Raw genomic sequence first — 1,043,550 nt, forward strand, 5'->3', positions numbered from 1 at the left:
CAACAGCGTGATTTATTTTTAGTTAGGTAATGAAAAAAATACTTGGGTGTAGATTTTTTTAAACTGATAAAACTTGAAATTAATGAAATGGTCATTAAAAGATTTTTAAGTTTTGCTTTTTTTTATAAAAATCAATATTTAGAATTTCACAGTGAAGAGGTCCTAAATTTCTCATACAACATGAAATTATATAAAAATAGAAGACATAGACATCTTTAACTCTTTAATCCTTTGATTAAGCAGCAAGCATATCACTCTTCCAGGCCAAACACTGCTTAAACAAAAAAGAAAAATAATGACGTGCAAAATATTTACAAAATATGCAAAGCACACAATAAAGACATCTCACTATATACATGTGTCATATTACTAATGAAGCTAAGAATTTTCTACTGTGTGCTCTAGTGTACGGAAATAAAATCACAGCACAGCCCTCAGATACAGCACCTTTGCTCATGGTTGGGAGAGAACGGATTTTAAATGAACCACAACATACTCAACAGCTGGACAGATGCTGGTGCTGACCAACTCGACTCACATATCCCACACACCGTATACTGAAGGTCTACTGACAAGAGACAAGACAATAGAAGCTGTATAGTATGCACATATGCAAGACAATCTAAATACTTTCAAAAATGCTTTAGATATTTTCCTTTAAGATATATAACTGTCCCCATGGCTATTAAAGTAAAAATAAGTATAAATTCTTGAATATTAAGAATTTTAAATCAGGATGATCCAGTGAGAAAGAACACATTCTGAAAAAAGTTTTTAGATTATGCTAGAACTTAAGGTCCTTATGGAAATAAATGGTCTGAACTTCAATAGCTCTTTAACGCTTTACAGCCAAAGGTAGGGACTATTTTTCTAATATCTGGAGACTATATGACATCTCAAAATATAAACTAGGGCCTCTGATGTTGACCATTTTGTGAAATAGCTCTAAATGCGAGAATGTGAATGTGCAAACATTTATCTTTAGTTCCACTAGTACAGCAATCTAAGCAATCTGTCCCTTTGCACGGGCAGGTCATGATTCCAATATGAAATCACTGTATCAAAAATATTAGTAACACACTGCTGAAATAAGATCACTTGTAAAATATTCTTTGTAGGTGCTTAATGATTATGTGTTGAATTCATTAGACTTGAGATTTTTTTGTTTCTTTATAAAAAGGGTCTCAGCATTTTAACAGCACAGTTGTGACAATATACTGATATATCTTTGGATAACACAGAACAAATTCTTAAATTTATTTTATGAAATAATGATGATTTAACCCTAAACCAAACCCATGAGTACAGGTCGGCTGCAAGGAATACACAAATGTATCCAAATAGTACAATAGAGACTGATCAAGAAAACATCTTTTATATTAAATGCAGACCATATTAATAAGTATGAGGGCAATTTAAAGTTCAGAACCTAAACACAAAAAGGGTATTGTAAATAAATGCTTCCATAACCACTATTTCCACATAACTGACAAAATATAATTCTCTTCTAAAGTCCCCAAATGGAGGCAACTACTAGTTAAAAGCAGATAGCATTTAGAAAATTAAAAAAAAAAAAAAAAAAATTAACATTAACTCCATTTTCAAGGAACTTAAAGACTCTGTACTTTAACAAATGAAGTCCTCATTGTATGTAAAATAATTATTCCCATCCTCTTACTACTGAAAGATGGCAAGTCAATGACCTTTAAGCAAGGACTTTGCACTAGGACCCTAAACTGTGTGTTAAAGGGTTAGTAGGTTCAGTACATTCTTTGTGATTTCATATAATTGCTTTGCAATTGATAAAATTGCTTTCTTTTAAAGGAATATATTTAAATTCCTTTAGAAAAAAAAGCAAGTCTTTGAAAAAAGGGATATGCAGCTATAATTTCTTAAATATGCATTAAAGGAACATACGTCAAAATCTGAAATGCAGGTTATCTATTCTTGCACTCCTAACATAGGAAAATGTTGTTAAAAATTAAATTAAAGAAAAAAGAGAAATAGTCGAACATCCTTAACTTATGAAACTTAAGGAGTTTTCACAATTCCTAAGTCAATATTACTGTACTAAGAGCCTTGACTATGAAGAGGCAGGAATATAAAGATTCTCAATAAAATAAATACAGTAAAAACAAAACAAAAAATTTCGGCATATAGAATACTTAATCTCTTTTCCTTTAACGAGATCATGTCGCTGAATGTATACTCTAGAAAGGAGGCTAACTGTAGGCCTTCTGTTGTATAACATTTTAGTTGCATGAACTAAAAAATTCCTTAGACATCCACTTATGAGAGCCCACTGGCCACAGAACTAGTCTGCAGCCTCAGTATCTAGAAGGATTACTCTTCCCGCTTTTGCATCAACAGTCAGAGGAGCACTGGTGTAATGACGGGGTGAACAGTTACTGCAGCTCTGTCCAATTTAACTTTAGTGCAGTGAGGACTGTGAATCTGTCTGAATTCCGATAAGTGATGGTGGCTGTTGGCCACCAACCGCGGACAACACTGGTCTTGGATTTAGACGGGGTGGCATGGAATTAGCAGGGCGAATGAGAGGTGGCGGGGGCTGGTTTAAAGTTGGCCGGGGCTGGATGAACCGAGCCTGCTGCTGGAGTGGAGGAGGCTGCCGGTGAAGAGCCGGGGCAGCAGGCAGTGTTGGACGAAGAAGTGGGGGCGGCTGGTTCAGAGCGGCCACGGGGGCTGTTGGTGTTGGAGTGGATGACGGGGCAGGAGGTGATGGACCCAGAGTCCGAGGAGCCTGTGGGGTCTGTGCCTAGAGGTGAGGAAACAAAAATACACGTATGAGATGACAGTTCCTAATGGACGTAGTACAATATAGTTTGGGCTGTCACAGGAAAAACAAATCAAATCAAAACAAAAACATAACACCAGTGTTTTTTGGAAGCACAAGCTTCATTTATTTTAAACAAAACAAACCAAAAAAAGCAACGAAGCTACCAAACAGGCATCTTTATTAGTAAACAGCTTAACACTGGAAATAAAAATAAATGTATGAAAGAACAATACACTCTCCACTCTTCTAGGGTCAGCACTTGGCGTGTCTTTATGACTTAAGTCACAGAGAGGCACCACTGAGGAAGTGTATTGTCAACCTTTCATGCTCGTTGAGCTAGTCCTCTGACAAATTAACCTTACAGAACACCACACGAAATGGTGGTTCCTCAGCTCATATTAGCTCAAATTCCATACACAAACACACCTCCTCTTCTTCATCAGTGCTCTTCCCTGATGGCACATTAGAAGCACTTTTTGTCTCCTCCCCTAAAGTAGAAGCATCACCATTAGAAGCCTGGGTTCCTTGTTCTGCTTCCCACTCCTGCAATACCTCCTCTAAGTTAAACCGACGCCTGTAGTTTACAAAGAAGTTCTTCACTTGGCCAACAGTCTTGTTGCCAATTACATCTGCAATAGCTTGAAAATCTTTACCATATTTGCGGACACCTGGAAGGCAAAGTAAATAATACACCTGTGAAGGATCAGTAAGGAGAGCTGTGTGTACTATACATCACGCACACACACAACATACCAGCAATGAAAATCCTTTCTGATAAACTGCTCACGTCTCAGTTCTGAGATAGAGACTAAGATATCAGGGTCACAGATGGAAACTATCAATTATGTCATTTCATCGAGCCAGCCACTTGCCTTCAACTGAACAATCAGAAACTTACCATTTTTTACATACTCAGTTATTTTCTCCAATCCTCTCTTGAACTCTCAAATACAGTCCATTTATTGTAAAGCATTGAATTCTTTGTTCCATCCTCAATTCCACATTCATTTATTTCCCTAGTAGCCAGTCACCTAAATTTGAGCAACATCGTTTGTAAACAAAACTGGATGGGAATGAGCCATCTCTTTTATCCCCTCAATGGACTGAGTGAGTAGTCTTAGGGTTCCCCCGTTAAGAAAAGCATTGTCATTTTGATCTTAACACCAACTTCTATACAGTTACTTGCCTATCTGTACCAGGTACCGACAAAAAAAAACCGAGATAAGAAATTTAACATAAAAAACAGGAGAATCATCACAATCTGATGGACGAAAAAAAGAAAGCTATTTTTCAGTTTGTTGGATTTTAACTCATCTAATAGTTCTAAGGACTGTATATATGACAGATTCCTAGCTATGCTCTGTAGCCTAAAGAATTATAGTGGTGACTACTTGTAGATACTGTGCTTATCATTGCTACCTTAAATTTAAGAAGGACTGTACATTCTGTTGTATAAAAAGACCTAACATATAAAATTATGGAAGTTTCTTTAAATGTAGGATAACATTTGATTTATGAACTTGAGACAGTCAATTATGCTACAGAATTTAAAGTGACTTTACATAATCAAATGGATAATAATTTGCTCTTAGGGAGCTCTAAAAGAAATCCACCCTACTCATTCTAGAAAGAGATATACCTAGCTTAAAATATAAAAGCTGTCAAAATTTTTATTTTGTAATTTGATAACTGCTTTTTAAAATACCAGATAACAGTAACTCATTAATTAGAGATGAGAAAGGAGAAAAAAAAATACTGATGTCTATGATAATCTAAGCAGCCAGAAACAGAGGGATTTAGATAAACTTAATATGTTACAATCACACATAAGAGCATAACCTAAGGACACATTAATACCCCAGCAGAAATGTAAGACATATTCTTACTGATACCTATTTGGATGATATATACCTATTATCTTAAAGAACCAGCATGAATATAATTCATGTTTTTAAATTCTGCACTTATTTTATGTTGAAAACTTGGGAATAGGTGTCTCTTGCTGCATTCAATTTGCTAGACTTGACTCTACGGGGAGTTTCTTCCTCTTAGAACATTCTGGGTAGGAGGCCTGACATATTAAACTATAACCCCATTGTTAATACACAGTCTGGGATTTGTAAACTATGCTCATTCGCTCCGTTCTCAAAGAGAAAGACACGTGCGTGACAACAGAGTAATAATGATACTTAAAACTTTGTTTACAATATTTTATATTCATTTAAAACATAAATGAATTTATATTCTCTTAAATCCATGAGCTGATTTCCAGTTTGAACTTCATAACTGAGTATAAATTCTAATGGTGACTAGGCTCCAGTGAGGGCTTATCTGACAATAAGAACCCAAGGTCACTTCATATTAAAAATTACTGCTACATATTCAAGTACTTCTCTACTATTTGTACTTTACAAAACAGCAACTCAACTTGAGACAGTTGCACTGAGAAGCAAATACTAACTGGAAATCACACACAGTGTTCTAACAGTGTACTAATTTTCATAACATTTAATTTACATTCTAGAAATGACCAAAGATACCAAACACATGAATTTAGAAATGAAAACTTAAATAAACCTAGGATTAGATCTTCTATATTCTTAACAAGAAGTCACATTAAGAGTAACTCTGACTCTAAGTCTGACAAAATTAAAACTCTCCAAACACTCATTTGTTCAGCAAAATAACACTCCAAAACACACCACTAAGTTGCCCCCATGTCTAGATCCATTATCTAACTGTCCCCTCTTCTGACCCTACTTTTTTTTTTTTTTTTGGTCTTCCACTTTATTTTCCCTTGCTCAAAGGACTTCACCTTGTCACTAATATTGTTGCATTTCCAGAATTACATGCCCCAAACCAAAACTACTTCCTACAGGAACTTTAGTTTACTCAGACACTTTGGATTTTCCTCAGCTCACCTAGGTTCTGAGTCACCTAGGTAAGTTTATTATTAACTCATGTATGCTTGTCTCATATCAACTACTTTGCAAAGTGTTAAGGTTCAGACTATACTGCAGACTTCTGCAGTCTGGCTAAGGATCTCAATCACGTCCTGAGAATAAATGGGCCCGGATATTAGTGCCCTTAATCTGCAGGATGCCTGGGCCGTATGTGGAAGAGCTAGAGCTCCTTGGCAGACTCCTCTGGACAGACAGCAGCCTCATCTGCCTGTCTCAGTGGGTCATGAAAAATTTCATCATTTTTTCCATATGCCATGACGTGAACAAGGTTGGAATACAAATTACCACCAGCATACTATAATGCTGAGTACAGAGGAAGTACTTAGGAAATACGATTGATTTTTTCTTTCTCCATGGAGCTTCATTCTATTATTCTTCCCCAAGCTACAAGAGTCACACCTGGCTGACATCTCTATCATTTTTACATTCCCAGTGACGTCACTCAACAGCATATTTTGGTGAGAAGGTGGAATTCTTAAGCTCTGTACTATGGCTGATTAACTAGTCAAACTCTAGTGAAACACCAACTGAAGACTTAATGGACTGACTCCACCTTCAGATGAACCCCCATCTAGGCTTCCGGAAGTCAACCTAGCAAGGTAGCAGTGCTGAGCAACTACTTAACAATCTATGATCTCAGAGCTGCTTTAGTTACAGCTTGCACCTGGGAGGAGGGTGGTCCATTCTCTTTTTTCAATTTACTAAAAACAAGGTCCCTCATATATATATATATGAATTAGTGCTGAAACAACTTGGGAAGTTCTTACCACAAAACTTTAAATTTCTCCTTCATTTTCATCATTAAATATTACAGGTATGAAAATTTTGCTATGCTTTAAAAAATGTTCAACTTGATAAAAATTCTAGGCAAAACAAACACACAACATGTGAACGCTAATATTAATGACCTGAAAACCCTAATTTGTATGCTAACGATGGATCAACTTGTAGATTTCTGTTAAGTGACACTTAAAGTGATCACTTTTAAGTGACAATTCACTAAAGGTATCAAAAGCAAATAAGTCAAAATCATCTAAGCAGTCATTATGAATTAACAAATAAATATAGAATACTTTTCAAATGTCTAAAAAAAAAAAAGGAAAAAAAGATTAAATCTCTCTCTCCTCCTTAAGATGTAAAAGGCTTAGGTCTATCTGAACCATTTTTTAAACTAAACTTGTGACCTTTGGGCTTCCCAGGTAGCTCAGCTGGTAAAGAATCTGCCTGCAGTGTGGGAGATCTGGGTTTGATCCCTGGGTTGGGAATATCCCCTGGAGAAGGAAACGGCGACTCACTCCAGTATTCTAGCCTGGAGAATGGACTGTGTAATCCATGGGGTGGCAAAGACTCAGACACGACTGAGCGACTTTCACTTTCACTTTTTAGGGCAAGAGGTCAGTTTTCAAAATTTAGTAGGGAAAAAAAACTTGAGAGAACCCTGGAAGAGGGAAAGTAAGTATTTCCCAAGGAGAGGAGAAAATTGTTTTCAGTCAAATTTCTAAATTTCAGTTGAAAGTTACAATGAAACAACATGGCTTCTACACTGCCAGATGATACTGTATAATCTTTATAATATAAACTTTAAAAGTTTTGTTTGGGAATTAACATATAAATATAACTCATTGGGATACTGTGTTATCATGACATTTCATTTTCCAACCAATGTTCTTCTATATTATCCGACCAAGAAAAAAAAAATGTATGTATTTAGAGTTTTGACTAGCAAGACAGTAACTTTAGGAGCATTTGAAATATGCTGTTTCCCAAGTCTGGACGTGGTATTTAGGCTTTTTTTCCTTAGATAGAAAGGATATCATAAATCTGCTTTCAGTGTGTTTAAAAGTTATTTTTAAAATCTTTAGGACTACAAAAAAAAAAGCACCAACATTACAGTGACAAGCTATTTTTAGGTAATGAAAATTTGGGGGATATTTTTCCCTGCTTCTTACAGTAAAATGTCTTAAAGTGAGCATGTACTTAGTATAATTAGGAAGTATTAATTTTTCAAAAATCTATTTTTTGAAATAACAGTTACATTTAGAAACTCCAGGGATGTGAGGTCTTTCTTATCAATAAGAGATTAATTTTAAACTCAAACCATTCAACAACATGCATTTCTTTTCACCTCCTGTAAATCTCATCAAGAATTCCTATTAAAAAAGGTAAAAAATATATCAACAGCAGTGGGACAGTGACTGGTGAATCTGGGCAACAGCTAAAAGTCAAAATCATACATTACTTTTTGAATCTTCCCACCTCCCTTGCTCCAAGTTTAAACTCCATCACAAAATGCTGGGAATTGGGAATCATTAACTATCTGAAGCAAGTGCATCAGAGGGCTGACAATTACACATCTGGGCCTCCACTCTTGTGATATCATCTATAACAGAAGAAACTCTAGTACAAACAGGTACCTTTTAGAGGAAAAATACAAATCTATCTCCACCTCCTTTTGATCATTCAAGTGCTAAGCATCATGTAAGGATCATTACAACCCTTACGTCTTAATCAAAGGCTGAATCTCCCCTACCCCCTTAGCACTTTAGGGACCATTCTAGCTTTTTTTTTTTTTAAAGTAGGAGACAAAATTAGAATGAAGACAATTTCTAAACTTGCAACTTCATTTCTCCTAAAAAGGGATGAATATATAAAATATAGGGAGAGAAGGTAACATTTAACCGTAGGCATAACTCATTTGAACATAGTTCTGTCATTCCTGTTTCATATGAGAAAGCAGGAAATACGAGAAAAAAAAAAAAAACACTAAAAATTAAATTTGACTTCTTGATAAAATTAGAGAAAAAAAATGTTATGCTGTTTATCCTAATATAGCACAATATTTTAGTTTGGCAACATTTTTTTTAAACCACTAATGACTATGAAATGAATATATTTAAAAGGAGACCTAAAATAAACATGTCAAATATTGTATACTATGCTTCTGCTTCTATATACTTTAAAGAGTAGATGTTTTGCGCTATCATTGCTATTTTTTGAAAACAGTTAATAAATGTTTTATTTTACATAAAAAAAATACAACCATAATCAAATTCCTTTCTTAATTCTTGCTTAATAAGGAAGGTTTATGGGGTCGCAAAGAGTCGGACACGACTGAGCGACTGAACTGAACTGATTGTATGAATATCAAGATTCATCTTAGGATAATTTCTAAAAGTACCACAGATTAGGAAAAATATGGCACAAGCTACAAACAGGGATATTTCCCTATTAAAACAAATATGTGAAGACTGTAATTGGTCTTTCTGTTAACTAATTTGTTGTAATAGAAAATTTAGATACTCAAAGCTGGAACAGATTACATAAAAACTGTAGAAATACCATTCTTGGTAAGTATTTTAAGAGGATTAAATTAAAGCAGCATTTATAATATCCCATTTGGGGATTCCTGAAGAATGTTACTGAAGTCATAACATAGCTAGGACTAAAATTAACATAATAAAGTGACAAATTACACAAGTAAAGGCAGACATTCCTATTTGGTCTAAGCGTGATTTTTCCCCTTCCAAATAAGGGAGAAAGAAGGGAAAACAGCTTATTTATTTATTTAAATATTTACTGTTAAAATAACATTTATTTAAATATTTATTTACTATTTAAATGATTGGTACTTAGTTAACAACAACATGAGCAGATGGGAAGTAAAATGGAAAATATGTATTTAATCTATAGGAAATGAACTTAATATACTTCTTTGATTTTAAGAATTACAACACAAAAGTTTATTTAATAGTGGAGCTCACTAGTGACACAAGAGTCAACATTTCTCTCTCCAGGTCACTGTAATAGTCAACTATGAGCAAGATAAAATAAAGGATTTAACAAATCGAAGTTAAATCAGAATCTGTATGTAAAATGTCTTGAATAAAAAGTTACATATAAATTAAAACATGTTAATATCAAAACACTGAAGTGGCCATAGGAATAATATCATATAAAGGTTTATCATAAATAAAGATTAAAAAGAAGAAGAAAAAACTAAAAACATTTGCCTGCTAAGGCAAGTACTTCTTGATTACAGATGTTAAAATAAGAACTGCAGTTATGTACCTTACCCACACCAAGACTCGGGTACAGGGGACATTACTACACGATGATAAGACACACTTTTGAACATTATATAAACACATGGGCACATGAGGCAAAAATGGCACTTGTTAACTCTCCCTAAAGTAACTATGTCGGACATAAATACCTTTAAGTTGCTTTAGTTTACGTAACAAAAACAAAACCAAACAAAAATCACAAGACAAAACCAAAAACCCTAAACTCAAAGTAAAAATTTTACAGTCAAAATAAAGAAATAAAAAACAGACATAAATATACTGAGAGTGCTTTCAAAATCTTAAGAACATGAATCTTTCCATACAAACTGCTGCATTAGTGTAATTTATTTAAAGACTACTTTTTAAATGAACATAACAATATAATAACACTGAATATCCTCAGCAGAGAGGATATGTTTGATTATTTCTAGAAATACTCCATTCTTTTAATATTTGTAAGTTGAAATAATGTCTGCATATGTAGCTCAACTCTCCAGGTAAATCCTGCTACTGTCTTTCTCTCGAATGCAGCTTTCCATAATACCCAGTATCCAACCCAGTCAGAAGATCTGATGGATCCTACCACTTAAAGTAGTGCTGTGGAACAGCATCAAACCTTTTCTCTGTACCTACACAGAAAGATTAATCCAGACTTCCTAGGTGATTCTCTTCAGAAAAGGCTTTCACTGTGACCAATTCTCATATCAGAGTATAGGATTAGTATACTAACCTGTAAGAAAACAAATACTGGGAAATGGGGCTCAATTCTGTAGGCCAGCACCATGAAGGAAGACAGGCTTTAACATCAGTCAAAGGAATGCCTACTCAGAAACTATGTTAGAACTATAGGTCATAATTCTAAATAAATATGAGACAGCTGTATAAAATACTTTTTAATAAAAACTTTAAATTGTCTGTTGCAAAGAGCTATTATTGAACATTGTAAGTTTTTGTTCTGACTCATTCAGAAACTTAGTTCTACCATTACAGATGTGCTCCATGCATGTCCAGCACTGCCTGTATGGAACCCAGTACTTGTTTATGAAACGGCTGTGCTGTGCTGGGCAGGCTGAAGGGAAGGCGGACACTATCCTACCAGGCACCCTACTGTACATTTTCAAATCACACTGGGTACGTAATCCTTACTTTAATTCAAACTGCAAAGTCTTAATCAATCTTTAACTATATTATTCTCATATCTGAATGATACTTGCACATTTTTCAAGTTAAATATGTTCTCTATGTTTGAATACTCGGAACTGTTTTTAAAGATGTATGTTTCACTGGGGCCCAACTCTCTTATAGCAGTTAACTTAGATAAAATAGCTATGGATACTCAACACAGAGGGCTCAGCCAAGAAGAAACAAATTGTAGACCAAACTTAAACCACACTATCAGTCCTGTAGACAGTTCATCTTAAAAGGAAAACAAATCTACAACACTGAATTGCAACATACAATTTGCCCTTAAGTAATTCAAACACAAGAAAATCCAAGTTTATAGTGCTTCCAATTTGCCCATGGATATTCATAGTACAAAAAGTTTTCTGCCATACAATTCAACCAAGCATTCTTACAAATAATTGCATTTAAAACCACACACGTATATATATCTATATATTAAGTCTTTCTTTTGTATAAATAGATATATTTAAAGTCAGGTTTTATAGCATTCAGTGGCACATCTCTTAAGTAAGTTACGGTACACTGAAAGTTAATAAGCATATCATGAATATTTTCAGTACCTGACAATTATCAACTACAGAGTAATCAGGGAAACCAGGAACACAGTAGTTTATGTTTGTGATAAAGAGTTATTGACTGATACAGTAAGAATGAACCCAGCTGCAGGAATACTAAAGCAGAGGCACCCAGAGACCAGCTGACTCGTTCAAGCCTGTCATCACCATCATTCATTTAGTGCTGGGGAGGCATCACATGATGCTCAGGACCCAAAATGCACACAGACTCAGTGTACCACATCCACAAGTACAAGTCAGAGTTCACGGTCACCAACACTGTACGGTAAACACGAGACCCCTTTCTTGATCCACTTCTAAAGGAAGGGGAGAACTATGGTAGTCATCTTTCATGACAAATTAAATAATTATTAACAACAATAACTGCTTATCTTTAATATACCTTGCACTGCTAGAAGCTGCTCCTCTGTGGTCCAACGGGCATTAATTTTCTGATTTGACTACAAAATTAAAGAGAAGTTTCCTAATGAGGATATGAAGACAGACATTTTTCCAAAGTGCTTATTTTTTAAAAACTTTTCACCAAATCATAGATAAGAGATTACTAAAACTCTGATTTATGAGGATTTCATTTTTATAAGACTTTAAAAATGTATTTTAAATTACCTTTTACCAACACAAAAAAATAATGAAAGGGAAATGTACCAATTTGGGAGAAAGAAAAACATTCGCACTTATACCCTAGTCAGAGATATCAAAACTGAGAAAATCTATTAATCACTCATTTTCCAACTACAATGTTCCTATCATACACTGCACATGTTAATTTTAGCCTAGTTTTAACATTTAAGAGATTTTGTTTTCTTTATAGAAGAATCTGTGACTCTCAAGTTTCTTTTCTTCATATGTAAACTAAACCTATTCTTACTCCATCAAAAATAGTGTTGTATAAATTAATGTAAAACTGTAGATAAGGCCTGTGCCCTAAATTAATATTTCTTTAAATTTCTAAAGCAGAGAGTGACTGAGTATAAGAATAGATTTTCCAACACTTCCTACATTCATCCCAGTATTTTTGTTTAAAAAATTTCTCAGTTTAAGATTTTGACCATGGCAGTATTACAGTATTAAACATCTAGCCAAATTTCACTAGTGTACACCCACTTCTTAGTAATCAAGAACCTTCGGCAGTAGATGGAGGGACAGAAATAAGCATTCCAGCCTACAAAGGTTTACAGTAGAAGCTGCCCGGATAAAATGGCCAATGTAATACACACACATGCTGGGCAAAATAGAAAGTAGGGTTTCCTCTAAGAAGGGGTGTTGAGGTCTTATCTCAGCTGCAGTCTTAGCAATAAGAATCTCCAAAGTACACAGAGGTTCTGGGTAATATCAACTTTTTCACCACGAGTGAAGACATATAAGCAAGCATTTAGAAGAAAGAATGAAACATAAATTCCAAAAAAGTTATGAAAGAAGAAAAAAAAAACCTTGAGGAAAGGAGGGAAAAATCAAAAATACAAATCACTGAGTTCCAAATGATAAGATTTAAAAAGGACAGCAAGGGAGGCCAGCCAACATGGACAAGCCTCCAGGTTAGGATACTTGTGAGGAGGCAAAGGAATAACAAGAAACAGGCAGAGAGAAAGAGGGGAAACAGGACATACAGGAGTAGTAAGGGTGAACCAAGACTAAAAGAGTGCAAAGAAAAAAGTTCAGAAGACAGGGAAAACCAGCAATTTTAAACATATGGTCTCCCAAGAGGAATAATAAGAATGGAGTAGGAGGTAATATCTGAGTTAATACCTAGGCAATGTGATGCTACCTTGGCCGTGAAAGGTAGACAGAATACGTCCTCAGTACCTAACGATAACTGGTATTGGAACCTATTTAAAACAGGTCCAAATATCTCAGGATAAATGGTTAAAAAAATAAAAGGCTGAATGTAACTTAATCTGAAATATGAAACTAAAACTTAGGAAAATTAGTTCATTAAAAGATAGTTACTGATTCCGCTTATAAGCTTTAATTTTATTTCTTGGCATACCTTTTCTGATTATACAGTGGTATAACACTCTCTAGCTTTGAAATTTACAGCATGACTGCAGAATATAGCTCATTTTTGTTCTGAAGATGTCAATGATTTTCTCAAATTTCTCTTCTCTTTACTGCTACTCAAATTATTCTTCTTTTAAATGCCTGAATCAACTATCCTTTTTTTCCCCATCATTAATTCTGTTACATACCCATCTGTCAACAATTTTGCAAGTGACTAAAGCCATTCTGTACCTTCAGAGACTTCAGGAAGTTTCACATCTCTTGCAAGGCTTACAATTTCATTTTGTATTTGCACTGTATTAGTAAGAGAATAACAGAGGAAGACGTTGCTGTCTTGGATGGAAAGGATAACAGCTAGAGTTAATTAGGAGGAATTAGTGAGGAGAGCCTAACTTTATAAGTGCTCAATTCACTAGTGAATACTTTCTTGTTTGGCAACCTTTGCTTCTCCATCTATCCCTTAGATTAATGAGCATTTGGATACTGAACATCTCTTGTGAGACTATTGCAAGTGGTTCTTAGGATTAAAGTTAGTATATCTGTGGAGTATATATAAGGACATATGTAACCTGGTGGCTCTAGTAAGGAATCCACATGCCAATGCAGGAGATGGGGGTTCGATTCCTGGGTCAAGAAGAGCCTCTGAAGAAGGAAATGGCAACCTGTCCAATATTCTTGCCTAGGAAATCCCATGGACAGAGGAGACTGGCAGGCTACAGTCTATTGGTCGCAAAGACTTGGACATGACTTAGTGACTAAACGACAACAACAAACAATAACAAAAACATCAAACACAGTGCCTGAGCAAACATAAATTAAAGTTGATCAATCAATGTTTGTTAAACCTGAAAGGCAGAAAATGGAGGAAAAGGTATCATTAATGAAAAGGGAACAAAAAGTAAAAAAGAAATAACAAGCCCTATGATGACTTATTTTTGGCTTATAAGCAAATCAGGAGATGGGATAAACACAAGTAACTATTATTGCAAACAGTATACTGGGGATTCAAAGATGAGAGGGAAAAGTCAAAATGATTACAGTGGGGAAAAAGGAAAGTTGAAGGGACGGGAGTCAGAGATGGATTTAAGAACATAAGTTCCTAAAAGGCAAAAATGAGGAGAAGGCATACCAAGTTCAGGGAACAAGAGGATTTTTGTTAGGAAGCAGTGACAAATAAGTCTGGAAGGTTGGTGGTACTTAACTAAACCAAACTATGGTGAGGTCCAGTTCTGCAAGGGCTGAAAACACCAAGGCTGATGAGTTCATACTAGATTTAATAAGCAATCTGGGGGAAGTAGGGAGCAAAGAGAGAAGGGTAGGATTATGAGCAAAATAAGACTTTTAAGTCTAGAAAGCTGGGAGAAGGGTGATACTTTAAAGGACTTAGGATTTGGGAGGTGTGGGAAGGCAACGCTAAGAGGAGGAATTTAACTTGGAATACACTCAAAATAAGGTATTAGGCAGGAGGCTAAAAGATTCATCTATTCAAATAGATGAATTTTTAAGGTGTTTGGAAAATGCTTATGAGGGAAAACAATGGAATCAGCTTACTCAGATGAGAGGTTCTAAAATCAGACTCTAAATTTTTTAAAGTTTTGTTTCTTCCAAAATTACTCTTGAAATGTTCCTACAAAGGCAGCCGTGGAGATAGGCAGTCTCGCAGAAAATCCACGCTGGCAGTTACTCCTCCAGTACTGGAAAGGGCCCCTAGTTTCTCAGTTATACCCCAGATGAAGCCTTTGGCTCGAATTTAGCACAGTAGTAAATGAAAAATATAAATACTCAGGTAAATACTAGAACATCGTTCAGTTCAAGGAAATGCTCAGGAGGCATGTGAAAGCTAAAACTGACTAAAGGAATGCTGGATTCACAGTTCCCAGCTTGTAACTACTCACTCTGGGTCATACACTCAATAAATGGAGTTCAGGCAGAATTGCCAGCACTGCTGCACTTGCTGTTACTAAACATACTCTCTCTTTTTTATTTGGTTGAATTTATGTCATCTAAATGTATATATGATATGACTTTAATACAGCAAAGTGATGAGGTTGTATCAGATTTCCAAAACAGAAGAGAAATGCATCCTGAGGATAAAAACTTGGAGAATGTCTTTATTTACATAGAGTAAGAAAAATTATAGCTGAGAAGGGAAAATAATAGTTATAAACATGAAAGTTAAAATAAGAAGGAGGTCATCATTATGTGAAAGGCTCAGAAATAGGCAAGGGAAATGAGTTAGAGCTGTGGAATTTGGTCATTAAGACCAATGTTAACGTTTAAGAAGATGCTTCAGTGGAAAAATGCAGAGGAGGACTTGAAACTGTATGGAATTAAACAGTCTATGTGCTACAAAATGGAAACAGTGGAAGAGAGGGAAGGCTGTAGGAGTGAGAGGGTCAACATTTTAAAAACATACAGGATTCCTTTAAGTTACTGATTTTTATATTTTAGAGCCAAGAAAGTTTGGTAGAGATGTGCTTAACTTAAGGAAAGGAAAACAAGACTATATCCAAGAATCTAAAATTCTATGGTAGTTATAGCTAGCTACAAGGTACCTGAAACTGAAAACATTCTTTTTCTTAAAAACAATACAACAGCAATGTAAAACAATCCAGTATATAATATCAACAATAATCTAAAAGACCCCAAAGAGCCGTCTAGAACAATCTACAGCATCCTTGGCGAGTTCAGCATCTTTACTGCATCCTTCCCCTGGCTAAATTTCTTCACATCTTTCCCATTTCTGTCAGTAGTAGTTTCATACTACCTCTGACTTGGAAGAGTTAAAAAAGGTTACCAGGCTACCCAACATTGACAATTCAACCCAACGTCCATACAGAAAGGATCTCACATACCTATGCAAGAAAATATCCATAGATTTGGAAACTTCTAGTTTCAAAAAGCACCCCTTTCTCAGATTCTTCCTTCTGGGTTCACAGATCTCCTTGCCCCTTACCTAAGCTTCACCCAAAACAAATCAAAGCATAATCAAACATACCACCACTCCTTGCAACACCCTCATATACTTTCAAGGAGATACATAAACATCTACTTTGCAAATGTTCTCTAGGTTTATCACTTGCTCTCCATTCCTACAACTAATACCTGATACTACCCAATACCTCTTTACCACTTATTTTATCTCTCACATACCTGGTATTTCAGCAGCTCTAAAGTTGCTAATTTATCTTATGTAACATGGCCAGGATAACTTTCCTAAAACACAAATTTCTCATTACATCCTTCCTAAATTGAAAAAACTGTATGATCTCTTCATTTGCCTTAATTTAAAAGGCAAACTTCTCTTCTTAGCTTTCACAAAAGCTTTTCCTAGCTCTCACAGTGGTCTTGCCCACTGGTTTATAAAACAAAGACATCCCTGTTAAACTCCACCTTCTTAACACCTCTCATACACCATGTGCGTTCATCCTCGGCAGCCAAGTATGCCTTCCGAAGTAGACAACACGCTTCCTCAGAAAGCAGTTTTTATACTTCCACTGAACTCTCAGTCGTGATCAGCACAATAATGAGCACATAATACATGCTCAGGGAATATCCAGTGTTTTTAATTTTCCCCTCTGGATTTATATTTGAATGCATTGCTCAACATCAAACCACTGTTCACATTATTCCTTCCATCTGCCCTTTTAGTGTATGCAAAAATCCTACTCACCCTTCAGCTGAAACGTCCCCCTTTAGGAAACTTCAGCTGAAAGTTCCTCCTTTAGAAGTGTTCTCTGATTACCCTACTTGAACAACAGCCACTTGTTTTATTAATATCTTCACTTATAAATCTATAAATTTAATCAGTTTGTCTTCTAACATCTAGACTATAAATTCTTTTTTAAAAAGTAAATGGAAAAATCTATCCTTCCTCTTTTTAAGGTGCTGCCTCTGTCCCCCCTCACACAGTGCCTAATGCAGTGCCTTATAAAAAACAAGAGATCGACAAATACTTAGGTAAGTGAATTAACTTTCTTCACCATTTTTTCCCTAAATGAAAATAACAAATACAACCAAATGAATAAGTAAAGCATCTTAGTAACTGTTTAGTTCCAGTTGAGTTACATCATTTAGTAGCTTGTTTTTTAAAAAGTTAATAAAATTCTTTTATTAGGTATTAGGGAGAACTTTTTTAGGATAGGTATCAGCTAACCTAAAGGTAAGAGGATAGGGTACATGATTTTTCAAGGTTTTTACTATAACTGTTAATCTAGTGTTTTGAAATACATCTATTCAGGTTGTTCTCCCCTATAAAGCAACAGGAACAATATGATACACACAAATATATCCTGGGCATTTTGTAGATGATAAAACATATATACATTTTTCAAGTGCATGTGAGTTCAAAATCAACCTCAAAGTAATATACAAACTTCAAAGTATGAACTGCAGTGCATTAAGGTTTTGGTCATTTTGATCATTATTTTTACAACAAACCAAGAGATGTAATAAATGGTAACTTCTAACCAATAACTACATTTATATGTGGGAATCTAACATACACTTTTACTATTATATGAAAACTTCCAAAAGAGGCAGCATCGCATTAATCTAGGACTCCAACTGGACTCTAAGAATCTAAAACACAGCCAGAGGATCCCTATTTACTATGATGTGTGATCTTGATCAAGTCAGTTATTCTCTCTGAGGCCCAGCTCCCTCATGCAAAATAATAGCATTTACTTCATCTACTTCTTGGACTTAAGTGAGCATCAAGAGGCAGCATACAGGAAAGTTATAAATGCTATTATACCTTCACATCTTACTTTATATAATGTTAATGAATGAGACTATTCTGCAATTTTCTGAAAAATTTGAGATTATAATTTTATTTCCTTGAAAATCTGGTAGACTTTTTCTATAAAGTTGTCTTGGCCTGCTGTTTTCTTATGAGAAAAATGTTCACTGTTTCTTCAACTATTTAATGGTTATACATTATTCAGTTTTCGTTCTTTTTAAGACAATTTTGGTAAACCATATATTCCTAGGAATTTCTAAGTTTTGTGTAAATTTTCAAACTTATTGGCATAAAGTTCTTCAAGCTATTCCAATAAGGTTTTCAATATCTGCTATATTCTTTAATTTTTAAGTTATAAACTTATAGTAATATACAAACATTTTAAGTTTTTTGTTTTTATGCATTTTATAATGGTTGGATGCCATCACTGACTCAATGGCCATGATATTGAGCAAACTCAGGGAGATAGTGAAGGACAGGGAAGCCTGGCATGCTGCAGTTCATGGGGTCGAAAAGAGCTGGACACAACTTAATGACTGAACAACAACAATGTGTAATTAATTAAATATTAAATTAATTTCAATACAAAATTTAAAATAAATTTTTTGATGTAATAATTTAACATAAAATAAAGCAGTACTCTTTGTATTACACTATCTTTATTTAAATATCACTAGACTGTCAGTTTACCTTTGGGTTTGCAATGAGATATTAGTCTACATATATTTCATTTTTTCCCATTGCCTAACCTTCTTGAAAGAGACTATTCAAAACAAACAAAAACAACTTCCTTCATAATGATTCTTCCTTCCTAGAAGATTCTACAGAGTAAGATGGCATATGAAATACTACTTTTCTGCCCGCCACCCCCTGCCACCCCGCCTATACATAATTCATTTGTAGATATTTCAGTCAATCTGCTATCTGGAGGGAAAAAAAATCCCATTAGGACCAAATAGGATTATTTGATTATTACATACAAAGAAAAGTAAGGCCAGGATAATAAGCATAACATAGGAATCTTAAAAAAAAGAGAAAGAGAAAAGATTTTATAATAGAAGCTTCCACAAAAAGCTATGATTGGACAAAAAGCATTTAAGTACACCCTTAGACATCACCAATATAAAAAAACATATTAAGTTTTAGCAGAAGTACAAGTAAGACTTGAGAAAATGGCCAATCTATATCTCATATTTGGATTTCACATTTTCCAGGATATAAGTCCCACACTAAAATCCTAACTGGAAACCTGAGCCAATAAACAAATATCCAAAACTAAAGTAAAATTTTGTTAAAACTGTTAAAATGAGCTCCTTGTGATCTTTTTCTTCCTGTTACCAATTTACACAGATAGGAAACAGCTTTGAACAAACATTGCTATAGACCCCAAAATGCACTTCTTCATCAATGACCTTCCAGTTTCACATGCACTGGGCCTTAGACTACTATAGCTATTTTCTTTGCTTGATAGCAAGTGCTAAAGACAGCAATGGAATGATTTAACTTAAATCATTAGCCAAGTCTCAAGAAACTACCTATCTAAATAATAAAAGAGACATAATAAATTATCTATATAATAAAACCTTCGAAGTGCACATGTAACCAAAATATAGTAGTTGAATACTGAATAACTCAAAGAACAAGGTTTCACCATACTTAGTCACATATACTCTTCAATAACATACCTCAGGAGGTTTGAATTCTTCAATTCCACCTTCCATTTTCTGTTTAAGTGCACTATTTACTTGCTTAGCATTCTGAACCTTCAACAAAAGAACCAAAATTATGAATCAGATCATGTACTTAGGTGAATTTTTGAGTATTAATAAGTGAAAAGGATATATATTAAAAACCCTGTTACCCCAGGGGATAGAACACTTATGGCACTTAGGGTGGAATACACCACTCATTCAAGTAGCATACACATCAACTATATACATACCTAACAGACTAACTGGCACAGTTCTTAAGAAATCATTTAATTCTCACAACTACTCTGTGAAGTAAGTACCATCAGTTCTGTTATAACCTGACATATGCATTCTCAAAAGCCACAGTACTATGCAAACTGCACAGTAAAACCACAGGGCATATGGGGAAACGAACTTGAGACACAGCACTAAAAAACTTCATCAATGACACATAGCACAGTTCTAAACAGGAAAGAAATTCACAAGTGATACAATAAAGACAATGCTTTACCTTAAAAGGCTGCTTACATAAGTGGGTGTCAAAATAAATACAACTTGTAAATTGTTGGGAAGTGGTAGAATGGTTATCTGAAATCAGATGAAAAGTTTTAACACCAGATGTGGGTGTTTATGGCAAATAACATAATATATGCCCACACAGTTCAAATGTGAACTGTGTGGGCATATACTCAGCTAGGTATAGTTAGTTTTTCACTAACAAAAATCACAGGTAAGCAAATGCAAAAGTCACATTATGTTCAAATTGTCCCCATGTATATCAATGATGTTGGAACAGATTCATGCTTTCAAAACAAGCACTAGAGCAAAATTGGACTTTGATTTAACAGCAGAAATGAAGGAGTGGTGGTGGTACACAAGACGGGTCAAAGGAGTAACTTGGGAACAAAATTAAGACATCTTTGTAAACAACTGATTGTGGAGAATTAGGGAGAAGGAGGATCAAGGATAACTCTTTCGTCACTGGCTTGAGTAACTGAATACACACAGTGTTCTTCAACCAGACAGGGAGTGCAGAAAGGGGACCAGATCACTCGTGGACATGGAAGAAATCAGTCTGGACACTGCTTATGAGATGTCTGGGATAATAAATGGTAGAATTTGTAAATCTAAGAATGCAAATCTTCACTATGTTACACATCAAATGAATATCCAAGAAAGGAACTTAAAAGTTTTTAAAAAGTTCTTTCACAACAATCAACAAAGGACTTTCCTGGTGGTCCAGTGGCTAAGAATCCAGAGGACACAGGTTCAATTCCTGGTCCAGGAAGATTCCATGTGCCATAGAGCAACTAAGCCTGTGAGTCACAACTACTGAAGCCTGTGCTCGGCAAAGAGAGAGACCACTACAGTAAGAAGTCTGCGCACCAGAACGAAGAGTAACCCCTGCTCACAGCAACCAGAGAAAGCCTTCATGCAGCCCAGAGACTCAGCACAGACAAAAATAAATAAACAAACAATTTTTAAAAAAATCAATAAAAATAGCTTATAAGTGAAGTAATAGTGGAGTAGTAATACTGATAACTAACTATGATTACAGGTGGCTAAGAACATTTTATTCATTATTTTAAAAAATTCTGAGCACTTTAAAAGTATCACAGGCAAAGTGTTTTAGAAGTTCTCTAAAGAGAAGGGGTGCTGTGGGTTGAAAGATGGGAGTCTTACACACATTTATGGTTTGACTAAAGGCAAAGCATTCAATCAAATACATACTATATATACTTGAGAATCCAGCATCATAAGTCAAAAGAAAGGAATTCTAAGGAGGAGGAGGTGGCTTTCAAAAGAGATAAGACCCAAGAAGAGGGCACTCGACTGGGCAGCTTGTTCACAAACAATCTTAAGACAGCTTATTCAATGGGATGGGATGTGGGACAGAAACTAGATTGGGAAGCCTCTGAAAATAAGTGGTAAGAAAGCAGAGGAAGCCAATGTGGTAGATTTTGATATTTATTCTGGAAGTTTGCTGGAGAAGAAAACAGAAATATAAAAGCAGTTCGGGTAAGTAACCAGGGTCAAGGGGTAGAGAAATCTGAATGTTTAGGATACAGAAAAACCATCCCAGTCCCATACTACCCTGTTGCAAAGTTCTTAGATTATATGGAAGTGGTATAATATTAACTCTTAACGGTGCATACTGTGGTATCTAAACAAGGATGACACTGTAAGCTAAGGATGCATGGTATAATCCCTAAAGCAACTACAAAAAAAAAAAAAAAGAAGAAGAGATATAGCTGAAAAATATAAATATGACCATGTTACACTTCTTTTAAACCCTTCAATGGTTTCCTCACTCATGATGAATTTTAAATTTAACATGCCCTTCCTATAAATTTCTGTCTAGCTCTGCAAATAACCTGCTAAAGGCAAGTAGGAATTCATGAAGCATTTTAAAATGAATGATCTTGATAACACTAGTATTTTAAAAGAATAACATTGATAAAATGTGTAACAAGGGACTGAGAAGAGGTAGATAGCAAGGAGAATGAACATGATAGTTACAGTCAGAAAAGAGGTGATAAGTGCCGTAACAAGGGTAGTAGGGATGAGATTAAAAAGCTGGGGATTGATTTAAAGGAAATTTCAGAGATAAAATAATCTACCGCTTGAGTTTGTGTGTGCTGAGAGAGTAATATAGGCAAGGGATGAGTTAAAGATAAATTTCAGATGTTTCAACAAACAAGGAACAGAAAAAAAAGTCTTTTGGGGGTTACATGAGATGTCTACCAGGTAGTTAGAAATATAGAGCTTTGGAGAAAAGCCACAGTTTAGGAAGTAAACTCAGAAGTCACTGGCAAGGTTGGTTAATTTATACCAAGAAAGCCCAGACTTAAAACAACAAAAGAAATAAATAAATAAAGGAAAAGCCAGAGAAAGACTGAAGACCTAATAACAACCATTAATGAGTACGTACTATGCAAAGCACTAATGTTTTAAGCATTTACCCTATATTACCTTGTTTAATTCCTCTCAACCAAAATACCATTATCCTTATTTTAAGACAGAGAAATTGAAGTTGAGAGAAGTTAAACAGCTCCCCTAGGGTTGTGCAGGAAGTAGACAGTGTAGCTAGGTTCGGAACTTAGGATCACTGACTCTAAAACCTTATCCACGACCTGATTATGCTAATGAAACTTTTAAATAATACTGCTGTTAATGACGACAATCCATATGTATTATTTCAAATAATTCTCAACAATCTGCAAGAGAAGTAAGATTATTATCTCCAATTTTATAAATAAAAAATGGAAGCTTCAGTTCAGTTCAGTTGCTCGGTCGTGTCCAACTCTTTGCGACCCCAAGAACCACAGCACGCAGGCCTCCCTGTCCATCTCCAACTCCCGGAGTCCATCCAAACCCATGTCATCGAGTCGGTGATGCCATCCAGCCATCTCATACTGTCATCCCATTCTCCTCCTGCCCTCAATCTTTCCCAGCATCAGGGTCTTTTCCAATGAGTCAGCTCTTGGCATCAGGTGGCCAAAGTATTGGAGTTTCAGCTTCAGCATCAGTCCTTCCAGTGAACACCCAGAACTGATCTCCTTTAGGATGGACTGGGTGGATCTCCTTGAAGTCCAAGGGACCCTCAAGAGTCTTCTCCAACACCACAGTTCAAAAGCATCAATTCTTCAGCGCTCAGCTTTCTTCACAGTCCAACTCTCACATCCATACATGACCACTGGAAAAATCATAGCCTTGACTAGACGGACCTTTGTTGGCAAAGTAATGTCTCTGCTTTTTAATATGCTGTCTAGGTTGGTCATAAATTTCCTTCCAAGGAGTAAGCGTCTTTTAATTTCATGGCTGCAGTCACCATCTGCAGTGATTTTGGAGCCCAAAAAAATAGTCAGCCACTGTTTCCACTGTTTCCCCATCTATTTGCCAGGAAGTGATGGGACCAGATGCCATGATCTTAGTTTTCTGAATGTTGAGCTTTAAGCCAGCTTTTTCACTTTCCTCTTTCACTTTCATCAAGAGGGTCTTTAGTTCTTCTTCACTTTCTGCCATAAGGGTGGTGTCATCTGCATATCCTATTATTTCCCAACATCACAGAGCTAACAGGTAGCAATGCTGGGATTCAAATCTAAAATACTCAGTGGCACCTTATAATTTGAAAACAAGGTAAATAAGAAAGATAAAGCTTATGTAACTGAGTGGTTGAGATAATCTGTAAAAGAATTGAGTTTACAGGGATAAAGTAAATAAGCAAAATGGACAGAATCATCAAAAATAATGATTTTTATAAAATACCTGACGTTTTAAAGAGATCAACTCCATGTCCAGTTGCCTCAGGATGGTGTTGGCTGCATTGGGGCTACAGGAAACAGCTACCACATCTTCTTGGGTTAAATACATGCCCTTAGGTGGACGGCACTTAGAACGCTGAGAATGATGGCGGTGTTGTAAACTCTGATATTCTCTCCTCCCAAGTCCAATCTTGCTAGTTTGGACAGGCTGGTCAGTATTACCCTGGAAGAAAAAAGAGTAATAGGTCATCTGGGTTTGCATACAGGTATAAGTTGGAAACAGTCTATTACTAATAGAAGTATCTGTTACATTAAGTGCACCTATTAAATACTTCTAACCAATTGTATTATGTGAGTCCAAACACACACACACATATAACAACTATCAATTAGGGGGAAATGAGCATACAACATAACGTATGTTTCATTAATCCACTCAATAAAATGTTAGGTTTCTATGCCCAGAAGACTATGAACAAATGAAAAAATAAGGTGGATTTTACATTATTTTAGTTTGCTTCACGATTTCAAGATGGGATATATTTTCTCTCAGCAATAAAGGGGTGGGATATATTTTCTCTCAGCAATAAAGGGGGAGCGGGGGTAAGCTACAACTTACTAAGTGCGAAGTTTTAAAGAAAGTAAAAAAGGGCAAATTAGGAATCATGACAATTGGTAGATCAGACAACTGGTAAAAAAGAGATAACATTTTATTCTCATTTCAGAGTTGTTGAAAGAGAACTATGCCTCTAAAACTTAAAAAGAGCACAAGATTATTTTAATACTAACAACATTTCTAAACTCCAAGTCTATTTACCTGTGAATAAAATAACATTGAAATTTTCACTTGGAAGAGGTTTAAAAAGCTCTAATAATGATCACCATGAACTCTTAAGTAGGATTTCATTATTATATCTGCAATATTCTTAAAAAGTGTGATGTAAAAATACAATGTTATTCTGTGCTTCTAAGATAGGAATCCATTAGAAACTGTGTCCCATTAGGCTGAAGACAATATACTGAATAGATTTAATAATTCAATTCATTAGAAAAGGAACTCTGAGTAAAAGTCATACTATAATTATATAGTACCCAGTACTGTAATTCACTCTGTTCCTTAAAACTCAATTCAAAGCAACACATGACAGATTTGATGTTTAGGGAAAATCCTCCCAGTATAGCACTCCTAAAATTGCTAGATCAAGTATTTTTTAAAAATCTTTTAAAATTCATTTCTAAGCTGGCAGAGAAGTGAAGACCAGAAATGATGAGAAAGCAAGAATCTAGAGAGATAAGCAAGGATACAGGAGCTGACACTTGCCTAAAGGACAATGGACAACAGGTGAAGAGCACAAGAATGAAAGCCAGAACTCTGGAAGGGGAGGGGCCTCCAACATCGCGCAAAGTAGGAAAACTGACCCTGCCCTGCAAAGGGAGGATGATTTAAAGAAAGACAAGACCACTTCAACCTTGGCTGAAAGGAAAGCAAAGAAACTTTCAAAAAGAGTCTTTCCTGAGAATCCCTAGCCACAGGTTTGGAGACTAAATTTATATTAACTGTCTGGCCTGAAAAACCCCAAATCAAAAATTTACTTTAGAGTATCTCAGGTTGGTAGGGCTTTCAGTTAGCAGAAGTAAATGCAAGCTGTCTTTAGAAGAATGCACTGTAAATGCAGGTCTTGAAAATTTTCAACAAACATGTTCCAAGGAAAATAAGCTCACAACTACAAACTGCCAAACAAGTCTCCCGAGGAAAACACTGCAGAAGGCAAAACAACAGAATTGTATCTGCAAAGATCACAAATGTTACAATTACTGGATAAAGAGAATACAATAAAGATGTTATACATGTACAAAGAAAAAAAGAATTGAAAATATGGAATATTCTTATAAGAAATAAGTCCATCAAAACTGACCAGACAGGCAAAAAAAAACAAATAGAACATCTGGAAATAAAAAATATTATAAATCAGATTAGAAATTCAATGGATGGGTTACTGAGCAGACTAGATAGAGCTCAAAAGAAAATTAGTGACTCTGAATGCACCTATGAGAAAAATGCCCAAAATGTAGCATGGAAGTATGGAAAGACATGGAATACATGAGTGGTTAAGAGACATGTGAAACATCCATTACATGTCTAAAAGAATTCTCAAAACAAAGAATAGAGAGAATGAAGGAGACTTTAGATTCAAAGACTCAACAAATGAGCATTTTACAGAACTTAAGATAGGATTCAGAAAGTACAAGGAAATCCAAAGTTTCAAAAAAACGAAATCCAAAGCCATATACTTCAAAATGAAACTATGGAACACTAAAGACAAAGAAGAGATCATAAAAGAAGACAAAGAAAAAAAGTTAAATTACCTCCAAAGAAGGATGTGGAGAAGAAAACCCTCTTGCACTGTTGGTAGGAATGTAAAATGACATTATATTATGGAGATTCCTTAAAAAACTAGGAACAAAAAAAAAAAAAAAAACTAGGAACAGAACTACCATATGACCCAACAATCCCACTAACTGGCATATAACCTAAGAAAACCATAACTGAAAAGAGATGTTGCAGCACCATTGAAATTAGCTAGGAAGCAATCCAGATGTCCATTGACAGAAGCTGTGGTACATACATACATACAATGGAATATTACTCGGCCATAAAAAAGAAAACATTTGAGTCAGCCCTAATGAGGTAGATGAACCTAAAGCCTGTTTTAGAGTGAAGTAAGTCAGAAAGAGAAAAACAAATATCGTACATTAACATATATATAGAATCTAGAAAGATGGTACTGATAAGCCTATTTGCAGAGCAGCAATGGAGATACAGACAAACAGAACAGACTTGTGGACACAGTGGGGAAAAGAGAGTGAGATGAATTGACAGTAGCATGGAAACATATAAATTACCATGTGTAAAACAGCCAGCCAGAAGAAATTCGCTGTATGATGCAAGAAACTCAAATCAGGTGCTCTGTGACAACGTAGAGAGGTGGGATGGGGTAGGAGATGGGACGGAGGTTCAAGGGGGAGGAGACATACGTATACCTATGGCTGATTCATGTTGATGTATGGCAGAAACCAACAAAATATTGTAAATCAATAAAAAAATTTTTAAAAATTACCTCCAAAGGAATGATAATTAGCCTGACAGCAGACTTCTCTAAAGCAATGATAGAAATCAGAAAGCTGCAGAATAATATCTTCAAATAATATCGGTCAACCTAAGAGTCTAACCCCAGCAAAACTAAGGGTTTAAGAAATAGGCATTTTGGACATTCCAAAACTGACTGTGTTCATAATAAGACTGTCATTAAATTAATCTGTAAAAGATACAGTTAGGAAAAAAGAAAAATTATTTTCAAAGAAAGTTCTAAGATTCAAGAATGAAAGGTAAGCAAAATTAATTTTAAGTATTAAAAATTGGGTAAATTTCTTGTTAGCTTAGTAAATATAACATTGACTATATGTCTAATGTGATATATTAAAAAAATAAGGTGTAACTAAAAATGGAAAAAAAATAGCACATAAGACAAGAAGGTAGTGGCTAAAGTCAAAGCATCTTAAAGGTCTTAAATTAACCAGAAACTCATTGAGAGCACCAAAATTAGATTTTAAAAGTTAAATATGCAGTATAAAATTTCCAGAGTACACAGTAAGAATAGAAATATAGAAACATTCCAAATTAGTAGAGAGTAAAATAAGAAAAAAATCAAACAAGAGATGAATTCTTGATCCAAAAAGAAAGTAAGTCAAATAGAAGATAAAAATAAGAAATAACAAAAACACAAATATCAATCATGACCAGTATAAAGGGGCTAAACTCTCTAGATAAAAAAATACCACATATCTGTTCCTGTAAGACTGGTACTTAAAATATGAGGACACAGAAATGTTGAAAGTAAGGAATAATGATACACCGGTCAAACGCAACAAGAGATAGATGACAGAGCTATCAGTTCAGCTCAGTCACGCCCAGCTCTTTGTGACCCCATGGACCGCAGTAGGCCAGGCTTCCCAGTCCATCACCAACTACTCCTGGAGCTTGCTCAAACTCATGTCCATCGAGTTGGTGATGTCATCCAACCATCTCATCCTCTGTCATCCCCTTCTCCTCCTGCCCCCAATCTTTCCCAGCATCAGGGTCTTTCTAATGAGTCAGTTCTTCGCATCAGGTGGCCAAAGTATTGGAGCTTTAGCTTCAGCATCTGTCCTTCCAATGGATATTCAAGGACTGATTTCCTTTAGGATTGACTAGTTTGATCTTGCAGTCCAAGGGACTCTCAGGAGTCTTCTCCAACACCACAGTTCAAAAGCATCAATTCTTTGGTGCTCAGTTTTCTTTATGGTCCAACTCTCACTTTCATACATGACTACTGGAAAAACCATAGCTTTGACTAAACAGACCTTTGTTGGCAAAGTGATGTCTCTGCTTTTTAATATGCTGTCCAGGTTGGTCACAACTAGTGACTAAACCACCACCTAGGTTGGTCATAGTTTTTCTTCCAAGGAGCAAGTGTCTTTTAATTTCACGGCTGCAGTCACTATCACCAATGAGTCTGGAACCCAAGAAAATAAAGTCTGCACTGTTTCCACTGTTTTCTCATCTATTTGCCATTAAGTGATGGGACTGGATGCCAAGATCTTCATTTTTCGAATGTTGAGTTTTAAGCCAGCTTTTCGCTCTCTTTCACTTTCATCAAGAGGCTCTTTAGTTCTTTGTCGCCTTCTGCCATAAGGGTGGTGTCATCTGCATATCTGAGGTTATTGATATTTCTCCCGCCAATTTTGATTCCAGCTTGTGCTTCATCCAGCCCAGCATTTCACATGATGTACTCTGCATATAAGTTAAATAAGCAGGGTGACAATATACAGCCGTGACATACTCCTTTACCAATTTGGAACCAGTCTATTGTTCCATGTCCGATTCTAACTGTTTCTTCTTGATCTGCATACAGATTTCTCAGGAGGCAGATAGAGCTATACCAGACAAATAATCTTCAAAAGCAGAAGACATCAAAAGAGGTGAAAGGATCATTATATATAGATAAGTTTCAAATTCAACAAAACAGTTTCTACACATCTAATAAATAATAGCTTCAAAATATAGTTATTTTTCAACAATCCATCAGATAAGCACATAAACACCAACAAAACCAATACTAGCAAGCAGGCAAGCAGTAACAGAATATTGATTTGAATCATACTAACTGACAAGTTTAAATTAAGACACATTAAAAAAAAACTATAATCAACAATTAAAGTATATATTATTCTCAAGCACACATCCAACATTCATGAAAATTCAACATTCTACATTTGGAGGTTTTTAAAACATATCCTCAAATGCCTCAACATTCCAACCACTGAGAAGAGAGACTCTCTATCCTATTCTCCTTAATTCTGGACCAAGTTCAGTAGCTCACTTATAACCAACAGAATGCAGCACGTGTGACACTAAGTAACTTGCAAGGCTAGGCCAGAAATTGCTAGGTACCTCTTTCTGTGCTTTGGGGATGGTTACTTTGGAGGAAACCAGCCATGGTAAGAAGCCGGATTACTAGGGGACCACCAGGCTAGACAGGAATGCTAGCTGACAGTCAGGTGAGCAAGTCCGAAACCTTCAATAACATCCTACTTGATGCTGAAACCTATTCTCTCTAAAGTCAGGAATAAGACAAAAATATTTGCTATTATTAACTTCTCTTCAACATTACACTGGTGACTCTAGCCGGTTCAGTAAGGGCAGAAATAAAAAGTATTACAAGGATTGAAAAGAAATAAAAATGCTATTATTTTCAGATAATATAAACCTCTATATAGGAAATGCAAACTAATCTACAAACAGGTAAAAAGATTTCATTTCTCTCAAGTTTATATATAGATTCAATGGAATATCAAGTAGGGCTTTCCTACTTTGAAGTTTGAGATAAAGGTCCAAAAATAGCCAAGGAAGCCTTAAGAAGCACTACTAAGTAAGGGGAATTCTCCCAGCAGCTATCAAGGTTTATTATAAAGTTATACTAACTATTGTGCAACTGACAGGAGAAGCAGACTAAAAAGCCAGTGATAGTGCATGTTAGTCACTCAGTCATGTTTGAGTCTCTGCAACCCCACAGACTGCCTGCCAGGCTCCTCTGTCCATGGGATTTTCCAGGCAAGAATACTGGAATGGGTTCCCGTTCCCTTCTCCAGGGGATCTTCCCCACCCAGGGATTGAACTCGGGTCTCCTGCACTGCAGGTGAATTCTTTACCGTCTAAGCCACCATGGAAGCCCCTAGAGAGCCATACTTATATGGAAACCTCATCCATGATAAAGCTGATATGGCAGACGAGTTGAAAGAGATGAACTCATTTTCATTTTTTACATTAAAAAAAAAAATGGGTCTCTATCTGACAATGTAAACCAAACCTAATTACTGACAGATAAAGGACATAAGTGTAAAAAGCAAAATTTTAAAATTTACAGGAAAAAAGATAGAATATTGAAATTTGAGTATTTATGTACTTTTGATGAAATAGCTGTTCATCAAAGCATGTAGAGTAAAAAAAGATAAACCAAGAACTGCTAAAAGATCTCTGCAACACACTTACCCAAAAAATTAGTATCTAGAATATATAAGAAATTCAGTAAGAAAAAAATTCATACATTCTCTTTAAGAAAAGGACAAAACCAAACCAACAGATAAAAAACAAACACAAATAAGCACTTTAAAAAAAGACACAATAATATATAATAAACAGATGGAAAAATAATCAGCCTCATTAGTAATCTGATGAATGAACTGAGAACACAGAGAGATACCATTTCAGATGATCAGATTTCTAACATCTTCTAAGTCTTATCATATAATGTATTTGCAGTGAATGTTGTGTGCTCAGTAGTGTCTGACTCTTTTGTGACCCCGTGGAGTGTAGCCCGCCAGGTTCCTTTGTCCTTGAAATTCTCCAGCAAAGAATACTGGAATGGGTTGCCATTTCCTTCTCCAGGGAATCTTCTTGGTCCAGGGACTGAACCTATGTCTCCTGCATTGGCACATGGATTCTTTACCTCTGAGCCACCTGGGAAGTCCTGAAGTATTGGCAAGGAAGTTGAGTAATGAGTACTCTCATAGCCAATAGAAGAAGTAAATCCAATGTAGAAAATGATTTGCCATTATCTAGGAAAGTTAAACACAGTTATAGTCTAAAATAGAGTGGTGCTAGTGCTAAAGAACCTGCCTGCCAATGTAGGAGACATAAGAGACGTGGGTTTGATCCCAGGCTCAGGAAGATCCCCTGAAGAAGGGGATGGAACCACTCCAGTATTCTTGCCTGGAGAATCCCATGAACAGAGGAGTCTAGTGGGCTACAGCCCACAGGCTCACAAAGAGTTGGACACGACAGAAGCGATTTAGCTCGCATACACCCAGGAAAAGTTAAACATGGTTACAGTCTAAATAGAGTAATGCCACTCCAAACAATTGTTGGGTATTACTACTCACTAAGTCATGGTTGGTATTTCGGTGGAACAATCTGCCCCATGCACTTCAGGAGAGCTGGCATCCCTTTCCCACTGTATGCTAAGGGTGTCCGTCAACCAGAAACACCTCCATAATTTTTACATGTCCCTTATGCAGGTAATACTAAACCTTGTTGAGAACTGCTATTGCAGAGCTGCCCTTCTATATGTGTGTATCCAGGATATGCTCTTATCAGTAGTGTTCATAATAATAAGAAGCTAGAAACAATGTCCATTAATTAGAGTAGGTAAGCGGTGGCACATGCATACAATGGATGCATACGATTTCCTTCCAGGTTCCCACTGGAAAGAAAGCAGTGGGGTGCAATAAAGAAACCAAAGGACTTCTGTTTCTTCTTAAGCTCAGTGATGGACAGACTGGTGTTTACTACTAGTCTTCAAATTGTACACAGTCTATGGTATATATGGTTTCATAATTTTTAAAAGTTAAAAATAAAAACCTTTCCATATAACGCGTCATTAACTTGCAGAAGCAGCTCTGTGTTAAAGGCAATGTTAAAGCATCATTCCCTGTCTGGTGCCCCTATCATCTGGGAAAGAGCAGAGGACTGAGAAAACCTGCTGACACACAGTGCCAGCCCTGGACCACAACCCTGTAGCATGTTTCTAACACTTTTTTTCTCTTTTTTTCATTAGTTGGAGGCTAATTACTTTACAATATTGTAGTGGTTCTTGCCATACGTTGACGTGAATCAGCCATGGATTTACACGTGTTCCCCATCCTGAACCCCCATCCCATCCCTCTGGGTCATCCCAGCGCACCAGCCCCGAGCACTTGTCTCATGCATCCAACCTGGACTGGCAATCTGTTTCACACTTGATAATATTTCGATGTTTCGATGCTGTTCTCTCAGATCATCCTACCCTCACCTTCTCCCACAGAGTCCAAAAGTCTGTTCTGTACATCTGTGCCTCTTTTTCTGTCTTGCATATAGGGTTATCATTACCATCTTTCTAAATTCCATATATATGTGTTAGTATACTGTATTGGTCTTTATCTTTCTGGCTTACTTCACTCTGTATGATGGGCTTCAGTTTCATCCATCTCATTAGAACTGATTCACATGTATTCTTTTTAATGGCTGAGTAACATTCCATTGTGTATTTTTAACACTTTTTAAATTTTACTCCCCTCACTGTCTTTTGCTAACGGGAGGAGATCACCCACAAACAAAAGACCAAATGTGTAAGTATCATCTCGCACGGTTGAACAGAACAGTGTTCCACATACACACGTTTCCTAGGTAACTAAACGCAAATCCCCAATTTCTCATATTTGTACAGCAATTAAGAGTTTATAGTGTATATTCTTATCTGTTAAAATATATTTGATTGAATGCCTACTATGCACCGGGCCCTGCAGTGAAGACTCACTTCTTGCTCCTTAAGAGCTTACAACTCAGGGACAGGCAGGCAGGTGAGGGGAGATCAGATGTACACAAGTACCACTCAGCTCAATGAGGACTGCAATGGATTTAAAGAAAAACAAGGAAGCAATCAAATCAACATAAGGCAAGGGGAGTTCATAGACAAGCTACATATTGCAGAGTTACCAGGAATTTGCCAGGCATATTCAGGAAGAAAGGGAATGCTAGAAAAAACAGACCAACAAAGAGCAAAAGCCAGGGCGCTAAAACGCTTACCTGAAGCTCTCTTAGTAATGTGAAACGACAGAGTAGGGTGGAGAATGTCTAACTGGAAAGACTGTGTTTTATCCTATGGACAAAGCCAGAGGAACTGCACGCAGTAAATCTGGTTTTAAAAGGCTGTCTTGACAGCAGTGTAGACAATGGACTTGGAAGGTGTGGTGCAAAGTCTGGAGATAAGGTAAATTAAGATAAGACAGAAAATGTCAGTAATTCAAAGAGATGAGAACCTAAAAATAAGGCAGTCACCTAGAAGACCAAAGAGAAAAGAATAAAATTTACAGTTATTTGAGAGAGAGAATTAGAAACAGTAATCACACAATGAACAGAGTAATTGAGAAAGAGAAAAAGAAGTCACTAAAACTGAGATACAATGGTTAAAAGTGGCTTCCACGCCGGCTCGGCGGCAAAGAATCCGCCTGCCAGTGCAAAAGACACAGGTTTGATCTCTAGGTCGAGAAGATCCCCCAGAGAAGGATACTCTCCAGTATTCTTGCCTAGAAAAGTCCATGAACAGAGGAGCCTGGCAGGCTATAGTCCTTGAGGCCGCAAAGAGTTGGGCACAACTGAGCAACTAACGAACACTAGTTAAAAAGATTGATGGGAATCAGAGAACGGTGTTGTAAAAGTCAAACCCAGATTTTCAGAACAGGGGAGGGATCAGTAACTTGAACTAATACAGGAAGCACAAGGAGAATGCAAAGTAACCTGTCGCTGGATGTGGCAGTTAGGAAGGAGGTCACTGCTGACCTGTCAGCAGTCTGAGAGAAGTAAGGGGCAGCAAGCGGAATGAAGCGAACTCAAAGAGTGAAGGAATGCTAAGGTAGATAGTGACGCTTGTAAATGAAAGACTGGAGCATACTTCTGGGCTGCAATGAAAAGGCTGAAAGTATGACAGAGAAACTGATGGAAAAGGTCCTAGAGGCATTATACAGGGACAGGTAGGATCAAACTAGCAATGAAATTATACAGAACAAGGGGAGGGACCATTCTTCCTGTGAAAGAGAGGCATGCAGCACAGACTGTTCATTCTGTAATTTCATATTACTGCATTTGTGACATTTTAAAAGTCTGATCCTACCAAGCACCAGCAAGGAAGTGGGAAATGAGTACTGTGTAAAGTGCTAGGGGGTATCAGATGTTCCAGGGTTACAGAAGCCCTGACCTGAAAGAGTTCACAGCTTAATGGGCAAAAAACAATAATTTTTTTTTAAACAATAATTTTAATATAATGTCCTAAGTGTAAACATACTCAGATAAAAAGGGTAGTGTGGTAGCACAGAAGTCAGGGGAGGGGCTGGAATTTAAGGGCATTCCTGCTTGATATTTTCTCCTTGAAGTAGAAAGTGAAGTTATCTGCTGAGTTTTTCAGAGAGGAGAGGAGAGGCAATAGGTGATAAGTAGAAAAGGATGAATGCTCAAATACTTGCTTACACAATAAATTTTATTCAAGATTTATTATGTACTGGGTACTATAATAAATGCTTTTATATATATTACCTAGTTGATTGTCAGAACAAACCTATTATTTTAATTTTACCAATGGAAAAAACAGAAAATTACAGGTTAAAAATTGAGAGATGCTAAGGGTTACACTGAGATTGAAAACTATTTTTCGCAAGTAGCAACAATGTACATGATTGTGTAATCTTCTCTTGTAACCCCAGACCAAGAATAGCAATTTATCCAGCACTGTGGGTTTACAGGGTTAGAGAAGGAGTAGCAGAAGAGTGAGAGAAATAGGGAGTTACAGACACTAAGAAGAGAGCAACTTAAGGAAACGGCCATTGGTCTAAGGTTCAGGGAGACAAAGAGGCTTGGGAAAAAACAAAGCAATCAGGGAATCTGAGAACATTTAGCAGTAGTAAGAAAATCAGTAAAGTATCAAGCCGAGTAGAATTTTTCAAATTTCACTGACGAAAGACAAGTGCCAGAGCGGGCCATGGCAGTGAGTTCCTTAAGAGGAGGAATGTGAGTCATTAAGTTGGATGAAGTCACGTTTCTGTCTCCAGTTTTCAATGTTATTTTCACAAGTTGCCTATACATCACAAGCCTTTACCCACTGACATGTGGTCTATATATTTTTTACAATTATGTAATTCCTTGCCTTAATAAATGAGCATGTATATAAGATTTTCAGCCATCACCACTACCACTAAACTGCGGAGTGTGACTGCACTTCTAGCTGGGAACTCTTCCATCTCTTCCTCTGAGGCAGCTCTCGATTCTCACTGCTGTCAGTGTACCTGGCACTAATTTCTAATTTGTTATAAGATGGAATAAAATAAATATTCTCCAAAAAAATATTCTACACTTAATACTGTCTGAGAGTGATTTTACTTCTCTTCTATGGATTAAAGAACAGGTGTTGTGGGTCGTTTCCTGGGGGCTCAGTGGTTAGGGTTCCCAGTTCTCACCGCTGTGGCCCAGGTCCAATCCCCGATCAGGGAACTGAGATCCTACAAGTCAGGCAGAGTGGCCAAAAAAAAAAAAAGAACAGGCATCATAGGAGGGCTTTTATACCTCTGAATGGATGAGATAATCCCCAAATTACTTAAACTACTGGCTAATTGGAGTTCTTGATGTTTTTGCTTTTCCAAAAAACTTCAATTAACATTGAAATTTACTACCTTCTAATCCATTATATAAAAATGCTTTTCTTAATATGAAGTACTGCTCATTTTTTTCGAGTGAATTTGTACAACAATTACAAGCACTCTAATGATCATCATTACCTCTTTCTTGGCTTCTTTTTTGGGATCATAATCACTATCGTTTCCATCCACTGGGTGTGTTTCTTCCACGTCATCATCACTGAAAAGAAACAAAGATTAATACATTTAACTCACTTCTTTTTATTCTATTCCAGTGTTCTTATCAAACTGCAATATACCTACCTAGTAATTTTACTAAATATTCCCCAGGAGTTATCCTTAGGAAAACAAGCTTTCATAATTTAGATTCCTCTAGTGTTTAGAAACATTTATACTTTTAGCTAACATTAATCATTAATTAATCATTTAAGCTAACATTTCCAGCTAAAAAACAGAGACTTAATAGGAAAGATATTTAGAAAGAAATATCATTTGAGAGAAAGAACATACATATTAATTTGATCTAATATTTATTATTTCAGTTCTCCAATTGGAGGATAAAGACAGACAAAAATCAGAAAGCAAACTATCTTTTATACTATCACAAAGACACAGCTACAATAATGTGGACTTCAGTTATTCAGATAACTGTGGAAAGACCATCTTCCAGAGAATATATTTCTTTTTTTTCCCCCCTTACTTTTTTACTGCACAGCTTGGCATATGGGATCTTAGTTCCCCAACCATGGATCAAATCATGCTCCCTGCAGTGGAAGCACGGAGACTTAACCACTGGACCACCAGGGAAGTCCTGAATATATTTTTCAAATATAGTCTAAATATATGTACTGAATTCATCAATACTAAAGGGAAACATTTGTGATTAGTTAAAAACAATTCAAATATAACTCAGTAGAAAGGTTTGCTGACTATGATTAACAGTTAAAGAGTTGAAGAAAGTTCTTACTATGAAAATTTCTGATCACTCAGTTCTTCCTGTCAGAGCAGAAACAGGAATATAAGGATAAGAAGCATTTACAATTGTGATCACTATTCTACCTTAGGAAATATAAGCAATACCTGTAACTATATAAAGGCATCCAACCTACCTGTCACCCTGATTATGTCTATTGGCTAGTTTACGAGCCTGGCGATCCATTAAGCTTGTCCTAGATCGAGTTTTTTTCCAGGAATAGTAATATTTCACAAGGCTAGCAATTGTCTTATCTGGAAGCTTTAAAAAAAAAAAATCATGTTAATATCAGCAAGTTTTTTCAAAAACTCTGATTAACAGAATAATATTTCTGATATTATTCTTTGATACTTAGCAAACAAAAGCATAGACCAACAAAATTTTCCCAGGTACCTTTATGAATTATAGAGTTAAAAAGTGCAGCAACAGTCATAGAATCCCACCATACCTATGTCACTGATATTTGTAAATAAATATTCCTGTTTATTCTGAGCAGAGAAAGGAAGAGAAGGATGTCGCAAACTAATATGATGAGCACGGCCCCAGAAGTCCACAGCAAAATGGTTAATAGTCCACATGTGTTTTCTTAGAGCGTTACTCTGTTCTTTCCACCCGCTCTGTAAACTGGATTTTTATAAACTGATTTATAATTCATATATCATAAAGTTCACCAATTTAAAGTGTACAATTCAGAGGTTTTTAGCTTACCCACTAAGTTGTGCAACTATCACTATTTAATTTCAGACATTTTTGTAACCTCAAAAAGAAACCTTAAACTTTTTTTTTTTTTCAGAAACCTTAAACTTATTAACAGTCACTCCCTACTCTCCCTTTAACCCAGACCCTGGCAATGACTAATCTACTTTCTGTCTCTACAGATTTGCCTATTCTGGATATCTCATATAAGTGGAAACATACAATATGTGGCCTTTTATGTTTGGCTTCTGTTGCTTAGCATAATGTTTTAAAGAAAAGTGATTCAATATCATTTTGTTTTAAATCCAGGCTTTAAGATGATAAATAATACAAACAGACTTGGATATTAGAAGGACTAATGATCATGCACTACTTTGTCATATTGACAAACTTGGACATACTCTTCCAATTAAAAATGTTCTTTTTGATTATGGAAGACACTTAGATATATCTGCAAACATTTCTAATTTCCAAAATTCAAATTAAAAGAGTTTAATGCAGCAACTTCTCAGAGTTATACAATTTTGACTAGAAACACAAAAAATTTAAGAGCTAGAAATAAAGAGCAGTTTTTCTTTCAAAAAAAAAAGGAACAGTCCCTGAACAACATTGAATGATACAGAATTTCTAACTATCAACAGTTTTCATATCCAAAGGAATATAAATTTGAAAATAAAATCCTGTTAAAAATGAAACATTTAATAAAACTGAAATTATATGACTTTTCCTGAAATGATAAACTTATTTAGTAAGTCTATTAAATATATACTTACCATAATTGTAATTTATTACAATGAAATGGAACATAATGATCACGTATTAAGAGTAGTTGTAGAAATAAGACTATAAGCAAATATTTCTATTTCAAAATATTTTTAACAATTAGATTGGAAAACTTTTTTGTATTTAATAATTAGGAAGTGTTTAACAACAGAATTAGGTATCACTCAGGTATGAACCACAGTAAAAGCAAAATTACCATACCATTTGCTGAATCCTGTGAAAGCTCTTCCCATGAAAACTAAAGGCTTGTTCAAATAGGACTTTATCTTCCACTGTCCACTCATCCGGAAAGGGAGTGAAATTAGGGAGATCAGCAAGGGACTTCTCAATGTTATGTTTATGCCAGAACAACATGCCAAGTGCCTTTGAAGAGAAATCATTCCCCTTTGGTTTTAATGGACTTATGTTCCATCACACTTGAGAGAGTTCAACACAAATCAGGTTAAAGTCTTAAGCCTATGACTTCAACTGAAGATACATTCAGTTTGGGGCTTTTAATCAGGGTACCCAGGTAACAGAGTTCATTTCTTGCTTTCAAATCAGGGCCTCAGAATAGTAAATGTTCTTACATATCACATCTGCTGTAGAATCTAGGAAAAAGTGAGCTGAGGAGAGTAGCTATAATTACTAAAGCAGGTCTGTAGGCTCATATCAAGACTTTCACTCACATTTATTCATTTTTCAAGTGTAGGGAAAAATATGCTAAAAGGAAAAATAACCTGTAAGTCAATACTTGAATGAAACTATCAATTATAACATAAAACTAGAAGTGCTCAGACAAGACTCAGTAGAGAAATATTTATGTTTTAGCCTGTTAGAAGTATTCTGGGCTAAACACTTCTAAGAAGTAAGCAACTTTAACACTATTTTACCACGTATATTTCTAAAGTTCTTTATTATCATAATGGACACAAAGAATTACTTTAAGGCATATTAATAATTTCAACGACTTTATTACCAAATCATAGGAAAACCTGAAATGGATAATTTCTGACAATTCAACAACTTTCTCTTCTATTTTAAGAGGTACACCTTTATCTTTACTGTAAGGTACTGATACTTTGGCCAGCTGACTCACTGGAAAAGACCCTGATGCTGGAAAACATTGAGGGCAGGAGGAGAAGGGGACGACAGAGGATGAGTTAGTTGGACGGCATCACCAACTCGATGGACATGGGTTTGGGTGGACTCTGGGAGCTGGTAATGGACAGGGAGGCCTGTTGTGCTGCGGTTCATGGGGTTGCAAAGAGTCGGACACGACTGAGCAACTGAACTGACTGACTGACTGCCTGAGTATCATTTAGGGGATAAAGATTTATTTTTTAAGAGGAGAGATAGCAACTTTTTAAACAGCATTAATTTCTCACTTTGGTAATACTCTGGTAATACTTCTTGAAAATGAACATGAAAATGAACATATATAGAGTCACATTTCAAAGAATTAACCTTATCATATAGTAAAAAGTCAAGGCTTAAAAACAAAATACATAATCAAAGTTTTCAAAACTCACAGAAAAGTTAACTATAAAGATTAACATCTCAATCTCACCAAAATGATTTTCTATAATTTAACCATGTTACTAACTATAAAATTAGCTCTTAATAATCCAGGTAACAGAAAGTTCACTTATTTTACTATTAATTCTGACAGAGGTTGATTTTTATACTTAGTTGAAATGAAATTTAAGAATGTCTATTTTACTTTCACTTTCCATGTTCTACATTCCCATTTTACTAGGGATAATGGACCATATGTCATACATGTGTGTGTGTATGCTTAGTTGCTCAGTCCTGTTTGTGACGCCTCAGACTATAGCCTGTCAGGCTCCTCTGTCCGTGGAATTCTCCAGGCAGGAATACTGGAGTGGGTTGCCATTTCCTCCTCGAGGGGATCTTCCTGAATACTGGAGTGGGTTGCCATTTCCTCCTCGAGGGGATCTTCCTGACCCAGGGATCGAACCTTTGTCTCTTGCACTGGCAGGCGCCCTGCACCACCTGGGGAAGTCTCATACCACATATACCTCCTTTTAAAGTTATCTAATTTTTTTTTTAAGTCCTTTGTCAATTATTTCCTTCAAAATTTAAAAATCTTGAATATTTCTTTAAATAAAAAGTTTAGTTTCTAGGTCTTTTAGGTTAAAAAGTCAGAGAATTACCTCTACTTAAAAAAATTTTCCCTTTTGGTAAGTATTTGCTAGAGTAATCCTTAAGGCTTTCAATTCTTTAAGAACTCAAAAAAAACCCCCCAAAAAACCCACAGAAGTATTGAGAGACAAATGTTCAGGCCCTTGAGATAAACAATGTTTATAAAAGCAAAATCTTTAACAATGAAAGGTCAGACTTTGCTACAACCTCCCAGGTAGCTCAAAGAGTAAAGAAACTGCCCGCAATTTGGAAGACATGCATTCGATCCCTGGGTTGGGAAGATCCCCGACAGAAGGAAATAGCAACCCACTCCTGCCTGGAGAATCCCACAGATAGAGAAGCCTGATGGGCTACAGTCCATGGGGTCGCAAAAAGTCTGACACGACTGAGCAACTAACACTTTCACTTTCATAAAGTTGGTCAAACTTAAGCACTTTCTTAAGACAGAAAGTATCATGAGATGTTCTTTGGATTTGATAATTACTGAGGCAAACCTTAATATTAAAATGTTTCTCTACATACCTGTTCCACATTGTAGCCATGTTTCTCCTTTGCAATTGCAATATATTCATCCACTGTAACAAAACAGTGTTATATAATTAATTATTCTCATTTACTTCATCAGGTTGACTTTGCTTTTTTTTTTTTTTCAAGTGATCAACTTGCTTTTTTTTTTTTTTTGACTTTGCTTTTTAACAAAGCGAAATTTAAAAATAATTATACTCTAGGGATAAAAAAAAGCCAAAGTCATTTTCCATAAGACATTATAAAAAAGACTTTCACTTCTACGTACAGATCAGAAGCTCACTTGGTTTAAAATTTTACTTAGTATGCCTTATCTCCACGACCATACAGCATATACTTATTAAATTCACTGACATGACTAATTATTTTTGTATTATAAAAAGACCAATCTGTGGTCAGCCAACAGAGCCTAATTATAGTGTAAAATATTAGGTAGGTAGCTTCTATTGCAATATTTATTTAACGAGACTTAGCTATTTAAGACCTCATCTCATGTTTAGAGTTTTCCCAAAGCTTTTACCTTCCCATATTTGATTACTGTATAAAGGATGGTTTATCTATAGTTTTGCCAGTATAGTAACAATTTAAACATGCTTCAGTATGCCTAAAATTTTCTTCAGCTCCTCCTGCTAGCTATACAAAAGGTACCTATATATTCCATTTTCTTTCATTCTTAATTATTATAATCAAGCAAATAGTTGTTTAAATAAGCACACTTCTATGATGACATATATATACAATATAAATAAATAAATTCTTTAAGCACATTTTTGAGAAGCAGCGGTTAAGAATTCTGATCCGAGAACAGCTAGCTAGTCTACCAAGACTTGACTCCCAGCCCTATCACTTGTTTTTGGACTTTAAGCAATTAACTTGACGTTTTTGTACCTTAGTTTCTTCACTATAAATAGTGATAAAAAGTACTGTTTTCAGTACTATTCCTCCTAGGATTAAATGAACTAATATATGTTAAGTGCTTGAAGCAGCATCTGGCCCATTTTAAGTACTTTCTAAGAGTTTGCTGATGTTAATAGTACAGTACAGTTTAATATATAAATATGCTATTGTAACAATAATGCTGTTAGATTAACAACTGATTTGTATGGGTGTTACTGTATCTCCCTAAGATTGCAAGCTTTGCAGAAAATCCAAATACTATCTTCTATTTAGAACTCATAGTATTTAAACATATGACAGGTCTACATGCATGCTGATTCACAAAAATGTCCTATAAACAGGAGGTTAAATAAAACCAATCAACCTGTGGTTCTCAACCTTGGCTATGCATTTAGGATCAGCAGAGGAGCTCTAAAATAGCAAGTCCTGGCTCCACCCTCTAAACTTTCTGATTTAATTAGTTTGAGGTGGAGGCCAGACATCAATAGAAATTTTTTTTAAAGTTCCCCTAAGCAAGTCCAAAGCACAGCCAGGGATGAAAATCACTGCCTTAGATCTTCACTGGGATATTCCAGGTGGACGCACCACTGCCAGGACATGTTGGCTGTCTGAATTTTGTTTTCCACTTTGCTAAGAAATACACCATTATATAAAATAGTGCTAAAAAGGCAAAAGCCAATGACACTCTGATGCTCAGTTTATGAATGAAAGCATCTGCCTATAAGAAAGACTAAAATGAAAAAATCTGACAATCTCTTTCAGGTTCCTCAGTACACAAAATATACAATTTAGTGTTTTCAGTTAAAAATACCTCAAGGGCATTAATTCCTAGATTACCAGCTAGACTTCTTGCTGGTATTCTGAAGCTTGTAAACAGGAAGAATTATCAGGTATACAAGATAAGTTTTCAATTTTTAGTTCTCTTACTGCATTAATAAGTATGACATACTGTGCACATGATTTATAGGACACTGCTAATTTTCATGGGACTAAATAAACCAGCATGGGACATCTTTTGAGATTTGGTAAATATTTTAAAAAGACAAACTTATTTTACAGCTGCTAAAATAGCTGTTCAGTGGTTTTTGTTTTAATAAATCAAATGATAACTGAGTGGAGGGGTGGGGATCTTAGTTTTGTTACCTGCACGTTTCCTATATCTGATGTGCCGCAAAGGATCAGGTCCGCTACATCACACTGAAGTCTAAAGCCACACCATGATTCAAGAAGTGCATGGTCAGTGATCCAGAAGGTCTCCGTCCAGAAATGGAGAGCACAAAGATGACCTGATTGATGGCTGCTGAAGTCAGTTCTTTCCCCTTTCCTCTTTAAAATGGTAATGATAGTGGGCTCTTGGAAGTTTGAAGGCATTTCTTTACAGCTTCATATACTGAGGAATAGCCTGTGCAGATGTCTACATTGTAACTCCCTCCCCTGCTTCAGGATTTAAGCAGCAATGCCATCAGATCCTAGGTTTTTTCAGTCTTCCTGGGCCTGACACAAATTGGAATGATCAACCCACTATCTTTCAAAAGCAAAAACATTCTAACATAGCAAGCTCCATCAAAAAAACAAAATAAAACAAAGACAAACTATTTCTTATGAGATCTAAGAGAGCCAAAAACAAATATAAGTTGCATTCTGAATTGGTTGATTGATTCCCTACTTACATAGACATTCAGTTTCAAAAAACTTACATTTGGCATCTGGGATACTATGATATGGAGACCACACAAGCATTCCTCCATTGTCTTTATCTGTGTACTTTGTAGCACCTGGGGGAAAAATTATTTTGAATATGATGAACTTTATTCACATTCAAAATAAGTATAAGCAAAATAAGCTTTATTTCTATTTTAGTACAGTACCTGCAAAAGACGACAAAGAAACAAAGTACAGAAAAACAAAAAATAAAAACAGATTTACACTAAGTATAGTAAATATATCATTTGTGGATATGAACAAAATTTTGGAAACACTGAAGCTTACCCTCTTTAAATTAAAAAAAAAAAGACTTTATTATAACATATATTTTATAGCCCTATTTCTCGACAGGTAATAAATCTGATTTAATCTTCTATATGTTACTTGTTGTTTAGTTGTTACGTCAAGTCCAACTCTTTCGTGACCCCATGGACTGTAGCCCACCAGGCTCCTCTGTCCATGGGATTCTCCAGGCAAGAATACCGGAGTGGGTTGCCATTTCCTTCTTCAGGAGATCTTCCCAACCCAGGGATCAAATCCACATCTCCTACATTTGCAGGATTCTTTACCACTGAGCCACCAGAGAAGCCTAAATAATAATTCCTACTTAGGAATTATTAAAAATTCCAGAGAAGCCCGCATCTTACTTAGGAGTTATTAAAAACTCTTGACTTAAAAGCACATACCTCAGGTGATAATTGTTTTGCCCCATATCCAAACAGACCGAGATCATTATAATTTCTAAACACTTGTATCTGCTTTTTATTTAATCTTACTCCCTTGCTAGGAGTCTGCCAGTTACTCCTTTTTAGAGTTAATTTAATTACTTCTTATATCTACAAACATTTGTACTCTGTGTAAGGGAAAAACAAAGTCAAACATGTAAAGTTTGCTATTTCTTCTTAATGTAATCTGAGAGACTACCTCTACCTAACCCAGAAGCACACTACTGCTGTTTATAATTTATTTGTTATAATCTAAAGAGTCAGGAAAATCAAACACTATTGAATGCACATAAATTAAGATGAGACAGAATGAACAAAAGGCCTGACAGAGTTATCCCCGAGCCAAGTCCATGCCAGCAGGTTCTGTCTTTAAATACTTGGTGGTCTTTTTCTGGCTTCTTCCTAATTCTTTGGTGCATTCAAGTTAATTAAAGAATATGAGCTGTTGATAGCCACCAGTAATTAATGACTAGAATTTCAAAATTACTCACAGAAAACATTAATAGAAATCTGAAGTTAAACTGTAATCATTTATGAAGTTATAAATAATAAATTCAGAATAAAAACCATTCATTTCCAAGGGTAAATATAACTATTACTATACTCCCAACTAGAGACTTCACCTATCAAGCAATAATTTAGTATCATTCAATATTTCTTTACTGAAGCTAAAAATTGTTATGTATGTTTACTATAAAGAAAAATTAGGGATGGAGAAAAAAGAATACTGTAAAAGTATTAAAAAATCATAATTAAAATATAAACCTAAAAGAAAACCTACTGCATTTTGTCCTAAGTATCTTTAATGAAAGGATGAAAACAGGAATTGAGAATTTAAGAAAATCAAGTTTGAAGGATATTATCTAAAATTTATATACAATGAAAATAAATTTTAAGCTATCTTTTAAAAACTCCAATATTAAGATATATATTTAATTTTAACCACATAAAACAAAAACACAAAAGCAGAATAGTTAAACCACTCAGAAATAGACAACTTTATCTAAGTTGGTCAGAAGTCTTTATTTAATAAAATCTTATTGCTATTTCTCGGTGAAGGCAATGGCAACCCACTCCAGTAGTCTGGAAAATACCATGGACGGAGGAGCCTGGTAGGCTGCAGTCTCTGGGGTCACGAAGAGTCGGACACGACTGAGTGACTTCACTTTCACTTTTCACTTTCATGCATTGGAGAAGGAAATGGCAACCCACTCCAGTGTTCTTGCCTGGAGAATCCCAGGGACAGCGGAGCCTGGTGGGCTGCTGTCTATGGGGTCACACAGAGTCGAACACGACTGAAGCGACTTAGCAGCAGCAGCATTGCTATTTCTGGGATTCCCTGGTGGCTCCGTGGGTAAAGAATCTGCCTGCAATGCAGGAGACCTGGGTTGGGAAGATCCCCTGGAGAAGGGAATGACAACCCATTTCAGTATTCTTGCCTAGAGAATCCCATGGACAGAGGAGCCTGGCAGACTACAGTCCGTGGGGTTGCAAAGAGTTGGACACAAATGAGCAACTAATGCTTACTGCTATTTCTAGTGAGTATCCGAAACTTCAATCCTTTAATATGAGACTGATTCTTTTTCACAATAGATTGTGATGCTAATTTAAATACCACTTAATAGAATATAGAATGCAACAAAGGTTTCCATTAAGTCTTGAGTCTAACCAGCATACATGCTTAGTATTTAGACATATTTCCTTGCATCTGATCCTTTTATTACAAAAAGCTTGAATTAAAATATTTTCATTAAATGTCTCTTCTTAAACTGATATAAACTATTTTTTGTACTCTTGCTCATGAAGAACAGTTAAGTTTCCTCATAAATTCTTATCACTGTAATTAAGAGCCAGATCCTTTTTAAAAGAAACTGGCATCCAAACTGTGGGGACTAATATCTCTTCTAATGTGGGTGTATGGTGTGTGCGTGCGTGTGTAGCAATCACATCTGGTGGTAGAGTGTGTGTGCGTGTGTGTAGCAATCGCGTCTCGTGGCAGAGAACGGTTACTTAGGTATTTCATAATGTTTTTGCCCTAGCTCTTGAACTGGACGCCACCATTTGCAATCATATATGTGTCCAGGTAGGACCAAAAGATGACTGACGTCTATAGGAAACCAGAGATATTTTAGCACAATGGTTAACAGAGTAATCACTATAGAGACAAACTCCAGGTGTGAATCTCAGCTCTGCCACTTCCTAGCTTTGACACCTTGAACAAATTTATTTAACTGTCTGTGCCTCAGTTTAACCTATCTTTAAAAATAGGGATAATAAGAGCACCTTCTTCACAAAGTAGTTAAAAAATGAAGTGAATTCATATGTGTAAAGGACTTGGCATATGATAAGCACTACCTAAGACTTACTGTCATTACTACTATATACTTACTGAAGACAGTTCTTTAAGTTCCATTCTTAGTCTACACTGGAAAGGCTTCTTCTTATCAATCAAAAATATACATGAATAAATCTCATGGGGCTCTAACTCAAACAGATGATGACCTCGCTTACCAACCCTATGAACATGAGACTAAATAGCTAAAATGACTTATTTTGTTTTACTGACAACTCAGCCTGATTCCTCTCCTATAAAGAGTAACAGAAAGTAACTTGCATGATTAAAAACAATTTACCTCTCAGGATGACTTGCATTCAGTAAAGCTTTACCCTTTCCATCATAAAAGTTGAAGTAAACCAAAATACTTAAAAGGACATAAACCAAACGCTTACTTTGCTTTTACCTGTAAAAATGTTTATGATTATACCTCAAGGGCCAACAAAGGTCCACCTAGTCAAAGTTATAGTTTTTCCAGTAGTCATGGGTGGATGTGAGAGTTGGATTATAAAGAAAGCTGAACACAGAAGAATTGATGTTTTTGAACTGTGGTGTTGGGATAAGACTCTTGAGAGTTCCTTGGACGCCAAGGAGATCCAACCAGTCCATCCTAAAGGAAATCAGTCCTGAATATTCATTGTAAGGACTAATGCTGAAGCTGAAAGTCCAATACTCTGGCCACCTGATTCGAATAACTGACTCACTGGAAAAGACCCTGAGGCTGGGAAAGACTGAAGGCAGGAAGAGAAGGGGACGACAGAGGATGAGATGGTTGGATGGCATCACCGACTCTATGGACATGAGTCTGAGTAAGCTCCAGGAGTTGGTGTTGGACAGGGAAGTATGGAGTGCTGCAGTCCATGGGGTTGCCACGACTGAGTGACTGAATAACCAAAGAAGTTCAATCCTCCTGAAGTCTTTCAGAGCCGCTAACTACAGTAGTTAAAGTACATGTATGAGACCAATTTGGGGAAAACCAACAACAAAAGACATTTTGATTAGGATTTCTATACCAATAGCAAGTTTCAAAGAAAGTACAAAAATATAAATCTATTTCTTTTCAGATTTCCTTTAAGACAGTCAAACTAAGGATTTTGATGGAAATCATGGAACAAATATTCCATATAAAGAACTTAAATACTGAGATCAATAAGACACTCCAAATAAAAAAACTCTGTTTATAAACTAGGCTCTGAACTATATATACTTAATTCATAAATTTCAAACTGAGGTAAACAACAACTTTCCAAGGGGTACACAATCAAGAATGTTTTCTGAGAACTAATTTTCAGAACATCAACTTCCCTGTTTTCTTTTCCAAGACAACCTGCCTGAGAAGTCACCTTCAGTCTAAGTTATACACTTAAGCTACTTCTGACCTTCTTCTTCACAAATGTCCTTCCCTCACTCAAAAGAGAAAAAGAAGAAAAAAGGCAGGTCTCTCACACAATCCAAATCTTACAAGAGTACATTGCCTAAAATTTAAAAACCACCATGATGCCCAACAAAATATCAGTAAAACTCTCCTTTACTCAAGGTACCATGACTATTACAATCTTACTTAATTATGCATGATTGTAATAACTCCAGACAGAAGAATTAAACATTTAGAACCTTATGTTTACAAGAGTACATGATGGTACAGAAACTGGACAGGTGATCAATAAAACACTTTTAAGAACAAAAATGTTTTATAAAATTCTGTGAGGAAAACGCATGGAAATTACAAAAATTTATACATTTTATAAAATAGATCCTACCACATTACTATAGTATTTACATTTAATTGGATGTGTTTAAAATAAGTTTATAACAACTCTATTTCAAAGTGTTAACATTTTCAATACACTGGAAATTCTATCTTTCAACTGATAAACTCAATGACAAATAACAGATGTCAACTTAAAAATATGTGAATCTGTTTTTCAAATTTCCTTTGAGTATGCAACAAAGTATTTTGAAGGCCACTGCCTTATATACACTCAGTTCAGCTCAGTTGGGTCCGGCTCTTTGTGACCCCATGGACTGCAGCACGCCAGGCTTACCTGTCCATCACCAAATCCCACTCAAATCCATGTCCATCAACTTGGTGATACACACTAATTTTTACTTAACCTTATCATATAGTTATTATTATCTTCCTTTCACAAATAAGAAAGCTAAGGCCTGGACACATTCAGTTCATCCAAGGTCACAATGCCATAGTGGCTAAAAGGCATATGATACGAGGTAAGACTATTAATCACCACACAAAACTGCTCCTCATGACGTAAATATAGTCAGAAGGCACTAAGAAAAGTTGGGACGGCCTAGCAAATAATCAAAAGGAAAAGAGTCACAAAGAAAAAAAAAAGAATAAAAAGTCTGCTTAGTAAATTTTTATAAAGGCAGTTAGCAATGGTCTGTTAGCTAACATAAACTATTTCTAACCTCTAACACCAGGAATTCCAATTTAAGTCTCAGTTCACTCATGTTTTCTAAAACACTCATTTTAGTAATTCTTTCTGTGCTTAATTTCTATCATCACCACTATCATCTCCTCCAGTAAAAATATCCTCCATGAAAAAAGTCCTCTTTTAATTTTCCTATATTCTGATCATACTAATCTTGGTATCTAAGAAATTTTTCTTCCAAATGACTTGGATGGCTATGGGTGAACAATCATGAAGACAGATTGAGTGGTTTATAAGACTAAAGACAACAGTATGTAAAAGAGAAAAGGAGAGGAGCTGACCATTTCTCAACTTCTACCACTAATTAATAAATACCTTTTCTTTTTTCTTCTTTTCCAAAGAAATATGTGACATTATGACCCAATGGTATTGAATTGATATGGAGTAAAAACTTCACACAACAGCACAAACACTTAGAATAAGGTAGAGCAGTGTACTATGTTGAACAGCACAGAGACTCAAAATTGCCTTGTAAAAAGTGTCTAATAATGATAGTCTATATTTGCTTGACAAAATTTGCCTATAACTACAGAAAAGCCCACCTAAGTTTAGATAACTGGTTTTAGTTGTGCCCTTGGGTTCAATATTCTGCAGACTATTGAGGATAAAATGAATAAAAACATACGTCATTTTATTGTGCTCCAGAGCTATTGTGAATTTTTTTTAACAAATTGAAGGTTTACAGCAAGCCTGTGTCAATCAAGTTTATCAGCACTATTTTCCAATAGCATTTGCTCATTTCTTGTCTGTGTCACATTTTGGGAATTCTTGCAATATTTCAAACTTTTTCATTATTATTATAGTGTTATGATGATCTGTGATCCTGGATGCTACTACTGCAAAAAAACTACAACTCCCTGGAAGCTCAGGTGATGGCTAGCATATTTTAGCAATAATGCATTTCTTAATTAAGGTATGTACATTGCATTTCTGGACCTATTGCCATTGTACACTTCTATACGCACTGGGAAAACAAAAAATTCATGTAACTTGCTTTATTGTGACATTTGCTTTATTGCAGTAGTCTAGAATCAAACTCACACCTCTGAGGCATGTCTGCAGATGAATTTGAAGAATATGACATCTGTCCTTATTCTAATAAAAAAGATCAGTGAGTCTGAGTAAACTTAGTGAAAATGTAACTTTAAAAATTGCAATATTTGTGATTTTCCCCTCAAATATTCTACTTAGGCAAAATATGCAAAAATATGATGATCAAGGAAATTGGGTAATAGAAATAGTGGCCATGTGAAACCACATAAAAAGTACTCTGCACTTTAAATGAGCTATTTTTCTAACTTTAAAATTGGCTCTAGTATTCCTTTGCTTGAAATCTGTTCCCAAAATTGCTACAGGGAACAGGTTATGGCATGCACACATCTGTTTCAGCATGAAGTCCAGCTCTTTAACACAAGACCCCTCATCAACTTGTGTCTATTTGTTGTTTATGAAATACAAACCTACCTAATGGGACAATGAGCCATGTTTATTATGCTGCTGAGTTCTAACTGGGAAATAAGTTTATCAATTCCTAAAAAAGCGGTAAGCCAAGGAAAGCCCCAAATCAGAAAGATATAAAGATATGCAGAATCATTCCTCACCATTACCAGGAATGATAATTTAATAATGGTAATTTAAATTTAACCTCCAAAGAGTACTGCCATTTGCCCATTCATATAACCTTAGCAAGAATTCCCTATTTTTATTTCCATTTTACAGCTAGGGAAACTGAGGCTTATGGAGGGTCAAGACCTGAGTGATTAATTCAGTCTGTCTTAAGCCAGAGTAAGCTTCCAAATGTTAAGCTGAAATCCGAGGCAGCACAGTCATGTGGAAGCGCTATTCACCTACTAGCTACATTAATAAAATTTGTTTCACAACATTTAAAATTATTTGAAGCCCTCCAGCACACACACTGATAGCTTTTGAATAAAATTTATTAAGAGTCATGTCATTTAGAAGGCAACTCTGACCTAGTAAGCACTCCTGTATCATTGTTTTTACCTACTGAAAAATAGCCTGCACTGACAATCCTATTTTACCCTCTCATTATTTTACCTTTTCCTTTAGGACTAGAAGAGCTGCCTAAACCCTAAACATCTTTAAGCGGTTGGTAAATATCACTTTGCATCGCAGCAATGGGCAGAAGAATGAAAATACCCATGGATAAACCACAAGCAAAGTAACATGCTGTCTTCCCTAAGAAAGTACAAGTAAAGCCCCATTAATATCTAATACAGAATTCAAGAGTTCGACACAGACACGACACTACTATAACTGGGCAATGGGCAAGGAACTGACCAAGTGCAAGGGGTGGGGGGTTGGGGGGGGTGGGGGACAAAACCCTTCCAAGTCTGCCCAAAGCCTGAACTGAAGAGGGTCTGGGATGGGGTGGGGAGGAGGAGACACACTCCACTCCGAGAGGCTCCAACAAGGGCGCCTCCATATGCGGAACTCTCGCCCAATCCCCGTCCAGGCTGAGATCCCGTGACCGCCAGGGAGCCTGTTTGGAGAAAAGTAGACAGGGAGCCCGCAAGCCGGGCTGGCAGAGGACGCTGGAACCTGGCTGCTTGGGGAGAAAATGTCTCCTTGGCAGCTGCGGTCACTTGTCCTGTGGTCTCACTTCCCCGGGGCTGGCTCTGGAGCGAGGTGTACCTCTGGCTTCTCCCCACCCCCTTCCCCCAATCCCTTTCGCTCCGCGGCTTCTACTCCGCAAAGCGGTCGCCACCAAAGCTACACCACCTAGCCAAAAGAGAGAGAGAAAAAAAGAAAAGAAAGAAAATCCCGTGTGTGTGAGCGCGGGTCAGGCAGGGCTCGCCCTCGGCTTCGGCCGGTGACAGCCGCCGGGGATCGCCGCCAGGGCGGAGCGCGGCCCTGGGCTCCCGGGGGCTGGGTCGGGTAGCCACTGACATCTGCACGGTTCTACCACGCACAGCCCGCACACCCTCTCCTCCAGCTCTGGGGCCCGCAGCCGCTCCACCCCCGGCCTCCGACCCCTCAATTCCGCCGAGGGCCGTCTCCCTCCGCTCACTCCGGGATCAAGGCGGGTGGAAAGGTGAATGCCACCAGCGGGCAAGTGGCCTCCAGGGGAACCATGTTAACCTTGCAATGCACGCATCTGCCCACACGCCCTGTGTCACAGCCCTGCCAAGCGTGACATGACAGCCTCCCGCCAGAGATGCCTGCCTATCCCAGCCCCGCGTCTCCTCCCAACCGCACACCCGGACCCCAACCCCGCCCGTCCGCCCTCTACCCCTTTCCACCCTAAACCAGTCCCAGAAAAGGAGATTGGGGAGGGGGGGGGGGCGGGAGGAAGAAGACAGGATTTTGCTTAAGCAAACAGATTTACCTGGATCAAATTCGGGGATCCGAGCTTGATATTCAGCTCCGACTCTCATCCCAACATCTGCAAAGCAATGTCAAGAAGGGGGGGGGGGGGGGGGGGAGAAAGAAAAAGAGAGAAAGACGGGGAGGGGAAAAAAAGAGAAAGAAAGAGATACTTAATAAAATAGGAAAATTGCAGAAGGGGAGGAAAAGAAGCGGCGGGTGGATGGGAAGATATTAACTCCGGGCACTCCGGGAGATGGCAGCGGATGGGGGCGGGGAGCTGGAGGTGCGGTGGGGCGGGGGGGTGCGGGCGAGGGCGGAGGATTGGTGGAGGGCGGAGGGACGGGGGTCGCGGGGGTGCTGCTGCACTGCACCGGGAGTTCGAGGCTACCGCAGCGCCCGGGCTCCGAGGGGGAGGGCGGGCGGGAGCGCGGCGAGGGGAGGGGGCTGGGGGAGGGGAGCAGAGAGGGACGGGGCGGGGGGGCAGGCGGGCCGGCGGGGAGGAGTTCGAGGCTACCACCGTGCTCGTCGTCGCTGCTGCAGCCGCTCTCGGGCTCCGAGAAGTGCAGCCCGCCGTTCGTGGACGAGGCGCCGCCGCCGCCGCCGCCCGCCGGGCTCTTGGCGCTGCCGTTGGCCGATCGGTTCTTCCCCAGTAACTCGGGCCCTTTCTCCATCATGCCGGGCATGGTAGAAGAGGGGAGGGGGAAAGGTGAGGGGGGAAGAGGTAGGCGTCAGGGAGAAGGGGGAGAAGGGGGAGATGGCTTCCGAGCGCGGGCGGGAGAGGAGAGGAGGAGGAGGAGGAGACGGCGGCGCCGGCGGAGGAGGAGGAGGAGGAGGAGGGTGTTAATATGGAGCCGCCATAACCGCCCCGGTCCGGCAGTAGCGCAGTCGCCTCACAACAACCCGCCCCGGCCCCGCCTCTCTCCCCTCCTCCTCCGCCCGCCGCCCCTCTCGGCCGCGCCGCGCTTTACGCCGCCGCCGGTATCACTCCGCCCCGCAGGGAGGTTCCGGCCGCCGGGCGGGGGAGGGCGGAGGGGGGGATGCGCCGGAGAGGAGGGGGAGGGGCGGGGAAGCCCCGCTCGCCGACGGGCCGGGCAACCCCAACCGAGCTCTAATAAAATCGCCGCAGAGGCGCGGCCGCCTCGCGGGCTTCCTTCCTAGGGGGCGCTGTGGAGCGCGGGCGGAGGCGCGCGCGCGAGGGCTCGGGACTCTTTTGCCCTCTCAGGGCGGAAGGAACGCGGTGGGCCTGAGGAATGGGCCGTCGCTGACCCGAGGCCTCAGAGTCCCGGGAGCGGCCCCCGCCCCTTTAATCTTTTTTTGAGGCGGGGAGTCGCGGTAGCGCGGCTCTCTTGAGATGCCGCGGAGGGTCGGCCGCCGGGTTTCAGGGCTTCACCGCCTGCTTGGAGGTGGAGAAGCGCGCTTGCTCGCGGTGGAGTCGGGAGGCGGAGCGGGGCGGCCTTGTGGATCCGAGGCCCGGGCGGCTGAAGGATTGGGCCCGGTCCTAACCCTCTGGTGTCGGCAGTTTTTGTGGTCTGCACCTCAGAACTGGGGCCTGATTTCCTGGAGAGGCTGAGGCTGCCGAAATGAGTTTCCAGTACCGAACAATGCAACTGTATATCACCAAACAGTGTTTTGTTTGTTTTTAAAAAGTGTTTTCCTCAGTCGGCCTTGTCTCACCTTTTCCTTTCTTTTGTTCGTCTTTTCTGTTTCATTACTTAGGGGAGTGGGCGTTGTCCGTGTTGAAATAAAAACTGGGACGGGATCTTCGCCCAGTTGGCGCTTTCTCAGCGCGCTGACCTGCGGTCGAGGCTTGGAGCCGAGCTCTGGAGAGGGCGGAGGCCCCGAGCGGAGGTGAGCCCAGAGCTGCAGTCTAGCGGGGTTCCCAGCCTGGCAGGCGATTTGCTCTGTAATGCTTTCCTGAATTGCGTTAGGCACGACGAATAGAAACTGCATTTTTCGTTCACCAGATTTGAGGACTTCTGCTGTGTGCCAGGCTGCCTGGCCTTGGGGGGCTACTTAGGATTTTCTTCGTTTAAAAAAATGTTGGTTTTTTTTTTTTTTTTTTTGACTCACCAGTAAGTAGAAATGAGGATTTCTTGTGAACATTTAGTACGCAGATGTATGCAGATCGGTGTTTGGGGTCCACAGTAAGGTACTTGTCAAACACTTAAAATTGTCCTGGAAGATTTCTATTATAGATCAATGCCGAATGGATCAAACCGGAAAGAAGCCTCTCTGGCCAGAAACAGTCTTCATTGAAAGAAATAACATCCCTAAAGGAGGAACGTGTAAATCAGGAATTGAGCCAAGAAAAGCCTGGGAGGTAAATATTTGTCAGGGTCCCCAGTCTAAAGGGGAAAGTCTCCTGAGCAGGTACAAAAACCTGTCTGGTTCTGGTAGTAGAGGTAGTTTCATCTCTCTTATCAAAACCTGATATTCCATTAAATATTTGAAGCTTACAACTAAACCTTTTATTCTATTTCCTTTCTTAACAAATACAGTTGTAAATGTTATTTTAATTCCCATATAGTTTTTTCTTCAGGGAGAGAACATTTTGGCCAAATAAAATGAATAGCCGTTCATTTACCTTGACAGTTATATTTTTCATTGTGAATTAGCACATTGGTGTTTTGGTTTTCATACACAAGTTCTAATGATCATCATTCAGCATCTCTGGTCCTGTAACACAAAGGCCAGACCCTAAACTGAGTGAATTCACAAAGATAAATATCACTCTGAAGCTGCTTGGCCACCCCAGCATTCCAACACCTTTCAGCCACTTTTTTTCAGAAAGGAGTTTCTGTTTGTAGATCAAGGAGGAAAATATTGTGAAGGTTTGGGAACTTCGCTAACTCACTTCTGTTTATTAAAACCCTTAAAGTGGGACGAATTCACAATTTCCTTGAGTGCAGCAGGGAATACTGCATTTCTCTGGGGAGAAGAATGGGTGTTTGAGTATGGCATTTAAAAGAAGGGAAAACAAGTTTCTGTTTTGCCCCTGAAGAGAAGAGTTGTGAAGAATAATCATAGGCCTTAAAATGATATCCCAACAGTTAACAAAGACAGTATAGACAGAGAAAAGCCCTAAGAAAATTTGAGGAATGTCTATAAAAGGGGTTAGAGGCAGAAAAAAAGAATCTGAGCAAGGAAGAAACAAGCATTAAGAAGGGATCATAAACAATGTCAAAGGATGCAGAGTCACTAGAGGGGTTTAAGATTTGTTAACTAGAAGGCTGTTGATTATTTTGTTTGACTGCTTTTTTTTACTATATTAAAATTTTTAAATATTATTTACATTATATTTTAACCTTGGAATGGACATTACATTTTCTTAGTTACAAATTCGAAACGTCTAAAGAGATATAATTCACTGTTGTACTGGCATCCCAGTGACTGTAAAAACGCAAGGTAATATAAGGATTAGAAAGAAACACATCAACCTGTTGTTTGGAAAAAAGCACAATAGCCTATATAAAATTTATAAAGTGTTAGTATTAATGAATTTAGCAAGTTTATACAGTCAGTATATAAAGGTTAATTTTATATACCACTGCTAAACAATTAAGAAATTAAATTTTTTAAGTTTTACCATATATGAATGCACGAAAAATATTGAATAACTAGTATGTTAGTTTCCAGTGGCAGCTGTGACAAATTACAACAAGCATGATAGCTTAAAATGAATTCATCCTCTCACAGTTCTAGAAATGAAAAGTCTGAGATTGAGTGTCAGCTGAGCTCCCTCAAGGGGCTTGAGGGGAGAATTTGTTCCTTGCCTTTTCCAGTTTCTGTTGTCTCTTGGCATTCCTTGGCTTGAAACCACAGTCACTGTAACCTCTGTGTCCATCTTCACGTTGCCTTCTCTCTGTGTGTCTAGAATTTTCCTCTTGTCTGTTATATAGGGGGCTTCCTAGGTGGTGCTAGTGGGAAAGAGCCCACCTGCAAGTGAAGAGACAAAAAGAGATGCAGGTTAGATCACTGGGTTGGGAAGATCCCCTGGAGAAGGGAATGACAACCGACTTCAATAATCTTACCTGGAGAGTTGCATGGACAGAGGACCCTGGCGGGCTACAGTCTATAGGGCCACAAAGAGTCAGACGTGACTGAAGTGATTTAGCATGCAGGCACGCTGTTACATAGAGACTGCTGGCATGTATGGCCCACCTGGATAATCCAGAATTATCTCCTTGTCTCAAGATCCTTAATCATGTCTGCAAAGATGCTTTTTCCAAATAAACATTTTAGTTTCCAAGGATTAGGCCCTACTGTCTTTGGTGTACCATCCAGCCCACTGCACCTAGGAATAAATTTTAATGAAAGAGGTATAAGACGTCTGTACTGGAAATTGTGTTTTGATAGAAATTAGAGAAGACCCAAGTGTTAGTAGCTGGATAGATAAGAGTTAGTAGCACGGATACCTGTGCTCATGGTTCAGAAGACTTAATATTGTAAAGGTGTCAGTTCTCCCCAAATGATCTGTATAGATTTAGTCTGATCTCTACTAGAATCCCAGCAGATTGTGTGTGTGAGTGAATTGACAAGCTGAGCCTTAAATGTATATGGAAATTCTAAAGATCAAAAACAGCCAAGACAATCTGGAACAAGAACAAAGTTGGGGGATTTATACTATCAGATGTTAGAAAGTAGACCAATGGAACTGAATAGGGTTCCCAGACAGATGCTTATGTGAACATTTTAATTTTGCAAAGGTGATGCTGTAGTGATAAGGAAAAAATAATTGGATGTTTGAATAAATGATGCTGGGCTATTTGAATATACTTGGTGCCTACTCAACTCTGAATATTCATTGGAAGGACTGATACTGAAGCTCCAATACTTTGGCCACCTGATGCAAAGAGCCAACTCATTGGAAAAGACCCTGATGCTGGGAAAGGTTGAGGGCAGGAGAAGGGGTAACAGGACAAGATGGTTGGATGGCAGCACCGACTCAATGAACATGGGTTTGAGCATACTCTGGGAAATGGAGAAACACAGGGAAGCCTGGCATGCTGCAGTCCATGGGGTTGCAAAGAGTCAGACACAACTTAGCAACTGAACAACAAACAAAATAGCTTGTGGACCTAAATGTAAAAGAAAATAGTGTGTCTAGAAAATACTTAACAAGTACATATATAGCTGCCTTTACATGTTCGCTTTCCTAGGGCCCAGCGGTAAAGAATCCACCTGCAATGAGTAACACAGGAGATGTGGGTTCAATCCCTGGGTCAGGAAGATCCCCTGGAGAAGGAAATGGCAACACACTCTGGTGTTCTTGCCTGGGAAATCCCATGGACAGAGGAGCCTGGCGGGCTACAGTCCACAGCATCACAAGAGAGTTGGACTCAACTTAAGCCAACTTAACAATAACAGGCATCTTCAGCTTCTTTCTCAAGAGTGCATGAAAACTGTTTATCTCAAGAGATGGGGATGTCGGACTCTGAGATGAAAGGGAGACTTTATCTCTTGTGTGTTCTGTTCAAAATTGGACTCCTGCCATGTGTGTATTACTGTTTCAAGGAAATAAATGTTTAAAGACTCACTTAATAGACAAAGCACAGGTAATGATAATTACAGAACAGTAATATGAGGACAATGTAACAAGGGAAATGAAGTAAAGTTACAGCTGTTAGAAATTGGAGAACAGAATGGAAGAGGAAAGATGGAAAGGGGATGAGGGTGTTACCCTCATTTCATAAAAGGAAAAAACACTAATCGGGGTGGTGATTGTGGGCTACATCTTGATTAACCGACTACACTAGGCACACAGGAAAGATCTCCACAGAGATCCTGATTTATTGTTTCCAGGCTCATGATTGTCTTTATGACAACAATTTTGCTGAAGAGTTTATTGATTTGCTCTTTGGTTCTCCTTTGGAATAAATTTAACTGCAAGATAGAGTCAGGCAGCATGGCCAGAAGACTGCCTACCACTGTGCTGCTCAGTGTAGGGCTGAGTCTAGTGGGCATAGTCCAAACATGTTTTCAAGGGGAGAAAGGAGCTGTGGTTTTTTTGTTTGTTTTTTAGAGCCACTGATCATCCCCAAGTGAGAAGTTGGGAGGAAATCATATAATCTTAAGAACTGACAGGAATTTTAGAGGTCTGGTAACCCACTTTTTCTTCACCCCCTGGAATGTTTACCACTTCTGATGCTTGTCTTACAGCCTCCATTTAAACAGGTACGGAGATAGGTAACTGCATCACAAAGCGGATCATTTCATTTTTTAAAGATGTCTGAGTCTTAGAAAATATCCTTTTTTTGGTACCCAAGGTTCAGCTACATGTAAGAGAAACCCCAAATAAGAGTGTCTTAGACAAAATGAAAATTTATTTCTTTTCACGTAAAAATATCCAGAAGTAGAAAGTCCTGGGCTGAAATGACAACTGCCATGAAGTTGTCAGGCACCCAGGCTCCTTTCCCACAGCTTCACTGTTCCTAGTTTGTCAATTTCGCCCTTGTGATCCAAAGTAGCTGCTGGATGGCAAGTAATCAGGATGACACTCCTCACAGCAGGACAGGAAGAAAGGCAGAAGGGCACACCCCTTCTCTTGAAGGAGATTTTCTGAAAGTACCACACCACTTTTGTTGATTTATCAATAGAATATAGTTACATGGCCCACTAACCTCAAGGGAGGCTGGGGACCATCAAAGTGCTCTGCTAAAAACCAGGGCTCTGTAGATAAGGATGAAGGAAAAAATGAGTGTTGAAAGGGTAGCTAGCAAGCTCTGTCACACAAATCCTTTAAATATTTGTAAACAATCATGTCCTGCTTTGGCTTTTCTTTCAGGGTAAACATCATTCTCTGACAAGTCTTCAGTGATAGGTTTTCAGGTCCTTCACCTTTCCCGTTGTCCTGTTAACATGCTCTAGTTTGTACTAAGACACCTGCGATATGGAGAGGTACTTGCTGCAAAGTCAATTGGAAATACTTGGACCCCTTTTCTTTGCACCTTATTTTTATGAATCCATCCTAAAATTAGCTTTCTTGGGAACATGGTTACTAAATCTGGAATCAACTGCATTCTCCTGGCTTTTACACTTGCTATTGTTTACCCTGGTCTCTCCCTACTTAGACTCATGTAGATTTTTTAATTTCCTTTTTTCCCTTCTCCTCAGCACCGCGCCTCCCCCCCCCCCCCCCCCAATCAGTAAATGAATTTGACTCTACTGCCATTTAATTTTACCTGACTTGTTTTAGTTTACCTGAACCTTTTGAGAGCTTTTTGAGTTCTCACTTTCTTACCTAGCACATTATATGACTTGACTGGACATTTGTACCTTTGTTAAGTGGAATTTCTCTTTAAGGGCAGTAACAGTGTCTTAATTTATATTCTCAGCATTGGGTACAATACCTGTGCACAATGCATGTTTGTTTAATGAATGAATTTTGCCGTTAGCTGTAACGAGCATTTTCTAGAAGAATATTTTAGTTCTGGAATTGTTCTTGGAAGACTGAAATTTCCATGTCTTTAACAATTGATTGTTATCTGTCTAGGACAATTACGTTTAAATGTGTATACAGTCTTTAAAAGTAGGTGATTTAAACAGTTTAGCCAAATGTCTAAATCATACAAACATGATTTTTTAATGATTTGTTTGGCTAAATTTAAATAAGAAAGAAAAACACTATAGACAATTTAAAGTTTACATTTTAACTCTGTCCCCTGTAACTCACTCAAAAAAGAATCTGCCTGCAGTGCAGGAGACCCAGGTTTGATCCCTGGGTCAGGAAGATTCCCTGGAGAAGGAAATGGCAACCCACTCCAGTATCCTTGCCTGGAAAATCCCATGGACAGAGGAGCCTGGTGGGCTGCAGTCCAAGGAATCACAAAGAGTAGTGCCAACTGAGCAAGTAACACACTTCCCTGATACAGAGTATCCTTTACTAAGTCATTCACTTTCTCTTGGTTTCACAAATTATAAAAGAGAATTCACAAATCAATTTTTCTTATTTAAAAAAGGTGTTTGAAAGAACACTCCTTAAAATCAGTCTATAGGGAACATTAGGATCCAAGTTGTGAGGTAATCTGTAGATCCGGGGTAAGATTAGAAGTGTCAACCTCTGAAATGGATACAAACTAACACCAGACTGATTTGTGGAAATAATTTTAGAAAGTAACTTGAAAATGTTTCAAAAACGCTGCTCACGAGATTCAGTTCAGTTCAGTTCAGTCACTCAGTCGGATGAGAATAGGGGCTCCTAAAATAAATTTTTGGAGATTGGAGATAGTAATCTAAATATAATGTATAGAATAATATGTAAACTTGGCATTTAGACATTGATAAAAACACAGTCGTTGGCACATAGTAAATATTCAGATGTTAATTATTATTATTAAATATAGAGATTAGAAATAAAGAGCTTCTCCAGAACTGACCAAGGAGATGGCAATGGGAATCTATACAATAGTCCCTTATTTGGATAGAAATATTCCCAGAGATAACAGTTTAAAGAAACCGCTTCCCCAAAGAATTTCAATTTATTAGGATGTAAACAGAATTTTTAAAGGGTACCTGTCGGCCTCCCGATGCTTACCACAGGCTGTGTTCTTACACTGACTATATAGAAAGAGGAGGCAGAGTAAATCCACCCCATATACACCTCAGCCCAGGCAGGCCCTTTACCTGGTCTGTATTGTGAATGGGGAGACATGGAGGTTTTTGGATCTGATTTGTTCCCATTTCCTCCAGGCATAAAATAGATGTGGAGAGGGCCAAGTGTAGCTTTGAGGCATGACAGCTGGGCCAGGGAGTGATTGTGGTTCTTTGCAGGGAGTGGTGTGGGTATCACTTTCCTGAGCTGGTAAAGATCATCAATGACAATGCTACGTACTGCCGCCTTGCTCAGAAAAAAAAAATAAATAAAGGGTACCTGTCAAAAAGTCTCCCTTTTCGTACATGTTTTTTTTCCCTATTGATACATCTTGATCTAACTCCATTACTTTCTGTTGTAGAGTAATTTGATTCTATTTAGTGTAGGCCAAATTTGTGGGATTTGCAGTAGGTATGGGACTCTCCACTCCTCCTTCCCCAGACCTTTGAAGTGAGTCCAGGGAGAAAGAAGAAGAAGGAAGGCAGATTGTCTTCTTACTTCACTATTCTTAGAGTGATAACCTTCACTGTTTTGTTACTGTAGCTTCTATAACACTTGCTAGTTATACCAGCTCCAAACACTGGGGATGTTTTTGTTGGTCTTCAAGAGGCCTTTCTTTACCTCCTCTACTGTCCCTGACTGTGGGTGACTCACCCCACAGTTCTTACTCGTGTAACCCTCATCTGGTAAGTAGCCACCTTAACGTGGAGTACTGAAAACATGTTAAGTATAAAATTTATAATAATGGGAGTTGAGACAATTATTAGAAATTATTCTCATTACTTCCGGGCCATGAATTGCATTTTGAAACTAAAGTGTTCTAATTATATTTGAAGCCTCTGTGAAGCCTTTACCATTTTATAGATAGAGATGTAATGATAATGGGTAGGATAGGAAGGTACTCTGCTGCTGCTGCTGCTAAGTCACTCCAGTCGTGTCTGACTGTGCAACCCCATAGACAACAACCGACCAGGCTCCCCCGTCCCTGGGATTCTCCAGGCAAGAATACTGGAGTGGGTTGTCATTTCCTTCTCCAATGCATGAAAGTGAAAAATGAAAGTGAAGTCGCTCAGTCGTGTCCAACTCTTAGCGACCCCATGGACTGCAGCCTACCAGGCTCCTCTGTTCATGGGAGTTTCCAGGCAGGAGTACTGGAGTGGGGTGCCATTGCCTTCTCCAGGAAGGTACTCTAGGTTGAATTAAATTGTGAAGAAAAATCTTTGTTTCCAGTATTTAATTTTATATGTGATTTAAACTAAGAATACTACAAGGAGGTGGATTGTAAACAATGGATATATGCCGGTGTGAAAACCAGGGCTTCATAGTATTAATAAATGGTTCAGACAGTAAAGAATACACCTGCAATACAGGAGGTCTGGTTTCGATCCTTGGGTTGGGAAGATCCCCTGGGGAAGGGAATGGCAACCCATTCCAGTATCCTTGCCTGGAGAATTCCATTAACAGAGGAGCCTGGTGGGCTACAGTCCATGGGGTCACAAAGAGACACAACTGAGCAAGTAACACACACATTGTGTTGATTAGAATTTGAGAAAAGTTGCTCAAAAGAAAAAGCACCAGGAAATAGTCAATTTTAGGGACCTCAATATAAAATAAAGGCTTGTTGCCGTTAAGTCTCTGTCTCTTCCCAAACCCACCACACACACTTCATTTCTCGTCTCTCAGCTCTATTTTCTGTTTACCTTCATTCTTTATTACTGCAAGCAGCCACTCCCAAACAGGAACTTCCTTTAAGTTCATTAAATAGCAAGGAATACAAGAGAAACATGGTGCTCTTCTAGACTAGTGGCTTTCACACCTCTTGTTACCCACTGCAATATACATTATATTGGTAACCCAATACCGATATATAAATGTGTATCAGTCAGCTGTTTCTTTATAAATAAACAGAACATCTTAGGGACATATAAAGGCAAGCATTTCTTTCACTCGATTTTTGTGTGTTGGTTAGGGTCAGCTGATCTATGCTGGACTCAGCTGGGTGTGATGGCTGGTCTTGGCAGGGCTTGCCCATGGATCTGTGAGTTGGTTGGTGGTTAGCTGATACAGACTGATCCTGGCTGGGGGGATCTAGCTTGGGTGACTCTGCCCCATGTATCTCTCGTATTATTGATACTTGTGGACCTGCCTGAGCATATTTTTCTTAGGAAAATGGCAGAGGTACAAAATAGTAAGCCCAGTTGCACAAAAATTCTTCAAACCTTTGGTCATGTCATGTAACATTCCATTGGCTAGAGCAAGTCCATTCCATTGGCAAGTCCCAAGTCAAAGAGAAGTATACTCACAGAGATAAGGAGAATAAATTTTTTTTAATAATTATCAGAAATATGTAAATATAACAATCAAATGCACATGTGTAATCTAGAAGAATAACATAGATGAAGCTATTTGCATGATAAGAATAGAAACTGAGATTGGATGTGGACATGGGTGGTAGGGGGAAAAGAAGGGGTTGAATGAACTGGGAGATTCAGTTCAGTTGCTCAGTTGTGTCTGCCACCCCATGGACTGCAACACTCCAGGCTTCCCTGTCCATCACCAACTCCCGGAGCTTGCTCAAACTCATGTCCATCAAGTCAGTGATGCCATCCAACCATCTCATCCTCTGTCATCCCCTTTACCTCCTGCCTTCAGTCTTTCCCACAGGGTCTTTTCCAGTGAGTCAGTTCTTTGCATCAGGTGGCCAAAGTAGTGAATATTTAGGACTGATTTTCTTTAGGATGGACTGGTTTGATCTCCTTGGAGTCCAAGGAACTCTCAAGAGGCTTCTCCAACCCCACAATTCAAAAGCATCTGTTTTTCAGCACTTAGCTTTCTTGATGGTCCAACACTCAACATCCATGCATGACTACTGGAAGTACCAGGACTTTGACTAGGCGGACCCTTGTCGGCAAAGTAATGTCTCTGCTTTTTAATGTGCTGTCTAGATTGGCCATAGCTTTTCTTCCAAGGAGCAAGCGGCTTTTGATTTCATGGCTGCAGTCACCATCTGCAGTGATTTTGGAGCACAAGAAAATAAAGTCTCTCACTGTTTCCGTTGTTTCCCCGTCTATTTGTCATGAAGTGATAGGACCAGATGCCATGATCTTAGTTTTTTGAATGTTGAGTTTTAAGCCAGATTTTTCACTCTCTTTCACTTTCATCAAGAGGCTCTTTAGTTCTTCTTTGCTTTCTGCCATAAGGTGGTATCATCTACATATCTGAGGTTATTGATATTTCTCCCAGCAATCTTGATTCCAGCTTGTGCTTTGTCCAGCCCGGCATTTTGCATGATGTACTCTGCATATAAGTTAGATGAGCAAGGTGACAATATACCACTTTGACATACTCCTTTCCCAATTTGGAACCAGTCTGTTGTTTCATGTCCAGTTCTGTTGCTTCTTGACCTGCATATAGATTTCTTAAGAGGTAGGTCAGGTGGTCTGGTATTCCCATCTCTTTAAGAATTTTCCAGAGTTTGTTGTGATCTATACAGTCAAAGGCTGTGATCAATAAGTAGATGTTTTTCTGGAATTCTTTTGTTTTTTCAATGGTCCAACAGATGTTGGCAATTTGATCTCTGATTCCTTTGCCTTTTCTAAATCCAGCTTGAACATCAGGAAGTTCACGGTTCACCTACTGTGAAAGCCTTGCTAGAAAAATTTTGAGCATTACTTTGCTGCCGTGTGAGATGAATGTAATAGTGCGATAGTTTGAACAGTCTTTGAGGCATTGCCTTTCTTTGGGATTGGAATGAAAACCGACCTTTTCCAGTCCTGTGGCCACTGCCGAGTTTTCCAAATTTGCTGGCATACTGAATGCAGCACTTTAACAGCATCATCTTTTAGGATTTTAAATAGCTCAGCTGGAATTCCATCGCCTCCACTAGCTTTGTAGTGATGCTTCCTAAGGTCCACTTGATTTCACATTCCAGGATATCTGGCTCTAGGTGAGTGATCACACCATCATGGTTATCTGGATCATGAAGATCTTTTTTGTACAGTTCTTCTGTGTATTCTTGCCACCTCTTCTTAATATCTTCTGCTTCTGTTAGGTCTGTACCATTTCTGTCCTTTATTGTGCCCATCTTTGCATGAAATGTTCCCTTGGTATCTCTGATTTTCTTGAAGAGATCGCTAGCTTTCCCATTCTGTTGTTTTTCTCTATTTCTTTGCATTGATCACTGAGGAAGGCTTTTTTATCTCTCCTTGCTCTTCTTTGGAACTCTGCATTCAAATGGGTATATCTTTCCTTTTATTCTTTGCCTTTAGCCTCTCTTCTTTTCACAGCTATTTGTAAGGCCTCCTCAACCATTTTGCCTTTTTGCATTTCTTTTTCTTAGGGATAGTCTTGATCACTGCCTCCTGTACAATGTCACAAACCTCCATCCGTAGTTCTTCAGGCACTCTGTCTATCAGATCTAATACTTTGAATCTATTTGTCACTTCCACTGTATAATCATAAGGGATTTGATTAGATCATACCTGAATGGTCTAGTGGTTTTCCCTACTTCCTTTAATTTAAGTCTGAATTTTGCAACAAGGAGTTCATGATCTGAGCCACAGTCAGCTCCTGGGCCTGTTTTTGCTAACTGTAGAGGGTTTCTCCATCTTTGGCTGCAAAGAATATAATCAGTCTGATTTCAGTATTGACCATGGGTGTTTGCTATGACCAGTGCGTTCTCTTGGCAAAAATCTGTTAGCCTTCGTCTTGCTTCATTTTGTGTTCCAAGGGCAAATTTGCCTGATACTCCATGTATCTCTTGACCTCCTACTTTTCACTTCTTGGCCTTTTGGCTAAGATCAAGTGTACTGGGAGATTAGGTTTTACATATATATGATACCATGTGTGAAACAGCTAGTGGGAAGCTACTGTATAGAGCAGGGAGCTGAGCTTGGTGCTCTGTGATGACCCAGACAGGTGGGGTGGGATGGGGCAGTGAGGGGAGATGCAAGAGGGAGGGGATGTATGTATACATAAAGCTGATTCACTTCAGTGTACAGCAGAAATGAACACAACTTTGTAAGAAACTATGCCTCAATTTATAAAAAAGTTCCACAAAACAATTCTTACCAAGAAGTTTCAGTCAAGATCTGTAGTTTGATAAACATTGTTCTGGACCAGACCAAGGATCCTCAACCTCCAGGATCTAATGCCTGATGATCTGAGGTGGAGCTGATTTAATAAAAGAAGTATAGTGCACAATAAATGTAATGCAATTGAATCATCCCCAAACCATCCCTGCCTTTTCCCCCCAAGGTCCATGGAGAAACTGTCTTCCACAAAGTTGGTCACTGGTGCCAAAAAGGTTGGGGCCACTGCTCTAGACAGATATTCATTCAAACATACATGATCTATGTCTTAGAAGCATAATCTGAACACCAAACTGAGCTAATTCTGACGGCTCTCTCTCCAGCCTCACTTGACTGGGGTAGTATATTTGCATGGATGTGTGGAGAGAATTGCATTATTGTCACTCCAATCCATGTTACTTGTTGTGTAGTCCGCAAACAAACTAGTCTCCTGACTGGTGCCAGTCCACACGCTGTTCATTACCAACCAGATCATAACCATAGTGAGGTAAGGTGCTAGAATATAAATGAGCACACTGTTTCTTTCATTGAGAAAGTCTTACTTAAAAAATAAAAGAAGTCAGCTGAATGAAACTGCATGCTTATTAAGGTATTGGGTTGGCCAAAAAGTTCGTTCAGGTTTTTCTGCAAGTTCTTGTGGAAGAACCAGAACATTTGGCCAACCCAACAGTTGCTTTACATTTTGATGAAAGTTCCTTATCTCAATCTCTGATCAGTAACAAGCATTTCACAGACCAGTATTACCCAAGGAAGACCTAGCATCTTCTAAACAGAAGTGAAGTGATAGTCACTTAGTCGTGTCTGACTCTGACCCCATGGACTATATAGTCCATGGAATTCTCCAGGCCAGAATACTGGAGTGGGTAGCCTTTCCCTTCTCCACAGGATCTTCCCAACCTAGGAATCGAACCCAGGTCTCCCACATTGCAGGCGGATTCTTTACCAGCTGAGCCCCAAGGGAAGTCCAATATTCTTCTAAACAGGAATCTCTGTAAAATATTAATAGTAATCTTCTGTATCTGAGACAAAGGGGATGTTTTGGAGAAGTAGATTTCTTAAGCATTTCAAACATATTGTAGGGGAAGAAACCATTAATGAGAAAGGAAAAGAAGAAACAAAAGCAGAGAGGGATTAACTGATGGAGCAAGACTTTGGAGATGAAGCAAGAAGGACAAGGTGGCCGGATTGGTCTTAACCAAGAGGTAGTACTCCTTATGCTCTGAGACTAGAGAAAGCTAAAACAGAGATACTTGTATAGTAAGTTTACAGGAGTGGTTGTTGGACGTTTGGGGTATTCCATGAAGGTATCATTCTTACCTGTGAAGTAAGGGTCAAGGTCATCTGCTGAGATGGCATCTTGTTACTGCCATTTTGGAATTGGGGTATTTGAATTAAACTCAGTTTATTTAAAATCTTATTAAGACTTTTGTTCTACTTTATTCTATTTACTTTATGAACATTTTACTTTCCACAACCTATGCCTTTTAAATTAAGTTCCTTAATGTTTTGTTATGAAAATTATCAAACGTACATAAAAGTGGAAAGAATTACACAGGGAGAATTAATTTACCTACCTTTTGGATTCTACAATTTATTTTTATGTCATGTCAATTTCAGTTTGAGACCAGTCTGAAAATGGTATGATTATTATTATTATTATTTTTTGAAATGGTATAGTTATTATTTTGATTACTGAAGTTAGTATTAATAAATACTCGTGAAGACTTACAGAGAGAATCATTTCAAATTCAACAGGTCAGGTATGTATGTTCTTGGCTTCTGTTTTAATTAGGATTCTTCCAAGAAGAAACAGATGGATCAATCTATCTATCTAGGCTTCCCTGGTGGCTCAGTTATTAAAGAATCTGCCTGCAGTGCAGGATTCCGCCTGCAATGGAGGAGACCCAGGTTCGATCCTGGGTCAGGAAGATCCCCTGGGTAAGGAAATGGCAACCCACTCCAGTATTCTTTCCTGGGAAATCCCATGGACAGAGGAGCCTAGTGCACTACAGTCCATGGCATCACAAGAGTTGGACACAACTTAGCGACTATACCACCATCTATCTATTTACATAGGCTCCTGTGATAATAGAAGCTGAAAAGTCCCAAGATCTGGAGGGTGAGTTGGCAAGCTGGAGACCCAGGAGGGTAAGTGGTATAGTTCTAGTCCAAAGAGCCAATGATTCAGCTCAAGTCTGAAGGCGGGGAAAAGGCTCATGTCCCATTTCAAAGGCATCATGCAGGAGGAATTCTCTCACTTGGGAGAGGTTCAACATTTTTGTTGTATTCAGGTCTTCAGCAGGTTGGGTGAGACCCCCTCACATTAGGGAGAACAACCTACTCAGGCTAAGGCTTTAAATGTTAATCTCATCCAAAAATACTTTCACAGTAATACCCAAATAATGATTGACCAAGTATCTGGGTACTGTCTGGACCAGTTGACACATGAAAAATCATCACAGTCTATGCTATGTATTCCTAAGAGAACCATAATCAACCCCAACTTACCTCTCAGGCTGCTTCTTTCCCACACTCCCTGAAGAAAAATTATTGTAGCACTCTTGTTTCTGGAAGATATGGCATATTTGCTTTGTAAGTTTTGTGAACCCACCACTGAATAGCCTTAGGAGTTTAACACCTCACTGTGAATAATACTATTTTAAACAAGAGTCTTATGTAAACATATATATTTTTTTCTACATACACACATAAAACTATTTCTAATTTCTGTGGAAGAGAATAAACTAAATATACATACAATTATTTTAACCAGCTAAATGTTTTAAATTTTTAACTTTCTTATAAGTCAAAAGTTGTGTTTTAAGGTCTTAAGTTGTTTTCAGACTAACTCAGTCTTCATATTTTTCTTCCTATTTATTAATAAAGCAGAAATGGCTTTTCTCATTCTTAGATTTTTTTTTTTCTACTTTTTCAGTTTCTTAGTTTGAAGTAGCAAGTCACAAAGTATGTTCAATAAATTTGGAGGCTTTAAAATGTGTTCCGTCATAATTCCACAAACATTTATGCATCATAATTATGAGCTGTTTGGAACACAAAGATGAATAATGCATAGTCTATGGCCTTAAGAGGTTCATGATATTGTAAGAGAAAGAGACTGACCAAAAACATAATTCCAGAATGTCAGGGGTTAGAAGGCCTCTGTCTAGTCTCACACCCCTTTGCCTCTCTACTGGAGGAGTAGACACAAAAATCTGTAACCAGTTGGACAAATGATAATGAATGGTGTAACCAGTAAGAAAACACCCACAAAGGTGACACTCACCGTTTTGAATCTATCTGGGTCTGAGCCCAGTTCCAGATAATTATGCCACTGGGCAAACTGCTGCCCTAGTGATTGACTGGCACCAGCCTCAGTATGACCCTCTACACCTCCTAACAACCCCGTTTTTTAAAGTCAGGTCATTTTCTCATTTTCAACAAGAACTATTTCAAGTTTTCTCCATCATTTTCACTTCTCCATTACTAGGCTCTCTTTATTCTTCATAGATGACCTTTCTCTTAACCTCAACCCCATCCTTAGCCACAAGCCATCAAACACACTGCCACCAGTTGTAACCCAAGCCTCCATCACCCCTTCTTTGGCAGAGGTCAGTGTAGGGATCGTGGGGAAGATCCAGTTGCATACTTCCCCTAAGCTTCCCACTCAGTATCTCCTAGGCTCCCATCCTTTCCTCTGATCAGCTGTGTGTAACTGCTGTTTGCACTGCTGGTCACTGGGAGAGTATCCAGGACACTGTGTCCTTCAGAGAAGAGGGATTGAAGTAGACTACCACTTCAGTTTGCCCAAGATCACAGACTGAAGATATGTGAATCTCTTTACTGATGGGTTGGGCTGATTTTAAAAGTGGAGTTAACAACTTTGGAGTGTGCAAGTCACTCAGTTGTATCTGCCCCTTTGTGACTCCAAGGACTATATAGTCTGTGGAATTCTCCAGGCTAGACTACTGGAGTCGCTGGCCTTTCCCTTCTCCAGGGGATCTTCTCAACCCAGGGATCGAACCCAGGTCTCCCGCATTGCAGGCAGATTCTTCACCAGCTGAGCCACAAGACAACATTGGAGAGTAAAGACCAAAAGCCCTGAACTGTATAAGCCTCTCCCTGAATCCAAAGGAAAACTACTTGTAGCAAACACTGTTAGTATCCTGCCTCACAACCCCTTAGCTCTCCTCAGTTCAGCACAAATACAGTTTCCACACAGAGAGTTTCTTACTTCCAGCTCCATGTCTCTCTTCTTTGCCTGAAGTCTCTCTTTGGCCCCAGGGGAGCTTGTTTTCTTATAGGCAGGTGCAGCACACATGTGTGGAGGGGGAATTACCGCTGGTCACGATCTTTAACCAGTTGTGGATAGAGTGGGTGAATTAATGCCCCAGCCTCCTCACCACCAGTGGGACAATATTTAGGTGTGTTCTGCATGGTTTCTCAGAGGATTCTCAGTGGGTGGAACCCTCAGTGGAACCCGCTCATTACTCACCTACTTGTTAACCCTGCTCGGTAAAGCACACTTCCTGACTTTTCTCCTCCCCCTGTCTCACCTTTCACATTTCCTCATCTGTGCTTCTTAGGGTCACTGCTGTACCCACATCCTCAGCTCATCTTTGCAATTACTACAGCCTCAACCAGTACTGTGACAGCAACCTTATGAGAGACCCTGACCCAGAGGACCCAGCTAAGCCACGCTCTGACTCCTGACCCATGTGAACTGTGAGATGATACATGTTATATGAAATAATCTATTGTCGAACAACAGTAACTCTCTGGGACAGTAAATCTTAAAGCCTTAAAGAATAAGGGCATACTTTAGGATTTGAGGTAGGCTACCTAGGATTTGAAGTGGGCTACCTTCCATAACCCACCCTTCTAGGAATCAGTCATTTTAAATTGTAGAATATTTAGTTTCTTTTATACTTTCTCTTTGGGAGCATGCAGAGTTCCTGTCTTAGTTAAACAGAGACCATGAAAATTATGGTTTTAAGTAGTTTCTTTCAAAAAGAAGACTTATCCTATTTTTATGGTTGTGTGATCACCTCTTCCTGTCTTTAAAATATTCATTCATTTATTTAACAATTGTTAAATGAGAACCTGCTACTGTGTGCACTATATCTTCTGCCTGAGATTGAGGTTACAAGGATCAACTAGACCTGGTATTTAGTGATAGTCTCTGTAAGTGCCCAAGGCTATTATATACAGGCCAGGATGTGTCTCAGTAGCTACGGAAACATGGAGGTGGATCCTGTAAAACTTTCTGAAGGACCTGGTTTCTGAATTGAGTCCTAAAGAACAAGCAGTACACACCCAGATGGCATAAATAGGGAGTCCTGGGCAAGAGAGGAACAGCGTGTGCCAAGGCCCAGGACCTCTGTGGGTTATTCTAGTTCATCTTTTCTGTGTTTTTAATGTCTGTTTTTCCATTTGGCCCCTTCTACAAATACCTTAATGTTTCTGATATTCAAGAACAATGCAAAAAATAATCCCTCCCTCAGCATTGTGGCCTCAGGCTGCTTCTCTGTCTTCCTCCTTCTCAATGTAGTTACGCTCCTTGAGAGAATATAGGACCTACATCAAGTCCTGAAATGCCAGGCTAGATGAATCACAAGCTGGAATCAAGATTTCTGGGAGAAATGCCAACAACCTCAGATACGCAAACACTCTAATATCAGAAAGTGAAGAGGAACTAAAGAACCGCTTGATGAGGGTAAAAAAGGAGAGTGAAAAAGCTGGCTTAAAACTCAACATTCAAAAAACCAAGACCATGGCATCCAGTCCCATCACCATGGCAAATAAAAGCAGTGACAGATTTTATTTTCTTGGGCTCTAAAACCACTGTGGATGGTGACTGCAGGCATGAAATTAAAAGCCACTTGCTCCTTGAAAGGAAAGGTATGATAAACTTAGCATATTAAAAAGCAGAGGCATCACTTTGCCAACAAAGGTCTATGTAGTCAAAGCCATGATTTTTTCAGTAGTCATGTACAGATGTGAGAGTTGGACCATACGGAAGGCTGAGTGCCAAAGAATTGATTCTTTTGAATTGTGGTGCTGAAGAAGATGCTTGAGAGACCTTTGGACAGCAAGGAGATCAAACCAGTCAATCCTAGAGGAAATTGCACTGAATATTTGTTGGAAGGACTGATGCTGAAGCTGAAGCTCCATTACTTTGGCCACCAGATGTGAAGACCTGATTTATTGGAAAAGACTCTGATGCTGGGAAAGATTGAAAGCAAAAAGAAGAAGGAGGCAGAGGATGAGATGGTTAGATAACATCACCAACTCAATAGACATGAATTTGAGCAAGCTCTGGGAGTTAGTGGAGGACAGAGGAGCTTGGCATGCTGCAGTCCATGGGGTCACAAAGAGTTGGACTTGACTTAGCAACTGAACAAGTCCCTTGACCTCCCATTCCATCCTTAAGCTGAGGACCCAGGGGACCTTCATGGGACAGGGGTTACAAGTGAAAAAATAACAAATGGTAATTCTGGAAGGTAAAGGATAATGGGAACACAAAAATTCATCCTATATGGGTTCAAATGAAAGTCCTGAGAGCTTTGGTAATAAACAAAGAAGACTTTTGATGTGTTCCAGGCATTTGGGGTAAAGAAAGTGGATTTTGATGAAGTTTTAAGTAAGTATTTCTCCTTGGGGATTTTCTTCAGAGGGTATAGTAAAGATCTGAATCTCTATTTGAACTACTTCAGGTTACTAGATTTGTGGTTCTTTTAATGCCAGGACTGAACTGCATGTCTGCCTTGGATTCTGTGGATTACATTTCACTTTTAAGCTAGTAAATGGAATATCTTTTTCTTTTTTTTTTTAATTTTAGTGTTTCATATACTGTGATATTTTTTGTTGGAATAAAACCATTGTTCTAAAAATTTCTACGATTTGAGTTATTTACATATTATATTGCATTACAGTTTCTAATCAAACTGTTTTACTTGCTTAGATGAACTTCTTCTCTGTCTCCAGATTTCTTAAGAGGAAGAATTAATGAGAATTGAAAGGAGAAGCTTCTCCTGGAAGAATAATATTTGAGTTTCAGGCACTTCTGAACAAATAGAATATGAAAATGCCGGTGCTGAAACTAATGCAAGAAACTCTGCATGGAAGCTCCCCATGAAGCTAAAGAAGCCAAAAGAGACGTGTGACATCTCTCCTGAAAGAATTAGAACACAGCTTGGTGTCAATAAAAAGATTTCAACCCATGGAGAAAATAGTTATTAAAAATATGTCCTCAAAGTCAGCAAGAGACAGAGAGACAGAGACAGAGATCGTTTGAAGATGGAGTAAAAAGGAAATGCTTGAAGTTAGCTAATAACAATGATATCATCTTCCAACTAGTTTAGAATCAGAGCTTTTCCAGCAACTGAAAAAATGTACACAAAAGTAAGTTCACTATCTAATAAAGACCAATTGACACACTTAAAGAGAATCTTTCTTTTAAATTACATGTCGACTTCTATTTATCATCATTAGTTACATTTTCTTTATTTCATATAGTGTTTAGGTTAGTTTGTTTGTAACACTTTATTTTACCTGCCAGCAACTGATATTAGTAATGATTTATTTTTTAAATTTTGTAATTTTTCATTTTCCTTAATGTATGATTTTAAAATTTAAAATGCATCAAATACCTAGTCTTACATTTTAATTTTATGGATTAAAAAGTTTCAAAATAGAAAATACTAGTACTTTAGTTACTATTTGAATCAAATATTCCAATTCTGCTGTTATTCCTGTCCTCTGGTGTTATAATGATTTTTTCTTTAAGATGCAGTTCTCTCATAAGATCATCTCTGATTCCATCCCAGGGAAATTGAGTTTATTCCCCAGAGTAGGTTGTGCAGACTTGGTGATAATAATCAGAACATTTTACTGTAATGATGTATTTGTCTGTCTCCTTTTATTGTGTCACAAAATCCTTGAATATTTATAAAACAGGAAGCAATTTTATTAATTATAATGAAGGAATACTCCTTTCAGGCTTGCCGAGGGGTTTGTTTAGTGTGGGGAAGAACTTGAAAGCTGCACCAGCTCTGGATATTACAATGAAATTGAGTTGTGGGCACTTCCAGGGACAGATTGTGCTTCCTGAAGATACAGCCAGTCAGCTAGCTCAGCCATATTTCCCCTTAACTGCACCCATGTCTAAAACTGAGGACCATCTGTGCTTTGTAATAAAAAACCATTGTCTTTATGCCTTGATAATAATTTTGAAATTTAATATATCTGAAGTCTGTACTTATAAAAATTATTTAAAATTATATTTAAAACTTATTTAAAATGGAAAAACTCATTTTGATTATTTTCTTATTATCTAACTTGTTAAGCAGCTTAGTCACAAACAAAATAAGATGATGTATATGAAAACAAAATGTAAATTGTAGGATGTTGCACAAAATAATCTTAAAAGCTAACAGTTAAAGACAGGAAATGTCCTCTTCTCTCCCCCAGAGGGAATCATCCTAAATCTGTGAACCTTTCTTGATAGGTTTTTGTTTCCAACCACATAAATTCTTGATACTGTTTTTTGAAACCCCATTAAACTGCAGGCGGAAATATAGGCCTACACTGACCCTTTAGATCACACTTGTCCTCATACCAGACAGGACACACTGCCAAGGCCTGCTTCAGGCTGCCCTGTGCCTGACTTAGAAGTCTAGTCTTTAGAGAGGTGGACCATTCTTTTGCTTATTTACATTTTCCACATTGTAGCCTTAGGCTCAAGCTTGCAACTTTTCTCTGAAATCACCAAAAAAGTTAGCTTCAAAATTATTTAAATAATAGTGGCTTATTTGGCCCTTTCCTCTCACCAAAAGAAACTTGGAAAGTTTTAATGTTGGGAAAAGCTACATTTCCTTCATGTGAATGATTGCCTTACTACTCAGCAGGCAAAATTAGTTCTCAGAGAAGTCCACTATCTACAGACTTCTAAGTAGCTTATTTGTATTAGGATCTTAAAGAGGTTGTTATACTTAGTTACTTCAAAATTCCTTTCCTATAGCAGATGCTACTAAATTGGCACCATTATTGCATCCAATCTTGGAGCATCCCACTTAATAGTGATTTACTGTATTCTTGTTCCACTCACACTCTCTACACAATCTTGGAGAATAATAGCATTTATCTGAATAATGAACAGTTGAGGGGAATAGCATTTGTGTGAATAATAACTGAATAAAGAACTGAATAAAGAAGGAGAGTTTTTATTTTTGCATCATGCTAAATATTGGGGAGGGAGTTTACGCTGATTACTTGAGCTCCGTAAGAATGAATAATTCAAATTCATATTGATGAAATCCCTTGCTTAAAGTTTTTCCATGATAAATATGGATTGTATTATAGGTTGTTTATTTAATAGCAAATATTGAATGCTTACTATGTGCAAGATACTGTTCTTAGTATATATCCCTGTTCTTGTGGAGCTTACATTTTAGAAAGGAGATACAATGAACAATAAGCAAATTAAAAAATATTTGCAAAATACTACATATGGTATATACATATACATATTATATGTATATGTATACACATTATAGTGTATTATACTGCAAAACATAGTGTTGTTTTATATTGCATTAGAAGGTGATACATGCTGTAGAAGAAATTTTTAAAATATGGCCATGATAAGGGGCGTTGAGAGTTCTAGAAGTGAGTGGTTTGCAATTTTAAGTAGGATATTCACAGTGGGTCTAGAGAATTCATTGAATTTTAGAAGATCTAAAGGAGTGAGCCAAGAAAGAACATTTCTAGCAGAGGAAACAAACAGCTTTTAGAAAGGCCTTAAGATGATTCCATTTTCAAGGGAGAGCAAGGGATTCAGGATGGCTTGAATGGAGAGTGAGAGGCAGATAATAAGAGAGGAGGTCAAAGAATAGGGTAAGGAGTAGTTCTGGCAGTGGAACAAGATCCTGGAGAAATGTGTGTGTGTGGGGTGTGTGTGTGGGAGGGCGGTGGTTGATAAAGACTTTGTCCTGTTTACTCTGATTGACATAGGGGAGCACTGGAGGATTTTGATTGAAGGAGTGATGTGAGCAGGCCTCTGTTTAAAAAGGCCATACTGGTTTCTGTGTTGAGCATAGACCATAGGCCTATAGGAAGCTCCTGCAGTGATCCAAGGAAAAGCTGGTGGTGGCTCAGATCAGGATGGCAGCAGTGGAGGTGGTGAACAATGGTTAGATGCTGAAAATGTCTTGAAGACAGAGACAATGTGATTGGCTGATGAACTGGTTGTGGAACATGACAGAGGCAGCAGAATCAAAAATAATTCCAAAGTGTTTATCTGAGCATAGAAAACATGAAGGTGTTACTGAGTTTGGAGAGGCTAGAGGTGATGCAGGTCTGGGGAAGAAAATTCAAGTGTTCAGTTTTGTTCTTACTAAACGTAACTATCTATTAGATACTCAGGTTGAGATGTTAGGTGTACAAATCTGGAGAGATGGCTAGTCTGGATATATAAGTTTGATAGGTGGACATAGGTTTAATTTGCAGGGCTCAATGCAAAATGAAAGAGAGAGTCTTTTGTTAAATAATTACTAAGAATTTTCAAGATTGTGACAACAGAGCATTAGCCAAGTGTAGGGTCCTCCTGAGGCGGGCACAGGCTGCAAGCCCATAGAACTGGCCTTGTTTGGGCATTATGGGCATATATACAGGATAATTAAAGCCATGAGGTTGGATGAGATCATCAAAGGAAAGAACATGATGGAGAAGAGGACCAGACACTGACTCCTGGGGCATCCTGGAATGAAGAGATTCAAGAGGAGCCAACCAAGGAAACTGAGACGTGGGAGGAGAGCCTGGATGTGTCTTGTCCTAGAAGCCAAGAGAGCAGATGAGAAGGGGGTGACCAGCTGCATTAAATGCTGCTGGACAGTTGAATGACATGAGGACAGGGAACTGATCACTGGATTTAGCAACTTAAAAACTTTCAGCAACAATACATAATAATTTTTAAATTAAGCTAGGCTTCTCAGGTGGCTCAGTGGTAAAGAATCCTCCTGCCAAAGCAGGAGATTCAGGAGAGGTGGGTTCAATCTGGAAGATCCTCTGGAGGAGGAAATGGTAACCCAATCCAGTATTCTTGCCTGGAAAATTCCATGGACAGAGGAGCCTGGCAGGCTACAGTCCATGGGCTCGCAAAGAGTTGGACGTGACTGAGTGAGCACACACAGAGGCAAAACCATTGAGGCAGTATTACGAATCACAAAATTGTAATTATTGAAAACAATTTCTTTATGTTACATGGCAACAGACATTGGGCATATTCCACATTTGTAAAAACTCCTTCAAAGTAGAGCACATTCCTATATTCACTGTTGTATAAGCAAATTCATTTGGTAGGTTTGGGGCGTATAAAATAATAATACATTTTAAATGAGGTCAGAAAAGGATTTTCTGAAGTTTTCTCGGTTTGGTGTTGGGGGAGGGGGCAAGTAACTATTTTGAACAAGAATCAAGTGCTGATAAGACCCTGATAATTTGTCTTAAAATAATTTTATTAAAAATGTTAGATTCCTTAAAAAGAGTAATTGCTTTTGAAATACTGATTACACCCCCTTAGTTTCTGTTGCATGTGTCGTATTAATTATCTCAAGAAGTGTTGATAAGAGGCTGATATGGAAAAACTTTGAAATAAGAAAATTCTTTCCAGCCTTGAACTTAATATAATTTTAAGTATTAGATCTGCAGGCATACAGTTCTTAGTTCAAGAACTAAGCTTCACCTGTTGCCTGTTCTTACGCATTTTAATGTACTGTGTGCGAAGACTAAGGAGAAAAAGATTTACCAAGTTTCTTTTGATTAAAAGTCTTTTGCAGAGTTTTTCATAAAAACAATTTATAATCCAGGGAGTTAGGTAAGGCTTTTGTTTTATTTTGTTTTAAATAATGACCCAGTCTTTGAAAAAGTACTCTTCCAGAAATCATAAGCTTTGCTTACTTCTTTCAGGTTTTGATATATTTCTGTGGTTAACAGGAAACCACGGTAGGGGGCATCAAAGAGATAAGTTTGTGCATAGAAAAGAATTCTATTTTTGCATTGAAAATAGAATTTGCCTTTATAGATAGAATAAATTTACACTTCAAAAAGCAAAGGAAATTCTGCAAAGGACCTCTACAACATCCAGACCCAAGTTATCCCTAGTCTGTCACCTTCAGTGACTTCTTTGCTAATTATGATGAATTCGTAGAGAAATTCTTCTATATGGATGTTTTAAGCACCATGAGGAATGCATGATTAATTTTTAGAGATAATCAGTCGAGAATGTAAGAACCACAAGCTATACATCCAGTTGACTTTTTCTGAAGGGCTGAGACTGACCATTATGATGAAAAAATCTGAGTAAACAGATATGAGAACTGCTCGTGGGAGTGATAGGAGCTCCTGCTGCATGAGGGTTGCCTAAAGCCTAGGGTGCTAGAGGGTGGCCTGGAAATGCCACCCTCAAGCCAAGTAAACCAGGTGCCTGTCATCCTAAAATAAACTCAGAATTAAATTCACCTTGCCGCTTATACCTGTTCTCATTAATCAATGCCTAACTTGTCCTCGACACAGTCTTAAACGTTACTTCCTTCTCCCCAAGTCATTTTATTGCATCTTTAGGAACTCCTAGTCCACCAATTAAACAAACCACTATTACCTTACACTACAACTGGGATCTTATCTCTAAGTCTTGCCTTAACTAAAATCTGGCTGTCCCCTGGAAATATGTATTCTCCTCTATATATGTAGTGGACATTTCAGTAGTGGCTCTTCTTACACCCAGCTGTAGAGGAAAACATTTTATCAGCCCATCCATGGTACCTCCACCTTCTTGTAGGTACTTGCAGGTCTCCTCTTCCTGTTGTGCTTCTCTTAGCATGCATAACCTGACCCTGCTCAGCACCATCTTTGAGGCTCTGCCAGTCCACCAGAGGGCATGTTTTCTTCTTTGTCTCTTGACTACCAGGATCACAGACAAAGCAAGGGAATTTCAGAAAAAACATCTGCTTCATTGACCACGCTAAAGCCTTTGGCTGTGTGGATCACAACAAATTGGAAAAATTCTTAAAGAGATGGGAATACCAGACTACTTTACCTGTCTCTTGAAAAGTCTGTTAGGCAGGTCAAGAAGCAACAGTTAGAACCTTACGTGGAATGACTGGTTCAAAATTGGGGAAAGTGTATGACAAGGTTGTATATTGTCACCTTGTTTATTTAACTTATATGCAGAGTACATTATGTGAAATGCCAGGCTGCATGAATCACAAGGTGGAATCAAGATTGCTGGGAGAAATATCAACAACCTCAGATAAGCAGATGATACCAATCTAATGGCAGAAAGTGAAGAGCCTCTTGGTGAGGGTAAAAGAAGAGAGTGAAAAAGCTGGCTTAAAACTCAACGTTCAAAAAACAGATCATGGCATCTGGTCCCATCACCTCACAGCAAATGGGTGGGGAAAAGGTGGAAACAGTGGAAGATATTGTTTTCCTGGGCTCCAAAATCACTGGGGATGGTGACTGCAGCCATGAAATTAAAAGACGCTTGCTCCTTGGAAGGAAAGCTATGACAAACCTAGACAGAGTATTAAAAAGCAAAGATATCACTTTGCTGACAAAGATCCATATAATTCAAGCTATGGTTTTTCCAGGGATCATTTACGATTGTGAGAGTTGGTCCATAACGAAGGCTGAGCACTTTTAAATTGATACTTTTAAATTGTGGTGCTGAAGAAGATTCTTCAGAGTTCCTTGGACTGCGAGGAGGTCAAACTAGTCAATCCTAAAGGAAATCAGTCCTGATGACTCATTGGAAGGACTGATGCTGAAGCTGAAGCTCCAGTATTTTGGCCACCTGATATGAAGAGCCAAATCATTGGAAAAACCCCTGATGCTGGGAAAGATTGAAGGCAAATGAGAAAGAGGGAGGCAGAGGATGAGATGGTTAGACGGCATCACGGACTCCATGTACGTAAATTTGTGCAAACTCCAGGGAATAGTGAAGGACAGGGAAGCCTGGTGTGCTGCAGTCCATGGAGTCGCAAAGAGTCGGACATGACTTAGCGACTGACACAACAAGAGCCACACACAGTCCTTGGTGGATACATTTAATAGGTAAAGTTTACAGTGAGTTTAATAGTAAAAGTTCATATTTTGATCTCCACACCACATTTCATTTTTGAAAATAAAAATTTCTTCTTTATATTAAACTTTTTGAGTATATAGAAGAAAGCAACCAATTACAAATTTTGCCTTTTTGTATGCTAATCAACTACCTTAAGGATTTGTGGGGAGTCCGGGAGGTCTATATTTTTCACCTGGAGTTAATTTAACTATTTTCTCAAGTACTATTCAGTGAAGCCAAATACATTTATTGGGTCAATTTAGACTATCTTTTCTAAGTTTTGCTCCCTAAATCAATCTTGACCCCCTTGAGTTGTCACACTGCCATGCTGATGTGACAGTTACTTAGAAAATCATTCTCAAGTGCTTGGAGGGATTCTGATCAATGGCTTTTTCTGAAACCTGGTAAAAGCATTCTATTTCCTTAGGCAGCCAAGGCATGTATTATTGTTTCTAATAGTTTTGGAAGATTACTTGATTGAAAACTATCTTCAACATTTCCATAGGGAAGGGTCTTGGGGCAGTCAACGTTCTGCTACTGTCATGTTGCAGACCATTACTTTTCTTATCGTTATGTGATAATATTTCTTTCTGTGGAATTCTTACTGTCTGACTTCCTTTATCACTGACCCTTTTATGAGGTTACTCTCTTCTTTCAGGAGAAGGCAATGGCAATCCACTCCAGTGCTCTTGCCTGGAAAATCCCATGGACAGAGGAGCCTGGTAGGCTGCAGTCCATGGGGTCTCGAAGAGTTGGACAGGACTGAGCGACTTCACTTTCACTTTTCACTTTCATGCATTGGAGGAGGAAATGGCAACCCACTCCAGTGTTCTTTCCTGGAGAATCCCAGGGATGGCGGAGCCTGGTGGGCTGCCGTCTATGGGGTCACGCAGAGTCGGACACGACTGAAGTGACTTAGCAGCAGCAGCAGCAGCTCCTCTTTCAATGAAGAATTTGACTTCTGCCTCATATCCTTCTCACTCCAAAGTCTGCCAACATCCCAGGTACTCAATCCAACATCAAAGCCTAAAGTTCTTTGGCCCCATTAACCCACCCCTACATTTGATTTTTGCAAATTCCTTGCCACTTGAAATGGTCCACATTAATCACAGTTCTAGGGGAGAAGGAAAGTTAGTAGACTGGAACTTTGGTGGGCCTCTGTGAACCGTGCTGGTGTTCACACCCTTGTGTATCTCCTTGCCTTGAATCTGAACTGACCAGGTGATCTGCATGGAACAGATGCTCTCAGTTCCAGTCCTGAAGCTTACGAAGTACTGAAAGATTCTACTTTTGTACTCCTGGAGTAGTTCACATGCCTCCTGTAAGTAGCCCAAGATACCCTCTTGGTCAGGCCATATGGAGGAGAATCAACGCCCTGGGAAAGAGCCCCAGCTGAGCTAACAAGCAACACCAACTTGCCAGTCATGTGATCTATTTGGACCTTTCAGCAGCCAGCACTACAGGAGACACAAATTAAGTGGAACAACCATCTAGGCAACCCACAGATTGTGAGAAATAATCATTTGTTCCTGTTTTAAGTCTCCAGTTTGGAGAAGTATCTTGTTACGTAGCACTAGGTAATGGAAACACGAAGCATCTTCTCTCCCCACATTCTCATTTTGGGTCAGAGAGGACAAACATATATCACCTTTCTACTCCTCCCTCAGGGGAAACTCCCTCAGAGTAGCTCATACAATTGAGAAGAATTTTACTGCTGTGGGTTGATTAGCATCCCTCCCCTAGATTCGTGTCCACCTGGAACCTCAGAATGTGACTTTGTTTGAACGTTGGGTTATTAGTTAGAGAGCTTGAAATGAAATCTTCCTGAATATAGAGTGGATTCTAAATCCAATGACTAGTGTTTTTATAAAAGAGAGGGAAGGGAGATTTGGACACACAGGGACACAGTAGAGAAGATAATGTAAAAATGGAGACAGTTGAGAATGATGGGTCTACAGCCAATGACACCTAGGAGCCTCCAGAAGCTGGAAGCCATGAAGAAGAATTGTCCTCTAGAGATCCTGGCACATTGACTTCAGATTTCTGGCCTCCAGATCTATGAGAGAATAGATTTATGTTATTGTTGTTGTTTGTTCTAATTTAAAAGGGATTTTTCCAGTTTTTTTTAAAGATATAATTGATATACAGCGTTGTAAGTTTGAAGTGAAAGTAGTGAAAGTGTTAGTTGCTCAGTCATGTCTGACTCTTTGCAACCCCATGGACTGTAGCCCGCCAGGCATCTCTGTCCATGGGATTCTCCAGGCAAGAATACTGGAGTGGGTGGCCGTTCTCTTCTCCAGGGGATATTCCCAACTCAGGGATCAAACCCAGGTCTCCTGTATTGCAGGCAGATTCTTTACCATCTGAACCACCAAGGAAGTAACCCCAAATCTAATCTCTTTTCCTATGAGTCTGACTTTTCTTTCTTTTTTCGATTCCGTATACAAGTGAGATCATGTAGTGTTTGTCTTTGTCTGACTTACTTCTCTTACCATATTGCCTTCTGGGTTCATCAATGTTGTCAAAAATGGCAGGGTTTTGTCCTTTTTTTGGCTGAATAATAGATATCTGTTGTTAAAGCCACCAAGTTTGTGATAGCTTATTTTTGGCAACTCTAGGAAGTCGCACCCGGAGAAGGCAATGGCAACCCACTCCAGTGCTCTTGCCTGGAAAATCCCATGGACGGAGGAGCCTGGTAGGCTGCAGTCCATGGGGTCGCTAAGAGTTGGACATGACTGAGCAACTTCACTTTCACTTTTCACTTTCATGCATTGGAGAAGGAAATGGCAACCCACTCCAGTGTTCTTGCCTGGAGAATCCCAGGGATGGTGGAGCCTGGTGGGCTGCCGTCTATGGGGTTGCACAGAGTCGGACAAAACTGAAGCAACTTAGCAGCAGCAGGAAGCAGCACACTGACATTTACTTTTGGATGAAGTCAGTGCCTCAAGAGAGTGGATGCCCACAATTCTTGGATCCACCTATACCTGGATGGGTCGGGTAGGACTGAAGTCCTAATCCATGGGGCTGATTAGAAAGTGGATTGAGAGTCTGCAAACCCATGACTCTTTGGAACTTCCTCCCATAGACTGACTTCTCCTTCAGGTGGTTAAGTGTATCTACCTGGCCTCTCTCAATCCAGGATCCTCCTATCTTTCCATGTGTAGGGTAGTTCAGTCCAACTGTAGTGTCTCCAATCAGCATCACAAACTTAAAGAAAACGTGCTTTTAAGAAATGTTTGTGCTGCTCTTATCAGTTAGGTCAAGGAGCGTAATTGAGGAGTTTGGAGAGCACACTGAGAAGGACAAACCCAGCACAATACCTGCGTTTGCCTCCGCGCCGGATGACTTGCTTTGCCAAGGCACTGTGAGTTAAAGGGGCGTGTGCCCCTCAGCAGAAGTTCTGAAAGCTGAATGTGACTCACCACGTTATCTTTTCCTCACTTCCCCTTTCGCAGAATCGTGTATAAAGATGACCTGCATCAATCTGAGTCCTTGAGTGTCTACAATGAGAAAGTTTTTCTTGGTGATCTACAGTGGATATGTATTGTGAATGCAAAGTAACCAATCAAGATTGTCAGTTGTTTGTTGCCTCAGCATAAACCAGCCTGCCTATTTTTTAAAAATTTATATTATTCAAGTATAGTTGACTTACAATGTTGTGTTAATTTCTACTGTATGCCAAAGCAATTAGGTATACATGTATATACATTCTTTTTTATATTCTTTTCCATTATGGTGTATCACAGGATATTGACTATAGTTTCCTGTACTATACAGTAGGACCTTGTTGTTTATCCATTATGTATATAATAGTTTGTGTCTGCTAACCCGAAATTCCCAATACATCCTTCCCCTGCCTCCTTACCCCTTGGCAACCACAAGTCTATTCTCTATGTTTTGTAGGTAAGTTGGAAGAGCTCCCTTTTCTCCACAGCCACTCCAGCATGTATTTGTATCCTGTGTATTTTGCTATCAATATATGCAAGAATATCAATCTAAAAATGGAACCAGTGGATATAAAATGCAAAGTCTCATTCATGTGACCTCAGAAAAACAAAACTTAAGGAATGAAAAACTGATTTCCTAATTTATAGAAAACTGATTTATAGGGTTTGCCTCATATCAACTTTGGAAAGTTTTTGCTTATGATTTCCAGAGGCATGAATGGGAAGTGACTCAGGTTGAGTTGGTCTTGCCAAGTGAGTTGAATTGAGCTTTGTTTGTATGACTGAACTGGTTTTGTCTGCTCGAGGAATTTGCAAAGCTGGTCTCTGTCTGTTTTGATTTTAACAAACTCCAACAGAACTCTCCTCTCTTTACATTCCCTTTCTATAAATACAGCCTATCCCAAGCCCTCAGCAGACTCATCATCTGTAGCTTGCTATAGTTTGTGTGTCCTGAATTGCAACTCCTCTGCTATTCCCAAATAAACTCATTTCTTTGAACTTATCTCAGTTTACTTCTTTATTTAGGTTGACTAGTAAATTCGTTGAGGATCTAAGATTATGCCCTTCCTGTCTTGTTCTAATATTTTCAGAATTCATTTTCACACTTACTCTCCAACTTTTTGCTAGCATAAATTAGCAAAATACTGAAATTGTTAAGAATAGTTATCCTTCTCTTCTTGTTTTAAATTTGTGATTATCAAACAACAAGTTCCAAACATATAGCATAAAGAACTATATTCAATATCCTGAGATAAACCATAAAGAAAAGAATATTTTAAATATATAATGCCACATGGTAAATTAAGTATATTTCAGTTAAAAAATTGTAATTATCTCTTGGGATTTCTGGCAGCTATTGTCTGATGCTAACTCAGTATCATCCCTGTCCTTCTAAGAGCTCCCTTACAATAGTGGCCAGAATCTGGAAACTGTATTACCCAGAATCTCTTACCAGTAGGGTTGTGGTTTTGATTCTTCCAATAAGAGTTATTCATGTTAGCTTTTGTAGGGTGGAAGACAACAAAAATCATTATTGTTCAACCTCAGCAAGCAGGCATGTGGTCTTCAATAGACATCAGATGTGAGATTTTGCAGTGACTTCTAGGCTTTCTGCTGAGTACCATCTGCTTTGGTGCAATAGGCTATTGAGATCATTAGCAGCTGTTTCCTGTGATTCCTGCAGTTTTCTGATTTCTGAAGATAACTGATGATTTTCACTGTTTGTTGCCCTCCTTGGTGCTTTCAAAAGTTTTGTAAACATCTAATTTCTTTTACTAAATGCTCTCCTGCCTGAAATGCCTAGAGAGGTTTCTTTTTCCTGACTATAAACTGGAAGATAGACTATGGTCTAACTCTATGGTTACTGATGACTATTTAGGTATGGTCACCATTCAATCAGAGGAAATGCTAAGCTAATCAAAATAGATTCCAGTGTGAGCAACCAGTATAACTTCTCTGAAGGTATTAGCTGGGGTTCAGCTCTGGTTATGAAACTGAAGCATTGAAATATATATACATAAGAAAGGCATGAAGGACATTGTTTTTCCTTTGGGCAAGGTCTTCACAGTTAAAGTAACAGCCTCATCTGATAAATAAGAGGTAGCTTATACTAGAGTGTATAAGAAATATATGTGATTTTTGTCCCCAGCAAAAACATTTGGAATTTTCTGACTGATAGAAGTGTCTTTTGTAATTTATTAACTATCTCTTTTGAGTGTGCCTGAGTTTATGCTAATGAGATGACTTAGGGGGAGGGTCCCCAGAGAGGTTTGAGATAGGACTGGTCACCAGAAAGACAAGTGACTAGATGGTTGAAGTTTTTAGAGCCAGCTGTTAACCTCTGGGAAGAGGAAGAGAAGGGCAGCTCTAGATTAAACTCTATCAAAACTCTTCAACAAAAAGAGTTGAGGTTTTGGGCTGGTAAACACTTGGCAATGGGAGCAGAGTGGTGTGTCGAGAGAGCATGGAAGCTCTGTCCCCCTTTCCATAAACCTTGCCTTATGTATCTCTTTCATCTGGCTGGTTCTGAACTATGTCCTTTTATAATAAACTGATAATCTAGTAAGAGAAATGCTGGGCTTCCCAGGTGGCTCAGTGGTAAAGAATCCACCTGCCAAGCAGGAGATGTGGGTTTGATCCCTGAGTCAGGAAGATCTCCTGGAGAAGGAAATGGCAACCCATTCCAGTATTCTTACCTAGGAAATCCCATGGACAGAGGAGCCTGGTGGGTTACATATAGTCCATAGGGTCACAAAGAGCCAGACACAACTTAGCAACTACACAGCAACAACAAAAATTATGTTTCTCTCTCTCTTCCTGTGCTGCTTTTATGACTTCTTTCCTTTTTGCTTTGACTTTTAACAGTTTTACTATGATATGTCTGGTTATAGTTTTCTTTGTAGTTGTTTCGCTGGAAGTTTTTAGAGTTCTTCAAATCTGTGACTTACTGTCTTTCACCAATTTTGGAAAATTCTCAGACAGCATCTCTTCAAACTGAATTTTTGCCCATTTTCTTTCTCCTCTCCCTTTGGGACTACATATGTTGATATTTTTATGATGTCTTACAAGTCTTATAATTTTCTATTTTGTTTTCCAATCTTTTTATCTCTGTTATAATCTGTATAATTTCTTATGTCATATTATCCAGCTCACTAATAATCTCTACCGTTTTTTTCTAATTTGTTGTTAATTTTTTACATTGAGTATTTATTTCTGAATTTTATTCTTAATTTCTAAGATTGCTATTTGATTTACTTTTATATATCTCAGATCTTGAATAAAATTCTCCATATTTCCATCTGTTTTCTGTATTACTCCCTTTATATTATTGAGCATATTAATCAAGTTATTTTAAATTATATTTCTAATAACTGTGAAATTTGGGTGTTCTGAGTATCTGGTTCTACTGTCTGTTTTTATTTTGTTTTTCATTCATTCAGCCCACTACCCTTTTGGTTGAATGTAGGACGTTGTGTATGAAATTTTTTAGAGACACTGGATGATGTTATCTTCCTCCAAAGAAGACTAGACACGGTTTATGTTAATTCCTGTTAGGCTTTGAGATGATTAGAGACTGTGTTTAAAACTTTGTGTGGGATTACATATTACTGTTATAGCCTTTAACCTAGGGAATAGTTATTCAAAGGCCTCGGCTTGAAAACAGGCATATTGTCTAGGATTCCTACTCCACTTCAGGCTCTGAACTCCTGCTTTTGTCTGTTGAGCTCCAAGAGACTGCCCAAACCTCTACTGATCTTTTAAACATCTTAATAACTATGAGTTGTTTTTTTTTTAAGGTTTTACTTTGTATTGGGGTATAACCAATTACCAATGTTGTGATAGTTTCAGATGAACAGCAAAGGGCCTCAGCCATACGTATACACGTGCCCATTCTTCCATAAGCTCCCCTCCCGTCCAGGCTGCCAGGCAACACTGAGCAGAGCTCCGTGTGCTTGTTTTTGTTTTTACTGCAACTGTTCCTCTTTCTTCGCTCCTTCTCAGAGACTTAGGATCCAGAACATTCCTGAGGCCAAATCCTTGCAGAATGTCATACCCATTTCTCAGTGATCATCTTCTCCCTGGGATCCTGGCTGTTCAAGTCTTGGCGGCTCCACTTGTCCAAATTCCAACTTTGGTCTTTCCATCCCCATGAGATTGCTGAAAGCGCTTGGCCACTGCCATTTGCTGTACCTCCATCTCCTAGCTATAAAATGGAAAATGCCCTCAGAAGAGAAGTTAGTGGAGAACATCTTATTTATTCCATTTTGTTTCCCTTTCCTCATATTTCGTCTTAGTATATATCTATCTCTTCTATTGCATCTATCCCAGTAGAAGAGTCTGTGAATAGCAATAAAGCGAAAGCTACCAAATTAGTAAGAGAGAGAGAAATACAGTGCTTTCTTAAATAAATTGTGCTGGATCAAAGTCTTGCTTTTTCCCATTTAGAATCAGGGCAGTGGCCTATAGTAGTGCATTTTCATTCTTAAAGTAAATAACTTTCTCTGGTCCTACTTTCTATAGCCCTCAGATAGTGGCTTACCATAATAGTGACTTTTCAAAAATGCAGCTGATACATCTTTTTATTTGCCACTGGAATATATTCACCATAATTTAAAAATCTTTTTGTGATTTGGCATCCATATGGTTATCGATGATTCCTTGATTGAGTGCCTATCTTGTTTCAGGCATTGGGCATACAATGATAAACAGACACGTGGCTGTTCTAGTTTGTGATAAAGCCTGTGCCCCTAGGTGAGGACAGGCCTCATGGGGTGAGGCAGGTAGAACCGAACCATTCTTTTCCCTGAATACTGCCAGACTGCTGCACTGTCTTGAGTTATAGTTGGCCTGTCTTCTCGCTCACTGATGTTTTTGAAATCGTGTGGTTTGTAGGGTTTTTTCCACATTGCATGCTGTTTTTCTCTTTTTGGTGGTGATAATGTTTTTTTCCTTTCTTATTGCATCTGTCTTCTCCATGGTAACTTTTTGAAGTTGCCAGAACTATGTAACTTTTTTTCTCTTCTTTTTTGTTCAGACACTTCTTCACAGTTGCTAATGGAAACCAGATAAGTAAGTATTAAGTGTAATATTAATTTAAATATCTAGCTAGAGATAAAGTATATGGTGCATGACTTTTATGACATCTATTTCAAACTAGCTTCAGGCACTTTTTGCATTTACTTTAAGCCTTTTATCAGGCTCACAGGTGTTCCAGAGTGGGGGTTTCTAGTAGTCTAAGTATTGGATAAACAGGGTGATATCTATGTAGAGAAAGTCCAGACAATGTTGTTGGAGAAACTAGGGGGAGGATAAGCACTTTGGCATATTTTAGATGGCCTTAACTAAAAAAATACTGTAATACGAATGAATAAGGACAAACCTGAGAGTATTTTTCAACTCATTCTTGGCAGTTTCTGCTTTTAGTTCCCAAATAGTAAAGAACAGCTGGGAAAGGAATACCAATCACTGGATAAATTCAGCAGACTTCATGCTGTTCAACTTTTCAGTGAGCTGATCAGTCCACCTTTAGCTTCCTAAACTCCCACTGACCTTAGTTCTGTAGTTTTGATCGACTGTCTTACCTTGTGACAGTTATTAACTAATTGGTTCTCCAGACCCACCATTCTATTCTCTGCTTTGTTTTCCTGCAGTTTTTGCTTTACCAGCTGACTCAGTCCACCCTAGGCTTTGATAATAATAGGGGATGCTAGAGGGATGCTAGAAGTCTGGAGGAAAAAGAAACTTGCCCCTTCTTGTTAACTATCATTGTCTCCAAGCAGTGATTCTTCACCTTAAAAGTGACAGTTGATTTGCTGTAGTACTATTTGGTTTCCATTTGCAGTTTTTCCATAATACCAGTACCAGCCTTACTGCAAACTCAGAGATACAGCTGACAGTGTCCTTCCTCAAAGGACTAAGTCCCAGCTCTGTAGAGCTCTTCGTCTAAACCTCTGTATTCCAGTGTCTTCTTTTTGTTTCCTCATCCCCAAGAGTAGTACTTGCTTCCCTTAACTATTATCTTTGTAAAACCGTAGCTTCCATATTTGCCTTTTCAGTTTCCTACAAATGGCTAACAACTATTTAAGTTAAATCCTCTCCATTGAATAATTTGTGTAGTTTCTCTCTTTGAATTGGGCCCTCATTGATGCATTATGTGCCATCTTATTTCTTCCATAAGAAATACCATAGGTTTACCTCACACTGAAAGTATAAAGAGGATGGCTGTTAGTGATATCAATGGGGCTCCAAACCTCCTGGATCCCAGGTGAGGAGCATGTGCTGCAACATAAGGCTTCCCTGTTCAAACATGAACAAGGTAGTATATAATTACTGATTTCTTTTTTTTTAAGTTATTTTTATTTATTTATGTATTTGGCTCTGCTGGACCTTTGTCACTGTTCGTGGGCTTCCTCGAGTTGCAGAGAGCTGGGGCTACTCTCTAGTTGTGGTTGCACGGTCTTCTCATTGTGGTTGTGTCTCTTGTTGCAGAGCACAGGCTCTGGGGGCACAGGCTTCAGCAGTTGTGGTGCATGGGCTTAGTTGCCCCACAGCATGAGGGATCTTCCTGCACCAGGGATCAAACCCTCATGTCCCCATCTACACTGGCAGGCAGATTCTTAACCACTGGAACACTAGGGAAGTTCTCCCTGAATTCTAAAGGATGGAAATTTCTCATAATAAATTCAGCCCAATGCCAAAAACTGATGCTAGCATGGGGAATGAGGTTTGTTACAACTCCTTGAGCTTTCATTTTTGGTACTTGAAGATAAGGGAACACTCCAAATGGATGAAGCTTGGGAACTCATTTGAAGTTCCCTGCAGCTCTGGCTTTCACGGTAACTCATGCTTAATGCTTGTCATAATGTGTTATTACACAATTATCTCAGAAATTTTAAAATGTTTACTTATCCCACTGGACTGCTTCTTAAGGGCAAGAACTACGAATGTTTTGTTCCTTTTCATATTTCAAATTCACTTCCTTTGAAGTGCTCTCTGTCTGGAAATTCTTTTCCAACCCATGATCAACTGCCTCAACACTGGTTATTATATGTATTACATCTATATACAATGGAAGTGAAAGTGAAGTCCCTCAGTCGTGTCCGACTCTTGGCGACCCCACAGACTGTAACCTACCAGACTCCTCCATCTATGGGGTTTTCCAGGCAAGAATACTGGAGTGGGTTGCCATTTCCTTCTCCTCTATATACATTACAACCCCCCAAAGATAATGCTATAGTTTTTTATAGATAATGCTATAGCTTTAAACAATCATATTTATTTTTAATAAAATATAAGAAAAATAGTCATATAAATTTATCAGGTATTTACCATTCCTGCTGGTGCTAATTCATTCCTGAAGATCTAAGCTTTACTTTGGTGTCATTTCTGTTTAATCTGATGATCTCCCTTTAGCATTTCTTCTAGTGTACCTCCAGTGTAGTGAAATTTCCTGGTTTTTTTATTTGAATTTTTTTGTTTTTGTTTTTAGTTTTCTTTAATTTTCATATGGGCTTCCCTGGTGGCTCAGATGGTAAAGAATCCACCTGCAATGCAGGGGACCTTTGCAGGTTCAGTCCCTGGGTTGGGAAGATCCCCTGGAGGAGGGCATGGCATCCCACTCCAGTGTTCTTGCCTGGAGAATCTTCATGGACAGAAGAGCTGGCGGTCTACAGTCCATGGGGTCTCAAAGAGTCAGACATGACTGAGTGACTAAGAATGGCACAGTTCTCATATGAGATTTTTGCTAGATGCAGCATGATACATTGATAATTTCATTCTTTAAGTACTTGAAAAATACTGCTCACTGTTTTCTGATCCCCATACTTTCTGAAAAAGTCCAGAGTTATTGAATACTTTTCTTCCTGTGTGTAATGTATTTGTCTTTTGTTCATTTGTTTGTTTTCTGGTTGCTTCTACAATTGCCTCTCTACCTTTGATTTCAGCAGCATATTGGTTATCTATGATTTGCCCTGCAACAAATCATTTCAAAACTTACCCGTTAAAATGATACAGATTTATTATCACACAGTTTCTATGGATCAGGAACCCAGAATTTGGGCACAGCTTTCTAAGTCTCTCAGTCTTAGAAGACACACTTCAGTCTTCTCAGGTTTGACTGTGAGGAACCTGAACATACTTCACTCATGTGATAGTTGCCACCATTCTGTTCCCTATGAGCTGTTAGCCTGATGTCTTGGTTTCTCATAAACTATTGACCACAGGCTTCCCTCAGTTCTTTGCCATGTGGTCCTCTCACGTGTCACATGATCCTCTCATAGAGCATCTCACAACATGTCAGCTTGTCTCATGAAAGCAAACACGTGGTTGGTGGGGGTACAGAGAGAGACAGAGAGAGTGCTGCCAAGGGCCCCAGGTTTTGTTGCCTCATTACAGAAGTGACATCCCATAGCTTTTTTGTTTTCTGTCCATCAAAAGCAAGTCCTAAAATTCAGCTCACATTCAAGGGGAGGGATTACACGGAAGAATAAATACTAGGAGGTTTTGGTCATTGGGAACCTTGAGGGAAACTGTGTATCATTATCTTGACTGGGTTTGCCAGCTTCTAGAATCTGTAAAAGTATGTTTTCACCAAGTTTGGAAAGTTTGTTGTCATTATTTTTTCACGTCTTTTTCCCACCCAAATCTATCTCTCTTTTTGAAATTCCAATTGCCTATGTGTTAGATCTTTTGGTTTTGTCCCTCAGGTTCCTAAGGCTCTGCTAATTTTTTTTTTTTTTTTTTGATAATTTTTTCTTCCATTTTCAGATTGGATATTTTCTATTGATCTAATTTGAAATTAGCCAACTCTTTCTCTTCTCATGTTTATTCTACTCTTAAGCTCACCCAGTGAATTTTTAAATTTCAGATATTATACTTTTCAGTTCTAAAATTTCCCCCAAAATGTGCAACAGTGCTATAACCCTTATTAGACTTTCCTTCATTTAATAGTAGCCTCAAAAGATGGAAGTTGTCAGACCTTCCACTACCTCCAGAAAGACTGCCATTTAGAAGATACTCAACAAATGTTTGCTGATTTGAATTTAATTATAACAAAGCAAGTGAAAGCAACATCAAGCCATAGAAAGTTCAGGAAGAAAGCAAGAAACACAAGGTAACATTATTGACTTGTTTTGGTAAGTCAGGTACACTGATAAGTGTTATTAGTAGAGTATGAAAAAAGAGTGTACATCTTAACTCATAGACAAAGAAGGCTTTAAATCTGTGTGGTGGACAGACTGTAAGGTCACTCGACGACTTCTGTCTCCATTCACAGCTTTGTGTCATCCCTTCCCCTTGAGTGTAGACAGTACTTATGACTTGCTTCTAACAAATAAAATATGACAGTGGTCACGGGATGCTACACCTGTGACTACTCCTATAACCATGCTAGCAGACTCACTTTACAGGCTCTTTTTGCTGGCTTGATGAAGTAAATGGCAATGTTGGGGAAACCTACTTTCCCCAACCAGCTGGTACTAGCCTCCAGCTAGTAAGAATCTGAGCTTTTAGTCTTAGAGCCACAACACACTGCATTCTTTTTTTTAAGGTTTACTTTCATTTATTTGGCTGCACTGGATCTTAGTTGCAGCATGTAACTTTAGTTGCAGCATGCAAAGTCTTAGTCACAGCATGTGGGATCTCAGTTCCCAGACCAGGGATTGAACCCACAACCTCTGCCTTGGGAGTGAGAAGTGTTAGCCACTGGACACCAGGAAAGTCCTCACAATACCCTGAATTCTGCCAGCAGTTCCAATGAGCTGTAAAGCAGATTTTCCCTGAATCGAGCTTCCCGTTGAGAACACAGCCCAGCTAATACCTTGATTGCTGCCTTGCAAAGGACCCAGCTAAGTCATTTATAAACTCCTATAAGCTGCTCAATTTGTGGTAATCTATTAGGTAGCAATAGAAAATGAACACTGCATTGTTACAGACTTTTGCTACTTTTTATTTTGTTGATGTTGAGTTTCCTAAGGAATTTTCATACTTAATATGCTGCTTGAGTCTTCAAAAATGAAATATTTTGAAAGCAGAAATTTTATAGTGTAATTGCAGCAATGATAGAACTCTGGGGAACCCACAAGAAAAGCTTTTTTTTTTTTTTTTTTAAAGATCTGGTGCCAGAAATTCCACTCTTGGGAATTTGTCCATAGAAACAAATGTTTAATAGCTATTGGTAAGTTACTCTCCAAAAAGACTACTATATTTCACATTTCCACACCAGTGTGTAAGTATTCTTTTTCCTATGTCCCTGTAATGAATTATTCCTATAAATCTCTTTTAGTTTGCTAGGGCTGTCATAACAAAGTACCAGAGAATGGAGGGCTCACCAACTATTGTTTATTTTCTTACATTTCTGGAGATTAGAAGTCTGAGATCAAGTTCTCGACAGGACTGCCCTCTTCTGAGGTCTCTCCACTTGGTGGGTGGAGGACTGTCTTCCTCCTGTGTCTTCACATGGTCTTTACTCTGTGTGTTTATATCCAAGTTTCCCCTTCGTATAAGGATACCAGTTACACTGGATTAGGGCCACTCCAGTGACCTCATTTTAACCAAATTATCCTTTTAATAATGACCCTATCTCCAAATGTAGGCGCATTCTGAAATATTGAAGGTTGGGACTTCCACACATAAATTTTGGGGAGGCGACACAGTTTAGTCCACTCAGCTTAAATAGCACTTCTTCAGGGAAGCATTTCCTGATTCTGAGAGAGGTTTGCATCTATTTATCTTCAAGCTGGTTTTAGAAAAGGCAGAGGAACCAGAGATCAAATTGCCAACATCCGTTGTATCATTGAACAAGCAAGAGAGTTCCAGAAAAACATCTATTTCTGTTTTATTGACTGCGTCAAAGCCTTCGACTGTGTGGATCACAATAAACTGTGGAAAATTTTGAAACAGATGGGAATACCAGACCACCTGACCTGCCTCTTGAGAAACCTGTATGCAGGTCAGGAAGCAACAGTTAGAACTGGACATGGAACAACAGACTGGTTCCCAATAGGAAAGGGAGTATGTTAAAACTATATATTGTCACCCTTCTTGTTTAACTTATATGCAGAGTACATCATGAGAAACGCTGGGCTGGAAGAAGCACAAGCTGGAATCAAGATTGCCGGGAGAAATGTCAATAACCTCAGATATGCAGATGACACCACCCTTATGGCAGAAAGTGAAGATGAACTAAAAAGCCTCTTGATGAAAGTGAAAGAGGAGAGTGAAAAAGTTGGCTTAAAGCTTAACATTCAGAAAACTAAGATCATGGCATCTGGTCCCATCAGTTCATGGGAAATAGATGGGGAGACAGTGGCAACAGTGTCAAACTTTAATTTTGGGGGCTCCAAAATCACTGCAAATGGTGATTGCAGCCATGAAACTAAAAGACGTTTACTCCTTGAAAGGAAAGTTATGACCAACTTAGCATATTAAAAAGCAGAGACATTACTTTGCCAACAAAGGTCCATCTGGTCAAGGCTATGGTTTTTCCAGTGGTCATGTATGGATGTGAGAGTTAGACTGTGAAGAAAGCTGAGTGCCAAAAAATTGATGCTTTTGAACTATGGTGCTGAAGAAGACTCTTGAGGGTCCCTTGGACTGCAAGGAGATCCAACCAGTCCATCCTAAAGGAGATCAGTCCTGGGTGTTCATTGGGAGGACTGATGCTGAAGCTGAAACTCCCAATACTTTGGCCACCTCATGCGAAGAGTTGACTCACTGGAAAAGACCCTGATGCTGGGAGGGATTGGGGGCAGTAGGAGAAGGGGCCGACAGAGGATGAGATGGTTGGATGGCATCACTGACTCGATGGACATGGGTTTGAGTAAACTCTGGGAATTGGTGATGGACAGGGAGGCCTGGCGTGCTGTGATTCATGGGGTCGCAAAGAGTTGGACATGACTGAGCGACTGAACTGAACTGAACTGATCTAGCTATGTATATGGCTTCCTAGATGGCGCTAGTGGTCAAGAACCTACCTGCTAGGGGCAGGCAACATAAGAGATGTGGTTTTGATCCTGGGTTGGGAAGATCCCCTGGAGGAGGGCATGGCAACTCACTTTAGTATTTTTGCCTGGAGAATCCCATGGACAGAGGAGCCTGGTGGTCTACAGTTCATGGGATCACAAAGAGTGGACGTGACAGAAGTGACTTAGCATGCATGTATGTGTGTGTGTGTGTGTATATTCCTATACTTCCTCATTCTTCCCGGGGTCGGGAAGATCTCCTGGAGAAGGAAATGGCAACCCACTCCAGTATTCTTGCCTGGAAAATCCCATGGATGGAGAAGCCTGGTAGGCCACAGTTCATGGGGTCACAAAGAGTCGAACACGACTGAGCAACTTCACTTCACTTCACTTCATACTTTCTCATGACATATCACACTTGTAATATTATCCTATTTTTGTAAAACAAACCATTATATCCTCCCTTATATAAATGCTTGTATACTTGTGTGTAACAGTATGAAAATGAAGAAAGGTATAGAAAGATACAATTTAGACTGGTAACATTGGTTACATGGGAACTGAGAGGGATGATCCAGTAAGAAGAGTGGGAGAGATATAGTAAGTAAGCAAGCAAACAAACAAAACCCCAAATCAACAACAAGAACCTGAAAAAATATGATGTCCATGTATGCATGGATAATATTATACAATTTATTATTAAAATTGTTTTCATTGCCTATCCCCTGTTGTATGAACAAAGAATTGCAAACTCTTATTGACACTGGACAATAGTCATTCATTTACCTTTCTTATCTGTGACTTGACTGGGCTGGCAGGAAAAGGCAGTACTCGGTGTGGCTCTCTCTGAGTTAATCATTCTGATCTAATCTACAAGTGTAAATATACACTTAGAGTTACACATTTTTTTATGTGTACATAAAGGGTTTTATGAAAGGATAGACCCCAAATTAATAGGATTTTTGTGAACAGGGTAGATTTTGAAATTGTTTTTACTTTTTGTCCTTTTTACTTACATGTTGTTTAAATTTTTGCCCCATATACTGTTGCTTTGTATAACCTTACAATAACAACAAGATTATTGAGAGTGTAGCATTGAAACATACACATTACTATATGTAAACTTAGACAGTCAGTGGAAATTTGCTGTATGATGCAGGGAGCTAAAATCAGGTGCTCTGTGACAACCTAGAGGGGTGGGAAGGGTTGGGAGGTGGGAGGGAGGCTCTGGAGGGAGGGGACATGCCTGTGCCTATGGCTGATGCATGTTGATGTAGGGCAGAAACCAATACGATATTTTAAAGCAATTATCCTCCAATTGAAAATAAACTCTAAAAAAGAAGATATTTTATTGAAGAGTAAAACTAATTTTTTTTTTTCAGTTGAGGGGCTGGTGAGGAGACAGAAGAACAGTGTAAGCAGAGAAGGCCCTCCGAAGTCAGGCCAGCTTGACACACAGCCTTGAATTATAAATAACTTAAGCAAAATATTTTCTGTCATCATGCAAAACCACTGAGTTGAGTCATGTGGATACTCAGCTATAACTTGATATATTACCATTCTAACTTAATTTAATGATTATTTTATTCCCTCGTAGCTCAGTCGGTAAATAATCTGCTGACAATGCAGGAGACCCAGGTTCGTTTCTGGGTAGGAATGATCCACTGGAGAAGGAAATGGCAACCCACTCCAGTATTTTTGCCTGGAGAATCCCATGGACAGAGGAGCCTAGCAGACTACAGTCCATGAGCTCACAAAAGTTGAACTTATTGAGTGGTTTAGTTTAGTGACTAAACCACCACCACCGTTAAGGAAATACACTCAAGCAGTGGATCCCCAGAATCTAACAGATCTCTAATCCCTCAGAAAGTTTTTCAAATTATATAAATTTCAAAGCCTTCTTGCTAACTCAAGTTCATGACATGGAGCTTGGAAATCAGCACTCTCACCAAGCTCCCAACTAATTCTATGGTTACCACATTTGGAAACCCTTGGATAAAGCTAGTTTTATAGAGGTTTTCCTGCATGCCCTCTTTCACACAGATGGAAAAATCAAGGAAGAAACTAATGTCCAGAATTTGGGGGGATAGGGAAGATGGAAAAGGTTGAGAATGCTTGGATATGCAAGAAGGGAACTCCATGAAAGAGAAAGGGAGAGGAAAACCAAGGAAGACACAGCCGCTCTAACAAGATTGTCAAATTTGTCTCAATGTGGGGGAGCAAAACCAAACTGATGGACATTTAACAATCTGGACCAGTTTTCAAAATTTCTCTGTTTTACAGACAAAAGAATTTGAAATTTGCAGCCATAAAGTAATTTTCTTCTCATATTTCACATGGGTAAAATGTGCTGAGAAAAGTAAACTTAAAGTACCGAAATATGTGTCTCTTGTCCTCGTGTGCTTCTTAAGGGCTGGAAAATTCCATTTCTACCCATTTCATCTTAAACATCTCACTTGCTCCATTTTGGATGGAGTCTTAAACTCCAGGCTATAAAAGATAAACGCAAAGTCCTGTCAGGTACAAGGCATCCCAATTTTTAGCCACAAATTTGACCAATTTGTCTCTAGTGTCAATAATTGAGTGCCAAGAAGAAAGTGCAGAGCAAATAAAAAATGTGATTAGAATTACAACTGAAAACACAAGTTACCAAACTCAGACTAGAGTGTGGTTCTATTGAAATGTGCTGACTCTGGTCTGGGGGAATGCCACTGTGTTGCAGCTAGACCCAGGGAGTTCCAACACTGCTCCGTCTCTCCATCAACTTTTCCATCCATTATTCTTCCCTAACAGCATGACATTCAGCATTCTAGTAAAGATGGTAATGTCTTTAAAAGGAAACAAAAGTGAAACAAAACTTCCAGTTCTGCTGGAGACACTCTGTAAAATACTCAAAGTAAAAGTGCTACCTTCCCTTATCAAGGGGCAGAAACAACCACATGAATATCACTTGTCTTTAGGTTGTATTGGGGCTTCCCTTGTGGCTCAGCTAGCTGGTAAAGAATCCACCTGCAAAGCGGGAGACCTCGGTTTGATCCCTGGGTTGGGAAGATCCCCTGGAGAAGGGAAAGGCTACCCACTCCAGTATTCTGGCCTAGAGAATTCCATGGACTATAGAGTCGGACATGACTGAGTGACTTTCACTCAGGTTGTATTGAGTGTATTTTTGTAGACCAAATTGACTCAGTTTTGTAAAAAACAGCTATAGACTTCCAATTTGAACTAGTGAAGTACTTTTAAAATCCTTTAAATTTATTTGAAGTGAAATTAAACACGGGACTCAAATTCAGTAAATGTGTGCAATTTGTTTTCAGATTTCAATTGTTTCTGTTTTGTTTCAGTGTCAGGCCAGGCTGCCACAATTAAAACAGTCTTAGAAATAAAAGGATGAAGCCAGTTAAATAAATATTTTTGTGTTATATTTGGTCTCACTGAGAAAAGAAGTTTTTTCTTCTGATAAAGTAAGAGCAGGTTGTAAAGTACAATATCGATGATGCTTAAGAAGATGTTACTTATGAACATGCTTGAAAAGATGTTACCACAGTCTATTATCTGAGGCTTTGAAATGGGGGTGGGAAAAGGAAGCAGAATGCTTTGGGTGATTATCTTAACAATATGTTAAACCATATTCTTATTCATGCTTCCAAGATAGTGACCCAGAAAGAGAAAAGAAGGAAAGGAAAAATTCAGCCAAATAACTATTTGGGAATGTTTGACAACTGAGTTAGATGACAACATCCCTCCCATTGCTCTTCCTAAATTCAAGTCCTCAATGCATCTTGTTTCTCAAAAAAAACACAAAGTTTATTTTGCCTTAAGGGAATTCCAAGTTTATTTTTTAAACGTTGAGAACTTAACCAAAACTCTGACCAAAGTAGCAGAACAATTCAGATAGTTTTCATTATTTTAAGGAGACCAGTGACAGTATTAGAACGTGAATGCCTATCCCTCCAAAATACCTAATGTGATGGTATTTGGAGGTGGGGTCTTTGAGAGGTAATTGGTTTTAGATGGTGCGTGTTCAGTCACTTCAGTCGTGTTCAACTCTTTGCGACCCTGTGGACTGTAGCCCGCCAAGCTCCTCTGTCCATGGGATTCTCCCAGCAAGAATACTAGAGTGGGTTGCTATGCCCTTCTCCAGGGGATCTTCCCGACACAGGGATGGAACCTGCGTCTCCTACGTCTCCTGCATTGGCAGGCGGGTTCTTTACCATTAGAGCCACGTCATTTTAGATTAGATCATGCAAAATCTAGTGTGGTGGGATTAGTGTCTTTATAAGAAGACGGAAAGACACTAGAGTTCTTTTTCTCTCCACCATCAGAGCAAGAAGATAGCCATCTACAAGCAGGAAGAGGGTCCTCACCAGTAATTGAATCTGCCAGCACCTTGATCTTGGACTTCCCAGCCTCTGGAACTCTGATAAAAAAAAAATGTCTGTTGTTTAAGCCACCAAGTAAGTCCATGGTATTTGGTTATAACAGCCTGAGCTGATTAATACAGATAGGTTCAAGAGAGTAGTAGTCATGGGATGTACAAGACAATCTTAAAAGTACACGATGGGACAGGTAGCCAGAGCATAAGAGAAATAAAGGTAGAAATGGCACAAGTTGATCAGCTGGTCTTGTGAAAACCAGACTTAAAAGGAATGTATAAAACTTTTACTTCCAATCATCACTACAATAATTGTTTTTGAATTTCCACCTACAATAAGAAAACCAGACAAAACACACGTTTTTAAGATATTTCCTTATTTTTGGTTTTCAGTAGTTTGACCCTGATCTTCTAACTAGCTGTGGTTTTCACTGTATTTATCCTGATGAGGTGTGCTGAGTTTACTGGATCTGCAAGTTAATATTTTCCACCAAATTTGGGAAATTTTCAGCTATTATTCATCAAATATTTTTCCTATCCCATCCTCTCTCTTCTCTTATTCTGGGATGCCAAGTATATTGTCCCATAGGTTTTTGAAATGGTTCAATCTTTTTTACTATTTGTTTTTCATATTGGATAATTTCTTTTAATCTTTTTAGAGTTTACTGATTTTTTCTTCTGCCATCTCAGATGTGATGTTGAATCCATCTAGTAAACTTTCCATTTCTATCATTCTATTCTTTATTTGTTCTTTAAAAAAAATAATTCCACATGTCTATTGAGGTTCTCTATCTGTTCACACATCAAGACCACATTTTCCTTTAACTATTTGAACACATATGATTTTAATTCTTTACAGTATTTGCTTTGATATCTTTGATTTTTATATATAACATTCAGGCCCACTTGGGATCATTAACTTAATGACTTCTCCTGAGTGGGTCCTGCTTCCCTGTTTCTTTGTACAGCTAGTAATTTTTGGCTGAAAACTGAATATTATAGATAATACGTAGTAGCAACACTACTCTTTTTGTTTATTTTAGGTTTTGTTTTTATTTATTTATTAATTTTTTGTTTTGTTTTTAAAACTGGATACTCTTATAGTTTTCTAAGGATTGTTAGGGTTTTACTTTAATAGGCAGTTAACTTGACTGGGCTGAAACAGCTATCGCCCTGTTGGTATCTTCCGTGCACTCCTACGTTAGTGGGTGGCCAGGAATATGGGCAGATTTACATTCCTATTCTGACACTTTTGCACTTCTAGGATTGTGTTCCTAAACTTCTAGCTGTTCTTTCATCCTTGAACTCTATCCTCTATCACACTGAATAAGTAATGCTTCAGTTTTCTGCTTCTGGAACTATAGAGTTTAGAGGAATATTTTAAGACAAAAACACCAGAAACTCATTTTATTACTCAATTCACTTGTGGATTTTCAAGCATAAATTCTCAACTGGTTTCTTTTGAATGTCTTTAAATAATGGCTTTTAAAAAACATTTCATCCAGACTTCATAATTATTATATGTGGAAGAATTTGCTTGAACACGTTATCCCAGAAATACAGGAAACCAGAGTTTCACTCTTATTTTTTAAAAATATTCTTGCTGCACTTAGAATTCTTTGCTAACAGATTTTCTTGTTTCTTTTCAGCACTTTAAGATGTGTTAACTGTCTCCTGGCCTTCATATTTTCTAATAAGAATTTAGGTGATTTGATGGTTCTTCTTATTGTTCCCCTTTATGAAATATATCTCTTTTTCTCCAACTAGGTGTGTGTTGAGTTTGTCTAACTTGGGGTCACTAAGCTTCTTAGGTAAATGAAAGTGAACGTGAAAGTCGCTCAGTTGTGTCCGACTCTTTGCGACCCCGTGGACTATACAGTCCATGTAATTCTCCAGGCTAGAATAGTGGAGTGGGTAGCCTTTCCCTTCTCCAGGGGATCTTCCCAACCCAGGGATCAAACCCAGGTCTCCGCCTTGCAAGTTGATTCTTTACCAGCTGAGCCACAAGGGAAACCCGCTTAGATAAATATGTGTCTCAAAACATGTTTTTTTCACAGAATTTGTGGACTTTGTAGCCATTATTTCTTCAAATGTGTTCTCTGCCTCATTCATTGTCTTCTTCTGGAATTCCAATTACACACATTAGGCTGCTTACTTTATTTTAAAAAGCATATTATTTAAAGCAAAAATAGTAACATTGCATACTGGAATTTATAACATATAGCAATAAGATACATCACAAAATAGCACAAAGTATGGAGGGATAAGAAAGAAATCACACTGTATACTCTTCTTATATTGTATAGTGTTAACCTTAATGAGGCTGTAGTAAGTTAAAGTTATACAGTGTAATTCCTGTATGAATAATGACTGAAAATAATTCAAAGGTATGTACCTAAAATCAAAGAAACAAAAAAAAATGGAAGAATTGAAATATAATATTAAAAATATTTGAGTGTTGTTAATGTTGTTCAGTTGCTCAGTCGTGTCTGACTCTTTGCGACCCCATGGGACTGCAGCATGCCAGGCTTCCTTGTCCTTCACTATCTCCTGGAGTTTGCTCAAACCCATGTCCATTGAGTTGATGATGCCATCTAACAATCTCATCCTCTGTCACCTCCTCCATCTCCTGACCTCAATCTTTCCCAGCATCAGGGTCTTTTCCAGTGAATCAGCTCTTCACATCAAGTAGCCTGAGTAAGATGAAAAAAAAAGGATAAAGACATGAAATAATAGAAGGGCCATATAGAAAACTAAAAGCAAGATGTTTAACTCAATCCCAACTGTCATATCAATAATTATATTCATTATAAGTGGAATAAGCACTTCAATTAAACAGAAAAGATTGTCACAATGGATTAAAAAAAGACCCAACTGTCTACAAAGGAATTCACTGTAAATATAAACACACCCAACTCTTTGCAACTCCATGGACTGCAGCCTGCCAGGATCCTCTGTCCATGGGATTCTCCAGGCAAGAATACTGGAATGAGTTGCCATTTCCTTCTTTAGGGGATCTTCCTGACCAGGGATCAAACCTATGTCTCCTTCAAGTCTCCTACTTTGCAGGCAGATTCTTTACTACTGAGCCACCAGGGAAGCCCAAATACAAACACACAGATAAGCTCAAAGTAAAAGAATGAGAAAAGTTACACTATGCAAATAATAAGTATAATACAACAGTTGTGTTTATGTTGCTATCAAAGTAGACTTAAAGATAAGGAATAACACCGTAGATAAACAGAAACATTTTTTAAATTGTAGTTGATTTCCAATGTTGTATTAGTTTCTGATGTACAACAAAGTGATTCAGTTTTATATACATATATATAAAACTTTTTCAGATTCTTTTGTTATAGGTTATTACAAGATATTGAATATATAATATTCCCTGTGCTATAATCTAAATGCTTGTCATTTATCTATTTTTATATGTAGACATGTGTATCTATTAACTGCAAGCTTCTAATTTGTCTCCCCACCCTTTTCCCCTTTATTAACCATAAGTTTGTTTTCTATGTCTGTGAGTATGTTTCTGTTTTATAAGCATAAATTTCATTTGTATCAATTTTTTAGGTCCCATATATAAGTGATATCATATGACATGTGTCTTTCTTTGACACTTCATTTATATTATATGCTCTAGGTCCATCCAAGTTGCTGCAAATGGCATTATTTTATTTTTTAATGGCTGAATAATACTCCATTACATTATCCATATCTGTTGATGGGCACATAGGTTTCTTCTGTGTCTTGGCTATTGTAAACAGTGCTGCTGTGAACACTGGGGTACACATATCTTTTCAAATTAGAGTTTTCTTCTTTTCTGGATATATGCCCAAGAGTGGGATTTCTGGGTCATATGGTAAAGAAGAAACATTTTAGAATGATAAAAGGATCAGTTCATTAGTATGACATATCTATTTTAAGTATCTATCAACCTAGTAACAGAACTTCCAAATATGAGAAGCAAAACTGGCAGAAGACAAGGGAGAAATATATGAATCCACAATTTTTAACACCCCTCTCTCTGTAAGTAAGTGGATAAAGCAAGCTGACAAAAGTCTATAAGGACATAGAAGACAAGTGAATCAACTTGATTGAAATTTTTTATAGATTGTTTCACCCAATGACTGCAGAATATGAATTTCTTCTAAGGGAATATGGAATGGTTGCCATGTTGAACTATATGTTGGATCATAAAAGAATTCTCAGCATATTCAAAAGGTTGAAATATTACAGAGTATATTCTCAGAACATGATGGAATTAAATTAAAAATTAATTACAAATAAAATGTCTAAAGAAACTCCAGATATTTAGAAATTAGCACACTTTTCTCTAACCCTTGTTTCAAAGAAAATAATCAAGAGGGAGCTAAAAAACATTTCAAAATTTACAAAAGTTACATTTCAAAAGTTACAAAAAATATTTAAAAGGTGGCTTATTTTTTTAATGCTTTTGCTAGAAAATGGCAAAGTTCTCAAGTCAATAGACCTTCCCTGGTGGCTCAGACGGTAAAGGAACTGCCTGCAATACAGGATACCGGGGTTCAGTCCCTGGGTTGGGAAGATCCTCTGGAGAAGGGAATGGCTACCCACTCCAGTATTCTTGCCTGGAGAATTCCAAGAACAGAGGAGCCTGGTGGACTAAAGTCCATGGGGTCGAAAAGACTCTTTCTCAAGTCAATGATCTCATTTTCTACCTTAGGAAGCTAAAACATCAAGAGCAAATTAAAGCCAAAAAAAGTACAAGAGAAAAATGCAGTAAAGAGTAGAAATCAATAAAATATAAAAAGTGCAAGCAATAGAGAATAATTAATAGTTGAAAGTTGGTTTTTGGAAAGAAGTAACAAAATTGACTGACAAAAAGAAAGAAACCAAACTTCTAAAATCAGTAATGGAAGAGGGACTATCGCTATGTAGATTCTACAGATGTTCATGAACTATCTGGGATATAATTATTGTTATTTTTGTTACATAGTGTGTACATTTCACTGTAAGTTTTACCTTACGTTAAAAAAACTGAATTTAATGTATCATGCTTTTAACTGCCTTCTTCCTTTCCTTCTGTGTGTGTGTGAGTGTGCTTAGTCGTCAGTTTGTTTCTGAGTCTTTGTGACTCCATGGGCTGTAGCCAGCCAGGCTTCTCTGTTCATGGGATTCTCCAGGCAAGAAAACTGGAGTGGGGTGCCATTTTCTTCTCCACGGGATCTTCTCTGACCCAGCGATTGAACCCAGGTCTCTCACATTGCAGGCAGATTCTTTACCAACTGAGCCACCAGTCTGGGAAGAACTCCTTTTGTGTATACTTCTGTGCAAACCTGGGTTTAGGTAACACTTGAATTTGTCCAACCAACTCTTTAACTTGAAGATGCAGTCTTTGACCTATTTATTTTGTAGTTACTATAATTGTATGTTCTTATTTCCTTTCTTCCTAGATTATAAGGTTTTTTAAGGACTGCGTTCTCTGTACACCATGTTCCAAGGACCTCATATGGTACCATGAACTTTGTGGGTGCTTGGCAAATATCTGAATTATTTCTTGACTCTCAGCTTTTGATCATAATTAAAGCAAGCAGAGCTAAACCAAGATAGGGTCAAATACCAGGCATTTAAAAGGCTGAATTAGAGCATGGCTGCAAGTGTTTACATGAGTGTTTGTACGTATACAGTTCTCTGTTCCAAAACAGATGAACAACAATTTGGTTTCATTTCACATTAGCTATTTCTTTTCTCTTCCTTACTAGGTGTGATTAACACTTCCCTTTTTCAATGGGTTTACAAAGTCACCTCAAGAGTGTTCATTGTCCTTGTTGTTGTTGTTTAGTCGCTAAGTCATGCCCAACTCTTTTGCGACCCCATGGACTGTAGCCCACCAGGCTCATCTGTCCATGAGATTTCCCAGGCAATGCTGGAGTGGGTTGCCATTCCCTTCTCAAGGGGATCTTCCCCACCCAGGGAATGAACCTGGGTGTCCTGCATTAGCAGGTGGATTCTTAACCACTGAGTCACCAGAGAAGAATGTTACTTTGTTGTAAAAGCATCTTAACAAAGTTAAGGATTATTATGACTCACTTCTTTGTCAGAAACTTCATGAACAGAAATGAAATCAGGAAAAGAAATCACATAAGATGCAGAGGAAAAATTACCTGTCAGTTAAATAGTTAAATATGTATATAAGTATATACAATACTCTCAAAGTAAATATTAATTAAAAGAACATCAAATGGGAGAAAAAATACCAAGTGTGCATTGGAATCAAACCTAAGGGAATGGATAGGATTAACTTCTAAGGATATGCCTTTATGGGGACAAGATGAATTAAGAGGGCAGATAGAAAGAGAAAGAAGTGGAGGGAAAAATCAGGGTGAGAAGGATTTATTTTTAAGGTGTCAGAAGCTTGAGCTCATTATTTCAGGGGCTGTATGCTCCTTTCTTTCATCTTCAATAGTTTTTTTTGTTTTTGTTTTTGGCCACATCATGTGACTTGTGGAATCTTAGTTCTGCAATCTGTGATTGAACCCAGTCCCTAGGCAGTGAAAGTGCTGAGTCCTAACCACTGGACTGCCAGGGAATTCCCAGTGTTTTTTTGGGTATTGATTTTGTACCAGGTGCTCTGCAAGACTCCAGGACTAATTAGACAGCCTCTGCCCTTGTGAGTAGCCTTGGGCTCATGGGGATACTGCAGGTGTGTAGGTACGAAGTACTTCATCTTTCTGGACATTGGGTCAACTTCTGTCTTACTGTTTGTTTACTTATGAATCCTAGTACTCTCCCCCTGCATAGTTAGATTTCAGACTCTTATGAAGAAATATGTCATGTCTTATAATTTCATTTTTTATTTTACACAGCACTTAATGCACTGTAGGCAGTACAGCATCACTGTCCTTAGGCTCCCGCAAAGGAGACTCTGCCATGGACCCTCTGCCTCAAAGGGTTCCAGTTATCACACACACACAAATATACATGCGTTAAATAACCCATGGGAAGTATGTATTGTGATTTGTTCTGAGCTGCTGCAGAGCATGGCCTGTAACCCAAACTGCACCCGCCCGCCCACCCCCCTCCACAAGACTGACTAACTTGCTTAACGTCCTCAAAATAAAAGGTGACCAGATCTGAGCGCGGTGAAGGTGACAGGTGGTGCTACTGCCAATATCAGCATCAAACATTATTTCTGAGGGAAGAATTTGAACAGTAAAAGTAGGAGCTAAGAGGAAAAAAAACACAAATCAACTCTCAGATCATAGGAATACAATACACTTTTGTATGATAAATTGTCATATCCCAATACTGCCTATCATCCACTTTCTTGCTCACAACAATTGAACATGGCATCTGAGAAACATTTTGTAATATTAATGATTCACATGATGGGACTTCCCTGGTGGCCCAGGGGCTGACTCCATGCTCCTAACACAGGGAGCCTGGTTTGATGCCTGATCAGGGAACTAGCTCTCACAGGCGACAATGAAGAATGAAGATCCTGTGCACCACAAGTAAGACCTGGCACAGCCAGATAAATAATAAATATTTAAAAATGATCCATATTATTCTTAAACTGATATATATGTAAGTCTAGATATAACTTATCTTTGCATAAAGACTTGGATATAGATATTGATTTTTAAGAGATGGTAAAGTATGATAATTTATATGATGAAATTAAATTACCTTATAATATTTAGAATTATAATAACTTGTCACTATAAATTTATAATACATTTATTTATATCTATATTAAATGTTTATCATGTTTGAACCTGATATATAAAGTTCCTGATTTGTTTCTGAATCTAAATAATGTTTTAGAGATTTTACTTCAGGTGCTGTTACCTCAGCAAAGTTTCTCCAAATTGGAATTAGTAAAGAAGAAGCAAAACCAAAAACTTATCTAAGAATTTCTGTTGTTCAAGAAAGATCATCTAATTTGGGATAATGTAGGATAGAAACAAATTATGTGAAAATCTTGGTCATAGCCACATAATTAGTGATTTTGCTAAAATAAAAACTAGAAAAGTAAATTTCATGCAACAATGTAATGAATGAATTGTGTATGCCTTTGCTTTGTTTCATTGGTAATCACTGGCTCATCAACAACATCCAGACATGTCCAGCAGTAATTAAATTCAGTTGCTTTAGATATTTAGCTGACTTTTGATCATATGAAAACAGTTTTAGACATTAAACATTTTTTTTTTGTTGTTATTATGAAAGGTAATTTGTCCAGATGAGAGGATAGAACATATTTTAGCCAAAAGTTTGTTAATGTGATTTATAACTTTCAAATATTTTCTCTATTGGTATATGAGTCTCCATTTGTACTCTTCCCATTGTTCTATTGTGCTAAGTCACTTCAGTCCGGTCTGGCTCTTTGTGACCCCATGGACTGTAGCCTGCCAGGCTCTTCTGTCCTTGGGATTCTCCAGACAAGAATACCGGAGTAGGTTGCCGTCTCTTCCTCCAGGTGATTTTCTGGACCCAGGGATCAAACGCATGTCTCCTACGTCTCCTGCATTTGCAGGAGGGCTTCCCTGGTGGCTCAGACGGTAAAGCGTCTATCTGCAATGCAGGAGACCGGGGTTCGATCCCTGGGTTGGGAAGATCCCCTGGAGAAGGAAATGGCATCCCACTCTAGTATTCTTGCCTGGAAAATCCCTTGGACGGCGGAGCCTGGCAGGCTACCTTCCACGGGGTCGCAAAGTTTCGGACACGCCTGAGCGAGATCGCCTCCTCCCTCCTCTTTACCACTAGCGCCACCTGGGAAGCCCCTGCGCACTTGCAGGGACTCCTCTTAAACTGCTGGAAAGATACTCCGCAATTCAAAGCAATGTTTGTTGTTTGTTTGTTTGTTTAATGAAAACAGTTATAACCATGAAAAAACTATTTCCCATGAAGATTTTATGTCGACCAATGTTTTAAAAATGTGTCAATCATACATGATTTTGTGGAACTCTCCCTAATACTTGTGAGTACTCTTGCCAGGGATCATGCAAATATCAATCATATGTGATTGGAGCATTTTTTAAAAATTGGTTGACGTAAAATTTTCACAGGAAGTAAACGTTTTCTTTATGGTTATAACTGTTTTCATTAAAAAAAAACATTGCTTTGAATTGCTTAATATCTTTTCGTACCAGTTTTAAACGAACGTTTCTAGTGATTTCCTTTTCTTCTGAACAATTTCCATGTATTTAAATAGCATTTGTAAACGTATCAGTTGGTTTCCCTTCTGCTCCCTGAAGAGATCGGATGTAAAACCGTGAGGCACTGCAGAAAGAAGGGGCGTGGGTGGGAGGGTGGAACCAGAGCCGGTTTAGCCGTTCTGGACTGGATCCCATTCACATCCCGTGCGGGGTTTGGGGATCGAGAGCCCCAGCGGGAGGAAGAGGCTCTTTATGTTTGAGAGCAGCGCTGTGTGTTACAGCTGGTCTGGGTGAGGGGGGCATTCACGTGCTGGGCGTCCCAGAGGGGCGTGTGGGAGCCGGGCAGGGTGAGATGGGCCCGGTGTAGCGCAGCCCGGCAAGACGTTCCAGAGCCTGAGCAGAATAAAGAGGGCGTTAGGCAGGGAGACGGGGCCACAGAAACGGGAGCCGTATTAGGAGCAGGTGCTGTGTGCTGTGCTTAGTCGCTCGGTCGCCGCCGATTCTTTGCGACCATATGGACTGTAGCCGGCCAGACAACCTCCATGGGGATTGCCCGGGCAAGAATACTTAAATGGGTTACCTTGCCTTCCTCCAGGTGATCTTCCCAACCCAGGGATCGAACCCAGGTCTCCCGCATTGCACTCGAATTCTTTACCATCTGAGACACCAGGGAAACCCTAGAATACAGGAGTGGGCATCCCTTCTCCAGGGGAACTTCCAACCCAGGAATGGGACCGAACCAGGGTCTCCTGCATTGCAGGTGGGTTCTTTATGTGCTGAGCTACCAGGGAAGCCCATTAAAACAGGGGGACTGATCAAAAAAGTAAAGATACCTGGAAAACACAGGAGTCAGGATTTTCATTGTTTAATGGGAAGGGAGGAAACTAGATTGAATGGCTATGGTTGTATATGTGTGAACTCATGGATTTCAACAGATACAGTAAATTTATTAAATATAGAATTAAACATAGGTGTAAGTATTGTGTGTTCACCTTGCAGTTGTACCTGCTTCCTTTCCTCCCCAGTGGCAATGAACACCCTTTTCACCCAGGTTTCTAAATACCCTTTTCTACTAAAAAAATTCAGGACTTCTTGGAGGTGACTGATTTCAGGGCCCTGTCAAAAATTATGGGACACCCTATTAAGCCAGAGAGTAAGAGGTCCTGGAACGATGGGACCATGTCAAAAGAACACAGAAGCCAGCTTAAAGGAGATCCACTGATTAATTTGACCATCAAAAAGATAATGACATCTGTTATCTAAGTACCCACTGAATATAATAGGTAGTCATGAACCCCTGCTAATGTAAATTTATAAATGGAAAGTCTGATGAAGAATGGGATATATGCAAATGTCCATTGACAGATGAATGGGTAAAGAAGAAGTGGTACATATATACAGTGAAATATTCCTCAGCCTTTAAAAAGAATGAAATAATGCCACTTGCAGCAACATGGATAGACTTGAAGATTATCATATTAAGTGAAGAAAGTCAGAGAGAGAAAGACAAATATATCACTTATATGTGAAATCAAAAGATGATATAAGCAAACTTATTTACAAAACAGAAACAGACTCACAGGCTTAAAGAATGAATTTATGGTTACTGGGGGGATAGATTGGGAGTTTGGAATTGACTTGTACACACTTCTATATTTAAAATAGATAACTAACAAGGGCCTACTGTATGGGACATGGGGCTCTTCTCAATACTCTGTAATAACCTAAATGGGAAAACAATTTGAAGAAGAATAAAAGGTATATATATAACTGAATCACTCTGCTGCACACCTGAAACTAATATAACGCTGTTAATCAACTATAACATAAAATAAATATCAAAAAATACTACATTATTTCATGTCTTTAAAACAATGTGATCTATAGAACATTGCAAATGATTTTTAAAAAGTAATGTGAAACTATTACAGCCTAAATGAATTCTTAATGTCACAGGTGTTTTACTTTGATGATGCAACTTTGATTCAATTTGGGGCACTTTTTAAAGGGTACTTTATTTGTGTTATAATCTTTGAAGAGCTTAGAAATAAAAGTTCAGCTTAATTTTGAAAAGCAGATTTAATAAAATAAAAACTTTCGATAAAATTTGAAAAAAAAAAAAAGAGTGCCTCTACGGGAACTGTTCATTGATTAGAAAGAGAAGAGTAAGTTTACAGCAGCGAAGTCTGGCAGACATCACAATCAACTGGTTAAGACTGACTTTCTCAGTAAAGGTAAAGATTGTACCCCCTGATAGAATGCAGTCAGAAGACCACAGCATTGTTTCATGATATTGCTGCCACAGAGGCATTACCAGAGTTTAATCATGAGCAAACATGAGATAACTGTACTTGGGAGACATTCTGTAAAATAACTGGCGTGTAACCTTCATGTGTGTCAAGGCTGTGAAAGGAAAGGCTGAAGCACTGTTCTAGGCCGAAGGAGATTAGAGAAGAGACAACCAAATGCAGTACATAACTCAACTACACCTATGAAGGACATAAATTGGACAGTTGGGGTCTGGAGATTAAATGGGAGTGTAATGTCTGTGAACTTTCTGAGGTAGATATATTGTGGGTCTGTAGGAGGTTGTTCTTGTTTGTAGGAAATAAACACTGAAGTATTGAGTGGGAGGTGATGTGGCATCAGATTGGCAACTTATTCTCAAATGGTTCAGGGAGAAAAGGCCTTTGAATTCTACTTAGAACTTTTCTCTAGGTTTGAGATTGTTCCAAGACAGAAAATTTGTATTCAAAAATAAAAATAATCCTTCAAATTTGCTAATATTATTCAGAAGATGAATGGAATAAAACAAATCAGTTTTAGCCAACTAACCTAAAGACATTTTAAGAGCCTAGAGTAGGACAGCTCAGGTTGTTCTAATGAAATGGGAGATAAAATGCTAGAAATTTGTGTGCCTCCCAAGTGATAACTGGGGCTTCCCTGGTGGCTCAGAGGTTAAAGCGTCTGCCTGCAATGCGGGAGACCTGGGTTTGATCCCTGGGTTGGGAAGATCCCCTGGAGAAGCAAATGGCAACCCACTCCAGTATTCGTGCCTGGAGAATCCCATGGACAGAGGAGCCTGGTGGGCTACAGTCCACGGGGTCGCAAAGAGTCGGACACGACTGAGCGATTTAACTTTCACTTTCACTTTAAGTGATAAATAATCACAAAATGCTCCATAGCAAGAGGAGATGCATAGGAGAACTGAGTACTCAGCACCAGGGTCTGAAGTAGACAGCTGGGTGTAGAGCACACTTCTACACTGTTAGAATAGAAAACAGCATGTGTTCCTGTCTGCTAAGATGTGCTAAGTCACTTCAGTTGTGTCTGACTCTTTGCAACCCTATGGACTGCAGCCTGCCAGGGCAATCAATCCTCTAGCCGGGGATTCTCCTGGGAAGAACACTGGAGTGGGCTGAAGTGAAGTGAAAGTCGCTCAGTCGTGTCCGACTCTTTGCGACGCCATGGACTACACAGTCCACTGGATCTTCCTGACATAGGGTTCAAACTGGTGTCTCTTATGTCTCCTGCATTGGCAGACAGATTCTTTACCACTGGTGCCGCCTGGGAGCATCACAAGTGGCTTCATTGTTAATTAACTGATTCATCCTGGCACTGCCATTTACTAGCTGTAAGCCCTCAGTGAGTCACTTAACTCTCTCTGCACCTCGGAGTCCTCCTATGTAAAATAAGGATAATAACAGTGCCTACCTTATAGGTACTCACAGAATGAACCTTATATGAGTTAGTGTGTGTACAATGCTTAGAACAGTGCCTGGTACAAAACAAGTGTGACATTCAAGTATTAACTATTGTTGTTACTGTTATTAACTCATTCACCAACAGTACAGTGTGCATCCTTCCATATTAATGACAAGGACTCCATGGTGCATCTACCTCCCAGGAGCTGAGAGACACTTTCCCCACCCTGGAAATTGCTTATCCCATCCCCTAGCCTGTGTCCACTCCAGTATTCTGGCCTGGAGAAGTCCATGGACTGTGTAGTCCATGGACTGTGTATTCCATGGGGTCACAAAGAGACAGACACTACTGAGCGACTTTCACTTTCACTTAACCTGTGTCCCTCGGGTCCCTCCTTAATGGCAGAGCATCAGTACCCAACATGGCCTGACCCCAGCTTTTAGTTCTGGTCCTAAGACCCCACTAGTTGAGCTGGGAGACCTTGGCCAGCATAATGAGGATGTATCTGATATTTTCTGGCAAATGGCTCGTTGTTTTTTCTTCATCTGACTCTGCCTTTAGGATGTTGGCCTCTTCTTTACCTCTTTTTATTTTTTAAAAAGTTAAAATTGTTTTTAACATTTATTGATTTACTTGACTGCACCAGGTCTTAGCTGCGGCGCTCGGGCCCTTCGATCTTCACTGTGGTGTGTGGGGTCTTGAGTTGCAGCAAGGGAACTTTTAGTTGCATCATGTGGGATCTAGTTTCCTGACCAGGATCAAACCTGGGTCTCCTGCTTTAGGAGTGCAGTCTTTGTCACTGGACTACCACGAAGTCCCTTTAGCTCCTTTTAGAGCTAATCAAGCTGTTTGGGACTACTGCCCAAACTCCACCTCCTGTGTCCCAGAAAACTTGTTAGCTTACCTTACTCCATTTTGTCTTCAATACATTTGAAATTTAAATTTGTTGTTGTTTAGTCACTAAGTGGGGTCTGATTTTTTTTTTTTTTTTTTTGCAACCCTATGGACTGTAACCCACCAGGTTCCCCTGTCCATGGAATTTTTTCAGGCAAGAATACTGGAGTGGTTTGCCATTTCCTTCTCCAGGGGATCTTCCCAACTCAGGGATAGAACCCATGTCTCCTGCATTGACAGGCGGGTTCTTTACCACTGAGCTACCTGGGAAGCCTGAAACTTAAATACTTTTGCATTTTTCTTTGACGTTTTATATTTTCCAATACCCATTCAAAGACTTATGCCTCAAAAGTCTAGGATTATGAGCACATGGAACACTGACAGAGGAGGACTTATGTCATTTTCTTAGGATCCTATGCAAAATTCTGGGCTTTAATTACTGTTATCAATCAGTAGCTAGATTTCCATTCTTGTTTGTTTGCATCTGTTTATGGGACTTGTTTAGGCAATTCTTTTATGGTCACTTATTTATGCATTTAATGCTGTGTCACTGTGAAGAGCAGATGGCAGAAAATACATTTTGACTTGATTTAAGGACTTGAATTTCCCTTGCATTTATGGATTGCCATTTTTAATGCTGCCTTCTCTTTGAAAGTTGCTTGCTTATAAACATCTGAGACTGTACAGTAAAAGTCTGTGTCCCTTATCTCATCTAAGCACTTATGCCTAAACATATACACCCGTGGATAGAATATGAACTTCAGTGGCAGTCACAGCTGTGTTTACCACCTGGCTCTTGAAGAAAGTAGTTCATAATAGCTGCTCGAGTTTGAGCAAATGTCTTCATCAAAGAACAGTGATATTGACTGTTGACTCTCCGGAAGTCCACCAGGAAAAACAAACAACTGTGGATCAAAACAAATCTATGCATATTGGATTTACTGTGGTAAGGGTGAACATCACCTTGACAGAGACAGGAATATCTCAGAGGGGAGAGGTCCAGGAAGGGTATTTAAAGGATTTAGAGTTAGGCTGGATGATTTTTAAGGTGGAGAATTGGTTGAGGATGGGCAGAAATTATGACATGATGGCTTTGAATTGTGGCCCCAGTGGGGTAGGCATTTTTCATCTTGGAATTAACCTATTTTAGTTAGTTCATAGTCTTATTTTCCTGAAGCAAGTAGTTAGGTTGTTTTGCCTCTTTTTTATACTGGCTATCGCAGGAACTGGAAGATGTCTAGTTTCAGGGCTGTTTAATATAGGTTTAGGAAATGTTCTCAGTGATCAAATTATGTCATTGGATTGTTGTATTAAATAGAATAATGTATTTAAATGAAGCTGGCACTAAGTGCTCATTAAAATGTTAGTTTTTCTCTCTCCAACCCCAGCTGCTCCTCTCTGCTTACATAAGGGTCTCATCTTCATATTCAGTTCAGTTCAGTTCAGTCACTCAGTCATGTCTGACTCTTTGCGACCCCATGAATTGCAGCACGCCAGGCCTCCCTGTCCGTCACCAACTCCCGGAGTTTACTCAAACTCATGCCCATCGAGTCGGTGATGCCATTCAGCCATCTCATCCTCTGTCATCCCCTCCTCCTCCTGCCCCCAATCCCTCCAAGCATCAGGGTCTTTTCCAATGAGTCAACTCTTTGCATGAGGTGGCCAAAGTACTGGAGTTTCAGCTTCAGCATCAGTCCTTCCAGTGAACACCCACGACTGATCTCCTTTAGGATGGACTGGTTGGATCTCCTTGCAGTCCAAGGGACTCTCAAGAGTCTTCTCCAACACCATAGTTCAAAAGCATCAATTTTTTGGCGCTCAGCTTTCTTCACAGTCCAACTCTCACATCCATACACGACCACTGGAAAAACCATAGCCTTGACCAGACGGACCTTTGTTGGCAAAGTAATGTCTCTGCTTTTTAATATGCTGTCTAGGTTGGTCATAACTTTCCTTCCAAGGAGTAAGCGTCTTTTAATTTCATGACTGCAGTCACCATCTGCAGTGATTTTGGATCCCAAAAAAATAAAGTCTGACACTGTTTCCACTGTCTCCCCATCTATTTCCCATGAACTGATGGGACCAGATGCCATGATCTTAGTTTTCTGAATGTTAAGCTTTAAGCCAACTTCTTCTGTCTCCTCTTTCACTTTCATCAAGAGGCTTTTTAGTTCCTCTTCACTTTCTGCCATAAGGGTGGTGTCATCTGCATATCTGAGGTTATTGATATTTCTCCCGGCAATCTTGATTCCAGCTTGTGCTTCTTCCAGCCCAGCATTTCTCATGATGTACTCTGCATATAAGTTAAATAAGCAGAGTGACAATATATAGCCTTGACGTACTCCTTTTCCTATTTGGAACCAGTCTGTTGTTCCATGTCCAGTTCTAACTGTTGCTTCTTGACCTGCATACAGGTTTCTCAAGAGGCAGGTCAGATGGTCTGGTATTCCCATCTCTTTCAAAATTTTCCACAGTTTATTGTGATCCACACAGTCGAAGGCTTTGGCATAGTCAATAAAGCAGAAATAGATGTTTTTCTGGAACTCTCTTGCTTTTTCGATGATCTAGTGGATATTGGCAATTTGATCTCTGGTTCCTCTGCCTTTTCTAAAACCAGCTTGAACATCTGGAAGTTCTCAGTTCACGTATTGCTGAAGCCTGGCTTGGAGAATTTTGAGCATTACTTTACTAGCGTGTGAGATGAGTGCAATTGTGCGGTACTTTGAGCATTCTTTGGCATTGCCTTTCTTTGGGACTAGAATGAAAACTGCCCTTTTCCAGTCCTGTGGCCACTGCTGAGTTTTCCAAATTTGCTGGCACATTGAGTGCAGCACTTTCACAGCATCATCGTTCAGGATTTAAAATAGCTCAAGTGGAATTCCATCGCATCCACTAGCTTTGTTTGTAGTGATACTTTCTAAGGCCCACTTGACTTCACATTCCAGGATGTCTGGCTCTAGGTCAGTGATCACACCATTGTGATTATCTGGTTCGTGAAGATCTTTTTTGTACAGTTCTTCTGTGTATTCTTGCCTGTGTATTCTCTTCTTAATATCTTCTGCTTCTGTTAGGTCCATACCATTTCTGTCCTTTATTGAACCCATCTTTGCCTGAAATATTCCCTTGATATCTCTAATTTTCTTGAAGAGATCTCTAGTCTTTCCTATTCTGTTGTTTTCCTCTATTTCTTTGCATTGATCACTGAGGAAGTCTTTCTTATCTCTCCTGGCTATTCTTTGGAACTCTGCATTCAAATGGGAATATCTTTCCTTTTCTCCTTTGGTTTTCGCTTCTCTTCTTTTCACAGCTATTTGTAAGGCTTCCTCAGATAACCATTTTGCCTTTTTGCATTTCTTTTCCATGGGGATGGTCTTGATCCCTGTCTCCTGTACAATGTCATGAACCTCCATCCATAGTTCATCAGGCTCTCTGTCTGTCAGATCTAGTCCCTTAAATCTATTTCTCACTTCCACTGTATAGTCATAAGGGATTTGATTTAGGTCATAACTGAATGGTCTAGTGGTTGTCCCTACTCTCTTCAGTTTAAGTCTGAATTTGGCAATAAGGAGTTCATGATCTAAGCCACAGTCAGCTCCTGGTCTTGTTTTTGCTGTCTGTGTAGAGCTTCTCCATCTTTGGCTGCAAAGAATATAATCAATCTGATTTTGCTGTTGACCATCTGGTGATGTCCTTGTGTAGAGTCTTCTCTTGTGTTGTTGGAAGAGGGTGTTTGCTATGACCAGTGCGTTCTCTTGGCAAAACTCTATTAGCCTTTGCCCTGCTTCATTCCGTACTCCAAGACCAAATTTGCCTGTTTCTCCAGGTGTTTCTTGACTTCCTACTTTTGCATTCCAGCCCCCTATAATGAAAAGTACATCTTTTTTGGGTGTTAGTTCTAAAAGGTCTTGTAGGTCTTCATAGAACCGTTCAACTTCAGCTTCTTCAGCATTACTGGTTGGGGCATTGGATTACTGTGATATTAAGTAGTTTGCCTTGGAAATGAACAGAGATCATTCTGTCATTTTTGAGATTGCATCCAAGCACTGCATTTCGAACTCTTCTGTTGACCATGATGGCTACTCCATTTCTTCTAAGGGATTCCTGCCCACAGTAGTAAATATAATGGTCATCTGAGTTAAATTCACCCATTCCAGCCCATTTTAGTTCGCTGATTCCTAGAATGTTGACATTCACTCTTGCCATCTCCTATTTGACCACTTCCAATTTGCCTTGATTCATGGACCTAACATTCCAGGTTCATATGCAATATTGCTTCATCTTCATATTAATAACATCTAAATCAGTGGTATCCCAAGTATTGATACTCAAAAAGTATGCTGAATGAGTAAATGAAAATCCAAAGGTAAAATTAAGAAAGTAAAATGCAAAGTACTTTGTAGCATTTTAATACTAATTTAAGCCCATAAGACTTGTTTTTTTCAAACATAATTAATTTATTATCTTACCAAATGTAATTTTCTCATTAATGTATCAAAGTTCTGAAAACTTGAAAACCTAAGGGAAAGAGCTTAAACTTCGATCCCAAATATTTAGGTAAATTATTTCAACTTTGTTAACTCTTCTGGGAAAAAAAATTATCCAAATTAGTTGGGTCATCGTTTCCCTGATGGCTCAGTCAGTAAAGAGTCTGCCTGCAATGCAGGAGACCTGAATTGGATCTCTGGGTTGGGAAGATACCCTGGAGAAGGAAATGGCAACCCACTCCAGCATTCTTGCCTGGGAAATCCCATGGACAGAGGAGCCTGGAAGGCTACAGTCCGTAGGGTCACAAAGAGTTGGACACGACTTAGCGACTAAACTAAACCAAAACCAGACGCTACAGCATGAGCATAAAGTGGGAGGTCTAATGATCAGGTTCTTTCTTAAGCAGTTTCTTCTCTCTGTGAATGTAGTCTTTGTTTTTGATCCCTCTCATTAGAAAACCATTTCGGTAACTGCTCATTCACTTTACATCTACTTTCATTGATCAAGGCTCTCACATCCCAACAGATTCTACTTTCCCACAGCACTCACCTGCTTTCTCCTCCATCCCACCCCCACACAAAAGGAGGATCCAGCCATTGGATGGGAATGACATTAGATCTGCAGTTCCCTGATCATTAGAGCCTCTCAGAAATTTAAAGGTACACATATCAGAATCCCATTCTCTCCTCACCAACCCCTAGATTGTGATTCAGTTAAGTCTAAACCAAGCATTTAGGAACCTGTTCTTCTAAGAAGCTCCTCAGGAAATACTGAGGCTATCAACCAGGTTTGGGAATCACCCTCTGAAGTTAAAGGTCTTAAGTGTATGTACACCCAGGACTCCTACGGTTTCAGAAGAGCCTGGTGTCCTCTGAGAATCATTCCCACACATCAGGTGCAATTGCTGGGATGTTTTTCTTTTCTACCAGCATCCCAGTTTCAGTGGAGGCAAGCAGGACACGTCTGGTTACAGGCATGCTTCATTAGCTATGAGGATAATACAACTGCGGCTTTTTCTTTTTTCAGGGACAGCAGGAGGGTGACATGAACAGGAAAAGGAAATTGAATACAGTACAATGCTGTTCTTTTAAGAATTGTAACCACCTTTATTCATTCATGGGCACTAGATATGAGTGGAGGTGTCAGCTGACAACAGATTATGAAAACCTCACCAAAAAATGTCTGGGTTTCTGTAGAATGTAAAGCCCCAGACTAATCTATTTTAGTTTCAAAGCAGGTGCTCATTTTTGGGGCTACTGCAGGCCTCTTTCCCTCTCTCCTGTGACATTGGACTAATAATAGTTACCATTTATTCGCAGCTGCTATGTTCTGACAAGTTAAGCACTTTCTCTACCTTGTCTCTCATCCTCGTGGAAACAATGAGACCCGTTATTCTTATATTACATAAGAAGAAACTGAGGCTTGGAGAGATTAAATAACATCCCAGGTTAGACAACATGTAAACTGCGTAACCAGCATTGAGACCCAGGTTTTTTTTTTTTTAACCTCTAAGACCTGAATCCTGAAGGAGTCACAGATTAGAGGTTAGGACTATGGGCTTTGAGTCCACCTGCCTGGTTCAGCCCAGGATGTGTTATTGTTATTGTTTAGTTACTAAGCCTTATTCCTCTGCCTCTTCATAACCCAGCTTGTACATCTGAAAGTTCTTAGTTAAGGTACTGCAGAAGCCTAGCTTGAAGGATTTTGAGCATACCTTGCTAGCATGTGAAATGAGTGCAATTGTACAGTAGTTTGAACATTCTTTGGCATTATCCTTCTTGGAGACTGGAATGAAAACTGACCTTTTCTAGTCCTGTGGCCACTGCCGAGTTCTCCAAGTTTGTTGGCATATTGAGTGCGGCACTTTTACAGCATCATCTTCTAGGATTTGAAATAGCTCAGCTGGAATTCTGTCACCTCCAGTAGCTTTGTTTGTGGTAATGTTTCCTAAGGTCCACTTGACTTCACACTCCAGGATGTCTAGCTCTAGGTGAGTGACCACACCATCATGGTTGTTTGGGTCATTATATAGTTCTGTGCATTCTTGCCACCTCTTCTTAATCTCTTTTGCTTCTATTAGGTCCTTATCATTTTTGTGCTTTGTCGTACCCATCCCTGCATGGCATGTTCCCTTGATACCACCAGTTTTCTTAAAGAGAGCTCTAGTCTTTCCCATTCTGTTGTTTTCCTCTATTTCTTTGCATTGTTCTTTTCAGGACTTCTTATCTCTCCTTGCTGTTCTCTGAAACTCTGCATTCAGTTGGGTATATTTTTCACTTTGCTGGCTGTGTAACCTTGGGCAATTTGTTGAATCCCTCTGTGCCTCAACTTCCTATCTGAAAATGGGAGTCTTAACCCAGCTAATACATGGGCAAAATATCTGGAGAAATGGCAAGTAAGTATATAAAAAGATGCTCAAAATCAAATGTTATTAGGGAATTTCAAATAAAAACAACAATGAGCTATACCACCAAACACCTATTAGAACGACCAAAATCTAGAACACTCACCACACCAAATGCTGGGGAGGGTCAGGAGCTCTCACTGTTGCTAGGGATATGCAAACTGGTACAGCCACTTTGGAAGATAGGTCAAAGCTACAAATACTCTTACACTCTGATCTAGCAATCATCCTTTTTTGACATTTACTCAAAGGAGTTGAAAACTTATACCTATACAAGAACTTACACATGAATGTTTATAGCAGCTTTATTCATAATTGAAAAAACTTGGAAGAGACCAAGATGCCCTTCAATGGGTAGATGGACAGAAAATTTGGGACATCCATATGATGGAATATTATTCAGCATCAAACCATGAAAGACATGAAAGAAAAAACCCACTATGAAAAGGTTACACATTGTAGGATTTTGACCATAGGACATTTCTGAAAAAGGCAAACTATGAAGAAAGGGGCATAGTGGTGACTCCAAGGGGGTCAGAGTTAGGAGAGGGATGAATAGGGGGAGCACAAGGCAATTTTAGGGCAGTGAAAGTTTTCTGTATGATACTGAAATGACAGATACATGTCATTAGACATTTGTTAAAACCCACAGAATGTACAGAAGAATCAACCCTAATGTAAACTAGGGACTGTAGCTAATAACAATATATCAATATTATCAACTGTAACAAAAGTACTATGCTAATGCAAAACATTAATAATAAACAAAACTGTGTGCATGGTGGGGTGAATGTGGAAGAGGGAAAGGGCATATAAGGGGATGCTGCACTTTTCACACAATTTCCTGTGAACCTAAAACTGCTCTAAAAAAGAAAATCTACTTGTTAAAAAGGAAAGTCAACATCAAAAAAAAAAAAAAAAAAGAAAGAGAGCAAGTTATTGGGAGGATTTGATAAGTTATTATAAATAAAACAGAACAAGTGCCTACCACATTGTGAGTACAGCATAAATGTTTATTGTTATTATCATTACAATCATTATCTGTATTGCTTTCTTGGAAGTGATCCAAACATTTTTCTGGAAGCAGCCTGAACTTTTGGCAGGAAATTGAGTGTGACCTTGGGCAGATCACGTAAATTCTGTGAAATTATGCTTCCTTCTCTATAAAATGGGGATGATAATTGTACCTGCTTCTTAGGTTGTTGTGAAGATATCACAAATTGATGCACAGAAAAGGTTTAGGACAGTGCCTGGCATGTAAGTGTAAACACAGCTGCTTTTACTGCTCTTTCTATACTGTCTTCTAACCCTGAGTACTCTGTGAAATTTTGCTCAAGCATACTCCCTGTTTCTTTTTCCTTGGCTTGCTCCCATTTTAGCCCAAGCATCTTTTAACTCATTATCTCTGGTCTTAGTACAGAGAATAGAGTGCTAAGATGCTCAGCATCTGCTGAAAAAACAAATGGACAGAGCTACAGAACTGAAACCTGGACAGCTCAATTGCAAGGAGCCATTTAATATTCAGTGGTGTGAGAGCATTTAAATTATAGGTCTTATTTGGTATGATAGGCAAATAGTACATTTGCTTTTCTAGAGGTCCCCCTCCTTTACTATCTACTGTGTTTTGGGCTCCTCTTGGCTGATTCTAACATTTGGGCACATTTCCTATAATACCTACCTCCTAACCCTCTATAGTTAGGTTTGCTGCTTGGACTATACTGCAATGAATTTCAGCTGTTTGATCATCACAGTGATCATAAGTTCATGACCCTAGGGCTGACATTGAATCTCAAAGCTATCCTTTCTGGCATATTAACCCGCTTTCACATCAGAGAGTTTATCAATAGCTTAACTTCACAATCTGATACAGTTTCTAGATTTCAAATAACCTTTTAATGTTTTAGGGGCTGAGTTACAAATATTCCACCAAAGTTAATTTCTTTTCCTAGAATAGTGTTTGCATATAATATACATGTGCATATGAAAGAGTTAGGGTGCATATGAAAGAGTTAGGGGCTTTCCTGCTGGCTTAGATAGTAAAGGATCTACCTGCAATGCAGGAGACCTGGGTTCGATTTCTGGATTGGGAAGATCCCCTGAAGAAGGGAATGGCAACCCACTCCAGTATTCTTGCCTGGAGAATCCCCATGGACAGAGGAGCCTGGTGGGCTACAGTCCATGGGTTACAAAAAGTCAGACATGACTGAATGACTAACACTTTCACTTTTCACTATGAGAAAGCTGTATTGTTTTTTGTTTTCTTATGAATTCTGTAGATATTTAATTAAAATATATAGACACTATACATTCTCAAAACAGAACCACTTTTTTATGAGTGCATAAAAGATTCAAGAGTCTAGGTATAGCTCTTCTAGGAAAAGGTAGAACTAACAAAGACATAGTTTTAACAACAAACCAATCTATTTCCTTGTACTTTTGGTGTGATAATTATGATTCATTCAGTTCAGATGCTCAGTCGTGTCCAACTCTTTGAGATCCCATGGCCTGCCGCACACCAGGCTTTCCTGTCCATCACTAACTCCCAGAGCTTGCTCAAACTCATGTACATCGAGTCAGTAATGCCATCCAACCATCTCATCCTCTGTCATCTCCTTCTCCTCCTGCCTTCAATCTTTCCCAGCATCAGGGTCTTTTCTAATGAGTCAGTTCTTTGCAGCAGGTGGCCAAAGTATTGGAGCTTCAGTGTCAGTCCTTGCAATGAATATTCAGGACTGATCTCCTTAGAATTGACTGGTTGGATCTCCTTGCAGGTCAAAGGACTTTTAAGTGTCTTCTCCAGCGCCATAGTTCAAAAGCATCAATTCTTCGGTGCTCAGCTTTCTTTATGGTCAAACTCTCACTTTCATACAAGACTACTTGAAAAACCAGAGCTTTGACTGGTTTCTGACAGACCTTTGACAGACTTTGACAGACCTTTGTTGGCAAAGTAATCTTTCTACTTTTTAATATGCTGTCTAGGTTTATCATAGCTTTTCTTCCAAGGAGCAAGTGTCTTTTGATTTCATGGCTGCAATGACCATCTGCAGTGATTTTGGAGCCCAGGAAAATAAAGTCTGTGACAGTTTCCACTGTTTCCCCATCAATTTGCCATGAAGTGATGGGACTGGATGCCATGATTTTAGTTTTGTGAATGTTGAGTTTTAAGCCAACTTTTTCACTCTCCTCTTTCACTTTCATCAAGAGGCTCTTTAGTTCTTCTTCACTTTCTGCCATAAGGGTGGTGTCATCTGCATATCTGAGGTTATTGATATTTCTCCCGGCAATCTCAATTCCAGCTTGTGCTTCATCCAGCCCGGCATTTCTCATGATGTACTCTGCATAGAAGTTAAATAAGCGGGGTAACAATATACAGCCTTGACGTACTCCTTTTCCTATTTGGAACCAGTCTGTTGTTCCATGTCCAGTTCTAACTGTTGCTTCTTGACCTGCATACAGGTTTCTCAGGAGGCAGATAAGATGTTCTGGTATTCCCATCTCGTTCAGAATTTTCCACAGTTTATTGTGATCCACACAGTCAAAGGCTCTGGCGTTGTCAATAAAGCAGAAATAGATGTTTTTCTGGAACTCTCTTGCTTTTTCTATGATCGAATGGATGTTGGCAATTTGATCTCTGGTTCCTCTGCCTTTTTAAAATCCAGCTTGAACATCTGGAAGTTCTTGATTCATGTACTGTCAAAGGCTGGCTTGGAGAATTTTGAGCATTACTTTGCTAGTGTGTGAGATGAGTGCAATTGTGAGATAAGAGCAATGAGTGCACTCAATGCAATTGAGTGCATCGCCTTTCTTTGGGACTAGAATGAAAACGGACCTTTTCCAGTCCTGTGGCTACTGGTCAGTTTTCCTTTCCCAATTATGATTAAACTATGCTTATGAATTGTCATCAAGTTATTCTCAAACTAAAAACATTTAGGGAATGTATATATGACATGATACTAATATTGATTATTCTAATAATAAGCTGAAAAACATATATATCTTTTATAAATAAAATCTAAATCATAGTTATTCACTATCCTCTTGATTTATAAATCCTTGGAGCTCCCAAACATGTATCCTAATTTTTTGAGGTGGCCTGGAGAGTGCATTTGGTTTAACAGTGTTGATGGTGTGGAAAATCCTCAAAGGAGAGAACCACCTCCCCCTCTGAAAGTTTACCAATAAATCAGAGACTGCTCAACCCTGTTATTGAGCCAGTTGACTGTGCTTATTGATTATTCCAGCTTCACAGGGAATTTTAGGCTTAGAAGACAATGTTAATAAAGTCTGTTTGGTTCCTTAGAAAAGAGGCATTTCACAAAAATGAAAGGAGTATACCTTTAACTATTTAAATTTTGGAGGGAATGTTAAAAGTCTACTCTACCCTGAGTACCTTTCACATAATAAGCTTGGTATCATTATGATAAGAGAGGGGGACTCTGCAGGGCCAGGTATGATGCTGTTTTCTAAGGTGAGAAAATTAAGCTCCCAGGTAGTCCAGTGACTTTTCAATGCCTACATGAAATTTGCCTCTGCCTGATTCAGCTGCTGTCACACCCCTTCCTGCAAAGTGGTAAACTTTTCCCATAACTTCCTTAATTTTTCATTACTGCCAAATTACTGCCAACTAGGGTCACTGTCTCCAGGCTTAGCCCATGTTGGCAATGTATTTTCTACATTGAAGCTGAAATGATCTTTTGAAAATGCAGATCGAATCCTATGACTCCTCTCTTTAAAATCCTTCACTGGTTTTCTGTTGTTCTTTGAGAGAGTAAATCTTTAACAGGGCTGAAAAAGGACCGAGAGGATCACCCCCTCAACCTCTCCAAACACGTCTCTACCCACATCCCCTCTCACACCATCTCCTGACCTTCTGTTTGCTCAGTCTGTAATGCTCTCCCTAATTCCTTCAGGTTTCAGCTTATTCTCTTATTTTTACTTGTAAAATATTTTAATGCCTTTTCATTTTCCACATACTAACATCATTATTACTCACCTCACATTTATGAAGAATTCATAGTACTGGTTAATGTTCTCATCTGAAATGTTAAGTGACTTACACTCTGGCATACTGTAAATCTATCATTTCCTGGTAAAGAGCACTTTATTTGAATGTTCAAGTTACTATCAACAAGACTATCTTAATCTACAATATTTGACCTGTGCCATAAAATATTTGTTGTTAATACTATTGATTTTAAATTTCAGTATAATTGGTTGTATGTCAATGTACATTTCTATTGTTACAGAATTTTTCAGTTTCCATTCTTTTGGAAAAGTTTCCTCTGAATGTCCATAGTTCTGTAGTGTGTGAATGAATCCAGCATGGCATGTGGCTGGATAAGAGACTGTAAGATAGAGTTTGAAACAGACATTATTTCACTCTCTATATACCGGGAACATAAGAATCCACATATTATCATATTAATCAGCAATGTACGTCATGCATAAATTAAAACACATTTATTTTTCCATCATACTGGTCCTCTAAAAAAGCAAGCTATAATAATAGATTTCTAAACTCAAGTTTTAATATAAGTTATAGACATGATCATTCAGATTTAGCAGTGACAGTAACATGATAGCCTCATGTTCCTGTACCATGCTGGAAGGCTCATTCCAACTGCATTTAGTAATTACTCTTATCTTTTCTTGCTACTTTTGTCCTTAACATATTAAAAAAACTAGGGATCTTATTGGAAATGAAGAAACTTAGGTACTATTCAGAATCTGCATTTTGACAAAATCCCCAGCGAATCTAATATTAATTAATTTATTTTTGGGTAAATATGTGAGATTTAAAATTACCCTTAAATTGGTTCTGCTTGACTCTAAAGCTTCTGTTTTCAACCACAAGGCTGACGTGACTCCAGTCAGAGGTTATGTTTACTTCTTTGCTCTTCAGTACTGTGCTCAGTCGCGTGTGACTCTGCGACCACACGGACTGTAGCCCGCTAGGCTCCTCTGTCCATGGGATTTTCCAGGCAAGAATAATGGAGTGGATTGCTATTTCCTAATCCAGGGGATCTTCCTGACCCAGGGACTGAACCACTGTGCTACCTGGGAAACCTCTTCAGTGCTGAGTTAGCTCTAAATTAACTGTATCTGTCAGAGTGTTACTGAAAGAGTGTGTAGTGGGGTCTGGCTGCTCACTTCTCAAAAGCTAATAAACAGCCCAGGTTGGCGATAAGGAAAGTTTGCTCCATTTCAGATGCTGGCAATCGCAGAGGGGGAGGGTGGTGGACACCTGTCCAAAGGCCCACTACCACCCCCTCCCCACAAGCAGGAGGTGACAGTTTTTATCGAGAGTTGGTGGGGGGGGCTACATGCCAAAACAGTACAACCATCTCTAACAGTCACCTTCAAATTGATCATCAGTGGTCTGACCAGCATCCTCTTGGTTGTTTTGGGTATAGTTCATCTTCAGTTCCAGAATCCATTTGCTCCCATTTCGTAGCATCCAGGTCTCGGAATTGCGGCAGCTCATGTCCTGGCTACAGTCTGGTCATCATGTAGTTAACTTCTCCCACTTGGGGTTTCAGCATCTGTAAGACAGATCACAGGATATGGCTAAGAATATTATTCATAGTCCTTGAGAAGGAACTAAAGGTCCTTGACTGTGCTTAATGACTACATTACTATTAGTTGGTCTCCTTTGATTGTGTTCTTTGTTTTTGTATTTCTCTCTTCTCTAATTAAACTTATTCTTTGACTGAAGCTTTCCACAAATGAAAGGCAGGCAGAAGACATGATTGGTGGTGGGGGCTGGGGGCAAGGACCACAGGGTTCTGCTCTGTTTCAAGAGTGTCTTAGTATAAGTTGATCCTCAAAAAATGTGCTTAATAAGAAAGATGGTCCTTCCATGAATCATAGGTGAAAAATGCTGATGCTCCTCAGGAAACAATTCACACATCATTTCCCACTTCCCCCTGCACTAATGCTAAAATGATTGCTTAAATGCTGACAATATGTGAGAAGCTAATTTTAGCCTTTCCCTCTCTATTAGGAACTAGAAGTATGAAACCAGGAATTGGTGATTTGAACAGCTGTCTTACCTTCTCTGCATCACTTTATCAATCACAGCATTGCTCTCTGTCCTGGGTTTTATGAGTTTATTTCTAATGGCCACATGTAAAGCCATTTTCCCCATTCACAAACTAAGATGCCTGTAATCTGCAATTCTTCCTGTTTTGCCTTCCCAACCCCAACTGAGCACTTGATCACCTATTTTCACGTCATTTCCTGCTCCAGGCATGGCTGTCTTGCCTGCCAGCAACCTGAGTGGTTCCCTATCATCTCCAAGATCAAGTAGCAACTTTATTCTTGGTTTATGTATGTAACCCACATGTCAGTTGTAGATCTATTATCCATCGACACCTAAAAAGTTCACCCCAAACCCCAGGAAGCCAAGTTCCTCTTCAAGATTTCCGTGTCTCTGAATCTTTCACATGAACACTCTTACTTCTCAGCTTGGGTTTTAGTGGATAGTCCTTCTGTAGCAACTCAGATATGTAATTCTGCTTGCTAAGTTCTACAAACACGTAAGGAAGCCCATAGAATTTGGCCTTAAAATTAGCTGACTCAAAGAGGACTTTTCAATTCTATTATATCACAAAGCCCTTTTGACCTGATTTTGCCTGTCTGCCCAGTCTCATCTCACCACCACTCCACGTGCTGTTGCCCGTATCAACACACCACGTCCTTCCTCATTCCCCTCTTTTAAAAACGTGTCACTACTTCTTCTGAAAGCCCCTTTCCAGTCGCCCATAAAAAGATATATACATACATATATATATATATATATATGTACACACACAAATTTATGCTTCTTACAAATATAAAATAAAAGCAAATCAAAGATTTTATTTAGCTCAGTTAATGAAGGAGCTAGTAAGATGCTACAACTAGTTCAAAGGAGAATCTAAAGAGTAGAAACATACCTAGATCATTAGGAATAGTTAACTAAATTTCCTTCAAAAATGTTAAACTGGCTTATTCCACATTGGAGGAAGAGAATCAATTGAATTTCCATCAGAAAAGAATCCACTGGTACATCTCTGGACAAGAATCATTTGCATCGCTATAGTTGTCTACAAATCACAGAGTTGTAAATAGCTCAAAGATCACGAAAGACACAAAGAGCACCCAAACCAGATACCTTGGATGGGTGTGCTAGACACCACCTGGTTTTCACTGAAGACATCCTGCAGTCTTTTGGGTTCATTTCTAAGGCTTTCATAATTTTTCTTTATATTGTCTTTCTTTCTACCATCTTCTGCTCCTCTTTTTCCCCGTTTGGTTGATCCATGTTGCCTCCCAGTGGTTAATTCGTTTCTTTCTAGACACTCCCCACCCATGTTTAATAGCCTATCAACAATTTTTTCAGAATCACTATAAGCTAAGCAGTGGTTTGCAAAATGATTCATTTCTTTCTCCTTTTGAACAAAATCAGGAAAATATTTTCCTGTGCTTAGGCTTCTGGTGCCTGTAATGTTTCATGCAGCTGGGCATGGAGACTTGAACTAACTTTAACTTGTTGTTCAGTCACTTAGTTGTGTCCAACTGTTTGTGACCCCATGGACTGCAACACTGCAGGCAACACTCTCCATCACCATCTCCTGGAGCTTGCTCAAACTCATGTCCATTGAGTCAGTGATGTCATCCAAACATCTCGTCCTCTGTCATCCCCTTCTCCTTCTTTAACTACTTGTACAGTTTCTTAATATATATTCCCAGGTCTTAGACTTCAATTTTTCTTTGTGACTTTGGAACGTTGAGTACAGTTTAAATAGTATTCTCTTTAACAAAGAAGGTAACAGCAAAAGAAACCTTGAGAAGTCCCATTTTATCTGTCATGTTACATTTATATGGATGCATATTCTCCAAATGGTTCTCCTCTGCCTTATATATTCATTTAATTGCTCTAAGAATAAGATTTTGGTTGAATTTTCCATAATTCTCAGAGTACTAAAGAAGTCATTCTCTGACATTTTGTTCACAGGTTGAAACAACTCTCTGGCATTTAACTTTTGTCATTTCTGTGTTTATGTCCTTCTAAATGTGAAATACTTGGAGAACCTTAGATGGTTTAGTTTATGTTCCCCTTCACTTTCTTCCTTATTGGGGTGCTGCAGCCCATGAGGTCACAAAGAGTTGGACACGACTGAGCGACTAAACTGACTGACTGAGTCCAAAGCATCCATCCCCACCCCATTTCCTTTTTTAATCCTGAGGGAATAAATTCCATGTGTGAAGACTAGCCATGTTTTTCTGCAAGTGGTCATACCTAGAAATACAGATTTAGCATTTGATACTAAACTGAATTTCAATACTATTGAAATCACACTGAATCTTCGAGCCCCCTATAGGTCATGTCACACATCTTGGTCTGTTTCATATTTGTTGATCTATTCATGATCTTTACCAGCAATATAACCACATAGCAGATCACCTGATGGCTTTGTGTGTCATATTTGATGAAGATATTTGGTTGATCAAAGTTGATATTAGACTTCATTTTTTTAAGGATTCTTTCAAACAATTTTTTTGGGGGGGAGAAAGAAATGGCAATCCACTCCAGTGTTTACTAGCAACCCACTCCAGTAAATCCCATGGACAGAGGAGCCTGGTAGGCTAAGGTCCATGAGGTTGCAAAAGGGTCTGACACAACTTAGCGACTTAGTGACTAAACAACAACTTTTTTTTTTTTTTTTTTAGGCTGCAGTTCTACCAATGAACTGAGGAAGTCCAACTGGAAGAGGAAATATCAAAGGATCTTTTGAGAAGGCAATGAAGACAGCCCCTCAACTTAGCATAAAGCACCCATCTCCAAGGTCCCATGGTGGAAAGTAGTATTGACAGTTCATGTTTCCTGTAATATGAATCTACTCTAAATCATTCCCTTATAGCACCAAGTAAAGTAAATAAAGGCAAGTGAAAATTATCTATGTTTTAAGACACAAAATAATGTATTTATTATTTTTGCCAGTCTCACCCAACTAGATTTAGCTCCTTGATAGCAGAATAGTTCTGTTCTTCACTGTTGTATCTCCAGAACTTAGAGTTATTCATGCACCTGCTTGAACTTTGATTTCTGCAGACTGGTCGCATGATAAAGTGAACTTTGAAGTTCTAAATGCTAGACTCAGCATGACAACAAAGCTTTTCCTGACCTGGCCTTGATCTGTGGTTTTCTACCCTTTCCTCCCGACCTTGCTTGGGCAGCAACACTTTCACATCTTTGTGCTCATTGCTTTGGTTTTAGTTCTGGTTTTGTTTTTTGGTCCTCAGGTAATTCTTTTCATTTCATGTTATTCAATTAAAAGCATATATACACATGTATACGTATAACTGAATTACTTTGCTATATACGTGAAATTAATACAATGTTGTTAATCAACTATGCTCCAATATAAACTAAAAATTAAGAAAATATAAATATATAATTATACACAGTATGTTGTGCACATATATAATATATATAAAACTTTATCATTTATTAATTTTATTCAGATTTTTAAAATATTTGTGATAGGATGGTTTTGCAGTATTCTCCAAATCCAAAGTCCTATGTCCTTTTCCATCTCTCTCTATTTTAAACATTTCTGTGTAATTATGTTCCAAGTGAGATTTTTTTTAAACCATCACAAGATTGATTCTGTTTTATTTTTATCTGATGTGAGTGTTTATTTTAATAAGAAAATTTAGGTGGTGCTAATGGTAAAGAACCCACCTGCCAAAGCAGGAGACTTAAGAGATGCAGGTTTGATCCCTGAGTTGGGAAGATTCCCTGAAGGAGGGCATGGTAACCCTCTCCAGTACTCTTGCCTGGAAAATTCCATGGATAGAGGAGCCTGGTGGTCTACATACAGCCCATGGGGTTGCAAAGAGTTGGACACAACTGAAGCGATTATGCGTGTGCGCACGTGCACACACACACAAACACATGCATTGTGATTACTGACATATTTTGGTGTATTTCTGCCACTTTTAATGTATATTTTAATCTACCATATCAATTCTTTACATCTTTTCTCTCTTTACATGGCATATTTTGATTTGATTATATTTTCTTTATGCCCATTCTTATTTCCCATCACTGGTCTGAAAGTTATAAATTTTCTAACAGAGTCTAAAATTTAGCAGTCTTGCTGTTATAAGACAAAGATTTTGAAACATTTAAGTTTCCATTATTCATTCTGCTGTTATCAAGTATTTTACTGTCACCGTATTTTTAACACTCCTCTAATTAATCTGTTATTGTCCTCACTATCTAGAAGTCAATATTTATTTGTGTCTACTACCATGATTTTACCAGTTTCTCTTTCATTATTGCATCATGTAATCCACTTTTTTTTCTTCTAGTTCTTTTTTTCTGATTTCTTTTTCACCTTAACTTGTGTGCTTGTTCTAGAACTCTGTATGAATGAAATAACATACTGTATACTCTTTAGTCTAAGGCTTTTTCACTCAGTGTAATGTGTTGAGATTCATCTGTTTGCCTTTCTTTGTTTCATTTTGTTACTTTGCAGTATTCAGTCTTATTGGTACACCATGGTTTGTTTATTTATTCTGCTGGTGATGGACACATGCTGCTTTTAGTCTTTGACAGTTATGAATGAAGCCGATACAAACAAATCTTTTTTGAATGTATGTGGAATTTCTGGGGTATGGGATGGGTAATAGTTTTTTAAGAAACTGCCAGGCTATTTCCAAAGTGTTTTTTTTTTTTTTTTTTTTTATCATTTCAGACTCTCACAGCAATGTTTGAGAGTTCTGTTGGTCCCACATTTTCATCAGTATTTTGTCCTGTCAGTCTTTTGAAGTTTAGCCATTGTGTTGGAAACCACTGGTGTATTGCATCGTTTTTAACTCTCTTGTTAGATTGAGATCTCTCATGTCAATATCATCTTCACATTGTTGTAGCTGATCTATTTTTTTCTATGATAATTTTTCTCCTTTAATAATTTAATTAAATCTTGTAACGGTATAACATAACAGCAAGGAATTATTGAGAACTGAGTCTTACTAACATAGACTTTAATTAATAAAACTAGAATTTAATATTCAGTGAAACACATTTTCTTTCCTAAAATTATCCCACTTTTTTTTTTAACCAAACACAGCCCAGGCTAATTTGTTTTCAAAATCAGTTCAGTTCAGTTCGGTCGCTCAGTCATGTCCGACTCCTTGCACACCATGAATTGCAGCACGCCAGGCCTCCCTGTTCATCACCAACTCCTGGAGTTTACTCAGACTCATGTCTAGTCAAGGCTATGGTTTTTCTAGTGGTCATGTATGGATGTGAGAGTTGGACTACAAAGAAAGCTGAGCGCCGAAGAATTGATGCTTTTGAACTGTGGTGTTAGAGAAGACCTCTTGAGAGTCCCTTGGACTGCAGTCCATCCTAAACGAGATCGGTCCTGGGTGTTCATTGGAAGGACTGATAAAGGAAACTGAAGTCGCTCAGTCATGTCCGACTCTATGCGAACCCATGAACTGCAGCCTCCCAGGCTCCTCTGTCCATGGGATTTTCCAGGCAACAGTAGTGGAGTGGGTTGCCATTTCTTTCTCCAGGGGATCTTCCCGACTCAGGGATTGAACCCAGGTCTCCTGCATTGCAGGCGGACGCTTTACCCTCTAAGCCACCAGGGAAGCCCTGAAGGACTGATACTGAAGCTGAAACTCCAATACTTTGGCCACCTCATGCAAAGAGTTGACTCATTGGAAAAGACCCTGATGCTGGGAGGGGTTGGGGACAGGAGGAGGAGGGGACGACAGAGGATGAGATGGCTGGATGGCATCACCGACTCGATGGACATGAGCCTATGATAATTTTTAAGATTTCCTCTTTTCCTTTTCCGCTCTGGAGTTTCACTTCTATATGTCTAGGTTTAGATTTGTTTTCATTTATCCTGCCTTTTCAATCTGAGAATTTAATTGTGAGATATTTGATTTCTTTAATTCTGAAAAATTTTATTCTCATTGTCCCTTTGAATATTGCTTCTTCTCCAAGTATGTTTTTATTCCTTAGAGGATTCTTTTTAGACATATGTTTGAGCCTTTCACTCCATCCACTTATCATTTACATTCCCCATCTGTTTATTTCTCTAGGCTATGTTCTGTGTAATTTCCTTTCCAGCTAATTGGGTCTAGACCACTGAATAATACACTGAGGGGATTTTTTGTTTCCATGAATATTTTAAATTTTGTTTAATTTTGATCAAAATCTGCCTGTTTTTTGTCATAGTGTCTTATTTTCACCCTAAGGTTTACATTTCTTCCTTATTCTTTGAATATATAAAATACACATTTTAAAGTCTCAACTTGCTGCAACCTGCATTGTTTCTCAGTTGCTGTTTTCTCCAGTTTTTTATTTGATTTCATTTATGGTGTAGAATTATTTTTGGTATGATTTGTAATTATGTCTGTATGCTTTCTATTGGGGGTAATTTTTATCAGTTGGACCTTAAGGTATATTGGTTGGTATATGTTTTTCCTGCAGCAGCAGTTTCTTACTGGTTTCTGATGGGGCTATGTGACATTTCTGTATAAACTTCTTAGCACAAGATTCCACACTTTGAGGATAGCTGGGAGAATCCTGTCCCATTAATGTGGAAGACTGGGTGATCTGGGAGTTCTGATTTGTGAAGGTTTACTGTTTCCACCCATGTTCTGGACCAGCTGAGAGCTCAGGCTTGTAGGTTCTATTTTTCCAGGTTCCTGGGTCCAGCAGAGACTCAGCTCCAGTTTCCCCACCATGAATGCAGCCTCTGTCCTCAGACTGGTCACACAAATACCAAAACTGCACACCCTAAGGAGCATTTCTTTGGGGGTTACACTCCCTGCTGCTCCCCCATGTAGTTCCACAACTGCAATGGATTCCTGCCTATTTTTGACCTCTTTTGATCTTGGCAGTATATTGAAGATAAGCTTAGAGACAATTTATTTGGCATTTCTGTATGTTTGGGTTAGAAGGGCAATTCTTACTAGCTCAGTCTGCTATCTGGATTGTAACTTTCTAATTATTCTTTAAAGCTATTGTAATGTGGCTTTGTCCCCACTAGTCCATTGAAAATATTTCCACTAAGGTCTCAAAAGACCAACTGATCATTCTGTCCCAGGGACATTCTCCTGTTTTTACAGCACACAGAGTTCAATCCCTGGCTGGGGAAATAAGATCCCACACGTCACATGACACGGCCAAGAATAAATAAATAAATTTGGGCTTCCCTGGTGGCTTAGCGGTAAAGAATCTGCCTGCAACGCAGGAACCTCAGGAGATGCAGGTTCGATCCCTGGGTCAGGAAGATCCCCTGGAGAAGGCAATGGCAACCCAATATTCTTGCCTGGAGAATTCCACAGACGGAAGAGCCTGGCAGGCTATAGTCCACAGGGTTGCAAAGAGTCAGACACGACTGAAGTGACTTAGTACACACGTACATATGCAAATGATGGTGTTCATAACTCTTCCCATTTAAAGACTTCTCTCAAATGGCTTCTCCCAGTTCCCCCTGCTTTCTAGGTTGCTCCTACTTACTCTCTTTTGAAGGCTACAAGTGAGTGATTTTTCAATCTCTGGCTCTGCCCAGATGTTTCTCTTGGGCTCTGCGCTTGTGCATCCAACTTCCTACTCTTGATGAATTCCCACTTCACTTCTGGCTTCTAGATGCAGGGGCCATGGCAGATGAATATCTTCCAAAGGACTGTGATCTGTGGGACTCCAAGACCTTAGGGAAGAGACAAGTCTCAGTGAAGAGAAAGCAGGAAAGTCTTCAGTGAGGAGATCAAGCTGAAATGTAGTTTGTGGACTAAGACAGCAGGGTTTGGAGGACACAACTGAGAGAGGAAAGTAGCTGAAAGGAGAGAAATCATAAAGAAGCTAAGTACTCACTGATTCCTGAGCTTCACGGGGGCAGGTGTCAATCACAACCCTCTTTTCATCCTTAGAACCTATTCCAGCATCTGGTGTATGCTAGACTCTGAGCGAATGTTTACATAATAAAATGAGACGGTTGTAAATGCTTTGCATTATTTTCCATGAGAGGGATGTGATAAAAGATCTTGTTCTCTTTTGATAGGAGGAAATGAGAAAGAAGGATAATAGCTTTGGGCATTTAGAAGGATATAACCCAGTGCTGCAAATGTTTAAAAATGCCTATTGGGTTAGCCACAGTTGAGCATAGCCCCTACATCAGTGTGACACCCTCCAGTCCATTAGATTTATAGGCTGCGATTCTTACGGAGGCAGATTTTCTTCTTTTTCCCAGCACTTGGTGGAGGTAGGTGTCCATAATACGGAATATGCCTGTGTATGTACTCAGTTGTGACCAACTCTTTGTGACCCATGGACTGTAGCCCACCAAGCTCCTCTGTCCATGGAATTTTCCAGGCAAGAATACTGGAGTGGGTTTACTCCTCCATTTACTCCTCCAGGGGATTTTCCTGACCCAGGGGTCAAATCCTCATCTCCTGTGTCTCCTGCATGGGCAGGAGGATTCTTTACCACTGAGCCACCTGGGAAGCCCCATAATACAGAACAGATCTTTCCAATGGATATGGCCTCCTCAACACATTTCCTGTACATCTATTAGAAAATATGTTTTGTGAACAGAGATTACATAAAATAAATCAGTCACTGGGTCATAGAAGCTGAAATTTCCCATGCATGCTGCATATCCCCCCTCTTTTAGATACTTCACTCAAGGTGGCCAGGGAGGTGCAGTCCCTTCTGGGTTCAGTTTCTCCTATTGATGCTTACTCTTTTCTGCAGAAGAAACACCCTTGTTTTCCCATTCTTCCTCTGAGAACTTCCAGGGCTCATGGGCAACTCTCCTATGTTTGAGAGGTTCTTGGCTTTTGAAATCTGTTTCCTATACTTCATGATCTTATTGAAAGGAAAAAATGTAATTCTTGTCTGTGCATGATGCCATCTTCCCCCCCCACCCCACCCCCAGTGTGTGGTACTGTCTTCCTCTTCATTTGCTAGATATTTTTTGTTGGGCTTTGAGATTTTTCTGTCCTCTCCCGAACTCTTTTCCCAGCCATTCTGTAGAGCTCTATCTCCATGCTCTCTCTGAAGTGTCTCCATCGCTGTGAACTACTTTTGTGAACTCACCAATTATACCATGGCTTAATTGTATATATGAAAACAAAGATTGGTGAAGTTCATCTGTGTTTCAGCTCGCCATCTATTGTATGATACAGACAAACCACATGTTATAATCCAGGGGTAACCACAATACTGAGGGCATAGGAAAAGAAGACCACTGAGACACTGGTTAGAGACAGCGGTGTAAAATTTTAAAAGTTTTCATTTTGGACTCTGTATTGTTCTTGGTAGACGTTCTAGACAGAGGTAGCCCACTTCCTGCAGAGAGGGACAGAGGCAGTCTAATTGGAACTCTAGTCCCAGTTATTTAAAGTTATTCCTTAGAATAAAAAGTGGCTTTGCCTGTTATATAAAAATACAGAGGCACATTGCTGTACTGTGACTCTCTTACAAAAGTGTTAGCAATTTTGACAAATTTGTAAGATTAAAGTTTGTTCTAGCTGACTTTCCTATATTATAGTGCTAGATCTCAGACAGAACTTTAAGCTGAGAAGCTCCTGGAAGTTAATACAGAGTAGGAAACAAAAGGTGGGAAGTAAGAGGTAAGGAGCATAATATACTGTACTGTCTAGCCAGTCCAGACAAAGACGGTGTGTTTACTGAACACACACAACCTAGGCCTGCGAGTAGCAAAGAGAACCTGGACAAGGCAGAAAACAGCTTCGCTCCTCCAGTCAGACAGTGCTGAGGGTCGGCCAAGGGGGTGGGGCGGGACAGAGGATGTGTTTTTTGCAGATGCCATTGAGATACTCTCACACTGAGTAGATATAGTGGTTAAAGATTTCTGACTGTTTAAGTGATGTTTGGGGTCTTTTAATCTCTTCAAGGGTGCCACTAAAAATAACAGTATTCAAATTGGTGCCAACACACATACACACAGTGTGTGCCGAGAACCACAGTAGTAGCACATTTGAAATTAAAAATGGAAGGTATCTCTTTGCCCCCTTTTCTTATCAGGTAGCCTGCCACGGCTTTAACATCTCTCACCTCAAATGAATATCATCTGTTTCCTTTATACCCGAGCCCTGGAACATGAGAGCTCATTAAAATCCGAGAAATTTTATTAACTCTCTCTGATAGCTCCCCCGTCCCACCCATTCTTTTCTTTATCTTCCTTTCACAAGCAGGATTATGAGGTTGCTTGACAGATTTAATATCATCATGAAAAATCTCCCCTTGGGCCTGCAGTAGATCACATAACCTTAAGAGCCTTATTCAAATGAATTGATTCAAATGAAGTAGGCAGACACCTCCGAACCAGCTCAGCATCAATACATCTCCAAGTTCTCATCCACACTGCTTGTTATCTCATTTGTAATAGAGCAAAGAACCACTAGACGGAGCTAGGGTTTAAGAAATCACTGCTCTGAGCTGGGTGACGGATGTGCCTGGTAGAATATTACCTTGTGGAAGAAGTATATACCATTACTGGTTTCAAAAGCCCGCGCAAGCCTTCCCTAACTCTGCAAACAGCTACCATCCGTTCACTTTGTGTCTCCACAAGGCGAGACAGGGTGATGTCTGTAATGGCCCGATTTATCTGGTCTCTCTAATGCTGACGTCTGACCGTGGTATAGTACTCTGCAATTGAGGGGGCTCTCCCCTAATCAATTACGTTTGCTCTTCAAGGCATCTCTGAGAACTTGCTGGGCAATCTCTGTATTTGAGAGATGAATAAACTGAGAAGGTATCTACACAACATTAGGATGCGTCAGGATGGTTAACCAGGACAGCTGAGGTTGCACAGTCAGTATCTTGCCTCTTACATTCTTGTGTCAACTGTTGCTTGTCCCAGCATGGAACTGACTAGGAAATGATCAACTCATTCTTTTTGTGGGGCAGTTCCTTAGTCTCTAGTCATACACCCTCTGGGGACATACAGTGAAAAAACAGATAAAGCCCATGTGCAGGTAAAAATCTCCCCAAACAGTCTGAGCTTCTGCCGAGAAATCTTGAGTTGATGTAATTCTTCTTATACCAGGAGGCAGGTGTGAGGACCAACACAGCATCCTGAACAGGGTGGCCCGTCCATCAACTTAAGGCTGCACTTTAAAAAATTAATTTATTTTTTATTGAGCTTTTAATTTTGTATTGGAGTGTGCCTAATTAACAATGTTGTGATGGTTCCAGGTGGACAGCTGAGGGCCTCAGCCATACATAGACATGTATCCATTCTCCCCCAAATTCCCCTCCCATTTGGTATGCCACGTAACACCCATCAGATTTCCCTGTGCTGTACAGTAGGTCCTTGTGGGCTATCCATTTTTTTTTTCATTCATTTTTATTAGTTGGAGGCTAATCATTTTACAATACTGCAGTGGGTCTTGTCATACATTGACATGAATCAGCCATGGATTTAAATATACCAGTGTGTGCCTGTCAAGGCTGTGGTTTTTGCGTTTTTGTGTGCTAAGTCACTTAATAGTGTTCGACTCTTTGCGACCCCATGGACTGTAGCCCACCAGGCTCCTCTGTCCATAGGATTCTCCAGGCAAGAATACTGGAGTGGGTTGCCATGCCCTCCTCCAGGGGATCTTCCCTGCCGGGGGATCAAACCCATGTCTCCTGCACTGGCAGGCGGGTTCTTTAGGGCTAGCACCACCTGGGAAGTCCTCCGTGGTTTTTAGTTGATGTCAAATGTCTGGGGAAGCTGCCCACCCCAAACCCCAACCTCCAAGCATTTGCCCTCAGGGACAAGCCCCATCCCACCTGTTTAGATGTTTGTCAGACAGCTTGTTTGTTTCCTAATCTTACACACTGATCATAACAGGCTGTGATTCTGCTAACAAACAAACAGAAAACCTTTCTGTATATACACATGTATTTTCTTGGTCTTTGCTAAAATATTCACTGGATAAGAGTGGAAATCGAGACAGCCGGCAAACTTGTTAAATGTCTGGAGCGTGCGTTTTTGACTCTGGGTTATCTTTAAAAACAACCCAAGACAGCTCTTCTGGAGTCCAACCAGTTAGTCACTCTGCAAGCCTGAGCCCTTAGGTACTTCATTAATTAATGGTCAAACACTGGCTTCAGAATGCAGGGGGGGCAACTTTCACAATGAGGCTAAGAGACCCTAGAGGGCCAGCAGGAAGGGGTTTCAAGAGCTTTAGAGGTCCCAAGGGTTCCGGCCTGGAACGGAGCACGGGAGGAGAGGTACAGTGTCACGTTCCTCCAAGACTCCCTGCGACCTCGTTGGGAGTGAACCCCCCAGAGACAGCAGCTCCAACACCCTCCTCGCCACCCAACCCAAGGCGCGCACTGTGCACGTTTCCCGGCTGTGCCCAGAGCGCGGCGCTGCCGGTCCAGCCTTGGCCCTCCGCGGCGCTCGGCTTCCCGGCAGCTGCGGGAGCGCCCCGCTCGGCCTCCCGCAGGCCGGCGGGGGACACGCGCCCGGTAGGGGGCGCCGCGGGCCTGGTTGCGGCGGCTCCCCCCTCCGCCCACCCGGAGGCGGCTGCGGCGCGGCGAGCCCCGCGCGAGTACACTGCGAGGCGGGCCGCGGGGAGGGAGGCGCGAAGAGGGCGCGAGGGTGGCAGCCGGAGGAAGCCGCCGCCGCCCCTGCCCGCCCGGGTCCCCGTGGGGCGCATGGGGCGCTTCCAGCCGGGATCGCTCGCGGGCCCCGCGCCCAGCTTGCTGCTGCCGTGAGTCGCCGCGCCGGGACGCCCCCCCAGACCCCGAGCTGCCGGGAGGATGACCATGGCTGGGGGCAGGAAGGGACTGGTGGCCCCGCAAAACACATTTCTGGAGAACATTGTCCGGCGGTCCAATGGTAAGAGGTGCATTCGGATTTGACACCCCGGCTTTTTACCCGTGCCTTTATTGCAGACGCCTCCCGCCGCTCGGCGCCAGCAGATGCAGCAGAACCCCGGGGCTCTGCTGGGAGCCGCGGCGCGGGGCTGACTCCCGGGGGCTGGGAAGGGTGGGTAGAGCGGGGCGGGGTCTAACGGGTCCCCAACCCAAGAGGAGCGCTCTCCTGGGGTCGCTTTTGGGGACCTTTCGCGCACCTTCTCGGTCTCCTCTCCAGGGAGTGTACCAGCTGATGAGCAAAGTCCCGGGAAAAGTGATGGGAAGCTGGTCGCGGCAGGAATGGCAGCGCCTTCCCCTTCGGTACTGCTCGCCCCTCCGTTAGGGCTCTCCGGGTTCTCTGGCCGCTGTCCACGGCGCCGCCTCCCCCAGGAGAGAGCGCCCCAGGAGAGACCGGCACCTCCGAGTCCCGGCCCCGAGGGATGGGAGGATGCGGCTGCTTCCACCTCCCACCCAGGCACCTGAAAAGTCCGAGGGGTAGGGACGTGGGAACCTAGGGACGTGCTGCAGGCTGCCGGATTCCACCTCCTCACCCACCCACACCCTTCGAAGTTAAGGCTCACGAAGGGCAGAGTTTCCTGAACTCGAGTGCAAAGTGGAGGGGCGCAGGTACAGACCTGTCATCGTTCCTCTCTTCCAAACCACAGCAGTGTTTTATAACTCTTGCTCCCCTGTACATTCTCAAACTCACCCAAACTGTAAATGTTTCCATTGCCCGATAAACCAGAGCTCCAGCCCCTCTCTTTCCCAGTGGCATTAAGATGGCATGAGGTGTTGGGAAGTCCTAGGAGCAGGGATAGAATGCAATCGTTTCAAACGCCTTTAGTACTCACAGCAGAGCTTCCAGGGTAAAGCGCTTACAGAGCAGTTGGAAGATGCAGTGCAAGCCGTTCATCAAACAGGCTGAAATGACAGAGGACAAGCCTAGAGACGTTCTCTACAGGCTCCTGGTCCCCATCTCCTTCCAGAGTAAGATGCCATTCTGTTGGGAGGACGTGAAGAGCCAACTCAGGAAATGGGTTTTTAACATGTATAAATATCACTGTTGCCGTGCCTGAAGGAGATTGTGTTAAAACTCTGCACTTCTATTAGGATTTAGTTTGGGATTCAGGGGAAGGGCATGGAAGTGACTTATGCTACTAGAAAATACTCTTTATAATTAAAAACAGATTTAAATTTATCTTCTAGTAAATAACTTATCAACTAGGATAGCAAATCATCATGTATTATTCAGGCACTTTGTAGAAATGTGCCTCTTGAAGAATTTCTGGTCAATCACCTTTCCTTTCAAAGTGAAAGTGAAAGTCACTCAGTCCTGTCTGACTCTTTGCTACCCGGTGATCTATACAGTCCATGCGATTCTCCAGGCCAGAATACTGGAGTGGGTAGCCTTTCCCGTCTCCAGGGGATCTTCCCAACCCAGGGATCGAACCCAGGTCTCCCACATTGCAAGCGGATTCTTCACCAGCTGAGCAACAAGGGAAGCCCTTTTCCTTTCAAGGGCTTCCTCAAACTCAGGTGGCTTTCGAACAGTCCCAGCCATTACCTGAGGAGAGAAGAGAATGTTAATTACTACGTGAACAGCCACAATAAACTCTTTTGCCGTGAAAGAGCTGCAGGTGATCATGGCTTTTTAAGTAAAATCGCTATTTAAGAGTTAATTTTCTGTGATTGCTGTTGTTATTGGCCTGTTGTGGGTTATCGAGGGATTCTTGCTATTTGAGGATCCCATTGACAGTGACATCAACTTTCTCATAAGTATCAATGACAACTGCATTTTTTTGGTGAAGAGGTAGTGTCCTTTAAATATGAGGGAAGACTGTATCTAATGTATACCTTATCATGTTTTTGAGTAGTAAGAGAGAGTAGTGGAGAGAGTAGTAAGAGAATCTTAAATGTGACAATCACAAAGTTCCTTAGGCTTGTAGCAGGAAATGAAGAATCATGGAGCTAATAACCACAGTAAAATGATAAAAAAAAAAAAAAGATACGAATTCTGGAGCTGACACAATTACAAAAACTCCTGGAACTGAGAAGGCAGAATACCTTCTGATTTGGTTGGTCTTCTTGGAGCTTCCTCCCCTCTGTAAGCAGACATGGAATGTTAAAAGAATAAGTAGCAGGCAACATTGTTAGCACTGGTGCTTTAATTTCAGCTCCAATTTCATCAACTTGACTTCAATTAACTAACCAACCAAAACAACATCAACAACAAAACCAAACATCTTGGGAGGAGAGACAGATGAACATTTAAAATGATCTACTGTTTCAAGGTTGTGAGATTTCAGTTTTTAGTGACCCCTGTCTTCGTATTTCCTGAGCCCAAATAGGAAAAACAATCTGTACTCTTGGAAATATCACAATATCTACAAGCATCATGTTATTTTACTGTGATGGAAAAAATCTATTTAAAAATATTGATTGTCTCCTTCTAGAATCCACCAGCCCTTTTTTTGAGGGAGGGGGCATGAAAGTGTTTAAATAGCGTTTACCTTAAAATAGCAATACTTTTTGATCATTTTCTTAAGTATTTTCTCCCAGTGGTCCTATGCAGTATTATTGTTCCTCTTTTACAGATCAAAACACTGAGTCCCAGGAATGTTAAGTGACTTATTGGAAGTGGCAGGCAGACAGTGCCTGAGGCAGCTCTTCAGAAGGAATCATTCATCTTTCTTATAGCATCATTGTTTCTCCAGCCGTTGTGACTTAGCTTGTAGAACTGTTTTCATCATCCTTTAAAAAATCTCTCATTATGTGCTAATGGATAATAGAACTGGCTTTGTTCTGGGGTATTTGAATATCTGGTATCTGGAAAATCATAGAACTGAGACAGGCCTTAGATGCTTTGTCGTCTACCTCTCCTTCCCTAACACAGTATAAATGAAGAAATGAAAGCAAGTGAATTTTCTCAAAGATTTAAGGGCAGAACTGATGAACCCCTAAGCCCTTTGACCCCAGTGTCATGCTTCTTATAGTATACCTTGAAGTGACCTTCCTTGTATTACCATTATTTTCTCTAGAGAAGCACAATTTCCCAGTGGAGATTAAATAAAATGTTACAACAACAAGAACAGCATCCATTTTGGCTAACAGCCTTGCTGCCACATCCAAGCAGAATCATAGGGCAAGGGACAAGCTAATTCTGTTTCAAGGAAGGGCAGTATTTTCACGTTTGTCAGCGGTTTAGTTGGGGTAACAGCACTTGTCTGTCTGCCTTTTGTAGAGTATTAAGTCACTTACCATGGAATATCACCTTTGATCCTCATAAGCCAGCAAAGGAGGTGCAGTGTCTCCATTTTAGAATTTCAGGGATTACGAATCTTCAGGTTAAGTCATTTACTTACTAGTAAGAGGCAGCTCAGGGACTAGACAACAGTTGTTGTTACTGGTTTTTTCATTCAACAAAGATTTATTGAGCATATTTATTGAACGCTGGGGATATAGCAGAAAGCAGGAGATCCTCTTTACCTTTAGTAAGTTACATTCTAGTGAGTCTGGGTCCAAGGACCCCACTCCAATTCCACAGTGTTTCCTGGCTGCAACTCTTATTTAGATCTGACATTTTATTTCTAAAAAAGTTTAAAAGATTCCTGGTCTTGGTGGGACTTAAATCTAGTTTAATTTTCTTTTATATATCCTGAGGCTATTTGAAAGAAATTACCTGTTTTTTTTTTTTTTTTTGCTTAGCTGTAAGTAGTCAGAGGGCATAATTAGCACCCCGGATTGGATTTGATTTTGATTATCATCATTTCAGATTCTTATACTGACTTCATGGCCACATAGGCAAAGCCAGCCTGTTTCTCTTGATATTCATGCTTGAAAAGTGTTGTTCCAGAATATTTTTTGATGGTTGCTTAAATCTGTAGTGCTTACTGTCAGAATGCTCGCTGAAGCAAATAGATCTGTCTTAGGAAGGCTGTCAGACCTCAGTGCCAGGAAACTACAAAAATATTACCCTAAATGGTCCCATTCTAGGCAGAACATATGTTTTAGTGTTCGTAAACCTCTATCAAACAATTGTAGGTGCCAGTTAAGAACCCATGCATGTTAGCAGGAGTGAAACGCGACACATTTGGGTACAGATTTACATACATGTATAATTTACAGATTGCTGCATCAGCTGTGTTTTTGTTCAGCGTTAAGTTGGTTCAGGTTGTTGTAAGTACTTAGCAAACAGGATGAGCGCCGTGGGGAATGCTGTGTCTCCTCAGAAAGTGTTGAGCCCTGGGAATATTTATGAAACAGAAAACTGGTTAAAGTCCATTATTGCTCTGAACGTGGAGTAGGTGGTAATCTGAATTATTACCAGTTCAACAGAATTGTTGTTGTTTTTTTTTCCCTTGTAATATGTTCGAAGATAATCCTCAACCTCGGCTCAGTTCGCTTTCTCTGAAAGACTCACAGGTTTAATCTATCGGCTGACAGTAGCTGGGGGATTGAGAGGACGGAGCATCTGATTTAATGTGAGGCAACAAGTTTTCCAAACTCCCTGACTTTTATGAAATCCATATATTTTAATAATCTATCATAAAAGAGTAGATGCCTTTGAGGAACATTGTGATAAATGGACTCTTTGGCTTCGTTCTTTCCAACAGTAACTCTTCACTGATGACTGAACTCCATTTGGCAGTGGTTTCTTCAGCGTTGCCTCGAAGCTCCCTGTGTCTTCCCTGCCTCTTTATTTTTGGTTAGATAGTTAATGGCTTGTAAACAAACATTTAAAATATACTTTAGTTATTTATTCAAAGAAGCCCTTTCATAAAGTGAGTGTCTGTGTTGTACACTCAGGATCTCTGGTGATGTTTTTCCTCTAAGTGGCCACACCTATAACTGGTGAGAATTTGAAGTCTGAAGGGACACATGTTGCTATTCCTTTTCCAGTGTTTGAATCTTCTCCAGAGCAGTCCTTCCAGTGGTTCTGCAACCTATGCTTGGAGAGCTTCAAGATGGGACATTTACTTTCTTACTAGAATGTTCTGTCGTAAGCAACTGTAACTGTGAACTGTTTTGTTCTCCTCCCTTCCCTCCTTCCTCTCCTCCTCCTTTCTTGTTGTTGTCATTGTCCGGTCTCACCAAAATCTGCCCTCTTATAGATACCATTCATTCCAAGACTGCCCTGCAGAACTAAACAGACCTATCCCACTCCTTTTTCCACCTGAAAACTGTTTTGGGAGTAGTTTACTAACAGTTTTCTTGTCTTAATTCCTCTCCCTTAAAAAAAATTATTTATTTACTTTTGGTTGCACCAGGTCTTTGGTGTTGCACGTGGGCTTTTTCTGGTTGCAGCGGGTGGGGGTTGCTCTCTAGCTGCAGTGTGTGGGCTTCTCATTACAGCAGCTTCTCTTGCTGTGGAGCGCGGGCTCTAGGCACGCAGGCTCAGTAGTTGTGGCTCACGGGCTTTAGTTGCTCTGTGGCATGTGGAATCTTCCTGGGCAAGGGACCGAACCTGTGTCCCCTGCACTGGCAGGCAAATTCTCATTCACTGTACCACCAGGGAAGTTCCCTTCTTCCTTGTTTTTTTAAAACCTTTTTTTTTTTTTGGCTTTAAAATAATAAAAATGCACATGAAATCACTTTGTGTAGATTAATACATTTGTATAATGTTCTGTCACCACCTCAGTGAGATCTTGCCAGCACTCCAGGACTCCTGGGGCCTTCCTGTTCCATCTTCATTACTTCCCAAAGGGAAATATCTCCTGAGTTCATGGTGACCATAATTTCTTCATATTCTGCCCCATAATTTCACTTGTTTTGTATTCCTGAACACTGCAGTTCACTTTGTCTGTTTTTGAGCTTTATATGCATGGGACATACAGCATGGATCTTCATCAGCTGATGATTCCTCCATGCTGTTGTTGCATGTGTTTTCATCGCTCATTTTTCACTGCTGTATAGTACTTTGTGGAATGACCACACCATGCATTGTATTTATCCACTCTACTGTTGATGGATACGTGTTGTTCTGCAAACTGGCCCCCTTATAGGGAGGGCAAGGAGAGATGGAAGAAAGAGGCAGCCCACTCTAGACTGGTAGGCGGCAGGTTTAATAAGTGAGGGAACTTACTGGATTTGTCTTGGGCACTGCAATATGAGTAGATCTCCACACCCACTTGCCAAAACTTAAAGGTTAAAAAGAGGCCTTTACTGGATTCAGTCACATATTCACTCTAGATCAGGGGTCCTGAACCTCTGGGATCTAATGCCTGATGATCTGAGGTGGAGCTGATGTAATAATAATTGAAATAAAGTGCACAATAAATATAATATGCTTAAGTCATCCTGAAACCATCCCCCTCCATTTGTAGAAAAATTGTCTTCTATGAAATTCGTCCCTGGTGCTGAAAAGGTTGGGGACCGCTGGTCTAGATGGTCTCAACACCCTCCTCTCTCCTTGGGACAGCTCCTTCTGTGGAAGCGGTGGGCAGAGTGTACATCCCAAGGACAGGGGAGGGGTGAGGAGCCTCTGATTGTTTGGGTCCAGCTCAATGGTCAGCTAGTGGTCACGTCCTCTCACTGACCTCCTCTAACCACGTGTGAGTTGTTTGCAGATTTTTGCTGTCAATGCTGCTACAAATGTTCTTCATGTCTTTTGGGCGTATATTGAGTGTGTACATAGGATGCCTGTGTTTAAGTGTGGCAGATGCTGCCAGTTTTCCAAAGGGCTTATATCATTTTTCACTCCCTCCAGCAGCGTATGAAAGTTATCAGCACTCCACAGCACACCCTTGTCGACACATGCTATTTTCTCCTTTAATAATGGCACTGCCCAAACAATCTAGTATCCAATAAAGCAGGGTCACTCAGGGTCATATTAATAGTGAGCACGTGATCAAAATGAAATGAAAACAAAACTTGCCCTTGTCCTTTGGGAGGTTTCACTATCTTCTTCTTGTTCAGTCGTTCAGTCGTGTCTGACTCTTTGTGACCCCGTGGACTGCAGCACACCAGGCCTCCCTGTCCCTCACCATCTCCCGAAGCTTGCTTAAACTCATGTCCATCGAGTCAGTGATGCCATCCAACCATCTCATCCTCTGTCGTCCCCTTCACCTCCTGCCTTCAATCTTTCCCAGCATCAGGGTCTTTTCCAATGAGTTAGTTCTTTGCATCGGGTGGCCAAAGTATTGGAGTTTCAGCTTCAGCATCAGTCCTTCCAATGAATATTCAGTGTTGATTTCCTTACTGTCCAAGGGACTCTCAAGAGTCTTCTCTAACACCACAGTTCAAAAGCATCAATTCTTCAGCACTCAGCCTTCTTTTTATTGTCCAGCTCTCAATATCTACTCTGTGTTAAAACGTTCCTATAGCGTGAACTCCTGCACCATGATGGTAAATGATGTGAAAGACTCACACAGTTAGTATTGTGTGCAAAGGACACAGGCAAGTGTGTGTGAGAGACTCATTTTCTTAAATGGAAAAACTCTGGGGACATATGTAAGAATTCAGGCTGGAAGTGAGACGGGACTAGGAGGTGAATGACATGTTTATTTTAGTGAAAGAAATAAAGTGACTGAAGTGGGGGCAGTGATACCATGGAGGAATCAAAACTCAAAGACAAACTGCAAAGCCAAGACTCGCCTCCAGCCCCGTTTCACAGGCCTGGTGGACCTCCTTTGTGCGTGATGCAGTGCTCGAGGCCGGGACTCCCAAAATGAGTGTGATGTGTGTGACGCTGGGGCTCATTGCAGAGGGGTGAAGACCAACATGCGTTGCAAACCTCAGCAAAGATTTAAGAGATGCTATGTCAACTCAGTACTTACCACACATTTTTTCCGTTATAAACATCTCACCCAAACTTATTCTTAGATTTTATAGCTCTTTCTTTTTTGGTGAGATTGGATATGGGATGACCAGGTCCCTTACGTCAATTTAAAGGGGACGATTGCAGCATGTATGAAGCTTTGTTTTGATGTGGCGGAAGTTTTCTTAGCAAGCTCTCCGTCCTCTGGAATGTCCCATTGCCCTGTCTTCTTTGGCACCTGGTCTCGGGTTCTCCCCCATTGCTGTGCGATTCCAGCCCATCTTAGATCTTGGGATCTGTCTGATGCCCTGGCTGCTCTCTGTGCAAGGACAGTCTTGCTGAACAGATTGCCATCTGGCCAACTTTGGCGTCTCCCTCAGTTCTCATGGTCTCTATTCTAACAGTCATGTGTGGCTACTGAGGAGAAAAACTACTTACAGCTCTTCTGATTGGGTATTAAAGAATTATGCCACTAGTCTGAATCTGTTTGCTTACTCATCCTAAGATTGTTCATTCTATCAATTAAAATGGCAGCTCTTTCTATTAATTTTAAGTTGCATAAAACTGATGTTCTGAAATTGAGTCAATCTTGTAATTATTAATGTTAATTATTAAATGAGAGTGCCTCAAGGCTGCCATTTCTCATAGCTTTTCAAAGGGTCTTTAGTGACATCAGTTCAGTTTGGTTCCTCAGTCGTGTCTGACTCTTTGCGACCCCATGGACTGCAGCATGCTAGGCTTCCCTGTCCACCACCCACTCCCAGAGTTTACTCAGACTCATGCCCATTGAGTCGGTGATGCCATCCAACCATCTCATCCTCTGTTGTCCCCTTCTCCTCCTGCCTTTAATCTTTCCCAGCATCAGGATCTTTTCCAATGAGTCAGTTCACATCAGGTGGCCAAAGTATTGGAGCTTCAGTTTCAGCATCAGTTCTACTAATGAATATTCAGGATTGATTTCCTTTAGGATTGACTGGTTTGATCTCCTTGCAGTCCAAGGCACTCTCAAGAGTCTTCTCCAATACCACAGTTCAGGCATCTTTATAAAGAAGAGGAATGGCCTCTAGTTACTTCCTTCTTTCCTTACAGCAGTGATGTAGGCGCCCGCCACTAGCATTCTCAGAGTGCTGGAGTCAGCATCTGAAAGATGATACTATTTGGGCAAATTGTACCAATATTTATCTACTGCTTAACTTCAGTTTCTATTAAGAGTGAATTTGGAAAGCCTGTTTTAGACTAGAGCTTTATAACTGGCGAAGAAAATATATTTACTTCATCTACATGGATTTTTAAGTTTTGATTTTCTTTACTTTTGTTTCCTGTCAGCATTATTGGGACTGAATTGATTAGCATTCTAGGCTGCGATCTTTAAGGCTGTGCTTTGAGTGCCTACAAGGGCCAGTGTACTGCTTTATCTTCTGTTGTGCTCAGTCGTGTTTGACTCTTTGCGACCCCAAGGACTGTAACCACCAGGCTCCTCTGTCCATGGGATTTTCCAGGCAAGAATACTGGAGAAGGTTGCCATTTCCTACTCCGGGGGATCTTCCCAACCCAGGGATCACACTTGCATCTGTCACATCTCGTGCATTGGCAAGTGGATTCTTTATCACTGGGCCAGTCTTTTTTCTTCTATAACCTGCTCTGCATCCTGGGATGGTGACCTACATAGATTATGTCTGTAGGCTCCCTTGCTTCCTGACTCCTGGCTGGCTTCTTACCACCGTGAGGTGGGGAAGGAGCTAGGGGAGATTGTAATATTTATTCCCCTAATTTCCTCCCTGCAAGGTCATCATCGTAGCCTATCTGTTTTACTTTGATTAAAGTTTACATCTGCAGCTCACTCTCTTTGGGTTTGGGTAAACCTTGCAATTTGCAAAGGTTACTAACCCCGGGGGTCCTGCACTGTCCCTGAATTTTTCCCCCATTGTGTGCTGGGGCAGGTGCAGCTGGATGGTATCAGTACTCTCTCTCAAGACGTGGTTATGCTCACCTTTTCCCTATTCCTGGTTCAGGGAACTTGGTAGCTTAAACTCTGCCATGTGGGAATATTTACCCCTCAGAAATTGTCAAATGATATAAATCAGAGCTTTTTCTCCTCAAGAGAGTTGGTTTACCACCTGACCCATGCTTTTCTAAATAGTTCCTTGATTAAACCCTCGTCTAATAACCTGCTCAAATGTGTCATTATTTACCTGCCAGGATTCTGACCATAGAACCTGTTGCTCTTTCCCTGGACAAGTACCTTCTCAGTAGCCTGTTGTCCAGACCAGTATCAGTCATGGGCATGAACTTGGTGAGAAGGTATGATATTCAGGTTCTCCTATTCAACAGAACGAAAAATACCTGTATTCTGCCTGGTGAAAGTAGCACGCACCTGTCCTTGCTTTTCAGCTCAACAAGTTGGTCACCTACAGGCTTGATGAGATGTTTTCATGTTCTTTTTCCATCTTTTTTCACTTTTCAAATTCTCAGAATTCAAAAAACATTAGAAGCCAACAAATACTTGTTATAAGCATCAATTATAATCACTGGTTATAACCATGACTTGGGCGAATTAAAAAACCTGTCTCATAGGTGTGCCTGGCAGTGTGCCAAAGGGTTCACATGTATCTTCTCCTCTGATCTCACTAAGACTTTTCTGTAAGCACTCTCACTATTCCATTTTATTACTGCAGAAACTGAGGTTTAAAAAAGAGATTAAGTAAAATTGCCTTCATTAATTTCTAGTGGTAGAACCTCTAGGAACTTGATAGGAATGCAAATTCTTGGGGCAAAACTTACTTCTGATGGCTCAGTGGTGAAGAATCTGCCTGTCAATGTAAGACACGTGGGTTTGATTCCTGGGTTGGGAAGATCCCCTGGAGAAGGAAATGTCAACCCACTCTGGTGTTCTTGTCTGGAGAATCCCATGGACAGAGGAACCTAGTGGGCTACAGTCCATGCAGTCACAAAGGAGTTGGACACCACTTAGTGATTAAACAACAACCTTATATCTAGTGAATCAAAGACTCAGGGGATGGGGCCTGTTATCCGTGTTTTACTGAGTTATCCGGGCACTTCCGATGGATGTTGCAGTTGGCAGACTACTGCCTCTGAGCCATATGTGTCTTTACTTGAGAGGTAGAGGCGTGGCTGCCAGGGTGTATGGATGGAGGGAATATGTCGGAGGGTGAGTGGACTTTTTCTCTATTGACTTTCTCTATTGGTTTCCCAGTTTTTGCTCAAATCCCATTCCTGCCTTAGACAGTAGCTAACAGTTCAGTGTCCTGCGTCTCATTAGCCCCTTCCTTGTCCAAATCCCTTTGGAATTTTAAAATCATGACTTCCTCTGCTGCATTTCATCCTCCACTTATCCTTCATCTTCCAGAAACTTAGCTCTTGCCTACTGGTGACCCTTCCCTTTGATGCTGTGGGAATATCCCTTTGAATTTTCCAGCCATCATTCAAGGATGAGGAAGTAAATACATGTTTTTGATCTGCCACTTTGAAATGATAGCTGATGGTTTTTAAAGATGGAGGAGGTTCTAAATTCTAGTCGTTCCTCTGTCAGCTGAGATTCCCCTTGATACTTTTCCCACCTGGCTAGGTCATCCAGGGGTTGTGCTCCTGCCTGACTTCATTCACTGTGTCGCTTTTCTCTGTTACTCTTGTCAAATGATGAAACTAAAGCAAGTTAGTAATGACTTTGATGTCCTTTATCTAAGGGAAAACAATCCATGGACTGTGGGAGTGCAGGGCTCACCAGTCAATGGTGGAAGAATATTTTTTCCAAGGGATTTGGGGCAGGAGCAAGTTCTTTTTTTTTTTTTTTTTTTTTTTAAATAATTTTATTTATTGGCTGTACTGGGTCTTCACCTAGAGAATGGAATGGCAACCCACTCCGGTCTTCTTGCCTGAAAAATCCCATGGATAGAGGAGGCTGGTGGGCTACAGTCCATGGAATCGCAGTCAGTCAGACATGGCTGAGCGACTAACACACTGGGTCTTCATGGCTGTGCAGGCTTTAGCTGCGGTGAGCGGGGCTGCTCTCGGCTTGTGGCGTGCAGGCTGCTCATTGTGGTGGCTTCTCTCGTTGCTGAGCCCTCCGGGGCACACGTGGGCTCAGCAGTTGCGATTCTTGTGCTCTAGAGCAGAGGCTCAATAGTTGTGGCAAACGGGTTTAGCTGCTTTGCATGTGGGATCTTCCCAGACCAGGGCTGGAGCCCGTGTCTCCTGCACTGGCAGCTGGATTCTTTACCACTGGGCTACCAGGCAAGCCCAGGAGTGAATTCTATAGTGCGTTAGGAGAGGCATCTCAGACCCGGAGCGCGTTTGGCTGGCAGGTTGGAGATTTCCTTTTAAGGCTGGCTGGTCCTATTTTCTAGGGTCAGGTGAGCCAGCTCTAGCTGAAATGGAGAACTGTGACCGGTGTCACAGTGAGCTGTTTCCATCGCTGCAGGCTGAGTTAGGTTGAGATCTGCGACGTGGGCCTCTGGGGTGGCCCCTGTTCCCTGGGTCCTGATACAGGAAATAGCCGTCATTCTCTCTCCCAGCTTCTCAATGCCTGCCTCTCACTTGTCTCCAGCAGTGCCTGCTCTTGGAATGTTCTGGTTTTCATCTCTGTATCTCCCTCTGGCCCTTGGTCTGTCTCTCTTGTACCATCTCCGGGGGTCTTGAGTTCTCTCCTCACTCTGTCTCTAGATGTGGCTGTGGGTCTCTTGCTCGGGGCTGCCTGCTCTTCAGCTCCGGCTCCTTATGTGTTGGCTCCCCTTGCCGCCCCCCACCATGCTCCATGCCCGTCCGTTCCCACCCTCTCTTCTCTTCTTTCCCCATCTCTCTCTCTTCCTGCCCGTCTCTCTGAATTGCTGCCTGCCACTGATCGTCTCTGTTGCCCAGCTCTGCTGCTGCCACCTGTCTGGATCAGCCTCTGTCCTCTCTCTCCATCTCTCCTGGTGCTGTCCGTCTTTGTCTGTAGTCTCTGCTTCAGTTTATCCATCTCTACCTGGTCTGTCTGTGTGTGCAGTTCTCCCTCGCGTTGCCTCAGTCACTACCTTCCATGTACCTGTCCGAGCTTCCCATTTTCTCCCAGGTCATCGGCCTTCCTCCGCCTACTCACCAGCATGCATGTGGTCAGCTCTGCCGACCCCTCAGCTTCAGTGTCTTGGTTTTTGCTCTGGAGGGAGAATCTCTTGGTCCAGCCCTGCCTGTGGGTTGGTCAGCCGGTGGTTCTCTGCGCGTCTAGTCTGCTGTGTCTGCGTCTTGGATGGGGGAGCAGGATGGAGAGTTATGTGATACACAGATAAAGTTAAGCAGGGAAGTTGAGCAGAGCTTGCCAGTGAACAGAATGTCCCCTGCACTCCCATTATGCCTGGGACAAAGTGGATACTCAGATATTTGTTGTATTAAAGTAAGCGGCTCTGAGATTTCTTCCATCCACTCTGAGGCTGTACTATGTCCACACTGAGCCATTTGCCATGAAAGTAGTAAAATAACACATGAGACAAATGTAAAACTAACTAAAAAAGTCTTTTTCTAAATTAAAAAAAAAAATCTTTTTCTAGTGCTATTCAATATTTTTATATTGCTTACTTTGAGCCACTTTTTATTTTTTTTAGTTCTGGAAATAAAATTTTTGTGTTACTCAATGATGGTCTAGTTGTTTTGTTTAAAGTGCATATGTTATGTTCAGATGTGCATTAAGAAATTATTATGACTATAAAAATGAGACTAAAGCACCTGACTGATTAATTTATTGCACCACTTTTTACACAGTTGATCACACAGATAAATATTTCTTAGCAGTAATTCAATGTATCATTGAGTATGATAAAAAATATGATAAAAAATATCATTGAGTAATGAAAAAGTCTGTGTTTCTGAAACTATTTCATGTATATCCTCATTCACTTCCATCCTGCTTGTGAAAGGGATTCATATATTTTTGTTGTTTTAAAACCCTTTAATTTGATGCTGAGTGAAGATGGAGGTCAGGCTTTGGAAACCATGTGCTTAGGGGTAATCATCCAGTCAACGAAGTGTCTGAGTTTGCTTTTGAAATTGATATCTCTTTCCCCATTGTAATTTACTGACTTAATCAAAATGTATTACTGTAGGATATTAAAACCAGAGACAAACAACTATTGAATCTCTTAGGAGTTCGGTCTGTATAGTGCAAAGATTGGGCCCTTGACAATTTAGAAGAGTCATTTTCATGGAATTTTATTGCTGAGAAACTGCAATACAGCCACAAAATGACTTTTGCTGATATTAAGACTTTAGATGTATCGTACTGACTTTCTTCTTCTCATCCCTTCCTCTCCTTTCTCCTAAATATTACCTAATCTTTTGATCTTTTTTGTTTTAAAATTTTATCAATTTATTTAGCAATCATATCCCATGCGTGTGTGACTCAGGCCCTTTGCACTGAAATATTAGTGTTTCTTAATGGGAGGCAGGGTCTTTCTAACTCACAATCCCATGCTGTTTTCACTGGATGAGTTTTATATGAAAGGGTGAAAGCATTCAGTAGAAAGTCCTTTGGTATTATTGGGGTCCATCATCGTCCTCTGCCTCTCATACTTTGTTTAGAAGGAGTGAGACTTTAAATGAAAGATGAGGTGATCTAAGCCATTAACTTGTTGTTGTTCAGTTGCTAAATTGTGTCCAACTCCTTGTAGCTAACTATCGTGGGTCAAAGTCCCCCCAGTAATGTCACTTCAGGTGCGATGGAAAGACCCATCCCTGTCTGCCTCCCCTACCCACCACAGGGTAACAGTTTCCAAAAGTTAGGGATTCTGAGCATCAGGTTAAGAATTACTCTATCTCTAGTGTCCTGTCTTAAATTCAAACATACTGAGATAGACAATGCTTTAAATAATTAACAGGGAGCTCTGAATTTGTTTATAAGACAACTGTTTTCCACAATAGGAGAAATAAATTGATTTAAGTAAGAGAAAGCTCAGAAAAGAGAGGAAAGTACAGAAAGAGGGGATGAAGTATCCCGAACTTAATCTGCTTCACAATGTTGCTTAAGCCAGGCCTTAACTATATTATAAACGTTGTTGACATATCATAATATACAAGCAGCAAAATCCTCTACTAGCTGTAGGTAAAAGATGACTAGTGCCCAAAGAGAGTATAAAGATCAGTTGTCATTTCTAATTGAGTCCAGAACTTTTTTAGGCTGCTGATATTTCAGAGACAATCTAGGGGAAATTGAAATTCATGTGAGTTAATAATAAAGGTGGTGAAGACAATGAAATGGGCAACATCAGGTTAAGTGCATTCATTCATTCATCAAACACTCATTCCGTACTACCTCCTATGTGTTAAGGAACTGTCCTAGATGTTGGGGATTCAGTGGTGAAAGGAAAAATAGGCCCTTGCCCTCATGAAGCTTGCATTCTACTGGGGAGGCAGATAATGAGCAAACATCTAGGTGCATAACATGTCAATGGTGTCAAGTGCTTGGAGAAAAGGAAACAGGTGTTGTCAGGTGAAGTTGGTTTTTTTTTTTAATTGATTGATTGGATATCTGTAGGAAAGGAACTATAATTGGCAAATATCCTGCATGCATGCTCAGTTGTGTCCAACTCTTTGTAGCCCCATGGACTGTAGCCCACCAGTCTCCGCTGTCCATGGGATTCTCCAGGCAAGTATATTACAAGTGGGTTGCCATTTCCTACTCCAGGAGATCTTCCCGACCCAGGGATCCAACTTATGTGTCCTGTGCATTGGCAAGCAGATTCTTTATCACTGAGGCACTTGGGAAGCTCCCAGATAGCCCGAGTCCTACGTTTGATTAGGTATTTTTTGTTTTTATAAAAATTAATTTCTGGTATAGATTTTATTTAGATTCAGGCAAATAAAATCTTTGTTTCCCAGTCCTTGTCTAGTGCTTCATGCCTCTTGTCCTCATCATGTATCTCAATCAGTCTTCTATTGTTCTAAAAGGAAGAAAAACGTATTAATATTTTTACTCAAACCTGCTTTCTCTAAGAGTGCTGATGCCTTTAGTAAATCTACAATGTTGAGAGTATCCTGAAGATGTGCTCTCTTCTAAGAAAAATATTCTGAGTTATTAGAAGCATATGGTGAAATATTTACTGTAGCTCTCTAAATAATCAGCGTTGGCAGGGAACAATAAATTTGTGTGAGCGGCTCGCTGAATGCAGCTTTTATCTGTGTAATTGCCCAAACTGAGTCACTTTTCTAAGTCATTGCTTTAGTTGGTTTCTCCTTTGTTATTTGTGGTAATTATGATGAAAAGCAATTTTCTAATAATTTCCTTTTTGAGTGTCTCTGTGTTATGCTTTATGGGCAAATGGTAGGTTTGGGAGGATTCTGCCACACCTGACGTCTGCAGTGTGTCTTGGCTCATCCCCCATCCGCCAAAGGAGCCTCACATGCTTGGGGGAGGAGAGCTTTCCAATGTTGAGAGAATGTTTAATTCCACCAAGTGGAGGAAAACTGTGTGTGGGCTGAGAAAGGTTGAATTTAGGAAGCCTTACATTTAATTGCATGCAGTCTTCCAGCTAAAGACCCTCAGGGAGTAAAAAGGCATCTGAGGGAGGCTGTAGAATCGGGTTGATTTGCATCAAAGACCTGGAGACACTGGGAAATTTCAGATGAGAGTCAATGAATAAATCATGGCAAGGGCAGCCGGGCTGAACCTCCACGTTTTACTGATTAATGTGGGAGGGACTCAGTTCAGAAAATAGGAATTTGGAGGCAGGCTTAGGGTTTCAGATGGGCCACTGGCTGATGGGGAATTACACTTTCTACCTGAAAAATCTATGTGTGTGTGTGTACACACACACACACACACGATATATATGTATATGTCAAAAGCATATGTCTTATCTGGATTTTATTGATTTCAAAGGTACATTTAGGCATTTTCTGTATATATAAATGGATACACTAATATGTGATTTGTTGCTACTGTAAAATCCCCTGACAGGATGTTTTTACATTAATACTTCACATCATGCGTGCGTGCTAAATCGCTCAGTCATGTCCAACTCTTTGTGACCCCCTGCACTATAGCCCACCAGGCTCCTCTGTCCATGGGATTCCTCAGGCAAGAATGCTGGAGTGGGTTGCCATGCCCTCCTCCAGGGCATCTTCCTGACCTAGAGATCAAACTGACACACAGGTTCTTTACCACTAGCCCCACCTAGGAAGCCCACTGCACATCATATCCTGTCCTCACATACAGACAATTCCACTGACAAAAGCTGGTGCTACACAGCTCACCTAAAATGTGAGTGTCACATCCCACTGAGTCAAATTTAGAAGGGGGTGCTACTATTTTTAAAGTGACCCAGGCTCTACAGAATCCATCATTTGGAGAAGTGATATTTCAAGGTGATGGCTGGTTGATTACTCCACGTGGGTGTGAGGCCTGCAGGTGGCCGAGGTGTCACCTGACTCGTTCTTTGTTATGAATCCAGTTACTTAGAGCAGCGGTCCCTCACCTTTTAGGCACCAGGGACTGGTTTCATAGAAGACAGTTTTTCATGGACCAGGGAGAGGGGAGATGGTTTCCGAATGATTCAAGCACATTACATTTATTGGTGCACTTTATTTCTATTATTACATCGTCTGTACCCCAGATCATCAGCTATTAGATCCCAGAAGTTGGGGACCCCTGACTTAAGAGTAGCAGATTTGAATGCTGCCAGAATCATGGAGACTCACAGAGCTGAAGTGACTGACCCACACAGCTCATCAGGGGCAACGCTTCCACTTGAACCCAACTTGTTATTGTCTCCAGTGTTAGTCTTTCACATGGTGCTCTGGGCACCTAGGGATTGCTGGGGAAGGGTGAATTAGTAAGGTGGTGCTTACCCCTCATTTTTCCACTGGCTTTCTTTGTTGATTGGGTTCCTTGGTGCTTCTATATGTCATTTCAGGGCTTCTTTCTCACTAGGGGACCTCTGCTTGTAGGCTGTCCATGTGACCTCTCCACGAGTGTAGCTGGACTTCTCCCATGGCAGCTCAGGGCTCACAAGAGCATGGAAGCAGACCTTAGTGCTTATGGAAGTGGAGTGACATCTATTCTATTTCATTGTATTGGTTAGAACATGTCGCAGACTCAACCTAGATTCAAGGGGACAAAACAAAAGCATGAACTCAAGGGCTATGATAACTATGAATCTGATTTTGGTGCCTGTCCTCTTGTTACTCTCCCTTGCCCTCACCCCTCATGTCATATAAATGGAATCACACAGAATGTACCTTTAAAGGCTGGATTCTTTCCTTTAGCATGCTTTTGAGATTCATTCATGTTGTTGCATTCAGTGGTAGACCACACACACACAAGAAAAGCATGAGTGCGAGGAGCCGTGGTTTATCAGGGGCTACCAGTAGAGTCTCAGCTGTTTATAGTGATGCTTTGACTGTACCAGCTGCCATAGAGTTGAGAGTCTGACACAGGTAAAGGGCTGGTCTTTCTGAGAATCATTTCTTCTTTTTTTTTTTTAAGAAGAGAGAAAGTGAAAAGGTCTGGCAAGGCACTGTTGGTATTCTGGAAGGGACTGTGTTGTCTCTTGCTTTGTAGGGAATTTATAAAGACTCTTACCAGTGTGATTCAGTAGTGCCAGGAGGCAGGAAAGCAGATGATCTCTCAGTGCCCTTTGGGATATTAGAGGTTTGATCCCTTTCATATGTTGTGTGTGGCTGAGTCACTCAGTCGTGTCCGACTCTTTGTGACCCCATGGACTGTAGCCCGTCAGGCTTCTCTGCCCACGGGGATACTCCAGGCAAGAATACTGGAGTGGGTTGCCATGCCCTCCTCCAGGGGATCTTCCTGACCCAGGGATTGAACCCAGGTCTCCTGCATTGCAGGCAGATTCTTTACTGTCTGAGCCACCAGAGACCATTGTATCCTCATTGGAGACTGGCTGAAGGAGCCAGATGAAGGTCAAAATATAATATCAGCTTTTTTATTGTTAAACTAGATTGGAGAACATGGCCATGCCATCTGTCTCCCTCCTCAAGCCTAGGCTTTGGCTTCTAGGCTGTGAGTTACTGACCTTCTCCTAGGTCAGGAACCTGGAGCTGATAGAACAGGGGGCTGGAAGGACCCATCACAGGTGGGATGTGAGTCTTACAAGGAGACAAGTAGCTCTAAATCAAGCTCTGTCTTCTCCCAACATACTGGGCTCAGGCTAGTTTGAGAGGCCAAGACACATGCTCTTGAGATGCCTACTGGTAGCTTGGTGAATCTACTCAGGGAGATATAAGTGAGGGCGATGGAGAAAGGAGGCAAAAGTATTCATTCCAACATTTCTTTCTGGGGGTGAGTGGACACCTCAGTGGAAGCCTAGGTGTAAAAGGAGAAGTATTGCCTTTATAAAAGCCTTTTATTAAAATAGAGCTTTATAGAGTCACTGTATTCTGCCAAACCTAGAGTCCCAGAGTACCTCCAAGCACTTTGAGGGAGGTCTCAGAATTTGTATGCTGATTCTGTTGAAGATTATTGCAGAATGTTATACAGTGAAGAACATTGGCTTTGGTGTTTGTGATGGTTAATTTTGTGTGTCAGCTGGGCCATGGGATGCCCAAATATTTGGTTAAGCATTATTGTGGATGTTTCTTTGAGGGTGTTCTTAGGTGAATTTAGCATACAAGTCAGTAGACTGAGTAAAGCAGATTGTCCTCCCTAATGTGGGAGGGCCTTATCCAATCAGTTGAAGGTTTGAATAGAGCAAAAGGCTGACCCACCCTGAGTAAGAGGGAATGCCTTACTGATTTTGAGCTGGGAGATTGTTTTTTTTTCCTTGCCTTTGGGTTTGAACAGAAACATTGGGTCTTCTGTGGTCTTGCACCTGGCAGCCTTCAGATTGGAACTTACACCACCAAGTCTCGTGGTTCTCAGGCCTTTAGACTCGAACTGGAACTGTACCATTGGCTCTCGTGGGTCTCCAGCTTGCCAGCTATAGACCTTGGAACTTGTCAGCCTCCATAATCACATGGGCCAATTCCTTATAATAAATCTCTTTTCTTTCTGTCTCTCTCTCTCTCTATGTGTGTGTGTGTGTGTGTACACACATATATATCTCCTATTGCTCCTGTTTCTCTGGGGAGCCTTGACTAATAGAGTGTTAAATATGAGATAGTACACACTCTATTAGATGTACGACATAGAAAGAGTTCCTTTGATTTGCTAATAAGTTCTCTTTGTTGTTGTTATTATTTAGTCTCTAAGTTGTGTCTGACTCTTTCACAACCCCAAGGGCTGTAGCCTGCCAGGCTTCTCTGTCCATGGGATTTCCCAGGCACAAATACTGGAGTGGGTTGCCATGTCCTTCTCCACGGGATCTTCCTGACCCAGGGATCAAACCTGCATATCCTGCATTTGCAGGCAAACTTTTTTTTCTACTGAGCCACCAGGGAAGCCCCTAAGCTCTCTCACAAGATCTATAAAAATGGGTTAATACTTGTGCCTGCCCATCTTATGGGTAAGTATTAATACATGTGGTCTTGATGGTGATGACCTTTATTCATAGATAAAGAATGTAAGATATCCTAACATTTCCCCGTTTAAAATCTCCAAACCTCTTAGATCCAGATCTGTTAGTTCTGTGTATGTGTGTGAGTGTGTGTTTGTCCATGCCATGTGGCTTGTGGGATCTTAGTTTTCCCACCAGAGATTGAACCTGGGCCCTCAACAGTGAGAGCCTAGAGTCCTAACCAGTGGACCGCCAAGGGAATTTCCCAGATCTGGTCAATTCTGATGCAGTCTCAGGAGATTATATATTTTTAATATTTTCTCCACACAGTGGGTTACTTTCCCAATTAAGTTTTGCTTGGCTTCAAAGTAAGTTTTCATTTGTTGAGTTTGGAAAATGGTAAGTAATCCCAGAGTCGTTTATGGTTGGATGTAGAATGTACATCTCTGCATTTGGCTAGAAGACCTGTGTCACTTCATTAGAGCCCACTTATTTGGCATTCTTAACCAGTGGGAATATGGCCAGCCACCTAGAGGAATTAAGGAGCCTTGGCTTAGCAAAGTTGCTATCATGGAGTCCTTGCACCAGAATTTATGCACTTTTCTTTTTTCCTCCAGGAGAGTCTAAGTTTCTGAGCCTGTCTATTCTTATGACAGACATACTTTTAGAGGCATGATGGCAAATTAACTCAGACACGCCTAGGTTCACTTCTGTATTTTAACAGATCCTAGTTCCCTCACAGGCTCCCACCACACTGACTGGCAAGGGGAAATCAGTTCCGGGAGGACTCTGAAGTTTCCAGTTAGCATCTCAAACCCTTCCAGTTTAGGTGGTCTTTTGGGGCAAATCTGGCTTACCTGGTGGCTCAGATGGTAAAGAGTCTGCCTGCAATGTGGGAGACCCGGGTTCTATCCCTGGGTTGGGAGGATCCCCTGGAGAAGGAAATGGCAACCCACTCCAGTATTCTTGCCTGGAAAACCCCAAGGACAGAGGAGCCTGGCAGGCTACAGTCCATGGGGTCACAAAGAATCAGACATGACTGAGCGACTTCACTTTTTGGGGTAACTCAGTTGATTTGTGTTTAGACGCTCGTTCTACCCATAGGACTCATGTCTGTCTTTGATAGACGAGAACTTGGTGCTCTGCCCCAACCCAGCATACTCTGTGTGTGTGTGTGTGTGTATAAAACGTGATCTAATCGAGGCTCTCACTGGCTCTGTAGCTCACCCCTGATAGTTTGCTGAGCCCTCGAGTTGATCTTAGGCTTGGACAGTATGAGGTGCAGTCTTTGTCTACATGGTCATCACTGCACTGTGACAACCATCTGCTTAGGCAACTACAGCAGACGTGGAGCAGTTGGAACCTTCTAGGTCTTCTCCAGACCCCATGGGGACTCTGGAAGGCTGAGGGGTGCTGGCAGGACCAGCACCTCTGAGTCACCAGTGTGGTGTTCTTTCCCATCACTGAGTCTCAAATGGGGATCCGGGCACAACATCTCCCCTCTTCTATCATGGTGTGGAAAGAAGACTGTTCTAGAAATAGGTTGGTGCACTAAGTATTAAAAAGTAAGAAATGATAGTTTGCAAGTGAGGAAAGAGAAAAAACATTGAATTGATAAACAAGAGAACTGAAGCATTTAGAAGAAAAGCAATTAGTTCTACCCACGTCAATATTTCCTGTGGGCATCATCGTGTATCACAAGGAAGAATCATAATATATGACAGCAATAATGGTAGTTAACTCATCAATTAAATGTCTCATTATATTTAGTATTTTAGTAGGAAGTTACATAAATCTAATGTGTTACAAAGATTTTCATAGAAATGGTCTGATCTACCAGCCCAGGTTGGATGCATGAGACAAGTGCTCGGGCCTGGTGCACCGGGAAGACCCAGAGGGATCGGGTAGAGAGGGAGGTAGGAGGGGGGATCGGGATGGGGAATACATGTAAATCCATGGCTGATTCATGTCAATGTATGACAAGACCCACTGCAGTATTGTAAAGTGATTAGCCTCCAACTAATAAAAATAAATGGAAAAAAAAAAAAAAGAAATGGTCTGATCTTAGTAGTTAGTGGAATAAGGAGGAGACTATGTAATATAATGATTAAAAACATGGATTTTGAAGTCAGATAAGAGCAGGTTCAAACCCCAACTCTACCCTGCTATAACTGAATGGGTCTTTAGAGACTTAGTTTTTTCTCGAGTAAAATGATAAAGTCCATGACACTTCATTCAATAAGGTAATGTTGTTGTTGTTAGGTTCTAAGTCATGTCTGACACTTTGCGACCCCATGAACTGTAGCCCGCCAGACTCCTCTCTGTCTATGGGATTTCCCAGGCAAGAGTACTGGAGTGGGTTGCCATTTCCTCCTCCCGGCCCAGGGATCTTCCCGGCCCAGTGATCACACCCGTGTCTGTTACATCTCCTGCAATGGCAGGAAGGTTCTTTACCACTGGCGCCACCAAGGAAGCTGTTATTTGTATGGGTAACCCCCCAATTCACAAATTCAGAGCTTGTACTCTGGAAGGTAATTTAGGGGTTATTTATTTTTATCTTATGGGCTTCCTAGGTGGCACTAGTGGTAAAGAACCCGCCTGCCAATGCAGGAGATGTAAGAGAGGCAGGTTCGATCCCTGGCCTGGGAAGATCCCCTGGAGGAGGAAATGGCAACCCACTCCAGTATTCTTGCCTGGGAAATCCCATGGACAGAGGAGCCTGGTGGGCTACAGTCCACGGGGTCGCAAAGAGTCAGACACGACTGAAGTGACTTAGCATGCACGCACACATTTGTATCTTATAAATTGAAGAGAACCCAGAATATGCTCTTTTTTAGCCAACCACAGCAGGGTACACATGTGTGTGCTATGGATGCGGTGGGAAAGGGGAAAGAATTTCTAAATGCTTGGTTTCTCTGGTATTAGAAACAAATGGCTTTGTGACTGGAACTAAAATTCTTTCATTCATTCCAAGTCCTTGGATAAAGAGGGAGTTCTCTTTCTCCCAAGGCATATTGTTTTATTTATTTATTTGCTTGTTTATTTAATTGAATAGTTAATTTACAGTATTGTGTTAGTTTCTGGTGTACACCAAAGATATTCAGTTATACATATATTTATAATTTTTCATGTTCTTTTCCATTATCGTTTATTGCAAGATATTGAATATAGTTCCTTATGCTATACAGTAGGACCTTGTTGTTTATCTGTTTTATACATAGTAGTTTATATGTGCTAATGTCAACCTCCTAATTTATCCCTTCCTCCTACGTTTTCCCTTTGGTTCCTGTAAGTTTGTTTTCTATGTCTATGAGTCTGTTTCATAAATAAGTTCATTTGTATCATATTTGAGATTCTACATAAAAGTAATATCATTTGATATTTGTCTTTCTCTGAGTTACTTCACTTGGTGTGATAATCTGTAGATACATCCATGTTGCTGTAAATGGCCTTATTCCATCCCTTTTTATGGCTAATATTCCACTGTGTGCATGTGTGTATGTATGTGCATACCACATCTTCTTTATCCATTCGTCTGTCAATGGACAGATGTTTCCTTTCTAAAGTCAAAGAAAATGCTAGTGTACATGATTTTTCCCGGATAAGGCTGTAATATGCACCCCAGGAACCCTTGGAGTGCTTGAGAATAGTGAATACCTTTAAAAGATGACCAGACTACTTTCATGAGAAATTACAGTGATATCTGGAGCTTGAAATATATTCCATTCTCATTTTTTTAGTAATTGAAAAATTTAATCAATAAATTAACCTCTTCAGGTTAAATTCATTAAAAATTAAGAATATACTTGTTTTTATCAAAGTAGGATACGTTCATGAATAAAAATACCAAGCTGAAGAGCTTATAAAGAAAACAGTTGTCCTATTCCTTGTCTTTTCACCCATCCTGCTCACTGGAGGCCACATTTTCTAATTACAGCTGTTCCTTCTTGTAGTTTCTGCCATGTCTCTAAAATAACATGCATTGTAGCTATTTTCAGGTTTATCAATTTTAGATATTATCTGTTGAGTTCTGTTAATTTATTTGAGCTTTTAGCTCACGTTATCTACTTCCTATCCCTCCTCCTAATATAATTATATTACTCCCTTATTGGTTATCTTTGCAGCTTTCAGTGAAATATTTATACCTTTTTAAAAATTAAATCAGCTCTGGACACCATCTGATAAAATTGTTCTCCACTTTCTCAGCTTATCGTTTGTATTTTTACAGAACTGAAGAGGTTAGAATTGATGAGGTTATTTGATGAGATACTTAGAGTCAAATATTCCATGTACACTTTGACTATGTTGGTTTTAAAAATTGGAATTTAATAAGATGTTTGCATGATGACAGTGATGTGATACAGTATGATTTGGCTTCCCTTCTTGCACAGCTTTTGTTTTCTTTGTTTCTAATTTCCTTTCCTGTCCCCCAAATTATATACCTTTACTAAACTTTTTATGTTATTCCAGATTATCAAGAATATCATAGATCCTGGCTCCCTTTATCTCTAGATAAGTTTCTTCTGGAACTTCTGTTCTCAGAACCATTCTGTGTTGAATACTTCATAGTAGCTTCCTTCCCTGCTTTCTATATTTGGAGCCACTTTTCCCCTAGTTCCCATATTGTCTTCTTTCTTGCTTTATACCCTCTTTTTTGCTGATACACATCAAGTTAACTTCCTGAGAAAAAATATATGAGACATAAATTTCTCAGCTCTTATCTGAAGATCACATCTGGAAATATTGTTATTCTCCCCTCACATTTGAGTTTAATTTTTAAAAAATGTTTTCTATCTTATTCTTGTGCTGTTCTTTCTGCTGTTCTTATTAGGATGCATGCTGTTCTTCTTGACTGATCTTTTTGTCTTATTTTTTTCTTACGTTTCCTATGTCTGTCTCTGTCGAATTTTAAATTATTACTCAGTTTTAATTTACAGGAGCTCTTATTTACTTGTTCATTTGTTCTAAGTCTTCTTCACCTACCCCCCCATATCTTATTTTTGTTTTATGGATATATTATCTCTTGAATCTTTCTGAGTCTACTAATTATGTGTGTTTTTTTTTTTTAATTCTTCTCTGTTTCCTAGTCATTTTCCCTTTCCTTTTCACTTTATTGTTTTGGTATGTGTGTTTACCTTTTAATTAATTTGCTTTTAGGGTGGCCTAAGATAGGAGTTCTAATGAGATGGATGAAACTGGAGCCCATTATACAGAGTGAAGTAAGCCAGAAAGATAAACACCAATACAGTATACTAACGCATATATATGGAATTTAGAAAGATGGTAACGATAACCCTATATGCAAGACAGAAAAAGAGACACAGATGTACAGAACAGACTTTTGGACTCTATGGGAGAAGGCAAGGGTGGGATGATGTGAGAGAACAGCATCGAAACATGTATATTATCAAGTGTGAAACAGATCGCCAGTCCAGGCTGGATGCATGAGACAAGTGCTGGGGGCTGGTGCCCTGGGATGACCCAGAGGGATGGGATGGGGAGGGAGGTGGGACGGGGGATCAGGATGGGGGACACGTGTAAATCCATGGCTGATTCATGTCAATGTATGGCAAAAACCACTACAATATTGTAAAGTAATTAGCCTCCAACTAATAAAAATAAATGAAAAATTAAAAAAAAAAAAAAAAAGAAAAAAAAAAAGCAACTCTTACCAAAGGAGATATAGAGAGAACATATCTCAACATAAAAAAAAAAAAGAAGAAATGTAAACATATGTAGTTAAACTATTATTTATTCTTCCCTCTCTTCCCTCTCAGCACATAGTCTTACTGGGACTTTACCCGTGAAAAGTTCACTCAGTTTTACCCTCCTGCCTAGGTCTTCTGAGATTATTACAGTTTTAGGCATCAACAAGAGAGAGAGTTAAACCCGCTCGACTTCACAAACACTCAGGCGTAATTCAGTGAATTTTGTACTTATTTTAAGTCTTAGTTGTTCAGTTCAAGAAATGTGAGGGTTTTTTTCAGGGAGAGAAGACCAACAAGGGTTTACCCATCTCCAGAATAAAGTCAGAAGTCCCTGACACTCAAGACCATTCCCAGCCTGGTTTACAGGCTCATCTCCTGGTCGTCTTCCTGGCTGCCCTGTCTGTCTACATTAGTCTGCTTTCTGTACCATGCTGGGTCCTCTGCCTGGAATGTTCCCTTCCTCCCACAACTTCTTGAGTTCACCAAAGGCAGGCATCATATTTGTATTTCTGTATCTATTGTTTTTTTTTTTTTTATCATCTGTGGTAGTTATATCTTAGGCATTGACAATGTTTAACCAAATTTTACACATCCTTCCAGACTAGAGCAAGTTCATTCATAACCACCCTGAGACACCATCCTTCACCTCCCTTGAGTAGATTAATCATTGTATTCCCTGTTTCTTTAGTTAGTTGTATGCATGCCTATTCATCTGGGAAGTTCCTGGAGGACATGTACCATGTCTTATCAAGCTGGGTATCCCAGGGTTTAACATCGTGTGTTGTACCTAATGGGAATCTGAAGTATTTATGTATGTCTGGGAGGGATAGAAGGAAAGACCAGCTATAGATTTTTATTAAAGGTGTATTTATAAGGCTAGCGGGTTTGTAGATACACTTCATGACATGAAGGTGCCATTTTCTGTTCATTTTCAATATATCAAAGCATTCTCAAGAATAGATTAAGAGTAGATTACTGTGTACCTCATAAGAATGTGTATATCACACACACACACAAAAAAAAGAATGTGTATATCACAACAGATATGTACACAGACATGTATCTTCAGCAGAGAGAAAGAAACTGAACAAATAAGAAGTAATAGACACTCTCTAAATTCAATCAGGGGTTAGATCTTTGAAGCTTTGAATGTTCATAAAATGAATCCCTCCCTGAGTTGAAATGCTCACTCAGGCTGACAGTAAGCATCGCTCTCATTGCTAATAACTAAGTAAATAAGCTCTTCTTTCATTTTAATTCTGCTACTTCTGACCATCGGACCAATATTGTTTTATCTGATGCTGAATCTCAGGCCCTCTGAGGCTCACATTGGCTGCAAGTGCCATAGCCCATGGGGTCAGCAGTGTGCCCACATCGCCACACCCAGGGGTTCTCAGTAAGAAGTCTTACTTCCAATACAGAGGTGATCTCTGATTACTTGGAGCATATGGAAATTTCGAGTAAGAAATGAAGGAGCCCTGGCACCTGCCCTAGACTGAGGAGCCAGGCTTAGGACCCCAGGTGGCCCTTGAAGGCATCTGCAGGTAGGGTAAGGGATGCAGCCCTGCTCTCACAGTGGGAAGGGATGGATGAGCATTCACCAGGTGACCATCTGCCATTCCCGCTTGTGTCCACTGGCAGAGGCTCAGGTGTGTGGGGCCCATCTGGCTGAGGTGAGGTCCCTCTTAGGGAAGGAAGCCATGCTACAGGTCCTGTAGCTTTCAGCTGTCCTGGTGGTGGAGACCACCCAGCAGAGACATCACCTCTCACCAGGAGGGGCTGCAGCCGATGGTGAGGGCATAGTGGACCACCACCACCTTCTGGGCCACCAGAAAGAAGCAGTGTCCAGGTGCACTGTCTGTGTGGCTGGAGCGCTGCAGAGAGGCTTCTCAGAGCTGGTGGCAGCTAAGCTGCCCACTTGAACCTAAAAGCTCTCAAATATTTGCGAGTGTTAATAAACAAACCAAATGTCACAAAGAACACGAGTAGCTTACTGTATTTAGCTCTTCCTCCTGTGTCTCCTTCCTCTGCTCCTTCTCACATGAATAGGAAAGGATGATTGTCCATACTGTGAATAATCTGTAAGTGATGTGCTAGAGCACAAATTAACCTCCCAATTAAATGAAGACATTATATGTCACCATTATTCCACTCCACATAGAGTACATGTATAAAACCCCCCTCTGGTTTACAACAAAGCAAGGGTCTGTATGGGTGTTCTTTGCTTCCTTTTGGGTAGGGGGAGGTGGGGAAGGGGTGATTATTCTGTGGAAAGGAAAGTATCAAGCCAAAATAATGATTATATTTAAGTTCTGGATGTTATTTGCTTAAGGTCTTGAAAAAAGGGATACTTGATTTCCTGAGCACAAAAGGTATTGAAGACTTTTGATCTTTAAAAAATGTAGAAAATGGTGAGAACGTGCCTGACAACCAAACATATCTGGCTTACTTAATCCCTGGATCTGGAGTGAATGGTGGTCTAGTGCTCCATGAAAGAGGCCTGAACTGTGTCTTCTGTGGCTCCCAGATTTCAATCAGTAAGAAGGTTTGTCATTGCCCAGCATCTCGATCAGGTTCCACAGAGCCCTGGTATTAGGGATCTAGTCACTTCCTCACCAAGAAGAAGGGTCTCTGATATGTGTGTTCCAGGAGGCATTCTGCTGTTACCCCTTTGCCTCTCTAAGGAGGCCTTCTCCTCCATGGACTAGCAATCGCTAATCAGGGTGAGAAAGGCCAGTTTGTCACTTCTGCCCAGAAGACTGACAAGCTAAGATGCTGGGTGGAGCTCAGAAGAAATTACTTTCAGTTTCTCGCTAGCTCCAAGTTAGCATCCTTTCCCTGAGATGAAAGATTAGGACTTGAATATGTCTTACGGAAATCAGTGGATTTCTGCAGGAAACGTTGTTTGATTGGTTAAGCATGCTTCCTTTGGAGTACATTAATTTGCCGACCAGGGTCTGTCTAGTCAAAGCTATGGTTTTTCCAGTAGTCGTGTATGGATGTGAGTGTTGGACTGGAAAGAAAGCTGAGCGCCAAGGAATTGATGCTTTTGAACTGTGGTGTTGGAGAAGACTCCTGAGAGTCACTTGGACTGCAAGGAGATCAAACCAGTCCATCCTAAAAGAAATCAGTCCTGAATAGTCATTGGAAGGGCTGATGCTGAAGCTGAAACTCCAATCCTTTGGCCACCTGATGCAAAGAAGTGACTTGTTGGAAAAGCCTGTGATGCTGGGAAAGATTGAAGGTGGGAGGAGAAGGGGACGACAGAGAATGAGATGGTTGGACGGCATCACTGACTCAATGGACATGAGTTTGAGCAAGCTCTGGGAGTTGGTGATGGATGGGGAAGCCTGACATGCTGCAGTCCATGGGATCACAAAGAGTCGGACACGACTGAGCAACTGAACTGAACTAAACTGAACCTCAGCATTTGCTTTCCAAATATTCAGTCTTAGAGCTCTGTTCTTCTGTGTTCCTCAGAGGGCCAGTTTCCTATTCAAGAGTCTATTTTGGGGGGAAACAAAAAATACCTGGATTGGTTATTATTTATGTCCTCACTGAATCTCAATAATGTCTTGCCTCATGTGCCCTCTTCTCCTTCTCCTTCGTTTTTTCTTTCCAACAGATACTAACTTTGTGTTGGGGAATGCCCAGATAGTGGACTGGCCTATCGTGTACAGCAATGATGGATTTTGCAAGCTGTCTGGCTATCACAGGGCGGAAGTGATGCAAAAAAGCAGTACCTGCAGGTATTTATGTTTGGGCTTCTTCTGTTGAACACTCTTTTGTGGTATCTTTTTGGTAAAAGAAAATGGCTTACTCAACTTGGGAATTTCCTTTCAAGCAGTTTCATTCAGGAATGGACTTCCCAGGTGGCACAAGTGTTAAAGAATCTGCCTGCCAGTGCAGGAGACACAGGAGATGGAGGTTTGATCCCCGGGTCAGGAAGATCCTCTGGAGGAGGAAATGGCAACCCACTCCAGTATTCTTCCCTAAAAAACCCAATGGACAGAGGAACCTGGAGGGCTACAATCCAAAGGGTTACAAAGAGTCAAACATGACTGAGCAACTAAGCACATTCAGGAATACTTGTCACACTATCATCTCTAGTTCACACACTGTACTGGGAAAATGAAAGAAGGCCTATAACATGGTTCCTACAACTAATGAATTTACAGTCAGTGAGATGACGGAAAACCTAGAAAAACTCAGGAAAATCATTTTATCGGTAAAATGTAAACTCAAAAGTTTGAGGTTTTAGGTGGTAATTATGTGAAAATTATAAGATTAAACAAAGTTAAATGAAGATGAAATAAAAATTTAGGGCATGAGATTAATTTTAAAAATATATGGTCATTAAAAAAATTTTTTTTTATTCTTTGGCCACATCGAGTGGCGTATGGGATCCTAGTTCCCTGATCAAGGATTGACCCTGTACCCACTCCATTGCAAATGTGGAGCTTTAACCACTGGACTGCCAGAGAAGTCCCCGTCTAGCCATTTCTGAAGAATTAATACCATTTTGGGGACACGGGCCTTGCTCATAGGGCTTTTCATCAGAAAAAGTGAAGAGACCATGTTTTGCTGCCTTGGTGTTGTCACATCTGTCTTTGATCACTGACTCAAAGACACAGGTGAAGGGTACTATGCAGCTTGGGTATTTGACAGAGTTACTAGCCAAGTGGTGCCCTCGGGCAGTGTCACTGGAAAAGCTCTTTCAGAGCGTCTCCGAGGTGCCGAGTGCGGCCTGCGGCCCAGACCCCGTGCTGTCTCAGCAGGGTCTCGGCCCCGCAGCCTTCTGCTCTTCTCGCTCTTTGCCTTCCTCAGGTCATCTGGCTTCAGAGGTGTTTGCATGCAGCGGGCTCGTTTTCCTAAACCTGTGTGCTGTGCTTAGTCGCTTCAGCCATGGCTGACTCTTTGCCACCCCATGGACCATAGCCCACTAGGCTCCTCTGTCCATGGGCTTCTCCAGACAAGAATACTAGAGTGGGTTGCCATGCCCTCCTTCAGGGGATCTTCCCGACCCAGGGATCGAACCCACATCTCCTGCATTGGCAGGTGGATTCTTTAATGCTGAGCCACCCAGGAAGCTCTTCCTAAACCTGCTAGATCCAAAAATGAACTCATCTCCAAAGGGTGGAAAAACCCGTTCAACCCAGGCATAGTCTTTGGTTCTCAGAAGTTGCATATTCTTGGTATTAAATCAGCCAAGTAACTCATTTGGTGAAAAGTATTAAATGTTTTGAAAATATTATCATTTTCTTACATCTTAGGTTTTGGGGACTGGGAAATGGAAAGTTTAAGCTTCCCTCAAAGTTTTAGAAATTATGACTCAAATATTACAGTAGAATTCTCTTATATTCTTGATGTGCTCTTATCCTCTGAGGTATCTGTGTTTCTACATCTCTGTGTTCATCTGTATGTGTACAACCATAATCCGAACACATTGGGAGAGTGAGCTTCGCTTTCTAGTGTGGCTTGAGCAGTCTTTCCTTACCTCTCTTGCTTCTTATTGACTATCATCAAACACTTTAAGAAAATCAGATAACAGTACTGGATAATTTTTATGCAGATAAGAGAATTATGCAGAATAAGAGATAAGAAATAAGATATTTCTCTGATGGTGTCCCTTCTCTAGCAGGAAAGGTAGCATGCCCTGTGTTAGCCACATCCCTAATAGCTCAGGGACCGTTGGCTTATTTCCTGCATTGCAGGCATCTGAAATCTAATGTCCAGACAAAGGAAACCTGTATCTACCACTGAACTTCAGCTTGAAAAAGCACATAGAATAGGGAAAGCTGGATGTAATGATGGCACTTCATTTGTTTGACGACTCCATTTAGCAGGGGTTGATTTTACCTTGTGAAGGAAATTGCCAGCCTGTATACCATCACATCACTTAAATGGAGGTCACTTATCTAGCAAATCCATTCAGAAAGGGAAAGTGGGAGGAAGCTAAAAAGGCCTTTGAGCAACTGGCTAAGTGAAATGGTAATAGAGCATAAGTTTTTACCTCTGAAGAGAAAGAAATCCTCTTGTTCTCAGGCGTGGCTGATTTAGTTTTGATCTATCCTTCTTTTTAAAGGTAATTCACCAAGAATGGTTGTCTCTTTTCCTGATTTATAGTTGGAGAACACAGCCCCAGAGCAGCGCATTACATGAGATGGGCACACGGGGAGCTACAGATGATTGACTTAGTGGTTTAGGAATTGCGCTTCCTAACTCCTGAGGTTCTTGTTAGCTCTGAAATTCTTTGATTCTGTGATTCAAGTCATCAAGAAAAAGCTAGGTTGCACAGCTAGGTATGCACAATTTTAGAAGCTGGGTTGTGTACTATTGGGGAACCCATGCTGCTGCTTCTATATCACCTAAGCCTTGCGGGCTGAGGGTGGCCACTCTTCCTTGTTGGTGTCACCTGAAGGCCTGGAGGGGGACCTGCTTCCAGGGTCCACTGGCAGCCTTGTTGGAGGACTGGCCTTTGCAGCCCCATCGAGGGATGGCTTTTCTGCTCTTGCATTCTGTTAGTGTCCTGTGCCGTGGTTCACTCTACCAAGTTGGTGGGGGGCATAACCCATTCCTAGAGGGATAAACCTTGGTCTTCAGACCATATTCTGTGTGAGGTCCAAGAAAGTGGATGGTCCTGGCAGTTACTGCCTCGCTGAGGGTCAGTATTACTAGACAGGAGCTTCTCCTACCCAGTTTTTTCCTAATTTTTTTTTTTTCATGCTGCTTATTAACTCTGTTAGTTTACTTTTCTCTAAATGTGAAGAATGAAAAGTGAAAGTCTTAGTTGCTCAGTCATGTCCAACTCTTTGTGACCCCATGGACTGTAGCCTGCAGACTCCTCTGTCCATGGAATTCTCCAGGGAAGAATACTGGAGTGGGTGGTCGTTCCCTTTTCCAGGGGATTTTCCTGACCCAGGGATCGAAACTGGGTCTCCTGCATTGCAGGGAGATTCTTTACCATCTGAGCCACCAGGGTAACCCTTACTAACCTTTTTTAAACTTATTAACCCTTTTGGTTTATTTTTCTCCAAATGCGAGGCGTATGGAAATTAGAAAGAATTTGCAGAGTTTTATCATGATTTTTTTCAACCCAGTTCTCTGTTTTCTTTTTTAGTGGGGGTGGGCAGGAAAAGGAGCTGCAAAGACAGTGGCTGACTTGCTGAATCTTTTCTTTCCTTAGCTATATCTTGGTTAGAGCATCAAATTGCACCCTTTTTTCTTGTTCAATTGGTGACTTTTTGTGATTTTTTTTTTCCTATTCACTTGTTTATTTTGTTGGGAATTAGGAGAGGAAACAGAATCTGTAGTCCAAATTTATTCTCCTGTCCTTCTCAGGAAGTCTCCCACAGTTGTATTTCTAAAATGCAGATTTGATTATGCAACTCCTTTGCTTGAAACCCTCCAGTGGCTCTCTTCGCCTTGTTTTTGGGATGAAGTTTAAATTACTTCACCTGGTCTGTAATGCCATGGTCTCTTCCATGGTCTGACTCCTGCTTACTTCTGTATATTATCAGTTGCAAATTTTCCCTTCAGCATCTACATTCCAGGCATACTGACCTGAACCGTATTCAGGTTCCAGAATTAACCTTCATCTCACCCCTGTGCCTTTGCAATGCTCCTTTTTTGCCTAGAACGTTCTTTTCACTCCTTTTCTCAGCTAATTTCCACCTGCTCTTTAGATCTCATTTCTCCTTGCCTGTGGGAAGCCTGTCTGACCACTCAGCCCTCTGTGTCTACTGTTTGTATTGTAATTCCTGTGTAGGGTCATACTGTTTAGTAAATCTTTTCTGATGGCACACGTGTTTTCAGTGCGTGTGTATGTGTGTTTCACAGTGCATAGCACGGGGCTGGGTATAGAGCAGGTATTCAACAGATGCCTGCAGAATAACAAATACTTGCTCATCTAACTCGAGCTCTTTGGTTGCTTTGCAGTTTTATGTACGGGGAGCTGACCGATAAAGATACCATTGAAAAAGTGCGGCAAACCTTTGAGAACTATGAGATGAATTCCTTTGAAATTCTGATGTACAAGAAGAACAGTGAGTATTCAGAACATTCTGAATCATACCTTGATGTGCGTGGAAGAGCATATCTACTTTTTCTCTGTTGCTGTCCTGGGTTTTCTTTTCTCTCATCAGCTAAATGTTGTGGCTTGAAGCCATTGTGTACGTTGGACTAAATGGTTTGGATTGATGAGTTCCAGTTCTGCACAGGAGCATTTGTACTTCTCGCTAACCAGTTAAGACTTCTTGATATCTTTTCTGCCAAGAGTTAGTGTTTTTCCTATTGATTTTCTTATGATGAGTTGCTGCTTAAGGTGCTTGTAGACTGTAAGACTGTTTTGCTGGGAGAGAGGAGGTGGGTCGGATTCTCTGTCCAGTTCACCTTCACATCTATCTCCCTCTAGCACTTAGCACAGTGGGTATTATCAGTTGATTTTGCCCAGTTAAGAATTTCTGAATAAAATTTTGTTTCCCTGGTGACCCCAGTTTTTTGTAAAAGACAGTATTAGTAGTCATATTGTTTGTATTGTTAATTTATATTTGTTTTCTCTATAATCACTTCTAAAAGTATGGTAATGAAGAATCTAGGCCAATAGCCATACACAAGTATAAAACTTACTTTTCTCTTAGAGGTTTCCTGTTGAGTTAGGGAGATGAATTACATTAGAAGTATGAACAGTGGGCCATATGGAAGCATGGCAGTAACGGTGCAGGCGTGTTGAAGGGTGCTTTCTGTTTTAAAAACACTATTTGCTTTGTAAAGAATCCTGTTCTTTATATATAGGATTGAACTAGGTAGGTCGTTGGTTCACTAGAAGATGTCCGGAGTGGCCCAGGTGGCGCAGGAGGAAACGTGTTTATTTTGGTGGCATTCAGGATGATGTGTTTCACTCTGGAAAGCAAAGGGCACATGTGACTTTTATCCGGAAGGACCTGGGGCTTTTTTTTTCAGCCTGGAGCGCTGGAGCAGACAACTGAGAGGGCTTTTTCCTGGGTGGCCGCTGCAGATGCTGAGCCGAGAGATTATCTTTGAGCATCAGCGACTCTGCAAGGGCTGGTCCCGGGCTTTCTGTCTAGAGCTGCTACCTTGCTTATTTCACCCCCTCAGCCAGGAGATCTAGTTCCTACCCTGCTACCTCCCCTAGTTCCTATCTTGAGACATTTTGCCAAATAGGGCTGAGAGGAATGAAGTGAAACACGGTGACCGGCTCTATGCCAGCCCTTCCTCTGTGGGAACACAACTCAAAGCCACAGCTCTTCCCAGGAGCACGCCAGCAGTGCCTTCTCACAGGAGAGGGGACTCTGCCTGTGTGCCCCGAAATAAGGGAGTGACTTAAAGGTTTCCCACACTGGCAGCTTTGTGTTCTGAACAGCGTGGATTTCCTCACATCCTAATTGGGATCCCATGAGGCGCTAGTGGTAAAAAACCCACCTGCCAGTGCAGGAGATACAAGAGACGTAGGTTCAATCTCTAGGTTGGGAAGATCCCCTGGAGTAGGAAATGGCAACCCATTCCAGTATTCTTGCCTGGAGAATCCCACGGACAGAGAAGCCTGGTGGGCTACTATCCATGGGGTCACAAAGAGTTGGACATGAGTGAACGACCAAGTGTATATATACATAGCATAGATCATAAAGACAATGCCCTGCATTTATATTTTGCTTCAGAGTTTTCACGCTTTATTAGACTATGCATTTAACTTGCTCACAGTCCACTATACATGTTGGGCACTAAAGAGAAAGAGAGGGATACAAAATTAAAACCAAGGTAGTGATTCCATTTGCTGTTGTCTTCAGTGGACATTTACCCCAATCCTATTGCACTAAAGTATCTCATTGCACTAAAGATGACTCTGGTATTTCCACTTCTGTCCCTTAGGTAGACAAGGCCTATGCATGGAAGCAGGTCAATGCAACTCATGTTTTTACCAAATTATCAGCATCTCTCCCCTCCCTGGAGGTTGTGCTGGCCTTACTGAGAAAGACATGCCAGTCCCCGGAGTGGCATGTCAGCCTGGGCACGGACTCTACATCATGGGTGATATGGAGGCATTCTCAAGGATAATTGAGGTCCTATGAAGCTTTTACCTTAGCTTTGATTTTAGAAAATACACTCAGTGGAAGGTATGACTCCACTTTATTTAAAAATGTTGATTCTCTAAGCCCAGTGAGGTAGGCGTGGTGGATGTCATCTCCATTGTATAAGAAGGTAAATTCCTCACTCAAGGTCATGCACAGCCAGGACCTGGTTTCCAGTGCTTCCTTATGGCTATTCTCTCCAGAATGGGTTAGATTTAGTGGGGGCACAGGGCAGGACCTCCACATATGATGATGCAACCCTGCATAGGGGACAACTGGAAACCAGTTTGCTTGCTGAGTCCTCAGCGTATCCTGACCTAAAACTGCACCTGTGCTGAGGGGTGAACTTCTCTTTTGGATTTACACAAGGATGTCCGGTGCGTGTGCAGGGGTTCCGTTCAAGGTTCAGTTTAGTTCAGTCGCTCAGTCGTGCCTGACTCTTCGCGACTCTTTGGACTGCGGCACACCAGGCTTCCCTGTCCATCACCAACTCCCGGAGCCTACTCCAACTCATGTCCATGTCAGTGATGCCATCCAACCATCTCATCCTCTGTCTTCCCCTTCTCGTCCCACCTTCAATCTTTCCTAGAATCAGGGTCTTTTCAAATGAGTCAGTTCTTTGCATCAGGTGGCTTAGGTATTGGAGTTTTAGCTTTAGCATCAGTCCATCCAATGAATATTCAGGAGTGATTTCCTTTAGGATTGACTGGTTGGATCTCCTTGCTATCCATGGGACTCTCAAGAGTCTTCTCCAACATCACAGTTCAAAAGCATCAGTTCTTCAGCACTCAGCTTTCTTTATAGTCCAACTCTCACATCCGTACATGACTACTGAAAAAACCATAGCTTGGACTAGACAGACCTTTGTTGGTAAAGTAATGTCTCTGCTTTTAAATATGCTGTTGGTCATAGCTTTTTTTCCAAGGAGAAAGTGTCTTTTAATTTCATGGCTGCAATCACCATCTGCAATGATTTTGGAGCCCCCCCAAAATAACGTCTGTCACTGTTTCCACTGTTTCCCCATCTATTTGCCATGAAGTGATGGGACCAGATGCCATGATCTTAGTTTTCTGAATGTTGAGTTTCAAGCCAACCTTTTCTCTCTCTTCTTTCACTTTCATCAAGGGGCTCTTTAGTTCTTCGCTTTCTGCCATAAGGGTGGTGCCATCTGCCTACCTGAGGTTATTGGTATTTCTCCTGGCAATCTTGATTCCAGCTTGTGCTTCATCCAGCCTGGCATTCTGCATAATGTATTCTATATATAAGTTAAATAAGCAGGGTGACAATATACAGCCTCGAGGTACTCCTTTCCCAATTTGGAACCAGTCTGTTGTTCCATGTCCAGTTCTAACTGTTGCTTCCTGACCTGCATACAGATTTCCCAGGAGGCAGGTCAGATGGTCTGGTATTCCCATCTCTTTCAGAATTTTCCACAGTTGTGATCCACACAGTCAAAGGCTTTGGCATAGTTAGTAAAGCAAAAGTAGATGTTTTTTCTGGAACTCTCTTGATTTTTCTATGATCCAGCAGATGTTGGCAATTTGATCTCTGGTTCCTCTGCCTTTTCTAAATCCAGCTTGAACATCTGGAAGTTCAGGTTCATGTACTGTTGAAGCCTGGCTTGGAGAGTTTTGAGTATCACTTTGCTAGCGTGTGAGATGAGTGCAATTATGTGGTAGTTTGAACATTCTTTGGTATTGCTTTTCTTTGGGATTGGAATGAAAACCGACCTTTTCCAGTTCTGTGGCCACTGCTGAGTTTTCCAGATTTGCTGGCATATTGAGTGCAGCACTTTCACAGCATCATCTTTCAGGATTTGAGATAGGTCAACTGGAATTCCATCACCTCCACTAGCTTTGTTCCTAGTGATGCTTCCTAAGGTCCACTTGATTTCACATTCCAGGATGTCTGGCTCTAGGTGAGTGATCACATCATCATGGTTATCTGGGTCATGAAGATCTTTTTGTATAGCTCTTCTGTGTTTTATTTCCACCTCTTGTAATATTTTCTGCTTCTCTTAGGTCCATACCATTTCTGTCCTTTATTGTGCCCATCTTTGCATGACATGTTCCCTTGGTATCTCTAATTTTCTTGAAGAGATCTCTAGTCTTTCCCATTCTATTGTTTTTCTCTATTTCTTTGCATTGATCACTGAGGAAGGCTTTCTTATCTCTGTTTGCTATTCTTTGGAACTCTGCATTCAACATGGGGCAGAAATGGACGTAGATAGTGTTGGCTTCTTCCTAGGATTCTGTTCTTTGCTGCAACTCCTCCAAATCCTACCCTCTCTTGAGGAATTTAGAAACTGTAAATTATTTTTTAAGTATAGGAATTTTACAGTTGCACCAAATTCTGTGCCTTTTTTCCAACAGCTTCTTATTGACCAACTAAAATATACCTGAGAGATATTGTAGGTTCCATTCCACACATTTTTTATTTCCCAGTTCATGTAAAAGTTGTTTACACTATAACTGTAAACATAACCGTTTATTAAGTGTGCAGTAGCATTATGTCTAAAAAAGTTCATATGCCTTCATTAAAATTAACTAATTAATTTATTGCTAAAAATTGCTAACCATCATCTGAGCCTTCAGTGAGTTGTAATCTTTTCGCTGGTAGAGGGTTTGAAATACTGCAAAAAAATTACCAAAATATGACACAGAGACAGAAGTGAGCAAATGCTGGTGAAAAAATGGCACCAATAGACTTGCTCAGTGTAGGTTGTCACAAACCTTCAACTTGTTTAAAAAACTGCAGTGTCTGTGAAGCGCAATAAAGTGAGGTCTGCCTGAACTCTGTTAGACCCTGGGCTTGTTCCTAGGAATACGGTTATGAAAAGACAGACCCAGCCTTGGCTCTTCCAGTGTTTGCAGCAGTCAGGGGTGACATCCGTAGGATAGAGCTGTAAGTGTTTTGATAGCAGCACACCTGGGGATTGTCCCTTCACTCCCAACGTAGGAGGTCAGGGAGGGAAGTCTTCCTAACAAGCAGGAAATCCATGCAGAACCCAAAGGGTAGTGCTGAGTTAGGCAGAGAGAAGGGCAGGGAATATCCCAGGCTGATGAAAGGAATGTGTAGATAACAACAGCAGTGAGGGAGCACTGAAGTTTGAAGAGACATTCAGAACAGTGATCCTCAGACTTTGATGTGTATATGAAATCACCTGCAAATCAAAATTTGTATATTTCTATTCAGACAGGTCTACCAAAGGGCCTGAGATTCTGCTCCAGGTGTTCCCAGTGCCGCTGGCCCAAGTATCACATTTTGAGTAGCAAGGACAGAAAACAGCCACAGTGAAAGCTGACTTCCATGCCTTTCTCTTTTATGGCACCCAATGGAGTGCCTGACACAGAAGGTGCTCCACCTGGATTGATGGAGCAATATCTCTTGAATAAATGAGGAGTCACCAGTGAAGCTGAAGAGGTTGGGAAGGGCCAATGCAGCCACATTTAAGACTTTAGAATTTATCTTAAGGGTAGAGGTGGTGGGACCAGAGAGTGGGGTGAGGGGCATTGAGGGGTTTTAAGCAGGGTTTATTTTTTGTTCGGTCACTAAATTGTGTCCAACTCTTTGCAACCCCATGGACTGCAGCATGCCAGGCTTTCCTGTCCTTCTCCCAGAGTTGGCTCAAACTCATGTCCATTGAGTTGGTGATGCCATCCAGCCATCTCATCCTCTGTCATCCCCTTCTCCTCCTGCCTTCAATCTTTCCCAGCATCAGGGTCTTTTCCACTGAGTCAGTTCTTCACATCAGGTGGTCCAAGTATTGGAGCTTCAGATTCAGCATCAGTTCTTCCAATGAATATTCAAGGTTGATTTCCTTTAGGGTTGACTGGTTTGATCTCCTTGTGGTCCAAGGGACTCTCAAGAGTCACCTCTAGCACCATAGTTTGAAAGCATCAACCCTTTGGTGCTCAGCCTTCTTTATGGTCCAACTCTCACATCCATACATGACTACTGGAAAAACCATAGCTTTGACTATACAGACCTTTGTCAACAAAGTGATGTCTCTGCAGGGTTAATTGTGTATTAATCAGATTTTCATTTCAGAAAGACAACTCCATCAGAGAGTGGAAATGGAATACAACATAGGAGACAGGAGGTGGGGGACTTGTTAGGAATCACCCCAGTGACAAGATGGTTGTGGGCTGCTGGGGGAGGGATGGGGAAGAGGCAGTTGAGATAGAGAGGTATCTAGGGAAATGGGAGGAGGCTGAGTGTAGGGACCTTGCTGGTGTTGCTTTCTGATGGGCAAGTATCTAGCACACAGTCCTCCTGGAGGAGGCGCTTGGCACGTGTTTACTGAGTCACTTTAAAGCAACCTGATATTTACCAAGAAACAAATGGCTGACCAACGAGTGACTCAGAGCAAGCACTTCAGAGCCAAGGAGCAAGCTGTGTGAGGCTGAACTGACCAGCAGTGGCCTTGGAGGAACAGATTGAACAGAAATGGATGGGAGGAGGGGAAGGAGGAGGCCGAGTTTGCAGCTCCTTTCACAATTTGTAGTTCAGAAACCCTCAGCATTTTAAAGCTGTTCAAAGTCCCCTGAAGAAAAAGTCATTCCTTTGAGATTTTAAAATGTGAAATGTCATTATTCAAAGGAATTTTTTTTCTCTGATATTTAAATTGGTGATGGGTTAGTCTCTAAGTCATGTCTGACTCTTTGAAACCCTATGGACTGCAGCCCACCAGGCTCTTCTGTCTGTGGAGTTTCCCAGGCAAGAATACTGGAGTGGTTGCCATTTCCTTCTCCAGGGGATCTTCTTGACCTAGGGATCAAACTCGGGTTTCCTGCATTGGAGGCAGATTCTTTATGGACACCAGGGAAGTTGGAGAACACATATGAAGGCTTAAAGAAGAAAATCAATCACATCAAAGACTCCAAGAAATACTACTATACCTTACACTTTTTGGTGTTTCGTCTTGCAGATGTTACATAATTAAAACTTTTCACATGTATGCAATGTGAAATCATACCTTTAATCTTTTATCATGAAAACGTCATAAAAATATCCTTAAAAAATTCCCCCTAAGTATAATTTAGAAGGAATTTTATTAATACTTCCTTTATTGTTGGATATTTATGAACTGTAAATTTTCTTGATTAAACACAATGCTGGCATGAAAATCTTTGTGCAAAGCTATTAGTTGACATTCTGAAATATTTCCTAGAAGTTGAAAATTACTGTGTCAAAGAATGTGAACTGAGACATTTTGCCAAATAGTGTTCCAGAATTGAACCCATTTCCAAGTTCACTTGCAGACTGTGAGTGTCTGACTCATTGAACTGCTCCAGCATTGAATATTGAATCATTTTAAAAGATCAAATTGCCTACAATTACAGTTCTTTTTTTGTTTAACAAGTATTTTTAATGCAAGTGCGACTGAAGTTTTTTTTCTTATTTCATATCCATTTAAAATTACTTTTTATATTAATTGTTCAGATTCTTTGCCATATGTTCCATTTAACTTGCGATTTTTCTCATTGATTTTCCTCATAAACTTTTAATAAATTGGTTTGTGCCCCCCTCCCCTCACCCCCCATTAGTATTTGCAAGGACAACTTTGTAGAAAAGATCTACTATTGACAGGCATTCATGTTCTTGTTACCTTTGGGGGAGTTGGGAATAATTATCAGAAGGCTTCATGGTGTGTTTTGGAATGAGTGTGTGGAATACTATTATGTACCTTGGAGACTGGCTTATTTGAAAGGTTTCTATCTATTGGGCAGTCTAATCAGTAAACCTGGGCTTTTTGGTATTGCTATATATTTTGTATCATTCCTTAATTCATTCTCAGTATGCGGGATAAGTTTCTTACATTCGTGACAGTCATCATTCATGAACTCATTTAGCAAATATTTAGGTGGTCATTTTTGTGCTGGTCAATTAGTTTCTCCATTTTTCAAGGAAGAACGTTAAGAAGTATTAGCCATGAGTGAAAGTACTCCACCGTCAGGCCAATACTCCCCAGCAAGTGATTTACTCTGCAACTCATGGTGTGACTGGAAGCCCGGGTTTGGAAACCGTGGATCAGCTTCTCCAGCAGAGAAGCGTGGGAAAAGGCAGCTTAGAGCCAGGAGAAGCTGCCTGCCAGTCCTTACTGTTACCTACTGCAGGCCTGTAGGTTTGAACCAAAGAGATCCACATGTGAGAAGCCGACTCTGCCTTGAGGGGGTGGCGATCTAGTTGTCAAGACAAATCGTCTCTTGCCCAGTTTGCCAACAGATTGTCTGGTTTTTTTTTCAATTCATTTTTGACTGCTCTGGGTCTTCATTGCTGCTCTCGGGCTGCCCTCTAGTCACGGAGCGCAGGCTTCTCATTGTGGTGGCTTCTCTTGTTGCTGAGCACTCAAGGGCATGCACGCGTTTCAGTAGCTGGGGCTCCTGGGCTCATGGGCTCAGTAGTTGTAGCGCACAGGCTTAGCTGCCCTGAGGCATGTAGAATCTTCCTGGAGCAGGAATCGAACCTGTGTCCCCTGCATTGGTAGGCAGATTCTTTACCACTGGACCGCCAGGGTGGTTACCACTGTGACCACCACCAACAGATTGGTTCATTTATTTATTCAGTACTGGAAGCTGTTTATATATAAGGGATATTGATCCTAAATCACACACATATTGAAAGCCAGTTTGCCTATTAAATTTTTTCTCTTTAATTAAAGACTTTTAGAATACCATATCTGTTGTTCAGTTGCTCAGTCATGTCCGACTCTTTGCAACCCTACGGACTGCAGCATGCCAGGCTTCCCTGTCCTTCACCATCTCCCATCTCAAACTCATGTCCATTGAGTTAGTGATGCCATCCAACCATCTCATCCTCTGTCATCCCCTTCTCCTCCTGCCTTCAATATTTCCCAGCATCAGGGTCTTTTCCAATGAGTCAGTTCTTCCCATCAGGTGGCCAACGTACTGGAGTTTCAGCTTCAGCATCAGTCCTTCCAATGAGTTATCAGGACTGATTTTCTTAAGGATGGACTGGTTGGATCTCCTTGCTGTCCAAGGGACTCTCAAGAGTCTTCTCTGACACCATCTTTACATTTTTTTCTCTTTGATTAAAGATTTTTTAAATACCATATGTAAATTTAAAAATGTTTGTCAGTCTTTTTCTTTATGGTTCTAACCTTTATATAATACTTAGGAAGCTCTTCTCCTTGCCTAAATAATAAAAATATTCTTCCATTTTCCCTTCTGGTACTTTTATAGCACTATTTGTTATCATCAACCTCTTTCTTTCCAATTTGAAATGCTCTTTTTAAAAATGCTAAAAGCTCACATTCATGTATTTGTGTCTCTCCTCTTTTTTTTTCAGGAATCTTTTTGTAACTTATTAGCTCTGTGAGTTTGGTTAAAGTGCCTTCCCACTTGGGTTCTCCATATTTAAATTAAAGATAATATCACAGTAGCAGTGCCACCTCACAGAGTTGTGAAAAGTAAACCATGATGTGTCAGGGTTTGGCCCCATTGTAAGCACTCAGTAAATGACATTATTGTTTTCATTTTTGCTTGTTTTAGGGTCACTGCCATTGGCTCCTAATTACTATAGTAAGTAATCCCTGTCATTAGTTTTCTTTTCAAAAATTTCTTGGCTGTTCTTCCACCTTTATTTTTCTACTTGAATTGAATGTCAATTCATCAAGCTCTGAGAAAAACAAATGAAAAAAGAAACAATTGAGATTCTGATTGAAATTGCATTAAATTTATATATTAAAAGAAGAGGTTTGACATCTTACAGAATTGAATCTTCTCACCTATAAACAGTGTAACTCTCTCCTTTATTGAGGTTCTGTTTTTTGCTCTTCAATCAAATTTAAATTACATCAAGGCTTAAGCATTGCATTTTCTAGCTTTTCCCTTGTTATGGTTGAGACTGGCCCTTTTCCTTATGAACAGCTTTGGATTTTCATTAAACTCCTTAAGATACATTCTCTTTTACAGTCATATAAACACCCCTGTGAGGTGAGATCGAACATTTCAACCTTATAGATGAGGGAAGAAGGGAGGGAAGTAATAGTTTTATATATCCATGTATCAGGCATTTCCACGTAATCCAAAGTCGATCTTATGGCTCAGTGGGTAAAGAATCCAACTGCAATGCGGGAGACCCGGGTTCGATCCCTGGGTTAGGAAGGTCCCCTGGAGAAGGAAATGGCAACTCACTCCAGTATTTCTGTCTGGAGAATCCCATGGACAGAGGAGCCTGGTGGACTATAGTCCATAGGGTCGCAAAGAGTCGGACAGGACTCTGACACACTAAAGTAGATCTAACGTAGATCTACTCCGTTACACCAAAGTAGTAAATCTACTACACTAAGGTAGATCTAACACACTAAAGTAGATCTATTTTCCCCGTCTTACAAATAAGGAAACTGATTCTGAGGGAAGTTCAAGTGACATGGCCAAAGTATACAATAAGTGAAGACGGGGCTGAGACAGAGAGCTTGGGATTCTGAATGAGATGTCCTGAAGACTAGTGGTCACTACTTCCCCTATCCTCTCTCACCTTCTCACGCTTGTCATTTGTCTCAGTAAAGTTGACCAGTACCCTGTTGGTCTGTTCCCCGGCACAGACTGCCATTCTCTAGTTTCTGGACTCATCCCAATGGCTCAGCATGGGCAGCCCTTCCCAAGAGCCATTCACAGTGGCTTGGTGGATTCTGTTGCGTTTGAATGTGACCTGGGGCTTCCCAGGTGGCGCTAGTGGTAAAGAACCCGCCTGCTAGTACAGGAAACATAAGAGACGTGAATTTGATCCGTGAATTTGGTCAGGAAGATTTCCTGGAGAAGCGAATGGCTCCCCACTCCAGTATTCTTGCCCGGAGAATCCCATGGACAGAGGAGCCTGGCAGGCTACAGACCATAGGGTCTCAAAGAGTCAGATATGACTGAAGTGACTTAGCACGCACACATGTCATCTAAATTTGAATGTGGCCTGGATACCCGGCTATGGAAAGTACCTGAAAGGATGTCCAGGGTCGGAGGGAGACTGATGGAGGCCAAAAATCCTGTCATACACCTGCACCTTGCTGTTTTGTTATCTGACTGTTGCGGTTGAGGAGCTCTATAGTGAGATTAGGTTGTCAGGTTCATTAGTGCGCAATGCAAGGGAGCAACATAAGGGATGACCATCCCAGAGTGGCCAGAGGAGGAGCCTGACCTGGAACTGCCCTTCCACTGCGCATCCTCAGCCAGAAAGGAGCTGCAGCCTTTGCCATCAGTGGCATCTGTTTCTCCTGGATTTGTGTATTGATCTTCCTTTAATAGAAAGTTTATTATTGACCCTTGGTTCTTTTCGCAGAAAAAAGACATTAAGTACTTGCTTTTTTTGGTTTTCCCATGGTAGCCACTTGGGTGAGGAGGCAGAATTTTAACCTCTTGATGATTTTGTGTGTGGGTGTGTGTTATTTGTGCATTCATTGTCTCTCTTGTATCTTGAGGGGATAAATCCTGCTCTAGAATCTGGGCTCTAGAAGAGATTCCCAGAGGCCAACTGCTCAGGCCTCTGCCCCCAGACAGGTCTTCATCTGAATGGAGACAAACATTTCTGAATATACCCTGGGTGCATCTGGAGGGTGTAAGGGAACCTGAGTGGGTGGGGCTCCAGGCTCTGGATATTTCATGTTTGCTTGGAAGAACTGTTTCCCATATTGAGACTTTGAGTAATGTTTCATTAGCTAAAAATGCTTTCCTCTTATGAAGCGAAAGGTTAAAATGACTGGTCTGTGCTACCTAGGAGGGACTCATATTCTCTTTTGGAAAAACTTCAGAAATGACAAATTTGAACCCATTCTTTTTGCTTTCATAGATTTTTTGACTAGTGATAATCTGGGGGAGAGAGAGAGGCAGGTCTGAGTAACTGTGAAGACAATGGAAGTAGGATTTCTTTCTTTGAAATTCAGCAGGCATTTCTAGAGCTTGTTGCATTTTCACAGCTCCAGGCTGGCACCTCCTGGAGCTGAGCAGCATGGTTGCCTCATGTGACCCCATGGGTAACACTGCTCTGGATGGTACTGGACTAGGGATGCAGGCCCACGAGACAGGAAGAGATCAGGTCTCCTGCCCTTGGAGTTCGTTGTCATTGTTCATTGCTAAGTCGTGTCCCACTGTTTTGCAACTCCATGGACTGTAGCCCACCAGGCTCCTCTGTCCATGGGGTTTCCCAGGCAAGAATTCTGGAGCGGGTTGCCATTTCCTTCTCCAGGGGATCTTCCCGACCCAGGAATTGAACCCATGTCTTCTGCATTGGCAGGCAGATTCTTTACCACGAGCCATCAAGGAGCCCTAAAGAAATAGTCCTTAACTGTTAAGGTTTGACGGGGGTCAGTACACAACATTTTCTTTCCATGTCCATGATCAGAAGCAATTGAGAGAAATTCAGGCATTAGGAAGGTTCAAATATCACCTTGATGACTGGTAAATCTGATCCTAGAGGATGTATTTTATATCTGTGGGAAGGTGAGTTTTTAAAAGTGAATACTAGAATCAAACAGACTTATCCACCCAACACAGCTGTCTACTAAAAAAACTTAGTCACAGTCTGAAAATTGAGAGTTATTTTATTTGGTGGGAATGTTAAGGGCTCCAAATCCAGGGGGCAGAATCTCAGTAGCCCTGAGAAAACTGCTCTGAGGAGGTGGGAGTGGGAGTCAGGTTATATACAAGTTCACAACAAAGTGGGCAGGGAGTCTGACCATCAAAGATTACTGCTACATTGTAAGGAAAACCAAATATCAAGCTAAGCGATTTAGCTTTCTCTGTAAGAGAAGATGCAAGCCTCTGAGCTCACTGAATTCATTCCGTTCACATGTACCTAAGCTATCTAGGGCCAAACCCTGGCTTAAAAAAACTTTTTTTTTTTTTAACTTCTAATATCCTGTCCCCCACTTAGCCCCCCAGCTCTTCAGCAATCACTGTTAGGGGTGACAGCATTTGCTGGATTGCAGGCCCTTTGGGGAGCCTTGATTCACTCAGATGGTAAAGAATTCGCCTGCCAATGCAGGAGACCTGGGTTCAGTCCTGGGTCGGGAAGATTCCCTGGGAAAGGGAATGGCTACCCACTCCAGTATTCTTGCCTGAGAAATCCCATGGACAGAGGAGACCGGCAGACTACAGTCCATGGGGTCGCAAAGATTCAGACACGACTGAGTGACTAACACTTTCATTCACTTATGGTGGCTTGGAACTGCTGATGGCTGTAACATTTCTTGCCCACCGATATGGCAGGACATACTTCATTTCACACAGGTAACATGAGGGAAGCACAATCTTCTCCTGCCAGCTATTTTCCTGCCCTCTGACCTCTCCCCTAACATTTATAGAATGGGGAAGTAGAGTAGAATGCTCCCTATTCTCTAAGACAGCAGAGGAGAAAAAGTGGCCAGGCTACACACGTCCAGTTCTTACCACCATATTGCCAACTCAGGGGAAAGGTCTGGAGTGTTACACTGAAAGACGTCCCTTCACAAAAAACACCAGGAATGGGAAAAGGAGGGCTTCCCTGCTGGCTCAGATGGTAAAGGATCTGCCTGCAATGCAGGAGACCTGGGTTTGATCCCTGGGTCAGGAAGATCCCCTGGAGTAGGGAATAGCAACCCACTCCAGTATTCTTGCCTGGGGAATCCCGTGGACCAGGTTCCCACCCTCAACAAGCCCAAGTGATCAGCTGGAGAGGAACTCTTAAAGTAATAGATACTGACTATATGAATTTTTGGCACAAGAAACAGATTTGGATATTGAAAAGGAATGATCAGAATAGTGCGTGTTAGTCGGGGAACATTTCTGGAAGGAAGCAACGGACCGCTTGGTAGAGAGACGGGCACAAAGCTTTAAATGTATAGAAATGGGGGAAAGTTCTCGAGGAGCTTGAACTATGGTAAATGAAAAAGGCCTCCCAACGTGACAGATACAGTGGCTCTTGTGACCTGGGAGATGTGGATTAGTGTCAGCAGTCTAAGAGGTCATAAAGATTAGATGGCACAGACCCAACTGGAACAAGTTTGCAGACACCAGGCCAGCTGGTGCAGCGCCGTGGAAGGCCCACAGGCGGCAGTTACGACAGGGCTGGTTCTGGGGATTCCAGCGAGACCAGGCTCCTGGCATGAGACAGCGTGAGTGGGGGGGCCTGTCTTCTGACTTATTACTAGTTTGATAAATCGGGTGTGCTTTCTCATTTACCCAGCTGAAAGAATATAGCTTTTAGCTTAGTTTTCTTTAGAGCAAAAAGTAAAGTGTTTTTTTTTTTTTCTCTTTGTTATATCAGCTAGGATACAACTGAGAGCTGTGTGTGTGTAGGCTCAACTGGTATGATGATTTTTCTTGAGTTTCTTGTTGCTTAATTGAAAGTGGGTTAAAATCCACTTCAGGTTCTAAGGAGGATCCTGGGAGGAATAGTAACACAGACCTTCCAAAAACAGTGGACAATTCAGAGACCATATATTTCTTGATTTTGGAATTACTATGATTTATTTTTTTCTGGTTGTGCCATGCATCTTGTAGGATCTTCGTTCCCCAACCAGAGATCCAACCCTGGCCCTTGGCAGTGAAAGCATAGAGTCCTAACCACTGAACTGCCCAAAACTGATTTTCAAAACACATTTTTCTTAGGGTGACATTATGGTATATTCTAAGAGTACCCAGAAACTGGTAGGTAAAAAGGGAAGGGACAATAGAGGTTTAAAATTAACTGTGGATGAATATATAGACAATCAAAATTTAAGGAGAACTTAGTCCTGTCTGATCCATTTGCTGCCTGTTTGACCATACATGGTGGGGTTATTCATGGTGGGGTTATTAACTTAACTGTTAAGTTAAATTGATTAATCCTAGTGTTAATCAGAGATATCTGTCTGTGTCATATAGTAGAGAGTTTGTTGTGACTGTAGGCAGAGACCTAGGTGACCAGTTGAGAATGTATTTCCATCTGCTTGCTGTCTCCTAAAATAAAATAATAAAGGTAAAATGCTGAGCCCAGTGCCTTGTGCAAAGGAAGCTTCTCTAAGACTTAACAACATGGAGAGATAGCTACTGTATTTTAATTTGAAAATGGTTATAGAATGGTATGTAAAGTAGTATACCAGCCGAATAGCTGTTTAGTTCTTTTTTTTTTTTTCCATTTTTTTTTATTAGTTGGAAGCTAATTACTTCACAACATTGCAGTGGTTTTTGTCATACATTGACATGAATCAGCCATGGAGTTACATGTATTCCCCATCCCGATCCCCCCTCCCACCTCCCTCTCCACCCGATTCCTCTGGGTCTTCCCAGTGCACCAGGTCCGAGCACTTGTCTCATGCATCCCACCTGGGCTGGTGATCTGTTTCACCCTAGATAGTATACATGCTGTTCTCTCGAAACATCCCGCCCTCGCCTTCTCCCACAGAGTCCAAGAGTCTGTTCTGTACTTCAGTGTCTCTTTTTCTGTTTTGTATATAGGGTTATCATTACCATCTTTCTAAATTCCATATATATGTGTTAGTATGCTGTAATGTTCTTTATCTTTCTGGCTTACTTCACTCTGTATAATGGGCTCCAGTTTCATCCATCTTATTAGAACTGATTCAAATGAATTCTTTTTAATGGCTGAGTAATATTCCATGGTGTATATGTACCACAGCTTCCTTAGCTGTTTAGTTCTTATAAGCCAGATGGTGTTTTAGGAATTAGGTGCAAGAACTGGAGGAAGTGAATCTACCATTGCTTTGTTGGCCTGTTTAGTTTTGTTACACAGGAGAGGTTGGTGCATCTTGCTATGATGTCCTCAGTAGATAGAAAACATCTATTTCTTTTCCTTCTTTATTTTTTTGGGGAGCCAGAGACTAATTTTGTGCAGATATTTGTCCAGAGATACAAGAGTAGGTGACCTCTCTGAGAGGTCAGTCACATGAGCCCAGCCCATCTTTTCCTCCTGGGGTTTAGGACAGTGCTTTGGGAGAGCCCATTTATCCCTCACTTTAGCCCAGGAGCAAGGTTTGGAAGTTGAAACACATTCACCAAACCTTCTAAAGCACTAAGTAATCGCAGCCCAAACCCCTCCGGAGACCTCCCTTTCTGGGGAAGCCTTGGCTGGGAGAATCGTGGTGATTTTCCTCCTTTCTTAGCGTGTCCTCGTTTTGCATCGTGTTGGACCTTTGAGATTTTTATTCTGGGGAGAAAGACTTAGAAACGTAGTTTCTAGCCCATGGTCAATTAAGCATTTGAGTCACAGTGATGGGTTTCCCAAACCAAATTTTGGCACCGGAGCCTTCAGTAATGGAAATTTGAGTTCTGTGGTCTGCTGACCATGGATGTCGCCACCCAGCTGGCCTGCACTCCTTGCTTGGTCTCTATATGCCCTAAGGTAAGTCTTTAAGTCTCTGTACCTCAGTTACTTCCGTAAGATCAGGAGGCATTTCCAACCCATTTTCTAACCATTTGACAAGGGTTACGAAATCTGTACTTACAGAATTATTTGAACAGGAGAACCTCCCCCACTGAGTAGTTACTATGAAACTTTTATTCCAGCAAGAAGAAAAATTAGTGGTGTAAAACCCCAGAACCTGAAGGAATTAAGCCATTCTAAAAGTGAATTGATGTTTGTGCCAATTCGTTCCCAAGGCCTTATGTAAGTCCCTCTAATGAGAGTGCAAATTACTGACCAACCTTTTGGTATTTCTTTCAGGGACACCTGTGTGGTTCTTTGTGAAAATTGCTCCAATTCGAAATGAACAGGATAAAGTGGTCTTATTTCTTTGCACTTTCAGTGACATAACTGCTTTCAAACAGCCGATTGAAGATGATTCATGTAAAGGTTTGTAATTCTGATTTGTACAAATACTTTTAAACCTTTTCTATTTTTTTGCCTATTTTTAATTTATTTTTAGTGTGACTCTTTGTTACAGAGAATTTGAGGTTGCCACAGCAATCTCTGCACAAGGACCAAGATTTAAACTTTAATTTGTGTTGGGTAAAGCATTGTATCATTCTGGAATGCATTGAGGGAAAAGAAAGTGAAGAAGAAAGCTTTGGTTAGGAAGGCATTTTAATCCGTTTCATACCCCTGGAGATTAACCCTTTCCAAGTAGACAGAAGAAGGTAATTGGGCACCTCTGGTATCATTGGAACCTTTGCAGGTTTTCACATGACAGATGTCAGTTAACCAAATGAGTGGCTCATGACCACATTCATCTTACTTCTATATACACTTCTTTAAATTTGACTGAGTTCTAGCATTTTCAGAGTGTTAAAGCAGATTTTAGCACATTGCTACCTCTGTGGTTGATTAAGTCCGTGGCTGGTTAATTCATTGGAAACGTGGCATTAATGAGGCCAGAGTCTTCAGTAACATTCCCATATGGGTCATTTAATCAGCTCCGGAACCACAGATTTTAGCACTCACCTCAGCCGTATCACATACACGTATTGTTTGAATAACACTGGGGACCTAGGAGAGGAGACGGCTCAGGATTTCTAGAACATCGATACTCCTGACGTGGTCCAGCCCATTAGGCTGTCAAACCCAGAAGTCTGGAATTAGGACGTGTCAGAGCACTCTTTCCCAAGACAGCCAAGAGGCCAGGAGCTCTTTCTCATGGCAGTATTTCCTGGCTGGGCGGCTGATTTTCCAGTTCTACCTGAGACCCTGCTCCTTGCATTTTTCTGAGATGCAGCAGAGAGATAGGGGTGAAGTTCAGGGAGAGTAAAACTGGGGCATATTATCCTTGATGTGACAAAACTGTGATTGTTAAATGGCAAGAAAGGAAGAAATAAAAAGCTTTCCCTGGCTGCTCCCTCTGGGGCTGTGTCCTCTGAGGGTGTATAAAGTCCCACCACGTTTGGATGCGCATTTTTATAGAGTTCAGAGCACAATGCTATGCAAACCAGTGCATCCTTTTTTTTTTTTTTTTTTTTTTTTACTATCTATAGCTCAGCAAATCAACGACAGCCTGCCTTTGGGTTTCAAGACCAGAGCAGATGTAAATAAAGTCTCTCCACTTCTCTCAGCCTCCTGCAGTCTCCTTTTCTCCTGCAAATTTGTGATTCCCTGATTTCTGGTTTCTGACTCGAAGATTTCTCAGGGCAGTGGCTATCACAGGGCGATAGACTCACTCATGATGCATGTCATCCTGTTACCATCTAGAAAGGGCATTCACTTTTTTAACCGGGTAAACACATAAACAGCATTTTAAAGATAATCTGATATTTTGACACTTATTTTTGCAAGTTTTCTCTGAAAAATGTGAACTAGGGGATGTAGTTGAGTCAGAACATTTTCTTATCACCACCACTGGAACATTTTCAGGTGACGAGAAGGGATTGTTTAGCAGGAGAGGCTGAGTCAACCTAGAGCACCCGCCACATGTGCCTAGGGGTCCGCATGGCATTCTTGGGGAACCTGAAAGAAGAGACAAATCAGACTGATGCAGGGAGACTCACTGAGGTTTATTTTTCAGGCATAAAAATGCTCCACTTCATTTGTCCTGCCTCACTCATGTCTTTCCCTTGTGGATAAAAGTTTTTGCGCACACACACACACACACACCCTATTCCCTGTTAGCCAAGGGAACCAGATATAAATTCTCTTTGTCTGTGAAGTACACAGGAGTAATACATGGCTTGCTTCCTAAAAATTTAAAATATACATGTGTGTGCACGCACACACAAGTACACACTCTTTGGCCGTCAATATAGGAATGCAGATGGTGGATCATGTTTAATGTTTTCTCCAAGACAGTACTTTATAAACCTGTCCACTTCAAATGCTATGGCAGATATGTTTAGACCTTCCCACTCATCATGTCACCGTGCCTCTGACCCAAGTGGATATGGTGGTCTGTTTAGGACGAGGTCAGATTTTATATTAGTCTGTTGATGATGGAAAAGCATGATAATTCTCCAGACCTTATTCGTTATAAGTCTATAAACTGCAGTTCTGGCTGCAAGGGTCCAATATAATGGTGGAAAGATGTCTCGTGGATGGAAAATGCACTGCTCTGTGACTGGGTGATTCTCCTGACTTGACATTTCTCCTTGCAAGTGTTCTCATATTGCGAGATGCCAGCCAGTCCAGCTGGGCTTTCAGTGCAGCACCTCAGTTAGCATAAAAAGTCCGAGTGTTGGTGACCCAGGCTTGCACAGAATTCATCTTTTTTAAAAGATTTATTTACTTTTGGCTGTGCTGGATCTTTGTTCCTGCACGGGTGTTCCTCTAATTGTGGTGAGCGGGAACTACTCTCGTTGTGGCGTGTGAGCTTCTCATTGTGGGGGCTTCTCTTGTTGTGGAGCATGGGCTCTACTGCGTGCGGGCTTCAGCAGCTGTAGCAGGCAGGCTCCATAGCTGCGGTTTTCCAGGCTCTACGTCAGAGGCTCAGTAGTTGAGGTACATGGTCTTAGTTGCTCCATGGCATGTTGGGACCTTCCCGGACCAGGGATCAAACCCATGTACCCTGCATTGGCAGGCTGAGCCACCATGGAAGCCCGTAGAATTCACGTTTGAGGTGGAATGGAAGGATGGATAATTGAAAAGCCCAGAAAATCCCTAGGTATTTGCTCTTTGGCATAGCAATACGAGATGTTTTCCCATTAAAGCCAGCTATGCTCAGATTGTCTTTATTTTATTTTTTTTTTTTATTATTATTTTTTTTTCCCAGTGGGTTTTGTCATACATTGATATGAATCAGCCATGGATTTACATGTATTCCCAATCCCGATCCCCCCTCCCACCTCCCTCTCCACCCGATTCCTCTGGGTCTTCCCAGTGCACCAGGCCCGAGCACTTGTCTCGTGCATCCCACCTGGGCTGGTGATCTGTTTCACCATAGATAGTATACATGCTGTTCTTTTCAAATATCCCACCCTCACATTCTCCCTCAAAGTTCAAAAGTCTGTTCTGTGTTTCTGTGTCTCTTTTTCTGTTCTGCATATAGGGTTATCGTTATCACCTTTCTAAATTCCATATACATGTGTCAGTATGCTGTAATGTTCTTTATCTTTCTGGCTTACTTCACTCTGTATAATGGGCTCCAGCTTCATCCATCTCATTAGGACTGGTTCAAATGAATTCTTTTTAATGGCTGAGTAATATTCCATGGTGTATATGTACCACAGCTTCCTTATCCATTCATCTGCTGATGGGCATCTAGGTTGCTTCCATGTCCTGGCTATTATAAACAGTGCTGCGATGAACATTGGGGTGCATGTGTCTCTTTCAGATCTGGTTTCCTCAGTGTGTATGCCCAGAAGTGGGATTGCTGGGTCATATTAAAATGACTTTGTTTTCTCTGATCGCTTTGTGCCTAACTTCAGGGCTTGGGAGTGGGATGCGTGCATCCTAACAGTAATTTGAGAAGCCAGTTGGTGCCTCACATTTTCTCATAAACAACCCACAAAGGGGAGAACACACAGGATCATTGGTGATAGACTATTTTAGCATCTGACACAAAGTAACTCCCCTTTGGCCCCAAGCTCCAATCACATGTGATGGGCCCTGGGTATGCTCTCTAAGCCCGCTCTTTTATTTAGTGTATCAGTTCTCATGACCCTTTTCATGAATTATCTAGACCTCTGATTGCCTCATCTCCTCCTTCCTGTTCATCTTTTGGCTGTTTCCCTTGTTCTCTGAAAAAAAAAGTGCCCACAAATGGCATGGAGCAAGGGGGTGAAAGTCAAGCTAGCTTTGCTGTTTGGTAACAGCTCTGGTGTATGTTTATGCGTGTGTGTGTGTGTGTGTGTGTGTGTGTGTGTGTGTGTGTGTGTGTGCGCGCGCATGTGTGTGTGTTTGAAGGCTGAAGGAGAGAGTAGGTGGGAATTCTTGGTTGAAATGAGACTCAGGGATGCTCCAGGGTTTCATTTGTTCCCCATCTCTTGCTCTTCTGTTACTGTGGATCACTGGGAGCGGGCTACAGGGTGTTCGTCTCTGTTGAATCTGCCCTTGTAAACCAGGCAAGTGGGTAGAGAAGAATTAGAGTGTAGGGCTCAGAGTTTTTTTTCCACATTGTTCACCCCATGATGAGTCACCCCTCTTGTTTGCTCTCTTACCTCCCTGAATAATCTCACATTAAAGGAGCAAATTCATTTTCAAAGATCCACACATTTACTTCTAAATTCAGGGTTAAAAATGAGCCAAGAGTGGACAACAAAATGAATGTAAAACTCTGAAGGAGATTTTTAAAGGCCAAAGATGTAGAGGATTCCGGGCTGAAGGCTCTGGCAAGCTGCCCTAACTGCTGACCCTTCTCCACGAGGCTTCACGTGGGGGTACATATGCCGTGCCCTCAGGGAAGAAAGAGGGTAATAGATACATAGTTACAGGCCCCCTCCTTCCCAGTAGTCACATTTTCTCTCTCTGTCCTTAGGATGGCTGGAAGGTGATGATGTAGTGACTTCTGCTTGAAGAAGCCACCCTAGAGTTTTGGTTGTTGGTACATCGATAGGAGAAAGGTCTGGGGGCAGGAAGGCTTGAGGACACCGCGGCAGTGTCCACACTGCCTGTGGTTCCCTGTGTCCTTTGTTCTCTGCTGGGTGTTGGGTTATGGCTCCAACTCCTCTAAGGGACCCCGTGACTTGTCAGATTAGGATGAGCCTGGCCTCCTAGCCTCCACCCTCCCAGGGCAAGGGTAAATACTTTAAGGAGTCCTCTGCAACTTCTCTTCCAAGTGCCTCCACATGGTTTCCCAGGGAGGGGCCTCTAGGTCCGCATTTCTAGTATCTCTGGACTTGCCCTGGGAGGAGCTGGAATTTCAGCTCATCTTAGAACCATCTCTCCTGGCCTAGGGAGGATACAGGGATATATGGGCTAAAGCAGCCTAGTGGGGGACCTGTCCCAGTTGAAGCCAGTAGCCAGTGTGGGCTCAAGTAAGGGAGAGAGGGTTGTCCTTACTGAGAATGGAGAAAGGACTCGGTGAATACTTTCTAGCTGCTTGTTAGATTGCAAACTGCGTTCCCCTCCTCCTGTCCTCCGTTCATGCTTTTTTTCCCCCTCCTCACCCCTCTCATTTTGCCTGATCATGTGATGCTTTGATCTTCTCATGACACCCCCAGCCCTACCTGACATGTGGTGACCTTTAAGACAGAGCTAGAAGAACCCTGAGCTGGGGATTTCTTCATCTGAGCTCAGTTCCCTATTGAACTCCCAAATGGGATATAATTGGAAGGGTGGGTGCAGAAATACCTCCTAAAACTGAACAGAGTTTGTAAAACGGGCTACTTTTCCTTTGGGACTTTATGTCTACTGGAAACCCAGATAGAAGTAGGACAATGGGAGAAAACAATTTGTTCTTCATCCACGTTTATTCAGCATATACACTTACTGGGTGTCTTTGGGGATGTTTAGCTTTATGATCGATGCTGACCCTCAGGAAATGTAAGACAGAGACCCTGCTCCTTATAGTCTATTTGGGAGATGGGCAGACAGGTAAGCAAATAAGAACAATAAAGCCTAACCAATAATCTAATGGGAGCCTGCCTAAGGCAAATAGGGGTACATAGGTGGGAGCCGGCTATTCGGCTGGGGGTAGGTGGTATCAAGGAAAGGCTTCCTTGAAGGCAGAGGGGTCTCCCAGCTGCCTTATTTTCCTTGTGGAAGTGACCATGTGGCTTCCCTTAACAAGATCACCTTAAGCTTGATTCTCATTGAGTTATTCTCTCCCAGTTGGCCCCTCGGACAATAGGAAATTGAGTTTTTCCAGCAGTGTTTTTCCTGATGCTCTGCTGTAAGGGACATTGTTGGTCCAAATGGTACATTTATCTTCTACCAAACCCATTTGCTTCTCTTCTGTGTTTTCTTAAAATTTTTATTGGTGTATAGTTAATTATAGTAGTATGTAAGTTTCAGGTGTAGAGCAAAGTGATTCAGATATATTAATACATGCATGTATATACATATAAACTCTTTTTCAGACACTTTTCCATTATAGGTTATTACAAGTGAATGTATTTCCCTGTGCTGTACAGTAAATCCTTGTTGTTTATCTGCTTTGTGTATAGCGATGTGTGTCTGTTGATCCCACACTCCTAGCTCCTCCCTGCCGTCCCCTTTGGCAACCATAAATTTGTTTTCTATGTCTGTGAGTCTGTTTCTGTTTTGTAAATAAGTTCATTTGTATCATTTTTTTTTTTTTTTTTTTAGATTCCACACATGAGTGATGTCATATACTTGTCTGTCTCAGTCTGACTGACTTTCTCCCATGTTTGCAATCTTATTGCATGGCCATCACCCATTATGGCTATCACCCAATATGGCTATCAGCCATATTGCATGGCTAACCGGGGACCCAAAGGCCACTTGGATCGCCTCCTCTCTCCTTCTGCAGTCATTGATTCTACCTCTGCAGCTGTTTTCAAATCTCCCCTTGTCTCCTGGCTCAGGCCACAGCACTGGTCCAGGCCCTCATGGTGTCTTGCCTGGGATTCTGACTGCTCTTCTATCTGTTAACCACTTCTACACTGCCATTCTCTCCTAAAATGCCTGCACCATATTTGAACTCCTTTACTGGATTCCCTTTGGATTTCAGGTTGACGTTCAAATTTGTTAACTTGCCGTCTAGGTTCTCGCAGCTAAGTTCTTCTCGGTCTGACCCTTGATGACCTCTTTAGCATCACTTCAGGCCACTGCCTGCATTCTCTTCCCCTCTGCATGCCATGCACCATTCATTTAGCTGTTTAGAAGGTCTTCCTTGTCACTGACATGTTACCCTGCTTTATGATTTTTCTGCCTTCGTGGGTGCTGTTCCTTCTGTGTTGGATTGTCTGTATTTTCCTTCCTGAGTTCAACTGGCTCCTACTCATCTTTGCAAAGTTTGCTCTAGTATCACTTCCTGTGGGAAGCCCTCCGTGATAGCCCAGCCTGGATTTGTTATGCCTTCTCTGGACAGTTTTGGCCATAGCATCCTGTACTCATGTGTTATAGAATTTAGCTTACTATATCATGGTTTTTAATTTACTTATCAGTCTTTTCTACTAGAATACAAGCCCTTTGAGGCCAGAATCTGTACCTTACTCATCTTAGCAACCCTGGTACTTGGCACTTTGATGGTACATAGTAGTTATGTTTGGAATTAATATGTGAATGAATGATGTTCTTCCATCTGGCTCAGCATGATTCTTAATATAAAGTGTTTAGAGCCCAGAAAGAACGACATGGGGTGGCACTTGGAAAGGACTTACTGCCTCCCTTCAGAGGGAGGCAGTCTGCTGTCTTGGTAGAGGTGTGATGGAGGGTTTCCTGCTGCCTGTCTGTTTCCCCATCCAACACCCACTCACCTTCCTGTGCCCTTCACAGTCAGCTGAGAGCGGAGAATCAGGGCTAGAGTGAGGGACTAGCCTGCGCCTGGGGAAATGCCCCAAAGCCCAGGAATCTTTCTTTTGATGTTTCTGCCATGCCATTGGATGGACCAGGACCCCAAGCCCTGCCAGGCGGGGTCTGGGATATCTGCCCTGCCAAGTCCCTCTTACCGTTGGTCCCAGAGTGTAGGTGGCGGTGGAGGTGGTGGTGGTGATGAGTAGGCCTGAATGGGGAGGGGGCGGTGAGGAGCCCTTGCTGAAGTTTCTGTGCACAACTGTTTTCTCCCCACCTGAAAAATAGACTTCCTTCTCCTCTTGGAGAGCTTTGCAGAATTCATTTCCAGCTTTGTTTTGAGCTGAAGGGTAGCCTGACTCCGAAAGAAACTTTAAAAACTTCTAGCCCACGGTTCACACAAGCGAATTCCAATGAGCACTTTCATAAATGGCCGATTTGGGGGAAGATGTCAAAGGCCCCTGGAGAGTCTGGGCTGTCCCCTTCTGTCAACACCAGCAGGACTCCCTGCAGCCCGACCACCGTGGGCCTCTTTTCACACTGACCCCAGAAAGTCCCATTTCTCTGCTTACTGGTGTTGGGATGGATGAAAATGCCACTACCTTTTATTATAGTCCAGAACTTCTGGAAGAGATAAAAAGACCTGATTTGCTATTCTTGCTATGTTGACAAAAATGTGTACAGATTATGATCCTTAAAGGTTGTGCAGAAAAAAAAGAGCCATCATTCTGCTTGACTCCATTGTCCTCTGGATTCTCAGTCTGTCTTGGAAAGGTGCTCCAGGGTAAAGTTTGATAAACGAGATTTCTGCTGCTAGGCACTGACTACTTCTAAACCCTGAAGGATAAAATATAATATTGCCCAGTCTTGCTTTTAGCTGTCAATAGAAATAGTTGCCTGCTCTGTTTATTTAATATACACCTCTATCCAGGTCTTTGGAGCTTCCTAGCCCTAAACTTGGTTTGGAGAGCCCCTACAGACTTTCAGGGGTCTCATGAGATGATTGCCATGGTCATAAGCTTGATGCAGATGGCTTGTTGGATGTTGGAATGGACATTTAAAACATCCTGGGGGCCTTTAAAACATCCCTCATACATCTTAAATTCCTAGTAAAGATCACTTGTTCATTTTAGATTTTGGCTTGTTGGATGTTGGAATGGACATTTAAAACATCCTGGGGGCCTTTAAAACATCCCTCATGCATCTTAAATTCCTAGTAAAGATCACGTGTTCATTTTAGATTTTGGAGTATGGAGTGGGAGGATTAGAAAAAGCCCAATGTTTTACTTTCCCTGGAGGAACTAGTCCAAAGGGCCAAGAAGGCCTCAAGACAGTGTTTGTTTTAGCCCACTACTACTTGGAGCCTGCTAAACTTAGTCAGTTTGCTTTCCCAGGAAAGTGCATCCTGCGCTTAAAGCATGTAGGCAGAGTATTTTAAGTTCCACTTTACAGATGAGATAACTGAGGCCCAGGTAACTTAAGCAATTTGTTGGTGGTCACAAGCAAGCTAGAGGCAGAGATGGGACTTATATCCATATTTCTTTACTCCAAGTTCAGTGCTAGGCTCATTGTTTTAATGAGTTTTAAGGGGACCTACATGCCATCAACTATCCTTCCCTCATCCCAGAGCAGACTAAAATCAACCAGTATTATTTCCCCACCTCTCCAGGGGTTAAATTCATTTCTTATTCCTCTGGCTTTGGAGAATGTAGTATATGGAATGACCATGTGACTAGCTTCTCTAGTTATTTAAAACCTAGAACCAGCTTGGTCTCTGCTAGGATCAGACGACATGGGGCTTACAAACAGCCTGAGCCATGCATTCAGAGAATCATCTCGATTGCCTGGTATTATCTGGCAGAAAAGCCTTGGGCCAGAGTGGAGCGATCTGAGTTCTAGACTCTTTAACTGCCTAGACACTCTGCCCTCGGTTTCCCTATTTGTAAAACAATGCTGCCATCAGGACCTGACTTCCCTACACCGCAGAGCTGTGACTAGGATCAAGTGAAAGTCCATCGCTGCCCAGATTTCAGCGCGTCCCGGGCTTCTCTGAGCAGCGAGCTTTGACGCCGAGGATGGCTGAGTGACTCACGGGTGCGCAGGAGGGAGGGGTGGGGTGGGGTGACCGGAACTCGTGGTGTGAATGTCCGCGTGCCTTCAGGACCCGGGTGAACCTGTCTCTCCTGTCTCCCGCATGCTCCAGGCTGGGGGAAGTTTGCTCGGCTGACCAGAGCACTGACTAGCAGCAGGGGTGTCCTGCAGCAGCTGGCTCCCAGCGTGCAGAAAGGCGAGAACGTCCACAAGCACTCCCGGCTGGCCGAGGTAAGGGCAAGGGCTCGTTCAACTTAACCCTCCCCTCACTTCAGGGGGTCCCTGGGCTGGAAAATGGTCCACAGGGAGGGTGCTGGCTTGGAAGGAACCTTCCGGACTCCGGACTCTTGTCTTGGCTGAGCTGCACTCCACCATGTGTGACTCTGGGTAAGTGAGCTAACCCTTGGCAGCTTTGTACTTTCCCATATGTAACGGGGAACTGCAAACTCCATTTGAAGCTGCTTGAGATAAAAGGTGTTGGTTGACTCTTGGAAGGAGATAGTAGTGCCATGTATATGAAGGGGGCTTTACTTATAAACCTTTGGTATATGGTATTTTGGCAATGCATACTATTATAGGAAAAGAAAATACAGGAAACAAAAAGGAAGAAAATAAAAATCACTTAGAATCCCACTAACCAGGTAACATTGTTATAATTTTTATGGGCTTGCCTTAACTCTTCTTTGTATTTAAGAAATATTCTATTTCCTCAAGCCTAAGCAGTGTATTTTTTCACTCTAATGGAGTTGAGATGTATCTAAGAATCAATATGTACGTTTAAAGTGGATTATATTGCCTTTTCTTCATTTTATAAAATTATCAACATGTGGAAAAAAAAAAGTGAAAGTGTTAGTTGCTCAGTCATGTCCGATTCTTTGTGACCCCATGGACTGTAGCCCACCAGGCTCCTCTGTCCATGGAATTCTCCAGGCAAGGATACTGGAGTGGGTAACCATTTACTTCTCAAGGGAATCTTCCTGATCCAGGGATCAAACCTGAGTCTCCTGCATTGCAGGCAGATTCTTTTACCATCAGAGCCACCAGGGAAGCCTGATTACGAAAGTTTTCCTGGATAATCAATATACTTAATATTATTGTTGTTTCCATAGCCTTTGTAGCAAAGTAAACTCATGGTGGTGATGTTCCTCCTTTTGCTGGGACAAGTGAAAGTCTGGGAAGCTGGGACAAGATGTTTGATCAGGCTTAATGCACCCCCATGATTACTGTCTGTCTTTGGTGGTTTTGCATGCAAACCACTCTCATCTCCCTCCTTTTGTTGGTGCCTGGTATTTTTCCCAACTAGACCAAGTAAGGTCTAGTTAATTAGTAAGGCCAGTTAAGAGCATTGCACCTTCCAGACAGCAAATTTCCATCATACCCAAAGATGCCAGACTTAGCTGTCTCTCTGCCTGGTGGTGGCCCATCAGTTCTTCATCTGTGAGCAGAAGGCAGGGTGCTTCCTGACCTGCCTCTTGGCTCCCATAGCCCGAAGGGAGATGCTCCCAGCATGGTGCAGCTGACAGTGGGTGCTCTGCATGTGTGCACCGAGTGTCTAATGGGTTGACTACAGAAGATGTCCCTATATGTATAGCAGCCAAAACCTTCTGCCCGTAGTGGGACTTTCATTTGTGTCATGTTAGAGCAGGTGAGACCCTTGGATGACGGTCGCGTCATTTTTATCATGACGTGGGCTCATCTTATGATAAAAAAAGGAGACCTTTCAGCTCACAGCCTGTACTCTGTCCCTGATGCTGCTTGTGGTTAATAAAGCACGCCGCTCTCCACCTGGCTTGCTCCCATCCAGCCCCGTTCCTGCTGTTCCTCTCACAGCACAGGCTTGCTTGGCCTGTAGATATCTGTGTGCAGCTCCTCCACTGATGGCAAGTTTTTGCTCAAATGTCATTTTCTTTTTGTGGCTACTTGTGTCAGTAAGAGACACAATAACTAGTAGGAATATTTACATCTGCAGATATTGATTGCAAGGAGTTGGTTTATGTGGTGGTCAGGGCTGGCTGGCCACATACAGAATTCACAGGGCAGGTTGGCCAGTTGAAAACTCTTGTGAGGAGCTGATGCTGAGGTCCATGGATGGAATTTCTTCTTTCTCAGGGAAACCTCAGTTCTGCTCTCAAGGCCTTTCAACTGATTAGATAAGGACCATCTAGATTATAGAGTGTAATCTCCTTTCCTAAAAGTCAGCTGATTGTAGGTGTCAATCACATCTACAAAATATCTTCACAGAAGCACTTAGTGTTTAACTGAACAGCTGGGGATCATGGCCTAGCCACGCTGACACATGAAACTAACCATTGTGGTTTATTCCTTGTCAATTTGTCACCTGTGTACATTTCCTTAAACCATGTTTAACCTCCAAATAAAGACAATAGCTGAGCGCCGAATAATTGATGCTTTTGAACTGTGGTGTTGGAGAAGACTCTTGAGAGTCCCTTGGACTGCAAGGGGATCAAACCAGTCCATCCTAAAGGAAATCAGTCCTCAATATTCATTGGAAGGACTGATGCTGAAGCTGAAACTCCAATACTTTGGCCACCTGATGTGAAGAACTGACTCATTGGAAAAGACCCTGATGCTGGGAAAGATTGAAGGCAGGAGGAGAAGAGGATGACAGAGGATGAGATGGCTGGGTGGCATCACTGACTCGATGGACATGAGTTTGAGTAAACTCTGGGAGTTGGTGATGGACAGGGAAGCCTAGCGTGCTGCAGTCCATGGGGTCGCAAAGAGTCAGACACGACTGAGTGACTGAACTGACTGAAAGACAATAACAAAGTCATACTTCCACCTAACATGATCCTCTTATCTTTTTTAATTAAACTTTTAATTTTGTTTTGGAATATAGCTGATTCACAATGTTGTGATATTAATAGTTTTAGGTGGACATCAAAGGGACTCAGCCATACATACACCTGTATCCATTCTCTTGCATGTAATCAAAACATACCAACCCTCCCCCAGAGGGGGAGGCAAAGTCCTTGGGTGAGATCCACGCGTTTCCTTGACATTGTGTAACTTAAACAGTGTGATATAAACTTAACTCCTATCAGTACATCTTGTGTTAGATGATAAAGGAATAAGAGGGAAGAAAATAAAAGTAATAAATAAAATAAAATGCCTATACACACACACACACACACACACACACACATGCAAACATTCATAGCAAAATAAGAAATACTCATAACTCTTAATCCTCTCCTTAACCTGCTCTGTTATTCTCCACTTAACATCTCCCAATATACTCTGAAATTGAAATTGTTAGTCACTTATTTGTGTCCAACTCTTTGCGAAACCATGGACTATAACCTACCAGACTCCTCTGTCCATGGGATTTCCCAGGCAAGAGTACTGGAATGCGTTGCCATTCCCTTCTCCAGGGGATCTTCCAAACCCAGGGATCGAACTCAGGTCTCCTGCATTGCAGGCAGATTCTTTACCCTCTGAGCTACTAGGGAAGCTATACAGTTTACGTATTTATTATATTTACTGTTCACTGATATATCCCAAGCGTTTAAAACAGCGTTTGGCACATAGTAGATGCTCATAAGTGTTTTTTTTTCCTTAATTGATCAAATGGATAAAAGAAAGGAAGTGATGTTGGTGTTTTTGTCTACCTGTCTGACATGAGTAAGTGCTGACTGACTGTCAGTATGAGGCAAACATCTAGGTCCTCTCCCAGGGGCTAGTAAATTTTAATTAGCCTGGCTAGAGGCTTATGGATTTTATTGATCTTTTCAAAGAACCAACTTTTGGTTTTGTGGATTTTCTCTAATGGTTTCCTGTTTTAAATTTCACTGATTTCTGCTCTAATTTTTTTTTCCTTCTGTTTAGTTTGGATTGAATTTACTCTTCTTTTTCTAGCTTCCTAAGATGGAAGCTCAGTTTATTGATTTTTGATCTTTCTTCTTTACTAATATATGCTTTCAACCCTATAAATTTCTTTTTAAACACTGCTTTCACTGCATCCCACAAATTTTGATAGGTTGTGTTTTCATTTTCAGTTTGTTCAAAATATTTAAAACTTTCTATTGAGGTTTGTTTCTTTGATCCCACGTGTTATTTAGAAATGTTGTTTAATCTCCAAGTATTTGGTGATTTTACAACTGTCTTTCTGTTACTGATTCCTGGCTTAATTCCACTGTGATCTGAGGACAGGCATTGTTTGATTTCTACTCTTTTAAATTTGTTGTGTTTTATGGCCCAGTGTGTGGTCTGTCTTGGCAAATGTTGCATTTGGGCTTGAGAAGAATGTATATTCAGCTACTATTAGAGGAAGTAGTCTATAGATGTCCTTTATATCCACTTGATTGATGGTGGTGTTGAGTTCAACAATGTCCTTACTGATTTTTGCCTGCTGGATCTGCACGTTTCCGTTAGGGGGCTGTTTAAGTCTCTAACTATCATAGCGGAGTCATCTATTTCTCGTTACAATTCTATCAGTTTCTGCCTCAGGTATTCAGTTCTTTCAGTTTCTGCCTCTGGTATTTAATACTTGCTCTGTTGCTTGGTGCCTACGTATTAAGGATTGTTAATATCTTCTTGAAAAATCCAACTCCTTTATCATTATGTAATGCCATTCTTTTTAAATTTATTTTTTAATTGGAGGATAATTGCTTTACAATGTTGTGTTGGTTTCTGCCATACAACAGCACGAATCAGCCATAATGATATATCTCCCCTCCCTGTTGAGCCTTCCTCCCCTCCCCCATCCCACTCCTCTAGGTCATCACAGAGCATCAGGCTGGGCTCCCGTGTTAGACAGCAGCTTCCCAATAGCTATCTCTTTCACATGTGATAGCCCAAGCAAAAAGTGGGTAGAGGACCTAAATAGATATTTCTCCAAAGAAGACATACAGATGGCCAATAAATACATGAAAAGATGTTCAGCATCACTCATTATTAGAGAAATGCAAATCAAAATTATAATGAGGTATTACCTCACACCAATGAGAACGGCCAACATCAAAAAATCTACAAATGATAAATGCTGGAAGAGAGAATGCTCTGCACTGTTGGTGGGAATGTAAGTTGATACAGCCACTATGGAGAACCGTGTGGAGATTCCTTAAAAAACTGGGAATAATACTAACATATGACCCAGCAATCCCACTGCTGCATACATACCCTGAGAAAATCATAACTGAAAAAGACACATGTGTTGTAATGCCATTCTTTATCCCTGATAACTTTTCTTGCTGTGAAGTTTCTGGTCTGTCAGGAATGAATATTGCAACTCCCACTTTCTTTTGCTTAGCATTAGTATAGTAAATCTTTCTTTATTATTTTATTTTAATCTACTTGTGTCTTTATATTTAAAGTGGGTTTCTTATTGACAGCATATAATTGGGTCTTATTTCTTGATCCACTTTGATAATCCCTGTATTAATTGGCCTATTTAAACCATTGACATTTAAAGTGATTATTGATATAGTTGGATTAATATCTACAAAATTTGTTGCTGTTTTTTGTTTGTTGTCCTTGGTCTGTGTTCCTATTTTGTCTTCCACTTTTTTTGCCTTTTATGGTTTTAACTGAGCATTTTATATGATTCTATTTTTTTCTCTTTCCTTAGGATATCAATTATACTTCCTTTTTTACTTTTTTTTTTAGTGGTTGCCCTAGAGTTTGTAGTATACATTTACAAGTAATACAAGTCCACTTTTTTTTTTTTCCAAGTCCACTTTCAAATACAGTCAACCCTAGGTATCCACAAGGGATTTTTTTCCAGGACCCCTCACAAGTACCAAAATCCAAGGGTGTGCAAGTCTTTTATATAAAATGGCATGTGTTTGTATATAACCTAAGCATATCCTCTTATATAGTTTAAATCATCTCTAGATTAGTTATAATACCTAATACAATGTAAATGCTCTGTAAATAGTTGTAAATATAATGTAACTGCTGTGAAGATAGTTGCTGGTAGAGCGACAAATTCAAGTTTTGCTTTTTGGCACTTTTTGAAATTCTTTTTCTGAATATTTTGATCTGCACTTGGTTGAGTCCACAGGTGAGGGACCACTGTAAACTGTGGGTTGGGAAAATCTCTTGGAGGAAGAAATGGCAACCCACTCCAATATTCTTGCCTGCGAAATCCCTTGGACAGAGGAGTCTGGGAGGCTACAGTGCGTGGGGTCGCAAAGAGTTGGACATGACTGAAGCAATTGAGAATTCATACCCTGTAATACGCTGCTTCATGAGCAGTGCAAGTACTTTGTAATTAAATACTCCTCTAATTGTTCTGTCGTGTCCCTTGTATTATTCTTGTGATTCACTTATTCCTAGGTGTACATAAGCATTTATATACATACACACACACACACTATCATACATTGCTGCTGTTACTTTGAACAAGCTATTACCTGTCAGATCAATTAAGAATAAGAAGAGTTTTCTTTTACCTTCTCTTATTCCTTCTGCAGTATGCAGTATTCTTAAATTAAGTAGATCCAACTTTATGACTGATATTATTTTATTTCTCCCTGAAGATCTTTATACAGTTCTTGCAAAGCATTTCTGCTGGCAACAAATTCCCTCAAATTTTATCTGAGGAAATCTATTTATCCTTTCACTTTTGAAAGATAATCTTCCAAGGTATAGAGTTCTAGTTTGGTGTTTGTTTTCTCAACACTTTAAATATTTCACTCTACTCTCTTCTTGCTTGTGTGGTCTCTGAGTGGAGTTATGGTGTAATTTTTATCTTTCCTCCTAATAGGTTAGGATTTCCCCTCACCCCCACTCCTTATTCCCACTCCCCCCAACCCTGGATTCTTTCAGGAATTTTTGTTTGATTTTCTGCAGTTTGAATATGCTATGCCTAAGTGCGGGTTTTTTTGTTGTTGTTGTTTGTTTGTTTCTTTTCATTATCTTGCTTTGTGTTTACTGAGCCTCCACTCTCTGTGGTTTGGTGTCTGACATGCATTTGGGGGAAATTGTCAGTCATTATTACTTCATTATTTCTTCCATTTTCCCCCTTCTTTTCCTTCTGGTATTCCCATTTCACATATGTTAGACCTTTTGTAGTTGTTGCACAGTCCTTGGACATCCTGTTTTGCTTTAATTTTTTGTCTTTTTCTCTTTGCTTTCCAGTTTTGAAGCTATCTATTGACATGTTCCCAAGCTCAGAAATGCTTTCCTCTGCTGTGTCCTCTCCACTCCGGAGCACATCAAAGGCATTCTTTATTTCAGTTACAGTATTTTTTATCTCTAGCATTTCTTTTTGGTTCTTTCTAAGAATTTCCATCTCTGCTTATATTTCCTATCTGTTCTTGCATGCTGTCTATTTTATCCATTAGAACCCTTAACATATGAATCATATTTTTAAAAATTTATGGTTTGATAATTCCAGCATCCCTGCCATATCTAGGTCTGTCTCTGTCTCTTTAGACTGTGTTTTTGGCTTTTAGTATGTCTTGCTACTTTTTGTTAAAATCCAGACATAATGTTCTGGATGAAAGGAACTCAGTAAGTAGGCCTTTAGCGTGGTGTAAGATATTGGGGTGGGGGGCAGGTGTTTCCTAGGGGCACTAGTGGTAAAGACCCTGCCTGCCAATGCAGGAGATATAAAGAGAGGTGGATTTGTTCCCTGATTCAGGAAGATCCCCTGGAGGAGGGCATGGCAACCCACTCCAGTATTCTTGCCTGGAGAAGTTCCCGGTGGGCTACAGTCCATAAGGTCACAGAAAGTCGGACACAACTTCCTCTCCTCCTCAGGGGAGAGGAATCATTCATAATCACATGATTTGTTGTCGTTCCGTCGCTAGGTCATGTCCGACTCTTTGCGACCTCATGAACTGCGGCACACCAGGCTTCCCTGTCCTTCACTCTCTCCCAGTTTGCTCGAACTCATGTCTGTTGAGTTGGTGTATTTAAAAATGGTTACTTATATCCTCCTCCTTCTAGAAGCAGGAGTTACAATTCCCAAAGGGGAAGGAGGGGGAAGGATAAAGCGGGAGTTTGGGATTAGCAGATATAATGTACGTAGATCAGGCTGGAGGACCCTTTTCACAGGTTGAGTTCTCTGGGATGCAGATGCTGAGTAACATCTGTAAAAGAAAGGGAGAAGGAAGCAGCATTGGGCAGGGCCGGCAGCAGACACAGTGCAGATCTGCGAGAGGCCCTGCCAGCCCAACAGGGAGCGCTGCAGCAGAGACAGCAGCTGGGGGAGCCCCACACAGATCAGGAAGGGCCAGGCCCCTCCACCCCCTTCCTGCTCAGTTATTGGTGGGCGGCTCCTTGGGAAGCTCAAGTTTCTGCCCCTGTGAAGGCACACTCCACAGCCAGGCAGAGAACCCTTCCTTGGAGCAGGATCCGAGGCCACTACCACCGTGCTGCTCTAACTCTCTGCCTGTATAGGAAGGGAAGTCATGGTCAGTGTATGAGCATCCGTCCCGCTCAGCAGGATTCACCCTATGGTGTTCATGCAGGAGTCACCCTGCTGGACCACTCTGGCTGGGACCACTCCTTGCTGCCAGCTCCTCTCTTCATGAGATGGTTCAGGGGAATATATGGAGGGGAACCATCTCTTCCTGTCACATCTTCTCACTCTTCCCTATGAGGGACCCAGGTCAGGATAAAATCTGGGCTATTCAATCGTGATGGCTAGAGCGCCGGCACAGCCCTTGAGTCACATCATAGCCCACAGCTCGTGGCACCGTCTCACTGTAAGGAGATCAGGTCAATGCCGAATGTGCTGCTGGTTTTCCTGTAGGTGACAGGCATCATGGGCTGAAACAGCATTAAACATTACAGCCCACTTGACCACCTCCTGTGTGATCTGGGGCCAGTCATTTCACCTCTAAGAATTCCTATTTCTTCCTCTTTCTTCTCTTCAAATTTAGGGAATGAGTTCAACTGAAAAGAATGTGTACTCACAGATTTGTGAAGAGTAAGGCAGATTCTGAATATACAATAAATGTTCATAATGTTAGTTTAATATTGTTTTAATTTTTCGTTCTTTATCTTGCTTTTAAACATTTTCTGAAGAGAAGGAAATCTTGCCATTTGCAATGGCATGGATGGACCTTGAGGGCATTGTGCTGAATGAAATATGTCAGACAGAGAAAGACAAATACTGTGTGATCTTATTTTTATGTGGAACTAAAACAAAGCAAAACAAAAAACTCCTGATCTCCATAGATAACAGACAACAGGTTGGTGGTTGCCAGACACAGGGGGTGAGGGCAAATGAAATTGATGAAGTAGGTCAAAAGGTACAAACTACCAGTTATAAAGTAAATAAGTTCTGGTGATGTGATGAAGCACGGTGCCTATTGTTTGTAATACTGTATTGTACATTCAAAAGAGTAGTTAAACATTTTTACTACAAGAAAAAGATTTGTAGCTACACGTGGCAATGTATGTTAATTAGACATTGTGGACATCATTTTGCAATGTATATAAATAAAGAATCATTATGCTATACACCTGAAACTAATAGGATGTTTCCCTGGTGACAAAGATGGTAAAGAATCTGCCTGCAATGCAGGAGACCTGGGTTCAATCCATGGGCTGGGAAGATCCCCTGGAGGAGGGCATGGTTACCCACTCCAGTATTCTTGCCTGGGTATCTAATAAATAGGAAATAGGATGTTACATGTCATCCTACATTTCTCAGTAAGAAAAAAATTGCAATTTTCAGAAGGAAAACAGGTTTTTTGTTGGATTCATATATACATATATATTTCATATATATAGTGTTTATATATATTTATATTGATTTTTTAAAACCAAATGTTGTCATAATACTGTATGTGTTATTTTCCAGTTTGCTCTTTCCCCCACTTCCTAGTGTATTTGGGATATTTCCCTAAAAGCACATATCCCTTTCATTCTTTTTAATGGTTGCTTTGTATTCATTGCACAACTATATCTAAAGCTATTTAGTTAGCTGTCCCCTTGTTGATACATAATTAGATTGTTACCAGTCTTTGGTTATTACAGATCATAATGCTTCAATGAACCTCTTTGTATGTGTATTTTTGTTTTAATTTAGAAAACCTTAAGACATTCAGAGTAGTAAAGAGTAATTTAACAAGTTTTCATTTACCTATACTGTTTATATAGTACATGCTGACAATTTCTCACTCCAAATTCTTTTTTAAGAATTAAAATATTACATGGAAATCCCCTGGTGGTCTAGTGGTTAAGACTCGGCAATTTCACTGCTGTGAGCTTGGGTTTGACCCCTGGTCAGGGAACTAAGATCCTGTAAGCTGCATGGTGCAGCCAAAAAAAAAAAATTAAAATACTACAGGTAAAGTTGAGGTCCTCTTAGAATCTATTCCCAGAGGTAACATTACCCTAAAGCTGTATGTCTCCTTGCTATTGGTGTTTTGATATTTTTATTACTTATATTTTTATTCATAAACATATATACTCTGATTTGTGGTTTTAAAAATGTGTTTTCATAAATGATATCATATTTTATGATTTGTATTTTATACTCAACATTAATTTTTGAAAGCTTGTTATTTTAAAATTATTATAGACTCACAGTAAGTTCAGGGCTTCCCTGGAGGCTCAGAGGTAAAGAATCCACCTGTCAATGTAGGAGATGCGGGTTCAATCCCTCGGTGAGGAAGGTCTCCTGGAAAAGGAAGTGGCAACCTATTCCAGTATTCTTGCCTGGGAAATCCCATGGACAGAGGAGCCTGGCGGGCTGCAGTCTATGGAGTCGCAAAGGGTCAGACACAATTGAGCAACTAAGTAACAATAAAAAGTTACAAAACTGGTACACAGGGTGCTGTGTACCCTCTGCTCAGCTTCCCTCAGGAGTAGCATCTTATATAACTACAGTCTAATAGTATACAGAGTAACCTATAACTATAGGAGATCAACATGTGTTCAGTTCAGTTCAGTCACTCAGTCCTGTCCAACTCTTTGTGACCCCGTGGTCTGCAGCATGCCAGGCCTCCCTGTCCATCACCAACTCCCGGAGTTTACCCAAACCCATGTCCATTGAGTCAGTGATGCCATCCAACCATCTCATCCTCTGTTGTCCCCTTCTCCTCCCATCTTCCATCTTTCCCAGCATCAGGGTCTTTTCAAATGGGTCAGCTCTTCACATCAGGTGGCCACAGTATTGGAGTTTCAGCTTCAACATCAGTCCTTCCAATGAATATTCAGGGCTGATTTCCTTTAGGATGGACTGGTTGGATCTCCTTGCAGTCCAAGGGACTCTCAAGAGTCCTCTCTAACACCACAGTTCAAAAGCATCAATTCTTTGGCACTCAGCTTTCTTTATAGTCCAACTCTCACATCCATACATAACTAGTGGAAAAACCATAGCCTTGACTAGATGGACCTTTGTTGGCAAAGTAATGTCTCTGCTTTTTAATATGCTATCTAGGTTGGTCATAACTTTGCTTCCAAGGAGTAAGCATCTTAATTTCATGGCTGCAGTCACCATCTGCAGTGATTTTGGAGCCCAAGAAAATAAAGTCAGTCACTGTTTCCACTGCTTCCCCATCTATTTGCCATGAGGTGATGGGACCAGATGCCATGATCTTAGTTTTCTGAATGTTGATCTTTAAGCCAACTTTTTCACTCTCCTCTTTCACTTTCATCAAGAGGCTCTTTGTGAAGTTCTTCTTCACTTTCTGCCATAAGGGTGGTGTCATCTGCATATCTGAGGTTATTGATATTTCTCCTGGCAATCTTGATTGCAGCTTGTGCTTCTTCCAGCCCAGCATCTCTCATGATGTAGTCTGCATATAAGTTAAATAAGCAGGGTGACAATATACAGCCTTGACGTACTCCTTTTCCTATTTGGAACCAGTCTGTTGTTCCATGTCCAGTTCTAACTGTTGCTTCCTGACCTGCATACAGATTTCTCAAGAGGCAGGTCAGGTGGTCTGGTATTTCCATCTCTTTCAGAATTTTCCACAGTTTATTGTGATCCACATAGTCAAGGGGTTCGGCATAGTCAATAAGCAGAAATAGATGTTTTTTCTGGAACTCTCTTGCTTTTTCGATGATCCAGAGGATGTTGGTAATTTGATCTCTGGTTCCTCTGCCTTTTCTAAAACCAGCTTGAACATCTGAAAGTTCACAGTTCATGTATTGTTGAAGCCTGGCTTGGAGAATTTTGAGCATGCTCAAAATCAACATGTTTAGAATATTGTTAATTAAAGATCATATTCAGATTTCATGTACTTTACATTTCAGTCTTTATATGTACTCATTTGTGTGTGTGTGTGTGTGTGTGCCTTTGTACAATATATACATGTGAGTATGTATTTAGTTTCGTAAGACACTTCCAAACTATTTGCCAGTTGCAGTTGGTTGTACCATTTTACATATGAAACATCCAGTTTCTGTCCTTGCCAGCATGACATTGCCACTATTTTTTTTTAAACATGTTAGTAAGTAAGTAGTGATAGCTCAATGTGGTCGTAATTTGCATTTTAAATGGCTAAAGATATTGACTGTCTTTTCATGAGCTTGTTTTCCAACCATATTTCCATCCTAGTGAAATGTCAGTTCATGTCTCTTGCTCATTTTCTGAGTTCTGTTAATATTTCTTCCTTTTTTATTGCTTTAGAAATGTCAGCTTAATTTTTTTTATTATTGGAGTATAATTGCTTTATAGTGTTAGTTTTTTCTGTACAACAAAGTGAACCAGCTGTATGTAGAGATGTCAGCTTACTTTATCTTTTTAAAAAAACTCTTTTTTTTTCTCATTTATTTTTATTAGTTGGAGGCTAATTATTTTACAATATTGTAGTGGTTTTTGCCATACATTGACATGAATCAGCCATGGATTTACATGTGTTCCCCATCCCGATCCCCCCTCCCACCTCCCTCCCCATCCCATCCCTCTGGGTCATCCCAGTGCACCAGCCCCGAGCACTTGTCTCATACATCCAACCTTAAAATTTATTTCATTTTATGTTATACAGGGAAATAGAATTAGGAAGAGTAATTTATGCTACTTCATATTTTTACATTACTTATAAATTTTAGCTGATCACCTGTTAAATATACCTTTGATAGTATTAGATCTAAGTCAGTTAATCTGAAACCATTTGAAATACTGGTTAGGTAGTTTATAGTATTTGGTTGCAAGGAAATCTATGAAGCAAACCATGATAGATAGCAAATAACAACAAATTATGCATACTGTGTCTGGTTATCTTCATACAACTTTGATTATGGTAAAGAATCATAGTTATTGAATTTTTAAACAATGGTATTTCAAATCACTCTATGATTAAAGCTCACTAAAGTAAATATTAAAGATACAACAATTATAATTCACATCTTCAGAATAATGGAAATATTTTATGATTGATTTCAAATCTTCTAACCTCTGAATTTGTGATATTTGGTAAATGAGGAATCCTAAGAGTCTTAGAGTTTTCATGCATTTTAAATAGGTTTCTTCAAAGCCTCAAGGAATATGTTAATACTCAAATATCAGAATAGATTTGAACCAAAAGTGTGGTTCATAATTCTTAATCAGTGAGTTATTACTCAGAGACGTAGATGCTGTTTTCTTGGTCAGCTTACTTTAAATCCTCTGGTTTGGTGTTTACTTTCCTCTTAGAGTGAGCTTATGCACAACCTGAGATTGCTGGTGGGAGTCCATTGGGTCCCCAGTTGATGAGGCATCTAGACGTGGTGGTTGAGTTTGCCCACCAGATTCATAAATTTTCACCTGGTTCAGACCAACTTTCCTGTACATGTTTTTAGCCCTGGGGCTCCCAACCATGTGACCAGCAGGAGTTTGGCCCCACACTCGTATAGGGCATGTACTTGGGGTTCTGCTCTCTTACATATAATCCTTTTCTATCCCAAAGGCCAGACAGATGACCAGTTTCTTTTTTATGTCTCTGAGACATGGTTAATGGTTTTCTGTTCCATGCGTCTTTGTCAGGGCAGCCCTTGGCCACCCCAGCAAGAGCACGTGGTTTCCCTTTGGTTCCCTCCAGCGCATACCCAGCCCTGATAAGCCCTGTTTCTGAAAAACTCCTGGGCTGTTTCGTTTTAGCTCCCACTGGCAGCTTTGGGTTTGCATTCCTCTTACTGTTCTGGCGCCTAAGATGTTGACCTTTATTATTTCTTCTGAAACGTTTGTTTGAGTTTTTGAAACAGTGTCTCAGTGTGTTGGGTATAGATGGACGGCTTGCCATTCTTACTTAGTCCCTTCCACTGATGGTTAGCTCTCTGAATACTCGTGCTAGTATAAAAATGATGGACTACCGGGAGTGGAATTAAGGAGACAGAGGGTAGAAACATTTTAAACCGGGATAGAAACTGCCAAGTTCACACAGGGTTATGCCAGTTTGCCAATGTCTTTCTTCTCTCACCGTTACCAGTATTAATTGCTGTCAGTTTTTACTCAGTCTTAAGTTTTAGCATTTCCGTTAATTTTTAAAGGAATAACACCTACTTTTCAATGACTGTGCAAGGATTTGGTCTGATAAATATAGAAGCTGCCTTCCTTATGTGCACGAAAGTGGCGTCATGGCCGCGCGTCAGTAGGACAGGCGTGAGGGGCAGAGGCGGCCCGGCGCCGACCACGTCGCAGGCAGCTGGTCAGAGCCGCAGAGACCAGAACTTTGCTTATTGGACCCGCACAGCGGGGCTGACTCCCCACACTCCCCGCTGACGAGCAGGTGAGCTGTCCTCGGCTGAGGGAGAGTCTGTGGAGGCCAAGCGAGCAGTGTGTGTGCGTCCTCAGTCATGCCCCACGCTTTAGGGCTCCATGGACTATGTAGCCCGCCAGACTCCTCTGTCCATGGGGTTTCCCAGGCAAGAATACTGGGCCGGGTTGCTGTTTCCTTCTCCCGGGAATCTTTCTGACCCAGGGATCGAACCTAGGTCTCCTGCACTGCAGGTGGTCTCCTGCATTGTAGGTGAATTCTTTACCGACTGAGCCACCAGGAAGCCAGTATGAGGGTCCCTAGTTTTGGGGTCCCTCAAGCCAGAATCACTGGTAGAGGCTGCCAGGTTGTATGTGAACAAAGGTTTTTTTTTTTTCTGAGAAATAGGCTGTATGTGCCTTGAACTTGACATTTCCCACTCCACTATTTTTTGGTGGGGCGGAGCGGGGGAGTGTTGACTTCATTTGACTCTTCAGACTCAGGGGAAAGTGACAACACTCAGCAGCGTCTCACCATGCAACATCGTATTCTGTTGTTTTGTACATGAAAATGTTAGTAACTTTGGCAACAGGAACTTCTGCCACAGTTACCTGGGTTTGGGGCTCATTTTGTCTCTCATAGAGAGTCTTTTTTGAATACTCACACTATCTCAGTATGCCACAAGCTGTGCCTGGGTATGAGTTTGTCTTTTCTGGAGGTGTGTTGGGTGATGGTTTGATGGCACATGGACGGTGAGTTTTCAAGTGTGGCTGGACTAATGGGTGGCTCCACCAGCCCTCAGGGCCACAGGGTTCCTTCCAGTCAGTGCTCTGGACTCAGGGCTGAGGTCTTATGGGGGAACTGTTTGCATTTTTCCTAGGAGGGCCATATCATTTATTCAAGCAGGTAGGGAAAAACTCACATGTTCAGTGATACCAGGGATCAACTCTACACTTAATTTTGATTAAAAAAACTTGTCAATGAACAGCTTAATTGAGGTTTAAGGATTTTTTGCAGGTTTTTTCCCCTTAGAGACGGGATGATGTAGTGGAAAGAGGAAGGAATTCAGAGTCAGACTGACCTGAGTTCTGTCCAAAACTCCACTGCATTCCAGCTGTGTGATTTTATAAAAGTTGCTTAACCTCACTCATCTTTCCTCATCCTCATGAAATTAAAGATGCTGCCTACCTACCCTGAAAGACCATCATGAGGATTTGTGACGCTTGGAAAGACACGTCCAATCTTATTGCTCCCTGTTTAAAACTCCTTTAACATCGTGTTGTTATTTCTTTGGATAATTTTAAAATTTACATTGTGACTTACAAGACCTAACTGCCCCTCTGTAGCCTGCCCCAGCTCTGCGCTCACACCGTGTCAGCCAGTGGCATGCACACTTGTCAGACTGTCCCTGGGGCCTTGGAAGTGCCCTTCCTCTGCCTGCAACTCTTGCTGTGTCTCTCTGCTGGCCTAGCTCCTGCCCATCCTTCTAGCCCCAAGGCAGACATCAGACCTCCCTGTGAGGCCTTCCCACCTGCCCTGTCCCACCTCAGGCAGATGAACCTCACTTTCAGAGGCTCTCCTTGCCGTGGGCAGTTTCCTCTTTGAGCTCACACGCCCTGGGAATGATGCTGTTTAATATTTGCCTCCTCCAATAGATGAAAGGTCCGTGAAGACAGTCTGTCTCTTATTTATTCTACATCTCTACCATTGAATATGGTACCAACACCTAGTAAGTGCTTGGTAAGTGTTCATTAAAGGAATGAATGAATGAAGAAGGATGCGAACACTTAATTCAGTGCCTGACACTTGGTAGGCCCTTTCACTTTTAACCTCTTCCTCCCCACCTGAAAGTTGTCTGCCTCGATCATGGATAATGGACAACTATTTGTAGCTGATTTTGATAACGATGGCAGTGTTTCCATGACTCCACCTCATCACTAATTCTCAAAAACTTGAGTTTTAAAAATGTAGCTGAAAAATTCAAAATACAAAGTTAAAAGAATACCACTGAAGTACTCCTCAGCTAAATAGAGAAAAAAATGTTGCCCAGTTGCATTTCACTATGGGCTTATATTTGTGGAGTGTCATGGGCTGGTGCTCTATTGTGACATAAAGTATATTGGTTAATACTTTTAATTGCTTCCCACTGCCTTTATCTCTCCCATTAAAGACCAAGTGCATCATGGAAAAGGTTCTAAAAATAGAGCCTGCCTGGTTTATGGAGAAGGGTGTTTATGATGGGAATTAAGCACGTGTTTAGCTCAGATGTCTTAAGCCCCAAATGAGGCTTTATTCTGTGGCTAGGGTCTCGTTAACATCCAGCTCTCCCTTTTTATTTGAATATGCTTTTTCTGGTGGGAACAGACTCTGTCTCACTCTGTGGCCATAAAAAACCCATGTTGTTTCTAAACGGGAGGTTTTTGGAGTTAAACTTGGGGAAAGGGAAAGAGATGCAGGTATAGGTGCTGAGGGAGAGGTCATGCCTGGAATAAGGGGTTTAGGGAAAGCAGGATTTCACTTCACTCACAGTGGGAGGATGTCTGAGGCAGCTGTGAGGGATGAGGGTGACGGTGGAGTTCGTGGAGCGGGCTCTGTCTGTGGCCTTGATCAATAAACGAAGCCAGTGTGGAAGGTAAAGTGGTGAGTCCCCCAGGGCTGCCCTGAAAGAGGAACTTCCCATTCTCTGTGCTTGGTTTCTTCTGCCGTCATCCAGGGAGATGACGCTGACGTCCCCCGTGAGATGGTGGTCCTGAGGTGGCTGGCCCCTCTGACTCTTGTTGGGGTTCCTCCCGGCTGTGTGGGACTGGCCCGGTTGTCAGGCTCCCAGGGAGACTTTGCAAGCTTCTCTGCCCTGCGCTGCTCCCTGGTTCAAACCCACATCCTGTCTTTCCTGGGGTTCTTCAGCGTCACGTAGCAGGTCTCCCTGTGCTTCTAGACTTGCCTCTTCTGATCCTTCTTCCATGCTGATGCCCGATTATCCTCACAGAGAGCGATTTGATTATGCACCTCCCTTACTTAAAAGTTATTACCTTTGCATAAACAGCACATCAAGGCTTGACCTCCTCCCTTATATTTAGCTTCATTTCTCAATATTACCCTCTCTGTATTCCCTCTCCTCCCCACCCCCTGCCACCACCACATGAGAAGAGTCACAAGAGAAAGCAAAGACTTACTCTGCCTCAGCACAGCAGGCTTCTCCCACACTGAGCCCTTACACCACCTCCGTTTCCTGTCCCAGCTTGTACACACGGCCTGCTGGAAATGTCGAGAGTTTTGTCTGTCTGGAGATAGGGACAGTCACCTCACCTCCAAGCTTTTCTGATGACTGAAATCAATTTGCTGTCTCTTTTCCTCTTAAAGTACTTCTATCCATTGAGTATCTTTCTACATTAAGTGTTATATTTTCACAGTTTGTTTGCACATCTCTTTTCTGCTCTAAACTATGGGACCTTTGGATCCTTGTGGGTAACTTCTGATGTCCAAGGGTCCATGGGTCTTTTTATTAGGATAGGTCCATAGCATTGATGGGGTCTCTGAAGCTATTTTGTCCTTTTTTACCCCCAAATAAATGAATTTTATCAGTCTATTTTTCTTCTCAGGCCATGTTAGTTTTGTCATTCTTGGTCCCCAATCTTTGAGGAAGCCCAAGCCTTTAGGTAAAAAAGATGTACTATAGGAGCTGGAGCCTTCCTGATTCTCACTGAGAATCTCCTGAACCAATCTTTTATTTGTACAAAAATACTAGTGTTTGAATACTACTTAACTGTTTGCAAGAATAATTTACATATGCACACACACATTTATATCTATAGTCATATCTGCCCTTCACAATATCTGCCTGGTATTGGGCTTCCCTGGTGGCACTAGTGGAAAAGAACCTGCCTGCCAGTGCATGAGATGTCAGAGACATGGGTTCAATCCCTGCGTCAGGAAGATCTGGAGGAGGGCATGGCTACCCACTCTAGCATTCTTGCCCAGAGAATCCAGTGGACAGAAGGCCATGGTCCATAGGGTCACAAAGAGTCAGACATGACTGAAGCAACTTAGCACACACGCACACACATAACTTCATTTTTCAGGTGGGGAAACTGAGGCATATTGGAGACTTTGCCTTGCTTAAGGTTGATCAGCTGTACCACTTATATGTGCAATCTAAAATAGAACACAAAGGAACTTATCTACAAAACAGAAACAGACTCACAGACACAGAGAATAGACTTGTGATTGCCAAGGAGGAGGCGGGGTGAGGGAGGGGTGCATTAGGAGTTTGGGGTTAGCAAACTCTTATATATAGAATGGATACTCAGCAAGGTCCTACCATATAGATAGCATAGGGAACTATATTCAATATCCTATGATACACTGTAATGGAGAATAATATGAAAAATAATATATATATATGTATAATAGAGTCACTTTGCTATACAGCAGAAATTAACACAACATTGTAAATCAACTACACATCAATAAAATAGATTTTTTTAAACTGATCAACTGTGAAATCAAGACTGGGAATCTGCCGAGTTCAGCCTGCTAGAACTGTATCTTGATTGACTTACTGATTGCCACCCGGTCCCTAACAGTTTCCCCAGCCCTGTCTTTGTTATCTAATGTCCTCCCTGCTCACCACCCCCAGCTTCACAGTTCCATGTATACATGTTTGTGATTCATGTTTTTTAATCAGTATTTTGGTTGTGTGGTTATCCATTCCAGATCTGCTTTTGAGATCCGTGCCTACATCTCTTGAAGCTGGTCTGGGACATTCCTAGAGTTCAATGTCATGGTGTGGTTTATACTTGTTCTGTCCAGTGCTGTGACTGCGTGTGACTGTGGAGCAGCTGGGATGTGGTTCATCTGAACCTAGAGGTGTAGTAATACTTACTGCATATAAATCACTATGAGAAAAGGAATGTAAAATATCTCACTGATAATCTCCTATATGGGTAGTGGTAGAAGTGAGTTGGAAAATGGTGAATGGATCCCGAGTCATAAGTGTTTGGTGGTAGAAGCAGCAGAACTCCCTGGTGGTTTAGTTCTGGAGTTTTCTTGAAGGCATATGTCAGCTGCCTACCTTGAGGTACCACAGCAGGAGAGAGTGGCATTAAGAAAGCCCAGCAAGGAGAGTGTTTCCAGAAGGAAGAGGTGTGAACATCTGTAAACAGTTCCTGAGGGCATGAGTTAGATCAGGATGGAAGCATCCATGGGCTTTAGCACCACTGAGATTGTTGGTGACCTTGACAATACCTATTTGATTGGAGAGTGGAGGCAGTGGTCAGATTGGGGTGTGTTGAAGGTGATTGGAGGGGAGAATGTAGAGACATTGTGTCTGGATTATTCTTTCAAAAAGTCTGACTATAAAGGGGAGCAGCAAAAGGAACTGAGCAAGAAAAGGGAGTTGATTGATGTTTAAAGATGCTGATGGAATGATCCGGTGTCCAAGGAGAGGTTTATGGGAACAAAAGAGGGGGAATCATAGGGGTGTAAAGAACTTGAGGAAGGGGAGCAGGATGAAATTCAAAACACATGAGAGAAATAGGCCTTTGATAGAAAGAGGGCACTTCCTCTGCTGAAACAGGAAGGAGGCAGGTGGGTGAGGATAGAGACTGATTTATAGATACATGACCATTGGAAGACTGGTTTTATTTTATTTTTTTCAGTGATTCATTAGGTAAAAAACATGAGTTAAGAGTGAGTTGAAGCAGAGAAGCACTTAAGAGCTTTTAGTGAGATGTTGCAATCTCTCATCCACATCAGCAAAAATCAGTTTGCATGGTAACATTCATTTGACACTGAAGGGTTTCAGGGTAAGTGTAAACTAAGATCATGGCATCCAGCAAATAGTTGGGGAAACAATGGAAACAGTGGCTGACTTTATTTTTTTGGGTTCCAAAATCACTGCAGATGATGACTGCAGCCATGAAATTGAAAGACACTTACTCCTTGGAAGGAAAGCTATGACCAACCTAGACAGTATATTAAAAAGCAGAGTCATTACTTTGCCAACAAAGGTCCATCTTGTCAAAGCTATGGTTTTTCCAGTAGTCATGTATGGATATGAGAGTTGAACTATAAAGAAAGCTGAATGCTGAAGAATTGATGCTTTTGAACTATAGTGTTGGAGAAGACTCTTGAGAGTCCCTTGGACTGCAGGGAGATCCAACCAGTCCATCCTAAAGGAAATCAGCCCTGAATATTCATTGAAAGAACTGATGCTGAAGCTGAAACTCCAATACTGTGGCCACCTGATGTGAAGAATTGACTCATTTGAAAAGACCCTGATGCTGGAAAAGATTGAAGGCGGGAGGAGAAGGGGATGACAGATGTTGGATGGCATCACAACTCTATGGACATGAATTTGAGTAAGCTCCGGGAGTTGGTGATGGACAGGGAGGCCCGGTGTGCTGCAGGCTATGGGGTTTTGAAGAGTCAGACACAACTGAGTGACTGAACTGATGGTGATGTGGTCCTGCTTCTTTCTTAATCTAGCTAGCTGTGGCCCGAGGATTAGTGGTTACTCTTCAGGTAGATAGACTCTGGCCAATGTGGCTGGTTTAGGACTTTAATTAGAAAGTCCTGGGGAAGGTCCATCATGGGAGGTGGTGACTTTGATGACAGATGGCTTGTTGCTATCATTCATAAGTCCTATGGAGAAACAGTAGTTCATGAAGAGTCAGTATACAACAGAAGAAAAGCATCGAATTAGGAAACTGGACATGAGTTTGGGTAAACTCCGGGAGTTGGTGATGGACAGGGAGGCCTGGCATGCTGCAGTCCATGGGATCACATGGACTGGACATGACTGAGCGACTGGACTGAACTGAACTGAGGAAACTGGGCCTGAGCTTGTGATCGTGTTTTGTCATCCACTGTGTGATTCTGAGCAAATCATTTACTCTGGGTTTATTTTCCCAGTCTGTACAAGACAAAAAATACCAGCCTTCCCATTTCATGGGGTGGCATGGGATGTGATGGCATATGTCAGTGTTCTGTGAAAGGCATTTCAGGCTGTACAAATAGATTCATGAAAAGACTTGGAGGCTTGGAGCTGATGACCTGGCTTGCACTCCCAGCTCCCTGCTTGCTCAGCCCTGTTGTGGCTCAGTGTGAGTCACCTCGTGGCTCTGAACCTACATTTTCCCATTTGCAGAACACCCTCACAGGGTGAATGTAAGGATTCAGAAGCACAGGAGAGGCCTTTGGAAGTGAAAGTGCTGGAGAAATGTGATAATCAGTCTTAATTCCTCATTCTTCATTTAGGGGAAAGACCTCACTTATTTTCCTTCAGAATCCGTCTGTGTTCATGAACATTCTCTGACTCCATCAATAATGGCTTACAATGAACTTTTGTGTGGGCAGAGCTTCAGTGTTGTAGGGAGAAGGCAGGGAAAGTGTGAACAAACAACATCACACTTGGAAGAGTGTGTCTGCATTTGGGGGGACTCCTGTCTGATTGGGCATGTGGGACAGGTGTTTTCGCACTCTTAGGAAGGACATTCTAGAAGGGCTGTGAGCTCTCTGCCTTTGGAGGCTTCCATGGTATAAAACTTATCAAATGGGAGAAACTAGAAGCATATGCTCATGCTGATAATCGTAGAAAAGAGGCAGGGGAGAGGACTAACCAAGGGGTGGTCACTGAGACCTCCAGACCAGGTCATTCTTCTGTCTCCACGTCTGCTGAAGCTGTTTCTCTGCAAGGTTTTGAAGCATCACTGAGCATCTAACATTGGGCCCAATTGTTATAACTGGACACAAGGTTGGTGTCCCATCTCTTTTGATTCGGCACCCAGAGACTTCTCTGTTTGGTGGACACTAACCACTTTCCCAGAGGAGAAATATTCTGCACGATCCCTGGAATACTTTTTCTTCTGAGAATGGCAGCCGTGGAGCTCATCAGAGCCATGCTGTTACCACTTGTTCTGGTCTGAATCAATTCCCAGAACCCTTCTGAGGGGGACGGTGGGTCAGTCTTCTGGGAATCTTTCTGATAAACACGAATCATTAGTCATTAGTCATTGCGCTCTGAAAAGACTGTCAGTTTACTGGATGCAAAGTACTCTTTTGGTCTGGGAAGTTTTCTTAAGAATCTTGATTTTTCTGTAATGAAGAACTCATTCCTTGGAATTTCCATCTTTTGTTTTCCATGTAATTGCTAAAGAGTTCATATTAGATTGAAACGCAGAGGATCTCAAGTCAGACGCTAAAAACTTGGCCTGAGGGGAACAATTCGCAGCCTTTAACTTAAAGATTTGCAAAGAGAATGTGTCACATTTAACCTGATCAAATGTCCTGACTTCCAGGCTTCTTGTAGAATGCAGATATCGTGTGATTTCAGTGTGGAAGGCTGCATCCCAGAGATGGGAAGAAGAAACTGAATACAAGGCCTAACATCCCTGCCTGACATCTGGCCTAGCATCTCTGTCTATGACCTTTGAACACATGTTGTTGGAGTAGCCTCAGAAGGCGAGTCTGCAGTCAGCAGCACTGTTGGGAGGTGTGAAGGCACTATTGACTCGGGCCTCACTCAAGCAAGGCCTAATAGTGTCCTGAAAGCTTCAGAATGGGAAATCTTATTTGGCAGTAATTATGGATTTTATCAGACTGTCACAGGAACAGCCATTTTTCTGTAAGAGGACATTTCCTCCATCGAACTCCAGGCAACTCTGGTGTGCGGTCAGCAGGTGGCTGCGTACTTGTGGTTTCTTTTGAGTTCTTGTTGAATGGTCTTTTTGCCCAGATTGTATTTTGCAAACATACAATAAACTCCTAACTAACTCATCTACCTTTCCCCTGCTTTTCACTTAGATCCATGCCCAGGACTCCTTCCTTACAATGCTTGTGATTCATCTCTAGTCAGTTAATTATTTAAAAAATTAAACTTAATTTGAGATGATTGTAGATTGATGTGCTGTTTTAAGAAATCATACAGAGATCCCATGTGCTCTTTACTCAGTTTCCCTGATGGTAACTTCCTGCAAAACTGTAGCTCAGTATCATGGCCAGGATATTGACATTGGTGCAGTCAAGATATAGAATGCTTTCATCACCATAATAACTCACGTTGCCTTTTTATGGCCACACTCTTCCTGCCCTCACCCCCTCCGTAAACCCTTGGGAAACACTGATTTATTCAATATTTCTATGATTTTGTCATTTCAAGGATGTTATATGAATGGAATCATGTAGTGTATTGTCTGAGACTGGCTTTGTAAATCTCTGGGTTTACATGCAGCTTGCTGTATCAGGGTGCATCAGTAGTGGCAGCTCTTTATTACTGAGTCTGTCGTTTGGATGTGCCACAGTTTAACTATTCATCTCTTGAAGGACATCTGAGCCGATTCTGTTTTTTGGTATGACAAATAAACTTGCCGTGAGCATTCATGTACAGGTTTTTGTTTGAATCTAAATTTTGGTTTTTCTGGGATAAATGCCCAGGAGTGTAATTACTGTTGCATATTTTGTTGTTTAATAAACTGCCAAGCTCTTTTCTGGACTGGCTGTGTCATTTTACATTTCCATTAGTGATATATGAGCAACCCAGCTTCTCTGCAGTCTCACCAGCATTTGATGTTGTCAAATGCTATTTTTTATTTTAGCTGTTGTGATATGTACATAGTGATATCTCATTGCATTTCCCTGATGGCTAATGATCATCTTTTCATGTATTTGCCATCTGTGTATCCTCTTGGGGAACATGTCCTTTCATAATTTTCTCATTTTTTTTTTCAAAGTTGTAATTTTTACTTTATTTTTTTTAATGTAAATGCTATTTTTTCTTTTTTTTCCAATCTCATTTTTTTTTTTAAAAATTCATTGGAGCAAAATTGCTTTACAATATTATGTTGGTTTCTGCCATACATCAACATGAATCAGCCATAGGTACGCATATATCCCCTTCCTCCTGAACCTCACTCCCACCTCCCACCCCATCCCACCCCTTTAGGTTGTTACAGAGCACCAGGTTTGAGCTCCCTGCATCATATAGCAAATTCCCACTGGTTATCTATTTTACGTATGGTAGTGTCACACACACACACACACAATGCACACGTTTCAATGTTACTCTTTCAATGCGTCCCTTCCTCTCCTTCCCCTGTTGTGTCCACAAGTCTGTTCTCTATGTCTGTGTCTCCATTGCTGCTCTGAGATTAGGTTCATCAGTACCATCCTTCTAGATTCCATATACGTGCGTTAATATATGATATTTGTTTTTCTCTTTCTGACTTTGTATAATAGGCTCTATGTTTATCCTCATTAGAATTGACTCAAATGCATTCCTTTTTGTGGCTGAGTAATATTCCATTGTACATGTGTACCACAGTTTCTTTATCCATTCATCTGTTGATGGACATCTAAATTGATTCTGTGTCCTAGCTATTGTAAATAATGCTGCAGTGAACATTGGGCTACCTGTGTCTTTTTCAATTATGGTTTCTTCAGAGTGTATCCCCAGTAATGGGATTTTTGGGTCATCTGGTAGTTTTATTCCTAGTTTTTTAAGGAATCTCCATACTGTTCTCCATAGTGCCATCAATTTACATTCCCACCAAGAGTGCAAGAGGGTTCCTTTTTCTCCACACCCTCTCCAGCATTTATTATTTGTAGATTTCTTGCTGATGGCCATTTTGACTGGTGTGAGGTGATAGATACCTCATGTGGTTTTCATTCACATATCCCTAATAATGAGCGATGTTGAATATCTTTTCATGTGTTTATCAGCCAGGTGCATGTCTTCTTTGGAGAAATGCCTAGTTTCTTCCCACTTTTTGATTGGGTTGTTTGCTTTTCTGGTATTTAGCTGTATGAGCTGCTTGTATATTTTTGAGATTGATCCTTTGTCAGCTGGTTCATTTGCTATTATTTTCTCCCTTTCTGAGTGTTGTCTTTTCACCTTATTTGTATTTCCTTTGCTGTGCAAAGGCTTTTAAGTTTAATTAGGTCCCATTTGTTTATTTTTATTTTTATTTCCATTATTCTAGGAGGTGAGTCACAGAGAATCTTGCTGTGATTTATGTTAGGGAGCGCACTGCCTATGTTAGCCTCTAGGAGCTTTATGTTTCTGACTGGTCTATGTCCCAACCAGTAATGCTGAAGAAGCTGAAGTTGAATGGTTCTATGAGAACCTACAAGACCTTCTAGAAAAAAACACCCAAAAAAGATGTCCTTTTCATTATAGGATAGGAAAAGTAGGAAGTCAAGAAACACCTGGAGTAACAGGCAAATTTGGCCTTGGACTACAGAATGAAGCAGGGCAAAGTCTAATAGAGTTTTGCCAAGAGAATACACTGGTCATAGCAAATACCCTCTTCCAACAACACAAGAGAAGACTCTACACATGGATGTCACCAGATGGTCAACACCAAAATCAGATTGATTGTATTCTTTGCAGCCAAAGATGGAGAAGCTCTATATAGTCAGCAAAAACAAGACCAGGAGCTGACTGTGGCTCAGATCATGAACTCCTTTATTGCCAAATTCAGACTGAAATTGAAGAAAGTGGAGAAAACCACTAGACCATTCAAGTATGACCTAAATCAAATCCCTATGACTATACAGTGGAAGTGATAAATAGATTTAAGGGACTAGATCTGATAGAGTGCCTGATGAACTATGGACAGAGAGGTACATGGCATTGTACAGGAGGCAAGGATCAAGACCATCCCCAAGAAAAAGAAATGCAAAAAAGCGAAATGGCTGTCTGAGGAGGCCTTACAAATAGCTGTGAAAAGAAGAGAGGTGAAAATCAAAGGAGAAAAGGAAAGATATACCCATTTGAATGCAGAGTTTCAAAGAATAGCAAGGAGCGATAAGAAGAAAGTCTTCCTCAGTGATCAGTGCAAAGAAATAGAGAAAAACAATAGAATGGGAAAGACTAGAGATCTCTTCAAGAAAGTTAGAGATACCAAGGGAACATTTCATGCAAAGATGAGCTCAATAAAGAACAGAAATGGTATGGACCAAACAGAAGCAGAAGATATTAAGAAGAGGTGGCAAGGATACACAGAAGAACTATACCAAAAAGATCTTCACGAACCAGATAATCACAATGGTGTGATCACTCACCTAGAGCCAGACATCCTGGAATGTGAAGTCAAGTGGGCCTTAGGAAGCATCACTATGAACAAAGCTAGTGGAGGTGATGGAATTCCAGTTGAGCTATTTCAAATCCTGAAAGATGATGCTGTGAAAGTGCTGCACTCAACATGCCAGCAAATTTGGAAAACTCAGCAGTGGACACGGGACTGGGAAAGGTCAGTTTTCATTCCAATCCCAAAGAAAGGCAATGCCAAAGAATGCTCAAAGTACCACACAGTTGCACTCATCTCACACGCTAGTAAAGTGATGCTCAAAATTCTCCAAGCCAGGCTTCAACACTATGTAAACCGTGAACTTCCAGATGTTCAAGCTGGTTTTAGAAAAGGCAGAGGAACCAGAGATCAAATTGCCAACATCTGTTGGATCATCAAAAAAACAAGAGATTTCCAGAAAAACATCTATTTCTGCTTTATTGACTATGCCAATGCCTTTGACTGTGTTCAGTTCAGTTCAGTTGCTCAGTCATGTCCTACTCTTTGCGACCCTGTGAACCGCAGCACGCCAAGGCCTCCCTGTCCATCACCAACTCCCGGAGTTTTTCCTGCATTGTGCTATGCGTTCAAGTCTAAAAACACTTTACCTACCCTGGGTCCTAAAGGTTTTCTTAAATGTTTTTCTCTGAAAGTTTTATAATACTTTGTTTTACATTGAATCATGCAGTCTGTTTTGAGATAATTTTTATGTAAGTGTTGGTCACTCATTTGTGTCTGACTCTTTGTGACACCAGGGACTATAACCCACCGGCCTCCTCTGTCCGTGGCCTTCTCCAGGCAAGAATACTGGAGTGGGTTGCCATTTCCTTATCCAGGGTTTCTTGCCAACCCAGAGGTTAAACCTGGGTGTCCTGTGTTGCCCGCGATTCTTCACCATCTGAGCCACAAAGGAAGCCCACTTTTATGTAAGGTGTAAGACATACTGAGTCTCATTGTTTTTTCTGCCTGTGAATGTCCTTTGCTCCAGCATCATTTGTGGAAAAGGCTGTCTTTCCTCCCCTGAATTGCTTTCTGCACCACTGTCAAAAATCAGCTGGGTATTTGTGTGGGTCTATTTCTGGGTTCTCTATCTGTTCCATTAATCTGTGAGTCTGTTTTTCTATCAGTGTCACACTGTCTTAATTACTTTGCTGTATACTAACTCCTGAAATTGACTAGGCTGATTCCTCACACTTTATTCTTCTTATTTAAAATTGTTCTATTCCCATTCCTTTGCCTTTCAATATAAATTTTAGAATAGTCTTATGGATATTTACAACAACTCTTGCTGGCATTTAGATATGTTAAACCGATATCCATTTGGAGAGAATGGAAATCTTTAGTATGTTGAAGTCTTCTGATTTACATGTGTCTCCATTTATTTATATCTTCTCTAAGCTCTTTAGTCAGCCTTTTTGCTTTTGTTTTGGCATACAAGTTCTGTATGTTTTATTATACCTGTGTGCTCAGTTACTCAATCATGTCTGACTCTTTGTGACCCCATGGACTGCAGCCTGCCAGGCTCCTCTGTCCATGGAATTTTCCAGGCAAGAACACTGGAGCAGGTTACCATTTCCTACTCCAGGGGATCTTCCCAACTCAGGGATCCAACCTGAGTCTCCTACATCTCCTGCATTGGCAGATGGATTCTTTACCACTGAGCCACCTGGGAAGCTTATTATACCTGTACTTAAGTATTGTTTTGAGTGATTATAAATGGTATTGTATAGCATTGGTCTTCATTTCTAGTGTAAGAAATACGATGAGTTTTGTATGTTTATCTTTTGTGACCTTGCTGAACTCACTAACTCTAGAAGTTTGAATGTAGATTCCTTGGGATATTCTATGTATCCCATTATGTCATTTGTAGATAGGGATATTTTTATTTTCTTCTACCAAATCTGCATGACTTTTATTCCTTTTCTTTTTCTTTTTGCTCTCCTTCTCTCTCCATTTTTTGCCTATTGCAGAGGCAGCATATTGAGTAAGAGTAGTGAAAGCTGATATTTTCCCCTGTTCTTGGTGTTAGGGGGAAAGCTTTCAGTCTTTGACCATTAAGTATGATGTTAGCTCTAGGTTTTTTATAGAGGCTATTTATCAAGTTGAAGAAAATTTCCTCTATTCCTATTTCTTTCTGAGTTTTTATCATGAATAAATGTTGAATATTGTCAAATTTTGTTTTTATTACATTGATTCATTTTTCAATATTGAATTTGCTTTCCAGCCTTGGAATTTACCCACTTGGTCATTCTTTTTATATATTGCTGAGTTCTATTTATTACTGTTTGTTAAGGATTTTTCAGCTATATCTATGAGTGATATTAGTCTCTAGTTGTCTTTTTTGGTATTGTCTTTGTCTGGGTTTAGAATCAGGATAATACTAGCTTCACAGAATGAATTGAGAAGTATTCCCTTTACTTTTGCTTTCTGGAAGAATTGTTATTAATTCTTGGTTAAATTTTGATATCATTAAAACCATCTGGGCCTAGAGATTTCTTTTAGAAGTTTTAAAATTATGAATTCAATTTTCTCATAGTTTATAGGGATATGAATTGTGGTAGTTTGTGTTTTTCAAGGACCATTTCATCTAAGTAGTAAAATTTTTATTGGAGAGTTGTTTGTGGCATTCCCTATTATATTTTGGGTGTCTACAGTTTATACTTGTGTTTCTTGCTTCATTTCTGATATTGGTAATTTGTGGCTTTTCTATGTTTTTTTTTTTAAGTCTTGAAAAATCACTCATTTTTATTTATTTTTAAATCACTGATTTTCTCTATTGTTTTCCTATTGTCAGTTAATTTTTTAAAATCACCAATTTTCTCTGCTGCTGCTGCTACTGCTGCTAAGTCGCTTCAGTCATGTCCGACTCTGTGCAACCCCATCGTCGGCAGCCCACCAGGCTCCCCCGTCCCTGGGATTCTCCAGGCAAGAACACTGGAGTGGGTTGCCATTTCCTTCTCCAATGCATGAAAGTGAAAAGTGAAAGTGAAGTCACTCAGTCGTGTCTGACTCTTAGCGACCCCATGGACTGCAGCCTACCAGGTTCCTCCATCCATGGGATTTTCCAGGCAGGGGTACTGGAGTGGCGTGCCATTGCCTTCTCCAACTGTTTTCCTATTGTCAGTTTCATTGATTTCTACTAGTTTATTTATTTTAAAAAATCATTGGTTTTCTCTCTTGTTTTCCTATTGTCAATTTCATTGATATCTACTCGCTATTTCCTTCCTTGCTGATTTAGTTTTATTTTGCTCTTTTATAAGTTCTTGAGGTGAGAATGGACATTATTGATCTGAGACTTTTTGTTTTTTCTTATCCATATATTTAAGTGCTATAAATTTCCCTTTCAGTACTGCTTTAGCAGCATCATATGAATTGTTGTATGTTATGTTCTCATTTTCACTGAGTTCAAAATATTTTAAAATTTCCCTTGAGACTTCTTCTCCTTTAGATCATAGATTATTTAGAATTGTATTGTTTCCAAGTGTTGAATATTTAGTTTCCAAGTATTTGGATATTTTCCTTTTATCTTTCTGTTATTGATTTCTAGTTTGATTCCATTATAATCAGAGAATATATATACCTTGTGTGATTTAAATTCTGTTAAATTTGTCAAGGTCTGTTTTATGGACTAGTATATAGTCTATCTTGGATAATGTTCCACGTGCACTTGAAAAGAATGTGTGTTCTGCAAATTCTTGTTGGGTGGAGCATTGTATAAATGTTAAGTTCTGTTGGCTGCTGTTGTCATTGAGTTTTTCTGTATCCTTGCTTACTTTCTGTCTAGTTGTTCTATGAGAGGTTGAGAAAGAAGTGTGTAGGTTTGTCTGTTTCATCTTCAGTCAGTTTTTGCTTCACATGTGCTTGGAAATTTTTTGTTTGCTGCGTATGTGTTAGGATTTCTATATCTTCTTGGAGAATTTACCTTTTTACCATTATGTGGTGTGCCTTTCTGTGTCTGTTGTTTAGATTGGGTAATTTCTATTGTTTTGTCTTTAAATTCACTGATTCTTTCCTCTGTCCCCTCCATTCTGCTGTTGATGCCATCCATTGAATTTTAAAAATTAGTTGTCATAGTTTTTGGTGTTAAAATTTCTATTTGGTGTATGTATTCTCTTTTTGGTTGAGACTTTCTGTTTCTTTGCTATTTCTTTTCTATTTATTTGCTCTTTCTGAGACTTTCTGTTTTTTCATTTGTTTCAAGTGTGTCTGTAGTTGCCCATTCAAGCATTTTTTATGATGGATGTTTGAAAATCCTTCTCAGATATTTCTGACATCTTTGTCATCTTGATTCTTGGCATCAATTGATTTTCTGTTTTTCGGTCAGTTTGGTATTTTCTTGATTCTTGGTATAGTGACTGACTTTTTGTTGAAATGGCCATTTTGAATATTATATTGTGAGACTCTGGATCTTATTTAAGCCTTTGGTTTTAGGTGGCTACTTTTGACACAGATACAGCAGAGGAAGGAGGAGGCATCCCTTCATTTCTACCAGGTTGGGGTAGAAGACCGAGTTTCCAACTCAGCCTCCACTGACCCTTGATAGGGCTCCTTGTTAGTGATGGGTGAGCATAAGAGTAAGAGCTCCCTGCTAAGCTCACATTGATCCCTCTCTGCATTGTAGTGGTGGTGGGCCTCATTGCTGCTAGGGGAAGGTGAAAGGAAGTCTGTGCTCCCTGCTGGGCCGTCTTTGGTAACACTCAAGTAGGAACGAAGTGGAGGCTGAATGCTTCATTACAGCTTCAAGAAGGGGGAAATCTAGGCTTCCTAGTAGCCTTTGCTGGCCTAGATGGGAGTGGGGCCACAGCTTTTCTATTGTGTTTTGACAGGGAGAGTGATTATTATCTAAAGTTTTCTTCTTTTGAGGCCCCCTTCCCAGTTTTTCTGCTAGAGAGACTGGGCTTTTGTTGGGACTCTTTTTTGTCTACACCCACTGATATTTCCATGTTGCTGCCTTCTTTAGCTCCAAGTCTAGGAATATATGAGGCAGAAAATAAAGCCAGAGAATTCACCACTGTGTTATTCCTAGCCAGTTTGCTTTCCTTTCTCCACCATTCAGAATAGCTTAATGTTTGTTTAATGTAATGTTTTTTGTTTTTTTAATGTCTAGAACTTTTCGAGGTACTTAGAGCAAGGAATCAGGCTTTCCAGGTGGCTCAGTGGTAAAGAATCCACCTCCCAATTCAGGAGACGCAGGGAACGCAGGTTGGGTCCCTGGGTCAGGATGATCCTCTGGAGCAGGAAATGGCAACCTGCTCCAGTATTCTTGCCTGGAGAATTCCATGGACAGAGGAACCTGGTGGGCTACAGTCGATAGGGTTGCAAAGAGTTGGACACGACTGAGTGACTGACTGTGCTGAGCAGAGTGAGGAATAGGGAAAAGTATGTCTACTCCATATTTCTGAAAGCAGAAGTCTCATTCAGTTTGCCTTTACTTGTTTTATTTTAACAGGCCAATCTCTTTTCCTACCCGAGGTCTTGGGTCCAAGTATCCCTAATCAAACTTGTGTAAATTGCCTTCCTTGGGGAAAGAAAGTTAAAATCCCAATCTTGAAAGAGCTCTGTGCATTGGTGGGATGGGTAGAAACAGTTTTCATACCCAAACTACACACTGGGCCCTCTGTGAATTTATAGCTTTCTTTTACTCATCTTTAAGGCTTGGGGCCAACCAGAGGGGGGCCAGAGTTGTTCAGATTACTTCACATTCATTAAGGGATTTTTTTGAGCTTCCCTGGTAGCTCAGCTGGTAAAGAGTCCACCTGCAATGGGTCAGGATTCCTGGGTCAGGAAGATTCCCCTGGAGAAGGGATAGGCTATGCGCTCCAGTATTCCTGGGCTTCCCTAGTGGCTCAGATGGTGAAGAATCTGCCTACAATGTGGAAGACCTGGGTTTGATCTCTGGGTTGAGAAGATCACCTGGAGGAGGACACGGCAATCCACTCTAGTCTTCTTGCCTGGAGAATCCCCATTGACAGAGGAGCCTGCCGGGTTCCTTGGGGTCGCAAAGAGTCAGACATGACTGAGTGATTAAGCGCGGCACAGCATGAGGGATCTTTAAACTCTAGAGGCACAGAGAAGTTCCCATGACACAAGAGGAAGTTTCACCTAGAGGCTTCTAGGAACTTGCAAGTGCCACAGAGGAGCAGCTGGGGCACGGGTATGGCGGTCCCTTCCAACTTGGCCTGGCTTCTAAAACCAGAGCTTCTTGCCTTTGATTACTGAAGGTGAGAACCATGCTCAATACTTTCTGGGAGCCAGGCTTCTCTATACTTCATCGTTTACTAAGTCTGCTTCCTTAAAAGCCTGTTATTTAGGGAAATATGATCTTGCTGTGGAGCAGCATGTGTTTTTAATCCAGCTAGATCTCATTTGGGATCCTGGTCTCCTCTTTTGCTAGCTGTATGACCTTGAAGCTCAATCATTCACTTAAAAATCATCCTGTACTGCCTACTGTGGACCAGTCACTGTGCTGTTTTGGGAATAAAGTAATGAGTACCCCCTTCTCCCTTTTCTTTACTTTCCAGCCAATAGCAAGTCCAGTTGGTTTTACTTCAGAAATATATCCAAAATTGAACTACTTTTCTCCATCATCCCATCTTTTCCCCAGCCTATAATAGTAAGTTCTCTGATTCTGTTCTTCCCTCTAATACTCTGCCTCAATTCATTCTTTCAGAAACATGCATCGGATTATTATTCTCTTACTCAGAACCCTCCAGTTACACTGAGACATACTGAGAATAAAACCCAACACCCCCTCCCCCCGCCCGCCCCCCCCCCCCCCCCCCCCCCCCCCCCGCCATGGCCCACTAGGGCCTGCATGGTCTGGTTTCTGCTTCCCCGTCGAGTTGTCTAGTATCTCTTACCCTCTCATTTAGTATGCGTTAGTCATACCAGACTTTCTTCCTTTCCTTAAAATATCTCACTTGTCCTACCCTGAGGCCATTACATCAGTTATCTTCTCTATCTTGGATACTTTTTCATCCAAAGTTTGAATGACTTGTTGTCCTGCTTTCATTCAGGTTTTAGTCCAAACACTCTCTTTCCCCTACTCCTCAAGTCAAATTCTATCAAAACACTGTGTCCCCCAGCCTCTTATTTTTTGAAATTAAAATTTCATTGTACATAGTTTTATTAGAATACGGTCACAATCATTTGATTAAATTTTGTCAATGGCGAAATTTAATGATACTTTAAATTTATTTATTTTTTAAGAGTACTCAGATTTATTTTCTAGGTACTTTTATGTATGTTGTCTTAATTTATACCTGACAGCAACCCATAATGAAGTTATTGTTGTTATCATCATTGTTATAAAACACTTATTCTTTATTAGACACTATTTTCAGCTCTGTGGGTGTTCCTCTTGGCTCAGTGGTAAAGAATCTGCCTGCGATGCAGGAGATGAGCATTCGATCTCTGGGTCAGGAATATCTCCTGGAGAAGGAAATGGCAACCCACTCCAGTGTTCTTGCCTGGAGAATCCAATGGACAGAGGAGCCTGGTGGGCTACAGACCATGGGGTTGCAAAAGAGTCAGACACAACTTAGCAATTAAACAAAAATAACGACAGCAATTTTAAGCTCTATGCATATATTAACATATTTAATCATGACAACAGCCCTATGAGGTAGGTACTATTGTTTGCATTTTCTTTTTTTTAAATAAATTTTTACTGGTGTATAGTTGATTTACAATGTTGTGTTAATTTCTTCTGTACAGCTAAGTGATTCAGTTATATGTAAACATAATATCCGCTCTTCTTACAATTTGATATTATCTTAATTTGTCTACTAGACTAACCTCTCCAAGAACAAGAATCATGCTGTTTCCTTCATTGCTATTTGCTCAGTGTCTAGAACAATTCTGGGCACAGAGTAATCAATATTTGTTGAGTAAAGTTGCTTAATTCTCTTGTGCCCCAGGCTCTCTCTTGTGACATGGAATAATAACTAGCTAATCAAACAAGGTTGTATTTAGAATTGTGAGGTGATCAATGTATGTGAAGTACTTAGTATATTTATTGTTTCATTATGATCATTTGTATTACAGTGTCATTCTATTCTCCCATAGTCCTCCAGTTCCTGTTTTTGTACCTCCTGATCCATCTGGAATGTCATGACTGTTTGTCCATGACAGAGGCTGACTGGTTTGATGCTTGCAATGAAATCCTCACTTAGTTCTCTCTTGGCTGTGTTTTTCCTCACAGGTTCTGCAGCTGGGCTCAGACATCCTTCCCCAGTACAAGCAAGAGGCACCAAAGACCCCCCCGCACATCATCTTACATTACTGTGTTTTTAAGACCACGTGGGATTGGATCATCTTGATCTTAACCTTCTACACAGCCATCCTGGTTCCTTACAATGTCTCCTTTAAAACCAGACAGAACAACGTGGCCTGGCTGGTTGTGGATAGCATCGTGGATGTCATTTTTCTGGTGGACATTGTGCTGAATTTTCACACCACTTTTGTCGGACCCGCTGGGGAGGTGATTTCCGACCCCAAGCTCATTCGCATGAACTACCTGAAGACGTGGTTTGTGATTGACCTTCTCTCCTGCTTGCCCTATGACGTCATCAACGCTTTTGAGAACGTGGATGAGGTTAGTGCCTTTATGGGTGATCCAGGGAAGATTGGTTTTGCTGATCAGATTCCACCACCCCTGGAGGGGAGAGAGAGTCAGGTACATCCCTCAAATCTCAGACCTTGTTGTCATGTCTTTAAGTTAATTGTGGATGCTCAAAAGAGGAGAACTTGAATGGGTGGGAACTGGTACGACTGGTGTCTGAAACAGAGGGAGCATGATGCTTGGTCAGTATCCTTGCCTGCTGCTCTTGTCCTTTGGAGGTGTGGAGACCCTGCATGTCAGTGGATGGATGTGGAGGAGACCAGAGGCTTCTTACTCCCTGTGGAGTGCAAGCTGCTGGCTTGGGAGGTGGGGCTGCAGAAGCAGGCATGCATTGCCACTGCATTGGTGAAATCTTACACTTGGTATGCATTTGCTGAATGCCTGTCTACTGATTATTCTCATTATGGGGACTTTTCTGTTTCCTGCTGATGACCTTTGGCTGTTTCAAAACTAATTAACTCTTGAAAACAGAGATGCTACTCTCCCCTAAGATTGCTTGCCTGTATTTTTCCTTTTTCTCTGGTAAATGTTGGGAAACAATGAGTTGTTTCTTTGCTAAAATGAATTTTGCAGGTGACCAGTGGCATTTAATTGTCCATGCTGTCCCTTGCCTAAATTTGCTGAGGTAGTCAGGCTGTGGTTAAGTCTGACTCTTGTGGTTAAGTCAGGCAAGAGGGGAGTGTTACTGGACTACACTGCTTTGGGTTGTTATGGGAGAAATTAAAAGAAGATAAATGCTCTGAAACGGGCTAAAATCAGGACATGCTTAAAGAGTCAGTGAATGTGTGCTGGGACATGTTGCAGCAGGAAGGGGCCACTCGGCTGGTTAAAGTGATTTTCTCCTTTGAAAAAGCAAGGGTGTCATATCACGGCAAAGGAAAATGTCAGATTCTTATCTAGTTTGAGTGTTCTGTGAGAATTGATATTTTTTTTCCCTACCCTTCAGTTGACACTTTAGGTGGCAGTACTCCTGGTAAGTCTTCAGCTTCAGATAGCAGTGGCCCTCACTGCCTCAGACTGTGGAGGGTCCCAGAGGTCTCAGGATGGCTGTGCTGCTGTCTGGATGGGTCATCCGGAAGTCATCAGGAGGCTGAATTGAGGCAAGATACGCTCTCAGGGCTAACGGGCTAGTAGGACTGGAGATAGTGGGAAGGGACAGCCAGCTCCCTGCCAGGATAACAGGGCCTGCCAGTGACTCCACGTCTTGCTGGTGGCATAATGATGCCTCTCACTTTCACATCAGTACCAGCAGTGGGCGAGGATTCCAGCCCCTTCCTCCCTGAGAATCCAGCTTCCTACTGTTTGCTCTCCAGTGAAGGGGAGCTAGTGTTCAGATGCTCCAGACTCAGAGCAGTCCCTGTTTTCATCTGGGTGGTGTTTTAATAGACTGTAAAATCCTGAGAAATAGTGCTCCAAGTGGCTTGTGTGGATTTTGTAGGGGGATTAAATGAGCTGAGACTGATCATTTAGAAGAGTAAAATCATCCCTAACGTGAATGTTGGGATTCTTAAATGTGAATTTTAGTACATGTTGGGAGTGCTATTTTTCTCTGTGAGCACATCTCTAGCAAATTTTATGTTAGTGAGCGAGGAAAATATGATCATTTTGGCTTAGGTAATTTAACTGATTATTTCAACCTAAAAGAGCTTCTTATGCACATATGGGAAATGAGTTTTAACTTTAAAAATACTGGTTGAGTTTTAAAAATAAACCATTTGCTATTTACAGCAATGGCTTTGAAATTTTGCAGATAAATAGAACAGTTCTTTGGCTTCTATAGTTTCTTACTAAACATTGGCAGAGCTTTAAACACATATGTAAATGTGTCAAGATTACCTTGTAGGTTAGCAGAGCATAACTGTGCTCCCATGCACTGTGTATGTTGGGTTAGAATTCCTTTGCCATTAATCGTGAGTACCCTTGACATGGTTTCTGGTGTCCAGATTCATGAAGTCGATTGTAGATAGGGAAATTATAATTTCTCTGTGATGAGTCCCTCAGTCATGTCCAACTCTTTGCAGCCGCATGGACTGTAGCCCTCCAGGCTTCTCTGTTCATGGGATCTTTCAGGCAAGAATACTGGAGTTGGTTGCCATTTCCTACTCCAGGGGATCTTCCTGACCCAGGGATCCAAGCCACATCTCTTGGGGCTCCTGCATTGGCAGGTGAATTCTTTACCACTGAGCCACCTGGGAAACCATAATTTCTCTATAGCTTTCTATTAATAGTTGGCAAAGGGTTTAGCATGAAAGCTCTTACAACTGTTTCTTGATCATCAATGATAATATGAACATTAAGAGGTTATAGTTATGATTTGCTTCTGTAAAGACTTGACTTTATATTTGATAACTCCTTTCAGAGCTTTGGCTCGAACCTGAAATAAAGCCTTTCCATAATAGTCGTGGTAGAGTTGGGGAAACACTGAAGATTCATATACTGAAGATTTGGCTGCTGTTCCTCTTAGTCTCACCTGTAAGGACACCTGGGAACCTTGTGCATGTCATTTAGCTTTTCTGGATCCCAGTTTTCCTAACTGCAGCTAGGGGATGATACCACCTCACCTGCCTGAAGGCATGGCATTTGGGCTGTGGATTTGAGTTCCCTGTCAGCTGCAAAATCTGGTGAGTTCAGAATCCCTGGTGTTAGTCTCACCTCCAGACTGACTATAAAAATGAGAGACTCAGCATCCTGACTTCCTATCTTTGGTGGAAGTTGGAGGAAGGTGGGGTGGGAGGGGGATATTTAGCAGGTTATGATAAGTAGACCTACTGGAGGTCAGAGCCCAGTAGAACTGTCATCTGGTTTAACCCTCTTAACTCACAAACAGAACAAAGAAGAATCAAAGGGGACTCATTATTACTGTGACCATATGATGTGCTGCACCATCTTGAATGAGTCATGTTCCCTGGGTCTGTTCCATGACAGTTTTGGTAAAATAGGGAGGAAACACAGAAGGATACTGTTGAGTCAGAACTGACCGAGAAGTTCCGGATGTGTGTGGTTCACCCTTGGCTTGGTTGTTGTGATGGGGAGGCTGGGTATTGGGTACCAAGGATGGGAAGCTGCAGTTTCCCTGAGGCAGGAGGGCTGGTGATGCGTTGGGCAGTTTAAGATGCTCACCAAGGGACAGCACTGTTTTCCAGGCACCAGGCCTTTGTGTCAAAAAGCACCATTAAATCAGTGGGCACGGAGGGCCACTGGTGCTTACAGCGGATTGGAGAGGCCATGAAGGGCACCCCGCCTGTTGAACCTGGGTTAGGTGGGGGAAATCCCTTCACTAGAAGAGTTCTGGCTAATTCACCATAGTGTTGTCTTCTTCCCCAGGCTCTGCTGTGGGGTTGCTCATCTAAGACTAGAGAGTGGGGAGAAATAGGGAATTATGGACTAATTTCTCATAAACAGTAACAGAGCAGACCTCTCTCTGGTGTCCTCCTGGTTATGCCAGCAGAACTGTGCTGCATGGAGACTACCAGGGAGGCGGCAGATGGACAGGGGGGCTTTCCACCTGTGTGTGTCGGGGTTAGGGCGTAGGCGTGGGGACTGGGGTGAGGGCGCTTAAAGCGAAAGGATTGGGCCTTCCCAAGCCTTGGGTCAAGAAATCAGGTTAAAAAGCCAATTGTGAATTCAGCCCTGTGGATGGAGCCCACCTCATGATTTAAGCCACACTGGCAATCCATTTTGCCCCAGCTTGGTTCACTTATGTAGATGGCCTGTGTTTGCGTCATTCTCCAGTCTGTTGGTAATCATCCGTTTTGGAGGCCGTTTGGGAATATGTTTGCACATTAGTTAAACTGGTGAGAGGACAGAAGGCCTGGAAACAGAGTAAGTGGAAGCTTGGAATGGGTGTGCTGGAGCAAAAGCCCAGTGGCTCTCTTTCAAGCACTTCGTGCAGTGGACCCCAACCTTTTTGGCACCAGGGACTGGTTTCCTGGAAGACACTTTTTCCGTGGACCAGCATTGGGGTGGGGGGCTGCTGGTTTGGGGATGATTCTCATAAGGAGTGAGCAACCTAGGTCCCTCTCATGCCCAGTTCACAGGAGGGTTCACGCTTCTATGAGCATCTGACGCCACTGCTGATCTGACAGGAGCTGGGGCTCAGCGGGTCATGTGAGTGATGGGGAGCGGTTGTAAACACAGGAGAAGCTTCACTGGCTAGCCCGCCGCTGTTCACCTCCTGCTATGTGGCCAGGTTCCTCACTGGCCCCTGACTGCTACCTGGTCCGTGGCCTGGGGGTTGGGGACCCTTGACTTAGTGGACTATGGCCCTGGTGTGTGTCATGGATTAAAGAGAGAATTATTATTCACAAAACATAAGGAATCCTAATTTTATTGCCAGTGGAGTGTGGAAGTGCAAACAGGGGACAGAGCCAATTGTGCCCCAACCCGGGTCACAATTCTGGTGCCCTGGGGCCAAGAGCTTCCTTCTGTCCCCGGCTCTGCAGCCTCAGACTGCAGCACCACCAGCTAGGGCCGGCCACAGCTGACACTTGCCGAGAGCACATGAGAGACGTTCACCCAGAGCAGAGGAGGACCGAGGCATGCTGATGGAGAGATAACAGCGCTGATAGCAACTTCCCTTCATCTAGAGCATCTACCTTTCCAAAACACTTTCCAATAGATTGCCTTTTTTAATTATTGAAATATGGTTGACCTGCCATATTATGTTAGTTTCAGGTGTAGTCCATAGTAGTTTGATATTTGCAAACATTATAAAATGTTCACCACGCTAAATCTAGTAACCATCTGTCCTCATACAAAGTTTTTATAATATTATTGACCGTATTCTTTGTTGTGCAGAGGGCCTTTGTTTCAGCTCTGTGGTGGTAAAGAAACTGCACTTAACTGAGGGGAAGATGACTTGTCAGCTTCCAGCCGTGCAAACTTATAGAAGTCACTTCACCTCCTTGGACTTTGCTTACCTCACCTGTAAGATGGGTCCATTTCAGCTTGACCCTTCTGTGGCTCTAGGGCAGGTATTATCCCTGCTTTGCAGATGAGGGGAAAGGGCCGTGTTGTCCAGAGAGTAAAATTGGACTCTGGTCTCTTAACTCCTAGGTCAGTGCTTTTCCCTATAAGTCATGCTGCCTCTTCAGAGATCTGGGGGCAGAATGAGCCAAGCAGTGTGGGCTGTTCCTCAAGTCCTTCTGTGAATCATTCCCAACTTGGCCCCTTCTGCCTGCCTCCCACCCCACCTCCGAGGGGAGAGAGGTTCGAGTGGTCAGCCTGGGTGACCCTAAACTGAGATCCCTAGTGCATATGCGTAGGGCTGGACAGTGAGCATGGGGTCAGAAGTAACTCCAAAGGGCTGGTTGCCTGTCCTCCTCTCTCCTTGGTGGATGGGGCCAAGGTTCTTCCAGGTTCACTGTTCCTAGCTTTTCTATGATTTCCTTATCACTGAAGCTGAAATCAAATTGGATCTATGTACGCTGATCATCCTGTTGATTTGTAGTTTTCAGGCCTTACGTGTGGTTTCTATTTAGGTGGATGGACACTGGTTTAATTCCCACATAGGTGACTCCTCTCTTTTCCAGCTGAAATCTCAGAGGAAGCTGTTCATGACTGTTCTCAGTCATGAAATGACTGAGAGTTTTCTATCCCACACTTCCAGCAATACATGATATGAATGTACTATATAATTTGTTTATGTATTTCCCTGTGGTTTATCATAGCAGTTATTTTTTGTTAATAGACTATTTTTCAGAGCAGTTTTAGGTTTATAGAAATAGACTACCTTCACCACCTGCAGATTCCCTGTTATTAACACCTTGCATGAGGGTAGTAGACTTGCTACGGCCAATGTTCTCAGTCACTCAGTCGTGTCTGACTCTTTTCGACCCTATGGATTGCAACCCACCAGGCTCCTCTTTCCATGGGATTCACCAGGCAAGAATACTGGAATAGTTGACACTTCTTACTCCAGGGGATCTTCCCGACTCAGGGATCAAATCTGCATTTCCTGTGTCTCCTGCATTGCAGGCAGATTCTTTACCTGCCATCTGGGAAGCCCCATTATGGCCAATATGATGCATTATTATCAGCTGAAGTCCATAGTTTCCATTAGGGGTCACTCTTTGCAGTATACTTTTTCTGGGTTTTGACAAATGGATAATGACATGCGTCCACCATTGTGTATCATACAGAACAGTTTCACTGCCTTAAACATCCTCTGTGCTCCACCTATTCATCCCATCCACCCCTCTAACTCTTGGCAACTGCTTTTTACTGTCTCTATCATTTTATCTTTTCCAGAATGTCATAATGTTGGGATCATAAAATATGTAGCCTTTTCAGATGGGCTTCTTTCACTTAGAAATAAGCCCTTAAGTTTCCTCCATGTATTTTGGGGACTACCAGATAGTTTATTTCTTTTTATTTCTGAATAATATTCCATTGTATGGATGTACTATATTTATTTCACAACAACAACAAAATAGCAATTAAAAAACCCCATGATTGATAGCATTGGTTATTTAGGCCTGATCAGCACAGGCCTGGTCCTGGCCCTTCCTCCTCCTCTGGATCCCTGGAACATGGAGAGTGTGGAAGAGCTGAAACACTGACATGCAGACCAGCCCATCTCAGCAGCCTATGGTGTCTCCTGGATAAAAACCGAAAATGTTTAACTCACGCTGTTATGTCTAACGGGCTTCTCAGGTGGCTTAAGTGGTAAAGAATTTGCCTTCTCAAAGCAGGAGACACAGGAAATGTGGTTTTGCTGCCCGGGTCAGGTAGATCCCTGGAGGAGGAAATGGCAACTCCAGTATTCTTGCCTGAAAAATCCCACGGACAGAGGAGCCTGGCGGGCCGCAATCCGTGGGATTGCAAGAGAATCAGACACAACTTAGTGACTAAACAGTAGCAACAACAAAATTGTGTCTATTGACACAAAACCAAAATTGTATGATAGTACCCTCATATTTCATAAACTTTTCCTTGGCATTTCTGTCTTTTGTGTTTGTGCTGAGTACCCTTCACTTCTACCATCCATTTATTTTGACAAAACCAGACACCTTCTAGTTTCATCTGAGTGTTTTGTTGGTGGCAGGAAGTGCTATTGTGGGGCATGTTTCTCTTCTGATGATGGGGACTTGCCAGCAGTGGCCGGTGGCTGGGGTCTGACTTCAGTGACGATGTCAATTACTACTGTTGTCATGCTGGAGTTGTCATTTCTCCCCTCTCACCTGTGAGGGCAAGTCAGCATAGAACGTTTCCTCTTTTTTTTGTTGTTATTTATTTATTCAGCTTTACAATATTGTATTGGTTTTGCCATACATTGACATGAATTCACCATGGGTGTACATGTGTTCCCCACCCTACCCCCTCGCCCCACCTCCCTCCCCATCCCATCCCTCTGGGTCATCCCGGTGCACCAGCCCCGAGCACCCTGTATCATGCATTGAACCTGGACTGGTCATTCGTTTCACATGTGATAATTTACATGTTTCAGTGCCATTCTCCCGTATCATCCCACCCTCGCCCTCTCCCACAGAGTCCACAACATCTGTGTCTCCTTTGCTGCCTCACATACAGGGTTATCATTACCATCTTTCGAAATGCCATATATATGCATTGGTATACTGTATTGGTGTTTTTCTTTCTGGCTTACTTTACTCTGTATAATAGGCTCCAGTTTCATCCACCTCATTAGAACTGATTCAAATGTATTCTTTTTAATGGCTGAGTAATTTTCCATTGTGCATATGTACCACAGCTTCCTTATCCATTTGTCTGCTGATGGACATCTAGGTTGCTTCCATGTCCTGGCTATTGTAAACAGTGCCGCGATGAACATTGGGGTGCACGTGTCTCTTTCAGATCTGGTTTCCTTGGTGTGTATGCCCAGGAGTGGGATTGCTGGGTCATATGGCAGTTCTATTTACAGTTTTTTAAGGAATCTCCACACTGTTCTCCATAGTGGCTGTACTAGTTTGCATTCCCACCAACAGTGTAAGAGGGTTCCCTTTTCTCCACACCCTCTCCAGCATTTATTGCTTGTAGACTTTTGGATAGCAGCCATCAGTCTTCTTCCTGACTTGCACTCACAGTATGTCAAGGATTGTGGAGGTTCCGTGGCTGTTGATCAAGCAGAGGCTTTAAACAGAAGAGCAGGCTATAGGTGTTGTATCCCACACAGACAACTGAATCATCCTCACCCCTTGGACATGCATGGGGGACCAGGGCAGTGGCTAGGGGGAGCATTTTAAAGGGAACAAGTTAATCCTGCTAACCCTACGAAACTGTGATTGCAGAGCTTTAAAAAGCATAAAAACTTAGTGATGCTCTGAGAGCTTTGCACATTGGAGCAAAACAGACTCAATAGATGTGCCTGACTCAGTCTCTGCTCTCACACTGTCCTTTCTGCGCCCCCGCCCCCAGTCTCTCTTTTGGCCAACCCCAGTTCTACTTTTAATTCTCTGCCAACATTTCTTCGAATCTTGTTCAGGGTCCTGTCCTGTGCTTAGTCACTCAGTCGTGTCTGACTCTTCGTGACCCCATGGACTGTACCCCATGAGTCCGCCAGGCTCTTCCATCCGTGGAGATTTTCCAGGCAAGAATATGGGAGTGGGTTGCCATGCCCTCCTCTAGGAGATCTTCCCAACCCAGGGATCGAACCTGGGTCTGCTGCACTACAGGCGGATTCTCTACTGTCTGAGCTGCCAGGGAAGCCCAGTAAAGCTTGTTTGAACACAAGCACTGTGATACCACAGCCGTAGATCTGATAACCCAGGAATACTGAGTGGGTAGCCTATCCCTTCTCCAGGGGATCTTCCCAACCCCGGAATTGAACCAGGGTCTCCTTCATTGCAGGCAGATTCTTTACCAACTGAGCTCAGGGAAGCCCCTGTTTAGGGTGATCTTTCTTTAAAGAAAACTTACTGACTGAGGTGGTAGGGGATAGGGATACAACTCTTCCATTTGCCCCCAGTCTAGTGGGACGATGGATGATAAACACCAGCAGAGGATGTGAGTGCGGTCAGCTCAGGGTGTTATTTCTTGCTGTTGAGGAGCATGTAGCCTGTTGAGAGAAGCTGGAAGGCTTCCTGGAGGAGATGACCGGGGTTAGTCTGGTGAGGAGTAAGGAGGAGGGTCTTGTAAGAGGAGCAATCAGGAGCAGAGGGGTGAGCTGTCAGGGACTAGCAAGGCATTTATTATGTCCAAAGCAGAGAGTCAGCCCTGGGGGAGGGAGGAAGGTTGAGAGCAGGAGCAAGATAGTGATACAGGGTCTTGCCAAGGAGTTTCCATGTTGTCACACAGACAAAAAGAAACCACCCTGGTTTTCATTAGGTGTGTGACACGATCTGATTTTGACTTTTGAAAGTGTTCTCAGACAGCAGTGGTGAGAACGAGGGAAAGGGTCTCCACTCCCACTCCTCCTGTTCTAATGAACCGGCTGCCGTCAAGCTGTTACCTCCACCATGGCACTGAGCTGTGGTCATAAATCAAGTAACTGTCCATGTTTGAGTTTATTTTTAGACTCTGTGATGTTCCACTGGCTTATTTGTCTATTCTTACAGCAATACTACACTGTGTTGTCATAGCATAATAGTAATTATTAATCTGTTACTGTCTTTGTTCTTTTTCTTCAACACTGCCCTGTCGATTCTAGTTTCTTTGTACATGCACTAAAATTTGAGAGTTAACTTGTTAATTTCCAGCCCCCTCCCCCCGCCACCAAAAAACACCCAAAACCAAAATCTTGTAGGGATTTTGAATGGGATTGTACTGAATCCAAAAACCAATTTGGAGAAAGTGGAAATCTTAATATTGTGTTTTCTAATTTATGACCATCAACCAACCATATCTTTGGGTCTTCTTTAAATTTCTTTTAGCAATATCTAGTGGTTTTCAGCATCAACGTCTTACACATTTCTTAAATTGCTATTATTAAACTTATTCCTACATATCTGATGTTTTTGGTTTATGTGTTGTCAGTGGGATTTAAATTTTTTGTTTTTAATTGTTTATTGCTGGTATAAACTATTTTATTCACTGACTTTGATGCTTGCCCTGGTAACACATATACTAAAATTGTTTACTAATTTTGAAGCAAAGTTGCCAAATTTGCTTATTAATTAGAATATTTTGTAGGTTCTTCTGTATTTTTACATACACAGTGATGTCTTTGTGAATTTGTTTTATTTCCAAAATCTATGCCTTTTATTTCTTTTTCTTGAATTATACTGGATAGGATCTCTAATGAAATGAGTGGAAATGGAGATAATAGACAGTTTTGTCTTATTGTTTGTTATCCATAGGGGGATATGTTCACTATTTCACCTTCAGTATTTTGTTGACTTTAATTGATTTTAGTTTGCAAATACATACTCCTTTTTTGGTTAAGAAGGGTCTCTCATAATCTTGGTTTTACGTGAATTTTCCTTGTTAAGAAGTTTTTGACTTTACCAGATTGCTTTAATATTTTTTTCCCCTTACTTTTGTTAATATGATAAGTTATGTTGATTGACCTTTGAATGTTAATTGACCCTGCATCCCTGGAGTAACTCCTACTTGGTCATGATATATTGTACTCTTTTATATAATTGTACGTGATTTTCTAATATAAATACTTAGGCATTTTGCATCTCTGTTCATGAGAGATATTGGCCTTTCATTTTTTTCCTGTGATGTCTTTGTTAAGGATACACAGGGAAGTGCACACTTTGAAAGAATTTATGTAACATTGGTATTATTTATTACTTAAATAATTCATTAATGAAGTTACCTGGCTCTGAAATTTCTTTGTGGGAAGATTTAAAATTATGATTTCAATTCCTTTAGGAAGTATAGAACTATACAGATTTTTTTTTCATTTGTGTCAGTTTTACATTGTTGAAGATTTAGCCTTTTCATCTAGTGTGCCAAATGTATTGGCAAGAAGTTACATATAATATACAATTATTACTTTTAAATGTTAAAGTGATTTTCTCCATTTATTCTTTTTTAATTTTGTTTTTTTCATTGAAGGATAATTGCTTAACAGAGTCTTGTTTTCTGTCAAACCTCAGCATGAATTAAGTTTATTTTTTCACTGATGTTTAGTTGATTTTAGAGTGCTGTGCCAGTTTCTGCTCTATAGAAAAGTGACTCAATCATGAACATCCAGACATTCTTTTATTTCTATTTTCCGTGATGGTTTATCACAGGATTCTGAGTATAGTTGCTATACTGTAGTAGGTCCTTGTTTATCTGTCCTATATATAATCATTTACATCTGCTAATCCCATACTCCCAGTCTTTCCCTCTCCCACTCCCCTCTCCGTCGGCAACCCAAGTCTGTTCACTCTGTGTATGAGCTTGTTTCTGTCTCATAAATAGACTCCTTTGTGCCATATTTTAGGTTCCACATATAAGTGATATCATGTGGTATTTGTCTTTCTCTTTCTGATTTACTTCATTTAGCGTAATAATCTATAGTTGCATCAGTGTTGCTGCAGATGGCATGCTTTCTTTCTTTTTCATGGTCAAGTAGTATTCCATCACATATATGTACCACATCACATTATCCATTCCTCTGTCAACAGACATTTTGGTTGTTTCCATGTTTTGGCTATTGTGTATAATGCTGTTGTGAACATAGGGATGCATGTGTCTTTTTGAATTATATCCACTTATGCTTCATTGGTCATTTGAATCTTTTCTCTGTTCATTTTGGTCAGTTGTGGTATGGTTTTGTCAATTTTATTAATCTTTTAAAGGAACCAATTTTGACTTAGCTAATTGTCTGTTTTCTATTTCATTGATTTTTGTTCTTATTTGTATTTTCTTTTCTTGCACTTTAAAAAAAAATTAGTCTGTTTTACACCCAGCTTAATGGGATGGAATCTTTGATCATTTAGGCAAATATTTAATATATGAATTTAAAGCTATTTTATCCTCTAAAGACATTTTAAAAACATCCCAGAGATTTTAATGTTATATTCCTATTATTATAGTTCAGTATACTGGACTTCCCTTGTGGCTCAGCTGGTAAAGAATCCGTCCGCAATATGGGAAACCCTGGTTCAATCCCTGGGTTGGGAAGATCTCTTGGAGAAGGGAAAGGCTCCCCACTCCAGTTTTCTGGACTAGAGAATTCCAAGGACTGTGTATTCCATTGGGACGCGAAGAGTAGGAGACGACTGAGCAACTTTCACTTACTTACTAGGGCTTCCCTGATAGCTCAGTTGGTAAAGAATCTGCCTGCAATGCAGGAGACCCCGGTTCGATTCCTGCGTCAGGAAGATCCCCTGGAGAATAGGATAGGCTTCCCACTCCAGTAATCTTGGTCTTTCTCTTGTGACTCAGCTGGTAAAGAATCCACCTACAATGCAGGAGACATGGGTTCAATCCCTGGGTTGGGAAACCCCCCGGAGAAGGGAAAGGCTACCCACTCCAGTATTGTGGCCTGGAGAATTCCATGGACTGTAATAATCCATGGGGTTGCAGACAGTCGGACACGACTGAATGATTTTCACTTTCTTATACTTTATTTCTATTGTGATTTCTTTTATTTGAAAGTGTTGCCTAATTTCTAAACATTTGATAATTTTCTAATCATTTTATTATTGATTTCTAGATTATTTCTTTAGTGGTAAGAAAATATACTATATGATTTTAATTCTTTGAGTTTTATTGAGACTTGCTTTATGGCTAAATATCTAGTCTATTTTGGTAAATCTTTTTTATGAATTTACAAAAAATGTGTATTTTGCAGTTGAGTGTTATATTCTCTATATGATAAATAGGCCAAGTAGATTAATGGTTTTAAAAATTTAAAAATAATTATATTATTATTGATTTTTATCTGTTTGTTCCATTACATACTGAGTGAGGTTTGTAAAATCTTCAGCTGAGGTTGTGGAATTGTTTATTTCTCCTCTTAGTTCAGTTAATTTTTGCTTTGTGTATTTTTAGAGCTATGTTGTTAGATTAATACACGTGTAGGATTGTTGTGTCTTCCTGTGAGTGAGTCTTTTTGTTATGAAATATTCCCATTTTACTTAATAATATTTATTACATTTATGGAAGTACCAGACCATGTTACCTGCCTTCTGCAAAACCAGTATGCAGGTCAAGAACCAACAGTTAGAACCGGACATGGAACAACAGACTGGTTCAAAATTGGGAAAGGACTATGTCAAGGCTGTGTATTGTCACCCTGCTTATTTAACTTATATGCAGAGTACATCATGTGAAATGCTGGGCTGGATAAAACACAAGCTGGAATTAAGATTGCTGGGAGAAATATCAATAACCTCAGATATGCAGGTGACACCACCCTTATGGCAGAAAGTGAAGAAGAACTAAAGAGCCTCTTGATGAAAATGAAAGAGGACAGTAAAAAAGTTGACTTAAAGCTCAACACTCAGAAAACTGAGATCATGGCATCCGGTCCCATCACTTCATGGCAAATAGATGGGGAAGCAATGGAAACAGTGAGAGACTTTATTTTTATGGGCTCCAAAATCACTACAGATTGTGACTGCAGCCATGAAATTTAAAGACAGTTGCTCCTTGGAAGAAAAGCATGACCAACCTAGACAGCATATTAAAAAGCAGAGACATGACTTTACCAACAAAGGTCCGTCTCGTCAAAGCTATGGTTTTTCCAGTAGTCATGTATGGATGTGAGAGTTGGACTATAAAGAAAGCTGAGCACTGAAGAAGTGATGCTTTTGAACTGTGGTGTTGGAGAAGACTCTTGAGATTCCCTTGGACTGCAAGGAGATCAAACCAGTCAATCCTAAAGGAAATCAGTCCTAAATATTCATTGGAAGGACTGATGCTGAGGCTGAAGCTCTAATACTTTGGCCACCTGATGCGAAGAACTGACTCACTGGAAAAGACCCTGATGCTGGGAAAGATTGAAGGAAGGAGGAGAAGGGGATGACAGAGGACCAGATGATTAGATGGCATCAACAACTCAATGGACATGAGTTTGAACAAGCTCCGGGAGGTGGTGATGGACAGGGAAGCTTGGAGTTCTGTAGTCCATGGGGTTGCAAAGAGCCAGACACGATTGAGTGACTGAACAACAGTTACATTTATTTTAACTTGTCTAATATTCATATAGACATCAGCTTTCTTTTAGATAGTGTTTGTACAACATGCCTTTTTCTATCTGTTTCCTTTAAATTTCTTGTGTCCTTGTTTTTAAAGGATATTTTTTGTAACTAAATAATGAAGAATTGGGTCTTTTGTTTTTTTGAAAATCTAGTTCATCAGTATTTGCCAAATAATTGGAATATTTAGTCCACTTTAGTCCCATTGTTATCATTGGTCTTATTTTACCATCTTGCTATTTGCTTTCTATTTCCATACCTGTTTTTAGGTTTCTTTATTCCTCTATTAATATTAATAGCTCTATTAATATTGCACAAAAAGAACTTCAAAGGAAAATTATTACAAGACATACAGATTTCATAATTTTAAAAGGTTCAATCACCAGAAATATATAAATTTTTCAAAATTCTAAAACAGAGTTGTTTCTTTGAAAACACTTAGTAATAAAGTTAACAACCCCTGGCAATACTAATTAGGAGGAAAGAGAGAAAGCAAAGAAATGAAAATGAGAGGATATAACCAATATCAGGAATCAAAAATGAAAAAAGAGACACAACTATAGTGTCCTACAAGCCTTAAAAGATAAAAGGATATTATTTATCAACTGTATGCTAATAACTTTTGGAAATGGAAACTTACTAGAAAATTTATAATAAACATGGTTTACAAAATTGACTCTAAAAGGCTTCCCAGGTGGCACTAGTGGTAAAGAATCTGCCTGCCAATGCAGGAGACATAAGAGATGTGAGTTTGATCCCTGGGTCGGGAAGATCCCCTGGAGGAGAGGATGGCAACCCATGTATTCTTGCCTGGAGAATCCCATGGACAGAGGAGCCTGGCGGTTTACAGTCTGTAGGGTCGCACTGAGTCGGACATGACTGAAGTGACTTAAGACACAATAGACCTATACCAACTTTTTCAGTTGTTTTTAGTATTTACATGGTGTATTTTTCCATTGATTAATAGAAACCCTGCTATATTGTATTTTTAGACATGCGTCTTCTAAGCGGCTTATTTTTGATAGAGTCTGGCACATTTGCCTTTAATTTGAAGTATTTAATTCATGTGATATTTTGGTCTATATATTCTATCTTATTTTGCTCTTTTTTGTCCCATCTGTTCTTTGTTTCTTTCTTTTTTCATCTCATTTATTGCCTTCTTTTGGTGTTGATAATTTTGTGTTATTCCAGCCCTCTATTAACCTTTTATTTTCTCTTACCATTCTTTTAATATGTACTCTGAAAAATACAGTATGATTTTTCCAGTTATTATAAATTAATGCTTAATGCCTCTTCACAGATGTTGCAAGGATTTTAAAAGATTTTAAATTCTTTTACTCTCTTCTTCACTTATAAACTTTTATCATCAAGTGTATATAAGTTCTACATGTATTTTGATTGTTATTTTATGCTGCCAATACTCATTTGTATCTATATTATCTTTCATTGTTCCTTATCCCTTCTACCATCTCCTAGTTTACATCTGATAAATTTTTCCTTCTATCCAGAGAATACCCTTTAATATTTAATTTAGTCTGCTGGTGATGAATTCTCTTGAGTTTTGTTTGTCTGAAAATATCTTTATGTTGCTTTAATTCTTGAAAGATGTTTGCACTGGATATTAAATTCAAGGTTGGAAATTACTTTCTTTTGGTTATTTGGATGTACTTTCTTAATCAGCTGACTTCTATTATTTTTTGAGAATTCAGCTCTTGGATTAATTGTTTCATTGTAGGAATTCGGTCTTTTTTCATGTGGTTGCTTTTAAGATACTTTGTTTTCTTTTTTTTTCTTCTTCTCCCACTCCTCTCCCCTTTCCTTCTTCCTACCCCCTTCTCCTCTTTCTTCTAGTACTTTTACAATGGTATACCTGAGGATGACCAGCATCTGTCAAGGGCCTTGTGGATGAGAGATAATTAATGAAGAGATGATTGACAAAGGCATTGGACAATATACTACAAAACAGTGGGAGATAGTGTAGATTTGGGTCTAGTAATAGAATGAGGCTGGATTAAAATTAAAATTAGGAGTCTTCCTAGCATGAAGGAGCAAGATGAGCTTTTACTAAAAGCTGGAAGCTGAGAGACAATGTGGAGAAAACCACTTTATAGGAACTGTCACTTTTGGTCAAGGGATGCAAGCAACCTATGGTGACCTAGGAGTCAGCTGGGGAAATAAATGCCCTGACCTCCCTTTTCCTTTCTTCACCCTCCAATCTCCTTATGACAACCTGGGCTACTGAGCATGAGAATAGATTTATAGGTGCATTTGGGGCTCCCCTTGTAACTCAGTCAGTAAAAAATCTGCCCACAATGCAGGAGACCCAGGTTCAGTTCCTGGGTCAGGAAGATCCCCTGGAGAAGGAAATGGCAACCCACTCCAGTATTCTTGCCTGGACAATCCCATGGACAGGGGAGCCTGGCGGGCCACAGTCCATGGGGTTGCAAGAGTTGGACATGGCTTAGTGACTAGCTGACAGCAACGATGCAGTTCATAGGGATTCTTGAATCTGTGGCTCAGATGTCACAACATTTTACGTAGAGGAGCAAAAACAACTTTTAGGCTGTGTGGGCCACAGATGGTCTCTGCTCCTCCTTTTCTTCTTCCATGACTCTTTAAAAATAAAAAAAAACTATTCTTAAGTCATAAGCCATATAGAAATAGGTGACTCACCAAATTTGGCTGACCCTTGTTACAGGTTGAGAGGATTTTTTTTTTTGGGGGGTGGTCAATATTGAGGAGTTCTCAGCTGCTACCTCTTTCTAACTTTATTTATTTATTTTTTCTAACTTTATTTTTTAAGTTAATGTTTAATGGAGTATAGTTGCTTTACAATGTTGTGTTAGTTTCTAGGTACCGCAAAATGAATCAGCCATATATAGACACATGCGTGCTGGGTCATGTCTGACTCTGCGACCCCATGGGCTGTGTATCCCCTCTCCTTTGGACTTCTTCGCATTCAGGTCAGCACAGTGCATGAAGCAGAGCTCCCTGTATGATGCACAGGTTCTCATTAGTTATCTATTTTATATGTAGTATCAATAGTGTCTATATGTAAATCCCAGTCTCCCAATTCCTCCCACCCACCGTTCTGGTCTCTATATATTTGACCTCTACGTCTGTGTCTATTTCTGCTTCACACATAAGATCATCTGTACCATTTTCCCCAGATTCCACATATATGCATTAACATACAGTATTTGTTTTTCTCTTTCTGACTTGCTTCACCCTGTATGCCAGTCTCTGGGTCCATCCACATCTCTACAAGTGACCCAGTTGCCTTTTTATGCTGAGTCCTAGTCCACTGTATGTATGTACCACATCTGCTTTATTCATTCCTCTCTTGATGGACATTTAGGTTATTTCCATATCCTGGCTGTTGTAAATAGTGCTCTGTAACTTTATTTCTATTTTCTCTTTCCTCTCTTCTGGAATTCCCAGGGCACATGTTAACTCTTCTCACTGAATCTCCATGTTTCCTACTTGGCTCTTATATTTTTTTGACCTTTGGTCTTTCCATGTTGTATTGGCATGTTTTTTCTGATTACTCTCCCAGTTTCCTAATTCACTCTCTAGTTACGCCTAATTACTTTTAAAACATTCTATTGCATTCATTATTTTGGTTAATTTTTGTTTAACATGTATGTATTTTTTAGTGTTAGAATTGTCATTACCTTATTTTATACTTCCTGGTTCTCTGCTGAAATTCTTGATCCTGCCTTTTATTCTGTCAAATAACTATTTTAATGTCTGTATTCAGTGGCTATATAATCTGGAGCCTCTGTAAGTCCTCTCCTCTTGTAGTCTATTGTTTCTCTTAACTTGTTTAGATCCTGTTCCAACTCTTCAACATGCCTCTTTATTTTTGATTGTGTAGTGGACATTATATGTCAATAACTATAAAATAGTGTGGATCCCAAGATGGCATTCTTTTCCTCTGGAGGATATTAACATTGCTTCTTTATTGTTGTCCAGTCACCCAGTCATGCTTCTTACAGGTAACTTATCAGAGCACCAGCAGCCAGACTTACCTGAATACAAATTTAAGGATTGAAGTGATTCAAAGCTGTGCTTCAATACATTTCCTACTTTACTTTACTCTTAAGAATTGCCACTGTGACTTCAACCAAAAGCAGGATTACCAGGACTCTTTTCTTTGGTAGACTCCAGATTTTATTTTTGTTCTCTTAAATCTGAGAGGCTGTCAAAACCAATGCTCAGATATTTAGCCTTTTGGGGCTTCCCTGGTGGCCCAGATGGTAAAGAATCAGCCTGCAATGCAGGAGCCGCAGGTTCAGTCCCTGGGTCAGGAAGATCCTCTGGAGAAGAGAATGGCAACCCGCTCTAGTATTCTTGGCTCGAGAATTCCATGGACAGAGGAGCTGGCAAGGACTATGACACAACTGAGTGACTAACACTTTCACTTTTTCACTTTTAGCCTCTTAGCTGCCTCTACAGATTTGGCAAATACTCTGGCAGGAATCCCCAACCTCCCGTGTCTAATGCCTGATTATCTGAGGTGGAGATGATGTAATAGTAGTAGAAATAAAGTGCACAGTAAAAGTAATGTGCTTGATTTGTCCCGAAACAATCCCCCCGACTTCAGTCCATGCAAAAATTGTTCTCCATGAAACTGGTCTCTGGTACGAAAAAGGTTGGGGATTGCTGCTCTAGAGGAAAGTTGTTTCAAATACTGGACTCATTGTTTGGGTTTCTATCACCTTCTAAATTTACGTCCGTAATTTACTGCCTTGCTAGCTTACTGACATATACAAGCTAATTTTTAAAAAAAAGTTTGTCTAGGATTTATAGTTGTTTTCAATGGAAGAATTTGTCTGAATTTCTTATTCCACTGTTACCAGAGCCCCTGATTATTTGTTTGGGAAAATTATTAAAAATGGAATTATTAGGATAGTGGGAATGCACATTTTAAAAGTTGTTGATAAACACCACCAGCTTGTCAATTAATAAGATTGTACAAGTTGACAAAAATTTGCACTAGTTTTCTTGTATCTCACCAACATCAGGTATTATTTAAATTGCTAATTAGATAGGTCTAAATAAGAATCCCATTGAGATTTTATTAGGAATGTCATTTGTGCTGTTTAGGTTTGAATCCAACTTTTGCCTTTCAGTAGACATGTGACCTGTAGCAGTTACATTTAACTTCTATGTGCTCAGTTCCTCATCTGAAATATTGGAATAAAGATTGTACCCCCTCATGGGATAGAAGTGAGGATTAAATGTGTTAATCCAGGTAGAGTGAGTAGAGTAGTGCCTGGGATAAGAAAATCTCTGAGTGAATGTTAGTTTTATAGCTCTTTTAGTTATACTTTATAGTTCTTTAGTTATACTTTCCTGGTGGTTCAGATGGTAAAGAATCTGCCTGCAATGCAGGAGACCTGGGTTCGATCCCTGGATCAGGAAGATCCCCTGCAAAAGGAAATGGAACCCACCATTTTTTACCATTAAAAGTTCTTTATTACCCAGTATTCTTGCCTGAGAAATCCCATGGACAGAGGAGCCTGGTGGGCTACAGGACACCAGTTGTGTCCGACTCTTTGCAACCCCATGGACTGTAGCCCACCAGGCTCCTCTGTCCGTGGAATTCTCCGACCAAGAGAATTTTCTTCTTATATATGAGGAAAGTGAGATGTGAAGAGGTTGATCATTTACCCTTAAGCAGAACCCTAATGAGAAGAGGCTCCAGAGACCTAGGTAGTTCTCTTTCTGCCATGCAAAGATTCAAATGAGAAGTCAGTACCAGAAGTCCACTGTGCTGGCAACTTGAACTTGGACTTCCAGCCTCTAGAACTATGAGAAATAAATTTCTGTTGTTGATAAGCCACCCAGTCTATGGTACTTTGTTAAAGCAGCCCAAACTGATACTATGCAACCCTCATAGAATATTATTCAGACTTAGATTATAGCTAAATTTTGTCTCGTACTACAGAGCCATTGTGCATTATCCACAATTCCAAAATCCATAAAGCTGTGAAAATTGAGTTTTCATAAGCCATTTCATTGCAAAACCACCACTGACCTGAATGTACTTGGAGAAACCTGACCTGAACTGATGTGGACTATATACTTCTAGTTTTCGTGTATCTTACTTAGTATAAATGCTCAGATGTCTTTCTGCAGAAATGTTTATGTGCATGAAAATAGGGTGCTGCCCAACTCTGCTCAGGGGTGTATTTGGTCATATATAGTATATGGACTCTATTACTTACCTGAATTCCGAAGCCCATCTGAGTGTTTGGGTAAGGCATTTTGGACCTGTTTAGGTAGTTGTATGTATTTTAAGTGCAGGAAGCATGTCTATAGTACTAAGTTCAGTTTCTTTTTCTTAGAAGGTGTTTTAAATTAATATATATACACATAAATTTAATTTGGCTAACAGTGATAGAAAACTCAAACAACAGGCCTGGAAATGGGGCTTTATTTTTTCTCTCACCATTACAAATATATTGGTAGACAATTGCTAATATTGATTTAGTGACATAACTTTGTCTGGGTTGATACTTCTGTGATTCTCTTGCTCTTCCTGCATGATCACAAGATGGCTGCTATAGCTCTAGCCATCATGGACAGTCATGTTCCAAGCAGGAAAAAGGAACCTGTTCCCCTTTAAGAAGATTTTTGGAAGTCTATTCAATGACTTCTGCTTATATCTCATTGGTCAGTATTGTGTTATATTTTTACCCCTCCCTATAAAGGAATGAAAGAAGTGTAGTTTTTAGCTTGGTACATTGTGCCCCAATAAAATAGAGAGTCCCTAGTGGTAGAAAGGGGAAATACGTCCTGAATAGACAATTAGCAGTCCTGACTATAGTACAAAATATCTTTTGAGAATTTAACAAAGGTTTAGTAAGTGAGACACCTTATCATAAGAATTGTATGAACTTGGCACACCAGCATCCCATCTTATATATGAGGAAAGTGAGGCATGGAGAGTTTGGTCATTTGTCCAAAGCAGTGCTAATACTTAGAGTGCAATTTGAATACTGGCTTGTATGAGTCTAGAATACACTTTCAACCAGTCTGCTATGCATCTGCTAGGGTATAACATTGAAACATTAGATAGAAGCCAGATTGTGAACCTTTTTGCTTGTGAAAAATAAGAGTTTAGACTTTCCTGGGCCTGCCACATTATTTCTAAGTGGTTTAGTTGATGTGTCTGGCTAGACAGACCCACTGACTTCATGCTATGGGTTTCTTCTCCCTTTGTTGATCCTTGGGCTTTTCCTTAGCAAGACCTTGGAAAGGAGCCCATTCCTTTATAAAATTTATTTTAATTGGAGGATAATTATTTTACAATATTGTGTTGGTTTCTGCTGTACAGCAACATGAATCAGCTGTTCAGTTCATTCAGTCGCTCAGTCGTGTCTGACCCTTTGCGACCCCATGGACTGTAGCACGCCAGGCCTCCCTGTCCATCACCAACTCCCAGAGTTTACTCAAACTCATGTTCATTGAGTCGGTGTTGCCCTCCAACCATCTCATCCTCTGTCATCCCCTTCTTTTCCCACCTTCAATCTTTCCCAGCACCAGGGTCTTTTCCAGTGAGTCAGTTCTTCACATCAGGTGGCCAAAGTTTTGGAATTTCAGCCTCAACATCAGTCCTTCCAATGAATATTCAGGACTAATTTTCTTTAGGATGGACTGGTTGGATCTCCTTGCAGTCCAAGCGACTCTCAAAAGTCTTCTCCAAACACCACAGTTCAAAAGCATCAGTTCTTCAGCACTCAGCTTTCTTCATAGTCCAACTCTCACATCCATACATGACTACTGGAAAAACCAAATCCTTGACTAGATGGACCTTTGTTGGCAAAGTAATGTCTCTGCTTTTTAATATGCTGCCTAGGTTGGTCATAACTTTTCTTCCAAGGATCAGGCATCTTTTCATTTCATGGCTGCAGTCACCATCTGTGGTGATTTTGGAACCCAAAAAAGATAAGTCTCTCACTGTTTCCATTGTTTCCCCATCTATTTGCCATGAGGTGATGGGACCAGATGCCATGATCTTAGTTTTCTGAGATCTTAGAGATCTTAGTTGAGTTGATCTTAGTTGAGTTTTAAACCAGCTTTTTCACTTTCCTCTTTCACGTTCATCAAAAGGCTTTTTAGTTCCCGTTTGCTGTCTGCCATAAGGATGGTGTCATCTGCATATCTGAGGTTATTGATATTTCTCCCGGCAATTTTGATTCCAGCTTGTGCTTCTTCCAGTCCAGCATTTCTCATGATGTAGTCTGCATATAAGTTAAATAAGCAGGGTGACAATATACAGCCTTGACATACTCCTTTTCCTATTTGGAACCAGTCTGTTGTTCCATGTCCAGTTCTAACTGTTGAGTCAGCTGTAAGTATACATATTTCCCCTTCAGCTGGGGCCTCTCCCCTACCCCATTCCACCCACATAGGTCGTCACAGAGCACTGAGCTGAGCTCCCCGTGTTTTATAGCAGGTTCTCACTAGTTATCTATTTTACACATGAGGCCCATTCTTTAAGACCCTGCAGAGCTATCACCTTCTCCCCGGAGAGCCTTCCTGTGCTGATACAGTCTCTTCCTTGTTTACATTTCTACTATTCTATGCCCATACAAAAGATAGAAAATATGCCCATGCAAAAGATACAAAGTACCTTTGTGATATAGTCGTATCATTTTCTTACATGATTAATTATGGTCAAACCCAGTTAACTTAAAATGTTGCATGAATTTGCAGTCATTATAATTGTGAGGGTAGTGGTGGGGGCCTTGTCTCTCATAAACTTTGGGGAGCAGGGGAGAAGAATGTGTGCTCCAAGGTCAGACCCCAGCCATGAGGGGGGAGGGTCCAGCCTGGAGCTTTTGAAAGGATGACCTACCTCAGAGACATGGATGGTTCCAGTGGTCCAAAGATGGCCCCAGGAGAGCAGTGCAAATAGTGAGTGTAGATCTGGGTGTGCTGTAAACAGACTGACAGGTCCCTTGGGGCTGTTTAGGAAAGAGGGCTGAAACCACATTAAAGGGAAGCATAATGGGAAAATAGAAGATAACGAATGCTAAACAATAGAGGAGAATTCCTTTTTTAGTTACATTTTTATATAACCAGACTTCTTTGAAATGGATTTGTAAAAATGAAAAGATTTTATTTGAATAGAGAAAGCAAGTAACAGTATGGTAACACTTAGAGGAAAGAATGGGACCTTGTAAAAGATGTCATTTTAAATGTTTTACAGAACCCCTTATTTATGTCTCAATCCAATAAAAGTGGTTTGTTTGTTTTTTTAAAGCAACTACTAGAACAGATGAGATAGTAAATATAAATGTGTTTTGTGCTATTTGGGAAAAGGTATGACAGAAATGTATTACCTCACTTCTATTTATTTGCTGGTTATCGATTGAATAGCACCAGAAATAGAGCTCTGTGTTTAGTGCTTTGGGGATTTTAGAAAAAATATAATTTCTTCAGGTGGACAGTTTAGAGCCAGGTCTGCAAAAAAGGGATAGCCTGAGATTGGCAGGGATCCCAGGTGGCTCAGTGGTAAAGAATCCACCTGCCAATGCAGAAGATGTGGGAGATGCGGGTTCAGACCCTGGGTGGGAAAGATCTCCTGGAATAGCAGGCAACCTACACCAGTGTTCTTGCCTGGAGAATGCCAAGGACAAAGGAGCCTGGCAGCCTACAGTCCATGGGTTACAGAGAGTTAGACATGACTGAGTGAGCATGTGCACGTGAGATGTCAGAGAGAACTGTTGTTCAGACAAACAGCAGCACCTTTCATCACAAACTAACCAACTGCCTGCTTGATTCTGTCTTTTCCTATCTGTCTGACGTTGGGCACATTAAGTATCCTCTCAGAACCTTGATTTCTTCCCTTTAATGAAGGCAGTGTGTATCTTGCAGGATGTTGAGGAGATTAAATTAGATAACCTGTGTAGACTAGTGCAATGCCTGGCACATTGTGGGCACTTGGCAACTAGTATTGCTACTATTATTTCTGTCATTGTTGTTGGCCTTGGGAATGATGTAAAACAGCATTTCTCAACCTTTTTGGCACCAGTTTCATGGAAGACAATTTTTTCCAATTTTTCTACAGACTGGGGTTGGGGGGATGGTTTCAGGGTGATTCAAGCACATTACATTTATTGTGCACTTTATTTCTGTTATTGCTACATCAGCTCCACCTTCAGATCATCAGGCATTAGATTCCAGAGGTTGCGGACCCCTGATCTACAACCAGATCTAACCCCACAAAGATGCTTAGCTTTGGGAAATATTGCTATTGGGAAGCTCATCTTTATTCTTGTGGTTATAGACTTGAATCTCCTGATGCTCATTCACACTCAGTCCCTTACGGAACCTTGGCTAAAGTGAGAGGCCCCAGCTGCAGGAGAGATCCTACCCAGAGCCAGTTCTAAAGGCCAGAATGGCTGTGCTGAGGGCTCAGTCTGCTTCCTGGTTCAGGGTATCACCTGACTGCACATGAAAATCACCTAGGCTGCTTGTTCTAAATGTCACTGACAGATGAATGGAAAAAGAAGATGTGGTATATATGTACAATGGAATATTGTGTTGTTGTTTTTTAGTTGCTAAATTGCGTCAGACTCTCTGGGACTCTGTGGATTGTAGCCCATCAGGCTCCTCTGGCCAGGGAACTTCCCAGGCAAGAACCCAGTATTCTTGGGTCGCTATTTCCTTCTCCAGGGGATCTTCCCAACCCACAGATTGAACCCCCATCTCCTGCAGAACCCCCATCCTCAGGTGGATTCTTTCCCACTGAGCCACCAGGGAAGCCCCACAACAGAATGTTACTCAGACATAAAAAAGAATGAAGTAATGAAATATTGCCATTTGCAGCAACGTGGATGGGCCTAGAGATTATCATATCAAGTGAAGAAAGCCAGAAAGAGAAAGACAAATATCATAGGATATTGCTTATATGTGGAATTTGAAAAAAATGATACAAGTGAACTTATTTCCAAAACAGAAGGTGACTCACAGACATAGAAAACAAATTTATGGTTATCAAAGGGAAAAGGGGGAGGGAGGAATAAATTAGGAGTTTGGGATTAACATATACACATTCCTACATATAAAATAGATAACCCATAGGACCTACTGTATAGCACAGGGAACTATATACTCAATATCTTGTAATGACCTCTAATGGAAAAGAATCTGAAAGAGAATAGTTACATATAGCTGAATCACTTTGCTGTATACTTGAAATTAACACAATGCAACATTGTAAATCAACTATAATAAAATTAAAAAAAATCCCCTAGATTGCTTGTTGAAAATATATATTCTCAGGTTTTATCCCAGTCTATCTGAATCTGGGTTTTGAAAGTCAGTTTTAACACTCTTCTCAGTTTGCCTGTAGCCAGCCTGGCTCCTGACTGGCATTTGGAGTCACCTCAGACCATTTGGAAATTTTCCTTAAGGGCGGGAAAGTTTCCTCACTTATCTTCCAGGCTTTATCTGCTCCTCCCCTGTTTTCCGCAATCTTGGAATGTCTTTGAACATTGATCTTCCAGCTCCCTTGGCTCCCCTTCTCTCTCACAGCCTGGCCTTCTCTAAGTCCTTCCCCACCCCTCCGAACTTGAATCAGCACTTGCTGAACTTTAGAGAGGCAAGGTAAGCAAACAAAGGAGAATGAGTTCTTGCTGCCTTTGCCCTGTTGCAGACACCTCTTTGTCTTGTGGTGATGATAATAACCACTATGAAATAGCTGCTGTTTCTTGGGCACTTACCATGTGCCAAGGGTGTACTGGTCTAACTGATTTATGCTCATCATCTAATTTTATTTTACCCTCACAACTTAATGAAGGAGTCTTCAGTTCAGTTCAGTTGCTCAGTCGTGTCTGACTCTTTGCGACCCCATGGACTGCAGCACACCAAGCTTCCCTGTCCATCACCAACTCCCGGAGTTTACTCAAACTCATGTCCATTGAGTCGGTGATGCCATCCAACTATCTAATCCTCTGTCATCCCCTTCTCCTCTGGCCCTCAATCTTTCCCAGCATCAGGGTCTTTCCCAACATGTCAGTTCTTCGCATCAGGTGGCCAAAGCATTGGAATTTCAGCTTCAGCATCAGTCCTTCCAGTGAATATTCAGGACTGATTTCCTTTAGGATGGACTGGTTGGATCTTCTTGCAGTCCAAGGGACTCTCAAGAGTCTTCTCCAACACCACCGTTCAAAAGCATCAATTCTTCGGCGCTCAACCTTCCTTATAGTCCAGCTTTCACATTCATACATGACTACTGGAAAAACTATAGCTTTGACTAGGTGTACCTTTGTTGGCAAAGTAATGTCTCTGCTTTTTAATATGCTGTTTAGGTTGGTCATAATTTTTCTTCCAAGGAGCAAGCGTCTTTTAATTTCATGGCTGCAGTCACCATCTACAGTGATTTTGGAGCCCCCCAAAAATAAAGTCTCTCACTGTTCCCATTGTTTCCCCATCTATTTGCCATGAAGTGATGCCGGATGCCATGATCTTAGTTTTCTGAATAAGGAGTCTTACTTCTTATTTAATTAATTTATTTAGGGCATTCCATATGACATGTGGGATCCTAGTTCCCTGACCAGGGATCAAACCCAAGACCCACACCATGGAAGCACAGAGTCCCAACCACTGGACCACTGGTGAAGTCCTCTTCCATTTTAGCGGAGAGGAGATGGAGGCTTAGAGTGTCAGTTGCCTAAGGAGTGAAGCTGACATTCTTACTGTTGGACTTCAATTTCCTGCTCTTCACCAGTTTGTTGATCTAGTGGTTGACATTTGTATCAACCTCTGCTGATAGATCAGAGGGACTTGAACATATAGCTGCCCTAGAATCTCTTGCATGAGCTAAATGCACCCTTCAGTGTAGGGAAAGTGAACAAATGGATGCCGAGGTCGTTGCAAAGTGCTCTGAGAGCGCGGAGCAGGTGTCGTTAGATGGACACTCTGGGGATTTCATACTGGAGGTGACAAATGGTCAATGCCTGGAGGGAGAAGTCTTGTTCTGACAGATGACACTGGAGCTAGGCAGATTTTCTTTCCTACCCTGCTGCAGCGAGGATGATTCTGAATTATGATGCCAACAATCCACTAACGACTTTAATGTCATAACATATCAGGGTGGGGCTTAGCCTACCTTTGGTATCTATTGATATGATTTAGCTCATATTGATGGAAGACTTCCTTGAGCCATGCTTTATTAAATGAAGCTTCACATGTGAAAATCGTACAGAAACATTTAGTTTTTAAAACATTTCAGAGGAAACAGAGGTGTCCTAGCGCCAAAGACAGCCTGTGTTTGTTAAGGACCATTTGGGGAAGCGTGTCTTGAGGCTGGTCCCTCTCAGAGAGGGGTCAGGAATGCCGGAGATGCAGTTTAACCAGGGGAGAAGTAGCTGTGGGAGGCAGGAGTGAAGAGGGCCCTCCTGGGCTGAGCAGAGTTCAGCCACAGCCTGGGGAGTAAATAGTGCGGTGTGTTCAGTGCACAAGGACCTGCCTCGTTGAGGACGAGAGCACAGTGTGTGAGAAGAAAGTGGGAGACAAGGCTTCAGCGGTGGTGTTGTGCTGGATCCAAGAGGGCTCTGAATTCAGGGTACCCCTTTGAAAGCAGTACACACAGTGTTTGTCCTAGACTTTAACGCTAGCGACAGACATTGATTTTATATCATCTTGTCCAGCGGTGTTACAGAATCAGATCTGGCTGCTTGCCACTCAAAAATCAATACTCAAGAGAGGCAGATGTTAGTAGAAGGCAAAGCTGGTTTTAATCAGAATGCTGGTAGTCTGGGGAGATGGTGGACTCAGTGTCCCCCAAAACCACCTCCCAAGATTCTGCTTGGCCATGAAAGTTTTTGAAAAGGAAAGGGGGCGTAATCTCAGTTAACCATTGAGATGGGGGTCAGAGTTGTTGCTATCCCCCTGTGTGCAGGCTTGTCATGCAGACTTGTAACTGCTGTCTTGTTCTCACAGTTTATTTGGGAGATTACTGGAGGGGAAGCTGGGGAAGACATCTGGTCATCTGTTACTTATTCTTCACTTCTACTACGTTGACCTGTGGAAAGAACCAACAGGTTAGGCAAGGTATTGTGTGATCGAAGGATTTGAAAGGTGTGCTAAGGCTGGAGATGAGTAGAATATGGGGGTGCCTGATTTAGGGTTAGTCACAAGACAGAGGTGTGTCTTGTGCAGAGGGCCCTCTCCTGCCCAATAGTAGGGGCCAGAAAGAAGTGAAAGTGAAGTCGCTCAGTCGTGTCTGACTCTTTGCGACCCCGTGGACTGGAGCCCACCACGCTTGTCCATCCTTGGGATTTTCCAGGCAAGAGTACTGGAGTGGATTGCCATTTCCTCCTCCAGAGGATCTTCCCCACTCAGGGATCAAACCTGGGTCTCCCGCATTGTAGGCAGATGATTTACCATCTGAGCTACCAGGGAAGTCCTAGTAGGGGCCAGAGTAGTTGCTTATAGTAGGGGCCCGATTAAAAGCCTTGGGGGGGGGGGCATCTCACATAGTTGTCTTGCCTGTTTTCCCATAATCCATGCTGATATAACAAAATGTAGGTTGTCCAGGTTACTGTGGAGTTCTAACCACTTTAGGACTTTTACCATACTGTAACATAGCTTTTTTCCATATGAAATCTCAGTTTTGATTCTTTTTATTGAAATGGATGGAATATTGATCTTGGAACCATTAACAGTTATCAATTACTGAGTTCCTAGTATGTGTTGGGTGCTGTGCCAGGGATGCTTAAACTTTATCACTCTGAATCCAGTTGTACAGGGTGGTTGTGATTATTTCTGTTTTGCTATGAAGAAACCACGGCTTATAAAGGCTAAGTAACTTACTCTCTCACAGAGCCCCCAGGAGTGGAACCGGGTTTGGAAACCACATTTGTCTTGACTCCCGAGTCAGTGTTCTTCCCACCAAACTCTGTGACTGCCGCATCTTCCTAATGGGGTACCTAATGTCCAGGGAGGGAACCTTGCCCAGGGCCACGCTTGAAATGGCGAAATGGCAGCTTGTCGATGTTCTTGTGAGTGTTTTTTTTCCACCTGTGAGCAGCCTTCTGGCTTCTAGATTTCCCTGGCATAACACTTAGCATGACAGGAGTAAATGGCCAGCTGATCCCTCTGGAATGTTGCAATATTCATTCTTCTTCATTTACTCCAAGGATCCACGGTCCTCCCTCCCTTACTAGTTAGAACTCAAGCTCCTGGTGTTGGCAGTGTAGTCACTATACTCTCTTTTCATATTTACGATTGAATTCACCCATACTTGCTGTGTAAATCCCCAGAAACAGGCTGTTTATAAAGGGCACTTTGACAAGGCTCTAACTCCAGCCTGCTTTGAGGATGCTGCTGTAATTAGTTATAGGCTGGCATTAGCTAAATTGAATATAATGCATCATGCTTATTAGATGTGGTGGGGGAGATTTGCACCCTGAAGGATCAGCAGGAAAGACACATTAAATATAGATGAGCTGAGTATTTTCCCAGGCAGCTGGATAGACAGAGCAGGGCCATGTGTTTATAACACAACAGCTTTCCACAGCGCACAGAAGAAATAGCAGGGACCTGCAAGAGAAAGCCCTTAGAAACTTTAAACATAAATTTAGTTAGTTACGAAGGGTCCCTTATAAAAGCCAAGCAGCTGAAACCTGAGAGTGGGAAACAATGTAAGTGACTCTTCAGGTAATTACCAAAGATTTTTCAGGAAGGGTGGAGTTTGGTCCAGGCATAGGCATCTGACATCTGTAGATTATTCTAGTAACCCGATGGTTTTCATAGCATTTGATAAGTTTTACTGTTTCCAATTTCTGGAAGTGCTACATGTAAGATGCTCTAGATCTCAATTGCCTTGCTTTTTTTTTTTTTTTTTTCATTTTTGTTCCTCACTATCAAAGTGGATGTTTATTAATAGCCTGATTTCAGTAGGCACCAGGGCACATGAGGTATGTGGCTCTGTTTACTCAGTATTTTGGAGGACATGCCCTTGTGGTGGATGGCTACATAGATGTCAGAGTCAACCCAATATTTAAGTATCTAAATGGATAGACTCTAATATTGGGTTTGTTTGTATATATGCAGCTGGGGAGCAAATCTCAGCTCATGGCTATAATAAAGTTCACAAATTCGTTTTGATGTCTGTTACGGTTATAAAATTAGTGTTTGCTGTCTTTTACTTTGTTTTTTGCTTCATAAATACATTGGAAGTCCGTCATAGATTTCAGTCACAGCACAAGTTCACAGCACTAAAAATCCTGAACATAGCAACAGAGTGTGACCCTCATTTGGGGAGGATACATTGAAAAAACTCAAAGCTTTTCCCCTCTGTGCTTTCTTTTACCATTGGTGGGCTGGTCCAGGATCCCAGGAACATATAAAGAGGATGTGAAAATGCCGCTGTTTGGCCAACTCCTTTCCTGGGAAAGCAATCTAAAATGCATGACAGTAGCACTCTTTTTGTCAAAAAGAGAAAAGAAAACAAAACAGAGTTCTCTAGTTCTATTTTCTGTCGGACACCTTGCTACATTTATTCTGCATTTTCCCTGGTTGTTGCTAAAACCTAAGGAGATACATTGGCCACATTTTATGTTCATCCTACTAGGCACGTCCCTCTCCAAGGCAGGATAGAGACACACGCAGCAGGGAGCACTGCTATTCCAGGGATGAAATCTGTTTGCTTTATTGAATGTTGTCAAGTCTAATCTCAAGCAGGCAGCACAATATAAAGCATAGCTCCTATTTTACTTTGTTTTTATCCTAGAGTAAGATTTTGGTTTTTCACTGTGCTAGAACATGGGCATCACTTCCTTGCTGAGCCTCATCTATTTAACAGAAATATTTGTATCAAGTGCTTATAAGTCTCTGTTCTCACAGAATCCAATTCACAGTTCTCATTCCCCAAATTAATCATCATGACCATTTATTATGTCTTGGGGCAACACTTTCAAATGTGTTATTTCCAAATATTTATCCCACTATCTGGAGATGAATTTCCCAGGTGATGGCTTATTGCAATGGCAATGGCTTGTGTTACTGTGCTTAGTTTATTTTAGGTTCATCTGAATTTTCAAACAATTCTCAGCCTCTCTTGCAATAATAAAGCTTTTATTACTTTTTACATCCTTTTCCTATCTGGTATTTAATTTTATTTTTAACATCCTTTTGTGGATGTTGAAAATTTTATGAAAAAGGAAGGCAGGGGTCAGGAGTGATTGACTTGTTCAAAAGCCTTGTTGCTGGTGGGACTAAGGATCAGATTTCTTTGCTTCTAGACCAGTTTTCTGATTCTTGCCTGACTGGTTCCTGAGCTTCTTCTTGTGATTGATATGGTCTGTAGTTTTTGACATCTTCTTTCAGACTACAATTTCTCCCCAAACTACATACTATGTTCACACAAGTATGTGTTCACTTGTATGGATTTACCTTTGCCCTCGCTCCTCATCAAACCTTGAAAATTTTAGCTTCTTGCTCTGTCCCCAGTCTTCCCATCTAGAACAAAGTAGGAAATGAAGGCAGTTGGAATAAAGAAAATGATTCTGATTTGGCCAAAAAAAAAAAATTCTTAGGACATTTCTCAGGAAGTTGTGCCTGAGTCACTGAGATTCTGGCCCCATTTCTGCTTCACTTTGACAGTGTTGATGGATTTTGAGCAATTTGAACATATTTACAGAGAAGGAGAACCTGATTTCAAATTAAGCCACTCCTCGTTGAGATAGAATTTATAGCAAGCCAAGCAAGAGATTTTTATATTGAAAAATTTCCCCTATGTTAATAACCTAAATCACTTGAAACAGCCACAGTTCAGTTCAGTTCAGTTGCTCAGTCGTGTCTAACTCTTTGCAACCCCATGGACTGCAGCACGCCAGGCTTCCCTGTCCATCACCAACTTCCAGAGCTTGCTCAAACTCGTGTCCATAGAGTTGGTGATGCCATCCAACCATCTCATCCTCTGTCATCCCCTTCTCCTGAAACAGCCACAGATTCACTCGAATCATTAAGAAAGCCAAACAAACACTGGCTCTTCTTTTTTCAGGGTGGTGATTTTCTTTATGTAGCCATGGCGTGATAACGGATGATTCATTTTATCGGTTTCTTTTATGACTCATTCATGGGCTGAGGAATCCCTTGGACTAGATGTAGTTCCTGTAGCATTCATACCTCATGCTCAGCTTTCTTTTCAGTAATCAGTTCCCCACGTATCAGTCCAGCATGGTCGATGTGTAGATTAAGACCTGGGTTAGATTCTCTGCCTGTTCCCATCTGGCCTAACTATGCTATAAGCACTGTCTGCCTGGACTGGGAAAGATCTTGAATGGCCTTATCTGAATGACTTTAGGCATGTTACCCCATTAATGAAAAATTTGTTCCTGAGTGCCAAAGGATTAGAGAGAGATATATAAAAGTTACAACAATGGGACATTAATGAAACCCTTTTTGCAGTTTAAAAATACCTAATAAAGATTTACAAAAATTGTCATAGTGGAAATACATAGGCCTTGGAGATAGATGACCAGAATAACAGTTTATAACTAAGCCTCCTTGTCTTTATATGTAAAATTCAGTTGGCAATATATGCCTTGTCATCTATATATACATGTGTGTGTGTGTATATATATATATATATACATATATATATGTACATATATATACATACATACATACATACATATATATATATAAAAGTAAGCATAGTTGCTCAGTCATGTCCAACTCTTTGCAACCCCATGGACTGTAGCTAACCAGACTCCTCTGTCCATGGAATTCTCCAGGCAAGAATACTGGAGTGGATTGCCATTCCTTTCTCCAGGGGATCTTCCCATACCAGGGATCAAACATGGGTCTCCTGCATTGCAGGCAGATTCTTTACTGTCTGAGCCACAAGGGAAGCCTATATATGTATACACACACACATGTATATACAGATGACAAGATGTGTGTTTGTGTGTGTATATATATACACACACATGCCTATACACATGCACACCTGTTGCCTAATACATCGTGATGCCTGTTCTTGTAGTTTCTGACACTGTTGCTTCTCAATGAATATCGGGTGCAGAGTCTCCCAGTGGAGAGCCTAGGATCAGAGTAGAGAAGTGGATGGACTCTTTCTGCCTATTGTTGCTTATACTTTTTTCATGACCAGTTAATTCAGCTGAAACAGAATCTCTTTTAGCCAAGATCATATCATAAAACTGTACATTTTCCTTTTCTTTTCTATGGGCTTTCTGCTGGCCCACCTGTTTGATAGCATATGCCATGTCTATGTCATCTTTCATCAGTATGCATTTGTAATGTTATAGTTTCTTAGTGTATGAGACATTTACCCCAACAGCCTCCTGGGTGGATAGCTTCCTGATATAGCATTAGAGGGTAGGGATATCGGGCTGTCAGCGGCATGCTGTCTGGAAATCCAGTGATAGGGTAAGTTAATTATGGGATGATTACTTCAGGCAGCAAGCCCTGTTATCAGCATGAAGACCCCTTTCAGCACCCATCATCGAAGGTGGTCTCCCCTGGCCAACAGGCCCCACTAGTCCTCTCTACTCTGGCTGCCTTGACCTGCATCCGGCAATCATGTTTCCATTTCAGCCCATATTCCTTGTCCAGTTACCAGTTTCAGGTTGTATTCTCAGCAACTGTTTAAGATGAAGCTTGGACTAAAGCTTGCCAACCGTGAAGGAAGCCATTTCAAGGGAAACTGAGATGGAAGAGGTGGACAGAGCATATTTGGTCCCAAATTCCTGAAATAATTTAACATTTTGGGATATGTTAATGATGTTGCCAAATTACTGATGTCTTCATTTATTATTCTGCCAGAATCTCTTGGTATTATTTTTGAGATGCTAAGGATAGTGCAATAAGCATAATAAATATAACAAAACTGAATTATATGCTTTAATTTGGATTTCACTAATTAATTTTCCCCCATTAGTTTTAATTTCCTGTTGCAAAAAATTTAATTCATTAAACACTTAATGAATGTCTTGTTTGTATAATAAAAGTACTGTATAGACTTGTGACTGGAGGTGAGAGATTAAAGGATTAATTGAGAAGCCGCTAAAACTGGTTTCAGTAGAGTGTAACTGGGGAACATCCTCAGGTTTAAAGCACCAGAAAACACTCTGAAGTTTGAAATAAAAAACTCCTGAGGAAAAATTATAAAGATAATATGAGAAAAATAATTGAGGTTAATGCATCAAATATGTAAGCAAAGATTTAAGAGCTGTAATAATAGTTTACAGAGATGAGAAAGATGAGTAGGAGCAAAATAGGAGAGTGGAAAATTCACTCAATGGGAAGTGCAAATAAATAAAAAAGTTCAACCTTTATAATAATTAAAAATGCTAAATGAAACAATAATGAGAAATTAAAAATATGAGCTACATAAGGCTGAATGGGACTTTTCTGGTGGCTCAGACGGTAAAGAATCTGCCTGCAATGCAGGAGACCTGGGTTTGATCCCTGGGTTGGGAAGATTCCCTGGAGGAGAGCATGGCAACCCACTCTGGTATTCTTGCCTGGAGAATCCCAGGGACAGAGGAGCCTGGCAGACTGCAGTCTATGGGGTCTCCAAGAGTTGGACATGACAGAGTACAACAGCAAGGCTGAATGAAGAGGTTGGCAAATCCTCTTCCTAAAAAGTAACTCTAAAATTGACAAAATTGGAAAAAATAACAATTTCAGTGCTCTAGAAATTGGGCTAAGTTATACAATAATCTGAGAAACATTTATCATTAAAATCCCACAGAACTTGGGGTAAAAGCAGTAGCAGTTTATGGCCTTCTTGCCTGGGGCTCCTCTAATGTCCTGTCCCCTTACAAATCTGCTGGTGTCGTGCTTCTGTCAGGGCAAGGCAGGGTTTTGAGGACCCACAACTGTGCGGCCGCCGTCAAAGTGGATTCCCTTGATTTGGATTAACTGTTGATGCCCACACCTTCCAGGATTTTCATGGAAGTGACAATCTCAGAGTAGGGTGAATGGGAAAGGCCACCATCTCTGGTAGTTTGAGGTTGCACTTGTGATAAGCATGCAAGAAAGACCAGTTCAGTTTGGTTCAGTCGCTCAGTCATGTCCGACTCTTTGCAACCCCATGAATCGAGGCACTCCAGGCCTCCCTGTCTATCACAAACTCCAGGAGTTTACCCAAACCCATGTCCATTGAGTCGGTGATGCCATCCAGCCATCTCATCCTCTGTTGTCCCCTTCTCCTCCTGCCCACAATCCCTCCCAGCATTAGGGTCTTTTCCAATGAGTCAGCTCTTTGCTTGAGGTGACCAAAGTGTTGAAGTTTCAGCTTCAGCATCAGTCCTTCCAATGAACACCCAGGACTGATCTCTTTTAGGATGAACTGGTTGGATCTCCTTGCAGTCCAAGTGACTCTCAAGAGTCTTCTCCAACACCACAGTTCAAATGCATCAATTTTTCGGTGCTCAGCTTTTTTCACAGAGAGTGCCCAAACTATCCACATACTCCTGGATTATCTTGAGGTTGTCTGAGCATGCAGAGGAGACAATAAAGGTCTAACAGCAAGCAAAATACTAGGCAGATTTGCAATAGCTTGAACTTCGAACGAACTTCCCTCCTAGATGTATATTCATTGGCAGAGGATGGAAACCGTATGGGCTTCAGGTGCTTGCTTGATCACATCCTCTATCCGATCACTGACTGACTGCCAAGCTATGTAGATGCAGGAGTGATTCCTAAGAATGCAGTCTTAAAAATAAAAATGATAATAATAAAAGTTAAAAAAATACAGCTCAGCAGAGGCAACATGACCACACAGCATGAGGGAGACAGAATTCGCAGATTTCCCTAAGGCAAGGTACAAGCAAGCAGCAGTAACCTTCAAGGGAGGAAAATCAGCATCCAGAGTTGCTATGATTTTATGGTTTTATTTTCTATAATGTGCAGTTTTCAACAAAGTATGATGAAGCACGCAAAGAAACAGTAAAATGTGACCCATACTCAGGAAATAAAAGTAGTCAGTAGAAACTGCCTCTCAGTGTCCTTAGATATGGGTTTAGCAAACCAAGATGTCAAAGAAGTTATATGCAAATTCAAAAAGCTAAATGAAACTATTTAAAGAATTCAAGGAGAATATGAAAGAAATAATTCAACAAAATAGGAGCCAGAAACTATAAAACAGAATTAAATTAGAATTCTGGAGTTAAAATATATAGTAATTGAAATAGAAAATTCACTACAAGGAATAAACAACAGATTTAAGAAGAAACAATAAGTGAATTTGAAGATAGGTTGATAGAAATGATTTAATCTGAACAGAGAAAAAAGAATGAAGAAAAATTTGTGTAGTAGAAGACAAATGAAAATCATGAAGACTGCAAGAAAAAGTTGCTAAGGAGCTTATTGATACAATTAAAGGCCTACTTCTCATCTGAAACAGTGGAGGCCAGAAAACAATGAAATGACGTATTCAAAGTGATAAAAACAAAAGCAAAATTCTGTTGAACCAAATTCAACCAAGAATCCAATATACATTGAGACTATCCTTTACAAATGAAAGTGAAATGAAAACATTTTCAGTAAACAAAGAATGGAAGAATTGGTTGCTAGGAGACCTGTTTTATAAGATGTATTCAATGAAATCCTTTGGAATGAAAGGAAATGGCATTAGATTTAACTTGAACTACTAGGAAGAAAAGAAGGATGTCAGAATGGTAATTATATGTATTCAAAAGACTATTAAAGGCATTTATTTATTATTTCTTCTAACTTCTTTAAAAGACATAATATTGAATAATTATAATCATGTGTATGTGAGTGTGTTAGTCGCTCAGTCGTGTCTGACTCTTTGCAACCTCATAGACTGTAGCCCACCAGGCTCCTCTGTCCATGGGATTCCCCAGGCAAGAATGCTGGAATGGGTTGCCATTCCCTTCTCCAGGGGATCCTTCCAATCTAGGGATCGAACTCAGGTCTCCTGCATTGCAGGCAGATTCTTTACCATCTGAGCCACCAGGGAAGCCCTTATAATTATGTATTGTTGACTATATGTATAACATATATAGATGTGATATGTATGACAATAGCCCTTAAAAATGGAAAAGGGAAACACTCCAAATGGAATAGAGAACATTTTATCTATGAATCTAGTAATGCTTTAATAACAAAGACAATGGAAGATATAAGAAAACAACAGACCAATATCTCTTATGAACATAAATAAAAGTTCCTCAATAAAATACTAGCACACCAAATCTGGCCACATGTAAAAATAGTTATTCACCATGACCAAAAGGAACTTATCCCAGGAATGTTTTAACATGGCTGTTTTAACATCTAAGCATTAATGTAATTATTGTAATATACTATATTAATAGAATAATGTACAAAGGCAACACAATCATCTTAATAGATGTAAAGAAAGCATTAAAGAAATCCAACACCCATTCATGATAAAACTCTCAACACACCAGCTGTAGAAAGGTACTCCCTCAACATGATAAAGAGCATCTCTGTGAAATACCCACACCATATGGTGAAAAACTCGATGCTTTATCCCTAAGATGTGGAAGAAACAAACGAAGGAAGGAAGGCGGATAGGAAGGAATGAAGAAAGGAAGGCAGAAAGGAGGAGAAGAAAGGAAGGAAGGAGAGATAGGGTGAAGAAAGTAAGTCACAGGCATTCAGATTGGAGATAAAGAAGTAGTTATCTTTATCTGTAGATGAAACAATTCATTTTGTAGAACAGCAAAGAATCAAGAAATTACCAAAATGAATAAACAGGTTTAACAAGATAACAGGATGTGATACAAAATGAATATATAAAAATCAATTCCATTCTTATATATTAGCAACAAAAAATCCAAAAAATGAAATTAGGAAAACAACTTTATTTATAATAATATAAAAAAATAAAAGTTTGATGACTTACACTAATATATTTAAGAATTTACTATAATGCCATGGTCATCAACAAAGCATGGAATTAGCACAAGGATAGAAATATAGGCTTCCCTCATAGCTCAGTTGGTAAAGAATCCACCTGCAATGCAGGAGACCCCGATTCGATTCCTGGGTTGGGAAGATCCACTGGAGGTATTCTTGGGCTTCCCTTGTGGGTCAGCTGGTAAAGAATCTGCCTGAAATGAGGCAGACATAACTTCGATCCCTGGGTTGGGAAGATCCCCTGGAGAAGGGAAAGGGTACCCACTCCAGTATTCTGGCCTGGAGCATTCCTTGGACTGTACAGTCCATGGGGTCACAAAGAGTCGGACATGCTGAGCAACTTTCACTTTCACTTCACTTAGACATATGGATTAATGGAATAGAATTGGGAATCTAGAAATAAACCTTTACATTTATGTTTACTTGTTTTTCAACAAAGATGCTAAAACAATTCACTGGGGAAAAGGGTAATCTTTCCCCCAGATGTTGCTGAAGCAATCAGGTATCCTTATCCTTTCCTCACACCGTGCATCAAAATTAACTCAAAATAAATCATAGCTCTAAATGTGAGATCTAAAGGTATACAAGTTCTAGAAGAAAGCATAGGATAAAAACTTTGCCACCTTGAGTTAGGCAAAGAATTCTTAGATACAATATCAAAAATACAATACATTGGAAAAAACAGATAAATTTCTCAAACTTAAAAATATTTGTGTTTCAAAAGACACCATTAAGAAAGTGAAACTACAAGTCGTATACTTAAAGAAACATTTGAAGATCATATAACCAAAAAAGTACTTAGGATATATAAAGAACTCTTACAATTCAGTTGAACAGTCAATTAAACAATCTGGTTAAAAACTGGCAAAAGATTTTTTAAAACTTTGTTTTTAATCAGAGGATAATTGCTTTACAATACTGTGTGGGTTTCTGCCATACATCCGCATGAATCAGTCATAGGTGTATATATGCCCCCTCCCGCCTAAACCTCCCTCCCACCTCCCACCCCATCCCATCCCTCGAGGTTGTCACATAACACTGGTTTGAGCTCCCTGCATCACACAACAATTTCCCACTGGCTGTCTATTTTACATATGGTAAGACCCTGATGATGGGAATGATTGACGGCTGTAGGAAAAGGGGGCGACAGAGGATGAGATGGTTGGATGGCATCACTGACTCAATAGACGGGAGTTTGAGCAAACTTTGTGAAACAGTGGAAGACAGGGAAGCCTGGCGTGCTGCAGTCCATGGGGTTGCAGAGTCGGACACGACTGAGCGACCCGACAGTGTATAATGTTTCCAGGCTACTCTCTCAACTCGTCCCACCTTCTCCTTCCCCAGCTGTGTCACCAAGTCTGTTCTCTGTGTCTGCATCTCCACTGCTGGCCTGCAAATAGGTTCATCAGTACCATCTTTTTAGGTTCCATATATATGCATTAAAATGTTATTTGTTTTCTCTTTCTTAGTTCACTCTGTATAACAGGCTCTAGGTTCCTCCACCTCATTAGCACTGACTCAAAATTGAGTCTCCTGTTGTTTCCAGTGTTACATGTTAGAGATGATGCTGCAAAGAATATTCCCCACACATAGTGTTTTTTCCCTTCCTTTGAATTATTTCCAGTGAATATTTTTTAAGACTGAGTTAAGTATTTCAGCAATTTCTAAAAAAAATTAAATATAAATTTGCCACACACTGAGAAATTTCTAGTCCTAGATATCTACCTATGGTATGTGAAAGCTTATGTTCACACACAGACATATTTGCAAGTGTTCCTAACAGCATTTTTAATAATGGCTGAAAACCTGGAAACAACCCAAATGTTCAGCTGATGAATTAACAAGAATTTAGAGGCTACCAGAAATGTACTAGTAAAGTATAGATGGTAAAGAATCTGCCTACAATGTGGGAGGCTTGGGTTCGATCCCTGGGTTGGGAAGATCCCCTGGAGAAGGGAATGCTACCCACTCCAGTATCATGGCCTCGGGAGTTCTATGGACAGAGGAGCCTGCTGGGCCACAGTCCATGGGGTTGCAAAGAGTTGGACACAACAGAGTGACTTTCACTTTCACTTTTCAGAAATGTACAACCTTATACATTTACTAGTCATCAGTTGACTGCACACTTAACCCAAAATAGTGCTCCTTCCTGAGATGTTGTGGTTTAACTGACAAACTCATGCTTTGAAAATGCTTATGTACCTTTGAGAAAATAAGGTAGTAATAGATGGCTAGGAAAAATAATACTAATGTCAACTTTGGGACTTAACTCGGCCTTAAAAATGTTCACTGAAAATAATTCAAAGGAAGGAAAAATACGCCATGTGTGGGGAACATTCTTTGCAGCATTATCTATGACATGTAACACTGGAAACAACAGAAGAGTCTCATAATAGTGAAATGTTAACATGTCATTTGGATGAATATTTTCATTTAAAGATAGCTACAAAGACTGACATGGATAATATGAATGGTATTCTTATAATCAAAACAGACTTTAAATTTTAAATTTTGGCTATAGTTAAAATTGTATAGAATTATGTATTCTGGTCCTATGTAGAAGGGAAGTTAACTTTGTTTTACCTTAAAAAATTTCATTACTCTTGCTATTGAATTGTCAAAATAAAATTGTCAAACAAATATGGCACTGTGAGGAAAGGTAATGACCTAACAGTATTGGAGATATTTAAATTTGAATAGAAAAGGGATAAATGAATGGATAGATGGATTGATAGGAGTTTTGTTTTATAGGTTCAGTGGAGATGGTTTGGTGGTTGACTAGGGTATGGGGTTGAGAGAGAGAAGAGAATCTCTGTTGACAATGAATCTCTGTCTCAAGATATAGTGATTAATAGAAAAGGAGTATAGATACTAGGTTCAGGAGCCACAGGTAAAGAAAATAATTCCATTTTTTGTTATGTTATTGAGCATACACATGAAATAAATATATTCAGTTAATGTTATTTCTCTTCTGTATATTATTGAGTTTGAAGTGCCACCTGAAATCAATTCCAGGTGGAGCTGTCCAAAGGTCAGGATGAAATGAATGCATGTAAGTTTGGGAAGAAGTTGGACTAAAAGGACAGATATGGGAACCATATGCATGTGGGTGCTAGAACATGAGGAAAAGTCACTAAAGTTGAAGATTAGGCATCACTGTGACATGTAAGAAGGAAGATCAAGTCGATGATGGAAGCCAGAGGTCAAAGGGTGGAGGACTAAGTAGAAGGGAGGCAGGCAGCCTGTTTATTTTGAGATATTTAGCAGTGAATAGATGGAGAGAGGCAACCCACCCCAGTATTCTTGCTGGAGAATCCCATGAATTTAAGAACCCGGCGGACTGCAGTCCATGGGGTCACACAGAGTCAGACACAACGGAAGTGACTTAGCACACACACATGCACAGAAGGAGAAAGATGAGACAAAACTCCAGTCAGTAGCAAGACTGTAGGAGGGGTTTGCCATAGGGATTTTCTTTAAGATTTTAGGCTGAAATTTATTGTTGCTCGAAGAACCACCTGGCTTCATTACTGCTGTGAATGCACTTGCACTTGGCCCTCTGACTTTAATGCACATTTGCCCGGCAGATGTAGACCTCTCCTGATGAACCAAACTCAATTTCATTGTGTTCTGTAACTGAAATGATTGTTACCCTAATAATAATTTTCTACTGCAGCGAGAAAAGAATTTTAAAAATCAATTTCTCATTTTACTGCCTCTTACAATGAGTCTTCATCACAAAACAAACTAGCATGCCAATTTTGACAGCTTCTTCGTTAAAAGCAGGGTTTTATCTTTTCTTTTCTCCCAGTGTATAAATAAGCCTTAAAAAATATAACTTTAGGGCAACTGAAAATCATTAAAGAGATGGAGAGGCTTCCAGGCGAGGACCAACAAAAAGATTAAAACTCCTTAGTCCGAAATTACAGTGGTAGAGCGAGTTAGAATTGGAGTCTAAATTGACAGAAGCTACAAGGAAACAATCTGGTCTGCACATCTTAGACACAGTATGACAGGCAGTCTTCTAGCTAATAATACCTACCTCATAGGGTCTTTGCTAGTGTTAAGAGATACTGTATATAAAAATACTTGGTTATCAATCAAGCACTATTCAAATGTATGATATTATTAGAATTTGGTAGGTGGTGTTTTAGGAAAAATAGCATGAAAAAAAATGCTTTATGATTGGGTAGGGAGCATGAACCCATAGTGCATACATAGAACTTAGAGAGCCTGTATAAGGTTATTTGACTTTGCACCTGGGTTGATTTTTAGGAACCAGTAGGTTTTATCTGTGCCTTCCCTTGACCCTGAATGTGAACTACTTCATGCTTCTCATCACATCTATTTGTTAAACCCAGTAATAGATTGGATGGACACTAACCCCATGTTTTCTCTCAGTATATAGCATTTTTTAAAAGTTTGTTTTCTTTAAATGTACACCCAGGAGTGGAGTTGCTGCATTATATGGTAGTTCTATTTTTAGTTTTTCTGAGGACGCTCTTTACTGTTTTCCACAGAGGCTGCACCAATGTACATTCCCACCAGTAGTGTATGAGAGTTTCCTTTTCTTCACATCCTTGCCACTTTAAATATATCAAGCCACTCCCTTCTGACTGGCAGAATTTTTACTAAGTCAGCCTGTAGCCTTATGGAAGTCCTCTTGTACAACATTGGTTGCTTTCCCCTTGCTCCTTCTTATTTTCTCTTTAATTTTCCCCATTTTAATCACAGCATGTCTTGATGAGGTCATTTTTTGGTTGGTCCTGTTTGGGACTTTCTATGCTTCCTGGTCCTGAATGTTTCCTTTCTTAGATTTGTAAAGTTTTTAGCTATTATGTCTTCAAAAATGCTCTTTGCCCCTGTCTCTCTCTCTTGTCCTACTGGGACCCCTATAATGGGAATGCTAGTATGCCTGATGTTGTCCCAGAGGTCCCTTAAACTGTCCCCACTTTTAAAAACCATTTTTGTCTGTCCAGCTTGGTGATTTCTAGTACTCCGTCTTCCAACTCACTGATAATTCCTCTGTATCATTTGATTTCTTGTTGGTTCCTTCTTGTGTACTTTTCATTTCAGTTATCGTATTCCTCACCTCTCTTTGGTTTTTCCTTATCTTTTATAACTCTTTGTTAAACTTCTGTTTTCATCCATCCTTCTCCCCATTTCTTTGATCATTTTTATAATCAGTACCTTGAACATTTTCTAAGATAGATTGCCCATTCCCACTCCACTTAGTTCTCCTTCTGGGGCTTTATGTTGTTCCTTCTTTTGGAACATGCTTTGTGTTTGGAGGTTGGAGGTTCTTGGAGGTTCTTCCGTCACCTCATTTTGTCTAACTTGCTGTTTTTATTTCTATGTACCTAACAGTTTTGTTACATTTCCCCACTTTGGAGGGGGGGCGCTTTAGTAGGAGAGTATATAGCATATTTAAAATTTCCTTAGGCTATAAAATAATATATTTGAAAATAAATATAAAAATGTTTAATTTATTAACATTTCACTATCTAAAAGAAAAATATCCTAATTTGTTTACTAATATCCATGTATAAATATTTCCTCCATGGCCAATTTGCAGGCATGAACACAAGAGCACTGAGTGTCATCTGGGAAGAAATGCAGAGTAGTACATCATTACGTAATATTTTCATGATCTTGACAGAGTAAAAGGAAAGAACCTTGAGAGCATGGACAGTAGTAAAGTGGAATAACATCAAAAGTAATAACTTTTGAATATTTATGACATGCATATTATTTCATAAAATTTTATTTTTCATAGTGGCCATATTTTAACCACTAGCTCTCAGACTTCCTGAAAGTCAAACAGTTGCTCAGTTGAGCCCGTGTGAGCTGGTTCAAATACACAGTGCTCTGAATAACTTACTGGTTACAGATGAACCAATATGGAGATCAGAAAATATTTAGGCCTATAAAATTATAAACCTACTATGTATCCAAACTTTTGAGACAAAGCTCTTACTTATATGGTAATTTGAAATGTAAAATGCTTCTTTTAGTAAAGAAGAAAGACTAAAAAATAATGAAAGAAGCACTTAAGATAGTGAAAAACAAGTGAATAAGCCTTTAAAAAGTAGAAGAAAGATGATATCGATGAAAGCAGAAATACAAAGGTAAGATCATCAACGTCAAAAGTTGGTTCTTTGAGGAGACCCACAAAATTAACAAAACTTTGCTGAGATTAATCCAGAAAATAAGAGAAGACTCAAACAAAAAAGTAAAAAATAAGGCATGTATATAGATGTACTAGAGATGTGGAGAAGAGTAGAGGGAAATTGAGGACTTAACAACACTATGTTTGAAAATTTGGGAAAGAATAATAAAATTCTTGGGGAGGGGGATTTAAAATTGATTCAATAAAAAATATAGACAAGCTCAATTGTTTTATAAACTTTAATAACTTGAGTGTTGTTTAATAAACTTATCATAGAGCAAAAAACCCATTATAAATTTTTTAGATATTAAATTTTTAAGATATATATCATGATAGTCTTATTATAAAGTTTTTCAGAGAATAGAGAAAGGAGAATCCTCCTAATTTATTCTGTAAGGCCAGTTAAATCAATACCAAAACACACAAGGGTGGTGTGGGAAATCACAGGCCAAACTCATTCATGAATGTGAATGTAAAATTTGTGACCTAAAAAGAGTAAATATAATATTGTACTATACAGAAAGGTTATTATTTCATAACTCAGTTTTGTTCCTAGAATGCATCAGCAGATTGATATTAGAAAATTTATGTCTAATTCATTACATTAATAGATAAATGGAGATAAGCAGTACAATTATCTGAAAGATGCAGAAAAGGCAATTTATTAAAAGCCAACACCCATTAATGATCAAAACTCTTAGCATATTAGAAATAGAAGAGAACATTCTTAATCTGGTAGAGAATATGTACTGAAAACCTCTGAAAACCTCATTCTAATGGGGACATTTACAAAGCATTCTTTCTAAAATCAGAACAATGATTCTCACCATCACAGCTTCAAGTCAACACTGTAGTGGAAATCCTTGCCAGTACAGTAAGAGAAAGAGGAGAAATGGTACAAGAATTGGGAAGAAACAAAAGAAGGAAAATTAAATGGGAGGATAGTCTCTAACAGATACTCAGATTTATAACAATATAGTAATTGGGACAGTGTAGTATTGATGCAAGATTGACACCTTGGCTGATGGAACTTAGGCCCACACAAGCAGAAATCTGATAATGAACAGGGGTGACAGTACAAGTCACTGCGGAAATAAGTAGTTCTTGGGCATTAGATTACTTGTGTGTGCAAAATGATACTGGTTCTTTTTTTTCATCCCACACATAAAAATAAATGCCAGATAAATGGTGGAATTAAATGTAAAAGGCAAAACTTAAAAGTTTTTACAACAAAGTATAGAAAGCCCCTGTGTACTTTGGATAGCAAGGAGTTTCTTTTTAAAAAGTATGAGTCTCTCAGTCATGTCAGACCCTTTGGGACCCCATGCACTGTGGCCCCCCAGGCCTCTCTGTCCATGGGATTCTCCAGGCAAGAATACTGGAGTGGGTGGCCGTTTCCTTCTCCAGGGGATCTTCCTGACTCAGGGATCAAACCTGGTTCTCCTGATTGCAGGCAGATTCTTTTCCGTCTGAGCCCCCAGGGAAGCCAAGTTAACCATAAAAGTTTTACATATATTAAAAAAAAATGGTAACCATAAAAATTTTATGTGTTGACCACATTAAAATTGAGAATTTCTGGTCAGCAAAGACAGCATGAGGAAAATGAAAAGATAAGTTACCAGTTGAGAGATCTATGTAAAACTTGTAATTGTGGAAATAAGTACTCAGAATATCTATGTTTAAAAGTTCAACAAACAATAAGAGAAAGACAAAACACATAAATAGATGTTGGAAGAGGAAACATGAATGGTCAACAGTATAGAAAATGATGTTTTACCTCATAGGTAACTAGAGAAATAGATAAGTCTGTAGGGAAATACTCTTATATACTCGATGGCTCACAGAATTTAAAAAATTTTACGTCAAGTGGCATGAATGTGATGGGTGAGTTGGGTGAGTATAAAATTCAGCAGCCCCACTACTAGAATCCTAGAATCCCTGGAATCTTATGCACCAAGGGACATGTTCAAGGATGTTCTTAGCAGCATTGTTTCTAAGAGTAAAAACCTGAAAACAACCCAAATCCCCATCAGTGGGAAAGCAGAAAATACACTGTGGTATATTCACCCAAAAGAATGTTATTCACTGGTAAAAGTGAATAAATTTCAGTTATTTGCAGTAACATGACTGTATGTTAAAAATATAATGTTAACTAAAATCAAATCAAAACTCAGGAAAATGTAAAAGTTCCACTTATTATATTTATCAACCTCAAGAACGAGCAAAGCTAAATAACTTATTACTTGGGGAAGGAAGGAGGGAGGGAGAAAGGAAGGAAAGAAGGAAGGAAGGATAATAGAAAGAGGGAAAATAGTAGCCCTAGCATAAACAGTGCTCTGGCCATTCTTAACAAATCTTAAAAGCAGGACCTGAAGAGTCCAAAGTATATCCAGGTAACTTAATGGTGTCCCAGGACAAAGCTCAATAATGTTTATAGGAATACAAAAATATCCAGCATCAAATGAGGTAAATTCACGTCTGGCATCAAATAAAAAAATTAACAGTCATGCAAAGAAATAGTAAAATATGAAGCACAATGAAGAGAAAATTCAGTTAATCAATACTGACCCAGAAATTATATAGATGGTAAAATTAGCAGATAAAGTGTTTAATTATTATAGTTATGTTCCATGTTTAAGAAATGAGAAAAGACTGCAGTTAAGTGGAGTCCTGAAAAATATAAAAAGACCCACATTGAATTTCTAGAGATGAAAACTACTTTATCTGAAGTAAAAAAATATATCATTACACACCTATTAAGACTGATCACACCAAGTGTTGATGAGGGTGTGGAGGACTTGGAACTCTCGAAGACTACTGTTGCTCCCCAGTGGTGTCCAACTCTTTGTGACCCCATGGACTGTAGCCCACCAGGCTCCTCTCTCCGTGGGATTCTGCAGGCAAGAATACTGGAGTGGGTTGCCTTGTCCTCCTCCAGGGGATCTTCTCAACCTAGGGATTGAACCCAGATCTCCTACATGGCAGGTGGATTCCTTACCATCTGAGCCACGAAGGAAGCCATTTAGACTATTGAGAGGAATGTAAAATAAACAGTCATTTTGGAAGTTTCTTAAAAAGTTAAATAATACACCAATTATATGACCCAGCTATTCACCTGTCATCTGCCAAGGAGTAAAGACAGCATATGACCACATAAAGGTTTGTACACAAATCTTTTTGGTAGCCTTATTTGTATTTAATTGGACAGTCCACAAGTTCATCAATAGGTCATGCATAAAAAAATTGTGGCATATTCATGTAATAGAATACTACTTACCAACATAAAGGAGTGAACTATGGATATACACAGCAACATAGATGAATTTCAGAATATTTTTGCTGAGTGAAAGAAGCCAGGGTATATACTGTGTGAGTCCATTCGTATAAAAATTCTAGAAAATGTGAACTAAGTTATACAGGGAGAAAGCACATTAGTCAAGAATTCAGGCTGTGGGATGGGAGATTGCGAAAGGAAACTTTTGGGGTGATGAATGTGTTTATTATCTTGATTGTGGTGATGGTTTGATGACCATGCAAGAATTAATTTTGCCTCAGTAATTTATGTGTAAAGGAAGAGAATAAATAATCTAAAATTTATGATAGTGGTTACTTCTGAAAAAGGTTGGGAGGAACCATATAGGTAGATGTGATGTAATTGGTCATGTTCTAGTTCTTAGAATAGGTAGTGGTTTGTTGTTCTTATGTAACATGTATATTTATAAACTTCTTTTATGTATGTGAAAATTAAATAATAAATTTAACACAGTGTTGCTGTGAAGAACATTTTTGGTAGAGAAAGCATTTTATGTTGTTATGAAGGCAAGGGAAAGCATGGGCTATAAAGATAACTTCAAGTAGTTCAATATATCTGGAGATGAGGGCAGAAGAGGTCAACTAAGAAGAGAGAAGATGTAGGTGGTTGATAGGTACCAGGTTACAGAAGGCCTTGAATCCAATAGTGAGGGACTTGAGCTTTACTTGTAGATACTGGAAAGCCACTGAAGGGTTTCATGCATGGAGGAGATAGGATTAGGTTAGAGTTAGAAAGGATGTAAAATTTCACCTTATGGAGGCCAGATTGAAGGGGAAGCAGGGGCCCAGATGAGATGCTGTTGGAATAACCCATGCAAGAGAAGATGAGGGCTGTGGGAATGGAGAGAAAGGGATGAATACATACAAGATGTTTCCAGAAAAGTACAAGAAAAACTTAAAAGAGAATTGTCATAGAAGCCAGCAAGGAGAGAATTTTAAGAAAATACTTGATTGTCAACAATGATGCATGCTTCAGGGAGATCAGACATACAGGACTGAAAAAGCTCTCAGTAGATCTGATAGAAGTCATATGGTGAGTCCAAATGGGGTCGTAAAGGTGGGTGCCAGCTTGCTTGGATTCAGCTTAAGTGGTGAGAAAGTAGAGGCCTGGGGGAGAACTTCTGTTTCTAAAAACTGTCTGTGCCTGGATGGAAGGAAAGACTTTCTCTAAGCCTCTAATAAAGAGGCAAATGTGGCTTCAGGTATAGATATAATTGAGGTGTAGTAGATGAAATTTGAACCCACTCCTGTGTTCTTGCCTGGAGAATCCCAGGGACGGGGGAGCCTGGTGGGCTGCCGTCTATGGGATCGCACAGAGTCGGACACGGCTGAAGTGATTTAGCAGCAGTAGCAGCAGCAGCAGATGAAATTTGAGGGAGTTGGTATTGGATAATTTTGATTTTCTGGGTCAGGTAAGAGTTGAGTTAGATTTTGAAATTAAGTTTGGAAGTTGAGAATACCTGTAATAATATATTAGAGAAGAATATGGGCAATGAAAATACAAATGACCAAGCCTGACTGCTGTGATTAGGGCTATTGCATATAGTTGGTACATAGAGTACAAGATTAGAAGCATCGGTATTCTCATAGTTGTCTGTGTGAATGGTACCCTAGAGGGTTGTAAAGTATGTACCCTGAACAAATATACCTGGCAGTCTTAGCTTCAGGCTAGATGGAGATTAGAAACTGTAAGTTTATAGTAAGAACCATCAGCATGTTTGTGTGATTTTTCTCCTAAGCGTGAATTTTTGGATTGATCCCAAATATCCAAGGTTAGTGGACTTTTGGGAGCACGGAGTAGAAGGGCAAAGGACTGGATATTAAAGATGACTGAGGGCAATGAGGATGCTGAACTTTCATTTCTGTTCTAGCTCAGATATCTGGTCTCATCTCCTCCCGGTGCCTTATTAGATTCTCTCTCTCTCCTTCGCTGGTGACTCAGATGGTAGAGTCTGTCTGCAATGCAGGAGACCTGGGTTCGTTCCCTGGGTCAGGAAGATCCCCTGGAGAAGGAAATGGCAACCCGCTCCAGTATTCTTGCCTGGAAAATTCATGGACAGAGGAGCCTGGTGGGCTACATCCCATGGGGTCGCGAAGAGTCAGACATGACTGAGCGACTCACACACACACTCCTCCCCAATTGTGAGCTCCAGAAGGAAATGGCCGGTTTTAATGTCCCTCATAGTGCCATATGCAGGTCACACATACACATAGTAAGCACTCCGAAGATACCTGCTGGATGGACTGATGGATAAATGAGGTCAGGGCTACGTAGGGAAGGAAGTTACATCATCAGAGAGTTATGGACCACAGTGAAAAGAAAGATGCAGAGTGCATTTGATGTTTCAAGGACTGGTGAACTAGGAATAAAGGTCTGAAGGAGCTGGAAAGGGTTTGTGGCCAGAGGTGAGCATGGCATTGTTTGAGGTCTTAGAAATGAGTGTAGGAGGAAGACCAAGGCATACAGTGTGTGTGTGTGTGTGTGTGTGGACAGTAAGTGTGTGTATATACAGCAAGTCCCCTACATACTAACAAGTTGTGTTCCGAGAGCACATTCGTTAAGTCCAATTTGTTTGTAAACAAAGTCCAACAAAGTTAGCCTATGTACCCAACTAATACAATTGGCTGTAGAGTACTGTACTGTAATAGTCTTATAATACTCTTTACGTGAAAAATATATAAAAAACAAAAACCACATTGTAAGTCTTACAGTATAGTACCTTGGAAAGTATCGTAGGACAGTGCAGCAGCTGGCCTCCAGGGGCCGGCCCTGGGGAAGGACAGTTCCTGACCGGAGAAGGGAGGGGAGGCGGGAGATGGCAGGGCTGAAGGGGCGTCAGCAGCGGGGACGGAGGGCAGGCTGCAGTTTCACAGCGCCTGAGGCTGATGGCACGCACGTGCCTGTCTTTGAAAGTTCGCAACTGGAAGTTTTATATATAGGGGACTTTCTGTATATAGTGCGTGTGTGTGTGTGTACACATGCACATATGGTGTACCTACAGCATATACAGTGTATGACATATAGCTGATTTCATTCTAAGAGAGTGCGGGGGAGGGAGCCTGAGTCCGTTGGGGAGCTCTTCTGCTTGTATCAAGGTGGCTCTGTTGCCTTTGCCCTTACCCTGAACGGCCTATACAATAACTAGTCAAAAATTATAATACTGCTTTGATATTTTAATAAAATTACACCATTATAGAAAAAGCATAATCTGCTGGTCTTTATCCCATTACCGACATCCCATTTTATCCCATTTCCATGTCTGAGGAAAGCTTATCCCATTAACCCTAGAACTGTGACCAGCAGAATGTCTGGAAAGAAACTGCTTCTGCCAGACAGCTTAATCCCACAAGTTACGAGCAGATGTCATAGCATCTGGTAGCATCATCACAGCAGTCCTGCCCTGGTACATAAATTACATGTACCAGGTTCAAATGGTAGGTGAAATCATCAAGAATGTTCTCTTTGATATAGGTGAACCTAAGGGTCTCTGTTTCACTTTTTCCAACGGATCCTGTGCCTTCCTGTATTTTCCTTTGTGTGTTCCCGCAGTTTTTCTGGATTTACACAGGCATAGGCATCTCTCTTTTGTCCATTGCACACCTGTACAGGGGCTCTTCCCGTGGGGTTTCTGTAACAGTCCTGATAACAGAGAGGCCTCGGTCTTGTTCCCAGCCCTTCTGAGTGTCCTGATGGAGTCTACAGAGATTCTCGCTTTGCGTGTGAGGGTATCTGGGGAAACCCCTCTTCCCTTTAGTTGAAAAGGATCCTTTCCCCATGTAACCAGTTTATGTCCTTTATAGAACTTTACACATTTAGCTATTACCTTGTTAAACCTTTTTTCCATCCCTCATTTTTTGCCTCTCCCACTAGAAGTTAAGCTCCATGAAGGGAGAGCTGGTTTTATTTGCTTAACATTGGGTCCCCAGGGCCTTGCACAGTTCCTGGCAAATTGGACCACTGAGTAAGTAGATGTTTCAAACCAGTTGTTTCTGCATCTTTATTGAAATAAGGATAAAGAACCAACTTCATGGAATTCCTGTGAAGATAAAATGAGATGATGCATGTAAAGCACTTACCACAGTATTTAGCAAATTAGTTATTAGCCTCAGTATGTAGTATCAGCTAGTACAAGGAACTGGACACATTCTGGTACTTGTTTAGGGCCTGCCCCGACATCCAACTCATTGGAAAAGACCTTGTTGCTAGGAAAGGTTGAGGGCAGGAGGAGAACGGGGCTACAGGATGAGATGGTTGGATGGCTTCACTGACTCAATACACGTGAATTTGAGCAAACTCTGGGAGACAGTGGACAGGGAAGCCTGGCATGCAGCAGCTCACAGGGTCGCAGAGGTCGGAAATGACTTAGCGACCGAACAACTTGAGACATCTCAACTCCTGAGAAGTGAGAAATAGCAGCTGTCAGCTTCCTGCTCGCACTCCCCATGCTGAGCAGTAGGTGGCGCTCTGTAGGAGTTCTATTACCTGGAGCTAGGGGTACACACGGGGCTTCCCAGGTGGCTCAGCTGGTAAAGAATCCACCTGCAATGCAGGAGACCCTGGTTCAGTTCCTGGGTCGGGAAGATCCCCTAAGGAACAGACTGCCTACTCCAGTATTCTTGGGCTTCCCTGGCCGCTCAGATGGTAGAGAATCCACCTGCAATGAGGGAGACCCAGGTTCGATCCTTGGATGGGGAAGACCCCCTGGAGGAGGGTGTAACAACCCATCCAGCATTCTTGCCTGGAGAATCCCCATGGACAGAGGAGCCTGGCGGGCTACAGTCCATGGGGTCGCAGAGTCAGATGCGATTGAGCGACTAAGCACAAAAGTCACAGGGGTACACACGGGAGAAGAAACTCCCCTACTTATACATCTGTTGACAAAAAAGTTCAGCAGTGGTCAATCTGAGAAAGGAATGGCAAATTTTATTCAAGCCAACTGGAGCATTTTAACTTGGAAGACAGTCTCTCAGCGAGCTCTGAGAACTGTTCCAAAGAGATAGTAGGGGAGGCCATTATCTGTGAGTTTGATGAGGGGGGTGCATACAGTCAAGCAGACATCTTAGTAGAAAGTTCCCACTGTTTGTGAGGAACAGACATTTTGGTTAATGGTTTTAGTGCTTTTCTGAGTGTGGCAGGACTTTCCTGGTGGCTCAGATGATAAAGCATCCTCCTGCAATGCAGGAGACCTGGGTTCAATTTCTGGGTCGGGAAGATCCCCTGGAGAAGGGAAAGGCTGCCCACTCTAGTATTCTTGCCTGGAGAACCCCATGGACAGAGGAGCCAGGCACGCTATCATCCATGGGGTTGCAAAGAGTCAGACACAAGTGAGCGATGAACACTTCCACTTTAAGTATGGGAAGATGCAAGAAACTGGATTCATAAAATTTTCTTCTGAAAATATCTAACTCTCTGAGGACTAGTTCTGCCAGTTTTCCCATGTCTTATTCTGATCTTCACCCTTAATTCCCTTCGGGGTGTGTTATAGGTCAGTGACTGCAGTGGTCAGCGACTTGATTCTTATAGAACTGGCTGAGGGCCAACATTCATTCTTTTTACAATCCTTTCCTTTTTGGCCATAATTTGACCAGGGAGGCATTTCATGACCTGTTTGCCCCTCAGCGCTAGGAATGCTCATTCCTAGATCAGGCGAGGATTGTGTTGATAGGTCCCTCAATGTGCTGTTACTGGACGAGGCCCTGTTAGCAGCAGCCAGCAGCTTCTGTACTGCTGGTTTTACGGGTCTTCATAGGCCAGGAAGTGGCTCCCTCCTGCTGCTTCTTCCCTTATCCAGGGTCACGTTATTAAAGTCATTGAACTTACAGAACTATATATTTGGTTGATCATTTCAAGTTGCTTAGTCATCCTTATTTTTATCGGAGGCTCAGTCACACATTTGGCAATGCAAGAACTGATAATCTTGTAAAAGAGGCAGAGTAGAAGAAATATAGCTAGTAACAGTGATGAAGCTGTAAGCATTTAAGCTAAGAACGTCCATTAGATACAGTGCTGCCCTTCCCGCAAGTCATCTGACCCCATTGCTCTGCTCTGCACCCATTGCTATCTTTAAGGGAAATGATATATTGGCATTATGTATAAAGCTAACCAAAGGTGTCTACACATACAAGGTGAGTGGTGGGTCATCATGACCCCTTACAGGATTAAGACAGGAATGTTATCTTCTAAGGGGTTACGTGGTTGGCACCAGAACAAGAGTTGATCTTTATGGTTGAGCAGGTATTTCTGTGGTCAGGAAGGTCTGGTTGATACATAATGCAAATGCTAATTAATGCACACTGGGAGGGGAGGTAGGGGCCCAAGGGGGCAGAGAAAAATTTTACGTTTAAATTTTTTCTCATCTTGCCTTAAAATATAAGCTTTATTTCATCACATCTGTTTTCATTCTTGTTCTGTGTCTGTGTAGCTTGATAATCTTTTCCTCGCTGACTTCTGATTTCAGAAGAATACTGTATTTGATTAAAGCAGGCTTTACATGGTTGGCTCACCGTTCTTTCTTTTAAAAATCCTCCCCGTACCCAGCCGACTGATTCATAGCCTCTTTGTATAATGTTATCTCATAATGTAGTTGCCAGGGCCTGTAATTGAGGTGAGTGGCTCTGTGCACAGAATGTAATTACTAATACTGCAGCTTGGAATGTGCCAAAATAATGACCAGATGAACAATTACAATGGATGATACGGCTCATTGTGGCAGATCTTCAGACAGTGCTAATCGTATCGTTACTGAAATCAGCAGCATAAACCTGGAGCACCCCATTCATTGGTCGGATACTCTTCTCACCGCTTATTCAACTAGCATTTGTGAAGTCCTCTAGGAGGCACTGTGGGAGGTAGAAAAGTAGCAGAAAGCATAGGTCCTGCCCTTGAGCTTGCTATCTTCTTGGGAGACAGAACACACTGGGATGTAACAATTGGGAACAGCCTTTGTTTGTTTTTTAAACTATAGTCAAACTGCATAACAAAGCAAAAGAGTGATCTATTTGGTTTGTGGCCACACAGGGAAGACTCCTAGGAGAAGGTGAGCCTGGAGCTTGGTCTTGAAGAAACTGGTCATGATGCTGACAATAGCCTTTGTGCACCAGTACTGAATCGAATCTTGGAGACTGAGTTTTGGGTGAAGTAGAAAAGAATAGTTTTATTGCTTTGCCAGGCAAAGGGTAACACAGTGGGCTCGTGCCCTCAAAAACTATGTGTCCCGACCCCAGGGTATTTGATGAGGAATTTTATAGCAATGGTTCAAGGGCAGGGCTGCTGTAAGGATCAGGGTATGTGTAGGGCCTGCATTATTTTAATTTGTCCTCAGGTGGTCTAATGAGCCTCTCTGGTTCCTTTAACCCCATCCCGGGTGGTTGAAGAATGCTAACATCCTCCATTTGTTGGGGGCTCAGGTGGTAAAGAGTCTGCCTGTAATGCAGGAGACCCGGGTTCGATCCCTGGGTCAGGAAGATCCCCTGGAGAAGGGAATGGCAACACACTCCAGTATGCTTGCCTGGACAATTCCATGGACAGAGGAGCCTGGCAGACCATAGTCCATGGGACCGCAGAGTCAGACACAACTGAGCAACTAACACTCTCACACATAATTTACATGATTGTACACATATTTGTATACAGCTTTTCTCACTGTGTCATAAATGTTTTTCTGCAATAGTCATCATAATCATAATTTGAATGAGCTTATAATTGTATAGTGCTTTAAAAATGTAGAAATGCCTTATATCCATTGTTTTATCACAACAACTCATGTGATAAGAGGGAGACTTGGTGATTGAGTGACAAGTTCAAGGTCATACAGATATCAAGCAAGTCAGGATTTCTGATCCCAAATCCCTTATTCATTTTATTTTACAGTTGTTCTACTGATAATTGTATAATTTTCCAAAGTTAATATAAATCATTTTTATTCTTTTACTTATTCCATTGTTGCATATATCGGTTGCCCCATTTCTTCCCTTTGACCAGCAGTGTCAATTATATGACTTATTTTGTCTTTTATTTATTTTAAGGGGGAGAATTTAGATTTGTTTTAAATTTGATTTTCAGAATTCCAGTGATATAAATGGGGTAGGGATTGAACTTTAGGTATGGAGCATAGTAGGTGGTGCAGTGGTAAAAAAATCTGCTTGCCAATACAGGAGACACAGGTTTGATCCCTGGGTTGGGAAGATCCCCTGGAGAAGGGAATGGCAACCGACTCCAATATTCTTGCCTGGAAAATTCCATGGACAGAGGAACCTGGTGGGCTACAGTCCATGGGGTCGCAACGAGTTGGACACGACTGAGCGACTGCGGACTCACGCACACACACATGCTGGAGGTCTCACCCTTGTTCAGCAGCTGCCTCCTCAGAGGCTGATCTAATTTCCGAAGTCCTTTCATGGTTATTTGTGGGGTTCCTGTTAGCACCAGGCCCAGGGCCAGGTGGATTCTGGGGACTTAATGCTGAAACTGACAGGGCACTTGCCATCAGGAAGCTAAGTCACGCATGGGAGGCAAGGGACAGGTAAGCTGGCTGTGATAGTGCCCATGATGAGTCAGTGGGGATGCCATCTGGATGCTTGGCAGCAGGCCACCCTGGCTGGGAGCTCGGGGAGAGTCTTAAGATGAAGGATGAGTTGGGAGTTGACCAGGTGAAGAGGTATAAGAAGAGGACAGTGGGAGGACACATCATTTCAGGCAAGGGGACTGGTCTATGTGACAGGTAGATGATAAGACAGACCTGGCACATCTGACGAATTCAAGCTGTTCAGGGTAGCTGGACTAGTGGTAAATAACCCACCTGCCAATGAGGAGACAATAGAGACATGGGCTCGACTTCTGGGTCAGGAAGATCCCCTGGAGGAGGTCATGGCAACCCACTCCAGTATTCTTGCCTGGAGACCCCATGGACAGAAGAGCCTGGTGGGCTACCATCCATGGGGTCGCAAAGAATTGGACATGACTGAAGCGACTTAGCAGGCATGCCCAGGGCGTGGCTGGAGTGTAGGCGTGTGAGAACGTGGGGAGAGAGAAGGCAGGCGGGGCAGGTAGGGGACAAGGCCCTGTGAGCCCCAGTGGGGAGCACGGACTATATATCATGAGGGTGTTAAAAAGCCTGAGCTGGAGAGATGTGTGACCAGAACTGCCTTTCAGAGAGAACAGGGGAGTTGCAGCGTGGAGGAGGAATTACATCGGGGTGAGCTTGGAGGCATGGGACCAGTTAGGGCAGCTGGGGCAGCGATCCAGGTGACAGATGCCATGTCGGTGAGGTTGGAGGAAGTTGGACTGGTTCCACAAACAGGTAGAGGCACAGTTAATAGAACTGTACAATTGCTAGTTTGTGGGGAATGAGAGACAAGGAGGATCCAAACAAAGGTGACATCCAGCATTCTAAAATGAGTGATTTTTGTATTTTAGATTTTTTTTCCATCTATTAATGTCCAGTTGATGGATTATTGGTAAGTAATCTTTGAAGAGTCTTGATATATTTTGAAGGTAGTACATTCTCAGAGAAGCAATCAGTTTAGAATGCCAATACATGGATATTTGTGCAGCAGAATGGTTTGATAAAAACAGTGGAAATGGTAGAAATGGGTAGGTCAGATTCAGTCAGAGATCCAAGCTGATCTGGATCCAAGCTGAGGATGTGGTAGGGTTTTAGCCATAACTTGTCATGTGCGTGCGTGCTTGCCGAGTCACTCAGTTGTGTCTGATCCTTTGCAACTGTAGCCCACCAGGCTCTTCTGCCTATGGAATTTTCCAGGCAAGAATACTGGATTGAGTTGCTATTTCTCTGGGGGGTCTTCCCCACCCAGGAATCAAACCCACGTCTCCTGCATCGGCAGGTGGATTCTTCGCCACTCTGCCACCTGGGAAGCACAACTTCTCATGCTCCTCAATAGCTGATTGTGTGCTTATTCATTCAGGAATCAGTTACTGTGTGTCTGCCGTGTTCTGGGACTGTGCTGGATGCCTCAGAGACACATCTAGGTGATATGTTCTGTAGCTAAGAAAGGGTTATATATATAATAGGAGGTCAAGATAGATGGCAAAACATTAGGGCGTGATGAATGTAGTAATAACAGTACCAAATACTGTGGGAGTTCAATGAGAAGAGATTGATTATAGAGAGTGGGTGGTGATGGGGTGGGGAAAGGGGTAGATTCAGACCAGGCTTCCTTAAAGAGGTGCTGTTTGAGCTGGTTTTTATTGGAAAAGGGTGGAAATTTTAGCCACGTGGCTGAGAATAGTCCAGGTGGGGAATAAAACACAAATCTGGGGACCTGATACTCCTTTGTTTTTCTGAGATCTGTCTGTTGGGTTGAGGTGGATGCCCCAGAGAAGGCAGTGCTCTGTACCCTGCAGCTCAAGCTGGCTGAGTAATCAGGAGTCATTAAAGCCAGGAGTGCCCCAGTGGCTGTCTGCTTCACAAACTACTGTCCTATTTTGCTCCTGAGTGAAGCAAATGGAAAAGGATTTACGATTCTGAAACAGTTTTGCCGCCAGGCTTTCACCAGGGAGGGGCAGGGCATCTTGCCTCCCTCGGGCAGACTGGTCTGCACCCAGGCCTCTAGGATCGGCAGGTATCCTGGGCTACTTTCTGGCCCAGGGCTCCCTAGTTCCTCCAGGAACGTACAAGCCCTGCCTCAAGCCACCAGGACCTGCTCCTACACCATGGGGAGATATAAAGTCTGACCTTCATGGTGTGATTCTTCTAAGACATTTCCAGTGATTAAATGAAAACCACAAAGGATAATATTTGTGGAAGTACTTTATAAATTCTTAAATGCTCGGTGGATGCAATGTATTCATCCATTCAACCCATCATTGCTGAGAGCCTGCTGCTGGGTTCCACGTGCTAATGATATAGCAGAGCCCCTTAGCGTTGCGTTTACCTTCTAGTGCAGGGGGCGGAGAAGGAGGCAGCCAATAAATAAACGTAAAGCCTAGAGTATGTTAAGTGCAAAGCCTATGAAGTACCACCCTACTCCTCCTCCTTATCTGTGCTTTTGTTTTCCATGTTTTCAGATGCCCTTTGTCAACTGTGGTCCAAAAATGTTAAATGGAAAATTCCAGTGACAGTGCTTTTTAAGTTCTGAGTTGTGCACTGTTCTGAGGAGTGTGATAGCAGCCATCCTGCTATGTCTCACTCAGAACATGAATCATCCCTTGGTCCAGAATGTCCCACCTGCTACTCACTTAGTAGCCGTCTCAGTCAGGAGACAGACTGTCATAGCATCATGGTACCCTAGTGCTTGTGTTCACATAACCCGTATTTTACTTAATATTGGCCCAAAGCACAAGAACAGTGATGCTGGCAGTTTTGTTAATTTCTAAACTGCCTGATGTATAAAATAAACTTTATCATAGGCATGTGTGTATAGGAAACAATGTAGTATATATACAGTTGACCCTTGGTCAACACAGATTTGAACTGTGTCTTGCTGTGTCATCCTGCCAACTACACCAGTTGTCTTGCTGCGTCTCACTGTTTGCTGAACCCAGGGTAGACAAGGAGTGAGTGGGAAGCTGGAAGAAAAGTCAAGGGGCTGCGGGAGCTGCAGACGTGTTTATTCTCTCCTGACCAGCCCAGAAGCCACAGCAGCCACAGACACACAGGATTCTCTTGTGGCTGACCCAGCGGACACAGCCGTCACGCAGCCGCAAGGGCTTGACAGGTGGAGCTTATGTATGTTTTCAGACCCAAAGTGGCCCGTGGCCAAACGAGCACATCGTGACTTGCATGTGCAGCGCTCCAAGTGCTCTCAGCTGTTACATAACTGTATTTACAAAACGTGGGGTGAGAGTGAGAGGCCGTGGTTGAGTGAGCCCGACCAGTGCCATCTTGACTCATCTGCTCCTCCCCTACAGACTCCATAGGTCTACTTACATGCAGATTTTGAAAAATAAGTACTACAGTACTACACAATCTGCGGGCTTCCCTGGTGGTTCAGATGGTAAAGAATCTACCTTCATTGTGGGAGACCCTGGTTCGATCCCTGGGTCAGGAAGAGCCCCTGAAGAAGGGAATAGCAACCCACTCCACTATTCTTGCCTGGAGAATTTCATGGACTAGAGGAGCCTGGTGGGCTACAGTCCATGGGGTCACAAAGAGACAGACATGATAGAGCGAATAATATAACACCTAATCTGCAGTTGGTTGGACCCACCAATGTGGAACTGTGGGTATGGAAGGCCAACCATGAAGATATACACAGATTTCCGACTGTTCGGGGGATTAGCACCCCCAACCCCTGTGTTGTTTAAGGGTGAACTGAATAGGGTTTGGTACTATCTGCAGTTTCAGGCATTCACCAGGAGTCTTGGAATGTATCCTCACAGATAAGGAGGAACTGCTACAAATGATCTGGAGAAAAATGAAACAGGGAAGGGGATAGGATATGTTAGAGACAGAAGTAGATCTGGGGTTTCTGGGGTCTAGAGAGGGGAGAATGGGGAATCCTTGCTTCACAGATACTGACTGTGCAGTGAGTGCTCCTTGCACCTTTGTTTTCTTACCTGTAAGATGATGGGTGTGGGCTCTGTGATCCTTGGGATCCCCTCCTGATCCAAAGATCTGTTTTCCCAGGACTCTGGAGCGAGGCTTATGTCCCGCATTAGATATGGGCCATTTAGCGGTCCCACCCTCTGGCAGCTTCCTTTGGCCATCTGCTTTCTGGGCTGGAGAGCCGTGGCTCTGTTCGCTTGCCTGGAGGCTTTTGCAGCTGAAACTCTGGTCTGTATAAATATGGCACTGTGTCCTACTACCACCAGGGAGGGATTTAAATTATTGTCTATAAATGCATCATGACTTTAAAAATCATTTCTAAATAACATCACCAGCACTCACTTGGAGAGCTTTTGATTTTAACTTTCCAAAAGATGTCCCTGTGAATTGTTTCGCTGTAGCCTCAGTATAGCTCTGTGAACCAGCTGAGCTGTGTGCATACATATGTTGTGTCCAACTCTTTGAGACCCTATGGACTATAGCCCACCAGGCTCCTCTCTCCGTGACATTTTGCAGGCAGGAATGCTGGAGTGGGTTGCTGGGTTGCCATGCCCTCCTCTAGGGGATCTTCCTGACCCAGGGGTTGAACCCGCGTCTCTTATGTCTTCTGTATTGGCAGGTGGGTTCTTTACCACTAGTGCCATCTGGAAACCCTAGGATTCCTGCAAAGTGGCCCCAGCTTGTCCCCTGGCCTTTGGGTAAGTCTTTTCCCCTCTCTGGGAATCAGTGGCCTCGGTGAAGTGATTTGAATAGTAAACTTCATCTAATGAACTGAAGCCAGCTTCCCATCCCTGGGCCTGTGATGTGTGGGGAGTCCATATTTAAGGAGTCTCCAGGGGTCGTGGGCTTCTCGGTGGCTCAGCTGGTAAAGACTCCACCTGCAGTGTGGGAGACCTGGGTTCTATCCCTGGGTTGGGAAGATCCCCTGGAGAAGGGAACAGCTACCCACTCCAATATTCTGGTTTTGGAGAATTCCATGGACAGAGGAGCCTGGCAGGCTGTAGTTTGTGGGATCGCAGAGTCAGACAGGACTGAGCGACTTTCACTTAAGGATCGTGCATGAGGTACTACCCTGGGTAGTCCTGGGATGCCATCCTGTCTGTCTGCAGGTCATCTTTTATGAACCCAGAGTCCTCAGTCTGTACAAATACAGCCCATTTTAATTCTAAGCTTTTTCATGTCATTAGTCTTGAGGAAGGAACATCATGTTTTTATTCTACCACTGCTTTTGTTTTTTATTTCTTCATTCTGCTACTTGCTGTGTGTACTCACAGTCTGCTCGCTGCTAGTAGAGAAGATGACAGTCATCACTCCTATTGTAGCCAGGTTGGCTTTGGGGGAGGACTTCCTGAGTAAAAAGAGGAAAGGAGTATGCTGGTTGTGTCTTTGGAACAGCCACAGAAGAGGTTAATTTTATTGCTTGTTTTTGAAATCTGATTGTAACTCATCACCCTCCTGGCTGCTTGCCCATCAGTTAATTCATTTAAAAAAATCCATACCTTTATATATAACAGGGAAAATTATACTGTTTATCCTATAGGATCGTTACAAGAGTCAAGTGAGTTAATACATGTAAGACTAAGAATTAGAACGGCTTGGCATACTGCAAATGCTTCATAAATTATTGTGGTTATTATTTGCTATGACTTAGCAGGATGGGGTTGACAGGTTGGGGTCTATACACTATTTTTTCATTAAAATAAACTTCTAAGTGGCATATTTGTTATTTTAATGATTTCTAATTATTGTAGTCAAAGTACCAGATCTTGTAAAGAGCATTTAGAATACAAATACCTAGGTGTAAATGGCAACTCTATTAGTTTTCCAGACATCCTTGGGCTTTCATATTCTTATCAGGTGTGTGGCCAGGCACCTCCACGTGGCTATTCCCTTGCTGTTTTTGCACCCCCTGCCTGACCAGTCCCGGCTTCACCTGTACCCTACTCACACAAACGTGCTTGCCCCTGGCCCAGCTAGTGATTGTTCTAATCCTTAGGCCAGAACGGCTCCACCTGCTGGTTTATTAAAGGGAAACGTTTGCGCTTGTGATGGTTATTAGCTTGAGGGGCTGTGAGGGATGTGCCCCTGACGGTTCCCCTGGTAACTGATGAGCCACGCTGACGTCACTTCCGCCTGTAAATGGTAGCCTGAGGTCCGGACTGCCCGCTGGGTGTGGTGGGGTGTCGCTCCAGGGCCTTTTGCTTCAGCTGTGAAAGAGCCCCTTGTCCAATAATCCACTGATGTCCCTGTCGCGGTCTCTGGGCTCCTCCTTTGGTTTTGAGGCTGCGTCGTTACAAGGCTTGCCGGCCTGTGGTTTGCAGCCCAATATCAGGTGAGGCTGACTTCCATTTATTCCTGGAGCTCTGCGAGTCCAGAAGCACAAGGCCGGACCCCGTACCTCTTTCCTTAATCTTACACCCTCGACTGTTGAACATACTTCTTGTTTGCAACTTTTCAGAGAGGGAGTATTGCTTTCCCGCTTTATTAATTCCCACCTAGAGGTGACTTCTTTCTGACATTTCCAGATCCTTTCTCTCCTTCTCACCGAGGGCAAATAGTTTCTCCCCTTTGTGACTCTCTTATTTTTTGGCTGAATTTTTACAGCTGAAGGAAAGCAAGATGAACATTTCTTGAGTCACAGCAGCTAGTACTTTTTTGGGCTGCTTTGGGTGTTCATTGCTGTGCGTGGGCCTTCTCTGGTTTGGTGAGCAGGGGCTGCCCTTAGGTGCGTGTGGGCCTCACTGCAGTGGCGTCTCGCTGTGGACACGGGCTCTGTAGTTGTGGCACACGGGGTTAGCTGCCCTGCAACAGGTGAAATCTCACTTCTGGGGCCAGGGATCAAACTCTGGGTCCCCCTACATTAGCAGGTGGATTTTTAACCCCTGAACCACCAGGGAAGTCCCAACAGCTAAAACTTTCTGTGAGCATTAATCCTGTGAAAATGCATTTCCTATGCTTCACAGATGAATAAATGAAGCTCAGAGGGGTTTGGTAACCTACCAGGGTCATATTTAGTGAGAGTGTGCCGGAGGCAGGGCGAGGGTCCAAGCCCGAGTCCTCCGTGGGGCTGTGGGTGTGCATGGGACTCCTCTAGGTAGTCTTTTCTTTCTCTAATGAGAAGGCAATTTCTTTTCTCTATGGCTTCTGTTATTCCCCAAAGTTGCAGTTACTGATTAATGTAACCACACAGAATGGTGATTACTTACCTCCACCTGCTTCCAGAAAGCTTGGAACTCTGAATTTACCAGAAGCCTCTTAAAGGAGCCATAACTTTTCCTTACATTATTCCTACAGAGACTTCCCCTCAGAGGGCCAGAAGGTAGTCGAGGGGCGCTCTGTGTATGGCAGTCGCTTCCCAGGATGGAAGAGTCTAGAATGATGCCATCACCACTCACTGCTGAGGCTGCAAGGAGGAGCAGCCCATGAGGGTTTTCCATCTATTTGTGACAGAGTTAAAACCATGAACAATATTGAAGGGGAAACACGGACCCTCCTTCTAGCCAAAAGGGAATTCTTATTGCCTTCAACCTAGGGATCCCCGAAGTTAGGGCCACACTGTCTTCCCTAGAGTCTGTTTCCCCCGTCCCTTTCTCCGTGCCCTGTGTGTTGGTCACACTGAGAAGTGTCCTGAGGCTAAGCCCACCTCGTAGCCTGCTCCAGGGACCCCGCTCTGAGTTCCCCTTGTGGTCCTTGAGAGGTGCGCCCCGCAGCTTAGGTAGCTCCTCAGAAGATGCTCTGATCCCTGGGGCTTTTGCTGCAGGTGAGCTAGGTCCTGAGTGCCGCAAATACTTCACACCTGCCTCGGTTGTCACAGATTCAGCCCGGGTGTGTGGGAGCTCTGCCAGCTCCCCAAACTGGGGGAACCTTTCCCACCTCCAGACCAGCCACATGAGTCTTCTGTCCTCACCACCCTGGTGGAGGTCTCCGGGCTGTACCCCACATTCCTAGTGCTTGACATGAGGCTACACAGTTGGGGGCTACTTTATAGCTTCTGGGGGCTTCCACCTTCTCACCTTACCTTGGTTTGGAGTGAGGATGAAAATGACGTGGGTCATGTTTGGGGAGGGAGGGTGTCTTTTAAGCCAAATTAGACTCCTCAGGAAATTATCTGCACCTCTCCTCTGCGTGAATTAGAGTGTTGTTACCCGTGGTCAGGAGGCCCATGTGTTACCAAGCCCTCACGTGTTACTAGCTGAGGTGATACTTTCATAGTATCAGCCCTGTTTCACGTTAAGAGCTCTGGCCAGGCAGTGATAAGTGGGCTGGTGACCTACTCAGGCCCCAGTGCTGAAAACTCCTACAGACTTGACCCTTCTGGAAATCACTGGGAGTTTCACCTGCACCATTGATTTGACTTAAACTCTCTGATAATTTAAATCAGCCTAAAGCAGACTGAAGGCTTGGCTAGTTCTGCATCAGTGTCAGAGTTGCAGACACATGATTTTTTTACCTGCTTCATAGGAGAGAAAGTACAGTCTAGGCTACTTGGGTTCTTTTCACTTTCCTGGTAGAGGAAAACTTGAGATTATTATTCTGAGAAAGAGACATAGCTTGGTAAAACCAGATTCTGTACAACTATATCCTTTGGATTTTATGTGGCCAGTGATAGAGTTCCATTTTCAAAGCTTCTATGGAGGAAAAGAGCCTGATGGTATGATATCACAATTGAATACACAGTTTATTTTATAGTTTGAATTGTAAACAAAAGGAAAGTGAATAGTTTTAAGTGAAATTTTTAAACTTCCTTTGATTGTTTTCTAAGGAGACTGCAGCTGTGTCTTTTGGGTGCATTCTTGGATTAAACCAATGAAAGGTTTCAAGCTCTCCATTTCTGGCTAAAAGCTCCCCTACACTTGGTAACCACATCCTTCCCCTGAGTATGGTCAACACAACTGTTAAGTGAGCTAGGAAAAGAGTCCCTTTATGCACGGCCACCAGACTTGTGCTTATTCAGTCTTCTTAGTGGCAGCTGGCTTGTGTCTGCTGCTGCATTGCAGTCCTGCAGGCTGTTTTCCTCTGTGGTCTGACTGTGGACAATGTGAGGGCAGGCAGCAGCGTCTTCTCTGGTTTGGTATCACTGGTCGTTCTGGACTGCGTCTTCCTGTGCTAGGTCTACAGGAAGGGCCTGCTGAGTCAACTGAGGTGAAAGTAAAATGTTGAAGCAATGAAAGGGAAGCAAATTACATTTAGGCTTCAGGGAGTAACTTCCGATGAGATCTGGGAAGCCAGTTTATTCCATTATGCAGTTGAGATGAATCTGCAAAGTGGTGGGACTATCTTGAAACATTTATTCTTGAATTTATCTCTCTTTTAAAGACAACAGGCAAACCAAGCTCTGTTAATAAAGTATTAAATCCTTAAAACACTGCTAGGCCTACTGCTTCAAGTAAGTCTCATTGTGACTTTCCATTTGATAAACGTTTATCGGCCATCTGTGAGGAACTAGAACTCTAAAAATGGGAAACTAAAGGTGGAGTCTGTAAAGCAGAGGGATAAAAGCTTAATCTTGGGAGTTGGTTGATCAGGGTTCAGATTCTAGCTCTGCTAGTTTGTGTCTTTCTAGACAAATGATTCTGTCAGTTTCTTCATCTGTAAATTGGGTGTATAATATACCTACCTCTCAAAATGATGGGGATTAGTGAGATAATGCTTGTAAAGTCCTTATTGTGTCTGGCACTTAGTACTCAATAAAACTGCTATTTTTATTGAAATAATTAACTATTACTCTCATGGAAGGTGTGCTGCTTGATCCCAAGGGCCTGACAGCCTGATATAAAGACCATGTGACATTCATACCTGGGGTACTTGGTGCTTGCTGACCCCTGTCTGGAGCTTGCTTCTCTGAGATGCTCTGGTGGCTCTCAGATTATCATCTCCACTGGTCGTTACTTAAATGCCAAGATTTCAGTGAAGTTTTCCTTCACAATCATATTTAACACTGCCGCCCCCACTTCCTTGCACTCCTTATTTATTTCCTGCTTAATTTTTCATCTTACTGTCATATAGCATACCATTTCTTTTTGCTTATTATCTGTCTCAGTTTTCCACAAGGGTAAGGATGTTGGTCTAGTCCCTCTGTGATCTGTTATCAGTGTTTGAAACCATGTTTGCTTTATAGTGTATGCTCAGTAAGTATTTATTGGAAGAGTGAGTCAAGGAACAGTCATGGGAGTCTAGTACAGGCTGTGTTGAACTCTGACTACGGGTATTAGGAAAGGTATCAGGGGAGAGATGACTTTGTGTTATGTCTTAGACTGGCAGTTCTCAACCTTTCTCCTGTTAAGACCCTGTATGGGTCAGGGTCCTACAGAGAAACACAATCAGTAGGGTTTATATATGTTATATACTATCTATATAATTAGGATTATGGTAATTATGGAGGCTGAGAAGCCCCATGTCCACCCTTGGCAAGATGCAGACCTGGGAGAGGCAGTGGTTACGTTCTAGTCTGAGTGCAGAAGACTAGTGTCCCAGCTTGAAAGCAGTCAGCACGAATTCGCCCTTATCCAACTTTCTGTTCACTTCAGGCCTTCAGTGGGTTGGATGAGGTCTTCCCACACTAGGGAGGGTGATCTGCTCTGCTCAGTCTATTGATTCAAATGTTACTCTCACTTTAGAAACACCCTCACAGATGCACCCAAGATAATGTTTAACCAAATATCTGGGCACCCTGTGTCCCAGTGAAGTGGACACAGAAAATTCACCAGTAGACACAGAAAATGAACATAATCCATGGATTAGGTTCCTGTGTATGACCTCAGATCTATAGTTTCTAGGTTGTTGCCACGTCTATATTCGTTTTCCAACAGGTCAAGAAAGAAAATTGGAATTCAGATAAGAGTGATGTTATTGGGATAAATTTTAACTCTAATTAAAAGCTAAACTACTTTTACACTTCATAAGTCAGAATTTTAGTAATATGTGACTCATCCTGCCACATGGGTGTTGAGAAATGTCCTTAAGGACAGGTAGGGATCTGCCAGGCAGACAACCAGGAGAATAGTGCTTGAGGCAGAAGGAATGGCGTGTGTGAAGATGTGAGGGCATAGAGTAATTGTGGAACCACAAATAATCTGATATGATGAACACAGAGGATGCCTGAGAGGGAAGCAGTGAGTGCCGAAGCTGTCCAAGACGACATTACAAAGGCCATTGTTTGCTAAACTAATGCAAGAATGCAGTGAAAGCCATTGAATGGTTCTAAGCAGGGTTGGGTCATATTTTAAAATTTACTTTTAATTTTTATAATTTAATCTTTAAAAATTTAGGGTAAACAAGAATTCATATGGAATAGCATTCAAAAGGATATTACAATGAAGAATCTCCCTTCCTGGGATCATCCATGTTTCTAGTATCTTATGTATATTCTAGTACCTATGTTCATTCCAGTATCTTATTTATATTATATGAATAGACAAAAAAGTATTTTTCTATTCTTTTCCCAGTGGCAATAAATTATGCATTGGAATACTGATAAACCTTAACATCACCCTTCTAAAAAGAACGTTCCAGTTAAGAAAAGTTTGCATGGCCAGCTAAGATGATGACGTTTAGTTTTTCACTTGGGAGACTGTGTAACTTAGGCACATTTTCCAAGTTGGGAAATAGGATCTGGGCTGAGGGTTAGACGTGGCAGACTGAGGAAGCCGTGGGCTATCCCAGTGACATGCCCATAGAGGGTCTTAGGGTCAGGAGAAATGTCTGGTTTGGAAAGATGGATTTACAGCTTGTTAGTATATAGATGGTGGTTAAAGCTACATTAATGGAGGCAGCTTCCCAGAGAAAAGAGTATATTGAGAAGAGAAGACCAAGAACAGTGCCTTGGTTAATCATTAGAAAGAGAGGTATTGGGAGAACCAAGAGAGGAGAGTCCATCTCATATTGTGTAAGAGTATGTAGGAGTATTGTGTAATATTGTGTGTAGGAGTGAGGGTTCAAGGATGTTGGATACTCACAGAATTTTGGGGACAACTAGGAAAACACTTGGCGGCTATGCTGCTAGGAGCAATGCCTCAAGTCATATGGCAGAGCTGGTCCTGTGAATATATCGCTGCTGTTGCTATTGGATATGGCTTCAAAACATGCAGTGTTGACCTGACCATCAGTGGACCATGGGTATCATTTCCAGAACTGCTTCTGCTGCCTCTGGGACCTGGGTGATGCTGCCATGCGCTTGCAAAAGGGGTCCTGCACAGTTCCTCCATGGGATACCATCCAGTACTGGGATGGGTGTCTCTGATGGGCAGGTTCTAGGTCGTGTGCTCACACATTAGCTGCAGAGGAAGCTACAGAAGGAAGGTTTATGGTGTTTTCAGCTTCTAGGTGGGAAAGGAGGTCTACTTTGTAAGGTGGTGATTCCCTAAATATAGGAAGACAGTGTGGACCCTGTGTGGCCATGAAGAATGTCACAGCCCATTACAGGTGTCAAACGCTGAAGGTATGACAGTCAGAAGGTGATTGGTGACCTTTGAGACAGTAGTTTCTGGGAAATAGTGCGAGTGGACATTTGAGTACAGTGGGTTGAGAAATGACTAGGAGATGAGGAATCTGAGCCATTGTGTGTTGATTATGGTTTTAGGAGAGAAAGAGTGGAGAGGTATACAGAACTTGAAACAGTAGTATGATTATTGTTTAACAGAAATGAGTCTATGAAAGGGAGATTTGAAGATGAAGGGAGTAGAGAGAAGGGTAAGTAGTTGATGTGGTAAGGCTCCTGAGTAGGTGAGGAGCGAGTTTTGATTCAGTGTGGAAGGATGGTGCTAATGCATATGCTCATGTTTGGGAAGGTGGAATCTGGATGAGAATTGATACTAACGACCTCTGCTGTGTCTGTAAATGGGGAGGTGATGCTGGCTGAGAATAAGAAGGCAGGGTCAGGTGGGATCTTGAGAAGAGTAGTGAAGCTTTGGAATAGCTGTTGATGGGAAGGAGAGTGTCGTTAGAGAAAGAGGAAAAGGACAGGTCCCAGCTGAGAATGGAGATGTAGCCCAGTGTCTGTTGTTGAATCTACATGGTGCTGCATTTCACAGGGCACGTGTGACAGGAAGGCAAGGAGAGAGAGATGGTGAGGGCCGTGGGAGGGGGCACTTGAAATGATGTCACAGGGTCTAGTGAAAGGGGAAAGGAAGTAAAATCTGGAGAGTTGATGGTTGGGGGAAAAAAAGATGGAGCTAGAAATATCAAAGAGAGGCCCAAGAGCAGGCCGGATGGGAGGAATGGAAATACATGTAGTCATTGTGTCCAATGCTGGTGGGTAAGCTTTCAGAGATGAAGCAGTTCCTTGGGATAACCAAGTGCAGGATATGGAGAAAGGATGAAAGTCACTGGAATAGAGAGGCTGGAGTGTTGAATGATTTTTTTTCCCCTTGAACATTAAGATTCCCTTGCTGATAGCAGGAGATGGGCTGCAGCCAGGTAATGAAAAGGAAGAACTGAGAATTTGATAAATGGGATAGTAAATGAAAGACTAAGCCCAAGTTCTGGCATATTTGTAAGCATTCAATAGATGTTAACTATCAATAATCAGATAACAGTAATGGTATTACTGAATGGCATGAATCTTTTTTTTTTTTTTTTAATGGATGTGTGGTAGTTTCAGGGGATCTTTATTAAGTGTTTTTTTGTTTGTTTGTTTGTTTGTTCTCTGGTACATGAATCTTAAGGGGAGCTTTTTTTCTTTTTCTTTTTTTGAGTGTCAAACAACTCTTATTTGGAAGATGCAGTGTGGAGTTTGAAACTCCCTACTCCTAACTCCACGATGGGAAAAAGCAAGGTGCTTGTGAGAGCCAGTTTCAACTAAAGCAGGAAGGTGGTGGGAACAATCCATGAAGATGCGGAGGCTGGGAATTTTCTATACATGATGACAGGTTCTGGAGGACTCAGAGGAAGCATGTGAATGAGACCTTTAGCTGGAGGGAGGTGTGGGAGAAGAGTAATGATGGGTTATGTGGGGTTGAAAGCAATAAAAAATAAACAAAAGTGTAACTGCAGAATTTGCTCTGGATGTTATGTGTCACCACATAGACTTGGAAGCCTGGGGAAACTTTTCAAGAATGTGAAAGACAGAGTTGTTCTTTTCAGTAACACAATGTCATCAGTCTGTGAGGGTGTTATTTTTTGTGTGTATGACAGAAAAAAAGATCAAAGAACGGGAAACTGGTGAATTTGGCTAGTTGAGGAGGCAAGGTGGAGCTGGAATTAGCAGAATGGTTTATTTAGCCCTGGTGAATAGGCAAAGCTTGCCTGTGCACAAGTGAATCTGGTGATTGCCAAATGTCTACTTCAGCCTGAGTTGCATCAAAATCACTACAGCTGAGGTTACTGAGATTTCAGAATACTTCCTTCTGATCATACGTGTTGGCCTTCAGCGATGAGGCTCACCAGCCTAGGTTCTTTCTCAGTGTCCTCCAGCCATGTGGATTCAACCCGAAATTCTCGGATGTTCATAACCTTCAGATTCTTGATAAAGAGCTCTCTGGGGCTATTTGGAGGGTAAGGTAGGATTTCTGATGTAGGAAGCCCCTGGGGAGATGTGATTCGCTCCCAAATGGTGCTGCCGTGTTTTTAGCATACTAACTTTTTTTTTTAAGTTTGGAATATTCTCTCTAGCTAATCCACTGAGCTTCAGGCAAATAAGAAAAAAAGAACAAATTAGTAGCTTGAAATGCTTTTGAACAGCTAAAATCCCAGCTGTTAGAGCAATGGGGAACAAATGCAAAACTGTGTAACAGAGGATCCGTGTGCACACAGACAACGCAATGAGGAAAGGCTTATTTTAGTTCCAGAGGCTCCTGAAAATAAATTCTCTCACAGGCCAAACTCTTCAATTCAGTTTAGAAAATGTTTGAGATGCTCTCTGAGAAGGTTCTGGCTTTAAACCTTGTATAGGTATATTAGTTTTCTGGGGCTTCTGTGACAAATTACCAAGAACTGGGCGGCTCAATATAGCAGAAATTTATTTTCTCCCAGTTCTGAAGGCTAGAAATCTAGAATCAAGGTGTCAGCAGGGCCATGTTCTCTTTGAAGCCTCTAGAAGAGATTCTGTTCCATGCCTTTCTCTTCATTTCTGGTGTTGCCAGCAGTCATCCTTGACATTCCTTGGCTTGAAGACCTATCACTCCAGCCTCTGCATTCATGGTCACGTGTGTCTTTCTGTGTCTGTCTGATGAGGATACCAGTCACACTGGATTCAGGGTCCACTATTTTCCAATATGACCTCATCTTAGCTAACTGTACCTGCAACGGTAGCCCTATTTCCACATAAGGTTACATTCTGGGAAAGACTTGAATTTAGGGAGGGACGTTGTTGAACCCACTGTAAGAAGCTTCGAAAATGAGTAACAAGTGGCTTCTATCTTCAGGAAGATGTAGTTCCTGATGAGGCTGGGAGACTGGCTATAGGAAACTTTAATGCAAAGTGATGGATACAGAATACTGTGAACACATGGAAGGGTGAGTGGTTGGTTGTGACTTCTGGGGGGCCTGGGAACACTGTAGGGTGGGGGTAGTGGCAGACCTGAAGGATAACTAGTGTACCAGCTGGCAGAAATTGGGAAACTGGGCGTTCCGGGCTGAGGGACCTGTCTGAGCAGAAACAGAGATGCAAGCGTGTGTCCAGTGTGTGGGATGCCCGTGCTGCCTGGAGTGTGTGGCCAGAGGATAGCATGGCCTGTGGGTAGGGGTTCATATGATGCGGTGGCCCCTGAGGAGGGATGGAGAGGAGAGGAAGGAGGAAGTGCAGGTGGAGCACACAGAAAGTATGAAAAGTGGTGGGAGCCTGGTGGTTCGTCTTTGTGAATGCCTGCCACAGAATTAGATCTTCAAGAGGTAGTGGTTCAGAGGAGGGTTCAAGGAGAGGCTGAAGGACCGTTCCTAAGGGAACTCTAGAGGACACTGCTGGACTCAGAGGTGCTGGATGAGACGACTTCTGTGCTTCTTCTCAGCTCCACGTTCTGTGACTACTGTGTAGAAATCTCTCTTCACTGACCGTATTTCGCCGCTCATTAGTGATCAGGTTTTTGCTTCCTCTTTCCTTTCTTTCTCTCAAGCATCCTCCACCTGCCAGCCACTGAAGACCCAATAGTGAGCAAGAAGACAAAGCACCATTTTCGTCTCTTCCCTGTAGCATTAGCACAAGGAGTACAGAGTTGGTTCCCCATAAATGTTGCTTTGGGTTGAATGTGAGAAAAAATTACAAGGCAATTTTGCCCAGGGTAATGAGTTCTGCTTCAGAGTAGAGCTGCTTTGAAAGATGATTTCAGGAACCTCCTTAGGAGGAGGTGGTGAGTAGGTGGCTGCTTACTTGTGTTTGATTTCTGAGTCATCAAAAAGACTTCTTTGCCTCCTAAAATATCTCCTTCATCCAGGCTGTGGGTACTTTTAATTCCATGATTGGAGGCTGGTTTCCCTCTGTTAAAATGCAAATACCCTATGGGGAGAGGACATCCATTTACTTTCATCGGTCTACTGCACCTTAATATGAGGACTTTCTCAGCCCTTTCTCATGGCAGATCTTTGAGAAAAGCACGTGGAGGGAAAGGGGACCCAGGAGATGAATACTGGACATGGCAAAGGTAAACTTTGTCAAAGTTAGCAGTTTGGATGAACCGCCTGGCTCTGTAGCCCCTTTTGCCTGGTCAGATCCTTTATTATGTATTGGCAGGTGTATGTTGGACCAGAAATGATTATTTCTGTTGGGAGTTTTATGGTTACAAAACTTTTTTTTTTTTTTTTAAGGGCTTCCCAGGTGGTGCTAGTGGTAAAGAATAATCCCTAGGTCGGGAAGATTCCCTGGATAAGGGAATGGCTACCCACTCCTCCTCTCCCATGGACAGAGGAGCCTAGCCAGGCTACAGTCCACGGGGTTGCAAAGAGTTGGACATGACCGAGCAACTAAAACTTTCAGTTTCACTTTTTTTTTCACCGAAACCTCAATGAAATAATTTGTGTGGTAACCTGTTTGGTTTTTATCGCCAAGGCTATGCTCCATATGGTTTGTGTGTTCATTTGCCAGAGAAGGCTAATGATAGCTGCTGTCGCAAATACCCCCAGAGTTTCAGTGGCTTATATAAGAGGTTGCTTTTTTCACTGACATCACGATAGGATTCAAGCTGATTTGGGGGATGCCATATTCCACATAAGCTCCAAGGGACTCAGTCCCTTTCCATGCTATATGTCTACCATCTTCAGTTATTGTTCAGTTGCCAAGTTGTGTTCAACTCTTTGCGGTCCCATAAAATGCAGCAGGCTTCCCTTTCCTTCACTATCTCCTGGAGTTTGCTCAAACTCATGTCCACTGTGTCTGTGATGCCATCCAGCCATCTCATCCTCTATTACCCCCTTCTCCAGCCCTCAGTCTTTTCCAGCATTAGGGTCTTTTCCAATGAATCGACTCCTTGCATCAGGTAACTAAAGTATTGGAGCTTCAGCATCAGTCCTTCCAAAGAATATTCAGGACTGATTTCCTTTAGGATTGACTTCTTTGGTCTCTTTGCAGTCCAGGGGACTCTCAAGAGTCTTCTCCAGCACCACAATTTGAAAGCATCAAGTCTCTGGCATTCAGTCTACTTAATGGTCCAACTCTCACGTTCATACATGACCACTGGAAAAAACCATAGCTTTGACTAGATGGACATTTGTCAGCAAAGTGATGTCTCTGCTTTTTAATACGCTGTCTAGGTTGATCATAACTTTTCTTCCAAGGAGCAAGCGTCTTTTAATTTCATAGCTGTAGTCACCTTCCACGGTGATTTTAGAGCCCAAGAACATAAAATCTGTCACTGTTGCCACTTTTTACCTATCTGTTTATCATGAAGTGATAGGACCAGATACCAGATATCTTAGGTTTCTCAATGTTGAGTACCTGACCTCAAAGAAGGCATGCCCTGGGGAAGAGAGAACTTGTAGAGGAATTATTCTTAGATTTAGCTCCTTGGCTTGGAAGTGACACTTCTTATACCTCGAATTCCATTGGCTAGACCTGGTTCCAGAGACCTACCCAGATGGAAAGAGGCTGGGAAATGTGGTTAGCTGTGTGTCCAGGTTTTTTATGTGTTTTCCTTCTGTCTGTGACATAACCTGATCCTCGAGTGTTGTCAGTAAGGGTATGGAGGACCAAAGAGGAAACAGTGACCTGGAAACTGTCCAGTGCTTAGAGTAGTGACAAGTCATTCACTCTGTTTGGCGAAGGGCATCATTCTGCTGTTAGATTTTTGCTGTGTAAGGGAGACCGAAGTCTTCATTCAAAGAAATGTCTTTATGCTGTTTGTTTATTGGCTTTTTAATAGAATTTGGGAAATTTTAATGGAAATCTCCTTTCCCTGCACCTTGGAATCATTTTGGAAAGGGAGTTTTGAGCTTTGAATGGTATAGCTTCTGTAATGTATTTCAACTCCCTTGTGAGATACGAAAGAGTATGTTAGCCTGTGCAGATGGTGTAGAGCTCCTCCTGTCCACCTCCTGCATTGTCTAGACAGGGGAACTGAGAGGTAACTGCATGGTCCAAATTTACGCAGCAAGTTAGTGACCTACCTGGGTGGTAGACCCCATTTTAAAGATTTCTACACTGGTGTTCCTGCCCTACCACAGTGCTGTTCCCTAGAGAACTGCTTGGAGAATAGCCCTGTCCCGGTGGGATTTGAAGGAGGAGGCTTTAAGCAGGTGAAATCAGAAGGCTTCTTCTGGTTTTGACATTCCTTGATTGATTGAGGTTAAGTACATTTTGTCTGGCCATATCCTTGACCTGACTAAAGTGTTGTAACCTTGCAAGACTTTATAACTTTCCTGGGAAAACAGAATCTCAGTTCTTTATTCTTTTCAGTTGTTCCTTTATTTTTATCTTAAAAAATTATATGTTCTTTATATATTTTTATAATTGTAAAGGTAACAATTTTTAATTATAGAAGTAAATATATGCAAGTGTAACAAAAATATATACAAAATGTAATAAAAATTGCCTGTAATTCTATAACTTGACAGTGTAGCAATTATCCCTATTAATGTTTTCTATGTCTTTCCATGTGTGTTTCCTGACCATTTTTCAATATGAAATAAATATGCAACTCTAAAAATATTTCATATTACTTAATATGAAATATTACACAACCCTTAATATTGCTTTAAAATGAATAGTATGGAAAAATGCTCATATTTGTATTTGTATACATACATACAATATAATTAGAATGAAATTCAAATTTTATTTTATTTACTTTATTTTATTTTATATTCTTACTTTTTATTTTAGCTTTTTAAAGGATGTAGGAAAAAGCTAATGGAAATCTCCCTTCCGTATATGTTGGAATAAAATTCTTATTATATTGTATCTAAGCATACAAGTATATATGGGCATTTCTCTATATCATGACTTATTTTGAAGCAGTGTTTTAAGGGTTGCATACTACTGCATTCCATGGGGTACATGTGCTGAAGGAAGCCTCTTGGGAGATGGCGGGACGGAGTTGGTGCTCTCTCTATTCTCGGCCCTGACCCTGTGCCCCTCTTCCCCCAGGGCATCAGCAGCCTGTTCAGCTCTCTGAAAGTTGTCAGGCTGCTCCGTCTGGGACGAGTGGCCCGGAAGCTGGACCACTACATTGAGTATGGAGCCGCCGTGCTGGTCCTGCTGGTGTGTGTGTTCGGGCTGGCTGCCCACTGGATGGCCTGCATTTGGTACAGCATCGGGGACTATGAGATCTTCGACGAGGACACCAAGACCATCCGCAACAACAGCTGGCTCTACCAGCTGGCCATGGACATTGGCACCCCTTACCAGTTTAACGGGTCCGGCTCAGGGAAGTGGGAAGGGGGTCCCAGCAAGAATTCCGTCTACATCTCCTCGTTGTATTTCACCATGACCAGCCTCACCAGTGTGGGCTTTGGGAACATCGCCCCGTCCACAGACATTGAGAAGATCTTTGCCGTGGCCATCATGATGATTGGCTGTAAGTATCACAGTGACTGGGCAAGGGGTGGGGACATTAAGTTTGTCCATCCTTTCAGTTAGCCGGAAATAGGGCAGTGGATACAGCGCCAGTAGGATCGGGGTGTTACGGCTTAAAATAAGGGAGGGTTTTTGTTGTTGTTGTTTTTTTTTTTTTAAAGACTAGCTTTATAGCTTTCCTATTAATTTAAACAGTATATATTTACTGCACAGAAATTCAGAAAATAACAAAAGAGCACAAAGTAGAAACTAATGACTAACCATACATAATTCTATTTCTTAAAATTGCTGTTAACTTTTGGTATTTCCCTTAGAGATTTTTGTTTATCCATATCTGAACACATGGATGACACATTTTAATAGTTAAAATGAGATCATACTATACATTTTGGTATACTTCTTGTTCACAGAACAGTGAATTGTGGAAGTTTTTCCATGGCAATTTAAAAATAGCTCTAGATTGCACAGTTCAGTGTGGTACTAGAAAAAGAATGCATGAAAACAAAATCTGAGTATCTCATTAATAACCTCTGGTATTGATTATATCTAGAAATAGTAATAGTTTTGCTAGAGTGGATTAAGTAAAATATTCTAGTACAATAGTTTCATATATATTTTCACTTTTTAATGCGAATCCTAGGAAAATTTTAAATCTTATTTATACAGAATAGTGCTGATCTAGATCAACATTTTTGATGTCTGCTTGGTGATTGAGAGATTTTTCTAAATCCAAAAGAAAAAAACCTACAGGAAGAAAACAGCTCTTGTTCAGTTGAGAAGTAATGGGGTTTTGGATTAACTTCACTGGACTGAAAAACAGAAACAGTCCTGTTTCTTGTGGAAAGTACACTCGGCCCTCTGTATCCATGGATTTTGCATCCTTGCCTTCAACCAACCATGGATTGAAAATATTAAAAAGAGAAAATTCCAGAAAATTCATGAACCTTAAATTTGCCACATGCAGGCAATTATTTACATAGCATTTACATTGCACTTGGTACTGTAAGTATCTAGGGATCACTTAAAGTATATGGGAGGTTGGGTGTAGGTTATATGCAAATACTATGCCATTTTATATAAGGGACTTAAAAATCTGTTGGTTTTCGTGTCTTCTAATGAATTGGTCCTGGAACCAATTCCCTTTGGACAGAGGGGTAAAAATGAAAGTCACTCAGTTGTGTCCAGCTCTTCGTGACTCCATGGACTACATAGTCTATGGAATTCTCCAGGCCCAAATACTGGAGTGGGTAGCCATTCCCTTCTCCAGGGGATCTTCCCCACCCAGGAATTGAACCAGGGTCTCCTGCTTTGCAGGCGGATTCTTTACCAGCTGAGCTACTAGGGAAGCTCTTAATTTTTAAACACTTAACCATTGACCATTTTGTAGTTGTTGCCACTATTACCAAGTCTGGAAATGGCCTTGGGTTGTAAACAACAATGAACTCCCCTCACTAAAAGGGAGTCTTAGGGAAGATTAGGCCTAACTGGGCTGGGGAAAGCACATGAACTTGAGTGGATCAGACTCGTTGTGAACCTGCCAAATGCACCCTGTTGGTGCTTCCATGACATATTTGTGGTGTGAGAGAGGACAGACCTCCTGTGGAGCATGGGTTTGGGCGGTAGTCTGGTCACAGGTGATGAAGCTGGGCCCTAGTTCCAGCTGGCAGAAACCCTTCTGCTTGATGTGCTTCTTCAGGGTGGAGTTGACATCTTGTTACACCAACCAGGGGATTCTAAGACCAGGGAAACTGAGGCTTCAGTTTGTCTGGCTTTGTCCAGCCCATCCGTGATCCAGGGACCCCTTGGCAAGTGGATTTTGTTACCCCTCTTGTCCCATTTGCAGCTTGCCTCCTTTTTATTTGCCATCACCGCATCATGTCTGATGTACTCCTTTCCTAAAAGCCCCTCTGCCATACCCAGAGCCCGGCTCTGTGTGCTTGTTGAATGCGTCTAAGGCTTAACTGGTTTGTGGGAAGTGTGTGCTGGGGAATTTTTGGGTCCGCTCTTTTTTTTAAAATGGGTTTTAATAGAGATGATTGCCTGACCATGGGGAGCAACATTAAGTATCTGTGGGTGGCTAATTGCTTTAGCTTGATTAGAACTTGAGGTGCTTTCTCATGTCTTGTAGAAGGATTTAAGATCTTTGCTCTTCTAGAACTATTTCAGCCTTAACATCTCTTAGTTTTCTAGGCAGTGCTTGCAGCATTTTGTGAACCTTGGGGCACCAGTAAACAACAGATGCACCGTGCTCCGGGCACAATTTCTGTCTCTTAAAGGGAAGATGAGATGCTCTGTCAATCGAAATACTTCATTATATGCATTACAGAAAATTTGCTGAGAGTGGTCAGTTAGAAAATAGGCTCCATTTCATGAGCTCCCTGAAGGCTTTCCAATATGAGGAGACTTCCTTGCAACTTTTTACCTGGAAGAAAAGGTAAGAAAACAGCTCTGGTGGCATATAAGGATAAACTGTTTTTCCAAAGCCATTCTTCTCCAGAGACAATAATTTCCTGGGTATAGTCTCTAAGGAAAACCCAAACAATTATCATCACCTCTTTTCTCTCCCCACCTTTTCAAAGCTTGGTGGTGTTTCCATCTCTTTTTTTTAAGTGTAATACACAGGCAGTCACCTCTGCAGTGTGCCCCAAGTATGATATTTAGGTAGGCAGGTCTGCTTAATTGTTACTTTGTTTCCCAGTCACTTCCTGTTTGCCAGGTGCTGTGCTAAATATTCTATACTGCAAATCTCCTGTTTGCAACAACTCTATGCCTTAGTGATTAAGTACATCTTACAAGGAAATGGAAGCTTGGAGAAGTTAACTTCTTTGCCAAGAATGCATGGCTAGTACCTAGGAAAGACAGGATTTGTGTCTGGGACTCTGAATTAAAAGCCCAGCTCTTCCCACTGTGCCCGCCCGCGATGGCGTGGACTGAGAACACAGACCTCATCAGCCTGTCCTCTCTGGCACGCCACTCACACTTTGAAAATTCTCTCCATAAACTTGAACAAGCCAGCGGTTTCTACAGTAGGAAGCTTTTGTGCACTTGCCTGTTGTTTTAATTTAAGAACAAGTTTACGGTAGAAACTCGGGGGACCAGGTGCTTCAGACACCAACCGTTTTTTCAGCAACCTGTCACTTACAGTTACAGCTGTTCCCCTTTCCGTGTGACATGTCTGACAAATTCTTGTGCTAACAACAAAGTTATTGCCCTCTGTGTAATGTGCTGGTAATTATCCTTGTAAACTCACATTCCAGACAACCTTTGTTCAGGACAGCTGCCGAGGTCTTAGTCGATTTACGGGGCTCTCTTTTATCTTGCTTTGCCTGTGTGCACGTGTCTGCGCTTGCGTCCTTACTGCACTTACTGCATGGCTCACGGATTTGGATGATCCCAGAATTGGGATCGTGGGTAACAAGGAGCACTCACCACACCCTGCATTTATGCTCCAGGGTGAGCGCCTCTCCCTCCCCAGTCCCCCTCAGGTCAGACTAGCATTCTTCAGGGGGAGTGGAGGGAAATAAAGCCAATGAGCTTTGAAGTACTAGTAACATTGTGATTTTCTCCTTTTTGCTTTGAGTTTTATATGCACCGGTAATAGTATTTCTTGGTTATTCTGTTGCCATGTATTAACCATAATATAGATTATCCAGAAGCCTTCCGTTGCTTCTCCTCTTTGTTCTCTGTCACTGAATATCTTATTGTAACTTAGCTAATTCCCCAGAGGCTGCCAGGAAGCAGGAAAACTAAGTATTTTCAAGTTTGCTCACGTTTCTCAATTCTGATTTTAAAAAATTGCAATAGGAAAGAAGAAGATTTGGCTAAAGTGAACACTTGTGATCATCTCTGGATGTCGGTGAAGTAGTGTGTCCACCTTCCTGGTTTTATGTCTAACTTGCAGATCTTGACCTGGGGTGGGGGCAAGCCAGCCCTGCCCTGATCCCCTTGCCTTCCTGAATAGGTCTTCAGTGGTCTCCTGAAAGGCTCACCCTGCGGGGTGATGGGTGGACCCCCTCTTTTGCATGTGTGGTTCACCTGTGTGCTGATGCTGAGAGAAACACAAGGCCCCTCTGGCCCTCGGGGCGACATCTGGGAGAGGTGACCTCATTTAGCAGCCATGTACTGAGTGCTTCCCTCGATAGAGCTCCGAGGATGGGGAGGGTCTCTGCAAGTGGTGCTCCTGGGGTCTGAGGTCTGAGGGGGTGGGTGCTGGGGGTTGTGGCCCTGTAGCCCACCACCCAGTGAGTAGGGCCTGGAGACAGAGGCTTCACTGTGGGCTGAGTCCTCCTGGGGCTTCTGAGAGACCCCTCAAAGGTAGGGGGATTGTCAGGGATGAGGGGAGAGTCCCTCTGTCTTGGGGTCTCAGTCTCAGTTAGGGGCATGACTGTGTCTGGGCAAAACTCTTCCAGGGAGAATTTGACGGTGAAGCGACAGTTCTCATTTTCTGAACAGGGGCTTTGCACTTTTCTGATTCTCTCATAATGCCATTGCTGTCATCCTGTCATTGTAATTAAGCCACATTCATTTCCTTTCTCTCTGATAATGGCAGGGGGTCTAGACATCATGCTCCTACTCCCTACGGTCTCCACCCCTCCCAAGCCCAACCCTGGTGTTCTGTCTCTGCATATTTCCGCCCCCACCCCCGTCCTCCTCCACCTCAGTTCCTTAGATCCAGAGCAGAATCTGAGTGCTGACGGGACCCTCGAGAGCATCTGTTGAGTGCACAGCAGCGCTTCCTAGTTCTGCTGGGCCGGATCTCATCCTGTTCAGGGCTTTAGTCAACCTCTGCCCACTCCCTCCCCTGGGTGGGGGCTGAGAACTCCAAGAGAGTTATTGGACTCAACCATAGCCTTTCCGTACATCGCCTTCTTTCTTGGCAGGAAGGGACACCAGCAACCTGCACCCTTCACAGTTTGACCCGACTACCACCACCCAGGCCGTATGCTTTATGGCCCCTTTTCAGCTTAGATTGTTATTTGCAAGCAAATAGGGACTTTACCCTGGCTCCTTCAGGATTTTATTTAAGCATTCTTATTTCTTTTCATTCACCTTTGTGGAATATGCCTTTTTGCACTCTATACCCTTATACTGGTTTTTCAAAAAAGATTGGGCACATCTCCCTGGAGGCTGTAAGATGCTCTTAAGAGACTTCAAACACATACCAGACTCTTAATAAAATATTTATGGTCTTGTTGAATCTGAACCCTTGAGAAAGTTCTGGAGTTCTAGAAGTGTTCAGTGCTACTGGCAAAACTTCTTTATTAGTTAGGATATAGGTTTAGTTGCTGGACAGAGATGGGGCATATGTTCCCTAAATGTGTAGGGCTGGACTGACTGCTCTGCAGTCATCAAAGCCCAGGTTTCTCTGCTGTCTTAAATACATGACTTCCATACTTGGATCCCATATGGCCATTCTAGCTTTGGCCGTATGTTCTTTCTCCAGAAAATAGGAGGGTGGGGTGGGACGGGGGTGGACCTGAACTCTCTTCCTGAGCTCCCTGAACTGTTTTTCTTTTCAGGACAAGACTAGGAAGTTGTGCATGTTATCTTTGTTCATATCACTTGGTAACCTGGCCACATGCCTAGCTGCAAAGGAGGCTGGGAAATGTAGTCTTCTTCCGGGTGGTCATGCATCCAGATAGGAATGCAGTGATATAGATCAGGAACACAGTTAGTGAGGGATGGCCAGCGCTGTGTGTCTACCTCAGCCTTTCTCCTTCTCCTCTCCTCCCCTCAACTGATACCAGCAAACATTAGCCCTCTGTGACAGGTAGGTCTCGTTGGAACTTCATCCCTGAATTGCTAATTGAGAGGTTTGGGTTCAAGTCCTCAATAGTTTGTACCTCTCTGCTTTAGTCTGTACCTTTCATTTCCTGTGGATTAGAGGTAAGAAGCTCTCCTGACCATCACTTAGTTCTCACTTCAACTAAATGAGATAATGACATTGGGTAGCTCTTTGAAAAGTTGAAATCTACATTCAGACCTCCTGGTTTTCTTGTTAATAACAGCAATCCTTTCTTGCTCATTCCAGTTATTTTTCCTTTCTATTCTTGAAAGAAAATAATTCCTCCCTTCTCAGGAACATGGGACTGCTGTTTAATTTCATTTTAGGTTTATGCTCATTTTGGGAAATGGGGCAGTGGCCAGAGTGCTATGGCAGAAATAGCTGTTCATTTCACATTTATTCTTAGAGATTTTTTTTTTCTTAGCTAGCAAATCAGTTTTTTTTTTTTTCCCTCTAGACCCTGATTATTTAAAAAGCTCCATCTACCATTCTGCATTTCAGGTGGACATCTCTGTCTCTAACAGAACCTAGAGCTTTCTGTCCTCTGTATCCCTGCCTGCTCTTCTCCAGGAGACCATCCTGCTTATTACCTCCCAGTTCTCAGCTCTTCATTGTCATCATACTTTTAAAGCTGATGGACCCTGCTTTGGGTTTACTTACCTGCACTTAGAATCACACTGCTCTGTAACATTCTTATGACTTCAGAGTTATCTTTGTTGTCTTGAGTATATTTTTGTCTCTAGGCTCCCAGAGTGCGGGGCCTTTGGGTCTCTCTGCCCTTTCACCTCTCCTCTGTGTCTGGGCACATGCTGTTGGAATGTGAGAAAAAGCAGAAGCTTTGGAACCAACCAGTTCTTTAGACCTATGCTATTTAAAAATTTTTTTAAAATTTAAGTATAGTTGATTTACAATGTGCCAATCTCTGCCATATAGCAAAGCGACACAGTTATACACATATACACATGAGCGTCCTAAGTCACTTCAGTTGTGTTTGACTCTGCGACCCTACAGATTATAGCCCGCCAGGCTCCTCTGTCCATGGGATTCTCCAGGCAAGAATACAGAGTGGGTTGCCATCCTCTCCTCCAGGGGATTTTCCCGACTGAGGGACTGAACCTGCATCTCTTTCATCTCCTGCATTGGCAAGTGAGTTTTTTTTACCATTAGCGCCACCTGGAAAGCCTAATCTCTACTGTACGGCAAAGTGATTCAGATAAACACATACTTTAAAAAAATTATTTTCCATTATGGTTTATCACAGGATATTTACTATGGTTCCCATTAGTTCTTGTTTATCCATCCTGCGTTATACTAGTTTGCATCCATCCCTCTCCCCCGCTGCCTGCCCCTTGGCAACCACAGGCCTATTCTCTTTGTGAGTCTGTTTCTGTTTCCTAGGTAGGTTCATTTGTGCTGTATTTTAAATTCCACATATAAGTGATATCATATGATACTTCTCTTTTTGACTTACTTCACTTAGTATGATAATATCTAGTTGCATAGAACTCTACTCTTGATTAATGCTTTGACCATAGCCGTTTCCTCCATTGAAAATGGACATACCACCCTCTCCTTGATCATATTTTCAGGATGAAAAAACATAAAATGATGCCATGTCCCTAGCACGCTGCATCACACCTGGGTGTTCTCACAATGGCAGTTTCTCCCTGGCCCTCTTTTCCCTCTCTTGCAGCACATTTCTAGCACTCATCCAACATGACTCTTCTCCATCCTTTGTTAGCTCTTTGGGTGTGCTCTGCTTTATACAAATTTGAGCTTGCATAAAATATCAGGTGCATTGCTGTATTTAAAGTACAGGCCATTAAAATATGTGTATCTGGATGTGAGTTTCCTAGATATAAAGCTTCTCTTAAAAAAAAAAAAAATGGCCTGACTGCAGAGCAAGTTAGGGGAAGCTCTTAAAGCAGGAGAGAGTCATTTGCGTGATCAGGAAGCATCACCTTCCAGAGCTGACGGGCAGGATTTTCGCTGGGCAGGAGGTGGTACCACATGGAGTGTTAGTGCTCTCCCCGGAGGAGAGAAGGGACTGGAAACTCTCATGCACGGAACACCAAGACCTGCCAGTGTCATGCCGGGAACTTCACTCAACAGCCTCATACGTCGGCTCTCTCATTCCTGTTTCGTAGATAAGAAAACCAAGGTTCAGAAACACAAAGTGTTAAGTTATCTGAGGTTGCAGTTTAAGAGGTCGCTTAACTGGGCTTTGAACCGAGTTTTATCCAACATCAAAGTTTCATTTTGTTGCTTCTGTTGCTGATTTATTTTGGGATGTCAGTGGGGGAAAATGTTCTCTTCAGGGTGTGTGTTATTGAGGGCAGGGAAAAAAGTTGTCAAGAGAAAGGGGCTGTGGAAGAATTGCAGAAAGGGGTGCTTTTTCTGGTGCCTGCATGCTAAGTCACTTCAGCCATGTCTGACTCTCTGTGACCCCATGGACTGTGGCCCGCCAGGCTTCTCTGTCCATGGGATTCTCCAGGCAAGAATACTGGAGGGGGTTGCCATGCTCTCCTCCAGGGCTTCTTCCTGACTCAGGGATTGAACCCACATCTCTTATATCTCCTGCATTGGCAGGTGGGTTCTTTACCCCTAGCTCCACCTGGGAAGCCCGCTTTTCTGGAAGCCTTGTCTGTAATTTCGAGTGATAATTATGGTGACAAAATATCTGATGTGTGTTGTGGGAAGACATGACCCGTGTTCATCACTGGGTCACTGCACTGGGAGAAGCATTTACAACAGAGGTCTTAGATCTTAGGAAACTCTGCCAGTGGGAAACCAACTGGATGAGGGGTATTGTCTCTGACCTTGTGGCTGCCCATAGCATTTGCAAAATCCTTTTCTTTCTCTTTTCAAATATTTCCATCCAAGTGGGAGCTATCCTGTGGAGATGTTGCTGTAGTCAAGGCTTTTGTTTCTATTTTGTTTCTGTGACTATTGTCTTCTTTGAGATTCTCAGTACCCCATGGGACAGGTAGTATTCTTTTCATGGTTTGTGGTTTTTTTTTTTTTGGATAAGGAAATTGTGGAGTAACCTGTTGAAGGTCACGCAGCTGATTAGAAGCAAGGTTGGGCTCAGGCCTGCATCATCACCCCCAGCTCAGTGCTTTCCCACACTTCTAGATCACCATGGTAGCGGCTAGTGCTGGTAGCCCCGGATCACAGGTTATGCCAGTAGACTGTGGCAGCTGGTTCCTTCGTGGGATGTCCTCAGAGTCTGATGCGAAGAGGTGAGGGTGGGTGAAGGGTGCTTTACCTCTATTCTATTTTCAGCCGAGGAACCCGACTAATCAAGTCTCACACCTCTTCAGCTGCTTTTTATCCAGCCTTTGTTGTGGCTCTCAAATGCGAGGCTGACAACTACAGACAGCTCCAGTGAAATCACGCAGAGGAGGAGACATGTTCCTTCTTTAAAATTAGTCAGGAGGAAAGCTCACCAGGGAGATGTTTTCTAAAAAATACATGAGCAAGTATGGTCCCTGAGAAGACAAACATTAGATTTCCCTGCCAATTCCCCAGAACCTCGGTCAGTCAAGTCTGAGTACCTTTGTTTAAGAGACGTTTTTGGGTGTCTGCTGTGGACGGTGTTGGGCTTCCCTGATAGCTCGGTTGGTAAAGAATCCTCCTGCAATGCAGGAGACCCCAGTTCAATTCCTGGGTCAGGAAGATCCCCTGGAGAAGGGAGAGGCTACCCACTCCAGTATTCTTGGGTTTCTCTTGTGGCTTAGCTGGTAGAGAATCCGCCTGCAATGCAGGAGACCTGGGTTCAGTCCCTGGATGGGGAAGATCCCCTGGAAAGGGGAAAGGGTGCCCACTCCAATATTCTGGCCTGGAGAATTCCATGGACTGTATATAGTCTATGGGGTTACAAAGAGTTGGACATGACTGAGCAACTTTCACTTTCACTGTATACCAGATATCATCGGTGCTGAGGATGGAGCATTGGATGAGAGATGTAGCTCTGCCCTCTCATGGCTGATGGTCTGCTGGGGGGACCAGATCAGTAAATAAGAAATGGCTGTGAAGTGAGATGAGTCTGTACTAAGGTTGTTATGTTCAGCCAGTCAGGGATCAAGTCGGGGGTCAGGGGGTACATATTCCATTTATTTGGGAAGAGCTCTGGGTCGGGCTCCTCCCCAGATTTTCTCATTGCATCTTTTCTGCAGATGTCTCCCCAGTCAGACATCCAGTTGCCTTAGGCTCAGGGCTGTGTGAACCATTATCTGGAGGGCTCAGTCAATAGCGAATGAATGCAGGAAGGGAGTTAAAATAAGGCATCGTCCCTTCCTCAGTCTGCTTATAATCTAGCTTGGGAAGCATTAATGTGAACAGGAGAAGCCACGTGAAGCTGGAAAGCCGTGAATGTTCATGGAATAAGTAGTAGAGCCCATCTGCGCTTTCAGACTCCCAGGAGACGGTGATCATTTCTGTAAAGTGGAGGTAAGAGTGGCATTAAGGAGATTTTGCTTGGCCAGTGGATGGTAGAATCTGTGTGGCATTCAGATGGAGAGGTAGGAATTGTACTAATAATGATGTTAGCATACACTGTGTAGGGCACTTTATACAGATCCTTCCTTAAGTCTCCTGACAATGCTATGTCACGGGTATTATTACCTAGTCTTCCAGGTGAGGAAACTGAGGCGTGGAGAGTTCAATTAGATTTCCCTGGGTCAACCTTAATATGACAGGTAGAGCCAGAATTGAAAGCTAGATCTCTGACTCCAGGTTCATTGTCTGTTCGCCAGTTTGCACTGCCACCCCAGGATCCTGGCCGTGGAGCAGAAGGCTGCAGGGAAAACAGCACCGTCCCTTCCTGCCAAGTAGGAGAGTGAAAAGAGAGGAAGAAAGGCAGGAAGGAAAGGTGTGCTGGTCTGAGAGGGGCTGAGTGGCCACACTGAGCCTCCTGTCTTGTCAGCATCTTAGGTTCCTTCCTGCAAGAGGCTAGTGACTGCTTAGTGAGCACCTCTAACAACCCATCGCATGCCAAGAGATAGAGATTGCAGCAAGCAGCTGTCCAGCTGAGCTGCTGAGTTGTTGGAACATCCAGATCTGTCTTTTAGTATGTCATTTAGAAAGAGGCCACCTGCGTGCAGATTTTCTTTTTTACTTGGAGGATACCACCACTGAGTTCTGGATTCTGTCGCTCAGTTTGTTAGACTAAAGGTGCTGCAGCCACAGTATTAATCAGCTTGTCTCCATCAAAGACTGTCCCCTAGTCCTGGATAGCCTGCTTCTGAAATGATGCTGCCAGGGAGGAGACTAGATAAGGAGGATGGCTTCTGAAAGCTAATCTTCACTGCCGTCAGAATCTGGCAAGCTGCACATGCAAATGACATTAGGTCAAGAACGTAATTTTAATTTCTAAAATCGTAAGAGAGGCCATCCACTGGACCAAAAGAGATAAGCATGGGTACGAATCCTGATTCTGTGAACCTCCAGTGAACAGGTTACTTGATTGCTGAGCCTGTTTTCTCATTTGCAAAATAGAGATGATGCACCTTCAGTGGTACAAGTGAAAGTAAAGGGTCTTCGCTGTCAGCATGTTTCTGCCTGGGGCCCAGTCTGGAGCCCCAGATGGTGAGTTGGTTGATGGTGATGCCATTCTCCCAGCACCCTTGGTCTGCATGTTTTGCTTAGCTGTTGAGTCAGAGATGTTGGTGGGTGTTGGGGGAGGGGGGGGGCGGTTAGAGGAGGAGGGGGAAGTTTTGTGTTCAAAGGTGGTCTTGGAATAGGGTAGCACAATGCTTTGTACATGGAAGAGCTTGACAGGGGTTTGTTGGTGGAACTAGACATCAAGACAAAAATCTTCTGGTGAAGATGCTGCAAAACAAGGAGCTGTCAGGGCTGACTCCATAAATCCTCACCTGACAGTGACTTTGCAAACTTAAAAAACATTTCCATTTTCACTTTTCCCCATTGTGGTCCTCTGCGTGTGTGAGAGAGAATAATTTTAGTTCTTGTCAGCTAGAGGTCTGGCTCTGAATCATAGCTACGTGGTGATAAAAACCCACTGTCGCCTCAAGAAGGGTTGGCAAGGAGAGAGGTCTTGGTAGGAACAGCAAAATGAAAGAGCAGGAGACTGAGAAAAATCAAATCTGTGAAAAGCTGCTGGTGAGTTCTGCAGAAGCACTGTGCCCTCCTTGTAGCACCAACCCTCCGCAGCAGGGGACTCCCAAGGAGATGGGAGGAGGGGCTGGGCTGAGCTGAGCTGGAATGGGGTTGGTAAGCTAGAGCAGGGGAGGGGACCCGCTTCCTGATCATAACTGCAGAGCTGAGGACCAGGCCTTCTTCTCAGAGCTCCTAGGGTTGGGGATGAGGGAAGCAGAGTGCACATGCTGGAGAAAGGAACAACAGAAACTTTAAAGGGTTGCCTGCAAAGCGAGGCACAAACTCACAGCTTAACAGAGAACAGCGGGCTGACCACAGCTCTGCAGAGACAGCGGGAAGCGAGAGGGGCTCCCAGGCTGCCGGACTACATGTCAGGTCCAGCCTCCCCATGAAGCAAGCAGGAAGGCAAAGAAGAGGCACAAGCCGCAGGTTGTCCTCTGCTTGTCTTTTTTCTTTTTGATTCCATCCCTTCTGGGAGACTCAGGTGTTTAATTACACTGAGCAGCGCTCACAGGCAGACACTGGAGACCTTGGTTGGAATCCAGTGCCTTCACAGAGTTCTGAGCAAAGGCCTTTCTGAGCACATAGTGGAATGTGTGATCCGGGCCTTCGATCTTTGCTTCCCTCCCTCCCTGCCACAAATAGTCATGAACCCCCTATTGCATGCCAAGCCTTTAGAAATGGTGAGGACACATGGATAACCAGTCATCCTTTTCCTGTGATGATTAACCAGATCTCCAGTTCTCTTGTGGGTACTTACAGAATTCTGGAATTGATCAGGACTCAGATGTCATCAAGGTCACCTGCAAGGTAGATCAGTGAATCTCTTGCCTAAATTTTCAATGTTCCCAGGATGGGGCCATTCCGCTTCCAAATAAGCTCAAGGGTGAGAATTTCCTTCCACGTAAAGCTAAAATTCCCTCCCTGTGGATTTCACCCTCTTGTTCTCAACTGGACTCCTGGGACTTTGCCAGAGAAATGTAACTTTTCTTTTATATAACAGTGCTTCACATATTTGAGAAATACTAAGTCTGCCTTGAGGTGTCACCTCTTTTAGGTGGATAAAACCAACTTCTTGTATATAGTTCTGAGAACTTTCTCTATATGGATAATAATGATTTTGTGTGTGTGTCTCTCTTATGAGGGGCCCAGGACTAAACTCAGTTGTCTGCCTGTAGTTTAACTAGAACAGAACTGACTGGGACCATTGCTTTCCTGGTGTGAAACTACATTTATAGATTGAAAGAGCATCAGAACTAGAAGGGATCTTAGAGACTGTCCTCCTACAACATCATTGAGCAGCTTAAAAGGCACAGAGGAGGGGTGCTCAACTAATTAGTGGCAATGCAAGAAAAAGACTGACAGCTCCCCAACCCCCAATTCTCCAAGGCCTGAGCACTTTCCATCGCTCCCCACCACATCTATACATCTGTTTAGCCTGCTCTTAGTTCAAGTTTGTGTTAACTTGATGACTGCTTGTGTCAACTTGTTAACGATGACTGCCACGTCGTGCTGTTAATTAAGGTTCACTGGCACCAGCCAGAAGTCCTCAGTTATTCAGAGGTCCTCCTGCGAACAATGTTCCTATCATCTTTTACTCTTCCAGTTGGCTCTTTGGATCCAGATCCATGATCTGACACATATCCAGATGTGTCTCCCCGTTTTCCTCGGCTGTACCCATCTGGGGATATAGTCACGGGACAAAGTCATAGCAGTAGGAACAAAACAACGGGTCCTTTTTCTCTCACTTTTCAGCAGATCATTAGAACCTAGCTTGTGGTGTAAGAGGTGAATGATGTCGCGTGATCACTCAGCAGTGACTGCAGATGCCCTCTGCTTCCACCTGGTAGGCAGTATCCATCTCCCTTCCTTGGTGCCTGCTGTCACTGACCATGCGGCTTCCCGGTTGGGACCCCACCCTGCTGAGCTGTGGATCATCTTCTCTGCCGAAGTGCCGATGCTACTCCTTCCATGACACCAACGGTGACAGGCTGGAGCTCTGGACTTTGCTCCAGTGTGAGCAAAATGCCCTCCTCCCCCCGGGCTACTCCCTGGCACCAGGGCAGGACAGGATCATGTCATGTTGCCAGTAACAGAGCATTTTTATTTGGCTTACTTTTTAAATTCTTTTTTTTTTAATTCCAGTTTCTTTTCTTAAACCTTGGTGCTCTTAGTTTGGGCTAGAAATTACCCCGTACGCTGTACTGTTCTCTCCTGCTTTCTCTCAGAATCTCACCCTATCCTAAAGTTCCTAGACAAAGCTTGTGCTTGGCAAGCATCTGTATATGGAGAAACTATATTTCTACCATTCTTTGCTTTTACAATTGGCTTTTGGGACCCTACTCCATGACGAGCAGTAGGGCAAACCCTTCGACACTGGGGTGCAGCTTCTTGATACTTAAGGAGGGCCGTTGTTCCCTGACTGCTTGGAGACCGTGGCCCTGGAAAGCTCTGTGCATCCCTGCCCCACTCTCCCCTGGGCAGTCCCCATGGCCTTTCACATAAATGTCCACGTTTAGGCTTTCATCTGCATGGATACAGTTTTGACCAAATTACACTCTTAGATTTATTTTTGGTCATTTGATTGTCAGATATGTGATTTGCAAATATTTCCTTCTGCTCTGTGGATTGCCTTTGTGCTTTCTTGATGGTGTCCTTTGCACAAAGTTTTTCATTTTGATGAAATCCAGTGTTTCTGATTATTTTTTTCTTTTACTGCTTGCACTTTTGCCATATTCAAGGATGGTGATCTTTAATCTACCCATTGGTCGGTTATGGTTATTACAGTTATTACCTCCTTTGCCTCAAGTCATGCATGCATTTGATCAACATGTCACCAATTTGAGGGTGTTCTGATACATTGAATCATTCCTTCATGTTCTATCATGTAATAGCAGTACACACTCTGGAAATAACTCCCTCCTTCCACCACTTCAGAAACTTACAGGGAAGCTTCCTGAATCTGCTGGAATCAGAGCGAATGTGCCAAAAGTGCTGAGTTAATAGCAAGACATATAGCTCATAAAATCGCAACTTTATTATGGATAGGGTACTTGGAAACACTGTTGTGTGAATTTCACCCACTGAATGTCTCTTGTTCCCATGAGCAGAAGGAGTCGTGGGAAATGGTTATGAAAACCTCTCAGCTTTTCTAGGGTACTGCTGTGAGCTGGAGCCGAGATGGTCCCTGGGTGGAGTGATGGTCAGCACTGCTCTCCAGGGGAGGCTCCCGAGTGTTACCCGAGCCTGGGATGGGCGGCACGTGGTGTTGAGCAGGCCTGATCTGGCAGCGTCTTGTCATCCGCTCCCCTGACACCACATCTACGACAATGCTCTGGCAGCCTAGAGCTGCTGCTCATCCCGTGTTCAGTCACAGACATGATGCTCATAGTCAGCTCAGCCCTGGAGACTTGGCTGTTTCTAATCTCCAGGCTTAGAAGCTGAGCATGAAGCTTGGGGCAGGGAAGAGACTCCCATGAGGTCACAGGCTGACCTTTCCACAGCTGGCCTGGCTGAGAATAGCACCCAAGAGGGACTTCAGTCTCCGGGAGATCAGACCTGACTGTGTGTCTCTCACCCACATCGCCCCTTCGGCTGGCTGCTTCCTCAAGACCCTGAAACCAGCTGAGACAGAGAAACAGAGGAGTGTGCAGGTCAGGCCTGATTGGAGGGAAGTACATACTTACTCTGGATTTAATGGGTTAGATTCAGGGAGAATGAAAACGAATTCTAGTTCCCCACACGTTTTTTTTCCTACTTTTTTATTGGAATATAATTGCCTTACAATGCTAGTTTCTGTACAAGGACGTGAATCAGCTATATGCGTACATATGTCCCCTCCGTTTGGGGCCCCTTCCCCACCCCCACCCTGCTCCTCAGGTCATCACAGGGCCCCGAGCTGGGCTCCCTGTGTTATAGAGCAGTTTCCCCCGGCGATCTGTGCTCCCCACGGCAGCACACACACGTCAGGCCCGCTCTCCCACCCTGTATGCTGCTTCGTGGCTAACCATGTGTTGTACGCATTATGCCACTAATGCTTGTGGTAACGGAGCTTCAGTGAGGCTCAGAACGGCTGACTGACTTCTCACATGACATAGCTACTGAGCTTACATCCGAGTCTTACGAGGTGCCCCCTCAGCACCCCCACAGCTGCCCCTGTGGGAACCCCTCTGAGAACAAGGAGCAGCAGGCCAGTTCCACCTTTTTCATCTCAGCTCTTTCTTCACGGAGATGAAAGACGTGAGTCTCACAAAGAACTCTCTTGCTCAAAACTCTTATTGTTAGCAGTTGTCTGAGTTCACTGACCTGAGAGATTCATGTCAGGAACTGAAGGCCGATTAACCCTAGAGGAGGACCAGGTCTCTGCTTTGGGGCGATGTCTACATTGGCCATTTGCACCGTGGCCAACCTAAGGGAGGCCACTTGACCGTAGTGCCCTGGTGCTCTGTGTCTGGAAGCTCAGCAGTACCAGTATGTCTTGTTTTTCTATGTTTGGATCAGTCAGAATAATGACATCTTTGACGATGCTATTAAGAGCTAAGCTTTGTTGAACACTTACTAAACACCAGGGACTCCTAATGGCTCATTTAAACCTTTCAACACTCTGAGATGGGACTATAATCATCATTCCCATTTTACAGAAATGAAGATGGAGACATAAAAAAGTGGTAAGTTGTTTCCTTCAAATCAACTAGCAGGTGACGGAGCTCGAATTCATAGACTCCAACTGCGGGTACACAGACCTACCCTATGCCAGAACCTGGGGTATAGGCAGCTTTCAGGGTTTGGCTCTTTCTTCCCTATGAACTGACTCTGTGCTCCTGTTTCTGCCTCCTCAAAGGGCTGAAGATGTGGGGAGTTTTGAGGGAACACAGAGTGATGGAGACCCTCTGGTGAAAACAGGCAAGAGAGATGTGCTTTTCACATTCCCTTAGCTGTTCACTCTCCCTGTGACTTTGGGAACTTCCAAGCACCCATTAACTTCTGAGTTTCAGTTTCCTCTTCTGCAAAATGGAGATGATGCTGTCTCCTTGGCAGGGTGGTTGTAAGACTTAGACGTTATGTCTGTGAAATCCTGAGAGGGGGCCAGAGACAGAGTAATGAACGAAATAAATAGGGCTGGAGTTACTGATCGCTGAGCAAAAAGTTGTCTGTCCTCACGCTCTCTTTCAAAAAGAAATACAGCACCCATGAAGTATGAGCGGGTGGCCTGGCCCCAGGCAGCCCGACTCCACAGCCTTCTCCTCTTGGCATGAAATGGCAGGCATCATTCACTTATTCATACCACTGGCCTTTGAGATATATAACAGTGTCCCGAAAGAGAGTTTCTCCATACCTTCCTCTGAGTCTATCATCCCTCCCTCCCTGGCTACACGTCCAGTAGAGATGGAGGCCGTGAATGGTGGGGATGGAGAGACAGGAGGCCCGGGGAGAGGGTCGTGGGGCCAGCAGGGTCAGAGCCTGAGAAAGATGCTCTCCTCCTGCCCCGCCTGGAGGCTTCTGTGAGGTCACCACCTTGCAGGGCTTACTCAGCTGCACCTCTCCCCTTCTAACTCAGGCTTCTTGCAGAGCAGTTATCTCATTATTTAAATAACCTCCAGTCGAATGTTCTCACATTCATAACTTAATGACCTTAATTATGCATATTAGTGAGAAAAGTACTTGGCATTTCTTTGCCGTTGCCTGCTAACATTCCCAGGTTCCTTAGAGGCTGTGAGTTGGGTTTATGGGTGCGTGTTTCCAGGTATGGAAAGAGATCAGAGAACAGGAGATGTGCTGGGGTGCTACAGGCTTCTCTAAGCTGACCGCAACTCGCTGTCCTCAGGCTGGGCGTCTTGGCTCAGCTGTCTCCCTCTTAGGGGTGGAGATAAGGAGACAGCAGTGTTTGTGGTGGGGCCACTTCTCTGTCTGCCCCCAAGGAATTCTGCTTGTCTATGCCTCTCTGATTCATTCACCACCTGGAGACAGGAAAAATCACCCCATCTCTCCTTTCCTGAGAGAGGCAAATGCTTGGGGGTGAATTTGAGATCTGCTCTGTCACTTTGATCCACAACTTCCCAGCAAGGTCTTCAGTGGGAAAAACCTCAAGGGTTGACTTGTGTATGTTCCTCTAAACAGGAGGTGAACAGGGGCTTAATCTCTTGGTTATGGCATTACGTTGTTTCTAAACTTGTGTTGAAAGCCTACTGTATGCAAAGACACATCATAGGTATTTCCAGGTACCAAACAGACCTTTTTTCACTCTCAGCCTGCATATCAATGACAGTTTGTTTTGCTATTTGCTGATGTAATGAAATACTTAGTGCATCCACCGTCTGTGCTTAGGGTGGACAGTGGGAATATTGCTGAGCTATTCGAGTAAAGACAAATCCTTTTGCCTAAGTTGTGCTTCTGGAGGTTTTGACGTGGTCCTGTGGTGCCATCAGCCCTTGCTACATCCTTCCAGGGAGACTGCCCATTTACTGCCTGTGACTGATGAGAATGTTTCATTCATTTGATGGCTTAATCAAAAGATAGCTAGAAGTTAAGAATAAATAAATAAAATTGCAAAGCGGTGACAGTAGACAATTTGAATGCAGGTGAGAAGTCCTATGATTGGCATTTTAAGGGAAGGTATGGGTAGAGATTACCTAAGCCAGTCTTAGGGCTCAAGGGGCAATGGATTTACTGTCACCTACAGGCCAACTTGACTTAACTAGGTGAAAGAAAAAAAGCGATGGGAGGCGATGGAGGCAGTCCAAAGAGGAGAGAGCATTTGCAGAGAATGAAGTGAGCTCACATAGCTGAAATGTGGTGGGAAGGAACTCAACTAGCAAAGCCCAAGGCTCCAGCAGAAAGTGTAGGGGTCAATAGAAAGGGCTTTAAGTGCTAAAGAGTTTGCCCTTTGGGCTGAGGGCAGGAGGGACTCTCCAAAGATACTCAGCCGGGAATCTTGCCATCAGAGAATCGAATGGAGGGCAACAGTACTAGAGACAGGAGCAACAGGCTGTTTTTGTACTATTTCAGTGGAGAAATGTGGATGGTCTGAGCTAAGGCAGCTGTAGTGAGGATGAGGGGAGGCAGAGAGTTTCCAAAAGTATTAAGGAAGTATCTGGACATTTCTCGGCCGTGTCCCTGTCTGGGGCTGAGGACAGAGTGTGCTGCTGCCCTGCTCCTTTCCGCGGGCTTCCTTCCCAGCCAGGCAGGTAGAAGCACGTTTTCACAGTGCCCGGAAGTCTCTTCCTGGTGGCTCAGCTAGTAAAGAATCTGCCTGCAATGCGGGAGACCTCGGTTCGATCCCTGGGTTGGGAAGATCCCCTGGAGAAAGGAACAGCTACCCACTCTAGTATTCTGGCCTGGAGAATTCCAAGGATTGTAAGGTCCAAAGGGTTGCAAAGAGTTGGACGCTACTGAGTGACTTTCACTTCGCTTCACTGGAAGTCTCTTCCAGCCATACGGAGGGGCTGTGGGTGGCCGGGCAGTGACAGTGGGGAACAGCCGGCGGCTGGCCGGCAGCAAGGGTGGATGAGCGCACTCCTGAAGCCAAGACTTCCCTCTCAGCCGCCCCGCCACGGCCACCATGTGCGAGGGCCCAGGGGGTCACCCGGGGGTGGAGAGACACCGCTGTCAACCGCATATTTATTTGTTCTTTCTCCAGCAGCGCCCTTTGTTTGAGCTTCTCTGGGCAAAACGGAAGAAATGCTCTGACTTTATGGGATTATTTGACTAAAGGAGCGGTTGGTCAGATCCTAAGACTCGCTCCCCAGCGGAGCAGCACGTGTGGATCTTTGTTCCTGGGGAGGGGCCCCTGGGTGGGGAGGGCACCCTCTCCCCCCACGCCCTCCCCTGGCCAGCTCCTGGGCTCCCAGTTGATGTTTCCTCAGGTTCCGTCCGTCACGGTCTCCCCCGGGACCCCACACACCTCCGGGCCACTCACTTGTGCACCTTGGAAGGTGCCCAGCCCCCGTGCCCTCAGCTCCAGCTAAGAGGCACTAGCTGGGAAGGTCTGTCCTCCGGATGCTGGAGGCTGGGAGGTCTGAGATGTTTGTTGTTCTTTTTTAAATTGGAGTATAGTTGCTTTACAATGTTGTGTTAGTTTCTGTCGTACAACATGGTGAATCAGACACACGTATACATGCATCTACCCTGTTTTGGATTTCCTTCCCATCTAGGTGGCCAGAGAGCACTGAGGAGAGTCCCGTGTGCTATACGGCGGGTTCTCATCAGTTACCTGTCTTATACATAAGATAGACATGTACAAGCAGAAGGAGAGATACATAGAGAACACACGAATGAAAGCCAAGGGGAGAAGGAGGTGGGTGTGATGGGGCGGGAGGTGTTTGTTCTTCTGACTTTCTCATTTGGGGCCCTAGGACTTTGTTGCAAGGCCGCAGACCCTGGGATCCAGGCTCACCCACACTTGTGTTTCTCATCCACCACAGGCCCCTCCTGGGGAGTGACCAGACTCAGAACCTGCCCGTCTCCAAGCGCTGCATTCCTTCCTGCTGGCTCTCTGCCTTTCTTTCCCACTGCTCTCTGGGCCTTTAGTTTTGAGCTGCAGTAGTGTTTAGAGCGGCTTTGCTGTGTTGTGAAGGAAGGATTCTTGCTCCCGTCAGCCAGACTTTGGGCCCGTGCTTTGCTATGAGCTGAAGGTGGCACTGGGGTACTTGCCTCTGAAGTCAGAGACCCTGCCAGGCTCTCAGCCTCTCATCTGGGACCCTATCCCAGCAGCGTCCAGATCCCGGCCTCTGAAACCAGCCAGGGCCCTTGACCCTCCGTTAGTTGTGAAATAAGACTCCTGCTTCCTGATCTCCTTTATCCAATGCAGGGCTGACTGCTGCTGATGTGGAGAGGAGCACCATGGACACAGTCTTCCTAAAACTCACGTGCCCTCCACCCTCCCCCACCTCAGCCGTGATGCCCCAAGCTGGCTTCCTTGAAGCCCCTAGGAACAGAGAGGTTGGATCTGATTCAGGATTGTCTCTTCTAGCGTCAGGAGAAGCGACTGGCGCATCACTGCTGCTCCTGTTCAGCTTGGCTGCCTTTGCAGCACTTCAAGACCTGGGAACTTGCAGCGGGTAGGAAGGACCACTTAGGTCTGTCCCTATGGCGTCCATGCTGCTGAGACTCCGTTGCAGCAGCCAGGCAGGAGCGGAGGTGCCCTCTGGCCTGATCGTGTGCTCCTAGAGGTGGGAACAGCAGCCCCAGAAGACCCGGTGTGGCCCCCTGGCCTCAGGCTGCAGACATTCTGCTCTCTGCCTTTCTTGGTGTTTCTTCTTTCCACGTTCGTTGATGTTTGCCTTGGAGTTGGTTCCACCCCCATGCATAGGAAGTCAGATGAATGCCTTTCTCTCTGAGGATTGGGATGGGATGGGGTGGGGGGAGAGGACCCTGGCTCTGAGCACTTCGCTCCTGCTCCGTGCATCCACCCAGCTGCCGGTGTCGTCACCAGGGGCGACACGAACATGACTCATCGCCCTGTGATGTGCTCCTTCTAACTGTCTGTATTTGCATAATACTATCATTTGTCTTTTTTTGGTGGCATTGTCTCCACACTGCCATTACTCAGGTTTTATTTTATTATTTTTTTTTAAAATACTTATTTTTGGCTGGGTCAAGTCTTAGTTGCAGCACGCAGGATCTTTGTCGCAGCGCTCGAGTTCAGTTGCCCAGCAGCGTGTGGGATCTTAGTTGCCTCTGCGTGTGCATGCTAAGTTGCTTCTGTCCTGTCCAACTCTTTGCGACACTGTGGACTGTAGCCCACCAGGCTCCTCTGTCCATGGGATTCTCCAGGCAAGAATACTGGAGTGGGTTGCCATGTCCTTCAGAGGATCTTCTCTGACTCATTGATAGAACCCACATCTCTTAGGTCTCCTGAATTGGCAGGCAGGTTCTTTACCACTAGTGCCACCTGGGAAGCCCACGTCTAGGGATCAACCCACGTCCCCTCATTGGAAGGCAGATTCTTAACCACTGGACCAGCAGGGGAGTCCCTCACTCAGGTTTTAAAATCCACACAGAGGGGTCGTGTGGATGATGTTTTCCTCATTTCTTCATTGATCACATGTGTGTGGAGTCCTACATTCCAGGGCTGGGTCGGGCTGTAGGGATCCTGGTGATGAATTGCTCTTAGAGGCGGCCCTCAAGGAACCCATCATCCAGTGGTCAGCAAATCATTCTCAAAGTGGGTGCAATAAATGCCGTGAAAATGTCTCTGGAGAAAGGGCTGCAGGAGCTTAGAAACTGAGAAATGACTTTGAGGAAGAAATGCCTGCTGCAGCTACGAGAGCAGGCCCGGTAGAGCGCTGTGTTAATGGAAAGGAACTTCTCAGAGGTTTGGTATTGTCGTTACTGGAGAAGCAGGGTTGGTTGAGTTGTGCACGTGTAGTGTTAACGTGGGTGTTGAAGGTTCCATATAATTTGGATGGGGGATGGGCACTTGTCTATCCATCTGGATGAACTCTCACCTTTAAGCAGCCAGAAGGGGCATAGTCAGGGGTCCCGCCTGCTTGGGGAAGCCCAGTTAGTGGGCTTAGAAGACTTCTAAGCAGAACAACCAGCATATACGGGTCACTCGCAGCCAAGGAATGTCAGTGTGACACGTGGGCCCAGCCTGGGCCGCAGTGATGTCGTGTATGAAGCTGCAGAACCAGCAGAGAGAGGCCTCTTAGTTTCTTATTGGGTTGGCCAAGAAGTTCGTTCTGGTTTTTGGTGCTCTCCTACAGAAAAACCGAGACTAACTTTTTGGCCAACTCAACATTTTGGAAAGAAGGGGCGTGCAGGGGTTAGGGATGCCAAGTCTTAGGAGATGGGGTCCTGGCCCCAAGTGGCTCATCATCCAAGTGACTGTTAGCCCCTGACATAAAACGCATGCGCAGGGCAACGGGCACTATGTGAAGCTGTTCTGCACCTTCTCAGGGTCCACAGGGTTGACCCGAATCTGCAACCTGAAAGCCACCCTTCCTTCTGACTTTTTCAACTCTCTAATAGCAGCAGTATCCCCCAGCTTCCAAGCCCCCACCTCCGCCCCTGGCCTTTCCCCTCCCTTCCTGTCATCTCCTCCCTGGGAAGCCTATCGAGTCACCTCTGTAAGAACTTGGGTCCACCCACTCTGCACCCTCATCCTGGTCCCATCATGGGAGTACCTCAAGAGCCTCCTGATTTGACCCCTGCTTCTTGATTTTTTCCTCTTCCAACCATCCCAAACATACTCGACCTGACTCCCCTCTGCCAACTGGAGGCTGAGCTAGAGACTGGGGCTAGAGTAGGCAGAGTCCTGGAAGGTGGGGAGTGCCGTTCCGGGTGAGAGGTTGGTGGGCTCTGCTGGTGGCGATGGACCTGGGGGGAGTGGGAGGAGCCTGGATAGGTGTTCATGGCGGAGCCAGCAGGGCCAGGTAACGGACTGTCTGGGCTTCCCTGATAGCCCAGTTGGGAAAGAATCCGCCTGCAATTCAGGAGACCCTGGTTGAATTCCTGGATCAGAAAATGGATTGCCCTCTGTGAAAGGGTTGGGGGATCCGGTTGTGAGACTGGTGGTTGACTGGGTCCATGGAGGTGGTCCGGGTGTGGACGTGGGAGTGGGAGCCCTTTTCAGGGGTGGATTGTGAGCTTGGGTCCGGATACGTGGAGTTTGAGTTATCCAAGAGATGTAAGTAGAACACGGACTTGTGGGACTAGAGCTATGGAGAGAGGTTTGGCCCAGGGATGGAGATCTGGGAGTCGCTGGCACATGGCTACCTGGTTAGATCAGGATGTTAACAGAGAATGTGCTGTTAAATGCAGCTTCCCTCCTGAAGGCCTTGGAGGCGGTGTGCAGGCTTTATTTTTACTCAGGTAGTGTGAGCGGTGCGTGACTGTAACTGGGTGTGAAGCTGGCCTCTTTCTGTCTGGCTAGGTTGAGGAGGAGAGTGGGAATAATGGAGAACAAAGAACCATCTGTGGTTTAAAAAGAAAAAGCCCATCAGTGAGGGAACTCTGTTGCTCCTTTAATCAATGTCTGTGACAGTGACCTTGGCCCTCCTGTCAGCCCCGCGGAGAGGCCGTTTCTGTGAGCCGTTCACACCCTCTCCTCACCCCGTCATGACCTCGGCCCAGTGTTTGCACACCGTGGCGAGGAGTGCGGCTAATTGCAGCAACCCACCTCGGTGCCTCCCACTGGCCTGGGGATTATTCCTGCTTCTGCCTGGAGCCTTGTTCCAGAAATTCTCTCTTCAGAGCAAACATGCCCACGTGCTTCACACCTCCCCCAGCCTTTCCAAGCCCACCAGGCTTCACAAAACATATTTGTCCTTTCAGAGCAAACAGGAAGCTTGGCTGATCTGGAGGCAGTAGTCCAGGGGTGGCTGTGGCTGAAAAATCAGCAAGATAGCTTTGCAATGCGTTTCTGCTCAGGCCCCCCGTGCGATCAGCCCCAGCTCGGGTCTGACCGGAGCTCGGGGATGGTCTGTGCCAGGTGAGCTGTGTCCCTCCCAGCTCTCCCAGGACTGGCGGGCACTGCGCTGAGCACACTGCAGGCCCGTCCAGATGAACTGCTTTATGTTTGTGTGATTATCTGTTTGGGCATCCCTAGTGGCTCAGATGGTAACGAATCTGCCTGCCAATGCAGGAGACCTGGGTTCGATCCCCGGGTCAGGAAGATCCTCTGGAGAAGGAAATGGCAACCCACTCCAGTATTCTTGCCTGGAGAATCCCACAGACAGAGGAGCCTGGTGGGCTACAGTCCATGGGGCCGCAAAGAGTGGGACATGACTGAGCGACTAACCAACCAACTAATTATCTGTTTAAGGCCTGTCCTCCCCTCTGTAAGCTCCTTCAAAGGAAGGAAAAAAGTCTTGTCTTGTTTACTGATGAATTTAGGGAGCTTTCCTCGTGGCTCAGATGGTAAAGAAAAGGCCTCCCAATGCAGAAGACGCAGGTTCGATCCCTGGGTCAGGAAGATCCCCTGGAGAAGGGAATGGCAACCCACTCCAGTATTCTTGGAAATCCCATGGACGGAGGAGCCTGGGGTGCTTCAGTCCTTGGGGTGGTAAAGAGTCAGACAGGACTGAGCGACTGATGCGACTGACACCAACACTCTGGACATAAGACAGTGCTTGGCAGGCAGTAGGACTTAAGGGTTAAAGAACTACACTAATTTACTACCACGTTATGCTAAGCGCCTTCCTTCACAGTGAATCCTCTCTACTTCCACTGTAATGGGTTTGGCTTTTGAAAAATCTGACTTTAGTATGGATGCCACTGCAGGATTTTAAAAAATCAATCCTACCCATTCCAGTATTCTGACCTGCAGAATTCCGTGGACTGTGTAGTCCATGGGGTCACAAAGAGTCGGACACAACTGAGCACCTCTCACTTCATGCAGGATTGCTTTTTTTATTAGGAAGATAGTGGTTAACAGCCTGGGCCTTAGTGTTTGATAGGCATGAGCTTGAATCCTATTCTGCTCACCTAAGAGCTGTATGACCTCTGGCAAGCTGCTCAACCTCTCTGTGTTTCCTTTCCTCATCTGCACAATGGGGACGGGTTCTTACATGAAAGTGTTATTGCAATGATCAAATGAGATTTCAAGTATACAATGCCTAGTACAGTGCCTGGCCCACCAATTAGTGGTAGTTAAAGCAGCCATGAAATTAAAAGACGCTTACTCCTTGGAAGGAAAGTTATGACCAACCTAGATATATTGAAAGCAGAGACATTACTTTGCCAACAAAGGTCCGTCTAGTCAAGGCTATGGTTTTTCCAGTGGTCACGTATGGATGTGAGAGTTGGACTATGAAGAAAGCTGAGCACCGAAGAAATTGATACTTTTGAACTGTGGTGTTGGAGAAGACTCTTGAGAGTCGCTTGGACTGCAAGGAGATCCAACCAGTCCATCCTAAAGGAGATCAGTCCTGGGTGCTCATTGGAAGGATTGATGCTGAAGCTGAAACTCCAATACTTTGGCCACCTCATGCAAAGAGTTGACTCATTGGAAAAGACCCTGATGCTGGGAGGGATTGGGGGCAGGAGGAGAAGGGGCCGACAGAGGATGAGATGGTTGGATGGCATCACTGACTCAATGGACATGAGTTTGGGTAGACTCCGGGAGTTGGTGATGGACAGGGAGGCCTGGCGTGCTGCGATTCATGGGGTCGCAAAGGGTCAGACATGACTGAGTGACTGAACTGAACTGAAACACAAGTACATCTTGAGTGTGTCTTTACCATTTTTTTTTTTTTAAGATTAGTGGTTCTCCAACATTTTGGTCTCAAGATCCATTTATAATCTTAATAACCCCAGAATCTCAAGGAGCTTTTGTTTTATGAATAAGTTATATCTATGAATACTTACTGTTTTAGAAGTTAAGAATAATAGAGCCATTGCACTTTACCATAGCTATATTTCCCAAAGCAAAAAGATACAGTATCAAGAGTGGTGGTGTTTTGATCCTGTGTTAATGATGACAGCTGAAGTCTCAGCTCTGCCTCTGTGTTTAGTCCATATTTCTGTCACATACCATGCAGCCTCCGGAAACTCCACTCACTGTATGCTTGAGAGAGAATGAGGGTGGAAAAGGAAAGTCATGTCTTAGTATTACTCTGAAAATAATTTTGATCTTAAGGACTGTCTGAAAGGGTCTTGGAGACTCTCAGGGATCCCTGGTCACATTTTTTTAAAAAATTCATATTACTAAAGTATAGCTGATTTACAATATTGGGTTAATTTCTGCTCTACAACCAAGTGGCTCAGTTATACATACATAGACATTCCTTTTCATACTCTTTTCCATTATGACTTATCACAGGATATTGATCATAGTTCCCTGTGCTATACAGTAAGATTTTGTCGTTCATCATTCTGTGTTTAACAGTTTGCATCTGCTCATCCCAAATTCCCAATCCCTCCCTTCCCCTTGGCAAGCACAAGTCTGTTCTCTGTGAGTCTGATTCTGTTCCATAGATAAGTTCATTTGTTCATGTTTTAGTTTCCATGTGTAAGTGATATATCATATGATGTTATCTTTCTCTGTCTGACTTAACTTCACTTAGTATGATAATCTCTAGGTCCATCCATGTTTCTGCAAATGGCATTATTCCAGTCTTCTTCAAGGCTGAGTAACAATCCATTGTGTGTGTGTAACACATCTTTGTCCATTCATCTGTCGATGGACATATAGGTTGTTTCCATGTCTTGGCTATGGTGAATAGTGCTGAAATGAACATAGGCATGCATGTATCTTTCTGAATGATAGTTTTGTCCAAATATATGCCCAAGAGGGATTGCTGGATCATATAACTTTATTTTTAGATCTTTGAGTAATGACCATACTGTTTTCTATAGCTGTTCAGTCCCTCGGTCGTGTCTGATTCTTTGTGACCCCATTGACTGCAGCATGCCTGCCTTCCCTGTCCTTAACCATCTCCCGGAGATTTCTCAAACTCATGTCCGTTGGGTCAGTGATGCCATCCAGCCATCTCATCTTCTGTTGCCACTTTCTCCTCCCGCCTTCAATCTTTTCCAGCATCAAGGTCTTTTCCAACGAGTTGGCTGTTCACATCAGGTGGCCAAAGTATTGGAACTTCAGCATCAGTCCTCCTAATAAACAATCAGGCTGGATTTCTTTTAGGATTGGCTGGTTTGATCTCCTTTCAGCCCAAGGGACTTTCAAGAATCTTCCCCAACACCACAGTTCAAAAGCATCAGTTCTTTGGTGCTCAACCTTCTTTATGGTCCAGCTTACCCATCCATACATGACTACTGGGAAGACCATAGCTTTGACTGTATGGACCTTTGTCAGCAAAGTAATGTCTCTGCTTTTTAATACACTATCTAGGTTTGTCATATCTTTTCTTCCAAGGAGCAAGCATCTTTTAATTTCATGGCTGCAGTCACCATCTGCAGTGATGTTTTTTTCCCATGGTGGCTGCACCAATTTACATTTCTACCAACAGTGAAAGAGTGTTTGCTTTTCTCCACATCCTCTCCAGTATTTGTTATTTGTAGTTTTTTAATGATAGCCATCCTGCCTGGTCACATTTTTGAGAATGGCTATTCTAGGTATTGGGTGTCCAAAACTAGAATCATAGTTGGATATTTGGGGCTAATCTGAGTGAGGAAATCAATGAGACTGATAGAAATCCCTTGTGTGCTGAGCCCTGTAAGGCGCTGCATGAATCTCAAAGTCTAAGCATCTTCAAGTCAATCTTTCCTCCTCCTCTGGGCATCTGGTCATGTTGGTAGCCCTCTAGAGAGTCTTCTGTCACCTTTATCTTCATTCTTTCAGTCTCTACCCGAGTCCAGGCTCTAATTACCCACCTCCTGACTATCCTTTCCAAGAGTCTCTCTGGAATATGACACTGTGACGTAGGAGAACAAGTATGAACTCTGGAGTCATCCAGACCTGGCTACAGAGTCTAGGTTCATTTTCCATGAGGCGTTGGCTGCCCACCTGTAAAAGGGGGTAGCTGGGACTCTCCTCAGGGGTCTTGTAGTTCTAATGAGATCAAAGCCACACACCTGGCACATGGCCTGGTGCACAGTGGTTACCGTACCCACTGAATTCTACCAGCTCACTCCTGGGCATCACCGAATGCCCCTCCTCTGAACCCCTATGGTACCTAAAGTCAATAGCATTTGTATCTACTGCTTTCCTGCAGGCTGTGTTATTTCTTCCTCTTCTGGTTTAAATATTTATTTATTTATTTGGCTGTGCCAGATCTTAGTTGCGGCATGTGGGATCTAGTTCTTTGGCTGGCGATCAAATGCAGGCCCTCTGCGTTGGGAGCATGGAGTCTTAGCCACTGGACCAGCAGGGAAGTCCCTGTGTTGTTTCTTAATAAGTTTCTCAAGATGGTAAGACACAGGAGGCAAAACCATGCCTCATAATGTTTCTGTACCTTCCATGGGGCTGAAGCTTATAAATATGTGTTGTTTTGTGCATCTTCTGTCCTTGCCGGATGAACAGTTCAGCAGATGACATATTCCATTTGCATAAGGAAATATTATTGTCGTTAGAAAGTGGTATTATCAACAAGTGACAATCAGCAGGCAGGTCAGATCCATGGACAAAAGATGGCTTGTGCAAACACATCTGTTTAACAAAGGAAATTTCTAAACCTTTGCCAATGGTGGACATAGTTTGAGTATTTTTAAAAATAGCACAATTCACAGAGAGGAAGAAAAGGATGCAGTGGCTTAGTTATTTAGAAAGGTGTTAGACTAAGCCAGGTATTACTGGATGAGGCATCTGGAAGGTGGGCCTGGCCACTCACTAAGCAGCCACTCCCACCAGGGGCATCCTCATCACCCCAGGTCTTTAAGGAAACCCTCTCTTCTTTGAGCCTGCAGTCTGGTGTCCCCTTCCAGTCTTGGAGCAGGGGATTTCTGCTTCTGCCTCTTCCTCACTGTGTGACTTGATCCCCTGAAAGTCCTCAGAATGGCAGGAAACAAAAGCCCAGGAAAGGCATTGGGAGGTAGGATTTGCTTCTTGCTCATCTAAATGCACCATCCTTCCTGCCACATGTCTGCGAAGGCAGGTGTGCATGCAAAGCCTGTACTTGCTTGGAGCAAGGAAGAGAAAACCAGAGCAATGCAATATCCAAATTAATAGCTCAGTAAATGACCCTATCTCATTAGAGGATCATAGACATGTTCTTCTCTGATTTCCTATTCCATGGGAGTCTGCAGGAGTCCTGGATGGAGACCATCATCACTTGTCTGGGAGAGAACAGTTGATCTCCTTGGCTCCCCGTGCAGGGTGCCAGAGAGTGTTTAAGATGGAGGCAGTTCCTAAAATGGATCCCCCTAATCTCCTGTGTCCTGATGAGATTAAAACCAACCCAGACAGAATGCGTAATTATATGTCTTGGGTTTAAAGATTCTTAGGCTTCCCTGGTGGCTCAGATGGTAAAGAATCCGCCTGCAATGTGGGAGACCCGGTTTCAATCCCTAGTTGGGGAAGATCCTCTGGAAAAGGAAATGGCTACCCATTCCAGTATTCTTGCCTGGAGAATTCCATGGTCAGAGGAGCCTGGTGGGCTACAGTCCATAGGGGGTCGCAAAGAGTCAGACGTGACTGAGCCACTTTCACTAAAGATTTTTAAGCCAGACACTGTACCATCTTCTCGCCTGCCCAATTTTGTGTTCAGTTCACCTAGCTTCCTCTGCTGCCAAATAAGAGGACTCCGCTTCTCTTTCCTGCTGAAGGAAGCACAACTTGCTGACCTCTTTCTCTTAGTGGACCTTCACTGGTTTGAAGACCAACCCCTGTCTGTCCTCTTGATCTCTGTGGTCAGGTTGCCTTTGAATCATCTAGGTGTTAGTCATCATGGTACTGGCTAGGCCAGAGCTCATTTCTGATTTGATTGTGATGGTACAAACCCTGAGGCCATGGAATGCTTCTTCCTGAAGATCATTGCATTGAAAGGTGTGGACTAGTTATGAGCATGGCTGTGTTTGCCAAAACCAAATACGCTTATTTAAAAATACTGCAGAAACATGCACTCAGGGGAATACTATTCTACTACTTGTTTGTTAGAAGAACCCAGAAAAAGATGTGATTTTACTGTTGTGCTGTTTATCCACAACCCCCTCCATGGAGTAATAGGAATAGGAAAGAAAAATCTGTCTTCTTCATTTTTCTTTCTCTTCCCTCTTTTGTTCACATTGTTTCCTCCTCCCTGCTTCCCTGATTTGTCATCCCATTCCATTCTTCCTTCTTACCTTCTTTCTTTATGTATCAGATTAGCATGAATTCTCCTAGAGAAAGCTGAACTTGAGTCTGAGATACTGGAAGCAGGAACCTGAAATGTCTTCATATCAGGTTGCTAGCCAGGTTCAGCTGAGCTTTCTGGAAGAGGCATCCATTTTTATCCATAGATCTTTGGTTCATATATAAAATAAACTCTGTTCTTCAGAGATTTAGCTGAGGTTCTAGGACCCAGGACTCTATTCTTCCCTTATTCTATCTTGCTGACCAAATTCTGCTCCTCAGCCAGTCCATCCAAGGTGGAGACAGGGAAACTGAAAGAAGAAAAATCTTGTCTTTTAGGGGGAAATCTGTGAGCTTATGTCTATCACAACTTTACCCTTGAACTGCTTAAGGATTTGAAGGCAACTGCCAACAGCCTGGCTACTGGTTAGGTTTTCTCTGTGGCCTCTGATTTTGATGGCAGGAGTTTGTCAAGTAACATTTTTAAAAGATCCCATCCATTAATGACACCAATTTCATCAGTTACCTATGACAGGGGGTGCATGCTCTTTCACCTCAGCTGTTCCTCTTTGCGACCCTACGGACTGTACCCCACTAGGTTCCTCTGTCCATGGGATTCTCCAGGCAAGTATACTGGAGTGGGTTGCCGTGCCCCTCCTCTAAGGAATCTTCTCAACCTAGGGATCAAATCTGAGTCTCCTGTGTCTCCTGCATTGCAGGTGGGTTCTTTTACTGCTAAGCCACTGGTGAAGTCCCATGATAGGGGGTAATTGAGACTTAGATCTTAGAATTAAGGACTGGGGAAACTACTTGTAGACTGTGTCATTTAATCATTTTGGATTGTTTTTCCTGTATGTAAAATGAGGGAGCATGGTCTTGTCTTAACTAAGGTCCGGGAATGGGGCGGACTCACGGAGACCATTAGTATAAAAGCTCCTTGCGTAGCTCACATTGAGTTTCTTCTCACACACCCTACTCATGATAAGCAGAACCAGTAACAGTTGTTGACATGCTATATTACCTGGATATCTGGTGGCTGTCTGCAGTAATACCACAGGATTTCTTGTCTGGTGATCTGTCTATATTAATCTCAGTTGTACAATGAGGTTTAGGAAGGGTGTGTGCATGCATGCATGAGCCTGAGTGTGATTTGGCTCTCTTGGAAAAATAAAACACAGAGATAGTCCTGCTAAGTTAGAGCAGTGTGAGAACCAGGGAGGAATATAAAGCCAAGCAACGAGGAACCCCTACCCTCTTCCTTTTTAGCAACCTCCTCCAAAGAGCCTATTTCTTTGGTTTGGACCATAACTCTTCTCTGACACCATCAATACCCTGTCTTCTGCTCTCAACTTTTATCCCTTCCCTATGTTTGGGGGTCCTGGTGTCTTTGACGCCAGATCTCTTTTGGTAATGAGTGTGTGCGGAGATGATTGTAAGCCAGAGAGGCCTTCTGTTACATCCTGCATGCAGATGAGATGAACCTTATCTCTCATCTTCCTTCCCTACCTGAATACCGTATCAGTTTCCGATGCCTTGTTAGGGATGTATTAGAAGACTCCATGTCATAGAGGGATAAAACAGGGCCTGTAATTTCTTTCAATCCTGAGATGCTGTAAGTGTCCTATGCATCACCCTTGCCACCCTGCATTGTGGTCAAAGCAATGGTAAAGGCAGTCTACATCTATGACACTGCATGAACCTTGGCAAATTATTGTGCCAAATATGTGTGAAGGTATGAAGATGACTAAAGCACAGGCCCTATCTTTAAGGAGCTCAGAGTCCAGTGGGATGATGGACATATAAATCGAGTGTTACTATACAGTGTGATTAATTGGGCCAAGATTGAGTAACAGGCTGGAATGACCTTCCTTCCTGAAAACAAAAGCAAAATCCAGGCAAAACATATAAAACAATACTTTTCAAGACACTGGGCATCAAGCAATGGAGGACAGTGATCCCTGAGACCCAAAAATGAATGGGGTTAACTCTGTGATTCTCCCAGCTTACAGCCTTGGGGGAAATTTCCGGGCTGTGGGTACAGGCAGAGGAAACCCAGGTAGAGGCAGACACTGAGAGTTGGAGCTGAGGGTCTGGGGCAAACCAAGGCAGAGAGATCTCACAGAATAGATACCAAACAGAAGAGGACTGCACAGAGGAGAACTCTGGAGATATGCACTGTCTCTCTCGAATCTTCAGTAGACCAGTAATTAGTGCATGTCAATGTAGTAACAACTCAAGACTAGGGAAATGACTACCCAAAAACATAAAGCAAATAGTGCTTGGTGCTCACACAGGGCTGAGAGTAGTGAGTATTCCCATCAGGCAGACTGAATTCATAGGCATTGAGTTGAGTTCTCAGGAGGGTTCTCCACAGTGATAAGGAATAATTAGCTTTAGACTAAATACTGCTTTGATCCAATCTAGCAAATCTCAAAAGCAAGACCTGTAAGAATCAAACTGTCTCCTGGTAACTAAGTCCCAGAAAAAGTCTCGAGTATTTTCTAGGAATACAAAAATGTCCTGCATCCAAATAGCACAAATTCATAAAGTTTTGTTATTCAGTTGCTCAGTCATGTCCAACTCTTTGCGACCCCATAGACTGCAGCACACCAGTCTTCAAGGATAGGCTTGAAAGGATAGGCTTCCCTGTCCTTGGCCACCTCCCAGATCTTGCTGAAACTCATGTCCATTGAGTCAGTGATGCCGTCAAACATTCTCATCCTCCTCTTCTCCTCCTGGCTTCAGTCTTTCCCAGCATCAGTGTCTTTTCCAATGAGTCAGTTCTTTGCATCAGGTAGCCAAAATATTGGAGTTTTGACTTCAGCATCAATCCTTCCAATGAACGTTTAGGCTTGATTTCTTTTAGGATTGACTGGCTGGATCTCCTTGTAGTCCATGGGACTCTCAAGAGTCTACTCCAACACCACAGTTCAAAGGCATCAATTCTTTGGCGCTCAGCTTTCTTTATGGTTCAGCTCTCACATCCGTACATGACTACTGGAAAAACCATAACTTTGACTATATGAACCTTTGTCAGCAAAGTAATGTCTCTGCTTCTTAATACGCTCTCTAGGTTTGTCATAGCTCTTTTTCCAAGGGGCAAGTGTCTTAATTTTGTGGCTGCAATAACCATCTGCAGTGATTTTGGAGCCCAAGAAAAGAAAGTTTGTCACTGTTTCCATTGTTTCCCCATCTGAAGTGATGGGACTGGATGCCATAACCTTTGTTTTTTGAATGTTGAGTTTTAAGTCAGCTTTTTCACTCTCTTCTTTCACCTTTCTCAAGAGGCTCTTTAGTTCCTCTTCACTTTCTCCCATAAGGGTGGTATCAAAATATCTACTTCTGCTTTATTGACTATGCCAAAGCCTTTGACTGTGTGGATCACAACAAACTGTGGAAAATTCTTAAAGTGATGGGAATACCAGACCACCTGACTTGCCTCCTGAGAAATCTGTTTGCAGGTCAGGAAGCAACAGTTAGAACTGGACATGGAACAACAGACTGGTTCCAAATTGGGAAAGGAGTATGTCAAGGCTGTATATTGTCACCCTGCTTATTTAACTTATATGCAGAGTATATAATGAGAAATACTGAACTGGATGAAGCACAAGCTGGAATCAAGATTGCTGGGAGAAATATTAATAACCTCACATATGCAGATGACACCACCCTTGTGGCAGAAAGTAAAGAAGAACTAAAGAGCCTCTTGATGAAAGTGAAAGAGGAGAGTGAAAAAATTGGCTTAAAACTCAACATTCAGTAAACTAAGATCATGGCATCTGGTCCCATCACTTCATGGCAAATAGATGGGGAGACAGTGGAAACAGTGACAGACTTTATTTTCTTGGGCTCCAAAATCACTGCAGATGGTGACTGCAGCCATGAAATTAAAAGATGCTTGCTCCTTAGAAAGAAAGTTATGACCAATCTAGACAGCATTTTAAAAAGCAGAGACATTACTTTGCCAACAAAGGTCCACCTAGTCAAAGCTATGGTTTTTACAGTAGTCATGTATGGATGTGAGAATTGGACTATAAAGAAAGCTGAGCACCGAAGAATTGATGCTTTTGAACTGTGGTGTTGGAGAAGACTCTTGAGAGTCCCTTGGCTGGCAAGGAGATCCAACCAGCCAATCCTAAAGGAAATCAGTCCTGAATATTCATTGGAAGGACTGATGCCGAAGCTGAAACTCAAATACTTTGGCCACCTGATGCAAAGAACTGACTCATTGGAAAAGACCCTGATGCTGGGAAAGATTGAAGGTGGGAGGAGAAGGGACGACAGAGGATGAGATGGTTGGATAGCCTCATTGACTGAATGGACATGAGTTTGAGTAAACTCCGGGAGTTGGTGATGAACAGGGAGGCCTGGCATGCTGCAGTCCATGGGGTTGCAAAGAGTTGGACACAACTGAGGGACTGAACCGAACTGAACTCTGTATGTAAGTTAAATAAGCAGGGTGACAGTATGTAGTCTTGATATGCTCCTTTCCCAATCTTGTACCAGTCCATTGTTCCATGCCTGGTTCTAACTGTTGCCTCTTGGCCTGCATACAGGTTTCTCAGGAGGTGTAGGTAAGGTGGTCTGGTGTTCCCACCTCTTGAAGAATTCTCCACAGTTTGTTGTGATCTACACAGTGAAAGGCTTTAGCATAGTCAGTGAAGCAGAAGTAATGTTTTTCTGAAATTCTCCTCCTTTTTCATAAAGCCTGATATTCAATAAAAAAAAATTGGGCAAAGAAGGAAGAAAATAGAACTCATGATGAGGAGAAAAATCAATTAATCAAACCTGACCCAGAACTAATACAGATGTTAGAATTGGTAGACAAAGACACTAAATTAGCTATTCTAATTATATTACATAAGTTATAAAAGTTGAGACATGGAAGATTTTCTTTTTTTGATCTGACATCAACCTTCTAGAATTGAAAAGTACAATGTCTGAGGTTTAAAAATGCAGTGGATCAGATTAACGGCATAAGTAGACCCTAGAAGCTATGGAAGAAAAGATTAATGAACTTTAAGACATGGCAACAAAAGCTATCCAATTCAGAGCTTAAAAAATGAGCAAAACAGCAGTGAGCTATGGCACAACTTCAAGGGGCTAATATGCACATAATTGGAGTCCTTGAAAGGAAGGGACAGAGGCAATATTTGAAGAAATAATGGCTTAAAAATTTCCAAACTTGATGGAAACTGAATTCACAGATCCAAGAGCCCAGGAAGTCCCAAGTACCAGAAATATGAGGGGGAATGACCTATACCAAGGCATAAATTGCTCAGAATCAGTTATAAAGGAAACTCAAATTCAACCATAGAGCAAAACACATGGCATATCAAGGAATGAAGATCAGATTTCTCACTGGAAACAATACAAGTAGAAGCCAATAGAGAGGCATATAGCCAAAACTACTATAAAGTAGTAAAAAGGAGGTTCGGGAAGGAGAAAGGAAGGAATCAAGTCCTGCCAGCCTAGAATTCTGTATCCAGCAAAAGTGGCTTTCAAAAATAAAGGTGCAATGAAGACATTTAAGATATATAAAATCTGAAAGAAAATCATTACCTATAGACCAGCACTATAAAAAGTGTAAACAGAAGCCCTTCAGACCAAAAAAAAAAAAGGAAAATGCTACTGGGTGGAAATATGGGTCTACATAAAGGAATGAAGAGCACTGGAAATGATTGCCACTGGGCCTGAATAGGCAGAAAGTGGAGAAAGTCTGTACCTGGCAGGTGGGTGGTGATTTAGTCCCTCAGTCATGTCCGACTCTTATGTCTAGTCTTGTGACTGTAGCCTGCTAGACTCCTGTGTCTGTGGGATTTTCCAGGCAAGAATACTAGAGTAGGTTGCCATTTCCTTCTCCGGGGGATCTTCCTGACCCAGGGATCTAACTCAGGTCTCCTGCACTGCAGGCAGATTTGCTTACTGACTGAGCCAGCAGGGAAGCCCGTACCTGGCAGAGGGAGCTGCATTTGCAGAAGCAGTGAGTCTGGTTTGCCGATGAGTCCCAGGCATCAGGGAATGATCACATGTGAGAAGGGGACAGGGGCCAATGATGAGCATTTATCCTTGATTTCAGTCTTGGTCTGTGTTCAGTCATGCCTCCTGAAGGCAAAAAGGAAATAAGGTTGGCTTCGGATACTTAATTAAACTGAGAAATTGCCCTTTAGAGATTTGAGTAACAGTCTGGGGCCAAGTAAGAGAAGTTTTGCCTTTGCTGTAGGTACCATATTGTTGGGCCTGATGCTGTCAAAGCTGAAGATGGCCAGGTATGGTCCTTACCTGGCATTAGAGCAAGGTGTCTTTCTTTGCAAAGGGTAATGGCCCTGGCTCAGTGTGTGCATGTGCTTGTGGGGCAGCAGTTTCTCTGTCCTCTCTTTGTCGCTGCCCCGTTGTTGTTTTTTCCTGTCCATAACCCTCCCTAGATGTGACGTAGGCATCCAAGGGCCCAGCTGTTAGTGGCTGCAGAACTGAAGAGGCTGATGGATCATTGTCCAGAGCCTGGGCTGGGATGAAAATGTTTAAGCCTTTGAACCTTGTCCAGTGATCATTCATCAGTGCCATAAAGGTCTCTTGCATTTCTTTATTTTAGATACTGTATTAGATCCTGTTTCCTTTTTCTGAATTTGTCCAAATTCTACCAGATTTGCTTGGAATTGATGAAACTTGGATGGCCAAGACAGAATTATCATAAGCCTATGAATTTTTACAGCTCTTTCTTTATACACTATAATGCTTTCTCATGGCTGCCTTTAATACTCTCAATGACACCATAAAGTATGCAATGTAATTTATGTGCACTTTGAAGACAGGCTGGCTGGAATGAAAAGAGATTAAGCAGCTTGCTCAAGGTTGCGCAGCTAGTAAGGGATAGGCTCTGGATTCAATCCTGCCTTCTGATTCTAGAATCCTAGTGCCATTCATCACAGGATTCATTGTACCTCATCCATTAGTTTGTTGGTCGCTCAGTCAGTATCTCAGTTTTATCCGATTCTTTGTGACCCCACAGACTGTAGCCTACCAGGCCCCTCTGTTCATGGAATTCTCCAGGCAAGAATCCTGGTGAAAGTGAAAGTCACTAAGTCATGTCCAGCTCTTTGTGATCCCACGGATTATACAGTCCATGGAATTCTCCAGGCCAGAATACTGGAGTGGGATCTTATTCAGGGGATCTTCCCAACCCAGGGATCGAACCTAGGTCTCCCGCATTCCAGGTGGATTCTTTACCAGCTGAGCCACAAGGGAAGCCCATGAATACTTGAAGTAGGTGACCATTCCCTTCTACAGGGAATCTTCCTGACCCAGGGATTGAACCTGGGTCTCCTGCATTGCAGGCAGATCTTGACCATCTGAGCCACCGAGGAGCTCCACCATATCCACGAGGAAAGCCAAAGACTGGTAGGAACACTTAGAACACTGTGGTGTTCTAAGGTCACAAGTGGGTTTGTAGAGAAACTCCTTCATTCTTAGATCTGGTCTGGTCTCTCTGGTGGTCAAGTGCCAACATACAGGAGACAGGCTGACTTGGTTAGCCTCCCACAATATCAGCCAGGAAAGCAGAGCTTTTCTCTATACAAAGCAAAGAAGCAAATCCCTGATGGCATCTTTTTTCTTCATTAGCACACATTCACTGCTCTGAAGTGCTGAACTTACCACCTATGACTGAATTAATTTACATTCATTTCTCTGTAAAGGCCTAGACTCTGATTCAAAGTTTTTCTAAATGTTCCCTCCCCCTCTACTTCGTACCTAGCACTTGTTTCTGGTCTATTGGATTTGTAATTTAGGGAGAAAATTAGGTGACTGTGTTTGTTAAGGGCAGAATTTATTCATTTTAACCCTCCACCACTGCTACCTGGGTTTATTACTCATTCCTGCTAAATGTTGGTGGCTGCGTGCCTCACAGTCTTTTTCACAATTTCTGTGTTTTACTGGGTATTAATGACTCCATTTTGCAGAGTGATAATGTGGTGATGGTTTTTCTTTGCAGGGCTGAAAAGCTTTAGAGATTCTGCCCGTTGTGGCTTCTAATTAGGCTCGAGTTTAGATACAAGCATCGATTTCTTCCTTCCAAACAAAGAGAAACACCTCAGCATTTCTCCAGCAAGTACATGCAGCCTGAAATGGGACTGATTTCCCGTCCTCCTCCTCCTCCTCCTCATGTTTGTGTTTTCTTCCCCATCTTCCCTGCTCACGAGTACACCGAAAGTGTCTCTGGCATAGCAAAGGAGACGACAGGTTCCCCTGCTAACCTTGCTTCATACTTTGGAGGAATGGAGAGGCCACTGGGTTTACCATGTGAGCCTGTTCAGGCTCTGCAAGCCCAGGTCTCATCACTCAGGATTTTTGAGGATGAGTTTGATCTTGCAGTCTGAGGAATTTAGGTCAGGTGTGTTCTTGGGTGGTGGCATCAGATGATTCCTTCCAGAACTAACTCTCTGAATCTATCCTGACGTCTTCCTCACTAGAATTTGACTTCTTTCTTTCATATTCACATAAGGATGGGCTTTGCCCCATTACTGTTTTGTTAGAAGATCGCTTACTTGCTTGATAATGTGCATCCATGATTACACATGGCAAGGAAAACCACCCTTTGGGGCACTGCTTTTTTATTTTATTTTTTTAAATAAAATCATCTAAAGGAGTTCTTTTATCTAGAGATTTTTTTCCATTTATTTTTATTAGTTGGAGGCTAATTACTTTACAATATTGTAGTGGGTTTTGTCATACATTGACATGAATCAGCCATGGAGTTACATGTGTTCCCCTTCCTGAACCCCCATCCCATCCCTCTGGGTCATCCCAGGGCGCCAGCCCTGAGCACTTGTCTCATGCATCCAACCTGGACTGGCGATCTGTTTCACACTTGATAATATACATGTTTCGATGCTGTTCTCTCAGATCATCCCACCCTCGCCTTCTCCCATAGAGTCCAAAAGTCTATTCTGTACATCTGTGTCTCTTTTTCTATCTTGCATATAGGGTTATTGTTACCATCTTTCTAAATTCCATATATATGCATTAGTATACTGTATTGGTGTTTATCTTTCTGGCTTACTTCACTCTGTATAATGGGCTCCAGTTTTATCCATCTCATTAGAACTGATTCAAATGTATTCTTTTTAATGGCTGAGTAAGATTCCATTGTGTATATGTACCACAGCTTTCTTATCCATTCGTCTGCTGATGGGCATCTAGGTTGCTTCCATGTCCTGGCTATTATAAACACTGCTGCAATGAACATTAGGGTACACGTGTCTCTTTCAGATCTGGTTTCCTTGGTGTGTATGCCCAGGAGTGGGATTGCTGGTCATATGGCAGTTCTATTTCCAGTTTTTTAAGAAATCTCCACACTGTTCTCCATAGTGGCTATACTAGTTTGCATTTCCACCAACAGTGTATATCTAGAGATTCTATAATGTCCAAAGATGCTAACATACAGAAATAACTGAGTACAATATTGAATTCATGTACCAAATTTATAATTCAGAATCAGAACTAAGTGACTTCAATATTTATGCACTTAAGTAATTTTCGGTTACATTGTATGTTTGACTTATATTGTCAATGACAGGAGGAAACGGACTATGCATTCACTTATTCATTTGGTACCACCTGTCTTCCAGGCAGTCTCTTACCAGGAATACAGTGATGAGCAAGGTAGACGAGGTCCCTGCCATCCTGCTGGAGAAACAGAATGAGGTAGTAACTGGAGGGAGGAGGTCAGGATGGCAGAGTAGGAGAATGTGGGTCTCACCTTCCCCCGTGAACACATCGGAAACACATCTATATGTGGAAAAATTCTCCCTGGAAATTAACTGGAAGCTGACAGAGGCATTCCTGTACAGCCAAGACTATAGAAAAGACTCACAGACTCAGATAGGAAGGGAAGAGATGGGATTATGTTGGGACTGCTGCCCCTGGGAGGGGACTCAGAGAAAAGGTTACATGGAGTCAGTGGTTCTAGCCACATAGTGGGCACCCAGCCTGCTCTGCACACAGCTCCAAACCAGGGCAGGGGTGGCTGTGGCCAAGGAGAGAGCTCAGCCAATACTTTGAATGTCAGTGGACTAAACGCTCCAATCAAAAGTTTCAAGAGAACAGCATCGAAACATGTATATTATCTAGGGTGAAACAGATCACCAGCCCAGGTTGGATGCATGAGACAAGTGCTCGGGCCTGGTGCACTGGGAAGACCCAGAGGGATCGGGTGGAGAGGGAGGTGGGAGGGGGGATCGGGATGGGGAATATATGTAAATCCATGGCTGATTCATGTCAATGTATGACAAAAACCACTACAATATGTAAAGTAATTAGCCTCCAACTAATAAAAATAAATGAAAAAAAAGAAAAAAAAGATGCAAGGTGACTGATTGGATAAAAAAATGGGACTCATCTATTTACTGCTTGTGAGAGACTTATTTTGGAGCTAGAGACACACAGACTAAAAGTGAAGGGATGGAAAAAGATGTTTCATGCAAACAGAAATGTAAGTAATTGCGGTAGTAATACTCATATAGAACAAAATTAACTTTTAAAAAAAACCTATAACAAAACAAAAAGAGAAGAGCAATATATTATGATAAAGGGATCAATACAAGAAGAAAATAAAAGACCTAAGTATAAGATCAGAAATCATGAACTTCCCAGAACAGAGCATAGGCACACTGCTCTTTAATGTAAATTGTAACAGTTTTTTTTTTTTTTTTAAATCTGTCTCCTAAGGAAAATAAAAGCAAAAAACAAAGAGAAACAATAAAAAACCCAAATAAGACCTAATTAAACTTAAAAGCTTTTGTGCAGCCAAGGAAACCATCAACAAAGTGAAAGACAATATACAAATTGAGAGAAAATATTCACAAATGATATGATCAATAAGAGGTTAATATCCAGAGTACATAAATGGCTCATAAAATTCAATACCAAATAAAAAACTTGATTAAAAATGTTCAGAAGACCCAAACAGACATTTTTCTAAAGAAGACACATGGATGGCCCACAGGCACCTGAAAAGATAGTCAGAATGGCTATCATCAAAAGACCACAAATAACAATGTTGGCAAGGATGTGGAGAAGGGGAATCCTTTTATATTGTTGGTTGGATTGGAAATTGGTATAGTCACTATGGAAAAATGTATGGAAGTTCCTAAAAAAACTAGTGATAGAAGTACTATATGATCCAGCAGTTCTACTCTTAAATATTTATCTGAAGAAAATGAAAACATTATTGTTATTTTAAAATGATACATGCATTCCAGTGTTAATAGCAACATTATTTACAATTGCCAACATCTGTCAACAGATGGATGGATAAAGAAGTTGTGGTGTATGCAGTGGAATATTATTTAGCCCTAAAAAATGAAATGTTGTATTTGCAACATTAGGTTCCTATGGGTGAACCTATAGAATATTATGCTAAGTGAAATAAGTCAGAGAAAGATGAATACTGTAGGTTATCCCTCATATGTGGAGTCTGAAAAATAAATGAATGTATTTAAAATAAAATAGAAACAGATTCACAGATATGCATAGCAAACTACTGGTTACCAGCGGGGAGAAGAAAGCGGGGAGAGGCAAGATAGGGGTATTAGATTAAGAGGTACAAACTACTGTGAATAAAATAGATAAGCAACAGGAGTATTTTGTATAGTGTATACACTGTTTGTAATAACTTTATGTGGATAATCTATAAAAATATTGAAGAATCACTGTTGTATGTGTGCTGCGCTTAGTCGCTCAGTCATGTCCGACCCTTTGTGACCCCATGGACTAGAGCCCACCAGGTTCCTCTGTCCGTGGGGATCCTCCAGGCAAGAATACTGGAGTGGGTTGCCATGCCCTCCTCCAGGGGATCTTCCCAACCCAGGGAGCGAACCCAGGTCTCTCGCATTACAGGCAGATTCTTTACCATCTGAGCCACCAGGGAAACCCAAGAATACTGAAATGGGTAGCTTTTTCCTTCTTTAGGGGATCTTCCCAACCCAGGAATCGAACCCCATGGGGTCCTCTGCATTGCAGGCAGATTCTTTACCAGCTGAGCTACCAGGAAAGCCCACTCTGTTATATACCTGGAACTAAATAATACTTAAATCAGCTAGAATATGCTTGCATGCTCAGTCATGTCCAACTCATTGGGACACCATGGACTGTAGCTCCCCAGGCTCCTCTGTCCTTGGAATTTCCTAGGTAAGAATACTGGAATGGGTTGCCATTTCCTCCTCCAGGGGAGCTTCCCTACCCAGGGATTGAATCCACATCTCCTACATTGGTAGGCAGATTCTTTATCACTTGAGCTATTGGGGAAGTCTGATATTTTGTCTATGTTTCTCAGAAGGCAGTATAGCAATAGGTACGTAGAAGTTGTTTGTTTATTTGCAGAAGAAATAACTAACTTGTATGCAGTAGTGCGGTGGGAAAATGGGCACAGATTGGGGAGAAACTTCTTTTGGGTGTTGATGGGGTGCTGTCACTGTCAGTTAACTGTCGCCAGTGAAGCTGGTGATGCTGATGCAGGTGTGGAAAATCGGACATCTTGCATCCTGCTGGCTAAAGATTTTGACAGCCTGTTCACTTCCTGAGGTTGCAGTTTCATCCACAGCCCCAAGGGAGCTGGGCTTCAGAACCACTTTTTACCTTTGATTTAGGAACAGATGAGACGTTCTGTGTCTCTACACACAGTGCCCGGCTTCAGATTCTGCAGCCCCGGCTTTTTCCTCCTTCTATGCACCTGTGCTCGCTCCCTTCTCCTTTTTTCACACAAATGAGCAGATCACTTACACCTTTAATTAGGAATGGCACAGCTGAAATTCTAGAAAGCATCTTTCTGCCTCTAGGAGCAAATAGCAAATCCTGCGGGCAAGTCATTTATTCTGACTGGTGAGCTGTGGGAGTCAGGCTTGGTGGTATTAGCCACTTTATTTATTTACTTTTTTCAGTCTGGGGGAAAGCTGCACCCTAAATTGACTTATAATTTCCCTGGAGAAAGACGAATCACCAACTTATTTGAGAACTGGTTAACTCTAGCTGAGAGCTAAGGTTAAGTGCTGGGGAAGGCGGGGTGGAGAGGACAAGCCTGTGCCCTTAACGCACTTTGAGTTGGTGTTTACTGGGATCTGCTGGAGGCAGAGCCTGTGTTTGACCAGCACTTAGAGGAGCATAGTGGTGCTAAGTTACACGAAGGGCTCTAAGGGATTCCATGAGGAAACTGGATGTCCTTCGCTGCCCCACAGAGCCCAGTGGTGTGTGTTCCTTGATGCCTTAGTGCTCCTTGAAAAAACAGGGATGGCACTGATTTCTTCTGTTTGTGGATGTTAAATGCTGCTGCATTTTCTTGCCTCTCAAGAGAAGCCCATAAAATCAAAGGCCCCATAGAGATGGGGACTCAAGGGACCTCTGTCATGGTAGGGAGAAGGGCAAGGAAGAGATTTTAGTTTTTCCCATAGGCCTATTTACTCCAGGATATTTTAGTACGATTTCAGGGAATAAGTCTTGGTGCATCCCTGTCTATGGAGGAGCGAAGAATTGAATCTTAGGGAAATGGGTGAAACCGCTTTTCCTCCTCTCAAAGAGTGTTTGTCAGTGGAAAAGGGGGAGATGGGGGAAGAATAGGTTTAGGATTAGGGGCAGGGAGGGATAGATGAGGGGTTCAGTTTTGTATTTGTTAAATTTGAGATGTCAAAGAGAATTGTGCCCAGGGTTGTTTAATCTGATCTACCAATTTATTTGTGTATCATGGCATAAGCATCTACTTTAATGCAGATGTTCAATGTATTTTGACTAGTTTTCTTCTTTGCCATTCTTTAAAAAATTATCTTAATTATTCATGTACTGTAATTCTTGTATTGAAATTTTAAAATTAGTTACAGTGCCCTAAAAACTCTTAGGAGTTTGCTTAATTTTTTAATAACGTTGAGTCTTACCAGAATGTCTCCTTTCTCCATTTGTTCAAGAATTTAGACATAAATTCTTATATTAAATATATTAATACATTATACATTAATTTATTAATATGTATTGATAAACATATTAAAAATCATATATTAAATATAAAATTTCTTATATAGATGTTATCATTTTCTCCATAAATATTCTACACATTCTCATTAGGTTTATTCCTAGATGTTTTACACTGTTCATTTCTATCATGAATGTTCTCTTTTTTACTTATTAAAATTTCTAATTGATATTGTTTCTCAAAATAATGCTATTTATTTTTGCATGTAGATTTTATATCTAGCACCCTTCTATTATTTCTAGTGTTTTCTGGTGATTTTCTTGTGTTTTCTATGTAGATAAATATATACATATCTTAATTCATGCTGTAATCATCATCACTCTTTGTTCTTATTAAATTTGGGGGCACCTTCCATATAATAGTCAACAGTAGTAGTCATTTTAGCCTTTCTTCTTTTGTTGACTTTAAAAGCAAAGCTTTTAAGGTTCTACTGTTAAGAATAATGTTGACTCTAGGTTTTGGATAGATGCCCTTTTCAGGTTAAAGCAGTGCTTTTCTAATCTTGTCTTCTTAAGAATAATTCATGGTAAGTTTTATTGAAAGCTGCTTCTGTATCTCTTGGGAAGCACCTGTGTTTTATTTCAGTCTGTTAATGTGAATTACATTTACAGGTATTTATTCCCCTTCTTTCTTTCATTCCCTTCTTCCCCCTCTTCCCTCTCCTCCTCTCTTCTTCCCTTTATCTCAGGTAGAGAAAACTAAGTTACTTATACTCCCCAAAGTATGGGATGCTCCCAACCTTGATCTGTCAAGGTCCTTTTTTTTTTTTTTTTTTTTTACTATTATTATTCTTTTCACTGTAACTCCCATTTTACCTTCTATTTGTATATCTAGAGTTATGCCTATCCTTGAGAAACAGCAGGTATCATATGTTGGGTGTTCGTGTTTAATTCACATGAAAGTTATTGTGCTATCATCATGGTTTTTTTGTTTCATTCAATGCTGTAGTCTTTAGCATTATTATATCTATACTACTACATATCGGTTCAGCTCAGTTCAGTCGCTCAGTCGTGTCCGACTCTTTGAGACCCCATGAACCGCAGCACCCCAGGCCTCCCTGTCCGTCACCAACTCCCAGAGTCCACCCAAACCCATGTCCACTGAGTAGGTGATGCCATCCAACATCTCATCCTCTGTCGTCCCCTTCCCCTCCTGCCTTCAATCTTTCCCAGCATCAGGGTCTTTTCCAATGAGTCAGCTCTTCGCATCAGGTGGCCAAAGTATTGGAGTTTCAGCTTCAACATCAGTCCTGCCAATGAACACCCAGGACTGATCTACATATGCATAGACATAATTTTAAAATTAATTGCCTTTAGTAATATGATAGAAATCTATTATATTACTTCTGGTGTGGCTATGCAGAGAATTCAGTGTTAAAAAAAACTACATTTTACTTATCCATTCCCCTAATGATGGACTTAGGTTACTTCCCATGGTTTGGCACGACAAGCAGTGCTGTGATGAATATCCTTGTTCATGTTTCCATCGGACCTTTGGAATATATAATACATAGAGATGAAAGCGTGGCATGTTTGTTAGGTTTTCTAATATTAGCCAATTCTTACATTTCTATGAACAGTCCTACCTGGTCATCAGTTAGAATGTTTTCCGCTATAGACAGAAATGTCTGACTCCTATTGGCTTAAACATTGGGAAAATTTATTCTCTCACACTATAAGATGCTGTAGCCTAGAGCTTCTGCACACTGTTTAATCCAGTGGCTCAGCAGCAGTATCAGGTTCCTTCCATCTTCTCTGGCGTCTTCCACGTTGGCGTTACCCTTGGCCAGAGTTCCAAGGTTCACATGCACCTACTGCAGTGCCTTGCAGAAGTAGAAAACAACTTTCTCCCTTTGACTTTTAAAAGTAAGGAAACATTCCCCAAAACTGGCACCTCCACCCTCAGCAGACTCTTCTGTGCCTCGTTGGGCATAATTATGTTACATGCTGAGGGAAACAAAGCCATCCCAAGTGGGTTAGATGAGTAACTCTTAAACCTGGTTGTGTATTAGAATCACTTGGAAGCTTTAAAAAATAAATTGGAGGCTATCAATTCTGCTTATCTGAACTGTATTTACTAGTATTTTATCTAAATTTCTTACTACCTTCTCAGTGTCATTTGGGGTTGTTGGTCTGTCTGAATTTTTAAATTCTTTGGTTTATATCTTTTATGATCACTAGTCTCTGTGATTATTTACTGTCAGCTGTATCAGGAGTAATTTCTCCTTAACCACTTCCCGTGTTACCTTTGTCTTCTCTTTTCTTTTTATGCCTTTGAATCAGTGGCATGTTCCTCTCATGGCGCAAGGCAGGCGTGCAAGAGGGAAATCCCAGCTATGCAAGCACATTTCAAGCCCGAGTTCGTGGTAAACTTTCTCATATCTCATTTTTCAGATAAAGTCACATAGTTAAGTCCAAACTCAAGGAGTATACACGTTTATTACACCTACCATAAGACCATTGTTGGGGTGAGGGTAATAGTATTGCACAGGAGAAGGAAGGAGTAAGACCAGTGATTCAGTCTACCTCAGGCAGGAAGTGAAAAGGACAATTTAGTGGTTCTTATAGCGAAAGAAGAAGAGAATGGGCAATTCTGTCAAAAGCTGTAGAAAGGCCATGGACTAGTAGGCATTTTTAAAGGCTACTTAATATGACCTAGAGGCCACTGGTGATTTTTAGAAGCGATAAAAAGTGTTGGCGGATAAAAGCTGGATTAGAGGGAGTTAAGAATGAGATGGTAGAAAACTCAGAGTTGATAAGCCATGTTTATGAAGAGCTAGAAAAGGGAAGAAAAGAATATACTCCTTTTTTTTAAATAAAATGGAAAATCTGAGTATACGTGAAATGATTCTGAACATGTGTAACCAGTAGTTAAGGAGTAATTGTAATAGGTTGGGCAGAGGGATGGTATGTAGACCAGATGAAAAGCTACCTTTAATCATCACCACCACATCTGGCATTATTAAGCATTTGCTGTGGTCCAGGTATGGTACTTTACTATGGATTATCTTGCTTAAGCCTTAAAATAACTGTAAAAGTATACAGAATGTATGATCTGTATACCAAAGTATGAACACAAGTTCAAAGGGAGTAGGTAAATAGCCTAGGGCTACCCAGCTAATAAGTGGCAGAGCTGGTACCAGCATGCAAAGGCAGTTTTAGTCATCCGAAGGAAGGATGGTGTGGAGGAGTAAGGAGTGGAAGTGATGATGATTTATATACCCTCAAGCCTAAGGATCTCACAACTGAAGCTTGTTGGTGCTGAGAAGGGAGAGAAATAGGCAACTGGTGTAGGAAGAATGTATAAATATCACCGGTATTTTAAATGTATCTGATATCGCAGTGATATCAGAAAGGTTCACTCTGTAGTGGGCCGGTTCTCATCCCCTCTGTCAGAGATCTTCACCTTGACAATGGATATTAAGAAAGAAAGGGCCTAAGATGGGAGACCTGACATGCCACTAATGAGGTATGATAATGCTGGGACCAGGATAAGAACACTGAGGGAAAAGCTAGCTGACTAATAGAGGCTGCAGCGGTTAGCAGAGATGTAAGTACATTTAAAATAGGGGTTTGGGGAGGGCATTCGGATGACATTGCTCACAGTGGGGAAAGGGAGCTGAAAATCTTTGCTGGGAGAGTACCCTATGCTTTTTCAACCCAACTCTTGTGCTGGGGAAGCCCACAATGTTCTGGGTTCAGAGGAAACCATCAAACCCAATCACGTCTTGGGTGTTGAATACCACCAGAAATGGTTTGGGGGTGGGGTGGGAGGGAGGGACCGCACTAGGTCATTTCATGGCATCAATTGCTTCTACTTCCATACGTGAGGGAATAACTGGACTGGACTTGTTCTCCTACTGGAAAAGCCAGAACAACCAAGCAGAGTCTGTATAACAACTCTTTTCAGATACCAGACAACAGGCAGTGCAGTTTTCTGACCCTTCTGAGAAGGGAAACAAGTGAGGTGAGCCCTATGGGAATGCTTAACTTTCTGTCTGGAGGCACTTTCTGGACCACAGTACAGACTCAAGCTTAGCATGGTGGTATCACTGAATTTAGAAGATAGAAATGAGAATTTGGAGAGGCTGAGGTGGCTGGAATGTGCTATGTAGAAAATTCTCAGGATTTGCATAGAGGTCCTCTTGCGTCTACTTCTGAGTACTAACTGTAGGGTGAAACCACATGAAGCAGGCAAAGAATGACTGAGTACCTATAAGTTGAATAATTCCTAGAGGTAATAAAGGGTTAGTAGAAGTGTGAGTTCTAATCAGCCAGAGTGGAGGCTTCTTGATGAAGATTGAGGGCAATCCAAAACCCCAAAGAGTCAAGGCTTAGTAATAGAATTAAATGAGTCCTAGAGTAAACTCTGCTGTGTGCTAGTCACTGTCGTGTCTGACTCTGTGACCCATGGACTGTAGCCCGCCAGGCTCCTCTGTCCATGGAATTCTCCAGGCAAGAATACTGGAGTGGGTTGCCATTCACTTCTCCAGGGGATTTTCGCAACTCAGGGATCAAATCCATGTCTCCTGCTTTGCAGGCAGATTCTTTTACCATCTGAGCCATCAGGGAAGCCCAAACTCTGCTTATTAAGGTTCTAATAAAACTTGAAAGATCAAGCTTATGTGCAAGTAAATTAATTGCCTTAGAGAACATAGCCCAGCACTTGTTAAAGACAATAAAATCCAATGTTCAATAGCATAAAAGACACAATTTCCAGTAGCCAGTCCAAAATTATTAGACATGCATTGGAGGTAAAAAAAGTCCATAATTAAGAGAAAGATCAGTTAATAGAAAGAGGCTCAAAATGGCAGTTAAGATATAATGAGCAGATAAGCCCATTAAAAAAGCTATTATAAATATGCATGTAATTGTAGTCTCTGAAAGGGAGGAGAGTAAAAAAAAAAATAGGAATAATGGCTAAAATCTTTCTAAGTTTTATGAAAATTGTAAGTTAACACATCCAAGCAGTTCAGCAAACCACAATCAGGATAAACACAAAAGAAAATTACATCAAAAGAATTACTGGTCAAATTACTGAAAGCAGTTTATAAATAGAAAATTTTAAGAACAGATAAAAAAACACTATATACAGACATGAAGCATTACTTACAGGGGAATAAAGATAACAATGTCCAGATACTTCTTGTTAGAAACTTTTTTAGATGGAAGAAAATGAAATGTTATCTTTAAAATGCTGAAACAAAAACAGCCACCATATAAGTGAAAGTCACTCAGTTGTGTCCGATTCTTTGCAACCCCTTGGACTATACAGTCCATGGAATTCTCCAGGCCAGAATACTACAGTGGGTAGCCTTTCCCTTCTCCAGGGGATCTTCTCATCCCAGCGATCAAACCCAGGTCTCCCGCATTGCAGGTGGATTCTTTACCAGCTGAGCCACAAGGGAAGCCCAGATAAGTTGCTAACCTAAACCACAAATAAACTGTTAACCTAGACCTCTGTATACAGTAAAAATAGCCTTCAGGGACAAATATGAAATGAAAACTTTTTCAGAGAAACAAAGCTGGCAGAATCCTTCACCAGTAGACCTGAAATGCAAATTCTTAAGATGCAAGGTGACTAATATCAATGAAACTTAGATCCTCACAGGTGAGGGAAGAGCATTATGTGTGGGTAAATACAGACCAGCAGAGTCAAAAGCAACCTCAGAAGGTGATATACTTTATAATTTCATTCATATAACGTTCTTGAAACAATGAAATGGTCAAAATGGAGAACAGATTGGTGGTTGCTATGGTTAAGTCAGAGGGCAAGGGAGGAAAGTGGGAGGGAAGTGTGTGTGTGTGGCTGTGCGAGGGAAACTTGAGGAATCCTTGTAGTTTTGGAGAAGGTGCTAAGACAGTACTTCAATGGAGAAATAATCTTTTCTACACATGGTGCTAGAAATTTGTTATTCATACTCAAAAATGAACCTCAACCTTTGATTCACACTAGACACAAAAATTAACTTGAAGTATATAAAAATTACAAAACTGTAAAACTTACAGAAATCATAGGAAATCTTTGCAGCCATGAGGTAGGCAAAGATTTCTTAGGGCACATAAAATTTGAAACATGAAAGAAAAATGGATGCATTGGACTTCATCAAAAACATTATTTAAAAAGACACAGTTAAGAAATGAAATTTCTAGCCATAGATGGAAATAACCTAGCTGGTAAAAGATTTGAATCCAGAATATATGAAGAGCTCATACAACTCAGTAATAAAAAGTCAATTCAATTTTTTAAATAGGTAGAAGACTTGGACAGCCACTTTACAAAAGAAGATACATGAATGGCCAAAAATCACATGAAAAGATGCTCCATTTACTTTAGTCATCAAGGAAGTGCAACTTAAAATCATTAAGATACCCACTTTAGGATGACTAAAATTAAAAAGACTTCAACCCTCATTTATTGCTGGTGATTGTGCAAAATGATATTGAATATTTTGGGAATCAGGGCTTCCCTTGTGGCTCAGTTGGTAAAGAATCCGCCTGTAATGCAGGAGACCTGGATTCGATCCCTGGGTTGGGAAGATCCCCTGGAGGAGGGAAAGGCTACCCACTCCAGTATTCTGGCCTGGAAAATTCCATGGACTTGTATAGCCCATGGGGTCGCAAGGAGTCGGACACGACTGAGTGACTTTCACTTCACTTAATGGTTTCCTATGAAGTTAAGCGTATACTTACCATAAAATCCTATGTATCCCACTTCTTTGTAGTTGCCAGACAGCACTGAGAACTTACATCCACACTAAAACTTGTACCTTAATGATCATAAAAACCCAAATCAGAAAAATCCCAAATGTTCACAAGCAGATGAATGGATAAACAAATCTTAATATATTCATATGGGGTAATACTATCAAACAATTTTTTAAAAAAAGCAATGAACCAGAGATACCCATGGCAACACAGTTGAATATCACATATCTTAGACTGAGTTTGTTTAAAACCCAGATCCAAAGTAGTACACACTGTATGGTTTAATTTATATGAAATTATGGAAAAGGCAAAACTGTCCTATAAGGACCTAAAGCAGATCAATAGTTGCCTGAAGCTAGCCTTCGGGCATAAAGATGCACAAGGGAACTTTTGGGGGTAATAAAAACATTCTCTATCTTGATGATGTTGGTGGTTACATTTGTCAAAATTTATCAAACTGTAAGCTTCAAATGGGGACATTTTGTATCATATAAATTACTCCTCAATAGAGTTGTTTTTTAGAAAGCAACATTATCTAGTTGCTTTTCATTCTACCTCTGGCACACAGCCCCATTCACCAGGTTGAAACAGAGTGCCTAGAGGTGCTTCATTCCATTCTTAATGTTGCCTAGGTTTTATACGGCATTTTAATACATATATTTGTATGTATGTGTATTATATATGCACATATGTTCATATGCTTTATTGAAATAAAGCTCACATACCATATAATTCACACATTTAAAGTGTACAATTCAACAGTTTGTACAAAGTTCACTGAGTGGTGAAAGCATCTCTGCTGATGATTTTAAAATATTTTCATAACCCTCAAAAGAAACCCCATGCCCATTTGCAGTCATGTCCTATGAATTACACCATTACAACATGTGGCTTTTCTGACTAGGTTATTTCGCTTAGAATATTTTCAAAGTTCATCTATGTTGTAGCATGTATCAGGACTTCATTTCTTTTTATTGCTGAATAACATTACATTGTGTGGATGTGTTCCACAGCTTATTCACCCTTTCATCAGCTGATGGACATACAAGCTGTTTACACTTTACTTGGCTACTATGAATAATGCTGCTATGCACATTCATGTACAAGCTTTGGAGTAGATGTACGTTTCCATTTCTTTGGGGTGTATACCTAGGAGTAGAACTGATGGGTGAGGACTGCCGCACTGTTTCCCAAAGCACTTGCAGCTTTTTACATTCCTGCCAGCAGTTTATTAGGGCCCACTATTCTCTGCATCATCACCAGCACTGGCCTTTTTGTTTTTGTTTTTGTTTTTTTAATTTTGATTTTTTTTCTTTTTTTTTAATTTTAATTTTGATTTTATTTTATTTTTTTTTAGGTTCTTTTTTTTCATTTATTTTTATTTATTGGAGGCTAATTACTTTACAATATTGTAGTGGTTTTTGCCATACATTGACATGAATCAGCCATGGAATTTTTTTAACATCAAAAGCATTTTGTATTGGGGTTTATCCAATTAACAATGTGGTAGTTTCAGGTAAACAGTGAAGGGACTCAGCCGTACATATACATGTTTCCATTCTCCCCCAAACCCCACTCCCATTCAGGCTGGCACATAACGCTAAGCAAGGTTGCTGGGGGGAAGGGATAGTTGAGGACTTTGGGAAGGTCGTGTACACACTGCTGTTTTTAAAATGGATAACCAACAAAAACCTATTGTATAGCACTTGGAACTCTGCTCAGCACTTGCCTTTTTGAGTATCACCCTTCCAGTGGTGTGACGTGGTATCTCATTGTGGTTTTGATTTCCATTTCCTTGATGATTAATGACGTTGAGCAACTTTTCATGTGTCTATTGACCATTTGAATATCTTTCTCAGGAGGAATATCTACTCAGTTCATTTGCCTATTTTGTAATTATCTTTAAAATTGTTGAGTTGTAACAGTTCTTTATATATTCTGGATACAAATCTCTTATCAGATATACTGTTCATAGATATTTTCTTCTATTCTGTGGGTTGCGTTTTCACTTGTTTGATGGTATTTTTTTCAACACAAAGATTTATTTTTTCTTGTGCATTAGGTGTCATAATTAAGAAGGGTTTGCCTAACTTACGGTCATAAACATATACACTTATTTTTTTTTCTAAGAGTTTAATAGTTTTAGCTCTTATTTTTTGGTCTGTGGTTCATTTTGGTTAATTTTTCTGTATGGTATGAGAAAGGGATCCAACTTCATTCTTTTATATGTTATAATCCAATGGACCCAGCACCATTTGTTAAGAAACTATTCTTTCCCCATTGAATTTTATTGGTATACTATGTGCATTAAAAAAAAAAAAAATGAACAACCTAAATCTGGTCTTTTAACATACTTTTTGGATTCATATTTAGCTTATGCATCCATCGGCTGCCTGCAAAGGAGAATAACAAGGATCAAAATGAGAACTTCCTCATCTTATTTGATTTCGGTTTTTCCCACAGGCTAAATTTCTAAATAAAAGCATCTATCTAAAGGGGCTGGGGAAACGGAAGAGACGGTCTTTGTTCTGCTTTAAAGAACAGAAATTCTGAGCTGTGCCCTTCTCCTCACTCTGGGAAATGCGACAGGAATGGAGGAAGCTGGGAAGGGACCGGCAGGGCAGCCCACACACCTAGCTTCCATCCCATCTGGAAGGGATGGGACTGCTTTCCAAAGTCCCTATTTATTATACAAAATGCATTTATTAGCAAGAAAAATAGCATTTATGAGTTGCAAGGCTTAACTGTGGCCTTGTGTGTACCCTGTGAACATTTAGGCATCAAATGGACAATTTCTAATGAATAAGAGGCTGTCTTTTTAAAAAAAAAAAAAAAAAACCTTGTTCCCACTACCCTAGAACCTGATCATTTTGTTTGCAGCATAATGGTCTGGAAAGATTACAAGCTTTGAGCTTGAGCAAGTTGTTAACAGATTTAGATCTGGATTTGATACTGTTTCTGTGCTTAAAAACTGCATGACTTGAGCAAGTTATCAAGGTTTACCCTTTGAGTTCCATTTCAATGATAAAATGGGATAATGATAAACTGCCTTGCAGTATTATTGTGAGGACTGAATTAATGAGCTGCCATATGAAAGTACTTGGTCCAGACCTGACACTCTGCACTGGGAGAAATATGTGCCCAGGACTCTGCTAGGTAAAGAGCATGAGCTTGGTGGGTGCATTGATAGGCTCACCAGGTAAATCAGATCAGGTCTCTCTGTCCCTTGGCAGATCTGAACTTAGAATTTCCATTTTGGGAAGCTCTCCATGGATTCAAGGAAGGCTATTCTTTACTCTCTTGGGAAATTACTTGACTGCTCCCTTTTAACCTTCCAGTAGAAGTCATCACAGCCCAACTCAGCACACGTGCCCTGAAAGTCCCTCCTCTTACCTTCTAGGACAGGACAGGTTCCATCAGCATTTGGTTTTCTTGCCAGACAGCCCATTGGCTCCAGGGCATCTGAGTGGAGGAAGGGGACAGTCCTATCAGGCTATACGTTTAGAGGTTCCCAATAAGTGGGGAGCTGAGGTGTCCCCAGATTGGGATAAGAGCCTCTCCTCAATGTTCCCTAAGTGTTTCTTTAATGTTGCCCTTCATACAAGGTCAGGGATTGGGTCTTATTTCTGTTTGTATGCCCAGTGCCTAGCACAGTATACCCATCACGTACGTGGATGCTCGAGGATGTTTTAGGTAAAGTGTGAAGGAATACTTACCAGTCCTATCTCTAACTATTGAAAATATCCAGGTAAACCTTCTTGCTCTTAGACTCAGATCCCTGGGTGGTACGACTTGGTTTCATCCAAGGGTCTGGCCTCATGCATAAACAAAATAGGCATCCATTCTCATGGTGTGATTTCTGGAGTGATTTGGGACCCTTATTTATTCCTTTTTAAAAAAATGAAGTATCGTTGATTAACACTGTTATGTTAGTTTTAGATGCACAATATAGTGAGCCAGTATTTTTATAGATTATACTTCATTTAAAGTTATTTAAAAATATAGTTTGTATTCCCTGTGCTGTACATTACAACCTTATATCTTATTTTATAGCTAGTCAACTGTGCCTCTTAACTCCCTTCCCCAACATACTCCTCCCTCTCCTATCCCCACAGGTAACCTTTAGTTTGTTCTCTTTATCTATGAGTCTATATCTCTTTTGTTATATTTGTTTGTTTTATTTTTTTAGATTCCACATAGAAGTGAAAACATACTGTATTTGTCTTTCGCTGACTTTACAGAGCATAATACTCTCTAGGTCCATCTCTGTTGTTGCAAATGGTGAAATTTCATTCTTTTATTATGACTAAGTGACTCATTTGAAAAGACTCTGATGCTGGGAAAGATTGAAGGCAGGAGGAGAAGGGGATGGCAGAGGATGAGATGGTTGGATGGCATCACCGACTCAATGGACATGAGTTTGGGTAAACTCTGGGAGTTGGTGATGGACAGGGAGGCCTGGCGTGCTGTGGTCCATGGGGTCACAAAGAGTCGGACACGGCTGAGCAACTGAACTGATACTCCATTATGTGTGTATTTGTGTATGTACCCCACATCTTCTTTATCCATTCCTCTGTTGATGAGCACTTAGGTTGCTTCTATATTTTGGTCATTGTAACTAAATCTGCTGTGGACATTGGGGTGCATGTATCCTTTCAAATTTGTGTTTTCATTTTCTTCAGATGTATTTCTTCTCTCTGGTTCTACATGCTAGATATTTTTTAACAGGGGTGTAAAGCCTTTCATTAAAAAATATTAAATGAAGTTATTGGTGTGCACAACAATCTGTTGACCCAAATGTGCTCTAAGTCAGTGCTTCTCACATGTTAATATAGATACAGATCACCTGGGGATCTTGTTACTATGCAGATTCTAACAAGGGAGGTCTGGCATGAAGTTCATGGCTCTGTCATTCTACAGTGCTCCCAAGTGATGCTGCTGCTCCTGGCCTGTGGACCATACTTCGATTGAAAGATTTTGTTATGGGCTGACTTGTGTCCCCTCAAAGTTCGTATGTTGAGTCCCAACCTCCAGTATCTCAGAGTGTGACTCTATTTGGAGATAGGGTCTTTAGAGAGGTAATTAAATTAAAGTGAGATCATTATTATTGTTGTTGTTCAGTCATTAGGTTGTGTCCAACTCTTTGTGACCCCATGGACTGCAGCACGCCAGGCTTGCCTGTCCTTCAGTATCACCTGGAGTTTGCTCAGATTCATGTCTATTGAGTTGATGATGTTATCTAACTACCTCATCCTCTGCTGCCCCCTACTCCTTTTGCCTTCGATCTTTCCCAGCATCAGGGTCTTTTCCAGTGAGTCAGCTCTTTGCATCAGGTGGCCAAAGTATTGGAGCTTCAACATCAGTCCTTTCAATGAATATTCAGGGTTGATTTCCTTCAGGATTGACAGGTTTGTTCTCTATTAGGATGGATCATAATCTAGTATGACAGGTTTCCTTTTAAGAAGAGGAAATTACGACACAGGCTCACACACAGGGATAACAATAAAGGTTGATCCATCTATAAATCAAGGAAAAGAGCCTCAGAAGAAACCAACTCTTCCAACACCTTGATCTCAGACTTCCATCCTCGAGAACTGTGAAGAAATAAATATTTGTGTTTAAGCCACTCAGCCTGTGGTACTTTGTTATGGCTGCCTTAGTAAACTAGTATAGGCTCTAAGCTGGGGCTTCTCAACTGAGATTGTATCCAGATTTTCTACGACGCCACACAAAGTTTAAATTTAAGACTTTCATTATTAGAGCTACTGGGTGAGCCTCTCTAGAGTGCACACCAGGCCTGAGTATAAACCATCCCCCAAAACACTTTCTGTTACTGGAAGTTCTAGCAGGGGATGGGATGAGGGGCGACTATATGGTGATCACTGCAAAAACTTTAACAAAGAGAAATTAGAATTCTACAGCAAGAATGTGCCCAAATGGGTGATTTGTCCACATGACTGACAGAGTCAAGAAGGAAAAGGGAGAAGCCAGGCAAACATCCTTGCCTCCATCTATATTCAGGGGCTTTAGTGTTTCATCCTACTCAACTTTTCACCGCCCTGCCCCCCAGCCCCAAGTAGTCTGCCAGGTAGGCTGCCTCAGAGGTCAGTGGGGAAAATAGATGTGGGTTGAAGACTGGGTGGAAGACGCGTCTCTGAACATCCCCAGAGAGCAAAGAAGCAGAAGATATTCAGTTCCTTTGAAGGGGTCTTTCTGGCACTCCTGGGGGGAATAACGGGGATTATTCCAGCTCGGCTCTGGTTTATGAAAGCTGCATGAAACACCCCTCACAGGTGTCTCTAAGGAGTGGTTGATACTCATGCTAAGCATGAGTTTAACGAAAAATTTTGCCTCTAGCTAAATATGGAAACTAGGGGTTTTAGATGGCAGCTGCCCACTGAGTTTCCATAGGAAACTGAGCTGAGCGCTCAGGACTCAGGAGGAACTTTGGAAAGTGTCCTAATGTTGAAGGTAAAGTGACATATAGCGGAAGAGGCAAGGGTGACCCCAGGATATCGGCACCACTGCCTGGGCCTCAGGGTCACCTGCCAGCCAAGAGGCTTATAGGTTAAGGGTAAGGTAATTTCTTGACTTTTTTTTTTTTAAAAAGAAAAAAGCTTGTGAAATCTTTCTTTGAAATAGAGCTATCCCACTACAGTTCAAGTACTGGCAGGTGAAATGAGTCACCGAGGGAGAAAGTGCTAAGAGAAAAAGTAAATTACAGCAGAACTCAGCCACCTATACTGCGTGTGGAAACCGTGCCAGCATTTCCAGCTGAGCCATGAGGCTCTGCCCTAGAAAATCAGCAGGTGGGTGAGGCAGGCAGGGGACCCTGAACATTCTGTGAGACTAGCTGAGGCTGGGCCTGCTCTCCACGATGCTCATGGGGCAGCTCCCGCCTCTCGCTGAGCAGTATTGTTGATCAGCTCGTCTGCTGTGTGTCTCATGTTTAGTTCCCAGCCTGAAAACAGAGAATATGGTCAACCTCCCATCCTTAAAAATCAACAGATGTCTAGGGCCTGGGTTGCCCTCTTCTCCCCAGGTGCTGCCTCCAGCCACAGCCACTGTGCTCACACCCGTGGTGGAGCCGTTGGCCGACACAGGGGAAGAGTTTAGAGGGAGGAAGCTCACATAGATAATGAAAGGTTTGAGAAAGTGTGACCTCACATCTCTTTTCTTTTAAAATCTTTGGATAGAACATTGACTGAGAGACTCAGTCTTGGTCACCTTGCTGCAGTTTCTACCCTTCCTTGCTGTGGTTCCTTCCCCGGGTCTCAGTGGGTATCTTTGCCCAGGGCTGAGCTGTGGACCAGTTTGGAGGTGGATAATTCTTTGGGTGATGCTTTTGAGAGTCAGCTTTCTGAATTTCCCCACACTTGGCACCTTTGCCCCCTTTCTCCTTCATCACTAAGCATTTGTATCCAAGTGTAATAAGGTTAAAATAAATAAGGAGGGCAATCTTTTCAAAAGAAAATTGCAATGGGTAGGCTGGGGGTGATCATCAGGCATTTCTAGCATTGGCTAAATATTTGTTGAGTTAGGCTTCCTCTCCCTGGGGTTGTCATAATACTAAAGCCAGGGCCAAGGATAAGTGCTCGGTTCCCTGTATTCATACAGGCTGATACGAGGTCCAACTTGGTGCCCGATGGACTGGCATCAGGTTGGTGATATACTCTGTTGTCACTGATGGTGACTGGTGGATACCCAGCAGCTGCCAGCCTGGTCTCCAGGCCTTACGGACAAGCTCCACTCATCCTGCCGTGGTTGTGGATTTTCCCGGTCTCTCTCCTTTTTGTTGTTGTTGGCCATCCTGGAGTCCAGCCCTGCTTTTCTCCCCTCCTCCTGCACTAGATGAATTAGCTGAGCCTCGATATCCTTGTTTGTAAACTGAAGGGCTCTTCCTTCTATTTGTGTTATTCTGTGAAATGAAGTAAAAGCTTTCTCATTATGACTTGGTAATGAATGGAGATTGGGAGGAGACTCCATTATTGTGTTATGTAACACTCGGCTTTGTGGATTTCAAGTTAATGTGTGAATGCCAAATATAAAGGCTCCCTTCTTCTTTTGCTGATGTTTTCCTACTTAACATGGTCATATAAATGAGAGTGGCACATTGCTGGAATAATGTGATTTTTGATCCTTGGTTATTTTATCAAGATCAAGCACATTACACCCCTTCATAAGACTTAAGTCTCATTTTTAACTAAATAAACCTCTTTCTTAGGAAATTAAAATGTTTCAGATTGAGACTCATCAATCTCCTAGAGGAAGAAATGAAATGCTAAACCAAGAATTCACAAGAGGCAAAGGAGAACTGTGCTGATTTTAACCAGGTTTGAGTCTATAGGCAGAATTTAACAAGGGTATTTATCAGAAAGACAGGAATAACACACAAGGATCCATCTGGCAAAAAAGATGTGAGCCAGGGTGGTGGCAAAACCTGAGAAATCTCCCTGAAATTGTGTTTCTTTGGCATAGAACTAGGGACAGTTGTAGTTTTGTCTGTCTTTAACGGTGGATACTTGTCTGGTTGGCTCTACCCAGTGAGGCTGAGTTTGGGCTCTGTGGGTGTCCCTGGTACCCTTGCCCACCCAGGAGCCCTTGGTTGTCTTGTTTTCCTGTAGGACAGAGTCCCTGGGGGTTTGAGGTCCATTGGGAAACTTCAGACACGGTGAGCTCAATGGCACATTGGTCTCTCTTGGCGAGCCCTAGCTCTCTCTGTTCATCATGTGTGCTGGTGGCCAGGCCTCTGGGGAGCAACCCCGCCAGGAAGGGCTTTGCTCCGTCCCCAGCATGGGCCACCTTCCCACACTGGTCTTTTGTTGCTCTGTGCCTGTTGTGTATCATGCACAGGGCTAGGGCATTTTAGATGTGATCTTTTTTTAAAGCCAGAAAGGTTCTGCCAGTTAGGTGTTATCTCTGTTTGCCAGAAAAGGAAATTGAGATTCAGAAAAGAACAGAAGTTTGTATGGCCAGTCGCATGGCAAAGCTGCGGGTTGGATCCAACTCCGTCTCACTGCAAATCCCTTGCTCTTTCTATCACAAGTAACAGATGCTACCCTAGAAAAATGAACTTTTTTGTGTGGTTTTAATCCTGCCTTTTCAGTGGCCCTGTATTCATGCTTGATTGCCACTGAATGATAGAAATGTTGGGACTAGAGAAAGAAGACATGGATCATCAGAAGAGGACATCGCACTCAGATAAGATGTGGTTGTGAAAGCTAATGCTTTTGAGCATAAGCAAATGCTATAGCTGTGCCTGGAATCTTCTAAATTGCTTTTGACTGTCTGAGTCTTTTTAATGGGATACCTAAGCAATTCCAGACTGTAAAGAAAGCTGAGCACTGAAGAATTGATGCTTTTGAACTGTGGTGTTGGAGAAGACTCTTGAGAGTCTCTTGGACAGCAAGGAGATCCAACCAGTCCATCCTGAAGGAAATCAGTCCTGAATATTCATTGGAAGGACTGATGCTGAAGCTGAAACTCCAATACTTTGGCCACCTGATTCAAAGAACTGACTCGTTGGAAAAGACCCTGATGCTGGGAAAGATTGAAGGCAGGAGGAGAAGGGGACGACAGAGGATGAGATGGCTGGATGGCATCACCGATGTGAGTTTGAGTAAACTCCGGGAGTTGGTGATGGACAGGGAGGCCTGGCTTGCTGCAGTCCATGGGGTCTCAAAGAGTGGGACACAACTGAGCAATTGAACTGAGCTGAACTGAAGCAATTCCAACCTTTTTTCTTGGTGTGTGAGGCAACTAAATCTTCATGAAAGAATGGGAACTATGAAATGATGTTAACCTTGCAGAATGTCTGTAGATACAGAAGCATTTCTTGCTTCCCTTGGACCAAGCATGTTGGCCTAAACAGCATTTATATAATGCATCGTTCCTTTGGGTGGATGGGAGAATGGCTCTAAGGGTGGAATTCCCTTTCCGCCATTGTTCTGCTGGTTTTGTGGTTTACAAAGGTCAAGGGACTCTTTTAAATATTTTCATCAGCAAATTGTGGACTAGAATCATTGAAATAGAAGGATTCTTAGAAATCACTTGGATTATAAATTAAAATGTCCTCTAGCAGCCAAGCAAAGCCTTTATATGGAGCCCATGTTAATTGAGGGCCTTCTCTGTGCTTGGCACAGTGCTAAATCTCTCAGAAGTACCCTCGCTCGGCCAGCCACATCCCCAGCCTTCCGTCTCACAGCCTTTCCTTGTTCCCAAGCTCCCTGCTCCAAACACCTGAGCTTTTTCAGGTTCTGAGCATACCAAGCTCTTTCTTCCCTCTGAACCTTTGCCAGTGATGTACCTTTGACCTGGAATCCTCCTTCTCCGCTTTTTTCCTTAGCTGACTTTTCTCATCTCTCCCCTCAGATGCTATTTTTCATTCTCCAGCAGGAAGAAAGTCCATTCCCAACCCCATCTTTCTTTCTTTCTAAACACTTTTCTATCCTCTGAACACATCACATTGGCGATTAATGTATTTTTTGCTGATTTGGTTTCTTTCTCCCCACTAGACTTTAAGCTATGTTGAGGGCAAAGGCCAGGTCTGGTTGGTTCACCAGAACATCCTTAGCAATTAGCATGACTCCTGACACACAGGAGGCAGGCACTTGAGAAATATTTATTGATTTGGGAGTGTGTATTGTAATCCCAGGTTGATGCCCTTGAAGGTCAGAGAGGTAATGTGTCTTCTCAAAGTCATGCACCCGGCAGATGACAGAGTTAATCCAGCGCTCACTTTGCTTTCCAGTGCTGATGACTTTTATTTAGAGAATGTAGTTTTTTTGCCTCATTGATGGGCTAATGGAAGCAGATTCTGTTAACTGTTATAGTGACAACTTCCCTGGTGGCTCAGAGGTTAAAAGCTTCTGCTTCCAATGAGGGAGACCTGGGTTCAATCCCTGGGTCGGGAAGATCCCCTGGAGAAGGAAATGGCAACCCACTCCAGTATTCTTGCCTGGAGAATCCCATGGACGGAGGAGCCTGGTAGACCCCAGTCCATGGGGTTGCAAAGAGTCGGACACAACTGAGCGACTTCACTATCTATCACTATCACTAGAGAGAGTACCAAATGAGGCACCTGGGTACCTCGGACTGAGAACACTTAGCAGGAGGAGAGAGCATGTCCTCTCTGATGGGAGCTCCATGGGCTCAAGAGGCAGAGCTGTCCAAAGGCTGGCAGCGCCATGACCAGAGAGAGGCCAGGGTTGACTTCCTTCTCTGTCCCAGAGCAGACAGCACATGGCTTTGTCTTCTGAGAGTCCGTGTGCTGGGAAGACCGATTTTGAACAGCCCTGTAGGTGAGCAAGAAGGCAGTTTGGTAGGCAAAGAACTGCATCTCATTTCCAGGATCTGAAATGACTTCTTTATGCGTGCATGAAAGGCAGCACTGAACATGGGCTATTGGAGGCCAGTGGGCTCTAAAGAGATGGAAGGGACATCTGGAACAAGCTCTAGAAAGTGGGCTTTTGCTCTGCTCCCGGATGCCGACAGAAGAGCCCATGTTCCCTTAATCTCCCACGAAAGGCTATTACTGTGGTTTTGACTCAGTGCAAATCACTGATACTAGAGTGGCATTGTTCTGCCTCTTGGCTTGCTACGTCAGACCTGAGCTGGTGCCCCGAAGCCCCTCAGGAGTCCCTGTTTCGCCCAGGCCAAGCCAGCAGAGCTTCAGGAGGGGTGATATGCCTGCTATCTTGGGTGCCCACTTTCAGTTCAGCAGTTGGTCTCTGGATTCTGCATTCAATCGTATTCAGAATGCTTTTGGATAAAAACACATGGCTTGTTTTACCCTCTTGCTGCTGACATCTTCCCTGACTTCTTATTGACTTCCTTTTCTGAAAGTCTTTCTTCCTGGGAGGGTCCTTGCATGAATACTTTGCTTTCCTCCTGCTCACATGTCTGGCTTCCTTCTCCAATACAGGGGAGGCTCCCAGGGAGGATTCCAAGCATCACATGACATGCCATTCCTTCTAGAACAGGCTTCTAGACCTCTAGTGTCTCTCCATAGAGAGACTCGAATCACAGACAGTGACATCAGGAAAGGATTCAATGATCATCGCAAGGGCCTCCACCCTGGAGTCTGTGGCGCCCAAGGGGCTCTGACCAGTGGGAGGAAGGCTGAGGGAAGATGGAACTCCTTTCCCTTCCTATCTACATTGCCATTCTTTACTTGCTTACATATTGAACTTCCATCTAAGATACTGCTTGATTAAAGGGCTCCGGGCTTGAAACGATGACCTGATGATCTCTGGTCTAGTTCAAATCCTCCACGAAGGCAATAATGATCAGAAAGAGAAAGAAGTGGGAAAGGGAAAGAGGTGGGATTGTCCTGCAGAACTATGGGGACAGGGCCTCCCAGAAACTTGGGGACAGGACCTGGCTTAACAGAGAATCAAAAGTAGGACACCTATCTAGAGCTGAGGGGCTGCCACCCCAGTGGGCCTGAAGGGCAGAGTACCAAACCAAAGAGGATTCTTCTTGGGCCTTAAGAGCTGGTGAAGTTTGATTACTAGGTTTTGGACTTGCTTGCGACCTTCACCTCCTTTCTTTTTTCTGATTTCTCCCTTTTGGAGTGGGAATGCCTGTCCTATGCCCATCCCACCATTGTGTTTGGGAAGCACATGACTTGCCTGGTTGCACAGGTTCAGAGCTGGAGAGGAGTTGTTTCTCAGGACGAATTGTGTCTCAATCCCCACTCATACCTGCTTTAGATGATATTTTGATGAGATTTTTTACTTTAAACCTTAGAATTGATATTGGAATGAGCTAAGACTTTTAGGGGATGTTGGAATGGAATTAATATATTTTCCTTGGAAGAAGGACATGAATTTCGTAGGACCAAAGGTAGAATGATTGTGATTGAATGTACCCCTTTATGTACCCCTAAAATTCATATGCTGAAACCTTATCCCCCAATGTGACTATTTGTAGATATACCTCTTTGGAGGTAATTAGAGTTATATGAAATCATAAGGGTGGGATTCTAATCTAATAGAATTGGTGGTTTTATAAAAAGAGGACAAGAGGTCATTTTCTTTCTCCACATGATTGCACTGAAGAAAGGCCATGTGACAACATAGCAAGAAGATGGCCATTTGCAAGCTATGAAGAGAGTCCTCACCAGAAACTGAACTTGGCTGGACCTTGATCTTGAACTTTCCAACTTCCAGAACTATGAGAAAATAAAATTTTGTTCTTTAAGCCACCCAGTCTTTGATATTTGTTTTGGCAGCCCAAGCTGACCAATACATTGGGTTGCTGGAGATCACTCTTGGCACTAAAGATCATTTACTTTTGTACTAATAGGTGGTTAATAAGAACTGTTGAATCTTGACAGAACTCAACTCAAATGCTTATTGCATTAAATTGAATTTAAAAGACAGCCCTCAGAATGGGAGAAAATAATAGCAAATGAAGAAACAGACAAAGGATTAATCTCAAAAATATACAAGCAACTCCTGCAGCTCAATTCCAGAAAAATAAATGACCCAATCAAAAAATGGGCCAAAGAACTAAACAGACATTTCTCCAAAGAAGACATACAGATGGCTAACAAACACATGAAAAGATGCTCAACATCACTCATTATTAGAGAAATGCAAATCAAAACCACAATGAGGTACCATTACACGCCAGTCAGGATGGCTGCTATCCAAAAGTCTACAAGCAATAAATGCTGGAGAGGGTGTGGAGAAAAGGGAACCCTCTTACACTGTTGGTGGGAATGCAAACTAGTACAGCCGCTATGGAAAACAGTGTGGAGATTTCTTAAAAAACTGGACATAGAACTGCCATATGACCCAGCAATCCCACTTCTGGGCATACACACTGAGGAAACCAGATCTGAAAGAGACACGTGCACCCCAATGTTCATCGCAGCACTGTTTATAATAGCCAGGACATGGAAGCAACCTAGATGCCCATCAGCAGATGAATGGATAAGGAAGCTGTGGTACATATACACCATGGAATATTACTCAGCCATTAAAAAGAATTCATTTGAACCAGTCCTAATGAGATGGATGAAGCTGGAGCCCATTATACAGAGTGAAGTAAGCCAGAAAGATAAAGAACATTACAGCATACTGACACATGTATATGGAATTTAGAAAGGTGATAACGATAACTTATATGCAGAACAGAAAAAGAGACACAGAAATACAGAACAGACTTTTGAACTTTGTGGGAGAATGTGAGGGTGGGATATTTCAAAAGAACAGCATGTATACTATCTATGGTGAAACAGATCACCAGCCCAGGTGGGATGCACGAGACAAGTGCTCCGGCCTGGTGCACTGGGAAGACCCAGAGGAATCGGGTGGAGAGGGAGGTGGGAGGGGGGATCGGGATTGGGAATACATGTAAATCCATGGCTGATTCATTTATTTATTTATTTATTTTTTCTTATTTTAAAAAATTTAAAAAAAATTAAAATTATTAAAAAAAAAAAAAAAGAGTGAAAAGATGCTAAATCTAAGAAAATATACTCTGATAAGACAAGGTTTAGTAGAAAGCAGACTATGACCAGTGAGAGAGACAGGAGCTCTGGAAGCTTTCTATTGTTCATGCCCTAAATTCTTTACATCTTCTGGGTATAAAATGATAGGAGAAATCATATATTGAGTAATGTAATTCAATAAACCGTTATTGAATGTCTACTATTTATGGGCTTCCCTGGTGGCTTATGGGTAAAGAACCCACCTGCCCATGCAGGATATGTGAGTTCTATCCCTGGGTTGGGAACATCCCCTGAAGTAGGAAATGGTAACCCACTCCAGTATGCTTGCCTGGGAAATCTCAAGGACAGAGAAGCCTGATGGACTACAGTCCATGGGGTTGCAAAAGGGTCATGACAACACCAACTACTGTTTATGAGATACCTTTCTAAGCCTGGTTAGAATGTATTAAGATTCATAAGATGTGGCCTCTACCTTCCCAGAACCTATAACTTTGTGGCCTTCCTGACTCAGCAATTCTTAACCACGTAGGTGGACCATTTCAACTTCTAATGTCCTCCAGGCTGAGATTGCCCAGTGATTATAACTCATATTCATCTTCAAGGACAGTTGCTTTCCAGTACCTGGCCCAATCTGGCATTCTTTTATTTTTAATTAATGTATTCATTTTTGGCTGAGCTGGATCTTCATTGCTGTTCGTAGGCTTTCTCTGGTTGCAATGAGCGTGGGCACAGATGTCTCACTGCGGTGACTTCTCTTGTTGCGGAGCACAGGCTGTAGGGCTTGCGGGCTTCAGAAGCTGTGGCGCCTGGGCTCAGTAGTTGTCTCTTGCAGGCTCAATAGTTGTGGCACACAGCTTAGTTGCCCTGCAGCATGTGGAATTTTCCTGCACCAAGGATTGAACCCAGATCCCCTGCATTGGCGGGTGATTTCTTAGCCATTGGACCACTGGGGAAGTCTTGTCATTCAGTTTTCTACTCTTCGTCCCTGACCTGTACTCTTAGAGTTTTGGGACTGGCTATATTCTACCTGACTTTGTTCCTGCTCGTCTTTGTCACAGAAATATGGCAGAAATTTTCTAAACACTGGGGGAAAAGTGCTAGGTTCATGTGTTACAAGAATTACTGCATGAGAACTTGACTTAATTTAGGTCCCTGTGGGAGATGTTAGAAGATGAAATTTTTTTAAAAATTCATAATTTTTTCATAGGCACTAATGATCATAATGAAATTAACCGGTGATTAGGATTTGTAGTGGGAGTAACTTGACCCTAATGACTGGAGGCAATCATTGGTGCCCACATTTTGCTCTTTAGCCACAACATTGAACAAGGGGCTGTTTTAACTTTGGAACTAGGTGTTGCTCTGCACATGATGATGAGATTTTGTCACTTTTTTTTTTTTTTGAAATGTTTACCTGCCTTGCAGGCACATTTTGAGAGGCAGGGTTGCCTTTGACTTCCCCACAAAAAATATGGAAAGAACTTGTCTGTCTTGTTGACACTCCCTTTGCCTTCTTGGAAAGGCTATAATTTTTAAATTTGTGAGAAAGTTGGAGATTTAGGGTTAATTGACATTGTTTGCAAGCTACAATTAGTCTCATTATGCTTTGATTATCTTAATTAAACTCTTGCCCTGGAGAGTAGTCACTCATCTTTTTTTCTTCCCTGCATCTCTGCACGTGTGCATCTTGAAGCTGCCTGCCTGTGGTTCTCAGAGCGCATGGAGCAGGGGCCATGCTTGCTCATCCTCTCGCCCACAGCATAGGTGTGATGCATCCTAAGTGCTTGTTAATGTTTCTTCAATTGAGTCAAATAGGTAGGGACATAGCTTGGAAAAGCCATGGTGGTTAACTCCAGTGGCTTCTAAACTTATTCTCCTTGTAAAACAAATACCTACAATTACTAGCCCATACAAATGCTTTGGAAGTCTTCTCATTAGCCGCATTAGCAAATACATAAAACAGTAATCTACCTGCAAGGTGCGAGGTGGGAAAAGGGAGGAAATTATTTCAATGCCAGTTTCGCACCAGACACAATATTAGGAACTTTCACATGCATCATCTTACATTATTACCAAAGTGCTTTTTCCCTGGCCCCAGCAGGTTGTTTTCAACCAAAGCCAGCTGAAGCCAAAAGGAAATTGCAACTTGGCTTGCTGGATATCCCTAAAGGGATCCGATACTTCTGGGGGATTGATAAAAACAAGTTTAGCATAAGCCCTTCTTTGTGGGCTCATCATGAAAATTATTACCTCTTGGGAAAACAGTTATCTAGATCAGGGGTCCCCAACCTCTGGGGTCTAATGCCTAATGATCTGAGGTGGAGCTGATGTAATTATAATAGAAATAAAGTGCACAATAAATGCAGTGTACTTGAATCTTGAAACCATTCCCTCCACCCCTGGCCTGTGGAAAAATTGTCTTCCACAAGATCAGTCCCTGGTGCCAAAAGGATTGGGGACTACTGAATGATGAACTGACCGTAAGCCCTACTGATCTACCAAATCCATATTATTTCTTATTTACTCAAGAGTCAATTGCTATTCACCTAGACAAGGCAGCTGACTGTTTCTAAAACAGGATTATCTGTGAGGTAGAGACAGGAGGCAGGTTGCCTCCTTGGTATGTCTGTGCTTTAAAGAAGATGAAATCGGTGACACCATAGCAAACATGCTTCAAGAACAAAATGTGATTACAAATAGCAAACAGCCACATTTCATTCCTGACAGTAAATGTGAATATTAATGGGTGATATTTAATATGATTTGTAATAATATATTTATAGTATATTGACTCAAAATGATTATATATTGATTACTATACTAATATATTATTAGATATCAATATATTAATATATTGTTATATATTATATTAGTGTTAGCAATTATGTTAATAGATATAGTAATATATATTGATGGAATATTAATATTTCATACACAGACATGCATTAAATGAACATGATCCTGTGACTCTCTGGTAAATACTATCAGTCGTTTGGTTGTTTTTAATCTGCCTTGGCCTCCCCAGGCCTACATTGGTTCAGGCAAAGATATAAGAACATGTAGGAGCCAAACAGCGTCCACTTAAGGGCAATTCATCTCTAGTATGTTGGGTGCTGGAAGGTTTTATTGTAGAGACAAAAGAATTCCAACCCAAAGACCTGCTGAGAAAAGATACCAGAGTTGAGTTACAAGAGGAAAGATCAGTGTTCAGCCAGACTCGGGGGAGTATAAACATTTGTCACACAGTCCTCTGGGTCCTTCCGCCTTCTAAAAAGAGGTGAGCATATTAGTGGTTGGTTTCCTAATAAATTATACAACAGGATGTTCCAGGGGGTCCATTTCCTGAAGGCGGTTTCTCGTCCTCATGGAGCACAGAGCACAGTTAGCAGCATTAATGGTCCATCAGAATTGTCCAGTGGTCTAGAAATGCCACTTCTGTATTTCTTGACAGCACATTAATTCAACCAGAGAAGGAACAGAGCTATGCACCACTCAGTTGATGCACTGTAATATCTCTCTCCACCACCACTTCTTCTAAGAGAGCTCTCCTTACCTTCTGCAGATCTGGTGATGGGTCCATCTTGGATGATTTTGAATATTTTGTGGGCACATTCCTTATTTGTTTCACTTAAGGTGTTTTAGAGGAAAAACTACTTTTCCTTAACTCCAGCTTATTGGCTTATTACCAGACGTAGTGAATGAAGGGATGTGGGCAGTGGGGCACCCATCCCCTGCTGGGAAACAACTCCTTAGAGTTCTTGCAGTCTATCAGGGTTGTCAACTCCACCATCATGAGGGATTTTTTTCAGCCTGCCATACTTAACTCCAGCTATTTTGTCACCTGAATCTGAAAATAGTGACATCACACAGGGATGATCATGACAAATAAATGTCATGATTAAAGGAACTAGCCCTGTACCTGACACCTAGTAGCCACTCAGTAAATACAGTTGAATTTCCCCACCATCCCTGGAGCATCACCTCATTAAAGGCATTGTACCTTTGACTGGTATATAATAGATATTTTCATCATGTTCATTTGTTAGCTCAGTCCTCACCATCTGTGTTCCTTGTCCATCTACCAACCTAGGAAAACCTTCTTCATGTTTCTAAATGATGAGTTCAGTTTTTTAGACAACACGTTTTATATGTGAGATTTTAGTAAGATGGAGTGCTGTAGAGTATTATTGTTTAGTGTCTTATCAAGATAATTAGGACACTGTGTGTTCTATAAATGAGCTTGGTCATAGTAGGGGAGAAAACAATGTACCCATTTTATTTTTGTACTATGGATCAAATGGAAACCCAAACCTGGTGAATACAAAACCAGATTTGCGCACATGTTAGATTTACTAGGTAAGGGCATGTTGGGTCAGTCAGTGGAATTAGGTCACTCAATAGGGTATTTCTTTGCAAGAGTTTGTTAAAGAAAGAGCTCATGTTGTATCCAATTTAAAACCTATTTTTCAGAAGTTTCCAGGATTCTCTCACACTGTTTTCCACATATATTTCTTAATCCCCACCAGAGTATAAATGGGTTTTGAAGACATCCTGCACTCCTGGCCCTCACCACTTGTGCTTGTAATAGTGCCAGTAGTAGTTACAGTCCACGAGGGTCACACGCTCCTGCAGATTCACGGGCTCTTAGGGGGGAAAAAACCACATCAGCCTCTTGATATACAAAGGGGGAAACGTCTATTAGTGGACAGTTTTCCTGTATTAAAATAAGAGATTGCAGAAGCCTTGAGGGTATACTATGTTAGCCTCTGTTATTTCAACAAAGCTTTAAAAATCTGGACCTTCCTGGCCTAGTTACCTTTTCCTTCTATCCCAGAAGGTTGGGTAAGTTGTCACAGTGGGTAGTGGAGAGAAACATATAAATTTCTTAAGGTCTTAAGAACACCTACATTTAATCCAGCTTTATAGGGATGTAAAAGTCACCATCTCACAATTAATTATGATTTTTCCCAGCCTGACTTATATTGTAAAGTTCAGCCTTTACTGTGAGGGGAGTAAATTTCCCATTCCCTGATGGCTCTCTTTATTTTATTTTATTTTCATTTATTTTTATTAGTTGGAGGCTAATTACTTTACAATATTGTAGTGGTTTTTGCCATACATTGACATGAATCAGCCATGGATTTACATGTGTTCCCCATCCCAATCCCCCCTCCCACCTCTCTCCCCACCCCGTCCCTCTGGGTCTTCCCAGTGCACCAGCCCGAGCACTTGTCTCATGATGGCTCTCTTTACGTTACAGAGGATCCCGGAGGCTTAGGGCTGGAAGGCACTAGGTACCAGCTTACAGTGTCTGGGTCTTAGAGTAGACCTTGGAGGCTGGTCTGTTACAGTATTAATGGTATGAACCACCCCCCTCCCCCAACTTGGCTTCCTTTTAGAAGAAGACCAGTATAAATACATTTAACTAAAACGAGAGTTAGCTGGGAGGCGGGTGAGGCCTAAGCTAATGAGTCTCTCAAATTCTTGAATGATATTAGATAGGAAGCAGCCCCATCTGTGATGACTGACCATTTGGGACCTATGGCTTTGAATCATTTTTTTAAAAAAGTTTGTTTGTTTGTCTGCATCCAGTCTTAGCTGCGGCACATGGGATTTCTGTCGTATCATGTGAGTCTTTAACTGGAACGCATGGACTCTGCACACAGCATACATGGACTCTCTAGTTGGGGCACACAGGCTCAGTAGTTGTAGCATGTAGGCTTAGTTCCTCTGAGACCTGTGGGATCCTGGTCCCCCAACCAGGGATTGAACCCATGTCCCCTGCATTGCAAGGCGGATTCTTAATGACCAGACTGTCAGGGAAGTCCCTTTAATCATTTTTTAAGTGGCAGGGACAGATTTTTGCAGATGCTGAGGCTCTGTGTTGCTTGATCATCTTTCTGTTTACTGACCCACATTGCAGGACAGCTGGCCTGGTGTCCATTTATGGGGAGAAAGGTAATAGGCCAACATAAGATTGCAAACCTCAAGTCTGACTTCATTAGAAGTGTGCTTACTAGTGGTGTAAACCATGGCATCATTCTTCCTGCTGGTTTGGGTAATTTTGGAACTTGTTTGAGTTTTGCTGTTTCAACAGTAGCAGGCAGGCAGCTGCAGGGGAGATAACTCCTTTGTGTCTGTAATGACACCCCCACAGAACACATTGAATGCTGATTCAGACCATCCACTTGCCTTTAGACCATCCTTTGAAAACAGACTATAACTTTCTTCAGTGTCTCTAGAGAAGACTTCAGACTTGCTTTTGCAACTCCAGTTTGCAAACAGCTAGAAGCAAGTGCTTCCAAGACTCTCATCCCAGACCCACCTGGTGTGATGGTATCATCTCCATCCTGGCTGATAGGGTGCGGAGGAGAGCTTTAGCACAGCTAAGTGCATCTTTGGCCTTGCCCTGGGCATATGTGCTGGAACCATGAGGGCTTGCTCCAGCCAGTTCTGCTTTTCATGTTTTCTCCCCTTGTATTATATTTTCTTTTCCTGGTCTTGCATTTAACCCTCTCAAAGCCTGGAAACACTCAAGAGAGCAGCAGCTATGTATTGTTTTTTCCTGATCTAGGCTGCTTTTTTTGAAAGAAAAACAAGCCCACAGCCATTATCTGTGTACTTTGCCTTTATTGGAAGCTTCCCTGGTGGTGAAGCTTCTTCAGAAGGTGCAGAATCTGCCTGCTATGCAGGAAACCTGGGTTCGGTCTCTGGGTAGGGAAGATCCCTTAGAGTGGGGCATGGCAACCCACTCTGATATTCTTGCCTGGAAGATCCCATGCACAGATGAGTCTGGCAGAATACAGTCCATGGGGTTGCAAGGAGTCAGACACGATTTTGCCATTAAACAACAACAAACATTCTTGAGGTGACTTTGTATACCCATTAAAAAAGGGAAGTGTTAATTATTCCTGGTAAGGAAGAGAAAAGATATAGCTAATGTGAAATGAATGGGCTTCCCAGGTAGCACATTGGTAAAGAGTCTGCCTACAAGGGCAAGAGACGTGGGTTCGATTCCCTGGAGGAGGAAATGACAACCCACTCCAGTATTTTGGCCTGGAGAATTCCATGGACAGAGGAGCCTGGTGGGCTACAGTTCATGGGGTCGCAAAGAGTCAACAGGACTGAATAACACTATCACTTTTCACTTGCCCTTATTGAAAGAAAAGTGCCCTAATTCAGTCAATGCTATGAGAGGCATTTATTCCAGGGTCCATGTTGTCATAGACTGATAATAATTAGTATGTGATCTGATATTTCTTGGAGAAACCTTTTAAAAACAGTGGGTGTGTGTGCGCACACATACACACTCACACTTCTTACTCTACCAACCTTGGTTAGCTTGCTCGTGAGTCCCAAAACCACTCCCTTATTCCAGCCAGATCCCTTTTTAGATGGATAGTCAAGAGATCTTTCATTTGTTTCAGAGAAGACAGAATCCAGCCTGAGTGCTAAATCAACTCCTTCTGCTATAAATACAGATTTTTACTCAGTCTTCTTCTTTTAAAAGATACACAGAATATTTCCAATAAAACTGAGGACTTTCTTTACTGTAAACTTGGAAAGACTTCATGAAAATTTTATTTTTAAAATGATAGGCATTTGTTTAGCTCTTTACAAAATATTCTCACGAAGTAATAACAATGACAATAACAATATCTGGTGTTTATCCATTGTTGACTCTGTGACAGTTTGTAGTGCTTTCCAGGCTCATTTAATGCTCTCAATAACCTTATGCATATAGACTGTTATTATCACCATTTCCAGATGTGTAAACTGAGGCATCAGAGGACTACATGACTTTCCTAAGTCACACAGCCAGTAAGTGCTAACGTAAAAGATTCAGCTCAAGTTATGGTTGACGTCCAGGTGTTTGCCCTTCCCTCTGTCCCGTGTTCTCTCTTAATCATCAGCGTCAAGCAAGAATGCCGTTTCAGAGCAATTAACTGACTTAATTCTGGTGTCTCAACCAGAAGTGACAGAGAAAGATTTGACATTTTTCCTTTTCTTTTTACTGATTTCCCCCCCTCTATGTCATGAGCGTCTAGGTCAATATTTTATTGAGTTCAAACCATCTATCGAGTCCCCATTATGTACCGGGTGCTGTATGACATTTCGTGGTACAAAGATAATGAACATCCCGCCCTTAAAAATTTTACAACCTGAGTCTGGGGAATTAGGTAAAATACAGTGACAGATGCAATCAGTATGAATAACGTTCTACTAGGGCTAAGTACGTGTTTTCTGGGGACACTGGGAATGGAGCGCTACCCCAGTCTTTTGATCATGAAGAACACTGTAAGTCATTGTGAGCAGTATCGGCTCTGTGATTGGCTGTGTCATTGAAGAATTTTAAGCAGGTGGTGTAGAGAATGGTATAGGATAGACAGAGAGGTTTAGAGGCAAGGAGACCCATTTAGGAGGCTATTAGGATAGTCTAGATAAGAAACGATGGGGTCCTGACCTAAGGCAGAGACAGTGAGTCAAACCTTTTCTATCTCTCCAGGATACACTTAATTGATTGTTCTGTTGCCTTTAGCAGCCAGCACATCTGCCTGGCTGTCCATTCAGCCACTGGACCTTCATCCCTTTCTTTGTCTTCCTGAACTGCAGTTTGTGTACCTGTCTCTCCTTTTAGCTCCTCAGAGGCAGCCAGTGTATCTTTTTAATCTTTATTTTCACCGTACAAGTACTGTGTCTGGTACGTGTTTTTCAAGTTCATGATGGAGATCAGTTTAGTATGGCCATAGTCTAGGGTGTTTTTTTGGCCAAGGATTAAAAGGGCTGTTGGAAAGGAAGGATGAGGGAGGAGATCTCTTTTGCTCTACAGAAAAATTGAATGATGTTGACAGATGAGAATTGCCTATGACTTTACTTGGACTCTGCCAGAATGCATCAGCATTCTTCTGGGATTTAAGGTTAATTTCCTGGCAGGTCTAATGTTTATTCTTAATGTTTACACAACTTCTGTGCCATCTCTTAAAAACAAATTAGGCTTCAACACAAATAATTAAAGATGGGAATAGCAAAAAAAAAAAAAAAAAAAAAAAGAAGAAGCAGAAAGATGGTTCTAGCTCCTGTATCCCTGAGTATGAACTCACCCTCCACCCTGTAAGTGAAACTCTGCTCTTCTCCCTATAACTTGCGTGAGGGATGTCCATTTAGCTAAAGAGCTTGCAGAATTTCTTTATCTTTTTAAATGTGAAAGCCTCCATGGGAGCCAAATAGGGAAATCAGATTCTTATAAGGAGCTGTTCTTGCTGAAGCCAGAGCCAGTTTGGGGGGACTAGAAGCCTTGTCCAGCTGTCTTCTTCTTCACCTCCTCCTCACCCCTAAGTAAAGGGATTGTCGAAAGCACTAATTAAGACCATCCACATTTCCCTCTTAACTGTTCATTTTGATCCAATTTCTCCTAAATTTCACACTATTATTACATGGAGCTTTTCACAGCCACTTAGTGGTTTTGTTTTCATGTTCCAGCACTTTTGGACCCTGGTGTCTTCCAACCAGTCAGAGGGGGATTTGGCTTCTCCTCTGCCTTCCTCCCAGGTTCTCATCTGCCCTTCTCCAGCAATGACTGGAAGACAAGCTTACACCTTGCAGTAGATGCCTACCAAGACCTTAACGCAGAGATAATCATTGTTTAGATAAAAGACTTCCTTGAAAAGATAAATGTTAAGAAGGTAACATTTCCTTTGAATTCACAAAGTTTATTCTTGTTAAAATTTAATTATACCCCATGGAGCTCTGGCACATGTGGGTACATTTAATGGCCATTGTGCTTCTATCAAATGTGTTAAAATTAATACTTGGCCTTACAGAAAAAGAGGCTGAACTCTGGGCCTAAAGATTTTTCAGGATTACCAAGAGGCTTAAAGAGATTAAAGAGACCTCAGCTTATTTTTGTGCCATGGTATGAAAATGTAGTCATTTATTATTCTTGAGCACAGAGAAAAGATTTGTGTACATAAAATTTGGTAAAGGATTACTTTTTAGAAGAAACGGAAAGGCATTCTATGGGTGTGAGTTTTTAGGCACTTTGTTAAAGGTGATCTGGCCAATTCTGTCTTCCGTCTCATTCCAGTTCTCCCCATCTGTTTTTAGTCATGAAAATAGCTTTGCCAGTCATGTTCAGAAGCCCAGCAGGGGTTGGGGTGGGGGCTCTCTGTCAGCCCTGTTTAGTGGCTATGTGATGAATTCCTACTGTCCAGTAATGCTGAGGTTGTGCCCCACTTTAGAAACCTGATTCATAAACACTTTATATTCTATAATTCTCAGCTCTATTAAGGGTGATTATTTACTTTGAAAGAGTGTTTTGCAAGTAAGTGTATTTATCCTAATTCCTGAGAATAGCCCTCTCTGAATGCTTCCTGGGGACTGTTTACACATCATGTACAATCTAGACGGAGGAGAAGAGAAACACAGAGAGCTAAGATGTTTAGGGATCTGCTGACTCTTTGCAGAACAATCCACAAAGGTGGTAAAGAGTGGTAAATGATTTCTCAGATTCAATTTATACATATCTTTTTTTTTTTTTTTAGGAATGCAACACTCATTTAATGATTTGTCTAAATAATATAGCAATTGTAATATGCTGACGTTAGATTTGCTGTGTAATGTATAAGACAATTCAGTGATCAGGACAGAAGGGGACATCTGCCTCCCTGTCTCAGTGGCTTCCAGGGCTCAGTGAGAAACCAGGGATAGGGAATTTAACTTGCTCTCACTTCGCTGAGTATTGCTTGTGATCTCTGAAGGGAGGTGCTTATCTCAAAGTTTCATTCACCCCCAGTAACAATTACTTTCTTTCAAGAAGGTTGCTTTTTGCTATTGACTCCTAGAGGGAAAGAAACCAAATAACCCTGGGTATCCTTGAACAAATTTATATTCCTTTTTCATGTTTCTACACAATTTAAATATAAGAATATCTGATGTTCTTAAGAGTTACAAATCCTCAAAGCCAACAGAAGAAATCATAGTGGAGAAACAAACACAAAAGGTAGATGATCTGATAAGACTCTGAAGAACTGTGAAAATGGGCTTATCAGGTTACACCAAGATACCTGGAATGTTCATTTCAGCTTCAGATGTTTACTGAGTGCTCAGTATATGCCAAAAATGTGCTGACTAGTTAAGGTTCATGGAGAAGATTATCAAACATCTTAGCAGAATCAAATAAGATGTCAAGCTCTTTTTGAGCAGACCTCACCAAGAGGTCTCTGTGTTAGGACTTTGTAGGAATTTGGCAAGTCAGGACATACCCAGAGAGGGCGGACTACAGGGAGAAGGCTCTGGAAGCCATTTTGTTTGAGGAACTGTTGAAGAAACAAGGACTGCTTACCTGGAAAGAGGAAGATTTTTGGTAAAGAGGTCATGAAAAATGTCTCAGTCTTCACTGTTTATAAGATAGCTGCTGACCATACGTGACTAGAGTAATTAAGATTCAATAAAAGTTTAAAAATTAGTTCTTCAGTTACACTTACACATTTCAGGGGCTCAGTGGCCATATGAACAAGCAGCTACCATTTTGGGCAACACACAGATTTCCATCGCTGCAAAAAGTTCTGTTAGACATAACTACAGTGAATACTTAAGGGATTTCATGTTTATTAAAAGAAGAAACTCGAATTGTGTATCTCCAGAAGGTACAGTTTTGCCCAATGGAGAAGAACTAGAGGGGAAATTTTCCGACACTAGAGGTAGTCCAGTAACAGAAGAAGCAGAGTCGGAAGTTCTCTAAGAGGGGGAATATCCCCTCTTGGTGACCCTTGTCAAGGATGCTGTAGAGGAAGCGTGTGTAGATGGCTCCTGCAGCATCCTGCTGTCAGACTTTGCTCGTCCACATCAGGCCCCCCCAGCCACTGCCCAGCCAGCCCACGTGGCCATCCGTTCATGTGGATGGCCTCTCTGCAGCCCCACCATCGTGTGTGATGGGAAGTACCCCAGACTCACCTCCCTCTCTTCATTCTGTTCTAATCCGATTTAAACCCTCCTTGGGAGGCTGCTAATTTATAAAGCGCATGAAAACCTTTCAGTGGAGTTATGCCTAGAAAGAAATTATTTCTGGAAATCCCAAAATGGGGATGTATTTTCTGAATTTAGATTCAGGTGAATGAGGAATGAGGATAATGCAAAGACCTTGTTTTCTAACCTTGTGTAGGCTTGAGTTATCCAAGACCCTATATATTAAAACACTTGAACTTAATCAGAATAAAATATCATTAGCAGTTGGCAACAGTTTTTCCTTGGATATGACACAAAGTAAATAGTTGGCCTGTGTCTGGAGAGATCTGTGTTAGCAGGGTATCTTAATGGTAAAGCCATGATTTCTCAAATACTTCGTCAAATTCATATAGAATCAAGGGACCATAATGAGTAGGTATTTTATATATATATATATATATATATATATATATACATATATATATATATATATATATATAAAGCTCTTTAGTAGCTTTTGAAGAGACTGCCTGAGAACTCAGATAATTATTTTTGGAAATCTGAAACCAGGATGAGTTACATGAGGACATTCCTTGATTAAGCTTGATGTATTTGCCTTGCTTAAGAATCTCAATTCTGGTCAAGCCTGGGCAGTTTGATTGGTCTTTTGGAGTTCTGAAACGACATTCTCAAACTGCCCAAGAGTTCCAGAGAAGAAAAATGGCACTCATTAAATGCATTAGGATTGTCTGTAAGAGGTGAAGAGAGAAAATGAATCTCAGTTCTGTAGAGTCACTGGAGACAGCTTGTGGTCCAGACTGACAGCTGTCTGGGACTGACCTTGCCATTTTCCAGACTCTCCATGGAAAGTCATTGTCTTTTTTTTTTTTTTTAACCTTAATTGTTTATTTTTACTGTCTTTTAGTTTGCTTTTTTCATGGTGGATGGTATAAGCAGCTGTTTTCTCTCTCCTCTCCTATCCAATATACAGACTCTGGTTTACTCCTATCTGGTTGGTGGAGGTCAAACATACTTTAGGCAAGTGTTTTATCATTGATGTTCTCCAACCCACCCTGTGCTTGAAACTCAGGTAACACTTCTGTGCCCTGACCCTCTGAGAAAATGCCTCCTTCAGGCAAACACAGATGACTTGCTAGAACTATGTTTCTTCAGGAGAGCATCTTTGGTTTGAGGTGGGTACACTGAGGAAGGAGCTCTTTTCTATGTCTGTATACAGTCAAGAGAAAGTTCTTATGAGCAGTGATGCTTAAAGGAAGTTAAAGGATGAGTAGGAGTTTGTGGCATGGATGAGGGTGGAAAACAATCCAGGGAGTAGGAATGGCATGTGCATAGGGAACCTCCAGACGTGAGATGTCTGAAGGAAACTCAAGGATAATTCTGTGAAAAGAACTAGTGGGAGAGTCATTTATTTATAAACAAATATTTATTAAGTACCCATGATTTGCTGAGCACTGTTCTAAGCACCAGAAATACTAGTAAAATAAAGTAAAATAAGAAAAAATTCCTGCCCTTATGGAACTGATATGCTGGAAGGAAGATTCAGAAAATATTTGAGGATTCAGAAAATATATAATTCAAGTATTAAGTTAGTCCTTTCTAGATTGCTTGGAACAATGCTTGGAATATAATAAAGGCTACACAGTGAGAGATGTTTTTTGGGGGGGCTCCAGAATCACTGCAGATGGTGACTGCAGCCATGAAATTAAAAGACACTTGTTCCTTGATAGAAAAGCTATGATCAACCTAGACAGCATATTAAAAAGCAGAGACATTACTTTGCCAGCAAAGGTATGTCTTGTCAAAACTATGGTTTTTCCAGTAGTCATGTATGGATGTGAGAGTTGGATTATAAAGAAAGCTGAGTGCTGAAGAATTGATGCTTTTGAACTGTGGTGTTGGAGAAGACTCTTGAGAGTCCCTTTGACTGCAAGGATATTCAACCAGTCCTGAATATTCCTTGGAAGGACTGATGCTAAAGCTGAAACTCCAATACTTTGGCCACCTGATGTGAAGAAGTGATTCATTGGAAAAGACCCTGATGCTGGGAAAGATTGAAGGCAGGAGGAGAAGGGGACGACAGAGATGGTTTTATGGCATCACTGACTCAATGGACATGAGTTTGAGTAAGCTCCGGAAGTTGGTGATGGACAGGGAAGCCTGGCATGCTGCAGTTCATGGGGTCGCAAAGAGTCGGACATGACTGAGCAACTGAACTAAGTGTTTGATATCCTGAATAATTTCATGTGTTTGTTAGAAGGCAATAAGTGTTGTTTAGGGTGGAGGTGGGGATTATAGAGTTTGGTAAAGAAAATTGAAAGTGCCAAAGGGAATAGGTAGTAATGTCACAATGCCTTTGAGAAGCCTTTGTGCAAAAGCACCATGGAGCAAAGATTTGCAAGGGATATGGGGTTAACAGGACAGTTATTTTGATAAAACACCTTTCTGTGCAGCTAACAACCAGTACAAAGACCATGAGACTGGAGATTGTCTTCAGCAAGGGTGGGAGAATGAGGTTGGGGACACGGAGGGGGGCAGAGGGAAGGTCATCAGAAGAACTTCAGCTTTCATTCTGAGAAAATTGAAGGGCTGTGAAGTCTGACTTAGATTTGAAGAGGTCAGTGTGGTTGCTCTACTGGGAATAGACTTTAGGGGGTAGCACTAATAGCCCCATGAAAAGGCGGCAGGCTGAACAGTTACACAGGATACTGACCTGTAAAGGGCGCTGAAATAGCGCTTTGTGAAGAAGAGATTGTTCCTACTAGAACTCACCGCGGGGGAAGTGCAGTTCATATCAGTGAGATTTAATCAAGAACTTACATTTCTTTTTTTTTTTTCTTTTTTCCATTTATTTTTATTAGTTGGAGGCTAATTACTATATTGTAGTGGTTTTTGCCATACATTGACATGAATCAGCCACGGATTTACGTATGTTCCCCATCCCAATCCCCCCTCCCGTCTAAATTTTTTTTTAAAGAAAAATTAAATCTAAGAACTCGCCCTCCTTAATCAAGAACATGATTGGCTGGATAACAGCGATAGCCACCGAGTGCCTTCTGAGGACCATGGGGCTAGTGAACTGTGGACTGTTTGTTTTGATGAGTAGGAACTACAGTGTGAGGCCAGAGCTGAATTGTCAGAACTATGAAAGAGAGGATTCCCTCCACTTGGAGTTCAGCCCCTCCATAGACTAGAGTTCTTATTGAATCAGACTATCCAGAGAGCTGAGCTTCAGTCCCACTGCTCTAAGAGAAAATACAGGACCAGATCCTGAATGACCTTGAATGCCCTTCACAAAATACCTGGTTACGTAAGCCACACATTTCCATGATGGCCTTCTTTTCCCATCTTCAGACCCTAGAGGAGGAGAATGTTCTATTCCTTCATCCCAGGAGCAGTTTTATTCCACTCTTCAGTAATAATGATTCACTGTTACTCAGAAAGACATTGCAAATCATTTCTGAAAGTGTCTACCCTTGAACAGTGGGGTTTAGCTGAGGATGGCTCAGAGGGTTAGCTGTTGCTGCCCTAAAGATTTGATCCCTTGGAGAGAAGCCCTAGGGATCGTTGACGTGGGTAAGCAGTTCCCAGAACTACAGTTCAGAAAGGACTATCTGGTCACCAACAACCTGCTTTAATACAGCACACTTTTGTCAAGTGCCTCAATCATGACTTGTGTCCTTGATGGACTCACTTCCAGCTCTATCATCTGTCTCCTGAGAACTTGTCAGTCCTTCCTAGATTAGACCAGTTAGCAAACAAGAAGCAAGCTCATATATGCATGCTGTTCATTCAAAGTGTGCATATAGTTGTTTAGTATGAAGAAATGTTATTTTGCTTGTAATTGTGTTTAGTTATTCTGGAATGATGAAAGTATAGGTGTAATTTGAGTTTTCTGTATTAATCACCTGTGTATACATGTCAAAAAATGTGCACAGTGTCTGTAATTCTTTCCTTTTTCTTGGTGTCTATTCTGAATACCTTTACTGAAATATACATTTTTGTCTACTGAATCTAATTTAAAAATTGAGGCTTGCATTTTATCCACCTTTTTGAAATGTAACTTTTCTAAATTTAACTTATTTCAACCCAAGTATTAATCTGAGATAGGTTGGATATTTTAAAAAAATGAATACTAGAAGTAGCTTGAAAAGCACTGAACTAGAAAACTAAGAAGAGGGCGTATGCTACTCTTTTTATTTCTTATTTGTGGAGACTATCCAGACCCATCACCAGTAGGCGTGCTCCGAGTGGTTTTCTACTTGCAACAATGGGTTCATGGGGCGCCGTCTGCACCCATTCTCCTGTCCTCTTCTGTCCCTATACCCATGACTACACGGGGCGGTTCCCTGTGGAGTCAGTAATGCTGCCCACAAAGAATACAGTGAAAATAACAAAGATAGAACCTCCCATCACCCAACTCATTTTAGACAATAAAACCAACTATAAAAGAGTCAATCCCAAAGGTCAAGCAATGTGGGAGGCAGAGCATCTTACCCTTCATGGGAAGGTGAACTTGAAGGTTATTTTTCCTTTACCTTCTTTCTAAAGGGAGCACAGCCATCAAAAACCAAAGCTGACAATCTCCAGTTCAGCTTTCAGGATTTCAGTTGAGAATATCTAAGATGTATTTTTCTTCTCACCATAAAATTATCTGCTAAAGCAATTCGGCAGTCACTCACAATTCGGCAGGCACGCACAAGCTAAAATGACTTACACTCTGAGAGTTAACATTTCCAACTGACAACGTGCAAAAAGCAGCTTTGCAATATGTGCTTTTGTGTACAGAGCCCAGTGAGCAGTTAACTGGTCCTCCTGACCCAGCCGTGTAGGCACGGGACCTGGGTGGTGTCTTTGCCAGGTCTGTCCTGGGCCTGCCAAGTTGGCATCTGGCTACTCAAAGTCTGCTGGGAAACACATTCACCATCAAAAAGCTAAGTTCTTAAACCAGGATGGATTATACATGCACTTTTTCAATTTCATAAATACAGTTCTAATCTTTTAAAAATATCAGCTGGCAAAATCCTTCATGAAGATGTATTCTTTCCTTAACTCCATATTTATCATACAGTAAACATTAACAAATACCTCTGTGTTTAAAGGATCTAGGTGGAGAACTGGAAAGACTAAAGATGAAGGTGTCTAACCTAAAGGAGCATTTGTTATATGGCAAATAAGTAACTCTTATTTGTACATTACAGTTTACATTTGAACATCACAGCTGCCTCATCCCAGTGAACTAGGCAAGGATGAGTTATTGCCATTTTTCCAAAGAGGAACTGGAGAATAGGATGTATTAAATCATCTTCTTACATTCACACCACAAATGGCAGATCCGGAACACAGTGCTGGCTAAAAGCATAACTTCGGTGTCAGCTGAATCTGGGTTCACAACCAGCTCCAGTAGTCATCACTTTGTCTGGTTATTTTGGACATATCAGCCTATTTGTGCTTCTGCCTTCTTTATCTATATCTATAAAATGGAGACAACATCTGCCTCATAGGCTATTGCAAGATTAATTGAGAAAATGTGGAGGTGGCAGGAGCTCAATAAGTGATGGTAGGTATCACTACTTTATCACGAATACTTTATTAGGCTCCCACTTACACTGCACTCTGTGGAAGATAATAATGTAAACACAGGAACACTCAATATAGTACAGGGAGAAGTAGACAAAGGGTGTAACACAATAAAATGAAAGTGACAAATCAGGCACTGATGAGGACTACCGCCTCACTGTTCCCATGGTAACGTCTAGATCTCAGAGCATGTGTGGAATATGCCATCATTACTAGGGTCTGTGGCCACCCTATGCTCACCTCTCACCAGTAGCTTATGAACTCCAGGTAAGTTTTAGTGTTTTTCCTGAAACTTATTTACCATAGAAATACTGATGGAGATCACAGAGTCAGAGAGTGAGTGTACCCAGGACCCAGCCCCAGTGTTTGCCCTTGGAACATGCCGTGTAGCTGACACTCGGCAAAAGCGTGCTGTATTAGGTAGATTGTTGATGATTAGATTGGTCTTTCTGGGATTTTCAGTTGTCTTTTATTGATTTCTACTGTAATTCCATTGTTGAATGATAGCAGAAATTATGATTTCTGTTCTTTTCAATTTGTGAAAGTGTGTTTTCTGGCCCAGAATGTGATCTCTCTTGGCAAATATTCCATGTGAGCTTGAGAAGAGTATGTATTGTGCTGGTGAGTGTAGTCTGTAGATGTCCATTGTATCCAGTTGATTGATGGTGTTGGGTTCAACCAGGTCCTTACTGATTTCCTCCCTGCTGGATCTGTCCATTTCTGATAAAGGGATATTAACACTGCCAATTATGATCATAGATTCATGTGTTTCTCTTTGCAGCTCTGTGTTTTTGCCTTATGTAGTTTGATGCTCTATTATTAGGTGCATACACATTGAGAACTGTTATGACTTCTTGGAGAATTGACTCCTTTATTTTACTGTTGTTTTATATTATTCATTTTCAATGTTTTTTTTCTAAAATGACGTGGGTAATGCTGTGGTTTCAAAATTCACTTTCAGGTCTTTATCACTAGCCAGTTCCAGCTATATTAGTTAACTTTAAATTATTTTTTGATGAAAAATGAATCTGTAGAATTTTTATGCATAAACATAGGCAAAAAGATTCAAAACGTTCTATCAAATTCAGGAAATACTTGGCAATAATTTTTGGCAGATGTGCTGTATCAATAACATCACCTCTTTCACTGATTAATTGTTAAAGTCTAGAACGTGGTATGAACATGGAAACTGTTCTTTTAAGCATCTAGCTTTCATTTTTGGTCTTCAATCTTATCTGCCATTGAAAAAATGTTTCTCCTTAGCATGACAGTATTAAGATCATTAAAATAGCAAGGCCAAAAAAAAAAAACAGCTAGTGGGAACTGAGCGCAGGAATCTTGGCTGGATGTGTCGTGGTGACCTAGATGGGTAGGATAGAGGTCCAGGAGAAAGGGGGTATATGTGTGTATAGAGTTGATTCCCTTCGTTATATAGCAGAAACCAAGAGAACATTGTAAAGCAATTATACAACAACAACAACAAAAAAGTGGGGAGCAGGCAAATAAACAAGCCTAGTTCTAACTCGTACCTTTATCAAGTTGGGAACAAGCTGGTTTCTCACCTTGTGAAACACAGTTGATTCTGTACTGCAGACATTCTTGAGAGAGCTTTTCCTCTGGATAACCATCAACATTACAATATTGTTGTTTGTGATTAGCTGCCTTCTCAGTTGTTCATTCAGGGTCACCATGAATTTAACTCATTTACCTTTATGTATTTCACTGTTTTTTCTATGTCACTAAATACAATGTTTAGTTTAGCTGACTTGTTTTTGAAGCCAGCCATTCTCAACAAAGGCAGCAGTGCATTCCTTTACCTTCTGGTATAAATTTATTAATCTGGGCAGTCACTCCAGAATGTTTTCCTATCATTGCAGCTGTGCCATCAGAACATACTTGTACACAGAACTTAAACTCCAAACCACATCTGTTGACAGTGGTAATTCTTTTTAGCTTAATACATTTGAAAGCTAGTGGTATCTTTTGGCAGTGAGCATGAAAAAAAAATTTCCTTCCTTCATATCACCACCATGCCCAAATCACATCCATACTGCAAGATTGACGAATTAGCAGTGCACATATTAATGTGCAATGAAAAACACTTCTCTTGCTTCATTTGGTCAGTGAGTTGATCTTATTTCTCTGATGTGTTAATCTGTGATGTCATTTGAAAGTGGTAGTGGACCTCCCTTCTTGCCACAGATTCATGTTTCCAAATAAACACCTCTGTTGCAGTTTCATTAATGCTTCATCGATTGCACAGGTTTTTTTTTCCTTAGCAACCCAAAGTGCTATTTTAGTAGAAGTGCATAAACATTAGCATGTAAAATATTGAACATTTGCTTCTGTGGCTTTCTAATGCAATACTTTTTTACTTCAAAGAATTATTTTACTTTTGAGTTTTTTTTTTCCAGCCTTTTATAAGTAAATTGTTACCCAAGAAATTTTGAAGGAATCATTAGTTGGAACATCTCTTCCAATAGCACACTTTTGGGTTTAGCATGCCACCCTCAAGCACGGCTGCAAACTCGACTGAAACTTAGTATGTGAGGAGTGATCCCTCCTGAATAAAACTAGCACGAAGTCTTTAGTGTCTATTTCTTTGGAATCACTTCCTTTGCTATTGTTTGGTTTCCTTTGCTATTATATGGTTCCCTTCTACTGATGCATTCAGATAAAGAATATCTTTTCCTGAAACAAAAGAGTAAAGTGGAATTTCTTCTACTGTTTGAAATTAGAAATAAAAAGATGTAATACAATTTTTTCCTTTTTTAATTAAGCTAATGTTAAGCTACAAATTAAGCAAGTTTGATTAAAATTTGAAATGATCATGAAAGTAACAAGTTAGAAAAGTAAATCGACACCAACATTTTTTGTATCTTCCTTGTCTTCTGTGGCTTCTCTCATCTGACTTCCTAATCAACACTTCTCATCTCAGCTGTCAAGGAGTTGGGTAGAAAGATGTTTCTCTAGTAATTGTTTAAAAACCCTCCATAGCCTGATTGATGGAAAAAGTAAGGAAACCAGGATTTCATGTCTTTTGTTCTATGTTACTTCCTAAGGAGTATGATAGTATCTAATCGTGTCCTGGAGAAATGAGACATTTTCACCACCCCAGGTGTAAGATCCATGATTATATTGATTATGTTTAACTGGATATATGGTATCAAAAAATGTGATGGCTTCAGATCAATACATATATTTTGAGCATCTACAATATTCCAGGCCCTGTGATAGATGTAGTAGAGAATACTAGAGTAAGTCAATCATAGCACCTGTCATCTATGACCTAACAAATATAATGTGTATTGATTATCTGTTGCTGCATAACAATTTACTCAAAGCTTTAAAGTGAAAGCATTAGTTGCTCAGTCATGTCCGACTCTTTGCAACCCCATGGACTATAGCCCACCAGGCTCCTCTGTCCATGGGATTCTCCAGGCAAGAGTACTGGAGTGAGTTGCCATTTCCTTCTTCAGGGGATCTTCCCAACCCAGATTAAACCTGGATCTTCTGCATTACAGGCAGATTCTTTACCATCTGAGCCACCAGGGAAGCCCATTCAAAGCTTAGTGATTTCAAACTGTAAATATTTTTTTATTTAGCTCATACATCTGCATCTGGACAGTGGTTCCTCAGGTCGTCTCACTTCTGTTTCATAGGTTGTCAGTAGGCTCAGCTTAAATGGGGACCGGATGCTCCTCTTTCAAGGTGGCTCACTCACATGGACAGCAAATTGGTCCTTGGGTGTAGCCTGAGAACTTCGCTGGGGCTTTGAGCCAGGAGCTCAGATTCCTTTTCTTGCAGGCTTCTGCATAGGATGCTTGGACTTCCTCACAGTGTGATGGCTGGGTTCCAAGGGTGAGTGTTTCAAGAGGTCAAGGCAGAAATGCATGGCACTTTTAAGACCCGACCTCAGAAGTCACTAACATGTCTTCTGTCAGCTTTACAAGTTGTATGAAGACCTGCCTTTAAAGGCAGTCACAAAAACCTGCCAAGTTAAAAGAGAAGGGAACAAACCTATTGATGGGTATATGGCAAGATTATAGAAGAGTGATGGGACATGTTGTAACCATCTTTAGAAAATACAATCTGCCATACAAGTTATTTGTTTATTCATTCAACAGATATTCACCAGGCACTTACTATGTGCCTGGTCTGTTAAGGACTGAGCATTCAAAGATACATCAGAGATGGTTTCTGCCCTAAAGGAGCTATCAGTTTTAGGAGAGAAAGATGACATAATGAACTATATATAATAAAATGTCAGTACTATGCCAGAAGTTTATACAGATTAAGTGGTAGCACAGAGGAGAAGGGGTAGAATTTCTCGGGAAACTTACATGTGTGATGACTCTCAGAGGGTGTGTAGGGCAATAGTTCTCAAAGCATGACCTGTGTGTCCATGGGGGTCCCCTGGACTTTTTCAGGAGTTTGTGAGGTCAAAACTATTGATGTAATAATACTCAGACGTGGTCTGTTTGACTGTAGGTATGTCCACTGATGATATTTACAAAAGCAGTGGTGTGTGAAAGAGTTAGCCCCATGGCACCAATGAGGCAGTGTTGAACTGCATTTGTAGTCTTCGTTTTCTTCACTCATCAACAAAAAACTTAGTTTCACTCAAGAATGCCCATGATGAAGCCAGAATAATTAAATTTATTAAACTTCAATTCCTGAGTACATATTTTAATATCTCATGTACAAAATGAGAATTATGCATAAAGCACTTTGCATACTGAAATATTATGACTGTTTCAAGGCAGAGATTTTGTGCAGTTGAATTCCTAGCTTAAGTAGCTGCTGCTTTCAGTACCATTTTTTACTTGAGAGAACAACTGACAGACAAATTAGGGTTATTCAAGCTTGGGTATTTGGCAGACATTTTCTTGAAAATCAATGAGGTGAGCCTGTCACTTCAAGGAAAACAACTGACAATATTTGTTGCCAATTATGAAATTAAAGCTTTCAAGCAAACATTAGAATTGTGAAAAACTGATATCTGCCACCATGAATTTGATGGTTTCCAAAGAAGGATTTGATACAATTGATGCAATTAGCAAATTGATTTTTTGATCTTTTTTAATGAAATGTGTTGGTTTGGCAAAAAGAAATGCAGTTTTTCGTAGAGCTTTATAACTCAGTGAATCCATATTTTCCAAATGACCAATTCAGAATGTTCAAAATCACGCATAAGTAAAAAGATCCATTCAAAGAGTTGAGAAAGACCAATGGGTTAATGTAACAGAGTATGAAAATTTTACTGATCTTTCAGACTCCACATTAAATTGTAAGAAACTACCACTTGTTGAATTTTAGGATAGTATCAAAAACAATGTTCTCAGTTATCCAAAAAGTAGTCCTTTCTTTTCTATCTACATATCTGTGTGAAACTGAATTTTCCTTATATACTTCAACTAAAACAATGTATTGCTTCAGATTGAGTGCAAAAGCAGGTATGAAAGTCTGTCATCTCTGAAATCAGACCTTAAAAAGATTTAGAAAAATATGAAGCAGTAACATTCTTACTAATTTTTTAATGTTTTGGACAATATTGCTATTTTCATAAAATGTTTTATCTATGTTAATATATAATGTTTATTATTTTTTTAAAGTTGGTAGGCAAATATTTTTAATTTCCTCAGATTTCATTTCTAATGTGGTAAATAGTGATAAACATAGCACACATAAACAAAAGCTGTCTGTGTGGTGCACAATCTTTTGAGGGTAGAAAGGAGACCTGAGACCCAAATTTGAAGCCCAGATTTCAAGCAATCACATTCACCAGGATAATGAACATGCTGGGAACAAAGTCTTAGCAGTCCCAGTGAGAACGCTGGGCAGTTTGGAAGATGTGCACGTTCAGATGGGAACCAGAGCGGGGGAGAAGCAGGAGCAGAGAGAGGAGGCTGGTTGGTGGGCAGGGGGCAGCTGTGATAAAGTGCCTGCTTCGAATCGTGTTCTACCACTTGGCTCCTGTGTGATGTGGGGCAAATTGCTTAACCTCTCTGTATCTTAGTTTTCAAATAGGGATAATCATAGCCTTGTTACCAACCAGGGTTCTTGACCCCCTTAACCAAAAGAAATTGATAAGGGGCCAGACAAGAAATTTAGGCAAGGCTTTACTGAGGCTCCAGCTGCGGCAGAGGGGAGCAAGAACAAGCCACAGTTTCCTTTGCTTGCTCACTCGCTCCCGGAGAGGGGCGACCAGCTGGTTCCTTCCATGAGGGTAGGGGTGGGTACCGGAGTTAGGCCAGAGGGGCGGCTTAGGTGGTTTTCCCACCCCTTTGGTACTGAGTGCAGGGGGTATGCATAGTGACCTGCTTTTTGCTCCCAGCTCCTCAGAAGTGGCAGCTGGGTTTTTGGTCTTTTTGTACCCTGTTAGTCTACTATGCCCTAACTGCATATGTGTGCAGTTATTTTTAGTTCCTCATAGTTTCTTTGTGCTTTGTTGCTGAAGGAGACGTTTGTCCAGGTGCAAGCACTGGACGGCAAAGGGTCCCAGGTCCCAGCCTGTCTCAGCACCTAGTATCCAAGTCTACGAGGATTTAATGACGCAAATCTCTGTCAAATACTCCATGTGGTATTTGGCACAAAGAAAGAGCTCCATAAATGTTGGCTATACCATGGTGTTTGGACTCTATTCTCTAGAAAGGGGAGTACTGAGAGGGTTTTTAGAGAGAAAAAGACATGACTGGATTAAGATGTTCTGTAAATAAAATATATGGAGGGCACGTGTTGTCGTTTTGACTTTTTTTTAACGCAATATGGTCCTCAGAGAAAAACACATCTGAGTTTCACAGGGTATATTTGGGATGGAAGTCCTCAACCTCACAAAACCTCCTGGGCATCCCAGCGCATCACATACTCTAGGAGTGATTTTATATACACCCGGGAATGAGTTCTCTTCTGTGGAAAATTTTGCTGGCCTATTAACTTTCAAATATGGGTTGATTTTTTTTTTTTCCTCCTTTTCACTCAAAAAGCTCTTCATGTGCTTTACTAGTTACAAAATCATTTCACTCTCCTCAAGTAATTGGCCGCCTGGGGCCTGTTTTTACATTACCATAGTTTCTGAGATGGCCAAACGTTACCATGGGCACAGTCTGCAGAACTGGGCTGGGCTGGGAGTAGCCATGGGGCAAAGAGCATTGGGGGCCTGGGAATCACTGAGTTATTACAGAGAGTGAAGTTCGGTTCATCAATAACGTGCTGAGGGCTTACTCTGTGCCAGGTCCCGAGAAAACAGCACAGGTTAAAGACTGAACTTCTCACCCCCGTTGTAGAGAACTTTGCCTGTCCTTTTGGTAAGGAGGCTGAGGTTTGTTGGCAAATAACTATATTGTGAGCTGTATGTGACAAGTGCTAAAACCGAAGTAAAAGCAAAGTGATTTTGCTTTTACTCTCCACTCGGGGAGCCGAGTGGAGAGCCTGCTTCAGGCTTGAGGAGTCTGGCAAAGACCTGATGGCATTTGAGCTGAGCCTTGAAAGTGGGGTCAGCTTCTAGGAAAGGACACATAGAGGTCTTTCTATGGAGAGAATAACATGGGGTTAAAGGCAGGGATAAAACACCTGCAGCAGTGGACTTCCCTGGCGGTCTGTGGTTAAGACTCTGTACTTCCAATGCAGAGGGTGCAGGTTCAGTCCTTAGTTGGGGAAGTAAAAGTGTTCACATTTGGCATTGGACAAAATATATTTAAAGCAGGCAGCATCAGCAGCATGATTTGTGGGACTCAGTGTGAAATGTTCTTGTTCAGTAATCATTAAGAATTTCAAGTCAATGACAGCACAGCCTTTAACCAGTTGTGGGACCTCCTAAGGGCAGAGGCCACATGACTGCACAAGTTGTATGTCCACAGGGCTAGTCCTCAATGCAGGGTATGCGCACGGAAGGGAAGGACCTAGGGTCGTCTGAGGTATGGCTGTGTGAGTGGTGGAAGGCAAGTGTGCAAAGGCAAGTGTGCAAAGGCAGACTGTGTTACCAGATGCAAGTTCATGTGAGGCCAAACGAACTGAAAGGTCAGAGTTTGGAGCAGAGAAATGTAGAGATGGGTGGCTTATGCCCCCCAAAACCTGGAACTCACCAAAGGATTTCATCAAAGTATTTTTAAAGGTAATGGAGGGAGGGGCATGGTTAGTGGTTGTAAACTTCTTGGTGCAGGTAGGAATCCTTGGTTCTTGCAGCTGCCTGCATACGTCAGGACCCAGTGTTCCTGTAAACTTCCAATAGGACAAATATTAATCTCATTTCTGCAACTTTATAGGAAAGGACTCTTAAAGATCAGAGCCCTGAGAATAGGCTATCCTGTATATTTTAGGCTAGGGGCAACATTCTTAACTTAAAGCAAAAGCATTAGAATGCAAAGGCTAAAGTAAAAGGAACAGATCTCATATAGAGGTGGATTGGTTCTTCCCTGTTACAATTGGACCACATGCTTGGGCATCCTGCTTAGGAGGATGGACTGGATGGGGAATCCCTGCATTCAGAGCCAGGATCAATATGAGCAAAAGAATGCCTTGGAAAGATGGCCACTGCAGTGTAGAGGCAGGATTTGGGGTGGTTTGGGAGGAACTGCTTGGGAAGCAATAGAAATGTGGACCTTTGAGAAGGAGTGGTTCTGAACGCTAAAAGCAGCAGCGGGAATGGAATGGAGAAAGTGGAGAGCAGAGACAAAGCAGAAGTAAAGACATCAGGTAACAGAATTGAGAAGAGTGAGGAAAGGAATATGCAGAAATGATACCAAAATGTTTCACCTGCATGATGGGACTGATAAGAAGAGCTGAAGGAAAGTTGGCGGGTGAGTAATTCAGGCATTTAATCCATGTTCTTTAACCAATTGGCTGATTACCTGCAGTGATTTCATTGCTGTCCTAGGATTTAACCAAAGCAATGAAATGGTGGAAATAACTGAGTGTGTGTACATTCTTATGCCCTCATTATATTTAATGAAGCTCAGAAAATGTCCATGGCTTCAGAGCACACACTCGTGTTTGGTGAGCAAGCTTGATTAAGTGAACACCCACGTGTCTTGGCTGGGCCCTGACACCCAGGGCCACCATCCTCTGTCACCATCTGCCATCCACACCTGGTGCTCCAGGGCTGAGCCGGTTGCCTTTGCTCGCAAGTCTTCCTTCTCCACTCCACTGCCATACCCCTAGCTCCCGTTTATCTTTCAAAACTCTTCTCTGGGCATGCTGCATGCCCTTCCTGCCTCTGCCACCCTCAGTCTAGACTGCACCCTGACCACACCACCGCTCATTTGCTCCTTCTTATGGGACCAGGTCTTATCAGGCGTTGCATCTGAGCCCTGTCCTAAGAGAGACGCCTGGCAAATGTTTGTGGCATAAATAAATGGAGAGACCCAGTTTTTCCACTGGATTGAAGTGATTGCCTGAAAACTCATTCAATTTCAGTTAAGTAGTTGTACTGTTTTTAGTTCCAGAACGGGCAGGAGATCTGAAATTTCTATGCAACAGAGCATGCCAAATGGGGTTCAGTTTATTCATTTTGACAGCCAGACCCACCTGTTGTAACCAGAGATCAGAAAGGAGCACGGCTGCCCCAAATGAGAGACGGGCCAGGAGTGTCCACCCTAGTGCTTTGTCCACAAGCAGAGCAGCATCCACGTCCTGGGATTTTAATATTTTAAAATATTAATATATTGACTGAAAGTTGAAATGTTTCTATGCTCACCCTGAGCAGGCAGGTCTAAATGTGTCAGTGATAGAAGACTTCCCCCACCCTCTTCAGACTGTTGCCACTGGTCCCCCAGAGTGAGCCCGTGAGCCCCTCTGGGGTACAGCACAGGTTTTGATCATGCCTCTCGGGGAAGAATACAGACTGTCTGCTTTTTCTAAACCCTGGGCCCCTTTGCACTTCCTTTGACCTCCTTATATCGATGGCAGTGTCATAGCCCTGCTCCCAGGGCCAACCCTGTCATTTCTTGGGTTCTTTGCATACATCCTTTTCAGATTCAGGGGGACATCCAGAGAATTGATTGGCTCAGAAGAGCCTCTCTGAGTAGAACTGGATTCTCAATTTTAGAAGAGAGGTGGAGGGCTGGCATGGAGCCAGGAGCTCTGCCCTGTGTGTATGCCAAGGCAGTGGTGGGCGAGTGATATCTAAAGGAGGAGAGGAGGGCCTGTTGCTTGTCTTCTAATTAACCGGCACATGTAGACCTCAATCAATAAAAATAACTTCCTGAAACTCCTTCCCTTGTGCTGAATAAAGTTGGAAAATATTTGAAGTTACAGAAGTGATGGCAATTGGAAAACTTTTACTAGTGAACATTTTGTATCCAGATTGGCAAGTTAATTCTATAATGTGTATTGATACCTTGTCTGGGCAAACCAAATGATGAGTCTGAAAGATGTGGGGATGCTAAGTGGATCGATCACTCATAAACAAACACGGAGGTGGTCATTGTCTTCCTTGGCCTTATGCCAACCATTAGGATACGCGACTAGTGGGTGGCTGCTCTGAATCCTCTCTTGAAACTCATGAGCAGAACAACAGCGTCCACATCCTGGGATGCAGGTTGAGTTGGTCACAGCTGTGCTGAGCCCAAGGAGGGAGAGAACAAGTATAGAAAAGGAGCTCCACTGCATTCTGGATAAAACCCGAGGACACCCTTCATGAGGTGGGTCTTGTCACACGCCAAGCTCCCCCCTTAGGATCACCCCACCACCATCCTTGAATTCTAGGCATCAGCCATGCTGAGAGATGTGCAGTTCGTCAGACAAAATTTGTTCTCGAACTTCCCGTCTTAGCCATCCTATTCCCTTTGCCTGGAATTTCCCATGTATCCCCACTCCCTCATTTACCAGAATAATTAAAGATGGAGTTCTGACATCTCCTCATGCAGGAGGTCTTTCTTGGCTCAGACTAGTTAGATGCAGTCTCTGTTTTCATGTATTAATGTTGCAGCTGAATAGCCTGTCTTCTAGTCACGTTGCCCTATCCCTGCCTTCAGCTCCTTTGCAGACATCATTTCTGTTGTCTGGAAAACCTTCCCACCTGCTTCCTTCTCACCTCGGCCTTGCCCCTCCTGCAGAATTCTCTTGGGGTTGTTTCTTCTACTCATCTCAAGGCTGATTGTGTTTTTCTAAGCACTATTCTCTCAGTCTCTGATAACTACTGCCAAGTCAACTGCTCAGTGGTGAGGCTGTGGTGAAACTAAGAAATCTAGAGGAACTCACACCTTTTCCTTTAACAACAGCACTATTCACAGAACAGTGGAACCCAGTAAGGGCTTCCCAGGTGGTGCTAGTGGTAAAGAACCCACCTGCCAGTGCAGGAGACATAGGAGATGATGCCTGGGTCAGGAAGATCCCCTGGAGGAGGGCGTGGCAACCCACTCCCGTGTTCTTGCCTGGAGAGTCCCATGAACAGAGGAGCCTGGCGGGCTACAGTCCATGGGGTCACACAGAATTAGAGGTGACTGAAGCGACTTAGCACAAACGAATGGAACCCAGTCATCTCTGATTGCTATTCTGGGGACAGATTTATCAAAGTATGTAAATACATAAGTAAATAAGCTAAGTGCAAGTTGAATGTTGATATTTTCTCTCCTTGAGCTCAATATATTCACCACTGCTAAACTTACTTTTTATCTTTCTCCCTACCCTCAGGATAACTTTGACTGTCTTGAAGCCCCAGTGATTCAGGGCAGGGAGCCCAGGGCCCTTGGCCTGTCCTAAATGTCACAGCAGACATGCAAAGCTTGGCCGTTCCAAGCCCTGGTGAAGGTTCTGGTTCCTCCCCCAACACTTGCTGAATCTCCTTAGCGTCTCTCTTCATGAGACGTAATAACCTTGCTAATTTCAAGGACTAAAAGTTCCTTAAGTTAGTGTTAGTCATTCAGTCATGTCCAACTCTTTGTGACCCCATGGACTGTAGCCTCTAGGCTCCTCTGTCCATGGAATTCTGCAGGCAAGAATACTGGAGAAGAGGATACGCATTCTTTTCTCCAGAGGATCTTCCCAACCCAGAGATCAAACCCAAGTTTCTGTAAAATCTGAATCTAGCCTAAGGTTATTTCTTCTGAACTAGGAAAAATTCATTTTTCAACTTAGTTCTAATTTCTTCAGTTAACTATTTCCCTCTTTTATTTTTTAATCATCAGTACCCAAGTAGTACTAAGTACTTCTTGGCTAAGGATATTGTTTTACAATCTGTTTCATAAAGACATCACACACTTTTCCTGGAACATTTTAAAAAATAGTCAGACATAACCAGACTTTCTGAAAACAATGCATCAAGTGGTTGCTCACAGATGATTTCAGAGGTTCACAGATGGGGATGAGATAATGATGTCTGTAAGAATCAGGGTAAGTTTTAAAACATCTACTTGTTCACCCTCTTTGTACCCCACTTCACCCCTGAGTATAACTAAACCTAGGAAACTGTAAATCTTAAAGAGCTCTTTTGGTGATTCTAATATGTCTCTGGTTGAGAATTATGGTCATGGAGGTTCTGGGTGAGAAGGGCCCATCTGAGTTATTGTTGATTTCACATATGAATTATACTGGAGAGCAAGCACAGTGGGGAAGTTAGATGTGGCGGATCTGGGAGGCTTCTGGAAGAATTACGTTTTGAGTTGGATCTTGAATGATAACAACATAACAATAACTGACTTGTAGTGGGCATCTGCTACATGGAGCACTTCATGTACAACATCACATTTCAGTTCAGTTCAGTCGCTCAGTCGTGTCCGACTCTTTGCGACCCAATGAATCGCAGCACACCAGGCCTCCCTGTCCATCACCAACTCCCGGAGCCCACCCAAACTCATGTCCATTGAGTCGGTGATGCCATCCAGCCATCTCATCCTCTGTGGTCCCCTTCTCCTCCTGCCCTCAATCTTTCCCAGCATCAGGGTCTTTTCCAATGAATCAGCTCTTCTCATCAGGTGGCCAAAGTATTGGAGTTTTAGCTTCAACATCAGTCCTTCCAATGAACACCCAGGACTGATCTCCTTTAGGATGGACTGGTTGGATCTCCTTGCAGTCCAAGGGACTCTCAAAAGTCTTCTCCAACAGTACACTTCCAAAGGATCAATTCTTTGGTGCTCAGCTTTCTTCACAGTCCAACTCTCACATCCATACATGACTATTGGAAAAACCATAGCCTTGACTAGATGGACCTTTAATCCTCACCAAAACCCACTGTAAGGCAGAGAGTATCATCCCCTTTTGATGCCTGAGGAAAACAGAGGTCAGAGAGGTTAAGTGCTTTGCCCAAAGTTGCACAGCAAGTGAGTAGCAGATAATTGGTATTTAACCCTTGAGTCATGTGACTCCAAGCCTCTACTGCGAGATGTGTCAGACCTAGTGGGAAGGAAGCCGCAGAGATTCAAGGTGAACCTATCGGTAAGAGAATTATTTCCTACCTGATCAAAATCTTTGTGGAAGACAAATATCTAGACTTATAAGAAGTCCTCAGAGTCAATTACGGACATCATCATTAGTATGTAAATTATGTGTCTTTATAGACAATTGTCTTTAAGAAGATGAGAAAGACCAAGTTTTTGTCATTAGGAATAAGACTAGTGTCCACTTCAATTTTTCCTTTTAATCCCATAACCCACAATTCATAATCAGCCATTTTTGGGGAGATTACAGGGACTTCAGATCCCTTGCAGTCCTGTTTCTTGTCTGACTCCATCATTCGGCAGGTTTATTGATTGAAGGGAAAGAAGTAGAGTGTAGAGCAGTGGTCCTCAGCTGGCTGTCAATTTGCCTGCCAAAGGTCATGGCAATGGCTGGAGACATTCTTTATGACCACATCAGGGGTGGTTCTGGCATCAGAGGGTAGAGGCTAGAGCTTCTGCTACATATCTATGACACACATGACCACTTGCCACAGCAAAGAATTCTCTGGACCAGCATAGATGTGCAGAGGCTGAAAGACTCTGGTGTAAAGTTTGGGGGCATGGACTTAGTATCTTAGTATCTGCCTTGGTTTGAATCCAGCTCTGTACTAGCTAGCTGTGTGATCTTGGCCAGTCTGTAATTAAGGCTAATGATAGACCCTACCTTACAGGGCTGTTGAGAGACTGAAATATTCAATGTATATGAAACATTGGAATAGTATCTGGCAGACCTGTAATTAGAGAGGCATCTGGTACCGTGGTGGAGGCATTTCCCGAGCCAGCCTGCCAGGGCGTGAATCTTCCATCTGCCTCTTACCAGCTGTGCAAACTTGTGCCAGTCACTTAAACATTCTTGACTCAGATTCTTTATCAGTCAAATGAAGATAATAGTAGTAGCTACCCTTAAGATAAATCATGTATGCAAAATGGTTAGAACAATAACTCTTACATAATAAAAACATGTAAGTGCTAGGTGTCATTTTTACTGTCATCATTCCTTATTTATTCATTCATTAAACAAATGTTGGCCCCCAGTGCCCAAATGGGTGGGGTCACTTGCCTTGCCTCTATGAGACAGTAGATTTGGAATTAACACCACTGAGTCAGGAAAGAAGGACAATTCTGTCCGGTGGGATAGTTTATAGCTCTCGACTTCTTGGCATCCTGGGTAGTGGGAAACTGGGGGATCTGTCATTCTGGAGGGAAGGTGGAGAGAGACACCGTGACCCACAGTGTCACCGGGCAACTAAATACCTCCAATTCTGCTTTTGAAAAGCTAAGAGGCTGATGGTGGTTCGGTGAGGAAAATGAGCAGATGCTAGAGCTGCTGAGATCAGAGTTGTCAACAATGAGAAAGTGATTTCAATTTCTATTATTATTATTGGAGGAGGTATAAGAGGCCCTGTCTGTGGTCATTGTACTGGTCGAATTTAGTTCACCATGGTGATAGTAGTACCTTCTGAATAGTTTCTTTTTTCCATTTTGAGACGGTTAAAAAAAAAAAAAATTAGTTTGAGCTTTGTGTGAGCTTATAACTTTTGGAGTAGACATAACTACCATTGGAAAATGACCCCAGTTAAGGTTAACGTGCTTGTTTAAATGACTTCAAAAAGTATGTGTCATTTTTAGATGGCTTTGCTAATTAGATTCTTTTTGATGACTCATATTGGAGAAATAGGGCTCCCATTGTGAAGTAAAGCAAGGCCTGGGTTTGCAAACCTGCAAGGCAGCCTACTGTTAGCCAGAGAAGACTGTACTTAATGGTCATCTCTTTGCAATCAAAAACTCAGCAAGCGCAAAATAAGTGAAAGTAGAAAATTATTTGGAGACCTTTTCAACCTGCATCTGACCTTCTTGATTCATTTGCAGAAGTAATTGCCTGTGGAAATTGCTGGGCCTTTATCTGTGGTGCTATTAAAACACTGGTTGAAATGAGGTGGCCCAGGCTGCATTGTTAATGGGTTACCATGGGGTAGGAGCTGTTGTTTTCTTCGACAGATGAGAAATAGCTGAAAATAACCTTCTGTCTCCCGGTAAGAATTCTGCTTGTTAAGTGACAGTCACCACCACAGCAGAGGTTTAACGTGGTATAGGAATTTGTACTATTCTTAGCAAGATATTAAATGAGAGTTCGCAGGCTTTTCTTGTTATAAAATAGGGAATGTTAGGAGGGTTTTATATTCTCTGCTTTAGGAGGAATAGCTGTCCAACTTGAGGAATGAGGGCATAGTTCAGTTCAGTTGCTCAGTCGTGTCCGACTCTTTGCAATCCCAAGGACTGCAGCACTCCAGGCTTCCCTGTCCATCACCACATCCTGGAGCTTGCTCAAGCTCATGTCCATTGAGTTGGTGATGCCATCCAACCATCTCATCCTCTGTGGTCCCCTTCTCCTCCCGCCTTCAGCCTTTCCCAGCCTCAGGGTCTTTTCCAAGGAGTCAGTTCTTCAGAGCAGGTGGCCCAAAGAGGGCATAGTGCTGGCAGGAAATTCAGAGCTGAGTGTAGTCTTTCCGTTGGTGTCCCAGGCATCAAGGTATCCCTGACCAGTGGGGTCACTCTGTCATTCCCTCCTGGCTTTATTGCCGTTGTTCTGTCCAATGGAATAAGGTCAGCTGCCTTCATAGCCTCTAGTGCTGCCTCAATATGGCCTACTATTTTTTTTCCCCCTCTGACCATTCTCCTCCCCTGGGGTAAGGCCTTATGCTTAAAACTTATTAGGGAAATACTGAGGATGAGTATGGGGTAAAGCAGAGCTTCTCAAACTTCAGAGGGCATCAACATCACCTGAAGAGTTTGAAAAAATACAAATTTCTGGGCCTCACCCCAGAGATTCTGATTGAGTAGGTCTGGGGTGGGCCTGAGAACTTGCATTTCTACCAAATGCCTGTGCCCAAGACCAAACTTTGAGAAGCTCTTATGCGATCTTATGATTCATGATAAGAAACACACGTTTAGTCTTTGTCCCTATCTTTGGCACAGAGCTGCTAAAACCCTTGACATTTCCTGTGATGAAAGCAATAAAGGTATCTCTTGACATGTTAATGAGGTGACTGGTGGACCCCACCAAAGGATGGAGGCTGGCTGCCAATGGAGCCAACCATGAGACAGAGACTTGGAACTTTCAATCGCACCCTGGCCTGGGAAAGGAGAAACTGGAGATTGAGTTCAGTGACCAGTGATGTAATCAAGCATACCTATGTAATGAAGCTGCCATCAAAACTCAGAAGGATGGATCTGGAGAGCTTTCAGGTTCATGAACCCGAATGCTTCCATGTACCAACGTGCTAGACCCCAAACTCCACAGGGGCAGAAGTCTCTTTGTTTGGAGCCTCACCCTATATGTGTCTCCATCTGGCTGTTGATTCGTATCCCTTGATGTCCTTTGTGATAAACCAGTGATCTAGAGAGTAAACAGATTTCCTGAGTTCTCTGAGCCCCTCTAGCAGATGAATCTAATACAAAGAGGGTGTTGTGGGACCCTCTGTTGTACAGCCAGACAATCAGAAGCACGGGTGACAACCTAGACTTGCATTGGCAACTGAAGTAGAAGGCTGTCTTGGGATTGAGCCCTCGGCTTATTGGAATCGGATGGTCTCAGGAATGAGCTGAATTGTGAGACATCCAGCTGGTGTCAGAGAATTGGTGATGGCATGTGGGAAAAGCAAACCCACTTTGTGTTTGGGTCTAGCTCTCTTTGTGCATGCTAAAGTCAATTGTGTCCTATTCTTTGTGATCCTATGGACTCTAGCCTGCCAGGCTCCTCTGTCCATGGGATTCTCCAGGCAAGAATACTGGAGTGGGTTGCCATTTCTTCCTCTGGGGGATCTTCTCAACCCAGGGATTGAATCCATGTCTCTTATGTCTCCTGCACTGGCAGGCGGATTCTTTACCACCAGCACCACCTGGGAAGCCCAGGTTCTAGTTCTCTTCGTACCTTGTGTAATTGAACCTAGGCAAACTCACCTTTTTGGAATAGTGTCTTCAAGTGTTAGTCAACTGTGTTTACTGAGCACCTACTGAATGCAAAGAAATATGCCCCTGGAATGACCCCACCACTTCCTGCAGTCTGGAAAGTCACTATTTAAGGACAAGCACAAGCCTATATACTGCAGGAGGAGGTACCTACCCAAAGCTGAGGACTGAGAAGACTGGAGTCAGGGGCGATTGATGGAGGGATGTTCACAGTGGGTGGTTCAGAAGAGCAAACTAAGATTTATTTCCAATCTACCCCATGCCAGCGTTGTGGTTGGCATTTGTCATTGTTGGCATTTATCACGTTAACTCATTGAATCTTCACTGAGACTCTGAGAGGTGGAAATTACCCTCTCCCTTTCATAAGTGAGGAAACTGAGGTTCTTATGACTTGAGTTAGTGACAGGACCAATAACTCAAACCCTTGGTTCCTTCTCGTCAGAGCCTGAGCTGTGTTCACTGAACCATGTTGCTTCCGAGCACATGACTCATCTGAGTATTGAGTTAATGTTTGTTGAATTAAAACATCTGATGATTAACTTAGTGAAGGAACATTTCCAGGAAATAACCTGGAAATGGTCCTCAACCATCCTGCAATTAATTCTTTTTATTTTATATTGAGCATTTATTTTGTACCAGGTACTGTGATAAGCAATTTATATACATTATACCACTTATTTAAAAATAAACCAAAAAGTAATTATTAAAGTCTAATATATATGACGAAATTTAGAGAGGGTGAACCCATCATCCCAAGGTTGGGGGTGGAACCAGGATTCCAAATTACACCTTTTTGTCTAAAGCGCAAACAGTGTTCTCCTAGACTGGCTTGATCTGCTGGCATGGCAAGGAGCTATTACTTCTTTTCTTTCTCTTTGTTGCTACTCATTTCTTCCCAGACAATGCGATTCATAGCTATGGGCTTCAAGTCACAGGAAATAAGGTTTTGAAAGTTAGTTGCCAGTCACCATGCCAATATAAACATCCTCATGCCCACTCTGTCATTATCCCATTAGAATAAGCAAAAGCAATAACAGCAGCAAAGACCAAAAATACATTAACAAAATTAGATGTGTTGCTGTCATGTGGGCCAGATGACATGCAATAAGAACTAGATCTAGTTTCCAGGCCTTATTCCCTACCCCCTCTTCCTGTCTCCACTGCCCACCACTTACACTTATCCTTCAGTTCTTCCTAATCCACATGTGGCTTCATTCAAAACCACTAAGTAGTCATTCTGTCAACTGGTATGTCAAAGTTCTTCAACATTTATGAATTTTAGAGATTCCTTTGAAAGCATCTGTTTGTACATGATGTGGTGGTTTCAGACATGTCTCTTCTGGACTGCCGTATTTTCCTATAATGTTACATTTTGAGTCCACCTGTGGCTCAGATGGTCAAGAATCTGCCTGCAATGCGGGAGACCTGGGTTCAATCCTTGGGTTGGGAAGATCCCCTGGAGGAGGGCATGGCAACCCACTCCAGTATTCTTGCCTGGAGAATACCCATGGACAGAGGAGCCTGGCGGGCTGCAGCCATGGGATCGCAGAGTCGGACACGACTGAGCGACGAAGCACGGCGCAGCGTGCAATTAAAAGACAGTAAGGACAGATACACTGAGGGTCTGTATATTCCTGCTCCCTACCCCAGACACTTTAACACAGTGTCCCGTTTCCCTAACAATCAGGGAGGTGAGCAGGTATTTTTTCTGCTGTCAGATGAACAGAAATGGAGGGGGAAAGAAGTAATTTGCCTCTGGCCACACAGCTCTTAAGTGGCTGAGCTGACCTTTCAACCCAGGAGGGTGTAACTCTGAGGATAGCATCTTTCCTGCAGATAACATTATGGGTGCACAGGTTTCTGCATTCACTGATCAGGATTTGCTGGGCTACACCTAACATAGGAAGCAGAAGATTCAACTTCTGAGCTCCTTCTCTGCCTTCTTAGACTCTACTTTCTGTGTCTCATTCATGTTGTGGAAGTGGGAGAATGTCTCTGAACTGCTTGGAGATCTCGGTGCCTATGTTAGGTGTGTTAATAACCTTCCCTCCAAACCCACCAGCATAGCTACCTGACTTAATGAGCATTTCATCCTCATCAGATGGTTGGCTAATGGGGAATTAAGGATCATTAGACTGGTGATTTTGTTTTAAGGGAAATTCATATAATAAGCCTTTTTCCTTTTTATTAAAAAAAAATGAAATTAAACCTCATTTAAAAAAACAGCTGTAGTGAGGCATGATCTTAATGGATATTGAATTTCAGGCACTATCTACTTTAAAGCAAGGATTAGAAAGAGCTTCTATTTCCTCAATTTTTCTTGTTGGTACCTATGAAACCTGGGGGTGCTGCGTAGCCAGAGAGGAAGAAGCATTAAAGAAGAAAGGAGGGGAGAGAGGGAGAGAGAATGTTACAGTCTATATTCAGAAATTGGGCTTTTATAGATAAAAAACTCTTTCCGTCTACCTTTGTGCTTAGGAAAAGAAAAAGAAAAATCAGTGAATACCCAACCTGCTTATTTGAAGAGGAAATCAGAACTAATGTTTATGTCCATAGCGTTTGACAACATATTGTAAATTAAAACTTGGATTGCAATAGAAGATAGACTTAGTAGCATGCTTCCCAAAGTTCCCAGGAGTAGCAGCATCACCTGGGAACTTGTTAGAAATAAAAACTCCCTAGGGCCCACCTTGGTGGCTCAAATGGTAAAGAATCTGCCTGCAGTGCAGGAAACCCGGGTTTGATTTCTGGGTTGGGAAGATCCCTTGGAGAAGGGAATGGCAACCCGCTCCAGTATTCTTGCCTGGAAAATCCCATGGACAGAGGAGCGTGGTGGGCTACAGTCCATGGGGTCTGAAAGAGTCAGACACGACTGAGCAACTTTCTTTTTTTTAGGGCCCGCCGAACACCTACTCAATCAGAAATTAGGGTTAAGCCCCCCCAAACTGTTAAAAACCCTGCTGAACTTTTGCTGGGTATTAAGAGTACAGAAACAAACATAGGTTTGAGGGTAAAGTCTTCTTTACATTCTAGCTTATTATGTGGAATTCCACATTGAACCAAGTCAGTGTGAATAGACCCATAAACTACCAATAGAGAGCAATGATTTTTAAATGATTACAAAAAAGAAGATTCATATTCTTTATCTCTAAGTTTTGATAGAGATAAGCTTTGCCAGCTGAAGTGGCACCGTATTATTTACAGTTATTTTTCTTCTTGAATTTTGAAGTCCATTATGCTGTACAAGTTTCTTTATTAAAAGTTGGAGTGCATTTTCCAACAGAAATAGTTTTATGAATAATGACCAGCTTCCTAGAGAAGCCTACAAGTCTGTTTAACCCACTGATTATTAGAAGCATGCTAGGGATGTCCTAGGCAGTACAGTGGTTAAGACTCCACACTTCCAATGCAGGGAGTGCAGGTTCAGCCCCTGATTGGGGAACTAAGATCCCACATGCTTCGTGGCACTGCCAAAAAAATAAGAAACAAAGCAAGCAAAATAAAGAATTCGATTGTTGTATGAAAAGTATGCTAGTGAGAGTTGACAGCTCTGCAGAAGCTGGTCACCCGGCATTCCAGAGATGGCCTTCTACCAAAAGGACAACTTCTTGCCTTCTTGGCTTCGCCTTGGAAGCAGGTGGCTGATGTGAACCTGGAGTAGGTGTACCAAAGGGACGAGACGGGAGAGGGGAAGGAGTGGGGCTGATCAGGGTCTGTGATATGTTGCAGAGAACAGTCAGCAGCTCAGGCGCCGTGGCCTGTTCCACATTCTCCTTAGTACACACGCCCTCCCCGAGCGTCTTTCTCTGCCGCCAAAGATCCTGGGGGTTGTGCTTCCTGTTTCCTTTTCCAGTGCCTTTAATGTATTGTGTCCAACTCGGGCTTCCTAATATTTTGGGCTCATAGAACAGACTCTCAGTTTCCCTTCTCCCTTGCCTTTTGAGGAACTGTGAAGAATTCTATCCAGGTGCGAAAAGAAAGCCAATGAGAAGTTTCAGAAGTGTCCTTGTTAATGCTGATCACTCCGTCAGCCCGTCCGTGACTCCTGTCTCCACCCTGCTCAGCTGCTTTTCTCACCACCTCTCTGCTCTCTCCTCTTTCCCTTTTCTTGTCACTTTGATCTGCTGGAGGAAAGTTAACAAAAGAAGAAAGAGAGAAAAGTGTAAGAAGTAACCCAAGAAAAATGTCTTAAAATGAAGGGCATAAATTCTTGGGTTGAAAGGGCTTATTGAAAGCCTAGCACAATGGATGGAAACTGAACCACAGCAAATGGTATATCTTTATGCATATTTAGAACACTGTAAAAAATGAATTTCTAGAGAGGAGAAAGAAAACAGGTTCAATATGAAAGACTAAGGGTCTGAATACTTTTGACCTCTCAACAGCAAGACAATGGGGAAATGTTCCCCAAATTCTGGGAGAAATTATTTCTAATCTAGAATTCTACACCCAGACAAGCTATTAACTGAGGATAAGTCAACATATTAGGTCTCGAAGGTTTTGCTCCCTTATAGCCCTTCTCAGAAAGCGATTAGAGGATGTCAACAAAAAGGAGTAAGCCAAAACAGCAGCAGACATGAGATGCAGAAATCAAAGGCTCAGACTCGAATAGGTGGAGTGACTTCCTGGGTGGACACATCCACACAGCAGGCAGTGGAACAGTTCAGAAGCTCCAGGAGGACTTCCTTGAGGAAATGAAGTGGACAGAGGAACTAATGTGTTTTAATATATTAAGAAGAGACTTATTTAGCTGTGGGAGAGTTTGGAGTCAAATTAGTGACAAGTAAGCTAAGCAAATGAAAAGACGAAGTCTATTATTGGCAAACATTGCAGGAAAGGAAAAGTAAACACTGTCGTCACATGAAATGTAACCACAAGACTTAATCTGTGACTAGCATTCATCTCATTATAAACAGCTAATTGTCTAACCAAAATGATGGTATAATATTTTGGGAGGGTGGGACAATGGGAAAATGTACTGGGTTTGAGTACGAGATTGGAAGTAAGGGAAGGGGAAATGAGTGGAAGCTAAATTCTCTGAGGTCCGTGGATAACACCTGAATCTGAAGTATCTGGACATAGAGACCTGAGTATGATATTCAAATGCAGAGATCAGTAGCGAAGCAATCAGCTACTTGAAAGTGGGTGCTTCTGCAGAAGAGGAGATAGGGTGAAAAGGAAGAAGGCCAAGCAGATTAAAGATTTTATGAAATCTTAGCCACTTAACTCTTTAAACAGTGTGTACGTATAATATATACAAAAAGAATTACTAAACTTTCTAAAGAGAAATGAAAACTTTTAATGCCCTTCCTCCCAAATTCCATGCAGAGATTTCTAATTAAGGGTCAGAGAATACTGTCTTATTTTTCTCTGGGTGGGACACAGAGCTTTGGTGTGATAGAATGTTAACTCTTTTTTTTTTTTTTTAACCTGCTCTTATCCAAATCTACATTTTGGGTTGGGGTTGGGAAAGGCCCTCTTCCTTCTTTCCCATCTTGGGAGGACACAACTGATCCACTCGGAGAGTCACCCAGGGTGCTCTCCACACTGTGGAGTTCAGCCACGACAGTGACGTCACAGTCTCCCTCTTGTCCTCCCCACATCTCATTCAAACATATGTTCAAGTCATAGCTCGATTCAAGTCTTCCCTTCCAGTTGGATTTTGAGTATTTAAGGGCATAATGCCTCATATATAGACATCAGTAAATAAAATACACACATTCAAACCATATAACTGTTGAACCATAAAGAAGGCTGAGCACCGAAGAATTGATGCTTTTGAATTGTGGTGCTGGAGAAGACTCTTGAGAGTCCCTTGGACTGCAAGGAGATCCAACCAGTCAGTTCTAAAGGAAATCAGTCCTTATTCATTGGAAGGATTGATGCTGAAGCTCTCATACTTTGGCCACTCCTGATGTGAAGAGCCAACTCATTGGAAAAGACCCTGATACTGGGAAAGATTGAGGGCAAGAGGAAACAGGGGCAACAGAGGGTGAGACGGTTGGTTGGCATCGACTTAATGGATATGAGTTTGTGCAAACTCCAGGAGACAGTGAAGGACAAGGAAGCCTGGCATGCTTCAGTCCAGGGGGTTGCAAAGAGTCAGACACAACTGAACAACAACAAACCCCACTTCACATAAAATTAGAGAAGGGACATTGAGAGAAGTATCCATTTTTAATAATAATGATAATTCATAATAGGAATAATAATTGAATAAGGTCCTCCTGCAGAGCCTTAATCTTCCATAATGCCTCAGAAGCAGGTAGTGGGCATCACTGCCTTAACTGACCAGCACATCAGTTTCTCAGACCTGCGCCTGGTTCTCAGATCATGGGCAAGAGAGCTATTCTGATTGTATTAATTTGTTGTAACTCTGTTTTTAAGCTCCAAGATTCAATTGACTTTTGGCAGCCATTCTGAGAAAGGCACCTGTACTCGGCATGAATGACCTCTGGTTCACGGTGGACCATGAACCGAGCTGAGGCAGGACTGCCCTGCAGGCTCGTTGAGTGAGAGTCAGACTCCCTGGGAACAAGACTGTCCTTGATCACACCCGGTGGCATTACTGGATAGGAAGAGCTGTGACCCCTCTTGTGTTTGAGGTTATTTATGAGCTTAGAAGAGCCGGCATCCGCATTCTTCAGGTTGGACGACTTCTGCTTTTCATCTGGCTCCTTTTGTTCAGATGGGCACCACTCCTGGCACCTGTCCAGAGCTGGCAGCATGCTTTCCCATCCTCATTTACAATTCTTGTTGGATAGATTTATGTCTTCAGTTTTCTGGGCAGCTGTGTCCAATGCTGCCAGACAGATTTAACTGAATATTTCCTTCCCTTCCCTCTACATCTCTGCCTTTCTTTTATTTTCCCTCCCTTAGTCTGTCAACCCGAGTAAGATTATTCAAAAGAAACAATTGGGGTGTGTCTGTACAACGTGTTATATTCATCAGCAGAGAGGAATGAACTGTTGATACACGCAACAGTGTGGATGGACCTGAGGGGCATTTTACTCAGTGAAAAAAGCCAGTCTCAAAAGCTCACATACTGTCTGATCCTATTTCTATGATGTTCTTGAAATGATGTAATTATCAAAAGGGAGAAGAGATTAGTGGTTGCTGGGGGAGTGAGTATAAAGGGGTAGCAAAAGGGAGATGGCTGTGGTGATAGAAGAGTTCTGTATTTTGAACGTGGAACTCAGTACACAGGAATGTACACATATGATAAAATGATGCAGAACTATAGCTATACTTTATAACAATGTAAATCATTCAGTTTTTCTATTACCCTCCAGTTGTATAAGCTGTAACCAGCGAGGAAATTAGGTGAAGGGTACACACAGATCTCTCTATACTGTCTTTACAGCTTTCTGTGAATTTATATTTATTTTTAAGGTAACACTTCTTTTCTTAATAAAACAAATTATTGATACATGCAACAACATGGATCAATCTCAGACTAATTATGCTGAATGAAATAAGCCAGGCAAAAAAGGAGACAAAAGAAAATACAGACATCAAAACTAAATTAAAAATTAGACAACATCAAAACTAAAACCTTTAATGCTGCAAACCATACCATCAAGAAAGTGAAAAGACAACCCATGTGATATAAGAAAGTATTTGCAAATCATATCTGATAAAGGATTTATATCTAGAATAGATTAATAACTTATACTCAGTAATAATAAGACAAGTCCAGTTGAAAAATGGGCACAGGATTTGAGTGGACATTCTCTGAAGAAGACATGCCAATGGTCATTAAGCACATGAAAAGACGTTTAACATCATCAGTCATGTGAGAAATGCAAACCAAAGCTTCAGAGAGATAGCAGTTTAGGCTCACTAGGATGGCAATAATCAAAAAGACAGGTGATAACAAGTGTTGATAAGGATATGGAGATATGTGGAACCCACAAACACCACTAGTGGAAATGTAAAATGGTGCAGCTATTTTGGGAAATAGTTTGGCAGTGGTTCAAACTGTTCAACATAATTACCATATGACACAGTAATTTTACTCCAAAATAATTGAGAACATGTTTATACAAAAGCTTACACACAAGTGTTCATAGCAGCATTATTTATCAGTAGAAAGGCCCCAATGCCTATGAACTGATGAATGGATAAATGAAATGTGGAATATCCATCCCATAGAACATTAGTCAACAATAAAAAGAAATGAAGGACTGATATGTGCTGCAACGTGGATGAACCTTGAAGACATTTTTCTAAAAGAAGATAGTTACAGGAGGCCACATATATTATTTAATTTGTATGAGATGTCCAGAATAGGCAAATCTGTAGGGACAGAAAGTAGATTTTCAGTTGCCTAGGGCTAGGGGATTAGGGAGGAAATGAGGAATGACTAATAATGGGAACAGTTTTTCCTTTGGCGAAGCATGAAAATATTCTAAACTAAACTTAGATGGTGATAATAATTGCACAGCTCTAGCGATGTACTAAAAGCTGTTGAGCTGTACACTTTAAGTGGAGGTGTTGTATGGTGTTTAAAGAGAGTATATATAATGCAATTCCATTTATATAAAATATTTGAAAATGCAAGCTAGTCTACAGAAAGTGTCAGCAGTTTCTTGGGGATAGAAGGATTGGCGGATTATAAGTGGACATGACCAAATTTTTAGGAGTGATGGATATGTTACTGTCTTGATTGTGCTAATTGTTTCATGGGTGTATATGTGTCAGAACTCACCAAGTTGTATACTTCAACATGTACAGTTTATTGTATTTCAGTCACTCCTTTTTTTAAATAAGCCATAGCAAAAACATATGTAATTCACTAAGGGGACAAACACATTTGTTGGGCACTAGTGTAGCACTAGCTCCCAGGGTTTAATGGCAAGGAAAAGCTGAGTCCAGCCTGCAGGACTGCCCTATAAAGGCACAGGCAAGCAAGAATACGATTGCAAAATGGTATGTACAACACGAGCTCTACAGAAATACAGAATCTCTGACTTGGGATTTTTCAGCTTTACAATGGTGCAAAATCAATATGCCTTCAGAAACTGTACTTCCAACTTTGAATTTTGATCTTTTCCTGAGCTAGTGATGTACAGAGTGATTCTCTCGTGATGCTAGGCAAGTGGCAGGGAGCTGCAGCTCCTAGTCGACCATGCAATCATAAAGGGAAACAACCATCTTGTTTTTCACTTTCAGTACAATATTTAATAAGCTACATAGGATATTTCACACTTTATTATAAAATAGACTTTGTGTTACATTGCCCAACTGTAAGCTAATGTGTGTGTTCTGAGCATGTCTAAGGTAATTAGGCTGAGCTATGATGGTCGGTAGGTTACATGTATAAGTGCGTTTTTAACTTAAGATATTTCCAACTTATGATGGATTTATCTGGATGTAATTGTATGATAAGTTGAGTTTGATTTGTATGCTTGGAGAGTCTCGTAGTCACCCTCATGGGGACAGACGGAGAGGAGTGTTGGGGAGGCTTCCTGGAAGAGGTAGCACTTGAGCTTAGCATCCAAAGGCAGATACAGGTTACACGTAGAATGTGGGGTTTTCTGATGACATAATGGTCCTCCTCCATGACACTTAGGTAGGGGGAACAGCAGTAGCACGTAGAATGTGCTTGTTACATCTCAGCGGGGACCTGACTTTATTCTGTTCATATCAAAGCCATGCTTTTCCCCCAGGAGCCCCATCACAGTGCAGTGGAGTATTGGGTTAACACGCACCTCAGCAATAAAACAAAGATCTAACATCCTTCAGTGCTCTCAGCAGGCTTCCTATTATCTAACTGTTTGTGATTCCGTTTTTAAAGTCTGTCTTTTTGCTGTGTTGTTTGCTGTGTGAGAGCCAGGACTGAGTGACGCCATTTCCCCATCTTGTCTCCAGCAGGTAGTGTAGTTGACAGACAGCACAGTTTTTAAAAAGATGATTTACTGATAGGTTTGGATTTGGGTTACCCTGGAGAAGGAAATGGCAACCCACTCCAGTATTCTTGCCTGGAAAATCCCATGGATGGAGGAGTCTGGTAGGCTATAGTCCCTGGAGTCACAAAGAGTCAGACACTACTGAGCAACTTCAATCCTTGGATTTGGGCAGATACAGAGCATATAAGAACACATTCAACTGGTGGCTTCAGGCATGGCTCAAGCTTCTTGTGATAAGAAGCAGTTCAACTGTCCTGTTACCCGCCCACACTGCTCTCTGTATCCTGGTTCTGGCCCCAGTCATGCCAACTCCCTTCACCCTCTCTCTGCCTCCCACAGGTCTCTCCTAGTGGCCTGATATTTGGAGATGCTTTCTCTGGGTCCAACCCCAGAGTCTCCTGGGCTGAGCTTCTCCTGAGAAGGTCAGGACCGTCTGCTCTGGAGCAGGCCACTCTGGCCACTGGCCCGCTTTGGGCAAGTTTGGCTTTCTTGGGTCCTATTCAGGGACCACTCATGTGTGTTTTTTTTTCTCTTCCCCTTGCCGCTAGCCCTCCTCTATGCCACCATCTTTGGGAACGTGACGACCATTTTCCAACAGATGTACGCCAACACCAACAGGTACCATGAGATGCTCAACAGTGTCCGGGACTTCCTGAAGCTCTACCAGGTCCCCAAGGGGCTGAGTGAGCGGGTCATGGATTACATCGTGTCCACCTGGTCCATGTCCAGAGGCATCGACACGGAGAAGGTAAGGAGGCGATGGGCTCAGGTAAACCACTCATCCCTCAGCTTTCCCAGGGATACCTGAGCCTCACCTCGGACGGATGCTTCTCATAGCTGGCTGTGCATCTGAACTCACCTGGGTGTAGTTTCAGAATCCCAGGTCCCACCTCCAGAAACTTTGATTGCTTGCCCATCAACCTTTCTGAAGGACCAGCAATTAAGAGAGATCACAAACTGGTGAGGCAGATTATATCAGTATCTCCTGAAGAGGAAATGGACTAGCAGTCTGTCTAGGGCAGGACTTCCTTTATCAGCTGATAATACTGGTAGGAATCGGGGGCCCCCCAGGCTGAGATGACCAGTATTACTGATTTTCCTTTCACCTCAGGCCCCAAGATGACATATCTCTGCTGCTAGTCCACTGTCTATTCAAAGTTTCTGACTCAGATTTTTGATACGTTGTTCATTGCATGAATTTTGATTTTCAGACTATTGCACTACACTGTGGTTTGTTTTGGGGCTTCCCTGGTGGCCCAGACGGTTAAGAATCTGCCTGTAATGGAGATGACCCAGGTTTGATCCCTGGGTTGGGAAGATTCCCTAGAGAAGGTCACGGCAACCCACTCCAGTATTCTTTTCTCAGAAATCCCATGGACAGAGGAGCCTGGCAGACTACAGTCCGTGGGGTGGCAGAGCTGAACATGCCTGAGAGACTCACCCATGATTTGTCGTGATGACTGAGTGTTTAACATCTCATTGAATTTTTTGTCCAAGGCTATTGCTTTACTCTCGTCTTGGCCCTGATGGGACTCCCAGGATGTGGCCATTAAAAACGGGTTTCCAGTCATCATCCTAGACCTTTGGAATCAAAATTTTGTGAGGAGGAATGAGGTGGGATGGAGACTGAAAATCTGCATTTTGAACAAGGGTCCTGTTCATTAGACAAGTTCATTAGACAAGCCCAACCAAGGGCTTTTACTTAATAAGCAGTTGATTTGACCAGAGCATCCCTTAGGCTCTTTTCTGATATTCCTGTGAAATGGCAATAGATCCCTACCGTTCTCCAAAAGTTGCATTATTCTAGATGCATTCCAGTAAACTGAAAAAAAATTGATGCTACTGGAAAGAACAAAGATATTTGAGAATGATCATTTGTGAATGATCTCCTTTGTAATATTTTCTTTGAGCAAAGCTGTAATCCTAGGTTAGTTTTTCTCTGCTGCTTAAGTCTTTGGAATGGCTTTTCGCTCTTTAATCACCATTTCCTAAGTACTCAGGGAATTCTGATTCCTTCCTTTGTTAGAGTGAGGCAAACAGAATGATATTATTGTTGAAAAATACCTTATGACACCTTCAAAGCCAAATTCAGTGTCTTGGGAGTCTGCTGTTCACACTCCTGGTCTTTCTCCATTAGAAGGGTCCCTTGAGAGTTGAGTTTAAATGGAAGAGAGTTTAAATGGAAAAATTTAACTAAATTTAACTGATCCCAACCTCAAAGGGAGGATACTTTGATTTTGTTGAATATCTGCTGTAATAATGGTAATAACCATACCATATACCAGCTACCACTCCTTAAAGTTGTATTAAGAGCAGATACTTAACTGCACTTCTGGCCCTGCATTCCTGTTTCACAGCTACCCTGGAGAGGGAACTATTCTTAGGTATCAGGACCCAGCAGCCCAGTTAACTTTGTTAATTGCCCCCAGTCACAGAGTTGTGAATGGCAAAGTCTGGATTTGAACCCAGTTTTGTCTGACTTCAAAGCTTGTGCTTTTTCCTGCTACTGCTTTTAAAAAAACAACAACTGTAAAACAGACTGGAGGGAAGGATGAGTCCAGATAGAGGTGCCCTCCTCTCTCAGATGGGCAGGCATTGGTTGGGAGGGACTTCCTCTCTGGCTTTGCTCACCACTGGTCCCACTGCTCCTGTTTTTCTATTCTGCTGTCTCAACCCAGCCCCTAGAGGTTCTGTGGGTGCCTGGCAGCTGATGGAGCAGAAAGGAACTTGGATCGCTCACCCCTGGGCCTCCTTTTCCCAGGGGCCAGGATGCCTTTGTAAATCTGGTTGTCTGGAAAGAAGCCCTCTCCTGCCCTCACTGCAAGGCTGGGCTGGGCTGCTGCCCCTGGGAGACAACACTCATCATCTCTGCTCCTCCCTTCCCCTGCCTGCTGTCTCCCTGGAGGGCCCTGGGATTTTCCCTAGGCCCTGATCCAAATGGAAGAGGAAGTATTGTGGCAGCTGAGGGCAGAGCCCAGCCCCACCCGGGGTGGCTGCTCTTCCTTGGCAGGCAACTGCTGGGGGGAGAGCCAGTCCCAAGGCCCTGTCTCCCCGCCGACGCCTCCATTCCAGACTGGGATGGTCAGTGATGACCGGGGCGTCTAGGGGGTGTGTGTGCAGTGGAAGGGTGGGAATGCTGGGCAAGTCTGACGTTAACAGTAATTAGCTGACGACCTTGAATCTTAGACCATCGTGGGTCCCTCTGAGTTTCAGTTTCCTTGTCTGTGACGCATGGAAACTAGATGACTTTTAAGGCTAAGGCCAACTTCTAAGACCCTTTGGACTCTGACGTCCAGAACTTCAAAAGCCTCCCTCAGGCTGACCTGCTGTGATGCTGTGATGGTACCATCAGAAATGAGAGCCCTTGTGCATTGAGGCCAGTCACATTCGGGCATCAAACCAGGTCTTTGAACCGCAGCACATGGAATCTTCCAAAGAATTCTAGACACAAGTTAGAACAAGAAGACTTGGGGAAAGTAGAGCTTTAGGTTCACATGACTCCAACAAGTGGAAGCCAGGAGTCCAGATCTGCTTCATCCTAAAGCCTGTTCCCGCATCCATGCTTTATCCATCCTGCCCCCACCACCCCTTTTCCCCCAGGGAGGAGGCTCCATGAACCTCCATGATGGCATCACCTCGGGGCTTCTGAGGCCTCAGAGACCAGCAAGAATTTTCTCTGCTCAAACCAAGCAGAAGGGCAGGTAACCCAGGAAGACGGCAGGGTCTCAAGCTGACACCCTCCCTCAGAGAGGCGTTCAGGAGCCCCTGCCGGTGTAGACCCAGCGCAAGGACGATGGGGGTGCTGGTGGCTGCGAGGGTCCGCCGTTTCTCCGCTCCAGTCCCCCTCCTCCTCACACGTGCTTTCCCATGGTTCTGGGAACACTGTCTCCATGCCTCTGCCGGCAAAGCTCAGCCTGAGGGAAGGGAAGTGATTTAAAGGTGAACTCACCTGGAGATCGAATCTTAGTTTCAGACCAGTGGACACAGCTTTGACACGACAAGCAAGTGTTCCCACTCCCTGGTGTTCTGCTTGGAGAGAGAGGATCCAAATTAAGTCTGCCTTTTCCCGGGAGTCTTGCTTTAATGAGTCTGAAAGAGGGGAATTACTTAACGAGCACTCTGCCTAAGCACTAGCCATCTGATTTTCCCCTGCCTGGGTCAGTCCTCCAGTCCCGCTCCCAGAGAGCATGCTCACTTCTTGGCATCCTGCCGCCGCAAAGTGACACAGAGGGCACCTGTGTTTATGGAGTGGCCTGCTGGGGCCACGAGGTGTCTCAAGGTGTGGATATCAGATGCACTGGTAGATACAAGTTCATTTAATTCTCATAGTGAAAGTGAAAGTTGCTCAGTCGTGTCCGATTCTTTGCAACCCCATGGACTATACAGTCCATGGAATTCTCCAGGCCAGCATACTGGAGTGGGTAGCCTTTCCCTTCTTCAGGGAGTCTTCCCAACCCAGGGATCGAACCCAGGTCTACTGCATTGCAGGTGGATTCTTTGCCAACCAACTGAGCTATGAAGGAAGCCCTTAATCCTCATAAGGCAATGTTGAAAGTGAAAGTGTTAGTCATTCAGTCGTATCCGACTCTTTGAGACCCCGTGGACTATAGCCCACCAGACTCCTCTGTCCATGGAATTCTCCAGGCATGAATACTGGAATGGGTTGCCATTCTGTTTTCCAGGGGATCCTCCTGACCCAGGGATCAAACCCAGGTCTCCTGCATTGCAGACAGATTCTTACTAACTGAGCCACCAGGGAAGCCCAATGTTAGCTGTGTGTGTGTGTGTGTGGTTGTTTTTGTTTTTTTTCTTGTTTTTTAACAGCAGGAACAACACAGGGAGCCCAGCCGAGCTCCTCTGTGATGATCTAGAGGTGTGGGATCGGGGGAGGGGAGGGAGACTCAGTAGGGAGGGGAATGTACGTGCAATCAGGCTGATTTGCATTGTTGAACAGCAGAAACTGGCTTCCCAGGGGGCGCTGGTGGTAAAGAACTGGCCTGCCCATGCAGGAGAAGACATAAGAGATATGGGTTCGATCCCTGGGTGGGGAAAATCCCCTGGAGGAGGGTATGGCAACCCACTCCAGTATTCTGGCCTGGAGAATCCCATGGACAGAGGAGCCTGGCGGGCTACAGTCCATGAGGTCACAAGGAGTCAGACACGACTGAAGAGCCTTAACACACACACATGCAGCAGAAACTAACTCAACATTGTAAAGCAATCTTCCCCCAGTTAAAAAATAAAAAAGAGGGATAAAAATAAACTGAAGCCTAGAGCAGTGAAGGTGCTTGGAGAGGAAGGAACTGAGATTCCACCTGGTGGACCCCCCCTTTCCAGTGCAGAGCTCAGGGCCATGCAGAGCGGGTGGGTGCAGCAGAGCTGTCCCAGACGAGGTGAGATTTAAGTTAGGTTTGAAAGAGGCTGAGGAACTTCCAGATACGGAGGTGAGCTCCTGGAGCACAGGCAGATGGTTTGTGCTGAGGTGGAGAAGCAAGGGTGGGGAGGCAACCAGCTCTGCCAGGAAATGTCTTCACTGAGCACATTTGATTTTATGCCCCAAGTTTTGTTCACAGGGAGAAAGGGTTATTTTAGGAACACTCCTGCTCTCTCTAGAAAAGTCCACTTGGAGGTGTCCTCTTGTGTTACTTCATGCTTGCTACGTAAGGGGGCCATGAATGGTTTCTTGCAAAAATTTAGTCCAGAGAAATATTTCTCCCCATACGAAAGACTGAGAAATTTTTATTTCTTTGGGAGGTCAGACCCACATGGCCTCTTAGAGTTCCCAGTTTGCCTTGAGTTCCTTGAGAGCCAAAGTGCAAGCCCGTTTGTTTTGGGCAGGTGTATCATATAGGAAGTGCTTTGTATCTAAACTGGGCTCTGGAGTGAGACTGCCTAGTCAGAGTCCAGCTCTGCCATTTCCCGGTTGTGCAACTTCGGGCGAGTTATTGATCGTCCCTGTGCCTCGGTTTCCTCATCTGTAAAATGGTACCATAATAGCACTTACACCAGAGAGTTTATGTGAGCATTCAATTAGCTGGTGCACATAAGACTTGAAAACGTAAAATCGCACCTCTCCTGACTTTCCCTCTGCTTTCCTTCTGCATCGTTCTCCTCAGCACTTACTGCTGAATTCTACTCATTTTGCTTTTTATTTGTCCCCTCCCACTAGTAAGTCACACAAAGGCAGGGCATTCTCAGAGCCTGGAATGATCCCTGGCATACTCTAAGGTGTTCAGTAGCCAAGTATGAAATGAATGAATGACTCCAAAGTGCTTAGCAATGTCTGGCACGTAGGAAGTGCTCAGTAAATAGTGCTCACTTCATATCTCTCTTCAAATCAATCCACCTTCAGTCCATCAGCAGACCATGTCAGCTGTATCTTCAAAATATGTTCAGGATTTGATACTTCTCCCTGGCTCCCCTGGAAACATCCCAGTCCCCCCCCGCCCCCCGCCCCGCTCGCGGAGGCCTGCAGGAGTGGGCTAACCCAACTCCTGGGCTCCACTCCTGCCATCCGACAGTCAGGGCCCGCTAACCCCACTCTGGAGCTGCAATGACCCTCTTAAAACATAGAGGATCCCTGTCCCTCCTCTGCTCAGAGTCTCCCAATGTTTCCCCATCCCACTCAGAATCAAAATCAAGGTCTTTTCATAAATGTAAGTCTCCACATCCTCTCAAGCTTGTCATCCTCCTGAACCCCCCCACCCCCAACTTTCCCCTCGTCCACATGGGCTGTTGCTCAGGTCCTCTCACAGCCTTTGTGACTGCCGGAACGTTCTTTCATAGGGCTCCCTCTGACACATCATGCAGATGTCACCGGATCTGTCACCTCCTCAGGGAGGCCTTCTTGGATTTTCTTGTCGAAAGGGTCTCACATACTCCCAGCCCCTTGACTCTCGAGTCCCTGACCTGGGCATTTAGCACAGATTTGGGGGCCGCTGTCTCTCTCCCACAGGGACTGCGGCTGTCTTGTCCACTGGTGCCTTGAAGTGTGTGGTCTAGTCCAGTGGGTGTCGCTTCGGCCCCTGGGGAGCTGAGAGGGCAGCGAGCTGGAGGCCGCAGCAAGGATCCTGACGCCTTTCCTCCCTGTGCCCGGCCAGGTCCTGCAGATCTGCCCCAAGGACATGAGAGCGGACATCTGCGTGCACCTGAACCGCAAGGTGTTCAAGGAGCACCCGGCCTTCCGGCTGGCCAGTGACGGCTGCCTGCGGGCGCTGGCCATGGAGTTCCAGACGGTGCACTGCGCCCCCGGGGACCTCATCTACCACGCGGGGGAGAGCGTCGACAGCCTGTGCTTCGTGGTCTCGGGCTCCCTGGAGGTGATCCAGGATGACGAGGTGGTGGCCATTCTAGGTAGGTACCGCCTTTGCTGGGTGGAGGCCTCCTGGTGGTGCCTGGCTTGACTTTGCTGCCACCTTCAACCAGAGATGGCTTCACAGGGCTGGCCCAGTGGTCAGCATCCAGGCATCTATCCAACAAACACATGTCTGAATGCCTGTCTTGTGTCAGGCAATGTTTGAAGCACTCGAGATCCTTCAGTGACAAAAAGGGATTTTTTTGTCCTCTAGGAGCTCTGCTGGGGGAGGTGAACAATAAGCAGACATTTGAATATAGTGGCAGGGACACCTGCCCAGGATTCAGGTATTGGGGGGTGGCTTCCTGGAAGAAATGACACCTAAGTTGAAACCTAAAAATTGAGCATGAGTTAGCACAGAAAAGAGAAGGGACACAGGAGTATTCTAAGCAGAGGGGAAGGCATGTGTGAAATCACTGCAGAGAGAGAGAGCAAGCACAATTCATTTGTACAACTGTCAGCACTCAGGATGGCTTGGAACACACACAGCAAGGAGGGGCATGGTGAGAGGTGAGGTCAGGAAGGGAGCTGAGCTCTAGGCAGACTGTGTCAGGCTCTGGAAGCCAGATTAAGGACTGGGATGTTATACTGAGGAGCTGTGAAGGGCTTCAAGCGAGGAAGAGGCATGATCAGATCTGCACTTTAGAAAGATGACTGTAGTTGCTGAGTTAATTGAAGAGGGAAGGCGGGGGTAGAGAGATGAGACTGGAGACTTGTTATCTAGGGGCAAACTGGTGGTGTTCTGGACTGTTTCTTGTGCTGGGTAGCTGCAGAGGAGCAAATGGGGCTGACATGTTTAAGACATAGAATCAACAGCACCTGATGATGGATTGGCTGTGGGCAGAAGGAAGTCAATGAATGAGGACTGCAGGATCTGTTGGGGAGCTGGTGTGCCATGCACTGTGATAGGGAGTGGGGGGTGGGTGGAGCAGGAACATGGGGGAACGTGTGGGTATTTGGTACTTGAGCATCCATGGCCTTGGAAAGACTCATCCAGTTGCCAGTGGCAGCTGCAGAACACCTCTTTAGTGGGGGCATGTTTACCTCACCGAGGGGGCAAGCCATCATAATAATACCCATCATTTATGGTCATCTCTTCTGCACCAGGCATCTCACATACATATTCTCAGTTCATCCCTACAGTAACCCTATAAAGTGATTTTATTATCACCATTGTGTAGGTGAGACAGTGAAAGCTCAGAGAGGTTAGGGAATTTCCTAGGACCTCAGGGTTGATGAGGTCCATGGAGTCAGCATCTTGGAGTGCCTCAGACTCCAGAACCTCGGCTCTGATCCATTGAGCAATACTGCAGTCCTAATGATAACATGTGTAGTTTGCTGGCTCATTCAGTTTGCCAGACACTGCTACACGTTGTGGACTTCTTCTTCTTCTTCTTTTTTTTTTTTTTTTTAATCTTTGGAGGTACTTTCTTAGGAAACTGAGACAGGGAGAGATTGTTACACTGAATTAGAATTAAGATTCAAACTAAGTATCCAGACATAGATAGTACTTTTTTCAAAGCCTGAACTTTGTTTCTGCTTGGTTTGGGAGTATGTGATATGCAGCCTCTTTTCTCCCCTGGCTCTGAGCCAACTTGCCCTGAAAGTGATACATTCCACTCAGGGAGAATCCCAGGGTCGGGGGAGCCTGGTGGGCTGCCGTCTATGGGGTCGCACAGAGTCAGACACCACTGAAGCGACACAGCAGCAGCAGCAGCAGGGTAACCCAAAGATGCTCAGTATTCCTTCAGCACACGCTGGCAGATGGTGGGAGGGAGACTGAGACAGAGATTCAGCAGGGGATGGAGGCTGAAACTTCGTTCAAGTAAGTTTTGGATTGCTAACACCCACTGAACTCCACAGAGTTGCTCTGTCCCTTACCTTCCTCATCCACAGAGATGTCAGATTTGATTGTGCATAACGGACAGCACACACAAAGGGTTAAACCATTGCTTTAGTATCGCTGCAGGGAAGACATTTATCTCTACCTGTAATACTAATCAGTGTCCCCAGTAAAGAGGACTTTCCTTCGGTGAAAAATCTGTGGATGTTTGACTGGCTAAGAAGGGTAACTAGTCACTAGTGGGCTCTCTCTTGAATTTGAATTTGAGTTGATCATTTGCTGTAGGGTGTCTTTCATCCATTTCCCTCCCTGGTAACTTCCCATATGCCTTTCCAAGGAGTGTAGCCTCAGACCAGTACACTCTCCTTATATACTCATACTCAGGGCTTCCTTATCAACCCCCACCTGCACCCAGAGCTAAACCGCTGCACTACTAGGGGTTGGATTTGGCCACCTAGGCATGGAGGTAGGAAGAGCTGCAAAAGGTGAGGAAGGCAAATGATTACTTCCCACCTCCGTCTCATTTCCCCTCAGCCTGGGCCTCTTGTGGGGAAGCAACCAGAGCTTGGTCTTCCCAGATGGCACAGGGGTAAAGAATCTACCTGCCAATGTAGGAGACATGAGAGACATGGATTCAGTCCCCGGGTTGGGAAGATCCCCTGGAGTGGGAAATGGCAACCTGCCCCAGTATTCTTGCCAGAAGAATCCCATGGACAGAGGAGCCCCGTGGGCTACAGTCCATGAGGCTGCAAAAAGTCGGACACAGCTGAGCATACACACACAACCAGATCTTGGTTCATTGTGGACTTCCTTGGTCAACCGACTGCTTCTCCAAGGCCAGCCCTCTGCCTTGGGCCCTCCTGGGCATCCTGCCAGCTCCAGCTAGCAATGTGGATAGGACCTCTGAAATGGCTCAGCAGCTTCAGATTCAACATGGTTGTTGCCCTCAGGCTATCCAGATTGGAAAAAGCAGGTATCTTCAGGAGCTAGACTGAGTCCAAAGAGTAGGTCCTAGTTTGACCTCCTAAAGAATCGTGGACATTTGAAGAAGCTCTTATTCTATAAAAGGATGGCACAAGTCCTTTGGATGAACTCAACCTCTGGGCCGAGAGATACGAGAGCCCAAGCAGTTTTCTCCTTGGAAACTTCAGAGTTTTGTTGTTGTTGTTGTTTTTCTCAAATTAGAATATCTTATGCTCTATGGACAGAAATCAGTTTATTCTTGTGAAGAGGATTCGGCATCCAGTAGGTATTAGAACTAGAGCTTTATGGTCCTTTGATGCCTTTCACTTCAGTCCACCTGAAATTTACTGAGTCAGCTGTCACAGAGGTGGGGATGAAGCAGTGGAACAGATGTGAGTCCAGCCTTCAAGGAGCTGCTGCATGTTGTGGAGATGGATATTATTAAAAAGACACCAGTCATACGGCTTGATAACAGTTACCATAGAGAGAATACAGGTGCTTCTTGGAGGTTATGGGACATGTGACTATTGAGAAAGTACTGTGTAACCAGTGCGCCAATGAGAATAGCCAAGGAATCCTTAGTTATCATAAAGCAGGAGGCTTTCAGAAAAAACCCAGAACTCATCCATCTCATTCCTTTGGTCTCTGGCCTCTTGTTATCAGTTCTTTCATTTACACTCTGCTAATTTGCTTCCTCCTTCCAGTTCTGATATTCCACCCCCATTCTCTGTTTAATTTTAGCACAGACTCCAAGAACAAGGAAAAGGGTCAGGATTCAACTGAATGTGTTTAGTATGTGTTAAAAATAAAACCCTCTCTAATAGAAGTTTTCTAGAAGAGTATTTTTCAAGCTTTCTTGATTGCAACTCAATGTATATTGTATTGTGAACTGATATACCCATGTGCACATACACAATTATACATAAACCCAGTACTTAATCCTGCTATGTGAAATGCAACCTCATATTTTCTACTAGATTCTATTCTCTTTCTTTTAGGAAGAAATTGACGGTCATGACCCACTCAATTGCTGTCTTGACCTGCTCTCAGCCTGCAGTTTAAAAACATGGTCCTACGGGCATAGACCGCATCTCTCTCAGATTGAAAACCATGCTATTCCCCAAGGACAGAGAATATACTAGATGATCTCTTGTGTTCTCCTTTCCCTGTGAGGTTCTCTGCCTGATTTTCGAGATGATATCCTCCTAATCTCCTTTTGGAATTCTCTTAGAAATCACTTCATGGCTTCTCCAAATTTAGTTTCTTGGCTCTTTGAAATAAATTCAAGTCTTTAGCCTGTGTGTTTTATTCATTAGATTTTTAAAGTAATCTTCTTTTAAGTTTTTCTTAGATCCCAGAGTAAAAAGTACTCATGTCGTCCCTGCCCAAGTGGCACTCTTAGCATCTGCAAGTAAGTTGTCATCTCAGTTCTGTGTTACTTGACCAGCATAAGGGAGTGATGTGCTTTCATCAAGGGCTAAGCTTGAGTGTGATCCATCTCTGTTTCCATCTTATATGTGAAATATTTAAATGTTTCTGTTTCACTGTGATTTAGCATCTCTGTAGTAACTTTTATGGGGTTTGCATTTTAGTACTTAATTTATATTTTAGTCATGGATCATCTCACGTCTTCCCTTTTTGTTGTGTTTTGGTTCCTCGTATTGGGCAAGACACACATCTAGGTTGCCAGGCTACACTGAGTAGTGGAAAGAGCCCTGGACGTGGAACTGGAGATTTCCCTGTAGCCCTAGTCCTTCACCAACTCCCTGCAGGAGCTGCCACCAAGTGGCTGAGTCTCCAGGCCTCCTGTGGTCTGCTGAGTCCATCACTTTGCATCAACTGCATGTTTACCCCTGTGTCACCTGTGAGCTGAGTCCTTTGGTTTTAGATGTCTGGCGTGGCCCGGCACATGGAAGGCACTGGGGGGCCGTTTGCTGAACTGAGCTGAGCTGAATTGACAGGCAGGACTATGAAGGGCCCTATGGTTCAGCATAAGGATCTGGACTTCATCTTGGAGGGATAAGGGGCCCATAGAGTGTTTTAAACATGGGAGAGATGTGAAGATTTGGTTTCCACAAGTACAGAGACATGGAGGCCAGTCAGGAGGCTCAGGTGAGAAATCATGAGGACCTGAGTAAGGTGATGGAAAGGAGATGGGGAAGAAGTGCCAGAAAGAACAGGATGGGGAGGACCTCCAGGAGGTGGGAGGTGAGGAGAGAGAATAGTTTCCAGCAGCAACTGGACAAGCAATAGAGTTAGAGGGGCCGAGGGAGGAAAGATGATGCGCTCATTCTGTTGCGTCCAACGTCTTTTTGGAATGGATCTAGATGTGGCTCTCAACTAGAGCAGGCACTTCTGACTTGTGGACGGGCCAGAGTCTGCCTAAGGAAGGGAGCAGCCAGGGGGAGGTTGATGGGCAGGCCCTGGCACAAGTAGTCTGGGTAAACCTTCTCCTTGCAGTTCTGTCATTATTGAACTAGGATTGACATGGAGATTCTCCTTAAATGTATGCATAAAGTTGTAATTGCTTGTTCACAGGTGAAATCTTTTTTTTTTTTTTTTCCTTTTTCTTAATAAAATACTCCCTTCTCACAGTTCCCAATTTGGAAAGTACTTTCATCTTTGCTTAGAGGGTTAGTTTCTTTGGGTCCGTTAACCTGGATGGACATTAATGTAATATGTATTTATTTAGCAGCTATCACAGCCTAACTTGGTGTTCGTCTCTTTGGGATGGGTGGGGGGGTGGGTAGAGAAAAGTCCTTATCATGGATGAATGTTCTATCCCCTTTGGGAAGAAAAACGCATGATTAGTGACAAGTGACACAGTACTTCTTTTTCTAGATGTCCTCGTGTGAACAGGCAAATGTTTGTGGAAGAGATAGAAACTGACCTGAGCTTAGAAGGATCCTCAAGAGTCTCTAGGGTCATTAGAGGTAGGAACCCTGTGGGATATTCAGGGACCAGCGTGAGTAGATAGAGAAGACATCCCGTGCAGGGCAGTGGTTCTCTGCTTTAGTGAGCGAACGTCTCAGTTGGAAAGCTTGATCATAATGCAGATCCCCGGGCCCTCCCTGCAGATTCTGATGCTGTAGCTCCAGGGTGGAGCCTTGGCATCTGTATTGTTAACAAGCACCCCCTCCCCGCCCCACTTCCATGGAGTGGTGGACAGAGGACTGTACTTGAGAAACTGCTGTAGGCAGTCACTACTTGATATTCTTTCTTTGTGGAATGGGCTGAAGAAATGAACATGGGGAAGATGGTAAGGCAGAGAAGCACCAGAGAGGGGATCTTACATTGCAGTAGCTGAAACCACCTGAAATTGCTGATTTTCAACTGTTTCTGACCTGCCAAAATGATGGTGTAAGCTTACTCATGATCTGTGTACAAGGAGGTGAAGGCTGAGCCTAGGGTGGTGGCTTTGTGAAGGTGGAGCCGGGATTTGGACTTGTGAGGTAGGGTATCACAGATGGAGAGAACCGTGTGAGAGGCCGGGGAATGGAAAGTGTAGGGTGATCTGTAGCCAGGAGACCAGCACTTGCCCTGGTCCTGAAAGGCAGCAGAGGAATGTGGGCTGGAGAGGCGGGTGTGGGCTAGCCTGCTGGTGGTTCTCAATGTGAGTCTGAGGGACTAGGCAGTGGGAAACCGCCAAGGGATGGGTAGAGTGCAATACCATTAAAGCTGTGATTTGCAAAAATTAATGAATTTGACATAGAGACAAGGAGGTTATTCAGTGACTTACGTACAGCTTATAGTATGGATGAAAGGTGTTAAGGTGTGGGCAGGAGAAACTGAGACAGGATTTGGGCTGCCGAATAAAACATGGACATCCAGTTAAATTTGAATTTCATGTAAACAAAGAATAGTTTTTAGCTTAAATATTTCCTAAATATTGAGTGGGCCATATATATATATATATGTGTGTGTGTGTGTGTGTGTGTATATATATATATATATATATATATATTTGCTAAAAATGTATCCATTTATCTGAAATTCAGATTTAACTGGGTATCCTGTATTTGCTGAATTTGGCATGCAAGGGGCAGGTGGCTGAGACCTTCTGGGAGGAGAGTCTGAAGGACTGTAAATGAGAGGATGTGGGGAGGTGAGAGAGGTGACTGATGTCCAGGTGGGTGGGGAGATGCAGGCACCAGCAACAGACGTAGGCAATCAGGAGGAAGTGGTGGTGAGAGGGAAAGTGATGAGCTTGGTTTTGACTTGTTGCATTTAAAGGGCAGTTGGGTATCCAAGTGGAGTGTTGCCCAGCTATTCAGAAAGGCATGTCTGGAACTGGGAAAAGAATCCTGGGCTCAAGACAGATTTAGGATTCAGAGGAAGGAATAGGAAGTCAAGGGGGAAATAGGTGAAGAGGGAATATATGGATGCTTATCTGAATGACCAAGTATTTCAAAGCATTTTAAAAGAAATGAGACTGTAGTCATTCAAAATGCTCACAGGGAATTTTAAATGATATTAGAAGCTCCTATGATAAGTAAAGTAATAAAATACACTTTTTAAATGTAATGTGACCTCAGCTATGTGGGAAGAAACATTCATAGATAAAAGTCCACCAACAGCTTCATCAGCATGTTATAGTTGATGACTTTGGTTTTGAGGTGCCAGGGGATTTCATTTTCTTTTTTATATTTGTCTTTCAAGCCTTCTTTAAAAGAATGTATGCTACTTTCAAAATCAGGAAAATTTTTTAAAAAATTTTTAAGTAGATCTTGAGAAAGCATAGCTCCAAGTTTCACATATCCTTTTGGTTATTAGGATGCAATCTGAAAAAACATTTTATTTTTCAAAAGAAATCTTGACAGCATTTCTTTTGTTATCTCCTGATCCAATCAGAAAAAAATAGCATTAATCTTAGTAGGTCCTCCCAACCCCTCCTTCAAACAGTTCTTGGAAAAGAGAATGACTAGACAATGAAGGTAGACAGGCTTATCTAACAAAAGTTGAAAAAGCAGCAATAACTTTGTGTAAATCCTAGTTATGTTAGAGAAGCTAAATCCTTTAGAGACATTTCCCAAGGTCCTTCTGAGGGGTTGAGGGGAGACCCCCCCCCCACTTCCTGCACCATCGTCTCTGTAATGGTCCTCCACGTCCCCCCGGGAACTTGCTGAGTGGCTGCGTGACCGCTGCTGCTGTGAACCGTATAATAACACCTCGTACTCCTGCTCAGCACAGAGGGAGGAAGCTTTGTTTAAGTGTCTCTCTAAACACTTCAACCAACATTAATATGCATATAGCTGTTCCATCAGCCGAATCAATTATATTAAATCCGCACTCCTAGCCAGGAGCCGTAGCGTGAACAGAACTTCAGAAATGCAGAACCATTTGTATCTGGTAATGCATGCATTGAGTGAGGATGGGGAGGACGACCAGGTTCTTGCTCCTAATGCTGTTTTTGCTTAAGCAGTTTAGAAGATTGGTTTGTAGTCCCTGTAGTCCCAGTGAAGACACTGATAGTCAGGAGAGTTAATAGAGCTTTCTAAAGGAAATTCTCGTAACTGCAGAGCCCAGACAGAGAGGACTGCTTAAAAAAAATTATGGTAAATCAAGGGCAGTTATTATGATGATGATATAAGAAGTTTATTGGAATGCAAAATGTTTCAAATATAATGTTAACTGGGTGGGGGAGGGGCAGAAAAACAGAATATATACGTATATATGCACTAACCTTAACTTACATAAAAATGCATATGAGTGGAAGAAAGATGGAACATGTACCAAAATGTCTACTGAAGCTTTCTGCATGCTTGTCTGTTGGCCAGAAGCATAGTGAAAGTGAAGTTGCTCAGTCGTGTCTGACTCTTTGCAACCCCATGGACTGGCCAAAAGCACAGAGCCCATATTTTCTATTTTTCAATATATTTCAGTTATTTTCTACAATACATACATATTGTATAAACAAAAGGAGGAAAATCAAGTCAATTTTGAATTGTTATCTATAGCAATCTTAGAAAATCATCACCTGTTTTCAGTGGAAGATTTGTGATCTGTTGACTTAGTGGAGAGACATTCGGCTAATTTAATTTTATCTAATTGCAGTTGTGAAGAGCAGAAGGAGAAGAGTCGTGATGTTTCCCAGCCATTGGTTTAATGTGACCGTTTATGTGTGGTGCCCCCTTCAGAGAGCGATGCCAATGTTGTTTGCGAGAACTAAGTAGAGTCTCCACCAGGAAGGCTGGTGACCCATATTTGGATGAGATTTTAATTCCTTTAAGGAGAGCAGTTGTATCATAGGGTAATTTCTAACATCCATCATTTTTAGTTCTTCTTTTTAGATCTGTCCATAAATTTTCAGCTCAGCATTAAGCTGGATCAGAGTGAATTATGGGTGTGTTTCTGAGCAGGTCAGCAAATTCCTTCTAGAGTCAGGCTGACAATGTAGCCACCTGAGGACGCTTGGACCAGGGACCAGTCCTGTCCTCAAAGTCATCCATCCCAGGGCATTTCAGATCAGTCTTTCAGATCCTGGCCCACTGTATATCATTCCACTCAGACCCGTTTTTTCATATATTGATTTGTTCATTCCATAAACAGGCCAGCTTTAGTGCTTAAGTCTCACCAGGAAAACAGACAAGTGAATATGCAGTTTCACTTCTGTTATTTAGTAGAATGCCAAGAGTTATAATAGGACAGAGAACAGGATGCTGTGGGAGCTTATAAGACAGGCATCTAGTTCAGCCCAGGCAGGAGAAATCAAGGAAGGCTTCCTGATAGAGGTGGCATCTGAACTGAGACTTCCATGATAAACTGAATTCCACTAGGTGCAGCGGAGAAGTGGGTAGGGGACTAGGAGAGGAGATTTAAAAGAGAGTATTCCCTGGCAGAAGGGCAGCATCCACAGAAGGGCAACAGAATCACATCTGTGTTTAGAAAGATCATCCTGACTGCTATGAAAAGAAAGGAAAGCAGGCAAGGAGACTGCTGAGGAGGATGCTGAGAGATAAGAGAGGCCTGAACTGACTTCACAGGATGGAGAAAAGTAAACAGATCCAAGAGATACATGATAGATTAAAATGATCAGAGCTTGGTCATTTATTAAATATGGAGACAAGCAAGAGGGTGGAGTCTGGAATGACTTGGACTACTTTCACAGGGAGGGGGACACTGGAGGATGCGCAGGTTTTTCTGGGGGCAGGACCGGTTCCAGTTTTGAGTCTGTGGGTTTGAGCTAATTTCAAGTGTCCGACGGGAGATGCTGGACTCAGAAGAGACATCAAAACTTGAGGTATAAACTTGGGGATCATTGTGATCCTGATGGCAACTGAAGCCAGAGGAGAGGCTGAGAAAACTTGGAGAGAGAGAGGAAGATAAGAAGCAACAAGGTCTCAAGCAGAGCCCCAAAGGACACCATTTAATGTGGGTCACAGGTAGGAGTCTGAAATGGACCACCTGCAGAGGGTGAGCGACCAGGGGAGTGGGATGTCGCCGAAGCCAAGGAGGGGCAGAAAAGGGCATCTTCAAGTGCTTCAGAACCACATTTCCGTTGTCTAGCAGATGCCGTGGATGATAAAGACGCACCAATATTCTATGGCCCACTGAGGAACAAGGCTGCCAGTTAAACCGTAACAGATCATTGATTGTGAAATGTGTTCTGATTTCAGAGATAAAGCATGCCAAACAACTTAAATATATCTTAGAATCAAAGAGCTTTAACATGTTGAGGACTGAAAAATATCTTTTAGGCTGTTATCAGGAGAAGTTATTGACTACTGTGAGTAGTGTTGAGTGTAAGGTCAGAAGCAAGATTAGAGGAGCTTGAGAAATGAAGAGAGGTGGGTGTTTGTTCAGGGGTGGTTCATAATTTGTATCCATCTCTCCTGGAGTTCTGAACCAAGAGAGAGACAATAAGTAAGATGGGTACCAGCCAAAATATCACCTTTCACTTTTGTAATAAAGCTGGTGTTGGAGAATATGCATTATATTTGCATCCAAGAAGGTTTCCCAATATGAAGCCCAGGATTAGACCCACCCTTGTGTTGCTGACCAGCACAAGCCTACACTTGTGAGGCTCTGTCCTGTAGCTCTGTTCTGGTGGTGGAAGGGACCACCAGAGACGAGAGAGAATAAGCTTCCAGCAGGCAGATCCTGAGGACAGAGAAGGGGCTGGCCGGCACACGTGCAGGGTTTCCTCCCAAACTCATCAATCAGATGAGGGCACGACAGAGGCCAGGAGTGTGGTGCCCCTGGAGCTGCCTTCCAGGCTGAAACCATCAGGAATAGGGACAAATCATTCCCCTTCAACAGTGAGAACCTGGAGACAGTGTAGATAACACCACCAAGAAACTGAGTCATTACAGAAAGCAGAGCAGAGCCCAAACCAACTCTCTTCATTCCCAACCATCCAGTTTCTCCCCCTGCTGTTTGAGGGGATTACCCATCTCTTTCATGTGTCTAAATTCTCTCGCCTCTCTGTCGAAAGCTGGCTCCTTTCTCTTCTTCTCCGTGAAATCTCAGCAGTTCTGCCTGGATGTGTTGTTGTTCCGTCACTCATTCATGTCCAGCTCTTTGTGACCCCATGAACTGCAGCATGCCAGGCTTCCCTGTCCTTCACTGTCTCCTGGAGTTTGCTCAAATTCATGTCTGTTGAGTTGGTGATGCCATCCAACCATCTCGTCCTCTGTCACCCCCTTCTCCTCCTGTCCTCAATCTTTCCCAGCATCAGGGTATTTTCCAATGAGTTGGCTCTTCCCAAAGTATTGAAGTTTCAGCTTCAGCATCAGTCCTTCCAGTGAATATCTGGGTTGATTTCCTAGAGCAGCCTCTCACATATCTTGGTTTTACATTTTTGTTTGTTTCAACTTCATCATTTCACACATGTAAGTTTTGTCTCCTTACATTGTAAGCCCCTTGAACGTAGAGATAATGTCCTGTCATTTTGTTTTATCTCCCTTAATTCCTGGAACACTGTCTGATCCATAATAGGTTGGGCCAAATTGTTGAACTGGATTGAACTGTGTGCAAAAGGGTAGTGAGACGTAACCCCACATTTGGGAACTCCCAATCTAGTAACTGCCTGGGAGGGTCAGAGACAGTTCACACTGCACCTGGTATATGATGTTACGGATTCTCACGTGGTTTTCATTAACCAAATATATGGCTGAACTATACCAGTGTCCCATCTCTAGTAGGGAGATGGTTTGCAGAGAACAGTTGTTCTCCTTTGTACCAAGCTCCAAAGAAAACAAGTATTTCTTGAACATCTCTCAGCTCTCCTACAAAATCTAACACGAGACCAACCTTTCTAGAAGGAGACATCCCTGTGAGAATTGGGATGAACCGCATGCCTGTCCCTGGAGCCTTGACCTACTGAGCCTTTCCATTCCCTGATTTATTTTCTGGCAAGAGAAATCCAATAAAACATACAGGCTAAGCACCCAACACCACAGCACAATCTGATAGAATCCGATGCTTAAAGCTAAGGCTTTATTCCTAGCAACAGATCTTCATGGCCTGGACGGGAAGGCAAAAGGATGAGCTTTCCACCATGTCTGTCTGTCTTGGATGTACATTCTTATGTCTCTAAACTGCAGGAGATAAAGCAGAGATCACAGACTGCCAGCAGCTTTTTTTTTTTTTTTTTTTCCCAGTGAGAACAAGGGCTTTGTGGTTTCACTACAGATAGGAGGCAAGGTTTACAAGGTGGCAGAACCCTGCTTACCTTCATTCCTCCATGGTCTCAGACAATGCAAGGGAAATGGCCATAAATGCATGAGGGAGAGTTCAGTATTCCAAAATTAGCTTGGAAGCCTGGATCTTAGTAGCTCTGGGGTGAAGTACATAGTGGATGCCTGAAGCAGGGTCCCTGGCTGGCCGCTGGCCTGATGCACTGGGACTCCTCAGCAGATCCTGTCCCCACGTCCACAGTCAGGGCTGGTGGGAGGTCAGTAGGTACCACCAAGGTGTTGAGCTCAAGTCGCTGGGGCTTTTGCTCCAAACATGCTGTCAGAGCCTCCACCATTGTGTTACTGTCCGATCCTTCAGACATAAGGAAGTCCATGCTTTTTCCTGGAACAGGTGAAGGAAACAGGCGTGTATATACCTACTACCATAGAGTCAAACATATTCCAGCCCCACTGGATAGTAGACTCCTGAATTGGCTAGGAGGTAGGTTCGGTTGATCCAGCAAAAACCCTGAAATAGAAGATTAGATAAGACAGAAGCTTGTTTTTGACTCGCGTAGCCAGCAGTCCAGGTATAGGGGCCTGAAATGGCAACTTCATGGTGTCAGGCAGCCAGCCTCCTTCTAGCCTGTTGCTTCATCCTAACTAGGTTGGCTCCTGGGCTCCCTGGTCCAAGAGAGCTCCCATCCTGTTCTGGTCAGGAGGAGGCGGGGAGAGAGGAGGGCAGGGCAGGACCCACGGGGGCACGCATCCCTCCGCACCCCTCCCCTTAACCAGAGCGCGGACAGAGGGCCACACTAGTGCGGTGCAGCCTCGGTTCTGCTCATCTTTGTGCCCGGCTGAGGGTCGTGGATTCCATTTCTGTAACAGAGAAGTGGTTCTGGGGTACATGTGATTCCTTGGCCATGGCTCCTTAAGATCAAAGCAGTCCCTGATTTGTCCCATCACCCAGCTTGGCGCCTGCCCGAGGTAGAGCTCTTTGTGTTGGCTGAAGAGGAAGCTGCTTGGGGCAGGGGGTGGGGTTGCAGGGGGTGACTGCTGGGAGCACTGGGGCGCCTCTCCGTGTGGAGGCTGCAGTGTGGGGAAAGTCTGTGGGTCACGGGCCATCGTTTAAACCTCTCTGGGGCTGCTCCTCTCTTCAAAATGGGGCTGACGGTCCCTGTGGAATTTGCATCACAGGGCTGTTACAGAGGACTCTTCTTTTTTTTTTTTTTTTTAAATATTGAACAGGGAAATTTATTATGCAAGCTTTAAATTTTTCTTCCTTATCCCCGGCACTCTTTCTGAGAATGGTTCCCACCAGCATCTCCTCTCCCCCATAACACTCTGCTTCCTATTATCTTTCCTCTTACCGTAACTCTTCAATATACTTTGGTGGGTGGGGATAAGAACTAATTGATTCTTGATACCATATCCCTCAGCACTTAGCACAATGCCATGATAGGCGTGCAATACATATTTATTGAATAGAAATAAATCCGAGAACAACAAATAGCACAGGCCTGGACAGGTAGCCAGTGTTCAAAATGAATAGTTTGTAGATTGCTATTGCTTGAAACTATGGGCCATTTTGCAGTGAAATTAATTGTCACGTGGTTGACTAGCTTCAGTTGTTTTTCTTTAATTTTTATTGGAGTATAGTTGATTTATACTGTTGAGGACTCTTACTTATTGTGGTTACTCTTTATTGAGCACCTACTGTGCTCCAAGCTCAGTGCTAAGGGCATTGTTCATATTATTTCATGTGAGTCTTACGACATTCCTGAGAGGTGGGGTTTATTACCCACATTTTCTAGCTGAGTGAGTTGAGAGTGGGGAGGTTTAGTAAGATGCCTGGTGCCCTTGGCTTATGCATTCAACAACTGTTGAGCTCCTGCTGTGTGCCAGACACACGGCTTGGGATGCGGTGATGCAGAGGTGAGGCGTGTTTGCAGAGTGCCGAGGGCACAAATATGATCAAGGGGTCGGGGAGGTGTATTTGAAGGCATGAGGAGTTATCCAGACCAGGGAGCAGGGCGGAGTGTCCAAGGCTGTGCTGGGAAGGCCCAGAGGGAAGCGGGGAACCGGACTGGAGGAAGTCTAAGAACCTGTGTGACTGGAAGTGGGGAGTCAGGAGGAGGGGCTGGCAGGGTCCACCTGAGCTCAAAGTGAGCTGGTCTGGCCTGAAGCCTCTGTTGAGGGAGTGGATGAAAAAGTAGTTGGAAAACATCCCAGGGGAAGTACCAGGGAGGAGGAGATTTTGGCCAGTTCTCTTCGTGTCTTAGATAGTCTGAGGACCATGGCAAGGACGTGGATTGCACGTCCTGGATGCCTGGTGTGTATCCTGAGTCCAGGGGGTCTGAGAACTATCCGTGTCCTCATTCTAATCCTCCTGAGCCAGCCGATTCAGTGGGTGTGCACAGTCTGCTCAGGGCTTGCCTGGAAGGATTGTTCCAGCTTCTGTGTTATGTCCCCTAAGCAGAATTACCCCAAGGGCCAGGAGAGAGAACGGTTCTCCCTCAGAGCCTCTCTGCTCATGCCAGGATCTCTGCTGCCACATTTCACCCTCCTGATGCAGTGAGTGGCAAGGTCCCTCTAGTCTTTGAATGGCTTGAGGGCGAAAGACTTCCCGATGCCCCAGAGAAGAGGAATAAAGGCACTCGGGCTGGCCCTCACCTCACTCTGTATTCCTGGCGTCTCTCCCAGCCTCCTGGGGAGGGGCGGGCAGCAGTGTTGGTGCACATGCTCCCTGTAGAGTCTGGAAGGTGCTTAGATGAGTTTGCAGCTGAATGACGAGACCAGGCACTTTCCTCAGAGGGTCCACGCTCATCCCTACAGGCCAGTGAGGGAGCAGATGATCCAAAACACGGGGCAACACGAGAGCGTTCAGTCCTGCTGAAGAGCCGCGCCCTGTGCCTCAGGGCCTTTGCACGTGCCGCTGCTCCCACTCCCTGGAATCGTCTCTGTGCTGTGTCTCTTTTTATTCCTGTTTGCACAGCACTTTAATACTTTAATATATCATTTCGTTTGATCCTCTCCACAAACCTTGGCAGTAGGTACTTTCTACTTCAAGCATCAATCCCCAATTTCCATTTTATAGATGAGATCACTGGAGTTCATAGATGGTCAAATACAAATGTAGATTTGATATTTTAAAAGAATAGTAACAACACTAACCTAACTTGACTGGGTGTGACTCAGGACCTAAGCAGTGAAGAGAATTACCAAAAACATTTTAAAAAAATCAAAGTATTAGCTTTCAGGGCTCCAACAAGGTGTAGATAATTATAACCTTTTCAACAGAGGCCAAAGCTAACAGTTGTGCTTAATTTTTTCCACCTAAGGCTTAGGCTGTGAAGATAGAATATGTATTAAGTTGATAAGCCTAAGATAGTTCCTTTAGAGAGCTGAAATTACTAGGGGAAAACTGAAAATTCAAAATTGCAGAAAGTGAAAAGAATGTCAGAGGAAAGAGTAACCCAACTGGGGAAACTACTCTGATGCTTTAGGTATAGATTCATTCTGGGCCTAAGAAAGATGTTGATCAGGATATTTGCTGCTGTCATTCAATCACCTAGTCGTGTCCGACTCTTTGCAACCCCATGGACTGCAGCACGCCAGGGCTCCCTGTCTGTCAGCATCTTCCAAAGTTTGCCCAAGTCACATTCATTGCATCGGTAATGCCGTCCAGCCATCTCATCCTCTGATGCCCTCTTCTCCTGCCCTCAACCTTTCCCAGCGTCAGGGACTTTTCCAGTGAGTCGACTGTTCTCATCAGATGACCAAAATACTACAGCTTCAACATCAGTCTTTCCAACAAATATTCAGGGTTGATCTCCCTTAAGATTGACTGGTTTGATATCCTTACTGTCCAAGGGACTTGCAGGAGTCTTTTCCAGCACCACAGTTTGAAGGCATCAAGGTCCAAAGCACAAGACAAACATTTCAGCGAGGAACAGTGGAAGGCTGACTCCTTCGCTCTGAGAGCAGTGTGTGCGTTGTCTTCATGCTGGCTCGCCGGAGCCCTTGCTTTAGGTCTCAACTCAGATGCCACATCTCCCCGGAAGCCTTCCCTTGACCTTTGAGCTTGAGCTGAGCACCCCTCTCTGTCTCCCACCGTAGCCCCTGGTGTGTTAGCATAGCCTGCCCTTTTCCTCTCTCTCCACCACCTCTGCCATCCCACTGCTGGACCTCAGCACCCGGAAGAGCGCCCGCCGGGAGCTGCGTGAGGAACTGAATCAGTTCTTTCCAATCGGGCTGGGCCTAGAAGTGGCTGCTGATTTTAGCAGCATGTGATGACTTTAACTGCAGAAGTACGTTTTGCTTAGTACAGGATACCAGTCTGAGTGGTCGTTACGAGAGGACATAATAAGGAATAGTGATGAGAAGCAGCTGGAATTTTTTATTTTTGCTCTGACCCCTCCAAGCTCAGTCACAGCCAGTCTGAGAAACAGGGCTTTTTCTGGAGTGTTATAAACTCAGCCATCCATTTCTGCAGCTCTTTAACATCCGGACATCAGGCTGTCGGATCTTCTCAGATCCCTGAGTCCCAGCACCTCTTGAATTTTCCCCAGTCACTCCTCTTAACCCTCCCAACCTCCCCTGCTCCCACTGTCCTCCCTGCTTTGGCCTCTGAAAGAGGGTGTTTCAATCTCTGCCTTCATGACATCAAATTGTCTATAGCAGTGTTCCCAACCTTTTTGACATCAGGGGCCAGTTTCATGGAAAACAGGTTTTCCATGGATGGTGGCAGGGGGATAAGGAGCTCACAGCCTGGATCCTCACATGCACAGTGCACGGTAGGGTTTGCACTCCTATGAGGATCTGTTTTTAAAATTAACTTATTTATCTTAATTGGAGGATAATTCTGTTACAGTTGTGATGGGTTTTGCCATACATCAACATGAATTTCAAGCTGCTCTGATAGGAGGTGGAGCTCAGGCGGTAATGCCAGCGATGGGGAGTGGCTATAAATACCGATGGAGCTTCACTCACTAGTCTGCCGCTCATCTCTGCTCTGCGGGTGGGGTTGGGGACCCCTGTGCTGTGGGATGTTGGTCTCCTTCTCTACTGGGCTCCTTGCAGAGAGCTCCCCTCCCTCTCCCACCGCCACCTGAGCCCTGGGTCCAACTCCCACCTCTGCTTTGTGACTGGTGCTCAGCCCCACGTTTGTACCCCGGAGGGCTTTTTATGTTTACAGCAAAAGAGGAGGTGCAGTCAAGAAAGCTGCGTCTAACTGGGGGTGGGAGGGGAGGAGGATTAATTACCACAGGGATGTTTGCTTGGAGTTTTAATGAGACTACCTTTCCCTTACTCCCCCCTCCCTTTTGTTTTCCTTTTTCCTTTTCTCCCAGCTGAGAACATCCACTTAGTATGTCTTTTCGAATCCTGGAACATTAGGTTTTAACATGCTGCACCCAGCATCTCGGTGTAATAAATAAATCAATAAGCTGATTGCCTGCAGAAGTTTGATTGCCGAGTGCACGGGGGTACCTTTTGTTCTTCAGCAAACAATCATTTCACACTAGGGAACAGAGATGAATGTGGGCATAGAGCTTGTCCTGGCCTCTGATGCGTAAGCCTGACCCAGGAAGTCATGATGCCAGCAATGTGTGTAGTTTACAGGCAGCTGCCAAATGCTGTGCGTCCTTCCCTTTGACAGTTTTCCCAAGTTATGTGTATCATAAATACGTTTCTCATTTGCCAGAATAGTCCTGGGTTTGTTTTGAATCTGACAGGTCCTCCGACACCTCTTTCTTAAATCTCACTAACAGATCATTTATACCAAAAAAGGCTGCCTTGACAGGAAGAAAGATAGTATGATTTTCAGTTGGGGCTGAAAATCAGATGCAAGTTATGACAACACTGAGACTTCTAGACCCTACAGATTAATCATGACTATCTCACCGTGAAATACTTGGTGTAGCAGGAACTAGTCTCCATTTATTGTTGCTGTCAAAACCTTTGATTGGAAAACTCTTCACAATGGGAATATTGTCATTTCTAAATATGTGTGATTTATTTCCTGGTATGTTTAAAACACAACATGGTTGCTCTTTGTGGTAACAATAGATATGCCCCTGAAGAGTTGTTTATAAACTGAATTTTTACAAATAAACTCATATGTTAAATATACATGGGGGCTATTATTTTACATTATGGGTTCTTTTATAGTTAGAAAGGCTACTCCTAATTCATTTGAGATATATAATGTTCACATATTGGGTTTTTGCTTAAATGAAGTAATATTTTTTCTGATTAGAAAATATTATACTTTGAGTAGAAGCATAAACAAGGAAAATCATGATTTGTGAATCCACTTCCCCATCCCCAGATAACAGTTAATATTTTGATATATTTCCCTTGATTATTTTTATGTCTATTTTTATTACATGGGAATATAATGACTATATTGCTAAATAACCCACATTTCTCCAGTTTGTTTCTTCAACAATTTCCCCTCATATTTTTTCCATAGCTTTTTTTTCCCCATGGCTTTTTAAATGGAAGTATAGTTGATATGCAGTATTATAATATTACAGGTATACAGTATAGTAACTCACAGTTTTTAACACAATTTATGTCCCATTCATAGTTATTACAAAGTATTGGATATTTAATAATAGCCACTTTGTACAGTATATCCTTGTAGCCTATCTTATACTTAATAGTTTGTATCTTTTACTCGTCCACTTCTGCATTGCCCCTCTCCCTTCCCTCTGCTCACACTGGTACTTACTGTTTTGCTCTCTGTATATATGAGTCAGCTTCTTTTTTGTTTCGTTCACTAATTTGTTGTGTTTTTTTAAGTTTCCATGTAAATAATATCCAGTATTCATTTTTCCTCTGATTTATTTCACCTAGCATAATACCCTCAAAGTCCATCCATATTGCTACAGATGGCAACATTTCATTCTTTTTTATGGCTGAGTAGTAGTCCGTGTTGTGTGTGTGTGTGTGTGTGTGTGTACGTATATGTATACGTACACCACATCTTCTTTATCCATTCATCTGTTGATGGAAGCTTAAGTTGCTTAGATGAAGTAATCTTAATAAGAATCAGGCAGGGTTACCAATGATCTATTCTCAATAGTTCTGACTTAAACCACTAAGTAATTTCTCATGGGCCTAGAGCTCCATGATTCTCTGTGTTCTGGTTATCCATTTCTGCTGACCAAACCACTCCCAAATTTAGTGGCTTAAAAGATGAATTGTTTCTCAGGATGCTGTGGTTCTCCCTTGAACTTCCCACACGTGGTTACAGTCCAGTGCTGGCTGGGGCTGGAGGGCCAGGACGGCTTGCTTATGAGAGTGGCGGAGCCTGGCTGTCAGCTGGACTGGTAGAGCACTTCTATATGACCTCCTATTTGGTTTTCTCTCCTCAAAACATGGTGGTTGGGTCCAACAGGGAGGATCCTGAGAAGTCAGTGTTCCAAGAAACCCAGGCAGAAGCTACAAGACTTCTTCTGACCCTGCCTGAAAATCCCAGAACATCGCTTCTGCCACATTCTGTTGGTGAAGGCAAGGGATTAAAGTGAGTTCAGATTTAAGGAAAGGGAATTAGACTTCACCTCTTGACATGGAATGAGACCTCCACTGGCTCAGGTGGTAAAGAATCTGCCCACAGTGTGGGAGACCTGGGTTTGATCCCTGGGTTGGGAAGATCCCCTGGAGAAGGGAATGGCAAACCACTCCACTATTCTTGCCTAGAGAATCCCCAAGGACAGAGGAGCCTGGTGCGCTGCAGTCCATGGGGTCTCAAAAGTGTTGGTCATGACTGAGTGACTAACACTTTCACTTTCTTGACATAAGTTACACTATGAGAGTCAGGTCTATGTTTTGACTATCTGCCATACTGCGTGTCAGAAAAAGAGCATTGTCTAGGCGAACAGGAATACATAATTACAAAAGGCATGAGAGGCATTGCAGAGCAGTAGAGAGGAACTCTAGAATGCTCCATATGTATGAATGAATTGTCCAGCCCTGTTGATGAGGACTCCATGCATGCCAGGGAGCACACACTGAATGAACCCCTCCTCGTGGAAGCCAGGTGGTATCCCACAGAGAGAGACATTCCCATCGGCCGGCTTCCGCTTTGCATCATTACCTCACTCCTATTACAGATGGCTGAAAAAACAGCTGGTAAGGGATTGAAATAGCACAGGCACATGTTTGCCTAAAAGCTACCCCAAGCTTGTATCCTGCTCATATTGAGTCGATGAAACTATGTTCATAAATTACAGCTGCACTTTATTTCACAAACACATAATATGTGAAGTAACATGTCCAGTAACTTTGCTTCTCCGCTCACGCCGTGGAGGTGCTTGGAGAGGCCTATACCCATGGAGTACCTTACGTGCTTAGAGTGGACACAACACTTTCTGGTGTTTGAGAAAAGGTCAAGTTCTGTCCAGATGCTTAAAACCCTAATTGCCTCCTTTCACCTGAATTAGGAAAACAGCAGCCCTGTAAATCACACGGAGTCGCAGGTACCTGGGTTCTCTCTGTAGAGTGTGGCTGATCTGAATGCATGGGCTGACAACTCCCTCGAGGGTTGTTAGATTGGTTTTCACCCTGGTTGCATTGTTTTCTTCCTTCCCAAACACCCCTCTCTCTGGCTCCCTAGAGATTCAGATTTGTATGTATCTGTGGTGAAAATTTAAAGGCAAGAGAAACAATGTTTCAAGCTATTTGTTATATAACCAGAGGCTGTGCCAGGAATGAATTAAGCTTTGCATTAGACATATGTTAAAACCTCAGTCTTTGGGAAAGGTTGGAAGAATATCACTAGGTAAGAAAAACAAATATTTAGAGGAGATTGATAGAAGTTTGACCCAGAATACCACTACGTGGGATGAGTACTCTATTGACTTATTAAATATATTGTTAAATATAGTCTTGGGGAATGCTAGGCATAAGAGGATCCTCAAGATGCCACTTATATAGGGCCCGTATTTTTATACCACCAGGAGGGCATCTGGCAAGGTGAGGAACATGGAAGGAGGGATAGGAGAGAGAGAGTGAGGGATGAGACACTGCACATACAAACCTCAGGGCGGTGGACAGAGTTTGGAGGAAGAGGAGCTCCGCTCTTGCCTGATTTTGTCCACATAGGTCATGCTAAACAGGGGAGACACCTCCTGTTTTTCAGCTCCCAGTGAAGAGTCCACAACCTCCCCATTGCTGCCTAGGGTGTGGCTCTCAGTCACACTAATGTAGACCTACAGTTTACCTTCCTTCTCTTTTGCCAGCAGATACTGTGAGAACTCCTACTGTGTTGCCAGATACTGTGTTAGTGGAAGGATGGGACACAGGAGAGCTCGTGCTGGGAGATAGACAACAAGTAACATCGTTATAGATTATGATCAGTGTTTTGGAAAACCAGGGGTGACAAAGAATAACTTGGGGTTCCCTCTTTATGTAGGATGTTCGGGAGGTCACAGGTGATCCCGAAGTTATTGGTTGAACATTAACCTGTATCCTATGGTATTTTTAGTTTTCTGAAGTTGCGTGTTGTTAAGGTCCAAATTAAAACCATTCTGGCATTTCCTGAGCCCAAGCCGTGGAATGCCGAATGGACAGCAGTCCTGGGAGACGGTGGAAAGCCAGCGCCGATGGCCAGACTCCTCTAGCAGGCACGTTGCTCATCGCCGCGTTCTCTCTTCAGGGAAAGGAGATGTCTTTGGAGACGTGTTCTGGAAGGAAGCCACCCTGGCCCAGTCCTGTGCTAATGTGAGGGCCTTGACCTACTGTGACCTGCATGTGATCAAGCGGGACGCCCTGCAGAAAGTGCTGGAATTCTACACGGCCTTCTCCCACTCCTTCTCCCGGAACCTCATTCTCACCTACAACTTGAGGAAGCGGGTGAGTGTGCTGTTTCCGTCTCTTTTCTACCAAGAGCATTCTCTGTACTCTTAGGATAACCATGTGGGCTGAGGAAGTCCTTTCGCTGTTTATTTAAGTGGAGTAGTTGATTCTGTAGAGGTTCTGCTTGTTGCTTGCTCTTCGGAGCTTTTGCTATAAAATGAGAGAGAAAAGGACATTGCTAGATTAAAAGATGGATTGATTTTGGTGCAGAAGGGTTTGCTCCTGAGTGTGTCTCTGGGCTTTTCCTTAGTAAAATCCTCACCTTCTAGCATTTTGAAAAGATGAGTTACAAAAAAAAAAAAAAAAATGAGGTTGTTAGTCAATAAAATGGTTGAGTGGGATCACTTAATTAATGTAAACTGAATTCTCCCTGCTGATTAGAACGCACTAAATGGTGTGAGGCTGTTAGCCAGCTGGTAATAATATTTTTTTTAAAAAAAAGATAGGAAAGTGAGTCAATTGTGTCCAGAAAATAAGAGATGGGATTTTATTTCCTGGAGATTATTTTATATACAAATATCAGTTTAACTGACTGAGAAATGATTCGTGGTTTTAAGAACCAGAAGATTTCTCATCTGAACTTGTTACTTTCACCCTCAAATCATCAGAATTGCTCCGTCTGCGAGGATTAGACGATGTTGTCTTGTACTCGGGGTTTTCATGATTGATGTTCTTGCATTTCATTTATCTCCTTTGGTCAAGAAGGTAGCTCTCCACCTATAGAATTCATCCCGGAATTCTATAGGAACCTTTCCAGAAATGACCTCGTGAGCCCCCACCCCCCACACTGCTCCTCTCCTTGTGGTCCCTGTCTATTAACATTGTCCCTGTCACCCTGGGGCTCCAGGTTGGAAAACCCTGCCATCATCCTCGACGCTTCTTCCCTGTCTCCCATGCCTCCATTTGCTCATCACATCCCATCGCTTCTACCTGTACCTTCAAACCTCAGTCCACACTGCTCTCCTCCCCAGAAATTTCCCTGAGCTCTCGGACCACAGCACTGATTTCCTTTAGGATGGACTAATTTGATCTTGCAGTCCAAGGGACTCTCGAGAGTCTTCTCCAACACCACAGTTCAAAAGCATCAATTCTTCAGCACTCAGCTTTCTTTATAGTCCAGCTCTCTCACATCCATACATGACCACTGGAAAAACCATAGCTTTGACTAAATGGACCTTTGTCAGCAAAGTAATGTCTCTGCTTTTTAATGCTCAAACCCTTATGGGTCTGCTGAAATGTTTATTTGTTCATAAATCCCATATATGCCAACTGAACTAGACTAGATGTATAAAACTGAATTAACACTCAGCTCCCTAGCTTCAGGAAAAGAAAAGAAAGAAAGTGAAGTCGCTCAGTTGTACTCAGCTCTTTGCGACCCCCATGGACTGTAGCCTGCCAGGCTCCTCCACCCATGGGATTTTCCAGGCAAGAATACTGGGGTGGGTTGCCATTAGCTTCAAGAACCTCAAGTCTAATAGAGAAGATACACACAGGAGGGATAAGTGCGGTACATGATGCTAAGTACACCGAGTGTGATTTGTACAAGGTGTTCCGAGATCATAAAGGAGGAGGGCAGCTAAAGGAGTCAGAGAGGAAGTATTGGGGGTGGGTGGTGAGACCTGTGCTGGGTCTTAGAGGATCAGTTTGCCAAACAAAAGGAAGTTGGAGGGGAGTTTGAGTCAAGGCACAAGAAAGGAAACAGTCTTTTGCCTTTCAGGTTTTTTGTACAAAGTTCCAAACACTTGTCATTGGGCTAGCGCAACAGTGTGCTTCCACCTGTTTTAAATTCCTTGAACTGCATTGCCCTGTGAGTCTCTGCTCAGAGATCTGGGAGGGCAAGGGCTTGGTATCCCCAGTGCCTAAACCAGAACAGGGAATTTAAAAAACATTGGGGGATGGCATGGAGAAAGAGATGGGAGCTCTGGGTCTCAGCACCTACATCATAAAATGTGAGGTTGTGGCCAAGATGATTGATGATTTTTATGGCTCTGTGATTGGAAAACTAGTCATTTAAATTCCAACGGGGAATGGGCAGTGGGGTAGAAATGTGCATTCACAGTTCCTCCTTGTTTATCTGCGAACATGGAATGCCTGCTGCTGGTATTTTTAGCTAAGTGGATTCTCTTAAAGTCTGTTATTTGATTGATACCTTCTTTTTATGAAAGCAAGTTGATTATAATCAGCTTTCAGTGTTGCTGATAATATAGGATGGAAAAAATGTACAGTTTGGATTATTTGGAGGACTAATCATTTTGGAATAATTGTGGATCAAGTAAATCTGTCTTAGAAACACAAGGACGACAGCCAAAACAACAGCATGTCAGTGGTCAGATTGTTTTTGTAAGTGCAGAATGATTGGCAGCTCTGCAGAAGAGAAGGCTCAAGGGGCCGTGTTTCTGAAAGGCTGTTTGGAGGAGCAGTTGGCATGGTCTATATGGCCACGGGGCACAGAGGAAGAAGCAAAGCTGTAGACAGTATGAGCGAGACCTTGGAGAAGATCAGAGCTGCTCAATGAAAGCAGTAGGTATCTGGTTTCTTGTCCTGAAGGTGTTTAGGCATCCTCTGGAGACCCCCTCAGAAATACTGTGGAAAGGACTTAGTCACCCAATGGAGAGTCAGATCAGTTGACCTTCAAATGTCCTTCTAATCTCAAATGCCTATAAATCTGGTATGGATCTGAGAGAATTTTAGTGAGTTCTTTTATATAAAGAGATAGCCATTCTTTTTCTTGGGGAAAAAAAAATAAAAGAGGCTTGTCATTTTGGTATATCCATTGTAGTCTCTCATTGTGTCCTTCTGAGAATTAATTCCTAGTTACATAGGGCATAGAAGATGAGAACATTACATGCATGAATCATTCTTGTAGCTATTTTTTTCTGGCCAAGTGAAGTGTATGCTTGTGGCTGTTTCTATCTTGGCAAGATCGAGTGTTTTATTCTGCAAAGAGGCCTGAGAACACGGTGCCTTTGACATCAGTTTGGGGAGTTGTTTGGTCTTGTGGACGCCCTCCAATGCACAGCAAGAACTCTGTCCAGTCTCTCCATTTCCCACCACCCTCATTTCACAAACGAGACATTGTATAGAAAGTTCACAGAGCTGGGTGAGTAAGGGCAGAATGAGCCAGAAATGACTCGCTGGCCAGGTTTCTCTCTGCCTCTCACAGCTTCATGGCTGACCCTGGCCTCTGTATTCCAAGCCTCACCCTCTTACCCCTAAGTCCATGCGTGTGACCACCCCAGCCTCAGCAGTGCTCTTGGGATCCAACACAGGGAGGACCTGTTACCTTTTCCTCCAAGACACTGGGGTCATAGGCAGTGATGAAGGAGGTAGAACCTGAAGGACATTCCAGCATTTTGTTGACCTTAGGTTTTTCTTGTCTGTGGGCTCTGAGCCAGATGAGACCTCAGTATGCTTCTTGCTCTGCCACTTCGTGCTTCTGCAAGCCCTAAATGCTGCCTTCCCCATCTGTAACATGGGGCTGATGGAAAGGTCTCCTTGTAGGATTATTGTGAGGATTAAATAAGATAATATTGCAAAGCTCCCACACACAGGGTCTGGAACATAGTACATGCTCAATTAAGTTGTGAGTTATTATTATTTTGTTGTGTCCACTTGACACTCTCTTCTCTCTTGTTTTATGCTTCTACCTTTGCGTGCACAGGGTACTCATTCTTCAGAACATCAGGGTACTCGCTCTGCAGCATGTTCTGTGGGGTGGATGTTGCCCCCCGGGATCTCTGCACCTCTTACAGCAGAGGGGCCAGCTGCTCTGGCCTCCTTGTCGCTTTGCTTGGTCAGTGGTGGGGTCAGCCCTCACCCAGTCTTTTGGCCAGTTCCATTCATGGAGGGAAAACTGAGGTTGTTCTGACCTGTTGAGTCAGTCACCAGGGCATCTGTATCTTGTCGAGGACAACACAGCTTCCTCCTTTCTTCTGAAGGAGGTGGCATATTGTCGTTCATGATAAAAAGGGGATAAAAGGTCCCCATCCCAGACCCTTGGCTTTCTTGGGTGTCAGGCTCTCCGGACGTTTTCCTACAGGCAGCTGGAGCTTTGCACACTATTCATAGTAGCATTGTTACCAGTTCCAGTTAGTCACAGTGTCAGTATATGTTTTATGTCAGCTTATTAAATCTTCAGAACAGCCTTCTGATATCCCAATACCAACCCCCCTTCTCAAGGGAATGAACTAGGACCCCATGGAGAAGAGAATCACGTTTCCAAGGTCACCCGCTTGTAAGCGGTAGATTGCAAACCACGCACGTGCCCCCTCCCTGGTAGGCAGCGTCGCATCCTGGGTGCGGGGGTGGGGGGCCTGGTTACGTGTGGCGCTCAGCTTTTCCGTGTGAGTGTTCTCCTTTGGCCTCTGCTTTCTCTCAGTCTGGTGACTTGGCAGAGGTGGCGCAGTTTGTCTCTAAAATACCTCTAGTGGCCTTTGTTGTTCTCCAGCACACCTGAAAATTGCACAGTAAATTGCAGTCATGTCCCGGCTTGTGAGACTGGAGAAGGCTTCCCCTCAGAGTGACAGCCACACCGTTGCTGGGGGTGCCGGGGAGGCATGGACCGGCAGGTCAGCCTGGCCAGTGTTAGTAACGAAGAAGAGTTAAGGACCTGGATTGGAACCCTGGTGTGTCTCCTGACTAGCTGTGTGCCCTTGTGCAAGTTACTAAAGTATCCTAGGCCTCAGTTTTCTCATCTGTCAAAAGGGTCTAATAGAATTCCCTCATAACTAGGTTTAATGGGAAGATCACATACATTAACACAAAACAAAGTTGACATGGTTCCTGTAGGAACCACTTATGGATTAGTTCCCTCCTCTTGCCCACCGCCCATTCTCTCCCTCCACCTTCAGTCCAGGAAGTTCTGGGTTCACCCTTTGCCCTCCTCATTTATAACCAGCCCCCTTCTTGAGGCAGTGTTTCGTCTGGGCTCTGCTCTCCTTACGACCTGAGGGGCGGCCTCACCTCCCAGGTGCTAGGAGACCGGCCCTCCTGCCCATTGTTAGGACATGAGAGGAGGCGCACCGAGAGTAACTGACGCACCGCAGACACGCATTTGGGTGATCGACAGCAGTCAGCGCGTGGGGTAATTGGCATGTAGGTTATTAATAGGGTGGTGCTCATTTTCTGTGTGGGGGGCTTTATTTTTAAAGCCAAGATTGTTGTGCTTTTGAGTATGTTTTGCATCATGTTTGCATATAGTTATTTGTTTCAGGATAGATTCTTTTTTCCCTTGGCTTGATAAGGTCTCAACCTACTGAGTTTGGGAGGGACCTGGGACAATAGTTACTGGTGGTTTCAAAGCAGAAGCCTCCTAATGCCTGTTTTCTAAAACGGAGGTTGCCATAGTGAATTGTGCTGAATACTATAAGTACATTTCTAGCCCACTTTAACCAAAGGGCATTTTATTAATATTCTGGAGAAAAAGAGATCAAAGCTTGGAGGCTTGAAGAGAGCTTTGGCTGTAGCTGGCATTGGAAAACCTGCAGTTTCCTCCCCAAACAATTTCTCATGGAAGGTTGGTAAGAGGCAAAGACAGACGTAAAGCCAGGTGCTTGGAAATACGTCCCCTTCCTCACTGCATCGCTAAGTTTTTAAAATGATCTCTACACAGCCCATATTTTCCTTGTCATTCTTCCACAGTGAGGGCTCCTGTGGAATGAAAATCATCTATTAAACTGTCAAGCTATAAAGATCATTTTAAAATCAGGGTGTTGAAATTAAGGGTGGGGAAGGAAAGAGATGGGTGTGAGTGATAAGACCATAATTCTTTCGGGACAACAAAATATAAATCAAAGCCAAGTCCCTTTTTTCCTCAGGAGGCTCAGGAGTGATGTTGAGGGACCTGTGAGGGCTTCCGTGGATTTTCAGGGATCCTCCCTAGTGCCCCCCCCCAACAAAGCACATGATCACAGAGATGAAAGATAATGAAAGGACCGCTTGCTTCATCATGTACTTCATCATGTATAAATCTGCAGCCATTTCCAAGGAAGCAATAAAGTTCTGGAAGAAGTTTGAGTTTTAAAGCTAGAGCCTCATACCTGGACTCAGCCACTTGTTAGCGGGGGAGGTGGGAGCATTGAGGGAGGAATTTGAGTAAGCACAGCTATTCTGTGGGCTCATCCTGTCCACCCCACGGGGTGGCTCTGGAAGGCTGATCGGGTGGAAGGCACCGGGCCTTACAGGTACACAATCAGGTGAATTCCCTCCCATTATCTGCAGGCGTGGGGCTGCAGCGCAAAGGAGAGCAGGGGCTGTAATGATTTGGCTCACAGAACAGTCAGATGGAGGCAGTAGGCAGTGGTGGCTAAACATATACACTCTAGAGTGAAAAGCACTTTTCAAATCCTGACTCTCCTTCGGGACCCTGGACCAGTTCCCTAACCTCTCTGGGTCCCAGTTCATTCACTGTTAACATAGAAGCAGTAATCGTACCTTAGCAGGGTGCTTTGACGAAGCATGTTCTCAATGCTATGAGTTGCTATCATTATTGTTATTGAGGAGCTTAGCTTTTCTGTAAATGCAGAGATCCTATCAGGTGCTGAAAGTTTTTAAAGGGGAATAGGGGATAAATTTGAACACGTAGAAATCTCCCAGACAGAGGATTCCAAGGTCTGTGCCTGGGCCCCTCAAGTTGTACCAGAGGACCAGGTGATTCGTCAGGGAAGTTTGGGAAAGAATGGTGCTGCTGGACTCATCACAGATGCAATTTCCTCCCAGGACAGAATTGATGGAGGGACTGGAAGAGCTCAGTGTGGGGTGGGGTGGGAGGGATGTTGTAATTTATCTTAACCCTTACCAACATCATGTCAGTGACACAGTGTGTTTACTAGGAGTTAGAAAGGGTCTGGCCTACTATAGAGGACTGCCATGACAATACAGTCCTTTGGAGATTAATGTGCCTTCCTAATATTTTGTTAGAAGTGTGTGGTAATAAATGATAATAAATAGGGTGGTGCTAATGAGTCCCAGACTAGGGGCTCATCCCCAGGTGAGCAGGTTGGCATCCTGAAGTCTCAGATGTTTAGCCCAATATTTCTCACGTTTATTTGGCCCCTGAACACTTTTTGAATTGTACCAATTAGTATCTGTTATCTATTTTAATACACCTACTAACATCTCTCAGAGTGAGCGTTTTGCAGAGCATCTTCGGGAAACAGGAACTAGAGGAGCTTTAATCCCTCTTGCGGCTCCAGTGGTCAGTGACCTGCAGAATGGACAAGGCTTGTCTGTGAAACATCAAGAAGCCAAAGACACTCATCAGTGGGGGGTGTGCTCGCTGGGTCCTCAGTAAATCCTGAGCAGAGGTTGCTGGCAGAGTCTCCCTGCTTTCTGAACATCCTCCTAAACTCCGCTTTCCCTCACTCCCTACAAGTGCTCTGTAGCCCATTTGATTTCTAAAGGGCAGCCAGCCTTACATTGTCAAAGAGCGTTTGACAGCACATTCTTGCCGGCATAATCCCATGGACAAAGGAGCCTAGCGGGCTATATCCGGTGGGATCACAAAGAGTAGACCCGACTGAGCACACACACGTGCTAGTAGGAGGCTGCTGAGACATGTTGCCTCCTTGGCTTCCGATGCCTTCCTTGCAAGTGACGTTCTGGTTATTTTATTGGCTCAGTCAAGTTTCATGTTCCTACCTCATCTGCCATGTCTCTGTGCATCCTAGTTCCCATTTAAATGCTCCTCCTACTCTTTAAAACTGTCTCTTTGGCTATGAGCTCATCCTTATAAAATTTGCCAGTGAGTCATGGAAGTCTTTATTCTAGCCCCTGCTCCCCTATAACTGGAGAGTCAGAATTTCAAACTAGGCTGCCTGTCATAATGATAACTACCTTCTAAGATGTTAGATCAGTGGAAACAAATGTTGGTTCAACCCCTTGGGACGCCTGCATCAGGAACTCACACACAAATCTACCCCAGCCCAGATGTCCATGCAGATGGTTTCTAGTGTGATGTGCGTCGCGGACTATCCAGCTTTGATGCTTCTCAGGGCAACCTTTGTTGGTTGTAATTTACTTGTTACCAGTGTCACTTAATGGTCTCGTCCTGCCCTTACTTAACTTAAACTTCTAAAGTGAATCCACTGGTGGGCTTGGACTCCATATGTCTTCTCTTCGGTCTCTCTGGTATTAGTGAGGCCCCCTGTCCTTTTGATCCAATAATCACTGGTCACCTCACTGATAGCTCTCATTATACTTCCAAGTAACTCTAAGCTGTGGGCCTTTCTAGAAGCTCCTTAAGGCTGAGCCTTGTCTGACTAACTCACCTCTGTCCTGATCAGTTCTCTTAGAGCTTGATACAAGTGAAGAAGTGAAGTCACTCAGTTGTAGGCCTACCAGGCTCCTCCATCCATGGGATTTTCCAGGCAAGAATACTGGAGTGGGTTGCCATTTCCTTCTCCAGAGGATCTTCCTGACTCAGGGACTGAACCCCGGTCTCCCGCATTGTAGGCAGACGCTTTACCATCTGAGCCACCAAGGAAATGGTAAACATTTAAAACTACGTTAGTGAGTGAGTGAATGAACAGACTAGCTAACCAACCAGGCAACCAACAAATTAACCTACAAATTCATCAACTTATTGGGCACATGCCTTTCTCTTGTTATTGTTATAGATTTTTGAAACCTTAACTGTAAGATGGCGTCCATAGAGACACCTCCCTTTTTTTCTTCCTCAGAAGCTTTGCCCATAAATCCCACACCATAGCCTAAGGGATGGTCATCTGACACTATCTCTTTCCCCTATGCCTGATGCCGAAATCTTGACCTCTGTGCACCAATGCTGAATCAAATCTCAGTTCAGTTCAGTCACTCTGTCATGTCCACTCTTTGTGACCAAATGGACTGTGGCATGCCAGGCTTCCTTGTCCATCACCAACTCCCGGAGCTTGCTGAAACTCATGTCCATCAAGTCAGTGATGCCACCCAACCATCTCATCCTCTGTCCTCCCCTTCTCCTCCAGCCTTAAATCTTTCCCACCATCAGGGTCTTTCCCAAGGAGTCAGTTCTTTGCATCAGGTGGCCAAAGTATTGGAGTTTCAACCTCAGCATCAGTCCTCCCAATGAATATTCAAGACTAATTTCCTTTAGGATGGACTGGTTGGATCTCCTTGCAGTCCAAGGGACTCTCAAGAGTCTTCTCCAACACCACAGTTCAAAAGCATCAATTCTTCGGTGCTCAGCTTTCTTTGTGGTCCACGTCTCACATCCATACATGACTACTGGAAAAACCATAGCTGTGACTAAACAGACCTCTGTTGCAAAGTAATGTCTCTGCTTTTTAATATGCTGTCTAGGTTGATCATAGCTTTTCTTCCAAAGAGCAAGTGACTTTTAATTTCATGGCTGCAGTCACTGTCTGCAGTGATTCTGGAGCCCAAGAAAATAAAGTCTGTCACTGTTTGCATTGTTTCACTAACTATTTGTGTCATGAAGTGATGGGACCAGATGCCATGATCTTAGTTTTCTGAATGTTGAGTTTTAAGCCAGCTTTTTCACTCTCCTCTTTCACTTTCATCAAGAGGCTCTTTAGTTCCTCTTCACTTTCTGCCATAAGGGTGGTGTCATCTGCATATCTGAGGTTATTGATATTTCTCCCGGCAACCTTGATTCCAGCTTGTGCTTCATCCAGCCCAGCGTGTCTCATGATGTACTCTGCATATAAGTTAAATAAGCTGGGTGACAATATACAGCCTTGATGTACTCCTTTCCCAATTTGGAACCAGTCTGTTGTTCCGTGTCCAACTCTAACTGTTGCTTCCTGACCTGCATACAGATTTCTCAGGAGGCAAGTCAGGTGGTCCAGTATTCCCATCTCCTGAAGAATTTTCCACAGTTTGTTGAGTCAAATCTCAGGGACAGAGTTTTGGGTGAAATAGGAAAGAACAGTTTTATTTCTTTCTGGGCAAAGTGGGACACAGTGGGCTTGTGCCCCCAAAACTATGTGTTGCAACCCAAGAGGGTTTGGTGAGGAGTTATATAGCAATGGTTCAAGGATGGGATTGCTGATAAGATCATGGTGTGTGTAGGCCTTCATGCCTTTAATCAGGCCTCAGGTAATCTCTTGATGAGCTTCTCCAGTTCCTTTTAATCTGGTGTCAGTTGGTTTTCTCTGGAATGAAGAACGCTACATCTTCCATTTGGGGTTTTACTTCTGTAAAGAGGTCAAAAATACTGTTCTGTGTATCCCTTGAGTTGGAATCACAACCCTGCCTCAAGGCTGCGCTATTGTTTCTTGACTTTTCCTCCCTTGTCTCTGTATCCTGTCTCTTCCCTGACTGGCAACTGTTCAAATCTGCCCTTCGGGACTCAGGGAAGGTCATGGAGGTAGGAGTCTATTCCTTACAAATAAGAAATGGGGGACACAGAAAGGCTTCTGGGCTCTGGAGTCCCACAGGGTCCTGGTCGGTTTTACCTCTCGGCAGACAGGGCACAGAGATGACTGGTTCGATGGCTGACACTTAATCAGGAAGGCGTTCTTGCACGGATGACAGGAAAACAGTGACTCTAGTCAGTAAGACTCGGGAACAGAGGGCCTACTGAGGGAAGCACTAGCCAGTCTCCTGACTCCACAGTTTTGTTTTTTTTTCTTGCCCTGTCCCCACCTGGTTTTACCTATGAGGAGGCTGCTTGAAGACGTCAAAAGGGAGTTTGTCCCAGACTTACAGGCTACTCCACCTTTCTGGAGGTATCTAGAGACCCCAGGGAGAATTGGATCAACATGGACTAGGACAGGCTTCCTTGGTGGCTCAGACAGTAAAGAATCTGCCTGCAGTGCAGAAGACCAAGGTTTGATCCCTGGGTCACGAAGAGCCCCCAGAGAAGGAAATGGTTACCCACTCCGGTATTCTTGCCTGGAGAATTCCATGGACAAAGAGCCTGGCGGGCTACGGACCCCATGGTGTCGCAAAGAGTTGGACACAACTGAGCAACTAACATTCCCTTTCACACACTTCATGGACTAGGAAAATGATGCACTCTCTGGGCCAGACTGAGCTTGCTATCTCTTCTGTACCCAGCAGTGTTGCAGGGACCCAGCAATTCTTCAAACCTTTTACTTTCCAGGCTTTTACATCCACTTGACTGTCCCTGAGCTGCCTATAGTAGCAGGAGCCTGCATATTTTCTGCAGTAGATTTAATTTTTAAAAACTCTCTTGCCACCAGCAGCATGCCAAGGATGGTGCCTTTTTCCTCAGAGATCTATTTGCAGACAGCTCCTGCATTTTGCTGCATTTCCCAGCACGCTCCTCGCAAATACTTAAGCCAGACATGAAAATAGCTTCTGGTTCACAGGGTATGAATTTTTAAAAGAGGACACTTGGTTGTGTTGTCTCAGGGAAAAGCCTGCACTCCTTCCCCTGGAGCACATCATATATTTGGCGCCTCCTGTTGGTGAGGTGTAATAGTGCATCTAACCTTGCACTCTAACCAACTGGTCGCTCAGAGAAGTGAAGCTGGTCCCAGAGACTCAAACAGGCAGAGGGCTTTCCCAGACCCAAGTCAAATTCTAAGGTAGATGACAGAGGGTGGGGAAAGGACACAGAAAAAGAGGAAAAGGCATGCAGAGTTAGGAAATGGCATAAAATAACTAAAATCCTTGGTGACTGATGTTAATTGGACTTACGTGGTGACCGTTTTGCAGTGTATACAAATATTGAATCATCATACTATACACCTGAAGCTAATAGAATGGCAAGTGTCAATTATATCTCAATTAAAACAATAATGAGAATCCTGACAAAGTACACCACTCAGAGCTCTAGGTAGCAGCAGGCCATGCAGTAAATCGCCGACCTTTCCTTCCCTAAAGTCCCGTTCTCAAGCACTTGGAGGAATTTAGCCACAGGAATTTGATTTATCTTGATTTCATAAGTGAGATGATGAAATGATTATATAAGGGTGGGGGTGGGGTCTGAGGCATGCCGCTTTCTCTGACATCCTGTTTGATTTTTCACTTGACTTGGGAAGACTCCAGAAAATTTGCTCCGAGTGGAAGCTGCTTTCTTCTGCCCCAGGACAGCAAGGGTGTGGGGCAAGGATTGAAGTGAGGGAAAATAATGGGGAGTGAGAAATAAAGGCGAGGCATACCCAGGACTGGGGAATTTCAGGAGCGGATTTGTCAAGTATGATTTATTGACAAGAGGAACCTGGTCCTCGTGCTGCTGAACTCTCGCGCAGGGAGGCAAATGCCTTTGCTAACCCCAAACTGTGAGCTGGGCTTGAAGGAAAAACGAGGGCAGAGCGGGCATGCCAAATTCAGTTTTCCTATCCTTCCGCCTCAAGGCCAGATGAATCCAGCGGCAGAGCGGCGTTGTTTCGCTGTTGTGTCTTGCTGCGTGTCGGGGCAGCTGGGAAGCCGCCAGGGTTTTCATCATGGGCTTTCTGTTTGAGCATCTCCTAATTCCTCCCTGATGTTCCTCTCAGGTTAGAACCTGAAAGGGCTGCTTTCGGCTCAAGGCTTGTTGGCTGGTGCTGGCAGCAGCTTCTCATGATCTGTGGTCACAGAGACAAAACGCCTCGGAGTCTGTGATCAGCCCCTTCAGTCACTCCACGTCCCCTAGCCCCAACTCACCTGCCGGCACAGCGGCCTCCCCTGCAGGGGTGACGCCCCTGTGCTCTGCGCTCCCTCCTCCCCCCTCTGCCACCGCTGGTGACCGCTGGTCTGCACAGGGCCCACGGAGGGGCCGGAGCGCGAGCCGCTGACCCTTGTCACCGCGTGGGCTTGGGCTACCACGCCCGTCTGCAGAGCCAGGCTCTGTCTGCACGTGGGCACGCACACCCTTCTCACATCCTCGGCTGGAAGCCTGTAGGCTTCCCCGTGGACCAGGCTGTCTGCCAGAAGTGTTGCTGTTGCCGGAGGGTGGTGGGGTGTGTGTCTGTGTGTGTGTGGATCTCATGCACACATGCATCCTATCAATGACTAGTCCTAATGGAGACAGCCAGGGAGAGGAGAGCTGGGTAATCCAGCACCCATTTCTGGCATCCAGTCACCTCTGCACCAGCTGGGTCTGCTTTGCTTGGCTAGGGAAGTGTTTTTGTTTTTCCTTCCTTTGCATTAAAGTCTAACCTGACATCTATAAGCTCAGAAACCCTGTCACATGCCATGTGTTGGTCAGCTGTGATTCATCTACGTGTGTCCTTTGTGGAGGGTAAATGTCCTCATTTAGGGCCATTTGCTTGAGCCCCAGATCCCTCGTAGGCTATGAACAGGTGAGGATAGGAAACACCGTGCATGTGATGCACCCTGGGTGCAGGGCCTTCTAGGCAGGGCCTTTCATGATGGTTACAAATAATTCATGCCTACAGTGCTCCCCCACCACTGGGTTTCTGTGGGTTATTTATGATCCTGAGGCTTCAGGAAACAAAAGATGCTCCTCCATTAAGACAGAGGGAAGCGTGTGTCCAGGTCCTGACTGAGCCCACCATTGAGTGTCCAGGGCACATACTGGACCGTGAGGCTAAGGCCTGCCCCATGGAAAAGCCTGGCCTCCGCTTCCTTAGGCTCTCAGAGGCATTCAGACTCCAAGTTCCAGTTGTTGTTCACTCGATTCCACTTTGAGTGTCTTTTTTCTTATTCGCACACGTCCTGCATGGCAGACTCAGATTTCCCTCGTTGACTGGCGCTTCCCAGAGCAAAGCACGCCATCAGACCAGAAGCACCTTGCGGGTGGTACAGTGTGGGTCCCCCATCTCCCCACGCACACCCACACGGGGGGTCTCCAAGGGTGTTAGTTTCCTGCCGCGGCTCTTGCACAGATGACCACACACTGGGTGGCTTAAAACAACAGGAATTTATTCTCTCACAACTTGTAGAGACCCAAGGTCTGAAAGGATGTCAGCAGGGCCCTGTGTCCTCTGATGGCTCTGGGGGACAATCTTTCCTTCCAGCTTCGGATGGCTCCTGGCGTTCTTGGCTGGTGGAGGCCCAACGTCCATCTGTGCCTCTGTGTGGCCTTCGTTCTCTGCCTCTGTGCCTCGAACCTCCCTCTCATTTCACTTGTAAAGATATCAGTCATTGAATTGGGGGCCTTAAATTCAGGATGGTCACATCTCAAGGTCTTTAAGTTAATTACATACACCAAGACCCGATTTCCAAATAAGGTCACGTTCACAAGTATTAGGACTTAGGACTTGGATAAGTTGGCGGGAGGGTGGGTGCAGCTTCACTCACACGCCTCCCCTTCCTCTTCCTCATCTGCCTTCTCTTCTTCCTCTTTCTCCTCTTCATCCTTCTTCATCTTCCTCTCTGCTCCCCTTTCCTCCTCTTCCTTCTTCTCTCCCTTGAGTACCTTTCCAATGTAGGATTTTTTTTCCCCCATAAGGAATAGTCTCGTGTGAGTTATGTTTCTTCTCCTGGATGGTTCTTGGGATAAAGTCCAAGTTCTTTGGTTAATCCTTTGAGTCTCCGGGTAGAATATCATTTTCCTTTGCTTTCTCTTGAGTGATGTCTCCTTTGAATCCTGTGAAATTCTCTGACATAGAGATTCACAAGGCACAGGAAGCATCAAGATCACAGGGAAGAGCTTTGTGTCAGACATTAGAGAGAGCTTCCTGCTGGGAGAGGTGAGGAGAGGCGGGAAGTAAGACCTAAGTGGGTAATGAACTGCTCTTCCCTGCAGATGGTTAAGAACAACCCTTTGTTGATCATCTAGCTCTGATCTCTGTCACTTTCTTGTTCTAAACCTTTGATGGGTCCTTGCAGTCTCAGAATAAAGTCCAGACCCAGGGGGTCTCCTCTAAGCCCATATTCCAGCTGCAGTACCAACTGTATCTTCTTGCTGTTGTCCTCCGCCCACCCCACCAGTTACACATCCTGCTGTGTGGTTACTTTGTCCGTGTCCTCTCTCTCGGGATGTCCTTCACCCTAACTCACCACCTCCCTTCAAACCCAATCCAGCCTCAAGCCCAGCTCAGACTCTCCTACCCACTTCTCAGTCTACTTCCAGCTAGAATCTCTCTCTCCTCTAATTTGTCTTTCTCTGCTATTCTGTTTGTCCTTTAAAGAAGCTATCGCTCATAGTTTCGTGTAGAATAATGGAACATATTTGTAATTTCTCCTGTGAATGTGGGGGTCCTGTATTTTCATTCCTTGCATTTCTTCACCTAGTGCCTGGCACTCCGTGCCTGCTGATTTTTGAACCCGTGTCTCCTGCGTTAGCAGACGGGTTCTTTACCAGCTGAGCCATAGTGGTTCCTTCATTGGTTATATAGCCACTAAAACTGCTTTCCTCACATGCAGGTGGGTGTCTTTCTGGCCATGCACAGCCTTCCCAAGGCTTCCCCCAAATGCAGTCTCCTAAATGCAACTGTGGACTTTCCACCAGCTCAGCAGCCTCCTCGTCGGCCTGCTGTCTCTTCTGCTCCACCGAAGTCCAAATCCTAACCTAATCCAAGTAGCTGTCCCTCCCAAACAACCTTTCCCTTCTCCCAGCTCCCGATTTCCTGCCTTTATCACATCAAAGAGGGCCTGGGAGGGTTGGATCGCACACGGAACCCTCCCCTCTCTGGAGCCACAATTCAGAGATGCCTCCTCCATAAAGCTCTCCCCAGGAAACTCCTCCCTGCCAGCTTATTACTACCACCCCCCATCATCGCTCTGGGGGCCCCCTGAGTGACTCAGTGGAGCAGGACATCTTGAGGAAAGTCCCTTGTGCCCTGGACTATTGTTGGGACCTGGGTTCTACCCCATGTATTTCCACTAGGACAAGTTGTTAACCTTGATGTTGTTCATTGTAAAATGAGAAAGTTAGGTGAACGCTAATACTTTTATCAGCCTTACCGAATTTGGGTTCTAAGGGTATCTGCCTACCCTATCTGCTCTGGAGAGCATGGAGACGAGGTCCTGGGCCAGGCTCCGTTGGCGGGAGGCCTCTACCATCTTGGCACATCCCCCTCACCTGTCCCTGCTTGACTTGTAATTCTCATCTGTATCCTTTGATTCACGGTAATCCCATCCTGGCCTGGCTGTGAATGGGACAAAAAGGCCGCCCCCTACAGCGTAAGTCCAATTAGAAGGCCAGGATTCCTTTCCCGTGACTTGGCTTACGAGACTGGAGATTTAGGAGGAGAGGTTCAAACTCTTGAGCCTTGTCCCTGGCTCAGTTTCCACCAGACCCAAAGCTGCGTCTGGTTTTCCCCTCTGTGGCCCAGATGAGCTCGTCAGGACCTGCGTGTTGCTGCCCCAGTATGCAGCGGAGTCTCCTGAAGCAATGGACAGGGTTACCTTCTGCTCCAAGCTCTATCACGTGTGGGGGGTGGGCGGTGCACACGCCCTTTGAATGTCTACGCCCACTTTACTTTCATATATTTTATCTCATCTGATCCTTGCAATAACTTTGTGAGGTTGATGCTATTATTTTTCCTATTTTTCCATATGCAAAACCTGAGGCTCAGAGGAGTGAAATGTGTTCAGTTCAGTTCAGTCACTCGGTTGTGTCTAACTCTTTGCGACCCCATGCAGTGCAGCACACCAGGCTTCCCTGTCCATCACCAACTGCCGGAACTTACTCAAACTCATGTCCATCAAGTTGGTGATGCCTATGTGGCAAAACTAGAACTTGAAACTCAGATCTTCCAACTCCAAATCCCATGTCCTTTCCACTAGCCCACCCAACCACGTGGGTCTGCAGAGGGGGACTGAGCAGCCTTGCTTCTCCCTCGTACAAGGGCCCTTGAGAACGTTGCGCAGACAGGCGGCTGAGTAGAGCTATTTCTTCCCCAGCCTATTCTCTCAGTCTCCAGTGTGCCCACAAGTCAGCTTTGATCTCGTTAAGATGCAGATTCTGATTCCGCAGGTCAGATTCAGGGAGGGGTCAGAATTATGTTTCTAACAAGTGTCCCAGTGGTGATGCCAGCGTAGCTGGTTGTTGACACTTTGAGGATCACGCTGAAATGGCAGGACTGTAGGCAGCCCTGATTGACACATGCAGAGGCAGAAGGACAGGAAATCTCTGTCTTCCCAGGCCTGTACCCAGGAGTCCACTGTTCTTCCCCCAAGTGGCCGAGGCTGTTGAGGGGCCCAAGGATGCTGATCCCTGGGGTGCAGAGGGAGCATTCTTGTATAGAAACACACTCATGGTTGTCACCCAGGGCTCAGATGGTGAAGACAGGCAGTCCCGCAGGGGCCAGAGTCAGGTAGGTGTAACAGACATGGGTTCAATCCCTAGGTGGAGAATATCCCCTGAAAGAAGGTACAGCCACCCACTCCAGTATTCTTGCCTGGAGAATTGCACGGACAGAGGAACCCAGCAGGCTATGGTCCATGGGGTTGCAAAGAGCCAGACCTGACTCAGTGGCTTAGCATGCATGGGATGAGCCGGGAGGGTCTCCGGTACAAGGGCTCAAGTCTCCACCGGAGGGCCCTGTGCTTGCTGATCTTGGCCTGGGGAGCTCCCCTCCCAGGGGAGCAATGTATTTTGGTACAGTGACGATTGTGGTTATGTAACTTATATAATACCATAACATTTTATTATTGTTGGTCCTTTTTATTACCATTTCCCAGCACTGAGTTTCTTCCTAGCATGCAGCCCTGTGCTAGGCACTGTTTCTAAAACAAAGCTAAGGATTTCAAGGGTGAAGATTATGTTTTGGGGGTTATATGTACCTCTGTATGTAACAGTCACTCAATAACTCCTCCATTAACCGAGGATTTCTTTCTCCTGATCTTTTAAAAGTGGTTGTCAGTGAGGTACATTGAGTGTGGTGCTTTTGTTTTGTTTTTTGGGCATGATGTAGTGGAGATCATGGAATAAAAAAACCCAAATACCCACCTTCCCACTCCATCCCCAGAGTCCGGCTGGACTCGGGAGCCTGGTGTGGTGGGTCCTGCTGGCCTCCTGTACCTTACATACAATACATCACCCCAGGGCCTGGCCTCCTTGCAGCTGTGGCCCCTTGGCAGAGTGAAATCAGCTCTGCCCTGTAGCAGAGCCAAGGCATGCTCTGGCGTGAATTCTGCTTTGCATCTCATTATTCTGGGTAGATGATGTTTAAGTCTGGTGACCATAGTTTCTCAACCAGCCTACATAGCAAAGGTCTTTTCAGCTACTTTCAGTAACAAATGGATATCTGAAAATAGAGCTTGAATATACCAAATACCAGAATTTCCATATTTTAAAAAATGGGGACTATTTATAACAGGCTTCCCCAGGAAACTGAGGGGATGCAGTGCACACACTGGGCTTTGCCCCGATGGCTCAGTGGTAAAGAACCGCCTGCAGTGCAGGAGACATAAGAGACATATGTTCGATCCCTGGGTCAGGAAGATTCCCTGGAGAAGGGAATGGCAACACACTCCAGTATTCTTGCCTAGAAAATCCCATGGACAGAGGAGCCTGGCGGGCTACAGTCCATGGGGTATCAAAGAGTCGGACATGACTGAGCACACGCACAGTGCAGGCCTAAAGCATTTCTTCCCGGAGATGTTCCCTGACCCTTGTGCTCCCAATCCAAGTTAGTTTTCCCATCAGCTTTTACTCAGAGCACTCTTTTTTCCCTTCTTAGCCATAAGCAATGTATAACTTTAAATGTACAATCTTTGTCTGAGACTTGCTTCTCAGAGATGTTTTGTCCCCTGCTGTATCCCCAGTAATTAATGGTACCTCTGTGTTGCAGGCTGGGTTCCTCAGGCACTAGGTAGTGGCTCCCAAGGTATGGTCCCCGGTTGGAAAGGCAAGTTCTTGGCCCCACACTTGATCTGTTGACATAGAATCTCCAGAACTGGACCCAGAAACCCATATATTGTAAATTCCTGTAGCAATCCTAATGCCCCTAAATCTGGATAACCATTGTCTTGGGGTCTGGGGCCAGTTCTTCATGTCACACAGCATGGGTTAAGGAACAGCCTTACAAGGGCTGAAGGTCAGTGAGAGAAGTGAGACATCTCAGGGAGAGGTGAGGGGGCATTCTGGGTGCTCATTCCAGTGGAAGGACCCCATTCCCTTGAGCATCTTTCCTCTTATACAGCAAGGGAGAGAGCAAGCTGGTAATGAAGGGCCCTAGAAGGGTCTTGGCACAGGCAGGCCAGGGAGCTAACGGATTACAGGAGTAGCCTGGGAAAGCTAGCTGCCATGCACCTGGAGAGCCCTAGGGCCCAGGAGAAGCTGTAGACCCTGCTACTCCAGCCGTGCGGAAGCCCCAGCCCCTGGGAAGCTGAGCTTGGGTGCAGCCCTGCCCGCAGGGAGAAGGGGAAGCTCCCGGTCACAGTTGGTTCACTGCCCAGACTGTACGGAGTGAGATCCTTGGGGCAGCTCTGCTCACAGCCCCAGCACATAGCAGGCATGAAGTAGGGTTTCTTCCAACTCTGAAGCTGATCCTGCTTTTCTGAGGTTTGGGCTGCTCACCAGCAGACTCGTGGCTACTCAATTACCTAGGTGTAATAATCTCTCCTGATGGGCAGGCCGGAGGCTCCATCAGCCCCCGTCCTCGCACCGGAAAGCAGGTGCTTATGTTGGACTTCCCACTTCCCGACTCCTCACTCCCGCACTGTCAGCCTGGCTTCCTGGGAGACTTTGAGGGTTCTCAGTCCCACTGCTCTGGTTGTAACCGGCACCCCCAGGCTGCCCAGCCTGCTCAGGCCAGCAGACAGTCTCAGTCCCTTTGCCCCAGGACTGCCCAGATAGAGACGGTGACTGGGAGTGTTTCTTTGTACCCCAGTGGGAGAGCTATCTAAAGACCTGAGCCCTGAAGGCTTTCCACAAGGTAGGCTGGCCCTCTTGGGAGGGCTGCTGTTGCCTGGATCCCGCCATCTCTCCCAAGAGCCTCTCCCAGGGCACTTCCTGGGGCACTCTGACTTTTATTGCTTGATTAGAAGTCTCTGAACAACTGGAGGGAAACTGACTACACAGCGCCTTCCCTGCACCTACCGGAAACAGCAAGGGCTATCTCAAGCCCCCAGCCCTGGGCTCTCATCTCTTTATTCCCCACGCCCGTTGCTTGGCCGGAAGTCCACATTTCTCCTTCATCTTTTGTGAAGTCATCTCTTTATCACATGAAACATATACCAATGGCTCCCTTCCTTGACTCTTAATTTCTTCTCAGTGCTTTTTAATCTCTGTCGTCTTTATTTCCTTCCTGCTGCAGTATGTTTTCAGGACCTATAAATAGGTGCCATTGACAATGCTTTTGAAGTATTTCTGTATACCCTCCACCCCTAAAGACACAGACAATCAGACAGACAGATACACACACACACACACACACACACACACACACTGTGAACTGAACCTCATTGATCTGTTTCCATAACCGAATCCCTCAGGCACATCCTTCTTCCTCTCACTGTGTATCAGGCTCCCACATGTCATTAAATCTGCTCTGGGAGTGATCAGCCTCCAGACAGCGTGGCATGACCACGTCCACAGGTGGGAGTTGGGAGGATGGGGCACGAGGGACCTGGTGAGGATCTTTATTTACTGTCCTTTCCTGGGAAAGTGCCTGAGGCAGCAGAAACAAACTAAGACCTGAAACCCAATGCCCTCCCTCAAATTCAGCCCCATCCCACAGGCACTGCTGTGTGCTAGGAAAGGAAAAATATGAGTGAGACGGGAGTTGGGTGTTGCCTCCTCAAGCCCTTAGGAAGTGGAGGGTTTGGGACTCTTGGATCAGAAATCTCACTTCACATCTGCTGGAATACAACTCGCTAGCCTGGGAACGTGGGGACTAGAGTGTTAGGACTTCTGGCCGAATGAAGGGCATCCTTTTGTGACAACTCCCTTCGACCAAAGGTCACCTTGAATCAGTGGTCCCCTTTTGCTAAGATTTACTCCAGCCGAATTCTCAGAAATAAAATAATATTTGTTCCAGCTAAATTCCCAGAAGTAGACTACTTCCTTCAGAATCCACGGTGACCTAGGTCAGCTCCCTTGTCATTTTTGCCATTGTTTTGTTCTCTCCGTCTTCCTAGGCTCTGACTCGGTGCTTCTGAGGAGGCTTGTGTCCACGCATTGCCATTCCTTCTGGCTCCCGTCTCTGGCAAGTGACTTCCTGACTCAGTCTCTGGCAGCTCACCCAGTTGTCTTCCTTCCAGGAGTTATGGGAGTACCATCAGTAATCAATTTACTTCAGGCAAATTGAGTAAAATCTTGCCTGCCAGGAATCCTTTTAATCCTAGCTGTGCTTTTTTGCCCACCCCCAACAGTTTTTTTTTTTTTTAATGTAGTTCTTTAGAACACTTCCACATTGATTTCCAGTTACATAGTGCAGACCCTCACTGCAGAGGTTCCCCAAGTGCTTGGGCCGTCCTTTGAGCTTGGCGGGATGTTGACTCTTGCCACTCGGTACCTAAGGCTAGACTCTGGCACACAGAACATTGGCTGTACCCTCAGTTTGTTGCCTGAAAATTGGATTAGAAGCCACACACCTCAGATTGGGACTTAAAACCATGGGCTGGGACTTGAACCCCGCCAAAACCCAGACTGGGACTTGAACCAATGGTCTTAGAATCGTTCACCCAGTGTCAAGGCTTAGTGAGGCTCAGGTTCTTTATATCTCAGCTCAGAAGGAATTCAATGCGAGCAAAGTGGTAGGCAAGAAGTGGATTTATTTAGAGAGATACACATTCCATAGAAAGAATGCAGTCTGTCTCAAAAGGCAAGAGCAGTCTCAGGGTGTGGGGTGATCTTGGAAAGTGAGATCAGACTAGAAAAACGGTTACTTTTTATGGGCTCAGTAATTCCATGGGCTAATGAGTGGGAGGATTAGTCCAACTATTTTGAATAAGGGGCCGGGATTTTTGGGAACTGGGCCACCATGACATTTTGGCTTCTTAGATTTGACCTTGAAGCTGTCATGGTGCCAATGAGTGTGCCGCTTAGTAGCCTCATGTGTTACAATGAGTGTATAATGAGGCTCATGGTTTACTGGAAGTCAAATCTTGGACCTTGTTTGTTCTAACCAGTTTATGTTATACTATCCCCAATGGCTGTCATTCTTTTAAAGGTTGTGCCCTGCCCCCTTCCCTCCTGTTTCATGTTTGTCTCTTTATGGGTGTCAGGCCAAAAGACACAGTCAAGCCCAAGGTTGGGAGAAGGGTTTATTACTTACAGAAAGTAACAAGAACACCAAGGATTGTTCCCAAAGCAGTGTCTCCCCAGACAGCAAAATTGGGGAAGTTTTAAGCTGTAGTATGTGATGCAAAGAACTGACTCATTGGAAAAGACCCTGATGCTGGGAAAGATTGAAGGCAGGAGGAGAAGGGGATGACAGAGGATGAGATGGTTGGATGGCATCACTGAAGCAATGGACATGAATTTGAGTAGGGTCCAGGAGTTGGTGATGGACAGGGAAGCCTGGCGTGCTGCAGTCCATGGGGTCACAAAGAGTCAGACACGACTGAGTGACTGAACTGAACATGCATAATCATGAAGGGGCTTGAGCAGAGGAGAACTCAACCTAGGATTGGGGCAAAGGTCCACAGAATCCAAGTCTTAGTTGATTGAAGTCAGTTGGGTCAGCAGCATCATTCCACCCTCCACTTGGGTGGGGGCCTTAGTTCCTGCAGAACTCAAAGGTATATTTTTATGTATGTCCCTTGAGGATGGACTAGGACTCTGCTTTAGCTGCCCTGTTTGACTGCTCATCCTCTTTCCTGCATTCCTTTGTTCTTTTAAGGTCAAACAGGCTGAGACCTGTTCAAGGGCAGGTATTGTGGCCAGGCTCAGATCACAAAATGGCTTGGGCCAAAATGGGTTCTCTTATGTCAAGAAAGCCATTCCTAGTTCTCTTTCTCTAGGGACCACCCCCTAGAGAAAGTCTGGGGTAGGGCTGTCTCTGAGGGCCTTCCATTCAGCATTTGAACCTTCAACTTCCTCATGCCTGCTTCTCAGCAGTAAGGCTTGGGTAGAACAATTGCTTAGGTGCAGCTTAGTGTCAAGAACCAGGGTTTGAAGCCCCAGGAAGGAAGATGGCCTGAGTCTTCCCTTCTGCCTGGCCCCATCTTTTAAAGCTGCCGTGTCTTCCCTGTCCTTCCTTCTCCCTCCTTTGACCTCCCCAACCTGTATAAGCAGAAGGCCTGAGGAACAAGACCACTAAGAAGGAATCTAGCCTGGTCCCTTCTTGGCTTTGGGATTTTCTTGCACCATTTATATGGAACATGTATGTACCAACATGTTTTGACTTAGTAATATGAATTCATTCGTTGGTAGGCTCTATGTTTACAGAAGCCAAAACGAAGAGGAAATGTGGCAAGATTCTATTACTTTTTCTGTATTCATGATCATGAGTCATTGATGAGAAGATTCAGAAAGCTCTCCTGTTCCCATCCCAACCATTTGAAGGGCCCTAGTGACATGTGTTCTTGAGAAGGCAATGGCACCGCACTCCAGTTCTCTTGCCTGGAGAATCCCATGGATGGAGGAGCCCTGTAGGCTGCAGTCCATGGGGTCAGACACGACTGAGCGACTTCACTTTCACCTTTCACTTTCACGCACTGGAGAAGGAAATGGCAACCCACTCCAGTGTTCTTGCCTGGAGAATCCCAGGGACGGGGGAGCCTGGTGGGCTGCCGTCTATGGGGTCGCACAGAGTCGGACACGACTGAAGTGACTTAGCAGTAGCAGCAGTGACATGTGGTCAAAGCCCCAAATGGACCAATTTAAATGAGCATATGTCCCCTCAGGTGGAAATTATTTAGTCTCTTTAGAGACTTGATTTTTATGGGGAGAAAGCAGATACCTTGATCACTCTGATTCGGAGTGATTGAAGGTAGTGCTTCAGTTTTGGTTTTGGGATAGCTTACCTTTCCCATGTCTTAGCTTCTGGAAACTGGCTTTGCCTGATGATACTTTTATTCTTCTGTCTTGTCCATTGTTGCCGAAATGTTCTTCATACCTCTCTCCCTTCTGCTCACTCCCTGTCATTACTATATGAAAGAGAAGTGCTGAGTGTGTTTTGGCTCTAACTAGTCTGAGTTTAGTTCCTCAAAAGGCTTTTGAATAAAGAAAAATTCTTTCTAATCATAAAATTTAATCAGAGACTTTTTCTCAAAGGAGGGAGAAAGGGAGATGACTATTTCTATTTCGCCTAATTAAATCCTAACAGGTAAATAACAGAGGGCAAAGAAATAAGACGTTGGCAGCCTGTAAGTAACGTTCTAAAAGCTTTCCAGAAGAGAACAGTTCTGGCAGAGTGTAGGACTGAGGATCTAGGAATAAAGGAAGGAAACACGCACCCAGTAGCAATAGAGTCGGGTAATCAGGAAAGGAACCGCAGGTCTCCTAGCCGTGTCTAACATTTCATCAGGTCTAAATATAGTCATCATTGTTAGAAGGTAAAAGTCCATTTTTAGAAAAAGATAGGAGGGAATGAAAAGGGCTTTATCAGAGAGTCGATTTTGAGACTATTTGAAGAATATATTTGAATATAATTTGAAGAAGACAGGGTGGGGCATTTTTTTCAGACATGGTATTTCCTGGTGTGCTGGGGAACACTTTAGATGTATTGATGGAAATCAATGTGTCAGACTCTTGTGTCTTTATCTATCCACGCCCTCCTGCCTTGTATCTTTTTCTCTCTATCACATCAAGTCCCTCCCTTCCTTCAAAATCCTGATGATGTCTCTTTTTCCAGAAAGCTCTACTATCTTTATTTAGCTCTTATCCCTCTAGGCAGCCCGGCATTTACTCTGCAGAGCTGCTACAGATTCTCGTTGTTTGTGCTCATGTGTTTGTTTTCCTCCTGGTATGCTGAGGAGATCTTGGGGACAGGCACTAAGACGGAACCGCTGGGCTCTTCACTGTAGCTCCTAGGGCCCCATGTCCTGGAGTTGGTTTCAGGTTGCAGTCAGGGGTCTGCCCTCCTTGGGCGCATGGAGATCACTGTCCAGGGTGCTGATCAATTGTTTGTCGTTCAGTTAAGATAACTTCTGAACTTCTGGGTTTCCCTGGTAGCTCAGCTGGTGAAGAATCTGCCTGCAATGCGAGAGACCCCAGTTCGATTCCTGGGTTGGGAAGATAACCTGACAAAGGGATAGGCTACCCACCCCAGTATTCATGGGCTTCCCTGGTGGCTCGATGGTAAAGAATCCACCTGAAATGCAGGAAACCTGGGTTCGATCCCTGGGTTGGGAAGATGCCCTGGAGGAGGGCGTGGCAACCCACTCCAGTATTCTTGCCTGGAGAATTCCCATGGACAGAGGAGCCTGGTGGGCTACAGTCCCTGGGGTCACAAAGAGTCGGACACGACTGAGCGACTAAGCACACACACACTGAACTTCCAGTTATCATAGACTGAAAATTCATAAGGCTAAGGCCAATGTCCAAACAAAACTACAAGCATTTTTAGTTAGAGCTGAGAAACTCTATCCATGGGCACTCATGCCAGAATGTTAAAGAGCTTTTATCAGCATTTCTTTCTTCCTGACCCCTACTGCTCTCCTTCCAATGAAAACAAGCCTGGTGATGTCAGAGAAATTGTACAGGATCAGCTGAACAGACCTGGCTCATGGTGGCCTAGGTTCTGCCAGGTGAGCCTCATCTTTGAGGATTTTCCACAGCCAGACCTGGCCTTACAAAGGGCAGAAAGCAAACCATGCAGTCTAATAGGGGCCTCCAGCTATTGCTGAGGGGGGTGGTGCATGATAGTCCAGCAACTATGATTTAGGAGGAATGGACACTGTGCAGGATGATAACTGACTGCACTGTTCTAGCATTTTCCATGACTGAGAATGAGCATTTTTGAACACAGAGTTGGCCACTCTCCCTCTGAATTTTGTATTCTTTCTTTAGCAACCAAACATTAGACTCTTTTTTCACACAATCTGCCACTTCATTTCTTGGGCTTCCATTTTCTTTTAAGTAAAATGAGAAGAAGTTAACCTATATTTTTGAGGGAAAATATAAAGGAATATGGGAACCTGTCAGTATTATTTTTAGTACAATAGTGGCATTTTAGGGGAGTCATTAAATGTCAATAACAAGACAACTAGTCTGACTGGAACTCTCATGGAACACGTTATCACTTTTATTGAGTGGCTGGAGAACCCAGAACAGGAGAAAACAAGAATTGGGAAATGAGATGGCCCATCAGTTAGAGTTGTTAAGTTTTGTGCAATGGAAAATGACACTGGCTAATTTTAAAAAGAGAGAGAATTTATTGGAAGGAGATAGAGTAACTCACAGAATTGAAGGTATTGATGCAGAATCAGGCTGAGAAAAAGGTGGACTCAGGACAGGTCAGGTATCAGGCCAAGACTGTCAGGGCACCACTGCTGGGATCGATACACTCCAGGACATGTTTCCCGCCCCCACCCCCCAATCCCTCAGGATTCACAGACCCAGGAGAGAGAGGCCAGTTATCCAAGCTTGGATCGTATGACCAACTTTAGCTCCATTTCCTCATTGTTCAGAAGCTTGTAATGAGTGTCTTTGATATGTCAGGGATATATCAGTGAACAAAATTGGTGCCTTCATGGATCACTTGATACAGAGTGATCAGAGACACCTTCACACAGATTAGGAAACATTTGAGGAAAGACTCAGATACTGTGAGACAGTAGACTGTGTAGATATCTGGGGAAGAGGATCCACACAGAAGAAATAGCAAGTGCAGAGGCCCTGGGGTGTCCAACAGGAAGCAGAGGGCCAGTACTGTTGGGGTGCGATGAGCGAGAGGAGAGTTTGCAGATGAAGTCAGAGAGGTGGAGGTGGCAGACCCACCCCTGTAGGACAGGACGTGGACAGAGACCCTGACTCTAGGGCAGGTGGAACTGTTGGAGGATTCTGAGCAGGAGAGTCATGTGCTCTGACTCAGATCATGAGAACCTCAATCTGATAACTATTTTGAGAGCAAAGTAGGGCTAGAGTGGAAGCAGGGAGATCAGTGAGCAGAACACTGTAATCGTTCAGGTAAGAAATAATGGTGACTTAATGTGGGATGGGAGTGGTGAGATGTGAGGAGTGGTTGGATGCTCTAACTGATGTCCTGTGGGGGATGAGACAGAGTGGTGGACAACTGCAAGGCCTTTGGCCTGATTAAATGGAAGGAAGGAGTCGTTACTAAGCTGACAAAGACTTTTAGAGGATCAAGTATGAGGGATGTGTCAGGGCAGGTGGAGTTGAGAATTCAGAATCCGAGATCAAAAGGAAATTTTGGACTGGCTATATAAATTTGAGAGCTGTCTATCTACTCAAAGCCACCAGATTAGATGACATATGAGTATGAGATGACCTGGGGAGTAAGTACCTATAGAAAAGAGGTCTCCACCCTGAGCACGTGCTGAATCATTGCAGTCATGTCAGACTCTGCCACCCCATGGACTGTAGCCTGCCAGGCTCTTCTGTCCATGGGGTTCTCCAGGCAAGAATACTGGAGTGGATTGCCATGACCTCCTCAGGGGATCTTCTCAACCCAGAAACGGAAGCCCTGTCTCTTACATCCCCTGCATTGGCAGGTGGGTTCTTTACCACTAGCCCCACCCTGAGTAGATGAGTATAAATGTTAACTGACCTAATACTACTTGAACGAAGGATTAATGTCCATAATTCTACATGCCAAGAGGTAAGATAGCAGACAATTATGGAGTCTTTTGTTCCTGAAGAAAAAGAATTAAAAACATTCACCAAGCCTAGAAGAGCCCCCCTTCTCATTATGCACCGATGACTTTCTTTCCTTCAGTCTCTTCCCTTTGGTTGTTTCCCATCATCATTGCTGTCTCTCTGACTGAACCACTTAACAGAGACCACTTCCCATCGGCATCGAGAACAGCTGCTTGTGGCTGGGGCTGCTGGCTGCCCAGTGAGCACCCTTCCCCTCTCCCTCCCTCCCACCAAAAATCCTTTGGTAGGAATCCGGGTGTCAGGGCCTGGAAAGGCTGGAAAGAAAAGGTCTGACCCCACTCTTTGCTCTGCCAGGATGCCTTTCTTTCCTCGCTTTGGTCCTATATCAGAAAATGACTGCCATCTCCTTTAGGAAGTGCTGAATCATGTAATTCAGTGTAAATGATGATATTTCTGGGGGAGGCTGGGGGGGTGATAAATACTCTTGGGTGATCCCCACCTCTTGTAATCTTGCCTAGTGATTGCCTGTGCTGTGTGAAAACACCAGGAAGAGGGTGCATGTATTTTGAGAATTACAGCCTAGACAATCTGGGAGGTAGTCATGCCCATCTGAGAAATTACTACCCTGACCACCCCTGCCTGTCCAGCCTCCTCCTTCACTCATCTCCATTCAGCCCGGGGGGTTGAGGTCCTGGAGACTATTTGGGGCCCATTTTTGTGTGCCTTTTGAGAGTTGATATATAATCTTTTTTAGGGTTTTTTTTTTTTTTTTCTTTCCTATGAATCTGGGAATTCCCAAAGGCACGGACTGCATGGAACCTCTGTGTCCTGGTCCTCAGTAACCTTGGAGTTGCTCCCTTCCCCAGAAGAACCCCATTTTTTAAAAATCTAAAGTTAAAAAATAGATAAAATAACACAAAGACTGTAAGATAAAACTCAGCTTTCAGGAAGCAAAATGGATAAGATAATGAAAATGACTAAAATGAAAAAAAAAAACAAAACTTTTGAACAAAATGCCCACGCAGGAGTACGGAAAGCATTTTGGCAGAATTGAAGTGGCAGGAAATAGCCTGCAGTAGTAACTGTGCCTGTGTGCGCACGTGTGTGTCTCCAGGATCTTGGTATTCAGCTGGTGGGGAGAAGAAGGTATACTTAGACTTAGGCAGATAAAACCCTGTGTCCACTGCAGTCAAGATATAGAAAACCTTTTTGGTGGCCCTCTTACCCACAGCGCTGGGCTGAGGGGTCATGACAGTCCATGAAAAGGCTCCAGTGCTGGGCAAGTATATCCCCCCATCTTCTGTGGCACCTGCCACCCCATCCCCAGCATTATTCATGCTCCCACCCACATGCCCAGGTACACGCATTTATTCCTCAAATGTTTGTTGAGTGTCTTCTGTGTGTAGACAAGGCATGGAGTGATGAAGTCTTACTCCCCCATGAGCAGGACACTTGAAAGATGAGACGGACAAATATCAATAGGAACCGAGCATGATGCCTGCTGCCTCGGAGGCAGACACTAGGTCCGTGGAGGCACGAGGGGCTGAGAAGTCTCACAGACGGGGTGCTGCCTCCTCTGGGTCTGATCAGGTGAGGGGAGTCACAGGTAGAATGGGGGGCGGTATGGAGGCCTTCCAGGGAGAGCACTCAGAACACACCGGACCCCTGGGGTGTGAAAGAACACAGAAGTACGGGGACTGTAAATCTTCCCAGACTGAATGGTGGCATCCAAGCATGAGTAACTGGGGGAAAGGAGCAGAAGATGAGACCAGAGGGTTTGGTGTGGCCCATCGTGAAGAGCCTTGTAGCCTGAGGGGCCTCTAAAGGGCTGTAAAGAGGGGAAGGATGTGGTCTTTTCTAACCAGATAGGAGGAAGAGAAATATTAATAGTTAACATTTCTTGAGTGCCTAGCATGGAGCATGTCACAGGTACACTTCCTTTCATCCTTCAATCAGCTTTGTGGGCTTGATGTTTGAGTGGGCACCCTCTCCAGGTCCTCAGAGGCCTCGTGAGCTGGTGGGTCACTGCAGAGCCAAGGCCTGCAGTTCTCACTGGTGTCCTGCTGTCACGGGGCTTAGCTTCTGCCCACACGTGGCTCAGATGGCGAAAAAGGAGGTTGAGCCACCCAGAGAGGTCCCTGCCTCTGCTCCAAACAGCTGCTTCCTGGAGCATCCATTGTACCCAGAAATTTCAGCGTGCAGGGAGAATTATGTAAGAATAAAAGCAGATGCTTTTTAGAGTGGATGCAAACTTTGTCTAATTATAAGATAAACGTAAGATTAAAGAAATGTTGCTTTGTTTTCATGGGCCTTGAGCTGGACCTCTCTTTTCCCTGTCACCTCCTGCCCTTTCTAGAACATTTTGGTAGGAAGGTTTAAGAAGCTCAGGAAACCATTGTTCTGATCCCCCTAAAAGAAACAACATCTAGTGAGGTCTCTGCAGGTGGGGACCGCCTCAGAGTAGTTGGGATCAGCTGAGGAGTGGGACAGTTACCATGATTCCTCCAGTCCATCAGCTTTGTAAGTTCATCATCCTTCGGCATTGAATTCAGCATAAATAATGACAGAAACGCAAATTTGAAGGTTTTTTTTTTTTAAGGCTATGATTCCTTTTTTCCCCATGTTATTTATTTTAAAAATGTTTATTGGAGTATAGCTGATTTACAGTGTTGTTAGTTTCAAATGTACAGCAAAGTGAATCATTTACACACACACACATACATATGTGTGTGTGTGTGTGTATATCTCCACTCTTTTTTTTTATTCTTTTCCCATCTAGGCCATTAAGGAGTATTGAGTAGAGTTCCCTGTGCTAAATACGCTATGTTCTTCTTATTAATCTATGTTAGATACAGTAGTGTGTATACATCGATCCCAGTCTCCCAATTTACCCCTACCCCCACAACCCTCTGGTTTGTTTTCTACATCTGTAACTCTATATCTGTTTTGCAGATAAGTTCATTTGTACCATTTTTTAAATTCCACATATAAGTGAGATCATATGATATTTGTCTTTCTCTGACTTACTTCACTCAGTATGAGACTCTCTAGGTCCATCCATATTGAACCTGGTCTGGGGGCACCACGGACAGAGCTGGCTGAGCCAGGACTGGTTTGTTATTGACTCTAGGGGAGCTGAGTGTGAATTCTGAAATATGAGAAATAGATTCGTTGAAGGTACTCCAGGCAGACATTGTGGGGATAAAAGGTAAAAGAGTGTTTATGACCAGAGCCTGCACAGGGCAGAACAATGAAGTAGCTAAGACTTGTCCTTCTGCATTCTCCTCTCATGATCTTCCCCTCTTTGCTATGTACCTCAAATCGATTTGGATCCCCCGCTCCTGTCTCTCTCTTCACAGCCCTGCCCAAATCTGCTGTCTTCAGAAGCATCTGTGTCCTTTTCCCTGGCTGTGAGCCATGTGAGTTCTTCCTCTTAGGCAGCAAAGTTCATCAACAGAGCCCTGGCACATGCCCACATCTGGTGTGACTTACCCATCTCAGGAGACAATGCCATTTTACTAACTATAGTGATATCTTGAATTTGCTCAAATTAAAACATAAATGTTAAATGCAGAACGTTATCAATTGGTTCTAAGTAGTGTGATATTTTGAAGAAGGAAATGGCAACCCGCTCCAGTATTCTTGCCTGGAGAATCCCCGGGACGGGGGAGCCTGGTGGGCTGCCGTCTATGGGGTCACACAGAGTCGGACACGACTGAAGTGAGTTAGCAGCAGCAGCAGTGTGATATTTTAGACTTTGTGACAGGTTGGTATGGAAAGTAATTGAGGGTGACGGGAACCTTGTGGGGCCTCCCAGATCTCCTGCTTCATCTGCATGGAACTGACAAGCATTGGGCTGCCTTGTAGCCACCCCCATACTCCGGATTAACCTTCAGGTAAATTCCAACCCTTAGCCAAGTTCCCATGGGCTTTGCTTCTTCTTTCCCAAGTCAGAACGTTTTCCAAACATAAGCTCACTTGACTCCAGTCCTACTCAGAAAGTCTTTACACAATTTGCACAGCTTTCTTGGAAGGGAAAGAGGTACATTCTCTCAAAAACTTGAGGCAAGAAAGAAAGGAAAAATTAGACCCTGTCAAACGATACTTTGTTTTCCATTTAGCTGGCTTCATTTAATTGATAGTTTGATCTCCTGGTTCTTCTGTCATCAAAAGCGAAGTAGAAAGGAGTTTGTCTCTTCAGCTCTGACAGGTTGAAGGGCCCTGAGCATCTGAAGGATTCGACTCAGAGAGCTGCTGCACTCTGGGCTCTGAATGACTCACCACTAATCCAGAAAGTGCTGGGGCCTCCTGTGTGCTGAAGGCTGGAGGGAGTTCTGTCCTAGAAGGCAGTTAGAAGAGCTCTGCCCTTGAGCCTTGAACACATAATGGGTAAGATGGCCAGGCTTGTGGCCGAGTATAAGATAAGGATGCTCGGCTGTAGGAGTTCTGCAAGGGCAGAGGTCAAGGTAGACTCCAGTGGTTGGAAAGAACTCAGGCGCTTGTGCACAAAATGTGCCCCGTTTTGTCTGACCCACAGCTCCCCAGGTACCTCTCCTGCCATGCTCATGGTCTCTCCGTGGGCCGCTTGGTTTCTGAATGTGAGGCTGCTGGGTTGATAGTGGTGCATCAGCTAGGAGGAGCCCACACAGGGTTACCCGCTCACCTGTTGAGAGTGGAGGGGAATTTATCCTCAGCAGCTGGCCCCCTCAGTTCTGTGGCCTGACGGTGGAAGGAGCATCTGACACTATTTTCAACCTTCTTATGGCCACAGCTGGCCTGAGCTCCCTCTGATGAGCTCCTAAATGATTCTGAGATGCCAAGGCAGTGCCTGCCTCTCTGGCACCCCAGGCCTTGGGCTCCAGGAGAGCATTCATTTGCTTCATCTGCTACAACCTGACACAAGTCAGCTCTGCAGAGGAAATTAGAAGTAGCTGAGATAAAAGGTATGATCTCTCTCCTCCCTGGCGTGGGTGGTGAGGCGCCTGCTGACCCAGGAGCAGGAATCAGGCAGGACTGACTTTTCCTATATTAGTTCTCTCACTTGCCCAGTGTTTGCTCAGGTGATGATTTGTGGGTTTAATACCTGTACCCGGAGCTCTGTTACTTTACCTGAGAACTCCATCCAAGCCTCCCTAGGACAGCTGTGTATTTGAACAGCAATGTATATGTTTTGAAAGGGGTAATTTTAAAGTGAATTTGCACCATCCATTGTTTTTCAAAGGGCTTATGGCATTTTTTAAACAAGCCCACCTCTTTCACAAAATTTCCCCTGGTAACTGGAAATAAGACCTTGAGCTCCTCTCCTTACCATAACGTGCTCCTTCGTTGAGCTCCCTCTTTTAAGCCTCTGTAAATAACTTGTGCACGGAGAAAGAAGGTCTTGAGACAGAGTAAAACGAGGAGTGGGCCACATTGTGAGGGGCTGCATAGTGACGGTTCAGTATGCAGGCTCTGAGGCCACACCACCGAGGTCCAGATGCTGACTCTGCCCCTCCTATCTGGTGACGTGATAATGTGGTCCTGTGCAGATTGCTTTGGGTAGTACTAACATGGGAAGGTCTCTTAATGTCTCTGGGGTAAGTGGCAGAGAAGAGTTTTATCCCAAGAGTTAGAGCATTTTATAAAATGCAGAGAGCCATGTACACATTATTACTGTAACTACAAATATTTCATAGGAAGTTAGGGAAAGTGATGGAAGAGCTAGAAATACTTCAGTATCATTTCTGCTCTTAAAAAATGTGCAATGTAGTTGGAAAGATAAATGCAAGAATATAATAGGGCAGAGACAACTGTCAAATCTCTCTCTATTCTATAATCAGTTCACCCCTTCTCTGTCATAGATGCAACTGTCTTATAAACAACAAAACCCATATATATATTATATATATATAATATATATATATTTCTCCTTGTTTTTAATCCTCCTTTATTAAAGATGAGGATTCTGTTGTTTATAACACAGTTGACTCTGTGACAGAGAAGTTAACACATTAAAGATGAAAAAAAGACAGGACAAGTAAGATAAATGTCCAGGTGCCTGCATGGATAGTGTCCAGGGGAGAGGATTAGAATGGTCACTGAGTATATTGCAGATCACAGTTGAAAATGGAAAAGCCACTTGGTTTGATTACGAGTATTCCAAATTGTTTTAAGCATCATTAGAAAAGGATTAAACACAAGAGTTTGCTGGGCTCATGCCTGGATAAGAGGCTTTCTGCAGGTCCAGGCAGCTCTTGAGGCCAGGCCAGGAATCTAGACTGTTTGAATTCATTTTTATTTCCTGCCACATCATACTTCCTGCCTTCTCAGAAAGCCATCCTGCCCCTACTCACTCCCTGACTCTCCTTCAAAGTCATAAGACACCAAAAGAATTACAGTGGGACAAGTTAGAGAAGCACAGGAAATATTGGCATGTTTCATCACTGATTACTAGATACACTCAAAATTGGAGGCTGTCAGAGGTAGGGAATGAGATAATGTTATTACTCAACTGCTTCTCATCTCAAAGCCATTTACTGTCCTTAAAAAGATGACTTGCAAAGAAGCCGCCATGGTACCCAAGGTCACCTGGTCAATGACTTAGGCCATTTCACTCCTTTTTTTTGCACTTTCCAATCAAGAGCTCTTTCTGAGTTAGATGAGCTATGCTTTGATAACCAGGAGTTTAGCTCTGACGATGTCCCTTTGAGAACTGGTACCACCTGCCTTTTGGAAAGAAAAGAATTTGGATTATTTTCCTGCCTAATGTTAGGCAGTGATGTTTCTCAGCTGTAACTTTGAGATGTTGTCATCACCATAATAGCAAACACTTACACAGCACTTACTGTGGGCTAGAGACTATCCTTAGCACTTCGCAGATATAACTATTTTAATCTATCTTACCCTTGTGTCACAATTGTTCTGGAAAATAAGATGACTGACCTTTATTTTAGAGGAAGACTTTTGGCTTTAGTGAGAAATGCCTATAGGAATAAATAGGGAGGGCCCAACCGGAAGCTGGGGGACTCTCCAATTTCCATTCCTCTCGAATCTCTATTTCTTTACTGGCCTCACCAGGCCCAGGTCAGTTGTCTGTATCCAGAAAACAGGGTGGGGTGGGCAAAAAGACAATGGATATTCTTTAGCTATTCTTTAGCTAATGGGTAAGTCTCAAGAAAGGTGATATGGCCAAGCTACATTACAATGCTCTGATGTTGACTTAACTCTGCATTTGCAAACTTTGAAAGCTATTTGTAGAGCACTGATAACATGTGTTTGAAGGAAGCCCCATCTTTATCCAGGGGGGAGGGTCTTATCAGTTCACGGAGGAATTTTCATTTTTTCCACACCCTGGGAAACAAGTATTCCATCTATTACTGAGTAAGACAGATTGATTTATTTTTCCCAATAAGTTATGAGCTGTTTTGCAAGCAACTTATCATTAATGATAGTTAACAATTATTTTCAGATGATTTCCTTTAAAAAATTATACTGCATTCAGGACTATGCCTATAGTCACGCCATTTCACCCATTCATGTTTCAGCTTTCCTTCTTGAGTGGAGAGAAATGGGGAATTACAGCTTGCAAGCAGAGGGGGTGGGGTTGGGCACGTGCAATGTGCAGTGTGTTAGAACAGCCCTTGCTGCCTAGGGTGACACTATTGCTTGAAGTATTTAATGTTAGATTTGAGGTATTTCCACCTGAAGTTTCCCTTTGAATCTGAAGTATGTGGGAAACACAGGTGAATTTTTTCTTGAGACTCTCTTAACCGAAGTTCAGGCCACCAGCAGGATGAATAAGGAAATACAAAATGAAAGGAAACCTAAAGAAGAAACCACTTATTATGATTGATTTGATTTTTTCTTAAATGTATTTTTAATTGGAGGATAATTACTTTACAATATTGTGTTGGCTTATGCCATACATGGTTTGATCTCTTGATTTATAAATGTACCTTGTGTTCTAAATTCCAGTCCCCTCTGGGAATGCTGGGGAATTTTAAAATACAGAGTGAATTGAAGGGAAGTGAATGTTTCTCGTAACCCTTTTTTGCCCAAATCAAAGCCTAGCTTCTAAGTCTCTCTATAATCCAACCTCAGCCACATTATTGTCTACTTTGAGCTCTCCTTTCAATTTGGTAGCCTTTTGTTCTTACCTGGCAGTGCTTGTTTTGGCTTGTGAGTCTCTGGGGGGCCAGGACCACATCTGAATTGCTCTAGATGATGCCTTGAACAGGAAAACTCCCAATGAAGGCCCTTTGGCAGATTGGGATACAGATGGCTAGGGACCAGAGACGAGCCAAAGCCCAGTCCAGCAGATTACCTGCAAACTCTGTTTATGCCCCTAGGTTAAGTGCAAAGCCATCAAGATGCAGGGCTGCACTTCCTACCTAAAGGGCTGTCTATCCAAGGCTGAATTGTTCTTTTCTTAATATTTATTTATTGGGTTGTGTGGGGTCTTAATTGCGGCTCTCAGGATCTTTCACTGTGGTGCAGTTGTAGCACATGGGCTTGTTGCTTCATGACACATGGGGATCTTAGTTCACCGACCAGGGATCAAACCTGTGTCTCCTGCATTACAAGGCAGGTTCTTATCCACTAGGCTACTAGGGAAGTCCCCCTTAGGCTGAGTTTTTCCATCATAAATACATTTGAAGCTGGCTGTTCCTACTGAACTGATCAATATTGAATGTGGCAGCTAGATCTGTGTATGTGTGTGTGTGTGCATTCACATGGCGCATGCCTGAACACATACTTCAAACCAGTGGTCTGCACTATTTCCTTTCCTGTTTCAACTGCATGACATGGAATAAACAGAAATTTATCTATGATTTCCATGTCATCAAGGCAAAAAATTCACTCCAGGTTCATGTTTGGTAATTACTATATTGAAATCTATTATTTCCCTAGTGGCCTCCATTGTTCATTATTTCATTCATCCAATAACCTGTTCTATATGTGACCTATTCATATAATCTATTCACCTATTACACCACCATTCACTGATAATTCTTAATGTGCCAAACACTGGGAAGAGCAGACACAATCTCTTTAAAATGGGCTCAGGCTATGAAATTATCAATAAAAATGGCACAAACTCAGTCTTGGAACACACAGCTTATCAGAACTAGGACAAAGGTACCAACATCTTCAGATCCTTAGACCTCGGTTCCTTGCGGTTTGGAGAAGTTGTCTGCCAACTTTAGTTCCTGAAGAGCTTATTTTAAAATGTAGACTCTTGTGCCAGCCCCTAGAGATTAAGATCCAGTAGATAATGGGTGTTCTCCAAGAGTGTGCATTTTTAACACGTACCAGGTGATTGTGATACAATGGTCTCTGACCACAGAGAATATAAGTTTAGAACCTCCAAGCCTCCTTTGTTATCCTTTAGAGTAGTCTATCCTCAGTTGCTTCACTTTGCTTTGCAGTTCAAATCAATCCCTTGTTTGGAGGATCATCAGATCCCTAGAGACAGGAGATGGGCTTCCGAAGGGCTTTGTTTTTAAGTGTTTTGCCGCTTCCTGTCCCATAACCATCTTCTGGACTATTTTGAATACTGGAGGGAGGATGAAAATGCACCTGGCCCTTGCAGGCCAGCAGAAGCTAGACTCCAGAGAAGGCTTCTCAAGTCATTTTCAAAGTATAGGACTCTCTTATGCTTTAATTGAAATGAATTTGTTTTGTTTGAAGTCAGGATAATTTCTGATATCTGGTGGCAGAACATCTAGATTTTTTTTTTAGATTATCGATATCTCATCTTGTTCTCACACCTATAGTTGCACACACCCCTTGCACCATTTCATCCTCGACAATGAAAAGTTAACTAGAGGCTTTGTTTTTGTGCCCTATGGGCTTCTTGAGTAAGGGAAGCCTCTGGGTGCACGTTGGAACTGTCACAAACTTACCATGTGGAAGACTCTTTGGGAACCTGCCTTGATTTTGCCAATCAAAACTAGGGCTTCTGTATTGAAATACACACTTCTTTTCCTATTTGAAATACCCATCTCTCTCTGTTCTGGGGGCCAGAATAGCTTCTTCTGCAGTACAGGGATCTCACAGTAGAGCATAAAAAGACTTCATGCCCTTCCTAACCCCACACAGCATCAAGACATAAATTATCATTCATCATCATTAACCATGGTTGACCCTGTAACATGCTGACTAGTGGCTGGACCAGACTGATGACAAAGTCATGGCCTCAGCCTCCCTGAGTTCATTCTGGTTTCTCACTGTGTTTATGGTGAAAAGTATGGGGAAGAATCAAGGCAGGTTCCCATAGAGTCTTCTACATGGTAAGTTTGTGACAGTTCCAACGTGCACACAGAGGCTTCCCTTACTCAAGAAGCCCATAGGGCACAGAAGCAAAGCCTCTAGTTAACTTCTCGTTATCCAGGATGAAATGGTGCAAGGGTGTGTGCAACTATAGTTACGAGAACAAGCTCAACTCTATTGAGAGTTGGGTAAGGCTGTCTGTGTTGGAACCTGCACATTTGAATGAATAGAGGAGAGTAGCCTGACTCTCCACGCCTCCCGGGCGCTGTGCGGGGTCCCTAAACCTTGGGCATTTGTATCACTTGACTCAGCTTGTTTGAAGGCTCAGTGCAGTGTATGAGTAGGAACACGTTTTGTTAAATCCATCTCCTTAATCTGCATCATCCTGCATCTGAAGATGCTGTCCTTCAAATGAGAGAAATGCTGGAGTGCTTGGCTTGTATAAAGGGATGCAGGCTCTGGCCACAGAAAAGTATGTCTCGCTGTTGCCTGAGAAGACCTGACCCCGACCTTGGTCTTGTCAGCGTTGGGTCTGAGGAGTTGAGCTGGCCCGCCTGTGATGATTCACCACGCGCTAGCCTGAGCCCCGTGATACTTCAAGGTACAGATGCCAACTTGGCAGGGTTCCCTCTGTCCTCGGCATGAATTATTACAGGCATCTCAGAAGGGCCTTTCTTGAGCTGTTACTTGTGATTAGATTCATGAATAATCAGTTTGCTTCCAAGTCTCCCCATTCTTTGTCTGCTTATAGCGCAATTGCACGTGTGCCTGTCGCCAAATGAGCCTTCCTTTCAGAAGTTAGTGCTTCTGCCTGTCTTGCCAGGAGCTGATACCGGCGTCCTCCTGTTAAGTCACCCCTATATTAGCCTGTACTAGGGAGACTGTGCTTGTGCCTTTGAATTATCTTAGTTCCTGTGAGTTTTTGGTTTGTTTATTTATCTTATTTAAAGCTTTTTTTTTTTTTTTTTTGATGCGGGCTGTTTTTAAAGTCTTTATTGAATTTGTTAGAATATTGTTTCTGTTTTGTTTGATATATATATCTTTTTTTCTGCCCCACTGCGTGTGGGATCTTAGCTTCCCAACAAGGGATCGAACTCATACCCCCTGCATTGGAAGGCCAAGTCCTAACCACTGGACCACCACTGGTTGACCCTATCACACATGCTGACTAGTGGCTGGACCAGACTGAGTGTGATGACAAAGTCATGGCCTCAGCCTCCCTGAGCTCATTCTGGTTTCTCACTGCGTTTATGGTGAAAAGCGTGGGAGGGTTTCCACATCTGCCTCTCTCTACTGAGGGTTGGGTAGGGCTGTCTATGTTGGAACCTGCACATTTGAATGAATAGAGGAGAGTAAACAGAGGACAGGAAAGTCCCTCCTGTGAATTTTTAATGTTTTGCGCTGTTCCTTCATTCCTTTGTCAAAAAGAAGGCACATGATATGTCTCCTGTCTGCCAAACACTTGGCATGTGAGAATGATTAAGATGCAGTTCCTCTGCTCTAGGGACTTCCCAGGTGGTGCCAGTGAACCCTCCTGCCAAGGTAGGAGACAGACGAAAGAAATGCAGATTTGATCCCTGGGTCAGGAAGATCCCCTGGAGGAGGGCATGGCAACTCACTCCAGTATTCTGGCCTGGAGAATCCCATGGACAGAAGAGCCTGGCGGGCTTCAGTCCACAGGGTCTCAGAGAGTCGGACACGACTGAAGCGGCTTAGCATGCATGCACACACCCCTGTCCTCTAGAAGCATACAGCCTAGAGAGGCAATCAGATAACTGTAATATAATGTCACATGTACTATGATTGCCCAGAGGTGAAGACATCTTCACAGAGGAGGTGACATTTGTACTGGACCTTGTAGGGTTCATAGGCACTCACTGGACCGAGAGGAGTAATGAGCATTCCTAACAAAGGACACAGGCTCAGCAAGAACAGAAACATATGAATGAATGTACGTGGTCTGGTTGGGGAACAGTGAGTAGTGGTGTGGGATTCGGCCCAGGGGACTGGGAGGGAGAAGAGGCTGAAAGACATTTTGTGACGGGCCTTTAGGATGACTTAAAACATTTGAATGAGGCAAATGCTGTCCTGGCTGCCCTGCAAAAGTGAGCTGCTTCAGTTGGTCATTCAGCTCCTGATCATATTTAATATCTCTTTGCAGATTTCCTTCATTTAGATTTCGTTTTGTTCAGGGGCCCTTCTCTGATCACCCTTCACCCCTTCTTCCCCAGCTGAGTTAAGTGATCTACTAGTAGATCCACCGTGTAGCCACCACATTGGGTTTTACTTGCCTTTTATGTAGCAAGCTTCCCCACTGGACTGCAAGCTTGCTCATGTTAGGGGCTGGACCTTACTGGTGTTTTTCACCCAGTATCTTGGGTCATATCTGGCATAGGAAGGCTACTCAGTAAGCATATCTTGGATAAATGTATGGAAACTGAATGAGTGCCTTACACTCCAAATGAGGAGTATAAGATGGAGCCTAGCATGTTACACTGAGGGGTTTAAAAATTCTCAGGCAGCAAAATATATCTGTGTTGTACAGCTATGCGCTATGGCTAGTGAGAACAGCAGTTGCATGAGATGAGCTGTTAGGGAGGCTTTAGGCAGTTAAAAGCTATAATCTTATAGGGTAAAGAGGAAAGGGTTAATTGGATGGCAGTGACAGGCTGAAGGCACTGATTAATACAAGTCTTTATTATACAACCCAAACTAGCTGTCTCAGCTAAAGGGGCCATGGTGGCTGTCGTCCTCAGAAAAGCAGACGTTTTAATATGAAAAAGTATTTTCCATCATTTCCTTATGACAGGGAAAGTCAGGGAGATGAGATGTCCTGTTTCACATGGAATTTGGAAGAGGATGTTTAAATCCTGATGATTTTGTCCTAGAAAATGAGCGCTGTTAACTGAGGCATTCATTGGAATTGGCAGACAGGACCCATCTGTCTGAGCAGATGAGGTATGAGCGTGACGTTGGCCGTGGGTACCTTCGTGAGGCAACGTGCTCACTGTGAGCCCCAGAAGGTAGCCTGAGACCCTAAAGTCAAACTTCAGCTCATCCTTCCAGAAGGACATGGCTGGAACTGGACAGTAAAATAAAAACATTCTGAATGTCTGAAAGTCCTGTTCACAAAGCACATGCACTCTGCCGTGTAGGAAAGACTCTTAGCCCTCAACCTGTTTTGTTTTTTTTTAATCCTATTTATAAGGAAAGTAAACATGATGTCAAATGAGATTTCCTTTTTCTGAATCCCAGGTCTCCCAACATGTCCAGTATGAAAGCCATTTGATGACTTAAAAAAAAAAAATTCTGGATTGTTACTTCACGATTGGCAGTATTGCAGAGAAAAGTAAGCAAAGGCCTGGAATCAGATTCACATCCTAATCCTACTATTTGTGGAGTTGACCAAAAAGTTCATTTGGGTTTTTCTGTAAGAGTGGGTGGAAAACCTGAACAAACTTTTTGGCCAATCCAACACTAGACCCGTGGCTGCTCATTGTAGTCATCTGGGGGAGATCCAGGAGGGCGGAGGAGTAGGTGGACTTGGCGTCCATCTCTCTCCATGGATACATTGGGAATACACCTCCAGACACAGAAGATCTTGCAGAACACAGCTGAGAGCGGGCAGGAGTTCCTGACCACCAGAAAAGTATATATAGAACCACGCAAAACTTGGTAGGACAAAGGGAGGATGGCAAAAAAGTGGAGAGTGAGTGGGACTGGAATCATCTGGGGAGCTTTAAATATACTCTGTCCTAGAGGTTCTAATTTAATTGGCTGACCATGCAGCCTGGGCACTGGGATTTGGGATTTTAAGGGTCAGACATGGTTGAGAACTACCATATTCAAAGAATCACCTTGGAAAAGTTACCAAGCCTCTCTTGGTCTTATTTTTTCTTGCCTGTACACGGGGCTTCCCTGGTGGCTCAGATGGGAAAGAATCAGCCTGCAATGCAAGAAACCTGGGTTCGATCCCTGGGTTGGGAAGATCCCCTGGAGGAGAGCATAGCAACCCACTCCAGTATTCTTGCCTGGAGAATCCCCAGGGACAGAGGAGCCTGGCAGGCTACAGACCATGGGGTCGCAAAGAGTTGGACACGACTGAGTGACTAAACACAGCACAAACTGGAGACTATAGTATGAAACTCATAGAATCGTGAGGATGAAATCAGATAAGGTCTGTTCAGTGAGTGATGACTACTGGCAGCTCTTACCACATTGCTAAAGACAGGATCATGGATAGCCCATGGAGGCTGGTGACCTTGCGTCTCTCTTGTGAATGACCCAGGCCACACTCTTTCCCAGCCGTGGCGGGGACCGCATGAGCAGCTATGGATGGCTTGGTGAAGCCCATGTCTGCTGTACCACTAGGAGGGCTCAGCTCACTGCAAGGACAAATCACAGGCCTTCCTGCCACATGAGGATGTCCGATGATGCCCAACCAAATGTCCTTTGACTCACAGGTGTCCCTCGGCTAACCTTACGAGGGCTGGATCTTTCCACTGAGATAGTTAACTTTTTTTTTGTTCTGGAATTATTGATTTCTTGTTTGTCTTCTCTTTTTAATCTTCGAGAAATCAGGACCTGAAGCCAAAAGAGCTAGGGGAGCCAGAACACCTTGCTGTTATTTTTCTCTTTGTTGCTCAGCCTACTGGCTGACAGTCTCCAGACTGTCGTTAAAAGGCCTGTCTTTGTTTTTGTGAGGTCATCAAGTTAGCAATTAGCTTTGCTTTAAAGGAGAGGTGTGTTAAGAAGAGTGTTTTCTGTGTTTCCCTGTAGAGAGCTTCCTGGGGGGACAGGATGGACCCTTCCCTCCTTCCTCTTCTCCACTTTAGAGGAGTAGCTGGACCTATGAAGAAGAACTTCTCTCCCCAGGGGCCACAGTCACTCCTAGGGCAGAGATGTTAGCACTGAGCGCCATGATTGACCGTGTCTGCCGTGACCCTCCTAACAAAAGAACATTTTCCTGGTGACTAATAGATGTGATATTTTTTACTCTATGTAACATAGTTTTTTTAATGTTGGTGGTGATGGTGGTATTTTTTTTTTTTTTTTTACAGAGAAGTGCAAGGTTTTACATTTATTTTTAAAATTGTATTGGTGTATAGTTGATTTACAATGTTGTATTAGTTTCAGGTATACCAAGTAAATCAGTTATACATGTATTGAGCTAGCCAACCCAATACATATATCTACTCTTTTTTAGATTCTTTTCTCATATAGGTCATTACAGAGTATTGAATAGAGTTCTCTGCTCTATAGTAGATATTTATTATATGTAACATAGTTTTTAGATTTTAAGTTTAAAAATGAAAGGTTATTTTTTTTTTTCCTTCTAGGAAAGAAAGGGATTAGAGAATTTTCAGAGAACATCCGATGTGGGTGGGTCCAGATGGATTTCCTGTCTGAGTTTTCTATCTGATCTGACTGGCTTACTTAAGTACTTTGGTTAAATGTCTTTACTGATTAATTTTACCCTTACAGTTGAGTGCCCTTCAGAAGTCTGTTTACATTTTCATAAATTGGTGTTGATTCTATCAGGATAAGTTGTCTCCTTGGAAGCCTGTCAGGAACAGGAAACACATTAACCCCAGTAAGGCTAGTTTGGGATTTTTCCAGGAATGACTTGGTTCCCCTACACATATGGGGTTAAAACAAGTGATCCAGTTTCTGGGAAACTGTCCTCCATTCATCATGTAAACTGAATCTCTCTTCTACCATCCCTCAGGCTTCAGATTCCTATATTTTACTAGACCCAGTTCTGGGGTGTTTCAGATAATCATAAAAAGATGGCCATACATTCCACCAACATTTATTGAGTTCATGCATGGTGTCAAGCCAAGGGATGGAAGATGAATCAGACCCCAAGGAACTCAGGTAGCTAAGAGGAGTATTACCCATCCCTTATAATTCTGAAGAATAAAGGCGATGAACATGGGGCAGGGGTGAGGAACACAGATGCACGTGATGACATAGCGGCAGAGGCGTTGGGGTACAGGATTCACCCGTGCTATCAGCATCACCTCCATGGGGTCACAGAGTCGGACGTGACTGAGCGACTGAACGACAGTCAGCATCACCAGGCACTGCTTTGCCACTCACTCCCCTGGGGCACAGGAAGCCCGGTCCCTTCTCAAGGAACTCTGGCTTTCTTCATTCCCTAGCTATTCAGTGGGTCCCTGCTGTGTGCCAGGCATTGCTCTCAGCCCCAAGGATGCAGCAGTTAACAAGACAGCTGCAGTCTGTCTGCGATGGCCAGAATAACGGGGGAGGGGGAGTACTCCTGCATTTACTCCTGCAAAAGGCGAGAGTAAAACATGAATGTGGTGATTATGTGCAAGCACACATAACAACAAACGCTAAAGCCGAAACAGCCCTTGGAGCCTCAGGAACCCTTCTGGGGATGAACCATTAGTCCTTTCTCTCTGTGCAGCTTCATCTTTTCCAAGTGTCTTTCCATCTTCACGTTTGAGCTTCACTCCAGCCTAGGAAACAGCACAGCCTAGATCGTTCTCCCTATTCACACAGGAAGCAGGGGCTTCAGGGACTGCCTGGGTCTAATATCTGATAAAGTTTTCATGAGTAGTCTTAAAAAAAAGTCCAATCTCTTGGCCTTGGAGCAGATTTTCTATTTTCTGTCTTTGTAAAGTTTGTGGTCTCCTGTGAGGCTACAGCTCAGGGGCATTGGTTTCCTTACAGAGTCTGGGGCTGGAATCCACTGGAACTTGCCCAGTGCCTGGTTATGGGTGGATGGGCCTGGAGGGAAGGGCGAGGGCGAATGGGGGTCAGCAATCTTCAGCAGACCATGAGTCAGCTCAGAAACCTAAGGACAAAAAGCTGGGCCAGATTTGTGGTCTCTCCTTGAGCCACAGGGAATTGGCTTCTGACAGCTTCTATCTGCAGCCTCTGACATGTCTCAGAAAGCAATCAGTTTGCTGAGACAGAGTCTACTCTGTGCCTCGTTGCCCAGGGGCAATTGTGTTCATCCATGGAGGGAGTCTAAATTGTATTCCAGCCATCCATTTCTACGGGCATAAGTCTCAGAGTCGTATCAGGGATCTCACTATTCTAAAAACAAACAAAAAATACCTCAAGAGAAAAGGCATTTTATAAGAGCTAAACATTTTATTAACCCGAACCACCAAGTGCTTATAAAGCTGTGGCAGCCTTTGTGAGCCTGGGCTCTTGTATTGAAGAATTTTCATTAGAATTAAAAACCACTCTGATAATCAGGCCAGTGGTGGCTAAGAGCCAAAGCAGCAGGACCTGGGTCATGCTGGTTAAATTTAGGTACTTTTAGTCACCAGAGCATCAAGCATGTATTGTGTGTGCAAATCCAGTACCAGGCGGAAAAGCCACAAGAATCAGCGGAGAGAGCTATGAGCTGAGCCAGGAGGCATGGCCTGGGTTCCCCACTGAGGTCAAGGCTCCGGTGCAGGGCTGGTGCTTGCCTCCTACTCTCTGGGTCACTGAGTCCTAGCTATAAAAAGGAGGTTGAACTCGGGTCCCTTCGCATCCTCCTAGTTCTAAAGCATCAGGGGCAGTAGTATGGCTTGCAGGAATGATAAGGGAAGGAGCTGCAAAAGAGCAGTGACCCCAGTGTCAGGGCTCATCCTTGTTTGATGACACCCAGTTTATGTTGACTCAATGCTTCTCCCCCTGTCGCCGAGGAGGCCCAATTTCTGAACAGTGAGTAGCAGAGAGAACATCTCAGCTGCTATAATTGCTCCTCTCCTTGGGCAGGCCACCTTTTCCCAGCCAGGGTCCTCCAGGCAGGGACTCAGCCCAGGAGAACAGGTGAGACAGTGTGACGATGCCACTGTGTGATTTATTACACATGCCATTTTTGGCCAGAGTTGGTGAGAAAAACAATAGATCTGTATTGTTCCCAGCTCTTTTGAGCAAGCAGGTTCACGTTAACCCATTTAGATATAATTAAAATTCTATCCTTTCTGACTTTTCCCTTTATCTTTGGCAAGGATTGTTCCGTGCTCTTCCCCCGACTTGTCCCCCAGCTGACCTGACCTTGAGTGGCTCCAGCTTCTTCACTGTTTAACTGCAGCTGCTTATTCTCACTTTGATATGATTGCCCATAGGATGGGGGTTTCATGGCCCAGATAAGCCAGTGCAGTGGCAGCCTTTGCGAAATTCTGTTTGGTTAAACCCGGCTGTCCTCTTGGTTCACCGCATATTTTGGCTAAAAGAATGTAAAGAATTACTTAATTCTCTCCTCACCTCCCATTCCTTCCCACACATCTTTATTTTCCTATTTTCTCTCCGGTAGCTCTAGCTCACTGTACTAATTTCACTGCTTCTACAAATTCTGATGCTCTTTCTACCCTTGGTAAAGCAATTTTCTCCTGTTAATTCTATCCACTTGTTGGCTGGAAAATTTCCTTCTCATGAGTCCTGTTTGACCATAGAGTGGGCCTGTTGCTATGAGGATTTCAGGGTAGGGCAGTGATGTGGCCCTTGCTTTCAGAGAGTTGAAAATCTGCTCATTGTTTCTCCATTCAAGAGGAGTGGAGGAGCGACTTCCCTGGTGGTCCAGTGGGTAAAAATCCAGGCTTCCACTGCAGGGTGTGAGGGCTCGATCCCTGGTTGGGGAAATAAGATGCTGCAGGGTTCAGGACACAGCCCCCAAAAAGTCAATGGAAGAAAGAGAGGACATGGAGGCACACACACACACACATATACACAGAGAATCCTAGGAGAGGGAGGGAGGGATGGGGGCCCAGTGTGCCAGGACTGGGCATTTAAACTTCTTTGTCTCGTTTGATCCTGTGTATCATCTTGTGGGGTAGTATGGATTGCCTTCCAAATTTATAAATGAAGCAACATGCTCCAAGAGTTAAAAAGAGTGTCAGTTAAAAGAATTAAGCATTTCATTCCACAGATTCAATTATGCAAGAAAAATGACCTTATTTTCTTATAAATCAATTTAGGTTTTATTTCAAGTCCCCATAACTATAAGTGGCAGAACTTTCATCTCAGGAAATTTGGGGCCACTCCCCACATTTTTCAGGGATTCATCCAAATTTAGGCCAGTGCTGTGCAGTAGAACTTTCTCTGATGGTAGAAGCATATTTATACTGCTCATGCACCAGCTCCTAGCCATAGGTGGCTAATGGGCATTTGAAAAGTGGCTAATGTAACTGAGTTAATGACTTTTTAGTATTATTTAAATTAATTCGAAGAGCCATGCATGGCTGCTGCTGCTGTTTCTTTTTCAGTCACTAAGTTGTGTCCGACTCTGTGTCTCCATGGACTGCAGCACGCCAAGCTGTCCTGTCCTTCACTATCTCCTGGAGTTTTCTCAAATTCATGTCCATTGAGTCAGTGATGCTATCTAACCATCAATGGCAAATGGCTGTCATATTGGACAATGCAGTTGTGGGCAAAATCATATGGCACAAAGGCTTTTGTTTGGTGGGTCTTGACTGAGGGCTCATCCTGGGAACTACCATTTACCACATTGGGAACTTGATAATGATCCTGTTTCCATTGAAATGGCCAAGGCATTGGTCCCTGTAGGTTCCTGGGCTCCTTCTATTCCCAACCCTGGGCCACTTTGGACTGGCTCCCTCTTCACCACCTCTTCACACCTCATTGGCTCAAGGATAACACTGTCTAACATGGGGTCCCTAGACATATGCACCAACTGAGCACTTGAAATGAAGATGGTGAGCACTGAGATCTCTTGTAAATATTAAAAACACAATAGATTTTGTCAAAAGGGAAATCATAAAATTTCTAGAAACAAATGACAATGAAAACACAACTCAAAACCTATGGGATGCAGCATAAACAGTTCTAAGAGGGAAGTTTATAGCAATACAATCCTACCTCAAGAAACAAGAAAAACATTGACTAGACAACCTAACTTTACACCTAAAACAACTGGAAAAAGAAGAAAAAAAAAAAAAAAACCCAAAATTAGTAGAAGGAAAGAAATCATAAAAATTAGAGCAGAAAGAAATGAAAAAGAAATGAAAGAAACAATAGTAAAGATGAATAAAACTAAAAGCTGGTACTTTGAGAAGATAAAGTTGACAAACCTTTTAGACAGACTCATCAAGAAAGAAAAAGAATCAAATCAACAAAATTAGAAATGAAAAAGGAGAGGTTACTACAATGCAGAAATGCAAAGGAAGGGTTATAAGAGACTATTATGAACAAATACATGTCAAAAAAATGTATAACCTGGAAGAACTGGACAGATTCTTAGAAAAGTTCAGTCATCCAAGACTGAACCAGGAAGAAATAGAAATTATGAACAACTCAGTTACAGGCACTGAATTGAAGTGATAAAAAAAAATTCTCCCCAAAAACAAAAGCCCAGGCAGATGGCTTCACAGGAGAATTCTATCAAGCATTTAGAGGAGAGCTAATGCCTATCCTTCTAAAACTCTTTCAAAATATTGCAGAGGAAGGAACACTTCCAAACTTATTCTATGAGGCCACCATCACCCTGATACCAAAACCAGACAAAGACAACACAAAAAAGGAAAACTACAGGCCAATATCACTGATGAACATAGATGCAGAAATCATCAACAAAATTTTGGCAAACAGAATTCAGCAACACATCTAAAAGCTCATACACCATTATCAAGTTGGGTTTATTCTGGGGATGCAAGAATTCTTCAATATAGGTAAATCAATCAATGTGATATACCATATTAACAAATTGAAAGATAAAAACCATATGATATTCTCAGTAGATGTAGAAAAAGGCCTTTGACAAAATTCAGCAACCATTTATGATTAAAACTCTTCAAAAAATTGGCATAGAAGGAACCTACCTCAACATAGTAAAGGTCATAGATGATAAGCCTACAGCAAACATTATTCTCAATGGTGAAAAACTGAAAGCATTCCCCCTAAGATCAGATACAAGACAAGAGTGTCCACTTTCACCAATATTATTCAATATAATTTTGGAAGTCCCAGGTACAGCAATCAGAGAAGAAAAAGAAATAAAAGGAATCCAGATCAGAAAGAAAGAAGTAAAGCTCTCACTCTTTGCAGATGACATGATCCTGTACATAGAAAACCCTAAAGATAGTATCAGAAAATTACTAGAACTAATCAGTGAATTTAGCAAAGTTGCAGGATACAAAATCAATACACAGAAATCACTTGCATTTCTATATACTAACAGTGAAAAATCAGAAAGAGAAATTAAGGAATCAATCCCATTCACCATTGCAACAAAAAGTATAAAATATCTAGGAATAAACTTACCTGAGGAGACAAAAGAACTGTACACAGAAAATTATAAGACACTGATGAAAGAAATCAAAGATGACATAAACAGATGGAGAGATATTCCATGTTCCTGGATAGGAAGAATCAATACTGTGAAAATGACTATACTACCAAATGCAGTCTACAGATTCAATGTGATCCCTATCATATTACCAATGGCATCTTTCACAGAACTAGAACAAAAAACTTTCACAATTCATATGGAAACACAAAAGACCCCGATAACCAAAGCAGTCTTGAGAAAGAAGAATGGAGCTGGAGGAATCAACCTTCCTGACTTCAGATTATACTGCAAAGCTACAGTCATCAAGACAGTATGGTACTGGCACAGAAAACATAAATATAGACCAATGGAACAAGACAGAAAGCCCAGAAATAAATCCATATACCCACGGGTACCTTATTTTTGACAAAGGAGGCAAAAATATGCAATGGGGCAAAGACAGCCTCTTCAATAAATGGTGCTGGGAAAACTGGACAGCTACATGTAAAAGAATGAAATTAGAACACTTCTTAACACCAAACACAAAGATAAACTCAAAATGGATTAAAGACCTAAATGTAAGACCAAAAACTATAAAACTCTTAGAGGAAAACATAGGCAGAACACTTGATGACATAAATCAAAATGAGATCCTCTATGACCCACCTCCTAGAGTAATGGAAATAAAAACAGAAGTAAACAAGTGGGACCTGATTAAACCTAAAAGCTTTTGCACAGCAAAGGAACCTCTAAGCAAGGTGAAAAGACAACCCTCAGAATGGGAGAAAATAATAGCAAATGAGACAACTGACAATGGATTAATTTCCAAAACTTAGCTCATACAACTCCAAACAGCTCATACAACTCAGTACCAGAAAAACAAGCAACCTAATCAAAAAATGGGAAAAAGACCTAAACAGACATCTCTCCAAAGAAGACACAGACAGCTAACAAACACATGAAAAGGTGCTCAACATCGCTCATTACTAGAGAAATGCAAATCAAAACTACAATGAGATATCACCTCACACCAGTCAGAATGGCCCTCATCAAAAAGTATACAAACAAAAAATGATGGAGAGGGTGTGGAGAAAAGGGAATGCTCTTGCCCTGTTGGTGGGAATGTAAATTGATACAGCCATTATGGAAGACGGTATGGAGATTCTTTAAAAAACTAGGAATAAAACCACCATATGACCCAGCAATCCCACTCCTAGGCATATACCCAGAGAAAACCAAAACTGAAAAAGACACATGTATCCCATTGTTCATTGCAGCGCTATTTACAATAGCTAGAACATGCAAGCAACCTAGATGTCCATCAACAGATGAATGGATAAAGAAGTCATGTTACATACACACAATGGAATATTACTCAGCCGTAAAAAAGGAATGCATTTGAGTCGGTTCTAATGAGCTAGATGAACCTAGAGCCTATTATACAGAGCGAAGTAAGTCAGAAAGGGAAAGATAAATATCATATTCTAACACATATAAACAGAATCTAGAAAAATGGGTACTGATAAATTTATTTACAGGGCAGCAATGTTGAAACAGGCATAGAGAATAGACTTATGGACGTGGGGAGAGAGGGGGAGAGGGTGAGATGTATGGAAAAAGTAACATGGAAACTTACATTACTGTATGTAAAATAAATAGCCAACGGGGATTTGCTGTGTGGCTTAGGAAACTCAAACAGGCCTCTGTATCCATCTAGGGGGTGGGATGGGGAGGGAGATGGGAGGGAGGTTCAAAAGGGAGGGGATGTATGTATGCCTATGGCTGATTCATGTGGAGGTTTGAGAGGAAACAACAAAATTCTATAAAGCAATTATCCTTTAATTAAAAAATAAATAGCTTAAAAAAATACAATAGATTTTGAAGACTTAGTGTGAAAAAGAATAGCACATGTCTCAATAGCTTGTTTTATGTCAACTGCGTGTCGAAATGATCATGTTTTGGACATACAAAGTTAAATACCATATAACTAAAACTGCTATTTTTTGTTTAGTTTCAATTGTTTTTATTCTCCCTTATTCATTGTATTAAATTTAATTGGAGTATACATTGCTTTACAATGTCATGTTAGTTTCGGTGGCTGTATAGCAAAGTGAATCAGTTATGTATATACATATATCCACTCTTTTTTAGATTTCTCCCTTATTCTTTTTAAAATTTGTTTTTAATTTTTTTCATTCTTATACAATTTCTGAAGATTACTTTCCATTTAGAGTTATTACAGAAGTATTGGCTACATTCCCCACGTTGTGTAATGCATCCTGAGCCTATCTTATGCCTGATAGTTTGTACCTCCCCACTCTCCCACCGTATATATTTTATACATACAACATATAAAGTTACTTTTTTAATGTAGTTCTAGAGAACTCACACGTGTGACTCTCCTCTGTGGCTCATGTCTATTGGGGAGCACAGCTCAAGGAGCCCATGTGCTGTTCTGAGCCTCCTGAGGGAGATGTAAATCCATTCCCTGAGAGTCTGGCCTTCCGGATGGGAGACGGGCAATGGAACTGGAAATACATATTTCACAGTGTTACTTCCCCACCCAGCAACTGGATTCTCCAGTGAACTCTGAAGGAGAAGGGGGCTCCCAGTGGGGACCGGGGCCTCCCTGCAGGCGGAGGACCGCCCAGGAGTGAAGTGAGGTCCCTGAGGGAGGGAGAGGCACAGCCAGCCTCAGCCTCAGCTGGGCCCTGTCTCACTCACTCACTCCTGGAAAGCTGAGTCCCGCAGGGCAGGGAGCAGGGGCCTGCTGAGCGCAGTCTGGAGGCTGAAGCGCATTCCTCTCCTGACCCACGAGAGTCTCGCTGATGAATCCCATCACACCCCGCCATGGCCCAGCTCTAGTTGTGGCCCCCAGTCAAAGCGTTCAGTCCCCAGGTCTGCAATGAATCCTTCCCTCTCTCATCTCAGACCTAGCTGAGGGCCTGGCCCTTCAAAATCTTCTGGCGACTGCCTGTTGAATTAAAGCTGGGCCTATGAGAACGGTGTCTCTCACCTAATCCCAGAGGCTCTCTGGGAAGCAAAGAGGAGCCACTTGTAAAGCAATTTATAAATGAATCAGTGTGTGGTCAAATAGAAGAGAAAACACAAACCAAAGATGTTAACTCACCCTTTTCATTGTTCTAAGTTGGTCAGTCAACTGTGTGCTGGCACCTACTCTTAGAGCCTCTAATGATCTCCGTGGCTTCCCAGGTGGCACAGTGGTAAAGAATCCACCTGCCAGTGCAGGAGATAGGGGTTCGATCCCAGGCAGGAAGATCTGGAGGAGGAAATGACAATCCACTCCAGCATTGTTGCCTGGAAAATTCCAAGGACAGAGGAGCCTGGCAGGCTATCGTCCACGGGGTCGCAAAGAATGAGACATGTCTGAGATGCATGCACAGTGGTCTCCATAGCCGGAATGGGGAGAACAGGCGTCCTCAGGGAGTCTGGTTGGATGGCAGGACTTGGAGCACATAAATGCCCAGAGATAAGGAATGGAGACCTCGGTGAATGTAGTAGACATGTTGGGGAAGATAGGGTTCTGTACACGTTGAAGTTCAGAAGTCAAATTCCATCTTAAATGCCTGTAAGGGAGACCTCACTTTTAGAGGAACCCTGTAGTAAATCATTCTGCAAGGTCCATCCTTCAATAATAGCACACAGTTGTTGGGGGTTTCCAGAAAAAAATCTGATTTTTTTTTTGTCTGTGTCACACACTTTTTTAAAGCAAGACCCATCCGAGCGATGCAAATGGAATGTCTTTGAGCAGGGATGGGAGCGCTTAGAAAACAGATGTCAGGAAATGCGGTACGTCACCTTGCTGGTGGCCTTCTCTGAAGGATACTCCCATTGTCCCAAGACCTGCTTCCCTTTGGAGCCCCTAAGAACAGGACAGCAGGCCCCTTGGAGCATCTCCTGAATTTCTGTCTGAAGATCTATTCTGCTGCCCAGCTCTTGGAGTCTGTGCTGATGATAGGAAGACCCCGATCCCAGCACCACCCTCCTCCAAAAAAACAGCTGTGTTGTTTGACTGCCTTTCTCCTCCAGGCCCCACATGGGCTGGTTTTATGATTGTTGTTGCCAATGTTGGATTAGAACTTTGAGCCCTTTTTTTTCCTTCTCAGCCCTGAAAAATTACAGTGACTTGTGACTGTCTGTAACAATTAGCTCTTTATAGGAAGATTATGCCCTAGTGATTATGATGCAAAATGCTGGGGAGGTTGCTATGAGAGATTACTGATGCAAAGTTGAAACAAGCCCAACTAACACTATTAAGATTTATGTCGTGAGTTGTGTAAATCTGGCTGTTGGCAGTCGTGGCTCAGCAAAAGAAAACTGGGCCCTGCATCCCTCATGGTCCACAGGCAGGGAGTGGCCAGAGGCGTGCTCAGTGCCTGGGCCTGAGTCAGCAGGTGCAGGCAGTCTATCTGTTCTTCCAGAAATGGTCCTGAGCCTGTCAGAGTGGGTGGAGGCCTGTCTTGGCCCCTAAGGGAGGGGAGCTGGGGGGTTCTATTCTAGAACCTTCCCCGAGTCATTACCAGTCGTTGCTGCTGTCCAGCCTCCCCATGAAGGCGGATCTTCCCCACGGACTTGATCCCAAACCTTCCTTCTCTGAGGTCTGGCTGCTCCATGCCCTCCCTCCAGGACCAATGCAAGCCTCCAGTGAGAAGTCTGTGCTTGTCAGACATCACCATGGATCATGCATGTCTTGGGGAACCAGTCCTCTGAGGAGACAGCATGTCCCCCAGAACATTCCAAGGGTCTCCTCTTAGAGCAGTGCCAGGGCAAGTGGGAACATGCATCAGCCATACACAGGCACTGGCTGAATCAAGTACTTGCATTCGTTTTCTACCTTCTGGGTTGTTTGCTCCAGAGCAGGGACCCTAGAGAGGCAAATGGCAGAGAGAGGAGCTGGAATGCACAAAAGATGAAGGCAGAAAGGATAGAGGCCACATCTTCTTTGAGTACAGGGATGGTGCGGTGATCCTCATTGTGTCTCCAGAATAGAGCCCAGCACCCTAGAGCCAGGGGGCTACAGATTTGGGTGAATGGATGAATTAGGATCATAATTCATGAATTAGGGCATGCATGTATATTGACCCCTATAGTAAACATGTGATTTTGACCTCTTGTGCAATGCAACGAACTCATTGCATGTATCATCACGTTTAGTCCTCAGTAGCCCATTCTGCTGATGAGTTTGCTGAGTTTGGGGTTGAACAATTTGCCTAAAGTCATGTGGTACATAAGTAGCAAAGGCCCCAGACCCTAAGTAAAGGCAAAAAAAAGGGGGGGGAGGGGCAGAGGAAAATGTTTAAAAAGCACCTATCCCAAACCAGGTTTCATTTAAACCCCTTCCATCTACCTTATAATGTTTGTCTTAATGTTCCATGAGGTAGATTTTACTCTTCTTGTTGACAGATGAGAAGGTGAGGTCCAGAGAGGTTTAGTGATGGGCCCTAGGCACACACAGCCATCGCTCATTGCACAGAGCCGCTGCGTCACAGTTCACGTGCAATTCCACAGCCCAGAGCTCCTTCTGTGGCCTCCGTGCCTCCCCATCACACCCCACACAAGATAGCCTCTTCCCTTCTCACAGTGGGATCACTGCAGGCAGCTTATTGGTCTGTAGCTTGGAGAAAGTTATCAGTATTCACACCCTTTAGTTTAGAACAATCATGGAAAGCCGCCCCCCTGAGTGGTGGGAGAATTGTCACTGAGGCTCCCAGCACACAGGTCTGCTTTATTCCTGCTGAATTCCTGCTAGCACCAGGCAGAGCCACCTTGGTCCTGAATGAAGTTAATTTCTGTGTGTTTGACCTCCGAACTTTCCAGTTCATGAAAATAGATTATCTTTAAGGCAACACAAGTAGGTGTATATTGATTATTGCTTATGGGTCTGGCCCTGGGTTGTGTCCTCAAAATAGAGACAAGGATAAGACAGGCCAGAGGGAAGAACTGAAAAGTCAGTGCAAAAGGAAAAATGAATAAGTGCTAATATGTTGAAGCAATTGTCGTGAGATGTGGAAACAATTAATTTAGCTTGGCAATACATAGGAAGGATTCTTGGAGGAGGTGGCATTTGAGTTGGGCCGTGAAGGAATTCTCTGGACAGAGGATGAAGGACCAGACATTGCAGTCTGAGAAAAGCTAAGACAGAAAGTCTGTTCTTTCCCCCAAACCACTTCCCCTAACCCCCACACCTCTGGGGAAAAACCCCAAAGCCAAGGATAATTGGGCAGGCAAATCCATTTCTTTAAGGAGATCGGGGAAGGGAACACATCTTGATATGTATTTTTACCCCCAGAGTCTACAGACTTGGCAGTTAGAAGATGTTCATTTAATGTTTATGGACGAAAGAGAGAATGGACTGCCTTCCCCAAGGTCAGATCACAACTGCATCTTTAGTTCTGGAAGTATGATCTGGGACCTTGCTGACTTCTTTGTGATAAAGGCTGGGAACTTCCAAACTTGTGCCTGGTCCTATTGCCATCTTTGCTTTGGCCTCTAGGAGACTCAGAACTAGACCAATGTCATCTTAGAACCTTGTGGTCAGCTTTTCGCTGTATCTCATTTGCTACCGTTGTTTCCCTTCTATCCTCATTTTCTTACTAACGTTATCATTTATCATGTGTTTTACACATCTAAAAATGCACCTAGGAATCTGTTGGTTTTGAACTGAGTTGGGGAGAGAGTTTTTCAAGGTGAATGAAATAAATTGGCTAACATGGGAGCAAATCTAAGTAAAAGATTACTGCCTACATAGGAGCACTCCTCCTGAGGGAGAAGGTGGGGGGAGAAGGATGCAGTGAACTCTCTGAACAGGTGTCGGGGTAGCCGGGCAGAAGGGAGGCCACCTGTTCTGTGGTTGGCATTCACAGTTGGAACGTTTCAACGTTCACACTGTTCACCGTTTCTCCAAGGCCTTGGCACTGAGGTACAGGGCTCACAGGCTAGAAGGACTTGCAGATTCCTGTTCATGTGCATACGCAGCTCTCAGAACCTTTAGTGAACTTAAGACAGAAGCACGAGGGCCCCAGGCATTAGGAGCAAATGCTTCAGGAAAGCAAAGATGAGTCTTCTGGAAAAAGAAAAGGAAGCTGGATTATTTATGGCAGCAGCAGCTAGTTTGGGCATCACCTCTTGCTTCCTTCAGTACTGTTTTTGGGAGAATGGACAGCCAAGGCAGCTGAGAAAGATGGCAAGTCAAAGTAGGTCTTGCAGCGAAGATTCCATCACCATAGGGCAAAGGACAGATTCCAGGTCAAACAGATATAGAAAGAGCAGGAAGACTCTCTCTCTCTCCCCACCCCCAACCTTTCCTTCCCATTTCTGCTGTGAGAGGTTTGGGCCCTCTCTTTCCATTCTCTCTCTAAGCCCTGAGCCTATCAGACTTCTGCTTTCAAGTATCAGGAGGTGTCAGGAAGCAGCCCCTGAGAAGGTGTTGATTTGATGTGGAAAACCCATCAAAGTTTTCACTGAGGACCACCCTGGCCTTGGTTCTACATTTAGCTCACAGAAGTTCTGTTTGTATCGTGAGTTGTAGTTTGGATCAACCTCGCTCGCGGTTGCAGTAGCATAGCGGTGCTCCTTTCTTGGATCCTAGAGACAGAAGCTGAATGATGTGAATGGTAGAGCTTTTTTTGGGTGGCCACTTTGTGCTTGTCCGTGCTCTCTGTGGGCTGAGGGGACACGGTGTCCCCTCAGGGGACAAGGGACAGGGGCAAGGGCCCAGCCTGTCCCGGTCACAAGCTTCAGACCAGTAAGTGACCTCAGAGCTTCAGGAGTGCTCCGACGAGTACTGGTGGATGATAACGAGGCATAAGAGAGAGACACCCAGCCCAGCTCTGAGTCCAGAGGCAATGATATCTGAACTAGGACCTAAAGGTAGGGGCTGGGAAATTTAAGAGGGGGAAGAAAAGCAACTCAGGCCAAAGGAATAGCATGTTAGGCATCTTACAGGCTACTGGAAGCCTGGCATGATTGTTGGGAAAAGCAGCATAAAAAGGGCCAGATGAGATATGAGCCAGGGCTAGGACTAAAGCAAATACACCTCACAGGCTGAGGCCTGGAAATGGGAGTGCAGTCTGGGGAGACGATAGGGAGCCAGGCTGGGGCCCTGAAGAGGCCCCCTCCAACTCACCAAGGTTTTAAGATTTATACACATCTTAGCAGACGCCCAGACAGCGACTCCAGTGTGATGGCCCAGCAAGATTTCTGACTTGCAAGTTTGATGGCATTTGCTTCAACCATAGTGTCTGACCTCCTCACCCTCCCACTTGGAGGGGTCAGGGCTAGCTGGCTTGGCTAGGAGTGGACCAGGGGTGACCTCCATGGGCCAGGAACTGGAGCTGCCAAAATAAAGGGAGGCTCTGGGCCCAGAGAGGAGACAGAGATAGCACCTCTTTGGAAGAGCAGAATCCAGGAGGGGCCAGATGGGCTGGCACTTTGAAGGGAAGGAGGTTGGTTGGACTCCTGGAGCAGAGGGCAGGGGCCTCGTGATGACCGTGCTCATCCTCAGTTGCTGCAGGAGTGAGCGTGGGCTGGCCTGGATTACAGGGAGTGAAGATACAGCTTTCCCTTTTCTGATCACTCTGGATCCCTGGCCGACTCTGTTGAGCTCCCTTGTCTTAACGTGGGAATCCATGAGGGCAGGGTTTGTGCAAAGCAGCAGGTGTGGCAAACGAGCCTGTGTCGGAGGCCAGGCAGACCTGAGCATGAATCCCAGCCTTGCCACTTACTAACCTGACTTTGTTAGGCAGAAGCCGTAACCGATCTGAGCTTCCTCTTCTGTAAAATGAGGATAAGCATATTCATGCCACAGGGTGTTCAGGAGGACTAACCGACACAGTGACTGCGCAGCATAGAGCCCACTTTCTCCCGGTGGGACGCTTCCCCAGCAGTTGTGCAGTCTCTCTCCAGCCCCATGTGGGAGAGCTGCTAGGCTGGGGAGGGCCTGTGTAGCTGTTGGATCGATTGATCCATCCACCCATCCATCCACCCATCCACCCATCCATCCACCCATCCACCCATCCATCCATCCATCCATCCATCCATCCACCCACCCATCCATCCATCCATCCAACCATCCATCTATCTCTAGCTTCCTTAATGTATGTGTGTGCATTTCCATCTCTATGTCTATATTTTAAACTAATAGAATCATGGCTCTGATCCTTAGTTACCTTAGCTTCATGATGTCACCGTCATCACCAGTGGTCTGTCTTAAAACTCTGTTAATTTGCTAAAGCTGCCATAACAAAGTACCGCAGACAGGGTGGCCTAAAGAGCAGGCATTTATTGGGGACTTCCCTGGTGGTCCAGTGGTTAAGACTCCAGGCTTCCATTTCAGGTAGTGTGGGTTCGATCCCTGGTTGGGTAACTGAGATCTCACATGCTGCATGGCATGGTCAAAAAAAATAAAAATTAAGCAAGCATTTATTGTTGCACAGTCTCAGGGATTTGAAGTCCGAGATTGAGGTATCATCAGGATTGGTTCCTTTTGAGCGCTGAGAGGGAGTGTCTGCTCCAGCTTCCCTGGTGGCTCAGAGGGTAAAGAATCCGCCCACCAAAGCAAGAGTTCGATCCCTGGGTCAGGACGGTGCCCTGGAGAAGGAAATGGCAACCCACTGCAGTATTCTTGCCTGGAGAATCCCATGGACAGAGGAGCCTGGCGGGCTGCAGTCCGTGGGGTCGCAAAGGGTCGGACACGGAGACCAAGCCTGCACAGGGAGCGTCCGCTTCAGGCCTGTCCCCCGCTTCCGGCGGCTTGTGGGATTCTTTGGCATTCCCTGGCTTCTGCTGTGTCCCTGTGATATTCATGGGGCGTCCTCCCTGTGTGTGTGTCTGTCTCTGTGTCCAAGTTTCCCCTTTATGTCTGGACAGCTGTCATACTGGATTACAGGCTCAGCCTCCTCCAGGACGACCTCATCTTAACTGATCACATCTGCAATGACACTAATTCCACTTCCATTCTGAGTGCCGGGCCTTAGGACTTGAACAGATGCATTTTGGAGGACAGAATTCAACCCATGACGGTCTCCCACTCTCTCATCCAGCTGCCTGTGCACTTGTGACCTAGCTGTGTGTGGTCATGGCCACATAGTGAGGTGGGGCTTGGGGATTTGAGTCAAATGAGAACCTAGAACTTGAATCCACAACCTTGACTTGCTAGGACTTAAAATGTGGGTGGTTAATGCTATCTCTTGGAATGCATCATCTTGAGTTATTTATAGCTGTCTCCCCATTTGTAAAAGAAATAGAAGAACTAGGGTACCCTTAGTCCACAGACCCCTCCCAGGTACTATAACCTCTGACCTAGGGTCTCAAACACAGATCCCACCCTCCACCCTGCCCGGGCCTTGTCCTTCCTTCCAAGGAAATGAGACTTGTGCTGGTGGGAGGAGTTTGGAGACTGGCAAAGTAACCAAGCCGAGACTTTTCATTTTGGAATTGGGAATCTGAATGTTGCAACAAGGCCAAATGTTCTGGCTTTGCAGGAAATCTTCACACAAAGCAGCCTGATCCCATTCAAATCCCTGCTTGTTTCAGCCTGCAGCCTCAGTGCTGCGCCCGAATGGGTGAGTGCAGGCGGGAATGAGTGAGAGGCCCCTTCCCCTCGGTGACGTCCAGTAAGCCTTCAGGAGTAAAGGAACTCCATCTAATCGGAGTGGCCAGCAAGTTTAAAGGGTTAATTTGTGACACGTGTAAATATGAAAGCTGTCTATCAACTGTAACTATGTTAATGGAAGATCTAGCGATGATTATTCTTTCATTAAACATCCAGGCACAGTAAAACTCAACATTCAGAACTAAGATCATGGCATCCCATCCCTTCACTTCATGGCAAATAGATGGGGAAACAATGGAAACAGTGGCTAACTTTATTTTTCTGGGCTCCAAAATCACTGCAGATGGTGACTGCAACCATGAAATTAAAAGACATTTGCTCCCTGGAAGAAAAGCTATGACCAACCTAGACAGCATATTAAAAAGCAGAGAAATTACTTTGCCAACAAAGGTCCATCTAGTCAAAGCTATGGTTTTTCCAAGAGTCATGTATGGATGTGAGAGTTGGACCATAAAGAAAGCTGAGTGCCAAAGAACTGATGCTTTTGAACTGTGGTGTTGGAGAAGACTCTTGAGAGTCCCTTGGCCAGCAAGGAGATCCAACCAGTCCATCCTAAAGGAGATCAGTCCTGAATATTCACTGGAAGGACTGATGCTGAAGCTGAAACTCCAATTTTTTTATTTTACTTTACAACATTGTAGTGGTTTTGCCGTACATTGACTTGAATCCGCCATGGGTGTCCATGTGTTCCCCATCCTGAACCCCCCTCCCAACTCCCTTCCCATCCCATCCCTCTGGGTCATCCCAGTGCACCAGCCCCCAGCATCCTGTATCATGCATCAAACCTGGACTGGCGATTCGTGAAACTCCAATATTTTGGCCACCTGATGTGAAGAACTGACTCATTGGAAAAGACCCTGATGCTGGGAAAGATCGAATGCAGGAGGAGAAGGGGATGGCAGAGGATGAGATGGCTGGATGGCATCACTGACTCAATGGACATGAGTTTGAGCAAGCTCCGGGAGTTGGTGATGGACAGGGAGGCCTGGCGTGCTGCAGTCCATGGGGTCACAGAGTCAGACATGACTGAGCAACTGAACTGAACAGAAAGGATATATCTTACTTTAGAGGCTCAGGACTCCTAGACAGTGACAGTTTCTGTAGGTGGAGGAAACTCTGTGGGTCCTCACATGTGATGTGTGCTCTGGGTGCTGAGGAATGTGCAGGCCTCTGCACTGTGCCTCACTGCAGGCAAGGGCACAGCTCTGCAGCCTCCACTGGCTTCAGGCTAATGTGGTCTCAATGTCAGACTCTTGGGAGCTCACAGGAGGTCCAGTGCCTTCCTACCTATCTCCCCATCATTGTGCGTGCGGAGCTCGCCTCTGTAGAACTCTACTTGTTGGGAAATCCCTTCTCTTGGCTGTCAATACCCCCTGATCTTTTCCAAAGACACTTGCTCCTTGGAAGGAAAGCTATGACAAATCTAGACCACATATTAAAAAGCAGAGACATCACTTTGCCAGCAAAGGTCTATATAGTCAAAGCTGTGGTTTTTCCAGTAGTCATATGTGAGTGTGAGAGTTGGACCATAAAGAAGGTTGAGTGATTAAGAATTGATGCTTTCTAATTGTGGTGCTGGAGAAGACACTGGAGAGTCCCTTGCACTGCAAGGAAATAAAACCAGTCAATCCTAAAGGAAATCAGTCTTGAACCATCATTGGAAGCACTGATGCTGAAGCTCCAATACTTTGTCCATATGGTGAGAAGAGCCGATTCATTGGACAAGACCCTGAGGCTGGGAAGGACTGAGGCAAGAGGAGCAGGGGACGACAGAGGATGAGAGGATTGCATGACATCAATGGATGTAAGTTTGCGCAATCTCTGAGAGATGGTGAAGGACAGGGAAGCCTGGTGTGCTGCAGTATGGGGTTGCAAAGAGTCGCACACGAGTGAGCTACTGAACAACAACTACAGCATCCTCTCAAGAGTCCTGGCTCTTTCCTCAGAGAGCCACAGTGGACCTTTTAGTCCTTCCGAGGGAGCAGATGCTGACTTTTCAAGACCTGAGAGGCAGAGTCTACTTGACTCCCAGACAACAACTTTTTTTTTTTTTTTTTTTTTTTTGCTAATGCCAGCTACTATTCTCTGCAAAAGTTTGAAATGAAATTCAATGCTTCGTTGGGGAAAAAACAGCATTTTTAAACAAGGGTGAACAGGAAAAGGAGTGAAATAGGGGAGGGTAACTGGAAAAACTTCCTGCTACCCTCATGCACTCTTGTGTGCATCCGTGTAAGAATGTTGTGTTCATTCATTCAAGAGACAGTTGCTGAGCTCCTGCCAGGGGCCCGGGACTCTGCTCAGCCCTGTGGCGGATGCTGAGATGAATCAGCCATGAACTCTGCTCCGAGGGACTGATGAATTAGTGGAGGAACATGGATATTTACACAGAAGGCTATTTCAGGGTGGAAAGTGTTGTTTACAATTAGAGCAGAGTGGAGATGGGGCTGTGTTCAGAGAAGACTTGAGTACTTCCTGGAGGCAGTGGCATTTTCCTCAGGCCTTTGCTGCAGGGGTTAGGTCTGAACCAGTGGAAACGGGCTTGAGGGAGGGAGAGAACAGTCCGGTCTGGAGGCAGCATGACCTGGAGCGGGGTGGATGGTGGGCTCTTGGCATGGGAGTCCTTCTCTGCCTAGACAGTAAGGGCTGTAGGGACACACGTGATGCTGCCCCAGGCGTTGTGCTGCGCCCGCGTGTCTGCACTGCGTGCGTTGTGCCCGTTCTCACCGTGAGCCCCAGTCACATACGTACCACAGCCCGGCCGCACTTCAGAATGGGCACAAGGCCAAAAGGAAGGCCTGGGCGGCCACTCTGTGAAAACTGTGTCTGCTTGAACCGATTCATCTGACATTTGCAGGGACCACAGGGAAGGTCCCTTTTATTTCTTCTGTCTCCAGGACCAGATGCATTGATTGCCCTTTAATAGGTTCCAAAGGGGAAAGAATGGCCAGGCTGTAGGAGTTTTCACCTTTGTTAGCATGGAAGGGTTCATTAGAAGATGCTCATGTGGACAGCCCACATCTAGATTGCACAGCCCACCCCCGGGTCCAGGTGTGAACCCAGCTGACTAGAGAGGATGGTCAGTTTTCCCCTGCATGGCTGGTGGCTTCCTGGCTGATCACTCATACCTGAGATCTCCGCCAAGAACTCCAATCGGGTGGCCACTTCACTGACCATTTAAAACACAGCCAGCAGGAATGGAACAGAGCTGGGCTTGGGTTTTACTGCCAGTAATTGCTTGTGCTGTCTCTCTCCTTGAACAGTTCTTGATGTAAGTGCTCTCTTTGGGAGCAGAACCTGGGACAAGCCAGGGTGATCCCACCACCTCATTATGAGCTGACCCTCTGCCTGCCTGGTGGAGGTCAAGGTCTTATGCTTCTGAGTCCGGGGAGCACAGGGATGGACGCCTTACTTCGGAGCTGGGGTGGGGGCCCTGCTTGGCCACTGATTGCCTGGCATCCCCTCTGCCCTTGCCCATACCTCCCAGACTCCTCTGGGATGTTGGTCCACCAGCATTGTATAATGCTTGGTGTCTTCTGGTACCCATCCCTACATGTATTTCCTTCCCCCTCCCCCGACATCTGCTGTTCTTCATGACCTTGAGTTCCCAGAGAGCAGAGACTATCCCATCTGCCTCACACCCAACCTTCCCTGTGGTTCTGACATCACTTGGGTTTAGTCGTGTCCAGCTCTTTGTGACCCCGTGAACAGCAGCACTCCAGGCTCCTGTCCTCCACTACCTCCTGGAGTATTCTCAAACCCATGTCCATTGAGTCAGTGATGCTATCTAACCATTGGATCCTCCGCTGCCCCCGTCTCCTTTTGCCTTTAATCTTTCCCAGCATCAGGGTCTTTTCCAATGAGTCAACTCTTCACATGAGGTGGCCAAAGTATTGGAGCTTCATCATCAGTCCTTACAATGAATATTCAGGGTTGATTTCCTTTAGGATTGACAAGTTTGATCTTTCTGTCCAAGGAACTCTCAAGAGTCTTCTCCAACACCACAGTTCGAAAGCATCGATTCTTTGGTGCTCAGCCTTCTTTATGATCCAACTCTCACATCTGTACACGACTACTGGAAAAACCACAGTTTTGACTATATGGATTTTTGATGGCAAAGTGATGTCTGTGCTTTGTAATATGTTGTCTAGGTTTGTCATAGGTTTCCGTCCAAGGACTACTCACCAAATGGGAGGTAATAGAAAGCAGGAAGCACCCATCAGGGAACCCCCCCCCAACAACCCATGCTCACACTCTTCTAGTAGTGCTAATACGTCCTTGAGCCTCAGTCTTCTCATCTGTGAAACAGAAACAATAGCACCACCTGAGTAACGTGGTGAGAATTAGCCACTAGGCTTAGCATGTGTCATTAGTAAGCACTCTTGTTGCCTTCTGCCTTCATGATAACAGGGATGGTCTGAGACTTGGGAGAGCTGACTGGTCCCCAGTTCAGGCTGCTATTTCCTGGCTACAGGACCCAGAGGAAACCACTCCGCCTCACCTGGGGTCCAGGTCTCTGAATTTGAGACTCAGTTTCCTCATCTATGACACAGAGAAGTTGAACAAAGTGATATGTGAGGTTCTTTCCAGGCCTGACAGTTTGTGGTTCTAATTAGATCATTAGGCACCAACCACCCACATTCTGAGTCACCAGCCATGGCTCACAAATCCCAAGTAGAAGCTAAAGCAAAGGTCATTTTTATTTGACTTTCAGACATTTTGCTTATCTTATGATAGATTTTACTTTGTCTACATGGCACTTTGCTCAGGCAAATACTAAAGGCTGTTTGCTTTGTTTATATCCCCTCAATACATCCGTGACTTCGAGTAAGGACAGGTGACATCTTGCCCTCTGGGGAATGTTCTCCACCTGACACTGTCCTGGCTTTGAGCACTGGTGTCTGAATTCCATGAAGCTGATAGCAGCAAAGGCTGAGTGAGTCTGGAAGAGGCATCCCCTCTTCCTTTCCTACAGAAGGCTTCCTGGAACAGAGCAGATTTCAGGATGAATGAAAATAGTGACAATGACGAATAGAATTAATTGACAAAAAGACAGGAACTGGGCCCAGTTCTCTGGGTTTGAATCTCTGTTACACTTAACCTCCTCAAGTCTCAGTTACTTCATCTGTAAAATGGGGCTAGTGACAGAACCTTCCTTGGTGTTATTGAAAAGATTAAATAAAATACAATATGCAAAGAGTAAATAGCACATCACCTGTTTCTCAGTAAGCCTTCTATAATGCTGCTGCTGATTATGAATATTGTGGGAGGAGCATTGTTTAGGGATTGGCATAGCATAAGGACAGACTGGAATTGGGATTAGGAGGCTCCGACGTAGAGGAGAGATGCAGTGTAGCCTGGGAGGAAGGATGTCAGGAGGGGTAATCCTAAGAGTGTGAGGGTGGGCTGGCAAGAGGGTCCTGACTCAGAACTACAGGGCCAGGGGGTCCCCAGAGAAGGACGACCAGGGCGGGGAGAGACGACGAGGCCTTGGAGTTGAGAGTCCTGAGCTCTGTCCTCTGATCCCTCTCCTTCTCTTAAACCTTCAGAGCCATCAGATCAGAGGATTTTAGCCTTGTTGTTGTTGTTATGGAAATTGCAGCCAAATGGACTCTGTGTCTGGGCCAGGGTCCCCAGGAGCCCCTATGACTTAAGTGGGACTAGAGCTCGGCCTTCCAGCTCCCATATGCCAGCCCCTAGACTGTCCCTGTCCTTCTGATGGTTGCTGCTTGGTGAACCAAAACCCACACGGCCCAAGAAGTTCATTTTCTCTGTCTGCCCAGCGACCTCCATGCATTCCTCAGGATGAAGGTTAAACCCCCGGGGAAGAGAGACTTGAGAAGCCTGTAATTCTCTGCCAGCTCTGCCAGCTCCTCAGCTGGGCACGAGTGTGCCAGCCGCAGGAGAGTTCAGATCAGAAGACTTTGAAGGAAGGGTATTTTCACCAAGGGCTTGAGCTGTCGGCTTCCTTCCATGGAGAGGCTGGCAGGCCTCTCTTATTCCAGGCCCCTCCACCTGGCAGGGAGCCAGAAGGGAGGGAAGGTGAGGTCTGTGGCTCTCTCCAAAACTCTCAACACGGATGAGGTAAATTCCCATCTCCAGACCAGGCACTGCCCCACCTCCCCGTTCATCCTCCCCTGCTCCCCTCACTCCCGCCTGGGAGAACCCAGATGAAGCCCCTCCCAACCTACTTCCAGCCCCCACAGATCTCTGCTCACTGGGGAGGGAAGGAGAGCCTGAGTTTGCAGCCTGGCAAGGAGGAGGCTTCTGACTGAATCATTTACTGTCCTCAGCTTTGCAACATGTGCATAGGGAGAAAGGGCCGTGACCAGTTGCTGTCCAGGTCTGAGAAGGAATGAGCAAGTGGAACTGGATATAAATAAAAGCAGACAAAACTGTGTGTGTGTATATATATATATAATTGGTCATTGGATGATTAAATACAGACTTGACTCTTTGGCCCTTCAAGAACAAAAGTCATGTTTAGGACTGGAAGAGGCAGTGCCCTTGCGTCTCCCAGCCTGTGTCCTCATCTATACAAAGTCAGAACACATGCCCCACATACCCTGCAGGGCCCCTGTGATCCCCAAGGAGACGTTGTGTGTGCCAGCTTTCTGTCGCCCATAAACAGGGAACAAATGTCAGTCGTCCTGTTGTTAATGATGCCGGACACGGTGGCCGCTTGCCCTGAATGCTTTGGTTTAGAAGGTCCCAGGCCTGAAGCCGAAGGGCAGGGCCAGGTGACCTCCGGCGGCCCCCTGACTCCAGTATCGCTCTCCCGGCTCCTCTGCCTTTCTTATCAGAGGAGCCCCGGCCACTGCAAAACAAAAGAGGAGGGATGGGAGTGGGTCTGGCGGAAAGGCTGTGTCGGGGTCTGAAGACTGTAATCTTGGAGGTTTAGCGGTTGTTATTAGAAAAGAGGATGATAATCTAAACATCGAAATGGCCAGGAAGTCAAGACTTCTCCTATCGTTCTGCTCCTCACCCCTCCCTTCCCTAGGACTTCCCAGCAGCGGGCAGGAAGGGCCCCTGTTGTTGAGACGTGTTCTCAGGTGGCACCAGAAACTTCCCTGACCCTTGACCTAGGGAGATTGCCTTGTGGCATCTGCCCTGGTCCAGGGTACCTCTCCCTGTCCAGGTGTTGCCTCCTTGAGCCGACAGTAGGGTGTCGGTCATAGGCAGTCTTGGCAATGGCGGAGTAGTGGGCCCCATCTCTCAGAGGGCTGTCTGCTGATGGGGGTACCCTCTGCACGGCAGCCCTGGAGCTCCGTCTCTGAACATGAACCCCCTGTCTGACTCCCGGATTCCTGTGGCTCGTCTTAGCTGCTGACCTGCACCCTTCTGCTTTGGTGGGGGTGGGACCGTTTTATAGCAAAATGAGAAACCAGGAGCACAAGCCCAAGATGACAGGTTTAGCCTAAGAATGGACTATTACACGTCCAAATCCAGGGCATCCTGGGGTGGGAGCTGCACTTACTGGGCACGGGAGCGCTGTGTATACCTTGCGTGTGTGCTAAGTCGCTTCAGTCATGTCTGACTCTTTGCAACCCCACGGACTGTAGCCTGCCAGGCTCTTCTGTCCATGGGATTCTCCAGGCCAGAACACTGGAATGGGTTGCCATGCCCTTCTGCAGGGGATCTTCCCAACCCAGGGATCGAACCTGTGTCTCCCGCAACTCCTGCCTTGCAGGTGAGTTCTTCACCGCTGAGCCGCTGGGGAAGCCCCATTAGGTCTCCTTTAATACACATGCCCGCCCCATGGAGCATGTTGTTCTCTTTATACTGAGTATAAAAACGGCAGAAAGACCTGCTTTGGGGAGAAGAGGGTCCAGAGAGCACAGGTAGAGCTCTGGCCTGGGACTCTTGATTGGAAAAAAAAAAAATGCACAACCAAAAAGTTGAGAGTAGTGTTTTATTCTGCAGACAAAACTGAGGACTTAAACGTGGAATGCAGCTCAGATAGCTCTAAGGGACTGCTCCAAAGAGGCGAAGGAAGAGTCAGGATAATAGAGGAGTTTTTGCAACAAAGACGTGGTATCAAAAGATTACTGTTAATTAAAGAATATCAGACATCTTAAATGAATGAATTTAGCTCTTTTCTATGTACATGTATGGGAAGATGCAAGAGTCTAGGCTTGTTGAAATCATCCCTTTGATCTGCGCCTCAGCTGTCTGGGCCAGCGTCCTGTGCTTCCTTATCCTGAATTCTGGTTGACGACCGCTCCATCCTTTGTTGGCTGATATGGCAATCAGTACTTTTTGTTGACAAGACTTAAGCTTACCTACATTGATTTGTTACAGAGCAGGCAAGGGGTAAGACTGATAAGAAGGAAAGTGAGTCGCGTTTTCAAATAAAGGTGTTTTCTACTCCCAGTGAGAACCAAGGAGGACAGAGCAAGCTGACCGTGCCTCGTGGAGGGGGCTCAAGCTGGAAGATGGGCAGATGCTACAGCCCACAGCCTCAGGGGTCAGACAAGCCTGAGCTTGCCCCTCACTCACTGTGTACCCTCTCTCAGCCTCCGCCTCAGCCTCCTCATCTGTGTAATGGGATGATAATAGAAGCTACCTCAATCTGTTGTAGGAAGAGAGACCCATCCAGGGCCCGAGAATGGACTCTCGTCTAACACTCAGAAATGAGTTGTCTGAGGAGACACATGGGTGGACAAAGCAAGAGCCTTTATTGGGAAGGGGTGTCAAAGTGGAGAGCAGGGGGCTGAGGGAGCCCAGGAGAACTGCTCTGACACGTGGCTTGCAGTCCCGGGCATTATGGTGACGGGGTTAGTTTCTGGGTTGTCTCTGGCCAATCCTTCTGACTCAGGGCGCTTCCTGGCGGTGCATGCAATGCTCAGCCAAGATGGACGCCAGCGCAGAGGATTCTGGGAGGTGGAGGGACACATGGAGTCTCCTTTTGACCTTTCCCGAACTCTTCCGGTTGGTGGTGGCTTATTCCGTCTTCCCTGCCAGGACCTCCTGTCCTAAAATAACTCACACAAATGGTTACTGGGGTGCCTGGCCAGAGGGGCAGGTTTAGGTCAGTGTGCTTTCCCTGACAGTAGCGTTACTTGGATTCATTGAAATCGTGTGTGCGAAGTGTTAGACCCACAGCTGGTACACAGGGAGGGAACAGTGGCTGGTGGCCGCTGTCATTATCAAATGATTCTGGGTCCCCTCTGGGGCTGCAGCTCCTGCCTCTCCCCTTCCGTGGTTTGGCTACCTGAAGGCTGGTTTCTCTGCCCTCTTGATGTCTTGGTGCCTCCTTATCTCTGCCTTTTCTCCAGCTGTTTCTTCTTTGGTCTTCTCTGCGAGGTTCTTCTGCAAAGGCTTCTCTTCTTTCTCCTCTTCTCTCCCTCTCTTGCTCTGTTCTGTTCCGTCTGTCCGTCTCTTTGGGCCTCTATCCATCTCGGGTGCCCAGTTCCTCCTAAGAGGGAGCAGGCATCCTCCAGGCTCACTTCCCCTGCTTCCTCCGGACCCCGTGGCCCTTTTCTTGCTCACAGGAGATTTCCCACAGGCTAAGCTGTGGGAGGCACCAGCCCTGGGTGGTCACAGCAAAGTGGGGCCAGTTTGCAGCATTACACTCCACCCCCAACTACCCTCCCCGAGGAAAGCCAAGAATACCGCAGGCATCCTTGCTTCAAGGCTGTGGGCTGACACAGACATGAGATGGGAATGACAAATTGTCCAGACAGTCAGCTTCTGGGTCGGCTCAAACGCCGAAAGTTGTCCCTACAGTGAAAGTTTCATCAGAGAAATGTTGAGAAACTGAAGGCTGGATTCGGCAGCCCAACAAACCAGCCTTCCTACCCTGCGTGGGATTCAGGACCAGCTTCTGCCATCTGGATATCAAAAGGAGGAGAGAAATACAGTCTGCAAACTATCCGTGCACCATGGGCTTGTAATGATATCGTGTGAAAGAAAATGCAGAGGAAAGGATATGGAAATGATGTCACCACTTGACATGCCCCGCAAGCCCCCTAATTAACTGCTTCCTGAAAATTAAAACATCACTTTCCCAGATGCCTTGATGGGCATTACTCTACCGGGCACAGCCTTGCCTGGTGTGGTGGTGTGGTGGATGGGAGCAAGATGAAGGTCCTTGGAAAAGATGGCATTTAGCAGATTGTGTGGCCAGGCCTCTTCAGCGAGAAGCCAGTCCCTGAGCTCAGCACAGATCTGTGGGCCAGAAGGAGGGCACCCCCCGCCCTATGGCAGTGAGTGACTGCAGCACCAGCGTGCATTCTGTAATTTTGTGCGAACGTGCCGTTTAGGAGACAAATGACTGCATTTGCTCCCTAGGAATGAGGAGTCCTGTGGGATTGAAATAAACACACGCTGTGTCTGCACTAGGCTAAATGGCCTTATGGAGAGGCAGAGGGACGCTCCCGAGAGCTGAACCGACTTCTCAGCCCCCAGGGCTGGAGCCGGGCCCCACTGCAGCAGGCAGTACTGGGTCTGGGTAATTGACATTGGTCCTCCTTTATTATGACCTTATTAATCCTCAGGGGTTAGGGTTAGGTGCTTAGCCCAGAACATGCTCAAAGCCTGGTGCAAGTAGGTATCCTGCCATGTTTCTTGTGTCCAGTCTACCAGCAAAGTCCTGCTAGCCCCTCACGTGCTCAACTCTCCGGAGACCGTCCCCGCCTATGTTACAGAGCAGAGGGGCATGAACCTCTGCCCTCCCCAAGGCGCCTTCACTCTGGAATCTGCAGGGATCCCAGCTCCGGTGACCGAGTTTGGGCTCTGGTCCTGGGTTTGCAGACTAACGGAGTAAAGTGTCAGCAGAGGACTTACCCTCTCTGAGCTGGAGCCCCTCACCTTTGAAAGAGGGCTGATAATAGTTCCAGCTTCATGGCTTGTGGGTGAAAGTTAAGACAAGGCATGTAAAGGCTTAGCATTGGGCTTGGCTCAGTAGAAGGCTGTGAATCACACATCTTCACCCAGGGGACACAGCTGGCCAAGGGATGGTTCCTCCAAAGACAGACTTGGGTAAAAATCTGCCTCTGCCTTCCCCACACAGGCCTCACTGCACACTGTTCCCCGGGAACTTTAGAAAGAGCAGATCCTCTCAATGATGAGGACAGACTGAGCGCCGAGGGATGGAGGGAGGGGACCCTCAGTCTTGTAGCCAAGAGAACCAGGAAAGTCAAGGCCTTGAGTGTTGCCCTCACAGGCTCCAGAGAAAGAAACAAAAGTGCCAAGGATGCCAACAAATGTGACATTACCCAGGGTCCCTGCCCCAGCCCCCACTGGCAGCCTGGAGTGAATAAAACAGAGGCTGTGGGTCACCAGGTAAGGGTTCAAGTTCCTCTGTCTCATATGTGGTAAGGTTTCAACTTGAACTTTCTCCCTTCAGGGCTCCCCCGACACCGCCCCCCATCAATGATGGTTCAATCAGGAAAACGGAAATTAAAATGACACTGAGATTTTTTCTTTTCTTTTTCACTAAGGATATAATATTTATCTTTGATAATGATGGTGGTTTAGTCGCTAAGTCTTATGACCGCATGGACTGTAGCCTGCCAGGCTCCTCTGTCCATGGATGCAATACTGCTTGCTTTAACATCTTTTCATCCTATGTTAGTATTTTTTCTTTTCTTTCTCACTAAAGATATAATATTTATCTTTGATAATGGTGGTGGTTTAGTTGCTAAGTCATGAGACCCCATGGACTATAACCTGCCAGGCTCCTCTGTCCACGGATTCAATACCGCTTGCTTGAAGATCTTTTTGTTCAATATTAGTATTACCACATCAACTTTCTTTATTGTTTACACAGTATATCTCTTTCCATCCTTTTCATCTTTATGTAACATCATTATAGTCAAAATACATCTCTTGAAAGCAGCATATAGTTAGGTATTTTGTTTTTGAAACTACACTCATTTTTTTTGAGAGGATTTAAATGAGGAAATTGGCAAAAGAGCAAAAAGGAAATGTCAAAGATGCACAAAGATTAACATCTAGAAGCAGCAGCTCCCCTACCCAGAGATGGGGGCAGGAAAATGTGGCACTGTCAAATCCTGGGAGGCCAGGGGGGCCCAGTTTCTGGAGGGGGTGCTTCATGCAGCTGGTGCCAGACCTCCAAGGGAGGATGCTGCAGGCCTGGTGCTGGGACGTCTGAGGGGGAGACACCGCAGGGCTTGTCTCCAGAACTCTGGGGCAGAGCGTGTCTTGGGGATGCTCAACTGGGGAGGAGAGTCAGGTGGGCTGCTCTGGATCATGGGGGTAGGGTAGACACACAGGGTCTCATCTGTCTCCAGGACCATGGGGCGAAGCCCCCAGCTCCCCTCCCACCCTTTCTCATTCTCTCTGTAAAATGCAGCTGCCTCAGATTTGCTCAGGCCAGGAAAGCCCCTGGACCATCAGCTCCCAAGGAGAAGGCTCTCTCTGCTTTCTTTAAAGGTGGGTCCGACCATCTCACATACTCAGCGAAGGCTTTTTGGATGGCTGCTCAGAGCTATTTCCTTGTGGAATGAGGTTTGGGGGCGGGGGGTGTCCTCTCTCTGTAAGACAAAACATGAGGTTTTAAAAGCAGCATAAGGAATTCAGAAGGAAAGAAGTCTTCCTTCCTAAGAAAGGAAGTCCTGAGCATGGAAGGCCCCGGGCTGCTCTTCTGCCAGGGTCTGGGGTCGAGGTTGGGGTGGCTCAGTTCTAGGGGTGATTCACTGGGGCCTAACATCAGAAGAAGGGGCTAGATGACCCAGGACCCGTTCCATCCATAGGATGGAATGCATGCGAGGGTACCTACAGCCGCAGACCCCCAGCTGAGATTTCCTCCCTACCTGGGGGATGCGTGTGGCTCTTTTCCCCCACTGCACATGCCCTGCAGGCCAAGGGCTCAGGCAGTACAGATGGAAATCACCAGCAGAGCTAGTTTTGTCTTCAGATCCAGCTCCCCAGGCCTCTGCCCAGGATGGAACTCGGGCCTGGGCAGTGGGGATAGTGATGCCTGGTGCCCAGGTGGGAAGCTCAGAGGGTCAGAGGACTGGCGTAGTCAGGGGGGGCGAGGGGCTCTGTGTGTGCAGCTGGTATACAGGCGCTGAGCAGGGGTATCCTGTCTCCTGGGGGGATGTGTGTAAGTATGTACACATGCATGACCTCTCAACATGGACGTAAAGCATGTGCCTAGAGCAGTCCTATTGGAGAAGGAAATGGCAGCCCACTCCAGTGTTCTTGCCTGGAGAATCCCAGGGACGGCGGAGCCTGGTGGGCTGCTGTCTATGGGGTCGCACAGAGTCAGACACGACTGAAGTGACTTAGCAGCAGCAGCAGAACAATCTTCCTCTATTTCCCAGCATATGTCTTTATTTCTAGGCTAGGGCACTGGTTCTCAAAGAGAGGTGGAATTCAAGGTGGGGGTGGGATGCCTAGACATTTTTTCTTTCATTTTTTAAAACACTTTTTATTTTGGAGTACAGCCGATTAACAATGTTGTGATAAGTTCAGGTAGACAGCAAAGGGACTCAGTCATAAATATGCATGTATCCATCCTCCCCCAAACTCCCCTCCCATCCAGACTAGCACATCACATTGAGCAGATTTCCCTGTGCCGTACGGTAGGTCCTTGTTGGTTATCCATTTTAAGTAGAGCAGAGTGTACCTGTCTGTCTCAAACTCCCTATCTATCCCTCACCCCATCGCTGGCTCCAATAACCATGAGTTCCTTCTAAGTCTGTGAGGCTGTTTCTGTTTTGTGAAACAAGTTTATTTGTATCATGTCTTTTTAGATTTTGCACATAAGGGATGTCATAAGATGTTTCTGCCTTTCTGTCTGACTTACTTCACTCAGTGTGACAGTCTCTAGGCCCATCCATGTTGCTGCAGGTGGCATGATTTCATCCTTTTTGATGACTGAGTGACATCCCATTGTGTGTATGCACCACATCTGTATCCAGTCCTCTGTGGATGGACATTGATGTTGCTTCCACGTCTTGGCGATTGTAAACAGTGTTGCGGTGAATGCCGGGGTGTCTGTATCCTTTCAGACCATGTTTTTCTGCAGACCTTGCTCAGGAGTGGGACTGCAGGGTCATATGGTAGCTCTATTTTGAGATTTTTAAGGCACTTCCATACTGTTCTCTATAGTGGGTGTACCAATGTACATTCCCACCAACAGTGTAAAAGGGTTCCCTTCTCTCCACCCCTTCTCCAGCATTTATTGTTTGTGGATTTTTTTTTTTTTTTTTACAATAGCCCTTTTGACTAGAGTGAGGTGACATCTCAGTGTAATTTTGATTTGTGTTTCTCTGATAATTAGCAATATTAAACATCTTTTCACGTGCTTCTTGGCCAACTGTATGTCTTCCTGTGGAGAAATGTCTTCTGCCCATCTTTTGATTGGGTTGTTTGTTTTGATGATGTTATGCATTGTGAGCTGTTTGTAGATTTTGGAGACTAATCCCTTGTTGGTCACATCATTTGCAAATATTTTCTCCCCATCTGTGGGCTGTCCGTTTATTTTGTTTATTGTTTCTTTTGCTGGGCATCTTTCATTTTTTTAAGTGCATAATTCAGTGCCATTAATTACATGTACATGCAGCAGTTACTATTATCTATTTCCATTATTTTTCGTTATTCCAAATAGAAACTCAGTGACCATTAAGCAATGACTCCCATTCCCCACAGCCCTGGTAGCCTCTAATCTACTTTTTGTCTCTATAAATTTATTTATGATAGGTACTTCTTATAAAGTGGAATTATATGATGTCTGTCTTTTTGTGTCCCACTAATCTCACTTAGCATAGTGTCTTCATGGTTCAGCCATGTTTTAGAAAGATCAGAACTGCATTCTTTTTAATGATCGAGTAGCATTGCATTTTACGCCTCTATCGCATTTCGTTTGCCCATTAATTTGCTGATTGACATTTGGGTCGTTCCCACCTTTTGGCTGCAGTGAGTGATACTGCATTTGAGCACTGGTGTACCTGCCCAAGTGCTTGCTTTCAGTCCCTCTTGGTTTATATGAACATCTGGGAGTGGAACTGCTGGACTACATAGTAATTCTGTGTTAGTTTTTTGAGGAACTGATGAATGGTTTTCCATAGAGGATGCAGCAATGTATGAGAGTTTGAGTCTCTCCACATCCTTGTCAAAATGAATTATTTTCTGTTTTTTAAGTTAATAATGATCCTAAAGGAAGGGGCTTCCCTCATGGCTCAGCTGGTAAAGAATCCACCTGCAATGCAGGAGACCCTGGTTCAATTCCTATGTCGCGAAGATTCCCTGGAGAAGGGATGGCAACCCACTCCAGTATTCTTGCCTGGAGAATTCCCATGAACAGAGGAGCCTGGTGGGTTATAGTTCTTGGGGTCGCAAAGAGTCAGACACAACCGAGCAACTAAGTACCACACAACACATCCTAAAGGATATGAGGTGATAGCTCATGATCGTCATTTGCTTCGCCCATGACATATGTTGTTAAATACCTTCTCATATGCTCATGGACATTTGTATGTTTTGAGAAATATCTAAGTCATTTGCTTCTTTTTTAATTGGATGGCTTGCATTTTCTTGTTGAGTGACAGGAATTCTTTATATATTCTAGATATTAAATCCTTATCAGATATGTGACTTAGAAGTATTTTCTCCCATTCTGTGAATTCTCTTTTCATTCTCTCAACTGTATCCTTTGAGGCACAAACATATTTAATTTTGATGAGGTCTAATTTACCTATTTTTTTCTTCTATTCCATATGCTTTCAGTTTCATGACTAAGAAATCACTGACAAATCAATATTGTGAACATTTTTCCATGTGTTTTCTCCTAACATAAAATTCAAACAATTTTATGGCTTTACCTCTTACATTTAGACCTGTGATCCTCTATGAGTTAATTTTTGTATGCAGTATAAGGAAGGGGTTCAACTTCATTGTTTTGCATATGGATATCCACTTCTCTCAGCATCATTTGATGAAGACAGTCCTTCCTAGGAACCTTTGTCAAAAATAATTAACTATTCAATTAATTTAGTCGTGTTCAATTCTTTGCAACTCTATGGACCATACCTCTGTCCATGGTATTCTCCAGGCAAGGACACTGGAGTGGGTTGCCATGCCCTCCTCCAGGGGATCTTCCTGACCCAGGGATCAAACCTGTGTCTCTTACATCTCCTGTATTGGCAGGCATGTCAAAAATAATTAACTCTGTAGATGAGGGTTTATTTCTGGATTCTCTATGCTATTTGTAGTCCTATAAATCTGACCTTCTGCCAGTGCCACACTATTCTGATTACTGTAGCACTGTAGTAAGACTTTATATTAGAAGTGTGAGACCTCCAGGTCTACCCAGGTGATGTTAGTGCTAAAGAACTTGCCTACCAATGCAGGAGACATAAGAGACACGGGTTCCATCCCTGGGTTGGGAGGATCCCCTGCAGGAGGGCATGGCAGCCCACTCCAGTATTCTTGCCTGGAGAATCCCATTGGACAGAAGAGCCTGGTGGACTATAGTCCATGGGGTCACACAGTGTCAGATATGACTAAAGAGACTTAGCATGCACGCATCCATGAGACCTCCAACTTTGTTTTCCCTTTTCAAAATAGTTTTGGCTATTCAGAATGCCTTGAGAATACATAAGAATTTTAGGATACATTACTTTGTCTAAAAGCACCATTGGGATTTATATAGGGATGGTACTAAATAAAACCCATAGGTTACTGAGTGGAATTATCTTTCTTAAATTGAAGTATAATTGACATACAATATCCCATTAGTTTCAGCTATATAACATAATGAGCTGACATTTGTATACATTGTGAAATTATCACCACAATAAGTCTAGCTACCATCTGTCACCATACAAAGTTACAGACTTTTTTGGTGTGTGTGATGAGAGCAACTTTCAAATTTGCAGTATAATATTATTGACTATAGTCACCATGCTGTACATTATATCCCCATGACTAATTTATTTTGTAACTTAGCATCTGTATCCCCTTAACCTATTTCACCCACTCGCCAATATTGTTCCCTTGGAAATCAGAAATCTGTTCTCTTTTCTGTGAGTTTTATCTTGATTGTTCATTTGTCTTGTTTTTCAAATTCCACATTTAAGTAAAATCACACAGTATTTGTTTTCCTCTGTCTGACTTGTTTCATTTAGCATAATACCCTCAAGGTCCATCCGTGTTGTTGAAAAATGTCAAGATTTCATTATATTTTTAATGACTGAGTAGTATTCTATTTTGTGTGTGTGTCCCACATCTTATTTATGCATTCATCCATCAATAGATACTTAGGCTGCTTCCATATCTTGGCTATTGTAAGTAATGCTTCTATGAACTATGAACACTAGTGTGCATATATCTTTTCAAATTAGCGTCTTCATTTTCTTTGGGTAAATACCCAGAAATGGAATTGCTAGGTCATATGGTAGCTCTGCTTTAATTCTCCGAGGAGTCTCCGTATTGTTTTCCATCGTGGCTGCAGCAATTTACACTCCTGCCAGTGGAGCACAAGGGTTCTGTCTTCTCCACATCCTGCCCAACACTTGTTACTTCTTGTCTTTTTGATAATAGCCATTCTGATAGGTGTGAGGCGGTATCTGTGATATGCAGCTCTCTGATGATTAGCAGTGTTAAGCATCTTTCCATATGCATCTTGGCCATCTGTATGTCTTCTTAGAGAAAAATGTCTATTTAAGTCCTCTGCCTGTTTTTTAATTGGGTTGTTTTGTTGTTATCAAGTTAAATGAGCTCTTTACATGTCCTGGATATTAACCCCTTATTGGATATATAATTTGCAAATATCTTCTCCCATTCAGTAGGTTGTTTCTTATTTTGTTGATTGTTTCTTTTGTTGTGTAGAAGCTTTTTAGTTTGATGTAGTCCCACTATTTTTGCTTTTGTGGCCATTGCCTTTGGAGTCAGATCCAAAAAATATTACTGAGTGTGATGTCAAGGAGCTTACCACCTGTGTTTTCTAGGAGTTTCATGATTTATGGTCTTACATTCAAGTCTTTAATTCATTTTCAATTAATTTTTGTGTATGGTGTAACAGTGATCCACTTTCATTCTTTCACATGTGGCTGTTCAGTTGTCCTAACACCATTTATTTATTTTTAACTGGAGAATAATTACCTTACAATGCTGTGTTGGTTTTTGCTGTAGAACAGTGTGAATCAGTCTCATGTATATGTGTGTATATATATATGCACATCCCCCCTCCCTCTTGAACCTCTCTCTCACTCCCTATCTCACCCCTCTGGGTCATTACAGCGTGTCAGTCTGGGCTCCCTGTGTTATATAGCAGTTCCCCACTAGCTATCGATTTTACACAGAGTAGTGTATATATGTCAATGTTACTTTCTCAATTTGTCCTACCCTGTCCTTCCCCCACTGTGTCCACAAATTCTCTACATCTGCATCTTCATTCCTCCACTGCAAATAAATTCATCAGTACCATTTTTCTAGATTCCATATATAGCATTACTATATGATATTTTTCTCTTTCTGACTTACCTTATAGGTAAGAGTAACAGGCTCTAAGTTCATCCACCTCACTACAATTGACTCAAATGTGTTCCTTTTTATGGCTGAGCAATATTCCATTGTATATATGTACTGCAACTTCTTTATTCATTCATCTCTTGATGGGCATCTAGGTTGCTTCCATGTAAATGGTGCTGCAGAGAACACTGGAGCACCTGTGTCTTTTTGAATTGTGGTTTTTCTCAGGGCATGCCCAGTACTGGGATTGCTGGGTCATACAGTAGTTTTATTCTTAGTTTTTTAAGGAATCTAAATACTGTTCTCCATAGTGGCTGTATTAATTTACATTCCCACCAACAGTGCAAGAGTGTTCCCTTTCCTCTACATCCTCTCCAGCATTTATCATCTGTTGATTTTTTGCTGATGGCCATTCTGACTGGTGTGAGGTGATACTAACACCATTGATTGGTGAAGTTCTCCGTTCCCCGCTGTGTGTTCTTCCCTCCTTTGTCATGTATCGGTCAGTCACATGTGTGTTTATTTCTGGGCTCTATATTGTGTTCCATTGATCTATGTGCCTCTTTTTATGCTAATACTATGTATTTTTTTAACCATAGCTTTGTAATATAGTTTGAAATCAGGAAGCATGATGCTTCCATATTGATCTTTCTCAAGATTGCTTTGGTTATTTGAGATCTTCTGTGGTTTCATATAAATTTTAGGATTGTTTGTTCTACTTCTGTGAAAAATGTCACCCGAATTTTTGGGTAGATGGCTTTGGGTAATGTGGACATTTTTACAATTCTTCCTAACCCATGATGATTGTCTATCTTTCCATTTCTTTCTGTCTTCTTCAATTTCTTTCATTAATGTCTTACAGTTTTCAGTGTAAGGTCTTTCTGGTTAAATTTATTCCTAGGCATTTTATTCTTTTTGATATAATTGTAAAGGAGATTATTTCCTTAATATCTCTCTATGGCAGTTCATTTTTAGTGTATTAAAGCACAATTGATTTGGGGGGGGGGCACACCATGCAGTATGTGAGAATCTTAGTTCCCTGAGCAGCTAGGGATCAAACCCGTGTCCCCTGTATTAGAAGCATGAAGTCTTAACCACCAGATCACCAGGGGAGTCCCAAAAACACAACGGATTTTTATATATTGACTTTGTACCCTGCAGCTTTACTGAATTTATTATTTCAGACAGTTTTTTATGAAGTACTTAGGGTTTTTCCAGTAATCATGTATGAATGTGAGAGTTGGACTATAAAGAAAGCTGAGTGCCAAAGAATTGATGCTTTTGAACTGTGGTGTTGGAGAAGACTCCTGAGAGTCCCTTGGACTGCAAGGAGATCCAACCAGTCCATCCTAAAGGAGATCAGTCCTGGGTGTTCATTGGAAGGACTGATGCTGAAGCTGAAACTCCAATACTTTGGCCACCTGATGTGAAGAACTGGCTCACTGGAAAAGACGCTGATGCTGGGAAAGATTGAGGGTGGGAGGAGAAGGGGACAGTAGAGGATGAAATGGTTGGACGGCATCACTGACTGGATGGACATGAGTTTGAGTAAACTCCAGGAGTTGGTGATGGACAGGGAGGCCTGGTGTGCTGCAGTCCATAGGGTCGCAGAGTCGGACACAACTGAGCGACTGAACTGAACTAGGGTTTTTTAGATATAAAACCATGTTGTCCACAAATAGTGACAGTTTTACCTTTTCTAATGTGGATGCCTTTTTAAATCCTCCCTAACTGCTCTGGCTATGACTTCCAATGCTATGTTGAATAGAGATGGCAAAATTGGGCGTCCTTGTCTTCTTTCTCACGTTAAGGGAAAAGCTTCCAGCTTTTCACTTTTAAGTACAGTGTTAGCTGTGGGCTTGTCATATATGGCCTTTATTATGTGGTAGTATGTTCCATGTGTATAGAACTTTGCTGAGAATTTTAATCATAAATGGACATTGAATTTTTCAAAATGCTTTTTCTGCATCTGTTGAGATAATCATCTGAGTTTTACTTTTCATTTTAATGTTGTATATCACACAGATTCATTTGTGGATGTTTAACTATCCTCGCATCTTTGGAATAAATCCCACTTGATCGTGGTGTATGATCCTTTTAATGTACTGTTGAATTCAGTGTGCTAATATTTTGTTGAGGCTTTTTGCACGTATGTTCATTAGGGATGTTGGCCTGTAATTTTCCTGTTGTGTGGTAGCCTTCTCTGATTTTTGGTTATCAGTGTACTGATGACCTAGTAAAACTTTCTGGAGAAGTTTGAGAAGGACAGATACTTAATCTTTGAACATTTGTAGAATTTATCTGCAAAGTCCTCTGGTTCTGGACTTTTGTCTGTTGTGAATTTGTTGATCACTGATTCAGTCTCCTTACTAATAATCTATTCAGATTATATTTCTTCATGAGCCAGTCTTAGAAGATTGTATGTGTCTAAGAATTTATCCATCTCTCGTAGACAGGTATTTTTTAAAAGATGACAGGTGATTCCATCCCTCTCCTGGCCAGTCACGACTGCTGGAGAGGGGCAGTGACTCCAGGCTTCCTCCCACAATGTACTGTCAAAGCGAAGGAGCTCCGAGTCTCACAGTTGGGATATTAGCTTCAGGATGGAGCTTTTATGAAAAGAGAGACAAGGTTAAAGACTGAGCTCCCCAAGATTTCTTCTAATGATTTTTTTCTAAGAATGGGGCTACTGTGTCCCTCCCCCTGGAAGGCCAGGGGGCCAGAGTGGGGGCCCTCGGGAATGGACGCATAGACAGGCTACCAGAACTGCCTGTGGAAGGGCTAAGGGTAGCCTCCTGGCATTCAGATGGTTTCATACAGCTTCCGAGGGTGGGAGACAGCAGAAAAGTTGGTATGTGTGTTTCTAAGGGATGCCCACAATGCTGCAAATGCTCCTTGGGAACCTGGCACAGGTGAGGTTCCAGGTTGAAGCTCAGTTTTCAGATCATGTCCATTTCTCTTACATCATGACCTGGCGTGTGTGTTGGGAAGCAGGCCATGTTGTATTTTACCTATCTCCTCTGCCTCCATACCAAAGCTAGAATCACAGTTTTCTCCCAGGCCTCCCTTCCTTCAGTTGCCCAACCCTGTCCCCCAGACACTCCTCAAACCATGCTGTCCTTTATGCAAAAAGCACAAATAGCAAGGTTCTTCTGACCCCTGGGGGAAAGTTCAGAGATGCTTAAGGAGTGACCTTAAGAAGTGGGAGGTTTTTTGTTGTTTGGTTGCTAAGTTGACTCTTGTGATTCCATGAACTGTAGCCCACCAGGTGCCTCTGTCCATGGGATTTCCCAGGCAAGAATACTGGAGCGAGTTACCATTTCTTTCTCCAGGGCATCTTCCCGACCCAGGGATTGAACCTGCGTCTCCTGCACCGCAGGCGGATTCTTTACCACTGAGGCACTGGGGAGGCCTGCCGGGAGGTTACACAAGAGTGATTGTGATGCAGGTCATGTATACATACAGTAGTCTACCTGGTACCTATGCTGCCTGAGGGCCAAAGCAAGCATTGGCATTCTCAGCTTCCAAGCAAGGAAACCCAGGCTCAGAGAGGAAAGGTGATCGGCTCGTCTCGCAGCTAGCTGTGGCTAGGGCAGGACTCGTAACACGGTTAGCTGGCTGTGTGTACAGTGCTGGATGAGAATTCTGTGAGAAAGCGAGGGGTCCCTGTCCTACTTCTGACGGTGTTGCAGAGAAGGCTGCTTGAGCCGGCAGGTGGGCTCACCTTGCTACACAGCCCAGATTGCTCCCTCCTGGGTGCGGCTGACGTTCAGGGGCCAGCGCGGGGCCGGGTGTGACTGGAGCTGGGGTACAGCGCCCACACTTTTAGGAGGGAGAGCTCTGCCCTGGCTGGGGAAGGCAGTGGGGCTCCGGGGCCGAGACCCCCCAGTCACCCCTCTCACACTCGTACCCCATATGCCACAGGCGAGGGGGCTTGGGCCTCAAAGGGAAAGCTCAGTAACCCTCTCGCTTATCTTCCCCTCCGAGGAGCCCATCTCCAGCGCAGTCCGCCTTCTCCCCACACCCACCCAGGCACTCTTGCTTCTGCAGGGTCCTCTGGGGAATATAGGATTGCTCTCAACTGGCTCCCAGTTCCTCCCCATCCTGACCCATCATGGAGACGCCCCTGCAGGGACAGGGGCAAGCGGAACTAGCTCTCCAGGTGGGGCCCATCGCTTGGCTCGGGGCTGCCCTGCTGAGAGCTCTTGAGAAGGCACAGGTGCCCGAGTGCAACATCACGAGAAACGGGGCCTCATTTTGAGGGTCTCTGAGATCACCTCTCACCTGACCCCTCTCCAGGGCGTGAGAGACTTTGCTCTATAGACCAGGTCTGATGAATGTCTGGAGTTCAGAGGTGAGTGGGACGATCGTGGATATTTTCTCAAGGAGTGTAGACCGGCGAGTTTCCTTGGCAGCTGAGTGGCTGCTCCCTGCTGAAGCAGTGGGAGGCACCCCTTGGGCTCATGCATTTGATCGCTCTAGAGTCAGCGTCCTACTATGGGAAACGGGGATTTTTACAGTGCAACAGAAAATTATTGATTGGGGGAGTCAAACCCTAGAATAAACCAGTGACACTGTTAGAACTGCCACGTTTCAAAACTAGACAACTGCTTGAATCAAATTATTTGCTCCAGTGCTTTGTGTGTGGAATGGTGTGATCTGGCTCAAGTGATGAGTGTCACAGATCACAAAGGACAATGACACTCACATCAGAGCCAACTCTTCAGTAACATGCAAGTTGTCAGAATTCTCAATTGCTTGTCCATTGTGGTGGAAAGCAACTATTTTTTTAAGAGTAGAATTACAGCTATACAAACATGTGTTTTGTATCAGATTCTTTAATACAGAAAAAACTGAGAGAATGCAACCAACCAGAAGACGGGTGGCTCTTTTCTTAGCTATTGTCCTCTTTTGATGGTAAGAAGCACAAACTACAGAGAATACCCAGTGTACATCGGGTGCAGACTTGCCTGGGTGAATGACTTCCGTGCCCACGTCACTGGGTGGCTGTGAGGAGTGGGTTACTGATGCTGACAAGGTGCTTAGCCTGATATCTGGTCCTTCGTTGAGCACCTGGTTGGTACTGGCCGCTATTTGTGTTGAAGGTTCAGCTGAGGAAAGGAGCAGAAACACGGTCGAGTGATCAGATGTAAAGTGGTGGTAGTGAAATGTCAACCTGCGTAAGTCAGACAGAGAAAGACAAACAGCATGTGATATCAGGGCTTCCCTGGGGGCTCAGACGGTAAAGAATCCACCTGGGATGCGGGAGAACTGGGTTTGATCCCTGGGTTGGGAAGATCCCCTGGAGGAGGACATGGCAACCCACTCCAGTATTCTTGCCTGGAGGATCCCCATGGACAGAGGAGCCTGGCGGGTTACAGTCCATGGGGTCACAGAGTCAGACAAAACTGGGTGACTAAGCACATATGTTATCAGTTATTTGTAAAAAATGATACAAATGAACTGACTTAGAAAACAAACTTACCAAAGGGGAAAGGTGGGAGGGAGGGATAAATTAGGAGGATGGGATTAACATGTACACACTACTATATATAAAATAACCAACAAAGACCTACTGTATGTCACGGGGAACTCAATGCTCTGTAATAACCTACATGGGGAAAGAATCTGAAAAAGTATATATATACACACACACACATAATTGAGTCACTGTGGTGTACACTTGAAACTAACACAACATAAGAAATCAACTATCCTCCAATATAAAATAAAAATTTTTAAGGTAGATAAAGACCAATACAGTATACTAACGCATATATATGGAATTTAGAAAGATGGTAACGATAACCCTATATGCAAAACAGAAAAAGAGACACAGATGTACAGAACAGACTTTTGGACTCTGTGGGAGAAGGCGAGGGTGGGATGTTTCGAGAGAACCCCATCGAAACATGTATACTATCTAGGGTGAAACAGATCACCAGCCCAGGCTGGATGCATGAGACAAGTGCTCGGGCCTGGTGCACTGGGAAGACCCAGAGGAATCGGGTGGAGGGGCGGGGGGGATCAGGATGGGGAACACATGTAACTCCATGGCTGATTCATGTCAATGTGTGACAAAACCCACTACAATACTGTAAAGTAATTAGCCTCCAACTAATAAAAATAAATGGAAAAAAGATAAAAGAAAAATGTCCACCTTCAGTGCCCACCCTGGCTCCCCCAACCCTCTGTTCCCTTTGCTGCTGTTTCCAGGACAGATGCCCCTATTTCCCTCTGTCTGAGGTCAGGGGCAAAAACAATGTTCAGACCATGCTTAGGGTAGAGATACACGTGGTCCCAACTTTCCAGAGTCATAGTGAGCAGGTTTGTGCAGGAGCATAGGTTGAAGGAAGTGGTGGGGAGTGAGCTAAATGTTTAGGCAGAGAGTATATGGTGGGTTTAATTTTTGTAAGTCACAAGTCATCTTCTGCCTTCTTTTTTAAAAAATAGTTGATTTACAAGATTGTGTTAGCTTCAGATGTACAGCAAAGGGACTCGGTTATGTTTTTTCAGATTATTTTCCATTATTGCTTATTATAGGATATTGAATACAGCCCCTTGTGATATATACAGCAAATTTATACACAGTAAATCCTGTTGCTTATCTATTTTATATGTAATAGTTTGTGTCTGTTAACCCCAAACTCCTAACTTAATCCCTCACCCATCTCCCTTTCCCCTCTGGGAACCATAAGTTTCTTTCCTGTGTTGCTTTGTATGTAGTCCTTATTGCTTTGTATGTAGATTCATTTCAATTTTTAGATTCCACGTATAAATGATATATTTGTTTTTTTATGACCGACTTAACTGAACATGATATTCTCTAGGCCCATCTATGTTTCTGAAAATAGCCCTATTTCATTCTTTTTATGGCTGGATAATATTCCAGTGTATATAGTATATGCCACATTTTTAACCAGTCATCTGACGGGCTCCTGGGTTGTTTCCAGGTATTGGCTGCAGTAAAGAGTGCTGCTGTGAATATGGGGGTGCATGTATTTTTTCATTATTATGGTCATTTTCATTATTATGGTCTTCTCTGGATATATGTTCAGGAGTTGGATTGTTAGATCATGTAGTGGTTCTACTTTTAGATTTTTAAAGGAACCTCCATACTGTTCCAATTTACATTCCCACTAACAGTGTAGGATGGCTCCCTTTTTCCCACACCCTCTCCAGCATTTATTACTTGTAGCCTTTTTGATGAAGTCATTTTGACAGGTGTGAGATGATGCCCTCGCCAGCTGCCTCATTTGCAAATATTTTCACCCGTTATGTAAGTTGTCCTTTCGTTTTGTTGATAGTTTCCTTTAATCTGCAAAAGGTTTTAAGTTTCATTAGGTCCCATTTGTTTATTTTTGCTTTTATTTCTTTTGCCTTGGGAGACTTATCTAAGAATATATTGCTAAAATTTATATCCTGAGAATGTTTTGCCTATGTTCTCTTCTAGGAATTTTATGACGTCATGTCTATTTAGGTCTTTAAACCTTTTTGAGTTTATTTTTGTATATGATATGAGGAAGTGGTCTAATTTCATTGATTCAGAGATGGCTGTCCAGCTTTCCCAACACTACTTGCTGAAGAGTCTGTCTTTTCTCTGTTGTATATTCTTGCCGCCTTTTTGTAGATTAATTGACTGTAGGTGTGTGGGTTTGTTTCTGTGCTGTTACGTTCTATTGATCTATATATCGGTTTTCATGCCAATACTATATTACTATGACTCTGTAGCATTGTGTGAATGAAGGCTGGAAGAGGTATGCCTTCAGCTTTGTTCTTTTTCCTCAAGATTGTTTTGACAATTTGGGGTCTTTTGTGGTTCCATATAAATTTTAGGATTATTTGTCCTAGTTCTGTGCATCTTCCACGTTTAAGTTTTCCTGTGGAATCATGAAACCTTAGTGTTAACTTCATTTCACAGGTCACGATTAGTGCTTCCCTAGGCAGGAGGGAGGCATTGTTGAGGGAGTGCTAGAGGCTGAACGCTGGTCCACTTGTTTTAATCCTGGAGCATCTCTGATGGGGGAGGCATGTGACCAGCTCCCCGTTTCCTCCTGCCTGACTGGTGTCTTGGCTCACACGGAGGACAGATAGAGGAGAGGAGAGCTCTGGCTGGGAGGGTGAAGGCTGAGGGCTCAACGAGGCAATGATACAGCCCTGCTCTGCGTGGGAAGATTCAGGTTTAGAGCTGGGGCTGCAGCGAAAAACAGCACTGCTTGTGAGTGTGGAGGGAGGGAGAGGTTTCTCACAAATGTCATTTCATCACATCACTGCAGCGAGGCTAAAAGTAAGAAGTTGTGTCAATAAGACAACTGAAGCCTAGAGAGAAGAAGAAATGTCCTCAGGGCCCCAGCAGGGAGGGCGTTTGTACCAGTCTTGTCAGCACCTCTGCTGGCTCTTCGCTGCACGAAGGTGAGGTGGGCACTGAAGCAGAAAGACCTCACAGGGCAGAGAGAACAGGGCAGGGCTTTGGGGGAGGACCACACTCAGGGGATGCTAAGCAGCAGCAGCTGTATACGAACCAAGTCTTACGGCTGTAATTACAAATTATCTCAACCTGGGTGGCTTAAAACAACTGAAATGTATTCTCTCACTGTGTGGAGGACGGAAGCCTGAAACCAAGGTGTCTGAAGGGTTGTTCCTGGAGGCTGTGAGAATCATTCCATGCCTCTCTTAGCTGCTAGGGCTGTCAGCAGTCCTTGGCACTTCTTGGCTTGTAGCTAAATTGTTGTTACTCAGTGGTGTCCAACTCTTTGCAACCTCATGAACTGTAACACGCCAGGCTTCCCTGTCCTACGGTATTTCCTAGAGCTTGCTCGAATGCATGTCCATCAAGTCGATAATGCCATCCAACCATCTCATCTTCTGTTGCCTCTTCTCCTCCTGCCCTCAATCTTTCCCAGCATCGGGGTCTTTTCCAATGAATCAGCTCTTCACATCGGGTGGCCAAAGTATTGGAGCTTCATCTGTCCTTCCAATGAATATTCAGTGTTGATTTCCTTTAGGATTGACTGGCTTGATCTCCTTGCAGTCCAAGGGACTTTCAAGAGTCTTCTCCAGCACCGCAGTTCAAAAGCATCACTTCTTCGGCACTTAGCCTTCTTTATGGTCCAACTCTCACATCCATACATGACTACTGGAAAAACCATAGGTTTGACTAGATGGACCTTTGTCGGCAAAGTGATGTAGCTAAAAACAAAACTCCAAAGTCTACCTTCATCTTCACGTGGCCGTTTGCTCTGTTTCATGTCTTCTCTTTTCTGTCTCTTGGAAGGATGCTCATGCTTGGATTCAGGGCCCACCCTGATGCAGAGTGATCTCCCCTCAACATCCTTACCTTATTACATCGGCAAAGACCCTAAGCCCAAACACCATCACATCGTGAGGTTCGGGTGGACATACCTTCTGATGCCTGTAATTCACAAAGTGAGAAAGAGAGTGAGAAATACAGCCTCAGTGAAACACCTGAGGCCAGTGACACCCCCACAACAGTGCCATCTCTTCTCTGAGCAGCAAGCAAGGGGTGCGTCTCCTTCACTTGGTGGCGTTGAGGAGGAGGGATCCTCACTCCTCTTGGGTCTGAGATGAGCAGACCCAGGCTAGTCTGTCCACAGAAGACTTGGCTGACCCTCTCGCTGTCAGAGGGGGCCCGTGAAAGAGATGATGCCAGTCCTCACGGGATGTCACTAAGGGGTCTGACAAGGTCATTCTTGATTGATGCCAGAGGAAGCTGCAGATGGTGCATGGGAGGGACTGGCCTGTGAGCTACACTCTGAGTGCCGCAGAACCAGAGACTCTCCCTGGATAAAATCCACTGAGACTTCTGCACTCCTGCTCCTCCTACCTGGTGCCACGCCCTGAGGGTAACTGGTGGCCTCACCACTCTCCAAGGAGGCAAGATTTTGCCAGTAACCAAAATACTCAGCTCCTGGGTCCTCACAGGTATTCTTTCTCACCTTCAGTTCAGTTCAGTTGCTCAATCACGTCCAACTCTTTGCGACCCCATGAACCACAGCACGCCAGGCCTCCCTGTCCATCACCAACTCCTGGAGTCCACCCAAACCCATGTCCATCAAGTCCGTGATGCCGTCCAACCATCTCATCCTCTGTTGTCCCCTTCCCCTCCTGCCCTCAATCTTTCCCAGCATCAGGGTCTTTTTTCACCTAACCCACTCCAAACCTGGCTCTCACAGTCAAGGCCCACACTAATAGGTTCTAATTTACCTAGTGAGTCCTCCTCTTAGATGCTTTGAGATCCTCAGCTTCATGGTCTCTCCCTGCCTCTTGGCCAGACCCCTCTGCTTTGCAGTGCTGTCCCTGAATTCTTTAGAGAACTTGCTGATGGACAGAGAGTAAGAGATACTAGGAGAGAGGTGGTGGGGCAGGGACAGGGTTAATCAACACATACGAGAGAAAATCATCCTTTCCCCTAAAACCAAGGCACGTCCCTAGCGAAGGACTCAGAACACGGGTACGGATGGGGGCTCAGATGGCCAGGGTTTGTGTCTTAGCTCCTTCTCTGAGGCCCGTAGGTGCTCAGCTACGCTTTCTAAGCTTGGTTTTTTCATTCAAATAATGAGGATGACTGTTCCCCACCTGCTGGAGCTGCTGTGAGGATGGTGAGAGAGCGCACATCACCACACACTGAACAAAGCCGTCTCCTCCCACCGGGACGGCTGCCACAAAGCCGTCTCTCTCTGTTGGGTGGCCTTCCTACCTTTGTGTCAGTACATGCGCCGTTTCCCGTGCGAACACCTCTGCCCAAGTCTTTCACCTTTTATTCCTAATTCCAACTCATCCTTCTAGAATCATCTCGAGGGTTGCCCCCACAAAGAATGATACATAATACATTTACTCAGTGACTACTGAATGTCAAGAACTCTTTTTAAGACTCGTCTATTATCCAACTGTATCCTTGTGATTCTAAGTGTACTGTAAGTCGCTCAGTCACGTTGGATTCTGTGCAACCCCATGGACTGTAGTCCGCCCGGCTCCTCTGTCCACGGGGTTTCCCAGGCAAGAATACTGGAGTGGGTTGCCAGTTCCTTCTCTGGGGGATCTTACCAACCCGAGTCTCCTGCACTGCAGGCAGACTCTCTACATCTGAGCCACCAGGGAACCAGGAGTGAAAGTCTGCTTTCACAGATGAAGAAACTGAAGCTTGAGGACCGTGGTCCTAGGCCTGTCTGGAGTCCCAAACTTGTGCTCTTGCTGCCTGTGACTCCACGTGACTCCACCCGCCCCGCAGCCCCCGACCCTCCTCGGGGAAGCTCAGCACCTCCTACTTCAGCCGTGAGTCTGCCTCCAGGGCAGCGCTGTGCTTTCCTCCTTTCTAGCTCCAGGCGCCGGCGGCACACAGGCTTAGCTCAGGGAGTGATCACTGACCTGGACTGGCCTCGGTCTCTCTGGGAGCCCCGCACCCGCTGAGACTCTGAGTCTGCATGGACCATATGTTCCTGATGCTGTTGAGAGAAAAATGTAGCATTTGATTCCACAGGAAACAGAAATGGCCATCCTGAGGGGGGTTAAGAAGCAGCGTTTTCAAAAAGCCTTGCCATATCTCTTCATCTCCAGCTTGTTTTCCTGTGTTTTCAGTTTCTTAAATGGTCAAGTTCATTAATCTTCATGCTTTATGCTCTGTCATAAAACCAGGCAGGGCTAGTGGCGGAGGGGGCTGGTGGCTGAGGAAACTATGAGGAAAACAGCGTCACCAGGGCCTTTAGGGACATTCGGGTGGGCCTTCCTCCTGACCCCACGCTGCTCTGTCCCTCTAAGTGGCTTGAGTCACTGCCAGCATAGACTCCAGCTCTGGGCAAAAAGGCCTGGCCTCCCTCTGCCATGGAGTGGTTATGGGTATGTGCCTTGCATACAGTAGGTTCTCAGCACGTTGGCTTGGCTTGGTGTCCTCCACCCCAGACAGCAAACCAGCCTTTTGTCCAGTCAGAGGAAAAAGGTGGCAGAAGTGATTGCAAAGCCTGCCAGTCAGCCACTTCTGTATCCTTCAGGGACCAGGGGCACACTGGTCTCACTGGTCTCACTGTGCCTCCTCTCCCACGGCCCAACTCTGCGCCTAGCTCAGTCTCAGCATCACGCAGGAGGGGAGGAGGGCGTGGAGGTGGTGTGTGGCCACACTCACGCATAAGCAGGTGCGCACATGCAGGACAGCAGAGTGATCTCACCAGTCGTCAGCCCTGGGGTTCTGAGAGCCTGGTCAGCAGAGCTGGCCTCAGCTCCCGGGGTCAGAATCACCTGGGAGCTTGCTGCAAATGCCGGTTTCTGACCCTGCCATGGGGAATCCTCCCTCAGTAGGGACCACCTCCTCCTTCAGGTGGTTCTGAATCATGCAGCTAGATTTGAGAACTGTTGATCTGGTCCAGCCAAGGAAGGACATGACTTGCCCAAGGTCACACAGCCAGTCAGGGGCAGAGTTTTCTTTTTACTGTTCTCTGCGTGTTTCAGATTTGGGACGTATGTCTAAATTCATTTAAAACCAAAATCTCTTTGGGTTTATCCATAGTTTGCTATGATTCATACCTCAGTGTCTATATTTACTCAAACCACTGAGAATTGACATTTTACAAATCTTTTTGCTCCCCAATCTAAGCTCTTCTAAGCCACTGGACTCCCATCCTCTGTGCTGTCAGGACTCCAGGCCTGTCCTTCCCCCCTCCCTGTGTCATGGGGACCCTGAGGGGCTCCTGCTCCCCTGGGTCTGGTTGGGGCTGGAGAGGGGCTAGGCTCTCCTGAAATGCAACCCAGAAGAGGCAGTTGAGGGTGCTGACTCACCTCAGCTCCCAGCAGGATTACTTTTTCAAACAAACTTGAAAACAACTGCTCAGGAAGTCCTGCACTCTGAAGAGCGGGGTGTCAGTTTGGTTCAGCTCCCTGACTGTCTATTAAAGGCCTCTCCCCACTGCTCGGTGAGCCTTCAGAGGGGTCTCCGGAGAGCTGGGTGAGGCGCAGCAGCCACCCCTGCCCTGGGGCATCCTGTCTCCCCATCTACACAGTTCAGGATTCAGCATGGGCCTCCCATGCCCAACACGTCAGGCATCCCTGTGGGCTGGCAGGACTGTCTGGCTAGGGAGGATCCAGACTTACCCCATCACTGGTGCCTGGACCAGTGCTGTTGTTCACTCGCCCATTCCTGTCTGACTCTTTGCGACGCCATGGACTGCAGCACGCCAGGCTTCCCTGTCCATCACTGTCTCCTGGAGCTTGCTCATGCTCATGCCCGTTGAGTCGGTGATGCCATCCAACCATCTCATCCTCTGTCGTCCCCTTCTCCTCCTGCCTTCAATCTTTCCCAGCATCAGGGTCTTTTCCAATGAGTCAGTGCTTCACATCAGGTGGTCAGAGCATTGGAGCTTCAGCATCAGTCCTTCCAATGAATATTCAGGACTGATCTCCTTTAGGATTGACTGGTTTGATCTCCTTGCTGTCCAAGGGACTCTTGAGAGTCTTCTCCAGCACCACAGTTTAAAAGGATCACTTCTTCAGCACTCAGCTTTCTTTATGGTCCAAGTCTCATATCTGTACATGATTGCTAGAAAAACCACAGCTTTGACCAGACAGACCTTTGTCAGCAGTGATGTCTCTGCTTTTTAGTATGCTGTTTAGGTTATAGCTTTTCTTCCAAGGAGCAAGCATCTTTTAACTTCATGGCTGCAGTCACCATCTGCAGTGATTTTGGAGCCCAAGAAAATAAAGTCTCTCATTGTTTCCCCATCTATTTGCCATGAAGTGATGAGACCGGATGCCATGATCTTAGTTTTCTGAATGCTGAGCTTTAAGCCAACTTTTCCACTCTCCCCTTTCACTTTCATCAAGAGGCTCTTTAGTTCCTCTTCTTTCTGCCATAAGGCTGGTGTCATCTGCATATCTGAGGTTATTGATATTTCTCCCTGCAATCTTGATTCCAGCTTGTGCTTCATCCAGACCGGCATTTCACATGATGTACTCGGCATAGAAGTTAAATAAGCAGGGTGACAGAATACAGCCTTGATGTACTCCTTTCCCAACTGGGGACCAGCTCGTTGTTCCATGTCCAGTTCTAACTGTTGCTTCTTGACCTGCGCACAGGTTTCTCAGGAGGCGGGTCAGGTGGTCTGGCGCCACAGCTGGCTTAACAGGGCTTGTTGCTGTGTCTCCCTGCAGATCGTGTTCCGGAAGATCAGTGACGTGAAACGGGAGGAGGAGGAGCGCATGAAGCGGAAGAATGAGGCCCCCCTGATCTTGCCGCCCGACCACCCCGTCCGCCGGCTCTTCCAGAGGTTCCGCCAGCAGAAGGAGGCCAGGCTGGCCGCGGAGAGGGGCGGCCGGGACTTGGACGACCTGGACGTGGAGAAGGGCAGCGTCCTTACCGAGCACAGCCACCACGGCCTGGTGAAGGCCAGCGTCGTCACCGTCCGAGAGAGCCCCGCCACGCCCGTGGCCTTCCCGGCGGCCGCCGCCCCCGCGGGGCTGGACCACGCCCGGCTGCAGGCGCCCGGGGCCGAGAGTCTGGGCCCCAAGGCCGGCGGGGCCGACTGCGCCAAGCGCAAGGGCTGGGCCCGCTTCAAGGATGCCTGTGGGAAGGCCGAGGACTGGAGCAAGGTGTCCAAGGCGGAGTCCATGGAGACGCTCCCCGAGAGGACGAAGGCCGCCGGCGAGGCCACGCTCAAGAAGACGGACTCGTGCGACAGTGGCATCACCAAGAGCGACCTGCGTCTGGACAACGCGGGTGAGGCCAGAAGCCCCCAGGACCGGAGCCCCATCTTGGCGGAGGTCAAGCACTCCTTCTACCCCATCCCCGAGCAGACGCTGCAGGCCACCGTCCTGGAGGTGAAGCATGAACTCAAGGAGGACATCAAGGCCTTGAACACCAAGATGACGAACATTGAGAAACAGCTCGCTGAGATACTCAGGATATTAACTTCCAGAAGATCCTCTCAGTCGCCTCAGGAGCTGTTTGAAATATCAAGGCCCCAGTCCCCAGAGTCAGAGAGAGACATTTTTGGCGCGAGCTGAGAGATCTGTTGAAAAAAAGAAAAAGAAGTCCAAGATGACAAAAACCTACCGTCCTGCCCTAGACACCGCCCCCCCACCACACACCCACATGACCAACAACTTTGAAAGTAGGCTTTTTCCCAACAGAAAACGCAAGTGGGACCAGTCGCTTCAGCAGGCTCTCTCCAGGGAAAGATCTGGGGAGAGGCGTGCGCCCCCACCCTGCAAGATGGGAGCTGCATCTGAACTCTTTCTGCACAATTTGGGAAGAGTGGGGCATGCTGTGTAAAGGGTATTTTCCTTCATTTTTAATTTTTTCTTACTGCCATGATATTTGTAACAACATTAAAAACTACCAGGAAGGAGACAGCAGCCACTGGGGATGGGTGGGACATCAGCAAGGACCCCTCGTGTGTATTAGCACGCTGGGCTTCTCTGCCAAGACCCCTCAGAGACTGCAGTGGGCACAGGGAGCTCCCAGCATTCCCTGTCCTTGGACAGCCTGTGTCTGATGTCACCGTCTATTTTTGTACCGTCGTCATTTGTAACAAGCTTGGGACAAGAGGAGCTTGAGGGACAGGGAGGGCAGAGCCTCTTGACTTCCTGTCTCGGAACAGTTAAGGCTGAAAAGCAACTGAGATGGCTTTGGGTGCCTCCGCTAGACACTTAGAGCCAGGAATCTTCAGGTCTGTTTTCCCCAAAGAGATGAGCCAAGAACTGGAGACTGGCGGTGGGGAGCCAGAGACTCTCTGGGCTGTGATCTGCAGCCCTTAGCTGCTAAGGGAGCGCAGAAGGGGAGGGCCCTATGGGCTCCAGATGAATCTCTGTCCCAGCTCCATGCCATTGGCTACATCACACAGGCCCTTTGCTTCTTTTCTTTCTTGACCTCTTCCCAAGTGTTCCTGTGGCATTCCTCAGGGTATGGGGCATCGGCAGGAAGGGTGATGAGCCCGGATTTGCTTTATTAGCAAAACAGATACATAGACACTCACACACAAAACCTCAGTAAAATGATTGTAACGAGCAATGTTTATATGATGATTCTCACTGGGACTGCCCCTAGAGAAGTTTGTATTTTGTCCACTGCATGGGTTCATTTATAGGACACTCGGGAGCCGTGCTTGGCCTTATTTTAAAGCTAACCTTCTTATCTCATACGAAAGTCAGTAGGACTTGGAGAGAAACCAAGAGACTGCAGGTCTATGATTGTACTTGCTTCAGGAGAGAAGAGAGAAAGAGGCAGGTGTTTCCAGATTGTCTCTCTCATGTGACTGTGGAGCCGTGGTCTACGTGGAAAGTCCGAGCTTAGAACGATGGTCATGGAGCCAGCTATGGGCTGTCCACGTGCCTAAACTATGATGCTCAGAGGACACTGCACCTGGGGTCATGTTTTTTCCCTAAGTCTGGACTCCTTTCAGGGGCATCTGAGGAAGGAAAGAGGGATCATCAGGACCCTAAAAATTGATAAGCAAGTTTGGAAATTCAGAAAACTCAGCTTGGAGAGAGCGGAATTAGGAGGGCAGGTGATCTGGACTGTGAGTGAGCATGGGATCGTCCAGGGCACTCACCTTTTGCACGCCTCGCACTGTGGCAGTCCTGTGCATTGATGGCGTTGCTTTGCAGCACAGATAGAGGCTGGATCCCAATGGTAGGGGGACCTGCCTAACCAAAGGTGTCTAGTGTTTCTGAAAGCCACCCGTCTGGGCCTACCTCCCCCTTCAGTCCCGCCCAGTGGCCACGGCCTGACCCAGGACTTGGACCTTAGCTGTCCCTGTGGAATGGGGCTGTCCTCTCCAGGCTGCTGGCTTGGCACAGACTGCCCTGGGGAGCAGAGACTGAGGTCCAGGTGAGGGTCCTTCCTCAGGGGCCATGCACACTTGTTCAGCTTCTCCCGGGAGGTTTACATGGGTGCCCCCAGGCTTCCTGAGGCTGAGATACTACTGGATTCAGCCTCAGATGGCAGCAAACAGGGGGAAGTGAAATTCCCCAGGGCCAAGAGTCATGACTGTTAATGATTCCGAGTAAGCCATGGGGCTTTCAGCCTCTTTGAGAAGCTGCCAGCTAGTCCTTGGGGCCAAGCCTGGAATCACATCTGCCAGCTGTCCCTGAAATGTTCCAGTTTGCCATTCCTTAAACATGCCTCCCAACCTGCTCCCCAAGTTTAGGACTTACCACTTGTAAGGCAGGGGAAAAGTGAAAGTGTTCGTCGCTCAGTCGTGCCCGACTTTGTGACCCCATGGACTGTAGCCTGCCAGGCTCCTCTGTCCATGGGATTCTCCAGGTAAGAATACTGGAGTATTTCCTTCTCCCAGGGATCAAACCCGGGTCTCCTGCATTGGCAGGCAGATTCTTTACCGTCTGAGCCAGCAAGGATGGCAGACTGAGGGCCCTGAGAACACCCACACCCAGCTTCAGAAGCCCCTGCCCAGGACCCTGTGGGCCCTTCCCTCCAGCTCTGCCTGAGGGGCAAGGATGCTCGTGTGTGAGGCTTTGAAGTCCAGACCTGATTGGAGAGAAAAATAAAGCTTCATGAATGCATTGCTTGATCAACTCCTAGGATTCAAACCGAACTCATGGCGAGAAGCCTGGATCCACTCATCTCGGGGTCACAGGGCCCACAACCCATGCTCCTGGGGGTGCAGAGCAACACAGGTAGGGCTACATAGGCTTTTACGCTTCTCCATTTAAGGATTTGTGGGATTTTTGCTATAATGATTCTCTGGGTAAAAAAACAAAAACAAAAACATTTCTTAAATGGGCCAAACCTCCTTTCCCTGTATTTTTATACCGTGCACTTGGCCACAGGCTGCTTTGTGCGGACTACCTACCTTTGCCCAGATGCTGCTCTGGCTTCCCAAGCAAGGCCCATGAGCTTCAGATACCACCGACTCAACCTTCCACTGTAAACCATTATCTGGTGGCTGAAGAGAGATTAGGGAAAACAAACACTGTTTGGGTATTGGGCTCAACCTTTAGAGTGTAGAGAAGTTATGCTGAGGGATGTAGACTTACCCGAGCTGTTTTTCTCCTTTTTGAGGGAAGGGGACATGGTGTCTTTATACCATTGCCCAGGAATTGCTGGTTACTTGATCTCTTACATCATCAATTCCTTACTTTGGATGTCATTCATAGGGAGGCTCTGTTTCCCAGAGAGTATCCTTGACACATGTTGGAGAAGGAGGTCCTGCTGGTACCCCTCCCTCCCTGCTGACGGAGGTTGGGGGGCTGAGGGTTGAGTCTGTGAATTAAGATGGCCAACAAGATGGAATGCGCATTCTTGGTGGAGGGCAGTCTCTCCAGCAATGAGTGTTGCTGTTCCATATACCCGCAGAGGCTCCTCCTCTGGGTAGGACGAGATTCCTGTGGGAGGCAGCGGGGCGCAGCCATCTGGTTGAGAAACCCTGGTCTGGTGCACAATCATTGTAGCTCCACCGTCACCCATCCCCCTCCCTCACCTTCACATCCTCTGGCTTGATTACTTCTAAGACCTTTCTTTATATTCCGGACCTCAGATTAAATCTGTGTGCAGTTTGTAGCCAGTAGTCAGGAACCAATGGTTTCCAAAAATGCCACAGCCACATGGGCCCACATGTTTCAAAGCTGTTTCCAATTCTTGTTATTCAATCCCTGGGCTTGTTTTACCCTCAGCCTTCTAGATCATCCTAAGTGCTATGACACAGAGTGCGTCCTGTGGCCAAATAGCAGGGCCCTTTCCCGGAATCCTTTTTCAGAAGTGGCATTAGCCCAGCTCAGAGTAAAAACACACTCCATCACACCACTCCATCCAGCCACCTGCCTCTCCTGGATTGGTAAGTGGAAGGTGAAAGTGTTAAGCCAGCTGTTAAGCTTTGCACCCAAGCCTGGGTGGGGAGGAAATGAATGCCTTAGAAGCCCCAGGCAGGTGTAGGAAGGAGCCTCAGAAACCCTTGCTGCATTCACCACCAGATGGCACAGGCGCCTTCTGGGAAATTTCAGGAGCCCTGGCGGCCATACGAGTTGGTGTGTGTGTGATGAACAGACTGTACAGTGTTTTGCTCTAAAGATGTTTAGCCTTAAGACCCTTGAATGGAACTCCAACCGTGATGGCGCTGCCAACACTCTTTTCCCTCTTCCCGCTCCTCACGTAGTGTTGCTTAAAGAGGAGACCCCCGAGGGCCCGCTCAGGCCCCCAGACGGCCTCTCCTCTGTCACTCCGTCATTGCACTGCCTTCTCGCTTGCATCAATAAAGATGACCTTCACCAGCTCTCGTGCCCTCTAACTGGATGAGATTTCCGCGTCCTCCCAGCACGAACCGCAGCCATCAGAGACAGCACCCAGGGTGTTCATGTTGAGATGTTTTAACTGACTGACTGTGCCTCCAGCTTAACTTAGTTTCAAATGAAACTTCATTCTCACATGAGCCTATCGGACTTATTCTGGAACCTCTAGAACTGGACTTGACTACCCCGCAGGTGCCAGATCGGTGGGTGGCTGCCCCCCCCCCCCACCTGCCAGGAAACTTTTCTTGGAGCCACTGTCTTTTTATCTGTGACTTCAGAGTCAGCCAACAGATCCACTAGTCGTTCAAGGAGACGTTCACGGATCTTGTATCAGGATATGAACTGCTTTTATATGAAGAAAGATGCAACCCCCCTGCCCCTCCCCCATGAATGTATTCTCACTGTTCAGACACTGTGTGTGCGCATCCGTCGGAGACTGTCCCACATTTCGCCAGTCTTTTGAGGACACTCCTGCTCACGAGCAGTTCGTCATTTTGGGACTCCTCCTTGTATTAACACTCTTGCCATCGAGTCCTGCCAAATCCTCCATTGGGTTTCTCTTCTTCCTCTGCATCTGTCATTTAGTCCAAAGGAGCGTGAGTCAACAGAAGTGCAAATGAGCTGATACTATTTTTGTGGTCAGCTGAGGACGCTGCCAGAACTTTGCTGTGTGACTGCAACCCGGGGATGTGGAGAGGAACGGGTGGCCCCACCACTGATAATCCCTTCTCAGCATTTTTAAATAAGCACAAGTGGTATTTGTAAAAAGAAAAAAAAAAGTTTAATTTTATTTATTATGGTAAATAAACTATTTTATAATGATCATACATGATTGTTTTTGCCTTTCCTTCTATAAATTTCCAGGCACTGAATTAGGTGTTCAGACGTAAGATGACAGAACAAGGTGGTACTTTCATAGACCTTTTCAAGAGCCTGGGGACCTCTAATGTGGACAGCACCTACGACTGTGGTTTTTGGAGAACTTTAAAATTTTAGAGACACCTAGATTGTGTGCCAGAGTTCTGCACAGTGAGAGAATGGCTGGGAAGGTGCTTTGCCATATGATCTTGAGACAGAGCTATCAGTGCTATGAGACATACAGAGATGCCTTCCAAACCTGGCATCGCTGGGAAATTGTGGTAGAGCACATTGACTGAACACAGAGCTGAAGCTGACCTTCCGCCTAGATCTGAACACTTTTCATCCTGAACAATTTGGATTGCAACCTGTATATTCATGCTTTGCTGCCTTTTAAGACATACGGTCAAAAAACTGAGTCTGTCTGGGAAGACTCAGTGCCAACAATGTGAGTTCTGACCTGTGCTTTATTCCCTGATCGTCTCAGAGCCTATGACGGTAGAGAACTGCTTGTCCCTACAGCAGTGCTGTACGTCAGCACCGATTCGGCTCTGCTGTGGTTTTAACAGATACTGCCTCCTGCTCACAGCACGGTCCGCCACCACACTGCCAACAGGAGCCCTTATTTCATGCCAATGGCTCACACTTCACAAATGGCGCTTTTCTATTGATACACGGTAGAACTTACCTCAGGGATGAGGAATTTGTGATCCACAAGCCACATTCAGGCCTCTGCTTGATTTCATTGGGCTGCAGTATAAATCCAGTATTTTTAGTGACTTTCTCTACACACCCTGGTTTTTTAACACTGCAGGAAAGCATAATAAAACTAAGGGTGATGGCTTTTTTAAAGTTCCAAATGACTGATGTTCATTTCAAAAGTCTCACCTAATAAAGCACTAAATATTGTACTCTTTAGAGTGCCTCAGTGGTGAAAAACATCTTTCTCTGTAAATATGGGTTTTATAATTAGTCACAAGGATTAAGTAACACAGAGCCAAGTAATAGATGTTACATTTTGGATGCCAAATGGGTTTCAATGATAAAAAAAAAAAGGAATTTTGCTGGCTTGTTCCAAAATAGAACAATTTCAATGAAGAAAGGCTTCAGAGAGGCATCTCAACATGCACTGAGAAAGGCCAGCACCATCGAGATAATCTGGCTTCTCAGTAGTTGGCCTTTCTGTATGGATATGTTCTGGGACATTTGCTAGAAAAGAAATTCATCATATTAATTTCTTATACTACTTAGTCAATCATTATATTAGTTTAAACAAAGAAGCAATGAGTAGGCTCTTTCTCTAAGGGGAAACTCCCTCCCACTAAATTACCATTCTCCAATATACAGATTATACCATATTATATGATTAATTTATTTTCTAAGTCTACAGTCTTTACTATTAAGAACAAAGGGCTTCTGCTGTCACTTTTCAAATAAATTAATCTGAGGAAACAATGAAATACTTTTCCATCTTCATGCATGGTCCCAGGAATTAGTCAAGACGACCAATATTTGGCTGTCCTTCAGATGTTTTCCTTGCCTCCTTGGAAATCATCATGGCAATCGTGCCTGGAACGCTCCGGTGTGCCCACAGAACTAGGCTGGAGTCAGAGGATCCTGGGGCTAGAAGTGACCTTGGGACCTGTCGCTGTCCTGTGCTTGAAGTTGCCCAGGGCTGATAAGTATGGAAAGTGACACGTCAGATGTCCTTCAGCTGGAGCTGCTGTGTCTGCTCAGACACCTCAGGAGTCCTTCATTTAAAGCAACTCCAAGAATTTGAGTTCATATGCATGAAAACAGACATTATCATTTTCATATTACAGTGGGAGAAAAGCAAGAGGTTAAGATAACAGTGGTCCTGGATGGTTATTCACACATTGGTTAATTAGGCCTCAAACACATAGCTAAACACAGCAATCATGGGCTCATTCCTGAGAACCACTCAGTCGTATAATAGCTTAAAAGAAATTCAGGATTATTACTTTCAAATTCATTAACTTATTCTTCCAGTATAGTTTAAATGAGTAAATAAGCCTATTTGTTTTTATAAAAATGGCATCTCCAAAGAGTTGAAAATACTTTGCATTATTTATGTTTATAAGGACTTCCCTGTAGCTCAAATGGCAAAGAATCTGCCTGCAATGCAGGAGACCCGGGTTCGATCCCTGCGTCAGGAAGATCCCCTGGAGAAGAGAATGGCAATCCACTCCAGTATTCTTGCCTGGAGAATCCCATGAACAGAGGAGCCTGACGGGCTACAGTTCATGGGGTGACAAAAAAATCAGACACAACTGAGCAACTAAACACATATATATACTATTTATATATACACATATATTAAACGTGTGTGTGCATGCTCAATTATGTCTGACTCTTTGCGACCCCAGGCTTTTAACTGAAGTTTATAGAGGAACAAAATCGTGTGAAGATAATTGCAGGGAAATGTCTAATGTATGGGGTTCCCAGGTGGTGAAGTGGTAAAGGGTCCTTCCGCCAGTACAGGAGATGCTAAGAGACCTGTGTTCGACCCCTGAGTCAGGAAGGTCCTCTGCAGGAGGAGATGGCAGATTACAAATCTTGAGTTAGTGTTAAGAGTCCCTGAAGTTTTACTGTATTTATCTGACTGCTCACCCTTTCTCAACCTCATCTCCTGAAAACTTCCCAGCACCTGGACTTGCCAGCCTGTCTCCTCCTCCTTCATCAGGCCAGCTGCCAAGGCCGCTGTTGCCCTGGTCTGCCCGCCCCCCTCCAGCCTCTGTCCTTTGCCGCAGCTAACACGGCGTGTGCCTACCCCCTGCCATCCACATCTGGTCCCTCCCCACTCGCCTTCAAGGAGAGAGGCCGGGAAGAAAGGACGCCAGCAAAATGATGGGTCCTGCACTCCGGGAGTTTAAATCTCATTGAGCTAATAACCGCAGCCAGGACACAAGGACAATACCAAATGACTAACAGGAGACGGTGGGGACAGACCAGGTCCGCGTGCACCTTTTACTCAATGACAATTAATTCCTGTGCTTGAGATGTTGTTCTATTCTCCCATAATTGGGTACACTATGGATTCAAATTTTAGAGCTGCTTCACTTACCCTCTACCCCTCAGGAAAAAAAAAAAAAAAAGCAAAGCCAAATGAAAGTATTCTGAATTATCTACCACTTGAGGCCATTAGTGGCCTGTTAGCATCCTTCCAGAAGAGTGAATAATTCAGAATTAAGTGTGTTTTGACTTTAAACATTTTCTTCAAAAAATATTCAAGACAATTTTACAAAAATATGAAGTATCGGTATGACAGGAAGGGCTCCATTTTATTGGAAACAAACAACATAAACCACTGAGGATGAACCACTCAGGGGAAGAGGATGTTGGGACCCACATGGAGAGAGGAGAGACCACAGGAAGTCCTCTTTACCCTCTTTGACTTGCCCTGTAGCACCTGTCTGTCATACACTATTCCCTGTGGGTTTTTTTTTTTAATTATACTTCTTTACTAGGAAATAATTAACTGTCAGGTAGAGGAACTGCTCTGTTTATACTTCCCTACAGATCTAGGGAACAAGCAACCAAATGGAGATCACCCTAATGAATGATGAACTCAAGTAACAGCCCTCCTTAGGTACTGACATCTATATTCTATCTCCCTTGACCCAGTGTTAGCAACACAGCTGTGGCTTTGTCACGCCCCTGCCAAGGAGCTAAAATGTGATGCTACCCTCAGTGCTGGTTCTACAAACTGCACTACAGGAAGCAGGGAAGGGGCCACTTAAAGGCCACTGACCCAACATGTTTCAGAAACACTGCCCAGTGGAAGACAGGCCTATCACTAATCAGAATTTATATGCCTCAATCAAGAAACGTCTGTTGCATTTAATTCTCGGTAAAGGACAAAGAACCTGGGGTCTGGACCACAACATCACCATCTATGGCTAGGCAAGACATTTTACTGCTTGGGGTCCAGCTTACTCTATAGGCAAAGGAGGAGGATGGGAAGAGGATCTCTAAGTTCCCAAAGTTACGAGAGCTCAAGTTTCCAGTCTTGGAGTGAGGTAACTTCAACAAAAGATGAGCAGGTCCCCTGGAGGTTACCTTGAGGTTCGAGGTGACGGTGGAGCACCGTGTGCCCTGGAAACCAATGACAAGGGCGGACCTAGGCCCAGCGCAGTTAGTTGCCAGAGTACATGTGGGCCCAGGCGATGCCCACGTGGGAGTAGCAGTACAGGAATCCCAGCACAGACAGGGTCACACACGGCCAGCCTGCAGGAGGACGACAGAGACGGGAGAGGGTGAGACGTGGCCGGGGCAGGACCTCCCACTGGTGCAAACCGTCCCCTTCGGAGAAGGCAACCTAGGAAACAGCATGGGCCTCAGTTTAGGCATTGAGACACATGTCTCCTAGGTCACCTCATGGTGTTCAAACCAGAACACCAGCAGGCTGACCCCTACTTCCCCACTGGGGTCATCCTCCAGCAAGTGGACCCCTGCATGCCCACTGGGGTCATCATAAAATGAGGGGAGCCCTATCACACACACAAATTATGTTTAGAAACAGGACAAGCTTTTGAAGAATACATATTTAGAAGACGAAAGTACTTAATAACAAAAAAAAGATGCAAAGTCCACGAGACCCATAATAGATCTCAAAACACATGTTGACCATTGAATTGCACACCATCCAGAAGCACACATAAGCCCAGGATAACCAGGTACTTTTTTCAGCTTCAAGATGGACCCATCCTGCTTGGAGGCCCTCAGATCTGTCACCTCCATGGCTCAGACCCAGATGCCAGGGGACCTGTTACACCTGTTACAGGGGTCCTCAGTAACCTCAGGGAGCAGGAAGAGGGGAGGGGGCTTCGGGAACAGAAGGCAGACCCGGACTTCAGCTGTGTGTAGGGCGAGGCATCAGCAGGTGTTTGGTAAACACGGGAACCAGAGACTGGCTGCGGAGGTGGGAGAACAAAGAGGTTTCATTTACACAAAGCTGGGCTGTGGTGATGGATGCGCAGCTGTGCTTGGCCCTCTGGCTGTCAAGGGTCATCCCCGGGGAAGATTCTGCCCCACACACACAAGTGTAGGGAGCCCTGACCAGAGGTGAATTCAGTCTGGACCACCGCTGGGCCCTGAAAATTCCCCCTCGTGTCACTGCGTGCCATGCAGAGAGGCAGCAAGACAGCAGCAGTCCTGACTCCGCTTGGAGACCCCAGCACCATCTCAGCTTCTCATCCACACAGTGGGAGGCCCAACATACAGGAAAGCATGTGGAATCAAAGAAGATCACAGATTTGGTTAAAAAAGTGTTTCAGAAAGGCAAAGGATTTTCTGAGAACTCTCTTATGTCCACACAGCTCATTAGTCATTTTATCACACGCGTGTGCCTACAGACAGTAACCCCAGCGTGTGCTAGATGGCTGCCAAGAACCCATTCTCCTTTCCTGACCTCAGGAGTTAAGATCCGTGATGACAAGGCAAAGACAGATTCCACGAGTCACCCTGCCACCGTGTTCAACCAACACTTGACGGGCCTCTGCTGTGGGCCTGGCCCTGCTCTGGACTGCACGTCTTCCTCTGTGGTCACCTAAGGAACGAGGTCTTCACCTGCAGCAGCTGCTAACTAAACAGGTCTGACCCAAGTGTCGGGGGGTGTGCTGGCGGCAGAGCCCCCCTTCCTCAGAGCTCAGATAAGCACGGGGTCATAAAACTGAAAAGAACCAAGGGTGGGCGGGCATTCTGGCAACATGCTAAGGTTGCTATGCTGCACAGTCGCCCAGACTTGTCAACCATTAACAAAAAAACATGGCATCCAAAAGGGTTCTGTCCCACCAAGGGAACACTGACGCCATCCTGCCATCCTCTTTCCCCAGTAAGTCGTCTTCTTCCATGTTGTCCCTTCTTACCAGGCTTTCCAATCCTATGTGCCTGGAAAACTCCCTTATCCCCACATCCTCAAACACATGCACGCATGCATGCATGCATGCACGCGCGCACACACACACACTCTTTCTCTCTCGCTCCATTAAGATGACTTACAAAGACCGGTGGGCTGTACCATATTGCTCAAAGGAAAAGATCCTACACTGAGGCCCCCTGCACACACTGTACATTCACAAGAGCTAGCCCCCCCCCCCCCAGAATTAATGATGTATGCCGTTTCCTGGTGGGCTTTTGATACCTGGATTTAACAACAAGTGAACAGTGAGTCAGCACTGAAGATGTTATGAATAGGATGTCAGATGATGTTTGCAAAAGATTAGGGGATAGTGAATAGGCCAGATTATTTAACAGTTACAGCTACCTGCACGCAAGTAGGATGTATAGCACAACAGATTCAATGACGCGCACCAAGGTAGGTGTATAACAGGAGTTAACAGGATGTGGGTGGTTTTATCCTGATACTGTTACAGGATACTGGCGGGTTGTATAATAACTACAGCTAATGAGAGACAGGTAGGACACAGAGGGGAATGGCTGTAGCTAGTAGAAAGTGAGCCATGCAATTTACTTGAGGTTATTAAAGCTGAGCCATTCTCTGAGCAATTATATCAGTATGAAAGGACTGGAAAGGCAGAGGCTTGGGATACTGAAGGAAAAGAGCATTATCATGCAGGGCTATGGGAAGTCAAAGGATATGTCTAATTGGTTCTCTGGAACATAGAGTGATCATCCGGAGAAGGCAATGGCACCCCACTCCACTGTTCTTGCTTGGAGAATCCCAGGGACGGGGGAGCCTGGTGGGCTGCCGTCTATGGGGTCGCACAGACGCGGCCACAACTGACGCGACTTAGCAGCAGCAGCAAAGGGATCATCAGAACAAGACGCAGGTCTAAGGCAAAACTCTGTTTAAAAAGTAACATTGTAGAATGGTGCAGCCACTATGGAAAAGAGTATGGAGGTTCCCCAAAAAGTCAAACATAGAATTACCACATACATACCCCAAAAGAATTCAAAGCAAGAACTAGAAGAGATATTCCTACACCCAAGTTCACAGCAGCACTGCTCACGACAGCACGAAGGTAGAAGCAGCCCCAGCATCTACTGCGAGACGAGTGGAGATACAAACTGTGGTCTCTGTATATAATGGAATGTTAATCAGCTTTAAAAAGGGAATTCTGACACGGGCTATGACATGGATGAACTTTGAAGATATGCTAAATAAACAAGCCAGGCACAAAGGGACAAATACTGCAAGGTTTCCACTTATCTGGGGCACCTCACTTCAGTGCAGTCGCTCAGTCTTGTCCAACTCTTTGTGACCCCATGAATCACAGCACACCAGGCCTCGCTGTCCATCACAAACTCCCGGAGTTTACTCAAAACTCATGTCCATCGAGTCAGTGATGCCATCCAGCCATCTCATCCTCTGTCAACCCCTTCTCCTCCTGCTCCCAATCCCTCCCAGCATCAGGGTCTTTTCCAATGAGTCAACTCTTCGCATGAGGTGGCCAAAGTATTGGAGTTTCAGCTTCAGCATCAGTCCTTCCAATGAACACCCAGGACTGATCTTTAGGATGGACTGGTTGGATCTCCTTGCAGCCCAAGGGACTCTCAAGAGTCTCCTCCAACACCATAGAGTAGTCAAATTGACAAAGACAAATAATACAATGGTGGTTGCCAGGGGTTGAGAGGAGGGGGGAGTTAGTGTTAAATGGTTACAGAGTTTTAGCTTTGCAAGGGGAAAACTGTTCTGAATAAGGTTGGTGGCTGCATAACAATGTGGGTGGACCACTGTAGACTAAAAATGATTAAAATGGTACCTTTTATGTTATATATTATTTACCACAATAAAAAATGTATCCTGAGTGAAACAAGACATCAACAAAATAATACACGTGGTATTACTCTATTTGTATGAAATGAAAACTTATTTATAGTAACAAAAAGAATGTCAGTGGTCACCTGGGGCTGGAGCAGAGGGAGAAACAGACTACAACGGGGCTCTAGGAATCTTTGGGGATAAAGATGCTGTGCATCCTGATTATGGGACTGCTTTTCAGTATATATACAACTGGAAAATACATCAAATGGATATATATTATTGTGCACAAATTATTTCTCAGTAAAGTTTTGCCGTTCTAAAGGTGTTTTCGGAACATCAGCAAATCACAGACTTGCAGTGCTATGCTGCAATGTCCTAGGCTATCTACGCCCCAAGGCATTCAAATTCAAATAGCAGGAAGATGCAGTTCATCTTCACACGATGCTGAGTCTTCAGTCCCTCGCCTCCCCGGGGCGAGCACAGAACAGAAGAACTTGCCGCGTGTGGGACTGAACGCTGGGCTGCCCTCATCGTTCGTTCTTCTACTGGAGCCTCTGAGAAAGATGACCAGAGAAACTTAGCCACACAGAGTCATTCAGCTGCTGAGTCAGCACAAATCCCTATCCCTAAACTGGGGACTAAATCAGTCCTTCCTAAGGGGAGAGGAGTGAGCTGAGCTGCTGAACTGTGGATGAGCTGTCCCTTTACCCCACCAAAGGCTCGCTCTGCTGTCAAGTCGGGCAACACTGCGGAGCCTGTGGCTGCCATCTTGGCTCTTACAAGGTCTTTTCAAAGCCCACACCCCATTGTTGACCATTTTCAGAAGAAGATGGCTGGTGAGCAGAAGATGAACAAACTGCATAATGCCTTCTTCTCAGTCAGCCAGAACCCTAGTCTCTGTCCACACGTGAGTCGTTACAAAGAACATGCAATCTGCTATGCAGTTTACAAAGAATACACAGTCTTAGTGAATTCGCACAACAGTATGAGATAGAAATTACTAACCTATACTAATATTCTTGCTTGAAGCTCTACTGCCTCAAAAGGGTCCAGAGACCACAACCCAAGCACAGGTGGTCCAGTTGAATCCTGCTTGGAGAACAGTTTGAAGGACCTGTATCTGTCCTTTAGCTTTACCTACAATTATCTATCATTTCAGTTCAGTTCAGTCAGCCATGAAATTAAAAGATGCTTGCTCCTTGGAAGAAAAGCTATGACCAACCTAGACAGCATTATTAAAAAGCAGAGACATTATTCCGCCAACAAAGGTCTGTCTAGTGAAAGCTATGGTTTTTCCAGTAGTCATGTATGGATGTGAGAGTTGGACCATAAAGAAAGCTGAGTGCAGAAGAATTGATGCTTTTCAATTGTGCTGTTGGAGAAGACTCCTGAGAGTCCCTTGGACTGCAAGGAGATCCAACCAGTCCATCCTAAAGGAAATCAGTCCTGAATATTTATTGGAAGGACTGATACTGAAGCTGAAATTCCAATACTTTGGCCACCTGATGCAAAGAACTGACTCATTGGAAAAGACCCTGATGCTGGGAAAGATTGAAGGCAGGAGAAGGGGATGACAGAGGATAAGATGGTTGGAGCATTACTGATTCAATGGACATGAGTTTGAGCAAGCTCCGGGAGTTGGTGATGGACAGGGAAGCCTGGCGTGCTGCGGTCCATGGGGTTGCAAAGAGTCGGACATGACTGAGCAACTGGACTGAACTGAACAGAGCTTCCTCCCTCCATCTACTCAGGCAAGTTCTCTAGCCAGAGGCTCTGACACCCTGTTGCCTGGTGCCCCTCCTGCTCATCCAGTGCTCAGTCATTACCTTGCTGGTTCTCTTGAGGGGAGTGAGGAACATCGTGCCCCTCTCTGCTTGGCTCTTGGGTCCCTGGACAGATAGACTCTCACTTTCACTTTCCATGAAGCAGCAATGTCACCAACTGACTCTCAGTCATTCTAAGACAGGGAAAAGAGGAGTTTCCCAGATTGAGCACCACTGTGCTACAAAGGAAGACGGCTCTCACCTCCCAGACAAGCTTGCCTTGGCCGGAGCCCAGAACACAAATGTGGTGGCCCTGATCAGCATCGACCACCAACATATCCATCTGTATCCCTGGGATGCAGGTGCATGTACAACATCCCACATCATCATCCCAGTGAAGACGGATGTGAGATTGAGGGTTTTCAGCCTCCACAGAGGGCCTTGGTGAGTGGGCAGGCTTGGAGGATGCCCAACAGAGGAATGCGATGCAGAGGTGACTCTCAGAGATGCTGCAGAAGACAGAGGCACAGGATGTGGTGACTGATGGCTTTTGAGGCCAAAGAATATATTCCCTCTCACTGCGCCTGCCCACTGCCTCAGACAGCGCCCTCGGGACTGACACCAGCTGGTGTGTATCACAGACACTGTGTACCTTACGCTAACAGACAGAAGGGCTACTCTACTAGATCGTAAAGGCCACGGTCCCAGGGTCCCCTCAGGACCTGTTCTCTGATATAACATTGAAAGGGGTAAAAAGATGGCTCTGTAGGGGACAACAGGACCTGCTCTAGCACTTGGCCATCATCTCTCTTTTTTTTTAATTGGAGGATAATTTCTTTGTAATGTATTAGTTTCCGCCGTACAACAATGTGAAATCAGCTCTAAGTATACATACGTCCCCTGCCTCTTGAGCCTTCCCCCCACCTCCCCCATCCCACCTCCCCATCCACCCCTCTGGGTCATCACAGAGCACCAGGCTGAGCTCCCTATGTTATAAAGCAGCTTCCCACTGGCTATCTACTTTTCGCATGGTATGTATATATTTCAACGCGACTCTCAATTCATCACGCCCTCTCCTTCCGTGTCCACAAGCCTGTTCTCTATGTCTGTGTCTCTGTTCCTGCCCTGCAAATAGGTTCATCCGTACCATTTTCCTAGATTCCATATATTTGTGTTAATAAATGATACTTGTTTTTCTCTGACTTACTTCGCTCTGTATAACAGTCTCTAGGCTGGTCCACCTCAGTTCAACTGACTCAAATTTGGTCACCATCTCTTTGAACTGACTGGTTTGTACCTATGCCTTTCCATCTATTAGATATTTTGAATCCCAGCCCCACACCCTATGTGTATGTGTGTGTATACATATATATAGATAGGTAGATAGATAGATAGATGGATAGATAGATAGATATTGGTCTGCCTTGGTGCCATTTTCTACTCTGAGAACAGTGGAGGCTGAGTGCTTTTTTTCCTTTGAGAACGAGCTCGTACATCAGACTGGTTCCAGGGGGCTGGCTCAGGATCTGAGAAACAGCAGGGCCCTCTCTGCACCACTGTACTGGCTTCAACCACCATCATTTCATTAATTATTCAGAAGGACTTGATGTGCTGTCTTCATTAAAACAGCCTGCTTCTGACAGCACTTGATGTTTAACAATACTCAGATCTGATGGGGAGAAATAATAAGGGGCTTTGGTAGCTTTGTTTCGGTGGCCCAGCCTAGAGAGATTGTGGAGCAGTTCATCAAATGGTCCTGCAATTTCAGACCTTCCTTCACAGCTCAATTTAGAGCTTTCATCTGATAAATCTACAGGGCAGGAGCCTATCCCTGTCCACGGGCTACCTCACTGAAAAACACACGGCAGGACCACAGCTGCCCAGGCTTCCACGCCTGTAAACTGCCAGGTCTGTTTTCAAACCCATGGGGATATGGACAGGCAGCCTGAAGAACAGGCTCTTGCTACTCTAGGGCCAGAGGAACCACCATTTCTTACCTTCGTGTAATGTACAAACCTGGGCCTCAAATCCAGCTTTTCTCCCAGGATCCCTGCTGACGTGGACGCTGCCGGTCCAAGAGCCAGCCTCCAGGCCCCCTGTTCCGGGGGACCCTGCAGAGGGCCCACCAGTGGTTCACAGGCTGAGCAAGGGGACAGACGAGCACTGAGCGTTTACAGGTCACCCGGGCCTTTGCAGGAGGCAAGCCACATCCTCACAATCGCCTTCTTAAGGAGGTATTTTTAGCCCCACTTCATGGAAAGGGAAACCAAGGCTCAGAGAGGAGAGCAACTTTCTCAAGCTCTCAAAGTTAAGTGGTCACCAAGTCGCACTTGGAGCCCGGGGCTGTGTGGCTCCGGGCGTGCTCAGCAGCCTGCGCTCCAAAGTGGTGATGGGCCTCGGACCACGTTGGCGGGAGGCTCACACGGAGCCCCGCTTCCTGGCCTGGTGCCTTTAACTCTTCTGCCTCCAAATCTCATTTCATCCCTCTACTCATGGTGCTAAGGAAACAGGAAGCGGGAAGCAGCAGGCTCGTATTTTCAGGCATCACTGTCACTAACTCGCTTGGTCACCCCCTCTCCCGGGGTTCCTCAGTTTCTCCATCTTTGTAATGGGGGAACAAGCCTGGAGGAACACGTTTGCATCCTCTGTCATGGCAACTGCTACTTCAGACCGGGGTCACTGAGGCGCGTGCTCCCAGTGCCTGGATGGTCTTTTGTTAACACAGTCAGAGTCACGGTTATTTGATCCTGGTCACGGGCTGAGCCTCCACAGGGCATCCAGCAGGGGGACAGAGAGGAAGGAAGGGGTGACTCTGACCGCCCCTGGGGGCCTTCCTGCCATCCCGAGCAAGAGTCGTTTGCTGGGTGCGCTGTGTGCACACTTTAACTGGCACGGACAGCGGTCTTTAATAAATCACGCTGCTCACACTCAATTTCACATCCTGATGAAGCCAGCCTGCGCTGCATTTTTCATCTTGCCCACCTCCCACCCCAGGCCCCACGGGCAGGCACTTACTAAAGCGCTCGCTGCCATAAAGCAGAGTCATTTCATGTGAAATTGAGGAATTGGAGAGAACAAACCGGAGCCGCTTCTTCTTATCCTGACAGTGCAGGTGGAAAGAGGTGCCAAGAAAACACACATTCTCTCTCTCCAGAACCAGATGGGTGGGGGCCCACCCGCCAGAAGCCCGTCCCTGCCACCACGGCCAGGATCTCCACTCCGACCACCAGGACCAGAGGCTGCCCAGTCGGACCACACTCCTCAACCGCTTCTCTTCCTTCAGTGTTCCTTTCCTTGTTTTGGTTTTTAAACAGCCTATTTTGGGCTATTGTTCATCCTTGATTCATAATCACGCTATGTAACATAGTAGAGACAGCTCAGCAAACGAGCTCCTGGAAGCTGCCTTCCGAAAAGAAAGGGATGGAGGCAGTGTGGGGCAGGCTGCCCCCCCCCCCCCCCGCCCCCGCCACCTGGCCAGGACAACCACTCACCCACGCGGGCAATTTTTAAGATGGTTTGACAGTCTTTTTTTGACCATACTGGCATGGCATGTGGCATCTTAGCTCCACAACCAGGGGCCGAACCTGTGCTCCCTACAGCAGAAGTGCAGAGTCGTAGCCACTGGACTGCCAGGGAAGCCCCCAGACCGCCCCCCACCGCCCCAGGCATTTATGAAGCGCTAACCATGTGCTCAGCATTTAGACAGGCAGCCTGGACATGCGTCACACTGAGCTTCTTCTGAGGCCTGTGAGACTATGCGCCCCGAGGCTTAAAGCATACTCAGGGCCCCCAGCTCCCCACCTACCCTCGAGATGTGGCACTCCAGCTCCGGCTCTAGGAAACCCAGAGGACAGAGACAAGAGTCTCCAACACCTGGGTCGCCAGGATGATGGGCTGATGCTAGTAAGTTGACTTGGCCCTAGGATGAAAACAGTGGAGCTTCAAGGGTTTTGTTTTGCCTCCTAATCCAAGTATGCACACACAGGACAGTGGCGGTCTGGGGATGTCACAGGGGCACAGGGTGGCGGCCCCGGCACTGTTTCTCTGGAATCACAGAGACTCTGGAGAAGAGAAGAGAAGAGAAGAGAAGCACCTGCAAATATAGAACGGTCGAGCTTTGGAAGCAGGATGGGAGGTGGGGGTGCGCAGGGGAGGGCCACTCTGCAGGCAAAGAAACTCACCAGCAGCTGAAGCCCTTCATCCCTGGGACAGGCTCAGGACACTCTGAGCATCCCCGTCCTGGGGACAGAAGCAGGACAGGCTGCGAGGAGACGCCCCTTCTGGACCAGAGGTGGAGCAAGTCTGAGGGTCTGTGAACCGGCTCCTCTCCTCCCAGGTCCCTGGGATCAGGGCGTCCATGGTTCAAACGGTCACTGAATAAACACATGGGTGACTGAGTCCTTCTGAGTACTCAGTCACAAGACTCTCAGATCCCTAATCATTTCTGATTGCTGCAAAATCCCCAATCAAGAAACCCTAGGCATGCACATTTGGCCTCTCTTTCCCCAGCTGTGGGCCACACAGCCAATGGACAGAAGTGCCCACAGTTGAAGCATCATCTGTACTTATGTGTGTGTGCCCAGGAGAAGAGGCACCTGGCAGGGGCTGACTGAGAACACCTAGACGTTAACAAAAGACAGCGGGTCAGGAAGGCCACCCCAGTCATCCCGCTTCCTGTCACCACGAAAGGCACGTACCGGGGGTGCTGGAAAGGGAGAGAAGACACGGCACCTACACCACACGGACCTCTGAAAGGGTGATGTCAGCAGATCTCTCTGACATGTTCTTTTCCAAAAGCCGTTGTTAGGTAAATGACTCCAAATTACTTCAATTTCTCAGCAAAGAACGCAATGATACAACCAAGCTCCCGGCGGAGACAGCAGCATCTCTCCCGGAGTTCTCGGACACCACTGCGGGTTAGACATGCCAGCCACCCCCAGGGAAGGGAAGGAACAGTTCCTGCCTGGCAGAGCCCGCTTTGTTCTCACCTCACTGCTCCCACTTACTGTGGGCTGTGCTCATCTCCACGCCGAGGAAGGGATCGACTGAGCGCAGGAGGCACGCTGGAGCAAAGAGCCTGCGCGCCGTCCTGACTGGCTGCTGCTTCTCATCCAGGGGCCGTGCCTGCTCGCCCCCCGCCCCTGCCAGGGGTGCTGGCGGTGGCCGGGATGCAGTTTCTCTCTATGGGTGCTGAGCCCACGGGTCTGGTCTCACTGTGTGTGCATGCTCGGTTGTGGCCAACTCTCTGCGGCCCTATGAACTGTAGCCCACAGCAGGCTCTTCTGTCTATGGAACGTTCCATACAGGAATACCGGACTGGCTTGCCATTTCCTTCTCCAGGGGAATCTTCGCCAACCCAGGGGTCGAACCTTGCATCTCCTGCATTGCAGGCGGATTCTTTACCACTTAAGCCATCGTCTCTTTAAGTGCTGACTTTAACCACTGGAACTGCCTCTTGCCTTCTTTAAAAGGGACTGACATATGCACTACTACGGATGAAGCAGATAGATGGCGGGAATCTACTGTAAGGCCTAGGGGCTCAGTTAGTGCTCTGTGATGACCTAAAGACGGGAGGATGGAGGAGGTGGGAGGGAGGCCCGAGAGACAGAGGATATATGCATATATGTAAGTGATTCACGAGGCTGTACAACAGAAACTAACATAACATTGTAAAGCACCTATATTCCAATTTTTTTCCCCTAAAAGAAGGAACTTGACAGAAGACCGAAGCACAAAACAGCACCAAAATCAGATTGATTATATTCTTTGCAGCCAAAGATGGAGAAGCTCTATACAGTCAGCAAAAACAAGACTGGAAACAGACTGTGGCTCATATCATGAACTCCTAATTGCCAAATTCAGACTTAAACTGAAGAAAGTAGAGGAAACCACTACACCATTCAGGTATGACCTAAATCAAATCCCTTATGACTATACAGTAGAAGTGAGAAAGAGATTTAAGGGACTAGATCTGATAGACAGATGAACTATGGACAGAGGTTCGTGACATTGTACAGGAGACAGGGATCAAGACCATCCCCATGGAAAAGAAATGCAAAAAGGCAAAATGGTTGTCTGAGGAGGTCTTACAAATAGCTGTGAAAAGAAGAGAAGCGAAAAGCAAAAGAGAAAAGGAAAGATATTCCCATCTGAATGCAGAGTTCCAAACAATAGCCAGGAGAGATAAGAAAGCCTTCCTCAGTGATCAATGCAAAGAAATAGAGGAAAACAACAGAATGGGAAAGACTAGAGATCTCTTCAAGAAAATTAGAGATATCAAGGGAACATTTCACATAAAGATGCGTTCGATAAAGGACAGAAATGGTATGGACCTAACAGAAGGAGAAGATATTAAGAAGAGGTGGCAACAATACACAGAAGAACTGTACAAAAAAGATCTTCACGAACCAGATAATCATGATGGTGTGATCACTCACCTAGAGCCAGACATCCTGGAATGTGAAGTCAAGTGGGCCTTAGAAAGCATCACTATGAACAAAGCTAGTGGATGTGATGGAATTCCAGTTGAGCTGTTTCAAATCCTGAAAGATGATGCTGTGAAAGTGCTGCACTCAATATGCCAGCAAATTTGGAAAACTCAGCAGTGGCCACAGGACTGGGAAAGGTCAGCTTTCATTCCAATCCCCAAGAAAGGCAATGCCACAGAATGCTCAAACTACTGCACAATTGCACTCATCTCACATGCTAGTAAGGTAATGCTCCAAATTCTCCAAGCCAGGCTTTAGCAATATGTGAACTGTGAACTTCCAGATGTTGAAGCTGGTTTTAGAAAAGGCAGAGGAACCAGAGATCAAATTGCCAACAGCCGCTGCATCATTGAAAAAGCAAGAGAGTTCCAGAAAAAACATCTATTTCTGCTTTATTGACTACACCAAAGCCTTTAACTGTGTGGATCACAATAAACTGTGGAAAATTCTGAAATAGATGGGAATACCAGACCACCTGACCTGCCTCTTGAGAAACCTGTATGCAGGTCAGGAAGCAACAGTTAGAACTGGACATGGAACAACAGACTGGTTCCAAATAGGAAAAGGAGTACATCAAGGCTGTATATTGTCACCCTGCTTATTTAACTTATATGCAGAGTACATCATGAGAAATGCTGGGCTGGAAGAAGCACAAGCTGGAATCAAGATTGCCGGGAGAAATATCAATAACCTCAGATATGCAGATGACACCACCCTTATGGCAGAAAGTGAAGAGGAACTAAAAAGCCTCTTGATGAAAGTGAAAGAGGAGGGAATCCCCTGGTGGTCCAGTGGTTAAGACTGTGCTTCCACTGCAGGGGGTGTGAGTTTGATCCCTGGTCAGGGAACTAAGATCCCACATGCTGTGTAGTGCAGCCGAAAATAAACAAACAAATAAATAAATAAATAAAATCAGGTTCATGTAAAAAAAGTAAAAAAAAGTGAAAGAGGAGAGTGAAAAAGTTGGCTTAAAGATTAACATTCAGAAAACAAAGATCATGGCATCTGGTCCCATCACTTCATGGGAAATAGATGGGGAGACAGTGGAAACAATGTCAGACTTTATTTTTGGGGGCTCCAAAATCACTGTAGATGGTGACTGCAGCCATGAAATTAAAAGACGCTTACTCCTTGGAAGGAAAGTTATGACCAACCTAGATAGCACATTAAAAAGCAGAGACATTACTTTGCCAACAAAGGTCCATCTATTCAAGGCTATGGTTTTTCCAGTGGTCATGTATGGATGTGAAAGTTGGACTGTGAAGAAAGCGGAGTGCTGAAGAATTGATGCTTTTGAACTGTGGTGTTAGAGAAGACTCTTGAGAGTCCCTTGAACTACAAGGAGATCCAACCAGTCCATCCTAAAGGAGATCAGTCCTGGGTGTTCACTGGAAGGACTGATGCTGAAGCTGAAACTCCCGTACTTTGGCCACCTCATGCAAAGAGTTGACTCATTGGAGAAGACCCTGATGCTGGGAGGGATTGGGGGCAGGAGGAGAAGGGGACGACAGAGGATGAGATCGTTGGATGGCATCACCGACTCGATGGACATGGGTTTGAGTAAACCCCGGGAGTTGGTGATGGACAGGGAGGCCTGCGATTCATGGGGTCGCAAAGAGTCGGACACAACTGAGAGACTGAACTGAACTGATGACCCTTAAGATTGACTGGTTTGATCTCCCGGAAAGTCCAAGGGACTTTCAGGAGTCTTCTCCAGCACCTCAGTTCAAAGGCATTAATTCTTTGGAGTTTTACCTTCTTTACGGTCCGGCTCTCACAACCATTCATGACCACTGGGAAGACCATAGCCTTTACTGTGCGGACCTTTGTCAGCAGAGTAATGTCTCTGCTTTTCAACACACTGTCTAGGTTTGTCATTTTTCTCCTGCCAAATGGTCCATACCGAAATCAAACTGATTACACTCTTTGTAGGTGAAGATCGAGAAGCTGTATACAGTCAGCAAAAACAAGACCTGGAGCTGACTGTGGCTCAGATCATCAGCTTCTCCTAGTAAAACTCAGGCTTAACTTAAAGAAAACCAGGAAAAACAATAGGCCAGCCAGGTATGACTTAAATCAATTCTCGTATGAATTTGCAGTAGAGGTAACGAATAGATTGATGGGACTAGATCTAGTTAACAGCGTGCCTGAAGAACGATGGACAGAGGTCCATATCGTATAGAAGGTGGCGAACAAAACCATCCCAAAGAAAAAGAAAAGCAAGAAGGCAGTGTGCTTGTCTGAGGCGGCTTTACAAAGAGTGGAAGAACGAAGAGAAGTGAGAAGCAAGAGAGAGAGGGAGAAGTACATCCAATTAAATGCAGAGTTCCAAAAAACAGCTGGGAGAGACAAGAAGGCCTTCTTCAATGAGCAATGCTTAATAACAGAAGAAAACAACAAACGGGGAAAGACTAGAGATCTCTTCAGGAACACTGGAAACATCAAGGGAGCATTCCACACAAAGATGGGCACAATAAGGGGTAAAAATGGTAGAGACCTGGTAGACCTGAGGAGATCAAGAAGAGATGAAAAGAATACATGGAAGAACTGTATGAAAAAGGTCTTAATGAACCAGATTACTACAATGGTGTGGTTAGTCACCCAGAGCCAGACGTTCTGGAGTGCGAAATCAAGTGGGCCTTAAGAAAGCTAGTGAATGAGATGAAATTCCAGCAGAACTATTCAAATCCATACAGGATGATGCCATCAAGATTTTGCATTCACTATGTCAGCAAATCTGGAAGACCCAGCAGCGGCCACTGGACTGGAAAAGGTCAGTCCTCATCCCAATCCCCAAGAAGGGTAGTATCAAAGAATGTGCTAAACCATGGGACAACTGCAGTCATCTCCTATGCTAGTAAGGTCACGCTTAAAATCTTAAACGCTAGGCTTCAGCATTATGCGAACCAAGAACTTGCAGATGCCCAAGCAGGGTTTAAAAGAGGAAGAGGAACTAGAGAGCAAATTGCCAACTTTCACTGGATTACAGAGAAAGCAAGGAAATTTCAGAAAAACCTCTATCTCTGTTTCATCGACTACGCTAAAGCCTTTGACTGTGTGGATCATGACAAACTCTGGAAAGCTCTTAAGAGAGACGGGAATGCCAGACCATCTTACCTGTCTCCTAAGAAACCTGTATGCAGGTCAAGAAGCAACAGAACGACCCCTGTATGGAACAACTGATTGGTTCAAGACAGAGGAAGGAGTACGCCAGGGCTGTCTGCTGTCACCCTGCTCCTTTAACCTACACGCTGAGCACATCACGAGCAATGCCGGGCTGGATGAGTTATAAGCTGGAATCAAGATAGGTGGGAGAAACATCAACAACCTCAGATATGCAGATGAAACCTCTCTAATGGCAGAAAGTGAAGAGGAACTAAAGAGCCTCTTGATGACGGTGAAGGAGGAGAGTGAAAGAGCCAGCTTAAGACTAAATATTAAAAAAAAACAAAAAACCCACTAAGATCATGGCATCCAGTCCCATTACTGCATGGCAAATAGAAGTGGAAAAGGTGGAAACAGTGATAGATATCCTCTTCTTGGGCTCCAAAGTCACTGCAGACAGTGACTGCAGCCATGAAATCAGAAGACAATTGCTTTTTGGCAGGAATCGTAGAGATTACAGCCCTGTAAAATTCAAGTCTTCAAATCCTCTTCCCCTCCCCCTGCCCCAGGAAAAGTACAAAGACTGAGGTTACACTGAAAGAGCCCTGCAGGCAGGAGTGGGGAGGGAAGGGTACCCTGTCTGGGCTGGGATCAGAAGGCAGTGTTCTAGAAATATCACCAGATGCAGCAGATTCTTAGTGTGAGGGGCTTACAAAGGTATTTATTTACCTGACATGTAAAGTGACTCACACATATCCGCTGTCCTTGTTTTAGGAGTAGCAGGGGAAAATAGTCTGAGAAAGCTCCACTCGAAACTTTTTAATGAATGGCAAAGGTTAAACCCTACTATCAGAACTTTATAAAAGAGAGATAATTGATATAAATAAATAAAAATAAAGTGACTCAGACACTCTTTTCATTACAGAGAACAACATTTTGTGCCTTGAAGATGCCATTCCGGAAGAACACTGTGTTCCTACTGACTCTGGCCAATGGCCCTGAGGGGGTCTGCCTGGAACCACAGGCCAGCACTGCCCCTGCTCCGAGCCCAGGCTGGGATGTGCCCCTCGCGGCCAAGGGTCCCTTCTGGCACCCCATTCACCTGGGCAGCCCGGATGTTCCTGAGCCCATGCAAGCCTTGACAGGGAGCAAAGCTTCAGCAGTCTCACGGGGGATGCTCACAGGTTAAGTTCTCTTCCTCCCCTGCCTAGCCGCTCAGAATGACACAGCTGAAACCAGTGTTTTAGGGGCAGAGAAGACAGGACAGGGCTCTGCTGACATGGAGACGAGGAGGAACAAGGCAAGGGCAGCCTGGATCTCTCGGGGATGTTAGAATTAACAAATAGTTAGCTGGAGTCCCTGATAGCTCAGTTGGTAAAGAACCAGCCTGCAATGCGGGAGACCCCAGGTCCATTCCTGGGTTGGGAGGATCCGCTGGAGAAGGGATAGGCTACCCACTCCAGCTTTCCTGTGCTTCCCTGGTGGCTCAGCTGGTAAAGAATCCACCTGCAGTTCGGGAGACCTGGGTTCGATCCCTGGGTTGGGAAGATCCCTGGAGAAGGGAACAGCTACCCACTCCAGTATTTTGGCTTGAAGAATTCCACAGACTGTATAGTCCACGGGGTCACAGAGAGTTGGACACGACTGAGCGGCTTTCACTCAGCAGCAGTCACTAATTAGATTTGTGCACCCTTCCCCGCCGAGTCCTCCGGGCTTCCTGCTTAGCCAGCAGGAGGGGTGGGAGGCCGGGCTCCTTCGGGGAAACTCGCCCCACTGTTTACTCTCTTCCCGGTAGTCTTTCCACGGGATTAGTCGTCGGCCTCCAGGGAAGGGATCTCAGCTGCCGTGCTTTCTGACGCGGTTCTGTTTGTGACCTCGGAGCACACTATTAGACTCCGGACTCCTTGCCGAGTTCCCAGCTGCTCCCGCGGTGTGGGTCAGCTCAGGGCGTGGAACCAGCCCGCCAGGCCCTTTCTCGGATTCCTCTACAAGGGACAAGGCGGCGTCTGTGAAGGTCAGCTCTACCGCGTGGATCTGGACTTCCCTCCATCTGACCCATCACATCCATCCAGTCCTTCCAATCTTGTGTCCCAGCTACGTAGCTGCTGATGCAAGAGGGGACTGTGATGGTCCCCTCTCAGGGTCTCCCATGATACCCCTGGGTGGAGGTTTGAGCTATAATGTTGGCATCTTTCACTGCTTCTCCTTCCCCTAGGGGGCTGCCCTGGGTCTCATTTGGGAAGATTTGGCTCCATCCTTACTGTAATGGCTGGGAAGGATCCCATCATAAACTACTCATCCTTGAGACTCATCCTTCGATACTTATGGAGCTCTTACTACATACACACTGGGTGAGGCCAGAGATGCTGCAGACATTAAAAGGCTGACTTACGGTTACAGACACAGGAATTCCGTGTAAAAAGGTGTCAGGACCACAGGGTATTTCCCAATGCGGAAGATGTTTCTGTGAGCTGGACGTCATGTCGAGGGCTGGGTAAAATGGTAGGGGAACTGGCATCTGTGCTCAGAGCTCCATTCTGAGCTCCAGAGCTCCAGAGCACTGAGAGCCTGGCTGTGAAGGGTGCAGGAGCAGACAGGGCGGAGGAAATGTGGACTGCCTGGATTCCGACCATCACCCGTGTCTGCGCCGGAAGGGCAGCCATGGCGAGCTATTCCTGAGCACATGCCTTCCAGTAATTTCCAGCCTCTGGATAAACCCCCCCTCAATGGAAGAAGGCCTGCCCTCCAGAAAGACCATCTACCCAGCAAGACTTAGAATGGATTTTTCACCCCAGATTTTAATCTGTTCATTTTCTGACCAGGTAACACACAATTATAAAATTCAAATGTTCCAAAGAGTAAGCAGGGAAAAGTAAATCTCCATCTTCCAACCTCCATGTCCAGTCCACCTAACCCCTTTCCCTAGAAGATCTGTTTTCAGTTCCGTGTTTCTACTCCCAGGGATATTCTATGCACACATAAGTATAACATACATATCCATATATACACATGCACACAAATGCATACATATACACACAAATAATTTAAATGGTTTTTAACTTTTCATTCTGAAATATATATTATCTTGAACACAAATACTACATGCACTGTTCATTTCCTTATTTTTTAAGGTTTTATATACTGTGGATTGTTCCATGTAGATACATGTAACATCTCTTCATCCTTTTTAATGGCTATGGAAATTTCTGAATTTATGTACCATAATTTAACTGACTCCCTCTTATGGGCATTAGGTCCATTCTAATTTTTGCTGTTACAAAAAATGCTGCAATGAATGTCTTTGTATAATATTTCATTTCACATGTATAAAAGTATATCTGAATGGCAAATCCCTACAAGTAGAATGGCTGGCTCAGTTTTGGTAGATACTTCCAAACCATTCCCTACAGAGGAGTCACCATGAGCTAAATATATGAGGTTAAATTTTTTGATCTTTGCAATCTAGAGCTTGTAATTTGCATTTCCCAGGTTGAGGTTGATATACAAATACTGACTCCTTATATACCTGAAATTAATATAATTTTATATGTCAATGACACTTCAATTTAAAAAAAAGTGAGGTTGAGCATCTTTTCATTCGTTTCAGAGCCATCTGTGTTTCCTCTTTCTGAGAACTGTCCGTCCAAGTCCTTTTGCTACTTTCCTACTAAGTGGGGGCCTTTTTCTCCCAGATTTTAAGGGTGAGAGTGGTTATTACTATTGCCCAGCCTGACAGGTGTCCTGCAACCATCAGCAAGTCTGAGGTCAAGGGCACTGAGTCGGTGGGAAGCTGGCCACAGGCAGGGACAGGCCAGGGGACAAGCTGCCAAGATGGGAGCAGCCACCCTGAGCACCCCAGGGGCCCCCGTGCTGGGACGAGGGCCAGAAGAACACGGCCGGCACAGCTTCTGTCTTCTAGAGCAGCTCGGTGTCCCCCGTTTCCGAATATTTATTAAGTGAAGAAATCAAGACAAACTTCGTTACTATTAGCATCGGCATCTCTGCAGAGAGTGCTCAGTGAGCCAGGCCAGAAAGACTGTACACTTATATTCTCACTCCACTCGGCCCTTCAGCTGGGAACTGGAGCAAGGCTTTATTAGCCTGCCTGCTACTCCCTTTTCCCCCTCCCTCCATCCTTTTCTTCCTTCCATGCTCTCTCCCTTTGCCTCCCTCCCCTCCCCCCTCTTTTTCCTTCTATCCATCCCATCCACTGCCTACTTTAATATTGAATTAGGGGGCAGGCAAGGCTTAGCTCTGAAGCCTTTCTCTCATGCAAATTTCCCAGTGGAGGTGGGCAACTCATGTGTGTGTGCTAAGTTGCTTTGGTCATGTCCAACTCTTTGCAACCCTATAGACTGTAGCCCGTCAGGCTCCTCTGTCCATGGGATTCTCCAGGCCAGAACAATAAAGTGGGTGCTCACTTTGGCAGCACATATACTAAAATTGGAATGATACAGAGAAGATTAGCATGGTCCCTGCACAAGGATGACATGCAAATTCGTGAAGTGTTCCACATTTCTCTCAAAATGGATTAAAGACCTAACTGTAAGACCAGAAACTATAAAACTCTTAAAGGAAAACATAGGCAGAACACTTGATGATATAAATCAAAGCAAGATCTCTATGACCCACCTCCTAGAGTAGTGGAAATAAAAACAAAAGTAAACAAGTGGGACCTGATTAAACTTAAAAGCTTTTGCACAGCAAAGGAAATTATAAGCAAGGTGAAAAGACAACCCTCAGAACGGGAGAAAATAATAGCAAATGAAACAATGGACAAAGGATTAATTTCCAAAATATACAAGCAGCTCATATAGCTCAATACCAGAAAAACAAACAACCCAATCAAACAGTGGGAAAGAGACCTAAACAGACATTTCTCCAAAGAAGACATACCGATGGCTAACAAACACATGAAAAGCTGCTCAACATCGCTCATTATTAGAGAGATGCAGATGAAAACTACAAAGAGATATCACCGCACATCAGTCAAAATGGCCATCATCACAAAGTCTACAAACAGTAAATGCTGGAGAGGGTGTGGAGAAAAGGGAATGCTCTTGCACTGTCGGTGGGAATGTAAATTGATACAGTCATTATGGAAGACGGTACGGAGATTCCTTAAAAAACTAGGAATAAAACCACCATATGACCCAGCAATCCCACTCCTAGGCATATACCCCAAGGAAACCAAAATTGAAAAAGACACATGTATCCCATTGTTCACTGCAGCACCATTTACAATAGCCAGAACATGGAAGCAACCTAGATGCCCATCAACAGATGAATGGATAAAGAAGTTGTGGTACATACACACAATGGAATATTACTCAGCCATAAAAAGGAATGCATTTGAGTCAGTTCTAATGAGGCGGATGAACCTAGAACCTATTATACAGAGTGAAGTAAGTCAGAAAGAGAAAGATAAATATCGTATTCTAATGCACATATACAGAATCTAGAAAAATAGTACTGAAGAATTTATTTACAGGGCAACAATGGAGAAACAGACCTAGAGAATAGACTTACGGACATGGGGAGAGGGGAGGAGAGGGTGAGATGTATGGAAAGAGTAATGTGGAGACTTACATTACTGTCTGTAAAACAGACAGCCAACTGGAATTTGCCGTATGACTCAGGAAACTCAAACAGGCCTCTGTATCAACCTAGAGGGGTGGGGTGGGGAGGGAGACGGGAGGGAGGTTCAAAAGGGAGGGGATACATGTATACCCATGGCTGTGGATTCCTAGTCTGAGCCCAATAAAACTGACTATTTATTCTTCAAAACACACACACACACAACATTTGAAAAAAAAAAGAATAGTGGAGTGGGTTGCCTTGCCCTCCTCCAGGGGATCTTCCTGACCCAGGGATTGAACCTGTGTCTCTTAAGTCTCCTGCATTGGCAGGCAGCTTCTTTACCACGAGCACCACCTGGGAAGCTATATCTAGCTTCAGTTCCAATTACTTAAACCCTCCTCACCCCTTGACAGTTAGGTCTTCCTTCAGTTCTGAGCCAGTCCCAATGGATGGGAGCCAGGATTACGTAAATTAGCCGCACGCACACTATGCAATGGGTCCTAGTGCGAGAACTCGGGGCTGTTGTAAGACTTCCATCTCCTGCTCACGCCACCAGCCCCTTCTCTGGGTTTCCTTTACTGCCAACCAAGCTCTGGCCCAGAGGTTACCAAGTGGCCAAGTCCAGGTGCTTGCTTTATTACTGTGAAAGCGGGGTTTTCTATGTTCTTCTCTAGGTTGGTCCAGGACGGATCATTAAGCTTGTTTTATTCCTCAATTCTGAGCAATTTCTCCTGGCATGGAGGAGGAAGAGGGGAGGAAAAATGGACTCCTTTCTCTTCCCCGTTCTTGTGTCTCTCCAGCACCAGAAGGCATCAGCGGCTTCCAACTCCAGCTCCCACTGACTCTCTCAACCTCAGCAGCATCTGCCTCCCTGGAGGTCCAAGGACCAGCCCCAGCATCACCTGGTCTGAGGTTCAAGTATGAGCCAGAGGGCAACCCTCCGAGATCTGAACACCGGCCTCCAGGAGCCTCTTCTCTGAGCTCCCACGGGCCAGGGGTCCCACCCCTTCCTTTTGGAATTCCCCAGCCCGAGGCTTAGTCGCCACTTTCTATAGTGGCTCATATCTGGGTTATTCCAGGGTCCCTTTTGGCTCTTTTAGTCTTCTGATAGGTGTGTAACTCTCTGTATTAAATCCCTCTGTTTGAAATATCAGGCATGATCTCTAATTTCCTGACTAGCCCTTATGCTGTGCCTCACTTAACTCCCAATTTTAGTCCCAAGCCTGATGAGCGCTCCCTGGGTAGCAGGAAGACTAGGGAAGGAGAAAGAATAATAGTGTGAGCCTGGAGAGGGGAATGGGGGAGAATGCCATGCACAGAGGAGGGACCCAGGACCTGGGGGGCTCGCCCTTTAAAGAGAATCAGCTGTAGAGTTCTCACCCAAGTGCTATTTCTCCCATAGTCAGAGTCTTGATCTGTTTTTGTTTTTTTTTCTGACAGCTCCAGGCTCCCTTCTGAGCTGGGTCTTCTCTTCCCCCAGAGATGAGACTGTATAGCTCTCAACAGACAATTAAATAGGGCTTCTCAACACAACATTTATTTATTTTTTTGGCTTCAGATACCATTTATTCCAAAGTGTAGATCTTAACTATTATGCTATATTGCCACTTCTGTTGCCTTCATTCCTTATAGTACCATTGGGAGAGTCACATAAAAGGGATTTTGTTTTTGTTTTTCCATTTATATTAGTTGGAGGCTAATTACTTTACAATATTGTAGTGGTTTTTGCCATACATTGACATGAATCAGCCATGGACTTACATGTGTTCCCCATCCCGATCCCCCCCTCCCGCCTCCCTCCCCATCCCATCCCTCTGGGTCTTCCCAGTGCACCAGCCCTGAGCACTTGTCTCATGCATCCAACCTGGGCTGGTGGTCTGTTTCACCCTTGATAGTATACTTGTTTCAATGCTGTTCTCTCAGAACATCCCACCGTCTCCTTCTCCCACAGAGTCCAAAAGTCTGTTCTGTACATCTGTGTCTCTTTTTCTGTTTTGCATGTAGGGTTATCATTACCATCTTTCTAAATTCCATATATATGTGTTAGTATGCTGTAATGGTCTTTATCTTTCTGGCTTACTTCACTCTGTATAGTGGGCTCCAGTTTCATCCATCTCATTAGAACTGATTCAAATGAATTCTTTTAAATGGCTGAGTAATATTCCATGGTGTACATGTACCACAGCTTCCTTATCCATTCATCTGCTGATGGGCATCTAGGTTGCTTCCATGTCCTGGCTACAATAAACAGAGCTGCGATGAACACTGGGGTGCACGTGTCTCTTTCAGATCTGGTTTCCTCGGTGTGTATGCCCAGAAGTGGGATTGCTGGGTCATATGGCAGTTCTATTTCCAGTTTTTTAAGGAATCTCCACACTGTTCTCCATAGTGGCTGTACTAATTTGCATTCCCACCAACAGTGTAAGAGGGTTCCCTTTTCTCCACACCCTCTCCAGCATTTATTGCTTGTAGACTTTTGGATAGCAGCCATCCTGAGTGGCGTGTAATGGTACCTTGTTATGGTTTTGATTTGCATTTCTCTGATAATGAGTGATGTTGAGCATCTTTTCATGTGTTTGTTAGCCATCTGTATGTCTTCTTTGGAGAAATGTCTGTTTAGTTCTTTGGCCCATTTTTTTGATTGGGTCATTTATTTTTCTGGAATTGAGCTGCAGGAGTTGCTTGTATATTTTTGAGATTAACCCTTTGTCTGTTGCTTCGTTTGCTATTATTTTCTCCCATTCTGAGGGCTGTGTTTTCACCTTGCTTATAGTTTCCTTTGTTATCAACACAACATTTAATCAGTAATGTTTCTTATAGTGAATTATCTTCTTTTTCTCCTTCTACATGTATAATATGAGAATATGTTGTTGTTGTTTAAAAAAAATAATTTTGGCCTACCTGGACCAACTAGAGGAGGAGTGTGCTATGAAGCAAATAAGTTAATAAAGCACAGGCCTGCCTAGTGACCACATATCTCCAGTTCACTCCCTATCTTCTTCATCACCTTACTAAAGAGGGAAGGGTTTGACAGCTTATCTTGTCTAAATTAGTAGCTATACAGGGATATCCAGTTGATCTAGAAAGAGATCAAAATGCCTTTTGTCCAGAAATAAAAGCAAAAATAAACAAATGGGAACTAATCAAACTTAAAAGTTTTTCACAGCAAAGGAAACCATCAACAAAACAAAAAGACAACCTTTGGAATGGGAGGAAATATTTGAAAATGATACAATGGACAAGGGTTTAATAACATCCAAGATATACATACAGTTCAAATATCAAAAACTAAGCAACCCAATCTAAAAATGGACAGAAGACCTAAACTGACATTTCTTCAAAGAAGGCATACAGATGGTCAATAGATACATAAAAAGATGTTCAACATCAAGAATATCAACACAGAGCAATGCAAATCAAAACTACAATGAGCTATCCCCTCACACCCATCAGAGGGGCCATCATTAAAAAGTCCACACATACTAAACGCTGGAGAGAGTATGGAGAAAAGAGAACTCTTCTACACTGTTAGTGAAAATGTTAATGCAACCACTGTGGAGAGCAATGGCCCAGACGGTAAAGACTCTGCCTGCAGTGCAGGAGACCCAGGTTTGATCTCTGGGTTGGGAGGATCCCCTGGAGAAGAAGACTGGCAGACTACAGTCCATGGGGTCACAGAGAATCAGACGTGACTGAGCGTGCACGCATGTTCACTGCAGCACTACTCACAATAGCCGGCACATGGAAGCAACCTGCATGTCCATCTACAGATGAATGGATAAAAAAGATGTGACATACTCACACACACACAGTGGAATACCACTCAACCACACAAAACAATGAAATAATACCACTGACAGCAACATGGACGGACCTGGAGATTATCACTCTAAGTGAAATTTAAGTCAGAGGAAGGTAATTATCATATGATATCACTTATATGTGGAACCTAAAATATGAAACAAATGAACTTCTTTACCAAACAGAAACAGACTCACAGGCAGAGAGAACAAACCTATGATTACCAAAGGGGAAAGCAGATGGGTGAGGGGTAAATTAGGAGTTTGGGATTAGCAGATACAAACTACTATATATAAAATAGATAAACAAGGTTCTACCGTAGAGCACAAGGAACTATATTCATTATCCTGTAATAAACCATAATGGAAAAGAATATGAAAAAGAATAACTGAATCAGTTTGCTATTTACCAGAAACTAACAACAACACTGTAAATCAACTATACTTAAAAAGTTTTATAAAAACCACATCAAAGTATCACCTCACACTTGTCAGAATGGCTATCATCAAAATTCCTACAAATAATAAATGCTGGAGAGGGTATAGAGAAAAGGGAACCCTCCCCTACACTGTTGGTGGGAATGTAAACTGGTACAGCCACTATGGAAAATAGCAGGGAGGTTCCTTAAAAAACTAAAATTAGAGCTACCATGTAACCAGGAATCCCACTGCTGGGCATATGTGTGAAAAAGACAAAAACTCTAATTTGAAAAGATATGTGCACCCCAATGTTCATAGCAGCACTATTTACAATAGCTGGCACATGTAAACAACCCAAGTGCCCAACAACAGTTTAAGGATATGTGACATATAAAATCACATCTCACATATATACATACATATATCACATATATATGTGCCACATTTTATACATATATATATGTGTGTGTGTGTATATATATATCTTTATAATGTGATATATATAATGGAATATTCAGTTCAGTTCAGTCGCTCAATCATGTCCGACTCTTTGCAACCCCATGAATTGCAGCACGCCAGGCCTCCCTGTCCATCACCAACTCCCGGAGTTTACTCAAACCCACGTCCATCGAGTCAGTGATACCATCCAGCCATCTCATCCTCTGTTGTCCCCTTCTCCTCCTGCCCCCAACCCCTCCCAGCATCAGGGTCTTTTCCAATGAGTCAACTCTTAGCATGAGGTGGCCAAAGTACGGGAGTTTCAGCTTCAGCATCAGTCCTTCCAGTGAACACCCAGGACTGATCTCCTTTAGGATGGATTGGTTGGATCTCCTTGCAGTCCAAGGGACTCTCAAGAGTCTTCTCCAACACCATAGTTCAAAAGCATCAGTTCTTCGGTGCTCAGCTTTCTTTACAGTCCAACTCTCACATCCATACCTGACCACTTGAAAAACCATAGCCTTGACTAGACGGACCTTTGTTGGCAAAGTAATGTCTCTGCTTTTTAATATGCTGTCTAGGTTGGTCATAACTTTCCTTCCAAGGAGTAAGCATCTTTTAATTTCATGGCTGCAATCACCATCTGCAGTGATTTTGGAGCCCCCAAAAATAAAGTCTGCCATTGTTTCCACTGTTTCCCCATCTATTTCCCATGAAGTGATGCCATAAAAAGAATGAAATATTGCCATTTTCAGCAACATGGATGGACCTAGGGAATATCACACTAAATGAAGTAAGTCACACAAAGAAAAACAAATATCGCATAATATCATTTAGAAAGTGAAAGTGCATGTCGCTCAGCCGTGTCCAACCCTTTGTGACCCCATGGACCATACTGTCCCTGGAATTCTCCAGGCCAGAATACTGGAGTAGGTAGCCTTTCCCTTCGACAAGGGATCTTCCCAACCCAGGGATTGAACCCATGTCTCCCACATTGCAGGTGGATTCTTTAACCAGCTGAGCCATAAGGGAAGCAATATCATTTAGATGTAGAATCTAAAAAATAATACAAATGAATCTATATACAAAACAGAGATTCACAGATGGAGAAAACCTGTGGTTACTAAAATGGAAGGGGAGGTGAGGGGAATAAATTAGGAGTTGAGGATTAACAGATACAAACTATTATACATAAAATGGATAAGCAACAAGGATTTACGGTATAGCACAGGGAACTACATTCAATATCTTGCAGTCACCCACACTGGTGACTGTAAATAATCTGTAAAAAAATACGTATATACATAACTGAGTCACTTTTTTGAATACCTGACAATTCTGTAAATCAACTAGCTTTCAAATACAAAATAGCTCTTTTTCCAAAAACTTCCAAACATTCTGAAAAGAGTTGTAGCTGAATCCCCTTAAATGTGTTCACACCTGGCTAAATCCCAAAGGTACAAACAAAAAGCCTTTGTATTATCTTTGTCCTTTTAAGAAAAAATAATCAGACTGTGCTCTCCACTTTGTTAGATCCAAGAATGCACCTGTTTAACAGAATCTTTAAAAATAAATTTTAAAATATCCTACTTCCGTTCTCTCTCTAGGATGAGGAACCACAAAGCAGAAAGGAGTAATATTACCTACCGCCGTGGTTGGGCCAGTTTCAGGAGCCAGAACTCTCAGCCCCAGAAAAGGGCCCTGCCCTGGGACTCAGGAATCCTGACTTTCACCTCATGTTAGCTATTTATACTAACTTCTCTGCACTGCCTGTATTCTTTAAAACCAGAATCATACTCACAAAATCATGATGTCTCCATTCATTCAGTAGGATGCCTGAAGACAGCAAAATTCTGGCAAGGATGTACTTACACATCTCAAAACCTTTAAGTTGAAACAGGTTTCCTTATGCCTAAAACTTGCCATTGAACAAGCCCCTTTCTGGCTTGAAGAGATATGGAGCCACAAATCCAGAATGTACTCTGCCTGCATAAACATTTTGCTATTTTGTTGTTTCTAATCCCAAACTTGCTGCTGTTATTTAAACCTGTCATCCCATCAGCATTACTGTTTGTCAACAGCACGATTTCTGGAGCACCAACCTGGATCCCCGTGCCCAGCATTCCAACGTGCTGCCTTCCCATTTCCCATAAGCCAGACAAGCTAGTTGACATCTATACGTGACTGACCTCCACGCGGTCACTGCCTGAGACAATTTCAGGCACAGGGTGGGCTGTGCGGATGGCTCCAAGCAGCCCAGCCTCATAAATGAAAAAACACTGCACTCCCTGCATCCCATGGTCTGAGGGTCATCTTTGTACAGAAAGGTCTGCCACAGCCATGGCAGGGTCTGCCTCCAGGGACACCAATCACTGCTGGATTCAGCGTGGCCGGCACTGTGCTGGAGCTGCCTCGGTCGGACCAACACAGACCTATCTTGGTTACTCTTTGGGAGCTGATATGTATTCAAGGCTTGTTTTGTGAACTCCTTTCTAATCATGCTATGCTTAGACTCCTGGAAATGAGTCTACGTACCTAAGACCATTTAGTCATGGGGAAAAACGGATGCCTCTGGATGCTGGGCGGTCAGAAGCCACCCAGAGTGGGATTCAAATGCTCTCTGAAGACAGCCAGGTGTCTAAGGATAATCCTCATGTACTATGTACGAGAGTTGAATATATAGCCAAAATTGTGCTAAATATCCCTTGTACATGCCTCAATTATTTACATGGCTGAGGCCAAGATGATACAGTTGGGCTTATTCCAAGGATCTGTGTTACTGTAAGCTGTTTTCGTATACCCCAACTGGGTTATTTAACCCAAAATTCAACGGTGGTAGATGCCCGAGTCTGAATAAATTATAAAATCATTATGCTGGGAATGGTCTTGTTTTTAAAAGGCTCAATTCTGGTGTCATTTTAATTGAACTACAAATTCCCTGAACATTTCTGCATGCAGGCATGTTAATTCAAACATTTATATTACAACCAGTTTTTGCATTTTGCATAATGCACTTTCAGACCTCTGTGCAATTTAACAATTAATCCTGCATTTTGTATTAAGACACGTGCAATACATACAGCCACTAATTTCTCTATAGAACAAATATATTCTCCCTTGGAGAAAAAAAAAACAACTGCTGGAGAATGAATGCACATGGTGGTATGCATATCAATCAGCTTGCGGGGCTTTACACATAATGCATATGGATTGAGGGGCTTGGGATAAAAACCTGATAGCACTGAATAAGCAGAATGGATATTGAGGGCAAAACTGAAGATCTTTATCGATGAGTAATGGACCCAGAGGGGTGAAATGACAGCAGAAAAACACAAGTGGGGGAACATTTTCCCCACCCCCACCAAGTAGACAGCCAGGGGAGAAAGGGCCTGAGTCACAAACGCACAGCTTCAAATCTCCTCAGCCAAACGTATGCTGACTATGTATTCACGACCGTCCTCTGAGGGTCAGCACAGCAGCACGCAATTTGCTTGAGTAGTTTTATCCATGGTTACCCCACAGAGCACCATCAACCCTCTGCAAAAGTGGTTCAGGGGCTGAGAAATGTGGATGCCACACATGCACCAAGAAGCTAAGAAGAGTTTTACTAATCACACAATGAGGATTTCTGGGGGATAGCAGGCGCCCTAGCTGTTCTGCAATTGCCTAAACAAAGGGAAGGACAAATGGCTTTGGTTTCCATTGGGCCTCCCAGGTGCTAGCAGTAAAGAACCTGCCTGCCAATGCAGGAGACATAAGAGACATAGGTTCAATCCCTGGGTCAGGAAGATTCCGCTGGAGGAGGGCATGGCCACCCACTCCAGTATTCTTGCCTGGAGAATCTCATGGACAGAGGAGCCTGGTGGGCTACAGTCCATAGTGTCTCAAAGAGTCAGACACGACTGAAGTGACTCAGCACGCACGCACATGGTTGGGGCAGGGCTAGGGTGGATAGGGCTGGGTTTACATGGTTTGAACTTGCCGCCAGCACCCAGGGAAGGAGAGTCTGTTTTCTTGTCGGTTTGCCCAGAGATGGGACACAGGGAGATGAAGGAGGGTGGGGCTTAAAGTTTGTCAGCAGTTAAACACCAAAACTGGAGCCAGAATATTTATTACAATCTTCCTACCTTCAACCTGTCATTTAGGAATTTAAAACCCTACTTTGAAATTTACCTACTGTGTGACTCAACCTCCTTAAACTCTCTCATCAGTAAAAGTTGTATAACATTTACAATAAATGATGTCACACATATCAAAGCAAACTGGCCCAGTGCCTGCATGTAACAGATGCTCAATAATTGTTTCTGAATCTCAATCTGGAAAATTGAGGGAAGAAAAATCTGTTTCCTTTACAGAATACTATCTCTACCTTTAGTTTGTGTTCTTATGAAAACCAGAGTGAGTCCACCAGCTCTGGTAAATATTCCTGAAACTATTTACCAGACTCTTTGGACAGCACGGAGGTCAAACCAGTCAATTCTGAAGGAAATCAATCCTGAATATTCATTGGGTGGATTGATGCTGGAGCTCCAATTCTTTGGCTACCTGATGGGAAAAACTGACTCATTGGAAAAGACCCTGATGCTGGGAAAGACTAAGGCAGGAAGAGAAAGTGGGGACAGAGGATGCGCTGGTTGGATGGCATCACCAACTCAACAGACATGAGTTTGAGCAAATTCCAAGAGAGAGTGAAGGACAGGGAAGGCTAGTATGCTGCAGTCCCTGGGGTCACAAAGAGTCGGACACGACTTCGAGAACGAACAACAAAAGACTGGGATAAGGGGTGAGAAAAGGAGAAGGGGCTGTAAGGTTGGTGGTGGTGAAAGGGGCCGTGCAGAGGGTGACGCCCCCAACAAGTGTCACAGAACATATCTGCCTGAAGCGTCTCTGCTGGTCACAGTGACAGGGAGGTGTCCAGGCAAGACAAAGTACACCGTACCCGCTGGGGTGGGTGAGGACAGGAAATGGTGCTAGAGGTTGAACTGTAGCCCTCCAAAAGACATGTTTAGGTCTTAATCCCCACTGTCTCAGAATATGGCCTTATATAGAAATGTAGTCTTTGCAGAGTAATCCAGGTCAACTTGTAATCAAGTTAAGAAGAGGTCATAGTTAATTGGAGTGGGTCCTAAATCCAGTATGATTGATGTTCTTAGAAAAAGAGACACCAAGACAGATGGCAGTCAGGGAGCCTGCCGTGTGCTGACAGACACAGAGGTTACCATGATGCACTTCCAGCCAGGGGACACCAGGGACTGCCAGCCACCACCAGAAACAGACGAGGAAGGATTCTCCCCTGGGTCTCAGAGGAGCATGGTCCAGCTGACACCCTCATTTCAGACTTCTGGCTCCGAGAACTGTGAGAGAATAAATTCTGTTGTTTAAGCCAACCTGTGTGTGGTACTCTGTCACATCAGTTCTAGGGACCTGTTGATAACATGATAGAGAAAAAAATCACCTGTTGCTTTCACTTTTTTCCTTCTTTGAAGATTTGAGCATGTAACTCAAGTTTGGGACAACTGGGGATGCTTTCGTTTTTTGCTTTCACAATGATGACCCAAATACCGTTATATAGTGTCAATTACCTTTTAATTCCTCAAAAATATTTGAAATATAAATTAGAAGATGTTTTATATAAAATATCTAGGATTTTGGCTTCTACTAATTTTTATACTCCATGGATAATAGTATAAAAAACTCATAAATAGAAGATAAATGGTGAATTTCTGCAAGATCTGTGAGCAAAGACAAAATGTTAACAATGACCATTTCTGGGCTAGGGGAAACTGTCAGATTTCATTCTCTTGGGCTCCAACATCATTGTTGGATGGTGACTGCAGCCATGAAATTAAAAGATGCTTGCTTCTTGGAAGAAAAGCTATAACAAATCTAGACAGCATATTAAAAAGCAGAGACATCACTTTGCTGATAAAGGTCCATCTAGTCGAAGCTATGGTTTTTCCAATAGTCATGTATGGATGTGAGAGTTGGACCATAAAGAAGGCTGAGCGCTGAAGAATTGATGCTTTGGAACTGTGGTGGTTCGAGAAGACTCCTGAGAGTTTCTTTGACTGCAAGGAGATCCAACCAGTCAATCCTAAAGGAAATCAACCCTGAATATTCATTGGAAGGATTGATGCTGAAGCTCCAATACTTTGGCCACCTGATGTGAAGAGCCAACTCATTGGAAAAGACCTTGCAGCTGGGAATGACTGAGGAAAAGAGGAGAAGGGGACGACAGAGGATGAGATGGTTGGATGGCATCACCTACTCAATGGACACGGGTTTGAGCAAACTCAGGGAGATAGTGAAGGACAGGGAAGCCCGGTGTGTTGCAGTTCATGGGGTCCCAAAGAGTTGGACACGACTTACCAACTCAACAACAACAATAATGAGATTATAGGTAATTTTTCTTTTTTTGCAACTTTTAAAATTTCCTCATTGTAATAAAAATATATTTCCAAAAGGAACATACTTTACTTCCCAGAGATACAATCATTTTCATAAAAGTAAAAAAAGTTAAGATTCAGTGCCTTGTCCTAATGGGCTTTTGTTTTGACTTCTAATCCTGGGGCTTGGAGGTGTGTTCACAGCCTGCTGATTAGGCCTGAAAGGACTGGATTAGGGCGTGCAGTGGCATGAACATCCTTGAGAAACTGGAAAAAATGAACTTACTCTGCCAGCACAAGAGGCTCAGACCAGAGAGTGTGAGGGCAATCTTTTCTGATTTCGTATAATATAGTGGACAGTCTTCTCATTCTCAGGAGTTTTCACAAACAAGCCTTCAAGTCCAGCTGCTTGTAAGTGTCTTTGCAATAAAAATCAACATATTTAGTAAGAGTAAATGGAGAACTGATGTTCTTCAATGACCACATAAACTTACTTACTGCCTCTGTCTTCTGCTACTTACTAAAATTACATTATCGGCAACAAGACTTAGAAAACTTTGTTAAGTAAGACATTACAGTCTTGGCCCAAGAAACAAACAAACCATTGGACATCTGATTTATGACAAAGACTGCGCTGCACATCACTGGGGAAATGATCTTTTCCACCAGTGTTGCTGGGTCAATTAGATATTCACACAGAAAAAAAAATATGCATCCCTACACCTCATATCATACACAAAAATTAATTCTAGATGGAGATCTAAATAGGAAAAGTAAAAAAGTACAAGTTCTAAAAGACAATATAAAGCGATACCTTAATGATCTTTAGGTAAACAAACATTTCTAAATGAGGACACAGAAACCACTAACAATGAAGGAAAAGACTGGTAAACAGGACTTAATGAAAATTTAAAACTTCTGTTCATCAGAAAACATCATTAAAAGGGTAAAATATGAAAGCTATAGATGGGGAGAACATATCTGCAATACATAAAACCAACAAGAGACTCTCAACCTGGAGCGTTTAAAGAATGCTTACATATCAACGGGAAAAAGGAAACTGGCTCCATTTTTTTAAAATAGCCAAAGACTTCTAATGGCATTTCACAAAAGAGAATATACAAGTGGTCAGTAAACATATGCAAAGATACTTACACTTTAGCATCAGGAAAATGCAAGTACTTTCATGATGAAATAACACACACACACATAACACACACATAGTAGAAGAGCTAAAATCAACAAGAAGGACAACTCCAAGTTTTGAAGAGGATATAGAATCACTAGAATCACTTGTGTATATTGGCTAAAGAATAAATTGGTAAAACAACATAAGAAAACTGGTGACTTCTAATGAAACTGATCATATACATATCCTAAGACCCAGCAGTTTCACTCCTGGGTTCCTACTCAACAGAAATATGTACATATGCGTAGTAAAAGATCTGTACAAGATTTTTACAGTAACATTATTTGTAATAGCCTCAAACTAAAAACAGTCTTAAAACTCCATCAACAGGATACCACATGAGGAGATACATGAATTGTGGTATATTCATACAATGAAATATTATACATCAATGAAAGTGAAAAAACTATTGCTATAATGATATTAATGAATCTCTCAAATACAATGTTAAAAGAAGACACAAAAGAGAAATGCAGTCAGATCTGTTAAAACATGATGCATGTGGTCCTAAAAATCACATTATGCAAAATCATGCAATTAACACCATTGGGCCTAAGGAAAAAAACAAAGGAGCATAACACTCAAAAGCCTTGCCAGTAACACACAAAAGACAAAAAAAAAGACAGACATTTAATCAAAGTGGTAGCATGGTTTTACACATGTAAAACGGTTAAGAAATGTGTTGATCCCTGGGTCGGGAAGATCCCTTGGAGCAGGAAATGGCAACCCACCCCAGTGTTCTAGCCTGGGAAATCCCATGGACAGAGGAGACTGGCGGACTACAGTCCATGGGGTTGCAAAGAGTCAGACACGACGGACTGACCGAGCACACACGCACGCACACACACGCACAGATGCTAAAACAAGCAGTACTTCAGGTTTACAAAGACCTGAAGTTTGCTTATGGAAGTAGGTGTCAGAGGGGTTGCAGCTTGCAAGTTATCACCAAGTAGGGGAAGGAGGGTCATCTGACACTGGATGGAGTGTTGTAACAGTAGACAGGGGAGCTGGGCGTGGCTCGTAACAAGCTAGAGGAACTGAGGCGGCTGGCGGAGCTCAGAGGTGTGTGCGTGTTGTGTATTCCTACTGGGCTCAGCTCAGCTGGGTGCAGTTTGCGGCATTCACCTAGAGTTTCTTGAGGACAACGCTGTGCATAAGCAAACACTAAATTGCATTATGCTCAAATTGTTCCCTAATGTATCAGTCCGGATGGAAATTTTCATTCCCAAAACGAGCATTATAGCAGAACTGATGGTATTTTATTCTTCTACTTAAATAAGGGTCAAACACAAGCAAAATTAATCAGTGACATTACACGTCAGGATGCTGTTTACCCCAGGGCGGCTTGTGACTAGGGGGAATCACAAGGAGAAACCTCTAGAGCACGAGGTACTGGCTCAAGAGGTATGTTCAGCTTATAAAAATGCATCCTGCTTAAGTGTCTGCTTAAGATTCACGCACTTTAATTTATGAACATTACAGTTTTAAATAAACGCTCAAGAAAACTTTATAAATTGAAAAAAAAACAAACTCTACCACTTTTAGGAAGGCTTCCTGGGCTTTTAGGATAAGTACTGAAATTTTCCTGCCCCATTGGATAGACATCCATTTCCTCAAAAAACTCACTAGGGTACAGTAATCATTGATACTCATGTCACATTTATACAGCTCTTTTCATGCAGTGTTCGGTGGTTTATACTCATGCCCCGAAGAATAACAAAGTAGGATTTCTAAATTATCAACTCCAGACAGATACTTTAGCAGAAACATCAGCATGTTCTTAGCAATGTGATGTGAAAGTAGCAGTGAGGAAGGAGCTAGATGACATGGGTTCAAGTCTCAGCTCTGCCATTTTCTAGCTCATTGGGTTTGGCAAGTTACTTCATCTAAGTTTTCGTTTTCTCAGCCCCTGAATAAGTATAATAATTCTGTTCAATCTATATTACAGGACCACAATGCAAATGGCAGTGCTTTGCAAAATGTAAAGAGACATATGCACATAAGATCTCAATACAGTATTTTCTTTCTTGTGTTTAACTGAAATTTAGCTTAAGCCTCCTCTTTCCTTGTTGGTGTACATCAGTGATGTTGTGGACATCAAAATTCCAAATAACAAGGGTGGCTGGCATTAACCTTGATTTTTAATACAGCCTCATATGTAATGAGGGGTTTCACAAAGGCATTTTGATGGTGATGGTAGTGAGGGATCTGATGCTGTGATGGATTAATGTCTTCAGGAAAACACGTGTCCTCAGAGCATTTGGAGATATGTGCAGATCTAGAAGCAGTGTAAAGCTTCATGCCCACCATGCTGGAGTCAATACTCAGTTATCTGTGTTCAGAGAGAAAAGTTTTCATTACAGCTAACATTGCCCCCATTCCATTCCCCCTGACCCCAGTTCATTCTCTTCCTAAGGTGCCCCCCACCATCCTGTCTCCTAAATTTCGAGTTTGTTTTTCCTATCAAATCAAGAAAATTGAAATTCAGTTCAGTTGCTCAGTCATGTCCGACTCTTTGCGACCCCATGAACCGCAGCACACCAGGCCTCCCTGTCCACCACCAACTGCCGGAGTCTACCCAAACCTGTGTCCATTGAGTCGGTGATGCCCTCCAACCATCTCATCCTCTGTCATCCCCTTCTCCTCCTGCCCTCAATCTTTCCCAGTATCAGGGTCTTTTCAAATGAGTCAGCTCTTTGCATCAGGTGGCCAAAGTACTGGAGTTTCAGCTTCAGCATCAATCCTTCCAATGAACACCCAGGACTGATCTGCTTGTTTTTCCTATTAAATCCAGCAAATTGAAGAGGGTACAAAAATCTGATATCTAAAAAATATGCCTCGAAATACAGATGCTGATTATTTCAATACATTCGTTTGGATTATCCACATCACTGGATATGTGAATGTCTCCTAGAGCTGCTGGGTTCTTATCTCCTTCCAGAATCTCCAAGCTCACTATAATTCTACCCACTAAACTCAGTGGGAGAGCATCACGCATAGAAAATGCTTGCTGCTTCTTAGCCATAGTACAACTCTTCCAGGCTTGAAGAGAAGGACACTGGAAGGGCAACTAGAAATTTCCCATATTGCTCACCAATGCGGGTATTAACAGGTCAAATTATGACAGTATTTTAAGGGTGACATAAAGAGCATTTCAACAAGAATCATTAGGAGTGTTCATTAAAATACATATTTGGGGTGCTACCCTAGACCTACTGAATCAGAATCTCTTACAGAATCTCGGGGTCATGCATAATAAGCTTGTCGTGTGGTTCTGATGGGCAGTAATGTTCTGAAACAACTGTGCTGGAGTTGGGAAGACAAAGGCTGACGTCACACTGACAAACGATGACACAAACGGGAGCAATCTCATTAAGAAAGCTGTGTTTAGACCAGGTCAACCTTGAAATCACTCAGCGCTGTGTTAATAATGAGAAGTGTGGCAACCAGGCATCAAACCTGCACTGAGCCAGAGACAGGAGGCAGGAGAGAATGTCATATATATTTAACACTGAGTTGTCACAGCACATAAACAAAACCAGAAAATCTCCTACACACCAGTCTGAGGACTTATCTGAAGGTGAGATGTGACCCATGTTTCCTACCATTTCAACGTGTCCCTGGCTACATATCAATCTCTACACTCTCCCTACATCCATGCATCCATCTGTTTGCCAGATGGATTGATAGAGTTATTTCCTCTGGAGAGCTTGGAAAAGTCACCTTATGCTAGGCAGTTGCACAGCATAAGGACACCAGAAATACCAAACTAACATGATGAAAGTCAGGGTCGAGAATGATTCCTAGACTTGAGCAGATGACCAATGAATCTTTTTTATTTTTTTGGATTTATAGAGGGAGCAAGGAAGGAGAAAATCAGATAGGGTGGGATAAGAGGAGGAAAAAAAGGTAGATAGGTAAATGCGTGGACTGATAAAGAAAGGGTGGACAGACAGAGGTTAGCTGGATGAGGGGAAGGACAGATGTCTGGAGGAAAAGATAGGAGAACCATGTCAGATCAACTATCTTTTATCTCTAAACTATTTTTAACAGGCTTATTGGGACATAATTGAAATACCACACAATTCACTCATGCAAAGTGTGTGTGTGTGTGTGTGTGTGTGTGTGTGTGTGTATAAAATTCAATGGCTGTTCATATATTCATAGGAATCACCAAAATCAATTACAGAACATTTCATCACCCTACAAAAGGAACCCCAAGCTCATTAGCCATCACCCTCCAAACTCCCATTCCTCCTAGCCCTAATATATTTTCGTCTCCATAGATTTGCTTATGCTGAACATTTCGTATAAATGAAATCATACAATATGTGGTCCTTAATGACTGGCTTCTTTCACTTATTATAAAGTTTTCAAGATTCACCTATGTCATAGTATGAATCAGTATTCCATTCCTTTTTATTGCTGAATAATATTCCACTGTATGGCTACTGTTGTTTAACCACTAAGTCATGTCTGACTCTTTGTGACCCCATGGACCAGAGCCCACCAGGCTTCTCCGTCCATGGGATTCTCCAGGCAAGAACATTGGAGTGGGTTGCCATTCCCTTCTCTAGGGATCTTCTTGACCTGGGGTTGAACCCATGTCTCCTGCGTTGGCAGGCAGATTCTTTACCACTGAGTCACCTGTGAAGTCCTCCATTGTATGGATATACCATATCTTATTTATCTATTCATCAATAGACATATGGGCTGTTTTTACTTTTTTGGCTATTATCAATAATTTGCTATGAACATTCATATACAAAGTTTTTGGTGTGGGTATATACCTAGAATTAAATTGCTGAGCCATATGGTTATTCTATGTTTAACTTTTTTTAAGTCTTACTTATTATTTTTAAAATTTTTACTCATTTTTATTTTTTGGCTGCACTGTGTGGTATGTAGGCTCTCAGTTCCCCAACTAGGGATTGAACCCACACCCCCTGCAGTAGCAGCACAGAATCTTAACTGCTGGACCACTAGGCAAGTCCCCATGCTGAACTTTTTGAAGAACTGCCAGACTATACTCCAGAGCATTTGTTTTCTACTTTACATTCCCACAGACAGTGTATGAGGGTTTGGATATTTCTACATCCTCTCCAACACTTATTTTCCATTTTTTATCTGTTATTACAGCCAACTTAGTGGTATCTCATCGTGGTTTTAATTTGCATTTTCCTGATGGTTAATGATTTTGAATATCTTGTCATGTGCTTGTTGGATATTTGAATATCTTCTTTGGATAAATGTCTAATCACCTTTGCCAATTTTAAATTGCTATGTGTCATTTTATTATTGAGTTATAATAATTCTTTATATATTCTTGACACAAATTCTTTATCAGATATATGGTTTGCAAATTTTTCTTGTATTTTGGTTGCATTTTCACTTTCTTGATGTTGTTTCAATCACAAAACCTTTTTATTTTGATGATGTCCAATTGATCTATTTTTTTTCTTCTGTTGCTTGTTTTTGGTGTCATATCAAAGAAACCATTGGCTAATCCAAGGTCACAAAGATTGATCCCTATACTTTCTTGCAAGAGATTTATAGTTTTTGCTCTTACAATTTAGGTCTTTGATGCATTTTGAGTTAATTTTTATATATGGGATGAGGTAAGAGTCCAACTACATTCTTTAGCATGTAGATATCCACCAAAATATTTTTGATAGAAGAAAAAGGGGCCATGTGAGCAGAACAATGTTAATAATTTTACCAATATTACTTCAGGGGCAAAGATAAGGAAACAGAGGGAAAATGTGTACTGGCCATTCTTTCCCCAAAATTCAGAAATGAATCTATGTGAGCTACAAAAGGGCTTCCCTGGTGGCTCAGCTGGTAAAGAATCCTCCTGCAATGTGGGAGACCTGGGTTCGATCCCTGGGTTGGGAAGATCCCCTGGAGGAGGGAAAGGCTGCCCACTCCAGTATTCTGACCTGGAGAATTCCACGGACTGTATAGTCCACGGGGTCACAAAGAGTCAGACACGACTGAACGGCTTTCACTTAGAACGAGGAGGAGCTACAAAAACAGTGGATAAACCTCAAGTATTTCTGCCCTTGACTCAGGGGCCAAAACATTAAACTGTACAAACATGAAGACTTAGTGACTCCCTAAAATCTGCTGTGGGAGAACTCTGAAGGTCCCTTCTTCCGTCTCTCCTGTCCTCTGACACCAGGAGCCCTTGTCATTCCACACGTGGCTGGCCTTCCTCTTCCTAGTCCTGCTTTCCTCCAAATCGGTCTCCACGTTATTTCTACAATCTTTCAAAAATGAGATCTGTGCCACTCTCTTGCCAAAGTCTGCCTGGGACCCAACCTTATTTTCAACCTATTACGGTTGAAGCCCACGCTCCATGGCATGGCAGGCGTGGCCTTCATTACCTTGCTTTCCAGTTACCTTTCTGACATTTCCTGGTGCAATCAGCCTATTCCCTGACATCAAGCTTCTCATCTTCTCCTGCTGTGATCCTAAGATGCTTGCAGTTTCCTGGATGCACAATATTATGCTTTCATGCCCTTGGGTAAGCTGTGCCCATCCCCCAAGTCTGATACTTACTCATCCGTTAAGCCCAACTCTGTCACTTCCTCCATAGTGAATTTCTCACCCAGAAGATAAAGTTAACCATTCGTCTCTCTCTCTCCAAAGCACTGTGTCCCTAAGCACTATGTCCCAAAGCATTGTGAAATATTTTGCCATATTTGGTTTTCACTGTATCCCAAGCATCCAGCACAATGACCAGCAGGAATACAGGAAGGCCCTTTCCTTAAAGCAATTTTCTCTGTTAAAAAAAAAAAAAATACCTTAGCCGAGGGACTTCCCTGCTGGTCCAGTGGTTAAGATTCCATGCTCCTAGTGCAGGGGGCCCGGGTTGGATCTCTAGAACCCACATGCTGCAACTGAGGGCATGGATGATGCAATGAAAGATCCCATGTCCTACATCTAAGACCAGGCACAGCCAAAATTAAAAAAAAAAAAAATTTAATTTAAAAAATAAAAATGATTTTAGCCTTATTCAGACTCATCTGACCACTGTGCCTCTTTTTCCTGAATCAAATAGACAGAGACTGTTTTCATATGTCTTATTATCTTACCATGCACTTTTGCTTCGTTTAGTAAGCTCCTCCCCAGGGTAGCATTTTTTTACTGCTAGGCAAAAAGTAGGACCCAACCCCTCTGGCCACCTTATTGAGGCAGCCATGAAGTGAGAAACGTAATCTAGAGGCAAGCCTCAAAAATGAGAAAGTGACAGGTAACTGGACACAAACAGAAGGATAAAACTGGAGCAGAAAACCATTTTATTATAAGTTATCTGGTTTCTTCTAGCTCAGGAAACAATGACTTTCCGAGGAAAGACATGGCTCCAAAGACAGGTCTGTGTGACCACCATTTGTCTGTATCTGTCATTTGAAAGTCAGCCAAGTAATACCACTCATTACATTATCTGACATCTTTTTGGTCTTCTGTGACTGACAGCCCTCAGGACACACACAACAAATGTGCTCAAAATCCTTCTCATATAGGAAACCCAACTTGGAACCAAGACACGTGAGAGTGTTTCCATTCACCCACTGTGTAGACAAACGTTGCAGAACGGTAAATCCGGATTATCCAGCAAAACTCCATGCTTTCATGTCATAAACCGGGTGGTTTGGCCACCTCCAAGCAAGCCAGAGACATCTTCCTAATCATCTCTGGGAAGAGCATTATGTCCCCTAGCTCAGCCCTCAGTTACTCGCTTTCTGCTCCCCCTAAAAGCCAGAGTAAGTTATAGGTAACCCCCTTTGGTATACACCCTTGGCCCCTGCAAGTCTTTCAACAGCGTGCATGTGTGTTAAGTCACTTCAGACCAACTCTTTGCGACCCCATGGGCTGTAGCCCGCCAGGCTCCTCTGTCCATGGAATTCTCCAGAGAAGAATACTGGAGTGGGTTGACATGCCCTCCTCCAGGGCATCTTCCCAAACCAGGGATCAAACCCACATCGCTACATCTCCTGCATTGGCAGGCGGGTTCTTGACCATTAGTACCACCTGGGAAGCCCTTTCTAACAGCAAAGGAACACAATCACCATTTAAAACAGAATATTCGATTTCCCTTTTATTTTATGGATAATCTTCTCAGTTTTTTTTTTTTTTTTTCCTCTCCAAGGTCACGTGAAAATGCCACCAGAATAAATAAAAGTCCTGAGACATGCTGCTGAGAGACCTAAATAGGGCTAAAATTAGCAGCTGCCTCCTTCTCTGGGCAAGAGCTGGCAGCAGCTGGAGTGTGACAATACCCAGAGGAGAACAGCGGGGAGCAGAGAGGCACTGCGGTCATGCTGCTGGGTTGGCACCAGGGGACAGAGGCTTCGAGCCTGGGGCTGGCTGGATGCCAGGCAGCTCCTGAGCGGAGCATTGGCCCTGCCCGCCTGCCCTGGAAGCCTCGATCTGCCAGCCTGATGTAGGGAGATGCAGGCTTCCAGACCAGCTATCTCTACCTGCTGCTTCCTGTATCAGCAACACCATGGGATGTGGACTTCCATATGTATATCTTTTTGGAGGCACAATTCAATCCATAGCACCCCCTTTGCCATGCTCTTCTAAGTAGGTTCCCTTGTAAAGAATACTCTACAGCAGCAGGAAATACGGCTGGGGGGTGGGGGGCAGCTGGCAGGCTGCAGGAATCCATCACAGGGTCACCGCAGAGGAAAATGGTCCAGATAAGACTCAAATGCCTGTCGGCAGGAAGCTCTAACTCTCGCACAATCCTGTGTGGAACCACACAGGTGCACCCCAAACAGGACTCTGCTTTTTTTCTATCTTTAAGACAGTGACAAGTTTTTCTTCATAGTTTTCATTCTCATTTACTGAGTATTCAGGGGAATACTTGACTGCTTTAGTTACACTCCAGGGAGAGGAACGCAGTGCCCGACAGAATTCCTGAGGCCAGGGAAAGTTCACCCAGATGGATTCCATTTTCTGATATTTACTGCAAAGAGCCACAACCAGCCCACACTGCTGCCTTCTGTTGCATTTCTAGCACCGCACTACATAATACATCATGATCACAGGCTCTTCCAACAGCCATTCCTGAGATTGCTTGGTTCTTTTGGTAATCCAGACAGCATGCCCAAACAAAACCATCTTTTCCCTCTTGCTTTCTTGGCCTGAGCAAGGATGATGAGAGGCAAAGGGCAAGCTAGTGCAATGCCTGAGTAAGCCAGAAAGAGGCAAAACCAACACCCCGAGGGCTGGGGTCAGGAGAGCCAGAGTCCTTCACCACCTGCGCAGGTCAGGATGAAACTAGAGCAGTCCCTCCTTACATGCAGGAGACATGTTCCAAGACCCCGGTGGATGCCTAAAACTGCAGATAGCTCTAAACCTCATAGATGCTCTTTTCCCCTATGCACACACACCTATGATAAAGTTAAATTTACAAAGGAGGCACTTAATTTACAGTAAGAGATAAACAACAATCGATAATAAAATACAGCAATTGTAACAGTATACTGTAATAAAGGGCTTCCCCTTGCGGCTCAGCTGGTAAAGAATCGGCCTGCAATGTGGGAGACCTGGATTCGATCCCTGAGTTGGGAAGATCCACTGGAGACGGGAAAGGCTACCCACTCCAGGGTTCTGGCCTGGAGAGTTCCATGGACTGTATAGTCCATGGGGTCGCAAAGAGTTGGACACGACTGAGTGACTTTCATGTTCACTCACTGCAATAAAAGTTATGTGCATATGGTCTCTCTCTCTCTCAAAATATCTTATTGTAAAATTTAATGCTTTCCCCATCTTAACTAAGCATCTGTATTATACTGTGACCATAACTTCTGTAGTTTGTGGTGCAATAGCAAAACTAGCATGAATTTCTTTTTCCTTCTCCATAATTTCACATGTAGAAGATTCATTCTTAGGTAGAATGTAAGAAGATACACCTTACATTCTAAGATGCTCTTAGCATCTCAGCATATGATTTTTTTCTTCCCCTATTAAGTCAAAACCTTTCACCTTTTCACTTAAAGCACTTACTGCCTTCTTGGCATAGCTAAATTGCCAGCATCACTACTCTTGCGCTTCAGGGCCAGTATCAAGTAAAAGGAGGGTTACTTGAACAGAGCACTGGAACACAGAGAGAGAGCTGACCTGGGGACCAGACCCATACTAAGCGATTAGTAGGGACAAGCTCTGCGAAGGGAGGACCCACGTTCCGGGTGGGATGGAGCATGACGGCAGGAGACGTCACCACGCCAACTCCATACAGCATGCGATGTAGAACTTAAGGATCGCTCATTTCTGGAATTTTCCATTTAACATTTTCAGATCACAGTTGATAACAGGCAACTGAGGAAAGGGAAACTGAGGCTAAAGGGAGACGGCTTTACTTGCAGAGAGACGTGGACCAGCTAGCGGCCACCCATCCAGGGGTCAGTCTATCAGCTCCAGAAACTGGAGGTCTAATCTCTTCCCCCACCCCCATACTGATGACGATCAGAAACAGAAGAACAAGCCAGGCACCCAGGACTTTGTCTCTAACAGTGACACTTGGGGATGTTCTGTGATGAAAACGGGGGTCTCCTGTTATAGCATAGGCCTCACAGAGAGGCCACAGTGGTATAAGTAAAGCTACGGGATTTAGAGTCAAAAGGCCTCTGACTCACCTGGCTCCTCAGCTTCCTAGCTGCGTAACTATGACCAAGTTTCCTGACCTCTCTGAACCTCGGTTGTTAGCAATACTGTGTTCCTAGCAGCACTGGGATGATGTCTGCCTAAGCTATCTCACAGAGGGCTGTAGAAAAACCAACTGAACTAGTGCCCTGGAAATTACTTAAGAAACAGTAAAGAGCTTAAATAGTAATAATGGACACTACTAAGAGGCATTAAATCATACTGAGTCAGAGAACTCAGGAAACTCTAAATAGCCTAGGCATCTATGCAAAGAAAAGGAAAGGAAAACTTGGTTAGTAGCTGGGGGCTCTGGCCCCACACCCTATGTGGACTCCAGGCTGGACCACTGGGAAGCTCCTTTAAGTCAGATCAGCCTGAATGTCTCAATGTCCCAGGCTTAAACAGTATGGACACCTCCCTCTCTGTCTCACACACACGTCACTGATTATTTCACAGAAAGATGCAGAACTGGCCAAGGCCTTAGCTCCCAGGCCCTCTCCTGCCCTTCCCCAGCCAAAACCACCAAAGGGTCCAAGTGACCACATAGGAGGCAAAGAAAGTCTCTGCAGGGAGAAGAGGGAGAGAATCTGGAAAGAAGAGGCCGAGGGGAGAGATGACAAACTGGGATCAGATTTTGTGGGGTCACTTAAATGACCGTGCTCCTGCGACAGCTCTTCGGCCCCTCTGCATAAGCAGTTAAGATAGATTGCCAACCGCAGTCAGTCACAGTCCTTCCCGCCTACCTGTCAACACCCTTCACAACATGATTTCGCAGCTCCCCCTATGAGGAGATGAAATCTATTTCCTCTCTCCTTGAGTCTGGGCTAGTATACCACACGCTTCGGCCAAAGGATGCAGCAGGACTGATGATGGGCCAGTTCTGCGCCTGAAAAGCTTTGCACGCTGTCTGTCCGCTCTCTTGAACCACTATGACTGCCACATGAACAGGCCAGGTCTGCTGAAGGGTCAGAAATCAACGCAGAGCAGACCTGACTCAGCCAGTTCATCCCAGTGAAGGTCCCAGAGACACGACAGCCCAGCTAAGATCAGCAAATCCAGTGCAACCACAGTTGACCCAGAGACAGATGCATGCGGCTGTCCCAGATCAGCCAGACTCCAGCTGGCACAGATTTGTGCGTTATACAAACGCTCGTTCTTTTAAGCCACTAGGTTTTGGGGTGGTTTGTTATGTAGCAGTGGCTGACTGATGCATGTCATGCTCAACCACTGTCTAGTCCATATTAACACTTCTTTTCCTTTGGGCTTGAATAAAATGAGGAGGTGGGACTCAAAGGACAGAGTGACCTTCTGTCCTTCATAGAGCAGCCGTCTTCAAACTGGGAATGCATACAATTAAACAACATGGAAAACTTTGGAAGAATGAATTTCCAGATCCTAAAAATTAATCTGAGGCCAAGTTTCTCCTTGTCCTTTCTCCTCCCCCTCTCCCTCCCTGTCTCACACATACACACAGACACAAGGCTTTCATCTCACTTTACCAACAAACAAACAAACAAAGGAGAAGCTTCTTCCTCATTCTTCTTATTCAGGATATTGCTCTAGGATGTAAAACCCTCAAGGGAATCAGTACATTTTGAGAAACTATTTGACCACATCTACGAAAGCTGAATATATGCACACCCAGGGACCCAGCAATCCCTCTCCAGTTATAAACCCCAACAAAAAATGCACACAGATCTTCACCACATGTCATATATATGACAGTCCATAGGACCTTACTGCTATCATGTTCAACAACAATAAAATGGACAAATTGTGGCATGTTCACACAATGAAACACTTTATAGTAGTAATAAGCAGGGAAAAAACCTATAATCACATTCCAAAATATGGATGACTCTCTCAACATGATACTGAGCAAAAAAAAGTGAGACAAAAAGAATACATATCATGTAATTCCTTCTCTTTGTAGAATCATATAATATGTGTATATGTGCATTAAACAAACAAACCAGCTACTCAAGAAAGCTATGCATTTAGATGTCAGAATAAGGCAAGGCAGTAACTGGCAGGGGTCATGAGAAGCATCCTTTAGGTGCTCGATATATGTGTGTATTTGCCTACAGAAAATTCTTAAGGCATTAGCACTTTGCTAGGCTATTATTACATTTTAAATAAAAAGCTTTACAATAGTGGAACAAACTAAAGCAACAATTAGATAATTGCTTTAATCAAATAACCATAAATCCCTACTTCATCCATTTCAAGAGAAGTTTTACTTTTCATGTTTAATATTTATCAAAAGTATCACCTTTAAGTTGAGTTATGCATTAATAAGAACTGTAATGATAACTCGACCCAGGAGAAAAATGTTTATATTTTTAGCCTTATGGTGACAGAAAAACAAATCAATGCTACATAGAAGTATGATAGTTGAATAAGGAAATAACTAAGACAAGACAAAATTCTACAGAAGAAATTAAATAGAAATATGATATCAAGGAAATACTGTGAAAGAAGGGCTTGCTCATTTATACTTTTAAAAGGATGACGGTCGGTATAAAATCACTAAGTTATTAAAAAAAAAATCACTAAGTTATTTATAATCTATATTATTTAGAGCTATCAGTTTTACATTTAAACATCAGCATTTATAATATGACAAAAATTAGGTCTTTTATAATTATTTAAATTTACAATAGAAGAAGTTAGGTGCTTACTTTAAAAGTCACAGTGGGGTATGTAGCTCCTCAAAGTTACTTTATTAGGATGAATATAAGCAAAAAAAAAAAAAAAAAATTATACCAAAAAGTGATTCAGTATAAAAGAATCTCCCCAAATACACTACCCTTAAGGATCTGTACCCCTTCATGGACCTCTGTCTTGTTCTGGCGAAGGGGCTTGTGTAACTCGATGAAGGGATGAGCCATGCTGTGCAGGGCCACTGAAGATGGACAGGTCATAGTGGCGAGTTCTGACAAAATGTGATCCACTGGAGGAGGGAATGGCAAACCAGTCCAGATTACTTGCCGTGACAACCCCGTGAACTGTATAAAAAAGGCAAAAAATATGTGACACCGAAAGATGAGTCCCCCAGATCAGAAGGTGTCCAATATGCACCTGGGGAAGAGTGAAGGACAACTACTAATTGCTCCAGAAAGAAGGAAGCAGCTGGATCAAAGCAGGAACGGCGTTCCGTTGTGAATGTGTCTGGTGACGAAAGTAAAATCTGACGCTGTAAAGAACAATATTGCATGGGAACCTGGAAGGTCAGCTCCATGGAGCAAGGTAAACTGGACGTGGTTAAGCAGGAGATGGCAAGAGTAAACATCAACATCATAAGAATCAGTGAACTACAATGGGCTGGAATGAGTGAATTTAATTCAAATGACCATTAATCTACTACTGTGAGCAAGAATCCCTTAGAAGAAATGGACTAGCCCTCATAAGCAACAAATGAGTCCAAAACGCAGTACTGGGGTACAACCTCAAAAGCTACAGAAGGATCTCAGTTCATTTTCAAGGCAAACCATTCAACACCATAGTAATCCAAGTCTATCCCCCAACCACTAATGCCAAAGAAGCTGAAGCTGATCAGTTCTATGAAGACCTACTAGAACTAACAGCAAAAAATAAATAAATAAATAAAAGATGTCCTATTCATCACAGGGGATTGGAATGCAAGAGCAGGAAGTCAAGAGATACCTGGAGTGACAAGCAAGTTTGGCCTTGAAATACAAAATGAAATTCTGCCAAGAAAACACACTGGTCATAGCAAACACCCTCTTCCCACAAAACAAGAGACGACTTTACACATGGACATTAGCAAATGGTCAATACCAAAATGAGACTGATTACATTCTCTGTAGCCAAAGATGGAGAAGTTGTATGCAGTCAGCAAAAACAAGACCTGGAGATGACTGTGGCTCAGATCATAAGCTCCTCATAGCAAAATTCAGGCTTAAACTAAAGAAAGTGGGGAAAATCAACAGGCCAGTCAGGTACGACTGAGATCAAATCCCCGATGAATATACAGTGGAGGTGATGAATAGATTGATGGGATCAGACCTAGTAAACAGAGTGCCTGAAGAACTCTGGACACTATGGACAGACGTATGGAGAGAGGTTCATGATATTGTACAGGAGGAGCGAATGAAATCATCCCAAGGAGAAAGAAATGCACGAAGGCATAGTGGTTGTCTGAGGAGGCTTTATTAATAGCTGAGAAAAGAAGAAAAGTGAAAAGCAAGGAAAAGAGGAAAAGGTACACCCACAATTAAATGTAGAGTTCCAGGGAATAGCAAGGAGAGACGAGAAGGACTTCTTCAATGAACGATGCAATGAAATAGGGGAAAACGACAGAAAGGGAAAGACTAGAATCTCTTCAAGAAAACTGGAAATATCAAAGGAACATTTCATCCAAAGATGGGCACAATAAAGGACAGAAATGGTGCATATACAATAGAAGCAGAAGAGATCAAGAAGAGATGGCAAGAATACACAGAACAACTGTACAGAAAAGATCTTGATGACCCAAATAACCATGATGGTGTAGTCACTCACACAGAGTCAGACATTCTGGAGTGTGAAGTCAAGTGGGCCTTAGGAAGCATTGCGGCCAAGAAAGTTAGTGGAGGTGACAGATTTCAAGCAGGCTATTTAAAATCCTAAAAGATGATGCTATTAAAGTGCTGTACTCAATGTGTCAGCAAATTTGGAAAACCTAGCAGTGGCCACAGGACTAGAAAAGGTCAACCCTAATCCCAATTCCTAAGAAGGGCAGTACTGAAGAATGTTCAAACCACTGGACAATTGCAGCCATCTCCCATGCTAGTAAGGTTACACTCAAATCCTTCAAGCTAGCCTTCAGCAATATGTGAACTGAGAACTTCCAGATGTTCAAGCTGGGTTTAGAAAAGGCAGAGGAACCAGAAAACAAATTATCAACATTTGCTGGGTCACAGAGAAAGCATGGGAATTCCAGAAAAACATCTACCTCTGTTTCATTGACCATGCTAAAGCCTTTGACTGTGTGGCTCACAACAAACTGGAAAACTCTTCAAGAGATGGGAAGACTAGACCATCTTACCTGTCTCCTGAGAAACCTGTATGTGGGTCAAGAAGCAACAGTTAGAACCTTGTATGGAACAATTGACTGGTTCAGTATTGAGAAAGCAATACAACAAGGCTGTATATTGTCACCCTGCTTATTTAACTTTTATGCAGAGTATATCATGCGAAATGCTGGACTTCATGAGTTACAAGCTGGAATCAAGACTGTCAGGAGAAAGAGCAACAACTTCAGATATGCAGATGATACCACTCTAATGGCTGAAAGCAAAGAGAAACTAAAGAACCTCTTGATGAGAGTGAAGGAGGAAAGTGAACAAGCCAGCTTAAAACTCAATATTAAAAAAAAAAAAAAAACTAAGATCATGGCATCTGATCCCATCACTTCATGGCAAATAGAAGGGGAAAAGGTGGAAGCCATAACAGATTTCCCCTTGGGCTCTAAAATCACTGTAGATGGTGACTGCAGCCCTGAAATTAGAAGACGATTGCTTCTTGGCAGGAAAGCTATGACAAACCTAGACAGTATGTTAAAAAGCAGAGACATTACTTTGCTGGCAAAGGTCCATATAGTCAAAGCTATGGTTTTTCCAATAGTCATGTATGGATGCAACAGCTGGACCATGAAGAAGGCAGAGCACCAAAGAACTGATGCTTTCCAACTGTGGTACTAGAGAAGTCTCTTAAGAGTCCCCTGGTGATCAAACAAATCAATCTTAAAGGAAATCATCCCTGAATATTCATTTGAAGGACTGATGCTAAAGCTGAAGTTCCAATACTTTGGCCACCTGATGCAAAGAGCTGACTCATTGGAAAAGACCATGATGCTGGGAAAGATTGAAGGCAGAAGGAAAAGGGGATGACAGAGGATGAGATGGTTAGATGGCATCACAGACTCAATGGGCATGAACTTGGGCAAAACTCCAGGAGATGGTGAGAGACAGGGAAGCCTGGGATGCTGCAGTCCATGGGGTCGCACAGAGTTGGACACGACTTGGGGACTGAACAACAACTACAACAAAGACCTGTAACAGTGGTATATGCCTCGTACACTATCTCATTAAGCTACATTAGTCATATGCTTCTGGTTACAAGTCACAGAAACCTAACCAAACTGAACTGTCAACAAGTGAAGCATCTGAGATTTAACTCTACTTGCAACAAATTAGCCTCCCAGTTTCATGCATGTAGGCAGAAGACACTAGACTATTCGGACAGAGATGAAGGACTTTATTACTCAGCAATAACAGTAGCCAGAGCATCTGTGCCCTTTCCCTGAGCCCAAGATGCCACAATGCAACGTCAAGAGGGCCAGCTGGGACCTGCACATGTAGAGGGTCATATTATAGGAGATAAACCCCAGCCATAAGAATCTAAGTATTTTATAACGGGCAGACCTCTGCCCCAGAGGGAGATTATTTTTATTAAACTGAACAGTAATCAAACACCCTCTACTTCAGAGCAACACACCATCTCCACTTTCCAAAGACGCTTGCTATACAAGCATTCTTGGAAAGAAAGCCTGGAACAGAAGCAGTCAATGGATCTGTGCGTAAGACATGCAGAAACACAAGACGGCCTTGGAAATTGTCTCCCAACATGAAATGAGTAAAGAAGAAGAAATAACAGCTTTTGTAATTGAAAAGTATGTGTTGGCTTCGAGAACTCCTAGCTCTAGAGTGCTTAAGAGTATGTTGCAGTGGCTTGTCTCAGGATATGATCTCTGAGACAGTTTCCAACATTCAGTTCTGCTTTCCTCAAAGTCGGCTTCCTTCTCTATTTGGCTCTCCCCTGACAGCAGCAAGAGGGCTCCCAACAGCTCCGGCCCAGTATCCTGACAGATTTGCAACAAAAGAAAGAGAGCTTCTCCTTCCTGACAATTTCCAACAGAAACTCCAACTGCACCACGTGGGGAGATGGACCATTAGGGTGGGCCAGTCCCGCTCACGTGTTGACCCCTAGATCTCAGATTGACGCCAACTGACAGTGAGGTAAGAGAGGTTTGGTCCCAAAGAGGGGGAAGCAAATGCTGAGCAAGTAAAACTGCAGCTTTTCCCTACACTGCTCTCTAAATACCCTTAAGACAACAAATCTCACATGTGTACTTCTGTGAAATTAAGCATCACTTATTTCCACAGTCAGATTCTTATTTTAATAAGACTAGCGGCGAATCCAAATTGCTATTTTATAATCAAATTTCCTGAGAAAGAAGCTATTGCCGTGGTGCTGCAAAAGGGTCGTTCTGTGAAATAGCAACTGTTACTGGATCATGCTGTGGCAGGCGAAGAGACGGCTCCTCCAAGGAAGGCAGCGTCCCAAACCCTGGCACTCACGTGAGTTAGCTTACTGGGCTTTGCAGGGACACTGCAGGTGTGATCACGTGATGGATCCTGAAATGGGGAAATTATCCTAGATTATCCAGGTGGAGTTCATAATGAAAGGGTCCTTATAGGAGAGACACAGGAGGAGTCAGCCGGCAGGCGCTGAGATGAGAGCAGCAGAAAGGATGCAGAGGAGATCTGAAGATGCTACACACCTGAATGTGAAGCAGCAGCACATGAGGCAAGGGTTGCAGCTGGCCTCCAGCGCTCAAGGAATCAAACTCTCCCCTTGCGCTTCCAGAGGAACCAGTCTTGCCAACGCCTTGACTTTAGCACAGCAAGCCTGATCTCAGACTTCCGGCCTCCAGAACACGCATGCGCGCTAAGTCACTTCAGTCGTGTCCGACTCTTCGCGAACCCATGGGCTGTAGCCCACGGCGTTCCTCCATCCATGGGATTCTCCAGGTAAGGAGTGGGTTGCCATGCCCTTCTCCAGGGAATCTTCCCAACCCAGGGATCAAACCCGCATCTCTTAGGTCTCCTGCGTTGGCAGGCGGGTTCTTTGCCCCTAGCGCCACCTCGGAAGCCTCAGGAACAAAAGAAGATAAAACCACGCTCTCTGAAGCCAGCAAGTTCATGATCATTTGTGACACTGGCCACAGGAAATGAACACGTGTCGGCATAATGCGAGCGGCCAGTGCCCGGTACACTGGCAAACAGAAACAAACTCAGCGACCGAGTCTACTGCACAGAAGGACTTGCTCCGGAAGCTGGGACACCTGATAACGATGACTCTCGCTACATTCTGCCTTTTGTTACAAAAATGGTACTGCCTTCCAAATTAAATATTCTTCATTTCGAACACTGTAAAAACTATTTGGTGGTGACTTGAGGAGACAATCAGGTGGAAGGGTCCCGGTGCCTGTGACTGCCAGGGCAGCCCTCCTCTGGTCCTCAGCTGCAGGGCAGGCGCTAAGCTATGTCTGCACCCCTTCGATAGTATAACAGTAATTGCAATAAGCAAACAAAATAATAACATAAATTCCAGGATGGATGTTCATTTCAGAAACCACACCTGCACAGCAATCCCATGACTTTCTGGTGTGGGCCTTGGAGTACATACTTGGAAATCCTGCTGCAGACATCCTCTTATGTATCAAGTACATATAAGATTTAGTTAGAAGACAAAGGGGACTTATTTAAATTTTTATTAAAATTATTTTGGTTTAATTCTACTACCATGTTTGTAATGTGTTTTTCTATTGAGAAATAACTGACATATAATTATTGAGCTTTAATTAACATATTGTATTAAAGTGTAGACAAAATGATCTGATTGTAATGTGCATTTGGATCTCACACTGCATATAAATAATTGGGGGCCAATAAGAGGTAGAGGCTTCAAATCAGTAAGAATCAAAATTTTCTTTCGATTACAATGAACGGTGCCTAACCATACTAGTCTTCACTTGATATTCTATTTAAAGACACTTTAAAATGTTCCCAAATTCCATAAAACTCTTTTCAAATGAATTCACAAAAACTCCTAGTTAACAGAAAAAAGTGTCACATGACCTCACAGAAAGTAGGACTTAGATGAACAATGATTCAAACTCCTTTCAAGATATCTTAATAGAAATTCTCTTAGCTTTAACATAACCCCAGGTGCACTTCTGGATAAGAACTCCCACTCTCTATTCCTCATGCCCTACGCCTAGTGTCTTGGCCTGAAATACTTTTAGGAAAGATGATGCCCACAACGTCTGGGTGACCACGTGGCAAAGATGAAAGAAGAAACAAAGGCATCTGAAAGTCTTGAAATCCAGACTCCAAAAATGGCCCGTAATGGACCAGTGGGCAACCCATGGATAAACCGCTTAATTTATATCAACATGTTGACATCACCACCAATACAATGGGTGGGAAGCTCCTGTTCCTCAAATCCTTCAGGAAATTGCATAAGATTCAGTGGGGCAGAAGCAGAATCAATCAGAGCAATGAAAACTCCATGTCCAGAGCAGGGCAAGTGAAGAGGATGAAACAAATCAACACAAAGAAGATGCCTGAGACAGTGAGTGACATGTGCCCTCTATCTTCTCTCACCAAAGATGGAATTTAGTCCCAAGAATGTAATGAGATGTGAGGGGAATGAGTTTCTCTTTAACCACAATCTTCTAGAATCTCCAGTGCAGTATCACAACTTGGCTTTAAATGAAATGCCTATCCAGAGCCATTTGAGCCGGGAGATGAATAAACTGCCTGGACAAGCTAGTAGTCAGGGAGAAAATATACTGTCCCTTTTCTCTGCTAGAGACAGCAAGCAAATATGCAGAAGTAAAGGTTCTGACCTGTCTAAGAAAATGACGAGTTCATCTCTCACTGCAATCTGGAGGGAAAACAACCAAAGTTTCCTTGCCTTGGTACAGGGACCCCTCAGGAGCTAAGTGCTAAGATGGAGTTTGCCAACCTAGATCAGGCAACAAGAAAGAGGGGAAAGTAAGTGTGTGTTACATGTGTGTATGTGTGTGTGTTATATGTACCCTAAGACATGTATGTGTGTAGTCAGGCAGGAGAATGGTTGATGGAAGCCAGGTCTCTACCACCTCCAACAAACACAGAATCCGTGGCTGTTGACAGGAATAGATGGATATTTCAAAAGGAACACAACTCTGCACCCAGACGACACCACAAAGCTCTCAGTGCCCTTACGCCAGATGTATTCCTAGCACATACCCATCCCTAGTTCTAGTTCAGTTGCTCAGTCGTGTCTGACTTTTTGTGACCCCATGGACTGCAGCATGCCAGGCCTCCCTGTCTATCACCAACTCCCGGAGTTTGCTCAAACTCATGTCCATCGAGTCAGTGATGCCATCCAACCATCTCATCCTATGTCGTCCCCTTCTCTTCCTGCTTTCAATCTTTCCCAGCATCAGGGTCTTTTCCAGTGAGTCAGTTCTTTGCATCAGGTGGCCAAAGTATTGGAGCTTCAGCTTCAGCATCAGTCCTTCCAATGAATATTCAGGACTGATTTCCTTTAGGATGGACTGGTTGGATCTCCTTGCAGTCCAAGGGACTCTCAAGAGTCTTCTCCAACCACAGTTCAAAAGCATCAATTCTTTGGCGCTCAGCTTTCTTTATAGTCCAACTCTCACATCCATACATGACCACTGGAAAAATCATAGCTTTCACCAGACAGACCTTTGTTGGCAAAGTAGTGTCTCTGCTTTTTAATATGCTGCCTAGGTTGGTCATAGCTTTTCTTCCAAGGAGCAAGTGTCTCTTAACTTCATGGCTACAGTCACCATCTGCAGTGATTTTGGAGCCCAAGAAAAGAAAGTCTCTCACTGTTTCCATTGTTTCCCCATCTATTTGCCATGAAGTGATGCGACTGGATGCTATGATCTTAGTTTTTTGAATGTTGAGTTTTAAGCCAGCTTTTTCACTCTCCTCTTTCACTTTTATCAAGTTCTTCTTCACTTTCTGCCATAAGGGTGGTGTCATCTGCATACCTGAGGTTATTGATATTTCTCCCAGAAATCTTGATTCCAGCTTGTGCTTCATCCAGCCTGGCATTTCTCATGATGTACTCTGCATAGAAGTTAAATAAGCAGGGTGACAATATACAGCCTTGACGTACTCCTTTCCCAATTTGGAACCAGCCTGTTGTTCCATGTCCGGTTCTAACTATTGCTTCTTGACCTGCATACAGATTTCTCAGGAGGCAGGTCAGGTGGTCTGGTATTCCCATCTCCTGAAGAATTTTCCAGTTTGTTGTGATCTACATAGTCAAAGGCTTTGGTGTAATCAATAAAGCAGAAGTAGATGTTTTTCTGGAATTCTCTTGCTTTTTCTATGATCCAACGGATGTTGGCAATTTGATCTCTGCTTCCTCTGCCTTTTCTAAATCCAGCTCTTTTCTAAATACCCATCCCTATCGGCTGCCTTTCCTCCTCACTGTGCCCCGATGACAGAGCACTGCTGGGATGCTTAAGACACAGTTGGTTTATGGTCTCACAGATCTGGAGTTGTAATGCAACAATGCTTTTGAGTTACAGAGTAGTCATCAACTGCTTGTTCAAGAAATCAACTTACACTTCAATGTCAAGGACTTAAGACAGACCTGAGAAAGCTTCTGCCATCAACAAATGCTTTTCAGAGCCACTGAAGTTTGCCTCTGCAAAGCAAGACACAGCAGGGTCCCTTCTACAGCAGGCTTAGGGACCAAATCCTCAGCCACAGTTTTTCAGATCCCTAAACCCAGCTAAGTTCCTGTAAATACATATAAAATAGGCTTAAATATTCACATTCCTCAAGCTGCTTAAGGTAAATTTCAACAGTAAAGGTTGGAGGATTTTCTTTCAAAGGCAAAGATATAGTATCTCTATTCTCCACTGAATTAACTGAACATCACTTTTCCAATCTCCACAGCACAGATAACACTAACACGGATGGCTTGTGTGTGACCCAGAGGGTCACTCAGCATTTCCATCCCGTGGCTGGCACTGCCCACTTTTAAGGACAGCAGGGCACTGTCCACAGCAGAAAGAGAAGGGTCTGGTTTTAATAATCTCACATCACCAACGGTGTAGAGATCAGGAGAGAGCTATTTACGTAAGCTAAATATTTAGATATTTACTAAAACAAGTTTTATAGCTTAAAGCAAACAAATCTGTGTCTAAAGCAGTGACCTGGAGATGGAGATACTGACCTTAAGACAGCTCCTCCAGGCTAATCATGAGATACTTCTAGAGACATCAGTGATCCTAGGCAAACACTCCTGAGAATGAATGAGGCTGTCCTCAAAGACGCGTGTGCATCCACATCCCATTCGCTGAGGGGCACTGGTAACCTCCTCCAAGATCCCCGTGTCCCTTGAGCACCTTGGGAGGGTGTGGCGTACCCCACTCTCTGTCTCGGCAAGTTCCAGCCCATCAAGGCACATAGGGCCCAGGGTGGTTACCCCTGGCGGAAGGGCTACCTCCCCAGGAAACCTGGAAATCTGAAGACTGAGCTTAACTGCTCTCCATTCACTACAAAGAGACCTCTCCTCACTCGCTTTGTCTCTTTTTCCTCAATGTATAGAGATGGGTCTTGGAAAAACAGGTCCTGATCACGTGGCCGAAGGAAGCGGCCAGAGACAACTAGGATGTCGAAGTCCTGGCTCATCCATCACCAGCTTCAGGTACAGCTCGACAGTCCCTCATCTGAACCCTTTGGATCCAGATGAGTTTCAGAATTCAGATTTTTTTTTTTTTTAAGCTAACATGATATCCCCAGGAGAGTCTGAGGAAGCATCCTATAAATGCATGAATACTTTGTTGTATCAAAATATGGATATTCATACTAATCTTCTATCAGGTCAATCAGATTTGTTATGAAAAGAAATCCAGACTCCTCAAGGATAGTGGGTTTGGCACTATCTGGTTCACATTCCTCCAAGAAATATCTAAATTCTATCGCTCGGGGACAAAAGATCCACAGTGGGAAACCAAGGATGTAATTGCCAAAACCCCAGGAAACCTACCCTTACTGAGGGGGCCCATGGGACAGATCAGCTGGGATGGGGCCACGTCGATGTGAACAATCTCTGACATAGACGATGCCTTCTGAACTGAGCTTCCCTGGCCTCAGACCCCAGACAGGAATGGACCCAGAGCCCTCCAGATTCAGAGAAGCATTCCCCTGGGACTCTAGCGCCCAGCTCCAAGGCGGACACAGAGCGATCCAGTCGCAGATCACAATAGGAGTCACAAACCAGAAACAGACCAGATAGTTCAGAGCCCTGACACCCGCTCCCCAGTGTGCGGGGTGTTAGCTCCACGGGGGACAGGACAAATCGTGCTTTGATCTTCATGCCTTTGAGAAACAGGGAAAACATCTTACCGCTACTACCTCTTCTTTGTCCCTTCAAAGGCCAGCATTCCCAGGTTTTACCTCCCACCTAGTCTCTGCTCACTCTGGGCATGCTCCTCGGCGAACTGCATCCACTCCCATGGCCTCACCCGCCACCTTCATGGCCCGTCTCCCACGTCGCAGTGGTTCTGTCCCCTCCTCCTCCCCTACGCCAGCTCACATTTTTAACTGCCTCTTGGGAACCTCCAGGGCTTGTCTCACGCGCCCTGTCCCGCCACGCCATAGTCCACTGGACTGTGCGCGCCCCCACGTCTCCCTGCGCTGCACCTAGGGGGTCACGTGGCTGGTTCTGGCCAACGGAATGTGAGTGGAGATGCCTAGTGTCGCTTCCGGCGGGGTATTTAGTACCTGGTGACACCACCCCCCTCCATATTCTCATCTCCTCCGTGATGCCAGAACAAGAAGGTGAAGAATCAGAACAAAAACAGTCTAGGTCCTGAAGTCACCGCTTCGAAAAAGTCTCTGGACCTTCACTGAACTGCCGGAGGAATAAACTTCTATGGGGGAAAAAAATTACTGAGAGTTTGGGGTGATCTGACAAAGCCCCTAACGTTAATTACCCCCACACACCTGCCTTCTTTATCTGGCAAGTTCTGACTTACTGCTCAAAACTCCAGTTCCAATGTCCCCTCCTCTGTGAAGCTCAATTCCCATGGGAAGGTCAGCCCTCCACCCGGCAACCTCCAGCAGTCAGTGCCTCGTGCATTTGGCCCAGCGATGATCCGACTCTACGGACACATAACTGTTTGCACGTCTGGCCCCCACATTTGTGCTGCTTCTTCCACCCTTGTCTCCTCAGTGCCTTGCAAGCAGCGAACACCTGGAGTGTTTATTTACTGAAGCCAAGATTAGAGCCTTCTGGCTCAGGTGACCAGCAAAACCCGAGTCGGCATTTTCAGAGTCATCGTGGTCTCTGCAGTGTGCTAGGCATGGTGGGAGGAGGCAAGAAAAGTCAACAGCTCTGTCGCCCACCTCAAGAAGGGTTTTTTATCTTTCAGTCCTCTGTGCCCCCATTACCTCCCATCTTCATTCAAGGACAGCTTCCACATACAAATTACCTGGTCTTTTCAAGAACTATTGGTGAAAACATTTCTCTGAGAGCGAGATCAAAGGGGTATGGGAGTGACAAGATGAAAGCAGAATAGGGCTCTGTCCTGGTCCCTGAGCCTGGCTCACCCAAGCCTGCCACAGTTTACACACACGACCTGGCGTCCTGGGACCATGCCACTGTGCCGGCTTATCTCTGATGTGAAAAGCGTCGCTGGCTCACTGGGGACCCAGATGTGGAGATAACACCCTAGCCACTACCAGGCCACGTCATCACCACTTGGCAAGACTTGCCAAACCAAAAGCACAAAACCATGTCACTGGTCAGGGCAAGAGAACAAGGGCTCTTGGCTCTGAACACACAGTGAGCTGGCTGAGTAATGTGCTCTGTGTCGTTCCTGTTCTTCCAGTTCTTTTAAATACATGATGTAAAGCTCAGCTTTAGCCCAAAGGAGATGGTGACCACAAAGGATGACCAACAATTAATGCAGTCTTTTCACAACAATGCCCACCAACTAGCATTTTACCTGCTGCAGGTGTGACGTTGCTGTGGACACGGACACATATATGAACACTGAACACATGTTCATTAAACACGAGGCTGGCCGCAGGGGCTGGCAAACCAGTGTCCAGACAAAAACAGCCACAACGAAGAGGTGTGGCAAACCAGGCACTGTGCCCACAGCAGCAGGAGACCACAGAGGGGCTTCTAGGACATTCTCCTGGTAGGACTTTCAGAGTCATCAGTGGAACAAAGTCAGACTCTGCAGTATAATGAAGGCTGATCTACAGACAGTAGGGAAGATTAGGAAAAATGTTTAAATTGGAGACGTAACTTAGCAGCAGGGAAAGACAGATTTTGAGAGAGTTGGATGGTACATCTCGAAGTCAAGTATCATCATAGCAAGACAAGAGGTATATCAAAATAGAGGACTGCTAAAGCCACAGCGAAAGCCAGGACTTTGCCCCAGGCTGGCATTTGTATAGGTCACACACCACAGACAAGGCAAGGAATGCCGCCTCCTGTCCCATATGTGATACCAACTGCATAAATGTGGAAAACAAGAAATTGTCTGAAAACAGCAACTTACCTTGTATGAAGATCCTATCCCAGTAGATTTCCCCGACTTGACTGCCCCCGAGAAACACCAGGTTGGACAGGATCAGCATGGAGGTGGAACAAGAGGCAAGAGCAGCGTGCAGTCGCCGGCGAGCTCCTGGGGAGAGGAACTGGGCCTGGGGGAAAAAGGCGAGAAGGCATCTCATCACAAGGGTGGAAAAAATCGGGCTGAGATGTCACGCAGCCTTTCTGTTACCAGCTCAGGATGCCTCCTCCTAGAGCCCGAGGTAGACTGTTATTTAAACAGCTTTTTGTTTTTTTTGAAAAATTACTATTCCTGCAAGATGCTCATTCTGGTCTACAGAAAGCAGTGACACACTCCCGAGTTACTTCCTACTGCCAAAATGGGCTTCCTTCTGACACGTGTAACACAAACACCGAACCTAGTTGTTTAGGATCTAGCTGAGATGGCTCCACGCATTTTCTACACGTTAAATCTGTAGGTACAAGAACTATTTAAACTGCTCTCCACGACAACAAGCACAACGCCATGTAATGAGGTCAAGATCAGGGAGATCTTCTGAGGGAGTTACCCAGGCCCTGGGAAGCCCCTCCCCCATAAATCTGACCCACTACTAGGAGGAACCCCATTAAGAGCATGCAGCAGAATCAGGACACGCCAACCCCATTTCTGGGATCAGAGTTCAAGGTGCCAGACCCACTGACAGTGAACTTGTTGTAGCATGAGAGAACCGTGGCTAGTCCCAGCACTGGAAATACACAGGAACTGGAGAGATGTTTTCCAGCAATGATGGTAAAGAATTCTGCTCATCCATCCAAGGTCTTCATTGCACTTCTCTTCCCCTTGTAATATTTTCTCAGGGATTTCATAAAGTAAACAAAGCCTTTACTCTTCAGGGCTCATCTTTCTGGTACCCTACTGAGTGAGATCGCCGTGATGTGCCTGGCGTGTTTGAGTCCCTTCAGCACGTGCACTGGGAGTGGCCTTCAGGACTGCAGATTTAGAATGAGAACCAGGGAGAGCACAACCCAGGGTTTCTGACAAATACCTCAGCCTAAGCCGAAGATACAGAGAGGGAGCAAAGGTTCCAGAGATCGTTCCTGAATATATTCCTGAAGCCTGACTATCTCTGGGGTCACTTGCATTTGATTTCAGCTGTGCTCCAGTGGCAAACAAAATTCTAAATTGCCCAAATCTACAGCAGGCAAAAGGACTGAGCCAGAGGGTGAGTCTTCAGCAGGAAACACTTATTCCTGGCGACCCTGCTGAGGATCACCCATGGCTATTCTGAAAGCCCTGATCAGTGTTCCCTGAAAAGTGCTGAGAAATGAATTCCTGACCCCTGCCCGTTCCTCTCCCGCCAGCCCCAGGTCCTGTTTGCATGCTCAGATATACCTGCTCCCTATGGCTCCCCATTCATGGTCTCTCCTCCAGGATTACTCTGGAGCATGGTCTTGCTGCCGCCATACGTGAGCGGTGTGGCTTTCTCATAGATAAGTTGTGCAGCAGGTAATTGACTAAGTTGTCTGCCTGTACCTGGTTGTTCTGGAAAGCTCTCAAGCGATGCTGACATGCCCCTGGTTAGAGGCCACCAGACAAGATGACCTCTAGTCTCTCCCCTCCTCTAAGAGGCCACAGGCAAGTACAGCGGATGCTGTCAAACGGGACTAGATCAGAGATAACTACACTGGTAATGAAGGAGAAATGGAGATGAAGCACGTAATTCAGCACTCTTAACCTCTGAGAGGGCGTTCCTGATAGCTCAGTTAAAGAATCCACCTGCAATGCAGGAGACCTCGGTTCGATTCCTGGGTCGGGAAGATGCCCTGGAGAAGGGACAGGCTGCCCACTCTGGTATCCTTGGGCTTCCCGGGTGGCTCAGCTGGTAAAGAATCCGCCTGCAATGCGGGAGACCTGGGTTCATTCCCTGGGTTGGGGAGAGCCTCTGGGGAAGGGAAAGGCTACCCAGTCCAGTACTCTGGCTTGGAGAATTCCATGGACTATACAGTCCATGGGGTTGCAAAGAGTCGGACACAACTGAGCGACTTGAAAGAAGAACCTCTGAAAGTAACAGACAGTAATCTGCCAGTTTCTGCATTTTTGAGCAGAGGAAGATACTTCCTGAGTGTTCCTGACTCAGTTGGCAGTGACTGAGAAGGCAGGTAAGAGGAAGCAGAGAGGAAGGGGATAATATCTAGAATAATAGATCAAGAAAATATGGATGGCTGTAATCCACATAAATGTGCCCAAATAATTCTGGTACAGGTGCAATTGGTAACACAGCTGATGTCTAAGGGACATGAAGAACTTCTGTTTAAACCCCATCAGGCTTCCCCAACTTTATAACCTGTTATGGGAATTCAAAGACCCTATGGATCTTTCCCCTTTTAATGTCAATTACAGAAGAGCGCAGGTTGCCTGGTTAAAGCTCAAAGTGGTTCTCCTTTTGCGGGAAATGGTAACAAATGTTAAATAATCAACACAGATAACGAGCAAGAAAAATACTCCTTGCCTTGGGTTGCTAAACAGGACTGTTTTAGCCATCAGGTTTCCTGGTCACCTGCCAGGTTCCCTAGTACTGGCCACGGTCAGGGTCTAGTGAGAGGCAGAGCTGGGGGTGGGGGTGGCAGGAGACAGAAGTTGGGGGGTCAGGAGACACAGCAAGGGAAGAGGCGCCAAGGTGAGTGAGTGCTGGACACACAGGGATCCTCTTTCCATCACCTGAGACCCTGGTTCCTACGGCTCTTCCTTTGATTCTCTGATCACCCCAGTTATCTTTCTAAGCTACATGACTCAATAAGTTCCTCTTTTGGCTTAGGAAAAACAAAAGTCAGAATGATAGCAAATACAAAGGAGCCTCTGATCTCAGAGACAAGAGGGAAGATGCAAAATCTGAAGTGACACACTACAGTTCAATCTTTAGAAATAGCTCATTTATTTTAGAGAACTAACAAGAACGTTAAAGGCATGGGCTGTTGGAACCAATAAGCCAGAAAGACTTGAGAAATGAAGATGCTCACAGGCAATTCTTAATTATCCCCAGGGCGCGGGTGGCAGACAAAATGGATGATGATACACAAAAGCCAAAAAACTAATTTTACCTAAAAGTCCCATCGTCTGAACTGACAAAATTAGCCTTGCCAACAAGAAGCACACTTGACAGAACATTGCATCTCTTCATGGTGAATCAGTGGGAGGGCAGAATGATGGGACAGAAGAAAGAAAAAAGAGAACCTGTCCAGATGACCCACAGGAGGGTAATAATTAATAGCAAAGGGGATGCAAGTCTTGGCTGCATCCTGTCTTTCCTCTTCAGGTTCCCTGGTCACACTGGGGAAGATGACAGATTTGACATCGGGGATTTCTTTCTATCTTGGGCACCATCTGGCATTTGCCACTGGTTTGCAACAACCCTAGGGATTAACTACCATATTCAAGGTTTCCAGGAGCAAAAATCCCATCTGGGCAAGGCTGGAAGGGTCTACTCCCTTGGCCCAGCCAGCTCCATCAATAAATACAACTTTATGAGTCCCTGGGACCCCCAGGGTCAAAGTTTCCACTTTAAGCACTTTATTTCTTTTACACACTCTCCCCTGAAGTCCTGTGGTGACTACTGTCATCACCCCTGTGATCCTTCACATCCTCTGGGATGCAGGTCCATATGCAGGGTCAAGCCTCACAGGTTAGTCACCCATGCTCCTGGCTTCAGTTCAGTTCAGTTGCTCAGTCATGTCCGACTCTTTGCAACCCCATGGACTGCAGCACACCAGGCTTCCCTGTCCATCACCAACTCCCAGAGCCTACTCAAACTCATGTCCATTGAATCGGTGATGCCATCCAACCATCTCATCCTCTGTCGTCCCCTTCTCCTCCTGACTTCAATCTTCCCCAGCATCAGGGTCTCTTCCAGTGAGTCAGTTCTTCGCATCAGGTGACCAAAGTATTGGAGTTTCAGCTTCAGCATCAGTCCTTCCAATGAATATTCAGGACTGATTTCCTTTAAGATGGACTGGTTGGATCTCCCTTGCAGTCCAAGGAACTCTCAAGAGTCTTCTCCAACACCACAGTTCCAAAGCATCAATTCTTCGGTGCTCAGCTTTCTTTATAGTCCAACTCTCACATCCATACATGACTACTGGAAAAACCATAGCTTTGACTAAATGGACCTTTGTTAGCAAAGTAACATCTCTACTTTTTAATATACAGTCTAGATTGGTCATAACTTTTATTCCAAGGAGCAAGCATCTTTTAATTTCACGGCTGCAGTCACCATCTGCAGTGATTTTGGAGCCTCAAAAAATTGTTTGTCACTGTTTCCGTCATTTCCCCATCTATTTGCCATGAAGCGATGGGACCAGATGCCATAATCTTAGTTTTCTGAATGGTTTAGGTGCTTGTAAACTCCCTTGGTAGGAGAACTCAGGTTGAGGAATTGTAAACTAAATCGGGAGGGGAAAAAAACATTGTGCAATGAAGATCCATCACGTCGATAATGAAGTGTCAACTTGATCAGATAAGGCAATGATTAGAGTTTCATTTTCATAAATATATCAGGACAAGAACCCCATCTGGTCATGGTCTTTTCACAGAGGATAGATGAGATTGTGGCCATCCAATAGTCTGGCAGCAAAAACAAACACAAAAAACTGGGAGTGGCACTGTTCCCCAGGGGACGTTTGGAAATTGCTGGACATTTTTGGTCATCCCAAGGACAACACAATTGCCAAGAGGTAACTGTAGCATTTGATGGGCAGGGGCCAAAGATCATAAACAATGCAATGGGTGGGGCAGAATCGTTCTACCTAAAATGTCAGCAGTGCCCTCTAGAGAAAGGGTTAAAGGTTTTTTTCTAACTCAATACAGAGCTAACCTCTCTCTAGGCCCACGGGGCACAGAAGCTCCTGTTCTCTAACTAGATTGTTGTTGTTAATTGCTAAGTTGTGTCCAACTCTTTGTGACTCCACAGACCGTTGCCCACCAGGCTCCTCAGTCCATGGCATTTCCCAGGCAAGAATACTGGAGGTAGCCATTTCCTTCTCCGGGGGATCTTCCCAACCTAGGGATCGAACCTGCATCTCCTGCTTGGTAGGTGGACTCTTTACCACTGAGCCACCGGGAAAACCCTCTACTTAGGAGCAATGCCAAAAACGTGCCCCTTTTCCCCTGGGACCCAAAAAAATGCATCCCGGGGCAGGGAAAGCATTCCTTTACAACATGCCCCCCTAACTGATCCTCTCTACCATCTGGCATCAAATTTGAGAGAGGATGGGGCCTCCTGAGCCCCCCAGTCACAGTCAGACAAGTTGTACCACCAGTTCCAACCTCCTCACACCCACAGCCCTGAAACCTGGAACACAGAAGAACTGGAGGCTGAGCACACTGGAAGGTACCACTTTGTTCCCCTATGAGGTTGACCAGTTCTCCCATAGAGACTCTGCCCTAGGTGACAGGCTGGGGCAGTTTCTTTCCCAGTTAACATCAATATAACCCACTCTTCAGGCCCAAGAATGGGTAGTGGGCTTGGGCCCTGGATACAGTGAACCCCTCAGGGCACCCAGAAGTACAGTCTCTGTGGCTCAGCTGGTAAAGAATCTGCCTGCAATGTGGGAGACCCGGGTTCAATCCCTGGGTCAGGAAGATCCCACAGAGAAGGGAATGACTACCCACTCCATTATTCTTGCCTAGAAAATCCCCATGGACGGAGGAACCTGGCGGGCTACATACAGTCCACGGGGTCCCAAAGAGTTGGACACAACTGAGCAACTAACTTTCACTTTCCCTGGGTAACAGGCCTAGGACAGCCCTCTAATTCCTCTGGGCAAGCTCGCTGTTTCTGACAGAAGAAACAAAGAGCTGGCAGGCGCAAATGTTCTAACGACGGTTTAGCAGTGGCTCTAAACTTCCGTCTAAAACACTGATTCCAGAGGTGAGGCGTGTAACCCAAACAAAGGAAACCCAGGGCTGAACTAAACTTCTGTCACTCAAGTTTGCAGTTTCGGCTGCAACGTGTCTGTTTATTCTTATCTCCATGGCAACTCCTCTATCTTTTTCCAGTCAACATCCTGTCCCTGGCAATCATAGGACTGGCCAGGCAAACAAGCTGGGGCCTGGGGGTGGGGGGGGGGGGGTGCGGTCCATGGAATCTGGGTCAGAACTGATGCTCAGACGGCCACGGGGCTGAGAGGCAGATGGTGCATCGGGGCTGAGGGCTGCTATGCTCCGTAGGCCCCACACTTGTCCACAGAGGGACCGCACATGGGGCCGAGACAGGAGGAGGGGACGGGCTAAGCATCTGGGGGAGCAGATGGGAAGGAGGAACGGCTGCTGGAGACGGTGACAAAGGCTTGGCAAGTGGGACCTGATGCGATTTATTTTTAAGTGGGGGAGAAGCTAAAAAAGGGACTGGGTGGGTTTGAGCAGCTGGACACAGTTCTTCCACATCATCACTGAAGTTTTTCATTTTCTAATAAAAATGCTAACCAGAGGGTAAGAGAGGATGAACAAGGACATGGCAAAGGGGAAGACCGGTGCACCCCAGGGAGGGCAAACGAGGGATGGACATCCCACAGGCCAGAGAGAGAGATCAAAAACAGCAAAAGAAAAATGATACGTCCTGTGAAAGAGAAAGATGGCCAGACTGAAACGCTCAGGATTAGGAGGACCCCAAGCCCAAAATCATGCCAGGGCTCCTGTCCATCTCTATTCTAACCTGCCAGGACACTGCTCCCCTCGCTTCCCTTCTCGAGGCACTTGGGTCATTTCCACTTAAAAGTCTGCGTTTTACCAGTTCCCCTCCTCTCTCATGTTCCCACCAGCATGGTAAATTCCTGAAGGAGAGTGTGGCCTATATTTCAATCTGTGCAGTGAAGGCCCACTCAGACTCTGTGTGTGCTCAATAACTATCTTACACCTGCTTCTCCCTCTGCCTTACATAAGTTCCAGAATCTCCTGACTTCCTTACTATCCCGTCTCCATCCTATAGCCAAGCCAAATGAATACATGAAGGCAGTCAGAAAGTAACACTTCCTTCTGGTGTGTGTACAGAGCGTCAAAAATTCACTGGTCAATGAAGTTAAATTTTCTAAGCTCTGTTTGCTAGTTCGATCTAAGCAGTGGACACTCCTGAGAGAGAGAGTCACTGCAGTGGTAAAGACAAAGTCGGTTTTGCTTAAACAAAACAGTTTTATTTGTTCCATAGTTTAGATGTCCAGCTGAGTTTAAAAAAAAAAAAAAAAAAAGAGGCTATAACTCGGGATCCAAATCCATGCAGCACGTAAAGGAGTTTCAGAGGACTTTCAAATAACTAACCAAACAACTGGTTCCTGGCACAAGTGGAAAGCTTAAGCCATATATTAAGTGGCTGGGTTCCTGCTAAAAGTTCTGGAATGGCTGACAAAACCGTCTCACCCTGTGTTCTTACTCTTCCACTACCCACCTTCAAGGTGGCTCAGTGGTAAAGAATCTGCCTGCCAATGCAGGAGACGCAAGAGACGTGGGTTCAATCCCTGGGTCGGGAAGGTCCCCTGCAGTAGGAAACGGCAATCCATTTCAGTATCCTTACCTGGAAATCCCATGAACAGAGGAGCCTGGCAGGCTACAGTCCATGGGGTCACGCAGAGTCAGACAGGACTGAGCACACCCACACCCAGTCTATTTCATCTCTGCTCTGGATTTCGTAGAAGTCTCTTTCTTAACTGACATGCTGGGCTCTGACCTTTCTCCCTCTCTTTCATCAAGCACACGCACTATGACCTTCCACTATGCCAAGTGTTTTGGTGGTGGTTTCATTGCTTACAGACTAACATCCAAACCGGGAAGCCACTTAACAATTACAGCCCATGTCACTTTCCAACCTGAAGTCCTACCATACTTTATCAGTACACAGCATCACTAGTCACTGCTATCCAGACACTTTTACATCCGTGTGCCTTTGCACAAGCTGTCTGCTCTACTGAGAATGTGTTCTCATTCTTTCTTCAAGCTTTAAGCTCAATCTCAGCTCAGGAGAACGACGGCTTTGGCCCAGCCCAAACTGGGTTCAGGTTCTGGCTTTCCACCTTTTAACTGTGCTGTCCAGAGCAAGTTCAGGCTTGCATCTACCCAGTTCACAGCTGCTTATGATAAGTGTGTGTGGGTGAGTCGTTCAGTCATGTCTGACCCTCTGCGACCCACAGACTGCAGCCCGCAGGGCTCTAGGCCATCCTAAATCTGGCAGAGTTGGTCACCTATTTTCCGTTTCTAACCTAAGGTGGCTCCGATGGTAAAGAATCCGCCTGCCAATGTGGGAGACTCAGTTTCCCTCCCTGGGTCAGGAAGATCCCCTGGAGGAGGGCACGACAACCCACTCCAGTATTCTTGCCTGGAGAATCCCCATGGACAGAGGAGCCTGGTGGGCTACAGTCCCTGGGGTCACAAGGAGTCGGACAAAATGGAGCGAATAAGCATACAACCTAAGGGATAGGTAGCATTGATCTATAGATATTAGATAACACAAATTTTTAATGTAATAAAATTCACCATGTGAAAAGTTCTAGCTATATTGCAAAGTACGTTAAATTATTCCCATTTCACAAAGAGGAGACGAAAAGGGCAATCTAAGCAAACTGGCCCCAGGTTGCATGCATAGATGAGTGCAGAGCAGGGATTCACACGGGCTTCTCTAACTCAATGTCTTCATCCTCCCGCTGCAACTTCACCTCTGCGTTTAACAGTGAGCATCCCCTCCTCTAGACTGAAATCTTCAAGAAATCTGTCTCTTCAGTGTCAGATACAAAGTAGATTTTCGAGAAATGTTTGTTCCACAAATACTTCATGCATGTGTTCCTTTAGCAACAGTTGATAGATACTCACCAACTGTCAATTTTAGGACCTCAATATTAGCAACAACAATTCTATTTTTAAAAAGTAATTGGAATTCACCATTACATAGGGGATTCAACATATCTCCCAAGAAAATGACACCTAACAGACCAAAAGTAAGAATACAGAATTGCTGAATAAAAACGAATAGGCTAGTATCCAAATTTAAAGGATGAAAAATTATCTCTGTTCACAAATGACATGATCTTATATGTAGAAGGCACTAAAGAATCTATTTAAAAAGTTACAACCAATAAATTCAGCAAAGTTGCAGTATATAAAATTAATAGGCAAAAATCAGTCACATGTCTATACGTCAACAGTAAACAATCTGAAAAAGAAATTGATAATTCCATTGGTAATAGCATCAAAAAGAATAAAACACTTAGGTAGAAACTTACCAAAGGAGGCAAAATATTTACATACTGAAAACTACAAAACTACACTGTAGATATGACACCCATATTTATGAGTTGTAATACTTAATACTGTCAAGATGACATTACCACCCAAAGCTATCTACAGATTCAATGAAACCCCTATCAAAATTCTAAAGCTTTTTGTTTCCAGAAATAGAAAAATTTATCATAAGCTAAGTATGGAATCTTAAGGGACCCCTGAATGACCAAAACAATCTTTAAAGAGAATAGGAAAGTCAATCAAGATGGTGGCATGAGAAGGTCCTGAACTCCTCTCCTCCCATGGAGGCACCAAATGCATAGCTAGGCATGGAGCAACTCCCGGTTAAAGAAATCCATAAAATATATTAAAGTACCAAAACAGAAGTCACAGAGCCAAAGAATACAATGACTAAACTGAAAAATTCAGTAGAGGGTTTTAATAGTTCAACAATGGACTAGATCACAAGGAAGACAAGATCAGCAAACTCAAAGACAGGACAGTGGACTTCATTCAATCACAGGAGCCAAAAAAAAGAATGAAAATAAGTGAAGAGAGCTCAAGGGACTAACAAAGGCCATCAAGCAGACTAAGGTATTAAGGGGTCCCAGAGGAAAAGAGAGAAAGGGGAGGCAGAGAGCACTTATTCACAGAAATGATGGCAAAATAAACTTCTATAACCTGGGGAAATAAACAGACATCTGTATCAAAGAAGCCCAAATAGTACCAAATAAGATAAATCTAAAGAGACTCACACAAAGACACACTATAATTAAACTGTGAAAAGTTAAAGACAGAGACGATCTTAAAAGCAGAAAAGAAAGCAACTTGTTATGTACAAGAGAACTCCCATAAGACTATTAGCACATTTTTCAACAAAAATTTTGTAGGCCAGAAAGACTGGTACAATACCACAACATATTCAAACTGCTGAAGGAAAAACATTGCCAACCAAGAAATACACTGCCTGACATGAATAATTTCACAATTTGTATGGAAACACAAAAGACCCTGAACAGCCAAAGCAATCTTAAGAAAAAAGAATGGAACTGGAGGAATCAACCTTCCTGACTTCAGACTATACTACAAAGCTACAGTCATGAGGATGGTATGGTACTGGCACAAAGACAGAAATATAGATCAATGGAGCAAAATAGAAAGTTCAGAGATAAATCCACACACATATGGACAGCTTATATTTGACAAAGGAGGCAAAAATATACAATGGAGAAAAGACTGTCTCTTCAACAAGTGGTGCTGGGAAAACTGCATGTAAAAGAATGAAACTAGGAAACTTTCTAACACCATACACAAAAAGAAACTCAAAATGGATTAAAATCCTAAATGTAAGACCAGAAACTATAAAACTCTTAGAGGAAAACATAGGCAGAACACTCTCTAACATAAATCACAGCAAGTACCACTATGACTCACCTCCCACAGTAATAAAAATAAAAACAAAAATAAACAAATGGAACCTAATTAAACTTGAAAGCTTTTGCACAATGAAGCAAACTATAAGCAAGATGAAAAGACAGCTCTCAGAATGGGAGAAAATAATAGTATACAAAACAACTAACAAAGAATGAACCTCCAAAATACACAAGCAGTTCATGCAGTTCAAACCCAGAAAAAGAAATGCCAAAAAAAAAAAAAAGAAAGAAAGAAATGCAAATCAAAACCACAATGAGGTTTTATGTCACACTGATCAGAATAGCCATCATCAAAAAGTCTACGGACAGTAAACGCTGGAGAAGGTATGGAGAAAAGAGAACCCTCTTACACTGTTGGTGGGAATGCAAACTAGTACAGCCACTATGGAGAACAGTGTGGAGATTCCTTAAAAAACTGGGATTATAACTGCCATACGACACAGCAATCCCACTGCTGGGAACACATCCAAAGGAAACCAGAATTGAAAGAAACACATGTACCCCAATGTTCACTGCAGCACTATTTACAATAGCTAGGACACAGAAACAATCTAGATGTCCATCAGCAGATGAGTGGATAAGGAAGTTTTGGTACATATACACAATGTACATACACAGCCATATAAAGGAATGCATTTGAGTCAGTTCTAAGCAGGTGGATGAACCTGGAGCCTATTATACGGAATGAACTAAATCAGAAAAAGAAAAATTACTGTATATTAATATATAATGTATATGTATATATTAATGCATATATATGAAATGCATATAAATGCATATTTAGAAAGATAGTACCAATGACCCTACATGCAGAGCAGCAAAGACAGACTTTTGAGCTCAGCTGGAGAAAGTGAGAGTGGGATGATTTGAGAGAATACCATTGAAACATGTACATTCCGTCCTTTCAGTCAGTTTAGTTTCTCAGTCACATCCGACTTTTTGCAAACCCAAGGACTAGCATGCCAGGCTTCCCTGTCCATCACCAACTCCCAGAGTTTACTCAAACTCATGCCCATTGAGTCAGTGATGCCATCCAATCACCTCATCCTCTGTTGTCCCCTTCTCCTCCCGCCTTCAATCTTTCCCAGCATCAGGGTCTTTTCAAATGAGTCAGTTCTTTGCATCAGGTGGCCAAAGTATTGGAGTCTCAGCCTCAACACACCCCCACTTAACATGTGCATTACCATATGTAAAACAGATGACCAGTGCAAGTTCAGTGCATGAAGCAGGGCACCCAAAGCCAGTGCTCTGGGACAACCCAGAGGGGTAGAGTGGGGACGGAGGTGGGAGAGGGGTTCAGGATGGCGGGAACACATGTATACCTGTGGCCAATTCATGTTGATGCATGGCAACAACCATCACAATATTGTAAAGTAATTATTCTCCAGTTAGAATAATTAAAAAAAAAAAAAAAAAGCACTACCTGGCAAAGTTGTCCTTCAGGATTGAAAGAAAGATGGAGCTTTCCAGAACAAAAACAAAACAAGAAAAAAAAAAAAAAAGCTGAAGGAATTTAGATCAGTCTTACAAGAAATGTTAAAGGCATTTATTTTCAAGTTGAAACAAAAGGATGCTAATCAGTAACAGGACAACATGTGAAAGTATAAGTCTACTGGTAATGGTAAAAATATAGTTAAATTCAAAATACTTTAATCTTGCAAAGGTGGATAAATCACTTATAACTCTAGTATAAAGCTTAAAAGCAAAAAGATTTAAAAATAATTAGAAATACAATAATTTATTAATGAATACACAATGTAAAAGATGTAAATTGTGACATCAAAAACATAAAATGTGTGGAGTGGGAAAAAAAAAAACCTAGAGCTTTTGAAGTTAACTTGTTATCAGCATAAAATAGATTGTTATAAATATGATGTTTTCTGAAAGCATCATGGTAACCACAAAGCAAAAACCTATGGTAGAAACACAAAGGCAAAGAAATCAAAGCATACCATTATAGACAATCATTTCACAAACGAAGAGAGCAAGAGAGAAACCAAAAAACAAAGGAATTATAAAACAAACAGAAAATAATTCATAAAATGGCAATAATAAGTTCGTAACTATCAGTAATTACTTTAAATGTAAATGAACTAAATTATCCAATCAAAAAACAGAGTGACTAAATGGATTACAAGACAAGATCCAACTATATGATGCCTACAATAGACTCACTTCAGTATTAAGGACATGCATAGTGAAGGGATGGAAAAAAATGTTTTGTGAAAATGTAAACCAAAAAAGGCTGGGGTAGTTAAACCCTTCAGCAAATGGTGCTAAGAAAACAGGATATCCACATGCAAAGCACTGCATTTGAGCCCTCACTTTATACCAGATACAAAAATTAGTTCAAAGAATCAAAAATCTAAACATCAGGGATTTCCCTGGTGGTCCAGTACAAGACTCCACTCTTGTAATACAGGAGGTGTGGGTTCCATTCTTGGTTGGGGAACAAGATCCCACATGCTGTGTGGTGTAGCCAAAAAAAAAAAAAAGAAACTAAACATCAGAAGTGAAACCATAAAACTCTTAGAAGAAAACATAGGAAAAAAATTTTCATGATATTGAATTTATCAATGATTTCCTAAATAGGATACCAAAAAGCACAGGCAATAAAAGTAAAGAGAGATAAATTACACACCTCCCCAAAATTAAAAATTTTTTGCATCAAAGGACACCATCAACAGAGTGAGGAGACAACCCATAGAATGAGAAAATACTCAGAATTGCATATCAATAGTGGGTTAATAGCCAGAATAAAGAATTCCTACAACTCAACAACAGAAAAACAACTCAATTCAAAAATGGGCAAAGGACTTGAAAATATATTTATCCAGAGTAAATACACAAATGGTCAATAAGCATATGAAAAGATGCTCAATGTCACTATTATGGAAATGCAAATAAAAACCACAATGAGACACATGAACCACACCTTTACACCTAGGAAGATGGTTATAATAAAAAAGAGTGTCTATGAGGATGTAGAAAAATTGAGTACTTATGCGTTGTTAGTGAAAATGCATAATGGTGTAGCCATTGAGGAAAACAGTATGGCAGCTTCTCAGAAATTAAAAATATAATTACCATATAACATAGCAATTCACTTCTAGGTATATATTCAAAAGAAATGAAAGCAGAGATAGAACAGATATTTAGATGTCAATATTCATAGCAGTATTATTCACAATAGACAAAAGTCAGAAATGATCATAATATCAATGGATAAATGTGTAAACAATCGAGGATATATATGTAGGATGGAAATACCACTCAGTCTTAAAGAGAAAGGAAATTCTAACAGATACTGCAACATGGATGGATCATGAAGACAGTATTCTGAGTTATAATCATGATACAAAAGGACACGTGTTACACAATTCCACTTATACATAGTACCTAGAGTAGTCAAACTCATAGAAAAAAAATAGTGGTTTCCAGGGATGAGGGGAAAGGGGTGACTGGAGTCACTGCTTAGTAGGCACTGAGTTCCAATCTGGGGTGGTAAAAAACACTCTGGATATTGATGTTGATGATGGCTGCACAGTGTGAATATATTTAATGACTCTGAATTGTACACTTAAAAATGATTAAATTGGTAAATTTTCTGTTATCTGTGGTTTATCATAAGAATCATTAGGCCTTGTCTAATAGATCTGCAGAACAGTGAATATATGCAATGCTCATACACATGTGGGCCATAATCAAACTGTACATTAAGCCAGAAAAGGAATGCAAGCACATTTTAAAAATTTATCAGTAAGTGTATGCTCACCAACAACAAAGCTTAGCAAAAATTAACACACCAGTAAATTACTTTAAGTTAGACTCACTTAAAAGTTTTGACTGTGGGAACAATAAAATGGATACACTTTGGCAAGTGTGACCAAATATGAAAATAAGGTGAAATAAAAAAACAGGGAATGACACATAGGACACTTTAAATCACTGGAGAATAAACGGCAAATATTTGGAAAACTAGATAAGAGATAATTTATCTAGAAAATATAAAGTATCTAAAATTCTCATAGAAAAAGTAGGAAGACTAAAAGAAAGCATAAACATAGAACAACTGAAACACGTATGGATGTGAGAGTTGGACTATAAAGAAAGCTGAGCGCCAAAGAATTGGTGCTTTTGAACTGTGGTGTTGGAGAAGACTCTTGAGAGTGCCTTGGACTGCAAGGAGATCCAACCAGTCCATCCTAAAGGAGATCAGTCCTGAATACTCATTGGAAGGACTGATGCTGAAGCTGAAACTCCAATACTTTGGTCACCTGACACCAAAAACTGACTCATTGGAAGAGACCCTGATGTTGGGAGGGATTGGAGGCAGGAGGAGAAGGGGATGACAGAGGATGAGATGGTTGGATGGCATCACTGATGCAATAGACATGAGTTTGAGTAGGCTCCGGGAGCTGGTGATGGACAGGGAAGCCTGGTGTGCTGCAGTCCAAGGGGTCACAAAGAGTCGGACACGACTGAGCAACTGAACTGAACTGAATAGGGAATCTAGACAAATGGTACTGATGAACTTATTTACAGGGCAGGAATACAGACACAGATGTAGAAAATGAACTTGTGGATACAGTAGGGTAAGAAGAAAGTGGGATGAACTGTGAGAGTCACGTTGAAATATATACATTACTATGTATAAAATAGATAGCTAGTGGGAAGTTGCTATATAGCACAGAGAGCTTAGGTTCATGCTCTATGATGACCTAGGGATGTGGAGGTGGAAGGGAGGCTCAAGAGGGAGGGGATATACGTATATTTATGGCTGATTGGTATTTTACTGCAGAAACCAACACAACATTATAAAGTAACTATCTTTCAGTTTAAAAAATTCTAAATTAAATAGCTGCAAATCAAATATGGGAATGGTTCAAAGAACTCTTGATCAAGTAAGATTTATCCCCAGAATGGAAGGATGATTCAGTATTAAAAGTATTACAAATCCATGTAACTCATGGGATTGAATAGAGGAGAATAATCACATGATCACTCAATAGATGCCAGTAAAGCAAGCTTTTTTAAGTTGATAAAGAAGGTATGTTAAAAATCCATAGAAAGTATTCCCACTAGATTCAAGAAAAAGACATACTTTCTTCTGTCTTTCAAAACTGTACCAATGGACCAAATAGAGTAAGACAATTAAATGCAATATAAACTGAAATTGTTGGCAAAAACAAAACTGTCATTATTAGTAGATGATATGACCATTAATCCAATAAATTCAGTAGGAACAACTTAAAAATCCCTAGAGCTAAAACAATTATCTAAAGTAGATGCAGAATGACCAACTCAAAACAAAAATCAATACCTTTCCCACATGACAACAGTAATCCAAAAAGAAATGCACAAGTCTTCCAAAAAATGATGAAACCTTATGTAAGAATACAAAGGAAAACTTCAATAAGTAACTTTTCAAGGCTGAGAAGACTCAGCAGCATAGACATGTCAACTCTAGTCAAATAAAGATACAATTAAAAGCAAATCTAATAAATTCCAATGCAAATACCAAAGGGTGTTTTGAGAAACCTCACTTTTCAGGAATTCTATGATTCCTATAGAAGCAGCAATGTGCAAAAAATAGCAAATGTAACTCAGAATGAAAAGGAGCATAGCACTTTCCTCACTGGGAATCTAGACATTCAAAACTCTAGTATTTAAAATAGGAATAATCAAATAGATCAATACAACAGAAAAGAGAACCCCCAAATTAACCCATGTGTATACGGATATTTACAATATATTGAAGGTGATCTGTAATCAGTGAGGGAAGTAGAGACCATTGAGTAAAACAACTGTAAAATTTGAAGAGCATTCCTGTTGGAAGGCAGAAAAAAACAGGAAGCTGACCAGATTTGGCCCCTGGACTATGGTTTACCAACTTCTGCTCTACTCTATTTTTGGTATCTGCTCTAAAGAAACACTTTATGAAAAGGAGGCATAGATAGCCATCCTACTGAAGCTGTGTTCTCAAAAGAAAAAAAAAATTAGAAGCAATCTAAATTTTCAATAGAAGAACTTTAACAACAGAATACATCAATTAAAGACATATCCATAATATGTCCAGTTACACAGCTCTGCATGCTCGAATATAGAAATATCTTTAAAACATACCATGAGGAAGGAAAAAAGTGCAAATGTTAGAATATTTATACATTTCTAAATCACACACACATATACATATATACAAAGTAGGAAAGCTGGCAAGGCTATACTGCAGTCTGATAACAATGGCTACCTTCATGAGAGGGAAGTGAGTGAGCAAGGTGATGGGCATCTTAGAGGAACTTCAGCCTTCTCTGTATTTTTTCCCAAGATCATATAGTCATGAATGACTTCATAAAGAATAAAAAAGGAAACCTAGGAATCTTTCCACTGAATGACCTTAGAGCTTGGCCACGTCCCCTGAGTACCAAGTCAAAGAACATGGGTGGGAAGATAGAATTGAGACGACCATCACACCCAAGTCATGACTGCTCATGGCACCGGAGGCCTCCCTCTCTAGGCAGGGATGAGGTCCCTGGAGGCAACTAAATAAGCCTAGGATGTCACAGCTATGGCCTCAGCTATATCCTGTTCAAACACAAAAGCAACCACTTAAGGGCAAGGCCTGCTTTTAAAGCAAATTTGATATTTAAAAACCTACAACTGACAAATAGGTAAAGCATTTCAAAGTGATTCACCAAATGACATCACAGAAAACTCTTTTAGTGACATTCAGTTAAACACAGTAGATGAGACATCTCTGCTCCCTTTACAAACTCCATTAAAATGGAACCATTAAAATCCACAGTCAGGGAATGGAAGCAAATAGCGAACAGTGAACAGCAGATGAGCAAAGTGAACAGCAAGTGAGCAAACTCAAACCATCTTTATAAGATAGAAAGCAGATGGATAAATTAACAGAGCTGAGAAACCTGAATACTAGATGCCAAAGAGAAGAGAGTCATTCATACACCAGGTCCCCAGAAGTAACAGGCATTAGAGACACCATATACCACAGATGGCAACAGTAAACCATGGTGGGGAAAAAACAAAGAGATTGGTTTAAAATCTGGGTTATGAGCATATAGACCACAAAAATAAAGGTCCCTCTTTCTCCCCACCCCAATCCATGATGAAGTTTTTTCCCATAAATATAAAAGTCAGGGACAGTAAGTAGAGTGACATTTCAGAATTACCAAAGATATCTGCATTAAGCCTCTAGAGAGAAAAACAGATTATACATACAAAGAATCAAGAGTTAAATGGCATTTCTCAACAGTAACATTAAAAACTACAAGACAGTATCTTGAAAAATTTTCAGGATAAATTACCTTTCAACCTGTGCTCAGATGATCAATTAAATGTGAGGGTGTATTGAGTGTTTTAGAAATACTAGGTCTCAATATATATATCACCCATGATTCTTTTCTAAGGAAGCTACTGAAGGATGTGCCCCAGCAAATCAAAGGAAGGGGGTTAAAAAACAATGAGATCTGAGGCCAAGACACAGAAATTCAGCCTAAGAGAGAGGAGGGGGGACATGTCATGATGACAGATGTACAGCAGATCTGAAGATAAATAATCCAGATGGGAAGGGAAGATGGGAGGTCTTCAGGAAAGATTCTCCAGCTAAAGAAGAGAGTTGACAGACTGCCAGAGAGGGCTGACCACATGCAAAACAGAATACTATTCTGAAAAGTTTGGAAAGACATGATGACAGTAAACTACCTACTCAAACAAAATAGGCAAGGCAGTTCTTAATCTGAGTTGGGGAAACAGTTGACTAAGAAAGGAAATGCAATTATAGTACATTAGCTGTTTGGGTGCTCATGAGGGAGCCACAGTTAACACAGTAATGATAATGTAAACAATGACTTCTGATTTAACAAAAAATAGAGAGAGATTATTGCATTAGGAGGAGAAGTGGGGAGTAGGTCTAAGAGGCTAAAACCTCAGGTAGAAAGTAGTTACTATTTATAATTTATAAGTGAAGAGTAACAGAATACACTTTAGAAAGACAGAGGTAAATATCAGAAACAAGAGGACTCCAAGTCTCTGCTGATGGGTTAAGAATGTAAGAGCAGGAGGAATGGAGACTGCTCTTCTATTTATCTCAATGAAGCCTTGTGTAATATTTGAGTTTTGAATCACAAACATATATTTTTTAAACTTCCTGGGTTTTAGTTCTTCCCACTATATAACAGGGATAATGATGCGACTATTAAAATCGCACGAGATAACGCGATAGAAGTGCTTTGGGGAACATTTTCCCTTCTCTTGGGCCAGTTTTTCAGAAGAGCTATTCCATAGACAGGCTGGGTGGAGCCAGTCAAAACACAAGTGGTCTAAGAACTGAGGCTGTTTCGTCAGCTCATCTCATGCCAGATGTGCACAAGCAGAGAGGAGGTGGGACGCAGATGAGTCACTTGAGCAGCCGGAGTATCAAGGAAGACTCCTTGTCTGAAATCAAAGAAGCTTGAATAGATCGTGTGTGACTGAGTTTGACTCCTTTCTAATCAAACCAACCATCTGTTCTTAAACAAATTACTTACATTCCCAGTCTCTAGTTTCCCTATCTGTAAAACTGGAGGTAGCAACATTTGCCCTGAAGGGTTGTTGCGATGGGTAGATAATGTAAGGAATGAGAAAGATCTTTGTGCAGTCTGGCAGAGTTCCTTGTATGGCACAGGATGGCACTTACAATAGTCTCATGTTCAAAAAAAAACAAAGACAAAAAAACAAAAAAAAAAACAATAGTCTCATGTTCATCTACTCCTGAGAATGACTAACCTCCAGTTTCTAACATAAACCAGGCATCCAGGGTCAGCTAAGCAAAGCTTCCTGACGGTGGGTTCCCCCTCTTCCCTTTTCTCTCAATAACCTTTGATTAGGTAACGATACTTACTCACTGTAGAAAAGGGTGAAAATATAAGTGAGCAAAAACCAGAAAATATGCATTACAAATAATCTCACCAGTAAATAGTTAACCATCATTGCCATTTTAGTGTATAACCCTCCATACGCTTCTCTGTGTATTTTTAAATAAAAGATGAATTTTTTTATTATACCTGTTATCCATATTCTTCACCTTCTCACAGTAGAAAGTATTTTAATATCATCAGTTTCAATAGCTGCATAACTGGCTTGGTAGATGCCCTGTACCTCTTATATTATTTTCTGTCACCCTTCAGGGGATACACAGTGACCCTTCCAACACTTATTTTGGCCCATTGAGTGGATTACAGGGTTGACAGCAGAGGAAAAAGCAAGAGCCACTTTAAATTGTGTGTTTCAATACATGCTGGTGATCACAAGTACATTTATTCCAATCCAGCTCATCTCAAACAAGGCCAGCAGCTGTTCGATATGCTTTTTTAAGCAGCTTTTATTTCTAGGCCCTGGAAGGAATGTGAGATATTTTGGAAGTCTTGCACATTTCTGACTTCTCAGAGCTTTAAAAAATGCATATATACACACATACATATGCACATATAAAAATGCACCGTGTATGTGTGTGTGTGTGTGTATATATATATATATATATGCTATATACAGTCACAACATATACCCAACATACATTATACATAATATATAAATATACATTGTAAATAAATATACATTGTAAAATACATTGTGCTAAGTATGTACATATTATTTAGGGGAGAAGGGGCTATGTTACCCCTCCACTGATAGTAGGAACACTGGAAACTCAAGCTCTGCCACCTTCAGTCAGTAATTTGGATTTTCTCAGAGGAAAAAAGAGACCCAGATTCAGAAAGACATATCCAACGCTTCAGCATGTACACATAGTAAGATTGTGCTTCTTCCTAAGTCCATCCCTAGAAAACTGCCAGGCACTACACTGAGGTCAGAGTGGAGTGAAAGTGGCTCAGTCGTGTCCGACTCTCTGTGACCCTGTGGACTATACAGCCCATGGAACTCCCCAGGCCAGAACACTGGAGTGGGAAGCCACTCCCTTCTCCAGGGGATCTTCCCAACCCAGAGATCAAACCCAAGTCTCCCGCATTGCAGGCAGATTCTTTACAGGCTGAGCCACAAGGGAAGCCCAAGGATCCTGGAGCAGGTAGCCTGTCCCTTCCCCAGCAGATCTTCCTGACCCAGGGATTAAACCGGGGTCTCCTATATTGCAGGCGGATTCTTTCACCAACTGAGCTATCAGGGAAGCAAGCCTGGTTAGAGGGACCACCACTTATCTGTGCTGCAGAAGCAGAAATCAGGGTCTCTCAGGTAAAGAATCTCATCCCACAAGCCAGCTAGACAAGCCTGTTTCAACTACTTCCATTCAAGCCACGGATCTCATCTTCGGCTCAGTACTCTTTCCCAAGGCTACAATTCCCCAGGGTAAGGGTTTATGCTGCACACGTAAGAGGGGAGAATGGACAAGAGTCCCAGGGCAGCAGCAACGATGAGACAGCAGCCGCTGCCCAGTTCAAGCCTCAACTGGGAGGGACAGGAAAGGCAGCAGACTCCAGAGCCGGCCAGACCCCAGGGTCTGAATGCCTGAAGTCTGACTCTCTTCTGTCAGGGAGCGGACTCAGTCATGGGAAGTTGGAGAGAACCTTTAGAAGTGCTTTTGTCTTTCTAAACATGTTTGAACTCACAGGTGGAATGATTTGCAGAATTCTCCCACTCAGAGCAAGAGGGGTTAAAGCATGGGTTTATATTCCCCCAGAGAAGAAAACGTACAGCAGGGAATGAATGGCGCAGCATTCCCCGCGTCGTTAATGATCCTTCGGGGTGGGAGACAATGAGGGGGGGTGCTAACATGCCGTCATCCACCAGGGAACACACTGTTCACAACAACGGGCACTGCTTTTTCCAGACCTAGGGGTCCTGGTGAGGGCGGGCAAGCTGAGACAACAGGCTAATTGGACGTGTGGGATCAATATGTTAACTTAATGCTCTCCTGTTTGGTTAAGAGGCTTGCATTTCTGTCTTTTTAAATCTGGCATTCAGATCTCTTTAGAGTGGGGACCACTTGGCCTCTCTAACCTCCTTTCCTCCACTCTCCCTGGTGACAGGCCCTCGACTGTCAAGGCAGTGTCCTCACCTGAACACAGCCTGCCCACGCCTGACCTCGGGTTGTGTGTGCTATTCCCGGGGCCTCGAGCCTGTGTTCTCTCTACTGACCTATCCAAATCCCATCTTACATCTTCAGAGTCCTACTCAAGCTCCAGCTCTTTAAATAAACCTTCCTAAACGCCTGGCTCACTCTACCACCTCAGGAACATCAGCTGCCTACAGGACTCAGTCTGGTCTCTCTGCACATAATGTCTTAATACTGGTCCTCAGCTGGTTTGCATGCATCTTGCCCCTGCAACCAAATCACAAACTCACGGGGATGGGGAGAACGACTCACTGCTCTTTCCTTTTACTGTTAGCACTCTGACATGGAGCCAGAACCATTCTTTAACCTCACCTTATTTTGCCCCCTAATAGCATCAACACCGTGGACCACTCCACTCCCTCTCTGAAATACCTTCTTTTTCTTCATCTCTATGAGATCATCCTCTGTATTTCCTTCCCACCTCCTGGCCCCTCTTTCTCCATCTAACTTCTAAATGTTGGTGTCCTTGGGTTCATTTCTAAGCAGTTACCTTTCCTTCTCTTTATGCACTCTTTCTCTTTAGAAAGTCTTGGACATTTTCATGGCTCCAAAATATAAGCTACGTGCTCCCAAATATCTATCTCTAGCTCAGACCTTTCTTCTGCACAATGCCTGGGAAGAACAGACCAATCAGTATTTTATGGTGTCTCTAAAGACAAGTCCATTTTTAAAAAAATACTAATCACTTAGCTCCTCATAGAGAAAACGTTTTTCTCATTCCATGGTTTCATTGTCTCTTTAATCCAAAGCAGCTACTGCAAAGATGATCATCCTGTCAAGAGACCAGGCAGATACCATGTTCATGAGAGGGTGGAACTGACTAATAATAGACTCTACCACTATATATTGATAGACCAGTGCACTGTATGCATTGAAGCACTGAAAGAATATGCAAAAAAAGGGGGAGGGGAGGGGACATGTCTTTCACTAAGAAGAGTTCTCCAGCTGCAATGTGTCTCCCACAAAGGGTGCTGAAGTTTTTTCCTAGATGAGCAACAAGGTTGGCTCTGCCTAAATGGGCTCAGTCTAAGAAGAGTTATGGTATGAAGAAAAGTGATTATTGACAGTTAGCACTTGATCTTTGTTGAAATGGATCCACGTGGAGGACGAACAGAAGATCATGAGTCATTGTCCAACAGAATAACTCTTCTCAGACCAGTTTACTTTGTAGCTCTTCAGTGAGTTAGCTGGGGCTGTGGTTACTGACTTCCAGTGAAGAAGTTTTCTAACCAAGACAACTGCCAGTTGAGGGGTTGGGAAACCACTGGGTGGATCATGTCAATAGTTTACAATCTATCATCCTCTCAAGCTGACTGATCTCTCAATTTCCTCTTCAAAATCAAACTGATCAATACAGCTGATAAACTGAAATGGACATCACCACAGAGCTTTGCGGTCTTTCTGACACACCAAAGGCCCCTCCGAGAACCATGAGAACGACCCTCCATGACTTTCACTGGAGGCACGTTTTCTTCATTAAGTCTATACATAGATATTTTACTGCTTCAGAAAGAACATCACTCAGTTAGCAGGATGCTCTTGGGGCAAAGAAGAAGGGACAAGGGCTGGGGGAGGAGGACATATTTAAATCATTCAGTGAAATGGAAATCAGAGGTGGGATGGGTGAGCAGCTTGGGACGTAGATTCTCCTTTGTGTAGGAATGACTAACAAGCAGCCTGAAAGTGTCTTCTTTCAAAGCAGAGATCAAATCAAGAATTGGCGAGTAGTGTCTCTCTACCGATGCTTCAAAACGCTTCCATTTATTAAAAGATTTCCATGCTGAACACAAATTCTAGTTCCCTGGGAGAGTGCTTACACAGAGAAAAAGCGTGTTGCTTTAGCAGTAACTCCTCTTCATCCACCCTGCTTGGTGCTTTGTCAAAATGCCTTTTGTCAGCTTCCTACAGCTCTGGGTCTCAGTGAGTCACAGCCAATAATCCCCCTCTCTCATGAAGCAGCAGGGTACCAGGAAGGTTAATTGCTCCCTACCCCTTTCTTTCTCTCTCTCTCTCTCTCTCTCTCTCACACACACACACACACACACATATAAAGAACATTAAAATAGCATTTTACCATCACTAGACCAATTAGTATTTATCCTGCTACAAAACAAAATAATCTCCCTGTATAATGTTCAATAAGCCTCAGTCTTAGTGAGTTCTTCCAGTATTCAATCTATATTCTTCAAGCTGCTGCATAAACTTATTTCCTCTTACAAGCCCCTCAGGAAAATCAGAAAATATATTCACTCCTTCATTCACTCAGCAAGTATATACTGAATGTTTACACTGTGCCAGGCATCATGATATGTGTCAAGGATATGATGCCAAGCAGGGCCCTATGGGGCCCCTGGGCATGGGAGCCTTTTTGTCCTCCTTTGCCTGAAGGTAAGACTCCAGCCTCCCTGACCTTCTCTGAGTTCCAACAGGTAGAACAGTTGCTAATCAAAGGAGAAGCAGCAATAAAACCACCTTAGGTAAGATTAAAGGGACCAGAAAGGTTCATCAAGATTAGGAGACAGAGCACTTAAGACCCTTTGTTGCTGTTCAGTCACTAAATTGTGTCTGACTCTTTGCAACCCCATGAATTATAGCATGCCGGCTTCCCTGTCCTTCAGTAATTCCCGGAGTTTGCTCAGATTCATGTCCATTGAGTCGGTGATGCCATCCAATTATCTCATCTTCTGTCATCCCCTTCTCCTGACTTCAGTCTTTCCCAGCATCAGGGTCTTTTCCAGTGAGTCGGCTCTTTGCATCAGGTGGCTAAAGTACTGGAGTTTCAGCATCGGTCCTTCCAGTGAATACTCAGGACTGATTTCCTTTAGGATGGACTGGTTTGATCTCCTTGCTGTCCAAGGGATTCTCAAGAATCTTCTCCAGCACCACAGTTTGAAAGCATCAATTCTTCGGCACTTAGCTTTCTTTATGGTCCAAATTTTGCATCCATATATGACTACTGGAAAAACCAGTTTTGACTATACAGACCTTTGAAAGCAAAGTGATGTCTCTGCTTTTTAATATGCTGTCTAGGTTTGTCATAGCTTTTCTTCCAAGGAGCAAGCATCCTTTAATTTCATGCCTACAGTCACCATCCGTAGTGATTTTAGAGACCAAGAAAATAAAATCTGTCACTGTTTCCCCTTTTCCCCGATCTACTTTCCATGACACTTAAATCTAGTCAGCAATGCCATCCTTTTGAAACTTTGCAGAAGAAGGGGTGAAGACTGTTATTGCCTTGATCCTTATCACATACCCCTGTCTGACGATATAACCTCTCCCAACTCACCAAGGAGGGGGACACACAATTCTTGAAGTGCTAGCCTACTGTGTTCCCCCTTTGCCTGGTAAAGTAATAAAGCCACTCTTTCCTTCTCCTCCATAACTCTGTCTCTATAATACTGTTTGACATTGGTGCACAGAGAGCCAAGATTTTTTGGCAACAGATACAGATTTCTGATGTCATGAGGCTTACCATTCAGAGAGAGAGATAAGGATTAAACAAGCTATTGTATAAAGAACATTTCATTGTAACTGTGATAAGTACAGCTGAGGAGACCACGTACAAGCTGCCCCAAAGGGGTTACCAGTCGGGACCTGATTGACTCAGGAGGATCAGTAAATGGTACCCAAGCCAGCTGTCATTCAAGCTGAAGTCAGAAGGATGAAAAGGAGGGAAAGAAACAAGAGCATCCTGGAGATGGAAGAGCCTGTGCCAGGGAGCTGGGGCTGGAGGGACCAGGTGTGAAAATGAACAGAAGGAGGAACAGAGAGTGACAGGAGAGAGCCAGAGAGGATGCAGAGAGGTAGCAAGACTAGGATCAAGGTCTTACAGGTCATCTTTGATATTGGGGACTGAGTCCCAAGAAAATGGGATGCCTCTAGAGATTTTTAAGGACGACAACATGGTTAGGCATTTATTTATTTATTTAAACTGGAGGCTAACTGGTTAGTTTTTTTTTATTGAAAAGCATCACTCAGCACTGTGAGGATAACGAACTGAAGAAGCCAAAAGTGGAAGCAGGGAGACCAGTTCACAGTTATTTGGTAGACTGGGCAAGGAGTGGTAACAGTGGGGTTAGGATGACTCAGTGGAGATGGAAACAGTTTTTAGAAATTAAGACCTACCTAGGAGGTAGAACGTACAGCACATACAGGTAGGACTTTGAGAGAGGAAATACAAAGGACAACTTGAGGGGCCTGGCGAGCAAGATGACCGTGGCTTCTGCAGAAGTAGAGAATGCTGGAGGGAGAGGAGCTATCTGGAATTATTGGGGGAACAGGTGGTTCACCAAGTCAGTACTACACATGCTAAGTCTGAGATATCTGTGAGATGTTCAAGGGGAGAGAGGTTTGGTAGCCAGCTGGATATAAGAGGCATCCCATCACCAATAAAAACCTTCCTAAATTACAGCAGAGTCAAACACTATATTCTTCTACTATTTTTTTCCTAGAAAAGGGATACATTCTAGAACTATACCACCCCAAACGGAAACCACTAGCCATGTGGGGGCTACTTAGATTCAAACTAATTAAATAAATTTAAAACTTAGTTTCTCAGTGATGATAGCCACACTTCAAGTACTCAATGTGGCTCCTGACTACTCGGATCGGACAACACAATGGACATTTCCATTCCTGCATAAAGTTCAAGTGGCGGTGGGGGGGCGGGGGGGGCGTCAAAGGGCTTCCGATTTTCAACACTCAGCTCTGACTCAGTGTTCAACTGTCACCAAGAAATAAAATCCCACTCCAGGGAATTCCCTGGTGGTCCAGTAGTTAGGATTCTGTGCTCTCACTGCCAAGGGCCTGGGTTGATCCCTGGTTGAGGAATTAAAATCCCACAAGCCGCTCAGCATGGCAAAAAAAAAAAAAATATATATATATATATATATATATATATATATATATATATATATGTCTTACTATCTCTTGTGCCCCAGGCAAAGCTTTGAGGTTAAAGAAGAAGACGCAAAAAAAGAAGGGATGATAATCCTTGTTATTCACATATTTTTCATTCCATCACTTAAAAAAAAAAACAGATGAAGGATGAATGCCATGGGGAGAGTGTATAAGGGCCATGGGGAGTGAGCTCCCATTGCAAACATACTGTCAGATCATCGGGAAGATTGAAATCAGATGAAATTAAGTGCCAAGGAGGCATTAAGTCTTTATTTGGACTGTGGTTCCCCCAAATGGTAAATGTATAGCCACTATTTTATAACAACTGTTAAGTGGAGTATGACCATTAAAAACTGTAAATCACTATGTTGTACTTAGTGTACCTGTAACTTATATAATGTTGTGCAGCAATTATATCTCAATAAAGAGAAGATTGGGAAATGGATTCCTGAAAAGAGCACGAAGGAGGCAACCCAAGTAGGGAAACAGTTTATTCAGAAGGCTATGTACATCTGGAATGGCAGCCGTGTTTTTCGGGAGGAAAACTGCATCTGTGCTCAACTGTCTAAGAAACAGAGCAACGGAGGAAAATCCCTTGAGTGGACAGGTGGAGAAAGAACTAAAGAACAACCCCAGTTTGGAAGCCTAAGTGTGTACTGACATACTGCAATGAACTCAGACACATAGCTAACCATACAGAATACAAATAATAACGGGGCCTTGACCTTGAACTTAAGGAACTCCTGAGTCTAAATAGCCGTAAGTAATCACCAGGCTGTCAAGAGGCAAGACAGATGCTAAAAACAGGTTTTACAAGATGTGTCCTTGCTCAATAAATATGTAAACTAAACACCACATCTGCAATATACAAGACATAATATCTCACCAAAATAATTACATGTTCAAAAATTTCTATACACCTCGGTACTTGAGCTGTGGGCAGAAGCTCAAATGAGGTGAACACGTGAAGGTCCTGGAATGGGCTGTGATGTGGCAGAGCAGACATTCAAGGGCTTCACCCTGTGAGCAAGTCTTTTTACTGCCTTCCTCCATTTTTAGCCAAAACTAATAAGCCGTAAGGCTTTCCCTGGTGGCTCAGGTGGTAAAGAATCTGCCTGCAGTGAATGAGACCTGGGTTCGATCCCTGGGTCGGGAAGACCCCTGGAGAAGGGAATGGCTACCCACTCCAGTATTCTTGCCTGGAGAATCCCATGGACAGTGAGAGAAGCCTGGGAGGCTACAGTCCATGGGGCCGCAAAGAGTTGGACACGACTGAGCAGCTAACATTTTTTTTCTCTAATAAGTCATAGGTTACATCACATAGTTTGGGTTACTCTTTTAATATTTTAGATTCTTTAGATTTATTAGTAATATAATCCATGGCTCAAAGTCCACAGAACTCTTAAGTTCAAGGTTAATGTCAGATCCTTTATGAGGGTACATGGAAATGTGTTACAGGGCTTCAATCTGGGATGAAAAGAATTTTCTGGTCTTCATGGCTGATGCGGTTCCTGCTTTGGGGAAGACTACTCAGATTTGAAGGGTGAAGTGTCTAACCTTTATTATACCACTTTTAATGGTTTTTCTTTGTGTTACAAAGCCATGACTCTCATTGAAATTCCACTTTCTATTGGAATTCACTGACATTTCTTTCCCGCTGGTTGCTGGGTACTAGAACTGAATAAAATATTTATCTTTAAACATATATGAACATACTTAAATTCCTTTAGGAGTGATATTTTTGCTATGTGCTTTGATTCAGTTTTTATTGAAATCTAAATCCCTTGGACAGAGGAGCCTGGTGGGCTATAATCCATGGGGTCGCAGAGTCAGACATGAGTGAGCATGCACATACACACACAAAGCTATCTTTACAGAAATACACTCAAATGTATTCTATTTTGGTGATGTTGACTTTTTGAAATATATTTGCTTTAGCTGCAAGTACTGGGGTAGTTTACTAACATTAATCATTTCCGAGTAAATTTTTTGTTTTACTGCCTGCCATCAACACTGATAATAGCATATTTCTTTTTAGCTACTTCTTTCAGAGTTATCGGAATATAACTGCATATTCAGAATTGATGATTCCTGTAAGATTCTAATACATCCTTTGCCGCATTTACATGGCAAAACATTTGCTCATACTTTTAAATCACCTAAATATGTGTGTAAAGAAAAATGCTTAATTTCCCAAGTTATTTTCCTAAAGGGTGTGAATGTGTCTTAAATCCTTAGCTGCTTTTTATGCTGCTAAAACCTATCAAAATAGCACAGATTAAAAACACCAGTACTACTCAGGATTGGCAAGGGCATTCTCAGGCACTGTTGGTAGGAATGCAAATGGGCAAACTTTGTCTACTGGGCAGTTAAGAAACAGGTAAGCAGTAGGCATGCCAACTTCAAAAGTTAAGAAAACTCTTTAACTTCGAAATGTTAAACATTCAAGAATTCACCCTTGTTACGATAGTCATCTCAATGCAACTGCTAACTGCAAAAAAAAAAAAAATGGAATAATATGTATTTGATGACATAGAAAGGGGTCCTGATACAACTATATCTCTAGTATAATGGTATGTTTTAAATGTTATATGTGTGCGTGTGTAGAGAGAGGAGAGAAAAAATTTAGAAGACAGGGTGACTTCCCTGGTGGTCCAGAATCCACCTCACTACTGATGAACCTAATTGCAGGGCAGGAATGGAGACGCAGCACAGAGAGCAGACTTACGGACACGGTGGGGGCGGGGGTAGGAAGGAGAGGATGGGACAGATGGAGACGGAATAGCATGGAAACAGACACTAGCATCTGTAAGATGGACGGCCAGCGGGGTTTGCTGGAATGACTGAGGGAGCTCAAACCGGGGCTCTGGGACAGCCTGGAGGGCGGGATGGGGCGGGAGGTGGGAGGGAGGCTCAACAGGGAAGGGACATACGCACACCTGTGGCTGATCCGTGCTGATGTATGGCAGAAACCAGCACAATATCGTAATTACCCTTCAATGAAAAATGAAAGGAAGAAAGAAAGAAGAATCCACTTTGCAACGCAGGGGACATGGGTTTGATCCCTGGTCCAGGAATTAAGATCCCTCATGGGTCGGGCAACTGAGCCTGTGCCCAAGAGAGCAGCCCTCCACTCGCCACAACCAGAGAAAGTCCACACACAGCAAAGACACACAGCAATCAAGAACACATTAACTCAAAAGTTTTGTTCAAAAAAATAACTTAGAAGGGACTTATGAGTGGTTTCTCTTGAGGAGACATCTTCCTTATACTCATTTGAATTTTCTAATTCTCATATAATAAATATGTATTATTTTATAGTTACAGCCAGTGAACCAGTGAGGTTGCTCAGTTGTGTCCAACTCTTTGCAATCCATGGACTGTAGCCCACCAGGCTCCTCTCCATCCATGGAATTCTCCAGGCAAGAGTACTGGAGTGGGCTGTCATTTCCTTCTCCAGGGGATCTTTCTGACCCAGGGATCAAACCGAGGTCTCCCGCATTGCAGGCAAACACTTTATCATCTGAGCCACCACCTCTTGTTCAGCTGTCCTACCTCCGGGAACACACTGAATGTTGAGCCAATCCGGCAGAAATGGCCCACGATGCGGGTAAATGTGATGACCGCCCCCCTCCCCACCCCTAAACCCAGTCCGCCCAGCTTGGCTCCCTGCCGCACAAGCCAGGACCTGCTCACCAAGCTGTGCTGGACGTGCGGCCTCTGCACCAGCTTCTGGACGCCGTTCTCCACGGTGACCCCCAGCCAGTTGAGGGTGGCCCAGCACCACAGGTAGCCGTTGCCGCCGTGCCAGAAGCTCACAAATGCGAACGTCATCGCAGTGGAGAAGAGGGCCCCCAGCAGGCCATGCTGGGACCCACCCGCGGGGATGTACACGTACCTGGAGAAAGAAGAGGCCATGAGGAGCGCTGCGGAGCGCCGGCCCCCAACACCACCCGCTCCCGGGCCCGATTCTCCTGCCGGACGTCGCTATTCACCATCGGCAGACCCTTCCCCCGTCCAGGAGCCACAGAGCACTCCCTGAATACTCGTCACACCAGGAGGTGGCAGACACAGAAGGCTCTGGGAGATTCCCAGGTGGCGCCAGAGGTCAAGAACCCGCCTGCCAATGCAGGGAGATGTAAGAGACACAGGTTCGATTCCTGGGCCGGGGAGATCCCCTGGAGGAGGGCATGGCAACCCACTCCAGTATTCTTCCCTGGAGAATCCCCACGGACAGAGGAGTCTGGTGGGCTACAGTCCATCGGACACCACTGAAGTGACTTAGCACACACTGACAGGTTTTAGGTTAAATGAACGCACAGGCTAAAGAGCACTCATTACTAGAGCAAAATCGCACTTAGGGGAGGCAGGGTGGGGAGCACTGAATTTAATTTCTGAAAGGGATGCGCCTCACCCTAGAAGCCTAATCACAGAATGGCAATTAAGCTTCTGGTGACGATGGGAATAAGCTTCCCCGGTGGCTCAGACAGTAAAGAATTCACCCTCAATGTGGGAGACCTGGGTTCGAGCCCTGGGTCAGGAAGATCCCCCTGGAAAAGGGAAGGGCAACCCACTCCAGTGTTCTTGCCTGGAGAATTCCATGGACAGAGGTGCCTGGCAGGCTACAGTCCATGGGGTCGCAGAGAGTCAGACACAACTGGGCAACTAATACTTCACTTACAGTGGGGATATACCAGCCTTCACGGTAAGTATGTATTTTACAGCTCAGACTATCAAATTTCGGGTAAACCCAGTGTTTAAGCACAATTGCTGAGTTCAGGCCCTTAAACGGCAGGATGGCTTCTGCAGAAGAGGGGTGCCAAGGCTGGATCCTCCAGCTTTCCAGGCAAGTTGCCCAGAAGTAGTGACAAATTCACAAGTGAGGAGAAGAGCTCTGTGCTCACAGGGCAGCCAAATCATCACCCTAGAGGCAGAGCCCCCCTTGGGTAAGTTCTCTACTGCTGAGACAGCTGTCTGACCACATACAAGCAGAACCATGTTCTTCAATCAGTATTTTCCTGCTAGAGCTGGACAAAACTCACATTGTGTTGTCAGGATCTGGAGAGCTAGAAAAACACCCTCCTTGCAGTGGTCTCTTTAAAAAGCCTATGGGTCTCTGTTTATTGATGTCAGTGCTTCTTTGTCCAACCTTATTCCATAAAGGAAGGAAGAGGAAATGATCATTTCCTAAACACACTATGTGCCCCAAGTATGGCACTAGGCACTTACATGTATCACTTGACCTGATTCTTTGAAATACCACATGCTGTTCTAGCATGCCAACCCATTGAAAGGCTGTCCTATTTATTATTTTAGTATTTTATTGGAAATGCTGTTTTGAAAATAATTCTTAAATAGAACACTTTCATAGGCAAGCCAAAAGATACAATATAAAAACCATTCCCCAGTCAATAAATACTTCTAAGGACTATGATGCCTTCGAACGGTGGTGCTGGAGAAGACTCTTGAGAGTCCCTTGGACTGCAAGGAGATCCAACCAATCCATCCTAAAGGAAATAAGTCCTGAACATTCATTGGGAGGACAGATGTTGAAGGGGAAGCTCCAATCCTTTGACCACCTGATACAAAGAGCTGACATTAGAAAAGACCCTGATGCTGGCAAAGATTAAAGGCATGAGGAGAAGGGGATGAAAGAGGATGAGATGGTTGGATGGCATCACTGACTCAATGGACATGAGTTTGAGCAAGCTCCGGGAGATGGTGAAGGACAGGGAAGCCTGGGAGCTGCAGTCCGTGGGGTCGCAAAGAGTCGGACACACGACTCAGCGACTGAACAAGGACTATGTGACTATCAGTATTTTTAAATGTCCTCCTTCACTCTCAAAGGTGCTGCATGTTAGATGGTATATTATCTGATCAGCTTAGACAGCCCCACTTTTTGGGTGAGAAAAACTGGGGCTGAAAGAATAGAAAGAACCTAGATGCAAATATGCATCTCTGGCACCAGCATTAATGTTTTCCTTTGCACCCCTGGGCTTATTTTGAAAGCCCTCCTATCTTGCTTCTCAGTCTGAAACAAACCAGAAAGCATGTGAGCATGCACGCATTTCAGAAACAAGTGAAGCAAAGAAAATACTTTCTCTTGTGCAGAAACAAGATCATCTTGACAATCAAGTCAGCAAATACCCATCAGGCACTCACTACAGACTAAGGAATAATCCATCTCTGGCCGAGGATTTATTCAGGCCTCCAGAGAAGTCCCGGTATTATGAGACACACACAGACATAACAGGTTGCTCCTGCCCAAAGGACAGGTATAGCTGGTTGTGAAACGACAGCAAACAAATTCTATCATTAAGCTGACATGGGACTTGTTTGCTGTATCATATTGTACAAAGTAGACCAAGGGAGCTTAAGAGTACAGAAAAGAACAGGGTGAGTGGAAGCGAGCAGGGTATGAGAGGCTTAATGGTAAAGATCCCCACCTTGGCAAGGTCTAGAGAGAGAGTGAGTTTGGCCAGGAGAATCGGGAATGCTGCATCATGGACCAAGAAGGGCTGGACAATGAGTCAGAAAAGCCCGCTGACAGCCCCAGGCACAGGGATTTTAACTGGCATTACGCTGCCCCCTAGAGGCTACTTGGTTTTTGTTGCAGAATACTCAACAGGCAAAAAAAAAAATGGACCACAAACCTCTGCAGCCTCCAACTTGCAAAAAGATAATCACCACTCCATCATGGCCCTCCATGAGGCTGCCCTTCACTTCATACAATCAGTTGTGTGTGTAAGAAGGTTGCACGTTTAAAAAAAAAATGGAGTGGTCAAACCATGTTCAAAAAGATAAGGAGTAACTGCTATTTACAGAAACTCTGCAGATAATAGTTTTTATAAAACAAGTTTATTCCAATCCTAACACTCTTCTCACCCAACACTGGATTTATGTTGAGATCATTGCTGTATCTCGCTATATCAAAATGAGCTGTGCTGTGAGAGCTGGACTGTAAAGAAAGCTGAGCGCCAAAGTACTGATGCTTTTGAACTGTGGTGTTGGAGAAGACTCTTGAGAGTCCCTTGGACTGCAAGGAGAGCCAACCAGTCCATCCTAAAGGAGATCAGTCCTGAATATTCATTGGAAAGACTGATGCTGAAGCTGAAACTCCAATACTTTGGCCACCTGATGCGAAGAGCTGACTCACTTGAAAAGACCCTGATGTTGGGGAAGATTGAAGGCAGGAGGAGAAGGGGATGACAGAGGATAAGATGGTTGGATGGCATCACCGACTCAATGGAGATGGGCTTGAGTAAACTCCGGGAGTTGGCGATGGACAGGGAGCCCTGGCGTGCTGCGGTCCATGGGGTCGCAAAGAGTCGGACACGACTGAGTGACTGAACTGAACTGAATATATATTAGAAAACCTCAGTATAGGAAAAAACCTCTCCGTGTCCATCTACATCAATGGTCCTTAATATTAGATTCAACTCCAAAAAGAACATAATTCCAAGCTTGTGACGAGGAAGCATCTAGTCCCATAATTACATGCACAGCTATTTTAGGCATCTCTTGGCATCGTGGCTTTGCTACTTTCCTTCAAAAATGACAGCTGACAAAAATCTGAGAATTTCTTTTATTCCAGAATCTCACAAATGGCAGGTCTCCAACGACATGAGGTTGCTTGTTTTAAACCAGAAGAGGTTATGGTCTCCTGACTGGACAAAAAAAAAAAAAAAAACTCCCTTCCTCTCTCTTAATTTCTAGAAGGCAGTGGATACAGCAAGGAGGAGCATGAACCTGTTTCCTTTTACAAATCCCGCCAGGCTTGTGTCAGTTCCATGATTAATAAAAACAGAAACGTGTCCCTCTTCTAGAAAAGCAGCAGTGTGACCCCACTTACTGAGATCCGCTGCATGCTGAAACTGATTTCCCAGTGGAAGAAAGCATTCAGCACCACCTTCTCAGCAAAGCAAAAATAAGTTTTTTTTTTTTCCCATCAGCGACTGTAGGAGCTTGAGTCTGCACAAGGTCTGCCCCCTGCCCCTGCCCATCTGGCTTCGTGGGGTCACTGCTTGCAGAGAACGTGGCCTGGGGTGATTGTCATCCAACTGTGCCACCTTCTGAATTTAAAACCATCTCACAGAATCAACGCAACATAGCAAAACCCCACTCGGGAGGAGGAACTGATATAAAATGTAGACGTTATTTACAGAGTCTCCTCTCTACTGAATATCAGGTACTTTTATATATATTGTTTCTAACATTACAACAACTTCGTGAAGAACTAACGACCAGACCTATTTTATACAGAAGAGGTAAAATCTGAACCTAGAATGTTGTAGTTTTCAGAATCCCCCAGGTCTGTGTCCTATGAAGCTCTTTACCACAGTGAGAGCATTTTTTAGTGAAGAACTAACGACCAGACCTATTTTATACAGAAGAGGTAAAATCTGAACCTAGAATGTTGTAGTTTTCAGAATCCCCCAGGTCTGTGTCCTATGAAGCTCTTTACCACAGTGAGAGCATTTTTTAGTCCTATGTTCCTCTTGTTCAACCACATCTGCAAAGTAGTCTCCATAGAAGCATCCACCGGTATTTTATTAACTGAAGAAACATCCTCTGTACAAAAAACAATCTTACTAGGGAGAAAGGTGCTCATGAATTACAAAGGTGTTTATTTAGGCCAAGGAAGGTTTCTTCCCTGGTGGTTCCGACGGTAAAGAACCTGCCTGCAATGCAGGAGACCCCGGGTTCGATCCCTGGGTCAGGAAGATCCGCTGGCGAAGGGAATCGGACAGAGGAACCTGGTGGGTTACAGTCCAAGGGGTCACAAAGAATTGGACACGACTAAGCGACTAACAGACCAAGGAGGTCTGGGCCAGAAAGCCACAGTTTAAGTTTTAAATAGACTGAATAGGAACTTCTCTGGTGGTCCAGCAGTTAGGAATCTGCCTGCCAGAGGAAGGAACAAGGGTTTGATCCCACATGCCGAGGAGCAACTAAGCTCATGTACCACAACTATTGGGCCTGCGCTCTAGAGCCTGCTCCACAACAAGAGAAACCACTGCAGTGAGAAGCCTGCACATCGCAACTAGAGAGGGGCGCCGGCTCACCACAAGACCCAGGGCAGCTAAAACACAAATAAAATTTTAAAAATAGACTGAACAGTTTCCTTCTGCCCCACAAGCAGAGACTGCACCTTATCCAGGCGGGCGCTGTGCGGAAGTCTTGACTGTGTAATAAGTTGGGCGTAAGAGGTTGATACTGGGGGATTGTTCCTGACTAGCAGATGTATGCGAAGGGGAAACAAAATAGCCGTTTCCTTCATAATCACTAGGAAAAACTCAAGGATGTGTCTGACAGTTGGGACAGGGGTGGTGAGAATCCACGTGGTAAAGACATTACTCTTAAAATCACAAGGCTTTGTCCCATGACTTACCCAGCAGCTTCCCGGCTTGCCAAGTTATTGCCAAACCTGTGCCATGAACTCCAGACCCCAGCAGGATAAGGGGATGAGGCACCGAAGACACAGAAAAGCTTGGTTTTCGCTGCCCTGCGGGCTGAGCCGAGGTGGGCTTGCTGACTTCCCATCTTCAATTATCTATTTCTCGGCTGGGATGAGGCAGGCAGTGGCTGACCCTCTATTCCAGCTCTGCTTTACCTTTCCACCCTATTTCCCACTAGTCCTGAGATCCTGAACAAATGGGGCTCTCACACTTCTGTGCCTCTGAGCACACCATTTTCACACCCTCCACCCTCTCTGGTTTCCCAATCCTCTGTAAAGTCTCTCTTAAATATTCTCAGTCTCTAACCCAGAGAACCAACTGTTTGTAGCACTGAATTGAACAGTTATCCATCAGACGATGTCTCTTCTGTTATGATGGTCATTTCAACTAAACTGCAAACTTCGTTCAGGCAGTTTTAGATGTGTGTGAGTATATCCGTGCATGCCCACATGCACTGTTAGCTGCCAGTCAACAGTATTTACATACCTAACACTGATTTTCATTGCCTTTTCATAGTCTCCAATAGCTTTTCACGTTTCTGATAGACTGTCACCACTGCCACAGACACACAGTGAGTGATGAGCCAACACGGAAGGGTTAAAAGGACTTGCCCCCGTTACTGGCAGAGACTTCAGAAGACACCCATTTCTAAGGCACACAGACCCCCAAGGACCCTGCAAGTCTTACCACATTCTGTAATCCTCCTTCCCCCATTAAAGCCCCATTCACGCAGCCCCCAAAGCTGTTCCAACCTCAAGATATGTCAAAACTTACAAGGACTGGCCCTTTAAAGGCCAGAGCCTTCAGTATCTGGGAAGGGCAAGATGTGTGGCTGCATTCCACTGGCAGTAAGGTGACCTCGCCTTTGCTTCACACCTGGGTTCACTTGGGCTTCCCCCGAGTTCTGGATTAGAGTTCTCTGCAGAGGTGCCCTAAACCCAGCTCTCAGGGGCAGTGGTTCCCGTGACCCGAGTCTGGCTCTAGCTTTGGCCTTGGCCTACGTCTGAGTTCTCTGTCAGTCAAAGCCTGTGATGATGACCCACCAGTCAAAACCTCATCCTCTAGCTGGTGGACAAAGGACGGGTGTTTAGTTTTCACAAAGCGAGCTATATACTTACTATTAAAAGTTTTCAAAGAAAGGAACATACAGCAAATATAATTCACTTTTATTATCTTTCTACCCAGTACATATCATAATGGAATTTTAATAAGTGAAAGCTAGCAAAACTGGAAAAGGAAAAAGTCTTCCCTAGACTCCACAAGGAACGCAGCTCGGCTACATCGTGATTATAGCTCTTTAGTATAGACCCATCTGAGACTTCTGACCTCCGGGGCTGCAAGAGAATAAATTTGTGCTGTTTAGAGCTGCTCCCCCTGGAGAAGGGCATGGCAAGCCACTCCAGTATTCTTGCCTGGAGAATCCCCATGGGCAGAGGAGCCTGGCGGGCTACAGTCCATGGGGTCGCAAAGAGTTGGACACGACTGAGTGACTAAGCACACACGGCAGTTGGTTAATGGGCAACTGCAAACCTTAACCTCTCCAGAAGGCTAAAAGAGAGGTCACTTTCAAAGCAGAGGGCACACTTGAGCTGAGCTAATTCCCAACACCTTTACTGAGAGATCAAAGTTCCACACGCAACTCTGAAAAACTTCCTATTTAAAAATGCTATGTCCCATTTTGCAACAGAACACTATGGAATTTATAAAACAGGGATTAAACTCCAGCTATATTTAGTCGGCACAGCGGTAAAGAATCCACATGCAAATGCAGGAGATGTGAGTTCGATCCCTGGGTTGGGAAGATCCCCTGTAAGAGGAAATGGCAACCCGTGCCAGTATTTCTGCCTGGAGAATCCTATAGACAGAGGAGCCTGGCGGTTACAATCCACGGGATCTTAGAGAGTCAGACATAACTGCATGACTGAGCATGAATGCATGAACATACTCAGTCTACATGTAAAGTTCTAGGTTCATCTCATTAGATGCCAACACCCTTTAAAAAAAAAAAATTCACCTTTTCATTCCACAAAGCCAGTAATTCACTGGGTTGAAGTACTGTGCTGATGAACCCAAGACTGTAACTTCCATCCTAGAGAAAGATTCAATTCTACCCTCATAAACCAAAACCCAAACTCCAGCTCCCCCAAAACTCTACCATCCCCTCTGCAGAAGAGGCTGAAAGATCATGAAGGGCTCAGCCCCGCTGTCCTTACCCCACTAGACCACGTCCAAGCAGCAAAGCAGGGGACAAGCAGGAAGGCAGCGCTTGGTAGCTAGAGACGTGGCCTTGGTCCTGCTCGCCACTTACCAGTTCCTGTAACTGTGATGTTGTCGAGAAGCCTGCTTCGTTTAAGTCTGTACACTGAACACATACTGGGAGGGCTAAAATCTCCTTCAAGTATGAGCTGCTGTAAAGATCAGCTAATACAATACATGTGGGGTAAGGAATCTGGAGATTGTAACACTCCTATCAATGGAAGTATGCACACTTGCATTCAGGAAAAAACAAGATGCCCATTATCATAATGATGAGCATCCCTATATTCTTCATAACCACAAGAAGACATCAAGACCCCTGGGCTTGCCTGCTCAGGGATGCTTTTCACTTAAAACCATTAGCCTGAAATACACCTCCATTAGAACCAGGTCACTGAGTGCTACGGGGATGAAGTTAGAAGGGAGGAAAATTTTTTCTCCTACTCTTCTAGGTTCTTTGGCTGGTGTAACAATAAGAGTGACATAACTCAGATTAATAAGAGAAAAACAAATTTAATTACATGCGTTGGGGAGTCCACAAGACAATGAGAGTCAAGGAATACCCTGAACTGAGGAATGGGATGGGGTCTGGGACTTCCAGGTGCAGGAAGGGAATTCACAGGAGGACCACAAGTGCAGACATTTGGCATTTAGAAGCTTACCCTACCCTGCAGATGGTCTTTCAGATAAATACATTCTCTCTGGTAATAGCTCTTTTTCTGGTACAATCCCCCTATCCAAATTCTTTCAGATAGTTAAGTTAGAGGGAAAAGTTGTTCCTGAGTCAACCGGGTCTTGATTGCCTTCGGCTCAGAATAATCCACATGCCAAAATGGCATCTTTGGGGGCAGGGACATATTCCATTTCCCTTCAAAGTTTATGGATTCAACATGCACAGAGACCTGTTGATTAAGCTTAACCCAGAGGACAGCCAGCTGTTCTCCAAACCTGAAACTGGCTACAGATGAGCCTGTAGAGGCTGTGCGGGCAGGTCAGAGTAAAGTAGCTTCTACTGCAACTTAGTCCATTACCAACATCTCACCTTCCAATCATCGTAGACCCTCCACTCTGGTCCCCTCTTCTCTGCAGATACAAGAGGCAGATGACCAGGTCCTTTCCTTATAATGGGGGACTGCTGCGTGAGCAGGGCCAGAAAGTATCAATACTATGCAGGTTACTCATTCAACCCATTTAAAGCTTCCTACTAATGTTCCAGAAGGCTGTCCAGGTGGTGCACTGTTAAAAGAATCTGCCTGCCGAGGCAGATGGGGGTTCGATCCCTGGGTCGGGAGATCCCCTAGAGAAGGAGATGGCAACCCACTCCAGTATTCTTGTCTGGAGAATCCCATGGACAGAGGAGCCTGGCGGGCTACATACAGTCCATGGGGTTGCAAAGAGTCAGACGTGACCGACTAAGTGAGTGCTTACGCACTTACTAATGTTCCAAAAGGTTAGAGTCTCAGTGATGCATGAGTCTTCACAATATCACAGTCCTCACATTCAGAGACTGAAAAACCAAGCAAGTCTTTAAGACGCCATCCTTCAAAACGAGCTTCCAGTCACAGATGAGGGATGGGAAGGCCTGGGGGAGGGGAGCACAGAAGCGGAGCACTACTTGCCCCCTCAGGGCTGCTGACCCTCTTTGCTTGAGAGCACGCTGAAGTCTCAGCAGTCCCCAGGGCTCCCAGGACCATGTCTATTTTGGGTTACAAATAAACACCATATAAAACAGATTCTTGGGAGGTTTGAGCAGAGGAGAGAGAGCAGGAGCCTGTTCTCTTTAGTGCTGTGGAGCTGAGAGTCTCATCGCTAATAAAAAGGTCCTCAAAGCCTCAGTTTAATAACCACCAAGATTTCCTGGCTGCCTGCCCGTCTTCCCACCTTCCTCCTGAGAGGATGCTGAAAGCAGCTATCAGATTAAAAGAGGGAGGGTACAAGGAGCCAGCGGTTTGGGTGGGGCAAACTCGGATGTCTGTAGGATGTAGGTATGTGTGTTTGCCTGTCTCACTGAGGGAGGGGGCTGAGAGGAGAGATCGCATCCTTCCCTGCTCCTAACCCACTTCTCAACCTTTGCTCCATCAGCAGATCCCAAACCCAGGGTCCACATTACCAATGTCTGGGGCACACGCCCCCTCTTATCAGCAACTGTACCGCGTCTCCCCAGGGCTCCCTTCTGATCCCTGCCTCTCACCCCCTCCCCTGCAGGTCCTAATATTCTCACTTGTTTATCACCACGGTTAGGAAGAGGTTCACTATGAAACAAACGTGTACCACTCAAAAACAACTTTGCTGGTACAATGCCCTAGGGGTCTCCAGAAGGACGTGCTCTGAACACAAGTGCACTCAAGAAATGCCTGGCTGGAGGCTGAAGTGTTTCATTCTTCTTCTGGGTTTGTGGTGTGATGATTTTGAGACAGCCATGCCGGACAGGGCCTCATGGAGGCAGGCCCACAGTCTTGACAGGTGTGGACTCCACCTTGCCATGTTGACATGGTAGGTTGGCCAACCAGGCAAAGCAGAAGTGAGCTGCTCGGGCAAAGGAGAGGCCAATTCTTTGTCCTCAGAAGCATCCAGTCTGACAAAGAGGTCCTGCTTACCGTGGATTCCCACTGCATCAGGCCCTGAATTAAATCTCATCAGCCTGGCTTTGTAAACATCATTCTCTAGCTGACTCCCTCCTATGCCATCAAACTATCTTATGAGTCTCCAAAATAGATTCTCCACTCCAATTAGAGAACTTCATTCTTTCACACATCTGGGCCCCACAATCATGCCAGTTCATCCCTCAATCAGACAAGATCTCTGGCTGTTCTTTTCACCATCTGATCTTCCTAAATGGGTTCAGCATTCACTTCAAGGAAAATCTCCCTAGCTGATCCTACTGAGTGTGGGTGGCTGATGCTTCTTCATCTCTGCAAAATTCAGGTGTTCATCTCAGACTAAGTTATTTCTTTCAGATCAGTTGCTGTGCTATTTCTTACCAATTCTAAGCCGCTTTATCAGGTCTGAGAATACGTGGGACTCCCCATCTCGCAGTCAAGACATGGATCAGAGAATTGTAGCATTTCTCTCTTTATTTTCCCCCCAGAGTCTAACCTAAACTCTGAACTCAGGAGGTGCTTAACAAACCCAGATCAACTGCCTTCTTTTCCTGTTCTTTTCCTCATCCTCCTCATTTCTCTGACTCATTCATTCCCTCCTTCTTTTCCTTGTCGCTCTCTATAAACAAGAGAGAACTCTCCAGCTTAAAAAGTGTGGCCTCAAGAGTAAACGTCATTGTTCACCGACTGCCTCCGCCACTTTCTTCTCTAAAGTGCTGTGGGGTTTGCAGGATGATATTTACAAAGTCAGACTAAATCACAGACGCTAACCACAGGGGCCCCTAAGCAAGGAGACCAAGAGTTGGGACACACACCAACTTGAACTTCCCCAGGAAGTTGCTGGAACTACCCAGAAGAAAAAAGAGATTTAACCAAAGAGCAAACCTTCAGTGTGTTAAATGTTTTTAATATTAAAGCACCCAAATTGGGAGGTTTAAGGTTTGTGATATTAACTTTAAAAGCCTCAAATGAAACCCTGGACATGCTCATCAGTACAATGCATGTAAGGGGAGGGCGTTCATGAGACCAACGGGAGTGTGGCTTTGGCTAGATCGCTTGGTTTAACTTTGCCAACAAAATCGCTTCCTCTGCCACGAATATCACTTCCAAGTCCAGTGTGTATTTTGGCCACAAGAAAAGTAGTGAGGAGGTCACTGTTGGACATGAGTGAATGTGTGCACACACAAACACGCACACAGTGCCTCAGAGCACAGAGGAGAGTGGAAGGTGGATGGGGAGGCCAGGGTCACAGATTTCAGTGAGGGTCTTTTTTCTAGGCCTTGATTTACAACTGGTAAAAGTCCCAGGGCTAGGGGACCCCTAGGGGTGAGGTACGTGTATTATAGTTTGAAGCATTTGGGACATAGGCACGAATGTTCTTGAAGGGTTATGACCAGTTACGACAGTGTGCTGTTTTCCTACCGTTCTCTGCTAAAACAGAAAGATCTGTCTTCTCTCATGGGTTTTCAGGACGCAGAGCTCCTAAAACTATAGCTTATGCTCTGAGATTTCTACTTCCCCACCCCTCTGCTGCCATGAAGCTAACTTAGTAATTAACGCAAAATGCACAAGGAGAAAGTTATCTGAAGGAAACCTTCAGTGAATCTGGACTCAAGGTGACAAATCCTTTCCTAAGAGAAAATTTCCACCACCACCCCCACCCCACAATGTATCTGCTTTGTCAATGCAAACCTATGCACTCTGAATTTTCTTAACAAGTAGCAGCCATTGGTAATAAAATGTTCAGCAGAGGTGGCCATACATGGGATCCAATGCCTAGAAAGGGAGAGAAATAGGAGAAAAATGCCAACAGGTCTACAGGCACCCCTATCAAAAACATTGCCACTGAAGACTGTTTCCAGGAGGAAGAAAAATAAAGGTCTCAGGAGCCGAAGTGCTGTTTTAAAAAGAATCAAAGAGAAATGGCTGCCGGTGGTAATAAAGAGGCTGCTCCCTCATGCTCCCTCACTGGACTGAAATCAGCACTCTAACAAATCAGCTTTGACAGAACTGTTTCAACCGCCTCTCATTTATCATGATTATGAGCCACCATCCCTTACCAGACGTGATGTCTTTTAAGTCTGGCCACTGGGAGGGAAAACTGACAACGCTTGAGTCTAGGCAGGAATGACAATAAACCTGCAGCAGCATCCAGCAAAGCCACACCAGTGCAACACTTACGGAAACAAAGCAAGAACATCATCCCATGCCCGGGAAACTGTGCCCGGGAAACCATGCCCCACAGGGATGTTCCCCTCAATGCAGCAAGAGCTGCCTGGAGGACGTCCAGACGATGCTGCTTATTCAAAAGACGCTATGGTAATTGAAGGAAGTCTTAAGTGCACACTGAGAGGTTAGGATTTTAAGAGCTGGCATCTTCCAGTCTAAGGATAACACCCAACATGTGTCACAAAATCCAGAGTCTTCTGTAGATTAAAAATGCCACCATTCATACAAAAAAGTCCTAAGAAGTCCAAAGATGTCAGTCGTGGAACTGCATATTAACATGATCATCCATCCCCGGAAACAGTCACATCCCAAGCATTGGAGAAAGATGTAGACTGTCAGAATGGGATTTTGCTCCCCAGGCTCCTTCTCAAGGGGGGACCAACTGGTGAAAAGCACAGGGGATCAATCTGAGCTGTCTGAAAGACGAAAAGGAACACAGCTAATGGGGGAGCGGTAAGGAGATTCAGATGGGCTTCCAAAATGCATGCTCTTTTCAATGGATCAAAGTGGTTTCCCCATGATAACTATGGATATGAGGTATAAATAACCTGTAAGCATAATATTAAAAAGATAGATAGTATTTAATCTAATACTTCTTAACTATCTACTGAGCCCCTAACAGGTGTCAATCACTAGGTTCAGGGAGTCCTACAGTATTTCATTTGATTTAGATGTCACCTCTGCATTTTTTAGTGCCTCAGAGTCATTTCTGTGAACCTAAATTATCTTTGCTGCTGCAAAGCATGACAGTTCTAGAAAAGCGTCCAAATCACGACGAGATGACAAAAATCCCATGCACCCCTACTCAATAAATCTGCTCCCCTCTTGTTAGCACAAAGGACCCTGGAAACCGGAAGGATCTGAGAGGTCTGTGTATGGACCCCCAAACAATACCCACAACCAGAAACCATCCGCCTGCACCTCAACACTCTCAGTGACTGGGAAGTCATGGCTTTTTGAAACAGTCTTTTCCACCCTTTTAGGACAACTTAAGAGAGAGCGTGCTTCTCTATACTTCTCACTGTTGACCACGGTTCTCCTCTCGGATGCAATATGGAACGTGGGTACCCGGTCTTCAACCGGCAGTCTGTCACAACACCTGATGAAGGTTCTCATCTCTTTACAAAGGCTTGGCTTTAGACACAACGTATCCTCAGTTTCTTTATTCATTCTTTTACACCCAGTTCCAAATTGTAGTTTCCCTTTTTTGAGACAGTTTCGCATTTGTCTGTGTTCCCCCTGGGACTGTGATATCTGAAAAGACTGCATGGAATGACCTGAGTCACGAAGAACTTGAGTGGGAATACCACACTCTTTTTCTAACCACATATTCATAGCATCAGCAAATATAATCTAAGTATTTACTATATTGGGCTTCCCAGGTGGTACGGTGGTAAAGAATCCAGCTGCAAGGCAGAAGACATGGGTTCCATCCCTGGGTTGGGAAGATCCCCTGGAGGAGGGAACAGCTACCCATTCTAGTATTCTGGCCTGGAGAATACCAGGGACAGTGGACCCTGGTGGGCTACCGTCCATGCGATCGAAAAAGAGTTGGACACAACTTAGTGAGTAAATAACACCACCAAAACTTACTATATTCCAGGTACTACAATTAGCAGAGGCGGCATTCAGGAATGTGCCACAGAAAACTGCCCTCATAGAGCTTCCATCTAAACTACTGTAATGAAGAAGCCCACTGTGACATTTACTCCAAGCCAGCCTTATCTCATACCAGTCTGAACCTACTATGTCTCTGAGAAAGTCAGGATCACCATATAAGAGTGCCCTATCCTAACCACACACACTCTGATCTCTGCTGGTACCTATCCATTCATTCATCCACAGTTAAGAGATGTCCTTTCCATGACTGAGGCTAACTCTGCTCTTTGGTTCTATACCCTTCTGCCTCCCAGGGCACCATGCTCCATCAGTCACCCTGTATCCTTATCAGCTTAATGGACCTGCTTCTCTCCTTAGCACAAAGACGTATTCCAGTCCTTGGTATTTTACAAACACCTTTCTTTTACCCCACAATGTTTAGTTCTTCACCTTTGATCCCAACTACCTTTTTCACAGTCAAGTATTTCAAAATCCTTGCAAGAATAGTCGACAGCCCTCCCCTCCCAATTGCTCCTGAACTGGTAGCAATGGGATTATCCCTCCAGATTCCATTCAGACAACTTCTGTCAAGGTCATTAACAGCCTCCAGATTGCCAAAGCCAATGGATATATTTACATCTTTCTCTTAGTTGTCTGTTACATTTGGCATTGCTTATGCCTTCCATTTTCCTCTTTTGATAGTTTTACTGATATTTATAATAGAAAATTTGGAAAGAGATACATAAAAAATCACGAAACCACCACCAATGACCTTTTTGTCTATGTCCTCTCTGACATGTTTCCATAAATACTCATATGTACCACTTTAGGAAACTGCTCGATTGACCTAATCTATCACGAGCATCCTTCTGCGTTTTCACCTTCCTTACTCACATTCTTTCCTCCCTTGGCTCCAATGAAACCACTCTCCGCTTTCCTTTGGCCCCCAGAGCCATTGTTTCTCCATCTCCATTGCAGGCTTCTCACTCTGCCTCTTTCTGAACGTGTGAGCAACTTCTCGGGGGGCTCTCTCCCCAGACCTCTATGCGCTCGTGCGAAGCTGGGGGGAGGGGCTGCACTGGCTCATTGACAAAACGATCAGTGACTGTGGGTTCATCTATCACAGTCAGCTAGCCAGCCCCACATAGAACAGGGACCAGAGATGGTGACACACAGACGATGCTCTGCTATACTCATCAACAGCAAGAGAAATGGGGAGGGCTCTGGTGAGGGGTACTGCTGGGGAAATGACTTTTTGCACAGGTGAAGACCCACGTGAGAGCAAAGAAAAGAAGAAAGAAGGGTTAAGGAAAAAAGACAGAGAGGCACCAAGACCAAACTCGCTCCTCACACCTTTGCTGGGAGCTGGATCTGTCATGCAGAGGCTGCAGTGTACTACCGCAGGGCGAGAAGAAGCCCCCAGCTGCCTGCCGTCAGTCTCCGGCAGCCACTGGCCACAGACACCCTCGGGAGGTGACCCGGGAGAAGCGCTCCCTGCATTTCCCTCTCTGCAGAGCTGAAGAACCCTGCCCACCCACTCTCTCAGAAACTGCCTTCCACTCACCCACCCACCCCAACTTCACTTTTCAGATCCTTCCCAGATTAAATCATTCAGCTGCCAAACCCAAAGGACAACCTCTTTCTTCACAGTTTTTCTGCTTTTCTTAAATGTTTATAACTACGCAAGTTTTCAATTGCTTCATTTTCTTTAGTACACTTGAATGCCAAAGTGTTGAGACCCAGTCTGTTACTTATATCTATACCCCCAAAAGCAGGAGACATCTTTATCCCCTCTAGAAGCTCCCCACAGGCAGAATTACCTGATCCCAGGGCAGTGAAATAAGGAGAGGCCTTAAAGTACAGTGGTTGAAAGCATGGCTCCTCCCCTGGCTTCTAATCCCACCTTCACTTACTATTCCATTGGTGCAAAAGTAATTGCGGTTTTGCATTGTTGAACTTTGCTGTTTGCTATTGGAATATACTCTTAAATAAATGTGGTAATGTTGTACATCAATTTAATGTGCATTTCTCGCTTTATGTTTTTCACTAACGACTGATTAGTTGCTATGTATTTTATATTTATTTTAGATTACAGAAATGATGTTCCACAAAAGCAAATTCAAGTGATTTTCCTACTTGAGTTCAAAATGGGTTGTAAAGCAGCAGAGACAACTTGCAACATCAACAACACATTTGGCCCAGGAACTGCTAAAGAACATACAGTGCAGTGGTGGTTCAAGGAGTTTTGCAAAGGAGACGAGGACCTTGAAGATAAAAAGGAGCGCAGTGGTTGGCCATTGGAAGTTGACAATGACCAGCTGAGAGCAATCACTGGAGCTGATCCTCTTACAACTACAGAAGTTGCCAAAGAACTCAACGTAGACCATCCTATGTTCGTTTGGCATTTGAAGCAAATTGGAAAGGTGAAAAAGCTCAGTAAGTGGGTGCCTCATAAAGTGACTGCAAAAAAAAAAAAAAAAAATGGTCATTTTAAACTGTTGTCTTCTCTTATTCTACTCAACAACAAACCATGTCTCAATCAGATTGCGATGTGTAATGAAAAATGGATTACATACAACTGGTAATAACCAGCTCAGTGGCTGGACCAAGAAGAAGTCCCAAAGCACTTCCCAAAGCCAAACTTGCACCAAAAAAGGTGATGGTCCCTGTGTGGTGGTCTGCTGCTTCTCTGATCCAGTACAGCTTTCTGAATTCTGGCCAAACCATTAGATCTGAGAAGTATGCTCAGCAAATTGATGAGATGTACCAAAAATGGCAATGCCTCCCACCAGCACTGGTCAAGAGAATAGGCCCAATTCTTCTCCACGACAACGCCCGACCACATGTCACACAAGCAATGCTTCAGAAGTTGAACAAATTGGTCTATGAAGTTTTGCCTCATCTGCCATAATCACCTGACCTCCTGCCAACCAACTACCACTGCTTCAAGCATCTCAACAACTTATGGCAGGCAAAATGCTTCCACAACCAGGAGGCAGAAAATGCTTTCCAAGAGTTCATTGAATCCCGAGGCACAGATTTTTATGCCAGAGCAATAAACTTATTTCTCATTGGCAAAAATGTGTTGATTATAACGGTTCCTATTTTGATTAATAAAGATGTATTTGTGTCTAGTTATGATGATTTAAACTTTTTCAACAGTCTTAATAGTTGTGAGGCTCTGAGTCTCAGGGTCCTGATGGGTAGAATGAAGGTAATAAGACCCACTTTATGTAGACATGCCATAAAGATCAACTGGAATTGGAGAGCAAAGAGCTCAGAACAGTGTTGGGCATACAGCAAGCGCCCAACAAATGTCTGATGGCGGTGGTGACAAGGAGCACATACCTGAGAAGACGACACTAAAGAGAAAACAAAGCAGCCTGCTCCTTGTCCAAAGAATGAATGTCATCACATGCACAGCAACTTCAGAATTCTACACCCACCCCCACCCTCTTCACCCTTCGTGATCAGATTCAAAAGAACTTCTACAAAGCACTCTTCTTTATGAGCATTACATTCCTTAATAAGCTGGTAAGTGGGAGTCCCAAACGTCAACAATTCAGATTAGAAAAAACACACATTATTGCCAAGTACCCTCTCTAATTAGTGTTTACATGATTTGTATGGCTAGTATATTGTACACTAAAGGGTGTTCTAGAAATAGCAGTAAATTCCCAATCTCCTAAGTGTTCAATAGCTACCTAAAATTGAACTGGCTTATTGCATGATATTTGTGAGCTGTAATCCTATAATTAGGCTTCATTAGTCCCTGCAATGCCTGTGCTCTGTAGTGGCTGATTTAATACGATGAACTTCACCATATTCAGTTTATCTCTGCCTCATTCATGCATTCATCCCCGACTTTGGGCACCCTCTATGCACCAGGCACTGGGCTAAGTGCTTGAGACACACACGCTACAACAGTGTCTCCATGAAAATGTCACAGCACCAGAGAGCTCTCGTTCCACCGTCTGTAAGGGAACCTTCATTAAGGATTTATTAAGTGGCTTTTGGGTATCAGGCATTGTACTGCGCACAATGAGAAATAAAAGCACGCTAGAGACATAATCCCTACCCCCATGGAACTGACAACCTGACTGACAGACAAAACAAACATTGAAAGAGACAGTAGGGTAAGGCAGTGTGAACAGCTCTGAAAGAGGGGCAAGAATGAACATTCATCCAGCACCTTCCATATGCCAGCCACCTGGCTGGGCACTTGCCACATTTAAGCCTATCAGGTTACTTAAAAACTCCCCATTTTCCAGATGAGGAAAACCACCCAGTGAGTTTAGAGTTGGACTCAGAACTATCTCTGAAACTGACATCTTGTCACCATACCATGTTAGCTCATAGCTCAACTGCTTCACTTGTAATTCCTTTATACAAAATTTATGCAAGATGAGTACAGAACGATTAAGTGCCTCTCCTATTTCAAAATCATGAACAGTCTTACTTTGAAGCATTTCTTAGTCTTTTAATCCTATAAACTCTTTATGACTAAACCAATTGTCCCTCTGCCCGCAAAAGTAGCCCATGATCACCCAGAGGCCATAACAAAATTCAAAAGAGCACAGGCCAGGAAAGAAATTACCTGGGGACTAGAGGCTGGCAAGTGAGTCTGTATTTTAAACTAGGAAAGGAGGTGGCCATGTCACCATATTTCTCTCAATTATTTCTTTGAGAAAAGCTATATGAAAGAATCCTGTAGAGAACCTGCCCTCAGTAATCATTAACTTCTGCAACGGATTGATTTCTCTCTTCCCTAAATTCATATGTTGAATCCTAATCTCCAACATGATGGTATTAGGAGGTGGTATTTGGGAGGTGATTAGCTGAAGACGGTGGAGCCCTCAGGAATGGGATTAGTGCCCTTACAAAAGGAAGCTCTTTTGCCCTTTCCACCATGCAAGGACACAGTAAGAAGCCGGAAATCTGCAATTTTAAGGGGCCCCCACCTGAACCTGACCATGCTGGTACCACCTGAATCTCAGACTTCCAGCCTCCAGAACCGGGAGAAATCAGTTTCTGCTGTTTACAATCCACTCAGTCTATAGTATGCTGCTGCAGGAGCCCGAGTGGGCTGAGATAGCTTCCGTCCAACTCCACGGTCAGTACGGCTCACAGTTTAGCATTTCTTAATCTGCAAGCCTTCAAAACCAAAAAGAAAAAGGAAGAAGTGTATCCACCATGCTGCCCTCTGCTCATGCTACCTGATGCCACCACTGCTGTCCCCTTGACACTGGCTCTTTCTAAACTATAGTTAAGTGTTCTGCACCACAAACACGTCTCAGAATAATTACATTTGGGGGGAACCAACAAAGTATGAGAGAGGCAAGAGATAGCTATGATATGATACGATATATGAGAGAGGCAAGATGTCAGATACACTCTCACCTTTTTCTTCTTTGTTCACATTTCTAAAAGAGAATAAGCAAGAACTGTATTTAATCTTCGGAAATGGCAACCCACTCCAGTATTCTTGCCTGGAGAATCCCGTGGACGGAGGAGCTTGGTAGGCTACAGTCCATGGGGTTGCAAAGAGTCGGACACGACTGAGCGACTTCACTTTATATTTAATCTTTAAGAACTAAATACCAGTTCAAAGGTGAGGCTTGGTTCCTAGAATGGTGCCAGAGAGAAACTGGAGAACTGAACACCCCCATTTTCACATGATTTTAAGGTTCATGACACAGGAAAGTACAGGAACATTTTACAGAGCTATGAGGTGGTCAAACCAAAAGAAACAAACATTGGGTCCCACCAAACATCCTTGTGGGACCTTCTAATGCCATAGTGGACCAAAGCCCTAGCTCTCCTGACCACTACCCAAATTATTTCAGACTAATCAGGTTCTTGGCCTAATTAGAAATATTTCTGGGGAGAAATGCTATAATTTCTGAGATAATAAGCTATGGAGCCTGGAATACATTGTTTCAACTTTATCACCCAAAAAAAAAAAAAAAAATCTTAATTTTCTTGGGCACCAAAATGACTAAATGGTCGAAAGAAGGAACGGCATCTGCATAAGTCGCGGCAGAGCAGCCAGCACAGCATGGCAATCAACTTAAATCCGGGTCAAGCACATCTCTGTCTCTGACCTGTGGTCTCCCGGACCTTCGGGGGGCAGGAGGGAAGACGTGGCCATTTTTGTGGATGGCAGCATCATGTAGCAGGAAGATGAGGGTTTAGGAGCCAAAGAGGCCTGGATACAAATCCCCAGCTCTACTATTCCAAACATCAGCATTAACTCTGCAAAGTGAGCTAAAAGCTATGTACAGTGGACGCAGAGTACTATGTGCTCAATGAAAGTAAAGATTAGGCCTATTACTAAATCCTGCTTCACATCGACCTTTTCTGGTAAACCTCTCCTCTAGCACTTAGGGTCCACTCCTTTGTTTCAACAGATAATTTACTGAGTGCCGAATATGGACCAAGCAGACAGAGATTAAATTGTTTATCTAAAATCATGAAAGAAGAGACAAGGCCTCTGCTCTCATGAAGGATTCTTGTGGAGGACACTTAAAAAAGGTAGACAAATGAATAGGTGATATACTTTAATCCATTATAATTTTGATTACACTTTTATTAACAATATTAATAATACTGTCTGTGAAAAAATAAAGCACGGCTGAGTCTGATGACGTAATTTAGAATCGCACTATAGAAACACGGGGCTTCCCTGATGGCTCAGCGATAAAGAATCTGCCTGCAATGCAGCTGCCTCAGGAGACATGGGTTCAATCCCTGGGTCAGGAAGATCTCCTGGAGAAGGATATGGCAACCCACTCCAGGATTCTTTCCTGGAAAATCCCATGGATAGAGGAACCCAGCGGGCTATAGTCCATGGGGTCACGAAGAGTCAGACATGACTAAAGTGATTTAGCATGCATGCATGGATGACACAGTGTTATGAACTACCCTTTCCTGGCTTTTTTTTTTTTTCTTTGCCATGCTGCCCAGTTTGTGGGATCTTAGTTCCCTGACCAAGGATTGAACCTGAGCCTCCGGCAATGAAAGTGCAGAATCCTAACCACTGGACCATGAGGGAAGTCCATCACTACTCTTTCCTATATGCTAATCGGTATCTTGAACAAGGATTTGTGCACTTCTTGGGTGCACAAAGCATGCCTCTAAGTCTTTATTCCCTATGACATCCATTAGAGTGCAAAGCACACAGCAAATGCTCAGAAAATTCCTATCAGCTGAAAGTGGAAGTGTTAGTTGCTCAGTTATGTCTGACTCTTTGCAACCCCATGGACTACAGCCCACAGACAGGCTTCCTCTGTCTATGGAACCTCCAGGCAAGAATACTGGAGTGAGTAGCCATTCCCTTCTCAGGGGATCTTCCTGACCCAAGGATCGAATCCAGATGATGTACACTGCAGGTGGATTTCTATCAACTGACTAACAATGAACTGGCTGAAGAGGAGTCTTTCAAGTTAGATGTTATCCCATTCATGAGTTACTACCGGACATCCTTATGAAACAAACAGAAACTTTACAGATGCAGGCTCCTCACTACTTTCAGCCCAGGAAGTATCTTATATACTTCTCATCCTTGCAACTAATCTGAGGCCAAGACAAACACAGTCTTCCATTTCAATTTCTTTGGGCATCTTTCCCAAGGATATCCTAGTAAACCACATACCAACCATCTGACCCCAACCTATAGACATCTAATCCTGCAAAGAACCTCTTCCCTACAGAGCTGCTCTGCAGCTATGAAGAAAAGAGCAGATATTGTTCAGCCACACAGAAAAGAAAGTACTTTCCCTCCTCACTTTGCCAAAAGATGTAAGCCCTTTCAACCGGGAATACCTCAAAACTAATCAGAAGCAGCAAGAAAAATTACTAACTCCTTTTCCTAATGCCAGACAGCTCTCTCTCCCTTCCCTATTCTTTTTTCCTAGCAATTTGCCCACCAGAATCACTAAACATTACAAACCACTCAAGCCAATAGAAAGAGATACACAGACCCAAAGACAAGTCCTGGCAGGGGCAAATGTCTGATCTTGGAGACAAACGCATCCTTTGTGTTCAAATAAAGGAAAAAGAGAAATAAATGCAGGGTCATGCAAGCAGGAGAACTCTGACTATAGCAAGCATTCTGCAAAACAAAGTCATCGGCCTTCAGCTAAAGTTCCCATTACCTTGATTCTTCCTGTAATATTACTGTGCTTAGTCGCTCAGTCATGTCTGACTATTTGCGACCCCATGAACTGTAGCCCACCAGGCTCCTCTGTCCATGGGGGTTCTCCAGGCAAGAATACTGGAGTGGGTTGCCATTTCCTTTTCCAGGGGATCTTCCCGATCCAGGATTGAACCCAGATCTCCTGCACTGCAGGCAGATTCTTTACCGACTGAGCCACCAAGGAAGCCCCTGATGAATTATTATCCCCAAATACAAAGTGGGATCACCATTGTCATCTCCTAAGCTGAAGAAAAAAATCCTTGCAGACTCAGGTCCATGAGAAGTGTAAACACTTGCCCGAGACACAGCTGAAGGCCAAGCAGGAAGACTGCTCTTCTGGCCATCCTAGGAGATGTGTCTGAAAGCTCACGGGGACAGTGTCACTTGGTCTGCTCTGCCGAAAACTCCTGTTCACTTCATAACATGAAGTGAGATCCCACAGTCTTGGGTCTCTTCAATTCCAGTTTTCAACTCAAAGAGCTGATCAACAACATCGGCCAAATCAGCTAATACCTCACCCACTTCTTCTCTGACAGCAGCCAACAAATAACCGACCCTCTCTCTGGTATCTACCACCAAAGCAGAAGACAGTCATTCAGAAATGTGATCTGGGTTGTGATCTTTACACTGGCAAGATCACAAAACTTTTAAACTCTCTGAACCAGGGATTGTGCAGTTGAGAAGGCAGGGTGGGAAGCTGGCTCACTTGGGATTCATCTGTCATCCAAGGAAACTCTGACACTTGCAGGGGTATTTACTATAATGATCCAGTCCCTGACTCATAAGACAGACCTTCTTTATCACTTATCCAGCAATTTGCTAAGTGTCAGTTAATAACACAATGCACTTTATTCCTTCAATGAACTATCTACTTCGAAGAAAATAGAGCCTCTCTTCCTGGGGTCTCTGTCATCTAAGAGTCTTTGGTGTCACTGGGCTTTCTCCACACTCCTTCAGCACACCCAGGGGTAAGGACTGAGTGTGGAAGACGACCAGCACAGTCTATAGGAAACCTCACAGGCATTCGGGTCCCCTGCCCCTGCAGCCATGATGCTGCCCCCTTCCCCTGGTAAAAAGATGGCATGCCTGTCTGGGCCTGCAGGAGGTCATGGACTTTGAGCTGTTTTTCTGGTGGTACTGAATTACGGTAAGTCTGATATACTTACTCTCCTAGAACAAATTATACCCACTTGCGAGTGACTGGCCAGTTTAGGTGTAAAATCTGTGGTCAACAAGTTGCTATTTGGGGGCAAATAACATGAAGTGAGATCCCACAGTCTTTGGTCTCTTTAATTCCAGTTTTCAACTCAAAGAGCTAATCAACAATATCAGCCAAACTGCAATCAGTATAACATGGGCACAGAAGCAGGGCTGTCGTGTCGGGCTCTGGACTGCTTCTGGGCCCGCAGCATGGTCTACATGTGTCTAAGTGGAAGGGGAGGTTCTGCAGTGGTAGGGAGGTGATGAGAGGAAGGGGCACATGTGTTGGCAAGATGGCGGGGGGGGGGGGGGGGGGGCGGCGCGGTGCAGCCCCCAGCATCCCAGTGGGGAGAAGTGGGAAACAGGGTGGGACTGGATGCTTCTGCATATTCATGCACTTACCAGTGTCTGGGGTGACCATAGATACGGCATGCAGTGATAAACAAGAAGGACACAGCACGACCCAGTAGAATGGCCATTTTAGCAAAGACGGAGTCAAATTATAGAAAGTTTAGGGGGGTTACTTATTTTAAGAAAACCAGAAAAAAAAAATGCCACTTAAGAGGAAACTCCCTCTGAAGGCTAGGTGACATGAGGAGGTGGTTGGTGGCACTATGACTTGCAGCCGCTGCCCTCCTCCCCAGGCCACTCTATCCCCACGCCCCTCCTGAGAGCGACAGACTAGCGGAGCAAAGACAGGGTAGTGGTGGCAGGAATTTGGGGCATCGATCCAGAGGAAGCTATCATTTGAAAATGTGCAGGTAGCCCTGTGTTCATTTTAGCACTGTTTACAACAGCCAAGACATGGACGCACCCTCAATGTCCGTTGACAGGTGAATGGATAAAGAAGATATGGTACCTATCTACAATAGAATACTACTCAGTCATAAAAAAAAAAATGAATGAAATAATGTCATCTGCAGCAACATGAATGGACCTAGGGATGATCATACTCTAGGGAAGTTGGGAAGAGAAAGACAAATGCCATATGATATCACTTATATGTGGAATCTGAACTATGACACAAATGAACTTATCTACAGAAGAGAAACAGACTCACAGACACAGAGAACAGACTTGGGTTTGCCAAGGTGGGGCAAGAGGAAGGGTGGGAAGAAATGGATTGGGATTAGCAGATTCAAACCATCATATATAGGATAAACAACAGGGTCCCACTGTATAGTACAGGGAACTATACTCAATATCTTGTGACTATTGGAAAAGAACATATATGTGCATGTGTGTGTGTGTGTGTGTGTATATATATATAAAGAAATTAACACAACATTGTAAATCAATTATACTTCCATAAAATAAGGGGAACAAAAAGACAAGGTAGGGGAGCAGAGGAGCAAGAGAGTTGAAAGACCAAATTCTCTGCAGACTACAGTGCCAGTGCTGAGTCCTCACTCACAAATTACTTTCTCAAATGAAAATTGTCACTGCAAAAAACAAAACAAAACAAAACAATCAGGTGGAAGGATGGGCGAAAGAGAAAAAGAACAAAGATGGCTGCTCCTATGAAAACAGAGACTCCAAACATCGACATTAATAAGCAGATTAATTGGTGGGAAGAAATTCCAATCAATACTAATCAGGCTCAGCTGGCCCACTTCTCCTCGCTGGGTTTCATAACACTTCCCAGCCCCTTATCTGATTGGAGTCCACACACATGCATACTACTAAGGCCACCAGCACAGAATTTATCACTAGGTTTCCACGGCACCCAATGAGCAGTCTGTCCCTGACTGTCAAACACACACAAGACTCAGGCCATTAGTTCAGCTGGTTTGGCAGCGAGCCTCTAAAAAGGCTTCAACCCTTGTGTGTGATCACTCCATGCTGCCGAGTCCTGGTATCTGATGGTTATTAAGGATGACACGCGAAAAGACTGGCTGGTGTGAAATAGCACAAACTCCCCTCCGAAAACAAAGAACCTGAGGACTTGTTCCGACAGTGGTTTACCGACCGTCTCTTTGACAATTCCCTAACAGCCAGCTATTCTATGTCATCTCTACCCTCCCAGAAACTCCCACCATTCACAGAGCCGCTCCCTGAGTAGGATCTCAGCCCAATTCCCGGACGTCTCGGGTCACGTGACCTGTGACTCCAATCTCAAACGTGAATTAAAACTCATCTCCTTCCTGTCCCCCCAGCAGAGGCAGGAATTGCTGAGTGTTCTCCCAGCTCAGAGAGAAGGGGAAGTGGGTTCTTAGGCACAAGTTTCTTCTACCCTGGCATGTGTTTCACTTCCGGTGTCAGGGTAGGGTCACGGGAGGACAGGTAGAGAGAGAGTGTCCTTCTCAGGTGAGTGATTACAGTAATAACGAGGCAGTCCGCTTTCTGTAGGCTGTTCCTGCTTCTCCAAACTGGCAGGTGGTTAGTTTTTTCCTGTGGCAGTGTGTCCTAAATGCCCATCTTTTGTGGTCAGCTTTTATTTGTTCTTAGCAGGGACCCCCTCCTCCAGCATCCGGGTGTGAGATGTGCACTCAGAGTTCACCTTAGACTTCCCCTTCACCCACGGGTCTCTCAGAGAGAGAGAGAGACCACATGCTCTTGCTCCTGGGATCCCTTCTCTGGTGGACAGCTATTTTTGCAAGGAAAAGTGGGAGAAGGGCAGAAGACAAATGCCAGCAAGATGCTAAGACCAGCCACCTTCCAGGAGGCCCATCCAACAGACACGAGGCTCGGGTATCCTAGCCTTGCCAGGTGACCACAGAGCTGACTGCCGGAAGGCACGCCCGTTCCAAACCCTCCATTTCTCCCCTGAGCCCATCTTTAAACCATAGAAACTTTGGGACTTTTGCAAACCTGGTGGCTCAACAACTTTCAGAGGTAATCACTAGTCCCAAGTTATCAGAGGGGGAAGATTTGGTGGCACTCTCAAACTTTATCAGCTATTTTCTTGGGGTCCTCCTCTCTTAGCATCACAGAGGGGAGATATACCTTCTCCTTCCCGCAGGAGTGGGGGATGGAGGAAATGAAGAGCCTCTATTTATGAACACCTCACCTCCGCTAACCCCCTTTCCCCTCTCCAGCCCTTTAGTTGCAGGTAGGTGGTGGGACGCGGCTCGCAGCACTCCTTCTCTGACTCAGGACTTTCAGTAAGCCCTGGCAGCACACTCTGAACTGAGAAGGGTGGGAGAGGTGGGAGTCACTGCCTCTTGTCCCAGCTGTGGATCTTCACCAGCTTTCCAGAATAAAAAGCAAAACCTCGCTTGGCATCACGTTCCACCAGTTATCCGGCCTTCACTCAGATCTCCACGCATCACACGGGGCACTCTAAGGAAGACAGGAGTATAAATTCATCCCTAAAGACAGGAAATCCAGGAAACCTCACTCTCCGGGCCATGGTTTAGGGATGGTGTCTTCTCACTTAAACAACCACAGCACCTTTAGAGGCTTAAGCTGGAACCTGCCCCTTCCTCCCCAGCACTCCACAGATACACACGCTCATAGCATCTCCACAGACTCACACAGTGATCCATGACTCAGAAAGGGTGGCCTGGTTTCTGGGTAGAGATTGGTGCTTTTGTCCACTGACCCAAACCTCAACCTTCAAGGCCCAAACCATACACTGAGCTCTGACCAAAACTTCACTGAACCGTGAAATCACTCCCTCGACCCTCAGAGTTACAGCATCGTCAAAGCACAATATGGAACTAAGGCTTGTCTGCCAAGCCAGGAGGACAAAGCAGCAATCTGAGGCTTTGTCCTTCTCTGAATTAGAGTTATGGCTTTCCTGGAAGTCATTCATTCATATATTTTTTAAAATTTTTGACTATGCAGCATGTGGGATCTCAGTTCCCTGACCAGGGATTGAACCTGCACCCCCTGCATGGGAAGCATACAGACTTAACCACTGGACCACCAGGGAATTCCCCATTCAATAATATTTTAAACCCTTATGTTATCACAGACACTGTAGAGGCTACTGAGGATACAGCAGTGAACAAAACTAATTGTGCAAATTATGGGCTTCCCTGGTAGCTCAGCTGGTAAAGAATCCGCCTGCAATGCAGGAGACCCCAGTTCAATTCCTGGGTCGGGAAGATCCCCTGGAGAAGGAACAGGTTACCCACTCCAGTATCTTTGGGCTTCCCTGGTAGCTCAGATGATAAAGAACCACCCACCTGCAATGCAGGAGACCTGGGTTCGATTCCTGGGTCAGGAAGGTCCCCTGGAGAAGGGAAAAGCTACCCATTTCAGGATTCTGGCCTGGAGAATTCCATGGACTCGATATAGTCAATGGAGTCGCAAAGAGTCGGACGTGACTGAGCAACTTTCACTTTCACTCTTGTCCTAAAATTATTCACCCATGTTTTCACTACCACTGCTACTCTTGCTTCTAACGTTACTACTACCATCACTGAAACGCCTGCACTCACAGGCGCTCACCTGCCCCTCCACACACACCGCTCACAAACCCCATCAGCCCTCGGTTTCACTCGCTCATTCACTGCAAGGCTTTACGTGCCTGTGAAATATGACAACATAAACAGACCTATGCCTCTTGAAACTTTCAATAAAAATACAGATCTACAGGATGAATATCTTACCCAGGGAAGAAAACAATTTCAGGGCCATTTCTTACAACACTGTCAATCCCAGACAGGAGTGGGAGGGAGCTGGGGAGTAATGAGGCGGATAAGCACCGGCATCAGAGAATCCAGGGCCCAGGGTGAACCAGAGGGAGAGAGGGAGAGAGAGGGAGGGAAGCAGTGGCCCCAGCAGCTCCGAACCCAGTCCTGTTTGCAGAGGGGGAAACCGAGGCCCACAGAGAGGTGACCTGGGAAGCTCACACCTCAGGGGACTAAGCCCATCCTGAACACCAAGATGTTTAACCCTGGCCTCAGAGAGAAGCACAGTAGGATGCCCTGTGGGTGTGGGCAGCAGGCATAGGGACAGAACCTGGAGGCGGTGGAGAAACCCCACAGATAAGCAAGCTGCCCTCCAAAATGCTGACGGGTATGGGCCTCATGGCCCTGCTCACGCTCTTGGGTCAAGTCTCCTCTGCCTGCATGGGGGTGTGTCTATCTTCTCCACGATCCTAGAAGCCCCTCAATGGAAGAAATAATGCCCCACCTCTCTCCTTGATGGTTCCTGAGGCAGGGGAAGCTGTGCAGCCTCTCTGCGCCCCAACCCCTCTGGAGGCCTCAAAGGCAGAGTAGAGAGAGGAGAAACTCAGCTGAGAGCTGAGGAAGACAAGTGGCAGGGGCCAGAAAACTCAGCATGGGATCCAGCGTCGCAGGACTTGACCCTTCTTGCTGTGAGGCAAGAGACCAGCCTTGATGGCCTCCTTCCGGGCAGCCCTGGAGCCAACGAGCGCAGGAAAGCTCCACAGGTCTGCATCTCGCCTCCTCCCCACTCCTCGGCCCTTCCGTCTGCTGTTGCACTAAGAAGATGCTGCAGAACACGCAAAGATAGTCCACAGTTGCAGCAATAAGGGGTAACTGCATTTAGTCCCTCATTCGCCCGGCGCTTACTGAGCCCAGGGACTGCAGTACATTCCAGCACCAGAGATGGAGGAGGAGACCCATTTCTGCCCTCAGGGAGCTCGTGGTCCCACAAAGAGGTGGAGAGGGAGAAGGGGGCGCAGGGAGGGGCAGCCGTGGTCACGCAGAGGCCAAGCGCAAGGGAGGGCAAGAATCACCCCACGAGCGGGGAGGGGAGGAAGGCTTCTCAAAGAGATGCTGAGGGCAGCCGCACAGGACCGCCACGGCCTCTTGGTTTCCTGACCGAGGGTAGGGAGTGGTCTCTCTCCCCAGGAACAGCCCTCAGAGGGAGCTGCCAAGGGCCCAGCCACTCCCTGGAGGCAGCTGCATCCAGCTACTGGCCAAGAAGCAGAGGGTTGGAAAGGTGGGAAGAGCATCCCGGCTGCAGGGCCACCCGCGGGGCTCACTAAGGGAGGCCTCTGTGCAGATGACAGCAGCTCAGTCGCCCCTCTGCTGCAACCCGCTTCCCGCGCCAGCGCTTCCCAGGGAAGACGTGCACGCAGGGTACTGAGTCTAGTTCCCTGTGCTGCACGGCAGGACTCGGCTCTTCATCCATCCTGTGCCAAGCCACAATGGACAAGAATGTGGAAAAGGATATATATCCGAGTCACTTCGCTGTACAGAAGAAATTAACATAACATTGTAAATCAACTATACTTCTACAACTTAAAAAAAAAAATACCCAAAGGGGAACAAAACAACAAAACAAGAATCCGCACTCAAATCTCCACCTGAGAGTTGGTTTCCCAGGTAACTCACTGTCTCAGTCAGGTGCAGGACACAGGCAGGTTTTGGGGGAAAACATCTCTGAAGGAGATAAGTACGCTGTCTCAAGGATTTACATTTTAAACATGGAAAACACTCATTATTTGTCAAAGATGAAAGTTTCTCCCAAAGCAAAGTTATGAGAGGTTTAGAGGAATCTAAATGGAATATTCTAATGCCCGGAGGAGATCTCTCACAACTTATTCCCACCATCTGCTTCCCTGTGGACCGCCTTCATTCTTCATGACTGTTTATCCACAAAAACGAAATGTGAGTGCTGTCACGAGGAATACACATGCGGGGAAAGCTGTTCTCGAGACAATCAGTAATGCTGAGGGAACAAAGTCACTGCAAACTTTTTATTTTTTTTAACCTCTGGTCCTGGATTATGAAGCAGGAAGAGAGGAAACTGAACTCTTCACTTTGTAGTCCACTGTCAGTAAGAACAGCCTGTTCTCCTACCAAACTCCGGGCTTAGCACTTTGCAGAAAATCAGAGCTCAGGCGTAACTGAAGTGGCCTTGACAGTGAATTAAAACAATTAGCTTCCCTTTCCAAAAACTTCAACGCTGCAAAACTTTCAGGAGGCTCAGGCGTTTTGCAAAGCCTGCATGTCTATTTACAAAGACAAAGGCTTCTCAAGGTACCTTGGTTACCACAGGAGCTCGGAAGCCGATAAACCCATTTGTTTTCCCCTCCATAAATCGTTCATTAACGTTGCCATGACATTTAAAGTTTAAAATGGTTTTATGACTTGAGATTAAAAAAGAATCATTCCAATACATTTCTTATAACCGAGAGGATTTCTGGCATTTTGATTAAGTTGTTCCTTGTGATGATAAAGTTTTATCTTGAATAATGAAGGGGGAAAGCATTCATCACTTTAAAGTCACTGGTGGCGAGTCTGGGAAGCCAGCAACCCAGCTGCCTCTCCCGGGAGATTACTCAGAAACACAGTCAGAAAAACAACCTACCAATCTTCTAGCAGGGTTAGAATTTTCAGCACAATTACTGAAGCTGAGCTGTCTCTAAAACGGTGCAGAATCATCAGAATGGGGACAAGGGCTGGGTGCCGTCCTTCCAGCTGGTCATGGGATCAGGGAAGGGGTGGGGAGGGCAAAGCTCCTCTTGTTTCAGGGCTGGCGCTTCCACTGGGGGTTGCAGGAGGGCAGCACCAGGAACCTCTGCAGGCACTTAATGTGTTCACTTGACTATAGTGTCAGTCACTCCCGTGTCTGACTCTCTGCGACCCCATGGACTGTAGCCTGCCAGACAACTCTGTCCCTGGGATTCTCCAGGCAAGAATACTGGAGTGGGTTGCCATTCCTTTCTCCAGGGGATCTTCCCGACCCAGGGATCAAACCCAGGTCTCCCGCACTCCCACAATGAGCCACCAGGGAAGCCCTTCAGTAGAGAGTGCGTCACACCATACAAGGAGCCCAAGACTTCTGCTGAAAAGCACCCTCTGGCTAATGGCAGGGTTCAAGTCCACCCGTGGGCATCGGAGCCGTGTGGGTCTTCAGAAGACATCCTCATTCCTCCTGTTGAGAAATCATCACTTCTGAAGACAAGCCAAGCCAATGAGAAGTAGATGTTGGGTTTCGGTGGGATTAAAAATATCTCTTTTCTACCTTTCCTCCCCAATCCCCTAAAAGTCATTCCAGGCAGGGCACAAGGGAATTGAAGCAGCATTTACTGAATGCCTACCACATGCCCGTCGCTGTGCTCAGAGCTTTCCATCATTTAAGCTGCACCTCGTTGGCCCTAATGAGCCTCTGGTACACGTGTCCCAGGATTGATAACTATTTATGCTGTTTTAAAAGGTAGAATGAAAGTGAGGAGTGGGATCCAACTTAATAATATATTTTTTAAAAATTTATAGATTTTATAGATATCATTTATAGATATCAATATTTTTAAACCATTCCCTTCTTCAGCTTGCATCAGCTAATCCTCAAGTAGGTATTAGTATCACCATTTCACAGCTGAGAAAATTGAGGTTCAGAGGGCTTAAGTAACTCACACAAGGGCACACAGATCATGAAAGGAGGATTCCAATCTCAAGATTGAGAGTACTTTTCCTGCTGGACTGATTTGGATATACATATGTTAACCGTGGCTCATATACCCAAGTGATTAGAAGCCCACATCAGCTGATGCATACGGCAATGCTGATTTCTGGATCTCAGAAAAGAGAGAAGTCCTTGTGGCTAGAAGAGACAAACAGTTTTGGAGCAGAGCATGAGACATAAGCTGGGCACGAAGGGAAAGTCACATTTACATCATGAGAGGTAGGGACTAAAGCACTTCAGGAACCAGTGTTAAGGTCCGCGTTGGGAATCAGCTTGGTGCATGGGAAGGATGGCTGATAGGGAGTGCAGACTGACAATAAATCACCTCCTTGTTAGCCTTAATGAGCCTTTGGTACATGTGTCCCAGGATTGATGATAACTATGCTATTTTAAAAGATAGAATGAAAGTGAGAAGTGGGATCCAACTTAATAAAAATAAAAAACTGCACCTATAGATATCAATATTTTCAAACCATTCCCTTCTTCACTTTTATGCTGTAGTAATGCCATAGAGCTAACAGGGCATGTATTACACTGCTCCATTTAAAGAGAAGAAAAATGAGGACTAATTGGCCCACAACTGCCCCAGGTTAATAGAGAACTTTAGACTCAGGGTTTCTGACTGTCACACTCTGGAGGGGCATGGATGGCCTCCCACGAAATGGCCACAGAGGACTTACTAGAGCCAGGATTCTCCTCCTCACTCTTCTTCATACAGTTTCACGAGTTCTGGAGCCCTGCCAGCTTACCAAGAACTTCCTAGAGGACCAGGGACTGAATATCACAGGACTGCACTCTGCCAGCCCATCCTTTGTATAGAAACCAAAAAAACGCATTCCCTAAAAGTGGCTCAACACTGGCCAGTGGCTCAACGTTGGCCCTTCATTCTAAGAACCTACTTGCCTGGGGCAGTAAGTGGCAGGGCCAAGACTGAAAGCTGGGAGCCAGGCTCCAGAGTCCACGTTAAGCACTGCCCCGTCGTCTACCACCTGGGAGGCCCCGCCCAACCAGAGGGCCGTGGTGAAGCACTGCACACCCTCGCCCTGCGGGGTGGGTCTAGGACAGCCCGTCGCCTGCTCCCCGGTGCACCTAGGACAACCAGAGCCCTGAATATGGCCTGGGCATCAAGCTGTAGCCCGGCCCCAGGCCCCAGGCTCCTCTACCCGCCTGCATCACTGGTTCATCAAGTCCCCCACCTCCTCTTCTGGGTCCCTGGCTTGGACCCTGATTTGTCCGTTCATCTGTTTGTCCTTATTCATTTGTTCACTCATTCAGCTTACAAATAACTAATAAAGATTTACTCTTTTCTAGGCCTTGTTGAAGGCTCTGGGGATACAGGCTTTCAAAGCAGCTACTCTCTGTGTTAAGCTTGACATCACATCTCCTCAAGCAGAGCCCCCAGAAGCCCCGCGCCTCCTCCGTCTGCCAGCACACCTGGGTCGGGGACACAAACACGGGCCACGATCGGGCCTGAGGTCACGGTGGCTCTCTTGGCCGGGGTGACTGGGTCAGGGCCCTTTCCGTGGTGTCTGTGGGAGCGTTCCCCGAGTTCCCCAAGGGGGCACCGAGCAGATGGAAGCATTCACATGAGACCTCAGTGACTCCCGGGGGCGGCCCGTCGCCGCGGTGACCCTGAGCAGAGCAGGGTGTGACGCGGGAGGACAGACGCAGCCGCCGCCCCAGTCTCCCCGAAGCTTCGTGTGAACACCCACACGCTTGGTGACACTGCCTTTACGTGAACAACTTCACACTGGGACTCCTCAAGCCGTCAGCACTTCAGAATCAGCTGCTGAGCTACACACACACACACACACACACACACACACACACACACAGGAACCAGCACCCGGGCGGCCTCACACGCCTGCCCAAACAGCCCGGGTCCAGGGCAGACCCGGGGAAACGAGGCCCTGGGGGAGGCTCTGCGGTCCCTGGGGCTACTTGGGCAGACTGACCTAAGAAAGCTATCTGGGGGAAAACCTGGGCGTCTGAGTCACCAGAGGCTTTAGAAGAAATGAGGTTTTTAAAGGTCAATCGTATTCTTCACAGCTCCCAACTCAACGTTCTGTACACAGTGGGGGGCTAAAAGTCCAGAAAATAAAAGTAATAACCAGGTTGTCGGAGCGTTGCTAAACAGAGGCCCTTGGGACCTGCCTTAACGACAGAATAAAACCAGTGTGCCCTCATCACAGCCAGAAAGAGGATAGCTTAGGGTCCAGGTTCTTAACAGGATCAAACAGGCCCCTGCTGTTTCCTGTTAATATTATTAATAAGTCAGGCACCTTACTTTTTCAGAGAAAACCAGTTCAAGTTTCTGCTCAGACTGTACTCAAATTATCAACAAGTTTTTTTTTTTTTTTCCCCCTTGAAATCTATTAAATTTTTCCTGTATTGTATCTCAACCCAACCTGCTACCGACGGACCACAAAGGCCACCCAGGACCATTTGAACAAGTCCAGAAAGGCATTGTTGTCTATCACCTTATTTTAACTAAGCCCCAAGCCATCCTTGACTCTACTCTCCCCTCATTCTTACCCATCAAGGCTCACTCATTATCAAGTCCTGTCTCTTCCACTTTCATGATGTCTCTCATATCATTCCATTCTGCCCGCTCCCACTTCCATGGCGAAGATTCAAGCCCTTTTCATTATGGCCCAGATCACGGCAACAACTCACTCACCTATCTCCATGCCTCCATTCTTGCTCCCACCAGATGCCACACTCTCCATACTGATAAGAGGCTATCAATATAAAATAGAGATCTGATCCTGTTAACCCTGTATTTAAAGCCATGCAACAGCTCCACATTGCTTGGGTAGAATTCAGTCCCAGCTCCCTGGCCTGACCCTCAAGGCTCCCCTTTCACCATGAGACAGGCTGGGACCTGGAATCATTTGCGGCTATGCTTGTACCTGGACAAACATCTCCTTGAGCAGCAAAATACAAAGAAAACTACAAGGGACTAAAAATAACTATGTGCACAGTTGGGGCAGATTGTGGACAAGAAGATTCAAAGAAACCAAAAACCCAACTGCCAGTTCTGAGGAGCTGGGAGCAAAACTACGGTGTCTGGAGCAAATGCAGGGTACCACGCATGCTCTCTGCACACACCACCAGCTAAGAGAGGTGGGCAAACCCCCCAAGCCACCCTTCAGCCCAACCCAGGGACACAGCCCTACCTTCATCTCTCAGAAAGAAGAAGCTTGCTCCCCTTCAGAAAGCGAGGGAGCAAGGGAACCTGCTTTTTGTTCTCATTCCCCACGGCTGCAACAGGGGATCCAATCAAGACTCACCTGAATTTCCTGTCCGGCCTCTGATCCGTTGCTGTTGATTAAGGAGGCCAAGAACCCTGGTCAGTAACAACCACAGGCCCCCAGATGGCCAGACATCCCTGCTCCAGCCACACGGCCCCTCATTCTCTCCAAACACACACTCGGCTCCCACACCTTCCTCGCCAGCAATGCCCTCCTCCCCCATCCACCGTGCTCAGTGAGATCACACTCAGATCTTCACACATCCAGCCCCTGGGTCGGTCTCTGAAACGCTCCCTGGCTTCCCCAGGCCAAGCTGATGCTGCCTTTTCTGTATCTCACTGTCACTCTGGGTTATCGCTCCGTACAGCGCTCAGTCACACTGCAGTCTGGTGAGCTATGGGCTACTCTGTGTCACGGACCATGTCTTTTCTATCTTTGCACCCCCAAGGAGCAGCGTGTTGCCAAGTACAGCTGACACACTGAAATGATGTTAGCTCAACTCCTCAGGTGAATTACACAGTAATTCAGGCTACTGGGGACCAGTACAGTAGAACCTAGGATCAGGCATCTAGACTGAACCGTAAGTAGGAGGAGGAAAAAGAGGAGCTTCAGTGAGAAACAATATGGACTAAGTGTACGGTAAATGTCCTTCCTCGTAGCCTTCAACAAATATTTAAAGGAAGCTATTAAGCGTCAGGTATTGAGCCAAGTATTGGTGATACAATAATGAGCAAAACCAGACATCTCCCTGCCTTAATGGAGCTTACAGCCCAAGACGGAAATAAAGCAACTGAATCATTTAACAAATAAATGAAAAGCTGAAATAAGGCCTCAAAGAGGTACAACATACTATTTAGGGAGAAATAATAGGGAGATTTGACTTGAAGATCAGAGAAGGCTCCCCTGAAGGAATAATGATTAAATTGAAGGATTTTTTCTTTTGAATTTTTTAGCTGCACCACGTGGCATCTTAGTTTCCCCCAGGGACTGAACTCTGTGCAGTGGAAACACAGAGTCTTAACTACTAGACTACCAGGGAAGTCCTAAATTGAGTTCCAAAGTGAAAGTTTATTAAGCAAGTGAGAGAGAGAGAGAGTGTGTGTGTGTGTGTTCTGAACAAATGGGATAGCTTGTGCAAATGCCCTGTGGCAGGAAGGGAATGCATGCATGCAGGGACAAAAAGAAAACTGATGAGGCTGAAGGGCAGACAGCAAGGGATGTACAGTAGCTTATCAGACTGGAGGGGTAAGAGAGGTGAGAGGCCAAAGCAAAGCAGTCTCTTTGATCTTTACAGGTCAGCTCAAGAATTTTGTCTTCATCCTCAAAGCAAGGAAACCACTGGAGGGTTTAAGCAAAGGATGCCAAGACCAGAACTATGTATGAAAAAAGTTACTCTCATTACAATATGGAGAATGGACTGGGGGAATAAATGGAAGTTGATCAGACAGGAAATTATTTCAGTTGTCCAGACAAGTGGTGAGAGTAGCAATGGAGATCTGGAGACAGTGGGCAAATCTGGGAGGTGTTAAGTACTTACCATCCACAAACTTGGTAACAGACTCACGTGGAGGTGAGGACAAGATGTCAGACATGACCCCTGCAGTCTGGTACATGTAGCAGCAGAAGCAATGGCACCATTTACCAAGTAACAACTCTTGAAGAGATCAGATCTTGGGGAAATGTCATGAGCTGTAGTTAAATACGTTTTGGATGAGCACGGAGGGAGCCACATCTAAGAGACCTGAACCCAGGTAAAAACTAGATTGTGAATAGTTGAAATAGTCTTCTCTGAAAGACACCCGGGAGCCCCATCAGACCCCTCTGACTTTCCCTAGATAAAGATATTTGATAGGGTCACTGGACAGGAACCCACATGGTCAAAAAGTCGCAAAGACTGTGTGCACTCACAGCTAACTCCTTCTCCAGGGAGATGCCTGGAGTTTGAAAGGATCCTACCCTAGGACCAGTGGTGGAGAACAGAGAGGATGGGAGTGCAGATCACTTCCTCCTCTGTCCTTTCATTGGGGTCTGGTGTTCGAGAGAGCCACGGACCTGAAACAGGCAGATCTTCGATCCTACAGACAGTTCACAGGCCATGTGCAACCCAAATGCACAAAGGGGAGAACCATCAACAATGTCTTCTGGACCAGCATCTGTTGAAGCTCCAAGGTTAAGTGCAAGATGGGGAAAGCAGGCATCAAGAAGTAAGCTTGAAAAGGTGAGCTGCGTCCGACATGAAAGCATCTGATTGGCAGGCCTCTGATCCTGTGGGCACAGGGGAGCTTTCAAAGGAGACTCTGATCCATGTTCTGAGAAGGTAATGAGACAGTGGAAAGGATGGACTGAAAGGGAAAAGAATGCAGGCAATAACCAGAACATAGCGAGGAGGTTAATGGAAGGATCCTAGGAAGAAATGATGACAGCCTCACATCAAATTAAATGAAGCAAAAATATACAATAATAGTTCATAAAATATGAGTTTAGAAGTGTTAAGAGAGATTATTCAAGCAAGCCCTTCAGTATTTTAGATAAAGCATGCAGAACCATCCCACTCATGAGGCTAACCCTCCTTTTCTCACCTTCTCCCCCATACTTCTAGTTAGCCTTTTATGAAATGTGATGAATTTTTTTTTCCCTTCAAAACACATCTGCTTTTTAAAAAAAGTTTACTTGTCATTTCTGGATCAGGGTCTCACTAAATGAGCCCTCCCTCTCTCAGGAGGACTGAGGCTTTATAGAGACCTTGGAACTGGAAAATTAAAACCTCTGCTTAACTCCAATTTTTACAGTGAAGTAAACATAATTTTCTCTGTGAGGAACTGTGCCATATTAAACCACCTCTGTTGGCAACCAGCTATCAGAACAGCCCCTACACCTTTTGCAAATGTAAAAAAATAAAAAATATACAGTTACACACATATGTATGCAATATCTGTATAATACATACTCAGTATGATTTAGAACAATATGATTTTTTTTACACAAAACACTGAAGCAGTAAAAACAGTTCCAGAATTTTATTAATTTCCTAAACCTAACATTGGAATAGCAAAAACAGGAAAAGAAAGGAATGCTTTAGTTGGACTGGAGAGGTATCAGGGTGAGTTTTTCAAACACAATGACACCAGCAGGAAAACCATGACTCTGGTAATCCAGGGCGAACAGCTCAGTGACAGCAAGAGGAGTCTAGACAGGTGGAAGCCAGTCTCCCCCATCTTTTTATTTCCCATCTCCAGGAAGGAGAGTCTAGCAGATGGGAAAGCACAATAGTCAAGGGCGATAGGGATGCAAAGGCAACATGTCGATCAATAGTGACAGTTTCGCCTCTTGCCCCTCTTGAAATGCTTTGAGTTTCACCTTTCTTTGCCATGCAAAAAGCAGGGCTAAAGGCAGAGAAAACATCCAGAAAAACATTCAGTGGGAAGGGGAAAGAATGAGATAAATCCACCAACTGGTCAGTTGCCCTGTTGAGACACGTGAACACTACGAACAACCACTGGAATGAACCCTGACAGACTCCCCTGGCCAGCCAAGATGTTCACCAAGGAGCCACGTGGCTGACCTGGAACGCCGTGTGGACCCTCTGTTGACTCATTCAGACCAAGATGCAGACGACTCCACGTAAGCTCTCAGAAGTTCCCTGTGGATGTGGATATTCTTTTTGAGGACAGTCAACCTTTATGAGTAATGTGTAATTTTTTCAGAGGGTGGGTTCACAAGTACTGCATAAATCCCAATCATAGGGGATGACCCGAAGCCCTCTTCAGAGGCACAGACCTACCCCTGCAGCTCTTTACCCCTAGCCACATACGCACTGCCATTCAGGGACCATTCCACCACCTCCACGTGGCCTTGAACACACGCCCAAGAACTCAGGTCCTGGAGTTGAACTACTTAAGTGAGTATTTGGCTGTTCAGCCTTGCACAGTTACTGACACTCTGAGTTTTTCTAACTTTAAGTGGAGTCAATAGTACTTTCCAGCTTCCAAAGGATGTCCTGAGATTTAACCGAAATAATACAAACAAAACACTTAGAAAGGGTGAGGAGGGCAGGTGCAATTTTGGCTCCAGAGGACAAGGCTTTCAACCATCTGCCTCGCTCATGTGAACCTTCCTCACCACTCTCACCTGCCCAAGTCACAAGCCTTCTGGAAGGACACTAGGAGTGTCGAGGGCAAGGTGGAGATGTTGTGGGGGAAAATGCAGAAAGCTCTCTGGAATTAACTGAAGAAATTTCAGCTAAAGTTGGAGTCAAGATGGGTCTATAGGGAGAGCATGCTTCACGCCTCTCCCTGACCCAACAATTACTGCAAATAGGTAGAGACCACCAATGACAGAAGTGAATAACTGGCTGTCAAAATTTAGAAGCATAGCTCCTGCCATGAAGGCTCCCATCCCCAGTAATACAGAGATGACCAACTCATTGGAAGAGACCCTGATGCTGGGAAAGATTGAAGGCAGGAGAAGAAGGGGACGACATAGGAGGAGATGGTTGAATGGCATCACCAACTCAATGAACATGAGTTTGAGCAAGCTCAGGGAGATGGTGAAGGACAGAGAAGTCAGGCGTGCTGTAGTCCATGGGGTCTCAAAGAGTCACACACGACTAAGAGACTGAACAACAACAGAGAGTCCCAGAAACCAGCTGTTGCCCACTTAGAAACGGGGGGAGTGGCGGGGGCTCTGGGTCACACAGTGGCTGGCATAAGCCCTCTGTGTGAAGGTCACCATTAACCCCAACATAGAGCCACCGCCGAGCTGATGACCCACAAACTGCAGAACAATTATACCACATAAATTCTTGCACTGTTGGAGAAGGAAATGGCAACCCACTCCAGTATTCTTGCCTGGAAAGTCCCATGGATGGAGGAGCCTGGCAGGCTACAGTCCATGGGGTCACAAAGAGTTGGACGCGACTGAGCGACTTCACTTTTCTTTGCTTTAGGAAGAAACTTTCCAGGCCTCACTTCTCACACATATTGTGATATTGTAAAAAGTGGTTTCTTTAGCAGTAAAACCATGGTGGCCTACAGTTCTCCAATCAACTTGTATTCCCACTGACTTTCTGAAATAAATAATGTTTTATCCCAGAATATTATATGAAATATTTAAAAGTAGAAAAAAAAAATTCTTGCACTGTCAAGAAAGTTCTAGGGCCCACAACAGATATCCCAACCTGGGGATCTGGCAAAGGGACTGAGTACCCCAAGAGAATTTGACTTCGGAGGCCAGTGGGATTTGATTACAGAACTTAGAAGGACTAAACAGACTCTTGGAGGGCACAAACAAACCCTTGTGCACACCGGGACCAAGGAGAAAGGAGCAGAGACCCTACACGAGACTGACCCAGACTTGCCCGTGAGTGTCCAGGAGTCTCTGGGGAGGCGTGGGTCGGCGGTGGCCTGCTCCACGGCTGGGAGCACTGTGTGTAGCAGTGCATGCATGGGACCTTTGGAAGGAGGTCGCCATTATCCTCATTACCCCTACCATAGTTTGGTCTCAGGTCAAACAACCGGGAGGGAACACAGCCCCGCCCATCAACAGAAAATTGGATTAAATATTTACTGAGCATGGCCATGCCCATCAGAACAAGACCCAGTTTCCCCCACAGTCAGTCTCTCCCATTAGGAAGCTTCCATAAGCCTCTTATCCTTATCTGTCAGAGGGCAGACAGAATGAAAACCACAATCACAGAAAACTAATCAAACTGATCACATGGACCACAGCCTTGTCTAAATCAATCAAACTATGAGCCATGACAGATCTGGTCACCCAAGATGGATGGGTCATTGTGGAGAGTTCTGATTTGAAAACATATTTCACTGGAGAAGGGAATGGCAAACCACTTCAGTATTCTGCCTTAAGAACCCCATGAACAGTATGAAAAGGCAAAAATATATGACACTCCAAGATGAACTCCCCAGGTCGGTAGGGGCCCAATATGCTACTGGAAAAAAGTTGAGCAATAACTCCAGAAAAAATTAAGAGAAACAGCCAAAGTGAAAATAACGCCCAGTTGTGGATGTGAATGATGATGGACATAAAATCTGATGCTGTAAAGAACAATACTGCATAGGAGCCTGGAATGTTAGATTCATGAATCAAGGTAAATTGGAAGAGATCAAACAGGAGATGGCAAGAGTGAATATCGACACTTTAGGAATCAGTGAACTAAAATGGACTGGAACAGGTGAATTTAATTCAGGTGACCATTATACCTACTATTGTGGGCAAGAATCCCTTAGAAGAAATGGAGTAGCCCTCAGAGTCAACAAGAGAGTCCGAAAGGCAATACTTGGGTGCAATCTCAAAAACGACAGGATGATCTCTGTTCGTTTCCAAGGCAAACCATTCAGCATCACAGTAATCCAAGTCTATGCCCCAACCACTAATGCCAAAGAAGCTAAAGTGCAACGGTTCCATGAAGACCTACAAGACTTCCTAGAACTAACATCCGAAAAAGATGTCCTTTTCATCACAGGAGACTGGAATGCAAAAGTAGGATGTCAAGAGATACCTGGAGTAACAGGCAAGTTTGGCCTTGAAATACCAAATGAAGCAGGGCAAAGTCTAATAGAGTTTTGCCAACAGAACTCACTGGTCATAGCAAACACCCTCTTTCAACAACACAAGAGATGAATCTACACATGGACATCACCAGATGGTCAATACAGAAATCAGATTGATTATATTCTTTGCAGCTAATGATGGAGAAGCTCTATACAGTCAGCAAAAACAAGACTGGGAGCCAACTGTGGCTCAGATCATGAACTCCTTATTGCCAAATTCAGACTTAAATTGAAGATAGTAGGAGAAACCACTAGACCATTCAGGTATGACCTAAATAAAATCCCTCACCAATATACAGTGGCCATGACAAATAGATTCAAAGGAATAGATCTGACAGAGTGCCTGAAGAACTATGGATGGAGGTTTGTGACATTGTACAGGAGAAAGTGATCAAGGCCATCCTCAAGAAAAAGAAATGTAAAAAGGCAGAATAGTTGTCTGAGGAAGTCTTGCAAATAGCTGAGAAGAGAAGAGAAGCTAAAAGCAAAGGAGAAAACGAAAGATATACCCATCTGAATGCAGAGTTCCAAAACATAGCAAGGAGAGATAAGAAAGCCTTCCTCAGTGATCAGTGCAAAGAAATAGAGGAAAACAATAGAATGGGAAAGACTAGAGATCTCTTTAGAAAAAAAAAACTAGAGAGACCAAGGGAAGATTGAATGCAAAGATGGCACAATAAAGAACAGAAATTGTATGGACCTATCAGAAACTGAAGAGGTATCAAGAATACACAGAAGAACTGTGTATACAAAGAATACACAGAAGACCAAAAAACGTCTTCATGACCCAGATAACCATGATGGTATGAGCACTTACCTATAGCCAGACATCCTAGAATGCAAAGTCAAGTGGGCCTTAGGAATCATCCCTATGAACAAAGCTAGTAGAGGTGATGGAATTCCAGTTAAGCTATTTCAAATCCTAAAAGAAGATGCCATTAAAAGTCCTACACTCAATATGCCAGCAAATTTGGAAAACTCAGCAGTGGCCCCAGGACTAGAAAAGGTCAGTTTTTATTCCAATCTGAAAGAAAGGCAATGCCAAAGAATGCTCAAACTACCACACAAAATTGCACTCATCTCACACGCTAGCAAACTAATGCTCAAAATTCTCCAAGCCAGGCTTCAACAATACATGAATTGTGAACTTCCACATGTCCAAGCTGGATTTAGAAATGGCAGAGAAACAAGAGATCAAATTACCGTCATCTGTTGGATCATCGAAAAAGCCAGAGAGTTCCAGAAAAACATCTACTTCTGCTTTATTGACTATGCCAAAAGCTTTGACTGTGGATCACAACAAACTGTGAAAGTTCTCAAACAGATGGGAATACCAGACCACCTCACCTGCCTCCTGAGAAATCAGTATGCAGGTCAAAAGGCAACAGTTAGAACCAGACACGGAACAACACACTGGTTCCAAACCAGGAAAGGAATATGTTAAGGTTGTATATCGTCACCCTGTTTATTTAATTTATACGCAGAACATACCATGCAAAATGCTGGGCTGGATGAAACACAAGCTGGAATCAAGATTGCCAGGATAAATATCAATAACCTCAGATACGCAGATGACACCACCCTTATGGCAGAAAGCAAAGAACTAAAGAGCCTCTTAATGAAAGTGAAAGAGAAGAGTGAGAAAGTTGGCTTAAAGCTAAACATTCAGAAAACAAAGATCATGGCATCTGGTCCCATCATTTCATGGCAAATAGATGGGGAAACAGTGGAAACAGTGAGAGACCTTATTTTGGGGGGCTCCCAAATCACTGCAGATGGTGACTGCAGCCATGAAATTAAAAGATGCTTGCTCCTTGGAAGAAAAGCTATGACAGCATATTAAAAAGCAGACATTACTTTGCCAAGAAAGGTCTAGTCAAAGCAATGGTTTTTCCAGTAGTTGTGTATGAATTTGAGAGTTGGACTGTAAGGAAATCTGAGCACTGAAGAACTGATACTTTTGAACTGTGGTGTTGGAGAAGACTCTTGAGAGACCCTTGGAGTGCAAGGAGATCAAACCAGTCAATCCTAAAGGAAACCAGTCCTGAATATTCACTGGAAGGACTGATGTTGAAGCTGAAACTCCAATACTTTGGCCACCTGATAGAAAGAACTGACTCATCGGAAAAGACCCTGATGCTGGGAAAGACCGAAGGCGGAAGGGGAAGGGGACAATAGAGTGAGATGGTTGGATGGCATCAGTGACTCGATGGACATGAGTTGGAGCAAGCTCTGGGAGTTGGTAATGGACAGGGAAGCCTGGTGTGCTGCACTCCATGGGGTTGCAAAGAGTCAGACACAACTGAGCGACTGAACTGAACTGACGTCTGCAACTTGTGTCCTTAAGGACAGTACTGTAACGTGTGTTGTGATTCTGGTTAGGATGAAAAAAATCAGAATTTTCCATTAAAATGTACAACTCAGGTGAAAAAGTAATCCCATATTTTTAAATCACTGTTCACCCCAGATTATGTATTGCATGATTATTACTGCTTTCTAAGACTTTAACTTCAGTATTCTCTAATTGAGGTTTCCTGTGCTTTACAACTTTGCCCATCAGTTTTTCCTTCCCATCTCAAATCCCTGCTAAAGCAAAAACAAACAACAACGGCAAAGAAACGAGCCCAATTTTGGTCTGTGTACTTGCTTAGATGAGCCGAAGAATATAAGAGTGGCAAGATGCTTAAGGAACTGAATGATGAAAGTCCCTAGGTTCACAAAGAAACTGAAGCTTCAACCGGAGAGAAGGAAGATGACTTGCTCCATGTCATATACCTGGTGGTTTCTCTAAGTAATCTTTCTTCAAAAATCTGGATTCTCTCCAACATCTATTCCTCTTCAGAGCGATTAATTCCAGTGCCAGGATGCAAGCTTGCCAAGTCCTATCTCAATCCCTGGCTTATTCAGAAGTGAATAAGCAGTGCAGTGGGCTAGAGAGAGGACTTGGCGAGTAGAATGGATCTGGACTCAAATCCCCAGATCCGCCAATTACTGCCTGTGAGACCTTGTCAAGTCTTCGACCTCTAGCAGCATCCATTTCCTCATCTAGAAAATGGCAGTAACCACATTCTGTCTATTGGATTCACAAGATTTAGGATGACACACCTATAAAAACCCCAAACATGGTACCCAACGAGGAGTAGGTTTTTAGTAAGTCATTACTATGATTTTGGGGCTTCCCTTGTGGCTCAGACAGTAAAGTGTCTGCCTGCAATGTGGGAGAATGGGGTTCGACCCCTGGGTCGGGAAGATTCCCTGGAGAAGGAAATGGCAACCCACTCCAGTACTCTTGCCTGAAAAATCCCATGGACAGAGGAGCTTGGTAGGCTAGAGTCCATGGGGTCACAAAGAGTCAGACATGACTGCGAGACTTCACTATGATAACAGTAACTATGGTTTTATTTGGAAATGTTGCTCAGTATTATTTCTAAGTTTTAAAATAAAGTTTATCTTTTCACTTAAAACTCAATACTTACTTGCTGAAGCTAACATAGACATACAAACATTTGTGTGTATATGTATGTCCATGAGAGAGAAAAGAGAAAAAAAAAAAAAAAACACTTCCTGACCCACTGCCAAAGAAAACCATGTCAGTTATTTTGGTATGCTTTTTCCTTTCCTTCCTAGGCTACACTATGGATTTCTATTACGTTGTTGCAGTTATATTTTTTTTATTTTTAATTGGGGGAAAATTGCTTTACCACATTGTGGCAGATCAGCCATAATTATACACATGTAACCACCCTCTTGAGCCTCTCTCCTCTCATCCCATCCCTCTAGGTCATCACCAGGGTCAGGCTGGGCTCCCTGTGTTACACAGTAACTTCTCCCCAGCTATCTATTTTACACGTAATAGAGTACATACGTCTATGAATAGAGTACATACGTCTATGCTACAATACTTTCTCCATTCGTCCCATTCTCTCCTCCCCACACTGTGTCCACAAGTCCATTCTCTATACCTGAATCTCCATTCCTTCCCTGCAAATAGGTTCATCAATACCATTTTTCTAGATTCTATATATGTGTGTGAAAATATGATATTTGTTTTTCTCTGACTTACTTCACTCTGTGTAATAGGCTGTAGGTTCATCTACGTCACCAGAATTGACTCAAATGAGTTCTTTTCATGGCTGAGAAATATTCCACTGTATATATGCACCACACCTTTATCCATTCATCTGTTGATGGACATCTAGGTTGCTTCCATGTCCTAGCTATTGTAAATAGCTGCTATGAATATTGGGGTACACGTGTCTTTTTCAGTTGCGGTTTTCTCAGGCTCTGTGACCAGTAGTAGGATCGCTAGCTCATATGGTGGTTTTTATTCCTAGTGAGCTTCCCAGGTATAGCTCAGCTGGCAAAGAATCTGCCTGCAGTGCAGGAGACAGACCTTGGTTCAATTCCTGGGTTGGGAAGATCTGCTGGAGAAGGGATAGGTTACCCACTCCAGTATTCTGGCCTGGAGAATTCCATGGACTGTACTGTCCATGGGGTTGCAAAGAGTCAGACACAACTCAGTGACTCTCACTTTCACTTTTTAAAAGGTTTCTCCATACTGCCCTCCTTAGTGGTTGTACCAATTTCCATTCCCAACTCTTGCATTCCTATTGAGTGCAAGAGGGTTCCCTTTTCTCCACATCCTCTCCAGCATTTACTCTGTGTAGGTTTTCTGACGACAGCCATTCTGATCAGTGTGCAGTGATATACCTCACTGAGGTTTTGATTTGCAGTTCTCTAATAATGAGTGATACTGAATATTTTTTCATGTGTTTATCAGCCATCTGTATGTCTTCTTTGGAGAAATGTCTATTTAGGTTTTCTTCCCATTTTTTGATTGGGCTGTTTGTTTTTCTGATACTAAGCTACATAAGCTGCTTAAATATTTTGGAGATAAATCCCACTGTCAGTTGTCTGGTTTGCAATTATTTTCTACCATTCTGAGGGTTGTCTTTTCGTCTTGTTTATTATTTCCTTCACTGTGCAGTTAACTTTTATTAGGTCCCATTTGTTTATTTTTGCTTTTATTTCCATTACTCTAAGAGGTGGGTCAAAGGGGATCTTGCTGTGATTTATGTCAAAGAGTGTACTGCCTGTTTTCCTGAGCTTTACAGCTTAAAACCATAATGGAAAAGAATATATGTACATATATGTATGACTAAATCACTCTGCTGTGTACCAGAAATTAATACAACACTGTAAATCAACAATACTTCAATTTTCTAAAAAGTAATTCTTTAAAAAGATAATACCCTATGAAAAACCTGTAAGATAATTATTTTTCTCCTAACCAGCATTCTAATCAACAGATGACTTTTAGCTAACAAAGTAGCCTACACACTGTTAATTCTCAATAAATATTTGCTGAAAAATCCTGATGATAAATGCTACCCTGGAGAGAAGCTGTTCTGGAACATCTTTCATGTCAGATTACAGGATTATTGCCTAAATTATTAACGGAGATAATGATTCCTAACACCACTCCTTGCTTTTAAGTTTCATCCCGGTGCCACTGTGAAAATGAGCACCAAACGCTCTGCCATCTTCTATGTCGTGATAGTGGCTTGGAGCCATCAGGATGGTTCTCTAGGCCATGAGAGGCCTGAAGATTTTAGTGATAAACTGAGGAATAAGCCTGATGACAGGCCAACAGGGCAATCCAAATTTTTCATACTCTTATTATTTGATTCATAAGTTTTGGTCTACTTCAGGCAGGTTTTTCAATTCCAGATTGCAAGGTAGCATAATTCTTAAGTCCCTGATAATCTGAAAATGCCCTTGTGAGTAGAACTTTTCTTGACTGGCAGCAACTTGCTCAAGTTCAAGAGGATTGACTGTAAGGACACAGGATAAAACTCAGAGGAGGAAGGGGCTTCATGGGAATAAGAAAGGACCTGAGGCAGCAACTCCGTCTCCTTTCACAGCTTCTCTGCTTCCCTCTGACCCTGCTCTCTTTTCCTCTCCCCCCCCACATCAGCTTCTCTGCCTCCTTGTAGCTTCTGCTTCTCCCAGAAGGTAGTTTGCACGTAGTTCGACTTGCCACGGTGCTAACAATACTCTCATCCCTGTGACATTCTAGCTCCAGTCTTCAAACCAACCACAACATCTTCTCTCCTCTAAAATCCTTGAAGAAGAATCTCATGGGCTTGGCTCATGTCTGCTGGCCAACTCTTAAGTTACTTCCAAGAGATGGCCACTCCTAGTCCAGCCAGGATAGCTGGAGATGATACATCATGTGGCTAAAGTGCCCCTTGACACCTCAGTGACCTTGTGGCCGAAGACGATTCTACAAGAAGAGTGCTTGGCCACAGCAGGCAGCCCAAAGCATCTTTAGAGCAGTCCTTCTGTGGACCGCACACATGAAAACAATTCCACTGCATTAAAAAAAAAAATTCTCGAATCACCGTCTTGTCCTCTCAGGACTTGGAAACATCATCTCTCTGTGTCTGGCATTGAAGTGTTACCACACAGATGTCTGACCTCCGTTTAGTCCTCATGAGCAACCTTGTTTTCTGCTTAAATCTTTATACAGTTTCTTCCTCGGTTCAGGAATTTTAAAAATTATGGCAGACTGTGCCTCCATATGGCTCCTTTTCTGTGTATTTTGTCTATAATATGATTAGTCCTTTTAAGCCCAGGAAAGTTTTCTTTTTTCCTTTTTCAAATGATTTCTGCTCTCATTGTTCTGGCTTCATCATTCAGGAACTTCCCTAATTCCATGCCTATTCTTCATATTTATTATTTTCTCTAATAGTAGTCATCTCTGTTTTTTTCTACTTCAGTGTGGAAGAACATCTCAAGACTGCCTTCCACATGAGTCAAGATTCTGAAGAGTCAACTGTGATCTTTACATTCTCCAAGTGAATTTTAATTATATGATCGCATCCTTGCTTTTCCTGTAATCCTTTATTATTTCACCTAACTCCATTTTTGTCCCTTCTTGTCCTCTATTTATGGCTTACCACTCTTAGCTCTTACATGCCACATTTTCCTGTTTCATCCTGAGTAAAGAAATTTTAAATATTTCTCCTGTTTCTTATGATAAATCACCTTACAGGTCTGCACTCTTCCTCTGAGATATGGGGTGATGTGCCCTTTATAGCGCAGCTGATTTTGCAATGGATACATACTATTTTTTCTACATATAAGCCCCTAGATGAAGTAAAATATATTCAGACTCAGTATCTATTAAAAATTTGATACCTAACAAAAAGTATATTGCATTTTACTTTTTTACATATTGCATTCAGTATTATATTTCAGAGATGGAAATAACTCATTTTCATGATGTGGTATAATAGCTGATAATGGCAAAAAATCAATCTATTCTGATTAAAACCTATACGGAGAAAAGCAAAGACCACAAACTACATATAACTGTGGAAAGAACAAATGTCATGCAATATAAAAGATGCTCTAATCACTGTGTCCAACTATTAAGAAAAGAAAATCACTAAAAGTTTTCACAGCATTTAATTACCTATAAAAAAGATCCACAAAATTACTTCCTATAAAATTAATAATGTAGAAGACTTCAAAGGACTGTAGTTGCTCAAAACTGTTCTTTTGTTGAAAAAGTTAACTAATGGGAACCCACTGCACAGTTCAGGGAACCCTACTCAGTGCTCTGGGGTGGCCTAAATGGGAAGAAAACCCAAAAAAGAGGATACATGTGTATACATAGAGTTAATTCACTTTACTGTACAGTAGAAACAGGTTAGAACTGGACGTGGAACAGACTGGTTCAAAATTGGGAAAGGAGTATATCAAGGCTGTATATTGTCACCTAGCTTATTTAACTTATACACAGAGCATATCATGCAAAATGCCAGCCGGGGAGAAGCACAAGCTGGAATCAAGATTGCCAGGAGAAACATCAATAACCTCAGACATGCAAATGACACCACCCTTACGGCAGAAAGAAAGAAGAACTAAAGAGCCTCTTGATGAAGGTGAAAGGGGGGAGTGAAAAGGCTGGCTTAAAACTCAACATTCAAAAAATGAAGATCATGGTATCTGGTCCCATCACTTCATGAAAAATAGATGGGGAAAGAATGGAAACAGTGAGAGACCTTATTTTGGGGGGCTCCAAAATCACTGCAGATGGTGACTGCAGTCATGAAATTAAAAGATGCTTGCTCCTTGGAAGAAGAACTATGACAGCATATTAAAAAGCAGAGACATTACTTTGCTGACAAAGGTCTGTCAAAGCTATGGTTTTTCCAATAGTCATGTATGGATGTGAGAGTTGGACCATAAAGAAGGATGAGCACCAAAGAATTGATGCTTTCTACCTGTGGTGTTGGAGAAGACTCTTTTGAGAGTCCTCTGGACAGTAAGGAGATTAAACCAGTCAATCCTAAAGGAAATCAGTCCTGAATATTCATTACAAAGACTAAAGTTGAAGCTCCAATACTTCAGCCAACTGATACAAATAGCCGACTCATTAGAAGAGCCTCTGATACCAGGAAAGATAGAAGGCAGGAGGAGAAGGGGAGGACTGAGGATGAGATGGTTGGATAGCATCACCGACTCCATAGACATGAGTTTGAGCAAACTCCAGAAGATGGTGAAAGACAGAGAAGCCTGGAGTGCTGCATTTCACAGGATCGCAGAGTTGGACGCGACTGAACAACAGCAAAGAAACACAACACTGTAAAGTAACTGTGCTCCATTAAAAATTTTTTAAAAAGAAAGAATAAGACAAAGGGAACAATTTGTTGCCTTTCACTTTGTTCTCTGCCTTCCTAAACAAGAGTCCAAACTCTTTCTCAGTCAATGCACGGAAGAACTAAACGAGTTACTGACGCAGTGCAGGAGAGACACAGTAATTAGAAGCCCCCAGCCCACCAGCAGTAACACGGTGCTGAGCCCTGAATGCCTGGGGCAGCCACATACAACATCAGTGGACAGCTGGCTTCCCCAGAGGGAACCTGGGACAACCTGGGCATATGTTGTCTGATCAGACTAAGGGTGTTGAAAGAACACTGGAAAGATGCTCTGAAGCTCATCCTCAAAATACCAGCAGCAGCTGTGAACCAACAGGAGTCAGAGCCTCTGGGCTGCATGGGTGCGGGATGGTGCGAGTCTGTGTGACAGAATGGGCTAAATTTATACTGATGTCTCAGAGCCTTCAGATAGTTATTTATATATGGCACAGCGGCAGCTTCAGTGATTACCTAACTAAAGCTCTAAAAGTATTTTCCCCCAATTACAAAGAAAATATTTCTAAAAATATTCTACCACTTTAAGACAATCAGACCAGTTACCCATTAGCATTCTGATGGTGATGGACAGGGCCAGGCGCCGCCTGGGCTCCAGGTCCCTCTGGAGCAGCTCTGAGTTCGGGACCTGGCTGAGTAATTGCTGAAAGCCTTGAGACCCCACGCCCCCTTCTAAGATGCTCTACCAGGCTCTGTAATTCAGAAGTGAGGAGGTCACGCTATTGGTTGCAACAGTCTTAGTAGATCTGCATGTTTTCTGTTGTTATTTTAGTTTCATGTGGAACACTGTTCATTTGGGTTTTGGCTCTTGGAAATACACCCATGGGCATGCTATTTACAAGGATTCTCTTCCATTCAAAAGAAAAAAAAAAAGTCAATCAAAACCTTTGCTGTACACACACACGTGCACACACACACACAACAACAAGAGCGCCCTCAAAGTAGTTTCTGTTATAAAAGGCCAATCCATGCCTGATGTCCAGTGTATAGACAGAGCTTTCTGTATGTCAAGCTGACTGGCCTTCCTCTCCTAACTATTCTCCCTCCCCTAACCACAGGGATTCCAGCCAATGTCCAGAGAATCATCAACAATAAAAGATTATTTTTATATATCTAAAATGTTTCTCTTATATCCTTGAAAGCAAGGCACATTTTTTTTCACCTTAGAACACAGCAAGGGGCAATTGATCACCATGTTACCAGCCCCCTACCCCCACAGAATTACAACACAGTGTGTTAGAACAGTGAGCTGGTAATTAACCTTATCATACTTTACAAGGGTTTCAAGTTCTTCGGCATGGGTCACTTAACCCAAACTACCCAAATCCTGCAATTTGGGTACTGTCTTCCCTCGGCAGATGAGGAGATTGTTACACAGGCATGTCCACATGGCCAGGCAGCAAAGATGCTGGCATCTAAGACCAAGTCCTGTAACCCAACGTTCTATGCACAGCTGCAGCCCTCATCAGGGCTAGGATGCCATCTGCCCATTGGTTCTATCCCAGGGAGGCCTCTCTGCAACTCCCTGGCACCTCAACAGAGCTGGGTAATCCTACAGAAAGCAGGAGCCTGATTTGGGAGACTAGTGATGGAAATTTGGATGCAAAGCCAACCCTCTACCAAAATGACTTCCAAAAGGGTACAAGTGCAACCTACTTGTATGGAAGTATGTGCATAGAAAGTAGAGATCACTCCAATCTAGAGAGTCCTTGGTGGTGGTCATAAAGTCAGCCACGGGATAAAGTTCTGTCTTAGCACTGATGTGATCAGAAAACCTAGACCCTGTGTATCTGGGCTTTCTCTAGGAATTCTATTACTGCTTGCATGCATAGGAAAGAGAAGGTGTGGGGAGGGGTGAGGTGGAAGACTTTTTAATAAAAAGAGCATGCAGCAAAATAAAAAATAAATGAAATACAACAAGACCCTATGATAATGATGTATAAATCTCTATTCCCTGTGGTGTGAGCAGTCATTACCCCATGCCCTCACGTAACCATGTGAAAACAGGAGCACACACATCCTCCAGGGCACCAGTGTGACATTTAAAAAAAAAACTCATCGGGCTCTGTGTGGGTCGGAGGGGCCAGGAAGGAGTCAGATGCCACCGTGGGCCCACAGGTGCCAGCCCAGCAGCAAGAGCAGCGCCCGGAAGGGCAGTCGGCAGATCAAGGTGCAATTGGCCCAATGTTGGGCGGCCAGCAGGTGTGCAAAGATACTCTTCACGTGAACCACAGTCTGATACTCCCGAGTGCCCCCCAGGCTCTTCAGGGTTGGCAGGCAGCAACAGTTGCCCCCCACCCCGCCTCCCGCAACCTTTGCCCCAGTCCCACCTCCCAGAGGGACATTAGGCTTCTGCATCGTGACACTATGCCCACCTGCCAGGTACCAACACAGACTCATTTAAACTAGGGCTTCTTTAAAGGAGAGTGGGACAAACTGAGAGAATAGCATTGAAATATACGCACTGCCATGAGGGGAACAGACAGCTGATGGAAACTGCTGTGTAACACAGGAGCCCAGCCTGATGCCCTGGGACGGCCTTGAGATGTTGGGTGGGAGGGAGGCTCCAGGGGGAGGGGATATTCACTTGTGGCGATTTATGTTGTTGAACGGCAGAAATCAACACAACATCGTAAGACAATTATCTTTCAATTAAAAATAAAATTTTTCAAAATATTTGAAAAATTACAAAAAAATAAACTGGGGTGTCTTTTTCCCTTCTTAGAGTCAAGGTTGATTTCTCAGAAACTTAGCAAAACTGAATTACCAAACTTAATATTTTTTTTTAATTAGAGAAAGGCAGGAATATCAAAATCCCAAAATCTCATTTTATCCAAGAGCTTCGCTGGCAGGACTCCAGAAGCCTTTTAAAGATCCCTGATTTAAAGCAGTGATACCACAGCTGGATTTCTTTAGGCTTGAAAACATTCCTAGGAGCCCATGATATACACGTGGCTAAGAAAGTTGCTGTCCCAGCAAGAAACAGGATCATGAAGCTCTGGGCAGGTGAAAGCTTCAGGCTGTCTTATCAATTCCAGATGTGATTACAAACGTACTCACACGTTGCAAAGCTATCTCCAAACATAAACCAAAGGGCAGCTCCCAGGCAGACAGCTGTTCCAACCACACCCACTTCCCTGAAGGTGACCATTACCGGAAATGCCGTCTTCAGCAGAGGCTGCCGACACCTATACTGCTCAAACGGCAGCGCGATCAGAGGGCCAGGCCCCCCGTGCCATTCACCTCCGCCTCATCCCCTGGTCACGCTCAAGTTCAGGTGCCAGTGAACAAACGTGGGGCCAAAAGGTGAGGACTGTGGGGGAGGAGGGTGTCCACCACTCAGGACATTTATATTAAGCCATGTGCTGCACTAGGTGCCACGGGCTTTTCAAACTCTCAAGAAAAAAGAGGGAGGGAAGAAGATCCACTCAAGTGTATTTTTTAAAAATGATAGAAAATAAATAGTCTAGGATAAACAACAAGGTCCTAACATAAAGCACAAGGAACTATATTCAAGATCCTGTGATAAACCATAATGGAAAAGAATATTAAAAAATTGAAAATGTGCATATAACTGAGTCACCTTGCCGTACAGCAGAGTTAACACAACAGAGGAAATCAACCACGCTTCAATTCAAAAATAAAAAATTTAAAAAAGAAAGAGTCTAGGTTTGGCTCAGCCAAGACAGTAGGAAACCAAGTCCCATTGTTCCATTGTAAATGTTGTCCTTCGGGATTTGTCCCATGCCCCAGATTGCCCACTAGGATTCTCTTCCTTCCGCATTCCACACAATTAGAGAAAGCTTGAGCCCTGGCAATTCTAGCTGGCTTAATCCTTCTGATTATGTCATAAATGTTTGTTTGCCCTCCCCGACTAGACCACAGGAAATTTAAGCAGTTGCTTATTCTTCTGTCCCCTCACTGGTCTTAATGTACTCTGCATGTTGTCGGAGCTCTGTGCGTGGTGCTGAACAAAACACAAGATCTAGTATTTTTACTCCAGTCTGGGGCTTCAAAAAGACCAGAGTTCTTGGACGGCTCAAGCACTTAGGAGTTTTCCACTTTCACCAAGGCACAGAATCCCACAGTGACATAGGGTCAGAGCTAGAAGAGACCATAAGGTATTTTACAGATGGGTAACTGATGTCCAGAAACATAAAGTGACTTTCCCAAAGACATGAGATGAATGGAGAAGCCAGGACAAGAATCGTGGGCCTCTGAAGCATCAGTTGTAACTGAAAAAATCACAAAACCTAGGGATAAAATGAGGAAGCTCCCCTCTCCTGCCCTGGGAGAGCAGACAGCAGAAGGAGACAATATATATTTGCATCTCATCCCCACTGAATAATCTGCCTGGGTAATCAGATGCTCTTCCTCAGCTAAATGCTTTCCAGTTCATTATTTTGCTTAAAAAATGATTAAAAGCTTCAAGAATAATTATCTATTTCCATTTCCAAAATGAGTTTTACTGCAATAGGCTCTGTATTAATAAACACATACAAATGTCACAGTGAAAAACATACTGTCTGTAAATAACCTTTCAACTAGAAACAGATGCTATGGGCTTCCAGCATCTAAAGCGCTTTTAATTGAAACAGCCTGGTCACAATGGAAACCAGGCTGGTGGCGAATTGTTCTTCCTACTCAGGCTCTGCTCTGAAGGTCTGACCTTCCCTTGGGGTTTTCTGTTATTCCCAGGCACCCGGGACTCACAGCCTGCCAGTCCAGCGCGTGCTCCCGAATCTGTTCCCTCAACACAGCATCCCCTCCTGGCCAATGAAACAGTTTCTACACGGACTTGGTAGGAAGAAAGGAAACAGTGCTGGTTGCAGTCTCTGTGGATGTTTCTCAGTGGATTCAAATTCAACAGATGTGGACGGAACGCCTATTATGGGTTAGACCCTGACAGCATGTTTTTCATGCAAGCTTTCCTTATCCTTGAAGCCAACTAGAATGTAGATGATGGATGAGAAGTCAACAACGGCCATCATTCAAGGGACTACCCCAAGGACTTGGCAGGCACTAACGCGTCTAAGGTACGATCTTTATATCTTCTTTTTACAGATGATCAAACCCGGGCTCAGACCCAGCACATGGGAGAAGAGGGACTCAAACCCAGGTGGTCTCCCCAAAGCCTGTATGTCTAACTGCTATGCGAGGCCACAGCTCTTGCCTTCAGCAACAAGACAGTCTACACTTCTCCTGGGGCTCCTCCTTTTAAATAATCCTTTATCCCACAGTCCCTTTATCCACAGGCCAAGGGTCCTCCAGCTTTTACGGTTTACAGAACACTTTCAAGTATACTCTCTCCTACTGCAGCATGTTTCTCTAAATACCACAGTATATCTGTCATTGATAATAAGAGAACAGTGTCCAGATAAGACATAAACTGTATCAGTTGACATGTATTTGTTCTTAGCATATGTTTAATATTTACTTATTTGACTGTGCCTGGGCTTAGTTGTGGCCTGTGGGATCTAGTTCCCTCACCAAGGATTGAACCTAGGCCTCCTGCATTGGGAGCTTGGAGTCCTAGCCACTGGATCACCAGAGAAGTCCCTCAGCATGTAAATACACGTAAAAGGCTCTGAACACAAAGCTCACCAACAAAGCCGACTACATCACTGTGCCGGGTACCCATTCTTCTGCTCTGTTTTCCCGCTGGCCTGGTTGGGTCACGTGTTCTCTCACAGATGCATGGAGCGCACAGTTCTCAAAGGTGCAGTGTAAAAGACCACCACAAAACAAGGATCCAGGGGCAGCCTTCTCTGTCACCAAATTTGTGTAAAGCCTCCAAGTGCTTATCCCCACCTCCCTCTACCCTCATCTTTAGAACTCAGCAGCCTCCATCCCCCCTTCTATCCATGTACCCTCACCTTTTAAGGCAAACGCTTATACTTCCTAGAGTATCTGTCGCCTAGCGATTCAGTGTGACTTTCCCATTGAGCTGATAGTCTTGTTAGGTTTGTTATGGTTTTTCTTAGTGTTCTAGGTGGAGTTTCATATATTTGACATGACCTATCCAAATCTATTTTTCCATAAATCCTATTATCCTTTTTGTGTGCCATTTTATGTAACCAGATTTTTCAAGCTTGTATGCTTCACATTACAGCAGAAACACCTTGAATTGGCAGCACAACCAGAGGGATGAAACTTTATCCAATTACCTCGAGATTCTCATGGTCCCTCATCATCATGGAGTTGCTGTGAGAACAGAACTGGTTACTGCCTGGTCCTGTTCACTCTTCAGAGTCTCATAGACCATTCAGAGTTTTTAGTTGTAAACAACAGAATCCACTCTAGCTAACTGAGGCAGGATAGAAATTTCTTACAAGCCATCAGGTCACAGAACATCTGGTGGGCCAGTGACTCAGGCCGGGAGATGACTGACCCACCAGACGGTTCCAGAAGACCCTACGGCAGATTCTACTGCCACCCTCACCAGCAACACTTCCGTGGGATGCCTCTCCTGACTCCCCTCCAAAGTTATCCTTCTGATGCATCTGGGATACATTCTGGCACTAGCTTCCAAGGAGACCCAGAAAGTGACTTCTGACTTTGAGGAAGTAGAACTCAGAAGGCCAGGCATTTTGCAAAGCCTGAAATACGTTCAAAAGGTACTGAACAGCCAGAGTATGAAGCAAATGTCCACTTCACTCAGTAAGCAATTTTTTTTTTTTTTTAACAACCCTTGGAAAACATTGATCTTTTGGAACTAGGTGGTGCCAGACCATGTCCCTGCCTCACAGCAGGTCGACCCCTTTCCTCATGGCTGTTCTTGCTTTGATGTTCTGTGTGATGTCCACCAACTTAACAGAAGAAATCGTCCTCACTGCAACAGACCTTGATCTTATATGGCAACTAAGATTTGGAACCATCTCTGAGGTTCCAAGACTGCACTTACTAACTGTTAATGTTCAAATGAGTAATATATTCCCACAAGCACACCAGGATTTTGACAACCCCCCAGGAACAAAAGCTGGAGAAGAAAATCACCAATTACACTGACTTGAAGCTTCATACCTACTCCCTGGTACATCAGCCCATCCTCATTCCTACAGACTGCAGGCTATGCCAAACTCCCAGTTCACTGCTTGTACACATTTTTCTCATTTGGGTAGAGGTTTTCTGATTGCAAATGAATCTTCTCTGATTAATACAAGAGTATTCATCCTAAATGTTGACATTATTACTGTTATTGACATATCAGTGATAAAGTACCTTCCCATTCTAGTGTATTAATTAATAGGATACACTATGCATTTTTCTACCCAAGGTCTTCTCCCTTCAATACATCAATTCCACTGTCTAAGTGAGGACTTCAGACATGCTAGGATAACATATGCATAAGTAATTTTTAACTACAGCCACACTTCCCCAGGAAACTGGAATCCAAGATGGCAGAGTAGAAGGATGTGTGCTAATCTCCTGTGAGAACATCAAAATTCCAACTAGCTACTGAATGCCCATTGACAGGAGAATGTTGGAATCCACCAAAAAATGATACCCCATGACCAAGGGCAAAGGAGAAGCTGCAACAAAGCAGTAGGACAGGTACAATCACGTTTAAAACCAAACCTCTCACCAGGCAGAGGCACTCAGAGGGCATCAACAAAACCTTGTGCGCACCAGGACCCAGGTAGCCCACAAGAGACGGAGCCAGATCTGCCTTTGAGTGTTTGAGGGTCTCCTGTGGAGGCACGGGTCAGCAGTGGCCTGCTCACGGACAGGGGCTCTGGCTACAGTAGCCCTGGGAGGCATGGTGTGTGGCATAAGTCCTCTTGGAGGAGGTCACCATTAGCCCCACTGACCCGCCAAGCAGATGACCCACAAACTGAAGAGCAATTATACCAAAGAGGTTCTCACACTGCTGTGAAAGTTCAGGCCCGACAACAGATTCACCAACCAAGGGATATGGCAAAGAGACTGAGAACCCTCGGGGAATTTGACTTTGCAGGCCAGTGGGGTTTGATTACAGAACTTCCACAGGGCTGGGGAAAGAGACTCTTGGAGGGCACAACAAAACTTTGTGTGCACCAGCACCCAGGAGAAAGGAGCAGTGACCCCACAAGAGACTGACCCAGACCGGGCTGTCCGTGCTTGGGAGTCTCTGGCAGAGGCAAGGGTGGACAGTGGCCTGCCACGGGGTCAGGGGCACTGACTACAACAGTCCTGGGAGGCTAGCATAAGTCTTTTTGAAGGGGTCCCCATTACCACATTACCCCTACCACAGTTTGGCCTCAGGCTAACCTACAGGGAGGGAACAAAGCCCCACCCATCAGCAGAAAACTGGATTAAAAACCTACTAAGCATGGCCTTGACAACCAGAACAAGACCCAGTTTTCACCACAGTCAGTCCCTCCCATCAGGAAGCTTGCACAAGCCTCTTATCATCATCCACCAGAGGGCAGATAGAATGAAAACCACAATCACAGAAAACTAATCAAACTGATCACATGGATCACAATCTCGTCTAACTCAATGAAACTATGAGCCATGCCGTGTAGGGCCATCCAAGACAGACGGGGTCATGGTGGAGAGTTCTGACAAAATGTGGTCCATTGGAGAAGGGAATGGCAAACCACTTCAGCATTCTTGCTGAGAACCCCATGAACAGTACCAAAAAGCAAAAATATATGACGCTGAAAAATGAACCCACCAGGTCAGCAGGTACCCAACATGCTACTAGAGAAGAGTGGAGAAATAGCTCCAGAAAGAATGAAGAGGCTGAAATGACAATGAAAACATGACAACTCAAAACATAAGGGATACAGCAAAAGCAGTTCTAAGAGGGAAGGTTATAGCAATACAATCCTACCTCAAGAAACAAGAAAAACATTGAATAGATAACATAACTTTACACCTAGAACAACTGGAAAAAGACGACCCCCCACAAAAAAAAATTAATGGAAAGAAATCATAAAGATCCGAGCAGAAAGAAATGAAAAAGAAATGAAAGAAACAGTAGTTAGTAAAGATTAATAAAACTAAAAGTTGGTTCTTTGATAAGATAAACAAAATTGACAAACCTTTGGCCAGACTAATAAAAAAAAAAAAAAAAAACAGTGAAGAATCAAATCAAGAAAATTAGAAATGAAAAAAGAAAGATTACAACAGACAATGCAGAATTACAAGGGATTATAAGAGATAATGAACAACTATATGTCAGTAAAGTGGATAACCTGGAAGAAACGAACAGATTCTTAGAAAAGTTCAGTCTTCCAAGACTGAACCAGGAAGAAATAGAAATTATGAACAAACCAATTACAAGCACTGAAATTGCAACTGTGATAAAAAATCTCCCAAAAAAACAAAAGCCCAGGACCAGATGGCCTCACAGGAGAATTCTATCAAACATTTAGAGAAGAGCTAATGCCTATCCTTCTAAAACTCTTTCAAAATATGTCAGAGGAAGGAACACTTCCAAACACATTCTATAAGGCCACCGTCACCCTGATACCAAAAACAAAGACAACACACACACACACACACACAAAACTACAGGACAATATCATTGATGAACATAGATGCAAAAAGCCTCAAAAAAATTTTAGCCAACAGAATTCAGCAACATATCAAAAAGCTCATGCACCATGTTCAAGTTGGGTTTATTCCAGGGATGCAAGGATTCTTCAATATATGCAAATCAATCAAGGTGATACACCATATTAACAAACTGAAAGATAAAAACCATATGATAATCTCAATAGATGCAGAAAAAGCCTTTGACAAAATTCAGCACCCATTTATGATTAAAACTCTTCAAAAAATTGGCATAGAAGGAACCTACCTCAACATAGTAAAGGCCATAAATGATAAGCCTACAGCAAACCTTATTCACAATGGTGAAAAACTGAAAGCATTCCCCCTAAGATCAGGAACAAGACAAGGGTGCCCACTTTCCCCACTATTATTCAACATAGTTCTGGAAGTCCTAGCTATAGCAATCAGAGAAGAAAAAGAAATAAAAGGAATCCAGATCAGAAAAGAAGTAAATCTCTCACTGTTTGCAGATGACATGATACTGTACACAGAAAATCCTAAAGAGAGTATCGGAAAATTACTAGAGCTAATCAGTGAATTTAGCAAAGGTGCCAGATACAAATTAATACACAGAAATCACTTGCATGTCTACATACTAGCAATGAAACATCAGAAAGAGAAATTAAGGAATCAATCCCATTCACCATTGCAACAAAAAGAATAAAATATCTAGGAATAAACTTACCTGAGAATACAAAAGAACTGTACACAGAAAATTATAAGACACTAATGAAAGTAATCAAAGATGACATAAACAGATGGAGAGATCTTCCATGTTCCTGGATAGAAAGAATAAATATTGTCAAAGTGACTATCCTACCAAATGCAATCTACAGATTCAACATGATCCCTATCAAATTACCAATGACATTTTTCACAGAAATAGAACAAAAAATTTCACAATTCATATGGAAACACAAAAGACCCTGAATAGCCAAAGCAGTCTTGAAAAAGAAGAATGGAGAAGAGGAATCAACCTTCCTGATTTCAGATTATACTACAAAGCTACAATCATCAAGATAGCACGGTACTGGCACAAAAACAGAAATACAGACCAATGGAACAAGACAGAAAGCCCAGAAATAAACCCACACACCTATGGGTACCTTCTTTTTGACAAAGGAGGCAAGAATATTCAATGGGGCAAAGACAGCCTCTTCAATAACTGGTGCTGGGGAAACTGGACAGCTACATGTAAAGAATGAAATTAGAACACATCCTAACACCATACACAAAGATAAACTCAAAATGGATTAAAGACCTAAATGTAAGACCAGAAACTATAAAACTATTAGAGGAAAACAGGCAGAACACTCGATGATATAAATCAAAGCAAGATCCTCTATGACTCATCTTCTGGAGTAATAGAAATAAAAACAATGGTAAATAAGTGGGACCCGATTAAACTTAAAAGTTTCTGCACAGCAAAGGAAACTATAGGCAAGGTGAAAAGACAGCCCTCAGAGTGGGAGAAAATAATAGCTAATGGGACAACTGACAGAGGATTAATTTCCAAAATATACAAGCAGCTCATACAACTCAACACCAGAAAAACAAACAACCCAATCAAAAAGTGGGAAAGAGACCTAAACAGACATTTCTCCAAAGAAGATATACAGATGGCTAACAAACACATGAAAAGATGCTCAATATCGCTCATTATTAGAGAAATGCAGATGAAAACTACGAGATATCACCTCACACCAGTCAGAATGGCCATCATCAAAAAGTCTACAAACAATAAATGATGGAGAGGGTGTGGAGAAAAGGGAACACTCTTGCATTGTCAGTGGGGATGTAAATTGATACAGCCACTATGGGAGACAGTATGGAAATTCCTTAAAAAAAAAACTAGGGGAAAAAACCACCATAGGACCCAGCAATCCCACTCCTAGGCATTTACTCCAAGGAAACCAAAATTGAAAAAGACACATGTATCCCATTGTTCATTGCAGCACTACTTACAATAGCTACAACACGGAAGCAACCTAGATGTCCATCAGCAGATGAATGGATAAAAAAGTCGTGGTCCATATACACAATGGAATATTACTCAGCCAAAGAAAGGAATGCCTTTGAGTCAGTTCTAATGAGGTGGATGAACCTAGAACCTATTACGCAGAGTGAAGTAAGTCAGAAACAGAAAGATAAATATCATATTCTAACACAAATACACAGAATCTAGAAAAATGATACTTAAGAATTTACTTACAGGGCAGCAATGGAGAAAGAGACATAGAGAATAGACTTGTGGACAGGGAAGAGGGGAACAGAGGGTAAGATGTATGGCAAGAGTAAAATGGAAACTTACATTACCATATGTTAAATAGATAGCCAATGGGAAATTGCAGGATGGCTAAAAAACTCAGACAGGGGCTCTGTATCAACCTACAGAGGTGAGATGGGGAGGGAGGTGGGAGGTAAGGGATATATGGATACCTATAGCTGAATCAGGTTGAGGTTTGAGAGAAAACAACATAATTCTGTAAGGCAATTATTCTTCAATTAAAAAATAAATAAAAAGAAAAAAAAAAGAATGAAGAAGCTGAGACAAAGCAGAAACTGAAGTCTGAGGCTGTAAAGAGCAATATTGCATAGGAATACCTGGAATGTTACGTCCATAAATCAAGATAAATTGGAAATGGTCAAACAGGAGATGGCAAGAGTGAACATCTACATTTTAGGAATCAGCAAATTAAAATGGATAGGAATGAGTGAATTTAATTCAGATGACCATTATAATCTACTACTGTGGGCTAGAATCCCTTACAAGAAATGGACTAGCCCTCAGAGTCATCAAAATAGCCTGAAATGCAGTACTTGGGTGCAATCTCGAAAACAACAGAACGATCTCTGTTCGTTTCCAAGGCAAATCATTCAACATCACAGTAATCCAAATCTATGCCCCAACCACTAATGCCAAAGAAGCTGAAGTTGAAGGGTTCTATGATAATCTAACAAGGCCTTCTAGAACTAACACCCAAAAAAGATGTCCTTTTCACCACAGGGGACTGGAATGCAAAAGTAGGAAGTCAAAAGATGGTCAATACCAAAATCACACTGATTATATTGTTTGCATCCAAAGATGGAGAAGCTCTATAGAGTCAGCAAAAACAAGACCAGGAGCTGACCATGGCTCACATCATGAACTTATTGAAAAATTCAGACTTAAATTGAATAAAATATGGAATACCACTGGACCATTCAGGTATGACCTAAATCAAATTCCTTATAATTATACAGTGGAAGTGACAAAAAAAAAAAATTCAAGGAATTATGTCTGATAGAGTGCCTGAAGAACTATGGATGGAGGTTCATAGTATTGTACAGGAGGCAGTGATCATCCTCATGAAAAAGAAATGCAAAAAGGCAAAATGGTCATCCAAGAAGGCCTTACAAATAACTGAGAAGAGAAGTGAAAGGCAAAGGAAAAAAGGAAAGATATATGCATCTGAACGCAGAGTATCAAAGAATAGCAAGGAGAGGTAAGAAAGTCTTCCTCAATGATCAATGCAAAGAAATAGAGGAAAACAATAGAATGGGAAAGACGAGAGATCTCTTCAAGAAAATTAGGGATATCAAGGGGATAGTTCATGCAACGATGGGCACAATAAAGGACAGAAACGATATGAACCTAACAGAAGTAGAAGAGATTAACAAGAGTGTCAAGAATACACAGAAGAACTATACAAAAAGATCTTCATGACCCGAATAACCACGATGGTATGATCACTCACCATTCAGTCTGCTATCATCCCAGTACATGAAGAAGGAGTCAAGTGAAGTACAGTGATGGGGACAACAATGAACAATTATTAAATGCTTACTCTAGGCTGAGGACCATGTTAAGCACTTTAAACATATTAGGTCACTTAATTCTCATAGAGGTCCATGAATTAGGTATTATGAACAGTTACTACATTGATGAAGAAAGTCAAGCACAGAGATGTCAAACAGAGTCAACAGTGACACAACCAGCATTTGAACCCAGGCAGCCCGATGCCAAAGTTTGAGCCCCAAGCCACCGACCATGACCTTTGAGATGCAGAGCACCCCCATGGGGAGCACCTAACTCCTCCAGGGAGTCAGCAAGGACTCTGCAAAAGAGGTGACCTCTAGACTGGGTGCTGAGAAGGTCTATACGGGCAGAAGGAAGCAAACACACATACCAAGAAGAAAATGAATGAGCGAGTCTCATTCAGGGAACAGAAGGAAATTTAACACAGCTGCTCATGAGGCCAAGGGTTAAGTCTGGAAAAGGCAGCTGAACATACGGCTGTGGAGGGAGGAGAATGGCTGATTAAAATTGCCTTCTGCTGGGTTTTCTATAAACTGTACTTTGATTCAGTTCCTCTGGGGGTTGGCTGAGGGGACAGGCTGGAATGAGGAAGAAAGCAAAGATGAGGTTCACAGTAGCAGGGACGTAGAGGATGAGAGGCTCGGTCATGGTGCGTACAGTGTGAATGGGGACAAGGCATGGTCAGTTAATATTTAACAGGAGGAACTGAGGGAATTTAGGGACCAAAATGGGGGGTGTGGGGGTACGATGAAGAAGAGCCTTTCCAACCCAACCCCAGGCTTTCTGTCTGAGTTAACACGGGTGAGGAGCCACTCTCTAAGACGACGGGGAGAATAGGGATGGGACAAAGTGTGGGGTTGGGATAGGGGAAGAGTAGATAAGGAGTTCTATTTGGGGCAAACTCCATGAAGGCAGTGACAACCCACCCCAGTATTCTTGCTAGAGAATACCATGGATGGGGGAGGAGCCTGGTGACTTGCAGCCCACAGGGTGGCAAAGAGTCAGACACAGCTGAGCACGCATGCATACCCATGAAATGAATCATGAGTGGCTAGTAAGATGGACGTTGATCTTTCAAGCAAGCAGGCGGAAATACAACAGAACAGCCAGCATCTCTACAAAGGAAGTAGACAAATGTCATTATCATGCAGACCAGTGTTTTATCAAGAGAATGTCTACGATGATGGAGATGGTCTATTACCTGCCTTGTCCAAGATGATAGCCAGTAGCTACGTGTGGCTATGGAGCACTTAAAATGTGGCCAGTGCAGCTAAGGAACTAGATTTGTAATTTTGTTGGATTTTAAGCCATTTACACTTAAACAGCCACAAGTGGCTAGTAGCTACTGTGTTAAATAGTGCTGGCCTGGACAACAGAAGCAGCTCTCCAATAATAAAAACACCAAAGCTGCTGCTCAGAGGCTGCTGATATTGGAAGGGACCTTAGAGTTCATTTGGTATATTATTTTCTCATTTTACAAATAAGAAAACTCAGGCCCCAAGGGGAGACGTGACTTGCACAGAATCACTGCAGCCAGAGAGCGGTAAAGCAGACGAGAGCCACGGCCTTGGGTATCTGACCCACTGCCCTTTCCACTCCACAGGCTGCTTCTGTTACGCAAAAATAGCTGCAATTTTGCTCAATTCTGGTGTGTGGAATTGATGCAGCTGGTGGGCCAAGCCAAGTAAAGATCACGGACTCCCCCTGCTGAGCGAGACATCCCAAACATCGCTGGCTAAGTAGCTACAGCAGATATTTACATCGCAAATAACAGAACCCACTCTGGTCAGTTTTAACAGGAAAGGAACTGAGTAAGGAAGGATCAGCAGCGTGCACAACCTCTGAGAGGGGGGTCCGGAAGCCAGGCTTGGAGGCTGGGCAGTCAGGTACTGCTGACAAATCCCACCACCACTGCTCTGATGGGGACCCTGATGTGCCTGCCCCTGGGCTCAGGTGAGTGGCTCCTCCCGGGCACCTGCTGGATGGCACCGCCGCCCGGCTCGCCAGAACGCATTCCACATGCCCCTCCCTGCACGTGTCATTCTCGGCAGAAGCTAAGCAGAAAAAGAAAAACAAGGATCGCGTATTAACAAACACATATGGAAGCTAGAAGACTGATACTGAAGAACCTAGTGGAGAACCAACCTGTGGACACAGCGGAGGAAGGTGAGGGTGGGACAAATTGAAAAAGTAGCACTGACCGTATACACATTACCTCCTGTGAAATAGACAGATAGTGGGGAGTTGCTAAATAACACAGGGAGCCCAGCCTGGCACTGTGTGATGGCTTAGAGGGGTGAGACGGGGGGAGGCGAGGGGGACTCAGGAGGGAAGGAATATATATATTTATATAATTATGACTAATTCACCATGCTGTATGGCAGAAACCAACACAAAATTGTAAAGTGATTTTCCACCAATTAAAATATAAGTAAAATTAAAACAAGTAGAGGGGAGGAGGAATCTGAGACTTTTATTGCAAAGGAAAGCAAATTTCTGGCTTCTATCCGGTGCAGAAATCTGACAAGTCAGAACAATCCCCAGGAATCAGGAAAAGAGTTTAAAAAAAAAAAAAAAAAGACACCAGCACCACCCCTTGCCAAATGTTCTATTGAATAAACACCCCACCTTCACTGGTTTCGACCACGGACCTTACAGTCCATCCTGCTCAGCAACATCCTTGACCCAGAGCTTTTTGTGCACTTAAAATTATGTATCGATATTGCAGATTTTCTCAATTAATTCACCAGGGGCTCTTTTCAACTTTTTTAAAGGATACATTTATTCACTGGAAAATCTATATTAATAGAGGCTATGTATGGTGGGAAGTGAATTATGCATTTCAACTCTTGGAGGATGAAGAGTTTCTTTTTTAATCTAGGTTTTCTAAATAACAAACTCGATATAGCACAGCCATGAGGATGAATAATTCTGGAAAGTTTTCCTCAGAAGTGCTAGCAGTAGGAAGGAAGCGAGAGCGGACCTGAGAAATCGTCCAAGAACTGAAAAGTACTGTAATGCGGGGCACATCAAGGCTCTTCTAACCCTAAAATTCTCCAAAGGAAAGGACCACAGATCCTTCCAGGTGTTCGAGTCTAGGGAAGGAGAAACGCTGTCTTTGACAGGAGTCGTGATGGGGGAAGCCAGGAAGCGGCTGCGTTTTCGACAAAAACTGAGAACATACCAACGGAGAATACGAGGGAAGAATATCCTGACTCATCATGCAGCAGCTTTCATGTGTAAACCAGATGGTGTCCTCCTTCAGGTCACCCCAGAGCGGGGATCGGGGCTCTAGACCGAGGTCTCCTGTCCTGAGGGTGGCTGACATCCAAGAGCAGCAGCCCCGAGACAGGAGCCGGGGGCTAAGACCCAGGCCTTCAGAGACCACCCGGGGAGGGGGCTCAAGTGCCAAGATGGCCACGCGTGCCCACGGGAAAGCTGCAAACCACATCCCAGGAGAGCTGCCCAGAGCCAGCCCGCACTCTCCAAAGGCCTACTGCCGAGTCCCACCACCATCCAACTGCCTCCAGGCTCACAGCCACGTGTTTCATGGTGCCTTGTACAATACACCAAGCCAACAAAAGCAGAAAGAAATGAAAGGATGGTTTGGGGCTACTGTTAAACAGCACAGAGTGGCTTTCACAGAAGCTGGTTGTCAAAGAGACTTCTCCAGGTCACCAAGCTCCAGCTTGCAGAGCAGCAGCATGGTAACCGCTAATGTCACTTAATTCCTAGCTCAGCCTGTCACAGATCCATCCTGTTACTCCCCTACTTAAAACCCTCCCATGGCACCAACTGCATCGAAAAGAGAACCCATTCTTCTCCACAGCCCGGCTGTCACCTCTTCCTCCAGACTCATCTTGGACTCCTGGCTCCTTGCTCCACACCCTCTGGCCCCACGAGCTTCCCGCTCCTTCCATTCCTCAGTGGGCTTCTTCTGGTCTCAGGGCCCTGGTGCCTGAAGCAGCCCAGCCTCAGATCTCCCCCACTGCCTCCTCCAGTTCACCCGCCGCTCACTGGGTGTCACCCACTGCCTCCAAGAGGCCCTTCCTGCCCACGCCATCGAAGGGGGTTCCCCGCCTCGCCCTTCCATCGCATCACAGGCCATGCTGTGCTCATTTACTCTCTGGCTTCACCCACTGCAGCGCAGGCAAGGCAGGGCAGAGACCTTGTCTAGCCCATCACTGCTTTCATCCCAATTCCTGAAATAGTGCTTAGACCACTTAACTGGTTGCATAAATAAATGGATTAAATGAAAAAGAGATGGTTACCAAGTTCTGTTCCATTTTTGAAAACTAAAATGTATTCAGTCAAACTTTGTTTTTTTTAATTCATGGTGCCAAACACTCAGCCCCTTCCCTATGCTCTGAGTCCTTGGGTTACAGACAAGGGACACTGGTTTCAGCTCTGTCACCAAGCAAATGAACTTTCCTAGTCCACAGCTTTACTCCTTTTTAAAGGGGAACAAGCACTGCATTATTTTAAAACTGAGATAACTGATGTGTAACATGTTAAAAAAAAAAAAAGACAATAGGCCCCAAATGGAGACACATGCTGAGAAGGGAGAAGGCAGCATTTGAGATGGACAGGAAAGGAACAGACTCGAATATGGGTGCCAGGTGGGCACTTCACACACAGGGAACACATGAGCCAAGAGGAGAAGCCAGGAAGTGGGGAGAAAGATGGAAAATAGCATGAGGAGTCATTTGGCAGTGACACAAAAGATTAAAGGTGAGATGAGATGGGAAAGGGCTTCCCCGGTGGCTCAGACGGTAAAAGCGTCCGCCTGCACTGCGGGAGACCTGGGTTCGATCCCTAGGCTTGGAAGATCCCCTGGAGGAGGCCATGGGAACAAAAGAACCTGAAGACCTACTGCTGTGGGCCCTGGACAGGGTGGATTAGTCTGGTTTTGACCCAGGAAAAGAGAATCACTGACTACTCCTGAGTAGGGAGAGGCAGCGTCAGAGAAGTCGTCAAGAACTCAGAAGGGGTTAGTGAGTGACCCCAAGGTAGGAGGGGGGGGGCCAGGACTCAAACCTGTTACCCTGATTCCAGAGGGGAAGTAGGGGAGGGGGAAGGACAAACTAAGGCCTACTAAGTCCTCACTGTTTCCAGGCATGGAGCTAGCTGTGTGGCGTATATTATAAACCCCACTACAATGCTGTGAGGTAAGAAGCCCAAACTACAGACAAAGGTGAATATCCCTTCTCCAGAAGCAGAAAGGAAAATGTGATGTGAGAGATGGTGAGAGCCCCTGGACGGCAGGGGGACCCAACCAGTCCATCCTAAAGAGAGCAGTCCTGCGTATCCACTGGAAGGACTGATGCTGAAGCTGAAACTCCAGTACTTTGGCCACCTGATGCGAAGAACTGACTCACTGGGAAAGACCCTGATGCTGGGAAAGATTGAGGGCGGGAGGAGAAGGGGACGACAGACGATGAGATGGTTGGATGGCATCACCGACTCAATGGACATGGGTTTGAGCAAGCTTTGGGAGTTGGTGATGAACAGGGAAGCCTAGTGTGCTGCAGTCCATGGGGTCGCAAAGAGTTGGACACGACTGAGCAACTGAACTGAACTGATTAGTCATTTGACTACTAGGCTTCTTAAAGATGCAGGGCAGGCATCCCACAATCCAAAACATAATTTCAAATAACGGTGAGCAGACTTCTTTATCAACCCCGTGACTGCTACTGTTAAACTACAGCAAATGTGGCGGTGGACTTCAGGGTGCTCAAAATAAAGGAGGTTACAGACCACCCTATGATTCAGGAAGCTCAAAACACCAATGTTTTCAGCCCAAACAACATTTCTGTTCTGCTGTGGGGCTGGTTTCGTGACTGGGTCAGGTACAGGTTGTCACCAAGAGAAAACCAAAACCAGTTGTGCTCATTTCAGAATTCAGTGAACCATTCATTGACACGTCATTGAAGTGTGCTGCCCTCTGACAATTCAAAGATAGTCCCGACCATGGTGGGGTCCCAGGATCAACCTCCAGGAGAACAAAGGACACTACAGAAGTGAGCAGCTGGCCCATTCTACCTTCTCTCTCACCAGAACAAAAATCCCATTTCAAAAGCGCACAACAAAGCTGTTTCATAGAAACATTAGCACTTGTACAAGACTGAACCTGCACTACATTGAAAGATCTCTACACAGAATCTGTTTGCTTATGTAAAGGAATTTATCTTCCAATGACTGGATCAGCTCCAGAGAGCTTCTCAAGTAGCTTCAGGGCCATGCCTGAGGCCCACTGCCTTTTTCTATTTGCCTAAAATGTACCCATGGCATCTCTGCCACACTTGGCATTTCTGCTGGTCCTGACAGGATATCAGAACAGTCTCCTAAGCAGAAGAAATTAACACAACATTGTAAAGAACTATACTCCAATAAAAATAATACTTAGTGGAAAAAAAAAAATTCTAAGGACAAAAGTAGTGGCCCTGAAGTGCTCACACATGCACTTTAGAACAAAAACGGAAAATGATAGTAAAGAAAACATATTTTGGATTTTTTTTTTTTTTTTTTTTTTTTGCCCGTATCTCACAGCTTGTGGGATCTTAGTTCCCCAACCAGGGATTGAACCTGGGCCCACAGCAGTGAAAGCACCAAATCTTAACCACTGGATCATCAGGGAAGTCCCAGTATTTAAGTTAGACTCTTATTTGAAATATGTATTAAAATGAATTAAACAGCTAAATAATACAAAAAGCAAGAAGAAAACACAGGTGAACATTGTTCTGCTTTTTACATGCACAATCATAGGAGTAATTGTTTAAAAAACAAAACCCCTGACAAATTTCATCTTTCAGACAATATGTAAGAAGGATGTTTTGAGATGTTCCTTTAAAAGTCATGAAAGCATCTGTATCACTTAAAATGATTCCCTGATCTGAGGAACTTAGAAGGGGGCAGGTGGGTAGATACAAAGCAGTTACAGTATACCTTTCATAAAAGGGGTGGGGCTGGCTACAATTATGGGTAAAATGAAACAGCAAGAATCAAACCAAACATCACTAATCAGTTCTACTTTCTTGCCAAAATTTAACTAAGCTAAACTTAAACAAGTTATCCTGTTACCTATTTAAAATCAAAGTGCAGCTTTCTTCTGTGTTTCTTTTCCTAGATTGGCCACTTTTTTTCCTTTTTCTTTGGTAGCGTCACATTAAGAACTCTAGCTAATGCTCTTCTGAGAATATTCTTCAGTGATTTGTGACTACTGTTTCCAGGAAGTCTTCTCTTTGGTTTCTATAAGATGCAGAAGGATTGAGTGCACAGAATTTTCCCACAGTCATCATAAAATGCCAACACCAGAAATGCTCACATTTCATTAACTGTGACAGCTCCTTCCTGCCCCACAGCCCAGTGTAACACACCAACAACTTAAAAGGAGACATGTCCCTCCCCTGCAGTTGCCTAGGTTGAGATCACAGATAGGGCTCTTGGCTTTGTGGAAATTGATGTCATTCCAGAGACGCTGACATTGCTTCCATCAATGTAAAAGATGAAGCTGATTAATTTCAGGCATGCTGCAGTTTCTTTCCTGCCAAACACTAAGCATTCAATAGAGCCTGACAACCCAGAGAACATGTTAAGAGTTAGTTGGAGTCAATAATTGCAGTTAATTGAAAAAAAAAAAAGTCTATGCCAATTTCTCCAACAGGTCCTCTTTTTACAAATGGAAATATATTTTCTTCTCTTGGTCATCACAGACTGAGAAGGACTCCTCGAGCCTTAACCACCCCAACCCACTCCGCTTCATTCTTCTAATCCTCTAAGGATCTCTCTATTGATACACCAATCTCTCCATCGATATGCCAAGACCCTTTGAGGTCACTAAGTCACTGTTCAGGGCTTCCCTTCCTCATTGCCCTGGCAATTATGTGCTGCTTCTCTCCACCCAACTGAAACCACTTTCTCACTTTCTTAAGTCTAAATGGCACTTAAGACCTTCTGCTGGCTAAATGTTCCTCCAACCAAAAAGGAAAAACAAAATCCCCCTGCAAACCACCCTGTCCATCAGCTGCCTGGTCTTTCTGTCCTCCCCATCACAGCTTAACCTTTAAAAAGAATTGTGGCTGCCATTCCCTCACCTCCTGCTTTCATCTCTTTCATCTCTTCCACACTGATGTGCTGATGAAACAGCTTTCACTAAAGGGCCCAAGGCTAAGTCCCCACCAGGCCTGCGTTCTGCACCCCACCCCCACCACCTGCAACATGGGAATAGAAAGGATCCACTTTCTAAAGACAGCTGCAAATAAAGGGGTAACACCCCCCACACACACATAGCATCCTGGAATTCCTAGGAGATGGAGAACTGACTACTCCCCTCAACCAGCATCCCCCACCCCCACCCTGCCCGACCCATCCCCAAGCTGGGAGGAGGGCAGAGGAAGTGCAGGGAAACAGCAAACAAGCCAAGACGGCAGTGGTCAAGCTCTCTCGCCCCACAGCCTCTCGCTCCATGTTTTGTAAATACAGGGCCATGTGACGACTGAGATCACTTAGAGCACCGCGCATGTGCCTCACGATGTACCCGCTCGGCCACGGACCCCTTTTGCTCTGTAAATGTGTATAAGCACCACCTGAGAAGGCCCTTTTGCTGCCGTACCCACCATTAGAGAACAAACATGTTTGCAGTTCTTATGATTCTCTTCCGGCTTCCCAGCTGGGGCCTAGCCACCCTGGGTTCAGCGAACAGTGAGACACAGGAAGACAGGAAGAAATTGAGAGTCCTTAGGCTCTTGGCTTAGTGGGGAGGGCTGACGTGCTGGGAGGTGGCTGAGGCGATGAAGAGACTTCATCCAGAGGCTGGGCATGCCTGCCAGAAGGAGAGACCGACTTACTCCCCAAATGGATAACCACTGGCGTGTTGGTTTGTTCTGCCCCAACTAGAGTAAAGGAAAGGAAAACTTCGGGAAGACGGCAGGGTGGAAAGAAGCCCCAGTTCTGCTTGGTTCACAGAATGGATTAAGGTGACTCATTGAGCATCCTACTATAGCACTCACACAAAAGGGCCTTCTGCCAAAGTCAGGGGATCCCAACACCAATTACATTAGAGTCACTTAACCACTCCCTCTGCCTCCTCCCCTACCACAGAAGACAAGGTTGGCACCTAGAAAAAGGACAGAGAGAAGGGGTCCCAGAAGCAGACCACCCCCTCCTCCTCACTTCAGGTTGCTCAAACCACAAGGCTGGCAAGCAATGAGCTGAGGAAAAGCTTTAAATCAAATGTCTCTCTTCCTCACCATGGTATTCCCAGAAATAACCAAGTGGCACATGGTAGGCTTAACAATTATTTGTTAAATAAACCGATTCTTCTTAATCCTCACCCCTCCATGTCCTTTATGCCTCATTTCATGCATTTACTCCTTCAGTCACCCCTACACAAATTTCTGTTGAAGGCTTGGTTCTCTATATAACTGAATTATGAAAACGGGATTAAGATGTGTTCCCAGCCCTCAAGAAAGTTACCGAGCGCAAACTTGCAGACACCACAGCACTCATGTGAATAGTAGTATGGGAGTAACACAAAGTACCAAAGACACTGACTCAAAAAATCCAAACTACCCCCTGAAGTTCATTCAGACAGCTTTAGACACAGAATTCTCATGCCTGCCTTTCCTGTGACCACTGACCCTTTATCCCTTCTGCTAAAATACATTTACCCTTGATGTATCGTGGGTAAGAGTTTACACACAACCTTCTTTGTGTGAGATCCTGGAGAAAGCCAGGATAATCTGTATTCCTCAGGCCAAGGGAATCTCACTGCACAGCCTTGGATAACGACTGAGGGGAAGGACAAGGTAGGCATGGCCTCTCTTGGGACACCAGCATATGCAATCTAGCACAGAGGAAGTGCTGCTGTTTTAGGATCCAGGTGACGCCAAAGATGTTACTTCCCCTCAGACAGCATCTTACCCACAAGGAGATGGCCGTGCCTCGCAGAGAACTGAACCACTGTGACATCTACCCGGAAATAATCACATGTGATTTACAAGACTTTATTAGTGGACTCTTAGAATTAATTAGCATTTAGAGTCACATAGTTACAGAAAGCAAAGCACTCTACATGATTTCTGGTTTCCTTGTAATCTTCAACTTATAGTCCTTCCACAACCATTATTGCTTTCCACATATATTTTTGATAGGTACTTTTAATGATCATTTCCCAGCATTATTAGAATAATAAATACATGCTCAGTATAATGAAAATCTAGCAAGTACAACAAAGTTTATAGCAGGAAAAATATGATGCATATTCTTAGCAACTCTGTTAATACTCTAGTATGTTTCCACTTAACCTCTGTTTAATAACTATTTGGAATTAATACACCCTGTAAGCCAACTCGGTTAACAAATCACCAATATCCTAGGATATAAACTGCTATCTGTAATCTCCTTGAATTATGAACAAAGTTGGTATCTTAATGATTGTAGAAGAACCAGTTGCTGTTTAGTCACATCCTACTCTTTGGCAACCCCATGGACTGTGGCCCGTCAGGCTCCTCTGTCCATGGAATTCTCCAAGCACAAATACTAAAGTGGGTTACCATTTTCCTCCTCCGGGAGATCTTCCTGACCCAGGGATAGAATCCACATCTCCTGCATTGGTGGGTGAATTCTTTACCACTGAGCCACCTGGGAAGCCCAAAACAACCAGTATATTCTGTTTAAAAAGCTTAAATTCAGTGCAGGGAAGACTGGTCAAGATGGTTGTTTAGTGTATGAATGCAGGATGGCTCACTTCACTTTTCTATTTGTCTTTGTAGCAGCCCAATAGTTAGGTAACTACCATTTCAGATATAAACCCCTTTAAAAATAAATCCCTTTGATTGTTTAAAGAGACTGGCTGTTCTTGTGTAACTCTGGGAGGCACACACACAGAAAAAAAATAGTGCTGGCAGTGTTTTCGTAACAACTATACAGTTGCCATTATTCATCAAGATATTTAACAAGGATTTTATTTTCATCTCAGTATTCCATAATGGACAGGCTATGCCAATGATATCTAAAATAAAAATTATTGGCTTACCTAACCAAGAAATCATGTAGTCCAACGTCAAAATGCCTGTGGAAGGAAGACAGAAGGATATCAATAGGAGATAGTCACAGCGGTGGTGGAGTTAACCAAACAGCCATCATTTACATTTGCAGCATGCAGAACACACGGGTTACTCCATGATAGTGATTCCCACTGATAGTGATAGTGATTCCTCTGGGGCAGCCATGGTCGCAGGCCATGGGAACTTGCTAGAAATGCAAATTCTCAACCCACCCCCACATACCAACTATGAAGTTCTGGGGATGAGGCCCAGCAATCAGATTTAATTAGCCTGACAGGTGATTCTAATGCAGAGTCTCTCACTGCCCTACCATAGCAAAACTATCTCAGCAAGGCTAACCTCCTCCTCTTCGAGTCCAGAAGAGTAGATTTCACCACTTTTCAAAAAAAAAAAAAAGGGGGGGGGGGCGGGGGGGAGTCCTTTCATAATACTAGCTGTCTCAGATGCTCATTTACTCAAAAATTAATGAAGTTATGGTTTAAAAACAGCAAACCAAAAAAAATAAAAACAGCAAACCACCCTGGCCAAAGGGAAGGACAGGGGTGGGGAATGGTCAACTCTATAGGCCTCCACCTGCACCCAGCCCGAGTCCCTGGAGCTGCTTCATAGGAGATCACCACCCAGCCCCATCCGGGTCTGCTCTAGCAGGGAAGGGAGGACGTGTGTCCATCCCGGCCACTGTGCTTGGGTCTCACACCAGCAACCAGCAGGCCTGCAGCGGTGGTGGACCCCCTTCAGTCACAGCCTTCCCCGACACCACCAGACGTAGTCCATCACTGCCTTGGTTTCCCTAATGAGCGTGCTTGCTCCCCCTAAACCTCCAACCACTTAACTGGTGTCCTCTCTTACCTCTGGGTCCAGCTATGAGTAAAAAGACCGGTGGCCTGAGTCACAGGCTTCTGCCCACCAGGAAGTAAGCGCTACTCCTAACACCTGATGGTGGTGGTGATGTCCCATCCACTAGACTGGGTAAAGCCGAGTCGGTTCTGTCCCTACAGAAAGAGCAGTGGACACAAACACTCACCCTACAGAGGGGTCCAACTTTGCAGGCCCTGACTGTCCCTAGCATCCGGGCCTACCCTAGTCCTGACCCTGGAACATCTCAGCTCACCCCCCTGACATATAACAGGTGACTGTTAATACTAAATACAACTTCTTGTGGGATACCTTTAAATGACAACATGTTTTTCAGCATGTTTATAGATTAAAGACACGGGGTAGGTGGGAAGAGAGAAACAAAGCCAAAATATGAGGTACTTCAGTTACTATGCGACTCACCTGAAATATTTCTATAATTCAGAGAAAATCAAAGTCAAGATACCTAAATTCCATTTACTCATAAGACTCTGAACAGAGCTCTAGAGGGAGATATACCTGCAGGGAGAGCTGATTTGTTTCAGCTGATTTTATACTGACCTGGATGAGATCAATTCCTATTATCATATTTAACACGGATTTAACAACAACAACAACAAAAAAATGCTCCTTCCTCTCAACCAAAACCAAGGCTACATTGCTCAGCCATGTAAGCAAAATCTTGACAAGATGCACAGTGATTGTAAATTTGCCAGAACTGCGGTATGGGAGGCAGTAGTGTATGTGGATTAAAATAAAGAGTTCGTCTTTTCCATTATACCAGCTACAGAAAGCAAGAGACTGCTGCAGGAAACAGAGGATGAAACAGACACAGGAGGAGTCCTAGAGACCCCCAGAACAGAGGTGGGGGAGGGGAAGAAGCCCCCGAAGGAATAATGAAAAACCTAATAATAGTCATAGGAATTATCATTTAATCTAGAATGTGGCAACTACTGTGTTCACTACTCACAGACTCACGTGGTTGTCAGGGAGGTAGGTACTGGCGTCTCTATTTCTGGGGAAGGAACTACAGTTCAGAGGCTACGTAACTGGTGCAAAGCTCACAGCTAGGAGAGGAAGAAGCTGGGAGTCAAACTGAGCCCTAAAAGCCTCGCGTCACTTGCTCCTCCCACTAAAATCACGGGCTCTCATGATTACTAATTGAAAATGGCCGATGATTTGAAGAAACTGCTCCCGTTCCACCTCCACCTGACTTTAGTTTCTCCCAACGTGGCTGCCCTACCCCGAGTAAGCCCACCTGCCTTGTTCCCTTTAGCTCTGCAGACGCCATCTACCTGCTTGGGTCTTAGAGTCAGCCAGGCCCTGGAAAGTTATGTCAATGCTCCGGCCTCCAGCTTCGCCAGTGGGGAAAATGGAGGTCCCTTACTCATAGGGATGGAGAAGGGAATGGAAACCCACTCCAATGTTCTTGCCTGGAGAATCCTATGGACAGAGGAGTCTGGCAGGCTACAGTCCATGGGGTCACAAAGAATCGACACGACTGAGCAACCAACACTTACTCATAGGGGGGTAATGAGAATTAAGTGATAGAACAGATAAAGGACTGAGCACCGTGCCTGATGCATCAAGAGTACTCAATAAAGAGTATTCTCCTTCCCTCCGATTTTTAAGAGTTGTTTTAATAGAAGCCCCATTCCCAATAACTCGGCAGGAGAAGTCAAATTAAAAAGGGACATAAAAGGAAATGGCAACCCCCTCCAGTACTCTTGCCTGGAGAATCACATGGACAGAGGAGCCCGGCAGGCTACAGTCCATGGGGTTGCAAAGAGTTGGACATGACTGAAGTGACTTAGCATGCAGGCATAAGAAGCACTCTGTGCATTCCCTCTTTTAATCTTTACAACCACACTGCAAAAGAGGTCCCTACTTTATAAAACTGCCTGTCCTTATCCCCAGCCACCTAGCTGGCAAACTGCTGAGTCGAGACCTAGCTTAAAGCACCAGATGCCAAAGTGCGTGTTTTTCCCTTTGTGTATCCAGCCACTGACTCATTTAACAAATATTTACCTTCTGCCTACAGCGTGCCAGGTGGTGGAAATTTAGTAATGCACAGCACGTAACCTCTCTTCAAGGAGAGCGGAGCCTCGTGAAGAGGTGGCAAAGTCAACAATGATTCAATACGCTGTGATCGACATCAAACACTGCCTCCCTCGGCGGATGGCAAACTCCGTAAGGGCAAGAGCCCGAGGCAGCCTCGAAGCAGATTCTCAACAAATAGCTGTTGGTGAATCGGAGACAAGCTGGCACCTGGGACACTTTACTGCAGAGCTTGCACCTGGACAAACGTCTCCTCGAGCAACAGAATACAAAGACGCTATAACGGATTAAAAATAAACGCGTACATGGCCAGTTGGGACAGATTATGGATTAAAAATAAATGCGTGCATGGCCAGTTGGGACAGATTATGGATTAAAAATAAATGCGTGCATGGCCAGTTGGGATAGATTATGAAAAAGATACAAAAAGGCCAAAACCCAACTGCCCCTTCTGAGGTGCCTGGAGCAAAAGGAGGGTCTTGTGCATGACCCCCTGCACAGAGCATCACAGGGGGCTGGCAGACCACCCAAGCCACTCCTCCAGCCCAAACCAGGGATCCACCCCAACCCTCACTCCATTGAAGGGACCAGCTGGCCCCTCCTGGGAGCAAGCAAGCGAACCTGTTACTTGTTTTCCTTCCATCATGTTGCAGCAGGAGTCGCAACAACACCCTGCCTGAATTTCTCATCTGGCCTCTCTTTAATTTCTATTCATTAAAGTCTAAGAATCCAGGTGGGTAACAAAGCAACCTGTGACTGACGTGCTGTAATAAGGCACCAAAGCCTCTGTCTGCCCTGGCCCTTAGCACAGGACACTGCAGGTAGCAGATGCTCAAAAGTAATTACTTAACACACCGAGTATAACCTGTAAATACGTAAAATAAATACCCACGGATAGAACTGGGGCATCTCTCCTGAAATAAGATACCTACCAAACTATAGCACAATTATTCTGATCTCCTTTGGAGAAAGTAATCTCTCACAGCTACCAGCTCACAATAAACCTAGGTTTCTTTATGGGGGGACATAAGATGCAGTGATCCTGTGCATATTATTCTTGGTTCTTTCTGGAAAGTAAAAACAAGAAATCTTCTGGGGGGTGTGTGTGTGTGTGTGTGATGTGGACATTCTTGTTGTCTGAAGGTCAATCGACAGCAGGAGCAGCTTGAGAGAGGAAAGGGAACTGTGGAGCAAGCTACAATATCATAGCGAGGCCGGGAGCGCCTCATTACAAGGTGAGGTCAAGCAAGGATTCAAAGGGTGTGTAGAGAAGACTGAACCATCAGATAGAACACCGGAATGAAAGAACTTAAAGCTGCCACCTAGCCTCAGGCTTCTGACTCCTTGTTTCAGTCACTTTCAGGATGCATCTCTAAGTCTTCAGTCACATCCACAGCCGCAGCTCCAGTCTGATAACCATCCCAGAATTAGACTAAGCCTGGGCTAACGCCTCCAGGAGGTAGTGATCAAGGCCATCCCCAAGAAAAAGAAATGCAAAAAGGCAAAACTGTTGCCTGAGGAGGCCTTACAAATAGCTGTGAAAAGAAGAGAAGCAAAAGGCAAAGGAGAAAAGGAACGATGTACCCATTTGAAAGCAGACTTTCAAAGAATAGCAAGGAGAGATAAGAAAGCCTTCCTCAGTGATCAATGCAAAGAAATAGAGGAAAACAGCAGAATGGGAAAGACTAGTGATCTCCTCAAGAAAATTAGAGATTCCAAAGGAACATTTCATGCCAAGATAGGCACAATAAAGGACAGAAATGGTATGGACCTAACAGAAGCAGAAGATATTAAGAAGAGGTGGCAAGAATACACAGAAGAACTATACAAAAAAATATCTTCATGACCCAGATAAGCATGATAGTGTGATCAGTCACCTAGAGTCAGACATCCTGGAATTCAAAGTGAAGTGGTCCTTATGAAGCCTCACTATGAACAAAGCTAGCGGAGGTGATAGAATTCCAGTTGAGCTATTTCAAATCCTAAAAGATGATGCTGTGAAAGTGCTGCACTCAATACGCCAGCAAATCTGGAAAACTCAGCAGTAGCCACAAGACTGGAAAAGGTCAGTTTTCATTCCAAGCCCAAAGAAAGGCAACGCCAAAGAATGTTCAAACTACCGCACAATTGCACTCATCTCACACACTAGCAAAGTAATTCTCAAAATTCTCCAAGCCATTCTTCAATAATACATGAACCATGAACTTCCAGATGTTCAAGCTGGATTTAGAGAAGACAGAGAACCAGAGATCAAATTGCCAACATCCACTGGATCATCAAAAAAAAACAAGAGAGTTCCAGAAAAACATCTATTTCTGCTTTACTAACTATGCCAAAGCATTTGACTGTGTGGATCACAATAAACTGTGGAAAATTCTTAAAGACATGGGAATACCAGACCATCTGACCTGACTCTTGAGAAATCTGTATGCAGGTCAGGAAGCAACAGTTAGAACTGGACATGGAACAACAGACTGTTTCAAATCAGGAAAGAGTATGTCAAGGCTGTATATTGTCACCCTGCTTATTTAAATTATATGCAGAGTACATCATGCGAAATGCTGGACTGGATGAAGCACAAGCTGGAATTAAGATTGCCGGGAGAAATATCAATTACCTCAGATATGCAGATGACACCACCCTTATGGCAGAAAGTGAAGAAGAACTAAAGAGCCTCTTGATGAAAGTGAGAGAGGAGAGTGAAAAAGTTGGCTTAAAACTCAACATCCAGTAAACTAAGATCATGGCATCTGGTCCCATCACTTCATGGCAAATAGATAGGGAAACAATGAGAGACTTTATTTTCTTGGGCTCCAAAATCACTGCAGATGGTGATTGCAGTCATGAAATAAAAAGACACTTGCTCCTTGGAAGGAAAGTTATGACCAACCTAGACAGCATATTAAAAAGCAGAGACATTACTTTGCTGACAAAGGTCCATCTAACATAACATAACAGTTATGTTATGTTAAATAACATAAAAGTTATGTTATTTCAGTAGTCACGTACAGATGTGAGAGTTGGACCATTAAGAAGGATTAGTGCCAAAGAATTGATGCTTTTGAACTGTGGTGTTAGAGAAGACTCCTGACAGTCCCTTGGAGTGCAAGGAGATCCAACCAGTCCATCCTAAAGGAAATCAACCCCAAAAATTCACTGGAAGGACTGATGCTGAAGCTGAAGCCCCACTACTCTGGCCACCTGCTGTGAAGAGCTGACTCACTGGAAAAGACCCTGATGCTGGGAAAGACTGAAGGCTAAAGGAGAAGGGGGCAGCAGAGGATGAGATGGTGAGAGAACAGCACTGACTCAATGGACATGAATGTGAGCAAACTCCGGGAGACAGTGAAGGACAGAGGAGCCTAGCATGGTGTAGTCAGACACGACTTAGCAACTGAACAGCAGCAAAAACAACCTGCCAGAATGGTGGTGCCCTCACGCTTACTCACAGAGCACCCGCTCTGAGAAAGGAGGCATATGCCTTCACAGCATGTCCGTGGCAGAACTCAGGTCAGAGCCCACAGTTAGATCCAGAATCGATTCTACTCCAACAGGCTGTCTGCCTTTTGGGGGCCTGGTCCTTCCTCCCAGGCTGATCCTGGCTGTTTAGAAGCTAGGAATTAAAAAAAAAAAAAACAAAAAACAGTGAACTGTGGCCAAAAGCTACAAACGTCATATAATCAGTGAGGTACGTTTTAGAATCAGTGTGGTTATGGCCAGTTAGCATGACACAGCGGGGGCCAGTATTTGATGAGGCACCATATTCAGATCTCAATCCTTCCCTTGTCTTCTTCAATGTACAACCCTTATGGTTTTTCATCTCCAGACTTGTTTATCCCCTAAGTGGACTGCCAAAGTATAGCTGACACATTTCTATCTCGGAAGTCTGAAGACTGATGCAGAGAGTTGGGAGGTAAACATTAAATCAAATCACCAGGAGACTAAAGTTTATTCCTATCCTCAAGAAGCCCTGGTTAGTTCTGGCTGGGCTATCTAATTTTATGTCAAAGAGTGGGGAAAAGCCTTGAAGTTTAATCTGCTCTAACCTCCTCACTTGACAGATTAGGAAAGAGAGGATAAGGAAGATGAAATAATTTGAACCGCAGCTATGCAACTAGCAGCAGAGCTGAGTCTAACAGTCCAGGTCCCCTAGAGACCCAGTTCTTTATTCAACTGTCACAATACTGCCTTCCTCTCAGCCTCAATCAACGTCTGTATTTTCTGAGGATGCCCAGGACACAATCCTCAGAACGGGCTTCTTGCTGACATCATTTAATAACTGGCATCAGGTCATGCCATCTCCATCGCCATCTGTAAAAGCCATGTATATCGTCTGCAGCATGCCATTCCCTGACTTTCTCAAGCTTTTCCATAGTCTGGTTCCCGTCTGGATCTAACCTGCCTATCAGTTTGAGATTCAGAGCCTGCACAGTCAAGAATAAAAAGTGTCGCAGGGAAAACAGGAGAAAGTAAAAGTGAACTTAGGCCAGTCAGACCCCAGTTGGCAGCCAAAACATATTTGCTGAAATACAGTTTGACGGAAAGGTAGAACATGAGAACTGTAGTCTTGGGAGGACATATTATCCAAAACAAACACAGTGAAAGCTGCTGCTGGGTTTTCACACGACAGCTCTTCACTGCATCAGACACGTGTGTTCACCATCCGATTATCAGGGAGCAAATCCTGGGGAAATACCCCCAAAGCCTGGAGATCTGCACATCTCACACTGGTGGAGAAAGACAAACAGAGAAGGCACAGTGCCAGGCCTAGATGGCTCAGGATTGAAGACCTTTCCTAAACTAGAGTAGAAACAACAGCCCATTAGGTGTGGAGCTAGAAACTCAAGGTCTGAACTCTAGTTCTCCCACTTAGTCGTATTTGATCTTGGGCAAAAAAATAAATCATCCTTGCGTGTCTCAGTTCCCTTCCCTGTGGCATGGAGATCCAAAAAGGAACAAACCTAGTGGTTACAAGTGCTTCACAGACATTCCACAAATGTTCAAGATTATTTTCTCTCCTCCTTCAACTTTATTAGGTTCCTAAAAACTCTTCCCCAAACTGCATTAATGCTATAGTCATTCATTTATCCCACAAATATTTATGGAGCCCCTTCCAAATGTCATGAACTGCAACAGATGCTTAGGATACAACAGTGAACAAGAAAGCTAAGTTCCTACCCCAGTATACATACTAGAAGCAGGTCCTTTAGCCAATGTGTGGCTTGAAAATATTTTCTCACAGTCTGTAGCTTTTTATTTTCTTAAAATTGTCTTTTGAAGCACAAAAGTTTTGAATTCTTCAAAGCCCAGCTTATCCATCTTTTATGGACCACGCTTTCAGTGTTAGTCTCTAAGATATCTGAAAGTTAACTTTTGCGCACGGTGTGAGGTAGGGATCTAAGTTCATCTTGCTTTTCACATCTTCATGTAAGAATACCTACAAGACATATTTGCTAACATGAAGGTCCTCAGCAGCTTGGGCCACTGCAGTCTCACTAAGTGACTGAGATGGAAGTCAAGCCAGAGTGAAGAACGAATGGGAAGGAGAGGAAGCAGGGACAGTGGGTATGAATAACTCCCATGTTGTGTACACAGTGTGGTTCTGAAGGAGAGGAGGGAGGAGAGTAGCTTTAGAAGGATGAGACAAAAGAGGTGGTTTTGTTTGTTTATCCGGGGGTAAATTTTCCACTGTGACAGGTGACGTGTGCAGAAGGCTGCAGAGTTAGTAGAGGGAGGCCTTTTACCAGAGTATGAGACAGTCATCTGCTGAGAAAAGGATGGGTAAGAGTTTTGTGGTAGACCTTTGCTGCTTCTGTTTGCTTGCCTGTTTATTTTGAGGGGAGGTCTGACCTCCTCCTGGGGACTTACCTCTTACCCACCACGTCCAGTTCTAGTGAGATAGTCAGTCCCTGTTCCCGCTTTCCTGAGAAGGATAAGGAGGACATCCAGGCTAAGCCAGTGGGATTCCTATTTTCAGGATTATATTTCAAATGTAGATAGCAAGAAAAAAAGAAAAAAGAACTGAGGCTGATTCACCCCAGATGGTGCTCTCTGATATGTCCATAACACTTTTTTGATGTGGCTATAACAAATTCTGTCAAAAAGGCAATTATCTGCTTCTTTGTTCTATTCTATTCTTTGCACACAAGTCCTTGTCTATTAAAATAGTCATAATGTCTCAACAGAGCTTCACATTTACAAAGCACTGTCAGACAATTCTTAACAAACTGCAAGGAAAGTAGAGCTTGTACATTATGCCCATTTTCTAGCTAAGGAAGCCAACACAGGGTGTCTAACAGGACCTTTGCCATGGGCCCGATAAATACGTGAACGAATAAACAAACACAAAAATGAAGGTTAAAAGACTTGCTTACAATTACTTAATTAGGAAGGGACCCAATTTCAACTTGAACTCAGATCTCCTCATTAAAAACTCAGGGCTTTTTAAGTGACATATATCATAAATCATATGAGATATGCCTATCAAAAGATTGTTTGTCTTTTCTAGACTAGGACAATTTTTTTTTTTAATTCTTAAGAAAAATACAATATAGGCTTTGGGAACCTGAAACACAGTAATGTGTGAGTGCTTTAATAGTGGATATTAGTTCTGAGGTAGGACTACGGAAGAGGGAGTCCCCTTACATTAATAAGGTAAAAGCACCTACTGATGGGATGCACAGGGTCTCGTAAAAAAAAAAAAAAGAAGAAGAAAAGAAAAGAACCCAAAACAAACACAGTGTCCAGCAGCTCAGGAAAGAAGTATTTACATTATGACAGCAGGGGAGGCATGCAGGAAGGGCTTCCCAGAGGAGGCAATATTCTAGCTGGGTTTTGTAGGATAAATAGAAGTTGGCTAGTTGGGGTGGGAAGTGCTCTCTAGGGAGCATGTCAATTCCAAAGTACCTAGACTCCTCTCCCTGGAAGCCAATTGCTAGAACCCTCCCAGAATATCACTATGGGTTGAAATATAAAATATTGCTGAGTAAGAAGAGAGCTGGCTCCAGAGCCATTGCAGATGATGATAAATGTACTCTTCTTTCTGCAAGGCAGTACGTGCAGTGATGATGCCCAGAACGTAGCCAGAAGCAACAAGATAAAGGAGAAAAATCATATCCCTGATGGAATATCCCTGCTGATACAGCTCCACTGATCTTTCTGCCCAGGTTGCCCCTGACAACACAACTACTGAATTATCTCCAAATACAGAATGAGAACCTCTGACCTTTGCCTTTTATTCCCGCATTAGGAAAGATTATACAGAGACAAGGGCTTCTGTTTGTAAAGTAAACTGGACCCAAGATATTCAGTGTTTTAGGAACCTTGATAAAGTAGGTCAGGCCTCAAAAGGTTGGGATTGGGAACTAGACAATTTAAAAAGTCAATACGTATATCCTAAATGCCACCAAAACACAGGAATTTAACAGGGCAAATGTTAACACAGTCTTAAAAGCTGAAAAGTCTTCTCTGCACATGTACATGTACATCTGATTGAAATCTCCTTCCACCACACAGCATTTCTCTTGTGAATACAACGTTACAATGAATGATTACTCATGCCACGTGCGTGATGAAGCTGTTCATTATGGCTTGAAAAACTGCATCACATGATTGTCAACGATCTAGTTTCACTCCTTGGGACAGTCACCCATTTGGTTCTGCCACTCTTAGTAATCTAAGGCCAATAGGTCGGCAAAGAAATAAGACCCAAGTGTGTTTAGTGGGGTGAGGGACACAGGTTCTTCTTCTTTACACCTTTCTTCTTCTTTATACCAAAACAAGACTCATTATCATAATTGGAATTGCAAAGGAACTGGTCATTATATCTAAAAATGATGCTTGATAAATAAATTTGATCTTAGTGTCATTCTCACTAATTTGTACCTTTTCGCTCTTCAGTCTTATTTTCATACTAATTACATATGGGAACTTGGATAAGAATGCCCCTTTGGCATTTGTTTCCTCTTTGACTGTCCAAGATAAAAGCGGAGGTCCAGGGTTTTAAAACAATGGGTGCCCAAGTCTCTGTGGCCTCTCCCATGCTAATGACTAGCAAATTCTGTAGCCTCTCCTTAGGCATCTCTTTTACCTACATGGCTGCACCTAATCAAAGAAAGCATGGCTATTTTTCCTTCTGTAACTTTCTAACAAATTGTCTTCACTGAAATTCACAAGAAAAAAAAGAGAGGCTACACAGCAGTGTCTGTCAAAGGGAAGCCAGCAGACACGGGCGTAGGGAGTGCTGTGTAGGGAGTGGGGAGCAGACTCGCACAGACGAGGAGGGAGCGTTGCAGGGCTGTATCACGGTGCAAGGCTTGAGGCTTGAAGCAGCAGGACACAGATGTCTCACCCAAACCAGACAGGACATACTGCCTGGGGCTGAGCAGCCCTGCAGAGCCAGCAAGGAAAAGTCAAGAGACAGCAAGGCAGAGCGCCGACGCACTCCAAAGCTCTGGACTTTTCATAGACCATCATGCAAACATTTGCTTTTGCCTCCCAAAGTTACAGTGCCAAAACGGGGTCAATGGGCCAAACCTGTAGCAACTTCATTGGCGGTCCTCTGTTTAGTGTTCTGGATGTAACCAAGCAGGACCCTACGGAAGCTTCCAGGGACAGCGCACCCCTGCCTCATATCCTCTGCTTTAGTTCCTCTCTGAAGCACCCAGATAACTATCTGGTGCACATTTCCTAAGTTGTTTTACAGACGTGGAAAGGCCCACCAAAAGGAAGTTAACTACTTGATGACCATGAGCACATAGCCTCCAGGTCTACCGGAGCCTCAAGGTCGATAATGTTATTAACCCCTGTGACACTGCCCTGTTACCTCACCATTAACCAATCAGAGAACTGTGCAGGAGCTGATCACATGGCCTGGAACCCCCTGACCCTCAGGTGGCCTTTCAAAGCTTTGCTAGGGACTTCCCTGGTGGCTCAGTGATAAAGAAAGTACCTGCCGATTCAGGAGACACGGCTTCAGTCCCAGGCCAGGAAAGAGCCCACATGCCGGGGAGCAACCAAGTCTGTGCGCCACAGCGCCTGAGCCTGCGCTCCAGAGCCCGGGAGCCCCAGCTGCCGAAGCCCGAGCGCACGTCGCCGGAGTGCTCAGCGACAAGAGAAGCCACGGCAGTGAGACGCCCGCGCAGCTAGAGAGTAGCCCTCCCTCTCCGCAACCAGGGAAAGCCCACGCAGCGACGAAGACCCAGCACAGCCAAAAGTGCATAAATAAATAAGCTTTAAAAGCTGAAGTGTATTAAAAAAAAAGGCTTTGCTGAAACTCATCGCAGAGTCAGGGCTTTCTGAGCACTGGCTTTCTGGGACTCCTTGTCGGCCCCCTGCAATAAACACTGCACTTTCCTTCTCCACAACCCAGCATCAGTAGACTGGCCTTACTGCACATGCGTGACAGGACCCAAGTTTGGTTCTGTAACTTGGAGAGGAAGGCACTTCATAGAGCTGACTGATGACGCTGCCTGGACTACAAGGACTCTGGCCTTCAGGGATGTACACAGAGATCTCTTAACCTCAAGAGATCTGCAGTTCTCTAGCTCAGCAGTCCTCGACCAGCTCGTTCACACTGTCAGTGGGCCACAGCTCTTGTTATGAAAATTAAGCCCTCCTCCCACTGGGTGTTACTGAAAATGAGATAGGCTTCAAAGGGGGAAAAAAAAAATCTTACTTCAAGAAACAGACATGAAAATAAAGGAAAAAGAAAAAAGAAACAGACATGAGGGATTTTCCTGGTGGTCGAGTGGTTAGGAATCTGCCTGTCAATGCAGGGGAGGAGGGTTCAATCCCTGATCAATGATCTCACATGCCCTGGGGGCAACTAAACCCACAGACCACAACTAGAGAGCCCGAGTGCTGCAACTACAGAGCCCGGGCCTCTGCAGCCCGTGGGCTAAAACTAGAGACAAGCCTACCCTACAAGGAAGATCTCGTGCACCACAGCTGAGACCTGACGTAGTCAAAAATCAAGAAACAAACACTTTTTAAAAAGCAACAGAGCTGGTATTATAAACAGTCTTCAACACTTTCAAGTTCACATATTTCAAGGAAAGTTAAATTTTACTACACTTAACAGGATCACTGAGAACAAGCATATTACCACCACAAACCTGGTTTTTCTGAACATAAATCCATTCAAAAGAATAAAGAATTAACCTTCTTCCTCTCTTCAACAAGTATGTGTCTAGTCCCCACCTTGGGCCAACGACTGGCAGGTGCTGGGGACAGTGTCTACTCCTAAGAGGTTACCGCTTAGGGAGGCAACTGATATGTAGAAAATTACAGTAAACCCAAGATGCTAGGGGAGTTTTCTTTCAGAACCAAGGGGCCTCTGTCCCTGGAAGCCTGCTGACAATAACAGTCCTCATCTGACCCTCCTCTGTGACTGGTGATGGAGAGACGCCCTCAGTCACGTGATCTCAACAAGTCAGAAGACACCAGTGGTAAACCAGGAGGCTTCTGCAAAACGGCCACTTTCCAATTAACTGATAGCACTCCCTTTCCCCCAAGAAACAATTCCATCTTGAAACCCCCACAGTTTTAGTTAAAGCCAGTGGCCATATGTTTTTACCTACTGCTGTGCTTCCACTGGTCTCTGAACTGTTTACCTAGAGACTTCCTAGCCTGCTTACAGTCTGTTGGTGCTTCAAAGATGGTTCTTTGTCAGTCACTTAATGCTTTTTTTTTTTTTTTTTAATCAGCCAAGAAAGCTAAAACAGATTTGCTTTTCATAGCAGGTTACATTATAAATCATAGCTACAATTATTCCATAAGAGTCCTTTAAATCAGGCACACTGTTATGTATGTAATAAGCCTTCTTCACAAAACAGAAGTTTACGTATAAACTTCTGTCTTTAGCTACAAGTAAACCCCTTTGCCAACAAAGGTCCATCTAGTCAAAGCTATGGTTTTTCCAGTAGTCATGTATGGACGTGAGATTTGGACTATAAAGAAAGCTGAGCACTGAAGAATTGATGCTTTTGGACTGTGGTGTTGGAGAAGACTCTTGAGAGTCCCCTGGACTGCAGGGAGATCCAACCAGTCCATCCTAAAGGAGATCAGTCCTGGGTGTTCATTGGAAGGCCTGATGCTGAAGCTGAAACTCCAATACTTTGACCACCTCATGCGAAGAGTTGACTCATTGGAGGGATTGGGGCAGGAGGAGAAGGGGACGACAGAGGATGAGATGGTTGGATGGCATCACTGACTCAATGGACATGAGTTTGAGTAAACTCTGGGAGTTGGTGATGGACAAGGAGGCCTGGCGTGCTGTAGTCTATGGGGTTGCAAAGAGTCGGACACGACTGAGCAACTGAACTGACTGAACTGAGCTGAAACCCCTGTATCTACACATAAAATTTCCTACAACCTCATGATTCAAATCACACCCATAGGCCAGTAAGTAAACAAACAAACAGAAAAAAGCAGAAAGTATAATTACTATCATAAACCCAGCTATCATATTCCACAAGATACATGAAACAAGTCACACAGCTGGCATAAAATACGGCCACAGATTTGAAGTGAGAATCCATAAACAGCCCAGGTGTTGGCAGATGACCAGATGGGTAAATGACATAGCACTACAGAAATCTGATGGGGGGCTAGCAAAGGACACACGACATGAGCACAGGTTCATTTCATTTAAAGATAATCTATGGCTGATTCATGTCAGTGTACAGCAAAAACCACTACAATATTGTAAAATAAAAACAAAAAAAGAAAAAAAAAAAGATAAATAGTCCATTTAGACTTTATTTGTATTGTTTCATTAAAAAAAAAAATCACTGGTGTTTATATTCGTGATCAAAGTCACTAGGAACTAACCATGGGTATAAAATAGTATCAAGAGCGGAGCTTCTTAAATGGGCTTCTGCCAGCTAACATATGCCTCTGTTCAATGGCACACAGTGTGAGACGCCATAGAGCAGTGTTTCTTAAACATTTTCCACATGATCCACATTAAGAAATGTATTTCACATCTCAACCCAGTATTCATAAATATACAGAGAGGCTGTGGTAGCCTCTCCAACATGGTCATCAATGGTCTTTGCCTCCTGGCCATCACGGCCTTGTGTGGCCCCCGCTGTGCCAGGACTGGCCTGTGTGACCCGCAGAATAGAAGAGAACCATGGCGGAAGTGATGAGAGCAGGTTACAAACTGCAGCTTCTGTCTGGGGGACGTCCTCTTGTTCTCCCACTCAGATCACGTGCTCTGGTGGAAGCCAGCTACGAGTAGCCCTAAGAAAAGACCCACCTGAACCAGGAGCTGAGCCTCCAGCCACTGGGTGCAAGAGCGAGCCTGGAAATGGTCCCTCCAGCCTCGTAAGTCTCTGACCGAAGACCTGGGGACAGCTTGCCTTCAACCTGAGCCAAACCATCAACTGGGCAGTCGCCGACTCTCAGAAATAATAAATGCTTGTTCCTTTAAACTGCTAACTTTGGGGGCAATCTGGCATAGACAACTACTACAGGTAGTAGTTACAGAAACAGAGTTTCAAGAAATCTGACTTACCTTTACTCTGAGCAATTCATAGTGTCTGTCTTCAAAACACTGTCTTCAATCCACTAAAATGATTATAACCCACCCACAGGTCATAACCTGAGTGACTCATGACACATTAACAATATACCAAATATGTGGAATCTCATAAATATACATATACATGTACAAGTATACATGCATGTATGTGTGTATATGGATATATAGAATATAGGTATGAGAGAGGAAGCATGTGCTAGAAAACGTATTTATATCCATTACTTCAACAGATTCTCACAATAACTCTGATAGTAAGACCAGAATTAAAATCTCCAATTTCCAGATGAATTAAAAATGTTGCTTAAAAAAAAAGTTACTTAAATTGCCTAGAGTCTAAGTACTAAGAGCAGAACTGAGCTCCATACCCAGGCATTCTGATTCTTGGTTATTTCCCCAGATGTAGTCCATTACATACACTTTCTAATCTATTTGTACTTATGAAAGAAAGTGAAGTGAAAGTCGCTCAGTCATGTCTGACTCTTTGCAACCCCATGGACTATACAGTCCATGGAGTTCTCCAGGCCAGAATACTGGAGTGGGTAGCCCTTCCCTTCTGCAGGGGATCTTCCCAACCCAGGGGTCAAACCCAGGTCTCCCGCATTGCAGGCAGATCCTTTACTAGCTGAGCCACCAGGGAAGCCCAAGAATACTGGAGTGGGTAGCCTGTCCCTTCTCTAGCGGATCTTCCCAACCCAGGAATTGAACCAGGGTCTCCTGCATTGCAGCAGGATTCTTTACCAACTGAGCTATCAGGGAAGCATATATTTGTACTTATATAAACATATGTTTATATGAAGCATTTATTACATATTCATCTTAACTGTTATATATGATGCATGCTAACATTAAATTTGTAAACTATTATACAATTATCTTCCCTGACCCTCATTTAGCCACTCCTCACTGGCTGCTACTTCTCAGATGGCTTTGCAGCTCCAACCTGCCAGATCAGAGAGCTTGAGCTCACTGGTCCTTTTCCCTATATATTCATTCTCTTGGCAACCTCACCATCCTATATCCAATTCTCTCCCCTATATCCAAATTTTAAATGCTATCTATATGCTAGAAACTCCCAAATTGGTATTTCCAACCCAAACCTCTCTCCTATACCCCAGACCCATATATCTTCCTGCTTTTTTTAACATCTCTACTTGGATGTCTAAAAGAAGTTTGAAACTTAGCAAATCCAAAGCTAAACTCTTGATCTTCCTCTTGTATCTTCTCCTCCCTTAGCCTTCCCCATCTCAACTGATTGTAACTCTATCCTTCTAGAAGCCACTGCCACAATCCTTGCAGTCATCCTTGACCCTCTAATCTCCACATCCAAGCCATCAACAAATCCCATTAGCTCTACTTTCTAAATTATATTCAGAATTTGAAAACTTATCACCTCTGTTTCATTAATAGCCTTCTAATGGGCTCCCTTTGCTCTCGTAAAGGCCATTATCAACAGTACAGTCGGAATGATCTCTTAAAAACCCAGGACACATCACTCTTCTACTTAAACCCAACAATGGCTCCTTATTTTACTCGCAAGAGCAGCCAAGGTCTTCACTATGGCCCACAAAGCCCTGCACGTACTGCATGCAGGCAAGGTAGTATCACAGAGGCATGTTAAGATTTGGGGAGTTTACTTAACAGGGAGCTCAATAATCATCAAAGTTGTGAAGCAAAAAATAATAATAATGCTAGCATCTGTCCACTTTAATAGAAGAACGAAAGAATGGATAATGCATCTTTGTGCTCACTAGACCACATCAGGAAGGTCACCCTCAATTTCAATGCTTACTTTAAAGAAAGATTGATAACAGAGGAGCATATTTGCAAATATGTAAATTTGTAAATAAAGGTACCAGCCAGGATGAGGGGATGGAAGACACAGCAAACCAGGAAAGTTTACTACAGGTTAGTAATGACTTAGAAAACATGATGGAGTGATTCCACCTTCAGGAGAATTTTAACTGTAACTAAATGGGCTGCCTTGAGAAGTTTCCTATCACCAGAGCAGATTCCACTGGTAACCTCCACCCAACCATCCAGCCAGCCCGCCTCTATGAGCACACAGTGTTCAGACAGTGAGTATGCAGACGTGACCAAGATAAATCCCTCTTTCACACAGATAAGAGCAGTAAGACCTCACTGTGAACAGGCCACCACTATATTAGGTAATAAGTGGTACATTTAAAGGAAAACCTGGGGCAGTGGGAGTCAAGAAGATTCAAGCACTATCCGGGTGGGCTGATCAGAGGAAAGGAGCCGAGCTTTGGAGGTTGAAGAGTTAGCCAGAAGATGTAGTAGGTGAACGCAGAGGATGTAGATAAATGTGTAAGAGAGTGTGTGTGTGGCAACATTCCAGAAAAAGGAGGCAGCTTACAGAATCAAGAGACCAAAGGAAATATGTCCCGGTAGGTGAATGGAGGTGGGGAAGGAATCTGCTTCCGTGGTACAAACGAGGGGCACAGTCAAGCTGAGAACAGAATATAAATAGTCATCATGACCGTGTTTATTGGGTGTTGGGCATGTGTGAGAACTAATTCAGTCTTCACTACAACCCTGAAGGATTCTGTTATTACTATCTTCTCCATTTTACAGTTGAGGCAGTAGAAGCCCCAGGAGACAAACAGCTGGCCTGAGGGGTCTCAGCTGGGAAGCAACAGAGGCAAATCCTAGGCCAGGAGGCTCCAGAGCCCACAGCGGTAACCTCATCTTTACACTGCCTCTCTCAACAGGCCTGCACATCAGAGGAGTTTGCGGTTGATCCTAAGGGTGTGAGGCAGCCATTACACATGTTTAAGCAAAGGAATGACTGGCCGGTGATTCCCTTTCTACAAAGATCCACCCTGGCCTCCATGAGGGAACAGAGGAGGTGGGGAGGCCAGTTCTGAGGGACGGTGGTGGTCCTGCTGAGAACGGCCTGAGGGGTCTGGGCCAGGCTCCACCGGTGTGGACTAAGGTCACAGAGGACCTGGCAGCGCATAAAGAAAACATCTTCTTCCATTGCTTCCCACTTCCAACCAAGGGCTTCACTTAACCTCATAAAAAACTGGTGTCTTCGTGCACCCCAATGTTCATCGCAGCACTGTTTATAATAGCCAGGACATGGAAGCAACCTCGATGCCCATCAGCAGACGAATGGATAAGGAAGCTGTGGTACATATACACCATGGAATATTACTCAGCCATTAAAAAGACTTCATTTGAATCAGTTCTAGTAAGATGGATGAGACTGGAGCCCATTATACAGAGTGAAGTAAGCCAGAAAGATAAAGAACATTACAGCATACTAACACATATATATGGGATTTTGAAAGATGGTAATGATAACCCTATACGAAAAACAGAAAAAGAGACACAGATGTACAGAACAGACTTTTGGACTCTGTGGGAGAAGGCGAGGGTGGGATGTTTCGAGAGAACAGCATCGAAACATGTATATTATCTATGGTGAAACAGACCACCAGCCCAGGTTGGATGCATGAGACAAGTGCTCGGGCCTGGTGCACTGGGAAGACCCAGAGGAATCGGGTAGAGAGGGAGGTGGGAGGGGGGATCGGGATGGGGAATACATGTAACTCCATGGCTGATTCATGTCAATGTATGACAAAACCCACTACAATACTGTAAAGTAATTAGCCTCCAACTAATAAAAATATATGAAAAAATAATAAAATAAAAAGATTCAGAGACAAACAAAATAAATAAATAAATAAAATACCTCTGTTCAATTAAAAAAAAAAAACTGGTGTCTTTGGGCAGGTTACATGAGATGGTTACATAATGAAGAAACTTAAACACACGCTGGCTCTTTTCAACTTTTTCTTTAGGCAATTTCTGGGCTTTGCCTGGTGCTCCTTGCAAAGTGTTTTTGTTTTGTTTTTGTCTCTGGTGTGAAAAAATTTAAGTATTCTTCTCAATAGAAAGTAAAAATCTCTCCTGTGGAATATTTTTCTTAGGAGATCAATGCCTTCACCATCTTTCCCTATTTCTGAGGTTCATCTTGACAAAAAGTAAAACATGACACCCAGGTGAACCACAGACCTCAACTTCATTCTCTAGGAGAATGCCACCATCAGGTCTGTGGGCCCTGTTTCATCCCTTTTGTGAGAACATGAGTTCTGACTAATAATCTCATTACAGACTTTTGCCTGAGGACACAGAGGCATGTCAAACCTGGGAACTTTTATGAGGCATCTGATTCAGCTAGAATACCACCTCTTGGGTGAACATGAACGTTCTCAGATTTGGTATGTGAGTCTCATTTTTCATAACCAGAGAAGATCTCTTCTAGAGAATTCTCCTGGGAGCTGAGACTAAGTAAGGGTGTGTCAAGGCCAAATGAAGATGGTTCAAGAAAATCAGTAAAGACACAGCCTCATGACTTAAATTTGTGGTCCTTACTTCTGGCAGAGTATCGGCAGGTGACTGAAATTTTCTGAGATGCTCAGAAATACATTTTTCTTTCTGTGCTGTTGTTATTGTCATTCAGTCATGTCCGACATTTTGCGACCCCGTGGACTGTAGCCCACCAGGCTCCTCTGTCCATGGGATCTCCCAGGCAACAACACTGGAGTGGGTTGCCATTTCCTCCTCCAGGGGATCTTCCTGACCCAGGGATCAAACCCATGTCTCGTACAAGTTTCCTGCATTGCGGGCAGATTCTTTACCATTTTTCATTCTTTAGAATATGTTAAAGCCTACTTCTCTTCTAATTTAACAAATCTACTTGTCTCCCCTTCTTCTAAAACATTACTTGGCTCATCACTTCATTGAGGCACAATGTAACTTGAAGGCCTGATAGTCTCTGAGCCCAGAGTCAGCTTCCTTTTCAGACTTCAGGAAGCCAAGCTCAGATGCCAAACCTGGGCTGATTTAGGGGCCTCTTGACTGATCATTAAAAGACGCTTACTCCTTGGAAGGAAAGTTATGACCAACTTAGATAGCATATTAAAAAGCAGAGACATTACTTTGCCAACAAATGTCCATCTGGTCAAGGCTATGGTTTTTCCAGTGGTCATGTATGGATATGAGAGTTGGACTATGAAGAAAGCTGAGTGCTGAAGAATTGATGCTTTTGAACTGTGGTGTTGGAGAAGACTCTTGAGAGTGCCTTGGACTGCAAGGAGATCCAACCAGTCCATCCTAAAGGAGATCAGTCCTGGGTGTTCGTTGGAAGGACTGATGCTGAAACTGAAACTCCCAATACTTTGGCCACCTCATGCGAAGAGTTGACTCACTGGAAAAGACCCTGATGCTGGGAGGGATTGGGGGCAGGAGGAGAATGGGGTGACAGAGGATGAGATGGCTGGATGGCATCACCGACTCAGTGGGCATGAGTTTGCATAAACTCCAGGAGTTTGTGATGGACAGGGAGGCCTGGCATACTGCGATTCATGGGGTCGCAAAGAGTCGGACACAACTGAGCAACTGAACTGAACTGAACTGAACTGACTGATCACCAGATCTCAGAATGGTGTGTTTCAGATACGTCATGGACTTTTGTCAAGTTACTGCTCTCTTCTAAAATAGGTTCATGAGGAACAGACTTGAGGTTGCCAAGGGGGATATGGGGGGGGAGGAGAGAAGGACTTGGAGTTTGGGATCAGCAGATGCAAACTAGCATACACAGGATGGATAAACAACAAGGTCCCACTGTTTAGCACAGGGAACTATATTCAACGCCCTGTAATAAACCACAGCGGAAAACAGCAGGACAAAGAACATCCACGTGCATAACCGCGTCACTTTGCCATTCAGCAGAAAGGAACACAACCCCGCAAATCAGCTACAATAAAATTTCAAAAATAAAAATAAATACACAAAATGGGCTCATAAGATTCTTTGTTTCCTTATCTCAGTGGTCAGTGGTTCGTAGCTTTATGTGAGGACGTGGAAAAATGTTTAAGGACTATGCCTCCTGCAGATAAGCCCACTCAGTTCATTTGAAATAACAGTGTGTGATGTGATGACCTTCCCAAAGGGAGCACTGCAGACCAGTGGGGGCAAATACTTGGGAGAGGGATAGCCACCTGGGAAGCCCCTGAAGTGGGATAAGCCTCCAGAACTTTCCACCGAGCCCCTCTTTAACTCGAGGCATGCATTCGAGAGGTGTGTGTTCTGATTAGTACGGTCCGGGGCAGTTTTCCTGGACTTTCCAGATTAGTCAGCATACAGGACACCTGATCTATAACCTCAGCTTTATAAGCTCCAAATAAGAAACTCAATGAAACACAGCAGCTGACAGTCACCAGGGTTATACTGAACACCAACTGCTATGGAGCAGAAAAAGAACATTACAAAAAGAGACCCTGGTCAAGAAGAACTGCCAAAAAAACAAAAAAAAACTTGAGGAGGCTAAGAACAAATGAAATAATGTTACAGGAACAATTATACACACCAGTCAAGGAGCACAAAATAAGATCCTCAAATTAGGCCTGATTCCCTCTCATGAAGACTTTAATCAGTGTTTACACAACATGTCTGTATTTAATTATGGAGAGCAATTATGTAGTTAAATTGACAGGGCCTCCAAGTAACTCCTTGGTGGTTCCTTGAGACCTGGGCTGCTTCTCTGCTCCTCCCCTCGCTTCCCTCCAGTTTCACCAACCTCCCCACTTCCTCCATGTGGCTTTTTAGGGCCAGCAGAAAACTATTTCCAGCGGTAACAAAAACTTTTTGCAAAACTGTCATATTTGAAAGCAATAACTTATATTCAAGTTCAGTTGCACCAGAAATGAATAAAATCAAAGTAATGCCTTTTTTAAATCAAGGAGATTGAGTCTTGAGTGAACAAGCACCCACTGGTGGAAAACAGTTGCTAGAATTTATGGTAAACCATTCATGAAAGTGTTGCTTTTTTTGTCCATCTTTGGTTATGGAAACTCCCTTTCCTTCTTATACCAGTCTTACACCAATCTTGATAATGGTATTCCTCCAGGATCCTTGGGTTTCCCGAATGGCTCAGCAGTAAAGTATCTGCCTCCAATGCAAGAGACAAGGGTTTGATCCTTGGGTCAGGAAGATTCCCTGGAGAAGGAAAGGGCAACCCACTCCAGTATTCTTGCCTGGGAAATCCCATGGACAGAGGAGCCTGGCAGGCTACAGTCCACAGGGCTGCGAAGACTCAGAAACAACTGAGCGAACAAACAACAACACAAACCAGGATCTCATTCGGCTTCTTGGCTCTCTGTGAGTGTTTTCTACCTTAGTCATTTCATTCACCCACCAAGCAAGTAATAAATGAACACCTGCTAGGTGCCAGGCATTGCTTGGGCTCACGGAAGGCATCGGTGAACAACACAGACAAACATGGAGCTTCTGTTCCATCAAGGAGAGAGAGAGAGACACAATAATCAACCCACATTACAGGTAACTACAGCATGTTAGGGGCTGGTGAATACTGGAGCAAACAGAAAGAGTAGAGGCAGGTGAGGGAGATGGGTGGGGATGGTCAGGGTGAGTCTCACTTTGAAGATGAGCCCTGAGTGAAGGCCTGAAGGAGATGAGGCAATGTGTGATTAGAGGAAGGCCAGGAGAAAGGAAGGAAGAGCCAGGTGAGTTTTCCAGGTGTCCCTCTGGGTGATGAGCTCCTGCCATGTCCAGTTCTCTAGCTACTCTGGACCCCTGTTCCAAACCGTTCACTACCCATCCCCTGTACCTCATCACAATGAAACGCATCCATCCTTCCCGGTTGTCGAAACAAGCGTGGAGGAGGACTGTGCTCCGTGGCCTCCTCCACAAACCTTCCTTTGGAACACTCCTGATCCCTGACTTTCCCCTGGATGCCCCACAGATCACTCCCTTTGAAGTCCAGGAAGAAACTCAAAGAGGTGTTGTGTGGCTCTGCAGGAAACCGTGTCTGCCTTCTTCACTGGGAAAAAGCCTTCTCGGTTGCTTTCCATTATTTGTGAGTCTACACTGATCCCGGACATTCGCAGCCAGTACCACACCCTCCCAGGTCTGCAAGCCCCGGTGCTCTCGTCCTTGGTCCTGAGCTCCTCCCGCCATCCACACCTGCTGCGCTGCCATCTGGCTGAGGCTCAGGCTCTCCTACTCAGATGCACGGCAGCCTCCATTCTGTTCTGACTTCTCCCACCCCCTTGCCCCAAGATCTGGACTTCTTGGGAGTGAAACCTGAAAAATCCCATCACAGGCACGAAGCATAGTCAATGAAAACAATGTAAAATAATTACATGGCTTTAGGTTGAGAGGGACTGGGGGGCTTTGTTATTCCTCCTTTTCATCTTCTTCAGAGGCAGATTTTCTTTCCCCTCCTTTTGAAAAAGAGCTGATGAGGTTTTCAAAGCCACAGTATGAAGAGTAAATCAAGGTTTCCTTTAGGCCAGCAGCCAGTGCAGGATTTAATGACGTGGAGGAGGGGACACTTGCTGTCTTGTCACTGACACCAACAAGAAGAGAACCAAGAAGCTTGCTCTTAGATGACACTGACTCCTGAGCTGGATACTCTTGACTCCCGAGTTTGCAGAAGTCCCTAACTTAAGTACACTAACTACAGAAAGAGTGCTGGGACAAACCCGCTATCCTTCACTGCCTCGGAAGCAGGTGTGATATACGGGCGTCTGACACTGATATTCCACTGTTCCTCTCCCACACTGAAGGTCAGAGGGTGGACCCTGACTGTCCCCTGAGTGGACACATCCTCTGCCAGTTCTGCCATCATCTAGCAGATCAGGACACAGGGCTGCAGATGGTCAGAGAACCTAGAAGAGCACCCAATCTCTAGACAAAAGCTCTGATTATTAATAATGTGAATAGCACTTTCAGCATCTCCAGAACAATCCTTCAAAATGAGCAAAGAAGAAGTGAGAAGCTGATTGGAGCGGCTTCATTACGGTAAGTGTTAACTTAATGTAGCCTTCAGAGGAATTCAGAAATGTGCCCTTTCACAGACTGTTACAGAAATCCGTTTCCTTTCTTACGAGAATACTTTGTGCCTATGCATATCTGCGTTACAGCTCGCAAATGCATTAATTAACATCCTGATTATACTTCTATCATCAGGGATAATTCGGAGAATAAGACATTACGAAAGAAGGTAACCTTGTGAAGTGCCTATTTTGCTTGGCCCAAGAGCAGAATCTGTAGGGCTGAGGGGGGGAGGACAAATATGTGACAATATCAATTCAAGCATATAAAATTCCTACCTCAGTTTTCAGAATTACAGAATTTTAAGGCTGGGGAGGATTCTGAAGATCATAATTCCATTCCCTCTTGCAGCATTAAAAGAAACGAAGGCCCTATTATCACAGTTTATGAGATGCCCCCGGAAACACAAAACAACACAAGTCATGCAGCCCTGGATCTCAAGGACCACGTGGGCCTGAGACATGAAGAGTGGCTGGTGGAAGACGTCACATGTCAGTTCGGGTGGGGGCACCCAAGGAGGCGACTAAATAGGCCCAGTTCTTAACATCTGTGATCACAAGGATGAGGCCAGAGCTCTGAGCAGAGGTGACTGGTGAAGAAGTCTATAGACCTTGAACCCACAGAGGACTAGTCTCTGAGTGGTCATCTTCCAGGACCCTGACGGTGCCTCGTGTAGGTCAGGGAGGAGTTCCTGCGTTAACGGTCAAGCACACACGTGTGTCCCTCATTCCCACTCTCAGTCCTGAGTCCCCTCCTGCACGGGGGAGCTCCAGCCTCTTTGTTCTCTCCTTCCTCACTCACATCCTCATACCCGCTTCCCTTCCTGTTCTTCTCAAAGCTACCAGACCTGACGCAAGACACTGAGGCTCAAGCTTGGGTCCAATAAGGAGGGAAGAGACCCCACAAACCTCATCTTAGTAATACTCTGCATACAGTCAGCCATGTCCCTGGACTTATCTGTAGACACTTCTGGGACCACAGAGGGAGAGGTGATGGCGGGCAGGGTTTGCACATAGGAAGTATCCTGCCCGACCATTTGAGCGCGTCCATGGCAGGTGGATGGGGCCCCTACCAGCTAAGACTGCAACAATGTGAGCACTAAAAAATTAATTACACTAATAAATTATAAGCCTCTGGAAAACAGAAAGTGGTGCAACATAATAGTGAGTTAAACAAATGGGGGAGAGGCTGCCGTGTCCAATAGAAGGCCAACTAGTGCCAACTAGTAAGTGCCAAAGTTGGAAAATCATCTTTTTACAACCACCACGTAAAGACTGGCTTGGGCAAGGATCATACATAATGCTAAATCTGGGGGGAAGTCTTGAAGAAGAGCTGAATATTTTGGTAGGATACTAACGTGTCTCCTACGGAATGCGTATGCGTTACAAGCGCAAAACAAGCAGTAAGTGCAGGAGTAACGTCCTTTCCCAGGTGGTGCCAGTGGTAAAGAGCCACCCGCCAATGCAAGAGACACTCGTGCAACCCCTTGGTCTGGAAGACCCCCTGGAGGAGGGCATGGCAGCCCACTCTAGTATTCCGGCCTGGAGAATCCCTTGGACAGAGGAGCCAGGCCAGCTACAGTCCATAGCATTGCAAAGAGCTGGACACAACTGAAGCGACTTAGCATGCAGACAGTAGTAACTGTATAGCAGACTGCAGCTTCCCTGTTGGCTCAGGGGTAAAGAACCCTCCTGCCAATGCAGGAGACACAGGTTTGATCCCTGGGTTGGGAAGACTCCCTGGAGGAGGAAACGGCTACTCACTCCAGTATTCTTGCCTAGGAAATGCTATGGACAGAGAAGCCTTGCAGGCTACAGTCCATGGGGTCACAAAAGAGTCGGACACGACTTAGTGACTAAACAACAGCATACAGGATATTGATCATTACCTACTGACGTGTTCAGTCTACTTTTCCAGGATGAAGGAAACTAACGATTACGAGTGACACAGCTGCACTTGATCTGCCTCCATACGTGATGTCTAAACAGGACACAATCTAAATCTACACACAAGGAAACAGCAGACAAACTCAAAATGGGGAATGTCCTGTGAAATAAGGGAGAATCAAACTCTTCAAAGTCATAAAAGACAGAAGGGCTGTGGAAATCTTCCAGATCATAGGAAACCCTACAACTACAGCTCCATGGCAGCCCAGCACTTCACTCTCCTCTGGAAGACATCAGGGGTGGACTTAATGACAGGGTTTATCATTCCTATACGAACAATAAACAGGTGGAAAATCAGAAGTTTATTTTTTTTTAATTCACAGACCTCTGATATAACCTATCCCCCGTGCTGAGTTTTGCAAAAAATAAATAAAATTAGCCCTCTCTTCAAAGATGAGCCTGTCAATCAGCTATAATCCCATTTTGCCTCTGGGCTTTACTTCCTTACTCATTTTTTTTTTTCTGTATTGTGAATTCACAGCATTCTGAACATGACTTTTGCTCTGTGGTAAAAAGGGATTTATCTTTATACTATAGAAAGAGATTTATACTATAGAAATATGTATTTATACTTATCCTACTTTGGTTGCTGTGTCTTAACCCCCTTTCCAACTGAACTTTCAAAATGCAATACATTTGAAGATATAGAGTACACGGGATACAAACAACTTTCTTCTGGGAGCAGAGGTCCTAGTTTATTGGAAATCTAAAATACATCACTTCTTCTACTTTGTATTATAGACATTATTTGTCTAGATCATAGTTATTAAACACAACCAGAAATTTATCTTTTACACCATTTCCCCTTCCTCCATACCAGGGTGTGTACACACACACACACACACACACACACACACGCACACACACACACAAAACCTAAAGCTGGAAGTGAGAGTGGTTCAGTCATGTCCGACTCTGCGACCCCTTGGACTATACAGTCCATGGAATCCTCCAGGCCAGAATACTGGAGTGGGTAGCTGTTCCCTTCTCCAGGGGATCTTCCCAACCCAGGGATCAAACCCAGGTCTCCTGCATTGGCAGGCAGATTCTTTAACACTGAGCCACCAAGGAAGCCAAAAAGCTGGAAGGAACCATTAGAAATCAAGCAGACCCCTCCCTGCCTTACGATGCTAAAGTATCAGGAGCCCTACTTCAGAGATGAGGCAGTCCCAGCTCAGTGGCCCAATAGCTGACTTAAGTTCAGGCAGGCGGGCAACACTAATGATGGGGTTAGGACCCTCCAGAGGCTCAGAAAGGCATTCATTGTACTCTTCCACACAAATGTGGACCATCAGTGTAAATGACTGCATTTTATGGTCTAGTTCTCCAGCCCATCTTGAGAATCACTAATATGGTTTGATTCATTACATTTAATTTTCCACTATTTGAACAGTCTCAATGCTTTTCTCATAGGAGTTGAAATAAAGGTCCGTGGACTCGGTGCCAAAATAACAGTAGGAAGACTCACAGTGACAAACGGTCACCGAGACAGAAAACAGTGCTATTATTTGTGCATTAGTTAAATTTACCGGTGGTAAATCTACAAGAGGTGCACTCATGTCAGACAATGTGGAGGCTCCACAAAACAACATGGTATCTTTGGGAAAAAAACCCAGGCTCTAAATCCAAGATGGGAAGTCAAGATCTGCTTGAGTGCATGAGGAAATGAGGAGAGAGTGATGAAAAGCTACTGTCGTGAACATATTACACCTTTTAAGCAGTGAGAAATTCATTTAAGAAATCGATTGAAGCCTGAAACCTAATTAAATCTAAAAGAGGCATCAACCTGAAATGCTAATAAGTTCACACTTAAATTGTATACAGGGCAGCACGTGCCTTTAATAATGCATTACCCAAAGTCTTCTCTGTATTCATGTGAGCGTTGCAGCAACGTGACATGAATTCTTTCAATGCTCTACTCTGGCTGCAGTCTGTCTGGCCACGTTCCCCTTCCCTGTCAAGGGGAATGAGATGTGGTTCTCAAGGGCTGTGATCGTGGCTGTGAAAAGTTAAGTCACAAGAGTAAGAGTACATACGTACCTTCCATTAAGAAAAACAATGAACTGAGTCCTTTTCTATCTAATTACTTGGCGCCCTGGATTTAAAGTAATTTGAATGTGCAAGCCTAACAGTGCAGATTGTCAAACTGTTTCACAGAAACTAAAGCTTCGATTAGTTCAATTTCAACCTGGAGCCCACTGCTAGATGGGCACCCGTAGCACTGTGTACAGCAGGCCTGAGGTTCAGCTCTTTCAGCTCCTCCTGAGTTCCTGCTCCCTTCGTAAAGTGGGAGTGGTCTGGGGGCAGGGGAGGGGCTGGAAAGTAAGTGTGAGCATCACAACGACAAGGCCTGGCTCTGGGTGACTGCCACACCCTCTTACCTGCTCACTGCTCCTGCCCTGACCCCTAAGGACTAGTCTCCTAACATAGCACAGTGTCACTTCCCGCTCAAATCCTTCCCATGACTGCCCACCAGGGATGGCTCACTTTGTGTCAACGTGGCTGAGTTAAAGGATGCCCAGACAGCTGAAAGAAAGAAAGTGAAAGTGAAGTCGCTCAGTCGTGTCCGACTCTTTGCGACCCCATGGACTGTAGCCTACCAGGCTCCTCCGTCCATGGGATTCTCGAGGCAAGAGTACTGGAGTGGGTTACCATTTCCTTCTCCAGGGGATCTTCCCAACCCAGGGATCGAACCTGGTTCTCCCACATTGGAGGCAGACACTTTAAACTCTGAGCCATAGCTAGTAAGATGTTATTTCTGGGTGTGTTCCTGAGAGTGTTTCCAAAAGAGATTAGCATTAGAATCAGTAAGCTGAGTAAAGAAGATACACCCTCAGAGAATGAGATGGTTGGATGGCATGATCAATTCAACGGACATGAGCTTGAGCAAGCTCTGGGAAATGGTGAAGGACAGAGAAGCCTGGCATGCTGCAGTTCATGGGGTCGCAAAGAGTCGGACACAACTGAGCGACTGAACAACAACAAACCTCACCAATGATGGGCGAGGGGGATGGGGGGCATCACCCAACCCATGGAGGCTCTGAATAGGACAAAAATGCAGAGGAAGGGGGACTCTGCTGCCTCCTTGAGCAGAGACATACATCTCCTCTTTCCCTCAGACACAGATACTACTGATTCTCAGAACTTCTTACATCAGCCCCAGATTCTCAGGCCTTACACCATTAGCTCTCCTGGTTAGCAGGCCTTTGGACTCAGACTAAATCACACCACTAGCTTTCCTGGGCCTCTAGCATGCAGATGGCAGACAGTGAGGCTTCTGAGCCTCCATAGTCACATAAGCCAGTTCCTAAAATAAAAAAAACTCCTCATATATACAGTTGACCTTTGAACACTGGGGGTAGGGGCTCCGACCCACTGCAGTCAAAAATGCCCACATAGCTTAGAGTCTGCCCTCCAAATCCATGAATTCAACTGACTGTGGCGAGTGTAATATTTACTATTGATAGCATAGTATTTACTACAACTGTAGTATTTACTACTGAAAACCATACGTGTACAAACAGACCTCACAGTTCAAGGATCAACTATATTTATTACTGGTTCTGTTTCTCTGGAGAATCCTAAATAGTAAACTATCTAACTCAGATAAAATGCATAATAGCTTACAAAGTCCTACCTGACACATATACATATACACATACACATATTTTATAATTGTGTGTGCATAATTATATATATATATACACATACATATACACACCTGGAAGTGTACATATATATGTGTATGTGCATAATTATATATATATATATATACATTTACGCACATACACATATATACGTACACTCCCAGGTGACACTAGCGGTAACAACCCGACTGCCAATGCAGATTAGACAAAAGAGACGCAGGTTTGATCCCTATGTCAGGAAGATTCACTGGAGGAGGGCATGGCAAGCCATTCCAGTATTCTTGCCTGGAGAATCCCATTGACAAAGGAGCCTGGCAGGCTAGAATCCATAGGGTCGCACAGAGTTGGACACAACTGAAGCAACTTAGCACACACACACACACATATATTATTGTTGCTCAGTTGATAAGCTGTGTCCAACTCTTTGCAACCCCATGGACTACAACATGCCATGTTTCTCCACCCTTCACTGTCTCCCGGAGTTTGCTCAAACTCATATCCATCAAGTCGGTGATAACATTTTGATTCATCCAGCCCAGCATTTAGCATGATATACTCTGCATATAAGTTAAATTAGCAGGGTAACAATATAGAGCCTTGACATACTCCTTCCCCAACTTGGAACCAGTCCGCTGTTTCATGCCTCGTTCTAACTGTTGCTTCTTGACGTGCATACAGGTTTCTCAGGAAGCAGGTAAGGTGGCCATCTCTTGAAGAATTTTCCACAGTTTGTTGTGATCCGCACAGTCAAAGAATTTAGCATAGTTAATGAAGGAGAAGTAGATGTTTTTCTGCAATTTCCTTGCTTTCTCTATGATCCTTCGACTGTTGGCAATTTGATCTCTGATTCCTCTACCTTTTCTAAATACAGCTTGTATATCTGGAAATCCTCAGTTTACGTACTGTTGAAGCCTAGCTTGAAGGATTTTGAGCATTATCTTGCTAGCATGTGAAATGAGCACAATTTTGCAGTAGTTTGAGCATTCTTTGGCATTGTCCTTCTTTGGGATTGGAATGAAAACTGACCTTTTCCAGTCCTGTGACCATTGCCAAATTTTCTGGCATATTGAATGCAGCACTTCAACGGCATCATCTTTTAGGACTTGAAATAGCTCAGCTGGAATTATATCACCTCCACTAACTTTGTTTGCAGTAATGCTTCCTAAGGCCCACTTGACTTCACACTTCAGGATGTCTGGCTCTAGGTGAATGACCACACCTTTGTGTTATTCAGGTCATTAAGACCTTTTTTGTATAGCTCTTCTGTGTGTTCTTGCCAACTCTTCTTAATTTCTTCTGCTTCCATTAAGTCCTTACCGTTTCTGTCCTTTATTGAGTCCATCTTTGCATGAAATGTTCCCTTGGTATCTCCAATTTTCTTGAAGAGATCTCTAGTCTTTCCCAGTCTGCTGTTTTCCTCTATTTCTTTGCATTTGTCACTTAAAAAGACTTTCTTATCCCTCCTTGCTATTCTTTGGAACTCTGCATTCAGACAGCCTTGGAGGGCAGCAAATAGTCCAACAGAGCCAGAACGTGGAATTGAGGGAGGGACTGTAAGGAGATAAGGGTTCCCTCCCGACTCACACTGAAACCCCTCATATCCAGCCTCCAGCCCCTTTACTCCACTGAAACAAGCTTTCTTGACAAAGTTAGTAATAATCTCCAGTTGACAAACCCCAACCTCTTATCACCCTCAACCTCTCAGAAGCCCTGGGCTCTGAGGACCACTTCCTCTTTTCTCAAAACATTCTCTTTGTTCTTCTTTGTAAAATACGCTCTCTAGTTTTTCTTTTTCATTTAGCAAGAGAAGTTGACCTTCTCTAGCCAATCCTTTTTTATCTCTTTACAGGTTCAAACCTCTTCAACCAGGCGGAAAGTGCTGAAGTCCTAAAATCTCAGTCCTTGCTTGAATTCTAAACTCCACCCTGAGCCAACAAGGTCATCCTTGGTCAGAGACGCCACCTAGACCCACCCTCATCTCCAATGACCCCACACATGTGCTGTCTGCAGATCAGACACACATGCGGGAACTGCCAGTTCTCCTACCACAGGGCGTTTGGACATGCCATTCCGTCCTCCTGGAACGCTCTTTCCCCTCCTCCTTAAGCTTCAGACCTCAGGTCAATTCACATTTCAGCAGAGGAGCTTTCCGGGATGAGAACGAATCCCTCTACACAGGTTCTAAAGAGCACCATGGATCTCCCCTTCACGGCATGTCACAGCACAATTCTCTTCGTCTTTAAATTCACATCCCTTTTCCCCAGTAGACTGTCACACGGCAAGTGCTCAAAATACAGAGAATGAAAGACAGTGGCAGGGGCCAGATCAGGAAGGACTCTGCAAGAACCTGGATTCCTTCCTAAGGCTAAGGGTGATGGTTGCTTCTCCAAGTATAGTCTGTGTACCACACAAGCTCCTTAGGTGCTTGACAAAATTCAGATTCGTGGGCCCTACCCTAGATTACTCAAACAGAATCTAGATGTGACTTCCTACTCTGTCAAGCCCTGTGAATGATACCAATACATACGATCATTGGAGGCCTATTCCTCAGTCCACTAGCAATAGTAATGTGGAATCTGACCACGGTTTAGACCAATTTTCCCAGGGAACATGCACTGAGTGGGGGCAACCTGGGATGCCAGGAGCAATCTTCACTCAAGGCAAAGAAGCAAGAGCCTGTCTTCCCCTCGACTGATAAGTAAAGAAGCTGGTCCTACTTCTCCCAAACCCAGGCCGTCGGCAGGACACGATATATTGTACAAAATGGGCAGCGAGGACAGAGAGGAGAAGCAATGCAGGGGCAGCTCCAGGGGGTCCCAGGATGAGAATCTGAGGTTCAGTGACTCACACCCCCATGGGCATAATCCTCCCATCCCAGATGATGCCTACTCAGCCCCTTTCTTGTCCTCAGAGGCTCCAAATTCAAGCCTTATCCTTTGCTTTCGCACAAACACCACTGACGGTTCACAATGAGAGTTTCATTCCTTCCCACCCACTGCAAGCAAGAGGACAGCCTCTCTCCAGCCTATTGTCCCAGAAATAATGAAAGCCCTTTCAGCTTTTCTTTTTGGGTTGTTGTGGTGGTGGTGATAGTGGCTGATTGGTTTGCTGGGTTTTAGCTTCTAATGAGGAGGAATGAAAGAGCTGTAATCTTTACTCACACCCTCTTTTCTTTTCTGCACAAGACCCAGTAAAGCACAAATTCCCTCTTGGATGCTAACGGTAAGTCATTCGATACAGAAAAGATAGAAATGTTCACACTTTCAAGACATGCTGTGGGTGGCGTGCCAAAAAGAACCTCAGATACCAACACAGGCAATAGATTACATGGGAATAGACAGCATTTTATTAATATAAATGCCATCAGGATGGCTGGTTAGTCATTGGGAATAAATGAAATTGGACCCACATTTCACATGTAAGCCAATTTCCCTTTTATCTTTGAATGGAGTGGAGGGCATGGGGAAATCACCTTACATCTAGGAAATATCAGGTGTTGAGGGTCTACTATGTGCCAAGGTCCAGTGCTGCATGATGAAGAGACTACAGACAGCAGGTTTCTGAGAATCTACAGAACAACGCTTTCAGTAGCTTGTGGATCCCCAAATGAAGGCTTCTTGCGTTACACAAAAATAAATAAATGTCAATGGAACTTTCTCCAATTATCACCAGAGGTAGGAACTATACAGAAAAAGAATAAGAGACTTGACCACAAACAAACGTAAAACTGAAATATCAAAATACCTATTAATGTTTCAGAGAAATAGTAGGTTGCACTTTGCATTTAATCCTCAGACCTGAGGTGGGGCAAAAAAGCAACACTAGTTTGCTGAAGGGAGGGTGTGAATTAGAAATAAGATCATGCTGAGGGCCCAGAAGGTTAAAGATCAGCAGATATGAGGCAAGTCTCCATCCTTGTCAGCAAAGAGGACATGACCCAGCCTGACATAAGATAAAGAAACACAGGAGGAGGACAGCCAGCAAGGTGGCCGTGGGCCAGCAGACACAGGAGAAGGGGACAATGCAGGAGAAACAAAAGTCCAGTTTCTATGTGGTCACCAGGTGAAGCCTCCTCCCCACCTCCACTGAGACAGCTGATTCTGGATTGCTGTTTGCAACACGAGGAACGAAACATAAGAACAGAAGCCCCAGAGACTCCACACCAGTCCCTCAGTCAGTTCTCCAGGGTTAAATGGTGGCTCCCTTTCTCCTCTTCCCTTTGGTGCATGGAGGTCAATCCACTGCCCGACTGCCCCCTCATCTCACCCCCTGCAGAGTCCAGGGGGATGGCCTTCTTCAGTCCAGAGAAATGCCATGGCCTCCCACCACAGGGCCATTGGACATTGGAGTATTCCCTCCTCCTGGAATACTCTTTCCCCTTCTCCTCAACCTTCAGATCTCGGGCCAATCCACATCTCAGCAGAGGAGCTTTTCTGACAAAAACAAATCCCTCTACACAGGTTCTAAGAGCACCAGGGATCTCCCCCTCACAGCATCTGTCACAATGCAATTCTATTCGTCTTTAAATTCACATCCTCGTCCCCATTAGATTGTCACATGGCAAGTGCTCAAAATACAGAGAATGAGAGCCAGTAGCAGGGGCCAGATCAGGCAAGGCCTGCAGGAATCTGGAGTCCTTCCCTTCCCAGGGGGTCAGTAAAGAGGCCACCATCATCCTCAGGTACCCCCGAGTCCCAGAACCTGCCACACAAGCCTTTCACTCCAGACCCACCCCAGCTCCATCTCATTGGAGACAGTGAAAAGGTAGTGATCATGGTCACAGATGCTACAGCCACATGCTCGGGTTCAAATCCCAGCTCCACCACTCACCAGCAGGGTGACTGAAGGATTTAAGCTGTGTAATTCCATCAGTTTCATCATTTGTGAATGATGGGGATGATAGAACCTACACCATATGCATTTTGTGAGGATTAAATAAATACATAAAGCACTTAGAATTGTGCCTGGGATGATGTATGCACTAAGAGTCTGCTGCTGCAGCTGCCTTCATTGCTATTAATACTATTATTATTACTCCTACTATTACAGGTGACCCTTGAACAACATAGGTTTGAACTGTGTGGGTCCACTTACACTCGACTTCTTTCTGTAGTACATACTGCAGTCCTATGTGGTCCGAGGGTGACTGAATCCAAGGATGCGGAATCACAGAGGGCTAACTATAAATTATACGTGGACTTTCGACCGTCAGGAAGGTCAGTGCTCCAGCCCCTGTACTGTTCAGGGGTCAACTGTATTCACTGTGAGGGCGTGTTTTCAAAGCACTTCCTTCCCTGTCCCACTTCCACATTCTTCATCTGCCGCAGTAAGCCCCTGCCTCGGAAGAATCCTATCTCCCAAGACAAACAGCTGTCAAACTCCTCTCTCACATCCACATCTGAATGGAATCTCTTTTCTTCCTATAAGTTTGCAACCCTTCTCCCTCACCTGGTATCAAGAACGTGACACAAGGTCTGATAAAATAACGATAGTAATTAAGTAAGAAAGGCATGCGTCCTTCATCCCTCACACAGCAGATTCACTCTCAGAAAAACTGCAAGCAGACACAATATTCTGACACACCATGTACACACATTTAAAGAGAAAAACAGAGGGATCGAGAAGGCAGGGTACAGACAGTGGCCACGGTGTGCGTATGCGCCTGAGCAAGGACATGTCAATGCAGGTTACACAGAGCAAGCATTCTGAATTCAGATCAAACTAACTGAAATTCTGGCTCTTCAGACCCAGTGTCCAAAATTACAGAGAAGCACATATTTCCTGAGTGCTCACTACAAGCTGGATACCCTGGAGGGACCTGGGGACATAATGTGAAACAAAGCAAGATTTTATTATTGCTCTCAAAAGCTCATTGTCTGCTGGAGAGTGAGCAAGTTAAGAGACAACTACTGGTGGGGTATGGCTGCTGCTGTGACAAGCACAGGTGTCTGTCCCCAGAGGTGAGTGTTATAACATCTCTGCTTTCCAGAGAAGGAAGCTAAGGCACGAGGGGTCACTGGGTAACAGGGGACAGAGCCAGGATTCAAATGCAGGCAGCCGGGCTCCACATCTGGGCTCTGGTGACCGGTGACCAATGAAAGCCTTCCATCTGAAGATGCTCTGGAGTTTCCTGCATCAAAGCACTTCTTACTCTAAAAAGTCTGAGGTTCGCTCAGTAACATGTGGACTGAAAATACTACCCACACAGGAAGAAAATAGAGAGAAGTGCAGAGAAACTGTCTCTGAAGTCAAAATAAATCCAGGAAGTAAAACCTAATGACGGTTCCTAAAATCTGCCTCAACCTGAGGTCCCCTTCCTGCTTTGATTTACAGAAGTCTGTATTTGGAGAAAAAGGTGAGGGGATTGAAGTATGAATGTAAGAAGAAAGGAAACAAGTCTTCTGAGTCTATGTAAATGGGACTCAGAAGACAGAAGGGTGGACTAACAGAGGTACCCAAAGCATGAGGTTGTACAAATGCCCAGCTGTTGTTTAATAGCTCAGTCATGTCTCTTTGCGACCTTGTGGACTGTACCCACTGGGTTCCTCTGTCCATGAAATTCTCCAGGCAAGAATACTGGAGTGGGTTGCCATTTCCTTCTCCAGGGGATCTTCCCCACCCAGGAATCAAACCCACATCTCCTGCATTGACAGGCAGATGCTTTACAACTAAGTCGCCAGAGACTCCTGCAAATGCCCAGTAGTGGAAACTATTTGCAAAGAGAATTCCCGCAAGGGTGAGAGGGAGGTTGCAATGGTCTAGATGTTGAAACCCCACACACTTCCATTTTGAAACCCACACCTTCCATACATTATTACCGCCACCACCACCCCCCCCCAATCATCATCAACCTCCTCAACCACTCACCCTCCCAGGCCTGTGTTTTCTCGGAAATTAAAAAACAGTGCCACCATTACTCTCGAGTCTGCAATTACAATTCTTAGCTAATATGTTAGTGTCTATGCTGCGTGCTTGTGTTCACTGCCTTAGTACATGAACTTACTTAATCCTCGTACTTTCGCAGTGAGACAGGCACTATGGTTTGCCCCACTTTAATACCCCAGAAAATGCAAGCATAAGGAGGCTAAATCACGAGCCCAACTACATATGGGGAGGGGACTGGGAGTACTTCCGCACCAGGATGCTAGTGGTCTCATATCCATCCAGTGTGTGGCTAATACACAACTGCAAGGGATCATAGCCATCACCTAGTGAAAGAGTCTGGCTCTCATTTAACAGATGGGGAAACTGAGGCAAAAGTGACTTGATCAAGCTCCCTGCTGAGGGCAGAGCCCGGCTCTTGTCCACCACACTGTGCATCTCTGAATTGTCACATCCCAGGCTCCGAGCTGGACCAGAGCCTCTCCCCAGACGGTCCCATTACGGCCCGCTGCTTCCCCAGCCCTGCCCATCTCTCAGGCACCTCTAGCTTTAGTAGATTTTCCAGCACAAAACAGTATGAAGCTATCACCTCCTGAGGATCGACTATACCCCAGGCTTAATCACCCCTCACCTCACTGCTGTGAGGCAAGTGCTATTCTTATCTCCACTTTAAAAACAAAAAGATTCACCTGGAGAATTTTAATTATTTGCCCAAATCACACAGCTAGTACCTGGCATTGCAAGCACTTAGTTACTATGTTACCTTCAAAAACAAAAGTGAGCCCTTATTAACAGCACCTGTTAATAAGCATCTTTTTCTCCTTTATGTTCACACTTCCCCTGCTTTCCACCCAACCATGCTGGTAGATAATGTTTCACAAACTCCATGTTTGCCATCCTGCCCTGCAACCTGAGGTTACACATGATTCAAAGGCAGGACTCAAGCAAAGCCAGTAGTTGGTGTGGCTGGATTTATCATCTATTGCAGGCCTGAACCAACTCTCTATCTGATGCTGATGTGAACTTTCCCTCAGTCGTATCCGACTCTTTCCGACCCAGTGGACTATACAGTCCATAGAATTCTCCAGGCCAGAATACCGGAGTGGGTAGCCTTTCCCTTCTCCAGGGTATCTTCCCAGCTCAGGAATCAAATCCAGGTCTCCCACATTACAGGCAGATTCTTTACCAGCTGAGCCACAAGGGAAGCCCAAGAATACTGGAGTGGGTAGCCTGTCCCTTCTTCAGGGGATCTTCCCAACCCAGGAATTGAACCAGGGTCTCCTGCATTGCAGGCACATTCTTTACCAACTGAGCTATCAGGACCTAAATTCTTCTACTGACCCACTGAAAATCCCAACTCAAAGCCCCAGTGAAAAGGGGGTCTTGGGTTCCTGACATTCCAGCTCAAAGATGTCCCCATATATTAAGGCCTAGTAGCCACCAACAGTACCCAGATCCCTCTGGAATAAGTAGTGATGAGTTTGCCTGTGAAGACCAGAGAGCATCATCATTCAGGAAATTCAGAGGGCAAGCTGTGAGAAATTCTGGAGATAATTGAAATTGACCTGTAACTCACCAGCCACTATGGGGAATTCTATCACTTTGCACACTTTACTTCCACAGCTAGAAATCAAATCAGAGGAACACGATCAGATTTCTAATTTGGAACCTCAGACACACAGTATCATCTTTAATGACTTCTGGCAAAAGATGCTCATTACAGACCTCAGCTTACCTAAATTAAAACATGAAGCCCCAAAATTAAGCAGAAAATTCTCAATTTCTCATGTCTGTACAGCCACAGAAAAATCACACAAGTGGGAAAACACAGGCCCCTTAGCCGTTTGTTCTGCCTGCAAATATCTGAGCAAGAATTATACAAAGCAGAAGAGCAAATAGGAAAAATATATATATGTGTGTGTGTATATATATATATATATATATAATAAATCTGTCAGTCAGGTCCTAAATTTCAGGTTTGAGCCGTCTCAGCAAATAGCAATTTTTCATGATCAATTTGGACTATCATGTCAAGGAACATTATCTCTCAGCTGATGGCCAATTTCATCTCTTGTGTGATGTAGAAATCAGATTCCTCTGCTACAGTAGGCTGCCAGCTTCAAGTCTTCTCTCACTGCTAAGTGGACTGATAGTGCAGTCCATCGGCACGGTGTTCAGATGTGTATGGCTCCTTTCAAGTGGGGGGCTAAAAATCCATCTCTCATCCTCAGCTCTAAACCTCATTCAGTGTGGATTTTCTAGAAGCCTAGGTAGCTATTAAACAATCTCTGGAGATGGTTTTTAAACCTCTTCCCTCCACTTCCCATCCCCGTGCCCTTTGAGTCACTGTGTGAGTGGTGGCCACAATGGAGCAGAATAATCTGCATCACCAGCTTACACAGCTGCTTATGACTCAACTCGACTCGAACCTAAACCCAGGAAGGGGATGGAGCAATGCCCAGTCTGCAGCAATGCCTCAGTGATGGCCCAGAGATATTAGATGTAAATCAGTTCAGTTCAGTTCAGTCGTTCAGTCGTGTCCAACTCTTTGTGACCCCATGAATAGCAGCACACCAGGCCTCCCTGTCCATCACAAACTCCCAGAGTTTACTCAAACTCATACCCATTGAGTCGGTGATGCCATCCAGCCATCTCATCCTCTGTTGCCCCCTTCTCCTCCTGCCCCCAATCCCTCCCAGCATCAGGGTCTTTTCCAATGAGTCAACTCTTTGCATGAGGTGGCCAAATATTGGAGTTTCAGCTTCAGCATCAGTCCTTCCAATGAACACCTAGGACTGTTCTCCTTCAGGATGGACTGGTTGGATCTTCTTGCAGTCCAAGGGACTCTCAAGAGTCTTCTCCAACACCACAGTTCAAAACCATCAATTTTTCGGTGCTCAGCTTTCTTCATAGTCCAACTCTCATTTCCATACATGACCACTGGAAAAACCATAGCCTTGACCAGACAGACCTTTGTTGGCAAAGTAATGTCTCTGCTTTTTAATATGCTATCTAGGTTGGTCATAACTTTCCTTCCAAGGAGTAAGCGTCTTTTAATTTCATGGCTGCAGTCACCATCTGCAGTGATTTTGGAGCCCGAAAAAATGAAGTCGGACACTGTTTCCACTGTCTCCCCATCTATTTCCCATGAGGTGATGGGACCAGATGCCATGATCTTAGTTTTCTGAATGTTGAGCTTTAAGCCAACTTTTTCACTCTCCTCTTTCACTTTCATCAAGAGGCTTTTCAGTTCCTCTTCACTTTCTGCCATAAGGGTGGTGTCATCTGCATATCTGAGGTTATTGATATTTCTCCCAGCAATCTTAATTCCAGCTTGTGCTTCTTCCAGACCAGTGTTTCTCATGGTGTACTCTGCATATAAGTTGAATAAGCAGGGTGACAATATACAGCCTTGACATACTCCTTTTCCTATTTGGAACCAGTCTGTTGGTCCATGTCCAGTTCTAACTGTTGCTTCCTGACCTGCATACAGGTTTCTCAAGAGGCAGGTCAGGTGGTCTGGTATTCCCATCTCCTTCAGAATTTTCCACAGTTTATTGTGATTCACACAGTCGAAGGCTTTGGCATAGTCAATAAAGCAGAAATAGATGTTTTTCTGGAACTCTCTTGCTTTTTCAATGATTCAGCGGATATTGGCAATTTGATCTCTAGTTCCTCTGCCTTTTCTAAAACCAGCTTGAATATCTCGAAGTTCCTGGTTCACGTATTGCTGAAGCCTGGCCTGGAGAATTTTGAGCATTACTTTGCTAGCGTGTGAGATGAGTGCAATTGTGCAGTAGTTTGAGCATTCTTTGGGATTGCCTTTCTTTGGGATTGGAATGAAAACTGACCTTTCCCAGTCCCGTGTCCACTGCTGAGTTTTCCACATTTGCTGGCACATTGAGTGCAGCACTTTCACAGCATCATCTTTCAGGATTTGAAATAGCTCAACTGGAATTCCATCACCTCCACTAGCTTTGTTTGTGGTGATGCTTCCTAAGGCCCACTTGACTTCACATTCCAGGATGTCTGGCTCCAGGTGAGTGATCACACCATCGTGATTATCTGGGTCGTGAAGATCTTTTTTGTATAGTTCTTCTGTGTATTCTTGCCACCTCTTCTTAATATCTTCTGCTTCTGTTAGGTCCATACCATTTCTGTCCTTTGCCTGAAATGTTCCCTTGGTAGCTCTAATTTTCTTGAAGAGATCTCTAGTCTTTCCCATTCTGTTGTTTTCCTCTATTTCTTTGCATTGATCGCTGAGGAAGGCTTTCTTATCTCTCCTGGCTATTCTTTGGAACTCTGCAGTCAAATGGGAATATCTTTCCTTTTCTCCTTTGCTTTTCACTTCTCTTCGTTTCACAGCTATTTGTACGGCCTTTAGATGTAAATAGAAACTACAAATTCAAAATTTTACTTTCCCTTGACGTGTCTTCTTACGGAGAAAAGTCGGAGAAGATGGGGGGCAGGGCCACTGTTGGTTATGCGACCAGATCCTGACTATGAACATAGTAAACTAAGGGTGGAGGAAAAAGTACAAAGGAGAATCTGTAAGTTTTATTCCTTCTTTTCTCAGTTAAAAACTACTTCTTCTGAGCCTTAACTGTGCATCAAATTCCTCAGAAAGAGTTCATCTCCCTTCCTAAATTCAGCAACTTGATGTGGAATAGTTACTGTATACCAAAAGTGAAGCCCTGAGTGTCTCTAAATACAAGTGGCAAATCAGAAAACCCTTAAGAAGCTAAAGCAAATGTGATGGGGGACATCCACACCCATGCAAGCTGAAAGAAGCCAGGACACACGTTGAGGTCACTCCCAAGAAGGACCGTGTTTGCCATTTCATCACATGCCCTTGTATACAGCTTGCTTCAGAAGCACATCACTCCAGTGAGTCACTCAAGAGAAACTTCACGATTACTCTCCTACCCACAGTAACTGAGACGGAGAAGAGAAGGTTTCAACAACTCGGGGTCCACACTGTTCAAGCCCAGTTTCTAACAAGAATGACAAAGGTCCTGGCAGACATGTTTTCTGTGCCTCAGTAGTCTGTACACAACAGAGGATCTTGGACAAAAAATAATTAATTAGCCTAGAGCCAGCATGGCTGCCAAGAGTCAAGATTATTTATTATCCCAACCAACAGTGGAGAAGCTCTTGAGGAGAACATGCTTCCCAAGAAATGCTTGAGCACAAGCATTCACATCAAGGAGGCCGAGGAACCTCGCTGGGTGCCCACGAGGGACTCATGACATACCCCCAGGTCATGCTTAAGTCCCACCCATTTATTCAGTAAATTACTTTTATGAACAGGTCAAAATGAATAAAGCCTTCCCATTAGGCTCACCTTCCAAACAAAACCACTTCCTGGCCTCCTGGCTAGAGAGAGCCCTTTTCCTAAATTTGCCATTGCAGCTGGGCAACCTATGATACTCGATGAAGTAATTAAAGACAAATCAGAGCAATTACTTACATTCTTTACAATAACCAGATGGTATTTCCAATCCAAAGAAGCAGACAGCAGCAAAAATAAACTGCATTCACGGAGGCTTAGATCAATTCAGTCCCTGTAATAAATTATGATGGAAAACTAGGATATTGCCTGTTAGCTACCCCGTTTTACAAGAGCAACACTAGAGAGAACAGTCCTCACTGGGCTCAGGGATGAAATGTAAGACTGGATGAGCCAGAACAATTTTCTGAGCAGGGCCAGGGTGAGGGGCGGGCGGGTGCAAATGGAGGCTTCTAAAGAGCACAATTTAAGTAGATGCTGCCTCCCACAGATGTGCGAGTTCCCACCCTCAGGTTCTTATGTTAGGCTTGCAATTGCAAGAGCTAGCCTGCCACTAGTTCCACACTGGAAGCGATAATAAAACACAGCCGCAAGCTAGCCCATCTGGAGAGCAACAGCCAGAAACGGCAGGGGGCCGAGGGATCTTTTAGAACAGAGACTCCAGGCCGACTGTGCGTCCATGGGGCTAAATCAAGAAGCCCAAGAACACTCAGAAAAAGCACCTGCCTATCCAAAGTGGGTGAGTACAGGAGTAATAGGAGGATAAGAGCTAACGTTTGTAGACACCTACTGTGTGCCAAATGCTTTATATGTGTGTATTAGCTTTTTTAATCTTCAAAACGACTTTTGGAGATAAGTATTATCAGTACCGTTATCATTTTTATTACCATATAAAAGACAAGAAAACTGAAACTCACATTTGAAATATGTTGCTCTGGATCCGAGAGCTAGTAAATCCCTGCCCTGTACTATTAACTAAATCTCTATTTTTTTTTTTTTTTTTTAGTTTTTGGTATTAAAGAAATAAAATTAAGCCTACTTTTTTAATCTACAGTCCCACATACAAAGATGTCATTTTCAAGAAAAACAGACAGCAGTAAAATCATCAATATATATATTATGTCCCAAGTTAGTAAGAAACCACTTTAGACACAGCCCTTTGTGCATCTTTACACAGACTGGGTGAGAAACTTTATCTCCCAATTTTTAGCCTGACAATACGTTTGAGAGGCTCAGAAAATATGGATTGTCAATCTGTTAGATTAAAAAACCTAAGTGCCAAAGGCGACTTGAGTGAAGGGCAGAGACAGGATGGTGGCTCAGGAGCTTTGAGGCTGGCCAAGCCCCGGCTCCTCCCACCGGACATCCCCAGAGGACCTTAGCAGACAGAGCCACTGACCTCCACATCCCCGTGAAACTGAACATGGTGCTCACGCAGCGAGGGAGGGGCGGCGGCGTGAGTCCATCCAGGCGCATGAGCAGGGCCGGGACACCAAAGAGCACCAAGTACTTCACGTAGAAGAAGAGCACCTGGGCCAGCGCCAGTCCTCCTGAAAGACAGAGGGGCCCGTTAGACACGGAGACAAGAGGTGGAGCCGTCTCCTGGGAAGGATGCTCGTCCCAGGAAACACACCACCTGCCCCCGCCTCTCCCACCACTCACTCCCCTTCCTCCTCTCAATGCACACGTTTCACTGTCTCCCACGACGGTTCTGGGCGGTGAGATTTTTGGATTAACAAATATTGAAATCTGCTTTATTATTGTGACAGGCAACAGGACCTCTTAGCAGCTGCGCTTTTACAGACTCTAGCAAAAGGCACACTTTGAAGTCATCAATGTGTGTGTTTGTGTGTGTGCATACACACATACATGGCATTAAAAACTATTAGAAAGGAAAAAAAAATCCTTCCCCAGTCCTTTCAAAACCTCACATGAATTCACACCCACTAGGATGGTGAGAAGTCAGGTCAACAAGGGTGGCAAAAATATGGAGAAATTGGAACCATCATACGCTGTGTGTTGGCAGGAAAGTAAAATGATGCAGCCACTTTAGAAAATATTTGGCAGTTCTTTAAATAATTAAACATACAGTTACCATGCATGCATGCTAAATCGCATCAGTCATGTCCAACTCTTCACGACCCTATGGACGGTAGCCCACCAGGCTCTTCTCTCCATGGATTCTCCAGGCAAGATTACTGGAGTGGGTTGCCATGCTGTCCTCTAGGGGATCTTCCCCACCCAGGGATGGAACCCGCATCTCTTACATCTCCTGGATTGGCAGGGGGGATCTTTACCACTAGCACTGCCTAGGAAGCCCCCAGTTACCATATGACACGGCATTCCACTCTTCGGTATACACCCAAGAGAAATGAAAACAGATGTCTACACAGCAACTTGCACCCAAATGTTCGCAGTAGCATAATTCACAACAGCCCAAATGTTGGACAACCCAAATGTCCCCTGATGGACAAATGGATAAATAAAACCTAGTACGTCATACAGGAGAATATAATTCAGTCATTTAAAAAAAAATGAAGATTCACACTGCAACATGAATGTTGAAATCATGCTAAGTGAGCCACAAAAGACCATATATTCCATGTATGATTCCATTCCTATGAAACTCCAGAAGAGGAAAAGAAAAACAGAAATAGAGACAGAAAGGTGATTACTGATTCCTTAGCCCTGAGGGGCTAGGAAATGAGATTATGGGGGGTGGTAGCTAAACAGTAGGGTTTCCTTTTATTTTGCTGTACCCGTCTTAGATGCGGCAGGTGGGATCTGTAGTTGCAGCATGCCAACTCTTAATTTCAGCACGTGGGATCTAGGTCCCTGACCGGGGCCTCTTGCATTGGGAGCTCGGAGTCTTAGCCACTGGACCACCAGAGAAGTCCTTAGGGCTTATTTTTGAGGTGATGAAAATGTTCTAAAAATTATGGTGATGTTAGTTGCCATATCACGGATGGACAGTACATCCACGATATACTAAAAGCCAATGAGTTGTACACCTTGAATGGATGAACTGTATGATATGTGAACTATATCACAATAAAGCTACTTAAAAAAAAAAAAAAAGATGAGGGCCCCAAGCTGCAAGAACCAGCGTCTTCCTGGCCAGAATCATGTCTTTCTGGAGGGAAAGGAACGCCGAGTGTGGGCACAGGGTGAGATCCGAGGTGGAGACACACGCTCTGCTCCCACGGGCATCCACCTGACCCTCTGAGGGCAAGACCTGCGTCCCCAGCTGGAGCTCAGGATGCTCCCCTGATCGACGCATCCTTGTGGGCTTCTGAGCTGCCCTTTCCTCCTCACCCTGGGAGGAGGGTGGGAACCTTAGCTATCGGTCTCTGGGGAACCGTCAATCTGGGCAAGCTGCTGGCCTCAGCAGCAGGGTGAGGAGGTGAAGCCAGGAGAAAAACAAGGACAAAGAGCCCGAGGAAACCCTGGAGTTAGATGGCCTGTGGCCACGTGCTGTCCAGCCTCCAAACCCACCTTCCCCAGCATGCAGGGAAATGATGCAGGCCAGCGCTAATGACGGGGCTGATCGGCTTATCCGCGGGATAACCTGAAGGAAATAACTAAGCCTTAAAGAAGTATTAGCAGGAGATACTACTGCCTGGCACTTTTGATGTTACATGGCAATCACTGCCATGAAATGTGTGGCTGTAAATAGTGACTCTGGGCCAGAAGAAAATACATAAGCCATTTTCTAAATATACAGTGTGCATGCCTGCATGCTAAGTCACTTCAGTCGTATCCAACTCTTTGCAACCCTATGGACTGTAGCCCACCCGGCTCCTCTCTCCATGGGATTTTACAAGCAAGAATGATGGAGTGCAATCTCTTCCCGACCCAGAGAATGAACCCGTGTCTCTTATGCCTCCTGCACAGGCAAGTGGGTTCTTCTCAGCAGTGCCACCTGGGAAGCCCAAATAAACAGTTTGAGCAAAGGTAAACAGCAGTTCAAATCCAAGAGCTACATGTCCTGCAAGGAGAAAACCCCAGGAATCACCACGTGTCAGTCACACTCAGGAGTTGTCAAAAACATTCTTTTTTGGAAACCAGACTATGGTCTTATTTGTTGCAAGAGCGGCTACAAAATGGTAGCCTTCTTGGAAGTGTGATAAGAGATAAGAAAAAAGCTGGTGTGTGTATGTGTGTCTGTGAATATGTGTGTGAGTGTGTGTGTGTACACAAGAAGTGGGAGATGTGTGTTAACACCATCTTAAAAGCATTTAGGCAGGGGTGGGGGGCGGTGGGGTGGGTTACCACAGGAATATACTGAATGGTGAAAAAATCAGTTCCACTGTCTAGTATGGCAGTGAGGGAAACTATAAAATATTCCAGTATGAATCCCCAGGCTCTAGTCAGAAAAATCCCAGAGCTACAAAATGCAGGACATAAGTAAGAAAGACTAATTGAAAGGCAGAAAGCTTCCAGAGCTGACAACAATCAGCCTGAAGAACTGAAGATATCAAAGAACCTATGGAAGACTGTATCTACTGAAGCGCGGGGAGGTTAAGGCCACCCAGGGGTCTTTTATAGATGAAGCATCAGACGTTTCTTTTCCTTGTTAACAGGGTGCAAGATCGGGGAGAATGGGCTTCTCCTTATCTCAAATACTGCCTTTAATTTGACATTATTTTTGTACAATTGTTATACATGAAGCAGATGAATTACAATCCATAGCTGAATCTACATTTTTATGGATCACCATTTGCAAACAGTCTTCACCATTTGTTGGTACTTTCATATGGAACCGGGCTATGAGGAAAAGGTTAATTTTGTACAGATGTTTAAAAGCATTCTACGGCTAGATCTAACGGAAGATAAGATTACTGGGGACTTTTTCCTCAATACAGATGGAAAGCATAAGAAATCACATATTTATCAATATGCAACAAGTGCCCTATTTATCTGATATTGATTATTTTTTATGGATTAAGATACAAAAGGCTTATTTTTTTTCCTTGACATTTAAGTAACTGGTTCATAAGCTCATAGAAAAAGAAATGTTTATAGTGGTTGTAAAAGCATTATGACTGTAATTTCTGTATTGTTTAGTCTTTCAGGAAAAAAATGTGTTTATACCCATAACAATTCTGCTTCCTTGCTATTGATTTGCATCATCCTATGAAAGATGCACGGCTCACTCTTCTTTCCCCTTGACCTAAAGATTAGTCTTTCCTGTGTAAGACTTGGTCTAAGGTTTTGGGGTTAACGCTAGGAGTTAGCAATCTCCCACTAGGCATATGATATGTTAGAAGGCAACATAAGGAAGACAAATGTCATATGATATTCCTTATATGTGGAATCTCATCAGTTGTGTCAGACTCTCGGCGACCCCATGGATGGTAGCCTGCCAGGTTCCTCTGTCCATGGAACTCTCCAGGCAAGAATACTGGAGTGGGTAGCCATTCCCTTCTCCAGGGGATCTTCCCAACCCACGGATTGAACCTGGTCTCCTGCATTGCAGGCATATTCTTTACTGTCTGAGCCACCAGCGAAGCCCCCAAAATGGTACAAATAAACTTGTTTACAAAATTGAAACAGAATCACAGATATAAAAAACAAAAGCATGGTTACCCAGGAGGACAGGAGATAGGGATAAATTGGGAGATTGGCATTGTCACATACACACTGCTATAAAAAATAGATAACAAACAGGGGCCTACTGCATAGCACAGGGAAATCTACTCAATACGCTGTCAGGATCTATACAGGAAAAGAATAAAAAAAGAGTGGGTATACGTGTATGTACAGTTCACTTTGCTATATACCTGAAACTAACACAACATTGTAAATCAACCACACTCCAATAAAAATGTTTAAAGAAACAATGCAACTGACTGTGCTCTGATGAAAAGTAATTTGACATACATAAATTGAACTCACTTTTGTTATATTCAAAAATGCAAAATTTAGCTATTTTAAAATACTTTAAAATATTTTTTGCTGAGTTTATATTTAAAAGACCCCTCATTACCAGGGGTTAAGATTAGCTTCTGCCTAACCTAACACCTTTCTCTCAAAAAAGTTATAGATGAGTTCATATGCTATGCTCCTTCATTCAACAAGCATGTCCCAAGCGCCTGACAGATGAATCACTAGTTACATGTCATAAAAAGCAGCCTGGAGGTCATATCATGTGGAGAACCCAGGGTTCAGAAGACTCACAGGTCAGTTTCATTATGGTCCCGTTTATCCTTCCCTTTAGTATTTTCTTCTCCCTTTCTTCCCTATTCCTCCTTCTGTTGGAACAATTCCATTTATCCTTCAGATCCCAGTTCAAATATAAGTTATTCTTCATAACTTCTCCGTTTCAAGCAGAATCAATAACTTATGCATTAATTTAGTATATAGTTGCTGAGCACCAACCACTTACCAGATACTGAGCAATACAGTGTTGAATAAAGAAATGAGGTCCCTGATTTATAGAGTCAGTTAAACGTGACAGCAAAGAATGTAAATCAGAAGAAGGGTTAAAGAAAAAACCCACACCTCTACAACAGTCGACAATCTGAACACAATGGATTAGACACATTTCTTAGAACATTTAACAACTATTCCCTGTGCCAAGTAAGGCTGTAGATGCTTGGTACACATTATTCAGTGGATATTCCAGCCTTCATGGGGCTTCCACCCTCACAGGAGTCAACAAAAAGCAGACATAAAAATAAGCAAATCCTATTTGAACACTAAGAAAGCATGGCAGAATGTATTCTCCAACAGTGGCCGCAACGGTATTTTCTCTCCCACGTGCCCTTCTATAAGGTAATCTTTCCACTCCCCCATCAAAAGTAAATCTGGGCAGATCCTAGGACCCAGAGAGACAGAAAAAGTGACGTTGTTCTAATTCCAAGTGCAGGCTGCCATTGGCCTAGTGGCTTCTGCTTCCTGCCCCTTGGAACACTCACTGCTGGATCCAGTTGCCAGGCTCTGAGCTACCTGAGCCATGTAGACAGGCCACGTGAAGATGCTCTGGAGGACAACACCAGCTGAGCTCCCCGCCAAGTCAGCCTCAACTGCAATGGAGTGAGGAACCACCTTGGATGTCCCGCCCAGAACCTTCAGATGCCTGAAGCATCAGCTGACACCTGGCAGCAACTACAGGAGAAGAGAGAACCCAGGCAAGAACCACCGAACCAAGTTACATCAACCCCCAGAACAGTGAGAGAGGAAATCACTGTTTTCAACCAAGTTTGAGGATGGTTTGTGATTCAGCAACAGCCAACTGAGACAGAAGGTGACAAATGCAATGGAAAAAGAAAAAACAATGTTGAACAGGATAAGGAAACTCGGAATTCAGATGTGGCACGGTGTTGCTTTTGTTTAAAGGGGACTCAGGGTGGTCCTCACCAAAAAGAGGATATTTGCGCAAAAACTTGAAGAAGGTGAGGGGGCGAGTCATGCAGCCCCCTGTTCTCTCCAGGCTCGAACCAAACTTTGTTCTCATGGGCTGTGCTGCCCTCATGGACTGTAGCCTGCCAGGCGCTTCTGTCCATGGAATCCTCCAGGCAGCAATACTAGACTGGGTAGCCATTCCCTTTTCCAGAGGATCTTCCCAACCCAGGGATGAAACCCAAGTCTCCTGCATGGCAGGCAGATTCTCTACCATCTGAGCCACCAGGGAAGCCAAGAATACTGGAATGGGTAGCCTTTCCCTTCTCCAGGGGATCTTTCTGACCCAGGGATCGAACCCAGGTCTCCTGCATTGCAGGCAGATTCTCTACCATCTGCGCCAACTGGGACGCCCCATATAATTATCACACCAGACCACAACTGTACCCATCCTGCGAGGCCACAAGCTTCTCAAGGTCAGGAGTTATATCTTATTCCTGTTGTATTCAGCACCTAATTAACATCGGGCCTTCCCTTATGGCTCAGCTGGTAAAGAATCTACCTGCAATGTGGGAGACCTGGGTTCGATCCCTGGGTTGGGAAGATCCCCTGGAGAAGGGAAAGGCTCCTCACTCTAGTATTCTGGCCTGGAAAATTCCATGGACTGTACAGTACTTGGGGTTGCAAAAAGTCGGACACGACTGAGTGACTTTCATTCACTTTCACTTTGGGGGCTTCTCTGATAGCTCAGTTGGTAAAGAATCCACCTACAATGCAGGGGACCCCGGATTGATTCCTGGGTTGGGAAGATTCGCTGGAGAAGCGAAAAAGCTACCCACTCCAGTATTCTGGCCTGGAGAACCCGCTGGACTCTATAGTCCATGGGGTCGCAAAGAGTCAGACAGGACTGAGTGACTTTCACTTTCATTTTTGCTTCCCTGGTTGACTCAGTCAGTAAAGAATCTGCCTGCCATGCAGGAGACCCAGGTTCAATCCCTGGGTCAGGAAGATCCCCTGGAGAAGGAAATGGCAACCCACTCCAGTATTCTGGCCTGGAGAACCCCATGGACAGAGGAGCCTGGCGGGATATAGTCCATGGGGTTGCAAAGAGTCGGACATGACTTAGGAACTAAACCGCCACTATAACTAATGCTTAATAATTGTTTCCGTGTGAAGTAACTAAATTGATAATTCACCCTGTCGTATGAAAACTCCTTGTTATCAGAGTTTTTCTGGGAGGTAGACTGATATTCTAAAACCTTTCCTGTATTCTGAGGATTAAGTCACTACTGAAATTCAGACCTGCCACTGAGTCAAAGAATCCTGTGATGGGAATCTCTTGGTGGTTCAGTGGTTAAGACTCCATGCTTTCACTGCCAAGGGCCCAGGTTCAATCCCTGGTCAAGAAACTAAGATCCCATAAGCTGCATGGCAAGGCCAAAAATGAAAAAACAAAGTTATTTTTTAAAAAAATAAAGAATCTTTCACAGGCATGGGATCCCCCAGCATTAAGAACAAAGCTGGGAAGGGGAAAAAGAAAGAGAAGCCCTAGCTCCCTGCTTGTGACTGCCTCAAAGTGACTGTGTGGTCAATTCTACCACCCGTGGGCCACCTCCAACTGGAAGGGCCTCAAATTCAACCTGTCCAGAAGAGAATGAGGGGGGCTTCCCTGGCGGCTCAGTGGTAAGGAATCCGCCTGTCAGAGCAGGAGACACGGGTTCAGTCCCTGGTCCAGGAAAATCTCACATGCCACATGGCAACTAAGTCTGTGGCCACAACTATTGAGCCTGAGCTCCCGAGCCTGGGAGACACAACTACTGAAGTCTGTGTGCCTAGATCCTGTGTCCTGCAGCAAGAGAAGCCACGGCAACGAGAAGCCCATGCACCACAGCCAGAGAGTGGCCCCCACTGGCCACAACTAGAGAAACCCCATGCAGCAGCAAAGATCCAGCACAGCCAAACAGTAATTAATAAACAGTGAAATCAGGAATTTTTTTTTTAATTCACACCAAAAGAGAATAAGGTTTTCTCTCCCTCAAAACTAGAAAGAAGGCAGACTTTTGAGATACGAAGAGATTAACTCTACAAAGAGTTCTAGGAGAAGGAGACTGAGACAACGCCCCAAACGTGGTGGCTCTCCGGTGATCAGCCCTCCCTCCACTGACACCCTACCTACCCAGCCATCCGCACTCTCTCTGAATGTGATACGACCTCACCAAAATCTGAATTTATACAAAGCAGCTGGTGACTGTCTCCCCTGTGGGTTTCCCCCCTTCTTCTCAGTTCTGGTCCTCAAACAAGAGGCTGAAGAATCTCATCTTGGGGCGGGGGCGGGTGTGAAGAGAAAATGAGTCAGGCCCAACTCACTTTTCCTCCTGGAACTACTCATTTTACCCTGTTGCACCCTTTACTTTCTCTTTGCTCACAGTCATTCCTCTGCCTAGAAGTCCTCCTCTCTCAATTTTGTCTGCAGAAACTGTAACCCTCAAGGACTCACCTAATGCTGTTATTTCACCAAGTTTTCCTAGCCAAAGCTTCAGCCAAAACAGCCACATGCATTCTTGCAAGTTCATAGCATGGGGCAGCTTTCTGTCTGATCACTATAAGCTCCATGGGGCAGGGCCCACAGCTGTCCTCTCTACCTCTAGCTGCTTAGTCCCAAGCAGTGCCTGGCACAGCGTGGACAGGATCAGTGGCTATTGGCTGAGTGAAGGAATGGACTGAAAAAATACATGCACTTTCATGTATATTATCCCACTGCTACTTTTACTCAACCCTGGGTCATAAGTACTACTCCCGTATGTCAGATTAAAACAACAAACATTTAGAAGAAGTATGACCTCCTCAAGGATCAGGGGTCATCAACACTGGATCTTAAAACCCAGGTCTCTTGTTTCCAAAATCAATGACCTCTCCCACTCCAAAGGCCATGCTTCCAGAGTAAACTCTCTCTATTCATCTTTATTGTAAGCATGTAAGTTTTTCTTCCTGTAATATATAAGATGATTTTATATAAATCCTTACATTTTAAAAAGTTATTTCATTTAAATATTTCATAATTTCTAGCTATGAAATAATTCAGTTCAGTTCAGTCACTCAGTCGTGTCTGACTCTTTGCAACCCTGTGAGCTGCAGCACGCCAGGCCTCCCTGTCCATCACCAACTCCCAGAGTTTACCCAAACTCATGTCCATTGAGTCAGTGATGCCATCCAACCATCTCATCCTCTGTCGTTTCCTTCTCCTCCTGCCCTCAATCTTTCCCAGCAACAGGGTCTTTTCAAATGAGTCAACTCTTTGCATCAGGTGGCCAAAGTACTGGAGTTTCAGCTTCAGCATCAGTCCTTCCAATGAGCACCCAGGACTGATCTCCTTTAGGATAGACTGGTTGGATCTCCTTGCAGTCCAAGGAACTCTCAAGAGTCTTCTCCAACACCACAGTTCAAAAGGCTCAATTCTTCGGCACTCAGCTTTCATTATAGTCCAACTCTCACATCCATACATGACTATTGGAAAAATCATAGCCTTGACATGAAAGTATTATCCATCTAATAATAGTTATGAAATTATTATCTATCTAGTATCCTATCACCTGTAGCATACATGAGGAAGTGGCATTAACACATGCATTGCATGTTACCTTCTGGGCATTTCTGAACTTGCTCATACTGTCTCCGAGCAGACCAGATGCTCAAAGCCCATCCCCACATGGCTGAACATGGGGACCTCTAAGTAGCAGGTACTCAATACAGAATCACGTATCCACCGAATGTCGCTAAGTGTTGGAAGTTCCTCCTGGGGTAAACAAAAGGGTCTCGGTGGTTCCAGATCCCCCTTTGAATGGCTAGATCTCTTATAGATCTGAAGAATAATTTAGCATCTGCCTAGTGAAAAGCCTTCACAAACCAAAGAATGGATCAAGTCATGTCTCATGCCATGGTTTGCCAAGGATTGGAGAGAGATGCCCTTTGGCTCCCCTGGCCATCTTTGCCTGTCTGAGCCTTGTCCTTGGAATGCCCACCGTCGGTCAAAGGCACTGGCTTCAGCTTCACTCCCTTTCAGGCGGCATGTGGTCTCGCACCGTCATATGGTCGTGCCCATCCCAAACAGCTTGTGCCACCCTGACCCACCGCTCCCACCTGTCCTGGGTCCTGCGTCAGTCCATGCCCTGACCTCCCCCCTAGACCTTTTCTGCTCCAAAACCAGTGACTGCAGTCACTTTCATCTTGCCCACCTCTAACCTATTCTAAATTTTGTGATCTATTCTATGAACAACTATTCTGTGAACTATTCTGCTGAGATTAGAAGGCCTAGATATTTTATAAATGTTTCTTCTCGCATCAAGTTCTTTATAAGAATGTTTCAAGCCCACAGTGAACAATACTGTATTTTACACTCAAAAATGGGTAAGAGTGTAGATCTCATGCTAAGTGTTCTTACCACAATAATAAAAACAGAACCTTTCATATATGAAAGCTGGGTTAAGTATTAGAAGTACAAAGATAAAGTCAACCAGAATACAGACCAGGAACCACAACACAGAGGAAGTAGAATCATACAAAATTGTAAGATTTTTTCCCTCTGCGCTGGGAATATTGGGAGGAAGGGAAGCTCATGTGCTGGGAAGGTCAACTCTGTGGTGACCCAAGGACGAAAGAGCAGATAAAACCAAGGAGGGTCGTGGAATGCAGGAACGGAAAAACCAGACCCTTATCGTCCTTCCCTCCCCCACGTTGTAACTATTAACAGATTTCAGGTTCTCCTGAGCAGTATAACCTGTCTCCCCTCTTACCTCGTAGGGAGAAGAAATTTGCCTTACGCTTCCCCCTCCTCCCATTCAGTATACGTGCCTCATCCAAACAACAAATGACCCACAAGACCCCTATCCCACTCCTTGTACCCTGGGTATAAAAGTGGACTAAGGACCCCTGTTCAAACATCGGTTCTCCCTTGAGCTGGCCCACTGTTCTAGCAGCATCTCCCACTCTAATAAACTTTATTTCCCTCTCATTCTGTCTCCTCTCTGGAAATTCTTTTCCAACCCATGCCCAGACCATGACAAACACCAGTGGTCAGAATTACTGTGATGTTCACAGGTCCCTGCAGAGACACTGAAGAAAAGATAGCTATTGCCAATTTCATAGAGCATAAGTGTACAGCCCAGGGAACTTTCTCCAACTGAACACATCCTGTAGCCCAGGACCTCTGAGAAACATAATATTACTGGCGTCTGCGAAGCCTCTTCTCCCAACTGTCACTTCACTCTTCCGAGGACAACTACTGTCCTGGCTTCTCATAGTATCCACTGGTTCTGCCCGCTTTTGTCTTTTATGTCAATAGAATCCCTCAGCATGTAGTCAACAACAACAAAAAAAAGATCACTATTGCCTTGCGGTGGTTCTATAATGTTCTTTGTCAGGGGGATGGATTGGGGCTAAGAAACCAAGTCAGTTAACGTGACTGATGGGGAAGGGCATGAGATAACAAAACTGAGGAATTGCTACCAGGCGCTCCAGAAGAGCAAGCACTCAGGTCAAGAAGGAAAGAACAGCATGCGGGTGAGAGACGCTGACAGTGCTCGGGAGTCTCACCCAGCCTGCTGAGGCCAAGGAGAGAAGGAAATTCCGATTATTCCTGGTCACTGAGCTCTAGGAATAAATGACTACAGCTAATGCTGTAGTTCCAACCTAAACCTAAGGATTACAAATTGAACCTGTAGCCCCCACTAGGTAGGTGCCAGTGTCTCATCTACTGGGCTCAATGGATAACTGACCTGCTACAGGAGAAACCAGTTAGAACCCAGTAATGAGTTCTAAAGAGTCAGACTCGACTGAGCGACTGAACTGAATGAGTTCAGACTTCACCCATGAAACCAGGCCACCCACACCCAGCAACTGACCCTCCGAAGCTCAAAAAGGAGGGTAGTCCCAAAGCATCTCTCCCTAGAGCAGTTCACAGAATCCTGCTTCTTAGAAATGCAAATACTGAGCATTCAGTGCAAGTAATGCCAAACCAAGGAGCTTGGAGGAGGCAAGAAAGCAGTTAGTCAAGGAGGCTAGAGGAGCGGTTATCAAAGTGCCCAAACCCTCAAAAGGAGATGAGCCAAACGAGAGAGTGACAAATGAAGCAAGTACACACTCAAGTCATTCAAGAGTCATCTTGAAGATGGAACATTCTGGCCACACAATTTCTTTTTGAGCAACATACAGACCAGGCTATAGTCTTCAGGTGGGTCTCCTTCCAGGAGGGAGAGCAGCCAAGCTAGGGGAAGAAGGCCTGGGCTCCGCTGATGGGGGTGAGTCAGAGCTCTGCCCTTTCTCCTCCCCCCACGAGAGTGATGATGGGACCTCCCGCACCCTTCAGGTGTGGCTCCCCAAATGATTCAGGGTCTCTTCCAAGGGCCGTATTCATTACCAACAGCTATTTTAAAAACAAAGTCACACATGCAGTGAGAGGGTAAGGAAACACATGAGCATGAAAATCACCCAACTCGGGATGGTGGTTACCATTCAGAAGGAGGGAGGGAAAGGCAATCAGGAGGGATCTCCATGGGGGCCTCAACTATGTCGGCAAGACTTTTCAAACTAAGTGATGGATAAACACACATTCACTGTATTTTAATGACTTTTTGAGTAGCTGACATGTGAGTGTGTGTATGCACATAAAATACAGCCTCACTGTCAGGGCAAGTTTACCAACAAACTAGTTTCTGAGAATACATTCTGGCATAATAATAGCAGCTACTGATTACAAAGTACTCACTCTTTCTATATGTCAGGCAGTACCCATCATCATTTTTAATTCTCATAACATACCTCTCGGTGGGCATGGGTATTATTATGACCCACATTTTATAGATAGGAAACTGAGCAGAAAAAAAGGTTACAAAACTCGCCTATGATCACACGAATACGAGTCAGGAGTCAGAACGTGAACCTGGATCTGCTGCCTCCAAGTCAGCACGTGGACTAGGCTCATATCCAGCTAAGACTAGACCCAGAGCAGAGGCCGTATGAGGTAGACCAGATGACAGGATAATAAGAGCGCTGTTACAAGGAGATGAAGGAGATAGTCTGAGCAGGAAAAAAAAAAAAACCGGCAGAGACAGAGCTTTGAAGATCCTCAGAAAAGCCAGCCTCATGGAGCACACTGTAAGCAAAGATATGCAAGAAACAAATGCACTGTGCTGAGCAGATCTGGGTTCACAGGTTTGAGAATCCTGATCCTCTTAGCATCAAAATAAGTAGTTATTAATTCAGAAACTCAGAGAGCTTACCTTCCAAAATGCTTAATCTTTGGGCATCTAAGTCAACTCAAAAGCTAGTTTTCAAAACTTTCTTCTTGTTAGGGGTATAAACCACCAAAATGCCTCTCTTCAAAGAAAAGGTTTGTTGCTAGAGGAAAAAAAAGGTTATCTGGACAGAATACCAAATCCTATTTGCCCATTCTCTTTTTGCTGTTGTCTTGTTTTGCTTTGGCTTCGTTGGATCGCAGTTACAGCATGCCAGATCTTCACCGCGGCATGAGGCCTTCTCTCTAGTTGTGGTGCAAGGGCTCAGTAGTTGTGACGCATGGGCTTAATTGCCCCATGGCACGTGGGATCTCAGTTCCCTAACCAGGGATCAAATCCGTACCCCCTGCATTGGAAAGCAGATTCTTAACCACTGGACCACCAGGGAAGTCCCTGCCCATCCTCTTTAACTGTAAAATTGTTAACATCTTTAGGGGAAAACCTATAAACTGCAATAAAGCACAAAATCAAAATAAATCTTAAACAAATATCAAGGTGTTCCAGAAGCATTTTTAAATGGTAAAACGAATTTAAAATCTTTGCAAAAAATGATTTTTGTCATGTAACAGAATAGACATACTGAATTAAGAATTTAAGTCTACAAAAGCCCTTCTCCATCCAAAACCTGTGAGGGAAGAAGACCCCTGTGCAGCAAAAGCAAAGTCCTACCACACTTACAGCTCCGTAAGATTTAATGAAGTCATGTGGGAAAATGAGGGAAATTTACATGGAGCTGAGTGACCTGAAAACTCCGAAAAGCAAATTTGCAGGTAGAGACCAGGTGTAGATTACTGTTTGAATTTTGATGCTTCAATGTGACTCACTTTGCCCAAAAGAAGTGCTCTGCAAAATCCACATGCAAAAAGAATTGGAAATTAACTACTAATTAAACTATTCTATTGCAAACCCTCCAGGAGTCAAAAAATCCCTTTAGGAAGCAAATAATTGCGTCCCCAAAGTATCGAACAAGTTCAGGTTTCCATACATCAACTTTGCTTAAAAGAAAAATATGCTTATGTTATGTAAAAAGTTATCTGTACACTAAGCTACCTGGGCACAATAATGGGTTAGGTAGGGAGCAAGGAAGATCACAGTATTCTGAGGAATACTGGGGAGAGAGAGGGAAGGCAAAGGATAGTAAGTATTTTAAATAACTGTGGTGCAACTTGCTACCCTTTATGATACCGCACAGAGCAGGCATCTCACCCATTCTGCAAGCATGCACCATGAAATTATCCTCACACCACATGGAGCATCTGTAATTGAACAAAGTCCCACAGTAGTAAATCCCAGTGTAGCTTCAGGTTCACACTGCATTAATTTCAAATAACTTCAGGGTTCTAATCTAAGGAGAGGATTTATAAAAACTAATTTTTTTTCTGGTGTATCTTAACAAACTTTGGAATATCTCATGCCTCCAAAGGGTTAAAAAAATGAAGAAACCCTTAGGCTATTTGACATATGTTTGCATCCCCCGCTTTCAAGCCAGACATCAGATATCAACTGTATGATCCCTCTTCCCTCATTGTGATGTTGTACAAGGAGAAAAAGCCAATGGACGGCTTTGTTCGCATTTCATTAGCATTTAGATAGGTGCACAGACATTATTTCCACAGCTGGTGTTTAAACACTGAGCTACACATCCCTCTGACTGTGTGCACCTAGGAGATGGGTCTCTCAAGTCCAACCAGTGAAGAGTTAAGGTTTCAAAAAAGACTCTAATGTACATTCCGCAGAGAGGTAGGAACAACTCATTTGCCATTGTTTTCACCACACCATCCCTTCAGTCACTCCTAAACCCCTTGCCAAAGCTCTCTTTTATCCCCATAGCCTCATATACCTGGATTTACCATGGTGAACCATGATTCAATAATGTACTCGAGAAATGTGATCTTTTTGAGGTCTTTTAAAGAAAAGCCATAAGTCACTGACTTTGCCCTTCTTGATCCTAAACTCTGAAACTCAAATTCAGGATAGTCTCAGGTTGCCATATTTTGTCTTTTTATGAGATTCTGATGTTCAGAAGAAAAGGTTTTGGGCAGATCCTTAGAATATACAACACCAAGAATGAACCCTTATTGTAAACTATGGACTTAGGGTGATAATGATGTAACACTGTAGGTTCATCAATCATAGCTAATGCACCCTCTCTGATGGGGGATGCTTATAGTGGATGGGCTGGGGGAACAGGGATTATATGGGAAATCTCTGGGCTTTCCTCTCAATTTTGCTGTATACATGAAAACACTACTTTTTTTTAAAAGTCTTTTTAATAAACAACGAAAGAAAAGGAAATCTGAGTTACTATCTTTAGTGATACTACTGAGATGTTTATGTATAATAATAAAACATCTGGGATTTGCTTCAAAACAGTAATGGAGAGAATACAGATGAAAGAAAAATGGCCATGAGTTGATAACTGTTGAACCTGGGTGATGAATATATAGGGGTTAATTATATGTTTATGCTTTTTATTTTTCCAAAGTATGAGCTAATTTAAAATAGAGGCAGTAAGAGCCTCCACTAGAACCCTGAATTTTAGCCAGAAATATCCAACTTCCTCTTCACCCACCAACCAAATGCATTAGCAGGGCACAGTGAACAAAATGGACTAACACCAGTGCAATTCCAACTCCTCCTTATCCTGTGAGCACAGAAAGTCTGAAAGGGGGAAAATCGAGAGGGCCAAATATAAGAAGGAGAAGAAAGAGAATGACATGAAGCAGAATAACGAACATGCTTATCAGCCCGGGAATCACTAGGAACTGGCAGCCTAAGAAGTATGTCTCCATATAAGAAGATGCCCTGCCACTATCTCCATCAACAACAGTATTTATTGAGTTCATTTGGTCCGAAAAAATCACGTGAGAAAACTGTTAATCCCAGAGATTCCCAGGCCTCTCCTTTCACATTGTGGTTCAGTAGATTTGGGTTAGAGCCCTGAAATCTGAATGCAAAACAAGTCCTGGGAGGTTACATCTGGTCAAGTTTGAGAAATTCAGAGTTAGAAGATCCACATCCTACTCCCTTTCCCCATGTTTAAAAATATATCCAACTGTCAAAAGCAATTTTCCTGGGGAAAGTGAGGTTACCTTTCTGTCGCTGTTCACTCCTATTTTCTGATTTTCATGTGTAGAAAAAAAGACACCTCTCTTGCTCAATCTCTTGCTTCTAAGACAGAATTTCAAAGGTAACATTCCAGACTCATTCTGACACTCATGGCCAAGTTATCCAAGAAGAGAATATGCAGGGAATTTCAAAGGAAAATCTTATGCCACAAAAAGGAAGATATACCCATCTGAATACAGAGTTCCGAAGAATAGCAAGGAGAGATAAGGAAGCCTTCCTCGGTGATCAATACAAAGAATGAGAGGAAACAATAGAATGAGAAACACTAGAGATCTCTTCAAGAAAATTAGAGATACCAAGGGAACATTTCATGCAAATATGGGCACAATAAAGAACAGAAATGGTATGGACCTAACAGAAGCAGAAGCTATTAAGAAGAGGTGGCAAGAATACACAGAAGAACTATACAAAAAAGATCTTCATGACCCAGATAACCATGATGGTATGATCATTCACCTAGAGCCAGACATCCTGGAGTCTGAAGTCAAGTGGGCCGTAGGAAGCATCACTATGAACAAAGCTAGTAGAGGTGATGGAATTTCAGTTGAGCTATTTCAAATCCTAAAAGATGATTCTGTGAAAGTGTTTCACTCAATATGCTAGCAAATTTGGAAAACTCAGCAGAGGCCACAGGACTGGAAAAGGTCAATTTTCATTTCAATCCTAAAGAAAGGCAATGCCAAAGAATGCTCAAACTAACGTACAGTTGCACTCATCTCACATGCTAGCAAAGTAATGCTCAAAATTCTCCAAGCCAGGCTTCAACAGTATGTGAACTATGAACTTCCAGATGTTCAAGCTGGATTTAGAAAAGGCAGAGGAACAGAGATCAACATGCCAACATCTGTTGGATCATCAAAAAAGCAAGAGAGTTCCAGAAAAGTATCTACTTCTGCTTTATTGACTACACCAAAGCCCTTGACTGTGTGGATCACAAGAAACTGTGGAAAATTCTGAAAGAGATGGGAATACCAGACCACCTGACCTGCCTCCTGAGAAATCTGTATGCAGGTCAGGAAGCAACAGTTAGAACCAGACATGGAACAACAGACTGGTTCCAAATTGGGAAAGGAGTATGTCAAGGCTGTATATTGTCACCCTGCTTATTTAACTTATATGCAGAGTACATCATACAAAATGCCGGGCTGGATGAAGCACAAGCTGGAATTAAGACTGCCAGGAGAAATATCAATAACCTCAGATATGTAGATGACACCACCCTTATGGCAGAAAGTGAAGAGGAACTAAAGAGCCTCTTGATGAAGGTGAAAGAGGAGAGTGAAAAGCTGACTTAAAATTCAACATTCAAAAAACTAAGATCACGGCATCCGGTCCCATCACTCCATGGCAAATAGATGGGGAAACAGTGCAAACAGTGAGAGGCTTTATTTTCTTGGGCTCCAAAATCACTGCAGATGGTGACTGTAGCCATGAAGTTAAAAGATGCTTGCTGCTTGGAAGAAAAGCTATGTCCAACCTAGACAGCATATTAAAAAGCAGAGACATTACTTTACCAACAAAGGTCCATCTAGTCAAAGCCATGGTTTTTCCAGTAGTCATGTGTGGATATGAGAGTTGGACTATAAAGAAATCTGAGTGCTGAGGTATTGATGCTTTTGAAATGTGGTGTTGGAGAAGACTCTTGAGAGTCCCTTGGACAATCAAGGAGATCAAACCAGTCCATCCTGAAGGAAATCAGTCCTGAATATTCACTGGAAGGACTGATGCTGAAGCTGAAACTCCAATACTTTGGTCACCTGATGCAAAGATCTGACTCATTGGAAAAGACCCTGATGCTGGGAAAGATTGAAGGCAAAAGAAGTGGACGACAGAGGATGAGATGGTTGGATGGCATCACTGACTCGATGGACATGAATGGAAGTTCCAAAGGATGGAAGTTCTCATCTTCCATCTTCAAAGGAAGCCCCAGGTTTCTCTGCAAAGAGCTCTCATAAAATAAATATCTCCTTAAAAAGTCACATTACTCTATAGCCAAGTTACAATAGCCAAGGTGTGGAAGAGCAACCTAAGTGGCCATCCACAGATGAATGGATAAAGATATGGTGTCTACACACAATGGAATATTGCTCAGCCATAAAAAAGAATGAAATAATGCCATTTGCAGCAACGGAGATGGACTTACAGATTATCATATTAAGTGAATTAACTCAGACAGAAGACAAATACCATAGGATATCATTTATATGTGGAATCTTATAAAAAATGACAAATGAATCTATACACAAAACAGAAAGAGACCACAGACATAGAAAACGGACTTATGGTTCCCAAAGGGAAAGTGGGTGAAGGGATAAACTAGGAGTTTGGGATTAACATATGCATAAAACAGACAAACAACAGGACCTACTGTATAGCACAGAGAACTATATATCAATATCTTGTAATCTTTAAATAACATATAATGGAAAAATCTGAAAAAGAAAACATACATATATATGCATATAACTGAATCACTTTGCTATATACCTGAAACTAACACAACACTGTAAATCAACTGTACTTCAATAAAAAATATATATATAACAAAGAAATTTAAGTCGTGCTACAAATGACTTACTAAAACTTAACACCATTCTATTTCACAGTGTAAGGAGTCCCTGCAAATTATCAAAGCACCCTCAAATAGTAAATCCTCAGGTAATTATCAAATCTGTTAACATTTCAGGAAAAAATGTTTATAGATCTTACCTATGTGTTTATTTAACCTGTAGATTCATTACAGTATGTTCCTTCTGCTATGGTGATAGTCCTTAAGAGCATGTGAACATGATTTAAAAGGTACCAATGATAAAAGATATAAAATGATTTCTTTTAACCTTTCAGAAAACAAAAGTTTCAGACTGGGCACCTCTCCTTTCACAGGAAAAGAAATATTTGAAAAGCAGGCTGTGCCCAACACCCCAGCGATCTACATGGATTGCATTTTCCGCACCTATATCATCTGCTCCCACGCTTCAATGGCCAGCCATTCACTATGAACCCCAAACACGTAACTCTAACGCTGATATTTCTCTCGAATTTGAAAACTGTAGATGCAATTGCCCCTGGACACCTCTACTTCATCTCTGTCCTTCTGGCCCCTACACAGTAGCTGGGATCGGCTATGTGCCTAACGCAGGTCTGGAGAATGAATGAGTGGACAGCAATTCCCTTCTGGAGGCTTAATGAAACCTTGCTGAACTGACTTGAATGAAATGACCATTACTTTTTCATTGACCACAACCCGATTTGAGGAAGGCTCACACTTTTAAACGATACTTCACAATCAGTGAGCCCATCTCAACTCCCATAATCTGCCCGGAGTTAAAAGCTGGTGACAATTCGAGATCAGAACACTCAACTTCACTCTCCTAATCAATAGTCATTCATCCCAGTCATGGGGGCTGTAAGGAGCCATCGTCGGAATCTAAGCCATTGGGGAAGTAGTCCAGAAAGTGAGCTGTTCTGAGGGAGGAGTTAGTCAGATAAAGGAAACCTCAAGAAATGTCATGCACAAAGTGTGAGGGTATGTAACGGTCCAAGAAATGAATCTATCTGCAAAACAGAAACAAGACTCACAGACGTGGAGAGCAGACCTGTGGCTGCCAAGAGGGGAAGGGTGTGTGCCAGGGATGGATTGGGAGCTTGGGGTTAGCAGATGCAAGCTATCATATATAAGATTGATATACTAGGTCCTACTGTATAGCACAGGGAACTATATTCAATATCCTGGAATAAACCATAATGGTGAAAAGTATGAAAGAAGAATGCATACAAACGTGTAACCAAATCACTGTGGTCTACAGTACAAATCATCACAACACTGCAACCCAACTATATTTCAATAAAACAAAATGTTTTAAATGTTCCAGTATGCCAGGAGGAGAAGTACTGGCAGGAATGGGGCTGCAGCTTCAGGGACAGGAGAGGCACGATCAGAGAGGGTCATCCATCAGCCGACAAACACAGCTGCACAGTAGAAGGCCTGAGAAACCAAGCAGGAAGTGAGATGACCTGCTTTATTTCAGAAAGACCTGCCTATGTGAAAATGGGGGTCGTTTGGTTCCCGAGAGGAGAAGGGCAGAAAGAGGAGGAGGAGGGCAGAGAAAGGGACGGGGCAGCATGGCTGGGACCACAGCCTGAGTTCCAGACACGGCAGAGGAACCAGGGAGCTCCAGCTGCTCATTTCAAGTTGTCAGTGTGACTTTCTGCCAAACCGGTACTAAAATCCTCTAATACGCACCAACGCTTTACCTGAAGCGACCTGAGCTCGGGGTGTGGGGGGGGCGGGGTGATGTCTGTGTGTGCATCTGACTGTGTGTGTTTGCACGCGCGCGTATGCACTAACCAAGGAAAAGAACCGAGTACCCAGTGATAATGAAGGCAATGCACAGTGGGGACAGCAGATGATCCCTAAGCAACAAACTTGGGACTTCTCAGGAAGGCCACTAGTTGAGACTCCACGCTTCCAATGTGAGGGGGTGCAGATTCCACCCCTGGTCAGGGAAGTAGAACTGAGATCCCACGTGTTGTGCAGTGCAGCCACGAAATTAAAAATAAATTAAAAAATAATATACATGAAATGGCTGTCAGAGTAGATAATGATCAGTACTACTGAGTAAATAAATAAATTCAATGAACAGAACAGACTCCACCAAAGCAAGAGACGAGAGACAGGGGAGGCCGTGAAATAGAAGTCTCAGAAGAGCCCTGGGCTCCGCTCAGTTCATGAGATGAGAAGTCAAGTTCACATTCTCTAGAAGCCGAGGGGCTAGGAGACACTCACAGCTACAATCCAGTGAAATCTGATCGGCACCCTATTATAGACACATGTTCTAACAAGAACTCTGAATATTAGAGTATGTTGAGATTTTTTATTACTATTTTACAGAGTTTCATGAAAAGAACTTAGAGTGGGAAGACTCATGGACACCGTGATGATGGGATAAGAATGGTCACTTTGATAGACTGCCTCTCTCTGGTCTAGCAGCAAAAAGGGTTGTGGACCCGTTTTGTTGTGGTGGTTTAATCGCTCAATTGTATCTGACTCTCTTGCAATCCCATGGACTGTAGACGGCCAGGCTCCTCTGTCCACAGGATTTCCCAGGCACCAACACTCTACCCTCTACTTCCAAACCTTGTAAGTTTGCCCAGGAGAGGCTGAAATTAGGCTAATAAAGCGCGGTCTACTTGGAATTGCTCAAATTGCTAGCTTTTACTGCCACCTCCTGGCCCGTTCTAGTACGTCCACCTGAACTAGTGATGCAGATAACCACACACACACACACACACACACACACACAAAATCTGTGACCACCTTCAACAATCTCCAGCTAGAAAGAACATCAGATTAAACCAAGATCACACTGTAAATATAAAGCCGTGATACCGAGTGGGTGCCCTTGGACAAGGCAGCTGTGCCCTGAGAAGGTCACCCCAGCCAGGCTGCTCCACACACCCCCATCTGTCAGCTCCCTGAGGGCAGATCTGGGTCCAGGGGCAGATGCATATCCACCGAGCTCACAGAGACAGACTCTAATACGTGAACACCAGTGTACCGAGGTAGGGTGAGAACCATCACCTACCCACTCCAGTGTTCTTGCCTGGAGAATCCCATGGACAGAGGAGGCTGGCGGGCTACAGTCCATGAGATCGCAAAGAGTCGGACACGACTGAGGCGACTTAGCATACATAGTATGCATGCAAGGTAGCTTCGACCTCATTATTCTCCCTAAAAGAGCCACTTTTCTCTCTGGTCAGCCACACAGGAAATCTAATCAGGCACTAAGAACTGCTTCGTGAGAAGAAACCCAGGCACTTTTAATGCATCCGGCTCTTGGAGATGGCATCGTCTGCCCACAACTGGAATATTCTGCTGCTGGATGGGACAACGCGAATCTCTGGAACAGCGGATCATCCCTCCCCAGTCAACTGCTAAATGAGTATTATCAAGACCTTGGATACTTCCCAGGCCAGTTCTGGCCAAACCACCTCCCTTTCTGGTGGCAGAAGGTTTTCACGGGGATGATAAATCCTCCAGTGAAGCATCAGTCCAGCGCTGACCGAGACCCACATCTCTGCTCCACGATGCGCTGACACCAGGCCCTGCTGTTTGTAACAGGCTGCAACTGTCCTTTTTCCCAAGCTTCTGGAGGCATCACAGCAGTTCCATGTCCTTCCAATAAATAGGTGACGATAATTCCCATTTGTTGAATGATTAGAAGTTTACACAGAGTTTGTACATCCCTTATCACAGCTCCTCCTCTCAAGCACCTGTTGGGGTTCTTTGGGTAAATACTGTGATTCTCACTTTACAGATCAAAGACACTGAGATTCAGAGATGGTAAGTGGTTTTTCCAGGATCGCAGAATTAGTGAAGACATGTGGCACTAGCAGTAAAGAACCCGGCCAACGCAGGAGGTGTAGGAGATGTGCATCTGAACCCTGAGTTGGGAAGGTCCCCTGGAGGAGGAAATGGCACCCCACTCCAGTATTCTTGCCTGGAAAATCCCACGGACAGAGGAGCCTGGTGGGCGACAGTCCATGGGATCTCAAAGAGTCGGACACGACTGCAGGGCCTCGGCACGCATGCAGGGTTATGACTAAAACTCATCTCTCTGAAGCCCACGTCAGTCTACCAAGGAAGCCAACTCTCAGCAGCAAACATAAAGGAATCTTGCCTGACCAACAGCCCTATTCCTATATAACAACTAGTTGCGAGATGTCAACTATCAGCAACTCACAGCCCTCGGCACTGGGAACACCAGGACGACAATTTTTTTTTCATGCTACAATGGGGATGAATCTTTTGATCTAAGATTTCTACTTCACGTTTTAAAATTTTTTATTGGAGTATAGTTTATTTACAGTGTTGTGTTGGTCTCAAGTGTATAGCAAAGTGATTCCGTTATTCACATATAAATATGCATTCTTTCTCAGATTCTTTTCTCACATAGGTTAAGGATGATGAATTTAAATAAGGTTTCTATTCCATGAAACATATAGTCAGTGGTGAGAGGCAAACAAGGAAAAATGCAGACGGTGATTAGCCCTGAGCAGAGAATAAAATCAGGTGATGTAAAACGCTGACTGGCTATTTACATTTGGGTCACCAAGGAAAGCTTCTCTGGGAAAGGACGTTTAAGCTAAGGTACAAATGACAAGAAGATACACAATGATTAAGGGGAAAGAACGTTCTAACCAGAAGGGACAGCGAAGAGCCCAGCACGGTCCCCTGAGATCAGACAATGCTGGCGATGTCTGAAAAAGAACAAGCAGCTCAGCCTGGTGGGGAAGAGAGGGCAAACGCAGGGTAGTCAGAGGCTACTCGGGAGGTGGGGAGGAGCCGGATCATATGGCCTTTGTTAGAGAGGATCAGTCTGATTTTATTCAAGCACAGTGGAAATCTATCACTCCACTATGGAAAGGTGTCACTTCTCAAAGAAGTCACAGGGTTCTAAGAACAGGTTTTACACCCCAGAATTTCAAAATCTCAATTCGCTTGCTATTCCTAGTGCCTGACAATTCAAGTTTCTGATGAACTTACAGTGCTTTCCATAAACAGGTAAGAGGTATGTGAAAAGCTTGGAACACAGGTTATCTGGGGAGAAAGAGAAAAGTTGGTTGTGATAAAAGAAATTTTCATATAGTGGGGTCTGGGGAAATCATTCTGACTTGTACAGACAGGTATTAACTTGAATTTTATGCTAACTAAAACAGCCTGTTTGTAGCCTATCAAACATACATTGCACATATGCTTTAATTATTAAAGAATAGGACACAGTGATCAGTGGTAAAGAATGTCGTGTTAAAAATAGACTAGATGCATCCCTGTTCTGGGATGCCAATGCTGGTCCTCCCTCAAAGATCAGACCACCTTCCTAGATGCCAAAGCCATACTGACCCACTGTGTACATGATCTTTCATTTATTTTTTAACCTTGAAGACATGTATCCCTGACTTATTTGATGTTCTTTATTCTGACAAGATATAAAACTATGTTGAAAACCACACCTCTCTGGGGCAGCTGTTCCAAGTAATCTGAAAGACTGTCTTCTGGGTTATAGACCTCAGCTTGGCTCAAATAAAACTCTTTGTTATTCCTATTATAGATTTTGTATGGATTATTTTCAGTGGGAATCCTATCTATGAAAACCCGTATAGATAAGTGATGGGTTCACGACCTCCACGGTCAGGTAAGTGGAGCTCCAGGATGCCCAGCAAACCTCCCAGGAGGCGAGCGCTGTCTTTTAGAAGAGCCCGCTTCAGAAAGGAGGGGAGAAACTGCCTGACTCCTCCCCTCCCCTCCCCTGACCACGGCATCTTCCCGAAGCCCATGGCCATCCTGCTTTGCCACGGTTCACTGCTCGGATGGCAGCCTGACAGCTACTTCTTCTAGAACTCTAAGATAAAACCTGTAACAGCTGTCCTGTGGCACAGAGATGTTCAAACCCACCCCCCCAAGAGGAAGGCAGGGGAGGAGAGTCAAAAAAGAGGATGAGGGGGAGAGGAAGAGAAGGAGGTAGGAGTGGGGAGGGGGAGGGAAGGGGGTAAGACAGAGAGGATACACGCCTTCAACATACAAATGGCACAAAAATATCACCGCCCTCCACACTCACGGTTAAACACTGCTGACCCGGAGGAAGAAAAACGGCCCTCTCTTTCCAAAGACCAGTTTGGCAACAGAAGCCAAAACCTTTGACCTAGGACGCCTCCCTCAGGACCGTCAGGAGGGATGAGCTCAGAAAGGCTTACGCAAATATGCTCGCAGAAGCTTTATTTGCAAGAGGGCAGAATTTTACACAGTGATCCACAACAGAGGATTGGTCAACTCGATTCCAGTAAAATCGTAGGAAGGAGTGCAATCAAACTAGCAAAAGTCATCCTCTGAGGGCGTAGAATTTTAAAGACTATTCCATCACATGAGGAAAAATTCAGAATATATTCAGTTCAAAAGTAGGTTGGAAGGAAAACAGGGCAACATGCAAATCTCTGCAAACAATCTGGATGAGAAACAAAAGTGGGGAAGTGAAGGACAACTGGCAGATTTAACTTTCTGCACTGCCAGCAGACTCACTGGTGAGCCTGTAGCTGTGAGAAATCCATTTCCGTGAGATACTGGCCTCAGGAGGGTGCAGAGAAAGATCAACCAGAGAAGTGAGCAAGGTCTCTTTTGGCAAAGACCTTTGGACCTGCAGTTCTGTGAAAACTACCACCGAGCTGCCTGCCTGGGAAGGGCCCAGCAGTCATGAGATTTCCTAGTAACCAACCCCTACCTCCCGAGGCCTCCCGGGGCAACTCTTAAGATTCTCAGGCCATTCAACAAGCTGATGTTGTCTAAAATCAGCACTGCACTCGCAAAACGTGACCACAGGCCCCCTCCTAGTCCTCATTCCTGACCATCCATCCACGTCACAAAGGCAGAGATAGCAACGATTCGCATCTCACCCCTTTCACAGGGGGACACCGCTACCAGCCCTGGCTGGCAACACTCACGCACTGGTGAGCGCGGCAGAAAGAGCAGAGGCCTGGAAATCAACAGGCTTGGCTCTGACCGACGCTTGGCCACCAACCTCCGGTGACCCCGGAAAGGCCACTGAGTTTCTCGGAGCCTCCTAATCTGTAGAATTAGTGGTAGACCATCTGTAGGTCTAACTTGGCTCTAAAGTTTCAGAGGTCAAAATCTTCCAAGTATTTCACCTCCAAAGAAATCCCTGGACTGTGGAGATGATGGCCTGGCACAAGGTACCAGGTGCCCAAGGGGTCATCACAAACTCTTCTACTTTACAGTAATTCTCACAGAGCAAAACTGGACTCTGCAAGACGAGCTTGGGTGCCTCCTCTGCGGGCCTCCTGAGGAAGCCATTCTTGACAACCCTTCTTCTTTAAACACGCATTGGCCTGAGTGTGTGCAAATACCACTTCCATCTGCTCTCTATTCCAACTCTGAATTCTCACATAGGGAAACCGATCATTCCAGTTTGTCCAGGGCTGGGGAGTTTTCCAGGAGGAGATTCTCAGTGCCAAACCCAGGACTGTCCCGGACAAACCAGGTCAACTGGTCATTCTCTCTCTCGGCATGCTCTTTTTCAGTTTGCCTCCCCCACCAGACACCCTCTGCACTCGGCATCAGAACAAAACATAACACCTTTTTGACTTGCACACACTGCTGCTCAAACCAAAAGCATCTGCAGATCACCAACAACGGATTCCTTGAGTTGCCTCCAAGACACTTCCGTCCTTAGTTAAAAGTGCCTTCCTTCATCCTGCCCCATTAGGTGCTCTTAGTTTGGCAAGATTTTTTACAACCCATAAAACACACACACACAGAGGAATTTTTCCAAGTATTCAACACAAGCCATTATGAGTAAGAAAAATCTCATTTTAGCATTGAACCATCACCCTCCATTAATTTCCCTGAATCATTAATGCCTTGAAGAAGACATCAACTAAAAAGCAAAACATATGGCTGACAACAGAAGAGTCAACAAAAGAATCCATTTGTTCGCTGCTGATCCTTTTAACAAATATGTACGGAGCATTTATTCTATGACAGACAAACAATGATGAAAGAGAGAGGCAGTCACAGGGAGGTCACCATCCATATCCGCTCATCACTAACAGATATTAGCCAAAGGATTTAACATATTTACCAGACAGGCTCTATTCTGGCTACCTATGATAAAAGCTAAAACATTATTTCCCCCTTAAGAGCACAAAAAAATATGAGTATGACCAGGATATCCAGCTGCTTGTCCCTTCCAACACATTGCAAATTCACAGACAATAGACATTGTGTCTTTCTTGTGACCCTTCAGAGCAACTAACAAAGTTTATGACACTGACCTTAAATTTTCAAAAAGATTCAAAGACCAAAGGATAAGAATTTCTGAAGCCAGAAGCCAGAAAGGAAACTGTCTTATCACTCTTAGAATCAGCCAGAATTCAGGAGCAGTGGAGTAACTGAGAGCTCACGCCCAACCTCAAATGCCGAGAAACCTTAGAACCGGGAACAAAAGAAAACTAGGTACCCGGCACTGAGTTTTCAGAAATTCTCTACATATTCAAGATGACACAGCCAATGGCTAGTTTAACTTCATACTTGTCTTTAAAAACCAGAACATACATCCATGCAGTGTACCACCCCCCAGAGAAGCTGACAGTGGTTGCTTGTAATTATCAGCGGGCCCAGGAGAGTTGGGGAGATGTGTTTAGATGCAAGGATACCCAGGTAGAGTCTCAGTATATGTGGATTAAAAGGTTGATGGTACCTCACCCACCAAATGCCCAAGGCAGAATTCCAGCCTTCCCCCCTGCCTCCACCCTGTCTCTCTCACCCCCCGCCCCCGCCCCACAGCCAACTGTTTAGCAATGCCAGTCAATTCTACCCCATGAATCTCCCAAATTTGCTTTTCTATTCATTATCACAGACCTTGAAACTTTCCACCACCTCCTGTCTGCCTGCCTTCACTTTAATCTTGCTTTCTATCAAAATGCACACACCGGTGTATCACAGGAGCTTCTAGCCATGCTGAACTTCTTTCTCTGTCTCTCAAACATGCCCTTAGATCTTTCATCTTCAGACTTCTGGATGTGCTGGTCCCTCTGCCTAGAGCACTCTTCCCCCAATCCTTCTTGCCTCCTCTGCTATCTGCTTAATTCCTAATCATCCTACAGGTTTCCTCACAGACATCACTTTCTCTGAGAAACACTTCCAGACTCCCCTAGACTGAGCTACGTACTTCTCTACACTTCCACAGCACCTCAGACTCCCACTAGCATAGGACTATCACCCTGAATTGTTATTATTATTTTTCCTTAATTTTTTTAAAACAACTCTTTAAACCATGCATTATGCCAGGACAGGGGCTGAACCTGCCTTGTTCACCCTGACATCCTTGTTACCTAACCAAAGAAGGTGAGAATCACTTAGCTCATTTGTGAATAAGGAGTGCACAGTCCCTTTGACACAAGGTTCCACCTCCTGGCCATACTCTCTGACTCAAGGCGGGTTGGGACCTGCTTTTGGTCTGTCTCCATCGCTAAGCCTATCCAGAACACCGATGCATTCATAGCACCACCTTGAGAGGAGGCAGTGGGCCAACACTGGCTTCTCTGTACTGACTCCTAAACATGGATTCATTCCTCACATCAGCTGAGGCCCATTAGTTCAAAACCCCACTAGTGCCAAACTCAAATTTTTATACATCCAGTTATTTTAAACATAGCCCAAATAAGCAGACACTTTTGCCACCTACAGCGTGCCTGCTTTGCACGCCCTGTGAAACTGTGCCCGAGACCTACTAGCCGCAGACAGACACACCTCAGGGCGACAAAGACCCCAAGCCGAGGCTGCCCTTGGTGCTCTCCTGACTCAAAGCCTCGGGGCCGTGGTGTTACGCAACGTCACCTAGACACCCGCTCCTCCCAGACTCCACTCTCCCTGGGTTCCCTTGCCCTCCTCCCTTTCTAAATGGAGACCCCTGATGTACAGCCTCTGGACCTCCACAATACAGCCCCCCTTACCTTTAGGGATTCCCCTGAGCTCAGCCTGCCAGAGCATCACCCAGATAAAGCTGGTACAGTACTGCCACCTCCGGGCCGCGTCTTTTCCACCTCCTGCCCAGGTCTTTTCCCTTAATCAGCTAAGGAACCCCTTGAGTCCCTTACAGGGACTCTGAGGGATCCTGTGCATTTATAATTTCTATGTAGTCCCATTTTGATAACTTTTACTAAGTTATTATTAGATAACCAATAAGCCTTGTAACTGTATCTTTAAATTCATCATCTCATTTAGCCGGTATTGTTTCTAAAACCTCATCTCGCCTGCAGAGCTCCTTCCCAGCAATTCAGGACAGCCTCCTAGTTCTCATGACCCTGGTCACCCGACTCAAAACTTACTGGACTTTCTACCCCTGGCTTCTATTCTCCTGTCTTGGACAATAATTTGGGACTAGCTGTATTAGGCCAATCCATCTTTATGGCCCTGGAACTATACGTTTCACCACAGATGCTATAAGGAGGTCTTGAACTGAAGGTCTATGAAATTTCTAGTTTCCATCCCTAAGATTCTAATGTTCATAATTTTTGCAGCAGAACTGCCAGGAACAAGGCTGGAGACACACTCAAGGGTAAAGAGCACAAGAGCAAATGGTATTTATGTTCATGTTCATAGGTCTGCAGACAAGGAAAGAGATTTGTTAGCATGATAAGATCTCATGTCTTGATTTTTTTAAAGCTATTTGTAAGGACACTGAGTGAGCCTGAGATCCTGCTAAGAAATGCTGGAAGGAAATAATTCATCATCCATGCTTCTGAAGGCTGAGTACATTTTCTTAGTGAATTTTAACTACCCAAAAATATCCAGAAGTAAGGTCTCACTTCCCACAAATCAAACAGTGCAGTGGAATAGAAATGTTAACACACCTAACCTAATCATTTTTCCCTTAGGGATCTCAACCCAAGTTCAGACTTTAACCACGGAGGACTGTTGGCTACAGAGAATGATCGAGAATCTGAAAAGAATGCCACAGGAGACGGGATAATTAGAGAGGCAGTATAACCACAGAGGCTACAAGTGACAGTCTCAGATGGCTTACTCTAGGGGTCGGCTGGTTGAGTGGGCCCATCTAACTATCCTCCAGGCTGCATGAGAAATTTTTACAGAACAAGCTACTCTAATCTTTGCATCTTGCTCTGGCTTCAGAGACATCAACATCTGACAAATATGTACACAGAAGCGTTTGCTGCTGGGGAAAAGTTCTCAGGTGGTGTCTGTCAGAAAAATAAGCTCCCCACCCCCCAAGCCCCTCAAAACTTGACAGTGAACATCTGGCCTCCATGTTTCCGAAGCCACTCAAAAGTCTTTTTCTTTCCTTTTTCTCAAAAGTCTGGGTCCTAAAGGAAAGCGCAGCCCCAAGCAAAGGGGGCTGCCACAAAGAAATCGCCTCAGAAAATGAGAAGAGATCTTTTCCTAACAACAGGAAATTTATTTTACTGTGGTCTCTCTTGTCCCCAACAGGGAGCCTTGGGCAGACGCACAGTTCACACGGCACCACATTCAGGACAAAGAAGCAATGTTTTCAGCTTCTCACAGGTTCACTCAAAACAGACACAGTGATCTAAATGGGAAGGAAATCCAAAAGGAAGGGGTATGGTGTGTAGCTGATTCACTTCACTGTATAGCACAAACTAACACAATATTGTACAGAAACTATACTGCAATAAAATTTTTTTAAATAGATACACTGGGACAAGCATACAGGTATGAAATATTCAAATAGTACACACATACACACATTCATACAAATACAATGTGAATGCACACACACGCACACATACACTCTCAGATATACTCTCTTCAACTTGTGAGAAAGCAAAGGACCGTAACATCATGGAGAAGTTACATTTAGGAGTGGAGAATGGGCAAGAAAGCACAGAGTTGGGAATGACGATTTGGAATAATGAGAATGAAAAGTCGTAGAAAGACCGGCTCTTACAGTGTTATCATAACCTCACATGCCCGTTTTTAAATGTCTCGGTTTCCTGGCATGTGCATAATAAGTAACTTTCTACTCCATCAGGCTTCTTGAAAAACTATTGCTTTTCCAATAAAAGGTAAAGCAGGATTTGAAACTCACCTTTAACCTTTCTGTCTTCTAACTTTCCTCTTCTTACAATGCCTAAGACATCGTGAGACCACAAGCTACAGAGGGCTAGAAGGAGCCTGGGTCACTTGTAACTCGCTAAAGAAGCTACACTTCCGTGGTGGCTCAGATGGTAAAGAATCTGCCTGCAATGCGGGAGACCCGGGTTCGACCCCTGAGTTGGGAAGATCCCCTGGAGAAGGACATGGCAACCCACTCCAGTAAGAAGCTACACCAGCAGTGACCTGCCCATCCTTCCATCTCTTGTTACGTGAGAAAAACAACCGCCTGGGTGGTGGTGCTACTGCTGCACTAAGGTTTCCATGACGTGCAGCCTAACTGGGGTTACGACAGTCAGCAAGAAAGAAGTCTGGCCCAATACTCTGGCTGCCTGATGCGAAGAACTGACCCATTGGAAAAGACCCTGATGCTGGGCAAGACTGAAGGCAGGAGGAGAAGGGCACAACAGAGAATGAGACGGTTGGACGGCATCACCAAATCGATGCACATGAGTTTGAGCAAGGTCCGGGAGTTGGTGATGGACAGGGAAGCCTGGCGCGCTGCAGTCCACAGGGTCACAAAGAGTCAGACACAAATGAGTGACTGAACTGAAGAAAGAAACATCCCTACGTCTAAGAGCCTCACTCTCAGAAATAAAGGGCCAAGAGTCACCACTCATTCATTAACATGAAAGGCCAATGAAACAAAGGAGAAAACAGGAACCTGGAAGGAGGAGCAATGAAAAGAGAAGAACTGCTCCCTTCAAACACATTAGTAACATCATCAGTGAGTTAAGAAAAAGATACCGTGATCCATGAAAACAGAAGGCCAGGAAAGACCAACATTTGAAGAACAAAAAGAGCTCATGAAAATTAAAATGTTAAAGCCAAAGATTAGGAAAAAAAAAAAAAAAGAAAACCAAATAGATGGATTAAGAGGAGACAGTTGAGAAAATAGCCCAGAAAACAGAGTGGGGGGAAAAATTTTTTTTTTAAAGAAAAGAAAAAGTATTAGAAAATTAATGGTCCAACAATTGAATGAGAGGCATCAAAGAGAGAGCTAAAAAATTAAAATTAAAATATGGAAGTAAGGAAAGTATTAGCAAAATATTTCAAGAATATTAGCCAGAATTAAAGAAAATCAGCTTCTTTTTTTGAAAGAAACTCTGACTATCTAGTTCAAAGGATGAAAACATAACAGTCCCAAACCAGGACACAGCATTATGAAATTTTAGAGCATTCCAGACAAAGAGTGGGCATCCCTGATAGCTCAGCAGGTAAAGAATCCACCTGCAGTGCTGGAGGCACAGGGACATGGGTTCGATCCCTGGGTCGGGAAGAACCTGGAGGAGGAAATGGCAACCCACTCCAGTATTCTTGCCTGGAGAATCCCATGGACAGGGGAGCCTGGTGGACTACAGTCCATGGGGTTGCAAAGAGCCGGACATGACTGGGAGACTAAGAACACCTGGACAAAGAGAAGACTTTAAAAGCTCCCAGAAAGGAGGCTCAAAAGTCAAATTTCATACAAAAGATCCAGAAAATGAATGACGTCAGACTCAACTGCAACACCACAAGCCGGAAGATAATGGGGCAATGTACTCAAAAAGCTGAGGAGGAAAACTGATTTCCAACCGGGAGGACCACACCTCACCACCTTTTAAAGAGCATGAAAAAATAAATAAAAATTAAAAAAAAAAATAAAGAGCATGAAGAGGGCAAAATAAAATCATTTCAGACATGTAGGAAATCCCAAACTGAACTCCCCTGCATCTTCTTTATCAAAATGGGGGGAGTAACTAAAAGAATACATGTATGCCAGGAAACAAGCCTCCGACACACACAAGGAGCAAAAGGAATCCCCAGGATAAGGAAGAAAGGAATTTCCCTGGATAGCAGTTAAGCAGCAGGCCTGGAAATCAACAAACCCAGATGGAGACAGGACAGAAGGCTCCCGGAAAGGCTTAAAGAAGCCCAGCATCCACCCTGCCGTGCTCAGGGAATTCCCCATCTTACAAGTCTCTGTCATGGGTGCAGTCTTCCTCCTACTAGAAAAGTAGACTCTGCCAGACGCTTGCCTCCCCAGACTCCCCTGCGCTTCACTTAGGCTCTGCCCTTTAGACAGGGGCACTCTGGTGGCATGGCCACTAACAATGGCACCCCAGGGCCAGTGTACGGGGTACAGAGAGAGGTGCCCACAGCGGCTGTGATGAGGGCAATGGTTCCCTCACAGAGGAGCTCTGGGGCGTAATCTGGGCTTGGATTCCTGGCTGCCTGCCCTGAATTCAGGTGTCCAGCCCTCTCTGTGGTTCTGTGAACTACCTACCCATTTTCCTTCGAAGGCATTTGATTTTCTGCATCAGTCATCCAAAGCTGGTTTTTTGCTACTTCCAAGGAAGAAACTGACTGATTAAGAAGCAGATACTAGAAGGGCTAGAGATACCACACCCTTGGGGAAAGCTAAAAAATCTCGATTATCTGGATTCCTTAAGGCTTAAGGCTGTAAAAAATCCAGCTACTAATAATCAGCGAGACTCTGGAAGTTCCACGCACCGCGTTGAAACGGCTAATCAAATCATAATTGTGTGTAATCACCTAGAAAGAAGCAGCTATTGACAGCAAGGCTCTGAGAGACCAAGGGGACACTTCCATGGAAAACTGCTGTGTGGAAACCATGCTATCCTAATCAGATCTTCCTCCAGGAAGGAAGGGCTCATTACCCCAGTCGGCAGAAATGTGACCAGAGAAACTCTCAGCTGTTAGCTGCTTTGGGGACCACCTCCTCGAGAGAGTTGCCTCATCCAAGGTCACACCCCTTTCTGACATAGCCCACATCCAGGGCCTGAAGGACAGGTGGGCCTAAGGTTTATCTCCTTCATTTCATTTAGGACAACACTGAAGGATATACTGGGGTCTCAAAGAATCGGACATGACTGAGCGACTGAACTGAACTGAACATCACAAGAAAACTACATATCAATATCTCTCACGAACATACACAAAAAAATTCTCAACAAAATATTAGCAAATCAACCCATCAATATATAAAAACAATTATACACCATGAAAAATGAAATTTATCCAGGTATGCAAGACTGATTCAACATCTGAAAATCAGTTAATGCAACCCATCACATCAACAAGCTAGAGAAGAAAAAATGGGTAATATCAATATATGCAAGAAAGAAGCATTTGACAAAATCCAACACTCATTCATGATAAAAAAAAAAAAAAAAAAAAAAAACTCTCAGCAAACTAGGAATAGAAAGGAACTTCCTCAACTTAGTAAAAAAGCATCTACAAAAAACCTACAGCTAATATAATACTTAATGGCAAGAAAATAGAAGCTTTCTAGTTTGAGACTGAATTAAAAACATCATACTTGATAGTGAAAATCAGGAAGAAGGCAAGACTACCCCTTCTCACCATTCCTTTTCCATATAATACCGGAAGTCCTATATATTTTCGAAAGGAAGAAATTACTTTTGCTTAAAGATGACCTTGATTGTCAAAGTAGAAAATCCCAAAGAAACAATTATAACAACAACAAAAATATCTCCTGGAATAAGAGATTGTAGCAAGGTTGCAGAAGACAAGGTTAATATGTTAAAGTCAATCACTTTCCTATTTACTGACAATAAACAAATAGAATTTGAAATAAAAAGTATAGCAATATTTACATTAATACCAAAATATATTTAGGTATGAATATGAGAAAATATATGCAAGTTATATATGAGGAAAACTATAAAAGTCTGATAAGGAAATAGAAGAAAAACTAAATAAATAGACAGCCAACTTGTGGATAGAAAAGCTCAAGATATCAAGATATTAATTCTTCCATACTCCATCAATAGATTCAATGCAATCCAAATAAAAATCCTAGCAAGTTATTTTCTGGATGTCAACAAAATGATTCTAAAGTTTATATGCAGAGACAAAAGATCCAGAATAATCTACCTGCATTGGAAGAAAAGATGAGAGGTGAAGGCCTGCACCTATCTGATTTACTTTCAAGACTTATTTTACTTTCAAGACTTATTTTACTTTCAAGACTTACTTTAAAGCTACATTAATCAAGACAGTGTGATATTGGTGAAATAATAAACAAAAAGATCAATGGAACCAAACAGAGAGCCCAGAAATAGACTCATCAATGTAAATACAATCAATCAATCTTTGACAAAGGAGCAAAGACAATATAATGGGGCAAAGATAGTGTTTTTAACAAATGGTGCTGGAAGAAATTCATGTCTAATTTCTTACACTCTTCACAAAAATTAACTTGAAATAGCTCATAGACCTAAACATAAAACACACAACTATAAAACTCTTAGATGATAACACAGGAGAAAGCCTAGGTGACCTCAGACTTGGTGGTGACTTTTTAAGATATAACACCAAATGCAAGATCCATGACGGAAATAACTGATGAGCTAGACTGTATAAAAATTAAAACTTTTGCTCTGTTAAAGACACTGTCAAGAAAATGAGAAGATAAGCCACAGACTGGGAGAAAATATTTGAAAAGAGACATCTGGTAAAGAATTGGCTTCTAAAATATACAAAGAACCATTAAAACTCAACAATTAAAAAAGGAACAATCCAATTTAAAAATGGGCAAAGACCTGAACAGACAGCTCACCAAAGAAGATATGCAGATAGCAAATAACCATAGGAGAAGATGTTCTACATCATATGTTACTAGAGAACTGCAAATTAAAGCAACAATGAGATACTGCTACACAGCTATTAGAATGACCACAATCCAAAATACTGACAAGTATGTGGAACAGGCTCTCATGCATTGTTGGTAAGAACACAAAATGATACAACCACTTTGGAAAACTAAAAAAGAAAAAAAAAAAAAAAGCTAGTTTGGAAAAAAACAGCCAGTTTGTCAGTTTCTTACAAAAATAAACATATCCTTACCATAAAATCAAACCATTGTGGTTATTTATTGGTATTTACTCACAGGACTTGAAAACTTATGGCCACATAAAAACCTGCACATGGATGTTTGTAGCAAATTTATTCATAACTGCGAAGCTTAGAATCAACCGAGACATACTTCAGTAGGCAAACAGATAAACGGTGGTACATCCAGATAATGTAATATTATTCAGCACTAAAATTAAATGAGCTATCAAGCCATAAAAAGACACGGAGGAGCCCTGAGTTGCATATTACTGAGAGATGTCAACCTGAAAAAGCTACACACTCTATGATTCCAACTACACAAACATTGTAAAAAGATGAGGGGTTGCCGGGGATGAAAGAGGAGGGAGAGATGAACAGAGCACTGGGGATTGTTGGGGCTGTGAAACCACTCTGCATGCATCACAGCAGCGGACACTGGTCATCACACATCCGGCACAGCCCGCGGACTGTATGACGCCGAGTCAGTTCTAACCTGCAGAGGGACTCTGGGTGACGGCGTGTCGCCATCTGCTTGTCACCGGTAACGTGCACTCTGGCGGGAACACTGATACTGCCGGGGGCTGTGCACGTGGGGGTCAGGGGGCAGGTGGGAAATCCCTGCACTGACCTCTCAATTTTGCTCTAACCCTAAAATGGCTCTAAGACTAAAATCTATTTTTTAATTTAAAAAAAAAAAAAAGGAACAATAAACCCCAAGATCAGGTTACTTTGTGGAGGCGGTGAAAAGTCATGGAATTGTGGGTACAAACTAAGGGCTTCTAGGATTCTGGTTAGTTCTCCAGTTGAATGGTAGGTGCCCAAATGGTTCACTGATGACTTTTCTTAGTCACTGGATTTACCACCCTTAGCGTTGACCTTAAGAATACTAGCTGACTGAGACAACGGCTTTTCCTTATTGTTTAAGCCCCATTTCGAGTTTTGCTACCCAGGTTTCATAGTTAAAATCATCCAAATGGATAATCTCCTAATTTGGATGCAGTACAACTGGGATCTGATTTAGCACAAGCCATCATTTAATCCTATTTTGTTTGCCTAAGTGTATCATTAAAGCCTTAGATTATTAATTACTTCCAACTATGAAAAAAAACCTTTTCTTTGGGAAGAAGAGACTCTCATTAAAACAATTCAGCATTCTCCCAATCCTGAAAGGCATCTTTCTTGAAAACATTCTGATTAAGCCTATGTGATAACAAGGGCAATCAAGACTTTTCTTTAAAAAAAATCTATAAATCACCAAATAGATAAGGAGTCAGGCCATTACTCTTGCCCCCGGCAGAAAGCAGCTTAATCTGACCGGAAGATCACCCATTTCCCATCGGAGCCCCAGGCTGGAGGTCAGACCACACAGTTGAATTCAGCCACCACGGAAGCTCTTGAAAAAGGAACACAAAGAAATGGGAGATTTTGTTCAGAAAGGAGCACGTTCTCTGCTGTTTTCGCCAGAGGAATAAAGAACAGCGGCATATCCACAGAGAAATCTTACACTGGAGACTTAATAGGGAGTCCTGCTGAGGAAATCAGACCTCCACCCCACCTACGTGCAGATATAAAGAAATGGGTGCTGTGCTTAGTCCATCAGTCATTTCCAACTCTTGGCGACCCCGTGGACTGTAGCCCGCCAGGCTCTTCTGTCCATGTGGGTTCTCCAGGCAAGAATACTGGAGCGGGTTGCCATGCCCTCCTCCAAAAGAAATGGGTAGATAAGAAATAAGGGCCAACAGAGGGGCCTACATGAGCACGTACCATTAATTCTATCTACCAGACACAGTTTCACTTAACCTTCCAAACAATCCTGCAAAAGTGAGTCTGCTCACTGGACAGGTGAAGGTGCAGAGAGTTGCGGCAAACTGTCAAAGGCTGCCCACTAGCGGCTGGTAGAGCCAAGGTTAAACCTACAGCTGACTGTGAATGGATGAAGAAAATGTGGTGTACATATTTTATACAAATATACATACACACACACATACACACACACATACACACACACACAGTGGAATGTTACTCAGCCATAAAAAAGAACAAAATATTGCCATTTGCAGCAACATGGATGGACTTAAAGACTATCATGCTAAGTGAAGTCAGCCTGAGAAAGACAAATATCATGATATCACCTATGTGAAGTTAAAGTCACTCAGTCGTGTCCGACTCTTTGTGACCCCATGGACTATACAGTGCCTGGAATTCTCCAGGCCAGAATACTGGAGTGGGTTGCCTTTCCCTTCTCCAGGGGATCTTCCCAACCCAGGGATTGAACCCAGGTCTCCTGCATTGCAGGCAGATTCTCTACCAGCTGAGCCACCATCAGGAAGCCCAAGAATACTGGACTGGGTAGCCTATCCCTTCTCCAGGGGATCTTCCTGACCTAGGAATTGAACTGGGGGTCTCCTGCATTGCAGGCAGATTCCTTATTAACTAAGCTATCAGGGAAGCTCAACATCGCCTATATGTGGAGTCTAAAAAATGATGCCAATGAACTCTTGACAAAGCAGGAATATACTCACAGACATAGAAAAGAAACTTACAGTTACCAAAGGGAAAATTGGGGGCAGGGATAAAGTAGCAGTTTGGGATTAACGGACACACACAACTCACACAAAATAGATGATCAACAAGGATCTACAGGGAACTATACCCAATAAACCTATAAGTGAAAAGAATCTGAAAAAAAAATTTATATACACACACGTGTGTGTGAGTGTATATATACACATGTGGGCTTCCCTGGAGGCTCAGTCAGTAAAGAGTCTGCCTGCAATGAGGGAGACCTGGGTTTGATTCCTGGGTCAGGAAGATCCCCTGGAGGAGAGCATGGGAACCCACTCCAGTATTCTCGCCTGGGGAATCCCCGAGGACAGAGGCGCCTGGCGGGCTGCAGTCCATGGGGTCGCACAGAGTCGGACACGACGGAGCGACTAAGCACAGAGCGTGTGTGCTCACGCACATACACACACACACACACATATGTACAACCAAATCACTTTGCTATACACCCGAGACTAATACAACATCGTCAATCAACTGCACTTCAATCTCAAAATAAAGCCTGTATTTGCCTGACTCTAAAGCTTTACACTCTTTGCTTTACGTCGTACAGAAAACGAGATGACTGCAGACTCGGTCTTACCGCACCAGCTCTTAGCAGGGACTCCTGCCAAGTGCAGTGCTGGCCACACCGGGAAGATGCAGACCCAGCTGAGCTGAGCGGGAATTCCATCAGGAAGAGGGGCTGCTACCATCCTTGGCTCCCAGCCCACAAACCTGGCCCTCACCTCTGTCGGCCACTTCACGCATGCGTCATCTTGGCCACAAGAGGAGCACGGTTAAAAAAGACAGGGTTTGCTGAAGGCAACCCACCCCTGTCTGCGCTCTGACCAGCTTCCCCGTGAAGCTCGCTCCTGACGCCTGCTCTACCGCCGGCGATCTCTACGGTTACCTAAGGTCCAGCTGGAGACGGCCCTCAGGAGGGAGGCACTGCTGTAGATGGCGTGCATGTACATGAGATGAACCATCAGCTCTGCCAGCCACCAGTAGAAGAGGAGACGGCCCAGCCCCAAGACAAGGATGGAGAGGCTGGTCTTCGGCGGGCTCTGCTCCTGCTGCCGCATCTAAAGAGGAAACGAAAGAAGTCATCGGATGGCGCCCCCATTTTTAAAATCTTTCAGAGTCCCCCAGACGACGTTTTTTATAAGTTCTCATCTCTGTTATCTCTGAATGGAGGGTTGGTTTAGTTTGCCTTGGGAATACTCAGTGCTCTTGGGTGAAAAGAATCATGTCTGACAAATCTCATATGATATCACATATACGTGGAATCTTAAAAAATGATACAAATGAACTTATTTAGAAAACAGAAACAGACTCACATAGAAACCAAGCTTATGGTTACCAAAGGGGAAAGGGCGGGGGGGGGGGGGGGGGGGTAATAAATTAACAGTTTGGGATTAACAGACACACACTACTATACATAAAATAGTTAACAGACAAGGACCTACTGTACAACTATATTCAATATCTTGTAATAACCTATAACGGAAAAGAATCTTAAGAAGAGTAAACAAACAGACAGCTAGTGGTAAAGAACCCACCGGCCAGTACAGGAGACATAGAGACATAGGTTTGATCCCTGCGGCGGGGAAGATCCCCTGCAGGAGGGAATGGCAACCGACTCCAGTGTTCTTGCCTGGAGAATCCCACGGACAGAGGAGCCTGGCGGGCTACAGTCCACAGGGTCGCAGAGTTGGACACCACTGAAGCGACTAAGCGCATATAACTGAATCATTTTGCTGTATACCCAAAACTACCACCAACACTGTAAATCAAATTATATTTCAATTAAAGTTTTTTTAAAAGTCACGTCCGAGTTAGAATACTCTGTCCCAGTGTAAGAATATAGCTGGTGGGGGCCACAAGCTAGCCCAATGCCGAGAACCAAGAAGGGGTTCTGCACCCTTCACACCAGCAGCAGCCCTGCAAAAACCCAGGGCAGAGGGCAATTCCTGATGTATCCGAGACAAACACACGAAAACAACAGAGAGACTTCCCTGGTGGTTTAGTGGCTGAGACTCTGCACTCCCAGTGCCGGGGGCCCTGGGCTGATCCACGGTCAGAGAGTTTAGATCCTGCATGCTGCAATGAAGACCCAGTGCAATCAAAAAACAGGCCAAATCAAGCAAACAAAAAACCAAGAGAGCGTGCATAAGTTTTCTGGATGTTACACTGACGTGATTTTCTTAGGCTGAAGGCTGCCTTGAAATGCAGAGGGGAAGTGGATGCCTTAATTGCGAACTTGTAGCTGCACACATTGGCAGGCAGAGGATACGGACTCGATTCAGCCTTTGACAAGTAGGGCTCCAGACACCACAAAAACACGGGGGGCCCGGCCTGGGGAAAGTGATCTGGGCGTGCTTCTCTGACTTCTCCTCTCTTCTCACCATGAGGGCGCATTGGGTCCCACTGCAGCCAGGGAAGGCTGCAGGTACAGCCCTGAGAGGTGACGGGTGACTACACTCCCAGGAAGTCATTTTTATTCCATTCTTGAGCATACAGTCTACCATGGTCTCAAACTGTCCTCTTCCAGCAAGGAGCCAGACCAAGAAATTCGGGCAGGCACAGTGAAACTGCAATCACCTGCGTGGATGGCTTTCACCCTTTTGTCATCTGCTGGGTTAGCTACACCCAGGAAAGCTGTTGGTTTAACTTTTTTAATGTAAGCCGATCAAGCTACAGGAATTTCCTTTCTCCCTTCGCTTTCTTCCGTTCACCTGAGAAAGATAATGTGTTAGGAAACGAAAGTATTAATAACTGCTTTGAAAGATCCATGCCACCAGGTTTGCCAGGGGAAGTGCTGGCTGGCGAAGTTATCCAGGGAGCTAAGCCTCGGTTTGCAGTCTGGCACGGATCACAGCTCACTGTAATTACAGCCACAGCCAATGTGATGCCCCTCCTCCCCCGCTTCCCTTCTCCAGGAATAGCTGAGGGTGGTTTTCATCTGAATCCTTACCTCAAGTGTGCCTGCTCTGCGAGACCCTACAAAGTCTACAGCAGAGCATCAACGAGCCAGTGGACAGCAAAATCCTCAGTTAAGAGACCCCCGACCTGCCTGATCCCTCGTGTCTGCATTACTTAAGAAGAAACAGGAAATCATGCAAATGTCCAACAGTAGGGGTGTGGGGCTTGGTGACATGCATGAGCGCACCTCAATCGTACATAATCACAAAAACACTATTTTTTGATACCAATCTGCATAAATCATGAAAAGCTGGAGAGAGAGACACCAAAATGGTAGCACTGATGGTAATCTTTGGATGGTGAGGGTCTTCAGTGATTTTAAACTGTTACTGTTTTTGTAATGGGGGGAAGGTAACGCAAGTTTACACTACTGTGAAGATGTTGGTCCTCTGCTAGAGAGACAAGCGCTCTGTTTCTGCACCCTTCTTGTAAAAATTGCTAAGTCTCAAGACCTCCTCTGGGGAACGTGGCACCCTCAAAGAGGAGGCCTGTCCCTCTCTCTCTTCTGCACCAGCCCCATCTTTATTTTTCCTGCACCAGCCCCATCTTCATTTTCCCCGAAGTCCCACTTCAGGGCTTCTCTGGCAGCTCACTGATAAAGAACCCGCTTGCCAATTCAGGAGACTCAGGTTCAGTCCCTGGGTCAGGAAGATCCCCTGCAGAAGGAAATGGCAACCCACTCCAGTATTCTTGCCTGGGAAATCCTATGGACAGAGGAGCCTGGTGGGCTACCGTCCACAGGATTGCAAAGAGTCAGACAAACTTAGTGACGAAACAACAACTACTTTCCCACCTCACTCAGAGATTTTCTTAGCTATACGCTAAGTTCCCCTTTGTTCATAATCAATCCTATTCCAGCTCATAAATCAAAAAGACACATACACACCAATGTTCATTGCAGCACTATTTACAATAGCCAGGACATGGAAGCAACCTAAATGTCCATCAACAGATGAATGGATAAAAAAAGACATGGTACATATATTACACAATGGAATATTACTCAGCCATAAAAAAGAACAAAATTGGGTCCTTTGAAGAGACACAGATGGACCTAGAGACTCTCATATGGAGTGAAGGAGTGAAGTAAGAAAGAGAAAAACCAATACTGTCTAATAAAGCAAACTCATTTTGACTTAATGAGCATCAACAGATGAAGAAATGATGACGAACAGTGTCCATTGGTCTATGACTGCTAGAACAGTTCACACCAAGGCAATCGGCTGAGCCAAGACACAAGAGGCACCGAACTCTACTCCAGGACAGTGGGCAGGGCCTTTCTTGGTGCCAGACTTTTGGAGGAAAGCAGCTTCCCTGACTGAACGTGATAACAACTCACAAGCAGAACTGACCAAAGACCATCTTTGCACAACTGTCTCCAGCTTCTAAATAAGCAACGTGCACATGACCTGCAGGCCCACGAGCAGACGGCCAACCCCTGGCTAAGGTCCCCTGAGGACCAGACCTGCACCTGTGGTCTCGGGGCATCACTGGGCGTACAGACAGCCCCGTCCCTGGGAGCAGAGAAGAGACAGGAGAGCCACTGCCGAATCAGGACAACGGGCCCCGCCAGGTGATCAGGAAGTAAGTCTGGCCAATCGCCTGCAGCTCAGGTGACCACATGCCACGGGCAGGCCAGAGGCCCTCCTCTCCTTCCCCAAACAAGGCACCATCTAAGGGACCCAAAGATCTGTAATTAGGAAGAAACACGAGGTGCGTGGTGTGCCTGACTGGCTTCCCGGTAATGACTTACCTACCTTCCCCGGGGCCCAACTTCCTCCCCAGGCTGCAAAAGGCATAATTATGTGGCACCCCTGGACCAGAAGGGCTGGCCTTTTCTCTGCTGTGCTCCCTTTTTGATGCTGGATGTCTCCCCAGTCAGAGTATGAGAAATGTCTGTTCCTTAATGGCACCAGCAAACGCAGCAGAAGGAAAACAACCCCGTTTTTCACTCTATTTGTTTCTACTTTAAAAAGAATGGATATCGGTTTTTCTTTAGAGTCGTGTCATTATTACAATCCCTGTATACCTTCCATCGAGTTGACTCCCTTTTATTTAAAAAACTGTATCTGTCCCTTGTCAATCCGACAGGAAGAAGACACACCCCACACAGCTCACCTGACAAGCAGGGTTGCTCATTATTCAACCTCAGCATGCAAAGCATTTTGCCGGAGATATTTTACACCAAGGGCAGTGCCAACCTTAAGACCACTGGAAACTGCCGCCAATGGGAACTTTTAGTGAAGGCGCCATGAAAAAACACATTAACTCATCTGCAAAGCGCATTGTAAAACACATTATATTTTAAAACCTCATTTCATGCAAATTGCATAAAAAGGCATATCAAAGCCTTTCAGAGAGATTCTAATGATTTAAGGTGACAGTTCTCAAAGCTGAAAGGTTCTTTCACACATGAATAATACCCACCTTGGAGAGCACCAAAGAGAAGCCTTCCCCCAGACACAACTGTTCAACCGAGTCACCTCTGCTCCGGCCTCTCTGCACTTGGCTCCAGGCACTGTGGCCCAAGTCTTGCTCCTTTATAATGAGGGCATTTCTCTCCAGCCCACGGTCTCAGGCCATACCCCTTTCCCAGTAAGGGATTCCCTAGTCAGACCCTCACTGCATCCAGACCAAGGCAGGTGATACCCACGGGTCTCTGCCAGAACAGCGAGTGGGGCCTGAAGTCGGGGTAGCGGCCGCAGGACTGGGACCTGGCCTGGCCAGCCTGGGTGTCCAGACCCGCACGTCCACCACGTAACGCTGCATCCTCACTCTAATCCCTGTGAGGGTCACCGAGCTGGCAGCAAGGCTCCAGTCTTTATTGCCCCCACCCCAACACGCACCCCATTAGCCTCTCTTTGCCTCCATGTTACTGTCTGTGAAGTGGGAATAACAACAATGTCTTACTCCTCAGGCTGTAGCTAGGATGAAACGTGTTAGAAGACGGAAAGCCTGGTTAGGGGTAAGCGCTCAGTGCGTATTCCTCCTCCCGGTTAGCATCACTGCAGGTGCCTCGAGTGCCTACCCCAAACCCGGAGTGGTCTGGCTGGGACAGTGACTGCCAGCCCTGGCCGCTCAGGGACTGGACCCACCCCTGTGGCCACTGCCTGCATCTATCTTCCGCTGACCTCTTCTGAGGCCGGGGATGGCTCCTGCCCAGAATCGTGCCCAGAACGGCCCCCGCTGCTGCCCTCACCTGCCAGCCCGGACACCCAGGGCCTCCGGTCTGGTATAAATGGATGTTAGTTCTCACCCGTTTAGGTTAGGTCTCACCGTGGGAGCCTCCCCAGGTGAGACCTGAAACCGGCCCCTGGATCACAGAGCACAAGGAGAGACCGAAAAAACAAGTGGGCCGCTGGGACCGGCAGGGCTGCTCGGACCGGCAGGGCAGGATTAACAACCAGAGAGCGGACAGGCAGGCCCCGTCGCGGGCGCCGCAGCACCAGCAGATCTCTGCAACCGCCGGCAGAATTTTAAAGTTGAAACAGAGGCCTTTTCTGGGTTTAGTCACATAGGCAGTTCAGATGGTCTCAACAACACCTTCCTCTTTCATGGTCAAAGCTACGCCCCAGAAGTGGCTCCCAGCCTGGGAATGATGGGCAGAAAGTCCGTTCCAAGGGCAGGGAGGGGTGAGGAGCCCCCAACTGCCCAGGTCCAGAGTGCGGGCCAACCAGCGATCACAGCCTTCCAGTGACCTCCTCCAGCAACATACTCCAGAAGTGACACTCAGTTTTGGGTAACAGTAATGACAATGACAGTGTGCACAACACGCCAAGCCATGTTACCTAGACGAAATCATTGAGTCCTTACAACAATTCTATCTAGGGGGTATTATTATTTTTTCCTTTATACTGATAAAAGGAAATGCAGTCTCAAATAAGGTGAGTAACTCACCAAATGCTCTCAAGCCAAAACAGAGCAGGGATTCAAACCCTGTAACTAAAGGGCTGGGCGCAGGAGTTTTGCTCTTAAGCATCAACCACGTTCCCGATTTAAGCACTGTCTTCCCCTTGGGGCTTCCCTCATAGCTCAGCTGGTAAAGAATCCGCCTGCAATGCAGGAGGTCCTGGTTCGATTCCTGGGTCGGGAAGATCCCCTGGAGAAGGGATAGACTACCCACTCCAATATTCTTGGGCTTCCCTGGTAGCTCAGCTGGTAAAGAATCCACCTGCAATGTAGGAGACCTGGGCTCAATCGCTGGGTTCGGAAGATCCCCTCAAGAAGGGATAGACTACCCACTCCAATATTCTTGGGCTTCCCTGGTAGCTCAGCTGGTAAAGAATCCACCTGCAATGTAGGAGACCTGGGCTCAATCGCTGGGTTGGAAAGATCCCCTGGAAAAGGGAAAGGCTACCCACTCCAGTATTCTGGCCTGGAGAATTCCACGGACCGTATAGTCCATGGGGTCGCAAAGGGTCAGACACGACTGAACGACTTTCACTTTCACTGTCTTCCCCTTGGGGCAGGAGCACAGCCCTCAGCAAGGAAGTTCCCCCCAAAACCCAGTGCCCCCAACACATACACCGGCTCCTCACTGCACCAGTCAGCCTGCTCAGGGCAGGACGGGGTGGCCCCAGGCTCCAAGCTCAGCAAATAAACAGCATTTCCTGCCTTTCCCTAGACCTCCCCCACGCTGTCCCCCACCTCACCCCTGGCTCAGTATCTGAGTTCCACAGGCCCCTGGGAGAAACACAAACGGGGCCCATATTTCTGAAACTCCAAACGCCATCAGAGATGGCCTTCGAGTTAACACTGGGGCCTGTTGACAGGTCCAGTTTTCCCTGTTGGTGATTGATGCGTACACATTTCACACACCATGCATTACAGAGGCACCTCTTCTATGCTTGCTTCATCTTGGGTATGTAAATTTACACACTAAAGAAAAAAACCTGAGTGAAAGAAGTCTCCTCCGGTGGACCTAAGGCTCTCATTTTAACCACTGTGGTCGGACGTGCTGGGTGGGTTTCCACAGTGAGGCTCTGCTGCCCCCTGGCGGCAAGTCTCCTCCTGTCCTTCAGAGCCTGGGCACGCTGGCCTGAGAGGCCAAGGACCAAAATCTCAACTCTACTGTTTCCTGGGACGTTTACTCCACTCACGCGAGCACTTGTTCAGAGCAAACCTTGCTTACAAGCTCTGCCGGCCAGCTTTCTTCCATCCCCTTCCATCTCTGATGGAATCCTTTCACTCTATGAGGTCACCTCCTTAGTAAGTTTCACTGCTCTCTTTTTAGACCGTTTTTCTCATAGGACTTGAGTGCCCATAAACACCCCCAGCAACCACAGAAATCACTTGTCTTTTTATTGCCCTGTAGCTTATTAAACATCTTGCCATTTCTATGCTGACTTTTCTAGGAATCCTCCCAGATTACAGAGAAAGGCTTCAATTTGCCTTTTTTGAGTTTCTGCTTTCAGCAACTGCTACCCTTTTGAAAGGGGTGAAAAAAAGAGAAAGAATAGGCATAGATGCAGCCCACAGTCTCCATACCTGAGTCCCTACAGGCAGAAACTTGGGAGAATGAAAGCCTGTGGCTAAGGATTCAGGTGCGCGATGCTCTTAGAGCTTGCCTCTCTATGACAGATTTAGGACCCTGCAACCCGCCTCTCAAATTCCCTCAAGACTCTACAGGGTACAGTCAGAAAGGAGGAGATGAGAACTAAAAAGAATGGTGATTTGTCAAACAATGAAGTACGGATCCCACAGGGATAAGCTCCTTAATGGATAAGAGACAATTTGGAAAATAATTTGTTTCCTCTAATTGGGTTTAGTCTATGTTTCTCTGAGAATTATTATCTGTCTTCAAGAGAAGGGTGGGGGTGTGCTGTGGATATTTAGTCCAAAAGCTACTGACTGCAATGCTAAAATTTAAACCTTACAATGGTCGTGCCATGCGTGCGTGCTCAGTCGCGTCCGACTCTTTGCGACCCCATGTACTGTAGCTCCCAAGCTCCTCTCTCTGTGGGATTTCCCAGGCAAGAATCCTCGAGTGGGTTGCTATTTCCTTCTCCAACAACAAGGAGGTTGTAAAAGAGACAAAATGTGAGTGAACTGAACCCACCCCACACTGGGCCTACTCCACCCTGATCTTTTAAGGAGGGCCCCCACCTCCGGAGAAGAAGTTCCTCTTCTAAAAAAAACTTAGGAAAGTGATTCTTCACCTCTCAGCATCAGGACCACACTCTGGGGCCCCGCCCCCGGGTTTCTGATTCCGTAGGTCTGGGGCAGGGCCTGAGAAGCTGCATGTCTGACAAGTTCCCAAGTGAGGCTGCAGCCGCTGGTCCAGGGACCCCACTTTAAGAACCTCTGAGTCAGTAGCCATTGAAAAGAGTGAAATAAGGCCACGTGCAGAGACACGGACGGACGGAGAGATGGTCACACCGAGTGAAGTGAGTCAGACAGAGGTGGAGAATCATCACATGACATCCCTTATATGTGGAATCTAAAAAGATACGATACAAATGAACTTACAAAACAGAAACAGGCTCACAGGCCTGGAAAACAAACTTAGGGTTGCCGGGGCGGGGGCGGGGGCGGGGAGGGGGGTGAATAGTTAGGGACTTTGGGAAGGTCACGTACACACTGCTATACTCCAAATGGATAACCAGCAAGGGCTTACTGCATAGCGCATGGAACTCTGCTCGCTGTTACATGGCAGCCTGGATGGGAGACGGATCTGGGGGAGAATGACGTGTGTATGTATGGCTGAGTCCCTTCACTGTTGACCTGGAACTACCAGAACACTGTTAATCAGCTATACCCCAATACAAGACAAAAAGTTTAAAGTTTGGGGAAAAAGAATCACGGAGTGGGAAGATCAGCTGTTATCACTAAACCACCTCTGGCTTTTACACAACAACTTTGACCATGATTTTCAAACTCGAATTTTAAATTACTTCACGACAAAAGAATGCTCCTAGGTAACCCAAATTGAAGTATGAGAAACCATATGCTAAACATATCAATACATCTGCCTAGAATATCAATTTTACTTAAACCATTTGCAGAGGGGAAAAAAGTTTAATGACTTAACTGGCAATTTTTAAACATTAAGTTATTGTTATAATGCAGAAATGTAATGTTTTGAATACAATGTGAAATTTTAAGGCAAAATAGGGATTTCTAAGCACCCTCCTATTTGTGCAGGGGGCACCTTTCAGGGTGCCCCCTCCAGAAATGTGAAACACTGCTGCTGGCCCTGCTCTTCAACATGTCCAGCTCCCCGTGTGTGCACATGTGTATACATGTATGTGCCTGCACATGTGTGCACTGTGTGTGCATACGTGTTATTATTCTCACCTCCATCAGGATTCTTTTGTTGGGGGTGGGGGGCAGAAATTGTCTTGAATAAACCCTGTTTTTAGGCATCACTGATTACTCACACTTTGTGTGAATTAACCCAGTACACATCTTCCACGAGGCTGGCTGTGGAATGAGGGAAGGAATCCAAAGTAGGAGGGGAAATGAGGTGGGAATGATGAAGGCAGCTTGCCGTGAGCCTCGGACAAGACTGCTGCCCAGGAGGCAGGTGCGGTCCTGGGCAGAAACAGACACCCAGACCTGAAGACACACCACTGCACTGCCTTCAAACCTCTTCAACCCCACTCTGTGACCCCACCCAGGTCCCCCTGAACAATCCCCCAGCCACAGAAGAGCTATTTCATAGGCAGTTTGTGAAAATAAAAGGGCACCAACTGTTTGCCAACCGCCCACTTAGTCAGTGTCTCCTTCCATTTTCCCAGTAAGTCCATGAAAACCCGGTTTTCTTTCTCTGGGACTGGCCTGCCTGGGATGCCCTCCCCCAAGTTCCTGGCTGTGCCCAGTAATTATTTCTGGCTGCCACAGTCCACTGGGAACCTGGGTGGGGGCTCCGACAGCCCACATGCACAAGGGACACGGTGACCTTCGCTCTGAAGGCTTACTTCCCCAAAGTATTTCACTTCTTATCAGAATTCACGACAATAATGTGTGTTGTACATCTGTGGGCAACCAAGTATGGGCTTCCTGGTGGCTCTGCGGTAAAGAATCCACCTGCCAATGCAGGAGACGTGGGTTCCACCCCTGTGTCAGGAAGATCCCCTGGAGGAGGGCATGGCAACCCACACCAGGATTCTTGCCTTGAGAATCCCATGGACAGAGGAGCCTGGTGGGCTACGGTCCATGGGGTTGCAAAGAGTCAGACACGACTGAGCGACTAAACGACAACAGTATGAAAAGACTCATGAGTGATCTCAGCAACAAGGACAGAAGCGTCACGGGCAGGAACACCCGTGCCACCCTCGGAAGGCTCTACCTGCGTGACGAACTCCGGGAAGCTGAGGACGGGCCCGTTGTGGAAGACCGGGTAGTAGAAGACGTAGGCGAGCATCCAGGGGAGGTAGCGGAAGGGCCGCTCGGCCGGCGGGGGCCGCCAGCACAGCTCCAGGCCGAAGCTGGTGTAGCACAGACAGCGCACGGTCAGCGTGAACTGCAGCAAGCAGTACTCCCTCTCCGTCTCGTACCACCCTCTCTGCGAAGTCACAAGGAGAGAAAACCCTTGAGTGTTGAGGACGGACGCCATCCAGCCTCCGGGGAAGGAGAGCTCTTCCACGGGCAGAGCGGCTGTCCCACCCCGGGAGCCGAGAGCCTCCCAACAGCTGGCAAACCTCATGCACCATCAGAACAAGCAGTTCACGAGCCACAGGCAGAAGAGTGTCCCTAACATCGGCCATCGGCTTAGCGTTAAGCCTGATGCAACAGAGGGTGAGGGTTTCCCCAGATACGCACCCGGGGGACGCACCCGTGCATAGCACGGAGATTAGCTACATCCAAGGGGTACTCTGACAGCCAGCCCCTTCCACAACCCTGAAGACACAGAGAGACCTATCCAGACAGATCTCGGGACTCTGGGGGCTCAGCTCCAGATCCCCACAATAAATGGAATATTGCTACAAAATGAGTCACACAATTTGCTTGGTTTCCCATTTGCACATAAAAGCTATGTTTACATATACTATACTAATAAACTATACCACAGCTTACTGCAGGGGTCCCCAACCCCGAGGCCACAGGCCACTGTTGGTCCGTGGCCAGTTTAGGAATCGGGCTGCACAGCAGGAGGGGAAGGGCAGGTGAGCTAGTGAAGCTTCACCTCTGTTTAAAGCCACTTCCCACGGCTCCTATTAGAGCCTGAGCCCCGCCCCCCGGCAGAGAGCCGCGTTTTATTCACAGGAGAGTGAGCCCAGCTGTGAACTGCGCGTGCCAGGGTCGGAGGCTGCACACTCCTTGTGAGAATCTAACGCCTGATGATCTGAGGCGGAGCTGAGCTGGTGACGCTTGTGCTGGGGAGGGCACGGGACTAAAGTGCACAGGAAAGGTGTGCCAGGAAGTCAATTTGCTAGAAAAGTAATCCCCACGAAGCACAACAAAATGGTGTGTCTGTAAAGGCCACGTGGGATCTATGTCTTCAACAGATTTTTCCTTTGGCTCTCTGTCATTAATCTGGCTTCACATGTAGTGGAGAACTATTTTCCAAACAAACTTTAGAGACACATCATCAAAAGAAATAGTCCCTGCCTTCAGTGAACCTGAATTCTCATATAGGAGTCAGTATACAAGACGGCATGAAATAAGAAGTAACAAGTACGTACAAAACTAGGCGAAGGACAAAAGACTAAAAGCAACTGTGATAAAATCTAGATACTACTGAGGGAGTAAAATTATGGATCATTTTATCATCTATTTTTCTACATATTCCATATTTTCTAAAATACATACACATTATCTTTTAATGAGAAAACCAGGTGATGAAAATAGATACAAAACATAGAACTGGGACAAAGGACAGAGTAGTTCATTTGACCCATGAGAGTCTTTCAAGGCTTTACACAGAAAAATTAAGCCCTGAACAGAGTTTCTACCCCATGTCCAGGACTTCAGCAGCCACCAAGAAAAATCAAGAAAACTGCATGTGTGAAAGTATGGAAACCTAGAGCAACTGGTTGCTGGTCATTGGCTCCCTCCTCTCTGGCAATATTTTTCACATCACCAACATACATAATTTATTCACCACCAACGCCCATAACTGATGCTAGTGGTCCCCAAATAAATGATCATTACAATCAGAGACTGTTTTGAATACTTGCCAGATCCCCCCAAAGTTAGATGTGGATTTGTTTTTATTTTTATCACAAACCTAATTTTAAGCACACTTATTTAAATAATCAGGTAGCTTAATCATTCTGGGAAGTTAAGTATTTTCTGTTAGGAGAGAACTGCCCACCTGACTTACTCACCCCAGTCCACGGGTGAGAGTGAAGAAAAATTTAAGATAGCCTAACAACAGCAAAAAAAAAAAAAAAAACCTGAATTTTCAAAATGCTACCATTTTTACAAAATTGCTTAACACATTATCTTGTTAGGTCCTCAGAACATCTCCATGAGGAAGGCAGAGCAGCTTGTACCTCCATTTTCCAAATGATGAAATTGAGACTCAGAGGTTAAATACTGCCTCTGGTTTCAAGAGAAGGACACATAGACTAGAAGAGATTAGAAAACCACTGGCTCCTTCTTCCTGCTGTGTTCTTTCCCATGTCTGTGCCAATCCAGGGCTCACCAATTCTAACTGCCATCACATGAATCAATAAATGAGTGAATGAATGAGTGAACAAATGGACAAGAGTTAAGATACCACAGGAACACATGGTTAAAGGAAGAATATCAGAAGCTTCCCAAGATTTTCTGTGCGAGAAAAATACTTACCTTATCTGTTTCAGGGACCACCACGGGCTTCTGATGAAATAGAGATGTGAGAGTTCTCTATAAACTATACAGCAGCTTACAGATGATTTTTTATTAAAAGCATAGGGGATTATTCCTGGAGGAGGAAATGGCAACCCACTCCAGTATTCTTGCTTGGGAAATCCCATGGACAGAGGAGCCTGACGGGCTACAGTCCACGGGTTAAAGAAAGAGTTGGACGCAACTTAGTGACTAATCAACAAGGAGATTATTGCTTTCTTTCTTTTTTCTTTTTTTTAATTGCTTTCTTTTCCTTTTGTTCCTGTGACATCTGGCACCATCCATGCTTACCCAAACTGGGAGAAAAGGTACAGGGTCGGCCCCGGACAGCCTCCAAGGGCTAAAGTCCCTCAGTCATGTCTGGAGGGCTAAGACAAAGTCAGATAAAAAGGACTACAGGATGCAACACCCTCTTCAGCCACGAGGGGGAGCCCCATCCCAGTTCTTGGATTGACTCCTCTGAAAACAAAGGCATCTACCTGGATGATGGCGTTGCCAAACGGGTTATCTCCTTCCCATTGGTATAAAAAAAACAAGAGACTCTTACCTTAACTTCCTCCACATCTTCCAGTCTCAGTGTAGAGAGCAGAGCGAGAGAACACAGCCACGATAGGGACTGAGAGCGGAACTGAGCGACACAAAAGGCGATGGTGGTGTGAATAAGCACCACGGCGGTGCCTTGGGTCCCCAGCACGCATCGGCAGGCCCACATCCCATAGACTGCGAGGATCCAGGGCTTGTGCTGCAGACAGAGAGGGAGAGAGAAGAGAAAGGTAAGCTAACAGCCCTTGCCACCGAAGGTTCTGTTTTGTGACCCTTTAACCAAACTACTCTCATTGTCCTGGCGAGTTAATGTTAACACGGACAAAGAGGATTCAGAAGGACCTTCCACATTAACCCCAGATAGCCGTCCCCAAGCTTTTTGGCACCAGTGGAGACAAGTTTTCCATGGACCAGAGTTGGGGTGTGTGGGTGGTTTCAGGATGATTCCAGCACATTAATTTATTGTACACTTTATTTCTATAAGTTACATCAGCTCAAGCACAGATCATCAGGCATCAGATCCTGAAGGCTGGGCCCCTGCCCCAGAGTGATGGCTGCCGACCCCCAGGTCCTCGGAACTTCACCAGACTCACTCAGAAGCAAGGCGCCACTTCCCTGCCTTCAGCCAAAGCCGCAGGCCAGTGGATCCCGCAACAATAAGATACATGCTGACATTCCAACAGACATTACGGAAGCCAGAAGACAGCTGGAAAAGCTGCCAGCCTGGCACACCAGCCACCGCCTACACTATTCTGTGAAAGTGAAGGTGAGAGAAAGCATTGGTGCACATTTCTTGGGAGTCTTATTTAGAAACTGGGCCATCCAAACCACAAAAGGCTTCCTAAAGTCTAAACCACAGGTTTAAAAGTAAATATCCAATTACATTTTTATTTCATTAGCATATTATTCACAGTCAAATTTAGGTCACAGAAAAAGTACTTGCTTTCAGTGGGTGAAATTGAGGCCTCTGCCTAGTAAATCTGATTAATACATTTATTACTACCTTAGGAGAGAATTTTTCTATTTCAAGTTTTACAGTTATTGACATTGAATAACTTAATAAATAAATTAACATGTTTTTTCTCAGAGAATGAACTTATGGTTGTGGGGTGGGGAGGATGGGGGGAAGGGATAGATAGGGAGTTTGGGATGGACACACTGCTGTATTTAAAACAGATAACCAACAAGGACCTACCGTATAGCAAATGGTACGCTGTTCAGTGTTATGCGGCAGCCTGGATGGGAGGGGAGTTGGGGGGCGAATGGATACAGGTACATGTATGGCCGAGCCCCTTCCCTGCTCACCTGAAACTATCGTCAACACTTAACTCGCTATGAAAGTGAAAGTCACTCAGTCGTGTCCAACTCTTTGCGACCCCATGGACTGTATAGTTCTCCAGGCCAGAAAACTGGAGGGGGTAGCCTATCCCTTCTTCAGCGGATCGTCCCAATGCAGGGATCAAACCAGGGTCTCCTGCATTGCAGGCAGATTCTTTACCAGCTGAGCTGTTAAAGAATTAGGGTAATTGGCTATACCCCAAAACAAAATAAAAAGTTTAAAAAAAATTAACATGTCTTTGCTTTTACAATACACTCTTGGTCATATCTGGCTGGTAAAGCCTTACTTTAAGAAACCACAATAATGGTTTAACAGTGTTTGAGAGGCAATATATCTTAGGGGTAGAATTACCAAGTTTTGCTATCTAATTGCCTAAATAAATTCTGATGTCCCCATTAAGTAGCTGTTTGACCCTAGACAAGTTGCTAAATCTCTCTCTCTTTTAAATCAATAATATACATCATACACACACACACACACACACACACACACACACATACATACATACATACATACATACATACATACATACATACACACACAGATAGACAGACAGACAGGATTTCCAAGAATGCACTGACTTGAAAAGTGAGGACTACTTAAAATTGGATCTTCTTATGGAAAAAATTATTTCTTTAAGGGAAAGACAGATGTGGAGTGCAAATTATAAATCCCATCTTTCAATGGTAATGCTTCCAAAATATTGCCTAAGTAGAATTCTCTCCCAAATCTATACTCCAGCCCAAGAGAGAACATTTTAAATGAACAACTAGGTCAGCCACTTTGAAGTTCCAAGAAAATCTGAGAAATCTACAGTTCATTTTTACTATTTTTCCATCCTACTACCCACATTAAACAGCACATAAGTTTGCTTTAAACTTTCCCCGAAAAACTCACCTCTGGACAGAGTTCAATAATAAGGAATAAGGTTGCCAACAGTATTTTAAGAAGCAGCTTTAACAAATGAAAAGAGGTGGGGGGTGTCTTTTTTAAACAGGATCTACAGCATTTACCACTTGGAATCCATTCCCGTGTGTGCGTGGCTATGCACATACCCATAACACAGCTCTGTTTTATTAAGTGCTATTTGATCCATTTGGAAAAAGCCTGTTTGTTGGGGTTCATTTGGGACCTTAACCACAGACTGAAGCTGTTTCAACTTGGAAAAGCTGGAGGAACCTTCAGGAACTACTAGCAGGGCTGTACAAACCCCATCTGCTCCGAAGAGTCTCTGACAAATTCACCCGCGCTCACAAACACTACTTTGAGGGCTCACAAGGTCATCCTATGTTCTCATCCCCCACCATCTTCTTCCTGTCAAACAGTACAGGCAGGCGACTTTCAGCACCATTCTCTCTAAGACATCACAGCAAATGCTCTCATGGGAATCTTACCTTCTCTGTTCTCCCTCCTATTACCCACTCACCCACCCCAATGGGCAAAGGCAGCTCCACTATGTACATTCATGGTGGTCAGGTGATGAAACAGAAGGATGTGAAAAATGCAAAAAAGAATTACCTGTTTTAAAACCTATATAGGGCTTCCCTGGTGGCTCAGTGGTAAAGAATCTGTCTGCCAATGCAGGGGACACAGGTTCGACCCCTGGTCCGGGAAAAATCCCACATGCCATGGAGCAGCTAGGTCCCTGCGCTGAAGACTACTGAAGCCTGCCCGCCTAGAGCCCGTGTTCTACAAGAGACGCCACTGCCTGAGAAGCCCCCACACCGCAAGTGGAAAGGAGCCCCGCTCTTCACAGCTAGAGAAAGCCCACACACAGCAACAGCCACAAGTAACAGAAAAGTAAAATATTCTTTTACACACTTATATAAATTGTGTGTGCTCACTCTTTGCGACCCCATGTACTGCGGCCCACCAGTCTCCTCTGTCCGTGGTATTCTCCAAGCAAGAATCCTGGAGTGGGTTGCCATTCCCTTCTCCAGGGGATCTTTCAGACCCGGGATTTGAACCCACACCTCCTGTGCCTCCTGCATTAGCAGGCAGATTCTTTACCACTGTGCCACTTGAGAAGCCCTTACATAAATTAGAACCTCACGGAAATATTGATTTTCTGTACTGCAAAGTGAATGCAACTGGAATCTACACAATTGCAATGGGAATCCCGTCCCCAAAACACCACTAAAATGCTGATACAGCATGACTAGACTTCCATGCCTTGCTCTCTGTCACCAGGGCAGGACAGTCCCCACCATCAATGCAGTCTGAAAGTGGGGGTCCCCAAACCCCAGGCATACTGGTCCGTGACCTGACAGAAACTCGGCCACACAGCAGGAGGTGAGCGGCAGGCGATCCCACCATCACTGTCTGCCGTCACCCCCAGATGGGACCATCGAGCTGCAGGAAAACAAGTTCAGGGCTCCCACTGATTCTGCGTTAATGGTCAGTTGTATAGTTATTGCATTATATATCACAGTGTAATAATAACAGTAGAAGCAAAGTGCACAGTAAACGTAATAATGCACTTGAATCATCCCAAAACCATCCCCCTCCTCCCACCCCCATCTATGGAAAAACTGTCTTCCATGAATCCAGTCCCTGGTGCCGAAAAGCTTGGGGACTGCTGCCTTAAGGCACACCTCCTGCAACCCTATCCCCCACCCCCAGCCACACACACACACACACACACACACACACTCCCTGCAAGAAGCAGGGCAGAGACGGCAAGAAATGGACATAAACCCTTGCCCAGCAGCGAGGCAGCAGCACAGAAGGTCTGCTGCTCTGAGAAGGAGGAGGGCTTCTTCCAAGGGTCACCCTGTAAACACACAAAGGCCTAGAGACAGCCCTGCCCTACCTATTTCTACTCCAAAAGTGCTTACGTATTTATCAAACCTGTGTCCACCTCATAAGTGAAAATGCTTAAATATTAGATGTTGAGCCTCTGACATCAAATATACCAGGAAATTTGTAACTCTTCAAAACTAAAGAAGAAAGTGTGCTGCTTTATTCCAAAGCAATACTTCTGATTCATCTCCTCCTAGAAGGCCTTTAAAGACATTTTCCCCAGGTTCCCAGGGCAATCTGGGCAGGTACACACAGGTTTGGTCGCACATGTAATTTATGTCAAGCTTAAGGTTTTAAAGTCTGCCTAGGGAATTCTCTGGCAGTCCAGAGGTTAGGACTCCACACTTCCCCTGACAAGAGCCCCAGTTCCATCCCTGGTCAGGGAACTAAGATCCCGTAAGCCGTGCAGCACAGCCAAAACAACTAATTAATTTTTAAAAATTAATTAAAAATTTGGCCTTACAGTCAAAACAAACCAATCCATTTAAGAGGTTCAAATGACAATTATGAATGAGAACTTAAAACAAGGCACAAAGAATCATGCTGATCAAGTAACATGTAGAAATAAAATACAGTCTTAATTTAATGCCAACAAAGGTCCATCTAATCAAAGCTATGGTTTTTCCAGTAGTCATATATGGATGTGAGAGTTGGACTATAAAGAAAGCTGAGTGCCAGAGAATTGATGCTTTTGAACTGTGGTGTTGGAGAAGACTCTTGAGAGTCCCTTGGACTGCAAGGAGATCCAACCAGTCCATCCTAAAGGAGATCAGTCCTGTGTGTTCATTGGAAGGACTGATGCTGAAGCTGAAACTCCAATACTTTGGCCACCTGATGCGAAGAACTGACTCATTGGAAAAGACCTTGATGCTGGGAAAGATTGAAAGCAGGAGGAAAAGTGGACGACTGAGGATGAGATGGTTGGATGGCATCACCAACTCGATGGACATGAGTTTGAGTAGGCTCCGGGAGCTGGTGATGGACAGGGAAGCCTGGTGTGCTGCAGTCCATGGGGCTGCAAAGAGTCAGACACGACTGAGCGACTGAATTGAATTGAACTGAACTGAATTGTGACGTTCCTAAATAAGAGATTTAAATTCTAATCAAGTATTACTTTTACACGATGCTTTTCTTGAACTGAGATTTTTATTGAGATAGGTGCAGATTCACCTGTAGTTAAAAGAAATAATACAGAGAGATCCCATGGATACTTTACCCTATCTCCCCGCTATGGTAACATTTTGCAAAACCAAAGTATATCACAACCAGGACGCTGACATTGCTATAACCCACAAGCACACTGGTTTTCCCAGCTTCACTTTCATTCATGTGTGTCTTTAGTTACATACAGTTTCATCACAAATAGATTCAGCATCCACCATAGGAAAGACACCAAACAACTCCATCCCCTCAAGCATCTCTTGCACTGCCCTTTTACAACCACACCCACATTTTTCCTGCTCCCTTTTCCCGACATCCCCAACCCTTGGAAACCACTAATATTGTCTCCATTTCTAAAATATTGTCATTTCAAATCACAGTATGTAACCTTTAGGACTAGCTTTTTCCACTCAGCCTGATTCCCTGAAATCCACCCCAAGTTGCAGTGAGTATCAAAGGCTTGCCCCTTTTCATTGCTGTGTAGTTTCCATAGGGAGGATGAACCATAGTTTCTTTAACCGTTCACCTGTTGTAGAACATCTGAGCTGTATTTCCGTTTGGGGCTATTATGAATAAAACTGAAATGAACATATATGTGCAGAGTTTGGTGTAAAACCAAGTGTTCATGCCTCCAGGATAAATGCCCAAGAGTGAGCTTGCTGGGCTGCATGCTTGTTACAAGTTTAGTCCTGTAAGAAACTGCCCAACAATTTCCCAGAGTGGCCATCTTACATTCCTACCAGCAACATGGAGCCGAAATAGCTCAGTTGAGACAGCATCAGACTAAAGATCTAAAGGTCCCTGGCTCGATCTCGGGTTTCCCTTGGACTGCAAGGAGATCAACCCAATCCATCCTAAGGAAAATCAATCCTGAATATTCATTGGAAGGACTGATGAAGCTGAAACTCCAATACTCTGGCCTCCTGATGAGAAGAGCCGACTCACTGGAAAAGACCCTGATGCTGGGAAAGATGGAAGGCAGGAGGAGAAGGGGACGACAGAGGACAAGATGGTTGGATGGCATTGCTGACTCAATTGATATGAGTTTGGGTGAGCTCGAGGAGATGGTGATGGACAGGGAAGCCTGGCATGCTGTAGTCCATGGGGTTGCAAAAAGTCGGAGACGACTGACCAACTGAACAAAAACCAGCATCATGCTTGCAATCCAGTTTATGCCGCTTCCTCACCAGCATTTCGTGGTGTTACTGTTTTATGTCTGAACCATTCTGATAGTGGCTTTAACTTGCATTTTCCATACTCTTTTAAAGGGCATCAAAGTGTGAGCAACCTGAAACTTGCATCAATAAGACGGGTTGAATGAACTTTGCTGGAGGATAGGATGCCAGCCCACCAGAACTATCCTGACTCCTTTGACTCTCTTTATTCCAGGTTCTTCAGTTCCTGGTAAGAGACAAAAGGCAGGCAGGGAAAGAGGAGGAACTATTTTTAAAGTCTAACAAACGATAAGAAAGAAACCGTACTCTATTTTTGTGGCAGTTCGGATAAAGCAAGACTAACCACTATGGGACTTTCTGAAGGCACTGGGCCCGACTGAAGCTGGGTAACAAACCCGCCCTTTGCTCCTACTGCTCCTCATGTTAACACTGAACCGCTTCTCAAAATGGGACACAACTGATTCTCTTGGTATAGGTTCCCTTAACAAACTAACATCCTGTCTTGTTCATCATATGATAATGTTAGCCTAGAATCTAACATGGTACCTAGTTGACAGTAAGTGTTTCAGAAACGCTGGACAAATGAATGGTTAGAATAGCCGGATAGGTGGGTAGGTAGATGGATGGATGAAAGGGTGGGTGGATGGACAGACAGACAGGCTTCTGCAAGTACTGGGAATTAACCTGGCGGTTATGACTTGTTCTCAGTCAAGAAATAAGCACCAAAATGTGGGTCTTGTTAGTCACTAATGTGAAAACTGGCGGATTTCCAAAGTGTCTGCTTGGCCCTTGTGAGCCAAGACCGCTTTGCCGTTGCAAATAAGGTAGAAAGGGGTTATTCCGCTTCTTGCTGCCTACTTCCAGTTTTCACTTAAAGATTTGTAAGGTCTCTTACAAATCATGTGTTGGGGGAAGCCTCAGACAGCGCACAGCTGAGAGAACACAGGCACACACCTATGAATGCAGACTCTTTGATAGAACCTGAGTCCTCCCACGCCAGGGAAGTCTTCCAAGAGATCGACAGATTCAACTGGCATATTTCAATTTTTTTTTCCAACTGGCATATTTCAAAGGCCCCAATCAGCACCTGAGAAAAGACCACGGACTTGTGGCCCTTTGTTTTGCAAATCTATATTCTCAGTTTTCCTCACGGGCGGCCAGGACGCAGCCACAGCAGGAGCTGGGCTGGCCGTGCCCCCCTCACGCCATCTCTCCTCCCTGCCTGCTTGGCCGTGTTCTCGGCTGCGGGCGCTGAGTGATAGCAGGACGTGCCTGAGTGGTTTCCCTCATTAGCTCACCTCCGCAGGGAGGAATGAAACCGTGAAGCCTTGGTGAAGACTCCTGTTGGCAACTGGACCAGACTTTGCTGTGCATTAATTCTTTTTGTACATCTGCCCAGAAACCACTCAGCGGGCATTGTTTGAGAAATAAATAAAAGAAGTCGCTCAACAATGCTTATGTACAGCATAATTTATTACATACTACATAATCAACTGCAGATGCTACCAATATATATATGTCAATATATGTGATATAGTCACATATGAATATATGTGACATATATGTGTGTGTGTGTGTGTGTGTGTGTGTGTATATATATCCCCCCACACAAACAGGAAAAAACCCAAAGCCATCCCAGAGTCCAGACAACTGCATTCTAGCCAGCTTTCCCTGGGGGCAAAGGCCAGTGGGCCCAAACAAAGCCAATTTCACCCCTCCTAAGAGAGGCCCTGATGGAGGTGGAGGAGTCTGGCTCCAAGAAATCCATTAGTGCATGAGATTCCTATTAGGTGTGTGGTTTTGACGAAATGCTGGAAAGGAGCACCACAGCTTTCCAAAGGTGAGCGTCCTCATCTCAGCCAATGCCACGGGACCACGCTCTTCAGGCCTGTAGCCAATGAGCTCAGCTGGTCGGGGCCCAGCGCTAACGACGTGGGTTCTGTGGTCAAAGGTCGGGTGAGAGGGCACGCTGTGGTCAGCCACAGCACCCAGCCTTCTCGAAAAGCTCACCCATGGGTGTTTTTGGCTCTGAGGGCAGAGAACACTATGCCTCAGGTGGTGAGGGTGTTTAAGAAAGGAGGCCACTGTCTGACCCGCCCCACACACGCTCCAAGCCTAACAAACCCCTGGCCAAAGCTCAGAACCGTTCCTCAGCCTCGCCTCCCAGGGTGCTGCCCCCGAGCCAGTCTTGCCAAGACCCAACGAGAGAGCCCGATCCAGAGAAACGGTGTTTAACCTTGGCCGGGGAGCTCGGTGGAAAGTTTTTATTACCAGTCATGGCAAAAAAGAAAAAAGAAGAAGAAATAGAAAACCACGCTTTTGAAAGAACCTCTTATTCAGGGCCAGCAAAGAGAGAGATGGGACGAGACAGTGGACGGAGCCCAGAAGCATCCTTCAGGGTTGGAAGCACGAGTAGTGATAATGCCTGTCTCTATAGCATCGTCCACAGTTTGTGATGCCCCTGAGAAGGGGAGATAAAAGACAAGTGCAGCCCAAATCTTCCACTCTGAATAAGTACCAAAAATAGCCACCCAAATTAAGGGCATCTGGGACGCTCAGTCCAGGTGGTGAAAGCACAGAGCTTACGGGGCCAGAGCCGAGGTTCACACTTACATAAGGATCAAGCGGACACGGACAAAGACAGCAGTGTGCTCCAGCCTCAGCAGAACCCTGCCCACCAGCTGTCACACAAATCAAACCTGTGGTCACAGAGGGATGGGACACACACACACACACACAAATGAGTCAGTGCGAACTCTGCCTCATTCCAAGAAAACTGCAAACAGAACCGCCTACTGAGTTTGCCTAAGATGTGCGCTGAGGATAAACGGACAAGCCCACCTGTCCGCCCAGGCCTGTAAGGAGATGCAGGAGGCTGAAGTAAGCAGATGGCTCCACCCTCTTCAAGCCACCTCCTGGGGCGGGGTTGGGGGGCCTTCCCTGACACCCCCAGGCAGACGTGGCCACCACTCCCGGGAGGCGGCCTCAGGATCTGCCCTCCTGTATCACTTCTCACTCAGCTCCTGGTCTGTGCGTCCCTGTCCTTTCTCCCACAAGCCAGCACAAGCCTGAAACAGGGTCAGAGAAGGCCCCGCGGGAGAGGAACGTAGGTACGGCCCGGAGAGACCCTCTGGGGTTTCAGAATCTCAGACAGATGCCTCCTTTCTGAACACCGCGGAGGGAACTGCTCCCAGGAGCCCACGCAGACCACAGTCACGGCACACGGCGAACGCCAGCAGACCCCGCGGCAGCCACCTCTTTGCTGGCCGTCATCATACGCTAGCACAACCTTGAAAACTATCAGACCCTTACCACTACCCCAGGAAGCAAGCGGTACCATCCCTGATGCACAAAATGCGGTGAAAGACTCCAAGATATCAACTAACTGGCTTTTAAGATTGCCTTGCTTGAAAGTGACAAAGCTGGGTTTCAGCCAGGAGCTCTGAGCCACCCTGAAGAGGGCCTCCTAACAGGAAGAGCCGCAAGCAAACCAACCAGAGGAACACCTATATCCTAAACTAGGTAGTTTTCTGATGGTGGTGGGTGCAAAACAGGAGCTGGAAATGGAGAAAATTTGGAAAGGAGGAGGTCCATTCGGCCACAAATAGATGGTTAGTCTACATCTCACACTGTCTGACTGGAAAAAAGTGAAAGTATTAGTTCTCAGTTGTTTCCAACTCTGTGACCATCAGGCTCCTCTGTCCATGGAAATCTCCAGGCAAGAATACTGGAGTGGGTAGCCTTCTCCAGGGGATCATTTCAACTCAGGGATAGAACCCAGGTCTCCTGCATTGCAGGCGGATTCTTTACCGTCTGAGCCATTTGAACCAGTCAAACAGCTGTTTACCATTTAAACCAGTCCATTGTTTCATGTCCAGTTGTTCTAACTGTTGCTTCCTGACCCGCACACAGGTTTCTCATGAGATAGGTAAGGTGGTCTGGTAATCTCATCACTTGAAGAATTTTCCACAGTTTGTTGTTATCCACACAGTCAAAGGATTTAGCACAGTTAATGAAGCAGAAGTAGATGTTTTTCTGGAATGCCCTTGCTTTCTCTATGATCCTTCAGCTGTTGGCAATTTGATCTCTGATTCCTCTACCTTTTTTAAATTTAGCTTGTATATCTGGAAATTCTCAGTTTACATACTGTTGAAGCCTAGCTTGAAGGATTTGGGGCAGTACCTTGCTAGCATGTGAAATGACTGCAATTATTCTGTAGTTTAAACATTCTTTGGCATTGTCCTTCTTTCGGATTGGAATGAAAACTGACCTTTTCCAGTCCTGTGGCCACAGCTGAGTTTTCCAAATTTGCTGGCATATTGAATATAGCACTTCAACAGCATCATCTTTTAGGATTTGAAATAGCTCAGCTGGAATTCCATCACCTCCACTAGCTTTGTTCATAGTGATGCCTCCTAAGGCCCACCTGACCTCACATTCCAAGATGTCTGTCTCTAGGTGAGTGACCACACCACTGTGGTTATCCAGGTTATTAAAACCTTTTTTGTATAGTTCTTCTGTGTATTCCTGCCACCTCTTCTTAATCTCTTCTGCTTGTATTAAGTTTTTACCGTTTCTGTCCTTTATCGTGGACATTTTTGCATGAAATGTTCCCTTCCTATCTCCAATTTCTTTGAAGAGATCTCTAGTCTTTCCCATTCTATTGTTTTCCTCTATTTCTTTGCACTGTTAACTGAAGAAGCCCTTCTTATCTCTCCTTGATATTCTCTGAAAATCTGCATTCAGTAGAGTATCTTTCCCTTTCTCCCTTGCCTTTTGCTTTTCTTAGTTCCTCAGCTATTTGTAAAGCCTCCTCAGACAACCACTCAGGCTTCTTGCATTTCTTTTTCTTGGGGATGGTTTTGGTCACCCTCTATTGTCCAATGTTATGAACTTCAGTCCATAGTTCTTCAGGCACCTGTCTGCCAGATCTAATCCTTTGAATCTAATCATCACCTCCACTGTATAATCAAAAGGGATTTGATTTAGGTCATACCTGAATTGCCTATTGGTTTTCCCTAATTTCTTCAATTTAAGCCTGAATTTGGCAATAAGGAGGTCATGATCTAAGCCACAGTCAGCTCCAGGCCTTGTTTTTGCTGACTGTATAGAGCTTTTCCATCTTCAGCTGCAAAGAACATAATCAATCTGATTTTAGTTTTGACCATCTGGTGATGTCCATGTGTAGAGGTCATCTCTTAGGTTGTTGGAAATGGGTGTTTGCTATGACCAGCATGTTCTGTTTGACAAAACTCTGTTAGCCTTTGCCCTGCTTCATTTTGTACTCCAAGGCCAAACTCCTGGTATCTCTGAGTTTCTACTTCTGCATTCCAATCCCCTGTGGAGAAAAGAACACCTTTCTTGGTGTTAGTTCTAGAAGGTGTTGTCTTCATAGAACCGGTCAACCTCAGCTTGTTTGGCATCAGTGGTTGGGGCACAGACTTGGATTACTATGACACTGAATGATTCATCTTTGTTGCTACATCTAGTGTTGTTTCATTTTTTATGGCTGAGTACTATTCCATTGTTGGAGAAGGAAGTGGCAACCCACTCCAGTATTCTTGCCTAGAGAATTCAATGGACAGAGGAGCCATGGGATCGCAAAGTGTCAGACACGACTGAGTGTCTAACATGATGTTCCATTTCCACATCTATATCCATTCATCTGTCAATGGACATTAAGGTTTCTTCCAGGTCTTCATTATTGTGAATAGAGAGAAGCCCACCATTTTTTAAAAGGAAAAAAAAATATTATTATTTCATTAACCTTACTTTATAGAAAATGATGAATTAAGATTCAGTGGTGAAAAGCCTTTCCACGGTCAGAAAGCTAATGAGTGAGCAAGTCCAGGAACTAATCCATCATCCAAGACTCTTCCACTCCACAACAGCTGGCCCCTTCCCCAGCAGTAATGATAACAGCTTCATTTCACAGATTCTCCCCAAAATGTTCATCTTCCCCCAACAGGGAAAGAAAATACAGATAATGAGCTATTCATTTTACAGATGGGAAAGCTGAGACCTAGGGGTAGTAAATCATCCACTATTGGCAGAGAAGCTTTGTGTTAGAAATAAAAGTATTAAATTTCTAGAAAGGTTGATGTCATAACAAAACACCAAACCAACTTATGGAAGAAAAGAAACCCATTAATGAAGGTTGAGGTAGGTACATTCATTATCAGTTTAGGAATGCAAAATCATGTATTCTTTATTATTAGGTTTGCTTGGAAGGTTCTTTAAAATTAGATGAAGGTGGTCAAAAGGTACAAACTTTCAATTATCGGAAAAGTAAGTACTAGTGTACACCATGACAACTGTAGCTACTGCGATATGGTATACTTGAAAGCTGCTAAGCAAGGAGATCCTAAAAGTTCTCATCACAGGAAAAAACATTCTTTCTTCTCTTTTTTCTGTACCTATACGATGGGTGTTAACTAAGCTTATTGTGATAATCTTCACAACATTATGTATGTTAAGTCATTATACTATATCTATCCAACATTAACAATTTATCACATCTTTATCTTTTATGTTTTGATTTTATTTTTTTTCCTGGTAATTTCTCTTATTGACCAGTAACAAATCTTTCTCACCTCTTCCAGGCTTCAGAGGCCAATATCCATGCCCCCTGATTTCCTAGCTCAGGGTTCCTTCTTGACAAACAGCAAAGGAGAAAGAAGCTGAAATGGAAATGATGCACATAACCGTACCTTCCTCGAAAGCAGGTTGGCGACTTGAGACACGCTCATGTGGCCAAGGAATAGCCACACCAGCCGCTCCTTCCCCCACTCCATCCAGAAGCTCCACTCAAAGTCGGTTGGGTCCTAAACAGGCCAAAACAGCAGTTTATCAGAGAGATCTTAGTACATATTTGAGGCAGAACACAAACTCCAATTAATAAAACAACTGCAAGAAAAGGCCGATGTGAGTTCAAACGCTATAAAACGGCATTGACACAACATTTCCAGTCTCTACCCCATCTCACACACACACACACACACACACACACACACACACCCCTACCGTACACTTCCCTCCAGCTTGGCTAGTCTCAAAGGCCTTTGTTAAACCTGGTCCACTGCCCCCATTCCAGGACAGAAACTATTATTAACCCTATGTTATAAAAGATGTAGCAGAGACTTAAAGAATTCCCTTTATTTCCTCAGTGTCACATGGATAGGACAAATAATTACTGAGGTTATCTCAGTTTGGTCACTTAGCGGCTTTTACCAACAAGAGAAATGTACACTGGATACTGATAAAATTGTATAAGATCAGTCATGTTAAATCTTGCTGTCATTTACAGGCAGGAGGATAATTTGATAAAGAAATTAACCCATTCCCTACAAGAGTATATGAGGAAAGAATGAAAGATACCCTTCTCTTCCCCTTGGGAAGCTCTGGGTCCACCAGCATCCTATGTCTGTACACATTCTAGGCTCTGTCTCCCCAGCTCCCCGGCAGGGGCAGGTGAAAACCTCTGGCGAGAGTGGACTCGTGGACACCTGGGGACTCACAACTAAGAGCCTTGGCCTCAGGAGCCCCAGGAAGATTGCTGCAGCCAAGCTGAGCATGGAGGGAGGAAAACACTGTACCTGGCCACTCTCAAACGAGCAGTGCTGGCTTGGCCCACAAGCAGGATGGAATGAGGACTGGAAGCCCTCAGAAATTTCTAGCCCATTGGATCGGTGGGGAAGGAATCCGCCACTGATCATTGATCTGTTGATACTAAACACCTCCCTAGGTGTGGAACTTTAGGCCAATTCTTTTTTTGTCAAGCCAGGGGGCGTGTGGCATCTTAGTTCCCTGACCAGGGATAGAATCAGATAGAACTTCTGCTGCCCTCCGCAGCAGAAGTACAGAGTCTTAACTGACGGAGAAAACAGACAGAACAGGCTCCATCTTGAAAGCAGGACTTCATCTTGGGCTGGACTGTGGACTTTGAGCTATGTGCCCAATATCTATGGAAATAACAATCCAACTGGAAAACCAGATCCCCTGGATGAAAGAGCCCCAGGGTTCGTACCTAGACTCTCCGTCGCCTAAAAGAATATCCTAATTATCTATGTAACCAAATAGAATCATAAATTCTCTTATGCTTACTGGGGTATGACCACAGGCCTATTGATAACTGTCCACTGTTAACTACTTAGACTTCAGTTCAGTTCACTTCAGTCGCTCAGTCGTGTCCAACTCTTTGTGACCCCATGAATCGCAGCATGCCAGGCCTCCCTGTCCATCACCAACTCCCGGAGTTTACTCAAACCCATGTCCATCGAGTCGGTGATGCCATCCAGCCATCTCATCCTCTGTCGCCCCCTTCTCCTCCTGCCCCCAATCCCTCCCAGCATCAGGGTCTTTTCCAATGAGTCAACTCTTCACATGAGCTGGCCAAAGTATTGGAGTTTCAGCTTCAGCGTCAGTCCTTCCAATGAACACCCAGGATTGATCTCCTTTAGGATGGACTGGTTGGATCTCCTTGCTGTCCAAGGGACTCTCAGGGCTTAAGGTATACGAATCATGGGTTAACTTTGATTGTATCTTTCTTTTCCTTTGTTTAGACTAGTTTCAGAGAATTTGGGGAGGTGGGTTTGAGCATGCACACTTAGGGTATATAAGGTTTTCACAAAAACTGGTCAGGGTCCTTGGCTAAGAGGAGACTCTGCCTTGGGCCCGCCGGTATAATAAATTGCACTCCACTATCTGCATTGTCCTTCTGAGTGAATTTGTTTCCCGGAACTCGTGGCTACAACATAACCACTGGACAACCAAGGAAGTCCCGGAACCAAATTTTTAATTGGATTTAGAGGAAAACAGGACTTTTGTTTGTTTTCTTTCCCGCACTTGAGAACTGAGGGGCAATTGCATATAAGTTACATACATTACAAAACTTTTTTCAGAAGGTAAAGCACAGATTAAAGTGATCTCGATTCATATCAGACTATGGATGCAGAGGTAGCAGATATACAGTCAAGCTGCTGATTCAGCTTGGATTTGGATCCCACATCCACCCACACAGTGGCTGTGATGACCTTGAGCAAGACACTTCACCTGTCTGCCTGTCTATATACTATCAGGACTGATATTCTAGGGACCTTTGAGGTTTAGGTGAAAGTACGTGCATATCGGAAATTTAAAACAATACCTGGCACTCTGTAGTCACTAAAAATTTTGTTACTTGCAGCTAACTGGTGGTCCCCTGTGCTTTCCATCCCACATTAGCCTCCTAACATCGTATCACACTTTTACATTCCGCCTCTCGTTTAAAAAAAAAAAAAAAGTTTTTTTCTATTTTCCAAATAAAGACAACAGTACTGTGTGTCTGAAACATGTGTTCCCCACACCCAAGATCCTGATCCACACACAACCTGTTCATAGAGCCCCGAGAGGGTAATAGGCAGGAAGGCCAGGGGTCTCCAAACGGAGGAAACAGTCTGCCAACGTCAGACAGTTTTTCTCTCTCTCTTAAGTGGCAGGAGGAAGCAAACTACAAGGGTTGGATTTTTTTCCCCTTCTCTATACAAATTTAAAAAGAGGTTTCTTTTAAAATTCTGTGTTGCCATGACGACACCTGGTTCCACCTGCACTTAACTTTTCTCAAACTCTGAGCTAACCAATGCGTTTTTCTTATGGAAATGCTTGTCTTGAGCTGTGTTAACACTACCCTAGACTCTTGTCTTCAAGTCAGTTCTGCCTAAGACTCAGAACCAACTTGACAAACCAGTATGCTTTACTCACGCAAATATTCTTTTCAGCTATGTTAATGAGGCTGTATTTGCTTGGAAACGTGCCTTTCTTCACGATTCAAGTCAATCATTTTATGGCCCGGGACAACTCACCTTGGGCCAGTGTTATCTCAAAACGCATGTTGTGAGTGAAGGACCTGATGCGAGTCTCTGAGTTTTGAGACATTTCCTTTCTCTAATTAGCAGACTGCTGCTTCTGCTAGTAGCTATATAATATCCGGCTAAAGACTAGCTGGGGGGCACTCTTTCTGCCCCCCTTCTGATGTCTATGTCACAAGCTTTCTCTCTCTCTTTTATATTTTAATAAAACTATTACACAAAAGCTCTGAGCTATCAAGCCTCATCACGGGCCCCAGACTGAATTCTTCTCCTCCGGAGGCCGAGAATCCCAGCGTCTTTCACAGCTCTGCAACAACCGTTCGGCCCGCATCCAGTGAAAATCATAGATTCGGTCCAATTCCTTCCATTTAAAGACTGACTGCATCAGGGCCTGGGAGGCCCACAGTGCCCACCCAGGCAGCGCAGCGCAGCGCAAAGAACTCAAAGCCTTAGCCCGACTTCATCCCTGGTCCACAGCTCACTGCCTCGTCTCAAAAATGTCAAATTGGGGGAGAGTCAATCAATTGATTAAAGGCACAAAGGTCATGTGATGAGGCCTTGCTGGCAACATGCCCCTTTGTAACAGGGATGCAGGGAAAAAGACACTAAAAACCAAATGTATACATATAGCTGAGTCACTGTGCTGGGCAATAGAAACAAACACAACATTGTACAGTAACTCTACCCCAATAAAAATTAATTTTAAAAACATTAAGATTACTTTTTAGAAAGGAAACAAAAAAAAAATCTTTATGCTTCATCCTAAGGCCCAGGACTACTGAAAATATTGTGCTGGTAAAATCCCATCAATAAAATGACACAGTCTTTCATCACCAGTTATTTCAGAAAATAGCCATTTAAAGGAAATAAAAATGTTTCTCTTACATCTATTTAAAATATATTTACCTAAAGGAAATAACCAGACAGAAAAGCCAAGTTAATGAATAGAACATGATGGCCAATAACTAGCAGTTAATGATTCAGGTTAAGAAAAATCTGACTCACTTGACTCCATAAGCAAACTCTTACAGACCCTGAGCTCAATCGCTAATTTAAGGTAAATCTTAAAGTGTCCAATCAGGAACAATTTTTTCATATTCTGTTCCTTCCCCATTTCCTATCTCAATCCCACAGTTCTTAGTCAATTAGAAACATTTTCTTAGGACTTCCCTGGCGGTCCAGTGGTTAAGACCCCACACTTCCAAAGCAGGGGGCAGAGGTTCACTCCCTGGCCAGAGAACTAAGATCCCACATGCTGTGTGGCCAAAAAATAAAATAAAAACTAAAAATAAGAAGAAAAAGAAACCTCTTCTTCAGTTCTATAAGGGAGTCAGATATAAACCAGGGATAAATTCTAGCCAGACAGAACCATTAAGGCCCCTCCGTGGAGAAAGGGGAGCCTGAACTCTAAGATCCACATCCAGTATTCAACATTAGTGCTTCTCAAACCTCAGTGGCTATACAAACCACCTACAGCTGTTGCTAAAATGTGGATTATGATCCAGGAAGTCCGAGATGGGGCCTGGGATTCTGTGGTACAAGCTCTCAGGTGACACCACGCTGCTGGCCCAGGGACCACATTTCCAGTAGCAGAGATCGACATTATCTAAGATTCCTTATGGTGTTTATAAGCCCAGAGAAACCTTAGCAGCTCACCCCAGCCCACGCCATTCCCAGGCAAGGACATGCGAGAGTTGACCACCTACTATTCACAAACAGAGCAAGCACCGTCCTGCTCACCAAGGAAAGCACCTCGGTTCAAGCATTTAATCCACTGGGTGGGTTCAGCACGGTTATTCATTCTGAGGCTTCCATCTGCAACAAGGCAAGAACCGAGAAGTCTAAGCACAAAGACGTGATGATTCTGCGTCTCTTCAATAGTGGCTATAACCTCCCGGTGAAACACTGTTTCACCCAACAAGGAAAAGGATCTGGGCCTCTCTTCCTACAGAGAGCAGAGTTCCACAGTAGGTAGTGTGGGGAAATAGGAATTCCTCAGCCTTGAGGAGGTCACGGTACCAACACTAACTCTCCACACTCTGAAAACCACTGCAAAGCAAGACAGGTACCGGTGGTGTCATCCATCTACATATCCTAGAGATACAACTGAGACCTCCCTCTCATGCAAATCACTAATTAACATTCTGGGTATCGCTTAACGTAGTTTCTTGTTTCTTTTCTCATCCATGTTACAGATGAGTCAACTGGTGGTCAGAGCAGGCATATTATTTGCCCACAACTAGGGGGGGCAGGGCTGGGTTTCAAACCCAGTCCTTTCCCAAGATGCGTCTCTACTTGTGCTAAGCCCTCCATCTGGATTCCTCTGCCACACCCAGACACACACACACACACCCCGCCATCTGACCAAACTATTCCCAACACCAGGGTCACCTCCTTAACGCCCCATAACCACAGACACATCAGCTCAGGTGTGAAGCTTCCTCTGCCCTCACAGGTGGACCTCACTGTATCCCCTTCTCTGTCATCCACACCTCAATCCCAGCACATTTTACTACAGCACATTTATTCAAGCCCTCTTTATTCTAGCTATTTCATCTATTTTCTCTCTAGAGGGGGAAAAAAAATGGTAAGCTCCTGAGAGCAAGAACCTTGACTTAAGCACAAATGTGTATCATGAATGCCAAATACTCACCGAGCCTTCGCAACCGCGGGGGCGTGAAATCACGTGACCTAAGCTCGCAACACATTTCTCCCCCTCGGTAGACTTGGATGAGTCACATTTAAACTACCTGGTCCTGAGCCTTCCTGTGGGTAAACTGTAGGGCAGAATGAGCAGATGTCTCAGATGGCTTTCAGAGAGCGGAAAAAAGCAGCTATTTTCCAGGCTACAGGAAAGAAATACTAAGAGAACAGCTCATGACGCACCTACAGACAGCATCCTGAATGAGTGCCCGTCACTGGGGGAGGGAGGTGATTCCCCCTCACATGCCCATGGGACCAACCTAGGCCTCCAACTTCCACGTCCACACTGCCAGCCTGCCCTGTTCCAGAAAGTTCCCACTCGTCCAGCCTCTTCTCCAGATTGGGAAGAAACCACTATAGCATACAGACTAACTGTGCTGTATGATTCTGCCTACAGCAACGTAAGAAAAGGAAAACTATCCTCAGGGAAGTTAAATATCATGCCCAAGGTCCCACAGCTAATATACAACAGAGCCCGACTTTAAAGACCCAAGTCCTCAGGCTGCAAAACCTGTGTTTCATGTGGTCAAGTAAATATAACGTAAAGTTTACCATCTTAACCATTTTTAAGTGTACAGTTTAGTGGCCTTAAGAACATTTGCATTACTATACAACCATCACCACCATCCATCTCCAGAACTCTTTTTGTCTTGAAAACTGGAACTCTGCACCCATTAAATAATAACTCCCCATTCCTCCCGACCCTGGCCCTTGACCACTACTATCCTACTTTCTGTCTCGATGGATTTGACTACCCTAGGCAGTTCGTATAAGTGGAATCATACTGCATTTGACCTTTTGTGTCTGGCTTGTTCCACTTGCATAATGTCCTCAAGGTTCATCCACGTTGTAACTTACTGCAGAATTCCCCTCCCTTCCGAGGCTGAGTAATTCTCCACCATCTCATGGGCACGCCACATCTTGTTTATCCATTCACCTGTCGATGGACACTTGGGTTGCTTCTACCTCTTGGCTATTACGGATAATGAACATGGGTGTGTTAAATGTTTACTTTTTAATGTTTTGAATTTTCAGTGATTCCCTAATGTTGCCAAGTGACATGTGTAACTTGTATCTGGCAGTTCAGATCGCTTTCAAAGTCATCTGGTAGTTCAAGCACAGCAAATTAAAAGACAAAAATACCTGGCAAATGAAGATCTTATGCTGCCAACTCACCACTGAGCAAAGTTTTCCTTCTCCTAGCCATAAATTCTCATCAGTCCTGAAGCTTAGCAGACGACAGCACTCACTCCTGGCCTCTCAGCTGGAGTCCTGCACTGTTATCACAGGGGGAGAGCCAAAACTCTCCTTCTGTACTTTTTCTTGCATTCCTCAGACCATGCTGAATTAACACTGGCTGAAGATAATACAATCCCATGGCTAATAAGACCGGGCCAGGGGACTGAAATGTTTAAGCACCCAGTGCCAAGGAAAGCCCCACGGCACCTACCAAGATTCCCCAAGAGAAGCTGAGAAAATCATCCCAGAGGTAAATTCAGTTACTCCAAGTCCACCAGAGGTTTTTTAACCCAGACGCTCCCAGGACTTGGCCTGCTTTTCAGTAAATCACTCCTCTTGCCAGTAGCTGAAACTTTAACTCAAATATTAGAAGCTTATTTGCCAGGATTTAATCAAACTGAAACTCCATAACTTAGGGATTCTGAAAACACTTGAGTTGGGGAGTTTGCTGTTACTGTTGTTTTAAGGTAAAATTCACGTAACATAATGAATCAGATTAAACTCAACCCTGTGGCATTGACAGTCCTAATGTCATGCAACAACCACCCCTATCTAGTTTCAGAACATTTTCATCACCCCCAAAAGGAAGATCTGTGCCCGTTAATCAGTCACTCCCATCCCCCTTCTTCTGCAGGCTCTGATAATCACCAATCTGCCTTCTGACTCTGTGGACTTGGCTGCGCTGGGAATTTCATGTAAATGGAGCTCTGCGGCATGTGACCTGGCTTCTTCCACCCGGCACAGTGCTGCTAAGGTCGGTCCACATGGTAACTCGGGTGAGTGCACCATTCCTTTTCATGGCTGAATCACATCTCATTGTAGGGATATACCACACCCTGTTTACTCATTCATTAATGGATGCTTCAGCTGTCTCCCCCTTTGTCTACTGTGAATAATGCTGAACGTGTGTGTACAAGTGTTGGTTTAAATACCCATTTTCAATTCTTCTGGGTATATACATACCCAGGGGTAGGGCTGTTGGGACATCTCATGATTCTGTGTTTAATGTTTCCATGTTTTCCGCAGCATCTACAACAAGTTTCAAAAGGCCAAAAAAAAAAAAAAAAAAAGTCTTCCTAAACTGACCCTCTGCCCACAGGGAGTTACTAGCATCACAGAAAACTTGGGTCTTTCAGCAAGGCTTCTTCCTGCCCTGAGCCTGCCTGCCTCCTAAGACAGAACCTTTAGAGATCTGCCGCTTGTAACATGCCAATTTCATCCTCGGGGCAAATGTCAGAAACGGCTGGAAATAAGGGGGTAAGAATCAGCCTTGGAAAATACCTTATGATACAAAGTGCACCCTGGAAAGTTAATCCTGTCAGTCTGCAGGACTCTGTATCGGAATTTTTTTTAATTCAGTAATTCTTTCAGTTTGTCTGAACTCCTCTTCCTGTGAAGATCAACGCAAAGGCCAACATGGCCATTTACTTAATGAGGACATCAGCCCTGACTGGCAGATCGACCACCGTCCAGAAACGCGATCAGGAACTGACAGGACTTGACGGAGATCTCCCAGGTACAGCCGGTCTGGGCTCAGTGCCTACAGGAGGAGGGTTCAGGACCTCAGAATCGTGAAATTCAATTCCTCAGGCTTAGGGAAAACTGGCCGCCTAACTAAAATGTTCAGCTACTTCCGCTGACTCAACAGAGTTAAATCTGACGTTGATTTCTCCACTCTGGGGTCTTGAAGGGAGCACGGGTGGAGACGCTCACAGAGTTGAGGGGTCAACATCACTAACGGGGAGACGGCGGACTTTAACATCCCTCTGAGTAAAGAACACCAAGAACTCGAGAGAAAGTGACGATGACGGATGGCCGCAGAGGAAGGCCTGCCTGTCTGCAGCAGGTACGGCAGTCACCTCGAGTTGGCATCTATCAAAACGCAGGGGAGGGGACCTTCTCCTCCAAGTGGTTGATGGAGCCAATGGTGTGCTGTGTGTGGCAGAGACCAGGCTGCTTACGTTCAGGAGACCCAGGTTCGAGTTCCAGTTCTCTCATCTACCCTTATGTGACCTCAGGCTGGTCAGTCCTTCTTTATATGATTAGAATTTTTAAAATTTATTTTACTGAAGTATAATTGATTTACAATGTTGAATTAATTTCTGCTGTATAGCAAAGTGACTTAGTTATACATATATATACACACACATTCTTTTCCATTATGGTTTATTACAGGATATTGAACATAATTCCCTTCACTATGCAGCAGGACGCTGTTGGTTGCGCATTCTGTATGTAACAGTTTGCATCTGCTGATCCCAAGCTCCCAATCCATACCTCCCTCTCACGCCTCCAGCAGTCACAAGTCTGCTCTTCATGTCTGTGAGTCTGCTCCTGTTTCGTAGATAAATTGTGTCATGTTTTAGATTCCGCATATCATATGCTTTTTTGTCTTCTCTCTCTGACGTTCTTCACTTAGTAGGTTAATCTCCAGGTCCATCCGACTCTGCGACCCCATGGACTATACAGTCCATGAAATGCTCCAGCCCAGAAGACTGGAGTGGGCAGCCTTTCCCTTCTCCAGGGGCTCTTCCCAACCCCAGGGATCGAACCCAGGTCTCCCGCATTGCAGCTGTATTCTTTACCAGCTGAGCCATGAGGGAAGCCCCCAGGTCCACACATGTTGCTGCAAACGGCATTTATATAATTAGCGTTTAGAGTGATCATAAAAGCTAAAGCTTCAAAGTCTAAAGTTAACAAATGTTAAGGCCTTCAAAATTTAGCTCATCCGTCCAAATCCATCCTGCTCATTGCTATCAAAATAATCACACTGAAACAAGGGCTAGCAAACTTTAATAAAGGGCTAGATGGTAAATATTTTCAGCTTTGTGGGCTATTCCAGGGATCTGTAACCTCCAGGTTGAGGACTGGTACCTTTTGTCAGATTAGATTGTATTTTACTACATTACAATTGGTTTACAATGGTTTATAATTGGCTTACAATTGGTTTACAATGTTGAATTAATTCCTGCTGTATAGCAAAGTGACTCAGTTATACACATATACATATTCTTTTTCACATTCTTTTCCTTTACGGTTTATCACAGGATATTGAAAATAGTTCCCTGTGCTACACAGCAGGACCTGTGCTATACGGGGGCGTTAGATCAGAAATAGGGTGCACGATAGACGAGTGAGCTTGAATCATCCCGAAACTATCCCCTACTTCCCAGTCCACGGAAAAACTGTCTTCCACAAACCAAGTCCCTAGAGTCAAAAAGGTTAGGTACTGCTCGCAGTCTCCACGGCAACTACTCCACTGTGATGGGGCAGTCCAAAGGCAGCCACGTGGAAGGCACACACAACAGGAGGAGCTGCACTTCAGCAAGACTGTCCCCACAAGAACAGGTGAAGGGCCAGAGATGGTCCAAAGGACTGCCACTTCTCCTAGGTCCACCACTTATCTGTTAGTGAGGAGGCCATCTGGATGGCACTTCTTGTTAATTTATAATCAGCTCTGAACTCTACAGCTGAAGCAGAGCAAAGCCATGGGTGCCCCAGCCACAACATACCCATGAGCCCGGGTTATCCAGGGAAGACACATCTTCTCCCTCCCGGTACTCTGCTGGACACACTTTGAAGGCGGGGACTCTTCTGTGCACATTTAGGCTTGTTCCCCCATCCAATCTCCTCTTCAGGGTGCTTTAAGACCACCTGCGATCAAGCCACTCCCCCACTTAATACTCTTCAGGTTTTCCCCTTAGCATTCCAGAGAAATATTCTCAGTAGGACGCATGCAGCTCTTCCTGGCCCTGCCCACCCCTTCATCATCCTATGCAACCTTTCTCCCCAGTTCCTCAACAAAGCCTCACTGATTACCCAAATATGCTGTGTTCATGGCTGAAACTTCCCACCCTTTGCTCCCTTTAACTTGGAAAAACTTGCCCTCAAACATCACAATAACGATGACCTGTCTGTCCTTCAGGCCTCAGGTCAAGCAAGCTCTCTCCCAGGAAAAGCTTTCCTAATCCATTCACTTATAGTATGGACTCCTTGGCTTTCGTCTATGCTTCCGCGATGCACAATGGTTACTCATATCATGGCAACTTACCACACTGTACGTGAATTGGAGGCTACTGAGCTGCCCCTCCAAAATGTGGCACCCCCTTATAACAGGGACTACATGCATATTCAGCGCTGTATCCTCCAAGAAGGGCTTCCCTGGTGGCTCAGATAGTAAAGAATCTACCTGCAGTGCAAGAGACCTGGATTCAGTCCCTGGGTTGGGAAGATCCCCTGGAGGAGGACATGGCAACCCACTCCAGAATTCTTGTCTGGAAAATTCCATGGACAGAGGAACCTGGTGGGCTACAGTCCATGGAGTCACAAAGAGTGAGACACACCTGAGCAATTAAGCAACAGCACATCCTCCAAGAAACCAACACGTGCTGATGCCCAATAAAGCTTGTTGCATAAACTGAACGATATATGAAGAGTCATGGCATTTTTAAGAATCTAGTGTAAGCACAGTCCTCAGTGGCACCTGTCCTTAAAGACCTTTATAATCTCAATTAGAGAACAGAAACTCATGGAATATTTCTCGTGAATAATGTGCTCTGCAGATGACCTTCACCAACTCGAGGCTCACTCTCTGGTTACATCAATTACTCACTCTACAGAGATGGACAAAATAGAGTATGGTCATAACAGAGAACCTATTTTGTGGTTTAATTATAAGATTTAAATAAATTAAAATGTGGAAAACACTTGGCATAAGGCCTAATACTTCTTAAGTACTTTGTATGTTTGTTAAGTAAATAGTGAAAGTGAAAGTGAAGTCGCTCAGTCGTGTCCGACTCTTTCCGACCCCATGGACTGTAGTCTACCAGGTTCCTCCGTCCATGGGATTTTCCAAGCAAGAATACTGGAGGGGGTTGCCATTTCCTTCTCCAGGAGATCTTCCCAACAGCATTGTAGGCAGACGCTTTACCATCTGAGCCACCAGGGAAGTCTATAAACAAACAAAAAACAAAACAAACTGTATTTTACTCTGATAGCCCCAGAAACAAAAATCTAATAGTTTTCAGCTGCATGTCCTGAAACAGAGATAACTCATGGGTAAAATCTGAGAGTGGAGACTTGCTCAAGATTCCCACAAACCCAGTCAAAGGAATGGAAAGAAGAAATGTTCTAGAAACTGCACTGAAAAGAGTGAATCCATGGTTAACAAAAGGAGAACATCTGAATTCAGAAAAGGGCAACATCTAAAAGGCCATGCAAAAGTGACCATCTCAACCTTCTCCTCAAAATAAAATATCCGCTCCATGTGGGAGATACTCACACATGCCTCAATCAACACTCCTCAACCCCTCCTAGCATGCCTTCATATACATTAGAGGTTAGAAGGCAAAAAGCTCCATTTCCCAAAATTCCCTGTAGCTAGCAAGTCTCCTTAGAACTTAGTTTCTGATGAGGAAATACATACACGAAGACTTGAAGGTGAAAGAATGAACATAAAAATGCACGGGCTTTGAGGATTCTGAAAGAACGGTGGCAGAGGCCCTTGCTTTCCTGCGGGCGTCATGGTGGAGACACCAGGGTCCAGTCAGTCCAGAGGGGCTGTATTTTCCCAACGTGGCAGCTTTTGCTAGTGCACCAGGGCACTCAGTTCTCAAGCCAGGAGCTGGGCTGAAGCCACAGTTTTACAGGGTGGCTCTGCCAATTGCTCCAGGAAGCTTCCTTAGCACCCATCCCCTACAGTCTTTTTGACTATTCTGAAATGTCTTTAAATCCCTGCAATAAAGTCCTTTCTGCTTAAGCTGACTGGAGTGGATTCTGTTGTCTGCAACGAACACAGATCAACATACTTTGGAGAGGATTTGTTTTCTGACTGCAATCCAGCTCTAGTTTTGTAATAGAAGCACTATGAAAATTATTCACTGTGAAGAACACTAGTCTGAAATAAGTCTATTTGGTGGAGAGAAATGAAATGGATGAAAAAAACAGCAGGTAGATAAGTCCAAGGAGTGTTCTAGAACTGGATAATGAAAGCAGTGTTTCATATTTACAAGTGCATTTATTTCTGTATTTCAAAATCCAAATAGGAAACTATCTACCTTACCCACTAGTCTATATTTTTCATTACCATAACTATTTCCTCCTCAAATATGGAAAACAAGGAGAGCTGAATATATTTATTATTTTCCATAGCCTCATATCCAACATTCTACCAAAAAAAAAAACGAAAAAAACACAACAGAAATACTGATCACTGTTGCGTATGTATTTCCTAAACAGCATTATGTGCATATTATTTACTTTGAGACCATTCCCAACTCCCAAATACACTGAGCAAGGTTATCTATAAATAGAGAAAACCTTTATAAGATAGTTGAATTCAGAAACATTCCCCTGCATGTTCAAAGGCAACAAGCTCACCTTAATGGCCTATAAATCTCCAAAGGGAAAAGGAAAAAAAAAGAGGACTAATCTGTAGGCATTCTGCACAGAAGCAGTACTGTTCTCTGTGTGAACTCAGTCTAATGATTCATCTAGCAATTATCGGAAGAGTTTTCTTTATCTTCCAAAAGATGATTTGCTATTTCTAAAATAATTTGAACTGAATCATTTTACTGCCCACAATTTCCAGAGACAACACTCTGTCCCCAACCACCATTTCCTGAAAGATAAAATGTTTCCACTAACAAAACTTTTTTCCTCCTATAAACAACAAGTCTCTGCTTAAATGTCTTTACCATCTGCCTAGGAGATACAGATGCTCACAAGGGTGAGGATGCTATCAACAGAACCAACACAAACTGTACTGTTTACCATCTACCATCCAGTCTTTTAACTGGCCCTCAGGATCTAACCCTGGCACATGGGGCCAGGGTGTAATGGGGGAGGGAGATCTTCTGCACAAGAAGGGAAGTAAAAACCTCTCGAGATGACTTCATTCGTTAAGGGGTCCTAATTAATGCAGATGTATTCTTTGAAATCTCTTCAACCTAGCTGCCAACCCAAACTCAGTAACATCCTCTGGCTACACCTCTATTTCCCTACTTTCTAGAATTTGCTCCAGATTATTCAAGACATGTGCACATATGTCCTGAAACATCTATAGATTCTCTCTCCCTGCTTTATCTAGTCCATATTTCTCCCTTTCTTCCTAAAGCTAACAAAGAACCAATTTCTTTTAAAGAAACATCAAATTCTAGTACGAAACCAAAGACACAAAACCTATATTATATTCCCCATGTCTCTCAAACTGGAAAAACACTAATCCTATTTTCTATAAGGCATGTGGAGAAATAGTTGTAAATAAGTAATAAAGCTGATAAATAAGTTAGGGATCAAGACCAAAAAAAAAAAAAAAGGAATAGAATAGAATCACTAGACAACAAATTATGTAAGCTCATAAGATTTCCCAGCTACAAACTATGCTAATCAATCATGCATCTCATTAGTGTCACTAACAAAAAGACAAAGTCACAGTAATGTGGAGAAAAAAATGGTCCCAGCTCTTACGTGGCACAGTGGTGAAGAATCTGCCTGCCAATGCAGGAGACACAGGTTCGATCCCTGAGTTGGGAAGATCCCAGGAGGAGGGCATGACAATCCACTCCAGTGTTCTTTTGCCTGGAGAATCCCATGGGCAGAGGAGCCTGGTGGGCTACAGTCCACGAGTCGTAAAGCGTTGGACACAACTGAGCACGCATGTACTCAGCCCTTTGGGAGCCGTGGCCCCTAAAATGCCCCCCGTGCTCAAAGAATTTGCTTTCTTTTTAGGGAGTCTTCATACAGTCAAGAAAGCTCATTAATATGTAACATCTCTGTGGTGGGCAAATACCAACAAACTGGAACTCCAGACAGAATCCCAAAATGTTGAAGGGCCCTGGGGCAGGTCAGTGAAGAAAGATAAGACCAATAAAAGAGAGAAAAGGAAAAACTGACATTATTGCCATCATCTGTCCAGCGGGGAGGATGGGAGCCTCTCATAATCTCACTTACCATCTCTCTCTTTGAATTTTACATACTGTGTAAAAGACCAGGAAAATGAACACAGAGAAGGTAGGAGGACTCTCCCTTGTATCTTTTCACTCTGTCCCCTCTGTCCACTAGGTGGCTGCCCAAAGAGTCAGACACAACCGAGCGACTGAACTGAATTACAAATATTAATCAAAAGAAAGCAGTAGGGACTACATTCATATTAGATGAAGTAAGATTTCAATGAAAGAAAATCACCAGAGTCAAAAAGGATCATTAGGTAATGATAAGAGTCAATCCATCAAGAAGGCATAACAACCCTAAACACGTATGCACCAAATAACAAAGCTATAAAATATATGAAGCAAAAACTGACAGAACAGATAGAAACAGAGAAATCCACAACTCTAGTTGGAGATTTTGACATTTCTCTCACAGCAACTGATAAAACTACCAGGCAGATCACTAAGATTAACCATTAATCTTCCAGATTAATCATTAAGGACAAAAAGACACTTGCCGCTACCAACCAACAGGATCTAATCGACATTTATAGGACATGCCATTCAACAACATCAGAATACACATTCTGTTCAGGCTCCCATGGAGCATTCAACCACGACAGATGGTATCCTGGGCCAAAAAACAAAGGCCAACAAATTTAAAAGAATCTCAACATACAGAGTATACTCTCTGACAACAATGGAATCAAACTAGAAATCCGTATCAAAAAGATAACAGGAAAATCTCCAAATGCTTTTTAAATAACACAAGTCAAAGAGGAAGTCTTGAGGGAAATAAAAAATAATTAGAACTGAATAAAATGAAAAAGAAAGTATCAAAATATTAGCTAAAGTACTGCTTAGAAAATACAAAACACTAAACAGTTATATTAGAGTAAAAATATCAAAACTCTAAGAAACTAGAAAAATAAGGAACAAAACAGAAACACAGCAAGCAAGAAGAAGGAAATAAAGAGCAGAAATCATTGAAATCCAAGACAGAAAAAACTCACGAAACAAAAAGCTGGTTCTCTGTAAAGGTCAGTAAGTTCACAAACTTCTAAAAAACAAACAAACAATAAAAAAGAAGATGACCCAAATTACCAAAATCAGGAATAAAAAGGATACCACTACAAACTCCACAGATCTTATGAGGATAAGAAGGCATACTAAGAAAAACTCTATATACATAAATTTGACAACCTAGAGAATAAATGGCCTAATTCCTCAAAAAGCACAAACTACCAAAACTCACCCAATAAAAATACATCATATTAACCATACAAATTGAATTCATAGTTTTAAAATCCGCAAAAAGAAAACTACAGTCCGATGTGGTTTCACTAAAGAAACCTACCTGATATCTAAAGATGCTCTCTTTAAAAGGGGAAATATTCCCCAACTCCTTTTATGAGCATAACAATAAGCACATGAAGTCTGAAAGTAAAAATTCAAGATCGTATATAATCAGTCAAATTCAGACACTGAACACATGAACACAGACAAAAGAAAATTGTCAGGAATTGCCTGGTGGTCCAGTGGCTAAGACTCCAAGCTCCCAGTGCAGGGGCCAGGTTTGATCCCTGGTCAGGGAACTATGCGGCAAATAAGAGCTTGCATGCTACCACTAAAGATGCTGCATACCTCAACTAAAAACCCCACATGCCACAACAAAAATCAAAGATCTTTATATATGTAGTCCAGTCCCATAGACTAAAAAACTATGCACCAGGACCAGTGAAAGTCACTCACTCATGTCTGACTCTTTGCAACCCCATGGACTGTGAATAGCCTTTCCCTTCAGGGGATTTTCCCAACCCAGGGATTGAACTCAGGTCTCCCGCATTGTTACATAAATTGAAAAGGAAGACATGAAAATGTCCTGATTTGTAGATGTTATCATTGTTTATTTAGAAAAACTCAACAAGTCTGCCAAATTAAAAAAAAAAAAAATAAGGACTAAATGAGTCCAGGAAAGTTAAGGACCAGTTACAATCTTACAGAATATAAGGTTATGATCTTATAGAATATAAGATCAACATGTTAATAACATCTTATGAAAAAACCCAAACACACTTTTTCACCAACTCAATAAAAGCCAATTGTACATCTCTATACTAGCAATGAACATGTGGAAACTGAAATTTAAAATGTAAACCATTTATAAAAACTAAAAAACAGAAATACTTGGGTATAAATCTAACCCGCCAAAAATTCATAGAATTTACATGGCTAAAAACTGCAAAATACTAATGAAGGAAATCCAAAAAAGATGTAAATAAATCTACAAACATACTGTGTCCATGGATTGGAAAATTCAATATAAGGAAGACATCAGTTTTCCAAATAGATCTATAAGTTTAACAGAATTCTACCAAAATCCAAGCAAGATGTTTTGTAGATATAGAAAAGCTTATTCTAAAGCATATTTGGAAAGACAAAAAGGAACAAAACGAGCTAAAAAAAACCTTTGAGAAAAAAGAATAAAGTTAAAGTATATTATTTGATTTTAAGACTTAAGAGTAATTAAGAAAACGTGCTGTTAGTATAAAGACAGATACACAGATCAATGGAACAGAAAGAGAACCCAGAAATACAGCCATACAAGTTTGGCCAATTGATTTATGACACAGGTGCAAAACAACTCAATAGAGGAATTTGTCTTCTCAACAAAAGGTGCAGTAGCAACTGGACAGAAGTCTCTACCTAAATTAATATAATAATTAATCCAAGAGGGATCACAGATTTAAAGGATTTAAAGATTTAGATTTAAAGGTAAAACGCAAAACTAGGAAACTTTGAGGAAAAAAGAGAAAATCTTTGGGTCATACAACTAGGCCAAGAACACTCAGACATGCCACCAAAAGCACAGTCTGTAAGAGAAAAAAAAAGATAAATTGGACATCTGTGAAAGACCCTACTAAGAGTATAAAAAATCAAAGTAATGACTGGGAAATTATATTTGCAAGCCATTCATCTGACAAAGGACTAGTGTTTAGACTATATAGAGAACTCTGAACTCAACAGTAAGAATAAAGCAAACAAATCCAAGTTAAAATTGGCAAAAGATATGCATAGAATTTCACCAAAGAAGATACAGAGATGACAAATAAGCACATGAAAATATGTTCAACCTCTTTTAACCATTGGGGAAACGCAAATTAAAACCATGACAACATACCACTACATAACTATCAGGATAACTGAAATTTAAATTGTTAATAATGCCAGGTACTGGCAAGTATGCAGAGAAACTAAGTATCTCATACATTTTTTTGGTGGGAATGTAAAATGGTAGAGCCATTTTGGAAAAAAGTTTGTAGGTTTTTTTTACAAAATCAAACATAAATTTATCATACAATCCAGTAATCAAATACCTGGGTATTTATCCCTGAGAAAATAAAACTTAAGTCGACAGAAAGACCTGTACACAAATATTCACATCAGGTTTATAATAGTCAAAAACTGGCAACAACCAAAATGTCCTGCAAGGATCAAATGGTTAAACAAACTGCAGTCCACCCCTTTTCTGCAAAGAAAAGGAACAAACTCTTGACACACACATGAAGTATGAATCTCAAGGACATTAAACTGGGGGCGGGGGGGGGGGGGGGTGCGGGAAGAAGAGAGCCAGTCTCCAAAGGTTACATACTGTATGATTCTCTTTATAGAACATTCTGAAAAGACAACATCATGGGATGGAAAATAAAACAGTGGCTTCCATGGGTTAAGGATGGGGAGAACAGGATGGGTATGACTAGAAAGAGGCAGCAAGGGAGTTCTTCCTGGTTCTGTATTTTAACTGTGCTGGTGGTTAGCGGGAAAAAAAAGGAAAATAAGCACAAAGTCACAATACACAATTTAGAAAAACTGCAGTTTCCGGGCTTGAACCACGAGGAGGTTGAGGGCCCGGCCACGTGGACCTCTGCTTCGCCCCCTAGTGGCGGCTCCAGGTGCAGCTATGAAGACTAAGGTGTTGCAGAATCTCAAAGTTGATGACTCAGACTTCTCATTTGCATACCCATCGTACCCTGCAGACAGTACAATCTTTTCAGGCTTAAAATAATATTTTTTTAAGCTCAACATTTCTAACTGTGAGAAGTTTGCTTACACAATTCCTTGTTTAAACTTTAGGCAGGAAGTAACCCTTGGGATACCAAACCACCATCAGTGAAGTAGGAGTTGCAGTTATTGGGAGGCCCAAGCTTAGCAAGCCAACAGCATACTCTGGTTTCTCTTCAGATCGTATAAATCTTTCGCCTTTTACTAAAGATTTCCGTGGAGAGAAACAATCTTGAGTTGTTAAACTAATTTTTTGAGGCTTTGCTTTGGCAAGGCTGATCTTTGATGGTATAAAAAAAGACAATTCTTTGTAGAAATAGCACTGTGACTTTGGTTTTGCCAGCATTGTCTTAATCAATGTAAGGGGCTGAGATGATAAAGCGTCTATGTACAATGCGGGAAAACTCCAGGTCCAATTTTCGGGTCAGGGAAATTTCCCTCACAGAAAAAACAGCACCACCCAGGCCAGAAAATCCCCTGGAGAAGGACAGCTGAGCAACTATATAGCTAAGCATTTACTTGTAAGTGTGAACCTTACAAAGTCTTCATTGGGTTTTTTTGTCTGGCAGAAATGAAATTAACTCGCTCAGTCGTGTCTGACTCTCTGCAACCCCACAGTCCAGGCTCCTCAGTCCGTGCGATTTTCCAGGCAAGAGTACTGGAGTGGGGTGCCATTTCCTTCTGCAGAGGATCTTTCCCACGCAGGGATCGAACTCTGGTCTCCCGCTGTCTAGGCAGACACTTAACAGCCTAGGCCACCAGAGAAGTCCTGTAAAAATATCTGTAAAACTAAAAATATCATAAGTTTAAGTCACATGAGTTCTACCAGTTAGAGTCTGGACTTGCCAGTTATTGGTGACTCCTATCAGACACACCAGAACAACTTGAAAGTAATTCTCTTCTCTACCGTATAAAAGTCAGGAGTGCAAGCACAGGGGGATATGGAGAGGTTCACAGGGAAACTTGTATTACCGTATGCAAAATGGACAGCCAGTGGGTATTGGCTGTATTACTCAGGGAACTCCTACCCAGGGGGTGTTAAGAGGGAGGGGACATATGTATACCTGTGGCTGACTTCATGTTGATGTTTGGCAGAAACCAATACAATTCTATAAAGTGATTATCTTTCGAGTAAAAATTAATTTACAAAATGGCGGGGGCGGGGGGCTATAATGTCAGTGGCCAAAGACAAAGGAAAAAAAAGCCTAAGATTCCAGGCGAGAGAACTTCAGATGAAACAAACAGCCCTCCTGGCCAGCCTAATTTACACATGGTAGGCTCCAAGGAAGGAGACTAAACATATAAAAAGAGGAGCCAAGATTGAGCTTCTCCTTTTTGAGGTTGGCCTGCCCTCACACGTCAAGGGTATACTATGTTTTTTCGAATAAAACGAAGCTGTAACCAAGCTGTAACACTGGTCTGACGTTTCAAATCTTTGCTGCAGCGAGACATAAGGGAGGAAATCACACACTCCCTGCAACAGGGGTTTCAAGAGGGAGAGGATATATGTATACCTATGACTGATTCATGTTGATGTTTGTCAGAAACCAACATAATTCTATAAAGCAATTATCTTTCAATTAAAAATAAAATTAATTTTAAAAAATAACTCAAAAAAAAAATATATATATATACACACTCTCATTGATGGCCCTGAGGGCCCCTTCAAAGGCCCTGTATGAATCTACAAGTTGGAGAATTTCGGGGCACCTGACATCAAACAGATTGTTTCCCTGTCCATCCTGTTACAGGGAAGAATAAGATCTGACTTCATGTGTCTACTTTAACCTTTGCTTCCTGTTGCTTTCTTTTATTGAAAGCATCCTGTCAGTACAAAATGGTGTGCCTGGGCCCTGGCGAACCTTGTCCCTCTGCCTGAATGTTAAACCAAAGTGCCTTTCTTTTATTCAGGGCAACACCCTGACCCTCTCTACACCTGTGAATGGCTGCAAGAAATAAGAAACACATCCCTTTCCCCAGGATGGCCATTCCAGGAGAGATTTACAGGATTAATGGCCTTTGTACTTTACTTCTTCACCTCCTCCCCCTCCATGTTCTACAAAAGAATCGCATCTGATAAGATGGTCACTTTGAGACCTTAGGCTGTCTTCTTAGTCTGCCAGCTTCCCCAATAAAGTTGTATTCCTTGCCTCAACACCTCATTTGATTTATTGGCCTGTTGTGTAGAAAGCAAAACGAGCTTCATTTCAGTTCAGCTGCTCAGTTGTGTCCGACTCTTTTCGACCCCACAGGCTGCAGCATGCTAGGCTTCCCTGTCCATCACCCAGAGTTTACTCAAACTCATGCCCATTGAGTCAGTGATGCTGTCCAACCATCTCATCCTCTGTCGAGCTTAGACTCGGTAAAAATATCCATGGAAGTAACACTCCATGCGTGGTAGTGGCTCCTAAAGGATAAGGAGCCCCTAAAACGACCTCATTGGGCCCAGGAGATGGACAGGTATGAACTGGTTTCCACCGCTTGCCTAACAAATGTCTACACATGTGACTGAATTTAGCTGGAAAACTGCCTTCATGAAACCCAGGAGCAAAATTATGATGGAATAAACTCAAAATATCTTGAGTTTTTCAGCAGCCACCGTGGTCCTCAGAGTGGCTTCAGTCAGTTGCACTCACAGAGATGCCACACTTCACATCTCCCACGGCCCATGATCTCACTGCTATCCTGAGGCTGCTTCTAGTTTCTTTTTTAACAGACTTATCATCTGTCATGTCATGATTTTAAAAGGTAGTAACCTTCTTAAGAATGGTAACAGACACCACTTTTAGGGGATGTACTGGGAGAAGGAAGTGTTTCCGGTTCTCCCCACTCCCCCACATCTCTCCCCAAATTTCACCTTCAAGCCTCGCTGAACTCTGCTCCTCCTACCCTCAGAATTCCAGCTGTTGGAGCACTTACATAGGATGTGTTGTGTAAACAACCTCATCTACCCCAAGGGACTGTTCTTAAAGATCAGTCAGTTCAGTCGCTCAGTTGTGTCTGACTCTTTGCGACCCCATGGACTGCAGCATGCCAGGCCTCCCTGTCCATCACCAACTCCCAGAATTTACTCAAACTCCTGTCCATCAAGTCAGTGATGCCATCCAACCATCTTATCCTCTGTCATCCCCTTCTCCTCCTGCCTTCAGTCTTTCCCAGCATCAGGGTCTTTTCAAATGAGTCAGTTCTTCGCATCTAGTAGCCATAGTATTGGAGCTTCAGCTTTAGCATCAGTCCTTCCAATGAATATTCAGGACTGATCTCCTTTAGGATGGACTAGTTGGATCTCCTTGCATTCCAAGGCACTCTCAAGAGTCTTCTCCAACACCACAGTTCAAAAGCATCAGTTTATCAGTGCTCAGCTTTCTTTATAGTCCAACTCTCACATCCATACATGACTACTGGAAAAACCACAGCCTTGACTAGACGGACCTTTGTCAGCAAAGTAATGTCTCTACTTTTTAATATGCTATCTAGGTTGCTCATAGCTTTTCTTCCAAAGAGCAAGCGCCTTTTAATTTCATGGCTGCAGTCACCATCTGCGGTGATTTTGGAACCCAAGAAAATGAAGTCTGTCACTGTTTCCATTGTTTCCCCCTATTTGCCATGAAATGATATGACAGGATGACATGAGCTTTGTTTTTTGCATACTGAATTTTAAGCCAGCTTTTTCACTCCTCTTTCACTTTCATCAAGAGGCTCTTTAGTTCCTCTTTGCTTTCTGCCAAAGGGTGATGTCATCTGCATATCTGCAAGGTTATTGATGTTTCTCCCAGCAATCTTGATTCCAGCTTGTGCTTCATCCAGCCCGGCATTTCATATGATTTACTCTGCATATAAGTTAAATAAGCAGGGTGACAACATATAACCTTGACGCTCCTTTCTCAATTTGTAACCAGTCCGTTGTTCCATGTCTGGTTCTAACTGTTGCTTCTTGACCAGTATACAGATTTCTCAGGAGGCATTTGGCATCGTCTTTTAGGATTTGAAAAATAACACCCAGTTCTTAAAGCTAACAGTGCCCAAATGCAGAATCCACATTCCACAAGGACTGAGCTAGCATCTGAATGATCCCAGTCAGAAATTCAGTTCCATACATGGCCACAATCCAAACGATTTGAATACTGGTGTCTAAAGCTGCACGTGAGAGTTTACGAGCTCGCCCTCCTCCTAACACTCCCGTGCTTCTCTGTCCCTGCATCAGATGAGCAGGGTGTCTGCTCCAGCCCACAGAGTAGAACTGCCAAAGCTCCAATGAATCCTTCCTACAGGATACTTGTTGGAGAACCTCGAGACAAAGAACAGGTTCAGTGGCAGATTTTGTACCTGCCACTAAATAAGTGTTTGCACACGTGGCAGAATTCATATCTGGACTCTTTCCTTCCAATATATCACTTGGCAGCGACATTGTAGGAGCAGAAGAGATTTTAGTTCACCAACCTCCAATTACCAGGACCTACAATGAGTCAAAGCAAAGAACGTGACAGACTCAGGTCGAGACACACGTGATTCTTCTGTTCAAGGTTCAGGTCAGATCCACCTCCTCCAGGAAACCCTCCCTGGGGGTGGGTTGATGATGATGCCAAATTTCTAACCATTCCAAGGTTAGAAATTCTCCCAGTAACTTTTGGCTATACCAACCAGTATACTTCCCAGGTAGCGCCAGTGGTAAAGAACCCGCCTGTCAAAGGAGGAGATTAAGAGACTCAGGTTCGATCCCTGGGTCGGGAAGATCCCCTGGAGGAGGGCATGGCAACCCACTCCAGTATCCTTGCCTGGAGAATCCCATGGACAAAGGAGCGTGGCGGCTATGGTCCATGGGTCCACAGGGTTGCAAAGGGTCAGACACGACTGAAGCGACTCAGCACCAACCCGAGACACTCACACAAACGGAAACACTCTGGTGAATGTAACACAAGTGCTCATTTCCAGGCAGGACACACAAATAGGGCCAGCCATCCTGGCTGTGCACACCTGCCATCTCTACAGCCTGACTGATGCTGCTGCCCTTGGTTAGATAACCAGCACATCATCCTCTCGGAAACGAACGGCAGCCTGGCATCCTTGGATGCAGTGTAAGCTTCCTGAGGAGAGAATCCATGCTTCTTACTTCCCTTAGCCCACAGAACCTACTGCAAACCAGCTGGTTAGCAAAGAATTACTAGTAAACTGACTGGTTTGTGGTTGAGAAATTTCTCACCACTCCAAATCTATATCACCACCTCAAGATGTTACTAAGCATTCATGGAGAACCTGTCTCTCACACGCACACATCTGATCTTTTAGTTCTGCAGGGCTAAACCCTTGGTTCTAACTTCACCTTATCTTCTCCTGGCTCCTTCAAGAACCTATGAATGAAATAAATCATATTTTCCATGAGCTAGTAGATATAAAAAAAGAGAGGAGGGCCGAGCAGGGGACTTAGCTGCTGAGCTAATAAGCAAATCTGATGTTTATCCATCTGCACTGCAGCCCCTATTTTTACACAAGGCAGAGCCTCCCTTTCCTGTGCTCCCCAGGAAATCACTAAAAAATCACTTTTTCCCCCCACCTGGCTGCAAATCTCCGACATTTCAAGGACATCCAGCCGGGGGGGGTGGGCGTGGGGATGAGACTAGACCAGAGACGGTGCACTGGCAGGTTAAGGGCAGGAGTTCTTTGTGTTGATAAGAGGGAATCAAGCCCAACATGTGCTCAGGACCCTTCCTCCCATCACTAGTCCGAGGGCTTCTTGCCCCCACCATTTGGAGACCCCTCAGACCCCTCTTTCTCTCCCTGGGCTGGCACGGGGCACAGAACTCTGCCTCTATTGACCAGCCCCTCTGTGAAAGGGCAAAGCTGCATAAAATCCAATTTTCTGGTAATAAGGACAGGGTGAAAATTCACACGCACAGCCAAACCACTTATTAACCTGTCCCCATCAGATGGAGGGAGGCAGAGATATAACCAGAACACCGGAATCATCTTTGAGGAGCTACTGCTTAAGGAAAAATGAGGGAAGGCCTACATTGTCTAAACCCGCCAGACCTTAGACACGTGGAACTCGGCAAACACTGCCAAGGGCCCAGCGTTCCTTCACAGCCAGTCCCCCACCAGCCGGGCACGCCCACCTCCCAGCAGCCGCCACTGAATGCCTCCTCTGTGCCGGGCAGAGATGAAAGGTCCTCTTATGTTTAAAAGAGGTAACTCCTGGGATTTCCCTGGTGGTCCAGCGGCTAAGACTCTGCGCTCCCAGTGCAGGCGGTCTGCGCTCAATCCCTCATTAGGGAAGTGGATCCCACAAGAGTTCACAAGGCAACTACAGATCCGCATGCCCTGCAACGAAGACCCGGTGCAGTCACATAAATAAATATGTAACACCGGCTAGGGAAGGAGTCCTAGGAATGGAGCTCGTGGGAGGGAGAAACCCAGGCCAGCAGCGGGACGAGGCAGGGAGCGGCATCAGGAAAGGCTCCCCATGGGCTGCTCCTCGGGCAGGAGGGAGGCACCCACCAGTCTGCGTGAGGATCACGGGGAGGAGCATCAAGGTGTCCCTGGGGAATGTCAGATGGTCCTGTTACTTGGAAGCCCAGAGGGACCACACAGGAGCTGAGGCTGCTGGAACAAGGCCAGGCCAGTGGACAAATGGAAAGGGGCTGAATGTCAGCCTCAGAGCACGGGCTTGACACAGTAAGAAACGAGGAGCCGCGCGTGGGTTCTGAGCAACACTGGCGCTGGTGGTAAAGACCCCGCCTGCCAATACAGATTCAAGAGTGGCGGGTTTGATCCCTGGATCAGGAAGATCCCCCTGGAGGAGGACATGGCAACCCGCTCCAGAATTCTTGCCTGAAAAATCCCATGGACAGAAGAGCCTGGCGGGTTACAGTCCATGGGGTCGCAAAGAGTCCGACATGACTGAAGCGACTTAGCACACATGCCTGAGATATCCATCCCAGAACGTTAACTCCAGGGATGCGCAGACCTTGAGTGGGATGGATCAGGAGAGCCAGGAAAGGCAGGGACAGCACAGGGCTGCTGAGTGGGGCCCTCAGCAGAAACGCCAATGGCCTCACCCCCCTTTGGGAACCATCCTCTGCTTCTGAATACAGTCCAGACTCCACGTACAGGACCCGATCACCTTTATGCTCCAGCCTCTATCTTGTATCATCTCTTCCTCTCACATGTGACCTCCCAGCCAGGCTGACTGACTCTCTCAAATCCAGTCTGTATGCCTGTTATTCCCTTCTTTCCCATCTTTCCCCAGTACCTCACCTCTGATCCCTGTGCGTCTGGGGGACAGGCACCTTCTGTTTCCTCCATGCCCGTCAGGTGGTTACATCACTTACCTCACTGTCTCAGCATCACTACCCCCCGAATTTAGGGCCCAGTGCAGACAGAGACTGAGCCTGGAAGGTCTCAGCCTCCCAGTACCCAGCCTGGAAGCCTCTTACACAGGAGCCACTCAAGGAATATTTGTTAAATGATTCAGCACAGAGCTTTCTGGGTTTTTTGGGGGTGTTTTTTTTGTGTGTATCAAAATATAAAGTAATTTATAAATAACTGAATATTAAAATCTTTGTAGATAAAATTTGAGTAGCTAAAAATTGTATCTTTACTTTAGAAACAACCTTTTCTCTCTTAACATTCAAAGACATTAGTGGTCAAGCTTCCTTCTCTGACTTGTCTTTTCTAACCTTCTGGCAGGCACTGAAAATTCCTCTCTGATTCTACTTCTGAAAGAACTTATTTTCAAGAGGGCCCCAGTTTCAGAACTGTCACAGGAAGAGGTGTCCTTGGGAAAGAAATGAGTAATTGATTACATGCAAAATTCTTCATAACACATCAGGCTTTGGAGAGCTCCTTTCAGTAGCAATCCACCTCCTTCTAGATTGAAATGTTCCTCTGTAGAACATTATCTCCTTGCCAGAGAAGGGGAATCAACAAATCCTAGCTCTAAAGCAAGGACGTCATCAACCACAAAAGGACAAAATAATGACCACAGCATGGACTGGGGATCCATTGTACCAAGCACAGACATGCTGGGTGGGGTGTGGTTCTTTTTTAATATTTATTTATTTACCTTTTTATTTGGCTGTGCTGGGCCTTAGCTACAGCACTCAGGATAGTTGATCTTCACTGTGGCATGTGGGATTTAGTTCCCCAACCAGGGATTGAACCTGGGCCCCCTCCACTGACAGCAGAGTCTTAGGGGCCACCAGGGAAGTCCCCATGTTGGGTGTTTTATATCCATTATCTCTTTCTCTACAACGAGACCTCCCATGCCCATATTCCAAGAAAGAAAACTAAGGCTCAAATGGGGTAAATGATTTTCCAAAATGGAGCAAACTGCATTTTGAACTCAAGTCCATCCAACTCCAAACCTGTACTCTTTCCATTATGCCAACTATCTTGAATCAGAAATAAAAATAAAAGGAAAAAAATTCATGACAACACAGACCAACATAGAGCTTCCTTCATGAGTGATCACTTGATTCAGAGCCTACTAGCTGGAGACATCAAGCAAGGAAGACAGCCACTAAAGCATCTTCTTTATAGTCTCAGGACATGGAGCAAGAATGGCAGGCGGGGAAAAAAAGAGAAGGGAAGCTGCAAACACCAAGACGGATGGCCAGAACTGGAAAGGCGTCGAGCTCGACTCCTCCCTGACCACACTCGGGCTCCTGCACATGACTGCTCTAGGAAGCCACCGGAGCCCGTGCGGGGAGGCACTGCCAAGCCTGCAAGGAGAGACGTCACAAAACAGGAGGCACACGCCACAGCATATGGAATCTCAACAGTCCTTGAGAGCTGCACCACCCGCCCCTGGCCTCCTGGCGAAAGCAAACAGCTTTACTCTGATGGAATGACAAGACCCAGTGGTATTCCTGGTCTGGGCTACAATCAATCCTCCAAGCTCTACCATCAGCAACACCCGGGGGGACTGTGGTCAGGCCCAACAGCACTTCACTGTCCCAAAGCTTCGCCTTGAGTCGCCATCACCCTAATACACGCATCCCCTTTCCAACCACAGTGAGCTCCTCTGGAAGAACGTCTTCGCTAGTGGGGACCTTGCCAATCCCACCCGTTCTGGGGAGCTCAGCTGAAGGTCGCGCTCCTCTCCCAGAAGCAGGGTGGGGCCGCCTGTGCCCGCAGTGGTGTCTCCCTGTCCTGACTGTCAACACTGTCCCACTTAGCGTTTACCGACGCGTCCGTCTAGGTGCCCTTAGGACTGACGCATTTTACTCCAATGGTGCAGTCTGGCACGCTGTTCCTCACTCTTTCCTGCAGTTAAATTCAGTACAATACTCACCAACTCTGTTCCAGGTACTGAAGATACAGGACTGATTAAATCCCAGCCCTGCCCTGTGGGACTCACAGTCTGGTGGAGGACGGATAATACAAGACAAAAGTTGCACAAATATACTTATCATAATAGCATATAAGATGCGATCCAAGGCATTAGTACACATCACCCTGCTCATTTCCTTCACATCATTTAGCTCAATCTGTGGCCGTCACATTCATTTCTTTACTTACGGTCGGTCTGTTCCCAGTAGGAGACCCTGAGACAGGAGCCTTGTCTGTCTGGCTCACTGCTGTGTCCCCAGCACTCCGTATGGGCTTGTGCACACAAACACATTCATTCAAAGCTGCATTTGTGGAAGGTGATTAAAAAGAGAGGCAGAGAAGCGCCGGGAACTATGAGCATGAAGCCCAGCTGAGAGGTTCAAGTAAAAATTCCACGACAGGAGACGCCGGAGCTCAGATGTGAAGCAAGAGCGTGGACCTCAGAGGGAAGCGGTGAGGCACAAGCCAGAGGAGAAAACGGGAGGAACGACGGGAAGAGATGGCCGAATCAGCAGCGCAGAGCCCTTCACCGTTACCGCGGCCGGCTGTCGCAAAGAGAGGCAGTTTTGTCCTTAGGGGACACGCGGCAATGCCTGGAGCCACTAGTGACTGTCAGGGCTTGGAGCAGCAGGGACTCTGAGCATCCGGAATCCAGGGATGCAGTTCAACACCCTACAAGTTACAGAACAGCTCCCCATTCCCCTCCCCAGCCGCCACCTGCAACAGTGGATGCCAGCAGTGCTGAGGTCTGGCGATATTTAAAGAACATGAAGACTCCCTTCCGAAGTTCACCATTTCTACTCACACCTAACACTGTCTTTTGATTAGAATTTGGATCAGAATAGCATTTGCTTTGTCACCTCCCATAACCTCCAAAGGAAATACCCAGAGCCAGTCGGGCTTTTATTTGAGCTGAACTAAGACTTTTAGCAGACACCAGTGGACCTCCTGTTGCTACATGTGGCCCCGGGTCTATCTCATGGTCTTCACCAAGCACACGGAATCAATTCCCTTCATCTGTTGGTGACCCACCCTGACTCATCACTTTCCCTCTACATTCTAGGACCCCAAACTACCCACCCCCTATGCAGGGTAATGAGACACAGAAAGATGAGGCTCAGAGGGGCTCAAGAGCATCGGGTGAATGGACAGATGGATGGCCAGCGGAGAGAGGGACAGAGACCTTTCAGAACAGAACTTTGGAACCTTGGAACTTCTCAAGTTCACTGAAGAGCTGAAACTCCAATCCTTTGGCCACCTGGTACGAAGAACTGACTCATTGGAAAAGACCCTGATGCTGGGAAAGATTGAAGGCAGGAGAAGAAGGGGATGACAGAGGATGAGACGGTTGGATGGCATCCCTGACTCGATGGACATGAGTTTGAGCAAGCTCTGGGAGTTGGCAATGGACAGGGAGGCCTGGTGTGCTGTGGTCCATGGGGTCGCAGGGAGTCAGACACAACTGAGCGACTGAACTGAACTTGGAGCTTTCCTCTGCGCCTTGCACACTTTTCCACAAAGGCAGAGTTGGCCTGAATGTTGACACCCACTGACCGTGCCCATCACAGGCGCCTGTCACAAAGAATGCACAAAAGAGGTCACGTCCCCCGGACTGTAAAGCCTGGGCAGGAAGTCAAGCAGCTGCATGTGATGGAGTGGCGGGAGGGGTGGGAGCTGGGAAGTCAGTGCAGACGAGGGCCCTTTGTCCAGAGGCACCAACAGCGACATCCAGAAGGGCTGCGCCTGCAGCAGTGAAATCCGTGGGGCCTGATCCTCCTTCAGCTTCTCATGGGAAAAGTCTCTTAGTCCAAAATGAATTTACTTATTTTTGCCCCAGCAAACAATTCGTTATTATCTAAAATGTCTGAATGCTGACTCTAAAATTTAAGAAAGAAAAAAAGGTCACCAGTTTTTTCTGTTGCAAGAAGCCCAACAGCAGTATACTTCTAAAGAGAAGACTCAAGGCGCTCACAAGGACGAGCGCCCACTGTGACCAGAGCGGGGCCCTGGGGCCTTCACAGGACAGACCCTCCCCGCACCCCAGGTCCTCCGCCTGCCTCTTGTCTGTAGGAAAGCTTTAGCCAGAGAACAAGTCTAATCAGAGACGTGAGAAGAATGCAAAAAAAACAAACTCAAACAAAGCAAAACAATAATAGTTTACCCACTGGACAAAGTCAAGGACCTTCCGTTTCTTCACAAAGTCTATAGATACAGCCTGAGCCGTATCTTTGGAGCTGTTTTGCAGATACTGAAACCCCCACGGGGTGGAAGAAAGTAACAGTGTGCTGCCTGCAAGCACAGAGACCCCAGACCAGTTGGAACCGGAAAGTTGATGATGTCGACTCTTGGTTGCCTCGCCACCAGCAGAAGCGCTAGCTGTCACATCTAGGGAAGCAACGGCAGCCACCCTGCCTGCTATCCAAGCAGGCGCAATGAGCTGCAGAGGAGGGGAGCGAGCCAGCCCGCTGCTGCCCTGAAACCAGGGGCAGGCCCTGCAGGACGGCCAGGACCACTAGCGGCGGGAAGGAAGCAGGTCTATAGTTGCCCACAGTTGGCACGGGGAGCGTCCAGGAGCCACATGTGATTCCCACAGGTACAAGAAGTCCTCTACATTCGAACAAGTTGCATTCCGAGAGTGTGCGTACAAACACAATTTATTTGCAAGTTCAACAAAGCAAGCTAGCCTGGGTACCCAACTACCACAACTGACTATACAGTACTGCATGATAATAGGTTTATGGTACTTTCCACACAAATAATACATAAGAAAACAAACACAAAAAAATAGAGAAAACGCTTTTTTAATCTTTTAGGGATCGTACAGACATGTGCACTAACTTGCATGATTGGATGTGCTAACACAAGCTGGCATCTTTGAAAGTCTGCAACTTGAAGGGTCACATGCAGGGGACATACTGTGTGGCTAGATCAGGAAGGAACTTTCCGATCTTTACAAAAGGGAAATTTGCACAAACCGCTGAGGTTATAATCCACATGTCTAGTATCTTGGGAGGAGACCATGAGACAATATAGAGACAGAGCGTGCGGAATGCCCGTACTCCATGTGGTGTGCTCACAGCTTTTTCAACAACAAAGGTATTTAATTTCCAGTCGCTGCTGAGTACCACGCCTGGGCCAACGCCAAATACAAAAGTGATGCAAAATATCGAGATCAGGTTTGAAAACTGAAAAGGTTTTATCATTGATCCACTTTGTACCTTCTTTAATCCTCCGAATAAAGTGCTAGTCTCCAGGTCAAATTCTCGGTCCAGTTCCTCTTCATGTTCTGACAAGAAAAACAGTGTCTGTTAGTCAACAAATCTAAATAAACTGGGTTGGTTTAATAGGAGAGGCACTAAAAGAACTTGGCATACACCCTGGAAAAGCTGCCTCTGGACTGAGCTACAGGCATGGAGACGTGTCACACTCCTTCATTTCTGTGACCCTGGTTCCTGAAAAAACGAGGGGCTGATGGCAATGTCCCTTTAACTTGCCATAAAGGTCACAAAAGGAGAGGGATCAAGAGTGGAAGTTCCCAGTGCAGGGGACCACAGGAGGGATGACGGCAAATGCCTCACTTGCACAGATGGTGAAAAAAAGTTTTTGAACAGACCGTGGCACAAAATGATGGTGATCACAGCCTATCGCCTAATGCTAACAAGATTACTGATGGAATTATATAATGGTAATACATATGCTTATAAGTGAACAACACAATTGGTTTAAAACAAAAAACATTTAAAAGCTTTCATTCAAATAACATTTAAAGATGAACAATAACCAGGCACAGTGTGAAATAGTAGGAAGGAAGCAGAACATGACCGGCATGGCTATTGCCCTCCTGGGACTTACTGTATCCTGGGTAAGAGAGACAAACAGTAAGAAATTACCACGATGTTGGTGAATGCCACGACATAGGAGGTAAGGAGTGCTGAGGGGACTGAATCCGGGGTGTCTATGTGATCTCTCTGGATGGGCTTCCCTGGTGGCTCAGATAGTAAAGGGTCTGCCTGCAGTGCAGGAGACCTGGGTTCAATCTCTGGGTTGAAGAGATCCCCCCAGAGAAAGGAATGGCAGCCCACTCCAGTATTCTTGCCTGAAGAATCCCAGGGACAGAGGAGCCTGGTGGGCTACAATCCATGGGTCACAGAGTCGGACATGACTGAGCAACTAACACACACACGTGATGTGTAATAGGCAGCTGGATGGGCATGGATGAAGCTCAAAAGAGTGCCTCAGCTGGAGGGAAAGACTTAGAAAAGTCCTCAGTATAAGGGCAGTGATGAAGCCTCCGGAGGTGGCTGAGATCGCCCAAAAGGGCACAGACTGCATAGACAAGAAAAAAAAAAAAAAAAATCCAGTTCTCATCAGACCAACAAACAGACAAAAACCACAGAAGACCACGAAGGAGAACCTAGAAAGATCAAAGGAAACCTGACTTCATAATCCTGAAATGATGCTGGTTTCAGAGTAGGGTCAAAGGGCAGATGTACACACACACTCCAAGCGGACAGCAGCTGCAGCCTCCAGGGAAGACAGAAAAGGGAGGCCCATGGAGCACGGGGGCCCAGGGCCCCACAGGCCCCAGCTCTAGGACGCCGGCACACCGGACTCCACGCGCTGCGGGAGGGGGCGTGGCAGTGTGTGGTTGCCCCGGTCCCTTCTGTTACAGCTGCCCACGTGCCACACTGGGTGTGTATACGTGTGTGCTGGTGTACACAGACTCAAGTCCCGAGAAAACAACCCAGAACCATCAGTGAGCGGCGACAACCCAACACGGCAGCAGGTCCCTCTGAGATCAACAAGAAGGGGGAAAACCCCTCTGCTTTCTTGCCTCTTCTGTTCTGGTTTCACTTTCCTACACAGTGCAACCTCCAGAAACATCAGAATTACGCAGAACTGAAACCAAGCAAAAAACTGGAGTTCTCTTCTAAGGGTACATTCCAAAGCATTGCAGTTTCCACACGAAGCACCAGACTCCTCCCGGTTAGGACACATCGCCCTCTAGTGGGGAAAAAAGGAATCGTATGCGGACAGGAGAATCAAGATGAAACCCTGTCCTGCCACTGTCCAACTGAAATACTACGTGAGACATATTTATAATTTTCAAGTTTTTAGTAGGCACACTTTAAAAAGCAAAAAGACAAAAATTTAAGGTGAAATTATTTTCAATATGTCTTATTTATCCCAATATATCCAAACATTATTTCAACGTGGAATCAATGCTAAACAATTACACATTCCTTTTTCTTCCTAATCCTTCAAAACTCCATGGACACATTATCTTTACAGCACATCTCAATCTGAAGCAGCCACATCCCAGGAGCTCACCTGTGGCTACGGCCATGACAGCATCATCTAGACCAAAATCCTCCCTCAGCTTTCAGAGAATTCCTACCAGTCACCCTTGTCTGATTTCTCGACTCAAACAAGCGCTGTATGACATACAACGTGAATCCACTCATGATACTTTGGTGATCACTGTCTCCAGACTGTCTTGATTCAGCTGAAATGCACCGCTATAAAATTCGGCTGACCTAGGAGAATGGATGCTGGCAAGCTGCAGCAGGAGCTCTTTCTGTACCCCTTTCACCCTCAATAGTTTGATGGGAAGTCAATTCTAGGGTGGGGCAGGAGTAATTAGAGACTGTAATCTAGAAGGGGATGGAAATACATGCAAGCACACACCCTCATCTGACACAAGCCACTGCTACAGACTAGCACGCCCAATTGTGGCTTAGCTGCCCTTCAAATGCTTCTAGCATTTGAGGGATTCCAATCAGCTCCTACTTCCCTGGTGGCTCAGACGGTAAAAGCGTCTGCCCACAATGCGGGAGACCTGGGTTCAATCCCTGGGACGGGAAGATCTCCTGGAGAAGGAAATGGCAACCCACTCCAGTAGTCTTGCCTGGAAAATCCCATGGACATAGAAGCCTGGTAGGCTACAGTCCATGGGGTCGCAAAGAGCCGGACAAGACTGAACGACTTCACTTTCACTAATCAGCTCCTAGGGATTCTTCCTTTCTCGAGGAAGCCGGTGGCTACAGCAGACTGTGGTAGTGAATGAGAGTGGAGAAGGGAGCGGAAAAGACGGGCTTCTAAAGATCAGAGAATTTAACAGTAAGCAGCTCTTAAATGTGCACACGGACATGACCACAGGCAAGAGATGAGGTGCTGGTTTTCCCATGAGATCCTCTGAGGGCCTGGGCTCCTCCTCTCCTCTAAACCAGTTCCCACCCAGGGAACGAAAAGTGGTTTAAAAATAGCCCAGGTAAACAGGAATCATATATGTAAACAGGATGCAAAGCAACACAGGACAAAAATGACCTTCAAACCTCCATCACAGAGCAGCTCCTCTGCAGCTCCTTAGGAATTCTGGGGTCTATCCAGACAGGCACTCGATTTGCATGGGAATCCTTAGGGCTTCTGGGAGAGGCAGAAGCCCCAGCCTGAGATGGAGACGCTCCAGCAAAGAGCAAGCCTTAAGCTGTCCTTGTGTTTGATCCAACACGGAGCAAAGGCTGAGGAAGCAGGGGGCCTGAGGAGTGAGGCGCTGTGGACTCTAACCCTGAGGGGTGCCTTCAAAAGCCCCCCAGCCCCGCCCTGTCCAGAGTCACCGAGAGGTTTATCTCAGGCTCTAAGATGCAAACTCTCCGAAGGCCCCCATGAGGCCCTCCCCGCGGTATCAGCTTAGGAAGAAAACACCGGTGTAAGCCTGAGAGGAAGGAGCGGGCCAGGAGGCCCAGCATCCCAGGAGGGAGGCCGGGAGTCGACGATCTGCTACGACCCTGGCCACGAGTAACATAGGAAACTGTTAGCTGCCCAGTCGTGTCCGACTCTTTGTGACCCTCTGTGGACTGTAGCCCACCAGGCTCCTCTGTCCACAGGATTCTCCAGGCAAGAATACTGGAGTGGGTTGCCATGCCCTTCTCCAGGGGATCTTCCTAATCCAGGGATCGAACCCGGGTCTCCTGCATTGCAGGCAGACTCTTTACCACTGAGCCAGCAGGGAAGCCACATAGAAAACAAAGGTCAAGTATAAGGTCAAGTATAACATGGAGCCCTACCAGGTGGCAGGCTCGGAGCCGCAGCTGCGTCACGACACCCACTATCCGTGCTGGCTACCTAGACAGGCTTGGCCCCTAGCGGCCCTCTCCACGGGCAGCCAGCTCCCTGGTTCCAAGGGCAAGGCCACCTGTTCAAACACAGGATTGGCAGCCTTCATCCCCATCCTGAACTGGGTCCCAGATAACTAACCAGCCATCTTGCAACCAAACTCCTCTAATCACAAAAGTAAGTGGCAAAAATTACTTCCAGATTGGCAAAGCCCATCCTTCATGAGAGGTCCGTGTGTTAAATGAACAACATTAAAGAATTCATCTATAAATGAGCTGCTGTATCCTTTTCCCATAAGCTGGGATTAGTGACAAGTGACGAGAACAGGCGTGCAAAGGAACAAACAAAAGCCCAAAGGTGAATATGCTCAACTATATTTGCATCCCGCTTTAAGAACACCTACTATATATAAATATATAAAAGAAAGAAAAGAAACTGGAGGCAGTAATTCAAATAATTTGCTCCATATTTGCTTAAATATCAGGGCTCCCTGGTGAAAAATGTTAATTGCTTGTCACTGAAGATTAAAGAAATGAAAATAAAATATCTGTGAAATAATCAGTAAAAAAAAGCGCAGTTCCTTTTATAAAATGTCTCTAACTGCAACTTTTCAGGAAGATAGCTATTCCATGAGAGGTGAGCCTGGGCTCTGTAAAGCCAAATGACCTAAGATAGCTGCTGTTCTTGAGAAACTAATCACCGATAACAGAAAAATAGTAGAATTTATAAATAAATCCAAGAGCTTGTTCTTCAAAAAAAGAGAATCAACCTATAAAATAGACAAAACCTTTGGTAAAGTTTCTAAAACAAGAGAAATGAGGCACGTGGGATTCAAGACATTCTAAGAATATGATATACAACTGTATGTTAGTACATCTGAAAACTTCAATGAAATTGAAAAATATAAATGCCACCAACTGAAGAAGAAAACCTAAATATACCAAGAATCCTGAAAGATACTGAAAAGTTTTTAATGAATCTACTTAAAAAGAGACTCCATGGAGAAGGAAATGGCAACCCACTCCAGTATTCTTGCCTGGAAAATCCCATGGACAGAGGAGCCTGGTAGGCCACAGTCCATGAGGTAAAAAAAATAAAAATAAAAAAAGAGACTCCATGGCTAGACAAACTTATAAGCGAATAACATCAAACTTTGATACTGTTTAAGCAGTTCCATATTGTGAGGGGGGGAGCTTCCTCATTCATTCCAGAAAGTTAACAAAATGCTGATATTGAAATCTGCAGAAGAAACAATAAAACTGTAGGCCAACTAATCTCATTTCAAAATTATTAATACTTTTTAAACACGGAGACAAGCAGTGTATTTAAGAATACCACAGTTACGGTAGGTTTGTTGTAGGAATCCATATAAACCATACTGGAAAAATCTTTAAGTGATATCAGTAGGTTGAGAAAGGAAAACTATGTATGTGATCATCTGAATAAATACTTTAGAAAATGGATAAAATTCAACATATATTGTTTATCTTAAAATTTAATAAAAGAGAGCTAGAAGTATTCCTTAACATGATTGTTTTCCCCCAGAGCAAAGCTTATTCAATTATCACTAACAGTAAAGCAATATAGGGATTTCCATTAAAGTAAGGATTAAAATAAGGATAGCATTCTTTTCCAACTACTACATTGTTCTAATAGTCCTAGTTAAGTAATAATAGATGAAGCAAAAAGTGAAAGTTGCTCAATAGTGTCCGACTCTTTGCGACCCCATGGACTATACAATCCATGGAGTTCTCCAGGCCTGAATTCTGGAGTGGGTAGCCTTTCCCTTCTCCAGCAGATCTTCCTGACCCAGGAATCAAACCAGGGTCTCCTGCATTGCAGGTGGATTCTTTACCAACTGAGCCATCAGGGAAGCCCAGAAGAAGCAAAACCATTATCATTATGTATGGATGATATTAAATACAAAAACCAGGAGATCTAAATACAAAAACCAGGAGAATCAAATGATAAATGCCAAACACTAAGAGAATTAAATAATTGTTATAACATAAAATAGAGAAACCAAAATAAACACCTTTACTACAGACCAGAAATACTCAGAAATTATAGAAAATACAACTGGAAAACATCCCAGTTACAAAAGGAAAAAAAAGACTTAGAAGCAGTCTTAATAGGAACTTTAACAGGCCCTATTATGAAGACATCATGAACTTTCACTAAGGGAAATAAGAGAAATCATGAGGAAAAAACACCACACTCCTTGATGAAAAGACACAATATTATAAGATATTAAATTATTCAAAACTTAATTTCTAGATTTACTGTAATCTAATTAAAACCCTAATGACATTTTTTTCAAATCTGACAATTTCAAACATGTATCTTGAAGAATAAACCAGTAAGAATAGCTAAGAAAAGAATGGAAATACAGAAAAAAGAGTGGTAACTTACTCCACCAGATACTCAGACATTCAAAAAGCAAAAATAATTAAAATAGCACAGTACTAATATATAAGAACTGATTGAAAAATCAATGAAACACAAGAGACAGCCCCCAGAAAAGACAGCCCCCAAACTGTATATGTGCATTCGTGTGTGTATACATAAAAGAATTTAGTAGATATAAGAATTTAGTACCTGCTCAAGATTGCATTAAAATTCAGTAAAGAAAGACTTAGTTTATAGTGTTTGGTTATCTATGTGGGAAAATAAATAATTCAACTCTTCACTTCATACGATATATCAAATACATGTGAGATGGATTGAAGAATAAAGGCTCAACTTACTGAGACTACAATAAGATAGACATTCTCCAAAAGAAGGAGTGTTAATTGACAAAGAATTCCTGGAGAACACTCTGGGTATATCTGTCAAGAACCTTAAAAACTTTTTCATGTAGTTTGACTCTATAATTCCTCTTCTGGAAATCCTTCTGAGAAAAACAATCAGACACAAAGAGTACAAACAGATCTCTCATAAAATAAACAAGCTTTCAACTCGTGAAGCAGAAATGAGAAGGAACAGAGCAAATCCAAAGAAACAATAAGGAAGGGACTAATCAGATAAGAGCAGAAATCAATGGGTTGGAGAACAAAAAGAAACAGCTGAGACACCTAACAAAGCCAAAGCTGAAAAGATTAATAAGATCTCTAACACAATTGATCAAAGAAAAAAAAATAGGAAGGGAGAAGAACAAGAGAGGAAGGGAGGGACAGCGTGAAGGAGAAGATGTAAATAAATAAAATATATAAAGAGAGGAGCCAACTAGAGAAACAAACAAACATTTAATGAGTGTTATGAGCCACTATATACTAACCAAGGTGAAAACCTCCATAAAATGCACAGATCTCTAGAAAGCTACAAAGTGTCAAAAAGGGGCACAAGAAGAAATAGAAAATTTGAGTATAAACCAATAGGCAGTAAATTGAAAGCAGGCTAAGACTTTCCCTTCCAGATGCCTTTCCAGGTGATCTCCTATCACCAACGGTTTTTCTTTGATGAGAATTCAACTGTTTTCATCTCAAGAAAAACTGCATTAAGCTGACATGCACAACAAAACTACATGGCCCTCTCTTAGGCAGAGGCATTCATTCTTTCAAGGTTACTGCGTGGCACACTGTAGCTTTCCTCAAATTAAGTGCAATCAGAGAGACATGAAAGTAACTTCTACATATTCTAAACCATAAGACACAAACTTGATGCAGTAGGTCTGGATGAGCCCCCGTTCTCCAGAATACCAGGGGAGAGGTCACCAACACAGATCATCACCACCCTCCCCACCCTCACCAGCACCCCCAAGCACTTCCAGATGACTTTGAGATGCTCTAAGTAGACTTTCAGTAGAGTTGGGAGGAAGGAGGTGTGTGTGTGTTCTGTTCAGTCCTTGCTGTGGATTTACCAAGAGATCCCATTTGACTAGAGCTGTTAAAATCAGTCTGCTGTCCCTCATGGTTAGACAATCCTGCTACTGCTGATGAGGAAGAAAACAGTAAATTAGACACCACCTCTGTGCCCAGAGAAGTCAGCCGTGCAAATGCCCCCTGGTGGCATTTCACTTAACAAATAAGCTTTGAGCTTTTAATATGTTCTAGGCCCTATATTTGCTTCAGAGACAAACACGCCAAAAAATTTCAAAGGAGAGAGTTTTCCCAGTGGACCTACTTCCATAATGTGGGTTATGCAGCACTTTTTCCTGAATTAGACAGTAAGACATGGAGCCAAGAAGACTCAACATCGCACCATCAAACACACTTTGGCAGGGGGATCTGGTTTCTGTGAGCTGTGTGAGCAAAGAAAGGCATTAGAGGAAGAAGACAATTCTTGGGAGTGGCCAAACACTTTGGCACTGACATTTAAAGACAAAAGCATGAAAGATAAAAAGAAGCCCCAGGCTAGGGTGTGGTCACTAATAAGTCAAACAGGATGACAGCTTCTGGATCAACAGAGGTGCAGAAAAGATTTGTACCCTCCACAGAAGGGTCCTTTCCCACCTCCATCCCAGTAGCTTTCACCACAGAGAAAGGAAAAGTTTTATTCCAGTAAGTTTGAGATTTTAAGGTTTGAAGTTTTACCGTACAATGGATAAAAGAGCTTCCCCTGTAACACAAGCCACTTAAGGAAATTAGATTATCAACAAACATGAGTGGCAGAACAGAATAAAATATTGGGTCTAGAGTTGGCCAAACCTGTTCCATCGTTTTTCAGATGTGTGGCCTTGGACAAGTTATATTTTTCAACTTTGGTATCCCTGTCTGGGTAAAGAACTGTAATATTCGTTGTGGTAGAGGCTCCTAAAGATGACCACCATCAATCCCTTCTCGCCCTGTCTATGGCCCCAGCCATAAAAAGCCATAGTCTTTTTTCTGCTTGAATCCAAACTGGCCCTAAGATTTCCTTTGACCAATAAATGAGGCAGAAGTGACATATACAACTTTCTAGGTTGTATTCTAAGAGCTCTGCAGCTTCTGGTTTTATACACACACCATACTTCTTGAAAGCCATGTGGAGAACCACATACAGAGAACCGTAGCATTCCAGTTGACAGCCTCCAGCTGAGCTCTTGACTGATATCCAATCATGTGCGTGAGCCATCTTGGACATTTCAGCCCAGCTCAGCCACCAAAAGACTGCAGCCCAGCTAACAACACACAAAGCAGAAGAGCTCTCAGCTAGGTCCAATCAGATTTATTAAAAACAAAGTCTCACAGGATGTGAAAATCAGTCCATGCAATCCATCACAACAGGCTAAAGAAAAACCACATTATCAGATCAGTAGCAACACAAAAAGCATTGAAAAAAAAATGCAATACCCATTTAGGACTTAAAACTCCTAGCAAACTAGAAATAAGAGAGAACCCTTCTTAACTGGGTTCAGTTCAATTCAGTCGCTCAGTCGTGTCTGACTTCTTTGCGACCCCATGAACCGCAGCACACCAGGCCTCCCTGTCCTTCACCAGCTCCCAGAGTCCACCCAAACCCATGTCCATTGAGTCGGTGATGCCATCCAACCATTTCATCCTCCGTCGTCCCCTTCTCCTCCTGCCCTCAATCTTTCCCAGCATCAGGGTCTTTTCTAATGAGTCAGCTCTTCGCATTAGGTGGCCAAAGTTTTGGAGTTTCAGCTTCAACATCAGTCCTTCCAATGAACACCCAGGACTGATCTCCTTTAGGATGGACTGGTTGGATCTCCTTACAGTCCAAGAGACTCTCAAGAGTCTTCTCCAACACCACAGTTCAGAAGCATCAATTCTTTGGTGCTCAGCTTTCTTTATAGTCCAACTCTCACAATCCATACATGACCACTGGAAAAACCACAGCCTTGACTAGACAGACCTTTGTTGGCAAAGTAATGTCTCTTCTTTTTAATATGCTGTCTAGGTTGGTCATAACTTTCCTTCTAAGGAGTAGGTAAAGAATATCTCTTTTTACAAAAACCTACTAACATCATACTTAATGGTGAGTAGCTAGAAGCTTTCCTACTCAGATCAGGAAAAAGGTAAGGATGTTGCTTCTCACCACTGTACTGGAAATCCTGCTAATGCAATAAGGAGAAGAAAATGAAATAGAAGGTAAGCAGAATGTCACGAAGTAATAAAATTGTCTTTGTATGCAGATAACATAATTGTCTATCTAGAAAAAACAAAGAATCAACAAAAAAACTCCTGGAACTAATAAGCAATTGTAACAAGGTTATAAGCTAAGTCACTTCAGTCATGTCCGACTCTGTGCGACCCCACAGCAGCCCACCAGGCTCCGCCATCCCTGGGACTCTCCAAGCAAGAACACTGGAGTGGGTTGCCATTTCCTTCTCCAATGCATGAAAGTGAAAAGAGAAAGTGAAGTCGCTCAGTCATGTCCGACTCTTTGCGACCCCATGGACTGCAGCCTACCAGGCTGCTCCGTCCATAGGATTTTCCAGGCAAGAGTACTGGAGTGGGGTGCCATTGCCTTCTCCGAACAAGGTTATAAGATACAAGGTTAATATACAAAAGTCAATCGCTTTACTATAGATCAGCAATAAACAAGTAAAATTTGAAATTAAAAACAACAGCACCCTCAAAAATGAAATATTTAAGTAACAAAATATGTGTTTTATATGAGGAAAATAACAAAACTCTGACAAATGAACTCAAAGAACTAAATAAATAGAGATATATGTATTTCATGCTCATGGATAGAAAGACTCAATATTCTCAAGGTGTCCGTTCTTCCATACTTGACCTATATATAGTCAATGCAATCCAAATAAAAATTCTAGCAAGTTATTTTGTAGATACCAACAAACTTAGTATCTACTTGGTACAGACTCTGAAGTTTACACAGAGAGGCAAAAGACTCAGAATATACAACATAATATTGAAGGAGAAAAATAAAATTGAATGACCAATACAATCTAACTTCAAGACTTACTATAAAGCTGTGATATGCAAGACAGTCTGGTATTGTTAAAAGGACAAAGAGATCCACGCAACAGAATAGAGAGCCCAGAAATAGACCCACATAAGTTTACTCAACCAGTCTTTATGACAAATGAGCCAAGGTAATACAATGGAGGATCTCTTCAACAAGTGGTGCTGGAACAAAAGAACATCCACATGCAAAAAAAAAAAAAAGAATCCAGACACACACAAATGTATATCACAAACAGATATCATAGATCTAAATGTAAAACACAAAATTATAAACTCCTAGAGGATAGTATCAGATACAAATCTATGCAATGACTTTTTAGATACAACACCATCGATACACTTTTAGATACAGCACCATAATCCATGAAAGGACAAGTTGATAAGTTGGGCACATTCGAGTTAAAAACTTTCACTCTGTGAAAGACACAGTCAAGGGAATGAGAAGATAAGCCACAGCCTGGGAGAAAATACCTGCAAAAGAGATATCTGATGGGGGATTATTATCTAAAAGATACAAAACAACTGCCGAAGATCAACAATAAGAAAATGAAAAATTTGATTTTAAAATGGGCAGAAGTCCTGACCTGACAGCTCACCGAAGGACTATACAGATGGCAAATAAGCACGTGAAAATATGCTCCACAGTACATATCGTCAGGAAAATGCAAATTACAACAATAACGACATACCACTACACACATATTACAATGGCCAAAATCTAAAACACTGACAACAAATGCTTACAAGGATGTGGAGCAACAGGAACCCATTTTTGGTGAGAATGCAAAATGATATATAGCTACTTGGGAAGAAAACTGGCAGTTTCTTATAAAAAATAAACATACTCTTAACGTACAATTCAGCCACTGCTCCTCGGTATTTGCCCAAAGGGAGTGATGGGTGTTGTAACGTCCACACAAGCACCTTCATATGGATTTAACAGCAGCTTTATTCATAATCAGTCCTGGGTGTTCACTGGAAGGACTGATGCTGAAGCTGAAACTCCAATACTTTGGCCACCTGATGCGAAGAGTTGACTCACTGGAAAAGACCCTGATGCTGGGAAGGATTGGGGGCAAGAGGAGAAGGGGACGACAGAGGATGAGATGGCTGGATGGCATCACCGACTCGATGGACATGAGTTTGAGTAAGCTCGGGAGTTGGTGATGGACAGGGAGGCCTGGCGTGCTGCGATTCATGGGGTCGCAAAGAGCTGGACACGACTGAGCGACTGAACTGAACTGATGAACTGAACTTATTCATAATCGCCCAAACTAGGAGGCTACAAGATGCCTTTAAATCAGTGAATGAGTATTCAGACAATGGAATATTGTTCATCACTATATCCAGACAATGGAATACTGTTCATCAGTAAAAAGAAATAAGCTCTCAAGCTGTGAAAAGTCAAGAAGGAACTTAAATGCATATTAAGTGAAAGACACAATTTCAGATTCCAACTATATGATATTTTGAAATAGGTCAAATTGGGGAACTCCCTTGCAGTCCAGAGGTTAAGACTCTGCAGGGGACCCAGGTCTGATCCTTGATCAGAGAACTAGGACCCCACAAGCCACATGGTGTGGTAAAAAACAAAAAAAAAAATTTAATGGAAATAGGTGAAACTATGAAGATGGTAAAAGGATAAATGGTTGCCAGTGGTTAAAGAGGAGGGAGGGATGAACAGACAGAGCACAGAAGATTTTTAGGGCAGTGAAACTCCTCTGTACGATATTATTGATATAATGATGCCAACATGTAACTTACATTTCTCAAAACTCACAGAATGAACGCCACCAAGAATGAACCCTATATTTAGTCACCAAACTATGGACTTTGGGTGATAATGATATATCAACACAGGTTGTTAATTGTAACAAATCTGGGGCAGGACGCTGGTAGTCAGGGAGGCTGTGCTTGTGTGGGACACTGAGTGCATAGAAGCTCTTTCTATTTCCTGCCCAATTTTGCTGTGAACCTAAAACTGCTCTAAAAAAAATAGTCTATTTAAAAGGGGAAAAATCCTCACAGAACAGTGAGTGATAACAAATGGCGGTGGTTGTTTTAAATCACAAAGCTTCAGGGCGATCGGTTATGTAACAATGGAGAACAAAGACACCCCATTTATGGAAAAGACTGATGATTAACTGCTAACACCCATTCTTTCTTTCCTCTTCTATAATAGAACCCTTCAGTTCCGCTGGGGGAGAAAAAAATGGCCTCCCAACCAAAGATTACATTTACGAGCTTCCCTCCCAGGTGATAGGTCCACAGGACTAGGTTCTAGGGAACAGTGGCTGGATGAACAGGATAAAGGAACTTTCAGGGTTATGCCCTGGAAAAGAGGATCTGTCCTCCCCCTCCCTTCCATGCTTCCTGCTAGTAAAAAAAAGAAAAAGTGAAGATGGCAGTTGAGCTGAGGCAGCCACCTCACGTCATCAGGGGGGAACCATATGTCAAGGATGGCAGAGGAACGTGGTAGAAGGAGCCAAGGTCGTGGATGCCCTCCAGACACCATTCCAGCCCTGACTATAGTCATTGCAGAGACTGTGTTTCTGCAGCCAAGCCCGTCCTCTAAGTAATACCCCACACCTCACAGGGCTGCTCTAAGGATGGAATGAGACGAGGTCCAGAAAGAACCGAACAGGGAGCCTGACACAGAGCAGGTGAGCTCCGCGGACATGGGCCCTGAGAGCTGAGAGGCTCCAGCAGGGGGATGCCACTTCTTGGACGGCCTTGACCCAACCATCTTCATCTACTTTTGACGGTCAGTCTCTGCGACCAAGCCCACAGCGCTGAGCGGGACACGTGCAGAATGGGAGCAAGGCTGATCCTGCCGATGTGAACCAATCCCAGGGACCCGTGTGGAGGCAGACACCCAGAGCTCAGCACTGCCAACCGTGCTTCCCCAACCCGCCTTTGCCGTTTTCAGGAAACTTTACTGAAAGTTTACTGAAAACTGAGAGTTTACTTTCAGCAAACTCTCCTACCTTCCAGATGAAGTCCAGACTCCTCAGCCAAAGGACAGGAGATGGCATCCCAGTCCAGTATTCTTGTCTAAAGAATCCCATGGACAGAGGAGCCTGGCGGGCTGCTGCCCATAGGGTCACACAGAGTTGGATACAACTGAAGCGACTTAGCCTGCATGCATGCGTTGGAGAAGGAAATGGCAGCCCACTCCAGTGTTCTTGCCTGGAGAATCCCAGGGATGGGGGAGCCTGGTGGGCTGCCACCTATGGGGTCGCACAGAGTCGGACACGATGGAAGTGACTTAGCAGCAGCAGCAGCCTCAGCAAAGGAATACACAAGAGTCATTCACAACCTATCCCCGCTCCTTGATCAAAGCTCGACCCTTGGCCCCCTCCCTCCAAGCACCAGCCCTACCGAGCAGTGTGGAGTTCCCAGGTCACGCTGTGTTTCCTCACACCCCAGCGGCATGGCACACATTTGTCCATTTGCCTGCAAACCCACCTCTGCCCACAGAGCCTCTGCCCTCTTCTCTACTTGGCTGACTTCTGTTCTTCCTTAAGACAAGGCTCATCATCACCTCTAGGAAACTGTCCTTGGCTATGGAAGAGACCACTCATGGACCCGCCAAAATTCTCTCTTCCAATCCTCCCCAGTAAGGGAAGTTTTGTGCAGCTCACAGCCACCGAGCTAACCACAATATTTCCCAACCTACCAGCTGGGGCCACGGGAATTGGCGCTGGTCAACCGGTGTGAGCAGAAGTGACATGGAGATGTTTGTTCCAAGAAGCTTTAAGGAAAGGAGGGTCCCTCCCCCCTCCAAGGGCTTGGTAACAGTTCCTCTTCGACACGTGCACAAAAGCAGGGCAGCCAGCAGGACAAGAAGAGGAAGGGCGCCCAGGCCTCCGACACCATGGGCAGCCTCCACGTGTCCGAGAGGAGCAGAGGCGAGGGGGAAATTTAAGAGCTTACCACTATTGATCAGTGCAAAGCACCTGCATGGCCTTCAGTGGCCACTGAACCAAACCTTCCTGCTTCAGAGGACCCGCCACAGGATCAACTCGAAGATCCAAGATTAGGGTGGCAACCTCCACTGACTCAGGTCATCGATTCAAACTGCCCAAGACGGGGAAAGGAGAGCGGAGCGCGAGCCATCCCGCGCCCAGGAGGCCATCGCCCTGATCCTCCACCTCCGAGCACTCCTGCCCCCACCTTGCGTTCCTGACACAAGTTTAGAAAAACGGGGACCTTACCTCTGGAGACTCTGTAGACTTCATAGAAAGAATAGACGTGGAAGCCTACGGACGCTAACAGGTAAAAGGACAGTTCCCACCGCGGCAGCATCGCTCCACGCCGAGAGCTTCTAGGAAGAGAAACGGAAATAAAAGCCGTAAGCCAAAAACATGATGCTAGACGACAACCTCTCATCACCGTCACCAGCCAGGTCCCTTGAGCCCCCAGGGACCGTCACTCGTCAAGACACAACCCCTCCTCCCAGAGACACCTCCTCTGCAGTGACCTCATCCCACATGGTCACATCTCTCTCTCTCTCTCACACACACACACACACACACATCACACACACACGTATCACACACACACACACATCTCACATACACATAATCACATCACATACACATCATACACACACACCACACACCACACATACATCACACACCACACACACACACACATCACACATGCATCACACACATACATATCACACATACACATCTCACATACACATAATCACATCACACACACATCACACACATCACACACATCTCACATACACATAATCACATCACACACACACATTACACACACATCACAAACACCTCACACACACCATACACTACACACACATTACACACACACACATTACACACATACATCACACACACACCCACACCACACCACACACACACACCCCGCCTGCCCAGGATGGGCAGATCTTCCCCTTTGAGCCCCACAGCCGCCCACCTGCCATCACGGGGTACACCAGCCACTCCTGTCCTCACTCCTGCCACACCCGTCTCCCTGCAGAGCGGACCTTTAGAGAGCAGGGACCACCACCTCAGTCCACAGAACCCAGCACAGGTCACCGAACGCAGCGGGACGGGATCACCACATGCTCCAGGAACAACAGATTATTGTTCAAAAGCCTGAAGAGAAGACAGCCCCAGGGACTTCCCTGATGGTTCACTGGCCATGACTCCATGCTCAGAGAACTGGATCCCACACGCTGCAACTAAGAGTTCACAGGCCACAACTAAAGATCCTGCAGACAGTCAAGTAAATAAATACAAAAGCACAGCCATCTCCAAACCTCTTCTAACCCAACAGTCTCAGCCTCCTCGTTCTCCCCTTCAAACGCCATCCCACAGTGGTTTATAAGACTGGGCTGACAAAACCACTGTGTCTTCCATCTTCCGGGCGCTTCCTAAAGGGAAGCCAACAGCATGATCCCATTGGCTGCACTGGCAGACGCTGTGAGTCACCCACTCTGTATATGCAGTCTCCCTTCTTGCACAGGAACTGAATTTTTATCTGGACACAAGGATGCTGAGCTCATATAATGTATCCAAGGGTGGATATTTGAACAGTTCTGGCTCTGAGGCTGTGGTCATCCCCTTCCTGCTGGGTGGAGTTGGAACAACCACATTTAGACCAAGAGGTGAAAGCCACAGAGAAAAATAAGACAGAGGTGCCTCAGTTCCTGACTGCACATACCACCCCACCCTATCCCCAAAACTGCCCTGGACCTCTTATATCTCTGGACTTTACATGAAAGAGAAACGCATTCCCAGGTTGTGTAAGCCCATGCTGTTCTCCATCTCTCTGTTATGGCAGCCATGTCTATACTCTTAAGTAATAAAGCGGGTAACAGGAAGTCCTAAAATTCTGCGAATTAAATGATCAGTTCCCAAATGACACAGAGTTAGCTAAATGTAAACCCCTTTATGGCCGTCATTGCTTTACTTAAACCTCTCAAATATGTCAAAGTCAAATTAAAACAAGTGCAAAATGTTAAGCCCCCAGCAAGCACTTCTAATACGTGACGATAATGCCAAAACTCAGACCTCACCCATGAGCTCATTGTATTTTCACAAGAGTTGGGTGAAGTATGTGGAGCAAGGGAGGCAGGCATTTACAGATGATGAATGTGAACACGGTGAGGTCATTCAATCAGAAATAGTGGAGCCAGGGCTCAAATCCAGGTCTTGAGACCCCTGGGCCCCCATCTCACCCCTCAGGGATGGAGCCCCTTTAGTACCAGTTCACGGAGTTACTTGTCCTCAGAGTCTGGCTCAGAACCTTGCCACTCACAAACCCCTTTCTTCAGGGAGTCAGAGCAGGAAGGGATATAAACTTTCCCTTTCATAACATATGAGGTCAGAAATCAGTGGTCCTCCACCCAGATGGCCCCCTGGTTATCACCTACAAGTTGCCAAGGCATGAGTTTCTCCCGCAGAGCTCCCAGAAGACCCAGAATCCGCCACTCGTACTTCACGGCCAATCTCTCTAAGCCCCAGTGTTTCAACAACGCCTTCACAGGATCCCCTAGTACTTTTCAGAACCCCTTCGAGCTTCATACATCTCTGGTCGCCCTTTATTTTTAAATACCTGGCATCTCCCAGAATATGTTAAGATTTCTTTTGGGGACTTTGTAGGAATATAGTTAATTTTCCATTTAGTGGTAAGAGCAAATTTCAACCTCTAGGCTTTTTTTTTTTTTTTACTTTTTGTTTTGTCACGGGTTACAGCTGATAAACAACATCATGGCCGTTTCAGGTGGAGAGCAAAGGGACTGTGCCATACATACACATGGATCCATTCTCCCCCCAAACTCGCCTGCCATCCAGGATTCCACAGAACGCTGGGCAGAGCTCCCCGGCCTACACGGCAGGTCATTGTTACAAGCTCTGAGCTTTGTATTCGCTCTCCTTCCCAAGGATGCTTGTATTACTATATTGGATAACTTCCTCCATCAGCAAAGAGCTGAACCCCTCTTCAAAAGCTACTGAAATTTGAACATAAATAATCTTGGAGAATAACTAAAACTTCCACAAGTCCTACACTTTTGAAGGTTTTAGTGAACATTCCCCTTTGAGGACAACTCCCCTACATTGGTGACTTCACTGTCAGAAAAGTAGAAAACTCAAATGTTTTTGACGCTGCTCTTGGCTATATGGTATATGTTCTGCAGACATATACACAGAGATGCTTAGTAATAAGCAACAAAGCGGAGGGCTGTGTCCTCATATTTAACATTTGGGGACTGGACCAGCCTCCTGCTGACAGCACAGTAGTGGATTCTGCATCAGGCAGACCTGGGGGGTTACCCGGCTCTGCCAATGGCTCAGGAATTTAAGTGGGTCACAGCTTCCCAGATATGCTTCCTCATAGACAATTTATTAAGTGGATTAAATGTAAAAGGCGTACCCAGGGCCTGACACAGAGGAAGCACTCAGTGAACACTAGCTAAAATCCGTCCCAGCGGATCAGTTAGTGAACTGATCGGGAGCTTACCTGGCCAGAGCCATGGGTTTCCTTCTGAACTGACGATCTCTAACTGACCATCCATGGGGGGAGGGACTGAGCATCCCACCTGCTCTGGGCCTTCTTCCGCTCATCAGCACCCCAAGAGCTTCTCCAATGTCTCATCCCCCTCCTGTCCCCACATCCAGCCCCAAGGCCACCCCAGACAGCACAACGTGTCCTTGGGGACCCTCTGGAGAGCTTTCTGCCCAGGGTCTCTCATCATCATCTCTTTTCTTCGCCCGAAAAGGAATTATATGCAGTACTCACTCCTCTTGCCTCACCGTTCACAACCCCAGAAATGGAACCTCAGAACACCGCCACCACACATGCACCCAACTTGTCCTTAACAGACCTTTCTTCCTTAATAATTCTTTTCAACTCTTGTCCACTTATCTCAAGAAGACTGCTCTCTCAGGGCTCTCCCCACCTCTGTTCATTTCAGCTGTGCACTCGGAGAGCCAATCAGGGTAGATATGACTCAAGGGATTTAATGACACAACAGTATCAAAGAAAAGAAAGCTGCACCTTTGGGAATACAACTACAATTTTTTTTTTTTTAATGTCCAAACTCATAAAGGTTCCTAAAGACTCAGAAAATTCTCAAGTTTCTAATGTTTCAATTTTCTAAATATGATTATGCTATTCTTTAGGCACAAGATACCACAATGAAATCCAAGAAGTCCTTACTCAAATGTGTAAGTGATGCCTCTCTTCTGTTTTGCATGCATAGATTCAGGGCTGCAGCAACATTATCAGCTAAGTGGGCACCCAGGTGACAGCCTGGACTTCCCTTGTGGCTCAGATGGTAAAGAATCCATCTGCAATGCAGGAGACCCAGGTTCAATCCTTAGGGCAGGAAGATTTCATGGAGAAGAAGGGAATGGCAACCCACTCCATTATTCTTGCTTAGAGAATTAAATGGACAGAGGAGCCTGGGGCTACAGTCCACGGGGTTGCAAAGAGTCAGACATGACTGAGTGACTAACACTCACACTCTCACATTCAATAGCCTAGAAATTCATCACCATTTACATCATGATTTCTATAGGAAATGGCCAATCTACAACAACATGGCCTGTTTTAAAGTAGGAATCCACATGATCTATCTATATAAAGGAGGTTGCATTACTGATGTGAGTGAGAGCTAAGGAGGGTTACGGGGAGATCTGATGGTGAAGATGTGTCTGAGAACACTTCCACTTCAGAGGGAATCCTCGTCAGGACCATGAGAAAGAAAAAAATGTGTATAGTTTAGGAGCCAAGTGGCAAAGGGTCTTAAACACATATGACATTCAATCTTTGAGTGAAGCTTCAGGAAGACGACCTCTGACATGGTGGTAGCATCGAGAGGCAGGGAGGTCAGCGATTCAGGCCCTCAGTAGGAAGTGGAGAGAAAGTTCTAGAACTAAGCAACACTGAGTAGGAAAAATCAAGTTGCACATGGCACCAAACTAATCCAGGAGGCTGTGAGGTGGAGGGGCAAAAAAGGACCTAAAACAGCATCTCTGAAGCTGTTAAGACTACATTATCTCAAAGTTAGTATTACTGATGAGAGTAAGGAACTGGCACAAGTGAAGACTAAGAGATAAAATGCATTTAAGATTACGTCTTGGAAGAAAACCATGGCAAAGGTTTTCCTGGGATTAAGGGAAAGAAGTCAGACTGGATGAACAAGATTTCTCTACCTTGTATTAGGTATAAGAGCCCCAGGCTGAGTAGTTTCAAAAAGTACTATATTTATCCGGCAACCATAGAACTCATGGGACCCACATAATAAAATCTTAGCTGGAAAATGGCAAGACTTCCTCCACGAAGAGGGATTTTTCTATACTGAAACAACGTACATTTGCTTTCACGTTGTAATTTAACACTCCACCTGCTTTCAAAGATGCCATCCACTCTCATTCCCACCAGGAGGACTAACAGTTAGCTCTTTTTTCAGGGATCAGAGTCCTGCTCAGAGAAAAGGCACAATCTGCCCAAGGACCCAGAGAAGCCAGCAGTGGAGCAAAAAACAGAACCCAATTTCTCAACTCCCACTCTCTCAGGCAGAAATCCTGTTCCTTACTCTTGGCAGAAAAGGACAGCTCACTGTGCCAAAGCCTGAAGTGTGCATACACACAACTGCTGTAAGATGCTTTTCCCCTGCAATTTCCAGTATCTTTTCAAAAGTCCTTTATCTTTACTGTTGCTAAGTACAACAAATGGATTCCAACACTTCCACTTTAAATTCCTTCCTGCTCCTCGCCCTTGGTATTTAGCATTAAATGGGCTCTAAATAAGCACCACAGGCTTCCACTGTGGCTCAAACAGCAAAGAATCCACCTGCAATTCAAGAGACCTGGGTTCGATCCCTGGGTCGGGAACATCCCCTGGAGAAGGGAATGGCAACCCGCCCCAGTGTTCTTGCCAGGAGAATTCCACAGACAGAGGAGCCAAATGCTCCCATGCACCAGATGACTTTACAACAGCAACCTCATCATGAAGCTGACAATCTCCACCACCATCACCATCATCAAGCCCAACTAACTAAACTGAAATATTTCTCTACTGAGTTTACCCAGAGTTAAGTAACAGCTGTACTCTAATACTGACTCATTACGACCCAGATGCTGGGAAAGATTGAAGGCAGGAGGAGAAGGGGACAACAGAGGATGAGATGGTTGGATGGCATCACCAACTCAATGGATATGAGTTTGAGCAAGCTCCAGGAGTTGGTGACAGACAGGGAGGTCTGGTGTGCTGCAGTCCATGGGGTCGCAGAGTCGGACATGACTGAGCGACTGAACTGAACTGCACTCTAATAAGTAATATTGACAGATTAGCTATCCTGAGAAGGCACTTTAAAAGTATTCTTTCACTTAATTTCCATAAAAGCTCTGAGGTTGGTACTTCTGGTACCCTCATTAACACAAAAGACCACCAAAGCCCCGAAGGATCAAGAAATCTGCCCCAAATCACACAAATCTAAGCAGCAGAGCTTAGATTCATACTCACCAAGTCTAATTCCAGAGCCTTCCTTCACCCACCTCCCTATTCTTCAAGTTTGCCGGATTCATTTTTTTCAACATCTATGATGAAATCAATTCATCAAGAAAGCTAGAAGATAATACAAGCTATACACATGCAAAAGAATTTAAAGTTATGTGTAATACAGATACTCCCCAGGAAGAAAATCAGCTAGATGTAATCCAAATACACAGGAAACAAATCTAACTCACACATTTCTTAAGAGATTTACTGAAGAAGACGAACTAAACCAAACCAATTTACCTCAGATATAAGAGGGGAAAGTCAGCAGTTATATAGAGATAAGGGTTGCGTAAACTTGAAATAGTTCTCCATTTAGTAATAAATGAGCACTCTGGAAACCACAAAGTAATAAAGTAAAAGAAACTCATGTCCACTGAAATGACAAAGGCATTACAGAAAAGAAAATGACATAGCAGAGCAATATTCTGGCACATGTGGAAAAAAAATGTTAGATTTTTACTCTTTTTCAGGTCCAACTTGTTGAAACAGAGACCTAGTTCGCAGAATATAAATTACATGACTTCTACCAGAAAAACCAAGCCCAGATTCATGGTGTCTTCTCATAGTACAGTGTTCTCCCAACCTTGCTTAAGCGTCTGATTCTTCTACCCACATCATTCTAAAGAGAAACACTTTCCTAAACCCAGAAAGGCTTCACCAATACATTGGAATGATCAGCTGTGATTGGAGAGGTCCACTGGGCTGGGCAGAAGTCTAATCACTGAATATTTAAAAATACATTATCACGACGTCCAAATATGCACCAAAATATTATGTATCAGCTATGTGTCATTGTGCAATAAATCATTCCAAAACACGGTGGCTTAAAATAACAAGCTGTCTTCTCTCCTGGGATTCTGGGGGGTGGCAATCTGGGCAATCCTTCTGCAGATCTCACCTGGCATCAATTCACATGACTGTCACTGCCCTGGCTCAAGACAGCTGCAGGGGACAACATGATCCCACCCACATGTCTGGCATTTGGTGCCAGCCATCACCTAGGTGCCTTACTTCTCCTCCACGTGGGCATGTGTCCTCTAGCAGGCTGGGCCTTGACAGCATGGTGGCTCCAGGGTCTTAAAAGAACAAAAAGCAAGAGGGGCAAGGTCTCTTAAGGACCAGGCTCCAGAATTTACAGTATTGGTCAAAAGCTCAGCCCAGACTCAAGGGGGAAGAAGGTTCCATCTCTTTACTGGAGGAGTGTGTGTATGTGAAGTCGCTTCAGCTGTGTCCCACTCTTTGTGACCCCGTGGACTGTAGCCCACCAGGGTCCTCTGTCCATGGGATTCTCCAGGCAAGGATTCTGGACTGGGTTGCCATGCCCTCCTCCAGGGGATCTTCCCAACCCAGGGACTGACCCACATCTCTTGTCTGCTGCACAGGCAGGCAGGTTCTTCAGCGCCAGCTGGGAGTATCTTAAAAAGGGGCAGAGACATGGCTTACCACACCAGGATGTTAGAATTGCTAATAAGTAAAATCTGGAGACACAGTGGGAAAACAACATCTCACAGGAGATCTTTATTAAGTAAAATGTCATAAAGGTTGAGAGAGACGTAGATTTTAAAGAGTTACCTTCCCAAACCAAATTTCAAAATCAGTACTGTCACCTGGTCTGATTGAGCCAGTTTGGGAATTTCTTTTGTTGGGTTGGCCAATATGTTTGTTAGATTTTTTTTCCCCACAAGATGGTACAGAAAAACCCAAACGAACTTTTTGACCAACTCAATACAATACCCTACCTGACCATTTCCAGTAACACTGCAAAGCAGGGAAACTCTATTTCAAACAAGTTCTTATTGTTATCTCTTTTTTTTTTCCTTAAACTGAGTCAAAATCTGCCCCTCTATTTCTAAAAAGCATTCTGCTGCTAGTGTTACGGTACCTGGTGAAACTAAAAGCACAGAGGCAGGAGAGAGGGATAGTTTAAAGCGTGGGTCTGGAGACAGAATGCCAAAGCCTGAATCCCAGCTTTGCGACTTTCTAGCTGTGTGACCTAGTACAAGCTGCATGATCTCTCTGTGTTTCGGTGCCCTCACTTATAAAATAGAGATGGCAACTAGCTTCTGAGAGTTGCCATGACGACTAAATGCATCTACAAAGAGAACATTACATTGATCATAGTAAGCTCTAAAATGCTTACTCTTGTTGTCTTTAGTATTATTCCCACTATTATTAAGTATACTGAAAGAATAATTCATTATTCTTGCCAATCATACTCATAAATACTGAAAGATAAAAATTAATGCCATCCGCTCCACCCCAAGCCCTCTTCCAGGACAAAGCCCCAGGCTGCCTTCAATCACTTCTTCCATGGCTTGGTTCCCAGACCCTTTATCAGCTGTCAGTTCTCTCTTCACAGTACAGGTACCTCGAACTGAACACAAAATCCCAGGAGTGCAGAGCCAGAGTAGGACAAGACTATCATTTCTCCTCTTGGGCAACTAGACTTCAAACGGTGAAAACTGAGACTCATTCCTTCATTCGACAAACATCAATGAGCTCCTACAGAGAATCAGGAACTGTGCTACTGGTGAAGACAAAATAGAAAGATTCCATCTGGAGGGTCCCCCAGATATGGCTCCCCTAGAAAAAAGTCCGTGCCCTAATTCCCAAACATGTAAATATGTTACCTTACATGGCAAGGGGACTCTGCAGATGTGATTCAGTTAAAAATCTCGAGATGGGGACATTATCCCCAATAATCCACCTGGGCCTGATGTAAGCACACGGTCCTGCTAAGAGGGAAGAAGGCAGGTCAGAGACAGACAGGAGAGAGGATGATGGAAGCAGAGGTTAGAGGGATACGCTCTGAAGATGGGAGGAAGGGGCCAAGAATAAAGGAATATAAGAGACAGAGAACATTAGCAAAGAAAAAAGATACCCCCCTGTCCCCCCACCACACTGAGTCTCTAGAAGGAACACAGCCCTGACAACCCAGTTTGGACTTCTGATATCCAGAACTATAAAATAACCAATTTCTGTTGTTTTACGCCACAAAGTTTATGGTAATTCATTACAGAAACAATAGGAAACTAATATGCCACCCCTATCCTCAATTAGTTCATGGTCAAGTGGGAGGAAAGTACTTCATTAAAAGGATTTATATAAAACATCAGAATACTTTAATCTAATTGTTATAAACTAAAAACTTAAGCTGCAGGAAAATGAAACCTGAAAACAAAATTTTGTATTCCGTTCTCAACTTAGCATTTTTCAACTTCCATCTCACACTGCTGTCAATCTTAATATCAAACTTAACTCTAAGTCCTTTTATATGAACTGCCCTTAAGCCAGATCTCTGCTGTTAAAGATCAGAAGAAAAGGGGGCCGATTTATAAGCCCCTAGTTCAGAAAAGTTACTGATGTGATATTGTATCCCTTTCCTGGAAAATTCTCAACCTATTCAAAGCCTTTTTAGTCACCAGAATCATGCCCACCACATCTTACACTCCCCAGATTAGGGGCAGCTGAATGAATCAAAAATTTTAATAATATATTTTAAGTGAATTTTGTATTAAAGTATGCTTAACTTTTTTTTTTTTTAAAGTATAAGGCTTTCAAAAAGCAAACTCATCCCAGTAATTACTACTTAGATAAAAAACTGAATTCCCTCTCTGTCCTTTCAATTCCACTAAAGGTGACCACTAGCACGACTCCTAACACCCTAGTTCATTTAGTTTTGCCCATTTTTGAACTTCCAAAAAAAAAGATGGATTCAAAGAGCCCTAACTCTTGCTGTGTCTACCTTTTCTTCAGTTCTACCATTGCAAGGCTCGTCCATGCTGCGTGTTAAGCAATGATGTGTTCATTCTCATTACTGTGGGGTATTCCATTGTATAAGCAAGTTGCTTACAATACACTTTTGTCCATTCTACTATTGATGAACACATGGGTTGCTTTCAACTTCAAGCTATGAGGAATAATACTGCTCTGCATATACCATTACATGTCTTTCGGTGCAAATGTATCTGCCTTACTGCTCAGAGTTTATCAAGAATGGGGTAGCTGAGTCATAGGAGATGCCTCCGCCCAGTTTTAGTAGTGATACTGCAATACTGCAAAACAATTTCCAAAACAGTTATACTAACTTCCACATCCATCAACCATCATGAATGAGAGGTCGAGTTTTCCATATTCTAACCAGTACTCAGCACTGACAGGGTTTTGTGTTTTTTAGCCACTCTGGTGAGTATAGAATGATATCCCATTATAGTTTTAATTTGTATTTCCCTAATTACTAATGAGGTTAATCCCTTTTTCATAGGTTTACTATGTATTTGAAAATCCTTTTTGGGAAGTGACTTGCCCATTTTTCTACTGGGCTATCTTTTTCTCAATGATTTGTGAAAAACTGTTTCTACATTCTGGGTATGAGTCCTTTATTGGATATAGCCCTTACAAATACCTTCACCCATCCTGCAAGTTGCCTTTTCTCTCTCTCTATGGAATCTTTCAATGAACAGTGGTTCTTACCAATATTTTCTTCTATAATTAGTGTTTTTTGTGCCCTATTCAATAAACCTTTTCATAAAGGCGTTCTACTTTGCTTTCTTCCACAAGTTTCTTGTTTCAGATCTCCCATTTAGCCATATGACATATCGATTAATTTTTGTATACAGGGTGAGGTAGATGATCAAAATTCACCTTATCCATTGGGATATCCAATAGGCCCAGCATCACTGACTGAAAAGACTGTCCCTTCTCTAGAGTACTGCAGAGTCACTTCTGTTATAAATCAAGAGATCTCAGACCTGTGAGCCTATTAATGGATTCTCTACCCGGTTCCATGGTCTACCTGGCATTGTATCCACACCAGGCTGACAAACTACCTGCTCATCTAGCAGCTTAAGTCTTCCAACTTTGTTCCTTTACTAAGACCGTCTAGAATTTCCATATATATTTTAAAATTAGCTTATCAGCTATTTTTGAAAAAAAATCTGTTGGGATTTCAATTGGGCTTATAATGAAACCACAGAGTTATTTGTGGAACAGTGATACAAAGAATTTTTATCACAAAATGGGTACTGAATTTTATTAAGTAGCTTTTCTCCTTTATTCTGTGACTAAATTACAATTACTGATTTTCTAATGTTAGACGAAGTTTACATTCCTGGAATAAATCCAACCTGGTCATGGCTTAGTGTCCCATAAATACAGGTATAGGTCACTAGGTTTGATTTACCAATACTTCCTTTTAGGGCTTTTGTGTCTTTTCCATGAGAGTCTGATCTAGAGTTTCTTGTAACCTCCTTATCAAGCTTTAGTAACAAGGTTATGCTGGCCTCATAAAAGCAGTCAGGGAGTAGTCCTTCTTTTTTATTTTTTTTAAATGTTTGTAATGTTGCACCAGTGAAGCCATCTGGGCCTGGAAATTCTACTCTGAAAAGGTTTTTAAATACAAATTTAATTTCTTTACAGATATGGAACTACACAAATTTTCTAGTTCTTGCATCTTATGAGGTATTTTATTCAAAAAACTTGTCCATGTCATCTGAATGTTCAAATGTACTACCATCAAATTGTTCACAATAACATCTGAAGATTTTTTTAAAACATCTGTAGGATATGTAGTGATAACTCCTTCTTGCCCGACACTGGTAACACCATACACCACTGGAGGGAAGGAAATAAAAGAAGACAGGCATGCATTAGATAACAAAACCACTGTTGTGGGAATATTCCCCAGCAGAATTACACACAGCAAGATCAGCGCAAATGGAGCAGCTAAGCAATCCAGCAATTCTCTTTCAACAGCTTGGACCATCAAAAACAACTGTGAACCTGAGGGCAAGGAGACAGGAACTGAAGGAGAAGGAAACAAACTGTAACGCCGTAGGGTAGCCAGCAAGAACGTGGAAGAAAAACCGCCACTAAGCAGGGTTTGTAACCCAGACACCCAGCCTGCTACCCACAAGGTGTTCATGGTCTCCTGAATCCTACCTATGAACCTCAATGCCCTCTTCTCATACATCTTTATTTTCACGAACCTCTGAAATTCGGGAGTTCATTTGATTATATATGAGGAGAGCAAACCATACTAGCATTTCCAGCGACTCTGTCACCAGTAAGAGTCACAGATTCTGTTACGCCACAGTGCAGCTGTTGCAAATACTGCAAAATATCATGTACACAGGCATCACTACTTTGAAATCCTGAGACCTTACCTGATACAGCACGGAGTTTTGATACTTAGCGGATTTTTTTTTTAAAGAAATACATTATAATTTTGGGGGTTTTGTACTACTTTGATTGCTGTTTCAATAGAATTTGTAACTCTATGTATTTTTAAATGCCTTTTAAAAATTGGCTTCCCCAGACTTGAAAGAAGTCCATGGCAACAAAAAAAAAAGGGTAAAGCACTCGACAAGGAATCAAGGATCTCACCCATGCCAGGGAGCTCCCAGGCAACAGTTAAGGAGCACCTTCCCTCGGCTAGGCCCTGCCCTGGAAGGAGACACAGATGAGTAAGGTTCACCCTGGCTGAAAGCATTAGTCACTCAGTCTTCTGTCCACCTCTTTGTGACCCCATGGACTGTAGCCTGCCAGGCTCCTCTGCCCATGGAATTCTCCAGGCAAGAATACTGGAGTGGGCTGCGATTTCCTACTCTGGGGAAGAGAGAGGAGACCCCACCCACGGATCAAACCTGGATCTCCAGGACGGCAGGTGGATCCTTCACTGTCTGAGCTACCAGAGAAGGCCATCACCCTGGCGAGTTCTGACATTACCTACAGAGTTAACACCAACACAGAGCCACCCACAAAAATGACTGCTTTCTCCAGAGACGTGGCCTTCAGCCTTAGTCTATATAACCTACTTCCCAAGGAGGGGGCAAAATAAACAATAAACAAAGCATAGGCTTTGATCCAGAAAGAGAAGTGCAAAACCCGACCCCAACACCTACTCTCTGTGGCTCTGGCATCTCCTCTAAGCCTTTCTTTCTTCTGCTGTAACAAGGGTTAATACTATCCTTCCCGGTTATGGCAAGGTTTAGAAATACTGAATTTAAAGCACCTAACAAGCACATCATTCCTGTTACTATTAGTTCAATCTTTCAGGTCAGAGCTCTGATCCAACACTTAATGACAATTATGGTCTGTCACTGAGACAAGAGGGAGGAAAAAATACAGAAAAGACGGACCATGAACACCGGAAAGAAAAAAAAATCATTCTTCAAAGTCCAGTATAAAGTTCCCTCCTCAGGAAAGCTTTCCCCCTCCTCTCCTAGTGTTCCCACTGCATTTATCACGGGGCAGTAAACACGTAGCTCTGCGACTCAATGAAGGAACACAAAAGAGTAAGGGAGAGCAGCAATGAGTTTCACCCCCATATAATACAAACCACCCTGGATGCCAATTCAGCGGCCTGACCGCCCTGATCCAAGAGCCACGAACCAATCAAGCGGTACATTTCTTAACGCCAATGCCATCCATCCTAGTACCTCTCCCGCCCGCTTTGGTACGAACTGCGGGGAGGAGGGCCTTCCCACGTAAAGACTGATGCCACCTAAAGGTCAGGCGTGTAAGAAAGGAGGGAAACTTGAGTCCGGAGAGTAGAAAGCAACAGAAGTCTCTAACTTTGGGGGGGCGTCCCTGGAGCCGCAGCAAGTCAGGCAGGCGCACTTCTAAGACCGCCAAGGGGTCCAGCGTCCACACTTCCCGCAACAGTGCCAATTTGGGACGAGGCCAGGGAGAGGGGGGCGTTGGCAGGGGCGCGCACGGACTCGGCCGGCCGCGGGGAGCCCCGCCTCAATCCCGGCGCACGGCCGCCGCCTTTGTCTCCAGCGCGGGACCCGGCGCGTCCTCTGCCCCGCCTCCGGGCGCGCACGCAGGCACTGGAATGGGAAACGGAAAGCGTTTGGTGCCTTTCTCTTTGTTTTTCAACCTTAAGAAAAAGTCAACACCTAACTTCCCGAGGACCCTCTACGGTCACCAGCTACCAACCTCCGGCCGCGCCGGGCGGCGGCGATGTTCCCGCGCGCCCCCAGTTCCCCCACAACCCTCGGCACCTCCGTGGTGGCGGCGGCGGCGGCGGCGGCGGCGGCGGCGGCGGCGGGCTTCTCGGGAAGCCGCCCTCTTCCCCGCGAGCGGCGGTTGGAGGCCCAGCCCCGCGCGCGTCCTCGGAGCACGTCCCCGCCCTCGGGCCGGCGCGCGCCGCTCCGGACTGCCGGGCTCGCGAGCGGGTGGTGCCAGCTGGGAACTGTGGCCAGCAGGCCGCGCGGCTGGAGCGGGCCAGTGGGAAGGCGACCCGCCCCTCCGCACCGGGAGCGACCGGAGCCGGCCCACCGGGGTCCAGCCCCCGCTCGCCCGCGGGCCCAGGTGCCTGCGCTTAGCAGCGCGCCGATCTCTTCACCCTGTTTGTTAATTGCAGGCACCGATCGCTCCTCCACCCCTTGTTAATTGCAGGCACCGACCGCTGCACCTCGTTTATTAATTGCAGGCCTGCGGCTGCCAGCAGATTTAAAAACGGAAGTCACCTGAAATCCGGCTCTAGTGGTCCCCACGGACGTTTTGCAGGCTAAAGGAGGTAGCTTGGTGGGGTGGAAAGAGGGCGGGCTTTGCCGCTCGGGCGGCTTCTAGAGCTTGCCGTGTGAACTTAGCCCCTGTGAGCCGCCCTGTCCTCCTCTGTAAAGCGGAAATAAGCTTTCCCTGCTTTCCAGGAGAATTAAGAGTGAAGACTAAAAGAGATGAACTTTGTGAACGGCAAAGCAACTTACAAGGATGATCAGCCCAACGGAATGTTGTGTCAGTGATTTTGAATAGGTTGTAAGAGTGGGAGATCTGAAGCTGTCTTGGACCGTGACTTCCTGCCAGGTGTTACTCAGAGGCCTCCAATGCTAGGGCTGCCAGAGTTCCACACTTATCTGAGCAGGAGAATCATCTGGGCTCTTGTGAAAACTGCTGGCACTTGGATCCTTCTTCATGCCGAAAGAATCAGACTCCCCAGGGGAAGAGAGTCTCAGGTGGCTCTTTGATCAGATACATGTGGATAACTCTGCATTAGGTAGCAGGAAAACACAGTGCTCTTAAGTTTCTTCTAACAGTCATTGAAATAGTCCAGAAGATTATGTTTCTGACTGCAAAATTCTCTGGGAAACCAGAGTACAAACTCTCTGAGAACAGGTACTAGCTCCTGTAAGCTCCCACCATCCCCACCCTCAACCATAATACAGGATGATGTTAAGGAAGCAAGTGTTAATAAACTAGCCCCAAGTAGGAGTGCGAGGTGTAGCAAAAATTCAGGCTGCCTAATTAAAATTGAATCGCAAATAAACAAAGAATGATTTTTCAAAATGTCAGTATAGCCCATGAAATATTTAAGACATGCTGATTTTTTTTTAATCTGTTGTTTATCTGAAATTCAAATTTAATTGGGCATCCTGTATTTGATGTGGCAACCCTCACCCAAAGGGTTTGGCAGGCTGAGAGATAGAGTAAGAACTCGGCATAGCAAGTGTCAGACTCAGGGTCAGGAATGATACAACAGCTCCTGTGTTATTTCTAAATGACACTATTGGACAGTAGTGTAGGTTCATTGTCATTTACCTTTAACCCCATTCTGCACACACAACATATTCCCCGGAAAACACAAAATGAAAATAAGAGCTGATTTCATCATAGGTAAATTAAAAAGTCAATTACATTAAAATAGTCAAATTTTAAAGGTAAGCAATAGACTGGGAAAAGTATTTGCAGAAACTATGATACAAAGTGTTATTACTTACTAAGTATAGATTAAATACAATCACTAAAGAATAGAAGCCAGTTGTAGATGAGCAAGACACATGAATAAATACTTTAAAAAAAGAGAAACCTAGGATGTACAATTAGGAAACAAACATATTGCAAAAAGTTCAAAGTAGTGCAAAGTAAAATAACAATTTTTCACCAAAAAAATTGACAAAAACTAATAATTTTAAAGGCTGGCAAGGGTACTGTGTGATAGCACTCGTACACTTTTTAGGTTGGTGAACAATTTGGCAGTATCAAAACCCTTACGATTATGAAAACCCTTAATGTTTAAATCTTTTGATTTTGAACTTTGTTTATGGGAATAGATTCTAAGGAAATAATCCATAACTTAGAAAGTGCTCTTTACAGTTTTAATTTTATTTATTTTTTGGGCCACGGGATTCAGTATCTTAATTCCCTGACCAGGTATCGAACCTGTGCAGCACAGAGTCTTAATCACTGGACCACCAGGAAAGTCCCTCAATTTTAAATTACATCATTTCAATTTTACCATGATAAGGAAAATATTATAATGTACCAAAATATACTAGAGGAGAGGGGGGATATCCTGAAGTTCTATAATTTTCCAGACATAAAGAAGTGGAAATTAAACAAAAATTTACACATTCTGTGATCTATTATATTTGCAACCTTTTAAAAATAATGGTTACTATTCATATGTAATATGATTGTAACTAAATACTTTTTAAATCTATGACTGGAAAGGAAATAAGGTTATATCTGGGTGGTAGAACTTTATTCTTAATTTTTTTACATTTTTGTTGAGATTAATTAATTTGATAATAGATAAATCTCAATGTGGTGCCACCTAAAAAACAAAGAACTTGTCTTATCATATCAGTTTTAAAAACACTAAAATCTCACCTTTGCACACTCATGCATTAAATGCTGAAACTATCTAAATAGTAAAAAAAGTTCCTTAAAACATTTTCCCTAAATATAAACATAGAAACAACTTAACCAACTCTGCACATTATCTATTAACCTAGGATCTATCTTAGCAAATTGTTCTATGCTTAATTTATCAGCTTAGTCATTTACATAACCATATAATAATTAAAGTGCCTTAAGTATTTTTTAAATTTAGCAAATTATATGAAGCCTTGGGTTTTTGTCCCTTCAAATTACATCCTCAACAGGGGCAAGCTTAATTGCATGGACTTTTTAAAAATTGTGTAGTAAAATACCACAATGTTTACCATCATAATTATTGTTAAGCATACAGTCCAGAATATATGTTAAGTACCCTTAGCTATACCACTCCAGACTCTTCCTCTTGCAGCACTGAAACTCTATACCCATTAAACAGAACCCTTAAGTATATATATAATATATAAGTTTAAGTATATAAGCTAAGTATATACCCTTTGTTATACCACTCCAGACTCTTCCTCTTGCAGCACTGAAACTCTGTACCCATTAAACAGTAGCTGCCCACTACCCTAGTCCCTGGCAATGCCATTCTACTTTCTGTCTATGAATCTGACTACTCTAGGTCACTTATGTAAGTGGAATCACACAGCATTTGTCCTCGGAGTGGTTTGTTTAACTTAGCATAATGCCTTCAGAGCTTAGCTTTATTGTAGCCTGTGTCAGAATTTCCTTCCTTTTCAAGGCTGGATACTACTCCATTGTATGTATATACAATTGTTACCCATTCTCTGTCAGTGGACACTTGGGTTACTTCTGCCTTTTGTCTATTATGAATAATGCTGCTTTGCACATGGGTATACAAATACCTCCTCCAGACTCTGCTTCCAATTCTCCTGGGTTTATAAGGAGAAGCGGAATTGCTGGATCACACAGTAATTTTTTTGGGTTTTTTTTTTTTTTTCATATTTTTATGGAACAGTCATACTGTTTTCCACAGCCACTGCACTCTTTTACATTTTATTTTCCCACCAGTGTACACAAGGATTACAAGTTCTCCACATCCTCACCAGTGCTGTTTTATTGGAATTTATTTGTTTTTTGTTTCTTTGATTTTTGATAGCAACCATCCTAGTGGGTATGAGACGATCCATCATTGTGATTCTGATTTACATTTCTCTAATAATTAATGAACCAAACCCAAGGAAAAGAAATGCAAGAAGGCAAAGTGGTTGTCTGAGGAGGCCTTACAAGTAGCTGAGAAGAGAAAATAATTGGAAGGCAAAGGAGAAAGGGAAAGACATACCCAACTGAATGCAGAGTTCCAGAGAATATTAAGGGAGAGAAGAAGCCTTCTTAAGTGAACAATGTAAAGAAATAGAGGAAAACAATAGAATGAGAAAGACTAGAGATCTCTTCAAGAAAACTGGATATACTAAGGGAACAATTCATGCAAAGATGGGCACAATAAAGGACAGAAACAGCAAGGACCTAACAGAACCAGAAGAGATGTCAAGAATACACAGAAGAACTACACAAAAAAGGTCTTAATGGCCTAGATAACCATGGTGGTGTGGTCACTCACCTAGAGTCAGACATCCTGGAATGTGAAGTCAAAGCATTGGGAAGCATTGCTATGAACAAAGCTGGTGGAGGTGATGGAATTCCAGTTGAGCTATTTAAAATTCTAAAAGATGATAGTATTAAAGTGCTATAGTCAATATACCAGCAAATCTGGAAAACTCAGCAGTGGCTGCAGTACTGGAAAAGGTCAGTTTTCATTCCAATCAGAGAGGCAATGCCAAAGAATGTTCAAACTACTCTACAGTTGCACTCATCACATGTTACCAAGGTAATGCTCAAAATCTTTCAAGCTAGGCTTCAGTGTATATGAACTGAGAACTTCCAGATGTAAAGCTGGATTTAGGAAAGGCAGAGGAGCCAGAGATCAAATTGCCAACATCTGTTGGATCATAGAAAAAGCAAGGAGATTAAAAAAAAAAAAAAAAAAGAACATTTACTTCTGCTTCATTGACTAAACTAAAGCCTTTGATTGTGTGGATCACAACAAACTATGGAAAATTCTTAAAAAGATGGGAATACCAGATTACCTTACCTGCCTCCTAAGAAACCTGTATGCAGGACAAGAAACAACAGTTAGAACCAGACATGGAACAATGTACTGGTTCAAAATTGGGAAAGGAGTACGTCAGGGCTGTATATTGTCACCCTGCTTGTTTAACTTACATGCAGACTACATCATGCGAAATGCCAGGCTGGATGAATCACAAACTGGAATCAAGATTACAGGGAGAAATATCAACAACCTCAGATGTGCAGATGATACCACTGTAATGTCAAAAAGTGAAGAGGAACTAAAGAACCTCTTGATGAGGGTGAAAGAAGAGCAGAAAGGGACTAGCTTGAAAAACTCAACATTCAAAAAACGAAGATCATGGCATCTGGTCCCATCACTTCATGGCAAATAGATGGGGAAACAATGGAAACAGTGAGAGACTTTATTTTGGGGGGGCTCCAAAATCACTGCAGATGGTGACTGCAGCCATGAAATTAAAAGAAGTTTGCTCCTTGGAAGAAAAGCTGTGACAAAGCTAGACAGCATATTAAAAAGCAGAGACATCACTTTGCTGAAAAGTATCTGTAGAGTCAAAGCTATGGTTTTTCCAGTAGTTGTGTATGGATGTGATAGTTGGACCATAAAGAAGGCTGAGCACTGAAAAATCGATGCTTTTGAACTGTGGTGCTGGAGAAGACTCTTGAGAGCCCTTTGGACTGCAAGGAGATCCAACCAGTCCATCCTAAAGGAGATCAGTCCTGAATATTCATTGGAAGGACTGATGCTGAATCTGAAGCTCCAATACTTTGGCCACCTGATGCAAAGAGCTGATTCAGTGGAAAAGCCCCCAACAATGGGAAAGATTGAAATCAAAAGGAGTAGGGCCATTCAAAAGAATTCATTTGAATCAGTTCTAATGAGATGGATGAAACTGGAGCCCATTATACAGAGTGAAGTAAGCCAGAAAGATAAAGAACATTACAAGCATACTAACACATATATATGGAATTTAGAAAGATGGTAATGATAACCCTATATGCAAAACAGAAAAAGAGACACAGATGTACAGAACAGACTTTTGGACTCTGTGGGAGAAGGCGAGGGTGGGATGTTTCAAGAGAACAGCATCGAAACATGTATATTATCTATAGTGAAACAGATCACCAGCCCAGGTTGGATGCATGAGACAAGTGCTCGGGCCTGGTGCACTGGGAAGACCCAGAGGGATCGGGTAGAGAGGGAGGTGGGAGGGGGGATCGGGATGGGGAATACATGTAAATCCATGGCTGATTCATGTCAATGTATGACAAAGCCCACTACAATATTGTAAAGTAATTAGCCTCCAACTAATAAAAATAAATGAAAAAAACAAAAAAAAACAAAAGGAGTGGGGCGCAACAGAGGATGAGATGGTTGGATGGCATGACCAATTCAATGGATGGAAGTTTGAGCAAACTCCGGGAGATAGTGCAGGACAGGGAAGCCTGTTGTGCTGTAATCAGACAGGACTCAGAGACCGAACGATAGCAATGATGATACTGACCATCTTTCTTGTGCTTATTGACCATTTACAAGTCTTTGGAGAAATGTGTATTCAACTCTTTGGCCTATTATTTAATCAGGCTGTCTTTTTGTTGAGCTGTTGGAGGAGATCTTTATGTATTCTAGATATCAGATACATGACGGATACATGATTTGCAAGTATATGATTTGTCAAATATATTATTTTCTCCCATTCGTGGGTTGTACTTTCACTCTGTTGATTGTGTCCACAGAAATTTTAATTTTATGACTTTAAAAAAATATAATTATTTGTATTTATTTACTTGGCTGCACTGGATCTTAGTTGTAGAATGCAGGATCTTTAGTTGCAGCATATGAGATCTAGTTCCCTGGACAAGGATCGATTCCAGACCCCCTGCTTTTCAGAGCGAGGAGTCTTAGCCACTGGTCCACCAGGGAAGTCCCAACTTTATGACTTTTTAATTTTGATGAAGTCCAATTTATCTATTTTTTAATTTGTTGTCAGCTCTTTGGGTGTCATACCCAGAAAATCGTTGCCAAATCCAATGCTATGAAACTTTTCCCCCTAATGCTTCCCTGTTTTCTTCTAATAATTTATAGTTTGTGTTCTTTATAGTAAAAGTTTGACCCGTTTTGTGTTAATTTTTGTATATGATGTAAAGTTAGGGTCCAGATTCATTCTTTTGCATATGAATTTCCAATTTTCTCAACACCATTTGTTGAAACACCAGAGTTTGTAGAGGGGAAGGAATGGATATTTGGATATTCAGTTCCTATTGGAAGTGAGAGGTAAGATAGATCAGAATCTAAACACGAGGAGAAAAGTTGAGGAAAAAGAAGAGAAGAGGACCCCCCCCCCCCCCCCCGCAGTGCTTTACCCACAGGTGTGATTATCTGACCTTCAGGGATCTGTGCCTCTCTCAGAGCAAAGCATCAGGGTTCTGGTGCTCCCTGATTCCCAGCTGACGGGCCACTCCAGGGCCCAGATATTGCCAGAGCTGCCTTGCCATGGAAGACTTCTGTTCTGACCCCTCAAGTAAAGCCAAAGAGATTCCTCCCTGGAGTTGAGAAGCAAACCGAGGCTAGAGTAAATTGACCAAAATTGATGATAATTGAGGTTTCAAAGAGGAAACTAATTTCTGACTTGGTATTATGTCTCTTTAAAGCAAAAATATCAAAATTAGCATGTAAATGTGGGTAATCAATGGTCGGTCACTCTTTATACCATTATTTTAATCCTGAAGTCATTAATCAGGTGCCTTCACCGGGTCTGTTTTCTCTCTGGACCTCTTAGTTAGTGGGGCCCGAGTAGTCTGGTGGGGCCTCCTGTCTAGACAAGCAACCCTGAGCACCTGGGAGCCACTCTCCAGCCTGCAGGACTGGTGCTTAGGAGGGATTAACCAGCCAACTCTTCTTTGTAAATTCAACTATGACTCATAGAAATTATACTGATTCCACAGAGGCACAAATGGTTGTTAAGACTTAATTGATAAAGGCTTGAAGACAAAGGAGTGAATTTCTAATTATGAAATTTCAGGCATAGGCAATAATGGGGAAGATTCAAGGGCCTTCTCAACCCTCACCACCCGGCACAGGCTCTCATCTGCTCCACCTCGGGGATGTCAGCTCCGCTTGATGGTGATTTGCAATAGTTAGCACTGACCTCGCAATTGTCCAGCATCTACTTCACACACAGCACAGACTGAATGCTGGGCGAGTCTTTTTTTTAAGTGGAAAAAAGGCTTATCCTGCAGGAGGTTGTAGTGTAGCTGGGGATTCATTAAATATACCCATGACAGCTAACAAATAATAAACATATTAAAATGATATAACTCAAACTACCCATAAATACTGAAGAATGGGTTCATATCAGTAGCCTAAATTCTACAGAACACAATTTAATGTCACTTCCTGACCATACTGGCAAAATTACTCCCTACCCAGTCACTCGCTATTCTATCACATCATTCTTTTATATTTTCCTGTAGCACTACCACTCTCTGAACGTCTCTTGTTTTTTTTTCACATGTTTATTATCTATGCCAGTATTATTCAGGCTAATGGCAAGACATAATACATTTGTAGATTGTTAAATAAAGCTAATGGGTTATAACCAGACTTAATTTTTTTTAACAAAGTGCAATAGAATAGAGTAGAATAGAAGGAACACATCATTGGATTTTTATTAAGAATTGTGAACTTGTCGGAAATACTGAATCCAGTTGCTATGAACAGAATTAAGAGAAATAATGGAAGGTTATGATGAATTTGACTTGACTAGCACAAGTTATTCTGTCTTCTACTAATAAATATCTCATTTGAGTTTTTGGTATATGATGTGAGTATGACTATCATTACAGGACAATTAACACAATATATTTTATATTAACATTATGCAGACTTCATTGTAAAACATTTTTCTGAAAGGACATTATCAAATAGGATATGTTTCAGGTTTGCATCAAATGTACATTTAATTAAGTTAGCATGATTTCCCTTTAATGGGATTTCTCCCTACCATTATAAGAGAAAAGAATAATGAAGAGAAAATTAGAGGAACATCCCAGTTCAACTCAAGATATCTAGAACTGTAGACAATCTTGACAGAAATATCAGCTCTAACAGTAAGCTTCAACTTCGTTGGAGGTGCATGCTAAAAAGAAAAAAAGATTGGAAGATTTTGTGAGGCAGATTATTTACAGTATTTTTTCAGTGAGTAAAATCCAACAAAAGTGACAAATCCCAATATATTATTTGTAATGATGCCTTCAGAACTAAGAGGACTCTTTGAAGCATAGCATACTGAACTTGTCAACAAGCCTCTCAAACACTTTTAAATGAAAACAAAAGACAAGTAAGTATTGGCACAATTTCTTAGTTGTTTTACAGACTGTTAATAACATTTCTGTTGCATATGGTTTGGCAAAAGAGAAAATGGCTCATATAGATTTTAAAACATTACTGTAACATGAATGGAAATGATGCATGTGATTTTTAAATACTAAACCAGCTGATAAATTAAAATTTACAACTCTTTGGGATAATACTGTTCTAGTTGGGTCTGCATTATTGCAGAATCTTTGAAAGCCATGCTCCTCATGTGGTTAAGATCAAGTATTGAGTCTGAGATCCATCCCCAAAATAGCATGGATGCTGTAAGTTATTCAGCTCTTCTAGTTTATGCAAGATGACAAGGGATGTGTGTGTGTGTGCATGTGTGCTTATGTGAGTTTAAATTTAACTTCACACACATTGGATCAGATATATTAACAAAACTGGAAAAAATGCCTCATTGATCAATATCTATTAAACTGGAAAAATAATAAAGTATGAGAAATGGAACCAGCAGAAATGGCTAGAAAAAAAAGTTATTTGAATATTGTTAAATCTACTAAAAACACTTGTGCTTAGAAATCAACATCATAGGAATTCTACTTGTATCTAGAAATTATTCTGCTTGATCTCATGGAAGTGTTAAAAAGAACATGATGAAGGTTGTTATATATATTAAAGACAGCTCATGGACTATCCAAAATATTTGATGTGTTTTGTTCAGATTGGAGTTAGCCAGACCCTCCTGCTGAAGCATACTGAATAAAGTTCATTGATTGTCCTAAGGGAACCCAAGGGGAAGTATTAAGCATAATAAATAAACTCAGAAATGACAGTCACATTTTTCTAGGGGAAAAGCAATCTCATTTGGCAAGCAATCTCATTTTTAGAGATGATGTTTGGGATTTAGAATTAGTATGTTTAACTGATATTGATATTTTTAATGAACTGAAATTTATAACTTCAGGGAGAAAACAACATGATAATTCAACAAGTTAACATATCCAGGATTCCAAGTGACATGTTGTTATGGCAAGTAAGACATGAAAGCAATTACCCTAGCTCCTTTTTCTTCCCAGTATTGTTGCAGCATATTGAAAAGGACAGTAAGGACAGAGACTCAAATCAAATTCAGTTCAGTTGCTCAGTCATGTCCGACTTTTTACGACACCATGGACTGCAGCACACCAGGCTTCCCTGTCCATTACCAACTCCCAGAGCTTGCTCAAACTCATATCCATTGAGTCAGTGATGTCATTCAACCATCTCATCCTCATCACCCCTTCTCCTCCTGTCTTCAATCTTTCCCAGCATCAGGGTTTTTTTCAAGGAGTCAGTTCTTCACATCAGGTGGCCAAAGTATTGGAACTTCAGCTTCAGCATCAGTCATTCCAAAGAATATTCAGGACTGATTTTCTTTAGCATTGACTGATTTGATCTCCTTGCTGTCCAAGGAGCTCTCAAGAGTCTTCTCCAACACCACAGTTCAAAAGCATCAATTCTTCGGTGCTCAGCTTACCTTATAGTCCAACTCTCACATCCATACATGACTACTGGAAAAGCCATAGCTTTGACTAGACTGACCTTTGTCAGTAAAGTAATGTCTCTGCTTTTTAATATGCTGTCTAGGTTGATCATAACTTTTCTTCCAAGGAGCAAGTGTCTTTTAACTTTATGGCTTGCAGTCTCCATATACAGTGATTTTGGAGCCCAAGAAAATAAAGTCTGTCACTGTTTCCACATTTTCCCCATCTATTTGCCATGAAGTGATGGGACTGGATGCCATGATCTTAGTTTTTTTAATGTTGAGTTTTAAGCCAGCTTTCTCACTCTGCTCTTTTACTTTTATCAAGAGGCTCTTTAGTTCCTCTTCGCTTTCTGCCATAAGGGTGGTGTCATCTGCGTATCTGAGGTTATTGACATTTCTCCCGGCAATCTTGATTCCAGCTTGTGCTTCATCCAGCCCGGCATTTCACATAATGTACTCTGCATATAAGTTAAATAAGCAGGGTCACAATATACAGCCTTGACGTACTCCTTTCCCAATTTGAAACCAACCTGGGTAGGGGTATTGTTACATTCCATGTCTCAGTTTCAAATTTGTAATCATTACTTTCCAGAAGAGAAGTGATAAATGTTAGGAAAATTCCTTCAGATGAAAAAACTATTTTCTTTTTGAAAATTCTGAATCATTGACCTAAACTTGGTGCCCCAAAGAGGCGGATGAATTATTGCAGCTTAGTTCTTCGTTTTTACTAAAGGATGATCATAAGGCATTAAATTTGTTACCAATTTTAGGGTGGGATTAAAGAAGACTCCCCATTGCCAGGTAAAAAGAGTGCATCACTATTACCATTATGGTATTATTTCAAACTTTAAAACTGAATAAAACAAAGGAGAGAAACAGGCTTGTGCATTGATACAGAGTATTGTCCTTGTATGTTCTGGACAGGAATGAACTGAGAAACAGAAGCTGCAAGAATCATTTCCTGTGAGGGCCTCCAGGTTGATAAGAACCAGGAAGGGCTCCGAGTCCCTTCTTAGTTTGGGAGGGAATTGTAGATGACCTTGAGTTCTAGACCATAGAAAACACTGGATGGGAAGTGACTAGGAGAACAAGAGAGATTGTGTGCAGGTCACACTGCAGGCTTACAATAGACCGTTACTTCTCAAACTTCACAGGAAGCAGCTGTGCCTTGTGTAGGGTTCTTGAGCTCTTTTTAAGCTGAGACAGTCTAGACTCTATCCCTCATCTCATGGAGGTGGAATAAGCCTAAAGTAGGAAGTAGAAATGAGAAATGGTCTTTAGATGTTGAAGGAGGGAACAGAGTCAAATTTAGGTTGGCTTTCCTTTTTTTTTTTAATATAAAATGGGGATAATATTTGTACCATAACATTGAGATGGTATGAGGATTAACTGAAACAATAAATGTGAAATGCTAAGCACAGTGCCTGACTGATAATATGCACTCCGTCATTATCAACTATTATTATTACCATGAGCAATAGAACATAAGATGTTTGGAAATATTAACTGAGGTTTGATTTCTTTCTGCTTCTTTCCTCTACTCTTTCCTCTATCATTCTGTCATATTATATGCATACTGTTCTCTGTCAAGGAGTGGAAAAAGCTGAAAAGAAAAAGTCTGTTGAAGGTCTGAATGGATTTATTTTAAACTCGTAGTAGAGTCAACATCTTGAAAAGCAGGACTTTCTTTTATTCCAAAAGCTGTGCATTTCGAGAAAGAACAAAACAAGTGTGGAACTATTTCCTGATTTTTGGTGTGGGGCCCAGTGTACACCCCACAAACCAAATCCCAGGACTAATGACTGATAGAAATTCACTGTTAGGGCAATGTTTTTCAAACTGTGGGTTGAAACCTACTCTTGGATAATAAAATTGATGTATTGGGCTAAAACCAGAATGAATGGAATGGAACAGAAAATACCAGAGTACATTGCAAGGAGTAATGGTAAATATTGTTTCATTAAGCTGTTGTATGCATGTAGTCAGTCATGATATGAAATGTGCTCCCTACCAAATGAATTTTGCACATGCCAGGAATGCCATAGCAGAGGTCACATGTGTCTCTCCTCTCAGAATGTCCCAGGAAGAACAGCGGCTCCTGGGAGAACTGCTACATCCAGAATGGTGCTAGGAGAACACAAAAACTGTAGCCTAGATGGTTACACAGAGTTCTAGGCATTTTGCCAAGGTGGGAAAAGATGTGAAAATTTGTTGTGGCCACCAAGAGAAAAGCATACAAGACCCTGAGTGAGCCAAAAGGACATGAAGAACCCAGAGTCTAGACTAGGATGAAATAGGCAAGGAGAGATAATGATGGAAACTTGGACTTAGGAACTGATGCTGGCTCAGAAGAATGGGGCCATGTGGGAAGACTTGCCATCCGTGGACAGAGCATCATGGTGAGCCAGATACTGCTTTCCTCCCCAAAACAGGGTAGACATAAGCTCTACTCCCCAGACAGATGTCCTCTACAGCTACAAAGACTGAAAGAAGGAGAAGGACTAAAGAGAAGAAAATTCACAAATAGCTACCCAAAAGAGATTATATCTTAATCCTGTTTTAAAATAGAATTAGAAAACAGCATGGAGGGAACTTCCCTGGTGGTCCAGTGGCTAAGAATTCACTTGCCAATGAACGGAACACATGTTCCATCCCCGGTCCAGGAAGAGTCCACATGCTGAAGAGCAACTAAGTCCGGGACCACAACTACTGAGCCCACATTCTAGAGCCCATGCTCAGCAACAGGAGAAGCCACTGCAATGAGAAGCCCTCACACAACAACAAAGAGTAGCCCCCGCTGACCACAACTAGAGAAAGCCTCTGTGCAGCTACAAAGACTTAGTGGAGCCAAAAGTAAATAAATAAAAGAAAAAGCTTAGAAACAAGCAAATAAACAAAAAACAGTGTGCAGATACCTCAAAAAAAATAAAAATAGAAGTATCATAATTCAGCAATTCCACTTCTGGCTATTTATCTGAAGAAAATGAAAAGTTTAACTCAAAAAGATATATGTACCCCCATGTTCATTGCAACATCATTTACAACAGCCTGCAGATGGTGATTGCAGCCATGAAATTAAAAGACACTTATTCCTTGGAAGGAAAGTTATGATCAACCTAGACAGCATATTAAAAAGCAAAGACAAAAAAAATAAAATAAAAAAAAATAAAATAAAAAGCAAAGACATTACTTTACTGACAAAGGTCCGTCTAGTCAAGGGTATAGTTTTTCCAGTAGTCATGTATGGATATGAGAGTTGGACTATAAAGAAAGCTGAGTGCCGAAGAATTGATGCTTTTGAGCTGTGGTATTGGAGAAGACTCTTGAGAGTCCCTTGGACTGCAAGGAGATCCAACCAGTCCATCCTAAAGGAGATCAGTCCTGAGTGTTCATTGGAAGGACTGATGTTGAAGCTGAAACTCCAATATTTTGGCCACCTGATGCGAAGAGCTGACTCATTGGAAAAGACCCTGATGCTGGGAAAGATTGAGGGCAGGAGGAGAAGGGGACGACAGAGGATGAGATGGTTGGATGGCATCACTGACTCGATGGACACAGGTTTGGGTAAACTCCAGGAGCTGGTGATGGACAGGGAGGCCTGACGTGCTGCAGTTCAAGGGGTGGCAAAGAGTCAGATATGACTGAGCGACTGAACTGAACTGAAGATATGGAAACAAACTAAGTGTCCATCTATGGATGAATGGATAAAGAAGAAGTGTTATATATATATATATATAGATATATATAGATATATATATATATAAATTACTTATTTTAGTGTGTGTATATATATTAATTCCATCACAAAATGGAATATATGCAAAAATCCTCAACAAATTATTAGCAAACCAAATTCAACAATATATAAAAAGGATCACACACCATGATCAAGTGAGATTTATTCCAGAGATGCAAAGATAGTTCAATATCTGCAAATCAATCAATATGAGATACCACATTAACAAAATGAAGGATAAAAATCAAATAGTAATCTCAATAGATGCAGAAAAAGCATTTGACAAAATTCAGCACCAATTCATGATTTTAAAAATTCACATCAAAGTTGGTATAGAGGGAACATATTTCAACATAATAAAGACCTTTTATGACAAAGCCACAGTTAACATCATACTCAGTGGTAAAAAAAAAAAAAAAGAAAGAAAGAAAGATTTTCCTCTAAAATCAGGAACAAGACAAGGATGCTCACTTGTGCCATTTCTATTTAACACAGTATTGGAAGTCCTAGCCACAACAATCAAGCAATAAAAAGAAATAAAAGGCATCAAATTGAAAAGGAAGAAGTATAACTGTACTATTTGTAGATGACATGATAGCATATATATTGATAGAAACCCCTAAAGTCTCCACCACAAAACTATTAGTACTAATAAATGATTTCAGTAAAGTTTCAAGATACAGATTGCTATACAGATTGTGCTTTTCTGTACACTAGTAATAAACTGTCAGAAAAAGAAAGCAAGAAAACAATACCATTCAAAATTACATCAAAAAGAATAAAATATCTACAAATAAGCTTAACCAAGGAAGCGAAAGACCTATACTTGGTAAACTAAAAGAAACTGATGAAGAAAATTGAAGACAATACAAATAAATGAAAAGTTACCGTGTGTTCATGGATTGGAAGAATTACTATGGTTAAAATGTCCATACTAACCAAAGCAATCTACAGATTTACTGCAATCTCTATCAAAATACCCATGACATTTTTCACAGAATTAGAACAGATAATACTAAACTTTCCTTAGAATAACAAAAGACACCAAATAGTCAAAGCTATCTTGGGAAAAAAGAACAAATCTGAAGGTATCACGTTACCTAATTTCAGACTATGCTACAAAGCTACAGTAATCAAAACAATTTGGTACTGGCCCAAAAACACACAACAACAGAATAGAATAGAAAGCCCAGAAATAAACCCATGCACATATGGTCAATTAACCTACAACAAAGGAGGCAAAAATATACAATCGGGAAAAGAGGCTCTTCAATAAGTGGTATTAGGAAAACTGGACAGCTCCATGTAAAACAATATTACAACACTTTCTCACACCATATTAAAAAAAAAACTGAAAATAGATTAAAGTCCTCAATGGAACACTAGAAACCATAAAAACTCTTAGAAGAAAACATGGCAGGACACTCTTTGACGTAAGTCTTAGAGATAATTTTTTAAAATTTGTATCCTCAGGCAAGAGAAAAGCAGAAATAAACAAAGGGGGCCTAATTAAATTTTAAAGTTTTTGCACAGCAAAGGGAACCATCAGTGAAATGAAAAGAGAGTCTACTGAATGAGAGAAGATATTTGCATCAATATATACAAAGAGCTCATACAACTCAATGTGAAAAGAGCAAACAGCCTCATTACAAAATGGGCAGAAGACTTGAATAAACATTTTTCCAAAGAAGACATGCAGGTGGCCAACAGCCACATGAAAAGATGCTCAACGTCACTAATTATCAAGGACATGCAAATCAAAACCACAAAGAGATACCACCTCACATCTGTCAGAAAGGCTATCATCGAAAATAACAGATAATAGATGGTGAGGATGTGGAGAAAAGGGAATTCTAGTGAACTGCTGATGGGAATGTAAATTGCTATAGTCATTATGGGAAACAGTATGGAGGTTCCTCAAAAAACTAAAAACAGAACTATCATGTGATCCAGCAATTCTACTCCTGGGTATACAGCTGAAGAAAACAAGAACACTAATTCAGAAAGACACATGCATCCCAATGTTCACAGCAGTATTATTTACAATAGCCAAAGTATGAAAGCAATCTAAGTAGCCATCAACAGATGAAGGGGAAAAGATGTGGCATATATGTACAATGGAATGTTACTCAACCATTAAAAAGAATGACAACTTCCCATTTGTAGCAACATGGATGGGCCTGGATGGGATTAAGCTTAGTGAAGTGAGTCCGACGGAGAAAGACAAATACTGCGTGTTTTCACTTATATGTGAAATCTGAAATATAAAACAAATGAATATAACAAAACAGAAACAGATTCACAGATATAAAAAACAAAGGAGAGAGGCAAGATAGGGGAAAGGAATTAAGAAGTACAAACCACGATAAAATGAACAGAGGAGCTTCTTTGGTGGCTCAATGGTGAGGAATCTGCTTGCCAGTGCAGGGGACACGGGTTCAGTTCCTGACACAGCAGGATCCCACATGCCACGGAGTAGCTAAGCCCAGGGACCACAACTATTGAGCCTGTGCTCTAGAACCCAGGACCCACAACTACTAAAGCCCGAGCTCCCTAGAGCCCATGATCTGCAACAGGAGAAGCCCATGTACCGCAACTAGAGAGTAGCCTCTGCTTGCTGCAACTAGAGAAAAGCCCATGCAGCAGCAAAGACCCAGCACAGACAAATGTAAGTAAATATATAACAATAAAATTATCTTAAAAAATAATAAAAAAATAAATAGGATACAAACATGTAATATAAGCACTGGGAGTATAACCAATATTTTATAATAACTTTAAATGGAGTATAATCTATAAAAATATCATAGCACTATGTTGCACACCTGAAACTAATAAACAAAAATCAACTATACACCAATTAAAAAAAAATGCAATCTTGCCATTTGCAATAACATGGATGGACCTTGAAGCCACTCAGTTCAGTTCAGTTGCTCAGTCATGTCTGACTCTTTGTGACCCCATGGACTGCAGCACCCCAGGCTTCCCTGTCCATCACCAACTCCTGGAGCTTGCTCAAACTCACATCCGTCGAGTCAGTGATGCCATTATGCTAAGTGAAATAAGTCAGACACAGAAAGACAAATACTGTAAGATCTTGCTTATATGTAGAATCTAAAAAGCAAAACAAAACCAAAAACCAAGCTCATAGAATCAGAGAACAGGTTGTGGTTGCCAGAGGCAGAGGCAAAGGGTTCAATTCAGTCACTCAGTCATTTCCAATTCTCTGCAACCCCACGGACTGCAGCACGCCAGACTTCCCTGTCCATTACCAACTCCCAGAGCTTGCTCAAATTCATGTCCATCAAGTCGGTGATGCCATCCAACCATCTCATCCTCTGTTGTCCCCTTCTCCTCCTGCCTTCAATCGTTCCCAGCATCAGGGTCTTTTCCAAGGAGTCAGTTCTTCGCATAGGTGGCCAAAATATTGGAGTTTCAGCTTCAGCATTAGTTGTTCCAATGAATATTCAGGACTGATTTCCTTTAGGATGGACTGGTTGGATCTCCTTGCAGTCCAAGGGATTCTCAAGAGTCTTCTCCAACACCACAGTTCAAAAGCACCAATCCTTTGGTGCTCAGCTTACTTTATAGTCCAACTCTCATATCCACACATGACTACTGGGAAAATCCATAGCTTTGACTAGACGGACCTTTGTTGGCAAAGTAATGTCTCTGCTTTTTCATATTCTGTCTAGGTTGGTCACAGCTTTTCTTCCAAGGAGCAAGCATCTTTTAATTTCATAGCTGAAATCACCAACTGCAGTGATTTTGGAGCCCCCAAAAATAAAGTCTCTCACTGTTTCCATTGTTTCCTCATCTATTTGCCATGAAGTGATGGGACCTGGGTGAAGGAGGTCAAAGGGTACAAACTTCCCATTATAAGATAAATAAGTCATGAGGATGTATGGTAGAGCATGGTGAGTACAGTTAATAACACCACACTGCATATTTGAAAGTTACTAATAGAGTAAATCTTAAAAGTGTTCATCGTTAAGACAGAAATTATAATTATACTTGGTGATGTATGTTAACTAGACTCATTGTGATGACAATTTCATAATATATACAAGTACCGAATCTTTATGTTGTACACCTGAAACTAACATAACGTTATATGTCAATTACATCTCAATAAAAAAACAGATACTTTTTTTTTCTTTTTTTTTAAATTAATTAATTAATTTATTTTTTCAGTGGGTTTTGTCATACATTGACATGAATCAGCAATAGATTTACACGTATTCCCCATCCCGATCCCCCCTCCCACCTCCCTCTCCACCCGATTCCTCTGGGTCTTCCCAGTGCACCAGGCCCGAGCACTTGTCTCATGCATCCCACCTGGGCTGGTGACCTGTTTCACCATAGATAATATACATGCTGTTCTTTCGCAACATCCCACCCTCACCTTCTCCCACAGAGTTCAAAAGTCTGTTCTGTACTTCTGTGTCTCTTTTTCTGTTTTGCATAAAGGTTGTCGTTACCATCTTTCTAAATTCCATATATATGTGTTAGTATGCTGTAATGTTCTTTATCTTTCTGGCTTACTTCACTCTGTATAATGGGCTCCATTTTCATCCATCTCATTAGAACTGGTTCAAATGAATTCTTTTTAATGGCTGAGTAATATTCCATGGTGTATATGTACCACAGCTTCCTTATCCATTCATCTGCTGATGGGCATCTAGGTTGCTTCCATGTCCTGGCTATTATAAACAGTGCTGCAATGAACATTGGGGTGCACGTGTCTCTTTCAGATCTGGTTTCCTCAGTGTGTATGCCCAGAAGTGGGATTGCTGGGTCATATGGCAGTTCTATTTCCAGTTTTTTAAGAAATCTCCACACTGTTCTCCATAGCGGCTGTACTAGTTTGCATTCCCACCAACAGTGTAAGAGGGTTCCCTTTTCTCCACACCCTCTCCAGCATTTATTGCTTGTAGACTTTTGGATAGCAGCCATCCTGACTGGCGTGTAATGGTACCTCATTGTGGTTTTGATTTGCATTTCTCTGATAATGAGTGATGTTGAGCATCTTTTCATGTGTTTGTTAGCCATCTGTATGTCTTCTTTGGAGAAATGTATGTTTAGTTCTTTGGCCCATTTTTTGATTGGGTCATTTATTTTTCTGGAATTGAGCTTCAAGTGTTGCTTGTATATTTTTGAGATTAATCCTTTGTCTGTTTCTTCATTTGCTATTATTTTCTCCCAATCTGAGGGTTGTCTTTTCACCTTGCTTATAGTTTCCTTTGTTGTGCAAAAGCTTTTAAGTTTCATTAGGTCCCATTTGTTTAGTTTTGCTTTTATTTCCAATATTTCGGGAGGTGGGTCATAGAGGATCTTGCTGTGGTTTATGTCGGAGAGTGTTTTGCCTATGTTCTCCTCTAGGAGTTTTATAGTTTCTGGTCTTACATTTAGATCTTTAATCCATTTTGAGTTTATTTTTGTGTGTGGTGTTAGAAAGTGTTCTAGTTTCATTCTTCTACAAGTGGTTGACCAGCTTTCCCAGCACCACTTGTTAAAGAGGTTGTCCTTTTTCCATTGTATATCCTTGCCTCCTTTGTCAAAGATAAGATGTCCATAAGTTCGTGGATTTATCTCTGGGCTTTCTATTCTGTTCCATTGATCTATATTTCTGTCTCTGTGCCAGTACCATACTGTCTTGATGACTGTGGCTTTGTAGTAGAGTCTGAAGTCAGGCAGGTTGATTCCTCCAGTTCCATTCTTCTTTCTCAAGATTACTTTGGCTATTCGAGGTTTTTTGTATTTTCATACAAATTGTGAAATTATTTGTTCTAGTTCTGTGAAAAATACCGTTGGTAGCTTCATAGGGATTGCATTGAATCTATAGATTGCTTTGGGTAGAATAGCCATTTTGACAATATTGATTCTTCCAATCCATGAGCATGGTATGTTTCTCCATCTGTTTGTGTCCTCTTTGATTTCTTTCATCAGTGTTTTATAGTTTTCTATGTATAGGTCTTTTGTTTCTTTAGGTAGATATACTCCTAAGTATTTTATTCTTTTTGTTGCAATGGTGAATGGTATTGTTTCCTTAATTTCTCTTTCTGTTTTTTCATTGTTAGTATATAGGAATGCAAGGGATTTTTGTGTGTTAATTTTATATCCTGCAACTTTACTATATTCATTGATTAGCTCTAGTAATTTTCTGGAAGAGTCTTTAGGGTTTTCTATGTAGAGGATCATGTCATCTGCAAACAGCGAGAGTTTCACTTCTTCTTTTCCTATCTGGATTCCTTTTATTTCTTTTTCTGCTCTGATTGCTGTGGCCAAAGCTTCCAACACTATGTTGAATAGTAGTGGTGAGAGTGGGCATCCTTGTCTTGTTCCTGATTTCAGGGTAAATGCTTTCAGTTTTTCACCATTGAGGGTGATACTTGCTGTGGGTTTGTCATATATAGCTTTTATTATGTTGAGGTATGTTTCTTCTATTACTGCTTTCTGGAGAGTTTTAATCATGAATGGGTATAAAAAAAACAGATACTTTTATCATATTATGTTATTTTTACCATAATATAAAGGACAAAGTGATATATAATGCAATTACTTAGAAAACAGAACTACCTGGAGTACCAGAAAACAAAGCTAATTTTTGAATCATTGTCCCCCAAGTTAGTGCCTATAAATTGATCCAAAAATAAAACAGAATTGTCTGAGTTTATGTTGAATTAGGAAAAGCTATGTATTCTGTTGCCAAGCAGACATTGGAGGCTGAGTTCCTGGTCTGAGGTCAGTTCTAGGAGAATAAAGTTATATTCTTGAACACCAGGGGCTGTGACTGTAAGAAGTATCAAACAACATGTTACTAGTAATAAGGTGTTTAGATTTGGCACTGAAAAAGTCATGAGCCACCTCTAAATGGGTGATTTCCATGGAATGGTCAGAAACCAGATGGGAATAGGGTAAGGACAGAGGGGTCAGAATAAACTATGCTTTGGAGAGTGGATGTGGAGGAGCACAGACAGCAGGACAAGTTCTTATTCTAAATGGAGAAACTTAAGAATGGATAGGGAGATTTTTCAGGCTTACGAGAAGGGCTAACACAGAGTTATCTGGGTAAAAGCAGGAGTCAGGTCTAGAGGTGATTTCCAATGTGGTGCACACATAGGCAAAACTTGATAAAATTAGCAAAGGAAAGGTGACATCTCCCAATAATCCTATTCATGGCACCTGCAGGATGCCTGTGAAACTGGGGGAAGGTGTTGGTAATGTGTGTCTCATCAGTGCTGATCTTGTATCAAAACTTCCATCTCCCAGCGTCACCCCCTTCTTGGGACCCAGTACTCAGAGATCATACAGTTCATGGATTTCCGGAGACAAGAATACAGGAGTGGTTTCCCATTCTCTCCTCCAGAGAACCACATTTTGTCAAAACTCTTCACTATCACTTGTCCTTCTCGGGTAGCCCTACACAGCAAGGTTCACTGCTTCATTGAGTTACATAGGCCTCTTCATCACGACAAGGCTGTGATCCAAGGAGACCAAGCCAGTCAGTGCTAAACGAAATCAACCCTCAGTTCTCATTGGAAGGACTGACACTGAAGCTGAAGCTCCATACTTTCAGTTCAGTTCAGTTGCTCAGTCATGTCCAACTCTGGGACCCCATGGACTGTAGCACACCAGGCTTCCCTGTCCATCACCAACTCCCAGAGCTTGTTCCAACTCACGTCCATTGAGTCAGGGACCATCCAACCATCTCATCCTCTGTGGTCCCCTTCTCCTCCTGCCTTCAATCTTTCCCAGCATCAGGGTCTTTTCCAATTAGTGCATTCTTCACATCAGGTAGCCAAAGTATTGGAGTTTCAGCTTTAGCATCAGTCTTTCCAATGAATACTCAGGACTGATTTCCTTTAGGATTGATTGGTTTGATCTTCTTGCAGTCCAAGAGACTCTCAGGAGTCTTCTCCAACATCACAGTTCAAAAGCACCAATTCTTCAGCACTCAGCTTTCTTTATAGTCCAATACTTTGGCCACCTGATATTAGCTGACTCACTGAAAAAGACCCTCATGCTGGGAAAGATTGAAGGCAGAAGGAGAAGCGGGGTGACAGAGGATGAGATGGTATCCCCAACTCAATGGACATGAATCTGAACAAACCCTGAGAGATAGTGAAGAAAAGGGGAGCCTGGCGTGCTGCAGTCCATCAGGGTCACAAAGAGTCGGACATGACTCAGCGACTGCCCAGCAAAGCACTCAGGGATCTATGTAAATTGAGGACTCTGTGGGAAGGTTCTAGAGCGCCTTCTCCTAGGAGCCTCATTCATGGCCGTTAACTCTTCATTCAAACTCCATTTCCCAGCAGCTGCTGAGTTTTGCAGGAGAAGGCAATGGCACCCCACTCCAGTGCTCTTGCCTGGAAAATCCCATGGACGGAGGAGCCTGGTGGGCTGCAGTCCATGGGGTCGCGAAGGGTCGGACACGACTGAGCGAGTTCACTTTCACTTTTCACTTTCATGCATTGGAGAAGGAAATGGCAACCCACTCCAGTGTTCTTGCCTGGAGAATCCCAGGGACGGCAGAGCCAGGGGGGCTGCCGTCTATGGGCTCGCACAGACTCGGACACGACTGAAGCGACGCAGCAGCAGCAGCAGCTGAGTTTTGCCGGCCTTGTTCTCTGAGCACCGCTTTGTGCTCCTTCTCTGTCCTCCACCATCACTACGGTTTCTCAGTCCCCAAACAACAATTCTCTGAAGGAACTAGAATGGAGAGTTGAAAATTGAGGCCAGTGATCGTTGCTCAAAAGTCTCTCAAAAGCTGACCTTTCCCAGGAAACAAGGACTTTCTGTCTCACGCTGGCACTCATTCCACGGTCCCCACCCCCACCCTCAGTTTCAAGGCTTCTCTGAGGCGGAGGCCATGACGTCACTTCCGCCGCCTGGGTCAGGCTCGCCCAGCCTCCCGCGCGCGCGCGGCAGCCTTTGGCCACCCATCCCTGAGGAAGTGGGGCGGCCCCCCGCGCCGGGCGCGCCTTCTTTCGCAGCCTCCTCTCGCCTCAGGCAAACATTCCCCCACCCCCACCCCCCAAGCACGTCGTGGGGAATCTTCAGAGAACCTCGCGCCTTCAGGTTCCCTCAGCGCCTTCAGAAACTCTGAAGAACTGCAGGGACGAAGAGGCTCCACTAGGTGGCCACACAGACCACCTGTTTGTTCTTTTGCGGACAAGCTGGTGGCAGAGACCAGACCCTTCCCAGCTACTCCTGTCTGTGATGTGTGTGTTTAGGAGCGTGCCCAGTGAAGAGGACGAGGAGGCAAAGATAGAAGTTTAAGAAGAATCAACATCGAAATACCTAAATTCATAGAACAGGTAAGTACAGGGTTATTTTTCTTAATAACCTATTAATGGAAGGACCTCAGAGCGATGGCATCACTGACTTGATGGACATGAGTTTGAGCAAGCTCCAGGAGTTGGTGATGGCCAGGGAAGCCTGGCGTGCTGCAGTTCACCGGGTCAAAGAGCCCGACGCAACTGAGCGACTGAACTGAACTGACTCAAGAGCTGATGGTGATCCCTGGCAGTGAAGAACCCGCCTCCAATGCAGGAGATTGCCTGCAGCACGTAAAAACCCGGGTTTGATCCCTGAGTGGGGAAGATCCCCTGGAGGAGGAAATGACAACTCACTCCAATATTCTTGTCTGGAGAATCCGGTGGACAGAGGCGGGCTACAGTCACGAAGAGTGGGACAACGACTGAGGGACTAAGCCACCACCACCAGACCTAATAAGGAACAGAAGGTATTCCCTTAATACCTTTAATCATTTAGAGATCATCAGTTATTAACATTAGCCCATTAACACTTCTGTCTACTGAAAATGAATCAGAAATGAAGGCATTGCATGGGATCTGCACTCCTCCAGGAGTCTGATCCATATGTTCATTTTCATTCATACTCAGAAACGTAAAGAGTGCCTACTATGTGCCACACCTCCAGCTAGTGCTGAGGGCACAGGTGTAAACAAGATAGTAGCCCCTGTCCTCTCACAAAATTTATATTTTCTAAGCATTCCTACACATAGAAACAATTGCACACACTTTCTCCAGCTCTTATCCTGTGTTTCATGACTACACTCTTCCTCTGCCCAGCCGTCACATGTAGATGTGTGGGATGATAAGACACAGTTAATTCACCCCAATTAGATGCATGTGTTCTGGAGTAGGGTTGTGATGTAAATTCCAGTGCTTGATCATTATACCATCAGGAATTCCATGAAGAAACAAAGCTGTGGAATTTCCAAGCCTGTCTTCTTTATCCATCACCCTCTTTTTGAGTGATCTGCCAGAGCCAAGACACACCATCTGAGATGTGACCACTCCTGGGGCAGAGAGAACAGTGGACACGCTGAAAACCAGAGACTGAAATCCTTAAATGGAAAAGAGGAAAGGAAGTGTTCCGAAATCCAGGACAAGAAGATTGTGGAAAAACTCAGCATATAAAGGTGTGGCATTTTTAAGCACTGCCAAATAAATTCCTCTGGCCAAGTCAAACATGACACAATGGAAGTGAGATTCCAGACTCCCCACATAAGAAAGTATAAATCCTAGACTCAGCTGGATGTCTGCGAGGTGTCTAGCTTGATCTGCAGTAGGGAGGCGTGTGCTTTGCATGCGTGTGTGTGTGTGTGCATGCGCATGTGTATGCACATATATGAACACGTGAGAGATAGTTAGAAGACTGTCAAATGGAACCATTGGACAGCAGATCTGGAAGAGCTCATTTAATCTATTTTCTCATTTTCAAGATGCAGCGATTGAGTCTATAAGAGGGAGGATCTTGCCCAAGATTGCAAAACCACTATTGTGCGTGTGGGCTTGCTAAGTCGCTTCAGTTCTATCTGACTCTTTGCAACCCTATGGTCTGTAGCCCACCGGGTTCCTCTGTCCATTAGATTCTCCAGGCAAGAATATTGGAGTGGGTTATCAGTGACTCTTAACTAGGACTGTAACTCAATATTGTCACTCCCAGTTCATAACTCCAGTCTATTTTATCTGTTCTACAATTGTTATTGAGATGTTGGTTACCTTTCTTATTTGAATTTACTTGCTTTTCCTTTACAAATTGTATTGGTTAATTGTATCTCCCCCCAAAGAGATGTCTACCTAGAACCTGTGAAGGCGACCCGATTTGGAAAAACAGGCTTTGCAGATGTCATTAAATAAGAATCTTAATTAGGATGCGCCCTAATGGCAAGTGTCTTGTCGCAGGAGAGAAGACACCCAGTAAAGAAGGTGCTGTGAAGAGATTATAGTGTTGCATCTGCAGACCAAGGAATGCCTAGAATTGCAGGAGCCACCAGAAGCTAGGACAGAGGCATGGACCAGATTTTTCCCTCAGGGCTACCAGAAAGAACCTTGACCTTGGACTTCTGACCTCCAGACCTGTGAAAGAATAAATTTCTATTGTTTTAAGCTACCAAGTTTAGGATAATTTGTTATAGTTGTTGTAGCAACCTAGCACATGTGCATCTCTCAATTCTCTCTACTGCCTTTGTTCCATCCCTCACCTTGGAAAGGTGTTCTTTTACCATGATAAAAGAACTTTTAACATTTAGCTTTCTCATAACTTTTAACACGTCACAGTTATGAGAGGCCACTGCTATTGATGGGAGAAAGACTGCTTTAGAGTAATGTTCTTGGAAGAATCTGAAAATGCTGGACTATAAGTAGCCACTAACTGTAACCAACACAGACAAGTCCTCAAGAAGGGGTGGGGGGGAGTCTCTCCCTGAAAAGAACTTTCAGGGTCCTTCCAACTTTTCTCCCACCCTAGGAAACTGACACTTAAGTTCTTCCAGGCCAGTGGGGCTTGCTGCCTTCAAGCTCCGATGCTCTCTTGCTGCTCTCTTTAGAAAGTCCTTTCCTCCCAAGGGACCTTGGATCAGCGGTGCACTCTCACTGGGGGCAGATCTCCATCTGGGGAAACGTGTGGGTTTAGTGGCTTTTGTTACCATCCGGGCTGTGGTCAATCTCCTGGAAATCCCAGGGGCCACCCACCAGGAAAAAATAGGGCAGGAACCTGCAACTGGGTGGCACAGGAAAGGCCCAAAGACCTGTTGCATTGATAGCCCAGGTTTGTTGCCTCCTATCCACTCACACAATCTAGTCTCTAGACCTCAGGAGCAGGGACTAAGTAGGAAATCCACATTGACTAGGATAAGTCTACGTATGTGACCTGTGTATTGGGACACTAAGGTTAGGGCTAGGCTAGACCAGGCAAGAAGGCCATGGTCAGGATCTCTCCCTGACAATCTAGTGCATGTGATAATATTTCAGTTTGATCTGTATCACACCTAATCTCGCAGACGTGGGTGAGACCATGACATTGTTGGAATATAAATTGCCATTTAAAAAAATCCCTAAGGTTTGGACTGATTCATGTAGACATCAGGAAAAACACATTTATGCCACATGTTGAGGAACCTGAAAATGGGAACTACTACATAACACATATACTAGATATATAGTGATCCTTCACTTTACTGTCTATGTCTTTTGTTTTTGCAGGGAGGGGGTGGGGGGTTGGTGACAGTCATACCTCGAGTGAATTTAAAATAGAAATGGATTTATAAGGAATATGAAAGGGCAGATCTATTACATAATGCAACGCCTTCAAGTTTATTTTTCCTTTTCAAGTGTTGTTGGCAAATCTCTGGAATAGGAAGCAGGCTCATCCTTTTGGGAGGCTTTCTCTTTGTGTTTCTCAGTGTTGCAGAAATAAACACACAACTTTAATTTGTTCCCCAAAGGAAGGGATAATAAAAAAAACAAAACAACAACCACTCAGAACTAGTCAGAGTTGCTGGGAGAGCCAGGAAATAGCTTTTGTTGTTGCCTGGTTTGTTTTTCTTCGTAGTTTTCCGGGAAACACAATCAAGACAGTAGCTGCCCTTTGGGTTGCACGTTCATTCCAAGGACCAAGGGGATTGACATGTTTGCTGAAACTGCCTCGTGTCCTGAACACTTCTCCCTGTCTGAGCTCATGACACCTTGGGGGCTGGGCTCAGAGCCGTGTCTTGAACAAGTCAATGGTCTCATTCTAAGAAAAGCAGGACAGCTGATATCACACTTGGTTCCAAGTAACATAGTCGAATGAATTCCACCTTGAGCCCAAACTGAGGTGCACACGTGTTGCAGAATGTACCTAAACTGCTGAGTGGATGAGAGTAGTCTTTGTAGTTTTGTTGTATGGAGTTGAAAGAGAAGGGAGGAAGTTTAGTGATGATGGGTGGGGTGAAAATGAAAGGCTAGGATGGGATGTGTTTCTTCCTTAGTGTTTGAGCTTGGTGTTTGAGCCCTCCAGAAGAGAGCCTGAGTCAGAGCTGTAATATTGGTCTTCAGGAAGGATGCTGTGAGGCCTGAAGCAAGAGTACCACTCTATTTATTTATTTATCTTTTATTACTTTTATTTTTTGGCCACACCACCTCGCATGTGGGATCTTCGTTCCCCAACCAGGGATCAAACCTGTGCTCCTTGCAGTAGAAGCAGAGAGTCTTAACCACAAGACAGAGAAGTCTGAAGAGTTGCATTTTTTTTTTAATATTTACTTATTTATTTTATTTTGGCCATGTCAGGTCTTAGGTGCAGCATGTGGGATCTTTGGTGATGGATGCAGGCTCTTCACCATGGCGTGCAAACATTCCTCTAGTTCCTCTGTGAGGGCTCCAGAGCACATGTGCTCTATAGTTTGCCACCCACAAGATCAGTAGTTGTGGCACACAGGCTTAGTTGCCCCAAGCCATGTAGGATCTTAGTTTCCCAACCAGGGATTGAACCCACATCTCTTGCATTGGAAGGCGGATTCTTAACTGCTGCACTGGGCAAGTCCCAAGAGTATCATTCTTAGATCCCCAAGGGACCAACATGACACACGCTGCTGGACAGATGGGCCAGAACACAGCCCTTATGGATTGCCAGTTTTGGACTCTATATTTAGTTGCTTTGGCTTGAATGTTGAAATTCTGACCAAGCCTGCCAGAAGTTGGGATATGGGGAGGCACCCTTCAAGAAGCTTTGTGACCAGAGGACCTTGGATAGGGCCAGGGCCAGGGTAAGGGAATGTACCTGGGAGACTCTGCCTGTTGCCTGGTCACTATTCATAAGGACACGTGAGACATCTCTGTGGAGTCTGGGTAGGACTTTGTTGAAATAGGTCCAATGTCCTCGTTAAATGTGTGGCAAGAAGAGTCAGTAAAATTTGGCTTGATGCTGTTAAGATGACCCCCTTGGTACCCAAGAGAACTAGGGTTGAAATTACACTTTGCCTGTCAGGCTATAGCCTTTGTACTGTGCTACACAGTAGCCTGAATACTTGGAGGTGACCCTTGAGAGAGACCTTGAGATTCTGGGAGTAGTTCCTGGCAGGCTCTGGGCCTTTCATCACCAGTTCAACCATGACTGTCACTATTTCATCTGCTTTCCCTGTAGTAGGAAAGGCTTCGTAAATTAACAAAAAGGTCTCCACAGCTTAGTAGAAAGGTCTTGAAAACAGCTCTGTTTTAGGTGACTTGTATGTAATAGATTTTCAAAGGATTCTATACTTATTTGTATGCACAATCTAGCCAAAAGAGGATTTGAAGTCATAATAACTTTTTATTAATGGATAAGTCCAGAGTGATTTATTTCTAAAATATGCCAAAAAGAACAAAGCAATTAAAATATTAACTGTTGGGAATACTGTTTTATTTCTTTTGTACACACCAGAAATGAACAAACACAAATCTTAATGTAAGACATTTATATTGAATCTTATCACTGAGAACAAGCAAGATAGTGAAAAATCATGAATATGTTTGTTATTAACTATATTTCAAAGTTATTGCCGGTTGTGTGGGTCTGTTGAACAGTTGTTGGCTAATTTTCCATAGCAAGAAAGAATAATGACCAACTCATAAACTGTGTTTCTGTATGCATTTTGATTAACAGAGATTATTATTGATTTGAAAAAGCCAGTTTGAAAAGATGAAAAGTCCATTAATAAATCAAAAACTGTCTAAGTGTTAACAGTTTTGAATGTCACTAGCCTAACACTTCATAACACACAGATTTAACAAGTGTTTTCCTCCAGGCAGAAGGTCTCAATGAAAATAGCTTTGAAAATAGCAGTACTCTGAGACACAACTAACGACTCAGCTGGTTGTTTTTCTCTCTGGAAGCTGATGGACCATTTGCAAGAACCTACACATTTGTGTAACTATGTCTGACCAGATGGGCCTGCTTCAGGGCAGAACATTCTTTTGAGGGCAGGTCAAAGCTAGCCAGAACACCAGATCGACGCGTTTGAAAAAGGCCTTGTCATAAATCACCTCTGACTTGAGCTAAGGCGCTGAGCAAATAAAACCGTGTTATCTTCTAGAATGTTCTTGGGAACTTTCTGTGGAAGACTTTGAAAAATAGATAAGTTTCCTGCAAGTCTCCTCACTTGAAATTGTTTTGTTAAGCACAGGTGATAGCTCTCAGGAACTATTCTGAAAGGGGGCTAGATACGTAGAGTTCCAGGTCGGAGCCTGTTGCACCACAAGCTGAGGAGACTGGAGGTAACTTGAATCAGAATATATGGACCAGATGCAGCCTTCCCTGCGCTGTAACAGACTGGTCCAAGAGACGTGGCACAGCCACCGTCTGCTTATAGGCAGGCAAAGTGATCCAGCAGGGTCTGATCAGAAGGGGCCAAATGGGAATCCAGTTTCATGAGGTCTTGGCAGCTGCGATGCTCACTGTTAGGGGTAGACTGAAATGCTAACAGGAACCAGCCAGCTCCATGTGAGGCGTGAGACTGGGATGAGACCCAAGTGCTGGGAAACCGAACTGGCAGCAAGCAGCCAGGCGGCGGAACACAGGCTAGGCCTACCTCGATGCCAAAGACCGGGGCAGAAGGGGAGAGGCAGACAGCCTGGCTACTTGTGTGCTTCTTTTTCTTTTTCTATTTTATAGTGAGTTTCAAGGCTGTGTTCACCATGCTCCAGCTACTGGCAAAAGGCAGCAGCTGAGGGTCCCATCCTTGTCTCGATGGGCTGAGCTTCCATGAGCTGTAGGCAGGACGTGGTACTGGGGATCAGGCTGGGAATTGTTGCAAAACACAGTACCCAAGCATCGGGCCTGCAGGGTCCTGGTTTTACTGTGGCCAAACTTGGACAGCATAACCCATAGATGAGGTGGACTTCTTGGTGGGCCACCACCGAAGTCTGTGTCTCCATCTTGAAAATGTGTTTTGACCAGGAAAGCAAGATCAACCTTTCTCTGGCCAATACGTGCAGGTGAATTCTATTGAGTGTGTTCAGCCTAGCTCCGAGACAAAGTCTCTGCAGAATTTTGGAATCCTTTGGACAAGCTTGAGGAGGTAGTGTTAGCTTTCCCATTCCCCTCCATCAGCGGATCACATGTTTACTTTTTATACATTTTCCCAGAGCCTGGGAACCAGGCCCAAAGAATGTTGAAAAGAAGTTTTCGAACTAAAGCAAACTCAGGTTCATGTCTGCGTGCGTGCATGCTAAGTCACTTCAGTCGTGTCCGCCTCTTTGGGACCCCATGGACTCTATAGCCTACCAGGCTCCTCTGTCCATGGATATTCTCCAAGCAAGGATACTGGAGTGGGGTATCCTTCCCCACTCCCCCAGGGTATCTTCCAGACCCAGGGATTGAACCTGTGTCTCTTATGTCTCCCTTGTTGGCAGGCAGGTTCTTTACCACTAGCACCACCCAGAAAGCTCCAGGTTCACCTTTAGACAATATAAAATGTAAATGTGCAGTACCATGTCACAGTCTCGCTCTTGTTTTCATCAGTCTGAAAAGCAAATGTCCAGAAGCCTTTCTGAGTCTTAAGACTAAAAGCAAGTACCTTCTGCTATCTGGAACCAGTTTCCACCATGCCACACAGCCCCCTGAAAGATTAGCCTAAATTGCTTTCAACTTACTCCTTGCAGCTGTTTGGAATTCCACAATGATGCTCTGCTGCGTCGCAGAGCCTATCCGGGCGAGCCGTACAGTAAACACATGAATCTCTGCCAGCGTTGGCATCTAACAGCGCCATGATTTGCAAACATGTTGAATTGCTATTTTATTCAATAAACGGAACTTACAATAGAAAATAGATTTGGAAGTTACATCAAACTTGTTTATCCTGTTACAGTGGGCTGGGTGAAGCTATTGTGCTTTGGTGATGAAGAGATCTCTGTTGGGAAGGAGCAGGCGGGGTTTCTGCCATTCTTTCCTAGCCTGAGATTAAGCCCTCAGCGCATTAAGGCCTTGCTCTCTCCCTTTAAGACCTATTCCCCCAGCACTAACTCCAGCGTTTAGGTCAACTGATACTAATTATGTCCTTGTTTTCAAGTCTCAGCGTTATTCATCAGTGTCTCTTTTCTATATCTGTTCTAAGGGAAAAAATGTTTATTAATAAATATAATGTTTAGTGGAAATATGTAACATATATGGTTGTGCACATACGTATGTGAAGCCCCACATACACGCATGGGGCTTCCCTGGTAGCTCAGTGGCAAAGAATCCACCTGCCAGTGCAGGAGACGCAAGTTCGATCCCTGGGTCGGAAAGATCCCCTGGGGAAGGAAATGGCAACCCACTCCAGTATTCTTACCTGGGAAGTCCCACAGACAGAGGAGCCTGGCGGGCTACAGTCCATGGGATCACAAGAGTTGGACACAAGTTTGTGACTAAACGGGCTTCCCTGGTGGCTCAGAGGGTAAAGCATCTGCCTGCAATGCAGGAGACCCGGGTTTGACCCCTGGGTCGGGAAGATGCCCTGGAGAAGGAAATGGCAACCCACTCCAGTATCCTTGCCTGGAGAATCCCATAGACAGAGGAACCTGGTAGGCTACAGTCCACGGGGTCACAAAGAGTTGGACACAACTGAGCGACTTCACTTTCTTTAGCGACTAAACAATGATGTGGATTTGTATGCATATGTATGCATATGTGTGCCTAGGTGTATAGGTGAGTCTCCTGATTGCAGGTTTGTGCCTTCTCCCTCACACTAGGGGCTCTCCAACTGCAGGTGGCTGTGTCTCTCCTCGAGTCTCAGGGTTTCCCCATCAGTCAAGAGGCATCCTCTGCTCTAGGACAGGGAGTCTCTGAGCCTGTTGAGGAGTGCTCGGCAGAAAAGACAGAGTACTTTCTGTACGTGAGTGAGCAGAGGGCAGTGAGCACACAGGAGGAGGAAGACACACACAGATTTGCCCACATAATAGCTACACTTACTTCGCCAGCTTTTTCTGTCTGAGTGAATGGGTGTGGTCATTACAAGAAGGTGACTATTCCCCCAAGTAAACAGGGTATGCTATTTGGTGGAAAAGGAAATTGTAAGAGAAAGTGTCTCATTTCTGCAGTTTGAAAGCAGGTAATCTCTGTAGTCTGGGTGTCTATTTACACTGCTTTTCAGCAATAAAGGGTAACATTACCTTAATAACCCGCTCATCTGAGGCAGGGAGGATACTTAAGGCATCAGAGAAAGAGGCATTTACTCTGATGAGCCACTTTCCCCAAACAGCACAAGATCGACACTATTTGCCCAGGAGATTTTTTTTTTTCTTTTTAATTTCTAAAAATATTTCCTGGTACGATATCTCAGAGGCACCCTTGGCTCCCTTTCTGGGGATGGCTAATGACATCTTGATTCCCGCCCCTGTGGGGCGAGAGAGGCGAGGGAAAATAAATGTAGCACTAGACTTTGAAAGAAGAAAGTTTTAAAAGTTAAAAACCCAACCAAGTAATTGTGAGGCAGAAAATGGCTTAGTAATTTGATCTCTGCGCTTCCAGAAACACCTGTGGGAGAAAGTGCTAAGGCAATGGGAAAATACCAGCTCTGCTCCCTTCCAGACACCAAAGAGCAGAAAAGTTGGTTTGTTTGTTGGTTTTTTTTTTTTTCTTTCAAAGACACCTCTGGACATTTCTGACCTAGGCATGGCTCTCTCTGAGGCAGAAAGAGCCTTTATTTCAAATTGGCCTTTTTTTTGACACCTGTTCAAAAGCTGCCGGAAGACAAGCCGCACCCAATCCCACACCCACACCCATAGGGCATTGTTCTCCTTTGGAGCCAGCTTCGAAACCTCGTCTCAACTTGCACTTTTAAAAGGATCTGAGGACAGATTCGAGGGAAGATTTTTTTTTCCCCCATAAATATGGCCCAAGGCATACAATGTTGTGTGGGTTTTGTTTTTTTTTTTCCATCAACAGCTAGAACTTAATGCAAGCAAATGCCTTAAAAAAAAAAAAAGCTTCACTGGGCATTATAGCAGTGATGGGCACTAGAGGTGGATACACAGTGAACTCATCAATTCAGACAAGCTAAATCAAAATCTGATCATTTTGACCTTCAAAGAAAGGGTTGGGTCTTTTTGCTTTTTCTTAAAAAACTGTTCATATGGGTAAATTGAAAGGGTAGGCAAGGTCAGAGAAAGCACGCTGACTTTATTTGGTATGCTTCTAAGTACTCTAGGATATTACCGGCATCACAGTAGATGCTGTTCAGTACCAAACAGTCTTATCTTTTCATTAACCAGGCTCCAGAGACCCATAAAGTCATCTCTAGGGAACCCTATGAACAGCTGACTCAAATATGATCATGAAGCTAAAATGGACTCACCGTCTTGAAAATGATTTTCTTAAAGCAAGTTGTGATAAGGTGAGAAAGCATAGGTCTGGCATATCTGGGTTCAAATCTTGGCTTATTCACTCAGGGTCTAAAAACCAGTAGGTAATTCACACAACCTCTCAGAGTCTGAACTGACTCATCCCTTGTAAGAAGTGTCTCATTCCCAAGAGTAAGTAGAATGCTGTCAGTGCCTTATTAGCTGTGTTAGATGCACGTTGTTTGATCGACCCTGTTACTAGATGACAAGACCTTCGAATCTGCATTTCTTCAAGTGGCACCTAGGAATTGGTATTTTTAAATATTATTTCCTAAGCACGTACCATTAGGCTTGAGAATCAGCTTGGTGTGGTCCCTGCACCAGCAGCAACCGTACCACCTGGAGATGTATCTGAACACAAACTTGCAGCTTCTCCAACCAGCTGAGTCAGAGTCTCTGAGGTTAAGGGTCTGCATCCCGAGGTTTAAAGAGCCCTCCAGGTGAGCTGAGCCAAGAGAAAAATTGAGAACCACTGGCCTCAGGCTTCACCTCTCAAGCTCTAGTATTCATACAGATCACCTGGAGGTTTTGTTAAAATGTCCCAGGCGTGGGAGTGGAAGGGGCTCCCCAAGTGATGTTAATGCTTCTGATCACACTTTAAATAGCAGGGACCTAGACCCCATCAGCCCCCTTCTGCAGGAGTTCCCAGCAGCACGGCCAACACCCGAGAAGACTGCCAAGAGAGAGAATCTCTCCTCGTGAGCACATACCCCGGGACTGGGGATTCGAGTAGGAGCGGGGGAATCCCTTCTCAGTTGCCCTAAAGCCACTGGGGCTGGTGGAGGATAAGGAGTTGTGGACTGGGAGGACTCTAGGGAGTGGTGGCCCTGTCTGGGCACCCCTGCATATAGTTGGGAAACGGGGCAACAACAGCGCCCTCAGATCCTGATATCACCGAGATGGCTCTGTGGGGGTCACCCCAGCCCTGGAAGACTCTGATTCAGTGTCTTTCTCCTCTGGGATCTTTCCACCAGGATGGGTTTTTGATAGGGAAGAGAGATGAGCTGATTCAGATAGGTTTTTTTTCTTTCTCTTTCTCCCTTTCTTGCTTTTTCTCTTGGTTTAGATACTTTTTTTAAACCTTACAACCCCATTCTCTCTCTGGGTCACTGTCTCCCCTGCCACACACACAGGATTCTGCCTCTGGGGGGAAAACGTGGCTGGAGAAGATTTTGATTTCAGACTCACGAGGATATTTCCAGTGATGGAAAAAATAAGATACTGTATTCAAACAAGGGAAAACATTTGGCAGAGCCCTGCCCCTCCCATCCCTGGTCCCTAGGCCCCACGCCAGCCTCCTTGACACGACCCTCTCGTCAGAGATCAGGGCGTTGAGACGAGGTTCTTCTCAACGGGGAGAAGCATCTTTCTGGGTTTTAATGAGATCATTTATTGTCTCTTTGCTCTGACGAAGATTGTAAATGTGACGGGTGAAATATAAAGAATAATTAGTCCCAGAGGTGAATCCATCCCCTACAATATGTCTTTTCTTCCTCTCAGCCTGTTGAAAAGTTTACTGCTTCCAGATGCGCCTGATTTCAACAGTTAAGAGGAGCCGGCTCCTTTTGAGCTGCAAACTTGTCAGAGAAAAGCCTGTTTCTGAAGAGGGGGGGAAATAAAAAAAGGCTGAACGCTGGAGAGATGACTCCTGAAGAAACAGCTGACGTCGGGGGGGAGGAAATATGGCCGTAGTAAAGCATGGCTGGCCTCCCCCGGGGCCTTGACCCCTAGGAGGAGGTGGAGGAAGGCCTGGGTCAGCCCCCATCACAGTAGCGACTTCTCACTAATTAGCTGTTAAAGGAATCCAGCAACCTCTGAAGGAGACATTGGTGAGGAATGCTTCCCTCAGATCCTGCCAGTGTTCCAGCAAGCCCCAGCCCAGCCGGGAACTTCCTGCCTCCACAGAGCTCAGGACAGGCCTCAGCCACCGTCTAGAGGGGCCTCTGGAGCCCGCACATGAGTCTTTGATAAACACCAGCCACTCCCACTTAAGAAACATAAGCTCTTTAGTCCCTGCCAGTTGCCTGGTAGCTCGAAAAGAATATCCTAAGAGCTTTGAGCCCCCCCAGGGAGGGCAGGATCCAGCCTCAGACAGGGGAAAGGCTAATATCATACAAGAGCAGCTTTTTTCCCTCCTCCTGAGGCTCTCAGAAGCTGAGAAGTGGGCCTGCTCCAAGAAGGGTTGGGGGGTGCAGAGGGTATGGCTAGATACGCCAGGCGTGGGCCTCGGGAGGCAGGCAGTGGGGAGCCCCCCATCTCCCCCACAGCAGGGGCCGGATAGAGGCCTGTCCCTGAAAGGAGACCAAGGGGATAGAGCTACAGGAGTGGGTGGGGTCAGTTTGCCTGGTATGAGCAGAAGGAGTGGACGTGCAGAGGGCATACCTCAGCTAAAGGAAGCATGGTCTGACCCATCCTTCACGGCAACCTCCACGGGGTGGAGACTGGATGGGAGGGGGTGATGAGTTTATGAAGCTGTTCCTTTCTTTCCTCCAACCCCAACCCCACACACTCCTTCTCAATAGCCTCTTTGCAGGAGTTCCTCTGACATAATACATCTTAGTCTGGGCTGCCCCTAACAGATTCTGAGTTGAGGGGTACAAACAGGGCCTACTCACCATTGGGATTATCCAAGCAGAAGGTCCACAGTAGTTTTGGAGGCCTATGGAAATGTTTTCTTTGTAGAAACAGAAGAAAAAGTTAAGCTTTAGATTTAAAAAATGTTTGAATATGTGAGTTTACTCATCTTTATTCTCATGCAACCATAAAATATGTTTATTAAAAAAAAAAAAAACTTCAAGAAGCGGGCCCACAGCTACAAAGGCAAAAAAGTGGCTAGGACCCATGAAAGTCACAATATGGCCCTGGGTTGCCACAGTCCTATTTCCTAGAGGAAATCAATCCTGAATATCATTGGAAGGACTGTTGTTGAAGCTGAAACTCCAATACTTTGGCCAGCTGATGTGAAGAGCTGACCCACCGGAAAAGACCGATGCTGGGAAAGGTTGAAAGCAAAAGGAGCAGGGGGTGGCAGAAGATGAGATGTTTGGATGGCATCACCAACTCAGTGGATATGGGTTTGAGCAAACTCCAGGAAGACAGTAGAGGACAGAGGAGCATGGCTTGCTGCAGTCCTTGGGGTTGCAACTGAACAACAGCAGTCCTACTGTTACCCTTGTAAACAGTAAAGAAACTGAGGCTCAGAGAAGCTAAGTCAACTTGCACAAGGCCCCAGCCAGTGGGCTGTGGAGTCAGAATACCAGCTCATGGCTGGCTGACTCCCATGGCTCTCGCTGTTCCCCACGGTCTGCAGAAACTTGGCAGGGCCTGGGTGGGCAGCAGGAGGACTGCCCCAGGGGCGGCTCTCACTTCTCAGGGCCGGTCCTGGGGGAGCAGCTTCCACGTCTGCAGTGCGCCGTCACAGTGCATCACTGCACACTCAAAGCTGCTCCGTCTGCTGCAGCCAGATGCGTATTTGTGGCTTTCCTCCTTGGCTTCTTTCCCCAGGTTTTCATTTCTTTTATTCTGAGATGGAGCTGAAAGTTTTCCAACAGGGCCCATGGTGGACACCCAGAAGTCAGTAGGGACTCCAAAAGGAAGTTAAGGCCGGGGAAGGGGGCCAAGAAGAGGGGAACCAGTCTAAAGTATACAACACTCAATCCTTTATTACTCACATGTGGCCTGACCGCTGGTGGACCGACTCCAGGAAAATCTGAACCCCGGACTAAGCCTCAGTCCTGGCTGTCCAAGTCAGGCCTGGATGTCTCCCCCTTTCTCCCCGCAGAGCCAAGCTTTCTCTTTTTTTTCATCATAGCTGCAGAAAGAACTGAGCCAGGCTCAACAGACTTGGTTCTTCAGGTCTCAGCCCAACCACAAACTTGACCGATGTGACCTTGAGCACAACGCAAACCCTCTCTTGGTTTTCCAGTTCCCTCATTTGGGAAAGGAGAAGGCTGTTGGACTTGATGATCTTTGAGGTCCTAACATTAAGCAAAGGGAAAACCTGTGTTTCTAAGCTAAAGAATCTAGAGTAAGTCTCTTGCCTTTTAAAAGACCCCCCGCCCAAAGGCCACCAAGCCCCCGTTTTGTGAGTGTTCTATTGAGGACAATCTGGGCGCTGCCCCCCAGCCCCCACGCGGTGACTGGAGACCGCGGGTTTAAGCGGACATTCGTCGCACACGAGCATCTGCGACCTCGACGCCCCGGCAGAAGCAGGGGGCATTTCTGGGGAGGCGGTGGTTGAGCTGGAGGCTCAGAGGGCCCTCCGGCGTCGGGTCAAGGGCGGCTCGCTTCGGGCACCTGTGCCCGACCGACCTATCCTCCCGCTGGGCCCGGGGCCTCCCCGCGTCTCCTCCCGCCCCGGCTGCGTTTCCCGCCACCCCCCCCCCCCCCCCCCGGGGGGCTCCAGTGGCTCCGGCTCGCGGAAGTCGCGCGTTCTTTCTTTCTTTTCTCCTCGTTAGTCGAGCTGAAATCTGATCGTGGAAAGTCTGGGGCGGGTCTCAGACCCGGCCGGCCGGCTCGGGCTCCCAGCGCCTGGGGCGATTCCTGCAGGAGGAACCCGGACTGGGGCGCGACGAGGGGGCGGGAGGTCGGACACCTCGGGATCAGACCGCTTTGTCTCGCGCAGAGCAGGAGAGGGAATTAATTGCAGGGGCGGGGTGGGGAGGGGGCCCGGGAAGGCCGAGGGACACCTGACAGCTCTGAGCGAGCCCCCCCAGTCCCACCCCCGCCGCCGGGGGGTGGTCCTGCTAATCCCCTCGCGAGAGGAAGCTAATTGCTGCAGCCCGAGCAGGCAGGATAAAAGCAAGCGTGGACCCACACCCACCAGGCCTGGAGTCACGCTATTTGCTGCTAAATTAATATAATTATATTACCTAATGCAAAAACCACGTTAAGAACTCAGGCTTTTGGCTCAGACTAGGAGCTTCTGATGGGTTAAAGGCAACATCTTGGTTTAATTCCCCCCTTTTTTCCCATCCTCCCCCGCCCTTCCCCACCAACTACAAATGTCAGAAATAAATTATCGAAACCAGATGTAAGGTTTTGGGTGCACATTTTCGGGCAGTTCTGTGCTAACAGATGCCTTGTATTAATAACGTACAGTTGTGACAGGAAATATGGTTTAGAGTCCTGGAAAAACATGAAAGCTAATTCCATTACCCCTTTTCATGGTACCTACTTCTTCTCAAATGCTCAACTGGTTTGGATTACAGCGAAACTTTAGAGGAAAAATGATTTGGTCTGAAATGGTGACTTAGCTCCACTTTCCAGCTTCTCCCCTCAAGCGGCACCCACCTTTCCAGGCACCTGCAAGCGTACGATCTATGAGCAAATAATCAGAGATGAGAACATCTGGGCCTGGTCCCTCCTCAGGGGAGATGCCTCCAAGTGTTCCCTGCTTTCCTGTTGAGGAGGATTTAGTAGACAGGAAAGCAAGGCTGATCATCCCAGCTTCACACTCTTGCCTGGGACAGTCCCTTTAAACTTGGCCTACCCCCTCACACTTCGCTTGGAGCAAAAGTAAAAACAATAAAACACTTTTATGCTCGAGGAACCAGATAAATCCTGGTAATTGATCTCCAGAGAGGGATTATTAAGGGGGTAAGTGCAATGCTTTCCAGAAGCGGGGGTGTAATAAGCATGAAGCCAAACAAATGCACAATTTGTTATCTGTATTTCATCACTTGATGCATTGCAAGCAACTGGCTTGAAAATGGCTTTTCTCCTGGAAAGGAGAAGGCACTCAAGTAGCTGTAACACATCCATTGACAGTTAATGCTCTGTTGCTAAAAAATGTCTGCACTCGCAGTGTCTCACACAGGCAGGCACACTCAGGAAGGTCAGAATGTTCCTACTTTCCTTGTTAAGAGACAGATCCCCCTCCACTTTATGGCACCGAGCAATGCAAAAAGGGGAAAACTCTCTTGGTCTTTCTCTCTTACCTTCTGCCTGTGAAGAAACCAGAGGGCAACCATCAAAGACATCCTATCCTGGGCCTGCGATGAGAAAGGCTTTTCCTACCTCAGATAAAGAACAGGTAGGAAGGATAAGTATCTGCCAGTCAGTTGGGTGGCGCCAAACATCCAAAATAATAGCTCATATTTATCGAGAGCTTCTTATGGCCAGGCGCTGTCCTATCTGCCCACACATCTTGTGTTATCTAATCCTAACAACGTCTGATAAGGTGGGAGCTGTACAATCATATCCCTGGTTTACAGATGAGGAAACTGGGTTTTAGGGATGCTGACTCATCTGCTGAAAGTTAGTGGCAAAGCCAGCACTCAAAATGAAATCAGTCTGATTCCAAAGTCTGTTTTTTAACAACTTCAACCATGACCTCAACCTGAATGGGTAAGGAAAGTGTGTTCTGAATCCAAACTGTGTCATTCTTTTAGCAAAACTTTTATGCTGGCAGGGTGCCCCACTGAAGTCCAGAATAAATTAACAAAAGCCACCCAGTTGACAGTTTGTGTTAATAGCATCCATAACACTAGAAGTGGAAGGATCTACTGGGAATCAGGAATCAAAAGTCCTGCCTATCAGCCCTGGCTTTTGCCCTCACTGACCATGAAATCAAAGCAAATTGTCTCTTTCTTTGGCTTCAGTTTTTATACCTTTAAGGTTGACATGATAATACTTGCCTTGCTTGTGAGGACTCTGTGAAATAATGGTCATTTGAATTTTTGTGAAATACTAAAGAGCTGTATGATCTCGGGCACGTTCCTTTCCCTTTCTGATCTTCATTGCCTCAGTTGTAAAAAGGCTATGGGATTGAATGATAGAATAGGTAACTTCACCTCTGGCTCTGAAACTAACAGCACATTTCAAGGATGGGTGTTGTAGCATAGTTCAAAGAAGCAAAAAAGAGAAAACACAGAGAATGCCTTCCAAAAGGGAATAGCTGAATGAATTACTGTACATCCACACCATGAAATATCAACCGTATGTAACCAATGAACATGAAAAATCAGAGCTATGCCAGATTACATAGAGGAATTTCTATGAGATATCACTGAGGGAGAAAAGTAAGGTGTGGGGAGAAAAGGTGTATATATGATCCCACACTTGTGAACCAAGGAACAGTGTCTCCTCAGTATATGTATATGTATATTTTCTATGTAAAATATCTGAGCCTAGAGAAAACATGGAAAATTTATGAAAGCGAAAGTGAAGTCACTCAGCTGTGTCCGACTCTTTGCAACCCCATGGACTGTAGCCTACCAGGCTCCTTTGTCCATGGGATTTTCCAGGCAAAAGTACTGGAGTGGGTTGCCATTTCCTCCTCCAGGGGATTTTCCTGACCCAGGGATCGAACCCAGGTCTCGTGCATTGCAGGCAGACACTTTACCGTCTGAGCCACCAGGGAAGGTGGGCAGAAAATGGGGCTAGGGCTGACCAGACAAAAAGGAAATGAAAAGTAAGACAGCATTAAAAAAATAATAAAAGAGCATGTACACATTTGACATATGCATTTATATAAAGATATGTATTGTGGATATGTGCTATTTTTTAGATGATTAATCAGTCATAAGTTATCTAAAATAAATAACCCTTTCATTTAAACCAGTGTTGAGATGGAAGAAATTGCTCACATCCATGTAAGGACCAATTGGTGCTCCCATTATAAGTTAGCTGTGTGTCAACAGGTATTTAAAATAGAAATTTCCCTAAGGTGGTTTGAATACTTCCCCAGCCCTTAAAGCATGTTTCCACTACACATTTGCATATGAAACCCTGTTCTTATATAAAGAAAACCCTCCCAGCTCCTACAGGAGTGCTTCATTTTGTTTATCAAAGACCTGTGGAGGGTCTGTTTATAGCTACTGGGAGATCCAACCAGTCCATCTTAAAGGAAATCAGTCCTGAATATTTATTGGAAGGACTGATGCTGAAGCTGAAACTCCAATACTTTGGCCACCTGATGCAAAGAGCTGACACATTTGAAAAGACCACCTGATGCTGGGAAAGATTGAAGGCAGGAGAAGGGGTCGACAGATGAGATGGCTGGATGGCATCACCGACTCAATGGACATGAGTTTGAGTAAACTCCGGGCAGGAGTTGGTGATGGACAGGGTGGCCTGGCGTGCTGCAGTCCATGGGGTCGAAAAGAGTTGGACACGACTGAGCGACTGAACTGAATTGAACTGTGGAGAGTCTGTTTATAGCCACTGTCCTAAAGGCAAAAACCAAGAGCCTGCCCTCATGGAACTTACCTTCTAGTAGGGGAAGACAGATGATAAAAGCAAGGAAATGTAATAAGAACAAGGGGTGAATAAAAATGAAGCAGGAAGGGAATTCCCTGGCAGTTCAGCAGTCGGGACTCCTCACTTACACTGCCAAGGGTCCAGGTTCATTATCTGGTCACAGAACTAAGATCCCACCAGCCACATGGCGTGGGCAAGAGAGACAGAAAAAACAAAGTAACCAAGAAGCAGGGAAAGGGAGTGCAAGAGAAGAGGGTATCTGGCACCAAATTCAAGAAGGCGTCAAAACATAGATGGATAAACAATAAGGCCCCGCTGAACTGCACAGGAAACTACATTCAAGGCAACTATATATGTTCAACTATATCCTACCATAATGGAAAAGAATGTGAAAAAGAATATGCATAACTGAATCCCTTTTCTGTACAGTAGAAATTAACACAACATTGTAAAGCAACTATATTTCAATTTAAAAAAAAGAATTGAGAGAATACCTCCGAGGAGGTAGTATTTGGGCAGAGACCTGCATGAAATGAGAGAGCGAAGCACAGTCTGGACCCAGATGAGACAGTGAGTTTGGTGTGCTTGAGAAGCAAGTTTTCATCACAGGGGAGACCCAGTCTAGTTTGTCTCATCCCCTGCAAAGCTGCCAGCCTGGTCCAACTCCCACCCTCTCCCACCTGGCTCACTACCATAACCTGGAGCTGGTCTCCCGATTTCTGTTTCTTGTTTTCTATGGTTGATTTTCTATATTTGCAGCCTGAGTGATCCTTTTAAAATGCAAATCAGGTCATGTTACAACAACCTGCAAAACCCTCCAAGACCTTGCCATCACTTAGAACAACACTCAGCGTCTCCCTTGGCCGACAAGCTTCCTGGGATCTGGTTCTAGCCATTCTGTGACCTCAGCTCACCACCTTCCCCTTAGTTCACTCACTGGCCTCCTTGTTCTTCCTTGAACAGGCTGCGCGCACACCTGCCTAGGCCTGCAGTTCCCACCGGTGAATCCATGATTCATACAGCTGCTCCGGCCGTGGATCTGAGAGTCATCCTTGACTCCTTTCTTTTCCCACACTCCACATCCAGTCCATCAGCGAGTCCTGACAGGTTTACATTCTAAAGAGATCCCCAATCAGACTCCTTATTATCATCTCCATCAGCAGCCCTAACCCAAATCACCACCATCTGCACCTGGAGCCCATGAAATGGCCACCGTGCTTCCCATCTCTCTCCTCACAGCCTTTCTTTCTTCACTCAGGAGCCAGGAGGATCTTTTTAAAACATTTATTCAACATTTTAGAAGTATTTATTGAGCCCAGCTATGTTTACTGGCTCAGATGGTAAAGAGTCTGCCTGCCATGCGGGAGACCTTGGTTCGATCCCTGGGTCGGGAAGATCCCCTGGAGAAGAAAATAGCAACCCACTCCAGTATGCTGGCCTGGAAAATCCCATGGACGGAGCAGCCTGGTGGGCCCCAATCCATGGGGTCGCAAAGAGTCGGACATGACTGAGTGACTAATACACACACACGTCTATTTAGTTGCTAAGAATGTAGCACTGAACAGAATAGGTAAGGTCCCTGCCGTGTGGAAGGGAAAAGTTTGGGGAAGAAAATGAAGGGTTTTGTTTTGTACATGTTACAATAAGCAATTGGCTCCCCCCCCCCCCTCATTGGAGTATAATTGCTTTACAATGTTGTGTTTCTGCTGTACAGTGAAGTGAATGAGCTATATGTACACATATACACCCTCCCTCGTGGGCCTCCCTCCCACCTACCCGCATCCCACCCATGGTACAGATGAGCCTATTTCGAGGGCAGGAGTAGAGACGCAGATGTAGAGAACAGACCTGTGGATGCAGCTCAGGGAAAGGGAGGGTGGGATGAATTGGGAGATTAGGATCGACATATATATACTACCATATGTAAAATGGATAGCTAGTGGGAACTTGCTATAAACCAGTTGGTTTAATTGGTCAATATTATAAAAAAATGTTTGGCTGTGTAGATGCAACATTAACCAGTAGCCCTTTATGGCTGTCCCTTTAAAACCTGAGTTTTACAAATATAGCTCTCAGGATGCTCTGCTTTACCCAGAATTGGAATGCTGTGCACCCAGCTGGTGGTACATATTTTGCTATCACGTTCCAAACTACTGTGTGTGTGTTACACCTAAGGTCTAGCTTGGGATGATAAAAATTCTAATACTTTAAAAAAATGAAATTTATAATTCTTTTCTGTGAATTTGAATTATTTACATAAAATTCCCAGGAAGCAAGCTTTTCAATTAAAAAAAACATAGGCAAGGACATCTATCTACTGACTCATATCAGTTCCAAAAAGGATTTCAGGGAAATACCTAAACAGAACCAGTTAATTTTAACAGTCATCAATCACAATTTAAGCTTGGTCTTATTCCCAAACTTTGATTAGAATCCTCTTTCCAAGTTACCTTTTTTTTTTTTCTTTCTAACTTTGGATGTTTTCCCCAAGTACTTGGAGGGCGAAGATCATGGTTTATTCTTCATTTGACTCCATGACCTGATCTAGAGTTGGCATAAAATAAGTGTTTGTTGAATGAATGAATTAAACTTTCCTTGGGCAAGCTTGAAATTGAAATCCTTTTTCCAAATTGGAATAAATATTGGCATAAAGAAATACCTTTCTAGTTTTTTTTATGGGCATTTCAGCAAGAAGAGTATTATGACTTCCCCTATTCCACAGGCAAATCTAAAACTTTTTTTCCCCATAGTTCTCAATTCTCTTTTCTTTCAAAGCTTCCTACTTCAAAAGAGTTCAGCTATATCAGAAACAGAAACCATTATAACTATTTAAACAGAAATAGGATTTACTGTTGGGAGTTCAGTTCAGTTGTTCAGTCATACCCGACTGTGCGACCCCACAGACTGCTGCACTCCAGGCTTCCCTGTCTATCACCAACTCCTGGAGCTTACTCAAACTCATGTCTGTTGAGTCGGTGATGCCATCCAAACATCTCATCCTCCGTCCTCCTCTGTTGGGAGTTAGGTGCTCAAAAAATTGTTGAAGGGGCTGAAGCAAGAGGCCCTAGATGATGTCTCTGGAATAGTTTCCAGAACAGCACCCTGGAACTGCCCCAGCAGAGGAGATGACATCCAGGTGGTTGAATCTGAAGCTGATGCATTAAAACACCCACATGGCCATGGCTATAGCTGGATGCAGGGACCAGGAATCTGTCACCACCAGCACGGCTGCTGCCTCTTGACACCTACTAGACTAGTGACAAAACGCTGGGGGGCTGCTGCGGAACCCATGGTGTCTACACAGCCACGCTCACTGCACGTTCCAGGATTACTCTGGGCAAGACCATGAGGTCGGATGAGCTGGAATGCCTGGTTCTCGGGTAGATTTCTCAGGTAGATGCTCAACAGCCAAAGCTGCTGGAGGAGGGCCTTTGCCTACTTCCATCAAGTGCATCAGACTGGCAGAACCAAATCCTCGTCCAGAATCCCAGCTCCAGGGCAGTTTGAGAAACAGAGAGTTTGGTTTTATCAGCCCCTGTAATCCAGGAAGTCATACTTGGAAAGGTGGAATAAATACTGGGTAACTGTCGACCATCATCAGTGCCGTCCTTTCAGCCATTTTGGCAGAACAACAATAATAGAGCCCACATGTCTCATTGACTCTGTGGTAGTTTAAAGCAGAAGGAACTATCTGTGGCACCCCTAGCAGGAGAGCATTAAATTCCCCCATGGACAAACAACTCCCCACTTTAGTTAGAGAAGGAACCACACTGTGTTAACTTGGGGACACACACCGTCCTTGCCTCAGCTGCAAGCAAGAGCAAGAAACGGAGATGTTCTAGGTGGTAAGAGGAAGGATGAGAGAGGGAGAAGGATTCTCCGTTCTGAGTAGACATGTTTTACTGCAGACGGATTTCTCCATGCCTGTACCGGGCATCTTTCAGCTGGTCGTTGTGTGGAGTGGGGAAAGGACCCAGCTGTCCCCAGGCTGAGAGGAGAGACCCAGTTCCTCCTCCTTGGGCCCTCTGGGGGTCTGGCTTGGTGAGCTACTCTCTGCTAGAATGTGGTTCTAATTAAACACAAAGCTTGACAAAGAAAAAAATAATTAGATATAATGAGAGGGCCTGAGGGTAGGAGTTGGAGGATTCTGAGGGGCCCTGGGGGAGAACCCCACTTACAACAACCGTGGAACTTTGTGTGAGGGGAGCAAGGAGGGGAAGGCAGAGCAAGGGAGCGTGTAAGGGACCCAGAACCCTGAGAGCAGCAGAGCAGCTTCCTGAGAACCGGAGGTGCAGGAGGAGACCCCAAAGTTTCTCAGCTTGTCTCTACATCCCTATTAGGGTTCTTCCCAGAACCATCCCTAGTACTAATGGTGAATCCCCTGCTAAGGTTAAGACCTGCTCAGGGACTCTGGCCCAGTAGTCCATAGGGAAGAAGACTGATTTGATCAATGACCAAGCAAGGTCAAGGGATAGGAGCTATGGAGACAGTGCTGGAGGATGGGAAGGGGGCACGGTATATGGAATTACATTTAGGAAGGTCTTCCTGGGAATTCCCTTCAGCTTGTCCTGCAAAACCCGACAACCTGGAGTAACAAGAGCCAGCTCCTCCAGGCTCTGCTGGTCACTTGGAGTGACTTGGGCACGAAGACTATGCCTTCAGCAGGTGGGTTTCAGGGCCATCAAAGAAGCTACAGCTGCCCCGAGGCCTCCCTGGTCATATAGCCTGGCCGTCACTCTCTCCAGTGACCTCAAGGACTTTCTCCTTGAGTATCTCTGTTTTGGATTTCTGGAATCAGGATCCTCGTATGATCCATGGCATCATGTGATGCCTCAGATTCCTCATTTCCAAAATGGAATAAAACATGTTACCTCAAAGGGTTGTTGAAAGGTTAAAATGTAATTAGCTTAGATATTATTTTAATGAGTAATTAAAACAGAAACTGGCATATGGTAAGTGCTGAATAAATATTGTCAGCATTTGTTCTTTTATTTCAATGGATTCTTTTCAGAAGTTGAAGATCACAGATTGTCTAGAGACAGGGCTTGGTGGAGAACTGAGGATGGGATCGGATGGGGAAGTGATACAAACTACAGTAAGTGAGGAAAAGTAAGTGAGGGAGGGGAAACGTAATGGATCATGGTGGCGACATGTCAGATGCTGACCACCCAGATGAAATGGAGCCTAGAAGAGGATAAAAGTAACTGGGAGCAGGAAGAAATGTGTTTGAGACCAAGATGGGATAGAATAGAGATTTGGCTACTATGATAAAGGCTAACATAATGGTACCTGTAACAAGGTGTATTTCTCTCACATAAAGATCAGGGTAGATGGTTCAGGGCTGGCAGGGTGGTTTTCTGTTGTTGGTAATACAGGCTTTTTCTACTTCCTGGAGAGCCAGGTTTCTTCTGTCTTGCTGGTTGTGATGCTACCTCCTGGTCTAAGATGGCTGCTTCAGCTCCTGCCGTAACTTCTATCTTCCTGTCAGTGGGAAGGGATGAGAGGTAATGATGGCTCCAGCTTTTTCCTAAAAGAAGGATATGGAAGATGCACATCTCACTTCTGCGTATTTCTCATCGACCAAGGCTCAGTCACACATCCACGCTGCTGTGCTGTGCTGTGTTTAGCTGCCCAGCCGTGTCCGACTCTTTGCGACCCCCTGGACTGTACCCGCCAGGCTCCTCTGTCCACGGGATTCTCCAGGCACGAATACTGGAGTGGGCTGCCATGCCCTCCTCCAGGGGATCTTCCCAACCCAGGGATGGAACCCAGGTCTCCCTCATTGCAGGCAGATTCTTTACCATCTACTGAGCTGCAGAAGAGGCTAGAGATGGGATCTTTAGCTGAGTAATAATGTGTCCAGATAATCTTTTTTTTTCTTTTTTCTTTCTTCCTTCTTCTTTTTGCCTCGCTGCAGGGACAGCATGTAGGAATTTAGATCCCTGACCAGAGACTGAAATAGCGCTAGTGGTAAAGAACCCGCTTGCCAATGCAAGAGACCAGAGATATGCAGGTTCAATCCCGGAGTTGGGAAGATCCCCTGGAGAAGGAAATGGAAACCCACTCCAGTATTCTTGCCTAGGAAATCCTATGGACAGAGGAGCCTGTTGGGCTACAATCCATGGGGTAGTAAAGAATCAGACACGACTGTGTACACACACAAGACCAGAGACTGAATCTGAGCCCTCTGCAGTGGAAGGCAGTGCAGAACCCTAACCATTGGATCACCAGGGAAGTCCCCATCTCAGATAAATCTGGGTGATCCTATACTATAGATAGGAAGGGAAATGGATATTGGGGGCAAACCAATATACTAGAGGACTAATGCATATTTGGGGGACTGAGTAGCATTTTTATTCTCGATGATTTCTGATAGTAACTGGCAAAGTTGTACCATGTTGTTTGTGACTAGTATTCAAAAGGCCAAACTGTACCCAGAGTTGGAAGCTGGAAGCTTCCTACAATGATCCCACTACTACTTAAGTACCAAAGCCACTTCTCACTGTTATGACAGAAAATGTCTTGAAGTGTCCAATTCCTCTCCAGGAAAAATATTTTGAAGACTGATTAAGTCAAATGATTGTTAAGTAAACTTTCTTCCTCTTGACTGATCCCATCCGTTACTCCTGAGATCTATTAAGCAACTTTACCTTTTCTGAGAAAGGATTATTAAAGGACAGAAAATGCCAAGCTTTTTAAGTTTGACAAAAAATAACTCACATAGATTATTATTAGATTCTGAGATATGCTCGGAAGGTGAGGAAGGAACTTTTTGGAACAGAGCCAAGTGCTAATGCTGATTTCAACAGCTGAGCAAGGTCTGGGCCAGCATATTCCAGGATCATTTCTGCATTCTCTCTCCTGCTGTCCAATGCCCGAGACGTCGGTTTGCTTATGCTGAAATATTTTTATTAACTGCAAGTCCTTTCTGGAGGGAGCTGGGATACAAATAAGCCATCAAATACAAATAAGCCTGGAATACAAATTCTTCCACATTAAAAAGTGAGAAGGGGGGTCAGCACCTTTGTTTTCCCCCATTCTCCCCTGATAAGGACAGTTCATATTTAAACAAACATATCAAATGTACGCTCTGAGAAGGGATCACTATTAGCATCCGAGGGCATTTTTTTTTGTCCTGCGGTGGCGCTGCTAGGAAAACTGACAAAGGAGAGGGGAGAGAAAAGAAAAGAGAGACTAGAGAGAGAGAGAGAGAGCCCAGGATTCTTAACCTTTTGATCTTTGTAGGTACCATGGTCCACGGTGACAGATTAGTGAAGCCTCGGGACCCCTTCTACCAACAGTTTTTAAATATGTAAAATAAATAAATGGGATTATCCAGGAAACCAACTGTATTTGTTACTGAGCTGGGTTCTTGGCCTCCTTAATCTATAGGCATTGATAAGAGGCCAGACAAGAGATAGAGGCAGAACTTTATTGGGGCACCTGCTGCAGTGTGGGGGGTGAGAATACATAACAGTTTCCCTTGCAGGCTCGCTGCCTGTGGGTGGGATCAAGCTGGCTCCTTACATGCCAGGAGGGTAGGAGCTGTCCAGGGGTTGGGCTGGAGGGGTGGCTTAGGTAGTTTGCCCACCGCTTTGGTGGTGTTGAGTGCAGGGGGTATGCAGTGTACCTTCTTTTGCTCCTGATTTTTCAGAAGTGGCAGTTGGGTTTTTGGTCTTTTTGTATCCTGTTGCTCACAATTTGCCCCAACTGCACATGCACACAGCTATTTTTAGTCCTTCAGAGTGTCTTTGTAACATTTTGTTGACTAGAGGAGATGTTTGTCCAGGTGCAAGCATTGCAGCAAAGGGTCTCGGTCCCAGGTCCCAGCCTGGCTCATACTGAGAAGGAGCTGTACTCCTGGACTCCTTTGGAGGTCTGTAGAGCCCAGATGAAAGACTTCCTTGGTTGCTTCCTATGTTTAGATTATTAACTCCCTTAAAAACCACACCCAGGTTTCAACTATTCAGGCTGTTTAAGCTAAGAGGCTTGCCAAAAGCAGTCACTCATCTGAAGTTGCTACAAAATATCCCCATACTCTTTCTCAGAGGCATAGTCACTTGTGTTCTGGAGACAAGTACCTAGCATTTGAAGGCTGTTGGTACAAAGCTCAAATGCACGGACATAGGACTTTCTGGTTCTTGCATCCCAGTGGCTGATTTCTTTTTGTACTTCCCTAATGACTAATGGGGCTTCCCTGGTGGCTCAGCGGTAAAGAATCCTCCTGCAACACAGGTTTGATTCCTGGATTGGGAAGATCCCCTGGGGAAGGAAATGGCAACCCACTCCAGTGTTCTTGCCTGGAGAATCCTATGGGCAGAGGAGCCTGGCAGGCTATATAGTTCATGGGGTCACAAAGAGTTGGACACAACTGAGCAACTAAACACCACCACAACACAAAAAGACTTGAGTAAGAATGTTCATAAATAAAGTGACTTTTTTCTTAACAGCCTATAAACAACACAGATGTCCATCAGAGAAAAATATGGATAAGAAAACAGTGGTATATGCATTCAGTGGGATAGAAAGGAGTACCCTGCTGGGATAGAAAGCAATAAGCATGGATAAATCCCCAAAACATTATGCTGAACCAAAGAAACCAGATAAACCCAATACATACTCTGTGTTCCTTTTGCATGAAGCTCTAGAACAGGCAAAATTAATCCATGGTGAAGGAAATCAAGATAGCGGTTGCCTGGGGATGGGAGTGGAGCTGAAAAGAGAGACTGGCTAGGAAAGGGCATATAAGAGAACTTTCTAGGGTGATGGAAGGGTTCTGTGTCTTGAAAGAGGAGTGGCTTAGGCCAGTGTATGTCAGAATTCACAGAAATTTAATTCTTTAGATTTGTGCGTTTCACTGAATATAAATTACGCCAACTTTAGAAAAATAAAACACAAACACAAGACATAATGCAAGGAATCCTGAGTCGGACATGGAGAATGGCCGAAAAGACAGGCCAGGACAGACGCCAGTGTCAGTGGGATGAATATGTACAAACAGCAGAGGTAAAGAAAGGACATGAACTTAGAAGGAAAAAAAAAAAAAAAGACCATGATAAGAGGAAGTCGATTATTTTTCAAGGAAGGAGCAAAATGGGGTCAGGGTATAGATTCTATAGAGAACCCCCCAAAGAATCTCCTGGAAAACTTTATTAGGCATCAAGGAGTTGTGGGTGATTCTATCTCATCCAAGAAATATGTTCAGCCCACGCAATCCCTTGTTTATTTCCCTTAGTGACAACAATCGCCCTGAATTTGCCCTGTGGCCACTGCAGACCTCCAGCTCGGTGGTCAATTTGGGCTTCACGTGGCAGGGTGCATCCCTGTGGGCCTATGGTTAAAGTGGTCCTGGGAGAGCCCTAATCTGTCTCAGGGGTATTTCTCTTGAGACCTGGTGCCTTTCATTGGGCCCTTAGGATGAAATCTCTACCCCTGGGAGGATGTGTCAGGGGAGTGGGGGAGGACAAGGAGGGGGTGAGAGGGAGAGGAAGAGGAGGAAGACGGTGGTATGCCGTGGGCTCCAGGCCAATTCCTAATGGGTTGGGGGGTCAGGGGAGGGGATAGTTTCCTTCTCTTGAAAGTGACCGTATGTCTAGTATCGGAAAGGGCCAAGTTGGTGTTTATTACTCTAAGGGTTCTTCATGGAGAAGCCTTCAATCATAAAGCTCTCTGCAACCATAATCTCTGATTTCCAAAAATGCTGTGATTTTCCTGTGACAACCAAATTACCTTCAAGAGATTAAGAATATGGGTTTTGGAGTAAAGTATTCAAATAACTGTGTGAACTTTAGGCAGATACCCTGTCCCCCAGGTTATTTATTACCTTGTCTATAGACAGGGATTGTTGAGGGCTGAGGCGTAAACCCTAATCCCTGAAATTCACACGTTGGAGTCCTGATCCTAGTACTCGGAATGTGAGTATTTGCAGATAGGGTGGTTGCTCAGTTGTGTCCGACTCTTTTCAACCCCGTGGATTACACAGTCCATGGAATTCTCCAGGCCAGAATACTGGAATGGGTAGCTGTTCCCTTTTCCAGGGGATCTTCCCAACCCAGGGATTGAACCCAGGTCTCCTACATTGCAGGCGGATTCTTTACCAGCTCAGCCACCAGGGAAGCCCTTAAAGAGGTAGTGGTGTGGTGGATTAGTCACTAAATCATGTCCAACTCTTGCGACCCTATGGACTGTAGCCTGCCAGGCTCCTCTGTCCATGGGATTCTTGAGGCAAGAATACTGGAGTGGGTTGCCATTTGCTTCCGGTCTCCTGCATTGCAGGCAGATTCTTTACCAACTGAACTATGAGGGAAGAGTCCTTAAAGAGGTCATTAAGGTAAAATGAGATTATATGGGTGGGTCCAAAGCCATTATGACTGATATCCTTATAAGGAAGAGGAGACTAGGAGAGACAGGCACAAAATGACAACTATGTGAAGCCTCAGGGAGAAAATGACCATCTGTAAGCCAAGGAGAGAGGCCTTAGAAGAAGCCTACACCTTAGTCATGGACTTCTAGCCTCCAGAACTGTGAGAAAGTAAATAAATTATTGTTGTCTCAGCCAGCCAGTCTGTGGTACTTGGTTGTGGTAGCCCTAGCAAACTAACACGGGATCCTAATTCCTACTGATGGAATGGTTGGGAGGGTGAACTGAGATAATACATGAAAAGCAGTGAGCACAGTGACTGGCACGTAGAGTGAACAGTAAATGGCAGGTTAACACTGCAGTTGACCCTGGAAGAACGAGGGAATTACAGGGACCCACCCTCAGAGCAGCAGAAGATTCACCTGTAACTTTGCAGTCAACCCTCCATACCCACAATTCTGCATCCTCAGTTTCAACCAGCCATGGATCACCTGGTACTGTAGTATGTATTTAGTGAAAAATATCCGTGTATAAGTGGACTCAGGCAGTTCAAAACCATGGTGTTCAAAGATCAGCTGAAAATGTAAACTGCCAAACAATGTGTAAAAGGGAGCTTAGCCTGTGTAAATGGACATAAACCTGAGGAACTGTGTGTGTATGTGTATGTATGTCTACACATGTATGTAATTTACATGTTAACAAATGGAATCTGTCACCTGCATGCATCCCGTGACAAAGCTTGGAGCAGAGTGTAAGCTTTCTGCAGGCAGGGGTGTGACCAGACTTCTTAGAGAGCAACCAGGCCAGAGGGCCAAATCCAGCCCTCTTCCTATTCGGTTAAGTTTTACTGAAGTACGGCTGTGCTCATTGGCTCACATATTGTCTGTGGCTGCTTTCACGCTGTGAAAAGTAGAGCCGAGTATTTGTGACAACAGAGGACAAAGACTGCACTGACTTCAAGGTCTAAAGTACTTATTGTCTGGCTCTTCACAAAAGTATTTGCCTATTCTGTTACAAGAACTCTGTAGCAAGAACTCAGTTCTTCTTTCTCCTTCCTTTTCCTCCTCCTTGTTACTAAAAGAGACCAACAAAGAGAAGAAGAAAAAAAAAATTGGTGATGAAAGGTGCCTTAGCTTTATCTCATCTAACCCTTCTTTGGAGTTATGAGGAAATAGCAGTTCAAAACAGGGATTTGTTGACGTCCTGGAGGTCATATAGGTCTATCTGTTTCCTCACGTAAAATAGGGAAATTTGGGGAATTAAATGTGCTAATGTATACAAAACAATTAAACTACTGCCTGGCACACTGTTTTGCTATTATTACCATCGTTGTCAGTTTCTGTTCTACTGTGAACATCTGAAAACCCATATCTTAGTTTATATATACATAATCCACATCCTTCCCTGTAGAGAGCCTGAGAGATGGGGGCAGGGAAGAGTGGAGGCTGGAGAAACAGACAAGCAACCAAAGGCGCCTACTTGGCACCAAAGGCTGCTGGATGCCCCCCTCCCACTTACACCCCTTGCGCCCCATCCCCACCCCAGCCAGACTGTGTTAATAGAATTCAGAAGGTAATATAATCCCCAGGCTCTGAATTCCTTGAGGATCCTGGCTGGGGGCAACGGGGAGCTGGCAGGAGGCCGGGAAGGCAGAGAGGCTCTGATAAAGATCAAGTACCCACAGCCCTCACATTTCAGCCAGGGCTGCCTCCTGAAGCCTGGCCTCCGCACAGGTTTACAGATTTTCTGCAACTGACTGCCTGGAGAGAAAGTGTGCAAGCCCAGAGTCTCAGGAATGGGAGTCTAATGAGATCCAGGTGTGGAGAAAACCTCACGTCCCTTCCCCTTGTTCTTGTTGCTTCCACCCGGCCTGGGAGGAGACAAGAGTGGCCTGATCGGGGTGGAGGGGGGCCTTCCTCTGGGGGGACCTGGTGGCCAGAGTCCCTCCCCTCCCCCACTCTTCAACATCCTGCTCCAGGGCTGGAGTCCAGAGAGGTCCTCGCCCTGCCCGAAAACCTGGATGGAGACGAGGCTTTTGTTCCTTTTTTTTTCTTCCTCCAGGAGAACAAAAGTGAAAGCAACAAAATACGAAAGAGTTGGGACAGAGAGGAAAGGAGGGCAGAAAACACGCACCGAAGAGCCTCATGCTCCCAGGCTGCGACGACGTAGCCCTTGCCCAGAGGTCCTTGTCTGAGGACAGAAACGTGAGGCATCCGATGCTAGAAGAGGAATAAGACGGAAACCTATTAATAAGAGCATAATGTGTGGCACCAGAGAGAGCTATAAGGGCTGGTTATATCCCATTGTGTAATACTGCCTCTGCCAGGAGAGAAAGGCAGGCACAGGCAAAAACATTTTTTTGACCCTCTTAGAAACCAACTTCTTGGCAAAGCATGAACAACTTTGGCAATAAAGAAGCTGGAGTGTTTCCTGCCCTCTTCTCACTGCGGCTCGGAGTCTACGCTTCCACAGCGCTCGTCTGCACCAGACGCTGTTCCAGCGCTTCCCCATTGTCCACTCTCAGGGTTCCTGGTCATTTCATTCGTAAAGCTTCTGTGAACCTCGAATTAGCAAACACTGAACTATCACTCCTGGGGGAAATAAGGTGGTAGGTTCCTGTGGGTCTCCGGCTACAACATTTTCATCGACCAATCAACACATGACCTTGTTTTATGTATTTAATATGTGTTTTTGATTCATTAACATTGGACGCACAGCCAGCAGCACTATAACTCACGCCTGAGTGAAGTTCGTCTGACCCACGTCTTGTCTTTGTGAGTCACATCACAGCTGTCTGGTGCTGGAGGCGGCACTTCTGCACTCTGCTTGAGGGCCATTTTAAACAGAGAAATTGTCAACAAAAAGCACAAAAATGCCAAAAAACACGGCACTGAATAAACCACAAAGCAGACACTTGTTTATAGTATGAGAGAGGAAAAAGAAGGCAGAGTGGGCCTTATCTGACCTCAGCTGGAAACGTGCATATCAGCTGACTCAAAATTTCTGCATCTTTATGCATGTCCAGGAATGATCTTGAACACACAGCAAATATTGATTTTAGGTTTACAAATACATTTGAGTGAGTAGGTTGAATTTGCAAAGATAGAACCCCACAAATAATGAGAATTGACCATCCATTATCTCATTCACTTTTTCTAACAATCCCATGTGGTGGGAATTATTATCCCATTTTAAAGATTGGAAAACTGAGGCTCAGAAAGGTTGTGCCATTTGCACAATGCAATACAGCTAGCAAGTGATGCTTTGTATTTCACCCGCATCAAATTTAAGACATGTCACTTGGAAAAAAAATACCCTTCCTCAGCTAAACGTTTCTTCTATATTTATTCACTGTACCTAAATGGACTTGCTCAGCTGTTGCTGTGAGTTCATGTATTTTGCCTACCTGATGTAAGAACGCTTTTGGGGATTGGGGAACCATATACTCCATTCCCTGTTCCCAGATAGAAGCTTCATAGGTATAAAAAGGGTCTCTTCGGCTGCTTATTCCCCAGGAGTTCTGGAAGCAGATTCCTGGAAAATCACCCAGATCCCTTTCCTAGATTCAGTTACTGTTACAAGCTCAAAGGATGTGTACTCTGGGCAAGTGTGGGAGGCCACAGGGGGGCCCCCACACTGATTGATTCAATGGACGCAACAAATATCAAATATCGGTCCCCTGTTGTTTGCTTAGCTCAATGCTGACCTCTGCTCAGGGTCTCTGTGAAGACATAGGGAACATCTCAACCCTAGTCCTTTTTCAAGGAGGTTGCATGTAGTCTGGGGAGACTAAATAGGACACACACGTCATGGACTGGTCAGAACCACACCAGGTGCAGGGCCAAGCTCCAGGGCAGTGGGTAAGGGGATCCCTGGAGGCTGGAGCAGGTGCCTCTCCATAGAGAAGGAGTATTGAACTGGGCCTCATGGGGAGAGGGATAGAAAGAAGGAAGAAGGGAGTCCAGACATCACAAAGGAATGACCAGGCATAGTCTGAGAGGAAGCCAGCAGGGCTGGAGTCTGGGCTGCGGGTCCAGAATGGGGCTGGGCAATACCCAAGGACCATCCAGAGGAAAATCCGCGACAGGAAGCAAGAAAACAGAGCTGTTGGCTAAGGTTTGGTGGCAGGGGCTGCAGAAGGCAGTACGTTCTCTTGGTTCCCTCCCAAACAACAGTGTGTGGAACCCAGGAAAAATTCATCAAGGTTCCTTTCCTGTTTCAGTGGGGCTTCAACCCCTCCCAACTTCTGAGTCCCTGGGCGTGAAAAGCCAACACAGACACCCAGACTGACAATAGGACAGGCTATAGAGAGGATGCTATGCCCAGGCTGGGGTGCTGTGGCAGTCATCTTATCTCCAGAAGCCTGGAGCTATCTTCACCTCCCCAGTCTGGCTTCCAAATAACACCATATTCGAAAGAGTCACCATTGACCTTCATGTCACTACATCCAGGCACGTTATTTTCAGTCCTCAATTAACTGGATATTTCTCTCCTAGAATGTAATCATCATGAAGTCAGAGAATTCTGCATTCACTACTGTAGTCCCAGCACCCAGAATAGGCTAGCATAGAAGATACTTGATGGAGCCAATGTCTTCCATTGGCTTCTGTGATGCCACGCTTTCCTTCTACCTCCTTGTCTGCTCTTTCTCTGTCTCTCTTGAAGACTCATTGCCTGCACACTGACATGGGGGAGATGACTCTAAGCCTCCATGCTAGGCTCTTTTCTCATCTAGATTCTCTTTCCTTGGGACATCTTATTCATTACCTTCAAGTCTCATCTGTGACAGACCGTATGGTCCAAGGATAGATACATTTTTATATTTATCCCATCCCACATACTCTTCTTACAGTGTAACTGACACTCTTCCACCAAAACGTGGGATCTGAGTTCCCTCCCCTTGAATCCAGATGGCAGCTTATGCCTTCCTGGGCCAATGAAGTATGGTGGGAGTGATAGTATACGTGACTTCTAAGGTTTGGTCATGTAAATAATACAGTTTCCACCTGGCTCTCTCTCTCTTGGGATTTTTGCTTTTAGGACCAATCCATCCCCTTGTGAGGAAGCCCAGGCCACATGGAGAAGCCACATGTGGGTGTTACAGCCAACAGCTAAGCTAAGGTCTCAGCCAAGAGCCAACATCAACATCAGATAATTCCAGCTCCCAGCTCCCAGCCTTGGAGAATTCCAGCTGAGACCTCAGACATTGTAGAACAGAGTTAAGTCATCCCCTCTGTACCCTGTCCAAAGTCCCAACAGACCCAAACCATAAGAGATAATAAATGACTGTTGTTGTTCTAAGTCACTAAGAGTTGAGGTCATTTGTTACTCATCAATAGACAACCACTACACCATCTGTATGCTGATATCTCCTACACTTATATTTCCATCCCAGTCTTCTCCTTTGATCTCTGGAGCCATATTCCAAATGCCTACTCATCATCGCCACTTGGAGGTCTCAGGGGAACTGCCATCTCACCATGTCCAGAGCTGAACTCTAATTTTCCCACAAGTCTGCTCCTTTTCCAGTGTTTTCGTTCTCAGTAAATGGCTCCACCTTCCTGCCATTTTCACAACCCAGAAACTTAGAACTCATCTGTAACCCTTTCTTCTCTCCCCCGATCCACAACAAATTCTGTCCGTTTTCTCTCTTTAATATCTCCCTAATCTAACAACTTTTCTTCCCCCTCACTACCAGCCTGGCTCAAGCCACCAACACTCCTCACCTGGCTTCAGCCCTGCTGTTCCCCATCTTCCTAAATCTCACTTCATTCTCTCCAGTTCATTCTTCAGAGTGCCATCAGCGCGGTTCTGTGTAGAGCACTCAGACGACATTTCTGCGTCCTTAAGATCAAGATTAGAATACTTAGCATGTGCGACAGGACCACAGGAGATTGAGCCCTTACCTAACCGCTCAAAATCTGGTCCCTCCTCCCCCGGATCTCCGCTCTGCCCTCCACTGACATTCGTCAGTTCCAGGACTGAGCTGTGTTCCTCCCGACAGAGGGACATGCACAAGTGCTCATCTTCCCAGGAAAATCTCCTCTGTTCCCCATCTTTCACCTAATCAATTTTTATTCACTCTTCAGATGTGACTCTCCCCCATCCTCCCTGTAAGAGCTTCTGTCAAATGCTGTCACAGCTCCAGATACTCTTAAACCATAGCATATCTCTGTCTGTAACTGCACATCCTCCATGAGATCATTTGATCAATATCTCCCCTACATGAGCAAAGGCTCTGGGCCAGCAACAGCCATGTCTGTTTAACCCCTAGCACAGGGAGAAGGCATTCTGTAACATCTACCGCTTATGGAATGAATGATTTAGGGAGTGGAGGGTACAAAGTAGATAGGTGAGTGGCAAGCTACAGCCTTGAGGGCCAGGAGCACATTTCTCAGTTTTAGAAAGTGAAAGTCGCTCAGTTGTGTCAGACTCTCTGTGACCCCCAAGGACTACACAGTCCATGTAATTCTCCAGGCCACAATACGAGAGTGAGTATTGCCTTTCCCTTCTCCATGGGATCTTCCCAACCCAGGGATTGAACCCAGGTCTCCCGAATGCCTGGCAGATTCTTTGCCAGCTGAGCCACCAGGGAAGCCCAAGAATACTGGACTGGGTAACCTATCCCTTCTCTAGGGAATCTTCCAGACCCAGGAATTGAACTGGAGTCTCCTGCATTGCAGGTGGATTCTTTACCAACTGAGCTATCAGGGACACCCTTCTCAGTTTTAGGAGCCCAGTAAACCAGGGAGATTTTGTCATGAACTATTTGGCACACTTTCTCCTCTCTGGAAGACACAATATTTTCTAAAACATAAATTGCCTTTGGGTTTCAGACCCCAGCACCAGTGTGTGTGTGAGGGGATAGGGGTGACGAATCACAATTAATTTAAAACCAATCATGGGCATCCCCTTGCCCAGGACTGAGATAGGAGTCAGCATGGGGTACAAGGCTTGTGAGACAAGAAGGGAAGGTGAGCTTTAAAAAGGGACAGGAGGATGCTCTTGGGTGAAGATGTAACGTTGGAGTCATTGTAGGCTTTTGTGGCCCAGAGGCCCCGTAAATGGCAGAGGCAAAGCCTATGAATGGAGAGAACAGAATAACCGACCTAGAACTGCTTGTGATATGGGACAATAAATGGTTTAAGCCAGAGTTTCTCAACAGCAACACTACTGACATTTTGGGCCACATAATCCTTGACAGTGGGTGGCCGTCCTTATACGTTGTAGAATATTGAGCAGCACCCCTGGCTCCCACGTTCTAGATCCTAGTAGCAGCCCCCACCCTGCCCCAATCCCAGCTGTGAAAACCAAAGACATCTCCAAACAGTGCCAAATGTTCCCTAGGGGATCAAATCATCCCCTGTTGAGAACCACTGATGTAAGCCAGCTGAGCTTAACTGCTACTTGTAGTCAAAAAGCATCTTAAGTGATACAGCATCCCGGGAACTTTGTTTACTCAAAACAGACTAATCTCTTTTCACCTTTGCCCACCCACGTCTTGCTCCAGCCCCAGACCTGCCCTGTAATCACAGATCCCATTCGTGTGATTACACTGCGCCCACCCATTGCCTTCCATCCTAGCCTTCCTTACCTCTGCTTCCCCTGAACTCTCAGAATTCACTCACGGCCGCAGCCGCATCCCCGACCATCTCTGCCTTCGCCATCTCCTGCCACTTGCTGCAGGAGCTGAAGGGGAGACTCTCAGTCACTTGCTCTACCACCCAGATCTACTCGAACGTAGATCTCTGCTACTTCTCCCACACATCCAGTGAGGCCACTGTAAGTTTCCTATGGACCTTCCTACTAAGGTTCCTTCCCCCCACCCCCATTGCTGCCTCATTCATCTTATCAGTCTACCCCTCCATCCACCCATTCATCCATCCACTATTCAATACATATTTGCATACTTAGTGGGAGCTGCAATAGGCCCCAGTACCAAATGGATAAGATGCGGAACTTGTCCTTAAAGAGCACACAGCCTGGCTAAGAAGACAGTTTCCTAAGCCAATGAGAAGTGCTGCTCATGTTGAAGATATTTGACCTGTTACGAAACAATGTGTTTTCACACCCTGAGCAACCCTCAGATTTAATTAGGTATGCAAGAGGATGCTGATAACAAACTCCATACACAAAGCAGGTCTGGCGGGACCGTATCTGCCAGTGTGGCTAGTCCAGTTCCAGTAACTCAATGAACTTGGGAGAAACAAGAAGGCCTACATTTCAACGTGTTATGTGAGAGTCAGACTTTTTTTTTTTCTTCCCCTCCAGACTGTTCCCCAACTGGTCTGAATTAGTGAGGTCCAACTGTTTCTATTTAAAGAAAAAGGCAACAAAATCTTCAGGGCGTGCCTCCAAAAATCATGCCAGAAAACACAGGCACACACCGCCACCAAGTCCATCATCCACACACTCTGCCCGAAGGCCAGGGACGCACGCTGACACACACTGTCAGGCCGTTGAGGAAAAAAACAGAAATCGGGCAGCCGCGCAAACAGCTTGTAGCTAAAGAGATGGAAGGATGGCAGAGGGAGGGGCAGGGCGAGAGGGGGTTTGGTGAAGAAACTGTTCCAAGCACAACAGAAGAGCTCTCGCCTGAAGATTCTGGATTTCCTCTTTGGTTCTTTCAAAGAATAAGTCTCTGGTTCTATTTGGCTGGGGGACCAGCCCTTGTGGGGTGTGGCCTTGGGCTCTCTCTTCCCCTTCACAGTAACTCTATTGTTCAGAAACTGCGGCCAATTTATGGAAAGAGGTGGAATGTTTATGTAACTGACTCTGCTTTAGACAAGACGTTTGAAAGGGGGGGGAAAAAATGACAGATGGAAGGAAGCCAGTCCAAACAGGGTTTTTCTTCCTTTCTGGACACAGATGTTGGAAAACAGAGGAGAGGGAAGGAGGGAGGGGAGAGAAGAAAGTCAGGGGCTGAGAAGGAATGCCAAAGTCCGAGCTTGGCCAGAGACGCCCGAGTGTGTCTCTGTGGCCCTGGGCAGAGCCTCGGAGCAGAGCCTCCATTTTTGGAAGCTGCTGTTTTCATTAAATAGGTCAAACCAGTCAGAGCAGCCCTGGTGTGGGCTCTGGATCTCATTAGCCTAAAATGGGTGGGGTAGTGCTGGCTTGTGAAGGAGTGCATCCCCTGGTGTGTACTTGGGGGGCTGGGGGGCCGGGGATGAGGGGACTTCTTTACTGCTTTCCCCAAAGCCAGGCCCCAGGCAGCTGGGGCTGCCAGGAGGGCCAGACCACAGATGGAGAACGCGCTTCATTAAGCAAGGAGTCCGCTCTGCAGCCCGGGGGCCCAGGCAGGCTGGAAAAATCAGAACTGCTTTGAGCGGGAGTCACAGGGACAAAACTCACCCCTGCACCCAGCCCAAGTGGGTGAGGAGTTAGGAGAAGGAGCTTTGTGCTTATAACTGCCCCGGAATCTTGGGAGCTAACTTTGGACATAGAAGGCTATACCAGGAGGAGATGAAATCTTTATCTTCCAGATTACAGGATTTGGGTCTTTGGGAGCACCCATTTGATAGGAGAAACAGTTTGTTACCCTCAGGGAACCTCAGTTTCACCGGGAAAAATTCCATCCTTGAATGCACGGATCTCCCAGTAGACAGCTCCTGACCGAGTCTCCAGTCTGATTGGGATGCAGGACTGTAGCAAATGAAACACATTTGAAACTCATATCAGATTAGCATGAAAACAGGCTCTAGTGAATTTTGCGCGAAGTGAGGACATGCTGAAGGAATTACATTTAGTAATACTATGTAAAGGAATTACACTTACAGTGGGATGGGGTTAGGGATGGTTCCCACAGAAAGGCAGTTTTGAGCAGCTGAATGACCATGGCTTGGCGAGGACAACAGAACAACAGGCTGAGTGTGAGCTGCAGCCTTAGTTCTTAGGGAGCGGGAGTCAGAAGCCCACATCCTCCGAGGTCTCGAGTTGACTGGTTCGGGGTGGTGAGGCAGGGCCTGGGGGTCCAATACCTGGTAGCAGGAGAATGAAGACGAATCGACTGACCGACAAGTTTTCCCCAAGGGATTCAAAGCCAGCTGCTGGGACCGCCAGGGCAGGCTGCAATGACATCTCATTCAGGACATCCTTGAGGCCAGAGACCTGTCCGGTGTCCCCCAAGAATAGGATGACTTATCATTCCTCATCGAAATGGGGACGCTGTGGAGAGGGGAAGGGAGGTTACTAAAGGTTATGCTGGGCCCACAAGCATGAACCAGGCCTGTTCCAGATAAACCAGGATATTTTGCTACCATCCCTTCCTAAAATCTTTAAGGCTCTAGGTGTGTGGGCAGTTGAGGTTTTAAGAAAACCAGAAGATTAGCTTCAAATATCCTCCTCAGCACCTTAATTCTATCTGATGATTTTTACAGAAACATCATGATTATATATAGATATATACTGTGTGTGTGTGTATGTGTGTTAAGTCACTTGAGTCGTGTCTGACTCTTTCCAGTAGTCATATATGGATGTGAAATTTGGACTATAAAGAAAGCTGAGAGCAGAAGAATTGATGCTTTTGAACTGTGGTGTTGGAGAAGACTATTGAGAGTCCGTTAGACTGCAAGGAGATCCAACCAGTCCATCCTAAAGGAGATCAGTCCTGGATGTTCACTGGAAGGACTGATGTTGAAGCTGAAACTCCAGTATTTTGGCCACCTGATGCGAAGAGCTGACTCATTTGAAAAGACCCTGATGTTGAGAAAGATTGAAGGCAGGAGGAGAAGGGGACAACAGAGGAAAAGATGCTGGATGGCATCACTGACTCAATGGACATGAGTTTGGGTCGACTCCGGGAGTTGGTGATGGACAGGGAGGCCTGGTGTGCTGTGGTTCATGGGGTCAGAAAGGAGTCGGACACGACTGAGTGACTGAACTGAACCCCAGGGACTGTAGCCCACCAGACTCCTCTGTCCATGGGATTCTCCAGGCAAGAACACTGGAGTGGGTTGCCATTTCCTTTTCCAGGGGATCTTCCCGACCCAGTAATTGAACCCAGGTCTCCTGCATTGCAGACAGATTCTTTACCAACTGAGCTATGAGGGAAGTGTATGTGTGTATACTTAGGAGTATATATGTGTGCTCTGTCAACATACATATATACTTACGTCTGTATCGGTAGATAGAGATATATACGCATACAATACAGAAGTTTCATGAATTTTCAAAAAATATTTAAATAAAAATGAGAGACCTCAAAAAACTTAACTCTTGTAGCAAACCTCTTGGGACTATGTCCTCCGCTTCCCAAGGGGCACTATCATAGACGTACGATATTCATGGTTGCTCAAATCTTTGCGACAGTCTCTTGATATTCTAACAGTTCTTGAGGGTACACACCCCAACTTCTCAAGGGAAGTAAAACAAAATGAAACTGCTCTTGTTTTCCAGTTTCCCTTGCTGTGAGAAGGCAGGTAAGGGATTTAAGTTCCACCAGTCAGATGCACTTTTTCTTGAGAACAGTGTTACCTAAAGACGGGATGTAGCAGGGGTCATCCTTTTTGCTGGTACCAGATTGCGGCAGGCCCACTGTGGGTTGCAGGCAGCGGCTCCTGTGACCGCCAGATCTGCAGCATGGCTCTGGGAGTTATCCTAGAAACTCAGCTGGAGTCTATTTCTTCAGTCCTCCCAATGTCCATAACAAATCTCATTATACTTAAACCAGATGGAGAAAATTTCAGTGTTTTTTTCTTTTAATTTTACAAAGAAGGAGTCTGATATTTCAGATGATACAGGGGCAAAATTTGAGGAGACTGTGGCTACACAGTATGAGGAAAGGGGCTCATCCCTGGGGAAACTTAGCTCCAGGGAATGAAGGTATTAGTTGCTCAGTCGTGTCCAACTCTTTGTGACTTCCATGGACTGCAGCCCTGCCAGGCTCCTCTGTCCATGGGATTCTCTAGGCAAGAATCCTGGAGTGGGTTGCCATTTTCTCTTCTCCAGGGGATCTTCCCAACCCAGGGATCAAACCTAGGTCTCCTGCATTGGCAGGTAGATTCTTTACCGTCTAAGCCACCAGGGAAGCCAGGGATTGAAGTGGGACTCTAAAGCAAGCCCGTCTCATTTATCCAGGGCCCGGGCTGGGCTCTTCAACTGGGGTCCACATCCACTTCCCTCTGTCCTTCCCTCCGCTGTGCCACATCTCAGGAGCTCCATCATATTTCCTGCTTTTGTATCCTCACACAGATCCTCAGAAGTAAAGAGTAAAGGGATGGTTCTGCTTCCTGAACCTTCTCTCTATGGTTCAGAAGGGGAAAATGAGGTCCAGAGAGGTAGTTTTGGTCCCGGGTGTGTAGCGGCCAAGGGTAGAGCTGGGATGACACATCCATTCTTAGTCTTTGTCTTGCTTCCCAAGCTGGGATTTCCTGGATCCACAAGCAGCTCAGGTCCCCATATACCTCATTAGCTTGGTGAACAGTGAAAAAAGCAGCCTGACTCAGATGTCCCACCTCTGCCCCGAGGTGGAGTCATCCCCGTTACCTCACTGGCCCTCTTTGAGCTTCAGTTTCCTTATCTGCTAAATAAAGGCATTGGAATAGCTCTTTAATTCTTAAACTTTTGGACATCATAGACTCGGTTAAAACCCTGATCCTATTTCTCCTTGCCTCTCCTCCCTCCTGCCCCATAACAGACGTAAAATATGTTCTGTAAAATTTCAAGGGGGTTGTGGACCATTTAAAATCCACTTTTTTCAGTGAGGAGATTCAAACTTTTAACCAGATTCCCCCCAAAAGCTAAACCCTTCAAATGTCAAGAACCCAGCTCTAAGATCTCCATGGGTGATGATTTTGGAGAATTCAATGCTGGAAAGGCCTGTCTGCCTGTTTACTTTGGCATTGCCCCGGAAGGAGTCTTTTGCTCTACTGAGCCACAGTTTTCTTATCTGTAAAGTAAAGATAATAATACCTGCCCTAGCAACTTATAGGATTGTTAGGAGAATTATACCATAATTGAAGTAAAAGGTTTTACAAACCATAACATGTTTTATAAATGTGAGAGCTCAATTAACGGGCTTACTTTTTTCTTTCCTAACATCTAGGGGCTGGTGGTGACCTCCAGCCAGAACTCACTGAATTCCTGGTATGAGAGGTGAACCCTCCCTATGTTCCCTTACTGACAGCTGGTCCTCTCCCCACTCCTGGGGCTTCAATGAGGCTGCGTCACGTTCGACAGTCTGAGCCTGTGAACATCATTCCCATCCAAGCTGTCTTCTCCTCGTAACCCTCATGTCCTTCCACTCAAGACATTGACCACGGATACAGTCACAGTTCTGTTCCTAGTTCTGTTCCACGAGGTGGCAGGAGCAGTCGGGAGGGAGGGCGGACTTGGCGAGGACAGTGCCATCTGTCCCAGCCCTGTGGTCCTCTCCATCACATTCCTATTTCTCAGACTTCATGTTGAAATTTGGGGCTCAGAACATCTGAACCCTGGACTCATTCCCCTGGGATATTCACAGGCCAGGGTGGTGGGGGCGGGGATGCAGAGACAGGCACATGTGCCCTGATTAGAAGTTAGGATACACTCATTCTTACCCAGTTAAGACTCAGCCAGGGAGGGCTGTCTGTCACAGGCTTGACCTGGCCTGCATGGTACCAAGACACGACTTCAAAGGAGGGGTGTGGTAGAGTTGGCAGTCACTCGGGCATGTGGCTTACCTTCCTGCCAGTATTTTCCCTGACAAGACTTTACTTGCCACCCACATCCTGCCTCTCTGGTAGCACAGAGGATTAAAGACCACTCGGCTCCTGACAGGGGCCCTTGCCACCCTGTGAACATGGCTGCCTGCAGCCCCTTCCCATCCCCTGCCTGCCCGGTCCTGGCTCTACTCACGCTAGGATGGCCCACATGTCCCTGCCTGGGGAGTGGGGATGATAGGGGGAGGGAATGGACCAGAGCCAGGCCACCCCAAGATGTCAACCCTCCAGTGCTGGGAGTTTTCATTGGAAATTGCTGAGAGTGGCAGAGCTTTCAACGCTTTTCTGTGGTCCCATGGCCTTGAACTAAAGAGCGGGGCTGGAGGTCACCAGGAAGCATGAATACGGTGCCAGGACAGCAGGGAGGAAAAGGGATGTAATGGTGAGCCAGGTGGGAGCTTCACAATTCCTTGTATGATCAAGGATCACCAGGATCCAGGCTTAGACCCACAGCTAGGCCTTGGCCCAAGGGTACAGCATTACAGTCCAATATGGTGGTCACTTGGGCTTCAAAATCACTGCAGATGGTGACCGCCGCCATGAAATTAAAAGATGCTTCCTCCTTGGAAGAAAAGCTATGACAAACCTAGACAGCATATTTAAAAAACAAAGACATTACTTTGCCAACAAAGGTCAGTCTAATTAAAGCTATGGTTTTTCCAGTAGTCATGTATGGCTGTGAGAGTTGGACTATAAAGAAAGCTGAGCCCAGAAGAACTGATGCTTTTGACCTATGATATTGGAGAAGACCCTTGAGAATTCTTTGGACTGCAAGGAGATCCAACCAGTCCATCCTAAAGGAGATCAGTTCTGAATATTCATTGGAAGGACTGATGCTGAAGCTGAAGCTCCAATACTTTGGCCACCTGATGCAAAGAACTGACTCACTGGAAAAGACCCTGATGCTGGGAAACATTGAAGGCAGGAGGAGAAGGGGACAACAGAGGATGAGATGGTTGGATGGCATCACTGACTCGATGGACATGAGTTTGACTAAGCTCCGGGAGTTGGTGAAGGACAGGGAGGCCTGGCATGCTGCAGTCCATGGGGTCGCAAAGAGTCAGACCCAACTGAGTGAACTGAACTGCTGGTAGCCACTAGACACATGTGAGAATTGAGCACCTGAAATGTGTCTTGTCCCAAGTGGTATGTGTTGCGTAAAATACGGACCAGACTTCAAAGACTTGATACACAACAGAAAAGATTATGCAATATCTCATTAATTATTTTTTATATGGATTACATCTTTAGGGCTTCCCAGGTGGCGCTAGTGGTAAAGAGTCCACCTACAATGCAGGGGACCTGGGTTGGATTCGTGGGTCAGGAAGAAGGAAATGGCAACCCACTCCAGTATTCATGCCTGAAAAACTCCATGGAAAGAGGCGACTGGTGGACTACAGTCCACAGGGTTGCAGAGTCAGAGCACATGTTGAAGTGATAATGTTTGGTACATGTTGGGTTAAATAAACTATATCATTAAAATTAGTGTCATCCATTTCTTTGAAAAAGTTTTTTTCTAATGTGGCCACTAGAAAATTTAACATCACGCACCTGGTTCGCATTATATTTCTATGGAAGAGTGTTGCTCCAGCAAAAGTGAAGTGAAGACCCCGTCCAGGACAGTCAGCTTTGGAGAGGGGACCAGCAAGGAAAAGCCTGCCGTGGCCCCTTCACAGGCCTCTTTATGAAGTTCAGCTGGGGTTAGGAGCCTCCTCAGAACGGAGAATGGGCCCGACCTGAACTAGAGCCAGAGCTCGGGACACCCGTTCCTCTGCTGGATCCTCTCAAAACGAGCGCCCTTATTCCCTCACTCTTGGGGCTGGATTGATGAACTTGCAGCTTGGTAGTATAGGAGAGGAAGGAGACGCCCCCTCCCCACCCTGGGGATGCTGGGGCCTCTGTCTAAGGGAACCCTCCCTGCTGGACCCATTGGGGTTTCAAGGACTGGGGGAGGGGGTGGTGGTAGGGGTGGTACCCGTTTCTTCCTGCTGGGAGGGCTTGTCACAGCCTTTGAGCTCAGAGAAGAGAGATACCCCTTCCAATGCAGGGCATGTTCTATTATTTATTAACCCTGAGGAGGGCTGCCCATGCCGGCCTTCCAGCTGGTTAATTGGATTTCATGACAACTTTTTTAAAGGGAATTTTCTGAGAAGCAGTGTTGTGTCCTGCCCCAGGGGTCCTGTGAGGTTTCCTCCATCTCCTTGCAAACACAGCCACTGCGGTGTAACACAGAGCTTTAATCATCCATGTCAGGCTAGTCCTAGCCCCATCGGAAGCTGTGGTGGGGCTCACACAGCCACTGATGCTCGGGGATGGGAAATGAGTCCCTTTCTTGGCTGAGATGAAGAAAATATATAGTGTGTCTGATATGCAGCGGACTGCTGGCTAATTTGTGTGCTGCTTCGGCTCTGAGTACAGACCCGGGTAGGTGAAAGTGTGCTGCTGATCAGAATCAGAGTGTCATAGGTTCGCGCTTCCTTCTGGTTAAGGAGACACTAATAAACATAAGGTCTGGGGATAATAGTTATTATCAAGGCAGAGTTCCTACTTAGACAATTATTTGGAGAACAGGGGGCTAAACGCTAGCACGCCGTGATCTGCTCATTGTCCGTCCTCTGTGGTCAGTTCTGCCACGGTTAAGACTTCACGGAAAGGATGCTCAGGGGTGAACAGCCGGGCAGGCTCTGGTTGATCCACAGCCACTCCCTGTCCTGCAGCCTAAGCAACAGATAAGGATAAGTGCAAGGTCTGCTGCGCAAAATCTGCAGATATCCCAAGCTACATTTTCAAGCACAGGCAAGAATTGTCTGTGTTACGGTAGCATTTACTGGAGAGCTCTTTCTAACTGTCAGAATGAGTTCATTTATAGAAAGGATTGCTGAAGATGGTGGCTGAGCAACTTAAAGCAAGAAAGCAAGGAGATGACCTTGCAGCATCTCTCTTGTGCTGAGTTCTGACACTAGACGCTGGTAGTGTGTGCCCATAAACCGCCGCCCTATGGTCCCCAGAGAAGAATCCTATTCCAAAGTTTGGAAGGAACCCTGGAGAGAAGGGATGAAAGGGAGGCCCTGAGGCCTTGAAACCCCTAGAGACGAGGCTGGCAGGAGTTCAGGCAGCCAGGGAATCCCTTGTTCGTACCCCCTGAATTTCGTCCCACATCAAGAAGGACAATGATCACAGAGCTATTAGCATCATTTGCCTACAATGTATAAAATGACTTACATCCTTATCTATTTACATATCTCACAGACTGGTACAGACTTCCCTAGTAGCTCAGATGGTAAAGCATCTGCCTACAATGCGGGAGACCCAGGTTCAATCCCTGGCCAGGAAGATCCCCTGGAGAAAGAAATGGCAACCCACTCCAGTATCCTTGCCTGGAAAATTCCATGGACAGAGGAGCCTGGCAGGCTATAGTCCATGGGGTCGCAAAGAGTCGTACACAACTGAATGACTAACACACATAACCTGATTGTGTAGGTATTACTATTAGCCTCATTTACTCACACTGGAGGAGAGCATGGCAACCCACTCCAGTATTCTTGCCTGGAGAATCCCATGGACAGAGCAGCCCGGTGGGCTATAGTCCATAGGGTCGCAAGGAGTCGGACACGAATGAAGTGAATTAGCACACACACACACATTTCCTCATGAGAAAACCAGAGCTCAGGAAAGTCAAGCCATCTTCTAGACACAAGATATTTATAGCGAGGATGTGCCCATAAACCACTTCCCAAGTTTATGGAAAGCCAGGATTGTAACTGAGGTCACTAATGCGAAAACCCATGTTTAATTCCTACTTTATAATTTAAAAAGATTCTAGTTGAAAAGTCATTATAGGTAGGGGAGGGGATGTTACATTTCATATATCGTGGACCAGCCTGTAATAGCTTGGAAAGGTTTCATATAAAATGCGGACCTTGAATTGGCCTTGAAGGGAAGTTACTCTTTGCATATGTGAGGATACAGAGCAAGGTGACCCCAGGCTGAGGGAGAAGCTGGGGTGACTGGCTTCGAGTTGAGAAGGCGCAGGTCAGCAGGGGAGAATACTGAAGAGACAAAGCGGCTGGAGCAGAAGGTGGGGTTGGGCAAACGGCCTGGGCTGAGATCTGGAGGGCACTGAGAGGCCTGAGAAGGGGAGAAAACCTGTAGCCTGGTGATTCTGGGCAGTCAGCCACAGAGTGGATGGGAAGGGAATGCCTAGGGACAAATGGGGAGCTTTTGAGAAAGAGTGAGGTCTGGGGTAAGTTAGGGCTGTGATGGCAGGTCATTCCCATTTAGAGACATCTAGAGGGAGAAAACTGGCCAATTATGGGACAGAGGGACAGGGTCAGGGGACTCTGAGACTCCAGCTGGAGAATGTGGACACAGGCTGGCTCCCAGAAGCTGTCCCCCAGCACATTAGGAGGCTCCGCAAGACTGACGGTCCCTGCCCATCCCCCAGGGCACTCCTGTCCTGCAGGCCTGGCTTGGGGCTAGGGTCTCCCTGGCCAGCTCCTCCCTGCCCCCTCTTCAGAAATACTGAGACATTCCCCTTTTCTCCAGCCTCTTGTTTCTCTAATTTTATGATTGTATGAAAATAAGGTTCCCAAATTGCCTTTAATTAGCTTTAATAAGACAGCCTTTTTGCTAATTAAAATGATTATTAAGAAACCATTTATTGAGAATGAATGCAGTTGTTAGAACCTAGGAGAATTCTGAACTCTTAATAATAATAACATCAGACACCACCAGCCCCTTCAGACCAGTTCACCTGCCACACTCCAGAGCTCAGAAGGGACGGCGCTGAGGCTGGGGGCCCAGGGTTTCCACACTGTTCCCTCTCCAGGGCGCCTCCAAGAGCAGCTGCACCTGCATTCCTAGGGCCGCTCCTTTCCTGGGCGCTGGGGCTCTGACTTTAGAATAGGGCCCTGGTAAGTAAGCACCCGGGTTGGCCTATCAAAAAGCCTTGGTGTGCAGCTGAGCGAAGCTGAGGGGGCAATCAGAGGGCTGTGAAACCTGATTTCCTTCACCTCCCTGGACCTTGGTCCCCCGGACTGAGAAGAGGGCGAGTGAAAGAGACGGAGGCCTCTTCCGCTCTAGAGCATGGTGGTGCTGAGTGCCTGCCTGATGGAGGCTGCACTCCTGGAAACGCACACCTCCGGTAGCGGGGGATCTGGGACTGATACAGCCCCCCGCAGCTCATTCCAGTCCTCCTCCTCTCCCTCTCCTGGGGGGCTGTGCAGGCAGCTGAGGCCAGGGACTGCGATCACGGAACTCGTGAGAAACCTCAAAGACTCCCAGCGCCCGCAAGCAAGGAGCCGGCGCGGAGCAGCGAGGCGCGACCCAGGCGTTGGCCCCGAGGCGCGGAGATGGAGCTCGGGGTCCCTGGGTGGGAGCTGCGGCGCTCCCCACCCCACCCCACCCCACCCCACCCCGGCTCCGGCGGCGCAGCTGCTGACACCTCCTGGGTGGCGGCGAGGCTCTGTAGGAAGGGGGCTGGGAGCAGGGTCTGCAGGGGGCTGGATTGCGGGCGGGCCGAGTGGAGGAGGCGGCGGTCAGGTCGAAGGTGGCGCAGTCATCCCGCCTGGAGGAGAGGCCGCGAGCATCTTCTAGGGATGTCTTTCGGTCTGTGTCAGCCATCTCGGGCCGCAGGTCCACTCTTCCCCACGGTCCTCCCAGGGTCCTTCCAGGGACCGGGGTGGTCAGTCTGAGCTCTGCTGCGTGTGAAACAGCGGTCTTTGTTTTTAATGTCACAGTGGCAAGAACGTGGGCCTCGAGGCCCCCGGTCCAGGGCTCCAGTTCCGGAAGGCCGAATTTGCTGCTTTGTTGACCTTTCGTGACTCTTAACGGAGGCCTAGTTTCCGATACTTTTCTTCGCACGGGCAGCTCTAAGGATGCTATGCAAACACGGCGATGAAGTTACCCAGTCGGAAGCTTGAGACCCGAGCGGTAGTGTGGGAGGACTGTGCACTTGACCTCAGCCGGCGAGGGCGAAGCTCCGAGGCCCAAACGCAGGGCTTGGCGGCCTTCGCCTCCTCGGGCGCTGGCTGGGGGCCAGGTCAGCGCGTCTGCCCGGTTCCCACCCTAGGACGGGTGGGAGACCGCGCTGGAGAGCCCCGGAGGGCCTGTTATTAGCGAGTCTGGGGTGCAGTGACCGAGGGGTGGTGGTGATGGGTGGGATTGTAAAAGGTCCCCAGAGGGTTCCACAGGGTCGCCAATATTGGGAACCAGCGACTCCTTTCCGCCCCAGGGAAGCAAAAACCAGAGAGGCCTAGGTGGGGAGGGAGCGAGTGGGTCCCCTCCGGGGTGCAGGTGGCCTCGGACGGTGTCACAGACACGCCCACGCGCACACTCAGAGGGGCCCGCAGCATCAATGCCCGCGCGCGCACACACACACACACACACACACACACACACACACACGGCCGCTCACGCGTTCGCCGACACTCACACCCACCCCCGCTGCCTCCTCTGGCGGCCGGGGCTCTGGCCGACCTGGCGAGGGGGCGCGGATGCCGGCAGTGGGGTCCCGCCCCGCAACCCCGAGGGTCTCCGGCCCCCGGCGGCTCGGGGCGCGCGGCTGCTGGGTGACAGCGCGGCTCCTCCGAGCCCGGGGCGCTGCGCAGAGACCCCGCCGGGCTGCGCGGCGCTCGCTCCGGCTCTTTGTTATGCTAATTCCCCTTCCCAGCTGGTGCCAGCTGCCTGCACAATGAGCGCCCCGAGCCCTCGCCAGTCCTCGCCAGCCAGGGAGTGGGGGCGGGGTGTGCGGTGTGTGTGGGTGTGTGTGTGTGTGTGGCGGGGGCGGGGGGGCGTGCTCGGCGACCTGCGCTCTGGATCCCAGCTTGGCCCAGCCTGGCGGTGTAGTGAGCCGCCCCCCGCCCACCCCACCCCGACTCCTAAGCGGCTCCCTGCTTCCCCGCGTCCTCCCCTCCCCCACGCTTGCAGGACCGCGCCCTTCGGGGCCTGCCGGGCATCCACTGATTCATTCCAGTCGCCCCGGCTGCCGCCTCCAGGTGCCAGGGCTGGATGAAAAGTAAAAGGCTCCTCGGCGGCTCGAGAGCCGTGTGGATGAAAGGGAAGCAGCCGCCTCCCAGACCACACAGCTAATCCTCCCATAAACCTCGAGCAAATAAGGGGAGAGGAAGAACAGGCCGGCTACAGATGTGGAGCCTCCGGGGATCCCCAAATTAAAACTCGAGCAGGGGAAGCACTTGGACCACCACCAAATGACACTAATTGGGTTATGGGCCCATAATCTTGGCTCATATAAAACAACAACAACAACAACCCAACAACAGTTACAGTCACAGCTGCAAGGACTGTCTTCATAAAAAGAAGGGGGAAAGTCCGCTATTTTATTACTCGTAAACACGAGAGAGAAGAGGGTTCTCGGATCTCCTGCCTGCGTAGTGCAGGCAGGCTGGTTGCTTGAAGGGAAGGACAATCTTTGCACCAGGCTGAGCGGCGCTGTGCTTGGCTGGCTGCGAATGTGTGGAGCTAATGGGGCCGGGGTGGGGGGGTGGGGGGAGCGGGGGGGAGACCTCTCCGGGAAGGGGGGAGGGTACGCGCTCTGAGACGCCGCGGGGGAGCGTGGCGTATCTGCAGGAATGTATTTCAGGCAATTGGTTAGCAGCCATATGCAGAAAACAATCATCTGGACCGGAAAACTCAAGAGATTTATTCTTCAAGAAACATCCCAAAGCAATGTCTTGGGTTCACGGGGCGGGGAGGCGAATAATAAGGGCATCCTGGGGAAGGAAAGGAAGAAGTGAGCCGGTACAAAATTCTAGTGAACATCTTTGGAAAGCTCTCTGGTTGTTTTGAGTCCCTGATGTTAAGGCCAGAAGAGACCCATCTTAGAGGTCCTTTGAGGGCAGCCTCATCATTTGACAGATGGGAAATTAAGACCCAGAAAAGTTTGGGTATTATAGATGGTTAGACAGCTAGTGGGTAGCAGAGGGAGTAGTTAATGCCAGGCAAGAACCTGTCCCCTAACTCCTAATCTAGAGTGCTCAACATTAAGTTGGTTATCATTTTATGGTTAAGAAACAACAGCAGTCATTTGATCAGAAACCAATGCAAGAGACTGTAAGAAAACAAGTTACACCATTTTAGAATGATTGAGTTAAACCTTGTCTGCTCTGTAGTGACACTAAGAACTGGAAATCAATCAATTCTTGCAAATTCCATCCCAGGGTTCTTCCAAGCCTTTATCATCTATTCATTCATCTATTACAATACCCAAATGGTCCTATGACCCCAAGATTTCCTTATGGGTCCTTCCTGTGCAGGACTAGTACCATTTCCAGATAGAAAGATACATGCCCCCAACCCCATGCTTCACGTCCCTTGCACATTGTCATCTGGGCTAAAAGCAACTAGGTGAAGGCTGGACTAGTTAAGAATTCTAATTGATCCTACCTTATTGGTAGGAATCCTACTAACTGAAAAACTAAAAATCTACTCCAGCTGCTGAGTTGCCGAGCACAGGGAGAACAGGAGTCTGGAGCTGGGCGGCCTGGATCTCCCTGGGGAGGTTACGGTGTCCTGCCTCTCCCACTTCCCCCCTCCACCCATGCCCCTCTCAGCTGTTTGCTGGCTCAAATGACAGCTACTGGTGTCGCCCATGAGATCCTAGAGCCCGGTTAGGTAGGAGAAGAATCTGTCCCAGAGAAGTTCTGGAGCCATCATAACACAACACTGCATTTGATCTCATTCTGGCACCAGTTTATGTTTGTCAAACCATACGGTTCAGTTTTTGCGGTCATTTCAGTCCTAACCATCAACAAGCATCACTACAGGCAGGTATACCTGACCTTTTGGGAAAATATATACTCTTGGAACATTGAGAGAGATAGAAATGTAATTTTTTATATGAAAAAGTCATCAGTTAAGACTCTGAATTTATAGACAACATAGGGACAATATGAGATTTCAAAGTAGGGACAAGCACTCCTTAGCTGAACTCTTTAAACTTAAGTCTCCTAAGTGGAAACTTTCATAGTTTCTTATGACTACTTTGAGGCCACATCCTCAACGCTATAATTATACAGAAAATTCTGCTTTGGCCTCCATGATCAGATATAGGACCATGAGGAATAATGCTTGGTCTATTAATAAATCTATTTACTCAATACTGTATTTTTTTTCTGAGTAAAAATCAGGTCTACGAGAATCATTCAATATAGTGATTGGATAAACTTGATCTTCGGCAAATCCTAAGGTTGAGTCAGAGGTTAGTGGTTTTTAATCTTTTCATTTGTAAAGGATACCTCTTACTCCTTTCACATAGCCAGTGTTCCAAAAGATTCTATCCTCAAAATAAATAGTATTTATTAAAGATAATGCCTTCATGTTTTGAGTCTCTTCCCAGTCTGATCTGTGTTAACTCAGAGCTGATTTAATTCTAACCAAAGGTAAAGAAATCTGACAAGGTACAGAAATGTGACTATTTCCTGCACAATTGCTTATTAGAAAATTTATGATTTCTAATAAGCTTTTGAAATATTAAAAGTATCTCAGGAACACCAATGACTACTTTCATAGCTGTCTAAGGGTCCTGGGTTTGCAGGTTTGACACCATCCCCCTATTTAATTTCAAATTTGCTGTACAGAATCCAGGAGGCAGAATACTTTCCCCAAAGAGGATCTGATGCTGTCACCTCTAGCCTTCAAGGGATCCAGGCACATTACTGGAAAAGTTATGGAGGCTCACTACTATTTTACATCCATAATGTATGCCCAGGCAAAGTCAAGTCACTTCCCTAATATTAAAGTCTTGAATCCTGACAACCTGACAAGGTGAGTACAGCATGCTACCCCATTTTACAGACAAGAAAAGTGAGGCACTAGGAAGTAAAGTGGCTTGCTGGTCAAGGCCAAGTTTCCACATTGCATTACATTGGCAGAGCTGGAATTTGTGTTCAGGGAGTTTGACTCCAAATCCCACTCTCTTAACCCTGTGCTACATTCCAGCTTCACGAGAAACCCACAACCCCTGTGCCTGAAAGGAACAGGAGAGATGAGCCAATGCCTATACCTACTCACAAAGACAGTTTGGTGGGTTGTTTGAAAAGCACAGCATCTACAGACTTGAAGAACAACAATGAGAACCCCTCCCAGCTCCCTGAAAGGACAGACAAGCCCTTTCTCTCTTCCTGGAAAAAAACATTAAGGAAATCCTTTAGTCCCTGAAATGGTTTCTCCTGTCTTTATAAAGAGGTCCCCCCCCACCCCCACCAATTGCCTTCTTTCCTTTTTAATCTTTAGACTGCTCCTTAAAGAAAGTGAATACGCTCAGCGCATGCAGAGGGCTGCACTCCTCAGACTTCGTCCCCTCCATCCCATCAGAGATCAACTCCCCAACCTGTGGCTGAAATCTCTTGCCTTGCTGCCTGTCATTCTCCATCTTTTCCTTATTATGCAGACAGGGGTGGTATGAGTTTTGAGGATGGTATAGATGCCAGGGCGCCGGTGCCAGGTGTATTTCAGAGATCTGCACACTTCTAGATGGCCAGAATACAAGGGCTATGTCACATCTGAACTGAACTGAGCTTAGCACATTGCAATTGCCTCAGAAGACATCTGCAGAGAAGCACCTGTCTAGAAATATCTAGATCTTTCTAGCACATGTCTAGAAATATCCAGGCTGGGTTCGGGTGTGAGCAGACCAATCAGACAGTGTCGTGGAGGACCACACCTGATGCCTGGACTCAGCTGCTCCCATGAAGTGACCTGGATGGTGGCGATGTCTGTTGAAAGCCATCCCCCCTCCCCAAGGTTCTGCTATTTACCCACTGTCTTGGGATCTCAGCAGGAAGCAAGGTCGCAACCTGCATCTCTGCAAGTTCTTTTCTGTGTGTGTTCTCCCCCCAAGATATGGCATTTTATAAGGTTTCATAACTTCAAATCAAGGCAATAGTTGCCTCGAAAGGCGTTGAGAAATATGGGAAATTTCATGAGAAATGACTAATTTCATCTCCGTATGTTCCATCAGTTTCACTGCGGTCAAAAGCAGGTGTTTCCAGGCTGTGAATAAGTGGTTTGCATTTTAAAAATTAACAAATTGGACCAACACCAAGGGAAAAAAAAAACAGCCATAGACAGCCCACCAGAGAATTGTTTACCAAAGAAGAATCTCATGGTGATGGTTTGCAAACACCACCAGACTAGCTTGTGTAAATTCCCTTCGTTTAGTCATCGCTCTTCAGCCTGTCACAGATAGTGAAGGGAAATGCAGAAACAGGAAATTACAGACTATTTTAAACAGCATGTTTTATTAAACTCACTTGCTGATGCACTTTATGGCAGGATGCGAGATTCAAGTGTTCATAACTTACATCTTTGCAAGTGCTTTTCCTAAGTGAATTCTCCCAGCTAAAATATGGCAAGTACGCAGGGCTGGAAACAATCTCTAAACTAGTAACTGTTTCACCTCGGGTTATGTAGCTACATCACATAAAATGGAGACGTTTTAGCCAAGGGAAGAGACTATACCTTGCATATTCACTATACTATAACTCTAAGAAAGCACCAGAGGCATTGTGTAGTTCATTTAAAAGATCCTTAATGCATTTATTTTAAACCACAGAATCAAAACACAACAATCTTAAAATGAATTCCTAGAAAACATATATTGTCTCTTTTATTATTTAAATATTGATTTCATTCTTATCTTCACGGGACATTTCTGCATCTAGTTTAAACCATCGTTATTAATGCCATGCCAAATCCTCGTTTTTGAAAAGGCCTAGTAAAACTGGCAGCAATGTGATTTCACTACAAATACAATGACTACAAATTTCAGGGGCTGTCATAAAAATGGATTTGAACAACTAATTATTTTCAGAAACATTTTCTGCTCATAGTTTGTTTGAGGGATATAAAAGCTTAGCTGCACTGCAAACGTCCTCATATCCCTGTCTGATATTTACTGTGAGTTTGACACCTCTTAACACCCATGTTTTCTGCAAGTTGTTCTTGGCTCCCCATAAACAGAGTAAGTACTCAAGGAAAGCTGTAATACACGTTCACGATTGGCGGGGCGGGTAGCCATGCTTGGATGAAGTTGTCTATGAGCTCTAAAAGCAAAGACCTTCCATTCACTTGCTTCAGCATCTATGTAACAAAGTAGAAGTTAAGAAGTTCAACATCTCCATTGTCTTCAAAGATCAGGCCAAAGATGCTTGACCCTAATTATTGATTGCTGTCAGCTAGTCATTTATTTTCACCTGATTTAAGTTTTTCCTATTTTCCCCCCAGGTTCCTGTCCTTACAATCTTATCCCTAGGACCCCTTCAAGGTGAACTATAGAATAATAGGATTTTAAGAATCGAAGCATAAGATGATGATACCTTTGCCCTTTTAAAGGGCCTTTGCCAGACTCTCATCTACAAATCACCCAGTTGAAGAGAGGAAGGACCAGAGGAGGAGGTTAATGATTTGGTTAAAGACATGCACCTAGGTGCCTAGGGGAGTAGCAATTAAAGGCATACTTGGGGAGCTGGGCCATTTTCTTGAGTGAAGATTTCCCCTCGTTTAAATTTTAAAAGTCTGGATTCTGGCCCTATGAGATTTTCCTTAAAGCAAAGAAAGCAGAGTAATAAGAAAAGGTGTTATTTCCAGGTAGAGAGACAGCAGTGTGGTGTGGAGGGCAGTCTTAGCTTTTCCCATCTCTGAGGATATAACTAGAGAACCCAATTCATAGGCTTAACTTACAATGAAGGGGAGCCTTGTCCACTCAGGAAAATCTAACTTAATATCTCTTGAGTAGATATTACACAGGAGGCCATAATGCTTTTGTAACAACACTAGGAACATTTTTGATATTTGGATGGATGTTTAGGGATTATTTTTTCTTTAAAGAAAATGTATTCCTTTAAGTATGCTGGAACTGTCCTACAGTCAAAAACTTGATTACAAACTATGATGTATTTTAATGCTGCTGGATTCCAAGGCAGGCCTCATCCTTCAGAGAAGTATTAGTGGGTTCTCTGGAAAATCACCAACTCCATCATGTCACAGCTTTGGACACCATTATCTGGTAACCCTGCAGGGGCAGGGGGGAAGGTGTGGGGAGGTTAAAAACAAAAGTCCTTTCTTTCATATTCAAATTTCCGTGATGTAGCATGCTCATAATAAGAATGCTACTTTTGGCAAATTACTTTCCAACTAGCTTGCCCACTCCCTTTAAAAAGATATTTTTGGCAGCACCAGGTGGCATGCAGGGTCTTAGTTCCCCCACCGGGGACTGAACCCTCAGCCCTGCAATGGAAGCACAGAGTCTTAACCACTGGACCACCAGAGAAGCTCCAAGCTTGCCTCTTTTATCAAATGAAATGTTAGCCTCTAAGAATAACAATAATACAGAATTAAATGGAATGCCTCCACAGCTGTTTTAACTTTATATATGACAACTGTCGATTGACAATCTGACAATTCAAAAGGAATCAGTTAGGATTCAGTATTTATGACTTCATATTATGCTATTTTTTTCAGAAACTTCACAAAAGCCAAAAAACCTTCAGACCCTTTAAGATAAAACCTTATCCATCACCAACCACATTATTTATTAACACTATGCTCTTAAATCAACAGAAATCTAAACCTACAAACTAGGACCATTCTTCAACCTGTTGGATGGGCCTCTCAAAAAGCACTCTCTAACTCTGAAAACGCCTGTGGGGCCACTGTCCATGACAATTTCTAGCCACTTTGAGTTTGTTTTTTAAAGAAGAACGAGCAACGGAAAAGAGAAACAGCCAACAGTCATTAAAATACGAAAATCTGAATGAATTTTGATCATTTTAATAAATATATATCCAGAAAACCTCACTTTATTACAACACATTCATATACAAGCATCTATCATCTAAGTTTTCAACATCAAATGTTTATCAAATATTGAAAATAAAGGACAAAACATCACTAGACTATTCAGCCATAACACAAGAACGGGTTTTAAAAATTGGTCCTTGTGGACATTGTCCAAATGACGATCCTACTCATACACTGTATGAATGAGACCTATATTTAATATTAATAGCAATAATAAAAAAAGCTTTATCTTGGAGAAACTGGGAGGACTTACTTATTTCCTCCATTTGGAATTTGGTTCCTGTGAAGTATTGTGTAAGGAGGCCCAAGTCAGTCAGTAACCTTGGAAATGGGAATAAGAGTTTAGCAGGAGGAATTGGCTGGCGTGCAAGGAAGGATGGTCAGAGGGGCCCCTCTGAACACTCTTGCCAATGTACACATGAAAAAAACGACTGAGAAAAATGTTGGCCAAATACATAGGAGCTTTTGCCGACTGAGTCCCATTTCTCCAAAATAACTTTCCCCAAACGAAAATCTTTACATTCTTTAAGATAAAACCTTATTGATCACCACATCATGTATTAACATTGTGCTTCGTAATCAACAGCAAAAGTCATATATAAAAAACCACATGCTTTTATAATCTAAACGAGTGAAATGATGCAAAACAGATTAAAGTATGATGCATGCTACTGGTTCATGAAGTTCATTGGACAAGAAAACAAAACAAAACAACACAACTCAAAACCCAGAAAACCCAAACCCCAGCAACAGACCGTTGCCATAGAAAAGCTTGAGCAGCTAGTGCTGGTCCCTAACAGCTCTCTCTATTGTTTCCTCCATCCCTTTCTAAAAATGCCAAATCCAAAAGCAATTGGGCATCAAAAAATAAAGGAAGAATAGAGATGTTGAATCAAAAGTTGAACGCAATAGTTCGACGTTAAAGATTTCCAAACAATATTGATCCACCCTGTTTGTATTTTTTTTTCCTGTTTGTTAAATCCCTGCTGTACTCTGATTTATCCTTAATTTTCACATTGGCAAAAATTAAGATAAAGTAAGGCACCAAAAATCGCCCTGTATAACACCTTTCTAAAAGCCTCGTCACCCATCACAGGCAAGCCAGGGACTGGCAGGGATCGCCCTCTACTTGTATCGTTGATTGTTGCCCCTAGTCAGCTGTTTCATTACCTCCTATCCTATTTCATCTGTCACACAAGACGGTTGAATCCAAATATTTAACAGCACCAGGAAGCCATTTCTCCTAGCCCCCTGTCCTCAGTCTTTTATTCAGAAAAAAAATACTGTATCATAGAGATGCAGCAGACCTCCTTTGCTGGTTATATCGATATGCTTACCAAATAACTACCTAATTAACTGGCAAACAGGTGGAAGGTTCATCGCTAGTGACAGGCTCCTTGCAGGTCGTGGAAATAGCACAAGGGCATGCTGTCCCCCAGTCTAATCTGCTGATCTTCTCAGTAAGAAAACTAAGATATACGTTTAAGTGTTAAGTCAACTGTCTTCTTGGTAACGTCACCACATTTATGAGTAGCTCGCCGATGCCTACAATACAGATGTTTTATGCAATCTGCTCTCCAGGCATTTAAACGACATGGCATGTTCATGGCATAATTGTATCAGTTGTACAAAACTATAAAATCCATTCAAAATAAAATTTATGAGAGCTAACTGATCATGCTGTGCATGCTTCAAAGTTTGCGTGAGAAGATGGCTCATATTTTACTTCCTTTGCTGCAGCACAGCTTGTTACTCGGTGAAGGCTCCTTTTTCCTCAAGGACTTTTTCCAAGACTCACTTACACTGCTTTTTTCATTATATCCAGTCTCAAAATAATCATAAAATTGGCCTTTGCCCTCAAAAGCAAGGTCATTGCCCACAGGTCCATGGCTCAGGGGGCCACCATCCCTGTTGGTGTCATCATTTACTTTCTCATCATTTAATTTGGCCTTTTCCTGAACACCAAGTGACCGGACGTTAGTAACAAAGATTTCACTGGCGGGTATCTGGCCATCACCCTTGTAAACAGGTGCGCTGCCTATATCAAAATCCACCTGGTGGGAACAGCTCGGTAAAGGCAGAGGGGGAGAGGAAGAGGAAGACGAGGAGGGGGAGGAAGAGGAGGCAGAGGTGGAGGCACTTCCGACATTAGCGTTGACCGAGAGGGGTAAATTTAGGTAGTGACCACCACATTCCTGGTACAAGCAGCAGGCATGAAACTTTTCACACTCCTCTTTGGCCATCCGAGGTCGTTTCCGGTAAGGACAGTCTTGAGCCATAAACCACTCCTGGGCAGAGGTGCCATTGAAAGAGCAGGCAGGAAAGCACCAGTTATTCTGCATGATAATTTCTCCATGGATCCTTTTCATCAGATTGTTTATGAGGACAGATCTTCGGAGGTACACTTCAGGATCATCGATAAACTTTAGCTTTTCTAAGGACATATAAAGGATGTGGGCTCGCTCCTCAAAGATTGAGATGGTCTAAAAATCAAAAAGGGAAGAGAAAGCTTAGGAAGTGGCCTTTATTAAAGTATCATCCCAGCACATTTCTCTCTTGGCAGTTTCTGGGCCTGGGGATGCTGTGGTCTGGTTTCCCTCGGGTTCATTTAGAGATGCTCTCCTGGGGGCTGCTAACATCTCCCCTTCCCAGCAGACTGGCTGGTGGTGTTGAGCACTGGGGAATCCAGCCGCAATGCAGACCTCAGCAGGGACAGGTCAGGATGTCCGCTCTTTTATGGTGCAGTGAGGGGGATGGCGAAATGCACAAAACTAACCTATGCAGTTAGAAGTGAGGAGGGGGGTTCTTTGGAGAGCTGAGAAAGGGTGACTAGAGAAGGACAGGGGCACGCTCTAAGTTGCGGGTTACATTGTTTCTTTATCTGGATGCCAGTTACATGGCTATTTCACACTTTGTGAAATTTATCAAGCTGGACCCTTACAACACTTGGGCCTTAACGTGCATGCTAAGTCGCTTCAGTCCTGTCTGACTCTCTGTGTCCCTATGGACTCTTTGCAACCCTCTGGACCATAGCCCGCCAGGCTCCTCTGTCCATGGGATTCTCCGGGCAAGAATACTGGAGTGGGTTGCCATGCCTTCCTCCAGAGGATCTTCCTGACCCAGGGATCGAACCTGTGTCTCTTATGTCTCCTGCATGGGCAAGCGGGTTCTTTACCAGTAGCGCCACCTGGGAAACTCTGGGCCTTTATGTGTGTGTATACAAATATACATGCACACACACATACTCATCTATTCTATGTCAATAAATGCTTTCTAGAAGATGCCAAGTTGCAGGTGGTCATAAGTATATTTCAAGCCCTGGGTGAGACGTCAAGGAGCATGAACTCATGCTGCCTGGGCTGTTTTTCTGGGTTTCATTCTTGCAATTATCTCTGCCTGATAGAGGGACAAAAATAAAGAGGCTCGCACCCTTTAGGGAGCTGCTGGTTGCAGGGCCAAAGTAGGCTTTTTCTGGAATTGGGCAGGAGAAGAGGTGCAGAGAGGAAATCAGAGGACTCACTCCCAGGCTGTGCGATGCCATGACTGTGTGATGGTTGGCACAGACGGGCAGCAGTCTGGAAAACTGCTACAGCCACAACTCAGAAACCAAAATGGACATCAAATGCTTCTGTCCTGGGGCCCAGCTCTTCCAGGTCATTAAAACAAAAAAAGCTAACCTCAGGAGCTGTGAATTAAACCAGCCCAAGCTGACCAAAGGCAGGAACTAGACATACACGGAAAAGCCCAGCACCTGCCAATGCATGCTGATGTCCCCTTACGAGCAGGGTCAGAGAAACATCTAAAGGCTGGGGGGGGGGGGGGGGAGGGTGGAGGAGATGGAGTGAGAAGAGAGGAAGATGAATTAGAAAAAAAATTAAACATCCTCTCTGCACTGCAAACACCTATGGCCTGGGTTATCCGCTCCTCGATTAAGTTAGCAGATAGTTTTTGAAAGAAGGTAACCATAGGGAAAGGAACTGGTATTTCAAAAGCTTAGACAGCCAGTTTTAGACTTCTGGGTGCTTTCCCGATCCTGTCATTTCCTTCTTACTCATACACAAAAAAGTTAGCTTTGGTTTTTCTCTTGGGAATGAATTATATATTTTCACAAACAAAACATATGTCATGAATGCACCATGAAGGACACTTCTACTTTCATGCACACATTCAAAGGCTAGGGAGTCCACCTCTGAGAGGTCAGGAAAAACCCTGGGTGACTACCCCCGTGTGGGCACACAGGTGGCGTTGGCCCCGGGAGCCTGAGCTCAGAGACGGGGAGCAGGTCTGGAAGAACAAGTGCATGTGAAAGCACTGGTCACCATGAACCCTTAACGCAATTTGAGAAAAATGAAATCATTAGTAAAAAAAAAAAAAAAAAAAAAAAGGCATGCCTTGGATTATATAATTCTGTTATTTCTGGACAGAGGAGTTCTTGCTGGCTCTCTCTTCAAATACTTGTGAAAAATAACACAGGACCCCAAAAAGTGACAACAATTAATATCGCCCTGCTGAGAAGCGGCTCATTTTCATTGCTTGGGTGGAACAGTTTAATTTCTGGAAATGGATCAAGCAACTGTTACTAAGTATCTTAAACTCTTAATAAAAATAATGACTATTAAAAAAAACATACTTTATGGCTACAGCTGCTGAGTGGTGGGTGAAAATCCTCTTCTTCCACATACTTCCTCTTAAAGTATGTGATCTTGGATGTTGTTATAGGATTTGAAATTCCCCTGTAATGTGATCCTGTGGTAATAAATCAGATATGACAAATGACATGCGGCTTGCCAGAGGTTCTCCAAACAAAATGCTTTTCTTTTCCTTGCCTTCTAGAAGATAACTTGGCTACGTATTTGTCTGTACATGTGGTGATTAAAAATAAACATTAGTCTTAATAGTTGCTATCATGAGGAATCCTGTGACCCAGGCCAGGCAAGCATTTCTAGACAATTATAGAGGAAAATGACATATTTTAGCATTTACAAAATATTCAGAATCATAATTCTATGCACAGGCAAACAGCAAAATTCAAAAAGGGAAGTAATGTAATAACTGAAATAATATTAGTATTTATTCAAATTATTTACTTAAATTCATGATAACACCATTTTTCAAACGAATGTATCTTTAACTGTAACCACTAATAACTGAGCAACTTTTAAAAATTACTGGCTCTCAGTAAGTAAACAAATGACTATCTACACACTGGAGTTATAATATTCCTTCTTTCAAAATATGAAATTCAAATTTTTTTCATTTAAAATTAAACTTCAGGGTAACAAAAGTTCTCTTTGCTCTCAAAAATCCAACATATCAACCATGAATAAAAATAAGGTCTAATTTTCAAAGACCAAGCTTTTACTCCTTTTTAGCAAATCAGACATCACCAAGCACTTGTTTTCATTTCAGGTTTTTGGCTTTTTTTCCAATCTAGTAGCACACAAAAATCCAAAGGAACTCACCTTAGAGCACAGGAATAATGAATCAGGGAGAACATATTTTTTTCTGGGCTTACAAATTTTTTTACCTATAATACCAAAGCCAATTGTGTGCTTAATAAAAAGAAGAGCCACATAGCTGCTGGCCCAAAGGGCACATTCCTTTATGTCTCATGGGATAAAGATTTCATTGTCAAGCCCACCCAGGGCTTGTGTAGCACTGAGACCCCTACAGTTCTAGAGGGTAGAAAATCGAAACTCAGACTGAAGAGTTTCAAGATCTGCTTTGGGTCTCTTAAAAATACAAATGCCTGACTTTTACCTGAAGCAGCAGCACAGGGAAACTCAGGTCTGCATGCGATTAACATCACTTCTGGTCCTTTCCTTGGGGCCTTCAAGTCCCCGGAGCACTCTCAGCTCAGAAGGGCACCCCAGACACCACCCTCATCTACCAGTCTGGCCACAGAGGGCAGCAGAGAAAGGTCAAAGGCCGTACCTGCCAGTGGGGGACCGGCTCCCCGGTCTCCCTGCAGGGGAGCCTGGGCTGGCCCCGGGGGGCTCAGGCCTCCGTAGCTGTCAGCCTCCCATAGTGTCTGGTACCCAGCAATTTCAGCAGCTCCTTCTGAGACAATGGGCTCGCAGAATCTATTCATGGACAGAACCAGAGTCATCTCTGACAGCCTCAGATCTGAAAAAAGAAAAAAAAAAAGAAAAGAGCCCTAGTCAAGAGCAAGCCAGGGCATGGCCTTGGCATCTCCCTTCCTTTGCTTTGGGAAACTTTTCTTGCTCCTCCTCTTTGCCCTGAAACATTTTATTATTTTTTTCAAAGAAAAATCTCAGTAAACTCTCTTGCAGCTATTAGCTCAGCCTCTGTGTTCAGCAATCTGCATTTCATGGGCGGATCTTTAAAACCCCATTTCTTATTGTTCTCAGATTCCCCTCAGCCCTCTTCCAGACAGCTGCTTTGCCTTCTAAACATATTTTCCTCCTGACCTTCCCGCAGAAAATGTACCGCTAAGAGGCAAGGCCAAAACCCTTGCCGCTTCCTTTCTATTAATAAGGCAAAATCAATTTTCTAGTCAAGTCCCCCGAGAGTCTCCTTTGATGAAATCCACTAATCAATCAAAAGAAAAGGCTGGGGGAGGCAGGAATCTTCACCGGAATTCCATCTGACGCTCTCAGGTTTGGTCTTTCCACGTGCCCGTGGCCCCCTCTTCCTCGGTTTCCGCAGGGCCAGTTCCCCTACAACATGTTGGGGCTCCCTCCACTTTCTTCTCCCAAAGCGAAGCAGACAGAGACACACTTGGTAGTTGTTTCCACCAGCCCCGATCGGCCTGAACTGGATCTGCCTCCAGTCAAAACACTGAGAGATGAAGACAGAAAATTGGCTCCAGTTTCCAGCCGTGAGTTGCAGTCCCACAGGAGCCAAGCACAACATCCACGGAGCAGGCGGAATATTAAACAGGAGCCAGGGCTCCAGGGCCAGAGGCAGCCGACAACTCTGCACCGCGAAGCTCGCAAGGCAGAAACTTTCCAGGAGGCAGCACACCACTGCCCTCCGGTGCACTTCACGCCCCTCCCTGGGGCCTGCGGGGAGGCTAGGAGGCCTCTCTGCTCTTAAGGTGGGCCCTGGGCTGCTCTGCACCTGGGGTGCTAGGGCTGTTCCCCTGGGGGTTCAGTGTCTGTACCTGGTCCGAAGTAGGGCTTGAGGTGGGGTCCAGAGTGAGTGCAAGGGGGAAGAAGCCCAAACACTCGGGGCCAGAGATTGGGGTGACAGCCAAGCAGCCTCAGTGCCTTATTAACCTCCCGATTCCTTTGAGACCCAAACATCCACTATCTCACTTTGCCGTTTAAAGAACTGTCACAAAGAGTGATGTCAAGGTCTGCTCTCTTGAAGACTGATTTGTGTTTGAAAGACGCTAAGGGTCTACTTCTTGCTTTCTTCTCCAAATTATACAGTTTGTAATGTTTGGGGGGTAAGGGTAATCTACTATGGTCTTGTAGGAGACTATTATTACCTACATGTTAAAACAAGGGTCCACTTCCAGGTAAAGGAGGAAGGGCATCAGGGGAAGGGGAAATAGCTTAAGTGGAAATGTCCTGGCTATCCGAGAAGCTCTTGGCAGCAGTGACTCCATCCATCACCCAGGTTTCTCTCTGAGACCCGAAATTCTTTCCCAACCTCACTGAAGGAAGCCCAGCCTTCTGACATACAGGGGAGATGTCCAGGTCAGGGTCGACGATGAGGACCCAGCTGATCTGGGCTGCTAAACCACCTTTGTTGTTGTTCAGTCGCCCTGTCAGTTCCGACTTTTTGCGACCCATGGACTGCAGCGAGCCAGGCCTCCCTGTCTGATCCACCTAACCCTTTTCTTTTAAAAAGTGGCAGCAAGGACTTGTTGGAAAACCTTATTTCAAGAAAAAAAAAAAAAAAAGTTCTGTAAAAAGAAATGGTCAGACATGCCATTTATTCTGTTCTTTGAGTCATCAATCAAGAAATTTAGACCACACTGATTTCACAAACTAAGCCATTCTATCACCCAATAGAACAGATGCTCAAACTCAGCATCCAAACAAGGTATCAAGCCTCATGATGATCTGTTCCCTGGAAGACTCTCATGAAATGGTCCAATTTGTTACCCTATTCTAAGAGACAATTGTTATCAGGAAGTGCTTCTGCCAGGAGCAGAAGAATGATAGAGCTTTTTCTGAGTTCATAACCATGTCTCATTGACTGCAACTGCTATTTTCTCACTTGAAATTTACACTCACTTTTGTGTTGGATTCTGGAAATAAGATCCACGTTTTTTGCCTATGTGGAAATTTTATTACATATAAACTAAAGCAGGTTGACAAATCCATACCCGGTAAGACAAGAGAAACATTTGCAGGCCCCTAGCAGCAATTACCTGTTTAATAGGACATTATATGGGCCCTGCGCCGTTTTATGTTAGTAGGGGTTTGTTTATATTTTAATGACTTATCCTCGTATAGTTTTTTGGTTAAGGATTTCAGTGTTTCTTTTTGTTAGTATTGTTTCCGGCACATGAAATTCTATTCTTATGCATTTGAGCTTGAATCATGGCATAATAGTTTTTATCTTGGCTGTTTCTTCCTTTTATACTATCTAGTTTCAGTAAGTTTTTTTTTTTTTGAATGGGAAACTTTTACACACAAAATCCTCAATTGGAGAGGCTGAATTCCACAAGTACTTTATATGTCTGAATAAAATATAAATAAGTTGGAATTATTTGGGAGCAGGGAGGAGATTTTGCAGTTGAGTCTTCCTAGTCTATTTAGAACTCACTGGGATGTTAGCAGATTAAGGAGGCAAGTTCAATGTTCATGAAGAATTGGAGAATGGGGCACTAAGCCATGATATTGCATGATCATTTTATTTGTATTTTGTGTACACATCCGAACTGTCATTTTTTCCCTCAGTACAATGAGATTTACACTGTAATTCTGCTACTGAGTTCAGAAGTTTAAATTCACAAATTTATGAGCTGTGAATACTAGATACAGTCAGAGAGATGCACATTTATGATAGATTTTGTTTTTCTAACATCAGAGGTGAGTGGATGCAAAAGAAAGGTATTAAAGTGTGTTTTGTCTATAAGAGGGTTTAAAAAACAAAAACTAGAAAGCCCTTAATCTTTTCTCCTCAGGCTCCTGCATGTCTGTTTTGTCAGCCAAGGGAAGGTAGCAGAATGACACCTCAAGCATTCCCCAAAGGCTGAGGGCTAAAGTGTCAAGTTTTGCCAGCAAATGTTCACAGTAAAGTTACCAGGAGGTTTTACACACTATGGTTCTTCCAGATGAGTTGGGCTGCTTCTCTCCTTGGAGCCATTATGATGCTAATAGGAATGGCTGGCACAGAGAACAGGGTAGCTGCAGATTCAGTGATGCCTGCCATCCAACAGGGGATCTCAGTCATTCTTTGCCCACCCCATCCCTCTCATCCATCATTGGAAAACATTTTATTAAGAGCATTAGAGCAGTTCAGAGGTCTAACTCCAATATTGAAAAGCACGGAAATAAAGAGCTGGTATTTTCAATATATCTTTGAGGTTGTCAGTCTTAGATATCCTGCCCAGGTGGAATCAAGCCCTTGATCTGACATTGTCCCTAACAAGCTATCAACAGCTTGACTTGGTGGTGGCAGGGTCTGGGTGAGTGGAATAAAATCTTTCAACCCTTCCACATAGGCAGATGTCGCTTTTCTACCAGTCCCTGCAGTACACCTGTCTGCCCTGGGAGATACATTTCTCAGCTGCAGCTCTGAAAGGCCAAGAGATTTAGGTCGGATCCTGGGGTTGGGAATGGGGGTGCCAAACCAGAGGGGGATGAGGGTGGGGGTCCAAGCCCTGCCCGGGGCGCCAGGTCTCCCCATCCCAAGCCCAAGACTGGGGGTCTGGGGTTTGGAGACCCACCCCCTGCAGGCGGGCAGCAGCCGACGTCCGAGTTCCCACAGTGACACACCCGGGGGTCGGGGGCCCTAGCCCAAGCCCCTCTGGGGGAAAAGCCGGCAGAGCTCCGCCGGCCGTCGGCCGCGGGAGAAAGTAAACACCACCCCAAGTGTCTGGGAACAAAGGCAAGTTGTCTTTCCACGGTGTTAGAGCCGTGCGCCTCTCCTGAAGAATAAGAGCTATGATTACTCCTTCTTTTCTTCTTCTTTTTTTTTTTTTTAAACCAAGTTTCCTTCTAAGGGAAATAAACACCAAAGGTAGGATTCCAAGGAAATGACTCACGGCGGTTGGCAGGGCTCTGGCGAGGCTGGCCCCGGCCCGCGCTCCAGCCCGCAGCAGATGCCTGCCCGGCCCTCCCTTCCCTCGCCGGCCAAACCCGCCCGGAGCCCCGGGGCTGCGGGAGCGCCCTCCGCCTCCGCGGGGCCCGAGCGGCCAGGAGTCGGCCGGCGCCTCCCGCCCGGCCCGCACCACCCTCTGCCCGCGCGGCCGCCTCTCCTCCCCCCTCCACCCGCCCCCCGCCGCCTCTGCGGTCCCGGCCGGGCACACTCCGGAAAGTTGCTAGGGCCGCGGAGGCGGGAGGGGAGGAAGGGAGGAGAGAGGCGGAGGCGTGGACCAGGCGGGCAGCAACCGGGCCCGCCAGGGAGGTGAGCTGAGGACAGAGGAGCCGCCGCCGCCGCCGCCGCCCGCAGCGCGGCCCGGCTGCCGGGGAGGGTGCGGGGGCGGAGGTGGGGGGGGGGGAGGACAGAAGGTGTCAGCTCTTGCAGCTCTTCCTTTTTCTTGCAAACGCGCGCTCTTGACATCCACCGTCCTTCCCTCCCCACCTGCCAACCGCCGCGGCGTTATCCAGACCTTGGGGGTGGGGGAGTGGGGCGGCATGCCTCCTACTGACTCTGCACTCGGGGACAGGCGACCAAGCGGCTGCTGAGGACCCCGGGGTGTCACCGGAGCCGCGGTCCCCACGGGCCCCTAGAGTCGGCTCGGTGAGCGCGCGGGCGGCGGCCGCTCCCGCCCGGGTACAGGCTCCGCGGCACATGCCAGCCCAGCGGAGAAAAGCCCGCGCCGCCTCCGCGCGCAGCGGCTCCCCGGCTTCTCCCCTGCTTCCACCCCTCTACCCCCGCCACTGGCCGCCCGGGTCCCGCTCCGGCCGGTGCGCGCCCACTCGGCGAGGGGCGCGGGGGAGCCGGTCCGCGACTGCAGACGCCCGAGGGCACCGGCCGTCGCCCTCCAACCCGGCCCGGCCTCTCCGCCCCCGGCCGCCGCCCGCGCCCAGCCCGGCTCTTACCGCGGGGTCAGCCGGGAGGCGGCGGCGGCCGCGGCGCTCGAGCTGCTGCTGGCCCGCGCCGGGCTCGGCGCCAGCCCGGCCGCCGGTGCACACTCCGCGCGCTCCGGCCTCGGCCCGGCCCGGCCCGGTCCGGGGAGGCGCGGGTGCTGGTGCTGGTGGCGGCCGCGGGTGCGCGGCGGGCGAGGGTCCCGGCAGGTCCCGCCGCCGCGACTGGGGCGCCGCGCCGCCGTCGCTGCAGACGGTTATGGTAATGAGCGGCTCTGTCTAGCGAGGAGCGTGTGAAACCCGTCAATCCTGTTTGCCATTTCCCCGTGGATTTCCGAGGAGAGGTTCTGCACGATGCCCCCAGGGTGAGCGAGGCAACATGACAAGCGCGCCCGCTCGCCTCCCTCCTTCCCTCCTGCCCTCCCTCCCGCCGCCGCCGCCGCCGCCGCTCCTTCGGCAGCACACGGGGCGCCCTCCCCTCGCCCCCACCCCAGCCCGCCCCCTGCCTCCTTCCCTCCTTCCCGCCCTCCCATCCCTCCTCTCCCCTCCCCTCCCGGTGCCCGGGGACACGCGGGCCCAGCTCCAGCCCGCAGCCCCGACCCCACGCGCTCCCGGGCTCCGGCCCCTTCGCCCTGGGGGGCTCGGCTGCAGCCGAAGAATATATTCACCCTGCAACCTTCTGAGATGTCTTCTCTCTTTTTAAAAAATTTGGTTTACTTTTGTTGTTGTTGTGTATGCGTGTGATTAAAAAAAAAAGATTCTGCGCCTTTCCCACCCTTTGCAGAAGACTTTCTTCTCCTTTGCCACAGCAAACGGAGATGAGAAACAGCTGTGTTTGCAGGGCCGGAGCTGTTCTTCTCCCCTCGCCGCCCGCCCCCGCCCGTTCCCCGCCGGAGCTGTGTGTGTGTAGCGTATCAAAAACGCAACCTTGGTCCGACTGCAACTGGAATTGGCAACTCTTTCTGGGTGGGGGAGCCTTCAGGGAAAACCTCCAGGAAAAAAAAGAAAAAAGTAATAAAGGAGGCTGTCCTTGGTCAAGAGAATGTAATATAAGCCCCGGAATCACATTATTTTGCAAATAGTAATTTTCCTCTATATTGGGCTCCACTGGAGTTTGTTTTTTTTTTGAAACATTAATTCATAACTTCTGTCTAGGGACCCCTCCATAGTCGAGATGGGTCATTTCAGGTGCAATGAACGCAGAGGCTTGGAAGGCAGAGACCTAATAAAATGGGGGGAAGGCACCTGCGCAAAAGTGTTACAAAGACTATAATGTTTGTTTACTGCTACTATGCCAGATGTGCTAAATATAACACTTCTTTAAAACAGTGATCCTCCGACTGTGAAAAACCAAACCTCTTGCTGCCTGGCTCCCTAGGAATCAAGAAGAGGCACAGACTGAAAATCTGGGAGGAAAGGAACAAGATCAAGGATGAGGATTAGCATCTGCAAATTGAACCCTATCTAATTTGCATGTTTATTTCTTAGAATTGTAATTAAATTTGTGTAATAAATGTTTTCCATTTCATTCCTATGCTTAAAATTTGGGTGACTGACATACAGTTAAATGAATTTTTTTTTTCTTAAAGCAAATGTAGTTTATTCAATAAAGCAGCAAACAAATATTAAACATAATTAGAACTAATTTGCTTTGAAGGTATTTTTGTTGAACTTTGTACATTAAAGACTCTCAGAGGTTTTAAGGGTATTAGGAAGCTGAGAGAAGGCAATTATGCTGAAAACAGACTAACTCAACAGACTTCCAGGAGCACTATTTCATTTTTTTCCAAAAGATGTTTCAGAGTTGCAAGCCTAAAACTGGGAATTGGGCACCCATCTTGGCTTTATCCTGAACCAGATTAAATTGCATTGGGTGATGCATGTATAGGCCATTATGATGATGATTTAAGAATTGTAAACATTCTATGGGTTAGAATGTAATTTTCATTTCAGTGAGGATAGAGGGTAAGGAAAGACACAAGGGCATTTAAAGCAGTCCAAGTACTTGAAAATCTAAATCAGTGTCTAACTCAAAGAACTAAATGTGAGGGCTTGGAGGCATGGCTTATTATTGTTTTTATCTCGCTATATTAAAGTTTTATAGCATTTAAAGGACTATGGGGAAATCCCCACATACCCTTGGCTGTGTCAAAATGCATACAACCAAAAGGAGCAAATTGAGAAATAACACGAGACCTAAGAATCAGCATGGGTTGCTCTGGCATCTTTGGAGCCTTGGCTCTGAGAAATGAGTCTTCTGGGAAACTGGCATTGCCCTTGAGTGGGGAGGACTCTTGGCTTTAATGTTATAAAAAATGACATCATAACAGAAGTATGAAATCATTTTACTTCACAGTACCCTTGTGGTTCTGAGTATGAACTTGACCCTGTCTTGTTCAGATATGTTAGGTTAGCATGTTTTACTGAAAGCTTTTCCTGGTCTCCTTTTAATCTCAAGCTTAATGTTAGTCGAGATTTGGTGCTCAACTGTTGACAACATGAACTAATGTCTACAAGTAGAGGAGGCAGTCAAATGTCTGTGGAACGAGAAACATCATTTAAAAATTTAAAGTGAGTAAGTGGTGGCTATAGCACAAGGAGAAGACTCGCTATAAATCAATAATGAAATATTTGGAATGAGTGAATGTAACTTATGAGTTGAAATATTCAACCTGAGAGCTATGATGTCATCATCCTTGGATGGGTGTGTGTGTGTATGAAGTTCCAAGACAGAAGTTTGATTATGAAACTTAAAATATCTTGAGCTGCAAATTCACTGAAGACAGTGATTGTTTTTTCTCAGTGAACAAAGAGAGTGCCAGACTTAAAACTGCTGAAATTCATTTCTCAAAAGCTTGTCATTTGAAAGGGGAATTTCTCAAGTAAAATTTGACATATTCAGATTACCATGGACACAGTGCCCACTTGGCTTATAAGAAGTATGAATTACTGGCATTTTTTAAGTGCAATCTTTTTTTTTATTTTAACAACAAAAAGAGGTATCTAATATTAAGTCTCTCCAATTCCTCTTCTCTTAGTCTCAAACCCTTTCTAATTAGGCTTTCTTATCCCATTGCTCCATTGAAACTATCGCTGTCAATGACATCAGTGATGTCCACATTGCTAAATCCAAAGGGCTTTTCTTGGTTCTCATCTTTCTTGACCTGTAAACAGCGTTTGAACAAGTTGATCACTCTGTCTTCCTTGAAGACTTTATTCTGTTTCCAGGACAACGTACCCACCTGGTTTCCCTCCCACCTTACTGGTTCTTCCTTCTCAGTCTGTTTTGCTAATTCTCTGTGACCTCTGAAAGCCCAGTCATTGAACCTTGTCTCTTCTTGAAACTGCTCTTGTGTGGAAAACCCTCAGTCTCAAGGTTTCAAATACTGTCTAATATTCTAATGACTCAGAAGTTTAGATCTCTAGTGGAGATCTTTCTCTTGATCTCCAGACTCCACTTAGATGTTTAAAGACATCAGAAGATTTACAGATCCAAAACAAAATCCCTAATTGTCTCCGTTCCCCCAATTATACCTTCCTTAATAATCTCCACTCCAGTTAATAAACCATACTATACTGTGGAGTCATCCTTGACATTGTTTTCCTTTACACCGTATAGCTGATATACCCCCAAATCCTTAAGGCTCTAGCTTTAATGTTTTTCTAGAGGTTTCCCAGGTAGTGCAGTGGTAAAGACTCTGCCTGCCAATGCAGGAGACACAAGAGATGTTGAGTTGGGATCTTCCTGTGTTGGGAAGATCCTTTGGAGTAGGAAATGGCAACCCACTCCAGTATTTTTGCCTGGAAATTTTCATGCACAGAGAAGCCTGGCGGGCCACAGTCTATGGGTGGTAAAAGAGTCAGACCTGACTGAGCGACTGAACACACACATACAGACTCTGATGACTTCTCATTATCTCTGCTGCCACCATCCTGGGCCAAGCCACCATCATCAGTCTTGCCTGAGATATTCTAATAGCTTCCTTCCTGGTCTCCCTGCTTCAGTCTTTTGTCATTTCTATATTCAATCCCACCCCAATAGCCGATGATGTCAGTGTTTGCTCAGACTCTTCCCAAATGCTTTCCATTTCACTCAGTGTAAAAACCACATCTTCACAGTGGCCTACACAGGCTGAAAGTCTCCCTTCACTTCCCTGACCCCACTCTCTCCAGCCACTTTGGCTTTAGGATGTCAGGCCTGTGCTTACCTCAGGGCATTTGCACTGGCTATCCCCTCTGTCTGGAATACTCCTTCCCCAGATAGATGCATGGATCTGTGCTCTTCCTTTTCCAGGTCTTTGCTCAAATATCACCTTAACAAAGCCTGACCACTCTGCTCAGAATTCTAACACTTCGTCTCCATATCTTGTTTTATTTTCATCCAGAGAATTTATCGCCTTCTAATAAGCTCTGTATTTTATGTATGTATTCTATTTGTCACTATCTCTTCTCACTAAAAAGGTCCTTGAGGGCAGGGCATTTTGTCTGTTTCATTCACCCGTCTCCAGCACCTGGCACAATGCTTGGCATACTGAAAGCACTCCAGAAGTATTGACTGATTAATTGAGCAGTTGACTGACAGTTTCACATGTGTCCAGAGACCCAAACGAGGCTAAAACAGAGCTACCTTAGAGTATGTAGCATGTGAAACAGGCGGTTCATTTTATCACCAACTCATTTGCCTATTCTAGAATTCTCTGATCCAGGGCTCTTGTCTGCCCTGCCGCATTCGAGGACTTGAAGACACTCCCAAGATCCCCCAAGCACCCACAGTGTTTCCTGCTGCCATCTTCATTGAAAATTCCCAGAACCATGTTTTCATCCAAGTGGGTCCAGTGCTCTGGACCAGCCCACCTTTCCCCCCAGTGCAGATTTCCACCCATTGCTGAGATGTTTGTCCTAAGCTTTAGTCTTCAGGTTACAAACTGTGTGTAAAGGTGTTCTCCAGGACCCTGTACAGTCACTTCTTGGCATCGCCGCCCTTTCAGAAGCCAGGAACTCTACTGTCTTTCTTATCTTTCATCCAAACTTGCTCAGAAACTTTTAATAATTATGTGCATTTTATGTGTGAGCATTGGTCTAGGCACTGCAGGTGAGGTAGAGATGAAAAAGACACTTCCCAGACCTAGGGAGTTGTCAACATAGTGAATAGCATAAGGCAGGCATAAAATAATGGTTATTGTTTAGTAATTCACGGCATAGAAGATCAGTGGTGGGAACCTTCCGATGGACTTACTGAAGCAAGTAAAATTTGAAGTTGATCTTGAAGGATAGGCTCTTAATGAGTGGAAATTGAAAATGGATGAAAGTATTTCAAGTGGAGGAAGCCATTTGAGGCACATAGGTTGGAAAGCAAAAGCCATGTTCAGACAACAGAAAATTCCAATTTTATTGGAGGGGTAAAAAAAAATCATGTGAAAGTAGAAGGTAGATGAGGTCATAGGATAATAAACATTGAAAACCAAGATGAGTTTGATTTTAATTTAATAAGCAATGGGGAACAATAATTGGAGAAAGACATAGTAAAAGTCCAGCTTTAGAAAGAGTAGTGTGCAGTGCAGAGTGGTGTTTCAGCAGCCCAGGTGAAGGGAAGTGGGGGTCTGTGTTACAGTGGTGGTCCCTGATAGAGGAAGAGGGAGACAGATAGGAGATGTTGCAGTGTTGGAATCTTTAGGATATTATCATTCACTGGTTGTAGGGAAGGGAAGAGTGAAAGATAATGGAGGTTTCTACTAGAGTTACCATGTGGTTCAGTGAACCCACAGCAATTGAGAAGAGGAAAGTTTGAAAGGAATAGAGTGTGTTGTGTTTGCTTCTATTGAGTATAAAATGTTTGTGGAACAGACAGAGATATCCGACAGACAGACATCTGAATATTCTGGGGTGGCCAGAATATTCAGGATAGAATTGGAGAGGAAATTATAAAAATTTAGGATGATTTCAATAGCTGTGGAGGTTGAAGTCTTAGGACTTGATGAAGTAATTAAAGACATTACAGAGAATTTAAGACTAAAAAGCTTGAGTCAACATTTTGAAGAATCTGATAAATGCATTTATTCAGAGGTGAAAATAATGGTTTGGCCTAATGTGTGACCTCTCAGGGATATTGTATTTAATGGTATACTAAGTCCCCTTTGGAGTAAATTTAAAGAAGAAATTTGGGATGAGGGTGGTGGATGTGGGATAGCAGCCAGTCTTTTCTGCTGTTCCAATATCCCAATACGGAAGTGGTTACATGCTGTGTTTTCTCATGTGACTGAATCTACTGGTTTGCCATCACAGGTGGAAAGGGATTTGATATTTCATCAAAGAATCCTGAGAAAATCCCTGAAAAAAAGTAAATTGTTGATAATGAGCTTGGAGTGTTATCTCTCTCAGGGATATTTGTCCTGTAATAGGAATCTCCTAAATACCCACACAAATTTTAATCAAAGTAATTAATAATTAATGACATGATTTCAGATATAATACAAGCCAATAAGTATTATTTCTGAATGGAAATCATACAACATATATGATCCTTTGTTCAGGGTACTCTTTATGGGCACCTATAATAGTGAATAGGTAGGAATGATTTACAGTTAACATACTAATTATTTGTAAAGAGATGTTCTTTCAACAAATTTGATCATTTTTGCCACTTAAAAGTTTCTGTTAAAACACTTTTAATGAGGTTAATCTTATATTAGATACAAGAATGTGGTATTTGGGTATATATCACCCCCACTATTCTTCCTAAGTCTTCAGGGAAAAGATGGGTCATGTGAGGCATGAAAGTTGGGTGGAACTTGGATGACCAGAGACAGGGAGGGAGAATCATCCACCCCCAACCCCCCGTGAGGTTTAGCAGTAAGTGCTTACATGGTGTGGTCAAGGGATGAGGGACTGGATTAATTGAAACTAGCTCTAAGGTTTAAATCTTCATATGTGGGAAGATGGCAGTGCTATCATCAGAAGGCAGAATTATGTGAGCAGGAAATGGTCAAAGTATGTGTATGTCGGGGGTGGAGTGGTTTTAATGTTTTACATTTGAACTGAGGTAGTAAATAAATGAAAAATGGTGACATGAATACTTTCTGGGTATTCACTTTTTTTCTGTTCTATTTTCTTTTTTCTTCTTCCAAGATGTCCCTACCCAAGATTCCTTCCCCAGTGGCTCAGATGGTAAAGAATCTGCCTGTAATGCAGGAGGGGCAAGAGATTCAGCTTCAATCCCTGGGTTGGGAAGATCCGCTGGAGAAGGGAATGGCAACCCACTCCAGCATTCTTGCCTGGAGAAGTCCATGGACAGAGGAGCCTTGTGGGCTACAGTCCACGGGGTCTCAAAGAGTCAGACACAACTCAGCAACTATCTCTTTCACTTTCATTCCTTTCCTTCCTTTGGAATCAATGGCATATTGATTTTTTTCTTGACCAAAATGTTTTTTCTTGACCAAAAGCTTAAACATAGGTCCACTGGTGCCAGAGCTCTAGTTCAGAAGTCTGAATTTCTGAATGAAGAGGTGCAGTGTTCCATCTATAACTTGAAGACAGATTTTGGTGAGGTCAGGGAGAGGCTGGCAGGGTCATGTGAGGGGATCCAGAGTTGGTCAGCAGAGTGAACTCCAGTTCATCTAAAGCTTAAATAGAAATCTCACCATATAAACAAGGATAGAATCCAAAGTTTATAATTTTGTCATCCTTTAAAAAAAAACCACATTAAGCCAAGGGGAATGAGACCCCAAAGAGGGGCAGTCTGTGGAGAAAGTGTAGCTATTTATATTTTGGTTTCAAAATCCCTTTACTTCCTTATTTCCAGATAAATACTTGTTATAAGGGTTTCCCTGGTGGCTCAGACAGTAAAGAATCGACCTCCAATGCAGGAGACCCAGGTTTGATCCCTGGGTTGAGAAGATCCCCTGGAGAAGGGAATGGCAACCCACTCCAGTATTTTTTCCTGGAGAATCCCATGGACAGAGGAAACTGGCTGGCTCTGTGGGGTCACAAAGCATCTGACATGACTGAACAACTAACACTTTCACTTTCCCATTTTTATAACACAGATAAGCTAAACATTTTATGACGCTGAATATTGGAACAGCAGGATATATTTTGATATTGGCTATGCCATCATACTAAGAAGCATTTATTAAGTGACTAATAATTGCATTGGCACATAGAGAATTATCCAACATGGTTATTTCAGAAGTTTGAGGATTTATAGAAATTGCTTTATTTTCTTGGCCTGCCTTTTTGCCTTATATATGTGTGTAATTTTCCAGGGGTCTTTTCATCTTGGCATATTCTATTTTTTTTCTTTTTTGCTGTTTTTAAAATATTAAAGCCTCAAAGAAGCATTTTGGTAGCTGACAAAGGCAAGGATATAATCTAATTAAGTAAAATTTTAAGCTATATAAAACTATAGAGATTTAACTGTGACCCTAATTCTATTTATTATATATTCCCCAATTTGTTGTAAGTGATATGCTCTCTCTTTACTGAACAAATCAACACTGGATTTAAGCAGAATGTGTGTGCTTTTCACAAGCCTGTTTGATTTCCACAGATCAAACATCTTATAACAGAGACTGGGAGAAGGAAATCAGTATTGTGAGGGCATAAAGCTCTAATTAGGATGAAAGTGTAAGGGAATTATGGCACGTGGTCATCCTTCTGCCCATTTGTAGGCATCAGCTTGATTTAGATCATTTCATACAACATCCGTGTACACAATGCCAGTTGGGTAAACCAGCTGTATCAATGACTAGTGTCAGGAAAGGGGAATAAGGAATCAGGTTTCAGCAGGGGGCTATTTGAAGACAAATTCCTCTTTGAGCAATTCATTTTGTGCTCCTAGTTTCTGAGTGGTATAAAATGCGTAGGCATATCAAAGTTCATAACAAAAACTGCTTATGCCACCAGGAAGATGTATTTATTTTCAACAATGTAAAGGGGAAAGCATACAATTGAGGTGGAGAGAGAGAGAGAGAGAGAGAGAGAGAGACAGACAGACCTGCCGCAGACATCACCTGAGTGGGAAATTACACATCCCGCACACACACGCCCGCTCTGCACACACATGCACAGAATTCATCTCTGACAATTTAATTGTTTAATGGTAGGACTAACAAGGAATCCTTTCTAAAGTAATGGCATATAAAGGCTTCCCAGTGAAGTTAATATTCCTGCCGCATTTGATGGGTGTTTCCCGTTTGTGCAGCTCTGCCCTAACAGACTGCCGGTGTTTGATGGGGGGAGGCAGGCGGGGTGGCGTGTCTGTGCTCAATCTGGAGAACGCCTTAGCCTGTGACCTGAGCCTCTAAAGCAATAAATCTGAGGTCACCATTGGCATCAGAGCAATCGCTCACGTTGGTTGTAGCGTCTTGGCTTGCTGCCTGAGGATCTGGCCTTCGTGGGCCGTAGGCTGGGTGTTCTGAGCACAGAGTCCTTGCCTCTTGTACGGTTGGCTGTTTCGTCTTAGTTTACTGGAACCGGGACTTGGCTGCCCTTTGTGCTGAGTTTCAGGACCCTGGTTTGACCAGTCTTCTGGATAACGAAATGCATGATGTCATAGATGCTAGGGTTTGAATTCTCACCCTGAGCCACAGTCTCTTCTCCTCATATTTCCTTATGGTTCAGTCTGGCTCATGTCTGCACTTTAATTGGATCCCTGGGTGGCCTTCCTGTTACAGCAATGTACACAACCACGGATACTCCGCAGGAAGAATAACTGTGCCCAAGAAACATCAAGTTCTCAAAGCGGACCTTAAAGTGTTCTCATGTCTCAGGTTCCAGTCTTCTTTTAAAATATACTTATTTAATTGGAGGCTAATTACTTTATAATATTGTAGTGTTTTTGCCATACATTGACATGAATCAGCCACGGGTGTACATGTGTCCCCATCCTGAACCCCCACCCACCTCCCTCCCCATCCCATCCCTCAGGGTCATCCCAGTGCACCAGCCTGAGCGCCCTGTCTCATGCATCGAACCTGGACTGGCGATCTGTTTCACATATGGTAATATACAGGTTTCAATGCTATTCTTAAATCAATACATTTTACATTTGTTGTTCTGGTTACTTAGCTTTGAAAAACAAAAAACAAAAAACTTGCCTTGCCTACATCAGAGAACCCCAGTGGTGTTGGTGGAGATAGAGTTTGACCACAATAGAGAAGTTGGTTTGCTGTGGAGTGGCGGTTGCCTTTGCTTGTAGTCCGGCTCCCAGGCTGCCTGTTCTCCCAAAAGCTCTGTGTCTTTCCATCTAGGAAAAGGCTTAGTAGGCAGAGTTGAAAATGACAGACTATTTTTAACACATGCTTTGTATCCCACAGTTCTGGTTCTTACTTCTATTATCATTACTTATTCATAGACTTTTATTCCCAAATATCATTACCCTTTACAGTAATAGGATCAGCAAAGCAACCACTTAAAACAAAACAAACACACGCAGGAATCCAAGGCACAGAAACGTTCCCCTCCCCGCCCCCGCCCCCCACCTCCAGCTCTCTGCCTCTCTCTACCAGGCACTAAGAAACTCTGCTGCTTCAGAGATACCCCTGTGATGGGGGCTTGGCAGTGGGAAATGATGTGAAGACTCCAGCAGTCTAAAGGAGCAGCAGTTCAGTTCAGTTGCTCAGTCGTGTCCGACTCTGCGACCCCATGGACTGCAGCACGCCTGGCTTCCCTGCCCATCACCGAATCCCAGAGCTTACTCAATTTCATGTCCATCGAGTCAGTGATGGCATCAGCAACTCGAAGGGAACAGCAAGGAGATAATAAAATCCACCATAAAAGGGAGGGGAGAAAGAAAGAATCGGAGAAAGGTGGAAATCAGGACGAGAACTAAGAAGAATATACACTGTGCATCTCCTAAACTCAAGTTTCAGTAGAGGAAAATGCCCCTTTTAACAAATTCCACTTCATTTAGAATGACTCTAAAGTGGGATCACCTACTTATTCCTTCTACAGCAACAATAGCCATGGTGCTCTGAGTGCCTCCTTCATACCTGATGCTTTCTATATGTTATCTGGCTTGTACAGATTTTTAACAGCAGGTGTGATTATCTCCATCTTACGGTTAAGGAAACTGAGGTTTAGAAAGGCTAAATGACTTGCCTACTGTTGTATACCTCAATCTGGTGGGCCCAGAACATAAATTTAGATTTTATGAGTCTAAAACTGCTCAGTACAATTTTTTTGTCCTGACTCCCACTGTGTTATATACTGCATTGTATTTTATTCAGTCATTTCTCTCTCCACTCATATATTTATTTACATATACACCAACTTGTTCCAGAAAAGATCTAAGATAGTATAAAGGCCTTGAAGCTACACACCTATCTAGGCAGCTTGCACATAGTGAGGGCATTCTACTTATTTGTTGATTGAGCTGTAGAATGTCAACTGTCAAGAGTTCAGAATTCTTTCGCTGTGGAGTTCCCTTCCTTTTTTATCTTTAAAAGTAGGCCAGCCAGAAACCCATCTGTGCAGGATGGCTTGGGCCCAGAGACTGAACTAACTAATCTCCCCAAATCTCATCTACGTCTATGCTTCTATAAAGGACTAGATTAACATGCTGTACGGGAGTCATTTTTTCTTTACTAATTAATTACAGAAATGTAAAAATTGAATTGTCAAGAGGGAAAAAAAGTAACGTGACCATAGTGTAACCTGACAACAACTACTTCAGCCAGGTGATCAAGGTCAGTGTCAACAGTGATAAATCATGCTGCTAGTATATACTCTTGATATGATGTGATGAAGATGGTACCTTATCTCTGCACTTCCTCCGCGAAACTCATAACTACAATCTAATCATGAAAAAAATCAGACAAACCCCAACAGAGGGACTAAAAATGCCTCATCAGTATCCCTTTTAACTGTCAAGGTCATCAAAAACAAGGATGGTCTGAGGAACTGTCACAGTCAAGAGGAGTCTAAAGAGATAGAATGACTAAATGTAGTGTGGTATCCTGGAACACAGAAGACCTTAAGTAGAAACTAAGGAAATCTGATTAAATGATGGACTTCAATTAATTTTAATGTATCAGTGTAAGTTCATTCACTGTAAAATGTACCAAACTAATGATGATAATAATGGCAATGAATGATCTCCGTTTGTTTCCAAGGAAAGCCATTCAACATCACAGTAATCCAAGTCTATGACCCAACCACTGATGTGGAAAAAGCTGAAGTTGACCAGTTCTATGAAGACCTACAACACCTTCTAGAACTAAAATAATAATAATAAAAAAAGATATCCTTTTCATCATAGGGGATCAGAATGCAAAAGTAGGAAGTCAGGAGATACCCTGAATTACAGGCAGGTGTGGCCTTGGAGTACAGAATGAAGCAGAGCAAAGGCTAATAGAGTTTTGTCAAGAGAGCACGTTGGTCATAGCAAGCAGCCTTTTCCAACAACCCAAGAGACGACTCTACCTATGAACATCACCAGATGGTCAATAACAAAATCAGATTATGTTTTTTGCAGCCAAAGATGGAGAAGCTCTATACAGTCAGTAAAAATAAAGACCTGAAGCTGAGGTGTGGCTCAGATCATGAACTCCTTATTGCAAAATTCAGGCTTAAATTGAACAAAGTAGGGAAAACCACTAGGACATTCAGGTATAACCTAAATCAAATCCCTTTTGATTATACAGTGGAAGTGACAAATAGATTCAAGGGATTAGATCTGGTACAGAGTGCCTGAAGAATTATGGACAGAGATTTGTAACATTGTACAGGAGGTAATGACCAAACCCATCCCTCCAAAAAAGAAATGCAAAAAGGCACAGTGGTTGTCTGAGGGAGGCTTTACAAATATCTAAGGAAAGAAGAAAAGTGAAAGGTAAGAGAGAAAGGGAAAGATATACCCAAATTAATGCAGAGTTCCAGAGAATAGCAAAGAGATTAGAAGGCCTTCTTAAATAAACAATGCAAAGAAATACAGGAAAATAATAGAATGGGAAAGACTAGAGATCTCTTCAAGAAAACTGGAGAACATTTCATGCAAGAATGGGCACAATCAAGGACAGAAATGGTAAGAACCTATCGGAGGGAAATTAAGAAGAGGTGGCAAGAATACACAGAACTATACAAAAAAGGTCTTAATGACCTGGATAACCAGGATGGTGTTGTCACTCACCTAGAGCCAGACATCCTGTAGCTGTAGTGTCTTGGTTTGATGCTGAAGCTCCAATACTCTGGGCACCTGATGTGAAGAGCCAACTTATTGGAAAAGACCCTGATGCTGGGAAAGATTGAAGGCAAAAGGTGGGGGGAGTAGAAGATGAGATAGTTACATAGCTTCTTGGACTTAATGGACATGCATTTGAGCAGAGTCCAGGAGATAGTGGAGAAGAGTGGAGTGCTGCAGTCCATGGGGTTGCAGAGTCAGATATAACTTAGCAACTGAACAACAAGAACAGCTAAACAAGTGTACGATGTCAGCGATAGGGGAAACTAAGAACGGGGTATATGGGAACTCTTCGTACTATCTTCTCAATTTCCTTTGGTAAATCTATGACTTCTAAGAAAAAAATCTATAAAAATATTTTCACACACAGGCACACAGGTGAATTGATCAAGATTATTGGAAGAAACAATGGTTTGAGTAGAATATATGTCCCTCTCTTCAAAGTCTAACCCAATTATCAAGATGAATGTTTCCTGTTAATGTCTGGATTTTTATTAGCTGGCTTTTGAATAACTGAAGATAGGATCGAGATGCTGAGGGAGGGGCCACTTAGTTCCTGGTTCCCAGTAAATAATCCTTGTTGTGAGAATAAATGCCACTGGCACATACACTGAAGGAGACTTTCTGGCTCTAGGGTGCATATAACTCAGCTTGGGTTCCGGAACTTCCAGGGATAGTACCCTGCACCTTGGTCTCACATGGAGCTACTGCGAGCGACTACATTCTTTGCAACCCAGCTAGAGTTCCTGAACCACTCCAGAAACTGATCAAATAATTATTTCCATTCAAAACTCTAATATCACATCCTGTTTGGTTTACTGTTTATTGGGGACTCCCAAGGTCTCATATGTAGCAGTGCCTGTTATGTGGTCACCAGTAGGAGTTACAGGTATTTGCATATCACAGGGCAGTTGTTGGAGATATATCAATTTCAATATCTTTGAAATTTTGGTAATTATGAGGTTGGCTACTGTATATTGATATTTAATACAATTAATAAAGAAACATATATATCACTGAATCATTTAAAAATATTTTGGTAATTATATTTTAATCTAATTGATTTCCTTTGTGCTTCTAATATACAATTAAAAACATTTTTCTGAGAAGGGGATCTAAAGACTTCTGTAAATTTCTTAAGAGGCTCGTGGTACAAAAAAGTTTTAGAACACTTGATGTAGTGGAATAAACACTCATGAGTGCTAAACTGTGTGAAAAGTGAAAGTGTCAGTCACTCAGTTGTGTCTGACTCTTTGTGACCCCATAGACTGTAGCCTGCCAGGCTCCTCTGTCCATGGGGCTCTCCAGGCGAGAATACTGGAGTGGGTAGCCATGACCTTCTCCATGGGATCTTCCCGACCCAGGGATCCAACTTGGGTCTTCTGCATTGCAGGCAGATTCTTTACCATCTGAGCCACCAGTTTCTATCCAATCCTTTGACCCCTAGTTTCCTATTTTTCTGACCAGTTCCCACCTTGGGGGAAAAATTGAGCAGATGAAATTTGGTAACACATAGGGAGATGCTTGTAAGTTGCAAAACCATGTACGTGTAAGGAATCACTGTTATTATTGTTATGTTTGAGCATTTGATTAAAAAATGACTTTTTACCAAGGTTTTAAATACAGTTCATTGCTAGGAATATTTCTCACTCAATGATTTAGACCATGCTTACATGAATAAAGTGAAATGAAAAACTGAATCAATTCTCTGGATAATTCATGTTAATAGTTTCCTATGTTTGCCTGTAATACCCAGACAATCAAAGAAAATGTGATTTTGACTTGAATTATCAGCATAGCTGATCACAATTCTCAACTCCACTTTGAATATATAGACTGAAGTGCCAGCAGTGAAGTTTTTCCATACTAAGCGGAATGAGTGCTTTCAGACCTTTATTCCAGAGATATTCTGGATGTGTGCACTGAGATAGACCATGTGTTCTAAAGACATCCGTGGTTGACTCTGCCCTGAAACATGTACATGTCATTAATTAGAAAATTCTTCTGTGTTAGGCAACAGCTTCATTTGTTTTCACAGATCCCTAAGCCACTTGAACTTCTGTGTAACACATATATCTCAGGACAGTGTTATCTAGTTAGATGCTCAGTATTTTGGTATCAGAAAAGAAAGTGAAGTTGCTCAGTCGTATCCGACTCTTTGCGACCCCATGGACTGTAGCCTACCAGGCTCCTCCGTCCTTGGGATTTTCCAGGCAAGCATACTGGAGTGGGTTGCCATTTCCTTTTTGATTTTGGTATCAGAGAGTATTTTAAATGGAAAGGTAGGCTTACTCTTGCCTTACAGTGTCTAGATATTAAGCATGCTACACAGAACTGTGTGCAGTCATCTTGGAAGAAAACTTAAAAACGAAATGTAAACTGAAAGGACTTGGATTAGGTAGACAATCAAATAAAGAATGCAATCGGAGAGTCTTAATGAATCTGATCCCTTCCTTCCCTGGTGTAAAAGTAAATGTATTCATTCAATCTAAAGAAGTCAGTAATTACATTTCCTTTCTCTGCTATCTCCCCACTGCCTCCCCTTCCAACTTTTCGTGCACAACTATACAAATGTAACTCTAAAAAAGGAATTTAACTCAATTGATGATGCATTTATGTTGAGAAGATACACCATACTTATATTAACTCTCTGGAAAATATTTGCAACAAAAAGATCATCTGGGAATTAGACCTTCACTTAATAGAGAAAGCATATTACATACTGTGTCGGTTCACGAGGGCTACTGTAATGAAGTGCCGCCAATTGGGTGACTTAAGCAACAGAAATTTATTTTCTTACAGTTCTGGGGGCTAGACGTCTAAAGCAAGGTGTTGGCAGGGTTGATTCCTTCTGAGGCCTGTGAGGAAGAATCTGTTCCATGGCAGGCCCTTAGCTTCTGATGGTTAGCTGGCAATAGTTGGCATTCCTTGGCTTGTAGAAGCATCACCAAGATCTCAGCCTTCATCTTCACAAAGCATTCTCCCTGTGTGTGTCCCTATGTTCAAATTTCCATTTTTAATAAGGATACCAGTTATATGGATTAGGGCCCACTCTAATGACCTCATGGTAACTAATGACCTTATTAGTCATTAGCAGTGACTTTATTTTCAAATAAGGCCTCATTCTGAGATACTGGGTGTTAGGACTTGAACCTATGAATGCTGGTGGTGGAGGCGACACAGTTCAACCTGTAACACACAATCAAGTGTTCAGAATACATCTAACACACTGAATTGAAAAGTAATGTACTTCTGAAGAGCTAGAGGGTCTTGAATATGGAAGGAGAGACTCCCCAGAAGTTCTGAAGACAGTGTAACCATGTGTATATCTTAGCAGCTGAAGTATTACAAATTTCTATCCTTCCTTAAAGTAACTTCTAGCAGCTGTTCTTTATATTTATTCTGCAGTATGTGTAACACCAAAGAATGAACACATTTCATGGGGTTTTATCTGAAAATGTATATGAATGTTCTGGCATCCTCCATAACATAGGTATGTTTGCTAACATATGCAAAGCTTTCCACGAGTTACACTTGGGTAATCTTGACTCTCTACTGTAAAGATGGATCTGGCTTACCTTGCAGTTTCTCATTCCCTCTAGAATATATTGGTTTTGACTATCACACAATTTGAGGAGGGTGTCCTTACTGCCTAAAGACTTTATTCTTCTGAGAATGTGTCCAAAGCAGGGAGACAGACCCTGGGATCAGTCTTTGATTGAAATAATTTGAGGGAATATATTTAACCCAGACTTAAGCTCCAAACATACTTAAAGAAGAACTTACTTTAACTGCTTGTTTTCCCCTGATTTCTACTGAGGATATTCATGCACACAGTTCAAAATATCAATATTCTGTAAGTCCTATAATTAAAATCAATAGTCCCTATCCCACCCCCTCCCTACCCTCAATTATTACCACCCAGAAACAACCATTTGTAACACTTTTATGTCTTTCTTTTGGTATTTCTTTTCATCTTTCTAAATAACACTTTGTAATGTTTCTTCTTCATATTTTTCACTTTGAATATCATTTATTATTGATTTCTGTATAAGGTGAGGCTTCAGAGCTCACATATGTCTTCTTGTTCTTCTCGCTTCATCTTCCTAATATAGTAATGTCATGATTTTTGGTTAGTTGAATACTTATTTAGATCTTTATGATTATGCAAAAAGTTTCAACAGGTAGCCATGTAGTAAACCTTTTTTATAAAAGGAGTTTTTTTCCTCTTGTATTAGTAATTGTCAAGGTTCAATTTCTTCTTTCCTTCCTCCCTTTCTTTCTTTTGCTTACTTTTTTATGCATCTAGGGGCTTCCCAGTGGCTCAGATGGTAAAGAGTCTGCCTGCAGTGCGGGAGACCCAGGTTCAACCCCTGGGTCAGGAAGATCCCCTGGAGAAGGAAATGGTAACCCACTCCAGTATTCTTGTCTGGAAAATCCCACAGATGGAGGAACCTGGTCAGCGACAGTTCATGGGGTCACAAGGAGTCGGACATGACTGAGCGACTTCTCTCTCTCTCTCTCATGCGTCTATCGTTAATTCATCTCCAAACTCACTGCCAGAGCAGAAACTTCCTTCAATGTTTCGTAGTTGGCCCTCTAACAATTTCTCCATTCACTTGCAGTGCGTTCCTTGAGTTTTCCAGCAGGTGACTTCTGGTGAGCTAGCTCCAGTTTGTTCCAACAGGTGGCCACCAGCAGGCTGGCCATAGTTCACCGCATCCCAGTGGGCAGCTTGCTATGGACCAGCTTTGCCCTGTGGTACCCGAGTGAACATCACCAGCAAATGGGCCTCAGTAGCGCCCTCTGTGATGAGGTCTGAATCTCAGCCTTTGGGAGAGGAGGCTCTTCTGAGTTTATTGCTTCCTTGGTTTGGGCTGCTCTGTCTCAGCCCTAGAAGAAATAGCTTGGTATTCCTGTGTGCTTTAGGTTTTTTTTTTTAAAGGGATATGTTTTTATTTTTTTAAATTGAAGTATAGTTGGTTCACAATGTTTTGTTAGTTTCAAGTATAGTGATTCAATTATGTGTATGTGTGTGTGTGTGTGTGTGTGTGTATATATATATATATATACACATACACAGACACTTTTTCAGATTCTTCTCCTTTATTGGTTATTAAAAAATATTGAGATATTGAGTAGAGTTCCCTGTGCTACATAGGAATGTGTTTATATTAGCCCCAAACTCCTAATTTATCCTTCCTCCCCTAGGGTCCTTTTTTATTTTTTTTTAAATCACAGTTAGTAGTTAATCATCTACAAAAAATAATTCTTCATAATAAATTTTCCTTGTCTCAGTCAGAATACCAACTTTGCACATCTGAAAATGTCTTTATTCTCTTATTTGTCTCCTTGGTTTAGTTAGAGAATTCTATCTAACCAAGGTAGGTAGAAAATAACTTTCCATAAGGGTCGAAAATAATTTTCCTTAGGATTTTGAATACTGTTACATTTTTCTACTTTCCATTGTTATCATGGAGAAATGTGATGCTATGCTGGCTCCTCATCTGTTGTATATATTTTTAAAAAAATCTTTGGAAGCTTTTAGGATCTTTTCTTTACTACCAGGGTTCTGATGTTTTCTAATGTATCCTGGCATGGGTGAGTGTTGGGCATAATCTGAAAACTCACGTCATTGAGCTCTAGGACATTGTCTTGGATTATTTTTGTAATAACACTCTCCTCTTCATTTTCCCTACTTGTTCCTTCTAGAGTTCCTATTACATTACTTGTTATTCCACATCGGTCTTCTAATTTCCCCCTCTCATTTTCCATCTCAGTCCTTTTTTTCCCTTTCTGCATCTCACAATCTTTCTCTGTTATTGTGTGTTTTTATTTAAGAGTGAGGCACTGACAGACTGTACTCAAGTCTTTGTGTGAGTGCTGGTCGCACTTCTGGAATGGTGATCTTCATCCTAAGGTTCGGGACATGGGGCCTTGGGAAGCCAAAGACAGGGATACCCAGGGTGGCCGGGGGATGTACAGTATTATAAGCGTTCTCTGTAATCAGTATCTAGTCTCTTGGGTTGGTCAAATTTCCTATCTTCTGCTTCAGGGCATCAGCCTGAATGCCAGCATTCTTGGGCATCAGAATAAAGGCAATGAGATTCTCATCTTTCATATATAGACTTTCATTACCAGCAGGGTATCCCTTCTCTGGCTTCCCGATGTCCTATATCCTGAATGACCTGGTGCTCCTCCTTCAGAGAGCAGACCAGTCTTCCACTGGGATGATTCACAAGTAGTCACTGGTTGAGGGGTAGAAGGAATCTGAGCACTGTAGCTGCTCCCAATATGGATTTACCCTGTTCTTTTTTGAGCCCCACCTAACCAATACTTTGAGGTATATGATACCCATAATTTCTGAGTATTTCTGAGGTTCTGTGGAGTTCATTGTCTTGCTTCTGGGTCAAGGCTGTATATTGTCACCCTACTTATTTAACTTATATTCAGAGTACATCGTGCGAAATGCTGGACTGGATGAAGCACACGCTGGAATCAAGATTGCTGGGAGAAATACCAATAACCTCAGATACGCAGATGACACTACCCTTATGGCAGAAATCAAAGAAGAACTAAAGATCATCTTGATGAAAGTGAAACAGGAGAGTGAAAAAGCTGGCTTAAAACTCAACATTCAGAAAACTAAGATCATGGCATCCGGTCCCATCACTTCATGGCAAGTAGATGGGAAACAATAGAAACAGAGGCAGACTTTTATTTTCTTGGGGTCCAAAATCACTGCAGATGGTGACTGTGCCACAAGATGAAAAGACACTTGTTCCTTGGAACAAAAGCTATGACAAACCTAGACAAAGGTCTGTCTAGTCAAAGCTATGATTTTTCCAATAGTCATGTATGGATGTGAGAGGTGGACCATAAAGAAAGCTGAGCACTGAAGAATTGATGCTTTTGAACTGTGGTGTTGGAGAAGACTCTTGAGAGTCTCTTGGACTGCAAGGAGATCCAACCAGTCAATCCTAAAGGAAATCAGTTGTGAATATTCATGAGAAGGACTGATGCTAAAGCTGAAACTCCAATACTTTGACCACCTGATGCGAAGAACTGCCTCATTGGAAAAGACCCTGATGCTGGGAAAGACTGAAGGCGGGAGGGAGGAGAAGGGGACGACAGAGGATGAGATGGCTGGATGGCATCACCAACTCGATGGACATGAGTTTGAGTAAGCTCTGGGAGTTGGTGATGGACAGGGAAGCCTGGCATGCTGCAGTCCATGGGGTCGCAAAGAGTCGGACATGACTGAGCGACTGAACAGAACTGAACTGAACCCTACTTTGCCTCACTGTTGGTTTAAGTTTCAGCATTCTTTTATCTAATAAGTAATTTACCATTCATTTATCTACTTTCTAAATTCTAACATGTTATGCTATCTCCTATGTCTTTCTCATTGCCTTTCTTGGCTTATGTCTTTTAGGAAATTGCTTTACTTCATGTTGTGAGGTCCTGGAAGGAAGTGGAGGTAAACACATGTGCTTAATCTGTCATGTAATTTGATCATAAGTCTCTTTTGCTTCTTAAAGTTTCATTCTAAGAGATATGGAATAGGAAAAAAATTCTCCCATTAGGCCTGTAGGGTGGCTCTAGATGGAAATGCAAAGCTTACTACTTAGAGAACAGAAAATTTGAATCAAGATATCCTACATGAATGTAATCTTTTAAGGCCTCAAGCATCAACATCTCTATCAAATTAGAAATTCACTAAACTAATAGACTAAAAAATACAATCAAAATGGCCAAAATGAAAAGGAATCTATATACTTCACAACAACATGCTTCTTGACATGAATGGACTAGATAATATGTCCCCAATCTCAAAACATAATTGGAAACAGAAAGTTATGCCCTTCATGTATCTAAATTGGTTTGCAATCTAAATTATTTATAAAAGAGAAAATTAGTCAATTAATTTCTTTCTTAATATTCTCTATGTTTAGAGATTTTCTATTGTCATTTATCTAAAATTTCAGAGGAAGAGAGAAAAGGGTTAGGTAGAGATGAGCAGAGAGGAGCCAGTTTCGAACTGTACAGGCAATCGTTTGGACCTATAGATTCATTCATTAGTAAATTTATACTCATCAGCCACCAGAAATGTGTGAAAACAATGTATGAAAATGTCTGTTTCTCCTCGCTCTCACCGACAATCGACAATCTAAAACAGTTTTAAATTCCTTGCTATTTTGTATTTAAAAGGGCTCTTTTGAGTACATTTGTGATATAATAATTTTGAAGAGTTTAATGCAGTTTTAAATTTCTCTTAAAATGTGAAGCTCACTGGATGATGTCTTTACTCACTGAATCAATATTTCATTGTTTTAGAGAGAGGGTAGATACAGCTAGAAAAACAAAGTTATTGTTCAGTTCTGACTGTCATTTTTTGCATTTGAATGAGAGAAACATCTTAAAAGCCAGGCGTGGTTGAGAGAGAAAATGTCAAGGCTTCCCTTCACGTACCAAAACCAAAGCTCTGAGATCTGAACATAAAGTTCAACGTAACAGAACTTGGAATATGAAATAAAGCAACGTCTCCTTGCCTGGAGAGGAAGTGGATGGCATTTCCAGCTGAAGGATGGAGTGGGAGGAAGGAGGAAGATTCAGGAGGTGCAAGATGAGCGTGGAGACGCCAGAGATTCCTGAGACAGGATCCAGCAAGCATACTCCTGTGCTTAAGGGTGAGGGTGTGCACACAGGATCAGAGAAACTTCAGATGGATTGAAGGACAATCTGGTTATGACTTGGCTTGCACTCTGGGTTATGAAGGATAAACCTTAATCTCTTCCCACTTGAAAATAAATAAGGAACACCATCTGCAAATGAGTGGCTCCTGGCAGCTTGGTTTCCTATATACAAACTGCTTTTTTAATAACAACAATAATAGGTCATTGTAAAAGCTTTTTTTATGGGCTGGACTGGATGAATCACAAGCTGGATTCAAGATTTCTGGGAGAAACATCAACAACCTCAGATATGCAAATGATACCACACTATAGGCCTAATGGGAGAATTTTTTTCCAATTCCATAGCTCTTAGAATGAAACTTTAAGAAGCAAGAGACTTGTGATCAAATTACCTGACAGATTAAGCACAAATGTTTACCTCCACTTCCTTCTGGGGCCTCACGTGAAATAAAGCAATTTCCTAAAAGACATAAGCCAAGAAAGGCAATGAGAATGGCAGAAAGTGAAGAGAAACCAAAGAGCCTCTTGATGAGGGTGAAAGAAGAGAGTGAAAAAGTTGGCTTGAAACTCAATATTCAAAAAACTAAGATCATGGCATTCGGTCCCATGGCAAATAGATGGGGCTAACTTCATGGCAAATAGATGGGGAAACAATCGAAACAGTGACAGATTTTATTTTCTTGGGCTCCAAAATCATTGTGGATGGTGACTGCAATCATGAAATTAAAAGATGCTTGCTCCTTAAAAGAAAAGCCATGAGACCCAGAGGAATCAGGTGGAGAGGGAGGTGGGAGGGGGGATCGGGATGAGGAATACGTGTAAATCTATGGCTGATTCATATCAACGTATGACAAAACCCACTGGAAAAAAAAATAAATAAATAAAGGAGAAATTGAAAAAAAATAAAACAAACAAACAAAAACAAAAAACAAACAAAAAAAAAGAAAAGCCATGGCAGACCTAGACAGTATATTAAAAAGTAGAGATATCACTTTACTCACAAAGGTCCATATAGTCAGAGCTATAGTTTTTCCAATAGTCATGTATGGATGTGAGAGTTGGACCATAAAGAAAGCTGAGTGCTGAAGAAGAGATGCTTTCAAACTGTGGTGATGGAGAAGAATTTTTGAGAGTCCCTTGGACAGCAAGGAGATAAACCAGTCAATCCTAAAGGAAATCAACCCTGAATATTTGTTGGAAGGACTGATGCTGAAACTGAAGCTGCAATACTTTGGCCACCTGATGCGAAGAGCCGACTCATTGGGAAAGACCCTGATGATGGGAAAGATTGAAGGCGGGAGGAGAAGGAGATGACAGAGGATGGGATGGTTGGATGGCATCAGCGACTCAATGGACATGAGTTTGAGCAAACTCCAGGAAATGTGAAGGACAAGGGAGCCTGGCGTGCTGCAGTCCGTGGAGTTGCAAACAGTCAGACATGACTTAGCAATATTCAATATAAGCAGCAATATTCAATATGAGAAAACGAAGGTTACCAAGCTTAGCTTGAATAGAAGATGCCCACAATTGTAGAGTAAGTCTGTAGCATGAATCTAAATAATGCATTATTGTTCATATTTATAGGCATGCTCACATTTTTACTTCCCTAATATAGATGTTAAGGATGTGAAATCTTCCTAGTTTCCACTTCAGCTACAAGAATTTTTCATTTACTTTTTCTGGTGTGGATGCGGTATAAATTTTTTTGCTTCACTTTACACCTTTTGTTGTTTCTGACTGCAGCATTTGCAAATCATGTTTAATTTTATTTGCCCAGAATAACAATGAAATGCTAATACAGATATATATATATTTCCTATTCACACTTCACACTCTTATAGTAACAGAGGAGCCTTAATGCACTCTGTCCTCTGAGGAAGCTTGTGGTAAAACAGGAAAAACATTATGAATAATTAAATATATGATATTTACTCCTGGAGAAAGATGAATCTTTGAAAAAAAAAAATATCTGCCAGCAGAAAGCTTCACAATCAGGTACCATATACTATCAGTAATAAATAAATTGCTAGTCTTTTCAGGTGTCAAGGGATTTCACAGTCAGATAGTCATTAATATCTCTCATCAGAGATAAAGATGCTCAGCTTGATCATTAAGGGGAAGAAAAATAAGGACGAAGTTACTTCTTGTTAATTCTTATCATTCTTCATTGTTAGCTAACAAGTAGCTACCGGATGCTTATCATTGTGCCCAAACTATAGTTATATAAAAAAATTGGGGGAATTCTAGGCTGAAGAAATAATTCTGAGATGTTCCATTTGAAAATATTCAGACCTAAGGAAATTAACTTTTCTTTATTGTGAAGATCTAATATATTTTGTGTGACTGGCCATTTGGCCTATAATTCTTTTGTATATTATTACAGAAAAATCTCACTATTCTCTAGGTAAGGAATATGATCAGTTGAAGAAAGAAGTGTTCTGTTAGTCAACCTAGCAAAATCAGTGGATACAGTAACTGACTCAAATTCAATAGGCTTGGGATCCAGCTCCACTGTGACCCTAACAAGCTGTGTGACTTTAGACAAATGACTTCACTTATCTGGGGCCTCTGTTCTCTCATGCGTACAATGATGCAGTTTGACAATCTTTAAAATAAACTATTGCTCTAAAATTATTCCTGATTCTGCATGCAACATCAGTTTTTAAATTATTTGAATAAGAGGTATAAGCCTGTATTAAATATAATTAAGTCCTTGGTAATTCAGAATGCATTTCAAAACAATGCATAGTGTTATCCCTATGAATGCCTAGCAAAATTCTGGTTAAACAGGTTTCAGACTAGTGAAATCCTTATTATATTGGCTTTTACAAGTGTTTTACACAAAATTCTAATTGTAATGAGAAATTTACCCTCATCTCAATAAAACAAAGTCAAATTTTAAAATTAACCAGGAAAGAAAGGGATGTAAATCCCCTGTATTTGGGTTGAGGAAGTTTGCAAATAACATTCTGACCAAAAAAAACAACAACACTAACATTCCAGTTCAAAGTCTCTCACTAGTGTGAAAGGCAGATTATTGGCTTCAGTTCAGTTCAGTCTCTCAGTCGTGTCTGACTTTTTGCAGCCCATAGACTGCAGCACATCAGGCTGCCCTGTCCATCACCAGTTCCTGGAGCTTGCTCAAACTCATGTCCATTGAGTCAGTGATGCCATCCAACCATCTCATCCTCTGTCACACCCTTCTCTTCCCGCTTTCAACCTTTCCTGCATCAGGGTCTTTTCCAATGTGTCAGTTCTTTGCATCAGGTGGCCAAAGTATTGGAGCTTCAGCTTCCATATCAGTCTTTCCAATGAATATTCAAGACTGATTTCCTTTAGGATTGAATGGTTAGATCTCCTTGGAGTCCAAGGGACTCTCAAGAGTCTTCTCCAACACCACAGTTCAAAAGCATCAATTTTCTTCAGCACTCAGCTTTCTTTATAGTCCAACTCTCACATCCATACATGACTACTACTACTGGAAAACCATAGCTTTGACCATATGAACCTTTGTCTAGGTTTGTCATAACGTTTCTTCCAAGGAGCAAGCATCTTTTAATCTCGCAGCATAGTCACCATCTGCAGTGATTTTGGAGCCCCCCAAAATAAAGTCTGTCACTGTTTCCATTGTTTCCCCATCTATTTGCCATGAAGTGATGGGGATGCCATGGTCTTAATTTTTTGAATATTGAGTTTTAAGCCAGCTTTTTCACTCTCCTCTTTCATTTTCATCAAGAGGCTCTTCAGTTTCTCTTCACTCTCTGCCATAAGGGTGGTGTCATCTGCATATCTGAGGTTATTGATATTTCTTCTGGAAATCTTGATTCCAGCTTCTGCTTCATCCAGTCCAGCATTTTTCACATTATACTCTGCATATAAGTTAAATAAGCAAGGTGACAATATACAGCCTTGACGTACTCCTTTACCAATTTGGAACCAGTCTTTTGTTCCATGTCCGGTTCTAACTGTTGCTTCTTGACCTGCATACAGATTTCTCAGGAGTCAGGTCAGGTGGTCTGGTATTCCCATTTCTTTCAAAATTTTCCACAAGTTTGTTGTGATCCACACAGTCAAAGGCTTTAGTGTAGTCAATGAAGCGGAAGTAGATATTTTTCTGGAATTCTCTTGCTTTTTTCGATGATCCAATGGATGTTGGCAATTTGATCTCTTGTTCCTCTACCTTTTCTAAATGCAGCTTGAACGTTTGGAAGTTCTTGGTTCATCCTGGCTTGGAGAATTTTGAGCATTGCTTTGCTAATGTGTGAGATGAATGCATTGTGTGGTAGTTTGAACATTCTTTGGCATTGCCTTTCTTTTTGATTAGAATGAAAACTGACCTTTTCCAGTCCTGTGGTCACTGCTGAGTTTTCCAAATTTGCTGGCATATTGAGTGCAGCACTTTCACAACATCATCTTTTAGGATTTGAAATAGCTCAGCTGGAATTCCATCACCTCCACTAGCTTTGTTCATAGTGATGCTTCCTAAGGCCCACTTGACTTCTCATTCTAGGATATCTGACTCTAGGTGAGTGATAGCACCATCATGATTATCTGGGTCATGAGGATCTTTTTTGTATAATTCTTCTGTGTATTCTTGCCACCTCTTCTTAATATCTTCTGCTTCTGTTAGGTCCCTACCATTTCTGTCCTGTATTGAGCCCATCTTTGCATGAAATGTTCCCTTGGTATCTCTTAATTTTCTTGAAGAGATCTCTAGTCATTCCCATTCTATTGTTTTCCTCTGTTTCTTTGCATTGATCACTGAGGAAGCCTTTCTTATCTCTCCTTGCTATTATTTAGAACTCTGTATTCAGATGGATATATTTTTCCTTTTCTCCTTTGCCTTTAGCTTCTCTTCTTTTCTCAGCTATTTGTAAGGCCTCCTCAGACAACCATTTTGCCTTTTGCATTTCTTTTTCTTGGGAATGGTTTTGATCACTGCCTTCTGTACAATGTTATGATCCTCTGTCCATTGTTCTTCAGGCACTCTGTCTACCAGAGCTAATCCCTTGAATCTATTTGTCACTTCCACTGCATAATCATAAGGCATTTGATTTAGGTCATACCTGAATAGTCTAGTGGGTTTCCCTACTTTATTCAATATAAGTCTGAATTTGGCAATAAGGAGTTCATGATCTGAGCCACAGTCAGCTCCCAGTCTTGTTTTTGCTGACTTTACAGAGCTTCTCTATCTTCAACTGCAAAGAATATAATCAATCTGATTTTGGTATTGACCATCTGGTGATGTCCATGTTTGGAGTCGTCTCTTGTGTTGTTGGAAGAAGGTGTTTGCTATGACCAGTGTGTTTTCTTGACTTCATTTTGTACTCCAAGGCCAAACTTGCCAGTTACTCCAGGTATCTCTTGACTTCCTACTTTTGCATTCCAGTCCTCTATGATGAAAAGGTCATTTTTTAGGGGTATTAGTTCTAGAAGGTCTTCTAGGTCTTCATAGAACTGTTCAACTTCAGCTTCTTTGGCATTAGTGGTTGGGGCATAGACTTGGATTACTCGCTAGTGTAATTATTGATTATTGGCCAGTGTTTATGAAAAAAAATCAGACAAGAGAGAACTTTCTGATGGGCTCTAGGTAGGGATTCTATGTGAATTTTATTATAACTGATTAATTTAGAGCCCAACACATTAATTTTTAAAAGAATACAGTTAGCCTCCTTAATAGGATTGTGCTAAGTGAAATCTGTGATTCTGTGGACAAGGACCAAGTTGAAATTCACATCTCTTTCCACCATTTCTTCTTTCATTCCAGCCTTCCTCCACCAAATATGTATTGAATGGTTATCATACCAGATTCTGTAATTGTGAGATAATTCAAAAATATATAAAACAAAAATCCGTGACTTTAAGAAAAGGTCACAATCAGGCAAAACATACAATTGAATTATTATTAATATAAAATGATGTAACAATTTAGTGATAGAAATAGATATATAGGCTGTGAGGGGTGAATTTACTTACCTTGACACTCAATATCTATCTCTCTCACATACACACACACATGTTTATGTGACATGACCATTCCATATCAAACTTTAAAGAAAAATTTTGAGTCACTCTGAAGCATTTTTGAAACACTAGGTTTACATACAAATAACACCATTCTCATTGTTTTTGAAAGCAGATATGAATCTGTTTATAAAAATATTCCTAGACTTTTGCAGTCACTATTATCAGAGAAATTAAGAGTAATAAAACCACATTTAAAACTGTTTTAGATGGAATGGCCATTTGATTTTGGTGAAAATGAAGAGAGGCAGGCATTTTTCATATACTTATGGCTAAGAGTGAAAGTTAGTACAACCTTTCTGGAGAACTATAGGTCATGATTTATCAGAAGGTTAAAAAATGTATATACCTAGATCTGGCAAACTTATCCTAATAACTGAGGATGAATGCAAAGATTCAGGTTTTAGTGCATATACATTTAGGATTGTTAGATTTTTTGTTGTTGTTGAATTGACCCTTTTATCAGTAGGTAAGGTCCAGCTTTATTTCTAAAGACTGTGGATGAAATAAAATTCTGTCAATCAATGGAGGGGTACAAATAAGTCAATTCCTGTTATAACAAGTGGAAACTTGGAAAAATATGTTCTTTAACTTACTACTAAAAACAGTTACATGAATTCTGCTTAAGCCAGAGCAGGTACCTGTTAGTAAAAACATATATTTGTAGAGATAGCTTCCTATTATCAATAGTCTGAGAGGCATAACTTCTAACGTTAGTCACAGAACAAACAAAAGTAAACTTTACACATTGTTCATAATCGTATTAAGGATTTATACCATATAAATTGTTTCTGTAAAATTCATATGATTTATTATCCTGCTGTATACATTTTATTGTCTTCCTACAGTTTTGTGCTTTTTCTTAATATCATTTCTGAGCACCCCTTTGAGTTTATATATTATATTATATATTTAGAAATTATCAGTACTAAATAACTAAGTAGAATGACAACAAAGCAGAGAAGCTAAACTACATTGCCTTCTTTAGACCAACTCTTCCTTACTAAGTTGCCCAGATATTTTGATGAGAATTAAAGGTTCAAGGTTGTGCTGACACCTTGTGTCTAAATAAATTTGAGAGAAGTTTGCAAAGTTAAAAGAATCCAAATATGAAACCTAATGCATAGCAGTATCTGCTTCATCAATCCAGTGGTCTAAATTTTTCTTGATTATGGTCAATCACCTATTTACTTTCCATTTTCTATCATTTAATATGCAATATATACGAATGTTCATGTTCCAAGTAATGAAATCATATTATAAAAGTAGATCTCTTTCAAACAAAGATGGCTGCAAATTATCTGCTCATCTTCCCCTTAACAGGTAGAATCTAATTTTACTCCCCTTAAACCTGATCCGGCCCTAGTGACTTACTTGGCAAATACAATGAGGCAAAAGTGACGTTCGAGGACCTTTGAGGTTGTGTCAAGAGAAGCCTTGGAGCTTCTTCCTGGGCCCCAGTACACTCATGCTTGGACCCCTGAGCTACACTAATTTTAAGTCTGACTACCTTGAGGCCACCACGCTGTAAGGATACCCAAGCCAGCTCCTCCTCTGTTCTAGCTTCCAGCCAGCCCTTCAAGTTCTACCTGATGAAGCCCCAGACATCCAGAGTAGAAATGAACCCTCCCCACTGTTTAATGTCTGAATTCCAACCCACAGGTTCATGAGCAAGACAAATGATTGTTATTTTGAGTAGTTGCGTAGCATTGATAACTGAACAGAATTTGGTGTCAAGAATGGGATGCTGGTTTCGGATGAGGTGGTAGGTGGAAACTGGAAGGGGCTTAGGAAACTCTTCATAAGGCCTTGAATAATGGTGGGGGAATGCTACCAGAGGCAGGAAGAAAGGACACACACGTTCTCTTCTGGGAGCCAAACTGTTGCCTGTGGTAATGTGGGAAAGAGAGATCTCGAGCATCTGGCTGTATAGATTTCCAAGCAGAATCCTCAAAATGCCACTTGGCTTTTCCTAGTTACCTATTACAAAATATGAGGAGTGAGGGGAAAAAATTAAAGAAGGAAGTGTTCAATTTTTGAGAATCTAGAGAAACCTATTAAGGAGCAGGACTTTTTTAGGTTTGAAAATAAAACCGTCTCATCCCCAGATTCTTTCAGCAGAAGATTCTCAGTGTTAGAAATGGCTTCAGAGCAAATGAACTCTTGATATAGATCTGCATGTATCTCATGATTATTGTGAACCAGTGACTATTATGAGCCTTTTCTTCCAAACTTCTCTATTTTGAATGGCAGTGTTTATCTACCTTACAGCAGATAGCTTGTATCTTTATTTCCCAGGTCTTCAGATGGGTAGGAACTGTATTTAAGCAGTGGCATTGGAGCACTTCATTCTGATATGCATGATGAGATGCTGGACTTTGGGTCAGTGCTGAAACAGGATGAGACTTCTGGGATTCTTAGGAGGGGTAAGTGTATTTTTCATTTTCAATAAATGTAAATAATGTGGCCAGAGGACAAACTATGGAAGACTGAAGATGGCTGTGAATTCCTTGCTGCTACAACCACTGAGAGGCAGAGTCTATTTCCTTCTTCTTGAATCTGGCCTGGTTTTAGAGACTTACTTAACAAATAGAAGGTGGTAGAAATGATGTTTTGGGACTTTCTGAGGCTAGTTCATGAGAAGACTTGCAGCTTTCTCCCAGGCCTCTTACAACACTTACCTTAGAGCCCTGACTGCCATGTAAAAAGTCTGAAAACGCAGAGGCTGTCACGCTTGGAGGATGCTCAAGCTGGGACAGGCTGGGTGCAGAGAGAGAGACGGGGTGGGGAGGTGGTGGGGGCTGCAAGCTTGAGGATCATCCCAGTTAAGACCTTCAGAATCATTGAGCACAGATGAGCTTTGCACCTTGTCTCAATTTCTGACCTACAGATTTATGAGCAAAATACATGATTTTTTTTTCTAATAAGGCATATAATTTGAGGGTTGCTTTTTGTTTAACAATAATTAAAACATCCTCCCTTGTTCTCAGGGATCCCATAGCCATTTTGTGATCTGGACTTGGTTTGGTCCTACCTCAGTTCATCAGAAATGTTGTTTTATCCTTACACTGCATTGCATGGCAGTTAATTCTTGCCCCTTCGCCTATGAAATAGAGCCTCAGTCCATGCATATATCAGTGGATGCAAGGCAGTTCAATGGAAGTCAGGCTGATAGAACCTACACTTTAGTACCTATGAACTTGGCTCAGCTCAAAAAATATTCTAGTGGTGACAAGGGTTAAAGAGAAGTTCCTGCCCAAATAAAATGTCCTGCTAAGAGCACACGTATTTAATGAACACATACATGGACTGAAGTGATTAAAAACAACATTTAATGTATAATATGTATATTTTAGTTTAACAATCAACATTAAAGCCAGGTAACATTTTTAGAACTCCAGAGTATACACACTCATTCAAATCCTAAAGACATTTAACAGTAAATGCTGCACCTGAAGTTTTTCTAGATGATTTCAGGATTCAGCCCCAGATTCAGGCTATGTCAGAAGCATATAAAGTGTTTTCAGAGGAAGGGTCCAGAAAGGACAATTTTCCTTGAGAGGAATTGAGGCCTCGATGCAGTCAAGAGTTACTCAGTTGGCCTTCGAGGTAAATCCCATTGACCTTTGCGGTGTCTTGGGATGCATTTAGGAGGATGGGGCCGGAGAATCTGTATGCTTAACACTCCTCCCTGCCCCCCCACCCAGAGTGGTTCTCAAGCACGTGCAAGTCTGAGAGTGCCGATTTAAGAACTGTGACGCCTGTTTTTTTCCCCCTATGCCCCTTATCTACCGCCTGATGTCTCCAATGACCTTTGAGACATTTCACTCTGTTGCTATCACAGAGAGACTCCTTTAGAACAAAATCAAAAGCAAGGAGAGAATCAGAAACACCTTTATTGGGAACAAAGTGATTAGATTTGTAGTGGTAATGAGTAGGTAGGTGACCATCCACTAATGGGTTTCAAGAAAAAAAGACTAAAAAGCCTTGAATAATCCAAAGGATTTTTATTTCTTTTCTGCGTCTCAAGCCCTAGGCACATGTCTCTAGTTCCTAGCGCATTTGGCATTACTTCAGCTCGCATTTCATTTTCATACCGCGAACCCCAATTTGACATCTTGAAATATAACCCTGTAAGTCACATATTATTTCACCCAAAGGTTTTTATGGAAGATAACTTCTTCACTTAATATTAATATTGCTGCATTCAGAGCCCCAATCAATCCAATTTGGCAGGTATTTTATTTCAAAACTATCATACAGAGCAATTTCCCCTTCAAGAAATTTTACTCCACTGCTGTCAAAGAGAGATCCATTTAGAACAAAATCAAAATCAAAATGAAGGAGAGAATCAGAAATAACTTTGTTGGGAACAAAGTGATTGTGTTTGTAGTGGCAATGAGAAGGCAATGACAAACCCCACCAATAGTTTTCAAGAAGGACTCAAAATCTTGAACATACCTTGAATGATATGAATAACCAAATTCATTTTTACCTTTTAAGATCTCCTATCGCCTACCAATACAGTGTTAAAGAAGGTTTATTACCTGTCACCTAACCTAATAATAGGTTTACTACCTATTATTAAATCTATATATATTTAATAATGATTCCAAAGAACAAAGACTTTAAATTTTTTAAAATTTATTTATATTTTTATTGAAGGATAATTGCTTTACAGAATTTTGTTGTTTCCTCTCAAACCTCTACATGAATCAGCCATAGGCATACATACATCCCCTCCCTTTTGAACCTCCCTCCCGTCTCCCTCCCCACCCCACCCTCTAGGTGGATACAGAGCCGCTGTTTGACTTTCCTGAGCCATACAACAAATCCCCGTTGGCTATTTATTTTACATACAGTAATGTAAGTTTCCATGTTACTCTCTCCATGCGTCTCACCCTCTCCCCTTCTCTCCCCACGTCCATAAGTCTCTTCTCTAGGTCTGTTTCTCCATTGCTGCCCTGTAAATAAATTCTTCAGTACCATTTTTCTAGAGTTCATACATATGTGTTAGAATACAGTATTTGTCTTTCTTTTTCTGACTTACTTCACTCTGTATAATAGTGAGTGATTATACTGATTTACTGATTTAGTGATATACTAAATTATGTTTTAGTATGTTTATATATATAAATACATAGTATCCCTATATATGTAGTATATTTTACTAAATATACTAGTATATTTAACCATTACTAGTCTTAGTATTACTATTGGTATACTAGCATTACTATTCTATTACTATTAAATATACTAGTATATTTTAGTAAAATCAGTATTTATTACTAGTTAGTATGACTAGTTTAAGTTTACTTTGTTGTTGTTCAGTCACTAAGTCGTGTCTGGCTGTTTGCGACCCCATGGACTGTGGCACACCAGGCTTCTTTGTCCATCACTATCTTCCTGTTTGCTGAAACTCATGTCCGTTGAGTCAGTGATGCCATCCAACCATCTTATCCTCTGTCACTCCCTTCTCCTCTTGCCCTCAATTTTTCCCAGCATCAGGATCTCTTCCAATAAGTCAGGTCTCTGCATCAGGCGGCCAAAGTATTGGAGCTTCAGCCTCAGCATTAGTCCTTCCAATGAATATTCAGGATTGATTTCCTTCAGGATTGACTGGTTTGATCTCCTTGTTGTCCAAGGGACTCTCAAGAGTCTTCTCCAGCACCACAGTTTGAAAGTGTCAATTCTTTGGTGCTCAGCCTTCTTTGGCTTATAGAACAATTCATTAATCAAGACACTACAATGACTCAAAGTAAAATTGATCTAAATTATATTTCTAAACATCTTATTATCCTTTAAGAAGTATTTCAACTCCCACCATCTCCATAAGGCTCTCTCTCCTTGTTCTCAATGACAAAGTAGAGTCATTTGAAGAATCAATGAAAAGAGAAGGTCAAATGACTTGGAAAAAATAGGGTGATGCTTAAATCTAGAAGAGAAAGCCGAGGAGCCATGGCAACCCTCCTAAGGATGGCTCGCATAATGTAGCTAGGAGAAAAATCTGTCAGTTTCTCTAAAGTCTTACACTATTTTCTAAAATCATATTACCATCTGAGCCTTTCTATGGCTGTATTTGCAAATCTGATACTCAAAAGGTTAGGTATTTCCTTCCTTCTGCAATTAGAATAGAGCAACAGTAAATGGCATTGGGGTCTTGGTAACAGTTACATGGTCCCAAGTGAAGGCTGTCATTCCAAGCATGCTTATTTGACATTGTAAATATGCAACCTTTTCTTTTAAAATCTGTTTTTTTTTAATTATTGGATTATAGTTGATTTACAACGTTGTGTTAGTTTCAGGTGTTTTAAAAGTTGGAACTTGTAACTATTACTAACAAGATTTCAACTGTTATACCTATATAGCAAGTATATAAAGAAAAACGCCCAAGTAAAACCTGCTAATTTTCACTAAAATATACCTCATTAATCAACTTTGAGTAAGAAACTTTTTTTTTTTATTACTCATTCTGTTTCTCTGACTTTTAAGTCAAAAATCCTATTCAGGGTGACTGCAATGATCCAGAATATCTGTGGCCACCCCAAGCATCTATATCCTGTGCTTATTTTTCTTTTGTAGCCAGAGGGGCTGTCACTCTCTTAGTAAGTATGATTATTCTTTTCTGACTGGTCCCAACTAATAAGACTAAATGATTATACCTGACATTTCCATTTTTTCCCCTTGCTTTTCCCCCTATAAATGGCAGAGGGGTGACAAGAATGTATATACTCCCCATTAATGGTTTATTTATAGCTAGAAGTTTTCAAGAGGAGAGGCATCTTCCATGTATCTATAGAATATTCTCCATTTGAAAATTTCAAATATAGCAGAAAGGATTATATATTAAATACTTCTCAGGGATGCCCTAAAAGTCTGCATCAGTTACGTCCTCCTCTGGAAACAAGAATTTAGTAACAGACCCTACAGCCAACTTTTATTTTATTATTTTTTTTTAGATTTCTTTTTTTTTTTTTTTTGAGTTTATTTATTTTTTATTTTTATTTTTTGTGGGTTTTGTCATACATTGATATGAATCAGCCATAGAGTTACACGTATTCCCCATCCCGATCCCCCCTCCCACCTCCCTCTGCACCCGATTCCTCTGGGTCTTCCCAGTGCACCAGGCCCGAGCACTTGTCTCATGCATCCCACCTGGGCTGGTGATCTGTTTCACCCTAGATAATATAAAGCTACCTCTTGGAAGAATTAAGCATACAATTAGATTGTTACATACTCTTGGGCTATATTCATGCAAAGTATGTATTAGCTGATTTTCCTCATAGAAACGTGCTAGTGGGAAAGAAAAATCAAGCTCATAATAAAAAATATCAAAGGTCTCATAAAATTATTGGCAGGTTTTAGGGAGGAAGCTTGGAGAAGGAAATGGCAACCCACTCCAGTATTCTTGCCTGGAGAAGCCCATGGACAGAGGAGCTTGGTGGGCTGCTGTTCATGGGGTCACAAAGAGTGGGACACAACTGAGTGACTAGGCACAAGGGAGCTTGGGAAATTAACTAGTCTCCCCCTTGCCGGAAAAATTTAATTCTCTCCTTGATAGTGATAATCTCATCATTATAATTTATAGTCAAAGTAGACAAAGCAGTCAATTACACAGAAAAACAATCTATTTTAAAGGGTTGAGTTAGAATTAAATATAGGTTCAAACAGTCTTTCCAGTATCTTTGTTCAAAACATTTATAAAAACTCTTGGTATTTGAAAGCCTCTGCTGCATTCTTCCCACTGCCTTAGTTATAGTTCCTTGAAAATGGGTTTGATCTTCAGAAATATAAAAATATCATTTGGGACCTAGACTTGTGAATAAGATATAAGTTAAAACTGTAAAAGTGAAAGTGTTAGTCGTCAGTCATTCCTAGCTCTTTGCAGACCCCATGGACTGTAGCCTGCCAGGCTCCTTTCTCTGTCCGTGGGATTCTCCAGGCAAGAATACCGAAGTGGTTGCCATTCCCTTCTCCAGGGGACCTTCCTGACCCAGGGATCGCCCAAGTCGTGGGCAGGGTCTTCAGTGTCTGAGCCATCAGGAAAGCTAAGTAATATCTCTCCACAGTAGTGTGGCAGGTTTTCCTTCCCAGAGATGCCTGCCACCTCATAATACACCTCCCACATTGCCTCCGCTCTTACCTGGGTAGACCTTTGCAGCTGTGTCAACCTGCAGAGAATGGAGGCGGTGACACTACGCAGCTTCTCAGGCCAGGTCAGACAAATGCCACTTTCTCTTGGGACACTGGCTCTTCGAACCCAGATACTATGGTGCTGGGAAACAAGACAAATTCACGCATAAATGTCCGAGCTGACAGCTCATTAGTGACTGAAAAGAAATTGAGGAAAGTGTTATTGGGGGCTGAGGGGAAAGTCCTTTGTTGTATAGTGGTGGAGAGCTGTCCCCAAAGTCACCTGCAGTAACAGAGAAAGTAGGAAATGCACCTAACGTAGTCAATAATTTAATTAAGGAGATTTGCAGGTAGGGTGGTGAACATGCCACTTGACCTCTCGCTGGCTGTGTGTTAGAAAAGGGCTAAGAGAAAGAATAGTTAAACTTAGAAGAAACCAGGAATTGCTGGGTACAAAAATTGAACTTTCTCATTTTCAGCCTCTCCAGATGGTAAATGACACTCAAATTAAGAAATGGCTTCTAGGAAAATCAATGGTGCTGCAGAAAAATGTGGTCTAAATATGAAACCAAGGACATGACTGGAAATTTCTTTGTTAAGATCTCAGAGAGACAAGATGGTGTTTTATGGACCTTTTCAAATAGACAAAAAAATCTTTCTAAAGATCTTGAGGGCCTTGTCTCATAGCAGCCCCACAGAGATTCCTAGGTCGAGAAGGGCTTTTAAGAAAAGCCCTTCTACATTTAATGGCAAAGAAAGGACTACTCAGAGAGCAGAGCTCTCTTTTGAACAGCAGGGTTGAGAGTGGTTATCCTCTGCCTGAACCATCATTATATGGGGAGGCTATATTGAGTATATAACTTGTCTCTTTAGCTCATAGTTCTTCAGAACTCTTACTTAAGGAGCTGAATTCGAGGAACTGCTCCCAAGCCTCGACCACACTTAGACCTGAATGCTGTGATGAGTTCTCAGACTGTCAGTGAATACCATATTGGTGAGAGGCTTAGGACTCTTGGAAGAGGGGTTGAATGTACTTTGTATTTGGAAGGGATGTGAACTCTTGTGGCCAGAATAGCAACTATGGCAGACAGCACCATCCAAAGATGCCCACCATGACATGTTATATCTCAGACATTTTGCAGTGTGACACTGACCCTTCCAAGTCATGAAATCTATGTGCTGTTCCACTGAACAGACAGAACTTTATGACTGTGATGGCCAGCAGAGCATGAAGAGAGCGATGCTCTGTGATTTCTGAGGTTAGGTCCTAAAAATGCCACACTTCTGCCTTGCTCTCTTGGGGTGCATGTTCTCGGAGCCCAGCTGCCTGGCTGTGGGGAAGCCAAGGGCCTGGCTGAGTTCCCAGCTGACAGCCAGCATCCACCGTCAGGCATGGGAATGAGCCTTCAGAGGATTCCAGCCTCTAGCCTTCAAGTGACCTCCAGCCTCTGAGGCACCCCGGTTGACACTATGTAGAACAGGGAGAAGCTGTCCCTTCCTTGCCACTCACAAAGTGCAGATTCATGAATGAAATAAAGGGTGGTCAGTTGTTAAGCCACTTTTCATTTGAAGTGGTTTGTTATGCAGCCATAGGCCACTGGGACAAGGAGAATGGATAAACAGATTGTGGGCTATCCATCCAATGGAATATTATCCAGGCATAAACAGGAATGATGTGCTGATACTTACAACAACATAGATGAATCTCATAGCTCTTGTGCTCAGCAAAAGAAGCTGGACATGAAGTACAGTCTGCGTGATTCCATTTAATTGAAATTCCAGAATAGGCAAAATTAATATAAGACAAATTCATTGCAAAACTGGTTGCTTTTAGGCGCATCTGATCAAGGGACATAAAGGGACATTCTTGGTGGATGAAACTTGTCTATATCATGATAGAGGTGTGGGGTTCCAAAGATGCATCTATTTGTCTAAATTACTGCTAACATTCATGCACTTCAATGTATGCAAAAATTACCTTAAAAACTAAAAAGTAATAAATAAAAATTAAGGGCAAGTGGGACATGTACATGAACGTATAGATGCTACAAGAACAAAATGTTGATAAGTAGTAAATCTGTACATAAAAGTTCATTTTTTTTCTATCTGTTTACTTTGTTTTAAATTTCCCATAATAAAACATTCAAAAAGGAGGAAAAACAGTCCGATTTTTCTAAGCAGTGAGATTTGACTATAAAACAATGAAGTCTTTTTCTTGTAGAGCTGCTAGGGAAGCTCTGAAAATATTGAAAGAATATGTTTTAAAAATGTTTTGAATAAGGCTGTATTATTTAAATGGATGAGTAGCATACCATGTCTCAAGACTACCAAAGCACAACACTCGATGTAATGTGTAAATGTTTTTGTTTTTTAAAATCAGTTTTATTATTTTATATTGTTCAACATGTTACTTTAATCAGCCCATACAATTTTCATTATTTATTTAGTAGTTACTGTCCATCCACCAAACATTTATAGAACAGTAATGGGAGAAACTAGTTCCAAACAGAATTAAAAACACAAGCAAAATAAAAATAAAACAAACAAAAAGAACTAGCTCCCGATAATGATGCTAACTGGCAGAAGGAAACAGCAACTTAAATAAGCACAACATTAATTATCGTGGCTGTTTGTATTCCAGTGCAAAAATTTTTGTTGTCATTTAATTTATTTGAAATCTCTTCTAATTATTTTAAAATAGTCCTTTTCAGTGAGTAGTAGAAGTGTTGGTTCTGGAGGTGGGCATGACAACCCACTCCAGTATTCTTGCCTGGAGAATTCCATGGACAGAGGAGCCTGGTGAGCTACAGACCATGGGGTCACACAGAGTCAGACATGATTAAAGCGACTAAGCATGCAAGCATGCAGGGGTGTTGGTTAGACACTACGCCATCTTCCCATCGGGTTTAGGGTTGCCTAAATGATGTTTAAATGTTCACCCATGTAACATATATTGCTTGTCCTATATACTATTGGCATTTAACAAACCCCATTTATCTAGACTTCAGATAATTTGAAATTTGATGAACCACAAATTCATTTCTTCAGTTTAGAGTTTTCTTCCGGACTTCGGACCTACATATGCAACAACCTGTTGGAAATCTCTGGGCTATTCCCACAGACATCTGAAACAAACTTACCTTCAGAGAGGCTCACCCTGTTCTCCCTCCCACAGTAGTCAGCAACATCCTCTATCCATCTGTCCAAACCAGAAATGGAGTATCTTCCCCTACTTCTCCCTCTCTAATCCTCCACATCTAGTCACTCACCAAGGCCTGTTGTCTTTTTGAATATTTTCTCCTTTTACCCCCTGTTGTTATCCTAGTCCAAGTCCAAACATTTCTTACCTAGATTACTGCAATGACTTATGTATAGGAGGTTCTGCTTCTAGTTTTTCCCTTTGCTTGAATGCATCCTTCAAATTGCTGCAAAGATGGTCTTAAGAAAATGAAAATCTCATCCTGTTGCTATCTAACTTTTCACTCTTCAGGAATCCTCCTCTGCCCATTGGTAAATGAAATTCTCAGGCAAACACAGCCCTCTATGATCCAGTCCTTGCCTGTCTCTCCAGCACTTTCTTTCATCCTACCGTCCTCTCATGTCATGTTCCAGCCATGATCAAGGATGCATGGCAATCAAAAAGAAGCATGCTGCCTATGTCTTCATGCCTGTGTTCAATCTGCTACTTCTTCACCACAAATCCCTAGACAATATGTACTTCTCTTTTCAGATTGTACTCATGTGCTAGATACTTGTTGAAAACTCCACCCTGCCCTCCCCGCTCCCCAGTCGCAAAGAAGAACCAACCATTATAGCTTTTGTAAGCCTGGATACCATTTACAGACTTATAGCCTTGCCCCTTAACAATTTCTTGCCTTGTTGGTTTTCAGGCCTAAGTAAAAAAGTGGGTTTTTAAAAATATTTCACTTTTATCAAATAGTAAGAAAAAACTGATATCATAAAATCTATAGTATAGATTCAGATAACAAATGGTTAAAGTCCTTTGACAGTATGAGTGTTTCTACAAAGAAAAATTTGCACACATTCAGTCTCTCTCTCACACACTCATACATGTAGCCTGAAATCATATCACTTATAAAGCTGGTATTCATAATAAATATTCTAGAGTACTGTTTCTGATTCATTAACAAAATCTCCATCAAAGTTTAACATAGTTTTTTTGCTTTCAAATTCTCTGGATATCTATATGCATGTATGGTATGCAGTGTATGGCAACTTCCAGTTAACAGAATGTGAAACTAATTTGGGTGAACATCTGTATTGCATAGTTTAAGGACAGCTATAGCAAAATATTGCCTAGTGGTTAAAAATAATTCTCAAAATTTTTGGTTTGTTTAAATAAAACTTTTGCTCAGAATTTCTTAAATAATCAAAATTGAATCTTCATAATCATTTTGTGATTTAGAAATAAAGAAAATAAGATGAGTGGTATAAAATGTAGAGTCATAAAGTAAGCCCTTAGCATGTTATGATTCTTAATAAATGATTAAGTAATGGTTTTGATCTCACAAATTATGATGATGTCAAGGTAGTTCAAAAAGGTCTAGATGATGGAAAAGCTGTAAAATAGGATTTTTGAAAGGTATTAGTATTTTTAGAATGAAATCATTGATTTAATAATGTCTCTCAAGCATATGAAGTTACTATGCTAAAGCTCATGAGTTTCCTTCCATTAAGCCTGAAAAGATGGAAATAAATGAAAGTACATAAACACTTAAAAAGTAAGTGCTAGATAATCTCAGTCAAGTCGTTTAAAACTCATAAGTCTGCTGAGCAAGGGTATGGTCAGGCCTCTCAAAGTGGCTGATCTCTTGCTCTCTGTCCATCCCCTGCCTGACCAGCGCCTGGCTGACCTTCCTACACACTTGCCTATGCCCCAGATAATGATCATTCTTATCAAAGGGGTGGTGAGGGGTGTTCCTCTCTACTGGTTTCCCTAGTAACTAATAAGCCCACCTGACATCAATGACAATTCCCCTATAACTGGTAATCTCTCTATCCCCAACCCCCAGGAGCAAAGCCTGCCACCATTTCCTGCCCATCACCAGGCTCCCCCATTCCTTAAACCACTGATATCTCTATTGCTGACTCTGGGCACTTTCTTCAGTCTTGAAGCTGGGCAAGCCCAGGCCTCGTAAGCCTGTGTGATGCAGCCCAACAGTTAAAGCGTATCTCCAGATGAGAAAATAAGTGCAAAGGTTTAAAACCTTTTCAAGGACTTCTGGTTTCAGTTCCAAAATATAAAGCTTGGAAATTGTCACTTATATTCTTAAAATAAGAAAAAACTGAACAAAGTGGAAATCAACTACTTTTCTTGATTTGGAAATTAAATAACATGCTTCTAAATGATATATATGACAGGGGAGACATCTCAAGAGAATTTTAAAAAAATATTTAAACTAAATGAAAATAAAAAATAACAACTTATCAGAACTTCCTTGGTGGTCCAGTGGTTAAGACTCCATGCTTCCATGCAGGGGGTGAGGGTTCAATGCTTGGTCAGTGAGCCAAGATCCCACATGCTGCTCGGGGTGGCCAAAACCCAAAAAAAACCCCAAAATACAACTTATCAAAATTTGTGAGGTACAGTGAAAGCAGTACTTAAGGGAAAATTTTCAGGTTTAAATATATATACTAGAAAAGAAAAAAGTTCTAAAACCAATCACCTAAATTTCTACCTTAAGAAACTAGGGGAAAAAAAAGACCAATTTAAAACTAAAGCAAGCAGAATAAAATAAATAATAAAAACTGAGCTGAAACCTATGAAACAAAATAAGAAATCAATACAGCAAATCAACAAAACCAAAAGGAAGACACAAATTACTAATATCAGAAATGAAAGAAGGGACAGCCCTATAAGTCCCATGTACATTAAATGGATAATAATGGAATATAACTATATAAATATAATTATATATATAAATAGAGTGGAATATAATTATAACAACTATGTGCCCACAAATGTGATAACTTAGATGAAATGGGCAAATTCCTTGAAAGACACAAAGTACCAAAACACACAAAAATAAATAGATGATCTAAATAGGGCTTAGCCTATTAAAAAATTGAATCACTAACTTAAAACCTTCAAAAAGAGAAAGAACCAGGCCCAGATGATTTCACACATGAACTTTAACAAACATTTATGAAGCTGAATTACCTCAATACAAAAACCGGATAGACATTACAAAGAACGAATCTACGGACCAATATTTGTCATACACAGACGCAAAAATGCTCAACAAAATATCAGCAAATTGAGTACAACAATATATAACAAGAATTATACACCAAGACCAAGTGATATTTGTTCCAGATATGTAGGGCTGTATCAACATTAGAAAATTAACCAACATAATCTACTACTTCAATAGGCTAAAGAAGAATCATATGATCAGTATCAATTAATGCAGAAAAAGCAGTTGACAAAATTCAAAACCTATTCACAATAAAAACTCTCAGTAAACTAGTAGCAATGGAGAACTTCCTCAAACTGAAAGAATATCCACAAAAACTCTACAGCCTGACATCCTTATTGGTGAGAGACTAGACAAAGTCCCCCCAAGATTGGGAACAAGGCAATGATCTCCTCTGTCATCACTCCTTTTCAATATTTTACTGGAAGTCCCAGATAGTGCAATATGGAAAGAAAAGGAAATAAGGTATACACAGGAGAAGGAAGAAATAAAACTCTATGTTTGCAGATGACTTGACTGTTTATGTAAAGAATCCCAAAGAATTAACAATAAATTCTCTTAAACCACTAAGTGAGTATAGAGAGGTCATAGGACACAAGATTAATATACAAATCAGTGGTTTTCCAACATATGAATAATGAAAACGGGAATTTGAAATTAAATTAATTGAATTAAAGACAATGCAATTTATAATAGCACTAAAAAGAAACGAAAGACACTGATGCTGGAAAGATTGAAGGCAAAAGGAAAAGGGGATGGCAGAGAATGAGATGGTTAGATAGCAACACTGACTCGATGGAAATGAATTTAAGAAAACCCAAGAGTTAGCAGGGCTTCCCTTGTGGCTCAGCTGGTAAAGAATCCGCCTGCAGTGCAGGAGACCTGGGTTCGATCCCTGGGTTGGGAAGATCCCCTGGAGAAGGGAAAGACTACCCACTCCAGTATTCTGGCCTGGAGAATTCCATGCATAACCACGATGATGTGATCACTCACCTAGAGACAGATATCCTAGAATGAGAAGTCAAGTGGGCCTTAGGAAGCATCACTACAAATAAAGCTAGTGGAGGTGATGGAATTCCTGTTGAGCTATTTCAAATCCTAAAAGATGATGCTGTGAAAGTGCTGCACTCAATATGCCAGCAAATTTGGACAAATCAGCAGGGGCCACAGGACTGGAAAATGTCAGTTTTCTTTCCAATTCCAAAGAAAGGCAATGCCAAAGAATGTTTAAACTACCGCACAATTGCACTCATCCCACATGCTAGCAAAGTAATACTCAAGATTCTCCAAGCCAGGCTTCAACAGTAGATGAACCAAGAACTTGCAGATTTTCAAGCTGGATTTAGAAAAGGCAGAGGAAGCAGAGATCAAATTACCAACATCCACTGGATCATTGAAAAAGCAAGAGAGTTCCAGAAAAACATCTACTTCTGCTTTATTGACTAAGCCAAAGACTTTGACTGTGTGGGTCACAACAAACAGTGGAAAATTCTGAAAGAGATGGGAATACCAGACTACCTGACGTGCCTCCTGACAAATCTGTATGCAGGTCAGGAAGCAACAGTTAGAACTGGACATGGAACAACAGACTGGTTCCAAATCGGGAAAGGAGTGTAGGTCAAGGCTGTATATTGTCACCCTGCTTATTTAACTTATATGCAGAGTACATCATGCGAAACGCTGGGCTGGAAGAAACACAAGCTGGAATCAGGATTGCTGGGAGAAATATCAATAACCTCAGATATGCAGATTACACCACCCTTATGGCAGGAAACGAAGAATAACTAAAGAGCCTCTTGATGAAAGTGAAAGAGGGGAGTGAAAAAGCTGGCTTAAAACTCAACATTCAGAAAGCTAAGATCATGGCATCTGGTCCCATCACTTCATGGGAAATAGATGGGGAAATAATGGAAACAGTGACAGACTTAATTTTGGGGGGCTACAAAATCCCTGCAGATGGTGACTGCAGCCATGAAATTAAAAGACGCTTGCTCCTTGGAAGAAAAGCTATGACCAACCTAGACAGCATATTAAAAAGCAGAGACATTACTTTGTCAACAAAGGTCCATCTAGTCAAAGCTATGGTTTTTCCAGTAGTCATGTATGGATGTGAGAGTTGGACTATAAAGAAAGCTGAGCACCAAAGAATTGATGCTTTTGAACTGTGGTGTTTGGAGAAGATTCTTGAGAGTCCCTTGGACTGCAAGGAGCTCCAACCAGTCAGTCCTAAAGGAAATCAGTCCTGAATATTCAGTGGAAGGACTGATGCTGTAGCTGAAGCTCCAGTACTTTGGCCACTTGATGCGAAGAACTGACTCATTGGAAAAGACCCTGATGCTGGGAAAGACTGAAGGCGAGAGGAGAAGGGACGACAGAGGATGAGATGGCTGGACGGCATCACCGACTCAATGGACATGAGTTTGAGTAAACTCTGGGAGTTGGCGATGGACAGGGAAGCCTGGTGTGCTGTGGTCCATGGGGTTGCAAAGAGCTAGACACGACTGAGCGACTGGACTGGATTGAACCGAGGACATAGCAGAGGACTGAGGAGACTGGTGTGCTACACTTCCATGGGGTTGCAAAGAGTCAGACATAACTTAGTGACCGAACAATAACAACAATTAAAAGAAAGGAAATATTAGGGATTTCCCTGGCAGTCCAGGGTTAAGTAGTCACACTTCTACACTGCTAGGGGCAGGGGTTTGATCCCTAGTTGGAGAACTAAGATCCCTGCTGCCATGTGGTAAGGTGGATGAAAAAGACAAAAAAGAAAGTAATATTAGATATGAGTCTACCAAAGTATGTATAGGAGCTATTTGTGGAAAATTACAAAGATCTGATGAAAGAATCATCTAAAGGTCTAAATAAATGAAGAAATATTTTGTGTTTCTGAATTAAAAGATTCAGTGTTATGAAGATGTCAGTTTTTTCCAAGTTGATCTTAAGATTCAACCCAATTCCAAGTAAAATTGCAATGTTTTGTAGGTATTGACAAACTGATATTAAAGTTTGTACAGAAAGGCAAGAGATCTAGAATAACCAACATGATACTGAAGAAGAATGAAGATAAGAGTGTGTACAGTAGTCAATTACCAAGACTTACTGTAAGGCTACACTAATTAAAACAGCATGGTATTTGTCAAAGAATGGACATACAGTTCAATGGAAAAGAACAGAGGGCCCAGAAATAGGTCCATGCAAATACAGTCAACTCATATTTAAAAAGGAGAAAGGTCATTAAATGGAGAAAAGATAGTCTTTTCAACAAATGGTGGTGGGATAATTGGATAATCAAATGCAAAAACAATAAAAATTTTAATAGAAAATAAAGGAGAAAATCAGGTAACCATGGATTTGGCCAAAAGTTTTTAGATACTAAACCAAAAGCATAATCCATGAAGAAAAGCACAGATAAGCTTAACTTTATTAAAATTAAATACTTCTGCTCTGTGAAAGACAATGTTCAGAGAATGAAAAGACAAGCCACAGATTGGGAGAAAATATTTGCACAACATATTATCTGATAAAGGATTTGTATGTGAAATACACCAAAAACCCCTTAAAATTCAGCATTCAGAAAACAAACAAACCAATTTAAAAATGAGCAGAGATATGAATATATACTTCAGTCAAGAAAATGTACAGATGGAAACCATATAGCCCATCTGTAGGGAATTGCAAACTAAAACAACAGTGAGATATCACTATGTACCGATTAGAGTGACTGAAATCCAAAAAACTACTAATTGCTCACAAGGGTGTGGAGCAACAAGAATTTTCATTCATTGCTGGTGGGAATGCAAAATGCTCCAGCCACTTTGGAAGACAGTTTAGCAGTTTCTTACAAAGCTAAACACAATGTTAACATACAATCCAGCAATTGCATGCATAGATATTTACCCGATTTTAGTTTGAAAATTTATGTCTACACAAAAACCTGTAGCAACCTTATTCAGAGTTGACAAAAACTGGAAGCAACCAAGAAGTTTCAGTAGGTGAAAGTATAAACAATGGATAAACTATACATGGGTGATTTTTTAATACATATTGCTAAGTGAAAGAAGCCAGTTTGAAAAGGCTATACACAATATTATTCCAATTATATGGCATTCTAAACAAGGCCACAAAATGATGATAAAAAGTAAATGCTTGAGGCTTGAGGTGAGAAGAAGAGGGTTGAATAGTTAAACAGAATTTTTTTTCAGGGTAGTGAAACCATTCTGTATGATATTGTCATGGTGGATACACGACACTGTGTGCTAAGTCGCTTCAGGCGTGTGTGACTCTCGGCCACCCTAGGGGCCGTGGCGCCCCGGGCTCCTCTGTCCATGGAATTCTCTAGCGAAGAATACTGGAGTGGGTTGCCATGCCCTCCTCCAGAAGATCTTCCTGACTCAGGGATTGAACTCCTATCTCCTGCAACTAACTCCCGCATTGCAGGCAGATTCTTTACCGCTGAGTCACTGGGGAAGCCGATACACGGGCTATGGAAATGCTAAGGGAAATGCTAACGACTGTCTGTTAAAACCTGTAGAAGTTTATCATACGATGAATGAAATTTAATGTATGAAAAAATTTAAAAATCATTCAGGTGGTCAAGGAATCCCAGGGTGGGATGCAGGATGTGATAAAATAACTGTATTAGCAATGTGTAAGACAACCTCACTGAAGGGAGTGGGGGAAGGTGCTCACTTAAGCAGCTTTGACAATGAGTGGACCTTGTAGCAAAGAATAAAGGAAAAGAAGCTGATACCGTTGTTATTCATGGGGTATGGGGTAACAGTTGTGATATGCTATACAGGTATACTGGAATTGAACAGATCCAGCAATAGTCCATGGGGTTGCAAAGAGTCGGACACGACTGAGCCACTTTCACTCTCACTGTACCAAAGGGATGGCCGTAGCTCACTGATGAGGTGGGATTTTACAAGTGAGGAGAGGAGGCTAGAATGAGCCATGCGCCAATGGTTAGAGCTGAAGACAGTCTGAACTCATGTTCAGCTTAACACACAGATTGTAAAACACATATTTGTAGATATGTGTATATAGAGGTTAGTATACACACTATTTCCTCTCAGCTGAGAAGGCCTGCAACCAATGATATCCCAATAGCAAAAAGCACATCTAGTGCTCAGATAGTGGTTTCTGATACCTTTCCTTAATAGTGGCAACAAGGACTTCTTAGAGAAATGGCTGATTCAGAACTGGGGCCAGAAATATACAAGATGATCTGAGCTGGGGCATCTCATAGTGCCAGAAAGTAAGGAAGCGCTAGAAAGAGAGGATGAAAGAAAGAGAGGATGAAAGAAAGAGAGGAAGGAAGGAAGGGAGAAAGAAAGAGAGAAAAAAGAGAAGCAAATAATGCACCCATAATGTAGGAAGTATGTCAAAAAGACACAGGAGCCAAATGAAAGAGTTCCCAATTGCCAAAGTTAAAACAATTTGAACAACAAACAATATAGTAGTATATACCCAAAGTATAAGATATCTATGAGTCTATACTGATATTAAATGCTTAAATAAATAAATGGGAAAAGAGACGAATCTCCTGTGCAGAACTTCAAGTGAGTTTCACAGAACTCTGCCGTCAAGAAGGCGGAGCATAACTCCTTAAGAGCCAGTCCAGGGCGACTCCTCCCAAATAGAACAGCATACAGAGAGGAAAAAGGAAAACGTCACAGTGAAGTCTAACCATCAAAAGTTAGCATAAACCGTGATGACACATGAGGATAGTATGCACCCTTGATAAGATGTACTGAAAATGGCACTTCACCTCTCTGGTCTTCCTTCCCAAAACCCATAGCCTCAGTCTATTCACGAGAAAAACATTAGACAAAAGCCCAGCTGAGGGACAGTCTACAAAAGGCCTCACCAGTAACTACTTGAAACTGTCACGGTCATCAAAACTAAGGAAAGTCAGCGAACTGTCAGTCAAGAGGAGCCTAAGCAGACGTGACAGCTAAATGTAGTGTGATGTCCTGGAACAGAAAAAGGCCATTAAGTGGAAACGAAAGCAATCTGAGTGAATGATGAACTCTAGGTAATCAGAATGTGTCAATATGGGTTCATTAATTGTAACACATAAAAAATAGTAATAATGGGAAAAACAGGGTAAGGATATACAGGGACTCATTATGCTACTCTTTTTCTGTAAATCTGATTTTTTTTTGGTTGATGATTTAATTTTTCTTTTTTAAACTTTTTTTTTATATTGCAGTATAGTTGATTTACAGTGTTGTTTTAAGGTGTACAGCTGATTCAGTTATACACATACATATAACCATTCTTTTTCAGATTCTCTTCCCATATAGGTTATTACAGAATATTGAATAGTTTCCTGGGCTATACAGTAGGGCCTTGTTGATTATTTTATATATATAGTGGTGTGTATATATTAATCCCAAACTACTAATTTATTCTCCCCTCATAAAACTGTTCTAAAATAAAGTTTAGTTAAAATATTAGCAAGCTTTAGTTAGTTATTAGGCACTAACATTAACTTAATAATATTGCTGTTTTCCTATTAACAATTATAACTATGTCAGGAATGGAATTTTTGTCAATTAAATGAACCAGAAATCGTATATGTCATGGGGCTTCATAAATCAAATTTCACAGTTAGACAAGAAATTTTTTTCATTTCAGGTACTAGGTTTCTAAAATGTATTTGTATATTTTTCTTGCCTTGGTAAATAATGCACATTAAATAGAGCCTTTCTGGGTAATTCTCTTCAATTGAAACAAATAATTACAAAAAAAGACCAAAAAACAAAGAACCGCCTCCCCCAAAACCCACCAAAAAATCCTCCCACCCACACTTCTCAAGATCTCAAACTCAGTCAGAAACAGAAACTCATCAATATCTGTTATGCCCTGGACTCTGTTTTAGGCACCGGGAATACAACTGTGAACAAAACAGATAAATATTTCCTCTCATCAGAGGACTCAATTCTAGCAAGATGATGGGTTGGCTCTTGGCTCCTGTGACTTACAGCTCTGCACCAGTCCCCAAGCTCATTTCAGACTGTATCTTTTTCCTAAATTCCAGTCCTTCATTTCCAATTCATGGACGTTTTCCACAAAATGTCATTTGAAAGTCAACACAGATGAAACCAACCCTTCTAAACCCACTTCTTTTCTGAACTCCGTTATCAATGGCCCTACTCCTTACTTACCTGCTCCTCAAAAATCACGGTATTCAATTCCATCCTCTTTCATGCATTGTCCTCACCAGTCCTTTCAATTACTCATCAAGTTTCAGAAACTTTCCCTTAACAGTGTCTTACCAATCTCATTTTTTTTTTTTTTTTTTTTGACCACACCATGTGCCTTGTAGAATCTTAGTTTCCCAGTCAGGGATTGAACCAGACCCTTGGTGGTGAAAGCGCACAGTCCTAACCACGGGACCATCAGGAAATTCCTTCACCAATCTCATTTTTAAAAGACTTTCTCTACCCATCTAAGCTAAACTGCTGGTATCCCTTCATATCTAGTTACTTAATATTTGTAAAACATCTGGATTTTAAGAATAGCTTCCTATCCCCTGTTAGCCTACCCTTCTTAAACTCACTCATCTACTCTAAATCTTAAGTCCATAAGTCTCTGGATGGGATTCAAGGTGTTTTTATTTTTTAAACAATCTGTCTGTCTGTCATCTTGTCCCTCATGATGTTTTCTGCTGGGTTATCTGTTCCACCTGGGTTTCCTCCTCTCTTTATGCTGTGTTCCTCCAACATTCTTACTACTTCAGTTCTGCCTCTGGGTTTGATACCTATGTTTTAGGCTTTCCACCCATCACCTCATCTCATTTCTTGGGTCACAGTCAAACCTGCTTCTCTGGTCAAGTTGGAGAGACAAGCAATTTGAATCGCTCAAATACCCTTAAAACCTGCTTCTAAAAATAACTTCTTGAGGTAATGCTGCAGGCAGCATTCCTGAGACTTACCTCATTCTTTGGTTTTGGCCCCTAAACAATCAGGGGTCAGAGGTTGTCCTTCCTCACAACGTACAAAAGTTTTATTTTTTTTTGACAATGGTGACATCAGACTTCTCTCAGTTGCTAGCCTGGAATCTGTGAACTTACCTATTAGTGTAAGGTAGGTTCTGTGGGAAGAAAAGGAGCCTAAAATGTGTAGCATCCCAACACACAGATGTTTTTTTCTTGCTCATATAATGTGGGAAGATGGTGGTAAGACGATCTCAAAGCAATGATTCAGGAATCAAGGCTCCTTTCATCCTGCACTCACCATCCCTCTGGGCACCCGCCGTCAGCTATTGAGTGGGGAAAGAGACAGTGAAGCAGGCATTTGACCTAGAAATGACACGTGTCACTTCCTCTCACATCCAGGTGGTTAGAACTCAGTCACGTAGCCACAAATATTTGCAAGAGAGCAGAAAAGGTAGTCGTGTGTGTCTAGGAAGAGGAGAACAAAGATTTTGTTAAATAGCTTACATTCTCCCTCAGGAAGACAACCTCAAGTCACATTCAGCTCCGGCAATCCTTTCAAAGTTTTATCTCTGGTGATGCACTCTCCTTACCTGATGGTTTGGCTTTGATAATTCAGTGACCTCAGGATTTAAAGACAAGTCATCCACCCCTGACCTCCACCACATACACAATGTGGAGCAGAAAGTGGATAGCTGCAATTAGAATTCTCATTTGAAAAGGAGAAAAATGAGAAACATACAGCAGAAGCTGATTCATCGCAGTGAAACCCCCTACTTCCTTCTTAGAGGAGTTTTGATTTGCTCTGCATTTCTTCTCTTAGAGAAACTGCCTTATCCGTTATTCTCAATGGTTTCCTGCTCTGACTTCCAGGAAGGTTTTCCTTTTCCCTTATGTGCGATGATTTCATTGCAAGTAGGTATTGAGAATTATTTCTGTCTTGTGAGCTATACAACTTTCACAGTTTGCTCCATGAGCACACAACGGTTTACCTTGCGTTCCTCTAAAATAAGAGGCAACACATTCAAAATTATCCTTGTGACATAGTTGAGTCCCTTTGCTTTCTTGCACAGTCTTCATAGGCCTTTTAAACTCAAAACCCATTTTAGTATAATCTTAGTATTTGGGATTCAGAAGCAGTGATCTTTTCAAATGCTTAAAGTACTGAATCTCTGGGCCCTCTCCATTCCCCTCAATCTCTACTGGAAGACCATTTATTTCTTGCCTTCTTGTAGTATCTTTTAGCAAAAACCATCTCAAGCACATTGTTACTCTGACTCTTTGTATCCATCTCCCCTAAGTTACAAGTCCAGCAGTCACATGGACCCCCTTCCAAGCAAAAATGTTTGCCCTGGCATAAGGTGGGTTAGTTTGTCAGCCTGCTGTATCTATTTCCTCTCTTCTGGCTGCTTGGCTGCTAAACCAATGTACCATATTGCAGATTTTCATCCTCCCAGAACCCCACTGGAAGATCCCAATATTTTAGCTTCAATTGTTTGCAGTCACAAATGAGTCCAAAATGTGTAATGGCTCAAACACAACAGGAGTTTTTCTTCTCATTTATGCTAATGTCGGGGGAGAGTGTCGTTTCCTTGGTTGTCTCGCAGCAGCAAAAATTTGAAGTGACGGATGAATTGGTGCCACAGCTCAGCCCCCTTAGGAAAAACAAAGGATAGTACACCCTGGAGGAGAGAGGGCGGGCTGACCCAAAAGACAAGGGAAGAGAAGTCCCGATCCTTCTAGGCTTCCTCCTTTCATACATTTGTCTCCTCCCGCCTGAGCCGCTCTGAGTAAACTGGGCTAGCCAGGAGGGCTGTTTGTTTTACCTGAGGTCCTCACTCCAGCCCTCGGACCTTCCCTTGTTCTATTTTTGCGGGCTTTTCCCTTCTTTGTCTTTTAGCCACTGCCATTTTAGACTCCTTTTTCCTATTCTCACTAACATTCCAAGCCATATGTCTCTGGTCGTCTCTTTTCTGTGAGGTGAGTCAGTGACCCAGGAGCTTCCCAACTCGTGGTTCTTCCATCTCTTGGTTTTCATTTCCTTCTGTCTCCGGCCAGTGGAAAGGGGAAGATGGCATTGAGAGCACGTTATTTCTTAAAAAGCCTCCTTGAAACCAGTGTTCACCACCTTCTGCTCACATCCCATTGGTTGAACTCAAGTCACACGGCCATACCGAATTGTAAGGAAGACCAAGAAATGTAAGTAGGTCCTATGGCCAAGAAGAGACAAACATGGATTTTGGTAGAGTGGGCATATTAAAAGTATTATTTGGAAGTATTATTTCTTTATATCAACCGAGAATGTGCTGTCAGTTTTTCCCCTTTCCTAATTGAATTTATCAGATCCTCCTAATATGTGTCCTTATTTATTTGGCATTTATTGATACTTATGTATAGAAGCCTTTAGTGTATTATATACTATTATATTTCATTATAAAGTACTATTCAAACAAAATATTTCATATATTTAACTGAGACCTTTTATTTCTGAATTGGAAATGACTGTATCTTCAAATGGGAAACATCATGGAATATTTTGATAATCTTAGGAAAGAAAAAAATTGACTTAAATATTACTTTGCATATTGAAAATAAAGGATTTAGTCAGTTTGCAACTAAAACTCAATCTTAAGTATGAACACAGTATGATGAATAAACTATTTAAATTCCCCTATAACAATAAAAAATGACAACTGATTTGCTAGTTATAATGCAAATGTGTCTATTTTCTGGTGGAATTTCACTTTTAGATTAATTTTAATTCTATGAAGGATATGTCATGACCCAGATGACATTTTTCAGAGTAAATTCATAAACAAGACTGTTATTTTTCCTTCTTAAACGTTAATGTCTTAACAACGGAAGCCCAGGATGTTAAGAGGATGGGGGACACAGCACCAAGTACTGGGAAAGGATAGAAATTCTGTAAACTTAGTTGGAGATTAAATAATGAGCCCATTTATTTTAAGCAGAAGTGTTTCATGTTTTTCTTGTGTTTAAGTAGTGATGACTAATAACAAGGAAAAAACTTAACCAGATTAATTGGACATTGATATTCTACTATTTAGAAAATTAATTTAAAAAAGGCTTCTGGTTTATTTATGGAACTAAAGATTCAAAGACAATCAGAGATCAGAGAAGGTAGCAACTTAAATTTCTATCAATTTTAGAGCACCAAAAGTTTAGATTCTTTTGAATATGGAAAATAGTACTTGTTAAATCTGTTCTTATAGACCTTTGCTGCTGGAAATGAAATGGACAAGGGAATGAAATATGAAAAATATCTAAATTAAGGTCTTTGGGAAACATATAACAACCACCTAGTAAAAAAGAATTAAAAATCAACAAACTATTCCTGCCAAATGGAAAATTATTTTGTTAAACAGAATGACAATACTGATAGGAATTATGACAAGTTTGCAATAAATGAAAGAGCAAGCTAGATAACAGTGTATATGTGTGCCTATTCCAGCTAGACATGTTATGATCATTTTAAAGCTACTTAGTTTCATTCCTGATTTGAACACTTTAAAGGAGATTATTTTAAAATATTTAAATTTGTTTGTAGTCTATTTTCTTTGCATGTCAGATTTGACTTAGAATGAAAATAATATAACCCAAACATCTTGATAGCAGTATTTTATAGCACATTTAAATAAGATTCCTTTTAAACTCAAGATCTCAATAACATCTATATATGTCCACTTGATATCTGCTTATGAAAGCGACATTATTTTATTTTGTGTAACAGTCACAGTAACACTTATTTGTCAGTGATAAGAATTCAGGCTGATTTTTGAGTATCATCATCAGAGAAGTCACATGTTTACCTATTCCAAATGAGTACTAAAATGTAAAGAGATCTGTTACAGAAAAGTGAAGAAAAGTAACTTGTAACCCACACAAAAATTTATTCTCTGGAAAATTAAACTGACATTAAAATCTCCTTGGATTAATAATTTTAACAGATTTTACACTGTTTACACAGAGGTCAGCAATTTCTTTAAGTAATACAATAATACAAAAGGAAAAAGGCACCGAGACAATCGGTGAGTAGATAGAAAAGTCAATGTGAGAATAAAATGCAACATACAGCACATTTTCAGTTACATGAAAATGGTTAGATATATGCTCATCCTATAAAATGGGTTGCTTCACACACGCATCTGTTTATATTTTTTGATCAAAAATGCAGATTAATACGTGACAATAATACAGCACTGTTGATAACCATACAGATGCTATATTAACAAGATCCATTAATGGTGTAGAGACACTAGGAAATACGTTGGAGACAATTTAAGACCAAGGGAAATGTTAGTCAGCAGTGCATTTCTTCAGGTTGTTTAACAGAGTTTTGCTCACAGAGCATTTAAACTTCATCACACAGTTATATGCATTATTAGAAAAATAAGTAAGAAAGCTCTGTAGAAACTATACTATTAAGCTTCTTGCCTCAACAAAAGAAGAAAGAGGAATGATGATAGAAAGAAGCAAAATAAGGGAATATTGAATAAAAGATTCCACTAATTGAGTTTTCCATAAAAATTACATTATGTTGACAAATAAAATATAATACAAGAGTGTTGAGCTGTGATGACCATCATGAGTTTTAGAAAAAGAACAGATGCCAACAATTATCAAGACCCTTAAACTCATATAATAACTGTTTTTCATCAAGGCTAACTGAACTGAAAAGTATATTGATACATTTTCTTATTTCAACATTCTAGTAAAAATCTAGCCAAAGTTTGGCTATCTCCTCTATGACAGCTTTAAAGATTCCTCAAAATTGTTGCTACTATCTTATCTTCACCACAAAAACAAAGGCCATCTCAACAGAATTATGTAGAAACATCATAAATTAACTTTGTAATGCAAGCCACTACTGGAAATTTTCTTTGTAAATTTAAAGTAATATTTATAATTTCAAAATACTGTCAGAAATGTCAAAATTATTTCCTAGTTGTGTTTCAAATAATTGTTTAAATATATTTCAATACTGAGAGAGCCAATTTATATGTAAAAGCTACCTTGGTCTCCCCTCACAAAACAAATGTGACATTATTATAGAATGTTGTAAATACTCTCAATACTTATGCAGAAAGACTGCCCCAACAAGACAAGCATCCTGTCTGCCCAAAGCCGCCTTATGACTATCTACTTCAGTCTTCCTTTTTTTTTTTTTTTTTAAATAAAAGTTCCCAGTTAAGTCAACATTTAACAATTTAAAACCAGGACTTTAAAAAAGGCTTTCTCACCAAACTTAAATTCAAGCTAGAGAGGGAAGCGAAAAGACCAAAATGTGAGAATTTAGGACATAATGACCCAAAATCTCATTTCCAAGAAGTTGGCTTCTACTCCATTACAACTGAAATCATACTTGGTATTGAGTATTTATGGTGTCATACCAGGGCGCTAAGACATTGATCCTTTACATTTAGGGGTCTTTTCTTCCATAGGTGCTTCTGTATTACTTTTATCAACATTAACAGAGGCTATGAATAGGAATCACTGGTGAGGATTGACCTTGAGGGTATAAATGGTTTGGCTGTTACTGAAAATAATGCCATCTGGAGGAGGTGAGCACATTCAGAGACTGACAAATGAAGTGTTGGTAAGAGGTTCACAGCCTTCAGCCAGATGTAAAAGGCAAGAGGGACAATAAATCTCAGAGATAAGGGGAAATTCCTATTTTCTCATTAAACATAATAGCCATATTTAATATTAACTGCTTAGATTTATGGAAATAAGCATTCTAGCAATATCTGAATATACAAACAAATTTCAGATAATTATTTTCTCAGTGTATGATAGGGTAGTATATTTCCTCTGTTGGGTATTCATTTTAAACACAATAAGTGTCAGGTGAGAGATCACATGGTAACAGATGAAACAGAAAGGTGTTGGGGTTTTCTTTTTAAAACTGTCTTGAATATTTAAAAGACAAACTCAAATATCAAATAGTCATCAGAATAACAACAACAACAAAAAAGGGTGAAGGGCCCTGAAATAAAAGGACAATTTGAGAAGCAGACTGCCAAAATGACATTGAAATAATGTCAAACATCTCGCAAAACTACTGCTCTATCAGTGACTTTGTTCTTATAATTAATTATTTAGAAATTTTTATGTACTAAGGGGTTGAAATTCTACAATAAAATTATGCCAAACTTTTGTTACATTAATAATCAAATTTCTTTCTCTGCTCCCAGGCCATGCAACATGATATGAGGGAATCACACGATTCAAGAGGAGTGTATCGCCAACAGCAACCATCACGAGGGATACAGCAAACTTGATGACTAAAAGAGGGCCATACTTTGCTTTCCCTCTGCTGCTGCTGCGTCTCTGAGAAATCCTATCTAGTCCTCTCTACTGTCCAGTTCATGTGATTGAGTGCAAAAAGTCAGGGTATCACTTTTTGTTAGGAATTATGCAGCTGTGATAACTCCGGAATCTATTGTGAATGAACATGAATGTGTTGTTTTTAGTCACTAAGTCGCGTCTCACTCTTTAGTGACCCCATGGGCTGCAGCCGTCCAGGCTCCTCCATCCATGGGATTTCCCAGACAAAAATACTGGAGTGGGTAGTCATTTCCTTCTCCAGAGGATCTTCCTGACCCAGGGATCGAACCCTCGCCTCCTGTACTGGCAGGCGGATTCTTTACCACTGAGACCCAGGGAAGCCCCATACATGAATAGGAGTGGGGAAAAAAGTCCTGGAGGAAGGAAGAAGGAACATTTTAAGCAAGATACATACTTGACTAAATAGGGAGAGAATAAAGCTAGATTCTTATATTCATTTTTGATAATGGATTAATAAATCAAGTTTGTCAAACTCTTTCACATTAAGGTTGTGTTAGCCAGATTTTAAGTTATAACCAGACCAAACACTGACACAGCAGCATTCATACAACAGCCTAATTCCACACCACGTTATTTCAAATATTCAACGAACCTAATTTTTCAGTGGGTTAATCACAGATCTTTGTCGGGAAAACACTTTCAAAATGTAAAATACATTCATGCAACCTATTACAGCAGAGAAGGAGGTATGACAACATTTTAAATGAGGGAAAATAGAAACTCATATATTATGGCATTTATTTTTAGAGAAAAAGGACTCGAGGCTGATATGTTAACTTGCTATTTGAAATAAAACACTCTAAGAAAGAGCTAAGCAATCAAGGAAATAGAGACCAGAGCAGAAGTGATAGAAAGACTGCTGTTCCTGAGCGGAGAATCCAGGAATGAGGGTCATCTGATGAATATAATGGCAATGAAGTCATTCAGGGTGATGACAGAAGGCAAGAAAGCTTACTATACACAAGAATGAAAAATGCCAAAAAAAAAAAAGAGAAAAATGCCACCACCTATGACTACCCCTCCACATGTACTTAAAGGTCAGTCTTATTTCATTTGGAATATCAACAGGTATACTAGGTAAATATCTTCTCAGACGCTCTTTGCCTTAACCCTATCATTGTAAAGATAGTTGGCAAGGAAATATTTGAACAATAATCCCAAATTTTCAGGAATAATAAAACTAACATAATTTATTTATTATACCATGAAACACTCTGGAAAAGTTATGTTGAATGTGAATGCAAAGAAACTCATAATTAAATATTACTCTTAAGTTTTTCATTAAATATCTTTCTTTCTAAGGAAGCACAAGCAAAAAACAAATCAACAGTACTAACCCTAGCTTACTCTTGCTCTTCTTCATCACTATCACACTTTAAGATCTAATCTATGGACACTGAAACACTACTGCCAGTAATTCTATCTAATGAGCTCTACATTCTATACCAATGCATCTAAACAGAGGACTTCCTGGGAAGCTGAATAAAATTTAGAGTCTTGGGCTCCACTCCAGAGCAAATGAAACAGAATCTCTGGAGGTGGGGCTCTGGAATACAAATTAAGCTCTCAAAATAATTATTAAACAGTTTGGGAACCACTGTTTTAAATTTTGCCCTTGGAGAGTATGTTCTGTGATGGGAGTATAATCTGTATTTGATCTCTTAAGACTCAACTCAGGCATTCTTTTGTCCAGGAAGATTTTTCTGAACTCCATGTTATTCCTTTGCCAAACTTATTCTGTGGCTGTCTTTCCACTTTATCATGCAAACTCTACGATGGCAAAGACTTTGTCTACCCAATTTATTATCTCTCCATTTGTAGCACTTAGAAAAACACATGGTACATCGTAGGTACCTCTTATATATATGAAATGAAGAATAAATCCATGCACAAGATTCACAAATAAATGTTGAGATATATAACAGTATTATTGACTTCTTCTGTATAGGTAATTTAGTTTAATTCAATATTTATAGTGTGCCTAGTATGAGCAAAGGACATATAAAGATAACAAGACAGGACATTAAGTACTGCTGCGAGGAAAGATGCATATAATAAAATTAGCTGTCATCCAGTTAAACCTTAAAAAGGGTAGAGAAGCAACATAACTTAAAGTGAGAGTGCAGAGGAAGACAAGAGTCTTTCCTCTCATCACTAGTAGGGGCAAGATCATGGATACAGGCGATCCACTTCGTAGGGCAGAAAAGTGAATGTGTACAATAGAAATACTTGGATTCCCAGTAGTGGACTAGCAGCAGAACAAATTGATTCATACATTTTCAGAATATAAGTAAGTATAGGCTAAACTGGCAGAGTAAACTAATCCCTAAGTCTTTGAAAATATAAGCCATCTACAAAGTATGACACAAAAGTACCATTTGTCCTGAGAAGAAAAAAACCCTCTGATCTTTTCTTCTTTGTCTTGTAATTCTTTTTCCCAGGCTCTATTTGTTTTGGTCTTCTTTTTTTTCTAGTTCTGCCATCCAATTAAAGTGTGTGTGGGGTATTATTGATGAATATAATGTTCAGTTTTTTTCTTGCAATTAGTAAAGAGGGATACAATTGTAATATGTATGATATAGGTTTTAGATTAATTTATATGTGGGTCCTAATCCCAGTTCTATTACTTACTAAGTCTGCTTAACTTCTAACCTGCAGCTTCATCATCTATAAAATGTTGATGATATTACTTACCTCATATTACTGTTGTAATATGAGAATCAAAATAACAAATTATTGTGCTACATCTTAGTAAACTATAGCAGTTACCATCATCATTATTATACATTTTGGTGAACACAGATGGTGTTTTAAAGCTAATCTAAAAAAAGTACTCTGTTTAACTTTGTGCTCAATATTGAGTTTTGTTGGTGATGATGACGAAACAATGGTTACTTCCAGGATAGGCCATGGGTGAACTGGTGCCAGTGAAAGGAAAAAGAAAAAGGGGAAAACTTTGGAATAGTAGCTCTCAATGAGAAAAATCTCCATGAGCGGACTCTCCAGTCTATGTAGGGAAACAGCAATTTCAGAAAGTGGATTTGTGTCATTGCTATTAACAGCTGGATAGAGACCTTGAGAAATTTGTTGGTGACTACTGTTCTAGTTTCATTTAAATGTATACTTCAGCCTCTCTCTCGGTCCACTTGAAACAAGCTATGATGTCATTTGATCTCCATCTTCATCTTAAAGAACACCCTCAACTGTATGAACTCTTGTGCTATAATAGTTTTTGTAAGCATTATGTTTCTGATTCACTTGACAAGTAAAGTGAAGATGATGAAGGAATCGAGAAAATGATTTAACATATAGCCCTGGGCTTCTGAACTAGACTGGATGAGAGAGTCTGCCAGGCCCTAAACTTAAACATGTTTCTCTAACTAAGGGGAGATTAGATATTTTCTCATTGGCTTTTCTTTTTTTAAAATTGTGATTCAACTTATTGTTTTTGTCACTAAGTTCAACAATATCAAGAATTCACTGAATGCATGGTAAGAAAATATGCGAAGAAATTTCACACAAAACGTGAACAGCACAGAAGACACACAGATTACAGAGGAAAATTTCTCAAAGGTAAGAGGATTTACGAAACAAATTCTCTACCGATTTAAGATACACGTTGCTTCCTGGCCAGTAATAAACAACTACATTTTGCAGCTCATTTGGGAGACAAATAAAACCTCTAATTCCAAGCTCAGGCACTCCCATGAATGCCAGTCAATTGCTGGATCTGGACTATCTCATTTTATTACAAAACTTAGGGGATTTGAAGAGAACAATAAGAAAGTGGGTTGTCTTTCTCAAGTTTCTCAGACAACACCTGCTGCCCACCACTGGGCCCCTATTTGCTTTAATTGCTAAGATATAAGATTTTTCCTTTAAGCTTTCATGCAAATTTAAGCACAAGATTCAGCAGCGTGAGTGGGTCTCTTGAGCCCTATTTAATCTTTTTCTAAGAGAACAGACAAATTTGGGGTAGTAATTACTCTAAATTGTGTCAATCCAAAGAATAAAAAGATATATATTTTGCTGTGTGTGGAAGAGAATGGTGGCAAATAGCACCCAAAACCAAATATAATTTCTAGTAAATATACAGAGGAGAAAAATAATCCATAAACTTTGTAAATGCTTTTCTATTTAGTTATCTGAAAAAGCCAGGGCACCTTCATCTTTACAAATACACACATGTATGTATATATACACAGATATATACATATATATATTGTGTGCAGGTGTGTAGTGTGTATAAATACACATACACATACTTCATAATCTTTGAGGACTTGGCAGCTGGGGTGGAGGTAGGGTCCTTCTTAGAATTTTTAAAAATTGTTGATTAAATTTTAGGCCATTCTGGATTGGATCCTTAGACTAGCTAACCCCCTAAGGCTATATCCAAGCACACACACACACACACAATTCTGGGCACAGTCTGAAGAAAGACAGATTTCACAAATAACATCTAGTTACTTCTTTACTTGCTGAAGGAGAAAGCACCAAGCCGGTCTCATAGTGTGTGTGACTGGGCTTTGTTACAGCTACAAGTGAGAATGATAACTCTTCCTAATCATTAGGCCAATCCCGGCTCTTAGCAGTGCACTTAGTTGTTTCAAAGCCAAAAAAGTTACTCGCAGCATCAAATGCCTAAATCCAACTTCTCAGTAAAACCTACATACCCCCTTCTAATATCTTTCCATGTCTGTTGCTAAAAATACTTTCATGAGATATTTTTCCATTTGATTCATGTTTTAACTTTATAACCTAACTGAGTCAAAAAACCCTAGAAAATGCTCATTAATGTAATAATAAGAGAATGGGTTCTTCCCATTAAAGCATCTCTGTAACATACATTCTTAAACCCCATGTCACCTGATAACGGCATTTGTATTGTATCATATAACTCAATGTATATGAATGCAGAGCTGCCATTTTTTTAAACTAAAAAATATTAGGAGTTCACTGTCTTTTTGGATTTCTTTTAAGGCCTTTCAGTACAGCCAAGCTGAAGTAATACTATCTATGCATTTTTTTATTATGGTAATAACAAGTTCTAGCTTACAATAATACAGAGTACTTAGTTGGGACTAGGAACAATGATATACTGCTTTTGAATAACTGGTAAATAGTCTGTTTTGTCTAATTAAACTAGGAAATTAGAAAGAGAAAAAAGAAAATATTTTTCATATATACAAAACATATTCTATTTAATAAAGTATGTGCGTAAAATTATATATTGGGTAAGAGGCAAAATTAAAAAGAAAACAGCTTATAATATTCCTGATAATCAGAGTTCCTAAATATAAAAACAACAAACGCCTTGCCATTTTAAAAAATTAGCACATTATACAACTTTTACATACTTCAGAGGAGATAAAGATCTTGTGACACTGTTCTGAGGAATCTAATCTTTACATTTATAAAAATTGAAGGCCTAATTTTGCAAATACAACTTTCAAGCTGTATGAGCAAATTTAACTTACATGGAAGGCACAGGATGACATCACGTTGAAGAACGTTATCTGTAAATTTCATAAAATCTAGTCACAAGTTACTAGAAACATTTTAAGGAATCTCAGAACTGTTTATGCTGTTCTGATTCAAACTTAGAACGGAAGAGTCTTTATATCACAAATACAAATTGAGGGAAGAGTGAAGAAGAGAGAACTGTTTCTTATTTGAATGCTACCTGCTTTATGCAGTGTTGGTCACTAAACACTCAGAGCAGATGATTAAAATTTCCTTTAACTTGAATTGTTTTCAGTTTTCAACAGCTTATTCACTATATATTTTTTTAGTTTGTAAAAAAATGTTACTTGCACATTACTACAATTTTAAACAGTCAATCATTGAAAGAGATTTTTAAGTAAAGTCCTGCTCTATTAGCTTCCTACATTGGAATACAAGAATACAGGAAGTGCTTTCAACAGAAAGTTACATGGTTCTACAGTACAACCTGTCTAGAAGACTTGCAAAGGACCAGTACCGTGACTTGGTCTCTTTGGATCAGGCAAAATCAGAGGCAATTGAAGAAGTGAACTTTTCTTAAAATAATACATAAAAAAATTCCCTTATGAAAATGAATACTTGCTTGCACTTAGATTTAGTGCTATTGAGAAGAACTGAGGCACAACGAAAAGGAAAATAATCTGAAATAAAACAATTTACAATGTGACTGAAAGCCTTCACCATTAGACTTGACTGATGCAGGATGACTTTCTCATATTAAAGATTACACACACCAGGGACGAGCCAGTTTTGTGGATCATATGTAGGGTGACACTAACAGACTGCTGCAGCTAAA

At 43.3% G+C, this 1,043,550-nt stretch overlaps 4 protein-coding genes, 4 long non-coding RNA genes and 4 other non-coding genes across 25 annotated transcripts; 7 read left to right on the forward strand and 5 right to left on the reverse strand.

The window, feature by feature from the left end:
- Positions 1–210: 210 nt before the first annotated feature.
- Positions 211–53,509, reverse strand: RCOR3 (REST corepressor 3). Of its 5 annotated transcripts, none has more exons than XM_061161019.1 (12): positions 53,117–53,507; positions 52,622–52,678; positions 43,753–43,830; positions 41,156–41,208; positions 38,690–38,851; positions 37,146–37,270; positions 36,178–36,256; positions 24,284–24,502; positions 20,009–20,086; positions 11,967–12,024; positions 3,224–3,465; positions 211–2,776 (listed from the first exon to the last, which is right to left on the reverse strand). In XM_061161019.1, exons 1-12 carry the CDS (start codon positions 53,283–53,285, stop codon positions 2,432–2,434), a joined length of 1,665 nt encoding a protein of 554 aa, XP_061017002.1. In that variant the 5' UTR covers positions 53,286–53,507; the 3' UTR covers positions 211–2,431. The 5 variants fall into 5 exon arrangements, with proteins under 5 accessions (XP_061017002.1, XP_061017003.1, XP_061017004.1 ...); XM_061161020.1 differs by having other exon boundaries at positions 53,120–53,506; XM_061161021.1 differs by lacking the exon at positions 38,690–38,851 and having other exon boundaries at positions 53,117–53,509.
- Positions 53,510–53,689: 180 nt separating this feature from the next.
- LOC133069429 (uncharacterized) lies at positions 53,690–73,767 on the forward strand. Of its 3 annotated transcripts, XR_009695857.1 has the most exons (4): positions 53,690–54,211; positions 54,319–54,450; positions 54,785–54,922; positions 57,762–58,599. It is a non-coding gene; the product is annotated as an uncharacterized LOC133069429 (long non-coding RNA). The 3 variants fall into 3 exon arrangements; XR_009695856.1 differs by lacking the exon at positions 57,762–58,599 and adding an exon at positions 73,267–73,767 and having other exon boundaries at positions 53,693–54,450; XR_009695855.1 differs by having other exon boundaries at positions 53,696–54,450.
- LOC133069743 (small nucleolar RNA SNORA51) lies at positions 61,119–61,254 on the forward strand. The gene has a single exon (XR_009695967.1). It is a non-coding gene; the product is annotated as a small nucleolar RNA SNORA51 (small nucleolar RNA).
- On the forward strand, positions 67,371–68,425 carry LOC133069684 (uncharacterized). The gene is made up of 3 exons (XR_009695927.1): positions 67,371–67,484; positions 68,075–68,220; positions 68,359–68,425. It is a non-coding gene; the product is annotated as an uncharacterized LOC133069684 (long non-coding RNA).
- A 66,841-nt stretch (positions 73,768–140,608) lies between the features above and the next one.
- KCNH1 (potassium voltage-gated channel subfamily H member 1) lies at positions 140,609–545,482 on the forward strand. Of its 2 annotated transcripts, none has more exons than XM_061161024.1 (11): positions 140,609–140,687; positions 170,231–170,354; positions 174,544–174,650; positions 191,349–191,477; positions 201,163–201,281; positions 235,922–236,395; positions 311,786–312,215; positions 423,311–423,510; positions 429,863–430,115; positions 452,204–452,400; positions 544,630–545,482. In XM_061161024.1, exons 1-11 carry the CDS (start codon positions 140,609–140,611, stop codon positions 545,479–545,481), a joined length of 2,964 nt encoding a protein of 987 aa, XP_061017007.1. In that variant the 3' UTR covers position 545,482. The 2 variants fall into 2 exon arrangements, with proteins under 2 accessions (XP_061017007.1, XP_061017008.1); XM_061161025.1 differs by having other exon boundaries at positions 235,922–236,314.
- Positions 534,934–544,747, reverse strand: LOC133069432 (uncharacterized). Its single transcript, XR_009695858.1, has 3 exons — positions 543,574–544,747; positions 541,861–541,937; positions 534,934–535,586 (listed from the first exon to the last, which is right to left on the reverse strand). It is a non-coding gene; the product is annotated as an uncharacterized LOC133069432 (long non-coding RNA).
- Positions 545,483–551,932: 6,450 nt separating the features above from the next.
- HHAT (hedgehog acyltransferase) lies at positions 551,933–890,051 on the reverse strand. 7 transcript variants are annotated; one of them, XM_061161031.1, is made up of 12 exons: positions 889,945–890,051; positions 875,146–875,255; positions 860,159–860,226; positions 828,547–828,660; positions 815,364–815,558; positions 812,331–812,546; positions 801,969–802,140; positions 762,588–762,738; positions 719,050–719,085; positions 643,953–644,154; positions 613,551–613,695; positions 551,933–554,826 (listed from the first exon to the last, which is right to left on the reverse strand). In XM_061161031.1, the coding sequence occupies exons 2-12, from the start codon at positions 875,234–875,236 to the stop codon at positions 554,735–554,737; spliced, it is 1,482 nt and encodes a 493-aa protein (XP_061017014.1). In that variant the 5' UTR covers positions 875,237–875,255; positions 889,945–890,051; the 3' UTR covers positions 551,933–554,734. The 7 variants fall into 7 exon arrangements, with proteins under 7 accessions (XP_061017014.1, XP_061017016.1, XP_061017013.1 ...); XM_061161030.1 differs by lacking the exon at positions 551,933–554,826 and adding an exon at positions 600,734–601,155 and having other exon boundaries at positions 875,146–875,252; positions 889,945–890,035; XM_061161029.1 differs by lacking the exons at positions 551,933–554,826; positions 889,945–890,051 and adding exons at positions 600,734–601,155; positions 889,046–889,239.
- LOC133069787 (U6 spliceosomal RNA) lies at positions 574,095–574,201 on the forward strand. The gene has a single exon (XR_009696001.1). It is a non-coding gene; the product is annotated as a U6 spliceosomal RNA (small nuclear RNA).
- TRNAE-UUC (transfer RNA glutamic acid (anticodon UUC)) lies at positions 714,579–714,651 on the reverse strand. The gene has a single exon. It is a non-coding gene; the product is annotated as a tRNA-Glu (tRNA).
- Positions 847,774–847,890, forward strand: LOC133069766 (U5 spliceosomal RNA). Its single transcript, XR_009695981.1, has one exon. It is a non-coding gene; the product is annotated as a U5 spliceosomal RNA (small nuclear RNA).
- A 22,636-nt stretch (positions 890,052–912,687) lies between the features above and the next one.
- LOC133069685 (uncharacterized) lies at positions 912,688–915,211 on the forward strand. Its single transcript, XR_009695928.1, has 2 exons — positions 912,688–913,107; positions 915,004–915,211. It is a non-coding gene; the product is annotated as an uncharacterized LOC133069685 (long non-coding RNA).
- A 54,256-nt stretch (positions 915,212–969,467) lies between these two features.
- SERTAD4 (SERTA domain containing 4) lies at positions 969,468–976,432 on the reverse strand. Its single transcript, XM_061161034.1, has 4 exons — positions 976,110–976,432; positions 975,448–975,639; positions 974,144–974,259; positions 969,468–971,996 (listed from the first exon to the last, which is right to left on the reverse strand). The coding sequence occupies exons 1-4, from the start codon at positions 976,387–976,389 to the stop codon at positions 971,229–971,231; spliced, it is 1,356 nt and encodes a 451-aa protein (XP_061017017.1). The 5' UTR covers positions 976,390–976,432; the 3' UTR covers positions 969,468–971,228.
- Positions 976,433–1,043,550: the final 67,118 nt, after the last annotated feature.

This window comes from Dama dama, chromosome 14, assembly GCF_033118175.1.
Source record: "Dama dama isolate Ldn47 chromosome 14, ASM3311817v1, whole genome shotgun sequence".
Lineage (NCBI taxonomy): Eukaryota > Metazoa > Chordata > Mammalia > Artiodactyla > Cervidae > Dama > Dama dama.

Coding starts and splice junctions, on each gene's coding strand:
- RCOR3 (XM_061161019.1), bottom strand. CDS start 53,285: ATGCCCGGCATGATGGAGAAAGGGCCCGAGTTACTGGGGAAGAACCGA. Junction 12,025..20,008: donor AAGAATTCAAACCTCCTGAG/GTATGTTATTGA, acceptor TTAATTTTGTAG/TCAAATCAGAAAATTAATGC. Junction 2,777..3,223: donor GCACTGATGAAGAAGAGGAG/GTGTGTTTGTGT, acceptor CCTCACCTCTAG/GCACAGACCCCACAGGCTCC.
- KCNH1 (XM_061161024.1), top strand. CDS start 140,609: ATGACCATGGCTGGGGGCAGGAAGGGACTGGTGGCCCCGCAAAACACA. Junction 423,511..429,862: donor GAGGCATCGACACGGAGAAG/GTAAGGAGGCGA, acceptor GTGCCCGGCCAG/GTCCTGCAGATCTGCCCCAA. Junction 430,116..452,203: donor CGAGGTGGTGGCCATTCTAG/GTAGGTACCGCC, acceptor TTCTCTCTTCAG/GGAAAGGAGATGTCTTTGGA.
- HHAT (XM_061161030.1), bottom strand. CDS start 875,236: ATGCTGCCGCGGTGGGAACTGTCCTTTTACCTGTTAGCGTCCGTAGGC. Junction 815,559..828,546: donor CCAACCTGCTTTCGAGGAAG/GTACGGTTATGT, acceptor CTCTGTCTGCAG/CACAAGCCCTGGATCCTCGC. Junction 719,086..762,587: donor AGTTTCACGGGGATGTGGAG/GTCAGTGGCTCT, acceptor TTCCTTCCACAG/GCATTTTGACGTTGGACTAC.
- SERTAD4 (XM_061161034.1), bottom strand. CDS start 976,389: ATGTTGTGCTTGGCTCCTGTGGGACTGCAACTCACGGCTGGAAACTGG. Junction 975,640..976,109: donor GAGCGTCAGATGGAATTCCG/GTGAAGATTCCT, acceptor TTCTTTTTTCAG/ATCTGAGGCTGTCAGAGATG. Junction 974,260..975,447: donor AGCCGGTCCCCCACTGGCAG/GTACGGCCTTTG, acceptor TTATTACCACAG/GATCACATTACAGGGGAATT.